General features: G+C 43.0%; 18 protein-coding genes across 34 annotated transcripts; 9 read left to right on the top strand and 9 right to left on the bottom strand.

Moving 5' to 3' along the window:
- Positions 1-22,683: 22,683 nt before the first annotated feature.
- Positions 22,684-88,494, top strand: SMPD3 (sphingomyelin phosphodiesterase 3). The gene is made up of 7 exons (XM_077831442.1): positions 22,684-24,027; positions 48,638-48,713; positions 63,661-63,816; positions 70,848-70,937; positions 72,516-72,579; positions 84,477-84,639; positions 88,393-88,494. The coding sequence occupies exons 1-7, from the start codon at positions 22,684-22,686 to the stop codon at positions 88,492-88,494; spliced, it is 1,995 nt and encodes a 664-aa protein (XP_077687568.1).
- Positions 88,495-117,222: 28,728 nt separating this feature from the next.
- On the bottom strand, positions 117,223-166,983 carry PRMT7 (protein arginine methyltransferase 7). Of its 6 annotated transcripts, none has more exons than XM_077830740.1 (18): positions 166,885-166,983; positions 164,281-164,475; positions 162,065-162,101; positions 148,618-148,767; positions 143,251-143,359; positions 142,535-142,647; positions 140,728-140,969; positions 140,167-140,347; positions 138,151-138,278; positions 136,794-136,932; positions 136,044-136,127; positions 133,357-133,404; positions 130,604-130,693; positions 129,002-129,163; positions 122,135-122,209; positions 119,847-120,007; positions 118,083-118,179; positions 117,223-117,444 (listed from the first exon to the last, which is right to left on the bottom strand). In XM_077830740.1, exons 2-18 carry the CDS (start codon positions 164,373-164,375, stop codon positions 117,283-117,285), a joined length of 2,073 nt encoding a protein of 690 aa, XP_077686866.1. In that variant the 5' UTR covers positions 164,376-164,475; positions 166,885-166,983; the 3' UTR covers positions 117,223-117,282. The 6 variants fall into 6 exon arrangements, with proteins under 6 accessions (XP_077686866.1, XP_077686865.1, XP_077686867.1 ...); XM_077830739.1 differs by having other exon boundaries at positions 166,811-166,941; XM_077830741.1 differs by lacking the exon at positions 166,885-166,983 and adding an exon at positions 166,471-166,733.
- A 142-nt stretch (positions 166,984-167,125) lies between these two features.
- SLC7A6OS (solute carrier family 7 member 6 opposite strand) lies at positions 167,126-179,425 on the top strand. The gene is made up of 5 exons (XM_077831286.1): positions 167,126-167,311; positions 169,468-169,851; positions 175,318-175,521; positions 176,580-176,718; positions 177,812-179,425. The coding sequence occupies exons 1-5, from the start codon at positions 167,126-167,128 to the stop codon at positions 177,937-177,939; spliced, it is 1,041 nt and encodes a 346-aa protein (XP_077687412.1). The 3' UTR covers positions 177,940-179,425.
- A 1,615-nt stretch (positions 179,426-181,040) lies between these two features.
- On the bottom strand, positions 181,041-235,073 carry SLC7A6 (solute carrier family 7 member 6). The gene is made up of 10 exons (XM_077831067.1): positions 235,017-235,073; positions 222,374-222,943; positions 215,135-215,260; positions 212,771-212,915; positions 203,336-203,459; positions 188,050-188,153; positions 186,917-187,013; positions 185,141-185,290; positions 184,038-184,221; positions 181,041-183,059 (listed from the first exon to the last, which is right to left on the bottom strand). Exons 2-10 carry the CDS (start codon positions 222,903-222,905, stop codon positions 182,968-182,970), a joined length of 1,554 nt encoding a protein of 517 aa, XP_077687193.1. The 5' UTR covers positions 222,906-222,943; positions 235,017-235,073; the 3' UTR covers positions 181,041-182,967.
- A 29,081-nt stretch (positions 235,074-264,154) lies between these two features.
- LOC144272582 (receptor-interacting serine/threonine-protein kinase 2-like) lies at positions 264,155-283,420 on the bottom strand. The gene is made up of 12 exons (XM_077830692.1): positions 283,297-283,420; positions 279,880-280,057; positions 276,182-276,335; positions 275,775-275,930; positions 275,440-275,582; positions 273,474-273,523; positions 270,327-270,488; positions 269,315-269,400; positions 268,119-268,187; positions 267,779-267,938; positions 265,822-266,028; positions 264,155-264,477 (listed from the first exon to the last, which is right to left on the bottom strand). The coding sequence occupies exons 1-12, from the start codon at positions 283,418-283,420 to the stop codon at positions 264,155-264,157; spliced, it is 1,812 nt and encodes a 603-aa protein (XP_077686818.1).
- Positions 283,421-302,382: 18,962 nt separating this feature from the next.
- Positions 302,383-305,405, top strand: TMEM30B (transmembrane protein 30B). The gene has a single exon (XM_077831418.1). The coding sequence runs from the start codon at positions 302,383-302,385 to the stop codon at positions 303,463-303,465; it is 1,083 nt and encodes a 360-aa protein (XP_077687544.1). The 3' UTR covers positions 303,466-305,405.
- Positions 305,406-396,719: 91,314 nt separating this feature from the next.
- OSGIN1 (oxidative stress induced growth inhibitor 1) lies at positions 396,720-411,797 on the top strand. 3 transcript variants are annotated; one of them, XM_077830728.1, is made up of 6 exons: positions 396,720-396,840; positions 403,140-403,244; positions 407,212-407,348; positions 407,671-407,862; positions 408,211-408,302; positions 409,083-411,797. In XM_077830728.1, the coding sequence occupies exons 2-6, from the start codon at positions 403,178-403,180 to the stop codon at positions 410,098-410,100; spliced, it is 1,506 nt and encodes a 501-aa protein (XP_077686854.1). In that variant the 5' UTR covers positions 396,720-396,840; positions 403,140-403,177; the 3' UTR covers positions 410,101-411,797. The 3 variants fall into 3 exon arrangements, with proteins under 3 accessions (XP_077686854.1, XP_077686855.1, XP_077686856.1); XM_077830729.1 differs by having other exon boundaries at positions 396,770-396,795; XM_077830730.1 differs by lacking the exon at positions 396,720-396,840 and adding an exon at positions 401,518-401,537.
- Positions 411,798-426,452: 14,655 nt separating this feature from the next.
- On the top strand, positions 426,453-801,329 carry NECAB2 (N-terminal EF-hand calcium binding protein 2). The gene is made up of 13 exons (XM_077831510.1): positions 426,453-426,565; positions 501,441-501,465; positions 572,537-572,645; positions 633,662-633,687; positions 643,341-643,438; positions 722,200-722,336; positions 746,674-746,792; positions 755,853-755,932; positions 775,566-775,622; positions 786,090-786,202; positions 788,085-788,162; positions 799,455-799,546; positions 800,991-801,329. Exons 1-13 carry the CDS (start codon positions 426,506-426,508, stop codon positions 801,017-801,019), a joined length of 1,023 nt encoding a protein of 340 aa, XP_077687636.1. The 5' UTR covers positions 426,453-426,505; the 3' UTR covers positions 801,020-801,329.
- A 14-nt stretch (positions 801,330-801,343) lies between these two features.
- On the bottom strand, positions 801,344-838,159 carry SLC38A8 (solute carrier family 38 member 8). The gene is made up of 11 exons (XM_077831511.1): positions 837,533-838,159; positions 822,799-822,989; positions 817,625-817,823; positions 816,127-816,286; positions 814,301-814,405; positions 812,651-812,708; positions 811,430-811,544; positions 810,321-810,468; positions 809,109-809,308; positions 806,681-806,732; positions 801,344-803,291 (listed from the first exon to the last, which is right to left on the bottom strand). Exons 1-11 carry the CDS (start codon positions 837,546-837,548, stop codon positions 803,189-803,191), a joined length of 1,347 nt encoding a protein of 448 aa, XP_077687637.1. The 5' UTR covers positions 837,549-838,159; the 3' UTR covers positions 801,344-803,188.
- A 292-nt stretch (positions 838,160-838,451) lies between these two features.
- MBTPS1 (membrane bound transcription factor peptidase, site 1) lies at positions 838,452-882,069 on the bottom strand. Its single transcript, XM_077831508.1, has 23 exons — positions 881,996-882,069; positions 873,795-874,294; positions 872,730-872,987; positions 871,135-871,338; positions 867,955-868,065; positions 866,628-866,737; positions 866,058-866,174; positions 864,797-864,864; positions 864,099-864,201; positions 862,108-862,259; positions 859,596-859,757; positions 857,885-858,029; positions 856,988-857,176; positions 856,149-856,321; positions 854,510-854,625; positions 851,927-852,083; positions 850,720-850,844; positions 849,485-849,562; positions 845,362-845,502; positions 842,635-842,766; positions 841,931-842,057; positions 841,035-841,165; positions 838,452-839,284 (listed from the first exon to the last, which is right to left on the bottom strand). Exons 2-23 carry the CDS (start codon positions 873,979-873,981, stop codon positions 839,088-839,090), a joined length of 3,183 nt encoding a protein of 1,060 aa, XP_077687634.1. The 5' UTR covers positions 873,982-874,294; positions 881,996-882,069; the 3' UTR covers positions 838,452-839,087.
- Positions 882,070-884,262: 2,193 nt separating this feature from the next.
- On the bottom strand, positions 884,263-905,564 carry HSDL1 (hydroxysteroid dehydrogenase like 1). The gene is given in 6 exon segments (XM_077831120.1): positions 884,263-887,153; positions 888,572-888,802; positions 890,742-891,187; positions 891,801-892,033; positions 905,267-905,540; positions 905,543-905,564. Coding segments are annotated over 6 exon segments (1,308 nt in total). The 3' UTR covers positions 884,263-887,051.
- Positions 905,565-914,952: 9,388 nt separating this feature from the next.
- On the top strand, positions 914,953-938,674 carry DNAAF1 (dynein axonemal assembly factor 1). The gene is made up of 13 exons (XM_077831312.1): positions 914,953-915,109; positions 915,560-915,694; positions 916,187-916,325; positions 923,448-923,539; positions 927,389-927,610; positions 928,381-928,547; positions 929,627-929,748; positions 931,575-931,789; positions 933,122-933,379; positions 934,054-934,163; positions 935,067-935,135; positions 937,804-938,185; positions 938,536-938,674. The coding sequence occupies exons 1-13, from the start codon at positions 914,953-914,955 to the stop codon at positions 938,637-938,639; spliced, it is 2,172 nt and encodes a 723-aa protein (XP_077687438.1). The 3' UTR covers positions 938,640-938,674.
- Positions 938,675-944,316: 5,642 nt separating this feature from the next.
- On the top strand, positions 944,317-953,141 carry LOC144272982 (5-hydroxytryptamine receptor 3A-like). Its single transcript, XM_077831417.1, has 6 exons — positions 944,317-944,354; positions 947,439-947,608; positions 948,642-948,799; positions 949,957-950,164; positions 951,957-952,166; positions 952,876-953,141. The coding sequence occupies exons 1-6, from the start codon at positions 944,317-944,319 to the stop codon at positions 953,139-953,141; spliced, it is 1,050 nt and encodes a 349-aa protein (XP_077687543.1).
- Positions 953,142-959,332: 6,191 nt separating this feature from the next.
- On the bottom strand, positions 959,333-993,970 carry HSF4 (heat shock transcription factor 4). Its single transcript, XM_077831059.1, has 13 exons — positions 993,209-993,970; positions 989,836-989,944; positions 986,274-986,401; positions 985,583-985,707; positions 983,043-983,118; positions 980,547-980,611; positions 976,312-976,411; positions 974,676-974,800; positions 971,429-971,653; positions 967,956-968,061; positions 966,412-966,477; positions 964,128-964,215; positions 959,333-962,299 (listed from the first exon to the last, which is right to left on the bottom strand). Exons 1-13 carry the CDS (start codon positions 993,329-993,331, stop codon positions 962,106-962,108), a joined length of 1,530 nt encoding a protein of 509 aa, XP_077687185.1. The 5' UTR covers positions 993,332-993,970; the 3' UTR covers positions 959,333-962,105.
- A 136-nt stretch (positions 993,971-994,106) lies between these two features.
- FBXL8 (F-box and leucine rich repeat protein 8) lies at positions 994,107-1,003,198 on the bottom strand. Of its 2 annotated transcripts, none has more exons than XM_077831057.1 (3): positions 1,002,531-1,003,198; positions 998,856-999,086; positions 994,107-996,791 (listed from the first exon to the last, which is right to left on the bottom strand). In XM_077831057.1, exons 2-3 carry the CDS (start codon positions 999,017-999,019, stop codon positions 995,816-995,818), a joined length of 1,140 nt encoding a protein of 379 aa, XP_077687183.1. In that variant the 5' UTR covers positions 999,020-999,086; positions 1,002,531-1,003,198; the 3' UTR covers positions 994,107-995,815. The 2 variants fall into 2 exon arrangements, with proteins under 2 accessions (XP_077687183.1, XP_077687184.1); XM_077831058.1 differs by having other exon boundaries at positions 1,002,878-1,003,198.
- A 6,617-nt stretch (positions 1,003,199-1,009,815) lies between these two features.
- Positions 1,009,816-1,032,789, top strand: TRADD (TNFRSF1A associated via death domain). Its single transcript, XM_077831163.1, has 5 exons — positions 1,009,816-1,010,051; positions 1,015,318-1,015,468; positions 1,020,519-1,020,796; positions 1,023,458-1,023,650; positions 1,026,664-1,032,789. The coding sequence occupies exons 2-5, from the start codon at positions 1,015,327-1,015,329 to the stop codon at positions 1,026,972-1,026,974; spliced, it is 924 nt and encodes a 307-aa protein (XP_077687289.1). The 5' UTR covers positions 1,009,816-1,010,051; positions 1,015,318-1,015,326; the 3' UTR covers positions 1,026,975-1,032,789.
- Positions 1,032,790-1,056,330: 23,541 nt separating this feature from the next.
- On the top strand, positions 1,056,331-1,057,611 carry B3GNT9 (UDP-GlcNAc:betaGal beta-1,3-N-acetylglucosaminyltransferase 9). Its single transcript, XM_077831336.1, has one exon. It carries the CDS (start codon positions 1,056,331-1,056,333, stop codon positions 1,057,609-1,057,611), a length of 1,281 nt encoding a protein of 426 aa, XP_077687462.1.
- Positions 1,057,612-1,069,937: 12,326 nt separating this feature from the next.
- PHAF1 (phagophore assembly factor 1) lies at positions 1,069,938-1,117,869 on the bottom strand. Of its 9 annotated transcripts, none has more exons than XM_077830812.1 (19): positions 1,117,646-1,117,837; positions 1,117,163-1,117,271; positions 1,116,124-1,116,255; positions 1,110,091-1,110,173; positions 1,105,185-1,105,268; positions 1,098,637-1,098,680; positions 1,096,154-1,096,233; positions 1,091,720-1,091,814; positions 1,088,237-1,088,334; positions 1,084,827-1,084,939; positions 1,082,002-1,082,135; positions 1,080,705-1,080,788; positions 1,079,844-1,079,926; positions 1,078,500-1,078,543; positions 1,075,922-1,075,965; positions 1,074,325-1,074,383; positions 1,072,525-1,072,597; positions 1,071,548-1,071,992; positions 1,069,938-1,070,134 (listed from the first exon to the last, which is right to left on the bottom strand). In XM_077830812.1, the coding sequence occupies exons 3-18, from the start codon at positions 1,116,185-1,116,187 to the stop codon at positions 1,071,903-1,071,905; spliced, it is 1,272 nt and encodes a 423-aa protein (XP_077686938.1). In that variant the 5' UTR covers positions 1,116,188-1,116,255; positions 1,117,163-1,117,271; positions 1,117,646-1,117,837; the 3' UTR covers positions 1,069,938-1,070,134; positions 1,071,548-1,071,902. The 9 variants fall into 9 exon arrangements, with proteins under 9 accessions (XP_077686938.1, XP_077686941.1, XP_077686945.1 ...); XM_077830815.1 differs by lacking the exon at positions 1,117,163-1,117,271 and adding an exon at positions 1,116,725-1,116,777; XM_077830819.1 differs by lacking the exon at positions 1,117,163-1,117,271 and having other exon boundaries at positions 1,071,548-1,071,655; positions 1,071,817-1,071,992.
- Between the last annotated feature and the right edge of the window lie 35,564 nt (positions 1,117,870-1,153,433).

Here is a 1,153,433-nt window from a genome sequence, read left to right as displayed (position 1 = left end):
TTTTGAAGAGACCCAGCTATGGAAAGACTGCTTAGAATTGGTTGACTCAAATTGTTTGTTGCAATGAATTACCCAGGGAACTTCACGCTTTTTTCTATTGGAGACTTGTTTGCTGATTTGGTTGATTGAGTGTGTGTGTGTGTAGATAGGGGGTCCTAAGCAAGTAGTCAAAGTGAACATTTCATAATTTCTGGTGTGTGGTTGATTGCCCATGTCATATAATGTCATTTTTCCTGCCTGACTGGGTGACTGAAACTGGCTGAACAGAAGGATAGCAAATGGTCAATAGCCAACATTCTTTTTCACCTAGGGAAACAGGGGTTGGTATTAAAAACGGCCATTCCCCAAACATTTGAGCAAACAAAACCTGCACATGAGAATGTTTGTTTGCAAATGGGAAATAAGAGATACAAACAGAGTCAAACAGAATAGCTATTTGGAATCCAAACAAAGGTTCGCAAACATGGGGTTTTAAAAAAAATATTTAACCAGCTTTATTTTGTATGTCCTATCACAAAGACAAAACTAGGAAGTATCTGTTTTCAGGTGTGTCTAGTAAAGGAAGTTCTGAGTGCTGCAGAGAATATTCAGTGTGACAATATTTAACCTAATAATTAATGTTTGATTTTAAAGAGAGGATTTCCTTCTTGGACAAAGTTTTCAGAACATACCAAATTTAAACACTAATCCGTAGCATTTGCGTATTGCTGCTCTTTGTTTTTCTTTCTCTTGTAATTTTAGTGATGTATGTATACATGTATGTTCATATGTGTATATAATATATATCTTGTACATGTACATAAAAGTCATGGAAAGGCTACAGATAATTATATACAAAGAATCATGTTCAAGAGCCCTTCGAATAGAAGCAGCCATGCTTAAACATGAATGTTTCTAGGCTGCTGTTTATCTAGGTTGGAGTTTTCAAAGAAGCCTGTGAGACTTGGGTGCCTAAGTCCTTTACACTCTGAAAATTTCAGCCCTAGTGAGGGCATGAGCAACAGCAACATCTTACTGCCTTTACTGCTCACTATCTGTGCCTCTTTGCTTCAGCGAAGTCACAGGGCTTAGCTGGTGACGGAACAGTCACTTCCAAAGTGATTGGCTGTGATCTTAATCACAGGGTGATGAATTCGTTGCATGCTCAAGACAAGATGTGCTAGAAGGAAGAGAATTTTCATTAGAACATATCTTCAATAGCAATACCAAAGGGAACAATTAAAAATGCTGGACAAGAAAAAATGTCCTTTGGTATGATGGTTCATAGCTTAGAGACTGGGTGCTTAGGCAATTGCTAATGGGCTATCCAGTCTTTTATCTCTGTCATCTGTTCAGTCCAGCACAGGCAGTTATAGCCAAAAGCTGAACCAGCTGAAGGCTGTTTAGTGCCCCATGGGAGTTTATAGTCTCCCACTCTAGTCCCCAATAGATAGATAGATGTCTATCACAAAACTATTTAGCATTGCCTGCTAACCATGAAGGAGCATGGAGATAACTACATTCTCACCCTCAAAAAGGGCTCCACAGATCATGGTATAGAGGTACTTGTATAATATACAGATTTGGGGCATGTCTTTCAGTGGCTGGACCTAAAGATTTTAACAGCCTGCTACATACAGTCAAGGGAGTTACTCCTTTAGGTCACGTTGTAGTACCTTGTACTTCTGGTTCTGAGCATCCAAGTTTGTTCTGTTCATGAAAATGGTTTCTGCATGTATGTGGCCATGGCACACTGGACTTTCAGGTATTTCATGTACTGTGGATACACTTCTCTGTGTTCTCTGTGGATACACTTCATTTCCTAGTGCTGAAAATCTAGCGCTTGTCAGAAGCTAAATTCACATGATATATTAGGACTAAAATTAAATAAGCGTTCTTCTTTTAGCAGGTTTGCTCTTGTGTTCGCTCCAGTTTTTGTTGTTGTTTTTTCAGTCTTATTGGTACACTTGGTGAACCCAGCAATAATTATCTCAGATAGAAATCTACTGTGTTTGACTCCCATTGACAGTGAAGCTCATTAGACCCCTATTATAATTATTACCCTCTTTATGTACACCTTGTTAAACACTTAAAAAGCTAGGATTCCAAAGGATGCTGTTTTAAGAATGTATTTAAATGATCAGGATGAATTATGTAAGGTGCTTAACAGTATGTTCCCTCCACTTCACTTACAATTTTACAGAACTCAGGATGTTTAATAATCAGTTACTCTGCCTAGCAGTGCTCTGATGCTCAGTATGCATTTGCTTCATTAATGCAAATTTGTCTCTGGAAATAATCCCTGTAAAGGCTGTGTGGGAGATCTAGGCATGACCAACAAAGGGCTTCTTTACTTGCAGCATTTATATGAGTGTACCTGATAGGACCTGCAAAATACAGCACAGGTCGGGGGAGTTCCCAGCAATGGCACTGCACGCAACCATAACAACTAACGCAGAGAACTGTTGTGGCCATTTAAAAGCCAACAGATGTCACTTGGTCGCTATCGTTTTAACCTATTCAAAGTACAGTGAGACAGTCAGACCACCAGTAGGTGGTAAGGGTGGACTTTTTTAATGGCAACCACTTCGATGCCAAATGGAAGCGCATGCTCAACGTTAGGTTTGGCAGAATCTGATTTTTTTTTAATATTATTTCAGCAGCAAATAGCGATGTTTGTTTATTTTTAAGCATTTTTTAGATTTAAATTGAAGAAAACTTGCACAGTTGTATGAAATTGTGTGTGTGGTGCGGGGGGGGAGCCAGCATCACACGTCAAAATATACAAAGTAAATTTCCTTAATTCAAACTCTAGTACATTCTCAAGCATTATTTTCCTTACTTTGCCTATCTGTACATTCAGATGATCATCTGTGGAAATATTTTGTCTTCAGTTTACGTGTGTACAGTGAAATTACTGTTTATTGGCATTTACCAATACAAATATGATCCTCTCAAGCCTACTCATAATGGAATGAGAGTTCCATTTCCACTTAGTTTCATGACCAAAGTATCTTATGGCAGTGTTGAGCATGTGACATGCACAGCTATCTATCCTAATAAAGAATCTGCAAGGATTCCTTAATACTTTTAGAGATACATTTCTGCTACATAAATTGACTCTTTAAAAATTATATGGGGTCCCACATTTACCACAGCTTGGTGATTTCCAGATTAAATTTGTTTAGTTATAAGTAAAAACTTGCAACACTGCAAGCTTGTCATTGGATTTGGAAATCCGCTATGGCTCATGCGTCACCAATAATAAAGATTCTACAGGGAAGTGCTGCCCTCATTTGTACCTGCACAAACCTGTTAACTTCAATGGTGATTTGTAGATGTTACTGAGGGTACCAGTTGATGATAATGGGCCACACAAATGGCCTGGTAAATTTTACGTAGTTGATTATTATACTGATGATCCACATGCCAAAAAAAATAAATAAATAAAAAAAGATCAAGTTCAGTCCCAGAGCTGTGCTGGCTCTGTAGGGGCTGATTAGTAAAAACAGAATTTTTCACATTAAACTTAGTTCCTCTGGCTCTGAGTATACACACAGAAAGCAGCCCTGTTGAATAAAAAGGTGCCATTTTTACATTGTCACTCTTTTGACCATCGTCAAACTTTAATCCACCACGATCACTTTTTCAATTAAATAATTATACTACCAAGATATTGTTTTCCCAATGGCTCCTCTTCAATATCATTACAGCAATAGAACCGCAATTGAGAAAACAGGGGTCTGGGAGATGTTTGTATGCTAAAAGTTCTGTGAGGACCATACTGTTCATATTGGGGATAAGCCCGCATCTAAATGAAGATGCAGATTTCCAACACCTTAAAAATCAGTGTTGTTTTGATTAGTTGATTTGTTGAGTTTGATTTGTTGTCTCATCTCCTACTCTAGTTAGGCACATAGCCTCTGCTGATTGATTATATAACAATTGCTGTGTTAAACATTTTACTTTCAATTGCAAGTAAAAGAATTTATGACAGTGTTGGCACAGTAAAATTTTAAAAACCCAGTGTATTAAGTATTAACCATATTTACCTTCAGTGCTACTATATCTTCATATGGTAATGCTAAAAGAAAACTGTAATTATTAATTTTAAATTGCTAAATATTCTCTAGAAAGAGTATGTTTGTATATAAATATATATACACACAAATATCTATAGACATATATAGAAATGATATTTTGAAACAGTTTTTTAAAATCCTATCATTTTTCACTAAATCTATTGTGCAGCTGTCTCTGAGTCTGATATTTTGCTAATACTTCATTAGATGGGGTCACCTCTTCCAAAAAAAGTGAGAAGGAAAATGCACCTCACCATTGGAACAAATGGAAGATTTGACACCTTCAAAGCTCTGTTGCAACATGAATTAAGAAAAAATAGAACTTTGGTCAATTTAACAATTGGTTAACTCATGGTTATAACCATACTTAACTGAAGGACAATTAAAAAGACAAAATTTAAGAAACGTATAGAATTTAACCTCCAGAAACTTTGAGACATCTAATTTCCAGCTGATGACAATACTGAGATGCATTTCCTGTGCTCTAACATGCAACATCAAATTATCTGAATAGTTGCTTGTTGTTTGCTTGTTCATTCATTTTTTTATTATGTTTAAGATGCCAGTAAACGTCTCATACTGATATATTATTTTGTATTATGTAGTGTGGTATAATGACTAGGCTGCCGTTGACACAGTTTTGCTTGCCTGTTTTCTTTTAAACAAGGATCACTGTTCAAACAACAGAAATGAGCAGTAGCAAGATTGCTCTTATTCTTGCTTTTCTGATACAAAGATTTAAAATATTTTGAGTGGCTGGCACCAGCAGCTATAAATGAGAAAAACACTTCTGAGGTTTCACTACTGTTTGGTTGTGCTAAATGCGCCCACCCATTCATATATATAAATACAATGGGACACATGGACTAGGAACCGCTGGAAATTTGAGACTGAAAGGCAGCACTGTAATGCAATTAGAGACATTCTGACATGAGCGAGTATCTGTTAGCAAGCAATAAGAACAGTAGAGTTATAGGCTATTAAGTGGAAAGTGCCAGAAACCTGGTTCTTGTCAATCAGTGTTAATACATTTCCAAAGATGCTTTATTTTTGAGCAATGCTTCCTATACTAAAGCACTAACGGCGTCCAATCATACGGAACATATATTTTGTAATTTTTCAGGATTTCTAAACAGGATTCCTAAAGGAGAGGAACAGACTTTATCTATACTGATTTTGTCTTTTGAAAAACTGTAAAGTTATTATGCTTAAAACTGAAAAAGAAATTTAACTTTAAGAGCAAGTAGGAGTATGTTGCAATCAGCCATTTTTTCCTGTAAGAAGTGAGAGTCTGGAAAGACTGTTCAAGGATGCTCTTTTGGGAGCATGAATAAAAAGTAAATAATTGAGAGCAAAGCTGATGCCGGATAGTGTATCAAAGAATTTCATTATGTTGGGGAATTGAATGGGCAGCTGCATATGCAAATGCTAGTTACCCCCTTTGTATATATGAAAGACCAGAAATGGGTCTTTATCAAACCCTTGGATCTGAACCCATGTGAATGTCACACATTTTATGATCCAGTTCCTGTTCCAAACTGTATAGCAGGTCCTCATCACTACACTAGGCCCCAGCCTCTTAACTATGGCTCTGGAATCCTGCTAATTTTGGGAAAGTTCTGTCCTGGATTCTGATCCAAACTTTGTGATTCCAGTGTCCCTTGATCAAAATCAGATGGGATTATCTATCAAATATTGTAGGCACCAGCACTTAAGAGCAAAATATTTTGTAAAATCTGAACAAAATTCAGCCATAGCTTGTTTAAAGATGTCAAGAAATCCCTCTGTTCCCCCAGCCAAAGTACAGGTTAACTAGACTGAATATAAAAATCTATTATTCTATACAGTAGCTCCTCACTTAATGTTGTAGTTATATTCCTGAAAAATGTGACTTGAAGCAAAATGATGTTAAGCGAATTCAATTTCCCCATAAGAATTAATGTAAATGGGGGGGGGAGGTTAGGTTCCAGGGAAATTTTTTCACCAGACAAAAGACTATATTATATATATATATATATACACACAGTATAAGTTTTAAACAGACAGTTTAATACTGTACACAGCAATGATAATTGTGAAGCTTGGTTGAGGTAGTGAAGTCAGAGGGTGGAAGAAGGTGGGATATTTCCCAGGGAATGCCTTGCTGCTAAATGATGAACTAGCACTCGGCTGAGCCCTCAAGGGTTAACACATTGTTGTTAATGTAGCCTCATACTCTACAAGGCAGCACAAATGGAGGGAAGGGAGACAGCATGGCAGACAGAGACACACACCCTGTGTGAGAGAGAGAGAGATGCGCATTGCCCCTTTAAGTACTCTGACCCCACTCTAAGTACATTGCCCTTTTAAGTTAAGACAGCAGCTGCTGCCAGCAAACTCCCTCCGTCCTGAGCCCTGTCGCGTTTCTCCCCGCCCCCACCCCACTCTGTGGAGATGGGGTAAGTGGGGGCAGGAGCGGGGGGAGGGGGACACCCTGACATTAGCACCTCTCTCCCCCCGCCCCTCCGCACCGCAAGCAAGAGGGTCCCGGGAGCAGCTCCAAGGCAGAGGGCAGGAGCAGCACATGGCAGTGGGGGGAGGGACAGCTGAACTGCCGGCAATTGGTAGCCTGCTGGGCGGCTGCCACACAGGGAACTTAGGGGAGTGAGGAGCTGATGAGGGGCTGCTGGTTCACCCTGGTTCCAAGCTCCCACCAGCTCGCTCCAACGGGCTGCTGTTTCTGCAAGCAGTAGACAAAGCAGGCGGCTGCCAAACAACGTTATAAGGGAGCATTGCACAACTTTAATCGCACATGTTCTCTAATTGATTAGCAACATAACAACAAAACAACGTTAAACAGGATGACTTTAAATGAGGAGTTATTGTATATCTTCTCTGTTGCATATACGGATATGAAAGAATTAAAACAATCCAGTCTAACAATGTTACAGTGATGGAGTGGGTTTAAAAACAAAACAAAAAATCATTTATGATAGAAACTGGAACAGATTTGAAACACCATGATGCAAGAAGTAGTGCCCTAATCTTAATCAAATTCCTGATTTACGGAAGGTCAGTGAGCTGTGTTTGGTGAATCTCAAAAATTTCGGTTTAGATGAGAATTTCAATGGTTGGATAATTCTCTGGAAATCTGTCATGAGGACTGCAACTCATGAAAACAGGGTATCTTGAAAGATTTTCAGTACATCCTGTTTCTGAGCCTGAACGCTATGTGGTGCATTTTGGCAAGTGCTGACTCTTTTATGATCACCACAGTACAATATTAATTCTATCTGCTCAGAGGCAACATGATCAGGATAGGATATGGGAGTGAAAGTCAGGAAACCTGATTTCCATTACCAGCTCTGACTCAGACTTTCTGTGACACCTTGGCCAAGTCACAGCCTGTCTGCCTTTCAACTTTTCTATATGTGAATAATTGTAATTAATTTCTCCTACGTACTTTGTAAGCAGTGGATGAGAATCTCTGTAGAAGTACTATTATTTATTAGCAAAGACTCGTGTGTTTACTGTAGCTTACAGTAACTTCTTACCAGGTGGTAAGAACCAGTTCAGCAGTATAAAGAGGCCAGTGCTATGGAGAATGACCACTAACCAACCCATAGTTGGCTAATGAGAAGCTTGAAGGTCATGGGTGTCACGTGAGAATGTATAGCCTCACCGCTTAATGGGAAACCCACACACAATGTATGTAGCAGATATTGTATTCTGGCCTCTTGTCGGTTTTAGCAGAGATGGTGACATATGAACAGGAAAAGTTTTTCTCCAATTCTGGCTCTGGCAGCCAAAGTTAATATTGTTTTCCTTCACTAAGATTAATTAAACAACCTGTCTGCAAAGATCAGATTTATTTGGCCATTATTGAGTTACACCAGCTCCTGTGAAAGAGGAGGCTAAACCAGACCAAAAATGATTTTGTAAATAGAGCCCATTCCAGTTCTATTGTATAAACAGAACTTCGTAGCACAGATTCACATGCTTCCATGCTGCGGTTGGCCTACTACCACTCTGCACCAAATAAGGACTCAAAATAAAGATCGTTCTACTTTTCAGGTATTCAATGAGATCAGCAAGTGGGTGGATGAGATTTTTCCAAGTCCTGCCCAATAGCAAGTCTCCCTTGAAACTCCTAGTTGTATGCCTGCTGTTTTTCCACACTTGGCAGAAATATATGTTATGGAGTCTTACTTCCATCATTTGCCAGTCCAAGAGACTGCGAGAACCTTCTTAAGATTTATTGCAATGTGCTACTATAGGAGCATTCTGAGAATTTGAGAGGCACGTTATGTGCAACAGCATAATATATGAGCAGAGGTAGCTTTGGGTTTATTTTTTTTGGTCTATCCCCTCCTCAATTTGTATAGAACTGCACACCCTAAAACGCAGGTTTCCACGTGGCAGATGTCTAACTGCTCAGGTTGTTTGTACAAATTCCTGGGGCACACACAAACTTGGATAATGCAAAATTATAGGCCATTTCTGCAAATTTAATACTATCTTTTCAAAATGCCTTACAAAACTGCATCAGTAATAATCATTAATAAAACATGCTTTAACAAAAGCCATTTGCTGAGTTCTCTGGCCTAAGAGTACATACTCTACACTGCTATGCAGGAGTCAGAAGTTTGCATCACAGTCCCAATCTCTTGCTCTTCAGGGTGGAAGGGTTTGGGAGTACTGTGGTAGAAGGATATCCATCTCTTGGGGCTGAGAGAGGAGTATCCTACATCACTCAATCATAATGCTTCAACTGATTAAAGAACAGCCTGGGTGACATCCCATAAAGACTTCACGTGGAAGAAAAAGTGTAATGACATCACCCACAAAATAAGGGTTTTAATAATGAAGTATGTATCCTTGGTCTTTATACATCATTAAAAGAGTTGAGTGTGCATGTCTGTTTTCATGTCCACATAACTTGGGGCTTGCATTTTTGAGGCACTTCCATTTGGAAGGTTTAACTTAATTCATTCATAGGGCAGAGGATTTTGGTAAAATTAATGGCCAAAATTCTTTTTTTCAGCAATGAGGTTAACTGAGAGCCTTCATTCTCTGCCATGCTAAACTCTGTGAAGTTCTACAGATAATGCTAAGTTAGTTATTTTTGATACCTTATCAGCTGCTCATTCTAGTATCTGAGAAAATGCTTCTATCCTTTCTCTTTCTTGTATGGAACTCATGCAGAGCTCTCCAAGCAATACCACAACCCAAACAAGTGATATGTTTGTTCTCATGCATTGTCCAAATGCACCTGTGTTCAAGGTAGTGTCACCAGCCAAATGAAAATTAGTAGTTTTCTCAAGCAATGCATGTAGCTCACTTATGACGTTTATTCAGGTTTCATGAGACAGTTAGCAAAAGAATAGAAAATGACATTGCACAGTTTTTACCTGGAAACATGCTTCCTTCTTTTTTGTTATGATCCTAAATACTGCAACCTAATTTGCATGGACAGACCCCAATGAAATCAATAGGGCTCCATTTGGGCAGAGGATACAATGGTAGTATTAATGCCCAGATTATGGGGGCACTGGTTGTGATTCCATTGTTAGAGCAGAGTTTTACATTTAAAGCAAGGGTTAAATCTCTTATGTCTGAATGATACATTATGTCATCTCCAAATTTACAGCATTTAGAGTACAGAAATAAATTCCCAGAAAATTTGAAATAAATCTGTTGCAACAGGGCAGAATTAAGGCTACTTGCAGGGCTGGTCGAACATTTTTAGCAATTTTGATAGAAAAAAGAGTGACAATTTTAAAGAAAAATGTATCCCATTTTTCAGCTAGCTCCCATTATTTGTCTTATAAACATATATTTTCATACATTAACATGTTTGGATTTTAAATCTAATCTTAACTCTGAATTTCATGGATATACAATACTTGTATTCTGGTTAATTACCACAATCTATCATTTAAAGTTAGTGATATGTATTTTCAACCTTAACTCCAGTTTGATATAGGGTTTTGGGGGGGTTTTGGTCTGAGAATTTGTAGAGAATTTGGGACTGGTAAAAATACCTGACTGAGAGCTCTGGAGATGGTAGTAGCCTCCTGTCTATCCACACAAGAGACAAAGCACAGTGCAAGCATCACCATTTTGACCACCAATAGGTCTCAACCCGAAAATAGAGAAACCCACCTCTAGGTGTGAGAGAGTAGTTTAGGTTCCATGCCAATTCAGTACTTAGTTTCTCTGCTGAGACACAGAAAGGATGTCAATTAAAACCAAATGCTCTGCTGAGTAAACGCAACTGCAACCGCCAACTCATGTTATATAAGCTGTTAAGTAGCCAACAGAAGGTAACTTTCTCTTCCTACTGATCTGACTCTAATAGAGTTGGACAGTTACCCCAGGACTGAATTAGATCTATAAAGTTGGTATGCTTCATATCCCATTCCAAATACCCTGAGCTACCAAGGCTGTGCCACAGGGAGTTAGGTGCGCAGCTCTTATACAAATTCAATACTAGTGATGTGCCTGATTCCTTTAGGCTCCTTTGAAAATTCCAGCCCAAGTCCTCAATACCTTTTTGTTCTTATAAAAGGTTGCAGAGTGCATAGCACTAAACTCCTCAATAAGCATGCTAAATGCAGTGCTGGGTCCATTCATTTAAATAGAAAGTGATCTGAGCATTTGTGGATTTTTGCTGTGGACCTTCATTTGCTGGCTGACAGCCCTGGCTAGGCATCCTACAAGACTTATGAGTACACATTTAAATATGTTTTTACAGGATAGCTCAATTAATTTTAACAGCATGTTTACAATGGGTTATGCCTGACGGTAGCTTATAGATTCAAGTTACGGGGCATTTGGAGATTGTTTGATTAGCTCATTTTAAAAGATCATGAAAAAATGTGCCAAATACATATTAAAATTCAGGTCTATAACAACACTCCTTCCTCCCTGCATAACAATTCCTTAGGTGGACTGTATGCAGCTTTATTCATCTGCGTCAGTAATACTCTTATTTCAATACCATGTGCCATAGACCCTGTGAGAATTCGCATCCAGGAGTTGGTGGTGAGTGGAACTTGCAAAAGCTGTAAAACTCTCATTGACTTCAGTAAGAGCAGAGTTATGGTGCTTTTGAAATTCTCTCACAGTATATCTACGCAAAAAGAAAAGGAGTACTTGTGGCACCTTAGAGACTAACCAATTTATTTGAGCATGAGCTTTCGTGAGCTACAGCTCACTTCATTGGATGCATACCGTGGAAACTGCAGCAGACTTTATATATACATAGAGAATATGAAACAATACCTCCTCCCACCCCACTGTCCTGCTGGTAATAGCTTATCTAAAGTGATCATCAGGTTAGGCCATTTCCAGCACAAATCCAGGTTTTCTCACCCTCCACCCCCCCCACACAAATTCACTCTCCTGCTGGTGATAGCCCATCCAAAGTGACAACTCTTTACACAATGTGCATGATAATCAAGTTGGGCCATTTCCTGCACAAATCCAGGTTCTCTCACTCCCTCACCCCCCTCCAAAAACCCACCCCCATACACACACAAACTCACTCTCCTGCTGGTAATAGCTCATCTCAGCAGGAGAGTGAGTTTGTGTGTGTATGGGGATGGGTTTTTGGAGGGGGGTGAGGGAGTGAGAGAACCTGGATTTGTGCAGGAAATGCCCAACTTGATTATCATGCATATTGTGTAAAGAGTTGTCACTTTGGATGGGCTATCACCAGCAGGAGAGTGAATTTGTGTGGGGGGGTGGAGGGTGAGAAAACCTGGATTTGTGCTGGAAATGGCCTAACCTGATGATCACTTTAGATAAGCTATTACCAGCAGGACAGTGGGGTGGGAGGAGGTATTGTTTCATATTCTCTATGTATATATAAAGTCTGCTGCAGTTTCCACGGTATGCATCCGATGAAGTGAGCTGTAGCTCACGAAAGCTCATGCTCAGATAAATTGGTTAGTCTCTAAGGTGCCACAAGTACTCCTTTTCTTTTTGCGAATACAGACTAACACGGCTGTTACTCTGAAACCTGAGTATATCTACGATGACTGCCTAGAGCTGCATCACCATGTCATGTTCTCATATAGGACAACAAGATTTCAGTAAAAATTTTGGGTCTGTAATGATTTAAGATAGCAACTCCTATCTTTAGGGTGCTCAACACTTTCCATTATAAAAGATACTTGTGACCTTGTCTTTGAGAAGGTGTCACAGCCTATTGTTTGGAGACTTCTATAAGTGTGATGCATATGCAAATCTTCCAGCAGTCCCAGTTTTTGCAGGACAGTCCTGCTTTGAGCGACAAATCCCCTTGCCCTGCGCTGATTGAAGTGGCTCCTGTCCTGTGGGGCTGGCTGGGTTTAGCTCCCCATTCCAGGCATTGCAACCCAGCTCCAACAATGGGGTCATAGTGCTGCTTGGTTCTGAGGAGGGGAGGGTGCCAAATTTGAGCAAGTGGCATTGTGACCTTCTGCTCCATGTCACAATGTCATGCAACTCACTTAAATTTTGCTTGGCTGGCCCCCCATCAGGGTTAATAAGAAGAAACTCTTTGTCTAGAATTAACACACACTCTCTAAAAAATCCAGGTAATATTTACTGAAATATTCCAGAGATGTGCCCTTTTTTCTCACCAGTTTTAAATCTGTGAACAATGAAATAGTACAATACGATTGAGGTATAATATGGTATTCACAATGTAGCTGAGCAAATAATTAAGACTAATTGAATCAGTTAACATTTTCTCTTTATTTACATTTTAGAAACTCTCATCACTAATGAATCATTAGCAAAATACAAGTATTATACTAAGGAAAAATAAAAATATATATAATGTAATTTTGTCAGATAATTCAATTATCAGTATCAGCTCAGGAAAAAGACCTGAGCATCGTTGTCTTGCTATGCCAGAAGGACAGGAGACCCTGGATGTGGTTTAATTAGGCCACAACTTTATTATTAACTGTCTGGGAGTATACTGTGCAGGTAAAAGTGTACAGTGCATGATCATTTCAGTATATACCTGGGGGACTTCTGTCAGCCCTCCCCAGGGGTGAAAGTAAGTTAGAGGACTTACTGGTATGCTGGAGTCCTGAGCAGGGGGCGTGGCCTCAACTGGAAGAGTCAGGGCCTTAAATCCCCAGACCCTTTACATCTTGATTTAAAGGGCCAGGGCTCCAGCTGCGGTAGTGGCGGCTGGGAGCCCGGGGCCCTTTAAATCACCCCCGAGCTACCAGCTGCAGAGGTGGTTGGGAACCCCGGGGCTCCAGCTGCCGTTACCACAGCAGAGCCCCGGGCCCTTTAAATCACTGAAGAGTCCTGGGGGCTCCCGGCTGCCACCGCTATCCCTGGGCTCTGGGCTCTGGCAGAGCTTTAAAGGGCCTGGGGCTCCAGGTAGTGGCTGCCAGAGCCCCGAGCCCTTTAAATCCCCGCCTGAGCCATGCTGCCCAAGCCCTGGGGTAGCAGCGACTGGGCTCCATCGGGAATTTAAAGGGCCCCGGGACTCCAGCCACTGCTATCGGCCCTGCCCTTTAAATCCCTGCCAGAGCCCCCCCACCCCTACCCCAGGGCTCAGACAACAGGGCTCAGGTGAGGATTTAAAGAGCCCTTTAAATCCCTGCCACAGCCCCGCCGCCGCTACCCCAGGGCTTTAAATTGCCCTCTGGGAAAGCCGGTCCCAGTGCAGCACACCGGCTCTTACCGGTACGCCGTACCAGGGCATACCAGCTTACTTTCACCTCTGGCCCTCCCCCTTTGCCATCCTGGTCCCCAGCCTACCCACTACTTGGACCTTACTATCCCCCGTTCAAGTGAGGGTTAAGGTGAGCTATAAAGGAGAGGGGCTGGCTCCCTGCCATGCCAGTCACAGGAGCCCAGATCCTCCACCCCCCATTTCCACTCCTTTAACAAATACCTTCTTTAAATCCTTTACCAATGCATTTATCGGATCACCGTATCCCTTCACTGTGGACAGTTCAATGAAGACATCTGCTCAATGTGTAGCAGCAATCAAAAAAGCAAACAAACTGTTAGGGTGCACGAAGAGTGTCATGGACAATAATATCAAAAATGTCATTATGCAAATTAATAATACACCCTCGCCTGGAATACGGTATTCAGTTCCAGTCACTCTGTCTCACAAAGGATATAGCAGAAATACAGGGGGTTCTGAGATAGGTGGCAAATGACTTGAGGTATGAAAAACTCTCGTGAAGACAGATTTAAAAGATTGGGACTGTTTAGAGAGGAGATGAATCAGAGGAGACATGATAAGAATAACCGTCAGCATGGATTTGTCTAGAACAAATCATGTCCAACCAACCTGATAGCTTTCTTTGACAAAGTAACAAGCCTTGTGGATAGAGGAGACGTGGTGGATGTGGTATATCTTGACTTTAGTAAGGCTTTTGATACTGTCTTGCATGACCTTCTCATAAACAAACTAGGGAAATACAACCTAGATGGAACTACTATAAGGTGGGTGCATAACTAGTTGGAAAACCATTCCCAGAGAGTAATTATCAGTGGTTCACAGTCAAACTGACAGGGCATATTGAGTGGAGTCCTACAGGGATCAGTTCTGGGTCAAGTTCTGTTCAATATCTTTATCGATGATTTAGATAATGGCAAAGAGAGTACACTTATAAAGTTTGCAGGTGACACCAAACTGGGAGGGATTGCAAGTGCTTTGGAGCTGGGAGCTGCGGGTGGTTGTGCCTGTGGACGGTCCATGTAAACAAACTGTCTTGCGGCCCACCAGCAGATTGCCCTGATGGGCCGCAGGTTACCTACCCCTGATGCAGACAAACACCTGTCAGGGATGGTGTAGATAATATTTAGTCATGCCATAAGTCCAGGGGACTGGATTAGGTGACCTCTTGAGTCCTATGATTCTGTGATAAAAGTAATGTATACAGACGGTAGATTGGGAACTTCTGTTCTCCCTCCCTAATAAAGATGAATTCTGGAAGTAAAATATAAATCCTCATGCTTCAGGGCATACATCAACCTCTAATTACTTGTGGTACAGCTGGACAAAATTTTTCATCCAAAACTTTTTTTCACTGAAAAATGCAGATTTGGATTGATCGAAACATTTTTTGAATTTGTGTTGAATCCGCTGAATTGTTTCAGTCAAAAAAAAATCAAAATGTTTCATTTTGACAGTCTGGAAACAAAATATTTAATATTTTTGATTCAAAATGATTTTTTTATAAATTTATTTAGTTTAATTTTTTTAAAATTAACATCTTAAAAAGCTGAACCAAAATGTTTAGTTAGACTGGAAACAAAATTTTAAAGACTTTTTTGGTTCAATGAAAAATTTGATATTTCTTTATTTTGGGTCAATCTGAAACAATGAGAGTTTTTTCAGTTTTTTGTACCAGCTAGTGAACCAAAAGATCAGTTATTTACACAACTCTAATTTGTAGGAAACTTGCCCCCAGGCAAAGTTATCTCATAACTGCCTATTGCAGGGGTTCTTGAGCACAATTCTGAAGCTGCCAGCCCTGGCCATAGTCAGAGCTAGGCTATTGAATGAGATGGACCACTTGTCTAATCCAGTATGGCAGTTTGCGTGAGTCAGCTTCACCACGGAGAGACACATCGTCTATAACATTAACACCTTTAAGGTCTCTGAGTTTATCATTCTGTATTCAAACTTTGTGCTACTATATTCCGATTTATTTATAAGTTAATCAATAGATTCCAAGAGTAAAATTTCCAAAAGCTTCCAAGCTAAATTCCCTCTAAGCTGCGTGGCCGTGCAGCTGCCTATTAAGCGCCGCATAGGCACTCAGGGCTGCAGCAGGGAGAGATGTCTCTCTCCAAGCCCCGGATCTGCTGCAGCGTCCTGACCCAGCCCAGTCCTGGACCTGCTGCAGCTGGGGGCCAGGTGCCCCTCCCCTGGCCCTAAACGAGCCTGGCCTGGACCTGCCGTGGCCAGGGGACAGGCGCCCTGACCCAGCCTGGCCTGGACCTGTCACGGCCAGGGGAGATGCGCCTCTCCCCCACAACTCAGATGCTGCTGGGGGGAGTCCTCTCTCCCCACCGGTGCCTCGGGGAGCCCCACTGCACCCCAAACCCCTCATCCCCAGCCCCACCCCAGAGCCCACACCCTAAGCCGGAGCCCTCACCCCCCTGCACCCCAACCTTCTGCCCCAGCCCTGAGCCCCTCATCCCCAGCCCCACCACAGAGCCCGCACGCCCAGCCAGAGCTCTCACCGCCTCCCTGCACCGCAACCCTCTGCCCCAGCCCTGAGCCCCCTCCCACACTCCAAATGCCTCAGTCCCACGCCGCCACATGAATTTTGTTATGTGCACCAATATGGAGGTGATATGTCACACATCACCACCATATTGGTGCACATAACAAAATTGATTCCACACATGGGTGGGAAAAATTAGAGGGAACACTGCTCCCAAGTTGTTTAGGAGCTTAAATCTCATTGACTTGAGGGATTTAAGAGCTTTTTAAAATTCTACCCTTTACAGTCATGCAAATTTGATTGTAGAACGGTAATTCAGAAACCTTAAATGGTATTGTGGTTACAGATGATGCTTCTCATTGTGGTAAAGCTGACTCACATAGGACCTGCCATAGTGGATCAAACCAGTGGACTATTTATTTCAGTAGCTTAAGTCCCATTTTCAAAAAAGGCAGCTCGGAGACTAAACTCACTGTAAGCCAATTTGATGTAACCTTCTAAGTCACTTAGGTGCTTTTGAAAAGGGGACGTATGCTCCCAAATCATTTACAGTAAAATTTTCAAAAGCTCCTAACTCTTCATCAAATCACTATGCAAGTAGATAGGGAATTTTTAATTTAATTTTTTAGTAGGTGCATCTATTGTTAAATTAATAAGACATGCAAATAAACAACCCAAGGAACCACTAGAGCTTGTCTCTCTCACCAAGAGAAGTTGGTCCAATAAAAGATATTACCTCACCTTCTCTTTAGTGCACTTTTGGGGCCACTCTAGATAACAGAAAATACTAATTCTAAAAATCTTTAGTTGAAATCTTTTCACCAGATGCCTTGCTATCACTTCAACCAAGAACTTCCACACCAGCAGGTTTAAGAAATAAATTAAGTTCTTTTTTTAAGACTTCAAACACTTAGTAAACGACTAAAGACAACTGCTGTTTACCTTCTATATGCTTTAAGAATACATTTCCTTGCACAATCTTCAGTTCTCCCTTAATCCCTCCAACCCCTGTGAATAAAGCATTGGATTACCAAGTAATATCCCTCAACATGAGGAATTATGCACTTAGCCTCAGGTTCCATTTAAACCACTGCACTAGGAGAAATATTACTGATGTCATTGTTCATGTTTTCAAAACCACAAACTGCCGCTGACACATACAGAGCCCTTTCCTTCTTGGCATTGCAGAGAGCTGGAGTGGCACAAATTTCACATTTCTTCCCCTGTTTTGTTCTGTTGGTTCATTTGCTCTTTGTGCATCTTGGAGGTGATGGGTGGGTGGGGGCACGTTCTGGTGGCTAAGGTACAGGACTGAAAGTCAAGAGATCTAGGTTCTGTCTGTTCCTGGCTCCCACTGATTCTCTGGCAGGGAAATCACTTAACTTCTCTCTTTGTTTCTGTAAAATGGGGATATTTTACTGTCTCAGGGGTATTGTTCAGCCCTTCCTCTGAATTGATTTGTTTTTGCCATCAGAAGTCATAGTCAACAATATTTTTGTACAAATCTCCTTTTTTAAAAAAATAGCTATACAACAGCATATTGAGATCATGTTGAATGCAAGAGTTCTTTATGCTTGTATAATCGACTCGGTGAAGCCATTTTCATTGATCATATTATGGCTCACTTGAAGAATACTTAATATACAATTTATTGACCCTTAAATCCATAACAGACTTGCATTGAGTGTGTGAAGGCCTACTTTAGTTAGCTTTACTGTGTCCTGTCATCCAGTAGGTGTTGACTATATTATTTACAAAATTGACACCAGGAATCATATATCCCCCTGGGAGCCATTGGATCTACCATGATCTATTTAAGGATGCTTTTGTCCAAGGAAAATCGATGTGATAAATTATGTCTCTATCATAGTTCTACTTGTTTGGTATGGTATTTTTAAAGAGGTAGAAAGGAGAGGAAATATTAAATTCAAATTGAGTTTCTAGTGTGGAACAAAATCAGTCCCACCAAAAAGTTACATATCATTAGACAAAAAACTGGAATATAAATCCATTTTCTACCCTCTCTTCCCATGCCCCAAACAATTGTGTGTTATTTAGCCAGGAGACAGTTGCAGATTAGAACCTTTCAGGCCTACTGGGTAATTATGTAATTAGGCAGGGGTTTTAAAAAAACATTTTAAGTACCCAGTAGATTAGAGAGGGTTCTTCACACATCTTCTGGTCCACTGGATAATTACATAATTGGATGGGATTTAAGTTACTTTGATTTGTACATACCAGACTGGAAAGATGCCTTTCTGTGTAGTCTCTTTACATTATTTTAAAAGCCCTAAAATCTTTTGGAAAAATTCAGGAGAGCAGATTTATTAGTTTTTCTCCATCAGCACCACCCCAAAGTGCCAACAACTGTTAGATGGTAAATAGTAAGTCAGTTGCTTGACACTTGCAAAATAAGACTTTTCTTTAAACTGAATAACTGATTTTATGTTATTTATGAGATTATGAAAAAATGTGTTGAGCTGATTTTAAAAAAAATTTACACTTCTCAGTCAGACTCTGGGAGGCTGGAGCAGTTCCATCGGCCCAGAGAACTGAGAGACTTGTAGGGCTCACTGAAACTCCAGTGAATAATGTTGGCCTCCTGACATTAGCAAAGGATGTGGTTAGCTTTTGAGTGATGGGCAGAATATGACTCTTCTCAAAGAGAGGACTTGGTGTCAGCTGTTTAGGGAAAGGGACTCCTTTTAATTTTTCATTTGAACCCTCTTCCTAGTGTCGCTATATCCGTACTTGTGTGGAGCATTGTTGGTGGGCCAGATTCTCCTCTCAGTTTTTTCCTGATGTATTACCATTGACTTAAATAGTTATTCCACTAGTGTAAATGAGGGGAGATTCAAGCTGATGGAATTTTGGTTGAAGGGGAAACCCCTGCTTTTATGAACACTCTCATGGGATCTTTACTGTTCACATAGAACAGAAAGAACTTCAGCTTTCAGGCATCTTATTCAGCAGAGCATTTAAGCATGTGGTGAAGTCCCATTTAAGTCAGTAGGAGTTTAAGCATATGCTTAAGTGCATTTCTGAATAGGAATTGACTTGAAGTCTCATCCATCTGACTTCCACACAGTAAAAACTGAACGGAGTTTCTTGCACACCTTGCTTCAAAAGGTTGAATAACTGAGCTGATGCTGAAACTTTAACCTGTGGTCCCAAGGAATCTAGAAACAGATTCAGATCTGATGCTTAGACTTCTAAGCTCTTTGCTCCAGAGAAGGATCAGACAAAGATTTGCAAAAGTGAGTCTTATTGCAGCCTCCAAACCAAGCAATCTAGACATCCATTTTTTAATTAAAATAAGAGGGATTGTTCCACATCCTTAGTAAAGGTTCAGATCCTCCTGTACTATCGCTAAAGTCAATGGAAGTTCAGCCTTTTACCTGCGTGGAAGAAGGAGTAGGGCTGAAATGTAATTTTTGGGAGGAACCTAAATTTCCTCTTTACTGTGGTGGTTGGATTTTGCAAGGCATTGTCATATAGAAAGAAACTCAGCCTAATGATTGGGTAATTTAGATTTTTGTTTGCACTTCCCAGAACAAAACAGGCTCGTTGCTGATGGTAGTTTTGTGTGAAAAGAGAGGAATTCCAGTTCACCTTAGTGATCATTGGTTTCAAGACTCCGATTTTAGAAATGTGATGTGAAGGCCTTATCACAATGGAAAGAAAACCTAGAACTAGGGAAGAATTTCTCATCCCTTTTAAACGGATAACATGGCTGGGAAAGAGGAGAACTATTGACACCACAAATTATAACGGTGTTATTTTTATTATTACTGTTGACCTGTACAGGAGACTCTGAGGCTGCACTCTGGTTCTTCATATTAAGCACAGCAAAGAAATGTGTTAGTGGTGGCAACATAAATCAATACTAAGAGCTTGGCCCAGTGGGAGGGAAATTTACATAGTGAAAGAAAATTGAGGAACTGTGTTTGTTTTTCCTCCAATAGTATATCAGTGCAGTGTCTAACCCAAGCTTCTGCACATGTTCACTCTCTCAATAGCTAGACTTATTCTTCCTATACAGTTGTTTTTCTTGCTGTAACACATTTAATAGAAATGCCCATTAGAAGACCTAAATATGCACTAAATCACTTAAATTCACTGTCAGTGCTCAAGCAGTCATCAGTGGATCCAGCCCCAAATATTAACTCTGACCATGCCAATAAATATTCTCTTGCAATCCTCATTTTGTCCCCTCCCCAAGTACGAAAGGAAAGAGATGAGCATTGTAGCATAGCTCACTATATCCCCTTTCTTTCTCATTTGGTAGCTATGCCTTTAGTCAGCATGGCTTAATACTGTACAAATTCTAGGTTTTAGAATTATAGAAATCAATTATAGAAGGGAATTTTATTCCAAAAATTAATAAACACTTGTCACGTCAGTCTTACTAGCAGTGTTGACAAAGACACTGATTTGAATTTGTTTAGCCTAAGGTAAAGAATATAAAATCCTTTTATCCATGCTGTTACTCTCTTAGAATCATAGAATACCAGAGTTGGAAGGGACCTCTGGAGGTCATCTAGTCCAACCCCCTGCCCAGAGCAGGACCAATCCCCAACTAAATCATCCCAGCCAGGGCTTTGTCAAGCCTGACCTTGAAAACTTCTAAGGAAGGGGATTCCACCACCTCCCTAGGTAACGCATTCCAGGGTTTCACCACCCTCCTAGTGAAAAAGTTTTTCCTAATATCCAACCTAAATCTCCCCCACTGCAACTTGAGACCATTACTCCTTGTCCTGTCATCTGCTACCACTGAGAATAGTCTGGATCCATCCTCTTTGGATCCACCTTTCAGGTAGTTAAAAGCAGCTATCAAATCCCCCCTCATTCTTCTCTTCCGTAGACTAAGCAATCCCAGTTCCCTCAGCCTCTCCTCATAAGTCATGTGTTCCAGACCCCTAATCATTTTTGTTGCCTTTCGTTGGACTCTCTCAATTTCTCCACATCCTTCTTGTAGTGTGGGGCCCAAAACTGGACACAGTACTCCAGATGAGGCCTCACCAATGTCAAATAGAGGGGAACGATCACGTCCCTCGATCTGCTGGCAATGCCCCTACTTATAAACCCCAAAATGCCATTGGCCTTCTTGGCAACCAGGGCACACTGTTGACTCGGCAGCAAGGGCATGCTTATTTCATGCTCCTTTATCATGGCTGTACTGATTACTTACCTTTTCCTGTCTTCACTGCTGTCCACCTGTTGGTTAAGTCCCCTGTTTCTCAGTTTGAGCAGAGTGGAGTTGCCATAACTGTTGCTACTCTAATGCAAATTTTAGAGAACAGTATAGCTAAGACTTTTTCATTTTGGTAAACAAGCATCAAATTGTTCTCAGTCCTTTATCACAATGTGCCTTTGCCTTCAAACCCTCATCACATAAATATTTTCTTGTTCATCCAAGGAATTTTATGTCACTCCAAGACAGATTAACTTAAGTGATAAGATGCTAAATATAATACTGTTTTACAACTACCTACAAATAACTGGCAAATAGAATTTGATGAGATGTAGATATATTTGATTTAAATAACAGGGCTGCCTCAAGGAGAGAGAGATTATAAAATTTAAAAAACTTGCTAATGTAGTACTCAGGTTAAGACTTTAAATTTGCAACAGCGGAGAATTCAGTGTTATAATTTTCATGAAAAGAAAAGGAGTACTTGTGGCACCTTAGAGACTAACCAACTTATTTGAGCATAAGCTTTCGTGAGCTACAGCATCCGATGCATCCGATGAAGTGAGCTGTAGCTCATGAAAGCTTATGCTCAAATAAATTGGTTAGTCTCTAAGGTGCCACAAGTACTCCTTTTCTTTTTGCAAATACAGACTAACACGGCTGTTACTCTGAAACCTATAATTTTCATGGTAACCTTAAACTCATTTGCATTGAATAGGCCGGATTCAGAAGTACAAGTGAATGGAGTTATTGCAGATTTACATCATATAGCGGAAAGAAGATATCACCCAATGTTTAGCAGACAATCACACATTGCCATTTAGAATGAAATGACAGCAACCAAAAGGAAAATAACCATTGACTTAGAAGAAAAACTGGTGTGAGTGTGGGGGGAAGGGGTGGAGAACATGCTTCAAACCTTGCGTAAATATTAAATATATTTTTACTTTTTTGTCTCTACAGGTTTTTCATCTGCCCCATCTGAGATTCATTATGGTACCTTGCAGTGAGCAATGACCTCCTCTGAAGACTATAGGTGCCAAAAAGAGAGAGACAGTGGCCTTGTTTCCCTCGTACTTGACAAAGTGAAATGGTGCTCTTAAGGTGATAAGTGTTTACTACACTTGCAAACCCAAACTGTTGGCTGGACAATTTTTCCCTGACCTCCACCGCAGTGTTCTGATGGACGGTTGACAGTGACATCATGTAGTAGTCCCTGAAGTGTTGTCATAACTGAGTTGCAATGGTTTTATACACTTCCCCATTTCCCAACAGCTTTCTATCAGTTCTGCATTCCTTTTCCTGGGGCCTGATTTTCCCATGTTATTGGTTTGCAGATAGGCTTGTGGCCTCCTTTGTTCCTACCACCTATGAGAAACGTCAAAGGGCAGATGATCCATGCTACTTTCAAGCACTCTGCATCATTATTACCACTCCCATCTACTTGGCACTGCTGGTGGCATCTCTTCCTTTTGCCCTGATTGGCTTCTTGTTATGGTCACCTCTCCAGTCAGCTAGAAGGCCATATATCTACTCCAGGCTAGAAGACAAGAGCCAGGTCAATGGAGCTACACTACTTACTGAATGGAAAGCTACAGGCAATGGGAAAAGCTTCTGCTTTGGTAGTGCCAATGTTTGTCTGCTACCAGACTCTCTGGCAAGATTTAACAATGTGTTCAACACACAGGCACGGGCTAGAGAAATTGGGCGGAGAATCAGAAATGGGGCAAGCAGACCACAGATAAAAATATATATAGATTCCCCCACTAACACATCCATCAGTGCAGCCAGTTTCAGCAGCTTGGTCTCTCCCCAAGTTGGAGATAGCACTAATCGTGCTGTCAATGTAGGCATCAAAAGGACATCATCTATGGAGTACAAAGGAGACAATTCTGGCTCAAATAACAGTGAGGATAGCAGAGATGCTAAAACTGGAGGGGAACTAAATGAGGGAGAGGACAACAACACATGTATTGTGCGCATAAGTGGGGAGGATAATGGCCACATTTCAGACCCAGAAGCGGATGCCATTAGTGGCCAGGCTCATATCAGTAGCCCAGCAGAACACTCATTGGAAGGTGAAAGAGAGAGCCCAAAGGGTCAAATACCCAACCATAAACAGAAAGAAGGAGATTCTGGGAGTTTAGACAGCTACACTGCCTCACGAGAGTCCCTGGTTAAGGTTCGCATTGGAGATGGAACAGTGGACCAAAGTAACATTAACAACAAGCTCCTTTACAAAGCTTCGGTCATGAAGAAGACCTCTGTGAGGAAAAAGAAGCATATGGATGAAATCTTTGACCATGAGATCTCTGCTTTCTTCCCTGCCAACTTGGACTTCCTGTGTTTGCAGGAAGTGTTTGACAAAAGAGCAGCAGAGAAGTTGAAACAGCAGCTCCATCACTATTTTGAATACATTCTATATGATGTTGGGGTCTATGGCTGCCATGGCTGCTGTAGCTTTAAGTTTGTTAACAGTGGCCTGCTTTTTGCCAGCCGCTACCCAGTTATGGATGCTGCCTATCACTGTTACCCCAATGGAAAAGGAACGGACTCCTTGGCTTCCAAGGGGGCCTTGTTTCTCAAGGTAAGGCCCTTTCTTTTTGAAACCCGTAATTGTCTCTAGTGCACACTTGGTTATAAATAACCTGTACTATTGGTCAATAAACTTTGTTAGAGATGGGTCAGAGAAGCAGTTTTCAGATCTGGATTACATTTAGGCTAGAATTTGTGGTTTAGGGAATGTACTAAGGTGATAGACGTGCATGAAACGTTGAAGATTTGGGGGTAGAGTTTGAGTTCAGATTTAAGGGTGTCAAAGTATCAAGCTGTTCTGTTGGGATTTTGCTCTCATTTTGACGAAATCTCTTTTTAATAAAACATATATGCTTTAAATAAGCCTCGAGAGACTCATTAACAGGTGAGGGATAATGATGCTAGCATTCACTTGCACTGTGTGTTTACAGAGCAAACTGGGGATGTTTGAGGGACAGGCAGCCTCAAAACAAAACAAAAACTAAAATTATTTCAAGAGATATGTGAACTGTCTTTTTAGCATGTAATGATGCCTCTCCCATTGTGTGAGGTGACAGTTGATAAAGAAGTAAGCAAAACCAAAGGAAAATGTTTGGCACTGAAAATTATGATAGTAGTTTATGCAGAGTAAAAGATGTAGTGGAGGACAGTGGTGAGTACCAAGTGCAAAACGAGTGGACCAAAAAGTCTGGGGAGCCTGTTTCACGTAGTGACTATTCAAGAGGGTTGTCTTGTAAAATTTTCCAGGCTTTGGAGAGCAGGTCTGAGATGCTTCTCTTTGGGAGGACAGTTTTCTACAATCAGAGTGCAACTGCCCATTCTGTTTTCCACATCAGAAGTTTGGGAGCATTATGTTTTTTTCACTTTCTTAGGACAATTAATTTAAATAAGTTGATAGTTGTGAGAATATATGATCTGAAGTAAAGAGTTGTGCTTGTCAGAGTCAGAGGAGGCAGATACTAGACATCTCCATAAAATGAGCTGGTTTTGCAAGACTGGCAACATATTGTGTTGAATTCTTATGAGACTGGCTGTATATCTCACCGGAAACTACAAAGCACACCCCTTCTCATTTTGGATTTGACCAAGAACCAAAACTGTAAGGCTAGACTCAGATCCAGGGTTTCTAATCCAAACGTATCCAAAAATCCCCAGGAATATTAGATTTTAGGTTCTGGCCTTTGACATAGTGTGAGGAGTTTTCCCAGGGTGCAACCTGGACTGTGGGTCTGCTGAGTCATCCTGTCCAACCAACCTGGGCTCCCTCTTACACTGTGATGCTATTGGAAAGCTAAAAGCCTCTGGCAGGTACTGCACTTACGCAGACATGCACAGGCAGGGACACACCCAACTGAGTTGCACGAATGCTTCTCCTAGCCACTCATGAACCAACAATAGAGAGGCTCCAGCAAATTCCCTCCAGCTCCCCAGCCTTGCACCCCTGAACTGTACTATCTTGCCCTGGACAGAAGCCTGACCAGTGTAAGTTCATTACCCAGTCTGCCCCTTCCTCGATGTGGAGAGGACACACTCTAGCCTTTGTAAGCTGAGCTGAGACTTCCCAAACACTTCATCCAAAACACATTGTTTTAGGTAAAATATAAAACAAAGGTATAAACTACAGAAATATAGATTTTAAGTGATTATAAATAGTAAGTATAGAGCTCAAGGTTGGTTATCTAAGAAATAAAAGTAAATTTGCTATCTGAGTACTAGAATCTAAACAGGATTTGAATCGAGCAGTGTCTCACCCTGATAGCATAAACAGGCCACAGATCTTCAGTACTCAGGCTGGAACTCTCCTCCAGCCCAGGACCACCCTCCCCAGTTCAAAGTCTTTGTCCTCCAGACATGTTTCCAGATGTTGAGTTGTGGGGAGAGTGAGGCCAAGTAATAATGTCACTTCCCCTCTTGATAGTTTCTTCCAGCTTGCTGGAAAGATCTATGGTTGTGACATGGAGATCCACCCCCATTGGTCAAGCAGCCTCCAAAGTCTACATGATGTCTCTGAGAAGTCTTCTGGGATGGTTGGGAGTGTGGATTCCCTTTAACAGACCATGAGCACATCTGGCTACTCCATTGTTGTACCTGAAAGGCTGGTTGTGGGTGTTCCCAACCTCAAACATATTTCAGTAACACACATAGCGCAAAACTTCATTACTTCACATACAATGATAGCACATACAACCTAACAGGATATTAAAGTTCAACAGATCAAGAATTTTAAAATGATACCTCACAAGGCATACCTTGTACAAAACATCATCATCATGTGTCAGTGGTGAATATGGGGGTTCCAGGGTGCTGCTTTAAGGTACGGAGTGCCACATATACCTCCAGTTTAAGAATTTTCTCCAATAATTTAAGTCCAAGGTTTCATTTACAAACAATAAAATGTTTCAAGTGCTCAAGCAGATACATTTTTCTTGCAGAAGTGCAGTTTAGATTGTTCAAAATCCATTGTTGCAGTAGTCATTAAGAATAAGAGACTGAAAGTACAGCTTAATAAGGTTCAATGCAAGTCATGAACAATGGGAGCTCCTGTAATTTTTTCTATAAGGTCTATAGGTGAATGGATAGCTGATAGAATGTTTTGGTAAACCCTAATAACAATCAAATCAGAACCTTTAAATATGGGAATTAGAAGACAAGCAAACATACACATACATACGGTATATAATTTGTAATCATTTACCATTCCTAATGTATATTACATATTACAGAACCAAAATCTGAGGTCTGTACACCATGAGCTAATGAGGTTCACATTTTGGACCTGAATTTTGTAGCCTGAGGTATGTTTATCAATTAAAAAAGAACTAAAGTTTGTTCTGTCATCATTCAGAGCTGCATACATAAAACAAGTATAAACTCTCTACAATATGGAAACTACTCAGGTCACAATGATTCCACTTCAATTTGTGCATATATTAAGGATTAAGAGATTGTTTTTAATCTGCTTTCAGCTGCCCATTGCTGCGTCATTGATTTGTTACCCTGCTAGGAAGTCAGCAGTGTTTCCATTCCCCTTGCAGAAAATTAAGCCTCTTTTCCAGATACCATTGGGATAATAGACTTAATTATTGATTCAAGTTCTTAAAGTCACAGTTTAGTAGGGGATGAGGGACCAATTTACTATAAAGACTCCAGAAGGGCCAAGATCACTTAAATTGGTACACATCTCAGACCCAGCTTGAAAACAATATTTGTTTCATGCCTGTGTGATTCTGACATATTGTATTTTATTCCCCAAATGTTTTTATTCTGAATTAAGTATACTCTGTACTATGAAATGCTTTTCAGTTTGAATTGTACATTAATGGTCACAGGTCATTTCTTGCATCAGAAGATGCAGGATGATCTATATAGTTTAGCTTTGACACAACTTATTTAGTAAAAAAATGTTTTTAACACTTCACAAACAGCAGAGTTTATGTATTACTGAAACGGTAACCTACAACAAATGAGGGGCTTGGATATTATGGGCCTGAGCCAAAGACCACTGAAGTTAGCAGGAATCTCCACTGATTTCAGTGGGCTGTAGATAAGGGTTTATATGGGGATGTCTGCATCTGTACAGAACATATAGTCCTGCAGACATCTCTGCAGCTGGGAAGTGTATTTCCTGCGGGAAGCAAATACCATGCAATGGAACACAGCCTGGAGGACAATTGGTGTTGTAAAGCTCTAGAGCTCTTATCACGGAGTGACATAATTCATTTTGTTGTGTTTGGAACAATAGTAATGAGATTTCATAGGACAGACAACTGTGTTTTTAATAAGAGCTTAACTAGACTACATGTGAGGAGAGGCCATTCTAGGTAATTTTCAGCAGATCTCTGTCCCTAAAAGTCATCCAAGTGCCAGTACATTAAACCAAGGGAGCACTAAGTTAAATCATCACATCATCAGCATAAAATCTGTCTGATTGTAAAATACTTTTTTTTGCCATACCTGAAAGTTGTCTTTTCAAATTAACTATTTCATAGAAAATATGGTGACCATGCTTAACAGTAATACAGGAGAGCAGCATCTGAGCTTCTCCCTTGACCATGGGGGAGCCACATGGCCATGAGGTAATCAGCTGCCTATTTCCTTCAAGCTGGAACATGGTGTGTCTTACAAGAGTTATAACATGGAAAATGTCCCTGACATAACGCCAGGTGTCTGGCAGTCCTATTCTCCACTAATTTTACAGGCTTCATCATTTGGCTCTTCTTAGTCTTATCTCATTCTTCATTCTCAGCCTCCAAATGCTCCCTGGAACCCCTCTTCAACTTGCTGTCCCCCACTTGCTCATTTTGCAAATATATTCCCAAGCAATCCTCATCTATCTTCTCACAAAGTACATTCTTTAGATCCTGTTTTGATTTTCCATAGTCATTTGGGAGCCCCTGATTGGAACTGGATGTCGCTAGTTTCCAGATTAAGATTTTCATTTGCTAGTAGTTATTCCCAGATTGCTTTGGACCATATTCAACCTAATCTGATTTAAATTAAGGGTTTATCTCAGCATGAGTCCATGTAGTCTTGTTGAGGAAGAGCCTAGCTGCTCCCCATTCTAATTTCAGGGATGGAGTTAAAATTACTCTTTATGCAGGCAGGCATATTGCAGGACTGTGTGATTAGATTCTGTCTGCTTCATGTGGAAAGGAGAACATGCTGCCATTTTAGGAAGAGGAAAGCTATCTCTTTCAAAAACAGAGTCGTACTTCAGAGTCTTCCTCTTACCTCTCCTATACCACAGATTCAGCTCTCCAGGTAAAAGAGGAATGACCTCCGTACTGTGGGGAAGAGGCTGGGGGAGGGGGGGAAGAAGAGTTGATTGGGGTGAGTGTCATGGGGTTATGTATTTAATCATGTACAGTTTCCAGCCATCATGATGACAAACTCTTAAATCTTGCAGAATCTCATAAAAAAAGCTAGCTTCCAAAATCAGAAGAATGTTCACAGGGGAAAGGAGGGTGTGGGTGTGTGTCTTATTTTATTGGTATCATCTGTCCCCTGCTACAGAGCAAATGCAGCATGAAGCTAGATTAAATTTAAATTAAATTCAAAACTGTTTGAAATTTGAGTGGCTTTTGCATTACAAAATGAGACTATTTCACCAAAAAATTCCCTACATTTCACACACTTGCATCTTTGAAATAAGCCCTTTTTCCAGTGAAGAGGAAGCTCTGTTATAAATTAGGATTACCCTGCCCCCGATTGGGAAGTTCTGGATTTTGAGGGGTTTGTGTAGACAAACAATATAGTTTATCTGGGGCTATAGATAGCTGAAGTATCAGTAGTAGTATCTGTAAAACACTCAGCTCTTACCTTGTGCTTTTCATCTATAGATCTCAAAGCACTTTACAAAGAAAGGTCTGTATCATTATCTCTGTTTTGCAGAAGAAGAAATTGAAGCACAAAAAGCTGATGTGACATATTCAAGGTAACATAGTAGGTCAGTGGCAGAGCCAGGCCTAGAGAGAGAAGAATGGAATCCAGAGCCTTTTAATATTGGTTCAAACCTAGCCTTGATCAGTGGTGGCTGACTTGATGCCAGCTGACCGCTTTTCATAGACCTGTGTAAAGGTGGATTTTATAGTCCATCACAGAAGCCACCATCATCCTTGGCACTTTGGCTGGCAATTTCATGAGCTAGACCACGGATTGGGCATGGAAGCTTGAACTAATTTCTCCTCCGTAGAAGGTGATATCTCCAGGTCAAGATTAAGGCATTCTAATAGGCTTGGCAGAACTCAATTTTTATTACTTTTCGAATTTTGACAACTGGTACTGATTATTTTATTTTTCCTGATTTTTAATTATTTTTACAGTTGTGGGAAATGGAGGGGGTAGAATTGGGATTAGGGCTAGGGCAGCGCTGACAGCAGGGCTACAGGGGGTTGCCAGAACTGATAGCAGGGTTGCAGGGGGCTCCCTGTTGGGCAGCGGGGCGAAAGACACCTGGGCAGAATGTGCAGGGGAAACTGTAGTCCTGGGCCAGCATATCAGAGACCCTGGGCCAGGGTTGCAAGGAGGAAAACAAGCTCTGGGCTGCAGGGGAGGCCACCCCACTGCTGAACAGTTCCTGCCCAACGTGGGCTCCAGCACTCTTGGCTGGTGAGTAAGTGAGCAGGGCCATGACAGCAGAGCTGCAAAGGGCTGATGACACTTGATCCCAGCAGGTGTAAGGTGTAGAGAAGGCTGCAGTCCTGGTGGGGCAGAGCAGAGACCCCTGGCCAGGATTGCGAGGAGGAGGAGGAAGAGGGAGATGAGCCTCCGGTCACTGGGGATACCTCCCCACTTGAACAGCTCCGTCCCTGGGCAGGAGCCATTCAACAGTGGGATGGCCTCCCGCACAGTTGAGGTTTGGCCTTCTCCTGATGGCCCTGTCTTGGGGTCTCTGCTCTGCCCTGCCCTGCCAAGACTGCAGCCTTCCACACACCTTGTGCCTGTAGGATTCCAGTGTCACTGGCCTGTGGCTGTGCAAGGAGCTGTCTGCAGCTCCATTGTCCTTCCCTCCCTCCCTCCCATAACTGCAGGGCTACAGAGGGTTCTCTCTACTGCTGCAGGGTTGGTGACACCCAATCACTGCATGCGCAAGGTGTTGCACCGAGTCACTGTTGGAATTACTGTTGGAATTTTTTTGTGATTTCAGTGTGTGAGCTGAAATCCATGTTTACTGACATCTCTCAATTTAATTAGAATCCTGCCAGGCCTATGTATTAGCAAGACAGTGAGGGGCTGTTGCTTCCTGTATGCTCCATGTTCTGTTGGTAAGTGGAGAACTTAAGTCTTCAGAACTGTCAACCCAGCACCTTGTTCCCTTGAACCTCTGGCAGGGTTCTCCATCTCAAACATGAGGGTCCCTTTGGTACATAATAACAGAGATCTAGGAGAAAAAAATTCTACTCACATCTAAGAGACAGTTTAATAGGTAATGCATTAAATCAACTGGTCTCTGCTGCCACTGAAGACTAATGAGAAAAAGTTACCAAACACTCCGGAAAACCAATCCATTTTCATACTCTGACAACTTGGGCCCTGCAAGACTCTGCCTTGGATTTGGTGACATTGTGTTCTAGCACAGAGTTCCCCATTTGTTCCCTCGGGAAACAACCTCGGACTCTTTTGCAGATTTTACATCTCCTGTCATATCCTTTAATGTTGTTTCACTACAAAAAGGGGAGAGATATCTTTGCAAAGTATGACTGGCTCACATGCTCTTCTGTGCTCATGATGATGTCTGTGAACGTCCATGGTAGTCATGAACTTTGCTTTAGCGTGAGTGCATTCACACACAAGCACACACATTTTTTTGTCCTACACTCAGCTAAAGAATAACTTAGTATCATAAATTTTATATAAAAGAGAATGTGTTATCTCCACTAGGTAAGGGAAAAAATCAATCCATTTTTATTCTGAACAAACAGTGCACTGTATTTGTCAGAAGGTGAGGTCTTACCCGCAACCTCTTTTAAGCATGGACTTTGTCTTATCCACTTGTTCTACCCAAGAGTGTATGCCATAAAATTTGTCCACTTCCCTGCCACTGAAACTCCAATGCTCTTCCAAGCTGGGTTCTGATATTTGATATTTTTTATGTCTGCATTGTGATATCATTTTGTATCCTATGACCTAATCTTCTTTCCTACCACGGTACAAGTTGGGGATCTCAATCTCCCCATCTCACTATAATACATTCTGGCTAATATTAACACCCTGTCTCTCTCCTCTTCTGAACAAAGAATAGCACAGTGCTGTAATGAAGTGTCCTGGTATGTGGACATCTTTACTTACACGCAACATGCTACAGAATACAGCATGTCCTCAGTTACTGTGTATTTGTGTCTATTTCATAGATGCTTACAAATACAATGTTACTGCATAGAACAGAAAAATGGCTTAAAATAAACAAGTTTATGTAATGGTTTAGATAAACTCAGAAACTTGTATATTTCTGTATTGACAGTGGCCTGTTCTTTATAAATCAATGTTTTTGCTGATAGGACAAAGATAAGAAAATATTTGTGAGTTCTCATCAGGGATCCTAGTTTTCCATGAAAAAAAACCAAACTTCTTCAATAAAAAAACATAAAAATCTGCATTTTTCCATAACTAAATCTGAAATCTGACCATGGGAGCCCTGCCGCCCGGCCCTGAAGCATCAGTTTCCCATATTCCTGTGTGAACACTAGTGGTATGGGGTTCTACTGTATATGTTTTTTTTTTAAAACCAAATGTAAAAATTAAAGATTCTCTGTAAAAACGCAAATTTTGCATTTTTTCATGGCAAATAGGTTTCTAGGATCCCTAGTTCTCATCGACATAAGATATTTCTACACTGTGACAGCGCCTGGATAAGCTAACTTGGGCTTGTGGGGCTTGGGCCACAGAGATAAAAATAGCAGTGTAGATATTCAGGCTGAGGCAGGAGCCCTGGCTCTGAGACCTATCTTCCTCATGGGGTTCATGGAGCCTGGGTACCAGCCCAAGCCTGACTGTCTACACTGCAATTTTATAACACCCCTGAACCCAAGTCAACTGACTCAGACAAACTGCAGTTGTCTTTTATTGAAGTGTAGCTACACCCATAGTTTTTCTCATAGAGCAGTGTGTTCTATGGCATTTTGCCCTGCATTTGAGTGGGAAAACTATGCCACCACCTAATCTTAATTAAGAACTCTCCGAAGTGGAAGTTGCTTTGAAAAGGAGACTCCGGTTGTGTGCAATTTCAATCAAATAGGTAATGGAGCTTTCATCCACAGTGTTGCCTAATAATTGTTTCGTAGTAGCAGCAGCAGCAGAAGCATGACATATAGAAAAGGAGTGTAGTTTCCTTGCAGATCAAGCACCATCTGATCCATAGAAATGTAAGGTTGGAAGGGGCCTCAAGAGGTCACTAGTCCAGCCACCAGCCCCATGTTGAGGTAGGGCCAAGTAAACCTAGAGACCATTACTGACCTGTGTTTGTCTAACCTGTACTTAAAATCCTCCAATGGTAGAGATTCCACAAACTCCCTTGAAAGCCTATTCCAGTACTTAACTATCCTTATAGAGAGTTTTTCCTAACTCCTCCTAGCTTGGTGTCATCCACAAATTTAATAAGCATACTCTCCACTTCATTATCCAAGTCATTACTGAAAATGTTGAATTTTACTGGACCCAGGACTGACCCCAGCAGGATCCCACTAGATATATTCTCCCACTTTTACAGGGAACTATTTATAACTACTCTGAATATGGTCTTTCAACCAGTTTTGTACCCACCTTATAGAAATTTAATCTAGACCACATTTCCCTAGTTTGCTTATGAGAATGTCATGTGTGACTGTGTGAAAAGTCTCACTAATACCAAGATATATCCCATCTACTGCTTTCCCCCCATCCAGTAGGACAGTAATCCTGTCAAAGAAGGAAATTCGGTTGGTTTGGCATGTTTTTTTCTTGACAAATCCATCTTGCCTATTATTAATTACCCTGTTATCTTCTAGGTATTTACAAATTGATACTGTTCCAGTATCTTTCCAGATATTGAAGTTAGGCTGACTGGTCTATAATTCTCATTGTTCCCCTTTTTAAAGAGAGGTACTATATTTGTCCTTCTCCAGTCCTCTGGGACCTCACCTGTCCTCCATGAACTCTCAAAGACAATCGCTAATATTTTCGAGATTGTTTCAGCTAGTTCCTTAAATACTCCTGGGTGAATTTCGTCAGGTTCTGTGACTTGAATACATGTAACTTATCTAAATATTCTTTAGCCTGTTGTTTCCCTATTCTGGCTTGTGTTCCTCCACCCTTGTTAATATTAACTGTGTTAAGCATCTGGCCATAATTAACCTTTTTAGTGTCAAGTTAAACAAAATAGGTATTAAACATCTGAGCCTTCTTGATGTCATACATTATTACCTCTCGTTCCACACCAAATAGTGGACCTGCACTTCCCTTCTTCTTTCTCTTGCTCTGAATGTATTTATAGAACACCTTCTTACTGCCTTTTATGTGCTTTGTTAGGTGTAACTAATTGTGTCCCTTTTTGATTTTGTCCCAACATGCTTTTGCTATTCTTCTGTATTCACCTTTAGCCATGTTCCCACTTTCTGTAGGATTCTTTTTGATTTTCAGGTCATTAAAGAACTACTGATGGGACCATATTGGCTTTATGCTATTTTTCCTGTCTTTTCTTTGCATTGAGATAGTTTGCTATTGTGTTTTTGTGGTGTTGTCTCTTTGAGGACTTGCCAGCTCTCCTATATTCCTTTTTTCCCTCAGACTTTCTTCCCATGGGACCTTACCTACCAGTTCTCTGAGTTTGTTAAAGTCTGCTTTTGTGAACTCCATTGTCCTTACCTTGTTGTTCTCACTCTTTCCTGTCTTCAGAATTACATATCCTTTCATGTTCACTTTCACCCATATTGTCTTCTACCATCAGATTCACAACCACTTCTTCCCTGTTAGAAGCCAGTCTAAAATGCCTGGCCTCTTGGTTACTTCCCCCACCTGCTGAACCTAGAAGTTGTCCCCAGTACAGTGCAAGAACTAAATGGAGATTTTGTATTTTGCTGTATTACTTTTCCAACAGATACCTGAGTAGTTAAAGCTGATCTCTGTGTAGGGCCCTCCGATGACCTACGTGGATGTTGACTCTGTGTCCATTACTGGCAGTCTTATCATGCAACCAAAGCTTTTGGTGACCGTGTGATTGTTGACCCTGTAGCAGCATTTCTTGATAAACGTGTTGTGTAATTTGTTGGATTCCATCCTAATAATGCATCTGTATCAAGAAAGCCACTAAAACCGATCTAGTCCTGATGAATTGCTGGTTTCGGCTACAAATATGATCACCACTTCACAATTTGCCTGAATAAATACATATTTCCCAGACAAAAGCTATGTTTAAGTAGAGTTAAAGGTAAGAGTAAATATCCACAATTTAAGGTAAATTACAGGGATGTTGTAATTGTTCCAAAAATAAGCTTTATAGCCCCAGGAAGTTCACAGGTTAAACTTAAAAGAATTCCAAACATCTTAAGAGTATGTAAATGTAGAGTTAAGACATTCAGACAACCACTGAGAACAATGAGCACAGCTGTGGTTTCAGTCCCATTGAGAACGATGGAAGATGGCTGCCATTTTGAAAGAAGGCAGTTATTTGTGGAATTCTCAGCAGGAAATTATTGTATCCTTCAACCTCTCCTGAAAGAGAAACTTTCAGCTATGAAGAATAATGAGAAAAAGTGACCATATGTCCTAGAACAAAATATTCAAATGTAAACAATGCGCAAGATTACAGTGAGTTTTAAGTATATCAGAAGTTTGAAGGTGTTTTGTTACTGAGCCATTAGGGGAAGGAAAAAATAAAAAATAAAACAGTGAAACTGGTTGCTAAATTTCTTTATGAACCCATAGGAATTTCAATTCCTAAAGTAAGGAACAGATTTACTTGTAAATTCTCAGAAATTCATGCTGTACTCGGACTCTTCAGAGTAAGTGCTGTAGTTTTAGTGAGGATACACTATATTTTTCATACATTCAAAAGAAGAGTTTTAATCTCTACTTCAGATGCACAGCACAACACATCCTTAATTCTGGATTTACTACTAATATCTCCATCATAGATTATAGGATAGTCAATGACTCTGAATGCAGCTGATTCTATTCCAAGTCTGCTCTGAAATGCACTTTTTAGCATTTGTCACTCCCTGGACGTTTCTTTTAGCTGATCAAAGAGGAGTTCCTTGAATCACCCTCTAGGGAGAGATTTTCTTTTTACGTTAGTGATTTAAATAGCTTTTACTTTGATAAAGTTTCTTTACTCTCCTTCACCAGCTCTTCCTGTTTCTTTCCAGACAGACTCCCTGTTTCAATACCACATTCAACAAATACCTATGTTTTGTAGAACAGTAAGTGGTAATGTGATTACAGATACCATAAGTTACCATCATTTAGTTTTATTTGTATGATTGATTTGGAAACTTTCTTCCTGAAGTGTGGAACATTCATTAGGTGCTTGTACTTGTAATGGGTTATGGAAATTGTACAATCTTATTACCCTATGTTCCAAGCTCACAAGGTGTAGTTTGGATATTTATTCCAATGCATTTGAACCATTTGAAGTCTCTCTTTCCCACCTCCCAAGCCATCTAACTTCTTCCTTTCCACCTGACCTTATCTTCCATTTCCCAACAACTCCCGTAACCCCAGTCCCTAGATCCCTTTTCTCAAGCAAAGAGCTTCCTCTCACCAACACCCAACAAGTTTCTTGACAACCAGCTCCCCCTTTTTGACGCCCAACATGCCCCTCCTTCAGTGACATCATATTTTATTATCATCTTTATTATGATAGTGCCAAAGGGCCAACCAAAAATGCATCTCCACTGTGCTAGGTGCTGTACAAACACATCATAGTAGATGGTCTCCACCCCAAATAGCTTACTATCTAAATAAACAAGGCAGACAAAAGATGGCAAAAGTTGTAGAAACCACAAGCAGAAGAGCAGTGTGATGGCAGCAATTGTACTGTTTTTGTTGCACTGCGGTGGGTTTTCTTAGGATGGAATCAGCTGAATGGAAGAAGGACTGAAGAGGACAGGGCTGGGGAGAAGAGAGTAAGGAGGGGCAGGTGTGGAGTGAAGTTAAGATCAGTGGTTTCTGGAACTCACAACATTCAGGAAAGCAGCCAACCCAGAGTAGGTGTTTAGATTTGCTGGTGCTCCAAGATGGATTTCAGCATTGGTAGGAAATCCATCTTGGATTTGGGACTGGGAAGGGATGTGAATGTATGTATAAAGGTAGCTAGCTTACTTATTTTGTGAACTGAATAAAAGATTATTTGGGGATCTGGGCTGAGGGTTGGGATGGTTCTTGAGTTTTTTTATAAATTTGTTACCCGCATACCTGCAGTTATCCTAATATGTATAAAAGGGGCATATACTGCCATGCATGGTTTTGTTTAGCAACTTTTAAAAGCAGTTCCATTTAAGTCAGGTAGGTGACCTAAATATTTTCTACACACTCAACTTCTGTCATCATATAGTTTTCATGCAAAAAATATTTAGCGTCTGCTAGGCCTGGATGTATCAGACACTGGTATATTTTGGGGGTTTTGTTTGTTTTTAATACCAGGTATCTCCACTCTGTTACAATTAATATCTTTAAGAAGGATATTTTTCCCTCTTTAGTGACAGGAAAGTCTGAATTACCGGCCCCATCCTTTCTCTTTTTGCACTTGGGAGAAGTTAAAATGCTACAAGGATAGAGCATGGGTGGAGAGATTATGGAACATAGGTGTATCCTTTCCACAGCTAGTAATTGCCAGTTAATGGTATTGATCATATCCAAATAGTTTCACTTTCCCCCTTTACTCCACTTTAAAACTCCTGCAAATCTTGCTAGTCCTATTCTCCCTTGCAGTTGTTTCAGCATCATATTTTCCCCCCAACTTCAATGTGAAGTCAACTGCTGTGACATGAACTCAGAGCAGTAGTTGGTAGGATGGGTACCAAAGAGAGTTTTGAGCTAATCTCACTAACATTTTAACTTACATGTAATTTATTTAAATTTAATGTGCTTAAATAATATAGTAATAATACATTAATTATGTTATGTTAATAATTTATCTCCTTTAGAAACTACAACAGATCCCTGAAGGCAAGAGAGACAGAAAGCTGCCAAAATAGTAAAATAACGATTTTTGGAGATCTTGTAGAACCTATCTAAACTAACCAAGAGAGACTACAGGCAGATAGTGTAGGAATAAAATATATCTTCTTTGGAAGCTACACAGAGTCATTAGGCTTGGCCACCTAACCCATAGGATAGCAATGCAATGGAATCACCAGTAGAACTGGTGGACGTTTTTCCATTGCAGCTGTTTTTCAATAGAAAATTTAGTTTTGACTAAAAGAAATTTTTATGAAAAAAAGACTGCTTTCTGCAGAAAATTTAGACTTCTAATCAAAGAGCAGAACAACCAAAAAATTTTAAATGAAAATTTCCAGACAAAACTCAACAACTTAATTTGGACATGTTGAAATACTTTTTTAGACATTTCTGGTCAAAATGATGTGGTTCACCATTTGTAAATCAAAATATTTTGACTTGTTTCAACCTTAAATCAATTCCAGTATAGGAGAATTCTTTCCTGCAATATATTTTAAGTGCTTTTTCTAATCTAGTTTAGATATTCCAAGCAATAGGATTTCCACCACTTTTCTTGGAGATTATTCCAGTCTAATTGATCTATGAGGAAGATTTTTCCTGATATGCAATCTAAATGTTCTCTTCTGGTAGTTTCATCCCCTTATGCTTAATTATACCTCTCAATAATCCCTCTGTATTATTGGTTTTTACAGGAATTGTAGATGGCCATCGTGTCACCCCTTAAATATAGCTTGGTGATGGAATGTGTATATAGCCCTTCACTCATGCCTCATAAGTGAATCCCTCCAACCCAGCAATCATTTTGTTGTTCTTATCCTTGCCAATATGTTTGTACCATTCTGGTTCTTAGGTGCCCAAAGCAAATTCAGTATTGTATTCGATTTATGGTCTTGCCTCTTGACTGCGAGTTGAAAAGATAGGTTGTAACTTCAGCATCCTGCAAGATTTCTGAACCCAATCCTGAAAGTGAAGTCTTCAATTAAGTATATAAATAGCTTTGCCTAGTCACAAGAGCTGAGATAGCATCAGGAGAAGCAATTACTTGAAAAAGAGAAAAGGAGAAACTGAAGGGAGAAGATAGAACACATCTCTTAACGATAGGAATTAGGGTTTGTCTACTGGGAAGAAATTGCTCAGATATGCTGGTCAATTTCCCTGGCTTAGACATGTCCCTTAGAAAATGTTTTGCCATGGGAAATCGTTGAGGCACTTTTGATAGAAGTATTCATTAGGTGATTTGTTGAAAAAAATTGAGAGATTACTATAATGGAATATTCTTACTCCAATCACAGGGATAAACTAGATACTCCAGTTTTTTCCCTTTACTACGTGTGTTGTCTCTCAATATGTATCTATCTCTATTAGCTTTTATATAGAGATAGATATATAGCTTTTATATATAGATATACAGACTCTCTCTCCCTCTCTCAGTAGCTCTGTCTATAACATATAGTTCAAACTCACATTCTGTGTTCTTCTTGAGATTTCTCAGCATTCCCTTGCATTTGAGCCACGTTGACGGAATCTTATTAGGAGGATTTTCCTGTAGTGGTAGCCTACTGTGCTTTATATATTATAAAGTCCTATTTATGTGTCATGCTCCTGTTCTTAATCTGGGATGCTTTATTTCCATGGAAAATAATAACACCATTGAGTCTACTTATATATCAGAATGGAAAGCCCCTGTTTGAGTAGTTTGTTTGAGCAGCAGTGCTCCTAAACACAATTTTTGTTGTTAAGGAGAGAGAATTATTGCTGTAATCTCATACCACTATGCTTGTCAGCTTGAGCTAGTCTTACCTCACAGTATTAAGGTAACTGTCTGGAGTTTTGCCATGATGTTAGGCAAATTTATCATGGAGTTCTATCATTTGGAGGTAAATCTTCAAATTAACTCGTCACTATGACAGCTTGTGTTTTGTTACTCATTATAAAGACAAATTTAGAATCTGAATGGCAGCCAAACCCTATAAAATGAACGATTTTTCTCAGCCTAACAGAGGGTGCTGGATGTATACTGCATCGCACAATTCTGTCTTTTGGAGAGATTTGTGGCATTACATTGTTTTCTCCCCTTTTCCAGCTTGGGGCTTGTAGCGAGGTGGTCACCCCGCTCTGGCCTTGAAGGGGTTAAAACAGCCCTGGGAAAGGGCTGCCCCGGTGAACCAATAGGGTAGGCTGATTGGGGAAGCAGCCACAGTTTGGGCCACACCCCAATCAGGCCACAACTGGCCCTGTATAAGGGCTCAGGGAGGAGCTGGGGGACACTCTCTCTCTAGCTCTTGAGAGAGATGGACCTGGCTGCCTGGGAGAAAAGGGTACCTAGAGTGGAGCAGGGCTGGGGAAAGGCCAGAGGAGCTGGGGAGCTCCAGCCTGGCAAGTCCCCAGGCTGAGGCTTTGTTAAAAGCCTATGCACATACTGGGGCTGGGAGGTGCAGCCCAGAGATAGGCAGAGGCACCAGGTCCAAACCTCCTCGCCAATGATGAGTTTACAGATTGCAGTCTGCCCCGGTGAGCGGGGGCTAGATGATGACTGGCAGTAGCCACTGAGATGAGGTGGGGATAGAGGGTTGGGGGTTCCCTTGGGAGGGGAGACCCAGACTGTGGGGTACTGCAGTGGGCAGAACTCTGAGGTAAAGGGGACCAGAGTCTGGGAGGGACACGGGGCCAGCAGCAGGCGAGACACCTGCCTGCAGATGGCGCTCCATATGCTGGAAAGCTAATTCCCAGGATGACCAGCAGGAGGCACCACACCTGTGAGTCGTCACTTCGCTACAGTGCTTTTCGGAAATCAGTTTTTAATTGCATGTGGGTATTGTGAAAGAACAAGAATTTGTATATTAATTTAATAGTAGCATGGAGATAAGTGATGCCAACAGTCCCTGCTCAGGAGCTACAGTGCTTATTGGTGAGCAAAGAGTTTACCATTCCCCCCCAACCTATGCTAGCACATTTCAATATGGGTTTAAAATGTGTGTACCTGTTTCCAACCTTTCTTATGTCGGCACCTAAAAGATACAAAGATGTGATAGAATTTGACTGTTATTTTGCAAGTAATATCTTGGGGACTTCTATGTATCCCCCTGGGAGGCAGGATATCAATGTTCTCCAGCTCAGTATGACAGTCATGCCAGGATATGGTAACTCCAAGTGACGCTCGATCAAAGAGCAGCTCAGAAAAATCTCACTATGACCAGTCATGTGATGAAATGAAAGTGGCTCCCTTAGCTCTGGCACTCAAATAACTGTTGCTGTTAGCAAGCATTGTGGATTTTTTGTTGCTGATAATGAGTATCTGTTTTGTCACAAGCTTTATTGGCTTGATTTCATTTATGGGAAGAAAAGAGGTAAGTCACTAGGGAATGAGTGTCTTATTCTATTAGGCCCAGAGTCAGTGCTAGGGTATTTTGGGGGAGTAGTGTAAGAAAAGAAGGAATCCCCTTTGTAGAGCTTTTTATTGATTTCAGTCTCCTGTGAATCAAAATGAAAGAGTACCAGAGCTGTTCACTGATTTTATAGTTCACAAGTGGAGGTCCAATGTAAACAAGGAGCAACAGAGACTTATGCTTGTTTCCTAATAGAATTGCCTCCTAAACCCTTTTTGAAATAAAAAGGTCTTTTCAGAGCCTTACTAGCTGAGTAACTAACAAGCTTCAGATTTCCAACAGTGTAACAGAGATCAGAATCTGTCCTTGGATCTTTCCATACCTGTCTTAATGTTTGATTAATGGGTGTGCATTTATATCTTGTTTTACCTTTGCAGATGTACTATGAACTGAAACATGTTTTGTATGTTGCAGTATAATACTGAGAGAGGTACTAATTTTTCATTTGTCAATGTATAATTATATATGCAGGTCACTTTATTCAATCACATACACATTCTCTCAATTTTAATTCAGCTTTAGATAACATCAGAGTTTAGCAGGATGCTATGTATGGCCATTATAAATTAGCTCCTCTTGCTGTGGTTTATCTAACCGAAAATGGTTTGGAATCTTTAAAGGCATATTATAATATTAGTTTCTTGGAAATTTTCCCTAGTAGATACAGTTTGAGAAGGAATCTATATCTCATACAGATACACTTCAGAAATGTCCACATGAGCAATATTGAGCCTGATACTGCAATGGGATTTTGAATTTGCAAGGGAATCTGTTTTAGGCACTTCTTCACAATCCCATGCCATTATAACAGGAAACTCAGTAGAAGGATGCAATGGCAGGTGACAATAAATTATGCATTTTAAGCTAGGTTTTGCCTTTAGGTACATTCCAGAGCAAGGGTTGGTGTGAAAATGGCACCACCACAGGAGTGTAGCCCTGAGAGGCATTGTGTACCTCAGGCACCCTTCTGCAATGCAGTTCCTGTGGTCCTCTGAGCTGGTGCTGAGGCAGAAGTAATCTGTTACAGGCCTGTAGAGCACAGCATGCTCCCTTCTCCTGTCTTGCCAGCTTCACGGTGGGGAGCATCAGAAATGGAACTCTGGTCTCATCCCCACACCTGGAATCACAATCTGGGCAAGTTCTAATGCAACTAGAGTTAAGGGTCTTCCTCTCCCAGATTGCCCTGTGTGGCTGTATTAGACCCAGCCATAGCATAGCCTGTGATATAGTTTTCCAAAACTGCCTAATTTGGGGTTCTTACTCTTGCATTGATCAGAGCAAGATTTTTCCTTTAAGTTCATATGTGGTATAAAATATTCTCTGTAACAAGGTAGAAAAGGAGACTGAAAGGCCATTCCTGAGATTATTAATACCAAACATTTGTTTTAGTGAGCGTACCCAGGATATTTCCTTGTGATAGTGGTCATATTTGACACTTACGACCCTTCAACCTGAAACATGCCAAAGCACTTTAAAAACTATTGCATAAATGCTGCATCCCTTACTATGTGAATAGTCCACTGACTCTGATTGTGGTGCTTTTGGATGTGGTCTGCAATCACACTGTGCAGACCTTACTATTTTGTTTTGTAATCTAGGCTCTTGGGGTCCCACATCCCCATCCTTATGCACAGTCAGTGTATCTCATTTTACTAGTAGTCCCATTGAATAGACTACAATATTTTCAAAGGAAAGGTGGGAAGATTGGGTCCTGGGTGCCAGTAAACAGGATTTATGTGAACTTCAGCCTGTGGACTATCTGACATTTTTGGAAAACACTGTCTAGGATAATGCCTCATGGGACAGTCTTCTAGATTATCTGTTATGGCACTGACCTTCTAGCACCAACAATGCAGTTCAGGTAAAGTGAATTCCTATTTGAGTGATTTTGAATTGGGTTGCCCTAGTATAATTGCTATTTTCTGTACAAAAGTGGATTAGAGAGCACCTTCTGTGTTTGGCAGCAAGAACCAGAAACATACACTTATTTCTTGTCCCAGACTTGAGCAATCTGCTGGTCAAATACTGACCATATGACTGAGTTCTGTGAAGGTGGAAACTCCTTCCAAAGCTAAACTAACACACCAAGATCTGTGTTGCAGGGACAGTGAATGCTCTAGGTTGTTTTCCCACTGTCCTGCCTGCAGAGCTGTCCAGATAGCGTTCTCACAATATAATATAGCCATTAAAATGGAGCACTCTCAGGGGAGTCGCAGTATTCAGCAAAACAATGCACTGCTTACGTACGGAATTATAGGGTTAGTAATATTGTGGAGGTCCAGTAGCTATCATGGCTGTCCATACTTCAGTGCTTTTTCATTTACAGAACAAATAGATATGTAATCAAATTTTACTTATTATTTAGTTTATTTTTGTGTTTTTGTTTTTTGTTTTTTTTCTGTACTGGGCTAGAGGTTGCAAGGATTTTGTTTTCACGTTGTAACCACGGATCTTTTCTTCCATCATGACTGCTTACAGGGACCCTGCCCAGTAGTTTAGGGTAATGGTGCCACTCAGTGAAACAGAAAAATCAGCTCCCTGTTACAAAATGGCAGAATTTTAGGTTTCGGGAACGGGCTATTCAGCAAGCACTCGAACATTGATACTTTCCATGGAAATATTGGCCATGTTAACTTTTTGGCTGTTACTTGTTACTATTTTTTTGGAAACTTCAAAAACATTTAGAGAGGTCCCTTCCATTTCTGTTCATACACATATTATTCACACACATACATATTATATTCATACATATACTTCGTGTTTCTGTGTGAGATATGTGTATAAAATAAATTTGATATATAATGTAAATACAATTACATGTACATACATACATCGTAGCTGTGCTTCTCAGATCAATTACAAAGGTAATGTGGCATAAGTGATTCCATTCTAACGGGCCTTTTCAGCTGGCTATAAAACTTATGCAGACTGACCTTTCAGACTGAAACTTTCCACATTTGGTCACAGCCTGAAAGTGAAAATGGTTCAGACAGTTTTAGACACCAAGGTGTAAAGTGTACACTCTTGCCACAATAAAGAACAGTTTTGCAACTGCTGTTTTTCCCTTTGCAGAGTGGAGTGGGAGGCTTGTTTCTCCTCAGATGTGGGAGAAATGTGTAATTTGCCAGAAACTCTAGAGGTGTAGATGTCCTTTTTGGTAGTCGAGTGAAAAATCTCATTTCACTTGGCTGCAGGTAGATGGCTTGAAAAATATATATTGCGCCCTGGTTTGTGTTATAGGATAGAGGCTTGTTGTTTTTAAAGTAAAACAATCCCACAATGTTGTACTGGGGCTGCACCTACTGCATAAGAGACTCATTTAATGTGCATGTGGAAAATGGTGTGTATGTAATGAGGCAGCCTGCAGAAACAACCGCAGCAAGACTCCTGCAAGAGTCAGTGGCATCCAGCCAGGATTCCCTGATATCCCTGTGGGTCTGCAAGGATCTATTGGCTTTGGAGTAAAGCTGAGTTAATTCCAAATCTCCCCTATCCTTGTTCCCCTTCCACTTCCGTGAAGAACACAAAGTAAAGTCTGAACACTGAATTTCTCTACCGCTGTGCAAGTGTAATCCATCAAGGGCAATGAGAGTAGTTTCTATAGGAATTTATATATTATTATATTAAAATGCCTTTAATAGACACTTTCCATAGAGCCACCTATAGGCTCAGCATAGCATCTCTATAGAAAAGCACCACTTAGCTGGAAATGATCTTTACCATTCATACAGAGTTAATAACTCTAATGAGCTTCAAAAGTCCAGTTGGAAAACTGGTTAAAAGATGAGTGAGAAAGCTAGGGCCAGAGCAATGTAAGATTTTTATTATGTGCTTTCTTTTTCCAGATGGAAAAATAATGAACATTGACAGGAAATTATCAAGCATAAATGACCTGTAAATTCACTGCCTGCAAAGCCTGTAAAATTAATGGCATATTTCTCGGACAGTTGGAGAACCTGAAAATCCAAACAAATGGACAAAACTCTACCCATCTTAAAACTAGGTTACCTGAAACCTATTTTTATTTAAGGTTGTCAGATGACATTTACGGCGGCTTCATCAAGTCCAGTGATACAGGAGTCATCAGCAAAGCTATGGAGTTTTTTTTTTTTTTTTTGAGGCTCAGATAAAACTTTCCCTTCCAGGCATTTTCTTTGATAGACATACTGTATTACTGTACTGTTTTAAATCCTGAGTAGGAAAATCAAGCACCTGCTGCAGCTTCTCTGTTCCATCCATCTAGAGCCAAATCCTGATCTCATTTAAGTCAGTGGGAGTTTTGGCATTGATTTCAATGGGGCCAGAACATATTCTGTACACATGCTCCACCCTTATTCAGTTTAAAAAAAAAATCCATCTGAAGTCTGTGTCTATCAAGTGATTTTCATGATGTTTTCTTGTGTTATTGTGCTCTGTCGTAAGTTCTATGCAAGCGGACCTTCCTCAGAATTTTGCTCTTTGGAAATCTGGTAGAGGGTTGGTTTGATGTGCGTGCAGTATCTGTGCCCTCAGTCTATAAAGCATAGCTGGTAGGTTTCATTTTAATCTTGTCATTGGTGACTGTTTCCCCATTAAGAGCTAAGTTATGTCTGCTGACCACATGCCGTCACTGGGGTTTTACAGAGATGCACCACCCTATGGGGAGAAGTTCTCAGACTCCTAGGAGGAGTGTCCACATTACTGTACTCTTTTAAGGAGCTTAGCATACTTCCCCATCTTTGGGTACAGCTGGCCAGTACTTTGGGGGAACAAGCCATGACTCCATCTACACTCATTGAGGGTCCAGGGCTCCCACAAGAACTAGCCAATGACCAGACCTTGTGCTTCAATGAAGGCAGCAACTGCAAATCTGCCTGACCCTTACACAGATCATATAAAGCATGGGGAAGTTCCTTACTTCATAGATTCTAAGGCCAGAAGGGATTATTATGATCATCTAGTCTGGTCTCCTGTACAACATAGGCGATAGAATTCCCCCAAAATAATACCTAGAGCAGGTCTTTTAGAAAAACATCCAATCTTGATTTTAAAATGGTCAGTGATGGAGAATCCACCATGACCCCTGATGGATTGTTTCCATGGTTAATTACTTTCACAGTTAAAAATGTACACCTTTTTTCCAGTCTGAATTTGTCTAGCTTCAGGTTCCAGCCACTGTCTCTCATTATACCTTTTCCTGCTAGATGGAAGAGGCCATTATTAAATAGTTTTCCCCACGTAGGCACTTACAGACTGTAATCAAAACCCCTTAACCTTCTCCTTTTTACACTAAATAGACTGAGGTTTTTGAGGCTGTCACTGCAAGGCAGGTTTTCTAATCCTTTAATCATTCTCATGGCTCTTTTCTGAACCCTCTCCAATTTATCAATATCATTCTTGAATTGTGGGTACCAGATCAGGACACAGTATTCAAGCAGTGGTCACACCAGTGCCAAATACAGAGGTAAAATAACTTCTCTACTCCTACTAGAGAATCCCCTGTTTATGCATCCCAGGATTGCATTGTCTCTTCCAGTAACAGTCTCACTGGGTGCTCATGTTCAGCTGATTATCTACCTCTCAAATGTTTTTCAGAGTCACTGCTTCCCATGATACAGTCCCCCATCCTGTGAGTATGGCCTACATTTTTTGTTCCTAAATTTAGCCATGTTTAAAAACTCATATTATTTGCTTGCACGCAGTTTACCATGTGATCCAGATTACTCTGAATAAATGACCGGTCCTATTCATTTACCACTCCCCCAATTTTTGTGTCATCTGCAAACTTTATCTGTGATTTTATATTTTCTTCCAAATCACTGATAAAATTGTTAAATAATGTATGGCTAAGAACTGGTCGTTTGGGAATCCACTGGAAACGCATCCACTTGAGGCTGATTCCCAGTTTTTATCCCATTTGTGTGTGCCATGTTCATTTTACATCATTCTAGTTTTTAATCAAATTGTCTTGCGGTACCAATTCAGTACCTTGCAGATGTCTTAAGTATATTATATCAACACTATTACTTCTACAACCAAACTTGTAATCTCATGAAAAAAAGATATCAAATTAATTTGACAGGATTTATTTTCCATAAACTTATGTTGTTTTGCATTAATTATGTTATTCTCCTTTAGTTCTTTATTAATCGAGTCTTGTAACAGCCTCTCCATTATCTTGCTTGTGATCAAGGACAGGCTGGCAGGCCTATATTTAGCTGGCTCATTCCATTTTCCCTTTTTAAAAAATTAGCACAACATTAGCTTTCTTGCAGTCTTCTGGAACTTTTCCAGTGCATCAAGAATTATTGGAAATCAGCATTAATGGTCCAGCAAGCTCCTCATCCAACTCTTTTGAAACTCTTGGATGCAGGTTACCTAGACATCCTGATTTAAAAATGTCTATCTTTTGTATTTGATGTTTAACATCCTCCCAAGATGCCAGTGGAATGGAAAGTATGTTATCACCATCTGAGGAGACTATGTCATCTGTCTTTCCCCAAATACAGAACAGAAATATTTATTGAGCACTTCTGCCTGTTCTCCATTATTACTGATAATTCTAGCATTTCCATCTAGTAATTGACCAATAACATTGTCAGGATTCTTTATGTTCCTAATATATTTTTAAATCTTCTCTTTATTATCCTTCTTTATTCACCACTATTATTTGGTGGCTGAATAAGGCTGAGGCAGATCTAGCGTTAAATAAGATGAAAAGACTAAAGCACAACTTAGTTCTAGTGCCTGTGTGTCCTCCAACAGGTTTGTCTTACAAATCTACAGTCTGACGTGTGTGGGGGAGAGACGGAGTACATTACACTGTAGCAAAATGGGCTTCCGAAACCCCTCTACATTTACCGGGGAAGTAAACACTTGTAAGGAAGAATCCCCTAGCTGTGTTTTAGAGGGTGTGGAATGCCCTAGTTGGGGGGGAATCTAGAAGAGCGAGGAAAAAATTACGTTTTCCCTGCTCTGGTTGACAGGTACAGAGGCTGCTGTTATGAAAACCTGCAGGAGGAAAATGTAAATGTCTAATTGAAACACAAAGCAAAATTCTCCAACACCCTTACTCCCTCTCCCCCAACAACAAAAATAGAGAAAATAATGGGAAAACATAGTGAAATAGAGAAAACATAGTGTATAATTTTGTTTTTCAAAGCCTCCTTCCCTTTTTCTGAATTCCAGTTTTCTGTAAATGTCTAGATTTTTGTGTGTGTGGAGACTGCTAATTAGTCTCATGGTGCTTCTCAGTGGGGCTTTAATCCTGCACCCGCCAGAAGGGGCTGGGAGGATTGGGGCTGGGAAGTTGTTTGCAGGCAGATAACCAGTGAGATGTGAATGGGCAAGAGAGAGTAACAGGGAATGCTTTGCAGTTTGAAGTAGCAGTGGACGGAGAAGTTAGGCAGTGAACAGACAGGGAAAGTAGGACTTCTATTAAGGCAAAATCTCCTGTGGTTTTTGCTTCTCTTAGATCCATGTAAGTGCTTAAAGTGGTATTGGATGAGAGAGGGAAGGAGTATTTTCAGGGGTGTAACTCAAGAGCTTCTGTTGAACAACTGAAATCTTACATGCTGCACAAGATAGAGGGCCTTGACCATAGTAGTGACATGTTCATTAACAGCCTTCTTTCTTCCTTTCTCTTAGGTGCAAGTGGGAAATACACCTCAGGACCAAAGAATTGTGGGATACATTTCTTGCACTCATTTGCAAGCTCTGGCAGGTATTGTCTGGATTTCCTTTTCTGAGTGTTGTTCTCATTGTGTTTCCAGTTCTGTACCAGAAGTTTCTCTAATCAAGTGCAAGAGCAGTACATCTTTCCCCATTCTGCATTTGTAACAATGTCATGCAAGTAGCAAGGGAATGGAAAGAGAGAATAAGATATCTGTAAAAACCACACATCATAGATTCTTCAGCCACTTCTTGAAACACAAACAAAAGTTGCACACCAGTAAAGATTTTAGTGATGGTATGTTGGGACCTGAACCTGTGCAGCACTGAGTACCTGCTACATTCTGTTGGCTTAAAAATCAAGGGTGCTCAGCACCATGCAGGATCAGGCCGATAAGTATCAAAGTAACTCCCAGGCATTAGGTACAATGGAGAAATAAACCATTTCTTTTCTGAAGCATCCGTTGGTGATCCAAAACTGTCACTATTTTTATATATTACGCTGCAACTCACACTGCTGCACCAAGAAGAAGAATAAAATAAAATTGTCGATGACAGTACCATAATTGGTCAGGAATTTTCCATGAAAATGTTTGAGACAGAAAATACAATTTTCACAAAATTGCAACATTCTCATGGGAAAATGGAAATTATTTCAGTTTTCTGTTGGGAAAATCTAAAGAAAATATTTAGTTAGGGTCAGATTAATCCAAATCAAAACACATTTCTGATCAGGCAGACACATTAATGTTCCTGGCCTGTAGAGGACAATAGCAGCATGAAGACAGCAGACCCCTATGGGAAACTGGGGGCAATGAGACTCCTGAATTCAGCAGCTCAGGGAGGACACAGATTACTGTCAAACCAAGTCTACACAAAATATTTTGATTCCCCAATGAAATTTTTTCTGAATTCTCCAGTCCATGAAAAATTTTGAATTTCTCGTCCCAAAACTTGGGGATAAAAACAAAAACTTTGAAATACCAAGTTTCTGACCTGCTTCTATAAAGATATTTCCCAGAATCCAAAGGAACAGTGTTTTCTGAGACTCATTCTAACGCACCAAAAAATCATAATAAAAGTTTATAAATAGAATAACTTCCTGCACCCTGAAAAACCATGCTAAGTAAAGCCGATCCATCGTCACGCAGAGCAGTTCAAGTAGAAATCAAAAAGTTGGAAGAAGCCCAGATTCTCTGCCTGATTTTTGCTTGCCATCTCCAACATAAATTGTTAATAAGTTTATGCTCTGTTTAGAAAATATTACTGGTCCTATTTTAAAAACGTTTTCCATTTCTTCAGCTACTACCATATATAGTGCTTGCTATGTTATATGCATTGTTTCATGAAATACTTTCCAACATCATGTAAAACAGACTACATAAAATACAATAAAAAGCCCAGCAGTGGCTCGGAGACTACGAATTGTATATGTTTTTGAACTCTTTTAAAAAAAGAATGGGGAAGATGTTATTTATCAGTAGATTTCTCAGCTCTTCTTAGTGTATGTATATCATTGTGGATCCCACTGTAGGTACATATGCCCCTTATGTACATGAGACCAAAGTCTTGATTAGCAGTATGTGTTGGGGCTGTGCATGTGCCCTGCGTCTCGTTAAGCTCTTTCTGTACAGCGAGACAGAACCTGGTAGCGGTCTGATGAACTAACCTTTACCACCCACTGAGTCTTTCTGAAATTATTTGAAACGTTCAGAACTTTTCTGATCCATTGATAAAGAACCACCACAAACAAAATCAAGCCATTTGGTAGAGTCGGGTAAAATTCTCTTTTTTTTTTTCCTTCAAACAATGCAGATTTGGATAACCAAATTATTTAAAAAGAAAAGGAGTACTTGTGGCACCTTAGAGACTAACCAATTTATTTGAGCATAAGCTTTCGTGAGCTACAGCTCACTTCATCGGATGCATACTGTTCACAAAAGCTTATGCTCAAATAAATTGGTTAGTCTCTAAGGTGCCACAAGTACTCCTTTTCTTTTTGCAAATACAGACTAACACGGCTGTCACTCTGAAACCAAATTATTTAAAGAATTTGTGAATATTGGCTAATTGTTTCAGTTGAAAAACCATTTACAATTAAAAAAGAGAGTCAAAATGTTTGACATTTTCAAAATAAAATGTTCCAACTTCAATTCAAAATGACATTTAATTTCAAAATTACCTTTGTTTATTTTTTAATTAGAGGTAGAAAAGCTTGAAATTTAAATAAAACATTGTTTTGGATTGAAAGAATTTTTTTCCAAATGTTTTTGGACTTATCAGCTAACCAAAAAATGTCTACCATCTGGACTAAATGTTGTATGTAGACCGACTTGTATGCCCCCAGTCGGTACGGAGCACCTGAACATGGCAGATTCAACACCTGCGGACTTTAAGCCCTGCTCTTCTTGCAAAGGATTAATTCTCCTGTAAAATGGATACAGCAGATGCCTCTTCTGTTTAGGAGAGACCCATATACTGGAGAGGTGCTTGGTATGCTAGTCATTCTCATTGAGCATGCACAGTTGAAGTTTCATCTACTAAAGCAATCTCTGAAGATTTGGGAGGAGACGGCAAAACTCAGATACCAGATAAACAGACCCTCTTGAGTGCCCCAATGAACAAAGATGCCACACCTCAGACCAGCATAGAAAAGAAAATGCCCAGAAAAGACCCAGTGCTCATACTGATACCAGCACTGATGCAGAAACCAATGCCTCTGGTATGAAGAGAGGCCATCCTGAGCACAGGAGCAGAGACTCCAGGTGAACTCAATGTCTTTCTACAGGGACAGACCACATACTTTCTGGGAAGAAAATCACTAAGCCCCTCATGGCATAAAACCCAGTGGTAAAGAGCAGCCTACCAGCACAGCACAGAGTGAAAGCTCCCCAGCACAGACCATGGTACTGGCAACACATCCTTTGATGTCAACAGCTGAACCAAGGCCACCTGAGATGCTCCTGAAAAAACTGAAAGTGGCTTTGGTGCTGGACACCTTCCAATGTCAGTGTAGACTTTGATACAGAGAGCACCATATGCCTTAGTGTTGTCCATAGAGGAGATGTACTCCTTTTCACTACCAGAGCACACATTGCCACTTTCCTCAAAGTGGAGAACCCTCTCCTGTTAGATCCATGGAGATATCCTAGAAAAGGCAGCTGTCTCTTGTTACAGGGCTCAGCCATTGTCACATCAGGAATGGTACGGTATCAGATAAGCCATACATATCCATTCAACATACCTCTGTTTCCCTGTTGGGCTTACTGGGATCTACCCTCATATTCTTCTGCAAGCCAATCTCTGTTGCATTCGAGGAAGAAGAAAAGATTACACTCCCTGGTGGCATCCCTCGCCGGACCATTGACAACAGACAGCGAGGAGTACCACGAGGAACCAGACCCCAGTCCAGAGTATCATCATCGTCCTAATTCACCACCTAATGACCTTTCTTCATCTTCTGATGAAGCTGTGCCATCAGCACAGGTACTGGCACTGTACTTTGTCATTTCAAGAACTTGTCATGACAATTGCACAAACCCTAGAAATAGAGACAATGATGATGCAAGAAAAGTCTTATGAGGTATTTGAAATATTGACAACTTCTGGCCTGGCCAGAGTTGTCCTCTCTATCAATGAAGGGTTCCTCAATCCTGCTAAGGCTCTTGGGCAAATACCTGCCATGATACCACCCATAGTGAAAAGAGTGGGCGACAGGGTGGATCACTTGATGGTTACCTGTTATGTTCATTCCCTCTAGGGCACCTGACATTGGCCACTGTCGGAAGATAGGATACTGGGCTAGATGGACCTTTGGTCTGACCCAGTATGGCCATTCTTATGAGTGGAACAGAGGTGCCAAGTCCCTTTAAAAAGGGTTTGAGTGCATGACTGACTTTCAGAAGCGGCCTTATCCCATTGGGCACGGTCTGTCATAACATTGGATAGTTGGGTGCTAGAGATCATCACCAATAGCTACCCTCTTCAGTTCTACTCTTCCACCCTATTCACCCACCCACCTTTCTCATCCTTGTTCGGGAACTCTTCTTGCAAAAGTCTGTTACAGGCAGAAGTCGCCTGGTTGTTTCATCAAGGAGCCATAGAGGAAGTACCGCTAGAATTCAGGGGAGGAAGCTTCTACTCCTGGTAATTCCTTATCCTAAAGAAGAAACGACATCTTTGTCCTATTCTGGACCTGAGGAGACTGAACAAATACATGTGCAAGCTCAGCTTCAGTTACACAGTTATGCTTGGTTTTCTCACAGCTGACAGAGTCAAGGTTCCTCAAGGGCCTCCTGTGTACCTATCCAACTATGAGAGACCTGACTCCGATGTAGGATCTCAACATTGTCCTCAAGAAACTCAGGGAGCTTCTGTTCAAGCCACTTTTAGATTGTTCAAAATATCTCCTTACCCTCAGGATGGACTTTCTATTTGCTATCACCTTAGTATGGAAAGTCAGCAAACTCCAAGCCTTTACAGACAGACATTCTTTCATAGGGACAAGGTGGTATTGAGACCACACCATAAGTTCATCTCTAAAGTGGTCTTGGAGTTTCACCTAAAACAGTCCATCAACCTGCCAGTCATCTTCCTGAAAACTCACTCGATGCTGGAAGAGAAGAAGCTACATAAGTTGGACGTTTCAAGAGTCATGCTCTTACCTTACCAAGACCAAGTCCTTAGAATCCAGTTAATGTAATAAATGAAACAGTCATTGAATAAATGATTTTGATAAAGAACAGTTGCTTACCCTACAGTAAGAGTGGTTCTTTGAACATAAGAACAGCCATACTGGGTCTATCTAGCCCAGTATCCTGTCTTCCCACAGTGGCCAATGCCAGGTGCCCCAGAGGGAGTGAACAGAACAGATAATCATGAAGTAATCCGTCTCCTGTCGCCAATTTCCAGCTTCTGGCAAACAGCGGCTAGAGACACCATCCCTGTCCATCCTGGCTACTAGCCATTGATGGACCTAAATGTTGAGATGTTGTAGTTAGCCTATACAGCTACAGCGAGACCTATGTTGTCTCCCCATCTCTTGGTAGCCATGTCAGTCTCATCCAAAGGCCAGGCCTCTTGTGACAGAGAATCTAAGTGGATCATGCAGTGTAATTCCACCTGCTGCCAGACAGTTGCTCCCTCTAAACGTCAAGGCATACTCCCCGGGGGCACAGGCAGCGCCTTCCGCCTGCTTTAGACACATGATCTGCAACATGGAGCAACTCACTGACCTTTTTGCCCTTGACATGGCAGCTAGAGCTGATGCTGAGTTTGAGAGAGCCGTTCTGCAATTGTTATTTGACTGATGCAACTGAAACACCTCTTTCCCACCATCTAGTGAGATCCAAACTGACACATACTTGAAGAAAAAAAATAAGTTACTGTGGTTCTTCAAGGTGCTGTAGTCAGTGTGGATCCAGTGGCCTGCCCTCTGTCCCTGCTTTTCATAGTTCTTGGCTAGTGCAGACTTTGAATTATGAGGAAACAGAGAGTTGCAGCCGCTCCACCCTTTGTGCCTTCATACAAGAGCACAAGGAGGTAAAGGGTATATGAATGGCCCTAATGAACACTGCGGTTCAGAATAATTCAGTCTTGCGCCCACAAGGAGCACTGACCCCTACAGCTGGTTTCACGCTGCCTACAACATCTCAAAGAATCAGTTACTGAAGGGTAAGTCAGTGTTCCTTAGCAAAATAAGTTATTTGTTCAAAGGTGGTTTCATTTATTACACTAACTGGATTCTAAGGATTTGATTTGTAAAAGTTCATAATATATTTTGCAAATATCAGCAATTCAGGTTTGGAAAATAAGCTGTGAGAATTAGCTGCCCTATCTCTAAAACCAAAAATGTCCTGTTCAGGTTAGAATTTATAGTAGTTGCAATAATAAAATAAAGGACAATCCTGCAAACCCTTACTCAATACATAGGATCAGACCCCAAGGTAGCAGGAGCTGTGTGTGCCCACAATGAGCTGTGTGTGCGCACAATGAGCTGTGTTTTACTTAATGTGGCTATAATTGTGCTTGAAGTAGATGGGAAGAACAATCCCTTTTGGGCTGCACTAAGACTACTGCAGGTATGGCCTTATGCAAAACATAGATTTATTATAAATGGATGGAACCTTGAACCTATGCTCCAGGTCAGAGCATGTTCACGTTAACCTAGACAAGGACAAGTAGCACACATTTTGTTTGGTCAGTGTTTCAGCAACAGTGAGACAGTCTGGAACAGAAGTGGCAATCACTATAGTAAATTGAAGAGACTGAATAGCTTTAAAAAGAGACATGACTTTTCAGCACCATTTTAATAATGTAAGATTCTTCTTCAGTTTTCTATTTTTATCTCTGTATTCTGGTAACATCTTGCTCTGAGCATTCATTTTCTGGAGCCTAGGGCTTGCAGTTGTTCTGAGTCCTGATTTAGATTCTTAGCTTCCATTTAGCTCTGGTCCCTTTTCACCACCCAGTAACCCACTCTCTCAGCTAGGTTTTGACACCAGTGCTGTCTGTTTGTCCTCTAATCTTTTATGGAATCTAACAGAATGGGGAAAAACATGTTCACTTCTCAGAGTCCGAGCTTCTCCCTTTAAAAATAAGAAGTACCCTTCGTAGTTCTACTTTCGTATGTTTGCTTCATATTTTCAGGCTTATCTGTCAAGCTATATCAAAGACAACAGAATTACATTTAAGAGCCTACATGTCCTTCAGTTAGTCATATTATTTTATGTAATGAAATGGAAAACAAACTCCTAACAGTTTGGCACAGCTGTTTTCTGTTAAGTGTATTAATGACTTGATTCAAAACATTTCACCTTTTTAAAAAAGAGTAATGATAGAAAAAGAATAGGTGTGGCATCTATTAAAAAGACAAACATTTTAAAAGGTTACCATTTCATTCAAATAATAAGATACTGCTCAGGGTAATTTGGACCCCCTTCTAGGATATATAAACTTGCACACAACAGCTTTGATGTTTGGATAAGATGTAAAATGGAGGGATCTGAGCCCTTATGGCTATTAAAGATACCATAGCACTTACTGCAAGAGATGTCCTGGCCAAATTCTGTTGTAAGCAGTTATATATCTTTTTATACCTAAAATTCACCCTTTTCATTAAAATGGAACTGGATATAGATTTTTTTTTAATTTACTGTCCTGGACCTGTTTTGTAGTGTTTCTGTTATTAAATTGCTGCTTAGAATCATTCCAGAAGTAGCTGCATTTCAGTGGTAGATGGAGTGTTCCTTTAATGAGGCTTGAAGTTCTTACCTACCTACCTCACAGGGGGATTATGAAGCTTGATTGGTTCTTTCATGCCTGCAAAATGTTCTGCTATCCACTGGTAAAAGCTGCTTTAAAAGTGCCAGGTATTATTGTTTGGAAGGTGGGGTAATCATCTTCTGGCTTGGCTGAAGTCAGAGACCTTATTGCAAATGTAAGGATCATTTTTTTCAGTGAAGTACAACTAACACTTCAGTTGTTAATGGTCCCGGAGGAGTTTGCATATCCACTATGCAAGTGGATCTCCAAATTATATTATTAATTTATTTGAAGATGCTTTCTGTTTACAAGGTAACAATAGTCCTGAATGAACTCTGAGGTTGACATGTTGACAGCAAAACAAATCAACCAAAAAAACCATTTAAATCTTCAAGGATGCAGGCTGAGGAGTTTTAGCACAGGATATGGTCGTTACCCAGTGAACAGACAGTACTCCAAAACTATTATTATTGAATTACAATTTGTAAGTAAATATTCATATTTTAAATGAAAGAAAAATACAAATATCAAGATAAGCGAAGTTGGTAAGGGATAAGTTTTATTAAAAACAAAAAAATTAAAATCCACATTTCACTTTTCTTTCGTTCCCCACTTGTCGCCAGGCTTCACCAACTCCCATGTTTTTACCACCTTATTTCCTTCTTAAAAACAGCATAGTTTCTCCCTACAGATAACCAAGGCCCTCCTCCCTAGCTTTATATTAATCAATGGGAGCTTTGCCAGTGACTTCACTGGGGCCAGGAACTCACCCATTGCTTTTCAAAAATGAATGGAAAGGAGAAGCTGTGATTCTCCACTGGAAACACAAACAAGCCATTCATTCTGGGCAAAAGGGACTGGCTGACCTGGAGGAAGTGGAAGAGAGAACCCAGAGGGTTTTTAAAAAATTTCTCTTTCTGTGGTTTGACAGTTTGGTTTTCGTTGCTCTTTGGTATTTCCCACCATGTTCTTCCTTGAAAATGGTGGAGTTGAAGGGATTAGGAAGCATCTTTCTTGGTGGCAAGAGCTTGAAAATGTTGAATGCAGGAACCAGTTAAAACAGAGGATTTTGTCTTTTTCTAAATCAGTTGTAGAGACATAACTGTAGAGCAATTAGTGCAAATCTCTGTACTCTGGTTAAGTACTGATGTTAGCCAATCAGAACACAGAGAGTCTGAGTCTGAACAGTTCCTGAGAATTGCATGCCTGGGGGCAAAGAAATTACAGTTTTTAGTTACAGTCCGGCAACCCTATTCTAAGATTTGCTGGGACAGTTTTGTTTAGTGAACAGTAAGTGAGTGGTTTGTAGAATGACTACTTGGCTGGGTACTCTGTATTCTGGCAGGACTTCTCCATTCTTAGTTGTCATTAGTTTTGCATCAGAAGCTATTGATTGCTCAGGTCTGGTAGGACTGGGCACCACCAATAGTCCCCCTGCTGCTAGATACACAGTGTAGAGTAGCTGTCGTGCAGCTTTGGACTTCCTGCATTCCTGAAGAAATTCTTGGTGGGGCTGGCCTCTGGGGATCAGTTAACCTTAATCTCTCAGATGTAGGGAATGGGGCTTCTTCAAGGAGTGTCCCTATGAGTGCGCCACTTTAGGTGCGCTAGCAACCCCTGCACCTTGATCAGAGATTTCTCATAGCAGCGTCCGTTTGGCCCGCGCATGCGTGTTAGTCAGTCTTAAGTGCCATTGTTAATATCACTGCATGGGTGAACTGCCCTCAGTTCTGCTGGAGCTCTGGCAGTTGTCCTATTGAGATTTCCACAATCAATTTCTCGGTCTTACTGATATTAGTCGCAGTGGTAGTTTTCCATAATTAGTAAATACTTTTGATATAGATATTTTCTTTAAAAAATTATTTTCTTTTTTCTATATGGTATTTAGATATTTGATAGTTACTACTACTTACTGGGAGGTAATGCCCGGTTCTCCTGGCTTCAAGCACTGTCTGTTGTGCTGGGAGGTGATCCCGGTCAGCAGTGGGCACTCCTGCTGTATTCATTTCCTCAGGGAATTGCACATTGCTCAAAAGTGCAACTTTTGTCTGGCACGGAAATCAAGATTCAGAAAAAAAGAGAGAGGAAGTTTCATCTCCTTATGATGGAGACCTCTCTACATCCAGCCTCTGACCCAGGCCAAGGAACAATCCCCTTCCCCTGTATGTTGGTCCCCAAGCAAGTCTGCTGCCTCGGAACCCCACACTTCCAAGGCATCTAAGAAGACGACACAGGACTCCTCTGATAAGCCTTTGAAAGAACATGCCCCTGGCTCGCCAGGTAGAGAACCTGCCTCTAAAAAGCAGAGGTCATTGGTTTTCTCAGCTACCATGGCACCACTAGCTCTTCAGTCAGGTACTGTTGAGGCTCCCAGTTCCTCAGAACCCATGTCACAGCTAGACTGCAAGGCAGCAAAGCCACAGGCCCAGAGAGACCATCAGTACCATTATCAGACTGAGACAGCAAGAAGAGCTTTTCCTGTGCTTCCTCTGACCATGCTTCCCTTGGAGCTCACGAGATCTTCAGTACCATCAACAACTGCTCTTCCCTCCAAGAGCCCAAAGCCTGGGTACCTTTAGTGTCCTTGGTCACAACTACCTCAGCAGAGACTTCAGCCTCAGGAGTTCTGTTTTCCCTGGGACCTGGCTGTATCTGAGATGCCCGGCTCTCTGCTCCTTGGCTCCAATGTGCTGTCAGTACTGAGAACATCCAGATTGCCTGAACTTCGCCCGATATCAGCTGTTTCACCTCACGTCTCTCCAGGCACGCCACCATTCCAGAGTGAACTTGAGGAAGAGGATTCTGATGAAGCCCTTGCCTCGTTCTCTCAAATGTCAGTTCAGGGCTCTCCTCCTAACTCCAACAGAAGCCCCTTCCTAGAAGCCTCTGCTGAAGCTGCAACTTTTCGTGGCCCACGATTACCACCAATGCCTCACTAGTATGAGCGCCCTTGGGTGGCTCCTCCTATGTCTTATGCACCTCCTCCATGTCCATATTGGGACCCCGGGGCAGCTTATCACCAACAGTTTTCCAGAGCATCAGGTTCCACCCATCATAGACAGAGGCATCCAGCATCACCTATTCCCTCCAGGAGGCCTGATCCTCCAGGGGAATCCTTTGAAGAACAGGAGGCTAGAGCTGATGAAGGGATTTCTCCTATGGCTAACATTTCCTTTTCATCGCCAGATGAAACACTTATGCCTCCTCTTCCTCCATCCCTGGCAGATGATTTTAAACATTTCCAGGATCTGGTTAGGAGGGCCGCAGATGCTGCAGATGACCTTCAAGAAGGTGACAGAGCCTCATCATAAACTGTTTGGCATCATCCATTCACCCTCCTCAACCTGCAGAGCCTTGCCTGTTAATGAGGCTCTTCTGAACCCAGTGAAGATCATCTGGCACACCCCAGCTTCGATTCTGCCTACATACAAAAGAGTAGACAAGTAGTATTATGTCCTAGGAAAGGAAATGTTTATATTCTTATCCATCACCTACTCTTTGATAGTTGACTCAGTGAATGAACATGATAGTTAGCACCATGCTAAGACCATGCCTCATGACAAAGACCACAAGTGTAGGGACATACTGGGGAGAAAGTTTAGAATTGCCAGTTATCAGGCTTCGATGGCAAACAACAACCATGTGAATTACACCAAACCGACCTCTTTTGTGGACCATCTACTGACAGAATACAGGGAACAGTTCCAGGCAGTTATTGCAGAGGGCCAGCTACTTCCCAGGACAACCCCGCAAGCCTCTTCTGAGCCACTGATACCTCCACCTGTTCGATTGCTTCAGCGGGGGGAATGAAAAGAGCCTCCTGGCTCCAACTCTCTGAATTTCTGAAAGAGGTCCAGAGTACAGTACAGGACCTTTTTTTTGATGAGTCCAGCTATTTGCAGATGGCATGGAGGAGTCTCTGCGAACACCGAAAGTCTCTAAAGCTACCTTAAAAAGAAAAGGAGTACTTGTGGCACCTTAGAGACTAACACATTTATTTGAGCATAAGCTTTCGTGAGCTACAGCTCACTTCATCGGTTGCATCCGATGAAGTGAACTGTAGCTCACGAAAGCTTACGCTCAAATAAATTGGTTAGTCTCTAAGGTGCCACAAGTACTTCTTTTTGCATACATTTTGTTTCTTCTTCTTTGAGTGTTCAGTTGTTTGGATCCACCAGTTTTTTCCCAGAGGAAAGTCATTCTTCAGTGATGTGCTGAATGGATGGAGTATTATTGACAGCACAGGGCTGGTTCTAGAAAATGATAAATTATCTGAAAAATCAGGCCACAGGGCTCTTGAATTGGGTACCCATTTTTTGACATGAAGGTCTGTGCTTCAGTTGCCCTTGAAAGAGGAGTTGTGAAGCTAAATCCGTCAGTGTCTGTGTAACATGCAGATGCTAAATAGGACTGAAAGGGACTTCCTGGATCATCTCATGCAGTCCCTTGCTATTGCAGGGAACAGTGTCATACAATCCTTTTCATAATTTATCAAGCTTCATCTTAAAACTGCCCAAAAGTGTTGTCTATGAAAATGAGAGAGTCCAGAGATGTCCAAGAAGACAGTGGTACAATACAGTATATAAAGCCATCCTAGCAACCCCCAACAGGCTCAAATGCTGGTTTAAAACAGACTTGCATGGAATCTGCTTATAAGATTGGCCCTACGCAACCTTGGCATAGGAAAAAGGAGATGATTATCTGTTGTATTAATTTAGATGGAATATATGGGCCCACAGAGTCAAAGGTGTTAATATGATCCTGTAGCTGTCCAACATTAAATGATTTTAAACAAAGTTTGATATACAGAGACCTCAGCCTGCTAAATACTATGGCAAACAATTAAAAATCCTTTTAAACCTTTTATTAAAGATACAGAAAATGAAGAAAAAACAGTTAAAGCATTTGAAATGTAACATATTAAGTAAGGCTTTCATTTTAACAACATCCTTTGTTCCCTTTCCTTTTCTCTGGAGTTAGTCTTTAGAGGGTATTCTTTTTGGGGGGGAAAGAAGAAGTTAATTGAGAGAGGCTGGAGCTACCATTGTTGTTAAAGTCCAATCCTGTTTCCTAGAAAGCAAAACAAGACACACACACACACAAACACAAAAGCAGAAGAAAGAAAGAAAATGCAGGTTCTTTCTCGGTGTTTACGCTCAATTGCAACTTCACTGCTGGAAAAACATGGGCACAGCATACAAGCTTTTCAACCACTCCAAGAACTGGCAAATTTATTCATCAGGCTGTTTAGGCGATTGCTTTTATCTGCCTCTGCTCACAGGCTTACAGTAATGTTGCAAAATATGCAGTCTTGGCCAGCTAAGCCAGACTCTTGTTAGAAGACAACAGGAGAAGCACAGGAAATAGAAGAAAAAAGGTGGGGAAGAAAAAAGACTCATTGGGTTGGGGTGACAAGGTCTCACATGCCTGGTGGCAGTAAGGAATCAGCCAGAACTGGTGGAGGTGGCAATGTCATCCGAGTTCCTCTGTTAGATCGGTCTGGTAAGGACAGCTCTTAGGATTAGGACTACGAAGGCCCACTGATGTTACAGTGGATCTCAAGGATAAATGACGGTGGCAGCCATGATAGTGAAGCTTGCTCTTTCCCCTTCTTTTAGTCAGCAGTTGTCCCCCTTCACTTCCTCTGTAACAACTTTGATCTCAAAGCTTCTTTTATTTTAAGGACACTGAAAGGGAGTGAAGGGCAGAATAGTCCATCCACCCATTATTTTGTCCACCAGCAGGCCTAATTTCTGACACCAATTTTGATTAATTGATTTCTGGTCTTGCATTGTTCTTGTTTATGTGGCGTGCTCGTAACACAGTCCTTGCATTACATAAGTAGGTGTTTTTGTTTGGACTGATACAGTCAGTCTCTGTCTCTTTTTTGCATCTTTTCACACCAACATTTGTTATTATAGGTTATTGTAACATTTTATTAATTTTCATTCAATTTTCAGAGATGAGCTCTGTCAAGGTTCCTTCCCCACTCTGAACTCTAGGGTACAGATGTGGGGACCTGCATGAAAGACTCCGTAAGCTTATTTTTACCAGCTTAGGTTAAAACTTCCCCAAGGTACAAACTGTTTTACCTTTTGTCCTTGAACCTGCCACCACCAAAGTGTCTAATAAAAATAACAAGGGAAGTGCCCACTTGGAAACGTTCTCCCCACCCCCGCCAATATCCCCCCAAGCACTACACCCCTTTCCTGGGGAAGGCTTGATAAAAATCCTCACCAGTTTGCATAGGTGAACACAGACCCAAACCCTTGGATCTTAAGAACAATGAAAAAGCAATCAGGTTCTTAAAAGAAGAATTTTTAATTAAAGAAAAAGTAAAAGAATCACCTCTGTAAAATCAGGATGGTAAATACCTTACAGGGTAATCAGATTCAAAACACAGAGAATCCCTCTAGGCAAAACCTTAAGTTACAAAAAGACACAAAAACAGGAATATACATCCCATTCAGCACAACTTATTTTAATCAGCCATTTAAACAAAACAGAATCTAACGCATATCTAGCTAGATTACTTACTAACTCTTTACAGGAGTTCTGACCTGCATTCCTGCTCTGGTCCCGGCAAAAGCATCACACAGACAGAGAGGACCCTTTGTTCCCCCCTCCACCCTCCAGCTTTGAAAGTTTCTTGTCTCCTCATTGGTCATTTTGGTCAGGTGCCAGCGAGGTTATCTTAGCTTCTTAACCCTTTACAGGTGAAAGGGTTTTTCCTCTGGCCAGGAAGGATTTAAAGGTGGTTAGCCTTCCCTTTACATTTATGAGAAGCTCACAATTAGGGTAAATTAATTAGGTTGTTTGCGCCCACTACTCCAGTTGGAAGGCTGTTCCAGAACCTCACTACTCTGATGTTTAGAAACCTTCTAATTTCCAGCAAAAATTTATTCCTGGCCAGTTCATACCCATTTGTTCTTGTGCCAACACTGTCGTATAGCTTAAATAGCTCTTCTTCGTCCATGGTGTTTACAGTGGTGCATGCTATAGTAAAGCCCCTGGGGAAACTAATAATTCTGTAGTCTATGAATGGTTTGAATGGTTAGCAAGCCTATAGCCTCATATCAAACAATGAGTATAAAATGACCATCCATTCTGAGAACTGAATGGAGTGGAGGTCCTGTGGACAAAATAGTTTGCAATCATGTAATTAAAGACTGTATCATAATGCGTATACAACCTTAATTCTGGAACTTCTTAACTTAACTTGCTTTACTTTGCAACCTTAATATTGTACAAATTACATATAAAAACTACATTTAAAGAGAATGTAATTCACCCCTTTGCAGAGAGCCAGCAGAAGGTCTACAAACCATTTAAGTCCCACTTCAACCTTATGTCAAGGACTTACACAGTGTATAGGCTTTATGAAAGGTCTCTGCACAGAGGGTGAATTTTATTCATACTGTCCAAAACAATACCAGCCACTTTACATACAAATAGTAAGATATTCCTTTCCCCAAATTGTTTAAATATACACCCTGCAGTAGGAGAAAAGATGAAATACAAGGGCTTGTTTAGGGAGAGGGTGGGTAGGAGGGGTTGGAGTGGATTATGCTTTTATTCTTTTTATCTCCCTCCTGCGTATTTTGCTTTACGTCCCTAACAGTGTTCGTTAACTGCACGAGAGGCATGCAGCATTCAGAGTATCTATCTGTAAAGTTAAATATTGTTTTAAGCACATTCCCTTGTACTCAGGCGTTTTTACTTCGTGCTTCCCATAGGAGACACTACTGTTCGATGTGAGCAACTTGATCTGCTTCAAGATTGGCTGGCTGATTTCCGAAAATCTACCTCCTCCTCCAGCACAGCCAATCCAGAGGAGCTGGTGGCTTTTGATGTGATCTGTGGAGACCTCAACTTTGACAACTGCTCATCTGGTAAATCAAGCTTTTTTCCTTCCTCTTGAATACGTAGCATCACAGTGAGCTAGTAAGTTGTTGTAATGTCACGTCTAACTGCTTTAGAGCAGTGATCTGCAATTGTATATGGCTTTTGCAATCACATTTAAATAAGAATAAACTGCTATAAAAACTTTTAAAAATGGGAGTAAAGATTGTTAATCTGAGTGGGCAAACCCAATGTTTAAGAGACACCTATTCATTAAAGGGGAGATTTCTAAGGCACAAAGGGAAGTTCTATCATTTGTGCCTTTGACAATCTCCACCAAAGTCTAGAAGAATCAGAAAGGTGGCTCTTATCTCCTCTGCATTTTTATTGTCACTATGGCACCTATATACCCTTTCTTTCTAGTTACTAATATATATCAACAGGCATATAATCACGGGGTACCTGTGGAAAAAATCTTACATAACTATGTAATTGAAGACTGTATCATAATGCATACGCACAAGGGGGCTGAATTAATGTTCCGAAGGCAACTTTAATTCTGGCATTTACTAACTTTAAGGACTTGAATTTGCAACTTTAATATTCTTTTAACTTATTTTTTGGAAGTTATTCCTTATATGGAGGGCAGAGGGCACCATTAAAAATAGACATTTACTACCAATAGATGTTAAATTTACAGTGGGATTCGGAGTAAAGAATATCTCACACACTAGGATAAAGTCAAACATGGTACAGTAAATGTTGTTTTTAATGGCATGAACTGTATGTGTTTGTATAGATTTGCACAGTGTGTATAGGCAGTTACATAAATAGATGTGAATTTATTTTAGCTAGCTCATCACTATACTAGCTGGGCATACCACAGAAATTAAAAAACAATTATTACCAGCAATTGGCACAAATCAAAAAAATCCATCCCAGCTTCTACCACTAGTGCCAGTTAATGCAGGATCCTTCCAAATTATGTTCTAAAAGTAAGAAATATTCCAAGTAAAAAAAGTCTAGCATTATGTTCCAAAAGTACATGAACTTGGACTCTGGTGGACTGTAGGAGAGAGCAAATTCCAGAACCAAAGGCTGTCTGCTAGTGATGTCCTGCTGCTTGCTCAAAGGAGTTTAACCCTGGGCCCAAACAACACAAGCTTTGCCAGAACAGCAACTGCTCTGAAGAGTATAGGGAGAGGGGTTGTCTAAGACAGCCAGCATTATAGATACTAGCTACCACCACCAAGAAGCAGCTTGGAAGCCAGGACAGGGTGTAAAGCACAGGTGTGTGTGTGTGTGCGTGCGTGCCCCACTAAATAGGCAGGTAGTTGCAAACTGCTTTTGCTGAAGCATCCAAATGACTTCAAATGGTACCCTAAATAGAACACATTATAGCAGTGCAGCCTGGAGATGGCAAAAGGCATGGAGAGGGCTACATCTGAGAGGAAAGGTCAGTGTCTGAGCTACCACTACTACATGGGCATACAAAGAGATTGATCCACTAGGATCCTCAGAGTGCGAACCAGTAAGACAAGGGGTGGAAAGAATCATGATCCCCACGAGTCTCTTAAAATGTTCTCTATTATGCATAGTGGTTTATACTGTGCTTTTAGTCAGCTAGGTTAGAGATAAATTCAAGTGTTCAGATTGGGATCTAAAGTTTAGGACCAGCAGGTTTATGGATTCGTAGTCACTGTTCATGCCCATTTGCTTAGTGGAGATATTAGTGTCCATAGGGAATCTATCCCTTCTAAGGAAGCTGGGTGTACCAGTTATGTCAAAGAAAAAGATACCTCCAGTACAGTCCAAAATAACGACTATCCTTTCATATCATGTCTTTGAATGTGCTTTTCTTTTGAAATGGCTGATGAGATCAATATAGTGCTGATCACCACTCAAGAGGTTAATTAATCTGGTTTGGGTAGATAGATGTTCAAATGAAAAAATTCAAAATATTGACTGCCCCTGCATTGCCTAGTCTGGTCTCATTTGTGCTACTACTTGGCAGCCAGGATTCTCAGGAGATGAATAACCTACCATGCTCAGCTTTGGATCAGATGCTCACGGTCAATTTAGTTATTGCATCTCCAATCTCAAATGAACCCTGAAGTTGAGTAGAAAGGTATCTGAAGAACAGAACATGAAGTTGGCAGACACTCTGAGCTGGCATCTGGAATTATGAATCAGCATTCTAGAAATGAAAGTCAAGATTTATTGACCGGAGTTTATTAGTAAAGCAAAAATTTCCCTATACTTTATTGGCTCAGAGGTAAATCAATTTTAGCTGAACTCAGATACAGCCAAATCAGAATTCAGTTATTTACATGCTTGTGTAGCTTTGCTCCAAATCTTAAATAAAAGAAGCTTCCTGGCTTGTAAACATGATCATTTCAGTCAATGAATGAGCTAGAATAATCTTTTTATACAGTATGTAGCAATTGTACAACACAGTATGTGCATCTATCCAAGTGTCAGATGTTACTTGGTTGACAATCTATTTTTATACTTGTGAACCGGGGTACAGTGGTTGAGTTTTTGTAGGCATGTTTGCATAGGGGTTTAAATTATTGAAACTTAACCATTGTTAAAGGGGATGCTATCAAGGTAAAAGCTGTTCTTAGATGTGTTGCTAACAATTAAAATTATTAAAAGCATTTAAAATCTTTTACTTTTGCTAGCTATGAAGTTTACTGTTTTGCACTTTTGAAATGGAAGTTGAAATTAAGTTGATCACTTTCATTTTCTATTTATATAGTCAGTCTCACTTTTTGGTTCTCATGCATTAAATTAGAACAGTGCTGCAGTATTTGTGTTTACAACTTTGCAGAGGAATGTTTTTAATTTAAAAAGTCACAGATCTTTGTTAGGTAATGTACTTTAGACTGAAAATGTAAGTTTTGTATTTTTAAGTACTAAATCTTGATATTTACCAATTTTGCACTGTAAAGAGTCTGGAAGGTTTTAAGGAAAAAAATATTAACTGAATATTTTTAGACATGCCAACTTTCTTTACAAACTGTGAAATTGTAGAATAGTTTGTTTGCTCCCGTGAAAATCTAGCTCTAACTCTTTGTTGAAAGTTATACCATTAATCCATCTTACATTCGCAAGTTCCTTGGTCATCCATGTTTTAGGGTCATTTGCAGCAAGTCAGTTGTACCCTAGTACTAGAGAGTTATCACACTTCTAACATCAGTACATTGAATTCTCAGTTATCAGGAACTTTATTATAAGGCTGTCTTTAATGTCAGGCCAATGTAGTCTGACTCTGATGGAAATCTATTATATTTTAAACCTTTCGCTATGAGATAAAAAACCGTTCAATGAGAGGGGCTAGGCTGTACTTCTCAGCCATGAATAGTAACAATTGCTGTATGAAAGTGTATTAATCATCACAGAACGTTATTCCTTTCCATGGCTTCGCTGATGAAAGTTTATAGGCATATGAAACCTTGTGACAGAGCAAAACTTGAAGAAATAAAATTGTACAGATTTCATCTGGTCCTTAAATAAAAATACCTGAACAAAATCAATAACCTGCTGAGATCGGAGGGATTTGGTTTAAGTGTACCTGTCAAGTCTTAAATACCCTAGTTTTCTGATCCTCTCCAATTCCTCCAAGATGTCACTGCTAATTTATTACTGCTTAGCCCCAGAATCGTCTTGTGGTTCTAAAGACGGCAGCTGAGACATTGCGGGTGCAATAGTTGAAATAGGGGTATCAGTTCTCAGCTCAGTAAGATACACTGAACAAAATGCAAGAATGGGATCCTGTGGCCCTATAGCTAGGGACAAAACAGATACAATAACATAAGAGCCTGTAACAGCCTCGGGGTAGTAGATGGTTAGTACGAACGTGGCTACAGACTGAACATTCGTGTTTCCATTTTCTGACCCCTTCTAGTTGGAATTGAGATTGTCACACAGCATCATCCCTTGCCAAGAATAATGTTGCTGTCCTGTTGTCATAAATATAAAGGGAAGGGTAAACCCCTTTGAAATCCCTCCTGGCCAGGGGAAAGCTCCTCTCACCTGTAAAGGGTTAAGAAGCTAAAGGTAACCTCGCTGGCACCTGACCAAAATGACCAATGAGGAGACAAGATACTTTCAAAAGCTGGGAGGAGGGTGAGAAACAAAGGGTCTGTGTCTGTCTGTATGCTGGGTCTTGGCCGGGGATAGACCAGGAATGGGGTCTTAGAACTTTTAGTAAGTAATCTAGCTAGGTATGTGTTAGATTATGATTTCTTTAAATGGCTGAGAAAAGAATTGTGCTGAATAGAATAACTATTTCTGTCTGTGTATCTTTTTTGTAACTTAAGGTTTTGCCTAGAGGGGTTCTCTATGTTTTTGAATCTAATTACCCTGTAAGATATCTACCATCCTGATTTTACAGGGGGGATTTCTTTATTTCTGTTTACTTCTATTTTTTATTAAAAGTCTTCTTGTAAAAAACTGAATGCTTTTTCATTGTTCTCAGATCCAAAGGTTTGGGTCTGTGGTCACCTATGCAAATTGGTGAGGCTTTTTATCCAACATTTCCCAGGAAAGGGGGGGTGCAAGTGTTGGGAGGATTATTCATTGTTCTTAAGATCCAAGGGTCTGGGTCTGTAGTCACCTAGGCAAATTGGTGAGGCTTTTTACCAAACCTTGTCCAGGAAGTGGGGTGCAGGGTTTTGGGAAGTATTTTGGGGGGAAAGACGCGTCCAAACAGCTCTTCCCCAGTAACCAGTATTAGTTTGGTGGTGGTAGCGGCCAGTCCAAGGACAACGGGTGGAATATTTTGTACCTTGGGGAAGTTTTGACCTAAGCTGGTAAAGATAAGCTTAGGAGGTTTTTCATGCAGGTCCCCACATCTGTACCCTAGAGTTCAGAGTGGGGGAGGAACCTTGACACCTGTAGAAGCAGGTCTGGTTTGCTCCTGTTGATGCAGATCAATGTCCTCCTTAGGTGATGCATCTAGCTCAAACTTCAAAGAAGTTCCCCCTCCCTTGTTTTTGAGTGTGTCCATTTTCATACACATTTATGGATTTTGTTGCCTTGACAATAGACTGTGACAAATGACATCATTAGTTCCAAGTGCAGGCATTTGTGAATGTTCCAAGGATCCCTAGAGGGAACTTGAACTGTTGATAAGAAATTCTAAAACGGTGGAAGTGCTGCAAAGAAGAAGATTGTCAAGGGACGCTTTCAGTTTAAAAGGTTTTAAAAAATATTATTGGATTTACAGCAGTGTTGGTATTTTCAGTTTGAGGGTCTGATCCTGCAAATCCTACTAGATACGAGATTTACTATAATCAATAGTGTACCCTGAATTATAATTCTCCTTGATCCAGTGCCAATAGTACTAGTTTGTTACATTAAATAATCCTAGAGGCATATATTTGCTATTAGACTTGAAGTAGAATAATTGGTACTAATTGTGCTCTGACAGAAATTAAGCATTGAAAATGCATGTAGTATTCTGGTTGTAATTTGTACTACTTTAATACTCAGGATAACAATATCACAACACAAAATACCATTTCTCTGTCTCTTTCAGTCTGTTATGTAACCTAAGTGTTTCATGAACAGTGCATCTTGTAAGGCAGTCATACCACAAGCTTCTAACTTCAACAACTGCACTGCAGAAACTATATACGTACCCAACTCACCATATGTATTGTCAATATGAAGCCAGCGGATCTAGTTCTGCACTGTCTAACATTTAATACCTACATTGTGTAGTCATTTACATCAGTATATAGTGCAAGGCAATGGAGAATCAGGCCCATTAATTGCTCCCAAAAATCAGATGGGCAGGATTCGGCAGTGAATCACTTTTTGTTGTTGTTTAGACATTTTCTTCTGTTTTAGAGTGCTATATTTTCCAACAGTGAATCTTTGTACTTAGTGGAGTTTTGCTGGCAGGGGCATTTGGAGAGTTCAGGAAGTTGAGAATAGGATATTAACTAATTGTATACAGTAGCAGCAACCAGCTCCAATGACATTAGGGCTCCATTATGCTGGGTGCTCTATCAATGCATAGTAACAGTAAGGGCTAGATTTTTAAAAGGTATTTAGACACCTAAAAATGCAGATAGGTGCCTCGTTGGAATTTTTCAAAATTAGGCAATGCCTGACTCCCATTGGGCACCTCTAGGTGCCCAAGTACCTTTAAAAATCTGGCCCTAAAGAGTTTAGGCTCCTAATTAAGACAAGGTGCAACAAGGCAGTATAATGAGGAAGTAGAGGCTTGGGGTGGAGAGGACCAGGGATAGGAAAGTGGCCTATTTTTCATGATTTACAGTTTTGGAGGATTTGAGATATACAGGTAACATTTTTAATGCCATTAATCTCAACGGGCCTAAGGTCTTTCACCTTTAGGTCACCAGTTCAAATCCAGCCCAGGTAATTAGGGCCCAAAAGTCATCATTTGCTGTCTGTTCAATGGGCCAGTTGAAATGAGTGATATTAACCCACCGTGTGCCACCACCGCAACTGACACTAATTGGTATGCTGTTGGCAGTCTTGCAGAGACTAGAAATCGAAAAGGCATGGAGACTGGTCCCTCCAGGACAGGGGTTATGTAAATTACCCAGGCAAGGTGGGAAATCTACATTGCCATTGCCTGCAATCAGACCTGTTTTGAAGATAAATAAGGGGCATCAGTTCCTTCAGCTGTCGACTTAGCATTAAACTAGTGATGAAAGGGAGACATTTAGGAAATACTTTTGTCAAATCTGAGGACTAAGATTTAGAGAATTTATAAAATGTAGCTCATAGTTAAGAATCTTGACTACTATTGTGATTTTTTTGTGTGTGTGTTTTTAAAATTCATTACAGAATGTTGCTTATATCACCTTAGAAACCAAAATGAAATCAGGTTCCAAATTAAATTAGTGCTGCTGTAGTCTTGAACAGAGAGGTTGCTTCAGAGTGATGGAAGGACCCTCCTCTCCCTTCCAGGGGCATGAGCTGAGGACACAGACTGGAGAGTCAAGTTTTGCTTTTGCATCGTACCAGTTTTTGCACTGTATTTTAAAGCTTGCACTATGTGATTGATTTGCTTTTCCTTGGACTTGTTATTTCCTTGCAGAGGACAAGCTGGAGCAGCAGCACTCCCTGTTTACACGCTACAAAGATCCATGCCGGCTTGGTCCTGGGGAGGAAAAATCATGGGCAATTGGTAAGGTTTTGTCTCAAAACTGTCAGAGGCAACCTATTTTATCCTTATGTGGCCCTGAGACACCACCTCCAGGCAGCATATGGTATAACTAAGGGGCAGTAACAGCAATTAAGTGGGGACTAAATATTTACAAACTATGGTTTAAAAGTACTGTCCTCAACCCATGTCATATCTTTTGCAAACCTCAGAGTGCTTTATTGTACTATACACTGTACCCAGATAGTGGATGAGGTGATCTCTGCCAAAACGCAGCCCCTGCTGGAATTGAACATGGCATCAGTTTCGAAGACTACTCAAGTACCCTGCCACAGTTTAGCGACGTTAAAATTAGTTTTTAAAACCCAGTTGAACCATTGTGGTTTCTTTGTATTCCAATTCTAATCTCTCAGTTGCACCAAGCTATTTATATGTAAACTGAAGTATTCAGCTTATGATCTGACTCTTCCAGCCCCATTAATTGCTGATATTATAAACCATTGTTTGTGACAAGGTAATTAAACAATTCCATTGGCACTGTTTTCATTTTTACATCCAGTTCAAATGGCATACTTTAGGAAAAAATTTATTCCTGGTGTAATTCCACTGATTTCAACTGAGTTACACTGGAGATTACTTTGCCCACTGGTCTTCCACTGAAAAGCTTTAAAAACAGGAGTGGAGGAGGATTCACTTTAATTAATTACCTTTATTTGACTGATTGAGGAAGTGGTTGTATTTAGTCACATGTGGAAGAAAGTAGACAGCAGGATTCAGGAAATCTGAGACTTGGAAAAGCTTAAGAGAAGCAGATCCCTACAATCAAGACCCAGGGATTTCAGTGGAGATGGAGTCAAGGCAGTGGTTTACCCAGACAGCATTGCAGAGGTGGTGATAGAAAAAATTTCAGATGTGGACACTTGGCTGCTTTTAAGGGTTAGGTAGAAAGTACAAATATACAGGGTTGGGAGGAGGGTTTCTGGCAGTTGAGAGGGAGTCTCACCCCAGCTCCCTGCTGTTGAAGCCTTTTGCTGATAGCCTATATACACTAAACCCTGCCTCCCTGCAGCCAGTTTTCAACTTATCAGGGCCTGGAAATAGCAACAGGTGAGGAACACTGAGTGTACAGCTCTGCTGTGGGGAAGAATGAGCAAGAAAAAAATAGACCATGTCTGCAACAGAGTGGAGGGTAGGTCGCCAGGAAGGTTTAAAAAGCTCGGGGGGGGGGGGTGGAGAGGTTCTGTGCAGGAGGCAAGGGAGAAGAGACACAAAGGGATCAGAAAGAGGGAGGATGGAGGAACTGAGTGCAAGCATTCCCATCCTCATTGCAATTAGAAGGTTTTTGCATTCGTTCTGACATGGAAGAGTCCCATTAGATCAAAAGCATAGCCTGCATGGGCAAGATACAGTCCCTGAAGGGAGGACATGTCCAAAGCAAATGCAGTCGGTTTAATATAAGGGTGCTAAGTGAGTATAAAATGCTATCAAATCAGAAAGGAACACTTTCTGATTCCCCTCCCTTTGCACAGCTACAAGTAATTACGCAAGGTGCAAGTAGCAATAGATATGCTGAGTTAGTCACGTTTTCTGTTTTGTTCACAGGTACCTTGTTAGATCCTGAAGGATTGTATGACGAAGAAGTGTGCACTCCAGATAACCTACAGAAGTATGCACTCATTCTCTCTTTCACTATTAATTGAAAAGCTAGTTTGTCATTTTCCATTTAATATTTTAATTCAGGTTATAAGTGACTAAAATTTATTATCTGATGGCTGTTTGGTTGCCTTTGAGAAATGTTGCTTACCTTTGATTTGGCAACAGCAGCAGAGGTACTAAGGATTTAATTAATTCTAGAAACTGTACTTACTTTGCATCTCTATAGGTGGTCCTGCCTGACCCCCAGGAATACTGTGAATGTGGCATAATGTAAATATGTATCGATAATAAAAGGATAAAGCACTATCGTATTACTGCCCAAGCCAGATAGGGGAGTCATGCTGTCTTATACCCAAGTGGAAGACTTCAGATTCTAGAGATGTAACTCTGACATCTTTAATCAGCACTAGATTTACACCAAAACAGTTAAAAAATGAAATGGGTGTGTGGGGGGACAGAAACAGGACTAAGTAAACTCTGGGTCTAACCAACCTTGAATTTTGAGGAAGTTTGGATCGTGACTCCAAAACCTGTGGCTATTAACCATATTATCAAAAGAGGTATGCACTATAAAATTCAAAGCTGGCTAATATTCAGTGAATTCACACCTCTGTATACATTCGGTTTGTTGGAACAGGACAACAAAACAAAGGTCTGAATGCTACTAGACTGGCCCTAACACAGCCTGTTTGAAGATCTCTCCACACCTGACCAGTCCGGTGGACTTGGTACTAACAATGAGGGAACTGGCTGAATAAAATAACTGGCCCAAGAACTACAACTCAACCCAGACTAACCCGGTGAGGTTATGTAGATGCTGTCATAGTAGTAGAAAGTTCCCATAATTCATTGTACATAAACCAACCTGGGGGGGAGGGGGAGAGAAAATGATCATTACATCAAACATGCCATGCCGGGGGAGTGCGGGGGGGAGGGAAGCTGAGTATCAGCCAGTAGTACTGGCCTGTACTTGCAGTTTATTTTCATGGTATGTTTGATTTAGCTATATGTCTTGGGCATGTTCCAACTCACTGCTGCAAAAGACCACTTACCAAAGGCTGACAAAACCTGAGGAGACATTTCTTTAAGGACTATACGAGACCTTAGATAATATACTGTTGAAGCAATTCCGATGCTAGTTTAGTACTTTGCTGAGCAACATCTTTAACAGACAAGCATGTGCTTGTCCTTTGGACATTGTCTTCATTAGTAGATTGTATAAATCATAATGATAAGTACAGAAGATCCAGCTGCTGCATGGTATCAAAACATACTTTCTACAGAATTTCTGGAAGCAAGTCTATAAATGAAATATACTACAGTGATAATAAGGTTGTTTGAAACTTGGTTAAATATGTGAAACAAGGGTAGACATGAAACTTAACTAAGTTAAAATTTAGTTGTATGGAACTTACAGATTTTAACAGGTAAAATCTGTGCCTAGCCTATATTCAACAATTTACAAGCTGTAGCCTGTTTTAGGAACACCTTATTAATCAGCAGTTAGGAGCAGTTATTAAGGGTAAACTTCTCAACAGGCCTCCAAAATCTACAAATCTATTTACATTTGCATATTTGCCTGTGCAAGCCAAATGACCCCTCTCTTACATGTACATTTGCAGGCGCATCCATTCAGATGTACAAGATGCAAAACTATCCTGTACTAAAGACATTTATGCAAGTAAAAGAGGGGTCCAGTTGGCCTGCACAGGCAAATCTGCACATGTAAATATGCATGTGCACGACTCCCCATTTTTTGGCTCCAAGTGCAGGCAGGGAGACTTACAAACTGGAGCTCCCTAAAATTTTTGTGGATTAATTTTCAAGGGCTCCTTTGGGACAATTTGTCATTGAACAGATTTACTGTTCCTATTAAAATAAAAAACAAATATACAAAAACCCCAACCATAAAAGGAGCTATTTGCATTTAGTAATGAAGATGGGTCACATTGATAAATGGTTTATAAAGGATTAATACTTACGTTACATGCATTAATAGGTGAATAGTATAGATTGTTATAAGCAACCCACTGAACTCTTAATTTATTAGCCATTTATTCAAACATCTGTCATTTATTAACTATCTAGAAACTATTTATGTGCAACCGTAATATAAAGTATGACTGAAAGAAAGGGTTCAGGAGTTTTGTTACAGGATTAAATGAAAGACCTCTTACCTGCCAAGATTAGCACTGGGGTTCTTCTTATCTTGGAACACTTAGCAATTCCCTCATCCTCTGAAGTCCTCATCCAAAGCCTACTGAAGTCAGTGGAAGGAAAAGGAGTACTTGTGGAACCTTAGAGACTAACAAATTTATCTGAGCGTAAGCTTTCGTGAGCTACAGCTCACTTCATTGGATGCATTCAGTGGAAAATACAGTAGGGAGATTTATACACACAGAGATCATGAAACAATGGGTGTTACCATACACACTGTAACGGGAGTGATCAGGTAAGGTGAGCTATTATCAGCAGGAGAGCGGGGGGGTGGGGGAAACCTTTTGTAGCAATAATCAAGGTGGGCCATTTCCAGGAGTTGACAAGAACATCTGAGGAACTGCAGGGGGGGGGGGAGGGGGCAGGAGAGGTGGGAATAAACATGGGGAAATAGTTTTTACTTTGTGTAATGACCCATCCACTCCTAGTCTTTATTCAAGCCCAAGTTAATTGTATCCAGTTTGCAAATTAATTCAAATTCAGCAGTCTCTTGTTGGAGTCTGTTTTTGAAGGTTTTTTGTTGAAGAATTGCCACTTTTAGGTCTGTAATCGAGTGACCAAAGAGATTGAAGTGTTCTCCGACTGGTTTTTGAATGTTATAATTCTTGACGTCTGATTTGTGTCCATTTATTCTTTTACGTAGAGACTGTCCAGTTTGGCCAATGTACATGGCAGAGGGGCATTGCTGGCACATGATGGCATGTATCACATTGGTAGATGTGCAGGTGAACGAGCCTCTGATAGTGTGGCTGATGTGATTAGGCCCTATGAATAGATATGTGGACACAGTTGGCATTGACTTGAATGGACTTTTAATCAGGCCCTAAAGGAGGACAGGGATTTTCATTACTTTTCTGAAAGTGATTTAAGGCTTTAGAGAGGCCATCCCCTATAGGAGGGAAGCATTGGAACTTGGATTCTTCTTCAGTAGTGTCCCTATGGGTGCTCCACTTTAGGTGTCTGTGAGCCTCTGCACCTCTATTCGGAGATTTTTGGTAGCAGTGTCCCGTTGAGCCCCCGCATGTGCTCTCGCTCCCTCATGGTCTGCCTCTTAGCACTGGGGGGGAGGACCCACCTCGCTTCCTTCTCTACCGCCTTTGGCCTCTGAGGGAAGGAGCAGTTGTCCCTTCCTTATCTGTGTCATTAGCATAAGTAGTGTTTGTTTTGTTACCTTTGTTCTCCCTAAAAGTACTCAGGCTAGTATTTTGTTTTATTTTATTCCTTTGGTTTAAAAAGAAAAGAGAAAAAGGAAAAGAACTTCACTTTCCTTCCCTGTCTGGGGGCATTCCCCACTCTCCGCAGACATCTAGTAGACTCATAATTATTTTCTTTTTCAGTTTAAAAAAAAAAGTAAAGACGATGTTCTTCTTCATATTCCTCCCTGCTAGAGGAGGACACCCCCTGTCCGGGGGCTTGCCTGGCTCTCTCTGCCCCAAGCGGTGCCTCTCCTGCCTCGGTAGGACAATACCAGCAGAGGAATCTCCTGCTGTGAGCTCTGCCCTGCTCTGAGCTCTGTTCTCCACACCTACAAGGGGCTTCTGTAAGCTCTGTGCTGCTCTGAGCTCTAATCTGGGCAACTACTGCACCAAGAGGGCACAGTTACCGTACCATCTCTAAAAGAGCGACACAGAGAAGCCCTGCTGTCAGCTCTGCTTTGGCACGGAGACACCAGAGGCTTCCACCTTCATGCTCTGAGGCAATGGTACCATCCCCTAAGGAGAGGGGACAGTTACTGTACCTCTCTAAAAGGTTTCAGAGTAACAGCCGTGTTAGTCTGTATTCGCAAAAAGAAAAGGAGTCCTTGTGGCACCTTAGAGACTAACCAATTTATTTGAGCATGAGCTTTCGTGAGCTACAGCTCACTTCATCGGATGCATACCGTGGAAACTGCAGCAGACTTTATATATACACAGCATGAGCTTTCGTGAGCTACAGCTCACTTCATCAGATGCATACCGTGGAAACTGCAGCAGAAGCATCTGATGAAGTGAGCTGTAGCTCACGAAAGCTCATGCTGTGTATATATAAAGTCTGCTGCAGTTTCCACGGTATGCATCCGATGAAGTGAGCTGTAGCTCACGAAAGCTCATGCTCAAATAAATTGGTTAGTCTCTAAGGTGCCACAAGGACTCCTTTTCATCTCTAAAAGAGCGGCGTAGAGAAACCCTTTGGTACCAGATGCAACAAAACTCCCATCTAGGAAGTGTTCTGTACCTTCCCAACCATTGATACTGACTTCAGACATTCCTCCGGGGTTCCGGATGAACCCATGGTAACACAGGTACTCTGATACTCTGGAGACCTGTGGCCTCAGTACCCAGAGAGAGACAATTACCATACTGTCTCTAAAAAAGTGGCACCAACAAACTTTTTGTACTGGGCAAAACTCTCATTTAGCAGTGCTCTGCCCAACTATCGGTACTAACAATGTACCACGGACCCTTCTCTGTGGTACCAAATGAACCTGTGGTACTGCATGAGCTCTGGTACCGTAGAGACCTGATGATTGGGGAAGAGCCACAATCCCCATTACTTGGTACCAGGACCCCGGTATCGAGCACATCCCGGCACTCAGAATCGCTCTTAGCATTGGACTGTATACTGCCAATACCCCAGTCAGCAGCACCCTTACCCACTGACGAATCTGACACTGGCAAGGAGGAGATCATTCCCTGGCCCCTCAAGGTGGCCCACCACCACACTACAAGGGTCATCCCCAATTCCATCACGCCAACCGCCCATGCCTGCCTTCCTGCCTCTTCCTCCCAAGGCCATATTGTAACTCTTCGGGTATATACACGCACATGGCGCGACCGTCTCCGGTGTCTCTCAGGGAGAGTCCACCAGATGGTTTGCTACAGCCTGGCACCTGAGCCAGGGTAGGAGAGCACCTGAGCCAGGACAGGAGAAAGCTTTTTCAGAACAGGAAAGAAGGGGGAAGGGGAAAAAAAAATCACCTGAAGAGGAAGCTACCTCTTCAGCACACTTCTCATCTCTCCCAGATGAGAGTGTGCTGCCCACCCCTCATCACTAGGTGAAGATTTAAGAACTTTCTGTATCTTATCAAGAGGGTGGCAGACGAGCTGCAGATTCCCTTACAGGAGGTGGCAGATACACATCACAAGTTGGTGGACATTCTGCACACTACCTTCTCATCTAGAACTGTCCTCCCAATTAATGAGATGATTCTAGATCCTGCCAAAATAGTCTTGCCGAGACAGCCTCCATCGCACCAACCAGCAACAGAGTGTAAACACAAACAACCCTACATCTCTTCCCAAAGAGGCAGACTTTGTTTTCAACATCTGTAACCCAACTCCATCATAGTGGATGTGGTTAATGCATGAAGCAAGCAACATAATGCCAAGTCAACTCCCTATGATCAGGCTTCGCAAGTTGGCGTATTCATCAACAGCATTACTGTTTAGAGTCATAAATTACCAAACTGTCATGGCCAAAACAATTTTGTTAATCTTGGGAAACCCAGGATGTTTCTGAAACATTACTGGAAACACAAAAAGAACAGATTCAGACCATTCTTAGAGAAGGTCAGTTAAGAGCTAGACCGGTCCTAGAGACACCACTGGATGTAGCTGTTACAGCTGCCCGCCCAGTCTCCATGACAGTGGTACTGCGGTGGGTTGTGGGTTTTTTTTTTTTTTTTTGTTCGCCACACCTCTCTAGATTGCCCAAAGAACTACAGACTTCCAATTTGAAGGGCCAAACTCTTTGCGGAGAAGACAGATTTTCTCTCCACATCCTGAAGGATTCTCGGACCACACTACACTCCTTAGGAATCTACGCTGTGGAACAGAAGAGAAGATATACCTCTCAACCACACCACAGATCACAATCTTCTCAGTACTCACCATCTCTGTGCTGTTATGAGCCACAGTGTAAGAGGCCCAGGTCTCAAAAGTGAGAACAGTCTGCAACCCAGTCCATGACCTCTCAAACTGCCTCTTATAAGCACTTTGAGCTGGTCGGGGGCCTGAACAATGATAGCATCAGCTGCCATCTATACACCTGTCACACCACTCAGAAGTCACCTTACTTCACAGCAGTTAGGACCAGCTCTAGAGCAAAGAGATTGATTTTAGCCCTGAACTTACAGAGTGCCTACTTCCATATCTCAGTACAACCATTGTGCAGGAGATTTCCTACTGCTTACCTTTGGGGCAGGATCATTATAGGTACAGACTGCTCCACACAGGGTAGTCTCCAAGGTTCACCTCATTATAGTGGCATACTAACCCTGGTACAGTGACTGGACTGTATCAAGACCAACCTGATGTAGTACAAGTGAGAGTGCTCCTCTTACTACCCACATTCACCACCCTGGGACACATGTCTCTGTAATATGCTGGGGAGCTCACCTACAAAGCAACAAGGTTCAGGACAAATGGCCTTCCACAGAAATGACCTTCCACATCACTCTTCTGGGGCTAGGGGCTGTCAGGAGTGCCTGTGCACAAACTCTGCCTTTCATTTAAAACAAACAAACAAAAAAACAACCCACACACACAAAGGTTATGATAGACTTTATACAAAACATACAGGTCACATTAACTGCCAAGGAGCTGCCAGATCGCCCTCTCTCTGCAAGACAGCATTCAAACTTTGGAGTTGATGCACCCATCACAATGTGCTCATCTCAGCTGTCTGTCTACAAGGGATACAGAATGGGATAACCAACAGTCTCAGTTAGAATTTTCTCATGACAATGAGTGTATACTGCATTCACAGGTGTCAAGATATAGCCCCCATTGGGGAAACATTCACTGATAGTTGCCCTCATCTTCCCAGCGGACAGGGCCCACTTCTATGTCTTTTCCCAGTTTCCTACCCTATCCAAGATTCTGTTGAAAATCCAACGAAACAAAGCAAGATTGTGATTGCCCCTCTTGACTATGACAAGTCTGGCTCCCTTACCTGACATAGATGGCAAGTGCCCTCCTGTTCCTCTGACGTCAGCCCATTCCTCACCCACTCTCTCAAAACAGTGGGCTGACCCTTCACCCCAACCCCTGGGTCCTCCGCCTCCAGGCTTGGATCTTTCTTTGTTCCAAGGCTTAGAAGCAGAATGCTCTGACAAGCTGGAACACGTTACAACACAACCACAAGTTGACCACTCCACATACCTATCTACAGAATGGAAATGACTCCAAAGTTTGTACCATTCCAAACGGACAGACCCAACCTCTTTTTTCCTCCCTCTGATTTTTCATGACATTTTAAACTCTCACTCAGCTCTCTTAAGGTACATCTCATGGCGAAAATGGCTTCCCACTTAGAGTTTGCTCAACCACTAATGCGTAGACTCTTTAAGGGCATTGGGACTCTCTTCCCCCACTTCTCACCACCCGCTCCAGCCTGGGACTTTAATCTAGTTCTCAGGGCTTGGACTAGACCTCCCTCCGAGTCCAGGGCAACTTGTTCTCTCTTATACCTGTCCATGACGACAGCATTTCTAATTGCCATCACCTCAGCTAGGCACATAGGAGAAAAGCGTCCCTGATGGCACACTCATCATTCACGGCCTTTGTCTTTAAAAAACAAACAAACAACTCTAAGGCTATATCCCAAGTTTCTCCCTACTTTTTCTGTACTTTCCATATGAATCAACAAATCCATCTCCCTGTTTTTTCCCAAAACCACATTGTGACAACTGGGAGACAATTGTGCATATGCTAGATATTAGAAGGACATTAGCATTCTACTTGGACAGGACTAAGGACTTCAGGAAATCCCCTAAATTCTTCCTTTCGTCCACAGAAAGATAAACTCTGTGACAACTCCTCAAAGACTATCCAAATGAGTCTCTAGTTGCATTAATCGCTTAGCAAGGGCGCAACTTGCTTCTGTCCATACACACTCCATGAGATCAGTTCCTACCTCAATCACATTCCATAGGGATACCCCTATCTCCCCTACTATAGAGTAAGGATTGAGGCCTCTGTCCATACTTTCGCAGAACATTATGTGATCACTGATGATTTGGCCGCTGACACCATCTTCGACTCCACAGTACTCTCTGAAGTAAAAGACTCCGCTCCGAAGTCCCAGCCTCCAGTGGTGGGTACTGCTCCGGAGTCACCTAAAGTGGAGTACCCATAGGAACACTACTCGAAGAAGAAGAGGAAGTCACTCACCTTGTGCAGTAACAATGGTTCTTCGAGATGTGTATCCCTATGGGTGCTCTACAACCCACCCTCCTCCCCTCTACTTTGGAGTTCTCTATAGGGCTCTGTGGTAGAAGGAAGTGAGGGGGGGGGTTCTCCTGTGCGTTGCTAAATAGCCTCGAGGCAGACCACGAGGGAGGGAGAGCACATGCGCGGCTCAACGGGACACTGCTATCGAAAATCTCCAATTAGAGGTGCAGGGGCACACAGATACCTAAAGTGGAGCACCCATTCGGGCACAAATCTCGAAGAACCATCATTACTGCACAAGGGAGTAACTTCCTCTTCAGGCCTTGGCCAGTGATTTGCAGGTACTATTAATAAAAACATTTATCTGTAACTTTAGAATCCACATTACATTAATGATTTTAGATTGATTAGATTTTTAAAAGCATTTTAATTAACTTTTACAAAGCTCATTCATAACTGATATGCATAGAGAATCTAAAATGGTATCATCAGCATAAAGATGGAGAGGAGCTTCCAGCTGTCTGACTTATATTGTTAATGTAGATGGCAAACCAGATTGGGCTTAAAATAGATGCTTGCAGAAATCCCTCAGTAATAAAATTTGGCTGTGATATAAACCCATCCAGTTTAACAAACTGTTTATATTGGCATAGGTAGCTCTGGAAACAGTTCAGCAAATCACAATCAATGCCAATCTCCTACAGTCTATTAATAAAATCACCATCCACATCATTAATTGCTTTAGACTAGTCAATGAAGGTACAGCACAGACTTGTCCCTTATTAAAAGGATAAGTAATGGGAACTATCGTATGAGCCAGAACAAGCCTGACCCCCTCATTAGAAGAATATAATAAGCATAAATAGTGAGCAAGCAGTTTATTAACTAATCTTTCCGTAAAACTGGGACAAGTTAATAAGGTAGATATTGATCTTTTACAACTTGGACTCTACATTGCACCATTGTTCAGAGGTGAACACGCTTCCATTTTGAAAGAGCCTTAGCTGTAATGCTGAGCTTTTAATTTAGGGCAAGTAATTTCTTCTCTCAGAAGGTGAAAAGTACCCTGATTCAGAGGGCCAACACAAGGCCATCTGCATCATTTAAATACCACACAAGGTCTGTGGAGGTGGAGTGGCGGGTGGAGTATTCACTGGTTTTACAGAAGTACCGGAGCTCTATACTGGAACAAGGTCTCCATAGTCCAGCACAGAAGGCCGCATTAGGGACCAGGCAAGAGATGGGATTCAGATCTACATTTATGAAGATTCAGTGGCCCCAATGCAATGTGTGTGGAGAGTGTGTGGTCCACAATTCCATGCCACAAGCTGGAACAACATCAGCAGAAGGGCTATGGGGCCTACACAGTTTCCTGCCCCCCTGGTTTGTGGAATGGCTTACCCAAGCTTTATGCAGGTGGAGTGAAATTGACTCCAGAATGTCAGATACCAGATCACATTCTCTCACTCATGCATCATACTTTTTGCAGGTGTTGCTTTACTTTGTGGATTTATCAAACAGTCTGATATTCAGTATTAAAAATGAGCTGTGCGGATTAGTTGTGATCGGCCACTATAGTCACATGCTCTAATTGGAGGAGTCATAAATTTTGTAATAGGCAAGAAAGTTTTTAAAAAAAGCCTCCTGGGGATATTAAATCTCTCAAGGAGAAAAGATTCGGAAGATTTTTTTTAAACCCTTTCTCCTTCCTGTGTCCTAGGTCCTATCTGAGGCATCAGCCCTATAAAGTTTAGATTGCTGTGTATATCATATTGGCATAACTTATTACATTCACATGGAGTAGTTATGTGCTACTTCTGTGGCATGGCATACACCCTGCTGTATCAAGCAGCATCCCCTCACATATAAATGATACTAATTTTACTGAGCATACAAATTTAAAATTCATTGTCCTGGAGTATTTTGAGATGAAAATTCCTTTTCCATAAACATTTGTGCAGATAACTCAGTCACTGAAATGGTCACAGGAAGTGAATATAAAAGTGTGTGTGTGTGTCTGTCCCCATCCCAGTATTTGTCCAGCTCTGCGCAGCTTTCGCTCAACTTCGTTATTTAATTTGCGCTTCCCAAGTCTGCGTGGGCTGCTGCTTTTCAATAGAGGTCAGCTTGATTATAGCCAGATCACTTTCTTGAATCTAAATGAGACTTTCACAAAGAACACAATTTTCAGAAACAAGCTGTAGAATGAACAGTCTGACTCTCCATGTAACAGGATCAGAATGTTTTAATAAGCTAATTTAACACAATTAAATTACATGACAGTCCAAATTTGAAACATCCTATATGAAAGAAAATTTCCCTTTATAAGATGGTTACTAAAAATAATCTGTCTGGTCTTAGATAACTATCAGAACATTCATATTGAAATTAATCAGAGGAAACAAATGAACTGCAATACATTTATATTCCATAGACTTAATAATTCACCATAACATGGTATGGTTGGCTATTATCTTGTAAAGGTGGGTAAAGTGCTTATAAGAATCAACTTTAGCCAATTATAATTTGCATTTACTCCCAACTTGCCAAAAAACTAAACTGTCCTCTTAAGTGTTGCAGTTCTTGCCTTGTCCCAGTTCAGATTCTTTTGAAGGAGGGAATTTTGAGAGATGATGATAAAATCAGGGACTATTTTTCTTCCGAACATCAAATCATTTTATAAGAGTCCTGTACTTGTCACCTTTAACACACACACACACACACATAAACTACTAAACCCTTTCATGATCATTTTAAAAAGCCAGGACATCAAAATGTCATTTTTTTTTCTCAAGATGAATTTAAAGGCTTTGTACCTGCTAGGACCCAAGTTCATGGCTCAGTGTTTCTGCTGCAACAGTTGATGATGTAGATTAATGATGTAATCAACTTTTATAAGGGAAACCACAGACCTCTGAGCTCAGGTTCTGGCAGGTAAGTAAAGTAAATCATTTTCAACTACTTGGTTTTAGAAATCATTTGTTTGTACATTTTAGCCCAGATTTTCATAAGATTGCATGCACAAAAGGGTGTACCTATCTGCATGCCTAAATAAACACTCAAAATTTCTGTGATTGCACATGCTGATGACCAGTTAAGTTTGATAGCCTGCAAATGGAGTTGCTGCAGGTTTCTGCAAATGCAGTAATTATATATACCAAATTCTCATGGTGGATCTTTATGCCAATATTCTACTTTCCTTCCCAATGCAAAACTGCTAGTGACATCAGGGTCAGATCCACACACATAGTGGGATATCAGTATTGCGACTCGTGAGAACATCCAAGCAGAACTGTGCCCTCAGTCAGCTGTAGATTAATATAATCTTATGCTGTAAAATGCATGCCTGAAATAATGGATTTCACTCCACTACTATTTACACTGTAGACTCCTCCGGACAGCACATAACACAATGTGCGTGTGTGTGTGGGATTGGGGGGGTGGGGGAGGGCTGCATTAAAAATACTGATGATAGCTTATTCTACACATGGGGTAGAGCTGGGAGATATTTAACAGGCTTGTGTTTTTTGTAAACCAGGGTGCTGGAAAGTGAAGAAGGGAGGAAAGGATACGTGGTCTATCCCACCAGCAAGAACCATAGTTCAAGTCAAAAGGGGAGGAAGGCATCACTAAAAGGCAGTGGGAGGAGGATTGACTACATGCTTTACACAGAAGACGGTGTCTACCTGGAATGGAAAGTGGTGAGTTCTACCGTGAAGTGAACTGTAACTCAGAATGTAAAGTTTCAGAGTAACAGCCTTGTTAGTCTGTATTCGCAAAAAGAAAAGGAGTACTTGTGGCACCTTAGAGACTAATCGAAAGCTTATGCTCAAATAAATTGGTTAGTCTCTAAGGTGCCACAAGTACTCCTTTTCTTTTTTCAGAATGTAAAGTGCTTGGATGGCACATAAGGCCCTGCAGATTTGTGCATAGGGCTAAATTCAAACTCACATCTCCAAAGGGAACTCACCATTCAGACCCTCTCTCCTGCTTCTGTCCTGTGAGGTCTGGGACTTCTTGGAAGTGAGAGAAGGTGTCTTGGAAGTGGGGTGAGGTAAAGAGGTTAACCAGCTACTTAAGTGTTTAAGCAGCCTAAGATAATGTTTGCCAAACTTCCATGAGCATGGGCTCTGTGCAAGAACGCATCAGATCTCAAAAAGAGGCTCAGTTCAAATGGGTTTGATTCTAATATCTCACATAGCACCAATAAGTACATCCTCTACTCTCCCTTATTTCATGTTTATATAGTGACTAGCATAATGGAGTCCAGTCTTGGTAGGGGCCGCTAGGGTGGTAGGATTATTAGCTACAGTAATACAGATAATACTGCATACGGATTGTTGTAAAGTGGAAGGATGTTACAAAATAAAAATGGGAATTTTTTTCCCCTCCAGCCTTAAATTTGGCAGGGGTAATTTTGTGGGGCAGAAGATGCTTTTTCTTATGCCCTCTAGCATTACTCTCTAGTTTTTCATTTGATGGTCACCAATTTTTGAACTTTTGCAAAACCTTATAGAATATCCTGGCCAGTGTAACACGATGATGATGATAAAATAAATACACTGTACTGCCAATGCACCGTGAATCTGGGAGGCCCTCAAAGTAATATTAAACCTGTTTGCTATGTGATACTATATGCAGAGCTGATAAAGCTGCCTATTCTTAAGGCTGCCCAAAATGTCTCATTATAAGGCCACTGAATGAGGCAGAAGGAAAAAAATGTGATTGCATACTTAAATATTATCATAATGTATGCGCACAAGGGAGCCAAATTAAGATGGCATGTAGTTTTTTTGTGAAATTATACAGTTGGTGCAGATAGGGGCACCCTATGATGCCCGCCGCCATATGCACAGTATGAATAGTGCGTACCACTGGCAGTGGTGAGGAAGAGCGGCACGGATAGCCCCGCTGCCCACTCAGGTTTGGCCTGGCAGCCCTTCAGTCATGTCTTTTTGGCCAAAATTAAGTGAGCAGCATTGGGACCACAGTGCACAGGGGTTGCAGCACTCCTCAGATTTTAGCATGTAGCTCCTTCGTCATGATGGAGGGGCTAAAATTTGAGTGGTATTATGACCCCTGTACACATAATGTAGGGGCTGTGGGGCTAAACGTGAGTTGTGTGGGGACGCCTTGTCTAGCATGTCGCAACACCAGTTTGGCCCTGCTGTACCACCCCATTTGCCCCATCATGAGAGAGGGGCCGTGGAGCCAAACCTGAGTGGGTAGTGGGTGACCAACACTGCTGCTTTGGGGCCAGCTCCCGCACTAGGGCTCCCGGCCACACATGGAGCCTCCCCCTTCTTCTAGAAGCCTGTGTCCCTCCTCAGAGATGGGAAGTGACACTGCACCTGGGCAGGCCGGGCTGCAAGGTGGGGGCTGAGTGTGGCACAGATTTGGTGGATGAAGCATGGAATCAGCAGCTGCATTGGGGATGGCTCCACAGAGATAGATGGTGGAAAAATTGTTGGGGCATCCCTGGAAACATCAGTAGTTAAAGTTGCTCCAACACTTCCCATCAGAAGACCCTGGTTTTGGTTCCTTATGACTTTGTGAAACTTCAGTCAATTTGAGCTGACATTCTCTGTGCCAGATATCAGCCTGATGGAATTTTTTTGGGAAAAAAAATTAGTTCAGCTCTTTCGGAGATGGAGGTGAGGGGAAAATACTTGGTTTTGTCCGGGTTAAAGGATTTGCATAGCCATTTTGTTGACAAGCACTAGCTCCTCTATGCTTTGAAGCAAGAGTTTGTGATTTGACCATGGGGGGAGGGGAAGAGGTGTTGTTAGGGTCAGGGGTGTGCCTTTTGCCATTCCTGTGAACAGCTATCCAAATTATGAGCCTCTGAAAGTCTCAGTTCACAGATGCTCACAGGCTCATTAAAGTTTGGCAGCCAAACTGTCTGAAGGTTCTGTTTGCACTGGGCATGCACCACTCAAGGGCTGTGGGGACTGAGCAGGACTTTCCCTGCTATTGTTCCTCCTGGCTGCTGGGGTCTGTTGTGACACAGGTCCAGAACTGGGAGCAGAGAGACAGTGTCTCCTGTGCTCTGAATATCTCAATGCTCCTGCTGCTGAAGCCCGGGCAGAGGAGAAGGAATCAACTTGACTTGAATTCAGAGGGGTCAGGAGATGTGGAGGGGAGAGCCTGGGATGAGGACTGGGACAAGGACAGACTGGAGGGCCAGGTGGCAGAAGTTGCTGTAATAAACTACAGTACACTCCTCCAAATCTGGAACTGAAAACAGTATTCCTGAGTCTCAGTATTCTTCTAAAGCAGTCATTCCCAAACTTTAACAGCCCGCGAACCCCTTTCACTAAATTGTGAAATCTTGTGAACCCCCTCCTAAAAATGAATATTTCGAGGGATTTAAGTTTAAATTTCCTCCGCACTCCATGGGGCTCCTGCTGCTGAACCCCGCTGACCGCCCCAGTCATCTCTGAGCTCCGGCTGCAGGTCCCGCTGACTGCCGGGGCTCAGGCTGCCAGCCCCAACTGCCCGGTCCCGCTCTCCCTGGGGCTCGGACTGCCAGCCCCACGCAGAGCGCTGGCGTTCGGGCAGCCGGCTCCCCTGCTGATGGGGGTAGGGCTCGGGCTGCCAGCCCCAACTGCCCAGTCCTGCTCTCCCTGGGGCTCAGCATGTCTGCCCTGCAACCGGGTCCCACCTGCTGCCTTCAATGCCCAGGATCCTCTGGCCGCCATTAGTGAAGTTTTTCTGGCAAATCCCCTGTAATGTTCTGTGAACCCCAGTTTGGGAATGACTGTTCTACAGCTAACAGATAGCTTTGATGCCCACTGGCAAAATGTGTGCCGTATCTCCCACTAGTGGCTGGCCACAGAGTTTGTCAACTTACTAGTGCTATCAAGTGTTCCTCAAGTAACAGAGGTCTGTGACATAGATTAAAAGTTCTAACCCTGTTGATACCAATATGGTTACACATGACAAAATTTGTTTTTGCCTGTTTGCTGCCTTTTTCTTTTTTTTTTTTTTAAGGACACAGGAAGTTACATTAAAGAAGTGTTTAGGTTGCTAAGCACTCATGAGTTAGGAAATTGCCAAAATTAAGATTGTCTCTGCAGCCTTAAATTCAGTCTCCTCATGCATATGCAATATGACAGTACTGAATTACATAAGCACATGCTATTTTCCCCCAAACAGGATACCTGTCTCATCCAGGAGGTGTGTATATATTACAGGTGTAACCTTTGTACTCCAGCAGACAGAACCCCACCCCCAGAGCACTGATTACTCTCTCCCCTGGAGCTTTCTGTGGCAGCTTGCTCCACCTCTAGCACAGTGGAGCCACTGTCTTTTGGGCCCTCTGCATCCATGGAATCAGGGAGATAGGTTTTGGGCTTAAGAAAGTAAACTGGGAGGAGATGTAGAAAATCTAAGCCTGGTGCATTCTGAATACCTTGCATTGATTTTTGCACTCCCCTTTTGTTCCTTTGCAGGAAGTGGAAGAGTTCAACTTTATTACACAGTTAGCAGGTTTGACAGACCACCTGCCAGTTGCTATGCGTCTGATGGTATCTACAGGGGAAGAGGATTCTTAAAACTGACCAGTTTAGACAGAAGATTAGAAGAGGGAAGTTTCAGTTTATGACTTATATCAGAGGATAGGAAAGAACTTTTCTGGTGCCACGTTAGAAAAGGTTACTAGACCTGACCCAGGCTCCCCCCCACAACTCAACTGGCTTTCAAGTTCCTCTCAGAATGTACCAGCATTGGAGGATATAAAGGGAAGAAATTGTGTGGGTTGGGACCAATAACAAACCACTGTCACAAGTTGGTCAGGCAACAGGGCAGGGCTGTATCTCAACGCTTTCACTGTGGACTGTAAGGAACCAAGATGGAAGTCCTTATTCCTTTTGAACCAGTGCCATTCTTACTAAACCATGTTTTTATACTAATATATAGCACAATTTAGTTTGTAATCCGTCTGTGAGTTAGTGCTGCTCAATGGATTTTTGCATAATATCTTTGTAAAACTAAGCTAAAGCTTTTTATTTCTTTTCTTTTTCCAAGCCTGTTAATGTCGTAGTAGCATGCCTGCATCAGTAGCATGCGCCCGCATTGCATGCCACTCTAAGATAGTAGTCATTAAGATACCATGGGGAAACAAGAATAGAAATGGGAATTCAAAATCAGAAACTAGCCAAAGAAAAGCATTCTGGGACTGGCTAAACATTTTCCAACCAACTTGATAGGCTTTAAAACAAAAATCTGTATCCAATTGGCAGATAAGAATCTTACTTTTTCAGAGTCCTCCATTTAAGGATTATGATTAAAAATCAGACATTAAAGTTTAAGAATCCAGTCCTGCAATCCTTACTCCAACTATATTCCCATTAAAATCAACAAGTTTTGCCTGAGTAACAGCTCCAGAATAGAGCCCAAAGTTTGCTATTCACAGGATATCACTTTTACTTTAAAAAGGGGACCATATTCTCTCTCAATGTCAGACTTCCTTTCCCACATTTAGGGCAGTTCTGATTTACAGTATACGGTAACAGAATATTATGGTCATTTTGAATAGATTTCACGTGGTACCATTGATAATACCAGAGTCAATTCACTGCCCTGACTGGATACAATGAATAAGGAAGGCTTGTAACAAACATGCGAGACATAGGGAAAACAAAAGACGCGACTATTTCAGAGAACAGATGAAGAAAGCAGAGTGTGACTGACAAAAGACTGGTTAGGACTCTGATTTTCAAAGGAACAAAAAGTGGCGGCAGAAGAAAGAAAGAAAGAATGGGGAATTGAAATGTGAAGACTTTTGTAAAGGAGAACTCTCCTCCTGAACTGAAAATAATTTTTAATGTATGGAACAAAACCCTTCTTCGAGACTTGGCCAGTTAATTTGTATATTTTTGGTGGTGGTTTTCTCTTTCCACTGCACAAACATGTACATCAGCCCCTCCGTTAGCAGTGAGTTCTCTCTTTATTGTCCTATCCCAGTACCCTACCCTTTTCCCCTTCCTACCTCCCCGACTCGTAATTAAAAAGGGGATTCATAACTGAGCTTCTCGGCCCTTTGTCCATTTAGGGATGTAAAATGGGGCACGAGCAAAGGAGGGGATGGAAGCAAAGGCGAACACCACACTGAAGAAATAGGCTTTTGTTCCTAGGGAGAAGAGTATTCTACTCAAAAGGATACCTCTGGGCCCACACAATCCACTAATTACCTGTTGCTCTTTAATCCAAGCCATTGCTCCGTTTTTACAATGTTTTCCCTATTCTCTTATATATATAGGTTTTTAAAGGAAAAATAAATATTGAATTTACATCTCATCTGGGCCCAAACATGCACCAGTTTAAACAATTTTTAGCCAACCTGATACAAACATTCATGTGAATACTTATATTGTGCTTCAGTTTAAACCTGCTACAGACTTAAACTAAATTGAAATAAGCCTGTTTAAAACAGAAATGAGTGCATGCAGATTCTTGCATCAGTTTAACTACCTAAATTTAAAAACCAAACACTCAGTTAAACCTGTGTCACTCTGCATGCAGAGAAGCCCTTAATGAAAGAAACAGACGGATATCACTGGCTAGAGCCAGGCAGGTGCTAGCAAGTTTTCTCCCTCACACTGCTTTGCCATTGCACCTCAATCTTGTCCCGTCACATCCCTCATTTTCCAGTTCTGGGCTCCTTTGAACACATACTGCCTCTCACAACTGAATTGTGCCAAACTGCATGGGGGTTTGTGACATACAACAAATGGAGACTAGAAAGAGACCGAATTTAGCACCCCTCATGATCTAAACAAGAATTGAAACCAAGTGCCAAGAGGTAGACGTCTGAAGCACTAATTATTTCTCTCCTTATACAGAGTGTGTGTGCACAGTTTCCTGCTTTCTTAGCTCTGCAGTTAACTCAGAAAGACTTTGAAAAAAATGCTCGTAATCCTATTTTCTATCTTGCTTGTATTTTATTAACGTTTTTAAGAAAAAAAAAAACAGTACCAATAGCAATTTGTGTACTGCCCAGCAGCTATGCTGCCATACTGCTATCAGTAGTAGAACTAAATCTGAGGTTCAGTATTTTTAATAGCTTTCCTAACAGTGTAAATTAGTTTGATATCAAATTCACTGAGTATCAGTTACAGTTGCTGAATTTATTGACACAGTGTGGGATGTAAACATAAACAATTACTGCCAAACAGTGTTATGCTATTTACAGTAAAAACTAATGATGTCTAAATTACTTTCAGTTTAGTTCTGTGAAGTCATGCTGACTCTAAAACACAGGCACTTTCCTTTCCCTTTTGGGATATGATGAGAGATCTTTTCAATTTTGAAGTAAGCAGTTTCTTAGATTTTGACGTTCTTAATTTTTCAGTGCTCTCTGTTTTTAATTGTTGATCAATGGATAGTTGTAAAACAGTCTCTATTTAAAACAAAACAAAATACACCAACTAACCAATATAGTTAGTTGTTACTAATCTTACAGATCTAACTTTGCAAGAGGATGATGCTGGGAGGTACAGTATTGTGACTCCATTGTACAAATGCTCTTTGCTTTATTGCATCGATCCTGTGCCTTCTGATGCCTTGATACACTTGAAGGATTTAGAAAATACATTTAGAAGATTGTAGAACACACACTTCCCACTCCAGAGGACAGTGTGCCATGTGAAAGAGGAACAGAAACCATTTTCTCCACACTGACTCAAAAAGAACCACTCAGTAATTCTGTTGGCAGAATATCGATCCAAAAAAGCCTTAGAACCCAGGTCATGTGATGGGATATTTTTATTTTCCTTACTTTTTTAAAAAAATAACTACCACAGGAAATTAAGATGCAAGCAATTCTTCTAAAATAAATTCCAGCCTGATTAAGGACAGCATGACTAGCCCCATTAGCAATATATGATTTACAAAGGGTTTGAGTTAAACTTCCAACAGCTATCACCCTATTGGGCATAGGAACTTCAGTTATCTCCAAAGAGTGGGTGATAATACTACTTTGTGTTTAATAATGTAGCATCATTGAACATCAGTACTATTTCTTTATGGGATGACTATGGACATTTTAGCAGAAGTGTCACCTCATGACTTTTTAAAAAGACATAATACACACACACGCCCTGAAGCTTCAACTTCTGCTTTTATTACACTCAATTCTCATTTTACAAGTAATTTCAGAAGAACAGGAGAATGTTCCTTAAATGCGTATAAACTAAGGATAGCATTTTAAAAAAGGCCTAAGGGTGTTAGGCATCCAAACCCTATTGGCTTTCAATGGGAGATGGATGCCTAACTCCCTTAGGCCTTCGAAAATGCAAGCCCAAAAGAACAGTCTCTAGCCTTTCGGGGCTCGTTCAGATCTGGTTAATCTGTGCATTATTTGTTTGCCTGCCTGGGGCTCTGAAAGGCATCACTGGACTATATGCGATCAAATGAGATACCATGCTACAGCCTGCATCAAGCACTGAGGAAGAGTGCTTGTGACATTATGGCTGAATTCCACATAGTGTAATGTTATACTTATGACAGTTATATTTTGGCTTATGTATTCTGATGGAGTTGCCATAGTATGTAGTTAGACTTAGAAATGGGCTGCTCAATAAATGTGACCTAATAAAGGTGAATTGTACTCAATATTGACTTCAAGAAGAGCTGCGGGTACTCTGCATCCTGCTGAACCGAGATCTGCATCTGCGGTTACTTTGAGGAGAGGATGTTGCCTAATAAAAATTCTCTTCTACACCTCACTGCAATATCTTGTCCCAGTAGCTGTGACAGCCAGTCCCTGACTCCTACCTGTTGGATAAAGCATGAAGATTTACGAGGGGGCCTGCAATTATTTTTCTTTAAAAAAAAATATTTTTTTTTAAATTGCACTTGTCCAGTGATTCAAATTAAACAGATCTGACTGTCCTCAGATTAATATGAGCAGCTCTCAGGCCACTTTTGGTTGGCCTGAGTTCAGCCCAGCTCAGAAAGTTATTTTTTCCACTCTCTTTCTGGGTCAAGAGGGATGAGAGAAGAGGAACACATAGGAGTCTAGAGTGATGAAGAATTCCTGGCTCTCCTCCGTCATGACGAGGGTCACTAAAAATAGGTATTAAGATTGTTTGTCCATAACCATCTTGTTTTAAATATGACTATTAATCTTGATGTTTTTAAAATATTGTATTAATGCTGAGGTTTAGAAACCCAATATAAAAATAACTTTTTTATTTCAATGATTTTTTTGGTATTGTATCCTTCTGGGACCTAATGTTTTTATATGGTAAGCACACACCTGACATTTTGTTATAAATGTATAAAAAACAAGAAACCAAACGTTCATTGTTTTCTTTGCCTGTAAGAAAACCACAGTCTTACACCTGATAAAAACCAGATATTTTGGGGGGAAAAAAGCTTTTTTTCTTTACTGGTGCTGAAAGGAATTAATGGTTGATGCAAACAAGATAATAAAATTTCAAGGCTCAAACATTTCTCTGCAGTCCATTTATTACTTTGGTTTCAATGTGTTGGAGTCTAAAAATATTAATGCTGAAAAGAGTCTAATGCAGCTGATAGAACTATGATTCTTTATTAAGTTTTCCTATGTAGTCTCATCATGTTGTCATTATTTATATTATTGTAATATCTACTCTGCCCAACAGAGATTCCACTGTGCTAGGCACTATACAAACAGGAAGACATTAGTTCCCATCATGAAGAGCTCAGCAATCTAAACTACTAAAGAAAGGGAGAAATAAAGCATTAGCCCTATTTTACAGATGGAGGGATCAGTGCCACAGAGATTAAGTGACTTTCACATCATCCCCCAGGAAATCTAGGGTACACCACATAGCACTGAACCTAGATCTCTCAAGTCCCAGTCCAGTGCCTTAGCCACAAGATGATCTTCCTTCCTCTTTCTCTAATAAATGCTACTTGCAAAGGAAAACTTCACAGAGCCATGTTTCTTGTTATATAATTGTAATCTTGGTGGCTCCGTGACTTTAGTCCAATCCCTGAACGAGTCAGTGTAGATTCAGAAAAAGCCTTGTGCTTCCAGTCAACTCAGTTAAAATTAATCAAAAAATACACGAGTGTTCAGAGTTCAGTTTCTATTGACTCAATTCACTTTACTAAGAAGAGAATCCACTATGGTGTTTCAGCCCTTTTTGACCATTCCCAAAGGCACCTGAGAAGAACCCACAGGGGCCCTACTAGAATTTTTTTTTATTCTATGATCATAGAAAAAGAAATCACTAGACCACAAGTCAATAAGAATGTGTACAGTGCAGGTATTTCTTTTAATTAGCTAGGAAGGGACCTTTTCATCTTGTGAAACAGGAAATCAGAGACTGGCCCCTGTAGCCCCCTCCCTTATTACCTCCTTGATCCTGTCTGCACCCTACTGTCACTGTTGCACCTTGGGTTGGCAGGCAGTTTGACCATTGCTCTGGTGAACCCCTGGGGTGTCGGACTTACTCATTCTTTGACATCCTTCTTGGTCTGTACCTCTTCACCACCTGCAAACTTCACTCTTTACCAGCAGTAGTGTTAGCCCTCAGATGTTACTGTTTTGCACCACAATAGGCCCTAGAGGTTCTAATCAAGATTAGGGCCCCACTGTCACAGGCATTATGGAAACATAGATACAATCTCTGCCCCAGACAGTTTACAATCTAATTAGTTAAAGGCTTATAGAGCACTTTATACATATAAAGCAGTATGACAGAATTATAGCCCTGCTAAGAATTATAATTCCCTCCTTCTCCCAAGTTTTTAATTTGGTTAATTATGAGTTTATGCACAGCACCCTGAGCTCAATAGAAACGGGGTTGCTTTTTGTATTTATACTCAATTAGCCTCAGTTAGCTTCTAATTGTCAGAAGCTGGGTGTAGATGACAGGAGATGGATCACTCAATGATTGCATGTTCTGTTCATTCCCTCTGAAGCACCTGGCATTGGGTTAGATCAGAGGTGGGCAAACTATGGCCCCCGGCCAGGGAGGCTAGCCCTCAGCCCCTTCCACACAGCCACGACACCAGGCAGGTAGCATGGCTTGCACCCGCCCACTTCCCAGGTTTTCCAATAAGCCAGTCCTGCCGCTCTGAGCGGCCTGGTAAGGGGGTGGGGATGGGTTACATAAGGGGCAGTCGGGGGACAGGAAGCAGGGGGAGGTTGGATGGGGCGGAGGTTCTGGGGGTGGTTAGGGGCAGGGGTGTGGATAGGGGTCAGGGAGCAGGGGGGGTTTAGAGGTTCTGAGGGGGACAATCGGGGGCAGGAAGTGGGAGGAGGTGGATAGGGGCGAGAGCCAGCCTGTTTAGAGAGGCACAGCCTTCACTACCTAGCCCTCCATATAGTTTCGCAACCCCAATGTGGCCCTCTGGCCAAAAAGTTTGCCCAACCCTGGGTTTGATAGACCATTGGTCTGACCCAGTTGGCCGTTCTTATCTTCAGTTATCTCATCACCTTAAGCTCACAGGACGGCTGTAGAATTCTTCACAACAGTTCAAAGCACATAGTCTCTTCATTCTCATTAAGTTGAGAGACTGCCTGAAAACTTATTTCTTGCCAACTTCAAATGGTCACTTGATTACAAAAAATGGGTCTAGGTACCTTCCACTTGCAGGTTTGCTAAAGACGGACTCCTGCTGACTCTGTCCCTGTGGCAGTGTTCAAAAGTCCACTCTTAACCTCCCTCCTTTCCCAAATGAGCCTCTGTTATGGATTATCTCTTATTTACAGCTTTTGTTGTTGCATTAGTTACTTATATACCCTTCACTTGCATACCTTCTCCCTCCTCTCTTTCATGTCCATTGACCTTTGGTTCCCAGAATTTAGCCTCACTGGAAATGAAAAACATGGTCATCTGCTTCAGGTGCACAGTATTTGAAACTGGAAATGACACACAGCATCCCTTTATATATTTATTTATTTATTTGTTTATTTATTTTACTTCTGGGGGAATTCTGTGCCAAAAAATTAAAAATCCTGCATACAATATGTTAGAATTTGACAAACAAAATATGCAGAAATGACAATATAATCACACCTGTTTCAATTATTTTTGCTGACAGGTATTTTGAAATAAATGACCAAGTATGTCTAACAATACAGACAACAAAAAAGATTCAGGAAATGTTTTTTGACAAATAGATTCTTTAGTAGGCATATTAATACATAACTCTGAGTAATTCATTTAAACTACAGTACAGAACCGTATTTCCCACACCACTTAGAAGCAGTGCAAAGGCATGGGGGAGTCAGGGATAAAGGAGGAGCTGAGTCATTCAGCCAGGTACATCTGCCTGTGTTCCTGCACCCCCTGTGTGTCCTTGCATCCCCTGTCCACAGGTGTCCCTTCACCCCCACTCCCTCCACCCCACATGGCCCTGCATCCCCTCTCCCATCCCTGTGTCCCTGTACCCCCTCCTCATGTCTGTGCCCCTACTCAGCCACCCCCTGTCCCTATGTAGATCTGCACCCCCTCCCCAGTCACCATGTGGCCCTGCTCCTCCCGCCCCCATGGTCCTGTGCCTCCACTCCCACTCAGCCCCTGCCCCAGTTTGTCCTCGCCCACTAGCCCTTATGAGCCCCTGTCCAGCCCCCACCCCCAGCACTCCACACTGTCTGTCTCCCCATAGCCCCTGATCTGGCCTGACAGGTGCAGCAAAGAAGGCAGGCTCTCTTTCTTCCCCAGCTGTCTGGGAGCTGCTGCTTTGTTCTATCACCACAGTGCCCTCTGGTGGGCAAAAGGCGGAACTGCAGCAACAGTTCAGCAGAAGCTTGTTTTCTGCACAAAAAATTAATAACAACCATGGCTCATTAATTATGAGCATGTGCACTAGTACAGAATTCCGCCAGGAGTCATATATAAAAACACTACAGTAAAACCCCAAACCACCACTATCTCTAATTTATGGTGTACTATTTTTCATTGTTGCTGTAGTACAACAGTAGTTCCTACCTCCCCTCCCCACCCCGCCACACACATACACCCATTTTTATATAAAGACCCTTGCTCAAAAATCAGTAGAATCTGAATCTGCAAAAGGAACAATTCTAGTTCACCCTCCGTACCATGTGTGTGTAGGATGGGTGGATAATTCCGGCCAGTTCACTGCTGAAAGTGCTCACCAGTGTGTCAATTAACATTAGCCATAGGGATAAATTTTGTGATGTGGAAGCCTGCTGACTTCAAAATGGGAAATAGGACCAGACCATTTCACACAGACCACCAAACGCTCCCATAGTAACAACAGTTGGTTCAAATCTCTATCAGGTTAAGTAGCAAACAACAACCTAGGCTGCATTTCCCAATCCAGACCTCTAGAGTCATCCAGTTCCCCCCAAAAGAAGAGCTTTTTAAAACATTTTAAAAGTAGATGCAAATGCCCATCACCTAAATTAGCAGAGCTTTGCACAGTGATGAGCTGCCAAAATCTTAACAACGGGTTCCCTCCTCACCCCACGAGGGGGTTGTTGCCCACCCCCACCCCCCGGGACTCCTGCCCAATCCACCCCCCTCCCCTGTCCCCTGACTGCCCCCAGAACCAGGCAGGAGGGTCTTGTGGGCCACCGTAGTGGGTGCCCACCTCACCCCTAAGAGCCAGAGGCACCTGCCAGGGGGCGAGGTGGGGAGTCCAGGAGGTGCTTACCTGGGGCAGCTCCCAGGAAGCATCCAGCAGGTCCCTCTGGCTCCTAGGGGCAGGGGAGCGTAGCTGGGGGGGAGCAGGGGGAGCGGCTGCTCCCCCACTGATCACATCAAAAGTGGCGCCTTAGGTGCTGACTCCCTGGGTGCTCCGGGGCTGGAGCACCCACGGGGAGAATTTGGTGGGTGCAGAGCACCCACCGGCAGCTCCCTGCCCGGCCCCAGATCACCTCACCTCCGCTCCGCCTCGTCCCCTGAACGTGTCGCCCTGCTCTGCTTCTCTGCCCACTCCCCCAGCTTCCCACGGGAAGCCTGGGAGGGATGAGAAGCAGGCAGCGGCTTCCTGCTCAGGCCGAGGGTGGCGGAGGTGAGCTGGGGCAGGGTGCGGTTCCCCTGCGTGCCCTCCCTCCCTCATGTTACCTGCTGCGGCGCAGGCGGCCCTCTTCGCCCCCCCTTCCCCCCCAGCTCACCTCTGCTTCCCTGGGCCTGAGTGCGAAGCCACCGTCTACTTCTCAGGCCGCCCCAGCTTCCCGCGCGAATAGCTGATTCGGAGAAGCAGAGCGGGGTGGCGCGTTCAGAGGAGGAGACGGAGGTGAGCTGGGGCCAGGGGTGGGGCGGGGAGCTGCTGGTGGGTGCTCTGCACCCACCAAATTTTCCCCTTGGGTGCTCCAGGGCTGGAGCACCCATGGAGTTGGTGCCTAAGGTGCCACTTTTGGCCAGTTAAATTTAGAAGCCCTTTTAGAACCGGTTCTCCCTCACAGAACAACCGGTTCTAAAAGAACTGCTAAATTTAACAACCGGTTCTAGCAAACCGGTGGGAACCAGCTCCAGCTCACCACTGGCTTTCCACAAAAACCGAACCTAACACTGTGCAAATCATGATGTAACATAGTTACCTTAATAGCAGCCAGTAAGCTTGTAAACTCAACCTCAGAGTGGAAAAGCAAACAGCAGACACATGTTTGCCTCTGACACTTTTGCAAAGCACAGCAACAGGAAAGGTCAGTCCGATGAGCTTTGGAGGGAACCCTAATGCATTCTTCACTGCTGCGCTGTCATTAGCATAGTGAATATTGATGTCTCGGACCACTTTTCATCTCGCTAAAATGGAATTTGCCTCACAGATACATATGCCAAGCACTATATTAGCAAGTAATTGATACAAATCCATTTGCTTTAACTATATGAAATGCAGGGGTTATTACTAGCTTACTGCTGTATTGTGTCAGAGGAGCTGTGCTACTTGCAAATAATGGTGAAGGATAGAAGTGCATTTCCAAAGAGAAAAAGGATTACAATTTAACCTTGTTAAACCACTAACCCATGTGAATGCCAAGCAGGATAACGTGTGCACATGGTACAGTGCAGTATGCCAACTATGGGATGAGTCAACAAACAGGTTCAATAATTATAGAAGAGTTTTAAATTATAGACAAAATAGCAGTGACACCCCACATGGGAAAGAGAAAACTGTGAAGACTTTTTTTTTTAAATACAATGGGTAAAGGACTAAACAGTGGTTTTGTGATCTCTGAATGAGGTAGCAAAGGGTGTCAGTAGTTCAGGGTCCAGATTTTAAAAACTGGAACTACAAATATAATGAAAACTATAAGCTATGTGCCTAACATTGCCTCAATCATTTTTGTTTCTGTGTTGTAATCCTTTCCCCCACCCTTCATCTGCTTTTGTCTGTTTAAAATTGTAAACCCTTCAGGGCCAGGATCTGTTCTCTTGTAATTCTGTGCTCTATTTATATGATAAAACAATACAGTCATTTTAAACTATTGTAGTTACAACTGCAGCCATATCACGTTATGCTGGGATCTTGCTGAGCGCTCACATACTCAGTATGGCTAGCTCAGTTCTTGGATGGGAGACCTCCAAAGGATAGCTAGGTATTTGTTGAAGGTGATGTATTCATTGTTCAGTAGGTGGCACTTGTGCATATAAGCATGAATTCTAAATCAATCCTGCAGTGGAACATAAGGGGCAACATGATGGTGAAGGTGCCATCTTTCACATGGGATGGAAGCAGAGATCCTGACTATTTTTGGTTATTAAAGATGCCAAGGAATCACAAGGGTTTTGGGGCATTGTTAACTTCAGCGTCCTGGCCAAATTACAATTTTGATAACATTCTTGCTACTTAAATTCTCTCTACTATTTCAACTGAGTACAGTGTTCTTCACTTCTTAGTTTAAACTACAATCGTTTAGTGTTGCAGTGTGCTGTTAAATACCTGATGCATGCCAACCAAGATGTGGTTGCATTTCATTGGTGGTTAAAGTGATCTCTTTGGGTGAAATCCTGGCCCAGCTGAAGTCAGAACTCCCACTGAGTGTTTGTATGTCAGATGATTAAGCACATAAAGCCCTTTGGGATCCCAAGGGATGGCTGGCAGGACACATACAAGACACTAACTAAGTGAAATCTATCTTTAGTCTAATAGGATGCCAGCAACTGTGCTCAAAATACTTTGGAAAACAGTAAATGTCATTAGCAATGTACTCAAACTAATCCTCTGTACTAACCCACCCCCAAAATAAAGTTGTTTATAAAAATTGCAGTTCAGACTCTGGTAAAAATCTCTTCTTGGTTACATATAATTTCCCTTTGCCATGTTTGCTGGAAAAAGTTATTTGTAGCCATGATACACTCTGCTTTCTAATAGAGAGGGTCTTGTAGTTCACAGCAAGGACCTTATGCTGTTGTTGCTTCTTTAACTACTTGGAACAGGAAGAGGGAGGGGGACTCTTGGACACACTGCTGCTTACCCCAGTGAGGAATTCTCCACTAACCCACAATTGGCCTTGCGTAGGTTTCAACCTCACCTTGGAACCCTTCCCAGCTCTGCTATTCTATGGACCGACTGTTTGCTCCACTGTTAAACACCACACTTACACGTTCTAACTTATGTGTTGACAGAAATAATAGTAGATAAATATTGTATTGGCCAGTCAAAAAGATCAGGTTTTTGTCCCTCCAAAGCACTCAAGCATACTGGGTTTTTGCAGAACATTCCACATTTCAGCTGAATCAGTACGTCCACTAAACCTTAAGAGGAGCCACACACACACACACACACACAAATACATCAAGAGGGGAAAAGTCCAATTGGTTTGCCCTGAAAAATCATTCATTTAGAGAATACCCAAACTGCTGGCCAGTCAAAGACATTCCAGGGGAAAAATCAAAGAGGAGCCCATATGCATGCATCTTCCTGCTGGGGAGGGAAGGGAAGTGTTCCTCCTGGAAGTGTTTTTTTCATTTCTTTAACCATGGATAACTCCCCCCGGTTTTAGCTATTCAGGGCCAGACCCAATCAGGGTCCAAGACAACTCAATGGAGCACAGTGATTATTCTAATCAAGTTTTTTTGCTTAGGCCTAGAAAGTTGTGCCTTTACCATTGTCTCACGACAGAGGCAAAAAGCACCAACAACCTCCCTTCTTCTTTCCTATGTAGACATCAGAGCTTGATGTCTAAGTTTGGTGCCCAGTTGTGGCAACTCTGGTAGAGTCAGAGAGCAGCCTCTAGAGCCTACAATCAAGTAGACGAGGTAGATGCAGAGCTGGAATCCTGAGTTTCCTTGAGGGTGATTCCACTCTGCGAGGACATCATTTTTGGCTCCCTGGCAGCACTGATAACCTGTGCATGGTAAAGGGTTAGTGGCACTCTTGTCCAAGAGTGCGTAAACTGTTGTAGCAAAAAGACATTGTCAGATCAGCAGTGGTAGCAGCAGGAGTGAGGTTCCTCCCCTTACTATGAGCAGACCTTTTAGTTGGCACTGTATGTTACTTCCTGACTGAGAACGGGGTACCAGTCAACTGGAGATGTAATAGATTGGTTTCATCCGGTCACAGCTCTCCAGGCAGATGTAACAGTAATGGCATCTCATCAAAGGTCTGGCAGAACTATGTGCACTAGCATGTACAGCCTGGAGACGGGTATATAGTTCAAGCAGTCAAAAATAATAAGAGTGGCAAAATTCAGCTCCACGTCAGTAAGCTGAGTGTGGTGACTGAGCCCCCAGACCACACAGCAATATTCAGCTGGAGCAAACTGCAGAGCCAATATAGATGTATGAACGACTGAAGGGTCTGCTCCCCATGAGGTTCCTGGTAGTTTTCTTTTCAAGGTGATACAGAAAAGTTCTTCATTTTCAGGTGTTCCTGGCGAGGGCAATATGTCAGGCTACAGTCAAGTTTTACGTCCAAATATGTGATAGCTGGTGGGAATGGCAGTAGCCATCGTTGGACATGGATTGAAATGAGCTGATTGGCAAGATGATTGTTTAGGTGGAAAGTAGTTGCCCCTCTCTTGGTTTCATTGCTGAAAGTATGTGGACAAAGTATCCATGTTTTGTCTGAGATTCCCTCCACTCCTGTGGAAGTTGTTTCCAATTTCACCAATACAGATGTCATCAGCATACATAGTTTTCAGGCTGTTTTTCAGGAAGGTTGTGCGTGTATATATTGAACAGAGAGGCAAAATTGACCCTTGTGGAAGGCCACTGTGGAGCTCTTTAAGGCAACTTATTTTCTCCTTCACTTGCAGGATGAAACTTTGGTTATGAATAATTTCTTGGATGAACTGTACCATCAGTCTACAAGGAATAATATGCAGCAGTCTGGCAGTCAAGCCAACACACCACACAGTGTTGGAGGCTGTTGTCAGATCAACCAGGACTGCACCAATTCTCTTTCCTTTTTCAAGTGTATTTTCTATGGCTCGAGTCATACAAAGTACCTGATCTTGGGTACATCGTCTCCTCCTGAATCGAGTCTGATTCCGGGCACAACGTAGTAACAGTTTCTTTCCATCATTCTTGCCTGGTTTGATTAAGAAGGTGAAAATGGTCTCTACTTTTATCAAAAGCCTCCTTTTCGTTCTTGGTGTATCTAAATTCCTGGTATAGTCTGGTTGCATCAGATGACCATCCAGTAATAAATTGTTGATGAAATTGCTGAGGTATACAGTGGCCAAAACTTTATTGCAGACACTGACATTTTTCTGAATATCTGATTCTGAGTCTTTACCCACAAGAGACTCCAACTTGGATTGGAACAGATCCCAGATTGCTTTCTGGAAATTCCACTGAGGTTTTTGGAGACTGCTTGTAGGTGGAATTTGCATGTCTCTTGTGATCAGGCATGGCTGGTGCTGGGACCGAGGAAACTTATCAAGCACTTTATGCTCTATGACCACCACAAGGTGTTGTCTAGATGTAGAAAAGAAAAGGTAAGGAAAAGTACTCAAGGTCTTTATGTCATTGTAGAAAGTGCGTGGCTGCATGGGATCACATGGAAGCTGCAGGCCAACCATCAATGGCTACTCCTCTTGCTTTACTTTATCCACATCATTATCAGGGCATCCAGACTGGGAACTATATGAATTAAAATTGCCACATTATACTGAAGGTCCTCAGTAGGCGGGTAAGATAACAATAGGCCAGTTGGAAGTTTGTAGATGTTATTTAAAAACAAAACAAAACACCATAAAATCAGGTCCTTCACTTTAATAGCCTGCTATTCAATGACATCATTTGGATTTGGTGCTGGAATACCTTCCTGAACATAGGATGCCATTTTGTATTGCCTGTGATGGAAGTGAGACACAACAGCAAAGCCAAGAATTGATAATTGAATCTGAGTACTAGAGTGTGTTTCCTGAAGCAAGATTATGTTCGCTTTGTATTGTGCAGCCACTGAAATTCTCCTCAATATTGAGGTGCAGCACCTTGAAAGCTGATCCTAGCACCAAGATTCATGAGGATAGCCTTGCAAAGCTTCCCCATATGGCCCCAGACCTAGATGTTGCCTAAGAAAGGAGTTTTGCCAAGACGATTTGATAAATCAGTGCACCTCCTTACTGCACTAGCTGTCTCAGTACAGGGCTTTTTGAGGAAGGATCCTGGTCCATGACTAGGACCCCTAGGTGCAATTCTAATACAAATAATAAATTTAAGAGGGGAAGGAATTATTTGTTGCTTTCATTTATTAGCTGGCTGAACTAATTTGTTATCTGTACAGGGAGATACAGAAGGGAGAACTACCACCAGACCACCTTCAAATGCATTCCCTTCCAGTGTGCAGTGGGCCAGGCAAGTGCAAGAAGGTGGCACTCGAAACTCCCTGCTTTGGCTGGGATCAACCCAGCCCGCCTCTGCCGTGGGAGAATTCACAGATCCTGTTGAACTCCTAAACATTTTATTACAACACCTAAAACTTCTTGTTTTTTAATTGAGAAAACTGTTCTCTTCTGAGCCCTGATGAGGGCACAAACCTCTAGGAATGTTCAATGCTGAGTTTCCTAGCTGCCTTGGAACCACTCCAGTTGTGCATGTTTCTGAGAAAAACAGCAGCTCTAGTTCTGCTTATGAAAAATACAAGTCTAAATACATTATTCAAATGGTACCTTTTGCTTCACTATAATTTTCTTGCTGTTGCTAATAAATCTTATTTTTAAACACAATTATTTTACCTGGGGTTCATTGGCTGGTTGGGCAATTTCATGCAGACTGCCTCAAAAGACAGCAAAATCCCTCAACCTCTAAGAAGAGGCAAAGCAGGCTACAGGGTATGTAAAGCCCTGAGTCCCATTGAGGAAGTCAGTTTAAGGGCTGGACAGAGTTGTCTTCTCTCATTAAGCTCCATAATAAACGGCTATGGGTGTGCGAAGACAGAGAGAAAGTGCAAGTTAACAAGGGTGTGTTGGCTATAATGTGCTACATAGCTCTGAATAGCTGATCTGTTGGGTGATTGTATGTTTATGTTAGTGTGGCAGACTAAATCACTCAACTGATTGCCTGTGTGACACATAAGGAAACAGCAGTGTTCTAAATGAGGATGTATTCTCTCAATGACTGATGCTACAACAATAGGGTACTGCCTAAAAACATAGTTAGCATAGAAGGGCCAAACTCTAACTTTAATCTGTGCACAAGCCTCCCATTGACATCAGCATGAACTCCATTGTTGACTGAAAAGCATGGAATTCTGCATTCATGATCTACGCCACAAACCATCATTGAAGGAATTCAGCACTCTCCATAGAATGAGTCCTAAAGACCTGTTCTAGGACCAAATAGATCCTCAGGTGTTGTAAAATGACATTGCTCCATTGAAGACAAAGGTGCAACATCGATTTACACCAGCAGAGAACCTCTTCATCAGCATCGTCTCATCCCCCTGCCTGCGAGTCACACCACACCTTCTCCTCCCATTACGGTTAACATTTGGTTATTATCTGTATTACATCATTGCTTATGTGCCAACTAAAATCAGGGCCTCATTGTGCAGACAGTGCACAAACTTAGTGAGAGACCATCCCTGCCCAGAAGAGTTTACAATTTAAATAAAGAAGACAGACACAGAAAGCATTATCTCTATTTTACAGACGGAAAATAGAGGCACAGAGAGATTAAGTGATTTGCCTACAGTTACACAAGAAGTCTGTGGCAGATCCAAGAACTGAACTCTGATCTGATCCCCAGTCTGATGCATTAACAACAAAGTCATCCTATTCATTATTAAAAACTAATGACAGTCTCTCAGATTCTGACTGTCTGACTTCCCCATTTCATCCTTTGGAGTGATTATGAGTTTTTGACATTTATTTCTGTGTAAATGCCTAGATCTGGTAATGGGACAGACTGGTTAATACAGAGGTTGCCCTTGTAATTTACTTATTTTGCTGTGCAATATAAACTGTGTTGCTAGTATTTCTGGGACTGTTCTTGGTCAAATGTGATCATGCGAAAACAAAATAAATGCACCTATGAAAGAGCATGCGGGGGGTGGGGGGGGTTAGGTGTGTGTCCAATTCTCTAGCACCTTCTTACAAGACCGCGATGCATGCTTTAGAACAGGGGTGGGAAAACTTTTTGGCCTGAGGGCCACATTGACCTTGTGAAACTGTATGGAACACCGGGTAGGGAAGGCTGTGCCTCCCCAAACAGCTTGGCCCCCGGCCCCTATCTGCCCCCTCCCACTTCCCACCCCCCTCAGAACCTCCGACCCATCCAACGCTTCTTGTCCCCTGACCGTCCCCTCCCAGGACCCCAGCCCCTATCTAACCCCCCCTGCTCCCTGTCCCCTGACTGCCCCAACCCCATCCACATCCCCATTCCCTGACAGCTCCCCCCGGGATTCCCATGCCTATCCAACCGCCCCCTGCTCCCTATCCCCTGATCGCCTCCTCCCCAGAACCTCCGCCCCATCCAACCGCCCCTGCTCCCTGTCCCCTGATTGCCCTCCCGGGACCTCCTGCCCCTTATCCAACCCCCCCTTACCATGCTGCTCAGAGCAGCAGGAGCTTGCAGCCCGGTCAGAGCCAGCCATGCCACCACCGCACTGCCCGGCAGGAGCGGCAGGCCAGAACACTGCGGGGAAGGGGGGACACCAAGGGAAGGGCCAGGGGCTAGCCTCCTGGGCCGGGAGCTCTGGGGCCAGGCAGGATGGTCCCACAGGCCCGATGTGGCCCGCGGGCCATAGTTTGCCCACCTCTGCTTTAGAATGCTGATTTGTAAGCAGGTAGGAAGTAAAAGTCTGTGAAAGCAAGAAGAACCAACATACTGTATTGGGGTCACTCTGGTTCTGTCAAAAGAGCAAATTTGACATCAGTGGAAGATCCATGCTGTATGAACGTTTCCCAGCGGCTTTCCCCTTTAGGACAATTTGATCTTAAAAGAACGCTACAGCTATAAATAAACTAACACAACAAAGAAACTTTTAAGAGAAAAGAAAAACTTGTATCAAGATAAACCTAAAACACTTAACCTCAAGACAATTCACAGGTCACCCTGAAACTCTGACCTTCACACTTTCTGTTCAAAAACAGGATTTCAGACAATGAATATACTGTAATTTGCAACATACATTGGAATGAATATCCCTCACCCACTGAGATTTTCCATTCTGAGCCAAATGCACCTTATTTGAATGGGGACTCTGTGTTAGCTTATTGGCATTCTAGTGCCAATGGAGTCAAGGATGGTACATGCTTTGTTATAAACTCCCATCTATCACCCCCCCCCCCCCGAGAAAGTTCATGTTATTTTGGCCAGGTCAGCTCTAATGGTAGAAAGAAACATTTTTAATATCTAACCTTGTTTGTAGACAGAGTGTCTTTTTGTTGGAGGGGAATGGAAGTGCTACACCACCTTACCGTGTTCTGGGATACTTCTTGGTTTGTGCTGCACTAATTAGTCTGTGGGGACTGTTTTAAAGGAATATTGAAAGGTACAAATACGCTAGCCCCCCAGTGCAGGCAAGGTCATGTGTTTCATCCAAAAATTGGATCACAAGTGACACCACCATCACTGCAAAGCAGTGTTAGGATATAGATATTCAGGCCTGTCTGTAAAGGCCTATACTCTAAGAATTTAGGTGTATTCTTATCACTTGGCTAATTATAGAGGTATAAAAGAAAGAATCAAAATAACTATCTGCTGGTGTAAGGGCCTTCTCTTACTGTGACAGTCTGAGGCTCTGTTCTTAGGCTCAGGCCTTTGACTAAGCAGCAGAGGCAGCCATAAGCTAGGAAGCGAACAGTCACATCCTCACATTCCAAAATAGTCATATTGAAATAAGGTGCTATTGGGCTGTTAGGTACTATCAGGACAGGATTGTATTCCCATCACCTCCAGACAAAGGGAAGTGCCTAGAAAATGTAAACGGAAACTTAGTTTGATAGCATCCAGTCTAGCAAGAACTCACTTATCAATAGCTGGGATGTGAAATCCTCACTTCTGTATTGTCTTGTCATTATAGTTCCCACTTTGCTATTGTTTGTCTGTATAATCTCTGTCTGGTTCTGTGATTGTTCCTGTCTGCTGTATAATTAATTTTGCTGGGTGTAAACTAATTAAGGTGGTGGGATATAATTGGTTATATAATCATGTTACAATATGTTAGGATTGTTTAGTTAAATTTCAGGAAAATGATTGGTTAAGGTATAGTTAAGCAGAACTCAAGTTTTACTATATAATCTGTAGTCAATGAGGAAGTGAGGGGGTGTGGGGGGTGTGTGGGAGATGGGAACAGGGAATGGGGGTAAGAAAATTGGAATCATGTTTTGCTAAAGAGGGAAATGGGAACAGGGAATGGGGGTAAGGAAGTTGGAATCATGTTTGGCTAAGGGTAGGAATGGGAACAGGGACACAGGTGTAAGGCTCTGTGGTGTCAGAGCTGGGAAGGAGGATACTAAGGAAGGAAACTGGAATCATGCTTGCTGGAAGTTCACCCCAATAAACATCGAATTGTTTGCACCTTTGGACTTCGGGTATTGTTGCTCTCTGTTCATGCGAGAAGGACCAGGGAAGTAAGTGGGTGAAGGAATAAGCCCCCTAACATCTTGGTGCTGGTGACTCGGATGCATCGCATTGGATAGGTGAGTGGCAGCCTGTAAGTCCCCCTCCCCAACAGTCCGCGCAGCTGTTTGGAGGGGGTATCGTGAACTCTCGTGATGGTAGTTGCGGGTTCTGGCAAGCCAGTGTAAAGGGATTTTTTGGATAAATGAATAAGGGAGAACCAGGGCCCATACCAGATACAGGGGTCAACCTGGGATGAGATTAAAAAGGAAATGGAGGAAGTTTTAGGGGACCCAGAGGGATGGGGGGTGGCTGAGGAGCCCACCCTCCTTGGTATATGGGTAGTGGAAGAAGGTCCCTGCCCATGGGGGCTGAATGCCTTCCAGGGAAAGGAGGCACTTCAGTCCGCTTGTGAGCTGTTTGAAGTAAGGGCAGCATTATGGGAAGCTGCCAGTAATCTTTCAAGTTTGGTGCTGCTTCAGCAAGGGCTGCTGAAGAGTTGTAAATTAGTTAGGGGTAGTTAAAGATGATTTGGCACAAAAGGGTTTAAAGTCAAAAGCAGAGTTAACAGACCACCTTTAGAGACTGGATCTTGAGACTTGGTCCTGGGGGAGTGGAGAAAAAAAGTTTCAAAGTGCAACCTACCTTTCCACACTCTTTTGTTTTTCTGAAGTTTTAATGGAGGGTACTTTGGATACTTATGTGAGATGTCAAGAAGGAAGTTTTTGTTTAATGATAAAACCCAGTTATATAAATGTAACTGTATGCGCAACTGTGCAGTCACATTGGATGGAATCTTGGTAATTAAATTTTCCAAGAGGGTCAGGTAGAGTGGCTACTACCACCACTATGCTTCTGTCCACAGAAACCTTTACAGCTATTCTGAGGAAAAATGGGCCCTTTTCCCACAGAAATGGTCTATAAGGGACTGCTGCAGGCAGCAGGCAGAGAGAGAATCTGATCAAAATTATTTGACTTTTGGGTAATGTAATCAAAATCACTAAAGGATGGAAGGGGTTTCTCTTGGAACTTAACTTGGCTGCTCCTGGTTGTGTCTAGTTGTACAAGATGGAAGTGTAATCGGGTACAGTTGTGTATTTGAGTAATCACAGTGCAAGGGATGTTAGGTAAAAGAGAATTTTGTATGTGCACAGGTAAAAGGAAAAGGGGAGGAATGATGGGAACACTGAGCCTTGGGATGGCTCTGGGGGATCAGATTGTTGCTTTGGTGGGTGTGCATGAAAACTCTGTAGGCATGGGGGAGGCAGTTACACCTTGTGTAAAATTAATATGGCTAATATAATGTATGGAGGTTAAACTATATGGAAGGAATGTGCATTTTCCCAGGACGTGTGCAGTGTATATTGGAGAAGGAGTAAAAGAAATGCAAATAAAACATGGTACTTCATTAAAATCCTAATAGTGCTCCAAAAGGGGCCACAATAGGTTGTGCTTTCTTTTTCAGATCTGTGTGTGTTTTGGAGCAGGAGATGAAAGTGGAAAGTAATCAGAACTCTGGTGGAAGTAAAATGCTTCCCTTTTAAGACAGTGTCTGAGCTGCTAACGGCTTTGGATCCAGAAGCAAGCTAGTAAGCCTCTGTGTGTAAATGCAAATTACCTAGCTGATGGGCACAAAGGAGCTGCAAATAACGAATACATCTGGTCAGCAAACAAGCTACTAGAAGACTCAGATTATGGCCCTCCAGGAAAGGGAGGTGAAAAAAAAAAAAGTCAAGCCTGAAAATAAGGGGGACAGGTTAACCTTAAGGGGGTGTGTGTGTGGGGGAGATGGGAACAGGGAATGGGGGTAAGAAAATTGGAATCATGTTTTGCTAAAGGGGGAAATGGGAACAGGGAATGGGAGTAAGGAAGTTGGAATCATATTTGGCTAAGGGTAGGAATGGGAACAGGGACACAGGTATAAGGCTCTGTGGTGTCAGAGCTAGGAAGAAAACTGGAATCATGCTTGCTGGAAGTTCACCCCAATAAACATCGAATTGTTTGCACCTTTGGACTTCGAGTATTGTTGCTCTCAGTTCATGCAAGAAGGACCAGGGAAGTAAGTGGGTGAAGGAATAAGCCCCCTAACAGCAAGGTCATGTGTTTCATCCAAAAATTGGATCACAAGTGACACCACCATCACTGCAAAGCAGCAGTAGAGCTCAGCAACGTATTCGGCTCCTCTCACCTTCTAGGGGACAGAACTCAGACTCTTGTGCTCTCCCTATCAGAACTACCTTATGCAGTAAATCCCAATCTCAGCGAGGTATCTAGCCTCCACATGTGCCACCACCAATCTTAATGCACAGAGCTTCAACACACCTTTATGGTAGGAAACAACTTGGTTAACCAATGGCTTCGCCAGCTGTTGCCCTCTCATCCTCTTTCCCCCCCACTGCCATACAGTGATTTGCACTTTGTGTGTGGATGTGCATGTGGACATGCATACATAGTCCCCTGCTTCCCCCACTTCCCATACACCTGGCTCCAGGGATGAAATCCTGACTCCACTAAAGTCAATGGGAATTTAACCACTGACTTAATGGGGCCAGGATTTCATCCCAGCACTCTTCTTACAGCAGCTTCTACATGGTGGTCCCTGTACTAACTCTGTGGACAAAAGGATTTCATGCACTACCAGACTTGGAATCTGGAGAAATGATATCGCAGCTCTTGGAGGACCCTGGGACACAGGTGGCATGTGGGAGGGCAGAGAACATTTTATCAATAAATTTGGGAGAAGCCACTCAAAGTCATTAAGCCATAGGAATGGATCTACAAGCAGGTACCTGAGGTCAATCTTATTGGCACCCTTACCTAATACACTACCAAGGCAATATTGTCTCAAGCTGTTCCTGATGGCCAATAAACTCCTGTGGTAAAAGAGACTAGGAATGGTTATGTTTTAACATAATGGACCTGCTCCCGTTCCAGTCAGCAGCAAAGCTCCCACAGGATGCAAGGGAAAGCAAGATTAAGTCCAATCTCAAAGAAATTGTGCTGCACAATTGGGATTTTTTCCCCCAAATCCCCAACCAGACCTCAGACCCCCCTCGTCCCTCCCCCCAGCCAAAAGCAAAACATTCGCTCCCCAAGAACAAGGGAGACTGAAAACATTAGCATTAGTATGCACACAGCAAGATGCATAATTGTACGGTGCTTAAATACTGCAGCTGTAAATACTGGTGCCTTAAAACAAAACCATCTTCAGTCCTACAAGTTTGCTCAGTAACCGACCTAGCCCAAACACTATGGCTTAGACCTGCTTTCAATGGTTTTAAATGCATCTCTAAAGGAAGAGCTGAGGCTCTCCTGCAAACTGGACCCTAAAAGAAACTACTTAAACATTCCCCCCGCCATGGAGAGATTGACCATACTCAGTAGCACATACACCTCAGAACATTTTCCTTCCCCTCACAAGCTTCCCATTGAAAGCCATGAGACAGAGGTTTCATTCATGGGAAGAATGGGGTCCCAGGAGGTGTTCTGCACAGATGTGCAACAACATCAATAAGGAGAAAAACTGATCCAGTAACATTCAGGGTGTTGATTACACAACCACACACAGGGGAGTTCTAAGGTAAGGCCACTGCCCTGTCCTTAATTCCCCCTGCTTGGTGCCGTGCCTAAGCAAGCTGGGCTACACTCCGGCTGTGACATGGAGTGGGGCATTATACAGGAGTAACAGGGTGGCCGTATTAGCAGAGAACTTTCTTGCCTTTCTCAGTTTGAAAAAATCACAGTGGTGTATGTGTGTACACTCACCCCCACCCCATCCCCGCGTGGGCGGGTGCAGTGACCCAGAGGAGAATAGTCTCCCCTTGGCCCAGGGCTGCACTCACTCGCTCTGACCAGGGCCTGCCGCTTCACACCCAACGCACGATGACTCAAAGCACCAGGCTGAGCTGTGAATTCAGGCACTTCCTCAGCTTCAACCCAAGGAACTGGCAGCTCCCCGGCCCAGCCCCTTATCCCGCTCTCCTGACGCTCCGTGGAGGCGCCACAGACCCCTACCAGGGGCAGCCCGTCCGTGGGCATCTGGAACGTTAAACTGGAGCAGAGCGAGCAGCAAATGGCGATTGCCACTGCTGACGTGGGCTCTGTTCCCAGCTGCCCCACACAACGTGCCCCACGCGTTACCAGGATTATGAACCCGAAGGGGAATTAGATGAGGTAAAAGACACAGACACACACCCCGCCATTAACGTACCAACAGAGCTTGCCTGCGAGAGACGGCCTCCCCCTACCCAACCCGCCTGAGAGGGGACCTGCGGCCGGTTCGGTCTGGAGGTTTAGCCGGACTAGCGGACCGTATGACAGCCTCCAGCAGGCTACGTGCCTGTCTGGCCTCACACCAGCCCCCGTCAAGCCTACCTGGTGGCGTCTGCATGGGGGAAGGTCCATTATTCCCTTCATGGGTGGGCAGGCTGTTCCCTCCTCCCGTGTCTTCAGGGCCACTTATCCCCGCCAAGCCTGGCCAGCCTTAGGAGCACAAGGCCAGCAGGATCCTGCTGCCCCCCTGGCTCCCAGAGCCTGCCCATCGCCACCCTGCCACTGAGAGAGGGTCTCAAAATGGTGGCCTGTGCTAGCCCCTGGGGGCCCAGGGGAAGACTCAGCCAATCAGGGAAAACAACCCAGGCAGCCTGTGTTCAGGCACTGAACTTTCCCTCACCACAAGCCCTCGCTTCGGGCCCAGATTGGCTGCCGCTGAAGTCAATGGCAAAGCAATGTTCAATAGAAGCAGGGGGGAGGCGCTTTAGGTTTAGTGACATGGAGAAAACACAATTCAGCTGGTGGCTGGCAAGTGAAGGAGGTAGTGCTTTTCTGTGCTGTAATGAGAGGTGAAATGCTGTTTTAATGCCTGGGGAAATCTGTGAGGTCAGTATAAGAGGGGTAAAGTGCACTGTATTGAAAACTCTGCTCAAATTGTAGTCTGTTGCCTTACACTTCAGGGTTTGTTTGTTTTTTCTCCCTGGCCTTGCTTGCAGGCTAGGAAGCTCTGTAGGGAAGTGTTTGTTGGGCCTAGCAAACTCAGCCTGTGTGAAGCTGGGGTGTACTATTCCCCTCAGATTTAGGGAGTAGCCTACATTGTGTCTCTGTTTTTGGATTCTTGTGTGTTAGCATTCTGAATGTTAGGACAAATGTTGCATTGCAACCTTCCAACAGGAGTGTTTAGGTTTTTATCTATCCTTTCTGTATGTCATTAACATAAGGCTCCAGCATTTTGCAATCACCATTGCTTGGAGATGGTTGTTTAGGGAGATTTCCTGTTAGGATTCCTCACTCTCCTGCCCCTCTAGCTGCTTGTCTGCTTTACCAAATGCTCATTTCATGGCTTCTCTCCTAGCTTGGAGTGCCAATAGAGTCCCTGGGGCACTAATGATAAATAATACGGGGCATTTCTGTTGCCCATTTCATCCAAGGGTATCAAAGAACTTTATAATCATTCATTCACTCAGCCTCACACCATGCTTGTGAGGTGGGAGGGGAATTATATATATGGCTCTCACCATTCACAGTGGAATGACCATAACTTTAACAGCTCATAAACACACTATAAGAGGGAAGGTAAGAGGATCTTGATGCAGCATTTCCTTCAAGCGCTTGTTGAAGTCTCCCCACCCCTGTGGGTCCCAAAGGCTGTTATGACTCCTTTGCTGGGTTCTAAGATTGTGGATGGTTCCTTGTAAGCTTCAGTAATGTGTGGTGAATGCTTGCTCTAACTACAGACATGCAGGTACACCAGGCAAAAATGTAAATGGGGAGTCCTTAAGCTACACTAAGTAGGATGTTGTTACAATACTGTAGGCAATCTTGCTTAAGTGAAGCTCTGTTCCACAAAAGTCTGAGGGGGACGGCAGTCCCCTGTTACTTGAAATAATTGCAAAGCAAGGCCCTGATCCTCCAGCTGAGTCCACCTGGGTGCAGAAGTCTGCCCAAGGAGAGACAGTTGCAGAACCTAGGCCTAAATCTTTACAGCCAGGAGGGCAATCATCTAAAATCATTATTATTACTGTTATTCATGGAGACAAGGAATTGATGGACCATGTCATTTGTGCCTGAAGCTGGTGAAAAACAGGCAGATAATTTCATGCGACTGGGTCAAACATCAAGCCCTATGGTTAAATCCTTGTTTTCTCTGGAGTTTTTTTTGCCACAGCTGAGAGGGATAAACCAATGATTTGCTGCTACCAAGCCTCTCTCTGCTGCATCTCTCAGTAAAACTTCATAAGGCTGCAGTATTGTATGTGCATTAAGGAAACAAATGATTAAAGCAGAGCAACTGCAAGTCAGGGCATGAGTTTTATTCCTGATTCTGTCAGAGGTACATGTCCTTGAGCAAATGATTTAAGCTCAGAGCCCTGATCCTGCAAGGAGCTCTGTGTCGGTGAATCACTACACACGCACAGCACCATTAGTTTCCTAATCTGAACAACAGGGATAATACTCTAATGTTCTCTAAAATGTGTATTTTTAAATACTACTCTCCCTTTTTTTCCTCCCGCAGCTGCAAATGTTTCAACGCTTCCCCCATCATCTCCATCCCAGAGACTAGCACAGATAAGAAGGGGCTGAGAGTCTTAATTCACTAATATGGGTAAAGTGCTTGCAGCTCTCTGGAAAGAAGGTGCTGTAAAGCATTATTACATTAGCATTATTGCTTATCTGTTCATTATACATGAGTCCATAGCAGTCTTGTTTGCAATGGTAAATTGCAGTCTTTTAGGGCCAGATTTTTCAAATTAGGTGCATGCATATATGGTGTGTCTAATTTAGCATCAAATATCTCATATACACACAAGCCAGCCAGGAGCCTTGTACAAGTCTGTCCCATTATGTACATTTCTGAGGGGAGAGGTAAGCCTAGAACATCTCCAAACATACTTTTTTTAAAAAAACCCTAAAATGGATTAGAAAGTGAATTTTCAGCACCCTCTAGTGGCTCAGTGGTGTCAGGCTCAGCTGCTCTAATAAGTATAGATTGTTCCTCCTACTAAACATGGAGACAGGTTTCAGAGGGGTAGCCGTGTTTGTCTGTATCAGCAAAAACAAGAAGGAGTCCTTGTGGCACCTTAGAGACTAATATTTATATGGGCATAAGCTTTCATAAACTATGGCAAGGATCACAGGAACACTTATAGGAAGAAAGGACGATCTTAGAGCAGATTATTACAACCCAAAATGAAAGTTAAAATGGAAAAGTGATGAAGTTCCTACACCCCCATGTACCTTCACATCCAAAATACTCCTTATAGTACCTGTTCATGATAATTTTGGCTCACTACAACATATCTGAATAGAAACTATAGGCTACCTTTCTCCTACTTCCTCCATGAAAGGGTGACTAGTTAAATACTGAGCCTCCAGTATATAAAAATGTAAATTCTAATTCTCCCCAGTGGTTTCTAGTGCTGATAGCATGCAAGCTTGGGCATGTTTGAGCTGGGATCAAACCTGCTGCAGCAGGACTGACTATAGTCATTATAAAGCAGTCTGCTTATTTGGATGCCGCAGCCCAAAGCAGCTCTAGCTCAGACACTATATTATTGCAGTGCTTTTCTATTAAAGTGTTTTATTTCTTAGCGTGCGTCATGGCATAGTACAGAGACAGAAAAATCTTTTTTCTTAAAGATATGTGCAATGTCAGGGAACGATAGTCTTTTCGAAGCGGTGGTTATTCAAGCAATTACAGGTAGTGCAGTATCATAATTCCACCTGGAAGAGTCCACAGCACAGGAAGGTCAATACAGCTGTTGGACATGAACATGTTGCATCTGCAAGCAGTCATTTCCCACCAAATCATTTAGATGCTCAGACATCAGAACAATTCTACTAGGTGCACAGTAAGCATGTAATGTCTTGATGTGTGTTGCACATCAGAAAGGCAAACTGTGCCTCAAATTTATACATCAGATCACACCATCTACTTTGTAGGCGTCTGCTGCCATACCAACAGAAGGGTCTCATGCAGATCTGCCAAGTCCATAATTGTGTGCATATCAGTGCTTGTCTAAATATATCGGGGCCATCTGCAAACAGTAGCGGTATTGGCCCCCGGAACTAGGGTACGAATAAGTCAACTATTTATGTGAACTATTTATTGATTCCAGTGTGTCCATGTCTCACATACTTATTGCCTTTTTCCTCTGCATTGACTTTGCTTCCTGCAATTTTTTTATTATTAGCAATATAGTTTCATTCTACATTCCTGCTTGTAGCTTACACTAGTGGACAAGAATTGGGCCCAATATCAATCCTTGTGGCATTCTGTTAGTTATCGCCACATTAAACTGTTCCACAATCAAGCCAAGGTATTAGATAGCTAAGCTAGTTCCTTTACTTGTTCTAATAGATTGTATGTTTCTATAAAGTATTCCTGTACATTTGATGTTAGAAAGCTTGCAATGTAAAGACATCTGAGGAATTCTTCCCATTTAAAAAAATTTCATTGTAATATCTACAGTGGTGGATAGCTGGTCAGAAATGGGCCCTTACATACCTGATCATTATGAATGAGGATTCAATACCCTTCTTCTATTTGGTAACTTAGCCTGCATGCATCATCTCTGCTCCTGATTAAATAGTAATGCATCTCTATTTACAGAGAGTACGACCACCAATTTGTAATTTCCCATTTATCTTAATTAGATATCTTCTAAATTCCCATTACTCACTTCCAGTTTTTTTTTCTGCAGCAGTTTTCAGTCCACTGTTGGGTAAAGGCCTCTTCAGAGCTGCAATACCTTAGACACTGGCTGAATCCAAATGTTGTCACAAAATACTTTATCACCAACAACTTTTCTGTAATGAGTCACAACCTGCAAAAAGTTTCTTGGGTATCTTTAAGTGGTTTCCCTTTCCATATTAAACGGACTACCTCATGAATTTTCCCACATATCCCATCATGGGATTTCTACTGGTAGAGTCTGAAGTCAACATCCCATATTCTGAATACAACAGTGGCAGGTGCTATAGAAAACTAAGTTAAACAGATTAATTTTACTGTCCTAGCAAGGGATTAAATAAATTAACAGGTTAACTCATTTTTCTCTGTCAAAGCAGGATTTAATCTGTTCATCCCTTAGGATGCTAAATTAATGTTTAAGATTTATTAAATTTGCTTTAGATCCCCAAAATAACCTCAAAGCACTTCCGTTCTCATGCTGTAACAGGCAATGACAGATGGATTTATAGTCCGATCGGCATTATGCTACCTGGCAAAACCCAGGAGGTACTACTTTCTCTCTCCCCTTCTCCAGTTGTGTACTTTGAAAACAACACCAGATATGCTTGAGGTAGGTTACAAAGCAGTCAGCTTGATCACAATAAAATCTTTGCTGTAAAAAGGAAACACTATCACCATCTCTCAATATATTTATTATAACTTAGGAAAGTGTCAAGTAAAAGCAGAATGTTTTATGATAATGGTTTAAAACTCATTGCAATCTCGCCTGTCTTTGGGTTAAAATTTATAGCGTATGTGATAGCACTAGGGAAGTCTGTCAGAGTTTCTGGTTCAAGTGCAGAACTGAAGAAATAGACAGCTTGCTTGCAGTGAGGATTCCATTTGCAATTGCCCTGTAGACAAAAAGAAAAAAAATAGTCCACAACTCCAAGACACTAAGCAGTAATACCCTGATCCTCTTAAAAGAGAACACCACACAGATCAACATTAACCATTCTCTCACCTTTGATTACATCCCTGTCAACTCTTACAGGAGTGATATTATCCATTGTTGCTGAGGAAATGTTTTGTATTGCACAATGCAATGTGAAAAAGAAAATAATAATTTGGCCACAGAACACTTAAGGTGAGATGAAATTAGTGAATATTTATTGTTCTTTTCCCTTAAAATGTTTTGCTTTTACTGAATTAGGCAGAGCAAGAAGAATTAATCCTAATTTCAAACTACAGATGGGTCTTGAGCTGTGAATTTTAGCTCCAGAACTACAGGAGTGTTTGGAATTGATTCCGACCTCTCTGTTTCAAACTACCTTCTTCACATCTAAATAGACAATTCTACTGGTATTGTACTTACATAGCTTAACATAGTACTACAATGAAGTGTAGTGAGCAGCTAAATCTAATAAAAAACAACACCAAGTAAGATAACCAAGACTGTGTGTCCAGGAGAGGTGGATTTTTCACTGCTGTAATTCTATAAACTTTTTCCTTCCCCTCAAAGAATACAGCTTAAATGAAATTAAGAAAATACCTTTTCATCTGAAATCTGCACAAGTCCTGTGCTGACTGAGATATCAGCAGTCAGATGATATTCCATCCACAGAACTGCTCCATGGCTCTTCCCAGGCCTGGAAAGAATCAAGTAAATTGATTCTTTTCTGATAACTTTATAGAACACTTGTACCTAAAACAACGTCTCTATTTTTTGTGAACACAGTATTTGTGTTATGGTATTCGCCCAATCAGTTGCTTGGGGAGGAGCTGAGTAGCTAAATAGGTCAGTCATGAATGGCAACTGTATAACCAATTGCTGACCTGTAAATCTGACAAAATGCAGGAAAACTATATTGGAGCAGGCCATGACTGTGTGTGTTTGGGTCCGTGATAATTAAAAATGTGTTCCAGGTTAGTAGGTAACAAGGCACACATTGACAGGGAATCCTCCTCCTCCTGCCTGGAAGGTTGGGTGGGAAGGGGTTTCCTCTGCTTTCATACCACATCATTTCCCCCTTTTATTCTGAATCCTACAGATGCCTTCACCCACCTCCTGCTCCCAGAGCTTGGCTGGAAGAGATAAATACAGGACCAAGTCTGCATTCTATTTTCCACCGAGCCCACTGGTGCCTCAAGGGGCAATCTCTGGCTGCGTGGCTACAAAAGTCATGCTGCCAGGGAACACAGCTGGTGCTGAAGCACAGGGAACGCACACAGATGAGTCTGGCCTCTCATGGATCTCCATGATCCACACAGAACTCCCAAGTATTTGCCAGTTTTGGGGGCAGACTTTATGATCTATTCTGAAAGGTGGGGACAAATTTCATCCTTGCAATAAAATGAGAATTCCTCCCCTATCAGGGGAGCCTAACAGTCTTTTCTACCAGAGCTCTATTCTGTGAGTTTTGCCACAAGAAGGTATAATCTGGACCACATAAGTACCCATAAAGCGTGTATCACACAGAGAAAGCCAAGTTAGACATTTACATTAGCACGTTGCAGTTTTGCATTTAAATTTGAAGAATAGAAGTCCTGAAGTAATGGAAGTTAAAACCAAGTTTTCTTACAAGTTTTTTACACTGGTTACACAGTATTCCAGAATTATAGCCTACACTGCAGAACTATTTGAAGAGGAATGTTACTTCAATTTTAGAGACATGTGACTATGAAAAGTCAGTTGGAATTATCTCAAAATACATGTTGCATATAATATTTAAGGAAAGGTGAACTAGCTACCTACAAATATTGATAATTACAGCAAAGAATTATGTACTTACAGCGAGTAAAATGAAACCATAATTTGGAAGATAAACTATGTGCTGGTCAGAAAGAACTGATCAACCACAGAACAGATGGTTATATTTGGAAAGGGGAAATAAACATCCAGATCTTGGTCTGGTTGACCTAACCTATATATTAATTCAATCAAACTGTTAATATTTAACTCATGGTAACATACTCTATACCCGTTTGCTCATATCCTCCTTAATAACAGTGCTATTTTTAAATACAAGTCCATTTTCCAAGAAATAACCTCTAATCTCTGTCCCAATTCCCTTTTACTTCATGGGTAGCGATCTGTCAGTTGTCAGCTGAACGTAGGTAAGGCTGGGTTTGAGGGTAGGCAGCATTAGGTTACAGTGGAGTGTAGTTCTGAGTTTTTGTGGCTTTTGCAACTTCAGGTCTTACATTTAATGCTATTTAAACATGGTCCTGGATAGTCACCTGTAGTAATGTATAAAGCAGTTGAGTGCAAGCAAAGGAAAAACTCATTATGCTTTTCTTAGACAATAATTCTCACCTTAACAGATTTACAGAGCCATCTGTGCTGAGAGTATGTTGTGGTACAGTCAGTCTGAAGTCAAATGTCATAACCTCTTGGGGGTCAGACAGTGATTTGCAAGGGTATTCCCACAATGGGTGAGGCTCTGCCTCCTTGGACTCCCTAAAATTCAGAGAATTCTGAAGAAAGAGAAAAAGCCAGGTAAAGACCAAAACCGACTGCAGAATTGGAATTAATTTGCGAACTAGACACCATTAAATTAGGCTTGAATAAAGACTAGGAGCGGATGGATCATTACACAAAATAAAAACTATTTCCCCATGCTAATTTTTCCCCTACTGTTACTCACGCCTTCTTGTCAACTGTTGGAAATGGGCCATCTCTAAGGTGCCACAAGTACTCATTCTTTTTGCTGATACAGGTTAACATGGCTACCACTCTGAAACTCCTTAATCAGGTTTCAGCGGGGTAGCTGTGTTAGTCTGTATCAAGAAAAACAACGAGGCGTCCTTGTGGCACCTTAGAGACTAACAAATTTATTTGGGCATAAGCTTTCGTGGGCTAAAACCCACTTCATCAGATGCATGGAGTGAAAAATAAAGTAGGCAGTATATATATATATATTACAGCACATGAAAAGATGGGAGTTGCCTTACCAAGTGTGTAACGAGGCCAATTCAATCAAGGTGGACGTGGCCTATTCCCAACAGTTGACAAGAAGGGGTGAATATCAGAGGGAAAATTACTTTTTGTAGTGATTACAAAAGTGACTGGGTCACTACAAAATGATTTTCCCTCTGTTGATAGTCCTTCTTCACAAGGACTGTTTGTTTGTTTGTTTACTCCTTAATCAGTGATGCTAGGTATAATGTATGATGTGGTTTGTGTACTTCCTAGCTAAACTACAACACAGATAAGCATGAAGACATCAGCCCTTAAAAGATTCCAGCTAGTATAGAGAACATGCATAACTCTCTTCAGAAACCCAGGCTATTGCAAACACATCAAACCTGTTCTTCCTTCTCTAGACTTGCTTCCCATAGAATATCAAGTTAAGTTTATGTCTGTTCCTATCTTCAAGGCTCTCAATGGCCTGACCCAGGTTGTTTAAAAGACCACCGAAAGCTCCAGCATGAGGACTGTGGTCAATAACTCTGGTCCTCAAGCACAACAGAACTTCCTATCACAAGGGTAAAGCTTATTTTAGACAAGAAACAGAGCTTTCTTGGGTGCCAGTCTGAGGTTGTGGAACCAGTTCCCATCATTTTCTGTCCCAAAAGCAAGGTACACTTCTTTGACCTGCTTTCTCTAGCACACTCATTCTCTAGCAGCATTTCAATAAAAGTTTTAAAATGTAGCATTCCAAGACTCCATTGGCTACACAATTCTCCCCTGTGAAGAGGATAAGAGAGAAAATAACTCACACATTGGTTGCCCCTACTTTTTTGTTAACTGTAAAATCTGTATTAGAAGAACCTATCCACTACGCTTCCTATCCACTACGCTTCATAAGGGTATTGCCAAGTTACTTATACATTCATTTAGTGTCATGAAAATTCTGCTCTTGATAGAAAGATAAAGCAACTACTGGGACCTACCTACACAAATGCTCTCATTAACAAATTTATTTGAGCGACCTATAGCTGTTAAGTCTCTAAGATGCCACAAGTCCTCCCTTTCTTTTTACAATAGATGAAGTGTCTCTAAAGTCGGTCACGTTAGAGAGGTCTTTCAGAAATGCTTGAAAATGACATACACAATTTTTGCAATAAAGCTGATTGGTCCTTGGGCTTTCCAAGCTCACCTCGTTACTGGTAATGGGACATGCCAGTAAAGTTGGTGTCAAAGGATTAACCACTACTAGCCACGTCTCATTGCTGGTTCTTGGAAAGCGTCTTAGTTTAAGTAACTGCACTGATTACAAGTGTGAGGAAAAGTTAATGAAACTATTTCTAGATTATTTGATTTCCAGCATAAAACGCAGAACTTTGAGAATACATTTTCAAATCCCTATTTTGAATCAACAAATACAATGTTTTCTGAATGCTTGAAGACAGCAAAACAGCTTTGTCAGATCAAAAAGAAATACAAGGCTAAAAATCGAAAAAGACTAACTTAATTCCTGGGGAAAAAAATCTTAACTGAGAATACCACTGACATCACTTTAGGATGAAACAAATTGTGTGTCACATGCACAGATGTAAAACACATTATTCACTCATATCTTCCACTAAATTACAGCTCTTTTCCCTTGTAAAGTTAAAGATGTCACATTCTGCCTAAAGACTTTAGATGATCCCTCTTACCTTAATCATGTCATCCATAATGTGAACATCAAACCCTTCACAGGTACCACATGGGCTTCGAATTCGCCACAAGTCCTAACGAGGCAAAGCAAGTATTTCTTTTAGGCAAGAATTTTAGTTGTGAACCAAGCTCTTAACTATATGCTGCAGCAAGTTGAAAAGGCTAGGAAAAATATTTTTTAAAAATGTTTTTAGGCTAGTTGAATCAGGGGATTAATAATGGGACATATCACCTTCAATCTTCAGGTTACAGAACAGAATACAGATCCAGTTCAGGAACAACCTAAAGCTTTTACTATCTTAGTCTGTTGGCTTTTGTTAAAGAATTGGTCTCAGTTCAGTTTCCAGAGAACAAAATACCTAAATCACAAGGGGTATCTTTTTTGCTGCCTAGACACAAAGGGCATGTGAAAGGTTATCCTTTCAGAGGTGGATCCTCCAGGTTGGGAGGTATGCTTATGGTTCAGTGTGGAAACTCTGCATTTCTTCCACCTATGCTGTTGCATCACTGTGGATTAAGAGTTCAGTCATCTGGCACTTTTCAATTTAATTTTTTCCTGGAATTCTTATGGGAAAACTGACAGTTTGAAGTGCTGTAATAGCACTTCACCTCAATCATTAAATTGAAGAAACAAAACCATGCAGACCAGTGGTTTTTAACCTGTGGTCCACAGATCCCTGGGGGTCTGCAGACTATGTCTAAGACTTCCAAAGGGGTACGAACCTCCATTCAAAACTTTAGGCGTCCGTAAATGAAAAAAAGATTGAAAACCACTGATATAGACAAGCAGTTTTGCTAAATGAAAGAACATTTCTCTGGAGAATGTGTATTTTAGTTTTATTGTTGTAGCACAGGACTTCATTTTCATTCTTGCTTCCTATTTATTTGCAATAGCCAGATAAGACAAGCCAAACTGAGTTTGACGATAAATAGATTCTACATTAATCATATTTTGTCAACCCAAAGTATTCCAGCCTCTGAAATCAAGCCACCTATATGCACTTATGAAGTGAACATTTTTTTTTCAGCTAGACTCTTTCCACTCATGATCAACAGGAAGAAACAAACTTTTCTTGAACTACATGGTCCAAATGCCCATGTCACACGAGTATTTTGGTTCATGTTTAATAACTAGAGCTACATTAATGCTAAGGCAACATTAGACTCAAAAGTTGAAACCACTGAGAACTGGAGGGCTCCACAAGTGAAATTTTTTTACGGAGTTTTCTTTTTCTGGCTGTAAAGTTTGTTGCATTATTCCCGTCACAATCACACCAAAATTGCCTAAAAAATTACCTATTCTAGCTGCTTGAATGTATTTGGACACACACACACACACAAAAGTGTGTGGCAGATCTAGTTTCAAAACACTTGCCTGAAAGTTCAGAGCAGCATCTATACATTTCACCTAGTAATAAGGACCCTTAGTACATATCCTGTATGTACATATACATACACACTGTAGAGATTACTAAAATCAGGTTTTTAAGGAAATGCATATACTGTCTAGTAGTGTTCCTAAAAACAAAGGGAAAATAAATCCTTAAGAATGGACACAGTCATCTAAAATAAACCAATATAATCAATTGTATTTGTACAGCATGGAATCTGTATTACAATGATAAGCAACCCTTTTAATACAAGTCAAAAATGCTACCCTACAATGGATACAAAATTATCCTGCCCTCACGCTCTGCCTTGCCTACTGGAAATCAGGAAGCAAGGAAAGAGGGTATACTGAAGTCAAATATTTTGGACAAGTATATGAGGGGAGTGAAACAGGTTTCTGGTAAGGTGCTCTGGTCTCAAATAAGTTGGATGTAGGAAAAGTGTTTTGTTTATGTAGTGGACGTTTGAAGAATTTGAGATTAATGCTCAAGAGATTTTTCCGTATCCTTAACAGTTTTGTTTCAGAACTAAAAAAAATGCTACTGTCACTGAAGGCATGGGTGTTTTTATAGTTCACTGAACTTTTATCACTGTTCAGAGTATAAAAATAATAAAACACTACCACTAAATGCATGTACTATATGCATAACAGAACAGATAATCAAATTGCTCAGAATATGATGTTATAGTCACAAAAAATGATAATATTCCCATTACTTTAAAACAGCTGGTATGGCAGTTGTTGTGCAACCCTGCATGCATATCCACAACCGTTCCTTCTGAGGTAAGCCCTACTGAACACTTACACAGGATGAAGCTTCTACCCAACCTTGTATCTAATGATAGGGGAATGATATTTTGAGAGATGTGGCATTAATCAGATTAGAGCATGGCTCTAAATCATTAAAACTTGCATTTCTCAGATATTATGCCTTAGATAAGGCAAGATGCAATTTGTCAATGGAATAAAAATGATCTTTTGACAATAAATGCAGTAGGGTCAAACTAAACGTTTGTTTGTAATTTACCATACTACAAAGAAACCACAGAACTGGAAGCACAAGTATAGTTCTGAATCTGGTCCCCTAGGGCTACGTCTTACACAGCGAAGAAAAACCCCAGCTGCCCAGTGCCAGCCGACTCGGGCTACGGGGTTGTTTCATTGCTGCGTAGACTTTCAGGCTTCTGCTCTGAGACCCTCCCACCCCCCAGAAAGTCTACACAGCAATGAAACAGCCCAGCAAGCCCGAGTCAACTGGCATTGGCCAGCTGCGGGTTCTCTTAGCTGTACAGACATACTCTCACAGACCAAAAGGTGACCATTACGGAGCCTTTGTAGTACATAAATCCTATTCTACTCTCTAGAGTCTTGTGTTCTTCAGTCAAAAAAATATACATCTTCTACTCGGGTTGGGAGAAAAAACATTTAAAATATGTGGGATAAAAATATTCAGAATAGATTTGTGTTTCAGAAGGAAAGGTCGATATATTAAAGCCACCAGCTACAGAATCTTTCATACAAGATCTATAGGCAAGGCTCTAAATGAAGGATGTAGGCATTATTACCCTCTCAAGCAATTACCTGTAGTTTTGCTAGCTTCTTCCCCCAACAGATTTCTTTAGAAATCTGAACTGTTTTATGATTCCTCAAAGTGGACATTACACCATCTTTGCATGTCTGGTGAGTTTATGTTACCCATCATATAGTTCTTTGTACTCTGCATTATGAACATATCAATATTCCCCTGGATATTTGATCACCACCACGCACTGAAGCCATGAAATTATTGTACAGCAGCCTTTATGATGTATCTGCTTCTTTGCTTATTACTGTCGCATTTTCCTGCAGTAGCCTCCAAAACCTGATCTCAAAAGTCCTTCTGAGTTGGGGCTCAGTTTCTTTCTTCCTCACCATACTTCTCCCTCCAGTCCACTGTAGTTCTTACCTTAAAGGTTAAGAATCCTAAAATAATTGTAATTGTAGGCTCAAACAGACATGGTGATAAATCAGATTAAAAAAAAACCTTTAAGATTGGTCTTCAATGGCCTAGTGAACGCAGAGATAACTGTCATTAAAATCACCTAACAGAATGTCTTGGGAACATGTCAGTGTTCCACAGGAGTTGTTTCTGTACCTCTTTTTTTTTTTTTTTCAAATTTAACTTATCTGAAGAACAAATGTCAAAGTTTCATAATATCCCTAACTAAAATCTGTTTTACGGCATGCATGCTGTGTACTGAAAGGTTTCTGAACCTTTAAGCAGAACACAAATTGGGCACATGGTGCTTTGATGAAAAATGCACACTCAGACAAGCCATTACAGATGTAAGTCTTTCACAGCATGATTAGCCCTTATCCTACACATCAGATCTATTACTTCAAAGAATAGCATTACTTCAGAGACACTGCAAACTGTTCTGTATTCTCAGAGCAGCCTAGATAGGAGGAGTAATAAGGCCCTGGGAACAAAGAACAAACACACCCGATCATCAAGACAAAGCTGAACAGTCATTTTAGAGGTCCACATTATCAGATGCTACAAGAAATCTGAAAGCATGAAGACCTCTACAAAACGTGAGTGATAGTTTAGCAGAACAAGAAGTTGCACAAAGTCTTTCCTGAATTCACAAAGAACTTTTACAACTCATTATTAAACAGACAACACATAGTACCAACTGAGGATTTGCCTCATTATTTCTTCAAAGGGGAATGAGGTGGGGGGGGGGAATATGCAAGGCTCTGTGAACTGCATATAATTTTGACACATTCTACTAGCCTCTCCCTTTCTTGTGGCAGGATTCTAATCACTCAGACAGAGGCAGAGTTATTTCCTATGAAGGATTTTACTAGCTATAGTGCTTTCAAAATTTCCCTTCAGTAACAGTTGTTGGAAGGCAGCAGCTCTTACTGTAGCCAATGAGTCAAAGAACAGGTAGTATTTCAGTTCAACGGTCATCTACTTACAAGACTATTGTGCCAATCTTTAGTGGATAAGCAAATTAAGCAGTTTCAGAAAGACTCATTTTATTCCCATTTTTTGCTATAAAGAGTTAGCACATCAATGTTTCTGCTCTCATCAGGTCTTGTTTACTGAATTTCTACTTTACACAGAAGGTCACAGTTATACCATGAGCCAGATAAAGACTATTCTAAATTAGTGATGCTGAATGCATCAAAAGCTAGGGTAATTATGAAGCATCTCTAACCAGCCTTCTGTCCAATGACCTTTAGTACATTTGAAAGGATTTAGATCAATAAGTGGAACAAATAATTTAGTGCAATTCTCTGGAATGATGGTGAATTTCCCCCCCTTTATGACAGTTGTCTTTTGGGCTTTAGATTGCTCTGGATCTTCTAGGGTTATTCAACAGTGCCAAATATTAAGAAATTTACGCTTAACCTTTTCTTTAACTGCAGTCATCACTTAAGTTATATTTTATATAAAAACTGATCAAAGAAAGCCCTACAAGGCAAATGGTTTCTGCTCTCCATTCATTCATGTTATAGGAAGAAAAAGCCAAAGTCAGCACACTCTCTGAGGGAGGGGAGAAGAACCCCACTACTATCTTTAGCACCATAAGATTTGTTAAATTACAGAGCTTTCTTGTACAATAAAATTTATTCAATGCAGCTTAAATTTTTCATAAGTGGCTATGATTGTTGGTGCTTCAATTTTTCAGAGTATAGGAGCTCAACACTTTGTGAGAATCAGGCCTTTTCAATAAGTCTTGAGCTGGGCATCCAAAAATTAAGGCACCCCAAAATCACTAGTCATTTTGGAAAATGTAGGCCATGTCTATTTTAAAGCCATGCAGATACAAAATTCTAAGCCAAGTAAATATTCTGACATCATGGGTTTCAAAACTAATATTTTCAGTATTAGTTGATTACCAAAACAAACTTGCTGCTTGACACACTTTGTTTATTCAAAAACAGACTTATATTTCCAAAGCAGACAGCTTAGCAATACCAGTCAGGTTACATGGACCTACCCTTCATGGATTTGTTCTCAGGAAGAAGAGCTAAACATCAAATGGCTGGATATGAAGAGAAGTGTACAAGAAGCTTAAGGAGACCATCCCGCTCTAGATATGTATTTAACTGTACCTGCCAGCAAAGGGAGTTGTGCGTGCTTGTGTGTAACGAAGGGAAGATATAATCCTAAAATCTGCAATATTGTACTGTGCACCTTTATTCTTAATGGAAGAAAACTCATTTCTCTGTTGTTCTGTTCTGAGTGAGTGCAACGCATTAATGGTTTGTAATGTTATATTTTATAAACACACTATATTTGACATGACACACTAAACAGCTCTGAACAGCTTGTCGTTCCTCAGGATAAGAAACTTTTTATATGATGGAGACAAAGGCAACACTGATTAAGGATCAATACAGATTATTTATACGTACAAAAGACATACATTTTTAATAAACTACAGATGTCTTGTCTGAATAGCTTTTCTACCCTCACTAAGAGCGATAGGTAAGTTTGGCTAGAGATGTACAGAGAGGTAAATACACACATGCTGTAAAACAGTGACTAATCCCAGGTCTCCCAAGTCCTAGGTAAGTGCAAAAACCTGGACCATCCTTCCCCTGGTCTACTGTAAAGCAAATCCACATAATGATCATGCATCTCCTCATTTGATCAACTTGAAAAAGAAGTCACTTTTCTCTGAGTTTTTTTTTTTTTTTTTTTAAAAAAACCTGTTGTGATTACAAGCAACACCTATGATTCCTAAAATAGAAATGAGAGAGGAGCTAGTACATAAGATAATTATTAAGATGTGGTCCATGATATGAAAAGGTTGAGATTCACCCCTCCACTAGAATGTTGCTAACTTAACATTAAAAATTACTATAAGTTCCTGAAGCCTGTCCAGTCTTATAATTGAAAAGTGTCGTCATTTATAGTTTAACTTACAATTTTTCAGAACACAGCACTTATTGGCAAAACAATTTTGATTTATTTCCAATAATTTCTCTTCACGCTACAGATCAATTTAAAAATATTCAAACCATTTAATTGTTAAAAAACACAAACCCCTTCAGTTTCAAAGTGACTGAAGATCTTGGTTTCTGCTGTGCAGAGGGAATGAAAAAACTAGCAGTTTCAGGTGTTGAACTGTCTTAAAAAAAATGCAATCTTCCATCCTGAAGTGCTTTTAACACTCTGAAGCACAGCTCCTAATGAATGTGTAAAACATTTAGCTGACGGCTAAAAACTTAATTTGTTCTTCCAATAAAAAATATGTTCAGTTCAAGATAAGGAATGACTGAAATGACAACACACTACCTTCAATTTGAGATGTCAAATTGCTCTCAGTTTGCTCTATTGTTAAGAGCAAGACCGTGATGCTGAAAAAACAAGGTGCTCAGATATGATAAACCTGAAATGTAAAATACTGTAGAAGAGAGCCAACTTGGTTCAATTTTGACTATGTAACTATAAGCTGCATAATTCCAACCATCTCACCTTGAACTCCACGACCATCATGTAAAGGGAAGCAGACTGTGGCAGGACAGTGACACTGTTTGTGAGGTGGGCTGCCACAGCTGTCCTAGCATACAGGAAGTATAGGTTGTGCCATGGTAACAGGCTTGTAGTGAAAAACGGTTCTCCTATGAGGACTGAGACCTTGACAAAAAGGAAAGGCAAAGGCATTTAAAAAAACCCAAACTCATAAGCAAGCAATTTACAGAACTCCTAACTTGTCATATTGCAATGTTTAGTACGTAAAGCCATCCAAAAGTGGGCCTCCCTTTTTCTGCTGCATATTCTGTACTGCAGAATAGACAAGTGTATCTGATTTTTTAGAATCCACTGGTAAACAAAAGGTATTTTCCTATCATTCTAAGTGTGAGGCAAATTTAATTATGATTAGATGTGAAGAGTTTTGTAACTGAATTTTGATAATCTGCAGTATTTGAACTTAAGGATGTGAGCAAGCAACACTTCTAGACAGTCTTTGACCCTGGGTTCAGGATATTTAACAAAAAACTGTTCCATGTAGCGCTTGTCCACATATAAAAGTTGTGCCACTTTGGCTTTAACTAATCCCCTAGCGTAAATGCAGTTACACTGGTACAGATGTGCTAACAACAGTATAACTTATTCTCATGCAAGTATAAGGTACCTTTATGCCAGTAGAACTACGGCCTTGCTAGGGGTTGGTTGTAGAACTCTTGTGGTTAAAAATAAGTCAGCACACTAACCAACAGTTAGTGTTACCATAACTCCTAGGAGCCCTACTCATGGATCAGGATCCCATTGTGCTAGATCCTGTACACAAACAGAACAAAGAGCTGGTTCCTGGCACAAAGAGTTTAGAACTTATATATAAAACATGATATTGTTTTATCCAACAGGATGATGGATATTGACAGGCAGAGGACCACAAGGAAACAATGAGACAATACTGGTCAGCATGAGAGGCAGTGGTCTCAGCACACCAGTCACTTAACCAGTGTCAAGTTTTTTGTGGTCATCATGGCAAAGGAAAATATTATAAGGAGGGTTTTGAAGGGGGATGAGGGAGCATTGCAGGTGTTTACAGGAATCTCTTTGCAAGCATGAGAGGCAGCGTGGGAGAAAATATAAAGGTGCTCGTTTAGAAATGTAACAAGTGAGTGATGGAGGCTGGCATCATGGGCCAATCAGAGGCAGGAGTCAACTTCTCAACAGTGAATAACAGAGGATAGGCAAAGTGAGGATAGGCCATAAAGGGTCTTGAAAATGAAGACAAGTAGCATAAGTTTGATGCAACGGACAAGGGGGAACCAGTAGAGTGATGTAAAGGGGGCATGGCACAGTGAAATCAACAGGTTAGGAAAATGATCTTTGGAGATACATTCTGAAGGGATATGAGTGAAGACCAGGCCAGATTTATTTTCCAATTGGACAGAATCTGGACTACCTACTCACTGTTACACCACGGACATGAAGAGAATGGACAGACAGCTTTGGTTTTAACAGAATTGATTTAACAGCTATTCAATCCCAATAGAAAGGAAAGGTACTTTTCAGTCTGTTTATTATTAGTGTTTTTAGAGCCAGAACAGGGCAAGCGTTACCTACCTTTTTATCTTCCAAATCAGAAGCGGTCAGTAATTCAGGACGTTTCTCTATTATTTTAATTTTATCTGCTACATGGTTGGCTTTAAATATCTTAAAGAGAAAAGTAAGTCATTTATACTTTTTCTTTTAGTACAGCTTTGAGTGTTTCATATTTTGACTTTTGAATAAGCTACTATTTTAAACAATGTTCTGAAGATGGAAACCACCATCTGGAAGGTAAATTCATAAACCCAAACCAATTAGTGGTTCTTCTCACCATGTGAGCATTCAGTAAACAAAATACCAGAATATTAACAACCTTCATTTGATATTCACAAAGGAAAATACTTTTGAAATATATATGGTTTTATTTTAGTTAAGTAATGATACATCTACAGACACCTTGTTTCTGGGTATGAGTGATTAGAATTTAAGTAAAAACTATGCCACACTAGATCAGACCATTGATATATTACATCAGTTATCTGGCCTTTGTCAGGGCCTATGCCTGATATTTCACTAAGACAGGAGTCAGCAGACAACACTGCACCAGGCTTCAGTAAGTGTTCTGTTTGTGTGGCATATGTTTATGTTGGAGACTTCCTGCTGTTAACAGAAGAATCACTATATGTCTACCCCATTGTAACTTTTATATGTATCTATACATATAAACACTTTTGTTTAATGATCAGAATTGTATTTTGTTACCAGAACACTACAACTTGGCATCACCATTAGTTTCTCATTTTTAAGGTTGGAATCATAGGACTGGAAGGGACCTTGAGAGGTCATCTAGTCCAGTCCCTTGCACAGTATTATCTAGACCATCCCTGACAGGTGTTTGTCCAACCTGCTCTTAAAAATCTCCAGTGATGGAGATTCCACAACCTCCCTAGGCAATTTATTCCAGTGCTTCACCACCCTGACCGTTAGGAAGTTTTTCTTAATGTCCAGCCTGAACTTCCTTTGCTGCCATTTAAGCCCAATTGCTTCTTGTCCAATCCACAAAGGGTAAATGAGAAGCCCACACCTGGACACCACCATAGAAAAACTATAGGAGTAGTTGTGGCAACTATCTTTCTTTAATGCAGACACTGCAGTCTGGAAACTTCGCAAATGTGAATGGTTCCCTATGTTCTTCACGAAGTCAGAGACGGACATTTCTCAGGACAAAGTTCTGAGTCAGCAAGGAGATACTAGCTAGGGTTGAGGACCATATCAACACTTCATGCTTCAGGGATTAAATCAATCTCCATTAGCGATTAGGACGAGACCTTCATGTGGTGGCAGATTATCCTCCAACTACCTACTGCACCATGTGTTGAAGCATCTGGTGCTGGCCAATGTCAGAGGCAGGATATTGGACTAAGGGTCAGATCGAATATGGCAATTCCAATGGTCCCAGTGTTAACTGGAGTCACAAGCATAAACCGCAGTACAGAGATGACATTATCCCAAATTTATTTTCCTTATAGTGCCTTACAACCTTGAAGAGATAATGTGAATACTGATAGCTGTTTCCATACGTATCACAAACACACTGCAATACATAGGAGATGCTACTATACTAGAATAATCTGCTTTATTACTAAAGGAACCTAAGCATCAGAGGTCAATAAATTAACTATATAAATTTTTAGACTTACTGACATCTCCTGAATTCTCTTAGCCATAAGAACGGCCATACTGGATCAGACCAAAGGTCCATCTAGCCCAGTATCCTGTCCTCTGACAGTGGCCAATGCCAGGTACTTCAGAGCAAATGAACAGAACAGGTCATCACCAAATAATCCATCCCCTGTCGCCCATTCCCAGTTTCTGGCAAACAGAGGCTAGGGACACCATCCCTGCCCATCCTGGCTAATAGCCATTGATGGAGCTATCCTCCATGAATTGATCTAGTGCTTTTTTGAACCCTATTACAGTCTTGGCCTTCACAACATCATCTGACAGGGAGTCCCACAGGTTGACTGTGCATTGGATCATGGATGAGTACAGAATGCATGGATTAATAGTCCTTCTATATCAAAGCCCTTTTCAAAAGTAGATGCTAATAGCCACATTTTACAGAAAAACGAAACAGAGAAAGTGATTTGTCATGGTCACATAACAAGCCAGCATCAGAGCTGGGAACAGAAACCCATCTCCCCACTCGCTGGACCATACTGCCTCATCTCCTAATGTAGTAGTGCCCCTGATTCTGCGAGATACTGAACACACTCCACTCCCATTAGAATCAATCACCTCTAAGGTGGCACTCACCCTTTTGCAGAGTCAAGGACATTAATTGCACACTGTGACCCCATTACAGCTACAGATGGTCTAGCTCCAAAGTATCAATAATACTGCTGCCAACCACATTTGGTTTTGGAGGACAGATTGTTTTTGGAGTGAGGGAGATGGAGGAAAAAGATGGTCAGTTAGACACAGCTTCGGCTCAGTATGTCAGTTTTGTAACACCTGACAATTTTATTCTCAAATCGTCACGGTTTCCACAGTAAGGAGACATTCTGAACACTGACTACTAGAAAATCTGAAGGCAAATTCAACAGAATTGAATGACTGATGCCACTTTGGTATATTATGCAATTTTTCCAAGGAAGTCTTGTCAAATTGGATGACCAAATATGTTAAAGAGGATTTCATCTCTGGATTGCCAATGCAACCATGACCATCGTTTTTCATCTGGCATGCCTTGTGTGCTGGACTTCATGAGACTGTGAAACCAACAGGGAATCAACTTATTTGTTTAAGTAAAAGGATTAACTACTCACTTTCTCCATGAGACAATGGGATACTGCAGAGTTCTCTACTGTAAACACCTAGAGAGAATACCGTACAATCAATCATACTGGCTTAATCACTCAAAATGCGTTAAAAATGACTTCATACATATTCAGCGTTATGGCTTGGTGGCATGCTCATAAATATCCAAGTGAACTAAACATGCTCATTTTTAGCTCATGACAGCAATATATGTTTCACTTTTCTTTGTCTCTACAAAACTACAAGTTAAACTTTGCTTGCACAGCTGTAAAATGAACACAATTTGACTGTAGAACATTGATATTTGTTCTAGTCTTTCCCCACAGGAAAATACATCTTATTTTCTTAAAATTAAATTGCAACAGAACCTCATTAATCCAAACTCTAGTTAATTGCAAATCCAAATATCCACACTACACAGATTTCAGAATTTGCAGTTTATTGAAGTAGAGACTACCAAGACTCTGGTACAGTTGGCGTTGGGAAGGACAGATCACACTCCCTGTGGGATAACAGATGTGTCATTATGTCATTTCCTGGTCCCACTCCAGTACTTAATGACCACCTGAAACAGGGATAGGGCACTTACAACTGGCCATAATGCCAGTGCTCCACCACTACTGGGTCTCACTCCTTGAGTGTGGCTTCCTATGACCCTACTGTACTAGTTGGAAATACCACTGAAACGCTTTACAGCATACACACCTTTTGACTTATGGGTCCCCAGTCTAGACTTAGTCAAAATTCTTCTATATTTGACATCTCATTTGTTCTCATTTTTTCTTCTTTAGAGCTTGTTATTAAGCTCTAAGCGCTCTCCAAGTCTGGTGCACTTGAGAGATCTTTACATTTGTTTAAGTATTTCAAAGGAAATGAAGCGTATACCCACCCACCTGCCATGCCCAGAGGACAGCTTTACTTCACTCTGCATATCAAATTTGGACGAAATTGCCACCTGAATCCTCCATAGTTATGCCACTGCTTCCATTATTAGTCATGACTGAAGAAGACACCCAACTGTACACTTCTACCCCACAGAAGACCCTCGCTATAATCCTCCAGAGCACCAAGATGAGTTTCTCACAAATGGAAGACAGGTGCAGCAGCCACACACCAGCTTGTTGTCAGCCCAGGATGAGTCAGAAATGAAGCTATGTGCATAGCTGAATAACACCAGATCATGTGTGTAATCTGGGCTTTGAGAAGTCGTGGAGAATTGTTGCCAGCCACTTAACTCACCGAGTAGTGCAGCCATTATTCTTCTGCCAGACAAAAGCAAAATACTTGTATTCGCCTATTAAAGGACTTGTTTTGCCTGAGATCTGTGCCTAAATGGCAAAACAATGTTGAATACTTTCTCTCTCACTGCATCTTTTATGATTGTTAGTTTAGGCATCAATTAGCAACAGCATGCAGCTGTGAGAATGTCTGAGCACCTACAGCAAACTCAAGTGTTCAATGTGTATTAACTAGGGACATCAAAGTACTATTGAAGAGGGAACATTCCCTTCCCCAATCAGGGGATTACATTTTAGAGCACAATTTTCAGAAACTATCTTAGAGACTGAAATTAATCACTGTTCATTTTTGGGTCATCATCCTTGATGCTGATTACAAACAATTTAACTAAATTAATTTCAACAGTTGCAAGGAAAAGTGCTGGGCAATCTGGGTGTTTTGGAATCATGAGCTAGTTAGTGTTTTGAAGAGTCACTGGAATAGGCTACCACATGGTTATGCTTAGGCTTGTCTCTAGACTAGAACTTAACACGTCAAAATCTCAGGTTCTGTCAAGTAGGGGGATGTAGTGGGGACTATATTGCTGTGACTGATTAGGGACTGCAGTTTTATTATGCACAGCCTTTTTACACTTACACTGTAGATGTATATTTCTTAAACACTGCCTAATTATCAACTCCACAGAGCTGCATTATTTATTTTCCTCCACTAATTCACTCTCATACTTACAGATTAGTGAAGGTATTAAAAAGTTTAATTAAAAAAACCCTTAAAAAAAAAAAAGAAGGAGTGAGAGAAAAGGTTTGGGCCTCAATCCACACATAGGTGGATCCCACCGATGGATCATCTAGCAAATAGCATAAGAAACTCATACCTGGGGTGATGAAATGTGCCCAGGAATTACGTAAGTTTCCAGCTACTCAGTCTCAGAGTGAAGTATGTTTTAATTTGAATGACCCTGTCAGAAAATGAAACTAGTGGCATCACAACAGCCCAACTGGGTGTGCAACATGTAGGTAACATTAAATACTTTGAGTACTGGGTGTACCTCACTGCTATACTCACTCCATTTCTCGCTAGAGAATAAACCTAACCACCCCAGAATAGCAAAGGAAGGGTAAGCAACAAAAGGAGAAAGTTACCTACTCTTCTCACAGTGAAATGAACATTAACAGCAAGAGGGGTAATTCAGAAAGGAACCAATGAGGAAGCGCAGGACACAGCTGGAGCCTTTGGCTACAGTTTGGTTATAAGTAACAAAAAAATGGCAGCTGCTCCTGCTGTATAATCTAGAGTTTGGCTGTTACATACAGCTGAAGTTCACCTCCATTGCTGATCTAGTGGATTGGACCTGAATATTACTAAAAATCAACACTGAAATGTTCCAGAGGACTGAAAACATCTGTCTAAAAAACAAAGACCAGAAAAATCAACTGGAAGCAGTGAAGCATTGTACCTTCTCTGCTCCAAGATACTGAGCCAGCAGAGGAAGCAGGCTGCCGTCACTGATGCAGAGGCAAATACTGTCTTTTTCCAGCACCTGCAGAAAATAAGACAAGTTGTCATCATTATTCTTATTCCAGATTAAAAAGTTTTCAGATAAAGAATTTCTACACTAGCTTGTTTGTCGAAACTTAAATTTTGGCTAAGACATTTCTCTAAGATAAGGATTTGCGGAGCTAAAAACCAAACCAAGCCAAAAAAATATCATCTACAAGAGTTTTCTCCAAGCAGAAATTCAGAATAGAAGATTTTAACAGAGGCGTACCAGAAGTGTTTATATCACCTCCAGAGTAGGTTGCAGAGAACATACTACTCATCACACCTGTACAAAACTCATGTTTTAATTTCCTCTTGCAGTTACTAAGAGCCTGTCTGCCTCTCTTAGGGAGCATTCTCAATAGCAGGGACTCTTTCATAAATAAATTACAGAACTAGAATGGGTTCACATTTATAAGGTCTGTGGACATCTGCAGTTCAAAATAATTTGATACTAGATATTTCATGACAGTCTGATTTACAGCTGTGTTTCTAGCTCAGACAAAATGCAGTATGCATTGTGAACAAACCTAGCACATACTCCCTTTGGAGAGGGAGGTGAACCACCCACTATTGGAGTGGAAAGATGCACATGGACACCCTGGTAGAGAGAGCTGAAGAGAGAAAGAGATGATGCCACCATGAGTGGTGGAAAAACCTCACTCACCGTCATCAGAGCCTGGATGTACTGATTTGTTCGGTTCTGATCATTCAGCTCTCCAAAGCGTGGCCTGTTCCAAAGCAGATGAGCCTGACAGCTACAAAGAGGACTCCCAACATAGGCATCTTTTTTGTCCTCTTCATTTCTAAAATACAATATGAAAAACCTTGTATGCAAGGTGGTTGTAGCTGTGTCAGTCCCAGGATATTAGAGACACATGGTGGGTGAGATAATATCTTTTATTGGTGAGTGAGACAAGCTTTCAAGCTTACAGCTCTGTGCAAGTTCAAAAGCTTATCTCTCTCTCACCAACAGAAGCTGGTCCAATAAAAGATATTACCTCACCCACCTTGTTTCTTATGAAAAACATTGACTCGTGTATCAGTTATCCGCTGTTTCCAATCAGCGAATGTGTGTGTTCTAACCAATACATACTTGGAATACAGATTATAGATTGCAGTTTACTAGTCATGCTTTCCTGAGGATTTTTTTAATCTCTGTATTTTTGCATCCAATACGATCAAGCTTGTAACTGGCCTTCATTTTTAAAAGCATGAGCATCCTGCTGACTTCTATCAGAGAGACCAAGTGCTCCGACAGTGTGAAAAAAATCAGGCTGCTCGTTTAGGTGCCTAATTATGGACAAAGTCGTCTAACTTTAGGCACCTGCTTTTAAAAGTCCTGTCCCCTTTTGTCATTATGACTTAAATACTGAGTGAGTTCCTCTGTCTTCACCATGAAGTTGGTGGTCTTGCCAAATTGTGTGGGACTTACACATTAGCTGTTTTCATGCTCCCGTCATGATTTACTTGGACTTTCTAACCTTATCATAAGAATTATAAATTATAAGGCCAGAAGGAACAACTGTGATCATCTAGTGGGACCTCCTATATGACAGAGGCCATAGGACTTCTCCGAATTCATTACTGTTTGAGCTACAGGGTCCTGTTAGGAATTGAAAAGTGTCCAAGGACACTCTTGTTCCTCTGTCACAGAAAACTGAAGACAGACATGCTAAGTACCAGAGACAAGGCAAGGTCCCTTAGAAGCTCAAACTGTGCTCTAGCTACTGAGCATATTTGTCTACTCCAGTCCCACTGAGTGGCTTTCTGTTATTTGCTAGATGTTTACCCTACACCATAACTTAAGTGATATTGCTATACATAAATAGGAAATCTATAATGGTAATGAGGAACCTACAAATTCAACCCTCCACTATGAAACCTGGTGAAGTAAGTAATGACTTTAGTTTCTTGCCTTCATCACTCCCAAAAATACCCAAGCTGTACAAGTAGCAGCACAGACCCATAACTTCACGTCATTAGTTTGAGCACCAGCTCCTCTCCCTCTCATCTATAGTTACCTGGCCTTCTGGAGCTTATACCACACGGAATATTCATCACGGTATGCAGTCAGGTACACATTCTCACCCTGAAGAACTGGTTCCTCATTTGGAAGAAAATATACACACTGCATCCAATGATCTCTCCACTGGAAAGGTTTGAACAACAAAAACCCAGGTATTTGTAAGTAATTAAAAGTGATCTTCATTCAACAAATACTTCAGTTTGGGCCAAACAGAAGAAGTTATCCCAGTTCTAGTAAGCATAGGCAGGACTTTGCAATACCAGTCACTAAATGAATGAGCGTGACAAACATTGTTCTATTTCAATAGCACTGAGAAAGAGGTGGATGTTGTAACTGCAAATGCTTACACAGATGATGTCTTATGCCAAATGGACCCCAAACCCATAAAAATAGCACTTATAAAGTGCAAGAGAGGGCTAACCTCCTCCCACCCCCCATGGCAACACATGCTAGCCTAGTGGTTTTCAAACATTTTTTCTGGTGACCCAGCTGAAGAACTGATTGATTGAAGTTGATGCCCGTGACCCAACGGAGCTGGTGATGAGGATTCTGGGGTGTGAGAGTGGCTCACAGCTGGGGTGCAGAGATGAGGCCAGGAATAAGCGGTTCAGGGTGTGGGAGGGAGCTCTGGGCTGGGGCAGGGGGTTGAGATGCGGGAGGGGGTCAGGCTCTAGGCTGTGGCCAAGGATGAGGGGTTTGGGGTGCAAAAGGGGGTCAGGGCTCTGGGCTAAGGACGCAGGCTCTGGGGTAGGGCTAGGGATGAGGGGTTTGGGCTGCAGGAAGGGGCTCTTGGTTTGGGGGGAGGGGCTCAGGGCTGGGGCAGGGAATTGGGGCATGGGCTTACCTCCGGCGGCTCCTGGTCAGCGGCACAGCAGGAGTGCTGAGGCAGGCTTCCTGCCTGTCCTGGCACTGCAGAGGCTCAGTGCGGCTCTCACTCGCAGGCACTGCCCACCCCCTGAGCTCCCATTGGCTGGGAGTGTGGAGTCGGTGCTCAGGGCAAGGGCAGCACGCGGAGCCCCGTGGGCCCCTGCCTAGGAGCCAGACCTGATGCTGGCTGCTTCCGGGGTGCAGTGTGGTGTCAGAACAGGTAGGAACTAGCCTGCCTTAGCTGGGCAGCACCACCGACAGGACTTTTAACAGCCCAATCGGCGGTGCTGACCAGAGCCGCCTCTACCCAGTGCCTAGGTCACAACCCGCAGTTTAAAAACCAGTACACTAGCCTATCAGCACTTCCACATGCTTTCTGACTGTCTGCATTGTCCAGATAATGAAACCAACTGCACCACATTTTGTCATTTTGGAAATTTTCCGAAAAGACTGTTTCAGACAACGTTTGGGTTTCAAAATCCCTATGGAACATTGCAAGGCTTCTAAGATGGCCATTATCGTGTCTGCTTTTTAACTTTCATTCAATGCAGAGGGAATGCAGGTAGCAGTTTTCATTAGCCTTTTTCCCTTCATTTTTGTCAGTTTGTCTATTGTCGTAATAGTAAATATATTCCTCGAAATGCAAGTCTGTACTCTGATAGTGATTAATACAAATATAACTTCAACCCAATACTGGCATTTGGGTATATAACTCACTACTATAACCTTAGCTAACATTATCCCTTAAAGATTTAGTACAAAGATTATGCTACCAACACAAAACACGGGTGAATAATCCCCATCCTGGTTACAATACTAAAACTAAGAAAATAATTCATTTCAGAAAGCCTTATTTCATGGAAGCAAGAATCAAGTATTAAGAATTATAACTGAAAGGAGAGATGAATTTCTAATACTTATATTACAAAAGTGAAGGTGGTCTTAAAATAGGTGGGTTTTTTGGTTAACATACATTTAATATGCATATTTAGAATTTTGCAATGAACAGAGTGCTAGTCAAGTTACTAGACTTCAAGAGCCACCTGCTCAAGCAAGTCACCACACCCATGTCATTGAAATAAAGAACATTACATGCCTTTATTTAAAATAATAAATGGATGGTGGAAATTTACCAACACCTTACCTGAACATCATTAGAGATGGGTTGTATCCAGGATGGTGCCATAGTACATTTTATTGTCCCAGAGGGGTCCATGTCAACATCCCACCAGGAGAGGATCACTTGTGCCATGCCAGATTTTATGGGCTCCAATTTTGCTGTGTAATAGGTTGAGGAGCTGTTTACTTGCTTACTGAAATCCACACTGCACAGAGAAGCATCAGTTGCACTCAAATATATTTTAAATGACATATTCATTCAGATAGTTATGCAACCTTAAGAGTGTGGGTTTTGGAAAATGCAGCAAGTAGAAGAATAAACATGGGGAGAGGAGGGTTTAAGTTTATACAAATGGGACTGAGACAATTTAAAAGCTGTAAAAATTGCTACCCTGAAATCAAACCATACACTAAATTTCAGCAACAGAAAGAAAATAAAAATGTCACCTAAGTATTATTCAAAATGTTCAATGTCAGCTCATCCCAAACTTTGCTTGCCATCAGCTACTTCAGCTGAATAATATGGGGTTTTTTGGAAGGCGTAACAAAGATTTTATTTATTTTTACTACTAAGTCTGCCCCTCACCTGAACATAGTTACAACATCGCTGAGGACAGTGAAGTCGCTCTGAGGCACCTGGTTTAGTTGGATATCATAGACAGAAGGAACACCAGGACAGTTCTCTATTTCTGAAGGGAAGACAATAATTTTCTCATCATCTTCTGCTTGGATGTGAACAGGAAATAGCTTGTTCCAGGACCACATTCTTTTGGATTCCACTAACTGGGCATATACTCTTGCCCTGTGAGGCACTGCCTCACCTCCTTCCTAAGCATTTAAAAACAAAGAGTAAATGCATTCAACAAAGCTGAGTTACTAACACGCAAGGAAAATAAAATAACTTATTTTGAAATAGTCCTGTGGCACCTTATAGGCTAACAGACATACTGGAGCATAAGCTTTAGTGGGTGAATACCCACTTCGTCAGATGCATGTAGTGGAAATTTCCAGAGGCAGGTATAAATATGCAAGCAAGAATCAGGCTGGGGATAACAAGGTTAGTTCAATCAGGGAGGATGAGGCCCTCTTCTAGCACTGAGGTGTGAACACCAAGGGAGGAGAAACTGCTTTTGTAGTTGGCCGGCCATTCACAGTCTTTGTTTAATCCTGAGCTGATGGTGTCAAATTTGCAAATGAACTGAAGCTCAGCAGTTTCTCTCTGAAGTCTGGTCCTGAAGTTTTTTTGCTGCAGGATGGCTACCTTTACATCTGCTATTGTGTCCAGGGAGATTGAAGTGTTCTCCTATAGGTTTTTGTTTATTGCCATTCCTAATATCTGATTTGTGTCCATTTATCCTTTTACGTAGGGACTGTCCAGTTTGGCCGATGTACATAGCGGGGGCATTGCTAGCACATGATGGTGTATATTACATTGGTGGACGTGCAGGTGAATGAACCGGTGATGGTGTGGTGATCTGGTTAGGTCCTGTGACGGTATGGAGGCATGAAGGTAGGCATAGTAGTCGATGGGTTTTTGGTATAGGGTGGTGTTAACGGGACCCTGCAAGGTGTTAACGTGACCGTCACTTATTTGCACCGTGGTGTCTAGGAAGTGGACCTCCCGTGTGGATTGGTCCAGGCTGAGGTTGATGGTGGGGTGGACGCTGTTGAAATCATGGTGGAATTCTTCCGGGGTTTCCTTCCCATGGGTCCAGATGAGGAAGATGTCATCAATGTAGCGTAGGCAGAGAAGGGGTGTGAATGGACGAGAGCTGAAGAAGTGTTGTTTCAGGTCAGCCATAAAAATGCTGGCATATTGTGGGGCCATACGGGTGCCCACAGCGATGCCACTGGTCTGGAGGTATATATGGTCACCAAATTTGAAATAATTGTGCATGAGGATAAAGTCACAGAGCTCAGAAACCAGTTGTGCTGTGGTATCATCAGGGATACTGTTCCTGACAGCTTGTATTCCATCTGTGTGTGGAATCAGGTGCTGTGATGTTTAATTAGCTAATTTTTGTAAAGTAAATACTAATGCCATTCTGTATCTACAACAACAGACACTGGTGCCAAGCTTCAAGCTACATTCATTTCTTTATTCTCATACTGAAGGTATCAGATCTACCTTAACTTTTGAAGGCAAATAACCACTAAGCTATAATCATCAATATAAAACTTACAATTGCAATGAGTTCAGGAGAGAAAAATAAGGACTCAAAATAAATGACAAAGGTTTGTGACAAATTATTTACCTAGTTAGAAATTAATACAGCCAATTGGTTCAGTAATATAACATACAAGGTCAAGTTCAATCCTCATGCAATGCCACAGAAGACAAAGGAATTACACCAGGGATGAATTCAGCACACTATCTACAACCATTCTCTTACCTGTACAAGATATTTGTGGGCGTGTTCATAGGATGGCAAAGCCCCTTCTCCTATCAGCTCTGTATCAAATAGCTCTGTTATCAGGATGTTTGCACGACACTGCATGTCTCCATCTAAAAAAACAAGTTAATACAATGATAGCCTGTGAGAGACGGTATGACCCTCCTACGAGGTGCAGCACTGAGTGTATGTGGGCTTGTCTACACTGGCAATTTACAGCACTGCAACTTTCTCGCTCAGGGGTGTGAAACCCCCCCCACGAGCGCAGCAAGTTTCAGCGCTGTAAAGTGCCAGTGTAAACAGTGCTCCCAGCACTGGGAGCTACACCTCTCGTGGAGGTGGGTTATTTAGAGCGCTGGGAGAGCTCTCTCCCAGCACTCTGCCGTGACCTCAGAAGCCATGTTAAAGTGCTGCCACGGCAGCGCTTTAGCGTTGCCAATGTAGACTAGCCCTAAGTCACACAAAAGCTCATTTCTATAGTGATGTTCATATATCCATTGGGAAGCTTAAACATTAGATTCAGTGACTTCTCTTCGGGGGCCATACAATTCAAATGAAAAGTTCTGCTTTGTGTTTCAGGTTTCCAGAACACATTCCAGATTAAATGCATTTTTTTTTTTAAATTAAGCTAAATTTGAAAAGTTAAACAGTGTGTCTCCTGGCAACTTTGAAGTACTTTAGTTAATACTTGATTTTATTCTTTGAGTTCTTCTCACCTGGCCCAACTGTGACTTCAGTGGAGTGCTTGTTGATTACCTTGATCTTGTCACTAAAGCCATTTTTCTCCACTATCTTCACTGCAGCAATAGCCATAGGAGTGAAGACCTTGAAATTATAATCAAGAATGCAACATGTTTAATAGGATTAACATCAGCATCTAATCACCACCACAAAATGAGTCTATTAACTAAACCTTGATAAAGAAAATCCTTTATTTTAACCATACTTAGTCCTGTGAAAATGTAGTACATTGTGGGAGTATTATTTTCTAAGGGTAAAATTCACCACCATGCACAGTAGCAGCATGAATCCTATGTACCATTTACACTTTCAAAACAGGGTGGAAGTGGGACATCAGAAGTGCATACGCCTTGCACTGCCTCTCTGTAGAGGAGTGAATGTCACCCTGTATGAAAAACTCACAACGTAAGTTCTCTCTCACTGTGGCAATCAGGCCAACTTTTCTAAGTTTTCAAAAGTGTGAGAAAGCTGTGTTGAGAAACTTTAAACAACAACATCTAAAATAAACTTCAGTCTAGAAATGAGAAGTTCCTCACATGAGACATCCCCAAGACCTAACTGAACTGGGAACCAAAATAAGACTAACACTGAAACAAAGCAGGAGATCTTGTTAAAATTTGCACCTAGTAACACTGTTAACAGTGGCAAAATACATTGCTCTCCATATCTACAGCTTCCATGGGAACTTTTTTTTTTATTCCTGCCAGAATGTAAGCGTGAAGATAGGGATGGAAAAAGCAACAGCTGCAGCACATCACTGGGCTAAAAATGAATGTGCTTAATACACACAGAGAATGTTTTAAAACAACAGCATCAATCTTTCTAACTAATTTCTATACTATAAAAGACTTAGTACTGGGAACTTTTAAATATCTGGTCTGGCTGAAGAACCTGATTGTTTAGGATTAGTCACCAGTTTTGGATCTGATCCATCATTTTCAGAGCAGGTTAATGTGCGCCTAGTTTGCAGCATTAAATAAACTAAAAGGGTTGCTCCTGCTAAATTACGTTAAGCAAATGCAAAACTTTTGGAGCTACTTAAAATACTGAGCACTATTCCCAAATTGTGGTCTGCAGGCCATGAGTGATCTGTGGAGAGCTAGCTGGTTACATGGTGTTTCCAGCTGCTAACTTGCATAAAGATAACCTATTTAATGCATATTTAATATAAGAACATAAGAGCAGCCATACTGGGTCAGACCAAAGGTCCATCTAGCCGAGAATCCTATCTTCTGACAGTGGCTAATGCCAGGTGCCCCAGAGGGAATGAACAGAACAGGTAATCATCAAGTGCTCCATCCCCTGTTGTCCATTTCTAGCTTCTGGCAAAACAGAGGCTAGGAACACCTGGCTAATAGCCATTGATGAAACTATCCTCCATGAACTTATCTAGTTCTTTTCTGAACCCTGTTATAGTCTTGGCCTTCATAACATCCTCTGGCAAAGAGTTCCACAGACTGACTGTGCGTTGTGTGAAAAAATACTTCCTTTGTTTGTTTTAAACGTTCTGCCTATTAATTTCATTTGGTGACCCCTAGTTCATGTGTTGAGAATGAGTAAGTAACACTTCCTTATTGACTTTCTCCACACCAGTTGTGATTTTATAGACCTCAATCATATCCTTCCCTTAGTAGTCTCTTTCAAGCTGAAAAATCCCAGACTTATTAATCTCTCCTCATACGGAGGCCATTCCATACCTCTAATAATTTTTGTTGCTCTTTTCTGAATCTTTTCCAATTCCAATATATCTTTTTTGAGATGGGACGACCACATCTGCATGCAGTATTCACTGGATGTGTGTGTATCCTGGATTTATATAGGAGGCAATATGATATTTTTTATCTTATTATCTATCCCTTTTTTAATGATTCCCAACATTCTGTTTGCTTTTTTGACCGCCACTGCACACCGAGTGGATGTTTTCAGAGAACTATCCAAAATGACTCCAAGATCTCTTTCTTGAGTGGTAACAGCTAATTCAGACCACATCATTTTATATGTATACGTGGGATTATGTTTTCCAATGTGAATTACTTTGCATTTATCAACACTGAATTTTATCTGCCATTTTGTTGCCCAGTCACCCAATTTTGAGAGGATTCAGAGTAGCAGCCGTGTTAGCCTGTATCCGCAAAAAGAAAAGGAGGACTTGTGGCACCTTAGAGACTAACAAATTTATTTGAGCATAAACTTTCATGGGTCGATTCAATTAAATTTGTTAGTCTCTAAGGTGCCACAAGTCCTCCTTTTCTTTTTCCAGTTTTGGAGAGATCCTTTTGTGGCTCTTTGCAGTCTGCCTGAGACTTAACTATCTTGAGTAATTTTGTATCATCTGCAAATTTTTCCACCTCACTGTTTATCCCTTTTTCCAAGATTATTTATGAATATGTTGAGTAGGACTGGGCCCAGTACAGACCCCTGGAGGACACCTCTATTTACCTCTCTCCATTCTGAAAACTGACCATTTATTCCTACCCTTTGTTTCCTATCTTTTAACCAGTTACTGATCCATGAAAGCACCTTCCCTCTTATCCCATGACAGCTTATTTTGCTTACGAGCCATTGAGAAGGGACCTTATCAAAGTCTTTCTGAAAATCTAAGAACACTATATCCACTGGATCCCCCTTGTCCACATGCTTGTTGACCCCTTCAAAGAATTCTAGTAGGTTGGTCCTTTACAAAAACCATGTTGACTCTTCCCCAACAAATTATATTCACCTATGTGTCTGACAATTCTGTTCTTTACTATAGTTTCAATGAATTTGCCCAGTACTGAAGTCAGGCGTACCAGCCTGTAATCGCCGGGATCACCTCTGGAGTCCTGTTTTAAAACTGGCGTCACATTAGCTATGCTCCAGTCATTTGGTACAGAAGCGGATTTAAATGATAGGTTACAGACTACAGTTAGTAGTTCTGCAATTTCACATTTGAGTTCCTTCAGAACTTTGGGTGAATACCATCTGGTCCGGGTGACTTATTACTGTTTAGTTTAATCAATTTGTTCCAAAACCTCCTCTAATGACACCTCAATCTGGGACAATTCCTCAGATTTGTAACTTAAAAAGAATGGCTCAGCTTTGGGAATCTCCCTCACATCCTCAGCTCTGAAGACTGATACAAAGAATTCATTTAGTTTCTCCGTAATGGCCTTATCGTCCTTGAATGCTCCTTTAGCATCTTGATCGTCCAGTGGCCCCACTGGTTGTTTAGCAGGCTTCCTGCTCCTGATGTCCTTAAACATTTTTTTTGCTATTACTTTGAGTCTTTGGCTAGCTGTTCTTCAAATTCTTTTTTGGCCTTCCTAATTATATTTTTACACTTCACTTGCCAGAGAGTTTATGCTCCTTTCTGTTTTCCTCACTAGGATTTAACTTCCACTTTTTAAAGGATGCCTTTTTTGTATCTCACTGTTTCTTTGACTTTGTTGTTTAGCCACAGTGGCACTTTTTTGGTTCTCTATGTTTTTTAATTTGGGGTGTACATTTAAGTTGAGCCTCTATTATGGTGTCTATAAAGAGTTTCCATGCACCTTGCAGGGATTTCACTTTTGGGACTGTATCTTTTAATTTCTGTTTAACTAACTTCCTCATTTTTGTGTGGTTCCCCTTTCTGAAATTAAATGTGACAGTGTTGGGCTGCTGTGCTGTTTTCCCGCCACACGGATGTTAAATTTAATTATATTGTGGTCCCTGTTACCAAGCAGTCCAGCTATATTCATCTCTTGGACCAGAACCTGTGCTCCACTCAGGACTAAATCAAGAATTGCTTCTCCTCTTATAGGTTCCAGGACTAGCTGCTCCAAGAATCAGTCATTGAAGGTGTCAAGAAACTTTATCTATGCATCCCATCCTGAGGTGACATACTCAGTCAATATGTGGATAGTTGAAATCCTCCATTATTATTTATTTTTATAACCTCTCTAAGCTCCCTGAGCATTTTGCAGTCACTATCACCATCCTGGTCAGGTGGTCAGAAGCATTTGACTTCCAACTTTTAGAGGAGGTCTTTTTGTCTCTAACCGCCTCTTTTACTTTGTTTAGCCATGGTGGCACTTTTTGGTCCTCTTGAGGTTTGTTTTTTATTTTGGACTATACATTTAGTTTGAGCCTCTATATAAATCCATGGCACGCCCACACTTTGAATACTGATGCAGTTCTGGTCACTGCATCTCAAAAAAGGTTTATTAGAATTGGTAAAGGTACAGAGAAGGGCAACAAAAATGATTAAGGCTATGGAACAGCTTCCATATGAGGAGAGATTAAAAAGACAGACTTTTCAGTTTGGAAAGATGATGATTAAGGGAGAATATGACAGAGGTCCATAAAATCATGAATAGTGTGGAGAAAATGAATAAGGAAGTGTTTATTGGTTCACAAAACATGAGAATCAGGGGTCACTCAATGAAATTAATAGGCAGCATTTAACACAAATATAAGAACATACTTCTCACAAAACACAGTCAACCTGTAGAACTCGTTGTCAGGAGATGTTGTGAAGGCCAAAAGTATAACTGCATTCAAAAAAGAATTAGATAAGTTCATGGAGGATAGGTCCATCAATGGCTATTAGCAAAGATGGTCAGGAACACAACCCCGTGCTCTGGATGTCCATAAACTTCTGACTGCCAGAAGCTGGGACTGTATGACTGGGGATGGATCACTGGATAATTGCCCTGTTCTGTTCATTCCTTCTGAAACATCTGGCACTGGCCACTGTTGGAAGACTGAATACTGGGCTAGATCGACCATTGGTCTGACCCAGTGTGGCCATTCTTGTGTTCTATGCAATCACAAATAGATGGGGAAATGGTACATATAGCAGTCTCTCTATTAAGATGTGTTGCACAAAATGAAAAAGCTTGAGAACTCCTGGTCCAAGAGAAAATGAAACTTAAGAAAAGCCACAATGTGGTTGGAGAGTATTAGCATTTTTCTGAACATTCATTAATTCCTCCATGCAACGTATCAGGCACAAGGAATACAGAAAACAGTTCAAAAAACCTAATTTCAAACAATACTAATTAAGATTTTTCTGTCAAGTTTAGAAAAAACTGCCCATCCTGAGAAAATTAAAACAAATTTCTGTAAGTTCTCATAAGGGCTCTTTCAATATGGTTTACCTCCTCCACCCACACCCCTATAAGCTATATTATAAAAGCTACCTTCAGACAACATGACACACAATGGCTAATGCACACACACTACTCATTTTGTAGAGGGAACAACTGGACTGCGGCTCTAAAAGCCATATTATGCATATACTCCTAGCTGCATACTAGAAGTTGTGCCACTTCCACCTCTTGAACAGCAGGTATATGCATGGTCAATGAAGAATTGCTCACCTCAATGGCATAGCAGAAGTCTGCACCTGCTGTAACTGCCATCATGGACAGGAGTCCTGTGCCAGTCCCAATGTCTAGGACAATTGCTTTCTCACCCCTTTCTTTCACCCTGTTTACAGCAGCACGGATGCCCTGGTAATACTTCACATTCTGTAAGAAAGAGAGACAGATCAAGATTAGCCACCCCAATGGAATTCTCTTATACAGTCAACTCTTGAGCAGAGGTCCTGCAGTCTCACTCCTTGGGAGTTTGTAGATATCTGCTTTTGCCTTTGTGGGGGAACAGTTAAACACCTAGGATCTAAACTGAATAAAGCACCTCAAAATGCAAAGAGGCAAAATTACTGATAAGACTTTATAAATGATTTAATAAGCATAGTGCTAAACTTTGAGCAAAAAGTTCCCTGGAAACCTATGTTTGGAAAAGATAAGAACATGAGGATTTTAGAGCATGTTCTCCAAAACTTTTCTACTCAAAAAATAAAGGGTATGTTAATGAATATTTTAGGGTGACCCAGGTATACTGAGTTATGATATTAAAATATGAAGAAAATTGCTGACAATAAAGGCTAGGTTTTATTAGTTTAATGTTGAGTTCTATTGATGTTATGTTAACAATTTATAACAACACAAAATGGAGAATGAAAAACAAATTATGAAAGTTTGGGTGTATGTATAATGATAAATAAAGTTGACTGGAGGAAAGCTAATGAATATGTGACATGGAAAGGTATACAAAAGCAAGGGAACAAGGGTCCAAGTTGGAGAATACTGGTGCAGAAACGGAGGCAACCATCATGACGTGTAGAAGAGCTTCCTGGTAACTCTGGAATTTGGAAACTTGGGCCCCTTCCTGTTCTGTCTTGTCTGTTTTATTATCTGTCAGATATATGTATGATGAGAAACTAAGTCATAATGATTCTGCCTGAAAATAAAGAAAGGTGAAAACTGGTGGAGCCCAAATTGATAGACTCATGCCTCATTTCCCCACATTACACTTCAAAATATAGATATATGTTACATAATAAAGATCAGTAGAAATAAGTGTTTTGACAGGAATGTTCATCTGAACAACATCTGTTCCATTTACAATTGACCACTCAGTTATTTACAAAGCATGCATGATCCACATAAGTTATCTGGAACTACGGTCCTCCCAACCAAAACAAATAAACCAAAGCTTCCTTTTGAGATTACTACCAAATATTTTCCCTTTTTTTGACAGAGAAATTTACAGTGCCAGCCACAAACTGACCTTGACAACACAGGTGCTGTATATTCCTGCTGTAGCTCATTCATTTGCACTACAATACTGCATAGATATGCTGGGCAGTATTAGCAACTGATGCTGCATTTTACCCAACATTAAAATATTAGAGCCTTGACAAATATTCAATACTAAAAAGGAAAGATCAGGTTTGCTCTTCGGGGACAGAAATAGGAAGGAGCTTAGGATTAGTGGCCCATTCAGGGTGCAATATAAAACCCCATTCTAGTCCATATGGTAGTAAGACTAGGGAATATGTACAAAATGCTTTCAAGTGGTTTAGCATAAGCTAGCTCTTAGCTAACAGCTCCAGTGACTTACAAAGTAGCCGTTCTGTGATTTTACCACAGAGCTTGCAAAACAGATAAAATCCAAACTCTGTGGTGCATTTCATTTTGTATGAATGTTAGTTACATAACTACTGCAACTGGCTGCATATTCTTTGCTTCTTTATAATATCAACTGGTATAAAGGCAAGTTTCTTTGTCATTTATTTTTAATGCAATATAACATGAGTGATAATTATATAGAAGATAAATTTGAAAGTTCTTTCTTTCTTGGCAGATAGAAATGTTTTGGATGGGTTTATTTCCTATACTAAGGGATGAATTTCCATTCCCAAGGTGGAAATTGAGGCAACAGACTGCAACTAATTTTCCTGCCTAAGACACAGAAGAACCTGAACCATGAGAACTTACCCTGAATTATCTAGTTTGTGCTAATTAAGTGTTTTAGTAGCCAGTGCCCTATTCAGTACTCCTTACGTAGGCAAAACTCCAGCTGAAGTTATGGAGTTTTGCCCTGAGTTTAGAGGGATGATTATGTCTCTTGACTGTTTGAGTTGATATGAAATGGCCATTTTCCTTCTTTTTGGAGTCTTACATTTCACAGAAAACGTATACACTGACATTTGGACAGCTCTGTTGCAGGATTTTTCATTTTGATGACTTCCCATAGATCCCATGGATGTGTCTTGCACCTACTATTTTACAAAAGGAACCTGACCACTGTCTAGACTGTGGCAATCTCAGTATGACATTTGGTTCATATGTACTATTTTGGTATGGAAACATGTGATAGTATATTTACCATCACTAACAACATACCTAGAAAAAGCACATTACTGAAAGGATCTGGCAAGCTTTATCTATCAGCTTTGTTTTAATGTTTCAGAAAGGCTACAACAGTAAAAAAAACCACCCTATGCAAGGAAAGTTGAAACACCAAGACATACATTTAAGCAGAAATAAGCTCTTCCTACTCAAGTCCTCTAATTCTCAGTACATATTGAAAACTATAAACATTGTTTAATCAGGTTCCTGACTTGCGCCCCATTCCTCCAAAGACTTATGCTCATAAGATTAATACCACTAAAGTCAATGAGCCTACTCATGCTTAAAGTTTTTCCAGGATCAGGGCCTCAGTGTTTTCACTCTGTTAGGTCACATCCATCTATATCAGGAAAAATGGTTTTGATGCAGATTAGTAAACAAAGCTTCAACTGAATTAGGCAAAGTTATTAATAGTCCTACAGTAGTTTGTGTAGGAATTATCAGTTGAGACATTCTGTTGAAGATATTATTAAGCAGGCCTGGGTACACTTTAAGCAAGAAACATATACTACTCAGGTAATTTTATACTTTAGATTTTTGTAGAATGGAATTTTAACAGAAAGATGAAAACTGCATAATTTTCCCTAAAGGATCCACAATGCCTGGCCAGACACTACTGTAATTACTTTGAGAGGCTGTTGTGAAACAAGTGTGTGTAACTCAAGCTTGTAAAATTTCCTTATTTAATACTGGAGAAAGTTTATGACTAACAGCCGGCAGTTTGTGAAAAGATAGTGTGTACACTTAAAGTATATTGTTTAAGCGATGAATTTTTCAAAACTGGATTAGTCAACATCTTTGATTAATAGAACTATACAAACTAATCTGCAGGAGCAGGATTTCAGTCTACATGGCTGACAGCAATCCTCCCCCTATAAAAATTCCTATAACACAAGTAAACAAAGTTCACAACAGAAAGAAACTAAAACACTGCCTAACCAGTCCAATCTTTTATAAAAATGGAAACCTTTGAACTGTCTTTTTAAAAATAATAATAATGCTCTTGAAAATTTACAATCTACAAACGACACCAACTAGCTTGTAAAATACTCTGCTAAAAACATTTCCCACTGAACAGAATGGAAATCTATATTTACAAATTAGAAGTTTTTCCACATTCAAGAACAAATCCAAAAAGGCAGAATTCACAGAGGCCTTGTCTAGACTAGGATAGATGTGTGATGTTAAGAATGTCATTAGAAGACTAAGGCACACCATCTTTAACATGTGCTAAACAGGCAGAATTAAAGCCTAAAAGCAAGTCTAACTCTAGGCTTAGAACATATTAAAGTATACACCGCTTCACATCAGTGGTTTAACTAACCAGTTTAGTATTCTAGCATCACACTTCTAAATCCTAGTCCAGGTAAGACCTGACTGGCAAAGTCTTCAAACTAGGGCTGTCAATTAATCGCAGCTAACTCATACAATTGACTCAAAAAGAGTAATCATGATTAAAAAAAATTAATCATGATTAATTGCAGGTTTAATCACACTGTTAAACAGAATACCAATTGAAATTTACTAAATATTTGATTTTTATACATTTTCAAATATGTTGATTTAAATTACAACATAGAATACAAAGTGTACAGTGCTTACTTTATATTATTATTTTTACTACAAATATTTGCACTGCAAAAATGATAAACAAAAGAAATCATATTTTTCATTTCACCTCATACAAGTACCATAATGCAATCTTTTTATTCTGAAAGTGCAACTTACAAATGTAGATTTTTTTTTGTTACGTAAGTGCACTCAAAAACAAAACAAAGTCCATTCAGTCCTACTTCTTATTCAGCCAATGGATAAGACAAACAAGTTTGTTTACATTTACAGGAGATATGGCTTCCCTCTTCTTATTTACAAGATCACCTGAAAGTGAGAACAGGCATTCGCATGGCACTTTTGTAGCCGGCATTGCATGGTATTTACGTGCCATATATGCTAAACATTTGTAAGTCCCTTCACGCGTTGGCACCATTCCAGAGGACAGGCTTCCATGCGGATGACACTTGTTTAAAAAAAAGCGTTACTCATAAATTTAGACTAAACTACTGGGGGAGAATTGTATGTCTCCTGCTCTGTTTTACCCGCATTCTGCCATATATTTCATGTTACAACAGTCTTGGATGATGACTCAGCGCATGTTGTTTGTGCAGATTTCACTGCAGTTTTGACAAAATGCAAAGGTACTAATGTGAGATTTCTAAAGATAGCTACAGGAGTCGACCCAAGGTTTAAGAATCTGAAGCGCTTTCCAAAATCTGAGAGGAATGAGGTGTGAAGCATACTTTCAGAAGTCTTAAGAGAGCAACACTCCGATGCGGAAACTACAAAACCCAAACCACCAAAATAGAAAATCAGCTTTCTGCTGGTGGCATCTGACTCAGATGATGAAACTGAACATGCGTCGATCTGCACTGCTTTGGATCGTTATCGAGCAGATCCCATCATCAGCATGGATGCATGTCCTCTGGAATGGTGGTTGAGGCATGAAGAGATATATGAATCTTTAGCACATCTGGTACATAAATATCTTGCAACGCCAGCTACACCAGTGCCATGAAAACATCTGTTCTCACTTTCAGGTGACATTGTAAACCAGAAGAGGGCAGCATTATCTCCTGCATGTATAAACAAACTTGTTTTTCTGAGTGACTTGCTGAAAAAGAAGTAGGACTGAATGGACTTGCAAGCTCTAAAGCACTGGTGGGCAACCTGTGGCCCATACCTGGCCTATCAGAGTAATCTGCTGGTGGGCCGCCTGTAGCTCCCAGTGGCCTCAGTTTGCCGTTCCCAGCCAATGGTAGTTGCAAGAAGTGGCGCGGGCCGCAGCGATGTGCTGGCCGCCGCTTCCCACAGCTCCCATTGGCCGAGAACGGCAAATCACGGCCACTGGGAGCTGCAGGCGGCTGTGCAAATGTAAACAAACTGTCTGTCAGAGCACTATTGGATTACCCCGATGGGCCGTGTGCGGCACATGGGCCGCAGGTTGCCCACCACTGTTCTAAAGTTTTAGATTGCACTCAAAAATAAAACGGGTTTTTTTTGTTTTTTTTTACCTAATTCTACATTTGTAAGTTCAACTTTCATGATAAAGAGATTGCATTACAGTACCTGAATGAGGTGAATTGAAAAATACTATTTCTTTTGTTTTTACAGCACAAATATTTGTAATAAAAATTATATAAAAAGTGAGCACTGTACAGTGTTCTGTGTTGTAGCTGAAATCAATATTAAAATGTAGAAAACTTTCAAAATATTTGAATAAATGGTATTATATTATTGTCTAACAGTGCGATTAATCGCAATTTTTTAATTGCATGAATAATCACAATTAATTTTTTTTAATCGTTTCACAGCCCTACTTCAAACCACTGTAACCTTGGAAGGGGAAAAAAACCCCCAAAACACAGGGTTGTTACGACCTCCCAAATCAAGTTTTACCTTGGTAGGATACTCAAGTTTTTATTCACCCTTCCAATTTGATCAAAGACCACGAAGGGCTTTTGATGTAGATAAAATAGGATTCCTGAGAAAAACCCTGAAAATCGATCTCAAGCCTATACAACAACAACTTCAGAACTTTACTCCTCAGATCAAAAGTCTGAACTTCAACAAGTAGGACATGGGTCATTATTCAACTGTTCTTCCTAGGAATTAGAAGTGTTGTACCACATTTCACAACAAAATCAAGTCGATGAAGTCCCAGGAACTTGGCATCCATTTGGAAGCGCTTCTCTTCTGTTCTACTCACTGTAGAGTCCTACTAGCGATTATTTTTTAAATTCAAGCTTGCACTCTAACTCAAAGCTTTAAAACCGGTGGTATTGTCACACAAAACATCACCATGGCCATCCACTGCTGTTTCCAAAGCTTCAATGTCATTCTCCTCTGTGATCTTAAACCACTAGTCTCATCAGTGGAATTCACTGAAGCCTGCATCACATATAATTCCTTGCCAATATCCACAGAGATATTTTTTGATTAAATCACACTTCGGGAGAGAGTTTACAGCTCTGTAAAGCCAGATGCAGATGGGCATAATTCCTAGCTGGAGGCAGAGTTTGACAGCCCATTCTGATCTATTGCCATCTACAAAAAAAATCTTTAATTTATTTAAAGGAATCAAATTACAAAAAGAAAATAATACATAAACTACTGAGTTATGAAACATCCCCGAACTTTGGCTTGTGAACTAAGTTTTTTTTGGGGGGGGTCGAAACGCTACAAGGAAAAGAAAGGACAGAGTACTGATGATCCAGCACTTCAAAACAGCAGTTCATACCTCTCAGAGACATGATTTCACGGTCTCTGCAAACTCAGGCAGACATTGCTGTATGGGTTACACTCATGTCACATTTTGGAAGTTTTCTTTGCAACCATACCAGCTAAACAGTTTTAAAAATTAAATCAAACTTTGGATAACAATTGAGAAGTCTGTGTGCCTCCTTGGCTAATCTATCATATGCCCACCCAAAGGAGAGAAGGGTGTAAGACAGAGCACACCCTTTAGAGAACACTGGGTTAAATGTTCAAAAAACCACCTGCAAGTTAGTTTGCCTTAGTAGAAAACCGGGTTTCAGAAATTCCAATTTTGGAAGTAGCTAAACTTCCAGAGGATGGAAGACCCATGGGATGAACATGGAAATCTGAATGGTCTGGCCTGCGTGTCTAGTTTCTCAGGGAATCTTCAACATTATCCATTTGGCAATTATGTATTTTCTTATTCTTAACTGCATAATCCATGGGAGCTTCATGTATTCTCAATCCCACAACTGCAGAATTTCCTGCAGAACCCCCAACTTGCTGCAGAAGTATGCCCCAGAATTTAAGTTTTCATAGTTGCAGGATGATCTTCTAAACATCAGCTGAGTTTAGCGGATTCAGTTTCTTCCTGAGCCTGCAAATAGCATGAACCAATAGTTCTAAGTATAAACTGACTCTGTTAACTTTAATAAGAGAGTGTTAATTCTGAAACCGAATGTTGACAACATCAGTACTTCACTATTTCACTTCTGAGCACTGCAGCACAAACCTCCAACAAAATGCTCATCTCAAAAACCCAGACCACTTTCTATTACTTCTTGGGTACTAAAGCTCCAAATAATCCCTGCACTGCCAAGACCTCCAGCTTTGTCCTTAACTTCTCTAATATAGTTACACATTTTCAAATCAAAGTACTGCAGCATATGAATATTAAAGAGAAACATAGAAGAAAATGAATGCAACATCAAATAAACTAACAAAGGGGACACTGCACTGATTGTATTAGGACAAGTCTACGCTACCACACTACATTGTCACTATAGTGCATCTGGTGAAGATGCATTATGCTGATGGGAGAGCACTCTCCCACCGGAATAATTACTCCGCCTTCACAAGGGGCGGAAACTATGTCAGTGGGAGAGCGTCTCCCGCCGGCACAGCCCAGTGTGAACACCACTTTAAGTCAATATAACTTATGTCGCTCGGGGGTTGTCATTTTCACTCCCCTGAGCGACATAAGTTATATCAACTTGAGCAGCAAAATAGACCAGCCCTGAGTCAATTTTTCCTACATTCCTCACATTTTTCATTTATCTGAGATTGCCAAGGAAATTTCCAGTGTACTGTACTGAATACCACAGAAGTTGGGTCAAGTTTGCCGCAGAGTACATAACTTGTACTTATGGTATTTATTAGAATAAAGAAACTGCCTTCCTCACATCTTACATTGTCTGCTCGCTGCAGTGAGGTATTTACATCAGTGTATGTACATGGGAACAGAATGGAAAGGTGTCCCCAAGCATGCTGAACATATGTACTCCATTTCTCTGCACACAGACCCAAAATATGTTGCAACAGACCAAAATACATAGGATTGATAATGTTACTATAACATATACAAATGAGAACTACCTAAATTGTATCTTAATTTTATTCTTAAGTAATCAATGGTATTCGTAGTCCAATATGTTTATTATTGGTAGGCCAAGTACAGTACATTGGCCCCAGGACCTAAAGAACAATCCTGTATGAATAATACATTTTAGGGTTTCTGGTGACAGGTGTGAATCTAGAGTACAATTTAAGTGTTGACTGGTTCTCCTTGGAATCATATCTACTACATTCATATCTTGTTCGTTAAGCCTGTTGCAGAAGTGATGCATTTTTTCCATTACAAGTGAATTACTGTATGTTTGTCTCTCATTTTTGTCACTATATTAAGAAACAGGAATTCCTGCCAAAATTTTTGCTTATTTGTGTTCATTGCTTTCAGAGGGTCTGAGCATACTCCGATTAATGCTAGGAAGATAAAGCAAAGTGCTGAAAGGCCATTTGTTCAACTGTAGTACACCTTATACAGAAGGGTGTGAATGAAATAGTGTCTTTCAATTTAAAAAAAATCATCGTTTTTAAGGCTTCCCTCCACATGATTTACTAAGCTTTTACAAATAGCCTATGTTTCTCTTACTGTTTGGATTAACAGGGTCAGCTCTATCCTTTACCACAATCAAGCTACATCTACACTACAGTGACTACACCAGAATAATCCATTAGCATAGACACAACCTATTCTTCCGTCGACACAGCTGAGTCGACAGTGGGGTTAGGTCAGCATAGCTACATTGGTCAGAGATGTGGGTTTTTTCACATCCCTGATCAATTTAGCTATGTCGACCTAACTTTTAAGTGCAGACCGAGCCTCAGTTCTGCTGTGGCAATTTTGACATAATTAGAATACAGCTATTTAACAGCTTTGTCCCACCATCTCCTTCTAAATCTTGGTATTGGAATGCTGTTACCATTATTGGTATGCTCCCAGAATACTAACAGTAGATAATCATAAGAATCACTTAGGAGACTATTTACCCATAGATGGAGCAGAAAGATCTCCAATCCTTTAAGGCATTTTTTTTTAAGTCTTCAACTTATTTGAAGATATTTTATTCACCTCAACTTCTCCCTTAACATAAACTGGAAGATTTAAGAACACAGCATAAGTGGAGGAGAATAAAAACAACTTAGTTACAGCCACATGTAGGCAGACAAGGCTAGATGGAATTACTGCAAAAACTGAATTTTATGAGTCTAAAGTGCCCTCTGAAGGTATGACAGAAAATTACAAGTCTAAAATCAACATAACTGAAAAGCAGCTCCTCCTTTACTTACCTGTCAAGACAAGAGGTGACCCATGCCTGCCAATGGGGGGAGGGAAGGGGGGAGTGAGGGCAGCAGCTTCAGCAGCATTACTGAGCATGCTCAGTCCATGCGAGCATGCTCAGTACAAGCCAAGCATCAAATCTGGTGGGGTGGCTGACGCTGCCCCTCCCCTCATGCGTCCCCCCTTCAGTATTTTCCCTTCAAGAGTTGAGAGCATCACTATTACTCATAGAAAAGCATTTTTCTGCATTCTCTGCTCCTTAACATCATTTCTTGCAGAAGAAACAGTGTTTCCATCTATCCTAACAACATTTTTAGAAATGTTCCCCGCTACTTCTATATTAGCAACACTGGGAGCCCTGGAAACAGTGTCTCATTGGACACCAGTGCAATTTTTAACACTGTTAATTAGATGTTAGCTAGCCAACCACAGTTGGGCTTGCATGGATATTATTGCAGGATTGGGGCCTGTGACCCAAGAACCCCTTAATACCAACTGGGTTACAAGAATATCCTGATTCTGGTTCACCAAAGAATGTCATGTGAGGTCATAAATGAAAGCTAGGGTCATGACGGTGATTGTTAATACCGTTGGAAAATGTATGTACAGATACCACATATGGAATTATGTATTACTCCTGGGGGGCATTCTGCAGCAAAAAATTAAGAATTCTGCAAATTTTATTTGTCAAATAAATGTGGAGGGTCCAGCACGGCATTGGGGAGCACAGGCCACTGGCTGCACAGATGTGGGACATCACTGTGCAGCTCTCTACCCCATTACCCCGCCCCCGGGGACACAGACTCAAAAGTTAGGCTGCACCCAACCCTGACACAGCGCAAGGACTGGGCCTGCCTCAGAAACACTCCAGGGCCCTGGCCCTCTGCACCAGGTGCACCAAGTGTGAGCAGGCAAGCTCAGCAAGCAGGATCCAAGTGTGGAGGGTCTTAGTGTTGGGGGACCTAGGTGTGGGTTGAGAGGGTTCTGTGTGGGGCAATCTGGGTACAGATGGCTCAATGGGGGATCCAGGTGCGGGAAGAACCTGGATGCACAGGGGCTTGTTGGGGGGGGTCTGGGTGTAATGTAATGGGACTCTGCAGGGGGTTCCAGATGAAGGCAGTTGGGGCTCAGCACGGTGGTGTCTGGATGTGCAGGGGATAATGGTTGGCAGGGGGATGTGGGTGTGGAGGACTCAGTGGGGGGTCCAGATGCTGGGGGAGTGGGGCTCAGTGGGGTGGGGATCCGGGTGTGGGTGGCTAGACGGGGTGGTCCAGGTGCAGGGGGAGTGGGACTCATCAGGGAGGGTTCTGAGTGTGTGGGGCTTGGTGGGAGGGTATGAGTATGAGGGCATCTGGATGCATGGCGGTTGGGCAGAATGGGGGAGCAGCTCCCTGTACAGGGATCCCTCCCCCTGCAGCTGAGGAGTGATGCATGCATGAAGCAGGGGAGAGGAGGGAGTTTTCAGAGCTTCCTGCAGCTGGGGGAGAAATCTGGGGTGTGTTTGACCTGGCCCAGATGCCGTGCAAGGGAAGAGGAAGTCTCATCCTCTCCAGCCCAGCTGGGACTAGCACCTGAGCCCGGCCCAGGGTTGGAGCCACCAGCCAGCTCTCACCCAGTCCCACCCTCTTCCCCATAGTGATTTACCTCTCTGCCAGCTTCCCTGGACACCCGAAACATATTGCTGGGGAGGGTTGCAGGACTGCTCTTGTTGCTTCCCTGTCAGAAAGTCATTTTTCTGCGGGGAAACAAAGAAATCTGCCAGGGGACATAAATTCGGTGCATGTGCAGTGGCGCAGAATTCCCCCAGGAATAATGTAAGCATACTGAAAATATGCTCTTAGACTCTGTCACAGCAGAAGTGGAGAAACAGGTTTTTTTGCTTAGAGAAAGGATGTTTATTCACCTGTCTCTCTGTCAGCATCTAAATTAAGCATTGTAAGCTAACACAATGGATGTACATTTACATGCAAAGTCAGAGAGTTGTGAAGTCAACAAGGAAGGACACAGAGAGGAAAGAGAACCTTTACTTGCAATACACTTCAAAGATTTGGACAACAAAGAGGACACTCCATCATCCTACAACTAGGAAGTACACAGGCAGTGCATTTACATTAATGAAAATGGGATCTCAACCAGCCTGGGCTGAAAACCCTACAGAGGACTTTGTGGTAAGATAAACTTCTTTAGTCAGGAGGTTAGCCTGTTAAGTTTAGTCCCTAATAAAACAATCATAACATGCTTTCTAGGTGACCTGTTGTTTCCATTATCCTTATTCACTATCTCCTGAATTTTTGATAATATATTTACAGTGAAAACAACAAGAAGTTTATCTCAGTGTTGTGGTATCAAGCTAAGTGCTGACCCTGAGTTGAATCATACAAACTGGCAGATATACTGTTTCCTTGGGGGCCCTGATATTTCTGTGAGTGCTCAGCGGATAAGGGTCTAAAAGTACAGAGGAACGTTTCAAAGGGACTCAGAGATGCAGAGGGATGGGGTAGGGGGAAAACACGACACACACCTAATGTTAACCTGTAACACAAAGTAAGGGCTGGCATAAGTGAGGGTGTGCAAGTAGCTAAGAAGCTGGTGGCAACAAGGAGATGACATCCAGTTAAGCACAAGCCTTTACTACTGAGGGCATTCTGTGCCAAAAAATTAAAAATTCTGCACACAATATTTTTAAATTCTGCATTTTTTTTTTTGTCAAATAAATGTGGAGGCTCCAGCATGGCACTGGGGAGCACAGGGAACTGGCTGCACAGAGACGGGAGACCACTCTGCAACTCCCTCAGGACATGGACTCATTGGTGAGGCTGCACTCAACCCTGACACAGTGAAAGGACCAGAAATACCCCAGAGCCCTGCCCCTCTGTGCCAGGTGCACCAGGTTGGGCAGGCAGGCTCAGCAAGCCAGGACCAAGTGTGGAGGGATCCAGGTGTGGGTTGAGAGGGTTCTGTGTGGGGCAATCTGGGTTCGGGCAGCTCACTGGGGGATCTGGGTGTGGGGGGCATCTGGGTGCAACAGAGCTCAGCAGGGGGGTCTGGGTGTGGGAGGTTCAGTGTGGGGGGGATCCAGATGCTAGGGGAGTGGGGCAGAGATACAGGGGCAGCTGGTTGAGGCTTGGTGGGATGGGGATCAGGGTGCAGGGTGGTCTAGCTGCAGGAGGAAAGGGGCTCGGCGGAGGGATTCTGGGTGTGGCGGGGGGAGTGAGGCTTGGCAGAAGGATCTGGGTATGAGGGGGTCTGGATGCACAGGGGTTGGGCAGATGGGAGAGCATCTCTCTGTACAGGGATCCCCTCCCACTGCAGCTGAGGAGCAATGGGTGCAGAAAGCAGGGGAGTGAGGGGGAGGGGAGGCAGGGGGAGTTTGCAGAACTTCCTGCAGCCTGGGGAGAAATCTTGGGGTGGATCTGACCCAGCCCCGGATGCCATACAGGAGAAGATGAAGTCCCGTCCTCCTCAGCCCAGCTGGGACTAGCTGAGCCCGGCAGAGGGTTGGAGCCACCAGCCAGGTATTCCCCAGCCCCACCTCCTACCCCACCGTGATTTACCTCTGCTGGCTTCCCTAAATATACTGCCAGGAGGGTCACACAACTGCTTTTGTGGCTTCCCTTTCCTTCCCCATCAGAAAGTCATTTTTCTGAGGGGAAGCAAAGAAATCTGCAGGGGTCATGAAATCTGCGCATGCACAGTGGTGCAGAATTCCCCAGGCGTAACAAGCAAGTTTCCCTCATACTGGAGGTAGGAGACTAACAAGGTGACTCAGAGTCCTGGGTACCCCAAGAATCATCACTGAGTCTTAGAAAGTTCAGGTAGCAAAATACTTCAACTTCCAGAGGAACCTGTACAATCATGGAGTGGGAGCTGGGAACACTACATTTTTTCACCATTCAAGTTACTTTCTATACTTACTCTATCTTTGTCATGCAGCATGTCTGCATAGCATGATCTGAAAACAAAACAGAATTTACAGATCAAAACATTGTAAATTAACCACCATAATATAAATTTGTTAGCAGAGAAGAATCACTGTGAAGCAATTATTCCTAGTGAGTGAGTAAGTTACTCAGTGATTTGTCCCTTTAAGAGGCTGTTTGGTTCCACACCCCTAGCCTCAAGAATTCAGGTCACTTTATGGTTCTGGGTTTTCCCATTTTGAGTGGCATAAGTATATGAATGAATGGACTATGAATTAAGTGTTACATGTAGTAGAATCTTTTGGTTTTTCTCTTAATTGCTGCAGTATACTCAATCTTGAGCATTCTTGGAAAAATCAGTACAGAGCAAATACATGCACCTATGGTGAGTTACTGTCAACTACTAATGACAGAGAATGTCAGATGCAATAGGTTAGTAATTAGGAACTGGGGAAAGAAAATTGTATCCTCTTTTTATAGACACCTCTATAGAAAGGGAGTACTAACCACAGAGCACTGGGTTGGAGCTGGCTTGTAAGTCAAAATCCTCATGCTATTTAAAGTGGTACTGATAATAGTCTGAGTGATTTTATACCTATATCTATATATTGCACATACATAATCACTCAGGTTATCATCAGTACCAATTTAAATAGTATGAGGATCTTAACATACCAGCCACTGTACTCCCCCCCCCCCACACACATACACACACACTTTTTCCCCAACTTGAAGAGGACAAATAAACACACATGAGGTTTTTTAATTTGTCTGATTTGAACACCATTTTGAAAACCCAACAGGCTGACCCAGTCATTTAATCTCTTTGATCATTACTTTTAACTACCAAAAGGTAGTTACAAGAATATGATCAATGAGAGACCATTATGCTTGGGATTTTCAGAGGAGCTTGAGAGTCAGATTCTTAACTCCCACTAAATTTTGATAGGCACTGAAGTGAAATAAGTGCCTGAATCCTATCAAAATCTCAGCCTAGATAATTAATAAAGGAAATGCTTGGGTGAAGCTACTTCAATTAGTATTTTTACAATGTTCCACTTGGTATAAGTTAAAATACAGGTGAACTTAGCCTAAATGACTGTCTAAATAATGTTATTAATCCCAGGCTCTCTGTAAAGATAAAAGTAAGTACTATCTTCATTTCAAATTATTCTTGTTTTAACTAGTGATGCAGAAAGCCTGCTTACAAAAAAGTGTTTCCACCCTCCCCTCTATTCACTTATAAAAGATACACAGAGTTTCAAATAAATTGTTTCAGAGTAACAGCTGTGTTAGTCTGTATTTGCAAAAAGAAAAGGAGTACCTGTGGCACCTTAGAGACTAACCAATTTATTTGAGCATGAGCTTTCGTGAGCTACAGCTCACTTCATCGGATGCATACCGTGGAAACTGCAGTAGACATTATATACACACAGAGACCATGAAACAATACCCCCTCCCACCCCACTGTCCTGCTGGTAATAGCTTATCTAAAGTGATCATCAAGTTGGGCCATTTCCAGCACAAATCCAGGTTCTCTCACCCTCCGCCCCCCCCGGCAAACAAACTCACTCTCCTGCTGGTAATAGCCCATCCAAAGTGACCACTCCCTTCACAATGTGTATGATAATCAAGGTGGGCCATTTCCTGCATAAATCCAGGTTCTCTCACTCCCTCACCCCCCTCCAAAAACCACACACACAAACTCACTCTCCTCCTGGTACCAGCAGGAGAGTGAGTTTGTGTGTGGGGGGGTGAGAAAACCTGGATTTGTGCTGGAAATGGCCCACCTTGATTATCATACACATTGTGAAGGGAGTGGTCACTTTGGATGGGCTATTACCAGCAGGAGAGTGAGTTTGTTTGCCGGGGGGCGGAGGGTGAGAAAACCTGGATTTGTGCTGGAAATGGCCCAACCTGATGATCACTTTAGATAAGCTATTACCAGCAGGACAGTGGGGTGGGAGGGGGTATTGTTTCATGGTCTCTGTGTGTATATAATGTCTACTGCAGTTTCCACGGTATGCATCCGATGAAGTGAGCTGTAGCTCACGAAAGCTCATGCTCAAATAAATTGGTTAGTCTCTAAGGTGCCACAGGTACTCCTTTTCTTTTTGCAAATAAATTGTGTTACCTTCACATTGCATTCATTTTTTTACATTTCATTAATCTGCATCTAAGGAGAGTGTCAAGTGTTTCCTCTCACCATACCTTGCAATCTCCTGATGGTAATCATAGTTCTCATCTTCCTCTAACCATTCCACAGAACCTGTGGTTGGATTAGCCCTTCCACAGAAGACCTTCATAATGGAGCCCAGTTTGTATACTTTGTGTATTGTGTGATGACAGTTTTTTGGAGCTGGCTTCAATTCAAATAATTGAAATTTTTGTCCTGTTATCAGAAACCTGTTTAAACAAAATACAAGTTATGTTATGACATATACTAACTCTTCCTCCTCCCTGTTTTATAGGCTTCATTCCCAAGCATATCATTAGTAAGGCTGTGAGTCTTCAATGGAAATCATGGAAGTCACAGATCCTGTGACTTTCTGGGACCTCCATGACTTCTGAAGCGGCAGGTGCAGCAGATCCCAGGGCCGCCCGAGCAGCTGGGGCGGCCCAGGGCAAGCCACAACAGCCGCTGCCCAGGCAGCCCCAGGCAGCTGGTCCCAGGCGCAGCCCCAGAGCAGCAGTCTGGGAGCAGCGGCGGGGCTCCGGGCCACCCCCGGCCACAGCAGTGGTGGTGTGCAGGAGCTCCCCACAGAGCAGCAGTATCATTGCCAGTACGCCTCACCCCCTTCTCTCACCACCTACGATTTAGTCAGGGGTATTTATAGTACAAGTCATGGACAGGTCACAGGCTGTGACTTTTTGTTTACTGCCTGTGACCTGTCCATGACTTGTCTTAAAAATACCTGTGACTAAACTGTAGTTTTACTCATTATTAACCTCCTTGCTCTTCTATCTTTTGCCTTATTCTATCACACTCTTAACACTTGTAACTTTCTCCCAATCATTATATGCCATCTTCTCATTTATGATTACTCACTATGATGCACTTCTTCTGTGAAGACTACCAATATGACAATCCAGAAGAGCAATATGTAAGCAAGTTTTCTAAAAAATAAAAATACTGGTAATAAAAGGCTATTTCTAACCCCTGTGAAGTAGGTCCCTCATTCACTGTATGATGTCTTTTAATATTTTGTTATCTAATTCAAAGGATTCTTTATAGCAGGATCTTATCTTGTTTTCTTCTGTTTTTTAACAAAGATGGAGCACAACAAAAATATATATAACCCATAAAAACACATATACGGAGAAAAAATTAGTAATTTGACATATAAATTGAAGAGCAAAAAGAAAAGGAGTACTTGTGGCACCTTAGAGACTAACCAATTTATTTGAGCATGAGCTTTCGTGAGCTACAGCTCACTTCATCAGATGCATACCGTGGAAACTGCAGCAGACTTTATATATACACAGAGAATATGAAACAATAAAGTCTGTTTCATATTCTCTGTGTATATATAAAGTCTGCAGCAGTTTCCACGGTATGCATCTGATGAAGTGAGCTGTAGCTCACGAAAGCTCATGCTCAAATAAATTGGTTAGTCTCTAAGGTGCCACAAGTACTCCTTTTCTTTTTGCGAATACAGACTAACACGGCTGTTACTCTGAAAATTGAAGAGCAACATACTGTGCAAGGAGAAGATAGTTGGTCCTGACTCCTGATGGACAGAGATTAAAGAAAACATACAAGGACTTGTATGCAGATGAGATCATTTAACCCCCTATAGGGGATTCTTTCAAGTTATAGCATTTATTCTATTCTGTATAGGTTCTTATACTAGGCACATCAGTGTAGTGTCTTGGCATTAAGCAATGTGACTACACTTCTGTAGTGTGTTGTTTGTTGTCTATACAGTAATGGGAGAGAGAATAACACACAAGTTCAATAATGTAGATACTATATCAAAAAGTCAATACCCTCTTTGTAACTTATCTGTGGAAAACCATAAGTGGTTTCTTACACGTTTTGCAGAACTATTTCTTAGAGCTTGCCACACTATCTGCAAGTAAGATTTTAAATAAACACCACGCTAAACGCTGAGCACTAAAAACAACCCTAGAATTCCATTTCAACTGCTCTTTTAATTATCAAGTTTGCTTTATGTTCTAAACAAATAAAATCTCTCTGCACGTAGCATTCATTTCTGAAAGACACAGAAACAGCAGCCGGGCCCGTGACAAACTCCGCTTGGTCACGGAACAGACACAGAGAAGAAAATGGCAACAAAAACAATCCCATTGGCAGGCAAAACAGCCTCCGTTTCGGAGGGCTCTGGCATGCACCGGCGCTGCGGAGCGCCGAAGGGGGCAGAGCAATTCAAACCCTACCTACACTTCCCGCCCCCAGATCTCCAGGCCCTGGGCACAGAACAGCGTCAGACCCGGACTGCACATGGCAGCTGAATGGGACGCTCGCGGGCAGAAGCAAGGGCAGGGGCCTCACGGCGGGAGTGGGGGAGGAACCCCGCCTCCAGGCCTGGAAGAAAGATGGCGGCGGGAGCCCTCTGGCTATGAGTGGCCCTAGCACCAGGGCAGGGGGCTGCCCGTGGCCGGGAGGGCCCGGGGACGAGTCACCGGCTCGTTGACCTGCACGGGCGGAGACCCCGCCTTACGAGGGCGCAGGGGGCCATGGGCCTAGCCTTACAACGACAGCTACGGCCCAACCCACCCGACGGGCCGGCGAACCCGAGCCCCGCCCCTGGCTCAGGGCCGGCTCCGCATGGCGGGGCGGCCGATCCTTACCCGCCCTGTCATGCTCACGAACAGCAGGCCGCCATCTTCCCAGGCTGCATTGCGTCCGTCACGAGACGGGAGACTACAGACCCGCACGCGACCACGAGAGGGCGAGTGAAGGGGGCGGGGCTTCTAGTCCGAACCCTGCCCAATAGGGGACGGGTTAATACAGAATAAAAAGCTCCGCCCCTCCTGGAGGGCGGGGTCTAGGTGGTGGGCAACGCTACCGGTGGCGGGTCTCTATCCCAGCATGCTGTGCGGCCTGGCGGCCGGCATGGAGCGCGCGGCGGTGCTGCGCGTGAAGCGGAAGCGCGGCGCGTCGGAGCCGGCCGGGGCCCTGGTGATCGCCTGCAAGCGGCAGCGCACTGAGCCGGGCCCCGCGCCCGCCCCGGTGGAGAAGAGCCTCTTCAAGCTGGTGGCCACCGTCTCCTCGCAGGTACCGCGGGGCCGGGCCCGGCGCCGGGGTCCCTGGCAGGCTCCGCACCCTCAGCGAGGGGCTCCCCACAGAGCAACTCGGGGACGGAGCCCCCTCCCCCCCCGCTCCGGTTAGCGGAGCCCTCCCCAGCGGGCGCCCCCCTCCCTCCCTTGCTTAGCGGGAGCCCACCCTCTCTCCTTTGTCTCCAGGCTGGGCCTATCTGCCTGACCCCCACGCCAAGAGACCAGCCTGGTAGCAAATGGGCTTTTATGATGACTAGGTGCCCCTGAAACATTTCCGCGCTAACCAGTGCTCTCCTGTTTGGGCACCGGACCCCTTTGTCCTGCCCATGAAGTTCCCCTGAGGGATGCCACTGCTCAGTCATTTAATGGTCTGCCATGTTGGCACCTAAAAACCAAGCCTAGAGGAGGGGGTGGTTTCATGCTGAAAACCAGCCAACCTCAAAAAGTGAATCAGATGTTGCTTTGGGTCTTCCACCTGCCTCAAAGTCCCTCTACCCATTTTAATGTTTTTTTCCTCTATAATCCTATTTTAAATGTATTTCTTCCCCCATTGTTGGCTGTAAGACCTGAACAAATACAGAGAAATGTACTGACGAGTTCTCTCTTAACTGATAGTGGTAAGGGTCCAATGTAAAAGGCCAAAATATTTGAGTCTTTCCTGGAGGGATTGACCCAGTGAGTAGTGTTAGGGAAGCTGTACTTCCACTACTTGGTTCCTTGCTTGTGGACTCCCACCAAGCTCAGTTCTCTTTCTGGTACTTTTTGACCTCTATATACAGCCATTAGGTGAACTAGTCTGACAACATGGATTTAGATGTCAGCAATATGTAGATCATAGAATACCAGGGTGGGAAGGGACCTCAGGAGGTCATCTAGTCCAACCCCCTGCTCAAAGCAGGATTAATCCCCAATTTCTGCCCCAGATCCCAAATGGTCCCCTCAAGGACTGAACCTCACAACCCTGGGTTTAGCAGGCTAATGCTCAAACCACTGAGCTATGACACAGTTCAGCCTATCCTTCACAACCTATGACCACCAAGATGGCCCAGGACTTGTCTGAGCTCTTGAATGGAAAAATAGCTGGCTGAATGAGCAAGACAGAAGCAATGCTGGTGGACAGAGGAAAGCATTTTGAGGAGTTTGCAGCTGTGATGTGGTCTCATTTGATTGAAGTTACACACCCACAATTGGTCAGTTCAGTGCATAGTTTAGGAGGGCTCTTGAATTCCTCACTGAAATGGTCATACAGCAGTATCCACGGGTAACACTTACTATTATCTCCTGTGCGGGTGATTGTCTCATCCTGGTGCACGATGACCTCAGTTGTTATGCCTTTGTCACGTCTCAGCTGGACTACAGCAAGGCTTTGTACCTGGCCCCCAAGCCTTCAGTGCTTAGAAAGTTCCAGCTACTACAGAATGCTGTAACATGTCTTCTCAGCAACACAGGCTACCACAAGTGTGTTGGACCTCTCCTCTGCTCTCTACGCTGGCTTCTCATAGAACTTCAAATTAAGTTCAAGGTCCTAACCCTTATTTTTAAAGTACTTCATGGTCCAGGCCCAGGATACATAAAGACAGTGTTTGAGAGCTTCACTCCTCTGGCACAATGGCGGGCTCCCTGCAATGAGGGTAAAGCTGATCTGTGCAAAAGACAACTTTCTTGAGGAGTAGCCTGAGACCATGGAATGAACTCCCCCAAGTACAAGGACCATCACAAACCTCACCACCTTCCATTTCAAGCATATTTTTTTGACCTTGTGGTCTCTAACAAATACATATTGATAACTTTATATTCCAAACAACCCACCGTACCGTAACAAGATGCTCCACAGTGCACACTTCTCCTGAGTGGTGGATAAGAGAACAAACATGACATTTGTCATGTTGGTTAATGCACTGCTGGGAGATATGCAGATACAATGATGTGTGGTATAAGAACCTATATAGAATAGAAATAGATTAGACTGTTGTCAAATGAACAAAGTAAACAACCAATAGTAAATTTTTGACTTGCATCTTTCAGTTTACTCCAATCTTGGTAATTACTTGTAACAATAATAGGCACAAAGCTCTTTCAGGGAGGCGGGTGATTGTTTTTAAGTCAGTGGTTTGACTTTTTCCCCCCCCACCCCATTTTTCTCTCTGTGTCCAGAATGAGCCTGTTCAGAAGTATGTACAAGAAGCTATTACTCGAGATAAAGCAGCAGAGATTCTGCGACCCTCTTTAGGAAGCACTCAAAGAATCATTCAGGACCTTCGCTCCTCCAAGCAGGTGAAGAGGCAGGAAAACCGGTACCGCATCCTAACCAGCCATAGGCCAAACTGTGCTGAAAAAGAAACAATTGCACTTCGCACAAATGGCGAGGAGACAAATGAGGGTGCTAAACTTGACCCTGAAGAAAAAAAAGACACTTCACAACAAGGAAGCACTGCTGCTTATGGTAGTTCAAATTATTTTGGGGAATTCCAGTTGTTTGATGTAGTACAAGAGGAGGAAGTAGAGAGAGACCCCAGTATCTCTGCAGCAGACACAGAGGTTGGTATTGAGACTTGTGCACTACTGACTAGTCAAATTAAATTACATTTTGGTGCAGTAAAATTGCATAGGTGGGCATACTGGAAAGATTCTTGTGTATTTGCCAGTGATTTTGAATCTATACTGTTTAGACAGTTAACTACACACATGATAGCTGGAGGATTAAACCTAGCCTGAGCAAAATATAAAAGATAAGGGTGAGGTGGGTCTTACTACTTAAATCCTAGTGAAAAGTACAGCCTCCTGGGACAACCTCTAACAGAAATCCATGTACCCTCCCCTACCCACTAATGTCTTCTCTGGGCCCTATATGGGGGTTTAATCTTTCAAATAAGCCTCTGGCTAATAGATGTATAAAATGCAAAGCTTCACCCTGTTTAGTTGCTAGAAAGGAGGAGCTGTGTGTCCATGTCCCCCAACCCTTCAGAATCCCCTGTCACCTGCAAAGAAGGCTGGTGGAGAGAAGAGACCTCTGCTTCTTTGACTGAGCCTCCCACTTCTGAATAACTCCAACACCTGCTTCTACTGCTCTTCATAGTTCCCTCAAGTAGCAGCAAAGTGAGATTGATATGGTACTTTTAAGGACTTGGCTGTTTTTAAATAGCAGCTGTGAAACTAATCCAAGCCTTATTTTAACTCTGCTGCTTGACAAGACTGAGCAGCAATAGAGACGTGGGGTCTTCCTGTAGACTTGGGAAAACACTATCTGTTTGGTTCATGCTTGAAAGATTATTTTAGCAACTCTGACTAGAAATATTCCAATTTTTTCTGAAATTAATGCTTTAGGCCCCCGTGCTTGACACTCTTATCACTGATGAGTAGAGGTTTTTTGAGCTGTACATGTTTTTAGTGTGATGAGAACTTTTATAATCTTACAATCCTCTTGCATGCATCTTTTAAGTTGCAAGAATCTCTGCTCAGTTTCTGGTGGAATTCTAAGTTGAAGAAGCTATGTCTGTTTCACATGGTTGCTATATGTACAGCACATCACAAATCTTCTAAACTTTCATGATTGTGGCATGTAATATTGTGCTTTTGTGGGGTGGAGGAGGGGTGATATTGAAGGAAGCATTGTATTATAGCATATACATGAGAATAAACCCATTCAGCATTTCCATTACCAATGGATTACAGCTCTGAGAAAATGAAAACCTTTCCATCTTAGAGAAGAGAAGTAAACATCAGTGTGGGTAATGAGAATGTGGTAACTGAAAAACAATTTAAAAAAAAATTCTACTTCCATCAGTAGAAACTGAGCAACTCCAGCTGAAAATGCTGCATCTTGATAAACAGCTGGCAGCTCTATGCAATAATAAATTTTTTGATTCTGAAACATTTCCATCCAAATAACTTATTTAGCTTTACCCAGCATTCAGTAATATTTGTACAATGCAGCACTCAAAGTGCACGTTAGCTTTTAAAAAACAAACCCCCCCAAACATTCTGTTCAGATTAGACTACTCGCAGCTATGCCTAACTCCAAATAAACATTGGCCATTCCCCTCAGCTTCAATCTTTCTCAACCCCCCCCCCCAAAAAAAAAAAAAAGCCTCATAAGCATAAGGCAAGCAAGGTGGGAAGGAGTAGTGGCTCTCAAAATGTGACTCAGTAGGACTTACTTTTAGGATATAAAATAGGAACTATAATGTGCAGTCAAAATCCCAGCTTGTGCAACATACGGTCTCATCTATTTACTCGTCTTGTTCTTGTGTGTGTGTGTTTGAGATTCGGACCTCAATTCAGACCTCAGGTAGATATGTAACCTACCCCATTAATTTCTTTTCTCAAATACAGATGTGCTTTTAATATGGAAATATCATTAATAGGTTGGAAATATGAGGCTCCACAAATCAGCTTTGTCCTTCTCTGTTGCATTTAAAAGTTGCTTCTGAATTAGAACTTGTATTCTTTTAAAATGCATACAGTGCTACCTGTCACAGGGACTGACCAAACAGAGGTAGAATTATGGCACCACAAACACCCAATAGCATTGTTACTAATAAATCTTAATTGTGAGGTATCTAGGCAAAAAAAAAATTCAAACTAGGCCGGCTTTTGCTTCCTTCTCCATTTCCCTTTCCACTTCAATTTTTTTCCCTTATCCTATAGATGTTAGGATGGGGAATGAGAGAGATCATCTTACTGATTTCTCTTTTCTCATCTCAGAATTGACCATACACTATCATAAGCCGGTTCGTTTATAAGCGGATCCCTCCCAAGATGGATAAATAAAACTGGCAAATGTTTATGACCCATTGATAAGCTGACCCTGTAATTCAGGGGTCAGCAGACTTTGGCTCCCGGCCCATCAGGATAAACTGCTGGCAGGCCAAGAGGGTTTGTTTACCTGGAGTGTCTGCAGGCACAGAGGTAAACCTAAGTAAACAAAATATCCCAGCCCACCAGCAGCTTACCCTGCCGGGCCAGGACAGCCACTGGTGGGGAAATTTTGGCGGGGGGAAAGCTGGGGGTGAGGGGAGTAACCTTTGTGACCTCCCCCCACATGACCCCACCCCTAACCTGGGACCTCCCCACATGACCCCTCCATGTGTAACCTCTCCCTGCCCCACTCCTAGCCTGGGACCCCGACACTCTCCCCATCCCATCTCTTCCCACCTTACCTTGGGCGGATGTCTCTGGCCCGGCTGGAGCTGCTCCAGCAGGCCAGGCAGCACTTGCCACTACCTGCCAGCCCTGGAGCTGCTGCTGCTTCGGAGGCTGGGGGGAGAGCAGCGTGGCCAGAAGAGGCTAGACTCTGGCCCTGCATCTTCCCTTCTGGCTGTGCTGCCTCTCCTTGCCCCGTCTTTTGGGGTGGGGGGACTGTGTCCCACCTCTCCCCCTCTCTGTACCCGTTCGAAAGCCAACCCCCCTTCTTTGATGCTTCCTGTTTTTACTAAAAAAATTTGCTTATGAATGAGTATATACAGTAGTTCAGAAAACACTGGAACTTGATGGGTGGAATTTCTCTTAAGCACCTATTCCAGCAAGGGGAGAGTTTGTGCCAACCTAAATGGAATTGAAACAGTGGGCCTGCCAAAGCCAACAATTGGCAAATGGCTCTGGCTATGGGGAAGAATTTGCTGGAAAGTTTCTTCTCCTGTGAATGTGGAACACAGAAACAATGGGGGCAGACTCAGTGGGTCCAGCAGCCTTTTCCTGTCTTTTGGACTCGTTCGTTGTTTTCCCTAGGAAATATGAGACCAATCTAAACTTTTGCATAGGTGTCATTTTTTTACCTATTTACATAAGTGTACAATTCTACTACAACAGATGTTACTGTAACTCTGAAACCTGTAATAGAACAGTGTCATACTGTACAGAATATTTAAATATTCACTTTAAGCATGTGTATCCACTTGCACAACTATATGTATTTAATCCTATCTGAGGCAGACAAACCTTTGTAGTGTATTAGCCATTTATTTAAAGAGTAATGTGTAAATTAGTTATTTAAGTTTTGATTACAGATCTTATGAATAAAACTGCTTTTTGCTAGATGCAACTACCATCTTTGCAAGGTGACCTCTGGATATTTCCACTTTTTTCCCCAGCAATAAAGTTATAAGAATGAGGGAGCATAACTGCTAGTGATCCTCATTTTGAGGGGTGTGTTTATATATAATTTTTCCATCACTAATATGAATTTGTACATGGATAGTGGTAGTTCAGAGTGGATTATATTTTTAACCATGGAACACATCCTCACATTGTGTACAGAAATATCAATAGCACAGATAAGGAGTTTATAGAGAATATATTAACATTTCCATTGTAAAATACCCATTTTCAGTTGTATGTACCTTGTGTATAATTTTAGTGCTAAGATTCTTTAACATAAAATCTGTTCAGGCTCAGGTTTCATTGAGGAAAAGCCTGTGCTTTTTTAAAAATAAAAACAAAAATAAACTGATAAAACATAAAAGACAAATACCTGAAAGCAATTAGTTTTCAAATGCTTGAAAACTCTGCCTTCAACTTGCAAATGTCCAAATCACAAAAAATAAACTGGGAGCATTTTTCATGTCAGAATGAGGAAACAAGGGGTGGTCAGTGTGCCATTGGGTCCTGTTTTTTTAAATGTTAAATAGCTGCATAGATGTAAACTTAAGGCCTAAAACTTTGGCGTGGAAAGCTTTTTGAAATATTAACATGAAATTGCTTTGCAAATAAATTAAGATTTCTTGCAAGTATGGAAAACCCACCAACTTTGAACACATGAAACCCTGAAATGGAAATTGACTTCTGTTTTTGTTCAAATTGAATGATGCAAAAACCAAGCAATGCTGTTTAATATTAAGGGCTACCATTGACACATGAATTGATAAAGGGGGACAGTCTGATTAGAATATCTCAGTAACTAAAATTTTTATCCAGTGTATAGCACTGGTCTTGACTGAACACAAACAGTCCTTGGATCCTTTCCACAAATAACTCCTTGAGAATCACTGTGGCAAAACATACATACACACTCAGAATTACTTATGAATAGACCAGACACAAGACAAGGTAGCTTTCCAAGCCATCCAGTTTGCTTTGAATCTGACTTACTATCCACAGTAAACTAACTCATGTTTCACCTTTAATCAGTTATCTGCTTACACAGCAAAGTAGCAGTTGTTTCAACTTGCTTTCTTTTACAGCTGCCACTACCCTTCATTTTTAAAATGCTGTTACAGGAAAATCACACCAGTGCTACTGCTTCTATCTATAGAAGGCTGGCCATGGCTTAGCTTTCTGAGGGGGAAACTATATTTGAATTTCTTCTGGCTACAGTTGTTATTTATGGGTGATATGGAGTCTGAGTTACAGCTATATGCAAATAATCTCCACCGGATACCCTCTCCCTGCCTACTGAATGAATGTGTGAAGAGTCCTCCATCCAAAAACAAAAAAAAAACCACTAATGAAATTGCTCCCCAAAATCGAATGCTAAAACTGACTGGAAACTGTTTAGTTGGTATGTGGGCCTCTGAATTACTGACGTAGATTCACTTTTCAGTGAGTTGGCATTTGCCAGCGGTACACTTGGAAATGCCCACTTAAATCAGTATTTCCATTTCTAGGTTGAGGAGTTCAAAATGGACAGATTGGTGAGCTGAGCAAAATGGATGGATTTTCTATTTAGTGTTCAATGTTTCATTTTCAAACATAACCTGAAAGTCTCAAGTTCTATTATCAAAAACCATGGTATGGACACACAATATCCATTAACTATACAGAAAATGTTTGGGTTATGGAAAGACTCTCCAGTATGCTCCACCCTCCTCCCAGATAAAGTCATACTGCAATTTATTTGTAGTATTAGCAACCTAAAGCTTTCAATAGTAAAACTTTTAAATAACTTGCAGAATGTTTTTACTTTACCCTATTTGGGGCATTAAGGATAAATGTTTTATTTGTAGCTCACTTAAAAACTCGCTATGTGTGACTTCAATAAAATATTGGTGGTGATTTTTTTGATAACAGAAAACTGATGATCCAGCTGTGATTCTTTGCAATGCAGTAGAAATGATCCGTGAGCGTTTAACTTTATCTGACAATGATAAAGGATTAGAAGACCGTGTGAAGGAAGATGATTATGTTTATGATATTTACTACACGGAAACATCTACTCCTGGCTGGATCCAGAACATCCTCTCTGTGCAGCCTTACACACAAGAATATGAACTGGTAAGGACAAGGAAATCAAAAAACAGACTTTATGTAGTAATGAAGCATGCTTTTTTCCCCATTAGCCTCTTTCAATTACATTGTCCTAGTCTGAAAATCATGACCATGCAAAATGGCATTTTGTAGCTCAGTGGCTTTTGTATCAAATGTGCTTTTTCTAACTACCAGTCCTGCAAACTCAACCTGGGTTCTTTCCATATTGGCAGGGAAAATTATGCCCAACATAACACACCTATGTAACTCCCATTGTCTGAATTGTGTTTGCACAGGTGTAACTGATTAGAACTTCGTAAACAATGCACAGGGAGGAAAATAATCTGGGTCATTCGTACTTCAGTTGTATGCGTCTCCAGGACTAACAGTAATCAAACTTGCTTCTTGTTGATGAGTAGCTGAGACTACGCAAAAGGTGGCCCAAAGAGGTCCAAACTAAGGTTGCATAGGCAGCCTTATTTCTGGCATTTCCTAATTTGAGTACTTACCTTAAATTATTAAGGTTTCAGTCAAGTTTTGTGCATTATATATAATGAGAACTGTGCTTTGGTTGTTATGTGATTTCCTATTTCAACAGTAGGAGCCGGTAAGTTTTCTTTCAGTGCATATCCTCTAATCCATTTGTTCCCTTTGCCAAAATTAAACACTGCTTTATCACTTTTCACTTCAAATAGCTAACTTTCCTCAAAATTACTATTCATTCAACCACTTAAGTACAGCTGGAGTGGGTGGGATTGATTTTTCAATTTCAGCAGTGCCCAAAATAGGTAATGGTGCAACCACATCAGTGGTGGTCTATTAGGATAGTTTCATTTCCTTAACACAGTACTAAACTTATTGCATGCACTAGCAACATAAGTTATGTCAGACCAGAACAGACTGTGGTCTGCCCATTGCAGCTACTACATCATTTTAACTCTTGGATGGTGTCACTGTACTTAAGTATCACTAGTGGATATCTTTTTTTCCTCATCTTATGCTATGTAGACTGATAGAGAAATCACTTAGTTTTTCTGTGACTTTTTTTTTCTCTTCTGAACAGTCCTTTCCCTATTGACATGCAGGTAGATGATGATGATATTTCAGAAGAAATATATGATGATGAAGATGATGAGAACAATGAGAATAACTGGCGTAATGACTATCCTGATGAAGATGAGTTCCTTCCTGAGGAAGATGAAGACAGAGAAGGAGGAGATGGAGGTATTTCATTGTCCATACTACCTGCCCTGCAGGGGATGAGGCTTAAATCTTCTGATGGTACTCACTTTTGCTAACTATAATGTCACAATCTAAGGAACAAGTTAAGATTGACTCATTACTGAATGACGGGTTTCAGAGTAGCAGCCGTGTTAGTCTGTATTCGCAAAAAGAAAAGGAGTACTTGTGGCACCTTAGAGACTAACCAATTTATTTGAGCATAAGCTTTCGTGAGCTAGAGCTCACGGGGATGTTTATGGGGAATGGGAGGGTTCATTAAATTGGAGACTTCAAAGGTAGTTGGAACAGATCATTCAAGACTATCAGTGGATGCTAGTTCCTCATTTTCGTGCATCTCATACTCGAACAAGTATTGGCAAGTTGTTAACCTACAAAAAGTACAGCAGAACTTAAACTTCTCAATTCCTGTAAGTCTTTCAGTGTTCTGGAAGCCCATTAGAACTGAGGTGATGGAGACTTCTGCAAACTCTTCTTTCCATGAAAAATCTTAAGGAACAAAGGGAAAAAACTTCTACCTGGCCCCTTTATGCCATATGAAGTAACCTGTATTCATGGTTTCAGAATAGCAGCCGTGTTAGTCTGTATCCACAAAAAGAACAGGAGTACTTGTGGCACCTTAGAGACTAACAAATTTATTAGTGGATTCTCATTTAATGTTTGTCTTAAATGGATGAATTCATCTTTAATGGCTGACTGAGGAATTTCTCCTTCATTGGAAATCCATATCAAGCTGGTTGCACTATAAGGCACATGAGGTCTGGAGACAAATTCAGTTCCTAACTCTTGCCACTGATCTTGGGCAAATCCTGTTTTCCTGTTATTAAAATTGAGACTTAGCTACATTGAAACCCTCAGTTAAAAGATGCTATATGTGCAAAATTGTCATCACTGCCTTAAAAAGGAGTATAACTCACAACTCATCTGATGCAGAACTTGTAATTCTTTGGTAGTGGGCAGGTGGGAAGCTCTTGCATTACCATATAAAGTTAAGTATTTAATAGTTCCTGAATCACAACTGATCTTGAACTAAGAGATTTTAACATGCAATTTGAAGCATTTAATGTTTTCTCTCTAGAATCGGAGGATGGGAGCTTCAGTGATGAAGATGGCAGGAGTATCCGGAGCAGAACATGGGTCAAATACCACTGTGATATTCTGAAGGAGTTTGAATATGATGGGGTCCAGGACTTAAATTCTGATTAGCACTACCTAATCTGAATACCAGCATACTGCCTGCAGAGTATATTCTTGACCTTCCTGCAAAAGTCCAGAAAATTACTGCTGCTTTTGGTAGCTCTTTATGGAAATGTTAAGGTGAGACCTCAAAGAAGGGAAAAGCATTTCTTTCTGGTAAAACAAATAGCTTCCCACTATTGTACAAAATGCCACATTTTAAAAGGAAGCTGTCCTTGTCCATCTGTTTGATCTGTAAAATTAATACTGTATTTGATTATATACATTAAGCCTGAAGTAGCCATTTCCTAACCTGAGCTATTGGGAAAGTAGAAATCTGCAAAAATTGAACTCTCTCACAAAGTTCATTAAAAAATAATTTTGTACTTAAAATCCAGGAAGCATCTGCAATTTCAAGTTGGTAGTATTTAACTCTGAGTGAGTGTTAAGTAAAGCAAGTCATTCATAATGTGACTTTTCATCCAGTAACAAAATGTTTGAGTGAAAGATGCATTTTTCTCATTTGAGAATTACAAATGATGGCAAGAAGAGAAACAATCTTAACTTTAAGAAAAAAACGCTGCATTACTATCCTAAGAGCTGCTTTCTCTGTATAAATGAAAAGAACGGTCAATCTCTGGTCAATGGTCAAGACATGTCCTAGGGATTTTTGGCTGGACACCTTTTCCTTTGTATCACTGAACTAGAGTAATGTAAAGTATTTAATGCACTTGAATATGTAAATAAAAATATTTTTGAATTATTTTGCTGTAAATAGCCATTTCTTTAAAAAAGCTTGGCTTCTACCCCTTAACTGAGCTAAAAGATTCAAAATGCTGACATGTAAGCCTTCTTCTGGAGTGAGTAGCTCTAATAGGGACATCAACTTCTATACAAAGCTACAATAAAGTCATCTCTGTATAAATCAAAATCTCAGATTGTAGGCCTCAGATGATTAGTATACACACCTGCTTTAGTCTTCTGCTCCTCCAATTCTGCCTCTGTTCTCTTAACTCAGAATGGTAGATCTGTACAGTAGTGTTTATTTTGTAAAGAAGAAAGTGGTTGGGCAATCCAGCTCAAATATATGAAGGTGCTATAGGACATTAGCTTTTCCTAACCTTCATAGTTTAATACAATAAATACTAAGTGGTTAGTGGTACTAAAATTAATTTTAAGTTACTTTAGTTTGCCACCACAGCTGTGGGTTGTTGCTGGGTTGGGTTTTTTTTTTTTTTAAAACATTCTACTTACTTTCCTAAGCTATTGGACAGACTATTTTGGGGCAACTGTTCTGGTAGCTGGTGCTACATTACAGTAGCCCTTTCCCTTCCCGCCTAGGATAAGAGGATTTATGTAAAACTCATCACTGTCTTAGGGTTGTTATGGTCTTCTCATATCAGACATTCCCATTGTTGCAGCCTCTACCACGTAGGGCAGATTAGTTGTCAGTGCACTCAAGTGTGGTACCTGAAATCAAGGAAGAAAAATACAGTTTTCAGAGTAACAGCCATGTTAGTCTGTATTCGCAAAAAGAAAAGGAGTACTTGTGGCACCTTAGAGACTAACCAATTTATTTGAGCATAAGCTTTCGTGAGCTACAGCTCACTTCATCGGATGCTGTAGCTCACGAAAGCTTATGCTCAAATAAATTGGTTAGGCTCTAAGGTGCCACAAGTACTCCTTTTCTTTTTGCAAATACAGTTTTGTGGCTATTTCCCTTGCACTAGTAACGAGTAAGGCAGTAGTGACAGCAAAGCAACTTTTAGAGAAATAACATGGGTTATCTTTTATTGGACCAACTGTTGGTGAGAGACAACCTTTTGAGTTTACACAGCTCTTCTTCAGACCTGTGTAATCACAAGCTTTTCTTTCAAACAGAAGTTGGTTCCATAAAAGATATGACCTCACCCACCTTGTCTCTAATATCCTCAGACTGACATGGATACAACACTACATACAAACCTCCTTCTGTCAATATCAAACTGAAATACACGTTTTTGTGGTGTTTAGCTTGAATGGCCACAAACATCAACTAGCATTCTCTGCTAGAGCTCTAGTGAAGTCCTGTGGGAGAAGTTACACTAAAGCAATGCCACGGATTGAATCAGGGGACAAAGAAGAGTTCAATAAATCATTCAAAGCAATTGCAACTTGTGTGAGTGAGGTTAATGTCTTCAATAAATCACTCAAAGTTCTTATTTTAAACTCTATTCTTTCTCCCCTGATTCAGTCCCTGGCATTCTACAATCAAGAGTAGTTAGGCAGCTAGTGGGGTAGCAACTGGTGCAGCATGCATGTCAGTGGTCTAGCAATGTTCACCAAAATCTATAGTGAGTGTACGCTATGATTTTTGGGAGACCTGGCTTGAGGGTTAGAACTATAGTTACTTTTTAGGCCATGAAAGTTTAGGAAATCATCCTCTAACCTCAGTTTGTGGAATTTGGTCAAAAATCATGCTGTCTTCCATTACCTAAAACTAGGAAAAGGACTTATTGCCATTGTATATAAGACTTCTGAAAATGTAACTCTGGTTTAGGATCAAATAAAACTAAAAAGTCTCAACTCTCACCTTACAAGTCTGCCTCAAAAAACTCTTTCTTTTCCTACCTTTGAACACTGCCTGCTAATAGTCCACTCCTACTCCTCCCCCACCCCCATCATCCTTCCTCTGTCAGTATTTCCATAGCACTGCTTCTTTTTTTCCCCCTTTGCATTTAAGTACAGGAGAGCCTATGCAGTGGCTAATAGGACACTGATTAAGTGATTTTAAATTTAAATTAATGAAAACCATTGCATTTATCAGAATCTGACTTATAGCACTCACTGTAAGGAGCACTTAATTCCCATCACTGAAAAGGACTTCAGCATAGTTGAATTTGAGACTTTTTTTTATTTAAAGTTAAAGCCTATCCTAAGCCCTCCCAGAAGCTATGTGCAAAGTTCTTAATAAAACCACAGCATGTTGGAGAGATCTTGAACTGCCTACTATAATCCTTTAAACAAATCTCCAACTTAAATGTATAGAATTTGTCATAATAGTACATTGGATTGTAATAAGCCACAGCAAGATTTAAGTGCTAAATGCCACTTTTTATTAAATGATCAGATGAAACAAGGAAAAGGTTTGAGGTTTAAATAAACTCCTGGACTGGACTTTGCTTCAATTTACTAGGAATAAGATGGTAAATTAAAAGTATTGCTTTCTAAACCTAGCAAAAACCTGCAAGTTTACATAAAAATAAAACTACAATTGAGACGACGTACAAGTTATGGCACACTTAAAATAAGTGCCAGAGAACTAAATACCTCTGATGTTGTTTTAAAATATAGTTGGAGATGTTAGACTCCAAAAGAGACGCTTTCAATTCAGTGTGCTGTTGGTTTGATGGGATTTATTTTAAACCTCACTCTTCAGCTACAGAGAAATAAATTAGCATAGAATAGAAAGTAACTAAGATTGCAAGGTTCCCATTTACCTAGTTTAAAAAAAGACTATTTTAAATAATAAGTTGAGATATAGCTAGTAAAATATTTAACAAGATTGCAAAACAGGTTCATCCCACTGTGTGCCACAAAGAAGGCACAACACAAGCCCCATTTTTGCAGCTGTATTTCATCTTAATTTAGCGATAGTTGTGACAAAATTGGTTTTATAGTATTTGAATCTCTCAAGCACAGGCAAGTAAGCAGACGTGTATCCATACTGCACCACAGGACTATAGTTTGCTGTCCCGCTAATCATAATTTTGAACCTCTAAAACCAAATGATACCCAGGTGTTTCAGCTCTCAATTTGTGTTATATTTACAGTATTGTCTAACACTGGTATGTAAAGTGACTAGGAGCAGACCCAGCAAGAAGGTATGATTAGAAGAACCCCAGTACCTTGAAGGTGATTTGATCTTTACCTCAGTAGTAAAATTATTTCTAACTTTTATTACTAGCTGTTGAGGTGAACTAATAGCACATCAGATCAAGAATATGTTTCCCCTTTCCCCACAATGTTTCCCACAGTTGAATGCTATGTACAAATAGATTTCTCTTCTGTGCCAGTTACTAGTATATATCTAATATTCAAACTGAGATGACAGCTGTGGTATTACAAGTCTTTATAATATGTAAAAGTATTGCCTCTGGTGAACAGTACTGAAAATCAGAAACTGAAAATTCTAGTCTCTTTGCTGTAACCATGCTTGTAAACTCATTTAAGAAACGATTAAATATGGAAGCTTTTAAGTTTTTGCCTCTTAAGTATTTTACTTTTTGGGGTTCTATTTGAACCATTTAGAAACAAATCAATCACCACCACAAAACCAGTAACAATCCATACATAGATGTAACATTTTAATCAAGTCTAAGTTTTTTCTGTAAAAAGGCAATTTGGAGCATGTGAAAGGTGCAGAACAAAACGGCTTTGGAGACTGAAGTTCTCTCTCTGCAGACCCCACCACTTTTCACTGAAATGATAGTTTCTAGAGGAGAAAGGGTAGGTCTGTCTTTATACGCCAATTCAATCTGCTGCAACTGCCAGTGATGAATGTTTGTTATGGACGCTTGTCTTCTGGGATAAGGGGCAGATTCCCAAGCAAGTCACTTCACATAGCCCACTGAGCATCCATCAGATATGAATGGCTTTTGGTCACTTCTGACTTAAGTTTTGAATTGTACTTAAAAGGATTCATTATTCTGCTACCTAGTTCTCCAATGTACGTTTAATTTGATCACTCAGCGCTACTATTCTAGAATCTGTTTCCCCTCTTACTACTTAAATCCCATTTTTGAGAGATTTTCCATTGGCCTCAAACAATAATGAATAGTTCAGACACCATTTCCATGTCTGAAGTGACTGGCTAATGATTACCCATAATAATGTGAATTGACAGTACTTCAACTACAGACCAAGATGCACCCAAGCATCCCCCCTCTTCAGTTTGAACAGCTGGTATATCCTGGCTCCAACGGTTCTTCAGTTGCCACATATTTCCTGTTGATCCTTTTTGTTCCTGTTAGTAACTCTTGCTTGGTTCTCTGCTGTTTTTGGAATTGCTTTATATTTTTAGTTAGTTTTGGTCTCTAATTTCTTATCTTTACTGTCCATCTCTGTCAAAACACTGTTACAAAGTACCTGGATGTCTCGAGTGATAGCACCTGCATAGGAAATTGAAGATAATACTTTGATATTCACCTGGTTTATCATAAAAGCAGCAAATTATTTAAACAGAACTTTAAGCCAGCTGGACTACATATAGATCAGTGAAAGTTAGTCTTGAAGTGGGTTTAGTTCTATTTTCTTTAAAATATACCACAAAGAGGATACATTTGCAACACAAGGTAAAGTTCATTTTTGGTCTAGTCTGACTTTTTTTTTTTAAAAACAAACCAACAGTATGTTTAAACGCTGTCCTAACGGTGACAGTTTTTTTCCCAGGATCCTGTAGGGTATACAATACACTGAAATTTGTTTTCCCTGCTAAAAGAGAAAGATAAAGCTTTCAAACCAAAAGCTTCAAATAGTGTGTGGGGGAAGGAAAAAGGACTTCTGTATACGTTTAAGAAATTAATAAGGTTTGATAATTGATCCATGCACTGACTGATGAAGCCATGTAACCTATTTCATTTAAGGGAGGATTTATGAACAACCCCTGTGGGAACTTTTACTGAACTGTAAAAAACAAAGCAGTAGGCTGCAAGAGAAGATTGAGTAATCCTTAACTGGACAATTCAACAAAGGGATACTGGCAGGCAAAGCTCCAGAGAAGATTTTTTTTTTTTGAATAGCATAAACATTACATATTTTCAAGCAGCGGATCAATCTAAGCTCCAACTAAAGTGAAGTAAGACAACATGTTTGCTTGAATCCAGAAAGATTTAGTGATTTTAGAATTACAGCCAGCCTTGCTTTAGGATTTAGATTTTTCAATGTGTTTAATAAGATACACATATAATGAGATTGATAGAAGCTATAAAATATACACTAAATGTAAAATACAGAAATAATGAAATATTCCCCCCCCCAATCACTGCCATTCAGCTCATGTATGACCACTCACACTAATTTAAAATTTATTGTAAAAGGTCTTCATTCAAGTCTAGCAAATAGTGAACTTCCAATCTACATGTGCTTACCTAAGATGTTGTTGATAAATGGAGGCCTTCTGGATATGGGCAAGTAGACTCCAATGAAATAGACTGGAATTCCAGATATAGCAATGCCAATTCCGATCAATGAATTAATGGTGTCACTATACAGAGGCACCACCACCAGAAATATTGAGCATATACAGAAAACTATTGGGAAAAACAGGCCCAGCTGTAGAAAAGGAGAAAAAGATTAGGACATTCTTGGAATGCTTTCATATAGCAACAGTTACATGCATTCTGATGGGAATGCGATTTTCTGTAATTGCAATTTTCAATACATAACATTTTTCCAAATCAGGTTTTTAATTCCCATACACACAACAGCACAGAGTGGACTTGTATTTGGCTAGTTAGAAACATGTTAAGTGGATACAAGGACAGTACTCCATACAGCAGACCCACAGAACAGTAGCTAAGATTCACATGTGCAACAGTGTAAGATTATATCTATGCAATGTTGAAAGAAGCTTTTTACTGCAGCAGAGTGGCTTTTAGACAAATCCACCGCACTGAGACATTGCCTTTCGAGAGTCAAGAATGGCATGGTTAGTTTAATGAAGTGCATCAAACTTTACCAGAGAAAGGTGCTAAAGGAATTAAGAATTCAGACATACCACAACAGCTCCAAATATTGCCTTGGTAGCAAAGGTGCTACCAGCATGATTAATTTGCCCTCCCTAATTTTCACACAATAGTGCTAGGACTAAGGAAGAGGGGAAGAGTGATAGAAAGCCATAATCCATTGGCCTATAATCCAAAGAGCAAGAGTAGCTCCTGATTTCAACCACATGAACCATTTTTCAGATGGCAGAACGATGAACTAGTGATTGAACTGAAAAAATGAAGAGGAATATCAGTCAGTCATTTTCACCTAGTAGTTGAGCCAGTCTGCTAGAACAGGAATATTTACTGAGCATTTGACAGCAACGCACGGCATTTTACAAAATGCCCTGAGAGTTTACAATCTAACACTTCAGACATAATGCATATGGGTTCAAATTTCAGACAAGTGCTGTAGGATGTATTGAGGGAGGGGAAAGATCTTAAAAATAAACTAATTCTGCTTATATTAATTCATTAATTTGTACCTTGAGAGGCCTGGGTCGATCTGGTTCCTTCCAGCGGAGGTATAATTGCCCCGCTATTGAGAGTCCCACAAAAAACCAGTAACTGAAACTGAAGTAGTTAATAAGCTGGAAAACATCTTCTACAGTCAGATAAATGAGGGCCATAGTACACTGTTGGGAAAAAACATGAGTATCATGAAGAACTATAAGTGACATTGGTTTTTCAAGTTATTTTTTTGCTTTGTATATTAATGTCATCTTTCATGCCGGAGTTCTTTATATGATTATATACTTACAGACTTCACCCTTACAGAAATGAACTTTTGGGGTGGAAACAATTTCTGATTATTCCTAGAGATGGGATTTTACTGAGATTTCCCAAGGTGGTGGGGACACAAGGATTACGTTTCTTGCAATTCACCAAAGATGAAAGTGAATAAAGTGCTGAATTTAACAAGAAAGTCCAGCTACCTAGTGTGACAAAGTTCCTCCTCTGCCTTGGTGGGTCCTGGGCTTATTGGCGGATTTGCTCACCTCAGAGGTTCACAGCAGCCGTCAGTTTGGCCACTTTCGTGGCTCAAATCTGCCGTTCACTCATCACTGGCCAGCACGAGGAAAAGGAAGAACAATCCCTGCAGTCTCTGCTGATCCACCTAGTGGATTGGGGAACAGGCCAGAGACCGTCCCCTCTGGTGGAACCCACAGTCCAGGTCAACTCCTCCGGTATCAAGTAGGGAGTTGGAGGGATGGGGGAACCCAGGCCTGCCCCCTACTCCGGGTTCCAGCCCAGGGCCCTGTGGATTGCAGCTGTCTACAGTGGCTCCTGTAACAGCTGCATGACAGCTACAACTCCCTGGGCTACCTCCCCATGGCCTCCTCCCAACACCTTCTTTATTCTCACCACAGGACCTTCCTCCTGATGTCTGATGTTTGTACTTCTCAGTCTTCCAGTAGTACGCCTTCTCCCTCTCAGCTTCTTGTGCCTCTTGCTCCCAGCTCCTTGCACGCACCACAAACTGAAGTGAGCTCCTTTTTAAACCCAGGTGCCTTGATTAGCCTGCCTTAATTGATTCTAGCAGCTTCTTGATTGGTTGCAGGTGTTCTAATCAGCCTGTCTGCCTTAATGGTTTCCAGAAAGTTCCTGATTGTTCTGGAACCTTCCCCGTTACCTTACCCAGGGAAAAGGGACCTACTTAACCTGGGGCAATGTATCTGCCTTCGATCACTCTCCTGTAGCCATCTGGCCTGACCCTGTCACACTAGCTACTGACAAAGATGCTTAATGTATTTTGACCCTGTAAGTAAGTTTACTAGAGCATAAAGGAGTTCATAAACAGCTGGATTTTTACTTTACATAATTCAATCATATCCTGATGACTAAATAGCCTGACTGTATTATCTATTTGATTTGCTAACAAGAAGTCAAAGAAAATTTAAGATGGATCTTGACTAGCTTTAGTCTTACCTTGTTCATGAGAAATGGAAGTCTGCAAAGAACTGCACCCAACAGCAACAAAGCCAAAGTATTCAGTCACTTTATTCCCGTTCCAGTTTTCTTTATAGTTAGAGACTTTGTAGTTTGACTTACGTTAAGAATTTTTAGGAATTATCAACCTAATGTAACTCTCCAGAGACTAATTAATTGTTAAGTCATACAAGTGAAAGATCATTTAATGTAGTGTAAAGTACAGACCTTATCTGTCAATGAACTCCAACCCAAGTAAAAAAATTCCTTTTTGGATCTATTTCATATCCCAAATACTTCCAGACAGCTTAAAAGAAGCAGCAGCAACTTACATTAAAGAGCAGCGCTGGTACAGGTGTGAACCTCCCTATATGGATCATGGACAATAGATCAGGGAGATGACCTTCCCGGGATCCTACAAAAAATAGCCTGTAAAGGACACAAGAAAAAGTAAATCTTGACCCAAGGAAAGAAAGAGCGCTGTGTAAAAACGTGTTATGAGAACAACCTCAAATAAACCTGCATGTGTATTCAACTATTCTTGTACTGTATGTAGGTCTGTATAAGTAAATCTCTACACATTAGTGCTGTTTTTTTTTTTTTTTAAAAAGGTAAACTTCTGTGATTACTGAAGTAGGTTTTCATTGTTATGAGGCACAAACCAACCACAATTACAGCTGTATACAGTTAGTTAAACATTCTGGTACAATTTTAAGTATTGACATCAAGTTAGTAATTTTCATGACGTAACAATGAGAAATGATTTATGATCAGATCCTGAAGGAGGTGACTGTACATAAGAATTTCTATAAATAATTCTAACAGTGTTCTAAGTTTATCTATTGTGTAATTTCAAAACAACATTTCTTTCCAGTAGGGGGAGGTTAAATATGCATTTTAATGGACAAACAAGATTTTATAGGTATTATAAAAACTCTTTTGAAGCTTGTACTGGTCATGTCTGTAGTCAATGCATAGGAGAAAGTTTCCATGACATATCTGAAGCTTTAAAAAGGCTGTCATACAAATTAAAACTTTTAAAGCTTCACACACAAGATCATAAATGTATTACATTTTTACACTTTAAACACAGTATTTAAACAGGAAAACAAGAAAATTAAGTTATTAACTCCACAAGGAAACTGGAGAATAATCAATTCTTGACCAAGGGCATGAAACAATGTGGTTGATTACCTACTATACAACATTTATTATACCTTACAATGTATTGTTCATATTGCTATGCAGTCACCTTTTGGGAGTGGGAGGGGATACGGGGGGAAGAAATGGGACAAACTAGTGATACGGAATACACAAACTAAAAAGTCTATTGAGGACAGTTATTTTATTGTGATATTCTTTAATGGCATGGACATTAAAAGTGTTCATCTATTTTGTGTGTGATACACTAAGTTGGCCAAGAGTGCTTATGAACATCTTAAAACAGAACCAAAATGTGTATTACCTAGATGATGCTAAAATTGATGCATTAAGTCCACCAAAACACGAAACAGCTACAGCAACAGGAACTGTCCAGCTGAAAATGCCGAACACCTGGTCAGCAAATGTCTAATGAATGAAGAAGACAAGGGAAAAAATTAAAATGTTTGCAATGGCAGGACATAAATGGAACAGTAAAATTAAACCTGTATTTAATAAGATTTGTGGGAGAAAAAAACCCAGCATTTAACACTTACATTAATAATCTTCCACAGATCTGTATAAATTGGCAGCAATTCCTTTCACCTATTTTAGTTATACACAAAATGAAGCTCAAGTCAGGCAATTTAGTTTGGGTTTACTGCTCAGTGAACCCAAGAAGTCTTTTCTTTAAGCAATTCACAAAGAATTGTGCTCATAAATATAAGACAGATTTCTAAATTGCTTTGGTTTCTCTTGCTCACCCACATAATATGCTGTGCGATACACCTTAATTATAAAAAGTCAACATAACAGACCTCTCCCCAAACTAGCACATTCTGTCCCTTAGGCAGCCCTTCCCCTTCTCTGAACTGCAAGGCCTTTGGTCCTCAAACACTGTAGCTGGCAGAGCAGCTTCCTCACTGCTGATGCTGCCAGACCACTTATGTGCCATTGCAGTGATTGCCAATACCAGTGACTCTAGAGCAAAGTGGCCAGGCGCACAGGATTTCTTAGTAGGTGAATGAGCAAAGCCTCCAGATGCCAATGCTCTGGAAACTATCATGCAAATGTTTAATAGCAGAATTTGCTAGAGAGCACGTTGGATAATGTCCTGTTCAGCATAATCTATTTCCCCCAGGTGAAGGAAATTGGAGAGAATCTCTTAGAATATCCGGTCTCAGAATATTTTAAAAAAATCAAGTGGATTAACATATAATGAAAGACAATTGCTTAGATACAATAGTTTCTCTCCCCCTACCTGGGGTGTGTGCTAGAGGATGGAAGGGAAGCTATGCCCCCTGCCCCCCCCCCCCCAATAAAAATCTCTTATCCTCCCAGAGTTGTGTTCAGCTGGGGGGGGAAGAAAGCCTTCATTCCAAATATGGAAGCTATCAATTAGGGCTGTTGATTAATCACAGTTAACTCACGCGATTAACTGAAAAAAAATTAATCGTGATTAAAAAAACAAATCGCGATTAATCGCAGTTTTAATCGCACTGTTAAACAATAGAGTATCAATTAACATTTATTAAATATTTTGGATGTTTTTCTACATTTTCATATATATTTTGTATTCTGTGTTGTAATTGAAATCGAAGTGTATATTATTTTTTATTACAAATATTTGCACTGTCAAAATTAAAAACAAAAGAAATAGTATTTTTCAATTCACCTCTTACAAGTACTGCAGTGCAATCTCTGTCATGAAAGTACAACTTACAAATGTAGATTTTTTGTTACATAACTGCACTCAAAAACAAAACAATGTAGAACTTCAGAGCCTACCAGTCCACTCAGTCCTACTTCTTGTTCAGCCAATCGCTAAGACAAACAAGTTTGTTTACATTTACAGGATATAATACTGCCATCTTCTTATTTACAATGTCACCAGAAAGTGAGAACAAGCATTTGCATGGCACTTTTGTAGCGGCATTGCAAGGTATTTACGTGCCAGATATGCTAAACATTCATATGCCACTTCATGCTCTGGCCACTATTCCAGAGGACATGCTTCCGTGCTGATGGTGCCCGTTAAAAGAAAAAAAAAGCGTTAATAAAATTTGTGACTGAACTCCTTGGGGGAGAATTGTCTCTCCCCGGCTCTGTTTTACCCACATTCTGCCATATGTTCCATGTTATAGCAGTCTCGGATTATGACCCCACACAAGTTGTTCATTTTAAGAAAATTTTCACTGCAGATTTGACAAAACGCAAAGAAGGTACCAATGTGAGATTTCTAAAGATAGCTACAGCACTCAACCCAAGGTTTAAGAATCTGAAGTGCAGTCCAAAATCTGGGAGGGACAAGGTGTGGAGCATGCTTTCAGAAGTCTTAAAAGAGCAACACTCTGATGTGGAAACTACCAAACCCGAAACACCAAAAAAGAAAATCAACCTTCTGTTGGTGACACCTGACTCCAGATAATGAAAATGAACATGCGTTGGTTTGCACTGCTTTGGATTCTTATCGAGCAGAACCCATCAGCATGTCCCCTGGAATGGTGGCCGAAGCATGAAGGGACATATGAATCTTTAGCACATCTGGCACATAAATATCTTGCGACACTGGCTACAACAGTGCCCTGAGAATGCCTGTTCTCACTTTCAGGTGACACTGCAAACAAGAATCAGGCAGCATTATCTCCTGCAAATGTAAACACACTTGCTTGTCTGAGCAGTTGGCCAAACAAGAAGTAGAACTGAGTGGACTTGTAGGCTCTGAAGTTTTACATTGTTTTGTTTTTGAGTGCCTTTTTTTGTACATAAATCTATATTTGTAAGTTCAACTTTCATGATAAAAGAGATTGCACTACAGTACTTGTATGAGGTGAATTGAAAAATACTATCTCTTTTTTTACAGTGCAAAAACTTGTAATCAAAAAAATATAAAGTGAGCACTGTACACTTTGTATTCTGTGTTGTAACTGAAATCAATATATTTGAAAATGTAGATAACATCTAAAAATATTTAAATAAATGGTATGCTATTATTAACAATGCGATTAATCGCGATTAATTTTTTTAATCGCTTGACAGTCCTACTATCAATTATTTCTTTGCTGAATTTTATCAAATGGCACATTACTTCTATTATACCATTTACTGGAAAAAACTAGTAGTGATGGCAGTGGCTACTTAGTGTCTTGCATTATATCAATCAATTGCTGCACTAAATCATTCTACGTCATTTACGGGCTACGAATGCACACTTTTTTTTATATCTATAAAGGAAGAAACAGCTAGTTGGTATCCAAGTGACAGTCACAGCACACAACTAGTTGCAGGAGATATCAACCTTCTTTGTTGCACATACAGTAGGTATTTTATATTTCTGTGTTTACATAGTACATATGTAGGTATGCATGGTCATCTAAACATTTCCAGTAACTCCTCCCCAAATTGTTTCTTCGTTTCCTTCTTCAGCCTCAAGAGCAAGATACCAAATAGCAAGAGCCGCAAAAATCAGTCCCTGCTTCCTGCGTGTTTTCTGTCTTGTCAGTCATAAATATTCATTTTCAGGCCAACAGTGAACCACTAGCTGTTAGTATTTTGATCCCCACAATACACCCTTTTCAGGTGGCTTTTCACTCATGAAACTATGGACTAAGCCGGTCACTCAAAATGGGTAAATATTCAGCACTGCACTTTGTTCACAGTGTACAAAGACATCTGGAGTTAAAGGTGGACTGAAATATTTTTAATTGGCTTCTTCTCAACCACCACCTAAAGCAGCACAGAACGCTTCGTCTCCTATCTTCCTCAGTTGGCTCTAGACGCAAGCGATATCTCATCATGGCCAAGATATGTGCAGTTTAAAGAAATTTCACGAGGCCCAAGTTGGGCAAAATCTGAACTAGAGTTTCAGGTTTATTTTTTCATGTGACTTAATTTTTGTAAACACAAAACAAAGCTTGCCTATCCTTGAGTACCCTGTCCAAACTTTTAGACAGCAAAGTGCTTTCTCCAGCATTTAAGTAGTCCAGTCAGTTTAAGGTTCTGAACTCAATTCTGCTTAGCTGCATGTGATGACCTGCAGTATAAACCAAAATGTATTCCATCTCTATGTAACTCTGAGCAAATTTAATTGAGCATCAGCACAGGGGAATGAATTTCTTGATACGATGTGCCAAAGCAAAAATGTATTCATGCTTACAGAAGTCTGCACAAACAGGTTAAAAGCTACTCAGGGCCTGACTACATGGTTGTGTAAAGCATTCTGTGGGGGTGTGATTTCTAAAATGAACTAACATGCTGGACTTGAACTGGTCCATGCAGACTTGGCTAGTAGTAGTACTACATTAAAACACCAGGGGACCTTTAGTGTATACCAGAAAGGTCTTAATGCACAGCAACTTAGTGTGCTTTAAAAATCACACCCTCTTACAGCACATTATCCCACTGTGTAGACAAGTCCTTAGACAATTGCATAGGTAAAACTTAAAGTTGCCTTTCCTTCTTAAGTCTCCAGAAAAATTGTACACCGTGGTATAATTCCCTCATTATTAAGCAGCTACAGAGGAAAAAGTGAATGCAAAAAGACATTTGCTTCTTTAAATGGTCAGATTTAATATCAACTATTGCCCCAAGGCTCCAAAGAAAATATTTAATGTGATACCTCTTGCTGCTTCATATTACCTCACTTGTTAAAAAGGTCAACAAGTTTATTCTTTGTAAAGAGCCCTCAGTTCAAAATACAGAAATCCAGGCTTTATTCTGTACTGTTTGTGTCTATAACTACTTTGATTTTTAATGGGGCCCTTTTTTGCGTTTTCATCATTTTGTTTTTATCTTTTCCAAATAAATCCTAATTAAGGTTTCCTTTGTAGGCAAAAGATGGATTAAATCCGTTCATGTTAGCCACCAGAAGGGGGAAATAGTAAAGTCAGGACAAAAGCCAAATCAATAAAACTTATAGGAAATGTGTAAGAAAACTTAGATAATGTATTAAGGTGAACTTCAGAGTTCTCTCACTGCTTCCATGAGGGTGGAGAGAGACAGAGGATTCTGGCCTCAAAAAGGGAGAAAACAGTCTTCCAAATGTGAGCAATGAAAACTGACCATTGCAAGGATTCAACGTATAAACTTTGTATTGCCCAACCTCTGGCTCTCCCCTGTCAACATGGTTCTTTCTGTGTGGGAAGTTCAAGTGCAAAGCTGACGCTAATGTGGCTAAAGGCAACATTAATAACGCTGCAGCTATCCGCTGTCTCAAATTGGGGCTTTTTTGCAAAGAGTGGTTTGTCCTCTTGCTGTCATCCAGAGACCCTAAGGCACAGAGCTGTCTGCAGAGGTCACTCTTGCACAGGAACATGCAGCATTGGCTTCATGTCTCCCCACCTACTTCATTTGGAATTTTCTGCCCTAAATTATTTGCTTTTTTCCTTCTTTGCCTCACAGAATGAAAATACAGCGTGTAGACAAGAAATCCCCCATACTGAAACAGATCATGGCCCTGTAAAAAAGCAGTAGCATACAGGACGTCCACAAAGACTATACCCTTCAAAACAAGAGGTAACTGCCTCTCTCTAAAGCCAGAGATATGATACGATGTGCAAAGAAAGCAAAGCTATTTTGGGATTTACATAATCCAGCCTCATAGAAGCTGTCATGAAAGTCTGCCAACTCAGGAGGATAAGTCTACTTATCTGTCCTTTACAATGATTGATCAAAATAATTATAAAATTTTCCTTATCCAATAGGCTACCTATTGCTTGTCCATCAAAAAAGTCCTTGAGTAAAGGAGAATTATGCAAAGCTGATTACAGTCCATTATACCAGATGATAAAAATGAGTGGGAGGAAACAGAAGAGGGTACATAAAGGAACTGAATAGTGCAAAAATCTGACTGCAAAAAACTGGGGGCTATTAAGTATAACAATAGATTGTTATCCCTATGGTATCGTTCTCCAGCCTGGATTGCCCAATTCAAATTGACTGGTAATTCCAGTGGGTATCTTTCTTGGTCTTCAAACATCCTACACATGGAGTATTGTAAACTGATAGGTGCCTCTTTTGTATCATCAGATCCACATGCCTACTGGAATTAAGGCAAAGCCAGCTCACAGGAATCAGGTGAATCAGGAATCAAGGAAGAACGTGATGGCTGATGATCAAATAATGAAGGAATTTTGAAAGATTCTTCAGAACAAATAAGCTGTGTCAAGAGATGAAAATTCTTACAGACAACTGTTGCAATAGAAGAATAAGAAATCTGGTCTCCAAAGTTGAGCAATCCAAAGACCAAATGAAATTAAGAGACTCCAAAATTTAAATCTGATGAAGGATATGATTAAAAACCCACACACCACCGCACAACTAACTACAGAACTCTCTTCCACAAGATGTCACAGAGACAAAAAGCTTTCTAGGAGATTACAGAGACATGATGGGTAAGGTAATATTTTTTATTGGATCAACTTCTGTTGGAGAGAGAGAGAGAGAGAGAGAAGCTTACAAAGAGCTCTTCAGTTCTTGGAAAACTTACTCAGAGTGTCACAGCTAAATACAAGATGGAACAAATTGTTTAGCAAAAGTAGTTAACACATATTTCAAGGGACCATTCAAGATGAAGACACCTGTTAATATAGGTGATTTGACATTTATATGGATGATTAACAGCTAGAGTTACATTAGCTAGAGTTACAGAGATAGAGGATAAATTTATAACCTATACAAATTCATACGTTAGGATGCAAGTTAACCAACTGCAGTTAGGAAGAAATCCCCTTTCCCTCCCCTCCCCCATCCCCCAATAGGTAGGTTGTCTGTCCACTATGGATTTTCCGTGGGAAGGAACCATTGTGTTATAATTTAAGAACTCTTAAGAAGTTCAGTTTGCTCTACTAAGCATATCTTCCACAAGATATTTCAGCCAAATTAAGTTCTTCAAGTTTGTCAGTCACCTGAACTTTCTGGTTAAATTTTTATTTCCAGTGGTGCAAATTCAACAGACAAAACATAGATGAAGAGCACCTATCAAAGGTGTTTTCTAATTCCATAGTTGCAGTGAATAAGTCTGTCTGGTTTCTTTGTTACTTCCAAGACAAAATGCATTTTTTAGTTCATAAATGCATATTTATAAAATCTTTCACTTCCACAGGAAGACTCAATTTCTTACAACTTTTGTTGTAAATTATTCTGTAAACCAGCAGGTATCTTCAAGATTGTGCTGTATTTTTCTTTGACAAATGATAAAAGAATCCCTACACAGTTACTCATGGCAGTAAAATTTTATGGAGGTGCAACAAAACCAGCCACATGAAAAAAACATTATGCTTGTATTTTGTGGGGGGATCATGGAAGGGGGGCAGAGAAATACTAGAACAGGGATCAAAAACAACATCATCAAGTGCAATGGCACAAGAAAAAGGATTAGACACTGTTTTCCATTATAGGCGTGCTTACTTTTATGACAATGTATCCTCAATTAGTAAATGAGTCATGGAGCTCTCATCTGAGAGCTGACCAACTCCATTTTACCTACCACTGCTTCTGGTGAATGTTCAAGTTCATTTTTACAGACATGTGAAGCAGTAGTGACAAGGGAAAGAATGGCGCATTTGAGGGAATATGCAGAGGGTGACAGAAGGGCCTACCTGGAGACAGCTATTACAGAAGCATTTAGTCCGCCATAACAGGAGAAAACCAACATTATGGGGATGGTCCACTGCATAAATCTCAGGGTTTCTTCTGAGAAAGTCTGAAGAGCAAGAAGCATTAAGATTAAATCATCATCCTCACTATGATCTGACAAGTCCTGAACTAGAACTGTTTCTATAGCCAGAAAACAGTACAAGAAATAAATGAATTATAAATCTCTTCAGTTATGGACAATGCCTCCCTCCCAACTATCATACTATAGACACACGTGTATTTGTTTCCCCCCGCTAGCAACCTTAATTCTGAATTTCATTTTAAGACCACCTTAATGAAAGAACAGAAGCCAGGAGCTTCTAGCTGTACATTTTTCAGCTGAAGTGCTAGCATTTTTTTCCCGACTGAAATGTTATGACAAATTAATCCCAGAAGAACGATCACAAAATTAAACTCTCAAAAAATCTACTTTGTTAAAACACAAAAGCCTGATTTATTAAATCTGTTTTTCCTGCAGTGGGAAAGTTAGTTTGGCTTCTTGACTTTAACAGCTGGACTCAACATCTGAACAGGATTTGCAAGACTACTACTCTGCCCCCTGAAATGCTGAAACAACAGTTCTGTACAAACAGTTCTATTTAAAGAAGTCTGACTGGAAGCAGTGAGAACTCCTCCAATAAAATGTTGCCACAAAACAAAATTCACAGGGTACTTCCATGTTTTAGGATCTGTCCCATGTTCAGTAAGCGAGGGTTGCAGGAAGATAAGAGTCCTACATTTATTTTAGGAATGTCAACACAAGGACTTTGTCTTCACAACATTCAGTTTGCACTGTAACAAGATGACAAAGATCACCAGACACTGACACTGCAATGAATCATGATGCAACACTAACAGTTCCAAAACACCACTGTCCTAAAAGGATAACTGGAAATAGATGTCAGCCTTTCCTGAATTCTGAACTCATGCAAAACTGAAAGACCAAAGATGATCCTACCCTGCATAAGACTGAAGACTTCTGCAGTGCCGGTTTGTGTAGCTCATTTCAGGTTTGCCTCAGACATGAGTGAGCTGTTCCAGGTTCCATTTATACAGGTTCTTATATTGCTCTCATCACTTTTGTATCTGAGCCCCTTTCAGTAATACATTAAGCGACTAACATCTGCCCTGTAGGTTTGTTCTTGCTCCTCCTCTCCCCAGAGAGAGAAAAGTGTGTGCAGTATAGCATTTTGTTTTAGATTCCCCATGCCAGCCTAGGTCTGTGTACTGGAGGGCAGAGGCAGGGAACAGAAAGATCTGGTGTGAGAACACAGAACAGTTTTCCCCCTTTTAGTTTCCTGACCTTTGAGGATTGTTTCCTAAAGGAAATAAGGAAACTGACTCATGGTAACCTCATTTGCAAGTAGGAAAGCTGCATGTGCAAAAGACCCGAACAAAACAAAACTGCTGAGTGCATAAAATTCTGTGCCACTCTCAGAAAGCTTGTTTGTCAAAACAAAAACATTGGGTAAAGTCTGTTCAATTTGATCAAATACATTCAAGTGACCTGTGCTAAAGGAGTGACTACATCAACTGGAAATGTAATGGGGTACTCTAATTTCTGGTGGTGCAATAGATAGCAGTTTGTGTTATGTTTTTTAAAGTGTCTTTCAATTCTGCTTTCAGTGATAATCCTTCTGGCTGGTCCCCACTGCAACCCACATTGCTCCTCTTAAATCATTTGAGATGGAAAATGTCTCCTCCCTTTTCCCAGGGACAGAAGATGCTGCTGCAGTGCAAGGTACAGAGTGGAATCGTTCATTCAGTAAGATCTTAAATCACCGAAATCATGCATGGCATATAGTCCACTGCATGGCTATGCTCTTCCGGATATACCCCAGCCTCTTTGGCAGAATCTACACTAAAAAAATTGCATACCCACCTTCCAACAGTGCAGCTACGCAGATCAGAAATTCATGACAGTGGTGTAGATAAGGCACAAGCATTTTCACTAGGGCTTAAACTGCTCCTTACCCTAGAGTAGGAGCTGCAACAAGGCTGGAAACGGGTACAAATTCTGCAGAATAGGCAAGGACAAAATGGTGTTCCCTTAAAAGTATGCTAATATGCCAAGCCTTCTCCCCAGATCAGGTTCAACCCCTTGATCTCACACCTCCTGTTTGGTGTGTCTACACTCACAACCTTTCTAGCTATAAAGCATCACCATTGCAGCATCAGGGGAAGCTGTAACAGACAGGGACTAGGTTTGAGGACTGTGGTAAAGATGCCCGAGTCCCATCTATACTATAGTTTCCATGGCTGTTTACACTGGTGAAGCTGCATAGGCAGTGAATTACCTCTCAAAAGTTTGCAAGTCTTCTTAAATGCAGTCTTCAAGGGCTAAAGTAACAGCAATATTTCTATTTACACAGCCCCAAAGGTGTGCTAGTGATTTCAGTGCTGAAAATGAGAAGAGTTGAGGGACCTACCAATTAACAAGTAAGAACTGGTAAAAAGATCCATAAACCCAGATTGAGTGAACTCTTTCAATATGCCTATATCCAACAATCAATGTTGCATATCAAATAAATTCTAATCAGGTTTTAAGTCAGAAATGTACAAGATTCACAAGCAGATAAGGGAATTTTAAAAAAGGTTACTTAACAAAATAACTTTTGTTCTCCAAAATGTATTACTTCCATATATTACACTGAGAGATCATGTGCTCTTCACTGTGTGACAAACTCATTTCAGAGAATCTCACCACTGGGAAGGCATGTGCATGCATCTCTGTTCATGGAGTTTAGAACCAACATTATAAGTCCCCAACTTACATAGCTCTTCTCTAACTTCAGGCTCATACTTTAACTCTCCAAAGTAGAGGAGAGAAAGGAGAGTCACCTGAATCTGCAGAGGCAATACATTTGGAGAACAACTTAGGCCAGTAAGCAACCTCTTCTTCATAACACTGTTTCTGCAGATACTCACAGTTAGACTAACTAACAGTGGCAAGCCTCAGCAAGAAGGCAGAGTATGAATAACTGAAATGTTAGTGAAAACACTGCTCTCCTGAACGACAACCTAGTCTGATCTGACTCTGTGTTGGGAAACAAGAGAGAATATGCAAAAAGAAAAGAAGTACTTGTGGCACCTTAGAGGCTAACAAATTTATTTGAGCATAAGCTTTTGTGAGCCACAGCTCAATTCACTGGATGCATGCAGTAGAAAATACAGTGGGGAGATTTAGATACACAGAGAACATGAAACAATGGGTGTTACCATACACACTGTAACAAGAGAGTGCGGGGGGGGAAAAAGCCTTTTGTAGTGATAGTCAAGGTGGGCCATTTCCAGCAGTTGACAAGAACGTGTGAGGAACAGTCGCGGGGGGCGGGAGGCGCTTGGATCATAAACATGGGGAAATAGTTTTTACTTTGTGTAATGACACATCCACTCCCAGTCTTCAAGCAGAAGTTAATTGTATCCAGTTTGCAAATTAATTCCAATTCAGCAGTCTCTCGTTGGAGTCTGTTTTTGAAGAGAGAATATGCTTTGTGAAGGCATGCATCAAGCTTCAGGGAGCAGCATTGCAAATCTCAACAACCAGTACATTACAAATAGATACTGCAGAAGTTATTACTCCCCTGGTGAAAAGGGCTGTAGGTCCTTCTGGTACAATAAGCACACTGTCTGAAAGCAGTGACCCATTACTGCCTCTAATTAGAAGTTCTTAAATTAACAGGTGCCAAAGAAGATGCCTTCCTACCAAACTGGTCTTTTTGGAAGATATCAACACAACCAAAGAGAGTGGGTTGGATGCTGGCTGGTAAAGTCAATCAGGCTCCCAGTTCTACACTGCAAGAGAAGTTTGCAGTGACAGGCTTCAACACCCAAGAACAGTAATAGCCAAATGCAGAAGATGGGTCTAGAAAAGCAATCATAATGGAAAGGGAACTTCAGAAATTATAAACCCAAAAGGATAACTGCTACCTTGGCACCAGACCACCTTGCCAACCAGAACGTAAACCGCAAGGGGTACTTCTCAATGGTGCTGCAAGCATTGGTGGATCACAAGGGACATTTCACCAACATCAACATGGGATGGCCAGCAAAGGTGCATGACGCTCGCATCTTTAGGAACTCCGGGCTGTTCAAGCAGCTGCAAGAAGGGACTTACTTCCCAGACCAGAAAATTACCATTGGGGATGTTGAAATGCCAATAGTTATCCCTGGGGACCCAGCCTTGCTCCCATGGCTCATGAAGCCGTACACATGCAGCCAGGACAATAGTAAGGAGCAGTTCAACTATAGGCTAAGCAAGTGCAGAATGGTGGTAGAATGTGCCTTTGGACGTTTAAAAGCTCGCTGGCACTGTTTGCTGACTAGGTCAGACCTCAGCGCAACCAACATTCCCATTGTTATTGCTGCTTGCAGTGTGCTCCATAATATCTGTGAGAGTAAGGGGGAGACTTTTATGGCAGGGTGGGAGGTTGAGGCAAATCGCCTGGTGTCCGATTTTGAGCAGCCAGACACCAGGGCGATTAGAAAAGCACAGCAATGCGCGCTGCACATCAGAGAACCAGTTTCATGACTGGCCAGGCTTCGGTGTGACAGTTGTGTGTATTTCTCCTTGATGCAAACCCGTCCCCTTTGCTGATTTTAATTTCCCGTAAGCCAAGCACCCTCCTACCTTCAAAATAAAGTAATTATTGTTTTGAAACCATGCATTCTTTCTGTAGGTTAATTAAAAAAAAGGGAGATAACTGACAAGGCAGCCCAGGTAGGGTGGGGGAGGAGGGAAGGATACGGCCACATTGCTTATTGTAGCCACACTACAAATCAAACTGTTTGAATGACAGTCTTCTGTTGCTTGGGCCATCCTCTGGAGTGGAGTGGCTGGGTGCCCGGAGCTTCCCCGCCGCATTCTTGGGCATCTGGGTGATGAGGATATGGAACTTGGGGAGGAGGTTAGGTGATTGTAAAATGGATGCAGTGGGGGTCTGTGCTCTTGTTGGATTTCTTGCAGCTGCACCAGATGCTTCATCATGTCCGTTTGCTCCCCAATTAGCCTTAGCATCGCCTCCTGCCACCGCTCTTCGTGCTCACTTAATGCTTTCCTAGTCTTTAACGCTGAATGCCTCCATGCATTCAGCTGTGCCCTATCAGTGTGGGAGGACTGCATGAGCTCGGAATACATGTCATCGCGAGTGCAATTTTTTTTGCCTTCTAATCTGCGATAACCTCAGGGATGGAGATGATGGGGGAGCCTAGAAACATTTGCACCTGGGTCGGAAGATAAAAAGGGAGAGTAAAATTTAAGATGATACATTTCTGAGAACAAAACGGAGACTCTTTCACAGTGAATCAAGCAATTCACAGCAGACAGCACATGTGCTTTAGGTACAAGGTTGCATTTTGCCTTTTATATTGAGGGCCTGCCGGTATGGTGACATCACACACGGCTGGGCAACACAGTTCGGTTTCCAGGCAGCCATGGTAAGGCAAAAGGGTATGCAGGGTTGGCTTCTTACACATAACATGTGGGTATGGTTTCAAACTGCAGCACCATCCTTTCCCATAGCAAGCAATGGGTTGGGTTTCACATTTAAAAGGAGGGGCTGCAGTTTTTGGATGGATGTGCAGCACACACCTTCCCCCACCCCACAGCGTGGCTATTCTCTGGGATGATCCCTTTTAGCCAAGCACAAACAACCCAGCATGAATGGGGTCCTTTTACTATTCCCTTACAAAAATTCCCCTATTTCAACCAGGTGACCATGAATGATATCACTCTCCTGAGGTGAGCACAGAACGATATAGACCAAATGTTGCTTGAATGTGACCAAAACCCAGGACCATTCGCTGCCATGCTTTGTGCTGCAATGATTCCAGAATAATTTCAGAGTACCTACAGGAGAGCTTCATGGAGATGTCCCTGGAGGATTCCTGCTCCATCCCCAGACATGTGAACAGGCTTTTCCAGTAGCTCTACTGGCCACGAATGCATCCTAATTCTTCAGGGCAAATCTAACATTAAACACTATTGCTTTTAAACTCTGTACTGTAGTTACAAATGTGCACTCACCAGAGGTGCCTTCTCCAGCTTCAGGGTCGGGGATCATGCCTTCAGAGGGTATTGGCTCCAGGGGGATGAAAAGGTCATGGCTGCTGGGGAGAACGGATTCACCGCTTGCCTGTTGCGCATTCTCCTCCTCCTCCTCATCCACAAAATCCTCCTCTCTGTTGCGTAAGACTCCCCCCCTTGCAGGTGTCCATGGACAATGGTGGGGTAGTGGTAGGGTCCCCTCCCAGAATGGCATGTAGCTGATCATAGAAGTGGCATGTATGGGGCTCTGATCCGGAGCGACCGTTTGCCTCCTTTGTCTTTTGGTAGGCTTGCCTCAGCTCCTTAACTTTCACGCAGCACTGCTGTGTGCCCCTGTTATAGCCTCTCTCCACCATGCCCTGTGAGATTTTGGCAAATATATTTGCATTTCTTCTTTTTGATCGGAGTTCTGCTTGCACAGAGGCTTCTCCCCATACAGCAATCGGATCCAGTGTCTCCCTTTCGGTCCATGCTGGAGCTCATTTGCAATTCTGGAGGAACTGCATGGTCACCTCTGCTGCCAAGTTCGCCACGCTGACCAAACTTGAATTTCATTTCCTAAGTTCCCAGGGCTTTTCCTGTGTACCTGGCTAGTGCATCGGAGTTCAAAGTGCTGTCCAGAGCAGTTACAACAGAGCATTCTGGGATAGCTCCCGGAGGCCATTACTGTCGATTTGCGTCCACACTACCACTAATTCGACCCAGCAAGGTCGATTGTAGCACTCACCAGGGAGGAGTACAGAAGTTGATTTTAAGAGCCTTTTAAGTCGACAGAACGGGGTTGGTTGTGTGGATACATTCATTTTAAAATCAACCTATCGTGGCTAAATTCGACCTAACCCCATAGTGTAGACCAGGCCTTAGTTTTGTTCTGAGTAGCTAAGCTCAGACTGAGATTGAACAGATCATTTGAAATCACTGGAATCTATTTGCTGTGATGCAAGCCACCACAGTTCATCACAGTCAACACTGGGATTTAGTTTTCATAGGGGAAATTTTTTTAAAAACCACCCCTATCCTTTGTAAACTGCTGACTAAACTAAATCTCACCCATCTCTGTTTAGAGCTTAGTTTGTTACATTTTAAAGTTGATTAAGCTTGTACAGTCATACAAATTTCTTAATAAGGTTTACTATAACAATTGCCCTACCAGCCCAATGATCAAAATATAGAGGATATATTGTATCTGTAAGAAATTATATTACGGAGAATAGGTGAATTACTGAATAAAACTTAGGGTACTTTAAAAAAAATCCCTACACAAATGAGCATCCAATCCTTCAAATTCAAGATTTTTTTTTTCCCCTCAGTTTTGTACTTCTGTTTTACAGAAGAATTGTAGGAATTGATGCAATTTTAGTAGGGCTAGGAAACAATGAGTGATAAAACTTGGTTAGAGAGTAGTACAAATATTAGCATGGCTAAATTGCAACATTATCTATTTGCAAACAGATAACAAAGCTACTTCACATTGAAGACAGATTAGTTAGTGTCTCAGTACAACATTTTTCAAACACATTTCAAGTTATTAAAAACTATAGCATAAAAATGACTAAGAACATGCTAAGTATTAATGATTCCTATTATTATTCTTTAAATACCTCAAGGAGCATACACCTACTCAGAATCTTTGCAAAATATGCCAGTGGCTTGGATTAGCTGCTGGTTTTAAATAGGATTGCTATTAAGTTAAAAGAAACCAATACACAGTATGCACATTCACAATATTTGTGTTTAAGACCAGATTTAAGTATTTAGGATAAATTAATTATTCAATTGGTCTCCCCTTCTAGATTTAGGGGAAAATATACATGGCACAGGAAGGAACGTGAGTGACCAGGGACTTTACCTACAATGTGCACAAGTAGTAAATCTATCTCTAAAATATGAAGATTTGACAATACAGCAGTATGGTATATATTTGACTTACCACCGCCACAGCATCACTAGAAAGAACAGCATTAATATCCAGCACTGTATAGTAAGCTATGTTGGTCAAAATATAGATAACCGTCACAATGGGCATAGAAATTGCAATAGCCAGTGGCAGATTCCTGATGAGACAAAAACAGCAAATAGGCTTGGGAAAATTCTAGGGTTTTAAAAAATATATATAATTTCAACAAATATCAGTATTTATTTTTAAGCATTTTTAAATTGTTTATCTATTTACATATCTACAGTTGTGCAAAATTACGGGTTAAATTTTTTCCCACTTTTTAAATAGATTTAAATTTTCACAGTTGCAGAAAATTATGGGGGAAGTCAGACAATTACACTAAAAACACTAAATACAGATTCAAAAAGTTAACGCTTTATAACCGTTAAAACAAACTGTCAATGTAATATCCTTAAATTAAACTCTAATAAGGTCTAAGTAGCATTTTTCTTACTTTGCCTATCTGTCAGTGTCAGATATCAATGGAAATATCTAAGTTATTTAGAGCTAGACTGAGCTGATTACATTTGATAAATGTTTCTAATTGAATGCAAGCTCTTTTTCTTTCAAAAACCTCCTGTCAAAACAAAACAAAATTTTGAAAAAATTGTTACTCGTTCAGGGTGGCAAAACCAGCAAACTGGATCAATACTTAGAGAGTGACAAACTCCAAGTCAGCCTTTTGCATTTGTTGGATTTAATATTTTAAAGCGTCATTTACCTTTTAAAAATGAATTTGGCACAGAGTAAGGATTTTTTCATTACTTCCCTAATGGCACTAAAAGGGGATTCAACACCATTACAATGTCATCACTATCACAAAGTCAAATTACTGTGGCAAAATGTCAGTGCAATACAAAGTAATTAAAAACTCTTTAAAAGATAAGAGACCATGATTCTTGGGACTGTTCTCCTAGAGAGTGACTAATGCAACGCTCATGGTTCAAAGATCTGAGCATCGTAATAGCTAGTGGCTGAGATCCATCCAGAGAGCAATTACTTACTTCAAATACCAGTTTAAGCTAAAGTTTAATGATGTGAAACAAGAACAAAAGAAAAGTGCCAGCTCCGCAGAGAACAAGAGAGAGAAAATGGGGACTATATTGTAGTTACCTTTTTCTCAGCAATAGCAATAATTTTCATTGCACCAAAGATTAACCAATATAATTATATCCCACCACACTCTTGGAGAACAAGCAATACAAGGATCATTCCTGAAATATATATTATTTATAGACATATTTAGTAAATCTAGTACCCCAGTGTGGTGGGGTAGCTGCCCCACACAGGCAGAAGGATTAAAGCAGCCTTGGGGAGGCTGCGCAGAACCCAGCCAATTAGAAGAGTCTTATTGAGCCAGCCAATAGGGAGAAGGCTTAGTGGAGCAGCCAGTCAGGGTCAGGCTGGCCTATATAAGAAGGGCTGCTGAGCAGAACAGAGGCAGTCTCTCCCAGGAGGGTAAGGGAGGAGGACTGGCTACCCTGTAGGAGGGTTGAGAGCAGCGTGAACAGATGTCCCGATTTTATAGGGACAGTCCTGATTTGGGGGTCTTTTTCCCCCTTATATAGGCTCCTATAACCCCCACCCCCGTCCCAATTTTTCACACTTGCTGTCTGGTCACCCTAGATGAGAGAGAGACAGCACCTCGGACAGAGCAGTGCTGGAAAAGGGAACAAGAGGAAGCTCCAACCAGATGGCAGCCAGACTGATGCCCTGATACAAGGGCGGAGAAGGTGCTAGGGCTGTGGGGAAGTGGCCCAGGGAAACAGATGGTGGAGTAGAAGGAGGGGCAATACATGGCTGCCAGCTATAGGGTCCCTGGGCCAGAACGCGGAGTAGTGGGTGGGCCCGGGTCCTCCTCCACTTGCCACCAAGGGGAGTGGCCAGTGCATGCACTGCAGTTTGCCATGGCGATGAGTGGACTGCCCTGAGCACTGCCAGGTCCCCCGGGGGGGGGCGGGGAGAGAACCGAGTGGAGCACAGTCCAGGGAGCGACATGGGTCCTAGAGGTGGAGGTGAGAATGACGACAGGTGAGACACTACTAGATGAGGGCATGTTGGTGAAACAAGAGCTAATTCCCAGGACAGCCAGCAGGAGGCACCGTGGTGGTGAGGCCTGTCCCATTACACTCAGGCAGGAAATGGAAAACAGAGGAGATGCCTTTCAAAAACAAAACAAAACCACAAACAAAAAAGAAACACACAAAACTACAGAGGGGTATTCATCGTCCCCCTTTAATCCCCTAAAAATACTATGCAGAAGATGGAAGAATCAGGGTATTTTCAAACTTTTTCAAAACTAGAAAGAAGCTGCAAGTCCAAACCTCAATGTCTGATACAATTTTAAGCCCGAGTTCTTTGACAAGAGAATGTAAAATATTCTATGTGGCTTCCCTGTGAGTATCCTAAATATTAATCAAAGGTTGCGTACTATCTCTCACATGGCTGCCATCCTACACCTTGACCTGAAATTCACAAAGGCATGGCTAAAAGGGAATGCTAGAATAGGAAAAATGATCTGCTTACCTGAAAATTTCCATTGTGCAAGTAATAAGGTCCACAGATCCATTACCATGGGTACTCCAACCTGCGTGCAGCTTTCGGGCAGGATCAGACCTGTCATTCCCTAGCATCAGATGAATGCATCACCTCTTGAAATTCCCTCTAGTTGAGAAATTCCACAGCCAAGATAATTCAAAGCTACTTTTTTAATTAGAGATTGTGTTAAATATACTTTGAGGAAATACAAACATTTCTCCTATGGCAGTGCATAGTATATTCTACCTAATCACAACAAACCCAAATACTGGGCTGTCAGTTTCCATCTGTATTGTGGATGATCCATTTGTCTCCAGAGTGAGCTGAATCTGTGGATCTTATTACACAGAAAGATAATTTTCAGCTAAGCACAGATACATTTTTCTCTTCTTCTTCATGCTAAGGTCTACAAATTAGGGTTGTTGATTAATCACAGTTAACTCACACGATTAACTAAAAAAATCACAATTAAAAAAGTTAATCGCAATTAATCGCAGTTTTAATTGCACTGTTAAACACTAGAATAGCAATTGAAATGTATTATATTTTGGATGTTTTTCTTCATTTTCATATATATTGATTTCAATTACAACACAGAATACAAGGTGTATATTATTTTTGATTACAAATATTTGCACTGTAAAAATGATAAACAAAAGAAATAGTATTTTTCAATTCACCTCATACAAGTTGTCATAAAAATAAAGGGAAGGGTAACCACCTTTCTGTATACAGTGCTATAAAATCGCTCCTGGCCAGAGGCAAAACCCTTTCACCTGTAAAGGGTTAAGAAGCTAAGCTAACTTCACTGGCACCTGACCCAAAATGACCAAAGAGGGGACAAGATACTTTCAAAGCTGGAGGGCTGGGGGTGGGGACAAAGGGTCTGTGTGATGCTTTTGCCGGGAACAGATCAGGAATGCAGCCTTACAATTCCTGTTAAGTTAGTAACTAAGCTAGCTAGAAATGTGTTAGATTTCCTTTTGCTTAATGGCTGGTAAAATAAGCTGTGCTGAATGGAATGTATATTCCTGTTTTTGTGTCTTTTTGTAACTTAAGGTTTTGCCTAGAGGGATTCTTTATGTTTTGAATCAGATTACCCTGTAAGGTATTTACCATCCTGATTTTACAGAGGTGATTCTTTTACCTTTTCTTTAATTAAAAGTCTTCTTTTAAGAACCTGATTGCTTTTTCATTGTTCTTAAGATCCAAGGATTTGGGTCTGTGTTCACCTGTACAAATTGGTGAGGATTCTTATCAAGCCTTCCCCAGGAAAGGGGGTGTAGGGCTAGGCGGGATATTTTGGGGGAAGACGTCTCCAAGTGGGCTCTTTCCCTTGTGATACTGCATGGCCAGAGGGCAGCAGGAGAGTGTTAGAAGGGAGCCTTATTCCCTGTAGAGGGAGAAAGTTTGCTATAGATTAATTCATAGATACTAAGGTCAGAAGGGACCATTATGATCATCTAGTCCGACGTCCTGCACAACGCAGGCCACAGAATCTCACCCACCACTCCTGCAAAAAACCTCTCACTTATGTCTGAGCTATTGAAATCCTCAAATCGTGGTTTAAAGACTTCAAGGAGCAGAGAATCCTCCAGCAAGTGACCCGTGCCCCATGCTACAGAGGAAGGTGAAAAACCTCCAGGGCCTCTTCCAATCTGCCCTGGAGGAAAATTCCTTCCTGACCCCAAATATGGTGATCAGCTGAACCCTGAGCACATGGGCAAGGTTCACCAGCCAGATACTACAGAAAATTCTTTCCTAGGTAACTCAGATCCCACCCCATCTAACATCCCATCACAGGCCATTAGGCCTATTTACCATGAATATTTAAAGATCAATTAATTACCAAAATCATGTTATCCATCACACCATCTCCTCCATAAACTTATCAAGTTTAATCTTAAAGGCAGATAGATCTTTTGCCCCAACTGCTTCCCTTGGAAGGCTATTCCAAAACTTCACTCCTCTGATGATTAGAAACCTTCGTCTAATTTCAAGTCTAAACTTCCCAATGACCAGTTTATATCCATTTGTTCTTGTGTCCACATTGGTACTGAGCTTAAATAATTCCTCTCCCTCTCCGGTATTTATCCCTCTGATATATTTATAGAGAGCAATCATATCTCCCCTCAACCTGAAGCCAATTAAAGCACCTGAAGCCAGTCACCTGATAAAACCCCCCTGCTTCAATCAGACAAGGGAAGGAGTTGAAGCAGAGTGGATTGGTGTTGGAGCAGAGAGCAGTTTGGAGGGAAGCAGAGGAGAGTTTGGAGAAGTGCTGCGGTGGGCTAAGAAGACCAAGACCTAGGTAAAGGGACACCTGGTTTGTGCAGAGGGAGAGCACGAAGCCCCACAAGCTGAAGGGCAGGAGAGGGAAGTAGCCCAGGGGAAGGAACCGCTAGTTCAAGCAGTTTACAGCTATCCCTAGGGCCCCTGGGCTGGGACCTGGAGTAGAGGGTAGGCCTGGGTCCCTCCCTCTCCACTCCCATCCTCTAGGACACTAGAGGGGCAGTTAATACCCCAGTTCAGGGGCGAGAAACGGTGCCCTGAACCCTCCCCAAGAGGAGAAAGCGTGAGACCCATTAAAGTAGTGCCAGTAATTTGCCACACCCTGTTCTTTGTTTTAAACAGTTGGTGGTGGCAGCATACAGTTCAAGAACAATGCAAAGTTTGTACTTTAGGGAAGTTTTTAACCTAAGCTGGTAAAAATAAGCTTAGGGGTCTTTCATGCAGGTCCCCACATCTGTACCCTAGAGTTCAGAGTGAGGAAGGAACCTTGACACAAATACTGTAGTGCAATCTTTGTCATGAAAATGCAACTTACAAATGTAGATTTTTTGTAGTTGTTACATAACTGCACTCAAAAATAAAACAATGTAAAACTTCAGAGCCTACAAGTCCTCTCAGCCCTACTTCTTGTTCAGCCAATCGCTAAGACAAACAAGTTTGTTTACATTTACAGGAGATAATTCTGCCCTCTTCTTATTTACAAGATCACGAGAAAGTGAGAACAAGCATTTGCATGGCACTTTTGTAGCCGGCATTGCAAGGTATTTACGTGCCAGATATGCTAAACATTGATATGTCCCTTCATGCTTCAGCCACCATTTCAGAGGACATGCTTCCATGTTGATGAAGCTAGTTAAAAAAAAAATAATGCATTAATTAAACTTGTGACTGAACTCCTTGGGGGAGAATTGTATGTCCCCTGTTCTGTTTTACCCGCATTCTGTCATATTTCATGTTACAGCAGTCTTGGATTATGACCCACCACAAGTTGTTCATTTTAAGAACACTATCACTGCAGATTTCATAAAACGCAAAGAAGGTACCAATGTGAGATTTCTAAGATTAACAGTCCCAGTCTTTAATCTCTTCTCATACAGAAGCTGTTCCATATCTGACAAACAATGGAAAAGGTGGCCAGACAGCGAGGCACCCTGATAAGCTTTACAAGATTTCATCCCTGCCTCATGCTCCAAGTCTGACAGAGAGGCTGCAGGTCACTTTATTTACGGTTTCCAGATGCAGAGAAGCTGATCACCAGCCCACCAAACTGCTTTACCATGAATGAGATATTTCTTCGTGTAGGAGTACTCTGCTAATCCAACTTTGCCAAACGTGTTTTGATGTTCATCTCCCCTCTGGTGGGTAGAAGACTTTGCTCCACCCAGGATGGGAGAATCTGTCTCTGGAGTAGGGTTGATCATGTTCTTCCGAGTTATCATAAAGATGCTATCAGAAATGTTGATGGTCATGACCTAAACAGGTCTGTTACCAATGTAAGGAGCAGTGCTCTGAGACATCAGTGAATTATTATGTTTCAGCTGATGGATGCTTTGCTCTCTTTCTAGTACCCATTCTTTGAACTAAACCAGAGAATGGTACAAACACCCCAAAACCAACAACCTTAATTCTCTGCATTCACCAGTTGTGGGAGCAAAGAACATATAATGGGAAGTAGATCTCTTCCAATGAATGAGACAGGGCAAGATGCAGAAGGAGTACCCATAATTAGTGGATAGGTATCATATCAACTCTGGATCCCTGAGGCATGCTTGCACTTGAAATCAGAATTCCCAATAGGCTTAAATAAGAAATAGATTTTTGATGTGTGACACCACTTGTTTTCCATTATGGCAATCTATTACAAGTCTTCTGAGATGAGACCTTTTACCTAATGCTCTTTATCATCTGTCCAAGCTTATAACTGACTTCCTTAGTGTCACGCATTTCTGGAATCCAAGATACTCCAGAAACTGTATCACTGTTTGTTTCAGCTTCCTCTCTCTACAGAGCCCCAATCAGAAAAACAGTCTGGAAAGAAAAGAAAATTTCCTTTTCCCTAAAGCCTATATTGCTATCCTGGAGAGACCCTGAGAACACATGTAAGATCAAATGGTAATGACTGAAGTTGGGAAAAGAAAAAAGGCTGCCATCCATCTGCAAAACATAAGACCTAAAATGGGACTGTCCTCAAAGAGGTTGGTCTTATTTGTCTCTCCATCCCCACATGGAGCCCTTCTGGGTGTCTCAAGGGAGGTACTGATCTGGGGGGGGGGGGGTGTCAATAATGGGCTCCCATAAGCTCGACCCCTCTGTTGCATGGGATCCACATGGGGCAGATGGACCTGTTTCCCCTGGAGGTCTCAGCATAGGATATGAAGAGGGGTCCCTGGGGGGGGATGTTAAAGAGGTGGCAGCAGAGGGTGAGAGTTGGAAACAAACACCCCTTACTGCATTCTGGCATTGGTAGGGTTCATGTTGTGTCAAGTACCCTCCACCTGACCTGAGAGGTAGGAGGGATTCAGCTTTGCAGTCAGAGGTATGGCTGCCAGTGTGACCTATATGGGGTTTTAGGCATGATCTTCCATCTGGCATGCTGCCTTTCTGGCTTTGCTGCCCCTCATGCAGCTAGGGAAAGAGAGGCTGCTTGCCACTGGAGCCTGTTCTTTTCCATTTCTACGTGCCTCCTTTCCTGCCAGGGGAGGGAGCTGGGGCAATCCAGTCTGGCCTTGGCTGTATTTTGCCCAGCAGAGTTAGCCTCTCTAATCCAATCTGGCTCCTTTCCTGCCCAGGGAAAGGAAACAGAGGTGACTTGTCCTTCACATCTTAGCCCACGCAATTGCATTCTGCCCATAGAACAGGATCAAGCTCCAAAGTGAGACAGCCCTTTCATTTTGCCTTTTCCTCAGCTTAGCTCTGCTGCTAAAGCCTGCAGGGGCACCAGCCACTGCAAACACCTCAGCAGGGGAAGCAGAGCTGAGGGGACTTTCCTCAAAAGATCAAATGCAGTTCTAGGACATGGCTGGGAATTAGACAGACACAGAGTGACAGAGAAAGTCAAACAATTCAAAATAAAGAATTTTCATCAGAAAAGCTCTACAGCCAGGAGGTCTGGTTGAACCTGCCAAGCACCATGGAGGCAGGGTAAAAAAAAATGGAGAAACTTTAGGAGGAAGGGCATTCTCCTGTTGCCAATGACCGAGAGGTCTGGTTCTGCCCCCAAACTGGAAGCAGCCTGAAGTACTCATTGTAATGGATCTGTGGACCTTAGCATGAAGAAGAAATGCAGACACGTCACCTCATGAAACAAAAAAGCTGGAACGGCTCTTCAAGGGCATTATTCTTCAAGAAAAAAAAGCCCAGGGACCTTTTCAGATGTAATTGTGGACTAGAACTTTCACAGGACAAGTATGAGACAGGATGATTATGGAAAAATTCTACCATACTCAAAGACATTTCATGAGACCAAACACCTCCTTATTCTTTTGAGCATTAGTATAATATGGGCAACTAAAATTTGAAGCTTGCTTTATGAGTGAGAGTCACTGCCAGGAATAAAGCCTGCTGCATTAGAAATTTGAGCTTATGAACAACATATGGATGTAAAGGAGGTTTCATCATCTTAATTAAACGTTCCTAGCAGAAAACTTGTTTTTAAATGATATCCAATAGAAAAAAGTTACTTAACTGTTAACTCAGCAGATTATCTTTAAGAGGAAGGTGGAAAGATATTGCAACAGCACTCAAAAGGGAATTTTTAAAATCAATTTTCTCTGCCAACAGATGCAGAAAGACAAGATGACTAACGTACAGAGCGTTAAATCTCTTATGGGTAGGTGTACACCACTCACTAGCAAAGTGGTTTAAAAGAGACATTGTCAACCTGAAATTTAGTCAGTTAAAAAAAGATAGTTGCTAATTGTCATTTTGCAACAAAAATTTTTAAAGGAAAACGTGTCTCTCCTTTGCTGTGTGAATGCTCAAACAGAGCAAACTGACTAATAACGTATAAAGCAAGCCGGCTGGGGAAAAAAGGAACTCCCTCCCCCGTCTTTTAGCTATAGCAATCTTAGCTGTTACTTGTAATAGGTAAAAACATGTCAGACAGATGTGAATTTTACATTAACCATTTCTGTTTAAAGACGGAGCTACACAATTAACTGACTTGTCAGTTGCACATTTTCAGCATTCACCTGTGTGTTGGGATTATGTTTTGAGACTTTGAAACTGTCTAGGCAATTGCACAGATAAAAACCAATGGTGTGCACCATTTACACTGCAATATTATAGTTTATTTGTAAAGAACTATCCATGATACGTAACTGCAAAGTAACGATTGCTAATCAACTAGTATGCTGTAGTCATCAAGACTTCCTTATTTTTAAAGTGTTTCAGCCATTAATAAACCTTATGCTTAATAATCCCGTTGGTGATCCATTATAAAGTTGAGAGTTGTGTGTCCACACAGAGTAGTTTTACAATAATCAAATTCCTTGTCAGCTCAGAACACATTTCAATGAAAAACAGTCACTACATTAGTGACTTAAGAACAGTCCAAGTTTAATTAACTAACATCCTTAAAAAAACTGGATCCTTTACCTTTCTGCATTTTTGATTTCTTCTGTTACAAAATTAAGGGTGTCCCAGCCTGAGTAAGAGAACAGGGCGGAATACAGTGCAAGAGAAATGTCTCCTAGGTCCCAAGAAGATCCCTCAAAGGAGTTCTGAAAGTGTCCTGAATGTCCTGGGGGGAGGGGGGGGGAGAAATACATATGCATTATGGTATGACATAGTAAGTAAAAATGTTTTTTAGTTTGATATGCAAAAGTAGCAAAACAAGCCAAGAACTAGGAATTTTCACATTCCTTCAAGATCACTTATTGACCCATCCTTCCATTCTGCCTGTTACAGCCTTGAGAATAAGCAGGGCACTTAATTTTATTTAAAAAAAAATCTATTCTATGGAGAACTCAGAAAGCATTATTATTATGCAGCTAAATACCTGACCTGTTCATAGTAACAGCAGAGACAGATCTGAGGGACAGTGACGTACAGGCTTGTAACCCAAAATACAGTTCAATCATACTTGTAACAGCCTTGGCAGTATCCTTTTGGCTCAAGCCATTGTATACAAATGAAATGTTACAATTCTATGGGTTATACCATCTCTGAAATTCTGAACCACTTCGCCTGTGAGAGTCAAAACTAAGCCTTTTATTTATTTATTTAGGGGTGGGCAGGGATGACTGCCTTTCAAAAATACAGGCAGATTCATAAAATCAGTCATTTATCCAAATGGATAAATACCTGTATTTCATTTTGTTAAAGTTCTGATTGATTTGATGAGTTATAGTTACTATCATAGGTTCAGACTACTGTCCATTACATTTGTAAACATTTAAATGCATACAAAAAGATGCGACGAGTCCATGAATTTGTGCATATTAAGAGGTAGACCAATTTAGTTTAAGTATCGAAAGGGCCAAATTGATAGCAATTAAGGGAACATAAAATGTTGTTAAATAATGGTAGGGACAAAATCTTCCAAAGTACACTTAAGTCTTGTGTGCTATCAATACTGCTGCGACTAATATCATTTATGTCACCCTTCAACTTGGAGTGAGTTTTTTCCAACATGTGCTGACATTGTCAGCACTGTGGCAATACAATAGCAATATAAACATTTTATAATATTGACTACAGGAAGGTGAGTTACTATCTTGTACATTCCAATGCCCAAAAATATAGCTACAGTTCTAAACACCTTGTACTTTTTACAGCAATATGTTGCTATTTGTAGGGTGGGAAAAGCAGTTTATAAGGCATTGCCAAGGTTCACCAGCCCAAATATTTGAGTCCTTTAAATGTGTCACTGCATTGCTCTCCTCCTCAGCATCTTGGATGACACTGAGGAAGATGGAGCAACAGTCAAGCTAGGAGCAGGGAAGAAGGCAGGCAGCATCCAGGATGTTAGTGGTAAATATATTAAGGTCAGTGGAGCAGCCAATGGTGCAGAGGTATTTTGTATTGAAGTGACACACTGTGCAGTAGTGCTCATATAGGCACGTTTTGTTCAATACCGGCCCAAGAATAAGGAAAGAACGTGGGGTACAGTCCCTCAACAATGACTTCACTCTAAACACAAAGCATAATTTGGGCAAAGGACACATTTTTCATAATTTAAAATTGGGTTGTGTACTTTTTTGAGCCAACACGGAAAGCTTCCAAAACACACAGGAGTAAAACTCAAAAAAAAAAAAAGTTTGATGGAAAACAACTTAAAAATATTATGACTAATAAGAAAAAGAACCAGCAATAAACTATTTAATGCTGAACAATAAAGAAGAGAAATCAGGAACTAATACTGGGCTGATACTCCTTCTATAGATGCAGAACAGCCACCTTCAGAGGCACACATCTAAGTGTATAGCTCCTTTTAAATGGCTTTGAGTCCATTCAACTTCACAGATAGATATCAGTGAAGGTATACTCTGAAGAGAAGTATTGCAATTGTACAGTTTTGTGTAATTGCACATCTTATCCAAAATCCAGATTACAAAAAGTTTAGATTGAAGTTCAGTGAACCTCACAATATTACTAGACATTGGAGACATCATATTTCTCTCTTCAAACTGTATTTTGCAAGTTCTGCATGTTGCTGCTTGCTATTTCATTCCACTAACCATTCCAAACCAGAGGGTGTAAAATTGCTTAGGTGTGTTAGGCCAATTCAAGTATGATCTTCATTCACAACACTGGCCAAGTTGTTAATATCTGGATGGATATGCTGGACCTTATTGCTTAATAGAGAGATCTGGCATTACATAAATATAAATTTAACATTACAGATTAATTTAAAAATACTGTTTTGCAGCTTCTATGGATGTTCCTAATGAAAACCAAACTGATTATTCCCCAGCCTTATTGCTGCACACCAACCTCTAATTAGTTTTATAAGCTTACCCTGGCATAGTCTAACAATTCCTGTTACGATGATGACAATAAGGGCAAGGACTTTAGCATACGTGAATACATCCTGCACCCTTGTTCCCCATTTAACATAGGCACAATTTATAAATGTTAGAAGACCTAGGAGACAAAAAACGAAGATGAAAAGGAAGTTATGCATGAGCTTTGTTAATTTTAATTTTAATTACTGTCCATGTCAGTTATAGATGCTAAATTTAAACTATGCTAAAATAAGCTTAAGAGCCTGGGAAAATTAAACTAAGCAATGTTTACTGGTACTCACAACATATTGTCTTACTATTATGCATTGCTTAATTTATGACAAAAAAACAAGAGTGGGAAACGTCAGTTCTAAAGACATTTTAGATTCTTTTTGCCGAGGACAGGAAGAAAGACCCTCCACCACATGACAGACCTGCTGGGCCTGTTCCCATTTTCCTGGTTTTACCCCTCATTCTTGTGGCCCCATTCTGCAACTATTATTCAAGCCAAAGGCAGCAGAGAATGTCCTTTCATTTTATATTTTAAAATAATGTTCTGGTTCACCTCCAAACTTTAGACCAATGTAAAAAATTGTAAGTTATTTATTTGGCCCTTTTCTTGGTAACTTGAAGATTAGTTTAACATCCCAGATAATTTCATAGGTTTTATAGTCTTTAAAATATGAAATTTGGAAAGCCAAAAATGGACATTGATGATTCTCTTGATATCAATTGCACATTTTAAGACAGTTGGAAAAGACAAGGTTAGAACAAATCTGACCAATTAGCAATGTAAGCTCCGCGGATAAGGCAACATTTGACTGATGGGAGATTTTTTAAATTAAAACTGGTGTTAGTGTGATGAAAATGGAAATAAGGAGACACCTTGGGGAACACAAATTCACATTCGTGTATAACAGTACTTTAAGATTGGTTTTTCAAAGAGTTGAACCCCTCTGGCTATATACAATGTATTCTTTTACTTAAATTATGTAGAGGTTACCATTGTATTTTCCTTCAGTATTAGCTATTCACAGACTGCTCAATTCTAAATGATACGTTACAACATAAAGACACACAATATTTGTACCATATTAAGTAATGTTGTGTAACCTGAGGATATTTCCCAAATACCTCAATAACAGCCCTATTTGACAACTTTAAAATTATTTGAAAACATTCAGTTCTGTCTCTTTGGGAACACACTCCTGCTCCCCCTCCCCCTCTAATCTCAAGTATTCCAGCTAATTGTGGCTGTCTAAGCAGCAGTTCTGCAGAAAAGGACCTGGAGATTACAGTGAACAAGAAGCTAGATACGAGTCAGCAGTGCGCCATTGCTGCCAGGAAGACCAACGACATCTTGGGCTGTATTAGTAGGAGCACTGCCAGCAGATTGAGGGAAGTGATTATTCCCCCCCACCACCTCAGCACTGGTGAGGCCACACCTGGAATACTGCGTCCAGTTTTGGTCCCCCCACTACAGAAAGGATGTGGACAAATTGGAGAGAGTCCAGCGGAGGGCAACAAAAATGACTAGGGGGCTGGGGCACATGACTTATGAGGAGAGGCTGAGGGAACTGGGGTTATTTAGTCTACAGAAGAGAAGACTGAGGGGGGATTTGATAGTAGACTTCAACTACCTGAAGGGGGGTTGCAAAGAGGATGGAGCTCGGCTGCTCCCAGTGGTGGCAGACGACCGAGCAAGGAGTAATGGTCTCAAGTTGCAGTGGGGGAGGTCTAGGTTGGATATTAGGAAACACTATTTCACTAGGAGGGTGGTGAAGCACTGGAATGGGTTACCTAGAGAGGTGGTGGAATCTCCATCCTTAGAGGTTTTTAAGCCCCGGCTTGACAAAGCCCTAGGTGGGATGATTTAGTGGGTGTTAGTCCTGCTTTGAGCAGGGGATTGGACTAGATGACCTCCTGAGGTCTCTTCCAACCTTAATATTCTATGACTTTAGATTTGCCCATGTAACCAAATTTATCAGATCATCTCTTCTCTGATTGCTGTTGCTACACACTACACTCAGTTTGCGTTATTGCTCTAATGTATTCATTTTTTCCTCAAATTTTAAAATATTAAACAGCCCCTCCCAAAGTACCATCTGAATATTCAGGGATTATATATTTGTATCTTTATTGTTTTTCTATAATTCAGAAAAATTTTTGCACTATCCAGATTATAATTAATCTATTTCAATCCTGCATTTTAGGCACTTACCTAGATGCAGATATTGGCACTAGCAAACAATATATAGTTAGTGAAATTAAATTGTATTTTACTAAGCTTTCTTACTGAAAAAACATGCTATTATAAGGGTTGTGACGGGGCAAGGTCAGATGGCTATAGAAAAGTAGTGGGAGATAGATATATTAGCTTCAAGGTAAACAAATCCCTGGAACCAGGATAAGTTAAATAGCAGCTGCTCCAGGTCAATTAAGACACCTGGGGCCAATTAAGAACTTTCCAGAAGGCAGGGAGAACACTAGGTTGATTGGGACACCTGAAGCCAATCAGGGGCTGGCTGAAACTAGTTAAAAGCCTCCCAGTTAGTCTGGTGGGTGTGAATGTCAGGAGCTGTGGGAGGAAGTTGTGTTGTTAGAGAGACTGAGCAGTACACACCATATCAGGCACAAGGAAGGAGGCGCTGAGGTAAGGGTGAAGTGGAGCTTGAGGAAGTGGGGTCTGCTGTGGGGAAGTAGGCCAGGGAATTGTATGTGTCAAGTTTCTAAAAGGTCAGCTACCATAGCTGATGCTATTAGGGTCCCTGGGCTGGAGCCTGGAGTAGAGGGTGGACCTGGGCTCCCCCCTTTGCCCCCCTGATTAATCACTGAGACTGGGAGACAACAGAGACTGTGCAAGGGAGGATAGCTTCTCCTTACCTCCCTTGCTGGCTTATGATGAAAATGGCTCAGTAGACTGTGACCCTTGTCTCTAGAGAGAGAAGGGTTATGTGGAGGGTCACAGTGAGCCTCTGAGGCTAGTGAAATCCGCCAGGAAATGCGGGACCCATGGAGACAAGGAAAGAGTTTTGTCACAGGGTATCAAACAATGTAGTCACATTGACTGAAATAGATAATTATATACAATTATAAAGCTTGGTTAAAGAGCCACAACCCAACAAGCTAAAAAAGGGGGGCAGCACACGGAGATAGGAATGTACTTAGTCCAGTTACCCCATGGAAGAATAATAATTCAAAATTAATAAAAAGCCAAGGGTAATGATCCCATACAAGTGAGAGACTGGTGAACTTGAAAAGTTGGCAACTGAAAAGGATGAACCACATTTCCTTCAACTTGTCAAGACTGGGAAAAACAGAGATATCAAATTTTGAAAATCATGACTGTAGGAGCTCCTGAGAAACACTCAAGGGAAAAAAAACTGGTATCAGATCTGCCTTCCAACATAACCAAATAGTTGTTTTTGTTACTCTATAATAAACCATACTTATGTGAACAAGATTTTTTATTCTAGCCAACAGTTTTTAGGTAATTTTCCATGTGCAAATGACTTTTTATGAAAAATTTTCCTATTACAAAGATGTTAGAACATTTGGTCTGTTTTCATGACAATTTGATTGTGAAGTGCTGTCCTATCTCTGGAGTTTAAAAAAAAAATCTAAGAATCTGAACAAACCAAACTCTTTCATTGTTAGACTATGCTTTTTTCTGGTTACTAAGGGTATGTCTACACTTACCATGGATCAACGCTGTGGTGATCGATCCTCCGACGGTCGATTTAGCGGGTCTAGTGAAGACCCGCTAAATTAACAGATCGCTCACTCATAGACTCTGGTACTCCACCAGAACGAGAAGCATAAGGTAAGTCTCCCATTGACCCAACGCAGTGTAGACACTGCAATAAGTCAACCTAAGCTACATCGACTCCAGCTATGTTATTCACGTAGCTGGACTTGCGTAACTTAAGTTGACTTAACCCCGCAGTGTAGACCTGCCCTAAGATTGCTTCTATCAATTTTGTTGCAGCTGTGGTCAATCTGCTAGCTTATATTGATCACATTGTAAAGTGTGCCTGTGCACTTTGAGATAATATCCCACGATAGTAAAGATCTCAGAAGTGAGTGGTAAAGTGTCACAACATTTGGAATTTTCAGGAAACAGATCTTGCAGTATATCAGCTAGTAAACAACTTGTATTTGTTACTGTATATATTGGGAAACAAAATCCCCATTTTTGCACAGAAACTATCCAACAATTTTCAGACACACTGCTCATGTTGGTTTTCCTTAAGTTAGTACCCTTCACAGATTTTATTTGATTCTCAATTTTAGGTTGCAAGCTGCTGCCAAGTAGCAAGGGAGGACTTCTGTAGTGACAGAGCTACAAATAAAAGTAGTGCAGTGGAGCGAGTTCTAGCAAGGAAGTCACGTGGTTGAGGGCAGGATTTTAAAGCACACAACTTATTTCTAAAACAAAGCTTTTCAGCAAATGTTTGTCCCGGCTACCATAACCACAAAGGAGACTAATTTATGACATTACTTCTCCTTCTCCAAGATAGGCACATCTTAAGATCTAATGCTAGGTTAATCAAGCATGAAAACCCTGGCCTCTTCAGCCAGAAAGAATGTCTGCTTTTCTCTCATTTCGGTCTTTAACATAACAGTTATACTGGATCAGACCAATGATCCACCTAGTCCAGTATCCAGTCTTCCAACAATAACCAGTGCCAGATACTTCAGAGGGAATGAACAGAACACAGCAATTTACCAAGTGATCCATCTCCTGTCATCCAGTACCAGCTTCTTGCAGTGAGAGGTTTAGGAACACCCAGTGCATGGGGCTGCGTTCAGGACCATCTTGGCTAATAGTCATTGATGGATCTATCCTATATCAACTTATCTAATTCTTTTTGAACCGAGTTATACTTTTGGCCTTCACATCATCCTCAGGCAACAAGTTCCACAGGAGAATGTAGGTTGTGTGATCTACTTTCTTTTGGTTGGTTGGTTTCTTGTGTGTGTTTTAAATCTGTTACCTATTAATTTCATTGGTAACCCTTGGCTTGTGTGTTATGTGAATGAGTAAATTCCTTCCTTATTCACTTTCTCCACATCATTCATGATTTTATAGACCCCTATCATATCTCACCCCTTAGTTATCTCTTTTCTAAGCTGATCAGTTCCAGTCTTTTTAATCTCTCCTCCTATGTAAGCTCTTCTTTACCACTTAGAATTTTTGTTGCCCTTTTCCAATTGTAATATCTTTTTGAGATGGGGAGATCAGAACTGCACAGTATTCAAGGTGGGGTCTTACCATGGATTTATATAGTGGCATTGTGATATTTTCTTTATCTATCCCTCTCCTAACAGTTCCCAACATTGTTAGTTATTTTGTTATTTTGTCTGCTGCTGCACCAGAGCAGATGTCTTTAGAGAACAAGGATGCCAAGATCTTTCTTGAGTGATAACTGCTAATTTAGACCCCATCATTTTGTATGTATAGTTGAGATTTTTTTTCCAATGTGCATTACATTGCATTTACCAACACTGAATTTCATCTGCCATTGCGTTGCCCGGTCACTCAGTTTGGTAAGATCTCTTTGTAACTCTTTGCAGTCAATTTGGACTCAACTATCTTGAGTAATTTTGTATCATCTGGAAATTTTTCCACCTCACTGTTATCACCCCCTTTCCCAGATTTATGAATGTGCTGTACAGCCTAAGTCCTTGGTGGACCTTGCTATTACCTCTCTCCATTATGAAAATAGACTGTTTCCTATCTTTTAACCTGTTACTGATCCATGAGATCAGTTTCCTTATTGTACAAAAGGGGATTTTCAACTATCAGAGCCTTATAAAAAGCATATAATTTACAATTGTAGGCACAAAAGGTATTTTCTCTTCGGTATGATAGAGAAGGAAAGATTAGTGAAACTTTACTCACTCACCCACGGTGGATAAAAATATATATATATTTTTTAAATCAAAAAGTTGGATTTTTAAATTTAAATTTGAAGTCACTAGCTAAGTACTAAACCAGCTTTTGATAGCAATAGCCTCTTCTGCAGGCGCTCAAAGAATATTTTCTTCTTTAAACCAGTTCAGTTGAACAACTAGAGTTCAATCAAAGTTGAAAAACTGTTTGGAAGTTGAAAACTTGTTTTTCTCTTCCAAATCTATCAATAAAAACAATGAGGATGAGATCTACTAGTTCTAAAATCTTGAAGGACCTGGTGACCAGAAACAAAATCAGTCCAATTCATTAAGTATAGCTAATACTTTGTTTTATTAAATAGTTTTAAATAAGAAACATGCTGTGATTTTTTTTTCCTTGTGTATCCACCACACTTCAGGTAGTTTTAATTTAACAACAATTTGAAAATGCTGGTTTTGTGCATTTTTAATTTCAATGTCTTCTAAATGCAGCTAGACACAAATCACAAATAATTGATCACTCTCTGTAATAAATAAATGTCATTCATCTAAAAAGTGTAAAAATTAAGAATCTGAATAAATGTATATTAAGATATAGAATTGCTTAAGTGTGTATACATAACATTCTCAGAGTTAGCAAAAAGTACCAAAATTAGTATACATTTAGTATTAATAAACTATATTTAGTTGCAAACCACCATTTTTAATGGTTATACCAATCAACAAGAATCACATTTTTTCTTTAGGAAAAGAACTGAAAAGTACAAATGCAAAACAAGATTGATTAAAATAATGGATTTTTAAAGTTTCCTGCTTGCAGATTTAAATAATTATAGAAATCACCTTGATTTTAAAAATCAATCCACCCAGCACCCCCCTCAAACAAACAAAGTTACTTGAGTCCCAAAAGATAGGCCTCTGTCAATAAAGCTATTCCCTGAAAGTGACGTTTAAAAGTGAACAGTTTGTTTGAAAGCACACAAGGTTTCTAATAAGAAATTGAGTTTTCTGGAAGTCATGGAGAGAGGAAGAGACACAAAGTTACATAAACCTGGCCTCTCTGTTTAAAGATGCCACTGCTAAATTCTGCCAGCCATAATTAAAAATTCCCCCAAGAAGAATCAGGACTTGAGCTAAGTTTTAGTTAAGAGTGAAAGATTTTGCCTTTAAGACGTCAAAATATCCTGGTCATGCACATCCAATCTATGTTGATTACCTGGAAACCATTTCCTTTCCTTACTTTAACTCAACCCATTCTAGATTCAGAATGCTACAGTTCTGGAATCTAAACAGGATTATATGTAATAGATGTTCACAGTCAAAATAATAATCACATTAGTTTTCACATAATACTTACATATACAAGCAGCTGCGATGAGACGACAGGCAACATAAGGAGGCTCACAAGAAGGGAAGACAGGCTGCACAATGTAGTTAGCAAAGGTTATTGCAATAATTGCCTGACTAGTTGGCTCAACAATTAATAATGAGGTCCATAAGCGAATAAAAGCAATAAAGCCCCCAAAAGCCTCCAAGATATATGCATAGCTGGCTCCTGACTTGGTAATAGTGGTTCCCAGTTCAGCATAGCAGAGAGCTCCAAACACTGAAAAAATCCCCCCAGTTGCCCAGATTATTAGCGACAATCCATAGGAGGCACTGTAGATGAGAACTCCTTTAGGTGAGACAAAGATACCTGAACCAATCATGTTGCCTACTATGAGGCTGATTCCATTAAGCAAAGAGATTTCTTTCTTCAGCTGCATTGTTTCTTTGTTTCTTTCATACATTTCACAGCTGTCACTTGAATCTGGCTTGCCTGCTTCCTTGATGGGAGAGTATCCAGCCAGTGAGTTATGAGCCACTGTACCATTTGCCCTTTCTTCCATTGTGGAATTGTTGTGTATTCTCTAACACCAATCCCAATCTAAAACAAAATTACAGACAGCTAAAAATTAACAACATAACATTTTGTCTAACCCTTCACATCAATTCTTCTTTCTGCTTGGAGCGTAGGACTGACTTGTGTAACCTCAGATATCCCTCTTTTGCTACCGTGTGCTATATGATTTTGAATGAGGGTAAATCTTTGGATGGTAAAACATGACATTTGAACAAGCAACAGTCTCAAAATATCCTAGAAGACAAAAGTGAAAAGAAAAATAAATGGTGCTGATTTGCAAGGGGTGGGGAGTTGTGGGGAAGCACAGAACAGAGGAAATTCAAAGGTCATTGACACCTGTCAGTCGAACTGGAAAGATCAAAAGGGGTAATGGAGGTGTATAAAGAGAAAGCACAGTACAAGAAAGAACAGACGGTGGAAGTAGTGAAGACGACAAGTTTATTACAATATAAAACACATTTCAATTAAAGTTTTATTCTTTCCTCTTCCATAACTAATTGTTTTTAAAAGCGCCCAAGAATACAAAAGTGGAAAAAAAGTGTGGATAAAGCTTCTGAATGGTTCATATTTGATTTTCCTTGACTTCAGAGCTGAACATCTTACACCTCAAGTCTCTAGAGGATCTTCCCCTCCCTCCTTAAAAAGGATCACTGCTGGCCTTAACACTTAAACGTAAGATTATACTAATATCAATTCTGAAATACAGACAAGTTTAGAGATGAAACAATCTGATTAAATACAAATTGATCTTTAATTTGCATTGACACTAGCTTTTATTCAAAATCTAACTTCTGATTGGATTATCAGAAGTTTCATAAGAACGAGCCTACTCCTTTCCTAAAAATGTGCTATCATTTTCATATGCCCTTGCCAAGCACTAAATCCTGAGTGCACATTTCAGTGGCCTACTGCAGAGCAGAAACATGCAAGTCTGGGTGAGATTTGGCAAAGCAGTTGCTCTAGCAGAGAAATCAACTATTTTATCTTGCATTATATTTTCTTTATCACAGAAGCTTAATTAGGGGTATTTCATTCCAAAAGTAAACTTTTTATCTTGAAATTGATCCTGGCACTAACTTAGTGAAGAGGGAAAAGGCACATACAAAGTATTTATGGTCTGATTTTCAGTAGGTCCAACATATAATTATGCACACAATTCAGTATTTGTGCCTGAAAGTAATTAATAGATGCATCTACCTGGGCATACAAGTATAAACACATTTGTCCATGCATTTATGGTCATTTTCACTCACTCTTTGTTCACGCAGTTACAGATTCTTCCTTTTGAAAAAAATCAAATCCTTACTTTGTAGATTATAATGTTGACAATATAACGATGTAAGTTAATTAAAACATTCTGACCTAATATACTTAGAACATGTTCTTACTCTTTCAAGCCATTTTAAATATTTTAAACCAAGGGAAATAAATATGTAATCTACATGGAAATGGCATGTAAAAGCCATTTACTGGAATGGAATATAGCCTGTTCACATTATGTCCAGTATAAGCCTTCTATCTCTTTTCATAAAAGAGAAAATGCAGTAAGTATCCAAAAATAGTATTATTTACATAAATTTGACTGCATTTGAAAGACTATAATATTACAAATAGGTCTGCTGAATTATTACAAATCCTCCCTTAAGGCTTTTTTAAAGATTTGTTTAAAATGTTAAACTTTTATTCTGTCAGAGCAAACAGTAATGGCATAATACAGTCAAACTCAGCCATATTTGGAAAAGTCATCCCACACAAACTTCTGTATTACAGAATATACCTGTGGCAGAGCTCCGCCCTTCTCCCTGTGGGTCCCACGCTTCTAGGCGGTTTATGCTAGCCTCAGAGACTCACTGTGACGCTCCACGTAGCCCCTCTCTCTAGGGCCGGGGTTACAGTCTACTGAGCCCTTATCATAAGCCAGCAAGGAGGTTGGTGAGAGAACTCCCACAGTCTCTGTCCCTATGGGCTTATTCCCAAACAGTTTAGCCTCCTGTCCTGACGGGGGCCTGTCTTCCCCTCCCAGGAGGTGTTTCTGTAGTGGCAGGTTGGGGGGAACCTGGGCCTGCTCTCTACCCCGGGTTCTGGCCCAGGGACCCTAATAATAACAGCTGTTGGCAGCTGACCTTTCACTGCCAGACTTGCTACATTTCCCTGGGCCACTTCCCCACAGCTCTCCCGCTTCTCTCTTCTTCACCCTTACCTTAGGGCTCCCTTACCAATGGCTTGAGGGTGTCTTCATTAACTAGCCCTTCAGCCGCACTTCCTCTTCCCTGGCTCTCCTCTGCCTGAGGCGAGTGAGCCCTTTTATAGTATCAGAGGGCCTTAGAGTCAGGTGGTCACATTAGCTTAATGGCCTCACCTGACTCTTTGCAGGTTAATTGGAGTCAGGTGTTCTCATTAGCCTGGAGCAGCCCCTGCTCTGGTCAGTCAGGGAACAGAAAACTGTTAATCCAGTGGCCAGTATATCTGCCTTCTGCTATTCTGCTGTACCCAGCTGGCCTGGGTCTATCACAATACCATCACAAGTAAAAGAAAAGAGTTTCCAAAAAAAAAAAAATTTTAGAAACTGGATTTATTCTCCCCAAATGTTAAGGGTTCTGAAAGGTTCAGGATTTCCCTCCTTCCCCATAGTTATCTGGCATTTATTTTCAGAGGAAAAAAGCCCAACCAGAAAATAGGTCATGGAAAATTTGTTCCAATATAGCCATACACTCACAGTATGTTGAAACATAGCCTCTTCCCCCACTGAAATCTAGGAAGGGGAGGCAAAGCCAGGTCTGACTGTTTATTTCATTTTAGCACAGACTGAGAGAGTCTAAGGCCCATAATCATACCAGCTCTTCTACATTCCTATCAGTGCTGTAAAAACTATTTGGCGAGACTATGTTGACAGTCAAGGATGTTATTTGCTAGTGAAGATATAGATAAAAGCTTTCCTGATCAAGAGAGCCTACCGACTCTTGAGGAGCTAATTCTACTGTAATTATAAAGCACTATGGAAATGGATTTGTTTGGTCTATAACTTTGTGGATGCTAGTTTAATAAGCAGTCCTATATTTAGAAAACTTTTCCATCCTCTGTTATCCCACCATTTCTCCAGTGGGCTGGGCTTGTTGACTAGCTGATGCCAAGCTTAAAGTAAGTGTCTGAGGGAATTCACATACACATAGCAAGAACTTCCATCACTACAATAATTAACATCAGTACAGCCTCTTGACAGACCCAGCATATGCCTATCCCAACCTTCTCTCCCCTCCCAACCTCCAAAAAATCAAAGGAAGAACTCAAGTTGCTTTCTCTATCCCTTCTTCAAAATTAGAACTGCCCTCTGCCTTGTTGTTCTACTCTGGCTGATTTCTTGTTGGTGTTGTACCAGAAATGGGCTTTGAAAAAGGACTCATGATATTTAAAATTTAGTCTATTGAAATGCTTTTAAAGACAGATATGACTATAAATAGTTATAATTTTGCTAAGAGATTAGACTGGCTAATCACAAATAGTAAATACTCCAAAATTTTTGTTTTAAACATAAAAATAGCTAACAATCAATCCTCAATCCTAGTTTGCATCATCAAATTGTTATGACAACACCTGGTTTATCATTAGATATCAGTTTCAAAGCTGATTTTTTTTTTCTCGCTTCTACTTTGAATCAAACTGGACACCTGCTGGAACTATGTTTAAGATAGCAGCCCCTTCTGGGGAGATACACTAACCTCTAATTCAGAGGCTCTCAACCAGAGGTATGCATACTCCTGGTGACACGCAGAAGTCTTCCAGGGGAGACATCAACTCATCTAGATATTTGCCTAGTTTTACAACAGGCTACATAAAGTCAGTACAAACTAAAATTTCATATAGATAATGACTTGTTTATACTGGTCTATATACTATACACTGAAATGTAAATGAAAATTTATATTCCAATTTATTTATTTTGTAATTATGTGGAAATATGAGAAAGTAAAGAATTTTTCAGTAATAGGGAGCTGTGACACTTTTGTATTTTTATAAGCACATAGTTTTTAAGTGAGGTGAAACTTGGGGTACGCAAAACAAATCAGACTCCTGAAAGGGGTACAATCGTCTGCAGAGGTTGAGAGGCACTGCTCTAACTCAGTGAGGATACTGAAACCATTGCTAGGACATCTAAATGCTATTTTGAAAATACTGGGTATTTATTCTTAGTTTTGTATAGTCAAGCTATAAAATAGTACAATATTTTAAAGCCCCCACTTACACTATGAAACAAGATGTGCTGCAAGAACTCCTCAAACACAATTTCAGGAAATATTTGCAGTGTTTACGGTATTCTTACACTGCCCAATATAACTGCTTCTATTGAAACAGCTTTCAAAACATGGCCTGTTTCATTGTGTAGACAGGGTCTTAGTGACTCATCAAACATTGTTATGAACTTATTCACACACAAACCCTAATCCTGCAGAAAGATGGTGGATTTAGACTTTCGGTACCAACTCAGAACAAAAGCCACTCAAGTTTACATTCAAATGCTAATCCCAGAGACATATTTAAATACTGTAGCTGGAAACCCCTGGTCCAGCCACGATTCAAATCCCTTCACTTGCCCTTGCCACCACCCCAAACTTAAGTTCCTTGACTACAAGGTCCTACATAACTTAGCTTCTATCTGTTTTCATCTGTTACCATACTCTGCTTTGCTCCACACAACTGCTACGCTGTCCTCTCACACTAGTCTACATTTTCCCATATAGCCCTTTCTGTGGAGAATCTCACACTGAGTCTGCTCCCCACCTTCAAGCCCCTCCTGAAGTCACAACTGTAAGTGTTTGCTAAATGGTAAATATTGCACAAAATGTGGTATTAATACATGCACAGAACAGTTCACTCAGTTAGTTAGATGCAAGCTATCCTCTAGTCTTATTTTATATTGTCAGTTATGACTGGTGGATCTTCAGCACAGAGACTGCTTGTTTGTCTATATAAATATCTAGAATGCTACTTGTGCTATGTAAACAATACTGATAAAGTGTCTCTACAAGCAGTACACCTAATCTTAACTGGCACCAAAACTTATCAGTCTCCATCTAACCAAAGAAGAGTGTAGAATGTGGAAAAATATTAGTGAACAAAACTGAAGCAGTGTCAAAGTTAGAAAAAACACATACTGAGAACAGAAAATATTTACTAAAACCCAGGTTTCTGCCAGAGACCATTATTAGGCACAGAAAATAGAAGGCTGGGAGAGAAGGAGACAAAGGTGCAGTGCAGTGTTTTCTAGTATATGACAATTCCAGGTTCATACTCCCCAGCATGCCCATTTAGCTCAATGCCATATACCAGCATGTCTCTGGCACAATGTTGTTTTATTGCTGAATTATTACTCTCAAATGATTTTTTAATACCTTTTAAAATCACTTTGGTATCCTAAAGGTCAGTAAGCAGGATACCTCAGTGGGAACCCCAGACACAGAATTTTATTTCCTACAGAATTTTAAGAGGCTGGATGTAAAGAAATATTTAAAAGTAAGGAATAAGATCTTTCCCCAGTGGAAGTCTATTTGTATGGCTCCTGCTCTATAGCTAAATCCATGGTAGTTTACAACACTACCAAAAGACCCATGAACTTCAATTAACTACAGTTCAAAGAAAGGTTAGGGGATGTTAACATTAAGTCCCTTGGGGTCAGGATCCCTAACTCTCTTCCAGACCTGGGATGGGAGCCACTTCCTCTTCTCTCTCTCTCTCTCTCTCCCTGGAGGGGGATTGGGTTACAGCACCTGACCCGTCACTGTCAGATCCCTCCGCAGCTGATGCCTCCCTCCCTGCCCAGAGCTATGCAATTAGCGCTGTTAAAAAAATTAACATTTTGTTTTCAGTTAATCACAGGCATTAACAGTGATTGACAACCCTAGTTGACACGATAGTAAAGAACGGAATTATCAGAGACCGATGAACACAATGCAGTGGGGAAGAGTCAACATGGCTTCTGCAAAGGGAAATCATGCTTCACCAATCTATTAGAACTTTTTGAGGGGGGTCAACAAACACCTGGATAAGGGTGATTCAGTGAATATAATGTATTTGGACTTTCAGAAAGCTTTGACAAGGTCCCTCACCAAAGGCTCTTAAGCAGCCATGGGATAAGAGGGAAGGTCCTCTCATGGATCAGTAACTGGTGAAAACATAGGAAACAAAAGGCAGGAATAAATGGTCAGTCTTCCTAATGGAGAGAAGTAAAGTGCAGGGTTCCCAAAGATCAGTAATGGGACCTGTGCTGTTCAATGTATACATACATGGTCTGGAAAAGCGGTTAAAACAGTGAGGTGGCAAAGTTTGCAGACTGTATAAAATCACTCAAGATTGCAGTCTGCTTCAGATTGAACTAAGAGTTACAAAGGGATCTCACCAAACTGAGTGACCAGGCAACAAAATGGCAGATGAAATTCAATAATGATAAATGCAAAGTTATGCACATTGGAAAAAAATCTTAACTACTCATACAGAAGAGAAAGATGTTGGAGTCATCATGGACAGTTCTCTGAAAACATCTGCCCAATTTGCAATGGCAGTCAAAAAAGCTAACAGAATATTAGGAACCATTAGGAAAGGGATAGATAATAAGACAGAGTATCATAATGCCACTATATAAATCCATGGTATGCTCACATCTTGAATACTGCATGCAGATCTGGTCACCTTATCTCAAAAAAGATATTGGAAAAGGTACAGAAAAGGGCAACAAAAATTATTAGTGTTATGGAACAGCTTCCATATGAGGAGAGATTAATAAAGCTGGGACTTTTCAGTTTGGAAAAGAGACAACTAATAAGAAAAATGAGAGAGGTCTATAAAATCATGAATGGTGGGGAGAAAAGTGTTTTTTACCCATTCACATAACACACAAACCAGGGGTCATCCAATGAAATTAATGTGCAGAAGGTTTAAAACAAAGATAAGGAAGCAATTCTACAGGTTGACTGTGCGTTGTGTGAAGAACTCATTGCCAGGGGATCCTGCGAAGGCCAAAAATATAACTGGGTTCAAAAAACATTAAATAAATTGATGGAGGATAGGTCCATCAATGGCTATTAGCCAGTCTCTGGGTGTCCCTAAACCTGACTGCCAGAAGCTGGGACTGGGCATCAGGGAATGGATAACTTGATAAATTGCTCTGTTCTGTTCCCTCCCTCAGAGGCATCTGGCACCGGCCACTGTCAGAAGAAAGGATACTGAGCTACATGGACCATTGATCTGATCCAGTATGACCATTCTTATGTTCTTAAGAATGACATCTTTCTGTACAATCTAGTCTTTGCATGGTTTTTTTCCACATAAAATTGGAAGATGCTGCAGGTTCACTACATAAGAAAATGGAAGGAAGAGGAGCAGTTCTCAAACTGTGGTTCAGGACCCCCAAAGTGGGTCATGACCCCATTTTAATGGGATTGCCAGGGCTGGTGTTAGACTTGCTCAGGCCCAGGGCTGAAGCCAAAGCCCGAGCCCCACTGCCCAGGACTGAAGCCGGTGGTGGGCTCAGGCTTTGGCTTCAGCCCTGGGGGGCGTGGCTCAGGTTACAGTGCCCCCACCATCATCTAGGGCTGAAGCCCTCAGGCTTTGGCTTCGGCTCTATCCACCTTGCCTAGGATGGTGGAACTCTGGCTTCAGTCCCACCCCTCAGGGTCATGTCGTAATTTTTGTTGTCAGAAGCGTGTTGAAGTGCAAAGAATTTTGAGAACTGTTGGATTAGAATGTTAAAAACATTAGGGGAGGAAGGTTTTTAGTTGGATCCTGGGGTGATGGATTCTTCTTAAAAGTGAGGGGGACCATGAGGCTCCACCCACTCTGTGGTCCCTGCCCCTACTCTTTCCACTGAGGCTCCACACACCACCACCACCCCCGGCCAAGCCAGAATCCAGAGCCCAGCTGGGGAGCTTGGATCCCTCCACCTGCCTGCCATGTGGGGGCCCAAGAGCAGCCACTAGCTTGTGTCCCTGCCCCCTAGACCCACCCATCCAGGACAGGTGGAAGCTCTGTGGCTCCCCACAGCTGCCCGCATGGCTCTTACCCTGAGCCGGCTCTGGCTTCCAGGCTGGCCAGGGCCTTGGGGGCAGAACAGCCGCAGCCAGGCCGTGGCAAGAGCTGCCTGGGCAACTGTGGGGAGCCACAGACCCTCCACCTGCCTTGGGCAGGGGGCCTTTAGGGTGGGGACACAGGCTGGGGAATGCTCTTGCCCCATCCCCCCAGGCAGGTGGAAGGTCCATGGCTCCACAGCTGCCTGGGCTCTCCGGGACACTCTTACCCCAGCTGAGCTCCAGTTTCTGGCCAGGTGGTGGGCCCTCAGAAGGAAGAGGAGGGGCAGAGGGGCAGGCCCATCCACTTTTTAGCACCCCTGGCTGGATCACATTTACTACTGGGGGAATTCTGTGCCAAAGTATTAAAAATTTCTGAGCACAAATTCTGCAAAATTCTGCATATTATTTGTCAAAATAACACAATATAATCACACCAGTTTCAATTATTTTGGTAATTTATTTCAAAATACCTGTCAGCGAGTACATCTGTAATAACAGACAATAAAAGTTTTTTGACAAATAGATTCTAACTAGACATAGATACAGAACTCTGAATAATAATTCATTTAAACTACAATACAGAACCATATTTCCCTTACCATTCAGAAGCAGTGCAAAGGCTTGAGGAAGTCAGGGGTAACAGAGGAGCTGAGGGAGAGGGAAGTAATTGCTGGGAGGGAGAGCCTGGGTGTGAATTTGGAGAGTTGTTGAGTGTGGATTGGAGAAGTTTGGAACAGGTTTTGGGGGTGGGGGGGAATACCGCCTCCATGTGTCCTTGCACCACCACTCAGTGAGCCCTCTCCCCTCCATCCCCAGGTGGCCCTGCACCCCCCTGTCCCTATGTGGCCCTGTGCCTCCATTCCCATTCAGCTCCTACCCCAGTCTGTCTTCCCCCAATAGACCTTATGAACCCCAGTCTGTTAACCCCCCCAGCAGTCTCATGTGCCCCACACTGTCTGTGCCCCCCATATCTTATGTCTCCTGACCTGGCCCCACCGGCAGGACACTACTATGAAGGTAGCCTCTTTTCTTCCCTATCAGCAGCTGGGACTGGCCCAGGAGCAGCTGCTCTGTTCTAGCACCACAGTGGCCCCTGGTGGGTAAAAGGCATAACTGCAGCAACTTTCCAGTAGAAGTTACTTTTTTGTAGGGGGCCAAAAAATTCTGCTCAGCACAGGAATTCTGTGCATGCACAGTAGCACAAAATTCCCCCAGGAGTAACATGTTGCAAGACTGGTTTACAAGTTTGCCACATCTTTACACCATTTTAGAAACCTGTCAAAACTAGTTAACGACAGCAGTCTTACCAAAATCCAACAGAATCATATGAATTTTGAGTTTTTGAACCAAGTCTCTCTAAAGTGACAAGCCAAAAAAGAGTTCTGAAAATGTCCTATATGGGAGTACTTTTCTGAACCCTTTTATATTCCACTTCTCATTTGATTTGCCTCAAATTTACCAGAAAATAAAAATCCTGACATAAGAGCATACAAATAAAATTTCTGGGAGATTGGTTTAATTACTGTGGAATTGGGAATTGAGGTGTGTAAAGCATCTTTAAAAAGACTAATTTTTGGAGGAATGCTAGTCTTCTATTCTAAAATAATGCAAGGGTAAAAAGGTTTGAGGCAATACTGAAGTCCATTAAAAGCAGAATTTTTTAAAACTATCTTTGATATGAAATTCATTTCAGGTTATTATTTAAAGGGTGTGTTACCAAACTGGATATTTTTAAAAAGTTAGCTAATAAAAATCCAATTGTCCCTTCTATTAAGGTTCTGATAACAGCATTCATCACCCCTGTATATGCATGCAGTCAAACAGAACAACCCACATGGCTAAAAGGAAGACTAATTTTAACTTCAATAAGCATAAGACATAATGGTAGTTTCAGAACTAAAATGGCAGGGAATCTACACACATTAGACTTATTACTGGTTGTGACACACCAGAAAGTTATAATGCCTAGTAACTACATTACAGGAAGAACCGTATCTACGGACGTTCACTGTGATTTGAGTCCTTTCTGTACCACAGCAACAGGGATACATCTATGAGCTTCACCTCAATTCTGTGAAAAGAATTGGTCACATCTCTCCTTACTAACAATCAGAAGTTGCAAGAGATTTCAGATGTTCTGAAGGGAAGCCAACTGAGGCTACGTTTACTCTGCACACCTTACAATGGCGCAGCTGTGCTGCTACAGCTACGCTTTTGTAAGGTGCGCAGTGTAGCTGCTCTTTGTCACCGGGAGAGAGATTGCCCAACAAAATAAACCCCGCCCAATGAGGGGCGGTCGATTCGTCAGCAAGAGAGCGTCGTCACCGGCATTTTTTGTCGTTAAAACTTCGGTTGTTCAGGGGTGTGTGTTTTTTCACACCACTGAGCGACAAAAGTTTCAACAAAAGTGCAGTATAGAGAAGGCCTAAGTGCTGTAACACCCTGAGTACAGTCGAGGGTTCCCTAAATTGACCAACTCTGTGTTCCGCATTTTAAGGAGACCTAAAGTTCTTCTATTTCAGTTTAAAAAATAAATCAGACTCAAAGATACTTCAGAGTCTGGTAAGCTCCTTACAGCAGGGGATGGGTCTTACTCATTTGTGTAAATGTAAATACTTACAGTGATATAACATGAAGTTTTCATTCCTACTACAGATCCCTAAAACTACCACAGGCCTCTCACACCATGCTTTAAACCTGCTATAGATACATATGGCTGAGAGCCCAAGCAGACACTGACAAGGTCTCAGAAATAATAAATAATTAATAAATAAATAAATAAATAAAAGCTCCAACACGTGGATCTCAGAGGAGTCATCTTGAGGTGCCTGTAGGATGCTAAGCTCAGAATGGTTTCAGAGTAGTAGCTGTGTTAGTCTGTATCCTTGTGGCACCTTAGAGACTAACAAATTTCATAAGCTTTCGTATACTTTGGCCAAACCAGGCAGTCTCTACGCAAAAGAATACATGGACACAGACCAGACATCAAGAATTATAACATTCAAAAACCAGTAGGAGAACACTTCAATCTCCCTGGACACTCAATAACCGACTTAAAAGTGGCAATTCTTCAACAAAAAAATTGAAAAAACAGACTCCAATGAGAAACTGCAGAACTGGAATTAATTTGCAAACTGGACACCATCAAATTAGGCCTGAATGAAGACTGGAAGTGGATGGGTCACCACAAAAACTAATTTCCCTCTGCTGATACTCACACCTTCTTGTCATCTGTTTGAAATGGGCCACCTTGACTGCATTGGCCTCATTAGCACTACAAAAGTGATTTTTCCCTCCCTTGGTATTCACCCCTTCTTGTCAACTGTTGAGACTAGGCCACTTCCACCTTAACTGAATTGGCTCCTTAGCACTGACCGCTCCCCCCCCCCCCCACTCACGGTAAGGCAACTCCCATCTTTTCATGTGCTGTGTATTTATACCCACCAACTGTATTTTCCACTCCATGCATCCGATGAAGTGGGTTTTAGCCCACAAAAGCTCATGCCCAAATAAATGTGTTGGTCTCTAAGGTGCCACAAGGACGCCTGGTTGTTTACGCTCTGAAGGAATCGCTTGTCCAGCCACAGAGCCTCAAAACCTGCACCCAAGCAAGGCGTCAGCGACCCAGCCCAGCTCACAGCGGGGAAAAGGTGGGTACATGAGGCGGGGGTGAGGGGCTGGTCGCTGAAGCTCAGGGCTGGCAGCCGGATTTTCCCCTCCGTCCTCAGCGCCTGGCTCCGCCGCTACCAGAGGGGAGGGTGGGACGGGAGGCGGGCTCCTCGCGGCTGCGGGCGATGCGCGGCCCGATACCGGCACTGGGGGCCCGCACGCCTCCTTCCACAGGGGGCGCTGGGAGGAGACGGCCGCGGCACCTGAACCGACCCAGGGGAACCGGCCCAGCCGGAACCCGCAGCCCCCCGGGGGCCCGGCCACAGCGCCAGGCGGCTCGCTTGGGCTGGGTCCCTCCGCCCGTCTCCAGCCCCCGGCCCCTTCCCTGCGGAGAGTTTTACCCGCGCCCCGGCTCCCGCAGCCCCCGTTACCTCTCCGACTCCCCGCCGTGACCGCCCCGCTCGCCGCAGCCCGCGGGATGCTCGCAGCCCGCCCGGCCTCTGCAGAGCGGCACGTGATACCCGGCCAGCCCTGCCCTGGATAGTGGGGGTGGCTCAGGCACCGCCTCCCGCCCTCTGCGCCGGGGCCCTCACCTCAGCCATGGCGGGCGAGCCCCCCCGCCCCGGCGCCACCCTTCTCGGGTGTGTCCTACGCTGCTCGCCACGGGCGATTTGCGACCCCGCCCCGCAGCAGCTCTGGCCTTTACCCAAGGGCAGCCTGCCCCTTTGTGGGGAGCAGCACTCGCCTGCTCTGGGGACGGGGACTTCCCCGCAAGGCGCGGTAAATCCTCCCCCCAGCAAAGGTAGGGAAGGGTGGGTACATGATTTTCCCGCCCCTGGGTGTGTAAGCAATCTCCTGAGGGCTCCAGAGAGCGTCCACCACGCTGGGGAACCCTAGGACTGGAGGAAAGTAGGGTGACCAGCTGTCCTGATTTTATAGGGACAGTCTTGATTTTTGGGTCCTTATATAGGCTCCTATTTACTCCCCCCCCCCCATCCCAATTTTTCAGATTTGCTGTCTGGTCACCAAAGGAGGAAGGGAGCACCATGGAGTATTTAGGCCTTTCCCCTACATTGAGGCAGGACTAAGTGTTATCTAGAGCAGTTCTACTCACCGTGGTGGTCCGCGGACCGGCACCAGGCCGCAAGCCAGCGGCTGCAGGTCTGCGTGCACATTGGAAAAAAAATTGCTGGTCCCCCACCTCAGATCGTTTGAGAAGCGCTGCTCTAGAGGATGGTTTCCGCCCAGTGGTACGCATCCCCCTGGGGATGCGCAGAGGTCATCCAGGGGGTACATCAGGTCCTCGAGATATTTGCTTAAGTTTACAACAGGCTAGAGCCCTACATCAGGACTGGGATCTCCTGCGTCCCACCAGCCCTACTGCCATAATAGCAGGAGCAGGAGAAAAATTCAAGAAACACAGGAGGAAATGGGAATTGTGGGAGAGGAACAGGATTTAAAAAAAAAAAAAAAAAAAAGGTCCTTGTGCGCTAACATGAACGTCTCTGCCAGCAGCCACTACTCTCCAGCCACCACTCTCCAGCCACCCACCTTTGAATGCAGCACCGCCACCAACAGCAGCACAAAACCATGGCTATACCAAACCATGCCCCTCTTACTTCTGCACTGCAGCTGGTAGTAGCACTGCCTTGAGCGGTCTTGCTCTGAAAAGGGTACTGTAGTTTGGAGAGGTTGAAAACCACTGCTCTAGATCATCCTGGACAGGTGTTTGTATTTGGTAAAACTCTCCCACCTCCTCCAGGGGTAGGTAAAGGAGATTCCTAGTGTTTGTGGCATCAAAACAGCAGCCTGTGCAAACACTGCACACACAGCAGTAAAACAATCTGCTAGTGCATGTGAGGTATATTATACTTCTGTGCAAGAGCGTACCATGGACGACAGAGGTTTACTTCCAGAGGGGCAAATTCATCCTGTTTTTACCCCACCGCAATTAAAACAGGATACATTTGGCCCTGGAGTCTAGCCACTGGTTTCTTTGACTGTTTTTTAGGAGAAGTCCAGGGAAGCCAGGCACACCAAGGTCTGCGGAACTGACGATTAAGGTAAATGGCCTGGCACAAGGTTTAGTAAATGAGATTGCCCTCTTTTGCTGTGGATGGCAGAGGGAAGAGAAGAGTGGCAGGTGGATGAAGGTTTACAAACTGGTAATTTGGGGTAGGGTGTTATGCAGGTTCCTTACATGTTCTTCCCCTAAATAAGTCACTGATTGTAGAATGTCTGTTCCATAGAACTTCAGACTACCCCCTTGCTCTTAGGGTTTCCCATTACTAGCCCTTGTGCTGTTACTAGCTAGGTAGAAGGAAGGTGAGCCTCTATCTGACCTTGCTTGAGAAAGTAGCTGAGGACCTCAGGAGCTAGGGTAGTCGTGCTCTGACTTTTAAAATCATCTAATCCATCCCTCTGCCAGTCCATGGTCCCTTTCTTACATGGGTCATGGGGTGTTTATCAACCGTAAACAATTGATGTGTGCCTGTCCTGCTGCTGTTACATAGGAACCAACTTGACAAGACATACTGCCTCAAAACCAGTGTAGAAACATTAGGTGGAATTCAGACAGTTCCTCCTAATGTTTAAACCCTCCCCTGACTTCTCATTTTCCAGACATGTTGAGCCCTCTGAAATGATGCACCACAGACAGTGGTAATTCAGGCTTCTCTCCCTGCCCACATGCCTTACCATTGTTTCTTATGGTAACAACTTTTAGTCACTACTGATTAACTTGCTGCTTCCTGTCATGCTAGAACACTATCTCCTGTACACAGATGTTTCATTGCTGTACCCTTAGTTACTAACAGAAGGTGATTGTATGTAGGAAGGAGAGCTGGGGGTAGATATAAATTCTTGCTAGAGTGCCTGGATAGCTGTGTAATAAACTGCATTCATCAGAGACAATATTCAGTCCTCAGCATTCTGGGCTCATGAAATTTCAGATAGAGCATTGCACCATTAGAGCTAAAAGGATAGACAGATTGTTCTGCTCATGCTGGAGATATAGAGGATGAAATTTCATTTTATGACCTCAGAAGAGATTCCTTGGAGCAAGGGTGGGCAAACTACAGCCCGTGGGCTGGATCCGGCCCCTCAGGGCTTTGGATCCGTCCCACAGGATTGTCACTCTCGTGGCGCCGCCAGTCTCAGAAGCGTCCGGTACCATGTCCCTACGGCCCCTGGGGGAGGGGAGGCAGAGGGCTCAGTGCCCGGCCAATGGGAGCTTTGAGGGAGGTACCCACAGGCAAGGGCAGTGCACTGAACCCTCTGCCCCCCAAGCCTGCCCTGGCGCATGCTGCTGCCACCCTGGAACTGCTCCAGGTAAGCGGTGGCAGGCCGGAGCCCAAACCTCTCCTGTACCCCCACCCCAACTCCCTGTCCTGAGCCCCTTGCTGAACCTTGCAGCCCTCCCTGCATCACTGCCTTGAGCCCCCTCCTGCACCCCAACCCCCTTCCCTGAGCCCCCTCATACACCTGCACCCCTCCTCTGCCCCAACCCCTTGTCCTGAGCCCCTTCCTGCACACTGCACCCCCTCCTACACCCCAAACTCTACATTCATGGTCATGCATGCAATTTCCCCACCCAGATGTGGCCCTCAGGCCAAAAAGTTTGCCCACCCCTGCCTTAGAGAATATACCAGCAAGATACTTTCAGGACCTAAAGAAGGAGTTGATAAACCCTAAACACTTGTCATATGGAGGGCTTGGGATAAGAAGCTACAATTATTGCTCAGTAATGTGAGCCAAGAGCAGTCCCATAGAGGTACTCATAATTTAAAAACTCTTATTACAAAGCATAGTGCTTAAGTACATCGGAAGCAGGAAGCCTGCTAAACAACCAGTGGGGCCACAGGAAATCGGGACGCTAAAGGAGCACTCAAGGAGGATAAGGCCATTGCAGAGAAACTAAATGAATTCTTTGCATCGGTCTTCATGTCTGATGTGAGGGAGATTCCCAAACCTGAGCCATTCTTTTCAGGTGACAAATCTGAGAAACTGAGGTGTTATTAGAACAAATTGATAAATTAAAGAGTAAGAAGTCACCAAGACCAGATGGTATTCACCCAAGAGTTTGGAAGAAACTCAAATATGAAGTAGCAGAACTACCAGCTGTGGGATGTAACCTATCACTTCAATCAGCTTCTGTACCAGATGACTAGAGGATAGCTAATTTGACACCAATTTTTTTTAAAAAAAGGCTCCAGCAGTGATCAACAATCACAGACCAGTAAGTCTAATGTCAGTACCAGGCAAATTGGTTGAAACTATAATAAAGAATAGAATTATCAGACACATCGATGAACATGATTTTTGGGGGAAGAGTCAACGTGGTTTTTGTAAAGGAAAATCATGCCTCACCAATCTACTAGAATTCTTTGAGGGGGTCAACAAGCATGTGGGCAAGGATAATCCAGTGGATATAGTGTACTTAGATTTTCAGAAAGCCTTTGACCAGATCCCTCACCAAAGGCTCTTAGGCAAAGTAAGCTGTCATAGGACAAGAGGGGAAGTCTTCTCATGAATCGGTAACTGGTTAAAAGATAGGAAACAAATGGTAGAAATAAATGGTCAGTTTTCAGAGTGGAGGTAAATACTGGTATCTCCCAGGGGTCTGTACTGGGACCAGTACTATTCAACATGTTCATAAATGAGCTGGAAAAAGGGGTAAACAGTGAGGTGGCAAAATTTGCTGATACAAAACTACTCAAGATAGTTAAGTCCAAAGCAGACTGCAAAGAGTTACAAAGGGACAAAATGGCAGATGAAATTCAATGTTGATAAATGCAAAGTACTTCACATTGGAAAACATTCTTAACTACACATACAAAATGATGGAGTCTACATTAGCTGTTACGACTGAAGAAAGACCTCTAGATAGTTCTCTGAAAACATCTGCTCAGTATGCAGTAGCAGTCAAAAAAGCTAGCAATGTTGGGAATCATTAGGAAAGAGACAGTAAATATCATAATGCCATTATGCAAATCCAGGGTATGCTCACATCTTAAATACTGCATGCTGATCTGGTCACCCTATCTCAAAAAAGATATATTGGAATTGGAAAAGGTATAGAAAAGGGCAACAAAAGTGATTAGGGTATGGAACAGCTTCCGTATGAGGAGAGATGAAAAAGACTAGGATTTTTCAGCTTGGAAAAGAGATAACTAAGGGGGGATATGATAGAGGTCTATAAAATCATGAGTGGTGTGGAAAAAGTGTTATTTACTCCTCATAATAGAAGAACCAAGGGTCACCAAATGAAATTAATAGGCAGCAGGTTTAAAACAAACAAAAGGCAGTATTCCTTCACAACACACAGTCAACCTGTGGAACTCTTTGCCAGAGGATGTTGTGAAGGCCAAGACTAACAGGGATCAAAAAAGAACTACATACGTTCATGGAGGATAGGTCCATCAATGGCTATTAGCCAGGATGTAAAACCATGCTCTGAAGTGTCCCTAACCTCCGTTTGCCAGAAGCTGGGAACGGGTGACGGGATGGATCACTTGATGATTACCTGTTCTGTTCATTTGCTCTGAAGTACCTGGCATTGACCACTGTTGGAAGACAGGATACTGGGCTAGATGGACCATTGGTCTGATCCAGTATGGCTGTTCTTATGTTCATAGGATTAGACACCAAAATTAACTAATTTCACAACAGTCATGTGAGGTAGATGTGTTATACCCATCTGTAAGATGGATATGGGCATAGGCACAGTAAATCGCTTCTCCAGTGTCACTCATAGGCAGAGTCAGGTATAAACCTCTAGTCCTTACTCCGGGTACCCTTCTTTGAAGCCTCTAGTCCTTACTCCGGATACTAGAGAAGGCTACCCTGGCCCTGATCTTACAAACATTGACATATAAGTAAGTGTACAGACTTGAATAGTTTTACTGAGCCTATCATTTTTAGCCATTGGAATATTTACCAAGGGTCATGATAGTGATGTAGAATCTATGCCATTATGAATTTTAAAATCAAGACTGGATGTTTTTCTAAAAGATATGCTCTAGGAATTATTATAGGGAAGTTCTATAGCCTGCATTATACAGGGGGTCAGACTAGAGTATCACAATGGTCTCTTCTGACCTTGAAGTCTAGGAGTTAATATTTCCAGGACTTAGAATTGAAAATTACATCTGTTCAGGATGTATGTTCTGTTAAGAATGTATAGTTTTGCAAAGACAAAATAATAGTGCCATAAGCAAGCTAAAATATAACCTGCTAACAAAATAGCAGCTAGGAATATAAAGAATATTGATTGGATATAGGAGTATTTTAAAATGTACATCTTCTCTTGGGGAAAAAAAGGTGTTGTCATAATGCGAGTTAGCTCATACATGACAATTATAGCAAAAAATAAGGCCGTTTGTAGTTTTTGCTTGACTTAGCAAGTCAAAGACTATGGAGAAACCTAGAATTTTCTTCACACAGCCTTTACCACATATTGGTTAACACCAGGTAAGAGCACACCTTTGTCTCCTCCCCCAACCCCGCAGTGAAAATGATGCCAAACAGGGCTTTGTGAAACTTTCTGATGTATCTGAGTTTTACCATTTTTATGAGCCTTTAGTTCTGCAGCTGCTACTAAGCTCCATTTCCCCTTTATCAGAGTCCCCTTAAAAACCTCACATTTTCCACTCACATTCTGAGCCCTAAGTCCTTTGATTCACTGTCCATCAGGCTGGCAACAGAGTTTGTCAAAAACAGAACTCAAACATCCCAAAACAAATACAGTCTTTCACCAGCTCTAGTTCCACATAGTCTCCTATTGGGCTTCCCCACCTTACTATCAGACCACCTACCTCTAGCAGCCTGAGCTGCTACTTCCATCCATCCATCCAAAAAAACCCTCCCTACAACCTCTGGATGCCTTTTATATTTGAATCACCTGATTCCTCTCAGATGGAGCTCATCTTGTAACTAGGGCTAGCTCAATCCCAGGCTCTCCAGCCCAGGGGCAAGTCACCCTGTTACAGAGCCAAAGATTTCCAATTAAACACATCAACACAGAAATCAATTGAGCAAACTCAAAAAAAAAAAAATCTAAACATGAAAATCACTAAACAAATGAAAATAAAACTTGAAGGAAAACCAACATACAAGACTCATGAAACTAAACAAAAGATCAAAATCTGACAAAACCAGGGGAATATCTGCAAGTAAGAGAAATCCAAACACACTAGCCAATTATTTAACTGGTGAAATTTGTCCTGATATGAAGGGCCAGCATAAGCCCTTCCATACCATTTAACATCCAAGAAGGCAGGGTGCCATTGCTTCTGCATCCCCTGTATAGTGATAGTCCAGTGGAAATGGGCCTGCGGTAGGCCAATAGGATTGTCAGTGACATGGAACTAGATGACCCAATACCCAGTGCAAATGTCATAGAGGAGCTGCTTATAGTGACACATTGGTGAGTACTTATCTGGCCCACTGCTGAAATTCTGCTATCAAAGTTGGGTGTTGGGGTCACTTTCCAGCTTCTGCTGATGTTCACTGGACACTCCTATAGTATTCTTGCCAGAGATTTGTCCTTGGGGCTCATAAATATGCTTTGGAAGAGAGAATGTATTACCTATGGAATGGACCAGATTTGACCAATTGGTAGATTTTCCAGTTTCTAATGGGACTCCTTCCTCGTAAGATGTTCATGCCAACCTCATCACCTCAAACAGTACAACCTGAATTCAGTGCACTACTGTCCTTACAGTCTGAGTAACTTTCAGGAGAGCAATGGAAATATTTCAAGCTAATGATTTTACAAGTTTTAAGTGCTTTTGTCTCTATTTTGGGTTAAAGTTATGAATGGCTTTTTAAAAAAAGGAAAATAAATTAGTATATTCTCCCTTAGTGCTTCACATGCTTTTCTGGAACAAGGATTTAACATTGGATTATTGGGAAAATTTTGAGGTTCTCTTTCCTAATACATGGGCAGCACATCACTGGTACTGCAGTTGCTATCCTGTCCATAAGTATTTATGTTTCATACCCTGATTTAGAAACTAAGAATCATTCTTGTTAAGCAATTGAAGGGCCTGTTACTTGCTCTGCTTTGCTATAGATGGATGTAAAGATAATTATTCTTACTGTTCACCCCTATTCCCCAGTGCTTCATTTGTGAAACAATATTCTACACAAAACAAAGCAACTTTTGTGCCAACAACAGAGACCTTTTTTTTTTCTTTTTTTTTTTTCAGGAAAGTAGGTGGTTGGAATATTAGGTGTGATAGTGTTGCAACAGAATCTTAACAAGACCATGTGTATGCCCACTTCAGGTAAGCATGAGTGCAAGCACCTTACAACAGACAAAATGTATGCAATGTTGAGGGGGGAGATAAAAAAAAATGCAGTTGAAGATTTAAAAATATAAATGTCTACATTTGGGCTTCTAAATCTATATTTAAGCACTTATTTAAATTGTCTGATTATTCCAAAGTACTGAGCAGCCAGCAGCTTCCTTGGTTTGGATGCTTTGGAGGCTAACTTTAGGCCCTTATACTGAAAATCTTGGTCTCATTCACTAGTCTGCAAAAGTTCATAGAGGCTGTGAAATAAACTCTCCGATCCCATCGTCCTTCCTCATTTCCCACGCATCTGCCTCTGTTATCTTTCAAGTAACATTTTACTTATTATTGCCTGACATTATCCTTTTACCCATTTTTGTCCACAGTCGAAGGGTAGCTGGTCTCTGTGGACAGACAGAGCCAGGCTCCCCTGGAAATTCAGCTAATTAAAGAGGGCCAGGATAGACCTGGGCCTACAAAGGTCTGTTAGTGGGCATCTGAAGGAAGGAAGAACTGAGACAGGCTGAACCCAGCACTGGCAGAGGAAGCTGTACTGGAGTGGACCTAACTTCTGTGGCAGTCCCTAGAGCAGGGGTCTCAAACATGCGGAGTTATTTCCTGCGGCCCACCATAGGCACTGACTCCACCAGCAGCCAAACTCCTCTCACCCCCTGCCCCTCCCCGAATGCACTGCATCCCCGCTCCTCCACCTACCTCCCAGCGCTTCTCGCCGCCAAACAGTTGCTTGGCGGTGCTTAGGACTTTCCAGGAGGGACAGGGGAGGAGCAGGGATGCAGCACGCTCAGGGGAGGAGGCAGAGAAGAGATGGGGCCGAGGCAGGGATTTGGGGAAGGGGTTGGAATGGGGGCAGGGGAGGGATGGGAAGAGGTGGGGCAGTGGTGGGGCCTCATGGAAGGGGTGGAGTGGGAGCGGGGCTGGGGGGAAACGGGTGGCTTTAACTGAAGTAATTCTAAAAGTAAATGCGTGTTTTGTCATTGGAGTGAGGTGCATTACTGAGTGTTTATATTTTATTAAAACCCCTCTTCGCATTACAGTTTTAAAAATGTTAATACATTGACTTTTAATAGGATATTATATTACTCTTCATTTTTTTCGTTTTTGACTATACTTTTGTATTGTTGTATGAAAAGGTTTCAGTGATGCGGCCCTTGGGCCAATGTGCTAGTCCTCATGTGGCCCTCAGTTTGAGATCCCTTCCCTAGAACAAGAGGCCAGGGAAACAGCCCTGTGGCTGCTGCTCCAGGTGGGGAGTAGAGCTTAGTGAAGCTGGAAGGCTGCCAGGAACTAGAATGCCACCAGAGACCCCTAGAAGACGTGACCCTGAACCTGGGACCAAGAACTGGGTTAAGACACAGTGTTCTGTTCATTTCTTAACCTCAGTTATGAAAAATAAACCTCCTTGACTGAGACTGGGCATGGCAGTGTATGCTTTGGAGCCAGGGAGAAGCGATGGCCCTCGGTGACATCAACACTAATCAATAATTACTGGTTTGTTGATACACACAACTATCGTGCATGAGTCCAGTTTCTACTCCTTCAACTCTGTCCATGCTGTAGAGCTGAGCTGGGGAGTGACATCTTTCAAGGGCTGAACACAATTTCCAAATGATACCAAGAAGACCCTTGAGTGTTATGGGTTTGGTAAACGTTGTTGAAACTGGTGGTTGTAACAACCAACCTATGTTTGGGATAAAAGTAAGATGCCCTTAAGCCCATTTATGGAACAAAGTAGCTGAAATACTAGGAGCACTGTCCAAAACAAAAGCACATGGAAGACTGGTCAGAAACAGAGCCATTTGGTGGAGAAGTTTCACTGGTTATTGTTATAGGAGAAGTTTGTGTGTGTGTGTGTGTGTTTGAGGAAAAATAGGAAGAACACAGGAGAAGCTGATAGAGAAGCAGCAGAAATCCAATGACACAGCCATTGGGAACGTAGCCCTGAGAAAAGCCTAAAGAGACCTTTGAAACTAAGTGCTGGCTGGAAAGGGGCTTGGAACACTGAGCAAAGAAGATGTCACCTGCTGTTTTACTCCTGTTGTGTTAATGGAAACAGGAGTATGTACATTCTTTGCAAATAGTATTACATCAAAGACATACCTGACTCCAATATCAGTTTCTCCTAACTCAAACAACATGCTAGCCTGAATTTTGGCTAACTTCTTCAGCCAAAAAGGTAACAGAAGGAAAGCAACCAATCTGCCAGTGTAATCTATTCCTTTTAAGTCCTTCTTCAGCATCCTTCTGGGCAATGTCCAAGGCCTCTTTTTTCTTTTATAGTCTACTATTAGGTTCTTTATTGGAATTCAGTGGAATGTTTATGGTTTCTTTAATCTGCCTTTGAGACTTATTTGTGCAAATTGATCACTTGTAATTTTGATTGTTTTAAGCGTGGTTGTCTTTATTATGGAGACACCTAAAATTAACTACATTTAATGAACACTATTAAACCACATCCTTGGCTCGTGTAAATTGACATAACTAAGCTGATTTAAACCCACTGAGGATCTAGCCTACTCCAGTGTAAAGAGAGAACACAAGTATAACTTCCTGGAAAATCATATAGCAGTTGAAGCCTCTGTTTCACCAGAACTTATAAAAGAGCAGGGATTTGTGCAGATAGTGTTTACTTATCCTTGTCTGACTCACAGGCTGATGTACTAGACTGGGGTCAGGAGAATTCTCACAATTGTTTTGAAAAATGTCCTATTTGCCCACAGTTAAAACAAAAGGATTTCTTTTGTTAAATCTTGGTATTGGTATTCTTTGGGTCATTGAGGAGTGAATCGTGTATCTGAAGTGGACGTTTCAGAACTTGGCTAGGTCATCTGCAGTCCCACCAACCACTGCTCAGCCAGCAGATATTTCCCCTTCCAATCTATAAGTATATAGATAAATAAAAAACTCTGTTACAAGAAAAATACAAAACTGACAATAGTGGAATATAAATGACTCTTTCCCCATCATGACATTTAAATAAGAGAAGAATTGATAAATCATATTGGTTGAGACAATTTAACTAATACTGTTTGGCTAAAATCAAGCAATATTCCCAGTATACAATTAAAATAAAAGAAATTAGTTTTCCCCACCCAGTTTTCTGTTTCTAAACTTAACACTGGTATGGTTTCCCTGTTGAATTGTTAACAATATCACTGATCTGCTGCAAAATGCTTCAGATGTAGGGAAAACCGCCTGCTTTCTGCTCCTGGGGCTCAGCGTCTCCAAACCCACACAGTACACATGGTCTTTTGCAAAGCAGCTGCCCTGACTACTGGCCTCATAGAACCTGAGTCCAGCAACAAGAAACCTATTAAGCATATCCAAAACAACCACAACCAATTCCTGAAACTTCTGAGCATGCAGTGCTAATTGTGCATCTGCCTAGCAACAATGAACCAGACCCAACTCATTCCTACCCTTCCTCACCCATATATCTCTTCAAGAAATATTTCCCTATTAGGCAAATGGGTTACACATCTGAAACCCTTCCTTGTTATAAAGGAGTCCATTTTCATTTTTCTCTAAGCCCCTTTGTAGCATGGGACTGCATTACAGTAGGGATTCTTTTTGGGTTAGTGGTACTGAGGAGAGCTTTAATTTCTAAACATTTAAAAACCCTCATTTCTACAAGGTCCAAATTTAGGCTGTCTTTAAAAATAAACTTTTACAAAACGTAAGCCCAACAGGCCTTTCCCTAAAGTTCTGACACTGTTTGCAAATCAAAATTTGTAGCATAGTGCTACTACATGATAACCTGAACATGAAATTATTGGGATTCTTTCTCAGACATTTTCCCAAGAACTCAGTTTGACTCTAGACTTCATTACCCAGGTATTTTTATTTGGCGTACAGCAATGCTACGCTGAGTTGATTAGACTTAAATGCAGGGGGATGGATACAGGGAACATCACAGATCCAAAGTTACACAGATACCCACTCTTTGTATATACATTTACACATCTCATTGCATTTACTATACATAAATCTACGATTTTGTCACGGAGCTTGTGGAAGTCACGGAATCCGTCACTTCCAAAGACCACAGTGACTTCAGCCCTGGCAGCTGGGAGCTGCAAGGTCCTGCTGCCTCCCGCAGTTGCAGGGAGCTGTGAGGTACCTCTGCTGCCTAAGGCAGCGGGCCCTCAAGCTCCCAGCCCCCATGGACAGCAGGGATAGCCTGCAGCTTCCAGCCACTGTGGAAGGGCAGGCAGACGCCAGCAGCTCCCCTCTACCGCGGAAGGGCAGGGGGACCCTGCAGCTCCCCTACACTGCGGTGAGTAGGGGGACCCTGGAGCTCTGAGCTCTACTGTGTGATGGGGGACCCGGAGTTCCCAGCCACCCTGCAGCTGCCCAGTCCCTTCCCATTTTATCATGGATATTTTTAGTAAAAGTCAGGGACAGATCACAGGCTTCTGTGAATTTTTCATTCTTGCCCATAACCTGTCCCTGCCTTTTACTAAAAATATGCATGACAAAATCTTAGCCTTAACTATATATGGTTCATTACACATTTTTGGATTGGCTTGGTTACATGGTAGGGACTAATCCTTGTTCACACACTGTTGACACTGGACCTACTCTTTACCTCATCTTTACATTCCTGACTTATCTTGTCCATTAACTTGTTTGTAGTAAAGAGTTCCCTCAGTGTTCCCCCTTTTAGCTTGAGAGAACATTACATTCTGTCTCCTAGCTTACTTACCCATTTACTTATCTTAGCACAAAGAGTCCCTTTTCAGCCTCCTAACCAATTTACCTCCCTTCTCCTGTCTTCCAAGAAATGAGGCATCCCCCGCGTTTAATTATTTATGTCAGGTCAAGCCTACAATCCTAAAGAAACTAACTACAAACTGAATATAAACAAAAGTGAAACTGACGAGTCTATACTCATCCTCAAAGCTAAGTGATATGCAAAAAGTGAGCAAAGTGCATAAATAGTCTAAAGTCGAGAGTTTGAATTCTAAGTTTTAATAACCTGGGTGTTAATTGTAACATAAGGGAATGTGTGGGTTTTCACAAATATAGGATTCAATCCTGAAGACTTTTTACTTGGTCCTTACTCAGACAAAGCTCCTCTTGACTTCAAGGAGTCTTGCCTGTGCAAGGATTTGACTTGTAGTGTTTAACCCAGCAGTACCCCCTTTAAAACTCAAATGTGTAATAGCATTTTGACAGTCTGGAAGATTAAGTAAATTCAGTTTTTTAAAACCAGATGAGGATTTGTTGCAGGCCCAGGTATGCATTGTGCCCCTGCAGTAGGTATCACAGTCATGTGAAATGGATCCGAATTTCTGTCTCCAAGCAGACATTTTTGTTCCAACTTCTGTTCTTTGCTAATATTAAAAGGCAGTCAGCCCTAAAGTGATAATTACAGATGACTTTGCTAGCTTTCTTAATGTGATTTCCGGAGCTCCCAGCACTCCATTATGTATGGTCTCCCCTTTGCTCCCTTGTCCCACACTTGGCTTTTGGTTGCTTGATGCATACAGTGTGTCCCACTGAGCAAACCACAGTGGACTAATTTAAAAACTACTTCAAGCTATGCAAGATCCTCACACATATGAAAAGCCTTTACAAAGCCATATGGTTGTTTACTGTGAAGTGCCATAAAATTAAACTTTCAAAAACAAAGCTGTGTGCATATACTCCAAAGTATAATTTAGTCCAGGGAAAAAGCTGTTACTTCTGTTGTAGGTTGCTACTAATCTTTTTTCCAGTTCCTAATGGTCATTACTGAATACTACATAAAAGAGCTTTTTGAATACTGACAATTTGATTCCATCAGATGTGATTACATATAATGGCAAAACTGGAGACATTTACCCTTAAATTTACTTGATCCAGAAAATATAATTGAAATATGGAGCCAGCATTAGTGAGTTTATATCACAGTTCAAAGAGAAAAGGAGTACTTGTGGCACCTTAGAGACTAACCAATTTATTTGAGCATAAGCTTTCGTGAACTACAGCTCACTTCATCAGAAAGCTTATGCTCAAATAAATTGGTTAGTCTCTAAGGTGCCACAAGTACTCCTTTTCTTTTTGCGAATACAGACTAACATGGCTGTTACTCTGAAACCTATCACAGTTCAGTCAGCGTGACAAGGGAAACCAAACCTCATGCCTCTGGATGTAATATGATTGCCTGAGGCGTTCAGGAAGATGTTTTTGTCTCCATATCATAATATAGCATAATTGGGGAACCTTGACCTTCTCTTGAAACTTAATGGCCACTGGAAGCAGGAAAATAGTCTAGATAGGCCATCAGATCCAGTATAACAGCATTCGTGGTCAGAATCCTGCAAAGTTCAGGATGCCACTGGCTCACTTTGTATGATCCAGACCTGTGCTCTTAAAAGCTGAGACTCTCATGGTCCTCCTTTTAGTGTTTAGCTGTTACTGAAGTGCTTTTGGAACAGTGGGGAACCTCTCTTCCCCTCTTTGGATTTGTGAAAGTAGAATGAATTATATTGAAATTATAATTCATTAAAGAAATGCTACTTGAAGGGTTTGTTGAAATATAGTTGTCAGGAAGAGAAACATTAAGGAGTGTGAGACAATGGGTCCTCAAACTAATTAACTTAGAGCTTCTACTGAGCTAGGAGATTGGTAAACGTTAGTATGCAAATAAGATATGTATGTATATTTGTCAGTTTCTGCTTTCTTTTGTCTCTTATGTTAAATTGGCTTTGGCTTAGCAGTTGACAAGAACGTGTGAGGAACAGTAGGGAGGGAAAATAAACATGGGGAAATAGTTTTACTTTGTGTAATGACCCATCCACTCCCAGTCTTTATTCAAGCCTAAGTTAACAGTGTCCAGTTCGCAAATTAATTCCAATTCAGCAGTCTCTTGTTGGAGTCCGTTTTTGAAGCTTTTTTGTTGAAGAATTGCCACTTTTAGTCTGTAATCGAGTGACCAAAGAGATTGAAGTGTTCTCCGACTGGTTTTTGAATTTTATAATTCTTGACGTCTGATTTGTGTCCATTTAGTCTTTTACATAGAGACTGTCCGGTTTGGCCAATGTACATGGCAGAGGGGCATTGCTAGCACATGATGGCATATATCACATTGGTAGATGTGCAGGTGAACAAGCCTCTGATAGTGTGGCTGATGTGATTAGGCCCTATGATGGTGTCCCCTGAATAGATATGTGGACAGAGTTGGCAACGGGCTTTGTTGCAAGGATAGGTTCCTGGGTTAGTGGTTCTGTTGTGTGGTTGCTGGTGAGTATTTGCTTCAGGTTGGGGGTCTGTCTGTAAGCAAGGACTGGCCTGTCTCCCAAGATCTGTGAGAGTGATGGGTCGTCCTTCAGGATAGGTTGTAGATCCTTGATGATGCATTGGAGAGGTTTTAGTTGGGGGCCGAAGGTGCTGGCTAGTGGCGTTCTGTTATTTTCTTTGTTGGGCCTGTCCTGTAGTAGGTAACTTCTGGGTACTCTTCTGGCTCTATCAATCTGTTTCTTCACTTCGGCAGGTGGGTATTGTAGTTGTAAGAATGCTTGATAGAGATCTTGTAGGTATTTGTCTCTGAGGGGTTGGAGCAAATGAGGTTGTATCGTAGCGCTTGGCTGTAGACAATGGATCGTGTGGTGTGGTCTGGATGAAAGCTGGAGGCATGAACTGCATAGCGGTCAGTAGGTTTCCGGTATAGGGTGTTTATGTGACCATCGCTTATTAGCACCGTAGTGTCCAGGAAGTGGATCTCTTGTGTGGACTGGTCCAGGCTGAGGTTGATTGTGGGAAGGAAATTGTTGAAATCATGGTGGAATTCCTCAAGGGCTTCTTTTCCATGGGTCCAGATGATGAAGATGTCATCAATGTAGCACAAGTAGAGTAGGGGCATTAAGGGACGAGAGCTGAGGAACCGTTGTTCTAAGTCAGCCATAAAAATGTTGGCATACTGTGGGGCCATGTGGGTACCCATAGCAGTGCTGCTGATTTGAAGGTATATATTGTCCCCAAATGTGAAATAGTTATGGGTGAGGACAAAGTCACAAAGTTCAGCCACCAGGTTTGCCGTGACATTATCGGGGATACTGTTCCTGATGGCTTGTAGTCCATCTTTGTGTGGAACGTTGGTGTAGAGGGCTTCTACATCCATAGTGGCTAGGATGGTGTTTTCAGGAAGATCACCGATGGATTGTAGTTTCCTCAGGAAGTCAGTGCTGTCTCGAAGATAGCTGGGAGTGCTGGTAGCATAGGGCCTGAGGAGGGAGTCTACGTAGCCAGACAATCCTGCTGTCAGGGTGCCAATGCCTGAGATGATGGGGTGTCCAGGATTTCCAGGTTTATGGATCTTGGGTAGCAGCTGCTGCCAGCAAGTTCCCTCCGTTCTGAGCCCTGTCGTGTCATTCCCTGCCCCCCCCCCCCGCTCTGTGGAGATGGGGTACAAGAGCAGGGGAGGGGGACACCCTGACATTAACACCCCTCTTCCCCCACCCTCTGCACAGCAAGCAGGAGGCTCCCGGGAGCAGCTCCAAGGCAGAGGGCCGGAGTAGCACACGGCAGTGGGGGGAGGGACAGCTGAACTGCCAGGCAAGTGATAGCCTGCTGGGCGGGTGCACAGGGAACTTAGGAGAACTGAAAGGGGGCTGCCGGTCCACCCTGGTTCCAAGCCCCCACCAGCTAGCTGCAACGGGCTGCTCTTCCTGCAAGCAGTGGACAAAGCAGGCGGCTGCCAAACAACGTTATAAGGGAGCATTGTGCAACTTTAAACAAGCATGTTCTGTAATAGATCAGCAACATAACAACGAAACAACATTAACCAGGATGATGTTAAGTGAGGAGTTACTGTAAATGCTATTCTATTATTGTTTAAATAATAGAACATGTTATTTATTGTTTAAATAATAGAATACCATTTATTTAAATATTTTTGATGTTTTCTACATTTTCAAATATATGCGTTTGTATGCATTTTTTTGCCAGTGTGACTCAGCCTAGAGGTGGAGAGCCTAGTTCTCAGATTAGATGACAGTTCATACATAGCCTTCTCTAACTACAGTCATTCTACTGAGAAAGCCACCAAAGGAGATAATTATGCTGCTTATTTACTCACTGCTCAGTATGGGCACCCAAGTCCTATCAATAGCATCATGACAATCAGGAAACAGGGTGGGCAGGAGAGTTTTCCTACGTGCAATACATTCATAGGGCTAGAGTGTCGATACTAGAGGGCAGTAGCTTTAGGCACTCCCCAGGATAGGGTTACTTTGACTTGCGTCTACGCACTGCAGTGTGGATACCAGAGCCCAAGGTTCAAGCCCAGGTCAGAAAATCCTCAAGCTATGGTTAGAATGCAGTGTAGATTCTCAAGGGTTCCCTGACAGAGGTCAGCTGACTTGAGTTCCACTAACCATAGGCTTACATTGCTGTGTAGACATACCCACAGAGCTCTTCTTCAGGTCTGGGAAAGGAACTCCCAGCATCACAGCAAAATGCAAGGTGGAATAGAGTGTTATAAGCTAATATAAATCAGATTCCAGTTTGAGAGTAATACACATTTAGACTGCACACTCTGTTATTCCTTGAAGAACAAGGGAAAATATTTCTACCTATGCAGAGTTGACAAAAGATAAATTGTTAGAAGTAACTATTACAATGAATTGACCTTTGCATGAGGCCTAACATTCTGTTTTTTTCTGGAGTTTCCAGACTGCTGAACACTTAACTTCTTTACCTTAATGCTATATTAACTCTGAGTAAATTAATCTTGGCTAAATTCTATGGACTAAATGGAAAATGCTAAGGCTAAAGGAAGTGCACAACTTTGGACCTTGTGCACTGTAGAATCCCAAACTGCCCTTCCTCCCTGCTGCTGGAAACCCTTGCCCATCCGTTAGTCCATCTTCCCTGCTATTAGGTCTTGAACCATGCCTTTGGCTGGGAATCAGCATAAGGGCATTATATCAGAAGCCAAGGGCAAGCAAAAACTAACTTGTCCAAGCAGAGCTAGCAGAAGTGTGAAATGGGTGAACCCGGGGAGGAGGCCACACTTGTCATGCAGCAGGGTGGGAGATCTCACCTTCTGTTGAGAGAGGAGGGAGAATCTTCTTCTATTGGAGAGAACAAGATTTCACTTGGTTTAGATTAGACTGAGTCATAGAACCAACCAAAAATTATAGTAGGTATAAAGGAAAAGATGGTTGCTACCAATTGAGCAATGAAACTCCCAATTCTGAACTAGCACACTCCAACTAAATGCAGAGTGCAATGTTTTCCTTTCTCACCTGGGACCCTGGGTATGTATTTTAGTGACTAGCCCATGTTGCCACCGTGCTGTGGTTGCTCCATTGCTGTTGTTATTTGATTTAGTTAAATCAAAGCTAGCTCCGGTGTGTCAACATGTGCTGCAGTCCCACCTCTGATTACAGTGTAGATATTCCTATCCTCTGAGTGCAACAGAATTGAATTAGTTCATAATTAACCTGCCTGTGCTCAGGACCGGCTCTAGGCACCAGCTAAGCAAGCTGCTGTGCTCTAGAATGTTAATCTTTGCAATCATAAGCCCTATGGAGAAAAGACAGAGGAAATGTTGAAAATGAGTGCTCCTTCAGGCCTCAGGTTTCTAAGATTGAATAGGTTTTTATTCATGTAAATAACTAGCCACCATTTCATTTAATCTCTTATTTTTGTCCATTAGGTAGGGCCTACCTGAAATCTCAGCAAAGCAAATGGCTGTATGGCTCCGCATATCTCTGCAAACTGTGATCTGACTATTTTTGGGTGTGTGACCAAAAGGTAGGAAACAATTTATCACTATTTTCAGAGTAGCAGTAGTGTTAATGCATCCGATGAAGTGAGCTGTAGCTCACGAAAGCTTATGCTCAAATAAATTGGTTAGTCTCTAAGGTGCCACTAGCACTCCTTTTCTTTTTGCGAATTCATCATTAGAAACCCTTCCCAACCCCACTCTCATGTTGGGACAAGAGTTGGAGGTAAATCATCTGAACCTGATCTCTCCCCCACCATTTTTTGCCATTTTGGGATCTCACAAAACAAAAGGCTTGGACTGGCAGGAATCTTTTCTTAATAATAACACATACCAAACTTAACTAGATAGTAAATGTACCTGGCTAGTTACACTAACTTTAATATAACACAGATAGTTCATTAACTATTTCCCTTGCAGGCCTGTCAACTAGTTTAATTTATGATGGATTGACCTTCACATTCTAGGAGACCTGTTTAAGTTGGCCCCGTCCACCTAACCACATGCTAAGCAAAATGAGTGCATTTCCAGGCAAGGAGCTACTTCCCAGGATAAAGAGGAAAGATGAAATAATACTGAGGCTACCTGAGCACCTATATCACTGTGGAAAAAATAAATAAAGGAATGGAAGGGCAAGATAATAAGACTTAATTGAAGGAGAATGTAACTAATAGCTCTGTAGCGCTATACACATTATTAAATAATAGTAATCTAGTGTGCTAAATCTTTAGAGACAATCCAGCAGAGAAGGACTCTGCCTCAAAGAGATTACAGTCTAACACTCCCAATCCTGCTAATGCTTACATATATGCTTACCTTTACTCACACAGATTCTCCCTGACTACTCACATGCATAAAACTAAGCATTTGTGTAAAACATTTACAGGAATTGAACCTTAGATACTGGGGTGCAGGCTCTGGGAGGGAGTTTGGGGGCTGGGGTGTGTGGGTGGGAAGGGGGCGCAGGCTCTGGGAGGGAGTTTGGGGGCAGGAGGGGTGTGTGGGGAGGGGATGGGATGCAGGCTCTGGGAGGGGGTCAGCGGGGGCGGCACTTACCTGGGGCTCCAAGGCGGGGCGGACCAGGGGGCCTCCGTGCGCTGCTGATCCCAGGCACCGCCCCTCCAGCTTCCCATTGGCCGCAGGGAGGGGCCAGCAGGCAGGCAGACGCCACTCAGCTCCGCTGTGCTGCCGGGGCCCTGGGCCATTTTAAATTGCCAGGGAGGGGAAGCGCCCAGGGGAGGCAGGTGGAGTGAAGGAAGAGACCTGGTCCCAAAACTGCTGGAGCCCCACGGGCTGCATTGGGGCGGTTCGTGGGCCGCAGATGGCCCATGGGCCGTGAGTTTCAGACCCCAGCTCTAACTTGTTTTGACAGAGTGTAACTTGGTCCCATGTATACTAGGCTTGTTGGGTCTACGATAACAATGGCTTTTTTGAAGTATATGTAAATATTTTATCTTGAAAGTATACTTGATGCCTTGCCTGGTTGCACCTAGTGTGTTCTCTGCCTTGTTCTATAAGAGGTTTGCTTCCATAAGGAAAACTGAAGGATGCAAAGTCGTATGTTATGCACATCAGCCAGGAGGCAGATGATGAGAAAGGAGTTCCCTTGTGTGAGGGTGCCCAGCTGAGGAGGAATAGCTGGGCTGGATGTACAAAGACAGAAAATTGGCAGCAGGGGTGCTGCAGAGAAGTAGTCTGCAGTTGCTCCCTGGGGGAAGGGAAGTGTGTTTGGGGCGACAGAGATAGGTAGCCTACAGTTGCTCCCTGGGAGGAAGGAGTTTGGGCTGGTAAACCCAGAGAGGGGGAAAGCCAGGAAGGTAGGAAAGGCTCTGGGGAAAAGCATCAAGGTATGGGATAGGGAACCCAGAGTAGGGGGCGGGCCCAGGTTCCCCTATCAGCCACAGGGGATAGGGAACCCAGAGTAGGGGGTGGGCCCAGGTTCCCCTACCAGCCTCAGGGCAAGTGACATGAAACAGAGAGTAAACTGCCTGGGACAGTTTGCCTTGGAAGACTTCAATACCCTGGAATGGGAGGACCATAGTGAGCTGGCAGGAGGGCCACGTTGTGAAGAGGAAGCTGCAGTTCCTGGAGAAAAGGGGGCCTCAGAGAGAGAGAGAGGACCCAGGATGGAGAGACTGCCAGAGGAGAGTGCAGTTCCTGGAAGGAGCTAATCCCCAGAGCAGCCAGGAGGAGGTGCCCCTAGCAGTGAAAGGATCTTGTGACACTGTCATAAAAAGGTTTTGTCACGTTCACATGATATTGGGTGCCAATGTAAGCAATTAGATGGCTCCGCCACAGCAGTTCACCTCACTGAGTTGTTTGATGATTTTAAATGGCTATTTCCAGGAAGCCTGGAGTATATTCCTCCACACTGACTAGCTGACTTCTCAGCTGTTTATAACTTGTTTTCCCTCTTCTTTTTGCTGTTCCCTTCCTGAAAAGACTGAGCCCTGGTCTACACTATGACTTTAGGTTGAATTTAGCAGCGTTAAATCGATGTAAACCTGCACCCATCCACACAATGAAGCCCTTTATTTCGACTTAAAGGGTTCTTAAAATCGATTTCCGTACTCCACCCCTGACAAGTGGATTAGTGCTTAAATCGGCCTTGCCGGGTCGAATTTGGGGTACTGTGGACACAATTCGACGGTATTGGCCTCCGGGAGCTATCCCAGAGTGCTCCATTGTGACCACTCTGGACAGCACTCTCAACTCAGATGCACTGGCCAGGTAGACAGGAAAAGAACCGCGAACTTTTGAATCTCATTTCCTGTTTGTCCAGTGTGGCAAGCTGCAGGTGACCATGCAGAGCTCATCAGCAGAGGTGACCATGATGGAGTCCCAGAATCGCAAAAGAGCTCCAGCATGGACTGAATGGGAGGTACGGGATCTGATCACTGTATGGGGAGAGGAATCCATGCTATCAGAACTCCGTTCCAGTTTTCGAAATGCCAAAACCTTTGTCAAAATCTCCCAGGGCATGAAGGACAGAGGCCATAACAGGGATCCGAAGCAGTGCCGCTTGAAACTTAAAGAGCTGAGGCAAGCCTACCAGAAAACCAGAGGGGTGAACAGCCGCTCCGGGTCAGAGCCCCAAACATGCCGCTTCTATGATGAGCTGCATGCCATTTTAGGGGCTTCAGCCACCACTACCCTAGCCGTGTTGTTTGACTCCTTCATTGGAGATGGAGGCAACACAGAAGCAGGTTTTGGGGATGAAGAAGATGATGATGATGAGGTTGTAGATAGCTCACAGCAAGCAAGCGGAGAAACCGGTTTTCCCGACAGCCAGGAACTGTTTCTCACCCTGGACCTGGACCTGGAGCCAGTACCCCCCGAACCCACCCAAGGCTGCCTCCTGGACCCGGCAGGTGGAGAAGGGACCTCCGGTGAGTGTACCTTTTTAAAATACTATACATGGTTTAAAAGCAAGCATGTGAAAGGATTAATTTGCCCTGGCATTCGCGGCTCTCGTGGATGTACTCCCAAAGCCTTTGCAAAAGGTTTCTGGGGAGGGCAGCCTTATTGCGTCCTTCATGGTAGGACACTTTACCACTCCAGGCCAGTAACACGTACTCGGGAATCATTGTACAACAAAGCACTGCAGTGTATTTTTGCTGGCGTTCAAACAACATCCGTTCTTTGTCTCTCTGTGCTATCCTCAGGAGAGTGAGATATCATTCATGGTCACCTGGTTGAAATAGGGTGCTTTTCTTAAGGGGACACTCAGAGGAGCTCGTTCCTGCTGAGCTGTTTGCCTGCGGCTGAACAGAAATGTTCCCTGCTGTTAGCCACGGGGAGGGGGGAGGGTTGAAGGGGGTAGCCACATGGTGGGGGGAGGCAAAATGCGACCTTGTAATGAAAGCACATGTGCTATGTATGTAATGTTAACAGCAAGGTTTACCCTGAAAGACTGTAGCCACTGTTTTATAAAATGTGTCTTTTTAAATACTGCTGTCCCTTTTTTTTTTCCACCAGCTGCATGTGTTTCAATGATCACAGGATCTTCTCCTTCCCAGAGGCTAGTGAAGATTAGAAAGAAAAAAAAACGCACTCGTGATGAAATGTTCTCTGAGCTCATGCTGTCCTCCCACACTGACAGAGCACAGACAAATGCGTGGAGGCAAATAATGTCAGAGTGCAGGAAAGCACAAAATGACCGGGAGGAGAGGTGGCAGGCTGAAGAGAGTAAGTGGCGGGCTGTAGAGAGTAAGTGGCTGGCTGAAGACAGGGCTGAAGCTCAAATATGGCGGCAGCATGACGAGAGGAGGCAGAAGTCAATGCTGAGGCTGCTGGAGGATCAAACCAGTATGCTCCAGTGTATGGTTGAGCTGCAGCAAAGGCAGCTGGAGCACAGACTGCCACTACAGCCCCTGTGTAACCAATCGCCGTCCTCCTCAAGTTCCATAGCCTCCACACCCAGACGCCCAAGAACGCGGTGGGGGGGCCACCGGCCAATCAGCCACTCCACCACAGAGGATTGCCCAAAAAAAAGAAGGCTGTCATTCAATAAATTTTAAAGTTGTAAACTTTTAAAGTGCTGTGCTTAAAGTGCTGTGTGGCATTTTCCTTCCCTCCTCCACCACCCCTCCTGGGCTACCTTGGTAGTCATCCCCCTATTTGTGTGATGAATGAATAAAGAATGCATGAATGTGAAGCAACAATGACTTTATTACCTCTGCAAGCGGTGATCGAAGAGAGGAGGGGAGGGTGGTTAGCTTACAGGGAAGTAGAGTGAACCAAGGGGCGGGGGGTTTCATCAAGGAGAAACAAAGAGAACTTTCACACCGTAGCCTGGCCAGTCATGAAACTGGTTTTCAAAGCTTCTCTGATGCATACCGCACCCTCCTGTACTCTTCTAACTGCCCTGGTGTCTGGCTGCACGTAACCAGCAGCCAGGCGATTTGCCTCAACCTCCCACCCCGCCATAAACGTCTCCCCCTTACTCTCACAGATATTGTGGAGCACACAGCAAGCAGTAATAACAGTGGGAATATTGGTTTCGCTGAGGTCTAAGCGAGTCAGTAAACTGCGCCAGCGCGCCTTTAAATGTCCAAATGCACATTCTACCACCATTCTGCACTTGCTCAGCCTGTAGTTGAACAGCTCCTGACTACTGTCCAGGCTGCCTGTGTACGGCTTCATGAGCCATGGCATTAAGGGGTAGGCTGGGTCCCCAAGGATACATATAGGCATTTCAACATCCCCAACAGTTATTTTCTGGTCTGGAATAAAGTCCCTTCCTGCAGCTTTTGAAACAGACCAGAGTTCCTGAAGATGCGAGCGTCATGTACCTTTCCCGGCCATCCCACGTTGATGTTGGTGAAACGTCCCTTGTGATCCACCAGAGCTTGTAGCACTATTGAAAAGTACCCCTTGTGGTTTATGTAGTCGCCGGCTTGGTGCTCCGGTGCCAAGATAGGGATATGGGTTCCGTTTATGGCCCCACCACAGTTAGGGAATCCCATTGCAGCAAAGTCATCCTCTATGACCTGTACATTTCCCAGGGTCACCAGCCTTGATATCAGCAGATCTTTGATTGCGTGGGCTACTTGCATCACAGCAGCCCCTACAGTAGATTTGCCCACTCCAAACTGATTCCCAACTGACCAGTAGCTGTCTGGCATTGCAAGCTTCCACAGGGCTATCGCCACTCGCTTCTCAACTGTGAGGGTTGCTCTCATCTTGGTATTCATGCGCTTCAGAGCAGGGGAAAGCAAGTCACAAAGTTCCATGAAAGTGCCCTTACGCATGCGAAAGTTTCGCAGCCACTGGGAATCGTCCCAGACCTGCAACACTATGCGGTCCCACCAGTCTGTGCTTGTTGCCCGAGCCCAGAATCGGCGTTCCACAGCATGAACCTGCCCCATTAGCACCATGATGCATGCATTGGCAGGGCCCATGCTTTCAGAGAAATCTGTGTCCATGTCCTGATCACTCACGCGACCGCGCTGACGTCTCCTACTCGCCCGGTATCACTCTGCCAGGTTCTGGTGCTGCATATACTGCTGGATAATGCATGTGGTGTTTAATGTGCTCCAAATTGCCAAAGTGAGCTGAGCGGCCTCCGTGCTTGCCTTGGTATGGCGTCTGCTCAGAAAAAAGGCGCTGAACGATTGTCTGCCGTTGCTCTGACGGAGGGAGGGGCGACTGACGACATGGCTTACAGGGTTGGCTTCAGGGAGCTAAAATCAACAAAGGGGGTGGCTTTACATCAAGGAGTATTTCAGGCAGGACTTCACGGAGGGTTCCAATAAGAAATGGTGCACCTAAGTTATTGTTCTTATTGGAACAAGGAGGTTAGTCTGGCCTCTGATTGATATGTGGCTAGATTTACCTCGCTGCACCTTCCCTGTGAGTGACTACAGTGTGACCTAGAGGAATGAGTCCCCTAGATGGGGGCGGGGGGGAAGCAAATGAGTACAAAAGAAATCTGGTCTATTTCTTGTTTTGATCCACTCCATCTATCTTTTACATCTTTGGCTGGCAGCAGACGGTGCAGAAGGACTGCATGCCATCCACATCTCATGGCTGCTCGGCAGAAGATGATGCAATAGGACTGCTAGCAATCCGTATCGCCTGCCTGCTCGCCATAAGATGGTTCAATAGGACTGACTGCAGGACTAAAGAGAATGACTTGATCAAGTCACTCCAAATTTAGTCCCTGCGCTCATGTCTGTCCAGGCGCTCCCGGCCGATGTGGCCAGGAGCACCTCAGACATGACGATGACGGCTACCAGTCCTATTGCACCGTCTGCTGCCACAAGGCAATGGGTTGCTGCTACTGTGTAGCAATGCAGTACCGCGTCTGCTAGCACCCAGGAGACATACGGTGACGGTTACCTGAGCTGGCTCCATGCTTGCCGTGGTATGGCGTCTGCACAGGTAACTCAGGAAAAAAGGCGTGAAACGATTGTCTGCCCTTGCTTTCATGGAGGGAGGGAGGGAACGGGGGCCTGATGATATGTACCCAGAACCACCCACGGCAATGTTTTAGCCCCATCAGGCATTGGGATCTCAACCCAGAATTCCAATGGGCAGCGGAGACTGCGGGAACTGTGGGATAGCTACCCACAGTGCACACTCCGGAAGTCGACTCTAGCCTCACTACTGTGGAAGCGCTCCGCCGAGTTAATTCACTTATTGCACTTAGAGCATTTTCTGTGGGGACACACACACTCGAATATATAAAACCGATTTCTAAATAACCGACTTCTGTAAATTTGACCTAATTTCGTAGTGTAGACATACCCTGAGACTTTTCTCTGTGCTTTTCCTTTCTACGGTACTTGCTTTCACTATTTTTGGCACTTTGGCAGTTAACGCTGTCATAGATCCCACAGATGCTGCCATCATATGCCAGTTTCGAAGTAACTACACCTGTGGTCCCTCAAGGGCACGCATTTAAAGATTTCTGACTCCCAGCAGTCACCTCTTTTGGGTGGAGACCCATATCTCATTCCCTCTGTGTGGAGATTTTAAGGTTGTACAGCTCCCTGACTTACACTGATATCCCCAACAAGCCAGACTGCCTGAAAACACCAGCACCTGCGCTTTGCTTTCTCTCTGAGGGCTATGAACAGTGTATTGCCAGCAGTTATAAGATACCATATGGCTCTTTTTACCTTTAAGAATAAATGTGCTTGTTCAGAAACAGAGACAACAAATTAAAATAATAACAAAACCTACATGCATACTAAAAAGCTTACCAGAGGTCACCCTCAGTTCTAACTTAGGGCTCTGGTAAATTTCAGTTGTTCAAAACCCACAACATGGGTTTTCTGCATGGACCTGTCTTAGAGCCAGAACCAGAACTAAGGCTGGGTATATCAGCTGTTCCTCATGCAGCTCAGACCTTTGACCCCAGCCTTCTGTGACAAATAATCAGCAGCCAATGACTCTCTCCTTCGGGGGTAGTTTCCAAAGGCTGGGGTATTGCATAACCAGAGTTGGGGAATTTGCATTAACCTCTCCCTAGGAATTCCCCCACTTAACACTTATTGTCCCAGAAGTCCATACATGACCAGCACATTTTGAATATAGTCTTTTTAACTTCCAGGTCTCACATCTACCACATCTTCCCCATAGAGAGGTTACATACAATCTTGGCCTGCAATAATACATAAACTTAATAAGGAATTCCAGGGATATTGCAGGAAATTGCCATATCTGTCACAATACCCTCTTGTACCTGATAATCCCTTTTCCATCTTGGTGTTTAGTATTTACGTCCTTCAGGTACCTGTGAACAACTATTTTCCCCCTCTCCCTCAGTCCTCACATCAATCTCTTTAATGTCAGTAGCTCTTCTCTGGACTTCAGGCCACATCTGTCCATTAATTGGATGCCCAGAGCTTAATGTAATATTCCAGTTGTGGTCACGCCAAAACCATATAGAAGGGAATACTACAGTCATACTCCATTACATGAAATCTGTGTACCCAGTCCCAAAATGCACTAGGCCTTTGTTTAGCTATATCACAAATTCATAGAGCTCTGCAAATGCACAGATAGCCGCTTTATATCTATGGAAATCCACATCCGCGGATCATTTTTGTGGATTGCATGCAGATACAAATTTTATATCCATGCAGGACTCTACAAATTCACGTGCAATTAGCTGTCCACTACTTGGTCACTATTACTGCTTACCTGATTTCTCCCACATTGCATCTCTGGGGTTCAGATTTTCAGCAGATGTATTAGACAGCATTTTTTAAAGATGAATCTGTATTATTTTCCGACTATTTCTATCTACTTGCTCTGCTTTATTTCTGAGGATGCTAAACATTTAAAAGACCACTTAGGAAGTAAATCTATTATATTAATAGATATTTATATAATGGATTTCACTTAATATGCAGAAAATACAGTGTTAGTATGGGTTGCTGAGGTTCTCTGTAACTGCATGGAAGTAAATAGAAGTGAAAGTTTTGTGCAAATCTGAAATCTTTCAGAAACTGATAGAGGATATGGGTGGACAAAGACTAAGCTATGCATTAAAATCAGGCACTCATTTCAAAATATATCTTAAACTAGGGTTGTCTACTGCCCCATCAATGTTATATAGAAGTTTAAAAACTCCAGTACAACAGTTGAATGGATTCCTGATATTTCAGTCTTGACAGTTGTGCTTCCTTTCACAGAAAGAAGGAATACAGTGGAGGGACTCTTTCCTTTTTTGACCAGTGACAACAGCCCTATGTTGTACCAAAAGCTGTTCTGTGGTCTGTTGGAGAAACAGAAGTCTCTCATTTAAAATGTAGCATGAAACATTAAACTTCTAAGAGCTAGAAAGTTGGCCCCCTTAATAAAGTAAAAAATGACATTTGTAACATACTTTGACACTGCTTTAAATTTTAGCCATTTTTATAGTCACAAAACAACCTTAAGACAGTTTGACTGAATTTTCTAAAACATTTATTTTAAAACTTCTAAAGCATTGGTTTCAAATTATATCATGTGGAATAAATAATCCCTTGTATAAATATACCTTAAAACACTCTACTCCTGCCTTTAAAATTCCAACACATCAAACCGTAGGATTACTTGAACATCTTGGAAAAGAAAAGAACAATTGCAATGCAGTAAAACAAAACAATGTAGCTTGGCATCTGAAATATCTATATATCTTGTAATGATAATGTTCTTGGGCTTATCCAGTGTTGTGAATATTGCAGGCATCCCACTGTGCTTTTGAATGGAGACACCTTGTGCACTTCATTTTCGTTTTAACAAAGATAATCTTTGATGTTAGTATCTTTGTTCACAGATCAATGGAACTGTCCTTCCAAAGTGGTCAGTTTGGCACCTCTTATCTTACAGCTTAACTTCACATTGTATACCTGTAACATTCATAAACGGAACAACATTAACATGCTGTATCCAGGTAACTTTAACCTGTTTAGGGCCATTTTATTGCAAAAGAGTCTCTGAATTTGCACCTGCTAAAATGTAAGTGTGCCAGTTTACAAGGACAAATGAGCATTTGTGCAAGAAAAATTTTTAAAAAATTGTTCAGTTTGCAAGATGTTAAATGTAAGAGGCTCGTTTGAAGAGATCTTGAAAACTTATTCCTTAATGATTTTCACTCTCACTGCAACAGCTTGCTTGGCTGTTCTTGGCTGTTGGCAAAAGCAGCTTCTTTCTTCCTTCCCAGGCAACAGCCCATCGTTAAGTGCCTTTCAGACTTGGAAGAGCTTACCACCAGCCTTCCTCTCCGCCGTCCACCAATAAGTCACAATCAATTTACCTCCATTAAGAAACCAGGAAATAATAAGTGACATGTGACTTGAACTAGACTCTGGCATACTCCCATAATCCTACCATCTCAGAGGTCCAAGTTGGAATATATATTACCAGGCCCTGTTATTTCTGCAGGCAATGGGTGTCTCGAACTCTTAGAGGACTAAAGTCACTGAGCAGTAGGAAAAGGAACAGACTTTTTAGTCAGTGGGTAATGAGAAATGAACATGAATTAATGTCATTCCACGTTACCAGTGCACCGATCCATGAAATATGCCATGAAAAATAACTTAAGTCACTGCAGTCGTCTATTTAATTTAGCAGGGCTGTCTGTGATGTGGCTGCCTCGTGCCAGAGGGCTACATTTGCTAGTTGAGAGCACAGTCACTACGATCTGAGCTGCCCCCTCTCCAAGGCAGAGGCAAGTGTCCAACAAAGCACGAGCACGGCTGGTCAGGGTGGGGAAAGAGGTGATCATTTCATAGTCCATTTTAGACAACACTCGCTGGGAGCGAAGGACATCAAGGATGTGGTTGAGGCGCCCTTCTGTCATGCAGCTCAAGATAGTCTGTCGCCCACAGGCTAGGATCTGGCAGCAGTTGCCTTTGCAGCAAGGACCTTGAATAAAAAGGAACAAAATTAGATATGCCAAACTGTCAGACTTTTTTTATTAAACTGTTAGCTAGTGGCAGCATTAATGTCAAGAATGAAGTGACTAATAGAAATGTAAATTCAGTGGAGCAACAGGAGCTGGTGAAGAGTTCATTTGCTTGCAGTCTTTGTTCAAAACTAGCACAGAAAATAATATTTAGTGAGCAAGATGACTTAAGGGGAGGGGATTCCCAGGTCTGATCCTGGTAATCTATCATCTGTATAACTGTTATGTAAAGTAGTTTAGCTATGTCTAGAGAGTATTAGTCTGCTCAGTAGAGGATGGAAGCGCAGACGGCACCACAGGCAGATCTGAAGGATTGTACTGTTCCGTACTTTCATTGCTTCAGTGGGAGATGGGAGCATCTTAGCAGATGCATACACCAAAACCAGATCTATGCAGAAACTCTGCATTAGGCTGCCCTTCCAGTAGGGGAAAGGAAATAAGAAAAGGTCACCTGTACTTAGGAGACCATGCCTCAGTCTTCCTAGTCTGTTACCAATTGGGCCATGAGTTGAATTGTCTTAGTTTACAGGAGGTCTTTTGTTGGTTTGCCCAGAAACCATGTCCCCAGCATCCAACAGATCAGAAGAATGTCCAGCTTGTTGGAGATCACCATGGTTCATTTTGTCAAAGTGAAAAACTTGTTTTTTACAGACTTTTTCATTATGGAAAAAAGAGACAGCTTTCGCAGACCAAAAGTCAGCCTTATTCACAGCTGCTCAGTAGGAAGATTGAGGCCTTTTTTGGGTCTAGCCCAAAGAAAGTATAAAAACAAGGTGGAGGGGAAGTCTTTTTCCAACTAATCTTTTGCATCCCCAAGAACTACCTTGCTGGAGGTGTGAGAAATTGTCACAATAAAAGGTTAAACTCCATACAATGGTTTTTCCCCCATTTGTTATAAACTCTGTGGGCCTGTTTCACCACAAAACTTGCTATATTTTGTGAGGTTTTTCTTTAGACCCCTTTCCGGTGAAAGTCGACTTCTGAACAATGTGCCTATTCTGAACAACAGTTCACTTTGAAGGCCAAAGTCTGAGCTTTTAGTAACACAGGAATTGCCAAACGGAGCAGACTCATGGTCCATCTAGTCCAGTATCCTGTTTCTTACAATGGCAAGTACCAGCTTCAGAGAAGTTACACTAATTACCAGTAAATACACAAGAGTATGGCCAAAGTACAGTTTTTATCTGAGACATTGGGTAAAGTGTGGCAAAGTAGAATATTACTATACCACATTGACATTAGCTTCTGGTTTTTGGACCAAACTCGACTTTAAGAAAGGATCAGCCTTTTCTTTGGAATCTCACCTGTTAATGTTTGTTCACACTGTGTGCTTTGAAATTGGCTATGATGGGGGCTGTGCTCAGGTGACAGCAATAACTGTAGTGGCTGCTGCTGCCACACCTTTGGGTCCCTTTGACACTGACCACCATCTTCTCTGCTTGCATGTGGATCAGAGGTACAAGGAGTGGGAAAGGAATGCTGCAGAGGTGATTCTCTACTGCCTGGCTGAGCTGTGAACAAATAAAGATGGGTGAGATAAGACTTTTAAACTGGACTACAGCTGAACATAGTAGGGATTCATCAATGGATAGTTCTGGATCTCTAATTAAAACAGAGTTTAGAGGACTAACTTGTAGTAAATATTACATCCTGTGAACACTTGCTGCTAGATCCTCCCTCTTATGAAGTTTTGACATTTGTTATGTACATACTCCATCTCTCAAACTTTAAGAAAATTGTTTTATGCAAGAGTATGAATGATGAATCCCAGGAGTGGAGCATCATCTTTTCATGCAGCATACCACCTCTGTTACACTACACATAATGGGACTGTTGTTTAATGGCCAAATAATAAATTTGTATTTGTAAAATTAGAAATGTATAAGGGACACTAAACTTAAATCATATATTGCAAAAAGAATTTGCATGGGTTACTGAATTAAAAGTGGAAATTTTTTTTATCTCATCTTGAATATTGTCAATCACTTTTGTTTAGTCAGCTTGTTGGTGCTGTAGTGTTTGGGTCTCATACTTTTTTCCTGTCCCAAAGAGCTACAATCTTTTTTTGTAATATGTTTGTACAGCATCTAGCACAATGGAGCCCTGGTCCTTGATACAAATAAATTAATAACATTGCAATCGAATGTCTAGCTCAAATGTTTCAACTGAGTTTTAATTCTAGAAACTCTTCTGTGGGTTGTAGATTTTATAAAAGGTTTTTAAAAATGTAAACTTTGGGCTACATCTAAGTTGTGAGTGTCCTTTTAACTTGTTGATTATAGTTGTGGACTTCTGTAAATTTGTGGATGAAGTTGAGGAAAATCCTGTTCTACCCAAAAGAAACAGCCACTAATTTATTTCAGTACTAAGTATTAAGAAACATGTATCATAAGTCCCATGTATTCAGATGTCACCAAAGATAGATAATAGATTTTCTGTGGCTCAGATCTTGTAAATAAAACCATCAAAGAACAAAGAAGAAATGTTTAAGTCAACACCTCCAGTCTGCTTATATACATGAAATACACGTGGATTTAAATACTTTGTCGAACATTTGCCAAGACAAGCCCATAGTGGAAAAACAGAAGGATATGGTTAGGTAGGAATGGCTAACATGAATCATTCATGGACTTCTGAAGAGACGGGACTCTTCCAAAGCAATTACTTTCTAATGTGGAGACATTTGACAGCAGGTATTAGAAAGTAGAGAAAAGCACTGTGGTGATTGAGGGCCATATAAGTACCATTGTAGAGGGCTAGATTCACTCATGGTGACAAAGGCAAAAGAAATTGCACCTCTTTGTTCCGGCAGGGTCCACTAGACCCAGGATGGATTTGCTCTCTGAGGAAGAGCAGGCAGTTCTTGAAATGCCAGGGAAGGGCAGCTTTAAGTTATGGTCAGAGCACCACCAGTGTCTTACTGGTGGAGGGTGTTCAGAGTATACAGTAAATCAGCAAATTCTATGGCTGCCTGGTTTACCCCACTGAACCCAGTGAATGTCCACTCAGGTATGGGAATACACTGGCTAGCTGTGAGTTCTCCCAATGGAGGAACAGTTGCAAAAATCTTGCACCACTGCTGTTCTCAAGGCAGACTCTTCTACTGCAGTGGACTCTGTTGCTCTGGTTATATCACAGTTGCACTCTGAAGAGGGGGACATTTGGCATGTTTTTATGGACACTGAGCCAATAAATAATTGTTTAATATTTATATAGTACTTAGAGGTAAAAATATTTTAAGATGGTCTCAGTCCTGCATACCTCTTTTTTGTGTTGTGTTTAGCGCTGTGATATCTGCAAGTGCCATCTGATTAGCCTTCTCTCTTCCTGCAGGGCTGTCAAGAACAGTTGACAATCTCTGTGCTGTTAGAGGGACTCTCTTGTCGATAAGCTGGTTGCTGTTTTTCTGTGCACAGAGGACCTGACAGGGATGAAAATGGATAAGAAATTACTTCTATCTTCTTGATAGAAAAGACCTGCCTTACTAGGCAGCCTCCCTTAGGGAGTCTAAGTGCCTAAGTCACTGTTGATAATGGGACTTAGATACCCTTGGAAAATTTTCCTCCCCAAGTGCATATGTAAGAAAACACAGTTTGCTTACCTCTAGATTGTGCACATGTGTCTGAAGCACGTGTGGAACTGAGCCTTTGCTGGCATTTACTGCTCTCTCCTGAAACAAACAAAAGAATACACTTACTTAGTAAAATATACACAACGTTCAGTCCAAATGAGGCTAAAAAAATCATACATTGAACATTGATGCTGGTACTGCCAAAATATCAGGCACATACACCACATGATCTGCAGCTAGGAGTAAAATCACCCAGAGTACAGTTCTATTACCTACTGAAACAATATTGGGTTATTTTGCCTTTCTCTACAGATATTTATTTCGTACTCATAGCTGTGAGCGTTGGGGAAAGTAGGGCTTTTTTGGTGCATTACAAAATCACGTCATAAATGTCATGCCACCAAAAAGACCAATGCCTGGGAGCTCCTTCTCCTTTTCTGGAGTACTTCTACATTTGGTCTTCCGCAAATCACACATCCCATTTCTAAAATTGCAGCCTCTACAACTTTGAGTTCAGAAGAGGTATAAAAAAAATCTCCCAAAATCTGGGATGTAAAACTATTCTCATCAAGTCAGCAGAAATGAGGTAAAACCAGGAGACTTTTCGCATTTTCACTTCAGAGACTGTGAGTTTAGTACCATGAGAAATCCCAGCTGCATCAGTATCCTGCGCTACCTTCCCTTCAGGCTGTACTGACAACTGATCTCAATCCTGACATCAGATATTGCTCTGCGGTCCCAGACCTGGACCTGATGAAACTGAGACTAATATTCACTCTCAGCTGTGTGGTAGCCTGATTGATCATGGGAATGGACACTAGGATGAAGCTGCATGTAACCTCAGACAGAAACTGACTTGGGGACTTCAGAGATGAAAGGCTAGTTCACTAACACATCTGGTTAACCTAGAACCATCCTTCTATTTGCTACTGCTGAAAGAACAGTGTGAGGGGGCCCTCCAACTGTCTGTGACTCGTGCATACTTATCAGTAATACAGTATGGAGAGTCTCACTTGTGAATCCTGGATTAGACTTTTGAAGCTGAGTTTAAATCTTGGATTGACGTATTTTAGCTCTATCTGCTTTTAGGGACTGATCTTCAAATTTTAACTTTTAGCCCTTTGAAGCAATAACAAAGAGACAAATTCCTGTTTGATTTCAACGATGATAATCACTGAAAGCAGGCAATGCAATTGTATGGGACCAAATCTGAATTTTGCACTAACCTTTGCATCAATCAAACTGTAGATTGCGCTTGAAATCTTCTCCTTGCTAAAAGTGCTCAAAATTCTCTTTAAGAGTTCCGCACATTCTTTGGAAAGAAAAATGCATTTTAAATACAGGATGTATGCGTATCCAAATAAGCAAATATCTATGCACCAATGTGCTTCCACTGATTTTATTATTCTGTTGCAATCATATTAAAAACTTTTAAATCACCTCTAAGTAACTTTGCCTTATATATTTTTATTTTTTGATCTAATATAAACAAATTAGGATCAGATTTTCAGAAATGTGCACAGAAAAACCTGCATATTTGTACCTAATTTATTCATGATTGCACAAAGCAATCACAGTAAAAGCATGTGCAGATGGCTAGTTGGACACTTCTGTGTACAGGTCTGAAAAATCTTGGCCATAGTTTGTCATTCGTGTTTCAGGGCTGTCTTTTTAGAAACAGAGGATTAGATCCTCAGCTGGTATAATATAGCTACTCTGTCTTAACCAACAGTGGGATTTGCTCCAGTGGGAATGGTGATTAATTTGAGATGGGACTGTTAAAGGTAAATCAGCCATTCTTCAAATACTGAATTTAGCTGGCAATCTCCAGTAATTTCTAGCCTTTATCTATGCTAAACTTACTACACTATATTTAAACTAAAAATCTTGAAATGACTAAACCACCACTTGAAATGACTAAACCACATACAGGAGGGCACGGCATCTGTATTAAAAAAACCCCAAACCAAAACACAACAGTATTCTGGTGACAGTGCCCCAACCGTTTCATCCCGCGCTGGGGTTACAACATTCTGTTGTGCCATCGTTACTGTAGAATGATCTAGGACATTAAAGAGACAAGGTGGATGATGTAATATCTTTTATTGGACCAACTTCTGTTGGTGAGAGAGACAAGCTATTGAGCTCACACAGAGCTTCAGGTCTACAACAACACTGCATTAATTAGGACACTCAAACTGTTGTAGCAACAAGGGGAGAGCAAATACTGAATGTTACCTGCAGTTTGGGGCCTGTAATCTGGGTCTTGGTGCCAACACAGGATGATGAGCTTTAACAGCCTGTTTCTCTGGGGCAAACTGTTCTGTTTATACTCTGCTTCAGTCCCAGGCCGCAGGCCGTTACAGACTCCCGTCACAACTTCCAGCAGGTTTTTTTTGCCTGCCAGAGAATGAAAAAAATGTTATTTAAAAAACCCTCAGAACTATTTTAAGATGTTGTTTAGTACAGGTTATTTTCTGTATTTTAAAACTAAGACTACTCTTTAAAAACAAAAAATAAAAACCCAACAACACATTCTTAAGTAAAGCTGACCAACTGTGACAATACTCATTTATACCTACTGGCAGCAGTCCATTTATTTCTGGTTAGAAGGGTTGTTTAAGCAATAAGTCACAACTGGGTATGCATGCATAACTGGTAACCTGCATGCACAAATACCCTATTTGCAGTTATAGTTACTGTGTGAGAAGCCTAACCACACAGTTCTGTACGCAATTCTGCATGCAAATTTTAAAAAATTATTCTCTTCATGCACAAAAGAATCTAATTCCTCTGGGCAGGTACAAAATGGCGGTGAAAAAATATGAAAGCACTGCCTTGCATGAGTATATTGTGCATAATATTTTTAATCTGAGCCTGTAAAGTCTGTCGAAATGAAAGCTGTTACATACATAAAAAACAGAGTAATCTGCTAGGTGACTTGCAATCAGCGAAGCCAAGACACTGGCTTATTCTGAGATCATGTACACACACACAACTCACGAATGTGATTGCAGAATTACAGCATGCTGCCCCCCTCACCTCTCCCTATGGCATATGCCTGCGTATTCTGTACTTGAGAGCCAGCCAATGGTTGAAATATACAAGTATGTAATTCTCATCTTCATTCATACTAGAAAATGAGAAGCTGAACTTGAGGAGCATTACATATGGAAAATGAGGTGTATATGGGGTATTTGTTGATGAATTTTTCAGGAGCCCTGCATGTCTTGAGAAAGCACTAGGGAAGTTTGAAGAGATGTAAAATCGTGAGCCTGATCACTTGTGGTCATGGCACTCTTTGTAAGAATGAGGATGTTTGCTAGCCTTGATGTAATGGCCAGATTCTCGCTGGGGTAACTGCATCCTGCCTACCTTCATTCCCTCTGCAATTTTAAACTTTGAAATTTTTAAATTTTAAATTTTTAAATTTGAAATTTGAAACTATCCTTCATTTTTTGTCCAAAAGGGTTGTGCAATGTTAGTGTGTGTTGAATAGTTATATGTTCCACTCGAGAGATGGTGAGTGAAGTGATTCTCATAAATAAATGTGTGTGTTAAATTGTAAAGAACTTTAGGGTCCTTTTGGGTGAAAGGTGCTATACAAATGTAATGTGACTTGTTTTAGAGTAATATTTAATAGAAATAGTCATTAAACAATTGCCAGGAAAAGTTCCACATCTTGCTGCTTTCAAAACCCCTGATTCTTGGGTTCTGTAGTGTTTAGTGCACCGCAGGCAAGCAGGTAGTTTCCTTTTCTTGGACCATGTAGTGAAAAAGAAAGTCCCATAGGTAGATAGACCTGGAGCCCTTGCCATTTTCCAGATAGAGGAGAGTAGTAACTGTAATGTAGTTTGATAATCAAGTACAGAGGCACATACTTCTTCACATATGACTGCTCAAACTGAAATCTCATTGTTAGAGCAATCAGCTGTAAGAGAAGGAGTAAGAAGGATCATATTCAGGAACACGATACAGCATTGTCACTGTCATAGAACTTGAGAGAATAGAAGAAACCGATCCCTCTTTAAAGTATGTTTACTGTAAGTTAAAAGGAGCCATGCTTTAAAGGAATGAGAATGGAACAGGAATCAGCACTCCAAAGTCTAGTTCTCAGCTCTGGCTGTCATGTTAAACAAATCATTTACCACTGCCTCAGTTTCCTTATTGGTAAAATGGGGGTAATTTTCAGTCTATTATACAGTGCTTTAAAGATCTACAACTCTGTAAAATTCCTTATTTTCATTTTCTGGTATAAAATATGCAGAAAGTAGCATATTTTATAGTAATTTAAGTCTAGCAGGAACTAAAAGTTCCTATTTGAGACCTGAAACTCTCACTGATTTTTAAACATGTATAAAAGCTCAGTTCTACTCACTGGACAAGTTATTTGCCACTAAGGGCATGTCTACACTGATGCAATTTCCATCTTGAGTAGGCATGCCTGCACTAGCTCTGATTGACTGGGATTGTACCTGAGCAGGTAGCCCTTCCCACCAGTCATGCTGCCATGGCTACATTTTAATTTTTATCTTCTTAGTTGGATCAGAGCTAGCATGGGTGTGTCACTCAAACTGGAAATTATACTCTCCAGCTCCAGTGTAGACATACCCTAAGATGCTGCCTAATGTCAGTATGCTGGATTGTGATGTTAGTATGCTGGCTGTCACAAGCCAAAGAGCTGTTGCTATGCATTAAAGTTAAGCAGAAAGGTCAAAATAACAATTTAATAGAGTGCTACAGTGAACAGGCTTAGGTACTACATAGTAAAAATTATGCCATTAAAGCTACCCCTGAGAAGGTATCTGTTTCTTTTACAAAAAGAATCTTCATTTGGGGCTAGGACTCTCTACAGGAGATGCAGAGCTATGGAACTGTGCATTATTGGGATACACAGTTGGCAGAATTTGATTTTTTATAATTTTGACAGATAATACTGTTTATTTTTAAATTTTTCCCAATTTTATTGAATTTTTACAGTTGCACAAAATTATGGAGTGTCAGACAATTGACGGTAGATGTTGAGGTTCAAAAAGTTAAAGTTTTAAAACCATTCAAACACAAATTGCCAACATCACATGTCAAAATATACAAAGTAAATATCTTTAAATCATACTCTAATAAGTTATCAAGCAGCATTTGTCTTACTTTGCCTATCTGTAGATTTCAACTATCATTGGAAATATTTTTGTTCGTTTGTATGTGTACGTTGAAATCAATATTTACTGACACTTACTGATCAAAAATTAATCCTTCCAAGCACCATAATAGGGATTTGAGATAAAACGAGGTCTGAAAAGACAGGTCTGTTGGTATCAGTGTTGCTTAGAGGAGGATAAATTCAGAAAAATATAATTAATCATCAAGAAAGAGAGAAATACGTACCTTCAAAAGGTTTCTGTCTGCTTAAGCTTTCCCAACATAGCATTCCAAAGCTAGAGGCAAACAATAATGAAATTGTGCTTGTTAATTTGGAATCTGTGTTGGTGTTATGATTACTTACTGAAAAATTGAGTTCATTAGTTCAAGGGAAGGGTATTTTCCATGTTACGCTAAGTCAGGGGAGGGCAAACTATGGCCCGCGGGCTGGATCCAGCCCATCAGGGCTCTCAGTCGGGCCTGCGGGATTGCCAGTCCTGTGGCACAGCTGGGCTAAGGCAGGCTTCCTGCCTGCCCTGGCCCCGCGCCGCTCCCAAAAGTGGCTGGCAGCATGTCCCTGCTGCCCCTGGAGGGAGGTGGGGGAGCAGAGGGCTCTGTACGCTGCCCTCGCCCGCAGGCACTGCCCCCTGCAGCTCCCATTGGCCTGGAACGGGGAACTGAGGCCAATGGGAGCTTCGGGGGTGGTACCCACAGGCAAGGGCAGCGCATGGAGCCGCCTGCCCCACCCCACCCCCAGGAGCCACTGCTGGACATGCTGGCCACTTCCAGGAGCAGCGCGGGGCCAGAGCAGGCAGGGAAGCCTGCCTTAGCCCAGCTGTGCCACAGGGCTGGCAATCCCGCACCTGCCTTAGCCCCACTGCGTGCCGCTGCCACCCCAGAGCCGCTCGAGGTAAGCAGCATCGGGCCAGAGCCCAAACCCCTCCTGCACCCAAAATCCCTGCTTTGAGCCCCTTGCCACAACCCTCCTGCACTCCAGCCCCCTGCCCTGAGCTCCCTCCCGCACTCTGCACCCTCTCCTGCACCCCAACCTCCTGCCCGAGCCCCATGCTGCACCCCTCCTGCACCCCAAACCCCTGCCCAGAGTCCCCCCACACTCCACACTCCCTCCTACACCCCAACCCCCTGCCCTGAGCCTCGAGCTCCCTGCAGCATCCCACACCCCTCCTGTACCCCAAACCCCTGCCCTGAGCCCTCTCCTGCACCCCGCAACCCCTCCCACACCCTGCACTCCCTCCTGCACCCCAATCCCCAGCCCCAGTCATACATTCATGGCCCTGCATACAATTTCCCCACCCAGATGTAGCCCTTGGGCCAAAAGGTTTGCCCATCCCTGCACTAAGTCCTTCCTTATTGGCAGGATTTCCATTTTTGCAAACTTTTATATTTCAGTTTCCAACTGGGCTGTCCTTATACAAAGACCAGCTAGAATTCTGTTTCAGGGGAAAGCCTTGCTCTTAAATTCTGTAGCTTATTTTCCAATAATACCTCACCTAATTTCCGTTTGTGGGTTTCAGAACCTTTCACTTCTTCTTTTTCATTTTTTCCCCCAGTACTTATAAAGTGTTTGGTAGTGTTGAGCATACTGACAAGGGAATGAACTAGTTGACCCACTAAAGCTTGATCCAAAGCCCAATGAATCTTTCTTTACATCAGTGAAATTTGCATCAGGCCCTAGATCTTTTTTTTTTTCTATTTGTAACTTCTAGGATATGTCACTGTAATGTTTAAATGTACTTAAATCAACATCAATATTGGTGTAAAAACACTTGGATATATATGCAAAACAAAAAGTCAAGATGAGAATATACTTCATAGCATGTCATCCGCAACAGTTTTCTACTTTTTTACTGTAAATTAATATTTTGAAGCTGAAGTTTGGCAATTGCTTAACCTAGAGGTATGGCCATAAATCTTAATTTTTAATATAACAAATTGTATTGAAATAATTTCCTTCAAACATTAGGAATTTCAAGTTTAACTAAATGATGCAATATTCCTAGTCTGGAATGTTATGCAGATATGATATGTGTAACAGCTGTTATTTGAATGGAACACTGTGACCTGTAGGTTTCACTGTCGTACAATTTTACAATATTTTCTTGAAAGAAACATTAAATTCAATACTATGTGAATTGCTCTCAAGAAGTAGGTCTCCTTTAGCTATAACTTTCCTTTAAAAACCTGTGCTAACCTGTAAATATCTCCTTCTTGTGAGGGCACACCTCCTTCAATTATTTCAGGAGAGAGGTATATCAAATCCCAGCAGCTTCTATTGCAGTTCTGCAGGACTGATCTTTGCTGCTTCCTCCAGGAGGCTAGACCATAATCTGTTATCTGTAGGGAAGAGTGAATGGTGAATTGTAGCAACAATATGGTATTATTGGTATCAAATATTGATCTGGTATTTTATATTAGGATAGATGCCTGATAAATAATCCTATAATCAAGCATACCTTTGGAGAAATTGTTCTGGTTTCATGTCAAGAAAATAATAAAGACAAAAAGCTAAGTTTAAAACGTCCCCACCTTTGCTCTGTATTGTGTATCCAAAAGAACATTGGAGGGTTTCAGGCTGTAGTGGAGGAGAGGAGGGTCTAGTCTATGGAGATGATATAATCCATCAGCCACATCTGACAAAATCCGCATGAGTAGGGGAAAAGGCAGTTCTGGGTACAGGTGGTGCTAAAAATCAACATTCATTTCAGTGTAATATTCCACGATATATATAGATATGTATATATCTTTTAGAATTATAAAGCAGTCACTATTCACACTATCTATTGAGATCTACAGATGAAAAGTATTAGCAACGCTATTGCAAAATTAATACCCGTAATTGAGGTACAGTTTGCTCATTTTATTATTGCCCTAGCTTCTAAACAGTTTTAACACCCATAAAGGAGCCCCTCTAAAAGATCCCTACTCTTCCTTACCTCGTGGATGAGTGAGTGGAGGGATCCATTGCACATCCATTCAGTCACGACCCCCAGAAGTCCCTGAGATTGGTAGATCCCAAGAGAAGGCAGGAGCTGTTCAGACTGAATGCGTCGTGTGTTTGCTACATCTTGGAGTAGCACCTTCAACTCACTGCAAACAGAGCACAAAGGATAAAGAAGTAGCATTTCAGACAGACATGCTGAGTAACAGTCATACTGTGTGATACTGGAAAGACGGATGACTTGGTAGAGTTTTCCCACCACTACCATTATCTGGTGCTTAATACCAACAATGTTTTCTTGACTACAAAACATCTTTCACATTAAAACTGTAAAATGTACGAGAAAGAAGCTAGTTCCATTAGTATCAAATATATATTTATCAGGATCTAAAATGCAAGGGCAGGAAGAATGTTTGGGATAGTTAAACTAACTGAAAAAATTACCTCTCTGAACTGATTTTTTTCCCTGCCTTTCCCCTAAAAATATGTTTTCCTTATGCTATCATAAGGAAAATTCTACCAGCTTCAGCTTCAGTCACAGTCAATCTTGCCTGTATGGATGGGATCAAACCACATCAGAGAGTAAAGGTAAAGCCATGAGGCCAAATTCAGACCTACTGTAAGTGGTAGATGTAACTTTAGGGACTTCGTGGAGCTGCATCTACTTCTACTGTAGAGGGGTACATAAATCTACAGAGGGATTTATTCTTAAATTCCAGTGGGATGTATTTTAAGAAGTATAAGGAAACCAGATTTTGCTAATCGGTAGAAGATTGAGACTATTTGAGAACTTCAGACAATAACTTCTTTGTTCAGTTGTACAATGGTAGCACTGATCTGTGGATCAGATCAGAATGTTCAGTTTCAAGGAAGATAAATGAATTGGTTCTGCTACAGGATCACTCCTCCTTAACTTGCATTTAACTTTAAAAATATGATCCCATCTGCAATATCTTCTGAATTGCTGATTCTATGCATGAAATCTTCAGCCCACAGAAATCAATGGTAAAATTCAATGGGACCAGGATTTCAACCCCTGTCATTATTTTAAAGACTAACCCAGTTAGTGTTTCCTGCTGAAAAACAAATCTGTATATTTAGGAAGAGGGTCCAGCTGATAGTTTGGCTTCTGATCCCAACTGTTCCAAACTTTGGGAACTTAATTCAGTCCCAAACATTGCACACCATATAAATCACAGATTTGCTATTCTGTTCCTTATGTGTTTTTAGGCTGTCGGATATATTTATTGCAGTAGGTACTCTTTGATAAATCTTAAGATCTTAACTTCAATTCCTCATGCTTCAGCAAACTTCCGTTGAACTCAGTGACAGCCTCATTGACTTCAGTGGGAGTATGCCTAAGTAAAAACTGAGTAAAGACATCAGGATTTGGCCTGATTACGCTATTGGTAATGCTAGCACCCTGGACCCCTGTAGTATTTGCTTCCTAACTGTATGCAATGGCTCCTGGTCCCTGATCGGCCTCAGCAGCATGCAGGAAACTCTTTGATTCCTGAACTGATACCCATTTCCTGATCCGTCCCAGGTACTGGTGTAAGAGATTGGGAGTTATCCGACAACTCCTCAAACTAGCATCTGTTTTCCAAACCAGCTCCTGTTCCCACTCCCCCCAGCAACTGCTAACAGAGGAGGGAGACTCTTAGAAAAATTCTCTAAAAACTATTTTAAGCAGGTGTGGATCAAATTTCTCACCCACCATTACACAGCCCAACACTGCTTGCCTGCGCCCAAGAGGCTGCTGGTAACTTCCCTTCTGCTGGAGCACAGTACTGTGAAATGCATGGTGGAAATGTAAGACAGGGACTAACTGCTGTAGCCCAGTCCTATCATAGTAAAAGTTGCTTCCTGTATTTTTGCTTTTTGTTGGAATCCTCTCTGGTGTGCATGTGATATACAATTCATGGAAGTATATAAAAATGCAGTTATAGGGAGAAGTGACTAAAAATTACACTGTGGGTTCCATATTTGGGGTCACTAATTTCTAGATCAAATATATTTGTGAATGGATATTGCACGGGCAATGGCAGTAACAGCACACTCAGGTTAGATGTGCAGCTGTGCAAGCACTTTTCACAAATACAGTTGAACATGTATTGTTTAGAAAAATCAGGCCAGGCAGTCCAAGCTGGGTTCTTTTTTAAAGAAGGAAAACAGCCTTTCCATTGCAAACATAATGGCTATTCAGTATGGTAATGCCCGTGTTTATAAATAAATTGTGGCTCCAAAGTTTATATTACAAACTGTGCTTATTTCTACCTCTTAACGTCATTACTAACAATATGGTTTTCTACCATTGGAACTAGATTAGCAGTTCAAATGATGGGCAGGATAGAATCCATCTTGTTCTCATTGCTGGTAATAGTGGGGGGAAAAAACCAAACAGAGACTTGACACTTAAAGAGCAGATATGAGTAAGAAGGTTCATTTTTCCATAATCACTTTTATAACTAGAGCAACACTTTAAATCCAGAAAGGAAAAATAAATTATTAGTTTTTGTTGTCTGATTTAACTTTATTTTTTTATTTAAACAAAAGGTGGGGGGCACACAGGGGAAAGAGGGCAAGCCTTTTAGAAAAAACTACCAAATAAATATATTTCTTATTTTAGATTAGTAAATTATTGCACTTTAATTGAATTTAAAAAATAAAAAAGCAGAACACTCAAACTTAATTCATTTTGGGCCTGATCCAACCTCCACAGAAGTCTTTCCATTGACGTCAGAGGGATTTGGATCAGGGCCCTGAGCCCTATAGAGGTCGTCACTAAAGACAGACTGGTTCTGGTTTCAAGATTCAAATTTGAATGCCGTAAATGAAAGAATTTAGACTCAAGCACAACCAAAGACCAGACATGGAAACCTTGGATGCAAGCACCACAGAATTTTAGCCGGTGTTTGAAATCTCACTTGGATTAGATAAATTATTCCTGTCTTTGTTTTGGAAAAGCCAACCTCTCCATATACTACTTTAAGATATTTGAAATCTGAATTTTTCAGCTTAAGCATATCTCCTAGAAAAAGCAGCTAAGGATCTAGACTTCTCAGATACTAAAAAGGCCATGTTCTGCTCTTGGATGCCCTTTCAAGAAACTGAGAGCCTAATGAGTGCATTCACTAGAGTGATTTGGTCCCACACCATTAAAAAAATAGTATGGGCCTGACCTCAAAATCCCTATATGCCTGTGACTCCAATGAAATAAATTGGAGTTATGTGAGTGTTAGGCTGACGTCCATTTGTGACAGAGTTCGTGGTTATGACTAATATATGCACTCAATCCTATCTCTACTGCAATTGTCCATTCTCCCTTTCTTCTCGTATGTGTCCATTTATTCACCTATCATGTTTTGTCTAAAACTTAGATTGTGAGCTCTTTGTGTGTGTTTGTTTTGTGCATAGTACAATGGTGCACTGAACCTGGATTGGAGCCCTTTGATGCAATCACAACAGAATTAATAATGACTGCAGGATCAAGCCCCATTGTCATTACATATGTCAAATTTCTCACCTAGTGCAATTCAGTGTATTTCTTCCACTTTGTCTCTTTTAATCAGTTGGGAGTCACTGAAGTGGAAAGGTTAACTGGGATCAGAAATGCTACAGTCCATGTTGTTACCCTCTTTGCACTACTGTCCTCCTGAGCTGTTTATATAGTAAATCAAATATGATACCTACCTCTCTGTTGTATTCTGGCTAGTCAGCAGCTTCAGTGATATGTTAATGTTCTGAGGAGCATGAAAGGCTTTGAGGGTGAAGCCAGAACTTGTCCTGGTGAAGATAAAGTTATCCAGCTCTTCCTGGGCTATTACGGGCATCAGACTGGCCATTTTCTGCCGTTTAGTGGGGGAGAGAACTGAAGAAAAACAGACCTCCTTAGATTTGCTTTTGCTGTCATTGCCAAGGTACACTGAAATTACACCACTCTTTGTTCCCCAAACTACTCTTCACCCTCATTCAGAAGGTTTTGTATTACCATGCTCTGGGTCAGATTGTCCTTTAAAGTTAGGGAAAAATTTTACCTACCACACAGGGGCATCCTGAGGTTTATTTACCATTTATAAGTATGAGGTGCTAAGTGATCAATATTATGGCCAGTTCCCATTATAATCACCTGGAAATATGGGGGCACTATTTACATTTATATAATACAATGCTTGATTTCCCAGGATAATGTTATAATTTGGGGAAACAACAGATTAAAATTCTTATAGTTCCATGCTGGACAGAAAGATAATTCCCATGAGAAACGGTAATAATGCAGTAATCCATTCCAATCTACCTCCAGAGCCATGCCTTTTACAGATGTGCTATTATTTACTAGGATACTGTATGTCAACAGAACAGCAAAACAAAAGGCCAAATTCACTGCTGCGGTATATTGGCAAAACCCTACTGAAGCCAGTGGAGCTGTGCCCATTTATAGCAGCAGAGAATTTGGCCCACCATTTGTATATAGTAGATCCCTAGGGCCACGTGCATATGTGCCTTAATACCCATTGACTAGAGATAGCAACCTCCCACACAGCCTGAGTGTTAATGTCTGAGTCAGGTGTTATTAATAACAGGTGAGGATGTTTTAAAAATATAATGAGCTTAAAGCTCCCCTATACTTTGTGCTGAAAGAAAGCAACAAGAACAGACAGAGCTGAGACAAGGAAAACAGAGAGGGAAGAAAAGGGTCTTCAGAAGTCCGTTTATGAGAATACTGCATGGTTGGAGATCAGAGTGTCATAAGAGCTCAAAATGGAATACTCCCCTCAGACTCAGCAGATTGCCATGAAGGAATTAATGCTGCTCTAAACTGCAGATTTAAATAGTGAGTAAGGGGTATAGATTGAGAACTCTCTTTTTAAGTTGGGAGTTCAGCTAAAGTGCGGTCTTGTGGTTAAGGCATTAAACTAGGATGCAGGAGATCTGGTTCTAGTTCCCAGCTCTGCCATAGAAAGCCTGTGTGATCTTGAGCAAATCACAATCTCTCAGTGACTCAGCCGAGCATCTACAAAATGGGGATAACCACACACCTTTATTTTATCCTTTGTCTATTTTGCCTAATTAAATTTCAAGGTCTTCCAAGCAGGGTGTGGCTGTTACACTGTATATTGATATCACCTAGAGCAGTGGTTCTCAACCAGGGGTCTGGGGTCCTCTCGGGGGCCACAAGCAGGTTTCATGGGGTCCGCCAAGCAGGGCCAGCATTAGACTTGCTAGGGCCCAGGGCTGAAGCTGAAGCCTGAGCAACTTAACTTCACAGGGCCCCCTGTGGCGCGGGGCGCCAGGCGATTGCCCTGCTTGCTACCCCCTAACACTGGCCCTGGCTTTTATATGCAGAAAAAAACAGGTTTTGTGGCGCAGACGGGTCTTGGAATTTTTATAGCATGTTGTGGGGAGGGAGGGGAGCTGAGAAAGAAAAAGGTTGAGAACCCCTGACCTAAAGCACAATGGAGCCCCAAACTCAGTTAATGCCTCCAAGTGCTACCCTAATTCATATAATAGACTAAAATGTCCATCAGTTGATCAATAAAATTTCCCCGTCTAAAGTAAGTTTGATGCAACAAGATGAGTTAGACCTTTTGCTTTTTATTTTAAACATCAGAATTCTAGACTGAATCCGAAGGCACTAGCTGTGGTTCCTGCAGGAACTATTAGAACAAGGCACTCATTCAGTAGCTACATGACGGCCTCTGAGAATGACTGTGTTAGCTCAGTTCAGAGGCAGGCAGGGTTGTGACTGATCCTCTCTATGCTGCTGTGAACGAATTATTGAGCTGGATGGCAACAACTATGTGGAAGGAAAGATTTCAGACACATGAGATTTCTCTGATGCCCAAAATGAAGAGGTTAAGTACATAAGCTATTTTTTCAAGTTTCAAGCAGTGTATTTTGTAAAGGACACATCCTACATCTGCTTCAAGCAGTATACTTTGTAAAGGACACATCCAATATGGCATGAGACCAACAGAGCCAGGCCAGTCATTTTATGGGCAAAATTACACAAAGCTCTTCCAAATCAGAGACAGACAAAAAAAAAAGAACCATTTATTCCTCAAATATTATGGGGATTGGATAAAGTGGAACCACCCTAAATTTAGTTTTGGTTTCTGTGGATAAAAATAAACAATCAAAAGGTTTGCAAAACCAAAATCATTTTTCATCTCTAAAAATCTGTAAAACCAGAACCGTTTATTCAGATCTCTAAATGATCGGGTTTGAAAGAGTCTAATAATGAGTTTTGGCTCCAAATCGCTCCTGGTTTTGCTTATTTGTATTTTAAAAAGAAAACTAGGTAAAACTGGAATCAATTATTGAAACTTTGGTGGCACAAATAAAATGAGAACCAGATCTGAATCACCCCCGTATTTTGGTTTTGCAAAATCTGACCAAAGAGGTTTTGAAAACCAGAATGACATCTGTTTTCACCCATCTCTGTTCTAAACCACTTGTTGTTTTTATACAATGAACTACAGCTGGAAACAGGATTTCCCCCCATACATCTAGAGGTTTGGGCAAGATTCTCAACTCATCTGTAAATTGCCGATTTACATCAAGTGAGGATCTGACCTTAAAATCAGAAACCCCAGTTTTGCTACCTTTACATACATTGGGAACTAGCTTGTTGCAGAAAGAGTCAGTGGGACTAATCACAGATTAAGGTATTGTTTAATGACAGTAAGAGTGGCAGAGTCAGTCCCTAAACGGGATGCAAAAGGATCCTTGATTGGGAAAAACGCTGTTGGTGCTGCCCTCCCAACAGCTCGGTTCTTCTGGTTAGAGAGATTTAGCTCCTTCTTCTTTTAAAATCTGGGCTCATTTTACCGCCCACACTACAATGTGGTTTCTAACCACAGCTTGTCAAGGCTAGCAGTTTGAATGAAGGGGACTGCAGAAAGTTGTCAGAGGCTTTAAATGCCTCATTGAAACGCATTGGAAAATCCTGCATCATAAGAGCTGATCCTTTAAACACTATCTTTACACTTCATTCACGGTGAAAGAGTTTCCATCCTTATGAGGGAAGTGTGGCTGGGGGTTGATTTCATGTTTCAGTATCCAAATAAAAGAAGTGAAAACAAACATACAAAGAATATTGAGACTTACCTCCAGACGTGTGGGCATAGAGACTACAGGAGTGAGCTAGTGCGACTGCAACAAAGAGCGGAGATCTGCCTGGAACAGTGATGCAATCACAGTCTAAGCCAGGCTGGGTATGAATCAGCTGCATTGTTTATCTCCTCTTTTATTGGCTGCCTACACACATCCAAAATTTCCCCTAGTTGTGTGTGCAAACTGTAACTCCTTAGTGACTGCAGTCATCTAGGTTCTCTTCATGGGCTGGTCAGTTAATTGCTGAAATAGGCAAGAAGAGGTTATAGAAAAGGTTAGAGAGGTTGAGCGGACGCTGTGACGGCCACCGCCACCAGTACGAAGAGAAAACAATAAAACTGAGTTGTATCAGAAACATCACCCTGGATCCAAATACCTCCCAAAACACAGGGATGTTAAATCTGGATCCAAACTTTGCAAACCACACTTATCTCTACAGTGGGGTGAACCAAAATCCAGATACAAAGCCCGCTCAGCTTTGGTAAAGTTTGAATCTGAATTTTGTGGCTCAGGCCCATCCCTAAATAAAGACATGGAAAATCATTCCCTTTTTGGTTACAGTAGAGTGTGCACAGAGGAAGTGGATATGTAGTAAGGGCCTGATCCTGCTAGGTGCTGGGCTACATCCATTCTCACCAAAGTTAATGGAACTGGAGGGTGATCAGCAACTAGCAAGATGGGAACTTTAAGGAGAAAACAATCATATTTTTGAGTGTGCAGCTTTATTTACAGAGTATAGTGTAAGTGTAGTTTTGTGAATGGTACCCTCTAAAGGGTCTAATCCAAAGCCTATTGAAGTTTATGGGAGTTTCTCTGTTATCTTCATTTGGTTTTGGATCAGCCCCTAAACCAGGGGTGGGCAAACTGTGGCCCACAGGCTGGATCTGGCCTGCCAGCCGTTTTAATCTGGCCCTCGAGCTCCCACTGGGGAGTGGGATCTGGGGCTTGCCCCACTCCGAAGCTCCAGCCAGGGAGCAGGGTCAGGGACCCCTTCATGTGGCTCCCAGAAGCAGTAGCATGGACCCTCTCCGGCTCCTACGCATAGGGGCAGCCCGGGGGCTCCACTCTGCATGCTGCTGCTGCCCCAAGTGCCACCCCCACAGCTCCCATTGGCTGGGAACCGCAAGTAAGGGCCTGATCCTGATCCCATTGGCTGGGAACCGCAGCCAATGGGAGCTGCAGGGGTGATGCCTGCGGACAGCCTCCACATAGGAGCTGGAGAAGGGACATGCTGCTGCTTCCAGGAGCCGCTTGAGGTAAGCGCTGCCTGGAGCCTGCACCACTGAGCCTTTCCCTGTACCCCTGAGCCTTTCCCTGTACCCCAACCCCCTGCCCCAGCCCTGATCCCCCTCCCGCCCTCCAAACCCCTCAATCCCAGGCCACAGCACCCTCCTGTACCCCAAACCCTCATCCCCAGTCCCACCCCAGAGCCCACACCCCCAGCCAGAGGCTGCACCCCTTCCCGCACCCCAACCCCATGCGCCATCCCTGATCCCTGTCCTGCACCCTGACCTCCTCATTTCTGGCCCGACCCCAGAGCCCTCACCCCCTCACACACCCCAACCCCGATTTTATGAGCCTGCCATACAATTGCTATTCCCAGATGTGGCCCTCGGGCCAAAAAGTTTGCCCACCTCTGCCCTAAATGCAGAGAGGAAGCAGAACCACTGAACATACTCCCTTCCCCCTTCCTGTGAGCCTGAAAAGCCTCTCTTCACCAGCATTATGTGGCTTTGGCTCTGTGGTTTCAGAGGAAGAATGCCAAGGATAGAAGGCAGGGAGCAGCTCATCACATGATTTCCTCAAAGCTGCATGGCTATCCTAACAGAAATGAGTGTTACTAGAAGCAGCATTAGTATCCAGTCTGTGCCTACGTGCTCCTCAGAGAGGGGGAAATGGCACAGGAGCCTGGAGAGGAGACAGTGGCAGCAAAGGTGTCAGGGATTGGGGAGACTGAATAGAGAGGGGTCAAGTTATTATGAGTACCACTTCCCTTCACCCTTCCACGTTGATCTCTGTTTAACAATGTCTTCACTACCTGCCCATGGCCTACATTTCTGTAAGCATGACATCAACAGTATGATAACTGTCTTAGGTATTTATAGACCATTAGTCATTGTCATAGACTCCGTGTTACATTTGTAATCACACATGGAAAAAAAAGAAACCCTTTATAATTAAAAAACCTGTCCTTAAAAATGCCTTTGGAGATTTTTTTTGAAGTGCTCGCTTTCACAGAAATAGTTAAAAAGGATATGACTCCCTGACACTCACACGTGGTATACTCTGATGCACCTATTCAGTTTTCCATGGAGAAATGGTCTGAAATAAATAGGATGAAAAATCAATAAGGACAAATGCAAAGTACTACACTTAGGAGGGAATAATCAATTGCACAAACACAAAATAACTGCCTACGAAGGAGTACTGCAGAAAAAGAGTATAGTGGATCACAAATTAAATATGAGTCAACAATGTAATACTGTTGCAAAAAAAATGAACATCATTCTGGGATTATTAATAGCAGTGTTGTAAGCAAAACACAAGAAGTAATTTTTCCAGTCTACTCAGCACTGATAAGACCTCAGCTGGAGTACTGAGTCTGGTTCTGGGCACCACACTCTGGGAAACAGGTGGACAAATTGGAGAAAGTCCAGTGGAGAGCAACAAAAAATTATTAAAAGTCTAGAAAACATGATCTATGAGGAAAGATTGAAAAAACTGGATTTGTTTAGTGTGGAGAAGAGAAGACTGAGGAGAGACATAACAGTCTTCAAATACATAAAAGGTTGTTATAAAGAGGAGAATGATAAATTGTTCTTCTTATCCACTGAGAACAAGAGAAGAAGTAATGTGCTCAAATTGCAGCCAGGGAGATTTAGGTTAGACACTAGAAAAAACTTGCTAACTGTCAGGGTAGGTAAGCACTGGAACAAATTAGCTAGGGAGGCTGAGCAATCTCAGTCAGTGGAGTTTTTTACAGTGGGGATTAGACAAACAACTGTCAAGGATGGTCTAGATCAGGGATGGGCAAACTTTTTGGCCTAAGGGCCACATCAGGGTTTGGAACTGTATGGAGGGCTGGGTAGGGAAGGCTGTGCCTCCCCAAACAGCCTGGGCCCCGCCCCCTATCCACCCCCTTCCACTTCCTGCCCCCTGACTGCCCCCCTCAGAACCTCCGACCCATCCAACCCCCCCGCTTCTTGTCCCCTGACCACCCCCTCCCGGGACCCTCCACCCCAACCGACCCCCGGGACCCCACCCCCATCCACCCCCCTGCTCCCTGTCCCGTGACTGCCCCCCGGGATCCCCTGCTCTTTATCCAACCCCCCTGCTCCCTGCCCCCTTACCATGCTGCTCAGAGCAGCAGGACTCGCAGCTGTGCTGCCTGGCTGGAGCCAGCCACACCGCCACGCTGCGCAGCAGGAGCTCGCAGCTCCACCGCCAAGAACGCTGGTGGCACGGTGAGCTGAGGCTGCAGGGGAGGGGGGACAGAAGGGGAGGGGCCAGGGGCTAGCTTCCCTGGCCGGGAGCTCAAGGGCCAGGCAGGATGGTCTCATGGGCCGCCATAGTTTGCCCACCTCGGGTCTAGGTAGTTCCATCTCAGTGTGGGGACTGGACTACATGACCTATTGAAGTCCCTTCCAGACCTACATTTCTATGATTCTACATGCTATGCACAGAGGGTAGCAAAACACTCAGTGTCCTTTGGTTGATGCTATCTTGCTTATTGTTTTCAGCTTACGTGACATAGTGCCAGCCAAACTATTAAAGCTTAATTTTAGTGCTGTGTTTGGTATGACTAAATCATGGTCACACTGGCCAGTTCCTATATCCAAGTTTAGGTCAGACTCAACCCCTCAAAGTCTGGTTTGTCGCTACGATTGTGCATTCTAATTCCTGAAAATAATTATTAATATCTTACATTTATATAGTGTCATTCATCCTGAGGGATTCTAAAATGCTTTACAATCTCTCACACAAAATATTACAGTCTCTATATATTGAATAAGGAAAGAGAAGAATTATTTAGGGTTGCCCTAAAGAATGTCAGTAGTAATGAGAGAAAATTAAGAAAAATAAAATTTAATCTGAATATCAGGAAAAACTTTCTGATAGTAAGATCTCTCAGGGAAGCCATAATGTAAGGGCCATTAATTCTTTTCAGTGTCTAATTCAGTGTCTATGCACAGAATTCACTTCACTTCGTTATTGCTCTGATGCAATGATGTTGAGGTCATATAAATACATGGATACCAGTGAAGTACAGTTAACTGGGTGAAACACTGATTGTTTAACAGAGCATAGCAATGGTGCACTATGGTCAAGGACAGGAAAAGAAAACTATGGAGCCAAATTCATCCCTAAAGGAAGTCCATTAACTACCATTTAGACTACGTGTAAGGAGAAATTCTTCAGAGAATTCAGATAGTGATCTGAGACCTATTTTGGAGAGGAGAGGAAGAGGGAAGACCATTACATAAATACCGGTGAAACTCATTATTCAATAAACAAATAAATACAACACACCACGGATACTGTTACATACACCAGGGATGGAACTGACCGTGTGTGTCTGATGGTAGTTGCAGGGAGAAATCTAAATGGGCAGCATGTATAATTACTCATACTGAGATTTATCCAGAACACTATAGCTAACACCCCAATTTTTGCAAGAGGTGCCAGGGGACTTTTAAAGACTACAGTGATTAACCATTACATCTAACACAAAAGACAGAAGCTCAACAACCACTAAGGCCACTAAGTTTCCAAAAGGTAAAAAAAAAGTTAAATTTTGAAAAATGACTTTTTCCTAGTCCCATCAAATAAGGGCCCATAAAGCACCAAAAATTTGCCTTTTCAATGCCAATTTACTTACCTGCCCCAGCCACATCTCTAAAAATCATCTAAGCTGGGCTGTGTGTACAAAACACGCTAAGAGGAAAACAATCCAAATACACAGCTAGCTGGTCTTAAATCATCCATATTATCCAAACAATATAGGAATTAAGACAGTAATGTCCAAAGGATGGTGCAGATTAAAGCTCCAGTGTTTTAAAGGACCTCAAACAGGACAACTCTAGGTATGCTTGTATTAAAAAGTTGTATTAAATAATTAACTTGGTCCTACAATTAAGTTCTGATGTGTCTCTATGGGAGCAGTATTCAAGGAGGACCACAGAGTAACAGAGAGAGTATCTGAGCATGTATGAACAATGAGAAAAAGTGACGCAGAGTATCAGATGGCAAGGCTCTCTGTGCGGAGACATGCAAGTGACTCAAATACCACAGCTTTTGATGTACCGATGTTCAGTGAGCACCTGTGAGAAGTGATCACATGAATTCTTCTTTGAAGTGTCAAGCTGGTTATTCCAGTTGAGCATCTGAACCTGACTGGCTCTGATGAAGAGTTAGGGCCTGATTTGCTGTTGTCTTGCCCATTGTGGAGTCATCTGTACCTATGCAAAGTGGGTGTAAAATGCTATCATTCTCATCTGGTGCCAGGCAGTGGAGTTAATGTAAGGAAATTTAATGGGTATTGAATATTGTATTTTTTTATATTTCATGGGAATTGTAATTTATATGTATACATTTCTGTCCTCAGTTATACCCATGTGACCATATTTATTTAAATGACTGGATACCAGGTAGGCACAAAAATACTTATGAAGTGTTGTTTTAAATGTCTAAATGCGGAATTCTGATGTGCAGTTAGGACGGTCGTCCACATTTGAACTAAGGCATCCCATTTATTTTTCCAGGAAAGCATTTCCTCATTCCCAACAAACACCCACATGCTGTGATGTTAGAAAATAGCTTTGGCTTGTCTTCCTCTCACTAATTAGATGATTAAAAGAAAAGCCTCCTGGCCTTTAGGCAGTTTCTGGAGAATGACAGTGCTGAACAACTCTAATAGTGTAATTAATAACACCATGAATTATTTATTAGATGCTTTACCTAGCTTTTTAAAACTTCTTAATATATAGCACCCAATACATAATTTGAATAAACCTGAATAAATGCAGGGAACTCCTCCCAGACTACTGGAGGCTGAAGGTGGTCTCAGAATTTATTCAGTAGCCAATAGCATGCTAGATGCTTTAAAGAAGAAGTAAACCCCTCCCCATCACAGTCCCTGCTCCAAAGAGCTTGCTATCTAGTTTTAGATGCAACAAAAGTAATAAACAATGGAAGAGCGTGAGGAAGGACAAAATCACCAGGTAACTCAGTTATGGCATAATCACAGCTAAATGGTTCCAGTAATGGCAAAATGACAAAGTAAAGGCTAGATTATGCCTGGCCCTTATGTGAACGTGCCTTGGGGGGGGTCGGGGGAGGTAGCGATGGCACAGGAAGACATCCCTTGCATGGCCTATGTAAGACCCAGACAAAATTCCAGCCCATGTGTTCAAGAGAATATAGCAGCTGCACCCTCTTTAGTCTTCTGGGAGTGCACGGCACCGCAAAAAGAATTTGGAGGAGGCTAGGCTGTAGCTGCACCCCCATATACACCAGCCAGCAAAACTGGCTGGCCAGGACAAAAGGCAGTAGTCTGCCCCCTACAGCATTGTGTGGTACAAGCAACTCCACTGCCTCTGTATCCGCCTTCTGGAGCTCCCCCTCGGGTACTGCAGTTCAGCAATGCCTCTAACTATGGTCAATGCCTACAACTAGCCTTATGTCATTTGGAAACTGATTCTCCCTCAGGGAAGCAGGGTGAAGCACAGATTATCTAAAAGAACTAATAGATGGTTAGTCAAAGTAGAGTTCCTCTCTTCTCCTCAAGTTGGCCTCTTGAAACTCAGCCATCACTTTTCCCCAGCTCCCCCACCAGTCTTACGTCCTCTTACATCCCTGCTCACCAATGCAAACTTAACTATGGGAGTCGCTACTGATGCCTTCATACTGTATTAACAAAAACCTTTACAGAGTCTTTGTTTTGGAGTTACATTGTACATCTACTTGGAAATGGGATGGGAAGTGATATAATTTCCTATTTTCTAAGAATTTTTGTACAGTGAATGTAGTAAACCAATACTGGTCATTCACTTCTTCTCTGATAGTGTTCAAGAGAAATTTCACTCTCTAACTCTGGAAGCCTCTTCTGCAGGTTCAGAAAGAGAGCATTTTCTTCATTTCAGTGTATTCAAGTAGTTTTGTTCAATAACTAGTTCATTCAGAACTTGAAGTAAGAAACCAGTTGGGAGTGAAAAAAGCAGAAAGGCCTGTTTTCCTCTTACAATCTATGAATAAAAACCAGGTATGAGAGGATGAAATCTACTAATTCTAAAATCTTGAAGGACGTGGTGACGAAAAACAATCAGTTCAATTTACTAACTGTAGATAATACTTCCTTTGTTTAATAAAATAGTTGGTTTTAAATGCAAAATATTTTTGATAATTTTTTCCAAGTAGTGCTTGACACAAATCAGAAGTAAAAAATATCATCTAGTAAATAAGAAATGTATCATTCATCATTTTCTAACATAATAAAAATGTAAAAATTAAGAATCTGAGTAAATGTAAGTCAAGGTATATCTTTGCTTAAATAAATGTGTCCAGACAGTATACCCTTCTGGTTAGCAAAAAGAAGCACCACATTTAGTGTAAAGGCTATATTCTGTGAAAATCAGCATGTATTAACAGTTACCAACCAATGAGAATCAGTCTTTCTTTAGGAAAATAATTGAAAATTACAAATGCATAACACTACACAAATCAATGATTTAAATCATGATTAAAATCAGTGATTAAAATCTATGCATTGTATCACGTTCTCTTCCCAGTTCTGCCGTTGAACTGCTGTGCCCATGAACAAGTCACTTTACTTCTTTGTGCCCTTGTTTCCTAACTGTAAGCTCTCTGGGATAGGGACTGTTTCTCACTATGTGTATGTGTAGCACTTAGCACATAGGGGCCCTGATCTTGGCAGGAGTCTCTAGGCATTATTATAACATAAATAATAAAATAATAATAATTTGTGTTTTGTCTTTCTACTTTCATCCTCTCCTCTGTCTTCTTTCTCTTCCTCGTTGTGTTTCTTTCCTTCTCCCACTATCCTCTCTCATTTCCTTGCCTTCTGTTTCTCCTCCTCTTCTGTCTCCTCATCTGTTTGATTCTCCATCCCATGCCTCCTTACTCTCTCTTCATTTTGTTTCACACTCAGTCTCTCTCTCTCTCTTCTCCTCTCCACCTCATCCCTTCTCTCCTTTCCTGCCACTTTGTGTACTGAATGTCTTCTCAGGAAGCCTCTGCTGGATTTTTAATGTCTTCTGTACTTTGAAACTCCCATCCCTGTTTCTTTTTAAATCTCAGAATAAGGCAGAAATGTATGAAATCAAAGCTAGGGTTTGAGCTACAAAAAGGCATGTGAACACAGCAAATTGCTTTTGGCTTCCTTTTTAAAATGTTTGTAATGTGGAACCCACTTGTAGGGAATTTGCTTATATGAAAGTGGAGTGAAAGTCCAGTGAAATATACTGAAGCAGTTAAGGACTTTCACTCTTATAGTGAAGCTACTCTCTGCTTATAATGAACTTGATTCCATTAGAATCAAGTTCTGTTGAACTAAGCCTCTGGGAATTTAGCAATTGGTACCTACCAGACAGGAGTTAGATGCAGCATCCCAAGGAGATCATCACTTCCTCCTCTACTCTGCAGAAAAGATACAACTACTTGAGATGAACAGGAAGGAGGTTTCACCTTGCTGTCAGTCTTCCTACAGTTGCTGCTTCCTAGCTTGGTTTTCCAGTGTCCTCTCCCATTACAGTTGCCACTGCCCTCTGTAGGAAGAAAATACAAGTCTCCACATGTCTGCAAAGTTTTTGGGCACGTCTACACTTGCAAAGTTACAGCGACGGCAGTTACAGCACTGCTGAGAGAGCGCTGAAGGGAAACCGCTGTTGTGTGTTCACACTGTCAGCTGCCTGCGCAATAGCGTGTTCACACTTGCGGCACCTGTAGCGCTATTCGGAGTGGTGCACTGTGGGCAGCTATCCCACAGAGCACCTCTTCCTTTTCTGCCACTAAGACTTGTGGGAAGGTGGAGGGGGTTGCGGGGCATCCTGGGTCGAGTCCCAACGCCTTGTGATGCATTGCTTCGCAGCCCATCAATCCCTGTGCTTCCGTCTGCATTTGGTGCCATCTTTCAACGGTTTGTATACTGCGCGCCCTGCCTCCTTCGGGCTGCAGGAATGGATCCTGAACTGTTGACCAACATGCTGCTCACTCTGACCAACACGTCACGAGTTGCAGTGGAGTTATTCCTTAAACTACAAAGGCAAGAGGAGTACAACATTGATCTCACCGCACGTAGTAGCTATGACATGAGATTGCTTGTGGCATTCACGGAAGTGCTGACCACAGTGGAATGCCACTTTTAGGCTTGGGAAACAAGCACTGAGTGGTGGGATCGAATCGTGATGCACATCGGGGATGACGAGCAGTGGCTGCAGAACTTTCGCATGAGGAAAGCCACATTCATGGGACTGTGTGATGAGCTCGCCTCAGCCCTGCGACACAAGAACAGGAGAATGAGAGCTGCCCTGTCACTGGAGAAGCATGTGGCAATTGCACTGTGGAAGCTGGCTACTCCATACTGCTACCGATTGGTCACTAACCAGTTTGGAGTGGAAATTTGACCATTGGAATCTTGTTGATGGAAGTGTGCAGAGCCATTAATCGCATCCTGCTCCGAAAGACAGTGGCTCTGGACAACGTGCGTGACTTTGTGGATGGCTTTGCACAAATGGGCTTCCCTAACTGTGGAGGGGCGATAGATGCACATTCCAATTCTGGAATACATTAATCGCAAGGGGTATTTCTCAATGGTTCTCCAGGTGCTTGTGGATCACCATGGGCGTTTTACAGACATTAACGCAGGGTGGTTTGGAAAGGTTCATGACGCATGCATGTTTTGGAACACTGGCCAGTTCAAGAAGCTGCAAGCAGGGGCTTTCTTCCTGGACCAGAAGATCACCACAGGGGAAGTCAAAATGCCCATTGTGATCCTGGGAGACCCTGCCTACTGCTTAATGCTGTGGCTCATGAAGCCATACATGGGGCAACTTGACAGCAGCAAGGAAAGGTTCAACAACAGGCTGAGCAAGTGCAGAATGACTGTGGAGTGTGCATTTGGCCATTTAAAAGCCCGCTGGCTCTGCCTCTGTGGGAAGCTGGACATGGCCGATGACAATCTATGCCTATAGCCACGTGCTGTACACTCCAAAATATTTGTGAAGGGAAGGGTGAAAGTTTCACTCACGGCTGGACCACAGAGGCTCAGCACTTGGAGGCTGAGTTTGAATAGCCAGAGACCAGGGCTATTAGAGGGGCACAGTGTGGGGCCATAAGGATCAGGGATGCCTTGAGGCAGCAATTTTAAGATGAAAGCCACTAATTGTTGTTGCTATGCTCAGGATTGCGTGCTTGTAACGCTAGGAGTTGATTGGTGCACATGATGCAAGAAGGGGCTGTGACAGACCCAGGCCAGTTGGGTACAGCAGAGTAGTCGAAGGGAGATATACTGGCCACTGGATAAGCAGTTTTCTGTTCCCTGACTGACCAGAGCAGGGGCTGCTCCAGGCTAGGGTGGACACATGACTCCAATTAGCCTGCAAAGAGTCAGTTGAAGTCGTTAATCTAATGTGAACACCTGACTCTAATTAAGGCCCTTCTGATACTATAAAAGGGCTCACTCCAATCAGGCCGAGGAGAGCCAGGGGAGAGGAAGTGCAGCTGAAGGGCTGGGTAGTGAAGACACCCTCAAGCCACTGGAAAGGGAGCCCTAAGGTAAGGGTGAAGAAGGCGTTAAGAGAGAGAAGCGGGGGAGCTGTGGGGAAGTAGCCCAGGGAAATGTAGCAACTCTGGCAGTGAAATGTTGGCTGCCAACAGCTGCTGCCATTAGGATCCCTGGGCCGGAACCCGGGATAGAGGGCGAGTCTGGGTTCCCCCAACCCGCCACTACAGAAACACCTCCTGGGAGGGGAAGATAGGCCCCTGTCAGGACAGGAGGCTAAACTGTTCTGGAATAAGCTCAGAGGGACAACAGAAACTGTGGGAGTTCTCTCACCAACCTTCTTGCTGGCTTATGATGAAAAGGGCTCAGTAGACTGTAACCCTGGCCCTAGAGAGAGAAGGGCTACGTGCAGGGTCGCAGTGAGCTTCTGAGGCTAGCATAAACCGCCTGGAAGCGTGAGACCCATGGGGACAAGGTCGGAGCTCTGCCACAGGGCCTTAATATTACTGTATGTTGCTTGGCAGTGCTATTTTTGCTTTTGCTTAATAGAATAAAGATTGCTTCCAAACAAACACAATTCTTTTATTAAATGACAACAACCGGAGGAGAGAGTCAAAAGAAAAAATTCATCAGCAGGGAGGGGGAGGGAGTATGGGGGAAGGGAAGTTCTCAAGAGGAGGAGGGGTCTCGGGACAGCTACAGATTTGTATACGTCCAGGGATCATACCCAACCTTGGCCTTTGGAGTACAGTGCTGTACTTCAGCAGGGCCAAACTGCTGAGGGATGGGTGTTGAGTGCAGTGAGTAGTGGGAGTCCACACTGCTGGACTGTGAGCAGGGAGGAGTGGAATGCTGCGGGTAGAGAGTGGAGCCAGGAGGTTGATAAGAGTGTGGTGGTGGTGTGAGTGTTGTGCATGGTAAAGAGCTTTGCAACAGCCGCTGCAGGGGAGGGCGGGCGCGGAGCTGCTTGGTTTGAAGAGCTAGTATCGCCTGGAGCGTGTCCACTTGGCACTCCATAACTATTAGGAGCCGCTCCGTGGCTTCTTTCTGGTGTGCCACGTTCTCCTTTTGGTCCCTCTTCTCACTGTCCTGCCACTCCTTCAATTCCTGTTTCTTGGCAACTGAGTGCATCATAACCTCATGCAGAAAGTCCTCCTTAATTCTTCTTGAACACTTTCTAATTCTGCGCAGCCATTCTGTCGCCGATAAGGGAGGCTGGCCTCCCAAGGTCATCTCTGTGAAATTTAAATGCAACATTTTACAGAAGCAGTATTGTTTGCAACACAGACAACAGTGATTCAATGCTTTAAAACACAGCCAGTACTCACACACCTGTCATTAACTGGCTGACCCCAGGCAAGCACACAGGAGCCTCAAGACCCCCAAAATGGTGAGTAGGGGCAGGGGAAATCACTCTTCCCAGACGCTGCTATACACTTGGCACATGGCTCTTGGAGAGAGCCAGCACTGTAGGGTGGGCCTGATAATAATTTCTGTCCCCACACTTTCTACAGGAGGTGATCATTATGGAAGATATCTCACTTCTGAGGGTGAGCAGGGAATCAAGGGAGGGTCTTCTCCAAGCCTTCGGCTTCCGCCCTGGCGCCTATGTGGCTAGCCGGTGTGCAGCAATGGTCGCCGCTCCGTCACATCAAAGTGGTGCGGGAAAGTTACCATTAATGGGGCAAGAAACAAAGCAGCTCTGCCGAGGAAACTGCGGCAGCGGATTGCCAAGTATCTCCATGATAGATTCCTGGAGATCTCTAAGGGAGATTCCTGTGAAGTGAGGGAGTCTATCAACAGCCTGTTCCGCCACTCAGACTAGGCATGCGGTGGGAGACAAGCCTGCTTCCTGCAACCCTCCTACCCCAACAACTGGCTTCATCAATCCCCAAATCAGATCCACTTACCAGGGGCCTCCTCTCCTGTTTGCGCTTTGCCAAGCTCCAACTGCTGTGACTGGCTAGGCTCCTCCGGGGTAGAAAAGAACTCCCGACTGCATGCATCTCTGGCCTCCGAGTCATCTTCTGCCTCTGGGTCCCCCTCCCCCTCTTCGTCCAAGATTTCCTCCTCCTGGCTCAGTCCACTCTCGACTGGCATGTGAGCCAACAAAGTATCGACAGGGGCCTTTGCAGTGGAGGTGGGGTCGCCACCGAGTATCGCGTCCAGCTCTTTGTAGAACTGGCAACTCATGGGCGCAGCACCGGAGCAGCGGTTTGCCTCCCGTGCCTTGTGGCAGGCAATCCACAGCTCCTTCACTTTTACCCTACACTGCAATGTGTCCCAGTCATGGCCCCTTTCTGTCACGCATCGTGAAATCTGTCCGTAGGTATCATAATTCCTATGGCTGGAGCGCAGCTGGGACTGCACAGCTTCCTCTCCCCAAATGCCGATGAGGTGACTTGCCCCAGGTTACCCACAGGCAAACCAGGAATAGAATCAAGGTCCTGAATCTCAGGCCACTGCTTCACCCACTAAGACACACTGCCTTTCTTTTTTCCTTATAATGGCTCTCTGTGCAGCAGTGAATTTAATGGATTTTTATCTGAAAACACAACACATTTATAAGAGTTCTATCCTATAATTCAAAAATAGGCAGACTATTTATTTGTAATACTGTACAACACTGCTATTAACAGTACGTTGTGCAATTGTCTTTCCAGTGTAAGTCTTTGTATTCTAGCTTTCATCCCAGACTGACTTTTACAGCCCCGTTATAGCCACTTAAACACAGAGGTCAGGAGCAAAAACACTGACAGACTTTTAACTAGAGAACTGAACTGGGATCTTACAACAACTCCTTCTTTTCAAACGTACACTAATTTTCCTTAAAAAAACAAAACAAAAAACCAACTATTTGAATTGACAGGTTTCAGAGTAACAGCTGTGTTAGTCTGTATTCGTAAAAAGAAAAGGAGTACTTGTTGCACCTTAGAGACTAACCAATTTATTTGAGCATAAGCTTTCGTGAGCTACAGCTCACTTCATCGGATGTAATGTAATCGGATGCATCCGATGAAGTGAGCTGTAGCTCACGAAAGCTTATGCTCAAATAAATTGGTTAGTCTCTAAGGTGCCACAAGTACTCCTTTTCTTATTTGAATTGAGCAAACTATATGAGCGTAAGAGGAAGTCACAGGATCTGGACTTTGCCCTGCTATTTTGTTAGCAGGAAGTAACACTGGAACATGATTACTGTTATTTTATGAAGCATGTCCTACTAAATTCCTTCTTTGTATTGCAAGATTAGTCAATATGGGAAAACACAGGGGTTTACTATTCCTGGAAATGACACATACAGACATGCCCCCCACTTCTCCTGAAATCTTGGTGATAAACTATGGTAAAAAGAAAGCAAACCTTTAGAAATTATACAAGTGATTTGGTACCCACTGAAACAGCAAAATGCATCTTAAGTGACAGTTTCTAGTGCCCACCAGGATATGTGAATGCAGTACTCACTAGTACGTTTAGGGCCCATAATGTGCATGAATGGCAGTGTGTACCCATCAGAGTGTATGACTGCAGTAGCAGGAAATCTTTTTTTCACAGTGAAGTAGTCTGGGAGATGTTTTAAATTGTTTTTTATTTGACAATCAGTGTCCCTAATTTGGTTTTGTTCTGAAAGGAGTTACCTTAATTTAGAAATATAACAGAGTTACTGTTATGACAGAATGAGTGTTTCTTGGCAAAAGATCTGTCTTTTTTTATTACTCGAAGAAATAACACAGGGCAAGGGACCACAAGAACAAGTGGGAAGGACCGTGTCGGAAGTAATTCAGAGAGAATGTCAGGTATGTCTGTTTTGTTGCTTCTCTGAAGCCTTGTCTACAGCAGGGAATTTTTACCAAAAAAATCCCATTGTCAATACACAGGTGTGGATAGGACTTAATGTAGATGGCTCTCTGGCATTAGTGATACCGTGCTGAAAAAGGCGGCTGGAGTCAGAAAGCTGTCTATACTGAGTTCCTGCCTTTGCAAATGCTTGTGTCACAATCAAGTGCAGTGTAGTAACAGCTTGAGAGAGAAAGTGTAAATGTAACCACAACAGGAGCTAAATTGCCCGTGTACTCTCTCTCAGCAATAAAAAGACATGGACCTTTTGTTTAACGAACTTGTGCCTGTACATGCTAGCCCACCAATAAACATACTGTGAGGTCACGAACCGGAGTTTCGTAGCTACCTAAGGGCAAATCTACACAACAATGAAATCTGCGTCAGGGGACCCAGGCACTATCTAGCTGCCCTCAACCCAGTTGAAAAGACTGTAAAGAGAAGCGACTTTAACTGTTTCATAAAAGACTAAAATCTTGAATATATCATTCGACATACTATCATGGGCAGGAGACTATCAGTTTCCCCAATGGGCATGTCAGAGACCACCTTAACCTTTCTAATAGACATAAGTCGCACTGCAAGCTGCTGCACTTCAGCACCAGGCATATTGCCAGCTGCCACCGCCCCCCGACATTCACTCTCCTCCTCCTACCCCTCCAAGGATACTACCAGATGCCATGATCAACATCCCCCATGAATAACAGGTATGTGGATTACTTGCACGTAAGTCCTTATGGGTATTTGGTGCTTCTAAGCTGCACCCACATGCTTGAACAGACCTTAGGCCCACTGCTAGCTCCTGTGCTCATGTGTCCTGATGAGGTGTTAACTAGGATATGTCCAATAAATTGGAAATGCTTTGTAACCTTATCATTTGATTTGATAGTAACTATAGTGTTTGATGATAACTGGTGAGTCCCAGAAGTTAGTTGTATGAAGTTGTATGGCATCTAATTTGTTTAAACCATTTTTCCCACTCAGCATGTGAAACATTCCTAGCTATGAAAAAGTGGAATGCGGGAATGATTTCTATTAAGCATGTTTTTTCACCCCTGAACAGCCCTGCTTGCAGGTAGAGATGGAAACATTTCTTTTGTACGCAATAATATCACTGAAACAATAGCTCCCTCAGTAAAAAAATTAAGCTATTTTTCCAGATTTGGAAACTAGTAGTAACAATCTCATTTTATCCATTGCCAGTCGTGCCTCCTATTTTCCTGGCTGAATGTTGGTAATTTTAGATACAAACATGCCTAATGTTTCTAATTAACAAAAAACATACAATGCCTTTGACATCGTTAGTTGTTAAGGTGTTAAAATACTGGAATTGTGTTTCTATTAGGGTTCCTTACCAAGCTATTTGTGGAATTCCCCTTAACTGTTTGCAATATAAGCAGTGCATTCTCAGAGAGTAGTACCCAAACCTGAAAAACACCTTTTTTGAGCCTTGCATAAAGTCAGCCCTAGATAATCAATATTTGAGTTTGAATGACCTAAGTATTAAGGTAGCAGGCTGTGCTATGTTTGCAAATAGTGAGCAGGACTGTCCTACCATGCTGTGCTGGGGTGTGTATAGATTTTGGGCTGGACTATTTATAGACAGTTTGCTATATGCTGTGTGTGTATATGTAGACACTATGCTGAGCTGACCAGATGCCATGCTGGGTGTATATGCATTTGTGTATATTGTGGTAGGATTGTGCATTAAGCTGTTTACATGTAATACGTACTTACCTGTGTGTAGATACTGCATCAGGATGGGCTCTATGCATTTGTGTGTATGTATCCTGCAGGACTCTGCATGTTTGTAGATACACTGCAGTACTGCATGTCTGTGCGTACAGAAGGTCTGCAGGGCTGGTCTGGGTTGTGTGTGTGTGTGTATCTTATTGTCTGTGCAGAGATGACTGGCTTGACTGGGCTGGTGTGTGTGTGGATGGCCTGCAAAACTGGGCTGGGGTGTGTGTATCTTATGTTCTGTGTGTGTATAGATTTAGTCCTGAGGGCATTCTGCGGCAAAAAATTAAAAATTCTGCACCAAAATAATAAAAATTCTGCACACAATATTTTAAAATTTTGCAAAATTCTGCAAATTTTATTTGTCAAATAAATGTGAAGGTTCCAGCATGGCACTGGGGAGCACAGGCCACTGGCTGTACAGAGGTGGGAGATCACTGTACTGCTCCCCCCTGGGACACAGACTCAGCAGTGAGGCAGCACCCAACTCTGACACAGTGCAAGGACTGGGCCTGGCCCAGAAACACCTAAGGGCCCTGCCCCTTTGTGCCAGGTGCACCCGTGTGGGTAGGCAGGCTCAGCCCGGCAGGATCGAAGTGTGGAGGGGCTTAGTATGGTGGGATCCAGGTGTGGGTTGAGATGGTTCTGTGTGGGGCAATCTGGGTGCGGGGGGATCTGGATACACAGGGGCTTGTTGGGGGGTTCTGGGTGCAACAATAATGGTACTCTGCAGGGGGGGTCCAGATGAAGGTGGTTGGGGCTCAGCAGGAGGGGTCAGGGGGGACAGAGCTCGGTACAGGAGTCTGGGTGTGGGGGACTCAGTGAGGGGTCCAGATGCTGGGGGAGTGGGGCTCAGTGGGGTGGGGATCCAGGTGCAGCTGGTTGGGGCTCGGTGGGGTGGTGATCCATGTGTGGGTGGCTCGTCAGGGTAGTCCAGGTGCAGTGGGAGTGAGGCTCATCGAGGGGGGGTTCTGAGTGTGTGTGGGGAGATGAGGCTCAGCAGGAGGGTCTGGAAGGAGTCTGGATGTATGGGGGTTGGGAAGATGGGGGAGCAGCTCCCTGTACAGAGATCTTTCCCCCTGCAGCTGAGGAGCGATGGTTGTAGAAAGTGTGTTGTGGGGTGAGAGGGGAGTTTTGTAGAGCTTCCTGTAGCTGCGGGAGAAATCTGGGGTGTGTCTGACCCAGCCCCAGATGCCATGCAAGGGAAGAGGAAGTCCCGTGCTCCCCAGCCCAGCTGGGACTAGCAGCTGAGCCTGGCGGAGGGTAGGAGCCACCCTTCAGGTCTTCCCCAGTCCCACCCCGTGCCCCACTGTGATTTACCTCTCTGCGTGCTGCCCTGGGCACCTGAAATATACTCCTGGGGAGGGTCGCATGACCGCTCTTGTGGCTTCCCTTGGCTTCCCCATCAGAGAGTCATTTTTCTGCAGGGAAGCAAAGAAATCTGCAGGGGACCTAAATTCTGTGCACGCGCAGTGGCGCAGAATTCCCCCAGGAGTAATAGATGCAGGGTGGGTTGTGTGGTGTTAACACTGATTTGTGGCTGCACTCCATTTTGTGGTGGTGTTAAACAAATTAAAGTGGGTACAGGTTCGCTCTTCATTCACAAGAAGTTCGGCTGGGCAGGAGACTGGGGCCAGCCTCTCCCTTGGGCTCGATGAGACCCTGTCCTGTGGGGCATGTATGTGTGCTTGAGAGCTAGGCTGTATGGGATGCTGCTGTGGAGAGTGTTGTCGAAGACATGAGCTCTCCCCTGGCCTGCTTGGAGGGGTTTGGGGGGCGGCTATTCCAGAGAGCCGGGCTCTCCCTGGGCTGTATGGGACCCTGCCCAGGGGGGCACTGTTGAAGAGCTTAGCTCTCCCTGGACCCTGCCTGGGGGGATGGAGGCTAGGCCAGAGAACTCTCCCCAGGCTGTATGGTACCCTGCTCAGGGGAATGACACCGGAGATCTGGGCTCTCTCTAGGTTCTATGGGACCATGCCCGGGGGACGCTGTCAAAAAGCCAAGCTCTCCCCTGGACCCTGGCTGGGAATAGGGCAGGGGGTGGCTATGCCAGGCTCTCCCAGGGCTCTATGGGACCATGCCGTGGGGACACTGTCAAAGAGCCAAGCTCTCCCCTGGACTATCCTGGACCCTGCCTGGGAATGGGGCGGGGGCGGCTATGCAGGGCTCTCCCTGGGCTATGGGACCCTGCCTGGTGGTGTGGGGCAATGACAAGGAAGGAGGCTCTCTCTAGGGTTGTATGGGGCCCTACCTAAGGGGCAGTGCTGGAGATCAGGACCGCCTGGGGCCCTGCCTGGCGGGGGGGCAATGACAGGGAGGGGGGCTCTCTCCGGGGGCTGCCGGCGGGGGCCCTGCCTGGCGGGGGGGGGGCAATGACAGGGAGGGGGGCTGGCTGCCTGCGGGGGTCTGCCTGGCGGGGGGGGGCAATGACAGGGAGGGGGGCTCTCTCCCGGGGCTGCTGGCGGGGGGGGGGGCAATGACAGGGAGGGGGGCCTCTCTCCCGGGGCTGCTGGCGGGGGGGGGGGCAATGACAGGGAGGGGGGCCTCTCTCCCGGGGCTGCCGGCTGGGGCCCGGCCGGGTGGGGGGCAGCCGGCGAGGCCAGGGACGGGGTGGGGAAGGTGGTGTCGGGGAGCCCTGGCCCGGGCGGGGCCGGACGGCGGGCCGGCGGCACCGCCCCTCACCTGGCCGGCGCAGGCGGGGCGGGGCGGGCCGGCTCTTCGGCGGGCCGGGCCGGGCCGGAGGCGCGCCCCAGCTGAGCCCGGGCACCATGGCCGCCGCCGCCTCCGCCTCCTCGCCCTGCGCGGAGCCGGCCGGCCGCAACAAGCCGGACAACACGGCCTTCACGCAGCAGCGCCTGCCGGCCTGGCAGCCGCTGCTGTCGGCGGGCACCGCGCTGCCGCTCTTCTTCTGCGTGGGCCTGGCCTGCCTGGCGCTGGGGCTGGGGCTGCACTTCTCCTCGGGCACCATCCGCGAGCTGGAGCTCGACTACACCGGGGCGCCGGGCAGCGGCCACAGCTGCTCCCGCTGCGCCAACGCCAGCTGGGCGGCCGGGGCCGGGGCCGGGGCCGGGGCCTGCACCTGCTCGCTGCGCTTCGAGCTGCCCGAGCGCTTCCCGGGGCCCGTGTGCCTCTACTACCAGCTCTCCAACTACTACCAGAACCACCGGCGCTACAGCGTCTCCCGCGACAACCGGCAGCTCAGCGGGGAGGCCGCGGGGCTCCGGAGCCCCGCCACGGAGTGCAGCCCCTTCCGAACGGACCCCCGGGGCGTCCCCATCGCCCCCTGCGGGGCCATCGCCAACAGCCGCTTCAACGACACCTTCGCCCTCTACCACCTGGCCAACGGCACCTTCCACCGCGTGCCCCTGGACAACCGGGGCATCTCCTGGTGGACCGACTCCAACATCAAGTTCAGCAACCCCGCCCTCGTCAATGGCACCTTGGAGGCCACCTTCAAGGGCACAGCCAAGCCCCCCAACTGGCCCCAAGCTGCCTACCTGCTGGACTCCAACCCCAACAACACCGGCTTCATCAACGAGGACTTCATCGTGTGGATGCGCATCGCTGCCCTGCCTACCTTCCGCAAGCTCTACCGCCGCGTGCGTGAGGGCAACTTCTCCTCTGGCCTACCCCAGGGCACCTACTGCCTCAACATCACCTACAACTACCCTGTCCTCTCCTTCCAGGGCACCAAGAAGGTCATCTTCAGCACTGTTTCCTGGATGGGGGGCAAGAACCCCTTCCTGGGCATTGTCTACCTGGTCTTTGGCTCCGCCTGCATCCTCACTGGCTTTGTCATGCTGGCTGTGCATATCAAGTTCCAGCAACAAAACCAGATGGATGTGGAATAGAGAGATGGAGTCCAAATGCCCCCAAACTTTGGAGGAAGTTGTGCTTCAGATCCAAACTTTTCTGCTGGCATCCAGGCCTCATCCTTCTCTTTCACTGTTATAATTCTAATCTCAGTGGGTTTACTGTCAACTCTCACCACTGTAAGTGGGAGCAGAATTGGGCCTTCTGTGTCTGTAATGGGCTGAATGAAACCTCCTTCTCCTTGCCACAAAACTGGTTCAAACTCTACAGCTCCAACTTATTCAGACTGAGTGATAAGAGCATCACTTGGTGTATATCTGTGCACCTAAAGGATCACTGTCAGATTTTCTTTTTGCCTAACACAATTACCAATGTTTCTAATGACACCATAGACTTTTTTCTTTTTAGGAGTGGAAGAATTTCAACCTGTTTTTCATCCTACACTCTTTTCCTCTGTCTGGGTTTAACTTCTGTTTTTCTAACCTTTTTCTACCAATGAAAGTGAAGCTTGCTAGTCTGTTTATTTATAGATTCTAGTCAATTGCATATTCAGATTACCATGCATTAGCACAATGACCTGCTGTTTGGATTGCAAACTTTACAGTGGATTGTCTTTAAAATCTAATCATATCATTTAATAATCTTAACGTTTCCAGTAGATCTGACAGGATTTTAACAGGACCTGTATTTGAGGCCTAAGTTATTGGTGCCTTTTTCTTTAAAGTAGTAAAAGGGACATTTGGCAGTGTCTTAGAAAGACCAAAGATCAGCAAGAGACCGTTTTCACAGTGATGAGCGCTACCATATTGCTTGAGCCCAAGGTGTAAAACACTCCCATAAAGAAGCATCACTCTGCTGGTGGTTGATAATCCAATTGTCAACTGTTTTAATTTTAAAAATACTTTTTTCTTTAAATTTTGAAGAGTAGGAATGTATAGTAGTCCTTAGTGAAATGGAAAAAATTGAACTGGAGCTGTCCAAAAGGATAAACTATAAGCTTGATATTAATCCTTAGTGAGAGACTATCTTGTGAGATACCAGCTGGGTAAGTGGTAACAGTGATCCAAAACTATTTCTCTTCCCTCTTTCCTTCCTCTCACTTGAGGTCTTGCTGGTAGATGCAGAGTGACTTTACCTATAAGCATCTTCTGAACAAAATTGATTAGTGGTGGTGGAGTCCACTTAATTTCACTTATGGCAAAAGGCTCCTTTCTTTCTCTGCTATAGATTTATCTTCCATTGAAAAGGGTAGAAGGATCTTTCCTCGTCCATATGTTCTTTTTCTAAAAGATATTGCTAAGAATGGCATTAAATAACTTTGAGACAAGAAACACTTATGGTAATGAAAATTGGTCATCCAACTTGCTTATCTAAAATAAATAACTTAATAATATTTTCAACCAAAATATATCCAATCATGTGTTCAAAAACAGTGACCCCCAGCTAGGAGACTAGTCTGGGTTCTCAAATATGTATTTTCTTGAATGTTTATATTTTGTTTCTGTCCTTTGCTGGTTTTTTTCCCCTCTTAAAGAGTTGAGTTGACAAGAAGTTAAAGTGACGGTACCTTGGGAACCATCACTTGATAGTGGTTGTTTATGAGAGGTACTCTGGTTAGCCCTGATTAGGATTCCATATTAGATGTCTGAATGTCTGTGGCATGTAGATGATCTCTAATTCACAATGTAACTGCTCCCCTTGTCACATCTATGTATATTTGAAGTCTTTGGGCAAGTGTGGAACCTCTTTTTAATTTTTCAAGTTGGGTGATTCTTACTGCAGAAAAGTTTCTTCAAACTGAATTATAAATGCAGGCTTATTACGACTTCAGAAGCAGTGTCTTTTATACCAGTGCTGTGAACTGCATGTCAGTTGAAACTTGAAAAGTTATGTAAAGACTTAACCAAATTGCTTTTAGTTCTTTGAAAATGCTTTGAAGTACACGAGTAATTGTCTGTCTGAGAAATGACTTCGCATATTAAATGACATTTTTTTCAAGTTCACAGTGGAACTGGCTCTGTGGAATGCTGTAAGTGCAAGAAAAGGCCTTCATACGAACAAATATAATAGCAGTGTGTTCGGCCTGTGGACCAAATTTAGCTCTGTTCCACCCATGCAAATACCACTGAGGTTGCAAAGGTGTAAATGAGGGCAAACTTTGTCCTTTATGTTGTTGTTAACATTATTCTTGCTAACTATTCTGTTTGAAAAATATATTTGCCCTGCAGTCTGATTCATCTGGGAAGTAGTCTGTAGGATGTGAATATACTTAACTTCATTCTTACTGTTAGGAATGCTAGCTGTCTGGATTGTGAAATGGGAGCATCACCCCGCAAACTGGTAACGCTGCTGGTTCTGCTGGTATCTCTTTAGCTTAATAACTGATGTGGATCTTCTGGAAGCCAACTTTGAGTGGAAAGGGCAAGCTCAACTTCAGTAGGGATGGTGTAGGGCTTTTTGTGGAAAGAACTCAACTACCTAAACCTGCTGTAGTCCACATGCCTTCCAAAAACATCCACAAAGTGCAGGCCAGTTGAGCAAACCTGCCTTGAGAGGTGGTGACTAGATTATGCATGCAGATGAAATGGAGGAAGACTTCATTGTAGACTGGAGGCATGATGCTTCTTTCACTTACGCTGGTGTGCATAACTCTATTGAATCCATGGAGTTCTACTCTGATATAACCAACATAAATTAGAGTAGAATCAGAATCTCGCTGACTTATGAGAGGCAAGTCTGCATAATTTTCAGTAACTGTTACTTGTCCATATTTTGTTTCCTCTGAATAGAGGACTTCCTCACTAAAGTGTGTGTAATTTTTACTCGTATATTATATATCTTTCCCAGCATTTTAATAGCAGAGAGAGTAAAGAAATACTTTTATTTCCCATTACCACCTGATGGATCCTTTCTAGTCAAAAGGAACTGGAGGTGACCCTCCTTTCTCCTCTCCCTGCAGTCCATTTTGATAACTTTATTAATAGAGAAATCGGGTAAATAGCTCATTTCCCCCATTGAAGGCATAGTTAAGAGTTTGACAATATGAATGAATCATAGAATATCAGGGTTGGAAGGGACCCCTGAAGGTCATCTAGTCCAACCCCCTGCTCGAAGCAGGACCAATTCCCAGTTAAATCATCCCAGCCAGGGCTTTGTCAAGCCTGACCTTAAAAACCTCTAAGGAAGGAGATTCTACCACCTCCCTAGGTAACGCATTCCAGTGTTTCACCACCCTCCTAGTGAAAAAGTTTTTCCTAATATCCAATCTAAACCTCCCTCACTGCAACTTGAGACCATTACTCCTCGTTCTGTCATCTGCTACCATTGAGAACAGTCTAGCTCCATCCTCTTTGGAACCCCCTTTCAGGTAGTTGAAAGCAGCTATCAAATCCCCCCTCATTCTTCTCTTCTGCAGGCTAAACAATCCCAGCTCCCTCAGCCTCTCCTCATAAGTCATGTGTTCCAGACCCCTAATCATTTTTGTTGCCCTTCGCTGGACTCTCTCCAATTTATCCACATCCTTCTTGTAGCATGGGGCCCAAAACTGGACACAATACTCCAGATGAGGCCTCACCAATGTTGAATAGAGGGGAACGATCACGTCCCTCGATCTGCTCGCTATGCCCCTACTTATACATCCCAAAATGCCATTGGCCTTCTTGGCAACAAGGGCACACTGCTGGCTCATATCCAGCTTCTCGTCCACTGTCACCCCTAGGTCCTTTTCCGCAGAACTGCTGCCTAGCCATTCGGTCCCTAGTCTGTAGCGGTGCATTGGATTCTTCCATCCTAAGTGCAGGACCCTGCACTTATCCTTATTGAACCTCATCAGATTTCTTTTGGCCCAATCCTCCAATTTGTCTAGGTCCTTCTGTATCCTATCCCTCCCCTCCAGCGTATCTACCACTCCTCCCAGTTTAGTATCATCCGCAAATTTGCTGAGAGTGCAATCCACACCATCCTCCAGATCATTTATGAAGATATTGAACAAAACCGGCCCCAGGACCGACCCTTGGGGCACTCCATTTGATACCAGTTGCCAACTAGACATGGAGCCATTGATCACTACCCGTTGAGCCCGACAATCTAGCCAGCTTTCTACCCACCTTATAGTGCATTCATCCAGCCCATACTTCCTTAACTTGCTGACAAGAATACTGTGGGAGACAGTGTCAAAAGCTTTGCTAAAGTCAAGAAACAATACATCCACTGCTTTCCCTTCATCCACAGAACCAGTAATCTCATCATAAAAGGCGATTAGATTAGTCAGGCATGACCTTCCCTTGGTGAATCCATGCTGGCTGTTCCTGATCACTTTCCTCTCATGCAAGTGCATCAGGATTGATTCTTTGAGGACCTGCTCCATGATTTTTCCAGGGACTGAGGTGAGGCTGACTGGCCTGTAGTTCCCAGGATCCTCCTCCTTCCCTTTTTTAAAGATTGGCACTACATTAGCCTTTTTCCAGTCATCCGGGACTTCCCCGGTTCGCCACGAGTTTTCAAAGATAATGGCCAATGGCTCTGCAATCACAGCCGCCAATTCCTTCAGCACTCTCGGATGCAACTCGTACGGCCCCATGGACTTGTGCACGTCCAGCTTTTCTAAATAGTCCCTAACCACCTCTATCTCCACAGAGGGCTGGCCATCTCTTCCCCATTTTGTGATGCCCAGCGCAGCAGTCTGGGAGCTGACCTTGTTAGTGAAGACAGAGGCAAAAAAAGCATTGAGTACATTAGCTTTTTCCACATCCTCTGTCACTAGGTTGCCTCCCTCGTTCAGTAAGGGGCCCACACTTTCCTTGGCTTTCTTCTTGTTGCCAACATACCTGAAGAAACCCTTCTTGTTACTCTTGACATCTCTCGCTAGCTGCAGCTCCAGGTGCGATTTGGCCCTCCTGATTTCATTCCTACATGCCTGAGCAATATTTTTATACTCTTCCCTGGTCATATGTCCAACCTTCCACTTCTTGTAAGCTTCTTTTTTATGTTTAAGATCCGCTAGGATTTCACCATTAAGCCAAGCTGGTCGCCTGCCATATTTACTATTCTTTCGACTCATTGGGATGGTTTGTCCCTGTAACCTCAACAGGGATTCCTTGAAATACAGCCAGCTCTCCTGGACTCCTTTCCCCTTCAAGTTAGTCCCCCAGAGGATCCTGGCCATCCGTTCCCTGAGGGAGTCGAAGTCTGCTTTCCTGAAGTCCAGGGTCCGTATCCTGCTGCTTACCTTTCTTCCCTGCGTCAGGATCCTGAACTCAACCAACTCATGGTCACTACCTCCCAGATTCCCATCCACTTTTGCTTCCCCCACTAATTCTACCCGGTTTGTGAGCAGCAGGTCAAGAAAAGCGCCCCCCCTAGTTGGCTCCTCTAGCACTTGCGCCAGGAAATTGTCCACTACGCTTTCCAAAAACTTCCTGGATTGTCTATGCACCGCTGTATTGCTCTCCCAGCAGATATCAGGAAAATTAAAGTCACCCATGAGAATCAGGGCATGCGATCTAGTAGCTTCCGTGAGCTGCCGGAAGAAAGCCTCATCTACCTCATCCCCCTGGTCCGGTGGTCTATAGCAGACTCCCACCACTACATCACTCTTGTTGCACACACTTCTAAACTTAATCCAGAGACACTCAGGTTTTTCTACAGTTTCGTACCGGAGCTCTGAGCAGTCATACTGCTCCCTTACATACAGTGCTACTCCCCCACCTTTTCTGCCCTGCCTGTCCTTCCTGAACATTTTATAACCATCCATGACAGTACTCCAGTCATGTGAGTTATCCCACCAAGTCTCTGTTATTCCAATCACGTCATAGTTCCTTGACATCACCAGGACCTCCAGTTCTCCCTGCTTGTTTCCAAGGCTTTGTGCATTTGTATATAAGCACTTGAGATAACCTGTTGATCGCCCCTCATTCTCAGTATGAGGCAGGAGCCCTCCCCTCACAGACATTCCTGCCTGAGCTTCCTCCCGGTATCCCACTTTCCCACTTACCTCAGGGCTTTGGTCTCCTTCCCCCGGTGAACCTAGTTTAAAGCCCTCCTCACTAGGTTAGCCAGCCTGCTGGCAAAGATGCTCTTCCCTCTCTTCCTAAGATGGAGCCCGTCTCTGCCCAGCACTCCTCCTTAATGGAACACCATCCCATGGTCAAAGAATCCAAAGCCTTCTCTCTGACACCACCTGTGTAGCCATTCGTTGACTTCCACAATACGACGGTCCCTACCCAGGCCTTTTCCTTCCACGGGGAGGATGGACGAGAACACCACTTGCGCCTCCAACTCCTTTATCCTTCTTCCCAGAGCCACGTAGTCCGCAGTGATCTGCTCAAGGTCATTCTTGGCAGTATCATTGGTGCCCACGTGGAGAAGCAGGAAGGGGTAGCGATCTGAGGGCTTGATGAGTCTCGGCAGTCTCTCCATCACATCGCGAATCTTAGCCCCTGCAAGCAGCAGACTTCTCGGTTTTCCCGGTCAGGGCAGCAGAGGAATTTTGAATTACCTTCTAGAAAGAACCCCATTCACTTTGTAAACTTTTTTAAGCTAAAAGGAGTTTATGGGGAGACTGTCCGTAATTATATTCAGAGTGCTTGGGGGCAGTCAAGGTCCCAATTTCTTAAAAATAGAAAACCAGGATTACTTATTCTATATGACAGCCAGCAGGTGAACTTGTAAAGAATACTTGCGACAGTTTCACTGGGTGGTGGTTTAGATCAAAGCTTATAATGAACATTTATGATGCACAATAAAAGGACAATTAAACAATGCTTAACATCTATCTTGGAATCCCATAAGGCTTTTCTTCTGTAGTAATGACAACAATTTTTAATTCACTTACAAAGCCTCTCATACTGGTAGGTCAAAGCCTCTCATACTGGTAAATCAGGAAGACAAAGCCTTTCAAAGTGGTACAGTCTGGGTGAGCTTTGGTTCTTATTGGTATTCTGTTTGAAATTTAGTAGCCTTATTTCTTGTACCTGTAATTTTATGAGGAAAAGTAACTGCAGCAATGGTTTATTAGTTATCTATCTACCTGATTGCCCCAGAATATTAAGTAATTACAATTGCAAAATTGTGCCCACATTTTACTTTGCAAGTGCAAAAAAGGTAATCTGCGTTTTAAAACTGAACGATTTTTTTAGAAAATGAACTACAGTGTTCCAGTGACAGTTGTGTTAATCCCAAATTTGTGCTGATAACACAGATTGGGATTGGATTTTCAGCACAGCAATAGGTTGGTGGGTTTTTGTTTTTGAAAGATCTTAACTAAAATTCAAAACAAATTTTATTTGGAGTGTTTTAAAGTCCTCCATTAGAACGAGAAGATTTTCTTTCTGTCATTTTAAATTCTGAACTAAAATGTTAATTCTGTTTCGTGGGATAATTCAACACATGTCATCTGGGATCAATTCAACTTTATTTTGAAGTTCACTTCAAAGGGTCCACTGTCAAAATAACTCCTTTCACTTGCAATACTATAAAATCTGAAAATCTAGCTATCCTGTTTGTTCTTTTTCTACTTCAGGGTTTGGAGAGTGTAACTAGGCTCATAAATTTGACTTGTGCTTTATAGTTGCTTTCTAAGTCAATATCCTTTCTAGGTTTTATGAATTAACACAATGCTCTTTGTATAACTCCAGGTCATGAACTTGCAGAGAGATATTTCAGTTGAGTGATGAAAATACTCCCGATCACAGTTTTTAAACAATTACATTTTGGGGGTTAAAGCTAGTTGTTGTGACCCTTTACTATGGTGAAGAGTGTGTTTGACTTCAGAAGTTGTAAAGAATGCATTTGAGGAGGAGTAGTGGGGAAAATTGATACAGGCACACTCAAATTTTCCGAGTACTGCACTGTATAGACTTGGGTGTGCATTAACTCTTAATAAAACGCTCTGAATATAGGTTTCTCTCTCTTTGATAGGATCAGTCTCCCCTGCTTTTGCAATGGAAACTTCAACAAATAGGTGGAAAAGGTCAATGGTATCTCATTTCACTGTGGTGAAATACCTTGGTTTCCTCTGTTGAATTACTGGTTTTGTGACAGACTTCTTCAGAACAGATGTCACTGCAACTCCTACAAAAGAGTTCCTTCTGGTTTCTTTTATAGCGGAAGCATGCCAGTGTCACAAAGGATTATGTTATGCCAGGAATATGGGGTTAAAGTAAGGGGGAGCAGCAAGGAGCACATCTCCTCCTTTGCTAATATCAGAGGGAGAGCAGCACTCCCAACACCTGCTCCCCCTCCTACTTGGCTGGTGCTCTGAGAGCCTCTTTACTGTTTCAATTAACTCTAGCCATTAACCAGGACGTCAAGCCTTCCTCCTATAATGCTAGTAGTCACTGGCAGGGAACATGCACTGGCTCTTTCACTGGTATCTATATTAAGGCTTGGTATGAAAATATCAATTACTATAATTTATTATTATGGTTCAAGTACTAGGGGTGAGGGGAGTTTATAGCTTTATCAAATTGATCGTACTTCTTAGTTAAGTCAATGTTAATGGAGGGTACAGTGATTCCCAAATGAGTTCACCAAGAGAGGAAGTGTGGAGTCTTGTTATACTCTGATATTTTGAGGCTTGGTTTTTGACCCATCTGTGTAACGTTTAAAATCTAATAGCAAAGAAAAATGCATTGATGCTACTAATTTTAAAAACAGAGGGAGAGAGGTGTCTGTGTGGAGGAACCTCCAAACAAAGTAATTAATTATTAAATGTTGCTGAGATTAATCAGAATTAAGGTTGAGATGTTCAGACCTCAAAGCCCGTAGAGGATTCCTGAACTATACCTGGTAATCTGAACCTCCTCACACGCTTCCTGTACAATCTGTTATCTCGTCCTGCCTTTGAGATGTCCAAGCTACAATATCAATGCAATCTCAAGATCAACATGTTTAAAACGGAATTTATCTTTCTACCCCACCACACTCCTTTCCTAACTTCTTTCACTTCTGCTACCTTTCCCCCATTCCTCCCACATACTCATATACACCTTCTTGGCAAGCCTTGTGACATCCTCAATGAAATCCCTCAAATCCTTCCTCCTCTCTACTGCCAGCAGCCTTGCTACTCTTGCCTCAGTTATTGGATCCTCCTTTGCGGCCTCTCCCATTGAGTCTAGTCAGAATACTGCTTCTAAGAGCATCTTTCTGTCCCTGCATCTGACTGCACCATGCTCTTCAAATCCTGTCACTGACGGCTCCTCTCCTCCTCCATCAAGTTCAGGCTTATTTTTCCCCTTCAAAGCCTTAAAGTACTCTGGCCACTCTTGCCTTCCTGCACACACATCTTGTACAATATTCCCCCCCCACACACACACTTCCCCCCAACTTCCTTAAGATGCTATTGGACGTGCATATGCAAAGTGAGGGCCTAATCAGAAGCTCAAAAAACTTTGCATTGAGTCCAATGGCTTTTTGGTTAAGGTCCATGATGCATAAATGCAATCACGCAACTGGTGTTAATGTTACCTTGTAAGTATGCACAGGTACGTGAGCTTGTATCAACAGAGTTTCACCGTGGAGTGATGTCATTTTGAAGTAAAATGGAGGAAAAATAAAACTCTACTTAAAATGGGCTGTTGCCTGGACCTAAAACCTGTTTTGTTTCCTGTCAGGAAGAGGCAAGACTGTCCATTAATGATCAGTATCATATTTGTTTGAAAGGACAGAAGAATATTAATGTTTTAATCAACGTATCCCTGGCAGATGTCCTTTGAAGACACTGGAGCTCACCTAGAGCATCAGAATAGGTATATAAAAGGTGTATTGGATGGCTCAATGGTCATTTCAGCATCCACAGCTGGGGAAGCATTTTCATTGTTCAGTAGCTTCTTGAGGTGACTATTAAAATAATTCTCTCCCTTTAGCCCTGCCAGGAAACCCATTCAGGACAGCTACATCTCCACTTAATTTAAGATAACATACCCCCTCAAATGTCTTTTAAAAACATTTTTTTTAAATCTTCCAGGATAAAAAATTATAAGAAATGACCATAGCTATGGCAGGATCATGCAGTAAGTGTCTTAGTGCTAAAACTGTGTTCCTCATTAAAGAGGAGATGAATCTATTCAGATGTTAGTAGAAGGAAAAAGTGTCAACGTAATAACAACAGCCATGAATCAGGGTAGTTGCCGTCGAAATAGAATGTCAGAATATATTTGGGAAGATATGTTTGAACTACGTGCAATTCCCCCAATCTGTAACTCTTGGCTAGAGTTACATCTCATCCAAAAGATGTGTAACTTCTTATAAATGAGGTCTACACCACTTGTGACTATTGAACATTCCATGGGTGATCCTCATGGCCAAATGCCAACATTGAGTAATTCGTTTTAGTGGAATATATTATCATTCTTCACTTCCTGTCCTCAACTGTTATGCCACATTCTGAACTGTTTAACCACTGCTGCATTTCACTCTAGCATTTTAGTAACCGGGTAAAGTGATCTGGATATATCCCTTTCCTACTTCACAGGAATGCTGTGAGGCTGAATCACGGTTTGCAAAATGTTTTGTGATTTTTGTGGTATGTTAATGAAAATACTGAAACTCAAGGATGTTGCCTACCAAGCCAGGTGCTAGAATATTTTCAGGGGTTGCTGTTTTGTCCCTTCTCAGAATATCAAACCTTCTGATAAGAATATTGATCAGACCTATGGTTATGCTGAGTTGTTTTGGGAGATAAGCGGTATCTGAGCACAAAGAGTAAAACTGCCAGTTAATTGAACCAATGCTGTAACAATCAATTACAAAATAACACAAACAAATTTTTACTATCACCTGACTATGCTGAAGTTCAGCCACAGCTGCTCAATCACACATTGACAAGCAGCTGCTGAAGACATTTTAATATAAAATAGTAATCCTACTGGACAGTTCTAATGGTTGGGTGACTAATCTATTTTCCTGCAAAGATCTTTACCCCAGGGATATGTGGTGAGACTGGTCCGACTGGCCCTTTCTGTAAATAGAAGGAGGAGGGGAGTTCCGCAATTGCATCTGGTGTGTACACACCCATATCCTCCAATAGCAGTGTCTTTAAAACAAAGAAAGCCAAATGTGTTCTGTAATCTTACTCAGCCTTTAATATAAGGTTGGGTCTAATAGCAGGTTTTCATTTACTTTGCCTGTTTCTCTCATGTATTTTTTCTACTGATTATTTGTGACTATCTACTTTAAAATTACACACACAAACTAAATTAAAAGAGCTTTTAGGTTGCAAGGTCAAGCCTTCAAAAGTCAGGAAATGCCCGAATTAAGGCTGCCTGTGCATATCGCTGAGACAAAGATCTCTGCACTCCCCTGAGCATGATGGAAGTGTCCACTGGGATTTCAGCTTTTTCATATTAAAATGAATTCAGCTGATGATAATCAATGTGTGATTCAGCAGGTAATGGACAGGTGAGAGGTCTCAGGAGAAGTGGCTGAACTTTAGCATATTGAGATGAAAATAAATGAATGTTGTTGTTTTGCAATTAGTTGTTACCGCATTCCTTCAATAAACTCTCAGCCTCCAATCATTAGGTGTTTTGGCTGAGGCCAGCAAGTTCTAGTTGCAGCTGCAGTTTCCCCTTCCAGCTTCTCATCCAATCTCTTTCTCTCCGCCTGCCCGCCCCCCAACCCTGGCCTCCAGTAATACCCCTGCCTACTGTCCCAATTCTCTGTCCCCACTGGCTCACCATCCCAGTCTACTTTACTGGGTTCCTTATCTAATCTCAGGATCCTCATTCTCCCCACCCTCCCGGCTCCTTGTCCCAGTCTGCCTGCCTACCAAATGCCTTCTCTTCGGACCTCCATCTTTCCCCCACCTTCTGGCTCCTAAATCAGTCTTCAACCCCCAGCTTCCAGTTCGTCTTGTCCCCTTCCTTCCAGGCTCCTTGGCTCAGATTAATAAAGGAATTTAGGTGCTGTGATGCTGAGTTTTGCAATGCCTAATTTTTAGGCACCTAGAAAAATCACAGGAACAACAGCGTGGTCCACAAAGCCTCAGTTAGGCTCTTAAGCTCCTTGTACAATGAACGAGGAGAAACATGCACCCTTGAATGTGATCCACAAAAGCCAGCACGCTATGCTGGGAGCCGCCTAACATAGGCAGTGGGAGATGCTGATGAGAGGGGAGTGTCCAAATTCCTGCCCCTCTCACAGAGGTAAATGCCTAAGTCCAGGCTGCAGGGAGACACCAATCTCTGTTTAGAAATCTACAACCAGAAGAGTAATTGGAGCAGGGGGACTTGGATCCTGGGTCACCCACCTCTCCAATTGGTTCCCTACCCACCAGGCTACAGTCATTATCACATTTTCTCTCGTTGGCTTAATGACTCTAATTGTTTATCCATTGGAACAGTTTCAACATGAGAGATTGAGGGAGACCCATGTCAGAATATTCAGTGGTTAAAGCACACACACCCCCTACAAAGTGGGAGACCCTAGTTCAAATCCTTTCTCCCCCTCTGACAGAGATGGGGGGAATTGAGCCTGGGTCTTCCACCTCCCAAGTGAGTGTGCTAACCACTGGGATGAACATTATAAAGTGGGCACCACCTCGTCCAGCCAGATTTTGAATGGGAACCAAGGCAGTGTGCAGCCTCTTCTCACACCTCCTGGCTCAGGTGAATGCCTGTCTTCCCTGCTTCTTGGATTGCTCTGGGGCTTAGATGAGAGAGAGGCACTTGGACACTCAGAGTGAGGCAGCAGTACATATACCTAGAGGCAGAAACTTAGGGGCTGAGGGAACTTTTACACTGAAAATTTAGGCGCTGAATTAGTTTACATGCCTCTGTGATTCTGCAGAGGTTTGTGGATCACAGCGGAGCCTAAAACTGAGATTTAGGCTTATACTGTCCTCACCCCTTATGCATTTGAATCAGATAGCTTCCTTCTTCATGTTGTCTGGGCTAATCAAGGGGATCACTGAGAGCTCCCTGCTGTCTGTTCCAGTGCCTGGACCTACACCCATCATGGCTTGTAGCAGCCCAAACCTGCAATTGCAGGGAAAGTCCTGCTTGGTCCTGGGCTGGAGTATCCCAGTGCGTATGGGGACTTTGGAATTTAGCCACTGTGACGGGGTCGGGACAGCTGGCTACAGGAGAGTAATTTTTTTTTAAACAAAAGATGTTTTTATTTGCATAACACACTTACAAAGTAAAAACAGCAGCATATGCAATGCGTAACACAGCAACCAATCACAATTGTTTTCTCATTAGCTTCAGGGGAGGGAAGTGTTCAAGCTTGCCTGGGCCCAGAGGGGGGGGCTTCCTCGACTCTCGTGGTCTTCCACCCTTCCGAGTTACCTGGTGGCCCAGAGCGAGGGGACTTCATCGACTCTCGTGGTCTTCTACCCCTTGAGTTACCTGGCGCCATGCCCGAGTGTGACCAACAATTCCCTCCTCTGAAAGCACCCAACAAGAGGGGCAGGCTGTGGGGTGGACAGTCGGGGGGGGGCACGTGCACACACGTGTGAAAGGACCCCTGTAAGGTGGTGGTGTCTGCAATGGCTGGGGCTGGGGTCCCTTACTCTCTCCCCCAATCAAAGGGTCAGACAAAGGGACCCGGACGGGGACACCAAGCAGAGAACCTCGGACAGCACCCACCGCTCCTCAAAAGCATCAAGGGAGTCGGTGGATGTCGCCCAGAGGAACTCCGCCTGGATACGTGAACAGACCGAGGATTGGAAAACGGCCCCACAGTCACAGGAAACTCCATCGGCCAACCTCCTCTCTCTGGTTTTATAGATGGCCGTTTTAGCCAGGGTCAGGAGGAGGTTAACTAGGAGATCCCGCGACTTTGTGAGGCCACAGATGGGGAGTGCATAAATAAAAAGGTGAGGGGAAAAATGCAACCAAAAACGTAATAGGAAATTTGTGAGGAGCTGGAACAGGGGCTGCAGCCTGGCGCATTCCAAATATACGTGCGCCAGGGTTTCCCTCACACCACAAAAGGGACAAGTATCTGGGACAGGGGTGAACCGCGCCAAGTACGTGCCCGTGCTCACAGCTCCATGAAAGAGCTGCCAACTGATGTCCCTGACAGGCCTCGGAACCAAGGTGGATTATAGGCTGCCCCCAACAGGGCTGCTCACCCTCCAAAGGTGGCAGAAGGTCTCGCCACTTTGTGTCGGGGCGGGACACTAGGGTGAGGGCGTGAAGCGTGTGGAGCACGAGCATGTATAGATGTTTCCTTGGCGCGGTTTGGAAGCGTACCAGCTGCAGTTCATGCAGCTGGCTCGCAGTGAAGGGGTGAGGGGGTCGATTGGATCTGTGGGGCAGGGGTCCAATTAAAAGATCCGGTGGGCCTGGGGTAGAGGGTGGGCAGGGTGTGCCCTCGAGCAGGACCCGGTCGAGGTAAGCTTGAGCAGCGGGCAGCAAAGCGGCCTTCGCCTTCTGAAGTACACGCCAGGGGGTGCGAGGTCTGGAGAGCCCCATGCGCCGGGTGAGCGTCAGGGGATCTAGCCAGTCTCCCCAGTCGTAGTCCAGGAGGTCTCCGACTCCCGTGACTTCTGCCAGGATCAAGCTTTGGCGCATCGAGCGGGACTCCACCACCTGCACACGGAGCTGGGGGTTGTGTAGCAGGGGCTCCGCGAGGAGATCTACCCCCTCGGTGGCTGCCACGGACCTGGTCATTAAAAACAGTTTCCAAGTCCGGAGGAGGTCCTGGTAGAAGACCGGCAGCCCCAAGAGGTCTCGCGGAAGACCTCCCGGATGGAGATAAAAGAGCTGCCGGTCATATCGGAGCCCTTGGATGCAGCGCAGGATGGCGTGCACCAGTGTGCTCCACACCGAACTGCCTGCACCATAGAGGAGCCTCTGTAGGGCCTGGAGGCGGAAGACACGGACCTGAGTGTGTAGACACTTCAGGCCCTGTCCTCCTTCCTTCAGGGGCAGATGAAGAACCCCTACAGGGGCCCACTGCGTTCCTGACCAAAAGAACCCCAGAATCGATGTCTGGAGGTTGGTCAGGAAACCCGGGGCCGGGACCAGGGTGTTGAGCCGGTACCAGAGTATGGACAGGACTAGTTGATTAAGCACCAGCGCTCTGCCTCGGAGGGAGAGACATCGGAGTAGTCCCGTCCATTTCCGGAGCTGCTCTATCACCCCGCCCTCTAAATTTTCCCAGTTTTCTGGCAGAGAGGGATGCGTGGCAGAAAGGTAAATGCCGAGGTACAGCAGCGGACCTGCGCTCCATGGGATGGTCTGAAGTGCGGGTGGGAGGGAGCTCGCCTGCCACCAGTCTCCTACCGCCAAGCCAGAGCTCTTGACCCAGTTGACCCGGGCAGAGGAGGCTGCCGAATAGATGGCCTGGCAAGCCTCCACCCGCGCCAAGTCACTGGGGTCCTGGATCAGGAGGAGCACGTCATCGGCGTACGCTGACAGAACCAGCTGCAGCTCTGGCTCCTGCGGCAACAACCCTGTCAACCTCCTGTGGAGGAGACAGAGGAAGGGCTCGATCGCCATAGCGTACAGCTGGCCCGAGAGGGAGCACCCCTGCTGTACTCCTCGTCCGAAGCTGACCAGTTCGGTCAGGGTCCAGTTGAGCTTAACCAGACACTCTGCAGGAGTGTACAGCACCCGGAGAAAACCCACAAACTGGGGTCCGAAGCCAAACGCCTGCAGAGTGCTCAGGAGGTACCCGTGGTCCACCCTTCTCCTGATCTAGGGACAGGAGGGCGAACGACAGACCGTCTCTACGCCCGAGTTCCAAAAGGTGCCGAACCATAAATAGGTTATCAAAGATACTGCGGTCTGGGACGGTGTAGGTCTGGTCTGGGTGGATCACGTCCGCCAGCACAGACCCTAGCCGCAGCGAGATTGCTTTTGCTACGATTTTGTAGTCCCTGCTGAGGAGCGAGATGGGACGCCAATTTCGTAAATCGCGGAGGTCCCCCTTCTTTGGCAATAAGGCAAGCACAGCTCGCCTGCACGAAAGAGAGAGGACCCCGCTCTGCAGAGACTCGGCCCAGACGGTGACTAGCTCTGTCCCGAGGATGTCCCGGTAGAACTCCACAGTCAGCCCGTCCATGCCTGGAGATTTATTAGTGGGCATACGACAGAGGGCTTCCGAGAACTCGGCCAGAGTGAGAGGCAAGTCTAGCCGGTCTCGGTCGCTCGCGCTGACTGTAGAGAGCTCCTCCCAAAGCACTCTGCAAGCGCTAGGGTCAGTCGGATCCTGGGAGAAAAGACTTGCGTAGAAGGCTCGGGCCCTCCTGCACATCTCCGCCAGTTCCATGAGGGGGGTGCCGTCTTCTGCCAGGAGGCAGGTGACGTGTTTCTTGGCCCCCCTCTTTTTCTCCAGGGCATAGAAGAAGCGGGAGCTGCGATCCATCTCCCGAAGGAGACGGATGCGGGATCGAACAAAGGCGCCCCGGGCCCGATGGTCCTCGAGGGCCCGGAGCTCCTCCTGCTTCTCCCGGCACGCTCCGCAGAGGAGCGGGTCTTCGGGGCTGGCAGCCAGACACCTCTCCAGCTCTAAGACCTCCCGTTCCAACAGCTCTATCGCCGTATTTCTCCGTCGGCTGGTGCCCCGGGTGTAGTGGCGGCAGAAAAGCCGGGCACGCGCCTTTCCCAGGTCCCACCATCGCTACGCCAAGGGAAAGGCACGCCGCTGCCCTCGCCAGGCCAGCCAGAATTCCTGGAAGGACGTCACGAAGCCCTCATCCTCCAACAGGCTGTTGTTAAGATGCCAATAGGCCGGCCCCGGCCTCTCCACACAGAGGGAGGCTGTCATGGTGGCTAGGTGATGGTCAGAAAATGGGTCCAGCCCAAAGCTGGAGGAGTGGGCTCGTGAGAGATGGAAGCGTGATAAATAAATGTGGTCCAACTGGGAGTGGCTCGACCGATGGGCTTCCACCCGGACAAAGGTGAACGTGGAAGTGTCATCTGGGTGGTGGTCATACCAGATGTCCATTAGGGAGTGATGTTCAACTATCTCCCGGAGGGTGTCTGTGGCGGCTGGGCACCACTCGGTCCCCGAGCGGTCTCGCTCCTCAAGGGTGGTATTAAAATCCCCTCCCAGGACCAGGCACTCATGAGAATCTAAGGTGCCAAGGAAAGCAGACGCCTGCTGATAGAATTGCAGACGCTCCGGGCCTGATGTCGGGGCATAGACGTTAATAAGGTTAACCATGAGCCCCTCTATACGGGCCCGGAGATGCAGCACGCAACCCTGCACGGCCTCGGCGACCCCTAGCACATCGGGCCATAGGTTGGGGGAGATCAGGGTCACCACTCCAGCCTGCCGAATCATGTAATGGCTAAAGTAGACCCTGTCCCCCCACTCCAGCCACCAACTATCTTTGGCGGTCGGATCCGTATGGGTCTCCTGCAGGAAAATCACAGAGTACCCTCCCTCTTAAAGGAAGGAGAGCACCTGGGACCTGAGGAGAGCCATCCTACAGCCCCGGGTGTTCAACGTTGCGATGGTGAGAGGTGTCATGGGAAGGGCCGGGGGGGATCCTCACTGGCAGGGACGCTCACATCCCCCAGCGGGTCGCGCAACAGTCCTTGACCCATCCCGTAGGTGAGTAATTGGTCATGGAAGACGTGGACCCGCCAGTAGGCCGTGGCATCCTGCTTCCCCATCCCTTTACTTTCCCCCATGAGCGCCCTTGTGGCCCGGAGGATTTGAAAAAAATCCCCCCATCGCTGGAGAGCAAGCTGTACCTTGTTGCGGGAGCCACGGACATCCTCTAAAAACTTCCGTAGCTCTCCTCGCAGCTCATGGGGGGGTGGGGTTACGGTTTCCCAGTTGTTCCCCGGCGGGGCCCTTGGTGCAGCCCTGTGGCCCACTAAAACGGGCAAGCAGGATGCGGATCCCCGACGGGGTGCCTGATGGGCTGGAGCTTCTAGGCCCGCCTCAAGCCCTGGGGCGATAGGGGGCGGTGGAGGGAAAATAACAGCCCCTAATGGGTAGGGGCAGAAGAATGCAAAGGCCGCTCTCTGGGGGTCATCGGTTGGAAAAGGGAAGGAGACAGCCCCGGGGGCGGTGATAACATCGCAAATCCAGGTTTGCTGACAAAAGGTCGTCCTCCCCCTGGGCAACCGGGGTCAGATCTAGGGCCTTGATCTCCTCTGGTGGGGGACTAGGAAGTACCCCTCGAGCGCCTCTCCGTCACGCGCCGCCAATGGCAGTAGAAGCTGCACTTGCCGGCGGAAGGAAAAGATGTGACGGAGGGTGGGGTCCTTGCAGCGCAACAGGAGAGGGCTGATGACAGAAACAGGTTTCCCCAGGGTGGAAAGGGCGGGTAACAGGGCAGCATTGGGAAGAAAAGGAGGGACAGAGGTCAGGACCAGACGGACGCCCAGGTCCTCCAGCGGCTCTAGGGGGACAAACACGCCCCCCACTGCCAGGCCCCTCTCCACCGCCTCCTGGGCAGCAGCCTCCGATGCTAAGAAGAAGACAACCTTCCCATACATTTTGGAGGCCGCCACAATGGCCGAGGGCCCCACCACCCTCTCCAGTGCCCGCACGTAGGTCTCCACATGGGGCGAGGCGGGCACCAGGAGGCGTCGGACACCATGCTTCCTTGTCATGGTGGGGAAGGGGCCCCGGCTGCTGTTGATGGTGGCGGAGGCGGTGGGCGGGAGAGATGACGAGGTGGCAGGCGGGGGGGCTGCCGCCACCCGGGCATGCATCCTGGGGGGTGAGGGAGGGACACCCACAGAGCCAGTGGAGACTCCTTGTCAGACACAGGAGGAGTCGACCTGGACTGTGGGTTCAGAAACACAGCTAAGCTGAGGGCTGCCATGAAGCTCCAAAGAGAGCAAATCCCCCAATAAGCGCAAGACCCACCAAGGTAGAGCAGGAACTTTTGTCACACTGCTAAAATCTAGGAAGTCTCTAATGAGTTTGAGAATTGCCATTGGTGTTTCAAAGGCTTATAACCTGGCCAAATTTTGAGCAGATTTTCACAGGGATGGGTAATGGCACATCCCTGACACAAAAGCTACCTCCCACCCCCCTGAAAATTTCAAGGCCATTCTCCAAAGCATGGGGGTGCTATAACTTGGAAAAGAAAGTCACCAGAATATTTAAACACGGTCAAAACATAATTTTCCCTACCCTCATTTTCAGACATAGCTGAATGATTTTGGCGGATTTCTGCCCACCCCGAAACAATTCAGCCTGAAGTGGATGGTTGGTATGGAAAATTCCAGCCCAAATGGTTGAAGCTTATAAGCAACTGAAAATAAGAACTTATAATAGGAAGTACCAGGAAACCATAGGCAATGCTACCAGCCCTGACTATAGTAAACAAACAATTTGTCTTGATTTGTTAACCAAAGTTTAAACATAGCTATAATCCATTGCTGAGAATGGGGAGAGGCTGTGTGAAGTTACAGCTCTCTAGAGCAACTCTTTAATCTCATTTTCTTCCTTGCTAGGAGACAGCACTTACAACTGTCTGTGCTCTGACTATAACAACATAAGATGAGACAGTTAAAATATGGTGGTTCCATAATTCAGCTCCTGTAGTTGTGTTAAAAGCGTAGACTGGTTTTACAGGGACCCTAGTAGGTTCCATCTCGGCTACAAGTCAAAACTGTGTTATAACTGGGTCCACTAATTCAATTATAGTTGTAGCATGGGTAGTGCAGAAAGTGCATTCAACATGCCGACTATAGTAAAAGGCATAACTAGATGACTAGATGTGGGACATGTATAATCTCAGTAGGGATGAGTGAACATCTCAAACCATATTTTGGGCTCTCAGAGTTTGCAAAACTAATTTGAGGGTTTTTTTAACCCTTTTTTTCCTTTGCAATCAAAAGCCATTTTTCATTTTCCCCCAGCACATCCCACTTCAGGTTGAGTCCACCTTTTTCTTTTATGGATTAAGGAAAGAGGAGCCGCCTCTGAAATCTAGACGTCCAAATCTGAGTTTCCTGTTGGCAGGCTTCGCCATATTGACTATACATATTTTTCCATTAGAATTTGTTCTTTGCTCTTCTTATTCAGTCTTTCCTGAGTGGAATACAAACTCTAGTATTAGTCAAACTTTTAAACTGCTAGAGCCAAATGCATCTGTGGTATAGCTCCACTGGAATTTCACCAGGGATTAATTTGCTCCAGAATCTGCATGTTTAAATTGGGCAAAATGAGTAGTCTATCTCTTATAGTCAGGTTATTAGGTTTCTCTCAGGATCCCGTCCTGAATTTCTAACACTGTACTTCTTGGTATTAGCAATTTTTGTTTGCATTTTATTCTAAAACTCTGACACTCTCCTGATTAGGGTCTATGTCAATGAATTATAGGATTGCACAATAGGATTCTTTTGACAGAAAAAAATCCAAAATGTTTTGGGTAATTTTGTTTTCCTTCCTCTTCAGTGATGCTTGAGCCAGAAATAGCAGCTTACAACAGTCCATGAATAGAGTCTCTCTGAATAAGGGAGAGAGTATAAGCTAAGTAAATGTTTCACAAGTTATGCAAATTTTAATTTCTAGAGGTAATCTGCCAAGGGAAATTTTCTCAATCTATTTATAAAAACACTGTCAGCAAGTAGAGTCCCAGTGGGGAAGTGGCAGCAGTCAGATGAAAAAAGGCTTCTACACACTAGTTCTAGTAGATGGGATTGGGATCCATTAAATAGAGAAATGCAACTACGTCCTTCATAGGCTAGAAGACATAGGGCTGTAATATGCTGTGAAGAAGGATGCATTAGTGTTGTGCAGGAAAATTCTGGTCACTCCATCTGGGTTCACCACTGTGTTGAAAAGGATAGGATGTAGCCTGAGAATGGTACCCAGAAAATACTTTATATGAACTCTAACTAAGAAACCTGTCTGCCAGCTTCTTTGGTGACTTGATAGCTGGAGAAGGATCTTCCTGTGCAAGAAGTTTCCCAAGGGTTCACCAAACATAACACATTAGCTACATCTGCTCAATAATAGTCAATAAATGTTTGTATGTGTGATTGTAGAAACTAAACTCTACAAGTGCTGGCAGAGTGAGTGTAGTGAAAGAAGAAAAATGTCTGTCATACAGTCAATGAAACTATCAGAATTGTAGGGCTGAAAGGACCTCAAGATGTCATCAAGTCCAGTGGTCTGTGCTGAGGCAGGACCAAATAAACCTAGACCATCCCTGACAGGTGTTGTTTTTCCGAAGTGTTCTTAAAAACCTCCAATGATGGGCATTCCACAGCCTCCCTGGGAGGCCTATTCCAGAGCTTAACTACCCCGCAATTAGAAAGTTTTTCCTTATATCTAACTTATATCTCCCTTGCTACAGATTAAGCCCCTTACCACTTGTCCTACCTTCAGTGGGCATAGACAACACCATCGTCATTATAACAGCCCTTAACGTATTTGAAGATATCAGGTTCCCCCTTTGTTGTCTTTTCTCAAGACTAAGCATTCCCAATTTTTTTAATCTGTCCTCGTAGGTCAGGTTTTCTAAACTTTTTATCATTTTTGTTGCTCTCCTCTGGACGTTCTCCAAATTTTTCCATGTCTTTCCTAAAGTGTAGCACCCAGAATTGGACACAGTACTCCAACTGAGGCCTTACCAATGCCAAGTAGAGCAGGAGAATTACCTCCTGTGTCTTACGTAGTACACCCTTGTTAATTCATCCCAGAATATTAGCTTTTTGTGCAACTGCATCACATTGTTGACCCATTCAATTTGTGATCTACTATAACCCCCAGATCCTTTTGAGCAGTACTACCACCTAGCCAGTTATTCCTCATTTTGTAGTGGTACATTTGATTTTTCCTTCCTAAGTGAAGTATTTTGCACTTGTCTTTGTTGAATTTAGATGAATTTGTTAAGGCTGTTTTGAATTCTGAGCTTCTCCTCCAAAGTGCTCAAAGCTCCTCCCAGCTTGGTGTCATTCGCAAATTTTATGTGTACAGAAAAATCTGCCTTAGAGACCACCTCTGAACAGAGACCATCTACTTGCAGAGGCCGTGGAACATCACCCCTCTCTGGAGTAAAAACCTTTGAAGAGAGACCACCTCTTACAAGCAATCACTTATATTAACTCCCATGAATGGTCATTCTTGGCAGGTTTTACTGTACTTGCTACTCCGTTATCCAAGTCATTAATGAAAATATTGAGTAGCATCCTTTACCATCTCAAGGACAAGTAAAGATGCTTTAAGATTAGATTCTCCTTGACATTCCAGGAAGATGTGATCCTATCTCGCCACACGTATCCGTTAGAAGAGGGAATGACACACTAAATGATGGGAAAGATCCTATGCAGTATCTTGCAGTGTTTTAAAAAGTAAGTGCACTTACCTAAGTATTAAGTTGTATGTTTACTGATACTTATGATTTCTGGTGCTGGAGGAGACTTTCTTACAGAGTTGAGATAAGGACAAACCGCCATTTATTTTAACTATATTTTAAGGGTTTGATGCTGGATTGTCAGTTCTGAAAACTGAAGTACTCTGTGTATAGAATAATCACAGCATGAGCAAGCATAGTGCAAGTTTCCCAACACTATCATGCTGCTATACCTAAACAACACTGTTGTTGTGGCACCTCGTCTTGTATAGAGAGAATAATTGTCTCCATGAACCATTCAGTCCTTAATTTCTCTGCTGAGACTGTCAGAGGTACATATTGGTGCCCATAGCAGATGCGGGTTTTTATTCTTATTTATCATGATAGTGCCAACTGAGAGAGGGGCCCTGTTGTGCTAGGCACTGTGCAAACAGAATGGGAGAGACCCTGCCACAAAAAGTTTAAAATCGAAATAGATGACAGACAAAGAATAGGCAAAAGGGATAGAACATACAAGCAGAGTAGTGGTTTGCAAACGTAATGTTACGTCCATAATTTTGTTTTGTTTTCTTAAATCTTTGGGAACTGAGAGAGGGTTCTTGTGATATGGATGCCTGTCTATTGGACCCTGCCCTGAAACCCACCAACTTATTTCAGATGCGGTAGGGTGACCATATTTCCCTAACCTGAAAATGAGACACTGCCTGGCATTGCCTTTTGCTCAACCCCTGCCAAGCGGGGCCTACCTGAGATGCTTGGCATTGAAGAGATCTTCCTCTTCGAGCTCAAAGAATACTTTAGGGGAAGTAGGAAAACATTATTTTCTAAAGACAGTTCAGAGACCTAGGAAGGAGACCGATCATAAGCAGGTTGGGATGTTGGAGAGATTATTGCCTATCATCCTGATTAGTCTGGGAGTGCCATGAATGTATCTCCTTAATAAAACCATGATCATCTGAAGTAAGGGGGAAGTTAGGAAGAAAAAGGGTTTAACCCCTATTCTGACTATGTAAATGCCATTGACAAAGGGAGAGGACCCTTGGGGATCTAAAATCATCTTTACATACAGGACCATTTTACGCTGGCAGTCTATTCAGCCTTTCCACAGAGCAAGAATTTCTAGTAACTGCTGTGTAGGATTAATGACAAATTGTCAATATAGGAACTTCAGATATAAATCCTTCCCAAACCCAATTCACTACCTGAAACTATATCTACGCTACACTCATACGAGGTTCCTGGTAATATTGTTAAATACAGGTCCTGGGCTGACACATCTGTCACCCAAGTCTTCAGTTAAATTGCCCTGGCACTGGTTGGTCCCATTCTCCCCAGGAACTCAGAGACACCTCACTCTACTTGTAGCTCTTCTTAGGTTAGCCTCAGTGCGGTCTGGCCTTCCTGGGTCCTTGCAGGACCATTTTTGGTCCTGTATGTCGTCTCGTTATTGGGTGATCCTGGTCTGTTCTAGCTTGCCTCACTTAGAACAGCTGTGGTTTGGATTTGGCCAAGAATACATAGCAAGTCAGTAACCAAATCAGGATTAGAATTTAGATGTTCCTGACTCTCAGCTTCATTTTCATGGCTCTATACATTGTTTCCATTAGAGATTAACAACTTCATCTCCATTCATACTGACGTGGGTTGGATATAAGTCAAAACTCTACAAGTGCACAGCTTCCTAATTCATTATGAATCCCAGAGCCCTCCATTCTGTCATCTCAAAGGTTTTGAAAAATTCTGATAAAACACGTGAGCCTTTTTGGAGTTGGGACACCTATACCACAGTGCTGTTCCTCAAAATGCTGGAAATGGTCATGCCACTGTTATGAAACTGGTACATAATGATAGCCCAGAGCAATATTAAAGCCTAATTGGATAGGATTTATTGCTTGAAGTTTCCTTACAAATCCACTTCAACTCTTTGGAAACACCAGATGCTCCTCAGAGTATAGCAGAGAACATAATTTGTCAGAAATAATGAAAGTTTTGTTCCTTTTGTCATTTATTAAACACTTTTGGTCCAGCCAAAGCTCCACTGTGGTCTCATACCAAGAGCCTCGCAAACCAGCAGCAAATTTCTCTGCTGCTGGCAGGCAGCGCTGCCTTCAGAGGTGACCCCCCTTGTGGCCGGAGAGCAGCGGCTGCTGCCTGCGGCGACAGCTCGGAAGGCCTCGCTAACCACCAGCAGCAGTGGAGAAGGTTACGTCTCCAGTGCTGCCGGGAGGCATCGCTGCCTGTACAAGTCAGGGACAAATGCCCACTTTGGGCAAAAAAGTAGGGACAGCTGGGACAGAGCTGAAAAAGGGGACTCTCCCGGCCAAAATGGGATGTGTGGTCGCTCTAATGTAGGGAAGGCTATCAGGCAGGCTATCAGAAAAAGATTTTTAGGCACTCCTGATATCTACTTTTGAACCAGCCAAATAGAGCTGGAGGATCATTCATATTGATCTCTGGAGCGATCCAGTCCCCCCACTTTTATATCTAAATACATTATATACATAGATATAGAAAAAAGTAGTGAGTGCTTGAGAAGTGGCTGGCAACTTGCAGGAGGTCAGACTAGATGATCATGATGATCCCTTCTGACCTTAGAGTCTATGTGTCTGAGTCTCTGACGCAGGCTCTATTGCATGAGGAGATCCAGGCCAACATGGCTGCAGAGTTTAAATGCTTAATTTGAGGACCAGAAATAACTGCCAATTTTTAAGAAACTGAGAGTTCAAGGGGCTTTATAACTTGAACTTTTAGGGTCTAAGGGAGATTTTTTTTAAGTGCTTTGTTTCATCCTCTTGCACCCATCCTCACTCAAGATAAACTATTTCATTACCACTACTTCTCGGTTTTACTTTCTTGGTGTTGAGCTAAACACATTGGAATTATTTTCCTACTATTGCATGTGTGGGACTTTTCTGGCAGGTATTTTTCTAATTTTACACAAAGCAAAACATCCTCTTTCACTCTGCTTCTAGAGAACCTCAGACTTATTTTTAACTACAATTCAGGGTTAGCAGGGAAGGAACTGTCCCTTTCAAAGTCGATTAATGGAATACAATACAACGTAATAGCATTCTCTTTACATAGCTTCTATCCTACAAGGTCTGTCCTGAGGTGCTTTCCAGTTCTGCAAACAGTATATGCTATACATTTACAACAAGAAGTAGTTGTGTAAAAACATTAAATTGTGAAAAACTGAAGAGTTCACTCCAAAGCCTGTTGAAGTGAATGGGAATCGTTCAGTTGACTTCAATGCATTATGGCTCTGGCTCAAACAGAGAGATGTGCTAGGCAGTTTGTATGCTGGGACTGCTATATCTTTTACCAGATTTAATCATATCGCTGTTAGCTTCTCCTTTTCCTTCTTCCTCCTGTTTGTTTGCTTTCTCTCCACCTGTTGTCTCTCATCATTTGCTAAGATTGTAGGCTCTTCAGGGCAGCAGCAATCTTTCATGTGTATACTATACCTACTGCAATGGGGCCCTGAACTCCCAGTGGGCCCTCTAGGTGCTTCTGCAATACAAATAATAACAAATAACTAATAAAGTAAATGATGGAGACAGACAGAAAAGCTGCTTGAGTTTCATCCCATTACTCCTGGCTGTACTCTAGTAACATGATTGCTGATCTGTACATAAGAATGCAAAATTCAAATGGACAACTAATAGTCCTGTAAGCATCTAGGAATAACAAAAGTAAACTTAGGTTGTGCAATAACCACCATTTCCTTTTTTTAAAACCATGGTGTAATCCTGGGTTATTTCATTTTAACTGCCTTGGTAACAACAGCATGTGATCAGCATGATGATGTTTCTAGCCCCTTCTACTTTATATTCTTCTATGAATCCCTTCCAGTTTTGTCCATGTCTTTCTAGTATTGAACCTTGTAACCCCCAGGGGTCATTATGACTCTCTTAGATCCCCAAGGGTCCTCTAGATTTCAGGTCAAGCCCTCAGCCTGTCCCCCAACAGAGCCATCAAGGAAGAACTCCACAAGGGGATTCTCTAGAGCAGAGGTGGGAAAATTACAGCCCGCGGGCCACATCCGGCCCACGGGACTGTCCTGCCTGGCCTCTGAGCTCCGGGCCCGGGAGGCTAGCCCCCAGCCCCTCCCCTGCTGTCCCCCCTGCCCCGCAGCTATGCTGCCATGCGGGCAGTGCTCTCGGCAGCGGGGCTGCGCGCTCATGCAGACATGCTGCTCTGAGTGGCATGATAAGGGGCTGGGGGGTTGGATAAGGTGCAGGGAGTCTTGGGGGGCAGTCAGGGAGAAGGGAGTGGTTGGATAGGGGGTGGGGTCCCGGGGGAGGTGGTTGGTGTCGGGGGTTGTTAGGGGCTTATTCCTTCACCTGCTTACTTCCCTGGTCCTTCTTGCATGAACAGAGAGCAACAATACCTGAAGTCCAAAGGTGCAAACAATTCGATGTTTATTGGGGTGAACTTTCAACAAGCAATGATTCCAGTTTCCTTCCTTAGTGTCTCCCTTCCCAGCTCTGACACCACAGAGCCTTACCTGTGTCCCTGTTCCCATTCCCCCCTTAGCAAAACATGATTCCAGTTTCCCCATCCCTGTTCCCATTCCCCTCCACTTACTTCCTGATTGACTGCAGACTATATAGTAAAACTTGAGTTCCGCTTAGCTATACCTTAACCAATCATTTTACTGAAATTTAACTAACCAATCCTAACATATTGTAACATGATTATTCAACCAATTATATCCCACCACCTTAATTAGTTTACACCCAGCAAAATTAATTATACAGCAGACAGAAACAATCACAGAACCAGACAGAGACCATCCAAATAAACAATAACAAAGTGGGAACTATAATGACAAAACAATACAGAAGTGAGGATCTCACGACTACATCTATAAAGACATAAGGGTTTCCCAGCTGTGTCTATTGATAAATGAGTTCTTACCGAATAGAAAACTATTAAACTAAATTTCCTTTTATAACCTCTAGTCTAGGCTCTTCCCTTTCTCTGGAGGTGATAGATCAGATCACCTTTCTAACAGCCCTAGATTGCCTTATTTTAATGTGACTAGTTTGGAATGTGAGGATGTGACCGTTCACTTCCTAGCTTATGGCTGCCTCTGCTGCTTAGCCAAAGGCCTGAGCCTAAGAACAGGGCCTCAGACTGTCACAGTAAGGGAAGGCTCTTACACCGGCAGACAGTGATTTTGATTCTTTCTTTCTTTCTTTCTTTCTTTCTTTTATACCTCTATAACTAGCTAAGTGATAAGAATACACTTAAATTAGCATATAGGCCTTTACAGACAGGCCTGAATATCTATATTGTAACGGGGATCCTGGGAGGGGGCGGTCAGGGGATGGGGAACAGGGGGTGGTTGGATAGGGCAGAGGTTCTGGGGGGGTGGTCGTGGAGCAGGGGGAGTTAGATAGGGGGAGTCCCGGGGGGCAGTTAGGGGCGAGGGTTCTGGGAGGGGGCGGTCAGGGGACAAGGAGCGGGGGTGGGGGAAGGGGCTTGGATGGGTGGAGGGTTCTGAGGGGGGTGGGAAGTGGGAGGGGGTGGATAGTGGGCAGGGGCCAGGCTGTTTGGGGAGGCACAGCCTTCCCTACCCGGCCCTCCATACAGTTTCGCACCCTGATGTGGCCCTCAGGCCAAAAAGTTTGCCCACCCCTGCTCTAGAGACATCCTCCCCAGAACCCTTTCCTGCAGGTTTTCTACCAAAGGGGATGTTCTGAATCCAGGGTTATCCCACTTGTTGAAAGTCTGTATCTTGGATTACCTTTCTACACAGATTTTTTACCTTTGGTGTAATCTGACTGTATTATTTAAACCCCCTCTGCATTTTTTTTGGCCTTATTAATGATTGCCTTCCCACATTAGTAATATTTCCTGTTAGTTTCATTAATATGTTTACCCGTCATTACCACTCTGAAACCTCTTACCTTGCCAGGCCAATGTCCTGTAGGTCCCTTTCTCTCCCCAGCATCTCCTCAGCTCCGTCCAGTCTGACCCTACGCTTGGAGAATCAGAGAAGGGAGGGCATTCCAAGCATCCTCCTCATCTTAATCCCAAACACCTCTTCCACACAGCTGCAAGATAGGACTCCATAATATTGGGTATTGGTAACTATAGAATATGAAGCTGTAGACAATATGACAATTCTGTGAAATTACTGCACCTTTAAGATCTGGAGCATTGTGTGCGGCAGAGTTTGAAAGGTTGGTTAGTTGCTGCTGAGAGTGGGCTGAAGACAGAACCTGAGAGTGAAATGGTGCTGGATGAAGACACTTACAGAAACTGAGTCAGTACGTATCTCTCTGGGGTTCTGATCCCGCAATATATTCTGTGTGGGTATTGGGTTGGGGCCTTAATTACGGAAGATATCAACTCTGATCGACCAATAAGAGAGCTGTTGTAGGAGGGTATAACTCCATTGAAGTCAAAACATGAGGTATACACCAAGGCCCAGTCTGGCCTTAATATTCTTTGTCATGGGATAAAATTCAAGGGAAGTACATACACTGACTTCTAGAGCTAGTAATAACCCAGACTAATTTATCTGACAAGTTGGCATTGTGCTTTGAATAAATTACGCACAAATATATTGTTTGTTGTTTGACCAGCTCTAATACCTGTTTTTTCTTTTTTATATTACAGCAGCTCTTATGGACTCTGAACTGAATTGTGTGAGACTCTGTACCTACGCATAGTAAGAGACAGCCCTTAGCACAAAGTGATTACCATATAAACAAACAACTCAGACAAAGGAAGGGATATTTCCCCCATTTTACAGATGTGGAAACTGAGGCACAGAGCCAAAGTGACTTGCCCAAGGTCACAGAGCTGTCAAATGAATTAAGTTTGCCTGAGTCCCAGACTAGGGCCTTATTTATAAGACCATCCTTCCCCTCTTCCTCACGGTGCTTTCCCTTGGCTGTGCCTGCTTACCCCAGACCATTTGTGCGACAGTCTCTTGGGAGACTTGTATTATTTTTGTGATTGTTGTTGGCTCAGTTAGTAATGCATGTCATAGTTATACTAAATAATAAGATAAGAAATCTGTCATAGAACTCTGTACTCTTACAGTAAGTAAGGGTGGCGGATGGATGGTAAAAGCCTTATCAGCTGTTATAACTCAGACGCTGTGCACTTGTTTCACCACATGGCAGCAGTGCTGGATTGCAGATCCCTGCCTTCATGCTCCATTCAGTTTATGCTAGTGGAATGGACCAATGCACACAGCCCCTTTGCAAACCACTAAAAGTAGGATGGAGAGGGATGGCCAGGGCTGGATTACCCAATAGGCAGACTAAGCACGTGCTTAGGGCACCAGCAAAGAAAGAGGCACCAAAAAAAAAAAGTGATTTTTGATATTTCAAAAAAAGCATCGAAGTAGTCATCATGGGAAAAATCAGAACTTTGTTAGACTTCCTTACACTCCACGACACACTCTTCCCCCGTTTTTCTCTTCTCTTTTACCACACAAGTCAAGCTCTCCCAGAAAAAGAATTGGATTTGAAAACATGTGCAGACCTCTGTCAATCATTAGCAGACCACTTACACACTTTGAGGAATGATTTCGAAAGATTTGGAGACATATCAAAAGATATCTTGCCTGATACTAACTACAAAGAAGCCGAGTCCCGCAAGCGAATCAGGAAAAAACAAGCAAATGATAGCAGTGCAACAGAAACAGCATTGAATCCTAGAGATAAATTTTGTGTATCTACTTACTATGCTATAATTGATACACTTGAAGCTCATATGAAGAGGAGAGGTGAAGTGTACAAAGAAGTATCAAGTAGATTTTCTTTTCTAAACGATATGGACTATCTGACGAACAATATTCACAAGGTTCCCAAAAGCTAGTTGACTCATACCCTGTTAACTTGAACATAATTTCTGTGGAGAAGTACGGCAGTTCCACTGTTATATGCACGCAAAGTTTAATGAAACAGGAAAAATGAAATTCAGTCAAATTGATCTTCATGACACTCTACTGAAAGACAGAATACGATGTGTATTTCCAAATGTGGAGATCGCACTACATATTTGTCTAACATTGATGATTACTAACTGTTCCACAGAATGCTCTTTTTCTCAGCTGAAAAGAATAAAAAACCCTCAGAGAACAACAATGTGTCAGGACAGACTTGATTCACTTTCCCTACTGTGTATGGAAGCGGACATGCTTTGTCGAGTCAGCTTAGATGAATTTATCCAGAATTTTGCAATCAGAAAATCTAGAAAGAAGCTATTTTAATTTCAGCATACATGTAAGTTTTGTGTCATTTTGAAAAATAAAATTTTATTTTACGGTATGGTATTGTTTTTATTTTGAATTACATATGGGGGGGCACCATAATCTTTTCAGTGCTTAGGGCCTCTAAAGGTCTTAATCCAGCCCTGGGGATGGCCTTAACAAAAACTAGGAGTTTGGCATTTTTCCATGACTTGTTTATCTGGATGGGCAAAGAGCAAGATTGAAAAGGTTTGGTTCAGAGAAACTTTCAAAGGTCAGGTTTCAGAGTAGCAGCCGTGTTAGTCTGTATTCGCAAAAAGAAAAGGAGGATTTGTGGCACCTTAGAGACTAACAAATTTATTTGAGCATAAGCATCCGATGAAGTGAGCTGTAGCTCACGAAAACTTATGCTCAAATAAATTTGTTAGTTTCAAAGGTCAGGCTTTTCCTAAACTTATTTCAGTTTATCCAAATTTTGTCAGCCTTCCTTTCCATAATCATCCAGAGAGAGATCTACCCAAGACCACTTAATAGCCCCCAGGACACTCAGGGAATCTGAATTAGGCAATACCAAGGGCTAACTAGAGAAACTATTGAAAGGTTAGGAGTAGGTATGGAAGAGAGTCTCAGTCACGTGGGGAGGAGGACAGTGGTAAAAGCGGTCCTTGTGTGACGCTGACAAAAGTTGGATTCAGATCCAAGGATGGGCAAAGATTTGGCATACTTTTACATTTCCCCAAAGCTGTTTGCTCATGCTTCATCTGCCCACATCTTCTCTGCTTGTAGATAATGGGCCAGATCCTCAACTTGTGTAAATGGGTATGCCTCCATCGAAGTGAATGAAACTGTGCTGATTTACGTCACCTGAGGATCTGGCCCTATATATTTACACAAATGCGCGCACACACATTCCACAATTGGTAGAGATTTTTTTTAAATAACAGTTAATTTTGTTGTGATCTCTTCTTAAATGTTGGTTATGGACTTTGGAAGGAATGCAGTCATCCTTGTTCTTGACTGTACTGCCTTGCTACAGCAATAGAGGGATAATGCTATTGAGTTAATGGGATTACACCAATGTAAAAGTGATGTGAAATCAAAACTGGAAAGAGCAAATCAGTGGATGAGACACTAACTATATATAGTTGCCTCATTGTCAGTCATTCTGCTGATATAGCATAACATGGGAAGGAGAAGGATGATCTTGTGATTAAGGCATAGCACATGGAATCAGGAGTGCTAGATTCTGTTGGTAACAGCGCTGACTCTGTGACTTTGAGCATGTTTCTGAATTGCACTATGCCCCAGTTTACGCATCTGTAAAATGGGGATAATAACTTGCAAGGGTATTTTGAGGCTTATTTAACATCAGCAAAATATTTTGATATCCTCTGACAGTACTATAGCAAAGGTATATAGTATTTTTTTTTAATTAAAAGAGGAACTCCTTGCAGTTTGAAGGCCAGCTGTTGGTACAGCTGGAGAGGGATAATGTTACTATTTCAGCTTCTATCAAGATGCAAATGTTTTGTTGTTGTTGTTGTTGCTTCTCTGGGAGAATATTAATGACATTTAATTTATGAGAACAGAGATTTATCAGTTTCCTGATCTTTACAGTGAAGGTCATCCCTACATCAGCTATCTGGCAGACATTGCACTAATGTTGCTGGTTTCTCAGAAGAAAATAGTGGGCCATTCATAAAATGTAGCTGTGTAGACAGAATCATAGAAATGTAGGGCTGGAAGGGATCTAGTCTAACCCCCTGTGCTGAGGCAGGACCAGCTAAACCTAGACCATCCCTGACAGATGTTTGTCCAACCTGTTCTTAAACTTCCAATGACTGGGATTCCACAAACTCTCTTAGTAACTGTTTCACTGCTTAACTATTCTTATGATTAGAAAGTTTTTCCTAATATTAATTCTAAATCTCCCTTGTGGCAGATGAAGCCAATTTCTTCTTGTTTTACCTTCGGTAGACATGGAGAACAATTGATCAACATCCTCTTTTTAACAGCCCTTAACGTAGTTGAAGGCTGTTATCATGTCCCTCCCTCAGTCTTCTTTTCTCAGGACTAAATTTATCCAGTTTTTATAACAAATGTAAATTGTAACTGAAAGATCAATCTTATGCAGGCAGATTTAACAGGTGGGTCTCTTCTTAGATCTTAATTTTTTGGTTTTGTCCTGTTTTGTTTATAAATCTATGGCAGGAGACCATAGAACTTTGCCATTACTGTATGTAATTGATTCCATATAACCAATTCTAGCTCTTATCTATATCTTTTTCCTTTTATGAATAAACCTTTAGATTTTAGATTCTAAAGGATTGGCAACAGCGGGATTTGTGGGTAAGATCTGATTTGTATATTGACTTGGGTCTGGGGCTTGGTCCTTTGGGATCGGACTTGGACCTTTTTTCTTTTACTGCGGTATTGGTTTCAATAACTATTTATCCCCTTAACAAGTGGCACTGGTGGTGATAGTGGGAAACTGGAGTGTCCAAGGGAATTGCTTGTGTGACTTGTGTTAGCCAGTGGGATAAAACCAAAGTCCTCTCTGTCTGGCTGGTTTGGTTTGTCTTAAAGGTGGAAAAACCCCAGCCTTGTAACTGCCCTGCTTTAAGCAATTTGTCCTGAAGTGGCACTCTCAGTTGGGTCCCACCAGCATCATTACAGGATGTCTGTCCAATCGCTCCACCCTGTCACAATCCATCAGTCCAGAGATACAGGATCGCTCCCAGGGTTCATTCTTATAGCTGTTTTTCCCGGAAAGTAGTCTGGCAAATGTTCCCATCATAGTATGGGTCTGTAAATTTCCCATTGAACACAATGGCCCATGCTTTGAAGTTAGTAGGCTTCTTCATGCTTACAGTTCTAAGGCTTCAATCCCATTTGATGGGCAATTCAATTACAGAGACATACATAATGCATCTAGTTACAGCCACCCAGACAATCCTTCATTAGTTTTCATGAAGTTTTACAGATTAAGTAAATTCTCATCCTAATGCTAACACACCTTTTGATCTAGGGTTAACTAAGTGTCCAGATACACATAATGTAAAACAAGATAAGTGAAGACAATATCATCATCATTGTCTTTTGATCTAAACTAACAAGTGAATTGGCCTGGTCACATTACAATGCCTTTTGACACACCTTTAATTTCTATTGGCATGCAAGTGAATGAGCCTGCTGCCTTGCTCTGAGCTGGCAACCTGCTAGACAGTATCACAACCCCATCACAGGGTATGTCTGCATTTAGCATTGGAGGTGTAATTCCCAGCTTGAGGACATACCCAACCCCTCCCCCACCCAGCTCCCAGCCCAGTGTCTTGTCCTGCCCCAAGCCTTGGCGCCTCTCCACTCCTGGCCCCACACCAGCTCCCAGCCTTGGCCACTGGCCACAGCTCCATTCCTGGCCTGGGGCTGAGGCTGGGGGAAAACCCAGAGCGGAGCTGCAACTAGCCATGGGCCTGGCTGCTGGCCTCCACCACAGCTGGGCTGTGGCTCTACTCATGTCCCCACCCCTAGCCTTGGCCCCGGCCTTGGCACTGCTCCCAGCCCCCGACACCCCCCCTGCTGTGGCCCCAGCCTCGGCTCCCTTACCCTTGTCCACGTCCCTGCCCCCGGCTGCGGCCCCGCTCCCAACCCTGGCTTCAGTGGGATGGGGGGAGTGGACAGAGGTAAGGGGGGGGCATGACTCTCAAAAGTTTGGAGACTGCTGGTGTAAATGCACCCTAAGCTAGGCTGAACCTGCTATGGCCCCATCATGCAAATGGCTCCTCATTGGAACGTGTCCACTGACATTGTCATAAATATAAAGGGAAGGGTAAACCCCTTTGAAATCCCTCCTGGCCAGGGGAAAGCTCCTCTCACCTGTAAAGGGTTAAGAAGCTAAAGGTAACCTCGCTGGCACCTGACCAAAATGACCAATGAGGAGACAAGATACTTTCAAAAGCTGGGAGGAGGGAGAGAAACAAAGGGTCTGTGTGTCTGTCTGTATGCTGGTTTCTGCAGGGGATAGACCAGGAATGGAGTCTTAGAACTTTTAGTAAGTAATCTAGCTAGGTATGTGTTAGATTATGATTTCTTTAAATGGCTGAGAAAAGAATTGTGCTGAATAGAATAACTATTTCTGTCTGTGTATCTTTTTTATAACTTAAGGTTTTGCCTAGAGGGGTTCTCTATGTTTTTGAATCTAATTACCCTGTAAGATATCTACCATCCTGATTTTGCAGGGGGGATTTCTTTATTTCTATTTACTTCTATTTTTATTAAAAGTCTTCTTGTAAGAAACTGAATGCTTTTTCATTGTTCTCAGATCCAAGGGTTTGGGTCTGTGGTCACCTATGCAAATTGGTGAGGCTTTTTATCCAACATTTCCCAGGAAAGGGGGGTGCAAGTGTTGGGAGGATTGTTCATTGTTCTTAAGATCCAAGGGTCTGGGTCTGTAGTCACCTAGGCAAATTGGTGAGGCTTTTTACCAAACCTTGTCCAGGAAGTGGGGTGCAAGGTTTTGGGAAGCATTTTGGGGGGAAAGACGCGTCCAAACAGCTCTTCCCCAGTAACCAGTATTAGTTTGGTGGTGGTAGCGGCCAATCCAAGGACGACGGGTGGAATATTTTGTACCTTGGGGAAGTTTTGACCTAAGCTGGTAAAGATAAGCTTAGGAGGTTTTTCATGCAGGTCCCCACATCTGTACCCTAGAGTTCAGAGTGGGGGAGGAACCTTGACAGACATGAATGAGACTGTGCAGGCAGAGGTCTCCCTGTCCACAGAACAGCTGGTGGGATCAGGGCCCAATCCGTTCTGAGCAACCCTTAGAGGAGAATGTCTTTTGGTCACTACTAACCTGAGTTAGTATCAAATCAATTGCCTGTGGGATTGATCTTGCACAGTGCTAAGCACCCTAGCCCTAATCTAGCAGAGCACTTAACACAGAGTTAACTTTAATCACTCAAGTAGCCCCCATTAAAGTCTATGGGAGACTATTTGCGTGCTTAAGGTTAAGCAAATGCTTTTATGTATCTTGTTGGATCAGGACCCGAGTTCTCAGCGCCAGGCAGGTTCAAGTACTGAAAGAATCTTACTCAGTCCCTTGAGAGAGCCAGTCTCCCCATGACTAAGGATAACCATTGCTTTAGGTATTTAGGGCCAAAATTTTCAACATCTGTGAGGACCCAGCATTTCTGGGAATCCGGCTCAAGGTATCTTTCAAGTTAGGCAATGAACAATTAAGACGAAAAATCAGACCCCACTTCTGAAAATGGAGGCTCTGCTCTATCGTGCCTCAGTCTGAGTGCGGGCGGACCCCTCTCCTGCAGAGCACCCATTGGACCCAAAGTGCTCAATACCTTTCACGGCTGAACCCTTGAAAACGGGTGGATTCTATCATTAGAGCTTTAGAGTGGAGCTTCTGGTGCTGTCAGCAGGCAATTCCTACACCCTCCCGCCTCTGGCAAGTTTAACCTTGATTAAGCTTAGATTTTCAGCAGATTGCAATCAGACATCACTGTTGTCAGTAGGAGAGAATTCCTAGAGTTAATAAACCAGACTGAACTAAGAAATCTTAACATGAGGTCTCTTACTTTCTGTTTTCTGAAGAGGACTTGGCACTTATTTCTGGTGTCAGAAGCTCTTCTTGTCATTGTGTGATACTGTAGTCTTCCCTGAATCCTAAAGGAAACTAGCCCTTTGTGTGGCGAGTGGTTTGAGAATTGTTTCCATGAGTCAACACTGCTAATGTTTATTTCCTTTCTGGTACTTTTCTAAGAAACACAATTGTTGTTTTTAATCTGGGGCCTCTCCAGTTTCTATATTACATTTACCTGTTTTGACTAGGGGAAAACAATAATCCATCTTGCTGGAATGTGCTGCTTCCTGTATCAGTACTAAAATGCGTGGAATGCAATGGCTTTCGGTAGCTGTATTTCATTGTTTTAGCAGAACTTTGCAACTTTCCCAGTCTTCTGCAGCTGACTTCCACTCAGACCTTCATAGAATCATAGAATATCAGGGTTGGAAGGGACCTCAGGAGGTCATCTAGTCCAACCCCCTGCTCAAAGCAGGACCAATCCCCAATTAAATCATCCCAGCCAGGGCTTTGTCAAGCCTGACCTTAAAAACTTCTAAGGAAGGAGATTCTACCACCCCCCTAACGCATTCCAGTGTTTCACCATCCTCCTAGTGAAAAAGTTTTTCCTAATATCCAACCTAAACCTCCCCCACTGCATCTTGAGACCATTACTCCTTGTCCTGTCATCTTCTACCACTGAGAATAGTCTAGAGCCATCCTCTTTGAAACCACCTCTCAGGTAGTTGAAAGCAGCTATTAAATCCCCCCTCATTCTTCTCTTCTGCAGACTAAACAATCCCAGTTCCCTCAGCATCTCCTCATAAGTCATGTGTTCCAGACCCCTAATCATCTTTGTTGCCCTTCACTGGACTCTCTCCAATTTTTCCACATCCTTCTTGTAGTGTGGGGCGCAAAACTGGACACAGTACTCCAAATGAGGCCTCACCAATGTCGAATAGAGGGAATGATCACGTCCCTCGATCTGCTGGCTATGCCCCTACTTATACATCCCAAAATGCCATTGGCCTTCTTGGCAACAAGGGCACACTGTTGACTCATATCCAGCTTCTCGTCCACTGTCACCCCTAGGTCCTTTTCCGCAGAACTGCTGCCGAGCCATTCGGTCCCTAGTCTGTAGCGGTGCATTGGATTCTTCCGTCCTAAGTGCAGGACCCTGCACTTATCCTTGTTGAACCTCATCAGATTTCTTTTGGCCAAATCCTCCAATTTGTCTAGGTCCCTCTGTATCCTATCCCTATCTGTATCTACCATTCCTCCTAGTTTAGTACCATCCGCAAATTTGCTGAGAGTGCAATCCACACCATCCTCCAGATCATTTATGAAGATATTGAACAAAACCGGCCCCAGGACCGACCCTTGGGGCACTCCACTTGATACTGGCTGCCATCTAGACATGGAGCCATTGATCACTACCCATTGAGCCCGACAATCTAGCCAACTTTCTACCCACCTTATAGTGCATTCATCCAGCCCATACTTTTTTAACTTGCTGACAAGAATACTGTGGGAGACCGTGTCAAAAGCTTTGCTAAAGTCAAGAAACAATACATCCACTGCTTTCCCTTCATCCACAGAACCAGTAATCTCATCATAGAAGGCGATTAGATTAGTCAGGCATGACCTTCCCTTGATGAATCCATGCTGACTGTTCCTGATCAATTTCCTCTCGTGTAAGTGCTTCAGGATTGATTCCTTGAGGACCTACTCCATGATTTTTCCGGGGACTGAGGTGAGGCTGACCGGCCTGTAGTTCCCAGGATCCTCCTTCTTCCCTTTTTTAAAGATGGGCACTACATTAGCCTTTTTCCAGTCGTCCGGGACTTCCCCCGATCGCCATGAGTTTTCAAAGATAATGGCCAATGGCTCTGCAATCACAGCTGCCAACTCCTTTAGCACTCTTGATGCAACGCATCCGGCCCCATGGACTTGTGCATGTCCAGCTTTTCTAAATAGTCCCCAACCACTTCTTTCTCCACAGAGGGCTGGCCACCTACTCCCCATGCTGTGTCGCCCAGCGCAGCAGTCTGGGAGCTGACCTTGTTCATGAAAACAGAGGCAAAAAAAGCCTTGAGTACATTAGCTTTTTCCACATCCTCTGTCACTAGGTTGCCTCCCTCAGTCAGTAAGGGGCCCACACTTTCCTTGGCTTTCTTCTTGTTGCCAACATACCTGAAGAAACCCTTCTTGTTACTCTTAACATCTCTTGCTAACTGCAGCTCCAGGTGCAATTTGGCCCTCCTGATTTCATTCCTACATGCCCGAGCAACATTTTTATACTCTTCCCTGGTCATTTGTCCAATCTTCCACATCTTGTAAGCTTCTTTTTAATGTTTAAGATCCGCAAGGATTTCACTGTTAAGCCAAGCTGGTTGCCTGCCATATTTACTATTCTTTCGACACATCGGGATGGTTTGTCCCTGTAACCTCAATAGGGATTCTTTGAAATACAGCCAGCTCTCCTGGACTCCTTTCCCCCTCATGTTATTCCCCCAGGGAATCCTACCCATCAGTTCCCTGAGGGAGTTGAAGTCTGCTTTCCTGAAGTCCAGGGTCTGTATTCTGCTGCTTCCCTTTCTTCCCTGTGTCAGGATCCTGAACTCGACCAACTCATGGTCACTGCCTCCCAGATTCCCATCCACTTTTGCTTCCCCTACTAATTCTTCCCAGTTTGTGAGCAGCAGGTCAAGAAAAGCTTTCCCCCTAGTTGGCTCCTCCAGCACTTGCACCAGGAAATTGTCCCCTACATTTTCCAGAAACTTCCTGGATTGTCTATGCACCGCTGTAGTGCTCTCCCAGCAGATATCAGGATGATTAAAGTCGCCCATGAGAACCAGGGCGTGCGATCTAGTAGCTTCTGCAAGTTGCCGGAAGAAAGCCTCATCCACCTCATCCCCCTGGTCTGGTGGTCTATAGCAGACTCCCACCACTACATCACTCTTGTTGCTCACACTTCTAAACTTAATCCAGAGACACTCAGGTTTTTCTGCAGTTTCATACCGGAGCTCTGAGCAGTCATACTGCTCCCTTACATACAGTGCAACTCCCCCACCTTTTCTGCCCTGCCTGTCCTTCCTGAACAGTTTATAACCATCCATGACAGTACTCCAGTCATGTGAGTTATCCCACCAAGTCTCCGTTATTCCAATCATGTCATAATTCCTTGCCTTCACCAGGACCTCCAGTTCTCCCTGCTTGTTTCCAAGGCTTTGTGCATTTGTATATAGGCACTTGAGATAACCTGCTGATCGCCCCTCATTATCAGTATGAGGTAGGAGCCCTCCCCTCACAGACGTTCCTGCCTGTGCTTCCTCCCTGTATCCTGCTTGCCCACTTACTTCATGTTGGACGTTCTCCCAAATCCCAATCTATTACATTCTATTTCTCAACTTCTATTCTCCCTTCCTCCCACTTACTTTTTGTCCTCCTTTGCTGAGTTTTATCTATTTTATGGCCTGATCCTATAAGGCACCAAGCCACCCACAATTCACATTGAAGTCAATGAGGGTGCAGGTTACCAGAACCACCTATGATCAAGTTATAAACTACTGGGGGACAGTGACCTGTAGTTCTTTGTTGGTAAAGTGCTATGCACACCCATGATACTGAGTCATTAATAACCGGGCAGGACAGACTTGTCTTCAACATGACAGAGTCTGCAGCACCCAGTCATCTTGTTCAAGTTCTATACCCTGGCCTGAACAGGTCCTTTGTGTCAATAATACAAATGGTTTAACAGTTTGAATAGCTTTTCTTGAAGTAGAGTGAGGAAATTGTGCTGGACTAGACAACGCCTTCATAGCTACCCTAATGCAGAGCTCTGTATGGCAGAAAGTCAAGGACCCACTACTAAAATATACAGGCCAAAAGAAGTTTTATAAAGACGGTTAGGATGGGGCCTAAAAAGTAGTTCTTAGAACAGAAAAACACATCCTTAACTATAGTCATGACCAGGTTATGAAAAATACAGTTGCTTATAATATGCCAGTTGTCTCACAGGGACCTCCCAGCACTGTTGATCGTTGACTTTAGCTGTTGCCTAATCAGGCCCAGATAAAAATAGTGAAGCCAGTGAAAGTGGGAAATTTTTTCTTAATCATGTACTCTGTGTGGCAACTTTATACCACACTGGGAGAATACATTCATAAAGGTCAGAAATGTGTGAAGATAATGGGAGTGATGACAAAGCAGAGGAGAAATTTCCAATGGATTCAAGAAAACAAAAAAGTGGTCTGTTAAGGAGTATTTTTCTGTGTCTCATGAAGCCTGCATAAGAATTTTCCTAGGTTCATGGCATAAAAATACAAACCGAACTTGTCTGGGAAAGCATTACAGAATCTGTGGCCCCCTCTTCCTCCGATAATTTATCCTCTTGGAGGCCTCCAACACCTTGGTAAAGTTTGAGGCTGGTATGAGGCTTTGATGTCTTGGGGGATCACTGTGGCAACCATCCTGCACTCTTATGAAGGACCCATGGGTCAAACACGTGGTCTTGCACTTGCCACGCCAAGAGTCCTAAACCACTGTGATGCAATAAATTCATTGTACTAGGGAGACTGCACAGATGGTGGATTACTTGCCACACCCATAGGCCCATCTGCCACCCTCACACATCAATACAAATCTCCCAGTACCACGCCTGTAGAAACAAATCAACGCAACCATCCACACAACAACACAACCAATGTACACAATAATCCTAAACACGCACTCCTTCATGGCAGCAAATGCCCCTCCTTCGCTATTCACTCAAATCCACTAACTCTCCCAGCACAACACAGTCCACACATAACAATACAACCAGCACAGACAATAACCCAAACACACACAACCCCTCTCCAGAGCACACCCCTTCTCATTTGCCATCTGCACAAATCAACACAGATCTCCCAGACAACACAATCCAGGCACAAATCAACACATACAACAACAACACAAACAGCATGCATAAAAGCTCCAAACATCACTCTGAAGGCGAGAATGTCTGTTGAGTCAATGTGAAGTGATGGAAACAGCTACAAGCATAATTGAGAACTCTTTTTGTTTAGAATATCCCCAGGTTCAATCAGCACTGGGATTTGTGGTCTGTTACTGTCCAACTGTTAAGTTCCCAGACATTTCTGGCTTTTTTACACATGACTCTGAATTATACCTGGGCAACAGCATTGGTTTTCTGCTCCTGGTACAAATATAACAATGAGAAACTGTAATGACTCTTGTAATGGTTTAAAATCAATATTGCACACTGGCAAAGAAAGACCCAATCTGAATAATTTAGATCCACTTCCAAATCAGAACTTCCCAAAAGATTTAGGGAGTCAAGTCTTGTGTTCTTGGACCAGCCCATCATTATTCATCAGATGATGTTTGGTATGATATCACCATTACTTCCCAGCGATGTACAGCACTCACAAGGCAATGCCAGGGTTAGATTACCTGTGCCCTATTCCTTTAAGGATTGAATGTCTGCTGAGATCAAAGGGGGGATGGCTTAGGTTGCAGCAGCAGATTTGTGTGTTGGCTCTGAAAAGACTTAGGCCTTGGCTACACTCACAAGTTGGAGCACATTAAATCAGCCCTAGATGCCCTAACTCCTGAGGTGTCCACACTGGCAAAGCACGTAGAGCACCGGACTCCGCGGCTGGAGCACCCCTGGTAATCCACCTCCATGGGAAGCACAGAGATTGCTGCACCCCTGCTGGAGCGCCACAGTGTCAGTGTGGACGCCCTGGTCCGTTAGTGCCCTCTGACTGGTCTCCAGGAAGTGTCCCACAACGCCTGTTCTAGCCACTCTGGTCATCACTTTGAACTCTACTGCCCTGCCCTCAGGTGACCAACCGTTAGACCCGCCCTTTAAATTCTCTGGGGATTTTGAAAATCCCCTCCTGTTTGCTCAGCCAGGTGTAGAGTGCTCTCAGCCAATCTTTCCAGGTGACCAGGTGATCCCCAGTATGGAGCAATGGCAAGGTGCTGGACCTCATCAGTGTTCGGGGGGGAGGAAGCTGTCCAGTCCCAGCTGCACTCCAGCCGTAGGAATTACGATACCTAAGGGCAGATATCAAGGGCCATAATAGAAAGGCGCCATGTCCAGGACGCACTGCAGTGCAGGGTTAAAGCGAAGGAGCTGTGGAGTGCCTACCACAAAGCGTGGGAGGCAAAACGCCGCTCCGGTGCCACCCCCACGACCTGCCGGTTCTACAAAGAGTTGGACAAGATACTTGGGGGCGACCCCACCTCCACTCCGAAGAGCACCATGGACACTTCAGAGGCTGTGGCAGCCCAGAGTGCAACCAGGCAGGAGGAGGAAAGCAGGAGTGAGGGTGCTGAGGAGGAGGGGGGCCCAGAGCCAGAGGACAGTCCGGCATCCATAGATGCATGCAGCCAGGAGCTGTTTTCAAGCCAGGAGGAAGGTAACCAGTCGCAGCGGATGGTGCCTGCAGAAGAACAAACAGCAGATGAGGCGCCCAGTAAAGCGGCTTTTATTTTGAGAAGGGAGTTGTTGGATGCAGGTTGTTGGGGCGAGGATGGTTGCAGAAAGAAGGGTTAGGGCTGCATGCATGCCTAGATGCAGAATAGGGTGTTGATATACTCTGTCACATTGTGGTAATCGGCCTCAGTGATCTCCTCGAAGGTCTCATGCAGAAGCTGGGCAGTCTGCTTGTGTAGGTTCCTTGGCAGAGCTACCGTGCTCCTTGTCCCAGTAAGGGTAACATACCTGCACCACTGTGCCGTGAGGGGCAGGGGGACCATTGCTGCACACAGGCAAGCCGCATAAGGGCCATGTTGGAAGCCATGTTGTTGCAGAAGACCCTCCGTTGCTTCCCAGGTCACCCTCAGCAGCGAGATATCTTCCAGGACAAACTCATCGTGTGGAAAATGTGAGGACAGTGTTGAGTATAGGGGCCCCCTGAAGCTGTTGGCTCTCCCCAAGGCACAGAAACCCAGAGGACAGTACAGCCCTGGAAAAATCGGTCCCCCCAGTCCCTGTGGTTACTCACCATTTCGGGGCTCTTGTGGGTTATGCACACTTGCCTTGGGACAGGCAGTGTGTGCTATTGTGTGCACTGTGCTCATCTATAAGTACGGGGGAATCATTGCTCTGTCTGGTGTTAACAATGCTGCCTCTGTTAAATGTTGCATTTTGGCTTTACAGATGCAACATTGAGATCCCAGCCGTCCTCGTTATCAATGGCTGAAAGGCTGCAAAGACTCAGGAAGCAGCCACGAAGAAGCAAGGAGGACCTTCTGCATGAAGTCATGCAGCAGTCCCTTACTGAAAATCAAAAAGTACAGGAATGGCGGGAGACCGAAAGGAGGGTCTGCCAGGAGAATGCAGATCACTGGCACCAAAGCACGGAGCGGCTAATAAGCTTTATAGAGCCCTAATGGACTCGATGCAGGCACTTATAGCACTGCAGATGGAGCAGATCCGCCCCCGCCTGCAGCCCTTGTCCCAAAACTCTTTCCCTTGTGGCCCCATGTCAGCGCCAGCCCACTTTCCCCAGCATCCGGTAGCTTCACCACCCAGCCCTGCAAACTACAACCCTTACCCACTGTACTCAACCCCCATCACCATGCATTATAGCCACCCTGAAGTTCAGCACTCTTTGCAAGGCACTCCAGACAGGAGGGCTGAATATGGTAACAGGACATACGCAAATCTGTGGTTGTTCCGTTCCCCACCCCACCCCCTTCCCTCCTCCCACACAGCACAGATGTGTCATGCCATGTGTGTTTCCCCAGCAGTTGTGTTTCTTTTCAATAAATGAATTTTTTGGTTTTGGAAATGTTCTTTATTGCATTAAGTAAAAGATAGCATAGCCCAGGAAAGCAACAGGCACTCCTAGTCAGTGCATCATACGTAGCAAACGCAGATGCCTACTGGCATTGGAACCACTCCCGCGCAGGGCAACAAACATTATTGGTGGCTTTCAGCATCGAATTGCTCCCTCAAGGCATCCCTAATCCTTACGGCCCTGTGCAGGGCCCCTCTAATAGCCCCAGTCTCTGGCTGTTCAAATTCAGCCTCCAGGTGTTCAAGCTCAGCAGTCCATGCCTGAGTGAAGCTTTCACTCTTCCCTTCACAAATATTATGGAGAGTACAGCACGCGGATATAACCTTGGGGATGTTGTCATCGGCCAGGTCCAGCTTCCCACACAGACAGTGCCAGCGGCCCTTTAAACGTCCAAAAGCACTCAACAGTCATTCTGCACCGACTCAGCCTGTTGTTGAACTGCTCCTTGCTGCTGTCAAGGCTCCCTGTGTATGGTTTCATAAGCCATGGCATTAAAGGGTAGGCAGCATCTCCAAGGATCACAATGGGCATTTCGACTTCCTCTACAGTGATCTTCTGGTCCGGGAAGAAGTCCCATCTTGCAGCTTCCTGAACAGGCCTGTGTTCTGAAAGATGCATGCGTCATGCACCTTTCTGGACCAGCCTGCATTAATGTCTGTGAAACGCCCACGGTGATCCACAAGCACCTGGAGAACCATAGAGAAATACCCCTTCCGATTTATGTACTCGCACGCTAAGTGGTCTGGTGCCAGAATTGGAATATGCATGCCATCTATCGCCCCTCCGCAGTTAGGGAAACCCGTTTGTGCAAAGCCATCCGCAATGTCACGCACGTTGCCCAGAGTCACGGTTCTTCTGAGCAGGATGCAATTGATCTCCCTGCACATTTGCATCAACACGATTCCAATGGTCGACTTTCCCACTTCAAACTGATTAGCGACTGATCAGTAGCTGTCTGGAGTTGCCAGCTTCCAAATTGCAATAGCCACCCACTTCTCCACCATCAGGGCAGCTCTCAATCTCGTGTCCTTGCGCCGCAGGGCTGTGGCGAGCTCCTCACACAGTCCCATGAAAGTGGCTTTTCTCTTCTGAAAGTTCTGCAGCCACTGGTCATCATCCCAGACTTGGATGACTATGTGATTCCACCACTCAGTGCTTGTTTCCCGAGCCCAAAAGCAGCATTCCACTGCGGTGAGATTGTCCGTGAATGCCACAAGCAATCTTGTGTCATATGTGTTGTGCGAGTCGACATCATCGTCAGACTCCTCACTGTCACTCTGTAGCTTAAGGAGTAACTCGACTGCAATTCGTGATGTGCTGGCGAGACCCATCAGCATATTCCTCATCAGTTCTGGCTTCATTCCCACAGACCGAAAGGGAAGACAGAGCGCGCAGTACAAAAAACATTGAAAGATGCCGCCGAATGTGGACAGAAGCACAGGGATTGCTGGGCTGCGAAGCGATGCATCACGGGGCATTGGGACAGGACCCAGGATGCCCCACGCCCCCCCTTCCCACAAGCCTCAGTGTCAGAATGGGAAGACGTGCTCTGTGGGATAGCTGCCCATAATGCACTGCTCTGAATGCCGCTGCAAGTGTCGCAGATGTGGCCACGCCAGTGCGCTTGCAGCTGACAGTGTGAACACACGGCAACACTTTCCCTGCTGTTGTCTCCAAGGGCTGGGTTAACTCCCAGAGCTCTACATCTGCAAGTGTAGACATAGCCTTAGAAGCAATGGGATTGTGCAAGCTATGTGTGTTTGGTTTTGGACAATAAGTTTAAAAAAACTCCAGAAAAAAATGGACTCTTATCTAGGAGTGTAAAGTGCTCTTTAGAATACATATACTTTGGATAGGTGGAAATGCCATCATGTAGACTGGAGCCCGTTGAAAAGTTGCTGATGATCTCATATCCAGCAATGAACATATTGCTAATAATTGTGAACAATTATTTTTTATTGAAAGCTGATCCTTCATTCTCTGACTGCATTTGTTCCACAGAGGATTTTGAACAGTTAATTTATGCTCAGTGAAGTCATCATCTTCCCACATTCCCCCTTTCCGCTCTACTTCAGTATCTTTCAGCTCAATAAATCTGAGATTAAACTTGTTTCTTTTAAACTGTACTTCCCAAGCAGGGCAGCAGATGGGAATAAATTTCGCAAATAGGATTTTGCATGTGAAGTTTATATTCAAATTCTACAAAGCAACAATAGCTGGGAGCTAGGCAACTGGGGCTAAATGAAAGACAGACCTGGGAATTGAATTATCTGAAAGAATGAAAGCAGATTTGACCAAATGTACATGTAATTGCTGTCTGTAGAAGGAAGGGTTTGTTGTTCAGATTGTTCTACAAGAACACATACCTATGGAATGCTGTGGAACAAGGAGCCCAAGGTGTTTTGCTTCAAGATGCCAAAGTAGCTGTTGTTGGATAAGACATATCTACATATGGTTGACCTGCCTGGGCCACTGTTAACATTTCTGGACAGCTGCTTGTTCCAAGATCACTTCTTACCAGTTGACTTTCAGCTCAGATCTACATTATTTTTGTAGGACACTGGTCTTATAAAAAGCTGACTTTAAACCAGAGGAGAATGGCAAACTACCTCATTGATTTAGGACAGCACATTGACGTGAAAGCAATTTTGCTACCCTACACTTTTGGATAATATTCTGCAAGTGTTATTAGTTTAAAACATTGCACTTGGCTGAAATTTATCCTTGGACTGCATGTAAAGTTCAAATAAAATACCCACATTTACAAAGAGGAAGATGGAAAAAGAGATCACAGCCAGTCTGAGTTGTGATTGACATGTTAACTAAAAGGTATTTAAGTATTTGTCTGCAATGGGAAAATAGCTCATTAAACCTGGCGAGTTTCACTCATCACACAATATTTTGCATACATCTTGCCCCAAGATGTCAGATTTAGAATGAGTTACGCCTTATCAAAACATTCTGATTTCCCCAACCACTTGGTATTTGTCTTGGAGGCATACATCCTCTGTGTGATACTTAGCAAAGGTCAATATACTAGAGGAGGGGAGAAAATGTTTACAGATCTATTGATTTCAAAGGATAATTAGAAACATTATAGCTTAACTGACAGAGATAGCTTTATTTGCTGATAGAATTGTGGATTCAGTGCTGATTGAGCCAGGATTGAGGGAAAGGTTATTTAAACTTATTTGAATCCAAAATAGATATAACCCCTCTAAAGTTCAGTGGCTTGTATTAAAACCTGTGCCTGTCAGTAATGCTGTTCACTAACTTTTGGATATGTGAGCTGGAAGAGGAGAGGGTCACTTGGAAAGAGGTTATCAGCATGAAACCCTTCCTCTTCCTTCACCTATGACACTGGCATGAGAGCCATAGAATCTGAAACCTTTCTCTGTACTGATCTAAGGTCATGAGAAGAAATGAGCTGGCAAACCATGACTAACATCCTCTGGGTGTGGTACCTTTTGCATTTCTTCCAAATACACACCAATGAGGTTTCTTGGCTCTCCTGGAACAAGAGTTACCTTGTGATCTTTCAATTCCTTTCTGAAGAAAGCAAAGAACTTTTCTGTATTCCTGAAGATATGCCAGTGAAGTAGAGGAAGCGTTTTCAGTGTGGGCACCTCATTGTACAGCTGAGGGCAGGGAATTGTGAAAGAGAAGAGTCAACATTATATTGTGTTTGGCCTTGTCCTCCATGACCAGGCAAAGTTCAAGGGATCAGTCACTGATAGCAAGCTCATGAGGTGAACACAGGAACTAAACCCATTACTGAAGCATGAGCTAGTAAAGACACTGTGATGTTCAATTCTGAGATTAGTTTTCACTCAGGTGGTTTGTTTTTGTTTTTTCAGCTTTAGTCATTAAAGACTAAGAGATATGAACAGAGTGGGCTGAAAATCAAATACATTTCACAATTCTTGCAAGTATTTTCATTTTAAAGTTTTCAAAAAGAACTGAATTTTTGATTTTCAAAAACATTCAGAGTTTTCTCCTTTCGCCCCTCTTCCCTTCTTTGCCATTGAAAAAGAGGGAAGAAATCACAAAAAAGAAAAGACTGAAAAAAGTCAGTGTTCACTGGAAAAAAACCCTGGAAAATAAACTTTTCTATTAAATGTTCATTCTCTCTCCCCACCCCCACCCCCATTTCAGCCAGCTGTACTTGTGAAGGAGCAATGATAAGGCTTGGGAGGAGATACGCTTACTCCGAGTTGAAATGGGAAACATTTCTCAGAGATATATGGTTGGATTGCCAGCCTATTTAAAGATTATGGGCCATCTGCTCCCTTCCACTGCAAGGTGTGAATGAGAGCAAAGAAAAGTTAACCTGGGCAGAAAAGCCCCAAAAGGAGAGGAGAAGAGCAGCATCTCATTGACACAATCCACCCCACTCTCTGGAGTTCCCTCAGAAATCCATCTGACACTCTGCAATATTTGGGATCTGTGCATGTGTGTATTGGAAGTCTGAAGGGCAAGGCCAGGAAAGCTGCTGTCAGCAGCTTGCTACCCAGAGGATCCAATGAATGCCTGTGTGAAAGGTGCTCCTAGCATGACTAACTTTTACTCCATGCCTGTCCCGATTCACAGATGGGGGCATTGGTGGAAAAGCCAATGGCAACACAGCTCCTGGGGGATTCATGCTGCCAGAAGAGGTTGGGAGGGCCAGGCAGGCTGGTGGGGAACAGCCCTTTCTCACACAGAACTGAGAGCTTTCTTTGCCTGTGAATCTCTGGGACTTGCAGCATTTGGAGCCCCTGTCCCAAGCAATCTCTGCAACAGCCTCTGCCTGAAGAGCACATTAGTAGAAACTCATGGGAACTTGCTGGATTCTGTGTTTTTTCATGTGGGTTTTATTACAGGAGGATGTAATACTGACCCAAATTCCTCCTCCCCCTCTCTAATATAGTGACTGTGTGATACAACATTTTGGAATGAAAAAATGGCTCATTGGCTCTTAGCAGGTCAAAGACCCACTTTTCTGTGTTAGTAGTGTGATGTGCTTAAACTACTGGAATACTTATGTGATCAGCTAGTAAACTCTAGCTTGCTGGTTAAGGCAGCCATATATTAGATCTCATGCAGATGATGTTGTTACAAACCTGTTACCTGATTCCAGAGACCAAGTGATAATTTCATATTTTTATGAATCAGATCCATTACGCCCCTCAGTGTCAGATCATCATACTGAAAATGTTTGCTAAACATAATGGAGGAAATGTTGTTGGTCACAGCATGGGGAATGAAGCAGAAAGGGCCAAAAGGAGCTCCTATCCAATGAAGGAAAATAAACAAAAGGGAAGGCCCCTGGGCTGTTTGTTAGAGGGTTGTGGGATGAACTTTCCCCCTCAGCTGCTTTTTACATCAGTCACTCCCATTGAAATTTGACAGTAGCCTTGTAAAATTGTCAAAGAATTGCCAGCCCAGACACAAAATACACTGGTCCATGCTCACCACTGTGATGATAAAAAAATAGATATTTATTCATCTGGTGATAGATGATGAGCATTTTGCAAGGATGCTTCCCTGTCTCCACTCCCACAAAGAAGCCCACCTCCCCATTGTTCCTGCCCACCACTTTCCCATTAAAAGAAAAAAAAAAACTTTGAATACAACGTTTGGGCCAAAATGGCAACCCCAGGAGAGTTTGCAGTATTAGGGCTTTATTTGCCTCATTGAGGGCCTGAGCCAAAGCCCATTGAAGGCAATGGGAATTTTCCTACTGACTCCTGTAGTGAGCTTTGGATTAAGGCCTGAGACCCAAAACTCACTGCCAGTCACTTCATCTGTATAATTACCAAACCTATGATGTGAATTTTAATGCCTGTGAAGTATCCCAGATTGATAGACTTGGAGATGGAAGTAATTCTGTTATCCACAAAACAGGCAGCTGCAGGGCAAATTTACTCATTTGCACTAAATGTGCTCAATCCTTGAGCTGTAAGGAATGTCTCTCAGAGTTTAGGGTAGCTAACTTGACAAGTTTATTCAGCTGCGGGCTGCCACTCACTGTGTAGCTGCACCCTGGGGGGAAGACTGCCAAAAGGATTTCCATTTGTGGTGGGTTTTATTTTTGTATATGTACCATCAGTCCATAAAGATCTGGACTGAGACGAGAAGACTAGGGGTATCTGTGGGTTGTTTTTTGCAGCTCCAAAATAATCTTTTTAATTGAAAATATCTATGCAGTCAATTTTATAACTCAAAATGGATAGTGAAGGGTACTCCCACTGGTTGAGAAATAGGTACTGGATTTTACATGCATGGGATGTTGAGATCCTATGCAGACAAGCTCACTGGTTAATATGCCTTGTTCTACCACACCCTGCCTACAGCTTATAACAGCAATGACAATTTTGCTGGAGAGCATTCACAGGTGATGAGTGATGTTCTGGGATCCCTTAGACTGTGCCTCAGAAAATCAGTTTCTTCCATTCAGTCCTTAATTCCCAGGAAATGCCTTGGTGTTTGATGATTCTTGCTTAATGTGACAATGAATACTACAATATTCTTACCTATAGCAAATATGTTACTTAATCAGAGTCCTATATTTACTATGTGTCTAATCACTATTCTCTTTATTTCATGTTCTGGTTGATGCTTGTACAAAACGGTGGTTTGTATCCTTGCTGTATTACTTTGTATCCAGGTATCACAGTCTAGTTTTGTTTCGCTCTTGTACCATTGTGAAAAGTGCAACGGAGACATTAAATCAAACAGAAAAGGGAGAGGTAAATTGATTGCGGGGGGGAATGGAGAAGAGGCTTGGTGGGGTATTCTCAGCCATGATGCACCTTTAGTTGGAGCCCCTGAATTGATGTAATCAAGTGCAACTGAGGATAGTTAGGCTCAAAGCCTTTTAATGAAGCTGAGCACTCTCATGCTGGCTTGGTCACCTAGAGGACCGGGCAGAGAGCTCTAGAGGTAAAAGAGGTAATTCTGAAATTCCCTTGGCAAGCCTAGTGGACAGGAGGTACCTGCACATTCACGGTAATGAACTATTCAAATACCATGCTGGGCCAGGGCAGGTGGGGGGATTAACAGAGTGCTTTGGATCCGAGAAATTAAATCAAGATCCAGCCCACAAATCCTGCCACTGTTGTTGTCTGGAAGGAGGGTCTTACAGCTGCAATCAAAATCAAGGGAAGGACAGGAAATAAAAGGGAGGAGGAACACTTAAGGCCAGTAGAGTATGTTTCTAAGCAGCCTGGATGGCAGCCTAGATGGCAAGGACCCCAAAGGTGACAAGCTGGAAGGCAACAGGGGCTTTGATGGGGTGGGGGAAGGTCAGGGTACAGACTGTTTGCACATCTGTTGAGAAGGAGAGTGTAATTAGATCGCTGAGGCAAGGCAAAGCCTGTACTGTATGTATATATATTTACTAGTACTAGAATTGTGACTCCACGTTGGATGAGGATAAACTGGGTTTAGGTTACTGGGCAGATTAATCAAGAATTACCCCTCCACACAGCCACCCAATCATAAGCAGTGGTTCAGTCTCTAACACCTGGAGAGGCTCAGCTGGTGTACTGGCTTTGGCTGCTGCACACACAGTCATAGAGTAATGTCTGATACTTTTGCACCTCTCTAATCTTTCTTCCCAAGACTTGCTGGAGCATGGTAACAGAATAGGGCATGGGGTTCTATTCTAATTATTATTTACAAAGTCTTCTAAGATAAGCAGGTATGAAAAAAATCCTTTTAAACATTCTTCCCATACCATTACAATTTCCAGCGGAGTGTGCTGAATAGCTTGTACTGCCTTCTACTGGACTGTAGATGTATGGCTGACCTGCCCAGTGTTTCTGTTCCCTCTGCTGCCTAAGCTAATGCAGCTACTATTTTAATTCTACAGGTAGAGGCTTGTGTTTGTTTTCTTCCTACGTATCATGCATATGGTTAGCTCATTGCAATAGCAGGGTCACCTAAATTAACTTTCCCATGTTTTCCTCAAGGGATTGTAGCAAACAGATAGTCTCATCCAGACTCTTTTCTGCAATAGATTTCTTGTCCAGCCCCAAATTTCTGAGTAACACCAATGAAAATGGACGTTGTATGTTCCATGCTTGGCCATAGGGGACTCCAAATTATGCCTATAAGAGGGCAGTGGAGAGCTAAATTCTTGCATCAGATCCAGGAGATAGATCTGAGATGAATAGTCTAGTGGTTGGAGCAGATGACTGACATACCTATTTATTTATTCTTGACTGCTACTTACTTATTCTGTGGCCGAGGCAAGTCACTTAACTTCTCTGAGCCTCAGTTTCCTACACTGTATGATATTTATGAGAATTTTCAAGGAAAGCCTGATGTAAGTACAAAGTTATTTCTATTTTACTTATCTCCTTAACAAAGGGCAGGATCTCTCTTGATAGGGAGAAGACCATGCCTTCCTCCTTACCAGTTCCTCCAGAAGTTCCCTCATCCACCAGCATCCCCTCTATCTTGGTGGGGGGGAGGGGCTAGAGCATCAGTCAATTTTCCCTCATCCAGGCTTTCTGACTTAGTCAGGTACTGGGAAAGTAATGGGTGCACTGTGACAGTAAGATGAATAAGAGATCTAGAGCTGTATATTGCTAGCAGGGCACAAAAATATTCCATCTCTTAGGTGGAATAGCTGATGCATAGCATTCATCTCAGATGCAGAAACTACTAGGGAAATGTGTGGCCATGGTCTAGTCACACAGTACTACACGTAAATTGCTGAATACACTAAATGTGAAGATAAAGAGAGAGACTGTAAAGTGGTTTGGGATCCTACAGGATTAAATATGCTATGTAGAATAAAAAGCAATTAAGTTATCTTTCATTAAAAATGATCCTGAAATTCTTTTGAACATTGTTGTAAATAATACAACTACAGAATTTCTATAATGAACAAGAGCAAAATCAATGAGAAATTGAGAGGTACTGGCAAGGGAGAAAATTTTCAGGTGAGTTTTGAAGCAAAGATTTGGTGGGGCAGAGAGTTTAAGGAAGACTTTTCCAGATGGAGGATGCTACAAAGAGGGCTCTTGTATCACGACAGTATAGAGGGAGTCAGAGAATGTTGATTTAATTAAAAACCATCCGCCCATCCTCACCAAAAATTGAAGACCACACAAAATCGATTGGGAAACTTGTAAGTATTCTTTTGCTACCTTTTTCTTTTAATGACAATATCTGACATGTCCGTTTCAGGTGTGCTAGTAAATTTGACACCTTTTCTGGTTAGAAAAGGCACCTCTCTTGCTGCCGGCAGTCCATGGATGAAGCCAGCAGGCATCCTTCCCAAGTATAAGCTAAAGATCGGCCTGTGTTCTTCTGTCAGCTGAAATGACCGTTACTACTTAGAATTTGCTGCGGTGGGAGTGGCAAGTCCAGCCTACTGTTGATATTTGTATTACTGAAGGGCCGGGAGGCCAGAAAACCACTGTGCACGTCACTGTACAAACCTAGAACTAAAAGACCGTTCCTTCCCCAAAGAGCTGACCCTCTAATATAAGAGAACAGGTGGATACAGGGAACACCCTCTGCTCCTGACAAGATTACCGTGATCAATGTGATAAGCAGTGGTCTCGGCACACCAGCGGCTTACCCGTTCCGGGGCTCTTTGTAGGCATCGCAGAGGAGGGTTAAGACTGGATTTAAAAGAGGGCAGTGTGGTGGTATAGTGAATTTTTATGGGGAGATGGTGGAATTTGTTTGACTATCCATCCTTAACTAGTGGTGAAGTGGAACAGAATATCCGATTTTTTTATTTTATTATAGAGGAAAACCAGGCCAAGGGAAGGTGTTGAGGAAAAAGGAATTTTAAAAGGGAAACCTGGTGAGCTATTTCTGTATTGACAATGGAGGCTCTCTTTGTTTTGTTAGGCTGGCACTTATTTAAAAAAAAAAACAAACGCTCTAGGGCTGTCTTTACTGTCTAGGGCCTGATAGGCAGAGGCCTGTATTGGGGGCTGTGTTGCTCTATTCTGCTCTAGGGGGAACTCGGAAGGTATTGTGCTTCAATGAAATATCCTTGAGTTTCCTGGTATAGGAGGTAGACATGGCTCCAACCTTCTTCTCCTCTGTCTACACTGTAACATTAGTCCGTGATAGGCTAGACGAACTCAGTTGCTAATGTGTGACCATCCCCACTGCAAAGTTCGACCCACATTACTGTGTCTCCACTTTTTCTGAACTTGCTCATATGTGTTGGGGGGGGGGGGGCATATCCCATGATTTTGTGCTGAAATGCTGTAGGATTTTTTTCTCAGTTAATTGTGTGTGCTCATTTTGGATGGATTTCTTGTAGGTGTTTAGGAATTTGATTTAGGAATCGAGAGGAAGAGTGTGACCCTGCATTCCAGATGTTCCAGCAATCCAAAACTGATAAAAGGAAATACTTTTCATATTATGCATAATTTAGACTGTGGAGTTTATTGCTTCAGGATGCCATTGAGGCTAAGGATTTAGCAAGAGTCAAAGAGGGATTGAGTGGTTTTTATGGATAACCAGAATATCCAGACTTACAGTAGTTAATATTTCAAAAATATTCTTTTGAAGGGATATAAAACCTCATGCTTAAGGGCTTTAGTTCATCTCCAGCTATTTGGGGATTAGGATGAGACCTTCATGGGGATGGATTATCCCACATCTGCCTACTGCAATGTTCTCACATCTTCCTCTGAAGCAGCTGATGCTGCCCAGTGTCAGACACGGTGTACTGGACTAGATGGACCATGGGTCTGATCCAGTCTGGCAATTTCTGTGTTCCTAGAAATATTCCTAAACCACCTCCTTTAAAGACTTCCCTCACTCCCATGAATATATATCTCTTTCTAATTCCATTTCTGACAACAGGGGACCATCACTGAATCTTGCCTTGGTTTTGCTATATAATAAATAACTGACATGAAGTGCACCGATCCCCTCCTCCTCCTGACCATATACATTATGTTAAGTCATTGTTAGATATTGGAAGGCCTGCAGGAAAGGGAGCCCTTACCCGATCTAAATTCTCATAGGGTTGTTCACATTCATCTGCAGCAAGTTTCCAACAAATGGAAGAGCCCAAGGTCCTGTGGGGGAAGTCTGTGGGGTAGACAGACAACCAAAGATGTATTAAGAGTAAGAGAAATGAGCAGCAGGATGGAAGCTTCCATGGTGATCAGAGCAAGAGGGATAAAATAACAGCTTGGATTGAATTTCGGATGCGACGGGCTGAGGCGTGAGTGTGCGCCCACAGATGCAATGCTGTGCTGCCGGCTGTGCTGTTTGGAGATGAATTTTTGCACAGGAGAGTGCAACTCTGCAATCAATCTTTTTCAAGCCATTTTGTGTGGGGCGAGTGTGTGCGTGGGGGTGTGTGAATCATTTGTAACTTCCTGTCATCGCTATGCGACAAGGAAAGGGAGCCTTCTGTTTCTAAATTAGAACTGGTTAAACTAGCTGAAAGAATGCAGCCTGTTCCCAGGCCAGTCATACCAACTGGCAGATGCTTAGGGTATGCCTGTGGTTCGGAGACTGTACTGGCATAGTGATGTCAGCATAGCCCTGTAGCGTAGCCTCAGCCTACACCAACAGAAGGAATTTTTCCATTCGTGTAGGAACGCCAGCTCCTATGTCTAAATATATTCTGAGTAGCTGCAGAACAACTGTAGAAATGTGCATCTGGGATCTTGAAAGGACAAGGGTTATGTGATTTCTCCATCGCTGGCAACTTTTTTGATCAACACAGAAGCATTTTTCTGTTGGCAAAGCCGTGTGTACACTGAGGGTTAGACTGTTGCAACTATGTTGGTCAGGGGCGTGTTTTTTTTTTTTTTTTTTTTTCAACCTAACTTTTAACTGTAGGCCATACCCCCGGTGGTCCACAAAAGAACAAGCAGGCTTGGTAGAGTGAAACCAAGATGTGGTGACCGTTTTGGGAAGGTCAGCCAGTGTTCCACTGGGAATGCTCACTGGGGGGAAATGGTCAGAACTGGTAACCATGGTGAATATAGCACACATTCCTAGGGCTGTTAGCTGATGCCCTGTAAATGCAAATGGTTACTTCTGGGGGCATTCTATGCCCCCCCCTCAAATTCTGCATCAAAAAATTAAAAATTCTGTGCACAATATTTTAAAATTCTGCAAATTTTGTCAAAATAACACTACATAATCACGCCACTTTTATTTATTTTGGTAATTTATTTCAAAATACCTGTCAGCAAGTATGTCTTTAATAATACAGACACACACAAAAATTCCCCCAGGAGTAGAGAGTTAAAGAAACCCCTATGGCAACCCAGTTCCTGTTTCTCTGCACCCTTCCTCCCCTCAGAGCCCAGCTGGGGGGCCAGACATCCATAACCCCTCCCCCCCAGAGCCCACCTGAAGGGGCCCCCCCCCAGCCAATACACCCGAACCCCTTCCTCCCCAGAGCCCAACTGCGGGGCCCTCCCAGCCCAGATACCCACACCCTGTCCCGCTCCAGAGCCCAGCCACAGGCCCCCGTGGCCCAGATACCTGCACTCCTCCCGCCCAGAACCCAGATTCGGGGCCCCCTTGCCCAGACATCCATCCCCTTCCTCCCCCCACCACCCGAGCCCAGGGATCCAGAGGGATAAACAGCCTGATGCTCAGTCCCAGGCTTGCACGGAGTTTCCTCCGTGCCGCCCTCTCCTTCCCTCAGGGCATGCTGGGAACTGCAGCTGCCAGTAACCTTCTAGTTACCTCTCCCTCCTCCCAGCAGTGTCTTCTATGTTCAAGCTGGGCTTTGCCAAATCCAATGGCCCCTAGTGGCGGATAGCAGCACTGCAGCCCATTTCTATGGGGGAAAGGAAATTCTGCGTGCATGTTAATTTCTGCGAAATTCTGCATTGCGCAGTGGCATAGAATTCCCCCAGGAGTAAAATGGGGTGAGATAGAGATGGAGTCCTGCTCATACACACTAAGGAGGCAGACAGCTGTAGAAAACAAGCAATTTCTAAGTATAGGGTTTACCCATCTGTGTTTTGCTAATTGCAGTTTTCCAAGTAGACTTCAGCTAAGCAGGTTCCATTGTTATGCAGGTTTATTCAGTAACTGAGGATTGCTGAGGGCTTCTCTATACTTGAAACTTGCTATGGGGTTTTTTGTGTATCGCCCTTAAGTTGTATGTAGGAAGTGTTGTGAGAGCACTGACTTAAAAAATACATTATCTCGTGGGTAAGGTTCTTCTTCCTCATGTCACTGTAGTCACACAGCACAGTGATGTTTTGAAACAAGTATTTTGCATTCTGGTCAGACACCCCATGGTGCATTTCTCTGCCACTATGCTGTATGAATTCTGGGATTTTTCATCCTATGCTTTGTAGTATACCTACTGAAGGCAATGAAATTCTGGGGTCAGACTAAATAATTATCTATCTTCATCCCCTCATCAATCTGGATTTGTGAGCCAGCACCATTTTCAAAGTGTTTGCAAGGCAGCATGGAGGAAGCATTGGTGATGAATGTAAATGGGCTGCAATCCCCATGGTGATGAATATAAACGGGCTACTGCAAACATAGCATGCAATGACTTCAGATCTGGGGTGATAAGGACACCTGAGGAGGAGGCTGAAATTGAGCAGATGCTTCTACATCTTTTCTTGAAGCAGCTTCATTTGGCTGACAACATGACTGTATTGTCGTCCAACTAGCACTGACTGGTAGGACAGGATAATGCTGCAGACCTGGGATGAACAGCCGAGGTGGCAGAACTTCAGGATGTCAGAAGCCACTTTCCTAGAAACCTGAGTGGAGCTCGCCCCAGAGCTGCAGTGGTGGAATACTTACATGAGAGTTCTCTTCAGCCTGGAGAAACACATGGCCATCGCTATCTGGAAGCGCATCTCCCCCAGTTGCTACTGATCAGTAGTTAACCAGTTTATTCTTGGTACACTGGCTGTTGTCATGGCAATGTGCACTCCTATCAAGAAAGTGCTGTCCCCCCAGGTCATAAGGCTGGTCAACGGCCAGGAGGTTATTAATGGGTTTGTGTGGTTGGAGTTCCCAAATGGTAGTGGGGACATCAATGGGACACATGTGCCTATTCTTTGCTCCCCATACCATGCCTCAGAGTTCATCAGCTGAAAGGGTTATTTCTCCATGATGTTACATATGAGGTGGTCTGGAAAAATCCATGAAGACAGGATCTTTAGAAACTCTGGACTGTTCTTTTTTGCAAAAAGAAATAGAACATTCGCTCCAGTGGTCACTATGGACATTGATGGTGCTGCCATTTCTCTGGCCATTATGTGAGAACAAGCTTACCCTAATTTTCCCTGTCTTATAAAGACTTTTACTGGACAATTGGATGGGTGAATGGAACCCTGAGTAGCTGCAGAACAACTGTGGAAATGTGCGTTTGGGAGACTGAAAGGACCGAGGTTATAGTGAATTCTCCATCACTAACAATTTTTAGATCAAGATTTGATCATTTTCTGAAAGATATCCCCTACTTCAAACAGGAATTAATTCAGGGAAACCACATGGCCTGTGTTATGCAGGAAGTTCAGACTAGATGATCACAGTGATCCCTTCTGCCTTAGAATCTGTGAGGAGTCTGATATCCAAGCTGATGAGAAGAAATAGCTCCCTTTTATGATAACAGCTTGTATTTTGCACAGCCTTTATGAGAGCGAGCCTGGCTGATAGATTGGAGGAGAGGGAGGTTGTCGGAATATTTTGACCAGCTGGAGAAGGTATCTGCCATGCTGCAACTACTTGGGGTATGGAGTCAGGGATGCACTGAGCTCCTACCCTGAAGCTAGGGGGTCACTTGTGAACAAAGTATATGCTTTTGCATCAGGATCAGGATCCAATGCACCGCTACAGACTAGGGACCGAATGGCTAGGCAGCAGGTCTGCGGAAAAGGACCTAGGGGTGACAGTGGACGAGAAGCTGGATATGAGTCAGCAGTGTGCCCTTGTTGCCAAGAAGGCCAATGGCATTTTGGGATGTATAAGTAGGGGCATAGCGAGCAGATCGAGGGACGTGATCATTCCCCTCTATTCGACATTGGTGAGGCCTCATCTGGAGTACTGTGTCCAGTTTTGGGCCCCACACTACAAGAAGGATGTGGATAAATTGGAGAGAGTCCAGCGAAGGGCAACAAAAATGATTAGGGGTCTAGAACACATGACTTATGAGGATAGGCTGAGGGAGCTGGGATTGTTTAGCCTGCAGAAGAGAAGAATGAGGGGGGATTTGATAGCTGCTTTCAACTCCCTGAAAGGGGGTTCCAAAGAGGATGGAGCTAGACTGTTCTCAATGGTAGCAGATGACAGAACGAGGAGTAATGGTCTCAAGTTGCAGTGGGGGAGGTTTAGATTGGATATTAGGAAAAACTTTTTCACTAAGAGGGTGGTGAAACACTGGAATGCGTTACCTAGGGAGGTGGTAGAATCTCCTTCCTTAGAGGTTTTTAAGGTCAGGCTTGACAAAGCCCTGGCTGGGATGATTTAACTGGGAATTGGTCCTGCTTCGAGCAGGGGGTTGGACTAGATGACCTTCAGGGGTCCCTTCCAACCCTGATATTCTATGATTCTATGATTACTGCACATGTATTAATGTATGTATGCAGTGCTAAAAGGCTTATGGCCAGGCCATCTGTAGGATTCTAGTATACTTTACAGTGTTAAACTCCCACAGTATATATCTGGATTTTATTACAGTACAGGTGGAGGTGTTCTAGACACAGAGCCATAACTATGAAGACACTTTTAATAAATAGGCCAGTGTAAACATTTTGGCCAGTTAAAACCCTCATAAATAACGATGTGCAAACTGAAAAAACAATAAAACCTTTCAATTTATAAACGTGAAGCGTGCAGACAAGTTTCTGCTTCTAAGGTTACAAATGGGTGTATGTAAGGTGCTCAAAATTGTTCTCTGCATCTTGGGATATGGGATAGTGGTAGCAGGGCATCTCTTTCTTGTGGGTGAGGGAGTTAAGGGGGTCTCCCATTGTCCACTCATGGCTCAGTTGTCTGTGTAAGGATAAGGCCTTTGTCTGCAGCCATATTGTAAGGCCTAAAGCCTTCATCTGCAGCCAAGCAGCAGCCATTAGCTGAGAAGCAGGAAGTCCCATCCTCACATTCCATTAATTACATTAAAACAATGTAATATCAGGCTGTTAAGAAGGAGACCCTGTCCTAGTGGCCCCCACTATCACCAGATAAAGAAACAGATCTTAAGATGGTTAGAGAAAACTTAGTTTGATGGCATCCTGCTTGTCAAGAAATCACTGATCAGTAGTTGTGGTTGTGAAATCCCATTTCTTTATTGTTTTGTCATTATGGTCCCCACTTCCTTATTATTTATCTGTGCGGTCTCTGTCTGGTTCTTTAATTTTCTGTCTGTTACATAATTAATTTTACTAGGTGTAAATTAAGATGGTGGAGTAGGATTGGTTAAAGAATTTTGTTACACTATGTTAGGATTGGTTAGAAAAATTTTAGCATAACAATAGGTTAAGGGATAGCTAAAAAAGACGCAAATTTTGCTATGTAAACTGGGGTCCAAAAGGAAGTAGTGTGACTTTACTTACACCAATTATTTAGCACGTGCTATGGAAACTGCATTTAACATGACACAGAATTGTCCTTACTAATCATTTATGGTACAGTAGTTCCTAGAAGCCCAAAACAACACTGTTGTACTGTGGTAGGCGCTATACAAACACAGCATAAGGCCCGGTCTACTAGAAAAATTGAAACGGATTTAGTTAATCCAGTGTGAGTGATGAACATAAACCAAATCTGTATAAGCAGGGCTTGTATCAGTTTAACTAGATTTAGTTTTAATTGTTTTAGCTAAACTGATGCAACTTTTCTTGAAGAGAAGTGGCCTGGGATGATTTAGTTGGGGATTGGTCCTGCTTTGAGCAGGGGATTGGACTAGATGACCTCCTGAGGGCCCTTCCAACCCTGATAGTCTATGATTCTAAGTAGACAAGATCGGCAAACTGGCAAACACACAAGCCAAAGACTGGGGACTGAGGCATAGCAAGAGTCATAGGCGCCAACTCCGTGGGTTCTCCAAAAAAATCAGTAGGAGCTTAGCACCCACTGGCAGCCAGCCCCTCCCCCGCATCTGCTGCCATGCTGATCAGCGCGTTCCCCCCCCCCACCTTGCTCCCAACACCTACTGTCCACTGTGATCAGCTGTTTCACAGCGTGCAGGAGGCTCTGGGAGGGAGGGGGTGGAGAGGGGATGGAGCATGCTGGGGAGAGGGGGCGGAACTGGCGGGAAGAGATGGGGCAGGGGTGGGGGCTTGAGCGAAGGGGTGGGATGGGGCAGAGTCTGGGGTGTGGAGCAGAGTGTTGAGCACCCCCTGGGCCCAGAGGAAGCTGACACCGTTGGCAAGAATAAGGGCTTGTCTACACTTAAAACACTACATACCACTCTCCCATCAGCATAGGTAATCCACCACTCAGAGGCAGTAGCTAGGGTCAACAAAATCACTGTCTAACAGGGACTTAGGTCCGCTTAACTATGCCACTAAGGGGTGTGGATTTGTCACACCTCTGACCAACGGAGTTAAACTGAGCTATTTTTCTAGCACAGACCAGACCTAAGTAAGTTATTCAAGGTCCCACAGGGAATCTGTGAGAGAGTCAGAACTGAACTCTGATCACCCGAGGCCCGGTCCAGTGGCCTAACATCAAGACCACCCTTCCTCCCTATTATCGTTCAATAATTAAGTGAACAAAAAAAATCATCATGCACCCTAAATTATTTGTATTCAAGAGCGGAAGAAAAGAACTAAGATGCTGTTCTAAACACTCCAGGCTTGTCTACATCTGAAAATTTTCTAAAATAGCTATTTCAGAGTAATTGTTTCAGAATAGGTTTTTTGGTTTAAGCCCATGTGTGGACACACTTATTCCAGAATAAGAGTGCCTTTTTCTGATTGTCTTATCAAATATTCTGGAATAATTATGTCAGAACTTGTCTATACTTGACATTAGTTGCAGGTGTTACCCGCACGAAATTCTCTCTTACTCACACACTCTAGGGCACCCACCTTTACTCAGTTCCTAGGGCTCAAGGTGTAACCCTCTTAATTTAGGCATTAAAACTCCCTTCAACTACCTCTCCTTAAGTGAAGAACTCTTGGTACATTAATCACCTGAATTCATATAGACTACGGCCCTGAGTCTGAGCTCAGTGAAGCTCAGAATGGGGGGGGGGGGGGGCAGGGTATCGCTCTCCTCTCTATGAACTCTGGAGGTGGCTGGGAACAGTTCTGCTCCCTGCCTAAGTTGTTATATAGCTGTTTGCAAAAGCTAACCAAGAGTAAATGGTGTGCAGTGTGATCTAGTCATCTCTTTTTTTCTGGAAGGGCCTTAAACTGTGGGGGTGCAAGTGCGTGCACACATGCATGTGGGGGTGTTTAGGGTTGTTTCACTGTCCCTGCATCACCCCCCAGAAGTCACTTCTTTCAGGAGGATTTCCAGGTGTCCATTTCTGCAGGGTTTAGAGCCTCTGTAAGCCGGCTTTTCTGGTGGACAGGAAATAGAGGTAATCCAGAATCACAGCTCTTGTCTTAATTGTATTTAATCTCTGTGATTAAACATGGAACCAGGTGAAACTTGGTATTTTCAACTGAGCTTCATGTTGAGATTTGGGGCTTGTTCAGAATGACTCAAGTTGGGTACGAACCTGCACAGGTCAGAACCACTGGGAATAATTCACATGAACGGATACATCATACACTATGTGCTATCTCTGGATTAATATTATTTAACAAACACTAGGACCATGGTGGGCATGCGTCCACTTTGGAGCCTATGAATTTCACTTGCAATGGTAGGCTAATTTGTTTTTGAACAAGTGCTGGATTAGGTTTTTAACATTTCTTTAATCCTGTACAAAATTTGGCATTGGCTCATCAAAAACAAATTCAATACTGAATGTGAAGTGATCTTTTAAACCAGGGGTGGGCCACATCTGGGTATGGAAATTGTGTGGTGGGCCATGAATGCTCACAAAATTGGGGGGTGGGGTGCAGGAGGGGATGAGAGCTTCTGCTGGGGATGTGGTTTCTGGGGTGGGGCTGGGGATGAGCGGTTGGGGGTGCAGGATGGTGCTCTGGGCTGAGACCAAGGGGTTTGGAGGGCGTGAGGGGGATCAGGACTAGGGCAGGGGGTTGGGGCGTAGTTTGCCCACCTCTGTTTTAAACACTACTGTTGTATGTTGGTGACATCATCAGCATCTTCGTTTAATCGGTTGTCCCAAGAAATCTCGTGTTGAGTGTGCGTATGTGTTTTAAGTGTGATACTAAAAACAACAGGCCAAATTATGCCCCTGATTACAGCCATGAAATCCCATTGAAGCCAATAGGGTTGCAAAGCTGTAACTGAGAGGAGTATCCCGCCAAGTGTGACAAATGTACATCTGTTATCCTATTTACAACTGCTAATTTTCTACTTTTAAACATGCTTACATAAGGGAAATCGAATCTCTTGCTCCAGGGTAAAAGGTGAGCTCTGTTAAGGTCTTCCCACCTCAACCCATTCAATATTGCACAAGTGGCCAGCTGCTCTTTAGACAATGGCATCAGGAATATGCCCATGCCAGACACAAGATACAGAACTTGATGTACCAATAATACAATCCAGTATGGGAAATACTATTCCTGTTTTTTGTTGTGGTCCATTGTTCTTTTCTTTTGAGAGTAAGATGTTGTCAGAAAAATCTTATTTACATTCGAGACTTAACTTCTAATGCTAGAAGCCATTCTCTTATTCGCTTATACAGGGTATTCATAGCCTGCCACGCCTTGCATATTTAAAAAGAATCATACATGAGATCTGACATAATTTAAAATAAAATATTGCTTGTTCTCTCAATGTTTAAGTTAAATAAACATCAGAAGCTCTCCACCAAGACTAAGAAACTGAAATGGATTTGAAAGTCACATTCCGAATTACAGTTGACATTTCTGAGCCTCAGGCTGGCCGTGGGCATCTTGCTTATGCAATATAGAACATTGTTTGTGGCACTGGCCATGGGGGTCACCAGTGGAGTAGAAAACAAGCCTTAAATAATATTTTTATTGTAATAATATGTATGGGTCCCATTGTGCTAGACACTGCACAAACGTACAGTATATTAATCTTTTCATTGATTGAGATGTTAAAATGGGATACAGAGTTTGTTTTAAAGAATGTCTCCATTTTCCCTATGTCACTTTATAATAAGGGACCTGTTTCTAGTCGAAGGTTCAGAAATTCTAGCTGTTAGTCATTAAAAATGTGGGCTTCAATTTTTAAATGCGGGTGCCTAAAGATATGCACTTAAATCTGTAGTTAGGCACTTAACTAAATGTGGTCTGATTTTTTTCAAAGATTCGGTACACCCACAGATTCCACTGAAGTCAATGTGGGCTACAAGGCTGTAGGTTCTGGAAAAATCAGGGTACTCTTATTTGGGTGCCTAACTTCAGGCACCCAAGTGTGAAAATGTCAATCTTTGACTTCAGCCATATTTTAATGATGTGAAGCTTCCTACGCTCTACGCTTTCTGAGTGCTGAGTTGATCAAATGTGTAGAGTTTTCCCTGAAAAATATATAAGTAATGTAATACATAGTAAGGCAATACATCTGAAATGCAGATTATACAGGTTTATTACAAGTCACTGTGGAAATAAACTTTTCAACAGTCCTTGTAGTATCTTTTTTAATAGACACCAGAAAATAATTGGCATGGAATCAAAATCTTTGTAACCTAGACTTCCATATTCGAAGCTCAATTATAATAGCATGGGTAAGTGTGTAGCTTTTTTATTTCTTAAGATCTTCTGAGGAGAAAAGCAGGTGCAATAACGTAATTGGAACTGGGGTAAGCTGTTCTTTTGTGGAAATCACATTCGTTCAATTACTGTGACATGTTCTTACCCTCTTTGTATGAAAAGAACTTTGAAACTCCATATTTTTGAAGTCCTCCAGCATATTATTGATTTATTTTCTTGTCACCACCTCAGGATACTTGGAATTTAGCATTTTTTAAACCCTAAGATCAGATACTGTACCTGTGCAGAGCACCTCTTCCCATAAGTAGTAGTCCTATGCTGTCTATGTAGTTACGTATTCTGACTGGAAGAAGATGTATTTTTCACATACTGCACCTTTACATGTAGAGGAGTCCTCTACTGCCATTTTGTGTTAACTGCAGATTCAGCCTGAATTAGAGGGGAAATACACACTATGCTCTCTCAGAGAGATTTTATTATTCTTTCCTATGTGGATGTTTTCATTTAAACTAAAGGAAGTCATTTAATCTCTGAAAAGACATGTTTCAGAGTAGCAGCCGTGTTAGTCTGTATCCGCAAAAAGAAAAGGAGGACTTGTGGCACATTTGTTAGTCTCTAAGGTGCCACAAGTACTCCTTTTCTTTTTTTGAAAAGATATGGTTGCTCTTTGTGTATGGGAGAAAACAATGTGCATGAGCGTTTCAGGGCAGAAGTAGGCCCTTTGTGTTTACAGATTAAAACTCGGAAATCTGAATGGCAACAATGAACAAAAGATCCTTATCAAAATACATTGTCATAGGAATGGCTTATATTTACTTGGTAAACATTGCAAATTAAGAAGCTAATAAGAGGCAGACTTAATCAAACTTCATGAATCAGTTTTATTACAGAATTTCTTGGCTTTTTTATGGTTTATGAAGTACAGTAGTGTATATTGTTTTTTTGTCGGTAATGGACCAAAACCTGCACTGACCTACACCTTGTGAGGCTCAAGTGAACTTACTGATGCTGTGTGGTGAGTACATCAATGCAGAATTTGGCCCGATAGCTATGTTATGTATGAAACAAACATCTCTTTCATATTACCTTTCATTCTGAAGAATCCATAAGTGTTTTGTAAATATATAGGTCCAGTTCTATTAATTTAGATGCAATGTATGGGCCCAAAGTGTCAAAGGTGTCAACCTGACCCTGTCACTATCCAACATTAAAAGATTTTTAAATGAAGTTCAGGGTTTACTATACAGCCTGCTTAGGACTATGGCAAACACAACATCCTTTTAACCTTTTATTAAAGATCAAGCATTTGAAATGTAAAGTATTAGGTAAGTCTTTTATTTTAGCCACAACTTTTGTTCCTTTTTTTAAAAAGCTGTAGCATTTTCATAAGGAAAACCTCTTTGTATGACCATCTTTTAGTCGGTATTAAAGATGGTGATAATTGTTCTTTTTGGGAAAGAGACAGTTAGTTGAAGGGGGCTTGAGCTGTCGTTGTTAAAGTCCAGTTCCTTTTCTGGAAGACCAAACAAGACAAACACATGCAAGAGGGGAAAGAGGAGCACAGCAAAGATGGAACATGCAGCTGCTACCTCTGGTAGCGACTCTCCCTTGCAAACTTACTGCTGGAAATACATGAGCACAGGCACTCTGAGACCTGGCAAACTTGTACCAACATTGAGCTGCTGAGGGCATTGCTGTTAGCTGCCTTTCTGGTCACAGGCTTATAGCAGTGTTGTAAAATATACAGTCTTGGCTAGCTAAACCAGACTCTTCCTAAACAGAAAGCAAAAGGAGAGGGATATGAAAGAAGGAACCCCCAGCCCTCCAAAAACACCATAAAGTGGGGAAGAAAAAGGACACACGCTGGGTTGGGGGGAGGGGAGAAGCAAAGTTTAACATTCCAGGTGGTGGCTGGGATTCACCCAGAGCCAGTGGAGGTGGTGGTGTTATCTGGGTCGCTCTCTTGGCCCAGTCTGGTCAAGACATCATCATCAAAGCTAAGGGGGGCGGGGAGGGAACGTAACTGTCAAAAAGGAATTTTAGCAGCATGGTAGGTCTAATATCCCTACTCTTGCCAAAAGGTCTATGGGGTCTTCAGTGTCCCTACTTAGTCAATAACTTGGTTTGAACATCCATAAGTTGGCACCTCCAACAGCATGGTATTTGGGTACACTATGCTGGAGCACTAACTCACAGGGAAGAGTGCTATGTACTAGATCATCTTGGGTTTTCATCACCCTGAATTTTTCTTTGTGCTCTCTCGCTTGCATGGCTTAGTTCAGCCCTGCTTTACTTGTGAGGCTGGATGAGATCATAGCCTGAGGGGGGGTATGGCTTCAAGCCACTGAATACAAAACTTTGGCCAGCAATCAGAGTATCTCAGATGGGATTAATGCTGATCACTCTAAATTTACAGACAAGGCAATATTTTATGGACAGTAATTTATCTGACTTATTGATTCAGTGAAGATTTAATTGACCATAAAATCAATTTAAACAACTAAAATGTGATTATAATACTCACACCACCTTCTATTCTGGTATTTATTAAACCTTTGAGTGCTGGTATTTTGCAGGCTGCTAGACAGATGAGCATTTAGAAGGGTGTATACTTTACATGCCATGTCTTCCTTGAGGGAGGTGAGCTCTTACTCATTGTACACTAACGTTCAAGTGAGATGTTAGTTACTATAGATCCATCAAAATTATTCACTTCATTTATTATTTGTACTACATTACTTCCAAGAAGCTGTAACCAAGATCCTATATCTTCCCATTGTGCTAGACAATGTACAAGCCCATAGCGAGAAATGTTGTATGTCCCTATCATCCCAACAGAATCAAAGGCTAGTAGGGGAACCAGAGCAGTGAAATAACTTAGCTAATGTCATCTGCCAAGTCAATGGAAGAGCCAGCAATAGAACCCAGGTCTCCTGACTCCCACTCCAATTCCCTATCCATTAGGCCACGCCCCAGATTTAACTAATGAGCTTCCTTAAACCATTTCTTGAAGCACACCAGTTTCCTGGCACTCAACTGGTAGATTTGTGCTTATGTTATTTCTGTATGTCTGGTCCACTTGCCATAGAGGTGAGCTAAGCATGCCACAGGTGAGGCTGGACCCATCTCACGTTTAAATGCCCATCGCCTTATGAAAGAGCTATAACAAATTACACAACTGAGTCAATTCATGAGAAAGATGGAAATCTTTTTCTTTCTCTCTTAGGACCAGGGGTCATTGCCCCATCACTTACTGTTGATCCAGCCTGGGGTGCAATCTGGTTAATAGGAAATAGTACTGCCGAGCAAGATGTGTGCTGTTGTCTGCTGGGTTGTTGTAGCTTGTTATCCTGGAAACGTAGTACTGTACATACTCTAATAGAGTTGTGGTTATGCAAAGTGTGGATCATGATATCATCTCTCAAGTGTTTCATAATGTCTCCTCAGGGTATAAACGATTTTGTTTGTTAAAGCTTAAGATTGGATTGTAATGGAAACACAATATGGTAATTATCTCTCCTCATGAGCAGATTGTAAATTCTTCCCAATGAAATGTGGGATTCAGCCTGTGAGGTGATGGGCATTATTGCGTCTATTGAAGTCAGCAACGTACATAATCAGGCTCCATTTGTGAGCTTTCTTAAGAATACACTTATCTCTAGCCAAAGCTTCAACTCTGAACTAAGCTTCTTTTCACCCCACACTGAGGAGTTACATGCTGGACTCCCCTCAGGAGGGAGAAATTGGATGTCCTAGTTCATCAAAACACACCTGTGACCAGCAGCTCATTGTGATGGGATGTTACAATTGCAGATGAAGAATTTAAACCCTTTATGTAACCTCCATTATCACAATTGCAGATATTGTGCACAGACGTATTCACATGGGAAATGGCTTGTTATTACTTGCCATGGCAAAAGAACCTTCAATTATGTATTGTCCCACCCGTGGTGTGCTTGTTCAGTGTTTTTGTAGAAAATGCAAATAAAAGCCAGTCTGAAATATAAACAGGCTTCTCTGGAGTCTGTTTTGTTTGGGATCCAGCAAAGCTGCAGCAACTACATGAAGAGCCAGCTCTGAGTGTTCTGATCTCACTCTGAATGAGGTAATAGGTGAGAGGGCAAGGCAAACTCAAGATTGGACTGGACTGATGATATGAGTCAGAAAGAAGGGAGGCAAGAATGAACTGAGCAATGAGGAGCGTGGTGAAAACTCCGTGGGTGAGAGTAGGCCTGCAAACAGCATTAATACACTAAGGTTCCTGAACTGAAGGTTGAAAATGTATATCACCCTATGAACTGGAACTTTCAAAAAAAAAATAACTTTTTTTTAAATGGAGTAAGTATCGGAGATGTCAGAATGGAGAATTTACAACTCTTTAGTGCCACTCTTAGCAACAGCTATTGGGGATTGCAAGAGGTCAATGGGAAACACTATTGACTTTCTGTTCATCCTTTACAGAGCAAAGAAGGACGTGCTCAGAACTCGCACTTGGTGGCCCCATGCAATGAAGTGCTACAAACCAGGCTCCCTTGCACTGAGTTAAACTCACTGAGGCTCGTTTATACTGACTCAACTGATGTGTAAGGGAGATGGAAGAAGGACTGAGGAAGTGTAAGTTAAAGTAGCTGCCATTCTATTTTACAACTCCTTCTACTCCTTATTGCATAACTTACACCAGTTTAGGTTGTCTTTCACGTGGGGATGTGAGTAGGTCTAAATTAGTCTAAGGTCAGTATTTAGAAGCATATATAAGCTGTAAGTCATTTACCTTTTTGTACTTTTCATTGTTTCTTTATGAAAATCAATACAAAATTAATCACAACTCTCCCCCCTCAAAGAAACCCCAACAAAAACCAAAACAAAACCTTTTACTATTTAAACTGAATTTGAAAACAGAGGCTTCTTTGCAAAGATTAATGCATATTAACCCTTACACTCCTGGCTGGATCACCAAATTATGTTGTGTTAATTTTGGTGATATAAATGGGTCCAGAGTCTCAATGGTTTTAACATGACTGTCCTGTACAGCATGAGAGAGGTTAAAGTAATTCAGGGGTATTGATAAAATGAAAGCCTTACTTAATACTGCAAATGCTTGAACTGGTTTTCCTCCTCTTTCTGTGCCTTTCATGAAAGGTTCTAAAGATTTTTATTGGTGTTTGTTGCTATGGTACTAAGCAGGCTGCGGTCTCTGTACTCAACGCCCTGAACCTGTGTGGTGGTGAACAGTGAGAAGAATGTTTTTAGACTGCCTCTCTGGGTTCTGGGCCTATTATTCCATTGAAATTAACACATCAAAGGCAATTAGGCCCAGCTCCACAAAGGTACCTAAACCCCAGACTTTGGCCCATGCCCCTCCTCCTGCTGGTTTGTGTGAAGCAAGGCAGGCACCTAACTCATTCACACAAGAAATGCCCTAGGCACCAAAGCCACCTGTCTGTCAGCAGCTGGTTCCTATTCACAGATCTCTAAACAGAGAAAGGTGCCTCCCGAAGCCCAGACTTGGCCTTATTTTTCTTTTAGCTCACACATGGTCTAAGTTATTAATGGTCATAAAATGATTCATCAATTGCAGTGTGGTTTGTTGAGGCCCTTATACTTACTCATGGTAGAACCAGAGAGCTAGGTGTGCCCTCTATCACAGAATGAATGGGATGGCAGATCATGGATGCTGTTGGAGAAAAGGATTAAACTTCATTGGCCTATTGATGAAATGACTCATTAGTGTAATTAACATCAGTCTGAAAATAAAGATGTGGACAATAATTGTAACAAAGGCCAATAAGGAATTGTGAGATTTTAATAACAGGTTTCAGAGTAACAGCCATGTTAGTCTGTATTCGCAAAAAGAAAAGGAGTACTTGTGGCACCTTAGAGACTAACCAATTTATTTGAGCATAAGCTTTCGTGAGCCATCCGATGAAGTGAGCTGTAGCTCACAAAAGCTTATGCTCAAATAAATTGGTTAGTCTCTAAGGTGCCACAAGTACTTTTCTTTTTGAGATTTTAATAGAAATCAAGGTTTAAGGGACGTTAGCCCAGCAGATTCCGTTGACAGTCTTAGTTTCATTTACGGTGGCTGCTATTGACAAGATTGTCTTTACCAGTGCTGTGATTCCCAATGTGAGTCATCGGCAGCGTTTGAACCAGGAACCACTAAAGCATAGACCTCTACTATCTGAGCTGAAGGAGTAACTTTGTAAGATGGCAGCACTTGTAGGCAGTTGTCCTTTATGTGGATCAGCCACTTAAAGGGGAGGAAACACACTCTGCAGGCCTGTTATGCCAACAGTCACCACACAGAAGTATTTGAGATATTGCAATGTTTGCCTTTTTTTGCAAAATACATTTTCTGTAACCAAAGACTAGTTAAAACAAGAATGAGAGAGAATGAATATGAAGCAGAGCTGCTACACCTTGTATATGTGAGCATATGATGGATGTCTGTGTGAATCTTAATCACTGGTGCTCAGCTACCACAGTGTCAGGGGCTATGACAGGTCTGCTACCCAACTGGGTCTCAAAATGATATTGGGAACATCTGTGAAAAAATACACTCAAGAACTCCTCCCTTTCCAGATCTTAGGGCTGCCCTCATGATTGGGGCCTTGAGTGCTTCTGTAATATAAACAGTAAGGATTCAAGGATTAAACAGGAATGTTTAGCAGCTTAGAAGGTTGAGGCAAGGCTGCTGGACTCTGACTCTTCTTTGTCAGGCCTCTCTCAAAGGATGTTGGGAACACTGCTCCAGGGCTAAGGAAATTCGCAAGGTATCTCATTCACATTACAAACTACATCAGGTGTATTTAAGACCTGATCCAACCCTTATTGAAGTCAATGGAGAGACTCATATTGACTTCAGTGGATCTATCCATTGACTTCAATGGCTTTTGGATTAGGCCAGCATGAAACACCGCCATTTCTGTCCAAAAGTGTATTTTCATGAACACAGATGGGCTCTTCTGCCTACCCCAGACATTTGTAGGACCAAAATCTCATTTGTGCGAATGTTCACAGCAAGCAAATAAAAATGGATGAAGTGGATTTGGGATTTGATGGTGTAGTTGTGCCATTTCCCCCCCTCTCACACACTGAGCCTCGCTGAACATTTAAACAGAACAAAACCAGGAAAGGGAGAATATAGTTAGTTGTGAAAGTGAGGGACGGTCAGCACTGCTTAGAGCTAAATAGCCTTCAGGCAGATGCTGTGTGAGCTTCCCTCCTACAGCTCTGCCAATTCACCTTTTCTCCATCCTGCTAATCCAGTTAGAGCTGGGGCAATCTACCTGATACTAAGCCAAACACACCTAGCTTGGAGTTTCATTAAAAACCTGAAATTCAGGCCAGCTTTGATATTCTACTTGGACCTTTTGTCAAGTCTTGGGCCATGTTTGGAATGAACCTAAGCTGCTTTACGGTTTTGAGACCAAATCAAGCAAATCCTTAGTGCTTTGGCCGTGTTCCAGTGGACTTGGGCCTTCCTTTGAATCCAAAGTCTCCTGACTTCCAATCCTGTGCTGTACTCACTAGACAAGCTGGTCCTAAGTATTTTACCTATTGAAGATGCGAGATGGTCTCTAATAGAACATAAGAACGGCCATACTGGGTCAGACCAGAGGTCCATCTAGCCTAGTATCCTGTCTTCCAACAGTGGCCAATGCCAGGTGCCCCAGAGGGACTGAACAGAACAGGTAATCATCAAGTGATCCATCCCCTGTTGCCCAGAAGCACAGTGTAACACAACATAGCCCAGGATTTCCCAAACATTGTTTATAGCAACACTTAATGATCAAGATCCTGTGGAGGGGACATAGCACAGCTGAAGCTACCTGCTGTTGAAAGTAGCAGGGTACTTCTTAGTAGTCATTAAGGTTCTGTCTCTTCTCTCTCCCTCCCCTGCCTTCCACTGTGTTTGAAGTAATGAACTCACTGCTGAACTGGCAGTCCAAGTCTATTCAGATTCTTACAGGGAGCCCATCACTGGGGTGTCTGAACAGGTCACAGATGAGGACGTCTGCCTTAAAATTCTGCCTTACTCAAAAGTTCTGCTTGTTTGCTGAGAGCCCTGAGTGTCAGCTCCAGGGCAACAGTGGTGTGTTGCTTTTGGACTAGCTTCTACCTACACTGAGGCTCCCCTTCCCACCCCAAAAATCCTTCATTTGCAGCTTACGCAAATAATGTATTGTGTGTCTTGGCTGACGCCAGAGAGAACACATGGAAAAAAGAAGGGTGGATAAAATTCTGTATAGTATAGGAAAACGCCTTGGAGGCAATGTAGTCACATTGCATGACTTGTCTGAAAGGTACAACATGCATTTTATAGCAAAGCTATCAGCCCGTTCCTATTACATTCAGTTAATAATTATTTCCTGAAGATTAAGAACAGTGAAAGAGATTGGATGGACATTTATGTTTAACAAAGTGACCTTGTAAAGTTCATGTAAGTCATATCACAGTAGGGATTATAGATAAGGTCACAGCCCACAGGACAAAAATGGCCCTGGAATCAATGTAAAATACCAAGTTTTAAAACAAAGTAAAACAAAACCTTATTAATTAAGTCACCTGTAGGGCTGCACTCCTTTTAGTAACTACTATTCATACATAAGTTTAAGAGTCAGATTTCAATGCATTGAACAAAAATACAAGATGTGTGGAGAGATTGGTTTAGAGAACTGTCAACATCCCCAAGAGCTATGGAAAAGTAAAAATAAAGTATCTTAAGGCTCAAGACAGATATGGGTTGTTCCCATATTTATCTATTACATATAGGTTGCTAGCAACACCCAGAATGAATTAACAAGGCAAGCTATAATTCTCAGTAAAGGTTTGTTGACGCTACACTGTTGCTAGAAGCCTGCAGCAATACAAACACAACAGTTTCTACTTACAAGAGAAAGTGTCAGGACGGTGTCCGAGGAGATTATAGAATTCTAGAGCCTGTAAAGAAATTTACAGAAAGCTTCTACAGGGTGCATATACTAATTTAGCTCTGGTTCATCATATGCAGCAATAAGAATAACAAGGCTGGAGTTGTAAAGGTGTTTTTTTAAATACAGTGTATTTGTATTTCTTCAGTCGGACACAGAATACTGTGTAGTCAGATGCAGCAAGGCTCAGCAGTTGGCCTGATCCTTTCACTACTAAAAATAAAACAGAAAAGGATAATCTGTGCATAATACTAAGAGGAAGCAGTATGGTCCAATGGACAGGGCATTAGGAGACGGGTTCAGTTCCTAACTGTTATTTGCTATTACTCACTGAGCAGGTAAATTCATCTCTTTGTAGCTCAGTTTTCAGCCTTAAAGGTCTGAAACTTGACATCCAACCCTGCCCAGTTTTAAGTATGTTTTTTTTATAATATCTTCTACCCCAAGTTTAAAACTTTTCCTTATGCATTGTGAGATTCCCTATTTTTTCTCTTTTTTAGTTTTATGAGTATGGTTATCATAATACTGTATTTATCCTTTTCTAACATGCTTTTTAAGAACAACTATGCAGTTACTCCAAGTGCATTGGCAGGAAGGCACTTAACATTTATTAATTAGTTTATATTTTAAACAATTTTTGATTCCCTTGTCAGGCTCAGAGATTTGATGAGGCATAGCCTTTAAGAATGTTTATCCCATTTCTTGATCTGAAATAGTAATCTTAAATTATTTCCTTTTTTGATTCATTGAAGCAAAGATGAGTTGACAATGTATAAATTTACATATAAAGATTTTAAAAAAGTGGATTAAGCAAAGCATTTAAATGTGCTTAATTTCTCTTAAGCATGTGCTTAAATGCATTGTTGAATCAGGGCCTTCTACCAGTATGAATCAGCTCAGCTCACAGTGCCATGATGTGCAGCAGTATTAAACCCGCCTAAAATGGGTGATGGGAGTAGCTGCAGGAAATTCAAGTCAATTACACCCATGTTTGGATCCAGTGTGAGATCAGAATCCAGCCCCATGATTCTAATATAATACTTCTTAGCTGTATTACTCGTACCACCTTTGATTATTACAATAGAAATAATTTCAAAGGTGACATTTGCATTTTCCCCCAAAGAGGCCCATTCCCACAATGTGCTGAACACAATTCCTTTTACAACAGCATATCAGCATCCTCAACACCTTGTAAGATTTGGCCCTTATGGTGCATGTGTTTTGCTTTTGGCATTCTCTCAGTTTGCACAATAAAATTTGAGAGAGTCTGTTTATTTATGGGCTTGATCCTACAAACATGGACATTCTGAGTTTGTAGGATCAGGCCCTATATTTAATTTTGGTTGCTTTGATTTCAGAATATAAATTATGGAAGGATACAAATCCAAAGCACTCGTGACAGGTGTCAAACATGCAGTCCAACAAAGACAGACGACAACCAAACCAGCCACTTTTCTCTGCACACAAGAAGCCAGTGCATAAAACTGTCTCAACTCTCTTAAAATCCTAATCTTCTCTGGCCACAAATAAAATCCTCACCCAAACCTTCCTTAAATCTCGGTTCTAACCAAACAAATGGGCTTTGCAGCATGCTTTAGAAGTCAGCACACTTGAGCTACTCCAGACCACGAGATGAAACCCAAAGTGTCACAGAGAATGCCCTGTCACAGAGGATGCCCAACTTGGCCCTGATTTGGAGAAGGTCCGAGCACCCTCAACTGCATATGGCATTTAGATCACAGGTACAGCAAGAGGTGCCAGTTAGTATCAGGACTCCATTGTGCTGGGCACCATACAAACACACAGGGAACTACAGCTCCTCTTCTGGAGAACTTACAATGTAAAAAAGACAAAGCCTGGGGGAAAGGATACCAAATACAAGCAGGGTGGTGATGGGTAGGGGCCATAGTGGGAAGGGGGCAAGGTGTGAGGGAGAGATGGAGGCAGAGTTGACACTGAGACCACACAGCAGAGTCAATGGTTCTGTAGTGCCTGCCCGTGTCTTAGGGTACGTTTCTGCTTCAGGCTGGGGCTGTTATTCCCAGCTCAAGGAGCCATCTCCCAGGTGGTTCTGATTGAGCTAGGGTGCTAAAAAATGGAGTCTGCTGCAGTTTCCACAGTATGCATCCGATGAAGTGAGCTGTAGCTCACGAAAGCTCATGCTCAAATAAATTGGTTAGTCTCTAAGGTGCCACAAGTCCTCCTTTTCTTTTTGCGAATACAGACTAACACGGCTGTTACTCTAAAAAATGGAGTGTAGCTGTGGCGGTGTGAGTGGTGGGAGGGGCTTTTCACACTGAGTGTGTACCCAATGTCTTGGATTGGTGTGCACGCGGGGCTAGCCGCTTTTGCTGCCACGGCTACTCTCTATATCAGAGGTGGGCAAACTACGGCCCGTGGGCCACATCCAGCCCGTGGGACCGTCCTGCCTGGCCCCTGAGCTCCGGCCAGGGAGGCTCGTCCCCGGCCCTCCCCTGCTGTTTCCCCGCCCCCGCAGCCTCAGCTCGCCATGCTGCCAGCGCTCTGGGCGGTGGGGCTGCGAGCTGCTGCCGGGCAGCGCGGCTGCGAGAGCCACTGGGTGTATGTATTAAATTGCACCCTGTAGGAATGTGCTACTGATGAAGCACCAGGACTGGCCGCTGTCAGTAGTACACCGTGAGTAGTACATTCCTACGGGGAGCAATTTAATACACTACACCCATGTAGGGAAGGCTGTGCCTCTCCAAACAGCCTGCCCCCGCCCCCTCCCACTTCCCGCCCCCTGACTGTCCACCTCAGAACCTGCAACCCTCTCAATCCCCCCTGCTCCCTGTCCCCCTCAGAACCCGCAACCCTCTCAATCCCCCCTGCTCCTTGTCCCCTGACTGTCCCAACCCCTATCCATACCCCCACCCCCTGACAGGCCCTTCTGGAACTCCCACGCTTATCCAACTGCCCCCTGCACCCTGTCCCCTGACTGCCCTCGGGACCTGCTGCCCCCTATCCAACCCCCCCCACTCCCCGCCCCCTTACCATGCCACTCAGAGCACCAGGACTGGCTGCTGTAAGTAGTACAGCATAAGTAGCACGTTCCTATGGGGAGCAATTTAATACACTACACCCAGCCCTCCATACGCTTTTGGAACGCTGAATTGGCCCTCAGGCCAAAAAGTTTGCCCACCGCGCTCTATATTGAGTGTGCTAGCTTGATCAGAGTTAGCGCGGGGGTATATTTCCTTGAGCTGGGAATTACCTCTCCAGCTCAGTGTGCAGGTGTACCTTTAGAGCCATCCATCTGCAGTGGAGGAGTGAAGCACAGAGAAACACCCAGGAGGTATGCTGTTCCCAGCTACAGGGGCTTTGCTACTCCGCTCCTGGCAGCGCAGGTGAGGGGCGGAGGTGGGTTGGGAGGGCAGGGCAGTGTCGCTGGACCAGAGCTTAGTGCTGTGGTAGCTGCATGGGTTGGGGACACCTTGCACGCCTTGCACTCACCTCTGCTGGTGTGTGGTTTCCACTGACTGTATCCTAAGACAGCTCAGGCTCTGGTACACTCGTGGGATACACGTGTACATCTTATTAGCATGTCATACAGACATACGTAACAGACACTGTTTCAAACTTTAAGTGCACGCCAGCAGGATCTTCACAGGTTGGGGAGCTTTCGAATCCACACCCCTCTAGTGCACGTTACTACCCTGTGTACACAAGCCCAGCCTTGCCCAAGCCTTTTTTATTATTTTTGTATGTCTTTTATTACAGACTCTGAGCAGACTTCAATGAATAAAGAAGTGCTGGGAGAGTGAAACCCAGCCAGAGAGCAGGGCTTGAGCTGGCTCTTGCTCCTGTCCAGGTTGTATTAGCAATAGGTCACCACACTTCCAAGGTAAAAAGTGAGAGTGGCACAAGACCTTCTGTCTGACTCCTTGTCTCAGTTAGTGAGTTGTAGGGCCTCTCCGTGGACGTTGAATATCCAAACACACCTAGGGTTCTCTGACAAGGGGACCAATAAACTTATTTCCATTTGTGACCCAGAGAGGCTTTGAGCACATCTGTAGGTATCTATAAAAATCCACTAAGTAGCTCATGCAAGATGCCACTGCATCCAGCAACATGCCTGATGGGGGTTTCCAACAATTGTAAGATGATGGTTAATAAGCAAATTGTATCTCTGTATATAATAACTAAGCTGTCTCCTGAATGAAAGAAAAATAGAACTGAGAACAGGAGCAAAACGATTATATTATTCAAGCACAAAGAGTATCAATTTAAGGAATATTAAACTTGACCTGAATGGGGAATGGCTAAGGTCTGGTAAAACAAAAATAGGGCTGAAAACAACACAAATTTTTTGATAAGAAACTTAACAGTAATGATTTGTTTAATTTCTTAGCTGTTTTTGGAGCACAGAAATTTCTCTTATTATGATTTTTTTTGTACTGCAGTAGTGCCTGGAGGACCCAACCAAGGTTAAAGGCCTTATTGTGTTAGGTGCCGTATACCTCTCCCCCAAGAGATTATTTCTATCCCAAAGAGCTTATGATCCATAATTATTTCTCAATGACTTATGCACAGATATGAAATGGACAACGGCAAGTACAAAAATGAATCTCATTTGGAATTATGTTATTCATTTTTGTGTTTCTTTAAAAAATAAGCATTTGACTGGAAATTGGATAATTTTTATGCTACTGGATCTGTTTTTGTGTAAAGGTCCTCAACTTTGCCTGCTTGTTCATGCAAACTCAAAATGCCAAGCTTGTGAGATTTCACAGTGACTATTTTGCCCATCCCCACACAATAAAATGGCTCAAGAATATATGCATGGATTTCAAAACTACAAAGTGCATTTTAAAAGCAGACTGCAGCCCAGATTTTCAACATCTATGTAAACTGAATTGGTCCTCTGTTTTATCTCACCCTCCTCAATCCAAAAATCTCTTGTGTTATAGGTAGGTCTCTCTTACTATGATATAAGATCGGGGGTAGGCAAACTTTTTGGCCCAAGGGCCACATCTGGGTATGGAAATTGTATGGTGGGCCATGAATGCTCACGAAATAGGGGCTTGGGGTGCGGGAGTGGGTAAGTGCTTCAGCTGTGGGTGCGGGCTCTGGGGTGCAGTAGGGTGGGACTGAGGGGTTTGGAGAGCGGGAGGGGGATCAGGGCTGGGGCAAGGGGTTGGGGCATGGGAGGAGGTCAGCGGTGCAGGCTCCAGGCGGCGCTTACCTCAAGCAGCTCCCAGAAGCAGCTGCATATCCCCCCCTCGCTTCTATGCAGATGCGCAGCCAGGTGGCTCTGCACGCTGTCCCGTCCACAGGCGCTGCCCCTGCAGCTCCCATTGGCCCCGTTTGCTGGCCAATAGGAGCTGCAGAGGTGGCGCTTGGGGCAGGGGCAGCGGGCGGAGCGGAGCTGCGACCCTGCTCCCCGGCAGAAGCTCGAGGACTGGATTAAAACATCTGAAGGGCTGGATGCGGCCCCTGGGCTGTAGTTTGCCCACTCCTGATATAGATAGTAGTGATTTTAATAAATAACTGTAATAAGTATGTGACTGGCTTCGGAGACTCTGTTCTGGCAAATAAGGTGTTAATGGCAACACAAGTTACAGGTGCTACAGGGAGAGACCATAAAATCAGCTGCCCTGGACAGGAAGGGAAAGACTGCACATGAGAAAGCTATCCTGAAAATCTTAGGGCTGTGAGTTAGGGTTAAGAAACCCTTATCTGGGGAGTATGTTTGTGTTACTCTTTGATGTATTATCTTTTTTTCCCTATGACTAAGAGATAAGATCCTCTCTGGAAAAGGTGGGATCTGACTAGTTCACCCTGTGGTTTTGTGATGAGCTGTTCAGATTTCTCTCCTTAGGGCCAGCCTGGCAGTCCAAGTTGCAGCACAAGGCACTGCAATGCCAGGGGAATAGGAGTCTGAGTCAAAGCTATATTTGGCTGAATATTTGGCTTTCCTAGTTCTGGAAGTCCATTCCCTGCTAATCCAATTGGCAAGTCCCATTCAGATTGTTGGGAGTTTTGTGCACCCATCAGCAGGAGAATAGACAACTTAGAATTTAACAGAAGCTAGAGCTGGCAAAGGTCAACCAAGGGAAAGGAAAAGGTACAAGTTAGGAACATAGGAATTACCAGACTGAATCAGAACTGTGGTCCATCTCATCCAGTATCCTGTCTCTGAAAGTGGCCAATACCAGTTGCTTCAGAGGAAGATGCAAGAAACCCTTCAGTAGACAGTAAGGGGTTAGCTCCAAGATAAAGTCTCCTTCTCATTCCCATTAGTTAGTGGTTAGAGGACGCCGTGAAGCAGGCAGGTTTATGTCACTTCCAGAAAATCTGTTTGTTTTTTTTAACATTGACTTCATTATAACTTGGTATTCTTGTTAGTCATATAAATATCTAATCCTGCTAAGGTCTTGATCCCAATGATTTCCTGTGGCAATGAATTCCACAGGCTAACTAAGTAAAAATATTTCCTTTGGTCAGTGTCAAATTTGCTGCCCTCCATTTTATTTGAAAATCTTTGTTCTTATATTCTGAGGAAGGGTAAACAGCAACGCTTAATCTACCTTCCCTATAGTAAATCTATAACTACCTTGGTTCCACATAATGGTGAAAGTAATCAATTACTTCAAGTAAATAAACCAGCATGTTTAACTACCTTAGGTACGTTTCTTTCCAAGTAGGCTGCACTGAGTAAGGGTCATCATATGATGCTGCTGATTTGATTAAATAACCAGGGCTTCCACATGCCATTATAAACAGAGAGAAATGAAGATAATTAAACACTGAGGACGTGACTATGAAAACCACATTATGTTTTCAAATGATCATGCTTTTGAGCATTGGCCTGCTAAACCCAGGGTTGTGAGTTCAAACCTTGAGGGGGCCATTTAGGGATCTGGGGCAAAAATTGGGGATTGGTCCTGCTTTGAGCAGGGGGTTGAACTAGATGACCTGCTGAGGTCCCTTCCAACCCTGATATTTTATGATTCTATGCTACCTTGAACACAGAATAAATATTTATAGATATGCTGATCTCATGATGAGAGAGGAAAATTCCTCTCCGGCCTCATTCTTAGTTCAGTCTCTGCCTAGCCATAAACTACAGCTAGTTTGTTTGAAATGAAAGTGATTTTTTTTTTTTTTGGACAACATCAATATTGAGGAAATAGGGGAGACTAGAGCCTGGTGCCTGAGAACTGAACCCAACAAGGCATACTGCAGTTCAGAAATAGTGACTCTGCGCACACTTTCTGGGTACTCCAGGTTCTCCAGGAGGTGAGCAGGAGTGGCAAATGTGGCACTAGCCCAGTGCTTAATTTGTGCCAGGGCTTGCCAGGGCTGAGCCCTGACTCCTCTAGGTTTGGCAGTTCATAGTCCCACCACCTACAGGTTTGCTACATCAGTTATGAATAGTAAAAAAATTGCTTGAGCCCCAGCACCTAATGTCTTGAGCCCGGGCACCTCCTTCATTGCAAATTAAGCACTGCACTAGCTCCCTGTGCATTGGGGTTGTACATTTCAGTTTGCTTAAAACCAAGTGCAGGAGGCTCCCTACTGATTGTTTCTCATTAAAGAGGAGGAAAATATTTATATTTATTTTTCAGCACAAGAGGTACAGTGAAAGAGGATGACAAAGCCTAGCTGTGAGAGTGGCCAAGTAATTTCTTGGGCTGTAATACTTGGCTAACTTGCAGGGGGCATTGTGAAGTTTAATTATTTAAAAACAAAAAGGGGGAAAAACCCACCTTCGTAGAGCTTTAGCTCAAAGGCACCCTTACTTACTTATCTATGAGGCCAAATTCATTCATATCCACAAAGTGCATTTTGATCATCTGAATGGAGGCATTATAGATTGGCAGAGTACTCTAAGGGTTTCTCTACACTAGGGATTTCAGCCATTGGTGACGCAGCCACTGGTATAGGTGCACTGATGCAAATCCCTCACGCTTGCAACTGGGATAAGTGGCAGGGTGAAAACTGCAGTTTATTTTGGCTTTGCTGGAGCAGTTTTACTGATGGCTGTAACTGGGGATATCTCCAGTGTAGACAAGGCCTGTGTTTTACAGTGACTGGGGGTAAGAGAAAAGCATTACAAATAAAGCCTAAACTTCTCTTTTAGATGCATGAGGGGTGGGGGAACAGCAGGAAAGGGTCAAAGGAAAACACAGACTCAAAGATTCTGTCTGAAGCGACCACTCTCCGGGTTTTCTCACAAATGAGTCACTTAACTGAGGTGGCCTGCCAATCACAGGGGGAGCTGAACAGTACTTAATACATTAGAGATACTTTGAGGGGCTCAGATAAGAAAGGAGACTGTCTAATAAGAATGGCCTCTTGTTATGGGTTTCACTGTACGTGGCTGAAGGACAGAACCCAAGTAAAGCGGATGTGATCGCTGAGCCCAGGCAAAGTAATATTAATTTTGCCCACGTAGTAGTAGTCTAAGCAATAGAAGTAGCCATAGATGTGAGACGCGGGAGAGGTCAGGACCTTGCAGAATGAGAGAGCTTTCTGCTAAAATGGCTAATCTGTACAGCGGGTTAGAGATTTTGTCAGTTTTTTTTAAAAAAATTTAAAATAGCCTCTTTTCTCAAACAATTTTTTTAGAAAAATTTTATTTCATTTGAAATTTTCCAATATTTGGGCAAACAAAAACTGAAATATGTTTAGGTTTTTGGAAAGAATTTCAGATTTTGTTGCTCTTCATGAGAAATTAGAATATTCCTGTCAACAATTCAAAAAAGAAAACAAACAAACAAAATTATTTTAATAACGTGAGGAAAATACATAGTGATTTCTGGCCATTAGGATCCGATGGGGCCCCTAGATAGAAAAATGGTGGGGGAGGAAGCATCACTGCATTCACGAGAGCTATGCCATTAGGCTTTTTTTATGAACAGGTTAATGGAAAAGTTACTGACATTTTGATCAGTGTAAAATAAACTTGTCCATCCCAGAGGAGGTTGAAGAGTAACATCTGCTTTATGTGACATGTGTCAGGGAAGAATCTTAATACAGTGTGTAGGGCAATGGATGAGGAGGTTGAAGGCCTGGATGCTATTCCTGTCTCTGCCACTGACCTACACTGTGACCTTGGGAAAGTCACTCTGCCTTCTTGTGCGTCTGTTTCCTCAGGTATAAAATGGGGAAAATGATACTTGGCTTTCTCTGTAAAGTGCTAAAAGATCTGCAGTTGAAAAGTGCTATGTAAGAACTATTATGAAGCAGTGCTACTCACAACTGCTCTTGGGGTTGGGGACATCTGGAAAACACTGACTTGAAAAGGATTTAGGCGACATAGTGGACAAAAACCTCAGTATGAGCCCAGCTCCCCGTGCAGTGGTGTGGCAAACGCTGGAAGCTTTTGACCACAAAACAAAGAAGAAAATGTGATAAACTCCACATGCTCCAATTCCTTAAAAAGAGAGCTGGGTGGTGTGATTTCGTTGTCATTTAGTATCAGCATCAATGCTGCTGCCCTCCCGCCCCAACCCCTTGCCTTTTTTTGTTTTTATTTTAAAGAGACAAACAATAACGGGGAAAACTTTATGATCATGGCAGCAGCAGAACCACCGCTCAACAGTGAAGATTTTAAATGCATCCATTACGACATCTAAATTAATAGGGAGCTCATCTGAATAAGACAAAAGCAAGGAATTCACACCCACTGGGAACTACCTACAGGATGTGTCTTGGAGTGGCAAGTTGGGCTTAGGACTTTCTTTTAAAATTATTTTATGAAATGCAAAGCAAAGGTTTTCTTTTTTCTCTTACCCTTCTCAACCATAGAATCATAGAAGTGTAGGACTGGAAAGGACCTCGAGAGGTCTTCTAATCCAGTCCCTTGCACTCAAGGCAAGACTAAGCATTATCTAGACCATCCCTGACAGGTGTTTGTCCAACCTGGTCTTAAAAATCTCCAATGACGGAGATTCCACAACCTCCCCAGGCAATTTATTTCAGTGCTTAACCATCCTGACAATTAGGAAGTTTTTCCTAATGTCCAACCTAAACCGCCCTTGCTGCAATTTAAACCCATTGCTTCTTGTCCTGTCCTCAGATGTTAAAGAGAACAATTTTCTTCACTCCTCCCTGTAACAACCTTTTATGTACTTGAAAGCTCTGAAAACTGTTATGTCCCCTCTCAGTCTTCTCTTCTCCAGACTAAACAAACCCATTTTTTTCAATCTTCCCTCATACGTTATGTTTTCTAGACCTTTAATCATTTTTCTTGCTCTTCTCTGGACTTTCTCCAATTTGTCCACATCTTTCCTGAAATGTGGTGCCCAGAACTGGACACAATACTCCAGCTGAGGCCTTATCAGTGTGGAGTGGAGCAAAAGAATTGTTTCTCATGTCTTGCTTACAACACTCCTGCTAACACATCCCAGAATGAAGTTTGCTTTTTTTTTTTTGCAACAGTGTTACACTGTTGGCTCATATTTAGCTTGTGATCCGCTGTGACCCCCAGAGCCCTTTCTGGGCAGTCATTTCCCATTTTGTATATGTGCAACTGATTGTTCCTTCCTAAGTGGAGTACTTTGCATTTGTCCTTATTGAATTTCATCCTATTTACTTCAGACCATTTCTCCAGTCTGTCCAGGTCATTTTGAATTTTATTCCTATCCTGCAAAGCACTTGCAACCTCTCCCAGCCGGGTATCATCCGCAAACTTTATAAGTATACTCTCTATGCCATTTTGTAAATCATTGATGAAGATATTGAAGGGAACTGGACCCAGGACCAATCCCTGTGGGACCCCACTCATTATGCCCTTCCGTCTTAACTGTGAACCACTGGTAACTACTTTCTGGGAACAGTTTTCCAGCCAGTTATTCACCTGCCTTATAGTAGCTCAATCTATGTTGTATTTCCCTAGTTTGCTTATGAGAAGGTCATGAGAGACAATATCAAAAGCCTTATTAAAGTCAAGATATGCCACATCTACTGCTTCTCCCCTATCCCAAGGCTAGTTACCCTGTCAAAGAAAGCTGTTAGGTTGGTTTGATATGCTTTGTTCTTGAAAAATCCATGCTTACTTATCACCTTATCTTCTAGGTGTCTGCAAATTGATTGCTTAATTATTTGCTCCATTATCTTTCTGGGTACTGAAGTTGAGCTGACTGGTCTGTAATTTCCTGGGTTGTCCTTGTTCCCCTTTTTATAGATTGGCACAATATTTGTCCTTTTCTAGTCCTCCATAATCTCTCCTGTCTTCCTTGACTTTTCAAAGATAATTCCTAATGGCTCAGATATCTCCTCAGTCAACTCCTTGAGTATTCTAGGTTGTATTTTATCAGGCCCTGATGACTTGAAGACATCTAACTGGTCTAAGTAATTTAGGCAAGCTAGATGTCAGTAATTTAGACAAGTTACACATCAAAGGCTATGGCGCTAAAAACGTTTTTATTATTTATCTGAGGGGAAGGGTGGTGCCTTTTTGAATGATGGGTGGGAGGGATAATCATTTGTGACTCTCCTCTTAGAACCAGTTGCCTAAGGCACTGTGAAAAGAAATATGTACAGTGGCTAGATAAGGCCTTGGCTGGGAGCTTGACATAAGAGCTCACGGAATCTCAAAACAAAGGCATAATTCTTCCCTTAGATGCACTCCTGCAACTGCATAGACCTGTGAGGGGTGCACAGTTGTACTCTAGTGCAGAATTGGATCCTGTGCTTGCAAAATTCCCTTGGGCTTCTGTTACTCTAAAAGCTCCGTGACTGCGCTTGACTTTACTGGAGCTCTTACGGCTCAGTGATTCAGCACAATGGCTCACATAGCTCTGAGGTCCATTGACCGTCAGCGATAATGAGGCTACAGTCTTCTTGGAAGGATTTGACTCACTGGCTGCCTCTGGGGAGTAGATGGTGACATGGAATCTTTCACCTCTAGATCCCAGTGTCCAGACCATGTTTGTGGTAGCAAATGTTGGTCCTGTTTGACCAAAGTGAAATGAGCTGGACGTTATTGTCTTTGTGCTCTGTGCTGCACAATATACAAAAAGAGAGAATGCCTGGCCCTGAAGGCATTATATTCCTGAAGATCGATACCTAAGAAATGGTACAGAACAGGGTCCCCTGAGGTATGGATACATTTTCCAGGGACCTTAGAGAAGAAGCAGATTTTTTAGGAAGGTGTTGAATAAAGACAGTGGGGGCTAGGCAAAATTGGGATAGGAAAAGCATTTTCTAAGTTTTAGTGGTCTTCTAGTACACAATAGCCAGGTATCATGTCATGGAAGTGACATTTGGCATTTAATTTGGGCTATTGTGAATAGTCTCAGCACAGACACCAAGGACTGATGGCAACTCAACTACTCCCTCACCTTTAGTGATGATATATCCAGGTCAGGGTTGAGCCACATACGCAGGGCACTGGGGGGAGCTTGTCCTGCTGTTGCCCATGTTATGATGCAGGGACCCTTACTTGTGGTGCAGGTAGGGGATGTCTCTGGACTATGTCCGGTTCTGCAAATCAGAATGAAGTGCACTGAGTGTTTCCAAAGTCATCAGTGTCAGGCTGCATGTTATCGTTCAATAAAGGGATGCAAGCTTTTGCTTTTTAAGTTGCTAAAGCCCATACTCATGAGCATAAATTAGCCTGTGCTATGTGTGGAGGGAAGGGGATGCATTTGGGATAACCAAACCAAAGTTTAGTATTACGTACCGCATAGAGCGGGTGTAGAACCAAGACGCTTGGGTTGATCTTTCAGAGCTTCAGATGGAACAACAGTCTGAGCTGACTGCTTTCCAGGAGTTGGTGAGAGACATGTCAGCACCAATAAGAAATTTCCCTTGTCCAATAAAACATGCAGCCTTTTTATATTTATTTTTACTGGAATTAGATGAAACACTGAACCGTAAAAGCACGGTCTTTGCCTGTGGAATAGACCACTCTGGGCATGTTCCAGTAATTACATAAATGGCAGGAACATGAAGTATTAACTTGTGAAACAGGGCAGAGTGCCAGGAGAGTTTGGCATGGAAGGTTGACCTAAACCTATACCAGAGGCATAGATGGAAGCTATAAAGATGCAAATAAAAGTAAAGATTCTCCCCTCCTGTCATGAATGGCATGAAGTGTAAAGAGCAGAGAGAATTCTGACAATGAAAATGATATTTTGTTATTTAGGATCAGAACATAGCAGGACCAACTCCACCTCTCACTGGCTTCAAGCACAAGGCATGCATATAATGGAGGAGAATTTGACCTGAGATTTTCTTTGTTGATGCCATTGAAACCTCTAGCAACAGTAAATAGTTCGTGGGCAGGGCAGCAGATTTGTTTAGGACATTCTGCAGTTGTTCCACACATTTTCACTGGGAGCTCTGTGCATGGACTTATACCCTGAGAAAGTATATAATTACCCTGCTGTGCCAGTCCCAAGGAATAAACTGCCCTGAGTGACCAAGGAAAGAAAACATGAAACTGGCAGTGAACGCACTGGGGCTAGCTGAACCACTTTCTAAGAGGAGTGGTGAGGGGAAAAGGAACTACAGCCAGAACGAAGTCTGTCCCTATTTCATCAGGCCACAGCCTTGTCAGCTGATATTAGTCCCATGGCAAGACTTCCTTGTGCACTTTGGAGAAGTTTTGCTTAGTCACTGACACAGCATGAAAAGTTTGTTTGCATGGAGCTTCCGGGCTGCGTTTAACTTTATGCCCAATATGGATGCCAGTAAGGCTAGAGTTACCTTGATGTGCCAAAACGTGGTGCTCAAGATCACAAGCCCTTATTTCACAAACAGCTTGTTCTTTAGGAAACACAAGCTCTCTAATGCCCCAGTTCTGCAGTGTTGGATTCAAGTGAGCCTCTGCTAGATCATGTGCTATTCTGGATTAATTCAGGATGGCAGTAAGTCTTACATTCTGTTGTCTGTCTGGGTCTTAACTTTACTGTTAATTCATTTTTTAATATTGAACTTATTTATTTCTAATAGCAAAATTTTGAAAGAGTTGTAAGAGTAAAAAAAAAGAAAACCTTGCAATTCACCACCTGCTTAATTACTGGACCTTCCCTTTTGGTTTCAGAAATCTGTTTCCATCTGCCATGCTGCACAGAGGCAATCTGATTCTTTAGATGCCACTAAGATTGCATGCCATATGCCTTGCAGCAATGTAAATGGAGGTAATGAATGTCTACCTGTGCAAATGGCCTACAGACTAATAGTTTGTAAAAAAATTAAGCTTTGTGCTGGAGAGAGTCTGGAGCTGAGCAAAAAGAGACTTCAGTGTACAGTTCTGGAGTGTTTGTGCCAATTCTTAGCACAAAGTGAACTCAAGCTTTGGAGTTAGAGAAATCACCTCAAAACACTGTTTGCTAGAGAATATGGAAGTCACACTGACGTTCTACACAAGATTTACATGTAAAGTTTTCCTCTGGGGCGTATTAATCTGAATCACACTCCTTACAAGATTGTCAACAACGACTAAAAATGAACTGGTGATCATAAGTGTACTTGTGGGTCAAAGGCTGCTTGACTAACTGCAGATTATGCAATTGCTTCCTCTTCTGGAACATACCAGAAGACAAAGACAGACTGCATTAGACTCAGAAAGAGATCTGGGTTCAGTTCCACCCTCCCGTTTCCCATGGGCAGAAGGCTCACAAAAAGAGGAACAGATCAGAACAAAACTTGAATGGAGTCAGGGAAATATTTATATTAGGAGAGTGATAACAAAAGCAAGCCAAAAATAAGCTATTTTCAATGGTCCTGCAGTGGAGGCAAATAAAGGAAAAGTGACACTGTGTGCTATTGTAATATTAAGTCATTTTCCAGGGCAGGATCATTTTGTCTGCAAAAATAAAATAACGGTTGTAGATGGGAAAGAAATCCTGGATTTATTTACATGGCATGACATTAAATAAATCTGATTTTCCCTACATGTAGTAGAAATTGTGTATTGACTCCTCATCTCTCACACAGAGGATGGCCCAAGCAATCTTAGTTTTGCAGATGTGGACACGTATGATATTTCCAAATCTATTGCTTACTCAGATGGCCCAATAGCCCTGTAGTATCCTTTTGTCTCTCTCTAACAACAACAGGTAGTGTATGGAGGCTCAGTTTTGATGTGTCTTTGCAATATAATATTGTGTGATTTTAAAAATAATTTAAAATATATTTTAAAAAAATTAGATATAGGGCAGCTCTGTTTTAATCATCTACCTGAACAATCTTGTTTCTTTGAGAAGTTTAATTTCTCTTAGGTGATTCTGATAGAGGGATTTTTTAGGAGTAAGAAAACCCAGATTTGGAAAATACACGAAAAGGTCTTGACTATTTTATTCGTCAAAGATTTAGGATAGTTTTCATACCAGATTTATACAAAATCTCATAATTCTCACCACTCTGGAGAGAGGCAAAGGCAACCTGAAAGAGAAGTACAGAAAAATATTCACTCAGACCTAAGTATTTAGTGAGTCAGATTTCAAGAAAGATCATTTGATAGTTTTAATATTTAAAAAAATACAGTGAAACACTGGCTTCATAGTTATTAAAGCAACTGATTGTGGGTGTTTTAAACCAATGAGTTTGCAGTATATATATTCTTTTTTGATGTGGCTCTTAGGCAATCTAGAATTCTCCTCTCATGAGCTATCTTCGTCTTGCATTTTTCCTGTACCCTTATCAGGTTTTTAAAAGCTACGAGCCTTGACTTAGCATCAGGAGTCACTCTTTATTCCCTGGATATCTTTGATCTGAAACAAATTCTTTCAGACTGCAAATAGAAAGTGCTGAATTGATCTCTAACTGAATTGCCTCCTTCATCTGGAAATCTGCTGGTTTTAATTGTGAAGAGAACATTGAGTTCAGAAAAGACCCAGTTCTGCTTGCCTTACGCATGCAAGCTGTCCCGTTGACTTGAGTGAGACTAGGATGACCAAATTTCGCAAAGGGAAAACGGGACACCGTGTGGGGCTAGCCCAAGGCTCCTCCCATGCCTCCCCACGCAGGGCTGGCCCAAGTCCCCCACTCCCTGTGGCGCTGGCCCCCTCATCAGGCTGGAGCTGGTGTTGCTGCAAGTTGCCCAAGCCTCTGCCTGCCCCCTGGCGCAAGGCTGGGGCTGGAGTCACTGTTTGCTCAAGCCCTGCCTGCTCCCCGCCACACCCCTGCCTCCCACCTTGTGCAGGGCAGGTATCGCCACTTGCCCCCACCCCCTCCCACATTCCTCTGCACCCCACTTTGACAAAAGTGGGCATTTGTCCCGTTTGTTCTTGCCAACTTGATCAGTTAGCAAGAACAAATGGGACAAATGCCCACTTTTTCCAAAAAAGTAGGGACGGCTGGGACAGGGCTTAAAAAAGGGACTGTCCTGGCCAAAAAGGGGTGTATGGTCATCCTAGTGAGACCACCCAAGGGCCAGATCTGGCAACCTTAAAGCATGTAAGAAAACTTTACTTTTAAAAGTAATTTTTAGTGACTTAATTGTTAGTTTCCACAAGGGTTGCAGGATCTTCCCGTGATTAAGGCAATCAAAATGTGGCCCCACATATTTATAGGCTGGAGAGAAAGTAGTAACATTCATCCATACACTATGAATACTGTATGAAGGAGACATTGCTTAGCAATGATGTAATTGAATTCTTGTGGCCGCAGCAAGTTGGGTAACATTACTATACAGGGAGAAGAGGTCAGAGTGGCAGTCCCAGAAATGGGAAAAGCACCTTAAATAGCTGTTTAAAATAAATAAACTCTCTACATGAGGAATTAGCAAATCCCTCATTACTGAATAAGTAAAACAGAAATATTGAATGTGACCATAAAGAGTGAAAATCTCTGTTCAGAGTTATGTAGAAATAAATACAAACCCTAAGTTTTAAGAACCATTGAACTATGGGGAAACTCAGATTAGAGCCTAGATTTATATCTGAACTTTGTGGCTCAGGTCCAGTTGGGGTTACATGAATCAACATGGCCTGAAAACAACCTTCCATCCTCTCAAACTTAATTCAGTCACTTTCACTAGGATTTAACTTTATTGTACTTTTATGGCAATAAGTGTCACATATGTCAAGTTAAAGAGGAAAAAAATTCTTCTGGGCCCTTGTTGGAGGGTTCGGTATCTGAGCCTAGCAATATCTCCCAGTGGCAAGAGTCCTTGGCAGTATCGCCCAGCGGCGAGAGTCTACAGCTGGTGGTAGGGGAACCCGGGCCCACCATGCTCTACCGAGGGCCCTGTGACAGGTCGGTCAGATACACAGCATGCCACCAGGGTCACTGCCTACAACTTGCTTAGTCACCTCCAAAGTTGCAACAAGGGTTGGCTCATGACCTCATGGTAGGCGTTCTCACAGACAGTGATCTGGAGGCTCTTCTCCTTCACCCGTGGCCCTCTGTTCCTGGTCTCCATGGGGGCCTTTTGCAGCTGTGCAGCAGGGTCTAGTACAGGTGGTGTGGAGCACCAGCAGCCTGCTCCTGCGCTCTGTCCGCCCTGAGTGAGCTGGGCTGCTTCCTTGTGAGCGCTGCCTCCATTGTGAGCATGCCCAGTAGGTGCGGCTGGTGAGGCCTTCTTGGCTCAGAGCTGCTTGTTAACCTGTGGTTCTCCACTGTGGGACTTATACACCCCCTCACATATCCTTCCCCTAAGGCTAAGACCCAAGATTGGGTCCAGAAATTGGCATTTCTGTATATCTTTACTGGACAATGGAGTACCTGGAAGTTGTAGGGCTGCAGGGAAAGTTACCACTTCATGATCTGGGTATTGGTGTCCTTCATGGAGTTTAGCTAGTGGAAGGGAGTGTGGTCTGTGACGAGTAGGAAGGAGTTCCCTAGGAGACAATAGCGAAGTGCCTCTATGGTCCATTTCATAGCCAGGGCCTCTTTCTCAATCATTGAGTAGTTCACCTCCCAAGGGAACAGCTTTCTACTTATGTAAAGGACTGGATGTTCCTCACTTTGGAGGACTACTTCTGATGCATCTGTTTGCAAAATGAATTGTTTTGTGAAGTCGGAGTGTAAAAGAACTGGCCCCTGGATTAGCTGGCTCTTTAAGGTTCTGAAGGCCCTGTCACAGGCTTCCGTCCACTGTACCTTCCTGGGACTGGTGCTTTTCACCAGGTCAGTGAGAAGGGCAACTACTGTGGCAAATTTAGGTACAAACCACCTGTAAGAGCCCACCAAGCCTAGGAAGTATCGCACCTACATTTTGGTTGATGACACTGGACAACCTGTCTGTTCTTGGACCTTGTCCACTGGGGGTGCATCTGAACCCATCCCACAGTGTATGCGAGTCACCTCTCTCTGTCCAAAGTGGCATTTGGCAGAATTTGCCATAAGCCCTGCCTTCTCCCGGCTACTAGTGCTGGACCTGCTGGCTGCTTCCGGGGCATGTGCAACTCGGTGTCAGGACAGGCAGGAAGCCTGGCTTAGTCCCGCTGCACCACTGACCAGGAGCCGCCTGAGGTAAGCCTGCTCCCGAGCCCCTGCCCCAGCCCTGAGCCCCCCCTGAAGTCCGGAGCCCCCTCCTGCACCCCAAAACCCCTCATCCCTGGCCACACCCCAGAGCCCACACCCCTAGCACAGAACCCTCACCCCCTCCTTACCCCAATCCCCTGCCCCAGCCCAGAGCCCCCTCCCACACCCTGAACCTCTCATCCCTGGCCCCACCCCAGAGCCCTCACCCCCTCCTACACTCCAACCCCCGCCTCAATCCGCAGCCCCCTCCCACACTCCGAATCCGTCGGCCCCAGCCTGAAGCCTCCTCCTGCACTCCAACCTGCTGCTCCAGCCCTGAGCCCCCCAAACCCAGAGCCCCCTCCTGCACTCCAAACCTCTCATCTCTGCCCCTACCCCAGATACTGGACCGCCAGCCCAGAGCCTTCACACACTCCTGCACCCCAACCTCTTGGCACAGTCCTGAAGCCCTCAAACCCAGAGCCTCCTCCTACACCCCAAACCCCTCAGTCCCAGCCCCACCCCAGAGACCACACCCCTAGCTGGAGCCCTCACCCCCTCCCAAACGCCTGCCCCAGCCCAGTGAAAGTGAGTGAGGGTGGGGGAGAGCGAGCCACCGAGGAAGGGGGAATGTAATGAGTGGGGCAGAGCCTTGGGGTAGGGGAGCAGCTTCAGGGAGGGGCCGGGGCTAGGGTGTTTGGTTTTGTGCAATTAGAAAGTTGGCAATCCTAATTGTAAATGGTGGTCTTGAGAGCCTTGGTCTTCACTAGATCGCACAATACCCGCATCAGTTTGGATGAAAAGTTGGACCCCTGGTCTGCCAGTATTTCACTAGGGGGCAGTGGTGTGTACGTAATATACACTAGCCAGCTTCTTACAATAAAGTGTGGTTGAAATTCAAAATATCAACCAGAAGGGGAGGACGTTGCAAATCCCCCTCCCCCCCATTTTTGTTGATCAGCTGTAATTACAATACTGCTGACTCCACATAGTCCTAAAAGATCCTTCACTTTTAATGAAAGCATGCTGTGCTATCCTGCCACCCTTAATTACAGTAATTATTGCTGTGTCAGCTAGGTGTTTTAAATAAGAATAAAACTCCAAACACCACCACAATAAAACTCAGATTAATTTACACAAGACTCTTAAACTAAAAATAAAAAAGGATTAAATCTACTGAGTGTTGGATTCTTGTCATATGGGAGCACCAGGGGCATGGTTCCTTCCAGGCTGTTTTTCACCATATTTATTTCCTTTATACTATCAACTTAACAGCACAAAGTGACTCTGCATTGTTCGTTCATAAACAGGGTAAGTTAGGTAGTGTTGCTGACTCATGCTTATGAGCCATTTTCCTAGTCCCTCCCACCCAGGCTTCAACCCCACCTCCTTAAACTAGGAACTGGTTGCCTAGTATATTTAACAGCTGCCTTGGAGCTGGGAGCAATATACGGTCAAGACGCATGGGGTGTTCTGCTTCTCTAAAAATACAGGTACTGACACACAGACTTTCCTTCTCATCACCTTCATTTCCTGAGGTAAGAGGACTGTAGATGAATAAAGAAAGCTTTATTAGCCAGGCATGAGTAGCATATTGCTTTCTAGAATGGCACAAGGGAATGCTCTTAGAAAGAAGGTGTCAGCTTAATGAACCACATAACTGGATTGTTCCTCAGTTGTGTCTATGGAATGCTTTGCATTGGAATCACAAGAATAAGACTGACAAGGAGGGTCAGCAAACTTCTGTTGCTGAGAGACAAGCTTTTGAATTTATACAGAGAAGAAATGCAAGCAGAAAGATTCTATTAAAACTTTAGAAGGATGCAGTAAAGTTTAAACTGCACTCAACTGTTGGAGTTTCAGTATTTTAAAAAAATGAATGACTGAAATCAAATGACATTACAAAAAGCTGCCTATCAAATTAACAGAGAAACAGAAAACAACTGATGGAAACTGCTGTGTTTGTGACAAGTTTGTGTGGCTCCTGTTACACCTGAATCTCACAGAAACACCTGCAAGCTGCTACATTATTTACAGCTGCACTGCCCTTCTTAAAATCTCTCCATGTGTTGTACTGGTCTAGTTTTATGGTTCTTACTTAAGTAAGACTCCTGTGGATGACTCTGGGAGCTTTGGTTGTATCAGGGCAGCAGAACTTGGCTCTCGCTACTAAAGTTGCTCCAGTGTATTGCTAACAGATCACTGCTCGCGCGCGCTCTCTCTCTCTTCTTTGGATTTTTAATTCATTTTCAGTTGTATTTTCAGGGTGCCCTAGAAGTCACACTGGTTTGCTTTACATGAGTGATACCTTTAAGCCCAATGGGAGTACATGTGTAAGGAGAGCAGGATTTGGCCCTAGATGGATAAGTTAGGCACTTCTCCTAGCCAGAACGTTACCTAATCAGTGAGACACATTGGTGGTAATGAGGGAGATGGATTCTGGAGCACAGTAATAATAGAACAGAAAGCACTTCCAGATTGGGGCGGGAGGTGGGTTGCAGGGAGAGGAACATTTAAGGTGGAATCCTAAATTAGAAGCCAATACTATGAACGGAATCATTGAGCTGGCTGACTTTGAATACTGGGTGTTGTGTTTTACATAAAGGAAGGTGAAAAGGAAAACAACCTAGTTTCTTCTATTTGACCAGCTTCTTCCCCCATTGCACTTCCATAGCAAGTTCAGTATAAACCCTGGGAAAACTCCCACGCACCTTAGGCACTTGTGCAATGCTGCTGAAGGTGAGTAGGATTTGACCTGCTGTCTGGATTTCAATGGAGGGAATGAGTCCTCTCCGTTCTGAGAGTGATCCAAAGATTTTATCTTTGGCTCTAATGGCATGAGAGAATTTTTCCCTCCTGTGTCTTCAGCAGTTTCTAGTCTATATTGAGCTAAATCCTGGTTTCCATTCATGCAAATGAATGGAACACATTTGCAAAGGTGTAAACTGGTGCAGAACCTGCCCATTGGTGTTAGCTTTCTTATTATAAAACAGGTAATTACTATAAACTATACAGGTGACAGCTGTAAAGCAGGGAGGGAATACTTCTTTAATCAATAGAGCTGTGCTAGGATAACTATTAACTTATTTTCCATCACAGTTGTTTGCATATTACTCTACACAATAAGGAAATGGTATCCAGAGGTATTCGTCGCCTAACTTTAGCTAGATGCACAGCAATGAAATTGGCATAAGGAGGTACACTTGGTTTTTATTTTATCTGTTTTAGTGCTAGTTTTATCCAGTCTGGGTTTGGATCTAAGACATCCCCCCAGTGTAGCCAGTGGTGCTACTCTTGCCAATAACTCTGGGTATAATTCCCATGAATGTCTCCTTCCTTTTACATATCAAAAGCCATAGAAGGGGGAATCGACTTATCGTGGGCAGTCCACAGCTCCTGGGCCTCTGCTGTAGGGGTGGATGACAGCAGAGCAGAACAGCTAGAGGCCAAGGCAACCTGCTACTGATGAAGGCAGAACTACACAGCTGGTTCTGGCCCATCTTGCCCCACCCATGTCCCCTAAAAGAAGCACTTTAGCAGCAGTCTCAGCAGCAGCATGATATTATCTTAAGCTGTGCTGCCAGTGGCTGGTTCATGGTCCATTGCCCATCTGCAGACAGCATGCGGCCATTTTATCAGCAGTGTTTCTGCAGGGTGTTGGAGAAATACACACGGCTGTCTTTTAGGGACTTTGTATCCCTCCTCTTCCCCCGCTTAATCTAAACAAATTCTAGTCTGAAGGTGCATGGTTAGCTCTGCTAGGAAACCTAACACGGACCTGTATGTTGTGTGGAACAGCCATGGAGTCAGAGCTACTGCCACTCTTCAGGCGGGCACTACCCAGGTAAAGTGCATTATAATTTATGCTGCCTGAGAGACTATCCTGCTGTATAGAATGGCAGTTCCAACTCCCTGGTCTCTCACAGCCACCCCAGCTGCTTAGAGCTGAACTCCTGCAATTGCATCTGGGGAGGGGGGAGAGATGTGGCTGTATAGCAGGGAGTTTACCATGTGCCTGTTTCTGATTAGCTCTGGCACATGGCTGGAATGCCTTATCCTTCAGCAGCAGGTAAAGTAGTTGTGGGAGGGTTGTAACCTGTCTGCATATAGTTTAGTGCTTTTTGTCAAGGCTACAATATGAGACTCTGCCTAGAAGCTGCACAGATAGACGTGAAAAGGAGGTATCAAGAAAGGAAGCGATTTAGAGGCAGAGTGGGAGGGAAGATGCGTCCAGTTAGACAGAAAGTCTCCACAGTTAGATTCCAGGGAAAGTTATTGTTAATTTAGTTTGGAAATTCACCATGCCACAGTCTGTGTATTGGTGCTGCTCAGATCCTAGTATGCCCAGAGGCAACACCAGCTGTCCTGCAATAGTTAAAGTTACGACTGTGTTTTTCTATGACAGTGCTCTATTTATAGAGGACTTAGAACCTGGTTATAAAAACAGGCCCTGGGCTGATAAAAGTCTGAGACTTTACACTTATGTTCCATGATTACTATAGTTAGAACAAGTGGTGAGCTGGAGCCGGTTCACGCGAACCGGTTATTAAATTTTGAAACCGGTTTAGAACCGGTTGTTAAAGGGGTTCAGCAAACTCTGGCCTGCAGGCCACATGCAGCTCGCAGGACTGTCCTGTCCGTCCTGCCTGAGCTCTCGGCTGGGGAGGCTCCCCTGAGAATTTCTACTCGCCTGGCAGCCCTGCGGTCCTTCAGCTTCTGGCAGCTCAGCACTGGTTCGAACCCCTCGTGGTTTTTTTTTTTTTTTTGCAAATGCGAAATAACACAAAATTAAATTTGAAAACCTAAGTATAAAAAGGAAAAACTCGCCTTGCAGCAGTGGCTACTGTGGTTCCTGTCCTGCAGGGGTGGGTCTGGCTTCCCACTCTGGCCACTGCAACCTGGTGGCAGAGCGAGCAAGCTGCCCCACACATAAGTGCTGGAACTAGTGGGGCTAGGGGTGCTACTGCACCCCCAATTTGAAGTAGTAATAACTCACATACATGGTTTCCGCCTCCCCGGTAAAAATTGTTCCAACTCCACCTGTCCCGTGAGGCTGGGCCCAGCTCCCTGCTTTGGGCATTGTGACTGGGCACATGGGGTTGAAGCATTGCTCAGGTTTGGCCTGGTTGCCCCTCCGTCATGACGAGGCTGGGTCAAACCTGTGCAACACTGGGACCCCGTGTGGCAGGAAGCTGGGCCCAGCCATATGGGATGGGAGCAGCAGGAGCCATCTCTGTGGGGTGAATGCATGGCAGGCTCACTCTGCAATCTCTCCCCCCACCCCCCCCCAGGGGCTCCCACCTCTCCAGGGACGGGACTCAACACTCCCTCCACCCCCAGAAAATACAAAATAAAAAGAAATCCCCCCTCCCCATTATAAAAAAAAAAATACAGAAGAATTTCACAGGCTCAAACTAGCTGAGCCTTTCCACAGGATCATCTGGTTCACCATTTAAATGCTTCATGCTTAACACTCACACACATTTAGTAGGCCATGATCAAATGTTACTTAATGTCACAATAAATCATTTCATTTCTTTCACCCATAAATTAATAACAGTTAAAGGCCAATAGATATCATTAGAGTTTTGATGCAGAAATATAGATATCTATGTGCTAATACCTAATGACCAGGTAAGCATGGACTCTTTGGCATCACTCATTTCCAGGTGGTGGAATGCTGTCAAAAGAAACGGTACAAAGCAAAAAGTAGCCAGGACTTGATTCCAGAAGATCCATGATGCTTTTGTTTGTTCAGATGGGAGATGTTACTGGCTAAAACTGCATGTTTGTCTATTTTTTTTTTCCCTTGCATGAAAACACTGGCTATTTTGTGAACACCACCCACCAGTGTAACCTTCTTCAAAAAGTTAGTGAAATGCCTACTTTTTGACTTTACCAGTGCCAAAGCTGTCTTGCTTCTTGCCATTGGTCTATCTACCTATTGCATTTAATAACTGGTTTTTGATGCCCAGAAGTAAGATACTAACTTCCCTTCATCTTTCATGCAACATGGCTGAAATTCACTTTTGTGCAGATCTTCACCAGAAAGACTATACACAATGTACATAGGCCTTGCACTTTCTCTCTGCTCAGGGGTGAATTTTACCCTTTTGGAATAGTTACCATCTTCTGTTCCACAGCTGGCTACATTTCAGAGGCAAGTTACTCCAACACACAGAATATGTGAGAATTAGCAACATGAATTGAGATCCTGCCAGAGGAAAGGCAGTAGGTAAAAGACTAATTGCAATTCATTTATGGCAAAGGGATATATTGTACAGTACAGGAGTATCAGCGTCTCAAAGACTATATTCAGAAAACCTGATTACTAGATTTTTTTTTTTTGAACTTCAAGGTAAAATTTGTGTGGCTTCTCATGCAATCTGCTGGCAATTTAGTAGATTCTTGCATTAAGTAGTGAAGTACACTTCAGTTTAACTGAACGGCTGCACAGTTGGATGACATTTGTGGTGAGAGGATTATGTCAAACATTATGACCTGCCAAGCTTGTTTGGGAATGTATAGCACACTTACCAAAGATCTTTCTACACTCAATGAAAAGACGAGAATGCCCTGCTGAGCCAAGTCATTCCATTCAATGGATTCTGATAGGCTTTCAGAATTATGACTGTGTTAATTTAATTTCATTTTCTGGAGGCTAGCTGAAGATTTCTATTGAGAATGTTTGTCTAGACTTAGTAACAACAGAGAATTCGTAACCCTTTCTGGACTCAGTGGATTAGCAGCACTGAAAGTACAGATGACTAATACAAATTCATTCAAACAACTTTGGAATTATTTATTTACAGTGGGAAAGTCACTGCAGCCTCAAGATAGCAGTGAGTTAGGTGTGGCTAGCTTGCACTTAGTGTACATGCCTGGTCACTGTGCTGCTGAATTAAAATTGACAAGGGACAGGAAAGGTAAGGGTTTACCAACCCGTCTCACTCCTATTCTCCTACTCAGTCGCTAGGAGATTGGATGATAGGTTTGTTATTTGTCACTGGATGGCTTAACAAGCTCTGATTCAGAACTCTACATATACATGGGATCTCAGTGTTTTTAAGGACCTATGTCAGATTAACAGATGGACGTAAATAGTTTGTCACTCCATGAATGTGACAGTAACACCTGTCATTGCAAGAGAACAAGGATATTGCTTTTAAAAGAACTTGTTAACAACTGCACCCAGTGGTTTAGTGCTTTAGCAGTTCAAATTACTCAGAAACCTTTAGCAACGTGATGGGGCATTTTTTTTTTAAAATGATGCCCACAGCTTTCAAGTCTTCAAGCAGAAGTTTAGACTCGGATGCAAACTCCAATGCTCCATGAATGTGCAAATTTCTCTAAAAAGACAAATGTCACAAGAACCTCCTTGAAGAAATATGTTGGGTTAGCACAAACAGCTTGGAAAATTACCAAATGGCCCTTAAAGTCACTGTAACAAGAACTTAGCCCATGATATGTAGTGTTCATAGGAGAAGGGAGAATCTTCCCATGACCCATCTGCAACGTTCCCTGTTGTTTGAGTCCTTGGCCTGTCTTGAGTAGAGGCTGGCAGTTGTCATGTGGACCAAAAATGTCCATGAAGGACTAAAATAAGGACATCTTTTTTGTTTAAGGTCAAATCCTAATTATGCCATAGGTTTCCAATACAAAATTTACACCTATACTGTATGGGAGCTGAAATTGAACTCCATTGTATGTAAAATGAGTGATAATATTTTAGATCAGCTGCTACTGAGGGCTATGAAGAGGAGAGAGTATTTGTTGTTTGTGTTTTTTTTTTAATAAAAAAAAACAAGTTAATGGTTGCGCTTTTTTGTCATTACAGATAGATTTTTCTGGTCCTGAATCCTATCAGATGTGAAGATGTATCCAGTGTTGAACAAAATCCCAAACAAAAGTTATTCCAAACCACTTCCCATTGTTGTTATAGGTAAGTAATATTTTGGCAATGTAATCCGTGTTCTCCAGTGCGGTAGTCTTACTAAGACCTATTATATCTAACATCCTCATGCATTGTTCCAAAAGCTGTAATTAAATCTAGAAATGTTCTGGGAATGATATCCCCTCAGTTTTTGCTACAGTCAAGAAAGGATAATTTGGCTTAAGAAAATAAGAATATCAATGATCATTTATTACTGTTTTAAAACAGAATTGTCTGACCTTTAGGACATTCAGTTGAGCCTGTTTGTTTGTCTCATGGGTGTTTTGGAGCGGTTTGAAATTATTGTATTGTGACTTTCACCTGGCAAGGAGTCAACTAGTGTTTAATTTTGTGAAGTTTAGTGTTTGTTGAGTGTATGTGTTTAGGGCAGGAGTGAGCAAACTTTTTGGCCTGAGGGCCGCATCGAGTTTCTGAAATTGTATGGAGGGCCGGTTAGGGGAGGCTGTGCCTCCCCAAACAGCCAGGCATTGCCCAGCCCCCACCCCCTATTCGACCCTACGCCATCCACCCTACTGCTGCTCTCTGTCCCCTGACCGCCCCCAGAGCCCCTGCCCTATCCAAACTCCCCTCTCCTTCCTGACTGTCCCCTGTGACCCCTGTCCCATCCAACCACCCCTTCTCCCTGATCGCCCCTGGACCCACCGCCCCTAACTGCCCACTGCTGCCCCATCCAACCCCCCTCTCCTTCTTGACTGCCCCCCCCGCTCCCATTCAACCTCTTTGTTCCCCACCCTCTGATTGCCCTGACCCCTATCCACACCCCTAGCCCCTGAGCACACCCCCCCCCCCCAAACTCCCCTGCCCTCCCTCTCCCCTTACCGCGCTGCCTGGAGCACTGGGTCAGGCCAGGCTCTGTAGCTGCACTGCCCCGCCCCAGGAGCTCAGAGCCTGGCGCTGTGAGCTGAGGCTGAGGGGAAGGGGGAACGGGGGGGAGGAGCTGGGGGCAAGCCTCCCAAGCCAGGAGCTCCGGCTGGGCAGGACGGTCCTGCAGGCCGGATGTGGCCCACGGGTCGTAGTTTGCCCACCTCTGGTTTAGGGTCTGATCCAAAGCTACTGAAGTCTGAGACTCTTTACATGGAGATCGATGGGGTTTGGTTCAGGTTTACACAGTGGAAAAATATGTGTAGTAGTTTAATTTTTAAAACAGCTGTTTGTAGGAATGCAAAAGTTATGCTTCTCTTCACAGTTTTAGAAAGCCAGTTAGTTTGATGTTTGGTGAGTGAATCAGGAACAGGAACTTCTTGTTTGCAAATGCCCTCTTGAGGTTAGTCAGACACGCTCACTCTTCATATCAGATGTGTCACTGACGTGATAAGCTATGACCAAGCAGAGGCTTCTCTGGCATAAAGGAGTCCTTCCCTTTTCACTCAAGCTTGTGCTTAGGTGCCTTGCTAAATTAAGACATGAGCCCCGTTGACTTTCCTGGGAGTCAATGTGCTTCAATGCTTTGCTAGTGCTGGGCTTGTTACATGCCCACCATCTAAACCAGGGCGAAATTCTCCCCAGTGGAGTGAGCCCGTACAAGGTTTATGCACCACAAAAGTTCCACTTAATCCTTTGTATAGTAGTTTTGTGAGGTGGACACTTGTCCCAGGGGGCTGAATCCTGAGAGGCATTCTTAGACAGACAATTGAGAAGCTTGTTTTTCTTGGGATGGGATTGGTAAATTCTTGGTACTACCTTTTTAAAAGGGTCCAATTCCAAAACAAGTTTAACTTAAAGACCACTCTGAGTGTTACCAGTGCAGAGATTTCGCCCCCTGCATGGGAGAAGGGAGGCTCTGAGCAGCTCCAGGAACATTGCCAGCTGGAGATTGCTGGAGAGTACTCCAGGGGTTGTCTATACTGGCTCTGTGACAGCTGAGAGCTCCCTCGTGCCAGGGCAGTCAGTTGATCAGATCCAACTGCTGTCTGGTTCCTTGTGCCATTGAAGTGGCATGAAGGGACACAAAGGCAGGAGTGTATCTGGCCTACTTTATGGGACTTAAAGATTCATATTTATAACTGCAGCTTTGTCCATAACTCCGCCTCATGTAACCAGATGTTTAAATACTGGACAGGAACTCTGATGTAACCCCAACAACAAAAGAGCAAGTTAAGGATGACTTATATCCTGGTTCTGTTTCAAGTTAATTATTGGGGTTTTATTTCCATCATTATTTACACTTGGCTTTTTCTCTAATCTAAGTGAGAACAGTGTTAGGAATAGAATTGAGAAGTGGCCTTTGCTCCCTGCAGTTCATTGCTCCCAGAGCAGGGATTATGTCCACAATGCTATGAAAGTGCACACAGAATGTTACAGGCTGCTGAGTCACCCTGACTGGTTTTCTGACACTGCATTATGTAATGGTGGTTAGTCATATACTAAAGAGCAACAAAGCTTTGAGCTGTAGAGGCTGACAGCTAGTTATATAGACACTGTAAAATATTAAACATATTGGAAAACAGCCACGTGAACTTTCCACACACTACTCCACTGTACACTGACATAGAGTATGTATATTCGCTTCTGAAGCCAGTTGTTGGGTGGTCAGTAGGAAAATTTTAGCCATCCAGCTATTTGTTCAAAGTGTCATATTTTGAGGGGGGGTGGTGGTGGGGGAGGGAGAGCTCTTTGCCCAACCTCCAGCTCACTGCCTCCTTCCAGTGAATAGAAGGAGAGAGAACAAAGACAGGAGAGAACTAAACCTATAGGGCTGATTGGAGACCTATTGTAATCAATAGCAACTCCATTAGCTTCAGTTAAATCAATCAGTCAACAGGTTAGAGAGCGTGGCCAAATTTCTCACCTTAAATTTGGAGTTTCAGAACAGGGTCTTCTGCAGAATCAGTGACCAGTATCCCAGTGACTAGAGAATTGGCATATGAGACATTGTGTGCCCACCCCCTGCTCTACATATCTTCTGTCACATAGTGGTAACTGGGAAGAGTCCAGGTCTGAATTCCTTGGCCCTATGAGGTAATACCTTGAAGTGAGCAATAAAGATCCTACATCTCTTCCTAATAACCTACTTGCTTCAAAATGACTGTAGACAGTGGTGTTGAGCAGTAGGCACCAAGGACTTGATCCTGCTGTCTGATGTACGGCAGCACCATCTCAGATATTCACTATCCCACGTGAATGCACATCATAGCAGTGTCTGATTTTTCCTTCAAGATTATGAAGTGATGCAAGTTGCATTTAGGCAGGAAAGAATGAAGCCTTAACTCTTCTGGGGTTTGAGCCCCCCCTTCCATCCATATACAAATCACTCTGACTCAGGTCAGCAAGCACTCAAGACGTGGGAATTAGGACCCTGCTAGGGGGTGGGTCAGAGCCGGAGTCCAGCTGTGGCTTGGGTCCTGCCGTTTTACAGTGTGGACTAGGGTCAAGCTGTAGACCTGAGTCAGAAGCACAGCTGTGATCTGGGTGCAGCAATTGTAAACCCAGGTTTACAATGCAGTGTGAGTGCTCAAACACAGGCTTGGAAACAGAGTCCACAAGTGTGGGTCCCACAGCTCTGGGTGTAGTGTGCAGTGTGTGGATGTACCCTCAAAGTCTAAGAGCAGGTTTAATTCCTGAACATCCTCCTTTGAAAAATGCAGCTCTCTTCCGAGCCTGCTATTTTGCCAGTGTTTGACAAAACCCCAGCTTATTAGTGTCAGTAGCACTAAGAGGTCTCAACTGGGATCAGGGTTCCAGGGTGCTAGGCTTTGTACGTAGACCTTGTAAGAAACAGCCCCTGCCCTGAACAGCTTATAATACAAATAGATATGACAGACAAAAAGGGAAACAGAGAAGTGAAGTGATTTCCCCAAGGCCATGCAGCAGAACCATGGTTGACTTGAGACTAGAACCCAGTTCTCCTGAGTCGAAATCTATCCACTGGACCATACTGCATATCTGGTAAGATGCTTTAAAAGGACTATTGTTCCAACCACAGTGATGCAATATTAATTTAATTGTGTTTGTTCAGGGAATGGTCCTTCAGGAATTTGCCTTTCCTACCTGCTGTCTGGTTATATCCCTTACATCAAAAGGGGCTCTGTTCATCCTCATCCTATTCTACAGAGGAAACTAGAGGAAACACCAGAAGTCTCCATTATAGACCAGGTTTGTATCAAATGAATTTGCCTCTTACCAGGAAGAAGTAGATGGAACACATCACCACCATCATATGCCCAGAGCATGCTGGCAACAGAAGCCTTAAGCATGGGTTAATTTGTTTCCCAAATCATGACGGTATATAGGGCCAGCACAAGGGCTGTGCGCTGCTCAAATCGTCCAGACCGGGCTTATGTGCCATATCGGACTTATTCTGACTAAGAGACGTTCAGCTCTACTGAGCACCTAATGATATTACATTACTGCTGCATTTTGAGGTGATCTCATGTGTTCTATGATGCAGGCTCTAAGTATCTGCCCTGTCTTTTAGGATCTGGAGTACCTGTCTGAAGGTTTGGAGGGACGATCCCAGAGCCCCGTGGCTCTTCTTTTTGACACTCTGCTGCGTCCCGATACAGACTTTGGTGGAACTGCAGAATCTGTCCTCACTTGGTGGCACAAGACCAACAGAGCCATTCCCCATCTGGTCCTTGGCAGAAACCCTCCTGGGGGTGCCTGGCATGTATGTAGACATGAATGCTTAACTTTATGAAATATGTATTACACAATAGTCAGTATCATGATTAAAGATGTAAAGGGCTGAACAAGCTAATCAGCCAGACAACCAGGATCCAGCAGGGCTCTGCTTTTACACCCACCAAAAAGTGAGCTGGTTTGAATGTGCAGGAGAGATTTGCCCTCCCAGCCTACTACTGCCGTTTGTTCCATCCAAACATCTGGATCAGCCGAGGTCCCTTGGTGACACTAAAGTTTGATTTACTGGAACTTAACAGAACAGTGTTCCTGTTCCATTAGTGCTTATTTCCTTTCATTTTCAGTTGCTTAACTCATTCGGTGTTTGTTCTTGCAGTTTATTGAGGGATCTACGATCACTTTGAGCCAAGGGGAATGGATGGGACTTCCAGACCTTCAGCTCAAAGACTGGATGAGGAAAAAGAGGAGGTGAGGAGACAGATGTGACATTGCCCAAATAGCCAAAGGATTTTTGGGCAAATAAGTAATCTGGTATGAAGTCCAGCTGGCTACCTATTATGGCCAGTTTCAGTGAGTCGAAGAAATCCCCAAGAAAAATCTATTTGGTACTCAGTGCTGGTGGTATAAATTCAGAGTAACTCCATGGACCGCAGAGCAGTTAGTTCTGAATGTACACTGGGGTAACAGATCAGCATGTGGCCAGCAGTTACATTTAAAAATCTGAATTAATAGGTGTGGAAACCATAATTTTGGAATAGTGTAGCCCATTTATATATTGTCCCACATTTACAAGTATTCTAATCAGACAGATGTACAGTGGGACAGAAAGTACAGTGTAATCATTCAGATATTAGATTGCAAATACTTAGGCTACTTTTGCTATTGTTAGAATGTACATGCTATAAACCTAGGTCTGGAAAAGCTCACGAGAAAAAAATAAATTGGAAGTGATAGGGAGGGTAGTAAAGGAGTAAATATGTTGCTAAAGTTTTTGTGGGGTTTTCATATCCAACCATATTGCCTCTTCCAATTATTCCTGATAGTGAGCCCAACTGTTCAGACTTGTGTATTAGGAGTAATTCCACTGAAATCAATTGGATTGCTCTGGGGTAAAACTAGCAAGGAAGAGAATGCAGGCCCAGTTTCTCCATTAGTGCCAGGATAGATAGCCCTTCAGTACATGCAACTGAGGAGGGAGAAGCCTCTGAATTTCACTGTTCAACCATCATTTATAATATCCTGTTACAGGGGCCTCAGGAATAACAGAGCCACAGCAGAAGACATTGCTCAGTATTACCAACATTATGTGGCAAAGAAAGGGCTGCAGAAGAACTTTATCTGTGGGAGTGTTGTGACATCTGTGAGGAAAGTGAGCCCAGATGTAAGCTCCAGCTATGCACAGCAGGATTCTGAGGGGAACAGTGACTCCTTCTGGGATTTCCCCGAGAAAGAGAAGGAAGATGACCAGATTGCTAGTGGAAATCTTTTCCAGGTGGATGGATTCATCAAAAACATTAATGGTGGTCAGCAACCCTTCTCCATCTATGCAGAGAATGTGGTTTTAGCCACTGGAACATATGACAGTCCAACCAACCTTGGAGTTAATGGAGAGAACCTTCCTTTTGTCCATCACAAACTCTCTGCCCTTGAAGAAGCAGTGAAGAACAAGAAAGTTAGCATGACATCAGATCCAGTCTTGATTGTAGGTGCCGGGCTGACAGCTGCTGATGCAATTCTCTTTGCTCACCATTGCAACATCCCAGTGATCCACGCCTTTCGCAGAAGGGTCAACGATCCAGGTCTCATCTTTAATCAGCTCCCCAAAATGATGTATCCGGAGTACCACAAAGTCCACCAGATGATGAAAGAACAGTCAGTTGCTTGTCCCGGGCCATATGAATGTTATATCAGCCTTCCTGAACATCATGTCCTGTCCTTCAGAGAGGACAAGAAGTGTGTCTTCCAGGATAAGAGCGGTCACCAGAAAATCTTTAACATTTCTATGGCTTTTGTTCTCATTGGCTCAAACCCCAACCTCTCCTTCCTACCAAATAATGGCATTGACTTGGCAATTGACAGTGAGCAGCCAGTCAACTCCAAGAGGAACCCCATCGACGTTGACCCATTCACCTACCAATGTGTTCAGGAGAAAGGGCTTTATGCTGTGGGGCCATTAGCTGGGGACAACTTTGTGCGTTTTGTGCAGGGAGGGGCTCTGGCTGTTGCCAGCTCTCTGTTAAAAAAAGCAAACAAAAATCCTCCTTAACAAACAAATTGCCCTAAGCCAAAAGCGTTCAAACGGGTGATTCCTATACTCTTTGAGAAGTAAGGTATTTGACATGTGCACTTTCCCCTGCGGTACTCTTCAGGGCAGTTCAGAGTGACCAAACTCTCAGTGGGTTCATTTGGGAATAAGTCAGCAAGTACATGGTTTGGGATTTAGATCTCAATGTTGCCAACATTTCTGCCTTGCTAAAAGGTTGAATTCAGGTGCAACCAAGGGAATAGCCCCATCCCTGCAGAGCTTTGCAGTAAGGGAATGGGGAACTTGCATCCTAGCTTCGAATAGCTGGGGGCAAAGCCGCAATCACTTCACCATATAAATGTCTTGCAGGCTGCAGCTGGTTGAAAAGAGTTCTCATCCTTTAACTATTTTCTTGGTGGCCATATTGGCAAGCCCTGTGTTTAGTTAGTCTTTTTCAAATGTTACTGGGTAAATACAGGCAATACTACACAACACACAGTTGTTGCTGTTTCATGCACTTATGTGGCACAGCTCTACGCTGTTCTTGCGATGCAAAAGTCCATTGAAAGCTGTGCTGCAAGTGTTCTGTGCACCTAAACCAGAATTCTGCCATTAGAAATGGTCACAAAAGCGTTGCCTAAAGGGCTGCTGTAGCAGTCCTCTTCTCCTGCAAGGAGCACCACCGCCATGTTCTGTGTGTCCTATCTTTGGATGCAGCACACTTGTGTATCTGTCTTTTTTTGGAAGACTCCTTTTCAAATAATGGTACAAACATACTCCTGTTGAGTGCACAATCTTTAAAGAGCTAGAAGGCAGAATGATAGAGTGGAACAGTGCTGCGTTCTTAGAGACCTCTTTAGGGACACCAAAACCAAAGTATAAAGAGGAATTATCCTTGGTTGGTGGGAACTGATTAATACTCCAAATTCATCCTGCTCAGCGGAATTGAATGTTTGTTTTTTCTTTGGGAAGCTTTACATTACATATTGTAGTATGGATTCCCAATATAGGATTATTTCAGGAAACGGGTTCTGTAAATCAGAAATGGCATTCCACAAATTGTTCTTGAAAGAGAAGAATTGCACAATTGCTTTTAGTTGTTAAATTGCTTTAGTCTATTTACTTCATTATGAAAAATTCAAATATAGAAGAGATTCTAGATTAATACCGGAAGAAAACATTCACTATAGATTTCTGGATAACTGTGTAACAAGATCTACCTGCATTTGAACAATGGCCCTGATCCTGCAAGGCCCCTGTATATGAACTTCAGTGGGAGTTCCACATGCAGAGAGACTACTGTGTTCTCCATATAAGGCCTGACTCTGCTCCGCTTAGTGGGGCAAAACTGCCGTTGACACAGCAAGATGTGCAGAATGAGGCCCAAAGAGGCCACTTTACTGTGTGTGGAAGTTGATGTGCGCAATCCTTTCACGTAGCTGCTGACCTGGAATAATCAGCCACTTCACTAAGTGCATACAATGCCAGCAAGTCTTTCAGAAAAGTTCCGCACACAGAGAAAGTGTTAGTTTGTAACTGCCTGGTCCCAGAAGTTTTTAAGCAAGGCAGGTGTAAGGAACACATCTGGCCTTTGTGTTGCTGCTGTGTCTTAGCAATGTTGTACAGCACTCTGGAAACTAACTAACTGTTTTTGTATTTTCTAAGTTAGCTGTATTAATTTTATATGTGGAACAAGTTTAAATAAAATTTCAAACTTATTCCAGGTGAATTCATTTATTTGAGCTGTAGCTGAATCAGTGACCAAGGTGGCATGACCTATAAGTCAGGAGTTATGCAAACCATTCATCACAAGGATTACTGGTAGGGTCCAGGAAATTACTAAAGAGGATTTACAAACTACAAATAATTAAAAGGGAAGCACTGCTCTTGGTGATTTGACTTCGAGTCTCCCTTGGTCAGATGAGATGAAAAGCAACAAATGGAGAAGGTATTGATTTTCATAAGGTTATAAAGAACCCTGAAAAGAAAGCAAGCCAGATCTTACCCCTGTGTCAGCCCAGTAAGCCAGCTGTGAACAAAGGAGTTTTGCAGGAGTCTAGCAGACACAGAATCCCTCGCTCGCTTAAAGCTTGACTAGCTGCTCAGTGACCATTACTAGTCCCATCTTGGGTTTACCAGTGCATGTATTGATTCACTGGTCCCGTCACACTCTACCCAGTTTGCCCTACAGCAGACCTCTGTGGCTGGGGTGGAGGGAGTCCCCACAGAGCACAGCATGTGGGCTTCACGCACCTTGCTCCCAACCACACATGGATGACCTGCACTTTTGCTGCTACTTTCAGGGCCTTCTACAAATCAATTTCCACAAATAGATAGTGGTGGGGGGTGTGGGTATCTCATTCTCCACTTCAATGAAGTCTGTGGAAATGGACAGGGGCGCTGAGAGCCATGGAACCAAACTATAAACCCTGTATATGATAACCATTTCAAGCTAGGGGGTGCGACAGCACCCCTAATTCCAGCACATATGGAAATAGGATGCACAGAAACTCAGAGTATCAAGGATTAACATTGTACACCTATCTTCCACAAAGGTATAGTACAAGTAAACAACACTGTATCCTGTCAGGGTTCCTTCCCCACTTTGAACTCTAGGGTACAGATGTGGGGACCCACATGAAAGACCCCCTAAACTTATTCTTACCAGCTTAGGTTAAAAACTTCCCCAAGGTACAAACTTTGCCTTGTCCTTGAACAGTATGCTGCCACCACCAAGCGTTTTAAACAAAGAACAGGGGAAGAGCCCACTTGGAGATGTCTTCCCCCAAAATATCCTCCCCAAGCCCTACACACCCCCTTTCCTGGGGAGGCTTGAGAATAATATCCTAACCAATAGTTACAAAAGCATCAAAGACCCAAACCCCTGGATCTTGGAACAATGGAAAAATCAATCAGGTTCTTAAAAGAAGGATTTTATTAAAAAAGAAAAGTAAAAATCATCTCTGTAAAATCAGGATGGAAAATACTTTACAGGATATTCAGATTCAAAACACAGAGGATCCTCCTCTGGGCAAAACCTTAAAGTTACAGAAAACAGGAATAAACCTTCCTCTTAACACAGGGAAAAATCACATAAAACAAAAGATAAACTAATCCGCCTTGCCTGGCTTACCTATACTGGTTGCAATATTGGAGACTTGGATTAGGATGGGTTGGAGAAGATGGATTTCTGTCTGGCCTCTCTCAGTCCCAAGAGAGAACAAAGACCACAAACAAAAGCCTCTTTTCTCTCTCCTCTCCCCCACCCCCAAGATTTGAAAGTATCTCGTCCCCTTATTGGTTCTTTGGGTCAGGTGCCAGCCAAGTTAGCGGAGCTTCTTAACCCTATACAGGTAACAGGATGTTGCCTCTGGCCAGGAGGGACTTTCTAGCACTGTATACAGACAGGGGGTTACCCTTCCCTTTATATTTATGACCTATCCCAATTAATGTGTATGGGGCAGAAGGCTCTAGGGTCCTGATGTACCACAGGGCCCAACCCCCACTGGTCCCCAGGGATTTGTGGGGGGCCAAGGCCATCTGTGTATTGGTGTCTCTGCATTTGCCCCTGGAGACCCTGACAGCATAGCTCTGATGAGATTGCACTGGTACAGCATATTCCCCACCCCCTACTATGGTTTCTTCTGGGATCCTCCTTAATAGCTATTCTTACCGTGCAGGGTATTCTGTGAGGCAGGTAATAGAGCCCTAGTCTATGCTTCCTTTTCTGGGCAGTTTCTGTGGGTCATGGCCAAGGAAGTGATAAGTATCTCTTCTGCCCAAGCCACTGCTCCCCTAGTCCCTTGCTCTTCACCCTGCACAGATCAGTAGAGAGGCCTGGGCAGTGTCTAGATGAAAGAGGCCAGAGCCACAGAGCCCTGCTCTGCTGGGGGGAAGGTCCATGCACACTCCCTCGCTGGCTTCTGGAGCCTTTGAATAATTTGACTGTCCTGTCATTGGTTCCTGGCTTCACTTGAATTTCATTGTCTGCACAGAGGTCACAGTGCTGTAAGTTTTCAGTTTCACGCTGTATTTGTGGTCCAGTTGAAAAGATCAATACACTTGGCAGAATGCACCTTTCTTAAAATAGATGTTTTGGCCAAGCCTAGCATTCCTGCATCAGCAGCAAATGGAGCAGAGTCCAAGAACCAATGGGTCATCTAAAAACATTGGACTGCATGGGCAAGGAGGCTGGGAATAATGGGTATTTATAGGAGTGACACTAGCTGAAACACTGCAGCTATGCATGTCATTAAATCCAAGCTCATGGAGTAGAGCTCATACAGTACATTCCAGCCGCAGAGGCCATGTCACTAGGATCTAGTCTAGTATCTATATGTCAGCTTCTCAGGATCAGGGTAAAAACCACCCCTTTCCAGTTGAGGGGGCTTATTTAAAAAGTATTAGCTGGCTTGCTTTTCCCAGTGGGAATCAATGTATTGCATGCTGTGGAGGATGAGAAAGGGAAGGAGGTTTAGCAACAGGTACTTAGGAAATATCCTGTGTCCCATCCTGCTACAATACTGAGGAAATAGTCCCCTCTACAAGACAATTTACTGCTCAGTGAGTAACAAATCCCCAAGGGCAGGAGTATGTCGTGTAAATCAAAGCCAATTATCTCCCACTTCTTTCTCTGCAACACAGAAGACCATTGTAAAATACGCTTTTACATTAGTCACTGGAGTCAATGGACACGCACCACTGCTGGGTGAGGGTGTTGTTAACCTTTTGTAACTCTGACTGATATCATGTGACAGGGGCCAGGAAACAAAGCTTAGTTTCTTAGCAGTAGAGAAACATTATTTCATCAAAGTTTGATGATTTGGCAAAATCAGAATGTTTTGCAGACAGTCCAAGGGACCCAGGCTTGCTTTCTTGCCAGCTTGCCTGCCCAGCTCCACGGCAGTCAACCTGCTAACCCAGGGAGCCCAGGGCTTCCAGAGTTCATGACTCCGTGGTTCCATTCCCTGCTGGAGAATTTGGAAGTTTGTAGGGCTTGCTCCTAAAACAAAATGTCAAAGTATCCTCCATCACAAAACCTCTCTAGTACGTACTGTACAGAAGCCTCCAGTCCAAAATTAAACTACACGAGGGGTTCTCCAGCTATCTTATTCTGAAGACCATTTTGCAAGAGAAATTTTTAAGTGTCCATTTCCCTTCCAACACTCAAAACTTGGGTCTCACCCTTCATTATGCTCTGCAATACCAGGGGCTCCTACAGGCCAGTCCGAGAACTACCAAACTGCAGTGCAGTGGCATTCAGTAAGTTTCTAACATTTATTATCTTGATTTAAATAAAGAGATGTTTATCCAAAGCTCCTGGTGCCCTAATGCATTGATACAATAAAATCCCAGGTTTCAGAGTAGCAGCCATGTTAGTCTGTATTCGCAAAAAGAAAAGGAGTACTTGTGGCACCTTAGAGACTAACCAATTTATTTGAGCATAAGCTTTCGTGAGCTACAGCTCACTTCATCGGATGCAAGAAATCCCAGCAACCTTAAAATGATCCTTTTAACAGGAACTCAGAGTCAGCCCTCTCCAAAAACTCTGACTCACGCAGTGTGCCTGGAACTGCATCTCCTGCTGGTTATTTTGGACCAAGATCTCCTTATCCTTATACTCTAGATCTCTTTAGAGCCAGAGTGGCCATTTCTATTACCCTAACGAAGTAAGATACAAAAAAGGGCAAAACCTCTCTTACTTTTCCCTTACTCTTAGGCCTAAAAGGTTTTTCTACACGTTTTTAGCTTAAAAGTGTCAGGAATGCCACATCTGGTCCTACTTTGGTGGAGGACCTACTGGGAGTTGCAGCATATTTATTGTGAGTGTTCGCTCCTTGACTGAAGAGAGGAGTGTCATCTTTAACAAAAGACTTCCTCTTTTTAAAGTTTTCCTTGGCTTTCTGAGTTTAAATAGGTGTCCGAAAAACAGTTTTGAAACTGGCTGACTAAGAATACCTCCCCCTGCTCAATGGCTTAAATTTCACTCTCTTGATTCTTGTCCCACCTACCCTCAGATACATTATGGTGTCTGCAGAACTAATAAAATCATGGCGACCAGTATTTCTATAGTCTTTAAAAGCAGGCACCCTCTCCTATTTAAAGTAGCTCTAGAATATCAACCTGCTTGTTACTGGAGGAAATATTACTTACTTGGACTCAACCACTGAATCAGTTTTATACGTCATTTTTCAACTGGGGCCAGATATGATGGGAGACTTCCATTTAAGCTATATGGCCATCAGTGCAGAAGGGGGATCATAGCATAGCACACCTGAAGGGCATGCTAATATACTGATGTAAGTGACCCCCAACTGGATTATATAAAAGGCTCTCAAAAGGGAAGATTAGCAGGAGCACATGATGAGAGTGGACCACTTACCATAATACAAGAAATAAGAGCTTTCTAGGAGTTAAGCTGCCTCCTTGGTTTGTTCTGAACCCACCTCTGCATGGTCCCATTCATTTCAGGGAATTGTTCTGATTTACAGACACTGATTTACTAACGGGTGGTAAATGATTCATAAAATTAAATGGCCTCACCAGCACAGTGCACATGCAAAGGGAGCATGGACAATGCTCTGCAATCAACAGCAGCTGGTCAGCCATGCAGTTACACATCACCACAAGATAAAGGTATGAGTTATTTACCCAGGTATTTACATCACCACAAGATGAAGGTATTAGTTATTTAAAATGTTTACCCAGGTAGAAATGTCCATCTGGAAATGCGTTGTCAATAAAAAGAGGATGAAGTTACAAAGCAGTAACTGCCACTACATAATCAGATCAATTTTATCACGATACTGTAGGAAAGCTAGCTTGCCTCTATCAGATCAGTTGCGTGACTATGAATCCTTAGATCAATTTAAAAATAATCCCACTTAATGTTCAACATAGACCTGATTCCCACTTTGTTGGAGTAGCCTAATTTACTTCAGTGGAGCTACACAGATGTAAAAACCAGCGTAACACCCTAAGGTTTGCAGTGGTCCACTGATTTGGCACCAGCGTGACAGAGCAGAGAATAAGTCCCACACCTGTTTCATTTGAGGAACGCTGGCCAGGTGAGACTCGGTGGGACTCAACAGGACAGGACATGGCATGGCTTTGTGCCAGTCTGGTGACAAGTCTGCTGTAAACCTGGCTTCAGGCAGTTAAGCCAGGTTTATGGCCATTTTACATCACCTGGGCATCGCAAAGCACCCAGAGACTACCAGTAAGCGTAGCCCCATATTTAAGAGACAGAGCTTTCTCTGTGTGGCCTGTTACCCTAGCAAACACTTCTTGCAATGGGCAATATCATGAGTGTTTTCCTCATAGTATTCTGGGCCCTGGAAGTCTACAATTTACTTGACAGTCCAACTCCATCATCCCTTGGGCAGGAGGACATCCCCGTATTGCTCCCAAAGGGATGCATGCTGGTTTTTTTAGGATGTCTTGGTTCCAAGCAGGAAAAGCCTTTTTTTTTTTTTTTACGAGTGCTAGAGCCCTCAGGGAAAAGGATTCATTAGCAGCTCAGGTGGTAATTTACCAGATGCTTGTTTTACATACATCAGCGTAAATCTGGACTCATTTCACTAGTCAATGGAAACAATGCAGATATTTAGAGGGGTTAGTTCAGAACCTGATCCATTGAACCTTCCTCAGTAAAGTGCAGGGTGAACATGAGCTGGGCCTAGAAAAGACAGTTCCAAAAATCTCACTGAAAGGAGCTACAGAAATGCAAAATGTTACATTATAAATGGGAGGCTTGTGCCCTTAAAATGGATGCATTTGCAAATTTCTGTCATAATTGAGGAGGCCCACTGAACGTTTTGCCTTGAAGGATATAAGTTTTAGCCAGTGAGCAAACACAGGGACAGCAAGAAACCCAATTAGCAATATTAAATAATCCCTTTAACGGGAATAAACTAAAAATGAAATTTAAAATTGGCAAGTTTGGGAGAATTGTTCTCTCACATGAGGCTACAGAACAGCTAAAGTCTTAGCAAGATCATTTGCAATGTCTTGGCATTTATCACACTAGTTATTCTCTATTACCGTAATTCTAAATCAAATGGAAGTCTCAAAGGACCAGATAGTTTTCAGAGTTAATAATGTGCCCATATGCCTTTCAGCTAGGAAAGCCATTGACAGTTTATAAACAACTCCTTGGTGTTGCCATTGGGTAATAGAAGTCCCTAATCAGCCATTATGCAAATTAATGTAAGCTCAACCAAAAATTTTGTAATGAAAGTCCAAGTTCTAACACCCACGCGATGCATCTAAGACAAAGGCAATCATCAATACATCCTTTCCAACTGCAGAGCACAGAATAATTTCCAAAGTTTATGGAACATGCAAGCAGGAGGTTCAGTTCAGAGAGAAAATTCTGGAGTCTTATTTTTAACTCTGGATTAAGTTCGCTTTGCTCTTACATGAGTACAACTCCTATTGATTTCAGTCGGCAAGCACAGGGCTAAGGACTCAGTCCTACACCCACTGATGTCAGGGGGAGTGTTACTATTAACTTCAGTGGATGCAGAATCAACCCTTACATGAGACAGAAATGTGGCCCCTGGCCCTGTCAGTGGCTCCCTGCTGAAATGAAGGACTCCGGCGTACTGCACTGTTCAGTGAGGAGGACAGTGTTTCAAAGAGCCTTACAGGATTGAGCTGTTGAACTATACACATGCAGTATAGTTCAGGTTTCAATTAAGAAAACCCTGTAATCTGTCATTAAGATGTTTAAATCTCAAATGTGTACAGTAATTTAACTGTACAGTGAACAAGAAACCCAGCATCACCAAAAAGCAAAAGCGTGTGTTCTTAAGGACATAGGCCCAGACCCTGTGCTGCAGCTCACCTCCTGAGCCAGCTTTGTGTCTCCCAAATTTGGGGCTCAGTCCAGGTCTGCCTGGTCCCCAGTGTAAGAGAAACTCCTGAGACTGCTCTATTGTATGGCCCAAAGCCACGTATGGGGTACACTGCATCTCAGCGCTTTGACTCCATGTTGGGGGCTGTGTGAATGACTGGTATAGAGCTCCCATGTCAGCTTGGTACCAGCTGGGGTGGCTTCCTGCATGCTGAGGAACTATCTGCCGCTTTTACACCAGCTGGAGTATACTGCGGGAAAACCATGAAAGAGAATCAGGGCCATAACATTTCCTGATAGTAACAGAACTGGAGAGACTGCGAATCCATAATATTCTACGTAAAGGATACTTGTGGCAAGATAGAGCATCGCAATGCCCAACTTTTAAAATCAACAGCCCCAGGTTAGGCACCCAGGCTCCCTGTACAAGGCATGGGGAGAGACAGGGGTCTAAGGATGGGACTCACAAAAGCCAGCATGCTGAGTGGGAAGCTGCCAAAGCTAGCCACTAGGAAACACCAAAGAGAGGAGTATGGCCTAATCCCTGCTCCACAGAGGGAATTAAGGTGCTTCTCACAAGTTAGGATTCAGAGCTGTGAACCCTCTCCTGGAGTCAGGCACCTAAGCCAGGTCAGCCCTTACTCTCAAGAAGCAGTAATGCTCCTGCCTGCCACCCACCCCTGCACTTATACCCAACAGTTAGAGCACTTAGGCAGGATGTGGGACACAGGTTCAGATGTTCCTTGAACCCAGGTTTTTCACTACTACAGGGTATTCAAGGGTGGGGCTGTTTTGGTCTCTCCTGTTTTATGGGTATAATTCAATGACTTCACTAGAAGTTTTGTTTGTGGCAATGAGGCAGGACTGTAAGTTGAAAATTGAGAAGCTGTCATAACAACAATTAGCCAAAGGGCAAAATAAAGAAGCAGATAATTAATAGCAAAGACAGACACTTGCAAGAAAGCATCCACAAGAGAAGCAAGAGTGCTACTTAGGCTAGGCCTTTGTTATGAAGTGTGCTTATCATTCTTCCCTGACACAGGATGGAAAAAGTGCTGTGTGTAGAGTGTTAGCGTTGTGGTGTTGATTTGTCCCTGCTTTCGACAACGTGAGTTTTCCTGAACCCTTCATTGTCTTTTTTCCCCTTTGCGAGGTAGTTCACCTTCCCTGGTTCTTAACTTCTCTCAGGAAGACTAACAGGCTGGTGTGAATCCCTTTATAGGTGGAGTAATTTGAAAGCTCTTTCTCTTAACAGAAAGACAGCATGCCACTGCATAGTTGCTTATTTTATTATTCCAGTAAAGTATCATATCAGTAATAGGAAAATTAACAAAATAGTCAAAAATAGGTCACCTAAAAAACTTCTCATCAGAGGCTGGCAGGGAAGGAGTTAACTCTCCCCCTCTGGGTAGCTGGAGTATAGTTTGTTTTCCCACAGCTGCAGGGATTTGCAGAGTAGCAGGGCTGGGCCAGCTGCAGAGAAGTAATTACTGTGCCCCTCACCCTGCCTGCTATAAAAGGAAGGAGGCAGAGGCAGTGGGAAAAGGTCTGCTACGAGAAGAGTTAAAAGGTAAAGTGGGTCTTCCTTTTTAAAGGAGCCCCTACTCTGGTAGGGGGAGGGTCCTGTTGTATTTGTGACCGGGCCTGGGAGAAGCTGGCCTTTTCTGTGATTCCAAATGATTGCAGGGTGTTACTCCACCCAGCACCACAGAACCCTCCCCGGCTTTGACTAGGCAGTCATACGCCACAGTGAGGCTACCAGGTAAGCTTCCAGGTTAAGCCTGGGTGCAGGCAGTAGCAGGTGGTGCTCTCAGGCTAGGAATTTAGCTGTGAAATTCCTTATGTAATGCCCCCTACCTTAGGCTGTGCTCTTCTGTACCCAATATGCCCTTCTTTTCCTTTAGTGAGGGGATGATCCTGTAAGGTATTGAGTGCCTTCCCCCTCCCCCCTCCAACCACTGATAAGCAACCGATTGTGCTTGCATTGTCTTTAAACAGGGCCTGGGCAAGTATGCATCGTGTTAGCTGAGGGTACGCCTACCCGGCAAAGGAAAACCCGTAGCTAGCCTGTGCCAGCCGACTTGGGCTGCGGGGTCTTGTTGCTGTGTCAACATCTGTGCTGGGGTGGGAGCTGAGACTGTAGGACCCTGTGCGGTGGGAGGGTCCCAGAGCTTGGACTCTAGCCTAAGCCCAGAAGTCTCCCCTGTGGTGAAGTAGCTGAAGCCCTGTGAACCCATGTCAGCAAACACAGACTAGTGGTGGCGTTTTCTTCCCTATGTAGACAGAGGGGGATAGCTCTGTCAACACAGCTCAGCGCTGACCTGTGGCAGGCCTGCTATTCTGCTCTGTGGCTTCTTGTGAGGTGACATTGGTAACGGTGCAGGGGGGTGATAGTCACAAGGAGGAAGACTAGGATGAAGTCCCCCATCTCAGTCCCTTTATAGTTAGACCCCATCCCTAGAAAAGAGGCCTGGTGGAAAAAGGAGAATAATCCTAGTGATTCCATGAAAATCTCAGTGTAGAACATACAACAAGGGAGAGACTCCCTGCCCCTGAAGTGTGAGGTAGAAATGTTGCCAAGTCAAAGGAGAATTGTGCCTCTGCAGAGAGAGAAGAATGGAAAGTAGGTGGCAATTCTATTGTCTCACCCTCTTCTTCCTGTCTGTTGCTGGCTGGCTTAGGTGTGTGTGCTGGTGACTCCTGCTGCTGGGCAGGGTAGCTGGCTTTGCTGGTGCTGAATTTCAGGAGGGAAAGTGAGGGGCCTGTTTGAGCTCAAGCCCAACTGTAGCCACCCTTCTTTTTAATTATGTATTAAGATAGGGGGCAAGAGTTCATGATGCAGGACTTTGTGGCTGTGGGCTGCCCTTGCCCTCTGTTCCCTCTTCAGCCACGCAATCACCAGGCTCGGAGAAAATCAAAGCTTAGAGAAACAGGGTTGTGTAGAGCCAGTAACTATTCTAGGACTGCAGCCATTTTGCCCATAATACTTGCACTGTCAAGAAGGAAAGCTGAAAGTGTTTAATTAAAATCTTAAGTAGTCTAGGATCCTAGGGCCCTACCAAATTCACGGTCCATTTTGGCCAATTTCACAGTAATAGGGTTTTAAAAATGGTAAATGTCACGATTTCAGCTATTTAAATCTGAAATGTCAGGGTGCTGTAATTGTAGGGGTCCTGACCCAAAAAGGAGTTGGGAGGGGAGGGGAGGGTTGCAGCACGGCTACTGGGGGTGGTGCTGCCTTCAGAGCTGGGCAGCTGGAGAGCGGCGGTGGCTGCTGGCTGGGAGCCCAGCTCTGAAGACCGAGGCAACACCAGCGCAGAAGTAAGGATGCCATGGTATGGTATCGCCACCCTTAGCTCTGTGCTGGTGGGGAGCTGCCTTCAGAGCTGGGCACCCAGGCAACAGCCATCCCCCTCTGATCAGCCTGCTCTGAAGGCAGCGCAGAAGTAAGGGTGGCAATACTGCAACCCCCCTAACTCTTTTGGGTCAGGACCCCCCATTTGAGAAATGCTGGTCTCCCCTGTGAAATCTGCCTAGGCTAAAAGCACAGACAAGACCAGATTTCGTGGTTTGTGATGTGTGTTTTGTTTTTTTTTCATTGCCGCAAATGTGGTAGGGGGCTACCTATGTGTAAACCAAAAGTTAAGTCTTGATGTGCTTCTATAGGCTAGGCACCTCCAGAGAGATGAGACCCCTAATTCTTTTTTCCTTCCAGCGAAGCACAGCACCGGCATGATGATGGGGGAAGAGGACAAAGTTGGTCTTATTTCCTTTGCTCTCCCAGAGAGGAAGAGTGGGGTTAGGAACACTCACTGACCTAAGATATAGCAACCCCTGAGGCTCCTTTGGCGTAGGCTTTGACGGTGCCAAAAGGCAATATGGTGTAGTGTATAGACAGGCCTGGATTAAAGGATTTTGGGAAATGCGGTGGGGGGGCCCTCCACCTTCCATGAATTGGATAGCAAAGTGTCCCCCCCCTTATCTCCAAATGCCCTTCTCTTCCCATTCCCCACATAGACCCCTGAATGCTACTCCCACCCCACATAGACCCTAACAACTCTCCTCCATCCCCCATATGCATCCCAAGAATGCTCACCACAGCCCTCCAATTCCCACCACTCGCCCCCAACACTCCCAACTCCCCCCATAACCCACCAACAACTTGTTCCCAGCCCCTCCCCCCCTACATCTTTCTGGCCACTCACCGGCACCCCTCCCCCAAAGCTCAGTGCTCCATTGGTGGGCTAGGGTGGTTCCTCCTGTTCCTGGCCACCCAGCTTTGCTTGCTGTGCATTCACAGGGCCCTGTACCTCTCAGGTTTGGCCCAGCTGCCCCTCTGTTATGATGAAGTGGCTGGGCCAAATTTGGCATTATGACACCACACTGCTCAGTATTGAAGGGGAGTGACCCAGACAACTGGAGTGGAGGCTCTGTACAAGTGCACTTTGGCTAATCTGGGCCTGTAGGTATAGCACTGATTGGAATCAGGAGGCTGGATCCTGTTTCTTGCACTTTTTTTGTGCCTCTGCTTCCCCTCCTATCCTTGTCATTTAGACTGTAAGCTCTCAGGGGCAGGTACTGTCTTAGAGTATGCAGAGCACCTAACACAGAATGGCTCTGATATGAGTTGGGGCCTTTGGACACTGCAAATAATTACCATTATAGCCAGTTGCTCTGATCTCTCAGTTCAGAGAATCTGATCAAAGTTGTGGTATGTGTGTTTTTTTTAAGCCATTAAGAGTATCCACTGATCGCAACGAAACTCCTGGATTGAAGCTCTGTTATCTGGTTTATCAGATGATGTTCTGCACATAGCACTGCTGCTTCTGCAGGAAGACTTGGCCAGTTGCCTAACAAAGTTGTGGGTTTTTTTTTTAAATGAGCAATGTGAGACAAGTGACAGGAACAAGGATGTGTGGAACTGTGGACTAAAGAACTGCAAATTGCTTTGCAGTGACTTGTGTTCAGGGAAACATGGCTTGTTGCTTTCGTAGCATCTTCTTGAATTTTAACAGTGAACAAAAATAACTGAATATTAATTCTCTTTAAAATACAATTTCTTCTGGCTGGTTCATCTCTGCAGGTGACTGAATAAGGCTTAATTAAAATTTAAATGCTATAGAGTCATGCTAAAAACAGTCAAAAGATATGTAGTAAGAAAGTGCCCATCACAAGTGTGCCTAGGTGGCACTAAGATGCTTTCTCTAATGAAAGCTTTGGAGATCTTGTATTGGAACAATGGAGACATTTCCAATATGGTGTCACTATGTAGTGACTCCATAGTCCTTTTATATTCAGATCTGGCTTAGTTTGATGGCAGAAATTAGTCCCCTTTTTCCCCTTATCAGTATGCACCAGGGATTAAGCATTGGCCCTTGCTAAAGAATAGTCCCATGTACAGCCCCACTGTCCCAGTTCTCTAGTGGTGTCACTCCAGTGGAGCCATGCTGCCTTGGTCAATGGCTGCTCTTTGAATTGAGGAAAGGCTTCCCTGGCAGCAATGTAGAGAACCAGAGCAGTACAGTACAGGTGGGACTGGGAGGGTGGAGAGCTCTAAATGAGGAGAAGCTTAAATGCTAGGAAAAGAGGGGAAAGTCACTGCAGGAGCTGATATCTCTGGGCAGCAGGCAGGGAACATGATAGTAGCTGCTGTATTTTTGGATGAGATTGAAAGGGGCAGGGATGGGAATTGAAAGCTGGAGGAAAAGGCCTATGTGTGGGAGGTGTTCCTCGGCCCTTAAAGGGAGCTGTGAGGCAGCTCTGGGTTCAGACATGCAGTGTACTTACTGGGGTAGAAATTTATGGTTTGTTTAGCACTCTTGCCATCTGCCCGGTGGGGATTGTCCACCAAGGACTGCACCTGACTTCCATTGGAGTGTGAATGAAACGGCCTTCACTGACAAAGCTTCTAGATCCAGCCTGCCCATTTTAGCAGGGGGAAACACAAACCATTACTCATCCTGATGGGTTTTGTAATGGTGCAGTGCAAGATGGGCTTCCTGGAAGGCCTTAACAGAGAGTAGGTGGGGAAATCTTTCTATGGCCAGTTGTCTTCTAATAAAGTTAGATTTATTCAAAGTTAAGTGCCCTCACCCTTCCCCCTGAACACTTAATCGTCAAGGTAACCTACAAAAGGGGCACTGAGCTTTTTTTGCTGTTTTGATGCAGCAGAGGTCCAAGGGGCATGGTAGGTGTTTGTCTGCTGTTATCTTAGAAATTTAGCTTTGTCAACCTGGGAAGATTCTGGTCTGGCCTATGCTAGCAATTTTCTGAAACACTGATCACTGTCATAGCTTCCCTGGTGACACACTAGCATGGAATCTTCACTAGTGCTATTAAGTGTCATCAAATCCTGCTCTGATCTCAAGTAGCATCTTTGGTGCACAAGCACTGGGCTCCCCCTTCGGTACTGGCTGCCCCAGCAGAGCTCTCTGAACCAGAGGCATCTTGCGCACACTCTGGTCCCTTCCGTAAGCATGCCGTATCCCTGCCCACTCCCCCCTGCTCACCCCCTTTTCCTGGGGAGCCACTGTGTAGGGGGCTGGGGATGAGTAGGGAAGTGAAGTGGTCACAAAACACTGGCTTTTAGTGTCTGTTTTGCTAAATTCAGATGCCTTAAATTGTGCACATAAAATGCATCTAAAGCAAACAGTTGTGACTCAACCTGGAAAACTGTATTAGTTTTGCCCCTTTCTAGTGTAACTTTAGCACCCTCGTGGCCAAGATGGAGTCCGCTCTGCAGGCAGCTCTGGCCAAGAGATGGTGTGCACAGGAATGCAGCAGGAAAAATTCCCTCCACCCCAGGGGCACCTGTTCCAAATCCCCCAGAGTGAACCAACACACCCACAGAAAAAGTACAATGGGTATAACGGAGGGCGATATTTATTTACAGAGGGATGAGAGGAGAAAAAATCAAGGGGAGGTATGGGGGAGCAGTAGAACAGGGTTGCATCCAAGCCAAGGTCCCACAGGCCCAGTGGTAGCACAGCCTGAAAAGGCAGACACTGAGCAATGGGGCTGCACACAGAGCAAAGTTCCAGTTAAGTGGTGAGTCTTGGGTGCCCCTGGTAATCTTCAGTGCCAGTGAACTTTCCCCCAACAAACCCCTCCAGTGCCCTCTTCGGCTGCTCTCTGCAAAGCCACACAGAGCGACCACCTCCCCGCTAGCTAGCTAGCTGCCTCCCTCCTTATTCCCAGTGCAGAGTCACAAGCCCCAGTACTCACAGCCCCATGCAGCCCTGGGCAGCAGGGATACTGGATCCAGCTCCGGCCTGTCCTCCTCGGCGATTCCTCCCTGGCACAGTGCTCCTCCTGGCCTGGGGTGTCCCCGATCGGCCACCCTGTCCTTCCCAGGCTTCAGGCGGGTTCTCTCTCCATCAGGTTTGGTCCAGGGCCTCCCGCCTGCAGCCCTTCTCTCCCCAGACTCCAGAGCCACACCCCACAACTTTCCCTCCTTTCTCTCCCTGCTCCCCCTCCCCACTAGGAAAAAGATTTAAAGGGGCCATGCTCGCTAAACCCCAAGGGGTTACAATCTTCTTTCTTCCTTCCATAGGTCTTTCCCTAAACCACATGGATGTTGTAGAGCCCCCTGGAAGCACTGGTCTCTCTGTTTTCCATTTCCTGACACAGGTAAGCCTTAAGACTAGCATCCAGCTAGCGGTCTTATTGGTGTAGCTTAAAATGTATAGTCTGTGACAAATAACCAAAATCTGCAACACCTGGAATTTTGCTGTGTATCCTCTATAAGCTGACAATTCCCCCCCTCCCCCCCCCCGCCCATAAAACATATTACAAAAGTTTGGTGTGTGAGTTAAATCAAACCTCTTGTATAAGGAACACCAGAGGAAATGTATCTTTTATGTGCAGCTATAGGGACAATGCCTCATGTCCTGTGAGCAGGGACAGAACCCTGGACCTTCAGCTCATGAAGTAGAAGTCTGGGTGTGAAGGAGAGCTCCTTACCTAGGTGAACAGCATGGGGGACAAATCTCCCGGTGGGTTACACAGCTATCTTCTAGATAGCAGGAGAATATTGGGGACCAGGATTGCTGGGTTCCTTTCCTGGCTCTGGAGGGAAGTGTGGTTTAGTGGTTAGACAGGATAACGAACTACATATATTAGGCAGGGAAAGAGCCTTTTTAGTCTGCCATTTTGGAGATTTGGATTTTGTTCCCAGGTGTGCCAGAAGTGACCTTATGCACTTCTCAGTCAGCTTATTTGTGAAATGGGATGACTACTTGTCTGTCTGCTTTCTAAGGTTGGAGGACATGTGGCTTTGCTCTTGAACAAGGGCTCTGACATGCCCAGAGATGTGAAGAGACTTGCACTCCTATCCTGGATCTCAGCCCCATGCACCTTTCCCTAGGCCATAGGGCATTTTATGGGGGAGGGAGGGGGAGTATCTCTCTCTCTCGAGAGAGGCATCAATGAAAACTGGCTTAAGGGGAAAAAGTACAATTCTCTTATTGCCATAGTGCAGGTAGGAGTGACTTTGCCTCCTCAGACTTGTCTGTTTATAGATCTGTTAAATCTTAATTCCAAGAGAAACCATACATCAAGTTAGTATAGCAAGTATGCTATGCCCCTTCATGCCAACTCCGTACACTTCAATGTATGCTCCCCTGTCCTGCCGCATGGAGGACAAGCTACACTGAGGGGACTGAGCACTTTAAGGTAAGAGCCACTTACTGAGTTCTGTCCCTATTTCCTTCCCCTTTTTCTTCCCTTCCACTTCAACATACTGCTAATGGATCTTGCTACATGATGGTATTTGCCAGGCTTCAAAATACTTCATGGTGGGAGATGTGGAAGGACAAGTTTACACTCCTGTTGTCTTGAGTGGCATTGACTCAAGGGCGTACTTTTTTGCAAGTGAGGTATAGAACAGAGGTCTGTCAGTTGAATCTGGTGTCTCTCTGAGTTTTGGCACAAACTCCATCTATTACTCGTTCTTTTATGTATGATCCTGGTCACGTACATGCTGCTTTCCACAAAGCAGCATCTCTTCAGCATTCCAAGGTTTTGCGTATACCTAAAAGTTGGGTCAACATAGGCCAGGGAGTGTGTTTTCACACCCTGACATAGCTGATTCAGCTATGCTGATGGAAGAGTGCTTCTGTTGATGTAGCTAAGGGTATGCGTACACTATAGAGACCATCCTTGCATAGCTATGCCGCATAATTCCGGAGTGTAGGTGCAGCCTACACTGATGGAGAGGGGTTTCCTGTGTGTGTAGGAACAATACCTCTCCAGTCAAAGATGTCTACATTGCTAGAAGCACGTTTCCCTCTTTTTTTTTTTTTTTCCTCCTCTTCTTGCCCCGACCAATGTAACTATGTCAATCTAACCTTTAAGTGTAGACCAAGCTCTACTACTTTTGGGGTTGTGGTGTTCCTACAACATAGGAAACCCCCCCCCCTCCCTTCTGTCAGCATAGGCTGTGTCTATGCTAAGGGGGTTATGCTGGGCTAGCTATGCTGGTATAATCTCTGTACTGTAGAGGCTGCCTTAGATGTTCCTGAAATGTCACCTAGCCACGACTTTGAATGGTTTTTTCCCCCTTGATTGTGATTTCATGGAGGGTGGGCTGAGATATGGCTAACTATTGCTGTACCACCTGGGCAGAGTTACACATGCATGGCATTTTATAAATTAAGTTTTCTGTCCCAAGGAGGTTAAATAAGCCTGTGCCCCTATAAATAGAAACCGTCCATAACATAGAGTGCGTAATTTTGACACCCACGTTTCTTACAAATTTGGGAATGTATCCAATGAAAAATCCAAATCTCATCTCTTGGCAAGTGGTCTAAGTCTCTGACCAGGTCACATCCAGAACACATTTGGCTCATCAAAGACCTGCAGATTAAAATAATTTAGAGCCTACTTGTTCCCAGGCTCCTTTTCCCATTAGATTGTCTTTGCCTCTTTAGCACAACCTTTGCCAACAAAAGGCATGTGGGTTGTCAAGAAATTAGACCTAATCCTGCAGCCTTTCATGTGAGCATGAAACACCATGGGGAGAAGGACTATGGAAATACCCAGACATTAAGGGGATTACTGGTTTGATTAAGGGATGCAAAATTGGCCCTAAATTCATAGACAAACTGACCTTATGCTGCAGCTTGCTCCTTTCCATTGGATACAGTTAAACAAGGTGAGAAGCCACTGAAATCACTATCCAGATCATCTTTTTGTTCTGTTTGTGCAGCGCCTAGCACAATAGAGTCCTGGTCTCCAACTAGGGCTCCCATGTGCTACAGTATATGAATAATATCACCCTAGGTCAAAGAATTAATGCCAAAACATTTTTCATATGTAAAACTATTTCTCAGTGTTTTTTAGGAAGTAGTTTCCCCCTACCTAGGAGTGGGAGATGAAGTGCCTTTGAAAAACTACATTATACATCTTATTTTCAAATGATATGAAGTTGTCTTGAGATTGAATTTTGGTAAGCATTAAGAACACAATTGGATTTTGGTAAAGATGGGAGAGAAGACAGGGAAGGGGATATTTTCTTATGGAGAACATTATTTTTCCAAGGAAGGCAGATAAAGTGTATTGGTGTGTGTGGGTTTTTATTGTTCATAGTGTTAGTGGTCCTCCTATTTCACAAGCACATTGCAGCTTCCAAAGACTGACTCAGTGAACAGGGAGTGTCCCATTATTTGGTAGAAGTGAGAATAAAGGATTAACTTAAATTTTACAATCCACATTTTGCTGGATGTTCTGAGGCACTAAATGAAGAGGCTTCTAGCTTTTTTTTTTTTAATTGCCTTTCAAAACTACTCTGTGCTTCATGCTAATTGTGTTCATGTCAGGCTATTTGTTGAGCTTTCACATGGCTGAAGTTAACATAATGCCCAAATTTAAATCCATGAATGGACTGTTTGCCCTACATTGTTTTCCCCTCCTGGAGCGCAGCTGTCCCTTCTGTGTGCAAGCTAGACTGCATGTTCTCTATTTACTGGCTCTCAAGGGAATGTGGTTTGTTTGGTATGTTAACCTCACACCAGGTCTTAATTCTACAAATTCAAGGGTTGTCTAAATAGATGTATGGAGGAAAACTGAAAAGGCTCAGTTCCCCAGGATGTTCTGATCACTTATCTCTCTCTCTCAGCTGTAGCCTAGGGGACTTGGGCTTCTAGCCTTCAAACTTGGCTTACCACAATCCCTGGCTCTTGAATGAATACTACTAGTTCCCATTAAATAATCCACGCACACAGATAGCTGGGCTGTGATGAGAACCTGGCTATCTGGATCACTCGCTATAATCCCCACTCTGTGCTTTCCCTTTTTATGAGAGCTTTTAACCCCCTCCCCCCCCCAGGAATTCTACTGACTATAAAAGACCTTTGCTGTTTTGCCTTATAGGAAACTGGACTGCAAGCCAAGCTAGCTCATTAAGCATTAAAGTGGGAGTAAGCAGGCACAGGCTTATCTGGGAGATGAGTTTTATGTTTGCATTAATTATGGCCTGTATTGGTTTTAACAAACAGCTGGTCTAAGAACAGGACCTCCTGTCCACCTGTTGGATAATGGGTGGAGGAAGCCAAAGGATCAGAACTTGCTTCTGGGGGGAGAAGTGTGTCAGATTTTTTGTGCAAATCAAGTTTTCCCAACTCTCCTTAAATTGTTGTTCCAGAGGGAACTGTTAGGGCTCTTATGAGGATAATACACAACTCAACCGTTCACCAGTACTAATCCAGCCCAGACCTATGGCAGCTGAAAGCCATTATTTCTCCAAAAGCTGCCAGAGACTGGTTTCTAACATGTTCACATTTAAAAGTCACCAACACAGGTGCACCATTAGGTACCCAGGACCAAGAACTGACTGGACATGGAGTTAGCAGCTTGTGTCCTGAGTTGCTTCCTCCAGGTCAGACCTGAGGTGCAATGAATGGCAGGGCTATAGAAGTGAGGTTATTAGTGGCAATCACTTGGCTGCTGCTCCTGCTCTTTGCAGAGAGGTCATTCCTCAGGCTATTTATCCACCATTTATCAGCACCACGTGGCTTTACCTGGGTGGGTGGGGGGGCAGGAGGAACCACTTGGTCCCTGTTAAATAGTTCTTGATTAAATACAAGATCAGGAAATAGTATTTATCTTGACACTGATTTTAAAAACAAACTTGGTCAGACCTTATCAAAGGTTTTTTAGAGTCAAAATATCAGTCTCTTATTTTCAGAGCAGCCTTTCTTTGATGAAAGAGAAGCTTAATTTTACTCTGTCATGAAAGGCATTCACTTATTCTGTTCTTAACAAACAGCTAGACACAAGGTGGAGGAGATGGGATAGAAAAGATGGTAAAAATATGGCTTTTGTTGATGTTTTGGGAACATCTGGACTGCAGACTAGTTCCAAGTGGATGCAACTTGACCATGACACCTGCTGCTTGGAGCCAGGTTAATTGTGTTCTGGTCAGGACCATCCTCTGGTTGGACCCTTTCTCCATAGACCAAGCAGGTGTGCATGAATGCAGGATGATTTACTTCAGGATCTGATGGAAAAACCAGGAGAGTGAGCCAGCTGGCCTTCCTCTTAGGAAGAAAGTTCTTTAGATGAGTTGCAGTGCTGGCAGATTGAGGGATGAGCTGGGGGGAAGAAAATGAGATGAAAATGAACTGGGATGCAGGGTGGGATAGAAGGAAGAGAACTGAAGTGTGGGTTCTCCCCTTTCCCCCCCGTCTCTCTCTAAGACCCCTGAAAAGTGGGTGATCTTGTTAATCCCTTTCATTTTGTCCACCAATTAGGTCTAATATTTGTCGCTCCAGTTTTGGTCTGTTAGCGTCTGGTTCCGCAGCTTCTGTTTTTTACGAAGCATGATTTCAACAGTCCTTGAATTATATCAACAAGTCATTTTTGTTTGGACTAATCCAGCTTCTTTGTCTGCTTGTCTTACACTTGTTTATAATTGGTTTTCACAGTTAATTTCCAAGTAGCTAAAAATTATAGGTTATTGTAACCTCTTATGAACTTTCTCCCTTTTTACATTTGAGCTTACAGTAGGGGGTACATTTTGTAGGCCCAGCTGTCACAACCGTCTTTAGCTCTTAGCTCTAGTTTCGGTATCCTCAACTTTAGTTGTAACGTAAGCCTTTTCAATGCAGTAGGTGAATACAGCTCCCTGCACCAGTCCTGGAATCGCAGCACTACACTTGTAGTGGCCTGTTCTAGCTAGAGAAATTGAACTACATTAGCCAGCTTTCTGGCCAATATGCTATTTTATCCCTGTAGGGCAACTCTTGAGAACTTACATTTTTTTTAAATGACACTTCTACATGCATCTATTTTATGTATTTATCTGGCCCCTCCATCACCATAACAATTGAGTGCTCAGATTCTAATCTGTGCTCACCACACCCCTGGAGGGTAGGTAGAACAGACCCATTGTTGGAGAACAGACTGACTGACTCACCCAAGGTCACAGGAAGTCTGGGTGGCAATAGATTATGACTTTTTTTGAAAACAATATTATTTATTGTGGATGAGCTCCAATATGAGTCTCATGTGACTGCATCTTATCAAACTGCATATTTTAGGGTGTTCCCAAATTTAATCACTAAGGATGGGTAATATTTACTGCAGGGGTGGGCAAACTTTTTGGCCCAAGGGCCACATCAGGGTTCCAAAACTATATAGAGGGGCCAGGTAGGGAAGGCTGTGCCTCCCCAAACAGCCTGGCCCACATCCCCTATCTCCCCCCTGACTGCCCCAACCCCTATCCACACCCCTGCCCCTGACAGGCCCCCTGGGACTCCCACGCCTATCCACCCCCCCATCCCCAACTGCCCCCCCCCCGCCCCCTTACCATGCCAGAGCCCACCACGCTGCCTGGCAAGAGCGGCAGGCCGGAGTGCTGGTGGCACGGCACACTGAGGCCGCAGGGGAGGGCTTACAGCAGGGGAGAGGCTGGGGGCTAGCCTCCCCAGCTGGGAGCTCAGGATGTGGCCCGCAGGCTGTAGTTTGCCCACCTCTGCGCAGAGAAGCCCCGAGATAAGGGGTGGTACAAGGCAGCGCAGCCCTGGCTCCCTGGCAGGACTTGCCCTCTCCTCCCCAGGTAGTGGCTGGGCCCTGGCAGCTCAGCATCCTGGGGCTGGGGCTTCCCCTTCCTGCTGTGGCCCGAGGCACAGCACCCTCGCCCCATTTAAGTGGCACAGCTCTGAGGGCACAACTGCCCCGAGAGAAGGGGGGGTGGGAAGGGGCTGGAAGGCCGCCTGTGGACATGTGCTGCCCCACGCATGTGCTTGCTTTGCTGGTACCTGGAGCCTGGAACCTCCAAGCACAGATCACAAGCCCTTCCGAAAGAGGGAGGGGAGACTCCAGCTGGAGCAGCACGGCAAGTGTCCTACTAGTTCATCTATACCCTGAAATCTCATTGGTATCAAGGGGGGAAGGGAGGCTGTAAATGGACCCCATACAGCTAGTGATGAGCTGCCAAAATCTTAACAACCAGTTCCCTTCTCACCCCACGAGGGGGTCGTGGCCCACTCCTGCCCCATCCACCCCTGTCCCCTGACTGCCCCCAGAACCAGGAAGGAGGGTCTTGAGGGCCACTGTAGTGGGTGCCCACCCCACCCCTAAGAGCCAGAGGCAGCTCACCACTGCATATGGCTACTAAGTGAGTCAAAGCTTAAGGATTCTGCATGGTTTGAAGGCAGCTAGTGTGTGTGTGTGGTTGTTTTTTTTTTTTTTAAAACACATTGTAAAGATGCTTGATAGGGTGTACAGGTCTTGGCATGTTCTGAAGGGGACCTTGAAGCACTCCCTGTCTACACCTAGTCCTCATGGTGTCCCTATGTGACACCTCCAAGCCAATGGCCTGGAGTTTCAGGAGTTCATTCCCAGACAGAGGTGTTATCTACTTAGAATCATAGAATATCAGGGTTGGAAGGGACCCCTGAAGGTCATCTAGTCCAACCCCCTGCTCGAAGCAGGACCAATTCCCAGTTAAATCATCCCAGCCAGGGCTTTGTCAAGCCTGACCTTAAAAACTTCTAAGGAAGGAGATTCCACCACCTCCCTAGGCAACGCATTCCAGTGTTTCACCACCCTCTTAGTGAAAAAGTTTTTCCTAATATCCAATCTAAACCTCCCCCACTGCAACTTGAGGCCATTACTCCTCGTTCTGTCATCTGCTACCATTGAGAACAGTCTAGAGCCATCCTCTTTGGAACCCCCTTTCAGGTAGTTGAAAGCAGCTATCAAATCCCCCCTCATTCTTCTCTTCTGCAGGCTAAACAATCCCAGCTCCCTCAGCCTCTCCTCATAAGTCATGTGTTCTAGACCCCTAATCATTTTTGTTGCCCTTCGCTGGACTCTCTCCAATTTATCCACATCCTTCTTGTAGTGTGGGGCCCAAAACTGGACACAGTACTCCAGATGAGGCCTCACCAATGTCGAATAGAGGGGGACGATCACGTCCCTCGATCTGCTCGCTATGCCCCTACGTATACATCCCAAAATGCCATTGGCCTTCTTGGCAACAAGGGCACACTGCTGACTCATATCCAGCTTCTCGTCCACTGTCACCCCTAGGTCCTTTTCCACAGAACTGCTGCCTAGCCATTCGGTCCCTAGTCTGTAGCGGTGCATTGGATTCTTCCGTCCTAAGTGCAGGACCCTGCACTTATCCTTATTGAACCTCATCAGATTTCTTTTGGCCCAATCCTCCAATTTGTCTAGGTCCTTCTGTATCCTATCCCTCCCCTCCAGCGTATCTACCACTCCTCCCAGTTTAGTATCGTCCGCAAACTTGCTGAGGGTGCAATCCACACCATCCTCCAGATCATTTATGAAGATATTGAACAAAACCGGCCCCAGGACCGACCCCTGGGGCACTCCACTTGACACCGGCTGCCAACTAGACATGGAGCCATTGATCACTACCCGTTGAGCCCGACAATCTAGCCAGCTTTCTACCCACCCTATAGTGCATTCATCCAGCCCATACTTCCTTAACTTGCTGACAAGAATACTGTGGGAGACCGTGTCAAAAGCTTTGCTAAAGTCAAGAAACAATACATCCACTGCTTTCCCTTCATCCACAGAACCAGTAATCTCATGATAAAAGGCGATTAGATTAGTCAGGCATGACCTTCCCTTGGTGAATCCATGCTGGCTGTTCCTGATCACTTTCCTCTCATGCAAGTACTTCAAGATTGATTCTTTGAGGACCTGCTCCATGATTTTTCCAGGGACTGAGGTGAGGCTGACTGGCCTGTAGTTCCCAGGATCCTCCTTCTTCCCTTTTTTTAAAGATTGGCACTACATTAGCCTTTTTCCAGTCATCCGGGACTTCCCCGGTTCGCCACGAGTTTTCAAAGATAATCGCCAATGGCTCTGCAATCACAGCCGCCAATTCCTTCAGCACTCTCGGATGCAACTCGTCCGGCCCCATGGACTTGTGCACGTCCAGCTTTTCTAAATAGTCCCTAACCACCTCTATCTCCACAGAGGGCTGGCCATCTCTTCCCCATTTTGTGATGCCCAGCGTAGCAGTCTGGGAGCTGACCTTGTTAGTGAAAACAGAGGCAAAAAAAGCATTGAGTACATTAGCTTTTTCCACATCCTCTGTCACTAGGTTGCCTCCCTCATTCAGTAAGGGTCCCACACTTTCCTTGGCTTTCTTCTTGTTGCCAATATACCTGAAGAAACCCTTCTTGTTACTCTTGACATCTCTCGCTAGCTGCAGCTCCAGGTGCGATTTGGCCCTCCTGATTTCATTCCTACATGCCCGAGCAATATTTTTATACTCTTCCCTGGTCATATGTCCAACCTTCCACTTCTTGTAAGCTTCTTTTTTATGTTTAAGATCCGCTAGGATTTCACCGTTAAGCCAAGCCGGTCGCCTGCCATATTTACTATTCTTTCGACTCATCGGGATGGTTTGTCCCTGTAACCTCAACAGGGATTCCTTGAAATACAGCCAGCTCTCCTGGACTCCTTTCCCCTTCAAGTTAGTCCCCCAGGGGATCCTGGCCATCCGTTCCCTGAGGGAGTCGAAGTCTGCTTTCCTGAATTACTTAATTTTCTTTATGCAGTTTTCCAAGCAATTAAGTCTAATATGGGGGGGAAGAAAGTCCAATCCCCACAAGATAGCTCTTATGTTTCCCCATTACCAGCTGGGATCTTACAAGGTGGGACAGCACCAGTTTAGGCCTAACCTCTCTACAGGGTCTGTTACTGACCAGGACACCCCGTTGTGCAGCCTACTAAGATGTTGAGTGTGTGTGTGTGTGTGTGTGTGTGGTGTGTGTGTGTATATATATATATATATAAATTCCTTGGAAAAGTACATGGAGGAAATGAAATCCTGCACCCTGGCAATAAAACCCCAGAGAATGTGTCTCCAAACCTGAACCACTAGTGACCCCTCTTCTTTCTGCCCCACTACAGGTAGCTAACTCCTGTCCTGTCAAGGTGTGACAGTTTGGGAAGCCATGTATTGGTGCTTTGGCATTTTAGGCTTGCTTAGCCATTCTGTAAGCACATTCCCAAGGTGTACAGTCAGCGAGATAATACCCTTCAGGCCAGAAACTGTTCAGCAAGTATGGGAACCTGAAGCATGGGAAGAATAAAGCTCTGACTTTTTTTTTTCAAAAGTGATTTAGGCTTCTAAGTGCTTAACTCCCTTTTGAAAATGAGACTTAGGCTCCTAAATTAACTAGGCAGGCCAATGCTGAGCACAGTCGCCTGCATACCTTTCAAAATCTGAATCCAGAATCTCTGAAGACCCAGTTTTGGGCTTTCGCTTTTTTGTGTGAAATCAGGAGAGAGTTTATAGGGTTTCATCAAAAACAGATCAAGGGATGCTTCCCTTAAGGATATCAAACATTTAGATAATTCCATTTTGGACACCTGTGAAATTCACCCAGCCATGGAGAGCCCATGCATGACCTGCACCATGTAAATCCTTCATTGCCCAGCTCGTAGAGGCCCATGTTTCAGAAGCACCGAGCACCTCCCTATGGAAAACAGGGCCATTGAGGTCTCTCATACAGCATCCCACATCACGAGGCCTGAGATATTTCATAGAGAACTGTGAACAGTGCACAGTTTACAACTGTTGGCTGTAGTTAACAGCCAAGATGACCAAGCTGGCTCTGATGTGAAAATCTTCATAAACTACATCAAATCTCCTAGCTCTAGAACAGCAGGCCTCTTGCTTTTAACTGCAGGCACTTTGTGAGGGGGCATGTGATATGAATGAAATTTCTCAAGAGGATATTTAACCCTTTCAGCCCCAAGACACCTTAAAACAGTCTTAAGTCTTAACTGTCAGGTAGTTTGGAAAATGGGGGTTCTGCAAGTAGTCATTTTCCTCTCAGTGAATAAATGACTCAAAGTTTATCTGAATCTTCATTTAGGACCCATACAACCGTGATCAGAGGCATAAACTGCATTCTTCTGTTTAACAAGTGCCCCACTCCCAGAACTCGGAAACACAACTGAGGAGCGCACAGCTTGTACATCGATGTGGAACTATGTCTACTGCACCTTAGTACTCTAAATCCCTGTTATGATCACTTTTCTGAGATGCAAAATAATCCATGCAGGGGCTACAGAAGACCATCTAAGCCATATCAATGGCCTTGTTCTTGCCCCCTCCCGCATGGGGAGGATTCACTGGGCTAATTAATTAGCTTCATATGTTTACAACAATCAATTTTGTAAAAAGAAAAGGAGTACTTGTGGCACCTTAGAGACTAACCAATTTATTTGAGCATAAGCTTTCATGAGCTACAGCTCACTTCATTGGATGCATACTGTGGAAACTGCAGAAGACATTATATACACAGAGACCATGAAACAATACCTCCTCCCATCCCACTCTCCTGCTGGTAATCAATTTTGTGTTGCACATTACTCTGGTTTATGGGAGCTGCACAATAGAAAAGCATGGATTAAGGAATTACCATATTTAATTCATTATAAATTTCTACTGTCTCAGTCCTTATTTTGCTTTGACTGTTGTCTCCCACCTACCAGAGAGAATAAGAGCCCATATGCTCTTCCAAAGGACAATGTGGTAGCCACCTGCAGTTGGTATGTAGCTTCCCCCATAGACATGTTTTGTTATGTAATTATCTAGGTACAGCATGTTCAAACATTCTTTCAGTGAAATTACTAGTAATGCTACAAGTACTGTACTGTCCAAGGGTGCAGGTCTTGCATCACTTATCTGGGCTTGCACAGAAAGAGAGCCTCTCTGGGACATGTTTCTTTTGGAGGTAGTTTGGGATTCTGAAGGTCTGACTCAGACTCCCCTTAGGAGCAGGAAGTGAAGACCATATGTCATTTGAAATCTAATCTGCAGTGGGTGCAGTCAGACTTCTGTGATCTTGCCCTCCAGTAACAAAGGTGTTGCTGTCTGAGCAAGTATCCCTGTTGGGAATGTTACTGGAAATCTAGACTACAGTAGGGGAGAGGTTAAAGTGTGTGTTACACCAGCAATGCCTCAGACTTAGCCTGTGGGAAGGGAATGTGCTCACTCACACCTGGCTCTTCTAGAGAAGAGCCTGTACTGCAAAAATATCAAGATCTATAGCTGGTTATTAGTTACTGTGGCTAAACCTTTCCCTATACCAGCTGTAATGCAGGACAGACAACCACTGGGAACTGCTGGGGGAGGGGCTGGGCTAGCTTTTGTCCTTGGAGGCTGCAGTACAACTAGTGGGCAGTGGGGGGGTTTTCTACCCTGTAGCCCAGAAAGCCAGAGGTGGGAATATACAGGCTTCAGTGGAGGTAGTCCCAGGCAGTATAAGGGCACCTGTAATCCTGTCCCCCTTTCTGGAGAAATGGAGCAGAGCTCTGAGCCTGAGAGTGGTGGGTGCCTGGTAGAAGAGGGGATGACTCTGAACCTGGATGATTGTTTGGGTGTGTCCTGAGTCCAGAGATGTCCATTGAGTGAGTGGATCTGAGCTGTGGGAGAGGATGACTAATCAGCCCAGGCATCAGTGTGTGGGGGTTGTCTGAGCTGGTGGGGCTGAGCAGGGAGCTGAACGCTTGGATCAAGAGAGAATTTACCCTTTTATCTATCAGTAAGATAGCTTACCCTGAACCAGCAATGCAGGGGGAGCTTCTCCGTAGCTTTCTTAAACAGCACTTGCTCAGGCATCCTCTCTAACAGCTGTTCCAGGAAAGAAATCCTCTGGGAATGCCCTGGAATCTCTAGGAAGTGGGTTTTAGCCCTCGAAAGCTTATGCCCAAATAAATTGAGTCTCCAAGGTGCCAAAAGGACTCCTTGTTTTTTTCTTTAATTAAAGATTGTCATAAAACCTCAAGGAATACATCCAACCAAACTTGGTAACCAAACTTGGTAACCCTACTGTTGTTGCAATGCCACCTAGGACAATTTGGTGCTGCTTACCTCATTAGAGATGAGCCCTTTTTCTGTACTGAAGACATGCCCCTCTGTTGAACCTTCACTTGTGTATTTATTTTTTTCTATTTCTGGTAACAGAAGGCAACACCATGACTAGTCAAACCCACTCTGAAACAGAGACGTACTGTGCGGTAGTACAGTTCCCTCTTGTGACAACAGAATATACTGCCTGAAGAATATTTTTATAATCCTTTCCTTTTAAGGTCTCCAAACTGTCATGGAACAAATTTACTTTCTAAATGTGATACTTCCCTTACACTTTACAGGGCTCCATTTCCTGCATGGCAAGGGGCGCTGAATGAACTGCAGGTTGGGATGGGATGGGCAGGGACAACGAGAAGTGAGGGCAGAGGATGTGGAAAAGTAAAACGCAATAGGAGAGAGACAATGAGGGGAATTACTTCTACTCTTTCCCTCTAGTTATGCACCCAAGATAACGTGCAACCCCGCCAGAGACACTGCTTGAAGAGGAACCAATGATTTGTCATTAAGGGGTGGCTGCTTCTGAATTTTAGGTAGCTGTGGAATTCAGATTTTTTTTTTCCCAATCCTAGTTACCTTCCTTTTATCACTTTCCCTTGCAATCAAAGCTACTTCCCCAATATTCCTTGGGTCAAGGCCATAGGAGCTTGATGAGGGGTAAAAGTAACTCTTCAGAATGTACTTGGATTAAGCTGCAGGGGGCCCCTCAGCCCTGTCCTAAATTCCAGCAGCAGTGCATTGTTTCAGACTTGGGATATTGCACTGAGACCTTTCAGGTCCCTGTATATGTATCTGTGATTTAACCACCCACTAGCTACATTTAAAGATTATCCTTATTTCAAAGGGTTGATCAGGAATTCCTACTCTTTCAGTAGTACTGGTACACCATCCATCTGAGCAATTGGCTATACTGCAGTCACAGAAAATCTTGCAAACATCCTAGTCAAAGGTAGCCCGTATTCTCAGGAAGTCCCATGAAGCTTTCAGATGTCTTGAAGACCTATAGAAGAAGTCGTAATAGTTACTGTAGTGTTTTGACCCCAGGTATTCAAATCGCTTCATCCACCACTAAATGCAACCATCTTCATCTGAAATGGAACATGACTTAACAGCAATGCCACATCAAGTTAGGGACAGAAAGGAAAATTGATAATTCATCTAATTAGAATTTAGATATGCAGAAGTTGTCTCTAACCACCAACATCCCTGAAAGACCCAGTTCCTGCAGAGCTGTATGCCATGGAACATGGTCAGACTCCCAATGGAAACCTACCTGTGTTTTGGTAAATGTTTATTCAAATCTCTAACAGATTTGGTAAAACATTTTGCTCCAGTGAATTGGCACCAGCTCTACTGAAATAATCCTTTTATAAGTATTTACATGCCCTGGGCTGACATCAGATTCCTTGCTCTGTGTTGAGTACCTTTATTAAAAGTAAAGGTGCAAAATTGCTCAAAGAGATTAGTCTCAATGCTGAATCGCAATTAACAGATGCATCTTAAGAGCCACATTCTAAATTGGAGAGGTGATATTTCTGCTTGACTAAATCAAGCAACTGAGGTCAGTGCCCAGTTGAATAATATTTCATGTTGCTTGTTTTATAGTATTTCTCTCCATACATAATTTCAAGTTAAATATTGGGGGGAGGGATAGCTCAGTGGTTTGAGCATTGGCCTGCTAAACCCAGGGTTGTGAGTTCAATCCCTGAGGGGGCCATTTAGGGATCTGGGGCAAAAATTTAGGATTGGTCCTGCTTTGAGCAGGGGGTTGGACTAGATGACCTCCTGAGATCCCTTCCAACCCTGATATTCTATGATTGATACCTTGCTTTTCAATTTATGACCTAGTTTCTGTTTTTAGTTTAACTTTCAGAAGGAAATTGAGATTACATAGTTCTATTTACTTTTATAATGTGGGACTTTGTTTGGAAAGCTCACAGCAGGGTATTTAGTAAAATAAGGCTTAGCACTGGAGGTTATCTAAAGGATCCAAATCTTCACACATTATTAGCGTCTACTGTAGTATAGTGCATTGCTTAGCTCTTTCCTCCTCCTGAGAGCAAGCAGTAAGGACTCCCATGTTCCATTACAAGCTCTGCTATTAAATTGCCAAATCACTTTAGAAGGGGGCGGGGGGGAGCAGCTAGGTCTAAATTTTTAGAAGTGTCCACTCATTTTGGATGCCCAGCTTAATACACATACATGTTGGACACTCAAATTGAGGCACCATCAAATTTAGGAGAAGAATTGCAAAAATAGCTCTGGGATTTTAGGAGTACAAGTTCCACTGACTTTCAAAAGGTGCTTCCAAAAGTCGTCTCCTTATAGCTTAAGGTCTCCTTGCCTCACTGCACCCTTCTGAAACCTGAGTCGCTATCAGCCTTGGAAGGGGCCTGCGAGGCTTATGTTGGTAAAGAAGCCAGAGAGCTTTGGAGGAAAGGGACTATGTAGTCTGAAATTAATTCTTTTCCCTCTACGCTGACAAACTCCACAGGGACAAATTACAAGACATTGCCCCTGTATTTCTGACCTCTTCTTCTTGTGGTTCTTTTGAAAGTGGTGGCGGGGGGGGGGGTAATCAAGTAGCATCCATGTTCTACAACTTGGATAAAAATGGCTTCTGAAAGCAGATATAACCCTGCCTTCCATTTCAATATCTTTAAGTAGCATGACATTGTGAGCCTATGGAGAGCCTGTTCCCTCTTCAAACATTACCAATCAAAACACCCAATTCAGTGGGAAGCTTTTTCCCCAGAAACTAGGTTCTGGTCATGGGAGAAAGAGACAGGGGTCTGAGGAATATTTATTTGGTTCATTTCTCTCACTGATTTTGTTCAGAACAGTCTGTTTAGTAGCCTTCTTAGGATATCCGCATTGATTACTCCTCTATCCAAAGCTTATTCTTCACCACTGTCTTACTAATGTAAGAAACCACAGGAATAGATGTTTAAGAAGCTCTCTGAAGTGATGTCATTCTAGACATAGGCCAAATGTAGAACTAGTTATGGCCCATTGAGCCAGTACCAACCCATCACAGATCAGCTCGTTGGTTTTGCACAGTCTGAGCTTTTGTTTTTGAGTTGTTTATCCCCAATCATGGCAGATTAAACCCTTCTGGATGAGAGACCCTAGAGTACCATCTTCCCCAGTGTACAGCCAAGGAGAAACAGTTTAATTTTGGAGGGCATGTGCACTTAATTTAGAATGTTATGTTAGATACACCAGCCCCTCGCAGGGGTCAGTGAAGAGAGATTGGCCTTACTTCTAGTAGATGAGAAGTGTCCACTGTTCCTTGAAATGGAGTCTTGACAATAATGCCGAATGACAACCCAAGCGTTAAGTAGTTTTCCCTTTTGCCAATTTCAGAAGAAATGTCCATATATTCTGGGCTTTGGGGCAATTGCCCCTTTTCCTCTCATCTGCCCAGTCTGGACTTGATTCAAACCCCACCCCTGGACTTCAAAGATCTGGATAAAGTAGAACTTGGAGCCAAAACACCATATGGAGATTTGTGGGCAAACCGAGATGTGAAGTTTTTCCAGCTCAAACCCTCCCCAGTTTGACATCTCAACAAGAAAGTAGCTGGGTCCCAGATCCAGTGCCTATTGGAAGAGCAGGCCTGGGGACATATCCTGCCACCCACCATATGGCAGCAGAAGGCCCCACAGGCAGTAGAACCCATGTGGTTCTGCTGTACAAGGCAGTGGTGGGCAGTATTTTGGGGAGACAGAGTTGTGGTTATGCACCCGCTGAGGGCTGGGCTTCCATGCCAGTCCCTGTACAGCAAGGTTTGGGGGACTAAAGTGGTCTAAAGGAGGAGCAGGACTGGAGGATTTGTTGGCATGCAGCTCCACCAGTCATTTACTCTGCAAACTATTGGGTAGGTAAAGGATTCCTTCCATACTCCACACCCCTTCACTCCTACTCTCATCCAGCCTAGCCCCAGGAGAGTGGACCTCTCTTAGAGTAGGGTCCATGCATGGAGGCTGCCTGTTTGAAATAGCAAGGTCACCTAAAATACCCTGAACACAGTAGTGTGTGGTGGTCCTGTACTCAAGTGTCCATGCATGTGGTGGCTTTTCAAGTAAGAAATTGTTTGTTGGTTGCAGGTACCGGGACAACAGGAGAGGCTGCAGTGTCAGCAACTTTCTAGAGCTGTCATGCCTGGCTCCCATTGTTTTCTTTATTCAAAGCATTTCTGTTTGGAAGAGGAGATGAAACAAATGACAAAATATTGTGTAGAACAGACTCTGTAAGCATCAGTTTTCCTGCTGTTCAGATGAGGAAGGTAGGATACTTCAGGTTGAAATGCTGGATGTGTGGAACGATAAATATTTTAACGTCAGTATTTGTATGTGAATGTGGCTTCAGCTGAGGATGTGAAACAAGTGATGTGCTCCAGGTACAAATTTGTGCTACAGGGAGGAAAATGCACCCCCACTGCAGTTTGTATAACTGGATTTGTTTCCCACTGCAAGTCTGATCCATATTTTTATTTTAAGCCAAAGAGAAGTTTTGAAACAGAACCAGCTTGACTAATAATTTTAGAAGTGAAATCGCTGCGATACCCATACAAATGATGGGGGAGTGAACTGCAGTTAAGTGATGAGAGACTTGGCAAGAATGCTAAGCTTGCTTGCAGTGAAGTTTGAAACCATTCCATAGTTGGTAATACATAGGGTGTGCTCAGAAAACGTGCATTTCACTCGGTGACTGTGTGGAGCAGCGGCTGTCATTGTGCAAGGACTTGGGTGTGACTGAAGAGACCCTCCATTTTGGAAAGTGGAGTTAGGATGCAGGGGCAGAATAGACTGTTAGGATGCAGTTTACAGCTGGGTGTTATGTAGCACATCTAGTATGTTAAACAAAAATTAAATCTCTCCAGGCCTTAGCACCACTATGATGACTGGGTGGCACTGGAGTGCCTGAGAGGAGTCATCCTTCAAAACTGTCCTACTTTGGCAGATTAGCAAACTACTTTGTCCCAATCAAGAAAAGGAAATAGTACCATGTGACCATGGTGACCAATCCCCCCACAAATATATCAGACACTGGCTAGTCTGAAAATAGGGTGAAAAAACACTCTGAACAAGACACCTTAAAAGTCACAAAAGTATTATCCTGCCATAGAGTCTAACTCTATAATCTCTTCAGTCTTGCTACTGCAGTAGCACTTAAGGACCCTGAACCAGGATCAGGACCCTATTGGACTTAGCATTACACAACCAACATAAATAGTCCCTGGACCTGACCGCTCAATTGAGCATTTGGACAATATGCATCAAGGGACTATACAAAAAGGTTAGGCGGAGCTGAGGGGACAGGTAAGAGCATAAGAATGGCCCTAGTGGGTCAGACCAATGGTCCATCTAGCCCAGTATCCAGTCTTCTGACAGTTGCTGATGCTTCAGAGAGAATGAACAGGACAATTATTGAGTGAGCCATCCCCTGTTATCCAGTCCCAGCTTCTGGCAGTCAGAGGCTTAGGGACACCCACACCATGGGGTTGTGTCCCTGACCATCTTGGATAATAGCATTGATGGCCTATCCTCCATGAATTTATCTAATTATACTTCTGGCCTTCACAACATCTCCTGGCAGTGAGTTCCACAAGTTGACTGTGCATTGTGTGAAGTATTTCCTTCTTGTTTGTTTTAAAACTGCTGGCTATTAATGTCATTGACTGACCCCTGGTTTGTGTGTTATGTGAATGGGTAAATAACACTTCTCTATTCCCTTTCTCCACACCATTCGTGATTTTATAGATGTCTATCATATCCTCCCTTAGTCATCTCTTTTTCTAAGATGAACAGTCCCAGTCTCCCTTTGATCTCCTCTGGATGCTGTTCCATACCCCAATCATTTCTGTTGCCCTTCTCTGTAATTTTTTTCTAATGCATCTTTTTTGAGATGAGGTGAGCAGAATTGCACACAGTATTCAAGGTGTGGGGTTTAGATTTTTGCTGTAGGATGGATTTACAGCTGCTTATCTAGAGTTAAGCTTGATCACCTACTTGATTGCTTTGAAGTCATTCATATCATACAACTGAAAGCTTCCTTAGGTTAGTTGTTAAAATAAAAATATTGAAAAATATTTGAGATATTAAGCCCTTGCCCATCAGGATTTTATAACAAATGCACTATTCACTAGGCCTCCTGGAAAGTGCAAGAGGATTTTGCGTAGACAGGAATGAACTGAATACTGATTTGAAACTCCAAAACTCAAGTAAATTTTCATCATTAAATTAATATGGTGTGATACACTATCATAAAATCCATCAATGTCACTTTGACTATTTTTTTTTTAGTGAGGAGAGGGGTAGACAAGGACCTAGTCTGAGGGCTTAATTACTATGAATTGAAGGAGTGGTTCTGGAGTTATTGGCAATACTGATGGCTTTGGTAAAGCTATTCCCTGGTCCCATCAGAGTATTACCGGAGAGTTTTTCTAGAACCTTCTATTTCCAGTCATTTGACTTAGCTCCATATTATGCTCCAGTATTTAACAGTGATCTGAAAGTAGGAGAATAGTGAGGTAGCAAAGTTTACAGCTGCAGCAGTATTTAGGTTAGTCAAGACTAGAGAAGATTTGTGAACCTTAGAGAGACCTAAGCAAGCTATGCCAACAGACGAGTTTCCATAATGAAAACTAAGACACATTGAAAGCAAGAAAGTGAACTACTTGTACACATTGTTGGGTTCTAAAGAATGAACCACACAGGAAGGACTTAAGGATCCTTGTGGACAATTCAAAAGCTTTTACTCAATATGAACTTCTTGGCATTTGTTCTCATTTGATCACACTGATGCTTTGAAATGAACAGGAGTGAAGCAATTGTGATTTTGTAAAAATTTCTTATGTGATCATAAAAGAATAACGAGGAGAACATCAAGGACATAGTATTCACCCATTTCTCTACAATATGGGCCATGCAGAGCCCCAAAGAATTTGCGTGGCTTTGTATGTTTGAGCAAATGTAATGGAATTTTGCTGAGCAGCAGAGAAGACTTTGGCAGAATGGACGGAAGTGTTCAAGGGCCTGTTTACCTTGGGTTATTAGTACTCCTGTATCTGCACTGATGCAAACCTAGTGTAGATATGCTAAACCAGAGCACGACGGGGCTTGCAGCAGTACAATTTACAGTTTCAAACCAGGGTAAACACTGGTGCCACTTGTGTGGCATATATATGCTGGTATTTGTACTGGTAGGTACAAATATTCCCATTAGAGACAGGCAGTAAGTCTGAGACTGTTCACACAATGGAATGGAAAGGCTTTTCCTCCTTTATTTTTTAAGGGACAGCAATTTATTTTCATTCGAGTGCTTATGCCAATATTTCATCTTCTGCTGGTTGAAGTTACCCGCTTTTTGTCTGAAATTGCACTGTTTGGGGTCCATCTCATCCCCTTCCACATTTGTAAGTTTCAGCAGGTCAGTCAGATCTCTTCTCTCTCTCCCCCCCGCCTCCATTCCCTTTTGTAGGTTTTGACAAGTTGCAAAATGTTAGTTCTTTCCTTGGTTCAACAGCTCAGTCAGTAAATATCCCATTGCACTTTTTTTTAATACCCAGAAAGCTTGACTCACTTTGGACGAGACACTCAGCTGACACCAGTAATGCAATGAAAAAAACTTTCCTTTTAAAAGTTCCTTTAGATTTTTTTTGTTACGAGCTCAACAATAGAAGCAAAAATGATTTAAGGGGAAAATAGATCTAATTTCTGAAGGCCCTTTTTTCTTTTTGTTTAGATCTCTCTAAGGGGAAGAAAATGTCAGGTTTCTTCAGGGGTTTCCTTGAATTGATGCACAGAGAGAACAGTAGAAAAAATATTGTTACAAGAGGGGGTCTAATGGAAAGGTTTCCAGAGCCGCCGCCTCCTATAGAAAGTCCTAAAGTTGAGATTCTGGCCAGCTCAATTAGTCATCAGCCATTCTTCAACTTCTGTTTTGAGATAGTATTAAAGCTACGTGAGAGCTATTGTGTGCACAGAGCTGGAAGAGATGTGGTGGTAAAGAGTAGGAAAAGAGTCACATAGAAGGGGATGTCCTTAAATTGCAGATAGCTTTTGTACAAGCACCCATGACCATAACATCAGGTCTCCTGATGGACAGGTAATTGAAATGATGCATTAGTTCCTTGAGGTTGTACCCTCCAATTGTAGCAGTCAGTAAGGGCCCAAGTACCAAGCACTTATTGTGGGGTTCTTAGTCCCCTCCATGTTCAGTGGCCTTATTGAAAACTGAGAGCAACTGGTACCATGTTGGGTTAGATCCTAGAGAAATACCACTAGCCAGAAAATTGGTAATGGCTCATTCTGTTTCAAGAGTGTTTAAGATGCTCGAAAGCTTTTGTTCAATCCCAAGACACTGCAGCGTAATGGAAGCCAATGAAACAGAAGGTATGGCAGAGAGAATTTTTAGCATGAGAGATTTCAGAGTGGCAGCCGTGTTTAGTCTATATTCGCAAAAAGAAAAGGAGTACTTGTGGCATCTTAGAGACTAACCAATTTATTGAGCATAAGCATGAGAGAGTAACTAGTAATAATGAACTCGTTGAAAAATGAACTAATGAATAAAAAGTACTATTTCAAACCAGCCAGGTAAAACTCTAAACAGGAGATAGCAAAACATTCTTTGCAGGCTGGTCCCTATGTCTGTTCCACACGTGGGCAGGCATGCAGTGTTTTTCCAAGCAGTGTCCGTTGACCCACATATGCACAGTATCTTCCCTTGTGCTCCCAACCAAGGGTATAAGGGATGATGTGGACCAATGCCACTCCAGTTCCCTCTTACTACCACATGGCCTGAGACACAACCCTGTCCTCCTTTGCTCTTCTAATCTCTCAAAGAAAGAATTATTGCATATGTTTGCTGTAAATAGTTCTGTTGTAGTGTAGGAACCCCTTCCTCCACCCTGGTTGGGGGGAAAACCCTCTTTATCCCAGGTCCTATCCTTCAAGAACTGTCTCCTGCCCTTGCTCCTTTTCCATCTGCAGCAAACATCAATGATTCCTCTACCATCTGGGCCAGACAGATGCTGCACTTTGCAGAGATGCATAAGTCCTTCCTCCCCAGAACCAGAAAGGCCCAAGAGCTCAGGCTGATAGAGGCTTTGAGGCCCCAGTCTGATCCTGACATGGGAGACCCTCACATACATTGGACTCAGCTGGCCAGCAGTACCTCTCTGAACCCCTCTGTCTCAAGTTGCAGTGCGGGAGGTTTAGGCTGGATATTAGAAAAAACTTTTTCACGAGGAGGGTGATGAAGCACTGGACTGCGTTACCTAGGGAGGTGGTGGGATCTCCTTCCTTAGAGGTTTTTAAGGTCAGGCTTGACAAAGCCCTGGCTGGGATGGTTTAGTTGGGGTTGGTCCTGCTTTGAGGACCAACCCCAACTAAATGACCTCCTGAAGTCCCTTCCAACCCTGATATTCTATGAACACACTCCATGGAGTGGAGCCCAAAGACTCAAGATGTAGGGCTCCCCATGAGAGTAAGAAACACTCTTGTGGGTATAAGGGCAGCTGCCTGCAGTGGACCGCCCACAAGAAATGCATTCTCTCCCCCAAGCAGTGCCAGGTCGCGTGAGACATTGTGTACAAATCCTGTGGAACTGGCTCTGAAGGCCCCCCAGCTGGAGGGTAAGATGAAGAAAAGGGATCTGCCGGTACCAACAGTGACCAGGGTGCAGAGGTCACTCCTATTCATGAGCACTGGTCTGGATGTACCATGGTACAATCTCAACAATACAGAGATCGGCCAGCTCCAACGGTAGAAATGGCTCCCTCTGGTGTCTTGAGAGGAACCCTGCAGACCCAGGCCACACAGACTTTTCTGACACAGAAGGAGGTCTTTCTCCCCTACCCACAGTCTCCACTTTCGTCAGGCCCGACAGTTTTCAGGGAGGTTCCTGCATTGGAGGATGAACCACTGCTATCGTTGCAAGAGAGACCCCTTCCCTATCCATCAGATAGAGGCCTCTCAGTACTGACGGTACCACCGTTTCCGCTGCCACTGTCTTCCTCGGAAGAGTCAGAGGAGATAGTGTGCCCCCGCAATGTGTCTGATGTGGCACAGGAGCCCAGACAGCTGCAGCAATCCTCTCCTCCCAGCTATGGTTCCCCCACCCCCAGCGATGCCTGGTATCACTTTCCATGGTGACCACTGTGACCAATTATGATGGGGGTCCCAGGGGAGCCACACTGAGGTTACTTAATTAGGGCAAAATGCAAAGAATGGGGCAGACAATCCCCAAAGCTGGTGGTCATTCCAGTACTTAGATCCACCAAGCTAGCCTCAAAACAGCTTCTATAATACCTCATTGGTTACCCAGAAGCCAAAACACAGTTCTCTTAAAGCAACCCAGCCTTAGGCCTCCACCCAGACACCCAAGTGAAATATGATAATTACTGAATCTTATTCATCATATAAGAAAGTTCTACCAATCCCAAAGGATCAGACACATTACCTCTCAGGTTAATGAATACTCCAGATCTTACCCAAAGACACGCTTACAGCCAATTCTCATTAACTAAACTAAAATTTATTAAAGGAAAAGAGAGAGTGAGTATTAGCAGAAAGATGAAGGGGCCAAGCTGTATCCTCACAGAGAATTTCTCAGTGGGTCTCGGGATGCATGCTAGTATGCTATAAGATAGCAAATCTTCCCGATCCCAGGGGCATAGGCTCAGGCTTCCTCGGGGCCTGGTGGGTGCTTAACCCCCCTGCTCCACCCCAGGCCCTTCCTTCACCCAACCCCTTTCCTCCAAGCCCCTGCCCCGCCTCTTCCTGCCCAGTTCCGATCCCTCCCCCAAGCGTGTCCCATCCCCACTCCTCCCCCTCCCCCCCAAGCCTCCCGCATGCCCCAAAACAGCTGATTGCGGTGGGTGGTAGGCGCTGGGAGGGAGGGGTTGATCAGCAGGGGCCACTGGCAGGCAGGAGGCTCTGAAGGGCAGGGGGGAACTGGCCCCCAGTGGGTGCTACGCACTTGCTAAGTTTTTTTCTGTGGGTGCTCCAGCCCTGGAACGCCCACGGAGTCGGCGCCTATGCCCAGGGGTGTTACAGCTTGCCCCACACAAGTACAAGCTGCCTCCACGGGATCCTTATCAGATGCCCTGTTGCAGGACATTTGCAAAGCCACAACTTGGTGATCTGTCCACACGTTTATGGCATGCTACTCAAGTGACAGCTGGGGATGCAGCAGTAGGAACAGCCATTACAAACAGCTCTGCTACACCCTTCTCGCACTCACCTCCCGGGTGACTTGCGAGCAGTCATCAATGTGTGGAGTACACATAGGGACCAGCACTTGAAGAAGAGGAGATTACTTAAACTGGAGGTTCTTTGAGATGTGTGGTCCCTATCTGGATTCCACTACCCTCCCTCCTTCTCCTCTGCTTTGGACTTGAGGAGGAACGGGAGTGGCATCAACCCACACTGCCCATTATGCCCTCGGTTGGGAGCACGAAGAAAGAAACTGCTCGTGCAGGTCAACAGACACTGCTTGGAAAAACTTCCGGACTTGGGTGCATGGAGCACATGTATGCCCATGTGCAGAATACGGATAGGGACCAAATGCCTCAAAGAACCGCTAGTTACAGTAAATAACCTCCTTCCCCACTCAAGGACACGCCACACCACTTCCATGTCCAAGTTAAGCTTTCAGGATCCTAAGTAGGTATGTTCATGCCTTCTGTTCAACCCCACCTTATGTTAATGGACATTTAGACATTAAACCCCGTGTTTTTGGACTGTTTTCCCAAGTCTTGTCTTAGCAGATGAGGGCAAACCAGGAAAACCCTAGACTGCCTCGATGATAACTAGATACAGCTGAGCCTTATTAGACTCAATCTTAAAGAAGCAGTCTGCCTTTTCAGGCTCTGGGGTCTGCTCAGTTTGTCCTACTGCCTGGATCCAGACCCTGTTGCACAGATCATTGGTTCTAGAAGGTTCCATGGTCAGTAAACCCCAGGAGCTGACAAAGGAGGAAAGCCAAATATACATGTTGAAGTCTAGTGAAGAGAGATTTCTCTGTTTTTAATTAACAGTTGTGACCATCTTATCTTTAAGAGCACAACATGTTGGCATAGTTATAGGGTGGCTAAAGCTCTTAAGAGTAACACAAACATTCAGAAATAGCTACTGCAGTGGAGGAGGGATTAAAGGTGACTGTCTGGTAGGTGTTTTTTAAAGTTCAAGCTGCTTGCTTGTGTTTTTGTGGTTTTTTTGTCTACTCTATAGCTGAATTGAGGATCTCCATAGAGAAAGTGCTGTCTCTGAGCTATGGCCATTGTGCAGGTTGCTATGGAAACAGTGGATTTTTGTAGGCCAGGTTCTTGCCACTTCCAATTGAATCGTACAGGGCATTTAGAAACCAGATGGGCAGGCACAATATAAAACCCATGCATCGAACTTCTCAAACTATCTGCATTTTAGGCGAGGACCCAGGACTAGAATAACTTCATCCTATTCACATGCTGGAAGGTGTTTCAATTGGGTTGACAGCTGTACATTTTATCCTTCTGGTACGTACTCCATTTCTGTTGGAACCGGACCTGGCCATTGTTGTGTTTTGGCACCATGTACTGTTTTGTTTGTTTGCATGAATATAGAAGGGGGGAGGGATAGCTCAGTGGTTTGAGCATTAGCCTGGTAAACTGAGGGTTGTGAGCTCAATCCTGGAGAGGGCCATTTAGGGATCTGGGAGGAAAAAATGGGGATTGGCCCTGCTTTGAGCAGGGGTTGGACTAGATGATCTCCTGTGAGGTCCCTTCCAACCCTGATATTCTATGATCCTGTATGCATCAGCTCCAACTTGTAAGATAAAGACAGAGAAACCAAGGAAGAGGAGACTTCACTGATGTGCTCAAGATGGAAAACTGCATTACAACTGTACAGAATTCCTCCTCTCACCCCACAAGAACTAATATACAAGTTCTGTTGACTTGAACGCTGTTAAAGCACCATTTGGTGGCTCCGAATAGTGTTACGGCTGGGACATTTATTGCTGCAAGGAGGTAAACCCAGGAGAAAGATGCTGTCCACAACAATCACTCAGATAAGTCTACTTGTAGTATAGGAGTCAGCAACTAGATGTCCCTGCATGCCATGTAGAGTTGCAGACGGGATTCAGAAGTCTAGTCCAGAATTTAAGGGGTGGTAGCACAAGGTAGCTCAATATGAACACGGACTAAATTGGCCAAGTTTAAAATCTGTTTGTCTAGACCAGACTTGAAATGTGTTAGGACCTGTTAATTAATGCCTGGTAACTAGGGCAGGCTGGAAACCAGAATTCCATTTTGCAAAATCTTGTGAGGTTTTGACATTTGTTTGCCTTCTGAAGAGGAATGAAACCAAGACCCTTCCTTTTTTTTTTTTTTTAGTTTTTAAAAAAAAAAATTAGAAAAAGAGAGAGGCCCAGCCCAAAGTAACCAATAGTCCAGTGGTTAGAGCACATCCCTGGATGTGAGAGGCTCAACTTCAAATCCCAGCTCCACCTGATAGACTCGGGAGAGGCTGAGAGACACACACAGACTCTGTAGCCCAGTGCTTAAGGCACTCACCTGGGGTATAAGAGACCTGCATTCAAATCCCTGCTCTGAATTTGGCAGAACATGGACTTAACCTGGGACTACCACCTCCCCAGTGAGTGTCCTCTCAGTGGGTATTGGCTATTCTGAGGTGGGTCTCCCTCCCCTACCCCCCACTCCATTCCCCTTCATTTTGACCAGAAATTCCACTCTGAACCCTAGAAATCTTTTTGGTGAAAGTTTTATCAAACTGATAAACTGTTTGTTGGTTCTGATGAAGAACTGATTAGCTGTAATGCTAACTACCATCACACCTTTAAGTCTTTAGTTAGACCAGGCCTGTGTGACCGACTCACTCCTGGGAGGGGTAGAATGGATATTTTAAAACCATCTTCATAATGATATTGGTCAGATCCTCAGCTGGCATAGCTCAATTTAAATAGTAAATAGAGCTATGACGTTTTACGGAGGCTGAAGATCTGGTCTGTAAAGAGTAATGCTGTGGTTCATACTAGATAACTTTCTTGAGATGAAAGAAAGTAACAAGTGTCTAAAGTATGCAGGCTTCATAGGGCCAGGCTCCCATGGGAAGCCAATGAGAGCTCTGCTTCATTTAAAGCCCTGCCAAATTTGGCTCACAGAAAGGACGAGTATGAAGTCCTCATGAGAGATCAGTGACCCACCAGCATTCTGCATCTGAACTGAAACAAGATGGCAGATGGCCCAGCAGCAAGCCAGGAGTCTCCTCTTCGTACATTGAACGGTACCATACTCCCATGACAGGACAACTCTGTTTTGCACACTGTAGTATCCAGAGCCATAAAAGCCAAAGTGCAGTTCCGCTCAAATTAGTGTCAAGTTCGCTGTAAGTCTATTAATTTAGTTACTCTGGATTTACATCAGTAACTGAGCAGAATGTGGCCTATTGTTTGTCCAACATTTCCTGGTTTGCAGTGTGTCTCAGCAGCCCAGCATAATGTAACTATGTACGTTGCTTTGATACTAACTGGATAAAGAACCAATCATTTAATGTGCTGTTTCTCATCGTCAAATTGACATATGCTCAACACTCGACTGTTGTCTGAGTGCCAGTTTCACAAGGACTACAGAAACTGGTCTACTTTTGGCTTTAGCTTTTCCTGTCTGAGCTGCTATTCTCAGGGGAAGTTATGCACACAATCTGCTCTGCTCATCTTTGTATTCCACATTGAACTCTGAGTCCTGTGTTCTTTTAATTGTGCTTTTTTTTTAATTTGCTGCTACCATAGTGCATAAGCTTCTCTGTTAACTCTCAGTAACTTCAAAAACAAGACAGTCAGTCAGCTTTCAAATTGTAATGGTGCTAGAATTCTATCCAGTTTGATTTCAACAATTCTATACACGCGGGAGGCGGGTGAACCACAGGCTCGGGGAGGCTAGCCCCTGGCCCGGCCGGCCCCTTCTGCCCGAGGCCCCACCCTGCATGGCTGCCAGCCTCCCTTCCCCAGCTCTGGAGCTCTAGACAGGTGGGTGGGCAATGCCCCCCAGCCCCGGAGCACAGGTCAGCCCCCTTTAGCCGAGGTACATTATAGTCACACTCATTAGCATATTTCCATAAAACACATGGAGTACAACATCATAGGTGGCAAATACAGCTGTATTTTAAAATGGATTTACATTGAGGAAGCCATGCATGTGCTTATAAAGTGAAATCCTTGTGCCTATTGGTAATGACACCCACTCTGGATTGGTGGAAGGCAGTACTGACAGGCCTTCTAATGAAGATTTATTTGGATGGGTTGAGTTAGTCAGATTTTACTAATTTCTGCTATTGATGCCTCTAGGAGGGCAGTGAGTATTTAAAAGCAAAATTCTAAGGGACAAATTAAAGTTAATTTGCTCAGTTCTGCACCAATAAGGAGCATTATAAATTATACTGTTTAATGTAATCTTCATTATATATAAGACCCCATTCTGTCCTCAGAGTTGAGAAGATGAATATCATGTGCTGCTTTAGTATAATACATTTATGGTAAAAGTCACGAGGTCTGTTCCTTTTGCTCCTTTCAGAATTCTAGTGCAAACCTACAAAAATACCAGCCATTCTGAGTTGACCTGTAGAGCGTGGATAGCACCGGACTTGCTTATGTCCAGCACTCTGTCCCTGAGACTGTAGGGCACAACAGCCTGGCTCTGTTTATATCTCTCCTTATAGAATAAGGGATGCAGACAGGCACTGGGGCTAATTTAGCATTAATTTCCAGCTATTTACCTCAGTATCTGAAGCATGAAGAGAGATTTAGCCGTGTGACTTCCATAAGAGTCAGTGAGTCGCATGACTAGACCAGTGCATGATGCTTATGCTTGTAGGAGTGAGAGAGCGATCTGTCTTACAGATTTAGGCAAGTAACAAACCTTTGTCTTCCTGACTACTCTGCTGGGAGCAGCTTTGTGACTTCACTGAGCACATTAACCATCTGCACTAACAAAACCCCCAACACCTAACACAACTGACTTATTCAAGTCCTCAAACTCTAGTTTGCAAGTGTTGCATTCTTATCTCATGAATTCCAAAGTAGTAGCAGTATAAAAACCTCAACTGTCACAATTAAATAGGAGCAAGAATCCTTCACTTTGATTTAGAAGCTGACAATTTGAGGCCCTGGCTAAAGTTTGAGACCAGAGTAGAAAATGATGAGAGAGAGTTTTACATTTGATCACAGTAGAATGACAAACCCAATACTACATCTTCAATCATTGAGAATTCAAGTTAAAATTAGCTTGGCTTTCAAAGGTGCTGAACACCTGCGTTTCCCTTTGAAGTCCGTGGGTTTTGTGGGTGCTCAGCACTTCTGAAAGTGAGGTTTTGGAAGCCTAACTTCCAGCACCAATTTCAGAGTGCTGGTCATGCTGACATATTACATTCTCCAGTTGGGGTAGTAAGAGCTCTCTGCTGTAGCTGACGCTGGGAGGTTTAGTCCCCAAAACAACCTTATCCTCCATTGCATTAAGGCTTTTTTGTTCTGTTCTGGCAAGTTGTAAAGTAGGTTGAACAATTCTGTGCATGGGATAGTCTCAGAGAGCCTCCCCAGTCCGTTCACAGCTGGCACACGGGTCTTATGCCCATCCTGCCCCCAGCAGGGGTGGATTGAGGTGTGGCTGGAGTATAGCGCACATTTGCTGTTCACTTCTTTTCAAGGATGTTCTAAGGCAGTGGTATGCTGAAGCCCGTGAGCCACAAGTGTCTCTTTAGTGTGTCTCCTTCAGCTCTTTGTAGCACAGGATATTAAAACACTGTGACTTAATTATTAACCAATCAGGGTGCTTTTACTATGTCATTAACCAATTAAGTTATCAGCTGGCATTGCATTATTAACTTATTTGCTGTGAGACTACGATACTCTTACTATAGTAAATGAAACAATGAATTCACAGTACTGTGGCTCTTCTGGGTAATGTTGAGCGCTAATTTGGGGTCTGCGTATTCCTGCTCCGAGGCCTGTCTATGCTGCAATTCTAGGTGTGATGGGAGCACAGGAAGACACACCTATGCTAGCTCCGCTAAAAAAGAGCGGTGTTGACATGATAGCACAGGCTTCAGTGTGGGCTGTGTAAGCATGCTGGGGGCCCAAGGTATGTTCTCGCATTGCTAGCCTGCATTGAAGCCGGTGCTGAAGCACCAGCTCTGTTGTTCTGAGCTGTGCTAGCATGGGTCAATGTAGCATCGGTGCACGTCTACTTGAGCTGAGATCGCACGTTGGACTGAAGTGTAGACATGCCTGAGGTTAACACAGAGACAGGACAGGCCCCTGCATGGCCCCAAGTGCAAAAGGTAACTTAAAGCTAAACCCACCAGCCTCTCCACCAAGTGCAGAAGCAGAGTAATTAAGAATCATGCTCCTGGAGTCTGTCAGCAGCAACAGGGATACAAATAGAAAAGGAGGACTTGTGGCACCTTAGAGACTAACCAATTTATTTGAGCATGAGCTTTCGTGAGCTATAGCTCACTTCGTGTACAGCTCACGAAAGCTCATGCTCAAATAAATTGGTTAGTCTCTAAGGTGCCACAAGTACTCCTTTTTCTTTTTGCGAATACAGACTAACACAGCTGCTACTCTGAAACCAGGGATACAAAAGCACACTGTGAAGTGATGGATGCAACTCGGGAAATCCCCTTCTCTAGTTAAGGGCAAAGACTCCAGATTTGGATGAGCGGCTGCGTGGCAGTTTGGAAGTCCCACAAGATTGTCCAGATTCCATCAGGGTCAGAAACAGCCTCTTGTCTTATTTTGGCATCTCTGCTTCAAGCCCTTGACTGAGGCAGGAAGTTGGTGTTTGGGGAAATTAAGCATACAGCTGGAAATAGGGCAAGGCACACAAGCTGTGATATTCCTTTGGGCAGGAATGTTTGTTTCAGCCATATCCTCTACTCCAGGGGTTCTCATCCTTTTTCTTTCTGAGCCCCCCTCCCCCAACATGTGTTTAAAAACTCCATGGCCTACCTGTGCCACAACTGGTTTTCTGCATATAAAACCCAGGGCTGGCATTAGGGTGTAGCAAGCAGGACAGTTGCCCTGGGCTCCACACCACAGGGGCCCCCTTGAAGCTAAGTTGCTCAGGCTTCAGCCCCATGTGATGGGGCTTCGGCTTTCTGCCCTGGGCCCCAGCAAGTCTAATACTGGCCCTGCTTGGCAGACCCCCTGAAATCTGCTTGCGGCACTGCAGGGGGCCCTGAACCCCTGGTTGAGAACCACTGCTCTACTGCAAGCTGATCAAGGCACCCATCCCCTTGGAGTCTGCCCACTGAAGCTTTATACATTAAAATTTATTAGGCTTCCCCTGGTGTACAAACTTCTAGCTCTCCCTCTCTTCATCCCCGCCCCCCCCCCCCCCAAACAATGCTGTCAGTTGGATAACTCGCCTCTGCTACACCTCTAAACAAAACACCCATTCATTAATGCAAATCCTAACTAAAGTAACTAGCATTTGCTCTTTCTAAGAGTATCCCGAAAACCTCATTTATCAGTTTTAAATGCATCATTGATTCCTAGCCATTGGGGATCCCCTACAGAAATCAACTGCCTGCCATTATTTAGAATGTATGCACACTAGCAAAAATTTGAGCTCCCTGAAACAGTTTGTCACAGGTGTCCCAAGAGGGTAGATTATATTCATTTGGCACTTGCGCCAGCAATCCATAAGCATGAATATAAAGAGTTCTTTGTCACATGTAATTTTCATGTTAAACCCTTCCTAGAGGCAGTTCACTTAGTGTCTGGTGTAATGCAATTCAGTCATAGACTCTAAGAGGAGTTTTTCCTTCCAATACCGTACAGTCTTCATGGACAGATTATTGTTCGGACAGACGAGTCTAATAAGTGAGTAATAATATGTGATCTCAGTAGTTTGAGCCAAATTCTGCTGTTATGCCAAAGTAAATCCAAAGTAATTCAGTGACTTTATTGGATTTAATCTGGTTTGACTGAAAGCAGGTTCTAGCCTTTTATGTGTAATGGAGGCCACGGTCCTCCTTACCCAGTGCAAACAGTTAGGCACTTATTAGACTTGTCTGTCTGAACAATAATCTGTCCATGAAGACTGTATGGTATTGGAAGGAAAAACTCTTCTTAGAGTCTATGACTGAATTGCATTACACCAGATACTAAGTGGACCGCCAGGGGCTGAATGCCACAACTTGCCATTCAGTGGCCAAGATTTCAGAGTTTAAGCCTGAAATCTAGGCCACTGAATGGCAAGTTGTGGCATTCAGCCCCGGCGCATATTGGGGGCAATGCAAAGCCACCCTCTTGTAAAGAAGGCAGTGCAAGCGTGGCCCTGTTTCTTGCCTTCCCTTAAGTCAGGTGTGCCCCCCAGCTGTGCAGTGTGGGAGCAATCCCTGCAGTGACTGCTGTTGTCAGTGATACTTATTCAATGTGCTTTGCACATTCACTTGCAGAATGTCAGCTCAGTCTAGCTCCCCTCATTTTGCCTAGTAGGGTTTGTACGAAGAGGTTTGAGACCCTGTAAGTCTGGGGCCCTCACTTTGTTGAGGACTTATCTTAACAGAGTAAAACATCCACAGCTCCTAGTTCTTGCCAGCACTGAGTTCCCCTAGGGAGGCAGCATCTGTCCAGTGGGTACAGGGCTATGGAAGAACAGGTCAGTCGGTAAGCAGAGGGAATGCTGGTAGAAGAGACCTCTGGAAATCCATGCAGGCGTCAAGCTTGTGTTTACTGAGCCTCGTCAGATCTCTTGGCAAATGAGGATCATATTATCCATGTCCTCATTTAATATAGCTATAGAACTTGCCATTCATGTTTTTATTTTGTGAGCAGCATGACAATAATACAGACAATTAGACTGTATAATACTCCCACATGGCAAAAACTAAGCTGTTTATTACAGTTTTGCAAAAACACTAAATGCTTTGAGTGTTTGCCTTGAATTTTTCTCCTGTGGAAAACAAAGGCCAACACTCCCCACCTTGCATACTGTCGCTAGAAAACTCTTCTCTCCCCAAAATTATTTGGCTCATGTTGGGAGCAAAAAGCTGCTTTCACCAGCAGAGGTTGGCAAAGTTTCACTCGAGGGAGGGAACTTGGTGTGGTTCCTGGCATGATGGGGCCCTGAGCCTTAATGAGGCTCCTGGGTACTAACATAGGGATCAAACTGGCAAATTCTAAGTTTCTGTGCACAAATTTGTAGCAAAAAGAGTTTGTCAGAAAAACCTGAGCCCATATAATGATTGCTCCAACAGCAGTGCTGCTGTGCCCTGTTTAAACAGGTGCTCATGTTTCACCCCGGGGGGGGACACGATTTTCATGCACAAGGCCAGAGTCTATATTGTTCTGGTGAAAATTCAGAATAACTCCACTGGAGCCACTGGATTTACACTGGCAGAATTTGGCCCCCTTGTAAAGATTTTTTTTTTGGCAAGTTTTAAAATACCCCTAGCAACCATAGCTGCGGATCCAGAGAAGAAGAGCTCTGGGAGCTCTAGGTCTGTATTTGGGGTGGGGAGGTGAGGGTGGTTGTTTCTTTCTTTAACCATTCCATAACACTTGTCTGGATAGAGCACAGCTAACTATGAGTTAAATCTGCTTCCCGACCAAACACATGCAATTCTAACACTTGCCCACTCACCACATCTTCCCTGCTTGTGCTTTTTCAGCCCAACTCCTTCAACAATCCAGCACCTCCTGAAGTCCTTGGTATGGCAAGCCAGCTTGGTGGTGGTTTGGGGATGGACTCCCTAGCATGCATAGAACAAGCTCTTTTGTATTTCTACTTTCACCCTATTTTAAAACTTACTATGCAGGTAGGAGATTGATGCTATATCAGCCTCTTAAACAGGAGGCAATTACTGAAGAAGATGACAGCTGACTACAGACAGGATTCCACAGTTTGTGGTGCAGCTTTATCTTTTGTTTATCATGGACCACACTTTATCTGGAGCTTTCAGCAATACACAGAGAGAGATCTAGTGCAAGTAAATAGTTGCATAAGCTACCATTTAACCTTATTTTCATAGATACTCAAAGAGCACATGAACTACAGACTAAAAGAGGTCGGGCTTTCTGGATGAAAAGTTCTACATAACTGACAGTCAACATTGCTAATTTTTACCTGGTTTCGTTTTACAACCCAGTGCCTATAGCAAGTAGTGCTGCCCTCTTTCCATGCTGCCTGCTGCATCTGTTGAGAATGGATCAGACCTCCAGAATGCACTGTTTTGCTTGCTGGTTTTAGGGGGAGCAAGGGGGAAACTTTTCTGACTTTCCCTATTTTAGGTGAATTCTTATTTCATCAAGTTATCCACCTCTCTCAAACTTGTATGTCCCAGTGCAAACTCCTTGCCCGAGTCCATTTGTGAATGAAGAGGACATAAATTCCTTTTTTTATAACCTTCAGGAGTCTGCTAAATTGAAACTGAGCATAATTGTTGTAATCTCCTACCTTGTCATCCAGGACAAACGATGTCCTGTTTTACTCAGTTGTCTTCACTCAGGGGTTTGAATGGTCTTTGCCCTTGGTTTATATTTAGCTCTCCAATCAAAATAAAACCCCACTCCACCTAGGGAAACAAGAGTCCAAGTCAAATACTTTCTTCATCCAGTCTCTAGATCACGGGTTCTCTAAAAGATGTGTTCAAACCTTCTTCCTTTGGAGCAGTGGAGTGAAGGGGATTTTCTGTTCACTCTTTACTGAAAGGTCCAGGACTGGGTTCTGAAAAAGACATTAAGTGCTCAGTTGGAGCCTTGAGGCCTTTATGCTTCCAAATCCATGGCACTTGCTTCATTCATAGATTCCAGGGCCAGAAGGGATTTTGATCATCTAATCTGACCTCCTTCCTGTACAACACAGGCCAGAGAACCTTCCCAAAGGGATTCTGAGAGCAGATCTCTTAGAGAAATATCCAATCTTGATTTAGAAATGGCCAGTGATGGACACCCCACCACAAACCTTGGTAGATTGTTCCAAAGGTTGATTAACTCTCTCACTGTTAAAAATGTGCACCTTATTCCAGTCTGAATTTGTCTGGCTTCAACTTCCAGCCCTCCCTACTATATCTCTGCCCTCTGGGATTCCCAAACTAAGAACCCCAAATAAGTATCTCCATGGTTTCTGCTCCACCCTTCTGGCTCCCTCTCCGGCTTCTTCCAATGTTCTTACTGGAGAGCATGTGTGCAGCTCCTATTATTTCCCAGCCCAACCTTGTATTGAAGACAGGCAGCCATATATGTGTATTTTGCTCTCTTCCCAGCATACCTTGCCTTGGAGCCTGCAAGACCCATCAGCTCTGGGAGCTACAAATCCCAGCATTCTTCTGATCTGGGCTCAAACTTGGAACAGTAGCACTAGACCTCAAGCATGCCTTAAAAGGCCAGCACATCCTGTTACTGGGGTTACAATCTAATTACTCAATGGCTAGGATTAGTATTAATCTCTGTATTGCCCCAAATCTTAAATTTGGGACGCTATCAATTTTTTAAAAAGATGAACTATATTAGTGTCTTACAGGAGAGCCCGTTAAAAGCTAATTAGACTCTATCATAAATATAAAGGGAAGGGTAACTACCTTTCTGTATACAGTGCTATAAAAACCCTTTTCACCTGTAAAGGGTTAAGAAGCTAAGGTAACCTATCTGGCACCTGACCCAAATGACCAATGAGAGGACAAGATACTTTCAAATCTGGAGCGGGAGTGGGGGAACAAAGGGGTTTTTCTGTCTGTGTGATGCTTTTGCCAGGAACAGATCAGAAAGGCAGCCTCAGAACTTCTGTTAAGTTAGTAAGTAATCTAGCTAGAAATGCATTAGATTTCCTTTTGTTTAATGGCTGGTAAAATAAGCTGTGCTGGATGGAATGTATATTCCTGTTTTTGTGTCTTTTTATAACTTAAGGTTTTTCCTAGAGGGATTCTCTATGTTTTGAATCTGATTACCCTGTAAGGTATTTACCATCCTGATTTTATAGAGGTGATTCTTTTACCTTTTCTTTAATTAAAAGTCTTCTTTTAAGAACCTGATTGATTTTTTCATTGTTCTTAAGATCCAAGGGTTTGGGTCTGTGTTCACCATACAAATTGATGAGGATTTTTATCAAGCCTTCCCCAAGAGAGGGGGTGTAAGGCTTGGGGGGATATTTTGGGGAAGACGTCTCCAAGTGGGCTCTTTCCCCATTCTTTGTTTAAAACGCTTGGTGGTGGCAGCATACAGTTTAAGGACAACGCAAAGTTTGTACCTTGGGACAGTTTTAACCTAAGCTAGTAAGATTAAGCTTAGGGAGTCTTGCATACAGGTCCCCACATCTGTACCCTAGAGTTCAGAGTGGGGAAAGAACCCTGACAGACTCTTATTGAAGTAAGACTGACTATTGAATAATTAATACATTTGGCAATTCTAAAAACCTCTGAACTGGGAGGATTTCATTAAGATGGAAGTCTTCCTGATTCCAAATTGGTTAAGTCATTTTAGATTAATTTCCCCTCACATTCTCCTCCCTCCAATAGACATATAATATGTCTCCACTTGCACTTTCTTTAGTTATGGGTAATTCACTACAAGAAAACATTTGGCTTAATGCAACAGGTGATTGAGAACTAGCAGAATTAGCAATGTCTGTTCTTGGTAGTGTTCACGGGAAGCAATTTAAAGCCTGATCCTGCAATGAGCTCTGCATGGTGGGAACCTTGGATTTGCACAGAACCCCACGGAAGCCCAAGGGTTCCATGCAAGCTCAGGATTTACCCATATGGGACAATTTGCAGGACTAGAGTCTAGAGAAGGTACTTAGTGGGAGCAGTTTCCTTCTGAATGTTGTATCAACCAGGCAAGGTACTAACAAGCTTCAACAGGACTTTATTTTTTAAAGCGGAAACCTCTTTACCAAGCTGCTGCTGCACCCTCTGTAGCTCTCACTCCGCCTCCTCAACTTCCCCCACCTCATTTCTGTTTTCTGTCCTTTCAGACTCCCAACAGCCAGTGCTCCCAATTCTAATAATTACAAGCAACATCTAAACACCACATTCCCTCCTCTCTTAAGAAACTCTCCCATTTAAAATAAACATTATTGTTCTAACCACAGGAACAAATATGAAACAAGACACTATACTGTTGACAGAAATATTACACTGAAAACACTGTAGATACTACATAACATAGTCTCTAGTCCAGACAGGTGGTCGTCTGGGTCTGACAGGCCGTCTCTCAAGCCCCGGTCCCAGTGCAATGTCTTGTTGTGTTGGTACTATGGTGAAGTCATCCAATACCGACTGGGTGTTGGCAGAATCTCCTCTTGGTACATAGGCATGTGCAAGATAAGAAGCATTCCATACCCACCCATCAGAAAGTCGATAGGTGTAAGGTCCCTTCTTCTCTATGATTTTAAGAGGAGCTGTGAATTTATGGTCCCCTTTGTGTAAAATTCCAGATTTTCGTATTCTAACGAAGGAACCACACTCAAACTTTGGTTCCTTAGCACCCCAGCGCTTGTCTGTGAAAGCCTTAGATTTTGCTTGGTTCTGTTCAACTGTTTTTTTCCACATCATCCTCGGTTGGAGCATCAGGTCGTGCCTTTAACAATCCAGCAATGTTCAGTTTAGTATTCATCCGTTTCCCATGCAGTAACTCTGCGGGTGATCTTTGCGTTGTGGCATGTCGTGTAGCCCGGTATGCTTGCAAGAAATCAGTAGTGAAGGGTATCCACAATCGCCCTTCCAGTTTAGCCGTTTGCAAACTCTCTTTCAAACTTCTGTTAAACTGTTTGATTTCCCCATGGGCTTGAGGGTAATATAGGGATGACCTTCTGTGTAAAATGTTCCTCTCTGCTAGAAAAGTTTCAAACTCCAGGGAAGTAAATTGACTACCATTATCTGAAACCAGTTCTTTGGGGTTACCTTCTCTGCTAAAAAAATGAAGAGAGGAACTTAATTACTGTAGCAGAAGAGATATGCTATGTAAACACTCCCTCAGGCCATTTACTGAAATAGTCTATTAAAGTGATGGCGTACCGGCAGTCACTTGGAGCAGTATCAAAGGGTCCTACATGGTCAATCACCACTTTTTCCCATGCAGATTCAGGAAGAGAAACAGGCTGTAATGGAGGGGTACATGTCATTGCTGTCTTATCATGCATTTGGCAAGTGACACAGGATTTTATGAGTGCTTCAGTTTGAAAGTCCATCCTTGGCCACCAATACAGATCCCGTAGTCTGTTGTTTGGTTCTGACAATTCCTTGATGAGTATCGTGTGCCAGGTGTATGAGTTTTGACTGTAATTCTTCTGGCACGAGGAGCCAGTATGTACCTCGTAGCACACAGCCATCATAGAAAGTTCATCCCAAACTCTAAAATAAGGCAGCAAAACTGGGTCAAGGTTTTAGGGTTACGGGGCCATCTCTTTGTCAGAAATTCCCGTAGTTTTTGTTGAATTGGACACCCTGAACAAGCAGCTTGAAATTGTTCTCTTGTAACTGCAGTGAGAGTGCTTGTAATAAGCGCAACCACTACATCCTCACCCTCCGGTGGACCATCTGGTGAAGGCAAAGGCGGGCGAGAAAGGCAATCAGCGACCACGTTTTGGTTTCCAGGCTTATATTCCAGTTCATAATCGAAAGAGAGTCGTCTTGCAGACCATCGAGCAATACGGTATCCTGCTCTTCCCAGTCCTTTCGTGGTGAGCAACGTCATCAAAGGGCTGTGGTCTGTGCGCAACTTGAACGTGCAGCCCCACAGGTAAGTTCTCCTTTTTTCGGTAGCCCAGACACAAGCGAGTGCATCTTTTTCAACGGTAGACTATTTTCTCTCAGCATTACTTAGTGTCCTCGAAGCAAAAACTTACCTGGCACACGATACTCATCAAGAAATTGTCAGAACCAAACAACTACTACAGGATCTGTATTGGTGGCCAGGTATGGACTCTCAAACTGAAGCACTCATAAAATCCTGTGTCACTTGTCAAATGCATGACAAGACAGCAGTGACATGTACCTCTCCATTACAGCCTGTTCCTCTTCCTGAATCTGCATGGGAAAGAAGTGGCAATTGACATTGTAGGACCCTTTGATACTGCTCCAAGTGACTGCCGGTACGCCATCACTTTAATAGACTATTTCAGTAAATGGCCTGAGGGAGTGTTTACATAGCATATCTCTTCTGCTACAGTAATTAAGTTCCTCTCTTCATTTTTTTAGCAGAGAAGGTAACCCCAAAGAACTGGTTTCAGATAATGGTAGTCAATTTACTTCCCTGGAGTTTGAAACTTTTCTAGCAGAGAGGAACATTTTACACAGAAGGTCATCCCTATATTACCCTCAAGCCCATGGGGAAATCAAACAGTTTAACAGAAGTTTGAAAGAGAGTTTGCAAACGGCTAAACTGGAAGGGCGATTGTGGATACCCTTCACTACTGATTTCTTGCAAGCATACCGGGCTACACGACATGCCACAACGCAAAGATCACCCGCAGAGTTACTGCATGGGAAACGGATGAATACTAAACTGAACATTGCTGGATTGTTAAAGGCACGACCTGATGCTCCAACCGAGGATGATGTGGAAAAAAACAGTTGAACAGAACCAAGCAAAATCTAAGGCTTTCACAGACAAGCGCTGGGGTGCTAAGGAACCAAAGTTTGAGTGTGGTTCCTTCGTTAGAATATGAAAATCTGGAATTTTACACAAAGGGGACCATAAATTCACAGCTCCTCTTAAAATCATAGAGAAGAAGGGACCTTACACCTATCGACTTTCTGATGGGTGGGTATGGAATGCTTCTTATCTTGTACCTGCCTATGTACCAAGAGGAGATTCTGCCAACACCCAGTCGGTATTGGATGACTTCACCATAGTACCAACACAACAAGACATTGCACTGGGACCGGGGCTTGAGAGACGGCCTGTCAGACCCAGACGACCACCTGTCTGGACTAGAGACTGTTATGTAGTATCTACAGTGTTTTCAGTGTAATATTTCTGTCAACAGTATAGTGTCTTGTTTCATATTTGTTCCTGTGGTTAGAACAATAATGTTTATTTTAAATGGGAGAGTTTCTTAAGAGAGGAGGGAATGTGGTGTTTAGATGTTGCTTGTAATTATTAGAATTGGGAGCACTGGCTGTTGGGAGTCTGAAAGGACAGAAAACAGAAATGAGGTGGGGGAAGTTGAGGAGGCGGAGTGAGAGCTACAGAGGGTGCAGCAGCAGCTTGGTAAAGAGGTTTCCACTTTAAAAATAAAGTCCTGTTGAAGCTTGTTAGTACCTTGCCTGGTTGCTACAACAATCCCAAAGTGGTCCATGCTGTGGTCTGTGTACATAGATCTTTTTGGGGATAATTCTCCCTTACTCCACTTGGAACAACTCCTTTCAGAGCTGTGGGCAAAGTAAGGATGCAATATACCCTAGATATGGGTGACCTGGTACAAACATATACTAATGACTAAATTCTGGCCTGGGGGTAGTTCACTCTCTGGGTATAATTTCATCAGAGCTCATCGGCATAAAAATTCAGTCTGTGATTGAGGCAAGGCCTTAATTATGTCAAAAGTCAGGCCCTATATGCCATTGGTGCATCTCGGTCTCTCCTGTTCTTTGCCTTTGGCACACAATGGTTTAGTCTTCTGATGGCTGTGATAGCGGTAGAACTTTTGTAGAGTTACAAATGCCAGAGTTACACACTAACCGGTCAACCACACACCTCGTTTGGATCTGGAAGTACACAGTCTGGCAGCAGCAGAGACATCCCTCACCCCAAAAAAATACAGTACTTGGTTAAATGTAAACTGTTACAAAAAAGAGAGTTTGTTTTAAAAAAAGATTTGACAGGGTAAGGAAACTGTTTCTGTGTCTGTTTTGTCTAAATTAAGGTGGTTAAAAGCAGCATTTTTCATCTGCATAATAAAGTTTCAAAGCTGAATTAAGTCAATGTTCATTTGCAGACTTTTGAAAGCACAATCGTAACATTTTGTTCAGAGTTATGAACAACCTCCGTTCCTAAGGTGTTTGTAAGACTGAGGTTCTGCTGCACTTTGATCTAATGCTGGTTGTTGGGCTTGGTGGGAGCGGGGCGTAGGTGAGAGTGCTTAAAATTGTCTGAAAAAATATGTGGGGGTTCTATCATAGTCTGGGAGTAGCAGCTTTGGTAAAACAATGCTTAAAGTTCACCTCTTAGTGACCCAGCTTGAGGGGAAAAATATATATATATTTTTTTGGCTGGGTCTCTGACCCCTGGTGGCCCCAGCCCCCATTTTAAGTACTGGCTGCTGTTTGATGGTGTCTTGTAATACACAGGAGATTGGACTGGATGATCTGGTGGTCCCGTCTGGCCTCAAACTCTGTGGCTTCATCTCAAAGCAAAAAGCTGCTTAACACTTTAACATCAATTTCATTTTAAATAAGGCCATTCAAATTTAAGTGGGCTATTTCTCTCACACACACCCTCTCCCCTCTGCCCCACAACTCACTTTGGAATGAGGGGTTGTGTGATGGGGTCCACAACCTGCAAAAAGTGGAAACTAGGTCAAATTACAAAGGATGAATATAAACAAATAACACAAGTATGTAGGGACAAAATTAGAAATGCCAAGGCACAAAATGAGTTCTCGCTAGAGACGTAAATGGTAGCAAGAAAACATTCTACAAATTCATTAGAAGCAAGAGGAAGACCAAGGACAGAGCAGGCCAGTTACTCAATGAGTGGGGGAAAACAATAACAGAAAATGTGGAAATGGAAGAGGTGCTTAATGACTTCTTTGTTTTGGTTTTCACCAAGAAGGTTGGTGGTGAGGGGATATCTAACAAAGTGAATGCCAGTGAAAATGACATAGGATCAGAGGCTAAAATAGGGAAAGAATAAGTTAAAAATTACTTAGACGAGTTAGATGTGTTCAAGTCACCAGGGCCTGATGAAATGCATCCTAGAATACTCAAGTAGCTGACTGAGGAGATATCTGAGCCATTCGCGATTATCTTTGAAAAGTCATGGAAGACGGGAGAGATTCCAGAATACTGGGAAAGGGCAAATATAGTGCCAATCTAAAAAAGGGAAATAAGGACAACCTGGGGAATTAGAGACCAGTCATTTTAACTTTTGTACCTGGAAAGATAAGGGAGAAAATAACTAAGAAAACAATTTGCAAACATCTAGAACATAATAAGGTGATAAATAACCTTCAGGATGGATTTGTCAAGAACAAGTTGTATCAAACCAACCTGAAAGCTTTCTTTGACAGGGTAACAAGCCCTGTGGATAGGGGCATAAGCGGTGAGTTATATGTGCCCGTGCTCCACCAATATTTAAGAATGTGGGCCCGGTTCCACCAATGTTTGGGCTTACCGTGCTTCAGGGAGCCCCATGGTTTAGGGCGATGCAGGGTCCAGGGTGGCCTGGGGAGCTAGCAGGGACCTGGCACCAGCAGCAGCAAGCGACCCAGCCTGCCCCGCTCCGCTCTGCTGGCTCCTGGCGTTGCTCGGGGGAGGAGGTGGAAGCCAGAAAGAGGTGAGAGCTGGGGCTTGAAGGAAGGGTGGAATGGGGATGGAGAAGGGCCAGCTGGGGCCGGGTCACTTGCTGCTGCCAGCACCAGGCTGCCCTGGACCCCGCATCCCCCTGAAACACAGGGCCCCCAAAGTGCAGCGTCAGGGGCAGTTGCTCTGGTCTGTCCTATGGACAGGACTGCTCTGGGTCCATTTTCCCTGTCCATCCTATGGATGGAATGGCTCTGCTTGAACCCATTCTGGGCACCACCAAAAATTATATAAATCTGGTGCCCAGAGATAGGGGGGAAATGGTATACCTTTACTTCAGTAAAGCTTTTGATACTGTGACCTTCTCGTAAACAAACTAGGGAAATGCAACCTAGATGGAGCTACTATAAGGTAGGTGCATAACTGGTTGGAAAACTGTTCTCAGAGAGTAGTTATCAATGATTCACAGTCATGCTGGAAGGGCATAACGAGTGGGGTCCTGCAGGGTTCAGTTCTAGGTCTGGTTCTGTTCAATATCTTCATCGTTGATTTAGATAATGGCATGGAGAGTACACTTATAAAGTTTGCGGATCATACCAAGCTGGGTGGGGTTGCTAGTGCTTTGGAGGATAGGATAGGATTATAATTCAAAATGATCTGGACAAACTGGAGAAATAGTCTGAAGTAAATAGGATGAAATTCAATAATGGCAAATGCAAAGTACTCCACTTAGAAAGGAATAATCAGTTCAAACACAGAATATGGGAAATGACTGCCTAGGAAGGAGTACTGCAGAAAGGGATTTGGGGATCATAGTGGACCACAAGCTAAACATGAGTCAAGAGTGTGATGTGTTGCAAAAAAAGCAAACATCTTTCTGGGATGTATTAGCAGAAGTGTTGTAAGCAAGACATGAGAAGTAATTCTTCTGCTCTACTCCGCGCTGATTAGGCCTCAACTGGAGTATTGTGTCCAGTTGTGGGCACCACCTTTCAGGAAAGATGTGGACAAATTGGAGAAAGTCCAGAGAAGAGCAACAAAAATGATTAAAGATCTAGAAAACAGACCTATTAGGGAGGATTGAAAAAATTGGGTTAGTTTAATTTGGAAAAGATTAGACTAAGAGGGGACATAAATTTTCAAGTATACAAAAGGTTGTTACAAGGAGAAGGGAGAACAATTGTTCTTGTTAACCTCTGAGGATAGGAGAAGAAGTAATGGGCTTAAATTGCAGCAAGGAGGGTTTAGGTTGGACATTAACCACCCTGACAATTAGGAAGTTTTCCCTAAACACTGAAATAAATTGCCTAGGGAGGATGTGGAGTCTCCATATTGGAGATTTTTAAGAACATGTTAGACAAACACCTGTCAGGGATGGTCTAGATAATACCTAGTTCTGCCATGAGTGCAGGGGACTGGACTAGATGACCTCTCGAGGTCCCTTCCAGTCCTGTGATTCTACGAAACCCCATGCTGGGCAACACCAAGTTCATGAGCTAGTGTGGGATCAGTTGGCCCTATCCTACCACACCTGTGAGAGATATCAGCCTTGAAGGAGGAGCTTAAAAAGGGAAATAAACAGCACAATTGGTGGCAGACCAGAGAGAGAAAAGCAGCCCTCCAGTTTTTGGAGAGAGGGCTGTATGAAGGCAAGAACTCCTTGGATGATCGGTGCCTGATGGTCCCTCCCTGAAGGAAGGGAGGGCCTGATTCTGATTGACCTTTGATGGCATTATTTCTGCATATTAGCCTGTGAGCCTAGTTGTGGACACAGCTTAACAGAAGCTCTCTGTAAAAAGAGGGTCTTAGCCCACCTGTGGGACAACTTATTTGTGTTAAGTTCTTTTAGTTAGTTGACAACCCTGGAAGGGGGGTGGACTGCCCAGGGCCCAGCCAGTGGGCTGAGTCTCTAATAGCTGGGCTGTTGTGGTGGAACACCCAAACATGACAGAGTAGAGGCCTTGTGAGTGAAGGGGCTCTGCCCAGGGTCTAGGGGTACTCTGGGGAAGGAATCCAGTGGCATATTGGTTCTGAATTCTCTCTCTATGTTTCCATTGATAAATGGATTTTAAAATGTTAAGTATCTTTGGATAGGCTTGTCTTTGTTATGCATACCATAAAGCTTGCAAAATTGACCTGCAAATACACAAAAATAGGGAGTTCAGGTTGGGCCAGGAGTATTGTGAACAATCTTTCTCGCAATCTTTTTGTACTTCCAGAGCCACAATTTAAGAAACATTGGGGTGGGGGGAATAAGAGAACTTTTCTTTTTTTTTTTTGGTGGAACCTCCATAGTCTATTTTGAGTTCACATCAGGCTTTGAGTGGGAGTTCCGGAGTGTTCTCTTTATTGCAACATATTTCCAGTACACATCTAAAATGTATCCAATTCTGCAGTATCCTGTCAAATTGTACTTGTTCCTCAGCAAGAGGATTTGGGATTGATACTGAAGTTTTCAAGACCAGACCTAGGGAGGAACAGCATGAGGAAAACTTTGGTGAGCCGCTTGTGTGTGTGTTTTTGAAAAGATAATCTTGTTTTGTTTTCTAGAGATAGTAAACATATATAATATACACACAATCTGCCTTCAGTCTTCCTGTTTTTTCTTAGTTACGCAACATAATGATAAATATGTCTTAACCTTTGTGTTAGTTATAGTTTGATATTTTCAAAATTTGGTATTTGAGTAAAATTCTATTCCTTTTGTATGGTGGTTATACTAATGCTACCAATTGTGACATTGTATTAACCCAGGAACTTAAGTAGAATTTGAATCCGAATCTTCAAGCAGACAAACAAAATATTAGCTATAGGCTGTATAAGGAGTATGGCCCCAATCCTGCACACACTTGTGCAGTTGCTTAACTTTATCTCTGTGAGCTGTTCCTTTGACATTTGCTAGACCGTTCATGCAAACAAGATAAAACATACAGTTAAGTGTTTGCAGGCTCTAGCCCTATATAGTTGAGTACTAGTCCACTATGCTGACAAATGGATCTCTGAAGCAAGAGAGAAAAAAGACATCTTTAATGATAAAATGTCTGTCTTCTAGAAAATGAGCATTTTTTTATGTCAAATAACCATTTAAGTCTAGATTTTGGTTTTATTGCATTCAGTTTTCTCAGCTTCTTTGTTTTTCAAGGATCAACAGAGTAATTCATATTAAAGATATGTGCAAAATAACATTGAGTAACATGCAAGGAATTCCAGTGATATACCAAACTGTGGGTCTGAGCCTTCTCCCATTAAAAGGAGTGGCAAACATCCCATGGACTTCAGTTGGTGCAAGATTGGACCCAAAGTCTTGCTGCTTATTAAATCAATACAGGACTCACAACCATATGGGACCGTGAATCCCAGTCTTATATAGAAATCCTTCATGCAAAAGCAGTCTATGTTGTACTCTTTAGGGCAGTGGTTTTCAAACTTTTTGAGCTGAGCTCCCCCTTTGGGCTACAATTTTTGATTGCAACCTCCTCCCCGCCCCATAACTCAGACAAAAATAGACCCATGCAAAAGTATGCTTGATAGCCGACTCATAAACCTACCAGAGACCTTAACACACTTTTAAATTCAATTACCTACATCTGCTACTCTTGGGGGAAATCTGCAAACAGTATTTAAAAAATCTGCATATTTTATTTATCAAAACAACACAATATAATCACGCCAGTTTCAATTATTTTGGTAATTTATTTCAAAATACCTGTCAGCAAGTAGGTCTGTAACAATATAGACAACAAAAAAGATTGACAGATCCTTACTAGGCATATTAATACAGAAATTTTTAGTAATTTATTTAAATTACAATACAGAAACATATTTTTCGCATGCCTCAGAAGCAGTGCAAAGGCTTGGGGGAGTCGGGTAATGGAGGAGCTGAACAAGAGAGAAGTAATTGCTGGGAAGGAGCCTGGGAGTGAACCTCTGGAGGGTTGTTGGGTGTGGGTGGGAAAATCATGAAATGGGTTTTTTTGCAGGGAGGGATTATTAGGGAGTTGTGGAGCCTCCCCTATGCAGATTCTGGCTGACCCCTAGCCTCTCCCATTCAGTCAGGTACATCTGCCCCTGTCCCCATGTGTTCCTGCACCCTTCACTCAGCCAACTTCCCCCTGTCCCCATGTGGCCCTGCACCCGTCACTCAACTGCCCCATTTCCATGCAGCCCTAACCCCTACTCAGCCACTATGTGGCCCTGCACCCACACTCACTGCTGGTGCCACAGCAACTCCTGGTGGGCGAAAGGCATAACTGCAGAGCCTCTTCAGCAGAACGTATTTTCTGCAGAGAAAAAAAAATCTGCAGGACACATTAATTCTGCACATGCACAGTGGTGCAGAATGTCCCCAGGAGTAACCTGTAAGTTTCAAATACACAGATACTTACCAGTGGTACAGCAGCAGGCTTCCCTTGGGGGAAGGCACATGTGACTGTCTCTGGGGGTGGAGCCAGCACTGGGCATGGAGGCTGCCAGTAGTGGAAATCAGTGCGGCTGCAGCGGATGTGAACGCTGACCCACAGGCTGGGTGACCCACTGAGGTGAATCGGGATGGAGGTGGTGTTCCCTCCCCACCTTCTGTAGTGGGGGCTGGCCTAGGCCCTGCCATGCAGGCCTAGCACAAACTGCCTGGCATTGCTGTTTGCTCCCCCGAACATTCCTCCACGTGCCCTAGGGAGGCACATTCCACAGTTTTAAATCCTCTGCTTTAGGGAATCAGAGAAAAGTCAGGGAAGTCATGACTTCAGTTGTTTCTTGGTGAAACCCAGTGAAGTCCAATTTTTTGTTTAAATAGTATGCCTTTTAAAATGGCTGTGTATGAAACAAGTTTCTAGAACTTATTCTTAGTTTTATGGCCCATATTGTGTATAGTGCTTTAGACAGTGATGACAGTAACTTTTGTAGGCAAAGGAAATTGTTTAGGGTAGTCTACAGTAAGTGTGATATTGCCAAACAAGTTAAAGAGCATCAAACACACATGATTTTGTTCTAGAGATTGAGATCATCCTTGAATGGCTAAAGTTATCACCAGATCAGGTTTCATTTTCAGTAGGTTACCTGTTTTTTTTAAATTACATCCCTATGGTTTTGAATGCCTCCATTGCCTTGTGATCATGTTATCAGTCACGCAATGCTACTCATGTTCTCTCTGGCCACAGGTCTGATCCTAAAACACTTCCTTGTTTGAGTGTTTGGAAGAGCTGGTCCTTTTTTTTTTGGTCAGAATAATTTCTGGTGAAAATGGCTTTTTAGCCAACATGGAAAATTTCATAGCAAATTTATTTTAATCCTAACTTCCCTTTTTTAAATGAAAAATAGAAAACTACAAACTTTTTTGGGTTTTGAAATCTGAAAAGTTTGGTGGGTTCACTTTTGCTTTTAAAAAGGGGGCAGAGAATTTTTGTTTGGGGCTTAACCTAAACAATAAAGGGAAACATTTCAAACTAAATGAAATTTTTTTTTTCAAAATTTTTCATAGAAAATAAATAGCTTTTTTTTCTAACCATCTGTAGTGCTCTGCTTGATATCGTCGTGTTCATATTACAGGTTCATTAATTTATCTTCTCACGGGAAAGTCAGCAAAATGCTCAATATAGGCAATACGTGGAACTTAATCGTACCATAGGCTTTGAGCTGACTCTGCCCTGGAGTGAATTTCACACTCCATGCGGAGCCAGCCTGAAACAGCGTATCTCGGCTCCCTTCCCATCCTCCATCAGTCCAGCCTGATTCCTCTCACCCATTTTGTAGAGACAGGGCTGAAAAATGTCACACTTGTAGAGTCTCAAAACAATGAGGGCTGGATGTAATTTAGGAGGGGCACAGAAAATGAAACCAAGGTACTATCTTTTCGCGGTCTGCAGATGTAGTCAGACAGTCCCTAAAATTAAATTCAGACCTGGTCTCAGTTCTCCCATAAACTCTATCCTGAACCTCAAATGTTAATACTCATATTGCTTAGACAAAGTAACATTGCATCCATAGGCCTGTTCTTCCTAATGTGGTGGTTGTCTGGTGTTTCTTCTTCTTGATACCAAACACTTGGATTAATCTTAATCTGTCAGTCATTAGCAAATATTAGTAAGTCATCTTTGACATTTTGCTCTAACTGAAACTGTAGGCTTTGCCTTTTGGAAGTTATTAATTAAATAAAACTCCCTGCTGTGTGGAAGGGGAAAAAAGTATAGTTCAAAAGGGGAGATGAAAGTTGCCTTCTCTGTGTCTCATGCTGAAATGCAGGCATTTCTTCTGATCTCTGTCTCGGACCTTTCTCTCTTCAGACGGCATTAGATTCTTCAGATAACCTATTATTTCCAATTACAGTAAGTGCCCTTTGGGATAGTTTGATATCTGCATAACTTATCCAGGTAACAGCTACCTTAGGAAGTGCAGGGCTTGAACTGAAGGAAACCATTTCATGCAGTTTTTTCCAAGCGAAAAAGATTTAATTTCTCCTTTTGCAGTAGCCGAGGCAGCATTCAATTCATGCTGGAGTGGTCCCGTGTGCTGCTCCGTCATTTTTTTTTTTTGAGGAACCGGAATGGTTTTCTAGTACTTCTGAGAACTGTGAAGGAAGCCATCCTGTGTGACATCCCAACATGGTGGTTTTTTTTGTTAGGGCTCCAGCACTGAGCCTGGGTAACGTGAGTTTATAACAACATAAGTGTGTAGGGTGCCGTAGAGTACAATGGGTTTTTCAGTCTTTCGTATTTAGTATGGTATTGGGGCATATACGAGAATGCCTCTCAATCTGTAGTGTGTTTATCCTCAGAGCACCTCTGCGAGATAGGGCAGTGCTATTATCCCCATTGTACAGGTGGGGTAACTGAGGTGCAGAGAGGCTAAGGGACTTGCCCTAGGGTCACAGAAGATGTCTGACAGAGAGGTGAATATTGTGCTGCTGACTGCCTCATCTATGTGGAGTGCTGAAGATTCCACCACGATATGCTCCCTGCAGGGTGTGGGTTGAATGTACTAGTTCTGCGGTGGTGCTGCATCATCCATGCTCTGGGACAAAGCTGCTGCTGGGATGAGGGTGCTTCTGACCTAGACACTTAGGAGAATGGGAGAGCTACTTCCCGTTACCTCCAGATGCAGTGCAGAGAGAGGAGAGCGCATTCATTTAACTTTGCTACCACTCAGTAATACCATCAGGAGATATCCCATTCAGGGACTGGACATGGTGGTTTAGAGCTGTCTTGGGGACTAGGAGAGAAGTATTGAGTTGCTCCTGGTAGCGATTCTAGCCTAGCCAATGAAGATAAGAGCTGGCACCTGAGGGAGAGTGCCCAGGGAGTGAAGATTCCATGTGTGCTTGTCCCTTTTTGGTATGTGGTTGGGAAGAAGAAAACAGGAACTCTTGTTGCCCGGGATATCGGGCAGGACTGCAGCTATTGAGGATGGATGGTGGAAGATTTTCCACAGAAAAAACCTTGTGTGAATGGCCTCTCATCTGGTGAAAAAATTGTCTGCTGGTTGCAGATTACAGACACACAATTTGAAGTGGAAACATCTTCTTGAGGATTTTAGGGAAAGCAGGTAAAATTGGGCTCATAATGGGAAATCATGTCTGTCTTAATTACAGAGGGACTACAACCTCTCTAAGGCTTTAGAAAGTCAGTCTGTCCTTGCTTTGCCCTTTTGTGTATTTTAGGGCTTTTCTCTTTTGGGATTTATTAATTTAATTTTTCAGGGTTTATTTTTAGCAATTTTTGAGTTTTTATGTAGCTGTCAAAAATCAGGGTTTTCAAGGGCTTTCTTGTATATACTGTATTGAGTCGTGTATATATAATATACATTAATCACAGTAGTGCATACTGTAATGAGTAATCTCTTTTGTAATATTCTCTTGTGCACTTTGACATAGTACTGTTTCAAACAGCACTACATTAAAGTACACTAAGGAACCTTTAGTGCACACCAGAGGGCTTTACACAGACAATTAATATGCAGCACTAGTGTGCATTAGAAATCACACCCTTGTAGTCCACATTGCTGCTCCGGTAGACAAGCACTTAGACATTTCTGGTGTTTTTGTCGGTGTTTATTGGATAAGCACAGATTTCTTTTTTTTATAGGGGCACTTTATCAGCGTTTATTGCTTAAAACCTGAAATCAGAAGCCCTATGTATTTGCAATGGTCTGAGATCAGCATGTGATATTTCAGATTATACCACGTGTGTGCCCGGTTAGTGCAATAATAAGGAAGTTAAATATAGCATATCAGGGAACTGAAAGTGGAGCCCAAACTGTAGCTTTTAAATGTCTTTTTGCTGGTCTGCGCCCCTCCTCACCAGCACCCAGTATTTCAGGGTCCTGCTAGCTAAGGAACATGAAAAACAAAATGGCAGTTGATCAATTGGCTAACCTAAGAAGCAGAGCAGGCATCGCTATATTTTGGTTTTTGCTACTTTTGGTTTACTGCAGGTCCTGTGGTCTCATAATTGATTGCAATAACTTACAGGATGCCGCAGGAGTGGAATAGCTATTAAAAACCTCCATGAGGACTCTAGAGTTGGCTGGCGTAAGAGCAGGGTCCATCAGGCTGAAATCAGTTCTGTGCATCTTGCTGGTTCTGCCTAGGTCTATAATTAACATTTTGCTAATTTCATTGAAATGCATGCTGGCTACAGGAGGCTGGTCTGTTGGAAGATTTTACCCTGCTTTTTATTCTGTTTTATTTCCAATTAAGTGGTACTCTCCATCCATTAAGCTTTCAAAGCAAGCGGCAGCTGTCAATAATATTGCTCTCTGCTCCTCTGGTGAAAAAACGAAAAGTATATCAGGTACCCCTCTCCTGCATGTTGGTATCTCAAGAGAAAAGAAACTGCTTTCTTGTTAAAGTGCCAGGTACTGTAAAGCAGGCAAAATGCACTGTCAGGTGCATTATAGTAGGCACATCAAATATCTGCTGTGAGATCAGATAATTATTGAAACATCAAGGTAATGCTTCCATGACAAAGATATTTGTGTAGGATGCATCAGCAATGAAACAGTTAATAGCTAGGGATGAGGGCAGTTTGTGTTAGGGTTCATTGGCCATTTTATATTTCTTCTATATTATTCTTCTGACAACAGCAGGAAGGAAGAAGAGATCACTGCCTAGCGTTCCAAAGAGTATGTGGCTGTAGCCACATACCCATGTTAACTTTTATGGGAGCTGTTTGGCTAACTATCCTGGAACCCATTGGGAAATATAGCTGTCTAGTATCTAATTTCACTTTGAATTCCCTGCCTTTTGCCATTTAGCCATTGGTTATATATACTTTATTTCCCTCCCTAATTCAACGCTCCCATCAGCACTCTGTGTGAAAAATAAATTGGCCCCCAGCTAAACTTAACTGCCCTGTGGAAATTGCCAGTGTTTTCCTAACGTCACTTCATATCATTGAAATATTTTTTTCTAACATGTTATGTTGGAAGTGTTATTTTTCCACATGTTGTATACAGAGCCCAAAGTTTCCAATGTGAATACTGATAACAAATTGTTAGGAAAAGGCACAGAAAAACATTATTTGTAAATTTATTCCTTGAACAATTTTGAATAATAAGTAAATGAGAGACCATCATAAGCTGGAAATGGGAAATAGGATAATGAATTGACTGAATTATTCACATATGTATTTAGCAGAGATGGCATTTCTAAGGGATGGCTAAAGGGGAAGGATAAGCGTATGAATATTTGGAGCAAGTAAATACCAAGGAAAGAGTGGAATCATGTAGTGTACAAGGGGGTATAATTAGGTATATGGAGAAATTTCTGGTATTTATCACCATGGCACAATCTACTGAGCTGTGGAATAATCTCTCTCGAGACATGTCACATCTCTTGGCACATTTTAAAACTAGACTGCCAAAAAAGTGGGACAATTCTCCACTAACAAGGAGGGTTGGATTTGACCAAATAGATCTTTTCATGCTCCAACTTCCATAATCTACTCTCCACTCCACCCAGAATGGGCAATGCAGCCAATTGAATTCCATACCACAGCTATTTTCTATGGGAGAAATTCACTGCTTTGGAGAGTGCCAGGAGAAGGCCTGTGCATCACTTAAGTCCCATTTAAGCCTTGTGCAAAGAAAGTTTAAGATATAAACCTTATGCCTTATCTTATGGTCTCTTTGCTATAAGGCTTACGTAGGCTGTAGGTGGTGGTGTGTCGGCCTCGTGCTGGTCCTCTCAGAGGAATGAATTTCACCATAAGTGAACACAGCCCAGTTAGCACACTGCATGCAGTTTCAATAAACCACCATAAAATCCCTGCAGCTTTTCAACTTTTTAATTAATTTTGAGCTGCTGGGGAAAAAAGTAAATACTGCAGCAAAGTACTACCTAAATGAGGGGTAGTGAGGATGAAAGCAGTATCCCACCGCCAGCCTTTATGTGTGCTCTATTTATAAAACATTTTCAGAGCCCAGAGCCATTATATGCTTATTCCAGCAGAGAGAACTGAGCTTGCAATCACTTGTCTTCAAGCAGCAGCTGAGCACCTACGCTTCTGAAATGAAACAATAAAAAGTTTCTTCCTGGTTCACTCGAACAAGGAAAAGATGCAGCAAGAATGAAGTGGAGTTCTGCAAGTCTACACCTTGGATTTGCTCTTGGGTAGCTGCACTGGTGTAGATAAACTGTACAATCCTACACAGGAGCTCCCATTATAATAATAAAGGATAAGGGAGAGAAGGAAAGAGCAATTAATGTGCAGGTCTGATAGGACCTGTTGTGCAGAGGATGGATCGCTTGATGATTACCTGTTCTGTTCATTCCCTCTGAAGTAGCTGGCATTGGCCACTGTCAGAAAACAGGATACTGGTCCAGATGGACCCCCGTATGGCTGTTCTTAGTGTATTTTGGACTATAACACACTGTGACTCTCTAAGTGGGTAGGGGTGCAGGGCTCAGCATAGAAGCTTAGCAATGAAATTTTTACCAAGGAACCCAATCTTGCTCCTCACTAAAGTCCAAGACAGCTGCCGTCTACTTCAGTGGGAGCCTGACTTTAACATAAGGATTAAGGTTGCACTGACGACCGCCTGGAGGATGGCTAGCCAAGTACCTTCAGAGAAAGTTCGGCATGTTCATATTATCCTAGTTGCTTAAGGCCAGTGGTTCCAAACAATGGTTCCAAAATCGTGCTCTGTGGACCACTAATGCTCTGCACTCCTTGGTGGTTTATGGAGAACTGGTTAGTCATATACTGCTGGGTGGCTTCTTTCCTTCCAGCTATGAAGTTGCATTACAGCTGTTTAAAAATACACACTTTCCTAATATTACTCTTCCACACAAGCAACTGCAGTAGCTGCCACAAGTGTTTGATGTAGGTGGTCCCTGCATATACAAACTGGAGGGGAGGTGGTCCATGCTATGGAAAAGCATGACATTTCTATTAAGATGTGGTCCATGCTATTAAAAGGTTTTGGAGCTCCCCAGTCTTAGAGGATCATGAAGCAAAGCCTAGCTCTGTCTCAACTCAGCCAGCTACAAGCAAGATATCTTGTAACATGGAAGGAGGTAGCCTTGAGGACACCATTAATATTTAAAATATATATGCATATTTATATGATTTATGTATATCTATAATGCCAGATCATTTTGAAACTGCATATTGACGTACTATTAACCAAATAAAACAAAGTTCACTGGAATTGACATCAAAACACAGTCTGGGTCAGTACACAAAGCAGCACAAACAATACACTTCTAATTAGAGATGACTCCCTGAGGTCTACTTTGAGAGGGTCTGGATCTGCACTTTGCTGCTTGGCTCTATCTCTAGTCTTAATTTTCTCCATTATTGTCCTTCCAATTTGTGTGTATTTTGTGTGTGTGCAGAGAGTGCTCAGAGGGAAGATAAAGTGGGCTATGGCACTTTGACACAAGGATTTATAAATATAAATAATACTCTTGGTCTGTGGATGTAAACGGCACAAAGCATGTCTTTTTACAAGATGAATGATAGGATTAGGAATATTTGTCTAGTTGAGCCATGCAGTTAGTTCAGCAGCTCTAGAAAGAGCCAAGTGGAATCAGCTGGCTGGTTTTGTGAGGGCTTTTGGTGGGGTGGTGGAGGTAGGTTGTATTCTGGGCTGTCCTACATAAGCAGGGGTTCAAATTTTTGGTCTGACATGGTAATGATGGTGTGATAAGTGAAAGGGGGAGGGTAGCTCCCTTTTATGGACACCCAGCCAGCCTGTTATCTATAAAGACCCTCTTGGTGGCTGTTCTCTGCTTGCTTTACCTGTAAAGGGCTAACGAAGTCCCCCCAGGTAAAGGAAAGGGAGTGGGCACCTGACCAAAAGAGACAATGGGAAGGCTAGAACTTTTTAAAATGGGGAAAAAACTTCCCCTTTGTGTCTGTTGTTGGATTTTTGGTGTCCTAAGAGGTTTGTGCGTATGTTGTTTGTTTAGCTGGTGGCAATAGCTAATTTCCTTTGTTTTCTTTCTCAGCTCTTCCCCGGAAGGGAGGGTGTGAGTGAAAGGGCTTGAGGGCACCCTACAGCAAGGAATTCCCAAGTGCGCCTTCCTGGGTTCCAAAAAAAGCGGTTTTGCATTTGGGTGATGGCGGTGTTTACCAAGCCAAGGTCAGAGAAAAGCTGCAACCTTGGGAGTTTAATACAAGCCTGGAGCGTCAAATATTAATTTTTAAAAATCCTTGCAGGCCCCCACCTTCTGCACTCAAAGTGCCAGAGTGGGGAATCAGCCTTGACAGATGGAGACCAAGTAGAGGCATTTCCAGCAGCTTGTGCGTGAGAGAGGTTCTAGCTTCATCGGCAGCCAAGCAACCAAAATGGGCCAAATGTGAGTGGCATTGTGATCCTGTGTGCCAGGTCACACCATCATTCATTCCAATTTGGTCCTGACATGAGTCAGGACCGGTGGGTTCCAATCCTTGTAGTGGAAGAGGAGTGGGGTCTAGTGATTGGAGCTGGGAGCCGGGACTCCTGGGTTCTAACCCTGGTTGTGGCAGAGGAGTGGGGTCTAGTGATTGGAGCTGGGAGCTGGGACTCCTGGGTTCTAACCCTGGTTGTGGAAGGGGAGTGGGAGTGATTGGAGCTGGGACTCCTGGGTTCTAACCCTGGTTGTGGAAGGGGAGTGGGAGTGATTGGAGCTGGGAGCCGGGACTCCTGGGTTCTAACCCTGGTTGTGGCAGGGGAGTGGGGTCTAGTGATTGGAGCTGGGAGCCGGGACTCCTGGGTTCTAACCCTGGTTGTGGCAGAGGAGTGGGGTCTAGTGATTGGAGCTGGGAGCCGGGACTCCTGGGTTCTAACCCTGGTTGTGGCAGAGGAGTGGGGTCTAGTGATTGGAGCTGGGAGCCGGGACTCTTGGGTTCTAACTGAGTGGGGCTTAGCAGGAGCTGGGGGGCTGTGAGCAGAGGGCTGCAGCGTTTATTATTTAGCACAAAGCCGCTTCCCCCCCTCCCCGTGTGGCCCCTTGGATCCGCCCCTGGCTGCTCCCCTCCCGTGAGAGTGTGCAGGGTGGGGTTTGCAGCGGTGCCAGCGAGCAGCTGTCAGGGGTGATGCAGCCTGTGTGGGAGGGAATACCCCCGGCTCCAGCATGAGGACTGTGTGAAAGATGTGTGAGCAGGCAGCGCGCTATTGCAGGGAGAGCGTCCACAAGATCCTCCACAAACAGCAGCCGCAGATCAGGGGACTGGACGGGCTGCTCCGCTGGATAGTCACCAAGATGAGCGACAAGAGCATCCTCTCCGACAGGGAGCTCCTGCAGGAGGGGCCGGCAGCCGCCGGCCAGGGCTTCTTCCCCCCGGGGCAGCGGAAAGGCACCTCGGTGATCCTGGATGTGAGTCCGAAGCCCCTGCCCGCGGGGCGCGCTGCGGGGACGGGGCTCGGGGGAGCGGCGGCGCTCGGGGCTCCCAGAGGCTGCACGAGCGGCTTGTGCGACCCTCGCCCGGCCCCTGGACTGGTGCAAAGCGCCGCAGAAGTGAGGGCGCTGCGAGTCGCACCCCCCCCCCCCGGCTTTGCATGGCCCCGCTGCCTCCTCATGACCCCACTTCTCCCCTTCTCCGGCTCTGCCTCAGCCCGCGCCGGGGCCACGCCTCCAGCGCCCCCGAGCCGGCCGGGCAGGGAGCCCCCGGGCACGGCGGGGTTTTGCAGCCTAGGCAAAGAGCAGCTGGAGGCGGGGGGAGGCTCTTGCGGTGTCCCTGCGCCCTAACACAGCGGCACGACAGCTCGGGCGAGAGGGGCCCCCGGGCTGCGCCGCTTTCAGCGCCCGGGAGAGTTCGGGTTTCAAAGGCGCAAGCTGCGGGGCGAGCTGGGTCGGTCTTTCCTCGCAGGGGATCTGCATCTCCCAGGGGGAAGGCAGTGGGGGAGCGCGGGGGGGGGTCCCTAGAAGCGGCCACGTGAGTGTTTTGGGCAGCCGGGGCCCGGGTCTTCAGGGCAGCTTCTGGGAGCTCCCTTCCCTGCTGTCAGGTTCGTGCCAGGTGTTGCAGCTGAGCCATTGGGAGAAGCGGAACCCCCCCCCCCCCCCCCCCGGGGACTGTGTCCATAAGAGCATTCGGTGCCCAAGCCAGGGCAGGCTGAGCCGAAAGAACCTCCTCATGCGCCTTGATTTGGTAGCAGTGTCCCCCGCCCCTCCTTGTGTGCTGGCGGTTTTCCTCTGAAACGCACATGCTGCCGTCTTCTGAACTTGAAAAGTATCTGGCGTGTTTGTGTGGATCAATAGTGCCGGGAGAGATGGGAGCCAGAAAGGGCGATATCTATATGGACCGTCCATTTAGATGAATATTTTTAAGGCAAACATCTGCTGCACGGTTTGAGAGTAGATTAAATGGGCTTGTTTGCACTTCAAAACCCGCTGTTTTCTAGCTACATTTTATCCATGCGGTTGGCTAGGTTTCAGTCAGTGGAAAGCAAATGGCACTTTAAGAACACTGAAGCGTAGGACTAGTTATGGTGTTCCTAAACCTGGCTTGACATGCTGATTGAGTGGTGTGATGCAATTCCACTTTGACTGTGGGAAATGAGATCTCTCTTAATGTACAAGTGAATGGTAGGTGTTCTGTGATGATTGCCCAATAGCTATTCACACCCAATCTGTATTGAGGTTAAATAAAAAATAAAACACAGTAAATGATATTATTTCTGGCACATTTCCTTAGGTGAAAGTGTAAAACAGTGGCTCTCCACCAGAGTACCCTACCCCTGGGGATACACAGAGGTCTTCCAGGGGGCGCATCAACTCATCTAGATATTTGCCTAATTTTACAACAGGCTACATAAAAAGCCCTAGCGAAGTCAGTACAAACTAAAATTTCATATAATGATTGGTTTATACTGCTCTATGTACTATACATTGAAAGAACAATACTTCTATTCCAATTGATTTCTTTTATAATTATATGGTACCAATGAGAAATACTGAAAAATTGCTTGGCAGTGTGTTGTGGCACATTTTTGTACGTTTGTCAGATTTTGGAAGCAAGTAGTTTTTAAGTGAGGTGAAACTTTATGATACACAAGACAAATCAGGTCCCTGAAAGGGGTACGGTCGTCTGGAAAGGCTGAGAGCCACTGCTGTAAAGTGGACATTTTTTGAATGTTAAGCCTCAGATGAGCTTGATCATTTGGCATTTAAGGCACATTAAACTGGATGTTTCAATCTAAATGAAATCAATATTTGAGACACTTAATTTGGAGTGTGAAAGAAAAGTGTGGGGCATATTAATGTAATTAACTGTGTACGAGAGTAAGAGATACATGAAATGAGTTCATTCCAACCTTTGAGGTAGATTTCTTTTCTCAACTGTGCAAGAAATTAGTTTAGCATATTTTAAAATTCTTACAAAATTAACCAAAAGTTAAAAAAAAAAAAGTCCTAGAATAGAATAACTATTAATTCATTGATCTTGCAAGACTCTGGCATGTGAATTTCAGCCAAGAGATATAATTTCACTTAGTAACTAACTAAATAACTTGGGGGGGAACATAGCCAGCCTGTACCATACATGAGAGAGACTGTGTGTGTCAGGCATGAATGCTGGATTGCTTTGTAAAACGAAGGTGATAACACAGCAAAAGGTGTTCTGTTTACTTTTCTTGAGATGCCAGGACATGCTCTCATTATGTGTGGCATGCTTGTTAAACATAATTAGGCTTGTCAGATTTTCGTCTCTGCTATTCTGATGATTACAATAGTCTCCATTTTTAATCATAAAAGTCTTGTGAGAACTTCGGTAATCTAACAATTTTTACGTCTGATGTTTATACATAATCCTATTTTGTTAGCTTGCACCTGTACAGATTTTGCAACTTTTCTTGATAGTATCTTCACCAAAAATTTAGAACCCTCTGAAGAGTAGTGAAAAGAATCCGTAAGGACAGCTATGCAATAGCTTGCACTGAGCTGTCTTTAGGGCATGCAAGTGATTTGTAACTTTTATGTCAATATTGTTAAGGAATGTGTGTTTAATACTTTATATTATTTACAGTTGGTTGTTTTAGTAAATTCTTTGCATTTAGATGGAATTAAAAGAGAACAAAGTTGGGGGGGAAGAAACAAACTCTAGCACTGGCAACTCCTGAAGAAACTATAGTGCAAACTGTTATAATTACATATTCGCTCAGACAGTGGCATCTAACAATTAAAAATATACACATCAGTTTTGCGGTCTTCCATCTTTAAGAAAACAAAACCAAAAAACTGTAGTTCTCATAAAAAAAAATTAGCTACTGATGGCACTAGCTGGAGTCTGTTAATATCCCTAAGTCCAAACCAGCATTATTTCTTCTATACTAGTCCTTAGATTTCCTGACAAATCTTGTTGAATCATGCTGGAATCTATGGTAGGCATTGGCACCTGCTAAAGACCCCAAAACTCATTTCATTTGTGATCTAAGCCCAATTCTGGGCTCAGACCGGAAGAGGTGATGGGTTTATGAATTAACTAGTTCTGCCAAATTGAGCTTCTTCAGATTGTCTTTGGCCCAACTAATACAATTAAATGTTGCTCCCAATCTAAATATTTTGGTGGGAAGAGACATGCTGCTGTTTAGAAATAATTGATGCATAATGGAGACATTAAAAGAGCCTAAGTAACTAATGTGTTTTCGTGGATCTGACTCTTGCTTTACCTACTGAAGGTTTAACCAAAGATGGTTGGAACCTGAGTTGCCAACATAGATGATACAGTTGTGCAAACAACAATATTTTGGCCTGGCCAGGTGCTCAATAGGTGGAAGATATTTTTATAGTGAAAAACAGCCATATTAGTGTTAAGCTCCGTTCAACATGCCAGAATTTTTTTGAAAATAGGAAAAGGATTGATATGAGAAAATGTGAAGTATAAACTTGAAAATTATGTAACCACGGGGAAATGAAACAAACTATAATGCACACCACGTTAATCTGTATCTGAATCATTCCTTTGTTTTCTTGTTAGATTGTTAAAGATCTTTTTTTTTTTTTTTTTTTTTTTTGCATTATCTCTTATGGGTTGGAAGTAGAATTGGGTGAATGCTGCAAAAATAATTTTGAGAATTTTGTGGTTCTTTAAAAGTTTGCTTTACCTTTATTATTTATAACTACAGCAAGAGCTTGAACTGAGATTGTGACTCTGCTGTCTTAGGCTCTTTATAAACACCTGCTGAGACAGTTGCCAAAGTGCTTACAATCTAGATAAGAGAGACAAAGGGTGGGAGAAAGGAAGTATTATCCCCATTTTACAGATCTGGAATTTAAGGCATAATGAGAGACTTGCCCAAAAAGTCTGTGGCAGAGCTGGGAATGCAATTTAGGGCTCCAGATTCCTTTTCCAATGCCCTAATCACAAGACCGTCCTTCCTCTCAACAGTTCATGGACAGACATGCCAAACCTGTGGGGACAAAAAATGCAGAAATTGGGCTTGTTTTTGGCTTAATTGGCTTATGAGTTGCTTGTTGGATAGTTTTTGGCTTGTAGCTTGTGTGCTGCTTTTTTTTTTTTTTTTTTTTTTTGGATTGGCTCCCGGCAAGCAGGGGTAAGGGGCAGCAAGCAGGGACTGGTGGGGTGGGGGAGAGAGTCAGGGGTGCATAGTGGGCCCACCAAAATCCCAGACTGCACGCCGGGGGGATTTAGTCACGTAGAGTGTTGAGGTTCTTAGGGATTGGCTTATTTTGGCCTTGTTTTGAAATTGGGATTATCTTGATTTTAGGCTTATTGTGAAAGTCGGGGTGCCTATTTACTGCGTGAAAGTTGCCAACTGTGTTACGTCGTTGCTTTCCATGAACTTTTACTCTCAAAAATGTTTGCTAAAAGCAAATTTAGGATCACTCTCTCAAATTCTCATGGAAGAAACTTATTCTCTTTCCATGAGCATTAGCACCAGAAACCTGAATGAGTTCCATTCATCCATTCAGGGAATAAAATATACCATGTGACTTATTTGACTAGTCACAACTAAGCAGTTTGAATTCTGGAGAGAAAGCTGTAGAATAAATGATCTGTGAAAAATTTAATCAAATATATTTGAATACCAAATCCAAGCAAATCACAGCCTGTTCACAGGCAGTTTAACATTCAGAAGAAGGTTAAATTTGTTTAAATTGTTGGTTATGAATTAGTCACTCAGCTCGAATGCCTGTTCTGAAACTTACAAACTATCTATGTTACTTATTTCCATTATCTTAATTCTTTCTCTTGCTCTAAATTTCCTTTGACTCATGCATCCCTAATACCTTTTCTTCAAGTTCAGAACAACTATCTAGGCATTTAAGAAAGAGATACTGTACAGACAGCAGAATCAAAAATGCATGTGCAGAATACCTTCTGCACAGCATGGTGTTGGAATTTTAGATTTTCTTGCACGATTATTTGAATGAATCTACACGTTTATCTTTTTACTGTACACATTCACTGGACAATGACTTAAGAAAAGCCCCTGCCTAGAGTATGATAGATGATACAATACCAATTTGGAAGCTGATATGATTTGTTGGCCTTGGTGGAAGGTCCCTACATAGCTATCCTTGTTAACTGGTTTGTTACCCACTAAAGGCCTCTTTGCTGTGCCAGAGTGACAGGAGTCCTGTAAAGACAATGGGGTAAATAGGGAAGGGGAGAGGTGGGGATTGGTAAGTAACAGAAAATGGTCCTTTGGTGTGATTAATGAAAAACATTGATGAGTTCTTAAGAAAGTGCTCATCCACAACAGAATAGCGACTCTTGGTCGGACCTTGAGGGTCAAGGAAGGATAAAATGGAGAAGGTAGGATGGGTGAGATCTCATGATCTCCAGGGACACGAGAAACATCATTTAGGGACAGAAACTACTCTGAGCCTAAATTTTCCTTGCAGTATTTTTCTGTGTCTTGCACTGGTCTGCAAACAGGCTCATGTACATTCTTTGGGTGAGTAAAATAGACGATAAATAATGTTTAAAGGTGCAGTTTAAGATTCTGGTGTTCCCGGTGTTAAAATGTAACACGTAAAATAGCTTTTCTGAACCCTATCAATAAATGAATGGAGAATATCTTTAAACACTGGGCACTTCCCAGCATAAATGGGGTTTTAAAATAGTGATTGATAGGTGATAGTAGTGGCTGAAATTAACACTGAAACAAAGCTATCTTTGAATAATTCATATTAATAGCATAGCTTCATTCATAGATAACAGCAACAAAAGGCGATAATCAAGATTAAACTATAGGCAGGTGAGTCCCATTGGTTGAAATACACAGGGTCAGATTTTGATAGGCACCCATCTCTTATCTGGCATCCCATTACATGTCCATTTTTCGAAAGTGCTCAGCCAGGTTTCAGAAAAGCTCAGCATCCAAAATATTGAGCCCTTTCGAGAATCTGGCCCAGGAGGCGCATTGACTAGCGGAACACGTTCCTCTCCTTTCTCTAACACTTCTGATTAGGGGTTGTTGCTCTTCATTCTCCATCCATATTTCCCAGCTCTTTAATAATCTGCCCTGTGGCCAAATTTTACCCTAGATGACACCTCCACGACTCCTTTTATTGATTTAAATGAGGCTGCCTGGATGTAACTTTGGGAAGAATTTGGCTTGGGTCTGACAGTGACTTCCCAAATCTAGAACAAAGAACCAACATGTTTAGTAATTCTCTCTCCCTTAGTCTCTATTCTACCTCTAGCTAGTAAAACAATCACATTTCCAATAGTTTCTTCTTACTCCCCTTTTGCCTTACTCCATTCCCCTCTCCTATTTTTAATGTATTCATTCTTTCTCTCCTCCTCTCCTTTTCGCCCGTGTACCTCTGCTCATTTCTCTCTGAGGATGAAAAATGGAAGACTGGAAATGACCCCTCTCCCTCAATCTCCACTTCTAAAATCTAAAAGCTTTCCAGTATCTCAGAACGCCCTGACCTCTAGAGTGTTAATATGACTCCAGTGGGGAGCAGAGGTTTGCTAAAGACTGGGCACAATATAGATATTTAAGTATTGCTCAACTGCAGGGCCAGTCATGTGCCCTGTAGAAATGACTTGCTGATCTCTGGCTAGTTCCTGGTTTACATCTTCCTGCATCACATTTGTCTTGGCTTTCTGGTTCGCTTTCTCGGCAGAGGCCAAGAACTAAAGGGACCTAGAGATCCCACAAGGTCAGAGTAGAAGTTCCAGGCTGGAACACTGTGCTGTATGTATATTGGGATGTGGAGAGGAGAGAGAGCTTGCATTGCGTTCTGTGCAGTAGTAAAAGGCCATCAGACCTAGTACTATAATATTAAAGTAGAAATGAGAGTGCTCCACTGAACAATACAGAGGTTTGACTCCTCTGTATCCTGTCTGAAATTCAGTAAGGCTTCCAAAGCATGATCTAGCCACATGTGGTGACAGCTCCCTTTGAAAATCAATAGGAAGGGTGAAGTAGAAATGATCCCTTTCTCCAGCATATCCCCAGCTTTGGTAAAATATTGCCATGGCAAGCTAACATTTTACACTGGCAAGTCAGTGAAGTTTGGAGCTGAAGTAGAGATGCTGTTAAGCCATAGATATCTATGGGAATATTACATCCAACAAATCTTTGTGTAGAAGTGGCTTCTTGAAACCTGCACTCCTGTCCAGCTGTTATGAAATTGTGCCTTTTGAAGTGTTACTTAGATCCTTGCTGAAGGCATAGGTTGCCTCCCTTCCTCCTACACATCCTCCTCTCCTAAGAAAGAAAGAAAAGAGGAGGATAGCATCCTGTGTAATCTAGCTATTAACATCCCTTTGGCAGATGCTCGTTCCTTTGATTTAGCTTTGCCATGTTAGCACCATATCTCTCTCTACTAATAGCACTCCTTGATACTTATCCTGTAAGATGCACACCCACTCAATACTTCAACAAGTATGAAGGAGACAGAGTTCATAGGTATTTACATTGCTCAGAAGACAACCAGAACTGATTGCAGTGGGAGCAAGAAAGATCTTTTAAAGACCACAGTGGGTAGAAAGTGTCTGTAACTGTATTCATGTAGAAAAACAAATGAGTGAATGCAAAAGAGTGTAAGAATTTCTTTAAGAAGCAAGCAATTGATTAAAGAGACTAGAGGCCAGATTCCTAACCCTACTAAACCCCTTTGTGCTACTCTGGCTTAATTGGCTTTCTGAAGGTACCCCTGGCATGGGGCTCATAGCGGCATGGCTATCCTTGGCTGCCAGAAGCCATCAACATCCAGATGGGACTTAGAGCAGCCCTGAGCCTGCCTTCAGTTGCACCAAAGGCCAAACTTGCCTTTGGCTGGCTCCAAATCATGGTGTACCATCCACCTTTTTATGTCTGCCCTGAGTCCAGGAGTGATCACATACATGTGAAGATCTCATCATCTATCTCTGAAATGTAGCTACTGCCCACCTCTTGTAGCCTTAAAATTCCACTTTTCCTTCAAAGGATGTCCTGCCTTAGTGCATGAATTCCATTGATTAACAGTGAATTCCTGTAGAAAACACACTTCCATCCTGAAGGAAAGGTGTCTATTTTATGGTCCAGGATTGTCTAATAACCAGGTGAAACTGCGAGGGGAATATAAGTAAGCAGGGGATAAATACTGAAATAAGAACTTGGCCAGGACACCTTGGTTTGCAAGCGTGGAAGAAAACGAGCTCCACTTTCAGGTTAGAAGCAACAAAATTAAAGACAGCTTTATTTGAGCAATTGCAAGGGAAGAATACAGCTGGCAGAGAGCATCTCTGCCTCAGTTTCTCCAAAGTACAAGCCAAATTACACAAGCATTTATACCTCTTTGTGACATGCATTAATTAAAAAATCTGCATTTTATTTAGGCTATTTACTATTTATTTCAGTATTTTCTTACTTTGTTTTTTTTAAAACATCGTTAAATTAAGGCTAGATCACACTAACTATTCTGCTGTTTCCCACTTGCTTCTACCGTGAGCCCTGCTTCTACAGGTCTTGCAATATTAGGCTAAAACTTAGCTCAACAGTTGCTCTGTCTCTAAAACTTAAATGGCTGCACTTAATCCCTCTCTTTCTTTCCCTGCTTCCACACAAGCCGCAGTCTTGTGAAAAGTAGGATTTTTCAATAGGATAAGATCTGCAATGACTTAGGGTCTGTCTACACTGCCGCTGGAAGCATGCTTCCCCGCGCAAGTAGACAGATGTGCTACCTCTTTAGCAGTGTAGTCAGGGGTGGTGGCTGAGGCTAGCAGCCTGAATACAGACCTAGGGAGTCCTTTGACCAGAGCCCCTATTGCCAGGTGGGACAATACTTCAGCACTCCGAGGAAAACGTGCTATGTACTGAATCACCACCTCTCTCTCTTCAGTGAGGGTTGATGTTGGCCACCCATCTGAGCACTGACCGTGTCCACCTGTGCTTAACTCGCGAGAGCTGATGATGGTGGCATAGCCCAAAGTGGTGTGGCTGCAGGTACTTAGATTGTGTTATTGTTTTGTATTAATCATGGAAGGAGCATCATCCCTCCCTGCAGTCATGAGACAGGCATTTACTAATGGTGGTCACGGCTGGGGAGCGAAGGGAAGATTTACTTCGACACACCTGATGTAAGAACAGAAACCTCATGGTGCCAGTCTCCATGGATCTGATGGGGAGTCAGGACTCATTTTGTAGGAGAGTCTGGGAAAGGCCTTGTCAGTATCATGTGTGTAGAGGAATTGAGGAATACAGATAACTATTGATCAGACTTTTTTATATAACGGAACATTTTTATTTTCCTTTGCCCTCTTCCCTAGAGTCTCCTCCTTCAGCAGGCTTTGTCACACCTTGCTAATCCTTCTATTGGCAGCACCGGAAATGAAAACTGCTGTTGAATCTTGGTTTGGGGTTTTTTTTTTAAACCCCATCATATTAACCTGCTGCAGGAATAATAATAAACCCTACATGAAGTATAACAATTCTTTGACTTAAGGAAGTGATTGTGGGAAATGAGTGAAATTGCCAAGAAAACCACAATTAAGCAGCCTCCAGAGTTGCAGATTTGCATCTGAGAGCTTTGAGGACATCCTAGGAAGCATTGAGCATTTAGATTATACAACCCAGATTTTTCAAGGTTTTTAGTATTGTAGCTGTTTTAAACTGCTTGGGGGCAAATTAAATGAGTGTTTTCAAAAAAAGCTGTCATCCCAAATATTATTTTAAGCAGCAGCTTCACCCATGTTAACAACAACAACAAGAACCCCATTTCATTTCTGTTTCACCTGCGATTTGTCAGTCTTTACTTCAAAGGCTAATTTTATTACAAAATAGCGTTTGTTCTCAGTTAATTGCTAAAATGGACTAGTGCCCCATTAGTATGTGGAAACAATTAGCTGGCCATGTTTATCTCTTGTGTTACTCCCCTGAAGTCAGTGGGTTTACATAATGGATTAACTTGGCCGACATTTTGAAAAAGGCGTGTGTCTAATACATTTAGAAACGTGGATGAGAAGCGTGCACTGGAGGTGGTAAGGACAGTATTTTTGGTTCAGGGGTAATCTGCTGTTTACTTCTTGAAGATGGTAGGTGAGCCTGACAATCAGAGAATTAGAGGTGATGGGATGGAAAGGACATTCCTAGTCATCTGGGTCCGTGCCTAAGTAGTAGTGCAAGGTTGTGTGCTGTGCAGAGCTCCCAGTGGTCAAATGTCTCCTCAGTCAGCGAGGTGAAGCTAATGTGGGTTGCGTGTCTGGTATTAAGGGCAGAATTTATTCATTAATATTTAATCTCCTCTAGTCTTTGTGACCTCCAATGCAGTTGTCTTGACTAAGTCTCGGTGACTTCACTGCCAAATTAAAATGGCACAAACAATGTCGCTGCAAATCCAGAAAGATCACACATTGGGGTAGATGCAGTCCTGCATGTTGCAGGAACTGACACTGAGGGAAAGGAGCCAGACTTTTCCCGCTTCGTAATATTTCTGGTTGGGTTAGAGTTCAAAATGCTGCTCGGGCTGACGCTCAGACTTTTGGTACTGTGGGAGCTTTGTGTAAAGGGGTTAGAGCTGAGTCTTCTGATCTGTGTCTTCCAGCCTATGACTAGCAAAGGCAGCAGGGCTCAAATACCATCTATAAAAAGCAGCTCGGAGTTCCTCCTTGCATTTTGTGTTTCAGCCCTGCAGTTCTGCATTGAGTCGAATGAAGCACTCATCCCATCCTTGTCTCTTCCTAGGGCTGAATTAAGGCAATCTGGGGCCCTACGCACATCATGACACAGGCCCTCTTTTGGCTCCACCTCCTGTCTCCTTGCCCTGGCCCATGTTTTTGGTGGTGGGGTCCTCCTCCCATCTCAGACAGACTGGGACAATTGCAGATGGGCCCCTTCTCTCCTGAGGCTTGGCAGCAGGGCTCCTCTTCCTTTGGGAGCCGCAGAGGTGGCAGCCATGGTAGCCTTTCCCCCCAGAGAGGCAGAGGTGGCAGCGGGGCCCACACAGAGTTTACCCCAGCAGCTGCGCTGTACCTGCTTGGATGGCACTTCTCTCCTGTCACACACACTGTTGGGGTGGTGTCGAGGCATCCAAACCAGTGCATCTTGGAGTTAATACCCCTGTAGTCATTCTGCAGCAGGGTTCCTCCCCTTCCCCGGGTCCGTGGGGGGCCAGTCCGCCTTACTATGTCTCTGGTCATCGTCTGTCGCCGCCTGGGGAAGCCGATATCTGTTATCAGCCCTCTCCTGCTGGGCTGCAAGGACCCTGCCCTCCGTCACATCCTGTCCTTCTGCTGGCAGGTCCTTTTTTGTGCCCTATCATGGAGCCCTCTACTGGATGCATTACTCCTTGGGGGAGGCCCAGTGTTGCCTCTGCTGGGCAATGGGGCAAGTCCAGAGGGACTGCCCTCTGGCCCGGCATGAAGGGGCACCTGGGACCCCCAAGACCCAGGATGGCACTGGCCCTGCCATCATCGGTGACCCTGGTGGCCCAGCCTGGCCCCCATAGCTGCCCTTTCTTCTTCCTCCATCGATCCCGCTTAGGCCCTGGGGGCAGCCCCCCGTCGCACCCAGATGAGCAGGTGAGCCCTGCCGCCATTGTGTGTAGTCTGGTGGGGCCCACGGAGGAGAGGGCGGCAGGGCCATTGCCAGGCAAGGGAGAGGTCCCACCCCCGGGGGAGGTTTCCCTTTCCCCCGCTCTCCCCCTTTGCCTCCCAGACCCCCAAGTTCATCACCCTTGCCCCCTGACCCTGTGCCTGCTGGCCAGCCCTCCACCTTGGAGGAGTGTGTATAGTTGGCTCCACCTCCTGTATATTCTGGTGCTCGTGCTCCACACGTTTCACTTCCTCACCCTTGTGTCCTGCCCTGATACCAAATGGTGGGACTATCTATCTATCACCTGTGGAGGGTGAGGAACCCCAGTGGGCCAGTCTCTATTCCCCCACGGCCTGCAGAGGATATCTGTTGGCAGCTCCTCCATGGAGCCATGAGCATGGGCGTGTAGCTGGTGCGGTTCACCCCCATTCCCGATGCCTGCTGCTTTTGCAGCGTGAGGGAGAACCTGGCACAGGCTTATCTCGAATGCGCCAGCTTGCAGCCCCTATTCTGGCTCCTCCAGAATCTCCGGTTGAGGTTGTGGCTGCACTTTCCCCCATATCTGTTTATCTTCTCGCACCCTGCCCTTGGCCCCATGAAGTCGCGAGACCGCCTTGTCAGCCTCCTCCTGGCCCTGGCCAAAGTGGCCATCTTCAGCACCGGCAGGAGGATGCTGGGGGGCGAGGTGTGCTCTGCGACTGTGGGGCCTGTTTCTGCTCCTCCCTAGTCTCACATCCGGGCAGAATTCCTCTGGGTGGCATCCGCTGGCTCCCTAGGCAACTTTGAGGGGCAGTAGGCACTGTCTGGGGTTCTCTGCTTGGTGTCCCCCTCCGGATCCCTAGTTTCGAACCTGTGACCGTCACTCCTGACCCTGTTGTTTATTAGTTGTCCCCTGCATTCAGTTGGTTCCTGGGTCCAGTGGTCCCTCCCGCAAGGCTGGGGGAAAGGCCTTTAGATGTGGGCACCCACCTCCCAGGATTTCCAATAAGGCCTCACTACAACCACACTGAGGTGAATGGGGCAGCTCATTGGTTACTCTCTTGTCGTATTGTCAAGCTCTTTCTTAACCACAAGGGCAAGGAACTTCCTGTTACAACATATTAAATCTTAACTTCTGATATAATCCCATGACTCCAGGATCTGGGGCCCAGTGTGCAGGCCTGTAGCCTTAATCCACCCCAGTCCTTCTTTTTTGTAGCCATTTCCCTTCAGTCCTGTTCTCCATCTTGATTGTGTCTCTTCCTAACATTCTAGCCTGGGCCACTTTAACAGCTAATCCAGTTCCACTTTTGGTGACTACTGCAATCAGTGCTGATATAGTGAAGAATTTGCTTGCAAGGATATAAGAATCGGAATTGCTGTGTTATGAATCTACAGAGGCACTTCAAAAGCAGTTCTGTACTATCAATATTTTCTGCAGTGAAGGATTTATGTTTAGTTTATAAAAATGAATGCATTTTCTAAAACCTTAACTCTATTTTGAATATAATTCCACAGAAAAGCTATAATGAGAATGAACAAATTAAATTAATGTCTATAACTAGTAAAGTTGTATATTAAATTTAAAACCCTAAATCATACAGCAAATAGGTATGTTACCCATAACTGAGGGTGAAATACATCCTGGTTTGGAGGGCCAGGGCAATACCCTTTCCACCACTTAAGCTCTGCAGTGGGGCTGCTGATGGAGCAGCTAAGTGAAGCACTTCCCTCTGTGGGCACCTAGCATGCTTGCTGTTTTGCATCCCCATAGGTTAGCATGGAGAGGGTTAATGGTGGATTTGTGTTTACCAGTAGCACTAATTTACTAGCCTTCACTCCAGTCTGCCGCCCAGGCTGTGCTGGGGCCAGGGGTCTGAATCGCCTCTGTCCCTTATTATACAGTTACTTGAGTGTGAGATGATCCCTCTGAGATGCTGGGGAAGGACGTGATGCTGGAGAAAAGAGGCCTGCTGGCTTCTACTTCTGGCTGTAATCCAGCCTTGCTATGTGGCTGTGGGTAACTCATCCAACTTCTGAGCCTCAGCTGAGCATGAAAACCTGGGACCAGAAACTAAGGTCCTGGTTCTGAAACCGGATCTGTACGCGGGAGCCTCTTTGCAGTCAGTTGGGGTTCCAGGCAGGCCAGTTGGGGTGGATACCATTGCAGTATTTGGCTATACCTCCTTTGTGCAGGAGTTGGGAGGCTTGCTTAGTTAATGTTTGTAAAGCTCTTTGAAACCCTTGGACTGTCAGTTGCACCAATTTCCATTCATGTGTGACTGAGTGTAACTTAGCCTTGTAAGTACAAAAGTGTTAGTTAAACCTCCAGGATGGGATTTGCACAGGGATTTTGGACGTCCGTTTCTTGTTGAAATCCATGAGGGCTGGGTGTCCAAGTGTTCTAGCTAGGTTTGAAAATTTCAGCCCTGATAGTCAATAGATGCAAGGTGATGGGTTCAAATTTCCCTCCATCATCCTGCAGTCTAAATATATCCCTTTCAAAAGATGCCATATCTCTAACTCTGCCATCCTCTCCAAAATTCACAGCATGGTAACTAAAATAAGAGAATATTGTGGAGTTCCTTAAGAGTTTTGAAGCCATCCTTTTCCTGCAGCAGAGCGTATTTCACAGACCTTTATATAAGCAGGATTCTTGGCAGCACAGCTGAGTAATCATTGTGTTACTTGTGCCTTCATCACGATCTTGGTGTGCATTCCAGATGTTCGTACATTGACTTGCTTGCTGTCTCTGTTTACCAAGCATTTTATCTTTAATTACAGTCTCTCTTGGAATTCCGGTCTATTTTTGTGTGGGTCCAATTAAATTGATATAGTAAGTCTTGCTTGCCAGTAATGACGGTGGCACAGCCTGATGCTGCTGAATAAATACATTCTAGTTGTATCATGGGTAGTGTCTTCCCCAGGTTCACCTGATTCTGATGAGAAGTAAGTTATCAACGTGGTGTGCTGGCCCACCAGCAAAAACTCCACATAGAAGAAACGCTTGCAGGTTTAGGGACTGAGAAGTTCCTTGGTCTCGTGTGTTACTCCCAAGTTTATTAAAGGCTTTGGCTGTTGATTCTTGATCTCTGTTTTGTGAAAGGAGACCCTCAGTGTTTGTTTGTTTTTTCCATTGGCCCTAATAGGAATCTTGCACATTGACCAAGGAGGAATTAGAGCTTTTTAATGAATGAACAGTCTCTGCTCCGGTGACAAATTGCAAAACAAAAAGGAGGAAAGTTAATACATGCCCATGATCTGGGATCCTAGAAGTTCTGATGCTTGCCAACTTCTAGCAGGGCTATCCAACTTTGCCAGTTGTATATGATAGTGCATCATTTTTTCTAAAATTTTGCCACATGAGTGGCTCCTTAAGATACGATCCATAATTCAGCACCCCCCCCCCCATTTTTTTAAGTTAACTCCTTCTGCTTCTTTGAGTAGCTTCCCTGTTGTTTGACTCAGCTAGGACACATTTTGTGCTTCATCTGTTCTTGGCCATATTATTACTATATGATAAGGTCTGGTCTTCTATGATGGGATTTTTCCCCTAGATTATACTCTCAGTAATGCATTTCTCAGGGTAGTAAATTGGAGGAAAATCTTTTCTTGGTAGGATTTCAGTGAGATGAGAACTGAGCTCCCAAACAGCTCTTTACTTGTCCCAAAACATTGTTTAAAAGCTACATTTCTTACTGCCGATGATTTTCCCCCTCCGACCATCACACTTTGAGAGCAGAAGGTCTCCGCAAACACCTTAAATAGCTTTTACTGCTTCTGCATTCATATAGTGCCTTTGATTCAAAGCACCAGAGAACAATAACAGAAGGATGCAACAAGGAAACAAAAAATTTGCAGTAATCAGCATTTAAAACAAAAAGATAACATCTGCTGATCCTGTGCGAGAGTAAGAAGAAAAGAGGAAAGGAAAAACATTTGCATACAGAGGCAGCATACCATGGGTATTGTTTATAGGGGTGTGTCCAATGGCCCTGTGAATGAACCTGTTCCAGTCAAACTGAGGACATTAAATGGGGCTCTCTTGATTTAGTCTTTTATTGTTTGTTGTGGGGCTCTGTGCTATAACCCAGATGCAAGGCAATGTTGTCCACTTAGCTACATTTATAAACGAGTGGATTTACAAATAACTGCTTCCTGATTGACATGCCCTTGGCAGGCTGCCCACATATGGCCCAGTCCTGCAGACCTGAAGTCAGTGGAAACACTCAGGTGGGTAGGATTTTACCCTTATATTTTTCACTGTTCTCATTGGGCTCATGGGAAACACACAGGAATGGGAGCTGGAGTGGAGGAATTCTCAGACTTGCTCCTTGTGGAGATGTGTCTTTAATTCATTCCATCTGGGTGTAGGGTTTACCCCTCCCGTAGGACCATTTCCAAGGGTTCAATTGGTGTCTAGGTCCATTTACACAGAAACCCAGTGCTAGCTCTGTCTCCAATACACCCTCCCCACAACTGGCAGAACTGATGAAGTTTCAATAGCCAGCTGCTGTTCCAAGGTGCCCTGTGATGCAGTCTGTCAGGACTTCTCTGGCCCCTTCTGAAGGCCTTGTCACCCTGACAACCCCTGCTGAAGGAAAGCCCACTTGGACCAGGCTACCGACATGACTTCATACTCCAGAGGCCTAGACGGGCCAGGCAGAGACACTGACCAATCGGGAGCCATCAGGCCAGTTAAGAAGACCTGTCTGCTTCTTCTCGGGGGCAGTGTGAGGTGTCACTGGATGGGGAGGAATTCCTCAGTGCTAGGCCAGAACCCCCAGGCCAGGCCAGGGCCTTGCCTTCAGCACTGCAACTAAGCACTTGAATTTGAGGTTTATGCTCTTTATTTAAAGTCCTAGACAGCCACATTTGGATTTATTTTTTTGATTTAACTGTTTAGAGACTGATGCCAAACTTACGCAAGGGCCACTATACTCCAAACAGGTGTCCAAAGCTATTGCACTAAGACAGAGAGCACCTGTATTACAATGCTTGGTCCCACAGGGGGCACCTCCACCTGCCACATGCTCCCTTTAAGAAGGGTTGCGGGAGTGAAACTCTAATGCAGCCTGTATGTCTATCCAAATGGTATCTAAACCGTTTTGGGGTTGCAAAAGTGGGTAGCAAACTCTTGTGAATAGGCCTATTTCCAGTATTCTCTGTGTGGTCAGGCTGGGGAGATTGCAAGAAGTGCCATCTTTCAGTGTTTCATCACCGTTTTTTCCTGTCACTTCTAGAAACAGGAATAGCAGGAGAGGTGAAGGGTGAAGAGGTGAAGGGGAAGTTAGTTGAACTTTTGAACCTCTTAACAGCTTGGGTTTGAATTTGGGCTGTGTGTGAGTGAAGAGTTGGGTCCTTTGTTAATGCACACCCATTTGCCAATCACTACACTTGTCTTGGTGAATGGTCTCTGTGTGTGTGCATACCCCCCACCCCAGGTGTGTTATGTTCATTCCAGTGGCTGAACCTCAAAAGAGTAGCTATACTGAGGCTGAATGAATCCCACTGGGTCCAGCTGATGTTGGTTACACAAGTCAAGCCCTGCAGGATCTGTCTGTAGAGACTGGCAGTGGGCCAACCTCTGTTGTTTTCTCTTGAAGGTCTTGAGTTCTGAGGTTTGTTTGACTTTTCTAATGTGGGTCTGCTTGTATCAGAACTGGGGTGCTCATTCTTAAATATTATAAAATATTGAGTCATTTGTACAGTATCCATTTTGAGCCTTATATAGGATAGGTGATACCCTAGGTAGAACATTGATTTAATGTTAATTAAATAGTATTCATTTAAGTAACACATTGTGCAGTTCAGTTTGCCTCCTGGGTTCCTTCTTTCATGCAGCATTTTCTTCTTTGATTTTTTTGAATGAATTTATGACCCAGAAAATAAGACTTCATTTTATGACTGACTCCGAGCTGCCTGCTGCAGCTTTTATTCCCTCCACAATAAAATCCTTCTTTTGTTTAGCCAAATTCTCCTTTCTAGCCCAAAATAATGGGCTCAGGCTTGGAGAGGAGATGATAATGATGATGATTTCCCTTTTCACACGGAGCATGTGAATTTTGCAGCAATATATGGGAAAACCTGTGCTAACAGTTATTTGTCTCAGTTACCTATCAAATCCCAGTCTTCACAAGAGTTCCTCGTTATTAATTGTATTGTGCTGTATTGGCCAACTCCTTGGCACAAGCACCTTGTCTCCTCCTCTTTGATCCAGAGCAAAACACAAAGTTGATGCTTACCAAATAGAAACAGGAATTCCCAAAGGGATTCTGATCCTATCCCCACTGAAATGCTAAAGGGTTTTGTGGCAAAAAGTCTATTGACTCTTTAGTGGGGAGTAGGACTGGCTCTGGGTGGCTGGAGAATCAGCACAAGGGTGTGTATGGTACTTTGAAGTGAGAGCTGTCATCTTTCCATTTCCTTCTTTGAGCAAATACTTCACTATTGAAGTGGTAGGCTGGATGGCTTAGGACAAAAGAGAGTGTGTGTATGAAGCCTGGCACCTCTCTCCCCGATAGCCGTGACTGGAGGTTATCATTGCTTGATGCCCGCTAATCGTTCTTAATAGAATGAGTTGGTGGTTTCCATTCATTTATAGAGGATAAATATCTATACTTCAAAATCAGTCCTACTCTTGGATGCATTTTTGTTGGCAATCTCAGTGGAGAGAACAATGATTAGCATGGAAAGAACTTTCTCCCTTAGGCCTGGTCTACCGTCGTCTAGAGGAATTTTGCAAACATTTCACACTGTTAGCTCCAATGGAGCTTAACTAGTGTTAGCAAATGTAGGAACCCAGGCATAGACTGGAAACCGGCTGCTATGGTATTTTAAGCACCTACTCTGAGCAAGGTTGGATGAATGTTTTTAAAATACCAGAAGTGTAGAGATGTTTTCACTACTGCTACCTAAGACGTAACTTATTCTGCACATAAATGAAAGTTCCAAGACTGTCAGTCCAATAACTTCCTTCTCCAGTAATCACTTAAATTCTGGGGTCTGTGGCCCCTCCCTCATCAGGGAAGGGGAGGGCCTTTTCTAGGGGATGCCTCCCACCACCCCAGGATTTAAATAGGCCAGTAACTTCTTTTTTCACAGTAAATACCCTCTAAAATACAAAATAAAAATGCCATCAGAAATGAGCTTTGACAAGCTAGAAATCTTGATCACACTGTTTAGGTTTGGAACTGGATATAATCTTGGTATTAATCGTTTAGTAAAAAAGAAATGTAACAAATCACAAATAGTAAAAATGTGTCTCTTTTTTTAATTCTAGATTTTCAGACGTGCTGACAAAAACGGTAAGTCTGTATATTCATATACATTTATTTTGCTTTTCTTTTGACTGAGCCTAGAATGTTCTTGTGGATAATTGTATCTAACTCCTCCCCACCCTGAAGCCTCATACAATCCAGGAGACTTTAAGAAAGCAATACAGGTTAATGCTTTGAGAAGGTCACGTAATTCTATGGCTGCAATATTCTTAGAATCAATGTGACACTAACCTGAAACTCCTAACAAGTAAATGTGTTCCTTAAGCAGTTCAGATCTACTCTATGCCTGAAAGCAGTGGTCTGTAAATTACACATGTCTTGAAGGAACATAAACCAACTTCCTGAGAAACAGTAACTGACTGATCCTGTTGTAATTGTTCATCTTTGTGACTTAGTTCTGTCCCATTTGCAAAGCTGCTTGTTTAGTGGTGTAAAATGGATGGCTCTGTCATCAGCAGGGGAAGAATTCAGAGCCACCCAAATCTCTCTTGTCAGGTCCTCTCCTCAGGGCTCAATTCACTGCCAAACTCACAAAATAAGGCAAAACAAAAGCTAAGTCCTCAGAGCACCCCAGCTGCTAGGGCCAAGAGGCCCATCTATCTGTAGCTGTACCTGGGGCAGGATGCACCTCTTCCTCCTAAAGCCCCTCTGAGTCATGTTACAGACAGGTCTTAACCCTTCCTTGGCCATTCCACTGTCACAGGTTCACGAAAGATTAAGAGGCTTTGTATGTGTTGAGGCTTTGGTGGTTTGTGGAGTCATGTGGATTTTCTTGCATTGAAATGGATTTTGCACTTATCCCAACGGGAAGACACAAAACTGTAGCGAAGTCCAATATATTGCCATGACGCAATGAATTACAGAGATTATTCTTTCTTGGATGATCTGTTTTGGATTCCTAAAGAGACAACTGTTCTGCTTTCTCAGTGAGAATCTCAGGTGAGATGGGAGATATTTTACTTTATCTGAGCACAGCAATTCATTTTCACTGTTGAAATCTCAAGATCCAGTGTCCAATCTTCTCCCAACAACACCATGAGATAATTGGTTCCGCACCAACAAGTGGTGTGTTTGTGGAGGGAGTTATTGGCATAATGGGTGGGGTTTCTTATTAAATAGGTGGCTGGAGAAAACCAGTCGTACCCTATCCAGGGATGGGATTAATAGGGAGATTCATGGGTCCCAAAAGAGAGCTATAGTGGCAACCACAACTGTGAGCATGAAGAGGTTATACACACTATTGACCTACTGGAGTCTGTGCAGTAAAGGTAACACCAGCATTTCAACCTGTCCCTTATAGGGTAGGACCCTATAGGCTGAGTTACCTTGTTTTTCTGTCCCTTGGCACAGAGAGAGATGCCACAGGCTTGGGAGGAGGCTCTCCATGCTCGGCCAGTTAGATTCGCTCCTGTTGGAGAAGGAAGGCATCCTTTAATGTAGAAGGAACTCTTAAAACCCCGCTATGTATCTGCCAAATACCAGGGGTTGTTGCCTTGAGAAAACAAGTTAACCATTTTTCTGGGATCAGAGGGGAGAGTGGGTTTCGGTTTGGATTCAAGAGCTCCTTGCTGAAAAAAGAGAATAAAGAAGGGATTAAAAAATGAAATAAAATGCCTGTATTAAAGAGTGAGATCAATTTTAACTTAAGGCCAAACTAGGTAAAGAGCAGTACTATTATCTATGCAGGATCCTGCCTGGGGAGAAACTGGGATAAAGACCTGATAATATCCAGCACTGAAGGGGCCAAATTAGTCTCTGTCACTGTTGGTTTCAGCAGAGTCACCCCAGAGGTGATTGAACCCTATGTTCTGTCTTTTGTTCTTGCTGGCTTGCTCTAATATTACAGGCAAGCCACCTCCATTTTGATTATGTCCGATCTGTAGCCAAAACACAAGAAACTTCTTGTTTGCATTCACTTTTCTCAAAGAAGAGGGCTTTTTTCATGAAATCTTGTATACAGGGTGCTGTGAACTAGAATGCTGTCGGTTCAATGGTATTTATTTATATTTTTCTATTTTCCCTTTAAATTGTCAATATCTTTCTGTTGCTTAAAGATAATAGGCCAAATTCTGAGCTCAGTTATGCCTGTGCCAAACTTGTGTAGTTTATCACGTTACTCCAGATTTAGACTGGTGAAATTACTTCTGTCCACAGCAAATGTTTCATGTCCTCCTCTTCTTAGGATCACTAAAATCACTGGCTAATTTTCCAAGAGAAAAAAATGATTACTGTCCTTTATGGAAAGTAATTTAATTATAGAGCAATAGTCACTGCAATAATGTGCAGTAGCCTGTTTAAAAAATTCATTTAATCTTGATTTAACATATCTACCTTGATGATGTCAATTTAAATGATTATTTTTCAGATCTAATCACTTACTTATTTTGCCAAGTGATGTCTTCGGCACTTTTGTTTTAGTCTCCACCAACAAAACAATCCCAGATTTAGATGTACTAAATTCAATGATTCTGGAAATTAACAAACCATTTTCTTGGCTGATGTGCCTAGATTAATGTCTGTGCTGCTGAATGTGAGTGTAGCATCTGTGTGGTGGCGTTCTTTAAACTTTGGTGTTCTGCTGCATTTGCAGCATTTCAGAAGGAACACGCTAACCGTCTGGAGGGCAGAAATAGAGGTGCTTCCCTCTAACCCAGCAAATGAGGGAAAACTCTGGACATTTCCTGATTCTAGGTGCTAGGGCTTCAGATCGTGAAGATAAACTTTTGATGCAGTTATCATCTCAATTTAAAGGGTATAAATAAGGAATAATGCCAAAGAAATCAGTGGAGTTCTGCTGGTTAATGAGGGGGGAGCATGAGGTTGTACAGCTCATATTCTGTGCTGCTCATTACATGCGGTAAACATGGAGAAATTGTGTTCTGTAGACTTCAGATTCCTATGATTTATTGTGCTGATAAACTGTCTGCAGGGAAGGAAGGATTTCATTATGTCAGCTTCAAAAGCTGGTGATAGTGCCCATTCAGTAATATGTCTGATTTATGCACCCTCAAAGACGTTTGGCCTGTAAAACATTAGGTGTTACTGAAGTAAATTTAGAAAGAATGTGCTGTGCTGATGGGATTTAGTTACTGCACATCAGTTATAGTTGATGTTCTTAAAGGACAAATATTAGCGTCTAGGGGTAAAACCTCTTTCCTCATTTCACATGTCTGATGGACTTAGTTTTTATTATTGAAACCTGCCTGATGCTTGTCTTTTCTCAATCTTATGATGCTCAGTTACTGATGACCAGGCAAGAGCTTGTCGTCCAGTATTTTAATGTTAGTAGCAGACCAAAGGCCACACAAAGTATCTCCATTAGCAAGAATAATTCACTTATTTCTCTAATCACTAAAGCACTGCTCTCCACCTCTGATCAAAATCTTTGCCCAAATCCTCTGCAGGCCTCTCACATGATATTTTATCCCTTAATACAATTAGAACTAGTGACCTGTAAATATCAAACTGTATCAAGTTGATACATTACGATTTTGTAGCAAGGGGGAAAGGGCAAGCTGATAGAATGTGGCAGGACCGCTAAAAGCATTTTGATGTTGTGTCCATCTGACTGAAGAGGAGGAAAAAATGTAAGAAATAGAATGAAGGGTATGGGTAAACTGCACTGAATGGTTTGTTAATGGCATCTCTTTGCATAGAGAGCTGGGTTTACAAGTGGAACTCTATACATCTGATGAAGTGAGCTGTAGCTCACGAAAGCTTATGCTCAAATAAATTGGTTAGTCTCTAAGGTGCCACAAGTACTCCTTTTCTTTTTATGGGTTTAAAGTGTCCATTCCTGATCATTTGCTTTCTGGGATACCAAGGAAGAACCACTGTACATTGTATGCGGAGGGACAGCTACAGCTGATCAGTGAACTGATCGATATTGCTAATCACTGTGGATCTTTCAGGGAGAGTGCTATAGACCCTTCACACTTGATATCTCTTCCTTTCATGTATGCTGTGGATTTCTCAGGCATTAACGAGGCCAGCTTCTATTAATATCATTGCATTCTAAACATTTCTTGGCATAATGTTTCAATTAGAATCAAATCAATGGAGCCAGGTTTATGACATTTCTCCAAGATAGACTGGGACTGCAACATACATTGAATCAAGCATTCGACAGACCATACATAGAGATCTCATGAAATTTGAAATGTCATTTTCAATACGCAGTGGCGTATTGTTATAGTCGTTCAGGAGCGGTGCTTTCAGAAGTACCATCCTCAGCCCTACTTTGTGGCTAATGCAGCTAGTCTGACAAGTTACCCTGTGTGCATGGGAAAAGTGAGCACAGACATGATGAAAGGATTTTGTGTTTGTTTTCCTTGGCTCCTAAAACCCCCTGTTTGTTTCCAGCCATCTCACTAAGACTTCTGCCTATCAAGAATACAGTTGTCTCTAGTTGTCACTTCTTCTACGCAGGAAAGAAAAGCTTTATTTTGAGACAATCACCAACTTTTCCTCTTCTAACCTCTCCCAAGCACCATTTCAGACCCCTTCTGTCAGCACGCGAGGAAGTGCTTCCTGTAAAACCTCCTCTGATGCTCAAAGAAACAGAGGCCTCCTTCCTTTTTATGCCTCCTTTGCCATCCCACATGTTGACTAGTGGAGACTGCGTACACACTGAGACAGCTTTGCTAATCAGCATTTCACACAACATAACAAAACCTGTTAATAATGCCCTGATTTTGAGTGCACTGCTTGCCAGCTGTAACATCTGCTGTGAAAATATGGATTATGTCACTTAAGGGAGAAGTGGTGCTGGCATCTTAGATCTCTCATTATGGACTTGTGAGGTTTAATCCTGCAAAGTGCTGAGCATCCTGAGTTCCTACAGAAGTCAATATGAATTAAGGGCACTCACCCTCCCTCAGGAGTTGATCAGCCCATTTTAGGATCAGGCCCTAAATTCTTATGTCTTCCAAATAATCCATCAACATCACAATTGAAATTTAAGATGGAGGGAAACTTCTGATGTTTAGTTTTTCCTTTTCTCATTGCTGTATTCTTACTGTCCAAACTACTTGGGTCAGTATCCTTCTTTCCTAACAAACATGTAAGCTCTAGCCAAGTCGCTGTAATTCATTCTTTTCTTACTGACTGGTCTGTAATATTGAACTCTTATTGATCTATACCGACCTGTTTCTCTCTAACTCTGAGAGTTAATATGCCAATATCAGTGAATGACCAGTAGCAGCATTCATATGGTTTGTTTTCAACACAGTCCTATTATTTAGGGCCTAATCTTCCAAATTGACATGACATAGTGTTTAGTACCATGAGCAAGTACACAATAACCTGGCAGTCTCATGGTACATTTACTGTGTGCTTTTATTAATTTCACTGTAACCAGTTTTTCCCCTCATGCTCCTAGTGTTGTCCCCTGCTGGTTTCCATTTCCTATGACACTCAAGCAGGCATCCTGCTAGGATGTCCTAATTACCATGGAGCCCCAGTGGAGCTGACCACCAGGGGCTCAGAAAAGTGACAGTGACAGCTGCATATTTTTGCACTAAGTATTTAAATATTAAAAACACCCCGCCACCCCCACCACAGTAGGTGCTGGGGCATGTTAGGCAATGTGCAATATAATCTAAGGAATACTAGTTATTTAAGCCACTAAAGGACAACTCCAGGCTTGGGCCAGAGCTCTGGTGGCTGTAATGTCACAGCATGGTGTATGTTGAAGTTGGAGTCATCTGGAGTGACTTCCAAGAAGCTAAGGTGAGGAAAAAATGTTTGCTTAAAACACATGATATGCAAAATGTACCCATCTTGTGACTTGGGATGTCCGTAACATTGAAATCAGTTTAAGAAAAAGCTGATTTCTGTTACTGAAGTGTCACTTGGACCAACCCAAGAAAACGTACCTGAATGAAAACTTTCGTTCTATTTTGACAGCAAGTTACTAAGGTGGCATAGAAATAAACCCTTAAATGAAGGCTTGGTTCAGAACGTCTCATCTTACTTTCTTCCAACAAGGCGGTTTGGATGCTACCCTGGGACTCAGCCCTGGGTTCAGTTCTCCACTCTGCCACAGACTCCCTGTGTGACCTTTGGCAAATCATTTAGTCTCTCTGGTGTCAGTTCCCCATCTCTAGAGTGGGGATGATAGCACTGTCCTGCCTCTCAGAGCATAGATAGATTTGTTAAAGATTGTTTAGGCCAGATAAGTGCCTAAGAGACTTCAGTGTATAAAACAGTAAAAGGTGCAGTTTAGTCTAGAGCAGAGGTTCCCAAACTTTGTTTGCTGTGCCCCAGTCACATAACAGTCCCACCCACCCCAACTCTTGCCCATCTGGGCAGAAAGTGACTCACTGAGGGGAGTGGGTGACTCCTACCCTGTGCAGCAGCAGGACCTGGCTGGCTCCTTCGTGGGAGAAGCCCATGCTAGTACCTTCCCCACCCCACCCCCTTCCTGACCCAGAGCCTCTTGCTCCTGCAGGCTCCAAAGGGTTTAAAATCCAGAGGCTGTGGCTGGCTGGCTGGCTCTTCTGACCCCAGCAAGGCAGTAGCAGGGACAGCATGCAGGGAGTACCCAGTGGTCTGGGGAGGGCTGGGGGGAGATTGCATTGTGTTCCCTGTAGTCCTCCGTCCGTTGCCTACAACCACTGGGGACTCCCTGCGTTCTGTCCTCACTCCTTCCCTGGACACCTGGCTTGCTGCAGCCCTATGACCTACCTTGCGTGCCCACCATAACCTCATTGTGGCTCTCCAGGGTGCTCCTTGCTGTTTGAAAACCAGTGGCCTAGATCCTAGATGGAGATAAATGACTCATTCTATATGAAATCAAAAGGATAACTTACATTGTCATAAACTTCAAATTTTCATCAAAGTCAGTGGAATTACTCTGGATTTTACATCGCTATGACTGAAAGCAAAATCTGGCCTTCTTTCTCCATAGGACAAATAGAACCTGCAGTAACTGCATAGAAGTACAGTAACCCTTTTCCTTTGTAACTGCAATGACACAGGACTAATGGCTTAGCATCAGTTTTGTCACAAATTACTTTGAATTCTAAAGGATGCCTTGTGCCAATTTCAGCTCTAACTAGGTAGGATGGCAGAATGTTCATAACTGTGTGGTAGGTCAGTTGTTTTTCAGCGTTTCCCTTATTACTCACTGTCTGTCATTTTTATGGCCCTTGGCTGCTTCCTGGTGACTATAGTTTTGTGGCAACACTTCCAGAGCTTTCTCTTTGTCTGTGGCCAGCAGCTTCAGACTCTTGAGGGAACATCTGTCAGTGACTGGCTTTGGCAGACTTTCTGATTCACTTTCCTCATGACAGCTGGCTAGTTTTGTATGGTATGTTTAATAAGTGATTTCCTGCACCACTACTGTTCTCCCTGCACTGTACTTTTTGTATTCCTAGCCTTTAAAGCAGTCACAGTATGAAGTTCAACATCTTCTCTTACCAAGGTTGTATGCTGTTCGCTGTTGCCTGCCATGTGTCTTCACGCATGGGAGTTACCTGCCTTTTCCGTTGCCCAGCTGTTCAGGGTTTTTGGGTTTTGGGTTTTTTTAAAGATCTTACTAGTCTTGCTTTACGGGGAAAATTCTCTCTCGAAGCAGCCTCTAGAATTTGATTCTATCTTGTCAGGGAGCATTTTAGGAAAACCTAGGTCATTCCTGATTATTCTGTTATAATGTGCACATCAGAAATTCCCTGGTGTCTTCAGGAAAGATCTTTTCTGATGATAATGACCTCTGGTCAAATCTGGAATCCTCCATAGAATGTGTCAACCTCTGAAAACTCCTCATGCTCCAGGCTCTTCAGGATTTAGTGATTAAGGGCTGGCAATCCACTCTTGGATCCCTGGAAGTAAAAACTTCCTTCCCAGAAGGTATCTTCCATTTTTTGCATGTGAAGTAAGACTCTTCAGAAGTTCTGCTTCTGTTCATGTGTTTGCTTGAAGCTGCCTTCGTGAAGACAGTTTTGCCCAAATATTCTGTCGTGTTTTTTTCCTCTCCTGCACTAACTTGACTGTAGAAATTATTCATTCTTAATTTTTGGTTTATTTCTCTCATCCTTTTTTAAGTTTGCATGAGTGAAACTGGTGTTGGAAAACCGACCCAGAGCTGGAGTTGCTGTGGGATCTGGGATAGTTGTTCTTTGTATATACAAAAAGCAAATTGCACACTGCCTGATAGTGCTTTGCTTTCTTATAGTGCAGAGACACTTCTGAGGATCCTTTCCAAAGGGAGGGCTTTGAGAAGTGACAATATTGAAGGTGTAGAATTGTGCTGTCATCACTGAATATTTCCAGGGGTTAGTAACATTGAATTTGAGTGATTGTAATTTGTGAGCCTCTTACATACACGACCAGTACTTTATTTAGCAGTAGTATCCTCTCACTAACTATAACCAATAGCAGGTGTTTCAGGGGAAGGTGCTAGACACCCCGGTGTGGGTAGTTATGGGATAACCACAGGAAGGTTTTCATCCTGACCCCCATTCAGCAGAGGTTGGCTTAAGCCCTGAAGCTGGAGGGTTAATGTCTCTTCCAAACTCTTGTTTGTTTTATTGTTGATGATTTTAACTCTGATTTTACTATTATAGCTCTGTGAATATGTGGTGGATGAGGTACATTCTTGGAGATTCTGTGGATGAAGCCATGATAGGCATTTTTAAGATCCCTTTCTTCCTCCCTCCCTACTCCACACCCATCCAAAGAGTTCTAACAGAATTATGCCATTTTGCCAAGAGAACTTAAAATGATCAGCTACTAAGAATGGTGAGAACTGAAAAAAGAAAGGAAACAGAAATGGCACCTGATGAATCAGCCACCCAAATTCCCAACATTGAAAAGGCAAATTCTCAGATTGTTAAATTTTGTTTGAATCCCAGGAAGGGACCTAGAAGATTTGAAGTATTGAGAAAGGGAGACTGTTACACACTAAGATTAATGCCAAGTACTTGAAGATGTGTCGATTTCAAAACTAATATTGCTGCAGTCCCCCAAAGTGTAAATCATCTTATCCCATGATAGAAGCATTTACTCTCTTATGCTGCAGCTTTATTGGTTAGTGAACGGAGACATGTTCTTATGCATGAACTTATTAAAGAAGCTGGGGAAAACAGCTGATGCCTAGTCTCAGGTAAAAAGAGTTTCCTACCAGTCTTAGACGCTGGGAAGAAAGCAATGTAGGTAACTGCTGACTTTCCTAGGTTGTAATACAACTGTTTGCATTGACAGGTATGACTTATGACACCATTCAGGAACAGAGCGGAAGAAAACTTCAGATTTTACTTTCTGGTTTAGCTGGGTGGCCAAGTGTGCAATGATCAGCAGATTAAAAGATCACAGAAGTAGTAAAACATGCTGTTGATAGTATCAAAGAAAGTGTCTTTGAAAGATCTGCTACTTAGAATCAGGTCACTATGCACTCCTCCTGACTTAATGACATGAACTGCACAATGTTTGTAAGATTAGGGTTTTTTTTTGCAGCTCAGTTATGCTGTTGGTGTTGTGTATTTACTGTAGCTGAAAAGTCTCAAATGCTTTTAAAGTTGGAATTCAGAGCATTAATACTTAAGCTACTATCTGGCTTGTACAATACTTAAGGGAATCACCTTATATAATATACAGCTACTTTCTACATTCCTGGCTGTTTCTTATTAACAAAACACGTCCTGTTAAATCTGGAACCTTGCTCAGTGCCTTGATGCTTAAGCCAAGTAGCAGCAGAGCATCCACACCGATATTATGTAGCTAATGTGGAATGTGAGAAAACCATGGCGTTTGAACATACAAGTTAAATACCTTCTTCCTCTTCACCCTGCTTCCACAGCTCCTATTGCAGGAACTGTTAACTCCTGGAGAATCAGGAGCTCTTGGTGTGAGACTCTAAAATACATGAATGTTACTGCCATATTCAGGCACTCAGACCATGGCGATGAGCATGTGCCTACCAAGAGATTTTAATGAAGGAAATCCTTCCTGACAAGAAATTAAAACAGTAGAGAAAAGGCTTTTGTAGATTTAAGTGGTGAGGGGTGGAGTTGGCTAATCCTATCTCTGACATTTGTTACACCAATGCATCCGATGAAGTGAGCTGTAGCTCACGGAAGCTTACGCTCAAATAAATTGGTTAGTCTCTAAGGTGCCACAAGTCCTCCTTTTCTTGTTACACCAATTGTAGATCATCCTTTTTCTCTCTCTCAGCCTCTGTTAGGCTGTGTGTAGTATCAGATGCAAGCTGAAAGACTTGTGTGGCAGCACACTGCCAAATGGATGTGTGCCATTGTCAAGCCAATAACCGTACGGGACCTCCACCAGTTCAGAGAATGCCTGCATCAGGGTAAGAAGTTTCTGCCAGCCATTGATGCTGCTAAAGGATGATGGTACCAGTTATACAATCATACATAGGATAAAAATTGCTGGTGCTTTCTCATCAAGGGTTCCTGATATGAAAACTGGAATAAGCCTGAAAACAACATGTTAACAAACTTCCACCAAACTGGAGCCGAACCCTTAGAAGAAACTCCTCCTCCTTATGTTTCTGATGAACAGTGAGATAAACCCTTTCTCTTATGCACCTGAACATCTTTCTTGGCTTCAGTGGGGTGAGGCAAAAATAAATGAAGGAATAAGATGCACGAAGGGACCAGTGTGACTGCAGCAGAGGTAGTTACTAATTACAGTGGAATCTTCTTTGAAGAACACCAGTCTTATGAACAAAAGTCACATAATGAAAGTGATGTCAATGAAGAACAAGTCGACATCCCCTCGCACTCCAATGCCTATTATGCATTGGAAGTCACTTTGCATTGGTTGAGGGACAAGAAGATAGTGACATGCAGTTCACCATACTGCAATCTGTACACTGCAACTTTTGTACACTGTACAAAACTTTTGTACACTGCACCATACTACAATCTGTACACTGCAACTAATTTTGAGATGTTCAGTGTTATGAACTTTTCAGTTTATGGTGACAAGTATCAGGGGATAGCCGTGTTAGTCTGTATCCACAAAAACAATTTTCAATTTTCAATTTATGAACTCCTCTATCCCCAATTAGTTAATAAAATTGGGGTTCTACTCTATCTGAAAGTGACAGTGAGTGTAGTGTAACCTAAAGTACTGACCAGGAAAGAATTTAGCCTAAAATATTTATCTCCTCTTGTCTCTGTTTATATCTTTTCTTCATTCTCCAGGTTTCTGTGAGTGGAGGGTTTCTCCTCCATGATATGAACATTGCGCAGTATTTGGATGGTACTCGATGCAGATCCAAGCAGTCATTTTCCAAGTAATTTATTTGTGTACTAAGTGCCTGACATCAAGTTCTGGGGCGACCAGCATGGTTGGAATGTTAGCATTGACTTAGCCATGTTTTCAAATACTTATAAGTACCTGGTAAGGCATAATTATATTTCTGTCCAAACCCTTCTCTGGTGGGAAATAAATTGAGCCTTTACTAGTACCATCAAGTTAAGATTAGTAATTTGAGTTTTATATTACCCATTTGTTTTGAGAAGAGAGATCTAGTAACTTTGTTCCTGCTGTTCCCTATAAGTTAAATAGAACTTGTCAAAATCTGATTTGCAAATAACTTCACAGATAAATGAGGAATTGTGTTGTGATTGGTGAGGTTATGTTTGTTACTCGTAGGTATTCTTATGTCTACCAGTTTATACTGCAAGTTTAAATATTCACAGATCTCAAAAGCATCACCATTTATTTTTTTTTAAATCAGGAATAAAGCTGAAAACTCACACAGAAAGCATAGTGGCTATTTGTTCTAACATTTCACTGAGATTGTCTTCCAGTTAGGGAGCAGGAAATACACCCTGTGACATAGGCCACCAAGCACCCACCATCAATAACAGAGAACAGTTGAAATAAGCAGTACACAAACAATCCATAGGCTAAAACTTGTTTGAATAAACTGTTCAGTGAATACCCTTTAAAACGATTCAGATGTTGTAGAAATCGGGATGAGTTCGTAGACAGGAAAAAAGGTTAAATTTGGGGGATCGCTTTTTGGCAATGAATAATTCAACTGACTCTAGTTGTTTCCCCACGCCACAGGGGCAGGGTTTTGCTGGTCATTTATTGACACAAGATAAAGGCAATGTATATTAATTTTATAGCTTTCTAAAACAGACTTTTAGACCCCTGTAAGAGTTATATCCTGTGCACTTTAATTTACATACATAAGCTGTTAATAGTTTCCTTTAATGTGAGGATTAAATACACCAATATTCATTACTATTAAGAAACAAATTAATTTTTGTATAATAATCATCATAATTTAATTGGACACTGTTTGTGTGAAATTTTGCTTCATTAAAACATAAACTTGATCGTCTGCCTAGTAAATCTCAAATCATTGCTGTTAACAAACTAAATGCCGTAAAGTCTTGTTAAATGTGAATTAAACCCCGGTTTTAAATACTTTACAATTGTTTTCAAAGTGGAAAGCCATAAACTGAAAAGCTCTCACCATCTGTAGATAATCTTGCTGCTGTGGATGCACATAGAGAGGAGTACATTCACGGTTCTGCTATGGACCCAGGGTGTGAAGCAGAAACAAGCCATTATTGAACGTTTTTTTGTCTGCTTCCCCCTCTCTAAATTGAAGTTAATAATAGTTCCTTGCCTCACAAGGGCATCTTGTGAACTAATTAATTAGTGGGATATCCCCAGAAGGCCAAGGTTATCTAAAATGACTACTGACTTTGGACACCCAGCTTGACACATCCTAACGAGGCCTGATTTTAAGAAAGTGCTGAGCACCCCCAACCTCCAAAATTCAGGCTCTTTAAGGTGTCTCCAACTGGGCACTCCACATCATGAGCCACTTAAGAAAATCTAAGCCAAAATGGCTGGAAAAGAGGGAAAAATTTCTCTGTTGACTACTTTGTCCACGTACGTTAACAGCCCTTTCAGTTCCCCCAGCTTATGTGGGCCTTTGATACAGCAAGGGGAAGAGAAATATCAAAGATTAAACGTGTGTTTATAAAACTACAGAAATGGCAGGAGGAGACATATGCAGCTGTAGCATCTGAAGCTATTTTTAATTAACTTATTTGATAGAGAGGAAAATTTAAGTTGTTGGTATTGTGTGTGTGTGTTTGCTGTTTATAAAACCTTTTCACATTACGGTTACTGGGACTTCATGCCCAGGGTCTCCATACTGCAGAGGTAAGAACTGGTCCAAACTCTGTTGCACCGATCAGTGTTGCCTTATTTACTGTGTCCTGAGAATGCAACCAATTGATGGATTTTAACCAGCTTTATTTCTTCCAAAAAGCAACAGTTGGGTTTATGGCTTAATAACAACCTGCAGAGAAGACATTCAGAAGGCAAGAAATTGTGTGTCCTTCACTACTGTAACAAAATCTGCTGTGTAATATGCTGATTGGGCATCTTGCTGCAAACAAGGTCATATCTACACCATTGCTTTGCAATCACATCTTTTTTCTCTCTCTAGCAATTGTACGGCCTGACCTCTTTTGCTGTTAAGAACTTAACAATCGCATTCTTTCATGCCCGTCCCACAAAGAGCTTCACAAAATTAATATAATCCATTATAAAACCAATTTCATAGGGGCAATAACATGCTAACTGTAACCAAATACTTTAAAAATCAATGAAGACCCCATAGATTATTTTTTTTAATCCACAAGAACAGAGCAACATGAACACATTTAGGCAGAGGCTTTCCATAGCTGGGTGACTGTAAAACATACCTGATAGGACAAAGAAAAATGAAGGCCGTTTCTGGGCCCAAGGAGCTTCATTGTACTATTACACATGATGTTCTGGAGCAATACATGGGGTAAATAGGACGGTCATCCTTCAGTTAGTCTTTTTTCAGAGATTGTCTGGATATTTGTCTGAGGCTACAGGTATGGACATGAAACTGGCACCCCGTGCAGTTTCTTGTGTGGTTTATACTATCCACTCGGTGAAAATACCATGAGATTTGCTTTTCTTGTGATGTTTTGATGATTCTGCTGCTTCTCAAAGGCTAAAATCCAGTCAAGGCAGAGGTGCACCAACATGAATAAAAGGAAAACAGTCGCATTTTGATGCTTCTAACTGATACATTTTGTTTGAGTTTAGGGTGAATTTAGGGTACTTTATCCAAACTAGCTTTTCTATCCTTATCAACAAGGTTAAAAACAAACTGCAAGGATTCATCTAAAGTGCCAGATCCTCAGCTAATATCAATTGATGGAGTGCCAATTAAGACAATGGAGCTATGCTAATTTACACCAGTTGAGGATCTGTCCCTGAGTGTTTAAATAGTTAAACACAAGTATCTGCTTGAACTAAAAGTGATGTACGGAATGAGGAGAGGTGTTCTATCCCAATGGTACGAACTTTATAGTAAGCACCTGACAGTTTAAGTGATATGAGTATCTGAAATGCTATTGTTCACAAACAGGTAACATCTTTACTTTGCTATATGTGACAGGTATAACAAATCTCATTGGAGAATCTATCTAGACGTACAGTATAAACATTCTGCCTATGTGAATCAGACAACTCTCCATATATGTATATTTTAGTCAGCAAATTATTTTTTTCCTGGTTGCTTTTTTTCTTTTCCTTTCTGCCTCAGCTATCTTTCAGGCTTTTGTAATTTGTCAGTTCCATGTACCAAGAAAGTTGTAACATAGGGCATTGGTGATACCAGCAAAAAAGCAATTCAAAGTAAATAAAAGCTTCAGGTAAATCTCGCAGCCCAGGGCTCAATTTATTAAGTATCAAAGGTATGTTATAGGAACCTCCTGCATGGAAATTATAGCCTCTTTAATTACCTAGCTGATAAGAGTGAAAATTTGGCAGCTTGTTTTTCCAAGGTAGATTTGTTGATAAAAGTGGATCATGGAAGTTAATTAAAATCTGGCATAATATGCAGAGGCTTGACAGCTGAGTTCTTTGTGTGGATGATGGCATGGCCTTCATCATTCATAAACCAATGCCTCATAGGTAAAATAACATTATATTGTACCTCAATTAAATTATTTTTGTGATATATACACCTGGGATAAAGATGCTAAGAGTGCAGGCAAAAAATGGCTTCCTCATGTGGTCGTACAGCCCCTTGTACGATGGGGCCTAACAATAGCATGTGGTGTAAGTTACCAGTCACATACCATAGACATTCCATGTGACCATCCTTAATTTTAAATGTATTGGTATAAACTATTCCTTTAGATACGAACTGCAGAGCTAGTAAAAATGTATCCATTTTTGTAATTTTGACAGTTTTCTCACCATCTTTTTTGTGGCCTCTTTTGACTGGCTCTAATGAGCTGCAAATAACTTGTAGAGACTGAGATCTGTTCATGAATGTAAAAAGGGCTCAATTTACACTAATTAGTCATAACTACTCGACCAACGGTTCCACATTTCTTACACCATGTCGTTCCATTCACTAGTTTTCAGTGTCTTACTGAATCAAAGTTCTCCTCTTCAAGGCTTTACATATTTTTTTCGCCCAGCTACATCTCTGTTCTGATTTCCTCCTCATCCCTATTTTACTCCTCACTTCCTACGCACCACATAATCCTCTCTCCACTGGATCCACCAATCTATCTTCAGACTGTATGGTGGGACCCTCCATCCAGAAATTTGTACAAACTCTGTGGTACAACATTGGGCATTTCAGGCAGAACTTGCACTTCTGTAGCTGTGCCTTGAGGGAAGAAAGCAGGTGGTGGTGAGAAGCCCTAGAAATGGGTGCCTGGAAGAACAGATGCCTGAAGGGGCTACTCCTTTTGATCCTGAGGCTTGACTGGTACCTCAACGACTTCAGAAAAGATGAGAGCCCCTAAAAGTGGTTAGATCTAGTCTTCCTGTTGTGAGTATATAAGCTGTGGCCAAAGAAACCCATGAAACAGCCACCTACCAGGTTCTTAGGTGAGTGTTACCTAGCAGGCTTAACCATCCATCACAATTTCTTTCGTGATTGGTTCTTCTCTCTGTTAAACAAGACCCAATGACAAGAAATGAAACTTAAGAAAGAAGGCAGTAAGTAAGTAAGGCAGTAAGCCACAAAGTAAGTTTGTGGCTGTACAAAGTAGTAGGGGAGAGATCACACTCCTGAAGAGGTGATCACTGTTAATGTTGCGTTAATATGCAAATCAGGTGGAGGAAGCTGAAAGGAAGTTTTAAATTCAGAGACTGAACATAAATAGATCTTATGATATATAAGGTGTTGGTTATATAACTTCCAGTCTTGTAATAAACTACACATTAAGAGGGAGGGAAGTACAGGTTGTCTAAATTTAGTGTTAATAGGTAGGTAGTCTTTATTAAGCTGAAATCTTTATTGTTCCTTTTCAACCAAGTCTTTAATGTAGTCATGGGATCTTAAAGAATGGGCTTGTGGTCTAACCTTTGCTAAGATCAAAGGCAACTTGGATGATAAAGCCAGATTTAATTTGTGTCCAAGATAGAATATTTGGGCCATAAATTCACTGTCTGAAGAAATCAGAGGCCAGGTGATACATTTGAAGTTCAGGAATGGTTAAGACTTGAGTCCTGTCAGCCATAAAAAGCAATGTGATAAAGTCAGTACATCACATCACACTTTGTCTCCTTAGGCTCTATATGTACCCGTACCTATTTTGTACATTCTCTTTTCTGCTGCTTGCTCAGTGTCTTGTCTTGTATATTTGTTTGTCATAATTTTTCTTGAAAACCAAGAAATTAGCACCATCCTCATCTGCATTATAACATAGGGTACAAAAAATTCATTGTATCATTGTTCGGAGTTTAAAAATAGCAGACTTCTACTGCTAATTACACAGATAATTTATTGAAGTACTTTCAGAAAATTGCTTGATTTGAATTTAGTACAGTAATTGTTCACTAGATAGATTTAAAACTTCAATTGCTGCTTTTTCTAATTTAATATCCAATTGGAAATGCACTTGTATAGGTCTTCAGTGGTTGTAAGCAGCTGACACTTCACGAAGCAGAAGACAAATGCTGGAATGGAAACGTACCATGAATATGAAGACTATGGAGAGTCTAGTTTTTTAAATCTTAGTTCTTTTATAAGCCATCTTTACCCAGTATTTGAGCACTCACATCAGAATGCACTTATTGAAAAGGGGCCAGTCCAAGACACCGAGGCCGCTGTGTTGTAAGTTGCAAATCAAAATTATAAACCACCTGTAGAACACGCAGCTCTCCACTCTTGTCAAACTGCAAGCCAAAGCTGCAGAGTCTATTAGACACACCTTGTGACGTGCCTGGTAGTTCAACAGACCTGGGCTGTTTTAGAGCAGTGGAGGAGCTTGTTTCAGAGCTGAGCTTCCCTCATGGAGAATACTGTACTGTCTCAATGCCCAAATGCAGGACTTGGGTACTTGTTCTGTTTACGTTCTCACTCTGAGTCCATCACTGTGGTATATGAGCATTTTCCAGTAGTACATCAAGTGATATGACTAGGTTTGGTCACGGGGGGTGGTGGGGGGTGGTGTCTATTTTTTCTCCCCAGGGAGAGAATTGTTTTGTTGGGTTATTAGTAAAGGTAAAAGGACATCTTGTGATTGGAAAACGAAATGAGGAGGTCAATGATGGTTCTTTTTTCCTGTGGGAGTTATTGACCTGTGACCCATCACCTGATCCCATAGGGTCAAGCTCAGTTTATATTTTATATGCAAGATTGCTTTTAATAATCTAAAATAGCTGAAATGCAAATAGGAGGACATATAATATGAGTATTTAGGCTTGGCAACAGGCTGAGGCCTAAGCAAGGCCTCGTAGAAAGCTTAGGACAAGTGACTGACTTGAGGTCATAAGATTTTGCAATATGTAGCTTATGATAAACAAGTACAACACAGAAACTTAGAATAACAAATTTTTGGGTATATGTAACCATGGAGAAACCACATTTACAAAACAGAACCATTAGGAAATGTATGACGCAAATAGTTTTTGCTAGCAATTGGAACCTGCCTGGAATGACAAACATGGGCAAAAGGGCTGAGACCTAAATCAAATATGCTCCTAGTTGAGTGGGGGATGTAAGGAAAAAGGTATATAAAAGATGTTCAGACTGAATCCTAGTTGGGACACCAGGCTATGACCAAATGGTGGAAACCTGAGTAAGAACAATCTTATGGTGATCTCCACTTATTTTTTCTTCTGTCTTTGTTACCAGTCCCTCTAAGGTTTTAAGTGTGTCAGTGTTGGAGAATTGCTTTATCTTGTGCCAGCCTAAGGCTGTAAGTATGCATGATCCAGGGGGTGTTTTGTTATATGTCTCTGTTTCTTGTTCAGTTGCATTAATGCTTTGGTTTACTTGGATGATAAATCAAGCCTTTATGTCTCTATTTCTGTGATTCACCAATCTCCTCCGTTAAATTACGCAGCTGCTGAGAGAGAACCTGTTGCCTATGACTGGTGTGCTTTGCACCCTAAAATTAATCCGAGGCACAGAGTGCATTCCACTGGCCCCCGAGAAATCTGAGTCTCCTTCACAAACAAGTGTTCTCTTTGTGGCAGAGGGGTTCAGCTGTGCCTGAAGAGCAGAGGTGTCAACTATGGTCCTCCTCTTGGAACTTTAAGTGATCTCTAGATCATTAATCATCTTGGAGATGAGGACCAAGACCTTGAATTTGATGCAAAGTGGACTATCAAGGCATCCAGATATGAAAAATGGTCCACCGTACAGTGTGTTGCATAGCTACAGTATAGTGTTATGGTGACAAAAGGGAAGGATAATGAGGTGGTAGACAAACACTGCTAACAGGCTGAAATATATGACAAATATTGGAGTGAAAGGAGGATGGAAAAAGGGTCATCTGCTCTCTTTCATTAAGGGCCAGATCCTAAAGTGTGCAACTTCTGTTGCAGTTGAGGGGAGTTGTGGATTCTCAGCACTTCATGGGAACAAGCCTTGTATGAGTCCATACCTCCTTGCCTCCAGTCTGAATGGCACATATTTAATATACTCTCTGAAAATGTATGCCTTCACTTTCTTAGTAGAATAGTCTGGTTCTATGCAAACCAGCATAAAACGTATGTATTTTAAGGAACAGGAGAAAATGAATAGGAAACGTATGTGAACTAGCTTTTCACACACAATACATTCCTACAGCAAGGACCTGTGAGTTAGCCCCTGGTTGGCTAAGGAAATTTAAAAAGACATTGATACACGTATATTATGAATTATCCTTGTAGAATCTATTGCCCTTTGTAATCCTACAGGAAAGCAAATCTTGTCTCCTCAAAGATCGAGTCAGCACTTGCCAGAACAGTCATGGTTTTAGGTCACAATTATAATTCCTTTGCAGGAAGAGTAGATTGGGAACCAATCAACCAACATACATTTCGAATTTTTTTATTTTTTTTTTTTAGTAAATGCAACCTGTCTTGATATAATTCCCCCAGACATTTCAAACTTCCTCTTACCTTGCTAGAGTGTCTGTAATTGCCACAATGTTCTGATACCTGGTGGGTGTTTTCCACCTGTGATACCATTGTGGAAATCCCAGAAGCCTCTAGTTTTCTTTCTTACATGTTTCTGTAATGAAATACTGCTCAACAACAAAATACATAACTTGCAGAGCAAGGCAGTTACCATTGCACTTGGTCATTGCCTCTCACATGTCTGAATCGGTCCAGATTTCCCCCTTTCACTGATGTCTTAGTTGAATCATCAGCCCTAAATAAAACTGTTTAAAATTGTTGTGTTACCCACCCCACCCCATCCCCACCACCAATATTAGCAATCACCCACATAAAGTATAAGTAATGCAGTGATGAATCAGGCCATGTAAACATGCATAAATCCATTGAGACCTTCTGTGATGAAGGCTGATCAGAATCTAAAAGTATTTGTTGACTTACAAATAATGTGTTCCATTTTGTTGCAAAGCATATTACAAAACTGGGCAAGTGTAATTATCTTTGTTGCAATGGGGAAATGTTGGGATCATCTTTAATGGTTTCAAACCCTGAACTTCATACAATCACCTTTTAAGGTATTTCCACAATATGTTAGGTTATTCTCCCAAGTGCTTGATTAGTACATATTTGCACAGCAATTTTAAATATATGATGCATATTTAATCAGATTGGCATGTCTTTCTAAAAGATATGCTAGTAGCTCAGAGATTGCCAGGTGCAATTCTATGCTTATTCAGCAGGTCAGGCTAGATGGTCATTATGGACTTAAAATCTATTATAAGCACTGCAAAAAAGTGCTCAGCATTTATTATTGACCAATTTGATACTTATGTGTGATGCTGGAACAAAATGATATTTCTACTGCTCTCACTTTTCAAGGTTGGGATTTTCAGCCCAAGGGAAGTAGGTATCCTGGACCCCATTGAAATACAATGGAACCAAACTCCCTTAGGGTACATCTACACAGCAGCTGGAAAGGCGCTTCCCAGTGTGGGTAGGCAGACATGCACTAGCAGCATGGACGGTGGCTCTGGCTAGCCACTGAATTCGTACCCAGGGGATTGGGTGGGATTTTACTTCAGCAACTGGCCCAAGTTCTTGTCTGCTGTTGTGGCTAGGTTGCTATTTTTGTGTGCAAGCTCAAGCAGAGCTTGTGTGTGTCTGTCTACTCATGTTGGGAAGCATACTTACAGCTGCAGTGTTGACATAATCTTAGTCTCCTTTTGGAAATCCCAGCCCCAAAGCCCTCCCAGTTTAATTGCCATACTGTAAACATTTGCATGCCACCTGGTGACATAAGAGAATTAAATACCTTTTGTTAAAATTGCCACCCCGTCATGTTCCCTCCCATCCCTTCTGCCAGAACCATAGAAAACCAAAAGGAAGGTAGCACTATGGATTAACCGCTCATGGATAAGTTTCAGAGTAGCATGGGTAACTCGTGGATAATGTTTTACAATCACAGGAAGTAAATACTACAGACAGACAAGTATACCTACAGAAGGCAGAGTATCTGGGGAAGCTCTGAAGTTGTCACTTCTGACTGTACATTCTGTATCGTAAGTGCCAATCACCCAAGCTGATGATTGCACTAGTGCTTCCTCAGTCCCAACCCCATTCTGCTCCTGTCAAAAGCATTATCTGCATCTCTTGCTACCTTTTATATCCTTGTTTTCAGCACTGTGTGATCAAGTCTAATTCACAGGAGCGTTAACTAACACTACCGGAAAGCGTGTCAGATCTAAAGAACTGGCTACACTAGGACTCCCACCCTTGCCGACACAGCTACAATTGAAACAGTGTTAACTCCAAGCTCTATGATACAACCGCATTTGCTCCAACCCCTCAGACAGAGACAAACGCCTACAAGATCTCTATCAAGCATTCTTACAACTACAATACCCACCTGCTAAAGTGAAGAAACAGATTGACAGAGCCAGAAGAGTACCCAGAAGTCACCTACTACAGGACAGGCCCAACAAAGAAAATAACAGAACGCCACTAGCCGTCACCTTCAGCCCCCAACTAAAACCTCTCCAACGCATCATCAAGGATCTACAACCTATCCTGAAGGATGACCCATCACTCTCACAGATCTTGGGAGACAGGCCAGTCCTCACTTACAGACAGCCCCCAACCTGAAGCAAATACTCACCAGCAACCACACACCACATAAAAGAACCACTAACCCAGGAACCTATCCTTGCAACAAAGCCCGTTGCCAACTGTGTCCACATATCTATTCAGGGGACACCATCATAGGGCCTAATCACATCAGCCACACTATCAGAGGCTCGTTCACCTGCACATCTACCAATGTGATATATGCCATCATGTGCCAGCGATGCCCCTCTGCCATGTACATTGGCCAAACCGCACAGTCTCTACGTAAAAGAATAAATGGACACAAATCAGATGTTAAGAATTAAAACATTCAAAAACCAGTCACAGAACATTTCAATCTCTCTTTGGTCACTCGATTACAGACCTAAAAGTGGCAATTCTTCAACAAAAAGCTTCAAAAACAGACTCCAATGAGAGACTGCTGAATTGGAATTAATTTGCAAATTGGATACAATTAACTTAGGCTTGAATAGAGACTGGGAGTGGATGGGTCATTACACAAAGTAAAACTATTTCCCCTTGTTTATTCCCCCCCTCCACCCCCCACTGTTCCTCAGACGTTTTTGTCAACCACTGGAAATGGCCCACCTTGATTATCACTACAAACCCCCCGCCCCCACCTTTGCTGGTATTAGCTCACCTTAAGTGATCACTCTTGTTACAGTGTGTATGGTAACACCCATTGTTTCATGTTTTCTATGTATATAAATCTCCCCACTGTATTTTCCACTGAATGCATCCGATGAAGTGAGCTGTAGCTCACGAAAGCTTATGCTCAAATAAATGTTAGTCTCTAAGGTGCCACAAGTCCTCCTTTTCTTTTAGTGTTAACTGTGTGATGTTTCCCTTTAACAGAGCCAGAGAGAGAGTGCATATACACAAATAATCCATTATGTGCACTGAGTGGCACAATATTAGTGGACTGGAGACACTTTTACAGCTCTGTTTTGGAATAGCTCGCATAATTCTGCTTAGAGCTTTTGTCTTGGAAAATATTGCAAGTAACATTGCTGTATTTAGTCTGGGGAGGCAGACCCTCTATTGCAGGTCAGAGCTTCATTGTTCGACATGGTGGAAACACAGCTGTCATGCCTGCCTGTAATCAGCCAGTTGATGAACCAGAGCACTGGTGTGAACATCGGGCTTCACAATGCCCTCAAACAGCACACACACAAGCATCTTATATACTCTGTATACTCAGTTTTTCGTGCATCTTCATTGCCAGGATTTTTGCTCTACTCCGTTCTCTCTGTCCTCCCGCCCTCCACTTCTGTCTGTCTTCCTCCCTCTTTGATCTGTTTTTTTTGGGAGGGAGGGGAGAGTGAACTAAATATGTGAAAACTAGCTAGAAGGAACATTGATCCTTTCTCAGAAACATCGTTTGAATGTTGCTGTTGCCAGTGTCAGTGTCCGTCATTAATGGTCTGGCCAGCATTTGAAATCCTTTAAAACAGGAAAGAGACAGAGACCGACAACAGTGTCTGGATTTCCCCTATAGAACAAGACAGAAAGCATGGAGCAGAGGTTATATTTTAGCCCAGCAATTTGGAGCAGGCTATTTGATCTGGGGGCCAGTGGTTTTCAAACACTCCGGATTCACTTTGAAGTACACCAATTAAGGTTTCACATATAATGTTAACCCAGAGCATCCAGGTTTTTTTCGCTGTGTGTTGGTAGAAATGTTTTTTCTTCACTAGCCCTCATTAGAGACTTCAGGAGCAATGGGAGCGAATGGGACATTGTTATGGCTGGCAAATTTAATGGCCTTGTTACCAGTTGTGGACGATAGGGAGCAAGGGATCATTTTTTCAGTTGGAGGCTTTGAAAAGCCATTTGATTAGCAGAGTATGACTTTTAAAGAAATATCTTTTCTGAACGCAGGAGCTGGGCTGCAATGCTTAATTGGGCAATGCATAGCAAGTGTGTCTCCATTGCATGACAACAGGTAGCAAAGGGCATTGTGAAACATTTAGGGAGCTGTTAGATACTTCAGATCGCAAGCCAAAAAATGTGAGTCTTATCACAAGCCATGGGACAAAACTGGTGGTTCTCAGACTTGGTTCCATGAAGCGTGGACTAATCACGTGGCACTTGGAAGTGGCTCAGGAAGCTACCGCTAATGGTAAAACATATTCTAATTTAAACCCTATAGAATAGCTGGACTGCCACGTGTTTCAACTGCATGTGCATCAATCTTTATGCAAAGCTCCCTTGCATTTCTATACCTTCTTAGGTTGCTTCACAGGCAGGGAAATATGTTAAGATAGTTTTTGTTGTTGGATATTTACACTGCTACAAAGACTACTATGATCACATTTGCCTGGGACACCAGTAGTAGGGAACAGGAAATATGCAAGAGGACAAAGTTAAACTGCAAAGTGATCTGAAAAGATAATAGACATGAGCACCTCAGGCCATGAGAAGATCTGATATTAATGCTAAAGTCCCTTTCTTGGGGAGAGGGAAATAAACAGCACAGGTTCAAGATGGGGGGAGGGGGGGAATGTACTAGCACCCAAGCAGCTGCCACACCCATCACACTAAAGTGAGTATTTCATTTTGTCCTATTAACTTTGTCCAAATATTACTCTATGTAACCAAGCCCTCTGGTTGCAGGTGAGGCATGTGCAGTTGGGATTGGAAGGTTAGGACAGGAAATGATCCACAGAAGGTTCCCTTTCATGGAGAAGCTGTCTGTGGCATGAAAAAGACTGAAATCTCCTGTTTTAACTGTGTCTTTGGGAATTGATTGACATGGATGGCTTAACCACAAGGCAACTTTTTGAGCTGCCTCATTAGTATCAAATGTGACAGACACATGCAGCATCTTTAGGGACAATTTGTCTGGGGGAGGGGGACAAACCTGCTGAAGGGTTGGAAGGATTAGACCAGGGGTGGCCAGCCTGGGGCTCCAGAGCCACCTGGGGCTCTGCAGAAGTTAATGTGCGGCTCCTTGTCTAGGCACCACCTCCGGGGCTGGAGCTAGACGCCAACTTTCCAATGTGCTGAGGGGTGCTCACGGCTCTGCCACAGGCCCTGCCCCCCCACCCCCCAGCCTCCTGCATGCCGCAAAACAGCTGATGGGGAGGGAGGGGGAGGCGCCGATCAGCGGGGCTACTGGCCGGTGGGAGGTGCTGGGAGCGGGGGGAAGGGAGGAGCTAATGGGGGGCTGCTGACATATTACTGTGGCTCTTTGGCAATGTACATTGGTAAGTTCCAGCTCCTTCTCAGGCTCAGGTTGGCCACCCCTGGATTAGAACCTGTTAGGGTCGTCGTAGGACTGATGGGGGGAGGGGCTTGCTGATGAGCCCAAATACACATTTAAACCCTTTCATTGTTGTGTGTATGCTGTAATGCTTTTATCCTAAAGGTATTTGATAGAATCTACCACTACAAATTGCTCAATATATTAAGATCTGTAGGGATTGATGGACGCGAACTCCAGCTAATAAAACAATTATACTAGAATCCAAAGGCAAACTTTATACTTTATACAATTATACTAGAATCCAAACTTTAAAGGGAGATGAAAATGAAAACCTAATAGAGATCAAGAGAGGAGTGAGACAAGATTGTGTAAAGTCAGCAACTTTATTCAATATTTATCGAGTGTTTGATTAAGTTAATTAAGGTATTAAGATGAATGGAAAATGAATGGATAACATTTGCTATGCAGATAACACAGTGCTTTTGACTGAATCAGAAGGCCTGAAGGTAGTGGAGATCATATTCTTTGCCATATTCATATACAGTCTACAGTTGATTGTGGACAAAGCAAAAACTGTGCAAGGTATGCAAGGATCCTGAGAACACACACGATAGTCCAGTGAATGAAACTGCCATACAGCAAATGAGAAACGATGGCTACTTAGGAAGCATTGTTACAGAAGGCGGAAGATAGGATATTGAGGCTGGGCTAGAACAGCAGGAGTGAAAGTGTTTCAGAGGAGCAGCCGTGTTAGTCTCTATCCGCAAAAAGAAAAGGAGGACTTGTGGCTAAATTAATTTGTTAGTCTCTAAGGTGCCACAAGTCCTCCTTTTCTTTAAGAGTGAAAGTGGTATTCTGGAAGATGGCAGAAGAAGATCTTGGATGGATGAGATATCCAAGGTGGATCATAAGGACTATTCATCCACAAAGAGATTAGCAGAGGATCGTACAGAATGGCTACCGTGGTTGCAAACCTCTAGTAATGGAGATGCCACATAAGAAAAGCTTTACAGAGAAAACACTTATCTGAAAATAAATGTGCTGTTTGGTTCCTTGTAACCATTGGCATACTCTGCTTACAGCCCTTGGAGAGAAAACAAAGTAGATTCTTAGTCACATCTGCTGGGACAAACACAGTGAGTACCAGCCTAAACCCATGGTTGGGAGGGAGTGGGTTGTGGGTCCCTGCCTAGAGAGAGGTGATGGCTAGAGTCCCTGGATGAGAGAGGGCATTCCTTGAGCAGACCACAGAGTGGGTGAGAGGTATAACTGTGACAGTATCTAACGCAGTATGCGTGCATTGCATGTGCATTTGAAAATTTGTCCCTCTAAAGTGACACCTGTTGCAGAAATTCAGCCTCAAAACACTTTAAAGGATTTTCATCTTGCTCCCATACTACGAAGGTCTCTTCTTTGCAAGTATTGTGTTATATTCCATACTCTGAGCAGGAAGTGGTGGAAGATGGAGGGGAAACACAAAGGTGGCCGGTGGTCTACTCCATACAGCTTTATGATACCTGCTGATAATCCGATTAGTTTTTTTAGTGAGTGGCATCTAGCAAGCATATCTGTACAGTGCCGTGCGACACAGTTAGCTGCCTGAGTACACAATCCTGCCCGACCCCCGGGTATGTACTTGGGCATCTAGCCCAATGTATCTCAAATGTGACCACCAGTGGCTTTTCTTGCGGCCACAGCCTCCTGGACTATTATGCGGGTGGGGAGCAGAGCAGCAGCTCCTTCCCCTCCTGGTACTCCTGGATGCACTGCCTTGGTGTTGGTTGCTGGGGCCACCAGCAGGGGTTGCCCACCCCCAGCCGCGCCCCTAGAGACACCTGGGACACAACACTGTAGAAGCAGGCAGCTGGTGAGTTCCCCACCTTCCCAGGAGCGGAGGGGCTGAGGCTTTGGACTTCAGCCCTGAGGTTGCAGGGGGGGAAGGCTCTGGCTGCGGGGCTTTGGGCTTCAGCCCTGGGATCCTGGCTGTGCAGCTTCAGGCTCCAGCCACGGGGCTTCAGGCTGCAACCCCCTGCTGCCTCCCTCGGCCCTCCTCCCCCCGCCCTATCAAGGGCTTAGTTTGTCCCCAGGTTTGCCAGGGCTGAGTAAGTCTGCTGTGAAAAGTGCTACTTGTATGTTTAATATCACTTTTCACAACAGGCTTATTAGCTAGCAATAAATAAATTACAATGATTTGGATGTGTATATGTGCATATTTATTTTTTCCTAAAGCTATTTAAGTATTTTGGGGAAAAGTGTGAGAGCGGCCACCAGCACACCGAGGCCACCAAAAAATGTGTCCTGAGAACCCCTGATCTAGCCTGAGCCGATGTCTGAGCTGCCCTGCCGACACACTGCTATTTGTTGGTGCTAACTCAAGCAGAGCTAGTGCAGGTACGTCTATGAGAGCTGGGAGGTGTGATGCACACTTAAGGCTTCCAGAGGTTGGTTTATTCACCCTAGTGTATTGTTTCTTGCTATTTAACTGGGATCAAAACTGGGGACAGCACCGCAGGTAAAGGGGGACAGCAAACGTAGGGGAGAGCGGAGCTAAACAGCAAAGCAAGGATCCTGTACAGAGGGAAAATCAGCAACCCCAGTGCACTTTCCTCCCTGCCATGTTTGTGAGCAGAAACTCCCCTCTGTTCTCAGACATGGAAGAGGAGCAGGGGGGCTGTTGATGCAGTTGGAATCTTTTAATGTATGTATCCTGTGTTCATAATTCTTATTGATCAAAGTGCTTTTATTATAGCTGGTAAAATTAAATAAAGAAAAAAACGGAGTCCAGAACAAATAAACTGCTGCAAATAATCCCTGAAACTCACTAGTAATTTGTGCCAGACAATTGTGGAACAAATGTGTTCTCGGAGCCTACATTTAGGAAGTTGGCCAGGAACATCTATAAATCATCTGTGTCTCTGTTTTCCCTCATTATCACTTGGGCCCTTTTCAGATCTGGGGGTTATCAAATAACATACGTTGAGGGGATGTGAACAATTGTCCTTTTGAGTCATGTGATTTGTACAGTAGAAGATGAAATGCCAGCAGCTGAAGCAATGACCCATCCATTTCTGTAACTTCCTGCAGGGATGAGACAAAGGATTAGACTCTATGGTGTACTGCTCAGTAGCTTAACTTTTCTGCTAAAATGATCATAGCCTAACAGTTCATATTGATATTTATGGGTCGGATTTTTCAAAAACAACTAAGTGACTTAACTCATTGAAAGATAATGGGACTTGTGTTCCTAAATCTCTTAAGTGCTTTTGCAAATCGCATCTGATATTGACATAATTAACTTCCAAGGTTAATACCACATTGAGATGAATGAGCCACTGTGCCCCTCCCAGGGAGGTTTTGTTTCAGGCAGTCTGACTGCAGTCTTGGGACAATAGCACTGCAGTGGGTCATATTCAAAAGGTTTTCATTGCTGCCAGAAAGGTTTTTTAAGCTAAATGTTTAATTTTAAAGTTTTATTTAATTTTCTAAAAAGAAACTTAAAAGTTTAGCTTCTGCAAACCTGATGGAGCCACAGTAGAAGTGTTAATGTGTCATAATGTCAAATTACTGGTTCAATTAGACCCCAGATCCAAGTCTATATAGACGAAACACAGACAAGAGTGGTTTCAAGCGAAGTAATCTCAGCCCCAAGGAATCAATTTACTGTGAATGGCTTATTAATACTGATCCCTTCCCCTGATGATCTAAAAGGAACCACACTTTTGCATACTGTTGTCATCTGTGATCAGAATGGGTGGTTTTCATGCATATCTGATACTGGATAATTTTATGCAGTGTTGCTGCCCCTCAGTACAATCCGTTTTATTATAAAACCCCATACTGTACCTGCATCTCTTAAACACATTGCTTGCTTTGCTTACCCAGTTATGTATTGTCCTATCGTGTGGGAGATGAGTCGCAGTTTTGCACCATGTCCAATAATTAATATACCAGGTGATTCGTTTTCCTTTCTAGAAGGCTTTCTTTTAATCCCTGAAATGTATTGCTCATCCAGTTGATTAGTTGTTGGCTCTCAAACATCTTACTGTCCATTAGGGAACATCAATATCTTGCTATGTTTGTTCCTTCTGTATTTCAATACCAAAACTTTGTCCTTTCCCCCCGCTACCTCCTTACCATCTTTACATTACATGAGAAGACCTCCAAGATTTTGAGACATCTGTCAGTCAAGACCAACATAATTATCATAATACCTTTGTGATATTAGTAAAACCTTGCTCTCCTATTCTATATGAGATGTGCCTATCAGGAAACATTATGCATCTTATATTTAATTATGAAATGGTAAAATACCAAGGGACTGCTTCTTCTCGCAATGTGGCAAAAATCCCATTCCCTCCAACAGGGACAAGATCAGGCCTTAAATGTGTTTAACAGCTACAGTTGTCTATAGCGCCAGTTGCCTACATTATTGTTCATGCAATATTATAGTACTAAAAATAGGTCCGATTCTGCAAACTGCGGACTTCGATAGGAATTAAGCATGCATAGCAAGTACTTGGTCCAATAATATGTGGAGCTATCTGAATGCATGAAATAGTCATATGCAAGAAATCCACAGATACAGTGCAATAGCAGCTGCTTTTGCTTCTATACCCATCACAGAGTGCTGTAAGCTTGTCCAGTGTTACTATTGTGCTTTTGCTTATAAAAGGTAGAATAGTGCAGAAAGTTAAGGTAGCTTTCAAATCATGGAGAAGGAAGTGTTGCCAACTTTTGTGATTTTACCACAAGACTGAGGACATTTGGCATTTTTATTTTAAAGCCCCAGCTTCTGGAGTCACGTGATTACCTGAGACTCTGAATTTCCATTAAAATATCTAGCCTCTCATGGTTGCAGAAAGAAGCTGCAAAATATGAATGCTAAAGGCTCAAAATCTAAAGACAAATAAAGATCCCAAATCTTTTAATTTTCAAAATCTCCTGATTTTTTTGGGTGGGGATAGGACCCTCACTCATGATGTTTAAATGCTTGGATTTGGCAATTGTGAGCAAGAAAATGCATAAATTGTGTGATAGTGGTTAGAGTGGGGACTAGGCCTCAGGACTTATGGATTCTATTCCTGGCTCTGCCACCAAGTGTCCTTGGTTATATCAATTTCTCAATGTGCCTAAATTTATCCAGCTGTAAACTGGGTGTAATCATACTTTTCTACTTCTGCTGTGGTGGTTTGAGTCTTAATTAATGTGTATTAAACACTATACAGGAAAAAATGCTTTTTATAATGTGTGATAAAAATGGAAAGCGTTACTTTGGGTAAAACATTGTAAATGTAAAAGATTAACTATTTTTCAGAAAAAGGAAACAGGCTGTTGTATCTTCCATGAACTCTATAATTTCGATGATGTAAAAGAGCAGAGTTTAGATCTTACAAAAAGAATTGCAGTCAAAAGTAATTTAATACAATGGCTGAAAACTGGAGGAAAAAGTCTCCCAATATTTAGTTAAAAGGATATTTAAAGTTAAAGAAAATTATAGACTGAGTACATACGTATTAAGAAATATTAAACTATGGAATGACACGCCATGTAATGGGAGCACTGTGAGCGGACAAAAAGATGATAAATGCTGAGATTTCTGTTGAAATAAGGGTAAAACGGAAACTGAACAGTGGGGGATGTATCTTGCAAAGCACTTTGTCTGCATCTCCATTCTATTATATGGCTCAGATATCAAATGAATGTTTAAAACTTTAAAAAAATGCGGTTGCTTTTTAAATGAGAAGTCTGACATTTTAAAGGTCATCCTTTGGGAGTAGGGGTAAATCCCTGGACAAGTAAAGGCAATCAAAGTCCATTGTAAGTGGTCTGGAGTGTCCTTCATGAGATAGCAAATTATTGCTTAATTGGTTGGAAGTCTATTTCTGTAACCTAATTCCCTAATAAGGCAGGTTTAGAATATGCAGACATACTAGGAATAATAGGATTTGGTATTTAGTATGAATCACAGTTACAGGGCTAGCTGCACCTTTGTCCCATTTGTGGTCTCTTTTAGTGCACCCCCTCAAATCTTTACCTATTTCAGGGCAGAATCCCCAATTCTTCCCCTCTTAGACTGGACCCTGGGCTGAAGTAACCTGTGTATGGTCTGTGCTTACCTAGTACGTCTGAGTTTGGCACTGGTGGTTCTTCCCTTCGGGAGTCTGCCCAGTGGTGACTACAGTGATGAAATGGAGATAGTCTTCCTAAATCAAAAATATTGTTTGTTTTGCTGTAGGGACAAACCTACATGAGAGAAAGAGAAATAGTTTTAAAGCAACAAACAGTCTACACACAGGTCTATCTCACTAAAGCCCTACCATGCCCTGATGGTAACCTAGGCAGGCCTAACTTCTTCAGGCATCTCTATTGTCCTCTGGTTCTCCTGAACAACTACTGCTTCTCTTTAGTGTTTTTTAAACTGCCAGTATTCTTTTGTTCTTCTTTGTTCATGGGTTTTGGCTCTTCTGGTCAAAACAAATTCTGTAGGTTGGCAGAAGGTGGAGGTAAAATCAATAAAGCTAATGAAGCTGGTGTTGTCTTTTAACAGCTCTCAGGCTTCTGCTGAGAAGTGGCTTATCTTGAGCCATTCTTTCCCCCTCCCTTTTGCAGCAGACCCCTATTAAATCAAATCAATATATTTATACAGGGAACATCCCAATAACTGAGTCAACATACAGTATTCCTAAATCATTACAGAACAGCACCAAAATCTGTAAATGTATGAACTGAATGATAGTTTTGTTTTCTCTGCCTATAATCCCCAATGTCTTCTGTGATTTTATTATTCACAGTATGAAAATGCTATATTGTCTTTGACCTGAAATTTGGATACGTGGCCAAATCTGAATTCCTCACATGTAAAATCTCTTGGCACTTATATAGCACAAGAATGTGTAATGAATGCCTTTCGCATTGCAACTGCATCGTTACAGAGACTCAGTGTAGCTGCTGCCACAACACGTGCAGGTTGTTATGTGTCTGTGGTGTGGCAGAGGCTAAAAGATCCTTCTTTACTGTGTGTGATCAGTGGAACTGTTCCAGGTGGGGAACCTTCTGACTTGTCATCCCACACTGTCTTTCACAGACAACTGTTTCTCACTGCAAGGAAATCTCAGTATGCTCTGTAGAGAAGATTAATGACGTTTGGAATAGCCTCTCTTCAGCTAGGGTGGCAATATCAGGCAGGAACAAACACACACCATCTCTCTGCATGAGGTGGTATCCAATCACGCTATCGGAGGTCTTGTATATACAGAGCATGACTCACACAACCAGCTGTATATGAAATCCGTGCCATCTTGATTACCAAAACCTCGGAATGCCTAGACCTTTAATGGAAGGGACTGTTAATTATTTTGTGAAGGGAGGCTAAATTGCCAGCTATCTGCAAACAGGCCCTATTACAGCTTGCTGTGTTGTGATGAAGCGTACATTTCTTTATGCTGATCAGAATATTGTGTTTTTTAAGTGGGTTGTACAGGATTTATGCAGCCAGCCTCCCCACACGTTGCAATGAAGTGTCACCCGTTCAGCCTTTCTCCTGAACGCACTTCCCAAATCCTCATGCCAATGTTCCATGGCAACACTCACAAAGCCACCCCTAGTGGTTTCTCACCAGCTGTCTGCTGCTAGGACAGGTCCTCCACGCTGGAGGCCTCAGAGCCCAGGCTGCACTGACGTGAAGAGGGAATGAGGGAGAGTGTAAAGTGCTACAAGAGTAAAGGAAATTCTCCAGAAATTCTTAACTATCTGTGTCCTTGTGCTCAGGTTTTGTAAATGTGGTCAGCCCAGTGCAGTGTTGTCACTTTAGCGATCTTAAGTGTTTTTTTAAACAACTTTTTTAAAAAAATTTCCTAGATTGTTTTTATATCTTCTTTGTGTGTAGGTACATGCTGACAGGAGACACAAATTTAAAGCCTACGTATCTAAAGTTAGGAACCTAAGTAAGTCACCAAATTTTGAGAGCTCCTTAGAACTCCCATTAACGTCAATGATAACGGTGTGCATTCAGCCGCTTTGAAAATCAAGCCACTGCTGTTAAGGTGCTGAAATATGGATATAGCTGTGTCATAAATATAAAGGGAAGGGTAAACCCCTTTAAAATCCCTCCTGGCCAGAGGAAAAATCCTCTCACCTGTAAAGGGTTAAGAAGCTAAAGGTAACCTCGCTGGCACCTGACCAAAATGACCAATGAGGAGACAAGATACTTTCAAAAGCTGGGAGGAGGGAGAGAAACAAAGGGTCTGTGTGTCTGTCTGTATGCTGCTTTTGCCGGGGATAGAACAGGAATGGAGTCTTAGAACTTTTAGTAAGTAATCCAGCTAGGTATGTGTTAGATTATGATTTCTTTAAATGGCTGAGAAAAGAACTGTGCTGAATAGAATGACTATTTCTGTCTGTGTGTCTTTTTTGTAACTTAAGGTTTTGCCTAGAGGGATTCTCTATGTTTTGAATCTAATTACCATGTAAGGTATCTACCATCCTGATTTTACAGATTCCTTTACTTCTATTAAAAGTCTTCTTGTAAGAAAAATGAATGCTTTTCATTGTTCTAAGATCCAAGGGTTTGGGTCTGTGGTCACCTATGCAAATTGGTGAGGATTTTTACCAAACCTTCCCCAGGAAGTGGGGTGCAAGGGTTGGGAGGATTTTGGGGGGAAAGACGTGTCCAAACTACGTTTCCCAGTAAACCCAGTTAAAGTTTGGTGGTCGCAGTGGAAATTCCAAGGGCAAAGGGTAAAATTAATTTGTACCTTGGGGAAGTTTTAACCTAAGCTGGTAAAAGTAAGCTTAGGAGGTTTTCATGCAGGTCCCCACATCTGTACCCTAGAGTTCAGAGTGGGGAAGGAACCTTGACAAGCTGCCTAAATTTAGGCACCCAGTGTTGGCCAGCAGAGTAGACAAAGAATAAAGGAGGGCCCAGAGGTGGTTATGTTTCCATTTAAACGTTCAATATGGTTCAGTTTAGACACATGTGGCAGTCTAGGTTTGGCTGTTTCCTGAACTGCTTTTCCCATTGTTAGTTTAACTCTGACATGTGAGCCGATAAACCCTCTCTACTGGGAGACTGGGAAAAACCCCTATATGAACAGATCCTTTTGTGTAGCAATTAGTCAGTCTTGCTTTTGATGGAGGAACCTACTTCTCCAAAGAGGTCGCATCTCAACATTAATCAATTTCCTGTCCCTAAAAGACAAAGGGTTTGATCCAACATCACACAAAACTAATGCTGTGCTATGGGGTTTAGCATTTCAAGGAAATATTGGTGATGCCACCAGGGGTTCTGTTCTCAAAGCAAATGACCTTAGAGCCACATACACAGAATGAGGCTTGATTTTTTTCTTACTTGGTGCAGCACTCCCATTAAACAGTGTATCATTAAGGTTTCTGTTAGAAGTCTCTAACAGAGTGTAAGAAAACTCTGCTGCAAATGTTCCCCTTCACTGATGGTTGAACTCTTTGAAAGATAATGTGACTAATTCAGATTTCCCTTTAATAAGAAGCTATATTACACTTCTTGCAGAGTGAGCATCCAGCATTCCAGTACGCTGATCAGAAATGCACTTTAGTGAACACAATTTTTACACACACTGCACTTCCCACAACTTGTTTACATCCTTTTAGATTTTTGTGTGTGTGAATAAAAGCATCAGTGATTCCTATGTTCAGATTGCTTGCCTGATTGAAAAGTCCTGGAAAATTTGGTTGGTTTTTGAAGGAAGTTTTTCCTTTTGACAGTAGAAAGATTTTAACGATTTTCTTACCAAAGCAGCGGGAAAGGGAACAAAAGCTGCTTTAATTGAGTTTAACTTTTGGCAATTGCAATATCTTCTGTACATTCTAAATGCAGCTGGTCTCTGTTAGTTTTGTCCTGATCACAGTCCACATGAAAGTCACTTAGTTACCTACTTTACAGGACTATTTTGAAAACTGTCTGTACAGACCTTTAAAGAGAAATTCCTTTTTTCAAATCCCTCCCCAATCTGTTTGTTTTTAATATGCGATTACAAGCTTGCAAAGCTTGATTGGAACTATTTTTCACTGCATTTCAATATGCAGTCCCCTAGATAGATGCATGTTCCCCAGTGTGTATCTGCAGCATCAAGCACTTCTATATAGTGTTAAAAAAACACAGTATAAACTAGGACTTGAGGGAGGAGGTTGCCAACAAGTGTCAGTGGGTCATGATGTCCCTGGTGTTCGCAGATTGCTAAATGGGATGGGAGGTCTCTGTAGATCCTGGGTGGAAGGGAGTGATGTCCTGCTATGGAAAAGGTTCAGAATAATTAAATTAGCGTATAGTGGGCATACAGCATACCAATGTCAATTACTTGTAATTTTGCTTCTGAAGAGAGATTCTTTTGGCTTGATCACTGCACTAGACCTTGCTGAGTTCTAAATCCATGAGGAGCTTGAAGATTTTAAAGAAAGATGCTTTGATGTTATCAAATCTTAAAGGAGAAAGCAGGGGGAGAGGGGAGGAATGGACTGGAGACAGTTATTCACATGATTAGCTAGTTCAAAACAGAATTTATTCAAACTTTCAAAAAACAGTCTACTGTGGGCTAACAGCCAGAGTTAGTGATCTCAGCCCAAGGGCCAAGTGTTTTGGAAACCTTGTCTTTGCCCTCCCCACAGCCCCCTAAGTTCCACTGGAACACGGGGAGAGTTGGTGGCCACAATGTCCAGACTTGTATCTCATATGTCAGTTAGTACAAGATCCTTCTCTTTGGCCTTGACAAATACATTCTTGCCCTGCTCACATCCATTCAGAATGCTACTGCAAAGATCATTTTCCTAACCTGTCAATTTGACTATATTACTCCTCTCCTAGAATCCTTCCACTGCCCCCCCCCTTCTCTATCACAGCAAATATAAGCTGCTTGTCTTCACTTGCATGGCCTTTATGGCCTAGCCCCATATGCTTCTCACCTTTCATTCAGTGTCAACATGTCAGCTCCTGCCTCTGCTAGGCCCATGATGCCAGCCTCCATCAACCACTTCTAACATTTTCATACAGGTACCTTTGTGCTTTCTCCCTTGCTGCCCCACTCTTGGGAGGAGCTCACCATAAGTGTCCATGAAGCAACCTCGTTATCCGCCTTCAGATCCATACTCACAGCTCTCCTCTGCCATGAATCTTACAAAAAAACTTGACCACACTAGGTGGTTGGTATGCAGACCGCTGCCAAACATGTTGGCCAATATTGTTTCCTTGTACTCCTCCATCTGTCTGTATCCATCTGTTGCTGCATGTCTTATACTTCACTCGTTGGGGCAGGGACTGTGTGTTCACAGCACATCACACAGTGGAGTCTTGGTCCATGACTAGGGCTCCTAGGTGCGATGGTAATCAAATAACACCAACAGAGGCTGAGAGAAGGGGTCAGGGACAAGCAAGCATGCAGCCCGAATGGCTCAGTGCTGAGGATGCATGTGATGAGGGGAGATGGAGTGGGGTGAGATGAGGTGGCAGGCCAGTAGTGTGGGGTTGTTCATAGATTTTAAGGCCAGAAAGGACTCTCTGATTGTGAAGTCCAATGTGCTGCGTAACACAGGCCACAGAGCCTCACCCTGTAATTCTTGTGAGCATGTTTTCAGACATCCAGTCCTGAGGTGAAGACTTCATGCGATGGAGGATCCATCTTGCTTGATGGGAAGTTTTGGGTGGGCTAAGGAGGAACTTCAGCCTCTCACTGAGAGAGGTTGGGGCTGATGCCAGGGTAGCAGGGAAAAGAGGTTGCTCAGGTCCTGTCCCTGTCCTGTCCTGAGAATTGCTGGAGTGTTTGCCCATGGGGTGGTTAAGGATAAGAGCACTTTTGTGTCACATTAACTACCATAGATGAATTAAGAATAATTGTTTATGGTAACACTTCTATAATCTTCTTTATTTCATTATCGTGTAATGAGTGAGGGGAAGTGTCTAGTGGTCCAGGCACAGGACCAGGGAGCTAGGGTGGCTGGGTTTGTGTACTGACTCTGCCACTGATTCACTATGTGACCTTGAGTAATACCCCACCTACATCTCCAGAATAAGTTCTTAAATAATTAGAGTGTATCGTATGGGGATGTCACGGGGTCATGACTCACTGGTGCGGCACCTCCTGTCGGTTGTCCTGGGAATTAGCTCTTCCGGCCAGGAGCACCCTCTGCAGGCCGGTGTCTCGCCTGCTGCTGACCCCTGTGTCCCTCCCAGACCCCGGTGCCCTTTACCCAGGGGTTTTGCTCACCACAGCAATCCACAATCTGGGTCTCCCCGCTCAGGGGAACCCTCAAACCCCCATCTCCACCTCGTCTCAGTGACTACTGCCAGTCACCATCTAGCCCTCACTCACTGGGGCTGACTGCAGTCTGTAAAGGCCACTCATCGTCGGCAAGGGGAGTTGGACCTGCTGCCTCTGCCTATCTCTGGGCTGCCCCTCTGCAGCCTCAGTACCCTTTGTGGGCCCTTAACTTGGCCTGCAGCCTGGGGTTTTGCTAGGCTGGAGCTCCCAGCTCCCTCTGCCCTTCCCCAGCACTGCTCCACCCTAGGTACCCTTCTCAGCTTCCCAGGCAGCCAGGTCCTTCGGTCTCTAGAGCCAGAGAGAGAATATCCGTCCTTCTGGCCCACCACCCTCTTATAAGAGTCAGTTGGGCCCTGATTGCACTGGCTACAGCCATGGCTGCTTTCCCAATTAGTCCAGCTTTCCTTGCTGCACCCCTCTCCGGGGCTGCTTTATCCCCTTCCAGCAGGAGCGGGGTTACCACCCCACTACAGGGGACATAAAAAATTATGGAATAAAACAAAGTCTGTGACCAAGTCTGAATTTGTTCAGGACTTCATAGGTCTTGAGGTTTAATGGTGAAGCATAGAGCAGAGACTGGGAGCATCTCCTCATCCCGCAGAGGTTGCAATGTTAGAGTCCCTTTGGGTTTTGAACTTTTTCTATGTGATCAGTTATGCTGGCAGATACTGAGTATGTTGCTGCTGTCTAGGGTGACCAGACGTCCCAATAAAATCAGGACTTTCCCGATATTGAGCAGTTTGTCCTGCGTCCCGACCGAAGTACGGCCAGGACGCCATTTGTCCCAATATTTTGTTTCGGGCGTGTCTTTTTTTTTCTATTTTCTTTTCTTTTTTGCTTAGGCGACGGTGACAGGCCGGGGGTGGGGGCGGAGCGCCTTTTCAGTTGTTACACTCACCTGGCATGTCCGGGTCTTCGGCGGCATTTCGGTGGCGGGTACTTCTTTCTTCATCGGCAAGATTTATTTCCCACCGCCGAACGTGCCGGGTGAGTGTAACAATTGAAAAGGCGCTCCCCCTGCGGTGGTCCCGATATTTTGGATTTAGCATCTGGTCACCCAACTGCTGTCTGCATAGGCTTAATAGCTGCAGTGAAGAGATAAAAGGGTTATATCTTTATAGACAATGTTGAGATAGTGCAGGAGAAAATGTGAATTCAGCAAAAGCTAAGTAGCACAGAGCATTAAAAATTCACAACGGCTACTCTGAAATTCGTTCTCAAAGAAAAATGTTTTAATATGCTGTGGCAGTAGGTCACATGAGGGGTGTGGGAGAGTCTATATGATCTGTTCCAGTATTCTGAAACCGTCTTTGTGCTCTAATGAACAAATCATCCCCTCGGTTATTCCACATGGAAGAGATGAAAGGAGAGGAAAACTCATATTCTTTTGATAGCAACCAGAGTGGCGGTCTGTGAACACAGCACCGCTTCTCTCCTTCCTCCCAGTTGTTGTATGCGCAGTCGCTGTGCATTGGTGGCTCCATGGGTTTGGTAGGAAAAAGGCAATGTCATGACTTGGTAAGGAGGGAAGGCAACTAGATGAGTCAGAACATTGCGACACAGAGCAGGAGTATCTATAAAGGAATTGGCTATGTTGTGTCCCTTCCTCTGTCCTCCCATGGCACATGGGGTATCAGTGCCTTCTACTGGAAGCAAAGTCAAAATTTTTCAATTAGGCTTGATTATGTTGCCCGCTAGCATCCGCATCCTACAAAGGATATATCAACTCTGCAGAAGTCAATAAGCTGTGGATAGGTGCGTTCCCTGAACTGTGTAAAAGTCCAGTGAAGTAAAATATTCTCTTCAGACTTTTTTCACTTTTCCCATCTCTGACAGATGATTAATCAGTTTGAGCATTCAGTTTCCTTCCTGCCCGATTATGTGCAAGTGAAAAGTAACTTTTGTTTGAGCAGTAAAACTGACTACACTAGGAGGATTGGAATCGTCTTGTAATATTACAGCAATGTTACGGTATCTCAGACACTGTAATGACAAGTGCATGTAATGACAAATGAATCTGAAGAGTGTTTTTAAATGTGAGCCAAATGGCTGTTTCTAGATGCAAGTTGGAAAATAAATCTGCCATAGCAAACAGCTTAGACTGAAGTGTTTTCAGTGCTTCGTGCTCAACCTTTAGACAAAAAGTGATGGTGAGGTTTGTGCCTCTGACACTATCATTCAAGCTCATCAGAAAACTGTTGATTTGGGTGGGGGGAGGGTTTGCCAAGAATTTTAACAAAAATAAAAATTCTGAGTTTCCATTAAAAATCTGAAAACCCTGAACATTAATTTTTTTAGGGTTTGGGTTTTTAGTTTTCAAATGAAAAATCAAAAATGTTGAGGAAAGCAATCACTTCCTGCAAAAAAAATTTCTTTTTAAGTTATTGAAAAGATCTTTGATGGTAAATATTCGAGCAGCCCTAATTTTCATGTCTTTCAGACTTAGTCTCCACCTCGGCTTAGTCAGAGATAAATGGTTCAGTGAAAAATACCAGTCCCCACGAATGGCCTGGTGCAGGTGCTGGAGGTGGGTATTTGGCTGCTCGGAGGTGGGAGAATACAGGGTGCAGCTGTCAAATAATTTTGGAACACCCCTTCAGAACAAGAGGTTTGGACTGGGCCATACCTTCAATCATGCCTATTTCATGCTCTTCATCCCAAGAGGTGTCCCATTACTCTTGGGGTTAAATCCAAGTACAAAGTACCTTTAATGGAAGCGAGGAATTTCAAGCTGCTTCAAGATGGGAAATCAAAGGAGCTGTAAGACAGATTCAAAAGGAGGTCCTGGAGAGGAGATGGTGTGAGTTCTCACTGTGAAAAAGACTCTCACAGTCACAATGGACCAGTTGGACAATCGAACTGCTTTGGAGAGAACAAGAGATTGAAGTGGGGAAGGGATTCAGGGCCTTTGGGTACAGGTGTGAGAAGAGTTTATTTTGTGTAGACATTTGTTTTGTAATACGGTAGATTCTGCTTATTAGTAGCCCCTCAGTTCCCAGCACAAAGTTGCTGTTGTTTGGAAGTTGGCAAAGGCACTGTTTTCAGGGGAATGCATGCAAGCAGGATACATTGTTCAGTACAGTAGTGAACTTGTTTGTTAACTTTCCATTCGCTACAATGTAGTAAAGAAGAAAACCAAATGTAACACACCGTAATGGATAACGCGGTATGGTGTACCACAGTGCTCAGATCAAATTTAGGAAATCTTGTCTTGCTGTGTCACAAAGACTATAGTGGCACGCGCGTACACACACAAGTGTCTGGTGTGCTTTGTTTTATGGTTTGCCACCTCCACCTGTAAATTTTTCTCAGTTTTGCATACAGTGTTGTAAATGTTCTCAAAGCCATGATATTGACGTATCCTGTGGAAAATGTCAACTGCAGATAGCTGTTCTGCAAGTGATGGCTTTTGGGTTTATTGTCCAATACACTATCCTCTTCTGGCTCATCAGCCTGGAGATGCTTTACAGATGCCACTGTCTCCAGAAGGTCAGCGTCAGTGAGCTCGCCTTCTGTCTCCAAATGACTGCCAAACTCAACAATTGCCTCAAATTCCTCTGCTGGTAGAGTTTCAGGAAATGAAACAACAGCCAGCACATGGATGATCCACCAGGTCAGCATTTTCTGTTGGTGCAAACCCTCCCTTTCTAAAGCAGTTTAGAACAGTCTTGGGGACAATCGTGGCCCATGGCTCCTTAGTGCATCAATCTGTTAGATTTGTTTGGCAACATCCACCGCTCATAGGTGTAGGTCAGCCTCAAGAGAGGCAATGATTTGTCCATTAAGATTAACATGATAGTGACATTTTGACATTTTTGATGACACCCATTTCCATTGGCTGCTTGACTGAGGTCATGTTTGGAGTCAGGAATTTTAAACCAATAGGCAATAGCTCCACATTCTCTGAATATAGAGGCGTATGGGGTTGTCTTGTAGGCGGAGCTCCTTGTTCTATTCTTTAGGCACTTTTCAAACAACAAATTTGTCATCCACGCATTTGCTGAGCTTCTATAGATCACTGGCAGCTCTGAGGAAAACAGAGAGACGCTCTTTCCGATCGCCATAGGAGACCATTTCTTCATCCCATCCACATCTGCACAACACAACAATGTGATGCAGTCCAGAGCTTTTTTCCTACCTACAATCCCTTCTTTCAGCATGTCAGGAAAGCCCTAGTAGAAGGGACCAGTCTCGTTAGTGCTGAAGCTGTCGTATAGCTGAAACTCCTCTGGAATGCTGGGTAGGGTGTACACCCTCCATTCAGTAGCCACCAGAGGGTCAGGATGTTGTTTCTCACCGTACTCCTTATGATGAATAATGTCATGCTGGGCTTTTCACCAATTGAGCCAGCTGTCCAAAGGGTTGACCTCTTTCCCCTGCTTGCTGATGTGCTTTCTGTTTCTCACTGACACAGAGTCGAGCACCTTGGCCAAGCTTATGCTGAAACCAGAGCCATAGGGCTTCACCAGTGTCTGCTTCCTTTCTGTAGCATTGACGCTTGTGGTCTTGTTGGTGCTCCTCCCATGCTCCTGTTTAGTGTCATCACTGTTCTTCAGTATGTGCAAAACAATCGACTTTGAGATACCAGCTTTCTCAGCTATTCACACTTGCTTAGCACCAGGCTCACATAGTGTCTCCAGAACCGAAACTTTATTGGCAAGAGTCAGGTCCACACATTTGGAAGTCCTGGCACACAGAAGAAGTGCTCAGCTGCTCATGCTTGGATCCAGGAAACTGATTACAGGGGGGACCTTTCCTCTAAAAAAGTTGCTGATAAGTGGAAAGCCTGGTGCCAAAATCTCAGTCCTATTAACATTGATGTTAATAGGATGGGATTAATTCCTGGCAATATGTTGCGATTAACCAGAAGTTGCTACTATCAGAATTGCTATTCAGCAGAATCTACTGTATATTGTCGTAAAATGGCAACTTTGTATGTACCTGCATACCTCTCCTGCATAGTCAGTGCTGCTCAGCTGTATGCCATAGATTAAAGACTGCTAAAAGTGGGATTCTTCTTTACCATAAGTGAACCTTGGTTTTTCAAGCAGGTGTATGTGAATTCCTCCCCTGCTTTTGCCACGGAGTACTGAGTGCCTACCATGCATAGAAGAACACTGTGTGAAGTCTGTAAATTTAGCCAGCCTTTTTGAGTGTATGAGCAAATAAAGAGACCTTTAAAAAGAAAAGTGGACTATGGGCCAGATATTCAGGAGAGCTCAGCACTGAAAATCAGGACCAGCTCCCATTTAGACACCAAACTAAATAGACAGATTTGCAAAAGAGCTCGGCACGTTGTCTCAAACTGTTGCAGTGGGAACTGTCGCATGCTGAGCACTTCTGAAAGTCTGGCTCTTATTTCAGTGCCTGGATGGGAGCCTGAGCTCTCTTGAAAATTAGGCCCAGTTGTGGGAGTTGAAAATTGGGCTCTGAGAGCTGAAGGAAATGCCTGGCAAGAGAGACCCAATATATAGCTACAAAATAAATGCAGTGAGAGTAGAGGGGTAACATAAGCTTTCCTAGTCTGCCTACCTTGACCTGAAGGGAACCCATTTAAGAGAGAGAAAGTGAAGTGTAGTATCAATCGTGTTCTTGGCCTCTCTGTTAAGATCACTTTTTAAAGAGAGTGCTGTTTTATTGATACCTTCTGTGATAGTGGTATTTGCAATGTGGATACATGCCCACTAGGCCCTGGAATGAGACCACCTATTCATTCTACAAAGTAGCCAACTGAGCAGCTAACAGATGAAGACTGCCTTCAGTCATCAGAGACTTGCCTGGGGGGACTGGAAGCAGTGAAAGGCTTTGCTGCAATCCCCTGAGCCACCTATGTTCCCCAGCAATACATGGTGCAGAGCCAGTTTAATTTTGGTTCCTGCATGATGCTGAGCTCCCTCCACTCCCTCTGAATTTTAGTGCTTTATTCTTGAGCCAGATGTGTGAGAAGCAACATCTCCAATATATTCAGACACAGGGTCTAGGAGAGGCAAATAATGATAGATTCGTACTTATTTCTGAAGTCCTGCACATCTGCAACATGTAGGGAACATGCAACATGTTAGAGAAAGTCTTTTACAGTGGAAACATCTGGCCAGAGGGAAGAATGGCATAGAATGAGGGGATTTGCATGATTACCATGTGCTATTTCTCTTATACGCTTACTTCTGCTCTCTGGAGTACTTTGTAGTAAACATATGAGATCTGTAACCCTTGCCACCACTCCTGTATATATTGGGTGGGCAAGTTCCCTTTGTCAAATGAGCAAAAAGCAGGGTGGTATTAAATATATGAGAGCTACACTGTAAAATTGCTGCCAATAAGTGGAAATTTAATGTTGTTTTGGATCCAACTCTTAAAGCCCTTTATGGGACGTGACTAAGGAATATGGTTATCACTGTAGTGTTGTCATCCTACATTCTGAAACCACCCAGTCTTTGGGAATGCCACCATTTCACTTGCCTTAGGTAGGCAGCTGACCAAACTTTTCCTGTGATGGCCTCTAGGGAATGGAAACCATTCCTGCTGGAGCATCTGTCAAACTCTCTCTGTCTCACATAACTGTTATTAGAAGCAATATGTACATGTATATTCTTGTGAGATATTGAAATCTAAGAGAGGGTGGCACTATGCCTATGTACTATTAGATGGGTACAAAACCATATAATAACGATAAGTGTGTTTGTTTTGAATGATTGTTTACCATTTTCTTTCAAACTGGTCCAAATTCTTTGTTGCCCTTGCTGACACTCGCTCCATTGTGCTTCGAGAGACCAGGTGAGTGAGGTAATATCTTTTATTGAACCAACTTCTCTTGGTGAGAGAGATTAGCTTTTGAGCTTACACAGAGAAAAGAAGAGCTCCGGGTAAGCTTGAGAGCTTGTCTCTTTCCCCAGCAGAAGTTGGTCCAATAAAAGATATTCACTCACTCTCCTTGTCTCTGTACTCTCCTGGGACCAACAGGGCCACAACAACACTGCATACAAGGTTTACTCTGATCACTTTGTGCCATTTGGTTCTTTGCGGTGTAACTAGTTTCGTCTATGCCATTAGGATTGCTTGTTTGGCCAATGTGACTAGTCGGAGTGCTTATATCTAGGGCTGACCGGATAGCAAGAGACTTAAACTAAAGGCCAGATTTTCAGAAGAGCTCAGCGCCCACTGTTGGGACCATCAGTACAGATAGAGTAAGGCTGCTGTACCATTCGAGGAATCCATGTCGTTCTCTTGCATTCTGCCCTGTCACAGAGGCTGGTTTTTAGTGGCAGATGCTGGAATTGTAAATCATACACTGTGTCTCATCAAGGTCTATATTGCTATAGATCAGACTATAGTTATTCCAGCTGCAATCAAACAGCAATATCAAATAGAGCAGACAGAAATGTTCTGAATGAAAAATAGCTTTTTTTTTTCTAAGTCTCTTTTTCATAAGAAATTGTTGACACTCATATTTTATTTGCAGTTTTTCAAATCAAGGTTTTTAGTGGAGCTTTTATAATGACTCAGACCTGTTGACATTTTTCTTAACTATTTTGGTAAATATCAAACATTTTTCAAAACATGAAAAATCCATCCATTCAAAATTCTGATTTTTTTTAACTTCAATATCAATCAAACTTCAACTTCACTATCAATCAAACCTTAAGAACAGCATTGTGAGACTATGTGTTTCTAAAATGTTGGAAAGCTACTTGAGAAGATCTATAGTTATATCAAAGGTCCTTATTCTTAAATCACAGACATGAAAAGAAGCCCTTGGATTTTTTTTTTTTTTGGCAGTCTCTTAATAGCAGATCACCTTCCTGTAGGGAAGATGCTGCTTTTTCAGTTTTCAAATGTCTTACTGAAGTGAATGGATGAAACATTACACAAAGATCAACACTCTTTACCCTAGGATGAAGTGTAATCTCAGTGGGACTGAGATATTCAACTCTTGACTCCATAATAGCAAGAAATTTCAAGCATAGGACGTGCAGAGGGTTTCGTTTTCAGCAGCCTTCAAGTGAGGATCAAGGAGTTCTCAGGAGTCACCTCTCCTAATATAGAGGACATGTACATGCAAGATTTTCTTCTGTCAGATGTAAAAAGAAATGCAGAACTTCTCTAATCCGAGCATAAAATTAAGAACAAGTTGGCATTTTGGCATCTCTCCATCTAGGGAACCTGCTAAATCTGCAAAAAGAAAAGGAGTTCTTGTGGCACCTTAGAGACTAACCAATTTATTTGAGCATGAGCTTGCATCTGATGAAGTGAGCTGTAGCTCACGAAAGCTCATGCTCAAATAAATTGGTTAGTCTCTAAGGTGCCACAAGAACTCCTTTTCTTTTTGCGAATACAGACTTAACACGGCTGTTACTCTGAAACCTGCTAAATCTGCGTTGAGGGAGAACACTTTGGTTGTGTAAATGAGCTCCCTTTGAAGTCAGTGAGAGCCATATATGGTACATATGGGTGGGGCAATTTGTCTGTGTTTGTTCAGTGAAAATAATTGTTTACATAATTTTCTATGACTTGTTGAAGCAAAGATTACCTTCGAAAACAGTTGCTGGTGAAGATTCAGTTCCTGACAAGTGAGTTTCTTAGACAGGGGCCATAGAAAATTTATAGTAGTTAATTTTAGAAATGAAAGAACTTCTTTTAATGAGAATTTCAAGGGGGGGGAGGGATAGCTCAGTGGTTTGAGCATTGGCTTGCTAAACCCAGGGTTGTGAGTTCAATCCTTGAGGGGGCCATTTAGGGATCTGGGGCAAAAATTGGGGATTGGTCCTGCTTTGAGCAGGGGGTTGGACTAGATGACCTCCTGAGGTCCCTTCCAACCCTGATATTCTATGATTCTATGAAGACTGTTGGCTTTCAAGAAATGAAGTGTTCACATGTTCACAATTGGACTGCTCAGCTCAATGGTTAAATCGAAGAAGCAAACTATTCACTTCATTATGAAGTTTCTAATTGGCTACTCAAGTTATTTCTTCTAGTCCTGTCAGTCTCAGTACAAGTAGCTGAATGTCTGATCTTATTTTTTTTATAAATTACAATGCAGTGTGTGAACTTTTCCTCGCCTTCTGAGAGAGTTAAGAGATCTGCTTCTTTGAATAAGTTAACTTGCTTTTTTAATCTCTGTACAGCTTTCTATATGAATTGAAAAATGTTGACATCTATATATACAATATGGATACTATTTCATTAAATTGTAATTCTCTAATCTTCCATAATTTGCTGATGGTCAATATACCCCAATAGTTGCCACATCATAATATCCAAGACACCACTATTATTTCCTATCCTCCATAGTCATAATAATAGTCACTCATATAAGTACTTTTCATCTGCTGGTTTCTAAGCACTTTCAAAAGCAGCATACCACCAGTTTTATGGTTAGGGAAACTGAGGCATCTTGTGAGCCATAGTCACAAAGCAAGTCAGTTGCATATCTGGAAATAGAATCAAGATTTCCCGAGTCCCAGTCTTGTGCCCTGTTCACTGGACCACGCACATTGTGGGGAAATCCTGCAATATCAAAAAAACACTATATTAGTAATTGTTACTATAGGAAACTTTGCTTCTCTTTAATGCTACTAAAGTGCTTTGATTATATTCCGTCTTGTAATTTGTTAAAAATGATTTTTGATAACCACTTCCTCTCTCTCCTGCCCAAAAAAGGGGAACAATGAGGAGGATGTTCAACATGGTGAAAAATGAGTAGGCAAGTGCTGAGTGAACTTCAGAAAAACTACTATGCTTGCTGTTTTATGGAGCCTAACACTGTAGTATCTGAGCACCTCAGAAACAATAATGAATGTAGGGTGAGATGTCATAGATTATAAGGTCCATTCCTGTTTGATCTAGAGCATATTTTCTAGAAAAACATCTATTCTTGATTTTAGACATTTGCATTGATGGGGATTCCACCACAACTCTTGGTAAATGGTTTCAAAGGTTACTTACCTTTGCAGTTAAACAGTTATGCCCTTTTTCCAGTCTGAATTTGTCCTGTTTTGTCTTCCAGCAATTGCATCTTGTAATATCTTTGTTTGCAAGATTTAAGACATTATCATGTTTTTGTTAGGGAACATATAACCCTCTCTTGGTTAAATTAAACATATTAAGCTCCTGGAGTCTTTCACTATAAGGCATGTTTTCCAATCCTTTAACCATTCTCATGGCTCTTTTCTGAACTTTCTCCAAGTTATCAACATCCTTCTTGAATTGTGGACACCTGGACACAGTATTCCAGGAGCAGCTGCACAAGAGCCAAATACAGAGATAATATAACCTCTCTACTCATGGTCCATATTCCCCAGTTTATCCGTCCAACATTCACATTAGCCCTTTTGATCACAGCGTTGCACAATGGGCAGTAAGGGCCTAACTCCTACCAATGTCTTGGAAGAAATTTTTCCATGTTGTGAAGTAGGGAAGTATTATCCCCATTATACCAATGGGGAAACTCAGGCACAGAAGAAGCAATTTTCAAAGGAGGTGCCAAACTCCCCTAGGCTTCTTTGAAAATTCCAGCCTGAGAGGTCAACAGATTTTCCCAGTGATGTGAAGTGAGGAGAAGTACTGTATCCAATTGAAATGTTAGGGGGAATTAAAGTAACAAGGAGAAATTACTCAAATTAGTCTTGCTAGGACACTAAGGTTATTACTTTGTAGGCCACGCACAGTCTTGTGGACTTTTCCTTTTAAGCAGATAAAAGCTGGCTTTTTCTACCTGTGTTCCTTTACAGCCTGTCCACTTGCAGACTTCATACAGCTGATTTGATACAATTGTTAATTGAAGTTAAAGTAACTTTACTACCCTACAATATAGTTCCCCTCATGCACTCTCTCTTTAAATGCACCTCACTCCCCTTTCCCTTTATACTTGTTTAAAGGGTAAATTGTCCATGCATTGTATATCTACCTCAATGCTTCCTCTGAGAATCACAGCTGAAGACATTTAGGGATTTAGACACAACTCTTCTACAGGTTTTGTTTGAAGTAGTAATTCTAATTTATCCCAACTTCAGCTCACTGGAGAAGAGGCAGGGTGGTTGCTGTTTATAATGTTACCTGCCAAGGTTATAAATGGACCTTTCACTTCTCACTTCAGAGAGGTGGAAATTATTATATTACATGATACAGTAAAGAGCCTCTTCCCTCCGATTTCTGGTTCAGTCTCCATTTAGGGAACAACCGTTTTTTTCCCATGGATAGCAGAGGCTCCCTCTTATAACCAAGAGGAAAAGAAGCCATGTGAACAACCTCAGCCCGTATTAGCTGAATCTGTGTGAACATAGATGGAGGTACACAGCTGCACCGAACCTCTAGCCCAAGGCTAAATTCACGTGGGTTTTAGGATCAGTGTGTATTTCACCCAGCGCTGCTGCTAAAGAATGTGGGACTGTTCTGACACACACATTCCCAGGGTTTAGTAGTGTGCTGAGTGCTGACCTAGGTGCTGGAAACCCTGGAACATGGATGTTCCAATCTGGTCTTAGAGCTGGGAGGGCTGCACTTCTCAGGATCCTTCTCTCCCCTGGGTTCATAGGGTAGGATTTTCTACATTGCTCAGGGCTGGCTTAACTCCGCTCCCATTGATGTTAGCGGGTGTAGGGTTAGGCCAACCCTGAGCACTTTTGAAAATCCTGCCCTTAAGGAAAACTTTGACTGTCTCCACCAGTAAAATATCATCTTGAAAGATCTTTCCAGCAGCTAGTGATACCAAAGTAGTGTGAATGAGGTTACAGTGTGTTTGGATTGATATAGTTAAATTTGTGTTGTCTTTCATATTTGATCTAGGCGTGCATAAAACCTGCAGAAATAGAATTTAACCTTAAAATAAAAGCTCTAGCCAGTTCTATGGAGCATTCTGATTCTTACGTGCCTTCGTTTGAGAATATGGGGAACAGACGTCTGCAACACTTTTCTGTTTTCCTCAAATATGAGCCTCTTCATTACTTACCCAGGACCTGTGTGTAATCCGCTGAATGGGGGCATGTCCCATGCCTTTCATGTGAAATATTCATATTCAGACTCAAGAAACAAAGCCCGTGAAATAGGCTGTCTAAGGTATCGCTGGCTGAGACTCTTAAGAAGCTGTATATTGCGCTGCTCAATAACCATGAGGCTGCAAGAGGGTTGCCTTCAAGAAGTCTGATCATAAACTGGGTATTTACAATGCAGATTCCCGACTGTACCGTATCTGTAGATGGAGCTGGTATTGCTGACTGTAGTTAAGGTTACCTGACTCCACGATGCCCTACGCTCAATCTCTGCTGTTCTTTAAACAGACTAAAACCTGTATTGGCATGTGCCCAAATGCCTATCAGACGCTTTACTCTTTGTTTATTGGACATTTTTAGAAACGCTACTAGGCTGGATGCAAACAACTCTTAAGCTTTCTCTCTTTAAGCCAATTTCGTCCACCCTTTGATGGCATTCCATAGCCACCTCACCTCACTGCATCACAGTTGTACTCTGCATATTGTGACTATTCTCAGATTGGTTTGGGCCATTTCAGAGAGAACTTACACCCAAAATTTGATTGGGTGGAGAATGAGGTGCATTGGTGGTGGTCGATACCTACAACCCATGCAATTGCAGGGGGCCCTGAGGCAGTGCCAGGGCCCCCTCACATGGCTGTAGTGGAGCCGGAACGTGCCCTACCTGTACAAAATGGCATCTTCCACGTGATATGACCTTGCATGCACCATGTGTGCGAGGTCACGCAGTACAGAGGGACCATGTTGTAGAGCAAAATGGCATGCCCCACACAGGTAGCGACCCTGGAATTGAGCTTTGCAGGCGGCCCCCCCTTGGACAAACGCCACCACTACTGTGGTGCAACATAGTCATCAGCATTGCAGCAAGATCATGGGAATGGCTTTCTTTAGTGCCTGGCAGCACAAAGGTCTGTTGCACTGTGATCCTCTTACTGGGACCTCATAAGTGTCCACCAACCAAGCTTGGCTTCTGCCAGTGTCCCACCGTTGCCCTCCCGGTATTTCCATTCAGCGAAGGTTCCAGGGATTTCAGGACAAAACTAACCATACAAAGAAGTGGAATGCTTTAAACTGTACAGCCACCAGGCTACCCAGATGTATTGGAGCTGTATGTTCATTAATTAGTATAGATGCTTTTATTAGTTCTTACTGTAAATTGTCAGAAGTTCTTCAGCTATTGGTCTGCAAGGGAAGGGTTAACGCCCCTCTCAGCAGAGAAACTGCTGCAGCTTTCTATCCTTGTTGCAGGGGTTGCTAGGAAGCCCTATCCATAAGGAAAACTAATACATCCCAGGGGAGAGTAAGAGGACTGAGCTCTGGAGAGACTTTATGTAATGTCGCCTGACACACACACACACACACACACACACACACACACACACACACACGACAGCTGCTCCTCTGTTCTCCCCATTAAGAAGGGAAATCCTTGCCCGTGACTTGCCCTTTGTCTCCTGTTTTAGGCGTGAATGGGCCTAACAGCCCCATTTCAGCTACAATGAAACCCGTCTTTAAATTACCAACAAAAATCAGCTCTAAAGTAGAGGTGGGTTCTTTTTTTTAAACTTACATTGGAAACCTGGGAGGGGCTTTAAAGCAGTGGGGGAGGACAGGTGTAGATTTTGGCCTTATAATGCAGCAGAGAAATGTAAGGTTTGGCTGCCTTTCACATATTTTACTGAAGTAGGGTCTTCAAAAGTACCTGTTCCAATTACTGGGGTGTCTGAGCTCCAGACATGAAATAAACACAGAGAGAGCTGCCTGGGAGAACAGTTGATAGTCCTAGACTGAATTCAGTTTAGTGCCCTTAATTTGACAGGGATGTCAGTTCTGCAGCCCTTTCTTAGAGAATGGTGAAGATGAAAGAGGTATCTTGAAGCATGCCCAGAATTGGTGAGGAGCTGTCTAAGATGGTGTGCCAGAGTTCTGGGCCTGCTGTTAAGAAGGCTGTCCTCCCTCCCTCCCTCCATCAGGGTTCTGACAGGCCAAGGTTGCCAGAAGATGACATCTATTGTACAAGATTCCTGAAGAGAAACCTGGGCATTCTTGTGTACCCCTTTGTACATTCATACGAGAACCTCGAAAGGTAGATCAGGGAGCATGGAGAGCTAGCACATGATGGAGTGCGAGAAGTACAGCACTGAATGGAAAGGCTACACAGAACAGTGTAATCAACACATAGCTGGTATTTATAGCTATTATTGTACCCTTAAGCATTGCACTTAGATATCGACTGGGGGTGGTCAGAGGACTAAGCTCAGAGATGCTAAGGGAATTCCCTTACCTTAAAGCTCAGACCAGTTGCCAATCATAACTTTGGGCCTTCTGGCAAAGGATGAACGAAGTCAGCTTTGTCTAACTGCCTGCTCCTGCCAGGATACATGGTCTTTCCGCCACACCTTGAGATGGACTGTGTGTTGAATGGAGCTGATAAGTAAAGTAGCATCAGCATGGTCGTCTTGCTTCTGTCCATCACCACCCAGTGGTTATACATCAGTGTAGCCAGCGCTTCATAGGATGCCCTGACTTGAAGCTAAACTTGGAGGATCCAGGATATCTGCACATTATGAAGATGCTGGAGTCAGTTTGCTAAAACCTTTTTAATAATCTAGCCCAGGGGTGAGGTTGGAGAGTGGGCACAAGTTATCATGTTTGTTTGTGTTAGGTGCTCACTAATTGAAGACAGGATGCACTGTTGCGTGTTTCAGGGAATCTGGTGGAATGGTTTACCTGATGGATATGTTGACTTTGTCAGTGGATGGTCCCAGGTATCATTTGTTTGCATTAAGAAGTTGGCTGAAGGCCTTTTGTTTACATTGCAAGTGGTACCAAAGATTCCTGTACTCATCTCTGATACTTTCATCTGTTGACCTGGCCAAATCTGACTACGTGGTTAGCATACAGTGCAGATTTGGGCTCAGGGCCACAGACCATTTTCCCCAAGCAAGATGATGTGCCACACTTCCAGCAGGGCACATCTGTGAGATGAACCATTTTTGCATTGCGGAAGCAGTAAAATAGCCATGTTACAATCTCAGCGCATACTGTAACTTTTGATGCATGGCAATTTTTGGGGAAGTTCCATTAAAAGCTACACTGGAAAAATTGTAGAACTGATAAACAAAATTAAATATGCTTCTGTGATTCCCAGAACTCCTCTGTTTCTGAATATCAATAAATGGCTACCTTTTGAGGTGAACTAATTCTAGCCTTAGTGTTTCCTCAACATGTGAGCGCGCACACTGTTGCTGTCACTGCTCTGGCATTCAGTACTTTAATGTATCTCTCAAAATGTTAATATATTCCTTCAAAACCTTTCTTTTCCATTTGGTTCACAGGATACAGTACCTCTTATTCAGAATATTAATTGTTGAGTTCCTAAAGGAGAAAAGAAACGCACTATTCTCTTTTAGCTGCGTCCTCATTTTTTTTCAGATTTTGCCATCAAAATGAGAGGAAGTTTCTGAAAAGTGCTTACAACCAGGCTTGAGCTGAGATTCTCATTGCTGTAGAATTCAGTGTTCTCTTATTGACCACAAACTGTGCTGTCATTATGCTTTATTTCTGCTTTAGACTAAATATTTAGACAGGCTGTCATTAAAGTGTGCCGTTTGAATGGGATTCTGATAACGGTGGGCTCGTTGTGTTTTTAGATGCTGAGGTTCAGAAATCTGAGAAAAATGAACTGACACAAAAAGGAATTCTGGGACAGAAGAATCAAAAGAAGTCTGAAGTGATGTTCTCATAGTCTTGCTTTAAAACAGGAATCCTAGTTTAGAGTTACAGGAGCAGAACTTCACACACAGTAATTCCTGTATGATGATAAATAGGTAATTTAGGTCTATATAAACTATCCTTTTAAAAAATCGGTTTAAAAAGTCAGAGATTCATAGATTTCAAGGCCAGATGTGACCACTGTGGTCATCTATCTACTCTGACCTTCTGTGTTACACAGGCCATAGAACTTCCCCAAAATAATTCCTAGAGCAGATCTCTCAGAACAACATCCAATCTTGATTTTAAAATGGTCAGGGATGGAGAATCCACCACAACCCTTGGTTAAATTGTTCCAATGGTTAATTACTCTCACCATTGAAAGTTTATGCTTTATATGATATAACAGGCTGCAATCCAGACCATTGAGGGGCTGTGTCACCCCTCCCCTGCCACCTTGGGTATCTTACAATACCTTGCTGGTGGTAGCTCCCACCTGAGTCTCCCACAAACAGCCTTCCAGCATGCATGTCGCACGCTGAGTGTCTGTGTGTAACTGCAGCTTCCCAGCCACATTTGGGTTACGCTCTCAAACGCCTTGGTTACACTGCAAGGTGACCCCTACACACGCCTAGTCTTGGATCTTCCCCCCCCAAATTGTATGTCTTGTAATGCCCATCCCTCTCCTGGACAGTGCAAAGATATTAAGTCCATTGTTCCTTTAAGGGAATAATATACACCAGTTTACCACCTTAAATGTAGTTACTCAGACACTTTAATTTAAACAACCTGGATTAGATAAAACAATAAAACAAGTTTACTAACTTCAAAGAGAAATTTTAAGTGAATACAAATTTCAGTCCCTCTTTGGATAAGTATTTCCAGCTGAGAACCAAGTGACAGGGGGTCTGGTGGAGGAAGGAGACCTCATTCTGTTTCTTTGCTAAGATATTTCTCATTGTCCCGGTCCCCCTTTTTTGCCAAAGAATGGCCATTTGTTAGGTGATGGGCCATCAGCTTTGTGGACACCTGGCTGGGCATCAGCTTGCCCTCTGTCTTTGAGTAACTAGTTTAACCACTTCCCAGATGTATCTGGGAAACACCCTTTAGCCATGATTTCAGCTTATGTTCATAACTTTACACATAAAGTTGCTACATGCATTTTACCTTCATATTGATCAGCAAGTTATGAGTTTTCAAATGATACCTCACAAGGCATGCCTTGTACAAAGATTATTACAGTAGTGACAGAATGCACCCCTGTATTCACACACATCTTATTTCCAGTCTCAATTTTTCTAGCTTCAACTTCCAGCCATTACATTGTTATACCTTTCTTGACTAGATTGAAGTACCCACTATTAAATAATTTCCCCCCAGTAGATACTTATAAACAGTAATAAAATCACCCCTTTTAACCTCCTGTTTGTTGAGCTAAACAGATTGAGGTTTTTGAGTCTATCACTATAAAGCATGTTTTCTAATCCTTTTAATCATTCTCGTGGCCCTTCTCTGAATCTTCTTCCTGTATCAACATCCTTCATGAATTGTGGGCACCAGAACTGGACACAGTTTTCCAGCAGTGGTCACACCCGTGCCAGATACAGAGGTAAAATAGCCTCTTTACTCCTATTTGACATTCCCCTATTTCTGCATGCTAGGATAGCATTAGCTCTTTTGGCCACACATCACACTCAATATCACAGCTCATGTTCATCTGATTATCTGCCATGACCCTCAAATATTTTTCAGAATCATTGCTTCCCAGGGTAGAGTCCCCCCATCCTATAAGTATGGCTTGCACCCTTCGTGCCTAGATGTATACATTTACATTTAGCCATGTTAAAAGGCATATTGTTTGCTTGACTGCAGTTTACTAAGCAATCCAGATTGCCTTGAATCAGTGACCTGTCCTCTTCACTATTTACCACTCCAATTTTTATATCATCTGCAGCTTTATCAGTGATGATTTTATGATTTCTTTTAGGTCATTGACAATAATGTTAAATAGCATAGGGCCAAGAACCAATCTGCGGGACTCCACTGGAAATACACCTGCTCAGTGATGATTCCCCATTTACAGTTACATTTTGAGATCTGTCAGTTAACTATTTTTTAATCCATTTAATGTGTGCCATGTTAATTTTATTTCATTCTAGTTTTTAATCTAAATATTGTGTGGTACCATGTCAAACACCTTACAGAAGTGTAAGTATATTATATCAACACTATTATTTTTACAACACAACTTGTAATCTTATCAAAAAAGATATCAAGTTAGCATGACAGGATCTATTTTTCATAAACTGATGTTGATTTGTATTAATTACATTACTCTCCTGTAATTCTTTGTTAATCAAGTCTCCTAACACCCACTCCATTATGTGGCCCAGAAGTGGTGTCAGGTTGTCAGGCTTATAATTACCTATGTCATCCCATTTATCCTTTTTAAAAATTGGCACATTAGCTTTCTTCCAAACTTATGGAACTTCCCCAGTGCTACAAGACTTACTGAAAAATAGCCTTCATGAGCCGGTGGGCTCCTCAGCCAGCTCTCTTACAATTCTTGGATGCAAGTTATCTGGACATACTGATTTTAAAATGTCTGTCTTTAGTAGCTGATGTTTAACATCCTCCAGAGATAGTAATGGAATGGAAAGAGTGTTACCACCATACGATGAGACTATATCACATGGTTTTCCCCCAACTGCAGAACAGAAATATTTATTGAGCACTTCTGCCTTTTCTGTATTAAGACTACCATTCCCATCTGTGATGGTTGTTGGGGTACTCAGAACTCTGAGTTACCCCCTGCCTCCAGTGTGAGGGAATCTTGCCTGTGCCTGTCTGGGTGTCAGTTTCCTAACACTGCCAGCCTGTCAGTCACTTACCTACCTATGGTACCTATCTATATGCATTATTAAAAATAACTCTAGATCACTTATAATTCTGGGAAGACATGGGGATATGGGGATAAAAGTTGAGAAGCAATGTAAAGATGTAGGAATGTTAACAGACATTGCCGGATGCTCAAACTATTTCCAGTGAGAGCCAAGAATAGTTTGCCAATTACAATGGAATTATTCACTTTCCCCAGATGAAGCCTTAAACTATGGACTGCCAGCCATGTGTTCTTGGACTATGAAGTATTACTCAGAATGCTAGATGAGAACTGGGGCTTAAATCAGTCTTCACCATCTAGACTGACTGATGGGGTCATTATGAACTGAAAGTTGCTTTCTTTCCATTTTTTGGAGGGAGGAAAAGTGTTAACTCTTGACTGAAAGGGATGCGTTTGTATGTTCTGAGCAAATTCCTCATTTTATCAATTCTAGGAGTGATTTTAATGGTCTATGAATCCAGTCTTGCACAACACAATTCTACATCCTTTGCTGTGTCTACAATTTTAGACACGAACACCTTCCCAGAAGAAGATATTACAGGAGCAAAATAGGCCCTGCAGACTCAGTTTGTTTGATCAGCTCTGTATTTATATAACAAGAGCAGTGCCTTAGAAATACTGAAGACAGACCATCCTTGATTAACTACGGTATTCTGCTAGAAATGGATTTAAAAAAACCCAACCCTTTCATTTGCCATATGCATCTTATTTCTTCACAAGCCCAGGACTGAATAAATGGTGGGGGGAGGACAGATGTTTCTCCTATAAAGGGAAAAATCCTCAGGTATTGTAGTAAAGAATATGTATGGAACTGGATAGCTGCACACTTCCCCACGTGGCAGGTTGGTGTTCTTTTCCATCACATTTTTATAGCCATTACCACAGAATGATTCATTGGAGGATATATTGATAGCCTTTGTGACAGGTATTGCAATTTCCTGCAATATCTTTGAAAAATCTTAATTAATTAAGTGTATGTATGTTTGGGGTCCCTTGTATTAAATGAATGGTTTATGTATAATTGTGGGCTGGGGGGGTTGTATGTAACCTCTCTCTAGGGGGGAGATGAGATGTAACTGTTGGGAAGTGTTATGAACTTGAAAGGATTATATAGAATAATGATCAAGCCAGGAATGGACTTTTGTGGCAACCAGTGTCAAGTGGTTTGCCTGGGGAATCTCTAGGGGGAGGTGAATGCAAATTCCTCAGTTCTGGTTATGCAAAAACCCAGCCTTTTGAAGCTACGCCCAGAGGAGGGGACCATTGTCTGCTCATCATCTGTTCCTGGAGTCTGAAGACCAAAGGGCCAAGTGTACAAAGGAAAAACTAATCCATTCATAGAGTGCCAGTTCTGAGTTGAGTCTGTTATGAACTTGTAACCAGAGAAAAACCCCTTTGTGGAGTCTGAAGGACTGACTCCTATTAGATCCCTTGTTGGAGTTTGGAGGTGATCTCTGATAAGCTTATTAACATGTGTGTTTTTATTGTTAATGTTTTCCCTGTAATGCTTTCACCTTAAGAATAAATGTGCTTGCCTAGAAAGGGCTGTGGGGTAACTCATAACTGCTTGTGACTACTCTGCTCATAAGCCTTCAAAGAGACAGCAAAGCACAAGCTGTTTAGGCAGTCTGGCTTGCTGGGAGCATCGTAGTGCAGGTAGGGGAACTGTGCAACCTGGAAAAATCCTGGTCAGGAGGGAGAGAAATGTGGGTCTCTGCCCAAGAAAGGTGATGGCTGATGAGCTCGGATTCTAAAGGGGGTGCCTTTGGTGGACCCCAAGAGGGAAATACAAGTACAGTTACCCTGAGCTGTGACAGCCTTGTCTCACGCTGCAGGAATTCAAAGAGAAGCTTGGAGATAGGTAATTCGGTACATGGCAGGCAGAAAAATCAGTTGGAGGTATCCTGAAGAAAGAATTATTGCATTAGGACAGCGGTATGCTGTACAGTATGAAGCAGAAAGCAGTTCTGCCCTCCATACACCTTAATTATGAAATAGGGGAAGTAGTATAGAAAAGAGTTTGATGTAGCTCCAAGAACATAAAATAGCTCTCAGTCTGGATGGACCGTCAAAAAGCTGTGCTAACAGCAGCAAAGGAAAGACTCTTTTACAAAGAAGATAATACTAAATATAGACATTTGGTTTTAAATGTGAATGCTCGCATTGTCCATCAGCTATTATCCAGGGAAGGTAAAAGTTTAGCATTGATCTGAATAGAGCTAAAGCCCAACTCATGACAAACTGCTTATGAATCTGTCCTTCTAGGAAACTACAGTTCTAGAGAGATAAGATACTTTGATTTCAAACATTCAGATCAACACATCAACTCAATTAGTGGCAGTGAACCCATTCATCAACGTGGTGAACCCATTCATCAACATTCATCAACAAGAGAAGCACATGAGCATACTAGGGCTTTCAACCAATTAAAAAAATGAATCACGATTAGTTGAGCTGTTAAACAAATACCATTTATTTAAATATTTTTGGATGTTTTCTACATTTTCAAATATATTGATTTCAATTACAAAAAATAATACAACATGTACAGTGCTCACTTTATATTTAATTTTGATTACAAATATTTACACTGTAAAAAACAAAATAAATAGTATTTTTCAATTTCTCCATATAAGTACTATAGTGCAATCTCTTTATCATGAAAGTTAAACTTACAAATGTAGAATTATGTACTAAAAATTGCATTAAAAAATAAAACAACGTAAAACGTTAGAGCCCACAAGTCCACTCAGTCCTACTCCTTGTTCAGCCAGTTGCTCAGACAAGTTTGTTTACGTTTGCAGGAGATAATGCTGCCTGTTTGTTGTTTACAATGTCACTTGAAGGTGAGAACAGGTGTTCACATGGCACTGTTGTAGCTGGCCTCGTAAGATATTTACATGCCAGATGTGCTAAAGATTCATATGTCCCTTCATGCTTCAACCACCATTCCAGGGGACATGCGTCCGTGCTGATGATGGGTTCTGCTCAATAACAATCCAAAGCAGTGCAGACTGACACATGTTCATTTTCATCATCTGAGTCAGATGCCACCAGCAGAAGGTTGATTTTCTTTTTTTGTGCTTTGGGTTCTGAAGTTTCTGTCTCCAAGTGTTGCTCTTTTGAGACTTCTAAAAGCATGCTCCACGCCTTCTCTCAGGCGTGGTCTACAGTACAAGGTTATTTCAGAATAAGACAAGTTACTTCGAAATAAAACTGATTCTGTCCACACGACCAAACCAGTTTTTTCGATTTAAAGGGCTCTTTAATCTGATTTCTGTACTCCACCTCAGCAAGTGGAGTCGCGCTAAAATCGAGATCGTAGTTCTGGGTTACAGGTACTGTGGATGCAATTCAACGATATTGGCCTCTGCGAGCTATCCCAGAATGCTCCCTTGTGACGGCTCTGGACAACACTCTGAACTCCGATGCACTAGCCAGGTAGGCAGTAAAAGCCATGGGAATTTTTGAATTTCCTGTTTGGTCACCATCAGCACAGTCCACCATCACAGGCGACCATGCACAGTCCACCATCACAAGAGACCACGCAGCCCTTATTCGCAGACGAGCTCCAGCATGGTCCGGATCTCATTGCATGTTGGGGAGATGAATCTATTATGGCAGAACTACGTTCCAAAAAAAGAAATGCAAATATGTACGCTAAAGTCTCCAGGGCCATGACGGAAAGAGGCTACTCCAGGGACACAGAACAGTGTCGTACAAGAATCAAGGAGCTCAGGCAAGTGTACCAAAAAGCCAGGGAGGCAAACAGGCGCTCTGGGTCACAGCCCCATACATGCTGCTTCTACCGTGAGCTCTCCTTTTATATGGCAAACCCACCAGGCATTGCTTGCTATGGGAAAGGGGGCCCAGCAGTTTGAAAGCATTAAAATGAATGTGGAAGAAGCAGAACCCCACGTGCCCCTTGGGCTTACCATGGCTGCCTACAAGCTGAATTCTGTTGCCGGCCGCATGTGATGGCTTACTCACACCCAAGTGGGAGGCACTACAGTATAAGAGGCAAAATGAGACCTTGTACAGAGAGAACATGTGCTGTGTACTACGAATTGTCTGTTTCACTGAGAAAGAGTGTCCCCTTTGTTCTCTAAAACGTATCTTTTAAAATACTACCCTCCCTTTTTCTCCTCCCGCAGCAGGTGCAAATGTTTCAACGCAGCCCCTGTCTACTCCGTCCCAGAGCCTGGTCCAGATTAGAAGGCGGAAAAAACGAACTCGGGATGACATGTTTGACAAGCTCATGCAGTCCTCCTGCACTGATAGGGTCCAGTTGAATGCGTGGAGGCAAACAATTGTGGAGTCGCGTAAAGTGTTACATGAATACAAAGAGAGGAGGGACATGCGCTATGAGAGCAGGCAGGATGCTATGGTCAAGCTCATGAGGGAGAAAACTGACATGCTCCTCTGTATGGTGGCTCTAATGCGGGAAAGGCAGCAAGACCACAGACTGCCGTTGCAGCCCCTGTATAACCGCCCTCCCTCCTCCCCAAGTTCCATAGCCTCCTCACCCAGACACCCAAGAACACGGGGTTGGGGAGGCGGCTACGGGGACCCACACAGTCAACCCCAGAGGATTGCACAAGCAGCAGAAAGCTGGCATATGCTCAATTTTGATTTGGTTTCTGGACTTGTCCTTCCCTCCCAGTAACCCAATATTCACCCCCCCCCCCCCGTTCTAGCTGTTTTGTGCAACAAATAATAAAGAACGGTTTTTAAACAATTGTGACTTTATTTCCTTTCATATCTATATATATATATATATAGATATATATAGATATAGGGGGTGGGTAACTTTAAGAGAAACAAACACAACTGTCACACCGTACCCTGGCCAGTCATGAAACTGGCTTTCAAAGCTTCTCTGATGTGCAGCGTGCCCAGCTGCGCTCTTCTAATCGCCCTGTTGTCTGGCTGTGTGAATCTGGCCGCCAGGCAAGTTGCCTCAACCTCCCACCCCGCTATAAATGTCTCCCCCTTACTCTCACAGATATTGTGGAGCACACAACAAGCATCAATTACAATTGGAATATTGGTTGTGCTGAGATCTAACCGAGTCAGTAAACTGCGCCAGTGCGCTTTCAAACGTCCAAACACACATTCTACCACCATTCTGCATTTGCTCAGCCTATAGTTGAACTGCTCCTTACTACTGTCCAGGGTGCCTGTGTACAGCTTCATGAGCCATGGCATTAAGGGGTAGGCTGGGTCCCCGAGGATAACTATAGGCATTTCAACATCCCCAACAGAAATTTTCTGGTCTGGGAAGTAAGTTCCTTCCTGCAGCTGTTCAAACAGACGAGAGTTCCTGAAGATGCGAGCGTCATGCACCTTTCCCGGCCATCCTACATTGATGTCGGTGAAACGTCCCTTGTGATCCACTAGTGCTTGCTGCACCATGGAAAAGTACCCCTTGCGGTTTACTCACTGGCCAACCTGGAGTTCCGTGGCCAAGATAGGGATATGCATTCCATCTATGCAGTTAGGGAACCCCAGCGCATTAAAGCCATCCACAATGGTCTGCACATTTCCCAAAGTCACTACCCTTGATAGCAGCTGGTCAATTATTGTGTTGGCTGCTTGCAGCACAACAGCCCCCACAGTAGATTTGCCCACTCCAAACTGAATCCCGACTGACCAGTAGCTGTCGGGCATTGCAAGCTTCCACAGGGCTATCGCCACTCGCTTCTCAGCTGTGGGGGTTGCTCTCATTTTGGTGTCTTTGCGCTTCAGGGCGGGGGACAGCAAGTCACAAAGTTCCATGAAAGTGGCCGTAAGCATATGAAAGTTTCTCAGCCACTGGGAATCATTCCATACCTGCAACACTATGTGGTCCCACCAGTCTGTGCTTGTTTCCCGGGCCCAGAATCGGTGTTCCACGGCATGAACCTGGCCCAACACCACCAGGATCTCCCAATCACCACATGCTGTGCTTCTAGGAACATCTGTGTCCATGTCCTCATCGCTATCGTAATCGCGCTGTCGTCGCTTCCTTGCCCGATTTTGCAGGTACTGCACATACTGCTGGGTAATGTGTGAGGTATTTACAATGGTCAAAACTGCAGCGGAGATCCAATCAGGCTCCAGGGCTATGGCGCCTGCATGGGTAATCCTGGAAAAAGGGCACGAAACGTAGGAGAGCAGAGTGGCAGCGGAAGAGGTGGTGTTCGGTTCATGGTAGCCGAAAAAAGGCAGTAAATAGTTGTCTTCTGTAGCTTTCATGGAGATGGGAGCCCAGGACAGACAATATGGAGAAGCTTGGAAGCGTGGCAATAGCGGGAGAGCAGAGTTGGTGGCGGAAACTGTGCTGCTCGGTTCACGATGGCCGAGCAGAGTTGGCAGCGGAAGCGTTCGATGAGGAAGAGAAAGAGTAGATGATAGAGGTTACATAGGAAGATGAGAGGAAATGAGAGGTGGATTCATAGCATCAGGAGAGCAGCGGTGCACTGTCTGCTGAAAGCAGTATGGCATCTGCACGCCAAAAAGGCATGAAACGATTGTCTGCCGTAGCTTCACCAAGGGAGGAGCGACTGACGACACACACCCAGAAACAACTGTGAGAATGTTTTTGCCCCATCATGCACTGGGAGCTTAACCCAGAATTCCAATGGGTGGCGGGGACTGCGGGAACTGTGGGTTAGCTACCCACAGTGCACCGCTCCAACATTCGATGCTAGCCTTGGTACTGTGGACGCGCTCTGCCGAATTCACGCGCTTTAGTGGGGACACAGAAGACCGAATGTATAAAATAGCTTCCGAAAATTTGAATAGAATAATTTTGAAATAATTTCATACTGTAGACATACCCTCAGATTTTGGAAGGCATTTCAGATTCTTAAACCTTGGGTCTAACACTGTAGCTATCTTTAGAAATCTCACATTGGTACCTTCTTTGGATTTTGTCGAATCTGCAGTGAAAGTGTTCTTAAAACGAACAACATGTGCTAGGTCACTATCTGAGACTGCTGTAACATGAAATATATGGCAGAATGTGGGTAAAACAGAACAGGAAACATACAATTCTCCCCCAAGAAGTTCAGTCACAAATTTAATGAACACATTATTTTTTAACAAGCGTCATCAGCATGGAAGCATGGCCTCTGGCATGGTTGCCGAAGCATGAAGGGGCATACGAATGTTTAGCATATCTGGCACATAAATACCTTGCAATGCTGGCTACAAAAATGTGATGCGAATGCCTGTTCTCACTTTCAGGTGACATTGTAAATAAGAAGCGGGCAGCATTATTTCCCATAAATGTAAACAAACTTGTTTGTCTTAGCGATTGGCTGAACAAGAAGTAGGACTGAGTGGACTTTAGGCTCCAAACTTTTACTTTTTTTAGTGCAGTTATGTAACACAAATGTAGATTATTTTTTAAATTGCACTTTCACAATAAAGAGATTGCAGTACAGTACTTGTATAAGGTGAATTGAAAAATACTATTTCTTTTATCATTTTTACAGTGCAAATATTTGTAATAAAAATAATATAAAGTGAGCACTGTACACTTTGTATTCTGTGTTGTAATTGAAATAAATATATTTGAAAGTGTAGAAAACATCCAAAAATATTGTAATACATTTCAATTGGTATTCTGTTGTTTAACAGTGCAATTAAAACTGCAATAAATCGAGATTAATTTTTTTAATCACAATTAATTTTTTTAGTTAATTGTGTGAGTCAACTGTGATTAATTGACAGCCCTAGAGCATATCAAATGAAAAACATGTATTTTCATTTCTTTTCCCTAAATAGATCTATTAAAGGTAATCAGACTGCCTTCCAAACAATGATTTAACATGTTTGGTATGTTGTGTTGTATAATGCATCCATTTATTAGATAACTTCCATGGGGGGAAATTAATATAGAAGAGGAATCTTTAAGCTTCCTTAATGACAAAACTTTGTTTTATGAACATTAAGTATGACATCTCGTTAACAACTACACAATTTCTATTTTGCTAGTTTTCTGGATTGCAGTTGAGTGCCTAATCCCATTTATACCTTTGAAATATCTTCCAGATCAAATCTGCATAGAGTAAAGGTATTTTCCCCCCTAACTGATAGCCCTGAAAACTCTAGGCATGTTTCATCCCATTGAAATAATTAGAAGGACTCTCACTGACTTTAATGGAAGTTGTACTGGGTACCCATCCTGGAATTTGGAAGTCAATCCGTTTTTTTCTTTTTTGGCTTGTGCATCAGTAGTAATACAGGTTCTGTAATTGGAATTTAACTGAGAATTCTCTTGATGATGCATAAACCAAAATATAATCCAATGAGTACTCTGGATTCATGTTGGTTCTTCAGTGCTCATCGAGGTAAAAAAGTAACAAATATATATTAGTAAATTGGCAGATACAACTCTGAATACACATGGCAGGTTTACACCTACACTGCAACTGGGGGTGTAATTTGCAGCTCTTGTGGATTTATCTGCACTACCTTTAATCTAGATAGCTTGCTCAAAATAGCAATGAGGAAGTGGCAGGATGGGCGTCAGCACAAGCTATACAAGCCTACCTGTTGTGTCCCCATCCCCCCCAGGTATCACCTTGCGTTCATTGCTAGCCCATGCCTCTGTATCCTCACTGCTATATTTAGCACACTAGCTAGATTTAAGCTAGTGCAGGTATGCAAAACATGAGCTGCAAATCACTCCCCTGGTTGCAGTGTAGATGTAACCTGAGTAAGGTGACATTTTTATATGGTCACTTTTGAACAGACCAGCACTATAAGTATTTGTACAGGTAGAAAGTAAAATCCCTAGAGAAAGAAACCCTAGTGGCCAAATTTGCTAAATTTTGGAGGATTTATGGATTGCCTTGTCGTCTTATTTCCATAAAGCATTAAAGAAAATGAGAACTCTGATCATATGCTCCATAATGAATAGACATTTGCTATAGATTCCTCAGCGTTTTACATTGAGGTGGCATTGCAACACCTATACTGAAGCAGTCTTATTATGAACCCCTCTTTTCAATTATTTATAACTTTGGCAAACTTTTTAGGTTAAAATTGTCTTTGGTCTTTCATAGAATATAGAATATCAGGGTTGGAAGGGACCTCAGGAGGTCATCTAGTCCAACCCCCTGCTCAAAGCAGGACCAATCCCCAACTAAATCATCCCAGCCAGGGCTTTGTCAAGCCGAACCTTAAAAATATCTAAGGAAGGAGATTCCACCACCTCCCTAGGTAACGCATTCCAGTGCTTCACCACCCTCCTAGTGAAAAAGTTTTTCCTAATATCCAACCTAAATCTCCCCCACTGCAACTTGAGACCATTACTCCTTGTTCTGTCATCTGTTACCACTGAGAACAGTCTAGCTCCATCCTCTTTGGAACCCCCTCTCAGGTAGTTGAAAGCAGCTATCAAATCCCCCCTCATTCTTCTCTTCTGCAGACTAAACAATCCCAGTTCCTTCAGCCTCTCCTCATAAGTCATGTGTTCCAGACCCCTAATCATTTTTGTTGCCCTCCACTGGACTCTTTCCAATTTTTCCACATCCTTCTTGTAGTGTGGGGCCCAAAACTGGACACAGTACTCCAGATGAGGCCTCACCAACGCCAAATAGAAGGATATGATCACGTCCCTCGATCTGCTGGCAATGCCCCTACATATACATCCCAAAATGCCATTGGCCTTCTTGGCAACAAGGGCACTCTGTTGACTCATATCCAGCTTCTCGTCCACGGTCACTCCTAGGTCCTTTTCTGCAGAACTGCTGCCGAGCCATTCGGTCCCTAGTCTGTAGTGGTGCATGGGATTCTTCCGTCCTAAGAGCAGGACTCTGCCCTTGTCCTTGTTGAACCTCATCAGATTTCTTTTTGCCCAATCCTCTAATTTGTCAAGGGCCCTCTGTATCCTATCCCTACCCTCCAGCGTATCTACCTCTACTCCCAGTTTAGTGTTATCTGCAAACTTGCTGAGGGTGCAATCCACACCTGGAATCCTCCACATCATTGATGAAGATATTGAACAAAACTGGCCCCAGGACCGACCCTTGGGGCACTCTACTTGATACCGGCTGCCAACTAGACATGGAGCCATTGATCACTGCCTGTTGAGCCCGACAATCTAGCCAACTTTCTATCCACCTTATAGTCCATTAATCCAGCCCATACTTCTTTAACTTGCTGACAAGAATACTGTGGGAGACCATGTCAAAAGCTTTGCTAAAGTCAAGGAATAACATGTCCACCGCTTTCCCTTCATCCACAGAGCCAGTTATCTCATCATAGAAGGCAATTAGATTAGTCAGGCATGACTTGCCCTTGGTGAATCCATGCTGTCTGTTCCTGATCACTTTCCTCTCCTCTAAGTGCTTCAGAATTGATTCCTTGAGGACCTGCTCCATGATTTTTCCATGGACTTTGCCTGAGATTGATTTTGGGTGTGTGTGTGTGTGCAGAGCGTGAGTAAAATGAGTTCTTTTGTTTCTAAAGTGAATATTGAAAAATAAATAACTTGCTAATGTTACATTTTTTCCCAGTCAGGCAGCTTTAATATTGCCAATTCTAAACATTTGGGTGCTCAACTTTGCAACCAAAGATGTAGGAATCATTCGGGGAAATACTGTAGCCTGTGTTATGCACAAGGTCAGTCTAGATGAAAATGGTCCCTGATGGTCTTAAAATCTATGAAAATGTAGAGTTACTTTAATGTAGATTTTGTATGTAAATGTAATTTTTATGTCACAATATTAATCAAAGGTGGGAACTTATTTTAAGGTGGAAATATCCCATATCCCTAAACAATAACTTCTACTGAGAAGAATGTAGGCTAAGTGGAATTCTAAGACTTCTGATATCATTCTGATATATTACATCACAATTCATTTGGAGAACCTGTATCTCTTGCACACAGGAGCATGTAACTAAAGGCAAGCTTCTTACATCCTTATCCATTCTTTGGTAACTTAGCAAATTTCTACTTTGTGCAACTTGTTTTTCTATGATTTTCTTGATAAGACTGTTACTAGAGTACAAAATCTTCAGAATACATCAACTCTTATCTTAACGTGTGCTGGTTGTAGAAGTGGGATATTATTACTGTGTTGGCCAGTCCTCTTTGGCCAGGATTTTCTAGCATTTTAATTTTAGCTTTCAAATCCTAGCATGGTCTTGCTTTCTCTTATCTCTGAGCTCCTCTCTCTCCAGACATTCTTGTCTAGTGTGCTCTATCGATATATAACCTAAGGCTGTTTTACAATTATAGATACATTGCTCAAGGATTTTTATTTTTTTTTGTTACTTTGGATCACTTTCCCTGGTGTATTTATGGATGTGTGTTCAAGTTTGCATTAAATATTGACCTCTTTTCATGGGCTTTAGACTGATTTGTGTTTTAATGTATTGTAGTTATTTGGAGGTGGGTGAGGATTTTAAATAATGTTTAGTTCCAGGCTTTTCACCCTCTCCATGTCAAATCCATCCTAAAGACCCACTTTTTCTGTGAGGTCCACAAACAGCAAAAGTCAAATAACTCTCAGCTCCTCCTTCCTTTAAGTCCCCCTCTCTGTCCTGTTTTAGGATCCTGAGGCCATCTGTACGCCTGTTTTGTACAGCACCAACGTACCTTCAGCACTTCAGTAATATTTGGGGGTGCTTACATTATGATAGGCGTTTATAAAAATGTCTCTTGCAGTTGCTGCTGTGCTAAGCTATTGCTTTATTCCTCTCACATTTCCCCCTAAACATACTCCTGCAACCAGGTAGACAGCTCTTTAAATAACCCACTAACACTGAATTTGAAGTGATGTGAACTACTGTAGAAAAATTGCTACCCACCCCTGTGTTCCTAGCCACATGCTTCAGAAGCTTTGGTACAGGAATCAGGAAAGCAGTATTGCACCACTTAGAATGTAGACACTTAAGTTTCAGTGGGGAAAAAATAGTTTGTGACTTAAGAAATCAAGTAAAAGTGAAATGAGACATTCTCCTCTTGGAAAACATAAACTGGCTGGAAAAAAATCACAACTGCTTTTAAGTAAGCTTGCATCAAAATAGGTTTTTGTGTGTGCTGATTGAAAGAAAACTGTACATGACTTTCATTGGTTAAAATAACAATGTGTGCTCAGTTTTATTTTGCTTCCTTCCCACTAATGCTGCTTGAAATTGCTCTGGTGGGAAGGTGATTCTGCTTGACCTTTGTCCAGCGGGATATTATTGAGGCAAACAACCACCTAGTAAGTTTAAAAACTAGACCTTCTGTATAAGAACAGCCTCTGCAGTTTATACTTGCTGGGATAAAAAGGTTATTTATCTGAATGCTTCAGAGCATAAACTAATCACCAACTGGGGTCAGGAAGAAATTATCCCTTCCATCTTGAGTATAGCATTACATAAGTAGGGGCATCATGGATATTTTTCATCTTCCTATGAAATATACAGCCCTGGGCAGAGTTGGAGAAAGGATACCACATGATCAGGTCTGATGCTCCAAGAGGTAGAGTGCTGGTTAATAAGGTCCATCTTTCAAACATGGACACTTTCATTTTCAACAATGATTCATTTACACAAAGTCCTTTTCCACTGAGACTTTCAATCTTGCCAATGAAAATATCAAAACCTGAATAAGTCTGCTACCTGCTGCTGAGCGTTCCAGATATCCCGAGTTCACCTCCTCTTCTGCAGATCTTTATGGAATGGAAAATAGAACTATTACAGTTCAGCACGCGTCAGCAAAAAATGGTTAAAGTCCAAATTAATTTTGGGCCAAATCTAGAAGCCCTTAGTTGTTACTCCCGTTAGTCCCAACACTCCCAATGAAACGAGTGAACGTTTTGGGTAAGGACAGAATAAAAGCTAAATTGGGAATTCAGCATTTGGCCTATCAAATGCAGCCATTCTCTGTAGAGCCCGACAAAATATAAATGCTTACCCCAATATTGATTTTATGTTCCTTCTTCTGTCACCATCTTTATAGAATCACCAATAAAATAGATACCTTATGCCAGATTAATTACAGCTCTAAATACACTGGCTTCAACCCATACATACTGCATTAACGCTTGGAAGTCCAGATGTGTAGTTCATGAGCACCAGACTTTTCTTTTTTTTTCCCAAGCCAGAGCTTGTTCACCTGTGTACATGGCGAGTCAGCTAACTTTGTCCTCCAGCATCATTTCCTGAAAGAGAAGCACCATGGGTTTTTAATTGATTTGATTAAATAATAAATGATACATTCTCGTATCTCAGCCTAGGCAACATTTCCAGTCTATAAATCTAGGGCTTTGAAAGGAAGAGCTTTTAAATTGTGTATAAATTGCAGTAATTCCTCCACCTAAGGCACTGTTGTACAGCAATGTTACATTATTAGTTGCTGTCTTCTAGCACTGAACAGGGAACTTCAACAGAATAAATAAAACATTTTTATCCCTTAAAGCTACCCTGTCTCCATCCTTGCTTCACTGTAGACTGTTTTGTACAGGAGTTTTCCCCAGCCCCTCACTATTTGGCTTCCTGCTACAGATAGGAAGAAACCTTCTCACAGTGCTTGGAGAGGGAGAATCTCTCCGTTTCATAGCTAGGCTTGTACCTTTGTTATGTCGGGGAACTATCTTACAACTTTTCTTTCCTTACATGACTACACATGTCTGTCTCTCTTCCCTGCTAGCCTTTTAAATAGGTAGAGCATGATTTTACAATAGTAACCCAAAATATTATAGTAGCACTACAATGAGATGCATTGCTTACATCCAATACAAATAGACTATTGGTTGTTCTAGGTGTCCAGCATCTGATACTTCAGTCAATTAACAACGCTGGCAAATGCCCAGCCTCTTCCCTTCCACTTAACCCAGCCCACATCAGTGCAGCGGGCTCACATGTAAGTATACAACTCAAAGATATTCAGCCAAATTTTCATAAATGGCCACTGATTTGGGGTGACTACGTTTCTGGGTCCCCAATTTGCGACCTGGGGCCAGATTCCCAGAAGTGCTGGTCATTTGCAGCTGCCATTGAGCTAACTGGAGTCGAGGATGCCTGAAGAAAAGAGTACTTGTGGCACCTTAGAGACTAACAAATTTATTTGAGCATAAGCTTTCGAGGATGCCTGAGTACTTCTGAAAATTAGGCCCAAAGGGCATCTAGTTAGATGCCCCAAAATCAGTGGCCATGTTTGAAGTCAGTGTTAAGGGGGGATTTTAAACCTTTCTAGGTTCCAACTCCTTCACTTGATCTGTAGATTTACCAACCCATGTTCAGCAAGGCAGATGCCTATGTGTATGGCCAAGCAGATGCACATGGTATGTCCTCAAGGTCTTTTGAAAGGAAAGTTTCAACATTAAGATGACAGGTCCTGTGTGTGCAAACAATTGGTAACTCAAGTGAAAACTACCCTAAAATGTCCTGCTCTGTTGCATCCATGGCCTGAGCTATAAGATACAGTATGTAACTGGTTGGAGAAGGTGAGTGCTAGTCCTGTATACAGTAAGTAGTACATTGTTAATTACACTCTAGGCCTAGGCACCATCTAAACACTGAATGTCCTGCATTATTTAAACATACAGTAGATAAACGGGTCCCTGAACTCCAGTATGATTTCATTTCAGAAGGAACCCTGCAGGTTTCTTTTTTCCTTAATCCAATTGCAACAGGGAATTAAAAGCCTAATTATTTTCTAAAGGATGGTGCAACCTGCACAGTCCTTCTAATCCCTAGGGAATTGCAGCTTCACATCACTTCTTCCTTGGGACAGCTGCCAATGCCACAGTTTGACTTGTAGGCCCAGATCCACCAAGCTACTCTGTGTGGATGGGCCCTGTGCTCTCACATAGCTCTCCTGACTTCACTGGTGCTCCCTTTCTCTTATGGCTATTTCTGCACTTTGATTTCAAGTTCTATATTGTGAAAACAAGAGAATGGTTCTAACTAAACTCTTTTGAACATGAAATAAAAATTGTATTGAAGTCTGTTCTCTGAAGTGGTTTCAAGGGATTATCAAGTATTTGAATCTTCTGACTTCTGTTTCTGTAATACATTGTGATGATGAGTCTAAAGCATATAAACGAATAAACTGTGAACATTTCCCTCAAATAGAGCTCCTTCTTTCTAATGCTGGTGTAAGGGTTCCCTTTTTATATGGCATTTGCTTTCCAGCTTAGCTCTGCTGCTGCCCATCAGAAGTTCCCCTTTAATTTGGTAGATCTGGCATTTGCACATGCCTCACAGCGCCATAACCATTAAATATTTGGCTGCCTTTGGCAACCTTCTTCTCAGTTTTTGTAATGTATTTGGCCCCGCCTTCTTAGATGCATCCTGTTTGAAAGCCTGTGTTCCAAAAACAGCCACGTACCAAGGGAACGCCGTATTGGTGAATGTGTTGATACTTTACAGGACAGATACTCAGAAATTCCAAGAATTTCTCCACTATATCTTTAAGCAGATCATGACCTTGTATTTCATTTGATTGTGCTTTCCCTCCATTAACCTTTTATTCTTAACACTGATATCTTGCCATTCACAGATGATGGGAAGTTGTCCTTGGAGGAGTTCCAGGCTTTTTTTTCAGACGGGACTCTTAATGAAGAAGAACTTGAACAGCTCTTTCATACCATTGACTCAGACAACACCAGGTAAGCATATAATTCTTTGTCCATTTCTTTTCAACTGACATAGATTTTAGGACTCTTGATGTGCAACTATTAACGTTTTGCTTCTTAAAAGATCTAAACATGTGCAAGGTATACTGTGATGGAATTCTTCTGCCAGCCTTGAGGGGCTTCATTTCTTCAAGGTTTGACCTCCCATGGTGAAGACCATTAGGGCTCCTTGTTCTCCTGGTATAAGTTCAACACACTTCCTGAAGCACAGCCTGTTTATGAAAATCTCTGAAACTATACATTTTGAATAATAGGGACAATCAGCTAACCTTTTGATTTTTTCCCTCGTTTCTAGAAAGTTTTGCTAGGGCTATCTAATCTAGCTATCCTGATCTGTCTGTGAGTTTCTAATGCAGTTGTTGTTAGAATCCTAGAATCATAGGCCTGCAAGGGACCTTGAGAGGTCATCTAGTCTGGTTTCTTGCACTCATGGCAGGACTAAGTATTATCTAGACCATCCCTGACAGGTGTTTGTCTAACCTACTCTTAAAAATCTCCAATAGTGGAGATTTTACATCCTCTCTAGGGAATTTATTCCAGTGCTTAACCACCCTGACAGTTAGGAAGTTTTTCCTAATGTCCAGCCTAAACCTCCTTTTCTGCAATTTAAGCCCATTGTCCTATCCTCAGAGGTTAAGAAAAACAGTTTTTCTCCCTCCTCCTTGTAACAACCTTTTATGTCCTTGAAAACTATTATCATGTCCCCTCTGTCTTCTCTGCTCCAGACTAAACAAACTCAAATTTTTCAATCTTCCCTCATAGGTCATGTTTTCTAGACCTTTAATCATTTTTGTTGCTCTTCTCTGGACTTTCTCCAATTTGTCCACATCCTTCCTGAAATGTGGCACCCAGAACTGGACACAATACTCCAGTTGAGGCCTAATCAGCGCAGAGTAGAGCGGAAGAATTACTTCTCATGTCTTGCTTACAACACTCCTGCTAATACATCCCAGAATGATGTTTGCTTTTTTTGTAACAGCGTTACACTCTTGACTCATATTTAGCTTGTGGTCCACTCTGACCCCCTGATCCCTTTCTGCAGTGCTCCTTCTTAGGCAGTCATTTCCCAATTTGTATGTATGTAAGTGATTGCTCCTTCCTAAATGGAGTACTTTGCATTTGTCCTTATGGAATTTCATCCTATTTACTTCAGACCATTTCTCCAGTTTGTCCAGATCATTTTGAATTATAATCCTATCCTATCCACCAAAGCACTTGCAGCCCCTCCCAGCCTGATATTGGCTGCAAACTTTGTAAGTGTACTCTCTATGCCATTGATGAAGATATTGAACAGAACCAGACCCAGAATTGATCCCTGCGGGACCCCACTCATTATGTTCTTCCAGCATGACTGTGTACCACTGAGAACTTCTCTCTCAGAATGGTTTTCTAACCAGTTTTGCACCCACCTGAGAGTAGCTCCATCTAGGTTGCATTTCCCGAGTTTGTTTATGAGAGGGTCATGCGAGATAGTATCAAAAGCTTTACTAAAGTCAAGATATACCACATCTAGCACTTCCACCCTATCCACAAGGCTAGTTACCCTCTCAAAGAAAGCTGTTAGGTTGGTTTGATATGATTTGTTCTTGACAAATCCATGCTGATTGTTACTTATCACCTTATTATCTTCTAGATGTTTGCAAATTGAGTCGCTAATTATTTGCTCCATTATCTTTCTGGGTACATAAATTAAGCTGACTGGTCTGTAATTCCCTGGGTTGTCCTTATTTCCCTTTTTATAGAATGGCACTGTATTTGCACTTTTCCAGTCTTCTGGAATCTCTCCCGTCTTCCATGACTTTTCAAAGATAATCGCAAATGGCTCAGATATCTCCTCAGTCAGCTCCTTGAGTATTCTAGGATGCATTTCATCAGGCCCTGGTGACTTGAAGACATCTAATTTGTCTAAGTAATTTTAACTTGTTCTTTCCCCATTTTAGCCTCTTCTGATCCTACATCATTTTCACTGGCATTCACTATGTTAGATGTTCAATCGCCACCAACCTTCTTGGTGAAAACTGAAAAAAAATAAGTCATTAAGCACCTCTGCCATTTCCACATTTTCTGTTATAGTTTTTCCATCCTCATTGAGTAATGGGCCTACCCTGTCCTTGGTCTTCTTCTTGCTTCTAATGTATTTGTAGAATGTTTTCTTGTTATCCTTTATGTTTCTAGCTAGTTTGATCTTGTTTTGTGCCTTGGCCTTTTTAATTTTGTCCCTACATATTTGTGTTGTTTGCTTACATTCATCCTTTGTAATTTGACCTAGTTTCCACTTTTTGTGGGGCTCTTTTTTTATTTTTAGATCATTGAAGATCTCCTGGTTAAGCCAGGGTGTTCTCTTGCCAGATTTCCTGTCTTTCCTACAGAGTGGGATAGTTTGCTCTTGTGCCCTTAATAATGTCTGTTTGAAAAAACGGCCAACTTATATTTGTAGTGAATAAGCTCCAGTTCTTGACATGAGCTAACTGCAAACACAACCCAATGGAAATTCTGTGGTTTGAAGGCTTAAAGGATCAGGCTCTTAATATTAAACCATAAAAATATTGGCTTTTCATTAATTAGTAAGGCTGGATAAACTGGTTAAGAAATGGTAAGAATTGACCTGAACCTTTACTGCAGAACTCCCATCAAATCCAAGTTTTGTTTTCTGTAGTTTGAAAAAATGTATCTAAAGGAAGTAAAAATACCAAAATACCTTGAGTGGCTCTCCTAGGATTGTCTTGTAGGGTCGTAATACATCTTGGAAAGAATTACAATAATAATGTGAAGGATAGTGTGGGAGTCAGGGGAATAAAAAGAAGAGGGCATTCTTAATCTGGACTGTAGCAAAAATCAGACTGACACTACTCTGCCATGGTAGCAGAGACACTGACTCTAGTTCCGTCTCAATATAACAGAGAGGCGGAACATGGCAGGGTTTACACGATCAAGGTTGTGGGACTCAGGAATGCTCTGTCGCTGGTCTGAAATAATCCATATTTGCTAAGTTTTATGGTGTTGCACAATGCATGTTAATTTCATTTGGCCTTTGCAGAAAGGTAAGAGGGCTAAAGTCCAGACTGCTGTATGGAGTTTAATATCTGGTTATGGGTTGCTGCTTAGTGGAAGTGGTGAGCTTGATTGTATTGCATTTTGCTTTTGTGACTTTAAATAATTGGCAACGTACTTAGAGACTGTGTATGGGCACTTCTTACTCCTAAACTAAAAAGAAATGAAAATGGGCAACTGTTCTAAATAGTAGTATAGTAGTGCGCATAGAAAACATGCCATATAATACTGTGCTATGCAAGTTACAGCACATTGTGTGCTTGACTGATGTCTGAATTCTTGCACAGCCCCCAGCTGCTACACGTGTTGCAACTAGCTTTGGGTTCTAATGAGTTGTCATGTCCTTTTACCCACAGTTAAACTAGTGGGCATTGCATTAGAAAGAGGTCAATTTTAAACATTTTCTGTTTTGCTCCTAGCTGAGGATGTGAAACAAGCAGCCCGGGATATTTTTTATAACTATTTTTTCAACTTTTAAAGAACAGTTTCATCTAAACACTTGAATATCCAGGTGTTCTAATTAGATGTGTCAGATTCCTGCATTGTTAGTGGTGATTTGCTTAGACTCCTAGTGCCAGCAATATCTCAGTTTAATACAAAAAAATCTATAAAATGTTCAGCAAAAAAACAACCTCCCCACCCCATATATATATATATATACACACACATAAAATATTTAAAAACCTATTTATCTAGTCTTTGAAATCCTTAAGGACAAGATGCTTTCAGAGTGCCATCCTGGTTTAACATCTGGTGTTCTTGGCTGAAGCAAAAACTTTGGATTTTGGTCATAGTTCCAAGTTAAATCTTAGCATAAATTTATGAATTTTTAACATCAAGATAAATCTACCAAAACTGAGAGAGAGAACATTTTGTAAGTGGCAGAAACTTTGTCCCCAATCCCTAGCTCGCTAGTGCCAGCCTTCCCTCAAGCAAAAGCAATTTATGTAATCTGCTCTAGAATTGTGTGTATCGTTTTCAAGCTTTTTAAAATGCTTTTAAATTTTTGGAATAAAAATTGAAGTAAATTTCAAAATAAACAGACATTTTGAATGGAAAACTCAAAACTTTTCATTCTGAATATGTTGAAACAAAAGGTTTTCAGGTTTTTTTTATCTTTTGGTTTTGATTGAAACAATTAATTGATCTTTTGCCAAGAAGCTGCTTAAAGTTTTGGTCAGCCTGAATCTGCATTTTTTGGTGAAATGGTTTCAGCTGAAAATTTTCTCTCAGCTGTAGCATGCATTTTGCCACAAAGGTGAAAAGACTGTTGGGCTACCAAGGGAAAGGAATTTGTGTCAGCTGCCCTGCGCTGAGAATGCCTTCCCACCAGCTCCTAGATGTCTAAATCTATAGCTTGTTAGAACAAATGCTCCAGCTAATCTCAACTGCCGTGGAGAAAATAAGGAGGGGAAAGTTAATCTCTCTAACCTGAGTTAGCCTCCATTCCTGGTGGATCATAGGCACCCTGCACTAGCTGTTCCTCTAGCAATATCCTGTTTGGTATCAGATCTAACTTCCAAGTGGGTCACCTCATGTAGATCATATAATAATCCAAATTAGGAATCACAGAAGCATGTATGACAATGGCAAGGTCCAGAGTTGAGGGAAATGGTCACCTGACTAGGAAAAGTGCTTTTACACTTTTCATGTCCTCTGAGATCAGTTAGGAAACCTAGAGTGCTGTAAAACTGCAGCACTTGAGTAAAGGGCATTGAAATCACTCAGCAATGGGGACAGGAGTCACCCCCTCTCTGCCATTGTGATCTTTTCTCTTGACGTCTGTCAAGGTTCCTCCCCCACTCTGAACTCTAGGGTACAGATGTGGGGACCTGCATGAAAAAACCTCCTAAGATTATCTTTACCAGCTTAGGTCAAAACTTCCCCAAGGTACAAAATATTCCCCCCCGTTGTCCTTGGACTGGCCGCTACCACCACCAAACTAATACTGGTTACTGGGGAAGAGCTGTTTGGACGCGTCTTTCCCCCCAAAATACTTCCCCAAACCCTGCACCCCACTTCCTGGACAAGGTTTGGTAAAAAGCCTCACCAATTTGCCTAGGTGACTACAGACCCAGACCCTTGGATCTTAAGAACAATGAACAATCCTCCCAACACTTGCACCCCCCCTTTCCTGGGAAATGTTGGATAAAAAGCCTCACCAATTTGCATAGGTGACCACAGACCCAAACCCTTGGATCTGAGAACAATGAAAAAGCATTCAGTTTTTTACAAGAAGACTTTTAATAAAAAATAGAAGTAAATAGAAATAAAGAAATCCCCCCTGTAAAATCAGGATGGTAGATATCTTACAGGGTAATTAGATTCAAAAACATAGAGAACCCCTCTAGGCAAAACCTTAAGTTACAAAAAAGATACACAGACAGAAATAGTTATTCTATTCAGCACAATTCTTTTCTCAGCCATTTAAAGAAATCATAATCTAACACATACCTAGCTAGATTACTTACTAAAAGTTCTAAGACTCCATTCCTGGTCTATCCCCAGCCAAGACCCAGCATACAGACAGACACAGACCCTTTGTTTCTCTCCCTCCTCCCAGCTTTTGAAAGTATCTTGTCTCCTCATTGGTCATTTTGGTCAGGTGCCAGCGAGGTTACCTTTAGCTTCTTAACCCTTTACAGGTGAGAGGAGCTTTCCCCTGGCCAGGAGGGATTTCAAAGGGGTTTACCCTTCCCTTTATATTTATGACAACGTCTGTCTTGTTTTGATTACACCTTAGTTTTATTCAAATCCCAGCCTTCAGCAAGGCACTAGAAAAAACAAGGAAATTGTGTCATCCAGATCTCATGAAAATAAGACATCGACTGTTGTCTGCATGTTGATGACATCAAAGCCCCATACATTCCCATTGGACTGGAAGAATTAAGACAAGAATCCTGTGGAATCTCACATGAGATCTCTTTGGGCAGCTGTATTATCACAAAAGCAAAAAAACCACCCTGGAGATGAGGGAGGAACAAAAACCACTCAGATAATATTCTCTAACCCCGCTAGGATCTGTAAGCAGATCAACAGTGGCCTAGGCTGCTGACAGACCTGAAAGAATTATTATGCATGTCTGATCTTCACACACCAATGAGAGTGGGACCCAGACTGACAGAAAAGGACTGAGGAAACCCTGATGACTCCCGCAGGCGCTCCTGCTTTTTCTGTTCCTTCCATGAGGAATTTTGGTAACTCATGCTTTTTAAATCTTGCAAAATAAAAAATTCTCTGGCCTACTGTTCAGGGATAACACTGTTCAGTATAGCATTTAATCATCTAACATTTGTAGTTGGGGACAATGCTAAATATGATTAATAATATTCCCTTTCTTGTTATCACCATTCCAACAAGTATTACTCCCTGCTTCTTACATTCTGTCTGGAGTCTGGTATGTTCTGAAATTATTGGTTTTGAATTAGTTTATTGTCAGACATAATATTTATTGTCAGACATAATATTGTCAGATTTTTCTTATAAGGAAATTGCTCTATACAGTAAAAGACAAAGGCTGAAATATCAGATGGGTACTGTGCATTTTCTTTCAAATAAGAATACAGGGCATATTAACTTTATCTTTCTAAAGGCAATTTGAATTAAAATTAATTGCTGGTTGAAAAGATAAGTTAATTTATTTTCAAAGCTATTTTGGTATTTCATTTTAACAGTGTGCTTTTCTCGTACTCCTCCATCACGTTTGCTTAGTGTGCAGTTCTAAAGATTTTGTGACTTAAATTACTTTGTAGCTAGAGTAGTGCTAGATTAAGAAAATTATGTTCTTGCTGAATATTAATAATTGCTGTTACCAGCCAAATTATAAAACGTTGATTCCATTTCCAGAGTTCTTATAGGCACAGGGGAACTGACTTAGTTGAATAGGAACATCTAGTTTGGTTTCTTGACTTCCTTGGGACAATAAAGGCTCATTTGGAAGATGACGGTTAACCTGAGAAAAATGAAGAGGAAGGTCACAATGCAGGGGGAAAATGAATACTTAATGACCCAAGAGCAAGTCTGTGCTACTGCCTATGGGTACCCAGCTAGAACATGCTACAGCTTGGCAAGTTATTTTTTAAAGGATAAGAATCCCCCCAGCAAAATGTGTTCTTGTCATCAGGGGGGAGGCTTTAGGTGTTTGACAAAAATGAGATATCCAAAAATAGCTTTGAAACATTAATGAGGCTTGTTCTCAACACTACTTTGCCTAGAAAGTGTCATTTAAGAGGTTAATGGTGTGGCACTGTAGGCGTGTGCTACAAGAACTGTTTTGTATAATGTGATTATGGAAAATCAGCAGCAGTATCTTTGTGGGTTTTCAGTCCCTTTAATACTTTGCTCTCTTTATATACTATTTTTCTTTCAGAGCAGATTAGAGTTCCAGGACAAGCGAGATCTCTTTAAAAGAGCAATTCCCTATTCATATCTTCAATGGGCTAGCAGATGAACAAAGTTGTGTGTCTATAAGCAACTTCCCCCTGCTTCTTCAGGGGATTCCTCATCCTTTTTAATAATCTCTGCTCTGTTCTTGGCCTTTCTTTTGGATCTGAAACCAACCTTATTCATCTTTCACTGCTCATACTGTTGCTTGTTGCTAAGGCACTCAGATACATGGTATAAATGAACTGTGACAAAGAGCAGAAGGAACATGTCCATCTTGCCCTCTGTATTCCTCCAGCGGTTAAGACTAGCAGAGGAAGCATGCTTCGCTTTACCGAAACAACTTTGCATGTAAGGCAAATACTGCAAAATCCCAAACTGACTTCACAGAAAAGAAGAATGAAATCATGTTTCTCTTATTAATTACTTCCATAATGTCTTAGAGATATTCCAAACGGAGAAGATGCCATTCCTGTCCCCACTACCTTTTGTGAAACATGGAAGAAGATGGGAAGGAAAGAGATCCACCAATACCTTCTCCATCCAAAGATTCATATGCGAGACATGATCACTGCTCCTGGAGGAGAGAATTAAGTCTAGATATCCCTGCCACTATCTTCTGGTGGAAAGGCCTTCCTGACCCCGAATTTAACCATTCAGTTAGGCTTGAACATGTGAGTGTAAATCACCACACTTAAGCATCTACCCACTTTATACCCCTAATGCAAATTGTCTATTTTTCTCCCTTAACATTTACTGATGGTGAAAAGCTCTTTATGTATAACAAGGCCAGAAACAGCACATCCACCTGAGGGGAGAGGAGAGCCAAAATCAGGGGCGCTGGAACAGTTTGTATAATGGGAGGGGTGGGGGGGTGGGAGCCATTGAACCAAACTGTAAACCCTGTATATGATGGAAACCACTTCAAGCCAAGGAGTGCGGCCGCACTCCCCGCACCCCTAGTTCCAGCACCTGTGGCCAAAGTGGAAAATCGCTGTGACTACTCTGTTTGATTTGGACTCTTACACGTGTGATCTGCCACACCCATTGTCACCAACGTAGACTTTGGTCAAATCTGCCTCCAGAATCGTCGTCTTCCACAGTGTATCTAAAGCAGACCCTGCTGCCGTGGGTTCCATCAGCACCTCTTGCCTCTTCCTGGGGCTGAGCAGTAGCATGATGGTGATGATGTTACTAACCTAGACGTAGAGTAGGGAGGCATAGCATCACCAGAAATTAATTTCTAATGGAGGAAGGAAATAAACATACTGGGTCAGGTGGTCAAGCACCTATATAGCTCTCTTAGAGCCAGGCAGAAGCTGTCTCAGAATTGTAAAAATTGGTGACAGTCGCAGAGTATTTGTCAGGTAGATCTGAGGGTCACTGCACACAGGATGCAGAACTCTTTGTCAAAACAAGGTGCGGGGAGGGAGGGGGATGATCCAGGAAACTCCAGAGTCTGCTCTCAATTGTGACTTCCATGGCAATTGAGGGAGGTCAACAACTTACCAAGTGCAGGCCCGTAATGAGTAGGAGAGATTCTGTGATGCTCCACTTTCTGCTCTACAAACTCGAACACTCAGCAGCTCTTGGACCTGCTCTTTCATTAGCTGGTTTTGGTATAATAATCCCAAATGCAAGCAGCTGCATTAGCAAAAAGTACTAAGTCATCACACTGAAATTTTATTAATTGGTATCTTGGTAAGCAACTGCTATGAATGGAAATTGTCACACTGTCTGGAGTGGCTCGCATTCTTCCCGGGCTGCCTGGCACTGCAATTGCGCCAGTTGCTTTGCAGTATCTGGGGCAGATAAACTCTCAGTTCCTAATCTGGGTCTTTCTTTTTATAGGATTTTCCCCTCTCATCACATAACTTTTCAAGGTCTTTTATGTCAAAACCATCATATGACTGTGGTCCACTCCTTGTGTCTGTTCTTTAACCTTTAAAAATTCTCAATGTCAAGTTTAAACTTTTAACAGTGCTGGGTTATAATCTGTAAATCCAGTTGACTGTGGCATATGAATCCTGCTGACTATGCCAATAGTCACACTGTCTGGAGTGGCTCACAAGCAAGAATACCAACCTCAGGGCAGGGCACAAACCCCAAACTGGTTGTGAGTTCTATACTTAGACAACCAACCAAGTAACAAATGTAAACTCCTCAGGCACTATACAGCCTTAACGTAGAGTCTCAGACAGTCCCCTTGGGCATTCCGATCTATCTTGCCACCCAGGCAAGTTTGACTCTGTGATAGATGGTCACTTTACACCAAAGATCACAAAATATTCAGGTTACTCCCAGTCCCAAAGGACCAGTCACTTACCCCAGGTCAATTTGCACCAAAGCTTTTGACACGGTCTCCCACAGTATTCTTGTCAGCAAGTTAAGGAAGTATGGGCTGGATGAATGCACTATAAGGTGGGTAGAAAGCTGGCTAGATTGTCGGGCTCAACGGGTAGTGATCAATGGCTCCATGTCTAGTTGGCAGCCGGTATCAAGTGGAGTGCCCCAAGGGTCGGTCCTGGGGCCGGTTTTGTTCAATATCTTCATAAATGATCTGGACGATGGTGTGGATTGCACTCTCAGCAAATTTGCGGATGATACTAAACTGGGAGGAGTGGTAGATACGCTGGAGGGTAGGGATAGGATACAGAAGGACCTAGACAAATTGGAGGATTGGGCCAAAAGAAATCTGATGAGGTTCAATAAGGATAAGTGCAGGGTCCTGCACTTAGGATGGAAGAATCCCATGCACCGCTACAGACTAGGGACCGAATGGCTAGGCAGCAGTTCTGCGGAAAAGGACCTAGGGGTGACAGTGGATGAGAAGCTGGATATGAGTCAGCAGTGTGCCCTTGTTGCCAAGAAGGCCAATGGCATTTTGGGATGTATAAGTAGGGGCATAGCGAGCAGATCGAGGGACGTGATCGTCCCCCTCTATTCGACATTGGTGAGGCCTCATCTGGAGTACTGTGTCCAGTTTTGGGCCCCACACTACAAGAAGGATATGGATAAATTGGAGAGAGTCCAGCGAAGGGCAACAAAAATGATTAGGGGTCTAGAACACATGACTTATGAGGAGAGGCTGAGGGAGCTGGGATTGTTTAGCCTGCAGAAGAGAAGAATGAGGGGGGATTTGATAGCTGCTTTCAACTACCTGAAAGGGGGTTCCAAAGAGGATGGCTCTAGACTGTTCTCAATGGTAGCAGATGACAGAACGAGGAGTAATGGTCTCAAGTTGCAGTGGGGGAGGTTTAGATTGGATATTAGGAAAAACTTTTTCACTAAGAGGGTGGTGAAACACTGGAATGCGTTACCTAGGGAGGTGGTAGAATCTCCTTCCTTAGAGGTTTTTAAGGTCAGGCTTGACAAAGCCCTGGCTGGGATGATTTAACTGGGAATTGGTCCTGCTTCGAGCAGGGGGTTGGACTAGATGACCTTCAGGGGTCCCTTCCAACCCTGATATTCTGTGATTCTGTGAAAGACAATGCTTATAGCCAATCCTGTAACACGCTAACTAAAGGTTTATTAACTAGGAAAAAGAAATGAGAGCTGTTTATAAGGTTAAAGGAGGTAAGCACACACTTACAAATAAGATACAATCTTAAATTCAAAAGGTAATAGAAACTTCTATAAAATCAAGCTTTTATGTCCTTTGGGGCTAACCCAAGCCAAGCGGCTTGGGCATCTCTTTCTTATGTTCAGGAATCTTTGCCCCTCAGAGTCCAGACAGCATAAAGAGACCCTAATTCCCTCTGGTCAGGGATTTTTATCCCCTCCTTCCTAGAGTCCAAGCTGATGGGACAAGCATTTCTGCATGTAACCTCTGCATGGGTGGGTGGGCAGAGCAATCGACAAAGTATTTGTTCAACAATGGCCATTTTGATTCCATAGCCCTTCCTGATGGGCAGGAGATCACACCTTCTGTAGGAATCCAGCATTTTGCATTAGACATTAGGTGAAGTTTTTTCGCCCTGTTTGGTGAGTTGCATAGTTTCAGAACAAACATTTTACAGTTATAGAGTAAACACATAAGTAGTACCTCTAGAATGGGATACAGATAGTATAAGTAGGATTAATACATGCAGCATCCTTGAAGAGAAATAGAAGGAACTCTGACTGTGAAGGGAAGAGAGAAAGGAAATTAGAGAGAGGAGGAATGAGAAGGACCTAAATCTGTAAAATTGTACGTATGCTGTTACACAAAACATCATTCTAATCTGTGCAAGTTAAAATATATGAGAGTGAAAGTGGGAAGAGTCTTAAATGTTGAATAAATAGATTTAGGGCAGCATTTTTGAAAATGCTGAAGTCCCATTTTCAAAAGAGACATGGGCTTCTAAGGAATTTAGACTACTTGCCCAAGTCCCTTTTAAAAATGGCACTTACGCTATAAAGATACTTAAGCATTTTTGAAATAGTTACCCCTATGTAGCGCTTGAGCAGCCTGACCCAAATGTCTGAAAATGTTACGTTTGTATGCAATCAGCCTCTAATGTCTGTGCTCAAACTGGGGACTTGTGCAAGCTTTCTTAAAAACATGGCCTGAGAGCCTGAAGTGTGCTTTGTAAAGCAGAAGACTCCCAGCATTTACTACTTTTTAAGCTGCAGTAAAAAGCATCATTTTCTGAAGTCTGATAACACCATTCCACAGGGCTCTTTCTGTTGACAGCTATTTTTTCACACAATAATAGACCTCAGAGACTGAATTTTCTTTGGTTTCTTGTCTTTTTTCAGATGAACTAATTAGTTTCACATCCACCTCTTTGAATGATGTTGAAAATGCCCCTCATTTGTGGCATGTCAGGAGTCTGCTGTAGGTGAAAATGATGTGAGCCTTTAAATTTAATCGGTGATCACAGTGCCTCATCTGCATTGCCACAGGAAATAACTTTCGTGTCTAGTTTATGGTGTTCTTCCCCCTCAGACTCTCTCTTTGCTAATGATAAATGTCATATTGCACTTGTTGATCTCCTTGATAAACAGATCTTCCTAATGGTAACACAGGCTTGTTTTGAATATCAGTGAGGGCAATTGGGGGACTGGAATCTTAGCTGATGTGACTGGGGTCCCAGTGGGGGCCAGGCAAGGTTACTCAATTAGGATGAACCCCAAAGAATAGGGCAGACAAACCCCAAAACTGATAGATAATTCAATACTTAAATTTACCAGGCCAGCATAAAACAGCTCCTTTATTACCTCACTGCTTGCCCAAAAACCAACACCACAGTTCCCTTAAAGCAACCCAGCCTCAAGCCTCCATCCAGGCACCTAAGTCAAATATGATGAATATTTCTGAAAATCATATTTCATCATAAAAAGAAAAGGTTCTACCAATCCCAAAGGATCGGACACATTACCTCCCAGGTGATTGAATATTCCAGGTCTTACCCAAATACATGCATACAGCCAATTCTTAGTAACTAAACTAAAATTTATTAAAAAACGAGAGAGAGAGAGAGAGTATGGTTAAAAGATCAATATACATACAGATATGAGTTTAATTCTTGAGGTTCAGATACAAAGCAGAGATGGTGAGCTTTGTAGTTGCAAATAAATAGTTCATAGGTTATAGTCCAATGTCCAATATCCTATTCAGGGCGGACCAGTCAGCACTGGAATCTCAATCTGGTGGTTTAAGCTTCCCCTGATGAAGCATCAAGCAGATCTGAGATGGACAGGATCAGGACCCAAGAGTCTTTTTATACAGTGTTCTAGCATCCACTTGGCCACACAGACCTGGGTAAACAATAGGCTTTTGATGTAACCTTCTGTTTTCTAAACACCTACTACAGGACAGGCCCAACAAAGAAAATAACAGAACGCCACTAGCCGTCACCTTCAGCCCCCAACTAAAACCTCTTCAGCGCATCATCAAGGATCTACAACCTGTCCTGAAGGACGACCTATCATTCTCACAGATCTTGGGGGAGACAGGCCAGTCCTTGCTTACAGACAGCCCCCCAACCTGAAGCAAATAGTCACCAGCAGCCACACACCACACAACAGAACCACTAACCCAGGAACCTATCCTTGCAACAAAGCCCGTTGCCAACTGTGTCCACATATCTATTCAGGGGACACCATCATAGGGCCTAATCACATCAGCCACACTATCAGAGGCTCGTTCACCTGCACATCTACCAATGTGATATATGCCATCATGGGCCAGCGATGCCCCTCTGCCATGTACATTGGCCAAACTGGACAGCCTCTACGTAAAAGAATAAATGGACACAAATCAGACGTCAAGAATTATAACATTAAAAAACCAGTCAGAGAGCACTTCAATCTCTCTGGTCACTCGATTACAGACTAAAAGTTGCAATTCTTCAACAACAAAACTTCAAAAACAGACTCCAACGAGAGACTGCAAATTAATTCCAATTCAGCAAACCGGATACAATTAACTTTTAGGCTTGAATAAAGACTGGGAGTGGATGGGTCATTACACAAAGTAAAACTATTTCCCCATGTTTATTTTTCCCCCACTACTGTTCCTCAGACGTTCTTGTCAACTGCTGGAAATGGCCCACCTTGATTATCACTATTTTCTCTCTCCTGCTGGTAATAGCTCACCTTACCTGATCCCTCTCATTGCAGTGTGTATGGTAACACCCGTTGTTTCATGTTCTCTGTGTATATAAAATCTCCCTACTGTATTTTCTACTGCATGGAACTGATGAAGTGAGCTGTAGCTCAGGAAAGCTTATGCTCAAATAAATTTGTTCATCTCTAAGGTGCCACAAGTACTCCTTTTCTTTTCACCAGTAATTAGTTACACAAATTAACACAGGGCAATTTATCCATTACTCAGACTATTACAAACTTCAAGGAGACATATAGACAATGACACTATCTCACCCAAGATTCATCTAAATGTTAATATTCCCTTTTGATCTCTGAATCAATAGTTATAGTGACAGACATGAATTGTCATTTTTCATGGTTAGCTTTTAAGATACACACAATTAGTATCAAGAAAAGGAGTACTTGTGGCACCTTAGAGACTAACCAATTTATTTGAGCATGAGCTTTCGTGAGCTACAGCTCACTTCATCGGATGCATACCGTGGAAACTGCAGCAGACTTTATATACACACAGAGATCATGAAACAATACCTCCTCCCACCCCACTGTCCTGCTGGTAATAGCTTATCTAAAGTGATCATCAAGTTGGTGGAGGGTGAGAAAACCTGGATTTGTGCTGGAAATGGCCCAACTTGATGATCACTTTAGATAAGCTATTACCAGCAGGACAGGGGGGTGGGAGGAGGTATTGTTTCATGATCTCTGTGTGTATATAAAGTCTGCTGCAGTTTCCACGGTATGCATCCGATGAAGTGAGCTGTAGCTCAGGAAAGCTCATGCTCAAATAAATTGGTTAGTCTCTAAGGTTAGTCTCCTTTTCTTTTTGCGAATACAGACTAACATGGCTGTTACTCTGAAACCTGACAATTAGTATCACTTCTAACTTCTAATAACATAGGTTTGCATTTCAAAGTTCTAGCCTATTTAGCATGAATGGCCCTAATTAGCATTCACATACCTTCTAACATGACTTTAAAGGTTGGCTCTGGGTCATTCAGCCTGCAAGCTGTTTAACCCTTGCTAGCCAGGAGTTATATTTTGTATAAGATTTGCTGCAAATATATAAAAGTCGTAGCAATAATGATTTGCATGGTTATATTTTAATCAGACAACGTCACAGCTGAATTCAGGGAAACTAAAATCCCCCTAACCACAGGAGTGTATTCTGCTAAATAATTAACTCAGGTTCCCAACAGAGGGGATTTTTTAAACCAAGCTCCTCTTCACTATGTTGGTTTTAAAAGGGCAGTCCAAAAAAGGGCAAGTAAAAGAGAAATATGCTTAGTTTATTTACTTTAAAATGAGTGGGCAACTATCTTAGAATTTTTAATGTACCTCTTATTTAATTTTTAAAATTATAAGACTTGATTTGGTGCCCATTTAGAAGGCAACGGGAATATGTTCATTGGGCATGAGACCAGGTCCCATCATTCGCTTATTTTTAAAAATCTGTCTTGAAGCCACATAGTGGAGTAGATTGAGCATAGGGTTGGAGTCAGGAGTGCTTACGTTTTGTGATCAAAGAGAAACCTATGTACATACATGGAAGAACTTCTGTCTGAGGGACAGTGAAAGTATAAGGCCAGTATTTTAGAAAATGGACAAGTAAGAGGGCCCATAAAATAATGGTACAGAGAAGGTGATTCCAGTGCTCAGATAGTTATGATGTGGAGGGGGCATACAAGTTTCTAGATACTGTGAGAGGATTGGGCCAGATGGCTACAGGAGAGTAATAGAAGGCAGATATATTAGCCCCAGGTTAAGTAGGTCCCTTTTCCCTGGGTAGGGTAACAGGGAAGTTTCCAGAACAATCACGAACCTTCTGGAGACGATTAAGACAGACAGGCTGATTAGAACACCTGCAGCCAATCAAGAAGCTGCTAGAATCAATTAAGGCAGGCTAATCAGGGCACCTGGGTTTAAAAAGGAGCTCACTTCAGTTTGTGGTGCGCGTGTCAGGTGCTGGGAGGAGGAGGCGCTAGGAGCTGAGAGTGAGAACGCAGACTGTTGGAGGACTGAGGAGTACAAGCATTATCAGACACCAGGAAGAAGGCCCTGTGGTGAGGATAAAGAAGGTGTTGGGAGGAGGCCATGGGGCAGTAGCCCAGGGAGTTGTAGCTGTCGCACAGCTGTTCCAGGAGGCACTGTAGACAGTTGCATTCCACAGGGCCTTGGGCTGGAACCCAGAGTAGAGGGCGGGCCCGAGTTCCCCCCAAACCTCCCAATTCCTGGTCAGACACAGGAGGAGTTGACCTGGACTGTGGGTTCACGGAAACGGCCAAACTAAGGGCTGCCGTGAAGCTCCAAAGCGAGCAAATCTGCCAATAAGCGCAAGATCCACCAAGGTAGAGGAGGAACTTTGTCACAATACATAGATTCTAATAACACAAATGAATACCCAATGAATGTTAAAGGTAACAAATTTAAAACTGCTAACAGAAAATACTGGAATACAAAATTCATAATCAACCTGTGGAACTTACTGCTACAAGAGATAGGGAGGCAACATTTTTTTAGTAGGCCTCACCAAGCTGTTTATCCAAACCCTTGGTCTGCAAAGCTCATCTGGAAATTGCATGAAAAGAACCTGGGCTGTATGGAGTTTCAGCATTTCCGCTTCTAGTCCCAAACAGAAAGCTCAAGATTGCTCATAACAAACAATTTTTGAACGTCCAAAATGGTTTATTTTGGGTTTGTTTCAAGTTCTGGACAAACGTTCAGGTCTGTGTTATCAGAACCCATCCCCATACCGAAGCTCAGACGCTCTAAGAACAGCACTGAGGCCCTGATTCAGCATAGCACTTAGTCACATACTTAATGTTAAGTACCACTGATTTCTGGAAATACATGTTTAAACGTTTTGGTGAATCTGGGCCTTGAGGTCTAATGCTGCACTGTGGAGACCAATGGGATGTTTGCCACTGACTTCAGTAGATGCAGGGCTGTGTCTGACATAACATAGCATGTGTCAGAACTGTTGCTATAAGTAGCAGGCTTTTTGAAAACACGCACAAAATTCCTCACCCCTTGATATTTCCTATTTTTAAAAAAGTCAGCGAATGAGGACACTGGAGTGGTGCCATTGCCACCAGAAACCAGTCTGGGCAGCACTTTGAACTCTAAACAGATGTTTCCCTCTTGCACAGAAACGTCAGCGATCTCCTTTAGATAATGGCACGGGGAGTCCACTGATAAAGTTTGCGGACAATACCAAGCTGGGAGGGGTGGCAAGTGCTTTGGAGGACAGGATTAAAATTCAAAACGATCTGGACAAACTGGAGAAACGGTCTGAAGTAAGTAGGATGAAATTCAATAAGGACAAATGCAAAGTACTGCATTTTGGAAGGAACAATCAGTGGCAGAAATACAAAATGGGAAATGACTGCCTAGGAAGGAGTACTGCGGAAGGGGATCATAGTGGATCAAAAGCTAAATATGAGTCAACAGGGTAACGCTGTTGCAAAAAAAAAAGCAAACATCATTCTGGGATGTGTTAGCAGGAGTGTTGTAAGCAAGACACGAGAAGTCATTCTTCCGCTCGACTCTGCGCTGATCAGGCCTCAACTGGAGTATCGTGTCCAGTTCTGGGTGCCACATTTCAGGAAAGGTGTGGACGAATTGGAGAAAGTTCAGAGAAGAGCAACAAAAATGATTAAAGGTCTAGAAAACATGACCTATGAGGGAAGATTGAAAAATTTGCGTTTGTTGAGTCTGGAGCAGAGAAGACTGAGAGGGGACATGATAACAGTTTTCAAGGACATAAAAGGTTGTTAAAAGGAGGAGGAAGAAAAATTGTTCTTCTTAACCTCTGAGTGTAGGACAAGAAGCAATGGGCTTAAATTGCGGCAAGGGCAGTTTAGGAAAAACTTCCTAACTCTCATTGGCCTCGTTAGCACTGACCCCCCACTTGGTAAGGCAACTCCCATCTTTTCATATATATACAGCTTACTGTACTTTTCACTCCATGCATCTGATGAAGTGGGTTTTAGCCCATGAAAGCTTATGCCCAAATAAATTTGTTAGCCTCTAAGGTGCCAGAAGGACTCCTCGTTGTTCTCACTGTCAGAGTGGTTAAGCCCTGGAATAAATTTCCTAGAGAGGTTGTGGAATTTCCATCATTGGGGATTTTTAAGAGCAGGTTGGACAAACACCTGTCAGGGGTGGTCTAGATAATACTTAGTCCTGCCTTGAGTGCAGGGGACTGGACTAGATGACCTCTCGAGGTCCCTTCCACTTCTATGATTCCTTCTGTGTTTTTAAAACTTTAAAAAGTCCCTCCAAGGATGAGCCTGGGTCCACTAACTACCCTGCAGAGCGGACAGTGATGCAGCTGCCCCGATGCAGTGCTGCTAGCGGAGACGCTCCAAGCCGCCGAGAGAGATCGCTCCTGTTCACTTACTGTTCAATTACTCCAGCCCCCGTGAGCAGCTGTAGAAGCTCTCCCACCGACACAGCGCTCTCCACGCCGGTGTAACTTAGGTTGGTGTAACTTACGTTGCTCAGGGTGTGGCTTATTCACACTCCTGAGCGACGTAACTTGTACCAATGTAAGCTTTTGGGCTGCTCTATGCTACCACTTCAGTTGATATAACTTATATCGCTCAGGGGTGTGAAAAAGACACTACCCGAGCGACATAAGTTACATCGATCTAAGCGCTGTCCACACTGGTGCTATGTCGGCGGGAGATGCTCTCCTGCCGACAGAGCTCCCGCCTTTTGCGGAGGTGGGGTAATTATGCCGAGGGGAGAGCGCTCTCCTGTCAGCCTAGCGCGTCTTCGCCAGGTGCACTGCAGCGGTGCGGCTGTGCCGACGTAGTGCTCTAGTGTAGACGTTTCCATAGTGTGTACGGTACACGTGTTAGCTTTCACCTCTGGACACCAGGGCTCACGTTAGGAAATGAGTCGACTAACCCAGACTGACCAGCGTCCATTTGTCCACGTACAGAACAACTACCTGTTTCAACAAATGTGTCAGTCTCAGCCTAAGGAAGTCCAGGAATGGAATAACTGTGGAAAGTCAGGATGTAGATGCATTTTGGCAGCACTATGGGCTGTTCAATGTGTGCACAGAACTTTTATTGACGGTAGTGAGTGACTATTTGTGTAAGCACCGAGAAAAGAACTTTGTGAGGAGGAAGCGTTCACAAGCCCATCATGTAGTCTGGCTCTAACCAGTGCTCTCAGTCCCTGGCTTTCCTAAACAGCCGATTTTCTCAAGCCATAGATCTGGGCAGTGTCTGACACTAAAATGTCCGCGTTTCCAACGGTTTTCATTTAGTGGTGAGAGTGTATGTGACTTGAGTGGTATGAGTACAGTGGTTAATTTCTGATGAATGCTGACCATGCTCCATTTAATGTTTCTCTCGGCTGCAGTACCACGTGTTATTTGTGGTATATAGCAAATTTCGGTATGTATCTGATGAAGTGAGCTGTAGCTCACGAAAGCTCATGCTCAAATAAATTGGTTAGTCTCTAAGGTGCCACAAGTACTCCTTTTCTTTTTGCGAATACAGACTAACACGGCTGTTACTCTGAAAGAAGTGCTCTAAGTATTTTAGTTAATTTGCACGCTCTTGTAAGGCAAAAGTAATGGTGTCCCCATTGTTCAGGTGGTTTAGAGGCAGTTTGAGTAGATTAAGATTTGCCCAAAATTACAAGAGTCAGGGGAAGATCTAGGAATACAATCCAGAAGTCCCAATCACCACTCTTCTGCTCTAACTATTAGACTACGTTACCTGTCTCTTACTAGTCAAGCAAAAAAGGATTGAATCAACTTGTAAAGAAGAGAAAGCAGAGTGCCTATCAATTCTTATAAAAAGAGGAGGAAATAGAGAAATGGCTATTGGCCAACCTAATTTAGTACTGGAGAGAGATTTTTTAAATCTCCCCCCCCCCCCCTTTTTTTTTTTTTTTTTAAATCTCATGCATTTTTCATAAACTAAGAGAACAATTCTCTGAAGAGCTGATCTATCTATTGGAGCACAACTTTTCAGATGGGATGTCCGTGTCCATTCAAAAGAAGCCAGGAAAATGGAATTAGCATTCTACAGAACCAGTATTTATCATCACTCAGCTGGGCTTATGGTTATTATTTTAATTGCTTTTTTTCTTTTCTAAATGAGCCCTTGTCTCCAGTGGCAAACATTAAAGGGAATGGAAGTTGTAGGCAGTATTAAATTTAAAAATGTGGTATCTCTTCTCAGAGGCTCTTTGCATTTCCCCCAGACTGTCCATAACATCAATCATGGCCTATCAGACTGCTGTGAAAATAGAGAAGCCAAAGCAGTTGGATTTCACAGGATTTAACAAACTGACAGAGCTTCAGTGTGATGGTGGAGCACTGTACTCTGGCGGGAGCAAAGGTGGGGTATGTATTTTTGAAAAAGTGAAGAATTTGGATGCCTGCCTCGCACTGTTAATTCAATGTCTTCTGCTGAAATTAAACTTTTGGAAACTTTTGAACTGTTGCCTTGTGGATATCCATTTTCCCCAGCAAATCCCAGTTGCCCAGATACCACAGAGGCATATTATCAATAGACTAATTCAGTTTTACTTGTGGAATGGGAATTACAAAGGGGTGGGGGGTATCAGCAGGGCTGTTGGAAGTGTTTTAGCAGAGATGTGCCTGAGTCAATTTGCATGGTGTAGACAAGAAGCTGCCATGCCCATCTCGTGGAGAGGCAGCTAAATCAGACCATACAAATCATCATGGGAACATTAAAATCAACATATCTTTCTGTCTGACTGAACCTCCAGCTATCCGTTGAGATATAACCGCAGCACAAGAACTCAAAAACACTGAAGGCTACCTAGAACTTCCCATCCGGCAGGGTATAGGTAACATACCCCACCAATGCCTGAAACCATGACAACCACTGTGGACCACACATGACTGCCTCATGTCTCTGGATCCGGCCAGGGAATGGCAAAGTGCCTGGACCTCCTCTACTATTTCAAACTAGCACATTATTACTGACCCAACAAGACACGCTACTGGTTTCAACCTGCCATTAAGAGGCAGATTTCTCCAAGTTGTATGGAATATCCAACTGTAACTGAAAAAGCCAAATACACTGAGTCCTCTGCTGCCTTCTGCCTCCCCAGTATCCCATGGCCAATGTTTCTCTTTACTGAATTTGCAGAGTCTTGGATGAAAGCAACACAGGTGTCTGGTTCCATGTCTCTCTCTGTCTGTAAGACTTTCTCTTTCTTGTGGTCAGCTTCTCTCTTTCTCCCTTCTGATATATTTGGAGACATCTCATGGTCTGACTACCTGACTGGGAGCCAGGAGTTTCCATATTCTAACCCTAGGTCTACCACTTATCCCCATTGTGACACTTTAAGCAAGTCATGTCACCTCTGTGCCTCAGTTTCACCATCTGTAAAATGGGGATTACAGTGGGGAGAAGGCAGGAATGAGGTGTTAATACTTGGAAGTACTTTAAAGATTATTAGAATCGTAGAATCACAGAATATCAGTGTTGGAAGGGATCTCAGGAGGTCACCTAGTCCAACCCCCTGCTCAAAGCAGGACCAATCCCCACCTAAATCATCCCTTTGTCAAGCCTGACACTATTTTCAATTTGCATGAAGAGTTATGGGAGTAGGTGTTCAGATACTCTGTTCTGCTGTGGACCCATATGCTCCAATGTTCAGTAGCAGTCATGTCCCCGGAAAAATCATGGAGCATGTCCTCAAGGAATCAATTCTGAAGCACTTAGAGGAGAGGAAAGTGATCAGGAACAGTCAGCATAGATTCACCAAGGGCAAGTCATGCCTGACTAATCTAATTGCCTTCTATGATGAGATAACTGGTTCTGTGGATGAAGGGAAAGCAGTGGACGTGTTATTCCTTGACTTTAGCAAAGTTTTTGACACAGTCTCCCACAGTATTCTTGTCAGCAAGTTAAAGAAGTATGGGCTGGATGGATGCACTACAAGGTGGGTAGAAAGTTGGCTAGATTGTCGGGCTCAACGGGTAGTGATCAATGGCTCCATGTCTAGTTGGCAGCCGGTATCTAGCGAAGTGCCCCAAGGGTCGGTCCTGGGGCCGGTTTTGTTCAATATCTTCATTAATGATCTGGAGGATGGTGTGGATTGCACCCTCAGCAAGTTTGCGGATGACACTAAACTGGGAGGAGTGGTAGATACGCTGGAGGGTAGGGATAGGATACAGAGGGACCTAGACAAATTGGAGGATTTGGCCAAAAGAAATCTGATGAGGTTCAACAAGGATAAGTGCAGAGTCCTGCACTTAGGACGGAAGAATCCCATGCACCGCTACAGACTAGGGACCGAATGGCTAGGCAGCAGTTCTGCAGAGAAGGACCTAGGGGTTACAGTGGACGAGAAGCTGGATATGAGTCAACAGTGTGCCCTTGTTGCCAAGAAGGCCAATGGCATTTTGGGGTGTATAAGTAGGGGCATTGCCAGCAGATCGAGGGACGTGATCGTTTCCCTCTATTTGACATTGGTGAGGCATCATCTGAAGTACTGTGTCCGGTTTTGGGCCCCACACTACAAGAAGGATGTGGAGAAATTGGAGAGAGTCCAGTGAAAGGCAACAAAAATGATTAGGGGTCTGGAACACATGACTTATGAGGAGAGGATGAGGGAACTGGGATTGTTTAGTCTACGGAAGAGAAGAATGAGGGGGGATTTGATAGCTGCTTTTAACTACCTGAAAGGTGGATCCAAAGAGGATGGAGCTAGACTATTCTCAGTGATAGCAGATGACAGGACAAGGAGTAATGGTCTCAAGTTGCAGTGGGGGAGATTTAGGTTGGATATTAGGAAAAACTTTTTCACTAGGAGGGTGGTGAAATACTGGAATGTGTTACCTAGGGAGGTGGTGGAATCCCCTTCCTTAGAAGTTTTTAAGGTCAGGCTTGACAAAGCCCTGGCTGGGGTGATTTAGTTGGGGATTGGTCCTGCTTTGAGCAGGGGGTTGGACTAGATGACCTCCTGAGGTCCCTTCGAGCCCTGATATTTTATGATTCTATGTGGAGAGAGTAATACCAAACATTAAAGGCCTACACCAACGCACAGCACTCTGCAACTGAGTACACCAGGACTAAGGCCGATGTTTGTAGCATCGGGGCAGTTGATCCCCAGCTTGTTCCCGCTAACTTTTGAACAATGTTGTTGAGAGTCTTCACGTTAGAGGCTACTTTCTTGCGGTGGTCCTGAAAGGTCCAGGTGTGGTCAAGAATGACACTGAGATATGTTAGCTTTGGGTCCAAAGGCACAATTTCACCACAAAACTAGACAGAGTGTTTTGTGCAATTTTATTGTCAAGGTGGGAAATAGACACTACCGATTTGACTGGATTTAGTCTTTTGAAAGTACTCCTCCATGATCTTAAAGTGAGATGTAAGGGTCACTTCAAGTTCTTCAAAGCTACAGGCCTGAGTTGCGAGTGACAAATCATCAGCATATGTAACCTTCTGTGCTCTTGTTTTTGGCATATCACTTGAGTATACATTGAAAGGTGTTGGTGCAAGTACATAGCCTTGTGGTAGCCCATTATTCAAAGTGTGCGGCTTGGAGCCCTGAGGCATAGGTACATCCTTTGGTCACTGAGCATGGTGGTCAGCAGGCTGAGACTCCACACGCGGGGGGTCACTTTGGCCAGTTCCAGTAGCAGACCATTCTTCCAGACTGTGTCATATCCTGTTGACAGAGTGACAAAAGCAATACTGGTCTTGAGTTTTCATTGGAATCCAGCCTCAATGTCTGTAGTAAGAGCCAGCACCTAGTCGTCACAGAATCTTCTGTGGAGTCAAAAACCAGCTTGCTCCTTCGGTAGACTGGCATCCCCATTGCTCCCGATTCAGTTCAGAATCATATGCTCCCTTCTCTGTTTGTTTATATTTGATTGAAACAGAGTAAATAAGACAGGAAAACGATATATATCTCAGTTCATTGTGTTGAGAAACTCTTAATACTGTTTTATAGCCATGTTAATGCTACTCCGGTAGATGGGCAAGCAAGAGTTTTCTAGTGCAATTGTAACCCACATCATTGTCAATGCGTTATGCTCTCCCTCCTGTACCTGATCCACAGAGGATGTGTGTCTCCCAGCCAAAGAGCCTTGGTTCTTTGGTTCAAGCTGCAGAGGCTCATTGTTCTAGCTCCAGAGGTCCCCCCTATCAATTCCCAGTGTTTGCCAAGATGGCGGTGATCACACATTCATGTTGTGAAAATCATACGGCCAGGACTTCTCCCCACTTGTCCCTCTCTAATGGGCAGGACTTATCAGGCCCATTGAGCTTTATAGAACATATGGGCTGTTCCTTACCTGCCCCTGTCTTGCTCCTGGGGTTGATCTGCTGCTGTTCTTGAGCAACGGCAGATCATTATCCCTCATCCTTGTGATGGCTGAGTTGTGCTGGCTTGTGGGTTGAGAGTCAAAGCCAAGCCTCCACTTGTGCTTTGCTTAATTGCTGGGGCAATGAGGGAGGGGGAGTTTTGAATGCATAGGCCTTGCTCCCTTCCCTACCCCGACAAGTGTCTGCAGTAGAAATGCAAGGAGATGGCAGTGGGGGTTGGTGGGTGTTTATCACTTGCTGCCCCATATGCCCCTGCATGGCAGCGGAGAGCTTGGGGTGCATTCTCAGGTAGAGTTGTGTCATATATCAGCAAAACTAAAATGTTCACTGAATGCTAACTTGCTTTTTGGCTAATTGTTTAGGGTAGATGCCTTCAAGGAAGTGTAATAAATCCCCAATTGCCAGGGGAGTGAGCATATTAATCTGTGGTCATTTTGTGACTAAGATCATCCCCAGGAATATGCTTCTCATCTAATCTAGTCATCCTGCAAGTAGGAATAATTTACCTGTGGACCTATGCAGAAAGGGCCTGATTTTCAGAGGTCCAGAGCACCGATAGCTCCATTGAGTTGACTGCTCCTACCGGGTGCTCAGCACCACTGGAAATCAGGCCCAGATGCAATTATCAAGGCAAAGCATTTATGGACGTGAATTATTTATTATTTGTATTGTGGTAGCACCCAGAGGCCCCCTTCAGGCTCAAGGCTCCTTCATGCTAGGCATTGTGCAAATATGCAAGAATACAGTTCCTGCCACACACAGACAACAAGCAACACACACAGGGTGCAGGAGAGGATATAGTCAAAATGAACTACTGTTACAGATAGGGCCTTGAGACTTAGAGTGACTTCCCTATGGTGATTCAGAATGGTCAAAGTAAGGGCAGCCAGATTCTGCCCTACACTCCCAGACCCAGTCTGCAGGTTTTCTAGATGTGTGCCATGCCAGCTGCTCTATAGACCCCTATTTTGCTTCTCTAGGTGGGAAGATTGGAATTCTAATGGGGTTAGACATAAAGAAAAATGAAAGGGGCCATCCAGAGTTCATGATCTATTTGTGAATATTAAACAAAGCATCATTTTTAAAGACGTTTGGTGTCTGCAAGTTAAAGCTATATTCGTGCTTTCAGCACTTACGCTGCTGGTGAAGAAATGAACCTTGGCAGCATAACAAGGGCAATTCCTACGCAAGGAAGAACTGTTATTGTTGAATTGCTCAAAGAACAGGATCTTGTTCCCAAACCAGTTTTTTAAAATGATTTCCTGCCTCCAGGAAGGTTAAATAACAAAGTCATAGTGCATTTCTGCATCTGTAACTCTTTATTTTCCTAGGTGGGAGAAGATCCGTCTTCATTACTAAACAGGTCCTGCTGGATATCTTCAATTCCTCCCCCTCTTCTCTGCCTCCTTCTCCCTGTCCCCCCACACACTTTACTTTCCCAGAACCTGCATCATGCAGTTTTTTGACTAAGAATCCTATCCAGAACTCCTGTTTAGAATCAGGAATGGGTTGATAGGCAATATTCAGATGACATTCATATTCAGTAGTCCTATATTTATGTTTCCCCAGAACTGAATAGAAATTATTACAGCCTCACATGGTGGGGAAAATGATATTTTTATGATTCCCCCCTGATTTTAACCAGTTCTAACCATGAGCATCCACACCAGAAATGTGACACTAACCTGTGCTTATCTAATCTGGGGACAGAAACCTATCATCCAGTGCTATATGTGTCCAATGAAACCAGCTCAGCTTTTGAATATTGAACATGCTCAACAGATGGCTCATGAACCAAGCTACACACCATGAATTATTTGCTGAAACTTTGGTTAACAAATTCAAGAGATGTGTGGTCTGTTCTGAAGGGGGCAAAATTATTTGTTACAAATTATTTACCCAGCCCTAGTCATTATGCTGTCAAGCCTGTGGCTACCTGATTGATTGTTGTTCTTTCTGTTTATGTTCAGGATGCTTTTAAAGCACTTCTTAGGCGTTTTTCTTCTCTGTAATTAGATGTACAACAGTGGTTAACATGTCATTTATACTGTACTACCATGTGGTTTTTCTTTGAGTGCAGAAATATTCTTGGCCAGAATTTGCGTTCAGCAGCTGTTTACTAATATAACCACAAAAATAGCACAGTCTGTTACTTTCTTTTTCTGATATTATCTTTTGGTTTATTGGCCCATCAGAAAATATTTTAGATTATACCATGAGCTATAGCTCCAGGCATCCCGCCTGGTGCTAAAATGTAATCCCTTTCCAGTGTATAGGTGATTCTGAGTTTTCTTGCTGTCAAAAGCTCAGCTCTTCTTGCCTTTACTGTCTGTTTCATTTCATTCTTTCCTGCAGAGTTATTGAAAGTGGGTTATGAATGGTAATGGAGTTGAGGGTTTTCAATCTCTCCAAGTATTCATCCTTATTAAAGGGCATGTTTTTACCCTCAGGATAATGAATGGACAGCCTTTGGAGCGTTATTGCTTGACACAGTTTTCTTAATTGAAATGCAGAGGATGAAAGTAATAAAGAAATAAACTCATTGGTGTCATTTATATGCTAAGTGGTGTTTGTACTCTTCAGCACAAACACGGAGTAATTCCTTTCTCCCCTTGAAATCTGCTCATTCAAGAGATCATTGCTACGGTTTTATCTCAAGCCCTTTCCTTGGATTGCAAGACTCATTTTGTTTTCTCTGAAGAGTCTCAGTCATCTGGGACCTTGCCTAAAATGAACAGCAGTGGGCTCTCATTACAGGAAGTTGGATAATTTATGAGAGCAGAGTCACAGAGCCAAACTTACCAAAGTCATAATGGGCAGATAGATTTCTTTCCTCCTCTTGCAGAATTTCAGTGCCTTGGTGACCTGCTTATTCGTAGTTTCTCTACATTCCATGGAAACGTAATTGCCAACAAGCCCAGATAGGTTACTTCGTAATGCAACGCCCGTTTCACAGTTACATGAGGGTTTTAGGGACCGACTCATACTGAGTACATCACAATGATGTGCTCTTGTGTATGGGCACTGGTGGGTAAACCACACAGCGATTTTATTTGCAGTGGAGTTTAGAAAAAGCCTTTTGGGAAATCATTCTCAACCACATTGAAGAAAGAGATCTAAATAAACCTCCAAAAAACCAACCAACAAACAAAACCCACAGTAACACACTAGTACCACCACCCCCAAAAATGCCTCCTGGAAAAAGTCTATAAAAAGTAACAACCTGAAAAATTGCACAGAAATGTGTAAATCCCATATGACTGAACAAATATCTGAGAGCTTTTTTTCAGTTTTAATAATATTTCACTGTTTTCAAATACAACCTTTCTGCTGGGTCTCCAGAGACAGTGCCTACTTAATGCTTACAGCAAGATGGATTTGGGTCTAAAAGAGTCGGCTTTATGTGTACTGTGGAGAGCCTGTAGTGAGGGGACAATGTTTGGCTGTGCCAACAAAGTCCCATACAATCTTTTCTAGCCAGGAATGAGGTCCTGCTAATCATTTTCCAGTATGTATATTGTGTTTTGTGGGCATAGTTTCTCTTTTTAGGGCATGGATGCCCAGGATGATCTTGTATACAGTTTTCAAAAATGCCTAACTGACTTAGAGAGTCCAGGTGGGTGAGGTAATATTTTTTTATTGGACCAACTTCTGTTGATGAACAAGCCAAGCTTTCGAGCTACACAGAGCTCTTCTTCGGGTCTTCATTATGTGTAATGGGACTTTGCTGTCTAAGTCATCTCGGCACTTTTTAGAAAGTGTTATCCCTCTCCTTAGGCACCTAACCTGCAAACTTATTCATGTGCTTAATTTTATATACTGCAAGTAGAGTCAATAGGGCCACTCAGTGCATAAATATTTGCAGGAACAAGAACTGAATTTGTCCTGTTAATTTATTTCAGTGTGCAGAGAAATATTTAACGGGAAGTGGTGCCTATACTTATAATGAGGTGTGGGGTTCTTTTTTTAAAAGAAATGGTGGCAGGAGAAGGGAATTCGTGGAAAGCAAAGATGCTGGTGAAACGTACATCATGGAAAATAGAGTATCAAAGAGGTTTCTCACTTTTTTAATTCTCTGTTCTAAGTTTCCAGCACTGTTGCCTATAGCAACAGCCACTAGCAAATCCCAGTGTAGTATATTTATCTTTCTGGTGTTTTCCTTTCTGAAGTGCTGCTTCAATGATTAGCAAAATTAAAACAAAAAAAGCACAAAAGAAAATCGTTAAATTTGCTTGATCTTTTCAATGTCTTAATGTTTGCAGGATCTGATGCTCTTGCGTGAAATAAACCACTGTCCGGAGGTGTTGGAAGTAGGGGTGCTGCAGCACTCCCTGGCTTGAAGTGGTTTCCATTATATGCAGGGTTTACAGTTTGGTTCACTGCCTCTCAGCACTCCCACAGAACATATTGTTCCAGCCCCCCTGCCACTGTCAGACAATAGCGCACACTGACAGTTCCTCGGCGGAGCTCACAGCTGTTAGTTTATTTGGACTCTGACAGCTATTCCAGAATTATGGGCCCGCCAAGGGTGTATGTTCAGTGGCTGTAAAATTCTAAACTGTCTCGCTGGGGTTGCAGCAAGTAACAAGACATCTGAGAGAGATGTGAAAAGTAGAGGTATGATAACTTTATAATATAGTTGCTATAGTGGAGACAGCTATTTATAGTCCGTGAGAGACATTATGCATATATATATATGTACGTCATGGAAGCACCCTGGTTACTCCATAATGAAGATTGTGTTGAGTTTCCTACTTAAAGCAAGGTGTAAATCCTTTAATTAAACATAGTTCATAGAAATCATTCTCTCGCATGCAGACCTTCCCCGTTGAGTTTAGTTTGACGTACCAAGACAGACTTTTCTGGCTGCACTGCAGACTGATGGAGCTCTGGTGTTTTGCCCCAAGAGGTCTCTGCCCCCAACACAGAGCTGCAAACTGCATTTATCAGGCTACTTTGGCTGCCAGTCTCCCTTTCTCACTGCACTATGCACTATTACCAGTGGTGTGTTTGTGTGAAGGTGTCGAGAGGGGAAAACTCAGAGCTGCCTGAGAAGTGAAGGAAAAGCATGAGGGCAAAATTGCAGTTCTCAGTTGATCGTGAGGAACTGGGCATGTGCATTGTGGTACAGCTGAAGAATTAAAGTACATGAGGGTTGTTGATGATTGGGTAGTGAGGCCTGTTGTGAACTGAGGTCGTTCGGGGTGCCAGTGTTGCCTTAACTGGTGACATCCTTGATTTCTTTTTTTTTTGTGATTGCTTTGGCAGAAAGATGCACATGAGCCACCATAACTTTGTGTTAATAAAGATGTAGGAATCTGTGTATAAGTACTTGCACACAGGCCCACTAACAAGGGGGGCAAAGGGAACAATTGCCCAGGGGCCCGGGCGATTTAAAAGGGCCTGGGGGCCCCTGGCCACCGCCAGCAGCGCAGTGGAGCTAAGGTGGCTTCCTGCCCGCCCTCGCTCCACGCCACTCCTGGAAGCGGCTGGCACGCCCCTGTGGTCCCTGGGGAGGGGTCTCCGCGTGCTGCCCCTGCCCCGAACGCTGACTCCACAGCTCCCATTGGCTGGGAACTGCAGTCAATGGGAGCTGCAGGGGCCGTGCCTGCGGGCAGGGGCATGCGGAGGCCCCCTGGGAGCCCCACATAGGAGCTACTGCCAGAGGGGTGTGCCAGTTGCTTCCGGGAGCTACCCAAGGTAAGTGCTGACCCCCCTGGCACCCTCCTGCACTCCAACCCCCTGCCCCTGCCTAGAGCTCGCACCCGCACCCAAACTCCTTCCCAGAGCCCTCACCCCTCACCCCCCCCACCCAAATTCCCTCCCAGAGCCCACATCCCCTCCCACACCAAAACTCCCTCCCAGAGCCTGCACCCCGCACCCCCTCCCACACACAAACCCCCTGCCCCAGCCTGGTGAAAGTGAGTTAGGGTGGGGGAGAGCAAGCGACAGAGGGAGAGGAGATGGATGACCGGGGGGGTGGGGGCGGAGCCTTGGAGAAGAGGCGGGACAGGGGCGTGGCCTCAGGGAAGAGGCAAGACAAGGGTCTTTGGGTTTGCATGATTAGACAGTTGGCAACCCTACTGGATGGGCAGGTGGAAGCCAGAAGAGCGCACCCAGCAGTGCAGCCGGCAGCTTGCTGGGCACCAGCCAGCACAGGTGCAGCATTGCCCAAATGTCAGGTGGACCGTGTCCACGCTTGGGGCCTATTGACATTTCTGCCCTGGGGCCCGGAAATGCTGTTGGCGGGCCTGCTTGCACAGCTCCTTTAGGTTTCATTAATATCCATAGTGCTCATGTATTCCTATAAAGCAAGGAATGCTGAATTTTCACTATAAATTGTCCAGAGTCAGAGTGCAAAATTTTTTCTTAAGTACATGAAATAGGTGGTACCTGGTAAAATAAAATCCAGTTAGTTATTTGTCTATACTGTGAACAGTGTGCATATGTTTCCCTCCTTTTAGAACCCATGTAGCTTTCTTTGTCACAAACCTGCTGTACTATTATTAAATGATTTCCATCGGAAATACCGAGCATCTGGGAAAATGTTAGGTATGCCAAGTATATTAAAAGCTTCCTCCACTAATGTTTTCTTTTTTACTTTTTGTGGCAGAGAAGGTTCTGTGTTATTGTCCTAGTTCCACGTTTGATTCTTTGTTACGGAAGTACCAGGAGTTTGTTGTGTTCAGACAGTATTTATAATTATTACACCTGGGAAGGAGTGAAGTACTGAACATTGTTTGTGAGTGACATTTATAGAATCATAGAATCTCAGGGTTGGAAGGGACCTCAGGAGGTCATCTAGTCCAACCCCCTGCTCAAAGCAGGACCAATCCCCAATTTTTGCCCCAGATCCCTAAATGGCCCCCCTCAAGGATTGAACTCATAACCCTGGGTTTAGCAGGCCAATGCTCAAACCACTGAGCTATCCTAACCTCTGTCCTATCTGCTTAGGATTCACTTGTTGCAGCTTTTGGCATGCTGCACAGTAAGATTGTGTTGTATATTCAGATTGTGAATGAAGCAGTTGCATCTGAATGCTGGTTTTGTTTTAACAGTCTTTTGTGCTTCACAGTTGCAATGCCAATCACCACATAGTTGGCTTTTAACAAAGCAGTGGGTAAAAATGAATTAATCTGGCCAGGCTGGAAACAATTCTGATAGATTCAAAGCAGGGTGTTTGTATCTTTTGCACTCTGAGCACTTCCATGCTTTTCTGATCTTCTGCAAAAAGACTGATGCTTTGCCAAGAAGACTGAGATGTCATTCCAGGAGATACTTGGCAAAGACCAAATTTAGTGTCAGTTTAATAGCTAATATGTCATCTGCCTAGAATAAGGATTAAATTCTGAAATCCTATGACCATCTTACCCACTTCTTATCTAGTTTAATGATCCTATGGCAAACCCACAAAGGGCATATTTATATGTATTTTTATTAGCATGAACTGGTTCAACGGTGGCTTTAGGATTTTAGGGAGCCATCATGAGGTTAGCTCTTGAGGTGACCAAAATGCAACCCATTCTTTTCCACCTTTTTCCAATCTTTGGCATTGAGTAATGTTGTCAATGCCTCACTTATCGAAGCAACATCTTGGCACTAGGGCATAACATCTCCAAATAAATAGGAAGTTTTCCAGTTGATCTACAAGTCAGGCTTGCCGGATGAAGACTTTAACTGACCCATCGATGTCAGAAATGGTAGTAGTCTACACCTGATTGTGAGCTCCTCAGCCAGGGGTACCGAGATGCATAAAGTCACCTCTAACTGCCTTTTACAATTCTGGCCTATCTCTGAAAGAGTTTATTGCCTTCCTGGAACTGACTCAAGTTAATATCCATATTTTTGCTATGTTGTTCTGTTGGAGGGGTTGAATATTAAACTGATACTCACTAAGTAATAAGGAATGTATGATCTAGTATGTTTGTGTTTGATTTTAACTTTGCCTTAATAAAAAGTTTAAAACAAAAAACAATCCTTTGCACCTTGTCTATGGTTGTACCTCTCTCTCCCCTCTTCGTTAGCTTCACTTAGTTGCAGAGAAAGTTCATTCACATCATGTAGCTGAGTGATGTTTCTTTCTACAGCAGCTCTCTGGCTACTGAGCTAATAACTCTTTACAGAAACTAGAGGAAAACCATCCTTCAGGCACTCACAGATTGATGTGAATCAATACCAGGCATGTTTGTTGAAGGTTCAGTCTGGCAGCGCATGGTTTGTCTCTTTTATGTGACCCAATTCTTCTCCAATAATCTTTACCTCCTATGGTGAAATATTTGTATAAGATACTGATCCTGTGTGTTTGTAGTTGCCTGGGAATTGCCATTTTCATGTTAAATATGCCTAGAACTGTGTGAAATGTCTCACACCCAGAGCAAAACATCTCATTACTTTTGTGACTGGAAGTAAAAATGCACTTTTCATTCAAGGCTTACTTTACCAATTTCACTCTAAGATGGGGAGAAGGGGGGTTTTGGACAGTGAAAATCTCCTTTTTCTCTTCCTGAAATCATAGGGCCATATCCTCAGTAGTAAAATCAGTGTTCCCTCCCATAAGATACTTTGTTAAGCCTCTTGGAATCCAATATTCTGCTGGATGACTCATGGGAACCATAACCCTTTTACCCCAAACACCAGAATTTTGGGAAGACTATTTGGCTAGTGTTGGATTTTTCTGTTGGTGATGGTGAGGAAAAATGTCTTTTGTTCTGATGAAGGAAGTACATTGGAAAAGGAGTATTCTGATACCAGCCCGTTTCCAGTTTGATGAATTCTGATATAAGAATTAACTTGCTGCATTGTAGTTTGTATCACAGCAACTTCTAGAGGCCCTAACTGAGATTGGGGCTCTATTGTGCTAGGTGCTGTACATACACGTAGGAAGAGACTCTCTCTGCCGTGGAGAGTTTGCTCTGTAAATAGATACAGATTGATGGTAGAAGGAAGAGGGAAAGAGACTTGCCTAAGGTTGCACAGCTGGTCAGTGGCAGAACCAGGAACAGAATTCAGGTCTCCTGATGGTCCCAGTGCCTATTAACTGGACTACGCTGCCGATAATAATTAAAGGACAAATATATGATTTGCTTAACGCTGAAATCCATTATTAAAGCAGAGGGTGAATTAGTAAAAAGTCAGAGAAAGTTGCTCTTGATTAAAGCAACCACAGAGGCGTGTGATTTCTTTTTAAATGAGTGGTGGGGAATTAGAACAAATACCTAAGAAAAACAGAAGTAGAATGTTGTCCGTCTTGAGGATTTTCTGAGGGGCGGGGAGAAGTTGTGCAGTTTCAATAAGACATGTTTGAAAATAGTTTAAGGATCTGAATGTGAGTAACTTGTGTAAGATAAATGAGTAGTGTCATGGTTACAGGGCTTGCTGCCCCTCTGTCCCCTTCTGGTCTCTCTGAGTGAACCCCTCCGGTCACAGGCCTTGGGCCTTTACCCATCCTGGGTGGAATCCTGCAATTCTTCTACTCTTAGACTAGGTCCTGGGCTACAGTAACCTGTGTATCATCTATTCTTTATCCCATGGGTCCAACTGAGTTCACATACCTGAGACCCTTCTCTTTGGGATCTGTGAGCAGTGGTCTGTAGTAATCAGACAGCCTTCTTAAACCAAAGGTATTATTTATGTTAGCACTAGAAACAAAGAATTAGTGAATAAAGGATTTTAAAATAACAAGCAAATAACAAATCTCCATGCATGTCTGTCTTACCTAATGACTTACCATTCCCTGATGGTAATCTAGGCAGGCCTGGCTTCATCAGACACTTGCGGTCTGGTTACTCTGAGCAACTCCCTTCCTCTTGAGAGATAGACCCTTTTTTAAACTGCCCAAATTCTTTTGTTCTTCTGTGTTTCCTGAGTTTTGGCCCTTCTGGTCAAAACCGGTTTTGTAGATTGGCTGGAGAGGAGGCAAAGACATCAAAGCTCATAGTTCTGCTACTGTCCTTTGACAACTCCCGAGTGCCTGCTGAGAAGTGGCTTATCTTGAGCCATTCTTTCCTTCGCTGTTTGGTTTTTCCTGAAGCCTCCTATTGAACTAAACTGATACATACAGAGGTACAGTAAACAACCTAATAACCAGGTCAGCATACAGTATTCATAAATCCTTACAGAGCAGCTCCACATTCATCACAGCCAATGTGTGTTAAAAAAGCATAACTTGAGGTTGCTCATTTCGAGCAGCGTGACAGCAAAAGTGATGGTGCCGTGCTTCACTGAGATGCACCTGCTCATCCCAGTGACCAGGAACTGTGTTTGAAAGATGGAGTGAGTTTACAAGTGGCGTGGGATGCAGTGCCCAAATTGAAGTGAGTGGCATTCGACAGTACTGTGTGTCAAAATTAATTGATCAAGTATCTGTACAAAGCACGGGTAGCCTGAGCTAACTACGTAGTTACTGAGAAAACTGGCCAAATACTTTTGTTTATTCTCCTGTGCACATTCACCAGCAGGAATGTTTATGAAACTGCGAAATTAGGCTACTATTTGAGTAAATTTCAAATTGATATGTGCAGTCCATACTGGAAACCTCCTTTGCATTTTGCTCATCCAATCAGGGAACAGGAATGGACCCTGTTTGGAAGCCATTCACAATGAACAGTTCATAAGCAGTTTGTTGGCTGAAATGTGCTCACTCAACTCCTCACTGGATAATCAGACAATTAACAAATTCAGGAAGTGGGAGGGAAAGGACTAAATTCAACCACCACTGCCAATAGGAAACTTGGTACCTGTATTCTGTGGGTATACATGGTAGCTTACACTAGTGCTGACTTGTGCCCCAGCTGGAATATTAACCCCTTTGTTGATGTTTTCTCCTTTGGCACCATTTTGTTTCCAAACGACATTGCAATCACCACTGCTGTTAACTAGCATGTGTTGCGTGTTGGGTGCCTTCAGCAGCATTTACCTGGCTCACACTGCCACCATAGAAATCTCTCAAATGCTTCAAGAGCAGAATAGATCACCCTGCTGTGACACTGGCTAAGCCTCTTTGCTTGCAATGTTATTTACACTGTGTACCCTGCCATCCTTGTCCAGTGTTTGTGTGAAAGCGGAAGGAGCATGAATCGGAAACTAAAGCTGTAGAAAACCGTTGTTAAGCTATAAATGTCAGAAATGAGTTATTTGAAGTAAGGTGGTAGAAACTTTTCAAAGTTGGAATGTTTATTTCCTTGTCACTTAGCGATTAAACTGTTGCAATGTTTAGGCCCAAGATGGCCCCAAATCTGTACTTTGTGACTACATTAGAATTTTAGAGTTTTAGGAGATAAACTGAAACATAGGTCAGTGTCACACAATGGGAGAAGCATTGCAGACTTCATTAGGCACTTCACTGTTGATTTTAAATAGTGGTCAGATTAGTAGGCGGCGGTATAACACATCACGATAGATAGAGTGTAGACCTTACCAAAGCCGTTCCTTTGCTCAAAGTGAACGTTAACACTTGGTCAGTGGTTCGTGACATCTTTCAGAACACAGGCCCTAGAAACGTCTTGCAGTCCTCGAGAGACACGTATGTGGCTGAGTCAGAAACTGGCAGTGACATCCCCAGCACACAGTTTATGGCAGTGCCCTATTGTCTTCTCTGTGAATATTTCATGACCCTGAAAAATGTTGCCACAAAAGTACCCCAGTTCTTGATTTTAAAAATATGGCCACCTTCATTGGGTTTGGAGAAAAACTCCTTCTGACAAACTATCCTGGCATTTAAAAACGACAGTTGGCACTAATGCGTCGCTAAATACTAATAGTGAAGCATGGATTTCACATGAACCTGGTGTGAAGCCAGTTCTGTTTAAACAAAATGCTCATTGATTTAATCTTTTTGAAAATACCATCTAGCCTGCCAGCTATATATCACACAGGCCCTAATTAAATCCAAATGATCTTGTCATTAATTTGTTTGTAGGCACAATGATGTTTTCAAGATCTAGGCACCTATCCAAAAAAAGTTGAGGACTTAAATGCAATTTACTGAGGATTTGGCAGAAATTGATTGTGAAGTTGTTGTTATATTGTACTAAATACCATTTTTCTCTAGTGTCATGACCCCATCTGGGGGTACCCTTTGCTGGGTTAAACCTAGGTATTGTACTGTATCAGTATGTGGGAGAGACCTATCTTTTAGGAATCTCAGTTGTGCTGTAAACAGGTACTTTATTACATTGTCTCCTGTGACACAGAAACACTTCGCTTTTTATGAGCTCTTCAAGAAGATTTTTCTCTCTTGGCTGGGGCATCTCACAAGCATGCAGCCAGAGATCCTGACCACCTGTGACAAAACAGAGGCGGAAAAGTTAGGCTTGCTAACAGTCAGGTGTAGTAGGCAGGGGGAAATAGTATTTTAAGGGAACTGGTGAAAACCTCATCACTTAGGACTCTTAAAACTAGACAAAGCTCTAGAAAATACACTGGAGGAAACAATCCCATGCAGACAGAGGGCAGCAATGTGTGATCTTTTAACGTCCATCCAGTCATTTTAATGCTGATATTCACCCACAGCACCGTACAGGAGGGCCAAGGTCACACATTGTAGCTTTTCAGGGATCTGGAACCGTACCGCTTGCCCACTGTCCTACTAGAACTGGAGCTGCGTTGAGTTTCCTCAGCCGCGGAGCATATACGGCAGGGGTCTAAGTGGGGAGTTCATTGCAGGGAACGTATGCTGAAGGTGCACTCTGTGTGGTGCTGGGTTCAATGGACACTGAAAGTATTCAGCATCCCCACCAAAACAGGTCATTAAACGTTGTTCAGACAAATAGATTCCTGTGCTGGAAATGCATGATATAATAATAGTTTGTGCTTCTGTACGAGGTTTCCAGCTGAGAATTGCAAAACGCTTTTCCAGTGCGAATGCAGTAAGCTTCACAATAGACCTGCGGTTCTCAAACTGTGGGTCAGGACCCCAAAGTGGGTCGCGACCCCATTTTAATGGGGTCACCAAGGCTGGGGTTAGACTTGCTGGGGTCCAGGGCTGAAGTGAAAGCCCAAGCCCCACTGCCTGGGACCAAAGCCCTCAGGTTACAGACCCCCTGCCTGGGGCTGAAGCCCTTGGGCTTTGGCCCCCCTGCCTGGGGGAAATGGGGCTCAGGCTTTGGCCCCCTTGCCCAGGGAAGTGGGGCTCGGGCAGGCTCAGGCTTCAGTCCCCCTTCCTGGGGTCGTGTAGTAATTTTTATCGTCAGAAGGGGTTCGTGGTGCAAAGACATTTGAGAACACTTGCAATAGTCCATGACTAGGTTTCGTCATGGGCAAGTATGATTGCCCTGCTTTATAGTGGCCCAAGTCAGTAGCAGTGCCAGAAAAAAGAACTTCCTACTCCTAGACCTGTTCTTTAATCACCAGATTATTCCCTCCACATATACAAACCAGGGGCCAAATTCTTGATATGAAGTTGGTCCCCAGAACAAACGTGTGTGCATCTTTGAAAGCAGAGTTGTTGCACACTCATGATGTGGCTAGCAAGAGCCTCTGCCCAGTGTCCCGCTGCCCAGATGATTTCTGTGAGGTGCAATGCACAGAGGACATACATGTACAAATGTAGATTCCACCCTAGGACTCGCTTACACAGCTTCTCATTGAGGGCCAGTGAAGTGGCCTCTCCATGGCTTTTGGAAGGAAACAGCATAGGGGTGGACAGCTCCCACCTTGCACTTCTGCTACTGGCTGCAGGGAGTTTGGGGCATATACTTATGTGCATTGCCTGCCAGCAAGTTGCTCTATTATTTTATCTTATAACTGAAACGGGGGAATAAGGACACAGACCACACACCTCTTAAACACACAGCCCAGTTGCAGTATTTTGACAGCCTTAAGATACAACAGAAAATTCGGTAAATTACGGCACTGAAAGTTCAGTCCACCGAATAAATCCTAATTCTCTCTCTTTCATTGTTTCTTCATTGAACTTAGCTGTGTGAAGAAACAAGATGCTCTAGCAGCAAGTAACAGACTGACGGCCCATATTGTGACTGTTGGTGAATGAATTACAGATGTCTGCTACTCCAACGGTGCCAATTTATGCCCTATCTGTTGTTACTGTGATACTTATTTCTCTTTTAACTGGCAAGATCTTACAGGGTTTTATATTTGTTTCACTTTTGTCCACTAACTTCCTGTATTTCAGTATCTTTTCTTAGATTTACTGTTTACACAAGTATCCCCAGGATACCTTCATCTGGCCAGTTTAAAAGTGTTAATAGTGAATAAAGAATCCCTGAAAGGTGGAGTTCACCCCTGTGCAGAAGACCAGCACACAAGGTCTGTGCACCACTAGGTGCCATCTGCACGAGGGTGAATCTCACCCTGAGTGAATAGAATGATTGCCTTGGTTACATGCGTGCGTGTATTTATTAGTTGGGAATCTACATCCTCAAAAGCCACTTTTATTCTCATTCCCTTTCCTCTTTAATAAACCAGTATCTTCTGTGGTATTGTCTCCACACGCTCCAGGCCAGTTTGACATGTAACTAGCTATTTGTATGGACTATCACAGTAAGTATGCATTCCTTTCCAAAAATCTGGCCCCCTTGGGTTTATTTTGCTGTAATTAGTATTACTTTGGCAGGGGATGGGAGTGGTTGTTCATAAATATTTGAGAGACTGTGCTATGGTGGGGTGGCCACTGGGAAGAAAACTAACCCTGTCTATAACCAGCCACTCAGTGTTGGGGAAGCTGCATGAGAAGACAATGAATCAAAAGTTCTTTAGAGAGATGGAAAATCCTGGAGGCTAATTAGCTCACCAGGAAGAGGTGGTGGCAGTCTAGGAAACTCCTGTATGGGCCCTACTAGTCCAGCATGTTGGGGATTCTGCTTATGCTACATAGAAAATTGCTTCCTGAAAGAGCAAGTTTGTATGGAGGGCTGTGGTATCTGGAGTGGCACATAGCCAGTGACACTGACAAACAGCTTGGGGAGCTGGATTGGTGTATACATGTTTCTTTCAACAAATATGCATTACTGGACCACTCCTTGAAGTATGCAATTCTCAACTTCTCTGTAGAATGTTGCTAAGTCCCTTAAGCAACTATTTACTGTAGCCAGTAGCTGGTTTTAGTTTACTTGCCACTGACTATGTAAATAGATACTTAATACTGCGTGTTGGTGCCTGGAGCAGACAGAAAAGCTTCTGGGAGATCTAAATTGTTCTGCTTCAGACAGTGTTTAGCCAGTATAGTTAATTCTCTGGTACAGACAAGGTGTCAAGGTTCCTTACCCACTCTGAACTCTAGGGTACAGATGTGGGGACCTGCATGAAAGACCCCCTAAGCTTATTTTTATCAGCTTAGGTTAAAAACTTCCCCAAGGTACAAACTTTGCCTTGTCCTTGAACAGTATGCGGCCACCACCAAGTGTTTTAACAAAGAACAGGGAAAGAGCCCACTTGGAGACGTCTTCCCTCAAAATATCCCCCCAAGCCCTACACACCCCCTTTCCTGGGGAAGGCTTGATAATAATCCTCACCAATTTTTACAGGTAAACACAGACCCAAACCCTTGGATCTTAAGAACAATGAAAAAGCAATCAGGTTGTTAGAAGAAGAATTTTAATTAAAGAAAAGGTAAAAGAATCACCTCTGTAAAATCAGGATGGAAAATAATTTACAGGGTATTCCGATTCAAAACACAGAGAATCCCCCTCTGGGCAAAACCTTAAGTTACAGAAAACAGGAATAAACCTCCCTCTTAACACAGGGAAAATTTACATAAAAGATAAACTAATCCGCCTTGACTGGCTTACCTATACTGGTTGCAATATTGGAGACTTGGATTAGGATGGGTTGGAGAAGATGGATTTCTGTCTGGCCTCTCTCAGCCCCAAAAGAAAACAACCACATAAGCAAAGAGCACAAACAAAAGCTGCCCCCTCCCCCCAAGATTTAAAAATATGTTGTCCCCTTATTGGTTCTTTGGGTCAGGTGCCAGCCAGATTAGCTGAGCTTCTTAACCCTTTACAGGTAACAGGATGTTGCCTCTGGCCAGGAGGGATTTTATAGCACTGTATACAGAAAGGTGGTTACCCTTCCCTTTATATTTATGACGCAGGGGAAGTCATTTCAGCAGAACAAGTCAAGCAGAAGGGAAATAACTCTCACTCACATGGGCCAACAAACCATTTACCGAATGCATCGGCTGCCTCCACAGCTTATTGGATCACATCAGAAAAGGCACTAAAGGGTTGTAATTCTGTGTGCTGAATAAACCAAGGTAGTAATGTGGGATAAAAGGGAGCATATTAATCCCCAGATGTTTGTGTGTAGACCTCTTTGTCATGTGTTGGACCTGGGTACTATGTATTCCTTTAAATAGTTTGGGAACTCGCAAGTGGGCCTCCATATCTTCTATTGCGGAACTCACTAGGTCCTAGCAGAACAAAAGTGTATATGTGTAGCTAGATCTTGTATATTGGAATATAGTTAGTGAATATGGTTATTTGGAACTAACTGTGTCTTCTCCTTCCTTATGTTTTGTGGGGAGCAAAGGCACAACACACTTAAAAATGGTAATTCCCTTTTTGGCTTCTCATAGTTGAGAAGTACTAGCTTCAAATGTTGCTGGCTATTTCATGGCACTGGGGGATCCAGGTAATAAAGATTAACTTCACAGGTACTAAAAGGAATAATAATTGGGTTAAATTTATGAGGCTAATAAAAAGTGATTGATACTGATCTGAACCAGAGGAGTTGAGTGCTCTTATGGGAGTTGTATGCTGCTCAACGGATGGAAATGGCAGAATTGAAGCAACACATGTCCCCTTTGCTCTGTCTCCTTTTGCATTAGTATTACAATATGCAATCTGAATATAGCTGGGGAATGAAGCAGGAAGGTTTGTGTAGGGTGTAGTGAATGAAACAGAACCAGAAAACAATGAGAATAAAAACAGTTAATACTGAAGAGCTATTTCATGTACTGAGAGTTGACCATCATTCCCACTTAATGAGACAAAAAATAGTTTGTGACCATTAAGACTGCATCATAGAGAAGATGCACAAGGGTTAGGGTTCAAACTGAACAGCAACCTTAATTCTGAGACTTCCGGACATGTGAGTGCTTCATATAGTAATCTTAATGCTCTCTTAGCTTCGTTTGTATATGCGTCATTATTGTCACAAGGGAAACGCAAATGTATTGCAGTCCATCTTCTGCAGACTACATCTTTTCCCCATTTATAATTAGCATCAGCACTAGACGCTATAGCAACAGCTTGTATACAATGTGGTATAAATCAAGACATCTGCGTTCCAGTATAGCACACGCTTTTTAGACCCACGTTTCTTATAACTATGATAATTTGACTGTGGAATTCATCTCTACTTGCCATAAGTAAGGCTGCGTTTATGTCACGGAGGTCATAGAAGTCACGGATTCCGTGACTTCCAGGGACCTCAGTGACATTCTCTGCTTCAGCCGCAGGGGCTGCAGGACTCTGGAGCTGACAGCCAGTGGGTCCCTGGCAGGGTTCGAGGGACAGGTGACAGCAGCGTCAAGAGACGGGACTCCCCGCAAAGTTCCAGTGACAGGTGACAGACTCGTGAGGGGCCCTCCTCAGGGTTCCAGTGACAGCCTCAAGCAAACGGCTGGGGTGTCCCGTTTTTCTCTTTGGAGCAGCTCCCTGCAGCTCCCAGCCACCATGGGTGGAGGAGGAACCCCACAGCTCCCAGCCACCACAATGGCAGGGGAAAACATGGAGCCACAGCAGCAAAAGTCACAGACAGGTCATGGCTTCCGTGAATTTTTGTTTATTGCCCATGACCTGTTCGTGACTTTTACGAAAAATAACCATGACAAAATCTGAGCTGTAGCCGTAAGTAATCAATTACTAATTAGCAATCAATGTTAATCATTCTCATTTCCTTAGAAACAGAGTTGAAGGAAATAGACTTCATAGTGTATGTAAATTCCCTTTCCTAAAACCTATATCCCTTCTACTGTTGAGAAGAGAAGTTGAGGACACTGCTCCAACCTTTATCTCACACCTCCTGGCACATTACCGAGTGCATTAGCAGCACTGCTGTTTGTCAATAGTGTGGTTACAGTTACAGGATTTCTTCTCTAAACCAATATTTTCCAGTGTCGTGATTACTGCAAAACTGTACTCTGGGCTCAATCACAGTAGTAAAGACAACATTTTTCCATCCATGTTTTGATGGAAAATCATATTCTTAGTTTTAAGTTGCTCAGAAAGACTTTTTTTCTGTAGAGTTCAACTTGAAAAACTTTAAAATAGCTTTAATTTCTTCAAAAAGGAACCGCTAGACTTTAAAAAAAAATAGATTGAAAAAATACAAAGTTCACAAACCATTATGGGGGAAATCCATTCCACTCTCACACAGCTCAGTAATCAGACACTGTGCGGGTGGTGTGCCAAAGCACTGGAACTGAAATGGTTGTTCCTACACCATCCAGGGCCAGGGTGTTTTATGGTTTTAACTTTTAGTACTCATGTTTCTAAGCTTTTCTCCACAACTAACGGCCAGAAATGATTTAAAAAAAAATAAAAGTAGAAATTCTCATGTAATCATCTGACTCCAGAAGCCGGGGCTTTAAGAACACCACCAAATATCATGAGAGTCTTGATAAAATCACAGCAGTTGACAACAGTGATGCTGTAGGGATCAACCCTCCACTGACAAACGAATAAATTAGATAACCTCAGAGCCAGGTCTCACTAACTTCTAACATTATTATTTAATAACCTAAGTTGATAGCATATAAATATGTAATGTGGTCTATGAAATTTCAGTTTGAGCAAAGCAAGCCTTTTTGGAATAACTGAGATAACTGTGAGGGAATGCGCAACTGTCCCGAGGCTTGGGGTGTAATTCAGACCAGTGAGGGGCTCTGCGACCACTTGCCCTGTATCCCTGGGTGCCTCACAATGCTTTGTTGCTGTTGCTTCCAGTCTGGGATGCTCTCAGCCAGCCTACCAGCATGCAGGTCACACCCTGAGTGTCTGTGTGCTAGATAGCCGTGGTTCAGCAGCTCTGACCGCAGCTGCCTGTCTACAGCCCCACTCTGGCTTCCACCAGCCTTGGTTACAACCAACAAGGAGACTCCAGCACACTCCCAGCCCCAAATTTCCAAAAGCCATGTGCTCGGCAATGTCTAGCCGCCTCCTGGGCAGTTCAGAAAAATAATAAAATTTATATGTTCCTTTAAAGAGACAAAAGGACATCACAGCTTATTAATTTAACTGGGGTAAATACACCCTTCCCTGTAAATGCAGCACTGAGTTGGTTTATAGTTAATAAATTTTTTTTGTTTTAAGAATAGGACATGTGTTAACTTATGCCAAATAAAAGGAATAAAGTTAGAAAGGGTCTTAAGCAAATGAAAGTCAAAACACACATCTAAAAGTCTAAAATTTAATCTAGTATGGTACAGGTTTTGTTCAAGATGGTTTCTCTCACCAGTCCTTCTTCTTTGCAGCCATGGTTGAATTTCCTTCAGTCAGGACCTTCCACAGAAGTACAAGATGTTGGCTTCCTTGTCTTTCTAGGTGAAGGATCTTTGCCTAAGCAGTTTCTTACCTGTATTCAGTTTCCAGAGGTTTCAGCCCTTCTTTGGTAGAAGGACCCAGTTTTCACAGCTTGCAAGAGCTCTTGTGTCTGCCTGTCTGAAAGATGCCAAAAATGGCTTCTGTCCTTGCCTACATTTTCCAAAGTTCAGTGACTGTGTTTCAAGAGGCAGGATGACCTCACGCTATTCTTCCCTTCCTGTGAACTTCCTATCCCCTTGCTGATTTCTACGACAATGGAGTCCATTGTTTTTGGTCACACCCTGCTTCATCTCATTGCAAACAGGTAGATAGCTGCCTTCTGTCCTGTCTGGGAGGGAACCTGTTTCTCCTTGCTTGGCCACAGACTTTAAAGTATAATATTATTAAGTATCCATATTTCCTCATATAGTATTAAAACATACATTTCATAATGATCATAATGATATTAATCACCAATTTGTTAGTAGCTTTCAAAAACCTTCACTCTGTACACTTTTATAATGCAGTGATATTGTATACAATCAGTTGATTCAGTTACTTATTACCTGAGGTTCAGCTCCCCTGGCTTTACAAACTAGTAAACCTTAGCAATATGTTCTTTGAAAAGTAAAACCCCAGATCAAACTTCTCTCTTTTGCTGGTGCATAGACACCATGCTGTCTTCTCCCGCACTTGTTAGCTTGAAAGCTTTGTTTACCCGATATTTAAATATACCTTTATAGTCTCTGCCTGATGACTGGGCTGGTCAGAGAAGCAAACAAAGGTATGTGTATCTAGGGCAGACCTGTTTACTAACACCCCCCCCTCCAATATGCCTGATTTAAACACATTTTAGTCAGAATCCCTGCATATATCCATAACTCTTAATACACACTGTGTATATACATTGCACAAGAATATTAATGATCAGTGAGTTATTACTTCTCAAATGATAACTCAAAGGGCTTATTTGGTACAAAGATTATTACAATAGTGTGTAGGGTGTGAATACGGGGTCCTTCAGGTCACAACAACTTATTGTTAGGCTGAGCTGCAATCCCTGTAAACTTTACTGCCATGTGCTGGACTTCTAAAAACAAGGCTGCTGCTCGCGTGCCCTTGAACTGTAGCAGCCTGAGTTCTGCCGCTGTTTGCAATACGTAACGTCGGATGTTGAAAATTGGGGAAATTCTGTGAAACTCCTTAGAGTTATCGCTTAGAAAAATCCTAGTACTCCTCCTCTGATGCCGTACACAGAGAAGACACTTTCAAATGTCACTGTCACTTCCAGTGTCATGTGTGCTTGACCTCAAACTTAAGAACGTCCCATTGTACGTGCGAATCAAACTAAAGCGATTAGGTCCTGCAAACGTTTCAGCTCCAGGCTTCCCAGAGCGTTCCAGGGTTACGAAAACTTCTTGGCTAGGTTGGCTCTAATCTTCGGAGCGATCAAAGCTACCTCACGTACCAATAGCACGTGTTTGCCACTTACTGGAGCAATGGCACGCCACAATATTGTATTAGTTGTACTAGATCATACACAGTATGGTACACTCAAACCTCAGGGCATGAATCTTTGTATTATTGCAGTTGAAGTACAGGACAAAGTACCTCCTGAATTGATTTTATACAGGAAGCGGGGCTATTTGGTAGCAAATAAGGGGCACTCTTTAAACTAAGGGATACCTGGTTACCAGAACCATGAGGGTCAGTTTGCCATGGTTAAATGAACAAAGGTTTAAACTGGAATATGTTATGAATACTGACTGTGTGCATGGGACTCAGAGCTGCAGGTGACTGACTGCAGTTCTGATCACTGGAGAGCCCTGTATCACTCCTTGGACTGTTTGTTGATATTGGCCAAGGTCTTTCAAAAGTGACAGTGATTTCTGGGCAGCTCAGTTTTTGGGTGTCTGACTTGAAACTCCTTTAAAGGGCTCTAGGTGGCTACTAACAGGAGTGGGTGCTCAGTACTTTCTTTAGGAAGATTTAGACCTTTTAAGGATGTCAAAGTGAGTCATACAAAATCATCAGTTACTAATCACATTGTCTGGGGCTTTGCTAATATTCTCGCCATCTCGGGGAAGCAGAAGGGCAATCCTTTTTGCAGCACACGATAGGCTGCACAAAACAAATGTTGCATCGACGAGGGTTTTCCTACAAATGTTCTAAGCAGGGAAGTAATTGCAACTGCAGCTGCCCGGAAGGTGTTAGTGGTAGCCACATGTATTGTTTACTAATGTCTTGGTCCCTTGTCATATGGGATAATGATACAGTAAGCAGTAATAGTGAGATCCAGCAAAAAATGTTAAAGTAATAATTTGCAAAAAGTACATTATTTGTGTCATAGCAACAGTAGCAATGGGAACAGAGGGACAGAGACAGCCTGGTGAACAGCAATTTGGGTCATGGAACGTATTTTGAAAGCAGCATATTTATTCCCAAAATGAGCACATTCCTTGGCCCTTACCTGACCTCCTCCTAAGGGAAACGAAAGAAGGAGGAATAGAATGGGAACACAACTATGTCAGCATGAGAAGGAATGAACTCGAAGCAATTGGAGGAAAAATTTCTACTTCCATCCTCAGGGACCTTCCATTTGCCTTCACTGTCTTTCCAGCATAGCACTGTACCTGACCTGAGCTCTCCATGAAAGTTCCTGAAGTTTAGCTAGGATACTGTGCTAAACAACCACATTTGTCTAAGACTTTGTGCTTTGTTCAATTTTAATTTCATTCATGGATATCCTGGCTGTGATTGACTGGCATCTCTATGAAAGAAGCCATAATTCTTTTTCCTTTATGCTAGTTGTTTACTTTTTCCCAACTTAGGTTGAACAGTAAAGCTGCACCTGGCCACTTCTCTTACAATCTGGCCCTAAATCTATAAAATCCTTCTAACCCCCAGGTCTCTGAGCACATGTAGTGTGGATGATATTGGGAGCTCAGCTTTCCAGTACTTAGGTTGGGAACTACCACAGTAAACTTAACTAATTTAAGAACTTATCTGTCCACCTTAGGGTTTTATCCTGCTGCTCAGACCATAGTATCTAAGCACTTTCTACATACAATTAATAGCAAAGTCCCTAGTGGACTTCATGGAGTCCCTAGTCCTTCTCCTTTTTCAGGGTGAAAACTCGGCTTGGGGCTTTGTTTTGATTTGCGGGGCGGGGGGGTGGTGTTAGATTTTATTAATTTACTGTTTCAGTTCTGTAAAGGTAAATGTTAGGATTTTTAATACCATCTCCATATGCAATTCTAATGCTATGCAAATTGTACAAGACTAAGGCAAAATAAGCCAAAAAATCAGTTGCTTTTGAGTAAGGCTAGGATTTGGCTCACTATCTCTTTGTCTGTGTCATAGTAATAAGGGGAAGGAAATAGCTGTACAGTTTTTAATATACTGTAAAATAAGCTTGCAGTGCACCTTGCTTTGGTGTCAATATTATGGTGTGCTAAGAGGCAACTGATTTCTGGGATCCAATTTAACATAACATCACATCACAGGATTTTGGTTTACGCATTTCATTTCAGAATTATGAAGTAGGAGTAACTACACGTTGGATTTCTTGAATCTTGTGACAATACAGAGAGCAAGCTGCAATCAATGCGCAATGAAGCTGGAACCCTGGCATATTGCAAATGAGCTGTAACTGCTCTAGGGCTCTTTGCATTGCTGCTTTCACTTTGAAAAGCTGCATGAAACTGAAGGGAGTGAAGGAAATAAGGTGGGGAGGGAGGAATTAGAGAATACCTATTAAAAGTAATTGTATTGCACCAGTGTCAAGGCACCCAGCCAAGGCTGGGCCCCCATTATGCATACGACATGGAGTAAAAACAGTCCCTGCCCTGAAGAGCTTGCAGTCCAAAGAGACAAAACAGACTAGGTGGTGGCAGAAAGATGCATCACAGAGCGTGAATAGAATGGTGATGACTGGCAAACATTGATAGATTTAAAAATAAAAATTGTTGTGGGTTTTATATTTTAGCTTTTTATATCCATGTTTATAATGTTTTATGGCGGATTGGGTGAGAAGGGGAGGTAGGAAGGGATGACTTAAAGGGAAGGTGAAAGAAAACTCAGGGGAATGGGCGGAAAAGGTAAGGAAAGATGGAGGACAGGCAGAGTGAGGCTAAAGAGAAGAGGCTGAGCACGGGTGCAGAAAGAGGATAAAGCAAGCAGCCAATCAACAAAGGAGAGAGAATGTCCCGCATACAGGCTGTAGATGTGTAGAGAACATGTAACTGATTGATTGATTTCTGTCAGCTCCCACAGTGTGCTAGGCAGCGGTGTATTAACGCCTAGGCTGACAAGGCCTAGGCCAGGGGCGGCAAATTTATAACAGTCAGAGGCTGCTTCCCCAACACCGGTTCGCCTGCCCCTGCCCCAACTCCACCCCTTCCCCACCCCCATTCCCTGCCCCATTGGTCCCCTTCCCCAAATCCCTGCCCTGGCCCCACCTCCTCTCCTGAGCGTGCCGTGTTCCCCCCTCTTCTCCCTCCTTTGCGAAGCTGTTTTGCACACAAGCACTGGCTGGGAGTGGGGAGAAGCAGGACCCGGCGGCGTGCTCAGGGGAGGAGGCAGGGCGGAGGTGAGCTGTCCAGGGGGGCCGGCAAAATCTTTAGTCCGCCACTGGTGCTAGGCACTTTCCAAACATAGAACGCACCATGATTTCTACCCTAAGGAACTCTGTCAAATGACAGATCTCTAAACAGACAAGGTGGGTGAGTTCCAGTAAAAGATATTACCTCACCCACCTTGTCTCTCTAATACCCTGGGACCAACATGGCTACAAAAACACTGTATACAGATCTCTAAACAGTTGGTGAAGGGAAGAGAAACAACAAATATTTAGGTGTGTTAACAAATATAAGTAAACAGAACATGGAAAATTATACCCAGTTACTCTCAAGCATGTCATCCGTTATCAAGCTCCTGTCTCTCTCTATAAGCATGAGTAATTAAAATATTAAATTGCAAGGATTTCAGGATGATACAGCAGCTCATCTTGCTTATTCCATGTTAAGCCTGCTGTAATGTGCCACATCCTATGGAGAGAGGCATTTTCCCTTAGCGATTTCAGTGTAAGGAATGCAGGTGAGCTGTAGCTCACGAAAGCTTATGCTCAAATAAATTTGTTAGTCTCTAAGGTGCCACAAGTCCTCCTTTTCTTTTTGCGAATACAGACTAACACGGCTGCTACTCTGAAATCTGATCCTGATTGTAGAATGAGTGCTCCTCTCTCCGGCTCCTTGGATGGGACTTTCAGGCAGAACCTTTCACTCCGCTGCAGCCCTGTTATGAATTGCTGGTCCAATTATTCATTCCACTGAATAACTGAGTCATGGTTTTTATATAGCTCTGGATAGCTGAGCATTCTTATCACATTTAAAGTAGCAGCAAGTGTTGCTGTCTGAGACCAGGGTGCGACGACATTTTAGGAAATATCTAAAGTATTATCATTAAACTTTAACTTAAAAGAAAGCTGGTGGACGTAGGAATAGACAACTTCTCTTTACCTTGTCTTGCATGTATTTTTCAAAGGCAGGCTTTGGCCAAGAAAGACCACCTTTTCCCTTCAGATTTGCATGTTCAGCTGCAATTAATTTCAATGGGATTTAAACATGACCATCTGATGCGCAATCTGGCTCTAGAATTGAAAAAGGTGAGACAGTATGGTCTAGGGGGTAGGGTGCTGGATTGGGAGTCAGGGGACTGGAATGGCCCAGCCTGGCCTGGCAAGTGATCTTAAGCAAGTCATTTCCCTTCCCTATGGATGTCTATGGATGTCTTGTCTTTTGAGACTGTGAATGCTCCAAGGCAGGGACTGTCTTTTCCTATGCATTTGTTCAGTGCCAAGTATGTTGGGTCCAAGTTTTCAGTTGGTGTCTCTAGGCACTTCTGAAACGCAGATAACATTAATAATCATTAATAATAAGCTAGTTCTGGGTAAATTGTAGGTGGTGTGATATGTTTTTTTATTTCATAAAATAGTTTGACTGGAAAACCAGAGCGTTTCTGAACTGTGCTCCCAACAGCTGTAACCCACCATTTCTGGAACTGGTCAACAATGAATTATCCTATGAACAATGACACGTGTGCTCCATGACAGGTAGCAGGGACTGGAGAAACATTCTGCTCTTGTGTGTCTCACCAGTACCTGATTTATTTTTTTAGAACACATAAAGAGAAAGTCAAACATCTAGCAAAGTAATTTAAAATGTAATTTTGGTCTCTTAGCTAAGTGACGTGATTGGAACTTCTCCAGCTAATAATGAGGTCTCTAAGCCTTATTCCCACGAGTAGCTCACTGACTTCAGACATGTGAGGACTCGTGTAATGGTGCAGGACGAGGACCTTTGAAGGAAAACTGGGGGAAAGTTTTTTGTTTGGGTGGAATGCCAGAGTCCTGTGAGGTTGAGAGACCTGGAATTCTGAAAAAAACTTGAGGCAATTCACCCATTGTAGCTTTCCTTTGAGCATATAATTTGTAGGATTTAGATTTAAAAAAAAAATCATTGAAGAATCCAAACCTGGAGGTAAAAAGTAAAGAGACTTGGGCCCTTTTGATATTTAATTACCATCTGTCTAGAGAAGGAACTGCCCTTCCAACTATATGGACCCCAAGAACTTTGAACTACAAGGTTCTGAGCAAACAACTTCTGCAGCACCATTCTCTATAATCCTTAAAAGGACAATCATTCGGTTGGAGGAAACTAGCATTAGGTTGTTTCAGAAAAAAGTTCTGCCTATCCCACTTTCCCACCTGGTTTGTAGAAAGCCACATCTTGTAGCAATGGTGGCTGTGCAAACAAACATTTACGGTAACTATTGCTTGTATTACAGTATGACCTAGAGGCCTCCACCAACATAAGTGCCCCATTGTGCTAGGCAGCATAGACATATATACTAAGCAGCAGTCCCTGCTCCAAAGAACTTACAGTCCAAATAGGCCAGACAGATAAATGGTGGGAGAAAAGAAGTACCATTTCCATTTTTCATGTTGGGGGAATGGAGTCACAGAGCGGAAGTCACTTGCCAGAGGTGACCCAGGAAGTCAGTGGCAGGGCTAGAAACTGAATACAGTTCATTTGAGTCCCAGTCCAATGCCTTCACTGCTAGGACATCATTACACTGTGATGTTATATATAAATCAATTATGGGTGTCCAGAAAGATAAGTAAAATAAAGCTGTTACTTTAAAAAACTCACTGTAATCTTAGTGTGAGGTCTGCCGGTTGGACATGATTGTCACATTGGGTCACATCGGGTCTTTAAAGTAGAATCAGAGGTGTGCAGGGGTAGGAGGATGAAAGCCATGGCTCTAACTTCTCTCTGTCCCTACTTGGGATGATTTGTGCCTCCTTGCAGGGAGCAAGGTGTGTTCATAGAGGGAACAATTTAAGCATTCTTATGGAGGGGAGGCGCAGAAGTTAGGGATAGCTTGTTCCCCACGCATTAGGTCCAGAGGCAATCTGGCTCAGCGCATTATGGCTGCTGCTATTTTGACTAAAAGGATCGTCAGAAACAATAACATTTTCCAGCTGCACCTGATGGTTTTAGGTCTTTGCCTCTAAAAGTATTGGATGGGCTTGAAAATTAATTTTTTCTATTCTCAGGTGAAATGGCACAAGAGGCTTCCCAGCAAATAAAACAAAAGCTGTGTGCTGGAGATGCAAATAAAAAGAGAGAGGCAGTTTCTGAAGACCTTCCTTTTCCTAATGGGGAAGCCTGCCTTGAGGCAGCGGTAGGCTGCTGCAAGGCTTTCATCTGCCAAAGAAGAAAAGGTTATTAACTTCAGCTGAAGCTGATCAGGTGTTGATTGACATTTGAACAGCCCATCCAGAAAGCAATTTGCATGAGAAATGTGCTTTGAAGAAGAGTCTTTGATGTATTTGCATCTTGTGAATTCACATTATTTTTCGCTTACCCTTCCCATTTTCATACATGACGGCTCCTTTCCATTGATTATTTGAAAAACAGAAATGGGGAATTTCATGCTCCACTCTTCCATCTTATTCCTTCCCTCTGAACCAACTTTTTCTGTTCTCCTTAGTAATAGAAGAAAGGCCAATAAAAATGCAGTGATAAAAGTGAACAAAAGGACAGCAACCTTTGACAGCCCTAGCACTGTGTAGGAGGTCAGAGGAGATGGCTATAAATCAGAAGAGAGAAGGAATGCAAATGCAGTAGTGCCCGAAAATATGAGGAAAAGAGATGTTAAATGATCACACAATGAGTTAGTGGTGTAGACCGGAATATACAGTCCCCTGTGCCAAACCCTAGAAAATCTTCACATCATTGGAAATAATGCAGCAAATCTCCAATCCAGATGTGGTTTAATATTCAGTTTGCAGAAAAACTGCATACAAGTGATACATGATACAAAGTGTGTTCAGTACCCACATCAGGCACCGTGTCTAAGCACTATTTGTGAAAATAAATAAAGCTGCCAGACAATTCTTCGGGACATGCTTTTGAAGCACCCAGTAGGAATACCCTAGTAATCCTTTTGTCAGAATCACTTCAGAGGAGGAAAATAATATGTGTGGAGATATATGCTGGGCTTTGCCTCTGGCAAAACATCAGCATTAATCAATATTTAGCACCTGAATTCAGAGGAAGAGAGAACCCTGATCTGTACTAGCTCTTCAGTTGTTGTTCAGATTTCTCGATTAAAAGTTGTTAGGTTAGAATAATGAAGAAGAAATGGACTAGGAGGCTGGGATATATATAATATATACAAAATCAAGTATTTGTATTCTGAATGGAAAACTAGTGAAGTTAAATACCTCTGACTCTTTTAATTTAAGGTATTGTACAGCTCCCACAATGTTTAATGTATTTATGGTCACAACACCCTGTCAGGTAGGGCAATGCTGTTATCCCTGTTTTACAGATGGGGAAATGAGACAATAAGTGAGTTGCCCAAGGTCACACGGCCAGCGTTTGGCAGAGCACGATGTTGAACCTAGTTCTCCTAAGTCCCAAGATAACACCCTAACCACTAGACCATTCTTTCTTTCTCTGTTGAAGACGTGATGTTGTACTTACCAAAGCAAGCAGCAGCTGGAGGCAACTCCCTGCCATTTTCCACCAACAGTTATTCTCAGCCAAGCCCTTAGAACATTTGTTATAAGCCTTTTTTCTCTTCTCCCTGCCTCATTACCAACCTTTCCAGAGACAGCATGAACACTAGTCCTCAGTACTAGTCAATGAGCCTATTCTTGGGCAATGGAGGACTGAAATTTGGCTCCAGGTGTCAAACTTCCAGATTGGCAGTGGTGCACGCACATATGTTCTAGACGTAGGCATGCAAATCTTCTGCTATTGTGCACTCATATAGACATGCATATGCAGAAACCATGACTTGTGCACGTGCATCGGTTGCATCTGTATACCTACATTGGCTAGGTGCACTTTTGCATGCACCCATTTGAAAGCTTGATTCTGTATTGTCGGTTGAAGAGCTGGAATAACCAAGAGGGACATGTTAAATTTTCTAGTGACTTCATTCTCAGAGCTCGACTATGGATCAGGAGATCCTGCCCCACATTTGTGATGTGGAACTAGGTATGCTCTGAGAGAGATTCATGGAAAATGCCTTGGACGCTAACTTCACTGGATGGGGGAAGTCACAATTACCCAAGCTATACAAGAAAGCTTGACTCTTAAAAGGTTTGAAAGATCACTTTCTTTATTGTGGTTTGCACTTTGCCTAGATAAACGGGAAGTGTTCCCTGCAGAGAAAAATCAACTAGGTGAAAGCTACACTAAGGAGAAGAGCTGTGTAATACTCCAGTCATTAATAATGTCTTCTTACAAAGTTCTACACGAACATTATTATATTTTTTCTCATTCAGTCTGTGTTATGACTTCAATAAATGCTTTAATTAAATACGTTATTAATGGGAGTATGGTTAAAATTATAAGAAGATTCTCAGACAGGCTAAGAGCTAGTCTGATACACTTTAAAGTTTTTTTTCCCCCTAAAAATGAGAACGGAACTTTCTGTGGGATTTTTTTGAGCCTTTCGGGTGATGAGGTTGACTGGAGGAATTGTTCTTCATTATGCTCAATTTTTAAAATCCTGATTCTGCAACTATGTTCTTGTTAGATCTCAGTAGCTTAGCAAGGTTAGGCCTGATCTGTGCTCGGATGGGAAACCTCAAGGGAAAAGCCTGTAGTGCTGAAAGAAATGAGTGGATGGTTCAGTGGTAGGAACCATCTCTCCAAATCATCACTGCTCCAGCATGGTGCTAGGAGGTGCTGCACTGTTGGAGGTGCCATCTCTCCTGTGAGATTTAAAACCCAGATCCTGAACACTCCTTTTTCACAGGCTCTGGGGTATCAACGTTGGCTTAATAAAACACTAAGGTAATTACATTCTACCTAAATAACTTGTAGCTGCTGTTTGTTGATATGCTGTACTCTTCACTGTTCCTGCTAGGTGTTAATATTCCACCCTAGAAGTGGTTACATTTCAGTGATTATTCAGGATATGCCTTGTCATACACATTGAGACCCTTCAGAATGAAACTATTTTTACAATATTAAGGTTGAATATGACAATGCAAAAGTGTTGGGGTATACAAAAATTAAAGGCTTGTTAGTAACACCTTGCTTAAATTGTGAATACTATGCATGCTTAAGTATATATTTAAAAGCTTAACTAGTAGTTAAAAAATACTATTTACGTGCAGTGTGGGTGGTGTGAAATTAACTATTGCACATACATATTAGAGAATCAGTTGATTTCACAAGCTGTATGGTGATGTTATTAATCTGTGTTTGAAAGATTTTTTTAAGAAATCTACATAAGACCAGGGGTGCCCCAACCTATTCAGATAAAATAACTAACCTGAGCTTAACTGATCTTTTGAGGAATGGAAAAGCTTCTGCTAACTTTTCATTTTCACAGCTCTCTCTGTAGGGACTCATAGGGGAAATGAATATGGTGAGAGGACCTTTCTGGCCTAGTCAAAGATAATAAGAATAAACATATCAAGAGAGCCCACTCTTGCTAGATTTTCCAGTCTGTCTGTTGCTCTAAAACATTTGGGTGAGCCTCTGAATTTTTAGGTGCTTATCTGAACCTAGAACCTTTTGAAGTTGGTCTATCAGTATTTCCTATCATCGGGTGTCTTGTTTCCAGGGGGATCTGTTCAGTGTTTGTTGATATGCATATGTACATCAAAAGATCAGAAACACATGGGTTAGACCACTTCTGACATAGCTTATGCTATTAGGAGTCAGTAAATACATTTGTTAGTCTCTTAAGTGCCACAAGGACTCCTTGTTGTTTTTTCTAGTAAAAAATAATTGGCTCTGTTCCTGAAGCTAGTAGGTTTCCTTTTTGATAAAAGATGATGTGATCTTTGGGGGGTTAAGGACTGTGTCCACCACTCAGTTTGGAAAGCACGTCACACCGATTGGGTGTTACTACAAACTAATTATAATTGAAGTGCTAATTCACTGTTAATCTCTTACATAATACTTAATTCTGGCATTTATTGAAAAGCATTCTGCAGTCAGTGCATGAATACCATTTGGACCAAGACTAAAGGAGGCAGATGGAGGGTTTTCCCAAGAGACAAATATTTCCCCTTGTATTGGATTTGATACTGAGAGTTATGTAGAAAAAATGGCATGGTACTGCATGCCAGGGACACCCATTGGCTTAGATCCAGGATGAAACTCGGGGTGTAATTTTCAAAAGCATCTAAATTCCATTTTCAGAAGTGACTTAGGAGCTTAAATCCCACAGTGACTTAGGCTCCTAAGTCACTTACATGCTTTTGAAACCCTCCCCCACAAATATTACAGTTGTCCTTTCAGCAAGCCAGAGCTCCAGAGATGAAAAGGCTATTTAATTAACTCACTGCATCATCTAGCTTGCTCTGTTGAGCTTTCAGTACACAAGGGCCACGCTTGCTACATCCCTTTTGAATTATTTCTGCACTGAAAAGGCTTCTCCTATTTTCTGTCTGAGTTTTTTCTCCAAGTGAATTGTTAAGACTCCAGTTAAGCAATTACTTGCTCCATAAATACTTTGGACTATTCTCTCTAAAGTAGGCTAGACCATGCAAACAAAGCCTCATGTCTGCATGTTTAGCATTTCAATTGCAATTTTTTAATGAGAAAATAAAATGAGTTCATGGAAATTAACTCCCCATAGCCCTGGAAATTTTATAGGATTCAGTGAACTAGTCTCACAGTTCAGGAGAGATGATAAATTTCAGAAGGAATTAAGATAAAGTGACAACTTTTTAGCAGAAGAACCATTTTTAATCCCAGTAATAAACAGATGCTCAAAAGGTTTTCATAAATCTGTTCAGCAAGAAAATAGAAATTAATCTCTCTCAACACACTTGCTGCCCAGAACGTTTATCGGGACCAAAACCTGTGCTAAAAATATTACAGGATTCGAGAGAAGATGGAAACAGGCTAGTTGCTCACTTGGCTGATAAAAAATGAAATCTCCTTGAAGAGATTATCTGCAATGTGACTTCTCGGGACATACACAGCAAGATGCCTTGGCAGAGATTCAGCTTACCCAAAAAAATAGGCTCCTATGCCCTTCGTGACTCTAGACTAAGGCGATGTCAGTATCTTCACCGCAAGCACATTTGGATGAGGTTCATCATTTTTATAATTCACCCATAAAGATCTATCTGTATTTTGAGCACCAGGGCTGAGTCTAGAGACCATTCTTCTTTATAAAATAAAACAACACTTTTAAAACCCAACAAACAATATTGTTATGTAGGATCATATGCTTAAAACGGTTAAAATAAGACAGCATTATTTGTGTGAATTGACATCCCTTTGTTTATGAACATATAGAAAGGAGAAGCAGCCTGTTCCTACTATTCAGAGAGTATATTCAAATGTACCATGGAAAGTAGCACCAAGAGCAGAGAAAGTTCTGATTCTTCAGTGGTTACCTTGTTCATGTATGTTGACTGAATAAGAGATTTGTGTCTCTCACTGTTTATTGAATAGAAGGAATCCAAAGACAGGAAGCAAAAAACTGCCAATGGGAGAGAACATCAGAAAAAGATGGCAAGTGGGGGACGTACATGACATGTGGAGAGGAAAAGAGAGTTAAAGTAAAATCCAGGAATGACATTGACTCCAATGTAAGTTAAGCGTTAGTACAGCTCAGTCCTTCTGTATGTATCTACAAAGCAAAACACAGAGCAAGTATATATGGTGGAAAAATCCAATCTGGAAAACTGAACCTACGGAGGAGAACTGGTATATCTTTGGTCTGTAGCGAGAGGCACAGGGGCCGTATGTCTGCGTCTTGGCCCCAATTCAGTACAGATTTAAGCACATGTGTAAGTACATGTGTAGTCAGCAAAGCACTTGAGCACATACAAAAATCTCATTGAAGTCAATGGAATTTAAACATGTGCTTAAAGTTAAACATGTGCTTTAGTACCTGACTGAACAGGGCTGGACTGCTGAACTGGGGCTCCTGAGAGAATTGTGTGGACAGCTGAGTGGCAGTCAGGTATCTGTAAGGACTAGTGTCCTGGTACAGTATGGGGGCGGATCCAATTCCAGCTGCTGGATCCAAAACCAGAGGGTGAGGGGCCTATGGGAAGACCAAGCTGAGAACTAGAGTGAAAAGAAAGGATGACAGCCTTCTTTCTCCATTTGCCCTGCAAATATGGAAAAGTTCATCTGGAAAGATTAAGGGCCATATTTTCAATAGCTTCCCTTTTGCAGGTGCAACTTGTCCCTCTAACATTTTGCATTCACAATCAAATTGCAGAATTGGAGTATTGTTTGCCTCTATAAGCACAAATCAGGAAGTTAGTGGTGAAAACTTGCACCCTTAATTTCTGTGTTTAGCTGTTGGGGAAATGTAGGAGCAGATTGCATTGATTCTTTTCAAAGTTAGCCCCTAAATATCACCAGCACAAAAAGAGTTACACACACACACAAATATGTTCCTAGCTGTAACACATCAAGCTAGAACGGAAGTGAACTCCAGTAAAAAGATGGCAAGGTGCCAAAGCTATAGTCATTTGAATTCCTACTGGTAGCCCTGTGAGGTGGTGGTAGGGTGGGGGGAAATTGCGCAAATTAACCCTTATACAAAAAAGAGGTGCTTGTGGAAATAATTATCGTTAACAAATAAACTTCTTTAATATGTTTCAATACGAGGCTGTCTAGTTAAATCTTTAACTTCTGTACTTAAACAATTAGGCCAAACCATGTGTACTTAGAGCTGACCTAATAATGCCATCTGAGTACAGAATGTGAACTGACCCACAACTTGCAGTGCAGCTGATTTTAGAGTCCAGTGTTTTGTTATAATATGTGGCTGATTTACTCATTGGGGTTCTGATCCTGTTCCCACTGAAGACAAGGGCAAAACTCCCATTGATTTCAAGGGAAACAGGATCTTCCTGGATTTCTTGGTATCTAATAAAAATAGATTTGTGCAGTATGAGCAGAGTCCTCTGTCTTATGTTATTATCGATGGCTATAATCAGTTTGGTCTTTACTATTAAAAGGTCAGCTAGTTTATTAAGACTTTAACATCATTTTCAATAAGATCTGACGCAGTTGATGACCCTGACATGATATAGGACAAAATCAATATACCCTTTTATAATTTCAAGGTAAAAACAAGGACTTCAAAAGGCAGTAACTTTAGATTCAACTTACTGTAACAGATGCAGAGGTCTGTATTTTGTTTTCCACTCCCCTAAGTTAAAACAACAAAATGCAATTTTTTATAGAAAGTAGAGCTGATTGAAAAATAGGAACCTATTTTTGTGACAACTAAAATTTTAAAGTGTTCAAAATAAACCTGCTGTTTTTCAAAAAAAAAAAAAAAAATCCAAAACTTTTATCCCACTTTTATTGTGTTTAAACCGAGTTTCTCGTAAACAAAAAATTTCAGTAACTATTTACAAAATGTTTTTGGTTAAGTGTTTGCCTTTTTTTATTTTTCCCCATAAATTATCTGTTGGCAACACCATCAACTTGTTGTAAAAAATTGCCAGTTTGAAAGGTATTTTTGATAAAAAGCTGTTTGAACAATTTTCACCCATTCTAGTCCTAAGTTGTTGGCTGATGTCTAAGTACAATATTAAAGTTTGATTGTGCTGTTCTTCGGGAAGGTTCTTGGTTCGTTGACTGAGCTCAGGGGAACTCCTTGAGGAAGTTTGTTCTAATGTTAAACAGTCTCCCAAGGAAAGTGGTGGGTGTTCTGTAGACTATTCAACTCTGTGGAGAATTCTCCACATACACAGCCAGAAAACAGGGATGGGTGACCGGAATCAAGATTCACTTTCTCTTCTTCCCACACCCCCTTCCAAGTTTTTACAACTTCATTTCCCCCCACTCTCCCAAATCATTACCAAAGTGGGAAACATGTTTGGGACCTTTCCTGTTCTCTCTGTGCTCCTGTAAAGAGGGCTGTCACAGTAGCTGTCACAGCCGCGCTAAACACCTGGAGAAAAGAACAACAGTGAAAGGTCAGGTTTCAGAGTAGCAGCCGTGTTAGTCCGTATTCGCAAAAAAAAAAAAAGGAGTACCTGTGGCACCTTAGAGACTAATCAATTTATTTGAGCATAAGCTTTCGTGAGCTACAGCTCACTTCAGGAAAGCTTCAAAGCAGGGAGAAGGGAGGGCCTCAGCAAGCGGGTATAAGAAGGTGTTGGGGAAAGAGACGGGAAAACGTCAGTGATCCAAAGGAGAGTATGAGAAGAGAAACCTACCAGCAGCCAGGAGACCTGAACCCCCTTTGTCTCTCAGAATCTGTGAAGGAAAAACAGAATTTCGAGAGAATGGGAGAGACGTGGGAAGTGCCGGATGCGTGTTATTGCATGGCAGAGATGGATGCCACTCTTTGTTCCATTGCGGAGCTGATGTTGAAACTATCATGCCATATCTGCCAATGGCTGCTTCTATCTGAAGCCTTCCCAGGGCTCAGGATACCATCTGTACTTTCAGAGAGTTAGTAGGTGGTGGCAGTAAGACAGAGAGAGACCTCTAGTAATGAAATAAGTGTTTAAAAACCTCTTTCTCCATATTCTCCTTACACTGACAGGTCAGGCAGCTCAAGAATGAGTTCAGTTAAGCAAATAGCTTTCCAGGATATAAGTGGATTGATAAAGAATAATTCTATTAAAATGTTTCAAATTCCTTTCAAGTCTCAAATGGGGATTGCAATAGTAGAGGGATTTGAATGACAAATAAATTAGTTGCAAACTTTTATTCCTGATCTTGTGCGCTTCATGTGTGCATGCCCTGTTTACATACATGTAGTATGTACATGCATAGGGGACTGCATTGTATGCAGTAAGCTCAAGGATTGTAGTTATACCTGGCTTCTACGCAGGGGGACAAGGGCTAGGAGGCTCTTTGCTCCCTCAGGCATTCAGAACACACATAGTCTAGACCATCATTCTTATGAAAAGAACGTTTTACAAAATGTAAGACTAGAAATGTGTCCATTGGTTTTTATTTTTATTTTTTAAAATCCATTAAAAGCTGTTACTGCTAAGCAAGTAGGAACATAGGAATTGCCAGACAAGACTGGAGGAATGATCCAGTAGTCTAATATCCCATCTGAGAATGGCCAGCACTAAATACATTAGAGAAAGGTGCAAGAATTCTTGTAATGGGCACTTGAGGAGTAATGTGACCAGAACGGGAAGCTGCTTATATAGTCACACTCTGGCAAATCTCACAAAAGTTCAAATTGAGAAGAAAGTCCCGGAGATAGTAATGGGTGCCTTATAAATGCTTATAATTATTAATAATATCACAGCTCCTTCCAGACTTGGCAGCCGAGGGACCTCTAACCACTGAGCCTGTATTATGTGTATCCAGATTGTATTATGTCTGGCTCCGCTGTAAGAACTTATTAAAGGCTTGAAACCATGAAAGACTGTTAATAGCTAGCTGGAGGGTGGTTTATCAGAAGTGTAGGTATTAAGCAGAGATGGGATTGAGCTATAAAGTTGAGATCTGGATCAGAACTTTCCCAAAGTTTGTGAGCATTTGTTCCATCTCTAATGATAAACCTAGGAAAATTCTACATAAGTCCTTTATTTTTCCTTTACATTAAACACTCGTTTTTCTGCTTTCTCCCTTTACTTGCATCTTCCGTCTGACAGCAATGTGGATACAAAGGAGTTGTGTGGTAAGTACCCTTTCGCTACCTCGATAAAAGCACATTTTAATGTAGACTTTTCTTAACTTTATTTTTAACAAGGCTCACACATACTTCACTCCAATACAGAATGGGGCCAAGATTTTAAAAAGCGGGATTAAAGTTAGGCGCATGAATAAGTAATGGGATTCAAATAGGCTCACAAATTGCACTTTCTGTTGACTTCAGTAGGAAAAATTGGGTGCTTGGCAATCAGGTTGATTAGGGGGATGAACTTTAGGTTTTTAAAATCTTGGTGTAAGTGAATTAAAGAGTGGGGCATGAAATGGGGTGGAATATAGTCAATCATGCCCCCTTTTAAATCACTCTCTACCTTTCATACAGCAATATTCACTTCAATCTTGGATCCCTTCCAGTGAAAGTAATTACTCGCCCTAGCCCTTGTGCTTTAGCATAGTTTATGGTTAACGTCACTACGCAAAGTTTCCCATTACTGCAGAGGCTCTTGATAAACTGGTTCCTCAGGTATCAAAGGAGCCTCAAATAATGGAGGGGCTGGGGCCATTCTACACTGACTAATCAACTGGACGGACCTTGCACTCCAAAGGGAGACTTTAGGTAGCCGAATACATTGGTTCAGGGCTGAATCGGGGCTCTGCACAGGGATTGGTTGCTGCCACCCTTCTTTGATCATAGCATAATAAAATGTCCCCCCACTCTCCTCACTAGAGCCTCATGTTAGTTGATCAGGATTCCACAATCTCTATCAGCCTATGCATTGGAGATGTCATTAATAAACTGGAATCAGGGGTTGTGTAGAATGTGTCTTGCCGTTCCTGAGCTGTGAATTCTTAGAACATATTGTACTGGCTTTCTTGTTCAGCAATAATGCTGGGAAAGTTTTACGCAGTTTCACAATATAGTTAATGAGCACAGAACTGTACCCAAAAATAAGCAGATAACATTCAGTAATGTGTGGTTAATTTCAGGCAATGCCTCATCTGCAGGCTTCAATAAAACAGCATTACTTTATAGTACCAATTACATATTTGTCTTTAGGCAAAGCTTAATGTTTTACAGCGGGTAGCCTACAGTACATATAATCACCAGAGCGGCCCCCACTGTTCATAGAAATTAGAGGTAGAAAATATCTATAAGGACATTTTATCCAACTCCCCAGCTAGAATAGAGTGGGATTATTTCCTACAGTGAATTCTCAAGTGCTTTGTCTAGATTTTAAATGACTTATGTAGCGGGGCTTTTACTACTTCCCTTGGGGAGATTATTCCTCAGTCTAATAGACCCCTTGCTGTTAGGAATTTTTTTCTGCTGTTCAGCCTGGAGACGTCAGAAGTTGTTTGCTTTTTTGTTTTCCAATACCTTGTCAGCTGCATTCCCCATACCTCCTTCAAGATGGCACAAAGGAACAATTACATTAAAAAAGGAGCCATGTAGAACAACCTTCACAATGCATCCGTGGCTTTACCATTATAGCGTTCACAGATCCCTCCAAAGACAGCAATTGTGTAATTAAAAATCCAGCATCTAGACTCTAATCAGACTCCGGCAATCAGTGCTGTGCTCTCCGGTGGGTTTGAGCTGATCTTATGGAAGTTAGTTTTTATTTTGAACAGTGTTAAAGACTTGTGTGTCCTTATTAGAGTGCCAGGCCTTGTCGACCGAAGAAATTGCAATAGGCTGGGTGGGTGCTAATTTCAGTTGAAAAATGGCTTATTTTGGTTTAGTTTAAATCAGTTCCTAATTCATTTGTACTACACTTAAATAAGACACTTTTCAACTGCAGTTAGTATCTGCAAAGCCTTTTGCAACAGTTTAAAACTAAATCAGTTTAAAATCACACCTTAAATTAGAATGGTGCAACCTTTTCGTGTCAACAATCCCATGCTTGTAATCAGACTAGGATACCTTTGGAAAAAACCTTGAGCTACTTGTTAGGCATGGTTTATTATTTAGCAAAGTGGGGTAGACTGAGACAAACCCATTATTCTGGCATGGAGTTCAATAGGGGGAGTCATACTAAAGACAATTAATCAGATTTTGTTTCCTAACTTACTTTGAGCCAATTCCTAGGTGCACTGAAGTTAGCTTGTTCCATTCATTGAAACTGACATATGAGAAATTGAGTCTAGAATGATATCTCTTGTTTGTTTTTCCACTCCACCTTCTTTGTTTCATTGGTCTTCCTTGTTTCCCACCCCGTTAAACTAGTAACAGCAGATCACATTATAAACTTAGATTGAAAATAGAGGTAAAGCAGCATTGTTTGATGAGACCTTTCTTTCTCTGACAATCCTATAAAACAGAAAATTATACAGCTGTTGCCCAGGGTGAGATCACATTACCAGGGAATGGAGAGTATATGTGGGTTTGATCAACAATCCCTGTAATTAAGCTACTTGGAAAAAAGAGTTGTAAGTGTCTGTTTGTTTGGGGGTAGTAACATATGTTCTGATGAAGATGGTTTTGCAGCATTTTGCTGGGCAAACTGACGAGCAGATTTTATGAATAGAAATAAAATCTCATTTGTCCTACATTAATACACACAATGTTCTTACCTGTTCAGATACAGGTGGATCGTGATGTTGCAGCAAGCTTGTGTTTTGTGTAGTCTTGGTTCATTGGATGGCCATGCTTTGTCTAACTCACTGGAAACAATTATTTAGTTTTAAATTATTCTGTTTTTAAAGGAGTAGGAGGGTGGGGAAGGAACAACCATGTGAAATGTACAATAGGATTTCCTCTTGTGAATAACTCCATTGCAAGGGTGCCAATTAAGAGGGGGTGGAAGCCTCCCCGCCCCCAGTTTCATACCGGGAGGTGTGCAAGCTCCCACGTGGAGCCCTTAACTACAGCACAGCATTACTGTGAAATGTAAGTTCTGCAGAGGGGAGGTGCCTCTGGGCAGGGAGTCAGGATTTTGTTTACAAACAGAGGCAGGGTGATTAAGAGAAGAAAGGGCTAGTGATTAAATTAAGGATATGGAAGTTTAGCCTGTGAAAAAGGAATGGGGGGCAGGGGAGGGATGGAGGAAGGAAGGAGGGGTTGTTTTAGAGAGAACACAGTGGACTCCGAAAAAATACAGAAAAGCACTGAGCCAAATTCAGAAAAGGGGGAGATTTGGAGGCATAGGTGGAAAGAAGGAGCCAAACCCAGGGAAGGGCTAGCAGTGTATAGAGAAGTTCCCACTACCTGTGGTACTTATGTGGCTCTATCACCATAGTATCCGAGGCTGCACCTCACAATGTCTAACGTATTTCTTCTCCCAGCCCCTCGGTGAGGTAGAGCAGAGCTATTATCCCCATTTTACAGATGGGGCACTGAGGCACACACAGACTAAAGGCCAGATTTTCAAAGGTATTTAGGCACCAATGAGATTTTCAAATGCACCTAGAAGGTTAGGTGCTTTGTAAACCCTATTAGATGCCTCACTGCATCTTTGGGTACCTAAAAACCTTTGCAATTCTGTCCTTAAAGCACTGGCCTGGGGTCAGAGAGGAAGTCCATGGGGGGAGTGGAACCCAGGTCTTTCAGGGCTAGCTCCCTATCCAGCAGACCAGCCTCTCTCTCTGCTGCATGCTGAAAAAAAAAGAAAAAGAGAGGATTCTGATAGATGGGAGCAAAACCAAGGCAGCTGGTTCTCTGAGACTCCAGCGAACGGTCCCAGGATGGATGAAAAGCATGAAAAGCAGCCCTGTAGTTAGGAAAGAGGTTGGAGAATGAGAGTCAGATGAGAGGAGATCACTTAACTCCCACGGGGTGGTAGATTCTGCCCCAGGCTGGGTTGTACAGCAATGGCTGCTGGGCAGTTTTACATTTTAACTGAAAACCATTTTGTTCGGTCATTTTTTCTTCTGAGTTTGAGAAACGGAAGGAATGAGAAAGTGTCGTATAATTATCCGATGCGTTTATACCTCAAATTCTTAGGGTTTCAGCCGCATTCAGGCCAATTCCAGAACAAAGAACAGAAACTGCATCCACAGAGTCCATAAAGTCGACGATTATTGTCATGATTTTCATTATTCATGGGCACCATCTGTGTGCTCAGCACTGTTCAGAATATGCCAGAAAATCCAGTCCCCAAGCTAAGGCATACAATATGTGTAACTCTGGATAAGATGGCTCAAATATTTAAGTATGAAGTGTGTATTTATTGACCACTCGTTATCACATGTTCACTGTGATGTTTATATCTATGAGTGGAGGCAACTGATAGCAATAGAAGTTTTACTTAAGGACTAGAAGATTTGACCCTCCAACTTTCTTTCTAAAGGAAGAGCTGCACACCCATCCCTGAGCCCCCTCCCGGAGACAGCACCCCATACCCTCTTCTGCACCCCAAACCCCCTCCTGCACCCAAGCCTCAGCCCTGACCCCCCTCCCAGAACCAGCACCCCGTACCCCCTTCTGAACCCCAACACTCTGCCCCAGCCCTGACCCCCCCGTCCCAGAGGCAGCACCCCATACCCCCTCCTGAACCCCAACACTCTGCCCCAGCCTGGAACCCCTTCCTGTACCCAAACTCCCTCCTAGAGCTTACACCCCCTCCTCCACCCCAACACTCCCCAGGCTCAGCCCAGAGCCCCCTTCCACCCTGCAAATGCCTCTGCCCCAGCTCAGAGCCTGCACTCCCTCCCTCCCGAACCCAAACCCCAACCCCCTGCCCCAGCCCAGTGAAAGTGAGTGAGGGTTGGGGGAGAGCGAGCGACGGGCGGGGGGGATGGAGTGAGTGGGATGGGGCCTCGAGGAAGGGGTGGGGTAGATCCTGGGTTGCCCTTAGATTCAAAAAGTGATCTTGGATGTAAAAAGGTTGGAGACCACTGATCTAATCTGTCCTCGTGTACAGCATAAGCCACCAACACTACCCAACACCTGCACACTAACCCAACAACTGAAATGAGACCAAAGTATTACAACCCACAGGAGACTAGACTATTATATAACACAGGCAGAGAATAGGAGGGACTGAGATGCACCGGAGCCTGAAGCCCCACAATGATGGGGAAATGATTAAGTGAGTTATATCCAAATAATCATAAAGTGAGAAATACCAAGATAATCCTGGCAAGTGACCCCCCCGCCCACATGCTGCTGAGGAAGGCAAACCCCCCAGTGTCACTGCCAATCAGACTTGAGAGGAAACTCTCTTTCCCAACCCAATGTCAATCACTTAGACCTTGAGCGTGTGAGCAAGAACCAGCCAGACAAGCACCTGAGAGAGAGAATGCTTGGAGCCACCTCAGAGCCCTGGCCTGTCTCCACAATGTCCTATCTCCAGGCATGGCCATCTCCTGGTGCCTCAGAGGAAGGACATAAAGAAAGAGACCAACCGTGCCAGAATACATCTAGGGACATAGGACATAAATCTGAAGTGAGTCCCAGAGCTGTTGAGCCCAGCCCCAGCCCCACCCCCAACCCCACCTGAATAATGTCCCTGGACAGCTATGCAATAAGAGAGAACATTTTTTTTCCTTGATCCCTGAGGTGACCAGCTTAATTCTGAAGTAGGAGAAACAGTGAATCAGCAGAACATCCTGGATGTGTCATTGCTCCTACTTACTTCAGTGGGAGGAATTAAGTAGAATAATGCAAATCAACTGAATACTTAAAATTAATTATCAGTAACATCTACTTAAAAAATGAAACTAGGAGAATAGTAAGAAAGTAATAAAGTATAATAACCTCATGTTGACAATGTACAAATCACGGCCCCAGTCCAGCAAGATGTTCGCAGGATTGGGGCCAATAAAGGCACATTGGGAACATCTTATAATAAAGGCTTCAAGTCTTTCACAGGGATCATGGATTCTGTGACTTTCTGGGACCTCTGTGACTTCTGCTGCTTCAGTGGCTGGCACGGCTGACCCCAGGGCCACCCAGGCTGCCCCCACCCCCGCCGCATCGGCGGCAGTGGGGCCCTGAGCCACCCCCTGCCTGGCGCAGCAGCATATGCTGGGGCACCCTCCCTCCTCCAGCGCCTAAGATTTAGTTAAGGGTATTTTTAGTAAAACTCATGGACAAGTCACTGGCTGTGACTTTTTGTTTATTGCCCGTGACCTGTCCATGACTTTTACTAAAAATCCCCGTAACTAAATTGTAGCCTTCCTAATAATGGATCCGATGTCTGGTGCTCACCTTTCTGGTTCCTGTGGCTTTCAACACAACTTCAGTAGTTCCCAATAAAGACCAAGCAATGTATTACAAATGTTTTTCAAATTATAAAAGAATCCAGCAATCTTGATTTTTTTAAAAAAAAGTTATTGACTCTCAAACCCTTAATATATTAGGCATGTGCTACCAGTGATTTATACTTTCCTAAATAATGAAATCTGTTATTGTACTTTGGGGGATCAAATTTAAGATCAAAATATTGGAGGCAAGAGAGACATTCTAGGATTTTAACTGCTTCTTAGAAGTCAGCTTCTGCCATCAGAACAACTCCAGCATGTAATGCATACTGGAAACTTACAGTCACAATTAACAAACCCCATCTGTGGCATGGCACTTTATGTGAAACCTATTAACATCACATTTGATGCATATCAGTTCTACAGTGTGTGTATATATACCAAGACTATATTTATATAAAATCTTGGTAAGATCATGCTAGTCCAGTGTGTTAAAAATCTGTCCTTAAAACTGGAAAGAGGCATGCAGATTAGCAAAACAAGAATTCTTGAGGTTCTGCTCTAACATACACCCACAATTCCTGTAGGGCAAGTGACTGTGCTGTGGTATGGCCCTTTGTGGGAAGTCCTCCCATTTTATGTGCCTGGCCCTATTTTGTTGTGGCTGCCCTTCCATTCTGAGTGACCTCCATGGATCTTGACTTGCATGGTGAATTCATAAGCAGAAACATTTAGAACAGAGGTAATTTAAATTGCTTACGAGTGAATCACACACAAAACCTAAGGCTACACAATTCATACCTGCTGGCAAAATTCGGCCCTACGTAACTCCAAGTCTGGATACAAACCATTCTATTTCTTTGTGCTCTCAAAAACTATCTTGCAATTACGAGTTCAAACCAAACACAGTATACGCACTGATTAGAGCTATCCCCTGCCACTAGCAGATTTTTTGTTGTTGTCCGTGGAACTTAAGGACCACACAAGAGCTTTCACTTTACCAACTATGAAATGGATTTACTTTATCTTTTCTTTGGATGTCTACTCCTTAGCGTGATTTATTTTTCTTGTTCATGTGAAAATACAATCTGCTACTGCTGAAAATGAGCTGTTTGGCTTATCTCTGGTTGAGCGCTGAGGTGCTGTGTCACTTTGCTATCATTCCAATCACTGCCACGCAAGCCACTTGGCAATGTTCCTGGGCTGCAGACAGATATATGCAGTTTTAATTAAGCCAGAAGAAGCTAAATAATGGAATTGTCTCCTGGGATTTATTTATAGCCAACTTCTGCAGAAATGTCACTTCAATATTAATTTTCATTTTTTGATGCTGAGGATTGATACTAGCACCGGGTTTTGCTTTTAATCCTAGTTCATGCCAGTTATATGGAAACTAGTCAGCTTTGTGCCTAGATCTCAAACTTATGCCATGTGTAGTTGTGGATGCTGCACGTAAGTTATCGTTTCTGTTATATATGTCTAATTTCAGGAATTCACCACTTATGCATGAAATGATTTCAGGGCTGAAATCTGTCATAGAACTATTGTCTGTATATAAGCATATCTGTTTTAACCACAATGAAATAACTGAGGCTTAAATCCAGCGTACATAAGTGAAAATGAGTTGGATAGTTCCAGCCCTCTCCCTGGTGAATGTACATCCCAAACCTGCTACCCAACTTGACATGAATTGTCACCTCTTGTGATCAAAAGCTCAGGGTTGCAATAGCAGAAGTAAATGGGAGCTGAAGAATTGGGAGCACTGTCACACTATCCCTGGCTCCAACAATGCAAATCCCTCATTTCTTGAGCATGCAATCCCTTGGTTTGTTCTTCTGGGAAAAAGAAGTGTTAACAGGTATCACTCTGTCTGGAGTGGCTCATCACTGTGAGTGACTATCTCAGGGCAGACTATCTGAAAACAAGGGCAGACACCGCAAACTGTGGTGGTATGTTCTATAATTAGTTTTCACTAAGCCAGTAACAAATGTGAACTCCTGGATCACTGTACCAATCTTACCATGGAGTCACAGACAATTCCTTTAGCCTCTCCAACCTATGTTGCCACCCAGACAAACTGAACTTTGTGATAAAAGGTTACTTAAACCTAGGTTTCAGAGTAACAGCCGTGTTAGTCTGTCTTTGCAAAAAGAAAAGGAGTACTTGTGGCACCTTAGAGACTAACCAATTTATTTGAGCATGAGCTTTCGTGAGCTACAGCTCACTTCATCGGATGCAAAGCTTATGCTCAAATAAATTGGTTAGTGTCTAAGGTGGCACAGGTACTCCTTTTCTTTTTGCAAATACAGACTAACACGGCTGTTACTCTGAATCCTTTGATATTCACACTCAATTGAATTGGCCTATGGCTCTGGCCTGAGCTGGTCTGTCAGCATCACAACAGGGAAGTGAAAAATAAGTTAGAGGTGCATGTTTTCAGGTGCTGTGTTGTGCTTTTGTAACTCACGCATTTTCTGTAGTGCCGTGAGGCTGCCATGTATGAGACAACACCATAACGTGGACAACTGCCTTTCGGGTTCTCAGGGAGCAAGGAAGGGGCTCAGCACTTTTAAAGAATTGACACTGCATATGAATACCTTTCTTTCTATGGAATTTCTCAAGGGTGATAATGTTGAGAGCTAAGGGCTGAAACTGTCCATGACCTTACACCTTGTGTAGTCATTTACATCTCATAGGATGGGTGACAAATAGTGCTACCAGGTGTCAATCATACTTTGCACATTGTAAAGCAATGGGGGTTTGGACCTTTGTTGCCCTGATGAGGCAAACCTCAGACTCCCTCAGCATGGAGCAGAGTGCGCCTTTGACACAAAAACAGACCCGTAGTTTGTTTGCCCATAGCCACGTTGGCACACTCACTTCCTTGCATGGCATAATATGCTGAAACAACTGAAGATGCTGAAATGCTGTCAGAAATCTTCACAAGCAGTGATTCTATTCACAGATTCTGTTCCAGTTAGAATGCAATGGGTGACATAGGGTCAGAACCGCAGCTGTTATGAATTGATGTAGAGCCATTGACCTGAATGGAATCATGCCAGTTTATACCAGCTGAGGATCTGGCCCATATTCTGACCTCCTTTGAACCTTTTTTGTGGTGAGGAAGCTAGGAATCTCATGGCAGGGGTAAGGAGAGTAGGGGACAGACTGGATTTCTACGACACTTCCAGTACTCTCTGGTGTTGGCAATAATTCAGAAAAAAACTGGCATTTTGGTAAAGTGTGGAAATAGACATGAAAGAACTTTAAAACTACCACCAAGTTAATAGCTATTTTCAATGGTAATTTCTTTGGCTTGTGCCTCTCTTCACAATGGGCCTGGACTACACAGGACATTCCACAACCCACCTGTTTATTGTGAATTTAGCTCAGGGTTCTCAAAGCAAAGCATAGTAGAAATATATATTTTAAAATGTAATTAAAATCTTCACCAAAAAGGCTCTTGCAACATTGAACAGAACTGGAACATTAAGTTAACCTAGAATCTTCCCTTTATGTCCTCCATTGGTTCTCCAGATTATTTTGCTGATCATATGGGAGACTATGAAGATGTTTTGGCTTCGCTGGAGACCCTTAACCTCTCCATTCTGAAAGCCATGGACTACACCAAGCGGGTGAGTCGTTGTTGTTATATTGTAGCTTATGCTATGCACGAGAGTGTGGCTAGATAAGTTTTCTCCAAGCTCATGGGTCTAAAGTAGGCATGGTTAATACTTTTCTTGTAGTCATTTTCACTAAGGGTAAATAGGATAGTAGCAGAAACATTATCAAAGTAACAACACCAGGGACTTTGTCATCAGAGTGAACAGTGTGTTTTGAGATGGCCTTGTAGGAAACAAGTGCCATTGTGTTACTGTTACCGTAGATAAGGAGTTTGAGAGGCAAATCTTAAACGCCCATGGGATAAAATTGTAAGCCTGATGATGCATGCAAATTATGAAAATGTTGCCTAAAAATAATCTATCAGTATAAAATACCTTCACTGGGTTATCTGCTCTGTTTTAGAAAGATCTGTCTTATACATTAGCTAATGATTGTCTTTATATAAAGTGTCTACCTCCTACCAATATCTAGAAGGCATTTGGCATCACACGAATATAGAAAACAAATGAGTTTATAAAAACCATTCATTTTTATTCTAAAAAGCCCTTAGTGGCCAAAGCATCAGCAGTTTAGATATCAGGGTTTTAAAATGGAAAATAAATTATCAGCTTGTGTCATCAAATGGCTATATATATATAGGCTTACGTATTGCCAATGCTGCAAGCTATATTGTAAAAGCTGATGACTGGAGTTGTTTCTAAACCCTAGTTTAGAAACAGTCTTGAATTCTGCAGCATGTGAAAAATTATCTGTTAGCATCTCAAAGGCAGAACTCTTTACAGTGTCGCAGACAGAAGTCCATTAAACTTCTCCCGGTGGATTTCTTCCTTCTGCTCCATTCAAGCACATCATTTTATCACCACCATCCTAAACTCTCGCTCAGAAGACTGCCTGAATAATGAAAAGATTAAATTTGATGCATCAACTGCAATGCATGCTTGATGTCAGTGGAGCAACTGATTGGTGAGGTCTCAGCCCCACTTAGCAAGATGGTTGTCTCTCGCCATCTGATTTAAAGTAACAGGAGCATTGTAATAACATGTTCAGAGCGGCCATTGCCTGTTAACATCTTGTAAATCTTGAAAGCCCTAGGACAGTTTACGAAATCAAGGTGAAAATTACACATGAAGTAAATGATGGCATAAACATTTTGTTGCAAAGAGTTGTACCTTCTCAGCAATCTTTCTGGAAATATCTGAATGGTCTCAACTGGACTATGAGTTACTTTGTTTTTCCAGCAGAACATAAAACGCTGCAGTCGCACCCAAGGAGCAGGTAATTAGACGTCTGTAGTGGGATTTTCAAAAGGGCTAGCCTTGGCCTAGCTCTCATTTCATCAACGTCACTACTTGAAGTCCCGTTGGCTTTGTTGGGAGCAGAGTTGCACCAACTCTGGGTGCTCTGAAAACCTCACCTGAAATTCCATTCTTTGATCTTTCAGTTAATAACTACTGCAAAATTAGAAGCCAGTATTGCTTTCAGAAGTGTGGCCATTTATGTCCTCTGTCTAATGCAATAGAAGCCAGAGGGCTTTGTGTTAAAAGACTGATGAGAATGGCTTGGGGAATAAGTACCATTGTGCATGAATTGCCAAAATTGAATTAACCATAAAAGCTGATGGCCACAGAAATATACATTTTTGTATATGCAAATGGGGCTCCATTTTGTATAAATTGTGTCCCACAATATACTTCGACAGAGCAATTAATAAATAATAGATTATTAAAAAGTGTACCTAATCTTAAAGGATGCTAAATTTTATTTATAAATATCTGGAAAACCTAATCTATATAGTATAAGTCTCAGAGAAACACATACATACAGAAGTTGGTCATTTATCTAGCACTTTACTGTGCAATAGAGAACTATCTAGAGATGTGGTTTTCCCTTTAAATAATTTCTCTTGTCTTCCTTCTAATAAACCAGAAATGACTATTATTTTTAAAATGTATTAATCCTTCTACAGTTACAAACTTCCCCATTTGAATTAATAGAATCATAAAATATCAGGGCTCGAAGGGACCTCAGGAGGTCATCTAGTCCAACCCCCTGCTCAAAGCGGGACCAATCCCCAACTAAATCATCCCAGCCAGGGCTTTGTCAAGCCTGACCTTAAAAACCTCTAAGGAAGAAGATTCCACCACCTCCCTAGGTAATGCATTCCAGTGCTTCACAACCCTCCTAGTGAAAAAGTGTTTCCTACTATCCAACCTAAACCTCCCCCACTGCAACTTGAGACCATTACTCCTTGTTCTGTCATCTGGTACCACTGAGAACAGTCTAGATCCATCCTCTTTGGTACTCCCTTTCAGGTAGTTGAAAGCAACTATCAAATCCCCCCTCATTCTTCTCTTCCTCAGACTAAATAATCCCAGTTCCTTCAGCCTCTCCTCATAAGTCATGTGTTCCAGCCCCTAATCATTTTTGTTGCCCTCCGCTGGACTCTTTCCAATTTTTCCACATCCTTCTTGTAGCATGGGGCCCAAAACTGGACACAGTACTCCAGATGAGGCCTCAACAACGCCAAATAGAGGGGAATGATCACGTCCCTCGATCTGCTGGCAATGCTCCTGCTTATACAGCCCAAAATGCCGTTTTCTGGGCAACAAGGGCACACTGTTGACTCATATCCAGCTTCTCATCCACTGTAACCCCTAGGTCCTTTTCTGCAGAACTGCTGCCTAGCCACTCGGTCCCTAATCTGTAGCAGTGCATGGGATTCTTCCGACCTAAGTGCAGGACTCTGCCCTTGTCGTTGTTGAACCTCATCAGATTTCTTTTGGCCCAATCCTCTAATTTGTCTAGGTACCTCTGTATCCTATCCTACCCTCCAATTTATCTACCACTCCTCCCAGTTTAGTGTCATCTGTCAATTGTAAATTTATTACCTAAATTCCAGAGAGATAAATAGTCTGCCTTTTCTCCTATGAGAAGTTATTCAGTATGCTGAAAGTCGAGCAAAGTAAAGATGTTCTACTTTTTTTTAATAAAGCATCCTGACCTGTTCACAGACTGAATTCCAATCCTCCTCTTAACAATCCAAATCGAAATCTTCCTTACATTTATCTTTAGAGTTAGAGGAAACCTTGAATCATGTAATGTTATAGATTTGGTAACAATAGGACATTTTAGGAATTGGAATAGGGTCAGGGAGCATCAGTGTGTTACTCAGCATTGTCTTTTCTTTGCTCTGGCTACTAAATAAAAGTCATGAAAGCAAAGACATTTATTTGATATATTTATGTTAAAATGAAGACATAACCTTACAGCCAGACATGTTGCTAGCATTTACAAGATTTTTTATATTAATATTGGTGTTAGAGGGCTTAGTCCTTCACCCACTTACTTCCCTGGTCCTTCTCGCATGAACAGAGAGCAACAATACCCGAAGTCCAAAGGTGCAAACAATTCGATGTTTATTGGGGTGAACTTCCAGCAAGCATGATTCCAGTTTCCTTCCTTAGTATCCTCCTTCCCAGCTCTGACACCACAGAGCCTTACACCTGTGTCCCTTTTCCCATTCCTACCCTTAGCCAAACATGATTCCAACTTCCTTACTCCCATTCCCTTCTCCCATTTCCCCCTTTAGCAAAACATGATTCCAATTTTCTTACCCCCATTCCCTGTCCCCATCTCCCCCTTTAGCAAAACATGATTCCAATGTTCTTACCCCCATTCCCTGTTCCCATCTCACACACCCACATGCCCACCCACACCCACATGCTCACCCACACCCACACCCAGTCACTTCCTCATTGACTACAGATTATATAGTAAAACTTGAGTTCTGCTTAGCTATACCTTAACCAATCATTTTCCTGAAATTTAACTAACCAATCCTAACATATTGTAACATGATTATGTAACCAATTATATCCTACCACCTCAATTAGTTTACACCCAGCAAAATTAATTATACAGCAGACAGGAACAATCACAGAACCAGACAGAGATTATACAGACAAACGACAGCAAAGTGGGAACTATAATGACAAAACAATACAGAAGTGAGGATTTCACATCCCAGCTATTGATAAGTGAGTTCTTGCCAGACAGGATGCTATCAAACTAAGTTTCCTTTTACATTTTCTAGGCACTTCCCTTTCTCTGGAGGTGATAGGAATACAATCCTGTCCTGATAGTGCCTAACAGTCCAATAGCACCTTATTTCAATGTGACTAGTTTGGAATGTGAGGATGTGACCGTTCGCTTCCCAGCTTATGGCTGCCTCTGCTGCTTAGCCAAAGGCCTGAGCCTAAGCACAGGGCCACAAACTGTCACAGTAAGAGAAGGCCCTTACACTGGCAGACAGTGGTTTTGATTCTTTCTTTTATACCTCTATCACTAGCCAAGTGATAAGAATACACCTAAATTCTTAGAGTATAGGCCTTTACAGACAGGCCTGAATATCTATATCCTAACAATTGGTAGCTCATAGAGCAAGGTGAATAATGGGAAAAAATTCAGCAAAATTTTAATAAAATGTTCTAATTAATTTGCTTCAACTCTGTGCACGCATCTCTTTTATATTTTCTCCTGCAAATGTTCAAGCAAGCAAATTTACCAGCAGGAATGTGTGCTGAAATACAAGTTCTAGGTGAATGTTAAAGTTCTCATGGAAAGCAATTTCAAAGTAATTCATTTTATCTATATACTCATGGCTCTCGTTCAGTGCTTAATTTGTAATGAAAGAGGTGCTGGTGCTCAGTCAAATAGGTGTTGGGGCTCAAGCAACAGTTTTATGTTCATAAGTGACGCGGCAAGCCCAGAGGTGCTGGGCTATCGAATGCCAAGCTTAGAGGTGCCAGGGCTGAGCCCTGGCACAAATTAAGCACTGCTCTTGTTACATATCTGAATGCATATTTCTCGATTTATCCTCCCAACACCTTGTGATGTAAGGAAACGTTTTACAGGTGAGGAACTGAGGCACATAGTGATTAATTGAGCTGCTCGGGATCATACTAGGAAATGAACCCAGTGTCCCGAGTCACAGACCAGCACATTAAACAGAAGACCATCCTTTCTCCTGTCTGCAAATATTCACACCAGAAACTTGAGTCCTAAGAGTTTTGTTCATTTGATCAGGTCACATGCTATGTTTCTCTTCCCAGGGTGTCCAGTCAAAACAATTCATAATTTGGGTATCAATTATTGGAACGGCTGATGAGCAAACACAACATACCAAGAAGGAGCTCTTCACAGAAATGATTTGGTGAATAATGAATGAAATTAAGAATAACATGAGCTCCTTGCAGAAAATTTTTGAACTGAGAGAAAAGCAAAACTCATCAATGAATTATTCATAAAATATTCTCTCAGCTCTAAGCTGTTTTCTAGGTAGATTTTAAAAAACAACACTATCCTGCAGTTTCTAAACATATTAGTCTTACAAACTGGTTCAGACTGAAAATAAAATCCTTTAGAAGCTTTCCCAGAACTCAAACCAATTAACATTTTTTGAGACTTTTAAAAAAATGTGTTTGATTGTTCGTTTGTTTGTTTGTTTTAGTTGGTGCTCTTCCTAGTTTTATCTGGGGTCAGCATCAGAATTGCTAAAGCACCCTGGGTCAAATTCCCCCTGTACAGAGGGCTAGTACAAGGTCCTGACTCACATAAGCCTCAAAATCAGGCGTATGGGAGACTTAAGTGGTGCACAGGCGTTCCATTTACCCTCTGTGTAGATCAGGACAGGGTAATAGTTCCAACAAAACAAATAATGAAAGATGTGACTGGAGGTCTGGCTTGTGAAACTAGAGCCAGATTTCTAGACTAAAAAGGTTCAGGGGAAAATTTGAATAAACACCTAAACTTCCAGATCCTTATCCAAACCAGACCTTATGAGCTCTCTTGGAGAATCACTAAGCATGAATATTTGTCTCAAGTTCACAGAGCAGGAAGGGCACAGCTGCTTTGCTATGTTTATAACTGAGCTTGTTAATTTTATTGTTGTCTGGGATTTGTGCTGTGTAGTGTGCTGTGGTTCTTATAACTGTATTGGAGTCTGGCTGGGTTTTTCGAGCCTGTCTCTGTGGATTCCACTTGTGGTGGTGGTTCATGCATGTGAGATGGAAATCTTTTGACCTCCCCACCCCGGCATTCCTTATCTAGGAATTTGGGTAGGGCCTGAGTATGAAGGTGATACTGGGTATTTGTGAGAAGCACGTGTGAGTGTTCTGTGAGGGGAAATCTCCCTTTGGTTGCCAGGAATTCAAGCTAGAGCCCACCTTGAAAATTACCCTCACAGAGCACCTGGACACACTCCTCACAAATACCCAGTATTTCCCTGGCAGACATCGCCCTGGTACTCAGCACCTGCCTACACCTAACCATGCACACCATCAGTGGGACCCACATGACAAACAATCCCAAAGAAGCACCATCACTGTAATGTAACTGTTCTTTTTCATGTTGCCTGTATGTATGATTTGTTGTGGTCTTTTCTTCCGTCTGAGACTTTGATTAGAGAGAAATGTCACAATGAAAGTGAGGCCACTCCAGGAAGAGGTACCTCTGGCTGCCTCCCTATCTGTGTGCGTGTACTGAGATATGCTCTCTAAAGCAAATTGAGTTGGTGAAAATGCCAGGAGATGAATTTTTATGCCTTCAGGGACTTGTTATGACCAGTTTAATTGCAGGGAAGTTCAATTACATTGTAATGTTCTGAAGGAGGATTTCACTGCTAACAAGTTTTTTGAATTGAGCCAGTGTCTCTCTACAAACTTGTTACCCATTGATTTGCTCCTGCATAGCTGGTGCGAGTCATGTCATAAAGTTAATAGAATCACATAAAAGGAGAGATGGAAAGGATCTTTTGGCTTATCTAGCACGTGCCCTGCCAGTACAAGTGTATTTCTTCCAGCATATTTCCGGTGCCTGATCCAGTCTACTTTTAAATATTCCATAAAATGGAGCTTCCAGGGGTTCTGGTGAGAGACTCTTCTAGCAAATAGGACTCACTATCAGTAGATACTTAATTTCTCCCCATTACCATTATAGTATATCCTCTTGTTTCACCCTTTATCGTTCTTCCTGAGTCTTCGATGTTTCACACAGTTGCTATATTTATTTCTAGTCCTGGAGTTATCAAATGTTATATGAACACATATATTATTGTATGAATGTCTGGTGCCATAGTTAGAAAGCTTCCCCTCCCATGAGTATAAAAGTCCCCAAGATTAACCACTGTCAGCAATAACAGAGGGCTTGAATTTGCTGTCTTTTTGCACAACTGCATCATGCTTGCAAATGAGTGCAGGACTGGACAGTGTGTGTTCTAGGGCATGGCATGTCCTGTCAGGAAAGTGGTTCTTTGATGGAACAAGAAGTCAAGTTAGACTAGCTTGGCAAATGATGGTCACTTACCCAAATTATGCCTTCCCATTCGGTAGTTTTGCTAATGTTAATTTCTGAGCTGGAGAACCGTTCTGAGTAATGAGATCCTCCTTGTGAGTTAAGCAAGGTCGGTGTTAATTAGCACGTGGTTGGGAGACCTTCAAGAAAACCCCAGATTGGTAGGTTCCAAACTGTCATCTATAGCCCATCTGTGGAGCAGATCACATACTGCGGCTTCCCCTGGTTTGTTTCTAGCTGCTACAGCTAAACATACAGGGGGAGACTTTCAATGGCACAAATGGTAGTCAGATGCCCACCTTTCCTAGTATTGCTTTTCCATGTAACCAATTGCTGTGGGAGCCACAGACAGGTTGTTTCACTGCTGATGGAGGGTAGGTGTCCCCACTAAGAAGTGGTCCACACTATGGAAAAGTATGAAACCCTCATCTGTTTGACCCAGGAGTTAGTACTGAGCCCACAACCCAGTGTGGTGTTACGGGACACGGTTTTGTCGTTCAGATGATGTGTGTGCCGAAGATCTTGAGCACTTCGCTTAAAGATGCCTTTCAGCGTACAGCTGAGATTTCAGCAACATTATTTTTTCAGTGATCTTGTAAGTTTGGCTTTTCCTGACCCTGTGATTTAAATTGTGAAGCTTTAACATTGCATCCAGAAAATATATTTTTTTATTTAATAAATGCAGACGAGGCATTGCAGATTTCCTCTTTGGAGACAGACAGACAGACACAGACCCATCACCGTCTTGGAAACCTTCATCAGAAAACTGGTTATTAGAATGATAGCTGGGTTTTCTGAATGTGTTCACTGATTCATAGTGAATCGATTGAAGCCATGCATACATTTGATATCCCTTCATTGCACGTTAATGTTGCCATTTTATCCTCCCTTGCTGCACTGGGTACAGGAAACGCTATTGCTTCCTTTAGAGGAATAAGAGAAACAGAGTTCATTCTCCAAAAGAAAAGGAGGACTTTTATGGCACCTTACAGACTAACACATTTATTTGAGCATAAGCTTTCGTGAGCTACAGCTCACTTCATCGGATGCATTCTGAATCTAGGCCATTACGGCCCAATCCTACAAGGTGTTCAGTGTTTCCAGAAGATGGTGAGCACCCAAATCTCCCAATAGGAGTTGAGGGTGCACAGCACCTTGCAGGATCAGGCCATTAACACAGCATGTTGCTTTCCTTTGGCTCTGACATCCTTCCCATAAACTGCACAGCAAGGCAGAATTTTGCTGATGCTGGACCACCTGCTGCAGCTGCAAATTTCCTTTTCTTTTATAATGAAAGGAAACCATCTTTAGATTAAGGGAGGCTATATTTTAATACTCCTGATGTTGTGCTGAGTCCCCAAATGGAAGTGTTTTATTTTCTGGGTCAAGGTGAGCTTGTGCTGTCCTCCTTTGATTATGGTATTTTGGAAGTGGAAAAACCTGTGTGTATGTGCATCAGAAACAATCCAGTTTTAGGGTTAGCATTATGAATGCAACAGAGAAACACAGATACAATTTAGTGAGTGATCACTTTAAAATGAAAATCTAATCTGTTTTATTTCAATAGTTACAACTATTAAGCCATCTTTTATCAGGATACTTTGTCCTGTTCATACTGTAAAGGAAAAGATCCCTTGGGAAAATTACAGAATAATTCTGTTCAGACTCTCATTTCTGGAAGTATTCCCTCCTATAGAATGCACAGAAGAATGGTTCCAACTTAGCTTCAGGTTTCAGAGTGTTAGTCTGTATCCGCAAAAAGAACATGAGTATTTGTGGCACCTTAGAGACTAACAAATTTATTAGAGCAGGGGCTTGTTCACCTGCACATCTGCCAATGTGGTATATGCCATCGTGTGCCAGCAATGCTCCTCTGCCATGTACATTGGCCAAAATGGACAATCTCTACAGAAAAGAATAAATGGACACAAATCTGACATCAAGAAACATAACATTCAAAAACCGGTAGAAGAACACTTCAACCTCTCTGGCCATTCAGTAAAAGATTTAAGGGTGGCAATTTTGCAACAGAAAAGCTTCTAAAACAGACTCCAACGAGAAACTGCTGCGCTTGAGACAAACTAGATACCATTAACTTGGGTTTGAATAGAGACTGGGAGTGGCTGGGTCATTACACATATTGAATCTATTTCCCTAAATTAAGTATCCTCACACCTTCTTGTCAACTGTTTAAATGGGCCATCTTGATTATCACTGGAAAAGTTTTTTTTTCTCCTGCTGATAATAGCTCATCTTAACTAATTACAAAAAGAAAAGGAGTACTTGTGGCACCTTAGAGACTAACGAAGTGAGCTGTAGCTCACGAAAGCTTATGCTCAAATAAATTGGTTAGTCTCTAAGGTGCCACAAGTACTCCTTTTCTTTTTGCGAATACAGACTAACACGGCTGTTACTCTGAAACCTTAACTAATTAGCCTCTCACAGTTTGTATGGCAACTTCCAACTTATCTGTATGTGTATGTGTGTGTGTGTATGTATATATATATATAAAATCTTCTTTCTATATGTTCCATTCTATGCGTCCGATGAAGTGGGCTATAGTCCATGAAAGCTTATGCTCTAATAAACTTAGCTTCAGTTAAGGGGTACTGTTAAGGGGCAGGGAGAAAAGCTAATCCCTGTCTCCATAACTACTCTTTAACTGGGGCTGGGATTCTCTTTGGTCCCAGTTTTTAACTAGTGTTGGGCTCAAGATGCAAAATTCAGACACAGGGTGGATGAGTTTGGGGGGCTTGTTTTGGTCCACCATGAAGATGAGGCCCCTTTGCAAAACTCTTTCTTGATCCGGATTGTAAATATCCATGAACAACTAGAAAGTTCGTAGCACAAAATTCCATTTTGGAGTTCAGATACTCGGGACTGATGTACGAGTCTGAAAGAGACATTCCAGCCATGTGATTGTCCTTGTCTCATTCTCAGGATTCACAGGGCAGGCTGTTTTGTGCTCTTCTATTTTACACATACCAAGATTCAGATTAGGGTGTGGATAACAGATAAATAGTATTAGGAACCTAGCCTATGTTCTCCTACACAAGCAGCTGGCCTTGTCCATTATTCACAATCCATATACCAGGCTACCAGGTAATGACACCTTCACCCAACTTGACTTGCAGAATGTTGCTGACCCTCAGCTACTTTCCTGAAACTACCCCTTTGGTTTGCTGCTCCTGCAATGCAACAAACCAGAAAGAATCTCAAGAATGAGAATCGTGGTCATGCTGGCACCCCTGACTAGCATCTTGTCAGCAAGGTAAATGTCTCCATCGGATAATCACATAGAGGAACTTCTGCCCAAGAAAACCTGGTGGCCCTTTAGTCTCCCACTCTGACATGCCATAGGAGTCAGCCTCCTTTCACCACCCATTTAGATGAAACACCAATCTATGTGGTAAACTTTCAGCTACAGGATGGAAGAGGTTACACATTAAACTATAATGCCTGTGAGGTGATAATGTAGAAGTCCTCATTTGGATCCAGCAGCCTGCTGGCTCCCTGCTCAGCTCTCTGGGGGCCCAGCACTGTCACTGATGGTAAATGCTTAAGCTGATGATGCATATCTCCTAGATAAGGGCAATCAGGAGCAAAGGTTTTACAGCAAAGTTGGGGGGGAGGGTTTGAGCACTGGCCTGCTAAATCTAGGGTTGTGAGTTCAATCCTTGAGGGGGCCATTTACGAATCTGGGGCAAAAATTGGGGATTGGTCCTGCTTCAAGCAGGGGGTTGGACTAGATGTCCTCCTGAGGTCGCTTCCAACCCCGACATTCTATGATTCAAAGAGTCCTATAAACATGGCTCATTCATAGGCAAAAGGAGAATAACTGAGACGAGCAGGTTAACCCTTTAGGTGTCTAGGGACAGACCTCCACAACATATTCTAAAGAACTCCTTTTGTCGTTTTGTGCTTTGTTCTAAAATACCTTTGACTCGTGACAATAAACGCTTCTGAAAAAGACGGTCAGATTCTAACTGTAATTACTGTACTGCACTGTCTCACTCTACCTGCATGCTCAGGTCTAGTGCATAGTAGAGCCTGTTTAGAAATAATGCGAGGGTGTCCTTAGTGAAAAGGTCTCTTAGGCCTTTACTAGTGCCTTCCGCTGTGTGTGGTTATAAAGATGTGTTGGTTTTATAGTCTTGGAGACTGCCAACCAAATGAACGTGTAGGGCAAAAAAATTACATACATACACGCACTCAGAAAAGTTTGTGTGTGTTTATGCATGGATGTGGGCATTCATATTTCTATGCCCATAGCATGCAAAGATTTATAATGAATCCCTAAACCTGAAAGAACTAGGATTTTAGATTATGAAACTAAATTGAAAATCACAGCAAATTATAAACTAGTTTTTAAAATATTAAACACAGGTTATAAATTAAAACTGTCATTTAAGTTGAATTCCTAATAGGAAGTGCTTCATGTTTTACTTTTGAGGGTCTATGTCAGGGGTGGGCAAACTTTTTGACCCAAGAGTCACATCTGGGTGGGGAACTTGTATGAAGGGCCATGAATGTTGGGGTGCAGGAGAGAGTGTGGGGTGTGGAAGGGGGTGCGGTGTGCAGGAAGGGGCTCAGGGCAAGGGGTTGGGGTGAAGGAGGGTGTGGGGTATGGCAGGTGGCTCAGGGGAGGGGGTTGGGGTGCAGAAGGGGTGTGGCAGGGAGCTCAAGGCAGGGGGTTGGGGGCTCAGGGCAGGGGATTGGGGTGCAGGGTGCAGGCGGGGTTCGGGGTGTGGGCTCCCACCCGGCGCTGCTTACCTCGAGTGGCTCCAGGGTGGTAGCAGCGCACAGTGGGGCTAAGGCAGGCTCCCTGCCTATCCTGGCCCCGTGCCACTCCTGGAAATATCCAGCATGTCCGGCAGTGGCTCCTGGGGTGGGGTGGGGCAGGTGGCTGTGCTGTGCACAGCCCTCGCCTGCGGGTACCACCCCTGAAGCTCCCATTGGCCGCAGTTCCCCATTCCTGGCCAATGGGAGCTGTGGGGTGGGCCCTGCAGGCGAGGGCAGTACATGGAGCCCTCTGTCTCTCCCCCGGCCCCTCCCCGCCCGCCCGCTTTCAGGAGCGGCGTGGGGCCAGGGCAAGCAGGGAGTCTGCCTTAGTCCCACTGTGCCACGGGGCTGGCAATCCTGGAGGCCAGATTGAAAGCCCTGACGGGCTGGATCCAGGCCGTAGTTTGCTCTCCCCTGGTCTGCATAGCCATTTTGCTTAATTGCTATTTATAATTCACACCTTAAACAACAACTGATTATTTCTTACACATAAAGAGACAAGTGGCGATTATTTTGTGCTGAGGAAGCTCATAAAGTATCAGCAGTAATTAGACTCAATGGTGGAGTGACTCGTACAAGCAAAACAAAATTTATCATTGAACTTATTTTGCAATTTAGTGGTGTCCATGTTGCATTAAAATCATTGCCAGCTAGTATGATAAATGCAAAGTTAATTGGAAACAAATTAATTGAACTTTTATGCCCTAAATTTTACAAGTGTGCCATGTTATGTTTCTACATTGTAAAAGATGACACCAGGACATGTTATAGGAGCCCCATTTACTGTTTTATAGTAAAATCAGCAATTGTCAGTGAAAGCGTAACCAGAAAGAGAAGCAGTCTGAAAATTCGAAGTCAGCTGTAACTCCAGAGAGGAAGGATGGTTTTGTGGTTAAAGTTCAGGACTAGCAGTCAGAAACATGCATCTTGTACTCCTAGCTTTGCCACAGTTCTCCTTTTATGGCCTTGGGCAAGTCACTGAGCTTCTGTGCCCTGTTTTCCCCATCTGTAAAATAGTGATAATTCCTATGTCATGGCGAGGGTTAACCCGTTAGCATCTGTAAAGCACTAGGAGATCCTCAGAGGGAAGGCAAATGCATAAAAGTCTCTTTTTGGGGACTAAGACCCTGAGGTCATACAGGCTAATCCAGGATCTATATCTGTGTGACTGCACACAATGGTTCGGTTTACCTACTCATGCTGCAGAGCTGACTGATCCTTCAGTGAACGTCGTAAGTCCCATCATTAGGACAACGTCAGTTGCATGAATGTAGCAGGAAATACACTCCTGCTCAATGAATGAGGCATACTGTAACTTTGGCACTGTGGATCTTAGATACTCTATATCAGGCGTGGGCAAACTTTTTGGCCCGAGGGCCACATCTGGGTATAGAAATTGTATGGTGAGCCACGAACACTCACAAAATTGGGGTTGAGGTGTGGGATGGGGTGAGGGCTCTGGCTGGGGGGTGCGGGCTCTGGGGTGGGGCCAGAAATGAGGAGTTCAGGGTGCGGGAGAGGGCTCTGGGCTGGGGCAGGTGGAGTGCGCATGGGGTGGGGGCAGGCTGCGGAGCGGAGCCCCCTGGTTGCCCCTATGCGTAGGAGCGCGGGGCGGGGGGGGCATGTTGCTGCTTCCAGGAGCTGCGCGGAGCGGCCCCTGACTCTGCTTCCTGGCTGGGTCACCGCAGCAGGGTAAGCCCCAGACCTCACTCCCCAGCAGGAGCTCGAGGACTGGATTAAAATAGCTGGTGGGCTGGATGCAGCCCACGGACCATAGTTTGACCACCCCTGCTCTATATTCTTCCAATGCTTTTGCTACAGAGGGGCTTTCATTGTCTGCTATGTTATTGTTACTTGGAAGAAATATTGAAAGTTTATTCTTTCCTCCACTTCTGCTGAATAGAACATTTTACAGAGCTGAGCAAGAAAATCTTACCACAGTTGAATTTTAAGTGTAATTCCAAAGAAGAACATCACTGTGCCAACAAATCCATAGAAACAAAGAAAATCAAATTTAAGGTTGAAGCTGTATCCTGAGAGTCCCATATCGTAAGATTTGCAACACATATGTTATCAGCCAGTCATCTTTCTTTGACATCTTCCAAGATCTCACTGGGAGGAAGATGCTTTGAAAGCAGTAATGCCAAAAAGATCGATGGCATTACATTGGACAAGTAACTCGATATAAGCTTGCAGTCAATACACACAAATAAAGGAACTCCATGTGATTACGGTGTGCATATATGTAAACATTGAGCAGAGAAATAATCCCTCTGTCTTTATGTTGGTAGAATACTGTGTACAAGTCTGGTCACCTCAACATGTGAAAGATATTGGCGGGAATTTGGAGACCAACCACAGAGATGAATTAGGGCTTGTCTGCCTGATGCGGAATGAGCGCTACAGGGGTATGATTTCTAAACCGCACTTACATGTGCACTTACTGGTCTGTGCAGACCTTGCTGGTGAACACCAACAGTGCCCCATTGTGCTTTAACATGCTACCATTTCTTTAGTTACCTTCTGCTTCCAAACATGGCTGAAATTATATGTAAAGAATGACAACCCATAGGAACGTAGTTTAGTTCTAATAGAATATATCCATCTATCTTAAGGTTTTATACTGCTGCCCACCACCATACGTTCCATGTAAAACTGAGCACGTTCCATGTAAAATCAATAGCGATAGCGAAGTCCCTAATGGACTTCATGGAGTCTCTGGCACTTCTCCCTTTTCGGGGTTAAAACTTTACTTGGGATAGGTTTTTTCTAGGTGAGCTGCCTTACATACGTATTGTATTAAATGTTCAAATGTTAAATTTATACTACAAAGGTTGATAAATAAATGGCTGCTACATTTAGCAGAAGCACCATACGTGCACTATAATAATATTACAAGGAGGTAAGACATCAACAATTCTTAATGTAACACAGGGTCATAGGTTCTTGGGTTTGGGGGTGGGGAGGGATAGGTCAGTGGTTTGAGCATTGGCCTGCTAAACCCAGGGTTGTGAGTTCAATCCTTGAGGGGGCCATTTAGGGAACTGGGGCAAAAATTGGGGATTGGTCCTGCTTTGAGCAGGGGGTTGGACTAGATGACCTCCTGAGGTCCCTTCCAACCCTGATATTCTATGATTCTTCTAGAATTTGTTGGACTCTCCCATTCTTTGTTGGGGTTTACAATGTGAGATTTCCATTATCAGGCTATTGTATTCAGATGTAACATATGTAGTAGGGCTGATTGAAACCAGAAAACTGATGTGCTGAATAACTTGTTTGATGTGATAAATGGTGCCTTTATGTACTGTATCCCATGGAGAACATTTGGCTAGGTGTAGTGCATATATATAAGAAGTGGGTCAGTCCACTGGTGGTTTGCTCAGTAAAATCAATATGCTGTCTTTGCTGGGTTCCAGCAATACGTTCACTGTTTCCATGATATCCTCCCAACATTCTTAGATGCACTAGTGCTGCTATTGTTTCACCAAGTCTAAGACAGTGTTTGAAATGAAATAATGAGTCTTTTCCACAGGGAAATCTGTGACTTTTGACAGGCAAACCTACAAACTGTCAATATTTTGGCGCTTACTGAACTATATAGCGTTATGCACTAAGAATGTACTTTTCTGGTTTCCTGACACCAGCATACAGCAGCTGCTGTGCCAGGTACATGGCAGTAAAAATGACACATTAGACAGGCTATAGTTAGAGATGGGAGAATAGGATCAGGATAAACAATTAATTTGAGCTTTCAATCAAACCTAAAATGAACCAAACTTTTTATCTGGAAGTTTAAGGGTGTCCAGGGTTTTTAAGTATTTTTCAGTTTTGCCAACTACTCTGCTTCCCTCCTCTGGGATTGGAAGCTGAAATACCACAAAAAACAAGATAGTTCATAATAAATGTTTGGCCTGACCTGAAAGAAGAGCACAAATTTCATGAGAGAACCTGCTCTTGCTCAATTTATTTCTAGCCTATTATTTGAAGATTTGGGTGGTTCAGATAAGTATCTAGGTTGACCATCTAGAGGTCCAGTTATTATATTTAGGCATGAGAATTGTGCGCTATACCGAAACGAGTTTGAAATGGAGTGTGTATTAGGGATGGAGACCACTCCAGTGCTATCAGTTCTTCACCCTCAAGAGTACATTAATAACATACATGCCAGAAAGTAAACAGTTGTAACTATATTGATAAAAAATATCAGTTGATGATTAGTCAATGGCAGCAGATGAATAAGGTGCATCTATAGTAGGATGGATGGGGTTTGAATAAGATATTTGCAAAGGTAAGATTTTCCCAGGCTAGTATATCTTGAGTTTTGTATCCTACGTGGCTCATCACAGGACAAAATGTCAATGTCATGTTGCATAAATCTGCTGTTTTAACTCATGGGCAGATAACACTATTGAGGCTGTAGGGTTGTGCCAAGTTCTGCAGCTCATAAGTTTTGGTAGTGAGTGACCTTCTGGAGACTAGGATGGGAGATAAAGTGTTTATGAAGCAAGGACTGAGATAAGCAGAATACTAAATAAAATCCTTTTAAATCATGGACATATGTCCCTGTGGGAAATACTTTAATGTAGCTAAGTGACAAATGGGGAGTATGGAGATTTGCAGCCTTTGGGTTCACCTGATTTCCAAGATAACAGTTTCTCATATGGGGTATGTTTACACAGGAATTAAATACTCCTGGCTGGCCTTTGAAAGGGGGAAGGGTCCCAGAGCCCAGGCTCCAGCTTGAACATCTACACAGCAATTTCATAGCCTTGCAGCCTGAGCATTTTGAGCCCGAGTTAACTACCCTGGGCCAGCTGCAGCCGTGCCGTGGGTCTTTCATTCCAGTGTTGATGTACCCATCGTGGGCTGTGAGATCTAAAATTGTGTGTGTGTAGTGTAGTGCAATGCATGCCATGAAAAGAATCATTAGTAAAGCAACTAGGAGGAAGATTTTTAAAGTCTTAATTAGGCTCCCAACTCCTGTTGAAATTCATTGAGAGTTAAGTGCCTTATCTTGCCATTAGAAAATCTCTTCTTAACCATCTTCAGAATGTTAATATCTAAATATAAAACATTGTAGTATGAATGGATTCCTGCAAAGGAAAGTTACTAACAACTGTTCATACCTACACTGGATTGTACTAAGAACAAGTTATAGAACAATTATTCCAAGTTAGTCAGTCACATTACAGTTAAATATGGAGGGAAGGCTGATATTTCATGTCATGGAGCTGTACAGAGGGGACTTGTATGCTCTTGATGAGAATTCTCTTGTTTTGCTTGGTCAATTGAAGAAAGATTGATTTCGGAACAGCTGATTTCCACGCGGATCCACTGGCCAATGGAGCTTTGATCATATTATGTTAATTTATGTAAATGAAATACATTTTAGAGTCTAGCTTTAATTACTGCTATTCATCATCATGATGCTTATGGTAACCCTGCCAAAAAGGAGACATTAGACACTCTATTCTTGCTATTAATTGTTAAGTAAATAACAATGTTTGCTTAATTTTCATCCAGGTCTATTATCAGATGCAAAGCACTCTAACTGCCTTTCATCTAACGTAAGGTTATGACACATTTAAACTTATCTCACCTTTTCTATTAAGCCCTGTCTAAAAACCTTCCAATTATTAAATTCACAGCGTAAATGAATGACTTCCAGTGTTTGCTTTAAATGCAATGCACTGCTCAAGAAAACCCCATCTGGACTGAAGTTTGTTGTTAGTATTGAACACAGAGGGAGAAGAGTAGTTATAATCTCACAAATACATATCCAGAATAATAATGTTACGCTTTGCATCCTTGTAGCTCCTTTCTTGTCAGGAACAAAAGGTGCTTCATAAACATTTAACTAAGCTTTACAACACCCCTCATAGTAGGTAAAAGATATTCCTCCCCAGAAATCCAGTTTGACTTAATTCTGTCTTCTTTCATTCCTCCTGCCAGCAGCTTTCACTATTAGGCAAGATCTGTCTATCATCTACAGTATTTAAGCCCAAGTCCAGCTCCTTTCCCTAAGTTAGAGAGACTTCCAGAACAAGACAGAGTAAAGAGACTCCCTGAGGGAAGGTGGGAGATGTGATGAGTGGGGGAATCTGTCTGTACAATTTATGAGTTAGGGTTGGTGCTATGAAGTTGTTATAAAACTGTTGTATCAAGGAATTGCCCCTATGTGGATGTGGAATCCACGAGTTGCTGCCCTGGGCTGCAGCAATGTATCTCCCAGACCAGGGACAATGGAGGGTCAGTCGGAATGACTGTGTTCTGGACCAAACAATGGGGTATACTAAGGAGGTTGGGTGGAGCTTGGAGACGCTACTCCCTCCAATTTATCTTGAGGGGGGAGAGTGGAGAGTGAAAAATTGTCAAACAGGAAAAAGATGACAAAGCTGGGGTTTTAAAAGAACCCACAGGAGGAACTGGGGGGAGGGATAGCTCAGTGGTTTGAGCATTGGCCTGCCTTGAGGGGGCCATTTAGGGATCTGGGCCAAAAATTGAGGATTGGTCCTGCTTTGAGCAGGGGGTTGTACTAGATGACCTCCTGAGTGCCCTTCCAACCCTGATATTCTATGATTCTATGAACAAAGAGAGACTTTTGGAGGGACAGGAATTTTGGGGCAGGAGCGGGGAATAGATGGTCATGCTTTTGTAGTGGTGGGTGGACAGAGGGTCTGGTTTAACTGTGGGACCAACCAAGGTCAGGGAATGTTAGCTGGGTTGGAAAGACTTCATGCTGAGGTAGAGAAGTCGTGAGCTGCAGGGGAAGTATCCTGGACACCCCACAGGGTTCTGCCAAAATCCAAAGACCTCTCCAGACTGGTGAGGAACCTGAGGCAGGGAATGTGTATAAGTGTGTGTTGTTTTGAAAAGATTGGTGTATTTCTTGTACTTCTAAGTAAAGAGCAACGGTATCTTAGAATCCTGTGCAAAGTCTGCCTGTGTGTGTCTGTTGGCTTTCATTCTTGCATGCCCTTGATGAGGGAAACTACAAGCCAGAAGGCTCACACCTTTGGTGGGATTCTGAGGAATGTGCACAGGCTGCTGGAGAGGCTTGGGCTAGATGGCACTAGTTTCAGGGCCTAGGCAATTGGTCTGTGGTGTCCGCACTGACAAGAGGGGTTTCAGACACCAGGTTTACACCTGGATTTTGTACCTAGAGGCCCAAAGCCACGGACGGTGCCTAAACAAGTGCCAGCCACGGACAGTGCCTTAACGGTGCCAGTCCCATTAAGCACATGGGATTGAGCAGTTTGATTCACACCAATCTGATGAGTGTCCAGCAGAGAGCGCTCAAGCAAATCTGTGATAGGAAGCACATAGCATGAAAAGAGAACACCATGAGAAGCCCAGTTCTGCAAGTATTTCCTCTTCTCTTACTTCCCTTTTCTTCCATGACACCCAGCAACAGCTTGGACTATCAGCTGATGCAGCCCGTAGTAGAAGCCCCAGAGGAGGGTTTAATTACAGTGGAGTTTATAGGGCTATGCTTCCAAATATGGAATCTGCCACAAATGTTGGGTTCCTGTGATAGCAGTGGATGCATATGAGAGTGAGAGGATGACATGGCCACCTTGCAGAGAGAAAGTAGGTAACTCATCCTTACCTGTCGATAAAGTTGACACGCTACAGAAGGAATGACGTGACACAACTTGGAACGTGGCCTATGGGACGTAGAACCCGACAGGATTCACTCCTTCAGCCAGTGGGCAGCAGAGGTTCTGCATGCTTCCTTGCCCTTTTCACAGCCTTCAAAGCAGCCAAATAGCTGCTCAGATTCCCTGCATCTACCTTTAATGTTGGAATGTACACAGGTTGGATGGCTCTAGTTTTAGGAAATAAATGGCAGAAGAGGAGGAGACAACAAGGGAACTTGGTTCTCTCACCCTCAAGCCAAACTCATGACAGCTAAAAAGATCTCCATTAGGTTCACGTGGTGGCTGGTAGGGGGAGGAGGTTGAAAAAGACATTAGAAGTATGGAAAGGCCTCTGTTTAGGTGAATGTAAAATAAGAGAATGAAACTGCCCCTTGGATAAAGATGGGAGCTGATATCCATGCTCTGGGTAGCGCTATGTAAGTGCAAAAATTACCAAACCACACAATTCCAGATCATTGAGCTTAAGGCTTCTCTTGAGCTTTGTTGTTAAAAACTGAGGCTGTGTTGAAGGCTGCAGTAGAAAACTTCAATGCTCTTCTCTTGCCCCCAGCCTCAGAAGATATCACAGACCCTCTGCAGTATGTAGCAGAAGGGGCTGCTCTCGGCTCTGTGATAGGCACTCGGCTAGCTCCTTAGATATCCTGGTCATCCAGCTGCCAAGTTGCTAGCAGTCCATGTTCTAGATGGGCAGATGGAATGGGGCCTGACTCAGAGGCGGCTTCCTCAGTAGGGTGATGGCTATACTCTGTTGGTCAGCAGTACCAACCTTTGACAAATCTCCTGGAATACCTGGGAGAAGGGGAGTCCATCTGCTATGAAATTTCCTTGCCCTTGAGGCAGAAAGCTGAGGGAAGCAAACTGGTAGGAAGAAATCCTACTGAGAAGGGTGGGGGCAGTACGGAGCATGCACAGTAACTTGGCGGCACCTATCCTTGTATCTGGAGAGTCTCTCCTACCAAGCTGGTGAGATAGAAAACAGCACTGAGGCAGGCCAGGCAGACAGATGTACAGGCAGTTGGCAGACATGATCTCAGCCTCCTAGATCCCGCCGAGGCTGTCCACTGACAGCCTGTTGTGCGATAAGCCGCCAGAGACACAGTCTGAGACGAAAACCAAATCAGTTTGCTGGGCTGGCTCCCTCTTCCATCTGCACAGTAAAGTCCAGCTGGGTTGATACAGCATGAGACCCAGAATGACTGGTTGCATTTGCAGAGTGAGGGAATCCTCTGTAACCTTTGTGGTCGGCATTAGGTAAAGAGATTAATAATAAGCTGCCTGTTAGGATGAAATTCACCCTTTGCAGAGAATCCACAGGACAGGCCTATTTACCATGTAAGCATGCAAACATAGGTCCCGTGGGATGAAAGTGATGCCTCTGCATGGGAATAATTTTCACCCTGTTTGCAAAGAGAACTGTTTGCATGAGAACTCACTTGACGCCATCCAAAGAGCAACAGGAATGACCCAAAGGTAGATACGTTACAACTTCATACCTCAGAGGAACCCCCCAAACGCCTGCACACACTTTACCCTTTGGATTAACCACTCTGATGTACTGACCAGAAATGACTGAGTGCTCACAAAATAACTTGGAAACAAAAGCTATCAACCATGCATTTTATGCAGATTTTAGTGTTACTGCACCCCATGTGCTGATGAGTCAGGAGGGATGAAATTTATTTCCAATATTACATTTATGAATATTGAAGTATGCTGGCAATTTCCATTCTCTGTCTGAGCTAGAAGGAAATGTATTCACACGTTGAAGGATCACATGCTTGGTTCTAAAAAAAAGAACAGGAGTACTTGTGGCACTTTAGAGACTAACAAATTTATTAGAGCATAAGCTTTCGTGGGCTACAGCCCACTTCATCGGTTGCATAGAATGGAACATATAGTAAGAAGGTAGATATACACACACACACATACAGATAAGTTGGAAGTTGCCATACAAACTGTGAGAGGCTAATTAGTTAAGTTTCAAAGTAACAGCCATGTTAGTCTGTATTTGCAAAAAGAAAAGGAGTACTTGTGGCACCTTAGAGACTAACCAATTTATTTGAGCATAAGCTTTCATGAGCTACAGCTCACTTCATCGGATGCATACTGTGGAAAGTGTAGATGAGCTGTTATCAGCAGGAGAAAAAAAACCTTTTGTAGTGACAGTCAAGATGGCCCATATAGACAGTTGACAAGAAGGTGTGAGGATACTTAACTTAGGGAAATAGATTCAATATGTGTAATGACCCAGCCACTCCTAGTCCCTATTCAAACCCAAGTTAATGGAATCTAGTTTGCATATTAATTCAAGCTCAGCAGTTTCTCTGAGTCTGTTTTTGGAGCTTTTCTGTTGCAAAATTGCCACCCTTAAATCTTTTACTGGGTGGCCAGAGAGGTTGAAGTGTTCTCTTACCAGTTTTTGAATGTTATGATTCCTGATGTCAGATTTGTGTCCATTTATTCTTTTGTGTAGAGACTGTCCAGTTTGGCCAATGTACATGCCATCATGTGCCAGCAATGCCCCTCTACCACATACATTGGTCAAACTAGACAGTCTCTAGGCAAAAGAATAAATGGACACAAATCTGACATCAGGAATAATAACATTCAAAAATCGGTAGGAGAACACTTCAACCACTCTGGCTGTGGTCTTTATGTCCCACTGTCTTTCTCCTCTGTTTCTGTTATGTACCACTCAGATTTCATTGAAGATCACAAACAAGCAAACAAACCAACATAAATTAGTGTGTTTCAAGAGTAATTTTTTGCTTCAACCTATCTCAGCTGTTGAGTCCAGAGACCGTGGATTTAGAGTCTTGTAAGTGAGTAGGTTGCTCCTGAGGAAGAGCAACGGGCTGCAGGAAGTTAGTATAGCGAAAATTTTGCAAAGTGGATTTGGTTGCCTTGTTTTTGGGAGCCCACCTTGAGACAACCTGCAACTGATTTTCAGAGATGCTGAGCACCTACCACTTCAGTTGAAGTCTGTGGGTATGCTTGAAAAGTTCCCATGCTGTTCGCAGGTATTGGTCCTGCTGGGGGAGCTGTTCATGAATTCTCTTGACTCACTGGGGTGGGGGGAGTAACTCATTGCCATGTGAATATAAGAGAGGTAGTCCTCTGAGGAGAAAAGATCTAGTGTATGGGCTGAGGTGTCCAGACAAAGGAACAGTAGCAGCTGTCCAACCTGTGGAAAATGTGACCTGATCTTTTGTTGTTATAATGTGGTGTTAGTTAATACAGCCAATGTCCACGACAGGAGATGTGTGTATTTTGCACGCTCTGTGGGTGGTTCATAGAGCACCTTGGGAAAGGCACTTGCTCTTGGGTTCCTTCCTTTTTCCCCCTCCAGTAATTGGCAGTGGGAGTCTTTTAGGGAATGTTTTGTGATTTTTCCTATCTTTGTTGAATGTGTAATTTTGTGATAGAACAATGTCCTGCAGTGATTCTAAATTGCACTTACTAACTGGGGTGATGTTTGAGTCCAGGATGAAATATAACTGTATAGCAACATGAGTCTGAACAATTGCAGTGTCTCTTAAAACATATACCTCTCCAATCTCTCTGCAGTGCATCCATATACACGTCTGTATCATGGTGCTCTAGTAAACAATATATGTTACTGTAAAGACTGGGAAACTCATTTTTAGCTCAATGGGATATTGTATATTCCTCAACTGTACAGAGTCATTACATTTTAAACATGCTAATAACTGCCTCTTTTCCATGTAGTCTACAGACCAGTAATGGAAACTAATTAACTAAAACATGCTCCTTTTCTAATAGCTATATAAAATGTCAGAAAGCATATTTCCATCTATGTCTTACGTATTAAAAAGTCTTAAATTCTAAGCATATCCAATCCCTAAAGTAACTTTGCCTGGCAGAAATGTTGTTTAGCACATTAAAAGTTGCAATCTGAAACAGGAGCAAGAAATGAGTTCTAATCAGATGGTTGTTTCAAACTGCAAACCTCCATAGAAAATTAGTGTACATTTATATGCAGCTTCATTTATCACTGCATAGCAACCCAGAGTCTAAACAATGAAAGTAGATGAGCTGGGAAAGTACTGAAGGAATATATATAAAAAAAGATTCCTGGCATATGAAATTCGTGATATACATGAGCACACAGCAGCTTTTGATTTAAAATGAAATAGGTTCACAAGGGCACATGCAAAGACCTCTGAAAATGGTGCTCCGGAATCCCCATATGCTTAAAAAGTTTGTCCTTGCTGCATAGACACCAAGAAAATTGAATGATAAATACAAGAGGAGAATAATATGTCATGTCACAGCATTCTGATTTTGTTTTCTCTCACCAATTCTTCATTTCCCTTGTTTCTTTCAAGAAACTGCATCATAGTTTTGTAGAATCATTAGTGCTGTTAGCTTGCATCTTATTAATTTATGTTTTCAGCAGGGAGATACTTGAGTAACCTGCCAGAAACATTTATAAATATTCATTGAGCACAAGCAGGGCAGGTAGCAGATATTTCAGTACCTGCCATCTCTCACCCTCCAAAATTCCATCCTCAATACACATTATTGATTGTAAAGATATGTATTTGCAATACTAGACTCCCTACTCACTGCCTGTCACAGTAGCAGGCTGTGGCATGACAGGTGTGTCTGCCTCAGTTTCCCTTTAGTCCAGCCATGAAAAGAACAATGTCTCTCCCTGTCCCATTCCAGTTCCTTCCTCTGGGCATAATTTATGCAGTTGCAGGTGGTGGCTGTTGTCTTGTCCTGTGATGATCATATCAAGCCATGATGTTCGAGAATAAATTCAGGAACTCGTACAGCGTGCTTTGCAAGGGCTTGATCTAAGGCGTCCAAGCTGAAAAGCTTCACTGTCCTTGAAATATGACACTCAAAAGCATGGGCAGGTGCTAAAACCTGCTCCTCACACATCTTGCAGAGTGGCTATATCTTGGCACTGTCTCTGTTAATTTTACATTACTGCACTGTGCCCTCTCTGAAATTTCATGATAGTGGATGTTGTTTTCTGAGATGCTTTGTGTAACAGTGTGACACCCGCCTCTCATGAGCTCCCCCTTCTGATTGGTGTGTCTGCAGTCTTCAAACCATCCTGGCCCTGGTATTGGGCTGTACCCCCCAGGGCTACCTCCCTGGAGGCAATGGTTTTGCTCTCTTGGTCTGTTCTGGCCCCAGCTCTCCAGCTGGGCCTCTTAACAGTTCAGTTCCCCTTCCGGGGGTTTATCACTGTCCAAGAGGTAGGCCATTTCCCCAGTGACAGCCTGAAGAGCAGGGCCCTAAATCAAGGGCAGAAAGGAACTGGGAACAGAGTTCTGGTGGACTCACAGTTGGACAACCTTGAAGTGGTGTTCCTGGAGAGGGGAATGAAATAGCACTGTGGAAACTGGGAGAACTGTTTTACTGTGAGAGTTTAATGTTCTACTGTATGTGTTTGTGATAAATTTTCCAAACTCTTTCCCATAACTTCATGGTGGGAATATGGGACACACTCCATAATGCAATTCATAAGGAGGCTTGGGTGGAGGGGGAGCAAACCACTCACTACCCTGAGTCCCAGCCCAGGGACCCTAGGAATAACAGCCACATGCCACCATGTACACTGCTTTCAGTTCCCTGGGCCACTTTCCTGGAGCTCCAGCCTTCACCAAAGCTTCACCCTTATCTCAGGGCTCATCTAAGTTCAGGCTCAACAACCAGCCAGGAGCTCGTTCTCACTGCCCCAGTCCCTGCCAGCACTAATCTGTCTGTGGTGCTGCAGTTCTCTCTGGCCAGCCAGGAGCAACGTGTACACTCCTCTAGCTCCAGCAAGGAGCTGTTTCTGGCTCTGCAGCTCCTTTTATATGGCCCTCTTGATCCCTGATTGGCTGCTTCCCCTGCAGCCATGCTAGGATGCTTGGAGGACTCCTCTACTGCTCCTTTCCTGGGACAGGGGTGGCAGGACACTGAGGCTGCCAGAAAGGGGCTTCTTGGCGTAGTCCATCCCGTCACATTTTGATATCAGAGGATCTTTCATTTTTTGACCATTTATTTCAGCTAATATTTCCCTTGATACTGTGTCAATATTCTCAACTGTTGTCATTCCAACCTGAGTTTCTGATCTTCCAGTTTTGGTCAGGTCAACAGCTACCTCACTCCCGTGTACACTAACATGTCATGGAATCCATTGAAGAGTCAATTTATTGCCTTGCTTTCCAGTACTCCAAGCCTCCTTATGAATTGCATTATGGAGTGTGTCCCATATTCCCACCATGAAGTTATGGGAAAGAGTCTGGAAAATTTATCACAAACACATACAGTAGAACATTAAACTCTCACAGTAAAACAGTTCTCCCAGTTTCCACAGTGCTATTTCATTCCCCTCTCCAGGAACACCACTTCAAGGTTGTCCAACTGTGAGTCCACCAGAATTCTGTTCCCAGTTCCTTTCTGCCCTTGATTTAGGGCCCTGCTCTTCAGGCTGTCCACCTGTGTGTCAATGACTCAGACCTTTTCAACCTCCTGGCACTGAGTCTCAGCTCAGAAAGGTTAGCAGCCCCCCGATCTTCGGACAATTCCTTCCTATACCCAGGAAGGACATGCAGAGCAGTCCACTCTTTGTAGCATCCCTTTTTCTCCCAGGAGAGCTCTCATCTGCCCGTCTCCTTGCTCCTCCCAGACAGCTCTCAGGCTCTGACTCTCCAGCTCTTCAACTCACTGCTCTTCTTCCCACTGTGGCCCAGGTGCCCTCTCTTAACCGTAATAGGGGATCAGCTGACCAGTCACAGGTGCGTTGGTCTCTTCCTTCTTAAAGGTCTGGGGTCACCTTATGACACTGACAAATTCTGTGTCTTATAAAACTGTACAGTTGCCACTGAAGTCAGTGCGTGTTGCATGCAGTGGCAGATTCGCCGGGGAGTGGGGTCAGGGTGCCGGGGCTTCCCCTGCTTCCTGGCAGGAGTGCCGGGTGAGCAGGGCAGGGCAAGCCCTGTGCCCCGACCCCACTCCTCGGCAGGAGCGCCGGGCGGGCAGAGAGGGAGAAGCCCCCATGCCCCAACCCAGCTCCCCAGCAGCAGTGCTTGGCAGGGGTAGGTTGGGGCAAACCCCCACACCCTGACCCCATTTCCTTGGCAGGATTGCTGGGGGGGAGGCAAGAGGAACTGCAGGCAGAAGGGGAGGGGCCCCCACTTGCTGTGGCCCAGGGCCGCACAAATCCATAATCTGCCTGTGGTTGCATGTACATATCTGAGCAAGTAACTTGGCCCACTGTGCATAACATCATTTGTCATAATGTTTGCTGCGCTACCTTGGATAGTATGTCATAGGGACATAGCCCAAAAGACTGAGTTCATGTGAATCCTGCCTCTATTAAAGCCTGACCCTCCATCCATTGAAGTTAATAGCAAAGCTCCTATTGACTTCAGTGGGGGCAGGTTCAGGACATTGGTGACTAATACCTTTGTTTCTGGGAGAACCAGACAAAACAAAACCCAACAGAACCTCAGAGTGTACCTAGCCAATTGTGCAGCACTGGCTGAGATGGGATGGGGTAGAAATGTCTGTCTGAGCCTTGTATGTGACGAGTTCTCATTCCGAATCATTAGGTTTGACTACCTAGCCTGTACAACTGTGCATAATCCATCCGAGACTAGCTGCACAGAGCCCCATCGAGCAGAATGCGGAGGACAAGGTGTGGGGGTGGGAGAGGAAATGACTAGAGAATGAAGACATTGAATCACCCTCCTTTAAATGCTTGTGACTGTTGAATATCATTCTTGTCCCCTTCTCGTCCTGACAGGAAAGAACATCTGTTCTTGAGGTCCTGTTCGAGGTCACTTTACTTGCAGAGTCAATCGTTGCATGATGTGACACTGTTTTCTTTCTTAATCTACTGTCTTCCCCTCCAGTTATTCCCAGGGTTTAGACAAGCCGTTTAGAGAAGAAAATGTATCAACCAAACAGGAGTGCTCAAATAGCAGCTCAGGGAATTGAATAAATTACCCAGAGGAAAGACCGTAGGCAAGACAAACAAGCAGACAGATGCTAAATAAAGCAGTAATATGTTAACACCATTGCTCAGCAGTTTGAGTCCACGCACTGCTGACCAGGCCATAAATCCTAGATCTTTAAATCAACGGACTCTTTAAAATAGACTTAAGTCTGATAAACAAAATCTGTGCTTTCTTGGAGAGTGGAAATAAAACATTTATTAATTGTTTAGAGGCTGTTAAAGAGGAATAAGTCAGAACTTGAGGGACGGAAAAGAGAATGATGGCCAAGATTTTCAGAAAGTAGAAGCCTGAACTTAGCCTCCCGGGTCCACACTTAGGCTCCTCAATAAGTTGCTTGCACCCTGTGCACCCAGCACCTCAGGCTGTATTCAATAGGGGTGTACGCTTTTGAAGAATAGACGATTTATTTCAGAGCCTAACATGAAAGTCAACACCTTGCGCATGCCTAAGTCACTTGAAAATCCCACCCCTAAGTCCAGGTTGCCTAGAGACACTAGGGATGCCCATGCAGTCTGTCGTCCTCAGGAGCACAAACTGTCCATCAGAGGATGTGGATTTAGTGCCTGGAGGGCTCCCTCCCTCCATCCCTAGAAGGAGAGGAAGAGACAGGACCTAGGACATGCCTCTCCTCGCACTTGCCCATTTAGCTGGCAGGGCGCTCTGCAGGGAGGAAGCAGCACCATCCTAAAAGTGGACACCTTCTTTGCACTGGGCACCCCAGGGAGACAACCTAGCTCCAAGGTTTAACTTGGCCAGTCTTGAGGTTTTCAGTGAGTCGCCTCTGTGCCATCACACCCACCCAATCACCTCCCAGAACCCTAGAGTGCCAAAAGTCAGAGTTTAACAAGATAAAAAATCCTGGACTCCATGATTCCTGAGACAGGTATATGGGAATGGCCACCTGGGCTGTGTGGTGATGCACTAAAAGGTATTCACATACCAGGGAGGTGAACTCAGGAGAAAAAACTTTGCTAAAGAGAGAAACTTTAGATACTTTTGTCAAATAAGTCTGAAATATCTCGTACAGAATGAAATCTGCTGGAACTGTAACTCCCCAGACAGCCCTTAAAAAGAGAATTTCTGGCAAAAAACATTTATAAATAAATGTGATAGCAGCATTTATCTGAACAGGTGTCTCTTATTGTGTTTCGTTTAGACCTCTTCCAGCAAGACTGAGGCTCTTTCATATGTTAATCCCTTAATTTATCAAATATTTAATTGGCTTTTCTCTTTAGGTGTCTGCTGCTGATTATGTGCCAAGCAATCAGGACATGGGCACCCACTTTCTGCAGGATTTGAGTGGTAGGGGAGGTGGGGTCTGCATGTGTATCTTAATTATGAGAAATTTCTCTTGGAAGAAACAGGCAGTTATGAGCAAAGAATTTAAAACAGCTCCTCCAGCTTGCATTTCACAATATGCCTAATTTCTATAGCAGTGAGTAGGTGGAAGATGACCCAAGGAAATTCTGAAAAGAGGTTTGATGGAACTAGGTATTTTGTGTCAGTGTCTGTAGGGTTTTTTTTAATTGCAGGAAAAGCTTGAGGAGCTGAAAGTTCACAAAATTCGGGTTAGCGAGAATACTTTCTCCTCCAGAGACTGACCGTGGTGTTACTCTTTGCTTTGCTGTAGTTGAATGTAGGTTTGGGCAAAATGGAGCTGGATCTGATTTTGGTTTTTGAAAACCTATTCAGTCAGATCTCGCTCTTGCAAAACCAAAGCAAGTAGAGGTTTCGTGTTGAGTCACATTTAAAAGAAATCAGAGGCACCCTCACTCCGTTAGTTCAGTTCAATAAATGGTTCTGGGTTTGTCCCATCTTGGTTTCAGACTGGTTGGTAAGAACAAGGTAGCTTTCAGGTTGCAAAGTGTTGTCAGTCAGATTGTAATTCTGCAAGGACAAAACCAAGGGCAGTGAGAAAGGACTGTTGCTATTTGTGTATCGAATGGTTAGCACAGTGGAGTCTTGACCCCATTGTTGCCAACTGAAGCATTCAAATGTTATGGGTTAGGCCTCAAAAATCCTGAGATTTGCTTAAAAATATTACATTTTGTTTTTTTATTTGCCTTCTGGTTTGTGAACCTGTGGGGGTGCACTTGGTTCATGTTTCCAAGGATTTTTCCACAACCAAGAGGGCTAGAAACTGTTTAAAAAGAAATCTGAGATTCTCATGTCATCACTTGACTGCAGGAGCTCTGACTTTAAGAAAAGCAAAAAATCTCAAGAGCTGGCAACACAGATTCTTCATTTGGGACCTCTACAGGCTACTGTAATACAAGCGATAGTGCAAATGGTCAGTATGTACAAAAATAGGAGCCTAAAGTTAGACTCCTAAGTCTATAGTTAGACATTTAAGGGTGGGATTTTTAAAAAGCATCTAAGTGATTTAGGAGCAAAATTCCCATTGGTTAATTGAGCACCACATATTATTTCATGACTGGAATATAGCTTCTTAAAGTGTCAATTGAATTTATTTACAAGAAATGTCAAAGAAAGATTGTTTACCAATTTTTACTTCTGCTAAACTGGTGGGCGTGTATAAAGCATTATCCCCTAAGCTTACTAAAACTACATCATGCTTATTAAAGCACAATTAAGTGTGCAGGTGCTAAGCATCTGCAGCTTCCCTTGTCTGCAAGTGACGTTTTGGGTACTCACCCTTTGCAAAGTCAGGCCCTTGAAAGTGAGAAAAACAAGGAAAACCTGCAAAGAGTTTATTGACAGACATTTTACTGGTACTTTGCAGTTATGCTGAACATTTCTGAAAGTGTGTAAATATTCTAAGATGATGCATAGTTTGCAGTGCTTTAGAGGAAGGAGAACGCCTACAGAAACTAAAGGTTGTTGCTGGTATTTGAATCTGATATTCATAACATGCCTCAAGGGTATTTCCATTAATCTGAGCTAGAATTTTAAGCTATTGAGAGAATAAATGTTAATAGCTTGCAGCTATTAAAAGAGAATACAAGTATGCTAAGGAAATGTTTAATCTTTAAGGATTATGTTCCAGATAATCTAAATAACTAGGACAACAATCCTGCAATTGACTCTGTGCAGATAGATCTCTGCACTTGCATGGAGCCCTGTTAACATCATTCTGTCCACGAGCAACAGGGTGAAGAATCATGTCTCAGTTTAAGAAGGGTGTTCATTCCATATGAAAGTGAAAACTAGTGATGTGCCTTAGCTGCAAGATTTGTGTCTGATTTTGAACATTCCAATACTTGGATGTGTTAAGATATGGGTATTTGGCTCAGATATTATATATAGAGAGGCCAGCTGCAGAACTCATAAGGGTTCAATTCTTTCCACTTCTGGGTGCTTGTGGATCCAAGGTTCTGATCTGGACCCATATCTTGTTTACTCAACTTTGATCAAGTCTGCATAATCCACAGTCACTGTGGCTCACAGGTTCCTACTCAGAGTAGTGACCCATCAGGCTTTGTTGTGAACCATGAGCACCACCATAGATTTCCATTGAGGTGTGGAGCTGGTCTCCAAAGGGTCAGGATAAGCAGTTTCTTAGAACCTTGCACAGTTTGGTAAAAGGAATTTTTAATAATTTGTGGGATATAAATTCACGATGATTGATTGGTCCATCAGCCCTCACAGAGAGAGCGCCGATCACAACACATCGTTGATGTTGTTCTAGCCAGTCCTTCAGCCACCCGCTGGCCAGGCCATCAGTGGCACCAGACACCCAATTGGCATAGCACACCGCAGCCCAGAACCCCTGAGCGATCCACCAGCCTCAGCCTCCCAACTAGCTGGGATGGCAGGTGCATGCCACCACGCCCAACAGGATATAAATTAGGAGTGTTAAAACTTTACAAAACCATGCAGTAGTATAATTAAAAGGCCTAACCTTTCCCATAAAGAATGGCTCCAGCATCCAGTACTCTTTGATTGTAGGGTAATGTCTTTGGCATAGACACTGCTAGGGCCATGGCACTAAACAGGAGCAGAAGATCATTAGCAAAATGGACTGTATAGCAGTGAAAAATTGAAAAAGATTTAAGTTTTAGCTTGTTACTTTTTTTTTTTTTTTTAAGCCTAGTGATTCGGAGCATTCAGCCCATAAATCCAGATGTGTTCAAGTTATTTTTCCAGTACACCTGCTGGAGTGATTTAGTCAAACATTCTGGGAAAGTCATTTTTGATTTGTAATATTTTGAGAAATATTTTCATGCTTCAGATTCTACAGTAATGGGCACCATAGAAATCCCTAAAATAGACAGATTGTTTCACATGAGTTGTCTGTTTCACAACTCTGTATTTTCTCATTACAAAGGCTGTGAATCTTTCTTTTTATTCTTAGTTTGTTTTCAGAGGTTAAGCCAAGTCTTGGCTTGTGCATTTCCTTTTTATTTAAACCTATAAAAGTTTATCTAGTAACTATTTGACCATGGAATTAGCTTGGAAGCTGGGTTGAAAGGGAAGTGAACCTGCAGGGAAATTTCATACCGGATGTAACGGTGCAATGCTCATGAGGAAGTACCAAAGAACTAACCATTAGCTGTAGTGTCAAGCACTGTTTCACAATTTGCTAGTGCTGAAACAAGTTTTCCTTTTCCTACTTATTCTTTTCTTCTTAAGTATTGATGACTTTAATTCCTCCTCCTCCTGTTTATCACATTATATGATTTTTAATGCATCACTTAGTGCCATTCATTGTGTTAGAGATTCTCAGGACCAAATTTTCAGCAGGGATTGCATACAAATATGCACATGCAAACAGCATTTTCATGCATAAATTGGTAGATGCTTTTCCACCAAACTCTGGGCATGTGAATGCTGTTGGCACATTTAAAATACTGTGCACAGAAATTTGTGGAAGCAAATTTGGAGGCTATTTTTGAAAACGTGTTCTTTACTTAGAGAATGGAGGAGATGAAAATGGACAGCAGCTTTATGACTTCTGATTGGCTCCCTGCCGTATGTAAACCCAAGGGGCATTCCAGAAAGTGTCCAGGCTACAGTGTGGATCTTCTGTAGCTGCGAGGACCATTCCTGTGCCTTGATCTTGCATTCCTGGCTTGACCTTGGCTTGATTTGGGCATCGCCTCGTGACTTGGACCCTGAAGCCTAACTCAGACTCTGACACTTGGTATTGACCCTGGCTGTTGGACCTGACTATGAAACTCCTCTGCTACTCCCAGCCTCAGGTTGCCCCTGCTCTGATTCTTGGCCCTGACTTCCCTTGTTACCTTGATATTGATATTGGGGACAACTTTTTGTTTCAGAAGGTGGAGGTAGTAATCAGGGGACAGCCATTTTAGACTTGATTCTGACCAACAGGGAGGAATCAGTAGCGAATCTGAAGGTGGAAGGCAATTTGGGTGGATGTGATCATGAAATGGCTAGGCAGCAGTTCTGCGGAAAAGGACCTAGGGGTGACAGTGGACGAGAAGCTGGATATGAGTCAGCAGTGTGCCCTTGTTGCCAAGAAGGCCAATGGCATTTTGGGATGTATAAGTAGGGGCATAGCGAGCAGATCGAGGGACGTGATCGTTCCCCTCTATTCGACATTGGTGAGGCCTCATCTGGAGTACTGTGTCCAGTTTTGGGCCCCACACTACAAGAAGGATATGGAAAAATTGGAGAGAGTCCAGCGAAGGGCAACAAAAATGATTAGGGGTCTGGAACACATGACTTATGAGGAGAGGCTGAGGGAACTGGGATTGTTTAGTCTGCAGAAGAGAAGAATGAGGGGGGATTTGATAGCTGCTTTCAACTACCTGAGAGGTGGTTCCAGAGAGGATGGTTCTAGACTATTCTCAGTGGTAGAAGAGGACAGGACAAGGAGTAATGGTCTCAAGTTGCAGTGGGGGAGGTTTAGGTTGGATATTAGGAAAAACTTTTTCACTAGGAGGGTGGTGAAACACTGGAATGCGTTACCTAGGGAGGTGGTAGAATCTCCTTCCTTAGAAGTTTTTAAGGTCAGGCTTGACAAAGCCCTGGCTGGGATGATTTAATTGGGGATTGGTCCTGCTTTGAGATGACCTCAAAGATGACCTTAGATGACCTCCTGAGGTCCCTTTCAACCCTGATATTCTATGATTCTATGAAATGACAGATTTAATGATTCTAAGGAAAGGAAGGAGTGAGAACAGCAGAATAAGGACAATGGGCTTAAAAATAACAGACTTTAACAGACTCTGAGAACTGGTAGATGAGGTCCCAGGTGAAGAAAAGCTAAGGAGGAAAAGGAGTTCAGGAGATCTGGCAGTCTCTTAAGGAGATAGTTTGCAGTTGTGCTTTTATTGTTATCTGCATGCGAAGAAAAGCTAGGGAGAATAGAAAGAGGCCAATATGGCTCCATCAGGAGCTCAGAAACCCTACAAAAAGTGGAAAAATGGGAGAATTGGTAAGGAGGAGTACAAAAGAATAGCACAAGCATTAAGGGACAAAATCAGGAAGGCTAAGGCACAAATTGAGTTACACCTAGCAAGGGACATAAAAGGCAGTAAGAAGAGGTTCTTTAAATACATTAGAAGCAAGAGAAAGATAAAGGAAAGTGCAGGTCGTCTACTTAGTGGGGAAGGAGAGCTAATATCTGAGAACTTCAAGGTTTTAATAAGGTATTTAATGCCTGTTGTGCTTCAGGGTTCACGAAAAAGGTTAAATGGTGACCAGTTACACAACACAGTTAATATTAACAACAAAGGGGAAGGAATGCAAGCCAAAATAGGGAAAGAGCAGGTTAAAGAATATTTGGATAAGTTGGATGAGAGTTGACAGGATCTGATTAAATTTATCTTAGGATACTTAAGGAGTGTCGTATGTAAGACAAGGGAGGTAATTGTCCCACTCTATGCCACACTGCTGAAGTCTCAGCTAAAGTACTGTGCCCAGTTCTGGGTGCAGTTTAGGAACGATGTGAACAAATTGGAGAGAGTCCAAAGGAGAGAAACAAAAAATGAGAAAATGTTTAGGAAACCTGATCTATGAGAAAAGGTCAAACTGGCATGTTTAGACTTGAGGAAGGACAACTGAGGGGCGACCTGTTAACAACTGAGGGCTGTTATAGGATGGTTATTACTTGTTCTCCATGTCCAATGAAGATAGGACAAGAAGTAAGGGGCTTAATCTGTAGCAAGGGAGAAATAGGTTAGAGATTAGGAAAAACTTTCTAACTATAAGGGTAGTTAAGCACTGGAATCCCTATCACTGGAGGTTTCTAAGGACAGATTGGACAGACACTTGTCAGGAATAGTCTATGTTTACTTAGTCCTATCTCAGCTCAGGGGGCTGGACTTGATGACTTCTTGAGGTCCCTTCCAACCCTACGTTTCTACGATTCTATAATAAACACTCTTGCTATCTTAAAGGTTCTGCTGTCTCCAGAGTAGTTTATATGTAGAAATTACTATTTTAAAGAATTACATTGTTGAAGAGAACTAAGAGGAGGGTGTACTAGGAATCATGGGATGAAGTTGAGCAATCTGAAGTTTAGATTGAAGGTCTGGGAATTTATTGTGGAGTAGACTCCCAAGAGAAGTGGTGAAAGCCCACTGAAAATTGGACTGGACAAAAATATGGGCAATGTAGTATAAGGAACAATCCTGCATTGACAGAGTGAAGCGTTGGACCAGATGACCTAATAGATTTTTCCATTACTGACTTCTCTTATCCTGTGAAATGCAAGTACCACTGTGACAGTACGTGCATAGAAATGCTTTTGTGTTGGCTCACATTTGGAATATGAGATGCATTTTCTAGACATTTTTAACATGAATGATAGCATCACAATGTAGTTGTCTTTTTCTTCTTTATCATGTCAAAGACCTCTCCCTGTACTTTCAGAGTGTTGCACTGGATTATATAAATGCAATGCCTGTTAATGTCAATGGGAATCTGTGTGGCTAAAATAAACTCTACCCAACTTTCCAAAAATGGTCCTTTGCCACCTCTTAGTGTAATGTAAGTACACATTTTAAGTACTTCCAATCCCTTAACCTGGAAATCTCTCCACTTCTGAGAGTGATCAGATCAGTGAAACTTGGTGATTTCCTATGTTTAATGGAATATAAGATATGCATAGATTTTAAAAACAACCTAGTAAAGTATTCTCCATTCCCACTTTAAATGCCTCTGAGATCCAGCAGAGCTGTTAACTTATTTTCTAATGTCAAATTAAAGGAATTTCATTATGATGAATATTTCTAATACAGCAGAAGGCTTTCACTGCTACATGCAATATCACTTAATCACTCTCAGGCTACATGAAATTCCTATAATAGAAAAGACACTCCATTCTCACAAAAGCAGAGGAATTAAACAAATGAGTGTTTGAAATGTAAGAGGGAAAGACACATTTACTGTATGCATCAAGTTACCATCTAGAGGCCACAGTTGAGATCAGAATCTCATTGTGCTAGGAGCTGTACAAACACACAGTGAGAGAGTCCCTGCACTGAGGAGATTACATTCTAAATAGACACGGCAAAGGGTGGGAGGAAGGAAGTATTAGCCAGTGACCACCCCCATATTGCAGATGGGTAATTGAGACACTAAGAGTAACTGACAGGTTTCAGAGTAACAGCTGTGTTAGTCTGTATTTTCAAAAAGAAAAGGAGTACTTGTGGCACCTTAGAGACTAACCAATTTATTTGAGCATAAGAGTAACTGACTTGCCCAAGTCCACCCAGGAAGTCCTGAGTCCCGGGTCAGTGTCTTAACCATTCCTCTTTCATGATATATTTTTCATTATACCAGTTTTACTGTCCTTGTGTTTAAGGCCAGAAGGGACCACTAGATCATGTAGTCTGACCTCCTATGTAGCACAGGACACCAGGACCCACACACTAGCCCAACAGCCAAAATGAGACTAAAGTATTTACACCCCACCAGAGACTAGACTATGATGTGCCACAGGCAGAGAATGAGAGGGACCAAGGTGTACAGTTACTATTTTTTGCCTATCTACTTTCAAACCCCTAGAAAATAGGAATATCCCAAAGGATAAAAACCTGCATTTTATTTTTATAGAAAACGGCCTGGCCAGAAACATTGTCTGTGATATCAAAGGAAGAAACCTGATGAGGCACCTACTATAGGAGTTTAAAGATAATACAGAGCACTGGATTGGAAGGCAGGAGACCTGGTTCCTTCTCCCAGCTCTGTGGGAAGTCACGTCAGCCTCTGTTCTTCCCGTCTGTAAAATGGGGAGAATGCTTCCTTGCTCCTACTCTGTGTTTGCACTTTTGCGATTGTAAGCTCTTTGTTCTTTATGGATGAAAGTGCTATCCACTGGGGTGGTATTGTCATTATATCTTTGCATCCCATAGTACTAAATAGCTTAATAGTGGCCCCTAAAAATTACTGCAAAGAAGCTGCAAGATGCTCGGCACTTTTGAAAATCTGGTAATTTATTTCAAGTGCCTAAATATGATTTTAGGAGCCTAACTTTAGGTACCAGTTTTTTTTAAACTTGGCTCGCTGTGTATAATCTGTGCATATGTGGGCATACATATATATTGCTCTTCCATCATGAGCACACAATGCATGTGGCAGGAGGGGGAGATAAAGGCTGTTCTATTTGCATGCTCAGTCAATTGCTCTAGCATAATTGCCTATATGCTGAGCTTGGTCCATTAGAGAGAGACCACCTGGGACTTCCCCAAACACTCTGTTTTTGCTCTGAGTTTTGACCAGTCTTCCAATCCTCTGCCTTTCTCCCAGCCACCTTTGCTTACACTTTTCTCTAAAAATTTCCATTGTTGAACTAGTTATTGCTGCTGATACATGTGGTCATTTTAGAAATAACCCAGACTGACAGCTGCATAGCTCCAGTACACAGCAGTAGACTTGACGCAAGGGAAGTGCTGCTCCATGGGGCTTGTCCCTCATTAATTTTGCAGGTAATACCCAGTGTGTCATCTCAGTGAGACTTCAGCTGAGAATTCCTAATTGCCGCCCTTGTGGTAGAGAGCTGAAGAGGGCATCAGCAGCCTAGCAAGAAAGTTAAGGCAGAAAACCCCGTGATAGAAAGTAACACTTTTACACTAAATAAACCATGTTCTCCTAAGAGACCTAGGAGAAGGCCGCACCACTTTAAATCAAATGATTCCCTTAAGACTTCTCTTTGCTGCCTATAGATGAAGGTGAGGTTGCATGGCTCAAAAATTGATCAGGCATCTTTCTGTTGGTCTAACAAGCAGATACAGCATCCTGCCCTGCTGTGAGGCAAACGCGGAGAGGACTAATCATGCAGTCAGTCTGTCCAGGCCAGCCAGCACGAATGGTTCTGGTTGGCAGCTTGCTGGCTCACTGGGACAGCCCACTGACCTTTCGCCTTTAGAGTCTTCAACTAAGTCAAGACCTCATTGTTTAGCTGGTCTATAGAAGGCATTTGTCAGTGTGTCTACACTGCAATCAGAGCTGTGACTGCAGCACATGGAGAGATACCCGAGCTAGCCTTGCTCTAATGAGCTCAAATAATAACAGCAAAGCTGTGGCAGTTCTGGCTAGCCGTTTGAGTACAGACCCAGGATCCTGGGCGGGCTCATAGACCCCCAATCCCCAGCGTGTGCTGCCCCCAAACAGCTGGCTTGCCTAATAGCAGTGAACCTGAGGCCGCACGGGCTGCAGGCATGCCTCTGATTGCAGGGTAGACGTACCCCAGTGCATCATGCAGCTTAGCATGGCTGGAAACAGTTACCAGCCTTGGTTCAGCGGAGTGCTGGGTCTGTCGTGCAAAGCCGTGAAAAGCTTGCACGGCCACCTGAGTGCACTGTACTGTCCCTTTCATGGGCTTCAAGCTCATGTGCGAGAAACATTGCTTAGAGTCACAAATAAGCAGGGAACACTTCGTGTTGCGCTGTTTCACTTACCTGGCAGAGTTAAGGTGGTTGTGGTGTTTTGAGCAAATATCTGCAGTACCGGGGAGGCAAGGGGAGAAATCAATCCCTCGTGAAGTCATCTGGGTTGGCAGAGCTTCCTCACCCACTTCAGGGAATGCCACACTGCGCCAACCTCAGTCACAGACCTTTGTTCTCAGCCTGAAATGCAGGCAGGTCAGAGTGGCATTACCCACAGTAGGAATAACCTTTCAAGTCAGCCATTTAAAAGCTAATAAATTGCAGCAGGCGGCAGCCTTAGGGGATCAAGGTTCTGTGGCTTAGCCTCTGGCATGGCAAGGAAGAAAATTACTGTTACTAAGAATGGACCATCTTATGTAAATGTACGTTTTCTTGGCAGTGAGACTTGTCCCTCAGGCATTGAAATGTAGGCTGCCCTTTAATATGCTTGGCTCCAGTCAGAAAATTGGTCAAGATGAGAGTTTCTGCGTTGTTTAATTGCATGGCCATAATTTTCTCTTTGTGCTGACTCTGAGCACAGGACATCAGTGACAAAAGCCCAAGAGCACCATTTCCTCTGATTAGCCCCACAGCCTTTCAGTCATGTCCTGGCCTTTGCTCTCACATGTTGACAATCTCGTCCTCCGTGTGTGTGCACACAGCACATTCAGGAGAGAGAACCAACACCACAACAGTCTCTGAAGAGCTCAGCCCCTGGACCTTGCATTAAAACAGACTTGGCTTCATTATATAGCATAGAAGTTGAACTTTCCTTTTTTTTTCAATCTTCTGCCCTCCAGAGGGTAGGGAGAGAAACTGGGAACCCAGGCTCTATGCCTGGCTCTATTGCTGACTTGCGTGCTGGGCAGGTTGCTTAACTTCTCTGTATCACAGTTTCCCCTGTCAGTAAAATGGATAGACTATACTTCACAAAGATGCTGTTAGGCTTATCTCACATTTACAAAGTGCTTTGAAATCCTCAGGTGGCAGATGCTATGTATGTGCAGTGTTGTTTACTGGGCCAGTAACGGTGCCATGTGATGTCAGAATAGAACCTGCTTGCACACCTTTACAGGGCTTCTTTTTGTCTGTCTGTCAATCTGGGTGGTGCTTGATCTGCAAGGGGGTGCGGCCCTTTGGGATTTGCCATGATGACGATCATTCTCTAAATACTTACATGGCCCCTATCACCCTGGCATCGAAATGACATTTTATTGTTCGGTATCCTTAAAGACTGCTGGCTGTGCTGTAGAGATGATAGTCATATTCTTTTTACTCTGCATTATGGTACGTAGTATGCTGCTCACAGAAGGACTGTGTAACCTTGAGAAGCAGCATCTCTATGGAGCAGGTCCTTGTACAGTACCATGGAAAGCTCATGTATCTTCTTTCAATCTCCCCCTCCCTACATTCTCCTCTTCCCTTACCCCTCCTCCCCCCCCCCCCAGCCCGGCTGAATAATTGCAGAGAATTTCAGAGTAAGCCAGGCTCCAATAATCAAAGCAAATACCTTATTACTGGAACAAACATGAGCTTGATAAAGTGGATTAGGGTTCAGTTTTCTCTTGTAAGTTTTTGCCTTTTAAAAATCAATCCAATAATGTACACATGGTTTCACTGCTAATTAGTATGATCAAACAACGCTTGCCAATGTAATTTTCTGCAGTTATAGCAGCATCAGGAATGCCAAATAGCATAGTTCTTTCTAGACTTGAACTAATGATTAGTTGGAAGAGAAGGAATTCTAGATACACCCCTGCATGATCTTCTGTTGCAAAATGGCTTAATTGGGCAGCAATTATTACACCATCTCCATAAATATTTTAGTTACTTTAGCAAAACAAGGAGGAAATAACTGTTCAGGGCAGAATTAAACAGAGCAAACCTCATTAAATCTCCCTAGGACAGGCTGACAAATGTGTTAATAAGACGATGGAAAGGATTCCTTTGGTGCTGGTCTTCCTAATGACTTGCTTTTGCAAAGCAAAATAAGACACTTCTACAGGGGGTCCTGGGGGATTATAGAAGTGTGTCTGTACACACACATTTTGGAGTGTGCCACTGTGCCTGATCATCGGAGCTGGTCAAAAATGGAAAAATTAGTTTAATGAAAAATGTGAACGTTGTTATCATGTTGAAAGCTTTGAAATGAACCCATTTTTGGTGTAATTATTTTTGTGGATTTAAAAGAAAATTATTGCAAACATTATTGAAACAGCCATAGAAAAATTGTTTATGGAAGAACCCAGGTTTTGTTAGCCTTTTTGAGAACACTTTCAGTAATATTTGTGGTAACTTTTTTAAAAGATGAGACCTCCAATGTCACTTCTTTGTGAAAAATTACATTTTTGAAGAAATAGGCAATTTTTTGATTGAAAAATGTTGACCAACTCTAGTGAGGCTGCACCCATCATGTGCAATGTTTGTTTTAAATCCCAGACTCGCCTCTGTTCCCAACTGGGAGCTCAGAGTGAGGAAGTTATTCCACTCTTAAGACTGGCAGAACTCCCTGTGGACTGGACTGTGCCAGCTGTGAAGGCAGGAATACTAGCCAGTGGGGAGCTTCTTCACCTGAGCTTCCCACTACCCAAAAAACTGATCCACATCTACCCACCTCCAGGGTTAGCATTTTATTCTCAGCAATACGCTCTGATAGTCCAGTGCCCTGACTCTGCGTATAGCATCTAGCACATAATGCGACGATGATAGGCACTATATGTAAGCCTTGATAGACCGATCCACTAAAAAGCCAGTATTCACGGCTTGTACAGCCCAGAAAAGACCATGGAAATGTATCTGCTAAAGCAAGTGGTTGATTTTATAACCTGCAGTTTGTTGTCTCAACATACTTCTCTTTTTAATGTTACTGCTGTTGCATCCTTGGGAAAATAATGAGCATCCCAGGGGAAGAAGAAATAGAAAGAGAACTATTACCAAATAGTCAAACTCCTGCTGCTGATACCCCTCTGTACTCTTCTGTGGTGATGCTGCTTTTAGCCTGTTTGAAGTAAGGGTTTGGGGCAGTCCTGGGCTACACAGCCATAGCCCCAAAGAAATGAGGGCTGATTACTACAAACCGTTAGGACCTATTGAAGATGAGCTAGTGGTCAGATGCAGTTGCCTGAGGCGTTGAGCTTCTCCAACAATAGCTGGGGCGTTGGAACTGTTCTAGAATGATTGCCTGAAATACAGTTTGGTAAACTAATCTTTGATTTGCTTGTAATGCAGCAAGATCCTAATTCTCTTACCAGCCATTGTCCCTAAACAAGTTCAGCTTTAAACATTTTCCTGTAAAGCTAGTTCACTTTAACCTAAACTTGCCAATTTCCCTGTATTTATCTTTTCATTTAAAAATTCAGAGCCTGATCCTCAGCTGCAGTGACTAGGCACAGCTCTCCAAGCCAATGGAGCTATATTGATCCGACCCTCAAACTTCAGCATTGACAGGTTCCCTATATGAAAGGACACTGACAGCTATGACCTTTTCCTCAGCTCCTCACATACCTCCACCTACCCTCCAGTAAATACCTAGCATCACTAACTCAGTACCCACACTTAGATTTTATTTGATTCAGACAGATGGCAGGCTTCATCTCTGGTGGGACTCCATCAATTAGAATGGGGTTAAGCCAGTGATTAACTTAGCCCCCTAGGCTCCATTGTAGCTCACATCTGAAAACTCAGGACCTGCTCCTGCTCCCACTCCCTTTGAAATCAAGGGCAAAGTTCTCATTTTCTTTTCCAAGGCATCAAGGTTTTATTAAAAAGTCTGATTAATAATAAAGAAGATTTGATTGGGGATTTTATTGAACTGGAAAAAAGCAACCAGAAGGGGAATCAATAGTGTCATTTTTTTTTTCAAAATTCACTTTCATAAAATGAAATATTATTTTTGCCTACAGATTGGCTAAATGATCGCTAATCACTTTCCATTGCCGGCAGGAAAATGACATCATCCCAGAGCAACTAATAACCAAAGTATTAAGTACCCTGATTATTGGTACAGTACTGTCTTGCGGCATGTGGGGCCCAATCCAATTCTCACTGAAGTTAATGGGGGTTGGATTGGGAACCACAGGGAGGAATAAGTATGTAGTATTCCTGGCTGGGTCTGCTGGAATATTAGACATCTTCACAAGGGTCTCTGAGCTGCAAGATTTGTGTCCCTAGCTACTGCACCTATCATCTGGCTTTATGTGCTAACCTGGGACAGTGCTTTTTGTACCAGGGACATCGGTCAGGCTAATGCACAGCTAGACTAGCTGCTATGAATTAATGAAGGAGCCTTGCACAAAGCATGCCCCGCTTCATATCATCTAGCTAGCTACCTGCGTCTAGTGCATGAGTCACCACTGTATCTAAAGGGGTCTCTAAGTTCCGTGGGGTAGATGTTCAGATCTGCACACCAAACCATCAATGTCTTTCCTTCTTTGTCTTTAAAATATTTATATAGGATTAAACTGCTGTTGCATGACTTTTGATTTATTTAAGGGTGGATTCATAATCACCCATTCTAAGTCTATATCAACCCCTTACCAAATACAGTACATTTAATTCACTAACTAACTCTCAATTAACTCTTAACGCTCAATTCTGGTATTGCGATAGAGCCTGCAGTAGGGCACAGAGCATGTATATTTAAATACATGCAGCGGTAACCATTAAAATAACACTTGCATCTGTGATCCTTTGTCTGCTTTCCTTTCTTCTCACCACTAAAACTGCTTGCTGGTATCATATTGGATTCCAAACATGGAATTCCATGCATGGAATTAACCTATTGTAAAGGCATATTTCATCCAGTGACAGCAGTGCTGAAGAGTAACTTTCCATTAATGCTCTTGTACTGTGTGTTCTGTGACACGGTTGCTTTCTGCTTTTCCTCTCTTACAGTAACCTAAATCACGAACTGAGTTTTACAGTGTTTCCTCAGAGCTCATTGTCTGATTTATAGACACTTTATGCTGTTTGTCCCGTATCAGATTTCCCTTTTCTTTCTTTGCAGGAATGCTGCAAGTGCCGCTTTTACATTTCAATTCAATATATCAAACAAGCTGGATAATCTGCTGCTTGCTTCCAGTTGGCAGCTCCCCTACAAAGCCTCACACTGTCTAGTATAGGTACTAGGAAATTAACTCTTAATGCATCTTTCTTATGTGTTCTGTTGGCTCAGTTTCCCCAGAGTGAAAGGTTGTTCCTCTGTGGATTTTAAACTGTACTAAGACAGACATAAGATATGACAGGTCATGCTGTATCCACGTACGCTGAAGTGTGGCATTCAGTAAAGGCCAAAAATTACCTGTTAAAAATGTATTTGGATTTTATATACTCTACACGATATATTCTATAATCTGTACCCACATTTTAAAATAACATTTGATTCACAGTTCTTCTCCAAATTAATTCAAATTGGCTTAATTCTTTAAATTGAGAATCTCTGGAAAAAATAGATATTAGTTATTAAGGAATGATACTGAAGCTGTTAACTGGGACAAAAGGACACCAATGTTTCCATTACTCTTTGAAGACCTTTTAAATTGAGGTCCATTCTGGTCGCTGTCCAGTGGAAGTGAACGGACATGTGGAGCTGTAATCCTCTTCAGGGTTCCCTCTTCCAATAAAATAGATGCATGTCCAAGGCTCTGCAAGACTTGCTGCTGTTGTACTATCATGTAATTGAATTCTATATTTGACTTTAATGTGCTCTTTCTCCAATTAAGATAGCAACATGCACATCTTGATTGTCTTCTCTTTATGGCTGCATGCTGTGCTGTACCCTGGGACTTGAGATGAACTTTATTGCCTAGTGAAAATGTAGAAAAGTGATATTCAGTTATTAAGACGTAAGTCAGCTCACTTGGGGTATTTCCTTGAGGTTTTTCTCTCAGCACAGTTCATTATAAAGGGCCTATTTCAATCTTCCTCCATAACGCAGACGTTCCTTCTGGTGCTTGAAACTAAGAAGTCGTAATCCTCTGTTTGTGACATCATAATCCCAGCACTGAGGAAACTGTAGACAAATTGCATATTTGAGGATTATGACTCTGTTCCACATCGACAAAACACAGAGGCAGGAAATGAGAGAAGTGCTTTTTACGCTCAAATGTCTACGGAGGCACAAAAGGGAGATCAGACTGGATTCCTTTTCTTTCAATATCCGCAGGCTGTTACTTTCTGTAGCCATAAACTTGGATTTAATCACACTCTTCACCACGCAAAATTAACTAGAATTGGATGGGAAGTCTCCAGAGAACCACAGGGGTGTTTTAGTAAGTGGTAATCTTCCCTCTGCCATGGTATTTCCTCAATGCCCTCCAACCTGGTGCTAGTGTGAAGTCTCAGGCACTGTGCTGATGGCAGCAGCAGGGCCCTGAATAGAGCTATGCAAAATATTCACATAACCCACTTGAATTTAGCCTGTGGAAAAGGTTGATCACATTTGTCCTCTTAGACTTGTGGTCATGAAAGGCTTCCAAAATATAAGCTGAGCAAACGCTCTGCCTTGTTTCCCCAACTCTTGACTTCCTTCTCCAACAAACACGAGCCTACCCCTAAAGCCTGTCTGCCAGCATGCCTGCCTAAATCCTGCCTTTTTCCGGAGCTGTGTGGTGCCTCTTCAGTGGATTCCAGACACCAGGCATCCCCTACTAGGAAGGCTCTTCACAGATCAGCCTGGTATGTGAACATACATTACATTCATTCCCAGGTTTCAGAGTAACAGCCATGTTAGTCTGTATTCGCAAAAAGAAAAGGAGGACTTGTGGCACCTTAGAGACTAACCAATTTATTTGAGCATAAGCTTTCGTGAGCTACAGCTCACTTCATCGGGTGCATACTGTGGAAAATACAGGTGATGTTTTTATACACACAGACCATGAAAAAATGGGTGTTTATCACTACAAAAGGTTTTCTCTCCCCCCACCCCACCAGGTTATTCATAATTATTTGGCACTAGAAGTGGAGTAGAAGGACCAGTGCAAAGTAAGGTCTCTGTTTTTCAGTCAGGCCTGCCTTGATCTTTTTAAAAAGTCAATTACTTAATGAATACTTCAGTGGGACTCCGGATAAGCCCGATTGCAGGATCAGCACCTAAAGGGTTAAGCATAAGCCAGGTGATGTATAATGAGTATTTTAATATCTGCTCGTTCTCATGGGTGGAAATGCAGGCATAGTATCGTTCCACCCTCCCAAAGGCTTGTAAGGGGCAACTGAGTTCTTAGGGCATGCACCTCCTTTCTGATGAATACACAGAGAGTTGCCCTTATTTGTTTAGAAAAAAAGAAGCAATAGAAAGAAACCTGAACAAATTCAGTGTTATATGATTTTAGATGGTAAGCTTCTTGGGGCAGGGACTGTCTTAATAGGTGTATTTTGTGCAGTACTCAGCAACAAAAATAAACTGTTGCTTCGTTACTGTACATAACCATCTTTAAATAACTTACTTTGAGATACAGAGACATGCAGATAATCTTAACTGCTAGCAAAGTAGGAGAATAACTGTTACTTCTGTGTAATTAAGAGACATGGAAGGTGAATGAACCTCTTTGCTTGGTATAGGAGATGCATTTGTTTATGCCTAAGGCTTCAATTTAGTCATGGGTATTTTTAGTAAAAGTCATAGACAGGTCACGGGCAATAAACAAAAATTCACAGCCCATGACCTGTTTATGAGTTAAACTATAAATACCCTTGAGTAAATCTTTGGTGGCGGGGGGTGCTTCAGTGAGCCACAGCTGGGGGGGAGCCGGGGACACCTGTTGGGGGGGCAAGTGGGAGGCCTCTGCTGAGGGGGTGCCCCGGGGCCTCTGTAAGAAGGGGCCCAGGGCCAGCGGCACCAGCTGCTGGGGGCCACTGAGCAGTGGCTGCTCCAGCTGCCTGGAGACTGCCGCCAGGGGCCACCGAGCAGCGACTGCTCCGTCCACCCCCAGGAACACTGCTTGGGTAGTCCCTGGGGCCACCCACACCAGCCGCTGCTCAGGCGGTCCCCAGGGCCATCAGCCCTAGGGTCAGCCATACTGGCTGCTGCAGAAGTCACGGAGGTTCCGGAAAGTCATGGAATCCATGACTTCCGTGACCTCCATGACAAACACAGAGCACTATTTATGCCATGTAGTGACTTGCAAGGACAGTTGTGAGTCTGGGGCAAAGAGAGATTAACAAAGCTCACTTGGAAACACAAGTGAGTTCTGTCTAGAGCTGGCTGAAAAAACAAATGTTTTCTGCAAAAAAAATTTTGAATGAAACTATTTCATTTGAATGTTTTAATCGAAAACTTCAATTTTTGTCATTTAAAAATTTGAAATGAAACAAATTTCAATAGTTTTTTCTACAAAGAAGTGCTGGTTGCAAAATTTCAACTTGCTCAAGTTCCGTCTTTGTTCTCAAGACTGTTTCTCTTAAATTGGTGACTTAGTTGAGAGTGGGTGAAAGGCACTGTACTGACAGCCTCTGATCCGTTCAGAGAACACGGACAGCACATCGCAGGCGACTCTATGCTGTCCTGTCACTGTGCCTCAGCCGTGAGCTGAAGAGATTACTAAAGTGATCCAGTAGCTTAGTCTCCATCAACGATTCAATCTCTGACCTTCCTGCTGGCATCCGATCAAAGATTCCAGTCACTGCCAATTGAGGTTGCTTTTTTGTGATATGGACACCTAGATCCATTGCCAGTTCCTGCTGGGTATAATTTACCTTCCCCTCTTGACCCCCACCTAGCGCAACTGTCATAAATATAAAGGGAAGGGTAAACACCTGTAAAATCTCTCCTGGCCAGAGGAAAAACCCTTTCACCTGTAAATGGTTAAGAAGCTAGGATAACCTCGCTGGCACCTGACCAAAATGACCAGTGAGGAGACAAGAGACTTTCAAAGCTGGAGGGGGGAAGAAACAAAGGTTCTCTCTGTCTGTGTGTTGTTTTTTGCCAGGAACAGAAAAGGAATGGAGTCTTAGAACTTAGTAAGTAATCTAGTTAGATATGTGTTAGATTCTGTTTTGTTTAAATGGCTGATATGGAGTTGTGCTGAATGGAATGTATATTCCTGTTTTTGTGTCTCTTTGTAACTTAAGGTTTTGCCTAGAGGGGTTCTCTATATTTTGAATCTGATTACCCTGTAGGGTATTTTCCATCCTGATTTTACAGAGGTGATTCTTTTACGTTTTCTTCAATTAAAATTCTTCTTTTAAGAACCTGATTGCTTTTTCGTTGTTCTTAAGATCCAAGGGTTTGGGTCTGTGTTCACCTATGCAAATTGATGAGGATTTTTATCAAGCCTTCCCCAGGAAAGGGGGTGTAGGGCTTGGGAGGATTTTGGGGGGAAAGACGTTTCCAAGCGGGCTCTTTCCCTGTTATATATTTGTTAGACGCTTGGTGGTGGCAGCCATAAAGTCCAAGGGCAAAAGGTAAAATAGTTTGTACCTTGGGGAAGTTTTAACCTAAGCTGGTAAAAATAAGCTTAGGGGGTTTTTCATGCAGGTCCCCACATCTGTACCCTAGAGTTCAGAGTGGGGAAGGAACCTTGACAGCAACCAACCCCCACCTCTGTGTTTAGGCCCTGAATGATGTCAAACCTTTTTCTAAAACAAATGCAGCAATATCAAAAATGGTATGATCCCAGCAGTAGAGCACAGGGTAGCTACTAAATCATTGGTTGGACTATCGCCATTCTAATCATTTTGGCAAGATAAGGAAAGCAGCTAGTGAAGCAGGGGAGAAATAAGTTCCAGGCTCCTTTGCGGCCTGTGAGCTGGCTGGTGAGTCTTGCCCCACTAGTACAGAAGTTAAATTCTCTCCACGTTTTTCTCCTCCAAAGGACATTTTTTTATTTCCCCCCTCCCCAGCCCATGTCCATTTAAGATGTCACAGAATCACTCTCCAAATCTTAGGGCTTGTCCACATGGCAAATTACTGTGCTGCAAGCCAGGGTGAGAATCGATGGTGCAAATTCAGTGAAAATCCAGGAGTGCGGCTACTGGAAAGCACAGAACGCCAAGCTGCACTCTGGGACTACCACTGTGCTGTAGCAGCGTCCATGCAGGACGTTACTGCTCTGGAGATGCACACCCTGGCTTGCAGCACAGTAACTTACCCTGTGGACAAAAGCCGTCTTTCTTATGGGGCTATTTATACACACCTGCAGCTGGGGTGATATGGATATGTTAGCTGTAGCCAGCTAAATTCCCATCAGGGACTCACCTGGTTTGAGGTCGGTTACAATATTGTGGATACAGTGCGGTGAATTGAATTAGTTTGAGCTTCGTGGCACTAGGTTCCGTTTACGCTTGGTCCCAAATATTGCTACTCCCCTGGTGTTCATCCAGAAATGCTGTTGCTAGGTTACTTCCTATCAGATGCACTTTACAGGATGACGATGAAGCATCTTTCTCTCCTGTCACATTAGAGTACAAGTCTTACTGAACTGCAGTAATCTGCCCCTGACAAGTGATTAGCACCGTGCGATTGCTTCCAGTCTTTTAAATTAACTAACAATAGCACTGTTAAGGGACCGGGCTATTGCTCTGCTCAGGCTCAGGAAGCCAGCTTTCCATTGCTAGTCAGGGTTTTTTTCCCTTTAATGTCAACCCTTCAAGAGATCCAGCTCTCCTGGTGGTTGACTGTGTCTGCCCGGATTTCTACCATGAATGCATTTCCCCACTCTGTCCTTAACCCATGTTTTGTGCACTTCCTACGCACAAACTCCTTGGCAGATGTTTTGGTGCTCTAGATTAGTTGGTGCTTTGATTCCCCTGGGTTACTTTCTTTCAATGGAGACCATCACCCTTGCCTTTTCCCTTTATCCCAGAGCTCCTGGTACATTTTAAATCGTGTAATATTTAGGCTCCAACTACAAGAAAGGGGTTTGATTCCCAGCTCACGTAGACCTATTTGCACTCACTCTCATCTCAGCTAGTGAGCTAAAAATAGCAGGGTAGCAGCAGTAGCATGGGAAGCGGTGGCACAGGCTAGCCTCCCCAATACATGCCCCAGGGTTCAGGCAAATTTGTATTCAGGACGACTAGCCCTTGCCCCTGCTACGCCGTGGCTACCCTACTGTTTCCAGTGCTCTGGTTCAGGCGAGAGCTAGCACAAGTGCATTAACATGAGCCGGGAAACACATTCATAGTGTAGATGTAGCTGGAGTGTTTATTTCAGTCTTTAATTTCTGCTCGGTGACACTGCAATTTAACTTGTCACTAAATGTGACACGTGATGTGAAACTGACTGAACGTTGTTCTCGCTCTGCTCCCGGGGAATAAGCCTCCAGTGCAGCTAGCAGAGTATCCTCCGAATTCTTCTGGGGGACAGTGGGGTTGACTACTCCTCCCAACCCCCATTGAAATGGCAGAGGGCTCAGGACTCAGAGCCCATGGACCAGGCAATTTGCCATTCCATGACAACAGAGCTGCTGCCAGGGCTGCCATAGAATATCAGGGTTGGAAGGGACCTCAGGAGGTCATCTAGTCCAACCTCCTGCTCAAAGCAGGACCAATCCCAACGAAATCAATAGTGCCAATCCCATATGTGCTGCTGTGCCCCAGAGCCCTCCTCAAGAGGGCAGTCCCCATGGCACAAAGTGGGGCAGCTGAGCCCACTGCTGCAGGGGGCAGAAATTTGGATGAACTCATCTGTCCCCATTCCCTAACCCTTCTGCCCTCTCAGCCTAGCCTTTCCACAAAAGAGAAGCTTCTGCAGGGTCACGAAGAATGGAGAGGAGGGACTATAGTGTGGTGGAATTACCCGCTCCTCCGTGCTCTCCCGGCTGGGATCTGTGGGTTTTAGTTACCCTTGATTTTCAGGAGAAGGGAGCATAAGATCCTCAGGCAGTGACTAAGCAGTGTCTCTGGCATTGATCAATGATTTACACTCTGTAAAGAAATTTGTGTTTCAAAAAATAACAGGCAAAACAAAAATCCTGCAATTTAAAGAAATGTTTCAACCTCCATTCTAAGCAGTGGTGGCAGGCTTCCTCTAGACTGTGCTCCTCTATGGAAGTCTCATGCCCCCTAGCAGAAACCTGAGATCAGATGGGAAATAGCCCTCTATCACTGCTTTCCACAGGAGCAGTCTCCCTCTCTCACAGTTCATTTCTGCATTATGAGTTGGGAGCAGTTGGCAAAACCCTCTATTTCAATCATCTCATTAGTCGCACTAGGTACAGACAACTCAGGCAGACTTCAAATGCTCATTATCAGAGCACCGGTGCAGGGAGGAGGCTGCCTTTCATTTAATCAAAACCTTTCTGTAATTATAGCAAAACCTATTTAAACACCTGATGAATAGACTAAACCTTCATTATGCACCAGCTCCCACTTACACTTACCTCATACATATAATGGAACCCCAAGAGATGAATAGCAGAGAGGAAGGAAACTATTTTTTAAAATCTGTGTCAGATGTTGACATGACATATCTGACTTGGCTGAAAAGGTGTATTTGATTTAATAACAATCTCTCTTGCAAGGCTGTACACAATGAAAGATGTATTAACTGATTACACGATGAAATAATTGACCTGTTAACGGGACAGCTTTAGCCTAATACAGAATTCTTTCAGTACAGTATCATTGAGGGAAGATAAGAAGGTTTTTCCTTTAAGGTGATTTTAACTCATTATATACACAAACCTGTTTAATTGTGAAAGGTGTGTGTGAATAGATATATTTTGCTTGAAATTTTAATGTATTAATATGTTTGTGAATAATTTCCATATGATCGATATAAATATGGCCAATTATTCAGAATAATATATTAATTTCATTACACTTTTTCAGGCAAAATATTCAGCTGATATTTTTCCATTACTTTTCCAGTTCTGTTTGTATTGCGGTAACTCCTACAACCCAATCAAGTTTGTCACTACAGGTGGCTGAAACAGAGGAGGGGCAAGATAGTGAAATTACATGTTTTTACTAGGGCTGTCCAGCAATTTAAAAAATTGATCTCAATTAATTGCGTGATTAATGTGCTGTTAAACAATAATAGAATACCATTTATATAAATATTTTTGGATGTTTTCTACATTTTCAAATGTATTGATTTCAATTACAACACAGAATAGAAAGTATACAGTGCTCACTTTATATTTATTTTTTATTACAAGTTTTTACACTGTAAAAAATCAAAATAAATAGTACTTTTCAATTCACTTAATACAAGTACTGTAGTGCAATGTCTTTATCATGAAAGTTGAATTTACAAATGTAGAATTATGTACAAAAAATACTGCATCCAAAAATAAAACAATGTAATACTTTAGAGCCTACAAGTCAGCTCAGTCTTACATCTTTTTCAGCCAATCGCTAAGGCAAACAAGTCTGTTTACATTTATAGGAGATAATGCTGTCCATTTCTTATTTACAATGTTACATGAAAGTGACAACAGGCATTTGCATGGCATTTTTGTAGCCGGCATTGCAAGTTATTTACATGCCAGATATGCTAAACATTCATATGCCCCTTTATGCTTCGGCCACCAGAGGACATGCTGATAACAGGTTTCAGAGTAGCAGCCGTGTTAGTCTGTATTTGCAAAAGAAAAGGAGTACTTGTGGCACCTTAGAGACTAACCAATTTATTTGAGCATAAGCTTTCGTGAGCTACAGCTCACTTCATCGGATGCATTCAGTGGAAAATACAGTGGGGAGATTTATATACATAGAAAACATGAAACAATGGGTGTTACCATACACACTGTAACAAGAGTGATCAGGTAAGGTGAGCTATTACCAGCAGGAGAGCGGGGGGCGGGGGGGGGTTATGAATAAACATGGGGAAATAGTTTTACTTTGTGTAATGACCCATCCACTCCCAGTCTCTATTCAAGCCTAAGTTAATTGTATCCAGTTTGCAAATTAATTCCAATTCAGCAGTCTTAGGCTTGAATAGAGACTGGGAGTGGAAGGGTCATTACACAAAGTAAAACTATTCCCCCCCCCCACTGTTCCTCAGACGTTCTTGTCAACTGCTGGAAATGGCTCACCTTGATTATCACTACAAAAGGTCCCGCCCCCCCCCCCCCACTCTCCTACTGGTAATAGCTCACCTTAAGTGATCACTCTTGTTACAGTGTGTATGGTAACACCCATTGTTTCATGTTCTCTATGTATATAAATCTCCCCACTGTATTTTCCACTGAATGCATCTGATGAAGTGAGCTGTAGCTCATGAAAGCTTATGCTCAAATAAATTTGTTAGTCTCTAACGTGCCACAAGTACTCCTTTTCTTATGCTGATAACACTCATTAAAAAAATAATGCATTAATTAAATTGGTGACTAAATTCCTTGGGGGAGAATTGTATGTCTCCTGCTCGGTTTTACCAACATTCTGTCATATATTTTATGTTATAGCAGTCTCAGATGATGACCCAGCACATATTGTTCATTTTAAGAACACTTTCACTGCAGATTTGACAAAACACAAAGAGGGTACCAATATGAAATTTCTAAAAATAGCTACAGCACTCGACCCAAGGTTTAAGAATCTGAAGGTCTTCCAAAATCTGAGAGGGGCGAGATGTGGAGCATGCTTTCAGAAGTCTTAAAAGAGCAATATTCCAATGCAGAAACTGTGGAACCCGAACCACCAAAAAAGAAAATCAACCTCCTGCTGGTGGCATCTGACTCAGATGATGAAAATAAACATGAGTTGGTCCATACTGCTTTGGATCATTATCGAGCAGAACCCGTCATCAGTATGGACACATGTCCTGTGGAATGGTGATTGAAGCATGAAAGGACATATGAATCTTTAGCGCATCTGGCACATAAATATCTTGCAGCACTGGCTACAAAAGTTCCATGTGAATGCCTGTTCTCACTTTCAGGTGACATTGTAAATAAGAAGCAGTCAGCAGTATCTTCCATAAATGTAAACAAACTTGCTTGTCTGAGCAATTGGCTGAACAAGAAGTAGGACTGAGTGGACTTGTAGACTCTAAAGTTTTACATTGTTTTGTGTTTGAGTGAAGTTATGTAACAAAATAAATCTACATTTGTAAGTTGCACTTTCATGATAGAGATTGCACTACAGTACTTGTATGAGGTGAATTGCAAAATACTATTTCCTGTTTATCATTTCTACAGTGTAAATATATGTAATAAAAATAATATAAAGTGAGCACTGTACACTTTGTATTCTGTGTTGTAATTAAAATCAATATATTTGAAAATGAAGAAAAACATCCAAAATATTTAATAAATTTCAATCAGTATTCTATTGTTTAACAGTGCTATTAAAACTGCGATTAATTTTTTTGAGTTAATTGTGTGAGTTAACTGCAATTAATCGACAGCCCTTGTTTTTACATACATAAGAATTTGTCTATTCAATGTTATCCTTTTTATTTAAAACTGATACATGATACAGAATTTTATGATGGCAACATTCTGAGTTATTAAATAAGCTTTTGGTGTGCTGAAATGTAGGGGCTATGATCATGCATGACATGGGTGAGACGCAGGCAAAGCACAATCAAGTAACCTCATTCAGTAAATTGACACACAGGGAGACAGTTTCATCTGGGGTGCAATTAGGTTGATTGGCTTCTGTGGCGTTTCCTGGGGGTAGAAAGCAGCCCTTGGCCATTTGGTGAAATTAATTATTCTGTGATATACCCAGGGCTTAAATTCTGAGAGTATTTCCCAGAGTCTCCCATGCTCTTCCCCCCAATATGGTAGGAAAATTCCAGGGGGGGTTGAAAATATTTACCGGAGCTCCGCTCCAGACAGCTCCAGCTGAATTTAAGCCCTGTATATACCATGCCATTCATGAATTATCCAATATCAAACAGGCAGGATATTAATCTTGTAACCGGGCACTAATCAAACATCCTCTTACAGATAAATTTTGAATTACTCAGGTACATCTTAAGTCTTACCAGTTCTCTAGGTGACATTATCTCAAGCTGATTTTTAGCATCAATAAAGGAGGACATTAGCAGGAAAGAATCAAAGTGGTATCTTGTTGGCCATAGGCTTGCTCATCTTGGAATCTGCATTTGTTACATTAAAGTCCCTGTGAGGCTCCTTGATGCATAGGTCCTCTTTGTTCTTCCTGTGCATATGGATAGTCACTTGGAAGCTAGACATGAAGGAGCTTGCTGCAGAGCTTTAGCATGGTCATCACGATTTTCCAGCTGTTAAAGATTTAATAATGCACAAAGCTCAACCTTATTACTGGAGGACGAGGAGGCAGAAAATGCAATAAGCATGGAGAGGACATGTATTTTCATGATCCTTCACCTGCCAGACAACTCCCATAAACGTGGACAGACATTCATGGGAAGTAATATCACAAATATCCTTTAATTCATAAAGATGAGCCTTCCCTACATGAGAGATGGATTACCTCCAGCTACCTTGTTGTTAGGATATACGTACAGTGCTCCCTGGAAAGGAAACATTTCTGCCTCTTGTCATCATCCCCTGCTCCCTCATATGGAAGACTTGGAATCTTGGGCCCTACCTGATTGCTATCACTCTGCTGCTATTTCAGAGAATTATACATTTTAATAATATTAACCAAGAAGAAAATGTGTTTTTCTGGGCAGATTAACCTTGTTTTCAAATATTGCCATCAATCTTTGAAGAAGGAAGATAACTCTCAGGTGAAAGATGCATAGACTCATTTTTAAGTAATATGTTTCTGAGGCTTGACTGAACTCTACCCCCTCTACCCCCTCCCGTTGCATTCCAGTCTGGTTTTACTCTTCCTCTTAGTTCTTTGTAGCTCCCTTAGTTTCTACAGCCTCTTATTTGGCTGCCGTGTGTTCAATAAGTGACTTTTGCAGCTCTGAGTCAATAGTATCTGTCAATCACACCCTGTGGCCTTGAGTTTCCTTCATTTGTAGCTCGTTAACTCCTTGGACTTCACCAATGACACAAAGAGGAGGTATGTCTGTCCGTCTGGGCTCCCTTCTTCCTGTCTCCTTTTAATATTTAGTGTTTTTAAATTAGTTTCTGTGAAGTGTAGGTAGTTTATATTGTATCGAGTGGCTGAGAGTTCACAAGATAAGCATTGCAACATATCACTTAGCATTGTAGACTGACTAACAAACCTGACCTACCCACCTCCTCTGCAAAGTTGTCACTAGCAGTACTGAGATACTGAAAACTCAAGTGTTCAAAACTCACATGACTCCCAAAAATCATGATTGTCTTAAGAATCTCAACATTTGTTAATAAATTAGGGTTCTTTTAATTTCTTTCTGGTTTTTGAGCACTTAGAGTATGTCTGCCAGCCAACTTGGCGTTGGGCTGCAGGGCTGTTTTGTTGCTGTGTAGACTTCCAGGCTTGTGCTGGGGCCCAGGCTCTATGATCCTGTAGGGCGAGAGGGTCCCAGAGCTCAGACTCCAGCCTGAGCCCGGAACTCTACACAGCAATGCAGCCCGAGCCCTGCGAGTCTAAGTTGATTGGCATGGGCCAGCCGGGGGGTTTTCTTTGCTGTATAGACAGACCCTCAGAAGTCACATTTTCAAGCTTTTCTGCACAGCCATGAGAGCTAGAACACTTAGAAAATGAATGCGGAGATACTCGCATAATAACAGGACTCCAGGAACTGAGGCTTTAAGGAAAACACAATTGACAGTACAATAGCCAAATTTTGCTCTGCTGGCATCTATTACCTGAGATTTTTGGGTGAATCTGGTGTTAAAACTCTATGTAACAAAACTCTCTATAACTTCATTCCTTTTAATCTATCTCTTGGAATCCCTTAACATTCCACCAAATGAATGACTTTTATCAATTTACTAGTTATGTTGTGTATACCTTGTGGAAGTTACAACACAGTAGTCTCCCATGTAGGTTAAAAACACAGCTCCAACTTTAGCAGGCTGCAGTGTGTTCAGAGAAATGGTTATAGCACAATTAGACCCCGCTCTTATAGGGAGGAACTGTGTGTTAACTGTGTTTGAGGACACTCGTGTGGTATCTGTGGTCCCCAGTGCAATCAGAATTAGTCTAACAGTGTATTAAGTGTATCCATGGTTTATTACATTTTATTTTGAACTGACTCCTGTTTCCATGAAATACTAAAATGCATTACTGTGAAACAGCAAAACAACACATTGAGCTATAATGCTGTGCCAGTTACCAACTCCCCCCTCACCTAGATCACCCAAAACAAGAGAACCCCTCCTCTAAACAAGCCTTTACAAGGTCTTTTTAGGGAGAAAGGAATGAGGGCAGCTCCTGCTGAGCTCTGAGTGTGTTTGCCTGCCTGTGTGAGAGCACGGGGCCACAAGAAGGTAGCTGTGATGGGAGAGGTCCAGCTTGATTTTAAATCTGTTCTCTGACTGAAACTTGAGCTTCCCACCCCGTGCAACAACTAAAGCTTTCGGGTGTGTGTATATGTGTGTGTGTGTTTGTGGGGAATACCTGTCTTAAAAAGCACCCTGATATGCATTTGTTATAAAAGCAGCCTTGATGCTTAATTTGTGCCAAGCTCACCACTGCTGAGCCCCGGCACCTCTGGGCTTGGCAGTTCAGAGCCCCGGCACCTCTTTTGTTACAAATTAAGCACTGAGCAGCCTAACGTGCTGGAGATCCTGTATTGTAAGCACTCAGTTACCAGAGGAGACAATATTTTCATTCGCTTTCCCCTAATCAAAATATATGCCTTATTCATGATCAAATCATAGTAAAGGGAGTAGGCTTTTTTTCTCTTTAACAGCATTACCAGAGTTTGGTTCATATCACGTTAGCAAACTCCTTAGTCTATTAGACTGTAATGTTGTTATGATACACATGTATCTTAATTTACAAGAATGTTACAGAAGCTTCAGATGTGAACCACTGCTACCCACTTCTGAATGATGGAAGCAGCTGTTCCAGTCAAGGGTGTTGCCTTCAGCCCCACAGTGACCTGCTAAGGAGGCATCTGTTTAATTTAGTCTCTTGTGACTGTTGCTTTGCTTTAAGAGCAGTGCCTGATGCTCCACGTTCTTCAGTGTTTGCTGACATGATCACGTCATATAGGAGATCGTTAATATGATACATTAAATGGTGGTTGTCTCCAGCTTCACCATCAAAGATTACCACATGAAGAAATGCACACTGCCCGCAAAGTATTGCATGCTTTGAAAGATGACAGTGGACCAGCCAAGTAGGTGTACAAAGCTCTGGCATACAGGGGTGTAAAGCTCAAAGGGGGGAACTAGAGATCAATGTGATCTCGCTCTGGGTGGCTGCGGGAGGACCTTTGTATCATTCTGTTAAAACGAGAACCAGATGAAAAATTTCAGAATTCTTTTTGATAGGAAAAATAGAGACAGATATTTTTCAAAAATCATTGTGAAATCTGTGTTCCGTGTTTAGATCAGCTGTGCGTAAAACCTCCTGGCAGAGGCAAGAACAGTGCACAGGGCAGTAAAGGGGGGAGTTCTGAAATTCAGCTGTGCTCTGCTACTCCATAGTTAAGGTTGCAACTGAGTTTGTACTTAATTCGCTCAATGAAGCCACTAATACCTCATGGAAACTTTAAATGAGATGGATTTCAAAACCACCCTCCCTGTTATGTACTAAATCCAGTGATCACCATTAAAACGTCAGCCTTTGCCAATCATTGTCACTCACTGGTCCCTGAGATGCTTATGCTTGGAATAGGAAATAACTGAGTGGGAGGATGGCATTTGTCAAAACATATCTGCATATGGATGATGGAGATTTTTACTAGAGTTTGGCCTTTGCTCATTGTTCAACCCGTTTTGAACATGTGGCCTTTGCCATTAGCATTTGCCTTCCGAAGGGAGTTCTGCCCTTTTCCCCACAATGTCTCTGATTCATGTTGTTCTCTTAACTGGCCTCTTCCTGAATCCCTGCTTTGGGAAGATGGCGCCGCTTCTCTGAAGCAAGGGGAGATAACTGTAGATTAGTAAGAACCTGGGAATTCCTATCACTTCACATGTTCAGCTCTTTTCCTCCCCCACCAAACTGTCAGTTCTTAACAGATGCTAATAGCGTAATGAAAGGAGTGAGGAATAAGGTCCCCAGCTCTCTGCCATGTCTCAGGTATAAAATAGGGAAATTGCATTTCAGATTTGGTCCCTTTGTTGGTTCCGGGCATTTCTACTGAGCTTTTCAGCTGTGCTATTTAGCAGATAAAAGGATGAAGAGGGGTTTGGGGCAGCATTTGTGGAAAGACTGATCCCTGCTTAAGGCAAGGAAAATAATGGCTCGTGTCTGCATCATGATGTGGTTTAGAAGAAACTTTCTTGGGAGTCAGGGGGGTTTGAGGAACTTTATGACCTTGTAGACTGGACCTTGCTGAGAGGTTTTCATAGAATCATAGAATATCAGGGTTGGAAGGGACCTCAGGAGGTCATCTAGTCCAACCCCCTGCTCAAAAGCAGGACCCATCCCCAATTAAATCATCCCAGCCAAGGCTTTGTCAAGCCTGACCTTAAAAACTTCTAAGGAAGGAGATTCCACCACCTCCCTAGGCAACGCATTCCAGTGTTTCACCACCCTCCTAGTGAAAAAGTTTTTCCTAATATCCAACCTAAACCTCCCCCACTGCAACTTGAGACCATTACTCCTTGTCCTGTCCTCTTCCACCACTGAGAATAGTCTAGAACCATCCTCTCTGGAACTACCTCTCAGGTAGTTGAAAGCAGCTATCAAATCCCCCCTCATTCTTCTCTTCTGCAGACATCCCAGTTCCCTCAGCCTCTCCTCATAAGTCATGTGTTCCAGACCCCTAATCATTTTTGTTGCCCTTGCTGGACTCTTTCCAATTTATCCATATCCTTCTTGTAGTGTGGGGCCCAAAACTGGACACAGTACTCCAGATGAGGCCTCACCAATGTCGAATAGAGGGGGAAGATCACATCCCTCGATCTGCTCGCTATGCTCCTACTTATACATCCCAAAATGCCATTGGCCTTCTTGGCAACAAGGGCACACTGCTGACTCATATCCAGCTTCTCGTCCACTGTCACCCCTAGGTCCTTTTCCGCAGAACTGCTGCCTAGCCATTCGGTCCCTAGTCTGTAGCTGTGCATTGGGTTCTTCCGTCCTAAGTGCAGGACCCTGCACTTATCCTTATTGAACCTCATCAGATTTCTTTTGGCCCAATCCTCCAATTTGTCTAGGTCCCTCTGTATCCTATCCCTGCCCTCCAGCATATCTACCACTCCTCCCAGTTTAGTATCATCCGCAAATTTGCTGAGAGTGCAATCCACACCATCCTCCAGATCATTTATGAAGATATTGAACAAAACCGGCCCCAGGACCGACCCCTGGGGCACTCCACTTGACACCGGCTGCCAACTAGACATGGAGCCATTGATCACTACCCATTGAGCCCGACAATCTAGCCAACTTTCTACCCACCTTATAGTGCATTCATCCAGCCCATACTTCTTTAACTTGCTGACAAGAATACTGTGGGAGACCGTGTCAAAAGCTTTGCAAAAGTCAAGATACAATACATCCACTGCTTTCCCTTCATCCACAGAACCAGTAATCTCATCATAGAAGGCGATTAGATTAGTCAGGCATGACCTTCCCTTGGTGAATCCATGCTGACTGTTGCTGATCACTTTCCTCTCACGTAAGTGCTTCAGGATTGATTCTTTGAGGACCTGCTCCATGATTTTTCCGGGAACTGAAGTGAGGCTGACTGGCCTGTAGTTCCCAGGATCCTCCTTGTTCCCTTTTTTAAAGATTGGCACTACATTAGCCTTTTTCCAGACATCCGGGACTTCCCCCTTTCGCCACGAGTTTTCAAAGATAATGGCCAATGGCTCTGCAATCACAGCCGCCAGTTCCTTTAGTGCTCTCGGATGCAACTCGTCCAGCCCCATGGACTTGTGCACGTCCAGCTTTTCTAAATAGTCCCTAACCACCTCTTTCTCCACAGAGGGCTGGCCTTCTATTCCCCATGTTGTGATGCCCAGCGCAGCAGTCTGGGAGCTGACCTTGTTCGTGAAGACAGAGGCAAAAAAAGCATTGAGTACATTAGCTTTTTCCACATCCTCTGTCACTAGGTTGCCTCCCTCATTCATTAAGGGGCCCACACTTTCCTTGGCTTTCTTCTTGTTGCCAACATACCTGAAGAAACCCTTCTTGTTACTCTTAACATCTCTCGTTATCTGCAGCTCCAGGTGTGATTTGGCCCTCCTAATTTCATTCCTATATGCCCGAGCAATATTTTTATACTCTTCCCTGGTCATATGTCCAACCTTCCACTTCTTGTAAGCTTCTTTTTTATGCTTAAGATCCGCTAGGATTTCACCGTTAAGCCAAGCTGGTCGCCTGCCATATTTACTATTCTTTCGACTCATCGGGATGGTTTGTCCCTGTAGCCTCAATAGGGATTCCTTGAAATACAGCCAGCTCTCCTGGACTCCTTTCCCCTTCATGTTAGTCTCCCAGGGGATCCTACCCATCCGTTCCCTGAGGGAGTCGAAGTCTGCTTTCCTGAAGTCCAGGGTCCGTATCCTGCTGCTTACCTTTCTTCCCTGTGTCAGGATCCTGAACTCAACCAACTCATGGTCACTGCCTACCAGATTCCCATCCACTTTTGCTTCCCCCACTAATTCTTCCCGGTTTGTGAGCAGCAGGTCAAGAAAAGCTCCCCCCCTAGTTGGCTCCTCTAGCACTTGCACCAGGAAATTGTCCCCTATGCCTTCCAAAAACTTCCTGGATTGTCTGTGCACCGCTGTATTGCTCTCCCAGCAGATATCAGGAAAATTTAAGTCACCCATGAGAACCAGGGCATGCGATCTAGTAGCTTCCGCGAGCTGCCGAAAGAAAGCCTCATCCACCTCATCCCCCTGGTCCGGTGGTCTATAGCAGACTCCCACCACTACATCACTCTTGTTGCTCACACTTCTAAACTTAATCCAGAGACACTCAGGTTTTTCTGCAGTTTCGTACCGGAGCTCTGAGGAGTCTGAGCAGTTTTCTTTGACAATTTTGGGCACCATCCCACCAACACAGCCCCCAAGCTGTAGAGCTGAACACTTCCACAGTGTATCTTAAATAATTGTGCATCTCAATCCTTTCTCAAAGATTACCCTTCTCCTAGCACCTCTTAATCCACTTAACAGAAGAGCTTAAACTTCACTTCACTCTCAGAATGCTTGTGGGGCAGGCAAGCATTGGCAGACCCTCCTTCAGGGGGTACATTGAGAAAAGCAGCTACTGAGGGTCTATCACAGAGTCAAGAATTGAGCTCAAGAGTCATGTATGACTCAGTCCTCTCACCCATTTTTTTAACCACTAAATCAGGCTGGCTCATTTTATTGATCCTATTCTGAGCTCCTAAGGTGCTCCTCTGCCTGCCTGCGACAAACTGCTGTTGAACTTGACAAGTTGCTCCTGCCCCTGGAAAATGGACCTGTTTTGGAAACCAATGGCAAATTTATAATGTATTTCTTTCCTCCAGGATGACACCTTCATCATGTCTAAGTAGTTGTTTTCCTTTATAAAAGCCCTTGTTATTTCACTATGTATGCAGCAGTTCATTATGTAGCTGTCAGTGGGACTCTGGTGCGTTAACCCGCTGTCACCAATTTGTAACCCCTCTCTCTGTTAGATTTAGGATTTTCTGGTAGAGCATATGCATGCATCCCTTGTTAATCAAAGCAAATGTCCACAAGGAATTCAGCACCATTAGCTTGACGTTTAATAGATGGAAAAGAGCTGGGAGTAAAAATCTGTTAAAGTTACCAACTTCCCAATCAGGATTTTTAACCTTGGATTTCACTGGATCTTGAACAGAATTCAGACTCCCCGACTGACACACATTCAGTCCACAATTCTAGGCTCTTAGTCTTAGGAAAGAATCAACCTTGTATTCTCTGACACTAAAGCAGGATACAACACAGCCTATGCTGTTATGACTTTTAGCGTAGGAATTTCCTCAGTCACCTTTCCAGTTTGTCTATCTGCAATCACCTGTTCCTGGCTAATGCGTCTTCTGTCATCCCCTAATCCTAGATGTGCACTGCCTTCTGCAGAGCTACTCACCTGATGTATCTGAATGGCTGCTGAGCAGCTCCCTTTAAAGTCTGTTCTGTTTTACACCCTCAGTTCCCAGCTGTGCCTCAGACTCCCTCTGTGTGGTTGGGTATATCGGAACCAGATAGTCTCTTGGTGTATCTGTAAAATGGGAATAATACATCCTTTCACCAACCTACCTCCTTTGTCCAGCTGGCTTGTGTGTTTAAATTGTAAATTATGTGGGGGCAGGGATTGCTTCACACTGTATCCATACAACATCTAGCACAACTAGTCCCAGATCACAGCTGGGGCCTCTAGGCACTATTGTAGTACAATCAATAATTGTTACATGTGTTTACATGGACACTACTTCTCTTTCCATGGTGGCAATAAACCACTCTCTGATGAAGGTGGAGGTGGTACTCAAGGTCTCAATGACTTTCTAGTTGTATTTTCATCTTTGAGTAGCTGCCACCACCTGAGTTCTGCTAATCTATGAAGACTCTTCTAAATTAAAGGTACAAAGTCCTATGAATTTTCATGGTCTTTTCTGTAGGTTCTGGTCTTGATGCTGGATGAGATCTGATTAATTTTGGTAAAGAAGAGAAGCGTCGGAGCTTTTTCAAAGCTTTAAAAAGCTCATTTATAGAGAAGGAGGCTATGAATAAGATGTGGCCTTTTTTTCCTCAGAGGATTTTTTTTAAAAGCTCAGTTGCCAGATATAAATGATGGATGGCTTGAGGGGGCTGTTTGGATATTATATTTTATTGTGAGATGAGGAAGAAGATATTGGCTTTTCAGCCAGTTTCTTCATTTACTTTTTTTTTTCATTAGTGGGTTTGGGATTGTTTTCCTTTTTTCCTTTTCAACTGGGGTGTGGGGGTGTGTGAAGCCCATTCAGTTCTTCTGAGATCTCTGAACCACTTTGGTTGCTATGGAAATAGACCCTAGTTAATCTTTGTCATAAACCAAGAGAAATTTGCTTGTATGGAACTTCAATTATTTGAATGTGTGTTTAAATAAATTGTAATGAGTGATATCTCTGGGTCTGCACTCTGTTTTTATCTCTTTTTTTAGTAATGAAAAGTAGTTAACAGAAACACAAGTCTGCATTTACCATTTGTCCCTGATTATTAAAATCTTTTTACATTGACTCAGCATGCGAGGTAAGGGAAGCCTGTCTTCCTACGGTTCAGTGCTGCCCTTGCCCTGCTGAAAGCTCCCAGAATTAATTCTTTCTCTCTCCTTCTTTGCATTTGCTGAGCTCTAATCATATATGAAAGATACAGGTGGGAAAAGGTTGATAGAAAAACCAAAAACTTTCTAAGGGCCTGCTTAACTGGATTGATGAACTTTGCCTGTCAGGAAAATGGCACCAAAGGGGATGTGAAGGGATGTAAGTAACATCAAACACATAGTCCTCATCCACCACTCCTGACATCAGCTTGTGCATGGCTCATGGCTGCTTGCAAGATATGTGCGTGTGAGATGTATGGTTTGCTAGCAAGGATTCACGTGGTGTTTGGAAAATCCTGGGCACCTCATACGGCACCCCAGCCAACAGAAGCTTTAAAAAGATACATATAGACAGCACACCTCAAAAGCTTCCTCATTCATCCCTTGTGACTTTCCCCCCTCAGTTGAGCTCCACAGAAGTAAGAATAGTTGGATAAGGACTGGTGCCTATCCAGTCAATCATATTGTCCAGCTTAAGGTCCACTTAAGCCCACTCCGCTCACTGGACTTCCCATCTGTAATACTTCCCTTGTGCCTGTGGTCAACTGCAATGTGAGGTGCAGCAGCTGAAATCTGTACATAGCAATAGAGGAGAACTGCTGGTTATTGAAAGCACAAGACCTTGATTGAGCACAATAAATGAAAGCCTCTTGCCGCTTGCACAGAGTGAATCTTAAGAGAAATGGCAGGTATCCTACAAGAAATGAATTTTGATATGTTGGGCTTGTCCTGGGTCCTTTAATAAGAATCTAACTAATAAATGCTAAGAGCTCTGATCATGGGCTCCTTCAATACACTCTAGATGGATAATATATATTTTCCTAGACTGGATTATTGGAACAGCTACTATTGAGGATTAAAATCCACCTTCTTAGTAGTGATTGTGCAACAATGGCAATTTAAATCAATCTTCTAAGTCACATGCATTAGCCTCAGCTAGAGACAGGTCTGACGTGAACACCCTCAAATGTTGGAAAAGTTCAGATCAGGATCTGAACTTTGTGCCCTAGTCCCATCCCTGCACAAAGCCAACAAAATATACATCTTTTCTGATATCAACATTTTGAAAATGACGTCTACACCATTTCTACTACATTGGGGCCCCATTGGCACAGTTTAATACAGAGCCCAATATTGCCAGAGGCTGAACATTCTCTGCAAGTTCTGAGCACCCTGGACCCCCAGTAAAGTCAGTGGCATTTGAAGATGCTCAGTACTTGCAGAACTGAGCTCCTAATGGCAGGCCAATGGAAAAAGTTGAGAAGAGCAAACTAAAGATCCATTGGGTGGTGAAGTGAAAACTCTTTGTGAGTTTGTCTGCAAGGATTATAGTATTCAACTAACCCTATGTACCTTGTGGGCGCTTGAGTTTTCTGTTTCTGTTCGCACAAGGCTTTGTAACACATGGGATGTTACTGCCTTCTCTGTACTGCAATATTATTAATCAGCTTCTTTGACTCAATTGTGTGAAGGAATTTAAGTCTTGTTACTAGAAGGTGAAGGAGTAATGAGAGCAGATGAGTATCTTTCTGGCAATGCTGTCTTTAGTTTCTTAGTAGCATTGGGTGAAACTTAGCTAGATGCATGGGAGAGCCCCCGTAAGGGCGTCTACATCACTCACGGCTCTTTGTGGAGGGCTGTGCAGATGACAGTGGGTCAGCCAGCCACACAGGGGAGCCTCTGTACCTCCATGCACAATGCAACAAGGTACTGTACAGCACAGTTAGCTGTGGGTTTCAAATACCCTACCCTATTAATGTTCCAAATGATCTTCCAGATTACCTTTTGCCATTTTCTTCTGTAGTGCCAAACAACATTCTTGGTGTTGTTTCCATTATGGCTGTGTATTCTGAAGACTGTACACTCGACAATGACCTGTTATGATGTCTATAATCAAGCACTGCTAAAATATTGCTAACACTAGCTAGAAAACATGAAGATCAGGAAGATTCTTAAAAGCAATTTATCCTCTATTTTTTGTGTGGTCTCCTTATCACTGAGATTTACCCTAATGGCACTGCACAAGGAGTGCATGACCCACACTGTATCTAATTTTTAAAAACTTTAGGCACACAAATGCACAATCGTTTTGCCTGAATGACTAGTTATGCATGGTTACATGCATTTTTGCACCAAATGGCTACTTGGGCATGCAATTTTCATATGTAATTGTATTAACAATACATGCAAAATAAAATGCAAGACTATTGCACATTGATTCATTGATGTCAATGGAATTATACCAGATTAAAATTGTTGGAAGGGAGAGGGGAATCAGGCCCCATGGTTATTTGCAACCTAAACAGCCCCTGCAAGGTCTAAAGTTATATGGGTGATTTGGTAGGAAATGGGACAACTGTCTAGTGCTTTAAACAGAAGCGCATTTCCTGAAATGCAGAGGATATTGTTGTTTGAAGATCTCGTAAGTCTCTGTCCCCAGTGTAGGAAAAACATCTTGTTCATTTAGGGATGGATTCTACTACCATTCAAGTAAAAAGGACAAACTCTCTTTAACATTGCAAGATCAAGCCTTTTTAACAGCAGAATAACTTACCTTAACGGTTTCATGCGCCTGTTTGTCTAAGAACAATCTAACTCTTATTGAAAGCACAGAGTTGGAATTTTTCTTTAACCAAAGAGCAATGGAACGTTTTATAATATTTTTGCTAGAGTGCCCGCTTTATATTTTCAGAGACTACCTTTCAAAGTCAAGATTTTTCTCTCCTATTTCTAATCTAAGAATAACTGAGGTGCTTCCTTATGCAGAAAGAAATCCTAGTTTTAGTAGGTATCTCTGTCAGAAAGTGCAGGAAATAATTTCTCAGGGAAGCCTGTTTCCCCAGACAGGGGGCTATTTATCATTGATTGATTATCTCTTATCTCAAACCGCCTTTATTTTCAAATAAGAGCAATATCCTTTCATGCTTGAATCAGGGGAAGTTAGAACCACAGACACAGTGGGCTTTGTTGACGGAACAGTGGGATAGAATCATTGCTGGCCTCAAATATTTGTCACCAGCTCTAGGAAACTTCTCTGGGGGAGAGGAGATGGCTGCCTCTGCAAATGTTTCAGTTTCTTTGTTTCACCAGGCTGAAGGACCCCGAATCTGGCCCAGCATCTTGTATGTTTTAATTATCCTGATTCCAGCCAGGCAGCTGGCATATTTTAATTACTTGCTGTATAAAAAGTGTTTGTGACTGAGCCAATATGTGCAGAACAGAAGAGGGATCCCTCTGTAAACGTTCAGAGCTTGTTCGATAAGGCACGCTCCTCTCTTTGCAAGTTTCTTAAGGCAGCAGCCTTGAAGTTTTCCGCTGCGATCCTCTCTCTCTTTAAACTTTGTGGAAATTCACAGGCCCCATGGAAAAAATGGGGGTAGGGGATTGTTCCTCCATATCTATTTGGGTAGTGTTTAACACATTGTGGGCACTAGTGGACATAATACACAGGGGTGGTGGGGAGGTGCTAAGCACGTTGTATCAATTCTTTCGCTAGTTATTGAATTCCCATGACAAGACAGTGTACTGTTTTTTTATTGCAGTAGCACCTAATTAATATATCCAGCCCAAGTTCCAGGTTAGAAACTCTAATGCAGTTCTCATCTCATTCTGCCTACTTTCCAACCCTTGCTTTTGTTTTCTAAAGTCAATACGTGTCTGGGGAAATAGCTGGCAGCATCTGGAAATGACACATTCAATTACGTGAACCAGCTGCTTCAAATTGATAGCAAACCAGTGACGTCTGAAAAGCCCTACATAATATGACAAAACCCATAGTGTCTTCATGCTTTCATTTCTCTGTGAAAAACCATTTAATGCCCTATCTGTTGTGAGCATGAGATGTGCCAATGAACTCCATTTAGTTCATGCAGTTTCACTGAAATTATTGTAATGAGCTTATCCCATGTGGATTAAAGGGGTTTTTGGCATGTAGTATCTCATTAAATCAGTGTTAATTGTGTTAATTCCATTTTACTCTAAAAACAAGCTGAGTGTGTCAGTTTTACCCATCGCAATAAAGCAGGAAGAGGTGAAAATTGTGTTTATGAGCAGTGTGTTAGATTCATACATTTCAATGGATAAAGAAAAATATGACTGTTTTCAAAGAGTTGTCTTTTCATTGTAAATGCAGTGATTAAAATCAAGCCTGGTATTTCTGTAGTGTCTTTCATCCAAGGATCTAAACAATTATACCTTGCAACACCATTTCGAGGTAGGTTGTTAGTATTGTCATGCCAATTTCACAAGTGGGGAAGTGAAATAATTTACCCAACATTATATAGCAAATCGCTGGAAAAGCTAGGAGCAGATACCAAGAATCCGGAGTTCCATTTCCCCCTTTGTTCTAACCATTGAACTACTGTGTTAATTAAGATACTGGATAAGGTACCAAACATGAGTGCTTTATTTACATTTTTTTTTTAATAGTGAGACCATCGCAATATTTCTGGGCATTTTCTCTCTTCTCGCATTCATCATGGTGGCATTTAAATACCTTTCCAAATAATACAAAATGTAATGTTGCAAAAACAGACATTCCCTAAAGAATACAAAACATAACCCAAACTACTTCAGAGGTAGCATGGTCTAGTAGGTAGCAGCACTGAACTGGAAATCAGGACCTTTGATTCAGTGCCTGGCTCTGCCACTGACCTCGTATGTGACCTTGAGCAGGTCACTTTGCCCATCCCTTTCTCTGTTTTGTCTATTTAGATTGTAAGATTTGGGACAGGGGCTGTTCCTTATTTATGTGTATGTATAGCACCTACCACAACTGGGGCCCTGATCTCAGTTGGTGCCTCCGAGTGCTACTGTAATACAAATAATTAATAATAAGACAAAAGCCCAAACAATCTAGTGCTTGAAAATGTCAGGCGTTATGTACATAATCCAAAACCCATTCAAGACAGTGAGTCTTTCCATTGGCTTGAATGGGCTTTGAATCAGACCACATATGAAAGCAGGGTACTTTTTACAAAATTTCCTCTCTAAAGAAACTTTTTCTTAAAGAGAGGTTTCAGAGTAACAGCCGTGTTAGTCTGTATTCGCAAAAAGAAAAGGAGTACTTGTGGCACCTTAGAGACTAACCAATTTATTTGAGCATGAGCTTTCGTGAGCTACAGCTCACTTCATGCATCCGATGAAGTGAGCTGTAGCCCACGAAAGCTCATGCTCAAATAAATTGGTTAGTCTCTAAGGTGCCACAAGTACTCCTTTTCTTTTTTCTTAAAGAGAAAATCCCTAGGATTAGCAATGTATAAAACAGATAATGCCTTCAGGTATTTTGCTCCCAAAGACTAGATTTGCTGTAATTACTGTTAATAAAGAAATGTGTTAGTACAACCAGTAGGAATAGGAAAACTTTTTTTAAAATTAACTTTATGGTAAACTGTGAAGAGTGTTCCATTGAAAGACATCTCTGCTATGGATTCATATTTTATGCATTTCTCCTCCTTTATTTGTGTAAAGTATTTGTGTGAAAATGTAATCTTGGTTTCCTAAAAATTTCATCTTCTGTTTAGTTCCCACCTGAAATCTTCCCTCCTGCAACCTGTACCCACCCCTACAAATGCCATGCAGGTTGCTACAACCTGAAGAAACAAAGATGCTGCTTTCCTGCAGTTATATTTGGGAATACAAAAGACAGAACTGTTTTTAAATTTCACCTCTTTGCAAGTTTTTCATTAAAATTCAACAGCTCTTCAAAATGTTGATAACTACTAGTATCCACTGAAAGTATTTATTTCATGGATACCTTGAATGTCTTTCATAGGATTGCTTTAATACTGTGTTGCATACTGCACATGAGGTTTGATAACCCAGAGGTTTGCTTGCTATGGTCCATTAGTGCCAAGGCTGCATGAAAGGGGAAATGGTCTTCTGGTCAAAGCATTAGACTGGGGTTCAGAAGATGTGGGTTGAAATCCTGCTTCTGCCACAGGCTTCCTGTGTGACCGTAGGCAAATCCTGTGGGATTGGATTTTCAAGTGCTCAGCATTCCCACTTAGGGGCAGATTTTCAGGAGAGCTCAGCTCCCATTTAAGCATCTAAATAAGGACAGGTTTTCTTGGGTGCTCAACACCCAGCACATTGTGACTAGATTTTCAAAGGAATTCAGGATGAATTGTGCTGAGCTCTTTTGAAAATCTGTTCACTTTCTGAAATGCCTAAATTGGGAGGTGAATTCTTCTGAAAACTGGGCTGCACTTATGGATCTCAAGACTTCCTGAAAATTCCACCCTCTGCTCCCTATATGTAAAATGTGGGTGTTGATATATCTCTTCTCTTCATCCCTTTCTTGATTTTAAACTTTCTGAGGTATGGGCTCTTTCTTACTGTGTATAGTACATAGTGCAATGGGGCCTGTATCTTGGTTAGGTCCTTTAGATGCTGATACAAATAAGAATGCCTTTTAGTGGGCCCTGAAAATGCTGCATTGCACCTGTAAATTTTGTGCATTCCTGCAAAGTTGTGATCAATTTGGAGATGGGGTGACCTGCACGTCTCATCAATTAGAGAAGGCATGGGGACAGTGTTGTTTAGTCACTGTATTTGAGATTAACATTCTGAATTCACCTTAACCTTGGGAACACCTGGGATGACTCTTTTCTACAGCACATCAAATATACTGGATAGTAGTAACCAGCATATCAATCACAGCTGGAAATTTGAAGATTTCCTAATGGAGAGTTTATTGAAAGAGGAGGACAGATGTCTGAAGCAACTTTACCTCAATTATAAAATGCTGCTGCTAAAACAAACATCTTGGAAGCTTGTCAAAAGCAAATAGTCTTGTCATTTGGTGATCTTGGCTTCAAATACATCTTCAGTCCCAGTTGGGCAATAGATAAAAGGGCGAGAAGCTTAAAGGGCAGAGAGATCAGAGGATATCAGAGAGGGTCCCCAAAGGAACGTATTCTAATGTGTTAGCAGCACCCAAGGAAATGTCTCTAGTTTTATTTCAAGTTGGATGACATTTAAAGTTATTCAGGGCTTTCAACTCTCAGAACCTAAAATACTCTGAGGGTAGGGGTGGCTAACTGAATCAGACCCTTAGAAATTAGGGTAGGTATCTTAGTGAGAGATATCTAGGTAGCTTTTATTTAGTAAATGTATAAATTGGTTATTTTCTTGCCCTGCTTCATAGTTACCTAATTGCTATTAATGAAGACAAGCTAGTCTGCTAAATATATTTTATATGCATTATACTGGTGCATGTTTGGGGCTAGAACTTGGGATGGGTGCTTATGGATACCTTTACAGATCAAAAAGAGAGCTAGGATTTTTCATAGCCACTTGGGGCTCACTCTGTTTCCATTTACTTGAATGGGAATTGGTCATCCAGTCCTTAGTGCACAGAACTTTTTCTTAGGAGATCTGGGCTCCAAACCCACTGGGAGCAGATAGTGAAAGACTGTGTGGGTGTATATTAGTCTTATCCGAGTCATTTGTGAACATCACCAACCCCCCTGCCAGTCTAGTAGCATTTGTAGTCTCTGCTGAAGTGGAATCCAGCCCTGGGACAAGATCAGAAATTGTCTTTAGTCCTGTTTCAGCAATGGAGGTGGGAGGGCTGAAGCTGGTGATTGTCCCACATCTTCATTTAGAGAAGAGAAAAGGCATGGCGCTCTCTGCCAAGAGCCCACATTGCTGGAAAGCTCTTCCCCTTAATCTATGCTGGAGTCCTCCTTTTGACGAATGGTGGCAGGCTCTTGAAGGAGGTCAGGAGAAGACTCTAAAGGGCAGGGCATTCTAGGCTATGGGATCTGGCTCTGGTACTGCTTCCCAGACAGCTGGCTATCCCACTGTAAAATCCAAGTGGGGGCAAGCCACTGGAGCTCTATTGTGAAGTTCACGAGGCAAGGTCAACTTCCAGCCGGTGGGTATAGTGTTGACCTTGCCTAGTCTCAGTTATCCCACTCCTAGCACACACACCCCCATACCCTTCTTGCCGATAAGATAGCCTTAGATACCACACAATGGGCACATTAGGACACGTGCTGGAGAGAAAGCTGATCGATAGACCAGAGGCACTCCTATACTATGGTAATGATCTAAGATTGCTCACAGTCACGATGACAGTGAAGGGGATACCAAGAATACTCAGCGGTTTAAAAGTGTCTTGTTTCCAAACTGCACTAATGTAAACCGTCCAGTTTTATAAGTTTCAGAGTAGCAGCCGTGTTAGTCTGTATTCGCAAAAAGAAAAGGACGACTTGTGGCACCTTAGAGACGAACAAATTTGTTAGTCTCTAAAGTGCCACAAGTACTCCAGTTTTATAAGTGACTGTAGGGCAGGTGAAGGTGCTGAACTGACAGCCACACTGAATGACAGCCTCTCTTGGTCCCCCTGACAGAGCACTGCCAGGAGCAAAGTAAGCTCAGCGTGCCCACCCTGCCCTGACAGTACGCATCTTCGAGAGCAGGGGTGGCCAACCTGTGGCTCCAGAGCCTCACGCGGCTCTTCAGAAGTTAATATGCGACTCCGGGGCTGGAGCTACAGGTGCCAACTTTCCAATATGCTGGGGGGTGCTCGCTGCTCAACCCCTGGCTCTGCCACAGGCCCTGCCCCCCCTCCACCCCTTCCTGTCCCCTCCAATGAGCCTGCCGTGACCTTGCTCCTTTCCCCTCCCCGCAGAGCCTCCTGCACGCCACGAAACAGCTGATTGGGAGGTGCAGGGAGGGAGGGGGAGGCGCTGATCAGCAGGGCTCCTGGTAGGTGGGAGGCTCTGGGAGTTGTGGGGGGAGAGGATGGGGGAGCTGCTGACGTGTTACTGTGGCTCTTTGGCAATGTACATTGGTAAATTCTGGCTCCTTCTCAGGCTCAGGTTGGCCACTCCTGTTCTAGAGGGCCTGGCTACCATAGGCACCAACTTCTGCTGGTGCCGGTGTGTACTCGCCCCGACTCCACCCCTGCCCCACCTCTCATCCCCACCCGCCCCCATTCCAACCCCTTCCCCAAAGTCCTCGCCCCAACTCCGCCTCCTCCCTGCCCTTACTGGACTCCTTCCCCAAATCGCCCCCCCCGCCCCACCTCTTCCCCTGAGTGCGCCACGTTCACGCTCCTCCCCACTCCCTCCCACAGCTTGTTATGCCGCGAAACAGCTGTTTCGTGGCGGCAAGCACTGGGAGGAGAAGCAAAGACACAGCACGCTCAGGAGAGGAGGCGGAGGTGAGCTGGGGGTTGGGGGAGTTACCAGTGGGTGCAGAGCACCCACCAATTTTTCCCCATAGGTACTCCAGTCCCGGAGCACCCACGGAGTCAGCGCTTATGCTGGCTACCTCTGTAGATGGGTGGAGAATTCAGTCTCATGTCCACGTACATTTAGTTCTTGATTCTTTGGCTCAGACTGGATGCCAATTGTGGTGGTGTTTTTTTATGATGAGGGGACTAAAGTGAAACCACCAAACAGCCTTCAGATTGGTTTGGTTTTAGACCAGCAGCTCACAACACAGAACTCCATAGCCTTTTAAGTGTTTCCTGAGCCATCCAGTTGAATCAGGTATTTAAATACCTACCAGTTGACCTGGTAGAGATTATTTTTACTGCTGAATGTGTTCTCATCCAAACAGTCCCAATGTTATTGAACTCAGATGCTGTGCTTGTGTTTCAAATTATCTTAACAAGCCAATAACATTACCCAGAGATGCCAATGTCTCAAAATAAAAATCTCAATAAAAATGACATTTAAGCCCTGGAAAGTAATTACTTTCAAAGAGCAGTCGATTTTGAAATTAATGAATCCTAAAACTCCTCGCTAAGCTTCATCCGCCTTCAACTTTTTACTTCAAAATTATAAATTATTTTAAAGAAAAGTAAAAATGTAAGTGTCTGAGCATTTTTTTTTTAAATGCCGGGCTGTCATCCTCAGGGAGCTAAGAAATCAATGGGTCATGTAGAAAAAGATCAGAAACTAGATCATGTCTGAGTGGTCCAGATTTTCAGAAATGCTCCCACACAATTGCAAGCCTAATGATTTTTATGCAAATGGAACGTTTTGGGCATTCACAAATAGTTATTTGTGTCCAACTGGTTTATGCATTCAGATAAACGAGTTTGCTGTGCCGTTACCTTAGCTCTGTATGTACATTAGAGACTTACTTTGGGGTATTTATTTCACAGTCACTTGTAAAAACATGCCCCTATATTTTGTTTCTACTGTGCCCATCCCTGTAATATTGAAATCAAGCACTGTTCTGTATAGATCACATACTCAGTTTATATATCAGTTTGAAGTCAACCTTAGATTATACAGAAAATGGTTCCTCTGTAGACAAAGCCTTAGCTTCAGCCACATCTTTTTAATCTATGATCCAATTTCCCTCAGGTGTTCTCTGCTTAGAAAACCTTCTTGAATAGCCTGAGATGTAAATTTAAACGGTGGTTTAGCTTCTGTTGCATGGGAAGAGTTTTAACAGATTTAATAATTTTATTAAGATGATGTTAAAATAAAAAAAATATGGTACAGAGTTTAAGCATAGAAGTTTCTGGTTATCAAGGAATAAGGTATAGATTATCAAGGGGTGCAAAGTTCAGTTTAGGATCAGATGGCGGAAGGAATACATAATCTGCAATATCCCCGATAGGGGGTAAAAGGTTAACGGGCCAAAGTACAGACATTGAGATATGGGGATATGTTGTTCATATTATGGCTATGTTCAGGTGTGGAGTATAATGAGTGGATACGATGAAGAGGATGGATTTAAAACCCCAGAAAAGCCACTCTTATCCCAAAGAAGTGTCCATACCAGGAAGGTGTGTGTGTGTGTGTGGGGGGGGGTGTTAATACATGGATAACAGTGTCTGTAGAACTGGTAATGCTTTCGTGTGCAGACAAAGCCTCGGACACTGAGTCAACTGGAAGACAACTGAGAAAGCGATGTGGAGATATCATCAGCATGTCAAGTATACAGCCTTTCACATTCTATCCCAGCAATCCCACAGACATTGACTAATAGAGGTGATAGGATTGAGCCATGCAAGGAGGAGAGCCCTGAGGGGAGCAGCAGCCTATCCATCACACTCTGGAATTTCTCTGACAAAAAGTGAAGTCAGCAGAATGCAACGGGGTCCACCACTGCAGCTATCCTTCTGATCTGAGGCTGAAGGACATTGCTGGTTCCAGCTTGATATGCATGGATGTCTGCCCTGTGTCCATGGCCAGGAGAACATCATCCCCTAGCCAGTGCAACTCAGATGTAAACGTTATAATTAGCAGCTGCTTTCAACAAAGTGCCTGGGCTTGAAGCTTTTTTGCAGGCTGCTCCAAAAATACCTGTACCACTCCGTGTCTGTGTGCACGCGTGTGCACGAGAAAGGGAATAACGCAGTAATGCAGTCCGCTTGGCTGAGTGGAAGAACAATGATGGTCAGGGCAAAATTGGGGAACTTATAGAGAAAGAGCCAAAAATCAATTTAGAAGAACAAGAAGGCTAATTTTGACCTTTAACATTTACGTTGCTCCACTGTGTCACTAAGCTATGACAGTTATTGTCTTGCATCCTTTAACAGGTCTGTCTGGTACAGCAGTTTCTCATTTGAAGGTTGGCATCTTGGAACATGATACCGACTTACTCGTGAAAGTTTCTGAAACCTGGGTTTTGAGTTATGCTTGGTGCGGTCTAGTATTTTGAGTTTACTTCTTGTTCATAGATACCGGATGTCATCCAGCCCTCAGTGTTAACAGAAAAAATTGATTTTTTGGCCTTTAATTTTCTTTGACTTTCCTTTCTGATGAGCTGTTTTAGACACCAAAAGCAAAGAAACAAGACAACTTTTTGGAGAGGAGAAATAAAGCCAATATTGTGTTTGACTTACTTTTGTCAGTTCAGTGGCTCCTTCTCAACACAGTATGCATGCATGGAACAAGCACTGATTCTTCTGGAGGGAAGGGACTGTTTCTTTATTATATGAAAGCACAGTGCCTAGCTCAGTGCGGCTTTGATCTCAGTTGGGGTCTCGAAGTATTAACATAATACAAATAATAAATAATCTATTGGTGTGTAACAGTATAGCAATTCCTACATTTCTAACCTGGGGTTTCCACATGGTAAGGTAGCATTCTGTGAACTTTGCATTTTAAGATGAGTATAACTCCTGGCAAAAATGAGGAGTACTTTTATGCTGGGTGAAGCGTAGCTATGATTTTAGGTTATCAGACTTTTTTTTTTTTTTTTTGTAAGAACATACTTCTGCTGACATGATCCATGCATCCTTTGATATGAAGCCTAGTGCTCAAAGTCCTCTTGAACTGGTGTGACTTTGGGAAACGGCAACATACGTTCAGCATGTGTGTAGTAGGGAACAATATTTACAACCCCAAAAGTTCAAAAATTATGAGTCAAATCCCCCCCCCAAAATCGTGACATTTTCTATTTGTCTTTTAGTATGTCTGGGTCTGTTTTTTTTATTTTTGAACTCGTGTGTGTGTTAGTCGTGCCAGTTCTCTCAAATTTATCTGGTAAGATGATTTTTTCCATCCCCCCTGCAGGCTGCCAGGTGGAGTGGAGTTTCCAGCTTCTCCCCAAAATTCTAATTAATTTTGTGGTCACTCCCCCAACCTCATATGCACCCATCTTCCCATCCCCCAGCCCAGCTATTAACTATACCCTCCTGCCCCAGTGTACAAACCCCACACTAGAGAGAGGGGTCAAGTAGCTGCTCTGGGCCCAGGCAGCCACACCCTTGCAGCGGATGCAAAGGCTGAAGGAGGAGCTGAGAAGGGGAGCAGGCAGCCAGTGTAGGCGAACACACCCCCTATGCTCTGAAGCTCTGCAGAAGAAGCATGGTGGGAGGCCCACCTGCTGGGGCCCCTAGCTAGTGATGGTCTATCTGAACTGCTGAGGAAAAAGGACTCTAGAGATTTGCAAGGTTGGAGACTTCCTGCTTAATTTATTTTATTTACATGCCTCTGCTGCTCCCTCTTGCAGGGGGAGGCTGGTAGGAAGTGATCCAGGGAGGGAGGTAGTTGCGTAGCACTCCAGGGTGCAGGATTCATATATAAGAATGTAACTTAAAAGACAATATTCATTCATCCCCTCTGACACATTGTCTGATGAACAGCTATTGATCACAATAAAGGTGTTTTGGGAGCAGAAAGAGACAGCAAACTGTACACAGAGAATAACCTCATGCCCAAAGGCCCCTCACTCTGAGGCCCTCCAGGAACGAGTGGACCAAGAACTAAGTTTAATTTCACTTCATGGGGAATTGGGGGGTGGAGCAAGTTGTACTCCCAGGTTGAGACCTTATATGTCAAGTGTCAGATCAAAGGAAATGAATACAGCTGGGTTGGAACTCCTTGGAGAAAGGAGGTATATTTATACTGGAAATGGTGACAGATTCTGTAACTGTATCAGCACTGCCCATGTGCCACTGAGATAAGTGATTACTGCAAGCGGGGAGAAGATGCAGACTGTTATATATGTATTTGAGTCAAATTGGGGAGATCCATGGCATACCACTGCAAGCCTATAAATCACTGTTCCAAAGGGCAGGGAAATTACAGCACCCAGTCCATTCAAGGGATTCAACGCTTGCGAGTGCTGCCTTGTCAGCACCTCTTGTGCAGCACCCCTTTCCTGTAGTGCCCATTTGCATTGCAATAAACTAATCAGGTTCCGAGGGTGACAAGTTAACAGCTGCGTTGTCTTCTTGCTCTCCGTCCCAATTAACTAACAGGAGAGGAGGGGGCTTCTGCTCTTTCCCGGGCAAATGCTGTCCCCATTGTACAGCCCTAGTACACTGGGAAATTCGCCAGGGGAGGAGGAGTCAGGATGCTTCCCATCCCAAGTCACAAGATGGCTACAGACAGAACCACCTCGAGCCGCTGCTGCAGCCTAAGGGCTACAGTAGCTCAGTTGCTTCTATGGCTGCAGGGTGCCCCTTTGAGGGAGGACAGAGGAACTGGCCCTTCCCCTGCGTGGGTTCTAGGCTGGGACAAGAAATTCCACTGCACCTTTTCTCTGTGCATAAGCACATCTGCACATCCAGTGTGGGCTCCCGAAGACCTGGCTGGGGCATAAGAACCACACCAGATGCACAAGCATCAGGGCAACTGCAGAAGGCTGGGAAGAGAGCAAAGAATAAGGAATCCACAATTGTATCTAGAGAGGCTATTATATCCATTCAGATAACTGCCCGTCAGATGGCTGCATGGATTGGAGGGGGAAGTCAAAAGAAAAAGTTTCCTGGCAGTTGAAGTAGCACCCAGAAATGACTGTTTTTACCCGCAGCAACCAGGTACTTGGAGACCCAATATGGATATACCCAGCTCATCAAACAGATGTACATTTCCTGAGTTCATTCAGTAATTTAGAAAATAGAAATATGTGGAGAAAGACTCTAGTTAATCAGAATAATGTAACTTCCCATTTTTATTTTAAATAGGTTGTTACATTATTTCAGAATTTCAGCACTTGACTAGCATAAACCAACCAGTCTCTTTCTTTTTTTTTTTCTTTTTTTTTTTTTTGCATAATCCTGTCATGAAGCTTCCATTGAACCTGGATATATAGCAATATATTTCACTGTGAACTTTCCATTCCTGGTATAACGTTTGGGCATGCCCTCAGCATTCACAGGGATGAATTTTCTGCATACCAGTGTCACACCTTGAGATGCGCAAAGTGAGATTGCCATAACCAGAGTCAGAGATGAAAGGACCACAGCATGATTATATGGACTCTTCTGTCAGCTCTCACCCCATCGCTTAGACGGACATTGCTGAGCATAATCTTACATTCCATTTATGTCCAGTGGGAGAAGGTTACCTGGGGTTTCCAAGTAAGTGGAGAATAGGGTAACCAGGTAGCAAGTGTAAAAAAAATCAGGATGGGGGCATAATAGGTGCCTGTAAGACAAAGCCCAGAATATCTGGACTGTTCCTATAAAATCGGGACATCTGGTCACTCTAGGTGAAGGGAGCAGGATTCCTGGTGGCCAGTTTCTACAGATACTTTTTCCCCCAAGTTGCTGGCACTTTATCACAGAGCTCTGCGCCTTTCTTTTTAGGTGTATGAGAGCGGGACCAACGTGGACCAGTTTGTGACCCGTTTCCTACTGAAGGAGACTGCAAACCAGATCCAGTCTCTGCTGAGCTCTGTGGAGAGTGCTGTTGATGCCATTGATGAACAAACCAGTCAGATCAGGTTGGTAATATCTTCTTGTCTTCCGCATTCCGCACCCTGCTGCTGCTCTAATAGACTAATCTGTTGTGTTTGTGAACCAGTCTTTTTTACTACCACGGTGCTGCTGGGGAATGTTTCTGTATTGCGTGTCTTGAACTGGTGTAGCCAGTTTACTTCATAGTGTATCATGGAACAAGCAGGCAAGTGAAACTAGAAGCTCAAACTAGAAATAGGAAACAAAGTTTTCATTTTGATAAGTTGGAAACATGCTTCAAAGAGTGAAAAGTGTGACGTTCACCCTTGTGCAAAGAGCTACCACCAGGAGGCCAGACACCATTTAAGACCTCAGGGCGATCCTTCCCCGTGTGCTAGGGAGAACAGCATGTGCTCCTCTCCATGGCTGGCCAGTGCTCGGGGCATGTCCTCACCGTCTCACTCCATCTCTTTCAAGGTAGCTTGTGTCCCAGCATGTGAGACAGGTCCTGAGCTCAGGAAAGCAAAGGGATTGCAGTGGATAGGCCCCTGTACTGCGAGGAAGAATGAAGGAAGAGGGGTCCATGATCCCTGCACACCCACACAAGGGCCTGCCAAATTCTGGCCATTGGGATTGCATGCAAGAACTGAGCTGTGCAAGGTAGCTTGTTTTGGTGGTGTTGGACTCTGCACATTGGCTTGGAAACTTAGCGCTACTGATGAGGACTGCACTGCAGGCATTAATCTTCCATCAGAAAAGAAATAGCATTGAAGCAGCTGCTAACACAGAACTGAATGGCACTTGCAAATAAATGTAATAAAAATGCAGGTCATGTCTGAGACCTCATCTACCTTGACAGCATCCCTTGCAGTCTGTTTATAAATAAGTAATGATTTTTAAAAAGACCTCAGGAGCTTACCCGGCATTTTGCTGAACCCAAAGCTCTTGGTAATTTTACTCTTTGCGAGGAGGCATTGGGAAATAGATCAGTCGGGAGATGGCTGTACGGCCAATAGATAGTTGATGCAAGCAGGCAAACAAAAGTGCTTTCACTCAAAGCTTCTACTTTAATTAGGCTCCAGCACTTACACATGTCCACAACAGGTTAATAGAGCACCCCAAATCACCCCCAGATTCATATTTACCCAGGGTCTTGAGGAGATCTCGAGTGGATAACTGTAGACTTCCAGCGGCCAGTCTTCTGTTTGCAGGGGAACTTGAGAGGTGTCCAAGTGTTGGAGTGGCCACCACGCTCAGATTTCTTCCTCTCTCTATATCCAATTTGTTAGTATTACGTAGCTTGCTCATCAAAATCCTGCTGAGTAGAAGGTAAGTTCAGGGTGGAGATTTCCAGCCTGTAGTTTCCAGTGTGTCAGGCAAGGGGTTTTCCATCAGTTTAACCAGCTGTATTTCACACAAGTCATAGGTAACTATTGCCAAACTTTCCATCTTGCGAAACCACATGCTTCAGAAAAACAACTCAAGTCAGGAGGGCAGAGGGTCATGTTTACTCTTCAAGGTCACTCCTTCGCCCTCCCATCCTGGTCTGTTAGTTGTGCTAAGGTTTCAGAAAGGCCTCCTTTTTGCTGCTTTCAACAAAAGCATAACAACTGGTATTCCAGTTGTGGGCAATGGTTCACACATGTTACTGGGCTTTGGGCTATCAAAACTCTGCCCCTAGAGAGCCCCAAACTAAATCTCATCCTACCTTCCTCTCGGCTTTCCTGCCCCCTTACGAATATTGAATCGTCATCCATTTTGGAAAGTTTTGGATTTAAGACTACTTCCAACTGCTATAAAACGTAATGATCTGTAATTTCTGGGAGTGCTGACCTGGCTACTCTTGAGTCAATTCAGCATGTTTCACCAACACATACTTAAAAATAGAAATTTCTTCAGGCACTCATGTGCACTGTTAGATAATCTGTGTTTCATTGCAAGCTTATTTTGCTTGGAGAACTGGTTTAAGCTAAATTGACAAAAGCTTTGCAGGCATAGGTGCAGCTACACTTGGGGGCCTTTGCTGGCTGATCACATCCTGGACCAGCATACCTATGCAAACAGAAGTCCGTAGGTAGGCACAGTCGTACTGCATGTGCAATTTGATATAAACTAACTGCTGGGTATCTGTGAGTTATCTGGGCTTGGGCGTGGCAAATGTAAGTAACTTTGGGCTCAGTGTAATTATTCACGTGGATGAAGTTACTCACCTGTGTAAGTGTTTATAGGATCAGGGCCTTAATTTGCAAGGCAGTTTCAAGGGGGAGAACTCTATTACCGAGATAAGTGTTACCTAATTTTTCATTCTCTCCTCCAGCTCTCATGGTTGAGGACTCTTGTAGTCTTCACCTTTATTGCATGTACTCCACACTGCTCTCAAAACCTCTTCATGGCTGCTTTGTGCTACTTGATCATTTTCTGTTTTTCTCTTCTAATAATTTTCCCTTTGAAAAAACAACATCCATTGAATCTAGCGACCTCAAGCCTTTTCTCCTAACACACTCGCATAAGTGTGTCTCTCTATCTCTGTTTTTTTGGCCCCATTCTCTGAAACCCAGAAGACTTTGTCTCAGTTCCTCGTTCTCTTTTCATTTCCCTTCAATTGGAAGGTTCCCAGTCTTGAGAGAGAGGAGGAGACTCCCTGCCCTTCATTTCTACCCGAGAGAATCAGAGTGAGACGCTGACGTTGTATTTAAAATGTCCGTCATTTGTGTGAATCTCTTTGGTCGTTGACTATAGCTGTAAGATGTTATGACTTGTAGCCACATATGTGTAGCTTTTAGTGGGAAATTCTGTGAGCTGTCTCCCGTCTGTTGCATAGCTATCCATTATGGCATTCTGCACCTTCGTCCAAAACATCTGGTACAGGCCACTGGATACTAGGGCCAAAATAGCCATTGGTCTGACCCAGTCTGCTATTTCCTATGTTGCTGTGTTTCTCTATTGCCAGGCAAAGGAAATCACATGATAGACTCAACTAATAAAAGTAAATACTTAGCATTTATCTAGTGTTTTGTATCTTCAGTGCGTTATACAAATATTTAATTCAGTTATTCCGAAATACTTCAGTGAGCGTTCAAAGCTGGAACAGCCTACAGTAACTTGCCCACGGCCACCCAGCAAGTCATCGGTGGATCCAAGATTATAATCTGGCTCCCAGTTCCTTGCTAGAATATGTTGCATCTCTTGAGGCATTTTTTGGTGTTATAGATGTGCATAAATGGGAAGTTTCTACCCACTCATTTTAAGATGCCTCTGGATCCCTTAAACAGATCAGAAGAGGCCTTTTGAGGGCCAGAAGGGGGCAAATTGACAGACATTTTGGATGTTGCAATGGAAGAGGTTTTGGATAAAGATGTGAAAAGCAGACTGTTCTGGATCTCTATAAGAGGTTATGAAAAGGGCGAACCCTCCAGGAACCAGCCTATATCTGTTCTGGTGCAAATTACCCCACTTACTACCTTTAGTGAAGGGTTTACCTTGAAGAGTAACATACAGATACTGAACCAGATGCTCAGCTGGGGTAAATCGGCATCGTTCCATCTGAAAACAGTGGTAGCATCTAAAGACCCCTACTAAAGATAACAAAATGTGTTAAATAAAAACACACAGTAAGGGACAGTCTCTACCCCAAAGAGCTTACAGTCTAAATGGACAAGACCAACACAGGGTGAGAGGGGAAATAGCGGAGTGTGTGTGTCAGGAGGTAGTGCATCCCATAGTTCTCCACTCTCACAGGATTTGGCTTTTATGGATTCTTGTTGTTATTTTATGAATGGGAAACTGAGGCACCGTGATGCAGACGCTTCCTCAAGGTCAAATGCCTTATCATGGCTCTTCCATTGACTTGCACTACAGAGAAGGGTAAAGCCTTCTTCAATGAAAACACCCTTCTGTTTGCCTTACTATATTCTTCTCTTCTGGCCCACTGGGCTTCAGAATTACTGCCAAGCAGTATTACTAACTACACAGTATATGGGAATCACTTGCACTATTGCTAAACTGCAGCTGCCCCTCAACTCAGGCTCCCTCATGCTCAATTAACTTTAGTGACCAAATTCAGATGTGGTGCATAGCAGGGATTAAATTATATGTAGACTGGTGGGGTGTGAGTTTCAGGGATGCAAGTTGAAGGGTAGATGTACACTGGAGCTGGAGGGTGTAATTGCCAGCTCAAGGAGACATACCCAAGCTAACTCTGATTGAGCTAGCACACTAAAAATAGACAAGTGGGTGTGGCAGCATAAGTGGTGAGAGGGAGCTAGCTGTCCCGAGTATGTACCTAGTGTCTCGGGTGGCATTGTCCTCAAGGCAGCTAGCACTTCCCATTGGTATTTTTAGCCGGTATGTCTCCTTGAGCTGGAAATTATACTTCCCAGCTCCAGAGCAGAAGTACCCTAAGTAAATCTGGACGGACTCTAGGAGCCTATGTGGGTAGAACATACACCTTGAGGGTGGCAGAAGAAGGTTGCAAGTTCCACTTTCTTGGGCAGCCTCTAGGCTTTGCTTGGGCTCAGCTTGACTTCATTGGGTTCTCGTCTGAATGTTGCCTGGTAAATCTACCAGCTCAGCATTGTTTATTAACTTCTAAGAAAACCTCTACTTAATGTCAGTGCTCATAGCCAGCAATCCCTGCAATCCCCGCCAGACCACTGAGGCTGGTTTTTGTCCCAGAAATCACAGCATGGATATTTCATACTCTTCTTTAATTTATTTCCCTCTGCAGTGACCTCTGGTCTTCTGATGTGCTAATAAGTATGATCCAATGTAAAAATGGCTGAGGAGGCCATTATCTGAGGTGCCATATAAGTCATGGAGAGGGGGTGTAGGAAGAGAGACCAAGAGCATCATGCCAGTGAGTTGGTAGCACTGATAGGTACCGATACCCTACAAATTCTTATGCAGTTCAGCACATGGCAGGATCAGGCCATAAAAAAATTACTCTTAAATCCTGGGCAGGAGTTTTTCGTAATCTGCATAGCACAGTGTAGTGCTCTCTGTCCTGAAAGTAAAAGATGGAGGACAAGAAGGGTTTCAGGTTTTCTTTTTTAAAGTATAAGTAAAGACAAATATAAGAGAGACCGAATATAATCACAGCCCGAAACTTAACATAGAAAGTCCCTGGGTGTCAATGTCATGCATCTCCATGGAGTAATGAGCTCACTTACTGTAACCAAAACAGGTTGCCATAGAAACTGTATTGGGGAAATCAGAAGCTCTTTTCTCCTGATACATATAAAAGCCAGCAGGGTGAGAAGATGTGAGGGGGGGGCAGATTTTTTTTCAATCTGTTGAAGATTTATAGGACTGAGATACTGTTTCAAATGTTTTAAATGAGACCGCTATTTATTCATTTTAAAGCAGGGAAAACTGCCCTTCAATAAAATAGTGTTTTAAAACTCCTGCTTTATTTAATTTTTGAGCAATATTTCTGCCACAGTAAACTTATCAGGTTTCAGAGTAACAGCCGTGTTAGTCTGTATTCGCAAAAAGAAAAGGAGTACTTGTGGCACCTTAGAGACTAACCAATTTATTTGAGCATGAGCTTTCGTGAGCTACAGCTCACTTCATCAGATGCATACCGTGGAAACTGCAGCAGACTTTATATATACACAGAGAATATGAAACAATACCTCCTCCCACCCCACTGTCCTGCTGGTAATAGCTTATCTAAAGTAATCATCAGGTTAGGCCATTTCCAGCACAAATCCAGGTTTTCTCACCCTCCACCCCCCCACACAAATTCACTCTCCTGCTGGCAAAGGAGGTGCTGTTGTCATCATGAATAGGTCGGAATATGAGCAAGAGGCTGCTCGGCAGCTCTCCAACACGAGTTTCTACAAGCCATTACCCTATGATCCCACTGAGAGTTACCAAAAGCAACTACAGCATTTGCTCAAGAAACTTCCTGAAAAAGCACAAGATCAAATCCGCACAGACACACCCCTGGAACCCCGACCTGGGATATTCTATCTACTACCCAAGATCCATAAACCTGGAACTCCTGGGCGCCCCATCATTTCAGGCATTGGCACCCTGATAGCAGGATTGTCTGACTATGTAGACTCCCTCCTCAGGCCCTACGCTACCAGCACTCCCAGCTACCTTCGAGACACCACTGACTTCCTGAGGAAACTACAATCCATTGGTGATCTTCCTGATAACACCATCCTGGTCACTATGGATGTAGAAGCCCTCTACACCAACATTCCACACAAAGATGGACTACAAGCCGTCAGGAACACTATCCCCGATAATGTCACGGCTAACCTAGTGGCTGAACTTTGTGACTTTGTCCTTACCCATAACTATTTCACATTTGGGGATAATGTATACCTTCAGATCAGCGGCACTGCTATGGGTACCCGCATGGCCCCACAGTATGCCAACATTTTTATGGCTGATTTAGAACAACGCTTCCTCAGCTCTCGTCCCCTAAAGCCCCTACTCTACTTGTGCTATATTGATGACATCTTCATCATCTGGACCCATGGAAAAGAAGCCCTTGAGGAATTCCACCATGATTTCAACAATTTCCATCCCACCACCAACCTCAGCCTGGTCCAGTCCACACAAGAGATCCACTTCCTGGACACTACAGTGCTAATAAACAATGGTCACATAAACACCACCCTATACCGGAAACCTACTGACCGCTATTCCTACCTGCATGCCTCCAGCTTTCACCCTGACCACACCACACGATCCATCGTCTACAGCCAAGCTCTGCGATACAACCGCATTTGCTCCAACCCCTCAGACAGAGACAAACACCTACAAGACCTACCTGAAAGGGGGTTCCAAAGAGGATGGCTCTAGACTGTTCTCAATGGTAGCAGATGACAGAACAAGGAGTAATGGTCTCAAGTTGCAGTGGGGGAGGTTTAGATTGGATATTAGGAAAAACTTTTTCACTAAGAGGGTGGTGAAACACTGGAATGCGTTGCCTAGGGAGGTGGTAGAATCTCCTTCCTTGGAAGTTTTTAAGGTCAGGCTTGACAAAGCCCTGGCTGGGATGATTTAACTGGGAATTGGTCCTGCTTCGAGCAGGGGGTTGGACTAGATGACCTTCAGGGGTCCCTTCCAACCCTGATATTCTATGATTCTATGATTCTATGATTCTAAGATCTCTGTCAAGCTTTCTTACAACTACAATACCCACCTGCGGAAGTAAAGAAACAGATTGATAGAGCCAGAAGAGTTCCCAGAAGTTACCTACTACAGGACAGGCCTAACAAAGAAAATAACAGAATGCCACTAGCCGTCACCTTCAGCCCCCAACTAAAACCCCTCCAACGCATTATTAAGGATCTACAACCTATCCTAAAGGATGACCCAACACTCTCACAAATCTTGGGAGACAGGCCAGTCCTTGCCTACAGACAGCCCCGCAACCTGAAGCAAATACTCACCAACAACCACATACCACACAACAGAACCACTAACCCAGGAACTTATCCTTGCAACAAAGCCCGTTGCCAGTTGTGCCCACATATCTATTCAGGGGACACCATCACAGGGCCTAATAACATCAGCCACACTATCAGAGGCTCGTTCACCTGCACATCCACCAATGTGATTTATGCCGTCATGTGCCAGCAATGCCCCTCTGCCATGTACATTGGTCAAACTGGACAGTCTCTACGTAAAAGAATAAATGGACACAAATCAGATGTCAAGAATTATAACATTCATAAACCAGTCGGAGAACACTTCAATCTCTCTGGTCACGCAATCACAGACATGAAGGTCGCTATCTTAAAAGAAAAAAACTTCAAATCCAGACTCCAGCTAGAAACTGCTGAATTGGAATTCATTTGCAAATTGGATACTATTAATTTAGGCTTAAATAGAGACTGGGAGTGGCTAAGTCATTATGCAAGGTAGCCTATTTCCTCTTGTTTTTTCCTACCCCCCCCCCCCCCGATGTTCTGGTTTAACTTGGATTTAAACTTGGAGAGTGGTCAGTTTGGATGAGCTATTACCAGCAGGAGAGTGAGTCTGTGTGTGTATGGGGGTGGGTTTTTGGAGGGGGGTGAGGGAGTGAGAGAACCTGGATTTTTGCAGGAAATGGCCTAACTTGATTATCATGCACATTGTGTAAAGAGTTGTCACTTTGGATGAGCTATCACCAGCAGGAGAGTGAATTTGTGTGGGGGGGTGGAGGGTGAGAAATTCCTGGATTTGTGCTGGAAATGGCCTAACCTGATGATTACTTTAGATAAGCTATTACCAGCAGGACAGTGGGGTGGGAGGAGGTATTGTTTCATATTCTCTGTGTATATATAAAGTCTGCTGCAGTTTCCACGGTATGCATCTGATGAAGTGAGCTGTAGCTCACGAAAGCTCATGCTCAAATAAATTGGTTAGTCTCTAAGGTGCCACAAGTACTCCTTTTCTTTTTAGTAAACTTATCAGTAATTGAGATGTCCAGTTGCAGATACCCTGTTCCAACCATTACTCTGAGCGTACGACTAAATCAGTGTAAGAAACGTAAAAGCCAAAGGATATTGGGTCAGTTTCATCTCGGCTGCAGCTTCCGCTGAAATCATTTCTGTACTCCAGGGATGTATTTGTCCTTGTATTTTTTACGAATCCCTCCACACATAGACAGTTATCTCTTCATATTTGGTCACCCAGTGAAGGTTAGTACATGAGCTGCAATACAAATGGGTTTCTAATGCCAGGATTCTACATGTGTGAATAGATAATAAAGAGGAAATTATTCAAACGCAAAGGGCAATATTTTTCTCTTGTATTTCCATGGAGCTCCGTTGGCATGTAGAGAGAGCAGAGCCGAATAGCTAAGTCAAGGTGCACAATGATGACCAGAGGGGAGCATTTTGTTCTAAATTTGTTCTAAATTTCCAATTCTTTGAGTCACTTGGAGAAAATCAGTTAATGCTTATGGATGTTGAAAGGCTAAAATATTCCCTAGTTTACATTTCACTTCTTGGTCCATTTGGTTGCAGGACTACAGGTGTACAAATATGCACCTATCACCTGTTTTTCAAAGTACCTGCAACTCCAGTTCATTTGAATGGAAGCTACCAGTGCTTAGCACCTCTGAAAATCAGGCCACTACTTAGCCCAACACAATCTTATGTATGTTCGCAAATTTGGGATCTGCACTGGCACACAAGAGAGAGCAAAGTATGTTTGACCGTAAAACAAATACGTGCCTGCCTTCTAACTGAACAATAGGTTGGCACTTTGACTGTAAACAACAGGTCCCATCTTTTAATGAGTACAGATTCTTATATTGAGAATCAGAGCGTTGATGGTTTGGCAGATCAGAATGGGAGCCTTCAGCAAAGGGATGAACACCTTGTGATAAAAGAGTTTAAAGTCAATCTCACTCATTGTAGAAATGTGGGGGCATCAGCATTTCATGCCTGGTTGCCTTCAATGAATAGACGAGATTATTTAATTTTTTCCTTTTTATGGTTTTTAATGTAAATATGGCACGTGTTAGCACCAACCGAGATGAAAACTGGCTTTGTGAGGGTCAGATGTTCTCCGGCACATTCTGTTGTCATGCTGGCAGTATTCAGATGCTGCAAATTAAAACAAGAGTACCTGCTGGGTGCAGAATGCTAAAATAAAGTCTCTTGCAGTTTTGGAAGCAGTGCAATTTGTGGGACATAGTCATTCAGAAACTCATTTTCCTGTGCTTTGGGTAACAAACTTTTGGGTTAAATTTTCTGTTGTTTTTGCTTGTCTATCCCCTTCCCCTCTTTGTGTCTTTCCTTCTCTACAGCAGCCCCACTCACACCAGCATTTATTTATTCAGCATATGCAATCTGGTCAAGCCAAAACACAGTGTTCTTATCAATGATGTTCAAGGCAGGAAGATCTCCAGGAAATAGAGTAATTCTGCAGTCCTCAACACTATGTGTCATGGTTTGTGGCTGCCCACATTGAGATAATGGATTGTCTCTAAAACGCTACAAAAATTCCACTGCAGCACAAATTCCATGTCTGGTATGAAACCAGTTTGGAAGTCTCCATTGCCTTTGCGGTAAATCAAACCTGGGTTGACACTGAGTGAGATCCGAGACAAGATAATTATTTGTCACTTTCTCTGTGGACCATGAAGCATGTCACATGTCCTTTACCGTAAATCCCTCACCCAATAAACTTATTCACAACGGGTGACGTGAGGGCAAATGACCATATGGTGCATTAAACAAGTCTTTAATTAGCAGTAGATGTGGCATATCACACAATTTTGTCACGAAATTGCTACGCTTTCCTCTCTGTGAGCACTGGGTGAAGCAATCTTGCAGAGAACCAGTAACCATGGTAGAGGAAAAGATTTAAGTGTGCCTGAAGTAATATGCATGGTGGAATTAAGTTGTGTGTTGATCCTCATTGTGTGAGACAAGCGAACCCACGCTGGAGCACAATACTCTGCCGATGGGTAACAGAGTGCCAAGGCTGAAGTGCATAACATTTGTGTTTTGGTGCCCCATGTCGTTCTGGCCAGTTTTCCAAGCAGGTTGTTGCGTGTTTTGACCTTAGTCACTGTCTTTGTAAGATGATCACAATATATAAGAGGTTTGTCCAATGTGACCCCTCGATAAACTGGGTGTGAATCATGCTTTATTTGCTGACCATTGAGAACTGTGTTCAGGTCTCTGCCCGCTTGTGCATGATGTAAGTGGAAGACACTTGACGCAATCTTACTTCCACTTGATACCATGGAATATCAGGGTTGGAAGGGACCTCAGAAGGTCATCTAGTCCAACCCCCTGCTCGAAGCAGGACCAATCCCCAACTAAATCATCCCAGCCAGAACTCTATCAAGCCTGACCTTAAAAACTTCAAAGGAAGGAGATTCCACCACCTCCCTAGGTAACGCATTCCAGTGCTTCACCACCCTCCTCGTGAAAATGTTTTTCCTAATATCCAACCTAAATCTCCCCCACTGCAACTTGAGACCATTACTCCTCATTCTGTCATCTGCTACCGCTGAAAACAGTCTAGATCCATCCTCTTTGGAACCCCCTTTCAAGTAGTTGAAAGCAGCTATCAAATCCCCCCTCATTCTTCTCTTCCGCAAACTAAACAATCCCAGTTCCCTCAGCCTCTCCTCATAAGTCATGTGTTCCAGTCCCCTAATCATTTTTGTTGCCCTCCGTTGCCAACAATAATGGACCATAGCCACCATATTTGCGTTCAGAACACTCTCAAGTATATCAAAGAAGTGTGACTGAGTGCCAAGGCATATGTCGTCCACATAGACAAACTTGCGAGACCCAGTAGGTCATCTGAATATAAGTCGAATAACATTGGGTGGGGAGGAGGGCATTCATCTGGTGCCTCCAAGCACTTGTTCTATCACCAATATGCACACGGAATTGGCGATTTCTGAAAAAACAGAGGAATCACACATATTAACCAACTTGGTATGGTTCTAAACAATTTCAGCTAAAGGCCCATGTACCAGACCATATCGTGTGGTGTTGTCAGGTCAAGGAAGACTGAACCAGTCTTCAGCTTATGTTGGAATCCATTTCAGATGAAAGTTGTAAGTGCCAGCACTCAATCACATGTACTGTGACTGCAGCGAAAGCCAGCTTGCTCTGGTGCCAGCATGCCTTCCACAGATGGTGAAATTCTTTGCAAAATCAGGTGCTTAAGCATCTTGAAGCAGATGCTTAGAAGTGAAATTGGTCTATAACTCGAAGGCAACTGTTGGTCTTTCCCAGGTTTCAGCAAAGCAATGACCTTCGCTGGGCGCCATATTCTAGGCAGTCTGGATTCCCACAGAACTCTGCTGAAAAACCGAATGAGCCATTCCCGAGCGCGAGGACCCAATATCAAATAAGATTCTAGCAGTAAGAAACAAAATCAAAGGAGTTTAGTTTGTTTCTCCTTCCTTTTTCTCCTTCTCCTTTGCTGCTGTGATTTTCATTTTGTTGTTGCCATCAGGGTCCAACTGAAAGATATGTCCATCAAATTGCTTAATAGGTAGGATAGAGTAATTCTACATTTGCAGGCAGACTTCATGCATCACCTCCCTGGAAGCTTGGAAGGAAAGTAAATTTGCATGTCAGCTTGGGTTACTTTATTTGCAAATGTACTACGGATGTGGAGGGTGCTGGATTAATAGCTTTAGAAAATGAAATCCTGTAATTAGTACAAAAATAGGTACAGCATGGTCAACAGCAGGACCACATTTTTCCCTACTGCCCTGCCAGTGTGCCTAGCTTTGCCCAGTCCCAAGTGTAATATAGAGAAGCTACTATATTCTGTTTTACACCTGGCTATGCATGGCCCTAGGGGGTTGTTCTGGCAGCTAGATAGAGTATCACTGGAACGGAGGGATGCTCCAGCCATATGCATCGCCTCCCAGACACACCACTTGTACTAGCAGCTGGGAAGGGGATGAGGAGCTGGTGCATTGTCCTGTGCCACCAGAGGGAAGTGTCAGGGAGCCTGCTCTACCATGCTGAAGGCAGCTTTGTGTCAAGGGACTGGTGCTAAGGAGACTTGACTAGAGTTACCATACGTCTGGGTTTTCCCGGACATGACCTCTGTGTTGGCAGATTTTTCAAATAAGAGGAAATGTTTGGGATTTTTCCCTGTGGAGCCAACGTTGCAGCTCAAAGAGCTGTCTCTGCACCCCGATTGGTCCCTCCCCGGCATCCGCAGTTGCTGGATCCCACCCATCCTAGCCTGCTCCTCCAGGTAAGAGGAGCTGCCGCAGGGCCTCAGAGCCCGACCAGGAGGGGTGACAGGGCCAGGGCCTGGATCCCTGCCCTGGGGAGAGGAAGAGCCCCACGGGAAGGAACTGACCGGGCTGGTGCTGCATCCAGGCCTGCGCCAGCCACCTTACCACCATGGCAGGGAGCATGGCACTGCCCCCACCTCGAGAGTGAGGCTGCAGGTGTCCCCTCCAGCACCCCCAAACACCCCCTCCCAGTACACACACACACACCCTCCAGCACTCTCCTAAACACCTTCTCCCAGTACACACACTCCTCCAGCACCCCTCCCAGTACACACACTCCTCCAGCACCCCTCCCAGTACACACACACCCCTCCACCACCCCCAAATACCCTCTCCCAGTACACACACTCCTCCAGCACCCCTCCCAGTACACACACACACCCCTCCACACACCCCCTCCACCACCCCCAAATACCCTCTCCCAGTACACACACCCCTCCAGCACTCTCCTAAATACCCTCTCCCAGTACACACACCCCTCCAGCACTCTCCTAAATACCCTCTCCCAGTACACACACTCCTCCAGCACCCCTACCAGTACACACACACCCCTCCACACACCCCCTCCACCACCCCCAAATACCCTCTCCCAGTACACACACTCCTCCAGCACCCCTCCCAGTACACACACACACACACACACCCCTCCACCACCCCAAAATGCCTCCTCCCAATACAACACACACACACCTTCACCACCCCCAAATACCCCCTCCCAGTACACACATACCCTCCAGTTCTACCCCCAGCCCTGGCAGTGTCCTTTGTTTGGGAACTTGAAATATGGCGACCCTAGACTTGAGAGGCATGAGAATCAGGCCCTAGATACGACAGATTGTAGTATTTTCTACTGTTCCCTTTCCCATTTGTTTGGCAAAAGTTTTCTATCATCTCAACACCTAGCTGTGTGAAGCTTTCTTGGATGCTGACTTCATGAACTCTCACTCATTCACACCCCTACTAGCTTCTCTATTCCAAGTTTGTAACATTAAATATTTGGCAATTGCACCAGAGACTAAACTAATCTGTCTTTAGCCAGGGATGCTGAAAATGCACACCTGCTAATTACCAAAAGCTCACATCCTGCCTTGCATTTTCAGCAAATGAGTTAAAGAATCAGGTTTCTTTCAGCCTAATTGCACTTGCAACCTATTTTGCTAATATGAATAAAGGCTCTAACTGGGCAATGCAGTACAAAATTCAGATACCAGAAGATGTGTGCACACAACAGAAAGTGTTGTTGCCTGGGTTTAGGTAGCTCAGATGAGATCTTGCAACATTTTCCCCGGTCAGGTGGGAACATTGTTAATTTCCATGACTAAATCCAGAATTCCTCTCTGTCAATTTGGAAGCCACGTAATGGCCTTCAGCAAAGCATTTTATAATGCACACTATGAAATGTGGGTAAGCACTGGAGCTCAGTGGACACAATGCTGAGGAAATGAGTCTTCAGATAGAGCAATCAGAGATCACTGAAGACATCATTTTCATTTATATGCCTGTGTACGAGCCCCATATGTAAAGTTGTTTTCTTATTGTTGTATGCTAAGGAGATTTCAATAATAATCCAAAAAAAAATGTCTGAGTAAATTATCTCACTATTCTGTATAAAATCGCAGAGATGATCTAAAAATTATATAGAGGGCTATAAAATGAAGTCCAACAGCAAAGATACCAAGAGACACATCATTACGCATTTTAAAAAATTTCCGTCTCTTCTTGCCTAATATCCTGAATATTGACAGGGTATTATTTAGGGACTGACAGTGGAATTATTCAACACATTGTAATCACGTGTATCTTTTGGTACCCTTGCCATTGTTCTCTATTTTTAACTAGTGTCTGCTTTTGGGACCATCTGTCAGATGCATTTGTCATCCCCCTATAGAAATCTTGAAATATCAAGGATATAGTAGCTGATCTCAGGGACAATAGCAGGCTGGAAATTGCTCCCTTGACAATTAACTCTGCTCCATGTCTGGTTGTATTCCCTTTTACAGACTAACAACTTCAAGGTGGCAGTAGACCATTATCAGAGTTGAAATATCCACAGCGGCCTGCGTGTTTCAATTTATGATACACTGATTTCAGTGCATGGTGCGTGCATTTCAATTACATTCTGGCTAGAATTTGTAAAAGAGCTTAGCTCCCATTTAGGGACCAAATTAGGTGGCCAGATTTTGAGCCTGTTGAATGCTGGGTTCTGTTGAAAATTTGACCGTAAGTGTCACAATGGGAGGTGATGGATGTTCAGCACTTCAAAATCTGCTCATTGTTTAGTTGTTTAAGTGTGAGCTGAGCTCTGCTGAAAATCTGGCCTGGATTGTGGGGTGCTGAGCAGTTGAAAATTTGACACATGATCTACATGATATATCACCAGAAAGTATCTATTATGTCTTGAACAGCCTCTCATAGAGATCATTCAAAATATTTGTCAGGTTAATGAATAGGAGGACGGAGAGTGGGCATTTAGCGTGTCTTTGAAGAATTGCGAGTCACTGTTGTCCAAAATTTACTGTATAATCTAGTATTTGCCAACTGGTAGTTCATCTGATTGTCTTTAGTGGACATTCACATCTCCATGAAAACTCCCATCCATCTCTCAAATTGCAGGACAATGCCAACTTCACTATTTTTACGCACAGATCTGTATTCTAATTACCGTGTATTATTCCGAAACAATATATCTGCTTATGGTGCTTCTCTCTAGCTGGTCTTTCCTTAGTGCTGTTGAGTAGTAGCGAATCCTCTCTTTCAGACATTCCTAATGGTTTCCACGTTGCTCATTCATTTAGCAGGCATTGCTAAAACTTCCTCGGGATGCACAGTGAACATACATTTGTACAGCTTTGAGAAGTGTTTTAAGTTTTTTAAGAAGTGAATTCTATAATTTGAAGTCTAAAAGTAGGTTAAATGATAATGACTTTGGGCACATGAGATATTTGCAGCCCATCTTACAAGTTGTTGCACATGGATTTATGTCCATTACATCCAGCATTGGAACATGCAGCTAACCTCAATCTCACTTCAGTGTTTTTCTCTGTTGGTTTCAGTTTATTTTATTATTTTTATTTTTATTTATTTATTCAAAGAGCAGAAAGAGAAAGTTTCTAGGATTACATTGAAATATACTGTACATTCTGCCACTTTTAGAAAAGTTATGGATTCACAGAGGAAGAAAAAAAATATGCATGCAGTGTTAGCTTGTTAGTCTAGAATCACGGACACTGGTCTCTTCAATTCGTGCCTTGCGATAAAAAGAGTGTGATAGATTTACCCATGATCCCATCCCTGTGCAACTGCGTCCATTGTGCAAACCATTGCTGATTCCCACATTGGTTAATACTTTGTCTCACACAGCAATTAATAGCCCACTCTGAGTGGTGGTAATGTCCTTGTCTGTCTGCATTTAACCTCCCAGGTGATGGTAGAACAGATCACGGAGGAGCATAGGAAAACGAGGGGGCAAGGTTAAAGAATAGTACTTTGTGCTGGGTGCATTGTATGCGTGCTAATACTCTCAAGTAGAGATTGAGATAGTGGAAGAAGAGATGGTCAGACCAGCAGCTCTCAAACTGTGGTCCACAGAACCGTTGCTGAGAGTGAGAGGAGAGCTGGAAGTTCACATGACTCTGGTCTACATCCTTGTTATCAGCTGCTTTATTCCAAAAAAAGGGAGCCGGGGTACCTGTCCTGGGGAAGGATCTAAGCTAGGAGGTGCTGCTGCAAGAGAACAGGAAACACACAGAAGAGGGGAGGAGGTGTCAGAGAAGCCGGTTCAGAGGACATAGAGGAGTAGATAAGAGAGGGAGATAGAATGAAGAACCAGTCTGGTTAACTCTTTTTCTGGAAAGGACAAAACACTCCTTGCACTGGATTCTTAACAATACACAAGCACTTTTCTAATGTTAATGTGCCATGCCCCAAGTGCTGCAGTTGTCACAGGGATCTTGTGGGATATGAGTGGGAGGTGAGGTGTCCTGCACCACGACACATGGGAGGAGAGGAGGCTCGTGTGACTGCAAATGGGAAACAGGGTGTCCACACGACAGTCTGAGACCTGCTCCTTGCAGTGCACTCGTTGAAGAACTCCTGGAGTTGCCAGTATGGGAGTGTAGGGGAAGGAAAGTGGGTTTTGAGGAGACAAAGGGATGCTTGGCACAGTGGAAGCGGGATGTCATTCCAGGCATAGGGTTCAGCTTGAAAAAAGCATGAATGGGAGAGTGGGAGGAGAAGACAAAGGGAGCCAAAGGATGGGTTGAAGAGCAGGAAAAGGGGAACTGAGAGAGGATCTGGGCCCCTGTGATGAAGTGGGAATATTTTACAATATTTTTGAGAGGCCAGTTTGTGCCTCAGTTTCCCCTATGTGCCTTGGGTGCAGGGGGACTGTTTGATCTCCCCGCAGGCTGAGACACATAGGTGTGGGTATTGCCTAGCTGTCTGGGCCTTAGTTTCCATATCAGTGAAACATCTAGGAAGACAATGGCAAATCCAATCCCCAGCACACTGACACTTAGCAACCAACGACCCAGAGGGATATGGATTTCCCCGCTGCTCCTTAGGGAAGCTGAACAGCAATCCCCCAACTCCAGACAAAAAGACTGGAGATATGTGAGGTGTTGGGTAAGATCTGGCTGCTGGAAGGAGTCAGGGCTTATGCTTGGAGTTTGACAAAGGAGATCAGACAGAGACACAGACAAAGCTTGAACCCAAGGGTTCACTACAGCTTGGCTGAGCTCTGGGCTAGCCAGAATGGACTCTGCTTTAACCTTCAGTTCCCTGTGTTACCCTAGGCACTTCCTATGCTGTGTTTCAGTTAATAAATAAATGCTGCTCTTTTGACAATGCTGCGTGAGTGTCACTGCAGATGTTTGGTGAGGTGCATCAACCCCTGAAGAGTGGACAAGTCTCCATCAGGGGTCTGTCTCAGTTGGACTTGCTGAACGGCGCTCATGGTGCGAGTGAAGCAGGAGTGCTTCAAGCCTGGGGATCCAGTCAAAGAAGGCAGTGAAGCTTACCCAGGAGGAAAAGCAAGACCCCCAGTGGGTCTGGCACACTGCAGGAGTTCCTCCTGGAGACCATTCCAAAGTTGGGGCCATAGCACCAGTCCTGTGGATTCCTTTAAAAGTGAGAGCAGGGCAGTTGATCTGTGTGTGGAAAGAGACCGGGAGGCAGGAGAAGGGGGAGTGACATGTCAGAGTGGCAAGCAGGGAGAGAATACTGCATTGACTGAAAGCGGACGAGATGGGAGAGGAGGTTACAATGATCTTGGTAAGAAAGGACCATGATGTGATCCAGTTTTGGCAGTCGGCAAGGAGGAGGGGGAAGATAAAAAACATGGAGAAATGACAAGATTTGTCAGGAGCCTGGGTGTGAGGGGAGGCCAGAGAGAACCCTGGGGCTGAGTGTTCAAGGAGAAGCACAAAAGGGAAGCTCAAGAAGGCATGGCGGGGAGACAACGTTCTCCCTCTGCAATAGATAGCAAGAGCCATTGTATTTGTGAGAGTATGTTAAGAGAACATCCTCAGTAACTCTCTTAAAAGATGCTTTTGAGCAGGGCATTTCCTAACCACTAATTCAGGTGGGGCAGGGTAGCTTCAAGTGTGTAGGGTTGTGGGTTTTACAGCCCTGGAGCCTGAAGCTGTTTGTCCACGGAACGGGCAATAGCAATGCAGACTTCCCCGGATTACCCCCTCATTGTGCTTCCCCACGGAGTCGTTCAGGCACCAAGTCCACTCAATCCTTGCCGAGTCTGCCACAAAGAGAGCCAATTGCGCAGATCCTTTGCGTGTTACGGACGCACTAGTCTGGGCGGAGGTCACGTCATTTCACACAGGCCTTTGATTAGGTTTTTGTTATCAACTTTGTTTATGTTGCAAACGACAAATGAAATGGCTGACCTAGGGGTGTGAGTATTCCATTACCAAACCCTGGAGACATCCAGAAATTGAATGGTACTTTAGGCAAAAAGCTTACTTAATTTTTGAACATTATTTTTTTCTGTTGCTATCAGGCAAATACACTGAATCTGTGAGTTGTTCTTTGGTTGGTTGGTTGGTTTTTTATGTACAATATGGCAGTTTTGCTTATTGCCAGTAAGGGGGGCTTATCAGAAGTGACGTAGTATCATACATTTCTAAATATACTACACAAAGCTCTCAGGTAAGTGAGGCAGGCATTGGTAATTATGTATTTAAAAGAAAGGAGCCTGCAAACTATCAGGAAAAAATGCCAAGTGCTGTGATTCTCTGTGTAGTGTTTCTTCCACATTCTGTCATGGCTCCACCTCTTCTCTAGATTTCAGGAACATCCACTATATCTGTTTCTCCCCCCTCTCCCCTCATTGCATGGGGCAGGGGTACAAGCTCCAGGGAAACCTAGAGAAATGGGCTGGGGGTGGGAGTGAGAGACCACGGCACTCCAAAACGGAAAGACTGGGTGGAAGGACTTAGAGAACCTCCACCTTCAGCATGAAAAACCAGATTGATGTTGCTCAGAAATAGCCTTCATGCCACTTGCATCCTCTTTCCTGGAAAGGAGTCCCACTGGATGCTGGGAGGCTGTGGAAGATAATGGTAGTGAGATAGAGGACACAGAGAGAGAGTCCAGAGAAACTACACAAGTGTGGCGGCAAGTGTTGCCCTGCTTTATGTGGTATGTGACAGGAGGCTTGGGTCTAGGTTTGTTGACAGCCTGTCTTGTCTATCCCTTGACTTACAGTAGGACCTAGTCACTGTCTTTAGCCGGAAAATACAGAGCCATGAGGGATCTCTCAATACCTATCTGGTCTTGTTTTACATTTAAAAAACCTCCAAGCTGTTCAGCTCTGGGATGGCCCAGGAGTCTAGGGCAAGCTGTTGAGCAAGGGGTCTGAGACTTCAGGCTGGCAGGGCCCGGGGGTGCTGTGAAAACACCACGTTTGGACCCCTGAGGAAGGCAGCACCTTCTAACCCATCCCCCTCCAAGGCCCACAGTCAAGCCAACACTTCCTTCTGGGTATGGTTTCCTCAAGCGCTCATCAGTGGTGCATCTGCAGTAAGTCAGCCAGTGCGGGGGCTGAAGAAGCCTGAGAGAGGAGTGTTGCACTCCTTTCCTCAGGCAGAGAGTAAATGGAGATGATCCGAGAAGTGAATCACCCACACGTATGCCAGAAAAGAACATGATTGTACTGGGGCAGGCAGCAAGGCAAAGTCTGCCAGCACGACTCCATTAAACTGGAAGTCAGTCAAAAAGCCGCAGAAATGGCTGTGTAAAAATCTTTCTCTTTGGTCGGGTCCCAGAATAGTTATGGAACCCCTCCCCCTCTCTCCTGCAATGCCATTTTATGGACGCTTTTCAGAGGAGGCGGGTACGTGAAGAGAAAGCGATTTGCTTGAAAAAACTTGGAAAACTTGTGACTATTGCTCATTCTCAACATATTTAATGTGACGGGAAAACATTTAGGAGCTGGTGAGTGGGCTCTTGCAATATATGCTAATTGTGACTTGACCGAGTGATGGAATGTGCCGACGCTATCACTTCCAAGCTGAGTTTACACAACTCCCTTCCATAAACTATGGGGCCAGTGTTAACACTGAGGCACTCTTTCATAGCTGAAGCTCTTGGAATTTGTTCTTCTTGTCCCGCAAACTGTGGAAACATTTGTATGCAACATTTTTGACCAATAATTGTGTCCATATTATTCTGCCAGGATGTATCAGTGTAAGGTACTAAGCATGGAATTCAGATGGCTATATTTTATCTAATCAATATTGAAATGAGGTTATTTCTTTGTAATACAGTAGTACCTGGGGAGGACACCAATGAGATGTGCTAGGCATTGAACAAACACATTAGGGAGACCCTGCCTCGATGAATTTACAGTCTAAACAGACAAGACAGACCAAGGATTGGGAGAAAAGTATTCTCCTCCTCCACATTTTGCAGAAGGGTAACAGGGGCATGCAAAAATTAAGTCATTTGCCCAAGCCAAGGACACACGAAGTCTGTGGCAGAACTGAGAATAGAATCCAGAGTCTCTGAGTCCAGTCCCTTGGCCTGATGTCTTTACTTCCCATAGGAAGTAGATCTTTTTCGCTACAGTGTATTCTTTGAAGAGCCAGGCTTCCAAATTGAACATTGTGGGTCAGTAAACTGATGACTAGAACAGAGTAAATTGTGAGGAAAAACTTACCATGAATATTTATTAGTTTTCAAATGGGAATGTCAGTTCAATCCATTCAGATTTTATTTCCTCAACCATTTGAGGGGTCAAGCTTTACATACTCATGAAAAGCTAATTATGAGCTTGAATATTCTAAGTACTGCGTTTGGGATGGTAATTCTTCTATGCATGTTAGTTAGTGATGTTTTCCAATCAGGGAACAAAAAAAAAAAAGCCCATGTCCTAGGTTACTAACCAGTTGGGAACAATTTTTGTAATGTGAATATTAGATATTTTCAATTAACCGTCAACCAGATATTCAGATAGTGGAAAAATTGCAAAAGAATTTCATGAACAAGTTGGAATAACAGATTGTGACCGGAGACCCAGGGGAGCCAACTGCGGTCACTCAATTAGGGTGAACTGCAAAGAATGGGGCAGACAATCCTCAAAGCTGGTGGATATTCCAAAACTTAGATTTACCAAGCCAGCACAAAACAGCTTCTATAATATCTCACTGGTTACTCAGAAGACAACAACACAGTTCCCTTAAAGTAACCCAGCCGTAGGCCTCCATCCAGACACCCAAGTCAAATATGATAAGGATTACTGAAAATCTTATTCATCATATAAAAAAGTTCTGCCAGTCCCAAAGGATCAGACACATTACCTCCAGGTTAATGAATATTCCAGATCTTACCCAAATACACGCTTACAGCCAATTCTTATTAACTAAACTAAAATTTATTAAAAAAGAAAAGAGAGAGAGAATTGGTTAAAAGATCAGTATACATACAGACATGAGTTCAATTCTTGAGATTCAGATTCATAGCAGAGATGGTGAGCTTTGTAGTTGCAAAGAGTTCTTATAGAATTAGTCCATAGGTTATAGTCCAATGTTTATATCCAGGCTGGTCCAGTGAGAACTGGGATCTCAGTCCTTATGGTTTAGGCTTCCCCTGCATGAAGCGTCAAGCAGATCTGAGATAAAAAGGATTGGGACCCAAACATCTTTATACTTTAAGAAGTTTCAGGACTTCTTGTGACAGCTCAGAGTCCTTCGGTGAACAATAGGCACTCATGGGGACTTTGAAGTGGACCCATTTCCTGAGCATCACCAGTAATTATCCACACAGATTAACATAAGGCAATTCCCTGTTTTTCCACCATTAGCAGATGATTTGCTGTACCTTTCAAAGAGAGATGAATACAGGGATATCTTATGTTTACAGTTCATTTAAATGTTAAGATGTCCTTTTGATCTCTGAATTAACAGAATACAGCATAGACAGGGACTGATTACATTGTTGACCTCTACTAATATATATGTAAAACACAAACATTATTTCCCCATATGTCTTTAAGGTTGTTGAATTTGAGTCATTTATCCTGCTGGACGCTTAACTCTTTCTGGCCATGTGTCATATTTCAGGAATATGTCATGAACAGGAAAGAAGGGTGAAATCTGATGAATAATGGAGGGAACATTATTTACTTGGTTCTAGATAAGGCACAACACTGACTTCTCAGTAGCATACAGTATCACGGGGTCTGTTCAGAAAATACTCACTCTGCTGTTTCCTGACTTATCAGCGAGCTCTTTAAAAAAAAATAAAATAAATAATCACAACCCCAAACTGCCTCCTGACTGTTTTGGGGAATAAGTGTTGAGTGTGTCTCGTGGTGTCACATATTATTGATTGATTATCAGTATTCAGACAACTACTTCAATATTTTCACAAATTTTAGCATAAATATTTGTCTATGTCAAGAGTTCCTGTCATCCATTCCAGGGAGCAAATGCATTTGCAACTGGAATCGGTTCTGAATGATTTATTAACCAGAAAAAATGGACTGAATTTGTAATGAAAATTATTCAAAATAAATAGTTCAAGAAGCTCTGCTTATCAAGCACATCCTGGTCTTCAAATAGACTTCTCATTGAAAGCATCTGTTTGCCATCAGCGGAGTTAAGCGCATGTGTATGATTGCGCTCATTTCATAAATCACCATTTAGATGCATGTTTTGGGACAATAACACAAATGTAACTAATTGGACTGGGTTCAGTGAGTCTAATAAAAGACTTTTTGAGCCCCAAAAGTGAATTCTGGATCCACTTATTTTAATCCTTTTCCATTCTCTGTGTACCAAACAGAGATTTTTTTTTCTCCATCTCACATACAGTTTACAGCTTCTTGCAATGATTCATAAAAGCCACATGACTTTCATGACCTTCATATAAGCTCATATAATAAAAAGGAATACACATTTCCTATGTGCTGGTTAAGGCTTCTTTTTTAAAATGTGTGTGTCCCTAGAGATGATTTAAATGTTAAATTCCCCATCATAGCTGATGTAATATTGCTTATTGTAAACATTTTAAACAAGCCACCCCAGAGGTCTGCTCTTCAGAGGAAGTAGGAAAAAGCCCATAATACACCTGGTCTGTTGTGGAGGGTTTGCATATAGGTGGAGACAGAAGGAATTCCTTCCTGTTTTCTGCAGCAACTAGTGCATCTCTTGCTTGTTTTGATCGAGCCCAAGTTTTCTGAACTTAAGGACACACTGTAAGATCCATCTCTCTTTTCTCAAGCTTCTGCCTGGGAGATGAGGGGAAGAGAGGTGGGGAGGTTGACTTTCAGTTCATTTGGTTGGATGTGCCCATTTTTTCTTTTATACCTCCGTCCCTAAGAGTTGTATGTGGTGGTCATAGCTGTGTGTGTGCCCTGAAACTTCTGCAATATCAAAAGATAAAGGGAGGATTTTCAAAAGTGCTCAGCCCTGGCCTAACGCTGCTCCCAGTGCAGTCAATGGGAGTTGTACTATAGACTTCAAAGGGAGCAGAGTTAGATTGCTGCTGTGCACTTGTGAAAATACTGTAGTTCACTGGACACTGAATTTGTAGCCAGATGGAGGAAACAAGAGGCTTTTGATTTGCTGAGGTCCTGTCCTATCACCGTTCAGCAGGGCATGTCATGGCAAATGCCATAAAACCTCAGAGTTATGAACACCAGAGTTACTAACTGATCAGTCAACCACACACCTCATTTGGAACTAGAAGTACGGAATCCAGCAGCAGAGATGACTTAAAAAAAAAAAAAAAAAAAGAAAAAGAAAATACAGTACAGTGTTAATGTAAACTACTAAAAACATAAAGGGAAAGTTTAAAAAAAAAAAGTTTTGACAAGGTAAAGAAACTTTCTGTGCTTGTTGCATTTAAATTAAGATGGTTAAAAACAGCATTTTTCTTCTGCATGGTAAATTTCAAAGCTGTACCAAGTCAATGTTCATTTGTAAACTTTTGAAAGAACAGCCATAGCGTTTTGCTCAGAGTTATGAACATTTCAGAGTTACAAACAACCTCTATTCCCAAGGTGTTCATATCTCTGAAGTTGTACTGTGTTTGAAACATATTTTTATGAATATAGGGAGGTGACAAGGGTTACCTAGAGTGTGTTCTATTATCGTCTCTTTAATTATCTGTATGTTCTTGAATTGCAGAGGCTACCACAGTAAATCTGGCCATGGTGTAATGGATACCTGGTATGACAACCCTGTGCCTAGTTATTCCCCCAATAACAGAATCGTGGCCAAGGAGCACAGGAAAAGCTTCCAGACTGGTGAGTATTTTATATGTTCTTTGCATTTTGATACTCTGTCGTATAGGCCTTTGGAAAGGTCGGACTCACTGCTAACCCGCCTCTTCGTGGCTGGGAATAGTGTAGGCATTTCTCTGCTTGCTACCGGCATTGCACACAACGGAGTCATAAAAGTCCTCCCCCATACAAGTCAAAGAGCTTGGGCTTGGATCAACGCTCATATTTTTAGGGTTGATTTAGAAGCTGAATTAAAGGCTTGGCATCCATAATCTATAACTGATCTTATTAATGTCCCCAGGGCCGGCTCCAGGCACCAACATTCCAAGCAGGTGCTTGGGGCGGCACTGAGAATGGGGCGGCCGTCCGTCCGTGTCCCGTGGCGGCAATTCGGCGGCGGCTGCTTGGGGCAGCAATATTGGTAGAGCTGCCCCTGAATGTTCTATACAGCACCAGCAATGTGTTCTTTCTGCCCCCCCTTTGTTCCCAGCAATACTTTTAAACAAATGCACCCTATCTGTACATTTAGTCATGATATTATCTAGATGAGCCTTCTAAGTTAGTTATCAAACATAACTCCTAAGAAAGTAAAATTTTGAACTACCTGTATTGTTTCTGCATAAAGGTTCCATTCTTCCCCAATTGTCTTTCTTGTGAAGATTTGTTTTAGCCAGTGAGAACTTAAATCCCCAAGTATCTCCCCATTCTGAAATCACCCTGAGCACTTCCTGGGTTCTCTCCACAACTCTGTTAAGTCTTCTGTGTTCGGCCTGTATAGCACAGTCAACCGCAAATAGAGCAATACCTATTCCTGCTCGTATACTCTCTGGGAGATTATTAATCATAATGTAAAACAGGGCGGGGCTGATAACACTCGCCTGTGGAGTGCCATTAGTAAGTTTATATATAAGGTTAACATTCTGTCACAGGTACTTTTCATAAAAATCAGGGACAGATCATGGGCAATAAACAAAAAGTCACAGAATCCCGTGACCTGTTGCTGACTTTTACTAAAAATACCCCGGAGGAGGACTGATTCAAACCCAGCTGCTGCTTTGGCGGCCCGGGGACTGAGGCTCCAGCAGTCAGGCTGCCCACCAGCTGCTCCATCATTTCCGGGGCTGACAGCTGCTCCAACCCTGCCCCGGAAGAAGTCCCAGAGATCCCAGAAAGTCACAGAATCCGTGACCTCCATGACACAATCGTATCTTTATTTATAAATATTCAATGTATTGCAATTGCCAGATTCTATCACATAAGAAATCTCTTATGCACCAGAACATTCTTCCTTTTATTCCAATTGTGGCTAGTTTACACAGCAAGTCTTCCCTCCATGGCATGTCATATGCTTTTTCAGTGTCCAGAAAGACAGCTACCATAAACCCTCTGTTCCTTGTGTTTTTTTGTATTTCTGTTTCTAATCTTACAATATGATCAACTGTGCACCTACCTTTCCTGAAACCCTTTGCACCGTTTACAGTTTCAAGAATGCTACGAATCTCTCATTTATCACTCTTTCCATAATTTTGTCCACACTTGCTTCCATTCTGCCAGTAGTATTCCTTTTCTCCGTGTATTATTATATAATTTCAATAAAACTCTTGAAACTCTCTTCTGCTAAGTATTTAAGCATTGCATTACTTATGCTATCTTGACCTGGAGCTGTATTTTTACTTTTGTCTATAGATTTTTTGAGTTCCTGGATGCTGAAATTTTCATTCAGTTCATCATCTTTATGTTCTGTCCAGCCATGTAAGAGCTCACCATTTTCTTCAGCACACATTCTTTTCCCCTCCACATTTGCAGGAGACAATGCTGCCCGCTTGTTTTTTTTGTTTGCAATGTCACCTGAAAGTCAGAACAGGCGTTCTCAGGGCACTGTTGTAGCCAGAGTCGCAAGATATTTGTGTGCCAGATGTGCATGCTTCAACCACCATTCCAGGGGACATGCGTCCATGTTGATGACAGGTTCTGCTCGATAACCATCCAAAGCAGTGCAGACTGACACATGTTCATTTTCATTATCTGAGTCAGATGCCACCAGCAGAAGGTTGATTTTCTTTTTTGGTGGTTCAGGTTCTGTAGTTTCCGCATCAAAGTGTTGCTCTTTTAAGACTTCTGAAAGCATGCTCCACACCTCCTCCCTCTCAGATTTTGCAAGGCATTTCAGATTTTTAAAACTTGGGTCAACTGCTGTAGCTATCTTTAGAAATCTCACATTGGTGCCTTCTTTGCGTTTTATGAATTCTGCAGTGAAAGTGTTCTTAAAATGAACAACATGTGCAGGTTTCAGAGTAACAGCCTGTTAGTTAGTCTGTTAGTTAGTTAGTCTGTATTCGCAAAAAGAAAAGGAGTACTTGTGGCACCTTAGAGACTAACCAATTTATTTGAGCATGAGCTTTCGTGAGCTACAGCTCACCACGGTATGCATCCGGTGAAGTGAGCTGTAGCTCACGAAAGCTCATGCTCAAATAAATTGGTTAGTCTCTAAGGTGCCACAAGTACTCCTTTTCTTTTTGCGAACATGTGCAGGGTCATCATCGGAGACTGCTATAACATGAAATATATGGCAGAATGTGGGTAAAACAGAGCAGGAGACATGCAATTCTCCTCCAAGGAGTTCAGTCACAAATTTAATTAGCACATTATTTTTTTAACAAGCGTCGTCAGCATGGAAGCATGTCCTCTGGAATGATGGCTGAAGCCTGAAGGGGTATACGAATGATTAGCATATCTGGCACGTAAATACCTTGCAATGCGGGCTACAAAAGCGCCATGCAAATGCCTGTTCTCACTTTCTGGTGACGTAAATAAGAAGAGGGCAGCATTATCTCCTGTAAATGTAAGCAAACTTGTTTGTTTTAGCGATTGGCTGAACAAGAAGTAGGACTGAGTGGACTTGTAGCCTCTGAAGTTTTAAATTGTTTTTTTTTATCGAGTGCAGTTATGTAACAAAAAAAAATCTACATTTTTAAGTTGCACTTTCAGGACAAAGAGATTGCACTACAGTACTTGTATGAGATGAACTGAAAAATACTATTTCTTCAGTTTATCATTTTTGACAGTGCAAATATTTGTAATCAGAATATACACTTTGATTTCGATTACAACACAGAATGCAAGGTATATATGAAAATGTAGAAAAACATCCAAAAAAATCCCTAAATTTCAATTGGTAGTCTCTTGTTTAACAGTGCAATTAAAACTGCGATTAATCATGATTCATTTTTTGATCTCGATTATTATTTTTTTTAGTTAATCACGTGAGTTAACTGCGATTAATCGACAGCACTAATCATTTACTATAAAACCAGGTATACATTTGTTTTTATTCCGTATCCCATTCATTCTTTTAACTTGTTTCTCTCTCTGAAACCTCAGAATCTTTGTTCAATTTTCCACAATGCATTCTCCAACTCTCTTACATGGCCTTTTTAATAATTCTTTGTGCCACAGCTTTATACCTGTTATAATTCATTAAGTTCTTGCTATTTATTGTATTTTTGCTTGTTTGTATGCCTTATTTCATTCTTTAATTGCTGCTTTACAATCTTCATGCCGCCAGGGATCTGGATTTCCGAGTTTGTGGCAATTAGATGTCTTATGTATAGCTAGGTGGCTGCTGCAACAACTCCCTTTATTATATTATCATGAAATTCCTCTAGATTATCACTTATTCAATGGCACTTAGAAACTCTGCACATTCACTCTTAGAGAGTTCCCAGTTTGCTTTTCTAAGGCTCCAGGTAGGAATCCTTTCAGTGTTTTCAACACTACCGTGGTGTGGATATATAATTTAGCATAGGGATTCTTTATTGATTTCCCAGATGCATTTACTTGCTACATTACTTGTTGCAATTCCCATATCTAAACATGAAACTGTTCCATCCACCGAATTAAACCTAGCAGTTACTCCAATATCGAGCAATGCCAGTTTGTGTATGTCAATGAACTGTTTCAGGCATTTGCCATTATAATGAGTTTTCCTACTTCTCCATAACTCATTATGGCTATTAAGGTCTCCACAAATAGTATACCGGCCTTTGGCATGGTTGGCAAACTCTTCTTGTTCTAGGTTGTCTAGCATTTTACATGGGTATAATGCTAGACAACCTAGAATATAAAGGTACTCTTATTCTGCAGAGGAATCTCAACAGCATTGCACTCAAAACTTAAGTTCTGTACTTCTATGTTACCATAACTACGACCTTCCTTTCTAAATATACAGATCCCGCCTCCTCTTGTTATTTCTCTGTTAAGTCTGTGTCCCGCTGTCTGGAGTGGCTCACGATTGTGAGTGCCTACGTTAGGACTAGGGTGACCAGATGTCCTGATTTTATAGGAACAGTCCTGATATTTGGGGCTTTTTCTTATATAGACATCTATTACCGCCGTCCCAATTTTTCAGACATGCTATGTGGTCACCCTAGTTAGGGCAAACTGTCCAAAGCAGGGCAGACACCCCCAACTGCTGGTATGTTCTATCATTCAATTTTACCAAGCCACTAACAAATGGGAATGCCTAAATTACTACAACAGTCTTATAATGGAGTCACAGACAGTCCCCTTAGACACTCCAGACTCTATCTTGCCACCCAGGCAAGCTAGAATATGCAATAAATGTACGCAGTGTAGTTGTGACAGTGTTGGTCCCAGGATATTAGAGAGACAAGGACCCACTTCTATTGATGTGTGTGTGAGAGAGAGAGAGAGGCTTTCGAGCTACACAGAACTCTTTCAATAAAAATATTACCTCACCTACCTTGTCTATGTGATAAATGGTCACTTACACCAAAAATCACAAATCCCAGTTACAGCCAGTCCCAAGAGACCAGTCACTCCCACAGATTGATTTGCATCCCAGATCTCACACCAGAGACAATGCTGGTAGCCAATTCTACAGTGAACTTACTAAAGGTTCATTGGCTAAGAAAAAGGAATGAGAATTATTGAGAGGGCATGGAAGTAAAATATATATGAACAGGTGAATCACACTCTATAATTTCAAAAGGTAACAGAGACGTAGTAATCTGTCAGTTTCCCCAAAATCTTTTAGGGCTACTCAGAGTAACTCTGAGGATCTGATCATCTTGTTCAGTTACTTTGCCCTGTTAGAATCCAAACAGTCCAAAGATGAAGAATTTTTCCTTGTGTCCATACTTACAGCGGCTTCTGACAGAAAGCAAGTTCCAAGGGTAATTACATTGTTACATGGGCTCTTTGAGGACGAGACAGAGGAGCGCATTTAGAGTCTTTGATCTCCGTTCATCACACACACAAAGACCACTTGCTTTGAAATGTGCTAGAATTACTACTTTCCTATTAAAGATCTTCATTTGCATTATACAAGGCTTCTTTCTCATTTGATGGGTTATTTAGTTACAGGGGAATATACAATGTAAAGGTTTGCTATTACATTATAACAGGATACAGATAAGTGAAAACAATTCATACAGAATCCCATTGAAGTTGAAACACAAATACATTCTTATACATTAAACAGTCTATATTACTATACAAGTGAATTGGCTTGGTTTCCAGCTGTTCTGCTGTAAGTGGTCAGTGAGGCCTGGGGCTTAGGCATGAGCTGGCACCTGGTCTGTGAGTGCATAGTCTGATTACATCATATCCTAGAAGTCTAATCATAAGTTTTCTCACTCACCATGTTTCTTGTACACATATTGCACCAGGTTTGTTTTCCATTTCAAACGCTGTTTTCTTTAACTCCTGGCCATGTGTTATTACGCTATGTGTGTTAAAGCAGAAAAACTATTAGAACCATGTTGTTTAAACTACATTATTACCTTCATTTAAAATTGCATGAATATGATCTATTGGGAGATTGACCATATGCAATACTTTTCTGCCACTTTTGTTATAATGTTCATTCTTTCAGTCTTCTCCCCTGTCTGTAAAGTACAATTAATCACTTGTATCATAAATGCTATACATTTCTCTTTGCCTACAAGCAGGACATCTTCATCTGTTCCCCTTATATTATCTGTCCTTCCCTGAATTGCATGTCATTGTCCCAGCCGCTCTTCTCCATCACTGGCTCTTTCCTCCTCCTCCACATTTCACTGTGAATATCTTTCGGTGGCTTCTGCATAGAATATTTTATGGATTGTTTGAATTTTCTGTATCTCTCTAATTCGTTCCACTGCCATGCACCCTTTGAGTGCTGCACTGTGCTTATCCCCACAGGAGCTGCATTGTAGTTTTGGTCCTTACATACGATTCTCATATGAGTGTTCTCCTCTGCAAGTACCACACCTCATTTCCCCCTTTCAGGCAGCTGCACCTGCCCAAACCTTTGACATTTATACCGTCTCAAAGGACCCTGGTTACATGGCTTAATCCGGAAGAGCTGATATCCTATATTAACCCTATCAGGTGGCGTTGCACCTTTAACTTTTATTCAAATCGTTGTGTTCTCCCCATCTCCTGCTAATCAATCACTTAACAAACAGCACTTGGTCCTCCCCTTTTGCCCTTTCAATTTCATCCTCAGTCATGCCTAGGGGAACCCCATACATTACGCCCTCTTGCTTCTGTCATAAATTTAGGTAGCTAGCAAATTACTTCTGTTGTCCCTAAAACTGTATTTTTAAGAAGCTTCTCAGCCTGTTGCTTATGTGTACATTCTACTAATGAATCTCCACTCTGCATTCTTTTAGCTCTTATTATATCTCTCATACGTCACTGAATCCATTCCACTGTTTTCATGGGATTAACATCTCCCATCTTTACATCTTCAGCTAGTAAATTGATAATTATAAAATGTCAGTCCTTTTCCTTACTCTTTTTTCCATCCCTACCTGCTCCCTCTTCTCCAGATACAGATACTTCTATTCTTTTCTTCTTTTTCTTCTTCTTCTTTTTCTGAAGCCATTCCTCATCCCTTGTTTCTTCTCCCTCATTTTCCAACATAACTTTCAGCCTTTCCCTCTCAGACTATATTTCCAGCAAGCCAGTCATCAGCCTAAGCCATGGCTGAGTTCCAAGTCCCAGTGCTTAACCCCTCTCAGCCTACACTTCTAGCCTGGAGCCTGGCCAGCAGCTGCCCCAGCCCAGCCAGCCATCAGCCTCCACTTCTGCTCCAGACTTCTTTTCTTCACAGCACCACCCAGCTGCTCCCCAGAGGGGCTTCATCTTTAATTCCTCTGGTCCACCCTGCACATGCAGCCAGGTAACATAATTGGCCCAAGGCCCACCTTAACCCTTTCCTTGCCTGTGTGGGGTACACACATTATCATAGGACCCCTCCAAAACTACAACCATGGTTCAGAACACTCCTGAGCTTTGGGGAAACTCACATGTGAACTTGTCCCTCATCTCTCTAATGAGTCAAAGCTCAAGCTCTGATTCAAACATCCCTGAGCCTTAATACCCCAAAACTTTGAGCAAGTCGGGATCAAATTTTTGCTGCTTGACCCCATCTCTAGCTGCTGTGTATATTCATGGGACTATACGATGCAGCGATCTGCATCCATCTCCATGGTGCTTTCTGTCAACATAATCCTTTCCACATCAGTTAACAAATAAGCTTGACGAAACGTTGATATATGAGACATATGGAGAATGCTTCCTCAATCCCATCCCTCCACACTTCCTAATCATCAGTTCTCAGAGACAGAGACCCTAACTAAATTGGTTCTCAGGGAAGAGCACCAGCAAAAGCAAATGTGTTTGTGGTACATGTCTGCTTACTGCCAATCCCTTGCCACAGCATTTAACAGTAGCAATGTCACAAGCAGTCCCAGGGTTGTTGCATTCTGTGTCCTTGTCTTTTGGAACAGGAGGAATAAATGTTCTGGGTTTGGATCTTTGCAGTAGTATTTGGAGAGCAGCACAGTCCTACTCAGCAAAGGACAGAGCAGCTCCCCAAATGGGAAATGCTTTCCCGGAAGATACTGTTTGGACAGCAGGTCTCATGCTAAGCTTATCAGAGGCAAGGATGCATCCCAACTTTTCCTTCTGTTTGGAGCCAGTGCTTTAACAAGGGTCTCCAAGAAACTCTCTAGTGCTAAAACAAGTCACAAGCCATTCAGCTGGTCAAAGGAATGACCTTCCTGAGGAGCTAGTCCAAAAATCCTGCATGGCAAAGTCCTCAGGCCAGTAGGGCTGAGAACTGAACTCATAGTCCCAAATGTCCATCAGCATCATGGTGCAAACATGGCCCTGGTGCTGCTGGCAAAGTGTTTCTCAGACAAGAGCTGATTTCTGTAACTGAGATGAAACCTAAACCTTACTGGCAGGTCTTCTGCAGGCTATCTTGTCTGTGTATGCCTGACCCTCAGCTTCTTCTGCAGTGCTGTAAGTGAGATGTAAACTGCCTGGTGGCCAGGCAGCTGCCAAAGGATGTCTGGTAATGGCAGGTTACAGAGGGAACAATCAGAGAACAATGTGTAATATCTGCCAGCTGCAGAGAATAATTGTTTCTGTAAAGATTGAAGTGTGACCGTTGACCCTGGGAAGGCCCTTCTGGCACAGACTGGGTATTCGTTATACGTGCTCCGTGGGGATTCGTGCAGGGAATCAGCATGAAGCTAACTTGAATAGGACATGAATGCAGGCCCCTGCATTTCCTTAAGAAGGGGAGCTGATCTCCTGCTGAAGAACTAAAAATGAAATGAGATCAAATAAGACCATTACAATTATATAGAGACACAGACCAGAACCAAAGCTCTACATCCAGACTTTGGGAAAGTTTGGGTCTTGGTGATAACTTTGCAGCCACCAAAGCCACACTGCTATGTCTAGCGTTCGAGCCTGAGCAGAGCTAGCGCATGATGTCTACCTGCGCCGAGAATTGCACCTCCCAGGTGCAGTGTAAACATATCCCTTTTTAACCGTAATTTCTATTCCCTTCTTCAGTTTAGGCTAAATATTGGTACTAGGCTCAAACCAGCACTAAACTCAAATGTCTTTCTATTGACTTTCTGGGAGAGTTGGATCAGGCCCTTTCAGAGAGCAAACTAAGAAACCAACCTGCTTTTAAGCACCTTCATTATATGCTCAGAGCATATATGTACGTGTTGGCTTCGTTTTTTTGCTGTATTTATACTTGACTTCTTACATTAGGTTCCTCAGAAACCAAGGAAGAAGGGCTGGAAGCTCAGATTAACAGATTAGCTGAACTGATTGGAAGATTGGAAAATAAGGTAAGAGGCTTTTTCAAGGTTTTGGCTAGAAAATCTCACAGTCGAGATATTCTTCAGTTTGGGAGACTGTTGCAGATACAGACTAACACGGCTGCTACGCTGAAATCTGTTGTGAGTGCTGCATTCTTAAGCCAAGGCCTGCCCCGCCATTTTCCCTCAGTATTTGTGTACGCATTACCACGCCCGAGCATTTACACCAGCTACCGCACTGGGTCTGAGTCAACAAAAATGTTCACACCCTGCAGAAAAGGGCATGGCCAATTAATGCTGGTTCAGAATATTGAATGGGACACTGTCAATTTAAAAATCATATTCTTAAAAATGACTTTTCTTGCTTGTTAAAAGTGATACCTTTGTTGATTACTCCTGAGGCATCCAATTCCCTGTCACCATTTATGGTGTGTCTTTACTAGGTGTGCTTACATTTTGCACTTTGCTGACTTTGGGCAATGAAAACAGACGAGTAGCTGGCCCTTGTGCACTAATACACTGCTGCAGCATTTGGGTTACAAATGCTGCACTGGAATTTTTATATCCAAAAAACAAACAAACACAAAAAAAGAAGCCTGTTTTGGCCTTTCATTTTGGGGCAAATCCTCTACCCCAGGAGTGGGCAAACTACGGCCCAAGGGCCGCATCTGGTCCTCCAGACATTTTAGTCCGGCCCTCGAGCTCCCACGTAGAAGCCCGGAGCAGGGACATGCTGCTGCTTCTGGGAGCTGCTTGAGGTTAGCGCCGTCCAGAGCCTGCCCCACTCCCGCACCCCAACCCCCTGCCCCAGCCCTGATCCCACTCCCACCCTCCGAACCCTTTGGTCCCAGCCCCGAGCACCCTCCTGCACCCCCAACCCCACCGCAGAGCCCACACTCCCAGCTGGAGCCCTCACCCACCCCCCCACACCCCAACCCCCTGCCCCAGCCTGGACCCTCTCCTGCACCCTGAACTCCTCATTTCTGGCCCCAGCTGGAGCCCACACCCCAACCCCCAATTTCGTGAGCATTCATGGCCTGCTATACAATTTCCATACCCAGATGTGGCCCTCGGGCCAAAATGTTTGCCCAGCCCTGCTCTACACACTGCATGGCCCAAGTAGCTGGGCCAGATGCTAGGCAAAGATGCTGAGAGGGACAAGGAAGTAATCTCTGTGGATCCCTACATGCCCCTCTCCCCCCAAAAAACACTGGGGTGAAGATGCGGCATGCGGCAGTGGATCCTCTGGACCACCTATACCTCCCTGTCCCTGCCCTCTGTAATATTACCTCCTCCTTCTTCTTGTCCATTAAAACACCTCTGGATCTGCTGTATGGATATGTTTACACTGCAATTAGACACTGTGACAGGTTGGCTCACAGAAACCCCCTTGGGGCTGCCAACTGATGTGCCAAGACTACTTCTGTCCCTGCTTTCCCTGCCAGTATGGGACTCCAAAACCCTGTCTGGTTGTGCCAGACATGTTTGCTGGCTACAATCACAGACCCAGCTCTGGACCATGTGCCACAAACTGCAGGCTTAACTAAAAGCAGCTTAAGAAATGTTCCTGTCTCTAACACTCAGATGCCCAACTCCCAGTGGGGTCCAAACCCCAAATAAATCCATTTTACCCTGTATAAAGTTTTTATACAGGGTAAACTCATAAATTGTTCGCCCTCTATAACACTGATAGAGAGATATGCACAGCTGTTTGACCCGCCCTCCCCCTCCCCCCCCGCCCAGGTATTAATACATGCTCTGGGTTAAATAATAAGTAAAAAGTGATTTTACTAAATACAGAAAGTAGGATTTAAGTGGTTCCAAGTAGTAACAGACAGAACAAAGTGAATTACCAAGCAAAATAAAATTCAGTAAGAAAACTGAATACAGATAAAACCTCATCCTCAGAGGTGTTCCAGTAAGCTTCCTTTACAGACTAGTCTCCTTCTAGTCTGGGTCCAGCAATCACTCAGACCCCCTGTAGTTACTCTCCTTTGTTCCAGTTTCTTTCAGGTATCCTTGGGGGGTGGAGAGGCTATCTCTTGAGCCAGCTGAAGACAAAATGGGGGGGGTCTCCCAGGAGTTTAAAGAGACTTTCTCTTGTGGGTGGATGCCCCTCTCTCCCCCTGTGTAGAATCCCAGCTACAAGATGGAGTTTTGGAGTCACATGGGCAAGTCACATGTCAGAACTCACAGGTAGCAGCCATGGTTCACATGCTACCTTGAACGTCCTCAAGTAGACTTCTTATGTGGATTGGAGCCCTCCAAGATCCATTGTCCGTTAAGTGTTTCTTGATCGGGCACTTAACTTGCACATTCCTATCTCAAGAAGCTGACCAAATGCTTTACTAAGGCTACTTAAAATCAAGCAAGTACACAGCCAATATTCATAACTTTGAATACAAAAATTATACATGCATACAGATAGGAGGAATAGATTCAGAAGATTATAAACTTTACAGAGATATGGTACATGGCACATGTAGCATAAAACATATTAAAGGTATGTCATATATACATTCGTAAGCATATTTCCATAAAGCCTTATGGGGTGCGTCGTCACAGACACCTATGGCTGGTCCATGCCAGCTGACTGAGGCTCTTCTGGCTTGGGCTAAGGGACTGTTTAATTGTGGTGTAGACATTTGAGTTCTGGGACCCTTTCACCCCGCAGGGTCCTAGAGCCTGGGCCTGAGCCCAAATGTCTACACCATAATTAAACAGCCCCTCAGCATGAGCCCCACAAGCCTGAGTCAGCTGGCACAGGCTAGCTGTGGGTTTTTAATTACAGTGTAGACATAAGCTAGGTGCTCAGAGGAAGGCCTTGGATTTGCTTGGCATAATCCTTCAAACAATTACTGTTACACTGCTTGCACACACTGTCCCTAGTTAATACTCACAGCAGTAAGTGTTCGCAGGGTCAGGCCTTCAACTTTACCACCTGAATAAACTATACAGAATGTCAGCACTTTTTAATTCAGTAACATCCCTAATAGCTGTGTGCCCCTTACTCTACTGTGCTTACAACAGATTTACAGTCATTCATTTTTAAAAGCAATCTTCAAGCATTCCTTATCAATTATTCTGTCTGTGTGCCACTATCATTATAATCAGCAGTCTTTCTAAGGGAGATAAATTAGCCCTGCTTTAGACACTGCTAGGTATCCAGGTTCTAGAAGCCTATTGATTGACCGGTATATTTTAAAGCTTGTTTAAACCATCTTCTCTTGTCAACCTCTGCGCAAGTTGCTGCCAGCATTTCTGAGCTGAGCTTTCTTTTAGCATTTCATTAGGGGTGGTGAGCTAATACAGTAGCTCCACCATCAGAGATTTCTTGCATGCTGAAGTACTTCATGGTGGTTGCGTTTGAGTCTGCTGACAGACTTTTCTGAAGGATTTTAGTGCGTGTATGTGTGTGTACACAGTATAAATCCAACCCACACAATGTATTCATAACTTTTTTTTTATAATCACTTTGGGAAATATCATGCCATCAATTTATATGAAGAAGTTCTCACTTAATTCCACATGACAGTATGAGCCTACATTGCTATGGATCAGTCTGTGAAGTTTGTACAGCATTTTAGGGTCCTTCTAGATGAAAGGCACTATTCAAATACAATAATCCTAATCCTTGGGAATAACAGGAGTCATTAAAAAATAGTGATGTTAACGAACAATCCGGAAGGATCAGAGAGAAATAACACAGGGTGAGTCTGCAGTCAGAAAATACATCCTTTTTACTTGTAAAGTAAGCAAATTTGCTACAGATTCTCGACAAGACAGTACACGTGGAGCCCCATGATCCTGTTTTTAGTAACTTCCCAGAGTAGAACCACACTTTAAATTCTAGTGAGTTCAAATGAATCTTTCATCTAGATGCTGGTTTTGGTGCCATTGATAACCTCAGGTTCTAACATATAGTTCGATTTGTTTCCCCATCTTCTTCTCGGCTGGTGAGTCATTTTCTTTAACTAGCACCATGGATACGTGCTCGATGCTTTCAACCTCCCTTGTTTCAACTGATGCAGTTTTGCCTCACAGTCTGTAGCTCCTCCTCAATGGCTGGTAGCTTATTCTGGGGCTTCGAAAGGCAAGGCGCACACGCCTCCAATTTAACATGCATCTCTTCTTCTAGGGCTTTAATTACCCATAAAGCCGTGTATTGGGAGATTCTTCAGAGCTACTCAGCTTCTAAGAAATCTGATTGGTTCTTCAACTGTGCTATGGACTTGGTAGACCCCAACAGGAGTTTGCACATCTTTCCCATGGAGGGTTAACCAGACCTTGGCTAGCTCTCAAAGATCTTCTGTGCTAGCTTTGCCCTTCCCTTACATTTTGGTTCAAAAGTACATTGACATTTTCAGCATGCTGGGATTTCAGGCAAGCGTTAAAAACCCAAGAGCTGAGAAGTGTTTGCTTGCTGACCTTGAGGGAAACAATATGGAAAAATTCCAAGGTAGCCCCAGGAAATTCTCCTTTCAGATTTCCAAAATGAAAAAAGCTCAAACGAGAAACTGCTGCAGTTTCCACGGTATGCATCCGATGAAGTGAGCTGTAGCTCACGAAAGCTCATGCTCAAATAAATTGGTTAGTCTCTAAGGTGCCACAAGTACTCCTTTTCTTTTTGCGAATACAGACTAACACGGCTGTTACTCTGAAACCAGACAGTACAATGAGAGAGAGAGAGAGAGAAATATTTGCTTAGAGCTGTCTTATGAGGAGGCTTGAGTTTGAATACTGTTAATTCAGAGAAGCCGGGGAGATGGAAGATGATCAAATATCAAAATGCCAGGTATATTTCTTAACATGGTCAAATTACACTCCCACTACAGATACAATCCCCCCATGTTGAGGACTGAGCCCCACATCAGAAAAGCTAGTTTGTTACTTGAGTTTCCTTGAAGGCTGGGAGAAGAGGCAAGAAATCTGACTTGGCAGGTCTGACCGCTGCTGGTCCCAAATGCAACATCATATGTGGAAGGGAAGTGATCTCTCTAGGGTGGGTATTGATGCTGGTTGAAAAATCACAGAAAAAAATTGCCAAAAGCATCCAGCTAAAATTAAAATGTTGATCATTCTCTAAGCTTACAGGAAAAGAAGAAAAAAGTAAATGGAAAAAAATTCTGCATGTTTTTATTTTTCTGTGGTGCTTTATGAAAATTAGAAGAATTTTGACCGGAAGTATCCCTATCCCTTTATAGATTGGTTACTTTGCTTATGATAGAAGGTAGATAAATCACATGGGTCTGAGGGAGGAGAAAAGGAGCTACCGGAACTCCAGCCAATCAAAGTGTAAATTGCCTTTGAGGAAGTGTCTAATGGCATAGTTGGTTGTAGTGAATTCACAGCGAATCAATGTCAAGCTTGTTCTGGATGGCTGAAAATGTCATAGGCAGACTACTCCCATTACAGCCCTGAGAAAACTAGGAAAACTGAAAAAACTGTATAAAACATATATCTATAGAACTGTAAAGTGAGATGACACCTAACAGTAACTTTAAAAGGGAAAGTCCTTGATTTAGGCTTTCTGACTCCATCTAGTGATTGACAAATAAAACTACATCTTTATTCAGTGTCACTGCAGGAAGTATTTATTTAATAGAAATGTAATAATTTTACAGTAACTTAAAATAGTCTTAGAACCCAATAAACAGACACATTCCATGGCAAAGGAATAGAGGAGAATAGAGGAAATACTCCCTTTCAAAAGTAGCCTCCTCTAATACTAGATAAGTAAAAGTTAAGCCTCAGATAAAGATCTGCCAAAGCAGTAGATTCATAGAATCATAGAATATCAGGATTGGAAGGGACCTCAGGAGGTCATCTAGTCCAACCCCCTGCTCAAAGCAGGACCAATCCCCAACTAAATCATCCCAGCCAGGGCTTTGTCAAGCCTGACCTTAGATTGATACTGCAAAAGTACTGCAAATGTCAGTCTCAGTTTAAATGCAAAAGCAAATAATCGCAGTTAAAGCATAAGTAAAACAGTTTAAACTACTTTGGCAATCTCTATGCAAATAGTGTGATTCTCTAGAAAAGAGAGGTCCACAGACCTAGCTTCTGCATCCCCCATAAGCAATTAGAACATTTACACCCATTTCCAGTTATCAACTGAAGCATCCTCTTTGTTTCTGTAAAGTTTTCTTTCTCCATTTATAAGTAGTCAAATCTATTCCAAGCAGAGTCTTATTCATCCCAGCTATAGTGATGGAGAAATACCCTTTGATATGGATAGAATGCTTTTACAGATGAATCTCAGAATTGTTTGCTTTTTATTCCACTGGTGTTACTTTGTGCCACAGCATCTGAATTATGTCTCAGCCTGATACTTTCCGTAGTGTCTTGTAATACAGCCATCAGTTGCCTTTTTTATGTGATTTTTTCTTTGTCGACTGGCACAAGCCATACATTTGCCAAACGGTCCTGATTTCTGGAAGTAACTGTGACACCTAATGCAAACCAGTTCTTGTTACTAGCTGCCAGCTGAGAGTTTGCTGCCCTGTTTGGAATGCATTGGTGGCCTCGGACTACATTTTGCTGGAACAGTTGCAGTTTTCATGGAGAACTTTGGTTTCTTTCAAAACTTGGTGGTGGTTTTTCCAACCCTAACCAAACACTGATTTAAAACATTTTTTTTTTTTTGTAAAACAAAAAAATGAGACTTTTACATGTCTGAATATTAAGGGACTCAAGAAGAAGAATCACCTTCCGTTGAGGTTTGGTCATGTGAGCTATCAGCCCCTTCTGAATATAGAAATGGCAGAGAACTGATAGCAAGGCATTCGCTGGGGTTTCTCTGGCACTGGTACTCTCGTCCTTCCTTGGTCTGCCAGAGATCCGATAAAGGCTTTGTCTTCACTGCTAACAAAGGTGCTTTTTTATCTCAGGGTGCCTGATATTTGTGAGCTGTCCTGAGGTAAAAACCAAGTGAAGACCAGGCACTTCAGTTTTACCACCAGGTAACTCATCACTGCTAACCCTATTTACCTCTCAGTAAAACTGAAGTGCCGGGTCTTCACTGTTTTTATCTCAGGATAGCGCCATTCATGCTAGTTACCCTGAGGTAAAAGACACCTTTCTTTTCTTTCCAGCAATGAGGACAAGGCCTTTAGTGATTGTTCCACAGGATTTATTGTCACAGCTCTCCTTGGGGTAGGAGAAAGATGATTGGGGGCTGATTGCAGCACTGAATTACTGTTGTGATGGAAATGCTGGTGGGAACAGATGTTCTCCAAAATCCTTTTTTCCCTTTCCCTGTAGTTCTAATAAGCCGTGACGGGAGCAGTTTGTCTGGGGAGCAAATCCCGTTGTGGTCCTTCAGCCTGTTGAATTGCATTGTGGTTCTTCTAGTCCAACACAGGGTGCTGGATGCGTGCTTCGTACCCACAAATAAATAACTCTTTAGTTCTGATTTGCATTTTTACAATGGAGGAGACTAATTAACACCCACACATACCTAGTCCCCTGCATGCTGTTCGCTGAGCTGAATAGGAAAATAGAGACTTATAGCGATGGAGGCCTCCGCAGAGGGATTGTGGTACCACATTCTTGTGTTTGAAAGTGAGAAACACAGAAACTGCTTTCAAGAGGAGAGGAAAAGCAACATGTCTCTTTGAGACCACAACACGCCTCTGTTTTCCTTATAAATTGGTAAATTTCACAAACCTAGTTTGTTTGATATTTGAGAGTCTCTCAAAGGAGCTGATAGATTTCCACTCCATACTGCTAAATGCAGTGCCTTGCATAATGACAGGTTTCAGAGTAACCGCTGTGTTAGTCTGTATTCGATTGCATCCGATGAAGTGAGCTGTAGCTCACGAAAGCTTATGCTCAAATAAATTGGTTAGTCTCGAAGGTGCCACAAGTACTCCTTTTCTTTTTGCGAATACAGACTAACATGGCTGTTACTCTGAAACCTGTCAAAGGAGCTGTGTTCCCAGGGAGGGTTTAGCTTTTCCTCAGTTGTCAGGTCTCCCTTTAAGGTTCCTTTCACTGGTTTGTCCAATTTTCCCTGGCATTTTGCCATTCCTGTAACATTTGTGAAGAGGCTTCTAAAGAAAATTAAAAATATTTTTTAAAATAGCCCATTTTAATTTGGGGGGGGAGGAAGGGGCTGGAGAGGAGTCCAGAATCTGACCCAAAGGGTCGCGGTGTCCATTAGATACAACAGATATAAACAAATCCCCAGAAATCAAAACTGGCCCCAAATACCTACCTAGTATTTGAGAAAAAGATTCTACTTTTGCTCTGGAAGAACACGCTTATTTTTCTGAATTGCTGTGGTATATGGATTGTACTAAATAGAGAGCAACAATTGAGATTGCTATTAGTGATGACAGCTCTCCATACTTCTTGTTGCTGGTTTTCTTTTGGCAGGGTTTTTATTTTTTCCCTTCCCGTCTTCATAAACGTGTGTATACATGGCGAATTGAAAAGATAATTGTTTCAGTTTTCTTTTCAAATTGTTACTGATGTTTCTATTTTTCTCTTTATAAGCTAAAAAATGCTTTTAGAAAAAAACAGTAAATAGAATTCCAAACAATCACAAACTCATTCATTAATGTGGGCAAACGAGATCTCTGATGTCGATGGTACGGTATGTCACACACACTTTTAAAAAGTTTTTTAGTACATTTATTTATTTAGATGTATATAAATGCTAAAAATGGGCACCAGTCCACACACATCAGGCTCCCTTGAAGTTACTTAAAAATACAAGGAAATTAATGCATCAGCCTCTCTAAAGTGCAGCTGTATAACTCATAATTCAATATAACTAGAGCTGTCTGGACAAGAGATTTCACATACACACAAACAAATACGAAATTTGAAAGTTGTTTCTCTTTTGCAAAGTTTAAAACTCACCAATTTTTGTATTTTCTAAAGTATTCATGCAATTTTAATAGAAATTTTGAATGAAATCACAAGAATGCCCATACTGGCTCAGACTAGTGCGCCTTCTAGCCCAATGTCCTGTCTTCTGACAGTGGTTGGTGCCAGATGCTTCAGAGGGAATGAACAGAACAGGGCAATTAACGATTGCTTTGGTTCAAGCACATCTGTTGATCTGTACTGGGGCAGCGTGACCTGGGGAGAGAGGGCTCTTTCAGATGGGTAGGTAAGTAGGTATATAGAGCTCTTCAGGTTGTATTCTACCCAAGCTGAAGGAAATAGATGATATGGTGCATCCTTTATATCCTGACTTTCAGAGAGGAGCTCCAGGTAGCATTTGTTGATGAATGAATACTTCAGGGCAGGAAACCTTTGTTAGATAGCAGGTGATCCTTAAACAGAGGTCAATAGCAGTGACTTGGAGGAAGCCATATTCTGAGGATTCTACCTTGGGAAGGTTCCCTTCAGAGAAGGATGTAAGGATGCATCAGATCTGGGCCCTATAGTCAAACCAGAAATAAAACCATTAAGAGCAGGATGAGGAAGACACGCCCTTCCTTCTTCCCTTCCCTCCAACGTTTTACTTCCTGGCAATGTCCCTTTCAGTATGGTTGCATAACCCAAAGCACTTTCACTCCAGCTCTCTTTTCTCTCTCACACACATCGTTCCTGATGTGGTTGCAGCTGCAGGTGGCAGTCTGTCACTGAGGAGGAGACAGCATGGCACACAGCTAACTGTAACCAAGAAGGCACCTGCTCTCTGATCAGGACTCAGAGAGGAAGCCACACATTCTGAGGAATGTCCCCCTTGTTTCCCCCAACTATTTCATGATGACCTATCTGCGAAGGTGCGCAGTCACATGACTCAGACTTGGTCAGCGTGTATCTGATAGCCTTGGAAACTGGATGGAGGAGACGAAGTTTGGCGATCCAAAGCCTCCACTTCTGGAACCCTTGTATTTCTTTTGTGTATTTGTTGTCCATGGGTGATATTCAGTCCTGTACGGAGGGCTGCCAGAAACACTGTGCACCATCTGTGCCTTCAAAATAGGCTTGGGTGGACACACTGGCACAGAGGGCCAATTACACCCCATCTAACGTCCTGGACAACATAAGACTTAGATACACACACGCTCTCTCTCCCTGCCAGCTTCAGTCTCCACTAACACTTGTACCATTGTATGCAGATCCTTTTCTCTTTATTTAGCTTGTAACTCTGACTCTTCATGAGCGGCTTTTCATTATCGCAAACAAACAGATATTAATGACAGCCGAATGGCAGTGCTAGTGAGATTCCTTCTCACAGAACGAAGTGGTGCAACCCCATGATTGCTGTGAGAGCGCATTTTAGCATTTAAGTCAAGGAGTTGCTAGTAATTAAACATTGCCACCATTGGTGGGGAAGAGGTGGGGTTGCTTGTTGAACTGTTGATATTATTGCTGGAGTGTGGGACTCCTGGCAGGAAGGATTTCTGCAGTGATGAGAGGGGTCAATAGTCTCAAACTGCAAAGTGCTAAGTGCTAGTAGTAACCATGACCTGTGACTAATGTTGACTGCTCTGGAGTCTGAAAAGGAGTGAGCTTTCCACAGCTGAATTGTTTACCAGCCCTTTGGAATGCAGCAGGATCTTCCCCTAAAGCCAAGGCTGCAGCTGCTACTGGAAAATATGCTGCCTCCCAAAATGGCTTCCCTTTTACTCCTCATCCTCCTAGAAAAGGGAGGGTTGATTTCTCATTACGTCTAAAGCTGTTCAGATGTAAACTGCCAGTTCCCGGTTTCAAGGGAAATTCTTGGCACTCTCAGCCTGTGAGGGGAATGTAGGGGGGCCACCTGGAGAAAATGTATGGCTGATTCATGTGGAGGCTTAGGGCTGCCTTGCCCTGGTGCTGGAACAATTTTTGTAGCGGGCATGCTGAAGGCAGAAACCCTGTATTTGGGTTGTTGTTACTACTTCAAGCCAGGGGGTGCAGGAACACCCCTAGGTCCAGCACCTGTACTGTCCTGAGTCAATGTCCAGAACAATCACTAATATTACTTGAAGGTGTGATATAGGGGGGTCTTTTACCTGACTGATTTCCCAGCGGTGATCCTGGTAAATTCAGTGTCTGAGGGATGCAGTGATGGGGTATACTGGATAGCGCTGGCAGACCTCTAGAGGAAAAATTACATATCCAGCCTTCCTCCCTGGTCTACCCTTAAAATTCAGATTGACCTAGCTATGTCATTCAGGGCTGTGAAAAACGTCATGTCCTGAGCGCTGTAGTTAGGTTGATCTAACCCCCAGTGTACATGCAGTTAGGTTGATGGCAGAATTCTTCCGTTGACCTGGTTACTGCCTCTCAGAGAGGTGGATTAACTAGATTGATGGAAAAACCCTTTCCGTCACTGTAGGAAGTGTCTGTGCTACGGAGCTGCAGCTGTGCCCATGTAGCACTTTCAGTGTAGACGTGCCCTCTGAAAAGGTGCAGTACAAGCAGCACCAGTGCAAACTTCTCCTCCTGCTGCCCCATTGAACTGCCTCCCCTTGACCTGAATAAACCACCTCTCGAGGTGAAGGTAGTTCCGTCTGTAATGGCTATTCAGTCCTTAGCATCTCTGAGCAGTGCAACTTCTGGGATGAGCAGCGCAGAAAGGAAGAAGCTTTTAAGGCCCGGCTTGACAAAGCCCTGGCTGGGATGATTTAGTTGGGGTTGGTTCTGCTTTAAGCAGGGGGTTGGACTAGATGACCTCCTGAGGTCTCTTCCAACCCCGATAGTCTATGGTTCTATGAAGATCTCCTTTGGGTGTACTAGGAACCCCTCCTCTTTGCTCCCTCTAGTTCTGCTGGATATCTTCTGTCCTTGCAATGCCCTTTGAATTTTAACAGCGCATGCCAGTGCAGAACAGTCACAGATATAACAATATATCACAGATAGAATGAGTCGTGGAACACCTGGGCCCTGCTTTAAAAATGCCACAATGGCTTGTTATGAAAAAATAAAACAAAAAATGTGTAGAATTTTTCATCCTGATTATTTCCAGCCCAGTGGCTTAAAGAAAGTTACATAAGCAGAAAGACAAGGTCAGGGAAGTAATATCTTTTACCAATTTTAAAGTTGGTCTGGTAAAGATACTATCTCCCCCACTTTGTCTCTCTAATACCCTGAGAGCAACATGGCTACAACAACACTGCATACATTAAATAAACAGAAACATTTTAAAGAAGCCTATATTCCTATATCTGTGAACACCTGCGGCCTGCCTTTCAGACATGGCAGTTATACCATACTTGCTGTATCCTAAATTACGTAAGCGGAATTCACAGCAGGGCTCTATGGAGTTAGTGTCATCTAGGGCTTGGGCAACATTACATGTATGTTGATATCAAATAAAAAACCCAAACATCGGAAAAGTTATAGCTTAAGTCTGAGCCGAAGGTTCAATCCAGTTGTGGCCTCTGGACCATTGGAACAGATGGACTATGCCATAGGGAAGATGGGAGCTTGGAATGGGGAGATGTACCATCAAGTGGTTTGAAATAAGGATCAGGTTATGAAGTGCTCCACAGAATGATCATATAGTTGAGGGTTGGGGGACCTCAAATTTAGTCTAATTAAATGAATATAGGACAGGAGCCTCAGGACTTCCATTGGATAGCTACATTACACACTTGGTGTAGTGGAGACTGCAGAAAGACATGGTTTGGGGAAAGTGTTCATATCAATACTGGATTTAATCAGTCCCCTTGTGTTGTCATAACAACTTAAGGCAGCTCTGTAAGTAATGTTCATCTTGACAATATTTTTAGAAATTTGGTTGTCAAGGCAACAGAATGCAGTTTTCGAATGCCCCGCGGCTGGTTTTTCTACCATTGCTTTTATTCACTTTTTTTTATTCGCAAAGAGCAAGGCTGACTCCTGTATCACGTACTAGGAAGCAACAGGGGAAACTGGATGAACTGATGATATAATGCCTGCATTTCGATGGGCTCTTCCTTGTTGTCTTTTACTCTGTACATTTCTGATGCCTTAACTTGGGGAAGTGAAGGTGTTGGAGGAGAGAAACTCTGTTTCTTCTTCCTGTTTCCCTTATTTTCCGCTCCGTTCTTAAGGCGTTATTTTGATGCCACTATTTCCCCTCAGTCTGGAAGGACTGCCCAGGTTTCTTTCGAGCTCTGAAGTTATGTGCTCTTTAACTGGCTGGAGAGCTCAAAGTACAGTCTTGAGAAGATTAACCATTGGAACAAACTACCAAGGGAAAGGATGGATTCTTCATCCCTTGAAGTCTTCAGATCAAGACTGAATGCTTTTCTGGAAGATATAATTTAGTCAGATTCAAATTAGTTGGCTCAATAAAGAAGTAACTGGTACAGTTCTCTGGCCTGTGTTATTCAGGAGATCAGATTAGACGATCTAATGGTCCCATCTAGCCTTAAAAATCTCTGAAATTATAATACAGGATTCAGGCTTTTCTCATCTAAAAGCCCTTCCCTTTTTAATATACACCATGGTTTGCTGGCAGTCTCCTATTGGGCAAAAGTCTGTTTCCTTTTTGTGTCTGTTGGGTTTTATGTCTGCAGGGCTGTGTGTGCTGTTGCTGGGGAGCTGGGATATTGAAGCCCAGTTTCAAGCTGGTATTTGTTTGCCAGTCTATCTTGTTTCTCCCATTGGCTTTGTTATAGTTAGATTTTTGTTGGGTGGCTGGTGTTTCACATACAAGTATCTGTCTGAATTACAGTAAAATTATGTTGTTGCTAGTTTGTCCAGGGAGAAATCTGACTTGAAAGCACAGATCATCAAACACTTGAACTCTGAGGAAGTTTCAAGCCCAATTGTGTGAATTGAGTTTATCTCTTATAACAAGGCACTTGCTTGTCCTTGCAGCCTGTGATGAGCCCACTGCCTTTTCAGCCCTTCCACTCTTTGCCAACCTGGGGAGTTGTGGGATTGGAGCTGGAACTCTGTAGCAAAACAGAGCACTTTGAACAGCTAGGATCCAGGCATTTTTCCTTTAACTGATTCTACTTTTCCCTCACTCCAATTTTCTATCTTGAAAAGTTCCTTAACATGTTAATGAAAGGGAAATGGGAAATAGCATCGAGTACTTGCATACAGGCCAGTCTTTCCCAATGCACCTACTTTAGGTGGATTTTTTAAATTTTAAATTGCATTGCATTGACCTGGAACTTTGTCAATGCTCTTGAGGATAGCTAGTGACAATCTAAAGGGCGATATTTTTTAGATGTATCCTGCACCTTTGTGCTTGCAATCCTGCATGATGTGCACCCCAAGCCGTTGCACATACTGCTACCCAATTTGCACATTTGCAGGTGCAAATGCAGGTTTTGTGCACACAAAATGAGAGTGTATAAATATGGAGGATGGGTTGAGGCAAGCTAAGGATTTGGCCCGGGGTTAAAACTGTGTGCAAACTATAGACCTACCTGACTTAGATCTTCTTATTACTGAGTGTCATATCAAATTAGCTGCATTGTACATTCACCCATCTGTAATAGCTGATTTCTATCCATGCTCATTGCATAGAATATCTAAAATCAGATTCTGTTCTGTTCCAGACACAGCAAAGCAGTGTAAATAGGAACCTTAATGTGGCTGGTTTGTAAACCAAACTTTACTAAAACACAGTAGCCTTCCATATCTAAAGTCACCCAGTATCTTTCTCGCTCTCTCTTATTCTATTACCAAGATAGTGCTTGTTAAGTGATGAACTGAAGGCTGAATTGATGAAGAATGATGCTGACTTGCTGCAGTCATGCCCCTAAAGCCTGCCTGCCTCTTTCAGATAACCCTCCAGACCCAGAGAGTCCTCTGAGATGCAGGTTTCAGAGTAGCAGCCGTGTTAGTTTGTATCCATAAAAAGAACAGGAGGACTTGTGGCACCTTAGAGACTAACAAATTTATTAGAGCATAAGCTTTCGTGAGCTACAGCTCATTTCATCATGCATACAGTGGAAAATCTAGTGGGGAGATTTTATATACACAGAGAACACGAAACAATGGGTGTTACCATACAGACTGTAACAAGCGTGATCAGGAAAGGTGAGCTATCACCAGCAGGAGAGCGGGGGTGGGGAGGACCTTTTCCAGCAGTTTACAAGAACAGTAGGAGGGAAAACAAATAAGGGGAAATAGTTTTACTTTGTGTAATGACCCATCCACTCCCAGTCTCTATTCAAGCCTAAGTTAACTGTATCCAATTTGCAAATTAATTCCAATTCAGCAGTCTCTCGTTGGAGTCTGTTTTTGAAGTTTTTTTGTTGAAGAATTGCAACTTTTAGGTCTGTAATCGAGTGACCAGAGAGATTGAAGTGTTCTCCGACTGGTTTTTGAATGTTATAATTCTTGACGTCTGATTTGTGTCCATTTAGTCTTTTACGCAGAGACTGTCCGGTTTGGCCAATGTACATGGCAGAGGGGCATTGCTGGCACATGATGGCATATATCACATTGGTAGATGCACAGGTGAATGAGCCTCTGATAGTGTGGCTGATGTGATTAGGCCCTATGATGGTGTCCCCTGAATAGATATGTGGGCACAGTTGGCAACGGGCTTTGTTGCAAGGATAGGTTCCTGGGTTAGTGGTTCTGGTGTGTGGTGTGTGGTTGTTGGTGAGCATTTGCTTCAGGTTGGGGGGCTGTCTGTAAGCAAGGACTGGCCTGTCTCCCAAGATCTGTGAGAGTGATGGGTCATCCTTCAGGATAGGCTGTAGACCCTTGATAATGTCTCTTTGGTCACTCAATTACAGACCTAAAAATGGCAATTCTTCAATAAAAAAACTTCAGAAACAGACTCCTTACAAGAGACTGCTGAATTGGAATTAATTTGCAAACTGGATATAATTAACTTAGGCTTCAATAAAGACTGGGAGTGGATGTGTCGTTACACAAAGGAAAACTATTTCCCCTTGTTTATTTCCCCTCCTACTGTTCTTGTAAACTGCTGGAAATGGCCCACCTTGATTATCACTACTAAAGGTTCTCCCCCCCTCCCCGCCTGCTCTCCTGCTGGTAATAGCTCACCTTTCCTGATCACTCTCATTACAGTGTGTATGGTAACACCCATTGTTTCATGTTCTCTGGGTATACAAAAATCTCCCCACTATATTTTCCACTGTATGCATCCGAGGAAGTGAGCTGTAGCTCACGAAAGCTTATGCTCTAATAAATTTGTTAGTCTCTAAGGTGCCACAAGTCCTCCTGTTCTTTTTTCTCTGAGATGCAGCTTCTTATCTGAAAAGTCTTCAAACACCCCTTCTTTTAAAGCACCTCATGTACCTATTACAGCTTAAACCAACCGAAGGCCAGAGGAGAAATAAATGAAAGGCTTCTTTGCACACACCACTTGCACTTCTGTTGATTCAGTGTGTGCCAGGTTTGCCTCGTTGATTGGTTGGTTTGGTTGACAAAGCAAGGACGCTTCAGGGGGAAAGGGGTTGTATGTGGGATCCTGGAAAGAAGGGCTGCTCTGAGCTGTGCCCTGGTATCCCAAGTCATGGCTGGATCAGTAAAATAACTTCCTGAAAATTCAGCTCAAGGTGACTTTGCTGTTCAGCAAGCGACATTTTGAGTTATACAATAAGAGCCCCATTGGAAGGTCTGCACAGTGAAGAAACTTCCTTGCGTTAACTGACTTCAGTATCTCTGTTCAGTGTGCTAGGAAGGGATTAAAAATGCCAATCACACACTGATACATAAAACCCACTGCAGCCTGGGATAATGCTATGTAGGCATTCCTCTGGCTTCAGAGACTTTAAAGATCTGGTAGTTCTCCTAGCAAGAGGAGACACCTGTGAATAGTGTTGTATCCACCTCACTTCCCAATGCCCCTATTCCCACAGTACCAGATATATTTGGGATAACTTAACCCACTACTGTACATACATATGCTGCAATACATAATGTATCTCTGATTTTAATTTTGTAATGTTGGTTGATATTATGCAGTAATACATCATATTTCTCTGTTGGCAAACAGCACTGACTGCATTTTCAAATCTCACCATATCTACAGACCATTAATAAAAGAGGTTACGGGAAAAAATCAATTCCTTCTTTATTGGTCTTAGACTGTATAGATGCGTGAAGGGTCCTAACTTTCTTTCATATGAGAAATCTCTAATTCAGGACACCAGTTAAGCACACAGCTGAGGGATCATTTAGAGACAAGATCAGTTGCTTTCATTCAGGGTTCAGACTGGGGTGCATGGGGGAAAGAGGGAACAGTGAAGGTGACCTAATTTAAATGTTGTGTAAGATGCACATTGCACAAGGCAGCAGTGCATGAGGAACACCTGTTGTTGTTGGATTCCTGCCTAGTTCTATATCAATATATACATCACATATGTGGCGATTATGTTTGGGTGGTAAATTGCATTTATCATGCACCTTTCACGTCCTCACCTGCCCTCTGCCCATTGAGCCAACTGCTGCTAATGTTTCAAGGCTTAGTCACCATTTTATCTGAAATCAGCCTACCACAGAAATGGTCCCTTGAGTCTCCCGAATGTGACATTTCCCTCCTACTTTTACAGTGGCCACATCCAACATTGGGAGACTATCCAGTCTTGCATATGCGCTTTTAAGGGCTTAGATCTCCTGACCCTTTGGAGATAGAAAAGGGAGGTTTTATACCATTTGAAAGGGGAGATCCCCAGCAACTCAATGTGGGATGCAGGAGAACACATTGCCAGCCTTGATGCACTCTTGGTAGACAAACAGACTCAAGACACGACACAGTGCAATAGTTTAGCCAAGGGAAGGTGTGCAGAGATTGTTAGTGAGGAGGGCAAGGTGCTCAAAATTCCTGGAAGAAGTAGGTTTCAATGGGGGGGCTTTATGTGACTTTATATTGAGAGAGGGGGCCTTAGGCACCAATCACAGGTGCTTAACTTTATTGGCATAAGTTGTCCTGTTTGGAAGCACAGTAGTAAAGTTAAACAAATGCATAAGGGTTAGCTGGGCCAGGGCCTCAAGCAGCAGCATGACTGAAGTTGTGGAGCGGAGGGTGAGAGATGGAGAGGGAAGGAGGGAGGAGCATACACAGCGAATAGGGCAGGAGGTAGAAATGAAAGCAGGGATGATGCCAGTGGCAAGTTTGTGCAGGGCCTTGCAGGCGAGAATGAGGAGCTGGAGTTATTGAATGCAGTACAGCACAAGAAGCAATGTTAACTGCCTTCCCCAGCTGATGTGTCGTCTGCACTCTCGACTCCTGTCTTATTTTCTCCTCTCCTAGATAAGGCAATGAATATCAATTCTCTCTGCTGCCCTCAAACGATGTGCTCAGAAGTTTGGTCCCACCACAAAAAATAAAAACACTCTAATGTCCAAATCTGTGTTTGCAACTTGCAAACATGCAGCCCCGACATTGGTCTCAAACCAGCTGATTGCACATTGGATTTTTCAGATTCAGAAGCTTAGAGAGTTGGATGGCTGTCACTGGCAGATAACATTATGTGCAATGTCTCTATGTATGCTGCCTTTTGTGCAGATCACTGGGAAAATGACTTCCACAGCTCACATTGGGGAAATGTTTTTGGAAGTGCTAAATGGCCCTAGGTGTTGAAAGTGATAGATAAAAGACACAAGGAGGGTTCCATTGCTTACACTCCCGCTTTAAATGCTCCATTAGTATTCATGGTATTAAGGTGATAAAATAATTTCATAACTTTGGGTTTTAAGATGAGTTGAACTAATTTGTTCAGCTTGTTATTGTGAGCTAACAGTGTGTGCATGCAGATTTACTTTTGATGGTGCGACAGGATGGTTCAGAGATATGGAGCCTTGTACTTCTGTGTGGTAGAAATCTAACCCTTATTGGTTGTGACTAGGAAGTCAGCTGTTTGGTCCCTATCAAGTGAATTGTGGCAGGGTGTGTAGCTATTCTCTAGGAGACAAGTGACCACATCGTAGGAGAGGCTAAAAATAATATAGTAATATCTGGGCCTTATCTAGTGCTTTTCATCTGTAGATCTCAAAGCGCTTTATAAAGGAGAGCCCTATCATTATCCCCATTTTACAGATGGGGAAACTGAGGCACTGAGAGAAGAAACTGGCTTTCCCACGGTCACCCAGTAAACCAGTGGCTGAGGTGGGAATTAAACACAGTTCTCTTGAGTCCTAACCATCAGCCCACGCTGCCTCCAGCCCATGTCAGCACTGACACAACCCAGTGTAACTACTCTTCTGTGAATAAACAGGGCGAACTTTCCTCTCCAGGTCTGTCCATCTTCATTATAACAATGCAAAAGATCATAGATTCCAAGGCCAGAAGGAACCACTGTGATCATCTAACCTGCCCTCCTGTGTAGCATAGGTCATAAAACTTCCCCAAAACAATTCCTACGGCAGAGGCCCTGCCTAGGTCACCATCCCTGGATGCTAGGGCTATAGGTTAGATAGCCATGTGTGTAGACTGTTGTTTTTAAATCCTTCTTTCTCTCAGTTCTTTGTTTTTACTATGAGAATAAGCAATGCTGTACTTTTAAGAAGGCTGTTTGGCTGTATACACCACTGGTCACCGACTCTCGCAGGGAAGGACTGCGGATGCTGAACCCAGTCAGACCTGCTGGTTAAGTATAGTTGATATACAGGGTGTTGTAGCCCCTGGCTTTGGCTAAGAGTCGGAGAACTGTGAAATTCCAGTCCAGGAGAGGTAAAGAACACCTGAACAGGGCAGCTAACCTTGCAACCCTGATAGAGACCGTTACCGTTCATTTTTCCTTGTTTATTGCAATTATAATGGTGTTTGTATTTTCTGCACTTTTTTCAGACTCTCTGGTTTGACCTGCACCAGAGACTGTCAGACAGCGAAAGCACAGCTTGCACAGTGAGTACGCACAAATGGGATCGGTCCCTGCAAATATGAACGCCTCTGTTTGCATATGCAAATATGAATGCATGCATGAGCATATTTGCATGTCACACTCGGCCTCTTCCTGCTAAAGCTGTGGCTCTAAAGGTCAGCTTAAACCAAGAGGAAAGTCTCTTCTTCTGGACCCCTTTGGGGGGTTACTGTGTCATGTGATGTCACTCTTCAGCAAGACTCAGCATTGGCTCAGAAATACCACCTGTTATCTGTTTTTCTTCGCATGAAAACTTTAAGTTAGCTCAGTGGTTCTCAAACTTTTGTACTGGTGACCCCTTTCACACAGCAAGCCTCTGAGTGCGACCCCCCTTATAAATTAAAAACACTTTTTAATATATTTAACTCCATTATAAATGCTGGAGGCAAAGTGGGGTTTGGGGTGGAGGCTGACAGCTTGCGACCCGCCCCCATGAAATAACCTCGTGACTCCCCGAAGGAGAACCCCAGTTTGAGAACCCCTGAGTTAGCTGTAAATGGGCAAAGCTTTCTTTTCCAACAACTCCACACTTACGAGTTGTGAAGGAGGATTCCCACTTCTCTTTATTTTCAGGATTTCTCAAAGAAGGAAACATTAACCTTTTCTGGAAATCAATAGCGTGATTAACTGAATCAAATGAAGTTGCTCATTAACATTTCCTTGAATCAGCAGTGCTGTTTCTATAGCACTGTGAATTTAAGCAAATGGATCCTTCCATGGGAAAAAATGGATTATTTAGAATTCCTGAAATGATTTCATGATTGAATTGGGAAATGACAATTAAACATTTGCATCCTGAAGAGCTTCGTGGACCTCTTTTGCCTTAGTTAACTTCATGGCACTAATCGTTTTCTGTTTTCAAGACAAATATAGATTTGCACCTTTGCTGTGTCTGCAGCAGCAGATGAATGAAAGTCCATCAGTAGAGACTATACAGTACATCACATTGCAAAATATGGCTGTTTTGTCACAAGTTGTTTTGTGTGCTAAGGTAGGACGCTAACCAATCCTACCACTGTCAAAACCTTGTTATCAGAAACTGCTGCCATTCAGCTTGTGCCATGAAAGAATGGGCTCTAGACAGTATGCAGAAGGAGACTTTGTCTTTAGAAAGGGAACTCGTCCGGGAGAATAAATACACCTCATGGCTAGATGCTGTGGGTTTGTTTTTCCGTATGCTTGTCACTACTGCGGTGTTTTTGTGCATTGATACCAACATCAACAGTAGTTGTGTGAGCAAAGAAATGATTTGAATGTCACTTCTTTTTCGGCTTATTGACCATCTGTGAGTAGGTTGTAGATTCTCCAGTTTATTAGTTTTTTGGATGCCATTGGTACCTAGCTCTTTGCTGTGGGTTTTTTTTATTGTTGTTTTTTTTCACTTGAGGGGTTCCTCACTATTATTCAACATTCAAAATATGAACTGTGCTGCTTAGTCATGACTGGTGATGTACTTCTAGGGTGACCAGATAGCAACTATGAAAAAACGGGACAGGGAGTTATAGGCGCCTATATAAGAAAAAGTCCCCAAAACGGGACTGTCCCTTTAAAAACGGGACATCTGGTCACCCTACGTACTTCACTTGCCATTGTGGTTTTTTTTGTGATTGGATAATCATGCAAGCCTTCTGAGCACAATTGTTTATGTTTGCAAATGTAGAACTCTGTTTTCACAAATACTCAGACAGGCAACTTTAAAATTTGTTTCCCACGCCCATATGTGCCAGAACAGCTTGAGGGTCAGGTCTTCAGGGCTGAGGCTGTCTCTTACTGTGTGTTTGTACAGGACCCAACACAGTGGCATGCAGATCTAATAATATTTGTTTGCAGAAAATAAACCAAAAGAGGTTGTGAAAATGGCTGTAGGGAAATTTATTTTAAAATGTGAAAAAAATTCCCATAACATGTTTTGCACTATTTGCTCAGGTCTGCTACATCGTGCATTGCAAACCACTTGTCTTTTTTTTAAAACGTGCAGGTGATAAAAATGCAGCAGTCTGCTGCATTCTGGCTGAGGAGCGTGGCGAAAATAAGCCCATGCATTTACTTATTAGTAACTAAGATGGGCTTGAACCAAACCGAAGCCAGAGTTTGGGTTCAGATCCAAGCTTTGTGGTTTGGATCCATTTGTAGTTAATACTCAAAAGCAGAGCAGGGGCCTGGCTAGAAGCTTCCAGTGATGCTGGAAGACTCCCAAGGCTTAGAGAGATCTGCAGTTCATGTGTGGGATTTATGATGTTACTGGAGAGAGACTTTTTCACATTGGCAAAGGTATGAAAGTTAGGGGGTCAATGTGGTGCTGAGAGAGAGCTCTGGGGAGGAGCTCACACTGCCGGGAAGACGCTACAAAATCCACAGCCTGCCAGGGGTGTGGTTAAAAGAACAAGATTGTGGCTGGAGAGCCTCTGCACTCCAGCCATTCCTAGTTCCAGGAATGGTCCCACAGGGCTCTGAGCTACTATTTGGTTGCCAGTAGGCACTAAAATCCACCGTATGTCCACTGAGATCTCCCCATTACTGCATGGGTTGGGATAGGTCATCCTCCTCCCAGGACAGTCTGGTTCGCTGTGGCTAGGGAGGCGTCATCCTGTCTCCCTCCAAATTTCATGGAAACAGGAGGCAGATAATGTGGAGATGAGAGCGGTATAAGAACCTGTATAGAATAGCATAGACTGCATTAACTTTTTCTGTGCCCTTCCCACCTTACCTTTCACACTGGTAAGTCCTCCTTTAACAGAGGCACCTGAGGACAGCAGGGATTCCCTGCATGGCACCTCTTCAAAATTAAATGACAATCCAAGATAATGAGAAGTTATGCTTACGGTGAGAACAAAGCCCTATGACATTTTATGTAGCCCATTATCACAGTGCCGGAGAAATGGACAGAGCACATCTGGACAAGCACATACCAGTGCGGTCTAATCAACAGATTGGCAGCCAGTCTAAAGAGCCACAGTTTAAATATTGGCTTTCCCGTTTGATTTAAGTTGCTTGTCAGAGTTGGAGCAATTGCTGTCTTCATGTGCCCTCACTTCGACATCCTGTCTAATGAAGGGCCGGGCATTTATGCTGTGCATCGCAAGCCCACCACTTCAGGGCTTGGTGTGGTCGGACTCTAAAGGACAAAGGAATACAAATGGAGACACTTCATGAACTGGGCAAGTTTCAAGTTTGCTTTAGGGAAAAACAGCCTGAAAGTCTGGGATCATCTGTCCTTATCCTCTATCAACCTGCAACAGCGGAGAAGCGTTCCTCAAATACTGATTCATGGTCCTTGTTAAGTCAGAGCACTGAGCGCAGGGACTTGTTAAAAACATTAAAAATGGTGGTGTCCTGATATAACACACAGTGTTTTGTGACAGGAGTATGCTTATCACCCTGGAGAAAGACCAGGAAAATAGCTCACGCAGTGTACTGTGTTTGGGATATCTGTGGCAATTTCGAAAGAGGGCTGATGTATCAAACGTCTATGAAGCTGCCAGAAGCTGGGAATGAGCGAGAGGGGATGGATCACTTGACAACTACTTGTTCATTCCCTCTGGGGCACCTGGCATTGGCCACAGTCGGAAGACAGTACACTGGGCTAGATGGATCTTTGGTCTGACCCAGTATGGCTGTTCTTATGTTATGTTCTATCTGGAAACCTTTGCTTTCCTCCAAAGAACACAGACAAAAAAAGGATTTTTTTTTCTTTTACTTTGTGCAGATTTAGCATGTGGAACTCATTGGCGGCTGACATAATTGAGGCTAAGAGTTTGTTGGGATTCAAGAAAGGACTGGATGTTTACATGGCTAATGAGAACATCCACAGTTACATTAGACAGGATCTGAATGTATTTTGTTTTAAAGGTAGAAGGCCTATAAACCTTCATGTTTCTAGGTTCTAAGTGAAGGGTGTTAGGAAGAATCTTCCCTTTGAATAGATTTTTCCATATTTGTAGTATGAGGTTTCTTTCACCTTCATCTGAAGCGTTGAGTCTCTAGAACTAGAGATTTGATACTGAATAGAACCACCACTGATCTGAAGCAGTCTGGCAGTTTCTGTGGTCTTTTACAAAGCTTGCATGTCTTCTAAAGATTTCGCTCCATTGGGTTAGCAGTGCAGCATTGAAATGGACTCGAACAAGCCTTTCTCCTTTGAAACAACTCCTGCTTGTGTCCGGGGTGCGAATGACACTGCTGCTAGTGGTTCACACCTCTGTGCATGGAAAAATGACATTGAAGATGATTTTTCTCCATATCTTTCTTTGCTCATAATTACCAGTGGAGCCTAGAATCCAATTATCCCATAATGGTTGGCAGTCCTTCTTATGGATTTGAATAGGCCTTTCTTCTTTCCCTCAAGGCTCTTGCAGTCATTTTTCTATTGTCAGAGGAGTGTGATGTAAGTAGGAAGGTGCATTGATCACAGTTATTTTAATTAAAACAGAAAAATGAAGTGGAAACTGCCTCTCTTAAGCTGTTGCTTGGAATCCCATAAGCCCACAGAACAGATTTATTGTACTTGCTATCTTAGCCAGGATTTTAAAAAGCAGGCTCTATCTTCAGCGTTTCGAATGCACCATCCATCTCAGCGGTACCCTAGCTAGGAATCAGGAAGGCACCAAGATAAACTTTCTTTTTTTGTTATATGTTTAGTTTCTCATCCAGATTCGGATTTCTAAGGGAATAAATATTAAATCAAATTGACAGCTCTCTTTCTCCACATGTGAAATCCCAACCCAGATTTGACCCTTATTTCATATTTGTATTACAGCAGAGCTTTTGGGGGCAGGGACTAACTTTTTGTTCTGTATTTGAAATTGATTGGAATAGCTATTGCAGAATAGCTCCCTGCATGGATACTCTTATTCCTGAATGAGCATCCGTGTGGGGCGTTATTCCAGAATAGCCATAAGCATTTTAAATTCACACCTTACCTTTTTCCAAAATAGTTTCTCCTTGAAGACAAGCCCGTTTTACCTTGAGGGCAAGTGTGGAGTGTTACAGCAATCATAGTGAACATTCAATTCCCTGAAATAGAGATGCACTAGTACATGAGCTCTCTGATCTAGAGGCGGCCTGTGGCTGTCTAACTGGAAACCGAAGTGGCATTTCTTGGAAACTAATGCACTGCAAACAGATATATGTTGATGTATCTTTGCTATGAGCTGGGGGTGTTGCTGTGGTGATGCCTGCCAGTCTTTGGACCCCAGGCCTTGCTCATAGAACATTATAAAGCATTGCATTGGGGTTGCCAATGTAAAACAATTACAGTGAGCTGTTTAGGAGAGAAGGGAGCAGTCCTGGGGCAGAGCCAGAATGAAAGGCAGGATAAAATAAGCAACGTGACACCGAGTCAGACTGTCATGTTGCTGAATGAACCTTCGAACACTGCTCGTTCTGGGCCCAGTGGTAGTGGTTTCGTGGCAATATGGAGGTGAAGGTGCCACACACCAGCCAGCAGAATCGAGGAACATCAGAGAGACGTTCCACTCGGGGGGGCTGGAGGGAGTGCTTTATGCTAGGCCAAACAGCTGCTGTTTAATCTGGGTGGGATGCAAAGGGACTGTCATAAAGGACACAGGCACAGCGTGAGTGTGATACAGGCATAGAGGTGGTCCCGTGATGTTCCCTATTGGACTGAAACAATCCTAAGTGGATAGAGGGGTGGAAATGTTGCAGGGGGAGGAAATGTCAGTCTTCATGAAGCAGAGAGTCCCTGACTCCCTCGCAGAAAGGCCTGGGGTCTTTGTTCCTGGAAGGATGTCCACATAGTGAGGCCACGTATGATGGACTCGACTTCCCTCAGAAATCCTTCTCCACACAAGCCAGCAGGTGATTTTCCTTGGTGACCGTTTACACTGCCGTCCTCCTGCAGTGAGCACAGGGAATGCCCAACACGTACCCTGTGGCTGTGACATTGGTCACCGGGTGCAGAATAGCCAATGTGTCTTCCCCCGACTTTCTGGAAATACCAGCACTTTTGGATTGTGGCTGAAAGGCTGGGTGCTGGGGAAGCCATATTGTTTCTGGGGGCTCAGCAACATCTGATCCGGCATTAAATAAACACTGCGTTAATTATGGGGCTGCCAACTTACTCCTGTCTAGTGAGTAGCAGGAGAGGGGCAAAATGGGAAATGTGTAGCTAAGTGCCTTCAGACACACCCATTTTCTGCCCTTACCTCGCTCTTAAGAATAGAGGAGCTGTCATGCAGTGGGTCTGAAACTCACTTCCACTCAATGAGGCCTATGCATAGTGCTTATCCTTGCCATTGCAAAGCCTCCACTGTCACTTGTGCTGTTCTCTGTATATGTCACGTTAAGCATTACATCACTCTGATAGTAACAGAACATCTCTGTTATTTCAACCCCCGACCATTTTAAAGGGAGGCAGAGATCTATGTCATCACCTAGAATGTTGCACTGGTAGAGAGACAAAATAAGCAGGGCAACGTTGAAAAAAACAAACCTGCCTCTGCCAAAGCAGGAGACGAACAATCATCTCTTGTTTGTTTGGTCGTCGTTCTGGTTTGGGAATGTATACATTAAGAAACAGAGGCACGACCAGTTGATCTGAGCATAGGGAGCTGAAACAGAAACTGGTGGGTTCTAATCCTCACTTGGACACAGTTTTACCCTGTGACCTTGGTCACGTCATGTACCTTCTCCATGCCTCAGTTTCCCCATCTGTGAAATGGGGATAATAGCACTTCTCTGCCTCACAGAGGTGTGAGGAAGATTAGTTGGTCATGTTTATAACGTGCTTCAGATGTGCTATCTTGGGGCTAAATACTTTATTCCTTAATTTTGTGCTTTACCCTTCTCTGTTCCTTCAGTTGCTAAATGCAGAACTGGCTGTTGCTGCTTATTCTGAGACGTACTAAAATGCTGAAAATTACACACCCGGTGTTTAGGTATAAATAGATATTTTTGCACAGGAGGATATTTTACATATGCCTATTTATGATTGGAAACTTGAAGGCAGGACAGATCTGTTGAGGTAGGAGGCACTAACATGTGCTCTTGCTTGTCTTTTTCCAGTCTGTTAAAAAAAAAAAATAAAACAACCCTCAATGCTTGTGTTACCCTGCCTCTGAGCTCACTATTTTTATTCTGGGAGTTGCATATGTAAAGCCTCATCCGTTGTTGCACAGCCTCCAACCTCCCGTTTACTGAGAAGGTGGGGCTGGGCAGCTCCAGACATAAAAATGAACAAATCACTGGCTTATGCATTTCAGAACCATTTGCCTTTGGACAAAGAACTTGCCTGGAAAATTTCACCCTGATATGAGAAGGTTTCAGGAAGCTATTAGTGACTGAAAATAGGGGGTTATTGTGGAAATACTTGTATATCCTTAACTATATAGTTATCACCAACATTTCAGCTATTAAGTATCAGAGAAAAGGCTCGTGAGTTGCTTCTGTTTATCCTGCTTCATGTAACATGAGAACTAGGGAGCATGCAGTGAAATTATTAGAAGGCAGCAAGATTAAATGCAAATAAAATGAAATAAATATTGACACAATGGATAGTTAACTGTGGAACTCAAGGTTGCAGGATGTTATTTAGGTGCAAACAGCTTAGTTTCAAAAGAGAAGTAGTCATCAAGCTAAGAGTAGCTATCAAAAATTACTGTGTTGTCATGAACCAAGGAATAAATTGGTCAGTAGCTGTTGTCAGGAACAATTTTACCCTGTGATAAATAGTATTGAAAAATATATTGTGGGATGTTTTACCGAGATGGCTGCTTTATGTGGCATGAGCTACTGTCAGAGACAGGATACCAGGGTGGTTGCACCCTAATTCCTTTCTGTTATGTCAATTCCTATTGTCATATGATGTGTGTGAAAAGATGTAGAATGCATGGAAAAATGGCTTTTCACGTTCTTCGTCGCTGTCTTCATTGGCGGTGACACTGTTTGCTTTGAAGGGCAAAACAGGTTAATCAAGAGAAGCTTCACTTTTAATGAAACAGTGCAACTGATTATTAAAAGCAAATGGAGTATGAAAATTGAACTGCCAAAAACTCATTTCACTCTGCAGAAGAGCAGTTTAGCTTTCTTTCCATGGTGTGTCTATATCCCATTTGTCTCTGGGGAGAAAGGGTATTTTAACTTAAGAGTGGGGGATTGTTAAAAGTGTTTAAAATCGATGATTATGAATAGAAATTTGGTTTGGGAAAAAACATCCTTGTGGGATGGTTATTTCAGTGCTTTGCATTGGTCTCTTGTATCTAGAATAGGTGTTCGTAATAAAACATGGAGAGCTTTGGTGAAGCCCTCACCCCTCTGTCCCTAGCAGTCTAGTGAGAGCATGGGATGCTGCCATGCCTAGCACCTCAGCAAAGTAATGAGACTCAAACTACAGTAACTGCAGGCCCTTCATTGCTGCATGGGATTTCTGAATAGGACACAGAACTACACCTTCCTCTGTTGGACAAGGCATCCCTTTGGTCGTCTGGTTTTATCTTCTCTACCCAATGGAAAGATTGGAGTACGCAGTCTTAGCCCACATATTGTGGACCAACTCTGCGGAGTACAGCTGAGTTCTCTGCCCAGCCCTACAGACTTTAAACCACCTATAACCCACCTACAAATGCAGGTGGAAACATCCCACTGAACTGATTTAATTGGGACAGCATCAAATTCCCAGGGAGTAGACCCCATGCCACCATGAGAGTTCAAGTTTAAGACCATTTTTTCCACTCCCTTTTTGGATCAAAAGAACCCCAAACCTTGCATACAGGGAGGTGTCCTTCACTTACTTCTCAGTGGAGTTACGCCAGGGATGAATTTGGTCCCAAGTCTATCATTAAACTCCCCAGTGGGGAGGGAGCAGAATGCATGCGAAGAAGTGACTTCTACCTGTAGAGCGACTGGTATTCACTGCAGCAAATTAAACTCACTGTCTTCTGTTCCATGTTCCCTTTCCACTACACATGCCTAAAACAGATTGCCTGTCCAATAATATTGTTGCCAGAGCTTAGCCTGCCCCTTGCTGTTCCCATTCACAAGCAGTTAATGGGCATTACAGGAAGGTATTCCTGAGATGTTCACCTTGCTCTAGAACCAAAATACCTTTTAAATAGGGCTTGTTAGTTGATTTCCCTCCCTCCTGGCTCAGGTCTATTGCTTGCATCTTACGTTACTCTGTGGAGTGGGCTCTCTGGTCCACTTTGAGTTTGCTTACAGGTCTGTGTGTATTACAATAACTGGCAGACAGTGGGGCGAGACAACTTTCAGATGCTGCCCCTGCAATCCTACTATTGTGCACAGCGTGAGATTTGGGTAACATATAGTGACTGTTAATGAAGACAAGTCACGTACCGGTATCAAAACAAGATGCACTTGGTCACATCACAGCTTTAAAGCATTGTGAGCCGCACAGCCCACCACTGGCCTAGATCCAAATATGGGGCAACACGTGCGGCAAAGACACCACATGAGGGACACTAGAAGAGGAAGCTTGAAATGCCAGTGGCTTGAGCTCTGTAGAACATGCAAAGCTTTCCACTGTCGCTGTTGCTTATTCATTGCTGATATACAGTGAGATTACACCACATTTGTGCGGAATGGATGTACACTGAACTCTGATGCAGGTGGTTTTTCTCAGGTCAAATGAGGCAGAGTTGAGAAGGGTTGTGTCTTGAAATAACCAAACTCCAGAATCTCTGATCTGTTTTAGCTTCCCCTCCCTAGGAGACCCAAGAAAATGATGCTCTTCTAACACCGATTGGCTTGTCACCGCCCTTTAGCCTGGCAGTACTCCAACTCAGAAGTTGCACTCCATGATCCTTTCGAAGATTGGGACACACCTGTTCACAGCACCTTCCTTATAAACTTTGATTAACAGTCATAATCTTCTGAAGAAGCTTTCATTATAGTTGTCTGATGTACACACTATCTTGTTAGAATTTAAAGCAAAAAAATATTGAGTGACTTACCGCTCAGTCTTACAAACACTACCAGGTTACCTGCTTACTAACTGGGAAAGTCCAATTAACATCAACAGAGAAATTCTCTTCATGTTTATTTTTTGTATTATGGTAGCACCTAGAAGCCCCAACTGAGATCAGAGCCCCATTGTGCTGGGCAGTGTACTCATGTATGGTAAAATACTGCCCTGGCCCCAGGAGCTTACAGTCTAAATAGACAAGACAAAGGGTGTGAGGTGAACAGAGCTGAAGTGACTTGCCCAAAGTCACACAGCAGTGAAAGAGCCAGAAACAGAATCAGTCTCCAATGTTTTATCTACTAGATGGCGCTTCCTCTGCTGCCGTTTCGTGAACTCAGGCCCTCGGTGACAAGTAATTAAGTAGAGCCAGAGAGCACAAGACTAATGTAAAAATGACAGCAGGTGATTGCCAAGATTGTAATTGTGACCTAAAACAAAGAAATCTACCAGCTTTACTTTCCAGCTGCATTAGAACTCACCTGTTTTATTGATTTGTTTTGCGTTGCCTTTTCAGTATCTCTTTTTGGTGCGGAATGAGATGACAGTTTCCCAGAAGCACCTGGGGGAATTCTGTAGCTCCCTTAAGCAGTACCTGAAGCATGTGGCAGGACAGAGGGACTGTTTCCAGTAAGTATGATTCTCCACCTCTCTGAAGGAAAATGGGAGTAACTGTTTCAAAAAATGAATCTCCTCAAGTTTAACATATAGCACCACTGTTGCCTTAGCTACTCAAATGCCTATCGCTTTGCCAGTTACAAATGGCACATACTGAACACAGATCTAGGGTTAGTCTAGATATAGCCCCAGCCAAAATCCCGTCATCCTCAAAATTGGGCAAGATGAGGCAAGGACAATTTGAAATCCAAACCTGGATCGGTATCTAGATTATGTCTTCATAATGGATCCACCTAAAACCCCAGATCAGAAACCTCACAGTTTAAAAAAAGAAAAGGAGTACTTGTGGCACCTTAGAGACTAACCAATTTATTTGAGCATGAGCTTTCGTGAGCTACAGCTCACTTCATCGGATGCATACCGTGGAAACTGCAGCAGACTTTATATACACACAGAGATCATAAAACAATACCTCCTCCCACCCCACGGTCCTGCTGGTAATAGCTTATCTAAAGTGATCATCAAGTTGGGCCATTTCCAGCACAAATCCAGGTTTTCTCACCCTCCACCCCCCCAGCTATTACCAGCAGGACAGTGGGGTGGGAGGAGGTATTGTTTTATGATCTCTGTGTGTATATAAAGTCTGCTGCAGTTTCCACGGTATGCATCCGATGAAGTGAGCTGTAGCTCATGAAAGCTCATGCTCAAATAAATTGGTTAGTCTCTAAGGTGCCACAAGTACTCCTTTTCTTTTTGCGAATACAGACTAACACGGCTGTTACTCTGAAACCTCACAGTTTAAGTGTGCTCAGATCTGAGACAAATGTTTCCATCTGAGTCCTCCTTCAATGTAATCCAATCACTACTGTGCTGGCCTGTGTGTGCAGCAGTTTACATTAGTCTGAGCCATAGGGGTCGTGCATCAGGGATGTTGGCCCACAAAGGAGAAGTGTGGGTTCTAAACAGTGTCGGGTACATCGTTCACTATGCACGGGGATAAGGGCATGTGTCAGCACCTCTCAGAGGGCAGAAAAAAGCAGTGAGAGTTAGGCGCCCTTAGCTGAAAGCACAAGACCCAAAGCAGAGTCAAGGGAAGCCATGTGTTCTACAGCTGCATTGGGTAGTGGCTTTCCTGTGCAATTCTGAGGTCACAGAAAGTGCTGTGGCTGTACATGAAGTCAGTGAATGGAAGCTCCTGGAACAGACTTGCTAGCTCATTCGAAGCCAGGTTTTCCTCTTCCCCCCCCAAACAGAAAAGTCAGACCCAATCCCTGCTCTTATCGGATGCAGCTAATCTCTCCTCGGGCCTTGGCCGGATAATCTTGATTGTCTGTAGTTTGCCCCCCACTAAATTATTTAACGCTCACGCTCTAAGGAAGATACAGCCGCACTGTAACACAAGCTCCGTGTTTCAGGCTTAGAGGGAGTGGAGTGATAGTGCAGTAGGTTAACAGCTAGCTGTTTACACGGTGTGTTGGTTCATTCTGGGGGCTGAGGGTGATGGAGGCTTTTGACTCATGGGCAGTCTCAATGGTGGACTCAGACAGAGGCTACAAGCTCATGCACCCGTGAGATGGAGAAGTCCTGAATCCACCATCCAATCACTGTGCTGTGCAGCCTTCGGTCCTGCTTCTGAAAGGTGCTGAACATCCCAGTATCTGATTAATCGTCATTACTTTCATGTCTGTGTCTGACATAGGGAGCTGGGATGTGTTGCACTTCTGGCAGCTGAGTGTCCTGCTGCCAGTGAGTTTCATGCAAGCTGACAAGTCATCGCTTGGCGCTCCCAATCCAGTGGTGTGGCTGGAATAGGTAATCTTGCACAACATATATGTGTGTGTGTTTGCTTTTGATTTCTCTCTCTCTCTCTCTCTCTCTCTCTCATCCCTTTCAGTGTAACTGCAGTGAGGCTCCCGGATGGAGTCACTTTCATCGTCTATGAGTTCTGGGAGACTGAGGAGGACTGGAAGAGGTAGGGTAGCAACATTTAATCTTACAGGTTAAAAAAATTATACATCAGAGATGGGCCTGACCTGCAGATTGCGGGTGATCCAACCCCTTTGGTCTTGGTTTGGGACCCTCCCTATTATATATATATACACACACACATACAAATATTTCATACTACATGGGAATCTTTTCATAGCAGCATCTCAAAGTTCATGGTTGCTGCAATGGTATTTGACGTTCATTTTGCTATTCATTTGGTTGGATGGGAACTGTTTCAAGCCTAGGTTTTGTGAGAGAACCCTGCAATAGCTAAGGTCTGTTGAGCTGAGAGCCAGACAAGTGCCCTGGCCCACCATCCCCTCGAGGCAGAAGTGCTGTGGCCAGGAGAGGCAGCTATAAAACTTATCCTTTAGAAATGGAGGGATGGAAAGGATGAGAGCAGCAAGAGTCTCATGGGGAGAGAAGTTAGGAAAGGGAGCTTCATTGGCAGGAGAAGGCTTAAAAGAAACAACCCACTTATTCCTCTTCCTTTTCCACTGATTCTTGTGCTTCCTCTCAGAACACGTAAGCCCATCCCTGGCTGCGTCTGACTCTAGTGTGAGTGGTTTGGTAGAGGTGAGAGAAATGGCAGAGGGGAGGGTATGTGTATTTGTTTGGTTGGTAGGTTTCCTTTCGCTCCTCCACATATTGAGTAAAGCACTGTAGATGAGGGGAGCGTGACTGAGTTTCAGGGTGAGGAGGAGTTTGATCAGAGCAGAGGCTGATGGCTCTAGCGCCTCAGACAGGCTTGTGCATCTACGTTCTTTGTTATTGCACATTTTAAGCCCATTTTCCCAATCAACATCCTTTCAAGGATCTGTTCCTACAAGATCCTGGTGGGAAATGTACAGAGCAGTATGCAGATGGCCAGCTGTATCTTTCAGCTGTATCCAGAAAGGAAAGATGGAGCTGTGCTTCTATTTACGTACAGTTAAAATTAATCATACTACGTGATGGAGAGTTAGGTCATTGAAAAGAGCCGTATATAGATAGCGCTTTCTATCAGAGGAACTCCAAGCACTTCAGAAAAGTGGGGATCCTCCCCGTTTCGCACATGAGGAAGGTAAGGTTCGGCAAGCGAGTCCTGAGGAGGACAGGTCTCTGCTGTCCGAATGCAACGTATTCCCCTGTGTGCCATGGAACTCAGAGCTTGATCTGGTTCCCTTGCTAGCAGGGGCTCGGGGAGCTGTGGAGGCAGCATGCTCAGCCTTGAAGAGGAAGGTGAATCTTGTTGTAGTCTTTTTGAGCACTAAGGGGTGACCCATCAGCTAGAAAAATGTACTGGCTGCATTGCCATATATTGGGCACATATCTGGTGGTCATCACCAGGGTGGATGTAGATGCTTGAAGTTGTGCTGTTTTTCTATATCACATACTGTTTAAACATTATTATCATAAAATCTCAAAAAGGGCCTGTGACTGGTTCAGTCACAGATACCCTCTTGGGACTGTCACCTGATGTGCTGAATTTACCTCTGAGCCCATTTTCCCTGCCAGCTTGGGATTTCAGAACCCTGTCTTGTTGAGCCAGACATGCTAGCCTGCTGCAGACACAGACCCAGGTCTGGTCCATGCCCCCAGCGCTGCAGACTTTAACCAAAAACTGCTCAGCAAGTCACCTATCTCCAGCACCCAGACACCCAGGTGCCAATAGGATCCAAACCCCAAATAAATCCGTTTTACTCTGTATAAAGCTTATACAGGGTAAACTCATAAATTGTCTGCCCTCTATAACACTGATAGAGAGATATGCACAGCTGTTTGCTCCCGCAGGTATTAAACACTTACTCTGGGTTAATTAATAAACAAAAGTGATTTTATTAAGTATAAAAAGTAGAATGTACATGGTGTCAAGTAATAACAGACAGAACAAAGTAAGTTACCAAGCAAAATAAAACAAAACATGCAAGTCTAAGCCTAATACATTAAGAAACTGAATACAAGTAATTCTCACCCTTAGAGATGTTCCAATAAACTTCTTTCACAGACTAGGCACCTTCCTAGTCTGGGCCCAATCCTTTCTCGTGGTACAGACCTTGTTAGTTCCAGCAGGCATCTTAGATGAAAAGCAGGGGCTTCCACATGACTGGGTCCCTTTTGTTCTGTTCCACCCCCTTTTATATCTTTGGCACAAGGCGGGAATCCTTTGTCTCTCTCTGGGTTCCAACCCCTCCTTCTAAATGGAAAAGCACCAGCTTAAACATGGATTCCAGTATCATGTGATATGTTCACATGTCCTGTGAAATTTCATTACCCACACACTGGCATACACACATACAGAAGGCTTACAAGTAAACAGAGCCATCTACAACCAATTGTCCTAATTAATGGTAGCCATCAGGATTCCAAACCACGGTTAATGGCCCACACTTTGCATACCTACAATAGGACCTCAGAGTTGTATTTCATATTCCTAATTTCAGATACAAGAATGATACATTCATACAAATACGATGACCACACTCAGTAGATTGTACACTTTGTAATGATACCTTACAAGAGACCTTTTGCATAAAGCATATTCCAGTTACATCATATTCACACTTATAAACATATCTTTATAAAACATATGGAGTGCAACATCACAGGGCCACAACTCAAAGAAACATAGGCTAATTTTGCCCAAAATTGGCAGAAAGCTTCTAAATACAATTGGTAATGCAACTATGTACTCAAAAGAGTAGTGGTTTTGGAAGGTTTGGGAAATATTTAGCCCCAGGTGATATATTTTATTCATTTTCCTGTACTTTTTTGCCTTTGTTTAAAGCAAAAGTCTGTAGTCACGTGACAGTATGAGCTTGTTTGAGCCAGGTAATACATCAAAATATTTGTCATTATTTGTAGAATGGACTGTTCTGAGAAAGTTTGTGTGTCTGTTATTTTTATGAAGTTATGCAGATCAGACCCTTGACCCTGAATTATAAAACATATTTTTATGGGAGACACAAGGTGGGTGAAGTAATATCTTGTATTGGCATAGACTTTTTGTTATCTGCTTGGCCAGAGACATAAGTGTGAAGCACACATGGTACAATTGTAATGATCTTCTAGCATGGAATACAATACAATGACAATACATGTCAACATGTTATAAATCCGTAATGACTCTTAATAGAAGGGTTGTAGAATGTCTTGCATGACTATGTTGTGTGACTAACAAAGTATAACTACGTACTCTTACGTAACCCCCTACATAGAACTATGAGCTACTGAATGTCTAATGCAACACCCCTTTGAGCTATATTTACTCTCAAAAATAGTCAATAATTTGTAGATATTTGAAACATTTCTACACCCCCTCAGAATCTGTGTCTGGTGCATTCAGTACTCCATTACTACACTTGTCACTCTTGTATGCATCAGAGCACACCAAACCTTCCCTCGGGCATTTGCATCTCCTTGTTGCACAAGTGCTCTCACAGCCACACTGCACAAAGGTGAGGATGGCTCCTGGCGCAGGGGGCAGCACCATCATTTTAAGAACAAGCTGCCCCATGGTATCTCTCACCCATTCCTTGTTAACAGGGGACACTTGAGGAGACTGAACTGTTGTAGGATTCCATAGGCCTAACTGATAGTTTGCACATTTCAGGTGCTGCCTAAAGGAGGGCATTGTTAGTGGAAGTTTCTCACTTGTGTTGTTCTTAGCAAACAACCTGTGGCCACATAAGCTGGAGATGCTTGCTTCTTGCCACAGCACAATAGAGATACCAGCGAGATATTGGCTGCTGACCCTGAAGTTACCTACCTTCCAATCTTGCTAGTGATACTAAGCAAGGATTACTTGATTCCGCTACTGCTTGGCTCTTCATTAACTCTCGGGTTAGGTCAGGTCTGCCCATGACATGAATTGAAAGTAATGGTCCTAATTTATAAACCCATCGACAGACAGAGACGTGGTCACCTGCTAGAATGTTGTACCCACTTTGATATATGACCATGGCTGAGTTTTTCTGCTCTTTGCTCACACTGTTGATAACGAGAGCAGGCTGATAAATGACAGCATGCAGTTAGGTTACTGACACACCGTAGCTGAAATTTCACGTGTTCTTGGGATGGGGAAGAAATCTTTTCTTTTGCACCGAGCTAGGGAAACCACGAGCAGTATTCACACAGACTGTATCTACCTCACTCGTCTTCCCTTGATCTCGCAAATAAAAGCTCCCAAACTCCACAATCTAGGCATTATTAGATTTTCCCTTTGGAATGATGAAGTGGTGCTGTTGTGAGCAAGCCAGGGTCTGCTAACAGGCCCAAGGACACACACAGGCTGCTGTTCAAAGTGCTCGAAAGTTCATAGAGTCAGATGGGCTTGGAGACTGGTATGCTTGTACCTTTTTTCATTTGCAGACCCCTAAACATTTCAAATGGAAATCTTAGACATCTCTGTGGACCCCTAGGGGTCCGCGGACCAGGGGGTGAAAACCACTGTGCTAGAAGAAGGGTGTGGGTACTATTTGTGGTGCAAATTTGGGGTCGTGGTCAAGGAGTACCTGAGCGATAGCGCCCTTCCCCTACCGGCCCATGACCTGTGTTTAAAGTGCTGTAAAATGCAAATGCACAGCCAGAGAACTGGTATGCCAGTTTAAGACCCAGAGTTGTGTCTGAGGTACAAGTTTGGGGTCATTTGGTGATTAGAACCTCTCCTTTCTCCTGACTTGTTTTTACAATGGGGCAGACTGCCCCGGGGACTCCAGTACAGTGGTGCTGGAACAATTTTTGTAGTGGGGGGGGGGGGGCTGCTGCTGATGGTGCTTGTTATTTCTACTTCAAGCCAGAGGGTGCGGCAGCTCCCCTAGCCCCTGCACCACCGCTCCGGTAGTGTTTTGGGTGGCTGTCCAGACAGAGCTGATGCAGCAGGCGTGCAGTGCTGAGCTGGGGCGTGAACTGAGAATGAGCGTGCTCAGTACATGCCACGTGACAGATGGGTAACGCTGGGTTAACTCCCCCTTCAGCTTGCTGAGAAGGGATTTGAACCTTCATCGCTTCCATCTCACGTGACTGTCCTAAGTGCTGCACGAGAAGGTATTCTGATGGGAAGGGCTCCCTCCCTCTTTTCTGATGAATCTGTTCCACTTTAACTACATATTAATTGGGCCAAAAGAAGCCTCAGAAGCCCTCTGTGGTATGGAGATTAGGGGATTCAACCAAAGCGTGGAAGACCCTGGTTCAAATTCGGCCTCTGCCTGGGCAGAACGCGGTAGCAGAGGGATCTGCCCCCGGAGGTGAGTGCCCCTGTCACTGAACAATGGGCTGTTCTGTGAGGGGCTGTTGCACTTTTAATTAAATGAATTGGGGCCAAAGAAAACATCTGAATCACACTTCTGTCCCCACTGGTTAGGTGGGAGATCCCAGGTCAAACCCTCCGCAAAGGGGTTTGAACAGGCGCCTGCCACCTCCCAGGGAGGGTCAGAGGTGGGAGATCTCCGTCCAAACCCCTCTCTGTCCCAAGAAGACAATGGCCTCCGGAGAGCAAGAGAGGATTTGGACAGGGTTTGTCCCACCTCAAAGGACAGCCATTGGGGAAGCAGAACAATCCCTCTTCAGCCCCATTCTTAGCAGGCAGAGGTGGGGTTCAAGCCAGGATGATGGACTCAGAGCCATAGGCTTAAAAGGAGCAGCAATACTCATTTAGTCTAACCCCTGTCAAGGTGCAGGATTTGTAGTGTCTAAACGATCCAAGACAGACGGCTCTCCAGCCTCCTCGTAGAAACCTCCAGTGAAGGCCCTTCCACGCCTTCCTGAGGCAGGCTGTTCCATTGTCCTGCAGGTCTCCATTACTCCAGCCCGAAAATCAGGGCACACACCTCAGTGCTGGAGATCCATCTTCAAACCCTGTTTTAACAGGCAGTGAGGGAATATGAACCAGCCTCTCCTATGCCCCAGGCAAGTAGCCTAACCCCAGGCTAGCAAGGGAGTCTCACTGTGAGCTGGGCTAGTTAAACAGTTTCAACAGCAGGATTGCGGGTGTTTCCTCCTCCTCTCCCCCTGCCCATTAACGTAGCCCATAGGCCAATGATGAGGGTGGTCAGCTGAGAGGGGGCAAATGAAATCCCTTAGCCTAAAGGTTACACAGGAGGGTACCAGCTGTTTTGTGTGGTATTCGACATGTACACAATCTCACAAGAAACAGTTTGGGCACCTAAGTCACCTGACTCCAAGCAAGGGGTTCTTGGCTGTGGCTCACAAGCTGAGCTAGGCCCCGCTCTCCATGACAGGAAGAGCGGAGCCTCATCGCCAGGCGCTAGCTTAGGCGGCTCCCTGCCTAGTATGCTGGCTTTCGCGGAGCCCTGTCTTCGGTGCCTGGCTCTCCCCAACCATTGAAGAGGGAGCCTAAGGCCCTAACGCCAGCTTTGGGGAGCCCATTGTTGTGCCAATGATTTCAAAATTTGACTGTGTTTTGCTGAGTTATGGCCATTTTGGTTTGGCTGTCCGATTATTGGGGGGGAGAACTGCACCATGGCCAGCATCTCCATCCACCCTGCTGCTGACCACCAGCTGTGTGCCCAACATACGGTAGCAATGAAGTTTTTCTAGCTGATGGTTACCCAACTTGTCTTAGGTGCCTGTACACAAATGCAAGAAGCCTGGGAAACAAGCAGGAAGAATTGGAAGTCCTGGCACAGTCGAGGAACTATGATGTGATTGGAATAACAGAGACTTGGTGGGGTAACTCACATAACTGGAGCACTGTCATGGATGGATATAAACTATTCAGGGAGGACAGGCAGGGGAGGAAAGGTGGAGGAGTTGCACTATATGTAAGAGAGCGGTATGATTGCTCAGAACTCCAGTATGAAACTGGAGAAAAGCCTGTTGAGAGTCTTTGGGTAAAGTTTAGAGGCAAGAGCAACAAGGGTGTTGCCGTGGTGGACGTCTGCCGTGGACCACTGGACCAGGAGGATGAGGTAGGCGGGGCTTTCTTCGGACAATTAACTGAAGTTTCCAGAACACAGGCCCTGGTTCTCCTGGGGGACTTCAATCACCCCTGGGAGAGCAATACAGCAGTGCATAGACATTCAGGAAGTCTTTGGAAAGTGTTGGGGACAACTTCCTGGTGCAAGTGCTGGAGGAACCAACTAGGGACCATGCTCCTTTTGACCTGCTGCTCACAAACAGGGAAGAATTGGTAGGGAAAGTACAAGTGGGTGCCAACCTGTGCAGCAGTGACCATGAGATGGTCCAGTTCAGGATCCTGACAAAAGGAAGAAAGGAGAGCAGCAAAATACAGACCTGGACTTCAGAAAAGCAGACTTTGACTCCCTCAGGGAACTGATGGGCAAGATCCCCTGGGAGGCTAATATGAGAGGGAAAGGAGTCCAGGAGAGCTGGCTGTATTTTAAATAAGCTTTGTTGAGGGTGCAGGAACAAACCATCCCGGTGTTCAGAAAGAATGGCAAATATGGCAGGCGGCCAGCTTGGCTTAACAGAGAAATCTTCGGTGAGCTTAAACACAAAAAGGAAACTTACAAGAAGTGGAAACTTGGACAGATGACTAGGGAGGAGTATAAAAATATTGCTCGAGCATGCAGGGGTGTAATCAAGAAGACCAAAGCACAATTGGAATTGCAGCTAGCAAGGGATGTGAAGGGTAACAAGAAGGGTTTCTACAGGTATGTTAGCAACAAGAAGATCATGGAAAGTGTGGGACCCTTACTGGATGGGGGCGGCAACCCAGTGACAGATGATTTGGAAAAAGCTGAAGTACTCAATGCTTTTTTTGCCTCGGTCTTCACAGACAGGGTCAGCTCCCAGACTGCTTCACTGGGCAGCACAGTATGGGGAGGAGGTGAGCAGCCCTCAGTGGTGAAAGAACAGGTTAAGGACTGTTTAGAAAAGCAGGACATGCACAAGTCCATGGGGCCGGATGCAATGCATCCAAGGGTACTGAGGGAGTTGGCTGATGTGATTGCAGAGCTATTGGCCATTATCTTTGAAAACTCCTGGCGATCAGGGGAGGTCCCGGACAATTGGAAAAAGGCAAATATAGTGCCCATCTTTTAAAAAGGGAAGAAGGAGAATCCAGGGAACTACAGATCAGTCAGCCTCACCTCAGTCCCCGGAAAAATCATGGAGCAGGTCCTCAAGGATCCATTTTGAAGCACTTGGAGTAGAGGAAGGTGATCAGGAACAGTCAACATGGATTCACCAAGGGCAAGTCATGCCTGACCAACCTGATTAATGAAATAACTGGCTCTGTGGATATGGGGAAAGCAGTGGACATGATATACCTTGACTTTAGCAAAGCTTTTGATACAGTCTCCCACAGTATTCTTGCCAGCATGTTAAAGAAGTATGGATTGGATGAATGAACTATAAGGTGGATAGAAAGCTGGCTAGATTGTCAAGCTCAAAGGGTAGCGATCAACGGCTTGATGTCTAGTTGGCAGGCGATATCAAGCGGAGTGCCCCAGGGTCGGTCCCGGGGCAAGTTTTGTTCAACATCTTCATTAATGATCTGGATGATGGGATTAATTGCACCCTCAGCAATTTTGTGGATGACACTAAGCTGGGTGGAGAGGTAGATACACTGGAGGGTAGGGATAGGTTCCAGAGTGACATAGACAAAATGGAGTATTGGGCCAAAAGAAATCTGATGAAGTTCAACAAGGACAAGTGCAGAGTCCTGCACTTAGGAGGGAAGAATCCCAGGCACCGCTACAGACTGGGGACCGACTGGCTAAGCGGCAGTTCTGCAGAAAAGGACCTGGGGGTGACAGTGGACGAGAAGCTGGATATGAGTCAGCAGTGTGCCCTTGTTGCCAAGAAGGCTAATGGCATTTTGGGCTGTATAAATAGGGGCATTGCCAGCAGATCGAGGGAGGTGATTATTCCCCTCTATTCGGCACTGGTGAGGCCACATTTGGAGTGTTGCATCCAGTTTGGGGGCCCCCCCACTACAGAAAGGATGTGGAAAAATTGGAGCGAGTCCAGCGGAGGGCAACAAAAATGATTAGGGGGGCTGGGGCACATGACTTACGAGGAGCGACTGAGGGAACTGGGCTTATATAGTCTGCAGAAGAGAAGAGTGAGGGGATTTAATAGCAGCCTTCAACTACCTGAAGGGGGGTTCCAAAGAGGATGGAGCTCAGCTGTTCTCAGTGTGGTGGCAGATGACAGAACAAGGAGTGATGGTCTCAAGTTGCAGTGGGGGAGGTCTAGGCTGGATATTAGGAAACACTATTTTACTAGGAGGGTGGTGAAGCCCTGGAATGGGTTACCTCAGGAGGTGGTGGAATCTCCATCCTTAGAGGTTTGGTTTTTAAGGCCCGGCGTGACAAAGCCCTTGCTGGGATGATTTAGTTGGGGTTGGTCCTGCTTTGAGCAGGGGGTTGGACTAGACCCCTCCTGAGGTCTCTTCCAACCCTAATCTTCTATGAGTCTATAACTCATTAATATAATACCCCAAGTTAATTCTGGCTTATATACTAGCACTTTCCTGTAAGCCCTCCCGCTGATGCTGGATCTAGAGTAATAGCTGTGGACAGAGGCACACCAGGCTGGAAGGAAGGTCAATGAGCGGAATTGTAGGCAATGGTGGATTCTCAGGGTGCTTGACAGGACTTTGAGGCCCCCTCCCCCATGTACACACACACACACACACCCTTCAAGCGTGTGTCAGGTAGGGGGAGGTGGGGGAAACATTAAGGCTGCATTGGCTTTTTCCAGTGCCCACAGCACTGCTGAACTTAAAGGACCGTTTGACTCAGCCATTGCAATTAGAGCTTTTGAATGAAAGAGTTTGTGCAGTAGAGGGCAACGTTAGCCAGAGCCTTACAAGAGTGTTGCTGTGCAGTGTAACGAGAGGCCAGGTTCAGCCCCCGGGCAAGCACTGCCTCAGTCCTGTTTTCCATGCTAACGGGAGTGGAACCACTCTGAGCGTTAATCTGCCCCAGCTCCTGTGGAACTGGTGTGGCCCCATGGAGCTGGCTTTGGTGACACGGGCTTTCAGCAGAGGCAGGCCCTGCCCCAGTACTTGGTGTGAGCTAGCGTGAGAGTGGCCAAAAGTCCTTTGCTGCCTGGCGGGGGCGCAATTTGAACAGCAGGCGCTGAAGCGAAACCAGGGATGGGGGGGAGGTGGCGACACAGGGAGACCAATGGGGAGGGGCAGGGAAAGTGAGGGGAGGAGCAGGGGAAGTGGCAGGGAGGGAAACAAAGGTGACAGCAGGTTGGGGGCGGGGGGTGGCTACAAAAAGTGAGAAACAACACAATAAGCACAGAATTAAATGCGTGCCTGGAAAAGAGAGACAAATGTTTTAAAGTCTGGCCAGGCCTGCAGCTGGGAGGTTGGGGAAGAGCCAGTCTGAGTACAGAGGGGGGCTGTGTCTGCAGTGCAGCAGGGAGGGTGTGCGCCAGCCCCGGGAGACAGATACTCTGCTTGACCTAGTGTGCGCCAAACTGGAGTTTGGATGCTGCAGCAGAGGCTAGTAACCCGAGCAGAAGCCCACCCGCCACACACCCTGGGGTCCAAATTTGGAGGGCCTGGGCTAGCTCTACTACAGAGGCAAAACCAATGATCAACTAGCCGAAATGAGAGACCAGGCTCCAAACGGAGCTGCAGGTGCTCCACATCTCTGCAGAGCTGCTGCTTTTATTGAGGTGCCTAAATATGGCATGTAAGGGTCTAATTTTAAACACCCGTGTGAATATTTTGGCATGGATTTAGCTTCCTATTTATTGTTAATGGGCTCTAATTAATCAACACCCACATGAAATGAACGTATTTTCTAAATCATATTAATTAGCCCAGTGTCTCTCCCCATTCAGACTGTAGCATGTTTTCCAGGATCTAATGCCCCTGTTAAGATCCCAGCCCTTTCAGCCTCACAGATTATCCATGATCAGCCCCTGCAATTTTCCAGACATGTGCTCTCCTCTCTACTTCTTCATTTCTTCCTTCCTTCCTGGAGAAAGAGCTACAAACCTACCCTGTGCTGTGCATTGTGTATGAACACATCTGCATACCACAAGACCAATTCTGTTGATATACAGAATGATTAAACGTGAGTCTGATAGGTAAAGAAGGAGCAAACACTAGGCATTACTGGAAATGGACATGAAAATCCCTACAATTCTGCATATGGTGGGACCCTGATATAGCAAGCAGGCAAACAAACTGCAACTGCGTATCTCCCTGCAAACATCCAAGTCGTTCTTGCTCCCCATGAGTCATTCCTGATTGCAATTCCCAGTAGCAATGGGCAACCCCAATACAGCAGTCTAACACATGAGAGTTTATAGGCCACGATTAACAATTTCTCAAACTTTGTTGCAGACACCTGCAGAGTGCTCCCTGTAAAGGGTTCCAGCATGTTAAAGTGGACACACTGACTCAGCCTGAAGCAGTTTCCAGTGTGTCTGTGCCAGGTAAGGGCAACGGCAGTCAAAGGATCTTAAGCCCTGAAGGGACTTGGACGCAAACGCTCCTGCTTCAGCCATTTCAGGCAGAAGGCTGAAAGGCCTCAAGGGACTAAGCAGCAGGCTCGCGGTTGAATTACTGGTGAGCTCTGTGCCCGAGCTAAAAAGCTGTCCTGGAACCCTAAAGCGAACCAGTCTGCACATGCCCTGCCCAGTACATGCCACTGAGCGGTACTTTGTCCTGCAGGACAAGACTGTTAAGATTCCAGGGGTTATATTTTTAAACACATTAAGCTGCAGGCATTGAAACAGCGTGCAGTGCCACAACTCACACACCCCGAGGGCCTGATTCTTCATGACCGGATACCCTCTGGAGTCATTTAAGCCTACACTGGCTATAAAATGCTACCCAGCCCAAATGACGGTAGCACTTGCCCCCCACCCTCAGTGTAAATGACTGCACCAAGTATAACACACTGGAGAATCAGGCCCATTGTGTTCTTCGCACACAGGTTACTCCTCCCTGAGAGCAGCATAAAACATTGTGTGTTTAAAGTGGGACTGCTCAGTCATTGTGGATTTTTTGCTTGTATATGGCAGGAGTTTTTCACTTTCCAGGGTAACTATTTGTAAGCAACTCACGGCAAGACAAAAGGAGTCCACATTTCTTACTGCTGAGCAAAGAGGCTCAGCAGCTGATCTATAAAAGCCCCAGGACTGGAAGTCTGGTCCACACACACAATTTTTTTGCTGGTGTAACTTGGTTGGTTAAGAATGTGATTTTTAAAAAAACCCAATAGAGCAACACCGCCTACCATGGATGCAGCTGTGCCATATGAAGGTCCTTAGTCCCCTATGGGAATAAGCTGTACCAGTATAACACACATCCACACAAAAAGGGTTGTACCACTTTAACCACTATAGTTAAAGCAACACAACTTGTGAATGAAGACAGGGCCTTATCCATTGTGTGCCTCAGTTTGCCCCTGCAGCTAATAACTGCTTACCTCCCACAGGGGCTGTGACGTTTAATTAGCTTGCAAAGTACTGAGGTGTCTAATGGATGGTGCTAGCAACATGCAGCATTTAATTACTTAAACAATTAATTTTTCAGTACACCTGTAAACAGCCGAATTCTGCTCTCAGTCTCACAGTCATAAATTCAGATTGATCTGAGTGAGGGGGCTCCCGCTTTACATCAGTGTTACCAGTACGGGATTTGACCCACTGTGCCTATCCTTCAATGTTTTAGCTGTGTGACAAGATACCTGCCCTTGAGTGATTTGTTTTGCAGGCAGAGAGCAAGTTCTTCCCATTTGTGCTGCAATGAGCAGTCCAGCTCTGACACAGCCTCCTCCCACCGCACCACCCCAGGGAGGGTTAGCCATTGCCCGCGCAAAGCTGCGGGCGGGTGGAGACTGAGCTCCTGCCTTGACTGGTTGTTCTCTTGCAGCTGCCTGGTGCACTCTGAACAGAGATTGAGTCCTCGGCCGGCACGGAGTCAAGCAGCAAGGTGATCCGTTGCACTTCCAGGCTCTCTTGCCTTTTCTGTCCAGTGAATTCTCTCCCCCTTTGCAGAAGACTAAACTCCTGTCTTTTCTAATGCCTTTGGTACAGGTGATGTCTTTTGAGTTCACTACTAACCAAGAATGTCAGCAATGTATTTGCTAGGTGTTTGAAGTGAAGGAAAAAACATAACCACCCCACCCACTGTCATAGCTCCTAAACGCTCCCCTTAAAGCTTGGGGTGGAGCAGAGTCTGCCAGTCTCCTGCCCCCAACAGCCCCATTGCAGGGATTCATGGGTTTAGTCTTGGCTCTGTCCCAGACTTGCTCTGTGACAGTGGGCAAGTTGCTTATCCTTCCTGTGCCTCAGTAAAGTGAGGCTGATAGAACAGTTTGGCCAGAATGGTCAAACCTGCCTGCCAGCACGTAGGGCCTGATAGTGACAGGCTCGTACTCGAGCCCCATCTCATGTCGGATGCTGTCTGAGAGGGGCCAGCAGCAGGTCACCTCCCTTAAGGAGTCTAAATATCAGCGCTGGTGTTAGTTTCTTTGTCCAGTAGTTTTGAAAGAAAATAATTTATAGCAGGGGCAGGACTACGCTGTAAGAGTTCTCCCTGAGGTTTCACTCGTTCACCGCTGCATAGCATAACAGGCCTTACTCCTAGAGAGAAGGAGACATTCTGCCACTGCCTTAGAACTAGATACAAAGGGGTCACCTTTTTAATTTGTTCATCAGGTTTCTCCTTTATAGGCTGCTGAAAAGAACCACTTGCCTTTCTCCTTCCCTCCCCAGTCCTACCTCTTGATTCCATAATTAGTTTCCTTCACATTAACACCAATGCATGCTAAATAAGCCTTGATGTACTAGAGATGCCTTCTGGCTGTAGAAAGTAGCAATCTGTTCCTTTACTAAGTTTGGTGCATTTTGTATTTGTTTCTAATAGGGACAGAAGCAGGGGAGACTAGTTTTTGGGATGCAGGCTTGCTTATTTCTTCACTTTGACTGTAACATTTGATATTATTCTAGCTGTATGTTTGATATCATCGGGCTCTAAAGCCATCGTACACTGTAGGAAATTTAATATTAGGATATGTACAGTTAGATAATACAGAGACCAAATAAAATGTAAGTGGGAAATGGTGGTGGTTTTATTCTAAATCGCTCCTTGCTCTTCAACAGGGAAACAGAATGGAAGTAGTTTTGTGAACTTGTAATGAAAAACACATCAAAATAATTCAAGGGTAGGTGGAAAATAAAGGGCAGTTATGCACAAAATCACCGTTCTCCATAGTGGGAACTCCAGTCTCCTTGTATTGAAGATGAGATGCCACACTGAGGGAAGGTCTACGCTGCCATCAGGGAGGTAACTGCAGCTGCACAGATAGGTCCAAGCTCGCTCAAGTAATAATAGCAGTGAAGGCCCAGGAGCCTAGGTGCTACCCTCGCCTCTCGAGCTGCTGTGTAGACATGTGCATAAAGGATCTAGGTGTTGAACTTGCAAGTTCTAATACTTGTACAAGTCTAACTCTGGTAATGGACCTTCTGTCTCTATTCTAGCAATACTGATATGATCTGTAAAATACAAAACATGATATTTCAAAGATTTGCCCTTTTTCCAGAATGCACACACTCATCCATTCTGATGTGAAGGGGTGTCTAGTTATTGTCTTGAACAGGGTGTGTAATAAGGGCAACACAAGGGGAATGGTATAACCCATTGGGAAAGCTGGCATTTGAGATGACAATAACAGACCATACTTTGAAGAAGGGAGTATCAGGGACACCTTGGATTGACCTTTCTCCTCCAGTGGCTGATACTTGGGGGTTGCTCTGATGAAAGGAAACCATGTACCATCAGAAGGGAAGAATAGATAAAGGTGTGAGGAGGCACAATGATCTTGGAGCATCACTGTGATGTTTGACAGGCACCCTGCTGCATGGTAATGCTCGTCATTTAGCAAACAGGAGAGACTGAAAATAAATCTCTTTTAAAGTGAACGTAAACAGGGAAAGGCTGAGAAACACCCATCAGTCATTTGGAAACCATGCTCCAATAAGATGCATTGTTCTTTGCAAGCACGGCTGCCTGTAGGTTGCACCAAATTACGTGCAACTTGCTGAAGGCTGCTGGGTACCTGTAAGCAGCTAGAATTTGTAGACCAGCTCCATGACAGCAGTGGTTGTGCTCTGACCAAAGACAAAAGCTCCACAGAGGATGGAGATGACACCCCAAGCAATCAAACAGGACCTAGAAAATAGAAGAACAGCACAATGGAACTGTAGGCAATGATTTAGTCTCCCAGGGGAAGGCTGATTTAAAGAGAAATGTTACCATGAATACAACTCTTCCCCTGGACATTGAGAACTCAACTTTTGTTCATTGAGATCTTAGGTTTAAAGAACACAAACTACCACTGGTCCCCTAACTGTACTGTTCTTCATACTGAGCTAGCTCATGGTGCAGCCTTCACTCCGTATTTTACTGAGAGGGGGATTGTTGCCCCATGACACCTCGTCAGCTGGTTGGAAGGGGGGGGGGGGGAGAAGTGTATGGGTGCCTACTACAAGTTTATTAAGCCTGACCCCCATTTCTCTGTCCTTCCAGCCCCAGTGTAAGGTTCTCCTGGAGCAGCAAGGTGCTGGGCCCTGTAATTTCTGCCCCTCTCTACTAAACAGCGGTTATCAGAAAAGACAACCCTTGTTGGGGGAATGCAGAGACAGCAGCTCAAACAAACAATCACTCTTTTCCTTCTAGAGCCCACACCCTTTCAGGGGACGAGCTGGGTTCAGTTTCTTCCTGTGTAATGAGAGACTGTTGAGTGGCTGTAGTCAAAATGTCAGTACTGATGCACACGTCAGAAAGAACCCAGCTTGACTTTCAGATCTGAGCTAGAACTTCTGCCAGGGAAACGAGCGCTAGTTGCCAAGGACAGACAAAAAAACATGGACTCCTCACCTCATTTATGCAGAGTCAAACCATACTTCTCTTTTGTACCAAATGGGATGCTTTTCTCTTAGTTGGAGGGCTCTCACTTACGAGAAATTGTCAATGCAGCCTCTACTACACAGAAATGTGGGCCCCGCTGAAGAATAAAGAAACTTTCCTTTTGCTCCCGTTTCCTCACTTGTCAGTGTGGCTACACCATTGCATTAAACTTGCTTTGCTATTTTTTCTTAGCCCAAGGGTCCATCTTCCTGACCAAAGTAAAAACCTTCCAGACTTTAGTCAAATAAATTCCATCACAACACTACATGAGTAATAAAGAAGAGTTGGACACTGAAAGACCCTCACTTGTAGAGGCTTTAAAAACATCCTAGTTTGCTTCCAGGGTAGTTATGAATATTTTCTTTGGAAGAGAAGGATGTTTGGGTAAAGCTACGAGACTCCAAGATACTGTCTGAAAACATGCCCACAGAACCGGTCAGTTGACTGAGTGGTTTGTTCATTGCAAGGCAGGAGAAACAATAATCTGACAACTCTCTTCAGGTGAGCAGGACTGTCCCTGTCCATCTGAGCTATAGTGAAATGCAAAATTCAGTTTAAGAAACTTACATTGAAAGATACTTGTGAATTTGGTTGTGTCTTGACTTAGGTAACCAGTCTTTAAGGATGAAATTCACAAGAGACCCAAGGCTCTGCTTATTCACCATTTAATTTGCTGAGGGCTTAAATGTGACTTGTGCTGGCTCTCTCTACAGGCCCATTCACTTCCCCCATCATAGCTGAGAGACCTGAACCCATGACCTCCAGCATCAGAAGTGGGAGTCTTAAGGTCTAAACCCACCAGGCAGCTGCACTGGGGTAAACAAACTGATTCCTCTCCAGCCTCTTCTTAAAGCCAACTCCTGTCTCACAAACCCTCCATACCACCCTGCCAAAGCCCATTAAAAAATGACAGGCCAGTATGGGGTAGTTCATAATTACCGCTGGGCTTTGGACATTCCTGAAATGAGCTCAGGAGGGAATTGCATCCAGCCCTCTTTGGCCAGAAGCACAAACGGTTACAACATGGAAACCAGCTCGTGGGGCAGCATTATTTCAGGCAAAGAATCCTGGGAAGAACCAAGAGGACTTGCAGGGAAGCGGAGAAAGCAGACTCCAGCACAGTGAAAAGGGCAAGTTATAATCAAGCAACAGCAGTTACTGCTTCTGGTTGCGTCGCCAGGTAACAGATGACTGCAGGCCAAGTGCCAAAGCTCAAAGCAAAGGCTGTGCAGGCTGCCATGCAAGGGGGCTGCTGTTGCCAGATTCAGTCACGGAATCTCAAAGGTATTTAGGCACCTAACTCCTGTTGATTTCAATGGGAGTTAAAGGTCTTGGAGGATCTGGGCTGAAGGGCTCAGTTCTGTCACCCTTGCTTGCGTTGACTAAGACCATACCATGCAAGTAGCTCCACGACTGTCAGTTAACGTGCCTCCATCTCACGTGTAAGAATAGGAGAAATAAACCCACTGAAATTTTAAAAGTACTTACAAGGGTGAAGGTGACAGAATCGGGCCCTTACTATTTTAAGTGACTTGATCTGCGTTTAGGTGGTGGGCTGACTGAAAGATGCATGGTAGAAGCTTAGGCTGTCAGCACTGTAGAATAAGCATTGATCAAATCCAAACAACAGAAAACCTACCTGCTTGCTCATGAATTGGAAATTAATCTGCCTGTTTTCCAGCCCTCTGGGCCTGATAAATTAAGGCATTTAGTGCACAATTCAGAGAAAAAAATACATTAAAATTCCTTACTAACAGCTAGAGCCGGGTGAACATGCGAGCAGTATTCATTCCAATACAAACCACATGTCCATTTTGACTGTATTCGGGACCCTTATTTGCCATGTTTACACAGGGATTTTTTTAAAAATAAGATTGCAGAAAAGGGTCTCATGAGCAAACAAATATGTCCCTATGGCCATGTGGGCAGCTCTTCCATTGCTCACGGAGCAGAACCACCACCACCATGTGGCTTAGGTGACCAGTTGCACACCACATAGTGAAGAGTCTGGTTAAAAAGAAACCAAAACCCGTGAGTGCAGAATTTAAAGAGAACCAACTACGTTTGCCTAATTTGTCAAATTATTCACTAATAACTCATCGAGCTCTACAAACACTTCAGCTTACAAACTGAAACATTTAAGATCGAATTTCTTACCATTCAAATGGTTTCAAAATTCTTTTTGCACTTTACACAGCTTAGGCAGTGAAAGTAGACTGTCTGTCCCCTCTCTCTCGACATAATGCTGTTTGGGTTCTCAACAGGAAGGGAGAATTACTGTATATTTATAAAAACAACAAGGAGTCCAGTGGCACCTTAAAGACTAACAGATTTATACACACTCATCCTTTTGGCTTTAACTGCTATGATTATGTCCCTCTAAATCTGTTATTTGATGTCACATTTTGAGACTGCAAGAGCCTTGCAGTGGAGTTTAGAAAGGAAAACCGACACAATCATTCCATGTTAAGTTTTCATGGGCACTTCTGATGTGTGGGAGATGAAGACAGAAATGGAGGGACCCTGCCACGTTTTTGAACTGATCATTAGGGACAGCTCCACTTACACAGGCTTATACATGTAGAGCACTAGGAACGTCTCATAATATTTATATGCATATATCCAGCCCAACATGGTATATGGAAGCTTACTTTTTTCTTGGTTCGATGGGTTCCATTTCCATTGCACATATTAGACATAGCCCTGCAAATCAAACCATACATGATATGTCGTTTAAACATGTTCCCAAATATTCCTCCCAGGAACCATAAGGCGGCAGTGGCAATTTTAGACAGAACCACACATTCACGTGTTTGTTTGCCAAGATCTTGCAGTAGTTCGGTTGTGCATTGCCGATCAGCACTACAGCTCTATTGGACGCATGTGGATAAAGTCAGCTATATCCTTGGATGCCTGAACTTAAGACTTTCCCCCCCATTTTCAGAAGTTTAGTGGGATTTCCATCCTTTTCTGTTGTGGCTTCTGCTCTGCCGGCACGTGAACTCACTTCTAGTGGTTACTTTTGTATGACACCCAGCTACTTTTAGAGGGTTGTTACATAAAATCATTCACGTGGATTCATTTGACTTAGGAAAAAAATGACGATGGCTCAGATTTTGAGAGGTCTGTAGGCATTGCTTTGCTCAGCATTGCAACGCCTAAACATCCGGGCCTTTGTCACTTCTATAACCTGTGACAGCTACGAGCGGTATGGAAATGTGACGGAGCATTGAAGTAATGTAAATGGAGAAGGGTAAGGAAGGAACCGTCTTTTTTGTTTTTCTTTGCCCACAGAAAGGACCATCTATTATATTTCACATCTACCTCCACCTACATGGCATCCCACCAAAAAGAAAGTGTGTAGATTACAAGATCAGACCGTCTTTGGAAGTTCACACAGGCCGTTGTTCTGCAGCCACACACATTGCTCTGGAATTACATTTGTTTTTGAAATGTTCTCAATACGTGGGCAACCTGATCAGGTCTTCCTCCTGATCTCCCCCTTCCCCTACATACACGGAGAGGAAGATTTCTCCAGTGACTCCATTTTCCACTAAACTTGTACCCCTCCGATGACTATTGGCAGGGGTGAAAGTAAGGTGGTGCGGGCCAGCACGGCGTACCGGTAAAACATGGCCATCGGGACCGGCCCCTGCAGCCTTACTTTAAAGCGCTGCCCCGGCACTTTACCCTCACTGCCCCTTTTGCCCTCCCAACCCGCAAGGCTGCCAACGGGTTGGGGGTGGGGGTGGAGCAAAAGGAGCAGCTACCGCGGGGCTGACGATTTAAAAGGGCCCAGGGCTCCAGTCGCTGCTGTGGCAGCAGCGGCCAGAGCCCCAGGCCCTTTAAATCTCCACTGGAGCCCAGGGCATGTGGAAGGGCTGGCTGGGGGAGGCTGACCCCCCCAGCCCCACCCCTTCTGCCCGAGGCCCCACCCCCATACCAGTAAATTTTCAATTTTACTTTCTATTGGAATTACTGCAAGAAAGTTCATGACCACCATTTTGGAACACTTGAAATCTTAATTGCCATGTTGATAACGCCGGGCCAGAGTTAGCATTATAACTGGCACCTACAAGTTTATGTGAAGAGTTTTTAGCCCAGAGGCTCAAAGAGGAAGGGATTCTGTAAAAAAAAAAAAAAAAAATTCAACCAGGGAATTTACAGTCCTGAGACAAAGTTTGAAATAAAAGTAAGTAAGTGGCGCTTCCAGCTGTAATTACCTCTCACACCTTCAGTGAAGGAACCTACAAAACATTTGCTCAAGAGGGTGGTGGCTGAAAACAGCAATGAACAGAGAAACACCACGCTACTGAGTGCCTTGCAAAAGCAGCTCTAGACACATTCCTTTAAACGGAAGAGTCTCCCTTTTGCTGAAGAATGAACAATCCCCCACCCAAAAAATATTCAAACCTAGCATTTTTAACCTGTTTCATTGCATTTTACATCTACTCTGTGTAGGTTAAGGGATTACACAAAGATGCAAGGCTGCAGAGAATCAGAACTTGTGATTCATGGACACACTGATAAGTTACCAAACAAAATTCATGAACATTTATTTGTATCCAAAACTGCCAGATTGCAGCCACAGCAGGAGATTCTTATCTGAAGGCTACTTTAAAGAGTCTGTGGATTCTGGAGCCTTTCAATCAGGCTCTTTGCTCTAGGAATAGGCCCACGCAGAAAGGCAAACTTAAAAAAGCCATCCTCTTTCCCCCTCCAGCTCAGAGCCCCCAGATGAAATCTTGGGGAGAGATGATGTTGGGTTGGTTTGGTTTTTTTTGTTTAAAGGGGCAAATGGAGCAGTGGTCAATGAGAATTTTTTTAAACTCGCACATAGCTCCCAGTGCACCTGATCAGAGAAAAATCTGAGCAGGAGCCCTGCCTCCGTGTCAATTCCCTTCTGTCACCCCAGTTTTCAGAGGAAATTAATTCACAGAAAGCGTTTTCACCCCAGAGGCTCAGAGCATGGGAAGGAAGTTTGGCAGCCTCACTGCTCAATAGTAACTAATGCAGCAAACCCTTCCCAGGCTCAGCTCCTGAATTAAAATACGCACACATCTGTTAACAAGTACGTGCCTGGAAAGATAAAGATGAAGGCGGCGCTGATGCCACCAATAATACTGATCACCTCGCTGATGTCAGGGACAAACAGAGCAATGACGAGCGTCACGATGATCCACGTCATCGTCAGCACAATCCTTGTACACCGCTCATAAGGCTCCATGAGCACGAGAGACCTGCACTTGTCATTCAGGCAGACATCCTGTAGGACAGACCTATCAGACAGACACAGCCAGGTTACATACAGCGCTGTGCTGGGCTCAGAACTCCTTGCACTGGATTGTGTTTGAGCAATGCACTCAGCAGGGGGCAGTGCAGAGCTCAGCTCCACCACAGCAGGGAGTTGCTCGTGGACCACGCGGTCTGCGTAGACAGACTCATACCTCCCGCACACTCGCTGCCCTTTCCCAAGCGTCTCTGTGCGCAGACGGAAAGCACCACCTTTTGGGTTGGGACAGGCTGTTTTCCCCAGCACACTCCGCAAGGGGAGAGGCCATGGCTTCACCATCTCCCCGTCCCTTTGGGGACAACATCTGCCCCTGAACAAAGGCCTGGGACAACTTACTATTTGTATGACAGACGCACCTAGAGGCTCGAGCCAAGACAGGGCTCAGCGAGTTACACTCACCTCAGCTTTGTTACAGTGAGGGGAAGATACCTCCCTGCTAAAAATCTCCCTTTCCCCTCGGTCTGGCTCCTCAAGACGCACTCTTCCTTTTCCCTTCCACAAGACCCCCCCGCCAACTTGTGTCTTGTGATGTGCCAGCTCATCCACCTGCACACCCTTCCCCAAGGCTGCTTGCCCGGGTGTCCGGTTTTATCATCTCAGACAGCCCCTGCCCATCGATCCCTTGTGGGGAGGTTGTCACTGCCTTCCGTACGGTGGCCACTGTCTTTGTGAACCTTCTTCACACTTAATAATGCCTATTGTCCTTTCCGAACTAGCCCTTTCCTGGCTTTCTTCCTTCACCATTGTGAAGGGATACCCAGTCGGTGGCAGATTTTCAGCCACCCACATTTGGGTCTCCGCCTAAGGCGTTAACTTTGAAACCAATTCAGTGTTTTGGAGGTGGGATGCGTTTTGCCCTTAGTAATATCCCTTTCCAAATCTTCTCTTGATGAAATCTACATTACTGACACCTACCACCGTGACAGCGTGGGCATAAGCCCATTCCTAAGCACTGCCCCTCCACAGCCGTGCACATCTGCAGTCTCCCTCTGTCTCACCTGCCCAGCAGGAGAACGATTGGGTAGATGGTAATGATGGAGATGCCAAAGAGTAGCCGGGCTATGATGATGACCACGTCATTTCCTGGGTATGACATCAGAATATCAGCAGCCACATCAGCACCAAAGGTTAAATAGCCATAAAGCCCTAGAAACAAGAGAAGCAGCAAAGATCATAGGCATTAAATGTGATATTGAGCTACAGTCATGATACCATATGGGGAGGAGTTTGGAGTAGGAACCAACTACGAGGAAAGTTATTAAAATGAATGCGTATTGCTCATTATAGCCGGGGCTGGTAGCAGTGCCTATTTCCAGGCCCCTTAGGCTGAGAGGGGGTCCTTTAGCAGGGGGCGGGCTCCGCCCACCCACTTCCTGGATCCCAATAGGATTAAGGTTGCCCAATGTGTCCCATATAAAAATCTGTTTATAACTTGGCAAAACTTTAGCCATTTGGGCTCAAATGTTGCATGCTGGGTGTCTGCCTCAGGCTGATTTGGGGGGCGGGGGGCAGGAGTGTAAAAGATTTGAAAGACTGGATGGTGGTCACTTAATGAGGAGCTATTCTGTTAAGTGAGCACCATCCATTCAGTGCCCTGACTGAGGCTGGGGTCCTGTGGGAAATATAGTTGGGGATTATGTCACTGGGGACTGTGTTATAATGCGGACGCAACAGAGGGCCGCATCATGATTGTGCAGGCAAACTTAATTCTGGCATTTCATAGCTTCTGAATGATTGACTTTGCAATGGTAATAAAGTTATTTTAACATAGGTTGTGTGTGTATTTATCACTTATGTGGGAGGAAGACAAATTTATAAAACTTCCTTGCCAAAGGACTCCCTTCTAGGGCAGCTGAGCTACAAAGAGTTGAAGCAATCTTTAGTCAAACAATTTAAAGGCATCCTGAGCACAATTAGCTGAGGTGATGCTAATCAGGAAAGCCCTTGTCCACACCGAGTGCTATGGCATGTTTCACGTTGTAGACGAACATGTGGTCTAACATGAAGCCATTGCCAACAAGACCTAGGCATGCAGTGTGGTTTCTGGGTCAGAGGGGAGGGGGTAGAAGTTTCAGCAGGTTAGGATAAGGCGAGAGGGAGGGGTTACCTGTAAGAGAATAAATTAACAGGCAGAAGAGCATGGAGAGCACAGACACCACGATCCAAAGGGAGAGTTTCTTGTTGTGCATGCTGCTGTAGATGGCAATGCAGGCTTCATGACACTGAAACACGAGAGAACACTGCATGCTTATGAGCAGGTGAAGGGAGGATGAAAGGCCTCGGATCCCTCTCACTTATCATGTTCCCTCTGTGCCTCAGTCCCGCCACCACCCTGTCCCCAAACCTTCCCCTGGGGCCTCCCACTCCCATACGCAGCCACTCCACCCTTCCCCCAGGCCCCTGCTTCAGCCGGAGGCAGACTGCAAGGGTACCTCCTGAGTCCCCTCCAGAGACAGAGTGATTCTCCCTGGTCACCAAAACAAAGGGCCGGTCCTTCCTCCTCCCAGGAGGACACAAGGGGACGTTCTCTGCCTCTGGAAGGGGTCACTGCCACCCCTCTCAGGGCCGGAAACAGAGCTGTTCCTTTCTCCCCACCTCAGACAGCAGGGGAAGGGAAGTGACAACCCCCCTGGTTCTTGTTGTCCCCACCCCTTCCGTGGGGCAGGATCTGAGCCAAGCAGCCTCACTGCTATGGACCCGAGTACAGGGGAGCTCTGATCTGGGTTCCGCTGGTTCTGCCTGCTCCGAGACCGGACCAGAACACAGATCCAAATCCTCATTCTGCCTTGACCATCTGGCTCATGCAGGGCTCTTACTGTATCAGACTTCCTGCATGAGGTAGCCTCATTAACACTACTGCTTATAGAAAGATGCCCATTACAGGAAGCTCCTTAAATCAAGCCCCTTCCCCCGTCCTCTCAGACTCACTAATGAAGGACACAACTCAACGTTGGGATTACGTCTGCACCAGACAGGTATGTACGCTGCACTCCCTAAACTCCCAGGGTGAAATCCTAGCCCCATGGAAGTCAAGGGGAGTTTTGCCTTTGACTTCCCTGGGGCCAGGATTCACCCCAGTGTCCCACCCTAGCAGGCAGAGGCCTCCATAGATTCTGGGATGCATGGTCTTGCGAAGGTGGGAAGGGGGGAGTCCTCTTTGCTTGTTCCTTGTCCTGGTCAGGAATCCCGGGACGGGGCAGCGGGGAAAGAGACCTTCCCTAGCCTGGGGCATCGTGTTAAGTGAGAGCTTCTGCGAAGGCAGCCGTAGTAGCAACCCGCTGGACTGGCCCACAGAAAAGGACAATTGAAATCCACACAGTGCTGTTACCTGAAATCCAAAACAGATCGTTGGGATGACACTGAACATGGAAGCCAAGGAAGAGACCCTGCAGATGGGGAGAGGAAGGGGAGCACAGGTGATCAGTTGAAGAAAAAGTAACTCAATGGGGCAAGAGGAGAAATACATTCACAGCCTTGCCTGGCACCACAGCAAAAAGCTGCCCCCCAGGAAAAGTAACCCAGCAGCATCTACTGGCTACTCCAAAAGGAGGCAAGTTTGCACCCACTTACACAACAGGCAATTCAGCTTCCATTCTTGCAACAGACACTGCGTGCCTGGAGCCCCGCTGGCTTCCAGGAGGGTCAGCCCATGTGGAGTCAGTTGCAGGAGTGGAGCCTTCACTGCACACGGACACCCTAAACCCTGGTCTACCTGAGGGAATAATTCCCCACTGGCAGCCCCACACATTTGCCAAAGAACCCCTAGCACAGACAGCGCTCCCACAGTCACACCCATTTTATAACCTGCCGCAAACCAGCTCCTCAGCAGGTTTAACAGCGGTGAAGAGGCCCAAAGCCACCAGCCCCCTGCTGAGGCCAGGGCTCTCACTCTTGCTAGTTCCACTGAACTGGTGTTGGCACCAAATGAATTTATTGCACAATTGCCTAATGTAGACAAGGCCCTGGAGTCTTTCAGGGTTGACAAGACTGGAATTTCTAATGTAAGAAAGCAGAAAAAGCCTCCCACTGGGAAATTTTGTGTGTGTGGGGAGGGGGAGGGTTTTCAGGCCTTCTTGATTTATCAGACTGAAGCGAAATAAATAAGGAAAAAGGACAGATGCCCAGTTCTCCCTCACACCCTCCAGGCACAGTCACCTTTGAAGAGCCACACAGCCATGACAGACCCTGAAACACACACTTCTCCCAACCCCAAGAATTCATCATCTTCCAAGGATGCCTGCATGCCTCAAATACCCAGATGGCTCACAGACCCTTTGTCAGAACGTATCCTCTGGCCTTCAAACTAGAGGGCCAGATCATCTGCATCGCTCCGCTGAAGTCATGCACGTGGCATTGATTTATGCCAGCTGAGGATCTGACTCTGAAGTTGCTATTTTATGCAACCTAAATCCATGTACAACCAATTTTTTAGCCACCCCTCTGTTGCCCATATGAGGTGCCTGGTGGGCCCCAAAACATAGAAACCCCCTGCTTAGACAGCCACATCCCAGCCGTAGCAGCAACAAAAGGGTTACTACTCTAACCACTCTACCACGGCACTGATTGCTTAGCCTTGTTTCAAAGCAAGCAGCATGCACTTTGTTGGATTAGTTATTGGGGCAGGGAGAGCCAAGCGCTCCTCAAGGGCCTGGGACGCAGGTTAGCGCCTCCAGGCATGATTGCAGCTGCCCTGGCCACTAACTTTATTGTCAGCAGATCCAGGATTCCTCCAGGACATTAGCACAGCATGGCAAGCCAAGGAGGAGGAATACAAAGGAAAACAAACAAACACACACAGGCAGACTGTCCTGCAGTTTTAACAGCCTGGCACTGCATAAAAACAGCCCTGACGTTCCAGCACATTTGTTGTGTTAGCATCCTAATTGCCACTCAGCACATGTGTCTCCTGGGTTTAGTGCCAAGTCAAGGACCCCTTGAGCCCCTTGAAGCAGTGATAAATGGTTGCACTAATACTTACCTTGAGGAATAATGGTGCTCATACAGGATAACATGCTCCGTCCTTAGGTAGTATTTTATTATAATCACCAGGGTCAGGTAGCAAGCAGCCAAAGTACCTAAAATACTAACACAAAGGATTGGAGAGGAAAAGTGTTAAGCTTTTATCGTACTAAATGAAGATTCAGCCAGGCTATGTTGGCAGGCTGTAATGTTCAACGAGTGCGCGTTACAAACCTATCGGAATATACTGCGATTTAGAAGGGCAGCAACCTGGCTGCTCACAGAAACTGGTAAAATACTGCACTTTTTAGTTCACCTGACTGCAGCCAGACCCCCAACATGCACCAGCATCTGCACAAAGGGAAACACCTCCCTGTCCACAGAGAGAAGCGTTTTAGCTCTAACAGGAGTCTGGCCCGGAGTCTCCCCTCTTACTTGAAAGCAGCAAAGAGTCCCGTGGCACCTTGTAGACGTATTGGAGCATAAGCGTTCGGGGGTGAATACCCACGTCTTCAGATGCATGCATCGTATTCTCCCACGAACGCTTATGCTCCATTACGTCTGTTAGTCTATAAGGGGCCACAGGACTCTTTGCCGCTTTCACAGATCCAGACTAACACGGCTACCCCTCTGATACTGTCTCGCTTGGTTTACACTGCTATGACTTCATTTGGACTTGCTCCCAATTCACTGAGGGGAAAGCGGGAGCACAGAGTCACGCCCTATGCCACGTACGTGTTTTCTGTAACACTTACCACTTCTTAGCTTTGCAGAGACAGGAATGAGCTCACCTGCCACTGAAATGCAGCCTCCTCTGGGGTGGAGCGAGAGACACGCTGCACCAACAGCACAACGCAGGAGTGTGAGGGAGTGAACGGGAAAGATTAATATCTTGGACTGAAACTGCAGGCAGGGGGATTTAGGTAGAAAGAAAATTATCCAAGATGCAGTTTGGCCAAGACACTGATTTAGCACCCCCATTCCTCTGAGAGATTGTTAGGGGGTCCGTAGCGTCATTCAGAAACCTCTGCCCGAGTGAGAGGTGCTGAAAGGACGGGACGTCAGAGAAAGCCGTGTTAACGTGTTCCCAGTCTCTTCTTACGGTGTTTATTTTAGGTCACACCCTATTTATTAGCAATTACAAGTGATATTATTGGCTGACAGCCAGCTTGTCTTCTCAGCTCTGCTCTGGCACTAGGGATTCGCTTGCCATGTTGTATTTACCAAGTTCACCAGCAAGTTTCTTAATCTTTTCTAAGAAGCGAAACCAATTCGCCAAGTCCCAAGCCCAACGAGAGCTCAGCTAACACACGTGTGGGGCTCAGTCCCGCAGGCGCGCACAAAGCCAAAGCCCTCGCCCTGGTTCAGTACCTGTGGACAGGTGTTTCTGTAGCGTGGTCAGAAGCTCACAGGTGCTCACCTGCACGGACTGGAGCAGCGGGGAGGATGGCTGTACATGGGCCCGATTTCAGCTCCTCCTCCTGCGAGCCAGCCAGGGGGAGTGGCTGACTTGAGAGCATTTCAGAACAGCACGTAGAAGAAAGCGAGACCAGGGCAGGGAGGAGGGCCTGCCGCTGACCTGGGAGTATATCTGAAGGCTACCTGCAGCTGCTCAGTGCCTCACTGGGTATTTATGGCACAGTGATCTTGGTGCACACCAGCCTGCACCTCCCACGTCCCTCCTCTTAAGTCCCCACATTGGGTGAATTGGGGTAACAGAGCACGAGGCTCAGCTGCCCTGCCAGCGGCTCAGCATGCTTCTCTCACCCCCTCGCTTGCAGAGCTGGGTGCATTTGGTCCCAGTTCAGCCTATCAGCCTTCCGCACAGCTCCGGCGTTAGCGTACCTGGTGTATTTCTGGAACCCGATCTCCCTGGGGACAGACAGAGGGAAGATGACGAGGGCACACAGGGCAGTCAGGGTGAAGCGGTAATCTGTATACCAGTGCTGGGGAGGAGGAGGCCCTTCTCCGCTCAGAGTCACATTCATGTAGAGGGAGTCACATACTGAAGAGGAGAAACGGAAGAGGAGGTTCAAGGGGGCGTAGGAGATCAGCATCAGCTTCTCTTGTGTTGTCCTAGTGGTCAGCAGCAATACGGACAGCAACAGCATAAATCGCTTTTAAGATCTCACACGGGAAAGGCTCACGAGCACCCAGGAATTAAGATCAAGTTTCAGACAGAGGGCTCCAGGGCCGTAAGGATCACACATGCAGTCCCATCAGTAATACAGCTCGGCAGACGCTGGACTAGCCTCAGCTGGAAACAGGAGTTTACAAAAAGTCTGGGAGGGATTGGCCATGGAGAAAATGGCCCGCTGCAGGATTGACAGGATGGCCGCCTTTCGCCAGACGCACAGGCAGCAGGGTGTGCCAAAACGCTCTGCCTCCCTCAAAATTGTCTCTGTGCTGATAAAGTTAATGGCCTAATTTTCCAAATGTGACTAGTGATGTTGGGTGCTTTCCTGGAGACGCCTTAAAGGGGCCAGACGCTTAGCACTTTCCAAAAATCGGGCGTCTTTATGATATCTCAAGTTGGGCACCCCTGCCCCAAAATCAAGGCCAACACATTTGTTTTGGGAGTCTCTTATGCATGCCTAGGGGGCGGTTTACGTACATGCAGAGAGCCTGAATGATGCAGACTGCAATAGCTCATGCTATTGGCCCAAACATGGATGGCCACTTCTGCTTTGGTGGGTCTAGGGCAGAGGTGGGCAAACTACGGCCCGCAGGACCGTCCTGCCCGGCCCCTGAGCTCCTGGCTGGGGAGGCTAGTCCCCCCTCCTCAACTGCCCCCCTTCCCCCACAGCCTCAGCTCACCATGCCACCAGCGCTCTGGCCTGCCGCTCCTGCCGGGCAGCACGGTGGCGTGGCTGTCTCCAGCATGGTAAGGGGGCAGGGAGTGGAGGGTCCCAGGGGGCAGTCAGGGAGCAGGGGGGGTTGGGTGGGGCAGAGGTTCTGGGGGGGGCGGTCAGGGAACAGGGGGGGCTGTTAGATAGGTGTGGGAGTCCCCTCAGGGGGTGGGGGTGTGGAAAGGGGTCAGGACAGTCAGGGGACAGGGAGAAGGGGCAGTTGGATGGGGGTGGGGTCCCGGGAGGGAGGCGATCAGGAGACAAGGAGCAGGGGGGGTTGGATGGGTCGGCGGTTTGGGGGGAGCAGTCAGGGGGTGGGGGTGGATGGGGGCCAGATTGTTTGGGGAGGCACAGCCTTCCCTACCTGACCCTCCATATAGTTTTGCAACCCCGATGTGGCCCTCGGGCCAAAAAGTTTGCCTCCCCCTGGCTAGGGTCATGGTCAGAACAAGGGGACTCTGTGCCAGGTCCATTCTCTAAGCAGGGACACTTACATTTTTCCAGCTGATCGCCCACAACTCTGAGAAAGGCTACGGAAATCATGAAGAGATTTAAAATGAAGCAGATCTCGCAGAGCTTCCCAATGGCCGACCCGCAGATTTCTCTGACTACGCCCTGGTACGTGGACTGGGTGCTGATGGAGGAGGCATATCCCAGGATCACTAGGCCGCTAATTAGGAATATTAAGGAGCCCTGCAGAGATGGAGGCCATAGGAAAGAAAACTGCCGTGAGTTAGCATTTCCACTGGTCCTCTTTTAACCAGTAACAATTAGAACTGCCCATGTTATGTTGTGAAAGTCTTTCCTCAAAAAGCCCTGGAAGTTACATGGCAGCTCTGTAACATAAGCATAAAGCAACTGATACCCAAGACAAACATCACAGGCTTTGGCAAGAGGAGGCTGCTTCCTTTTGATTCTTCTAGTAAAGTGAATGCCTCTGAACCACTAGGAGACAGAGAAGGGAGAGCGCAGAATCCCAGGCATCACTACATTTATTATTTGTGTTGCCGTAAAACCTAGGTGCTTCGGCGCCGTACAAACATAGAACAAAAAAGACACTTTTGAGGGGTAAGATAGAAAAATCTAAAACAGAATTGGCGACGCCCAATCTTGTATCCGGCCACTACATGGCAGAGGGCAATCTAACCGCCTACTTTAATGGATGCATTGTCATTTCTAATGCGGTTGGTTAGCCCCGATTCATAGATAGATCTCGAACACCCCTTTCTATCAATGTAGAATGTAACGTATCAATCCAGGCTTGAGTACAATGAATATGCAGGTGTAAGGAGAGTCTTTAGGTTTGGTGTCTCTAGTTTATTTCCTGGTGGAACCTGGGCCATAGTGGAACACAGGCTATCTGCCAATGCTATTCTGAAGGAGACACACCTAGTACGTCAGTCCAGGGTGGGGGTGCTTTTTTGCACTAGCGGCCAAGATAGGCTTCAAATGAAGGATCGTTTTAGGAGAATAATCAAAGGTTAGCAAATTTTCCTGTCAAAACACCCTCCAGCAGCATCACCTCAGTATTATCTTCTTCTGCCTCTTGCTGGCAGCTGCCATGCAAAAGAGTGAACCCCAACAAGAAGAGAAATTGACCGACTCTGCAGGGGAAACAGTGAAACTGACGATGCAGAAGTGGGACAGAGGGGGAAAGTGTTGCAGTTAGGGAAGGACTTTTCTTCCTGCCTCTTTGCGCTGGGAAACCTGAGCTATACATAAGAGAAATACCACCACCTAGCACTTGTTATCAGGAGATCTCCAAGCGCTTTGCATAGGAGATCATTATAAATGAAATCAAACTGGTTACAAGGTTCTCACCACTGCCCTGCCACCCTACCTAAGGCCTGCTTGCTGAACTTTTTGGGGTACTCCACATGTATTTCATGTGGTAACATGGAAAACAAGAAGCAAAGTAGATGCCTTAAGCCAAATCCTCAGCTGGTGTAAACCAGCATAGCTTCACTAAAGTCAATGAAGCAAAACCAATATGCACCAGCTGAGGCTCTGACCCTGAAAGTATGTCTACAATGCGAAGGAAAACCTGCAGCACCAAGTCTCAGGGCCCAGGACAACTGACTTGCGCACGAAGGGTTCAGGCCACAGGGCTAAATAGCCGCATAGACATTCCCACTCAGGCTGGAGCCTGGGCTCCGAGACCCTTCCTGGTCACTGGGTTTCAGAGCCCGGGCTCCAGCCTGAGTGGGAATGTCTACTCCACTGTGTTTAGCCCCGCAACCTGAGCCACTTGACCTGGGCTCTGAGACTTGGTGCTCCGAGTTTTTCTTTGCTGTGCAGATGTACCTTCGGTACCTTCACTCAAATCACCATTATACAAGCACAGAGCAATAACAAGGGAAGTCTGATATTTGAGATGGAAGAGCCAAGAATCAGATTAAGTTTCTTCAGGGGGGGGTTTTCAGAGAAGATCTAGAAGTTCCTAAACCTGCAAAATCACCAGCAAGCATTTACAGCGGCACCAGCTGTACCCCTGATGAGGATGACAGGAAGAGATTGACACACCTGAAAAAATACATCTTACAGGGGAAGTCTGCCTTCAAGGAGGAAGTGAACCCAGAGGAAATCTCTTAATTGATGCATACCCGTTAGTAATCTTATTTAAAACAACATACAAAGTTAAAAGATTTAAACCTGCCTTTATTTTCATTTAGACTTCAGTTAAATCCACTAGAACCAGAAAAAAAGGCCAAAGAACTAGCTATACACATGGGCCTCATTTCCAGCATGGCTTAGCTGCCCCCACGCCCTTTGACTTCAGTCAGCGTTGTGGGGGGCTCAGGTCTCTGGGTATCAGGCCCATATGGTAAGATTTCCTCAGTGTCAGTTCAAGGTCTCCCCAGCCTGGAGCTCAGGAGCCGGGCAGGACGGTCCCACGAGCTAGATGTGGCCCGTGGGCTGCAGTTTGCCCACCTCTGCTTTATCCCAACCCCGTTCACTTCACTGGGCTTTGGATCAGACCCTCAGTCGGTGACTCATTTAAACTTGATGCAGGAAAGGTACAATGGGGCTCAGATCATATTCCTCATAAAAATCAAACGGAGAGAGTGGGGCCCTATTCTTCTCATGTACGCCAGTCAAGCTTGATTGGTTTCAGTGAAATTACTTCTGTTGTATAACAGTGAAAGGAAGAGGAGGATAAAGTCCAGTGCCATGGACATAATAGAGGTCCAGGAAGGTTCATATTCATGTGAGGGGAAGGTTTTCAAAAGGCATAAAGGGCAAGTGGGCACCCAAGTGTCTTTGAAAATTCCCCTGTAACCTTTTGAACCTACTCCTACATCACTCAGTGCCTGTAAATCCTAGAGACAAGGCGCAATGGTTTCTATGCTGGAGGCATCAGGTTATTTGTGAGGACATGGCTGCCCATCAGTTGTGCTTTTGTGTGTTTTCATATTTGATTTTAATGGTTATTGTCTCACCAATATTAAGCCGCAAGAAAATTTTGCACAATAAATTGCAGAGTCTGTTACACAAGTTGTGTGATCTCATAAGAACTCTTACCAGCTGGAGGATAATAAATGCATATTATGCCAATAAACATGATTAATGCATAAACAGCACCTCATTAATAGATTACTTAAATTCTGATTTTGTACATCCGACACTGAATATCTTTGATTTGTTAATACAAAAATGCTTGTGCAACAAAAAAATTTGTTTTCCTCCTTTACCAACTTTTAAAACTTGCTCAATAATTGTTAACGATTCTATCAGTATAAATGAAAATTAGGTGTTTGTCTTACTCTTCAGAATTTTTGTAACTTAGTACACTTCCATCACCCTGTAATTCATTCATTTGGGTCCCATTCAAGATCTTCATATCATGATCTCTCTCACTTCAGATTCCTTAAATCCTGCATTTTCAAGTTGAAGACTCTCCAATTATCTTAAATTTATTTTATGCTGATGTGAGGCCCAACCCAAAGACCCGTTCCATCGAAGGGAGCCTTTTCACCGATTTCTATAGGTGTTGAAGCTAACTGAGAACATGGAAATGTTTTGGTTACTGGTTGGAAACTACAGACAAGAAAGTAATTGTGTACCTCTAGCTGAAGGAGAATTAGATTATTGTGCAAAGAAGTCAATGTTATTTTAATCAAACTTTGCAGAAAAACGTGGCATTGGAGTCGGTGGATAATTGATTGGAAAAGCTTCAATTAATCAAGAAATCTCACTGGCAGAGTAGAAAACTCTCTCTTACATATCTCAATTACCGGCAATATGAACAAATAATTTAAAATCCTCCAATAGACAGGTCATACCCACGCACAGCATACCCACAAATTTCCATACAGGGATGCCATCTCTGTCCCCGTAACTATCCACCTCACCTACCACAAGTCTAACGTAGTTCTTATTCATTGAAATTCTAATGTGGAGCATCCAGAAAAGGTGAATTCAAACAAGATATAGTTGCATCAGTCCTATCACTAGGAAGTGGTATCAGTGCACACAAGTTGGTCATGCTTAATGTTGCCAAAATTAAAATGACGACTTCCCCCCCACTGACTTTTAATTATAAAAATCTGTACTATTCTTGATAGAAGGGAAATTATATAGATATGGTCTTTATTATAAAAAAAGTAAAACAAACTGAGAAAAAGGTTGCGAACTTGAATCTGTGTCTGTCAAATCTATCGGGTGTTTTTACCATCAAAGGTTAATGTACTTTTGGTAATATATAAACTGAAACTTATTGAATGCTCGAGCCAATCTCTCTCCATTTATTATTCAAATCATAAGAATAATTTGTTTTTAATATGAGAATGTTGGATGAAAGTTATGTATACACCTCATTTCTATCATCCTCATTCACCTCAATTACCAACCCAATTAGTTCGTAAATTGCTTTTATGATCATGTATTCCTTAGCAATTTTTACAAAACTTTCCATTTCTTCACAAGTTAGACAAGTACATTTTGTTGGGGGTTTTATGTAACATATTCTCCCATAATAATTGTACCAAGTTGATAGGAGTCTCCATTCTGATTACTTGGTGGCAGCTAAAGGCTCCAGCCCTTAGTTGGAATTGGGGCTCTCTTGTGCTGGATGCTACAGGGTCTGCCCCAAAGAGCTTACAGTCTGAGGCCCCGGATTCCAAACATTCCCATGCTTCGTTTGGAGCATGTGCTCATGCGTTGGCAGCACGGGGGTGTAAAGGAGCTCAGTGACAGACACAGGGCAGAGAAGAGGCACAGGATACCCAAGCACAGCGATCAGCACAGTGTTTGTCACATATATACATCGACACACAATCCCCAACAGGGACTGGCTATGGACTCTTTTTAACTCCCTGCACCCTCCCCTAATTACAGAGTAAACCACTGAGCTGACCAAGTGCAATCCGAACTCACCTCTTTACTATGTCTTTGCTCTACAGTTACTAGCTAGTACCACTGCTAGGTAAGAGGTGGGGCATAGAGGGCAGGGGACGAGGGCAGTCTCACAGCAAAGAGACACTCTATAGGAGCTGAGGGGGACAGGGAGTGTGGGAGGAACAGGGGGAAATACAGAAAGCTATTCGTTACCACTAGAGAAAGATTAAGCTACAGGATTTCTTTTCGCCCCTAACACAGAATCTTTGCCCAGTCCAGTGAACTAGTCAATCACTCTACAGAAACCCTGGGATATTTACTTGTCACTTACCAGTTCCACAAGAACAGCTGCAGTGATCCCTCCAGCCTTATTGAAAGCCCATGGGAAATTAAGAAGTCCTGCTCCAAGAGACGATTTCAGCATAATAAAGACAGCCCCGGCAGAGGATAGGTTTGGGCTACCTGACTCCAGAGTAGGCTTGGCTAACAAGCCGATGCTCTCTCTAGCCAGCTCCTTCATCTCTGAAAGGAAAGAGGGTTGGGTTTAATTGTCTCAGCGTGGACAGATCTATCTAACTAACAAGTCTCTCTGGAATAACAGCTCCTTGGGAAGGTGAGTCCACTCACATAGCTCTAGAGCTGGATTTGGAGCAGCACATCTTCCTTCAAACCAGTTTATTCCCTGCTTTGGCAAAGAACATTAAAATAAAAGGAGTGGGGGGCTCAGAACTTTCACCCCCAATCACAGACCTGCGGGGGGAGGGACTGTCGGAAACCAGATTCTTCTCAACCAATCAAAGGTCAGGAGAATGTGAATCAATTAACTGAGCCAAGTTGTGTTCAGTCGTTTCTCAGTGACTCATTTAATTGGCAGTCTCTCTGGGGAGGATTAAACAGGAGCAAAATAAGTGGCAAAGCTGTGTCAGATTCCGCAGAGAGGTGTGTGCAAAGATGAAGAACAAAGAAATGGGCTTTGGGGGAAAACCAGGGCCGAGTTTCATATGAGTGTTGTGTCCTCTGTGCAATCCAAACTAGTCGCCTACAGGTTAGAAAACAACCACCTGGGCCTGATCCATAGCTCACTGACACCTGTGGAGAGACCCCTCCCTATCCACTGACTTCACAGGATTTTTGTCAGACCTTATTGGCCCCAGTTCAGCAAGTCCTGTAAGAACAGGCTTACCTTTAAATGTGTGCTGAAATGCTCTGCTGAATCAGGGCTTACGTGTATTGTTACTTCCCCTCTGTTGGATGACAAGGATTCTAAACACCTCTGCTCTTTACTTAGCACAAGACATGCCCAAAGGTACACAAAAACAAACTAATAGTCTTCTCCCCTGCCTCAGTTTCCTCACCACTGTGGGGTGTACTCTGGGCTTGGGCAGAGCCTTCTGGGGTGTCTAGGATCCTTCCCCTACGGCTCAGGGATTCTCTTCAGAAATATGGCGTCTTCTCTGACCTTGGCTAGTCTACAGGTAAACAGGATTCCCCTGCTAACCAAAGCCTTCCTCTCTCTCCTGCCCAAAGCTTTCTGTGTGGCTCGGTGAGTCTTCCCCTGACCCACCCAGCTTCTGTGACTACTCAAGACTAGCATCAATACCTGGGATTCTTTGTTGCAGGTCTGCGGATTTTCTACTATTGCAGATACACTTTTAATCCTTTGGAAGAAGGCTAAACATACAATATCAAATTTCTCCAGTGTTTCTTAGGTTTCTCAGTTCCGGGTTACAGTTTTCATATTAAATCAGTGTTAATAACTAGATAAACAGACATAGCAGGCATATATAGAACAGAATTGTAGAATGTTGCAAATAAACGTTTGATTAAGGATTTCCCTTATCCCCTTTCATATTGAATCAACTTCCACAATAAACTCTTTTCTACAGTATGGAGAAAATGGATACATGAGCTAGATTCTACTCTTCCTGGCCCAGTCCAGTGGCTTCAATAGAGTCACTCCAAATTCACACCAGTGAGACAGGAGAATCAGGCCCACTGTGCCCAGTCAAAAGTCCACAGAACCAAGGGCCAGATCTGACCTCAGTTACACTGGAGTAAAGCCAGAATCATTCCACTAAAGTCAATGGAAGTTGTCTAGATTTACACCTGGGTAACTGAGCAGAGAGTCTGATGCTCAGTGAAGCTAGTGGCTTCACTCAAACTCCTCTCAGATTAAACATCCCATCATGGTTGACATAGAATCCTGTTTTTTCTCCCCAGCAATGGGACAATCTAATTCTCTCAAAAGCTGCGTGGAACTTAGAAAATGTCCCCACCAAAGGAAAGTGTTGATTTGCCCAGCAGAGTTTGTTTGGTCTCTCGTGAGCACTAAGCTGGGCGCATGATCACCACTGCAGAGGAAGGGACTAACAAACGTACAGGAGTCGCCATAGTGGCTGGCACACTTATCTCTGAGTCAATAGGCTGAGAGTGCCAGGACAGAAGTTCCCTGCCAGGACAGAGGCTCATCTTGGAATTTCCATTTCTGCAACTCGCCCACAAATGGAAATGGGTTTGCAAAACCGCTAGTGGCAACGAGCAGAGAGAGGGTATTTAAGTAGCTGTGGTTATCTCGAATTTGGGCTGCTTTAGGGGTTGCCTTTCTGGTAAATGACCCATTTGGACTCATTCCTCGGGCCCAGGGGGTCACGGCTGGAGGATCCATCAGGATTTCAGTAGTCGCCCACATGCAATGAGGAAGTTCAAATCTGCAGCTGCCAAAGAGAGTGCTTGTTGGCATTGCCAGCAGAGGCCAAGGATTGACTAGCCGTGAACAATCAGCTCTCCTCATATGCCGCAGGGGTGACCCCTTCTGCTCAGGGGGAGGCACGTTAGTGGGGCAATAGGGGCTGTTTGCACAGATGCTGTCCCGCTTTTATGTGCCTTAGGACTTCAGGCTGCTAACCTAGAATCTTTCATGAGCACTAATGACCTAATCCTACATCCAGCTCCCAGTACCAGGGCTGAACCCTGGGGATATCCAGGCAGGTAATCCCGCACTCTCTCTGTGGCTGTTACTGCATCAGCCTGCATATTGTTGCTTGTACTCCCAACTCTGCAAGGGGCAGCGGCCAATGGACTCAAGCAGCAATGGATGCACCAGCTCCCCACCCCATTCTGTTCCTTAACACCCCCCTGACAGCATTTCCCTGGAGCGGGGCTCCACATCTGGAATATGCTCCCCATCAAGCCTCCACAGATCCTGCTCCCAAGGCATCAGAACAGTCCCTGTGCAAGCGCACAAATTAAAAGCTGGCAAAGCACATTCAGCCAGAACTGTAACTCACGCAATCAATTTAGAAAGGAAAGAAATCTGTTGTTAAATAGCTTTGCCTTCGCCATCTAAATCCGAATGTTGGGGCATGCACTGGGCTAACAGACTGTTCAAAGGAAAGGGTTAATCCCTATGCATCACAGTGGACGCTTTGGCCTCCATGTTATTTTAGCTAGGGTGATGCCTGGATGCTTTGTCTTGATTCCTAGTTGCTTGTAACCAGGGTGTCCAAGGAAAGCACACCTTCATGTTAATACCACATGTGAATGACTCCCTGGGACAGTCTGACAGTCCCTCATTCATTTTATATTTCCCAAATATGTGACCTTCTGATCTCGGTAAGAAGGATAAAGAGACTTTAATCAGCTGCTCTAAGGAATTATGGATGGCTAATTGTGCCTGTCACCTCAATTATATCTTTGCAGCCTATGGTGTTTGTAACTATTTAAAAGATCCTTTTTGGCCTTCATTAGCTGTACACAAAAGAATTCAGAAATAATTAACATGTATGATTTAGAAATTGGCCAGTGGGCTGTAAAATACCAGCCAGTGGGAAAGTCTTGCAATTCGGACCGGCGCTTTGATACGATTTCATTCTGGTCTCGAGGCTCTGGAAGGGTTTTGTAACCGTTCATTAGTGACACTATGAGAAAATACAGCTTCCCCATTAGCATGGTCTTGAGTAAAGCAGGAAGGCTTTCAGGAATCCCTGTAATTAAAGTGCACACAAATCAGAGTGACAGGAGGACCAGTCAATCACTCCAGATGTCAGAGAAGACCAGAGCCAGAAGGTGAGATGAAGGGTTGGGATGGCCAGAGTGCAGCCCACAAGACAAAAGACAGGTTTCTTCAACATGGCTCCCAGCTGCTCTCTCAATATGGAGGGAGGTTCACAGAGGCAAGAGGTTCCAGCATGAAACACTCCATCTCGCTCCCAACAAGCTGGCTGCTCAAGATGGGACACTGCATGGGCATGAGACAGGGCCCACCTCCACATGGTTAAGGAAGGCAGCTGCAGTCTGCTTCAGCACGTGCTGAGTGCCCTGCATTTTGTGGCACAGCCCTGCCTCATGCTCCTTAAATCTTGCACACCAGCATGGTTGTCCTGAACATGGCATGGTTTCCCTGGTATCTATATCCCCTGGCACCGGAGCAGCAGGGTTGAGCGGCTATAGGCAATTCCTCCTCCCCCGGCCCTCAGTGTTATGGACTCTGGGCTCTGTGCAGTGCACGCTGAAGACATATGCATGTTCAAGAATCAAAGCAGAAGAATGAAGAAGTTACATGAGTGGTGCCAGCTGTCAGTCCTGCCCACCTCATTCACCCCCTGCCCTTCCTAATAGCAAGTTCAGTTCCCCCTGCACAACTAGAGATGGGAGTTTTACATCACTGGAAAAGAGCGATGCCCAGGCTTTCCAAAGGGGGACAAGCAGTGCTGCTAGCCCTAGATGGTCCAGAGCTACCATGCTGATAACACACAGATACACCTGCCTGTGTTATCACATTCGGTTTATACAGGGAGGGGAGCAGCAGTCTCATACCAATGATCCCTTTCTCCAGGGCAATTCCTTCAGGCCCCAGCTGCCTTTCCGGTCTGATCCCCCTTCTCTAGTCAGCTGGTCCATCACCTGTCTCCCCAGCCCCCAAAGCCATCCATCCTGTCTAGAAGTCCTCCATTGCTGTGTCCATGCCCAGGGGCAGCTCTGCTCTGCTTGCCATTAGCATTATTTTAGGCACTCTCATCTCTGCCTTGCTTCCCTGGTGGTGGAGACACTATGTAAAGATGCAGGAAGGAAGCCCTGTGGGAATGCCTGTTCCCAGAAAGCTACAGAAATAAAAAACAGGCTCAGTGGCTTGGCTTAGACACAACTGGATTAGAAGATAGCTAGGGTATCGGAGAGGAAATGGGGAGCTGCACAAGAGGCAGGGCCAAGATCCACGGTCTTGGAGAAAATAAGGCTGACTGTGTAGATGATGGGATAGATGATAGGACAGGGAGCAGCTGTCACAAGGAGAATCGGGGCACAGATGAGGCAGGCTGCACTGCAGGTGAAGTACAGCGGAAGGACTGGGCCAAGGGGAAATTATGATAGCATCTAAAATGGCTCAGGGTTTATGCAAAGAAAGTTCGATTAATGTTTTCCTGTAAATAACTTTCAAAGCAGCTTTGATCCACTGACAGCCACAGACACTGTTGTTTTCTCAAGGACACATGTAGAAAGCCTGCACTCTGGCATGGTGTCTTTAGGTCTGTACTCAGCCATGCTTTGATTTCTTGATTCAGTGAACAGTTGCACCTTCTGGAGAGGCTGATAACGTCTTCAAAGCAAATGGAGAGGCTGATAACGTCTTCAAAGCAAATACTGAGCAGGAATGCCAGAAAGGGGCAGTGACTGTAAGCCTGGGAGGCTGCCAGCAGTTGAAGTCACGTGACCTTATTTGCAAAAGGTTTGATCCACTGTAGTGTGGGCTGAGATCACCTGCCTGGTTCTCACATTCTGTGATCATCAAATAGCCTGGTTTGGAGGAAAAGATATTTTCACACAGTATTTATTCTGCTGGATTACGAGGTTATTAAATTTTGCAGACCACCGTGTATGATAGCTTTGAAAGCCAGTGTATATACCACCGATCAGGTTTGGGTTTCTTTGCTACACTGATTTCCTTCCCGCCCTGGCTTCTGTTTTTCCATCGGTTGCTTTGGAGTAACTCACGCTAAGGAGTAACAGTGGAAGGCTAGTATGCTGCCGCCTATCATGGTCTTTGAAAGCCAACACAGGTAGAAGATAGGTAGAGAGTAAATTGCAGTCTGCCCTTCTTAGGGATATCCATGACCTGCCAGATCAGATCAAACCAAGGTCCTGTCTCCAATACCGGCTAGTACCAGATACTTCAGAGGAAGTGTCAAGAAACTGCAGAAGGCAGTTGTTAAGTAGCCTGCATTGTCAGTTGCTGGATTTGCGTGTGCTCTCTCTCTGTATGCTGTACTCGCCCTGCAGACCTCGCTAGTACCGCCCAGAAAGACAGCAGATTTGGTTCAGTGGTGAAAGCGCTCAGCCAGGTTTATTGCCCTCAAGACACAGGACTGGTGCCCGGCCGACAGCACGGGGACACTAACACACAAGTGTCCAGTGGCAGGGATTCTGCTCAGTCAGCGGCGGGACCCCCCACTGCCCCCTTAGCCAGACAAAGACATCCCTTCTGTGACCCTTCTTTTATACACTGATACAAACAAACTACGTATTACCCTTCTGACGTGGTTAGTCTACACCCTGCACCTGTTGGTTTGAAAAACCTTATCTCTAGGAGGGGTCAGGGTGTCCCTGTACCGTCTTCAAAGAGTGTGTTTATACCATCACTTTGTATTGGGGTGTTCTTGTACTAGCCTTCTGGAATGTGTTTAGTGGATACCTAGTGCCTAGTACTGCTGGGGGGTGCCTGTGTTTTAGCAACATCAGCCATATCCTTGCCAAGTTCTTGTACTGACTTTTGCTGACTTTGGTTTGGGTCTCAGGCCTGCACCAGGCCCAGTATTCCAGGCTCCCTCTCTCTCTACTGCAGCTTGACAACATGAAAAAACCAGCTTCTAAATCCATGGTTTTCCCTAGATCCACCTTTAGCAAAGTCCCTGCTGCAGTAGAATCTGATGCGTGGATAGGACTCCAGTCTTGCCTGGGGCTTTTGGGCACTACTCCATTATGAACAACACAGCAAGGACTTGAAATCAGGATTTGTAGGCTCCAATTTCAGTTGTGCTATAGGCAAGTCACTTAACCTGCTCATTCCTCAGTTTACCCATTTGTGTAACCAGGGAGGCAGTGTGTTATATGGTGTATAGGGTACCAGACTGGGATTCAGGACACGTGGGTTCTATTCCTGGGTCTCCCTGTGTGACGTTGGGAAAGCCATGTAACCGCTCTGTGTCTCAGTTTCCACATCTGTAAGATGAGGCAAACAATGCTTACCACCTTCATTTGGAAGCACTTTGAGTCTATAGATGAGAAGTGCTAAGTGGACTGTGGGGTGTTTTTGTTTCTTGGACTAGATTGATCCACCCCTCCTGTCTTCCAACCTTCTTCAGAATCTACACTACCAGTGGCCACTACTGCCCCAGATAACACTCCTGAATGGGATGATGGATTATGTTCAATAAATACACTGTGAAAGCCACAAAACAAAACAAAGTCACATTTCCCTGGTAAAAGAAGCCACTGTGAAATGAAGAAAACTACCCACCCACGGGCAACACTGATAAGAGCCACCTCTGTGCTAAATAAAAGCGCTCTAAAAGCCTTACTCAGAATACAGTGCAGGTCAAAGAATTAGTTCAGTTCACTCAGAAAGAAAAAAAATAAAGAGAAGAGAAGACCTGGCAGCAGTCACACAGGAATCCTGGTTATGTTGCTATTCCATTGGGAAGGGCCTGTCTATACACACCTTTTGTGCTGCTTTAACCGTAGCAGTTTGAAACCAGTCTAGAGTGGTACCACACCCCCTCGTGCGGGTGCACTTATCCCCCTATAAAGGTGCTTATACCAATGTAGATTATTCCTGAAAATTGAGGGAATAAGCCATACCAGTATTATTGTGTCCACACTAGCTTCTGTACTGGTTTAACTATTTCAGTTTAAAAATAAAGTCTCAAACCTAACCAAAATAGTTACATCACTATAAAATGTGCCTGTAGACCAGGTCAGCATTATATATACTGTCCTTAATTTCCATGTCTTCATAGAATCAGAGGGTGAGAAAGGACTGCAAGGGTCATCTAGTCTAATCCCCAGTTAACTCCGTAACTGGCCAAGCAAATCAAGGTCTAACACTCAAACGTGTTGGTATTTCTCTGTCTGACTACAACGTGATAACTCTTGAATGACACATCCAATTAATTCCACAATTTCTGGGAATGTTCTTGGCATCAATGGGCACAAACCTATCGATTTTGGTGGGGAAAAAAAATACAGGAATAGCAAAAGGGGGAAATGAAGCCCTGGCATCTGGATAACCAGCAGCTTTAATCACCTCTAATGGTCTACAGCTTAAAGCAATGGTTGGTGGCAGCCATTAGCACCTTCCACCAAGACACCCCACATTTTAGCTCTGCCCATGTCCCAGTTTAATTTAAAATGTTTACTCCCAGAGGAAAAAAGATATGAGAAATGTGGGGGAAGAAGTGGCACCCACAGAGCCCCTGGCATGGGGTGAAAATAAGGAACCCTGGCATGGGGAGAAAGGGAAACGGGGATGCACACAGAGCCTGTGGCATGGTAGAGAAGGGGGAAAAGGAGGCATGGGGGGGGGAGACAGTTGAATGAGGGGAGAGAGTGGGAGACCCGGTATAGAAGGGGGAATTTGGAGGTCACGCAGATCCCCTGGCGTGGGAGAAAAAGGGGGGAGCATAACATGTGGGGGAGGAAAGATTGGAAGGCACACAGAACCCCTGGTATGAGTGAGGGAGTTGTGGGGTAGGGAGTCCTTGAAATAGAGGGGGAAGGACACAGTGGGCACACTGGGTTGGGGGGAGGAATGCTCCTGGTGTGTCCAACGAGCTTAGCTTACAAAACACAAAAGCAAGAAAGCATGCTACTGTCTAGTATTAAACACGGTTTAATGTTTTAACCTGAAGATTACTGCACTTCATTTACCTGACTTTACCTATTAACCATAATTATTTCCATACATAACAAGGAAAATCACTCCCCTAAAAGTTCTTGTAAGTTCTTAATAGACGTGATATCAATCAGAGACCAGGGGAGTAAGGTAATATCTCTTATTGGACCAACCTCTGTTGCTGAAAGAGAAGATTGAGCTACACAGAGCTCTTCAAGTCTGATATCAATGCCCCTGAAACTTTGAAGTCGAGCTTGTGACCTTTTTATTAATGAAAACAGTTTTGTTGAAAAATGGTCTTCAATAAAAAAGTTCTGTGAAAAACTGTCAACACTGTAGAAAATTGTTGTAATTTCTTGGGGGGGGGGGGGGAGAAGAAGGAAGGGGTGGGGGGCAGGGGGAGAAGAACAGCCTTCCCCTCCAATCCCACCCACTGTTATCTATCAACATTTTTCTTTTACCCAAATCGTAATTTTCAGGAAACAAAATGAATTGTTGATATCAAAAGCATGATGAAAATGGCTAACAAAAATCACAAATAAAATCCGTAAAACATTTCCAGCTCCTTGCACCAGCTTTTCAGATTCTAGCTCAAGATGTTTTAAGCATTTATATACTTTTTTTTCTTTTAATCTCAAAGTATCATCACACAGCGTTATAGTATTTTGTCCTTCCAACAACAGACCTGGCATGACAATGAAGGTGCACAGCACCCGCTATTTCAGTGTCTGTGTGGGGGACTTCAGTCAAAATACTCAAAAATTGGCCCCTAAAGTCAGGCATAAATACTGATTGAGTCTATCATGGGGCAAGGCTTCTCCCCAGCTTGCAAACACTTGCTGCCAAGACCAGTCCCCTTTAAGAAGGTTTAGTCTCTTTTCACACAGGCAAGTAAAACAAACAAACTGTCTTTGAACTCACTCTTTGCTCTCAGGCTTCAGGGGCACCCCTCCCAGGGTCTCCAGTGCTTCTGCTTCCTGGCAGTTTCCCTCCAAGTTCTGGTCAGTTCTCGGAGCAGTAACCCCAGGGCTGCTTCCCTGAGCACCTTGCCCCTTGCTCCAGGGACCCACCGCAGGAGTTAGCTCTGCTCTGCCTCCCCTTCCCCACACCCAGCCTGTCCCAATCATGCCCTTCCACCTCCATATTGCCTGCCCTCTGACAGGCCTTTATAGGCCCAGGTGTAACCCAGTCCCCTTTAATTAGCTGGATTGGACTCATCTGCTCTGAGACAGGGGAGCTGGGGCCAGTTCTACTCACAGGAACCAGCTGCCAGCTTTCCACTGAACAGCTCTAAAACAGTCATTAGAGTGTAGTTGCACCTGCTAGATTTCAAACAACATGTAATTTTTTAAATCAGGCTGTTTCCCTCCCTCCCCAGTTATAGGCAAGTCTTTTTATTGTACAATTTTAGCTCGGCTACAGCAATAGAGATGGAGTTGGATCTTTTCTTCACAGCTCCCACAGGGAGCTTGGTGCCTCAGCAATTTATAACTGCATTGGGTTGAAATTTGGTGTGTAAAGTGTCAGCCCAATTAGAAATTATTTTACAGAACATCCTTCCCATTGGTTAAGCTGTTTAACCTGGGCTCTAATGCTGGCTGAGCCAGTGACTCCCTGTGTAACCTTTGACAAGTCCCCTGACCCTTCTGTTCCTCAGTCAACCCAGCTGGAAAATTAGGTAAAAAGCAAGGTCTGGGATTGAGGGGAATTGGTGCCTCTGAGCTGAGATCTTTTGGGCAAATACATTACAAGATTTTGCCTTCTGAACATAGCACAGCAATGACAAGTTGCTGACATGGTTTGAGAGCTACATTAAAATGTCTGGCCTTAAAAAGAAAACCTAGCTAAAACTAAAGCAACAAACTATACTGATGACTCTGGTTGTAACTTTAGTACCCACTATCCCAAAGGATATTTTGCCTTTAAAAGATATTGGATATACACAGTAGCAATTCATAACCCTGGGAGCTTGCATTCTTATGGGCCACTTGTCCATGTATAACCCAATATCCAATTGAAATGAGCAACAGAGATAAAAAGAATGTCTACTGAAATAGCTGTGGTCACACACTCCTGACTAAAGATTCAGCGCTTAGCTACATCGCATTGCCATCTGGACTACGAGATCATGATTTGTAAAGTGCTCTAACATGTTGCACTCTAACTGCTCTGTATCTAGTGCATTGTTAACATAGTCCTATTTGAAATGGGATTACATCAACACAAACTAGGTCCCTTTCAGTTTGCACCAGCAGGGTCTACACGGGGTAGTTAGCATGTACGGTAGAGCACTCTACAAATCACAGCCCTGTAGTCTGGACTGCAGCACCGTGTAGACAAGACATCAGATGTCACAGCTGTGATGTGTTTGTTAGCAGGAGGTAACACATTACAGAAGTCACAACTCTCACCGTGAAAGACAGCATTTCCAGTCTTTGTGTGATTGCTCATTTTTACAAGGGAGCTTGTCAGATCATCTATTAAGATGTGAAATATTTCTTAAATGTAAGCGGCAAAATTAAAATTGATCATTTCATGCGCAGCGTGTCTATCCTCATCAGTCCAAGAGGGGACATTAAGCAGAGAAAAGTATAGCAGCTCATCTTTTAAAAAATACTTTTCCTGGCTTTGAAAGTCTCCTGGCACAGATGGGATCTCCAAAGGGCAAGTTGCTGTGACCTCACTGAAACAAAAAGTCTCATTGCAATACACAGTATCTGTGAGTTCACAGAACAAAGCACTCTGGGGACACCAGCAAGTGGCAAGAATTATTTCAGAGAGGGCTGCTGGGGAAGCAGGGAGAAAGTATTTTTAAGAGGGTAGGTAAAATGCATTGCTGTGTTGAAAGCAAAGGCATTCAGCACTCAGATCTGTACTTCACTTGATTTTCACTAGTTTGCCTTTAAGATGGCACATACCTAGTTCACGGTTGGTAGTAATCTTACTTACCTCTAAGCCAGATCATGGGTTCAAGTCTCATCTCTGGAGACTTAGGCTCAGTCTGGATGACAACACAAAAAAGCGTACGTAACACTAGGAAGCTGCTGCATGGTTGGAGCTAGTTTTTCCCCAACCTGTTGGTGCCACTCAGGTTTAAGATCCCATGACACTTACTGTAAGAGTAAAAGGAAAACCTTAGGTGTCCTAGCAAACATTCACACTCTCAAAACAAGTTCAAACGTCCAAGGCACTCTGAGAGCTATTGCTGAGCAGTGAACAGCTCTCACATTTACCTACCCAGACACAGCACTACAGGTATGTGTAACTTGGCACACAGAAATGGTGTTTTTTTGCAACCACATTTAGACCTGTCTCTACTAGGCAGAATCTGTCTATACACAACCATGAAAGAGAACCAGGCAGTTAAAACAGCATTAAAAGAAAGCAGCCTTGGGCTGGAATCTCCCCTCACCAGCAGTTAGCTGACAAAGTTCAGCTTCCCTTTCGGGGATATGAGCAAAACCAAAGCAGAGTTTTTTCACTCCAGGTTATGAGTATTATTTCCTTCCATAATGCCACCCCGCCCCCCCTTTAGTAGGTGCACTCTAAACACTGGCAGCAAAGTCCCTGCCCCCAAAACATCACAGATAAATAATAGGCAGGAAACAGACGGAGAGCACCAGACAGAGATAAGTTAGTAGCTCTTTATCTATATGTTAAATAATCAAGAAATGTAAACAAGACCCAAATTATTTCTCAACTGTGACACTGTTAGCCAACAACTTTCCCATAGGCATCACAGACAAGTTGCAGAAGGGGCACAAATGTGGAGAATGATTTTATAAAATTATAAATAGGTAAAAATCAGTCAGACTCACTGTGGAGATTAGGCAAGGAAAATGCAGCCTCCTCTCAGGCTGTATCCAGGTTGCCCCACCCCTCCTTCCTGCTGTTGCTGCATGCCAGCTGTACCCTATATTTTAATGAACCTCAGCTGCATCTACTTTCCAACCACTTAATCCTTGACAGTTTGATTCCATCCTCTGCAGATAAAAATGTCTTGTGGGTTTTGTCCCTGCCTGGGGAGTCTTTGTCAGGATATTAAAGCTTTAATAGATTACCCAGTAATTAGGTAAACAATTTCTTCCCAGGTCTTCTGATTACCAAAGCATTTAAGCTGGGGCTTGCTCCCTCATGAGCATCTTTTCTTGTTTCAGCTCATGGTAAAACCAGAATGCTAATTTAATCCGTCACTAACATTTCTAGCATCAAGCAGAAGGAAGAGCTTAAGCTGGGGGCTCTTTTTTCAATCAGGGTTCAATAATAGCAAAAGTGATGACCAACAGAGTGCTGCATAATTTTTAAAGTTTACTTGCGTGCTTAAGCCCTCTGTACAAAAGGAACCAGGCTGTGAAATTAGACGCTTGGGCCCTGATCCTGCAAAAACCGACTCGTGCTTCATTGGGCTCCATGGCCCTGCTCACATCCATGTGCTTAACTTTATGCACAAGCATTTGCTGGATCAGGACCTTTAAGACTTTATGCCCTTTGGGGTAGGGATTGCCTTTTCATTATGTACAAGTACGTACCACAACAGGGTCTCGCTCTCATATGGGGCCTCTAGGTGACACTGCAGTAGAGATGATATATTAAATACAAAGATCATCTGTTATGACATCAATCTTATTTCGGAGTTCCACAACTCATATAGTCTAGAGCAGGTCATTCTGAAGAAATTCTGAGATTTTGAAATTTGGGTTTGTCCTGAATCAAGACAAAAAGTGAAAATCTCAGCGTTTTTTGCAAAACAATTAATAAAATATTTCATGTTGACCTCATTGAAAAGTTTCCTTTCAATAAGGTCAAACATTTCAACTTTTAGATTATAGCAGAGTTTAATATAACATAAATCAAAATGATAAAGAGAAAATGAAATGCTTTGATAATTTTCTGTACAAACTGTCAACAAAATAAGTGTTTCTACAAAAATATTTCAATTTAATCAAATCAGCATTTCCCAATGCAAAACTGTTCCATCAGAAAATTTTCAAACAGCTGTTCTATAGGCCCCTCAGACCAATGACATTTTGTATGTATCTAGCACCTGTCTTCTACAGATCTCAAAGCATGTTATTTGTATTACCATTCGTGCCTCGGGACCCCAGTCTGCGATCAGGACCCCATTGAGCTAGGCACTATACAAATGTGGAATAAGAGATAGTCCCTGCCCTGAAGAGCTTACAATCTAAATACAAACAAGAGTTAAGCCTCACAACAGCCCCACAGGGATAGATAATATTCCTATTTTACAGATAGATTAACAGAATCCGAGTGCCTTGTTTGCCCAGTGTCACACAACGAGTCATGCACGAGCAGGAAACAGAACCCAAGCTCTCAGTTTCCTGCCCCAACACTGGAGAACAATGGTTAAAATGCTTCACCAATCAATGCAAGGCCACTTGTCATAACCTTCTCTAAAACTCTGGGGTTTTATACTGGTGTAACTATTTTGGCTGGGGTGTGTGTGACTTTTTACCAATATAGCTATACCAGGACAATCACTAGTGAGGACCCAGTTTATACTGCTATAAAGGTGTCTTACAGTTTATTCCCCTTCTGTACAGGAATAGCTATGCTAGTACAAATCACCTAACCAGTATAATTTTGTCCACACTAGGGGGCATGGCTGTACCACTCTTTGTTTTAAAATCAATCAGTATTAAAATGCTTCCAAGTTTGGAGGCTGAGATCATAACAGCTAGGCAGAACAGCTGATTTCAGTGAGACCAGGGAGCTCAAGAAAGCAGGCTGCCTCTCACGAGGAGGAAGAGGAGATCTGGGTATCCTGTATTAGTGAGGAGTCCAGGAGCAGTCTACAGCTGTGTTACACTTTGACCACGGATGCTGATATGCTGTTCGCTGACATTTCTTTTATTGTCTGTACTACAGTAAGTAAAACTCAATTAAAAACTCTGCCCCACAGCCCCGAGGATGATCCCATACATCCTCTCTTAAACATGTCTTCTTACACCTCTTTTCTTACTGAGACAATAGAAAGGCCCATGTCCAACTCCAGTCTCAAAGCAGAAATCAGATTTAGCAAGTAGCCTCATATTGGGGAAAAATTATCATTAACTTGCACTCTAAGAAGATGATACTTCCTATATTTTTAGCCTACATGACAACAAACATCTTAGATTAAACTAAACCTTTCAATGCTTCCCTTTAAAGCAGTCCTCACCTTGTTGTCTGCTCATATTGGAAGGAGTTTCTTTGTATGGACATTGTCCAATCCATTCTTTCTGTAAAGCTGTATTTTATTGCAGAGGCGGGAGCTTTGAACCTTTTCTCCAACAGGTAGGTATATTTGAACAACGGCAAGCGTGTTAATCAAGGGTATGTCATACAGCCAGGTGCACTGTGTGCCTGGGCCTTAATTTTAACTGGTACCAAAAACAGTAGACCACAAATTAGAAAGAACAAAACTTTCACATAGTCAAGGTTTTAGTTTAGCTGTTTACCTCAGTTACCATATGGTTAGATCCTACGCACACTACAGATTTTCACCTGAGTTGTAACTCCTTCTTGAGACAGCATATTGTAGCAAAGTCTCCCGGTGTGGTTTTTTTGATTCAGGGCTTGTCTACATGAACATCTCTGGTTTGCATGAACAATCAGTTTGTGGCAAGGTGGGACGTGAATCTACTCCACACTAGCCTGTGCACATTAACTGTCTGTATGGACCTGCTGATACACATTAATAGCTCGTTAATGTGCCTTCATCTAGTCCCATTTCAAAGGGGACTAGACTATTAACACGCTGTTAATGCACATCGACAGAGTCCACACAGACAGTCCATGGCAGGCTAGTGCGGATTGGAGTCACACCCTAGTTTCCTGCATACTGACTGTTCATGCAGACAAACCCTGAGAATGGCTCTCTAACATTAAACTGAATTTTCAGAAGATAACGAACGTGTGAGGCTCTCAGGTTAAATACTGAAAAGCAGAAACCCCGGTTTTATGACACTGCTCACTAATATGCAAAATGGAAGGCTGAGAGGTTGGGGGGGAAAAACATAAAATGGGCATCATAATTACTCTCTAGTTTGGCAGCCTGCTCTCCAGGCTGGCATGGGAAAGAACAATTACTGGGCACATTTTTTTCAGCTTCATATAGATAACATATTTATTGAAAATTTGCTCCACCAACAATGGTGAAATCATGACCAAAAAATTACAAAACATCATGGTAGTTGGCTTTATAAAAATAAACTAACGGATATGTCTCGTTGATTTGTACCAGTTTCCCTCCAATTTCAGTTTCTCTTACATCGTTAAAGGAGTACGATGTAATTTCTACTCTTCGTCACAATACAGTATTACAAAATTGCATTCCATCTGAAAAAAATGATTTTGCTTCCAAATAGCAGAGGTCCTTAAAGTGACTTTTCTCCCCCTCCCCCAAAATAAATATAGAAAATACCCTTTACAAACAAATTTTAGTTTGGTCAGTGGGGGGGGAGGGGAAAAAAAAAGGTCCTTTTCCCCCTCTTGTAGTGACTGAGCAGGCTTTTAAACAGTGTTCAAGTCTTTGGTGAGGTTAGCTCCTGAAAATCGTAGTTTTATGTATATACGATCAAAAGTCCCTTTTGTCAGAAGCCAAAGACTATGAGATGATGTCACATGTGAATCACTGGTTACGATCACCATATATGATGCATCTTCATCAGGAGCGACCACCTGTCCAGTAAAGCAGCCAATAAGAGAAGGACATCTTTGGCAAGCATGGTCTGTCAAACGGAAGGCGTCTTTGGTGGATGAACCTGTTGCATAAGTTGTGGTCGCTTGACTCTTGGTTTCCGTCTCTTTGGCCTGCTCTTAGCTTTGTTGATCTGCACCACAAAGAATGCAAGAACCACCATTGCACCAAGGAAAGCAAAGACAGGTATTGTCTGTCCCACATCCTGGTTATAGCGGCCAGGCATTATACCTGTCAGAGGAAGTGGTGGGGAAAGAGAACAATTAAGAACTGTATCTGTTTCAATACTTTTACAACAGCATTTACATTCTTTATCTACAGAACATTCCATACAGTAATTATTCTTAATTAAAGCAGAAACCAATTCACTCAGATTACATTTTTAAAAGGCAGATTAATAAACGCAGAGCAACTAGTGCAGAAGAGGAGGATCGAGAAATCTGCAAGAGAATATAAGAGATTTCATCCGGAGCTAGTTTTAACAAATGAAGACCTAGCTTGGATCTGTATATAAATTTTCCCCAGAGATAGCAATGTCTTGCCTCTTACCAAAACAAAAAGCAAGCTTAAAAAAAACAACCCACCTTAACCTTGAATTTACTATCCGATATAGATTTTAAATGGAAACTATTCATTAACTACAAATTCTGATGCAGTGAAAGGATTGGTTTTGCACTCAGCTCAAGCTGGTGTAGAGATGAACAGAAGGACAATTTTGGGCTGGGCTGTTTTCTTTTTATACCCTTAGTTCTAGAACCCTGGAACTGAAGACTGTGCGTGTACTCCACCAACAGCAAACTGCTTTGAAATGGGCTCTTTCAGGGCATATGATATCACAGTGAAGGCAAATCCCATAAAGGAGAATACACAATATTCAAACTGAAGACTCTGCTAACTACTCTACAATTCCCCACCAGCACCTCTTTCCCAAACCACAATTCACGCAAATTATCTTGGAGTCAATTTTCAAGTCGGTGCACTCGGTTCTTTTTATCTTAATGGGAGCTGCTATCCACAAATTTTAAGTACAAAACAGACACCAAAATAGGATTTAAAAGGCTCCCCTGTAGACTATCAACATCCAGCAGCTAGCACCCAGGCAAAATAATCTAGGCACTGCAAAGAGCACTTATCGTATAAAGTCTGATTTCTACTTCAGTACATTGTGGTCAATGGGTTCTTCAGCAGAAAAAGGTCGAAGATAATCTATTTTTACTTATGTAAAAAGGGTCTTTGCTGATTTGAGAGGCACCACTAGTTTGCAGTGGAGGTCCAGGACAGGGTGAATGCCAATGAACATGGTACAGTTAACATAATATGTTACAGAAAACTAGACTACTGTGAATTTTTACAGTATCAGATTCTGTATGTGTTTGCTTACGCTATACCAAATGTCTGCTGCTCTTTCAGTTCTATGGGTGAAGAGTTCTTCCTAGTAGTTGCATATTATGAAAATTCTTAACATTAATTGCATTACATAACATAGCGTGAAGGCACTGAATGACAGTTAAGAATACACTTACAAAACCTATTAAAGTGCATACAATTTCAAAAGTACCCCAAGCATATCCAGTTGCATTCAGATCACCTTATTTTATGGTAGGTAACATAAAGATCTATTATAATACTAGTTAAGTCTTAAAAATAGCACCTACTTGTTAAATTTTCAGCGTCAATATTGAATTTCTAGCCCTACACTGAAGGTAGTAAAACTCATGAACAGCAATTCCTACACAATCTGAAAGCCACAAAGTCATTACAAACAACTGTCAGTATACTTTGCCTCCAATTAGCCATCTTTGTTAACATTCACTACAAGCTTATTCTGAACAAATCACAAACTTACAAAAGTTAGTTTTAATTTTCAACACAAACTTTTTATACTGTGGCAGTCACTGACATTTCTGAGCACTTTAAACATTTTTAAGAAATCATGTAAAATCTCTGCGTCTCTCTGCGCCCCAGGCAGATTGATATTTACCTCCTGGAATGTCCCATGCTCCACTTTCTCCCGGGGATAATGGTCTTACTTGGGGTCGGTTCTGTCGAAAGCTGGGTAAAGCCACTTTATCCAAATCAATTGACAATAATTTTTGATGTTTCCAAAGGTTGCTGGAAGAAATTAAAATATAAAAGCATTTACACATTGGTCCAAGAAGTCCAAAGAATTCTGCAGAAATGTTATACATTTAATTATATAACACTGCATAAAAATGTATAAAAAGAAATTATACAAAAAGATAATCTGAATCAATAATTAATTCACTAAATTGGATGCACAGATTACTTACTGTGCAATTAATTTTATTGGTTTCAAAGTTCACAAGATTACAAAATTCAAATCAAATGCTGTATATACAAAGTCTGTTAGGTATCTACTTATCTACAAATTTGTTTCTTGGGGTAACCTACCAAAAGTTACCCACAATGCTAGTGGACCATTAATAGATATATTGGTTTGTCTACCTCTAAACTACCAACAGATGACACACTGGAAAGTAGAGTTAATCAAAAAGTGATTTAGAAATATTTTTCTGAAAAAAACATGAATTTTCATTGCTGTTATTTGCAAGATCATATTAACTGCAGTTTGGGGGTACTCAGAAAACCACCATTTTATTTGTCGAAATGTCTGTAAAGTCCCAAACTTTCACAAATTATAGTATGACCGATGAGTTAGCCAAAAATGTGTATCAGGAGTGCAGTAACCATTATTTCCTATTTATTATTCACCTTTTGTTATTGTCGTATTTGAGAAGTTTCAGGCATTCACTCAGAAAGCAGAGACAATACCATTTGATTTAAAGTGACCTTCTGATCAAATTCAAAACTGAAAATTTCTTATTAAAAACATTTAAAAGAATAAAATGTAATAACCTGGGTGCAGTTTCATTCAAAGGCTGTGGTTTTGCCCAGGACAAGTGAGGACAAGCTGGAAGAGAACGAGGTTTTGGGTCTCCCAAGTGAGCCTCAAGCACCTTTGAATACCGATGAAGATGGTTACCTGTAATTCCATTACAAAGACAGAGTTACACAAATTTTATGTCCTCATAGTTTCTCAGGTGTAAGATTTTCAAATATCTGTATTATACCAAACAGCATTGTGATTAAGAAAGGGAGTTTCTTATATAAAATGCCTTACAGCTAAACCTCATTCTTATAAATAATTAAAAAGTATCTTATAAAACAGAATTGTGAATGTACAATCAGTTGCCAGGCAACTTTAAAATCTCTAGGTTTTGACAGTCAGCATATTAGATAACACTGAGTGCTTTAAATACACACTGTATCTATCAATCGGTATTTGAACTTAGAAGAACAGTATATATTAGGAATATATGCAAGAGCTACTACTCCAAAATCTGTTTGCATACAGTGCTACAGATAACAAAAACTGTGTATTTAAAATTACTGCATTGTGATTTTAATAATTGCTGAAGTCTTTAACTATGTTCATACTCTGAAAATGCAGTGTTAAGAAAACAGGAACATTCGGGGAGCCACTCCTATTTCCTGCAGTACCACAGGATTAAGCTGGTACTAAATACTAGCAGGCTCTGCTAAGTAACCAACACTCTCACCTTCCATCCTCTCTGGAAGAGAGTATCCTGCTCCAGTTGGTGGTCGTTGTCTGTTTTCAGAATGACTGAGACTTGGTGGCATCACCCCGTAGGAAGTATACTGAAGAAGAGAATCTAGTAGCCAAAAGCAGTCTGTGTGGATTTAATGGCCCCCCCGGCCCCCCAAATAACACACATTATGATACAGTTTGGACTTTAAAATAAATAAGTAAATAAATAAAGAAGAAATTTGTTAGTTAAAATTTCTAGGACTGAGTTTTAAATAGGATACCTAAAGCTTTAAAACCTGGTCAGTTTCTCCTTTTCTTTTTGATTTACAAGTAGTACAAGCATTATGGTTGTTTCTCTTGGCATAGCTAAGAAAAAATATCCCTGTTTTCACATATGGGGTGGGTTTTAAAGTGTCGAAATTACAACAAACTGTTCAATTTTAAAGGAAAATATTTTCTTCTTTTCTGAACTAAACAAATGTTTAGCTTTTAATGCTGAGAGTAGGTTATTCAGCAACTGCGTCAAGCATGGGAACTTTGGTTTCGGCGAGACTTAGAGCTTTTGATGCCTCAAGTGAGGTAGGTGCTCCCCAAAACAGCACGTTATCTGCATGTATATGGAAGTTATCAGTTTTACTGATGTGGAAATGTAGGAAGCACAAAGCTTAAAACTTTGCTTTCATCATTTAGAGTCACAGCTGCAGCTGTTCTTACATGGACAAAGTATATTTTTGGTGGGAGATGATTCTGAAGGGCAGAGGTTCTCAACCTGGTTGTATGCCCCACAGAGGTGTGCCAAACACTTATCAGGGATCCCAACCACTCTGCTCTTCCCATACTGCTAAGTAGGATGGGGGTCCTGCCTAGACCCCAGCATCCCAGTTATATGCGAGGCGGCTCCCACAGTGATCCCAGTTTGGAAAAGGGGGTTGTGATATGGGAAAAGCTGGGAAATGCTGCAGTAGCAAGTTTCTTTCTGAGTGTTCTTTACACTCTAGTACTGCTCATGAGCACTGGTTTCAGATGTTGCTAAAACTGTCCTGGTCTTGCTGCAGAGCTTGCTATTGCTAAAATTATGATCACAGGTCTCAAGCTCTCTGAAATTTTAGTTTGTAGAATAAGGACAAGTGAATCTTCTCATTCATTTTTAACATAGAGTCCCCACCCCGCCCCACCAAAATAACCTCAGAACTTCTTTGCTTGAAGAGCTGTTTGGTGGGAATGGACGTTAATCTTCATAATCCTGATATCACTTAAACCCTCACCTTTGATTTTTAAAGAGGTCAGTCAACCACGTTTTAAGGATTTGTATTCATATATGTGAAGAATTTAACAGCTTAAGGTCAATGATGTCTTAAGCAGGAGATAAAGCTCTTAATTCATAACTTAAAAGCCAATTTAATGGAATTATTTAAAGCTTTCCAGTCTGCTTGCTACACAGAGTTACACCAAATATAACAGCATCAGTGTTCAAAAGGCACAGCATTCTATTACTTATATCATTGTTAAAATATCTGTCCTTGCAGGAAAGGCTTTTAATAACCTTTAGTGAACCTGTAAAGCTCTGGGGTCACCACAGGGTATTAATGATAAATTCTGGGCACCATATTAACGGAAAGATATCGAAAAAAATTGGAGGAAGTGATTTATAAGGAAAGATGGAAAAAGACCTTCACTAAGTGACAATTTTACATAAAACATGATAATCTACAAATATTTGTTGGGTTTGAAAATTTAGTCAGGAGATGAATTTTTTAACGTTATACACTGATGTATTACTTGTATTAAAAGGGATAAAATTAATAAAAGGAAAAATTAGGCTGAATATCAAGAAATATCTCTTGATACTGAGCCCTACCAGATTGTAGCTTAGTCTCACAAGGGAAATAGTAGAAAAACAACTGCTTCAGAATTTTAAAATCTAGACTAGACAAAGCACCAGATAATGGACCATAAGGAACAATCATGGTTTGCAGGGAAATAGACTGCGTGATCCGATAAGTCTTTTACACCTCTAACTTCTATGATTCTATGAACCTGTTACCCATCAATTTAAAGAATTTATGGTTCTTCAAGGAACAATCTTTAATTTCTCAGAGTTACCATTGCTGTTCTGTGTGAGATGCAGAGTAAAATAGGGAGCACAGCTTGGAAGTCCAGTTATATTATAAATCTACACTGAAACATGCTCTGAAAAGGATAAAGGCTAATAAGTTGTTAAGTTTTGCTAGACCTACTGATAAAAAACAGTAATGCAAAAATACACTTTAAATGACAATTATACTATGCAAATGGCACTATACAAATAGGATCATGGGGTACTATACTTGTGTCTCAATGACACCAAATCAGACATGCCCTCAATTTAAAAGAAAAAAAAAGTTTTTTAACCACTAATCCTGGAAATCCACCCTGATATATCAAAGTAATGCTATGTTCTATTAGAAACAGGTTCAGAATAGAGACAGGAATCTGTATAAGTACAAGGATCAGAACTACTGGATATCACGAGGTCATTTTACAAAGTTATTCTTCTAGCCATAATTGGATTTTACAAACATACTAGATAGAACATACTCAATACAGCTATGAAGAAATCAAATTGTCCTGTGATTGGTGGCATTCAGATTTTTTTTCATAGCAAGTATAAATTTTGCTGATGGGAGCTGTAAACCAGCCAGCTCCGCAGGTGTCAGTATATAAAAGCAATTCATTCTGCATATCACATTTCATATACCTTTTTGCCGATGACTATCATCTAAGCAGTTAGAGTCTCCATATAGAACTAGTCTGCCTCCACCTTCAGAAGGAATTTGGTACAGTCCCAAAATGGGGACATTTTCAATTACAGCAGTCTCCTGCTTTAAAACTTCAAGACCTAGAACAGAGTAAGAAGGAATTTTAAATTTTACTAAAAGCCATATGCAATTTAAACATTCCCCCCCCTTCCACGATACACAATCCCCCACACTTTACAAGCTATAAATAATAAACATTCAAGAAATGCAGTTTCTTGGCTCTTCATTTGAGATTACATTCATGAGAAAATTTCCTAGACAAATTTGGCAACAAATAAAAACACTCCAAGGCCTTGGTTTTGTAATTCCTGCACTGAGTTTATTTTCTTTACTTTAGTGCAGTTGCAGAATCAAGACTCAAGTATTTCACTGTCTTTAATGTTCTCTAATGAAAAATCCTAAAATTTCACCTACAATTCCCCTAATTTCCCAAGTTTTAAAATAGTAGATAATTAAGGTTTTCTACATAAGGTTTTTTTTCCATTAGAAAGAGTGAATTTTTTGTGAAGAGTTTAAAGGGACTTTATGAAATTAATTTCTTGCAACGGTGTGCAATATCTACTAATTTAAACACTGACCATTACAACACATATTGCTTAACATCCACATACATGGCTGCTATGTTTAAATATTATTAGAAGCCAAGCACCATTCAAGCAAGAACCAAGAATACAGTAGTCTCAAAGTAAGGAATTCCCTCTCTTTGTAAAGAGCAACAAAATGGAATTTCTAACTGAAGAATGTTAATATACGTGTTTAATAGTAGGGGTTATGAGGAATAAAGGCAATTGTTTTCCAATGTGTGCATCTCATTATGTCTATGCACTACAAACTTCTGGTGTATTTAAACTCCTGTTAAACTTTCAATTTATGAACAAAATACTAAGTTTATAATGGAGAAATATGCCAAAAAGAAAATTTTACCTAACTCACATGCTTTCCCCCTATTTTCTCTCGTTTTAAACTCTTACCTACTTTCACTTTTTTCTGTTTCTATTTAAAAAACAAAACAAAACAGATTTCATTGTCAAGTTCTGCTATGGCTCAATGATGTCCTATGAGATACTTGCAATAAAAATCTAAAAAGCAACTTTGTAAGGATATTCAGGTGCTTGTCACTTACAAGATTGAGAGTCTCCTAATGATTAATGGCTATTTAAACAGATGGCTTGTAAATAGAATATTTGCGCCTAAATTGAAACTAGTTGTATATGGGAAGGAAGAAAAACCAAAGAGACAGGTGGTGGTATGGATACATTTATCAAAAAAGCAAAAACTATTTAGTTTAAAATCAGGCACTCGTAACTCAAAAGGCCACTAACTCTACACTGTGAGATACATTCAAACTTTTTCAGATTTTAGTTAATGATAAATGAAAAGGAAAACAAAATTCATGATCCATAAAGAAACAAAACGTATTATAAAATATGCATAACATTACTTTTTGGTAAAATGCTTCTCTGAGATTCCAATCTGAGATTATTTGAAGAACTGAAACAGCAATATAAACTCCAAAAACCCAGTAAATGCAAATTCCTCCAGTTAACACATTATCTCCAGACTAGACAGAAAAACGTACAGCAATGTCTTTCTTTTGAAGGTGAACTGAAAGGGGTTCAGAAAAATAAGAAGCCTAACAGACTAATTACCAAACTTTATGCATCTCTGAATGATGCTGAAATATATGTCAATATAAAAAACAACAACACAGAGTTCCTGAATACTAAACATCTTCCAAAATGCCCACACAACTCAGCTTTTCTCCACTGTGGCAGAATTCTAACGGAAAGTTATTATATGCCTCTTTTACATCCTAGTAAGCATCAACAAAATAAACTCAAAGTCCTAACTTCATCTGAAGAGAACAAAGACATGTTAGTCACAACACACACATCTTCTGTGACTGCCCACAGATTAAAACACTCAAGTCATATACACATAAAAATTCACAGGAAACTTCTGACATAAAGTATAATAAAAAAGGAATTTATTACATCCTGGAAGACATTCTGCTGAATCACAGAATCATAGAAATGTAGGGCTGGAAGGGACCTCCAAAGGTCATCAAGTCCATCCCTCTGTGCTGAGGCAGGATTAAGTAAACCTAGACCATCTCTGACAGGTGTTTGTCCAAACTGTTCTTAAAAACCTCCAATGATGGGGATTCCACAGCTTCTCGTTGAACTCTATTCCACAGCTTAATTACTTTATATGTGGAAAGTTTTTCCTAATATCTTACCTAAGTCCCCCTTGTTGAAGATTAAACCTATTCCTTCTTGTCCTTCCTCCAGTGGACATAGAGAATTACTGATCACCGTCCTCTTTATAACAGCTCTTAACATACTTGAAGAGTTACCGGGTCTCCACCCCCATCCCCAGTCTTCTTTTCTTAAGACTAAACATACCCAGTTTTTTTAGCCTTTCCTAATAGGTCAGATTTTCTAAACCACTTATCATTTTTGTTAGTCTTCTCTGGACTCTCCAATTTATCCACCTCTTTCCTAAAGTGTGGCACCCAGAACTGAACACAGCATTCCAGCTGAAGCCTCACTAGTGCCAAGCAGAGCAAGGCAATTACCTCCTGTCTTACATATGACACACTTTTAAATACACCCCAGAATGATATCAGTCTTTTTTTGCAACTGCATCACATTGCTGACTCGTATTCAATTTGTGATCCACTGCAGCCCCCAGATCTTTCACCAGTAGTACCACTTAGCCAGTTATTCCCCATTTTGTAGTGGTACATATGATTTTTCCTTCCTAAATGAAGTACTTTGCACTTGTCTTTATTAATTTCATCTTGTTGATTTCAGATCAATTCTCTAATTTGTAAAGGCCATTTTGAATTCTAATCCTGTCATCCAAAGTGCTTACAACCCTGCCCATCTTGGGGTCATCCACAAATTTTAGAAGCATGCTCTCCCCTCCATTATCCAAGTCATGAGTGAAAATAGTGACTAGTACTAGACCCAGGACAAACTCCGGCAGGACACCACTAGATATGCCCTCCCAGTTTGACAGTGAACCATTGATAACTAGTCTTTGAGTATGGTCTTTCAACCAGTTAAGTACCACCTTACAGTAACTTCATCCAAACTACATTTCTCTAGTTTTCTTATGAGAGTATCATGTGGGACTGGGTCAAAAGTCTTACTAAAATCAAGATATATCACGTCCACGGCTTCCCCCATCCACTAGGCCAAAACTCCATCGAAGAAGGAAATTAGGTTGATCTAGCAGGATTTATTCTTGACAAATCCATGCTGGCTATTTCTTATAAACTTATTATCGATAGTCTAGGTGTTTACAAATTGATTGCTTAATAATTTGTTCCAGTATCTTTCCAAGTATTAAAGTTAAACTGACTGGTCTATAATCCCCTAGCTCCTCTTTATTCTTGCTTTTAAAGATAGGTACTGTTTGCCTTTCTTCAGTCCTCTGGGACCTCACTTGTCCTCCATGAGTTCTCAAAGATAACTGCTAACAACAAAATGTGATACTTGTTCAAAACATTAGCTATAGCTGTACAACAAATGCATCACCAACTTATGGCTTGGAAAAGAAAATCCTACAACTGAGATATAGCTAAAGATAATATTAAAAAAATAGAAGATACAGTCAAATTTGATAGGACCAAGTCTGAGTTTAAAGACATTTAGACTTCAGCTATCACTTTAACTGAAATGTACAAGCAACAGTCTGAAGTAAAACTGCACAAAACCACATGCAGAAAGGACACTAAAAATTACCTATGCACCCAGATGCACACACAATTTCTGCTGCATCTGTAAGTGTATAAATAGATATACAGAGACAGCAGTATTACAATAAATATTTGTGTATATAGTTGCATATAACTGTCTTGTATCAAAAGCATGCCTGTACCTGTGTCCTAAGTGGTGTGTAAGAACGCTATACCAAAAGAAACAACCTATCTACTGAATTACTCTGTACATTTTTGGTAACTTTTGCACTCAATTATAAATGTTTACCTGTATACCGACCTAGAAATACCATTAATAAAAAAAATAATAAAAATAAGGAAATGCAGCTGTATACCTTGGTCCTTAAAAGTGTGTGAAATTACAATGCCATCGTCTGGAAACTTAGCAATACTGCATCCTGATGCATAGTTCACTGAAAAAACAGACATATGAAGTTACAATGCACAGACTAACAATGCATGTTCTTTCCCCCCACCCCATTATTCAGCTAACTGTGAAGGTCAAGAAAGAAAAGAAATGCATCATACATGCTTATATGAGTTCTCATATTCTGATTAAAATCACCATATAATCTGCAGAAGGGTTTTTTTTCAATTAACTACTAAAGAATTTCCAAGAAAAGCTTTCAAATATTTAATTTCATATATTTCACTCAAGTATACTTTCATTTTAGAAGTTACGATGTTATAATCTTTTTCAAACCCAAAAGAGAAGCTTAATTATTTTATCTTTTACAAGCCATTGTTATCACTATGAAGGATAATTATTATTTGTATTCCAATGGCCCCCACCAACAATCAGGGATTGTACGAACAAAGTTAGAGGCAGTCCCTGATCTGAAGAGCTCACAGTCTAAATAAACAGAATAGACAAAGGGTGTAAAAAAAGGAAACAACACACAAGCAGAAGATTGGAAACTAAGGCAAAGGGAGATTAAGTGACTTGTTCAAGGTCAACCAGAAAGTCTGTGGCAGAGCCATAAAATGATTCCAGATTTCTTGAGCCCCCGTCCAGTGTCTTTCACCACAAGATCATCCACCATAATAGCTAAAACCTCAAACAGTGAAAAATATCAATCGATATGGGTAGACATATTTAAAATCAATCAATTATGGGTAGAGAATTCAAAGGTCAAGAGGACAAGATGTGCTAAAGAACATCCAAAAATTATATACATGTGTCAAAAGTGGAACGTTTTGAGGAGTGACTCCAAACGTGAATTTTTTTTTTTTAAGAGGAAACTTCAAAATTCAATTTAAAATATTAAGTTAAAATAGGACAAACCTGAACCTTGATATCTGTATATTTCTAATTAGTAAGTAATTATAATTTCAAATTAGAAAATAAATAAAACACTAAGAACTACATCTGGAATGCAAATACAAAAACGACCATAGAGTTTATTATACAGATATTAAACTAAAACCTTCTACTAGATTTTTTTCATATAATTTCATAGGGGTGTTAGAGTTGCAGTATCTCTGAAAGTCACATGTCCCATAAGTATAACTATTTCCCCAAAGAAAATACTATTCTTGGAGTAGTAAAGTACTGTATTCCATGACTTACTTTCATGGTTTGCCATGGTAAAATCCCCTTCGTATAGCCCATCACTAAAGGCCATGTTCCAGACAGAGAGAAGATCATTGAGAGCTGGAATATTAGCACCTCCAGTATCTGGCATCCACCACTGCCTACAAAAATTAGAGCATGACACAGGTTATTAGTATAGGAGATCCAAAATTTTGTTTCATGACAGAAGTTCCAATATCTCCCTGGATGATATTCAGAATGCACCAAACATGCATGTATGTATCAGTACATTCAAGGACATAAATGTTAATGTTTATTTGGTGGTGACAGTTTGAACACTAAGACTGTGATTTTCAAAGAGGTCTGAAGTGCGTTATGTGCCCAGATCCCATTGCATTTCTATGGGATATAGGCACCTCACTCCCTTAGGCTCCTTTGAAAATCCCAGCCTAAGTTAATTAACATTACAAATGTGAAATTCTCAATGTGGTCCAGCTTTACAGTGAAACAAAGTGTGCTTTAGCAGAACAGGACAAAAAACACCTTGAAATAAAACATTTTGACACGTCTACTTGGTTTGGCAACGAAGGAAAAAAGCCAACGTCCCAAATCATTTAAAAGCTGTCCGAGAGAATAAGGAACTTCTGATGTCTCCAGTAACAGAAAATATTGTTTGTTAACAGTTGGTTGGATAATTTCTAGGTTAAAAATAACACAAAGCTGACTGATGAGTTTTCTAATCTTTAGTTATTTTTAACCCCACAAATATTAAACTTTCCATTATTAGTGATGCTAATGTATTTCCCCTTTATAAAATATATAGGAATTATTTCAGATATTTGAATACTGGGTCACTTAGCTAACTGATACCATTCATAATTACGCTCTCCTTCCCATTCTCCTCCCAAAAACTGACAACTGAGAACTTTTTTTTTTTAAAGTAGTCATTGCTTTTTCTAGTCTCTATATTTGTGACATATGTTGCCTTAATATAATATATATATATATTTACAGCAATTGCTGTTAAAAACATGCCCATTTGCCATTTGATAAAGACAAAGTGAATGTAGCATCTGCGGTATTCCCTTCCTTATACATATTGTGGGAAAGACTGCAAATACTAAAATAATGTTACTGCATTACCTAAGACAATAGACAAGTTTATTTTTTTATGATGACCTCCTTATAAAGAGCAATTCTGTTAAGTTGTGCTTCCCACAGGCCCTCCCCCACAAACTGATACCTTGTGTTTTCATCGTAGAACTTGACTTTTCTCATCACTGAAGTGTTGTACCAATCACTGAACACTATTAGCGAGAGTCCATTATCAACATCCCTCCTTAGCTTGGTGATTTCTTCAGGAAAATATTCTTCCTCACTGTCCACCATCAGTAAGGTCCCTACATAAACAGAGCAAACAGAATTCATAATCTCTGAAGATCTAACCAATGTAATGTTACCTCTATCTACAGAACTCATGCAGAAGGTAGCATCTGTGCTGTGTCCCCATGCCTTCCTAAAAATATGCTCCAAAGTGACCTGAAGGAGCCCCCTTTAAGGGTATCAGTCTCATTTCCTTTCAATCCCTAGTTTCTTTCAAGAATGCCAATAATAAGTGTCAATTTTAATAATGGTTTCTAGAATGTAGGTACTGGATTAATACCACCAACTCCTTTAATGTGTCATGCTACAGAGGAAGTTATAGTAAGGAATAAAGGATGCACTGATAGTGACTCTATAGTTATGTTTTAGCCAGGATTTTCCCTTTGACAAGACCTTAAAATCTCTCAAACAAAATCAGTGACTTGCCAGCATAAGCAGGAACATACAGCCATTAAAACAGGAAGGCTTCAACAATATGTGTAAGAAAATACCAACATGAAAACAATTCAGTAGTGAATATTACACGGATCAGCGTTTGTTTTGAAGCTGTGCATATGTAGGGGAAGAAGAGGAATTCTGTAACATCTCTAATGTAAATACACAAACCAGTGATTAAGTCTTTACATGAGACGGATTGGATATCCTTTAATATGTAATGCTTCTTACTTTGATGACAAGTTTAATTTTTATGCTTGATAATACAAGAATGAAGAATGAATCCTAGCCAAAGACACAGTAAAGATTTGAATGGTAATTGCTTGCTTTAATACAGAAGACTATATGCTTAGTGATCTATCTCCATGTTTTCCTTCTGTTCAAATACTATCATTTATTACTCTAGCTGCTGTGAAGTCGTAATAACCAGATTAAAAAAAATATTGAGACTTCTTGCTGCCTTTTTGATGCAGAAGATTAAAAAACAGTCTTGGTTATTTCACAACGTTATTATAAATAACCAAACAAAATAAGAAGGTGACTTATTTGCTCCATAGGAAAAGTAATTGGAAAAATATACTTGTATACCCTGGAATAAACAACTGACATGTTAATTTGCTACTAGTTATCGAGGCACCTTAATTCTTCACTCTTTCTGTAATAAAACATTTCCTAATAAGAGGTACATTAACATTATTATTTCTTTCTTCTAATATTGCGAGAGCTCTTCTTTCAAAGCTGTCTATTGGAATTGTTTTTCCCCTCCTATTTGCTTTGTTGTATATAAAATGGTAATAAGACAAAAGCATTTCAACTGGAAGTGTTTACAAACTGCAGCATCACCAAGAACACAGAAGAGAATCCCATCGCCTCCTACCCCCTCTGCAAATGAAGTCCTTATACAGAAAATGCTATTCAATATATATTGGACAGCTAAGTAGAATGAACATCAAATTCATTTCCACTTTTGACTGAAGGTAGTTTTGTATATTTATCCATATGTGACAGGATAACATTTATAGTTTATTACATTTATGCAAAAAAACAGTTCTAGTCTAATTTCTGAAAGTCCAACAGGTCATTTGATTTTTCAGTGAATGCTGTTACAGTTTAACTCATATAAAGATTTCCATTGTTAACCCAATTTAAGGAATTTAATATTTAGAATATTTAAATGTATGAGGCTGAAACAAAGTTCGTTGTCATGCAAGAGAACCTTGTTTGGCAGCATCCATGTGACTATGTCACTAGAGACCCATTCATGATAGGGGTCCCTTTCAATAGGCATTTATCTGAGCTATGCTGGCATTTGTCTTAAGGGGTTCCTATTCTCCAGCAACTAAATGAAGACAGCATGCAAGGTGGCTCTACTTATCATTATAGCAAACCCTATATTAAGGTTATCTAACACTGCACATTACAAAGGATTCTTGCGACCTTTTCTTTACGTTCTCACACTTCCCTTATTTGCAGCAGTCCTTTGATATTTGGCAGGGGGGGATGCCCGAAAGCTACCGAGGTACCATCTCTTTGTCCCATGAAATGTAAACTGTTGAACATGGCCCTTTCACTTCCCTTCCTCTGGAAGATTTTGGCAGCCTGCCATAATATTAATTAAACCCATGAACAATGTAAAACCAAGATTCACCACCAAAGCAACAGTCTCAGACACTAATGAGAATACATTTCTATGATTCAATATACAATGCGATATAGGGGCTAGGGAAATCAGAACATTATGGCAGATTGAATTATGAGTTTTCCTCCTTCTCAGCCCATTAAATATTTTTGGATACAACGAAAGGGGAATTGACTAATTGTACTGTCGAAAATGGAATACTACAGAGAAACTTCCTTTGTAAAATTAAAGACACATTTATAATGTATGCAGTTATTTTTCTATTAGCATGTACTCTCTAGTATTTTTTCAGATCTTTTCAATCCCTTACAAAGATAAGAAAGCTTCTAAAAGAAATTAACAGAACATAAACAATGCATGACTGCTTACCATACTGACTAGCATCAAAACATGTAAATGGTGAACCAAGAACTTCAACAAAATATCCCATGCTTCTTAGATGCTGGTACATATCCCTGAAGTTTGTATGGATGTGGTCACCATTCCTAATACAAATAAAAGTAAACAAAAACAGTGGTCAAGAAATGTAAACATCACATGCACAAACCTAAATTACATTATCTTGTTATAGGGTCAATTTTTATTTTATTTTCTAAAAGATACATTTTCAAATAATGGCTTCTAATTTTCCATGCATAATCAACTCTATGCACAATTCTGTGCAAACTGTATCATCTGTAAGTGCAGATAATAGAGTGCAATGAATTACACAAACAACACTAAAGGCTGAGTTGAGGCCTCTTATGAAATACATTAGTATTTGTTTATTACACATTTCAAATAGAAAAATTAACCCCATATTAAAACCAGCTGAGATGAAGCAAGTAAGTGGGACTGACTTTGGAGAACTGCTGAAACCAGTGGAAACAGCTCCTTGCCATTTGCCAAGAGCCATTCTAGGGAGACGAGTATCCCAGTTCCCCAGGCAGCTATTCAGAAGAAGACACCCAGCACCTGTAACCTGCTTGGTTCCCATTGCTTTCTCACTGTGTGCTCCCTCCTACACAGTGCCCACAGTCCTTGTCTCCACTCAAGTCAGACTCTGGAGTAGGTTCCCTTTTTGGCACTAACATCAACTTCTTTAGGAGTGAGGGACCAATATGGAGACATTTCTGAAAAAGCAGAGGCCCTCGTCTGGGATCTCTCAGGTTGCTTTGACGTGTGCCAACACAGACAATAACATGTATACCAGTTCCCTTTCACGAAGTGAATAGCGGAGCTGAGAAAATGCCATAGTCAATCTGTAACTAAACTAAACTATTAAGTTATTTTTAAAAATGAACCTTCAGTTTGAGTTTTATGAATGAATCTAGCTGAATTTGTAAAGGTGTTTTGTTTTTTAAATAAGAGCAAAACACTTTAAGATGAAGCCTTAGTTTTCATATACATTTCACTCTTTAGAGATGTCAAACTTTTCTTCAGAAATCCAGGAAATAATTTAAATAAGTTGTTAATAAACCACAGATAAAGCTCGAGAACTCCATCTAGAAGCTATATTGTTTTCCATGAAATTATTAGAAAATAAAATTCCCCATGTTATATGCTGGAAGTGGGATTATGTTCCCTAGATAATAAAGGTACAATACACCATCGCTATAACGAACCTCTGGGGATCCAAGCCATTTGGTTGTTATAGCCAGTGGTTCGTTATAGGGAAAGAACCTTGCTCTGTGTGTGGGGGAGAAAGGGTGGCTGACACTTTGAGTCCCGCAGCACAACTGAGAGCTCCTCTGGCCCCGGGACCATGGCAAACAGCTCCTCTGGCAGCCGGAGGAACTGTGTGCCCCCACTCCCCCGCAGCCCTGAAGCCAGAGGAATTGTCAGCCCCCTGCTGCAGCAGGCGAAGCTTGGGATGGGATCCAAGGGCCAGGTTCGGTATAGCCTAAGGTTTGCTATTACGAAGGGTGTTATAGCGAGGTTGTACTGTAATGCATGTCATTAACATACAGTCAAGAAATAAACTCAAGAAATTAGTTACAATTTCTCAGATAAAACTGAAGAGACACACCAATCTAAAGGATCATTCTTCATCCTCAAATTATCTCTGGGGAAGTATCCTGGTGGATAACGAAGATTGTGATACTGATCCCAAAGGACTCGCTTGCTACGAGGAGGGGTAGGAATAATCTTTACTTTTATTGGGAGCTTCACAGTAGAAGTCTGCTCTGCACCACTTTTAGACTGGAAGAAAAAAAGGAAAACAAAAATAATGAAATACTTTTCCTAAAACAGTATTTACAATTTCATTTAGGATTATAAAGGTCCAGAAATACTGAAGAATGATTTTTGATTTTTATTTGCCAAGTTTACCCACTAAATCCAGGAACAGGTTTCCAGTGCCAGCAACCAATATTCAGAGATGAAAGTCTAATCCCATAAAGCACACAAGTATTGTAACCCCATTATAAAAAATCCTTTGTATATTCAGTGGTTTACATTTATGCTCAGAATTTAAAATATTTTAAAAAAAACTTTGGTGCTACAGGTGCTTTAAACATTTGAGACTTTAGAAGGTTCTCCAAAACAATTAGTTCTTTTTATGGAGAGAAAAATAATTCTAATTCATTATCAACCTGTGAAGATTTCCTATATTCCACCAGTTTACTTACAATTTATATTAGCCTCATCTCTCTACGGAGTTGGCCATGTGAAAGGGGTTTTTGTTTGCTTCTTTGTTTGAGTGCATTAATTTCCTGGTTAGATCCCTCAACTGTTAGATTTCTTGCTCAGATTACTAAACCTTGTCCCCAAATTCAACTGCACCCAAGATTATAAACCTAAACCAACCACTTAGAGGGATATTCATTTATCACTACATGATAAAACACTGAAATGAGGTAAACTTACTTCATTTTCTGCGGGGGACAATACTGTGATCATGACATGACCTTGAGCAATGCCTTCCCAAGACGCAGCTTTCTTTGCTACAGAAATAGAAATTGCTAGATATCCTGACCAGGGCCATAATACCGGGGAATAGGAGAAAGCCACTTCAATGTTATCTCCATTCTGTGGTAAATAGGGCTGCCAGTCTGGCTGCAGAGTAGAAAACAGAACGTGTTGGTAATTATTTTAAAATGTTGATGAAGGAATTTTTGTGGGAAACAGAGTTAAGGTTGACTATCACCTGGTAATTAGGTCACTTACTTAGGACATGGGAAACCCAAGTTCAAGTCCCTGATCCAATGACTAATACCTCATACAAAGAGGAACAGCTTCAGTAGGAGAGGTTGAGCCCAGTGGTTAGAGTGCTCTGCTGCAATGTGGGAGACTCAAGTTCAAATAGTTTCTCCACAGCAAGCAGATGGGGGACTGAACCCAGGACTCCCGCATCCCAGGCGAGAGCCTTAAGCACTGGGCTAAAACTGGTAAGGGAGCCATCCCATCCTCTAGACATGTTACAACTCCTGTCCTCCTTTGCTTTTGTCAAAATTCCCCAATCTGAAACAAAATCTTTTGAGTTGGGTTGAAACTAAATGTTTTAACCCAGCTCAACATTTTCTGACTTTTTGGAATTGCTGAAAATTTTTTTGTTTTCAGTTCGATCCAAAACGAAACAGGTTTTGATTTTTCAGAATTGCTAACAATTCAAAAAATCCATTATTCACACAGCTCTAGGTGTACCGGGTTTGTGCTTACTTTTTTATTTGGCACGGTAAAAAGTATTACCTGCTCTCCAGTCAGAAAAAGCAGCTCTTCAATGGGAAACACTATTGTTCCAAGTCATAGCTACTGCTGTCTTACCTTGTCTATAATTCTCCCAGTGACACCCATACCATTAAGGATGGTAATATTAACAATAGTTGGCATTCCTCCATAATAAATAGGTTGGGAGCAATAGGGCCACATGTAGGGGCATTCCGTCAAGTCAATGTAGCTTGGACTCAAACTGAAAAAAATAAAAAAAATACAGTAAATGAAAAAAGCACATAAAACACAATCATGTTAAAAAGTCAGAGGTAAAATTAGCAAGCTATAGTCCCTCTCACAGCTCTGATCTTTCTTTCCAATGAGTCTGAGACTTAAAAACCATGATTAAATTTAAAATATAACATGAGAAAGTTTTATGGCACAGATGGTCTGGTGATACGTAATCCTGCCACAGCATGGGGGGATGCACTTGATGAACTTTGAGGTCCTTTGCAACTCTACATTTCTATGAGAAATAAAGTTATTTAATTTTTAGAACGAAAAAAGAAAAGAAAAGAAAAGAAAAACTAACAGGACACAATTTAGCACAATAAAAATAATCTGATGTTGGATAACTGAAATTGGATTATTTCTCTATTTAAGTGTTAAATTTTCCACTACATACCCAGGGGATTAAACTAAGGAAGGAAAGAAAATGTACAAGCTTTCATAATAAAGAGGTGACAGATTCAGGCCCCTATTCCTCTCTAATTTTAAGAAACACAGAATCACAGAATATCAGGGTTGGAAGGGACCTCAGGAGGTCATCTAGTTCAACCCCCTGCTCAAAGCAAGGCCTAATGATGGCTTCTGACAAGAGGCTTTTCATTAAACTCTTCCATTTGAATTATGTAACCCAGGGGTAAGCAACCTATGGCATGCATGCCAAAGACAGCACACAAGCTGATTTTAGGCGGCACTCACACTGCCTGGGTACTGGCCACCAGTCTGGGGGGCTCTGCTGCTGGCCTGAGGTCCCGGCTGGCTCTACAGCTGGCCTCACCCTGGGGCAGTGAGGGGTGCAGACAGTGGATGGGTGTTGAAGATTTCGAAATGCAGCTCATTCAGTTAAAAAGCTCAGAATTGTGGGCATCAAAGTTTGGAGATCTGCAGAGTGCACTTGATGCTACCGAGAGAGATCATGAGGCCTCTATTCTGACCTGCTGGACGTCCCTGCCAGTGAAATTTAACTGTTTGAAGAAAACTGAGTTTGCAATGCTTTCAGCTTTTGGATTCACATACCTATGTGAACAGGTATTTTCACACATGAAATCTGTCCTCTGTCCCTCTCGGAGCTGGTTAACAACTGATCACTCAGAAGCCTGTGTGCAGCTTAAAGTATCCCAATACGTGCCAGACATTGCAAAACTCAGCAAGGAAAAGCAAGGGCAAGAATCACACTAAACTGGTAAGATCTGCATTTTAATTTAATTTTAAATGAAGCTTCTTAAACATTTTAAACATCTTATTTACTTTACATACAACAATAGTTTAGTTATATATTATAGACTTATAGAAAGAGACCTTCTAAAAAGGTTAAACTGTATTACTGGCACATGAGACCTTACATCAGAGTGAATAAATGAAGACTTCTGAAAGGTTGCCGCCCCCTGCTGTAACCTATATGCGAATTCTCTTCACCATGTGAGCATGCAGACTGCTCAGCTGAGCAAGATGTGTGACTTTCTTTTAAAACAAGTGCTCAGAACAACATGCATAACATTAACATGAATAGATTATTAATTAACGAAAAATTAACACTCACCTGGCCTGTGGCTTATAGCTATTAAGGATCTGGTAGGCTCTAAGAAGATCCAGTTTGCCATGTCCTTGCTCAAACATGTTAACTCCAGGAACCCTACGTGCTGATGCAATCAGGGCCTGCTTCATGCTAGCTGGATTCACCATTTCACGCTTCTGAACTGTGCTAAAAATGACAAATGTTTATTAAATTACATTTAGGAAGCCCTGTTCTTATCTCGGGCTAGGCATGGAATGAGAAATGAGACTAAGGCCAGGTCTACACTCAAAAGTTAAGTCAGCTCAGCTCCATCGCTCAGGAATGTGAAAAATTCACACCGCTGAGCAAAGTAGCTCAGCCAACCTAACTCCCAGCGTAGACAGCACTAGGTCGACAGAAGAATTCTTCTGTTAACCTAGCAGCCACTTCTCAGGAAGTGAATTTCTATGACAACAGGAGAACCCCTCCTGTCACAGTAGTGAGCGTCTATAGCTGTGCTGCTGTAGTGTTTCAAGTGTAGACAAGCCCTAAACTTATTCTAATCCATTCAATTTAAGTAAAATGTAACTGACAATCTATTACATGCATAACCTATGGTTAAAAACTGGAGACTATCACTTAAGTGACTTTTCAATGGAAATGCTTAAGATGCACTGTTAAACAATAATAGAATACCATTTATTTATATATTTTTGGATGTTTTCTGCATTTTCAAATATACTGATTTCAATTACAACTCAGAATATAAAATGTACAGTGCTCAAATATTTGCACTGTAAAAAAAACAAAAGAAATATTATTTTTCAATTCGCCTAATTCAAGTACTATAGTGTAATCTCTATCATGAAAATTGAACTTACAAATGTAGAATTATGTACAAAAATAACTGCATTCAAAAATAAAACAATGTAAAACTTTAGAGCCTACAAGTCCACTCAGTCTTACTTCTTGTTCAGCCAATCACTCAGACAAACAAGTGTGTTCACATTTGCAGGAGATAATGTTGCCCACTTCTTATTTACAATGTCACCTGAATGTGAGAACAGGTGTTCACATAGCACTGTTGTAGCTGGCGTTGCAAGATATTTATGTGCCAGATGCACTAAAGATTCGTATGTCCCTTCATGCTTCAAACACTATTCCAGAGGAAGTGTCCATCCTGATGACGGTTTCTGCTCAATAATGATCCAAAGTAGTGCAAACCGACGCATGTTCATTTTCATCATCTGAGTCAGATGCCACCAGCAGATGCTTGATTTTCTTTTTCAGTGGTTTGGGATCTGTAGTTTCCACATCAGAGTGTTGCTCTTTTAAGACTTCTGAAATCATGCTCCACACCTCGTCCCTCTCAGATTTTGGAAGGCACTTCAGATTCTTAAACCTTGAGTCAAGTGCTGTATCTTTAGAATTTCACATTGGTAACTTCTTTGCGTTTTGTCAAATCTGCAGTGAAAGTGTTCTTAGAACGAACAACATGTGCTGGGTCATCATTCAAGACTGCTAGAACATGAAATATATGGCAGACTGCAGGTAAAACAGAGCAGGAGACATACAATTCTCCCCCAAGGAATTCAGTCACAAATTCAGTTAATGCATTATTTTTCTAATGAGTGTCATCAGCATGGAAGCATGTCCTCTGGAATGGTGGCCAAAGCATGAAGGGGCATATGAATGTTTAGCATATCTGGCATGTAAATACCTTGCAATGCCAGCTACAAAAGTGCCATGCGAATGCCTGTTCTCACTTTCAGATGACATTGTAAATAAGAAGCAGACAGCATCATCTCCCATAAATGTAAACAAACTTTTTTGTCTTAACGATTGGCTGAACAAGAAGTAGGATTGAGTGGACACTGTTTTGGTTTTGAGTGCAGTTATGTAAGAAAAAAAAAATCTACATTTGTAAGTTGCACTTTCATTATAAAAAGAACAGGAGTACTTGTGGCACCTTAGAGACTAACAAATTTATTAGAGCATAAGCTTTCGTGGGCTACAACCCACTTCATCAGATGCATAGAATGGAACATATAGTAAGATATATATACACACACACACACACACAAATAAGCTGGAAGTTACCATACAAACTGTGAGAGGCTAATTAGTTAAGATGAGCTATTATCAGGAGAAAAAAACTTTTGTAGTGATAATCAAGATGGCCCATTTAGACAGTTTGACAAGAAGGTGTGAGGATACATAAGTTAAGGAAATAGATTCAATATGTGTAATGACCCAGCCACTTCCAGTCTCTATTCAAATCCAAGTTAGTGGTATCTAGTTTGCATATTAATTCAAACTCAACAGTTTCTCGTTGGAGTCTGTTTTTGAAGCTTTTCTGTTGCAAAATTGCCACCCTTAAATCTTTTACTGAGTAGTTAAGGTCTCAAACGGAAAAACTGTGCTTGTTGTTCTTCAGAGAGTTAGTTTTCGTAAGTGCAGAAACAAATATTTTTAATTGGTAGGCTTTTTAAAAGTCAATTTACAGATCTTGTTAATCAAATGCATTTGAGATATATGTTCTTCATTTAATTATTACCTTACTAGCAAAGTGACAGCACCTGCCACTACAGGAGAAGCAACACTTGTCCCAGAGAGGGAGCGGCATCCACCCTTCATACCAGAACCTCTCACTCCAGAGCCATAAGTAACAATGTCAGGCTTCACTCTACCATAACCTCCTGGCAGTTCCTATAAATTAATTAAAAAAATGGTTTATGTTTATATCAACATATCATTTACTAGTGCTGGCCTATGTCAGAGACAGGATACTGGACAAGATAGACCCCAGGTCTGATTCCGTAACATAAATCCTATGTTATTAAAACTATTCTGTATATGTTTTAGATTAACAGTTCCTATACACTTTTCACTTTTTTTTTTAAGTAGAAAAAATATATATTCAGAAAATTTTAATACTTCTTCAGGCAGCTTAAAATCATGAGTCTTAATCAGTCACACGTAAGACAAAGGAGATAATTATTCCACTCTACCAGACAGTGTTACCTATAATTTTTCCCACCCATGTACAGAATGAATTTTGTTATGTGCACCAATATGGAGGTGACATATTGGTGCACATAACAAAATTCATGCGGTGGGGGTGGGGCCGAAGGGTTCAGAGTGTGGGAGGGGGCTCAGGGCTGGAACAGAGGGTTGTGGTGCAGGGGTGTGAGGGCTTCGGCTGGGGGTGCGGGCTCTAGGGTGGGGCCAGCGATGAGCGGCTTGGGGTGCAGGAGGGTGCTCCGGGGCTATGGCAGGGAGAGAGGACTCCCCCCAGCTCTCTCTCCCTGCAGCAGCACCTGTGCTGCGGGGGGGAGAGGTGCATCTCCCCACAGCAGCAGCTCCGGAGGTGGGGCTTCAGGATAGGCACCCCACCCCCGGCAGGCTCAGGCCTGGGGAGGGGTGCCATGGCAGGTCTGGGCTGGGGGAGGGCTGCCCCGGCCAGGTCCGTGCCTGTCCGGGCTGCCCCGGCAGGTTGGGGGCCGGGCTAGGTTGGGGCCTGCGCACCCCTCCCTCGGCAACTACAGGTCCCTGGGCAGGTTCCCTGAGCGCCTGCGTGGTGCTAAGAAGGCTGCTGTGCGGACGTGCAGCTTACAGGGAACTTAGCTACCAGGTAATGGTGAGGCCTCAGTTAGTATTGTCCTGGACTCTGGGTGCCGCTCTTTAGGAAAGAGATGGACAAATTGGAGAGATTCCAGAGGAAAGCAACAAAAATGATAAAAAGTTTAGAAAACCTGACCTATGAGGAAAGGTTAAAAAACCTGGACATGTTTAGTCTTGAGAAAAGAATACGGGGGAGACCTGATAATCTTCAAATATGTTAAGGGTTGTTATAAAGAGCAGTGTGATCAATTGTTCTCCATGTCCACTGAAGGTAAAACAGGAAGTAATGGGCTTCATCTGCAGCAAGGGAGATTTAGATTAAAAAGTTTTTCTAATATCCGATAATAAGGGTAGCAAAGGGTTTGCACAGCTTCTAGGGACAAGCACTAAGCCCATATGTGCTCCTTAAGTTAACAGACTGCCTAATGATAGTGCCAACAGTGGACCTAGGATCCCACAAAGGGAATGAGGTGGAATGAAGCAGTAACCACAGCATACTGCACAGTAGCTAACAAATCTGGGTGATTTGAGGGCAAAGACAGGATGCACCCTAACAAAAGGCGTAAAAGGGTCTCTGGCTCACTTCCATGTAGCACTGAAAACCTAAAAGCCCATTAAAATAAAGTTCTGTTCTGAGGATGAAATGGCTATTTTAAGGATTTACTTTTATTACCTAAAAAGGAACTTAAAAAGGCTTAATTGAAGCCAGTGTTTAGAGACTGCATTCTGTCAATTCTCATGTACCTATTACAGTTTAATACTTCGCACATTTTACCTTTTCATCCACATTAACTAATTTAATCCCAGGTGATTGGACCTACCGAGATTTTAAAAAGCTAACATGGCAGAGAGGGCATCTCTGTTAGAATTGGAAAGTTCATGTTAGATGTTTTGAAGCCATGCATATTTTATATTTGAGCTTACCCAGGTGGTCATTCCCCTCGATGAGAAACGAGCTATATTATCTTCAAAGTCAATTCCTCCTACTCCAATCACATCCATCTGGTCAGCAGGGTTATTGAGAGTGCTAAAACGAGTGAGCAGAGGGAGGGGGGTGGGAGGGAGACAATAAAAATAACAGGCACACCACCACCAGGTTCTCTTTGTCTGTCTAGGGTTTGCAACTTTGACAGCTGACATCCTGGGGTGAATTATTTCTGACAACTTCATTTACAGCAACTATTCAAGAAATCCCTTAAAATATCAAAACATATACCAAGAAAAGGAGCGATATTTATTTCAGTATTATTACATGAGGAGCCAAAAAGTAATCAATATATTTTTTAGAGATTTTTGCATTCCCTGAAGCTTGAGATTTGCATGCACAAAAGTTTGTTGATATTGACAGGCAAACGTCAGTTTGAAGGACTCACTGACTTCTTTTATGCGTTTACATACTATCAAAACTGCTGAATTAAATAGCTGCAGCTCATCTAATTCAAGAATGTACTCCTCAGGTTAAAAAAAAAAAAAAAAAAAAAAAATCTACAGTGGAAAAAACAGCCTGACTCATTCTCAAAAAACAGAATAATCTGTGATTTTTTTCCCCCCAAGAGGAGGTAGGGGATTATACCTCAGGTACTTCAGGAAATTTTTAATCGAACGCTTTTAAAGAAACTTACCCATATAAAGGGCCATCATTGCCAATAGCAGAAACCATGATCACGTTGTTAGCTGTCAGTTCCCATACCTGCAAAGACAAAAAATATAGACACATTATTTAAAGCAATGTACTGAAGCCAGAAAAATAAAGAAATAAATTATTTACACATGTACTGCACTGGTCTGACTACAACAATTTCCTTAAATCCACACTTTTTATTTTAATGGTACTTGCATCACACATATCATTGATACTTTCATTAATATAATTCGCAGTCTCAAAGAGTAAGAATAAACACAACTGTTAATGCAGGCCAAGATTTTCAAAAGAGACAAATGATTTGCATGCCTTCAACTCAGACATGTAATTTTTAATATTAAGTTATATGCTTAATAATCCACCAGTAATTGTACCATTGCATAATAACATGTATATACTAGACTGTTGAGCCCTTTCTACCCAAATTTTCCAAGGACAACAGTAAACTTTTGATTGTCAAATTAAACTAAATTAAGATAATTTAGAGAGCGTTTGGAACAGTACAAATTATTTTCATGTGCCAAACTACCTACTTAGCCCTTTCCAAAGCAGGTTTTTCGTTTTTGGTTCTTTTAAAACATTGTAATGAATTTAGTGCTTTTGAAAGATTGGTTCCTATGGCTGTCAGTCTAAGTCATATTTCTTCATAATTCAGATACAGTTCTGCAGTTTTTACTACAGATGAATGTGGGCTTAACAATTTTTAAAGAAAAATGTAACTTCTAATTTTAAAAATTTACTTTTCAATGCTGATTTACTTTGAAAAAGACTTGTAGTCACATATTCTAGCCTATTAACTCGACTTCTAATTAAATCAAGTTTCCTCATATAAAATTTGCAACTGAACTTCTGATAAATGGTTTCTGATTACAAAATTAACAAACCATTCAGGAGTAAATTTTTCAAAAGCAGCAATGGATTTTAGCCAACAACTTTCCATTTACATTGGTGAGAGTCACACTATTAAAACTTCACCATCTAGCACTTTAAAAATGTTACCCATCAGTCTGTATACTATTCTATTTTTTTTTTTAATAGAAATCACTCTAATAAAAATAGCGGTCAGTAAAGCACTGATCTTTTAAGCTGCTCTGCAAGGACAGATGACTGAATCTGTGTAGAACTTCACTGATGCCAATGGAACTCTGCACAGTCATAAAGGTCTGCCCACACAGAACACATTTCAGAATTGGGACCCATGAGGTGACCATGCTAAATATGTTCATAGTTTTTGCACTTACCTTGTCAACAAAAGGATGATCCATAAAGTCTGGACCACCAATACTAAGATTTAATACATCTATCTTCTTTAAGATGGCATAGTTAAAGGCATCCAGAAACCAAGATGTATAGGAGACCTGTTTATTAAAGCACAACAAAAGCAACCATTTAGAAATCAAATGAGAATGTAACAAAATAAAGCTAGGTATTAAAAGAAATAGAAATTTAAGGGTAGGAAACAAACAAAAGTAGACTGCTAAAACAAAAAAAAATTTTGTTTTTTCTTTGGTATTTAAAATAAAAAGTTAATTTGATTTTTTTTAATCCTTCATTAAAATAACACTAAAAGTAAGAGGTAGTGGTCCCGCATGAAGTTGATTGTAATACCAAATTCTTATTTGAAAATAAACTCCAGGAGGCAATTCTAAAATCTGTGTAAATGTACATAATTCTGTTAAAAAAACAAACTTTCTCTTTACAAAAGGAAATACTTTAAAGTTCACAGGAATTAATAGTATTTGTAATTTAAGGGTTAATAATGTGTTATTCCAGAAAGGTCTGAATTAAAATAAAACATTTACGATATCTACCTGATTATTTGTGAAGACCCTAAAAATGTGCAGCTCTGCATTTGGAGCAAATCCCTGGCATTCCCGCATGCTGGCTATAACACCGGCCACAAACGTCCCATGGCCCAGACCTGTTGCAAATTAGTAGTAGTATAAAATTAATAAAATAAAATGTTAGAAGCCAAACCATTTCACTGTAAAAATTTTAAAAATCCAGACATTTTGTATGCATATTCAATTGCTTCTCTCTTTCATCCTTAGGAACATTTAAGTTTATTTTAAAAAGCAACAGAAATGTTGGTCCAAGTTGAGAACTTGTTTCACTTTAATCTAAAATCCTTTGCAATACATGCTAAGTGATTCCTACCAACAAGAATTTCTACAATTGAAACTGCATATATGTGGGGTGAAATCCTGACCTCACTGAAGCCAGGTTTTCCTACTGATTTTAGTGGGGAAAGAATCTCACCCATTAAATATATGATGTGCAGAAACAGAGGGAAAAGGATATCCTATAGACAGGAAATATTTTCTATCCCTCAAGTTTACTTGTTAAATATTTTGGTCAACTCTAAACAACACCTTTTTCCCCAAGTGTTTTGATTCGGCTGTTTCGGGTGTTTTTCAACCTTTGTGCGTGTGTGGTTTTGCTTTTGATTTTTTAATTGTCCAAATTTGAAATCAAAATACCATTCTGAATAAAAAATGGTTCATGAAGTTAAGTATTTGCATATCTGTAGCACTGGTGTATAAGATGGGGCAAATACAAGAAGACGAGAGACAATCATACAAAGGCACCTAAAAAGAAATGCAGAATATTGGCATGGATCTGCAGAGTTTATGCTGGTGCCACAATTTTACTTTTCCACTGAAAAATTATGTGGATTACTAATGTTTCAAGGAGAGCTGCCAAAACTGTGATAACTCACTAGATTACCTGAAAATGAATCAAAATATTATCCCTGATAACTGGAAAAAATTAAACGCATTAAAATTAAAAAGGGGGGGGGCCAAGAAAAAAAATGCTTGGGAGTTGCCTCACCCCCAGGTATTTCTACACTGCATTTCTGCTTGGATAACATTTGGTCCCCTAGCCCTTTCTTAAAATTCTTGAAGAAATATGGCATAGGACTCAGCAGAGACAACACAAAACCCTGGGAGGTGTTGAGCCATCCAGTGAATTTTGTGAGAGTTCAGAGCACTCAACACATTGCAGAATTAGGTCCATTACCTGGGAAGATATGTAATTCTAATCTCAAATAAACAATTTTACTGCATAATCCAGGATGCAACACATAATGTAAAATACATAATCTATAGTTTCAGCAATGCTATATATTAAACCTACCATCATCCAAGGTTCTCTCATTAGTCCAGTTTGTTCTTTCTTTTACATTTTTGAAATGTGGATGTTTTTCACTCAGTCCAGTATCAAAGACAGCTACTCTTACACCAGCACCTATTTCCATAAAAGAGGATTGGTATATAAATATATTTCCTTGATTTAGCATTTGTACCAGTTTATTGTGGAACGTAAAAGGAGTCTCCTGTGTGCTTAATGCACTGCGTGGTCTACACATTTCATGTCTTCCAAAACCAAAAGTCCTAGTTCACTCTTGAAATTCACCTAAAGAGCATTAGTTCCTTTCAGTTTCATAAAGGCAGAGACTAATTTAACAGAGTCTGGGGGGAAGAAAGTAAAGCTGATTTTGACCCCATGAGGGACTTGGATCAAGGTAAGTAGATCAACAAATTGATCTCCTTTTCACTTTTACCTACATACAAGTATAACTGAAAATTACACTTATATCTTGGTTTTTCAACAAAAATGATTTAGTATATTTTTCTAAAGAACTACTTTAAAAGAATATTAAGTTTACAAAGTGAAACACTTGAAAGGTCAGGAAATATAGAATATAGTTGCCTGTGCAACCTTAACTTTTCCTACATGCACGTATGTGCAGAAAAAGCTCTTTCATCTGACACTTCACCAACCAGCAAGTTCCATAAACCAGCATTTCTGATCCTCGCTAAAAGTCTGGTTTATAGTGCCGTTGATGCGGGACCGGCAGGGGGCTGGGATGTGGGAGGGGCTGCGGGGTGGACTCTAAGAGGGAGTTTGGGTCTGGGAGGGGGCTTGGGGCACCAGATTGGGGGTCGGGGGCACTCACCTCTGGCAGCTCCCAGAAAGCAGCTCCCCATCCCTGCTGTTGCTGTCAGAGGCATGGCCGGGCAGCTCTGTAGGCACGCTGCCTCCGTCCCCCCTCCCCTAGCACTGACTCTGCAGCTCCCAGCCCATTGGCCAGGAACTGCAGCCAATGGGAGATGCAGGGGGTGGCGCCATCAGACAGACGTAGCGTGCCTGCTTGCACAGCCGCCTGGCCGCACCTCCGCCAGGAGCAACAGGGCCAGGGAGCCACTTGCAGGAGCTGCTGGAGGTGAGTGACCTCCCTCTCCCCACATCCGACACCCCAAGTCCCCTCCCGGACCCAAACTCCCTCCCAGAGCCTGTGCCCCGCAGCCCCTCCCACGCCAGTGCCCCGCACCCCAAACCCCTCCCTCTAAGTTAACTGGCATTTTTAATTTACTGGCACCCCCGTTCCCCCAGCATGCCGGTTAAAAAAAGCTTTTACTGTATTATGAGAAAGTACCTCCCCAAAAAACTTCCTTAAACTTCCAGCATAGAACCAACCGCAACGCCCACACAAAATACCTCTACATTACATCCAGAGCACCTACAAAATCCTCTGTATCAGTGGTTCTCAACCAGGGGTCCGGGGTGCTCTTGGGGGCCACGAGCAGGTTTCATGGGGTCTGTGAAGCAGGGCCAGCATTAGAATCACTGGGACCCAGGGCAGAAAGCCAAAGCCCCACTGCATGGGGCCAAAGCCCAGAGCCCCACCGCCTGCGGCTGAAGCTGAAGCCTGATCAATGTAGCTTCCCGGGGGCCCCTGTGGTGTGGGGCCCCCGGCAATTGCCCCACTTGCTAACCCCTAATGCTGGCCCTGGCTTTTATCTGCAGAAAAACAGTTTTTGTGACACTGGTAGGTCGTGGAGTTTTTATTGGGGGGCTCAGAAAGAAAAAAGTTGAGAACCCCTGCTCTATATTACATCCAAAGTCCAGCCGTGGATCTCTACAGCAACAGCTAAAGTACCATATATTTTGCAGATGTATAGTAAAGTCTCTAATGTTATTCCCACGTGAAAAACTGTGAGACTGGAATAAGGGTTGTGCATTTTGAATGGATTGTGGAGAAAATTTTGTGTTTGAATTACAGTTGGCTAGACGCTGGAACTGCAAGTCAGCCTGTTGTGTGGATGTACTGTGAGAACATTTGAGTAGTGTAAAGTTTGGGTGTTTAAGGTAACCTTCATTTGCATGCCTTAACTTGTGATTTCCTTGATTTTTTTAGTGATTGTATTGGTATTTCAGTGTTGACAATCACTGACATAGCTATCAACATTGATATTTGTTATCCTCCTTAGTTCACTACAGAAACTCAATGTCCCCTACATCTTCCACAGCTGAATTCCTTTCCCACATCCCCCAGCCCCAACTACCCCTAACACAGAGACATGCTCTCTACCTTACATGTAACAACTTGCTCGTCACCATCTCCCCCTACCACATTAAGCTTTTAAAAGTTGATATATATCAACATTTTAAAGTTTAACGTAGCAGGGAAGCTAGGAAGGAAGGAGCAAGCATGTTGAGAAGTGGGGTGTAGGGGGACAGAAAAAAGATGACATGAGTGGAAGGAAGAATTTGGAGCTGTGGGAAAAATTTGGGCTGTGTGTTCTCTTGCTAAATTAACCGTTTAAAAATAACTGATTTTATTTTTCAGCTAAAGAAAAGCTACACCGAGTCAGGTCTGCATAAATTCAAACAGTATGTAGCACTTTCCATCAAGTCAACAATGTTCAATAAATGTATCACAAAACTAAGTACTTCTCAGGCCAGGTCTGCACTACAAACTTTTGCTAGCATACTGCATAACCAACCATATACTGGTTACGGGTGGGGAGAGGTGTGAACAGTGACCATCATGGCTGTGCTGGCAAAGCCCCTAGTATAGACAGTTACACCAGTAAAACTGCACTTTTGCTGGTATAGCTTATTTTGCTCGGGGGGCGGGGGCCTGGAATAAGCTATGCCAGCAAAAGTGCAAGCGTTCCTAATGTAGACCTGGCCTCATTCTCTAGAGAATTCAGATCCATCTGTAATGGATTAATAAATATAAAAAGGGAGCTGGTTGTGTCTCCTTATTACTACATGAGTATTTTTTTTCTCACTTGTCTCAGAGACGCTCCATTTTTTTTTTGTTTTCTAGCCAGGCAGTTCATAGAATATCAGGGTCATCTAGTCCAATCCCCTGCTCAAAGCAGGACCATTCCCCAGCTAGATCATCCCAGCCAGGGCTTTATCAAGCCTGACCTTAAAAACCTCAAAGGAAGGAGATTCCACCACCTCCCTAGGTAACGCATTCCAGTGCTTCACCACCACCCAAACCAACAGAAAAAAGCATACCTGTATAACCCATTTGCCAGAGCACATCTGCCTGCAGGGTTTGAGCAACTTGCCGTGGTATAGCTCTCAGTAAACGCCTGCTTGAATGCCTGCCTGTTGCATGCCAAAATCCAGAGCCTAATGATAGGCTTGCTCTTCTCAGAGGACGAGATGACTGCCATTTTTGAGTCCATCTGGTTTCATTGCATGGCAATGTAGGATCAGCTAGATAGGAATTGGATGGAGAAAAGAAAAGTGCAAAACATTTAATTTTCTATACTATGAAATATATGAACATGTTATTGGTACACTTTAGCCCTACTGTGAACAAAAATTTTAGATAGAAAAATTTTCACTTTTCAGACATTTGTCTAACCTAAATTTTATTTAAATCCTTAATATATCCTCTAAATACAAAAGCTCCATTCTAAAAGCTAATTACTACAGCTCCTATACTGAATATATTACACACGTTTAACTTAAACATGTGAATAGATTAACTGAAGTCAGTAGGTGAAATCCTGACCCCACTGAAGTCAGTAGGAATTTTGCCCATTAAATCCCTGGTAGATTGAATCTATAATATACTGTGTTATGTCACTACAGAAAATACAGCTTTTAAACCAACTTGAATCCTTGATCACACCTCAGAATAGGTATTCTAAAACAGGGATAGTTTCACAATTAACGGGACGAGCCTTTGTCAGAAATAAATCATAATGTCCAGAAGTCACTGCATTCTCATTTGTATAACATACTCCTGGGGGAATTCTGCACCAAAAAAATTAAAAATGCTATGCCAAAAAATTAAAAATTCTGCACACAATATTTTGAAATTCTGCAAAATTCTGCATATTTTATTTGTCAAAATAACACAATATGATCTCTTCAGTTTCAATCATTTTGGTAATTTATTTCAAAATACCTGTCAACAATACAGACAACAGCAAAAAAGATTTCCCCAGGAGTAGAGAGTTAAAGAAACCCCTACTACAACCCAGTTCCAGTTGGGGGTTGCTGGAGGGAGCTGTGGGGCCCTCAGAGCCCAGATACCTGTACTCCCATCCCCACAGAGCCCAGCTGCAGGCACTCCCCCAGCCCAGACACCCACACCCTCTTCCTCCCCAGAGCAGAGCCACGGAGCACCCCCCTGGCCCAGACACCCATACACACCTCCCCACAGAGCCTAGCTGCAGGGCAGCCCCCAGCACAGACACCAGCACCTCCAGAGCCTTTACTCCACCCAGCTTCTTTATTGTCCCGCCGGGGACATGGTATGGTGCAGCCCTGCCCTTCCTCATCCTCTGCCAGAGCTGGCTAGGTCTCCCAGGCCCTCTCCTGTCCCCAGGAGAATGAGGATCAAAGAGTGTGCAGCCTCCAGCCCTGCCAGGCTGGATGCTCTGGTCACTGTGAGCTGGGATCTGCAAGTCCAGCAGCCCCGAGTGGCAGCCATAAATTCTGCAGGGCAAAAGGGAATTCTGCAGTCCGCAGAATTCCGCCAGGAGTAATAACACTAATTTTGTGGGACTGGAATAAAGCTTACAGATTTTTTTTAAAAATGAATTTAGTGCCACCAGAGATTAGGAACAGCTCTTTTGAAGGATGACTTTACTTACGCTCTGAATACTTGAGAGAGCGAAATACTTTCCGCTGGGGGGTTACTCGTTTGATGTTTGGGTGGTCTTCTAGTGTCAGTACTCCATCCTTCTGTTTCTCTTTGATCTGGATCACCTCAAAATCACTAGGGTAGTCACTGGCTGGGTTGTTGCGAGGTACAATCCTCCAGTTCTCTATATCACTATTCTTCAGTGCGCTTGAAATAAATTTACTTCTAGCTTTAGCTGTAAAGTATCCATTGAAAGCCACAATATATTCTGCAAGCAGAATACCACACATTAGAAATTACATTTCAACCAGACATTACAATAGGCACATCTATACCACCACCGAGATCTGAATCTTCCTCCTTATTATCAAAACAAATGTCTCAATCTCCCAAATGAAAATATTATGATTCCATTATTAAGAATATTATGGTAACGTGGATTTACGATTTATATAGGTTATGATTTTCAAAATAGTCTAGGGGTTTTAAAACACGTTAATTTTAATGGAAGATACAATATTTGTCTAAATACGCCCAGACTGTTTGGAAATCCTCATACATAGGTTAGTTCACAAACTGTCACAAAAAAATAAAATAGTGAACACTTTGTTTTATATGGCTTTTTTGCTGTAGAATTTGTAAAACATCCAGAAAAAAATATTTAAATTGACTTTATATCTGCATTTTGATGTGTATTAAAAATAAGCCAACTAATGATGATGTCAGAGACAAACCCGTCCTCTCCAGAAAAAACCTTTTTAACAAATTGGAACCATCATATTGTGCACATTTTTAGCCTATATAATCCCATGATATTTTTACCATTATCTTGTCTTCTGCTCCCACCCCCTCCTATTATTTGTCATGCTTTCTTTATGTATCTTGTTTTCAGTTAGACTGTAACTGAAGGGGAAGGGGACGGGGTCTTCCTATATGACTGTAAAGGACTTTGCACAACAGGACCCCATATCTGATTGGGGTCTTTGAACACTATATTAACACAAATAATACATAAATCAGCAGCAGCATGTATCTAAGATTTAAACACATTTTAAAAAACTGGATTCTTTATTACCATGTTCTACTACTGTCGATGAGAATTCCACTTTCAAAGTAAGACGAGAGCATCCAGGACATAGGTGGGCCTCATGAGAGGAATTTCCTAGTCTTGTACCCAGGTGTTTTTTGCCGCAGAGTAAAATTACAATCAGGATCAACCAGATGTTTGCAAACTTCATGGTCATAAGAGAATATGGTTTCATTCAAAAAATTCCATATATTCAAATGACACGTTTTCTCTTTATAAATTAGTTCAATTTTGTATCAATAAATGTTGCCTTTGCTGTGTTGTTCAACTGGATAGTCTCAAAGTTTTGTCCAAGTTAAGCAAAAATCTAGATTTCATGGTTTTTTGAGGTTAAGCCTAGTAAACAGGCTTATTTCTTTCTACGTTTTTTCTCCATTTTGGATTAAAGGATTCTCTCACTCAGAATGTGATAGCTCAGTCCTGTACTCCATTTTATGATGTGAAAGGTAAGCCCAAGGTAGAATTAAGCAAGTTTTTTGCAATCCAACCTGTAAAATAAACAAACCCACCAACAAAAATCATTAGATTTGTCAAACATACAAAAACGTATATTACAACAATAACTGACATTCAGCAATTATTATCGGAGAGAAACCATTTAATTCTAGATTATGCTTCTCTTTGATTTTTAATTTTAATTTCTTTTATTTTTGTAGTTTTCAAAGCTGCTGACAAAGTCATTATAGGATATGTTTTGTATGTACTTATTAACAATTGTCTCATCATTCATTTTTGTACAACACTAAACACAATGGGACCCAATCCTGACTAAGACTTATGGGCACTATCATCTAATATTATTATTAGATAATAATAATATTTATAGTATTATGTGTATTACTGTAGCACCTAGTAATGATAGTATAACATGTATTAAATTGAGAAGTGTTATGGAAAGGATAGTATGAAGATATAAAATAAGATATTTTTGTTTTATCAACAGGATTTTGCACATACTGAGTTGAAGGCACAATCAAATTTCACATCAGACATTATGTTTGATGGAAATTGAGGCTAAAGGAATGTAGTGATGATAAATCCAGCTTCATGTTGTCCATTCTTATGCAAGAGCAGACCTTGGCTTATACTTTTGAATGGAATTTTTATGGCATTTGTCTGTCAAGAGTCCCCTAAAGGAATTATTACTTCGAGGTATTTGCTTTTTTTTCCTGAGTGAAGGTGTGTTATAATTCCAAATAACAATAATTTAGTAGAGAGTATCACTGGGGGGATTTCAGTGTAACAGGGACTCTGTGAAAATGCTTTTCTTCTGAATCTAGGCCAGCTAGGCACTATAATATACAATACATTAGTATGAATTTGTTATTCAGAAAACTCACTTTAAAAGCAGCTAAAATCCTAAATGCTACACTGACATTTTAAATACTTCACTTGGATTTAGGGATGAAGTAATAGAAAATCTTGGATGGACAGCTCTGCCGTCCCAACCAGAGGTAGTGAGAAGCAAGTCATTTCAGGACACCCAACATCCAAAATTTTTGATCTGAGTCGACTTAAAATACAGCACAGTAAGTGACAAGCTACGACAACTCCATGCTGGCAATGCAATTTGTCCTGCTCCAGACGAGTACCACAGCTCAGGATAACAGTCTTCATCTGGTACAAATAGCACAGCTGCATCATATCTTAACAGATCGAGTAGAACATGGCAACAGGAATCTACTGAGGTTTCCAATAAAAAAGTAGTTTAATAGTATAGCAGTTCATCAAAAATGCAGTCTAGAAATACCTGCGGCACTCAATGCAGGGAGCACCAGATGACACACAAAGCAAGAGGACAGAGACCCACCCCATCCTTACTACAAATGAGCCATTCAGCACTCATGAGAACCAAGAGGCTGAAGATAGTTCATTATTTCCAGTTCCTTATTCACCATACCATCTCCTTATTCATGGGTTCCCATTACCACATTCAAATAACAAAATAATTTAAAAATATATCAAAGTCTGATTAATTCTTTGGAAATTTCATCTAATTAATTTGATAACATTTTAAATTAATAATTATTTATCAATTAAATAATCAAATACGGAATTGGGTTTTGACTGACCATATGTGACAAGATAAGTCTTGGTCACCCCAAGTGAAGGTAGCCTTGAAGGAAGAACTGACTGCAACATCTACCAGACTGCAGTAACACCCAGGCAAAACAAGATACCTCTGAAATAATATCATGTAATATAGCCCATTTGTATTTGCAGTACATTGCTATTTCACCTTTCAAAAAGCATATGTACATGAAAGCTCAGCTGTAATTAGTATTGGATCTTCAGAGAGTGAGTGTATGTAACTTACGCCTCGATGTTACAGGTTAAGGCTGCAAGTTTGATCCCGTGACTTCTGCAGCGGCTAGTGCAGCTGCTTCAGGGGCTGCCCAATGAGCTCAGGCAGCCCCTGGGCCAGTCGCACCAGCCACTGCTGGGGCAGTCTTAGGTCACTACCCGCCCCCCCCCAGCAATAGGAGGAATTTGGGTGGGAGACTCGGGGGTCAGGGCTGGGGATTGGGGCATGGGAGGGGCAGCGCTTACCTTGAGGAAGCTCCCGGGAAGCAGTAACATGTCCCTCCCTCAGCTCCTAGTGCTGCCTCCACCCACAGGCACTGCCCCCGCAGCTCCCATTGGCCACTGTTGTTGGCCAATGGGAGTTACAGAGCTGGCAGCATACGGAGCTAGGAGCTTAGGGAGGTACATGTCACTGCTATCCGAGAAGCTAGGGAGGGAGCCTGCCAGCCCCGCCAACCCTCTGCCCCAGCACCAGCGGGGATTCCAGTTTGCTCGCACCTGCAGCGCTTCCCGGACCCCCCACCAGCAACTGCAGCACTCCCAATATTTACTCAGGGGTATAGTACAAGTCATGGATGGGTCACAGCCTGTGCATTTTTGTTTACTACCCGTGACCCGTCCATGACTTTTACTAAAAATACCTGTGACTAAAACATAACCTTAACTATGGTTAGTGGAGATGCTAACAGCTGAACAAAGCAAACATTTCACATTAGCTGGCCTTACTTTCTCCACGTACTAAGAGTAACTGGTCATCAGTTGAGAGAACAAAAAGCCGACTATGACTTTGGTTGGGCTTTAATTCATGTTATTACAGAGGTTATCAGCAAGATAACTCCTATAAGTTATCTCAATGCTTGTTTTAAGTATGTACTGGGAGAGGGCAAGCTGATTTTACAATATTACACATTTGCGTAGTGCATATGATTAAAATAATAATATGTGGACATTTAGCTAAAGTGAAAGATTTCCACTGATTTCTTGTATGCTTCTGCATTCTGTAAAATGGGAAAACAATGCATGAATGTAGTGAAATGATTAGCAGACTCAGCATAATTTTCAGTACAGCATATTTTACTAGACGGTGCACTAAAAAAGGTAGCACAATGTGTACAGAAAAAACAGATATTCTTCACTTAAAACATTCTTGGATTTGATCCTGAAATAGTGATTGAGTGTAATGAGGGAGCAACTTGCACAATTCAACTTTTGTTAAATTGATTCCATCACCTAGTCTCGAAAAAGATGATCAGGAGAATGTAAATTCTCCTCCAGCCATATATTAGGGTACTGAATGTCAGGAAATACTGTTCAAGTATGTCTCAATATGACCATTATGGATTGGCAATGTGCTATATGCAATAAAATGGACACTAACAAGGGACAGTAACACCACTGTTGAAAACTGGTTCAGAATAGTGAAAAAACAAGGTCTGAATGACAAACTCCCTGAAGAGCTTCAGAGTTTGTGGAAATTATGAAAGACACAATTAAATGTAAACTATGTGCAACTGCTATAGGCATCTTGCATAACTGTAACAGAAAGGAGAAGTCCCCAAGAAGAAAGTAGCTGATGTTGTTGCTGATTTAGATATTCCAAAGCCTCACACTCAAGTTGAGACCTGAAATAAATGTCCACATTCAACACCCAAGAACTGAGACAAATATTTTAAGGCTCCTCAAGGGCAGCTGTATAAACCAAAACATTGGTTGTCCTGTCCTCAACAGAATGGTGTGGCCAAACTGAAGAAAGGCCAGGTGATATTCACCAACACATGCCCAAGGGATAATCTACTGTACATCATTAATATGATAATTAAAAAATATCACGCAGTAAAACCTGAGGTTGAACTATTTCAAAATAGAGATGAAGTGCTGTAAAGGCTACTTACAATGAGCGAGGCATTTAATAACAATGGGAATGCAGGGAAATTATGATAGCTTACACAATTTCAGAAATTTACAGGAAGGAGTGTGTGGGATTGCTATGGAAGGGAAGGAGATACGGTGACTTCCCACCTCTCCTATTTCTTTAGTACAACACAGTACTCTACATGTTGTAGTTCAGATTTTTCCCAAAAAGAAAATGAAATAACACTACCTAGTGTTCGATAGATATATATTCTCACATTATATAATGTCCCTCTACCAAGCATCAATGATAGTAATTTACAGGTAAGTTTTCAAAGACAGACTTTCATTTGTATGTAGTTGGGTGGTTTGGGCACTTGCCTGGGGTGTGGGAGACCCAGGTTCAAGTCCCTAACTCAGAGTCAGACTCTCCCCTGTGAAGCTGTTCCACTTTGTATAAATATTTGTATTCCATTGGCCAAACAGAGAGAGAGAGAGAGAGACTCACTCTGTGCTCACCCAGGTCCATGTCCCTATTCAAAACCAAATAGAGCAGAGACTTCAACCTAGGTCTCCCACATCCTCAGCGCCCTAACCTCCAGATTATTGGCTGTACCTGTGTTTCTCTTTTTCTCTGTATTTTTCTGCAAAATATTTGGAAAGATCTCAGTTTTGTCCAGATGCAGAAGGAAAACAAATTATGAAACCTTCAACTTCTTTTTGTGTGAAAGAAAATCCATTTTCTGGTTTGCTGTAGTTAAAAGGCGCTATGTAAAATGCAGTGTTGTCCTAAAACAAATGTGCATTTAATAACCTGACTATTGTTGCTCCTCCATAATGAGTTTGAAAATGTTATAAAAATAAATACACACTTTACAAACTGAAAAATACGTCTTTTAACAAAATTAAGTGAAAATTTTGGTCAAAATTTAGAAGTCTGCAACTTGTCAAATACACAAATCTTATTTAAGTCAGTCGAAGCTTTTGAAAATCAGGTCATTTTTACTGTCATGCATAAATGTGCGTTTGTAGCATAACTTCCAATACCAAAGTTTAAAACTTTGTCCTATACTACACCATTTTGCTATCTGTAGCACATTTAAACTAACTAAACTGTACATGTTAAGTAAGCTTATTTTATGTACTCTAATTCATTGATAATATTACTTTGGCCTGGTCCACACTACACGGTTAGGTCGATGCAATGCAGCTTACGTTGACCTAACTGTGGTTGTTATGTACACTTAAATTTCGCTCCTGCTGATGTAACTGCCTCACTATGCTGATTTTATAACACCACCTCTCCAAGCAGCGTAGAGTCAAGGTCAATGTAGTAAGGTAGACACTGTGTTACTTACATTGATTGTTATTGGCCTCCAGGAGCTATCCCAAAATCTCCCCCGCCCCCCACTGCTCTGGGAACATAGGAGGTTCTGATCCAGCCATAAAAACACTGACATCTATTATTAGATTGCTTGGGGCATAGAGGAAAAGGGCTACAAGAGGGACCACCAGCAGTGCTATGTGAAAACCAAGCTGTGGCAGACAAGGGAGGCCAACAATCGATCTGGTATGGAGCCACAAATATGCTGCTTTCACAAAGAGCTGCATGCATCTCTACAGAGATCCCACCACCACCTCCAAAAGCCCCATGGATACTTTGGAGAAGCCTGAGTCACAGATCCCCGCCGTGAACAGTGAGGAGGAGCTGGACGAGGAAGAGAGTGGAGGGGACGGGTGACCAGGGGAATCCAGCTGGGCAGCGAGCCAGGACATGTTTTGACTCCACTGCAGTCTAGCCAGTCCTGACAGTCGAGCATGGGGGAGCCTGATGCAGGGGAGGGAACCACTGAGAACTATGCAGTTTGCTTTGAAATTACAGAGGTGGAACCTGCAAATTAGCAAGACACATCTGTCGATTTACTCTTTTACTTGTGCTAAAAGAGGTAATGAAACAAACAAGAGAGGTAGTATTGCTTTCTGCTTTTCATTCCCCTCTAGAGTTAAGCAGAGGGGGCCATACGAAGCAATTTGTTTGTGTGTACTGGGATGTCCTGCGATATATACAACAAAAATAATATGAAGAAAAGCATAGGCACATTTGACCCCCAACTAACCTCGCTTATTAACTATGTACAAACGTAGAAAAATTAGCTGAATTCATGCTGCAGTTCTGATTGGTTTCTGATGGCTTGCAGAATGCAGTGAGCACCTCTAGAGGAATCTCATTTCTCTTAAAAGGATATTACCCTATTGTAATGCACTAAAATTAGTTGAACTAGTGAGTGACTTTAGTGTTGCTTTGAGACTTGTACAGTTGCAGTGTGGCTTGGTACACTTTGATTTTTTTAGAAATGGGAGAACTCTTCATTTGTGGCTGGAATATCTCCACTTCCTTAGTCATAACTAAGACTGCATGTCTGACACGGAGATCATAGATTCCATGACTTCTGCAGCGGCCGGTGCGGCTGGCTCAGGGGATGCCTGAGCCAGGCAGCTCCTGGGCCAGCAGCAATAGTTTGGGTGTGGGAGGGGGCTCAGGGCTGGAACAGGGAGTCGGGGTACATGGCGGCGCTTACCTTGGTGCAGGGATGGGGGGCTCCCCAGAAGTGGCCAGCATGTTTCTGCAGCTCCTAGGCAGAGAGCACCACCGCCGGAGCTCCAATTGGCTGTGGTTCCCAGCTAATGGGAGCTGTGGAGACAGCGCTCGTGGCCGGGGCAGCACACTGAGGCCCCTCAGCCTTCCCTCCCCCTAGTAGCTGCAGGGACATGCTGGATGTTTCCGGGGAGCTGTGCAGAGAGCCTGCCTGCCCCACCAACCCTTCCCCACCCCCAGCGGGGGTCTGAGGCCACCCCCCAAGCACCCGCAACATCCACAGATCATCCCCCCCGAGCAACCGTGGTCCCCCAGCCCAAGTTGTACTTACAGGTAACGGGCCATGAATTTTTGTTTACTGCCCATGACCTGTCCATGACTTTTACTAAAAATACCCATGACTAAAACGTAGCCTTCGTCATAACAAATGTCTTACACATTTAAATTTTGATAAATGTAGCCATTTTTCCTGTTCTCAGTTTGTTTAGGAACCTTTATGTGTAATCACAGACTTCCTAATATCTAGTTGTCTGTATAATTTCTGTGAGAACATTACAGATGGATTTGTGACATTAGTTAAATACTTTAGCAAAAGAGGTACAATATTTGGGAGAGTTTACCTCAGAAAGGAAGCTTTTGTTACGGACACAACTTATCCCAGCTCCTTGAGAACCATCTGATGGTCACTGGGATGGGCCACTTTGGGTGGCCCAATATTTGATTTGTCCCACACAATCAAAACCCAGCTCCGTATTCAAGCACCACTTAACTGTAAAAGTGGGGTGAAGGAGCGACTTGGCAGCATACTGCACACGAACAAAGCTTTGGGATGGGGGGTGGCATGCCCCACCTCCTTCATGACAGTCTGACGTTGTTGGCCACAGGGCCATGTCACTTGGGGTGTCCCACGAAACATTTTGTCATGTGCATTCAAGTTGTTGTTAACTAGCTAATTACTAATTCTGATTATCCCAATGTTAATTTGATGACATTTCTATAAAATTAACCTTACCCTGATATTTTTTTTAAATAGTTTGGGCCCTTGAATAAGGAGCTGGGGAAATGGAACCAAACCAACTCCAGACTCGTTGAGAGCCGTATGCCCCTCCCCTCAGAACCCCCTCCTAAAAACAACCCTACATGCCCCCCCCCCCAGTAGCTCTGCAGCTTCTTCACCCCGCTAGGGCTGCGCTGCAGGCCCCTCACCTCATTAACGCGAGTCCCCTTGTTCCCATACATGCCCCCTATGGTTCCCTCATGGCCCCGCTGGAACTGGGGTCACCCCCTCCTCACACACACACACAGCACCCCCATAGCTCTCTCCAAGCCCTCGATAGCCCCCCACAGGGCCGACCCACGTTGAGCTCCATCACCCCGCGTGACGCGCCACCTCCACCGCAACACCCTCCCTACGTCACCACCCCTCGCCGCCTCTAACCGTCTCTCCCCCGAAGCGCCGTGTCCAGGGCCTCCACACGCCATTTTGAGCGGTGTTTACTAACAACGTCTCGCGAGAAGACGGCGGCCAACAGAGTTGGGAACATGACCCGACGCTCAACGTCGGGGGCGAGGAAGAGGAGAGGCGCATGCGCAAGACTCCGGCGCCCTTCACCGGGCTGTGCGTTTGCATGGGCGTCCGGAGTCTCGCGAGGCTTGGTGCGGGATACCGGAAGAAGCCGGGAGAGGGCTTCGGCGGGTCTTTCAGGGCGGCTGCGGGTCACGTGGGCGCGTGGCAGCCAAGGGCCGCTGCACCCGTGTCCTCCCGGGAGCTGGTCTGTTCGCCACGCTCACGCCGCCCAGGGTGGGAGGATCCAGTGACGCCAGGCTGTGGGGGGCCTGAGAGGAGATCGGCTGGTGCTGGGGGGGGTGGGATTTGCGGGGGTGCTACAGGTACGTCAAGGCACCCAGCGCGCTGGAGGGGCGTCTGTGACTGGGGTTAGGTAGACCTGTAAGTTACGGTTCACTGGGCCTCCCCGGGAAGAGACCGTGTGGGCACACGCCCAGGGAACGCGTGTGAGAAAAGAATAGCAAAGTCCTCGAGTAGACGAGGGAGCTCCTGTCACAGAACATCAGGGTTGGAAGGGACCTCAGGAGGTCATCTAGTCCAACCCCCTGCTCAAGGCAGGACCGATCCCCAACTTTTGCCCCCATCCCTAAATGGCCCCCTCTAGGATTGAACTCAGAACCCCCATCCCTAAATGGCCCCCTCTAGGATTGAACTCAGAACCCTAGGTTTAGCAGGCGAATGCTCAAACCCCATTACAGGTTGTAATGTTAAATCCAGTCCTGTCTCTTGGGGAAATGCACTTGTATTCATTCCCTAACTTTCAAGAAGCAGGCCCGCTAGAGTGGCTTGACTGACATTAGGAATTTTGAATAAAATTAGTCTTCCAGGAGAGGCAGCCGTATTACATTTTCTATCTTACCTTTAACTGGCAGGGGCTGTAGGGCCATTCAAAATAAGACCAGCATTGTTCTCCTCTGACTCCTGGAGAGCGAAGGCTCCTAGAGATGCGTATGATAAACAGCCCTGCAAGCTTCTCCATTGCCACAATACTTTAAAACTGAGCTGGAAGGACCACTTCTGGAAACGAGTAGAGCCCTGCAAATACACGGGTATCCACTTTAGATCTGTGGATGTGGATATCCATGGGACCATTTCTGCGAATACCAGCGCAGATGCGGATACAAATTTTGTATCCGTGCGTGGCTCTGAGGGTAAGAGTGGGTGAGCAGCTTAGAGGAACTGGGGCACGGATCCTCCACCTGCCCTGGGTTAAGGGCCTGGGAGGCAGGGGCAGGGGCTGCTTTGGCCCCACACCCAGGGCAGGTGGAGGGTCTGCCATGGCTCCCACAGCTGCCTGCCCAGCTCTTACCGTGGCTGGGCTGTGGCTCCCAACTGCCCCTGGCAGCTGTGGGGAGCGTGGGTCTCTCCACCTTCCCTGGGCAGGGGGCTGCTCGTGCCCCCACTCAGGGCAGGTGGACAGTCTGCAGCAGCTCCACACAACTGCCTGCCTGGCTCTTACCGTGGCCGGCTGCGGTTCCTGGCTGCCCCCATCTCTGGCCAGACCTGGGTTGGGGAGAGTCGTGCTGGCAGCTGTGGGGAGCCTGGGTCCCTCCACCTGCCCTGGGTGGGGGGCTGCTTGGGACCCCCACCAAGGGCAGAGTCCACTGCAGCTCCCCACAGTTGCTAGTTCTTTCCAACTGGGTTCTGGGGGGCAGACTGGCTGGCTCAGAGCCTCAGTCCGGCCTCCAGTGTAGAGCCCTGCAAATTCATGGCTATCCACAGATAATTAGCCCCTCTGATACTGCTAATACTGATGGCAGAGTTAGGAACTAATATAAACAAACAGTTGTGGTGTATTTTGCAGTTTAGACCCTTAGTCATAGCAGAGTGTGTCACAAATGTTTTAATTGTTAGTCTGGCAGCTCCAATACACCTTAATAGAGCAAGCTAGATTCTACTGCCGTTCACACATAATCAGCTAATTATATGTAAGCTAGCAACGATTAACAAGCTGGGGGAACAGAAACAACTTTCAGCTCCTACATGAGTCTTGACTGGTAGTAGTTAAGAAGAAAAGTGTTTTCTTCAGTCAATTGAGCACATTTGATCTGGAATTACTCACAAATAGTGAGCTCCTCGGTGGCAATTTTAGTCACATGACAAAGTAGATGATTATAGCCAATGAACACATTAGACAGTTTTTATTTGACAGTATAGACAGTTTAATATACATTGTGTGCCTTGGAAAGCTGTACAAAGATGCACTATATACAGTGTGGTTAACTAGAAAGCTTTCATTTCACTTTATCACTTGTAAAGGTGGATACCCCTCTCCCCTTTAAATAATTTAGTGATTTTAATTCTGATGAAGGTCAGAAATTGATGGCACTAGCTAAAGCAGGAAATCACCTTAGAAAAGGCACAGTGCAAGATTCTTCGCAGTCCTATCCCAGTGCAAGTTGTGCATTATTTTGCAACACAGACAACAGCTACTTGAGAGACCAGCAAACTAATGTCACAAATGATCAACTGAATTTGTCTCAAAAGGGGGCAACCTAGTCCATCTTTAACCTACTGTTTCTCTGACTTATATCTAATTCTTTGTTTTTAAGTGCTCTGACTTGGCTGTTTAATTTCTACCTTTATTTGATGTTGCATTCACATATTTATATCACATTCCTTTTTTAGTAATTGATACTTGTGGTATTTAACCTGATTTCAATTACTTTTGAAAAGTTTGTAGCCTTTAGATGCATATGCCATTTGACTTTTATAAAAATCAGTACCATAAGTTAAACTTCTGATTTAATATGTTTTTACATATAGTTTGAGAGTGGGCAAAATTAAAAGAGTTTGTTTATTCACAGGTCACTGACTAGGACCCCAATTCCTGCCAAGACTTATGTGAATAGTTTGAGTATCAGCCTATTCATATGCTTAAAGTTGAACATGTGAAAGTTTTTGAAGAACCAGTCCCTTTTATCAGTGTTTTCTTGAAGACAAAAGTTTGTCTTTCTTTAATTAAAGGTGTAGTTTGTGTACACTATTTATGCATGTACCCACAGTTATCTAGATTAATCTTGTTAATGAGCACGAGTCAATACCCAAATCATATAGGCTTATATGAAACAGACAAATTAGAGTTGTTAGAGCCAACTGAATTTCACTCTTGGCAGTAACTCAGTCAGCCAATCACTAAATTAGCATTGCAAATATACTGAGTCATAAAGCACTTCATAAAAACCTGTGTGAGGTTTCACAGTATGAACTGTCTGTATATTGGATTTTAAAGGGATCTGACCAAAAATACCACAAGATATGTTTTAGAATTAGCCACCTTGTAACAGATTTGTAATTAGTCGCATCAGCACCCATCCTTTATTCAACTGGGGCTGAATTCTAATCCCCCTATACAAAGTAAATATTCAGGCTTTGCACAGTGCACCTACGGTAAGTGGAGTTGGGTGGTGGGGGAGAATCCTACTTTCCCAACCCACAGCGGGCATGAAGGAGCCAGTTCTATTTTGCAGCCACAACTGCATCATCTGGGCTCTATCAGAGGCTATAACCTGCTATATGCCCTCCACCGTGGGGTTCTGGGCAATGGATAGATGTAGTTCTTGGACCCATGTGAACTCTCTCTCTCCCCCCATGTTGCTGCCATGAAGCACTGCTCTGCTGTCCAAGAGGTGCAGAGTACTCCTGCATGGCCTGCCTGCCTCCCTCCCTCCCACAGTGGAGCTGTACATTGTTCGTGCTGCTCTTTAGGCCTGTATGCCACACAAGAGGTTGGCATTGAATACAGGGCAAATCATGTCATCATGGGTAGCAGATCTATTAACACAAATTAGAAGATATCCACTGCTCTACCAGATACTACATGAAGTTCCTTCTACATCATTATTCTATATTTTTAATGGTCTCACTGTAACAGTTAAGGGAGTGGTAATACAGAATCCTAATGATATTACATTGAAAACTGAGTGATAAATCTACTGTGCACAATTCAGATTCTGGTTTAATATGGGATTTATATCTAGACAACAACAAATTAGCACATTTGACTCCCAGAAAATTTAGCTTTTGCGGTGAGTATTAACACCATAGTGTATGACAACAAGGTGGACAGAAAGTAATAAAAAATGCTACTAGCTGCATAAAAGCAAATGTTACAAAATTAAATAGGGTTTTCACTTACAGAAGAAAGACGACCTAAATATATTTTAAAAACTCAACACTCCACCTTAAATCGGACTTTTTAAAATAGTTTAAGTATCTGATTAAATTCTTCAGACATCACAGATTATGAATGGAGTATCCTCTTGAAAATTGGATCAAAATCTTTCACACTTGGTACAGGAAAGCAAGCAACATTTTTATTTGAACTTTATTTCTGCTCTGGCACACGAACAAAAGAATTAACTAAAAAGGCTTAAATGCATCCTACCCTTTTCCCAGTTTTGAAAAGTAACCTTATACATTTTTCAGCGTAACACCTGCAATGACAAGACTGGAAAACCAACACAAGATAGTCCACTGTAGAGAGATTTAGTTCATCTAAAATCTGAGATTGTCTTTATAACACAACATGATTTGGGATCCCCTTCACCTCTTCCAGTGCCAATCCTGCAAAACACCAGGCTACCTAAATTCCCATTCATATTATTAGGATTTCCATACAGAAGCCAGTCAATTCCATGCAGGATCAGCACACTGCCCACTCTCATTCAGTTACATGAGAAACTCAGAGATTTAGCTATCTAAACTAAACTCGACAAAAATCAGTTATGTCCTGCTTAGCTTTTGCTCTGAGCCCAGTAGTACAAAGAGAGGGGCAGGATCCAGACTTTTCTGGTAACTATGATACGTATATTGTTTGTGATGAAAACATACTAGCAAACTTTGTTTTTTCTAAAAGGGTTCTTCCAGTGCTCAAATTAGGTTACTGCAGTAGTTTAGCACATTGGCTATTTCCTAGATGACATTCCTAATATATTCTGTGGGATACGGCATCCCGACGTAGAGCACTGTTGAGAATCTGCATTCCCCAAACCCAGAACCATTCTGGTATGTACTGTGCAAGCAGAAACTACAAAAGAGAGAGGGAAAAGGTTAAAGGATCTGTTCTCAGTTGCAGTTTTTTAAACTACCATGGAAATCCCACTCCTTTTCTGATCAACACTTATTATTTTACATTAAATAGGACAAAATACAGTATATGACAATTAAAATTAAAAAACAAATGCTGTAACTAAATATGTTATGCACCTTAGAACCACCTTACTCATACAGGTGTAAGATCAGGTTCTGCAAATATATCTTTATGAATAAACAACTAACTCCATGCTCTCGCCTTCATTTTTTCCTAATCTCCACCCCTTACGTCCCTCCTTTCCCACTTCACAAAATGATCCAAATTAGCCAGCAGGTGTCATTAGTGCTCACACCAATCCCTTTGCAAAGTGAGGTTCTGGGCAGATACTGTGCAATAAAGGAAATCTACATTAAACGGAGACACATTTTCAGGTAGTTGTGGCTAAAGATGTAGATTTTGTAACAATTTTTTAAAACACAAATATTTTCAGGAAATTTTAAGTGTATTTCAATGAAAACAGTTATTGAACTGTGAAGAGCATGCAGTTAGAACAGACATATTCAAGTTAAAAGAGGTGCAAGATGTTACGTAAGAATGGCCACAGTGGGTCAGACCAACGATCCATCTAGCCCAGTATCCTGTCTTCCAACAGTGGCCAATGCCAGGTGCCCCAGAGGGAATGAACAGAACAGGTAATCATCAAGTGATCCATCCCCTGTCAACCATTCCCAGCTTCTGGCAAACAGAGGCTAGGGACACCATTCCTGCCCATCCTAGCTAATAGCCATTGATGGACCTATCCTCCATGAACTTATCTAGTGCTTTTTTGAACCCTGTTATAGTCTTGGCTTTTACAATATCCTCTGGCAAGGAGTTCCGCAGACTGACTGTGTTTTATATGAAAAAAATACTTCCTTTTGTTTGATTTAAACCTGCTGTCTATTAATTTCATTTGGTAACCCTTTATGTGTTTTTGAATGTAATTTTTTAAAAATTTGGGCTGCAAATTAAAAGTAGCAATCAGATTCTCCCTCTCCTCCTAAAGCAAAATACGTAGTCCAGTCATAATTTGATTAAACATGGAAGCGGTCAAGAAATATGGAGCAGTGCCTCTGGTTTAGGTTAGGGTGACCATATAGCAACTGTGAAAAAACAGGACAGGGGTTGGGGATAATAGGCGCCTGTTTAAGAAAAATCCCCAAAAACTGGACTGCCCCTTTAAAATGGGACATTTGGTCACCCTAGTTTAGGTTGACTGGTTTGTGCTGCAGATTAGAAAGAAATGTCCAAAACGTTGCACTTGTTTTAGCTTCTCAACTCCCATGAAAATCAATGGAAGCCAAAAGATTAAATTTCCCCCTTTGAAAAGGTAATGAGATTTACTAATGTAAACTAGTTGGATTAATTGTTACCTGAATAGAATGGATCCAGTATCCTGTAGTCCTTCTGGATATCCCAAGGGTGGAAACAGCATGACGTGCATATACTTTAGCTGAAGGCACAAACAAAAACTTGTTTGACAGAATGTGATCACCAAATTGTGTCATTTTTGTGGAGATGAAGAATGGGATTAAACTCTGAATAAAGATTCCTTTTGAAGCATATTCGTAATGTAGTGCTCTACTGAAGTGGTCCAAGTAGGCCTGGTAAGATATAAGCAGAAAATTAGGATTCCTCAGTTTTGCATGGGGGAGAGGGGGAATAAAGTCTTGGTGTAAAGTATTATTAAAACTATTATCTTGGAAATTATACTACTATTCTGACAAAAGGGTTATAAAAAAACCTGCATATTTTGACAAATACTAGAAAAAAACCCCAAAATATGTTTTTATAGCATGACCATGGTTCCCCGTTTTCAGCATCTGTTTGGTTTTTTCAGCAAATTGTAGGAGATCCAGTTAATTAGTTTAAAGGTATGTCAATTTTAAAGACACTTACTTCTGGCTGATTTTTTGTTGTATTGAAGCCTACTATTGTTGCAAACCCTACCTGAACTTACAAGTGAAACATTTTTTCTTTAATACCTCCCCCTCCCTCCCCAGTTTACTTGGTGCATTAGCCAGCACTGTGTGTAGTCATTTAGGTCCTGCTCCTGCAAATATTATACATGTGCTTAACTTTTCATATGCACGTATTCTCACTGAAGCTAACAAGTACTCATGTGTAAAATTACACACATGCATGTTTACAGAATTAAGGCCTAAATGTATGGGTATGGCCCAAACACCTTCCTCAGCTCATTTAACTCCCCGATTTAAAAACTAACCTTTGGCATCATAAACCTGATAGCGGGGATTATGGAGATCAAGCACAGCACAATAAATAAGTTTGGCACACTCTTCTCATAGTAGTAACATTGCTGTAACGTTGTATGCTGCAGTGCTACCATGGTAAATGGTTAGTCAGATGCCTGCGACATCAGTGCAGTTCTGGTAACTTAGTGGCCAGCCAGTACGATCCTGGATTGCCACACTTGCACGTCCTTCCTGCATTGCTCCACTGCTGGATGATGACTCATGGGATTCTCTCCCACAATTGCTTATGGGGCGTAGTGGGAAGAAGGTAGTCATCTTCCCTTCCCAAACTCACTCTGCTTGTGGGGAGGGGAAACAAACTAAACATTAAAAACAACCCCCCCACAAACTTTAAAAATAAAAATAATTTGCCTGAAGCAGAAACTGAACCTGCAATGTCCACAGCCCCACTAGTGCTTCTCTATTTCCTGGCAGCCTTGGCCCTGATCCTCCAAACACTTAGCCTGTTAGTAGTTCAACTGAAGTCAGTGGGATTACTCACATGCTTAAAGTATTACAGGAATGGGGCTTTAGTAATCCTACCCCTTCATGGGATCTTGTATGGAGGAGGCAGGAAGTCTCTGATACTAGTTCTACTGCTATCACAAAGATTTGGGTCACTTCTAAAACTTGTAGGCAGTACTGTAATATTAATATATGAAATTCCACATCTAGGTAAGTGAGACATTAAGGCACATCCTTTTCTCTAAATTTTGCAAAAAATAGCACTTTACTGTTCTGAAAGTAACATTTAATAAAAGATTAATTTAACAACAACAAAAACTACCAGCAAGTAGCTATGCTAAACTTCTTTTAGAGGTTTACTAGTTTACTGTAATCCACAGCAAATTACTGGGAACACTTTGCTTCTTAAAAAATAAGCATTATATGAGAAGAACCTTAGAGTCTCTTATGTTTTAGTTAGGTAGAATATATCTTAAAACATCTGAAATGATCTGGGACTTGCCCTGTGTGGGTGCCTAGAGGGGAGAGGCAAAGAATGAAGTCCAGAGCCTTCCCTCTCTTTTGCATCCCTGTGTAGAGACAAGGCCCAGGCCTTGTGCTGCAGAAGGCTCAGGCTAGCGTCATTTGTAACACCAGCCACTCTAAATGGACCAACAGGTGAAGCCATTTTTTGTATAGCGTTTACCAAATGGTGCCCTGATCCACGACTGAAGCTCTGAAGCACTACCACAATACAAATAAATAGACTCATGCCCCTCTGCATGAGCTAGTGAAGCTCCCAACTGACACGGTAGGGTGAAGCACATTCTGCCCCCTGGCTTACCTTGGAGGCTGAATACGCTGCCATCTGTGGTGTGGGTTTGCAGCAGGATCCAGAAGAAACATTCACAATCGCACCTCTTTTCCTCTGTACCATTCCTGGCAGCACTATATGCACCATCATGTTAGCAGCAGCAATATTTACATTGACAATTTCCCATACTTTGTCCTCAGACAACCTGGTAAAATATTCCGGGTAGGAATAAAACACTCCTACATTATTCACCAAAATCCCAATGTCTTGGTCTCTTAGGGCTTCCTTAATGGAAGAGTAAACCTCACGACCTTTGCTGAAATCTGCTACTATAACAGCAGTTTCAACTTTATAGGTTTCGGCTATGTCTTTAGCTACGGCCTCCAGCTTCTCTTTGCTCCGGCTGATTAAGATAATGTTGATGCCACGGCTTGCCAGTTCCTCTGCATAGGCTTTTCCAATACCAGCTGTGCTACCTACAGTAGAAAGTAACATAGTGGTGTAGGGTTTAGAATACAGGACTAGAAGACTGAGGCAAGTTTGGTGAAGAGAATATGTCAGAGGTGCAAATTTTACCCTGCGCCAAATCTGAGTGCGTTGTGTAAGTCGTTATACAAGGAGTATGAACAAGATAGTGGGTACATATCTGCCTGCCATTCTGCTACTTCAATAGTCACTTTTCAACTAGTGGTCTCTGCTCATCTTCTTAGATGTCAATGGCTGATGAGTCTGATCAGACATGCAGAAGCAGCAGAGTGGCTAAGTAAAGGAAAAAGAATGGCAGAATTCAGTAATATTTGCATGGAAAGAGGTGGTGTCAGATTGTAAGAGCACAACTGAAGTCAGTAGGACGCCCCTAAACACTGAGAGACTGGATCCTCTGTTTAAAAGGGATGAAAAGTGCTGGAGAGTTTAATTGTCAATGCTGTTATTTCAAGGCCAGTATTTACTATGAAAGGTCCAGATTCATCTGAAAAATAGCTCCACAAAATATAGTACATGTATCGCCAAAGGGTAGATAATAACTAAGCGCAAGGAGGAGGAAAGTATCTTTCAAATAAAATACAGATGAAAACAACGTTCTCTTACCAGTGACTACAGCCCATCTTCCATACTGCTTGACCAAATCAGCCCTGCTCACCAGCTTGGGAATGAAATGCAGTCTGATCAAGCTGTAAGAATCACATACGAGAGTGAAGCATTTTCTGGCCGTATACCAGGCTCCAACTAAAGCCAGTGCCTCCACATAACAATGGCAAGAACGACCAATCTCCCGGTACAAAAGGTAGAAACTGTCAACTGCAGCCATGGCAATCAGAAATCTAAAAAAGAAAACACAGGTGATATATAGGCGATTATTAAAACCCCTCTGTTTAGCAGAACACAAATATTAAACTGACCATAGCTTTAGAACAGAGAATAATCTGATTGAAATGAGGTGGAATTTTACTCTTTTTGTACTGATGTTTAGTAAAATTTCAAGATGGAAGGAAGTCAGGACACCAACACAGAACCATGCAACTGTCTAACATTTGGAAACTCCACTGTTAGCAGCAGCAGACTGACTTTCCTTTTCCCTTAATGTAAGTCAATTTATCACCACCTCCCCACAAAATATGATTGCTTCAAATCCACCCTACTTAAAATCCTAATCCATAGTTCATCTTTTCTTTGCTTCTTTATTGCAACTCTTCACCAGACAGCGGCAAAAATGAAAAAGGTTTAGAAAACCTGACCTATTAGGAAAGGTAAAAAGTCTGTGTGTATTTAGTCTTGAGATAAGACGACTAATGAGGGACCTGATAACAGCCAGTTACAAAGAGGATGTTGATCATTGTTCTCCATGCCTAGTGAAGGTAAGGCGCTTAATCTGAAGCAAGGAAGATTTTGGTTAGATATTTGGAAAATCTTTCTAATGATAAGGGTGGTTAAGCACTGGAAACGCCTGCCAGGGGAGGTTGTGGAATCCCCATCATTGGAGGTTTTTAAGAACAGGTTGGACAAATACCTATCAGTGATGGTCTATGTTTACTTGGTCCTGCCTCAGGACAGAGGGCTAGACTTCATCCCTTCCAGCCCTACAGTTCTAGATTCTTGGTGCCTCAAGTCCTATCTCCAGACTGTCATGTGAATGATGATTTCACCCGTCCTACTGCATGTTCCCACACATGGGCAATACTCTACAACACCTCTAATTCCCTATTACCTCCAAGATCAAAACTGCAGTCCTTGTTTTGAAGACACTACATGGCCTTGCACTGGCCTCATGCTCATTTCTTCATGCCTGCTTCTGCTTATTCAGCACCTCTCTCTTCTTTCTGTCCCAGCCCCCCACGAATTTCACCACGGTTGGTGCAAAATCCTTCTGCTTTGCTACTCCAACTACCTAACATTGTTTCCCTTTATCTATCTCCTCCCCACCTCCACATTTGGCTTTCCATTTGTTTTCAAATCTCAGGTGAAAAGATCACTTTCATCCCTCCTATGTATTATTTAATTTCCTCTCTGCTTTTGTTTCGGATTTATCTCTGTAATTGTATTATTTACTCCTCTGAAGCATTTGGGCATGGGAGATATTCAGGCTTGGCAGAATTAAATTTTTTTTTCTAATTTTGACAGATAATATCTATGTTTATTTTTAAGCTTTTTTCTATTTTTATCAATTTACATGTTCATAGTTTCACAAAATTTGGGGTTTAAAGCTTTTTTTATCATCTATTTATATTTGCACAGTTGCAGGAAAGTGTTGGGGTGTCAGACAATTATTTAATAACAGCCTCTAACAAGTTCTCAAGAAGAATTTATCTTAATTGAAATTTAAAGATAAGCAAAGTATCTACAGAAATACTGTTTAGTCAGCGCGTGTGTGGTGAAATCAATGCCCACATTTACCGATAAAAATCTAATCTTTCCAAGCCTAAAGATGCTACATACAGCATATAGTTGCAACATATTCTACATTTTCCACTCCTACAAGTCCTTGTAAAATGTTTTGATATGAACATTATTGTTCTCTGCTGCTGTGATTGCAACACATAGGAACTGGCAAGAGATTAGGATTAGAAACAGGGAGTTAGAATTCTATAACAGAATAAAGAAGTTTATGGGAACCACTCCTCTCCATTAATTAAAGACATGCACAGCTCAGTGTTTGTATAGTTACTTACTAATTGTGGGATGCTTATACTGTAGCCTGGATACACAAAATACTGTAGAAAGTGCAGCCCACATACAATCTAATAGAATTCATTGCTTGTTTTGTCAATGACTTCAACATGATCATGAAGAAAAGCTACGAGATTAATATAGTTCTACTGGTCAGACACACAGGGTGAACAAAAAAGCAAGCTTCTGAAAACCTATAGTTACAGTCATAAAGTACAGTATTGGCCGGGGGGGGGGGGGGGGGGGGAGTAATAAAAAGGACTGTCTGTCCCAACTAAACTCCAACTCTGGCCATTCTGTTCTGACAGATCTATGTTTCTCCTATTGTTTCAGTTGAAGATATTCTTCCCTTTCTCTCCTAAATTAATATGCAGTATTCCTAGCTTTGGAATATTAAGTTTATGCCACATCCTACTCCCGAAATGACTACATTTTAGTGAAGGATCTAGTGACCTATATATTGTCTATAAAGCACATTGCGATCTGCTTCTTTTGGATAAAATATACTAATTGTGAAGCTTAATCAGCATGTGAAAAATTATCACCACTTTGAGCTAAATGGAACAGCATATTTCTTATTTTACTAGATCAAACTATAGTCCATCTTCTTAGTCTGCAGAAATAAGCAAAAACTAACACATTACAACATAAAGGTTCACATGTTCAAAAGTGCATGCCCAACGCACAACGTACACACAACTAATTCGGGGATTTGTAAACTCTCCAGTGGCTCCAATTGTGCATGTACTCTGGGTTGTCTACAAAACACTTGGAAATGTGGGTCAAAATGCTTCTCTCAAATTCTAGTTTGTTGCCCAAAAGAACATAAAGTTCATGCAGTACTAATGTGAAATTTAGTTTTGTGCATGTGAATTGTAACCATATAAAAAGCTGAATTCAGCTACTTGAGTCTTTTCAAAAGCCTATTGTTATTTATTCTGCAGCCATTAATTACTCTTTCACTGATTATAAGTGACCATCAATTTACAACCTAGTCATTTCAAAAATTGATTTTGAAGTCTGTCATATACTACACATACTGCTGATTCATCGTGTCAGTATTTGTGGTTTTACAAATATATTGTCTGAAGTTTTATCCCGCCCTAATATTTTAACATACCATGTTGCTGTGTGAGAGAGATTCACCTAGACCAGAGGGCAAACAATCTATGCAGGAGATATATTTGAAACTGACTATATACAAAGTGCTGTAAAACACAAACCTGAGAAAAAAATCACTTTTTATGCTAACCTCTTTCACTTAGTCATTACCTGTAATAGAAATAAGTAATACAGACAGAAGGGAGGTTTTTAACTTGGATGTTATTCCTTTAACTGCCCTCATGGATTTAATGCTCCTATCAGATAATCCATGAAGGTTGTTTCCTTCTAGAATGCCCTCAGAAGTCTGATCCACCAAACCGCCACCCTCTCTGCATTCAAATACTGCCTTAAAAACTTACCTCAACTGCAACAGCTACAAGTGATTCAATTATAATAATAGAAAACAACTTGGTTTTCCCACCTGTTTGTACACATACCTAAACTGAGTTACTCTATGATTTATTTACTTGTATCACCCCACTGCCATAGCATCCAAGTACCTTCTGACTATTTCAAAACAGAAATAATCTCTCTCTTATCCTGTAGGAGAAATAACGTGGCTAGTTTGCCTGTTAACCTTTGTCCTTCCCATCCCTATTATTTGTACCCACACTCACCATATCATATCTATTATAAATTTGTAAGTTCTTCAGGGCAGGGACCTTATCCTTCCATTTGTTCTCCAAATCATCCACTGCACTTCTGGCCATTATGAAATAAATGATAATTCTTTGAAGTCATAAAAATCTCAAGTGCCTGTAAGAGTCTGAATTTATTTTTTCCGAACTAAGTAAAATATACTTTGCATTCATTTAAATCTGAAAACTGAAATTAACTTCACATTTTTAAGGAGAAGGAATATCTTCTATCAGATGTGAGGGGCTCTAACTGAAAAGCAAAATCATTTTAATTTTAAATTGAGTTCATAAAGGCAGTGGCAAAACTAATAAGATAAACTTCCAGTTTTAGGGACCAATCTGTGGTGGTGCTTTCAACAAAACATGTTAAAACAACTTCAGGAATGACTGAAGGATTAGCCCCTTTTGAATAGTGTTAAACATGCTGAAGTCTGCATGAGGAACATGAATGTTTTACTGGCATTGAACATCAAAGACAAAAAAATTTACTCCCAGTTACGGTTGCCACCTGTCCAGGTTTTCCCAGGATCGTCCCTTTTTTGAGGTAGTTGTCCCAAGAAACCTGTAAGGGGGCTTAGCATAAATTGGCAGCTGTCCAGTTTTATGGGCTCGGGATCATCCTGGCTGTCCTTTTTTTTGTACTCAGAGGTGGCAACCCTTTTTCACTGCAGATGGGAAGGATTAAGGGACTGGGAAAAACAATACATTGGCTTAAAAAAAAATCTGGTCCTTAACTGACCTAAAAGTGCCCCTTTAATCTAATGCATGCATGAAGCTCTCAGTACAAAATGCATCTGGGAACCTCATTTTAAGAGAAAAAAATTCAAGATCAATAAAATATAAGAGAACCTGTTTATTAACAAAATTCACCATAAAACTCTACCAAAGCCTGCCCAACCTAATAGCTCTTACACCAGGTCCAGAAGGCTGCCAAATGCAGACTCTGGTGAACTGCTGAGGACAGCAGACTATACAAGCATGCATCTACTGCGAATGCACTGGAAAGTAATCCCAGAACTAACCTGACAGGTCTCAACTTCCATGGTGGGACATTTTCATTTCTTATTCATAGAGCACTGTAAGTGTGCATGACACTGTCCAGGACACACAGAAGGCTTAGGTCCCTGTCCTGAAGGGGTACACTCTAATTTAAACAAATACAATACTGAATACAGCACAAGTACACACAGAAGAACCATTGTGGAAGAGATTAATAATAGAAGATTACAAAAATAGGATTTAAAGCGATGAAGGAAGTTGCTTGGTGTGCAGGAAAGGGGGCTGCATGAGAGATGGTGAAAACCGGGAGTAAGAGGAAACCAAAGGAGAAGTTAGAGAGGATATGGAGGACAAGAGAGGGGAGTTTATGATGAAATATTTGAGATGTATTAAAAATAGTAAATGGTCAAAACTCCTTAATTCTCTTTTTAAATGTGGGTGGTTCTATCTTTATTTCAATCACGGATATTCACATTTTGATCTATTTTAACAATTACCTCCTGAGTAACTATATTCAGGATAAACTGCTTCTATTTTATCTTCATGTTTGTAAATTATCCAGCTGTCATCACTCCTTATCTATACACAAGACACTGTTGCTTATTACTAAAAGAAAAGGAGGACTTGTGGCACCTTAGAGACTAACCAATTTATCTGACCATGAGTTTTCGTGAGCTACAGCTCACTTCATCGGATGCATCCGATGAAGTGAGCTGTAGCTCACGAAAACTCATGCTCAAATAAATTGGTTAGTCTCTAAGGTGCCACCAGTACTCCTTTTCTTTTTGCAAAGACAGACTAACATGGCTGTTACTCTGAAACCTGTTGCTCATTACTGTGTTTCATGTTATTACTCTACAGAAAACACAGAGCCACAGAGTCACTGGGCCAAGGAACTCACAATTTATAGAAACATAAAATACAAATCAGATAGAAAATATGAGTAACCAGAGGATGGATTCTGCACAGTGCAGGTTTTATATAAATTATATTAAAGTATAACAGATTTTAAATCTAGAAATGTAACAGCTAGATACTCTCACATCCATGGCTTAAAAGGAGTATCACAGAAATGCTGGGTCTCTCATCTCTTCCTGGGATTTCATTCGTTCTTCCATATGTTATGACTGGGTCAGCTGAACTTGCCTAAATGCAACTATAATGTTACTGCAGCTTTGAGAGGGCATATAGACGTATTTTTAATCTTTGAGATCAGAAGCAACATATCTTGGCATTACAGCCTGAATTTACTACTTGGGATGCCCTACAGCTGTATTAGCTATTAAATGGAGATGAGCCCAGAAAAGTAATGTAGCAGAATCTAATGTAATGCTCCTCAGTTAGCAAGTGGCAAGATTGCCATGACCAATATAAATAAAGAAATTTACTTCCAGCCTGATGCACACAAGATCTATTCCCTGCATACGCACACTCTTGTGCCTTATGAGTTCAGTAAAGCACCATCACGTTTTGAATAAGATGGAAAGCTTCCAGGAAAATATCCTGGGACAGTCAATGCTACACTCATTGCAAATCAGATAATCTTGCTTCAAAATTGGCCATGTTTCTTCTCCCTCACCACTCCAGTCGCCATCTGTACCCCCATGTCTTTTGCCCACAACTCTCTATTTTATCTTCCAGCCCATTTGCAACCTTGCGTGCATATATTATATCCCAAAATTCTGCTTGCTTGCTTTGCTGCTTTAAGACGTTGTACACACACATTTAATGCACTACTGAAACACCTCCCGAAATTTCTCTTGGCTTCTCTGTATTATTCTTCCTTGTAGGCTATCGGCTAAGTCAACTCAAGGTCTTTGCTGGCAGAAGCAGATGGAGATCTCTGGCAGCACACAGAATGGTAGGGGGCTGCAGGTGGGTAGCACTGGTTGAAGAGGATGCAGGGTCAGAGCAGCTAGGAGATGTGTTGATCCAGAGCATCCTACACCAGCAGGGTTCCTGACATAATTCAGAGCTGCCTTTTCCCAGTGGCAACTGCGAGGGAGCAATACTACCACCTGTTCTCTCTGGTTGAATCACCCCCCAGTTGATCACAGCAGGAATGAATCTGACCATATGCCTACTTTTGGTTCCCTCATCAATCACTCAATTTACACTGAAATTCACACAGCACTCTCTCTGGAATATTAGTTTCTCTGCTTCTCTCTATTTATTCACTTGTGTAAGTCAAGGCCATTTACGTACAAACCCCCTTCCCCTCCCCCCACCCCAAAAAAAGTATCCCCCTTTTCACTCTGAATGATTTCCCTTTGCTAACCCTATGCTCTCTTTAGGTCGGTGGTTCTCAAACTTTTATACTGGTGACCCCTTTCACACAGCAAGCCTCTGAGTGCAATCCCCCTTATACATTAAAAACACTTTTTTATATATTTAACACCATTATAAATGCTGGAGGCAAAGCAGGGTTGGGGTGGAGGTTGACAGCTCGTAACCCCCCATGTAATAACATCACGACTCCCTGAGGGGTCCCAAACCCCAGTTTGAGAACCCCTGCTCAAGGCCATTTTCTCATATCAATACTTTTCTATTCTACGCTTTTTGACCCTGTCAGTTTCCTACCTTGCAGAATTTTTACCCCTAAATTATTTAAAAACAAATGCCTCCCATTAATAATTCCTTCCAAAAAGAGGCCGATTGTAGGTGGCATAAACATATTCACTTTATTTTTAATAGGCTTTTTTCTTACCTGATAAGTCCAGACATTACATCAGAACACAAGTCAAGAAACCCATGAATTTTACACACAGTGTGAAAAACTAGTCCAAGGTTTCTGGTTATACTTTTGAAGGCATTTAAATAATAAACCAAGAAGCAAATCCTCTCCTAAGTTCTGCTCATTGCTTTAATAGTTTCAGCGTGAGAAGCTTCAAGATCAGAGTAAAACCTGGATAGTGGATTCTCACAATGCCTGGCAAGTGTATCAAGAGCATCACTGGCAAACTACAGGTCAAAGATCCAAAATCCAGGTTTTCAGATGTTCAGCTTTTAAAGAGGAGCAGCAGGTCTGACATATCTAAATCCTGCATATGCTATAAAAAAGGTAAGCTGCAAAATTATGTTTGCAGTGTAACCATTGTACAATACACTGATATTACTTGAGAAAAGAACAAGGAGTACTTGTGGCACCTTAGAGACTAACAAATTTATTTGGGCATAAGCTTTCGTGATCAAGTGGGTTTTAGCCCACGAAAGCTTATGCCCAAATAAATTTGTTAGTCTCTAAGGTGCCACAAGTACTCCTCGTTCTTTTTGCTGACACAGACTACACGGCTACCACTATGAAACCTGATATTACTTAAAGATTTTAAGACTAGGACCCAACCATAGTTCAATGGGGATTCTCCCCACCCTGATTTCTTCTGGGGAAAAATAGTATTTATATTACCATTGACGTAGATACCTTAAAAGGACCTGGATATAAAAGGGGTAAGCCCACGATAGAAGCGTCAGTCGCAAGGTAACACTGGGGCATATTTATCCCTACTGAAAGCCAGAGTAATTTCAGAGACTTCAATTGAATTATACCTTTTTCCAGCCACTCTAAATTTGTCCCATTACATTTTTTTGCTATGGAAAACAAAATGCTCGCTTTTGTTTTGTTTTTCCAACGATGGAGATGACATTTGTGAGCATCATGACAGTAGGGACAAACAGAGAATGATGTTCATTCTTTTTATAGAGAAAAATGAGAATTCAAGAGACAAAAATCCTACTTAAGTCAACTATACATTACAAATATCAAGAACATGGGTATAACAATTTTGTTATGGTTCCTAAACATTTTGAGCAGTCAATACACAATGATTATGAATGTTAAGAAATTATCAACAAACAGATTATCATTATTTGTTTAATACTAACAATAAGACTTAGTGCTATATGGAAAGAGCAAAGTATTTATACCATTTTCATCCATGGGCACGGAAGTAATTTATGAAGTGGGGAAGAGTATCTCAATCCCGGTTTGGCAGATGGGAAAAATGAAGCAGAAAGTCATCTCCTGGGCTTCCAATCCAGTGCTCTACCCACTGGACACTAAGGCTCCAATTCAGTAAAGCACTTATGCACGTGCTTACTTGTATAAAAAAAGGTATGCAAGTCCATCTTTGTCAAGCAAAACACTAACTCATGTTTAGTGCAGCACCCAGTATCTGAATTATACAAATACTTCATGCAAAGCACAGTCAAGCGCTCAAAAGCCAAGAAAAGCCCAATTATTATCACACACATAGGCTTAACTCTGCGAGGCTGAAATTGGTTCTTTATCTGTGCTTCCCAGTTCCCCCATATGCTACATGTGGATTAGGAGGCAGTTGTTAATCACATACTATTAATTCAGAATTATCAATTCCTTATTCAGCACACAAGATGCATGATGCACAGTGAATGAGAAAGAGTTACAGCACTTACTTTTAAACAGCTTATTAAAAATAGAAACAAAGAGGAAAACAATTGCTTTCAAAGAATTTTTAAAATATTAATTCCCACTGGGAAAATTATCTACTTATTTTTAAATATTTTAATAAATGAAATATACTGATACAGTAATGCATTAAAATAATAATGTATCTTTCCTGTTCAATGAATGCATCTCTGCTTCATTCACGAAGCCATCCAACCTGAATGAGGCAAAGCAATTACCAAGAAGTAGTGACTGTAGAATGCTGTAATATATGTTCTCCTCTCACCCAGACCTCCTCTCCCCACCTGTGTCCAGAACCATCAAGGTTATAACCTAATTATTCAGGATTGAGTGGGCAAAAGGGGAAGGGAAATAACACTCCATGTCAAAAATGACATTACCTGCTTCTAAGTCACTGACAACTTCGAAGAAAATGATTTTGAATGCTTATGGATCAGTGTCCTAACACAAGGGTTCTCAAACTGGGGGTTGGGACCCCTCAGGGGGTCATGAGGTTATTACAGCATTCACAACCTGTCAGCCTCCACCCCAAACCCCACTTTGCCTCCAGCATTTATAATGGTGTTAAATATATAAAAAATATTTTTAATGTATAAGGGGGTGGAGATCGCACTCAGAGGCTCTCTGTGTGAAAGGGGTCACCAGTACAAAAGTCTGAGAACCCCTGTCCTGACAGATAAAGCACAAGATAGGGTAACAGTCAGTATCTGCCACAAACCACCCTTAGATTTGAACAGGATGACCAGCTCCTTAGGAACATATAGAAAGAAAGCTGCATGACCATGGGGGACTTCAATCTGAGCAACAGACACTGGAGGTTTCATATGCTGCCAGTACTAAAACATCCTCAGTATTTCAAAACTGAGACAACAATTTCCTATCTCAAAAGCATTACAACCAACATGGGGGAATTCAATATTAGATCTTCTCTTGATAGAAAAAGGAACTGATCACAGAACTAAAATTTTGGGGTAGCTTAGATACAAGTGATCACATTTGTTATGTGCAAACCAAATGAAATTCAAACCAGTAATACATATACTTGGTGCTTTATAAGGACTAATTTCATAAAACGAAAACTATTATGAGCCAAATGACATTTAAACAGAAAAATGTGAATAATTGGAAATTGTTCAAGAACATTTTACTGGAGACCCAAAAAGCCACAGTCACACAATTGAGAAAGAAGATTGTACTGGATAAAAAACACTTGGCTTAGAGGGGAAGTAAAGGCAGCTGTAACAAATAAAACAATATAACAAATTGAAGGGGAGGTTGATTAAATCAGAAACCAGGAATTGTAGAACGTTGATAAGGGAAGCTGAAAGAAACAAGGAACAATCTGTGGAAAGTAGAGTTAAGGAAAATAAGAAGGAGCGGGTGGTATTTTTAAGATTAGGGACAAAAAGAATCCTAACAATGGTATCAGTCCATTACTAGATGGAAATGATAGAGCCTTCAATAATAATGCAGAAAGTTCAATAAATATTTCTGTTCTGTATTTGGGGTAAAAAACAGAGATAATGTAGTTATCTTATAAGATACAAAAACACTTTCCATTCTAATAGTAACACAGAAGGCTGTTAAACAGCAGCTACCGAAGTTAAACATTTTAAAATCAGCAAGTCCAGGTAACTTGAATCCAAGAGATTTACAAGAGCCAGCCAAGGAGTTTGCTGGACCATGTGTGTCAATTTTCATGAACTCTTGGAACATTGGGGTAATTCCAGAAAACTGGAAGAAAGCTAATGTGCCAACATTTTAAAAGGGTAAACAAGATGATTCAGGTAACCATAGGCCTGTCAGCCAGATATCAATCCTGAGCAAAATAACAGAGTGGCTGATACAGGACTCAAACAATAAAGAATTAAAGGAGAGTAATATAATTAATGCCATTCGTCATGTATTTATGAAAAATAGATCCTGTCAAACTAACTTGATATCGTTTGTTTGGTTTTTTAAATGAAATTACTAGTTTGGTTGATAAAGGTAATAGTATTGCTGCAACATACTTGGACTTCTGTAAGACAGTTGACCTGGTACCATATGACATTTTCATTAAAAGATTAAAATGTTACAAAATTAACCTGACACACATTAAATGGATTAAAAACTGGCTAAAGTACAGGTTTCATAATGTAGTCGTAAAAGGGGATTATCATTGTGTGGGTGTGTACAGTGAATTTGGGCCTATGCTATTTAATATTTTTATCAATGAGCTGGAAGAAAACATAAATCATTGAAAAAAGAAAAGGAGTACTTGTGGCACCTTAGAGACTAACACAAGTACTCCTTTTCCGAATACAGACTAACACGGCTGCTACTCTGAAATAAATCACTGAAAAAGTTTAAAGATAACACAAACATTGGGTGCATGGTAAATAATGAAGAGTACAGGTCACTGATCTAGAGTGATCCGGATTGCTGGAAAACTGGGCGAAAATAAACAGTATACATTTGGTCATATTAAAATGCAAAGTCATTAATCTAGGAACAAAGAATGTAGCCCATACTTACAGGATCAACTGAACATGAGCTTGCAGTGAGATACTATGGCCAAAAGGGCTGATACAATTCTTGGATGTATGAACAGGACTCAGGGCTGGGGCAGGGGTGCAGGAGGGTGTGGGCTCCAGCCAGGAGGCGCTTACCTCAGGCGGCTCCCGGTTGGCTGCACAGCAGGGCTAAGGCAAGCTCCCTGCCTACCCTGACTCTGCACCGCTCCCGGAAGCAGCTGACATGTCCCTCTGGCAGCGGCTCCTAGGTGTGTGCGCGGGGGGGGAGGGGGGGGGGAGGAGGGGAGATGTCTCCACGCACTGCCCGCGCTCACAGGCACCGCCTCCACAGGTCACAGTTCCCGGCCAATGGGAGCTGTGGAGTTGGCACATAGAGCAGGGCAGTGCACAGAGTCCCGAGCCCGCTGTCCCCATCCCTCCCCCCACCTAGGAGCTGCTGCCAAAGGGATGTGCCAGCCGCTTTCGGGAGTGACGCGGGGTAGGGGGAACATAGGGAGCCTGCCTTAACCCCACTGTATTCCCAGACTTTTAGGGCCTAAAATCTCCCAGTTTGGCTTCAGTAGCCTCCGGGAGATAGGGCCTGATTCCGGGAGACTCTCGGTGAAACCAGGAGGGTTGGAAACCCTAGCAGAGAAAGAAATAACAAGCTCCAATAGCCAGAAGTTGAAGCTAGACAAATCTGAAGGTGTACATTTTTAACAATTTACCATGGTCATGGTGGATTCTCCAAAACTAGCAACTTTTAAATCGAAGTTGGATGTTTTTCTAAAAGATATACAGTACTCTAGTTCAAACAGGAATTAGTTCAGGGAAATCCATGACCTGAGTTAGAAGAGGTCAGACCAGAAAACCACAGTGTGGTTCCTCCTGGTCTTATAGTCCAGGAAACTCCATCTCCCACCCACCCCCTACTTAGACCCCCTTCGCCTCACCCACACCCTCCTCCACATATACTCCCTAAGCCAGACCCCTTTCCCATCTGCCCAGACCCCCTTACCCAATCCCCTGTCTCCCTAGACCCTCACTCCCCACATATCCCACACCCTGGCCAGACCCCCCCTTTCCCCTCACCCAGACCCTCCTCCTCCTCCTTCTCCACATATACCCCCTAAGCCAGACCCCTTTCCCCTCTGCCCAGACCCCCCTTACCCCATCCCACCTCCCGGGACCCTCACTCCCCGCATATCCCACACCCTCTCCAGACCCCCCCTTCCCCTCACCCAGACCCTCCTCCTCCACATATACCCCCTAAACCAGATCCCTTTCCCCTCTGCCCAGACCCCCCTTACCCCATCCCGCCTCCCTAGACCCTCACTCCCTACATATCCCACACCCTGGCCAGACCCCCCCCTTCCCCTCACCCAGACCCTCCTCCTCCACATATATCCCCTAAGCCAGACCCCTTTCCCCTCTGCCCAGACCCCCTTACCCCATCCCACCTCCCTAGACCCTCACTCCCCGCATATCCCACACCCTCTCCAGACCCCCCCTTCCCCTCACCCAGACCCTCCTCCTCCTCCTCCACATATACCCCCTAAGCCAGACCTCTTTCCCCTCTGCCCAGACACCCCTTACCCCATCCCGCCTCCCGGGACCCTCACTCCCCGCATATCCCACACGCTGGCCAGACCTTCCTCCTCCCATTTCCCTTCGGCCCAGCGCCTGCTGACTCCCCGCACGCCCCCGTACCTGCGCGCGCGGCGGACGGGGACGGGGCTGTCCCACGTTCTGGTCTCCTCCAGCACCGGCCCCGCCCACTCCCCGACCACCTGACTCCTTGCTGGTAAGGTCGGGGGGCGGGACGCTCCGGACGCCGTTGCTCGAGCGCGCCGCGCAGGGGCTTCTGGTCCCGCCGTTGTGTCGCCATGGTTACGGGAGAAGCGGTTGGTAGCGGTTGAAGCGGAGGGAAGCGGGTGAGTCTCCGCTCCGGGAAGAGGGACTGGCCCCGAAATAAGGGGGGGGATCCCGGCCAGAGAGGGGCGATCATGCGACTCGCCCATGATCAGTCCCTCACAGGGTGCGTTTGCCCCCCCCCCCGCGTCACGGGAAACGGGGGGAGTGTGACCCCCCCGCTGCCGGGAACAAGCGCTTCATGGGGGCAGGGTGACACCCCATAAGGGGTGGGAGAGGGTTATGCACCTCCCACTCAGAGGGGAGGGAATTTGCGTGACACTCCCACGGACGGGGTTCATGTGACACCCCCCGGGGCGGGCTCTGTACCCTACACACACAGGGGCATAGTTTGATTTCTCTGTTGGGGGGGGAGGGGGCAACTCCAGTCAGGCCAATGGGGCTGTGCGCGTGGGGGGCAAATTTCGTGCCTGGCCCCAGGGGGAGGGAGGGTGAGGCAACTTTAACCATGATTCCAGGGACCACTTAGGCAACTGAAAACTCCAGTTTGGTGTTTGTTTGTTCTGAAGCTGTCAGAGAATTTCTAAGTTAGGAGCACTGTGTCGAATTCCTACAAAAAGAAAGAAAATTAAATATTAAAAAAAAAATTAAATTAGACCCACTCAGCTTTAATACTAACATGTTCTGACATCTTGTGGCAAGTCACTTAAGGGACACTGATTAGGTTTAAAATTGTAATGTATATTCTTACTCAGATACGCTTACTGAAATCAGAAGTGACCATCATCATCGAGTCCGACCTTCTGCACCTTGCAGGCCACACCCACTCAGTCCTGTAATAGACCCCTAACCTCTGGCCGAGTTACTGAAGTACTCACATCATGGTTTAAAGACTGCAAGTTACAGATAACTCATCATTTACACTAGTTTAAACCTTCAAGTGACCCATGCTGTAGAGGATAGGGTGACCAGACAGCAAGTGTGAAAAATCGGGATGGGGGTGAGGGGTAATAGGAAAGATCCAAAAATCAGGATTGTCCCTTTAAAATCAGGACATCTGGTCACCCTAGTAGAGGAAAGCAAAAAAACAAAACAAAACACCCACTCAGGGTCTCTGCTAATCTGACCTGGGAAAAATTCCTTCCCAACCCCAAATACAGTGATCAATTAGACCCATCAGGAAGATACCTGGGAAAGAATTCTCTGTCGTAACTCAGAGCCCTCCCCATCTATTGTCTTGTCTCTATCTGTTGGGGTGTTTTTCTACAGGCCGTCAATGGTGGGCCACATGCCATTGTAGGCAGTCTTGTCATACCATCCCCTCTATAAATGTATCATGCTTAGTTTTGAAGTCAGGTTTTTTGCTCCCACTGCTCCTCTTGGGAAGCTGGTCCAGAACTTCACTCCTCTAATAGTTACAAACCTTCACCTAATTTCAAGCCTAAACTTGTTGATGATCAGATTATATCCATTTGTTCTGGGGGTCCACATTGGTGCTTAACTTAAAGAACTCCTCTCCCTCCCTGGTATTTATCCCTCTGATGTATTTATAGAGAGCAATCATCTCTCCCCTCAGCCTTCTTTTTGTTAGACTAAGCAAGCCAAGCTCCCTGAGTTTCCTCTCATAAGGTAGTTTCCATTCCTCAGATCATCCTAGTAGCCCTTCTCTGCAACCAGTTTGAATTCATCTTTTTTAAACATGGGAGACCAGAATTGCACACACTACTTCAGATGAGATATCACCAGTGCCATGGATAATGGTTCTAACACTTCCCCGTCTCAACTGGAAATACCTCGTCTGGTGCACCCCAGGACTGTGTTGGCCTTTTTCCACGGCTGCATCACACTGATAGCTCATAGTCATCCTGTGATCAACCAATACACCTGTCATAAAAATACAGGGAAGGGTAACCACCTTTCTGTATACAGTGCTATAAAATCCCTCCTGGCCAGAGGCAAAACCCTTCCACCTGTAAAGGTTTAAGAAGCTAAGATAACCTCGCTGGCACCTGACCAAAATGACCAATGAAGAGACAAGATACTTTCAAATCAGGAGGGGAGGGGAACAAAGGGTCTGTCTGTGTGAGGCTTTTGCCGGGAACAGATCAGGAATGCAGTCTCAGAAACTCTGTTAAGTCAGTAAATAATCTAGCTAGAAATGCGTTAGATTTCCTTTTGTTAAATGGCTAGTAAAATAAGCTGTGCTGAATGGAATGTATATTCCTGTTTTTGTGTCTTTTTGTAACTTAAGGTTTTGCCTAGAGGGATTCTCTATGTTTTGAATCTGATTACCCTGTAAGGTATTTACCATCCTGACTTTACAGAGGTGATTCTCTTACCTTTTCTTTAATTAAAATTCTTCTTTTAAGAACCTGATTGATTTTTCATTGTTCTTAAGATCCAAGGGTTTGGGTCTGTTCACCTGTACAAATTGGTGAGGATTTTTATCAAGCCTTCCCCAGGAAAGGGGGTGTAGGGCTTGGGGGGATATTTTGGGGGAAGACATCTCTAAGTGGGCTCTTTCCCTCTTCTTTGTTTAAACATGCTTGGTGGTGGCAGCATAGGGTTCAAGGACAAGGCAAAGTTTGTACCTTGGGGAAGTTTTTAACCTAAGCTGGTAAGAATAAACTTAGGGGGTCTTTCGTGCAGGTCCCCACATCTGTACCCTAGAGTTCAGAGTGAGGAAGGAACCTTGACAACACCCAAGTCTCTCTCTTCCTCTGTCACTTACAACTGATAAATCCCCAGCTTATAGCAAAAATTCTTCTTCTTAGTTCTTAAATTTCATCCCATTTATATTACTTGCAGTTTAGAAGGTCATCCAGATGTTCTTGTACGATATTCCGGTCCTTCTCCATATTGGCAATACTCCCAACTTTGTGTCATTTGCAAACTTTATTAACACATGCCCACTTTTTGTGCTCAGTAATAAAAATGTTAAATGAGGAACTCCACTAGTAACCTTCCTGCATTCTGACAGGTCACCTTTCAGTATGACCTGTTGCAGTCTCCCCTTTAATCAGTTCCTTATCCACCTTTCAGTTCTCATATTAATCCCCATCTTCTCCAGTTTAACTAATAATTTCCCCTGTGTAACTGTATCAAATGCCTTACTGACATCCAGGTAGATTAGATCTACTGCATTTCTTTGTTTAAAAAAAAATCAGTTATCTTCTCAAAGAAAGATATTAGTAATTTTGTTACTACCTCTTGAAAACAACAATTGAAACAATTGTAGAAAAATCTACAATTACTTTCTGTCATTTAGGCAACTTACTTTTTGCATTTCACTGAGCTTGGAAGAGGTCATTTAACTTTAGGAAACGGCTTAACAGCCCTTTCTTATCTTAATCCCCTGTTAATCAATCTGTTTATAAACAAAATTCTGACTCCCTGCTTCAGGGCACAAGCTGGGAGCAGTCTCCTGTCTCCTCTGAAGAACTTGTTATATTGCACACTCAGGCTGCCTTGCCCCACCCAAAATCTGCCCATGGTGACACCCCCATGTGTGGATGAAGGCTGTTCATGTGATACCCCCATATAGGAAGGAGAGTTTGGTACCCTCACCCAAAGGACAGGGAATTTGTGTGACACCCCATATGGGAAGCAGGAGATTAGGTGATACACCCCACAAGGGAGGGAGATGGATGGAACCCCCACAGAGTAGAGGATCTGTGGGGGACACCCCCATGAGGCAGGGGTATGTATTAGGTAGTGTGAGTGAGATTCATATGACACGCCCAGCTGCTATTAGGGTATGTCTACACGACAAAATTAGGTTGAATTTATAGAAGTCATTTTTGTAGAAAGTGGTTTTATACAGTTGATTGTGTGTGTCCCCACACAAGTGCTCTAAGTGCATGTAGTCGGCGGAGTGTGTCCACAGTACAGAGGCAACCGTCGACTTCTGGAGCGTTGCACTGTGGGTGGCTATCCCAAAGTTCCCGCAGTCTCCGCCGCTCATTTGAATTCTGGGTAGAAATCCCAGTGCCTGATGGGGCTAAAACATTGTTGCAGGTGGTTCTGGGTACATATCGTCAGGCCCCCGTTCCCTCCCTCCCTCCGTGAAAGCAAGGGCAGACAATCGTTTTGCGCCTTTTTTCTTGAGTTACCTGTGCAGATGCCATACCACGGTAAGCATGGAGCCCGCTCAGCTAACTGTCACTGTATGTCTCCTGGGTGCTGGCAGACGTGGTACTGCATTGCTACACAGCAGCAGTTAATTGCCTTTTGGCAGCAGACAGTGCAGTATGACTGGTAGCCGTCATCAATGTAGTCCTGGGTGCTCTTTTAATCGGGCGCCTGGGCAAACATGGGAGTGACTCAGCCAGGTCATTTCCCTTGTTTCATCTCATGGCGATTCAATCCAACCGGCAGTGCGCTGTGTTTTAACCTCCAGCCAGCAGAAGATGATGGCTAGTCGTCGTACTGCACCGTCTTCTGCCGAGCACCCAGGAGATGATGACAGCTAATGGTCGTACTGCACAGTCTGCTGCCAGCAAGATGTATAAAGATAGATGAAGTGGCTCAAAACAAGAAATAGACCAGATTTGTTTTGTATTCATTTTCTCCTCCTTCCCTCTGTGAAATCAATGGCCTGCTAAACCCAGTTTTGAGTTCTGTCCTTGAGGTTTTGAGTTCTATCCTTGAGGGAGCCATGCAGTTTCTCGCAAAGCCACCCCCTTTGTTGATTTTAATTCCCTGTAAGCCGTGTCGTCAGTCTCCCCTCCCTCCGTCAGGGCAACAGCAGACAATTGTTCCGCGCCTTTTTTCTGTGCAGACACCATACCACGGCAAGCATGGAGCCCTCTCAGATCACTTTGGCAATTAGGAGCACATTAAACACGACGTGCATTATCCAGCAGTATATGCAGCACCAGAACTTGGCAAAGCAATACCAGGCGAGTAGGCGACGTCACTGCGGTAACGTGAGTGATGAGGACATGGACACAGACTTCTCTCAAAGCAGGGGCTCTGGCAATGTGGGCATCATGGTACTAATGGGGCGGGTTCATGCGGTGGAACGCCGATTCTGGGCTCGGGAAACAAGCACAGCGTGGTGGGACCGCATAGTGTTGCGGGCATGGGAAAATTCCCAGTGGCTGCAAAACTTTTGCATGCGTAAGGGCACTTTCATGGAACTTTGTGACTTGCTTTTCCCTGCCCTGAGATGCAAGAATACCAAGATGAGAGCAGCCCTCACAGTTAAGAGGCGAGTGGCAATAGCCCTGTGGAAGCTTGCAACGCCAGACAGCTACCGGACAGTCGGGAATCAATTTGGAGTGGGCAGATCTACTGTGGGGGCTGCTGTGATGCAAGTAGCCCACGCAATCAAAGATCTGCTGATATCAAGGCTGGTGACCCTGGGAAACGTGCAGGTCATAGTGGATGGCTTTGCTGCAATGGGATTCCCTAACTATGGTGGGGCCATAGATGGAACCCATATCCCTATCTTGGCACCGGAACACCAAGCCGGGGAATACATAAACCGCAAAGGGTACTTTTCAATAGTGCTGCAAGCACTGGTGGATCACAAGGGACGTTTCACCAACATCAACGTGGGATGGCCGGGAAAGGTACATGATGCTCGCATCTTCAGGAACTCTGGTCTGTTTCAAAAGCTGCAAGAAGGGACTTTATTCCCAGGCCAGAAAATAACCGTTGGGGATGTTGAAATGCCTATAGGTATCCTTGGGGACCCAGCCTACCCCTTAATGCCATGGCTCATGAAGCCGTACACAGGCAGCCTGGACAGTAGTCAGGAGCTGTTCAACTCTAGGCTGAGCAAGTGCAGAATGTGCATTTGGATGTGTAAAAGCGCGCTAGCGCAGTTTACTGACTCGCTTAGACCTCAGCGAAACCAATATTCCCACTGTTATTACTGCTTGCTGTGCGCTCCATAATATCTGTGAGAGTAAGGGGGAAGGCGTTTGTGGTGGGGTGGGAGGTTGAGGCAAATCGCCTGGCTGCTGGTTTCGCACAGCCAGACACCAGGGCGGTTAGAAGAGCACAGGAGGGCGCGGTGCGCATCAGAGAAGCTTTGAAAACCAGTTTCATGACTGGACAGGCTATGGTGTGAAAGTTATGTTTGTTTCTCCATGATGAAACCCACCGCCCCTTGGTTCACTCTACCACCCTCCCCACCTCCCTTTGATCACCGCTTGCAAAGGCAATAAAGTCATTGTTGCTTCACATTAATGCATTCTTTATTAATTCAATCACACAAATAGCGGGATAACTACCAAGGTAGCGCAAGAGGGGTGGTGGAGGAGAGAAGGACAAGGCCACACAGCACTTTAAAAGTTTAAAAAACTTTAACTTATTGAATGCCAGCCTTCTGTTGCTTGGGCAATCCTCTGGGGTGGAGTGGCTGGGTGGCCGGAGGCCCCCCCCACCGCGTTCTTGGGCATCTGGGGGAGGAAGCTATGGAACTTGGGGAGGAGGGCAGTTGGTTACACAGGGGCTGTAGCGGCGGTCTGTGCTCCTGCTGCCTTTCCTGCAACTCAACCATACGCTGAAGCATATTGGTTTGATCCTCCAGCAGCCTCAGCATTGGATCCTGCCTCCTCTCATCACGCTGCCGCCACATTTGAGCTTTAGCCCTCTCTTCAGCCCGCCACCTCTCCTCCCGGTCATATTGTGCTTTCCTGCACTCTGACATTGTCTGCCTCCACACATTCGTTTGTGCTATGTCAGTGTGGGGGGAGGACAGCATGAGCTCAGAACATTTCATCACGAGTTCGTTTTTTTCACCTTCTAATCTTCACTAGCCTCTGGGAAGGAGAAGATCCTGTGATCATTGAAACACATGCAGCTGGTGGAGAAAAAAAGAAAAAAGAGGCAGTGGTATTTAAAAAGACATTTTCTAGAACAATGGCTACACTCTTTCATGGTAAACCTTATTGTTAACATTACATACACAGCACATGTGCTTTCGTTCCAAGGTCGCATTGTGCCTCCCCCCACCACGTGGCTAGCCCCTCACCCCCCCCCCCCGGCTAACAGCGGGGAACATTTCTGTTCAGCCACGGGCAAACAGCCCAGGAGGAACGGGCACCTCTGAATGTCCCCTTAAGAAAAGCACCCTATTTCAAACCAGGTGACCATGAATGATATCACTCTGAGGATAACACAAAGAGATAAAGAACGGATGTTGTTTGAATGCCAGCAAACATACACTGCAATGCTTTGTTCTACAATGATTCCCGAGTATGTGCTACTGGCCTGGTGTGGTAAAGTGTCCTACCATGGTGGGTGGAATAAGGCTGCCCTCCCCAGAAACCTTTTGCAAAGGCTTTGGGAGTATATCCAGGAGAGCCACAAATGCCAGGGCAAATCAATCACTAAACATGCTTGCTTTTAAACCATGTATAGTATTTTAAAAAGGTACACTCACCAGAGGTCCCTTCTCCACCTGGCGAGTCCGGGAGGCAGCCTTGGGTGGGTCTGGGGGGAGACTGCTTTCAGGTCCAGGGTGAGAAACAGTTCCTGGCTGTCGGGAAAACCGGTTTCTCTGCTTGCTTGCTGTAAGCTCTCTCCTTCAATGGAGATGGAGGCAACAAACAACACAGCTGGGGTAGTGGTGGCTGAACCCCCTAAAATGGCATGCAGCTCATCATAGAAGCGGCATGTTTGGGGCTCTGACCCGGAGCGGCCGTTTGCCTCTCTGGTTTTCTGGTAGGCTTGCCTCAGCTCCTTAAGTTTCACGCGGCATTGCTTCGGGTCCCTGTTACGGCCTCTGTCCTTCATGCCCTGGGAGATTTTGACATGTTTTGGCATTTTGAAAACTGGAACAGAGTTCTGATAGCATGGATTCCTCTCCCCATACAGCGATCAGATCCCGTACCTCCCGTTCGGTCCATGCTGGAGCTCTTTTGCGATTCTGGGACTCCATCATGGTCACCTCTGCTGATGAGTTCTGGCCAGCGTGGCAAGCTGCAGGTGACCATGCAAACAGGAAATTGAAATTCAAAAGTTTGTGGGCCTTTTCCTGTCTACCTGGCCAGTGCATCTGAGTTGAGAGTGCTGTCCAGAGCGGTCACAATAGAGCACTCTGGGATAGCCCCCGGGAGGCCAATACTGTCTAATTGCGTCCACAATACCCCAAATTTGACCTGGCAAGGCCGATTTAAGCGGTAATCCACTTGTCAGAGGTGGATTAAGGAAATTGATTTTAAGAGCCCTTTAAGTTGAAAAAAAGGGCTTCATCGTGTGGACGCGTGCAGGTTTACATCGATTTAAAGCTGCTAAATTCGACCTAAACTCCTAGTGTAGACCAGGGCTCAGAAATAAGAATATTAATTTCAGGTTCAAAATGACCCAGCAGCCTCTATGCAGGACTCAGACCCATAGTAGTTCACATCTTCTGATACTGGACAAACGTTACAAGCTCAGAGCTGTGTATGGTTTCCAAGCTTCATATCACCACTGTCTATTTTATGCAGCACTCATCACCATATCTAAGCATTATAATTCAGCCAAGTTTTGATCAAGAAGTCAAAATGAACCTGGCCTGGCATTTGTTATTTAATATTTGTGCTGTGGTAATGCGCACTGCCACCATTTTGCTGTGCATTCTGCAGATATAGAGGAAGATATGGACCTGCACCAAAGAGTTTACAATCTAAAATGATAAAAGATAAATAGAGTGGGGAAAGGGATCCACATACAAGCAATGGGTTAAATTGTCCCTGGCATTTACTCGGCTACACAGAGGAGTAAGATTCCACCCTCTCACTTCCCTATGTGACTGAGTTCCTAGCAACTCAGCTTGTTGTTCCAACTCAGTGGAAATTTGGAGAGGTATAGAGAAGAGGGAGGAGCCTTTGGTTATTCCCCAGCCAGAGTAGCCACTCAAGTACATAAGGGGCAGTCAATAACATCCTGAAAAGGGTTGAAGAAACTTAATTCCTCTTAGGGCAAGAGAGGAATTATGTCTCTCTGAGGCACAATTCTTTCCTGTGCTCCTTTTGGGGTGGTACAGTTTATGCTCTGCCCTTTTCTCTGGGCTGAGCCTAAGGGCTCTATCTAGCATGAAGTGACCAGGGTGCTGACAGGCACACAATTTGATAGTTATGTATTGTATTTATGTTGATAGGCTTGGGAGTTTTGTTTTTTAAATATAACCTTACCATGATCTTGTGTGACTACCATGTTTGTTTAACTTTTTGTTTGGTTTAAACCTTTCTTATTTACTCTGTTTTAGTGCTTGCTCTTTTTCATCCTTCTCTCAAAAAAGACATCAGGATGGTTTTCAGGAAAGATTTTGAAAATCCATTTTTTTTTCATAATATGTTTTTTCAGTCTTGTTTTAGGTCTCAATTCTGCAATCAGGTCTTTGTGATTTTACCTTCCTGCCCACAAAGTCACAGACTCAAGTGTCTGCCCACACCAATCCAATTGCAGGACTGGAGTTTTGGTCCTTACTCATGAAATACTCCCATTGAAGCCATTGGAAATTTTGTATGAGTTTAAAAGTAATAGGATTGGCTAATAGGTCATACCCTAACTTGTTGTCCATCTAAATGGCAGAGCTTAAAATGCGACCACCATATGGAGAGACTGGTCCAGAGAAGGGAATCAAGGAGGAATTTAATGAGCAAGATATGACAGAGGAGTCTCCAAGTGATTGCAGAAATGGAGATATCCAGACAAACAATGAAAATAGTCTTGTAAAAACAGGTAATTGAAAGGAAAAGCTACATTAACACTTGACCGTAGTGTTTTGTGCTAGAAAGAATTTAGTGATCATGTGGCTACTTAATTTTTGTAGTCTTAAGAAGGTGATGCTTTACCAATTGAACTCTTAATGTCCAGTGCTGCCCTTACTCACATGGATACAACTTGCACTGGGCTATATCCTGCTCTGTTATGCTAGTGTAATTGGGATCAAAATATGATCCAATATGAGCTTGTTCCTGCTCCCACTGAACTCAGTGAGTTTTTCCCCTAACTGAGGCCAGAAGAGGAACCTTAATGACCTTCCAGTTTTTACTGTGTAAATAATTCTGCCCTTATTTGTAATCGGACAGCTTCCATGAACTCCCAACTGGTGTAACCGAAAGCATAATTTAGCTCTGTATAGTTAAATATTTGCTGACGCCATCTTGTTTCTTGCTCTCTAAATGGCAGAACTACAGTCCCAACCACAAGATGTAGAGCCACAGCCTGAAGAGGGAATCATAGATGATGTGAATGTACGAAGGAAGTCAGAAGAGATTTTGAATGATTACAGCACTGGAGATATGATGATAGCTGTAAAAACAGGTAATTATATGGAAAAGCTACACTAGCAACTAAGGTGCCCTGTAATAATATGGATGTACTATTATTTTAGTTTCTTTACATGCAAGGTTGTCAGTCCTATATGAATACCAAATCACCAGTAAAATTAAGAGGATAGCTTTAATATGCAACAATCATATCATTGCAACAAGAAACTACAAGAGCTCTGTTACTAATGCTCCCATTGTTACCATTCATTTTTGGAGTCATAGATACTACCATAGCAGAGTGTATCTAGAGGTAAGCAGTAAACAAAATATTGGAATACTCTTTGTCTGTGATTAATAGCTACTGCTTCTAAAAAAGCTGCAATTTCCTTTAAAAAAAGTTAACAAGTTTTTTGGGACAGACTGCTTTTACTTGAACATTTTTATGGAAATTGACTTTAAAAATTAATATTTCTCTTTAGAAAGTAAACAATGTAAGTGTCACACTCATACTGTTATATGGCAATTTTTTTCCTTACATAACAAGAAGATACTAAATCTGAAGAGAAAACAGTGTACACTGTATCCAAAACGTATCAACAGAATGAGCAGCAGTCAGGTGGTGATCATAAACCAGTGACCAATTCATCCAGTCACAAGGCAGAAGAAAACAAAGGTTGCCTTCGGTAATTTATTTTAATGTTATTAATGAGTGAAACTGTGGTTCCATTGAAGTCAATGGAAGTTTTGCCATTGACTTTAGTAGAGCCAGGATTTTGCGATCTGTGTTTATCTTAAATGATGCAGCAAAATGGTATATAAGATGAACCTGATGCCAATCAAGAAATCAAAAATTGTCTTTGACATTTCACAAAATTCATACTGCTTTTTGATGGCCGTAGTAGCAAATTGCATTTTGAATTCACCATGAAGGGTTATTTAATGGCTTCAGAGATAATTGCGCAAACTTAATGGAAGCGTTGTCTGTAGGATTGGACCCTTTCTCAGTACCACTGCAGACAATACACTGTTTAGCAACCTGAGTGTGAATATTTCTAATGCAGAGAAAAATTTTAACAAAGAAAACATGTAGTAGGTGGCTCAATGGGGTGGGATGTAAATCTTTTCTTTTTCTCTAAGGATTCTGGTTCAAATCTGTCTTGGGTTAGTATAGATTTTTACCATCTGAAGGTTATGCAGTGGCAAATGTGAAAAGGGGTAGTTTTCTCAGTCCATTTCCCAGTGGACAAATGTGCACGTCACAAAATCTGCCACTGTAACTAGTACTAATTGGTAATCTTGTTGAAAGTTTCAACAGGCAGACCAATTACTGAATGGACATGATATATGAATTACAGTTCTTAATGTGTTAGTAGGAGATAATATGGAGGAACATTGCATTGCTGTTAGCTCTGACATACCTGTTCTGCTGCATTTTTTAAAGTCAAAGGAAAGAATCCAACTGACTTCATCAGGCTGTGGATCAGGCTGTAGATACATACAAAGAAAAGGAGTACTTATGGCACCTTAGAGACTAACCAATTTATTTGAGCATAAGCTTTCGTGATCTACAGCTCACTTCATCGGATGCATACTGTGGAAAGTACAGAAGATCTTTTTATACACACAAACCATGAAAAAATGGGTATTTACCCCTACAAAAGGTTCTCTCCCCCCACCCCACTCTCCTGCTGGTAATAGCTTATCTAAAGTGATCACTCTCCTTACAATGTGTATGATAATCAAGGCGGGCCATTTCCAGCACAATCCAGGGTTTAACAAGAACGTCTGGGGGGGGGTATGAAAAAACAAGGGGAAATAGGTTACCTTGCATAATGACTTAGCCACTCCCAGTCTCTATTCAAGCCTAAGTTAATTGTATCCAATTTTCAAATGAATTCCAATTCAACAGTCTCTCGCTGGAGTCTGGATCTGAAGTTTTTCTGTTGTAATATCGCAACTTTCATGTCTGTAATCGTGTGACCAGAGAGATTGAAGCGTTCTCCGACTGGTTTATGAATGTTATAATTCTTGACATCTAATTTGTGTCCATTTAGTCTTTTACATAGAGACTGTCCAGTTTGACCAATGTACATGGCAGAGGGGCATTGCTGGCACATGATGGCATATATCACATTGGTGGATGTGCAGGTGAACAAGCCTCTGATAGTGTGGCTGATGTTATTAGGCCCTGTGATGGTATCTCCTGAATAGATATGTGGGCACAGTTGGCAACAGGCTTTGTTGCAAGGATAGGTTCCTGGGTTAGTGGTTCTGTTGTGTGGTACGTGGTTGCTGGTGAGTATTTGCTTCAGGTTGGGGGACTGTCTTTAGGCTGGCCTGTCTCCCAAGATTTGTGAGAGTGTTGGGTCATCCTTCAGGATAGGTTGTAGATGCTTAATAATGCATTGGAGGGGTTTTAGTTGGGGGCTGAAGGTGACGGCTAGTGGCGTTCTGTTATTTTCTTTGTGAGGCCTGTCCTGTAGTAGCTGTACTTTCCACAGTATGCGTCTGATGAAGTGAGGTGTAGCTCACGAAAGCTTATGCTCAGATAAATTGGTTAGTGTCTAAGGTGCCACAAGTACTCCTTTTCTTTTTGCGAATACAGACTAACACGGCTGTTACTCTGAAACCTGTCATTATGTAAGGCACTGCATTTAGCCGTATGGAGTGGAAATCTATCAACTGCATGAAAAAACTTGTACAAATACAGACAGACATCATCTTCCTTTCCAAATGCAAACAGATGGACATCATACCAAAAGGACTGAAGGTAAAAAATCCATTACAATCTACATACCACACAGACTATGTTGACAGCTTGTGCCACACACTCTCAAAGAAACTGCGGAACCACCTGATCAACATCCTGGCTAGGCAGCAGTTCTGCGGAAAAGGACCTAGGGGTGACAGTGGACGAGAAGCTGGATATGAGTCAACAGTGTGCCCTTGTTGCCAAGAAGGCCAATGGTGTTTTGGAATGTATAAGTAGGGGCATAGCCAGCAGATTGAGGGACGTGATCGTTCCCCTCTATTCGACATTGGTGAGGCCTCATCTGGAGTACTGTGTCCAGTTTTGGGCCCCACACTACAAGAAGGATGTGAATAAATTGGAGAGAGTCCAGCGAAGGGCAACAAAAATGATTAGGGGTCTGGAACACATGACTTATGAGGAGAGGCTGAGGGAACTGGGATTGTTTAGTCTGCAGAAGAGAAGAATGAGGGGGGATTTGATAGCTGCTTTCAACTACCTGAGAGGTGGTTCCAAAGAGGATGGTTCTAGACTATTCTCAGTGGTGGAAGATGACAGGACAAGGGGTAATGGTCTCAAGTTGCAGTGGGGGAGGTTTAGGTTGGATATTAGGAAAAACTTTTTCACTAGGAGGGTGCTGAAACACTGGAATGCGTTACCTAGGGAGGTGGTAGAATCTCCTTCCTTAGAAGTTTTTAAGGTCAGGCTTGACAAAGCCCTGGCTGGGATGATTTAATTGGGGATTGGTCCTGCTTTGAGCAGGGGGGTGGACTAGATGACCTCCTGAGGTCCCTTCCAACCCTGATATTCTATGATTCTACAGCAAACAAGGAAAGATAAAGAATGAGCTCTCAAAAATGGATACTCTCATAAAAAACCAACCTTCCACACAAGCTTCCTCGTGGCTGGACTTTACTAAAACTAGACAAGCCATTTACAACACACACTTTGCTTCTCTACAAAAGAAAAAGGACACTAAACTTTCTAAACTACTACATGCCACAAGGGGCCACAGCAATGGTTCCCTCAACCCACCCAGCAATATTGTTAACCTATTCAACTATGCTCTTAGCCCAGCAGAAGCAGCTGTCCTATCTCGGGGCCTCTCCTTCTGCCCCCCCACCCCCACGAACATGATACAGTTCTGTGGTGACCTAGAATCCTATTTTCGACGTCTCCGACTCAAGGAATATTTCCAACACACCTCTGAACAACATACTAATCCACAGAGACCTCCCTACCAACACTACAAAAAGAAGGATTCTACGTGGACGACTCCTGAAGGTCGAGACAGCAGACTGGACTTCTACATAGAGTGCTTCCGCCGACGTGCACGGGCTGAAATTGTGGAAAAGCAGCATCACTTGCCCCACAACCTCAGCCGTGCAGAACACAATGCCATCCACAGCCTCAGAAACAACTCTGACATCATAATCAAAAAGGCTGACAAAGGAGGTGCTGTTGTCATCATGAATAGGTTGGAATATGAACAAGGGGCTGCTCGGCAGCTCTCCAACATCACTTTCAGTGGGATCAGAGGGTAATGGCTTGTAGAGAGTTACCAAAAGAAACTACAGCATTTGCTCAAGAAACTCCCTGAAAAAGCACAAGATCAAATCTGCACAGACACACCCCTAGAACCCCGACCTGGGATATTCTATCTACTACCCAAGATCCGTAAACCTGGAAATCCTGGGTGCCCCATCATCTCAGGCATTGGCACCCTGACAGCAGGATTGTCTGGCTATGTAGACTCCCTCCTCAGGGACTATGCTACCAGCACTCCCAGCTACCTTTGAGACACCACTGACTTCCTGAGGAAACTACAATCCATCGGTGATCTTCCTGATAACACCATCCTGGCCACTATGGATGTAGAAGCCCTCTACACCAACATTCCACACAAAGATGGACTACAAGCCATCAAGAACACTATCCCCGATAATGTCACAGCTAACCTGGTGGCTGAACTTTGTGACTTTGTCCTTACCCATAACTATTTTACATTTGGGGACAATGTATACCTTCAAATCAGCGGCACTGCTATGGGTACCCGCATGGCCCCACAGTATGCCAACATTTTTATGGCTGACTTAGAACAATGCTTCCTCAGCTGTCGTCCCCTACTCTACTTGTGCTATATTGATGACATCTTCATCATCTGGACCCATGGAAAAGAAGCCCTTGACGAATTCCACCATGATTTCAACAATTTCCATCCCACCATCAACCTCAGCCTGGTCCAGTCCACACAAGAGATCCACTTCCTGGACATTCCAGTGCTAATAAGCGATGGTCACATAAACACCACCCTATACTGGAAACCTACTGACCGCTATTCCTACCTTCATGCCTCCAGCTTTCACCCTGACCACACCACACGATCCATCGTCTACAGCCAAGCTCTGCGATACAACCGCATTTGCTCCAACCCCTCAGATAGAGACAAATACCTATAAGATCTCTATCAAGCATTCTTACAACTACAATACCCACCTGCGGAAGTGAAGAAACAGATTGATAGAGCCAGAAGAGTTCCCAGAAGTCACCTACTACAGGACAGGCCTAACAAAGAAAATAACAGAAGGCCACTAGCCGTCACCTTCAGCCCCCAACTAAAACCCCTCCAACACATTATTAAGCATCTACAACCTATCCTGAAGGATGACCCAACACTCTCACAAATCTTGGGAGACAGGCCAGTCCTTGCCTAAAGACAGCCCCCCAACCTGAAGCAAATACTCACCAGCAACCACATACCACACAACAGAACCACTAACCCAGGAACCTATCCTTGCAACAAAGCCCGTTGCCAACTGTGCCCACATATCTATTCAGGGGACACCATCACAGGGCCTAATAACATCAGCCACACTATCAGAGGCTTGTTCACCTGCACATCCACCAATGTGCTATATACCATCATGTGCCAGCAATGCCCCTCTGCCATGTACATTGGTCAAACTGGACAGTCTCTATGTAAAAGACTAAATGGACACAAATCAGATGTCAAGAATTATAACATTCAAAAACCAGTCGGAGAACGCTTCAATCTCTCTGGTCACACGATTACAGACATGAAAGTTGCGATATTACAACAGAAAAACTTCAGATCCAGACTCTAGCGAGAGACTGTTGAATTGGAATTCATTTGGAAATTGGATACAATTAACTTAGGCTTGAATAGAGACTGGGAGTGGCTAAGTCATTATGCAAGGTAACCTATTTCCCCTTGTTTTTTCATACCCCCCACCCCCCAGACGTTCTTGTTAAACCCTGGATTGTGCTGGAAATGGCCCGCCTTGATTATCATACACATTGTAAGGAGAGTGATCACTTTAGATAAGCTATTACCAGCAGGAGAGTGGGGTGGGGGGAGAGAAAACCTTTTGTAGTGGTAAATACCCATTTTTTCATGGTTTATTTGTATAAAAAGATGTTCTGTACTTTCCACAGTATGCATCCGATGAAGTGAGCTGTAGCTCACGAAAGCTTATGCTCAAATAAATTAGTTAGTCTCTAAGGTGCCACAAGTACTCCTTTTCTTTTTGCGAATACAGACTAACACGGCTGTTACTCTGAAACCTAGATACATACAGAATTTCAGTCCCTTGGGTTACCAGCCAACACCTTTCTGAAGAACTAAATTCATATGAAAAATCTTGGAAGGGAACATATACTTTATATAATGAGATTATTTTGTTTCCAAAGGAAGTAGCATATTTTATCATGAGCCTATACATTGCCTGGATGTGCCAAGAATTTAATTCAAGGGCTTCCAATAGTGTAGATTCATAGTGAAAAGCAATGAAATGTTACAAATAGGTAAAAAAAACCCCAAATACTATGATCTATCATGCATAAAATAGTTAGCATTTGCTACTAACACTAAAGAGTTTAGATGTAGAGGCTTTGCTTAATGTTTATAAGCCCCTTCAGTTTTTATTGAATCTTCAGTCCTTCTGGGATTATTCCAGCCATGTGATGTTTATAGGGACTTAGTTACATTCTAACAATTACCCATATATTTTATTGCCTAATGAATTCAAGTGACCAGTCAGTTGTGTCAGAACTGTGTTTCTCAGAAATATTAAATTTCAAAGTAATAAGTAAAAATTTAAATACAGTTTCATTTATTAAGGTCCTGATTCTACCAGTTTTCCTCAGCTTTACTGTGTTGCTTTGGGCCTGCCTTCCTGCCAAGAAAAATCTGACCATTTTAAGCCCCAATCCTGCAAAAATTTAAGCAATTGAGTAGTCCTATTCAATGTATAAAGTTAAGCACATGCTTAAGTCTTTGCAGGACTGGGGCTTTGAGGTTCAACTTGTGCATTTTTTGCATTAACAACAAGAATAGAGTACGTTAACACTGAAATATAATTTTGTAATGTCTAATACTTGTTATAAACTAATCCCAACAAAACTAGATACAAGTTTGTACTGTAGGTAGGGATAAATTACTAAAGTTTTCTTTTAACCTTTTATACATGTTTTAGTAAAATCTAGTCTCCTCAAAGACAAAAATATTTTCAGCTTGTTTCAAATATATTTATATATGTTAAATATTTAAGTTTAAAAGCTTACATATTAAAACAGTTCTATTTTTGATAATAACCAGCATGTGTTAGGTGATACACAGATTACTAAAAGACAGGAGCACTGATCTGCATGTGGGGCTCCATATGGGTTAGATCACTTTGTTAGATCTAACCCATATGGATCACAAAGATCATGTGGTTGCTTAGCTAATTAAATTGATGAGGAAATATTAATAGCTGATGTAATTTCGTGTTTGTTTTCCTTTTTTAACAGCATAGAAAATGATAAGCGAAACGTCTGCACTCTAAACAAGCAGAAATGGAAAGCAGTTCTAAAATAACTACTATATGATTACTCTGAGTAATGTTCTGAAAGGGTAAAGCAGCTAATGAGTTAAATGTCATTGAAGAAGCAGATTGTTCAGCTATTTGAAGTCAGGCAGATATTAAAGCTTTCAGAATGTGTTTTATACTTTAAAGGTTTTTTAAGTTGTTCATACTTCCTGTCAATATTTTAGAATGACAAAAAAGCTCCTGCGAGACATCTGCAAACAGCAAAAATTATATGTGACCCCATGTTTGAATGACACACTATATTTACATTATAAAGGTAAGCCATACCAAAACCAACAAAAAACAACACATTTCAGAATTATTGTTCTAACTAGCAATGTAGCAGGCGATTTGGATACAGTTCACTGAGGGAAGGTTTCTGAACATTGTATTAGAAATATAATTTAATTTGATGGAAAAATTTAATTTGGGGTGGAGCTGAGTCAACAGCAATGTACAAAAGTACTTCAGCATCAGTGTTAAGGCCTGATCCTGGAAGATCTTCCAGCTTCCATTAAATTGACCAGGAGCAGAGGATGTTCAACGTTGTGCAGAATAAGATTCTAATGACCAAAGCTAGCGGATTCAGGGACAACTTTGATTAATTTTGTGGCACTTCTGTGTCAGCCAGTTATGTGATTCTTCATTTAAAGACAACAAATTTAAAGTTGATATAAGGAAATACTCTTCTTTACACACTGTTTAGTCAGCTGTGATATTAATCATCAGCTGAAATCAATCGGGTTTATGGCTTTTGTGGAATTTTGAGAGAGAGTTTATATACATGTATGAAAAAAATCCAGCATATGTAGCTACATGAGCTAGCTAGGCAAAACATACTAGGGTTATTATGCCTCATGGTTAAGGGTTAAGACTTTCAGTGGGGGTTAGAAAGCAATTTTTTCTGTTATGATAAAATATTGCACAGTTGACTAGGTGCCTTTTTGGAGTGTTTTCAACTTATTTTGAAACATGCCAGTATTGGAGACAAGATACTGGAACTGAGGGAGTACTGATATGTTCTGGATTGACAGTTTTGATGTTGCTACAGACAACCAGTTAATCTAAATTTGAATCTTACTCTTTCAAATGTACTTTTAACTTCTAAACTGTGACTTTAACAATATTCATGAAAAACAAGTTACTATAAATCAAGGCGGGATCTAGGTGGCACATTGAATCAAAACACTAGCTTCTCACTTCTAAAGACACTGGTTTAAAATATTGGTCCTGAATACCTCATGAGCAAAAATGTACCTTATTCCTTCTTAAATATTCTTTTAGAAGGAGACTGTTTTTCAGCTACAGGAACCTATGTATTGATGAATAAAGAATGCCCAGAAAAAAAAGCAAGCACATTGCATTCTCATACCATCAGTTGTTATTAGTGAGCAATACCCAAATGTGGATCCTTCACTTCCTGCATTCTAGTATTAATAAATGGAAAAAAGAGTTCCTAGAGCTAATGTGAATGCTGCCCTTTGTTGTCTTTAAGGACATTTTTATGTGGTATAGCTAGCCTTTCCATAACAACTTAAAAGTGGTTTTATATATAACATGCTAAGTCTCCAGGGAGCCCATCTCCCATTCAGGGGCACTATTTGTGCCATTATGCCAACTTATTGTCTTTTGAGATTTAAAATCATTACCTTTGTGAATCTTTAAGCTTCCTTCTTGATGGGTATGACGGGGTCAAGACTCACCACCGCTGGTGCCTCCCGTTGGTTGTTCCAGGAATTAGCTGTGTCCACTGGAGAGTGTCCTCAGCATGTAGTGTCTTGCCCATTGTCCATTCTGCTGCCCTGCGACCCGCATTGCTCCCTGCTCGGCATCGTCCGCTTCAGGATGCTGCTCTCCAGCATGCCTACTACTTCAGACTCACCCCCTTCCGGGGCGAGGGAGGGGGGGTGTTAACAGCCATCTTTGGAACTCACACCTGCCTCAGTGGCCAACCACAATCCAAAGTCTATCCCCTTAGCTCAGGAGCAAGTTGCAGTCCGTATTGGCCACCATCTTCCATAGCCAGGTGCACTGTAAGGTGGGGAACGGGGGAGACCCAGGCCTGCCCACTACTCTGAGTCCCAACTCAGGGGCTCTCTAGCAGCAGCCTCCTTCGTTCCCCTCTTGTCCGCCTATTCTTCCCTGGACCACTTCCCCTATGGCCCTGTGCACCTTCTTGGCCCTTTGTAGCAGGGTCTGCAGCCTGGCAGGTAACAGGGCTGGACCCCTCTCCTGCTCCCCCGAGCCTGCCCAGCATTGCTTTGTCCAAGGTGCTGGCTCCTTGCTTCAGGAGCCTGTCCTTCTCCCTCACTAGTCAAGGAGAGACTACCTTCTTCTCTGCTAGGCCGCCTTTATATAGGGCCTCGCCCAGCCCTGATTGGCTGCCTCTTCCTTCCCCTGATTGGCCCTCCACAGGCCTTTATTGATTGGCTGCCAGTCTATGCAGCCTCTAAAGGCCTGTTCCAGCCCTTTTCTCAGGGGGTGGGGCGACTGCCCCACCACACAGGGCCTGATTCTTGAAGTCACTGGGAGTTTTGTCATTGACTTCAACGAGAGCAGTTCATAGATTCCAAAGCCAGAAAAGACCACTGTGATCAGCTAGTCTGACCTTCTGTGTAACAAAGGCCATAGGATTTCCCTGAATTAATTCCTGTTTGTTTGATTCCAGTCTTGATTTAAAAATTGCTAATAATGAGAATCCACTACAACCTTTGATAAATTGTTCCAGTGGCTAATTACACTTGTAGCAATTAGTTTATTTAATCATTTAAGAAAGATTTATTGTTGTGGCTAAGTATAATTAATTAATGTGTGATGGTTAGGTTTAAGTAGGATAGGATCAGAGGAGTATAAGACTGGCAAGCATGCATGAGTGATGAATGTGTATTAGATATATAAGCAAAGTAAAGCTATAATGCTAGACCTACACGCTAACCTGAAATCTTACAGGCTTCAGCCATACTGGGCCTAAGGAGAGATGACATAAGTAGGTCAAGAAATAATCCTTAACCAGTAAAATTACAAGATTACTGTAAAGAATGTGCCAATGGGCGATGTTTGGGAAAACCACAATAATAAATCTTCTAATAAATTATTAAATACACTAATTGACTAAAAGCCCCTCTCTTTGATGGGATGAATATTATGGAAAAATAAGAACCCCGTCACACAAAAATTATATATCAATACACAGCAAGCACTATAACTCACTACAGATATAACTTAAAACTTTTATATGTATAGTATAATTAAGGGTTAGTAGTTTCTTCATATGGATGCTCGGGGGATTGATATACTGTTTCTACAGGCTGTTGGTGACATACAGAAACATATGGAGGTTCTGGTACTTGATATGGTTTTATGCTATGCATGTCTTCATAAATATTCTCCTCTGCTGTGACTGTGGGTATTGCTGCTGGATTAACTGTGACTTGAAGAGGGATAGAAACAGGTTGGACTGAACCAGGCTGGTCTCTGGGCATTTCTTGGTTTAAAGTTATAATCTTTCCTCCCATATAATGTATGGCAAAAATAATGCCTGTAGTGAGGATACTTTGGACATCAATCCATCCCTTCCATCCCTACAGGGGTGCTCAATACTGCATCTGTCCCATCTAATAATTTGTTCAATGTTTGCTTTGCTTGATCCATATTACTAATTTCAGTTAAATGCCAATTTTTCCTTTCTAACACCTGTTTTAGCTATAAATCTAATGGTCGTATGTGTGCAGAATACCGTGCTGGGTACTGCATGGGCTCTTTCAGGTTTTGTATACATGTTGGTGGTTGTAACATTGAGTATCTTCTTAGTGGACAGAATTCCTTACTTGTGACTGTTTGTGGCCATTGTATTCATTCTTTTTGTGCTCCTAGAAAGTCTCCAGCCCTAAGAAAATCTGTCAGGGTAACGCTCACCCTGCTGATTTTAAAACTGTAGCTGCACAGGTGACAGACTCACTCAATAGTTTAACACAGAACTATTGATTACTATGTCCATTCAATTGAAATACTGTAAAAGCTATACCCTCACTGTCATGGATCATAGTCTACATCAGCATCATTGGCTGAAAACGAATATAGAGAAAAATTAATCAATCTCTTCTTATTTAAACCCTGTTTTCTGCAGGATTTGACCGCCTTGAGAATCTTGAAGAGTATACAGGATTAAAGTGTCTGTGGCTTGAATGCAATGGTTTAACAAAAATTGAGAACCTGGAGGCTCAGACAGAGTTGCGCTGCCTGTACTTGCACCTCAATTTAATAAATAAAATTGAAAACCTGGAACCTCTGCAAAAGCTGGATTCGCTCAACCTCAGTAACAATTCTATCAAGATAATTGAAAACCTCTGTAAGTATTTCTAGTGTAGTGTGTTTCATTTATGTTGCATTCATTTTTCCATGCATCATCTTACTAATAATTAGTGAACATATTTTGCAGGCTTTTTTTTAAATTGGCTTAAAATATTACAAAACGTACAGAAGCAATTTCAGGAGGCTTTTGGATGGAAAGTCAAACCTATGTGTTTAAAATTTTGGAGGGGTTAATTGATCAAAAGAACAGGTTTTACAGTTACTTACAGTGATGGCTTGAACAATTTATATGAAGTTATTCCTTACATTGGAAAACCTACTGAATCCTTTGGTTTCATTCCTCTTTATGTAGCACTTTTTCATTTGTTTTTTAAGTTGGATGTGCTCTAGTGGCCAAGGACAGGATAGCCAAATTTTTTCCGGACTGCAGAGGAATTTATGCCATGTTGAGGTAGCTACACTTGACATGATAAAGAGGGATTTCTGTGCACCACCACTTGTGTATTTTAGGTGTAACTTGAAATAGTAACTCTTGCTTTTGTGTAATTGACTAGTTCAAAAGATAAATATGCATTTAAAACAAACTCAGGCGTTCTAGGCTTTGCGATAAAGAAACGGAAATAGTGTGTTTGGGGGAGGGAAAGGCTTGGAAATACATTGCCAGATATCAAATGTATATGAAACAGTCACAAAGTGAAAAAAATCACGATATTTAAAGCTGCAGTTTTCTACTCTGTCCAGAAAATTCTCCTTGCACAGAAGGCTGTGAATTAATTTTCCTTTCATTGTATTGTTATTGTCCAACAGCTTGTCTGAGCGTTCTGCACACTCTGCAGATTGCTCACAATAAGTTACAAACAGTGGAAGACATACAGCACTTGCAGGAGTGCCCAACTATCTGTGTCCTTGACCTTTCTCACAACAAGTTAGATGATCCAAATATTCTAAATGTCCTGGAGACCATGCCTGATTTGGTAAGCAAAATATACATGAGGGGTTTTGTATATGTTCACCCACATGAGTTTGAGACTATAGCCTCATTAAATTGTCTTATCGGAGAGAACTGAATGCACAATAATAGTAGAACTTAATCTTCATTAGAAGAAGGTGCTTTAGAGATAGAGCATATGGTTAGTAGCACTGGGCAAATAATTGAATTTTTGGTTCACTGAAAAAGTAAAATATCGATTTGGGTTGAACAAAATCTTTTGCCCCAAAATGATACATTTAGACATCAGGTGTTTTTTGGTTATTTTTAAACACACAGCTCCCCCCCACTCACACCTTTTATTTTGAAGTTAAACCTAGCTAAAATGCAAAAGAAAATGTTTCAACTTCTTTGGAATATTTTTTCCCCGGCTGAAACTGTTCACTGAATTCAACCCAAATTCATAAACAGTTTCAGTCAACCTGAAGCTGCATTTTTCGGCAAATAAAGTATTTTCCCCAAAAAATTCACCCAGCTCCATTGATTTGTTATAGTCTCTAAATATTTTCTCTGATTCTTTCCCCTGAACTTTTAAAACACGTTCCATAGATGATTTGAATTCTAGGAAAAATAACCAAGTATGGTACAGTTAGAAAAGCTCCAGATGGTTGCCAAAGACCCTGATTGTAATCTTAATGCTACCTACTCTAGTCTCAGGGACATTTTTTTTCTCTGTATTGTACCTGCAAGCTTGTTTTCTTTGTAAAAACAAAGATAGCCCTGATGAGATGGAAAATAATTTTTATACTGTAATTTAAACTGGACCTTAACTACCGAAAAACTGCTTGGAGATAGCTAGATTGAATAGGGAATTAGTAAAATTAGATCTGTGATTATCAGCAAATACTACTGTAGCAGTTTAAAAAAAATCAAATATTATTAATGCAACTTTGTCCATGATTGGAGGTTTTCCCCATGTTATTTGCATGTTGGGGTATATCACTCTTTTTTTTTCTTCTTTTTTTTTATTTGAAGCCTCCTGGGTTCACAGATTATAGAGAAAGTGCCTATATGGAGTTAATTTTTACCTCTTTTTAAAAAAAACTATGTACCTTGCTTTTATAGCGTGTGCTGAATTTGATGGGAAATGAAGTGATTAAGAAAATTCCTAATTATAGAAGGACACTTACTATTCGACTAAAACAGTTAACATACCTGGATGATAGGCCAGTTTTTCCAAAGGACAGGTGAGAAATAGTGAAGTCTTCTTTACATAGCAATGCAGATTAAATACTAATGATCACACATTCCATTTTTATCAATATTTTTGTCATGCGTGGAGAAGAAGAATCTGACCAAAGTAAGCAGTCACAGGATAAGAGGGAAGGTCCTCTCATGGATCAGTAACTGGTTAAAAGGCAGAAAACAAAAGGTGGGAATAAATGGTCAGTTTTCAGAATGGAGAGAGATAAATAGTGGTGTCCCCCAGTAGTCTGTACTCGGACCAGTGCTGTTCAACATATTCACAAATGAGCTGGAAAAAGGGGTAAACTGTGAGGTGGCAAAATTTGCAAATGATAAAAAATTACTCAAGATAGTTAAGTCCAAAGCAGACTGTGAAATGTTACAAAGGGGTCTCACGAAACTGAGTGACTGGGCAGCAAAATGGCCAGTGAAATTCAGTGTTGATAAATGCAAGGTAATGTACATTGGAAAACATAATCCCAACTACCTGTACAAAATGATGAGGTCTACATTAGCTGTTCCCTGTCAAGAAAGAGATCTTGGAGTTCTTCTGGATAGTTCTCTGAAAACATCCGCTTAATGTGCAGCAGCAGTCAAAAAAGCAAACAGAATGTTCGGAACGATTAGGAAAGGGATAGATAATAAGACAGTAAATATAATAATGCTACTATATAAATCCATGGTACGCCCACACCTTGAATACTGTGTGCCGTTCTGGTCACCCCATCTCAAAAAGATACATTGAAATTGGAAGAGATGCAGAGAAGGGCAACAAAAATGATTGGGGTATGGAATAGTTTTCGTATGAAGAGAGATTAAAAAGACTGGGACTGTTCATCTTGGAAAAGAGATGACCAAGGAGATATGACAGAGGTCTATAAAATTTTGACTGGTGTGGAGAAAGTGAATAAGGAAGTGTTATTTACTCCTTCACATAACACAAGAACTAGGGGTCACCCAATGAAGTCAATAGGCAGCAGGTTTAAAACAAACAAAGGGAAGTACTTCATACAATGCAGTCAACCTGTGGAACTCATTGCTAGGGGATGTTGTGAAGGCCAAAACTATAACAGGGTTGAAAAAAGAACTAGATAAGTTCATGGAGGATAGGCTATTAGCCAAGATGGTCAGAGATGCAACCCCATGCTCTGAGTGTCCCTAGCCTCTGTTTGCTAAAAGCTGGGAGTGGAAGACAGGGGATGGATCACTCTTTGATTGCCTGCTCTGTTCATTCCTTCTGAAGCACCTGGCATTGGCCACTGTTGGAAGACAGGACACTGGGCTAGATGGACCATTGGTCTGACCCAGTGTGGCCATTCTTGTGTTCTTATGACCATAGGTCATAAGTGAGGGTAGGTGGCCTTGTATACACTAGTATCTTACAGTTAGGAGCTCTGCATTCTAAATTCTTAGTCTGAGAAAGATATTGTGTTTCCTTATATTATGATATATTCCTATATACAATTGCCTTTCTCCATAATCAGTAGCCCAAACTCTGCTCATGATGTCAGAGTGGTAGCACAGATGTCATAGAGATCAGAATTTGGGACTTTTAAAAAATTTTACTAACAAAAGATGCAAACTCTGGTTTTGTATTCACTAGCCTTTACAAACTTGTGTTCCTTATCTGTTCTATTTCACCTACAAAATATCTGTACCTTACATAGCAGTCCTTGCTGCTCAGGGGAGCATATTTTCTGATGCTCATCTGCTCAGTAACTTTTCTTCCCTTGCAAATAGACATTTGAAATCTCCCTTTCATCGTGAACACATTGTGCCACTAGTATTTACAAAACTGTGTTACAGTGGTCTTGCCTATTGCCATTAGAGCCTGTGCAGAAGCCTGGGCCATGGGGGGACGCGAAGCAGAGAAGAGTGAAAGGGAAAAATGGGAGAACAGAGAGAGAAGGAAGATCCAAGACAGCATTGATGGGCTAACAGCGATCCGGCGAAAAGCTGAAGAGAAGAAAAGACAAAGGGAAAAGGAAGAAAGAGATATACTTAGAAAGTGTGAAAATAGAGGCACAACAGAGACCCAGGAAGGTTTGTGATTAAGCTTTTGGATAAAGCTCCTGTTTCTCTCTGCTTTAAGTCTAATTGAATTTCTAACTGCCTAATATTACCTTACTTTGATATTACTTTTTATCAAGTCTGTAGAAAATGAGAATAGAATTTGGCTCGTTGACTATAGCTTAGAGGATTTACTGCATGCTGCAATAATAAAGATTATATCTTACACTGATGTAGAAAGACAAGGTGGGTTAGGTAATATCTTTTACTGGACCAGCTCCAGTTGGTGAGAGAGACAAGCTTTTGAGTTACATAGATCTGGGAAAGGCACTCCGAGAGCACCAACAGAAGGTCCAATAAAAGATATTACCTCACCCACCTTGTGTCTCTAATATCCTAGGACTGACACGGCTACAACAAATACTGCATACAACTGATCTAGAAAGTGATTTTAGAAGGAATCAAGCAGTTATTTTCCCCATATATTGATATTTTAAAATAAATCAACATTCCCAAAGGTTCCCAAATGCACAAGAGAATGATTTCCCCAAGTCATGTATTATTTTAATCTGGATAAGTTATACAGTAAGGTAAAAAGGATCTTTTTTTAAAAAAAAAGACAGTTTTCTGTCCCATGTCTCAGCTATCATTCTCTACTATATTAATTGACAGTCAGGACTGGAGCCTGTAACTTATCAGTAGTCACTGTTATACAAGCTGTGTGTGGATGATTTTAACAACTCACTTCATTTTCTGCCATGGAGTCTCCTTCCACATTACTAAACATAACCAATATATGAATAGTAGAACTTCCCAGCTGAGACTTTGGGTAACAGCAAATAGGTTGCAAGATGGCCAAAACACTGCCCACAAACCAAGTGTTGCCAGAGTGTTTGACTACAAAGCATATTTTCAGGGATCTACCCACTGATTAAAATTTTAGAGATTAGAGGGAGTTTTACAACAAATAGGTGAGATCTCAAAGAGTTACGGAATTTATGTAAGGAAATCCCTCTTTGGCTCTTATCCAGCAAAATGCTGAACCATGTACTTAATTTCAGGTACATAAGTAATCCTTTTGAAGGCAATGGCTTAAATTCAAATACTTAAAGTTAAGCATTTGCTTAAATGCTTTTCCTGGATCAGGTACTTTGCCTGTGCACTGGCAAATGGGCAAACCATTTGCACAACATGTCTATAGCCACCTGAGGGATATTGATTCCTGAATGATAGACCAAATACAAAAGAGCTTTTGGTGTGTGTTTGATAGCTAGGGATGAAGACCATACATTACAGCCTGAATACTCTTAACCTGCAAGAACTTGCTCTACTGCTTTACCTTTATCGACTTTCCTACTGCTTTAGGAGAGGTTCCAGCCACAAGTTACAGCAGCGATGTGACTAACAATACTTCACGTATTTCAAATGCTTCTGAAGAGACAGAAACTCAGAAGATTAAGAAATTTGTAAATGAAAGCATGGAGGCCCATGATGAAGTTTTAGCTGAAATATCAAGTAAAGAAGATCTGGATAGCCTGCTTACTAACATTTCCGGTAACATTCAGAAGGATGTGCAAGAAGCTAATTCTCACAAATGCCCAAATTTCAGTACTAATGAAGAAGGTAATGTACATTGTAAAGAGCCACACAGAAGTGAAAAGAGAAACAGAGATGATGAGCCAAACTTTTTGCTATTATACATCCCCAGTGACCTGATTGAATTCATTGGGGTTGCCTAGGATGTAAGAATGAGGAACTTGGCTTAGCATTTTTCCACAGTATGTAACTGAGGAAAATGGAGTTTTGGGTAACATGGCATTAAACACCAATAAAATTTTAAAAAAGGCCTGATGCTTTCGTGCCTTTATAAGTGAAACAATTACTTTGACCTACATTTCAATTTCTTTCTTTCAAAATGCAAAAATTTAACTTATATAATTCAAAGGAATTCACTGGTATGATGTAAAGACAGAAAGGTGAGCTCCAGATGGATTGGGTACAAAATTTTGGAAATATATAATGAAAGAAAAGATTCATCATGTTGGGTCTGATAACACTTTCCTAATCTTAAACATTTCTCATGTACTTTGGACCCACTTCTGCAAGTTAGACATACCCTAACACATTGAGTTTCATGAATGCAGAAAAACCCAAATTTCCTTAGTGTAGACAAGGCCAGAGACTGGAGATAAGATTAATTTAGATCAGTGATAGCTTTGAATATCAGAAGGGAGACAGACCTAAATGAGGGACGTAACAGACAAATAACTGACTAAATATTTTCTCTTAATCCTTAGAGATACTAGTAGGGAATATGGCTACCGAAGGTGCCCTGGTTACTGAACTGGATGAGTCTGCAGAAACAGAGCAAATTAAACTGGAGATACCAGAGAAGCTTTTCATTGATGTATGTATTAGGGCTGAGTATGTAATCATTTTGTTTCCTATTTTGAGGGATCCAAATGTAGGTTACATCAGTTGCCCACAAATTCACTCCTCTTATATCCCGGCTAAACAATTGTGTGTGGCCGAGGCTTTGTAGGAACTTTCCACTGCCAACAAAAATTCCCTGAAAAAAATATAAAGGACAATGTAACATCACCTGCCTGGGGGCTATGTGGCATCTGGTGTGGTTTTCTGAAGTTCCCTGTGTCAAGAAATTTACCAATCTTCCAGATCTCGTCTGCTCTGTTGCACAGAGTCAGTCTCTTTAGAATTCTGAAATCTGCTTTCATTTTGTTAAAAAATTACTAATGGTTTTCAATTTTAAAAACTCAATTACAATATAATTATTTTCATTGGAAAAAAATGTATCCAAGAGTTAGCCAAAACCCAAATCTAATGTACAATGAAAAATATAAACTACTGAACAAAAAATCATGAGGAATAAATAGCCATTCAGTCATTTTGTATACATATTATTTGAGTCTAGAGCAATAATTAATATTTCAACAATAGTTATCTTTTTAAAAAATAAAGAAATATACATTAGCCAGTATATATAATGAAAGATTACCACATCTAATACCCTTTTTCTGTTATTTGGGCCCTGAGTGTGTAGATAATTATAATTATGTATTTGTTTAACTTTAAGGACATGAGTAATCTCACTGAAAAAAAAATCTCTCTTTATGTAATAGAATAGAGGATCTAAAGTAACTAAAAAAGAAAAAAAATTCTGATCTAAACTTTAAGGGATGGAGATTTTGCCCCTACTGACAAACCCAGAATTCTGAAATTATGGGGTTTTGCTTTTTAGGCGTTAGAAATTGCCTATACCGTTGATAAGCTATTTTGTGATCTTCTTCAGGAACTGCCTGATTTAGAAGATGTGGATGTTAGTGAATTCTCACCAATAGAGGGAAACTCAATCAGAAAGGTGAGCTTCTTGCTAATTATTCTTATCAGGCTGGTGCTCTTCTACTCACATTTACTAATACATTATAATATGTACAATAAAGTACAAATTGTGCATTTCTGTTTGAGAGGTGGAATAGTTATTTAATTTATAAAATGTGATCGGCAAAATTTACCAGCACATTCTCTATACATTGAAACAATGAGTTGCATGTTACCTTTCAATTTGAATTGCCACATTATCACACTAACAAAAAAAGATAAAAATGTGAAACCTAAATAAGATGGACCTCTTAAGAGTGTATTGTATTTCATTTTTACTTTTAAAAAAAGTAAATGTATATCATTCTTTTATATTTCAATAATGAACTAGATTGATTGACAAACTGCCCTCTACAGAAAAAAATAAGAACTGCTCAATTGGGTTTCATAGGCCCAATGCTGCTAACAGCCTTAAGATATAGTCTTATTCTGCTCTGTTCGTAGGAGCCTAGAGTTAGTTTTAAACCCACAGTTGCCAGTGAGATTCCAAATGAGCAAAATGTGCAGCACAGTGGCGACTGTGAAGTCCTAGGTGAATGTCGATTGTTATAGAATTACATATAAACGATACAATATGGTATTTTTCTGGCCTGGTATTATATAGAAACTATTAATATTGGCTTAATTAGATAAACTGTATAATCCAGTTGTATAACTGGATACATTAAAATTGGAAAGCTACCTAAGAAAATATTTCTTATCACTAGTCACCTCCCCATTCTTCAGTCACGTGTACCTAGGGAATGGCAACAATAGAAACACCATCAGAAACTTTCCAGAATTTTTAGTCACCCTTCACATGAGGCAGGAGTCTACTTTATGCAATCTTAAAAGGACCTTTGATTCACCTGCAACAGAAAAATCCATGTAGTTTTTTCTTCTCCTCTGGATATGAATCTAGAAAAGCAGAAACAATTTATTTGGGAATGCTTTAATCCTCAGTTAATAATTTGTTCTGATGTGCTCTATGCAAATACTTGACTAGATCTACTATTTGGTTAGCTTGCACTGCATTTTAATCTGTTAGAATAGTGCCATCTTGTGGAAATAATCAGAAAGACTCAGTACACATTTGTACAGGCAGTGCTGGGGAATGAGACACAATCATTTACGCGTAGTTATTGAGGCTAACAGCTGACAGAAAATCAAATAGGGAGAAAAACTAGCAAGCTATCAGCCCTGTACTGTAACTAGTCCCATGTGTAATTTTCCACACTTGCTTCATCCCCTCCTTCTTTACATGGACCCTTGGGAGTAAGCCCACTCCCCAAAATTTTCCCTCCTGCAAAGAATAAAGGTCCATACAAAAAGGATGCCCAGTTTGTATTTAGCCTAAAAGTCCTCCATCCATATAAATCAAAACTGCAGTTCTCAGCGCAAACTTACCCCAATTCCTGTATGTGGGACTGGAATAGGCAAGTGACTCCTTCAGGGCCCCCCATTGCACTGTATTGACCCCACATCACCTGTCCCTCCAGGGGACCGAGGAGGAGAATCAGAAGCTGCAAGGATCCTTGGACACCTGCCTCCCATAGCACACTGTGACTTACCCACAAGTGCTGATGGGGGAGACCATCAAGGCTGGTGTCCACCCTTCCTCAGTTGTCCCTGGATTAGGGGAAGCCAAGCAGCACTCTGACTCCACCTGAGCTGAAGCCAAGTGCAAGATGAAGGCTGTCATTCAGACACACAAGCCCCAATGGAGAGCACTTCCAGCAGGGCCCCACAGGGTTACCCTGGGGCTGCCCCAGTACCCTAGCTCTGACCAGAAGTCCCAATGGAGATCCCATGCTGCTGCTGCACCTGTAGCCCCAAGTGTACCCTGGCCATCACTTCCCCCTGACATCATGTGATTGCTGAACTTTGATGTAAATGACCTGACTTAGAGCAGGCTGAATCCCCGGGGATCCGGGAGCCAGACAACTTCCCTGTTATCCAAAAATGGGCCAATCAGAATGACTGGAGACAGGCAAGAGAGCCTGCCCCAAACAAGACAGCCAGAAATACTGCATGAGAACCTCTCCCCTAAGGCTGAAAAAGAGCCCAGGGCCCAAGAAGCCACACTGCATAAGTGGGACAGTCAGAAATAACTTCAACTGCTTTGTCATTTATACAGCTTTGATTTGTTTTGGTTGTTTGTTTTAATTAAAAAATCTGAAAGACATAATTTATTTGTACTTCAGTTTGGTGATTGACTCCTGGCACATACATTGGGAATTTATATTCTTTAAAAACAAAAACAAAAAAGACCCACTTAAAACTTATGAGTAGTTTCTGATCATTTTAGTGAGTGGTATCTAGAAAGTTTTATAGGCTGCAGATCCTCCAACACTGAAACCTGCTTAATCAAGTGTGCCTTCATTTTATGAACTGTAATTAGTCTATGCCATGCCAGTTTAAGACTGATGTCTGATAACTGATTAGGGGAAATTCAGCTCTTCTCCACCAGGCAACGCTGATATTTCTGCTTTCCTTGATCTCTGTATGAAATGGATGTTCTATGTATGATGTGGGAGCAGGGTATTAAAACTGAGAACTGTCACATGAATCTGAGAGCAGAAGTTTGCCTTTGAATTGTAATAGTCCATCCCTTAATGGCTACTTCAGTAGTAACAGATTCTTTTCAATTATCTTGTCTACCTTTATAGCAAGCATGTCATCCAAAGATTGAAATCATTTCTGAAGTGAGTGATGACAAGGACTGTGCATCAGAGGAAAACAAAACCTTATTTGAGAACTCAGTAACAGAAGAGATCCCAACAGCCATCTTTTCAAATATATATAAGGTACCTGAAGACAGTCAAAGGGAAACCGCAAGACTCCTTGTAGAAGGCTTAGCAGAGCCTTGGAGTCCAGAGAGAGACTTAGAGATCAAAGTTAAACAAGTCAAACCTTTGAAACCATTGATACAAGAGATTGTTGCTGAACCAATAGATGATATACTGACATCAGCAGCCTACAATAAAGTGGATGAGCTAACCCCAGAGGAATTGGACAACAAAGACAGTCACATTAAACCATCCTGCCCTGGTAAGATTATTGTAACAGAATTTAAAAGAAAAACAAACAGGTAAACATGGGGGAAATGGGAGATGCTGTGGCTGTATTTTGAAAGAAGAAGGAGTTTGTTCATCCATTGTCAATGACCCTAGCTAGTTAGGACTGGGGGGAGGAGGGGAAGGGACTGAGGAAATCCCTTAGTGCTCTCTTCTCCCCAGTTTGTTGTACCCTACTAGGATCCCAGGAGGTTGAGACAGAGCATTTTTCTGTGACTATTTCCATGCAAATGTTCATAGTCGGTTTTAATAATTGGGATTTGTTTCTTTTTCCAGTAATAAAAACAATTAATCACAATTTCACTTGTCTTCATGCTTTAACAGAGAATAGCACTGAGGACAAAAAGGTGCAGTGCCTGGCAGAAAATGGAGGATCCCCTCATAAACCACAAGACGATAACGAGGACATCGAGTATGGATTAGATTAAGTGATGAATAAAAATGGACCAAATCTGGAACTCACCATCCAGCCCCATTATTTGTGGTTACTTCAAAATACCCAGAATAACTATGGGTCCCTCAGTAAAACACCTGAAATTACACTTCGGGTGATGGCATTCATAAAATGACTGCCTTAATATAAGAACTTTGTGTTCTATCACAAAGTCAGCCAGTCATAGCCAACAGAATAGTATAGATCTCAGAAGCACTACATTAAAGTGCAGCATTTCTGTGAATGATGCAGACAAAACTGTGCCACACTGCTATGCAGAAGAGAGGGACTAATTGCCAGCTAACCCACAGCTACCGAGTGCTTTATGGTCTGATTTTCAAAGGTGCTGAGCACCTGTAGCTCCCATTGCAGTCAATCACTTGTGAGCACTCAGCACCTTTAAAAATCAGGTCAGTAACATTTAAAGGTTGAATTGAGGTTTCTTTTGAGAAGTTATTTCTCATGTCTTTCAAAAAATAGGGAAGTTAAATGTTTATAACTTAGTATTTCATTTATTTCTGTAGTTTTAATCTGCTGTGTTACAGTTATTTTTATTTGGTCTAAAGAAAATTCTGTTATTACGGTGCTGCATTGTTAATTTGTACAATTTCCATGTGTGTATATTCCAGCAAATACTTACCAAACATGCTCACTGAAAATAAAGTTAGTTTGCTTCTTAGTAAGATATGTTAAGACTGTAAAGCTCAGATATTCATAGTTATATGCAGAAAGTGTACAGAAACACTGTGTTCATGCATGCAAATTATGGGTGTGAACATTTTTGAACACAGCATTAAGGCAACTTGTACCTAACTTATCAAAGAACTGTGATGAAGATGCACCCCCACATCATACGTTTATACATGGAACAAGTCTCAGCCCCCAGAATTAAGACTTTTCAGGTCATTTAAAAAAAATTAAAACAGATTAAAATATTTACCTGTTAGGGACATCTGAGATGAAAAGGGCACACAGTTTTGTTGTTGGTTAGCTTTCCCTAAACTGCCCAGATTCTGGGACCAGCTCCACAAATCTTTTAGGGAAATAACAAGTCAGTCAGCAACAACAGGCCTGAAGTTTCTGCTATTACGTTGGAGGCCAGAAGACAGCTGTACTAAGTGGAACTATTTCTTCTCTTCTAGGCTTCTCTTTTACCCTGTAGTGGCAGCCTTGTGCCAAAATTATGTATGAGCTTAGCTTAGACTCTGAGCTCTGGCCCCTCCTCATTCAATCCTGCTGAACCAGGGGACAGGATTGCAGGAATTTATGTAAGGGGTTCACTCGAGAGCTTTGCTTCCTTTGTACCACTGTGGAGGGGAAGTTTGGGAGAACAACCAGGGGAAACACAATTTCATGGATCCACTGAGCTCATGGCTTCCAAAATCTAGGTGGTAAGATTCCTTCTTCACCCCCACAGCCCCTCTGTACCTCACCACACACACTGAATTGCCACATAAGGTGAGGCTCTTGCAAATCCCAACCTGGTGCAGTGCAGGATGTGAAGCACTACACCCACCTAATCAGAAGCATATTGTTGCACAGAAACAGTTCCTCTTATGAGCGGAGGTGGCAGGGCACCTAGAAAGCCTGTAGTAGGAAACTGAAAAATAAGGAAAGGGAGAGGTTGCTAGAAACTCCATCCAATTCCTCCACATACCACCCTGTGAAAAGCATTCCCACTTTCTTCTTTGAGTGATTGCACATGTCCATTCCACTTTACGTGCGTGTGCCCTCCCAGTTCACCCAAGCTGGATAGTTTTTCCTCATAGGGGTAGCCATTTCAGCGCCCATGAGTTCCCCACTTGCTTAGGCTTCTAGCTGATGGTATAAAGGGGAGGGACCTCCCTGACCTTCTCTCAGTTCCTTCTCACGACCTGTGGTAGGTAGTCAGAGTGTGGGTGCCTGCTCACACAAATTCCTGGGTCAGGTGTCCTCAAGTGATATTTGCAAGGCTGCAACCTGTTCATTGGTACATACTTGCACTAGTCATTATGCTACTTCCCAAGCAACAAGCGTCAAGGGCTGATGCTAGATTTGGACAAATTGTGTTGCAGTTCCTGTTCAGCCTCCAAAACCCTTGTCCTTACCATACTGCTTGTGAGTTGCCTGAAGTGGAATGGACGTGTGCAATCACTCGAAGTCTAGCAAACTTTCTTTCTGTGGAGTCTCCTTCTCCCTGTGGGGTTAGCCTCTGGATGGTTCTTTGTCTCTCCATTCAGTTATGAGCTCTATAGGCTCTCTGGGTGTTGTCTGCTGGCTTGTAAGTGTCTCCTGTTCCTTTGGGTCACTTATCCCTCTTGTGTAGTCCCCTTGTATGACCTGGGTGCCACTGCACCCCTCATGACTCCTGTCCACTCCTGGTGTCTCTAATAGCTGGATCCTTATAGGAGTGCCTGTGTCCAGGGCCAGTAGCTCCTTGGCTGAACTTTCATCTATCTAGGAACTCTATGTGAAGCCCCCGCATAGTCCTGGATTTTTCAGACACACACCTAGCCTAGCAATGTACCTGGTGGAAGGAGGAGTTACAGGTGTATGCAGACCTAGCCCTTCAGGAACATGACAACATGGGAAAGTAAAACTGCTATTTTACTTTATTGGGGAAGAAGCCAGAGATGTCTGCACCACTCTGAAGCTCACCACTGCCTCAAGTATCACCGCAATTCTAGGAGCCCTCGGGACTTATAGCTCCCCAAAGCAGAATGAAACTGGCATGACACAGATTTTTCACTAGATACCAGTCTGAAGTGGAGGGGATAAACCCCTATGTAACAGCCTTATGCACATTGGTTGGTACATGCAATATTTGAGGACTTGACAGACTCCCTAATTTGAGACAGGATTGTTTGCAGAACTTGGGCTCACCACACACAAGTGGCTGCTCCAGGAAGGCACTCTCACATTAGACAGATGTTTAGACATGGGGCATGCAGTGGAAGCCTCAAGAGAGAAGGCCTAGGAGGCACAACTCCTGTACGTGCAGTGAAGCAACAGCAAAGGTGAACAAATGGCCAGGTTTCCATAAATTCATAGATTCCAAGGCCAGAAAGGGACCGTTCTGATCATCTAGTCTGACCCCCCCCCCATAGCCTGTGCTATACAACGTCTCAAAAATAATGGCTAGACTTCATCTTTCAGGAAAACATCCAATCTTGAGTTAAAAATTGTCAGAGATAGAGACTCCGACATGAACCTTGGTAAATTGTTTCAATGGTTAATTACTCTCACTCTTAAAAAATTAGGCCTTATTTCCAGTCTGAACGTGCTTTGCTTCAACTTCCAGCCATTGGATCATGTTATACCTTTCCCTGCTAGACTGAAGAGTCCATTATTAAATATTTGTTCCCCGTGTAGATACATCTAGACTGTAATCAAGTCACCTCTTGACCTTCTCTTTATTAAGCTAAACAGATTGAGCACTTCGAGTCTCTCACTTTAAGGATGTTTTTTAATCCTATAATCATTCTCGTGGTTCTTCTCTGTATCGTCTCCAATTTATCAATGTCCTTCTCGAATTGTTGGCATCAAAACTGAACATAGTATTAGCTACATGCTAATGTGGGTTAGGTCTGGTCACTATTTGGATGGGGGACCTCCAGGGAAAACTGAACATAATATTCTCAAAACTGAGAACATAATGGGTAGCACATGTTCAGCTGATTATCCATCACAACCTGCATTTCAGAGTCATTGCTTCCCAGACAAGGCCTCCAGCCTGTAAGTATGGCATGCTTTCTTTGTTCCTAGATGTACATTTAGCTGTATTAAAAGCCATATTGTTTGCTTGTGGCCAGTTTACCAACCAATCCAAATTACTTTGAATCAGTGACCTGTCCTCTTCATTGCATACCACTCCCCCACTTTTTATATCATCTGCAAATTTTATCTGTGATGATTTTTATATTTTCTTCCAGGACACTGATTAAAAATGTTAAATAGCATAGGGCCAAGAACCAATCCCTGCGGGACCCCACTGAAAACACACTAGCTCAGTGACTATTCCCCATTTACAGTTACATTTTGAGACCTATCCGTTAGCCAGTTTTAATGCATTTAATGTGTGCCATGTTAATTTTATATCATTCTAGTTTTTTAATCAAAATGTCATGCAGTCCAAAAGTGAAATGCCTTATAGAAGTCTAAGTATATTATATCGACACTATTATCAACAAAACTTATAATCTCATAAAAAAATATCAAGGTAGTTTGACAGGATCTATCTTCCATAAACCCATGTTGATTAGCATTAGTTACATTACCTTTCTTTAGTTCATTATTGAGTCCTGTATCCGCCACTCCATTATCTTGCCCAGGATCAGTGTCAGGCTGACAGGCCTATAATTACTCTGGTCATTCTCTTTACCCTTTTTAAAAATTAGCATCACATTAGCTTTCTTCCAATCTTCTGGAACTTCCCCAGTCCTCCAAGATTTACTGAAAATCAACATTAATGGCGAGTGTCGCTCCCAGCCAGCTCCATATCCATAGTGAGATGAATTTATTGTGGGACATAGCTTGAGCAGGTAAAGGCGATGTGTCCCGCATTAGGAGAGCATTGCAAGGAATGTGTCAAAGTTGAACCATTTTAGCCATGTGTGTAAGAGCTGTGGAAGATCTCAGAAAGATTCAGTCAGACTTGCACAAGAGGGGGATTCCACGTCAGACAGTAGTGATGACATCATGACTCCCCTTGAGTTCAAGAGCATATCAAGTTAAAACCGGACAGGAAAATAACAAGGGATAGTACCAACCTCCGTGCATGCAACAATGTTAATAGAGGGAACACCCTGTGCAATTTCAGCAGGATAGCAATCTAATAATGTACAAAGAGAGCTTAATGCAGCCCATAAGAAAATGTGACCTCATGGTAACTAACCCAAAAAAATAACAGTCCCCCCAGGGAACGTGGGCCTCTAACTAATTCCACAGGTCAAGATATAATGTCCATTCCACTGTGCCCCAGGTGAGATGACAACCGATTGAAAGACAGGAACAATTTTAAGCCTGTGGGGTTTTTGTCTTGATGCTATTAGCTACATGCTAATGTGGATTAGGCCTTGTCACTATTTGGATGGGGGACCTCCAGGGAAAACCCAGTAGCTGCTGAAAATGGACTTGGTGATTCAGCACATGGCCTTGTTCCTTGTCAACTGGTACTGGAACAGCCTGGTGTTGGGGGCGCTGCTATCCTTTGGCTCATATGTCAGTTGTGGTCAAAGAGAGCAAGTCATGGCAATTACAGATCCCACAGAACTGTTCTTTACACCCGGGGATGTTAATCCCAATGTCCTTGCTACAGTGCACATTCCACCTCCCTAAAATGGCAAATTACCACTGGGGCCTGCTGACCTAAACTCTCTCAGAGTCCAGGAGGCATTGTGCCTGCTGGATGCTTCTCCCCACCCTTGCATACCACAGGGAGGGTTGAGCCCTCACTGTATAAAGTATATAAAGTCAAGTTTGGGACAAAGTCTGCCTGAGGGCTGGGAACAGGTTGAACAACTCTGGGTATATTGTTCCGTTCCTTCCCTGTGTGATGGGGACTTAATGGAAACTTGCCACTCCCTTTACGTAGACAGGTCTCAGGAAGACAGCAAAGAAAAATCCAGTGTTACATCAGCACAGGAGCTGATCAGGCACTTAGTGCTTATAGTCCATGCAACAAGTATGACAAGATGGCTTATATTTATACTGGTCAATTACGTGGCATTAGGTAAGTCTTGGACTTAAACCTTCATTTGAAATTGAGCACAAAGCCTTAGAAATTGGAATGAGTAAAGGCCAGTCTCATTTCATGCTCCTGTTATCATACATCTATAAAAACAATCAGAGGGAAAGGCATCAATGTTGACATAGACAGGGGCAGCTCTTCTCCAGAAGGGGATTATGTCAGCAGTGTCAGCCCAGTTCAAAACAGGTCTGGGATAATTTTTCTTGGATCTGTTTGCATGTGTTTCTTCCTGCTGCGTTTGCTTAAATGGTTCGTTAAAATGAAACTTAGCTTGAAGTTGACACGTTTTGTTATGTTCTCTGTGTGAAATTGTTTTGTTCGGATCAATGTCAGAAGTTGAATAGCGGCCATTGTGGAAAGTGTTTTTTATGGGTTGATGTTCGGTAGGGAGCCTTGACTTCCATCCTGTGACTTGTTCTACTGAACATGGCTCAAACTCAAAATACAGCTACAAAGGACAGCCCCAAAAAGCTTGTGGATATCCAAACAGAGCAAAGCATTTGCATCCAGTTTCAAATAATGGATGAAAATTTCACATTAACCACTGTTGATTCATGAATGCAGATAAAACACAACCCTAGGTTCATTAGGAGGGAGATCAAGGGTTAGATTGTTCCATTATTTACAATATTATTTTCTGTGAAGTTCTGATTTCAGCCTGTGATGGAGGGCAGTCACTTCCATGAGCGCCACCTGTCAACTGGATGCAAATCTACACTGTTCTCCACTCCCAGTGCCCCCTGTTGGCTGTTGCCCTGGCTGGATGGGACTTCAGTGGCTCAGCCCTCCAGCTAAGGCACCTGGTTAATAGCTGAATGGGTGAACCTCTTCTGGGGTAACAAAGTTCAATATATGGTTGGCCCTCAACAGGGTCTTTGGCCCCCAATTCTAGGCGTGTTTAAACTCCAGCCCCTTTCTCTGGCTTTCAGTATGTCCCCTTCTGGGACGTAGGTCACTTTCTCCGTGGCCAGTGGGGGAACTCAGCCCGCCCACCACTCCAGGGCCCAACCCAGGGACCCTAGAATAGCAGCCTTGTACTGCTTCCCTTAATAGTTGCTGCTGCTATTTTCCCTGGGCTGCTTCCCACTCAGTCCCTTCACTTTCACCAGTTACCTTAGTGTTACAGTCCTTGGGTTCTCTCTGTCTAATCCCTGGTTGATCAGGGTCTGTCCCAGGTCTCCTTGCCTGGAGAGTTTCTCTGTTTTCCAGCCCTTCCTCACCGTTCGGGTTCCAGCCAGCAACTCATGTGCTCAAGTTCTGCAGCTCCTTTTAACTGAGCCTGCTGTGCTCTGAGGGGCCCTGTCCCTGCAGCCTTTCTCAGCAGGCCGGGAGGACCCACCTTCAATCCTCCTTTCTTGGGGTGGGGTGCCATAGGACCACAAGGCCTCCAGCAGGGGCCCTCAAAGGACCTGCTACACCCCATCACACAGGCTAAATAATGACTAGCATGCTTCAGGAAATACAGTTGCTATGTTTTTCTTTTTTGATCCATTGTAGCCCCATATATAAGAAATATTAACTTAATACGTGTGTACATAAATAAATACGTAAAGCAGGGAGATATCTTACCTTCGGAGAGTAAGGCTAGGATGAAGATTTTGCAGGGTTAGGAATGATTGAAATGTTGTAAATAATTATAATTACGCTTCTTTCACAGAGGGTATTTTGCAAGTGCATCCATTTGATTGCCCATTTTGCTGGTAATACAGAATGCTCTAATGCTGGGTTATTACCAGCTGAAGGCTGTTGGGTGCCTTATACGAAACTAGATGCATGCAGTCCATTTGAGAGCTCCAGGATGAGAGCCCAGCCATCCTTACCAGGAGCACTGAAAGGCCCCTCTCTGTTTCTCTGGGAACAGGTCTGACCACCAGCCAGGAGACCTGCAGTTACTGGGATGTGATGAATAACCTGAGTATTGCAGTTGCTAATCCTCGCCTGATGAGCGTGCGCCCAGTGACTAACTGGAGAGAGCCCTCCATCGTCAGAATTGATGTCACCTTACATGCCACCCTGGACTTGGTGAGGGACTCTGCCAGTGCATGGGTGAAAATTCCTGCATCTCCTTGTCTCAACTCAGGGACCACTGACACTGCACCAGTGCTATTCCCAAGAGCAGAAGCGGCCTTAATTTCTCTATGCAACATATCCTTCTTGCTTCTTTTCACGAGCCTGTAATACAATGTGAACACTCATAACTTCTTCTCTAACATCACTCAGCTACTCCCATTAGCTGCTAGTATCTCAACTTCCTTCCAGGTCTCACTAACCTGTATCTAGCAGTCATTACCCATGCAGGAAATGTTCTGCATCTTTATTAGAGACACAATAGATATGAACTCAGTTCTTTCTCTTCCTCTAGGATGAGAAGTTACAAATCCTTACTTCACTAGTGAGATTCCAAATGGTGAGGATCATGTTCTTAATTTATCATGTCACTTTATCACACTCACTAAATGTGAATCTTCCCCTAACAATCCATTTCTTTTTTCAGAGCTGGAAAAATCAGTTCCTCACTTGGGATCCCCAAAGCTTCTGTGGAATCTCTAAGATCTCTATCCCTGTGGACTCTGTATGGAAGCCTGATCTCTTTGTCTCTGAAATGTAAATTCTCAGTATTAAGTTGAGGAGTGGGGTTGAAATTGTGGGATGAGGTTGTGAATGGCTGGTGAATAACATGTGTGAGTAACATGCAGTAATTTATTGGGACTTTCGTCAGCGTTTGTATGAATGAAACTACACAAAAATAAACTGCATGGCGTTGCTCTTCTCAACCAGCATTACACATTGCAACTTACTGCAGGGTATTACCTAACAGAACACAACAAATTCATCCTTTTCCCTCTTCCTTCAGTTGCTAGTTGCTATCATTTTAGGCAGAAACATCGATTATTTGATATGAGTCACAGCAGTGTGTCTAAACACCCATCATTATTAACATCATTTGTTAACAGTCTAGAGGCCCAATGATCTATTCTCTCCCACCTCTCTGTCTCATTGGCAAAGACCGCTGCGTTCTTCAAAGATCCAGTGTTGATATTTCCAATGCATTTTTTCCTTCTTTAGGACTGAAGATCCTCAATCCCCCACAGTTCCTTTCATGTCCCTCTCTAGTGATGGCACCATTGACCAATGGAAATCAATCAGGATAGTTAGCACTTGCAGCTTGGATATCTACAAATTTCCATTTGACACCCAGAAGTGCAATCTGACCTTTGGTCCCTATGTGCATAGAGGTACGTGGGTTGGTGCAGGATGCTGGTGGCTCCATTTAGCATCAATAATATGGGAAGGGCTGGTGAACAAAGTTTTCACCCTTGGGGACTATTTAGCAGAAATCTGACTGTCTAGAGGTCACTTATAGATCGCTCCCTGGAGATGGTGTAGACAATTCCTAAAAGGGGTGTGGACTTTGTTCAATCCCCTCCCAACCAACCCAGAGGATACCCTTCCTGGAGACACAAAAGTGCTTTGCCCAAACTGGGAATTAATGATGGGCTGATTCAATAGGCGTGGGGCTTCCACTGAGATACACGTACAGCCTGATAAAATGCTCTGCATGAGTCAGCTTTCAGTCTCGCTCAGCTCCTTATTTCCCACCTTCCCATTCTACTGCTAATGGTTTAGGGACAGATGGTGTCCAATCCTTGCATGAATGTGCGTGGGGAAAAGGTGCAATGGCGCCTGTGTGAGTGCCAGGCACAACTGCATGCCACGCTGAAGAAAACATAGGGACTGCTCCTTCCTGGCACCTGCAAGGGGTGAAGGTCCCTCAAAGATGGAGGGAAGGAGCCATTCCCCTCCCCACCAACAGGCAGACACTGGGACCATCGTATTGTACTGTTCTCCTTCATGCTGGGGAACTCTGGGGTCCTAACTGGAGCCCCCCCGGCAGTGCTGCTTCTCACTATCCAGCACAGCCCTGTCACTCTATCTGCCCTTTAATCTCGCAATGCCATGCTGACTGTAAGCGAGCAGGATGGTACCAATGCTCTTAGACTATTTGAAGAGTGAATGCTGGGTGATCAAACCCTCCACTGATTGACTGAATGTGCCATCTTGGGCAGCTGCCCATCACGATCCCTGTGGAATATCCCTGCAGGAACGTGCGATGAGATTTTAACTCACACACCTAGGTGATCGCTGAGCACATGGCTGTTATGGTTTTTCTCATTGGAAGAAGCCCGTCCAAATGCATCAAAGCAGAAATGGGTCATATTCCCTGGGAATGGATTGACCCGTATCATTCTCCTTTCTAATTTAAAACAGTTCAGGATATAGCTGTGGTGCCCAAGTCCAACTCCTCTACAGTTACACAATCTTCCCAGGAGAATTATGCGAAAAGTGAATGGATCCTCGAGAAAGTGGATGTTCTGAGCAATAACATATCTGCTGAGGAGAAAGAATGGAGTCAAGTCACATATCAGGTAGGACTGGAAACAGTACACACTGCACATGTAGCCTATAGCTAGGGAATCTGATCCCAAATTATGATATGTATTTAATAATCCAGTTAGCACAACTGTTGTCTATCCAGCATTAGCCTACTTAAAATCCATCCTTCTCCTAATCTAGCCTTTCCACTTGACTTTCTTTTTAGGGAGGGAGCTCAGGGAAATCTGTGTATCACAATCACTTTGGAACACAAAGCTGTGTAAAGGAAACTACAGATTTCCTTATATCATGTTATATTTCCTTTCTTGGCTGGCTGATGTTAGAAAACATCTTATTGCAATAGATTTTTTATAACTTGTTTATAACAAGAATAGGACTGTTTGGCCTTAAAGCCCCACCATGGTGATACTTTGTTTATAAAATTGGGTGTTTTTTCAGACTTGTCACCCAAGAAATATTTTTGCCAAATCCCTTGTCCAGCCTTGATCATCCTTCATCTTGACTGTTCCAGGTACCTAATCCCTGGCCTTCCATCTCTTGCCTCACCATCTCCAATCTCGGCCTGAAGTTTCTAGTCTCTTTCACTTCTCCAGTCACAGCAATGATCATTGGTTCCCTTCAATTGACTGCCTGTCTTTCACTGCATCAAGTTTGAGCCCCTAACTCTTTCCTTCAAGGCCTCATATTACTGTCTGACTCTGGTTTAACCTACATCTCTGCTTTCACTGCTGTGTATTCTTCTTCCATTTTTTGCTTACTTCATCACCCGTTTCTGTGCTCAGTTTTGTGCCTGCTGTGTTACTGCCCCTCACTCTGGGAATAACATTGCATCTCCTTTCTTCCCCCTTTCTCTTCTCCTTCAAACACTCCTTTATACTCATTTTGCCAAGGAATCCTTCCTAAACCAATGTCCTCGCACGATTATCTCCACAGCTTCTTGTGCTGAAATGTTCCTTTGTGGTTTGGTTTTGTCTGTTAGATAGTACATTCTCCAGGGCAGGAATCCTGCTTTCTTATTTGTCTTCTAAAAGCACAAGGTAAAAAAGGTACATTTCTGGGGCTATATAAATAAACAACAACAACAGAGACCCAAGCAAAGTCCCATTCCGGTAGAATGTGTCCATCTTTCTGTTAGATTAGTGAGGCGGAAGGTTTTAGTGCACTGCTCACAAGGGTTGCTCTTTAACAGATAACCATACGGAGGGTACCAATCCTATATGTCATCAATCTCATAGTCCCTGCCGGTTTCCTGGTGCTTGTGGATGTTGCCAGCATGTTCATACCGATGGAAGGAGGCGAGCGGCTGGGGTTTAAAATAACAGTTGTTCTGGGATTCTCTGTGCTCTTGCTGATATTGAACGATTTGCTTCCCAATTCAGAAGTCACACCAATCTTGGGTGAGAGCTGCACCGTCTGCTATTACTATTGTGGTTATTTATACTGAAATGGCACCTAAAGCCTCCAACAGAGCTCAGGCCCCTATTAGACTATGCAACTGTACAAACACATTGTAAGAAACAGCCCCTGACCCCAGAAGTTTACAATCTCAAGCCAGGCAAAGAGGGTGGGGGGGACACAGAGGCACAGAGTGGAGACATGATTTGCCCAAGGTCACACAGTAGCTTGGTGCCAAAGACGGGATTTGAATTCAGGTTTCTGGAATCCCAGTCCAGTGTCCTATCAGCTGGCCCGCACAAAAGACTTCATGAAGTACCCTAGGGATTTTGCAGTGCAGCTCTAGGTTACCATTCAGTACTTTTGATGGCCACTATACAAAACGCTAAGATACACAGCTACATGGGGTGGGATCCAGGAAGGGAGGCTGCAACACTGAGTGTCGCAGGTGCCTAGAAAAATCAGCAGGACAGTCCACACAGCTGAGGCTCCCTATGCAGTGAATGGGGAGGGAGCGGCACCGAAGAATGCAATTCTCAAAAGCCAGCACACTAGATGTGGAGCGACCTAAGCCAGCCAATGGGAGATGGTGACGACAGGAGTGTGTGCTAAGCGCCGCCCCCACCCAGGAATCAGCACCTTCCTGCAGCCCAGGTTTAGGTGCCTAGCTCTGCTTCACCATCCGCGCCCAGGAAGCAGCCGCCTAGAGGCAGGCAGCTTAGGTGCCGAAGGAGTTTCTTGCAGGGATGAGTTAGGCACCTGCCTTGTGCCACACAAAGCGGTCAGAGACGGAGGAGATGCTGCTGCTGCTGCTGCTGGACATTACAACTTTTAGCCGAGTGGTTAGTGCACTCACCTGGGATGTGGGAGACCCAGGTTCAATCCCTCCCCTCCCTCTTTGCCAGAGGCGGAGAGAGGATTTGAACAGGGGTCTCAACTCTCAGGAGTATGCTCTAACCACTGACCTATGGGATATTCTCATGTGGGCTGCCCACCAGCTCTCTGCTGCAGCTGTTCCAGTGTGGCTAACTAATGGAGACATGACTGGAGCAGGGACCTGGTCCTGGGCGCTCCCATCTCCCAAGTGGATGCCCGTACCCTGGACTACAGAGTCATTCCCCCACACACATTCTCTCTCTCTCTCTCTCTCTCTCTCTGGCCCAATGACTGTTCCACTGTGCATACATACTTAAACAGTCACTGGGCTAGAAAGACAGAGAGAGTAAGTGACTCCATAACTCAGTGATTAGAGCACCCTAAAAGGTGAAACCCCACTGTTCAGATCCTTTCTCCTCCTTAAAAGGGTGCGGGATTGAACCTGGGTCTTCCACATCCCAGGTGAGTGCTATAACCACTAGGATAAAAGTTATAAGGTCGGCTGCTCCTCTTCCCCCCGCTTCCCTTGGATTTTAAATCGGACCTGATCTGGTATGCACTCTCTGAACACACCTACTGGATCAGGCCCCACATGCATGTTAGGCAGAGGAGCATCCGTCCTTAACTGGTTCATGGATTGCTCTGGGCTTCGGTGGGAGATAGGCATCCGGATGCCTAGAGAGAGGCAGCTGTGCACAAGCTCAGAGGCAGAACCATAGGTGCTTAGGGAACTTTTATCCTGAAAACATAAGTGCCGAGCGAGTTTGGCACTTACAGGCTTTGGTGGGAGTTTTATGAATCACAACAGAGCCAATGCTGGGACTTTGGCACTTACGTGCCTTTGTGGATCTGAGCCATTGTGGGTAGGTGACATTCATGATCAAGGAGATGAGCTTATTCTATTGCAATCATTTCCAGGTGTTTTCTGTGTTGTGTGCCTGGTGATCATGATAATCAGCATTGTCGATTCCATCTTTATCTCCTACATGCTGCATCTCTCAGCAGTACGACCGGATGTGCCCCAGTGGCTGAAGATCTGGGTACTGAAGCATTTGGCTTTCATACTTCGCATCGACACAGCAGAAGTTACTGAAAGCAATGCTGCGGGAGTCAGGAACATGAACAAAGGTACCTGCTGGTGTTAATCCAACAGCAAGGCCATACTGGGCACCTAACTCCCTTAGGCTCCTTTGTGCATCTCACTGACCAGGACCCTCCCCATCCCAGGATGACTCTGGACTGCAGCTAGTTGTAGATAATGTTTCATGGATGAGGGAAATGTGTGTTTCCTGCCCTGCGGGGCTACTCATTACTTCCCCTCGTTACTAGGAACAGTTCTCCCAACCCCTAGATGGTAGCAGAGTCCAGCACATTAAACAACCAACATTGGTTTTAGCAACAGTATGTTATTTTCACAAAGAACATGCCCAGAGATCGGATCTGGTGAGCTCTTGCTCATTTTGTATAGAAAAGGAACAGTGAGATCCAGGTAAGAAGTGACTCGCATGAAGTGAGTGAACTCACTTCAGTAGGCAGACTCTGAAATGGGAGGCAGATTTTATTCACCAGTCACCCATCGCATATATGCAGGTTATTAATTGATTAGTTGATTTTGTTCATCAGTAACAACTAGTTGCTGTGCAGACGAATGGTTAGAGCACAGGCATGGGGGGGTTCCATTCCTTACTCTGCCCCTGTCCTCCTGAGGGCAAGTTACTGAACCACTCTCTTCTTTGGAAGAGAATCAGCATTTCCCAAACCTTGTCTAATATACTGGAAATAATTGTCCCCCCACCAACACCTTTACATACAATTATTTTTCTGGTTGTGATTGTAGCTACTTCTGTGGTGGGAAAAGAAGCAGACATACAAAACAGGAGGTGTTTACAAAAAGAACATGACAGTGCGGAAATTAAACTGCTGAAGAAGGTGCTCCTGGAGCTGTTAATGATCCGTCGTCACATGATCATGAGTAAGAGAGAAGAGGAGGCCAAATCAGAGTGGCATATGGTGGCCTTTATTCTTGACAGATTCATCCTGATTTGCTATCTTCTAACAGTGTCCATTATTTTGATAACAGTTCTGATAGTTTGGGCTTTCTGAGCTGTTTAATAGGCCATACTTGTAATTTGGGAAAGGCGCTACTTTTTCTGTGACGTGTATATAAATCCGAAGTCAATAAGTAAATCTTAGATGAACTTGTAAACAGCAGGGTGATAGCTCAATAGCTCTGATTACTGCCCAGAGCTACCTGCGGGTCTCAAAGGTTTCCTTTCCGGTTTCTGGAGGGTCTTACTATAACAGGCCCCAACAACCCGCTCTTGTCTGTTGTGCACCTGGGAAAACACAGCTCCTGTTCCAGTCTAGCTTGAATTACTACCCAACACAAAATAAGTAACCTGGCAGAGGATATCCCAACACTGGCCCACAGTGATCAAAGCCAACTTCAGGTCTCGGAACGCCTACCTCAGCCTGGCTCTCCACATGAATGGTGACCTTTTCGCTGCTAGTCTAGGCAATGGGGCAGCTATCCCAGCAAAGCTCCAGGAAACCTCTGGTAATAAGGGACAAGGCCCAGGAACCCTTGAAGCCGGTGAATATGCTGGGGTTCTGGCCACTGCAGGCACTTTTTCCTGGGTCAGTGGAGATCCATTCCTCACTAACAACGTGTCCCAGAAAGAGTTTCTCTTTAGAGCAACTTGCACATTGCAGGGCTGAGCTTTAGGTTTGCTCCTGGAAGCTGCTCTAGTACATTACTTGCCCATTCCAGTGCTGTAGAAGAGTTCCTATTCAGATCAGCATGTTGTCCAAGTACACTGACCCCTGAAAAGTGGTGGCTTGCCCAGGGCCTGCTTCATTAATGGCTCAAATGTAGTTGGTGCATTATGTCATCCAAACAGCATGACACTGAACTCCCACAAGCCCTGTCCCTAGGTAAAGGTGGTCTTCATAGGGGCTGACTTCCCCCCACACACACACCTTGCCAGCACCACTCTGTTGGTCCAGTGAAGAGAACCATTTGGATTCTGTTCATGTCTCCAGCATATTGTCAATGTGGGGCATTAGATCTGAGTCCTTGTGGGTCACCTCATTCAAATGTGGGTAATCGACACAGATCTGTGTTGTGCTGTCTTTCTTGCCCACCAGTGCCAGGGGGTATAGATAATCAAGGACTTCTGGATAGTTCAGTAATTCCTGAAGTCGCCATCTCATGAATCTTCCATTCAGTTTCCTCTTGGTGGACCACAGGCAAGTGATGTGGGTCTTCCTTAATAGGCCAGGCATTACCTGTGTTGATCTCATGCTTAACTAGGCTGGTTTGATCCAAATCGTATGGCCCCTTGGAGAATACCCCCTATAATTTCACACCAACTGCCATAAAATCACCCTCTGACTTTGTGGCAGTCGGGCTCCTGCACACTGATGCATCTCCTCTAACACACCTGTCAGAACCCCCAGGGCCTCTGTTCCTGGATAGCACATACCCTCCTTCCCAACTGTATTAAACCCACCTGAAATAGCTGACCCTCAGTTCCAACAGTCAGATACCCAACAAGACCTGCAAAGAGACTGTTAAAGTTTCAGACAGTCCAAACCCAGACTCCGAACTCCGGCTACCCAGCTTTCCTGGGCCACCTTCATCTCTACAATTCCAGTTTTCAGCAAGGCCTGACCAAATACTGGGGCCACCTCCCCCATTTCATTCTTCCATTGCCAACTGGATGGACCCAAACTCTTTCTTCAGGAAGTATCCCCATTTGTCCAGAACTGCAGGCCACACTATAGTCACAGATGACCCTGTATCAATTAACCCATTACACTAGTATACCCTGCTTCTATTGGCCTGCATAGGGGGTCATTTCATCACCATCCATCCCCACATGAATGGAGCAACACAGGGTCCCAAATAAATGAGGCAAGATTATATAATCAAAAATCCAACAAACATTTTAATGCAGGCAGCGCCCCCTCGAGACACTTGGAAGCTCTACCCCCACAAGAATACTTTGTTACCCTTTGCATTGCCCAGCCTCTCTCAAACCACACTCATCTATACGCCCAACCAGTGGGGGAGGCGAAGCCCTGTACAATACCTTTTGAGTTTTATGTTCCATTGACATCTCTGCTCCAATTTCCATGAAAACAATGGCATCTTTAAAAAGAGAGGGAGTGTGACTCCATGGAGAGAGAGAGGGAGGAGGGGCCTGAAGCTAGATCCCATGGGTTCTATTCTTTATGGTGTCTTTGTCTGAATTGTTGTATGTTGTTGGGCAAAGCACCGAGGATAAAATTTTCAAGTGTGGCTAAGTGACTTTAGAGCTTAAGGGTTTCAGACACTTCTAAATTTATCTGTCTTTGCCCATCTGTAGCAAAGGCACTAAATGATATTTATCTAATTAAAGGTTTTTAATATGCATGATGCTCATTGGAAGCCATGTAAATTGTAAATGCAAAGTAGTGATGTGGCTGTGAAGGGGAACACTCACAGCTAGTGCCGCGCAGTGGTCAGGTAGGGGGTGGCAGGTTGTCTTCCTCCCAAACGTTCCCCTTTCTTACTACAATTCTGCCTTGCAATGGTCTGTCCTTTCAGTGACTCAGCCTTCTGGCCAGGTCACACTTTCAAGTTCACCCTTTTTGGGGTACATATAAAGAGTCTGATAATAGGGAATGCTTCAGAATTCAGTGGGGGTTCAGGGCTTCCTTCTTGGGCTGGGGTCTTGTGGTCCATAACCCTTGTACTTTCAGGGTCTTCTCCGAGTTAAGTTCCCTACTGAGGGATAGACATGTCATTGTCCATCTTTGGGTCTGGGAGGGGAGCCCGAGCTCATCCTCTCCATCGAGCTCCAATCCAATGATAGATAGCTAAGTCCTGCACCTTGGGGTCCTCTATGGCTACCTCCCTGATCACTTCTACCTCTCAGGTCCCTTTTTTGCAGGCTAGGTCAGATCACTATAGCTTGGCCACGGGCAGCACGAGCCCCTTGTGTGCTCCTTCTCAGTAGCTCATAGTGCAGGTCAGTTTACCTTCACTGTCTGCCATCCTCCTGAGCTGGACTGCTCTTCTTTTGAGCTCCTCTTCCAAGCCATGCATGCTTTGAAGGTATGCAGGGTGGGGCTGCTTGGGCCCAGAGCAGCTACTGAACCCCTTCCTTATTGGTGTGGGGTTTGTATAACCAGTCACAGTGGCATTTTCACAAAAGAAATTTGGGGTTAAATAGTTTCCCACTCTATTTCGCTATAAAATTAATTCTTGGTCAGAAGAACCAAACCATATAGGCCTCAAATAAAGCAAAACCTTTAAGTCCATTTGTATTCAGTAAAGCATTGAAATAATTACTTAACAGAAGTCTATGGACTTGTTTAAGCACATGTTTGAAGTGTACTTAAGACCCATGGATTTAAGTATGTGCTTAAGTACTTTGCTTCTCTCTCTCTTACCAACAGAAATTGGTCTAATTAAAGATATTACCTCAGCCACTTTATCTTGCTAAACAGGAATGGACTTAAGCATGTGATTGAAATTAAGTATGAGCATAAGTGTTTTGCTAATTCAGGGAAATACTTATTACAGTACCTCACGCTGTAGCACAAGGATAAGGCATTCCTTCAGAATATGAAATTGGCGAAGATGTAACCCTGAAACTAAATGTGAAACACTGGCCAACCTGGACTTTTAAGCCATAAACAAATACTGAGCATGCTCAGTACATTTCTTGTTCCTTAAGCTGTCAGTTATTTATGATCACTCTCACACTTTCCTTAGTTTTCTGCAGTTTATGCACCTCCCATCAAAGTAAACAGCAATTGTCTGAACTCTGAGGGACTTCTGGCCAAAGTAACAGAACCAAAACCAAGCTATTGAGAAACATATCGAGGACTCACTATGTACTATAATTGTCAGAGTAGAGATCTATATTGTAACATGACTTTGGGCTGAAAAGAGGCTGCTGGAAAGGAGAGCTGCATATGATCAGCATATAATCTAGGTATGGCTTCAAAATAAAACAAATACTTTGATTTGATTTTCAGTAAGGATGATAATATGGAACAAGAGCGTGAAGGCAGGATGGCTGATGGAAATGAATGTATAGTAATGGAAATTATCACGTGAGGTGGAATTAAACTCAAAGAGCTTAATGTGTTCAAGTCGGGGAGAATGGATAATTTCCATCTCAGAATACTGAAAGAACTGGTACATGAGATTGCTAGTCCAGTAGCAAGGATTTTTAATATATCGATGTATTTGGGGTGTAGTACCATATGACCGGAGAATGGCTAACATCATATCTATATTTAAGGGGGAAAAAAGTGATCTCGGCAATTACAGACCTGTTAGTCTAACTTCAGTAGTAGGCAAGACTTTGGAACACATTATGAAGAAAAGAATAATTAAATTCATGGAGGTAAACTGAAAAGGGGATGTAATGCAACATGGGTTTATCAAAGGTAGATTGTGCCAGACTAACCTGATTTCCTTCTTTGAGAAAATAACTGATTGTTTTTAGATAAGGGACATGTGGTAGATCTGGTATACTTGGACTTCAGTAAAGCATTTGACACAGTACCATATGGGAAATTATTAGTTAAACTAAATAAGATAGGGCTTAGTACAAGAATTGTAAGGTGAATGAGGAACTGCAAAAGGGGAGATGGAAACAGGTTGTGCTGAAAGGTGAATTATCTGACTGGAGGGAGATTACTAGAGGAGTTCCTAAAGAATTGGTCCTGGGACCAATCTTATTCAATAGGTGTTATTAATATCATTGGCACAGAAAGTAGGAGCGTGCTAATGAAATTTACTGGTGATACAAAGTTGAGAGGCATTGCCAATACAGAGTTGGATCTGAATAACCTTACAAAATGTAAGGGTTTTGGGGATCTAATAATAAGAATTTCTGCTACAAGCTGGGGGCTCATCAGTTGTAAGTGACAGAGGAGGAGAAAGAAGTAGGTATGTTGGTCAATTGCAGGATGATAAGGAGGCATGAACCACCAGTGTGATGTGGCTGCAAAAAAAACCACAAATGCAATCATAGGATGTATCAGGCAAGGCATTTCCACTAGAAAGAGAGGAAGTATTAATCCCATTGTACAGGACACTGCTAAGACCTCATCTGGAATACTGTGTACAACTCTGATCACCTGTGTTTAAGAAACATGAATTCAAACTGGACTAGGTGCAGAGAAGAGTTACTAGGATGATTAGGAGAATAGAGTGCCTATCTTATGGCAAGAGACTAGAAGAGCTTGACTTGTTTAGTCTAGCAAAAAGAAGACTGAGAAAGGATATGATTGCTTTCTATAAAGAAATTGGGGGAGAGGAGAGAGGGAGTAAACACCAGGGAGGATTAAGGAGGTTGGTCTAATTTTGGATGTTGTTTTTAGGGTGTGAATGTTGGGTGGTCTTGGTGGCCTGTTATACATGACAGGTCAGACTGGATGATCTGGTGGTCCCTTCTGGCCTTAAACTCTATGATTAAGCAAAGTAACAGCCCAAAATAGTGTGCCATTTATTGGTCAAGCCTCACAATTACAATATTTTAATGTTCCAAACAGGCAGTAGGCCTTTTTTCAAGTGGGATATCCCTTTGCTAATAATTATTATTTCCCATCTTCCCTCCACATCACCACAGTAAAAGGCATTTGACTGTGAATATCAAATAGAAGAGATAATGGGAAGATGAGAAAAATTTAGTCTAAAAAATCCTACTGGTTAAAAACTAGAAAAGTTATTCATGTGAATTTCAGCAAAATTCATCATGTTTTATAACGGTCCAATTTTTTTGAATTTTGCATAAAATTGTTTATTTAGAAATTATTTTTGAAATTAGAATTTTTAGAAAAAAAATTCTGCACAAAAAAATCCCACCATGTGACTAAACTGACTAATCAAAATTATTACAGCAAAAACCAACCCCCCAAAACAACAAAAATCTACTGATGATAAATGAACCAAAAAACAACACCCGCCTCCTGAAATGACCAAGAGGCAACATGATTCCCTAAAAGTTTTTGTCAAAAATTTTTGAAAAGTGGAGAATTTTGAAGCAACTGGAATGTTTCCACAAAAAAAGTGTTTAACTGTTTAAAGAACAACAAACAGCCAAATTTCAGTAACTAACCAGATTTAGACACTGATTTTCACTTTAATGGACCTATTCACAGTGCATGAAGTTAAGCACATGTATAAGCCTTCGCAAGATTAGGGTCTTAATTTGAAAAATTCATCCAGATTTACTAGCTTTGTGTTAGTATTCTTTTCTCATTTATTTATTATTTAAAGATTTGTGGAGCCAACTGTCCGTTTGGAAAAAAAACAATTAGATTTCAGTGCAGTTGGTCCTATCCCACATGCAAGCCCCTTGAAATAAGAAGTCATTACCACTTATAAATGAAGAGGGAACAGGGAATGGAGAGATGCCAAAGCAGGACTAAATGAGAAAAAGGAAATGTATTTAATTAGTGTTCTCTGTAAAACTTTACAAATGTACAGCATAGTGCAAAAATGCAGTCTCAATGCATCAACTTCAAGTAAAGTTAACAAAAAGTGTAAAAAGCCAGGAAATACAGTCACACTTCCTTGCAGGGGAGATTCCAGAAAAATATTGCTAGGGGTTCCTTTCTACCATGAATTTCCAATCTAATGCCTATAATAGAGCAAAAGGTCTAAAGAAAAAGAGAGACTCTTCCCAGAGTAGCAGCTGGCAGTGGTCACAGTATGATGTTTGGCAGTATGGAGGCTGGAATCTAACTGTTTATATAAGGGCTTGTTTGGAATTGCTCATTCTTTTGGACTGTGTTTAGTCTATTCCTATTTGCAAGTAGCTATCCTACTATGGTTCATTTTCCTACCACAAATGGATTCCGATTCAGAAAGGTACTTAAGCACATGCCTAAATTTAAGCATGTGATAGTCCCATCACCTTCACTGGGATTACTCAAGTGGCTTAAATCAAGCATTTCCTTAATTACCTCACTGAATAAGGGCTTTAGACTGCCACACAAAGACCAGTTGCAACGGAAGTTGTGTGTAAAGATCCAGGTGATTAAATAGTCCTTGAATAAGGAAACCATAAGTTTGTCAGGTGGAACAAGCCTCCAGCCAATTTTAAGTTTTCTAATAAAAGAAAATAAGTAAACGGAATAAAAATCAACTCAATAAATTTCAGCTCAGCTCATTGCTGAAAATTACACACAGATAATCAAAGAAACATCTTTACTTCCCAGTATAGATGTATCATATAGGGATACCTGGTCCAACTAGGTATATTTTCTAAATAGGAAGCCAGTGGGGACTGCCATGGGCTTCCCTTAGTCACAACCACAGAAATACTGGATGGAATTTATAGAAATGCTGCTGCATCATAATTCCTTAAAGGACTGTACCTTGTGGGATCGGGACAGAGGTACTCAGTGAAAATCACAAGGGTAGCACCCACAGTATTAAGTCAGATGGACAAAATTTGTTAACCAGCACAACGCTTCTCAACTCTTGCAGCTCTTTATTTATTGATAAATCAATGGAGGAAATGGCTCTGAGGGGAAGTCCATTTAAAATTTGGGGTGTTTTTTCCATTAAGGAGAATTTGACTGCAGTTATACTTTATCTCAATACATATTTTGGGATGGATGCTACTTGACCATTCAAATTGCTCAGAAACATGGTTCAGTACCATGAATCGTCATGGCAGTAAGAGGAGGCAGGGTGCTTCTTTCATTTGACATTGGCATGGCTTATGCCTTTCCTTTCTGTTTCAGCTTGAAAGCCTAAGTTAGGTCTGAATTGCTAGGTATTTGGGTCAGTAATTTCTCTAGGGAAATGCAACTTATTTAGAAAATACTGAAACAACTGATACACAGTAAATCTCTGATTCTCCATACGAAATCCCTTGGGTAACACTAGAACTACATTATAAAAAACAAAGCTCTGCTTTGCTGAGAAACGTAGTCTTCAGAAACCACATGAAAGAGAAGGTTGATTCAAGGTTTGGACGCTGGTTTAGGTTGGACAAAGAATACAAGAAAAGCTAGTGGGCAGAGTACACTGTACCTCTCAGCGCACCCACCCCCAGCAGGTATTTGCACTGAAAGTCTCACTCAATCAGGATCCCATTAAAGAAATCTGGGTCCTCTCATTTGTGTATATGAATAAAGCAACAGGCTAGCAAAATCTTATTCAGGGGACTCAGAATAACCTCCAAGTCAATGCGAACACACAGTAGATTAGACTGGATATGCATGCAAAGTATTGAAATGCCACTGAAAACCAAAATTATATCCAGCCCTTTGTCCTATTTTATCTACTATTCGAAATAGGTTATTATACTGCCCTCATCACAGTAGTATCTGAGTGCCTTCCAGAATTGCACTAAGTGATGTGTCTAACATGTATCACATGTGGTTCGTTCCTTCTCATCCCCTTCCCGGGGGGGAATTCTGTGTGCAGTGGAGCGTTGTGGTTTGGTAGGTTTTTCTAAAATAATTAAATGTCCATGCTGCTCAGTGTTGATGTTGAAGAAGGCAGGTCAAATAAGTATATCTTACACTGGGAATGGAAGGTGGTATGATTTATGATGGTCCTTAGTTTCTATGGGAGTTTCTTTCACAGTCTAGGATGGGTCTTCAGAAAAAGTTCCATCTCCTGCACAGACTGATGTCAACTGAGGGATGAGGGATGTGCAAATTCAGGTTGTTCTGCTTAAACTGTGAAGATAAGGGAGAGATATGAGTATCTCTCATCATATCAAAAGAAGGAAATGGGTAAAAAAGAAAACACTTTTAGGGGTGGACCAGTTGCACAGCTGATTTCCTGCAACTGGGCACTCACAAGTTTGTTTCTTGGAAGAAGACTGCCTATTGTAAAATTTGTCTTGGGTAAGCATGGGGAAACAAGTGCAGCTTGGGCGGTGCAAACAGGTATGGTGGCTGAGTTTTCCATCAATTCAAAAAGAGCAACAACCACTCTTTCGTGTGTTTCTAAGTCACTGTTGTTCCTTTACATTCAAAACTGTAGATGTTTTGTAAGGGAGTAAAAGGCACAACTGTCTTGTAAAGCTAAATAGATCACTAGTTACTTTCAGTGGGAGAGCTCAGGTTTAATGGGATATCTCCTTGGAGACCCACAGAGGAAAGATAGGAAGCCATATTTTCTGATGGAATATAAAGAGCTGAATTTTCAGGCAGGTTTACAATGTTGCTCCTGAAGTCTGCTTCACGATCAATGAGAAACTGCTGGGTGCTTTCAAGAATGACATCTTTCCCTAGGAATGCAGACAGAAAATGGAAAACGTGGTTACCGACAGGCAAACTACTGGTCTTTATTAACTAAGTGCTGGATCCTAGGAAGTGCTGAACTCCAATAGGAATTAAGGGAGTTCAGGACTTTGCCAGAAGGGATTGGAACTGGGACAGTCCAAAAGCCCATTAAAGTCAGTGGGAGTCTTTCCATTGGCTTCAGCTGATTTTGGATCATACTTCAATAGCTGAGATGTATGGGAATAAGGGAATGGAAAAAGAAGCAAATGGCCTGAAGCCTTTGAGGACTGGGTAAGAGCAGCTGCTCTCCCCCACTTATACATATGCTTTCAGCTTTTTTTCACCTCCGCCACTGGAGGCACCCACCAGTTCCAATGTCTCCCTTATTTCACCCCTACTATCCTCATGCTGCTATGTGTACAATAGGGACCTTGCAAAGAAGAGACTAGACTCACCAGGCCTTACCAGTACAGACATGCATGTTTCATGCAACATCACCTACAGTGCCAAGGAATTCTGTCTTCAATACATCTGTTTTTTAATGAATCTGTTGCCCATGGAAGCTCCTGGGCTGAGACTAAAGTCATTGATGTAACAAAGCGGTTATGTATACATGCTGGGGGAACACTACCAGAAAACCAGAAGGCTCTGTTTAGAGCAGCGAAACAGACTGTTTTAAAACACACTAGCTAACATATTTCATGCACCATTGGGCACCAAGCATGGGGTCATGGCTGACCACCTAATACGTCTTTAAAACCCTGTCTACACTAGGTTGTAAGTGGTGTTTTAAACACATTTTAAAAACCTCTTTCTACTCTAGACAGAGCGTAAGGACTTGTTTACATGGGGAAGATTTTTCAATATAACATAAGCTGTGACTTTAAACCAATATGGTTACACTAGCTGCTCTATGCGGACACTGATTCTGTTCAAAGATTGTCTTTATTTTGGTTTAACTTATGATATTAGGGAAGAAATTTAAACTAAATTGAAAAAAAGCCACTAATTCCAGAATATGAGTATCCACATGAGACGTTTATACTGGTATAATTATAACAATATACTTTCCCAGGCAGACAAGTCCTATGATAGAAAGAAATGGTACAGCACAGACAGCAGTAATGCAAGCATCGTGACACTGCTGAACCAATGTGATTCAATCGTAGTCTGGAAAGACCAGCTCCAGGGGTAAAACAGAACTTAATTTCCAAACCCATTCAGATGTTGGCCTCTCTGCTGACAAGGGTTTAAATGAGTGGTATTTATTTTAAAAATAGGGGCATGTCTCTACTAGATTAAGAAGACAAGGTAGATTGAGACTATCAACATTTCACCTAGGTCACCACATAGCAATTGGATGGCAATGAACAATCAAAAGGAGACTGGCTACATTCTGACAGACACCACAGATGTTTGCATTGTTGTTGTAGCCATGTTGGTTCCAGGATAATAGAGAGACAAGATGGGTAATATCTTTTATTGGACCAAATTCTGTTGGTGAGAGAGACAAGTTTAAACACAACTCTTCTTCAGGTGGTCCAATAAAAGACATTACCTCACCCATCTCGTCTCACCATAGATGTTAGCAGGAATAGACAGAGGTTGGTCATATTTAAATACTGGCACATCTCCAATCTTAAACTGTTATCTTAAAACATCATTGAGTAATAATCACTAAACTGAAACACAAAAGTTGCACTACTATAATAAGCCTCTGGTCTGCTAAAGGATCAACACCGGACATTTCATCTAGCCATTAAAAATGCTTAACCATTAGTTTCATTACTGAATTCCCATTCCTGTGTTTGCCTGAACAGCTATTCCTGGTACCTGGGCAGGTGGTGTTAAAGTGAGGATTTAACACTTTGGGAAACAGTTTATTTACATTCTTCTCCAGATCCACTCTGAGTTGCTGCATCTTGATGCAAAAATACAAACTACAATGTACAATTATACAAAGACAGGGAGATGGTTAGAACTAGGCTGTTTGTGAAGATCAGTGCTTTATTCATACAGCAAATGATAGCACACAGAATTTATTATCGCTGGCCTCTGTTCTAATAAGCAAAATTATGTACACAAGAGGAATTGCTAGCAAATTGCCATGTTCGTGTCTACGTAAACCTTAGGTTATCTCAGATTTGGCTTCCGCACCTGGCAGAGCTACCCAGCACCAAGTATGAGATGTTCTTGAGGAAGCTTTAAATAAAAAATTACCTGTGGTTGCTTTCTCTATCCTCTGCCTCTCTATTCCACGCGGAACATAGGGCCAACCTGTGATTGCTACTTACAGCCAATTGGGGTGGGAAGGTGGGATTACCCTGCGGAATCCCACTCTTTTCAGGCTAATTTTGGAAGGTGAAAAATGGTACCTCCAAAGATCGTACCTGATTTTATTTTAAGAGAATCCTAATGAGGGGTTAAAATTCCTGTGCAACCAAGCATCACTAGCTAGGTTCATAGAGCCAGCGGCTACGATAACAGGAATCTTTCTCTTAATCACATTGTACCATCTAACTAAGGGTCCTTATCTAAAGCCAAATACAACATTCCATCAAACAGAGGTTTTTCTAATGTCTAACTTTTTTTTTTTTAAACAATTCCAAGAGTCCTCTCACATTTTCTAAGTTGCAAGGCTGGAAGTTGCCAGGAGATGAGTTAAAGTTGTTGGAGGCCTAACTTTGAATTTCTTCTCTTTTGGAGCCATCCTGTGAGGTGAATAATGTCCTCTCAACTCCTACTGACTTCTACTGGTCTGTGGGCTACTGAGCAGTGATCGGGGGGTGGGGGGGGTGATGTATCCCGGGACCCCTTCTGTGTGCTTGAAGGTGCTTTGACTAGATTTTGTACTTGCTTGCACTATCACTTTGGCAATACAGCTGGTCATATGACTATATGCTCTTTTGTATGCTCAGGGCGTCACTTGAGGAGGCTGCCTGAGGTACTGGAAAATCCTGTTGAGCTGAAGGATTGAATTACTAAGTATACAGCCTTCTTCTGCGTTTGGCCGAATGGGGAAAGCAACCTGGGAGTATCTGTTGGCCTTTGCTCTTATACAGAGTCCTCCATTTTGAAAGCAAACTCCCACTCCTGTTGAGCCTTTGCATTACCAATTGGGCCTCCAGAGGCTCTATTGCCCTCCTGACAGCCAGAAGAAAAAAATTTACCTCAGAAAATGGCCAGTTATGACAGAAAAAACAAAAGCTAGCCAAGGACGTTGTTATGATGACAGAAAATTGCCGCCTTAGCAGCACTGACACAGAGGAGCGAAATCCTACCCTCTGAGGAGGCAAAACCACCTGACTTGCAACTCTGCAGATAAAACTTGTCTGGAGGGTGATACTGTAGCTCTGAAAGGCTGCCCCTGGTCTCAAGTAGGGGAAGAAACCCCTGTAGTGAAACCTAACATCCTGTGACGGTTGCATTTCCATCTGTGCGTAATATTACTTCAGTGATATTAGCCCCAGTGTCAAATTCCAGTCTCACCCTGCCTAATCACATTCCCCCACAGTTTCAACTGTATATATAGTCTTCATTTGCTTTCCTAAATTGTTGTGTTACATGGCTGTGTGCTTTTAAACAATGACATTATTACACCCCAGGGAGGGCTGCATTTCACACATATATATTTTGTAAAGCACTTTCACACACATGGCACTATATGCATTTGAGATATTATTTTTCTTCCTTTTAGAATTGTTGCAATTAAATCAGATTTCCAAACTAAAAGTTAATTAACAGTGGGTGAATTTCACCCCTGTGCAGAGGGTCAACACAAAGACTGGTACTTCGCAGCTGGTTTCAACTGAAGACCACATAAAAGGCAACTCAGATTCCAGCATGTTGCATTTTCATTATCCCAACCAGTCCTCCAAATAAGCTCAGATTTCTTCTGAGTGGAAAATAGAGGTTCAAGTCTAGTTTGGGTCACATGTGAAGAGTATTGGTGTTCTCAGTTTTATCCCTGGTGAATGCTTACCCACTGTAAAATTCTCCTCCTCCTTCCCATAAAACAATTATTCATTCTCCACTAATGTACTAGCTCTGTTAACAAGAAGTGCTGTTTCATATCTATAGTATGGTTTTCACACAGACACAAATATGCATCCCTTACCGGTGAAAAATTGGCTTCCATGTCAGTCAGATTCCACTCACTCACTGAAAGATTTGGATTAAAGACCTGTTGGAAATGAGACATTTATTTTCCTGGTAGAGAGTAAAAGGATTCTACAGTGAATTTACAATTCATATTCTTTTTGGAAGGACTGTCCGAAGATTTTGTAGCCAAGAGCAAGATTTTCAGAAGAGGCCAGCATCCAACTGCTCCCAATGTGACACTCAATTTAGGATGCTAAGCTCTTTTGAAAATCAGGCCATTGATACTATGTTCTGATTCACTCAGAGAGAGAAGAAAGAAGTTGTATTATTAGCAGAAAAACTCCTACCAAGGAACAAGAAGAGCAAACAAACAAACAATGATCACTGAATCTTTCCATTAAAGTCAAAGGAAGTCACAGGTTCTAGCACCTCTCAAGATTCCACCCTGAGAGAATAAAGGTGTCCTATTTTGATCAGGTGTCAGAGTCTCTAAGGTGCCACAAGTACTCCTTTTCTTTTTGCGAATACAGACTAACAATCACTTTAGATAAGCTATTACCAACAGGAGAGTGGGTTTGTGGGGGGGGGTGGGGGTGGGGAGAAAACCTGGATTTGTGCTGGAAATTGCCCAACTTGATTATCATACACATTGTAAGGAGAGTGATCACTTTAGATAAGCTATTACCAGCAGGAGAGTGGGGTGGGGGGAGAGAAAACCTTTTGTAGTGGTAAACACCCATTTTTTCATGGTTTGTGTGTATAAAAAGATCTTCTGTACTTTCCACAGTATGCATCTGATGAAGTGAGCTGTAGCTCACGAAAGCTTATGCTCAAATAAATTGGTTAGTCTCTAAGGTGCCACAAGTACTCCTTTTCTTTTTGCTATTTTGATCACCCATTCTTAATTATCCACATGTTTATTATAAGGATAAATATGAAGCATCTATCAAAGAGATCAACTCTCTTCTGACAAATATATTCTTTCCCTATATATGGAGCTATTTGACCACTGGAAAAAAACATAAAACCCCATTGCCAATTTGCAATTAAAAACATCCCAGGAATCTCAGACAGGTGAAGACCTCAGTAGGGATAATGTGGCCTCAGCAGCCCTTCCAAGAACTGGAGGAAATGGCAAAGGTGTAATAGGTCCAGACATAATCTAATTGGATGAGGTGGGACCATACAGGATGCAGGATACTATGAAAAATATTAACCGGACTACTAAAGAATAGTATTAAAACTATTTTTATGTAAGAGTGAGAATGTTAATACAATTCTAGATCTTATGACCTTGTCTTAGCCAAATGGATTGTGTTGTGTGATCTTAGGGTATAAGACCTAAGTATATTTCCCTTCACGAGAAATGAAAATGCATGATAAAATCTTAAGCTGCTCAAACTCGCTGCTACGAGAGTACTCTACAGAGGCGATGTCTGTATATATGTTAATAGATAAGGCGCCAGTAGATGGTGCACAAGAATATGCTACATTGTTCACAGTTTTTCTAGGAACAATCAAAGTGACTGACACATTCAAAAGTGTGCTCTTAACACTCACATCCAAAACGCTGGCTGGTTCCAGATTATACTGCTGGCTCCTCAGCAGCACCTGCAGGCCCTCTAAACTCAAATCAGTACCATCCATGGGGTCAGAAATTTCTGTTCTGAGGAAAGAGAAAAGGAAAATGTGTCATCAATATGAAATATACACATTTATATTGAAAATACAATTTATTAACTTCCCAAGGTAAAGCATATGCCCAAATTTTACCTGGCAACCCTACGGGCCATGCTCAGCCCTAGGTTACACCAGCTTTTATGGACTAACCCCAGGAGCACAACCCACCAGAATGGGGATAAGGCTACTGTGACACTAAGCAGCGGAGCCTGCTGTACGCCTTCTAAAGGGCCCATGTATCTGGGAATATATTTGGTCACATCCTCTCCCTGGCTCCCAAAGACTGGGCTCCTATGGTGTCTCTGGCAGAATTAAAGCTACCCTCCCTGGAGGAAATTCTGAGGGAGAAGCAGGGGGTTATACCTCTCTCCCTCCTGCCCCCTAAATGGATCCCCTCTAGATCTGAAGTCGGTACAGTGCACACATTTCTATACCAGGCTCAGTTAATCTGATCCAAGAAGTTTGAACTCCTGTGACTAAATGGCATTAAGGGAAAGAGCCCATTGTAGAAGGAGTTGTACAAGCCAACAGAGAGTGACACCCAGCTAGAGAGGGAATCGTAAACAGCAGCCAAAATCAGGGACTGCTTCACTCCACACCTGCCCTCCTATCTTCTCCTTCCCTGCTCCATCCTCCCTTCTCTTTCTCTTTAGCTGATCCCCCTCCTAATTATCCCCTCCCTCCAAAAAACTCATGGCATTTACATGACTTTTGCTACCATCACACTGTTCACTCTGCTGGTGTCTTCTTCTCCTTCCCCCACCGTGTGTGTCTGTCTTGTCTGTTTAGATAGTAAGCTCTTCAGGGCAGACACCATCTGTGTTTGAACAGTACCTACCATAATGGAGCCCCATTCTCGGTCAGCTCTCAGGCACCAATAAACAGGATTTGTAAGAATAATAATATAGCTGATGAATTATTATTAACCCTTATGCAAAAGTTCTGTAGAATACAATAGGGTTTAAAATCAACAGGGTTCTAGAGAAACCACAAACCTACAACACATAAAAGAAAATGAGTTCTTATTATAGACATTTTTAATTATCCTGTAGAATTCTATAGCGGGGATTTGATTTTCTATTAAATTCTATAAAAGTGTGCTCCTTCCCCTGCATTTTCTGTTAAATTCTACTGGACTTTTCCATAAGAGACCATACAGAAAGGTCCAGGGTTGCAGCCATTCCTGCTCTGTCAGCAGGTGCCATAAATGAGATTTCCATGGGTGCCACCATAAACAAATGCCCGAACCCTTATATGGTCACCTTTGAAAAAACAGCCCGAATTATTAGTTTGTGTTAGTGTGCCGTGCGTATACCATATAAAAGGGAAGACAAATAAGCTGCAATATATTCTAATTAGAGGGAAAATGAACCAAACAGATTCCAAGAGGAAACAAAATTCCAGTAGAGAGTTGAAATAAGGGGACATTCTACATGACAAGAAAGCACATAGGCCAAATGGCATAATTAGCTTAGGTACACACTTTGTGGCAGTCAAAAAAATAGAGAGAAGTGATAGGATAGTTCTGTCTCTAAAATGTCTTCATTGTACATTGTGTCTACATTGTAGAGTAGACTCATGAATCATTAGGGTCTGATGAGTGGAGTTATACTACAATCTTTACGGATATTAAGAGGGTAAACATCTTCACTGAAGACATTCTGAGCCAAATTCTAACCTTGAATTTATATTGGTGGCTAATGTAATCTCAAATGGAAGCCTTATCGGAGGGCAGAATCTGGGACTATACATTAAGAGGAGCTACAGAGTTGACAGGATGTATTAAAATGTGTTCAATACAAGGAAAGGGTGAGTGTCCTCAGAGGTATCAGATTTTATGTAGACCCTTGTTTGCAACAGTGGGTCAGATTCCCCTCTCTGAGGCTCCACTGAAGTCAGCGAGTTACAACCGGGATTCACTTAACCTTCTCTCTTCCCCTTTCCCATGAGAATTTTCATTCAGCCCAACATGTGGTAAGAACTTTCTTCACTGTGGTTGCCCAAGTCTTCTCAGATTCACTCAAAACCCCTGCTCCTTTCTGTTAATTTCTTTCTGCTCTGTCTACTTTGTGGTGGTCAGATGTGACAGCCAGGGCAGTTCTCCTTCTGCTGGTTGAACATGCTGTGTGTTTACTGCCATATCATCCTTGCAGCTGAGATTCAAGCCAGAGACCCTTATGGACCATATACAGCAGCTCTCTGAAGGGAGCTACGCAGGATGTCCCCTCTGGCTGAGCCAGGAAGAGTTGTGCTAATGCCCTTTCAGCAGGGCGCCAGTCACTGTGTATCTTACGGGTCCTAGTATATTTATCTGCAATGACTCCAAGATTCTCAATGATCCTTCAGAGTTCAGGAACAGAACTGCATTCCTCTATACCTGGACCTCTTGGGTTCATTAACACACAGCTCTTTCTTCTCCATCCCCATTAACAATTTGGCTTGTCACTTAATTGTTTCAAAATGTGTTTCAAAACCCAGTTATTTATAATGTAAAAACTACTTTTGAGTAACAGTGCCTCAATTTTAATAATCTCTTCCTAAAAAAGGATAAAAGACCAATGAATAAATCTTTGGTCCCTTGTATGAGGCTTGAGCTTTAGTCAAAGATGGGAAGGAATTAAAACACTCAGTCTGCCTTGTGGCTCCCACAAACACACTCTGAGGCAAGAGTCAGTGGATGAAGTTATCTTCCCAAAAACACATGGGCTGAGTGCATGGTATCCAAAAGAATAACCTCAATAATGACTGAGGATTGGATCAATTATTGACTTGTGAGCATTGACTTTTTTCCCTGAGCATGGAGAGATGTGCCCAGCCATCAGGAAGGTGACAGATGAGGCGATGAAAGGAATGCAAACTGAAGGAGGAAGAACCCACATGAGTTCACAGAGCTGGAGAAGGGAGGAAAAAGGAGGACGACGTAACTGGCAGCTCTTTGCTAATGAAACATTCTTCCCGTGATCTAAACCTGTGTCTGATGGAGGTTTCTTGTCATCTCTTACCAGATCTATTCCCTCATATGACACAAGAGGATACAAGGGGCTCAGCATGCTGTGTGCAGCCAGTGCCATGTTCCACCGGTTTCAGCAATATATGCTGGCCCTTAGGCCCTTTCCAGCATGGAACTTGCATCACTACAGATGTTATTAGCCACAAGTCATTCTGTGTCATTGGGTTGCCACCTCCGAGCTACAAAAAAACAGGACACCTGGGATAATCCTGAGCCTGGACAGCCGGCAGCGTGTACTGAGCTGCCTTACAGTTCTCCCAGGACAATCCTGGGAAAACCTGGACAGGTGGCAACCCTCATGTGCAATGCAGTTGGATGTGCATAGCTGCTGTCCTCCCCTCACCTGTCTAGAGGTGCCCTTCTGCCTCTTCTTTCGGGTTGCTGTGAACTTGCAGACTGTGGCGCCCCGCAGCTCCCTTTGCCTTCTAAAACAGACTGAACCATTGCAACCGGTAACACAGGGGGTTCAGCACACGCACTACAGCCAGGCAGAGAGACATCTGGCTCAGCTGTGGCTTTCACTCCAGGGCTAACTGGTTCTTCCTTGATCAGCATGTGGCATTTTTTCCTGAACCAAAGAAAAGTTTCAGCACCACACTCACACATATGTGCACCAAGGACTTTGCTATTTGCACAAATGGGAAGGGCAGTACTGGCAAAGGGGCTGTTTCTGCTTTTGATCCAGCTGCCATGCAGTGTTTATCCCCCATTGTGGACACATGAACTCTGTTTACACCCAAGTTTAATATTTTAATTTTGAGCCTAGTGAAAGTCAGCGGAAAGACTCCCATTGACTTTAGTGAGCTTCGGAATAAGGACCGGCTTTTCTCAGAGATTTTTCCTTCTTGTGCATGCACATGGCTCTTCTTATTTCCTCTGCCAGGAGCAAATGGGGTGGCCTCTTTTAATCAGCAAGAGCTGTCAAAGGCACAACCACATGCGACACGTGCTGTGCCAGAAGGAAAACACCAACTGGGGAGTCTTAGATTTCAACTGTCAGATCAAGGGAAGGGCATTGACATTTCATTTAACCTCATACACATGTGGGAAATACTACAGGGCATCCACCCTGGTGGTCCTGACCAGTGCTGCCACCCTGGCTATGCGGCTCTTTCTGTGAGACTGTGTGTTTTACATTTCAGTTCTGTCTCAGACACTGAGACCACACCACTAAATGGATTAAAGGAATCCTGGATTATGCTGGAGCCTGCTGCGTTATTGATACTGTGTTAACCTCCCATCTGGAATGCTGCTGACATTGCATGTTACCTACAAGCAAGCGTGATCAAGGTGCACGACATATCCTGGAGATGTAGGACCAGCTAGAAAGAATTCTTGGTTCAAGGTGCACGAGAGGGTCATTAAGACCAGCGGGTCATTAATATCCAGGGAGTGTCCCGCATTAAGGTTGTTATTAATTATAATAATTATTGGGCCAAATGTTTTGCTGGCATAACTCCATTCACTTCAACAGAGTTACGCCAGAGGTCAATATGTCCCATCAGGTATCTTACATATGTGGAGAAGGTGGCATCCATATGGTACATCTATTTATCAAACTGTTTGGACCACCTCACCTGCACTCTGCCCACTAATCCATATCCTCAGCACTCACTCTAACATTCCAACCCCCTGTGAAGCTTCAAACAGTAGCCCTGTTTTAATATTTCCCTCTTTTCTTTCCTACTGTGTAACTTCCTCCAGTCTAACCCCGTCTGAGGCCCAGGATGTGGGCAAGATTCGGACACAGCCCAGAGACAGATGTTCTATCAGTAAAAGTGGCTCTGTTCATTATCTTGTGGCCCTGCAGGATTAGAAACGGAGGTGTAGGTTTTCAAAACTGACTACAGGATTGAGACATCCATTCTCATTAAAATTCCCACTAGGTCATCCAAATCCCATAGCTGCCTTGAAAGTCTCAGGCAGAAGCATTATCCCATAGGGAATGGAAGATTTCCCCTTTTCCAATGGGACCAGCCTTCAATTCTAGCCCTTAAAGGATATAAGCCATTAGACTTCCAAATAGTGAAATTTTTATGAGTAAAAAACTGCTATGTGCCATTTTTAGAAGTTTTTTATAAGCCCTGCACAGCTGGACTCAGAAAGTAACTAAGGCAACTAGCTCTACAGGCAGAGGGATACAAAATTGAACAATGATAAAAAGTGATCAGACTCCACAAGCTGCTGCTGTAACACATCTGGCACGGACAACACATGTGATGGGGTGGGACGTTACAAAGGAGTCATCAGCACAAATTTGGGATCGTCTGCAGAACTCATGAATGGTGAGCACCCACCAGAAGCTCCTGCTGATAAAATAGTTATCATGCGCCACACCATCATGTATTCATTATATCTCTGTCTTATTATGAGACTTCTCTACAAAAGCTGTCTCTATATATGTAGATAGTTTATTAATAGATAAAGTGCCAGTAGATGGCACTCAAGAATAAGCAGCATTGTTATATACCAAAAACTGATTTTAGGGAGCAGATCCTACCTGGAGCACTTAATATGCTTCTAACTAATTTTAGGGATAGCACAGTTTCAATCAGCATCTTTTCTAGAGAGTCTTGTCTATTAGCTAGGGAGATTGATTACATTGATTACATCATTCCATTCAGTTTGCATGGATGTAACTATAGCATATTTCGTCACGGTAACTCTAAAGCCTCTGAATATCTAAAATGGACAATAGGAAGAGATAGCCATATAGCCTAACTCGGAAATATCTCTGTGTATTTGAATGTTGTAACTTTCTGGAATCTTTGCAAATTGACCTAAAAGTTCAAGAGCACTTATGGCAGTCTTCTCTATTTTCTGATATTAAGGATGATGTTCAATTTAGTTCTTCCTCATTTAAGTTCTTCCTCATCAAAACCAAATAGAAGCTCTCGCTTTCTTTTTCACTCTGTCTCAAAATAGAACCAACAAATCCAGATATCTTACTCTCTGATTAAGACTGAGACTTCCATTTTCTTGAGGAGAAAGTATCAGTAAAATGTTCTGGATAACTTTTCAAGGAAGTGTTTGGTAGCTCCCAGCACAAAACCTATGACTGATTATTGCAATTTGTGTGCATTCAGGGTCACAACCTGTTTTTTAAAATTTCCCACATATGGCATGTTACAAACCAGATAAAATACACAGCCACTTTTTAAATATGTGAGGCATGTAGTATAGACTGAGATGAAGACACCATAGTAGAATTAATCCTAGACAATATTCCGATGTAGTTATTTGCATCCTTGCACAGATCTCTAAGGGTGTCTCTATATTTTGAGCTAGGTATGTAATGCTCAGCTCAAGGAGACATACTCACTCTAGCTTTCATGGAGCTGGTGTGCTAAAAAGAGAGTGCAGCTGCAGTAGTGAGAGTGGTGAGAGGGGCTAGCCACCCGAGTATGTGTCTAGTGTCTTGGATGGGTATGTAGTTGAGGCAGCTACCCCATCCTACCACTCGTGCTGCCATGGCTAGACTATTTTTAGCACACTAGCTAGTGTGGGTATGTCTCCCTGAGCTAGGAATTACACCCAGAGCCCAAAGTACAGACGCACCCTTAGTTTACGATCACAATAACGTTCTTTACCTGTTACCCTCTGGAGGAGATTGAAGCGACATGACATTCGGTGATGATGCTTCAGTAACATCTGATATGACTGGCCCTCCAGCAATAGCAGGACTGGTTAAGCATGAGGCAGGTTCTGTAGATGGCTGCAAAAGAAAATACAAAAGGATCAGTTTGTGATACACCAAGAAGAATTAAAGAAGTTCGTTATGTCAGTTATACATTGGCTCAGCAAGCTTGTAACAGAGATTCTTGGATCATCTCCACGAAACTCCTTGCATTGCCACACATTGCCTAGTTGAACCCAGCAGCTTGGGACAGAATGGGGCATTCGATCTCCTGGACCATCCCCTGAGGTGGTGCAGCTACACCACTCCTACAGGGGGCGGTAGCTAATTGGCAAAATATAGTCCCTCCTACTGGGCATAGTCCCATTGAATTCAATGGAACTACATCTTTGGTAGTAAGAGTTTACAGGATTGGGCCCTGTGGGCAAATCCCTGCTTCTGTCACTCATGGGAGCAATTCTCTTGCAGTCAATGAGGTAGCTGGTGGAACTACTCACACAAGGAAAGTGCACACAGCATCATAATCACCTCAAACCCATCCCCCACCCAGAGGCCTACTACAGTATACCTATAAAATAACTATGCCAATTGGAATGGCAGCTCCAGAGGAATTTTAATGTAGGCAGAATGGGATTAGCCACATTTAAATTTTCCAAGACCCCTTAACTTCCCCTTGGTTGAAGGATCCACGAGACCTTTAAATCACCGCAAGCAACCAGGACCTTATCTTTATGTCCCAACAACTCAGCATAACACTTTCCCTCTCCAGTTACGTATAGTCTTTGCTTACAGCACCCAGTGCCTGGGAATTCACCTTGTTTAAACAAATGGCATCTGTTCTGCGGTGGGCAGGGTAACCAAAGCAATCACAGGAGTTATGAGGCTATGGATTATGCAGGGCTGTTGTTGTCTCATCTGGCCAGGAGGCCTCTGTTTCTAGCTGCTCTCTGAACTTCTCCTGGCTTGGAGAGCTAGGAAGAGGGTACGGGCTGCATGTCTATATGCAGGGCCGTTTTAGGTGGGATCTTCATACTCAGAGTCCAGAGGTGGCATTTTGGGACTTGTGATCCTTAGTCATTTAGGTGGCACCCCAGGTTATTACGGAAAGATTCCAGCTGGGAGGACTCTTACCATAGATGTAGCCCAGAACATAGTCCCCCCAGGCTACCCATGGCCAAAGACCTGGCTAGAATGACACCGGGTTGTGCTCCAGCTGTCTCTCCCTCCCTGATCACATGAGCCTGTGAGTAGTAACCAGGAAATAGCATCCAGAATCTCTCTCCCCTACTCCAGCCAGAGCCTCTTCACACTTTCATCCAGTCAGGGAACAGCAGGAAAGGGCAGCCAGATAGCAGGATGGGCCCTCTTTCACTGCGGCATAGTGAATATTCAGATAAATAAAATGTAACTTTGCAAATCTCTCTCTCCGCAATGCATTTTTGCCACATTGGGTCACCTTTAAACATTTACTCTCATTTAAAAAAGTTACCTGGGCTAATATTCATGCACAGAAATGTCACCTTTCTCACAACGACACCATGGCAAAAAGAAGGAATGAAGCCAGTGTCCGTGTTTGAAAGCGAACCTACCGACTGAATGAAATAGGAATCATGAAGAGGGTCCACAGACAAATTTCGGCTGAACTTGGACACTTGTGGCACTGAGCTTCCATCATCTAGCATCAGAGGTCTGTAGGGAAGAAGGAGAAAAGATATTTTATCTCAGCCTTGTCTTAACTGTCTGCCACCTAAGTATGAGTGCAAGAAACATCTGAATCAGTGGTTGGCGTCAGCATGAAGCTTCTCAATGTGCGTGTCTTATTTTCTTCTGCTGTCAGGTGGTTTCCTGTCTTGTATCATGGACGGTAAAGTGAAAAGATACAGTGTAATAGCAGCTTTGGATAGATCACCAAGCACACAGGACCTTTCATGTCCATGCAGAGGACACAGGACCTTGGTTTTCCAGGTCTTAACTGAAAGATCCACACAGGGTAAATGACTCATGACTCAGAACTCTATTTATAGCCCACAGAAGACAGAAAATCTGAAACACCCCTACCAAGATTAGAAGTTGCAGTTCCACAGAGGTCTAAGTACAGTACTTCAAACCTGGGGCTTGAACCACCAAACCATCCATCCCATTGATTTTCCTTTGCACAGGCTGCAATATTTATGCTTTTAATAATTCAAATTAAGCGCTGGGAGGGGTTATATGACTAATACTAGAGAAAACCTATTACCTCAGCCATACTATTAAAGGGAAGTTCATTCTTAGTGAAAGCCCTGTCAAGCTACCAGGTTCCAGTGAGACCCAATCATCCAGTGGAGACCTTCCCAATAGCAGCTTTCACCTTCTCACCAGAAGTTTGAAAAGAAAATCTTTTCTCCATTTCAACTTTGTGTGAATTTCTGCAATTTGCCTATTTGATCCAGTTGTCTCTTCTACATTCTGTGCTCCGTTTTGCAGTTTCATCCCCATTCTGCCCAGACATGCAACATAACTCAATGCCCAAGTATTTCAATAAACCAAATTTCAGCTCAGTTAGACTGGAGTCTAAATTTTACTGTGTATTACATACACATTTCACCAGAAAGGTGGAAGGCTGATCAGAAATAAGGTATTTATTAATGAATGGAATAGAGAAAATGAATAGAATACACAGGAATGCAACTTTCCAGATAAACCGCAAGCTTAATTTTGGAGGACTGGGGGTTAATGCCAATTGCTGTTCCCCCATCCTCAGTTAAGCTTCCATTCTATATGATGTACAGTACCTAGGCCCCTGAGTCCTGATGACACTCAGGAATTATTTAAAAAGTGACAAGTGATTATGGATATCTCAATTTTGCAAGGAGTGGGGGAAATGAAATACCTTAACAGGGCTTGATTAGTACAAAGTGCTGAGCCCCCATCATCTGAAAATCAGGTCCCTTTAAGGGGTCTCAGGCTGGGACCTTGAAAACTGAGGCAACTAAAACCATTAGACACTTTTGAAAATTTTGGCCATAATTGATCTCTCTTGGGTACTAAGATATAGCCTTCATCACCATAGTACTTGAGCACCTCACACTGATTTAGCCTTACATTACCACTGTGAAATAGGGAAGTATTACCCACATTTTGCAGATGGGGAACTGAGCCACAGAGAAATTAAGTAACTTACTTAAGGCCACACAGGATGTTTGTGGCAGAGCTAGGAACCAAGTCCCTGTTGACTACCCTAACAACAAGGCCATCCATCCTTCCTCCACTAACAGCCTCTGTGCCTTTCTTTAGATTGCAACTGCCATGGGACAGGGAATGTCTTTGTTCTGTCTTATATGGTGTTGACCACATTGTCAGTGCTTGATAATAGTAACAAATAATAAATGAGAAAAAGGCCAATGGGCAGCTGGAAGTCCAAGTGGAGAGATTTCTTAGGTGGAGTCCAGTTGTTTTACTCTGGAAAGAACAATGGGGAATGTTTTGAATTGGCGTACAGGAAACTGACTATTTCAGGAACCCTTAGCATGTTATTTTTTAAAAAGCAGCCAAGCATATTAATCTCCTTGAAAACCAGAACCTGATGCTGAATGGCAGACAGCTGAGCTTGCAAGGGGTTACAAATCCTCCTAACAATGAACTGACCTATAGGTCTAACTTTATAGGTTAGCCCATTCTTTCTGCATCCTCTTTTCATTGAGTTTCCTCCTCATTGCTAACATTTAAAACAAAAAACAAACAAACAAACAAACAAACAGTAAAACCCAACACTTGCCTGGCTTCTTCCTCTCATTTTCTTGTTTTAAAGAGAAATTGGCTCTAGTTCTCCTAGATCAGCTGCTTGGTTAGTCAACTAGAGCTCGGAAACACAGGAGGCCTATAGGGTTATACCCATTACATCTAGCAAAAACAAGTGTGTCTTTATCTTTGTGTATTTCCATGCACCATCTAAACTTCGTAAGTTTTGTAAGTAAAATTATGTTCAAACCAGAGAGGACTACCATCTTCTAGAGGTTATGGTCAATGCCTGACTTCAATAACACTGCAGCCTCTGTGCTTTGCCTAGGCTTGGTGTAGAATACCAATTAGCTTCCCAGTCCTGAAGAAGAGCTCTGTGCAAGTTCGAAAGCGTCTCTCTCACCAATAGAAGTCGATCCACTAAAAGACATTACCTCACCCATCTTGTCCCTCTAATATCCTGGAACCAACATGCCTAACACAACGCTGCATACAACATGGAAGCAGGCAGAGAGTGCTTACCTCAGGGCTCAATATGTTAGTACTTCTTAGACAGACTTCATGACCTTACCACTAGCTAACTGCAGCTCGAACCCTTAATCGGCCAGATCCCCCGAGTGGCTGAGCTGCATTGCCAGGACTGCTCTTAAACCCAGCGGTAGCACTCGGGCAGCGGCTGTCCAAGGCTTATGCCTACATCTGCAATCATTCCTGTGCCTGCCTTGTGCCCAGCTTGCTCCACCACTGTTCCTGCTTTGTTCTGAGTCCTATGGCTGCCTTGCCCCTGCTCTGCTCCCCACCTTGGTTCTGGACTCTTGGGTCCTGATCCTTGGCTCTGGCTCCTGGATCTTGACCCTGGCTCTGACTACCAGGCTGGTCCATGACACATTCAAAGACAATGTCCTTTTTAACAAGATGCTTTCATTTAAGAACCACAGCAAGCTGCAAAGCAGAGAGCAGAGTCCCTTGCCATGTGCTTGGTATTCTCGTTGCCAGGAGCCAGAAAATATCATTTCCTAGTAACTTCAATTCATCCTAATTCACAGAAGTGCTTCCTCTCGTGTCTGAATGCTGTCACTGCAGCTACCATAGATCATAAATAGAGATGAGTTCAAACTGGAAGACAAGATCCACCTACCCATGAACTTGGAGAAGTTTGTGTTTGGGTCTGGATGCAAACTTGACAACTCAGGCCCATCTTACACGGACTTTACATAGAGCCAGAGGGCACAGACCTGCAAGTTACAGAAGCTCTCAACAAGGGGTGAGTTCTCAACTAACACTCATAGCCAAGAATTGATACACCAGCTTCTCCTCTCACTCACTCCCCCGATACAGTGGTGTACCTTAACTGCCTTCGGTGGAGCTACTCCAGATTTATACTGGTTTAAGTTAGAGTGAAATCAGGCCAAGTCTCTTTTCAGCCCATCACTGTGGTATCCAAGCACTTCGAATGAAATTCACCTCTATGCCGAGGGCCAGCACGCGGCCCATTTAAGACCTCAAGATAAAGCCTGAATTCGACCCTTTGCGCAGGGCTGAATTTTACCCTAACAACATATGCTTATTCCCAAGGATCTATTGCAATAATAAAGAGCAAGTCCCACGAGATGTACATGCCATCAGTGACTACCACACAGCAGTAATTTACCCTTAAGATTATAGTTGTAGAAGCAGCATCGGTAACCTAGGTGCAACCTGAAATATTTTATATGCATCCAAGTTCAGCAACCCTATTTTAATTAACTGATTATTTTAATTAGCTAGGGCCCAATCCTGCTCCCATTGATTTTAATGGGAAAATGTCCATTGGCTTCAAAGGGAGCCGGATCAAGCCGTCAGTTAGTTAGGTTGTCCCTCTTTCAGCTCACTCTGTATTACGAAAAGAAAGGTCAGAGCAAGCTGACGTGGTGGTTCTCTAAAGGCCACTGAATGAGGACTGTCAGCAGGTCTGACTCAGCAGTTCTGCCCCATTCATTTGTTATCGCCATGGTGCCTGAGTCAGGTGACCTCCCACCCCACTCTGAGCTGAGCTGGTGTTTTTAATGAAGTGTGAGCATTATCCATCCATGTGCATGTGTGCACGCCACACAAGGGTACGTACAGTTTTCTCTTTATCCCAGCGCCGCTGGGGTTTGATTGGAGCTGGCCGAACAGAAACTGAATCAGCTGTTGGGGAGATCAAAGTCAGGTGTTAATCAGCAGTGGCCCAGCATTCCACACTCCAGAGCACCTTTCTTATCATGTACATTCCCCCATTTCACCGAAACCCCAAAGAAATGGGATCTGCCATGCAGAATATAGAATCATAGAAATGGTGGGCTGGAAGGGTCCCGTGCTGAGGTAGGACCAAGCAGACCATCCCTGACAGGTGTTTGTCAAACCTGTTCTCTAAAAGCTCCAATGACCAGGATTCCCCAGCCTCCCTTGGAAGCCTATCCCAGAACTGAAACTACCCTTAGAGTTAGAAAGTTTTTCCTAGTATGGGGTGGAATATCCGAATCAGAATGTATGAAATGACCGAGCCTGAAAAGGTTTAGGAGCAATCTGCATACTTAAAACTCATGGGCCTGATTTCCAGGTAGCGTTTCTGTGCGTGGAATTATGCACCTTCTTTGCATGCACGCTGCCAGATGCGCTTGAACAGGACTAGCTTGCTCGCCATGTGCATACACAGTCCCCAACTAGCCCCATCATATCTGGTAGTATGCGTGCAAATAAGCACATAATTGCGTGTGCATCAATGCACACAGATCTGCTTGACCAGAATCAATCTCTATATAAGGTAATGGGCTATTTACAGATTAAAAGGCAATACCCTACAGGTGGTCGTCCCGGATTGGGGGTCTCCGCCATTTCTGCTGGATTTTTAACCCTATTGAGCTCAGAATCGACATTTCAGGACACTAACCATAATGCAAGAATGCTTTCGTAGTGAGAAATCCTTCATCAGAAGACAGTTGACTCAAGCCTAATGTAACACTTTTACCGTGGGCCAAGTACAAACGGTGTATTAGCATCATGTCTTGCATCCATCGCTTGCTTGTTTCTTGCAGTACAAGAAAGAGAGCAGCGAAAACGCAACTACAGTGTGTGTGGATGGTGTTAGAATCAGAGTGCGACTCCTCTTTGGTGCAGAGGGAATCACTGTGGGCTTCGCTGTGCCATTTACATGCAGCCCCATGGTGGGGGCTTTGTGGAGCCTCCCCTCCCCTGGGGAAGCTCCAGGAGGAATTCATAGATTTTAAGGCCACTGTGATCATCCAGTCTGACCTCCTCAATCACGCCGACCCTAGAATTTCACCCAATAATTCCCTCAGCCAGACAGATAACTCTGGAAGCAGAACTCATCATGGAGCTGCCAGGCAGACTGGTGAGCAGTCACCTGTACACTCCCTTATGCAACAGGCCAGTTCTGATGTCCAGCGTGGAGGAGGAACAGCTGGTCGGTGCACCTCAGAAGTCACACTGAGAGACCAGAGACTTCGGCTGTCTCTGCATGCACAAGGGATGGGGAGGCTCTTTGCCTCCTTTCACAGCCTTCTCACTGATGCCGCTGCAAGAGGGCTCAACGTGGGCTTGGAGTCTTTGACATCTATGGAAAAACGTGACCTTCCCATCTCCTGGACTGTGCATAAAACGTAATGTGAACCCCTCGACAGAAAAGCTGATGCCGTTTTTAGCGGAGAAGTTCGAGAAGGACAAGCACAGTGCCTCAGTGCAGCGACTGCCGTTAGAAACCATACAGTTCTGCCTATCCATGGAGATGACATTGCTGTAGTAGCTGTGATATTCCTGTTCTTCGCATTGACTTCAGCAGGGGCAGGCTCAAGGATCTTATGCTTAGGACTAGGCAGTGCAACCTTTTCTCCCCTTGGTGAGTCCCACCTCACTCACTGACCGCAGTGGTGCTACTTGTGTGTGTAAGCACTCACCGATGGGAGGGAGGGTTGCACAATCTAGGGCATGTACAGGCTTTGTGATGATTTTACTGTGACTTGCACAAAGAGCTAGGGAGAAATCTGGGCAAGCCCAAAAGTCTGTAGTTGACACCCATAGTCCAAGGTATTAATGATGAGGACTACCTCCATACGAAATGGAAATATAAATGATCCATCTTCCTCCCATTGAAACCAGTGAGCGCTTTGCCCCTGATTTCAGTGTAAGCAGGATCCGGCTCAAAGTGCCCATGACTCTCCTACATATATTGCGTCCTAAAGTCACTGTGATCACTAAGGAGCAATACAAATTCATCTGCTTAAGGATTTTACCCTTCTTTGTACATGGGCACAGAACTAGATGCTGAGTCTGAGCTTCCCCAATGCCATCCCGGGGCTGCACGGCTGTAAAACCAGATATAGCCAAAGGTGATACAATTCTCTGCCTCTCAGGCAGAGCTCCTATTAGCACTCAGGGGAGCCATGTGCAATACAATTAGGAAAGAGGGAAAATACATACACGACAATGATAGAGGCTGAACAAAATATAACGTAGGCTCTGGACAGGAATAGGGAGACTTAACTACATCTATCTGATAGTCTGCATAACACAGTTCAATACAACTTTACAGTTATCTGAGCCGAGCTAGTCTGATCACTACCTTGTTGATCACTTTCTGTTGCTGAGAATGATTCTGCCTGAGAGATACAACTTCCCGCCACAGGACTTCATTCTGTCTGAAAGGAAAACAGAAACATCCCCTGAACACACAGACATCCCCACACACAGGCATTGCGTTTGCTGCCGTGGCCGACTGCGTGTGACTTTTATCTTTTCTTAAAACCCCAGATGCTGGAGACATGATTATCTGAGCGTCTCAACCTTCATATTATATATATTTAAAACAAGTAGTTGGCCTTCATGGTTGCAGAGAAACCTTGAAAATACAACCCCCAAAAGGTTCAACAAACGTAAGGCAAATAAAAAGAATATAAAATCTTTGTGATTTCTGACTGGTTTGGGTTGGCAATACTATACTTCTTTCCACTTCAACTGAAATGGCACTCCTGTAAATTCAATTCCTCCCAACCCCAATGAGATATTATTATTAAAGGGTCATATTTCAAAGGAGCCTCTAAAATTGTGTCTGCAAATCAAATTGTCCACATACACACATAGCTTGTATGCAAACACAGGTTTTATGTGACCCGTTTTATAGGCTCTCTCAAAAGTTTGGCCTCAAGGGTCTTCTTTTTAACACTAAGAACTATGTGAATACAGCACGGAGGCTCCATCCTCAGCTGATGTTTCTGTGCCTTCATTGTGCAGCGGTCTCAGAACAGCCATCGTTCTCAGTGCCTTAGAACTTGGCACAAGATAAGTTATAGACAAAGCTGGTTGAGTAATTCATTGGGAAAAAATACCCAGTGAATACAGCCCTATTATTTGCCCACCACTCATTTGTGACTGTATCCTGATACCATTATTTGTAGGCATTTGTGGAACAGTTTGGAGGTACAATTTTTCAGCCTGTGGGCTGTGTGCAATCCATTCATGTTGGCTGTTCACTTCTCATTATTTGTGGTATGTGATTTTAATTCATTTAATGCAATTTTTAAATTCCTTTTATAAATTCAAAATGGAAAGGAAGACCAAAATCCAATACTTCATTGGACATAAAACAAATGTTTATAGCACAGAAGGGATTCATTTTAAAGATCACTTCATTGGATATACAGAATGGAACATATAGTAAGAAGATATACATATACGTACAGAGAAGGTGGAAGTTGCCATACAAACTGTAAGAGGCTAATTAATTAAGATGAGCTATTATCAGCAGGAGAAAACCTACTGACTGCTATACTTACCTACATGCCTCCAGCTTCCATCCAGGACACACCACACAATCCATTGTCTACAGCCAAGCTCTAAGATACAACTGCATTTGCTCCAATCCCTCAGACAGAGACAAACACCTACAAGATCTCTACCAAGCATAAAACTACAATACCCACCCGCTGAAGTGAAAAAACAGATTGACAGAGCCAGAAGAGTACCCAGAAGTCACCTGCAGGACAGGCCCAACAAAGAAAACAACGGAACGCCACTAGCTGTCACCTTCAGCTCCCAACTAAAACCTCTCCAGCGCATCATCAAAGATTTACAACCTATCCTGAAAAATGATCCCTCACTCTCACAGATCTTGGGAGACAGACCAGTCCTCGCTTACAGACAGCCCCCCAACCTGAAGCAAATACTCTCCAGCAACCACATACCACACAACAAAAACACTAACCCAAGAACCTATCCTTGCAACAAAGCCCGATCCCAACTCTGTCCACATATTTATTCAAGTGACACCATCATAGGACCTAATCACATTAGCCACACCATCAGGGGTTCATTCACTTGCACATCTACCAATGTGATATATGCCATCATGTGCCAGCAATGCCCCTCCGCCATGTACATTGGCCAAACTGGACAGTCTCTACGCAAAAGAATGGACACAAATCTGACATCAGGAATCATAACATTCAAAAACTGGTAGGAGAACACTTCAACCTCTCTGGCCACTCAGTAAAAGATTTAAGGGTGGCAATTTTGCAACGGAAAAGCTTCAAAAACAGACTCCAATGAGAAACTCCTGCGCTTGATACAAACTAGATACCATTAACTTGGGTTTGAATAGAGACTGGGAGTGGCTGGCTCATTACACATATTGAATCTATTTCCCTAAGTATCCTCACACCTTCTTGTCAACTGTTTAAATGGGCCATCTTGATTATCACTACAAAAGTTTTTTTTCTCCAGCTGATAATAGCTTATCTTAACTAATTAGCCTCTTACAGTTTGTATGGCAACTTCCACGTTCTCTGTACGTATGTGTATATATATATATATATCTCTCTCTTCTTACTATATGTTCCATTCTATGCATCCGATGAAGCGGGCTGTAGCCCACGAAAGCTTATGCTCTAATAAATTTGTTAGTCTCTAAGGTGGCACAAGTACTCCTGTTCTTTTTGTGGATACAGACTAACACGGCTGCTACTCTGAAACCAGTCATTTTAAAGATCGTATTGGATGTGCAGGATATAATTCCCAGAGATCCATAGGTCTTACAAATACTCCCCAGGGTTTGCAACTATGTCATGAAGCAGACACGTAGGAGCAATGTGCATGTGATCAACTCACTGCTTCATGTCCTGCATTTGACACTCCATGTTCTCCTGCTGACTTCTCAGAATCTGGACTTCGTAGAGCAACCTGCTGAGATCCTCCTGGCGCATCTTCGTTTCCTCACTTTTCACAACAGATACCTGAGAAGAGCACATCGGGCAGAATTTACTACTGCAAGATGTTATGCACAGGGATAAGAGTTTTGCAATGGTTTCTAAGCAGGAGTATCAGCTACAGCCTGGGCTATTAAGTGATGACATATTGGAACAGGAGACACAGTTTTAAAAGTCTGGGGTGGCCTCAAAGAGACATAGCTAGGGCATTGGAAAGTAAATAGAGGCTGAAGAGCATGAAAAATACTTCAATAGTGAGGTCTATTAGGCTAGGGACTAGCATCCTAGTAGCTGTGGTAGAAGACCCATCACTGGAGTTATTTAATACTGAACTGGACAAAAAAGTACTTTTTTAAATACTGAACTGGACAAAAAAGTACAAAAAAGGATCAATACAGCACTAGCACAAAGGAGCTGAACTAGATGATCTACCCCGGCCTTCTACATCCCTAATGTCAGCAATTCTAGGAAGTGAGGTTAGCTAATGGTGCAAGCTTTCTAGCAGCCTTCCATCACCCTGCCCATTCCTCTAATGGCACCATTAGACCCCACGCACATCAGCGCCCCAGGTGCAGCTGTCACTCAATTCCCACCTTCCTTTTGATGTGTTCCAAGAGGTGTTCGTGGCCTTGTAGGAAATAAAGATGCTGGAACTCAGTATCATCACGTTCAGGCTTGACAAGGCCACCCTGCTCTATATTTACCACTTTCCTGAAGCCATCTAAATGTAAACAGAACTGGTGAGAACCATGTAGAGCATATAGATTGGGAAGAACAAAGAATCCCAATGTTTGAATTAGACTTTCCCGCACTTACCCACTGATTTTCAAGTGTAGTTTCCTTTTCCCTGCTCCCAATTTCTGCCTGAGTGTTGTCCTAGATATTGTAAATATGCGGCAAGGAGCAAACCCTTCACTGGTTAGCTCACATGGTCCTTAACATGCCAGTCACAGAGATGGGCCTGAAACACTAATTTGTTTGGACAAATATGCCTCAAACCCCAAAGAGGAGGCACCTGATCCTGAGATGGTAGTACAGTCTCTACAATCAATTCAACCCGGCACCTCTCTGCTGAATGGGGCTGCTAATTAGAGCCAGTTGTAATGATGGTGGCCCTTGTTTGTTACCAACTTGCCCATTAGCACTCATTCCACATGGACTACTGAATGGATCTTGGATAGAAAGAATTTTTTTAACCTAGGCTGAGTTTAAACTGCCGGCCTGCAGTCGAAAGGGCCATTTCTAATCCTCATGCGAACTTCCGCAGCCCACCTTCACTTTGAAAAGCTTGTGTGAAAAATAAAAATGTAATTAAGGCTGGAGTTCATCACCAGACAGAGGGCCAGCACAAGGGCAAAGCACCTCTTACATTCTAATTAAGACCTCAAAATAGGACATACAAGTGCATAGGTGTTGTGCTGGCCTCTGCACAGGGGTGAATTTCACCCCCTAAATGCAGCACCTACTAGTGGGATATTTTGTTACCCAAAAAACGCTCACGACACAGATCACATGTTCTGTAGTTGCTTGAGGATTTTTAGGAATGGGACACGTGAAATGCTGTGGAACTTCAACCGGTGCTTTAAAATATTAATACCTTTCCGATGCATTAAAAACAAAGACAGCCAGTGATAGTGTTGCCCCTAGCAGCTAGATTCATAGATATTTAGGTCAGAAGGGACCATTATGATCATCTAGTCTTACCTCCTCCACAATGCAGGCCACAGAATTTCACCCACCACTCCTGCAAAAAACCTCACGCCTATGTCTGTGCTATTGAAGTAGTTTAAAGACTTCAAGGAGCAGAGAATCCTCCAGCAAGTGACCTGTGCCCCATGCTACAGAGGAAGGCGAAAAACCTCCAGGGCCTCTTCCAATCTGCCCTGGAGGAAAATTCCTTCCCGACCCCAAATATGGCGATCAGCTAAACCCTGAGCATATGGGCAAGATTCATCAGCCAGATAGCTAGTCACTGCTTGGGGCCCTGTGGGTGTTCCAGCTGGAAGATGAAATTGGAGGTAAGCAGGTATTTCTTTGGTGCAGTTTTGTTTATTTACACAGAATTTGCAAAGCCCCGTGTCTCTGAATGCAGCAGGAATCAAATGGCAGGAAACAACTTCTTTTACTCACAGTACCAAGAGCACCCTTTTCAGTCTGCACCCCAGACCTATAAACCTCTCTCAAGGTTTCTTTCAGGGTCAGCTCTCAGCTGGTCCTTCTGGACCTCTCTCTCTCTCTCTCTCTCTCTCTATCTTTGTCTTTTTTGTTGGTTCTCAGTTTCTTTGTTTTCTGCCTTCCCTCACTTCCCCCTCCCCCTGCCATATACCCAGAGGTGAAAGTAAGCTGGTACGCCTCAGGACAGCCTACTGGCAAGAGCCAGCGTGCCGTACCAGGGTGGATCGACTTCCCAAGTCGCAATTTAAAGGGCCTGAGGCTCCCAGCAGCGGCTGGAGCCCCCGGCCCTTTAAATTACTGCCAGAGCCCTGCTGCCGGAGCCCTGGGGTAGCGGCGGCGGGGCTCTGGGGATGATTTAAAGGGCCCAGGGCTCCGGCCGCCGCTACCACCCAGGGCCCTTTAAACCGCTGCCAGAGCCCCCGGCTGCCGCTGTTACCCCAGAGAGGGGGAAGGAGGCACTTGCCGGTACAGGGTGGGCCGGGGCTGGCTCTGAGCTCCCCCAGCCCCGCTGAGCCCTGGCACCTCTACGCCTGGCAGTTCTTAGCCCTGGCGCCTCTGGGCTTGCTGCATCAGTTATGCAAGTAAAAAAGTTACCTGAGCCCTGGCACCTAATTGCCTGAGCCCCAGTACCTCTTTCATTGCAAATTAAGCACTGCACTTACCCTTCCCCAAAATGATATTCAGCAAAGCTCCTGGACAGTTGATGCACTCCTTTTGACTTAGGTCAGGCTTATGCTTACAATTGTGTTAACTATAGGGTGAGTTCACGCTAGAGTGTCTCAATCCCATGACAAGGTGTCACCCAGCTGATAACAATAGTTTACCTGCCATAGTGAAAAATACCCAATAAATTTTCAAATCTGTTTTCCTTTTTCCCCCATGAACTGCTGTTCTTCATAGTTTTGGCAGGTCTGGAAGTAACAAAATACTAGGAAGGGCTAGACCAGTTCTTACAAAATCTCCACTCTGATTTTTTGACCACAGAGATTTAGTATGAGATTTTCAAAGGTAAAAATCAGGTAGGTGCCATTGACTTTCAGCAAGAGTTTGGCACCTCGCTGCCCTTTGTGCCTCTGAAAATCTTTCCCTTGGATGCTTGTGTTCACTTATCTAAACCATACCTGGGACTCTTTGATATTGGCCTGAACTATAAGCTGTGCCATAATATACTATATAACATAGGGAAAAGTGTATTAAGTGACCAGTCAAGGGGCAAATAAAAACTGGTTTTCTAACAAAAATGACCTCCTACTAATGACGGAGGAGAATTGTCCTCAGTACAACCAAACCCTGGGCACGGGTGAAGATCGTGCTTTTAAGATTCTGCTACAGGGCAAGAACGTCCAATAGGGTTTCTGAAAATTCTGATGTAACATGTTATATAAAGCAAATGACAAATGATGTGTCATCAGACTGAATATAAGCTGAAAAATTTGGAACGGAAACTTCGTTAATTTACAACATATAATTTAAAGTAACTCTAATATACTCTCTCTATATATATATATGTGTACTCTAATATAAATACACCACAAGGAAATCTCACCCCTGCGTTCTGATAACAAGCCTTTCTCATGACCTATGAATTCATCAGAAGCCTTTAATCAATCTGCAGCCTTCTATAACAATTCTTTATCTATGGGGCACAGCCTTCTGTCTTTACAAGGGAAGGCCTTCATTTAGACACATAATTCAGGCCACACACAGTTGGCACGATCTCATTTATATTATTGTACATTAGTTGCTTCAGAAATGCTAAAACTTAATATGAAGGGTAAGGCAAAATTATTTAAGAAAAAGAATTTAATCCATTTCAGTTTTCTTGTGTCCTTCACTTTGAGCCTGTGTGGAAAACGGAGTCATACCTGGGTCTTGGCTCTTATACTTAAATGTATCTATTATTCTTATGCTTATTTTATTCCCTTCTTTCCCAGATGATGTCTCCATTACAGTGCACTCAGGCATTGGAGTTTTACTTACACATGTTCAGCTGCCGGACGAAGCTGGCCATGTTGTTGTGTTTGAAATATTTAGGCAGCACCTCCTTGGCAAACTGACCTTGATCAAAAACGTGGAAGCTGGTGCCATTCTGCAGAGAAGATAGGAAGAAAAGAAAAAATTCACACGATAATTCTGGAATCCCCAGAGGCATGTGCGAGCCAATGAAATGGGAGGTGGCCAGATGGAGTTAATTAGTTAGAGACATGACTGTCAAGGTGTAATAAGGTGATCAGATACAATGGGGTTGAGATGCAATTGTGGCGAGTATGGGGTAGTAGTGTGATCCAGTGGATAGGATACCGAACTCAGGAAACCTGGGCTCTATTCTGGGCTCTGCCACTGGCTTGCAGGGTGACCTCGGGCAAGTCACTTCCCTGCTCTATGCCTCAGTTTCCCCAACTGCAAAATGGAGATAATGATATGGACTTCCTTTCTAAGGTGCCTTGAGATGGACTGAGGAAAACTTATATATTATTATTGCATGGTAGTTATACCTAGACAGATTGCTTCCATGGGACTTCGACTTCAAGGCTTCCTTTCTGTGCAGACATGAGTATGGCAAAGCCATGCATGCTGGGACACAAAGCTGAGTGTATGTGCCAACCAACAAGAAGGTGGAGGAAGTAACCAGGGTGACAGCCATTTTAGACTTCATTCTGACTCACAGAGGAACTGGTTGCAAATCAGAAGGTTGAAGACAGCTTGGGGGGGTGAAAGTGATCATGAAATGACAAATGTCATGATTTTTAGGAAAGGAACAGTAGAATAGGGACAGTAGATTTCCAAAAGGCAGACTTAAACAAAGTCAGAGAACTGGTAGGTAAGGTCCCCTGGGAAAAAAATCTAATGGAAAAAAGGAGTTCAGGAGAGCTGGGAGTTTTTCAAAGAGACAATATTAAAGGTGCAACAGCAAACTACCCCATGCAAAGGAAAGATAGGAAGAATAGTAAGAGGCCAACATAGCTTCATCATTAAAGAATATTTAGGTAAATTGGATATATGCAAGTCAGCAGGGCCTGATGAAATTCATCCTAGAGCATTGAAGGGACTAGCTGAACAGATCTCAGAACCATTAGAGATTATCTTCAAGAACTCATGGAGGATTGGTGAGGTGTAAGAGGACTGGAGAAAGACAAACATACTGCCTATCTTTAAAAAGGAAAACAAAGAGGACTCAGGGAATTATAGACCAGTCAGCCTAACTTCAATACCTGGAAGGACACTGGAGCAAAAGATTAATCAATCAATCGGTAAGCACCTAGAGGATAATAAAGAATGGACAGCATGGATTTGTCAAGAAAAAATCATGCAAAACCAACCTAATTTCCTTTTTTGACAGGGTTTCTGGCCTAATGGATGCAGGGAAGCAGTAGACAGGATATATATTGATTTCAGTAAGGCATTTGACACAGTTGCACGTGACATTCTCATATGCAAACTAGGGAAATATGGTCGAGATGAAATTACAATAAGGTGGGTACATAACTGGTTGAAACATCATACTCAAAGTATAGTTATCAATGCTTTGCTACCAAAATAGGGGGACGTATCTAACTGGGTCCTACAGGGGTCTTTCCTAGGTCCGGTAATATTCAATAATGACTTGGACAATGGAGTGGAGAGTATGCTTCTAAAATTTGTGGGGGAGGGGTTGCAAGCACTTTTGAAGACAGGAATTCAATTAGAATTCAAACTGACCTTTAGAATTGGTCTGAAATCAACAAGATTAAAGACAAATGCAAAGTACTACACTGAGGAAAGAAAAATCAAATGCACAGCTATAAAATGGGGACTAACTGGCTGGGCAGTAGTAGTGCTGGAAAGGATCTGGGGGTTACAGTGGATCACACATCAAAGATGAATCTGCAATGTGATGCAGCTGAAAAAAAGGCAAATATCATTCTGGGGTGTATTATCAGGAATGTCACATGTAAAACAGAGAAGATAATTGTCCCACTCTACTCAGCACTGGTAGGCCTCAGCTGGCGTACTGTGTCCAGTTCTGGGTGCCACACTTTAGGAAAGATGTGGACAAATTGCAGAGTCTAGAGGACAGCAACAAAAATGATAAAAGATTTAGAAAACCTGACCTACGAGGAAAGATTAAAAAAACTGGGTATGTTTAGTCTTGAGAAGACTCGTGGTGGGAGGGGAGGAATTTGATAACAGTCTTTAACTATGTTAATGGCTGTCAAAGAAGATGGGGATCAATTGCTCACCATGTCCACTGAAGGTAGGACAAAAAGCAATGGGCTTAATTTGCAGCAAAGGAGATTTAGGTTAGATATTTAGAAAAACTTTCTATCTCGATAGTTAAGCTCTGGAATAGGCTTCGAAGGGAGGTTGTCATAGAATCATAGAGTATTAGGGTTTGAAGGGACCTCAGGAGGTCATCTAGTCCAGCCCCCTGCTCAAAGCAGGACCAATCCGCAATTTTTTTGCCCCACATGCCTAAATGGTCCCCTCAAGGATTGAACTCACAATCCTAGTTTAGCAGGCCAATGCTCAAACCACTCAGCTATCCCTCAATTTCTGTTTAGAGATAGAAATGCAACTTACATCCCATCCCAGGCAGTCTGAATGAAAACTGTGCTGAACAATGTTCCAGTAGCTAAAAACATGACAAAGAGACTGGCATCAAAATAGTTTTTTTTGGAAGTCTGCTTTAATTATAGTTCCTTTTGTGGAAAGTGAGTTTATAAACACATCATCTTGGATGACTCTCTGCTAAAAAATAAATCATGTCTACTTGTAACAACTGTTAATAAAGTCAAGTGCACAATAGGATTTCAAAATGCTATAGAGTCAAACAATGTTAGTCCTTTAATTGCACTTAGCGTTTAAAAGCCACAAATGATAAACAGTAAGAAACATCACACAAATAAAAACAAACCTCTTAAAAATAAAAATAGACAAACTGCCAATAGACATGCATGTCACCTTATCCACCATACATACTAGTTCAAGTGCTTAGTAAAAATGACAAGTGATTTGGGGGCCCAACTTGAGATGCCTTAAAGGAGCTTGATTTTGAGAGGGTTGGTACTTATTTTCAGAAAATCAGGCCCATTTAAGGTGTCAAGCTGGACACCCAATAATCAAGGACACCCCTCCCCCCAAGTCATTAGTCACTTGGAAAATCTTGGCCTCTCCAACACAAATGTGTATCTATAAAAGTCTCTCTAAAGAACATTCGGTCTTTTTTAGTTAACCAGCTAATGCTGGCAAGGTACTTTGAAAATGTAAAGTGCTAGATAAATGCTACAGAATATCATCTTTTAGATACTTTGGACTTGTTTTTGTCCTGCTGACATGTGCGGTTTAAGTGACCTCCAGTATTAGCTGTACTCACAGTGCTCCAGCAAATTAGATGGTTTGTTTCAGGATCTTCCACCAGCGTCCACAGTTTAGTCAGGAATGCTGGCACGTTACTGGAGTATCCATCCATTGCCAGGGAACTGGGTGACTCTTGCATAGCTTTTCAATGTTTTAGTTACACTAACTCCATCTCTTTCAATATGCCTGTCTCGCCGTGCGTGTGGGTCACAGGGAGACTGAACCATTTAGTTTCATCCAGGTCCAGCTGAGAGTAGGCCCCCACTGAGTCACATCAGCAGTGCTGTTCGCACTCTTAAAAACTCAGCACAATGCAACGGCATCACCAGCCCCAGAGAACAATGCACAGAATTAAAATGCACTGCAGCCGATCGCACAATGCTGTGAATAAACATGCAGTGTCATGCAAAGAGAACACACGCTGTACACCTTAGGCTGGGAGGCTAGCAAATCACTGGAATGAATTAAGAAAACACCTGGCTGGCATGTTTGCAGGATGCCAGGAAGCAGTGACACTGGATTGTGAAGGTACTGAGTTTAAACATTAGTTAGGAGACTCCTTGTTCTGAATGTTGGCACCCAGAGATAGGCAAAATCAAGGCCGGTTTTAAGTGTGCCAAACCTTATTCAGGCTGGGCAAAACCAAAGCTGAGTCCCACATTACCTGAATCCCAGAGTGCAGCGAGCTTTGGATAAACAGCTCTGGATTGGGTGAAAATAGAGGACGAAAATAGATAGGCCCCAGATGCCACAATCTGCTTTATTATTATTCCAGGTGTTTCACCCACTGCTAGTTATGAGCAGCTGGATTCATTTGGCCCAGACTCTGAAGCCCTTATTCATGTTGGTGAGCACTTACTCACGAGAGTACTCTCATTGGCTTCCATGCGACATGAATTGTTGCTCACCGCGGGTAAGTAAAAGCACCACAGTCTCACCCTTTATTTGTTGTGTTAACACAGTCCACTACATGTTGTTTCCTGGGCACCTGATGACAATGTCATCAGAGCCCAGGATCATTTCAAACCAAATCAAGCTTTAGAAATCTCTCTCTACTATGCACCAGGCAACTGTATAACAGTGGTAGTAGCAACAGTGATTTGCATGGTCATATTTTAATTAGATAATGTCACATCCACCCAAAGAATTAGAGCAAGTCTGCTTTTTTGTTAAATTAATTTTTTTGTTGACAAACCACTTTTTAGTGAACAATGTCATTAAACATAGGCGTGCGCTTTTTTCAATATTTTCCCCAAAACAGCATTACTAAATCTTCAATTGACCAAAAACCAAGTTTTGAGCAAATGAAAAATGTCAATAACCACTTTAATACACAATTTAGGGGAGGATTTTAAAAAAAAAAACTCATGAAAAATTAAAACAAAATTAAGGGGTCAGCGTCAAACCTTTTGAAACGAAAACAACTTCAAAAGCTGGAATTTCTTTCCCCCAAATAGGCTTGCATTTCTCACAATCCTGGTAATTTTTTGTGGCTCTTCAAAGAGGGCATGATTGGGCCCAAGACCAGGACTAGGGGATGCGCTTTTCTACAGCTACCTTGTGTGACTTGTATGTTATATTTTTATGAAGAACATAAATGATTATACCTTGGTGCACAGTTCTGCATTCACTGTGAGGCATGGAAAGCCATTTCACGTCAGAGCAAAGAGATCTCCTGAAACGGACAACCCTAAACCCACTTGATTGGTTCACCGAGTCATCTGATGAGAGCAGACAATTCCTTCTTTAGCACTCAGTTACAGCCTTCTGCTGCTAACCCAGGCACATAGGACTGGCAAGTGCTCTGGCCAATAACATTGATTCCTAAACCTGAAGGGGAGGTACAACTCCAGCACACAGGGAAATGTACTTTCTCAGACATAAGTTTGATCTGAGCCTCAGTGATTTACCATCATGCCAGATTTTACCCTTTCTGTCTTTAACTCCTTGCTCCTGGTATTAGGATTACAGCAGTGCTAAACTGGGGGGCTGGTTTCTCGCCTTCAGCTGCCTCTCAGTAAAGCCACATGACCAGGAGGAATTTTTAGTGACTCTTTCCCTGCTGCTCTGAACAGAGGCGGAAGTGAAGGGCATCTGAAAGCGTGAGAAGGGGTGTCTGGACAAGGTAAATTACTATGAGTTCTGGGAGGGTGGTTTTTTGATGGGCGTGACATTTAATGTGGTTTTGCTGTGATCAATCAGCTGTGCTTGCTGCAAAGAAAAATCGGCTGCCAAGAAAGTTCTGGCTTCAGAGAGCTTTGCCCCAGATTCCATCAGCGTGAAACTTGCCACATGAGACCCAAACCAAATGAGGAATTTGTTTTTACAAACTGGTTTAATTTAAAGTTAGCTCGATTTTCCCCCTATGAAATCATAAATCAAGAAATAAAACCAAAACCAGAATAGGCCTTATCAGCCATCAGCAGATCCACAGATAATTTGAAATAGACAATCCATGAAAAGACAATCATCCTCGACTTTGAGGGATTCCTGATGATGATCATGACGACGACGTAGTATGGGATGTGGTTTTTGAGGCATTACCCTAAAATTTCAAACTCCATTCACTTGGAATCTTTGTATCCACGTTTTTTCCAAACTAGCTACTAGTCAAACAGGTACATCACTGAACTACTGTCGGTTTCCAGGGGTGATGTTCTTTGGTAATCTTTAGAGTGTATCGTTTCAGACTGGGGCAGTGTACGAGGAAGGTATCTATCACCTCCTGACTAACCACACAGTAACAATGAATCTCTGTTAGATTGACACACTTCCTCGCCAGGTCTATTAGCGAGGAGTTCAAATCATCCGAGGGAGTCGTGTGGAGCACCAGCCTCTTTAAGGTCCTGCTGTAACTGCTGGTGACAAACCTAACCTGGTTCACCATGTACGTAAAAGTATTCAGTTGTAAGGTACCCACGGGTATATTGGGCTTTAGGATTCGTGGTATCTTACAGGCAGGGACTGTGTGATCAAACTCCAGGTCTACGCAGAGTTGAGGATGCTTCTGGATCACGGCAGCCCAAAGCTCTTCAGAGATGACTGGAATATATTTGTCCAAGCGCTCACAAAAAATATCTAAGCGTGTGAAAGCCCCTCTCTCTGGCTTGATCAGTTCCGCAAACACATCGTTAGACAGGCTGGCATAATAGACTCCCAAGGTAGACAACTTAGGACATACAGTCAGAACCTCTTGAATGGTTTCTGGCTTCACGTTGCAAACCAGAGTGCGATTGTTGATGAACAAGCTATGCAGGTTTGGGCTGCTGGCGGCTATGAGTCCAACAAGCCCATCATCCAGGGTGAACGGCATTCTCCGGAAATCAATATGCTGAAGGTCTATTTGGTTTTCTCTCTGGCATATATTTCGTATGCTCTGAAGGATGTCCTGGCCGGAGTAGAAATAAGGGTTCTCACCTTTGCACATGATGCATAGCTTCTGCAGCTTGTAGTTCTGCCTGGCCAACATGTCTAGAATGTGGGTGACGTTCTTCCGATTTATTTCCTTGGACTGATCAAACACAATCCTCAGGTGTTTGATCTGGCTCAGGAACTGGTGTAAACTCTGCAGCATGCCCTCCTCGTTCTCCGAATCACAACTGGAAGAGCATTATAAACACAAGTTAGCTGTTTTGCTGGAGCTGCAACAAGTGAGCACAATGTCTATACTTTGGATCACTGTCCTTTATTATTATTTACTTATTATTTATCTTCTCCACTGCCTTAGAGATTTGTTCTCACTTGGTTTAGAGGATCAGGCACTAGGCTGGGAGTCAGGAGAGCTGGGTTTTACTCCCAAGCCAGCCACTGACTTGCTGTGTGATCCTGGACAAGTGACTTCCATGCTCTATGCCTCTGTTTCTCCTCTCAACCTTTATCGGTCTTGTCTATTTAGATAATAAGATATTCAGGATGGACTCTCTCTCTCTATGTGTTTACACGGTGTATGGCACAACAGAGCCCCAGTCTCGGGCTGGTCCACTAGGTGCTATTGTAATACAAATAATAGAGAACAACAACAATACAGTTAGTTACGGGGCTCGGTCACTATGTACAGATTGAGGTGAGTCCCGGTCCCAAACTCCCTTTTCACTCCATCTCATACACTAGAGCTCAGATCACCAGCTTCAGCAGCACCATGATAATCATTCCAGTGACCTTGGCTGAAGCTTTCTCTTTGCACCTGAATGTGGCCTAGTGTTACGAGCATAGGAGTGGAATTCAGGAGACCTGGGGGTTATTCCCAGCTCTTCCTGCTGTGTGGCCCAGGGCAATAATCTTCCCCTTTCTGGGCTTGTGTTTCCCACTCTTTAAAGTGGGGATAACGACACTGGCCACCTTTGCAAACGCCATGAGATCCACGGACAAAAAGCGCTACATCAAAGCTAGGTGATGAGTAGGATGATGGTATCTCCTTGACACTTTTCAAAGCACATCTAATGTCCTGACTTATCCCTTTCCTTGATTTATGATTCTTAATGCTTTCTTTAAAAAACAACAATCTAACCCTATTTTCTCTACCACATACACAGCCGATACATGTAGGAGGTACTGTTACTTGCATAGTTTCATAGATTATAAAGCCAGAAAGGACCATTGTGATCATCTAACCTAGTGGCTCTCAAACTTTCCAGAGTACTGTGTCCGTGTCAGGAGTCAGGTTTCAGAGTAACAGCCGTGTTAGTCTGTATTTGCAAAAAGAAAAGGAGTACTTGTGGCACCTTAGAGACTAACCAATTTATTTGAGCATGAGCTTTCGTGAGCTACAGCAGTGAGCTGTAGCTCACGAAAGCTCATGCTCAAATAAATTGGTTAGTCTCTAAGGTGCCACAAGTACTCCTTTGCTTTTTTCGTGTCAGGAGTCTGATTTCTCTTGCATACCCCCAAGTTACACCTCACTTCAAAACTACTTGCTTACAAAGTCAGACATAAAAATACAAGTGTCACAGGCACACTTACTGAAAAACTGCTGACTGTCTCATTTTTACCATATAATTATAAAATAAATCAATTGGAATATAAATATTGTACTTACATTTCAACGTGCAGTATATAGAGCAGTATAAACAAGCAGGGGGGCTGGAACAATTTGTACAGCAGGGATGCTGAGAGCCATTAAACCAAACTGTAAACCCAGTATACAACGGAAACTACTTCAAGTGAGGGAGTGCGACAGCACCCCCAGTACCACTAGTTCCAGTAACAAGTCATTGTCTGTATGAAATTTTAGTTTGTACTGACTTTGCTAATGCTTTTTATGTAGCCTGTTGTAAAACTAGGCAAATATCTAGATGAGTTGATGCACCCCTTGGAAGACCTTTGCTTGCCACATGTACCCCAGGTTGAGAACCACTGATCTAGTCTGACCTGTATAACAGGCCATCAGACTTCCCTGTATTAATTCCGAATTGAACTAGAGCAGATCTTTTAGAAAAACATCCAATCTGGATTTTAAAATTGCTAGCGCTGGAGAATCCACCACCACCCTTGGTAAGTTGTTCCAATGGTTGATAAATGCTCACACCTCTAGGCTGTAATCAGCAATGCGATTTTTGAATGAAGAACACTACTTTAAGATAAATAGGTTGTACTGAGATTTATATGAGATGCTGCATGCGTGACTGCACAGACACCTACAAACAGTAGAAAATACCTCCTCTCACCTGATCTCTGTGAAATGCCACACGGAGCTAGTGGAAACAGCTGCGGCCCAATGTTTGCACACTTGGAAGGCTGTGTATCTATCTCGGAGAGACAGGTAGTAAAATATATGGACGAGGATTTCTTCCGGGACGTAGTTCCAAAATTCTGATGTTGGAGCAGGCATCTTTCTGACCCAACGAGCTGCTGCACCGAGACCCACCTTCCAGACTTCAAATAATTCCCTAGACTCCCTATTGCAGAAAAAGGAAACATCAGCCCAACCCTAGTTTGATATAATACTATTACAGCAGGTCAGATTTTTTTCTTACATTTTGAAAATTTCACCATAATTTTGACATTTGTAAAACAAAACAAAAACAAACAGTGAGGTGGCAAAGTTTGCAGAGGATACAAAATTACTCAAGATAGTTAAGTTCAAAGTAGACTGTGAAGAGTTACAAAGGGATCTCACGAAACTGGGTGACTGGGAACAAAATGGCAGATGAAATTCAGTGCTGATAAATGGAAAGCAATGCACGTTGGAAAACATAATGACAACTATACATACAAAATGATGGATTCTAAATTAGCTGTTACCACTCAAGAAAGAGATTTTGGGAGACATTGTGGATAGTTCTCTGAAAACTTATACTCAATGTGCAGCAGCAGTCAAAAAATCTAACAGAATGTTAAGAACCATTAGGAAAGAGATAGATAAGACAGCAAATATCATAATGCCACTATATAAATCCAGGGTACTCCCACACCTTGAACACTGCTTGCAGTTCTGGTCATCCCATCTCAAAAAAGATATACTGGAATTGAGAAGGTACAGAGAAAGGCAACAAAAATGCTGAGGGGGATGGAATGGCTTCCAGATGAGGAGTGATTAAAGAGACCTGGGGCTGTTCAGCTTGGAAAAGAGACGACTAAAGGGGGACATGAGAGAGGTCTAAAAATCAGGAACGGTGCAGAGAAATAGTTTTATGTACCTCTTCGCATAACAGAAGACCTAGGGGTCACCCAATTAATAGGCAGCAGGTTTAAAAGAAACAAAAGGAAGTACTTTTTCACACAACACACAGCTTGGGGATGCTGTAAAGGCCAAAAGTATATCTGGGTTCCAAAAACAATTAGATACATTCATGGAGGATTGGTCCATCAATGGCTATTAGCTAAGATAGTCAGGGATGCAAACCCATGATCTGGGTGAAGCCTCTGACTTCCAGAAGCTGGGACTGGATGACAGGGGAGGGATCACTGGATGAATTGCCCTGTTCTGTTCATTCCCTATGAAGCATCTGGCACTGGCCACTATTGGAAGACAGGATACTGGGCTAGCTGGGCCATTGGTCTGACCCAATATGGCCGGTCTTACGTTCTTAAACACAAAAAAGGAAGTTTAGACAAAGTTTGGCCAATTTCCTTCCCCACCCACTCCATTTTTTGACCCAACATAGAAGCTGGTTGAAATTTTTTGTGAATTCCAAATTTCAAAATTCTGGAAAAAAAGTAAAACCATTTAAAAAAAATGTGATTCTTTTCCTCATTACCAGCTCTAAACACGATAAACTTTATATAATGCATTATTTTAAAATAACAATTTTCCATACTGATATTCAAACAGATGGAGGGATTTACCTCAAACTTGGGGGGGGGGGGAGGGAAACCCTCGTTTTGGGGACAGAAGCCAAGCATGAAAAATCTAACCCAAAAGTTGAATTATCCAGTGTATGGCAAAACAAGGAGTTATAATGGAAACTAATTTGTTATTTTAACCACAGCAATTAGCTGCAGTTGCTAATATAAGAGACGGCAGATTGGTATAAGGATTTTATTGTGATGATCACACGAACCATACATTCATGTACATGTGTTGCATACTGACGCAGGAACTTTTCATTTAATTATGCTTCCATGTAAATTAGGATGCAAGAGAATGAATACATGGGAAGTGTACTGAAACGTAAAGCACAAAACCACACGTATATCTCTGCAAAATTACTTCTCAGTTCTGCTTGGAGTATGCTCTGTATCCAGTCACTGTACTGTTACACAAATAAAATCACCAGCTGCAAGTTTTTATTTGATTCTTTTGCCTCTCACCCCATTACTGACTGCCCAGCAATGCGCTCCTGCTTCCTGCCTGGGAGATGCCTTCTTGCTGTCCCTTTTTCCTGCATATTTCTTCTTTATTACCCCTGACAGTGCCTGCTATAGCTCACCCACAGCTCTCCTACTTTTATCTCAGATTTCATAAATGTTCTCATCATTTCAGCACTTACCTAAGTACTAAACTACTCACCATCACTCCTCCCCTATACACAACCGTTGTGATTTTATCATGAGTGGTGGTTTTCTTAAAGCCCCAGTTCCTGGAGTCATGTGAACATCCCAGTTTTCATTAAAAAAAAAAGTCTAGCCCCCATGACGGCACAGAAAAGCTTGAAAGCCCAATCTAGGTGCCCCCTAGAGACTCAGAAACCAGAAGGCAAAGAGGAAAGAAAACCCACCTCAAATATATTATTTTTATAAAAAGGAGGACTTGTGGCACCTTAGAGACAAACAAATTTATCAGAGCATAAGCTTTCCTGAGCTAGGGGGGGTCAATGCATCTTCCCATAGGCGCCTTGAGTTGCTAAACTCCCCCCGCTGCAAAGGGACATCCTGGCTGGCGTCCCTCCGCTGGGCAGGGAGGGGAAGGAGCCCCGCCTTCCCGTCCGAGTGCAGCGGGGTCCGATACATCCGATGAAGTGGGCTGTGGCTCAGGAGAGCTTACGCTCAAATAAATCTGCTAGTCTCTAAGGTGCCACGAGCACCTGGATTTGTGCTGGAAATGGCCCAACCTGATGATCACTTTAGATAAGCTATTACCAGCAGGACAGTGGGGTGGGAGGAGGTATTGTTTCATATTCTCTGTGTATATATAAAGTCTGCTGCAGTTTCCACGGTATGCATCCGATGAAGTGAGCTGTAGCTCAGGAAAGCTCATGCTCAAATAAATTGGTTAGTCTCTAAGGTGCCACAAGTCCTCCTTTTCTTTTTGCGAATACAGACTAACACGGCTGTTACTCTGAAACCAGTCCTCCTGTTCTTTTTGCGGATACAGACTAACGCGGCTGCTACCCTGAGACCCGTCATTATTTCCCCGTAATCTCATTGTTTCGGGGAGGGGGCCCAGGCAGGGCTTCTGAACTCCTGGGACTGGCAATCCCGCCTGCTTGTTCCCTGTCCTGCAGACTCTCACGGGTTAAGGGGCTGCTCGCGGGAAGGCTCAGCCGGGGTGACCTGCCTTGGCTCCGGAGAGCCGCGGGTCAGCATCCACAGCTGCCGCTGCGGGGCTCCCCCCCGCCGCCGCCCGGCTCGCACCACAGGGTGGGCGTAAGAGAAGCAAAAGCGCCTGGCCCGGCCCAGGGGCCGCTCTCTGCAGCCCAGCCGGCCCGGGAAAAGCAGCGGCTGAGCGGGCAGAACCGGCGGCAGCTTGCGGGGGGGGCGCTCGCTCAGCCGGTCCAGCCGCTGCCTGCAGGGAGGGAGGACGGCAGCGTCCCCCCACAGCTGCACGTAGCCCAATGCGGGGGGGGGCCCAATGCATCTCCCCCCAGGGGCGTTGCGTCGCGGCACCCCCCGCTGCAAAGGGGCGTCCCGGCTGGGGTCCCTCCGCCGCGCAGGGAGGGGGAAGGAGGCGCCCCGCCTACCCGTCCGAGGGCCGCTGCGCTTCCCCGCCGCCCGGGCCGCGGCCCGCTCCGATCTGCCGCCGGCGCTGCCCCCGCGGGCTCCGGGGCGGAGGGCGGAGCGCGGACTGCCCACATCGGAAGGGGCGCTCCCGTCTGGCCTCCGCCGGGCCCTTCCCCGCCCCGGGCTCGCCCCCCGGTCAGAGGAGCGGCCGTGTGAGTCCGTAGCCGCGGGAAGGGAAAGGGAAAGGCAGGCCTCGGAGAGGAAGTCCCTGGGTTCGTCCCGGGTGCCACAAGCCCTCCTTTCCTCCCGGCCGCAGAAGCTGGGCCCGCCGACGCTGGTATCTCCCCCGCCGGGTCTCGCGCGTCACCTGGAACATGTGACGCCGCCGCTGCGTGCCTCAGTTTCCCTCTCTGAAAAACAGCAGTCCTTCGCTAAGTCAGTCCTCTGCTACCTCGGCCTCCTTTTTCAAGGAGCTGCCTGGTCCTCTTAACCCCTGACTCTCTGAACTCACACCGCTGTGCACAAGCGGTTTTTAGACCTGGGGTGAGGCTGCAGTGCTGCCTTCACAGGGCTGCCATGTAAAGAATGAGTGTCTGGTAAGCCCTTTGAGATCATCAGACGGAAGGTACTAGAAAAAGACAAATCTTAACGAGTTCTGAAAAGGAAGTGGCAAGCTATGGATCAACTAATTAAAGACTCAGACATTAACTATTGTCTTCTTTTTTCTCTCCTTTTTTCTTGTCTTTAAACACAGAATTTTACCTGCTCATCAACTTTCTCTTCCAAGAGATCTGCTGTTTGACATGTGTTGCCAATACTCCTGTTGAAAATTCACCTTTAGTTATCAGGTGGAAATCATAGGCTAGTCGAGTCTGCACTCATTCATGAACCCAACTGTCTTAGCAAAAACAATAAGGAGGCCTTGTGGCACCTTGGAGACTAACAAATTTATTTGGGCATAAGCTTTCATGGGCTAAGACCGACTTCATCAGATGCATGGAGTGGGTCTTAGCCCACGAAAGCTTATGCCCAGATAAATTTGTTAGTCTCTAAGGTGCCACAAGTACTCCTCCTTGTTTTTGCTGATATAGACTAACACGGCTACAACTCTGAAACCTGTCACCAACTATCTTAGTTTCTTATGCATAAAGCACAGAACTCCTGGGTTCTCTATCCAGCTGTGACACACACTCAGTCACTGTTTGACTATTGTTAAATCATTTAGACCCATATTTTCAGAAGTGCCCTATAAGTTTGGGTGTCCAGCTTCAATGCCTAGGGACCTGATCTTCAGAAATGCTAAGCACCCACAATTCCAGTCGGTGGATAGGATGCTCAGCATTTGAAAAATCAGGTCCAAGATTTCTAAAACTGGGGCATCCAACCTTGAGGCACCCAGAAAAGGTGGCCACTTTTGAAAGTTGGGGCCTTACCAAGGCTGTGCCTTAGTGCCCCCATCTGTGAAATAGGGATGATAATACTTACCCACCCCTCACACGAAGCTCAGTGCTCATGTGTAGCTTGCAGGATCAGGGCTTTACATTGTAAAGTGCTTTGAGCAACTCAGATGGCTGCTGCTGTAGAACTGCAAGGATCTATTATTCAGTGTCTCCAAATTCCCTCTGTGTGTGCCAAGAGGGAGTGTGCTTCCTGGGATGGGGTTACTCTATGGAAGGCGGGTCTCAAGAAATCCAGTCAAGGAGTACAGGCGTACTAGGAATCCCCTCACCTTATATTAGCACAATGTCCCACACCATGGGCTTAACCCTTTCAGAAACCTGGTGATTATGGTTAGTCTTAATCTCCAAACCAAGGCTGCTGCTGCTGCCAGGCCAACCTACCATATGGGCAGAAAGTTCCGAGACAAGAACTTGCACCATCTTTCTATGATCGGAGGCTAAATAATGTAGTTGCCACCTATCCTTCAAGTACAGTTAGGTTTTAAAAAGATAGACGTGTAAACAAAAGATCAGACCGGACTGCTACATCATATCAGACAGCAGCAGAGGAGCCAGCTATGAGCCAGAGAAGGTCAGAGTGTACCTGGGCTCACTTTTACAAGGTTTCCTCTTGGGCTTAATTGGGGTAGATTAATAGGAGGGCTTAGTTCACCTGTGGGGTGTTTGGACTCTGGTTGCAGGAGCTCAGGAAGTTTTCCCTTGCAGAATTTTTGCCTGGCAGGCTATCCCCTACAGGCTCCTTTTCCTTAGCAGAGAAATCTGTTAGTTCTTTTGTGGTTTATTTGAAGGTATGTTTCATTAGGGATGCTTTGTGACAGGTTATATGAAAGAACTTCACTGCAGCACAGACTGGTGGCAATCTTGGCACTAACGAGTTCAACAGATAATGTTGCTCTGTGTTTGTACCGCTTTGTACCCAAGATTGGGATCTTATTTCACTGCCAGTCAATAGCTATTATGAGTAGGGCACTCCAGGCTTGGAAGCCAAAAGATTCCTCCAAATTCTACGTGAATTCTCTGCATTTTACTTCCAACGGTGCATTTTAAGAGATCTTCTCCTCCTCCATTTCTGGCCACTTCATCTTAAGCAATGCTGACGTTCCTCTCTTCCCAAGAAGTTTAACGAATACCTAAAGTAGGGCTGGTCAAAATTTCTCCATCAAAACTGTTTTTTATTGATGGAAAATTTGGATTTTGATTAAAGTAGATTTTTGGTGAAAGTGCTTTCTGGAGGAAATTGATTTTTTTCTCAAGACCATGAACAAAAACGTTTCAATTTTTGACTGAAATATTTCAGGGGTTTTTTTTTTTTTTTACTTTTTTTGCCAAAAAGTCAAGATTTTCAGTGGAACCTGCCCCCCATTTTCTGACCAGCTCTGCATACAAGCCAACATGACTTCTACAGTTCAACCATTCAGCCATCACTTCAGCAATATGAATAAATGCTGGGAGGCCACCTGAATGTTGTATGTTCCAGGGCAACTCAGATCAGTATAGCAACAGTACCAAATGTCTCCTACAACGGTAACTTGAAAAACATGCTTATGATCAACATACGGTTAAACCCTTTTCCTAGGCCCTTAGCCTCAAGACAGCTCGTAAGTAATTTGCGCACTGCTTTTAAAATAAATGCTGCACATTTCTATAGGAGAAATACGAACATATTAATATATCATGCACCTGGCAAAGCACTCCAGTTAGGAAGAGGTTAGATTATTCTGTGATTAGGGTGCTACAATCACACTTTAAATTGAAGCGTAGCTGTACCATGAGTGATTCGGGAGGTCTGTGGCAGAGCAAGGAACACTGGAGACCCAGCTTTGGTTCCTGGCTTTGCCACGAACCTCCTAGATGACATTAAGTGAATCCCTTGGGTATGTCTACACTTCAATTTCAGGTGTGATTGCAGCACATACTCCCATTAGCTTTAATCTAGCAAATGAGGGGGGAAATAGCAGAGAAGATATGGCCCCAGGGGGTTTCAGCGCAAGGTACCTGCGCTGAAGACTGGGGTTCCTGGCCCGTGTCAGGATCTGTGCTGCCATGTCTTCACTGCCGTTATTATCTACACTCACTAGACGAAAGTACGCCCCCCTGTGCTACAGTTACATCTTAACCTGCAGTGCAGCCCTATCCTTGGGGTAGGCCTAGACGGCAGTCGCTGAGCATATCGGAGCTAGACGCTATGCTATGAGCTTTCATCTAGCTAGGTCAGGCGCCAGACGCGGCAGCGGGGCTGGCCCCGTGGGTATCACGGAGGGATCCGAGTGAGTTTCAACAGCTTGTGCTGAAGCTCGCACTAGTGAGATTAAAGCGAGCTTCGGTACGTCAGCTCGAGCTGCCTTCACACGCTGTGACCGCAGTCTGGATGTACACGCAAGTCTCAGTTCCCCATCTGTACAATGGGGATAACAGTACTTCTCAACCTCACGGGGTGTTGTGAGGCGCTCAGTAAAGGGGCGGGGGGGGGGGGGTCAGTTACACAGACAAATTTAAACAGCTGCTAGCTTATCCATCCTTTATCCTTCAAAAGGAGCCCAAGCAGTGCATTCTTACCAGCTCCTCAGGCTTTGCACTACAGGGCTTTCCAGTCACTTGGGATGGTCCAAAATGTTCCCTGGTCCTTTGCTCCCCTCCACTGGCAACTGGTTTTATACGTGGATTGCCGAGTCTCACAGCTCTTTTCCTGTGGCTGTGTCTCTGGGCTGACTCTTTCACTGCGCTCCTGGTCTGCACAGATCTGCCAAGCCGCCCGCTTCTTTCAGAAAGAAAAGATGAGATCCCTGACCGCCACCAGATTAATTTCTCTGACTTCCTGAGTTAAGGGAAGTCTATCTTCATCTCCGTTAGCAGATATTTCACAGATACTGAATCCTTGCTAGACATCTGATGTCTTGGGCAGTCATCATTTAAATGATATCTAGGTCAAGGGAAAGTATTCAAATGGAACTTCCTGCTTCAGTCACTGTGTGATCAGTATCTTGCCTGCCAAGTTCCCTTATATCTTTTCAGTCTGTACTGACAGTCTTATTCCTACAGGAGCGAGTTCTCTGCAAAAGCCAACCCACTGGCCAGAAACTGCTGCCCGAAGGCTGGACTAGTCAGGGGTCAGGTCTTGCAAGGTACTGAGCCCGCTCTGCTCCCATTCAGGCCACCAGGCAATAGGAGGCACTTTGCAAGAGGCGCTCCATGCCTTACAGGATTCAGAGCCTAGTAAGGCAAAAAGAATTTAGCCCCTCCTTAGCAAACTACCCTCTCATATCCTCTCCTTGTCTCAGGCTGGAGTTCTCATATAGGCTCATAGACTTAAGGCCAGAAGGGATCATCATGATCATCTAGTCTGACCTCCTGCACGTTGTCGGCCACAGAACCTCACCCACCCCCTCCCGTCATAGACCCCAACCTCTTTCGTTCTAAATCAAGCACTGCCAACTCACAATTTTATCCTGTGTCTTGAGGTATTTGGTGCTGCTCTGAAAGCAAAGACCTAGCTGCTGAGGTTATATGACGACGTCAGAATCTCAGCTTCCATGCCAAAAGAAGGGGAAGCTACTTGCCCTCATGATTTTAGGGAAAAGCCCAACAACCAGCAAGCAAATAACTCAACATGTATTTTTTTAAAAAAATCTCATGATATTTAAGCCACTCCCAATCTTTTGGGGCCGGACTCTCGATTTTTGAATCATGGTGTGGCAGTACATCAACCCTACAGCCTTACCTTCTAATGAAGAGGCCAATGAAGCTCCTCTATCATGACATTGAGAACGATCCATCAGGTGCTCAACACCCATCTTCTGCTGCCTCGTTCCTTAGTGCTCCAATGTGTGTGCGTGGGGGGAGAAGAAAGAGGGGACTACTTAAAACAACTGTATGCAGACAGAGAGATTACAGGATTCTCTCCTGAATCCCATGTGCACTCCTATCCCACTGTGACCGGAGTCCCAGGGGAGCCAACTGAGGTCACTCAATTAGGGTGAACTGCAAAGAATGGGGAAGACAATCCCCAAAGCTGGTGGATATTCCAATACTTCCATTTACCAAGCAAGCACAAACCAGCTTCTATAATACCTCACTGGTTACCCAGAAGCCAACAACACAGTTCCCTTAAAGTAACCCAGTCGTAAGGCCTCCATCCAGACACCCAAGTCAAATATGATGAGAATTACTGAAAATCTTATTCATCATATAAAAAAGTTCTACCAATTCCAAAGGATCGGACACATTACCTCCCAGGTTAATGAATACTCCAGATCTTACCCAAAGACACGCTTACAGCCAATTCTCATGAACTAAACTAAAATGTATTAAAAAAGAAAAGAGAGAGAGTATTGGTTAAAAGTTCCATATACATACAAACATGAGTACAGTTCTTGAGATTAGATTCATTGAAGAGATGGTGAGCTTTGTAGTTGCAAAGAGTTCTTTCAGAAATAGTCCATAGTTTATAGTTCAATGTTCATAGTCAGGGTGATTCCAGATTAGGACTAGAGATCTCAATCTTGGGTTTAAGTTTCCCCTGCATGAAGCATCAAGCAGATCTGAGATAAAAAGGATCAGGACCCTAGACGTTCTTACACAGTTTCAGGTCTTCTTTGACAGCTTGAAGTCCTCAGGCGAACAATAGGCAATTATGGAGATTTTGAAGTAGACCTATTTCCTAAGCATCACTGGTAATTAGCTGCACAGATTAACATATGGAAATTTATCCATTAGGCAGTCTATCACATACTTTAAAGAGACCTGTAGACAATGACATTATTTCACCCAAGATTCATCTAAATGATAATATTCCTTTTTGATCTCTGAATCTGTCTGTTTACATGATATAAGTAAACACATAAAATTGGTATCACCTCTAATACAAGTTTGCATTTCAAAGTTCTAGCCTATCTAGCATGGAATGGCCCTAACTACCATTTATATACTTTTATAACATGTTTTTAAAGATTGAATCTGGGTCATTTATCCTGCAGGATGCTTAACCCTTTCTGGCCATGCATCACACTTTGTATAAGATTGGTTGCAACTATATAACAGTGGTGGTAGCAACGATGATTTGCATGGTCATATTTTAATTAGATAATGTCACATCCACCCAAAGAATTAGAGCAAGTCTGCTTTTTTGTTAAATTAATTTTTTTGTTGACAAACCACTTTTTAGTGAACAATGTCATTAAACATAGGCGTGCGCTTTTTTCAATATTTTCCCCAAAACAGCATTACAAAATCTTCAATTGACCAAAAACCAAGTTTTGAGCAAATGAAAAATGTCGATAACCACTTTAATACAAAATTTAGGGGAGGATTTAAAAAAAAAAACTCATGAAAAATTAAAACAAAATTAAGGGGTCAGTGTCAAACCTTTTGAAACGAAAACAACTTCAAAAGCTGGAATTTCTTTCCCCCAAATAGACTTGCATTTCTCACAATCCTGGTAATTTTTTGTGGCTCTTCAAAGAGGGCATGATTGGGCCCAAGACCAGGACTAGGGGATGCGCTTTTCTACAGCTACCTTGTGTGACTTGTGTGTTATATTTTTATGAGGAACATAAATGATTATACCTTGGTGCACAGTTCTGCATTCACTGTGAGGCATGGAAAGCCATTTCAGGTCAGAGCAAAGAGATCTCCTGAAACAGACAACCCTAAACTCACTTGATTGGTTCACCGAGTCATCTGATGAGAGCAGACAATTCCTTCTTTAGCACTCAGTTACAGCCTTCTGCTGCTAACCCAGGCACATAGGACTGGCAAGTGCTCTGGCCAATAACATTGATTCCTAAACCTGAAGGGGAGGTACAACTCCAGCACACAGGGAAATGTACTTTCTCAGACATAAGTTTGATCTGAGCCTCAGTGATTTACCATCATGCCAGATTTTACCCTTTCTGTCTTTAACTCCTTGCTCCTGGTATTAGGATTACAGCAGTGCTAAACTGGGGGGGCTGGTTTCTCGCCTTCAGCTGCCTCTCAGTAAAGCCACATGACCAGGAGGAATTTTTAGTGACTCTTTCTTTGCTGCTCTGAACAGAGGCGGAAGTGAAGGGCATCTGAAAGCGTGAGAAGGGGTGTCTGGACAAGGTAAATTACTATGAGTTCTGGGAGGGTGGTTTTTTGGTGGGCGTGACATTTAATGTGGTTTTGCTGTGATCAATCAGCTGTGCTTGCTGCAAAGAAAAATCAGCTGCCAAGAAAGTTCTGGCTTCAGAGAGCTTTGCCCCAAATTCCATCAGCGTGAAATTTGCCACATGAGACCCAAACCAAATGGGGAATTTGTTTTTACAAACTGGTTTAATTTCAAATTAGCTCGATTTTCCCCTATGAAATCATAAATCAAGAAATAAAACCAAAACCAAATTGAAACAAGCAGATTTCCAGGGTCACCCACCCGTAGGCTAACTTTCTGGCCTTGGGGAAATAAGAGAGTTTCATCTTTTGGAACAAATATTTTGAGATCTATCGGTCTGACACCAGAGCTTGAGTCTTTCTGGTGCTGTGTCTATTGTTCATAAAATATAGGGCCAAATTAGCTGCTGGTGTAAGTGGGTGAAATGCTGTTGAAGTCAATTGAGTGGCACTCATTTACAGAGAATTTGGCCCAGAGATTTTAAAGCATTATAGGTAGTTATTGCACATGTGTGATATTGACCCAACGGACCTTTTCAGTCAAGGAAAAACAATGCTGGTGAAAATGGGCCAAATTAACAGCCCCAGATCTTGTCCATTCCACAGAACTGGCATTGAATGAGCAAATCCAGTGCAACCTTCTCCAAGCAGCCCCAGAACCTGTTTAACGTCTGTCCACCAGCTGTATGTAGCAAGAGGTGGGGCTCAGTCTCCATGAATCAGTTCTTTGCTTCCTGCTGGCAGGCCAGCAATGCTAGCTGTGGGGTGGCTTTCTGAGAGGCATTTGTTTACTAGGAACTAAGATGAGACTCCCAGAACTCATTTCACATGGGCCACTGAATTCAGAGAGATTTTTTAAAGTCAACATGTGTTACTGAAGGAAGTCTCTGCCCTATTTTCACACTATATTTTTTCACATATTAGCAAACCAAATCCCACTGATTTTAATAAGCCATTCTGCGCTGTATTGCTGATCCTAATGGGTTTGCTAGAGTTGTTACTATGGCTACCTTTCCCTTCCTGAATCTGTGTATTAACAGGACAGGATTAAAAATATTTTGCTTGGACCAACTCCTAGAAAATGAAATACCACTCACTGTTCATACCTACTGTTGGGATACTATGCCATTTGCTGGGATTATGGAAAGTTAGGATTATTACATTGCGCAAAAGCTATTAACAGAGCATTCTGCTACAGGGAATATTATGTTGCATAGCAGGACTATTACTCCAAGTGAATGGCCTCTCTATAGGATCAAAGGGAGAACTATGATGATTCTGTTTGCATTTTAATCAGGGACCATCTTTTTGCTCTGTTTGTACAGCATGAAGCCCAGTGGGGTCCTGGTCCAGGACTAAGGTTCCTAGATGCTACAATAGTACAACCAATATGTAAAATAATAATAAAGACAAATAAGATAGTTTGATACCTAATTTACTATCCTGAAACACAGTGTGACAAAATTCAGGTCAAATTTCTTGTGTTACAATAACTGGAATGGGTCTCTACTGAAACTGACCAAAGCAAAGAACCGAGTCAGTGGTAGCATCATTTCAATTCAGTAACTAACTTGATATTTAAACTAAAAATGACAGCCTGTGTTAGTTTTTTCCTAAGTATGAACTGACAGGTGACAGATGCAAAAGGTAAGAGACGAGGCAGGAAAGATGATGAATTACATATTGTTCAGGTGTACATACCGGGTGGGGGGGATTTTCAAAGTGCTCAGCTTTGGCTTGACTTCTATTTGAGCTCAGTGGCGGAAGTCTAAATGACTTTACTGAGCGCACAGGTAGGCCAACACGGAACGCTTCTGAGAATCCCACCCACTGTTGTTAGTAAGTCTTCTGGTCATGGAAGTGTGTTCCGTGAAAAAGATGCAAGGTCACTGGGATGACAAAGTGCTGCTTACCTTCAGAGTTGTTTTTGGCATCTACAGTGTAATTCCCAGGTGCCCCTGTGGAACTTGCATGTCAAACCAATCTTTTGTCCTAGGAGAAAGTTTAAAAATCCCACCAGCTGACTTGTGCTGAGAGCCAACTTAAAGAAAACTGGGTACATGCTCTGTCAATGACAGCAGAGAGAGCCAGGATTAGAGCTGGGGGAATACTTTTGACTAACTGTAAAATTGCTGAAAAATGCTTTTTTCAGGGCACCAAAACTAATCGCAAATTCCGGCTGAATTCCCCAGAGAGCTTTGGCTGGAAAAAATATATGATTTAAAAAAAAAAAAAATCAACAGATCTGGTTTCAACCATTTCAAATCAAATGTTTTGCCTTTTTGTTTTTAAACAGTATTTCATTGAAATGCTTTCATTTTTAAAAGCGAAACCAAAAAGTAAAAAACACCCAGAAAGAAACACCAAGCAGATTTTGTTTTGCATTGAACTAAATCGGTAGACTCAAAATGATTTTTTTTTTTCAATTTGGAAACAAACCCCAAACAACTTCACTTCCAGTTTAAATTGAACCATTCACACTCCCCTCCCCCCTCCCCCGCCAGTTCAGCCCCTGAACCAAAACATCTATTGCTTGTTCAACTCTAGGCAGGATACCACACTCCTTCTGCACCTTGTTTTTGTCTGGGGGTTTTTTTAGTTCTTTTTTGTGTGCATGTGGAAGGTGACCTATTTCTCTGCAGTTTAAATCACACTCTTCTTTTCTCTTCCCTCCCATATACCTAGTTTTCTAGGAAACTCTCTCTCTTTTGCTCTCCCTCTCTTAGACACTAGGAGACAGACATGTACCTGAACCAGAATTGGGAGCATACAGAACCAGATCTGAACTTTGCAGCTTGGACTCTTCTCCTCCTTTTGCTCCCCTCTGGGTGACAGTTTCACAAGCATTTACGTGACTTAGGAACACAAGTCCTTGGGATTTATACTCCTAAGTCACTCCGGCAGTTCTGAAATTTCCATCCAACATACACACAGATATGTGCCTCTAGACAGATCAATAGATATTTCAGCACAAATCTCAGGACTGGTTGTTGTTATTTATATTTCAGCAGTGTCTGAAGGCCCCAGTTGGGGACCCCTTGTACAAACACATGCTAAGAGATGGTCCTTGCCCTTGCCTTTGCCTTGGAGAGCGTATATATCCCACTGATTAGCGTGTGGTACATGCCCCACCCACCCCTTGCACCCACGCCACAGAGGGTGAGACGCTGTTACAGTCCCCAGCTAGCAAGCCTGGCTCTTTAGTGTCTCCAGATTCATGGTCCCAGGTTCTATCTCTGGTGTGTTAGAAAAAGTTAAACTAGTGGCTACAGAAAACAAAAAGTTCAGTGTGCCTCAATCAGGTTATTATTAGATACACCCTCTCCTTTATGCATTGGCAGGGGCCGGACTAGATGATCTAATAGGAATTTTCCATCCCCAGCACCTATGATTTGGGGATTGTTTTGCCTGGAAGTTTTGGTGCACGTTTTTGTGTTTGGTATTAATGTTAGAATTAGCCAACCAAGCTATAGTAGGGATATGAATAAGGTGGGCGACTAAACAGTCTTATCATTTAAATATATATGAGACCTACCAGCCATCTCTAGGGAAGGCTGATAGAATCCAATGCAAAAAGGAACTTTTCTAAGTATCCTGGTGATGCTGATCAAAACGCACCAGTGTGGAGACAGGATCCAAGTTGCAACTACATCCATTTATAAAACAGTCTGTGCAAAAGGAGGGAGCCTGTTGTGTCATTCGGAATTGATCCAGCCCCTCACTGATGTGGAGGGAGTATTTCCCCTGACCTCAGTTGGGGTTGGAGCAGGCCTCAACATGCCAATACTTGGAACATCCAGAACTGTCAGGTGTCATGCATCTCACGTGCGACTGACGTGATGAAGCTATAAACTGGCCACTTACCGACTCTTCAGACTGCCAAGTTTTCTTCATTTTAACGGAAACAGGTTCACTTTGGAAACTGGGTCTGACAATGATGGAGAGATGTTATCAAATTTCCTCTCTGCATGGGGTTGATATTATCTGACTGGTGTTAATAAAAACATTGCTGATAGGTGAGCTTGTTCTTCAGTAGCTAAGCCATGCAGTCTGCAACTGGTTCCTATCCTGGGCCATGCAATTGTTCATGGCTGAAATTGGTTTTGCTTTGGAGATGATTCCTTAGTATTTATATTTAAGGAGCACCTTCATAGAAACCCACCTTCTGAGGGCTTGGCTGACTACTGGGCCGCCCACCACACCTTGCTGCCATTGAATGGCTTTCCCAGCAAGGCACGCTGTAAAGCTAGGACTGTGGCAAGAAGCATACGCAGGGTTACAAAATGCAAACCTAGTGACAGTATCACAGGGAATTTCAGGATTATTTTAAGGGGATTTTTTGCATGACCTTTTATCAGACATTTCTCTAATTGAAACTGTCCGGGGGTAAATGTTTTAAAGATATAAGAATGTCACGACAGAGATTGGAAAATAGTAAATTCCCATCATCCTCCCATTCCAGTAGTTCAGCCACGCTGAAAGAGAATTCAGTTCAGTTTCATCCCCTTGGCAAAGATGACTCGGGCTCTCCAAACTGGCTGACTTGGTGGGTTAGCCAAGCCTGGCAGCGTTTGCCTTCAGGACCCAGTGTGCTATATTCACTGAGCCAGGCTGCACCAGTGTGAGTTCAAGACACTGTATGATATAGATGAAGGTTTCTCATAGTGGAGATGAGAATACGAAGAACCAGATCTAGCCTCCTTTTTGCATTATCTAAAGCCTTGAAGTGAAATCCTGGTCCCAGTGAAATCAATGACCGTACTGCCCAGTGCCTTCAATGGAGCCAGGATTTTACTTTGGATATTTTTTTTTGTGCAGAAGAAAGGAGCTGGGTTTAAGCACCTCTCATGCTCATTAGACCTGATCATTAGAGGCCTGATTGGTGAATTCTCAGCAGGTTCTCACCTTTGAACTCAGGGTGTCTCTGAACTAGAAATCTATCCATCGGGGGACTTCAGTGTAGGATACTGAACGACTCTTTCTTTGGTGCACAATGTTCTATCAATTTTTGCTTTAAGAGATAATGATTATAATTCCCTTAAAGGCTACACTTGCTTTGCCAATAACAATCTCATGACTGTTAGTGTTTTTTCTCTTATAGCACGTTTTCAGATAGAACAAAACCACCTCCGACTAACATCCTTGTTACAAACTTTGCTTTGCTTTGCGTGTGTCATGGCTGCCTCCAGAACAGACTGTGCTCACAGACCTGGTATTTTAGGTGCTGAGGATGGCAGACAGCTCTGATCTCTGGATTGGCAGCGCTTATCTATTCCTCCAGTCGACATCTGAGAAGATTATCCTGCCCTCTCTTTATGAAAGCTCCCACCAGAAGTCTAGCGTGTTCAAGGCCCTCAAGTTGGCTTTAGCAGGTATGTGTCATTGCACTGAATACAAATGGAAATGTCACAATGTCTTATTTCTTTACTTGCTACATTCATTTTCAAGGGATTTGGTGCTTGGAGAAAGGTGACAGATTCACAACACAGGGAATTTTTTAGGAATCTTAACTGCAATTTCATGGGTCATATCCCATCCTTTCCTATTAATTTCATTGAAGATTGTAGACTTCTCAGGGCTTTTACAGAGAAGTTCAAGCCATGATCTTCCAAGGCTTGAATTCAAGCACTGGGGTAATCAGAATCCTTGCACCTGCTGGACCACTTACTGTCCAATAATAAAGTTAATCCTTCTCTCTCCGTTTCATTGCAGCACTAGGTAAAACTGATGTCACACTGGTTAAATCAGAGCTCTGCACTGATAGCACCAGACATAGACATAGATAAGTGCACTCTGGATATATTATTAATAAATTATTTGTGCTACAATAACACCCAGAGGTCCCAAATGAGATTGGTTGCCATTGAGTTATGCTTTGTATAGACACATAGGAAGAGACTGTAAACTCTTCAGGGGAGGGACTGTTTAAATAGACAAGAAACAATGGGTGGGAGAAAGGAAGCATTAGTCCCATTTCACAGATAGGAAATTAGTGCACTGAGAGATTAGGATTCCAATAGGGCTACTCACATGCTTAAAATTAAGCAGCTGCTCAAGTGTTTTGCTGGAGAAGGATCAGAAAGCTGAGCACCTTGCAGGATTGAGCCCTAAGGGTTGTGGCTGAGTGGGGAATGGAACCCAGCTCCAATCCAGTGCCTAAGCCACAAAGCCATTCTTCCTCTCATATGATCACCCTTCCCAGTATTTCAGAGTAACAGCCGTGTTAGTCTGTCTTTTCAAAAAGAAAAGGAGTACTTGTGGCACCTTAGAGACTAACCAACTTATTTGAGCATGAGCTTTCGTGAGCTACAGCTCACTTCATCGGATCATCCCAGTATCTTAGCTGTTGATACACTAGAGGGAAGAGATCGCCACTATTCTCAGGTTCCAAATCGTTATCGTTTACACTTGGATCACAAAGTTAGCAGATTGCTTAGAGTCCAGATTTTTTTTTTTTGAACAATCGTTGAAACCAAGACAGGACAATTTTAGCCCCTCCAATGTCAGTGGAGTTTCAACAGAAAGGAATTTGGTCCAGTCTAACTTTTCCTTGCAGCTGGCTACAACAGCTGACCCGACTTTTTACTCCTGGGTTCACAATTGCAGCCCAGTGATGAAACCTTACTTACCCTGCATTAGAAAACTAGACTTGTCAAGTGTGGGAAATTCTGGATATGGGAAAAATTACCAGTGAAAGAATAAATGGGGCAAAGGACTGATAATTTGCTCTCGGCTTCCTTTTATCAAACATATTGAGCCAAATCCTTTACTGGTGTAAATGGGCTCAACTCCAACAAAGCCAATGCAATGGTGCCCATTTACACCAACACAGGATTTGAGCTACAAACGGTAGAAGCATCTCAGCTGTGATCCTTTGCAGCATATTGACTCCCTGGATAACGATAATTTAAAACAGCTATCACATTTGTTTTCTCTCCCCATGATGAATATCTTAGCGTCAATCATTTACTGTACAACCAACTCTCCAGTGTGTCCTTTAGCTGGGTTTCTATAAGTACAACCTGCCTTTTCTCACCAGTCTAATTATATCGGGCCAGATTCATTGGCACGCTGCAAATGCTTTGTGCCCCTCCAGCGATACAAAGCAGCAGACAACCTGGCTTGATTGCCTGGTTAGGCCAGATTTATGGCTGCTTTGCATCACCAAAGTGGTGCAAAGCAGTCAGATTGTACTGGTGAATCTGGCCATATACGTGAACAAGAGCTCTGCCCATTTCTGAATTAATTGCACTACATTCTGCACTGTACCGCCAGACCTAAAGAAGGAATGAGACCTGGGTATTCAGAGCAGATAAGCGCAAAGTCGTCTCCTGTGCAACAGCCATAAAGATCATTTTACGCAATTCATTACAACTTTCCATGTTTGTACAGTACCTGTTCACCCAGATCAAACTCTAGTGCAAACTTCAGTTGAATCAGCCTCTTTGTACTCCTGATAAATGGAATGAGAAGGCAGAGATACAGGGCAAAGGGCATTTATTTATCAGTAATAACAGCAAATTTGAATGCCTCTCTCCCCAGATGTCCCAGTCTTACAGCCGTTCCAAACTTCACCTTGTGATGCAACCAGTAATACATAAAGGATCTCAGTGGTACATCACGGCAGGGCAAAAGCCTTGCCATACACGTAAAACAAAGAGATCCTAGAGATGCCGGGGCTGAACTCGAGTGCTCTGGACTAATGAGGCACAAACAGATCCACTTTGACATAGGACATAGGCTGCTGAGCCGAGACACGGCACAGATATTTGTTACCTCAATATAGCTGATTGAAACCAACTGTGACAGGTTGGATCACAGAAACCACCTTGGGACTGCCAACTGATGTGCTGAGACTGTCCCTGAGCCCGTTTTCCCTGGCAGCTTAGGACTCCAGAACCTTGTCTTGTTTGAGACAGACACGCTAGCCTGCTACAAACACAGACCCAGGTCTGAACTACATCCCACAAACTGCAGGCTTAACTGAAAACAGCTTAAGAAGTGTTCCTGTTCTCAACACTCAGGTGCCCAGCTCCCAGTGGGGTCCAAACCACAAATAAATCCGTTTTCCCTGTATAAAGCTTATACAGGGTAAACTCATAAATTGTTCGCTCTCTATAACACTGACAGAGATATATGTACAGCTGTTTGCCTCCCCCTCCCCCCCCAGGTATTAATGCATACTCTGGGTTAATTAATAAGTAAAAAATGATTTTATTAAATACAAAAAGTAGGATTTAAGTGGTTCCAAGTAATAACAGACAGAACAAAGTGAATTACCAGGCAAAATAAAATAAAACACGCAAGTCTAAACCTAGTACAGTAAGAAAATGATTACAGATGAAATCTCACCTTCAGAGATGTTCCAGTAAGCTTCTTTTTTTACAGACTAGCCTCCTTCTAGTCTGGGTCCAACAATCACTCACACCCCCTGTAGTTACTGTCCTTTGTTCCAGTTTCTTTCAGGTATCCTTTGGGGAGGAGAGGCTATCTCTTGAGCCAGCTGAAGACCAAATGGAGGGGTCTCGCAGGGGCTTAAATAGACTGTCTCTTGTAGGTAGAGACCCCCTCCTCTCTCCTATGCAGAATACAGCTCCAAGATGGAGTTTTGGAGTCACATGGGCAAGTCACATGTCCATGCATGACTCAGTTCCTTACAAGTTGGAGCCATTGCCTACATGCTACCTTGAACATCCCCTTATGTGGACTGGAGTCTTCCAAGGTTCCATTGTCCGTTAAGTGTTTCTTGATTGGGCACTTAACTTGCAAATTCCTTTCTTAAGAAGCTGACTAAATGTGTTACTAAGGCTACTTAAAATCAAACAAGTACACAGCCAATATTCATAACTTTGAATATAAAAATGATACATGCATATGAATAGGATGAATACATTCAGTAGATCATAACCTTTGCAGAGATAGGTCACATGGCATATGTAGTATAAAACATATTCCAGTTATGTCATATATACATTCATAAGCATATTTCCATAGAGCATTATGGGGTGCAACATCACACCAACCCTACATTGAGAGGTGGGTGAGGGTGGGGGTTGACTTTGGCTAACTACACTGAGGTAAAAAATATCCTTGCCTTGTCTCCATTAGGATTTTACATCGAGTTAGCTATCCCTGTGTAACAGATACATCTGTGTGCAGTAAAGACAAAGTCTCAGACAGAGAGGTTTTGGATATAGGGTTTATTTACACTGGCTGAGATTTTCAGAGCGGCCTCAGGGATCTGGACACAGTTCCAAAATCTCAGCCATTATCTGGACACAGTTCCAAAATCTCAGCCACAGTTCCAAACACAAGGGAGGGAACAAGGGAATAAAAGGATAATTTCATTGAAGGTGCATGACTGAAACCTTACTAAGTGTTGGTCTACACTAGAAACTTTTGCCAGTACAGCAGTGTCGCTTCGGTGGGTGATTTAATGACATTTCTATTCCGGCAATAGCCCTAGAGTAGACAAGGTTATTCTGACAAAGTATTTTTGCTGGTATAGCTTATTTTGTTCAGGGAACTGGTATACCCTAGACTGGTGAAGCCAGTCATATAGAATAGCAATACTGGCAAACTCTTTCTAGCGTAGACAAAGCTGAAGGAGGACTGGGGTTGCAAGCAGGAAGTGGACAGGTAAAATGTTTTGTGGAATCTCACCTATAGCTTTACCTCGACAGCAGTCTGGCCATGTGGGAGAGGAACACTCCCTCTTTAATCTCCTCTGAGGTAAAGTCTGCCTGCCCCGTAGTTAGATCTTAAAGTTAATTAATCAGTTTAGCATAGTTAGTTTCTCCCGTTAGGCTTGTGACACCAGCAGAATTACCTGTTGCTGACACCCGGTGCAGCTGCATATGGGTGGTTTAACTGCAGTTTGAGCACATAGCATTGTTACACTTGATTTCCCCGCTGATTTCAGCTCCTCTCTCTTCAGCAGATGTATTTCTTCCACTGCTGACCCCTGCTGTTACTACTGGGTAATCGTGCTGATGCAGACAAAGCACCAGAGTGCACCTTGCGTTCTACGTTAGATATAACGTGAATGGTCTCTCCCTGTTGCAGGGAGTCAGATAATGCCCTGTCTGTGAACTGCAATATTAATGGATCTCTAACAGATTCAGCTGTGGGGTAATTTGGACTGAATGCTTCAGTTCAAATGGGTTCCATGCATAGCACATAGTCAGTTAAAGCTTACTTCTTTCCTCCCACTTTCAAATACAAGCTCCCCAACCCAAAATAATTTATAATACAGGAAAAAATAAAAATAAATAAAAACAAACACATACGGAGAAAGGCTATCCAGGCACAGGTCTGTCACCAAAAGTTCGAGGAGACAGAGCGAGTCACCACCCAGGCAGCGCTCACATGGACAATCTGTTTCATGGCAAGAAACTAACTCTGCCTGTTCTTCTGTGCCAGATTCCACCGGCGGCCTGCATGGTGTCGACATGCTCAAGGTGCACTGCAGTGAGCCGCACCTGATTATCCAGCTTAAATTCTGCATTCGAGAGAACTGCCGCAAATTCCTTCGGAGCTACCGGGCCGGGTTGTTCCGGGAGTCTCTGCAGAAACACCTCCAAGTCACCCTGTCAATGACAGCCGTACCTGTTCAAGTGGAGCTGAAGGCTGGCAGCGAGCAGCTGGACCACATGCTGAACGAGGAGGAGCGCTGTTTGGAATGTATCTACAACGAAAAGGTACATTAGAAGGAAGCATGGTCCAGTGATTAGGGCCCTAGGCTGGGACATGGAAAACCTGCGTTCAAGTCCCTGTTTTGCCATGTATTTCCTGTGTGATCCCAGCCAAGTCACCTAAGGCCAAATATATAAAGATACTTAGGACCTAAAGATGCAGGTAGATTCCTAGTGGGATTTTCAGCAGTGCCTAGGTGCATAACTCCCATTGAAACCAGTGGGAGTTTAGTGACATTTTCAAAAGTAAGGTGCTTTTGAAAATGCCACAAGACACTTAAATACCTTTAAAAATCTAGCTGTTAGCCTCTCTTGTGCCTCAGTTTCCCATCTGGACAATGGGGATAATAGCACTTTCCAACCATACAGGGGTGCCATGAGGTAAATACATCAAAGGATGTGAGGAGCTCAGACATTATGGCAATGAGGGCCAGGAAAGTACTGAGGATAAATAAATGACAGCCAGAATATTAAATATTTTGCCTGTAATACTTGGCACGTCTCTAGATCCTGGGGTCTCAAAGTGCTGAACAAGCATCTATTAAAGCTCAGCACTGCTGTAAGGCAGGAAATTCTATTATACCTGTGTATGGAGGGTAAACTGAGGCACAAACAAATCTGAATTGCCAGATAAGTGAATCAGTAAGAAAACCCAGCAGTGCCACGTTACACTCATGAGACCATCTATTCCAATGTTGCTTTTGCCTCCCCTACATCTCCTTTGAAAGTAGCATTTGGAACAGTTCCTAAAAACTGGGGCAAGCACAACCACTATTCATCACAGGTTGTCAGCATAGTTTGAACTGGGACCTTCAGCACCAGGACGTAGACCTCTAAAACCTGAGCTGACAGCAGTAGGAGGCTGCTATCCTTGATGTGGACCCACTCCAGTTGAGAGAGATGCAAGTTTTACATGTGTCATACCAGCAACTGGCTTTAATAGTCTGGCAAATGATTGCTAAGCATTCCTGAATAGTTTCCAAACCTTGCTAATGATATTAGAGGCTGCTGTTTTGGGATCCGCTTAGCTCACTCGAGTATAGGGCCTCTGAAATAGATTAAATAATTGAATTCTGTCTCCTGTTCCTTGCCTCTGTGCTGTCTTTAGATGCTTGTTTCACCTGGAATTTAATTTGCACTAGCTCAAAATGGTAGCTATTAAACATCTTCAGTGTCCCCAAAACCAGATATCTGTTGTACCTGCTGGGGGTGAGTGCATCTCTGGATTGATTTTTTTGCCAGGAAATGAAAGACAAACACGTCATTATGGGAGATAACAAAAGGCTATATTATGCATCCCGTCAGTTTTTGCCTGCTGCTCCTTTCCTAGTCTTTTTGCTGAATTAGCAGACAAGCCAAGAAAAGATGGATTCTTTCTCTGCTCCCAAAACTGACTCAATTGGTGTAAATCTGAAAAACCCAGCAACAGAGCATGCTCTCCCCTGTGTGTTTGTCCCCTACGCGGTACTAAGGACCATTAGCTAAAGGGAAAGACTCGTGCAGTGACTAATCTTCACTCTAATGTGTAACCTGGTTGTTAAAGTAGGGCACCAGGAGTCCGAACTCCTGGTTAACTCTGGTCAGGAATTTTTGGCCCGAGCGTCACACTGTTTCATTATAACAGAAAACAGGAAACACTTTGGTTTAGAACAGACAATATGATGTTTCAGTCAGTACTAAGTAGCTGCTGCTCTTAATGATTTTTAAAATAAAATAGAATATTTCAGCTATTAAATTACGTCATATTCTGACACGAGACAAGGTGGTTGAGGTCCTGAAGAAAACAAAAGAGAACTGAAGAAGAGCTCTGTGGAGTACAAAAGCTTGTTTCTCCCACCAACAGAAGTTGGTCCAATAAAAGATATGATCTCACCTTCCTTGTCTGTCTCATACCCTGGGGCCAACATGGCTACTATGATACTGCGAACAACATATCATGACATGTCAGTAGCAGTAGTGACTTCTGACACGGAATGGAAAAATGACCAAAAATAATATACAAATGAAAAAATAAATTAAAATAAATTTGGAAATGAAATTTTGCCATTTTGAAACAAAAGTTTTCCCCAATCACAATTATTTGGAAATTCTGTTTCACAAGAAATTTCAAAAAATGTTTGGTTTTTTGTTCTGATTCAGAACAAAAATTAAATTGCGAAGTGTCGATATTACCCATGAAACAAATTCTGAGATGCAGCCTGCTCTATTCCTGGCCTTTTTTCCCAGGTCTGCCACTTACTCTTTGAGCCAGATCCTCAGCTGATGCAAGTCAACGTAGCTTCATTGACTTCAGTGGAGACTGGAGTTCTGGGTGCTCCTAGAATACAAGTATCTATCAGTAATGAGCTTCCCTCCACTTTATGATTTATTTATTGCGCCCTTGTGTGGGGAAAAATAGTATAGGGGAAAGTTTTGGGGAAAAGAGCCTTTTAAAAAATGAGGATTATTTAGTGCAAATTCATAGACTGTAAACCCATAAGGGACTATTAGCTCAACTAGTCTGTCCTTCAGTATATCAGGCCATAGATTTCATCCAGTTACAACTGTACTGAGCCCAGTAACTTGTGTTAGGCAAAGCATATCTTTCAGAAAGGCATCTGGTGTTGATTTGACAACTTCATGAGAAGGAGAATGCACCAGCAATGACTGGCACTGTTTGCCTTACAGCCCGACCGCCTGAGGGACGAGGAAATTGCAGAGCTGGAGGAATCTTTCAGGAGCCTGACTTGTCGACAGGAGAGCAACAACTCGACCCCTTCAAACAACTGCAACTCTTTGAACTCCTCATCTCTGCCTTATTGTTCTGGGGGGAGCTCTCTGCCCCCTGGAGCCACCTTCACCTTTCAGGAACAACAATTTGGTGAGTGGTTAGAACTGAGCTGTTAGAATCTTAAAGCCCTGGGTCTTCCACTCTTCAAACCATAAAGGAGAAAGTTTAGGGAAGTAAGGACTGTTTCTGGATGAGTCAAGAATAGAATTTCCCAGATTATGATCATGGGAGCTGCCATACTGGGTCAGACCAAGGCAGTCCGGTTTCTGACTGTAGCCAGCAGCAGGCACTGTAGGGTATGTCTAGATTGTAGTGAGGAGGTGTGATTGCAGCAGGTATAGCCATACCCAGCTGGCTTTGATGGAGCTAGCCTGTTAAAAACAGCCACATGGGCTAGCCACCCGAGGACAGTCCAACCCAGGACATATTGTGCAGCTAGCTTGTGCCATCGTGTCTACACTACTGTTGTTATTTCAGCTAACTCATGCTGCAATCACTCCTCCTGACTGCTGCGTAGACATTCCCTCAGAGGAAGGTATAAGAAACCCCACAGTAGGCAGCTGTGGGATAGAATTTACCCTGAGGGAAAGGTTCTTCCCAATCCCATTAATGAGAGGCTGGTTTACAGTCACAGAGTTAAAGGCCAGAAGAGACCACTAGGTCATCTAACCTGACCTACCACGTACCACATGCCAGCACCCGCACACTAAATCCAATAACTGCTCTGAGACCAAAGTATCACAGCCCACAGGAGACTGAACTTTTACACGCTACAGGCAGAGAATAGGAGAGACCCAGGTGCACCAGTGCCCAAGGCCCCCACAATAGGAGGGAAATGATTCAGTGAGAGGTATCCAGATAATCCTGGCAAATGACCTGCACATCCACACTGAAGAGGAAAATCCACCAGTCACTGCCTGTCTGATTTGGGGGGAAATTCCTTCCCAATCCTCCAGATAATGATCAGTTGGTCTCTGAGCAAATGCACAAAAATCAGCCAGCCAAGCACCTGAGAGAGAGAGAGAGAAAGAAAATGCCTGGTGCCACCTTGGAGCCCTGGCCTGTGCCAGTCAGTGTCCCATCTCCAGCCATAGCCTTACCTGATGCTTGTGCCCTGATGCAGGAGGGTTTATATCCCTCTGCAACACACAAGTGAGGTCAGTCAGTGGCCTGGCTCAGCTCTGGGAACGGGAATAAATCACCTCCCAGGAGCGACGTTAAGTTACCCGGACATAAGCGCCAGCGTGGACAGCTTCTCCTGCCGACATAGCTACTGCCACTCGCGGGGGCTGGAGTAGTTTAGCCAATGGGAGAAGCTCTCTCCCCTCGGCTTCAGTCAGCTACATTAGAGAGCTTACAGGTGCGCAGCTGTATCGGGGCCGCTGTAAACACTCCAGTGTAACCGCGCTCTGAATGGACAAGTAAGAGGAAGAAGTTTCCATTTTCCGAGACAAACCCTTGCATGAAGGTAGGGCCCCTGAAAATGAAGGACGAATGGTACTGATTGGGGAGATAGCCATCCAGGGTTCCCCTCACAGCTCTGCCAGTGTACCCCAGCTGTGAGCTGCCGCATCCCCACTGTTCCAGTCTTGGCTCTTTCCTGACCAGAGATATTTGTGAATGGTCTCAAACTGCAATATGGGTTTGTGGGCAGAGCCCACCTGGGTCACTGTTGAGTATGATTTAGCCCCATATAAAGATTTTACAGGTAAAAAGCAGGGTGGGATCTGCCCTCCCTGATTCACTATTTCAGGAGTCAACAGATATAGAAGGAAGCTGAGAGTGTTTAGAAAAGGAACAGAGAAAAAGATCAGAAAGACGAGCCCGAGGGTTTTAAAAGGGCAAGGACTGATAGCATAAGGTAAAGGGGAACATCCAAGAGAAAAGTAAACCCCATGAAACAAACGTATAGTTCCGCCCTGGTGTGAGACAGCTTAACAATATGTGCAGCCAGGACTGGCCTCACGGGGGCACTCTAAACACATGGCTGCCTTGGACATCAAGCTGGAAAGGTTATTAAGTACAGACTCTCTCCCTTACACAGGTCGCTATCCTCTAGTCCTAAAAGTGGGTGCTAGATGCCCAAATCCAGAAGATGGCACATTTTAACAGTCACAAATAAGTTTCTACTAATTGCCACTTAGTGAAGATAGCACTGTCCTTTGGAATGACTGGACACGGAATGTTCATTAGTATAAATTGTGGACTTCAAACCCTTCCCTGCTCAGCAGTCTTTGTAAAACATGCACCCTGGTCTCCTCACATAGTCACTACCTGTAGATCTAAGTTACCTAGGACGTGACCTCTCATATTCCCAGACAGGGCGAGGGGAGAAATGATTCTCAACAGTAATGACTCTTCTGCTGATAGCGAAACACTGATACTTCATTTAAAATCAACATTCAGGATGAATCATAAACACATACAAATTATATCAGGTCTGCTAATAATACCACAAACAGCAGCATCCCTTTATAGTTTCTATTACAACCAAAGGTACAAATGAAAAGCAACTAAGAAACGCTAAGAGCAATTACACACTGTGCTTATAGAGATCCCCACAATCAGATATTGTATGGTGGATTAGCACTAATGTAAGAATCCGATAAGAACAAATTTCTATTGCACTGATTTCAAATCTGAAATTTGTAACTGAAATCAGCTGACTTTTTACCCTGGAGGATGTGGGGAAGTTGGTCACAGTATCAGCATTGCTGAATGATTAATGCAGGTCAGTTCAGTTGTCATGGCTTCCCTTTCCCGTATACGCTGATTTGGGTGTGTTTTCAGTGAGCACAGATCTCTGTGCATAACTCCCTCTTCATGCAGAATTTACTCCTTTAAATTCAATACTGTCACTGTGTGGCACAAGACGCACAATGCTTCTTCCGGGAGTGAGTTAGTGAAAACTCCAGCTAACAAAGGGTGGGTACAACTCCATGACAGAGTTTAATACATTACACACACACTAAGTTTTATCCTTTACCATACTGAGGTCTCTGCTCCACAAAATATTATGTAGACCTTAACATGGCCTTGCATTGTGTCAGTGCAGTGATGAACTGGGACCCCAACGTGTTAAGCACTTCGTGTTCCCTTTAAGCCAACAGAACACTCACGCCAGATGACCATCAAAAATTTGCCAAGCTCGTGTCGAAGAAATGGAAGCAGGTGGGTAGGTCTTTGCAGAAGAACTGTCGTGCCCTTCGGGATCCTGTCATCGACAACTTGGCCCACGAATATGACCGAGAGGGATTGTACGAGCAAGCGTACCAGCTCCTTCTCAAGTTTATCCAGTCAGAGGGCAAGAGAGCCACGTTACAGAGGCTGATTGCAGCCCTGGAGGAAAACAGTCTCATAACCTTAGCAGAGGAACTCCTGGGCCTCCACCCTAGTGAAAACGACATGTCATAGACCAGGGATGGAGAAGCCAGCGGAACTTGGATCTTGCCCGTTTCAGACAGTTTCCAAGACTCTAGCCAGCATCCCAGGAATGCAAAGCTCAGTTAACCACCATGGTATCCTACTAGCAGAGAATGCCCAAGAAAAAGCCGCTGTGCATTTACAAAGTCAGCCTGGGTACTGAATTACCACATTCATTGCACATCGTTGCCAGGAGACAGTGCTGCTTACGGGCTGGGGAGAATGGCTTCCAACTGGCTCCCGGACACTACCCCCTGGGGCGACATGTTGCAATGCACCTAACAATGCTACAGCCCAGGCCTACGGATTATGCCAACATGGTGAATGTTAAAGAGCAACTGTGGTCTCAGGAAAGTCCTTTGGGAAACATTCTACAGGTGCTTAGAAATAATTCTGCTCATTGAATATAGTACACACTTGGAGGGGTATTCCTGCCCCCTTCATTCTTCACAAATAAGGACATTTCATGTAAACAGTAACTCCTCCACTAAAAAGCTTGTCTGCTCTTTCCTTTCTCTCCCCACCTGAAGGCATCCTCGTTACTCTAAGAAAGTTTCAATTCTCCATGCTGCAAACAGCTGCAATGGAACAAACTGCAGGTGGTAAATAAGCAGGAAGAGCAGGTGAACTCTTCTTAAAGGTGTACTGCAACGTCAAAACCAACTCAAGCCCCTACCCACGTGCTGAATGACGCCTCTAAGCGGGCCGCAAGGTCCATTCATCACATCACCGGCTCTCTTTAAAAACTGTCCTTGGCGTTGCTAGAGATGCCCCAGAATGCAGCACTCTGGGACATCACATACCAGGAGAGTCAGGACCCACACGACATCTTTCTTTGGCATGCTGAGATTCTGAGACAGCCAGGAATCAGCTGGGCCTGGGGTACCAGGTTCACATATTCTGGATTTCAAGTGTAAAGTTTGGAAAAGTACAAAAAAAGAGCTAGGGTCAACTTCTGCTCTCTGTTAGATCATGACAACCCCACTGGCTTCAGTAGGTGTGCCCAGGCTGTAACAAGAGCAGAATTTGTGCCTGAGCCCATAAGGAAATACACAGCAACATATAAGGGAGCATAAGCAGTTGCGTATCACGTAAACGTGATCATCCAGCTTGCTTTTCTGCGACATGTTTCTTGTGGCATCCTGGCTGGTTTTTACTTATCTTTAGGCCTTTCATTGACTCCATTTAGCCTCCCCCTCCTTTCCTGATCATGGAATAGCAGATAGTCCATGGGGGTCATTTCAGATTTGGGGGGAGGGTGGATCTGCCAGTGTGTGTACTCATGTAAAGTTGCTTGCTCTACCTCTCAAGGGCAGTGGTTCGCCAATGGGCAAGAGCGGATGTCCTTTTAAACCAAATAATGTTTTATCCTATTCCTATAAGCACTTCTGTAACCTTTGGCTGAGACAAAGAAATTCCCTGATAAGGAAGAGCTCAGGCCTGGGATCCAGATGTAGGTTCAAATCAGAGTTCACAGGAATACCGCTCCCCACCCGCTAGAATGATACTATGTTTGTCCCGGTGGTATCCAAGTGCCTAGAACAAACTGAGCCTGACCATTCAATTGGAACCTGAGACAGTTTGCTTTTGGATCTGATTCCAAATCACCAAGGTCATGTGTGTTCACGTGCAGGGTTTGTTAATCCCAAAGAGGATATATGACATATAAAATTTGAATATGGGATTTTAGGGTACGATGCTGCTCCCATTATTTTGCAATTGGCTTCAAAGAGAGCAGGATTGGAACCTCATTTTGGGCCCGTCTCCACTAAGTCACTCGACATTCCTGCTGGTCCCCCTTTTTTTTTAAATATCTATTTTTCAATTGCATTTTACAGTAATGGTTCTTAGAATACGAGATGATATGCATGCTGTCCTGTCACTTTTTAATCCAACATTCCTACGCTATTAGTCTGTAGTCTAACTTAACTGCATGCCCAGTCTTCCACTCATATCAGTGCTAGCCACCCTGGGGAGAAAAACCTGCCAACACTCTGCAGTCAAAAATCGACCATTCTATTCCTCAGAGTCTGCCTTAAAGTCTTAAATTGCTGTTGCCATTTTACATCCATGGATGGAGCACGCATGAATTTACCAGCCCTGTACTTTTTATTCCTCTGCCAGTGCTAGTCATGTGTGTTCCCTCTTACTCACAGATTTCCTCTCAAAAGTGCATTAAGTGTTCGAGTTCTTGGCAGCGCATATAGGATAACATCATTTTTAATAGCATTCACAGGTGTCCTCTTTCAGAGAGGTGAAGTAAGAGGGTTTTCCAATGGCATGACATAATGGTGCTGTCAGGAGTATGCACAGTGGGTTAGGATCACTGGGAATGGCTGTATGTCCTAGCATCTTTTCATCAATCATTCCTTCTAGAATCAGCTGCCATGCCCTAGATATGGTGAATTCTGGCCTCAAACCAACACCTGCTTAACCTCCTATCCCACAGCTGTTCTGACCATGTGACTTTTAGTACCATCTAGCACTTTGAGCCAAATTCAGACCTAGTGTCAGCAGGTGTAACTCTCATGGAAGCCTCTGGGACAAATTCAGCATGTGATGTAATAGTACAGAGTAAGCTGCATTAATTTGGCATTGAGTAGCTGTCCAGTTCTGCTCTCACCTCTGTTCTATACCCGTGTGACTTCTCTGAAGTCTGTGGAATTACTCCTGATTTACACCGGTGTGCCAAAAGAGTGTAACTGACACAATGAAGGGGAAGAAGAGGAGGTGGCAGAAGGAAAAGAAATTAACAAAAATGTGTAGAATACAAGAGTGGGGCTGCTTTACCTCACTCTACAGTATGATGAGTGGAACTGGAGGAAGAGGGTCAGGTTTCAGGAGGGAGGTAGTTTGGTGAGACTCCAGGGGACCAGCCATATAAGCTGGGAACAGGCTCCTATACACACACAGTAGATTCTCCGCATGCAAGGCTGGCCTGTCAGCAAAGGTAGTAAAGTTCTGTTTCCTGTAACTCTGCCTGTCTGCCATGTCACTTATTGCTAATGAGGCACACATCTTCCTGCAAGTTGTTTTTCCTGGTTAACTTCCTTCTTCTTCTTTGGTGTGGTAGGTACACACATTTTTTTGCACACACTTAAATACCAAATAGGCAAAGTGGGATGCTTCTTTACCACTTACACCAGTCATCTAATGCCCACTTGTGCGGTGTACACCATGGTTTGCATCGCTACTGAATTTTTCCCTGCACCTTGACACTGGTCCTATATCAAAGGGAATCTGTGAAGACATACCTGTGGTTTCCTTCAAGGTCAAACGTGCTATTATTTTGAATGCCACAGAATGTTAAACAAATAAATCAGCCTCACAAAAACAAAATAAATGGGAAAAATATTAAGCAAACAACAGAGATGAGGTCAAAGTAAATTCATAGGGGAAACTCCAATAGGGCTTTTTTTTGTGATACAGATTGTTTTTGTAGTGTTTGCAATGTCTCAGATTTGAAACAGGCTCTTTTCAGTCTGGCAGAGGGAAGAAGAGATTGATCCAAACAGGGCTTTAAATGCCTTGTTTTGGCATAGCTGAGCGAAAGGGTTTACATGGCTGTTAAAAGAGGAGGATGAAGTTTTAAATGGCCACCATGTCCACTTTGGCATAAAAACGTAACTAGATTTATATGCAGTGTTGTTGTAGCCATGTGGGTCTCAGGATATTAAACGAGGAGGGTGAGATATCATCTTTCATTGATATTACCTCACCCCCTTGACTAAACTAGATTTATGACTTAAGTAAATCCAACTTTGTTTAAAGGTGTAATGAAAGAGGATATCAATTGGAGAGACAAAGTGGATGAGGTAATATCTTTTACTGGACCTGCTCCTGGTGAAAGAGACAAGCTTTCAAGCTTACAGAGATCTGAAGAAGAGCTTAATGTAAGCTCAAAAGATTGTCTCTCTAATGTTCTGGGACCTACACAGCTACAACACCACTGCAAATATCAAATTGGTCATCAGAGGTGTGATTTTCAGAAATCAGTGAGAGTTTGGCATTCAATAGTGCTGAAAAAATCACACCCTAGATTAATTCTTCCACTTGAAGGAGAACAGACACTACGGTGGATGCTTTAGAAACCATGGTAGATGACAGAAAGATACCCCATTCCGGCTTCAGTCCAAACCCATGCCACATAGTCATGATGGACTGATTTATAATCCAAGAGCTGCGAACAATTCCAAGAATAATGAAAAGTTTTCAGTATTGCCAGTCACAAGTGTTCAGAAATCATGAGATTTAAAAAATAATACATTTGGAGTTCTTTTTATTTGCTAGCTGGTATGTGCATTTTTAGGGTTTTACATTTTCAACCATATCTCTGCAGTCATGAGGGCTAGAAACTTAAGGTTTGGAAGGTTTGGGTTTTTTTAATGTATGCTGAAATTCTGGTATAGTCACATGATTCCGGGGGCTGGGGCTTTAAGAAAAACACCAATATGAGATTTGTGATAAAAATGAGAGAGTTGGCAACACTGGGTTTTACAGCCAGGGAGTCTCAGAACCATGTCAAAATAACCCAGAAGTCAGAGGAAAACATGGCTGAGAACAAGATATATCTTGCACCGTTACTGAGAGGTAGGGTTAGAGTTGCGGGCTTATTCAAACAATAAAAATCAAAATGCTCAGATTTTGAACTACCAAGAGCTGAGGCTCTGTTAGAAAGAGGTGAGCGGATGATCTCTTAGACATTACCTGCGCCTCTTGCCTCAGCATTTAGGTGACAGAAATTGGAAGGGTCACCTTGAGATGCCGTGGGCCTCCTTGCTAGGATGGACAAGTCTTTCTCCAGCTTCAAAGGGGAGCCCAGAATATTTGAGCCTCAATCCCCACCCCATCCACACCCTCACACACATTCCACTTAAAATTTGAATAAAAAACATAGATACCATGCACGTGGCAATGAAAAGCATTTGAATGCTCTCAAACCGCTTGTTTACTTGATTTGGAAACTCTCTTATAAAAAGAAAAGGAGGACTTGGGGCACCTTAGAGACTAACAAATTTATTTGAGCATAAGCTTTCGTGAGCTACATCCGATGAAGTGAGCTGTAGCTCACGAAAGCTTATGCTCAAATAAATTGGTTAGTCTCTAAGGTGCCACAAATACTCCTTTTCTTTTTGCGAATACAGACTAACACGGCTACTACTCTGAAACCTCTCTTATAAAAATGTGTCTTTGAAAGGATCATAATGTTTTGTGCCTCAAGCCACTGAGACATTAGAAAGACACTGGAAAGGGAAAGAACAGGGTTTCTTCACCACGAGCCAGGCCCTCAGAGGTTATGACTTCAATGGAGCTACTGCTTTAGGATCTGGCCCTGTGTCTTTTGTTTAAAAATGGGCCCAAATTTTGGGCAAGTTCAGGTCTGGATCCAAGCTTTGTAGGTTTTCCCTGTCTCTACTAAGGGCTAAACCATGGTTGAGGTTTCCAAGCCAACTAGGGGAATGAGCCACGCAACAGTTAGTCATTTCAATAAGAGCTGTGTGGCTCAATCCCCTAGTCAGGTTTGAAAATCTCAAGCTGAAACTCCAGCTATGGATTCCCTGGAAGTTCAGCTCCAGATCGAGATTAACAGTTTGCAGCTCCAGTGCTGAGGGATTTCAGCGCTGGAGCATGTGCACCCAATTTACAGCATTTAACCTCAATAGTATTTGTCTTTTGTATCGGAAAGCATTTTGTTCTATTTTTTCTGACTTCTTCTATAAAGAAACATGTATTTTTGGTGAATATTGATATATCAGATCATATTTTTACAATGTCTTTAGAAAGCAAAATAAATTAGTTTGGCTTTCTTTGCCTCAGCTTTTATTTCTTACTCAATAAAGCTTATTAAAAAGAGGAATATAATCAAGTATGGGATGCTGCAACGGTAAAAAGAAATGAGTGCATCATGGGAAGCTCTGAGCGTATAACTGTCTTCACCGGCTCTGACAACGTATCTACCTGAAAGATCCTGGAGATACTTAGATTGTCAGCTCTTTAGGGCAGGGACTTTCTTTTCTGTGTTTGTACAGCAGCTAACACAATGGGGTTCTGGTCTGTGACTAGGGCTCCTAGGCACTGTGATAATACAAATAATAATATTAAGGAGAATCCTGCTGTCCAGAAACAGGGACGTGCAAAGCCCATGTGGTTTGGATTCTGGTGACAGCTGTGCAAACTTCAATGGTTTTTGGTTTGCAGGGTTGCTTCCTCGCCCCCCCCCCCCAGTTAAATGCTCTGGTTTCACATCACAACCAAGTTCCGTGGAGGTTCCAGCTATAACTCTGATGGGCCTGTCAGCAAATATGACCAGAAATTGAGGTTTGTTACAAAACTTGAAGACAGGCAAGGTTCCCTTCATTTCAGTGCCATGATGTAAGTTGTGAGCTATCTGTCCACTTACATGGCCCTCATTGACCACAGTATCTGAGCATTTTACAAACGTTGGTGAACTTGTCCTGATAACATCCCTGAGAGGTAGGGAATGATCATCTCGGTTTTACAAATGAGAAACTGAGCCATGAGGGGATTAAGTGGCTTTCCCAAGGTCACACAGGAGGTCTTGACAGAACCAAGAACTGAACCCAGGGGTGAAATCCTGTTCCCACTCAAGTCAATGGGAGTTTTACCATTGACTTAAGTGGAGTCAGGATTTTACCCAGTCCTCCACAGTCCAGTGCCTCAGCCACAGGACCATCCTTCTTCCACGTATCATGCTGTTCTAATACTAACCCCATGGATCAATGTATCGGGGTAGGAGCTCAGAGTGCAGGGCTCTCTGCCCTAGTGATGGACGAGAGTGATGTTTGACGCATCAGCCAGATCTGATCAGGAGCAGTTCCAGTTCTCTTTCAGTGGGGTAGGACTTTGCTCATTTAAAAGCTTCACATGCCAGACTGAGCCTTCTGCCCAACCTTGTCCAGTGACCCTTGAGGGACAAGATGCCATGCAGTGGGTTGGAGAACCAGTGCCAGCCCAAAGAATACCCTGTACAGCCCAGCACATATGACGGGAAACAGTAAATCTGCAAACAGCTCATAAAATCAAATTCTTCTTATTCGTTCCAGTGAGGCCTTTAAACAAGCCCAGCAGTGTGTCAATGTTAGCACGCTCTCCATGTGCTGAGTAACGGAGCTTCGCAAAATTCCTTTGTCTATCAAAAGCTCTGGGTGGATCTATTGCCCCTTTGGCCAACAGGCGGTGCTCCTCGGGGTCTTCCATCTGCAGAACACCTTGGAAAAGCCATGTACTATTAATTATCTGTACCGCAGTAGCACCGAGATCCCCTAGCTGAGATTGAGGCCCCCATGGTGCTAGAAGCTATATGCTCACATTACAAAAATATGACAGTCTCGGCCTCAGAGCACACGACAAGAGACAGCTGGAGAAAACAGACACATGGGAGCGGGGAACAAGGTACAAGGGAAACAATGAATAGGTAACAGTGTCAGGAGACAGGGGTTCACCCATGGCGACTGTTCCTCTCCTTACCTTCCAGGCCCCACTGCATGGGTCTCGAAACAGCAGCAGCGGCTACCCACAGAGGAGAGTTAATACTTAGGAGGCTCCCTGTTTATCTTCATCCTGTGGAAGGAAGCAAAGGGACAGGGAGGCCCCAAAACTCACAGGAGGGGAGGAGCAGCGAGTCTATGGCATGCTTCCGTGTCCACTCTGGGTGGCTGGGGCCCAGAGGGAGCATTGTAAAAGTAGGGGCAGAGCTAGGGAGCTGCTGCTCTGCGTGGTAGGTCATGCCTTCTTCCACAAGTGGCTGGCTTCAGGCTGGAAATGCAATGCAGTATCCAGCCAGGTATCAGACCCCAGGGCAGACTCCCAGCATGGCTGTCTATATCCCCTGGGGCAAAATGAAAATTAGGCACAGCCCTTTCTCTGACTCACAGCTCAGTTCTGCTCCCGCTGGGATCAGTGGGAAGTTTGCCATTCCACGGGGAAAGAATAAGGCCAGTAATGCTAAAGGCTGGGGGAGGGTTGGCTTGGTCACATTACTTCTTAATAAGCTGTTCTGTTTCAACGGACTAACTAGTAGCTGAAGTTGACCAGTTGTACCTGTCCCCATTAGAAAGCTTTACGGGATATCACCTTTACATCTGTGTGGTCGGTATTGCTGGTGAAATGCTTTGGTGGAAATTATTGTTCCTTTTTTTTTTTAAACCAAAAAATTGGGGGTTTTGGACCATATGAACGTTTTTTAAAAAACGGTATCCTTCCAAATTTTCTGTTTTGTCAAAAATGAAAAAGTACTGCTACTAATAAATACTTCTCATGCTCCCTAGCTCTTCTGTAGCACTTTTCATCAGTTAATCTCAAAGCACTCCACACGGGAAGTCAGTATTCTGATCCCCATTTTACAGATGGGGAAACTGAGGCACAAGGAGACCACATAACTCGCCCACGGTCATTCAGCAGGCCGGTGAGTACATGAATTTAGATGCCATTCTGAAGTAATGGTTTTGGTTTAATTCCATTTGATTCAAATCAAAAGGGAAAATGGATTTTCATGGGTTTTGGTCCCTCATTCCATGGAGTCCCCTGCATTTTTTTTTCCCCTACTGGAGAAACCAAAACCAAAACATCAATTTTTTTTTCTCTTTTTCATTTGAATCCAACTGAATCTAAATTAAAATTGTAAGTTAGAAATTCTGTACAAAAATACTTGGGCAAAAAAAAGAAAAGTCTGTGGGAAAATGTTGAACGACCTGAACAAGGCTTTGTTGCTTTCAAAAATCTCATGGGAAATAACGGCTGTTTTTTAACCAGACCCAGTGTTCAGTGAAGTGCTTCACTTCGCTTGAGCACAGAGGGAAGAATTAAGTGGTCATAAGAAAACACCACTCTGGTACCATGTTTTAGTCCCCAGCAATTTACATTCTCTGCCCCTTTTATACGAGGCGTTAGCTCTATTGTTCGAAGAAACATACGTGGAATGCCTTCCAGATCTGACACAGGCCGTGTGATCCATCACTGTACGTACAGTCAAGCAGCCAACCCCTGTTCGGTGCGAGCCAACATCTGCACTCAGAGCTCTCTCCAACTTCCCACAGCCTGTGTGCGGAGACATCTGCCTAAATCACATGACAAGCACTAGGAAAACTGAGCTCCTTTCACCACTACAGTAAGAAAGTGTTTGGAAAGAAGAGATGTAGAGTGTTGTCACAAGCCACATTAGCACACACACACACGCACACATGCACGGAGGAACTTTGGTGGCTTCCGTAACAAAAATGCCCCCAAATGCAGGAGACTCAGCATTGCTTTGCTCAGCAAGGATTTCCTCGGTTTCAGTTAGAGGCTAAGGAATGTCTCCACTAACTGTCTCCAGATGTGCCTACTTGGCAACCCACTGACGAAACGTTACTGAGGGGACACAGGATCTACACTATCAAATTGGATGTAAGTATCTAGCATTTATGTTTGATCAGGGGGACATGTTATACTAAAGGCAACGCGAACTGGAGACTCTTATAGTCAAGCTTTTATTTTAGTCAATCCTACAGTTTTTTGTTCCCACAGTGGTTTATACAAGAAGCTATGCAGCTCATTTTACCGTGATTTAATATGCAGCAGAGCCAGTTAAAATGAACTGTCTCTGGCCAACTTTGCATAGGCTTGTAATTTACTTCACAATAGAATCTTCTTTGCATGTTGTTAGATGTTGTTTTTTGTGCAAGACATTAGGGCTTCTTTATGGGGTGTCTTAGAGCTGCAAGAAGGGCTGTTACAGTCCAAATGTAATCATGTAAAAATATGGGCATGTTATGCTTACAAGACCTTCTTTTTTGGGTTACACTCACAGTTTTTATGCAGTCCTCTTTACCAGAGTTTCAGTGGTGTAATCTTCGGAGCTCAGTCCATATATACATAATTTTGCAAACTGTGTATCATTGTAAATATATATATGTATTTCATTAGAATTTAACAGAACGTCACATATGACCATGTAAACAGATTTTTGTCAGACTGTGACACTCTTACTCACATTATATCTTACTTCAGGAGTATCCCATTCAAATTGATGGGGCATACTCCCAGGGTAAAGGTACTATTATATATATATATGTATTTAGGGACATTGCAATATTTGCATCACAAACTGTAATAGCATTGTAGATCGTTATGGAAGATGCTAATGCGAGAACTTTAAATGAATTTTAGTTGCTGTTCGTCAATGGCAGATCATCAGAAGAAACCAGATTTATCATTTCATGGGGGATCGGGGAAAGAGGGAGAAGGAAAGAAAGCAAGTGACGCAGATTGTTGGGGGAGAAACAGAGGTTTTGCAGATGGTATCTCTTATTTTGAGTATCAAGAAAATCCTACACTGGCATGCTAACTAGTTTTGCAACCCCCAAGCGGTCAGCGACCAACTTCTTAGAGGGATAAGTGGCATTCAGCCACCTGAGATTGAGCAAGAACAGGTCTGCGATATCCGGGGCTGCATGCGTGCTACACTGACTGTTCACTATACTAGGAAGGCTGTAGCATTATTCTGGAGCTTAGGGGACATGTGGGTCAAAGTTTTCAAAAACAGGAAGCTAAAGGCAGGCTCCTAATTCCATATTAGGCTGTGTGGCAAGGCACCTCCTTCGTTTCACCAGACTTAGCACTTCCGCCCCTGGCGATGGTGGGCCTGGGGTAATCAGCCCCACTCAGGGTTCGCCTTCCCCCTTCTGTGCCCCTTGGTCGTATTTTCAGAGCAGGCCTGAAGGTCGGCCTGTGGGGTGACCCTCCACCAAACAGTCTCAAACACAAAAACCCAGGGGGTACCTTTCGCTGCCTCCTCGCTGGTGCAGGGTGTCGTCCTGTTGGTTGCCCTGGGGTGTCAGTCCTTCCCCTAACAGGCACTCAGGTTTGGCTGTTTCCCCTATGGGAAGGAGCACGGCCTCTCACCCTGGAGTAGCTTATTTCCCTGCTGCCTCTAGCCTGGTAGCTGCTTGTCTCTGTCTCCCTCTTTTCTCTGCCCAGAGGAGGGCTTTTTAAAGGCCTCAGGCATCCCTTAATTGGAATCAGGTGTCCCTAACTGACCTGAGGTAACCCCTTCTCAACTTGTAGGAAAAGGGGCCTTTAATTTTCTAGGGGTAACATCTCGGCCTTCCAAGACCCTCTTGCATTTCCTCACCCTCGTGTCCCACCTCAACACTAAATGGTGGGACCTAATATCATCTGTTGAGGGTGAGGAACCCCGGTGGGCCAACCTATACTCCACCTTGGGGATATCGGTTGGCGGCTCCTTCATGGAGCTGTAAGCACAGGCATGTACCTGGCACGGTTTGCCTCTGTTCCCGATACCTGGCCCCTTTTGCGGCACGAGGGAGACCCTGGTGTATGCCTATCTTCAGCGTGCCAGGCTGCAGCCCCTATTCTGGCTCCTAGACCTCCGTTGATGTTTTTAGCTGCACTTCTCCCCCCATCTTCTTATATATGCACACCCTGTCTGTGGCCTCACAGAGTCATGGGACCTTCTAGTCAACTTCCTCTTAACGATGGCCAAAGTGGCCATCTATAACATCAGGCAGAGGAGGTTGGCTGAGGGGGTTCTCTGCTACTCTGGGGCCTATTTCTGATACTCCCTCGGCTCATGTATCTGGGCAGAGTTCCTCTGGGCAGCGTCCACTGGCTCCCTTGACACCTTTGAGGACCAGTGGGTGCTGTCCGGGGTTTTCTGCTCGGTGTCCCCTACTTTTGACCCTTTGACCCACACACCTGTCCTTGTTATTTTTTTCAATTGCCCCACATAATTATTTGAGTCTCAGGCTCAGTGGATCCTCCCCATGGCTGGGGGAGGGTCCTTGCGCCCGCCCACCTCTCAGAACCCAATATGCAGACCCCCTTGCAGCCCTCCAGCCTGACTGTATCACAGCTGCTATAACACGAGGCCCAGTTTTCCAAAGTGCTGAGCACCTCTGGGCATCAGCGGGAGCTGCTGGGCGCTAAACAGGTCTGACAGTCAGGCCATTGTTCCTACGTAGGAGCCCGAGTACAGATTTACACACCCACCTCTAACACTGACATTTTTAAAGATCTTGGCCATATGCTGCAAACCACCTGGACTTCTCTTACATTTCAGGTTAGCAAAACAAACAAACAAAACCAGCCCACCTCTGATGAAAGGAACGGCCACTGTGAATAATAGATGGATCTGGAGTTTATTCTAATATTACACACCAAGGGCTGGATTGCGAAGGCTCCTTAAGGGGTGATTCACAGCACAAGGGACTTTCCCTTTCTCTCCCACTCCCCATTCTTCAGTAGCCTGCATATGCGCCTGTCATAATTTCAGAATTGTAGTCCTCTGTTAGCATGCCCCCTGCCCCAGGGCACATTATGCCCCCAAAAGAGTAGTGGGGGACAGGGTCATAGCCTCCCAATCTCCACCAGCCCATGCACTGGACTGTGACTGGCTGCCCAGAGCCTGACCTCTCGCTCTGCCACCAGGGGCACCGGGTGCCCCGAAGGTTGTGGAGGCAGGTGAGGAGGAGGGTCAATTGCCTCCCACCCAGTCTGGCACTAATCCACAGGGTGGGCCAGCTAGACTATGGGCAGAAAATGCAGTCCCCGACCACTTGGGGGAGAAGGTAGTTGTGGTCCCAGAGGCACAATCTCTCCTCAAGCTTCCCATGCGGTGGGGCAGCCCGGCAGCACCTGCTGCTCAGGGCGTGGTGAAACACTGTAACAGCCCCTACAGACCAAGGCCGGTGAATGGCACATGTCAGAGACACAGAAATAGCACCTGATCCTGTAACCCTGTAACAAAGCCTATCTGTGTGAGCCCAATCCCTCGTGAGCACCCTGAATTGTGGGCACTTTAGTGGGAGTCATGGGCACTCAGCAAATGCAGATCTGGGGCTCCAGGGTTGGGCCTAACAGCTGCAACTTGGCTCTTTTTCCCCATTTAATTTTTGGCTGGTTTTACAATATTTTGCAATCAGAAAACTGCACTGGAAGCAACAACTGCTTTCCAGCTTTTGCACTTGATAAGTTGATTGAGTACAGCATTTGGAAACTACAAACAGATCGCCAGATAGCTCTGCCTCCGAAACGTACACAGCTAGCCCTGCCTCCGAAACCGTTTTAGAGCTTTTCTCAAAGGCTAATTTGTGTATCAGTGGCCTTGAAAAGGAGTGGCGAATAGAACTGATAGGTGAAATGAGAGGCTCTGTGATGAAATCTGACCCACCAGAAAAAGAAACTGGCTTGAAAACTAATGGGATTAATTGCACTTTGAAGGATTATTGCCAATGGACAAATTAACGAGAATTGTAGCAATAATCCCGCAATAATCTTGATCATGTCCATTAATGTGTGTTAGCATGAGAGGCAGCTCACGCAAGGGTTTTGTAAGGTCTTGGGGGCAGGGACTCTCTCTTTCTTCTGTGTTTCTACAACCCCTAGCCCAATGTGTCACCGCAATACCAGTAGTAAATATCAGCAACAACAGCTGTACATTTTAAAGGTCCAGAGCTCTGCAGAAGGCTCATCCTGGACAAAGCACAATCTCCTCTCATGGCTGGAGGCTTAAAACTCCTGGCCTGCTCATGCGTGGGGTTTAATAGTAACAGCACAATTCCAATACTACCTGCCATAGCGGTGCCCACCGTTAGGACTATAGTCGTACACATTATTTGTACTGTGGTAGCACCTAGGAGCTCTAGTCATGGACCAGGACCCCCGTCGTGTTAGGAGCTGATCGCCCACTGAAGTAAATGGGGGACTTTCCTCTGAGTTCCCAGGGCTTTGGATCAGGCCCCAGGCTTACTGGGAAAACTGGTTGAAGATGTTCAGCTAAACAAAGCACATTTTCAAAGTTTGGTTATGGATTTATAAACTTCTAAGGACCTTCATAAATTAGTTTACTGGTTGTTTTTGTGACTTCCTTTGCCAGGGCTTTATACTACATTTGCCTGGCTTCCCACCAGGCTACATTACAAAGCATCTCTTTCCTAACTCAGCCGAGACCAAACCACAATGCTTTGCTTTGGAACGGTATAACTTCACATTAGACCTCCTCCCGCAGTACCCTTTCATGCAAGTAGAGAAGCCCTCATGGCACCACAGCCATTTGTATTACAAACTTTGAAGAGGTTTGTGACTTTGCATGAAGAAACCCAGTCAACACTGGGACTTGGCATGGGAGAGTAAAGGCCAGGAATGGAACGGGTTTTCTTTTCCAGAAGCGCACTGGCATTTTTGCCAAACACTCCAGGCACTTTACAGTGATTTTAATTTGGGAGCAGCGGTTCAGTTTGCAGAAAAGACCGTTTTGCCATTTAATACATACATACGTAGTTAAAGTTTGCTCCTGCTAAAGAAGTTCGAGCTACCCATGTCAGAATTAACACTGTGCTGAGACCTGAGGTGAAACACCTCAGAGCTTCTCTGAAGGGACCAAACATGGATGTCATCTGAAATAGAGGTGACAAAACTCGTCCAGGTGACAAAACTGCACTAATGGGACTAACATGTGATTTGAAACCAATGTGAATCAGGCTATTTACAGACTCTTATCTCAGTATAAACCAGGCTTATTGTGGTTTAGCTTAAATCAATTAGGAATACAGTAAGAATCTGTTTAACCTAAACCAAACCTGCTCCCTAACAGTGTGTCCACACATGCGTCTCTACTGGGTGACAACTAATTTAAGTTAAACCAGTGTGACTGTCTGTGTAGACGAGGCCTTCTAAGTCTAATCAGAGAGTGGGCTCAAGGTACAGGACGTAGTTATACTGATCTGCTCTCCAGAAGGTGACTGATACATAGTTGAGGAAGGAGTGTTTGAGGGAATGGTTTCTCTCTTTCTCTGTTCTGAACCCACTCGCTGTCAACCCCACCAGTGTTGTTTCCCCCACTCTTTTCTCCTCAGGTTGCTCCTGCAACCAAGCCATGGTGCTTTCCTCAGACTGGAAAGGCAAGGGGAGGGGAAAGGATGGCTATGTTCATCCATGACGTGAAAAGTCTGTCTACTAGGTTACAAGGGAATACCCTCCTGGGTTCTTATCTGTCCTAACTGGACTAAGGAGCCCAAAGCTTTTCTCTGAGGGGATGTTTGGGTGTGGATGGGAGGAGGTATAAAGACTTCTGAAGTGGGCTGTGCAGAACAGCACCACCTGTGGGGCATTGCTGGTAAGAATTTAAGCAATGGTTGATGGGGAAACCGAGGCTGGGTGGAAACTATAAAGGCTTGTGACAGGGCTGATGAAGTGGTCTGACAGTGCGGGAGGGGAATCTGGCTAACTGATAGGTGTCAACAGGCAAAACAGGGAATCATCATTGAGCGGGTGGGTTTCCAGTGAGGTCCCACAGGGATCGGTCTTGGCCCTACGCTTTTTAACACCTGTATCAATGACCAGAAAGGAAACAAAATCATTACTGATTAAGTTTGCAGATTACACAAAAATTGGGGGGGGGGGGGCGGGGGGAGGAAAATGGTAAATAACGAAGAGGAAATGTCACTGATTCAGAGCGGTCTAGATCGCTTGGTAAACTGGGCGCAAGCAAATATGCATCTTAACATGGCTAAATGTAAACACACACCTGGAAACAGAATGGGGGACTCTGTCCTGGGAAGCAGTGACTCAGAAAAAGATTTGGGGGTCATGGCGGCTAATCAGCTGAACATGAGCTGCCAAGTGTGATGCTGTGGCCAAAAGAACTGATATGATCCCAGGACGCATAAACAGGAGAATCTCAAGTAGGTGTAGAGAGTTTATTTTACTTCTAAATCTGGCACTGGTACAACCACTGCTGGAATACCGTGTCAGGTTCTGGGGTCCACCATTCAAGAAGGATATTTATAAACTGGAGAGGGTTCAGAGGAAACCCATGAGAATGATTAACAGATTAGAAAACGTGCTTTATAGTGAGACTCAAGGAGTTCAATCTATTTAGCTTAACAAATACAAGGTTAAGGGGTGATTTTTGATTACATCAATGAATACCTACACGAGGAACTAATAATTAAATAATGGGCTCTTCAATTGAGCCGATAAAGGTACGGCTTGATCCTCATGGCTGGAAGTTGAAGCTAGGAAAATTCAGACTGGAAATAAGGTGTACATTTTTAACGGTGAGAGTAATTAACCATTGGAGCAATTTACTCAGAGTCATGGTGGATTCTCCATCACTGACAATTTTGAAATCAGGTTTCAGGAAATCAGATTGGAGGTTTTCTAGGAATTCTTCTGGGGAAGTGCTATGGCCTATGTTATACAGGATGTCAGACTAAATCATCCCAACGGTCCCTTCTGCCCTTAAAATCTATGGCTCCAGAGCGAGGCTCCATCCAGCCTGTTCAGGGAAATGTTGCATAGTTCCACGGGTTGTTCTTATTTCTGGCCAGGCTTTTATCTATTTAGTTATTTTGAGTGGAGGGAGAGGAGGGAAGGGAGGACGTGATGTTGGTGGGAGGAGAATCTAATAATCTGCTGTTTTAAAATCAACGAGACTGGCTCCTGCATGGAACTTTTCCCAACCCCCAAAATCTCATATACTCTGCAAATAAAGCATGACTTGAAACCTGTCCAAGAGTCACATCAGGCGAGATTGCTCACAGTCTGAGTAAACAGCTGTGCACTCAGGAAGGTATGGGGCTGAGCCACTGAATCCTGACCAGGTGGTGTAGAGCAAAGCAGAGGCCAATGTTACAGGGCTCATGAGGACATAGCAGTCACTGCTTTGACACATGCTTGTGCCAACACATTAGCACAAACACTCTCTCCTCTCTCCCTTCCAGCGGAGAATGCAGCACAACTGGAGATGAGCTTATCTTGCCTCTCTCAGATGCAGCATCCTGCCACCCTTCCCCTGGGTTACTTTGATTTGATGATTTGATTGGGGATTGGTCCTGCTTTGAGCAGGGGGTTGGACTAGATGACCTCCTGAGGTCCCTTCCAACCCTGATATTCTATGATTCTACTTCACCCACTTGAAAAGAGCTAGAAGCTTTCTGAACCCTAGTCCTAGGATGCTGTATCTGATCACAGTCTGCTCACACACAGGTTAGCAGGACACAGAACCAGGATCTCTGACCCTTGGGCAGGCTAAAGAGACAGTATCTTCCTGGAAGTAATAATAATAAAAAAAACACCCTGATTCTTTGCTTTAAAAAAAGTCTCTGGCTTCCAGTTCACAATAAAAATCTACGTCGGTCTCTGCTGTTCCTTATTTGTAGGAAGATTTTGTTTATTGTAAACAGATTTGTGCCCAACATATTATGAAGTGGTTGTTGCCCAGAGAGCTCACCATGGAGCCTTTTCCAGATCTTCACTTTGAGGGCTGGGCGGGTTGGTCCCAGTGTTGAATGGGCCAGGATCGTGCTCTGCAGTAGTGTTGTGAAAGGTGGCATTCATCTACCTTTGAAAGAAGCCTCGGGAGTGCCAGGGAACGGAACTGGAATTGCTAGAGTTACAGAACAGCGTTTTAACAGAAGTCCCAAAAGAGCTCACAGGTTGCTGCACTGAGACGAGAGCAAGGTGCAATCCATTTCCAGCTGGAAGGTCCCTTTTAGAGCAAACACAAACCCGTGAACAAAACAATAATCAGCACTTAAATTCTCAACCTGCTTCAACAGGCAGATAATTCTCGTTATCCCCATTTTACAGGCGGGGCAAAGGGAAACACAGAGAGGGCACACGACTTGCTCAGGGTCGCCCAGCAGGTCTGTGGGAGAGGCAGGACTAGAACCCAGGGTTCCTGAGTCCCGGTGCAGTGAAATGAATCGGCATTTCAAGGCAACGATTACACAATCCATTTAAAAGTGTAACTGTGCAGTGCAGCCTGGTGGGTGATTGACAGCTCCGAGGGTTCTTTTAATTTTTTCCATGGGAATCTGGCTGCATGCTGTGGGCCTCACACTGAAATCCTTCCACGCCCAGAATCGATAGGTGCTCTGTTCCTGTGGGTGCAGTATAGAACTCCACAGGGCCGCCAGTTCAGGCCACGCATCCAGTGCACAAAGTCACAGCAGTGTACAACTAAGCTCCAGAGCTGGATCTGGACAGGGCTGTTTATTAACTTGCTCGAAGTAATTCCTCCTATTGGTATTTCCGTTCTTTGAGAAGGAGGGTTGTTTTCTTCCACCCCTTTCTCCTGGAGGGACAAACTGTCATGGGTTCAGCTTTTTGCTTTGCTGCTTAAGGGGAATGAGAATAACCAGTGGATGCGTTTCTGACTGGTTTTAATGTAATGCTACAACAAACAATGCAGTCTGATTTCCTCACAGTTTAACGTGCTGTAAAACAATTCATGTGTTGTTTAGAAATTTCAGAAGGAAATTAAGACTCACCGGGGCCTAGCACCCACCAAAACAGGAGTGTTCCCTTCCTAAAGTCAAGCTGCACATCACTGAGCTTAGCAGCATGCTTTCCAGTCTGCTGGAAGCCCAGGGTTAATCTGCCCCTGCACAGACATATACAATCTGCATCAGGGCAGCATATTCTTTTCCTTGTTGGAGGGCCTACCAGTGAAAGGTGGGTGACAGCAGCCTCTGTGTAATTGGGAACACAGCTGAATCAACTAGGTAATTCATACAAATCACCCGCCAAGAGAAACCTCTACAAACAACTCTGACTTCCTAGGCAGCAGTTTCATAGCTCAAGCCGGTTACAGGCGCGGCACCAAGCGGGCCGGTATCGTACTAACCCATGCCCACAGACTCTATGCGGTTGCCGTAAGTCTGGTGTGGCATTCCAGGTGCTTACTCTGGACCTGGGGTGCAAGTTCTAGCTCTCACCACAGAATTAGTGTCTTCGTGATTTGGGGTCCAGTCTTCAAGTGATTCCATTTGACTGGCAGCGCCTTCCTCTATCCCAAGTAGAGGGAGAAAGAAGCTGACAATCAGAGGCACTGCTGTGGGTCCAGGGAGATATTGGAGTACAGCACTCCCACCATGACCAGAGGCTCTGGAGACTAAGAGGAGATTAAGATGGGCTCAGTAGGGGATACGTGAGGGTTAAAAGAGAAGCCACCTCTATAAGGAAAAGAACAGGTTAAGGAATATATAGATAAGTTAGATGTATTCAAGTTGCAGGGCCAAGTGAAATTTACCTTAGGGTAATTAAGGAACAAGCTGAAGCCATCTCCAAATCATCCATAATTATCTTCAAGAAATAACTGAGGATGGGTGAGGTCCCAGAGGGCAGGAGAAGGGCAAGCATAGCACCTATCTTTAAAACAGGGAACAAAGAGGACCCTGGGAATTATAGACCAGTCAACCTAACTTCAATACCTGGAAAGATACTGGAACAAATTATTAAACAATCAGTTTGTAAGCAGCTCGAGGATAATAGAGAGATAAGGAACAAATCATGCCAAGCCAACCTAATTTCCTTCTTAGACAGGGTTGCTGGCCTAGTGGGTAAGGAGGAAACAGTAGATGTGATATATCTTTATTTTAGTAAGTCTTTTGACATCTCATATGATGGTCTCATAAGCAAAGTAGGGAAATGTGGTCTAGATTAATTCACTATAAGGTGGGTGCACAACTGGTTGAAAGACCATACTCCAAAAGAGTGTATATCAATGGTTCACTGTCAAATTGGAAGGGCGTATCTAGTGGGGTGTTGCAGGGGTAAGTCCTGGGTCTGGGACTATTCAATGTTTTCTTTAATGACTTGGGTAATGGAGTGGAGAGTTTGCTTATAAAATTTGCAGATAACACCAAACTGGTAGAGATTGCAGACACTTTGGTGAACAGGATTAGAATTCAAAACAACCTTGATATATTGGAGAATTGGTCTGAATTAAACCAGATGAAAGTAAATAAAGATAAATGCAAAGTACTTCACTTAGGAAGGAAAATCAAATGCACCACTACAAAATAGGGAATAACTGGCCAGGTGGCAGTACTGCTGAAAAGGATTTGGAGTGACAGTGGATACATATTGAATACGAGTTAACAATGTAATACACTTGCAAAACAGGCTAATATCATTCTGTGACTGGTTGGCTCACAGAAACCCCCTTGGGGCTGCCAGCTGATGTGCCAAGACTACTTCTGCCCCAGCCTTCCCTGCCAGCTTGGGACTCCAGCACCCTGTCTGGCTGAGCCAGACACACCAGTCTGCTCCAACACAGACCCAGGGTCTGAACCACGTGTCCCAAAGCTGCAGACTTAACTGAAAGCAGCTTACAGAAGTGTTCCTGTCTTTAACACTCAGATGCCCAACTCCCAATGGGGTCCAAACCCCAAATAAATTGTTTTACCCGGTATAAAGCTTATACAGGATAAACTCATAAATTGTTTGCCCTCTATAACACTGATAGAGAGATATATACAGCTGTTTGCCCCCCCCCCAGGTATTAATACGTACTCTGGGTTAATTAATAAGTAAAAAGTGATTTTATTAAATACAGAAAGGAGGATTCAAGTGGTTCCAAGTAGTAACAGACAGAACAAAATGAATTACAAAGCAAAATAAAATAAAACACGGAAGTCTAAGTCTAGTACAGTAATACAACTGAATACAGACAAAATCTCACCCTCAGAGATGTTTCAATAAGTTTCTTTCGCAGACTGGATCCCTTCCTAATCTGGGCACAATTCTTTCCTCGGTACAGCCCTTGTTCCAGCTCAGGTGGTAGCTAGGGGATTTCTTATGATGGTCCTCCCCTTTTGTTCTGTTCCACCCACTTATATACCTTTTGCATAAGGCGGGAATCCTTTGTCCCTCTGGGTTCCCACCCCTCTTCTCAATGGAAAAGCACCAGGTTAAAGATGGATTTCAGTTCAGGTGACATGATCACATGTCACTGTAAGACTTCATTACCCACAGGTATACAGGAAGACTTACAAGTAAAACAGAGCCATCTACAGGTAATTGTCCTGGTTAATGGGAGCCATTAAGATTCCAAACCACCATTAATGGCCCACACTTTGCATAACTATAATAGGACCTCAGAGTTACATTTTATATTTCTAGTTTCAGATACAAGAGTGATATATTTATACAAATAGGATGACCACACTCAGTAGATTATAAGCTTTATAATGATACTGTACAGCAGACCTTTTGCATGAAGCATATTCCAGTTACATTATATTCACACTCATTAGCATATTTTTATAAAATCATATGGAGTGCAACGTCACACATTCCAGGGTGCATTATTAGCAGTGTTGTACGTAAGACTTGGGAGGTAATTGTCCTGCTGTATTCAGCACTGGTGAGGCCTCAGCTGGAGTTCTGTGTCCTTTCTGAGTGCCACACTTTGGAAAGGATGTGGACATTTTAGAGAGTCCAGTGGAGACTAGCAGAAATGATAAAAAGGTTTAGAAAACCTGATCTATGAGGAAAGGGTTAAAATGGGCATGTTTAGTCTTGAGAAAAGGATGACTGAGGGGGATAAGTCTTCAGATATGTTAAGAACTGTTATAAAGAGGACTCTGATCAATTGTTCTCCATGCCCACTGGAAGGAGGACAAGAAGTAATGGGCTTAATCTGCAGCAAGGGAGATTTAGGCTTGATATTAGGAAAAACTTTCCAACTCTAAGGGTAGTTAAACTCTGGAATAGGCTTCCAAGGGAGGTTGTGGAATCGCTGACCTTTTTAAGAACAGGTTGGACAAACAGGGATGGTCTATGTCAGTGGCTCTCCACCATTCCAGACTACTGTGTCCGTTTCAGGAGTCCGATTTCTCTTGCATACCCCCAAATTACACCTCACTTCAAAACTACTTGCTTACAAAATCAGACATAAAAATACAGAAGTGTCACAGCCACACTATTACTGAAAAATTGCTGGTCTCTCTCATTTTTATCATATAATTATAACATAAATCAATTGGGATATAAATATTGTACTTACATTTCGGTGTATAGTAGATAGAGCGGTATAAACAAGTCATCGTCTGTACGAAATTTTAGTTTGTACTGACTTTGCTAGTGGTTTTTATGTAGCCTGTTGTAAAACTAGACAAATATATAATTGAGTTGACATGCCCCTTGGAAGACCTCTGCGTACCACGGTTGAGAACCACTGATCTAGGTTTACTTGGTCCTGCCTCAGCACAGGGGCTGGACTTGGCTTCCCAAGGTCCCTTCCAGCCCCACATCTCTATGATTCTATTATTTCAATTTCTTCTGTCTTCATCATGCTCCATGCTCATCCCTCTCCATTCTCAGCTCTTTAAAATGCCCGATACAAACACTTAGATCGTTTTTCCTGTTCTCTCTTTGCACGGGGGTTCACTGTTGTGTTTTATAGTCATCTCCAACTACCCTAACCCTGTGTCCCTTTGCTAGCCTGATGTCCTAGAGACTGATTTCACTGCTATTCAAGCAGAGTCCATGTAACTCATCCAGCCCGCTTGTGTCTCAGGGGAAGCTTGATGCTCTGTCATCCCTCCCAGCTACTGGTTCACCCCTGCAATCCTGTGGCTTCTTGCATCATTTGACCGAAGGAATGGCAGAGCTTCTGAGCTCACCTGTACAGTCCTCTCCCTCAGCTCCAGATGCCCAGGTCTCCCCATTGCCATCTATGCCTTTTGCCAACAAGCTGCTGGCCTTGTTGCCAACTCTGGTGAGAAATGCAACTCTCCCCAGCAGTTGTCGTAAAACCATCCAACCTCACGGTCACGCCTTGAGTTTGTGCTCCCAGGGTGAAATCTGGGCCCCACTGAAGTCAATGAGAGTTTTGTCATTGATTTTGGGGAAGGGCGGGGAGGGCTAAGATTTCACCCCTGATAGGCAACACACTTCCCTGGTTGCAGGAAATACAGCCAACCCCACATTTAAACAAATGCCCTCAAGGAATTCTACATCAGATCCGCTGATTCCCTTCCAATGAGGAGCAGCAAGAGGGAAGGCTAGGAGGTATCCCTTGCCCTACCTTTTTCACAGCAGTGGCAGGGGTGCTGCAGGTCCAACAGCCTGTCTGGTGGGACCCCTGACCATCTATTTCAAGGTTTCACATTCACTGGGCGGGGAGGGGAAGGTTGCAAGAAATCTGACTGGGAAGAACTTGGCAATGGACCCTCAGACCTCTAGCTTTTCCAGCGAGCCATACAGGGCTGGAGGGGTCTGGTTTTGTTGGCAGAGCAGCCTGAGTGATACAAAACCATCCCTACTGTCATGGCTTGAACCTACCAGCTTCAGCTAGTCCCAGGAGTGAGAAGCTGGACCCAGGTAGCAAAACCTGCTCTTCCCACATGGTAGCACATTGTACTATTCAGTGCATTACCCCACAGCCACGCTCTTGCTGCAGACCTGTGCAGCAAGGGACAGGGCTTTTCTGCTTGCTTTAATATCACCCTAGTTTTTCCTGATGCTGGGTGGTGATGAATACTCAAGAAATAGAAAGGGATCTGCAGAACTCATCAGCATCTTGTTGGCCAAGTTCAGTAACAGAACCTCGAGAGCTTTTCCCACACTGACAAATTCAAACAGAGCTGACTCCTGGCTAATAGTCAAGGCCAGGATGAGTGCTGTAAAAATATCCAACATTAACACAAAGGTCCATATAATTTGATATAGGATCAAGGCTAGCAATTCCTTTTAAATTAGAAGTTTATATTCAGCAGTAATCTGTTTTATTTGAGCATTATATTGCTGTATTTCAGAGTCCTTTCCTTCAGTAAATGAAAACACAGAAGAGGGATTGGGCCACCAGCCCATGCATGTAACAATCCAGGATTTTTTTTGGCTCCTTCACAAGGATTCTATTGCCAGACTCCACAGATTTGGCAGGATAAATCTGTAAGTCATGGAAATTTCTAGCTTCATGACACACACATTTTATTCCAAGTCCTAGTTGATAAAATTAAATGCAATAAAGAGCCAGTTTTTTATCCAAGACCTTAATTAGCAACTGGAATCTGAGAGCTGATGTAAGATCAGACATTTACACAAAAGAAAAAAAAATCCTTTCTCAAATAGGGAAGGAGACGGGATTTTATGAAAAACACTTCTGGCTTTTAACTTGATCTGAGATACGTAATCACTTGCCAACATATCTTGGATTTTCTCATAGAGGGACCAATCCTGGAAGGCACTAAACTAGCCTTAACTCATTCTAAAGTCATTAGTTTTGGAGCTTAAATCCTATTGGCAGTCAATGGGGTTTAGGCACTTTGGAGCCTAAATCCCTTTTAAAATGGGTAGCAATGGCTAAGCACCTTCAAAAATCTGGGCCTTCAAGGCTTATAAGTCAGCACCAGCACCTTAAACGGTCCCTGGAAACCCAGAGGCAGCCAGTGCAGACCTCAGAGCACTAGAGTAACACGTTGACAGTGAGATCACCAGGGACAGGGTGATAAATGGGCTGCGGCTTTCTGCACCAGTTGCAGCTTCCAATTGTATTTCAGGTTTCGGCACACACAGAGCACATTGCAGATGTCTAGCTGCAGGATGGATGAGGGATGGATGAGGGATGGGAGGTCTACACACAACAGAAAAGGGCATAACTTCAAAACCAAACATGGATGAAAAAAACAAAACAAAACCCCCCAAATACTACCTGCTCTACGCACAGTAGCTGGAGATCTCGCCCAACCCAGGATTGTGTATTGATTGACCAAATGCAGGTGCACATCCTGTCAAGGGACAAATATAATCTCTCCCATACCTCCTACCCACCATCATCACCACCACCTCAGATGTATTTGGTCTGAGCCTCCGCCAGATCATTCTCATGCATGCTGTGGTCTCCAGACAAGTGCTTGACTGGCTCCCACTGGGTCAGAGGAGATGTAGATGAAGACTTGGGGTGTCTTCAGCATACTGATGATCATGCCGTCTCACTGAAGGCTAATGGCCCCTCTATGAATGAGAGGGGTGATACGGTGGAACCAGCGGCACCCAAACATGAGAGCACCCTTGGGGAAGAAAAATAACTTCCTCTAAATTCCCCTGAGATCTCTCTGACAGGAAGGGAACAGAACCACTTAAGAACAGCCCCACCCAATCCTCGGAGGGCCTGTGAGTAAACTGTGGCTTGATGCAAGAATTACTGAGTGAAATTCAAACCGAGTGGCATATGCTAGAAGTCTCTTGTTGCCAGTACTAAAACATCCTTCGAATTTCTAAACATTATAGATGACTATTTCCTGAATGCTCTATATTGGACCACCTCATGACAGATAAAGAGAAACTGATCATAGAACTAGGTGCATGCGATCATGACTTGATTACATTTCTTATGTGCAAACAGAATAAAGTCCCAACCAGTAATATATATACACTTGGGGCTCCAAAGGGGCCAGTTTCACAAAGCTGAAAACATTTGAGTCCAATCAGCTGGCAGAAAAAAATTTAAACAGAAAAATATGAATGATAACTGGGAACAGCATCAGAACATTTTACTAAATTTCCAAAAAGCTCCAACCAAGAAGGAAGGCTGTACTTGTTTAAAAACAAACCAACAAACAGCCTGACTAGGAGGGAAAGTGAAATAAGCAATTTAAAAAACAATGTATGACAATAAAAACGGGGATGCTGATAGCAGTGACTATAAATAGAAGCTAGAATCCAGAGGAAATTGATAAGGGAAACAAAAGGACACAAGGCAACCTCTATGGCCAGCAAAGATATGGAGTTTTTAAGTATATCAGGAACAAAAGGAACCATAACAATAGTATTTGTCCATTACTAGATGGAAATGGTAGACTAATCAACCACAATACAGATAAGACAGACGTGGTCAATAAATATTTCTGGTCTGTATTTGGGAAAAAGTCAGAGGATGTATATATAGGATGATGGTGATCAAATAAGCTCTATTACAACCGTAACTAAGGAGGATTTTAAACACCAGTGCCTAAAGTGACATTTTTAAATCAGTAGGTCTGGATAACTTGCATCAAAAAGTTTTGAGAGAGCAGGCTGAGGAGCACTATGGACCATTAATGTTGATGTTTAATAACTCTGGAACGCTTGAGAAGTTCCAGAGGACTGGAAGAAAGCTAATTTTGTGCCAGTATTTAAAAAGAGTAGACGGGATGACTTGTCAGCATGACAACAATTCTGGGCAAAATAATGGAATGGCTGATCCAGGATTTGATTAGGAAAGAGTGAAAAGAGGGTAATATAATTAATGCCAATCAACATGGGTGTATGGAAAATAAATCTTGTCCAATGAAATTGATATTATTTTTGATCAGCTTACAAGTTTGGTTGATAAAGATAATAATGTTGATGTAATAGACTTCTGTAACGATGCTGGTTCTGGCGGGACCCCACTGAGAGTACCAATTCAGGACAAATTGCTAAGAGCAGGGCAGTTACAGCCCAAGGCTGGGGTTTCTATGCACACCAAGGCAAACCAAACCAGCCAGACAGAGAAGACTTTGGTTTTACCCCACTGGCTAACCACAAGTCACACAAGCAATTCCCTTGGACACTCCAGTTTCCCAGTATCACCACCAGTGCCACTTGTTAAGGGGATTAATGGTTTTGGAAACCAATACCGCAGTAAAAGAAAAAAGGTTCTCTCGATCCCAAAGGACCAAGCCCCAGACCCAGGTCAATATACAAATCAGATCTTACCCACAAATCCTGCTGTTGCCAATCCTTTAGAATAAAAAATCTAAAGGTTTATTCATAAAAGGAAAAAGATACAGATGAGAGCTAGAACTGGTTAAATGAAATCAATGACATACAGTGATGGCAAAGTTCTTGGTTCAGGCTTGCAGCAGTGATAGAATAAACCGCAGGTTCAAATCAAGTCTCTGGAGAACATCCACAGCTGGGATGGGTCAGTCAGTCCTTGCTTCAATGCTTCAGTGTAGCAAAGTCCCTCCAGAGGTAAGAAGCAGGATTGAAGACCAGATGGAGGAGCTGCAGCAGCTTTTTATATTCTCTTGCCATGTGGTCTCTTTCTTTCTTTGTTCCAAAGACACGCTGCCCATCACATGGCCTAGAAAAACCTCAGAGTTCTGTCCATAGGCAGGTCCCTGCACACCTTGCTGAGTCACAAGGCGTGTCTGCCTTCTCTCAATGGTCAATTGTATAGTTGATGGTCCTTAATGGGCCATCAAGCAGGCTGGGCAGAGCTGACATCAACTTGTCTGGGGTGTCACCCAGAAGCATAGCATAAATTTGGAATACAGACAGCATAGAGCCAATACTTACATCTTTAAATACAAAAATGATCCATGCAAACAGCATAATCCTAACCAGCAAACCATAACCTCATCTTAGACACCTTATTTGACCCCCTTTATGCAAGATTTGGTGCCACATCAGGACCTTGGTTGCAACAATGTTCTATACAGTCCCAGTTCAAGTCAATAACGTCACAACTTCTGTAAGACATTTGACTTGGTATGCACAACATTCTGATTAAAAAACTAGAATGAGACAAAATTAACATGGCACACACTAAACGGACTAAGAACTGGCTAACTGAGAGGTTTCAAAATATAAGGTTAAATGGGGAATCATCATTGAGCGTGTGTTTTTTTGGAGGGATCCCGCAGGCATCAATTCTTGGTGAAGCAGAAGGTCAGACTAGATGATCATTCACAATGGTACCTTCTGGCCTTAAAAATCTATGAATGTAAATTATGGCAGCTATAGGATTTGTAATCAGGTATCATTTTAATATTGTGTGTGAGAGTGTGTGTATCAATCATAATGATCTTTTAAAAAATCCCACTGGTGTAGATAGCTCTCAGATTCTGATCACCACCTCCCCCTGGGTGTGTAAGGCTTAAATAAATAGATATACCCTTCTCTAGGGAGAAAGAGAACCAATTGCTTCTAAGGATAGCTGGAACAACTCTTGTCATCAGTTTGCTTCTGTTCTACATAGTTATTTAGCTACTGTGGGAAACAATGTGACTACGTGTACTGTGGTGAAAAAGGATCTGTATCCATTCCAGCTATAGACATGTGACCAATTCTTTCCCTGGATTATATTTAGATACTGCTTTCTGCATCCTTGTAACTCTTATTTTTCTTCTTGCAGTTTAGTTACTAATCTAACTGAATAGCACAGCAGTTCTCAAACTGTGGGTCGGGACCCCAGAGTGGGTCACGACTCTGTTTTAATGGGGTCACCAGGGATGGCATTAGACTTGCTGGGGTTTGGGGCTGAAGCCAAAATCTGAGCCCCATCACCCAGGGCTGAAGCCCTCAAGCTTTGGTGCCCCCCCAGGATGGCAGGGCTTAGGCTTTGGCTCCCCCAGCCTGTGGGGGTGGGGCTCAGGCTTTGGTGCTCCTTCCTGGGGTCATGTAATAATTTTTGTTCTCAGAGGGGTCACGGTACAATGAAGTTTGAGAACCCCTGGACTAGAAGATCTCTGGGAGAAGCATATGTGGGCAATCACATCCCCTTGTAGGAGAAAAGCTGTCCTTGCCTGTGAAATAAAACATTCTTCCCTAGCCCCCATCTTTGTACAGCACTGCATGATTAGCTATGGGCATAATAGAGGCTCTTTTCTGTACCTCCGATGCATTGGATATTGGTCATTTGTCACAGGCAACGTGTCCCACTGGTCTGATCCATTTTGGCAGATCTCCCATCTCTAAAATGATGTTGTATCCATCTAACGTTATTATATTGCCAGAAATAACTTTTAAAAACTTACATATGTTTAACAGTTTATAAACACCAATGGAAACAAAGGGCCAAATGTGTGTATTCAGAGGTGCACCTACTGTACCCCACTTAGATATGTAGTTACCACCGTGTGCATGCAGATGTCAGGGTCTGCATGCAGATGTATATATGCATGGACACAGTCCCACCCTGCAGTTGGATATTTCTGCTCTTGTTGGGCATGCTCAGAAATGCCGGCCTACTTTTGTGCATGGCTATTTGAAAATTTGGCCTTCAGCTGCCAGATTTGTCTCTTCGCTTTTGAATGACATAGACGGGACTGAAGAACTAAAGAAGCCACTTAATATTATCAAGGGTTTTATTTATATGAGACAAAAAGAATGGTTTTGATCACAGTTTTGCTCTACGTTCTTCTAGGACACAACGGTGGGATCTTTTGTGGTTTTGGAGTGGGGGTGAATCAACCACTGTATCAGCGGAGAGGTTTTAAGAAAAAGTTGGGTTTCCTCATGGTAACTTGAACAGCAACATGGTCTAGAGGTCATAGCAAGTGACTGGAAGCCAGGCCTTCCTGAATTCAACTCCTAGCTCAGTCACTGGTTTGCTGTCTAGCTCTTGGTAAAGCACTTAATGGGTCTCAGCATTGCCATTGGTAAAACAAGAATATTAATACCTCCCTCCCGGGTGTCTTGTGGTTATTAAATTAATTTTTACCAGAGTGCTTTGAAGATGTTAAGTGCTCTGCACTGATGTACAATGTGTTTATTTGCAGATGGACATGGGTTTTGAGCAACTCACCAAGCACAGCTTTTAACACTCCTTACAAGAAGTGTGGAGACAATGAGAGTTCGGCTGAAAGGGGATGCGATCTGCACCCTTTTCCTGGTGGTAGTGCTTTGCTCTTTACTCTATTCCCAGTTGGAGCGTACTTCCCGGACAACAGGAAACAGGGAACAAACGCACAAGAAACCTTCACCAACGCAGAGAATCTTCCCAGGCCCTGAAGCCCGCAAGTGGCATCCTCAAGCGGAGGTGACATTTGGCCAACCCAGAATCATTTTTATTGCTAAAGATGCGGAGGTGGCAAGTAAAAAGGCCCAAACTACCACTTCACCACCGCTGACTCATTCTGCCTTCGACTTCAAGCGCTACCTTCTAAACAAGGACAATCGGAACTTTGATCTTCTCATTAACCAGCCCAAGAAATGCCTGAGAACACCCGGAGGTCCCTTCCTGCTTATAGCCATCAAATCGGTGGTTGAGGACTTTGACAGACGTGAGATAGTTCGTAAGACCTGGGGCAGGGAGGGTTTGGTGAACGGGGTGCAGGTTCAAAGAGTTTTCCTCCTAGGAATACCAAAGAATAAGACAGCACTTGCAACATGGGAGATTCTTGTCCATCAGGAGAGTCTGATGTACCAGGACATTTTACTCTGGGACTTTCTGGATACTTTCTTCAATCTGACCCTGAAAGAGATCCACTTCCTGAACTGGGCTGACGAGTTTTGTTCCAGTGTGAAGTTCATTTTTAAAGGGGATGCTGACGTTTTTGTCAATGTGGAGAACATCATTGACTTCCTCGAGAGACATGACCCTGCAGAAGACCTCTTTGTTGGGGATATCATCTACAATGCTCACCCAATCCGGGTGCAGAAGAGTAAATATTATATCCCAGAAACAATGTATGGGCTAGGCACATACCCACTCTATGCAGGCGGTGGGGGCTTCTTATTGTCCAGCAGCACCATGAAAAAGCTCTTCCAGGCTTGCAAAGAGGTGGAGCTCTTCCCCATTGATGATGTCTTTTTGGGCATGTGCTTGCAGAGAATCAATCTCAAACCTGTTTTGCATGAAGGATTCAAGACGTTTGGCATTGTGAAACCCTCAGCTGCCCCGCACCTGCAGACATTTGACCCCTGCTTTTACAAAGATCTCATGGTAGTCCACAGTCTAAAAGTAGCCGAAATCTGGCTAATGTGGAATCTGCTTCACAACCCACAGCTTTCCTGCACCCAGAAGAAGCAGGTGAAGAAGCCTTTCCAATGGAAGAGAAAAAAAACCAAAGCAATGATAGACAGCAGCCTTCTGATAAAGCAGGCTAAGCACGGCAGAAGTACGTGATGAACCAAGCTCAGAAGAACCTTGGGAGGTTGCAACCTATCACGCTGATTTAGCTCATCTCGTGTAAACTATTGGGAGACAAGGCCACCCTATTGCAGACATTTGCCAGAATTCCATGTTGGCACACACTATATGCCGTAGGATTTTTTCCCTTAACCTGATTCCAAGTAATTCACAAAACTAGATATAATTTATTATTATTTATTAGCATCGCAGTAGAGCTTACAGACTCCCAGCTAGGACTATTGTGCTATACAAACACACAGTAAAATACAGCCCCAAAGAGCTTATAATCTAATTTGAGACTTAACATGATAAGTGAATGTGACATAAAAGGAGCAGGGTAGGGTGGGAGATGAGGGCAGGGGTCGTGAAGATAAAAAATCATTGGCTGGGATTACTGAGAGTCAGCAAGAACTACCAAATTGCGCAATAGCTAAAGTAGAGAAAATCAGCTCTCCCCAACTGATGCACAAACCAAACCAAACCACAATCGGCTGGCTCCTTGGAGGTGTTACAGCGGAGGTGGGTCTTGAAGGAGAAGAGGGCCGTGGCATTATGGATTAGTTCAGGGAGGGGGCTCCATGCAGAATGGGAGGAGAGGAGACAAAATTGGAAGCAGAAGCTGGCTTTGCCGGCAGACCAGAGGATGGGTGAGGGGGGCACATGATCAGAGACCTGCAAGTAAGTAGGAAGGATCAGCGCTGTGAAGGGCCTTGAAGGTGAGGATAAGAAGTTTCACTGTTGCCCCTCCCTATGTACTGACGTCTCATTCATAGCGACATGTCAGTGAAACTCCTGCTAAACGGATGCTGAGTCAGGACACAAGTTGGGCGGGTTCATGGCAGCTTTCAACAATTTGTTGTAAATTGATTTACAGTCAATGGAAGCTGAAAATCCTCTCACAACAGCTGATCATCTTCTCACCTTGATGGTCCAGATCCTCCATTTCAGACCTCAGCTGGCGCGTAGAGCAATGGCCAACGCATACCTCTGCCCCATGTGTCTCTTACTGTGTTCTTTGATCTGGAAGAAATTACTGACATACAGGACTAGTTTATAGAGATTCAGGCCTTTCGTGTATTGAATGCAGTCAAATATGAGAAGCAGCTGGGCCTTTTCAGACACTGGGGGGGGGGGGAAATACCCTTCAGACACAAAGGCTTTGAAATCAAAGCTCTTCAGGACATTGCAGCAAAAAACAAGCAAACGAAACAAACAACTTTCTGCCATTAGGTGACATTCAATTTATCATTCAAAGTTTTTGAATAAGCATTTAAACTTTTGGAGAGGATCACTGGATTGCTTGATTCAACACAGCCTGGACAGCATTTTAGCACTGAAAGCATTTTATTTTCTGATCATTGGTAACCTTAAAAATAAGTACTCACTGGCCAGCACAAGTAGGGAGTGAATCTCTTAAAGAGGATTAGGAAAGGCCTTTTGATCCAGGAAATTATAGGTCCGGATGCACAGCTGAAAAGCTGAAACTATGATTGCTAATTTAGGCACCTAACTCTCTTTGAAATCAATGGGAGTGAGGCCCCTAAATACCTTTCAGGATCTGAGCCTTAAGCATATACTTAAATCCATCCTTACTGAGGAGAGAACTTAAGAATGTGCTTAAGTCCCATCGACTTTAAGCCTGTGTGTAAGTGTTGTCCTGCAGAGGGCTGTTTTTCCTGATTTGGAGCCTATCACACAGGTCCCTTTCATAGCTGCAGGATCGTACACAGTACCAGCTTTTCTTGGTTTTCCATTTGCTATACCAGGGTCTCAATTCTAACTTTCCCTATGCAGCACAGTTCATGGGGAGGGAGTCTGTTAACCTCTGTTGATGCACCGTAGTGCTTACTGATGAAGTGCAGTGACGTGTTATCTCTTGGTTAGAAAGGGACCTTATAATAATGTACTTTCAGGAGAATTGTCAACTGTGGATCATCCTATGATCCTTCTGTTTCTGTGATATGTTGGCAATTCTGGGAGTAAATACTTCATGTATAAAGTGTTCACACAGAAAACATGGATGAAATGTACGGAAGCTCTGCAGAGACTGGAAATCAGTCCCAGTCTTGGCGGGGAAAACATCCCGCGAGGTTGGTAAACGTGCCATATGTATGCATTTATGAACTGTACAGAAAAGCTTTATGTGGTGATTAGTTTTCTAGTAGGGAAATTATTTCTATTGCAATTAAAAGACAGTATATGAACATGCATGTCCACTTATCAAGATGAATATGGGGTGTGTGGTTTAGTAAAACTCACATATGCTTGTATTTCTGAGCAGAGAAAGAACCTGATGACATGTTGGATACCACAACGAATTTTTTCTAATCTCAGGTTTTCATGCTTACAAAGGAAATTTGTCCTTAGTTTACCTCATGATTTCTTACCACACAACTAGTCAGGGTCCAGCAGTCCTTACCTTCAAGCTGGGGTGCAGAAGTAGACTGGCTCCTTCCTCTCATACACTGTTTCCATAGCTGTAGCCCACTTGTAATGTAGGGACATGGTATCCATTGGATTCAATGTAAACCCCTCCCCCTAATACGATGGAGGCAGAATTATAAGGAGGGTTTTGCAGAGGAAGGAGCTAGGCCAGAGCCTTGACAGAAGGGGTCTTGTATTGGCCCTTGCTGAAAAGGAGGGGGAAACGCAGCTAGAAGTCTGGCAGAGCTGCTGGGACAGAGAAAGGCTCACATTCAGCAGCGGCACACGTGCCCTGAGGGCTGGCAGGGGTAGAACTGGCATTCTCCTGGCCTCCATTTTCCCAGTCTTTGGAATGTCTCATTTCTTCACTGAAGAAACACTAGGGCTGTTACCTATAGCAGGGCCAGAAAGTCCTTTTTATTTGTCAAAGCTTTCTGGGTTGCCCATTCAGTCTGAGTTTAAAGCAGTGCATATGCTTGTAAAATGTCAGCATCAAGATACAAATTTATATCAAAATAAAAAATCGCCTTAACGGTGTAATTATCACAAATTCCCACATGAATAAAATAGATCCAGTCATCCAGTATCAAACACATCTATTAACCCCCACTAAGGCTGTAGCTCTCCTACTTTTATTAGGCTGCTGAGCCTTTAATAGCAGACAGATCCCAGACCCCCTGATTTGTCTCGGTCAATATTTTGCCCTGCAGGGTACCTGGAAGGGCTCTACCCCTCCACCCCCACCCCAAGGACCTCAGGTTGAGAATTGCTCCTAAGGAATTGGGGACCAGTTTTTCTGAAAGAGAGGCCCTAGGTCCATGTGTAAGAATAATGCACGGATGGAGACAGCTTGAGGAAAGGAGATCAATTTTTGGCTTGGAAGAACGCAGCTATGGTAAGTCAAGAGAATCTGCTAGTTTGAAGGTGCACACATCAATAGTAGAGTGTACGACACTTTGCTAGGCAGCTGAGATTTGAAAGTTTAGCTTTTGTTTTAAGAGGGATGTGGGAGGGAGGAATGTACGAAACCGACTGAATTATATACATATATGCGCGCGCCCCAAAGTCTTTAAGCTAGTGAATCTACCTAAAATCCATATTTAGGTGCTTAAATTGGGCTCAGTTTCCAGATAGAGCATCCGCAACTCCCATGGAAACTAAGGTGAGTTCAGAGATGTTCAGCAACTTCCAAAAGAAAATGGCCTCCTTTAGGTGCCTAAATATAGATTTAAGGTGCTTAACTTCAGGCACACAATTTTGAATGTTTTGACTGTACGTTTCCAGTGAAGCCAGTTTCTTTCTGGTGTTCTCCTGAAGTGCTGGAGCCCTAACCGCCTCCCCCACAAGGTACATGAAGTGCACAAGAATCAGAAACTGACCCTTCCACTTTCCCTCTCCAAGCAAAACAAACTGCAGAGTAAATTACACACACACAAACACATGATGAAAGACAACAAACTTTTTCAAAACACCATCCAAAATTAGACTTTCAACATGGCTTTGTTTTACTAAAAGCCACTTGGGCCTCTGAAAATGGACTGAATGCACCAGGGGGGCTTTGGCTAACAAAGCCTTTCCCCACGCGTTTGAAGACGGGCATGACTCCTGGCAAGGGATGAAGAATACGGTGAAAGGTGAGTTCTAACACTAGCAAGAGACGAAAGCTGACTTCCATGAGACCAAGGCAAACACCTGAAGTTAATATAGTACAAAGGGTTTTATTGAGTCTCAGGAACCCACAGGCAGACCAACCCTGTTCACACTATACGTAAGTATCCAGGCTGGGCTTGTTTAGTGAGCGGACTGGGGTTGGACTCCACATTCAGCATCTCTAAGTCTGCCTGTCTCCAGGGCTGTAAACTGGATGTGGAGGTGCATGCCAAGACCTAACTCTGGGCTGGGTTGATTGTTGCTTAGATGTCATACAAAAGAAAGCCAGAGAAGTTTCTGAAGCGAGCTGGTGTTATAATTCTCTGCTTTGTGTCTATTGCCTATTTTCTAACTGCTGGTCTGTCTCAAGCAGACAGAACAGAGCAGCCTCTGGAGAGTATGAAAAGGACAATCAGCTTTTAAAAAAATCATTTAAACGTAAAACCCATGTGGCCCAATTCTCAGAGGAGCTGAGCACCTCAACTGGCATCTGCTTCAGGTTTTGAAAACCAGCCCAGCAAGCTTCCTTCGGTATGTTACTAACACTACATTCAACAATAAAAACAGTAGGACTTGTAAAATCTAACCGTCTTTTCACTACTTCTGCTGTTTATGTCCGTTGTGCAAGCTGAATGCAATGCAAATATAAGTCAGTCTCAGGCACTAGCGAAGTGCTGCTGGGTGTAGACAGCAAACAGTAAAGGGAACTGAGGAAATACAAACAAGAACTGTTTCAGAGTAGCAACCGTGTTAGTCTATATTCGCAAAAAGAAAAGGAGGACTTGTGGCACCTTAGAGACTAACCAATTTATTTGAGCATAAGCTTTCGTGATGCATCCGATGAAGTGAGCTGTAGCTCATGAAAGCTTATGCTCAAATAAATTGGTTAGTCTCTAAGGTGCCACAAGTCCTCCTTTTCTTTTTGCAAACAAGAACTGCTTTCACTGGAGTCCTTTGAAGAACAACACTCACTCATAGCTTCTCCTTCGGCTCTATACTGCCTAACCCGTCCCTTCAACTCACCCCCCACTAGGCTTATGGATTGTGTCTAACAACTCCTTCCTGTCCCCTTTTGGCAAGGTCAGCCACCAGGCCAATAGAAGAACCAAGTTGATGCACGTCCCAGGGGATGTCCAGACCCTAGGGAGCCTGCCACTGTCCAGGTAAGCCACTCCCACGCCCCTCTTTAAGACAGGAGGGCAGCATGGACCTGGTGGCAGTAAGATCCCAAAGGACAGTAGGGTAGAAGTGGCTTAGAGTGGCCACAGCAAGAACTGCTTAGGAAACAAGGGAGTGACATAGGAAGGGACAGTGGAAGTGGGGCTGGGATGGAGACTACCAGTAGCCTCAGAGACTCTCACGTGAGAGAAGGGGGAAAAACCCTGCTGGGTATGGGGCATAAGTAACTTTGGGCCTAGCACAATGTGGCTCCAGTCCTGACACAGACAAAAGTGGGAGTGGGTTAAAGCAACCAAGGGTTGGCCTGGGGTGGGCTTGTTCCACCAGTCTAAATTGATTTTATTACACCCGTACAAACTCCCATTATAGAACCCTTAAACGGATTTAAAAAAAACCCACTTAAACCTGTTTAAATTTGGTAATTTATTGAATTAAGCTAACCTGGTATAGTGCCTCTACATTAGGAGTTCGCACTTGTGTAGTGAAAGCTGTTTAGTCACATCAGCACAGGTGTTAGATGTCTACACTGAGGAGGGGTGTGAGTCTCAGCTCCCGTAGACATACTTACGTTAGCTCTGATCCAGTTCGCATAGGAAAACCAGTGTAGCTGTGATGGGACGAGCAATAGCAGGGGCTAGCCACCCAGAGGACATACCACCCAAGATGCTAAGTATGCACTCAGAGCAGCGAGCCCCTTCTGCCACACCAGCTACTTTGCATAATGACAGGTTTCAGAGTAACAGCCGTGTTAGTCTGTATTCGCAAAAAGAAAAGGAGTACTTGTGGCACCTTAGAGACTAACCAATTTATTTGAGCTGATGAAGTGAGCTGTAGCTCACGAAAGCTCATGCTCAAATAAATTGGTTAGTCTCTAAGGTGCCACAAGTACTCCTTTTCTTTCTACCAGCTACTTTGTATTTTTAGCACACTAGCTCCATCCCAGCTAGTGCAGGCATGTCTCCTGTGCTGGGAATGACACCCTCAGCTTGAAACCCTAAGAAAGCCAAGTCCTGAGGTTAATTTAGAAGCAGGGAAACCATCCGTTCAGCAGTATCAAGCTCCACTTTGATAAGCTGGTGTCTCATCCCGAACATCCATAACTAAGACTAAGTTTTTGCCAGGATATTTTTTAGTAAAAGTCATGGACAGGTCACGGGCAATAAACAAAAATTCACGGAAGCCGATGACCTGTCCTTGACTTTCACTAAAATTATCCCTGACAAAAGGGGTAGGTGGGTTCAGCATCCACTGCTGCTGGGGCTCACGGGTCCCCCACCACAGTGTCAGGGCAGCTGTGGGGTCCCCCCACCAAGGCGGGGGCTGGGAGCTCCAGCCTGGGGCAGAAAATGTCACGGAGGTCAAGGGATTCCATGACTTCTGTCACATAATCGTAGCCTTACCCAAAACATTTGGGATGCCTTTAAAAAAAAAAAAAAAGGAAAATTCTCTGTGAAGTGCGTTTACCGTGGAATAAGACTGACCATACTGATCCATTCGAAAAATTACCATCTAGATTGGAATTTTTAGAACCCTTACAGTAGATTCCAAGACTTTAATCATACATAGTGCTTTAAAATGGTTAAACTGAGTGTGCGTATATACATGTAAATAGAACTGGGGGGAAAAGATGAATTAAATTTAGGGCACACGTTTTGACCGAAAAGCAGAGGTTTAACGTTTTAACCCCACTTTCAAAAGGTTGTTCTGTAAGGGAAATGCCACCTTACCTTTAAAATAGTGCAGTCCATGAGCTGGGAGGAAATGGCTGTGACCCATCAAGAGAAATAGTTTGCTGCTAAATAAAGGATAGATTAGTGTCAACTGGGGATGTGGAACCAGGTTAACAGCTGGGAAGCAGTTTTACATTCCTTGTGGCTGAAATTCACTCAGGTACAGCAGAGAATGATGCACCACTTAAGTCACACCTGAGTCCTCAAAACAATGCATAGGTTTCCTGCAGGCCACTTGCACAGGTGTACATTTCATCACGTGAATCAGTTATTGCTTGGGACTGATCAAAGTCCCTTTATCTCATCCGCTGTTTGTCCTGTTTCAACACTGAAGACAACTTTTCTACCTTCCTTTTCCCTTTCTTCCTTATTTTAGGTGATTATATTTAACTCTGAGGCATCTTGGAATGTAGTTTGCATGAAGGGAGTGACTTGGAATAGAGTTGTATTGTATTCTATTGCAATTACCTCACTATTTATGCTTCCACCACACAGAACCATGATATTTTGCTCTGACTTGGCTGAAAAGCCCATGTGATCACACCACAATAAACAAGAAGAGTATTTGTCTCGGTGCATAAGATGCAATGCTGGTGCTTATGAAAAGTGATAACCCTCAATTTCAAGCACGAGACTAAATAGTGTTACGAAGAACAGCTTTTTCAATAAAAGATGAGCAAAAATTCCTCCACTAAAGAGCTGTAAAATGTCACCAATCTGTAAATGCTTTTGCTACATTAAATAGTGTCTTGGAGCTAGTCTTCATATTCTAGAGCAAAAAAACTTTAGATTAAAGAGCACTCTAGGTCAGGTCCAAAGGCAAGACTTCAGATATGCAAGCTTATGCTTGTGCACAGTTCGTGGACTGCTCAGGCAAGCATAAAACCTTGATAAGGAAGGCAGGCTTGGATTTGCAAAGGAGCCTAAATGAGTTAGGTGCCCAAATTCCATTGAATTCCAACAGGAGCTGGGAGCTAACATGCATAGGCTCCCTTTGAAAATGCCAGCTGACATCTGTGTCTTTTGAACCAGGCTCTGATAATGATGAATCACCATCTGACCATGATGTTGAGCTGTAGGAAAGATTTATGCAGTTCTGAAATGGGAGCAATCATTAGTGCGTCTATCAGTTAGAACATACGGCCTGAATATTCCATTTCAGCATGAAATCTGTTTAGAACTAGAGGTAAAATGGACCTTGGCAACGGAAAGTTGGGTTTTCCTGATGGGAATCACATGGTTGGAAACAGAGTGAACCCTGCTTGTCTGACTCATGTGAGTAGTCTAGTGAAGTCAATGGGTTGCTTGCAGAAGTAAGGAGAGTAGGATTTGGCCCCATATCTGATAAGGAGGACAGGAGGATCAGCTTTATAAAGAGAGGGGGAATTGGGAAAAGGTCAGCACTGTGGGAGTTGCTACACACAAGTCAGGCAAAAGGGCTACTCATGAAACAAGGCAGCAACACATGCTGGGGAGGGCTGCACTTGGGAACTGGTTGGATTAGAGAAATAGGATTATATTTCACATTATTTTTCCAAAGAGAAAATATATACAACTAAATAAGATAAGGGGGTAATTTATACCTCTTAAGCGGCAGTGTGCTGTAGGGGCCAGAGAGTGCAAGGTCTGTGTAAAGGCATAAATGTCTCCAGAGACACCAGGGGGAGCACAGCCCGAGATGGACTTGGATACACATTTAAGACATAGCTGTTTTCTGCAGCACAGCCATCTGGGTGCTGTCCGGCACTCACGGAACACAGACACCACCCCCCTTCGGTGATTCAGAACTGCCAGAAGCCACAAACCCCATATACCTTGCACACCAGAAGACAAATTATGACAAGATGCCATGCCATCTCCTCTAATGCACCTACATTAGGGACAAGCATCTTTTGGCCCAAGACAAACAGCAGCAAATAAAGAAACAGATATTCAAGAAAAAAGGGTTACAACCAGCTACTACAAAGAAAGCTGCTTCATTTTTGGCCTCCCCCACACCATTTTTAAGGCCCCTCTCCCCACATCCAGGCAAACATTCTTAACTCAGCTGATCAGCGGCAGGCGCCTGATAAAGCCAAGGAAGACAATTTGCTGTCCCCATCCCCACTCATTTTAACTATTTGGCGTGAGCGTCTCTACAGCGGATCCCTCCGCCTCCAGATCAGGTCATTAAAAGCGCTTCTGATGAACCCATACTGGCCTCTTACTCTTCTTCCTATCTTTCCTTCCCTTCAGCATCGTTTGCAGTGGTGCCTTTAATATTGCCTCCTTGAGAAACTGCCAGCTCTCCTGAACGCCTATTTCCCTTAGATTTTCTTTCCGTGGAACCTTACCTACCAGTTCTCAGAGTCTGTTAAAGTCTGCTTTTTGGTAGTCCATTGTCCCTATTCTGCTAGTCTCACTCCTTCCTTTCCTTAGGATCATGCAATCTGTCATTTCAAGATCACTTTCACCCAAATTGCCTTCCACCTTCAGATTCGCTTCCAATTCCTCCCTGCTGGTCAGAATCAAGTCTAAAATGGCAGTCCACATGGTTACTTTCTCTATCTTCTGAAACAAAAAGTTGTCCCAAATACATTCCAAGAACTTATTGGAAATTTTGTGTTTTGCCTTATTACTTTTCCAACAGATGCCTGGCAGTTAAAGTCCCCATTACTGCTATGTTGGTATTCTGTGTATTTTTGTTATTTTTTCTAGCAATATCTCATCATCCTCTTTATCCTGATTTGGTGGTCTATAATAGACCCCTGCCAATATTAACCCCCCCCTCCCTTTTTTTTTTTAGCCCTTTTATCTTTATCATGTATAATGTATTCATGTATAATGTAATACCTTCTCCCTCTGCTTCCTAAACAAGCTATACACCCCTATACCAATATTCCAGTCACAAAATTTATCCATTCAAGTTTGTGTGAAGCCAATTAAGTAGCTTATGTACGAATATTTCTAGTTCTTTCTGTTTATTCCTCATACTCCTAAGCATTTGCGTATAGTCATATAAGACGTTAAGCAGTTTCTCCCACTGATTTCCCTGTTGTGGCTTATGACCATTGTGATGGGGACTGTCACCCCCGGGGTGCAGTCTGGGAGCTGTGGGAACCTCTATGCCCTTCTAACCACCCAGCTGGGCTGGCCCTGTTCACACTGCTTTGTCGGAGATAACAGGGCCTGGAAAAGCTGGCTATATCACCCAACACGACAGGTGGTGCAACGCGCCCAACTGAGTTACCTGAGTGCTTTACCTAAGCCACTCAAAGACAGGCAGCCAATTTCCCAGCTCCCTGAATATAATAACCCAGAATTATATTGTCTTACACCGCACAGAAATCTCTACAATGTAAGCTCATTAATAAAGTTCGCCTTTCCCTCAATGTGGGAAAGATACGTAACAGCCTTTGCTCACAGAGCTGAGATTTTCCCCAGACACTTCACTTAAAGGCACACCGGTTTAGATAAAGCATACAACAAGTTTATTAACTACAGAAAGACAGATTATAAATGATAGCAAACAGATCAAAGCAGATTACCTAGCAAATAAACAAAACCGCAAACTAAGCCTAAAATACTAGATAGGATTTGAATTAGCAATTTCTCACCCTAACTGATGATACAAGCAGTCCACCAAGTTTCCATACATAGGCTAGAAATCCCTTTAGCCTGGGTCCAGCACTTCCCCCAGTTCAGTCTTTGTTCCTCAGGTTCCAGGAGTTCTTGTGTGGAGAATGAGGCCAAGAGATAATGTCACACCCCACCTTATGTAGCTTTTCCATATGGTGGGAACCCTTTTTTCCAAACTCAGTTTTCAGTCCAGCTTGTGGAAAAATACAGGTACCAAAATGGAGTTCGGTGTCATGTGGTCTGGTCGCATGCCCTGCTGAGTCATAGTAGCCATTACTCACAGGCTGGCTGAAACATCTACAGGAAGGCTAACCAGGTGGGCAATATGCTTCTCCTAAGGCCTACTGTTTCCCCTAATGGCTCATTACCCTGAACAGGCTCTTCACAACCAACTGTCTAGACTGGAAGCACTTTGCCTAGTGGGTGTCACCCAGGTGTAACCACATTTGAAATACAGATACATAGTAAATATTCATAACTTTAGATACAAAAATAATACATGCACACAAATAGGACAATCGTTCAGCAAATCATAACTTTTCCAATGAAACCTCACAAGATGCATCTTGTACCAGATGCATCATACATTATAATCATATCATAACCATACAACTATGATGAATATGGGGTGCAGTGTCACAACCATAGTGTAGTTTTCTGTGCTCCCTTCCCCCTCCCCCAAACATCTAGCCTTCTGTTAAGGTCGGGATTTTTTATGCTTACCTGTGGTCTGCTATCACCTTCCCCCTTTTAATCTAGTTTAAAATCCTCCTTACTAGGCTGGCAAGTTGGTGAGCAAAGATGCTTTCCCTCTTTTTAGTCAGGTGGATTCCATCTCTTCCCAGCAGACCTTCTCGGAACAGCATCCCAGGGTCAAGGAAGCCGACATCCTCCTGTTGACACCATCTGTGCAGCCATGCATTCATATCCAGGATGTATGTGTCCCTGCGTGGGTCCTTACACTCAACCAGGAGGATGGATCAGAACACAGCCTGTGTCCTCCCCTCCCCCTTGCTCCCAGGGCACTGCAGTCACTGTGGATCTGCTTGGGGTCAAGCTAGGCAATATCTGCTCATGTGGATGAGCAGCATGGGGCAGTGGCTAGACCAACAGATGAGCCTCAGCGAACTTTCTGTAACATCTGGGATGTGGGCTCCAGGCAGGCAGCATGTCTCCTGAGACATGTCGGGCCGGCAGAATGATGCCTCCGTCCCTTTCAGAAGGATGAGCCATGGAAGAGCAAAAGTCTATATTTCTCTATAAGATGGTGAAAATTTTGCTAACCCTCACCCCCAGGACAGAACTCCTAATCTGGAGTCTCATGCACGTCAATTTTCAAAAGAGATTTAAGAAAATTAACTAATAATTAGCAATCATATTTTAGCATTATATTTAGGAACAAACAAGAATTTATTCCACACCTTTTATTCTAATATCTTGAAGTGCTCTATAAATACTTACATTTCAAAACTCTGTGAGGTAGCTACATTCTGAAATAAATGCATTTTCATAAGAGTAAACTAAAGCGCAGATAGTTTAAGTGACTTGTCCAAGTTTACACAAGCCAGTGCTAGAGATTGGAGCAGAACCCTGGGGTCTTTATTTCCAACTCCCCGGTAAAATTAATCTGCATATAATAAGTAAATGATATGAAATAAAGCAAAAGCATTCACCACTTTTTTACAAAAACACCCAGCAACTGTATGCAACACAAAACAGTAACTGAGAGTCGCATTTTATTTGTCTTTCAGTGTACATGCTCATTATGTATTCTGTTTAATTTACAGAAGGTCTATGTAAACCAAAATGAAAATGAGAGAGGAAACAAAGAAATAGATTGAGGTGTAGAATTTTCTCAGCAAGCAATGATCACAGGAAACAGCACAGATTGAGCAGGAATTCAACAGGAGTAACACCTAAGAATAACGAAGGTAAACAGTAACTTTTTCTTTAGATAGATTCTCAATAGGGCTTTTTTGTTTTAGTAAAACACTCTAGAATGTCACAGTATACAGGAAGACTAAATGGCAAAGAATATCATACGCACAAACTCTTACACTCACACACACCAAATCACATTTATCCCTGCTACTGGTCCAGGATCCAAAACACTAGTTAACATTCTATTTCCTACCTCCCATTCACTGATAAACTATACAGGATTACACTGTACATGGCGTTAATTACAAAAATGTCATATTTACAAAATCTGTACACACATTGTAAAACTCACAAAATCGTTGTCTATGTATCACAACTTGCTACACCAAAATATTAAAAATGGGACAAAATTATACATTTCTCTTTCCATTTTTAAAAAGGGTTAATATGTCAAAGAACACACACTACTTTCCCCAATCAGACTGTAAGAGAACTACAAACCCAAAGCATTCCACTTGAGATAAAATGCAGTGAGCAGCATTTCCTGACTAGAGAAAAGCCTATATCCGGTTTCCTGGGGGTGGGGTGTGCAGTTAGATTACATATACAGAGATGGTGAAACTAGACTGAGGATGTCTTTGGCTAAAACTTTGGCATTAAATAAAAGTCATAGTTCAGAAGACATGGGAAGAGGTTGCTTGGTGCTGGAGGAGTTGGGGAATTTTTCTTTCAATCATCTACGTACTCACTACAAATTCTCTTTCCTTTCTCCTTTTCTGCAGGAAATAGGGAGCAGCTGGGGGGTTTGGAACAAACATGTTCCAGTACATCTAGAGATGAGGCACCTGCATTTTCTGTTACGGGACGTATTTTTTAAAATTTTTAAGTATGAAGAAAAATGGCATAAAAAATAAACCACCCACTTCTTTCAGTCATAGGAATAATCTCTTCCAGATTTTTGTTTTTTTTTGGGAAACGGCACAGGAAAAAAAGTTAGCAAACCAGGCATGGCAGAAAACCAATTGCTTCAGCACGTCAAGTAAATATTAGTGCAGGAAGGTGGACTACTCGTCAGTCCACCACATAAATAAGCTTACTGCACAGCGCACATTAAATAACCATCACACCCCGTACACAGATGCTCCTCAGTGAAGATAACGTTTATCAAGTAATTAAAGTGTATGTAGTGCAAATGGTACACAACCAAGTATTATGCACATGCTACTTGCTTGTTCCGAAGTTACACAAAGATGTGGTGCCTGAAATCCTGGACATATATACACCCTTGTCACACTTGGTACCATGTCCTAAGCCACAGAAATATCGACGTGTTTATATTTGTGTGTGTGTGTGTGTGTGTATATACACATATACACACACACACTTGGTTTCTTAAAATAGGACCACCACATCAATACAGTAACACAAACACAGACTAATATCAATACCTGTTTCCAGATGCTCCAAGGCTCAGAAAGTTTGTGCTTCTAACTCTTGCAGTCATTAATGTTCCTTCTGCCAGCTCAGGAAGGATAGACAGTCTCTTCAGGTCTGTGCTGCGCAGGAGACGGCCAACCGAGAGGAGTAAAATGACAACACAGGCATCTAGCTGCTTTCCTCCATCACTAGTTCCATGCCTTATGATGAAGGGTTGAGAGAATTTCCCCTCCGCACCACGCATGGAAGGGAGGAATTTTATTTTGAAAAAAAATCATACCATGCTTTCCATATAAGTGGCAGTAAATCAAGGCACGCTGTACTAGTTTTGTAGCATTTAGATTAGCTGATTTTGAAGATGATGCTTCATTGAGGAAGGTCCGACGTTCTCAGCTGGCTGCTGGGCCTTGCTGGGCCATACAAAGTAACAGATGCTATGTGATTATTCTGCATCACCTGCAAGAGGATGGCAGAAAAAAAGGGAAATTAAAAAAAAAAAAAAATCCCATATGCCAAAGGGAACTCAGAAAGTTGCAAGTGACACAGTTACAGTATTTATATGCTTGAATGAAGAGAGATAAAAAAAAAATTAAGCAACTGATAGGTGGAATTAAAACACTTAAAAGATCTTTGCCAATTCTGAAAAATTACAATTAAATTTCCAGGCTTCCTTTAGAGTCACACTTGTTGTTTAACACGGGCACTCACCACCGCCCACAAGTATTTTGTGAGAACTAAGCACGTCTCCCAATAGTATGAGACATGTATGACAAGACAGATGCACCAGCCTTAAACACAAGAGATGCATTAAACCTGGGGAGAGGGTTGGCAAATGTCCCACTTGTGCCATGTTCCCTGATATTACAGATGCTCTTGAATGCTGGCTCTCGTAGGTATATAGGAAAGACAAAAAGCTGCATTAAAATCCAGAAGCAAACGCCACACCATCTTCTCCCACCCAAATGAATTTGAAAGTTTTTTTCCTAACCTCAAAGATCATTCGCTGCAGTCCAAAACAAAACGTTGATCCAAATGGGTTAGTATTGTTTGGAGAGGATGACCTTAAAAAAGAAAAAAAAAAAAAAATGGGTGCATAAGAGGTTGGAATTTCTTCATGTGAAATAGCAGCCACCCATTATTATGTGGCAAGTTGCTCACATTTCTCTTATGCCAAGATTATTTAAATTGGGAGGGATTACATTTATCTGCACTATGATGCTATGCTGCTTTTGGATTTCAAATGGGTCACACCTCAGAGTGGTGCTGAAAATATGGGGGGACTTAGGAGGACCTAGTGGAACAAAATAAGCAGTTATTAGTGACTGCAGGTGACCGCTCTTATTCAACCAAGGCTGGAGAGGAAAAACTGAACATAAACCAAGTAACACAGAAGAAGGAGCTCAAGAAAACGAGGACTTTTTCAACGAGACCTTTCTGTGCATGCACATACGTGTGCATCTCTCCCCCACTCCTTTTTCAAGTGAAAATTACTAGGAACCTATTTTTAAAGGTATCTTCTGCACCATGTATATTAATCTAGTGACTTTAATATATTGAATCTCTAGCAAAGTCGTTATTTATGTTTGAAGTGACATGCCTAATTAAATTTAGAGTTACCTTTAGAAAATTAATGCATTTCTTGACTTTCACATATGCTTCATAAACATTTAAGTTACACAAGAACTAAATGCTGTTTTGTTTTTAAGAGAATTGCAGCAGTCAGTGAATATGGGCCCAATCCAAAGCCCCTCTGAAGTCAAAGGAAAGACTCCCACTGACTGCAATGGACTTTAGGTCAGATCCTTAAAACACCTGGAAAATATAAATTTTAAAGACTTGTTTATACTGTAGTTTCAGCGTAGTTAGGACTGATTTCTGGGTATAGTTTTCTTCCAGATATATTCTATTCTTGAGTTCTGGCTTCTTCTACAATTGGAGAATTTCTTTAACTGAATGTGACATAGCAACTGTGCCTTATAAAGCAAGTTTAGTTGAACTATTCTGAACAATCCACATTAAAAATGGAAGAGCTTGATTCAACAGTGCATTACCATAGTTCTATCTTGATGCTGCTCTAGTGATTTTACAGGAGTAAACTGGAGTAATGCAGTGAGGAATCAGGCCCACAATCATTTAAAAACAAACTTAATAGTAATTAGCATAAGCCTGGTGAAAACAGAGCCACGGTTAAGCATTTCTGAAATTTATGAAAGATTTTGAAAAGATTTATGAAAGACCATGACTTTTAGCCTCACACTGCTCTCACTCTTGTACTTGACAAAATTACTCACATTTTGTAAGTGATTTCAGTGCTGGTGAAAGGTGCTAGAAATGACAGCTATGCAAACTTGTGGCCCGTGCTTTATCCACAGAACTGGCATAATACAGGTAGAAGCAAATTTCACATACTGCTCCACCCATGTTCTTCAACCCTGCATGGAGGAGCTACCTCCAGAAAGGGTGAGGAAGGAAGTTTTGACTCCAGGCCCATTCAATCCTTTGAGACCAAGTGCTAATAAGGGTGCTAAGTATGTGGATAATTTGCATTGTGGATACCTGCCCATTGGAATTGGGCTGAGATCACCCATGCTTCATATTACAGATTCCTGATTTCCCCAAATGGTAGTGAGCTTTCCTAGCTAGAGGCAGCAGAACTGATGCTTCAGCAGCAAAGAGATGGCATAAATCCTGATGATAATTACTACCAGACCTATCCTTGTGGTAATCATCTGTCATCAGCTCACTTCCTGCCAGCAATACAGGATAATAAGACAGACAGCATCTTTACCTATGAAGTACCACTGGCTTTTCCACAGGATGTCCCAGAAGATCCTGAATACTATCCCACTGTAATTACATTAAAAGGGTGTTAGAATAAGAGAGTGACAGGAAAGCTTTTCTTTATACAAAGGGGGAGGTTCATGCACATTTTGGTTGTAGCGTTGGTGCAAACCACAAGGCAGCACAGAGTGCCATGAAGCATGAAGGTTATGTTTACAGAGTGTTTTGTGACTGGAGCCAGCTTTACTCAGCAGAACCTGCAGCTAGGAGACTGCTCTGAGTTTAAAACTAGCTTCCATTTTAGATGGAAAGTGGACTTTAATTGAAAACAAAAAAAAAAAGAATGAAATATTATTATAACCTCTGTGGGACTGATGGCAGAAACACAAAGCACAGCGTCCATCATTTTAAGGAGATATTTCAAAGAAGGCGGCATCTGAAATTTCCCACAGGAAGGCACTCTCTTAGAACTTTGCTGAGATCAAGTTAGCATCACTGCCTTTTCTCAGTTACAAAAGCCTTTGGCTGGTTCACTATGCAAGACAGGCATAGTATTTATTTGACTGAGAATTCCCAGTACTATCCACTCCTGTGGCATGACAGCTTATGAAGCTAGCTTTATATTGAAGGGAAGTAACAATGCAGCGAAGGACTGAAGTATATCAAATAATTCAACCAGAAAGCAAAGGAGGATACAGGCCTCCTGCCTTCAGTAAAGCAGTCAATACTCTGCACCGGCATTTAGATATTCCAATTACAATAACACCTGGGTTCACCTCACAAGCCCAGTCTCATTCCCTAGGCTGGCAGGAACTAAAAGTGCTGCAGGGTAGAAGTGTGTGGTGTTTATGCCTACCTGGATGTCAAAGGCATCTCTGCATGTGTAGCGGAAGCTTTTCTACTTAATGCTTCCTTGCTTGGTAAAATACATGATGTATTTAACCAAAAAAATTGATTTACTGTTATCTGGTGGATTTTTTTTTTTACACTGTTTTCAGAAGGTTTGAATGATGGGTCATTCATTATGCAATAGAAACCACTGTCAAAAAGTTCTTTACGAAGTGCAGACAACCCCCAAAGCAAGTGCCAAAAAAGATTCACAGGTGTACTCTGAAAAAAGTACCTGGGTAAATAAAATTCCTAAGAATGCAGAGTTATCTTGTCACTACTCTATAGATATTTAATTAATCTGTAACAGTTACTGTCAATCCATCCATGCAAAATTATTTCTAGCTAAACTCCTGATTTTCACCATTAATATTACATTTCAAAGGTATCTCTAATCTTTCTAACTCTTAGCTGCCTTAAAATGGGAAACATAACATAATTTACTGGAAGACAAAGCCCAAGGTTTGACTGCACTATATTTCTGACCGTGTTACCAGTAAAAAGTTTGAACTACAACAATTTCACTGAAGAAATCCAAATCCATAAAAAAATTAAAATTAAATTTTGGTGGGAGGAGAGTAATTTGAACTCCCTTATTTTAAAAACCATCTTTCTATACTGCTATTATTTCTGTGACACATGGTCAGAGTTCTGCACACTCAGCAGCCAAGGAATTTATATTGGCAACTGTTCTCGTTCGTTTTATGAAGACTCACCTTGCTGTACGTTGTGCATGTTTCAGTCTGTGAATCCGAACTATCTGTGGAAGATAAACAAAAAAGGCTAGTCTGGAAATTAAATTTGAACTGGTACTTTCTTTGAAATGTATCCAATATGAGAGTCTGAAAAATGATTTCAGAGATCAGGGAACATGAAAACATAACACTGGAGCAGTAAAATTTACCAATAACCAAAGCGGTCAAAATAACACAAAACAAAAAAATCCCACTGATTAAACATAAATCCACTAGATTAAGTAATAACTCTGGAGACACAGATTTGCCTATTCACTATTTTAAAAAGTAAGCTTTAAAGCTTAAATGGCTTCTAAGAGAAAAAAGAAAATATAGGAGTGAAAGAAACAAGACATTATTTATCTCTCTGTGCACTGAATTGACTTGTCAAAACTGTACAGTGTCAGGTAATATGCATACCGTAGCAACAAATCAACTCTTGTGGATGAGCTACTTTGCAAAGACTGGTTTCAGAGTAGCAGCTGTGTTAGTCTGTATCCGCAAAAAGAAGAGGACGACTTGTGGCACCTTAGAGACTAACAAATTTATTTGAGCATAAGCTTTCGTGAGCTACAGCTCACTTCATCAGAGCCGGACTAATAAATTTATTAGTCTCTAAGGTGCCACAAGTCCTCCTTTTCTTTTTGCGAAGACTAAGCACCGTATGCATTTGAGAAGCCAACAAATCCTCAGATTTGACCCAGTCACTCCCAAAGCAAAATGGTTTAAGTGCTCCCTACAAGATAAAAACCGCAAGGCACACCTTGATGGAACACTCCTCCCCACTCCCCCCAAAAACATTATGAATATATAGGCACAAGTTGTGCCAACCTCCTCTGCTTTCCAGACTGGCTCCATTTATATGAGCTGGTAGAACTGAAGTGTACAAGAACTTTGCTCTCTGAAGAGCAGAGAAAGCAAGAATCTTGGGAATCTGAATTTCTTGTTTCTCACAAGAATGAAAAAAGACAGAATGGAGGAACAGCATCACATATGGTTTGCAGTTCCAACAAACCAGGCACTCCAAATTCCTTGCTGGCCATTTTTCCAGCCTATGAGTGTTTTCCTTCCATCTCTGGACTTTTTAAAATGGAAAACATCTTCTCTGGGGGCAACCATAAAGTGTTCTTTAATCCAACCGAAGGCTCATTTATATTGTCACTCACCACCAAGCAAGTGGTTTCTAATACAGCTGGGTTCAGTGTTTAAGTAATATGCCCACTGTACACCAATGTACTGTCAGCGATAAAATTGCACTGCACATTGCCAGCCCATGGAAGGGTATACAGACTTTTCAATGGACTTCATACTATCAGTGTTGTTAAGTTTCAGTCTGGTGGGTGCATGTTGGGGAAAGAAAAGGGTGAATAAAATAAATCAAATATATCCATAATAGAGGCACAAAACTACTTAGACTGAATACAAGTATTGAAATGTGAGTGTGAAAAACTGCATAAGAGCCTTAGGGAAACATATTTAAATAGGAAGTGAAGGGAAGTAAGTGCTGGTATTCTCAGGTACATCATAAATTTGATTTTCATTTAAACACACACAAGTGTACACCCCACCCCCCTTCCTTTCCCTTATTTTCATCCCAACTCAGATTCTCACTGATGTGACTTCCGTCAAAGCACTGTGCTTTATGCAGGTGAGTGCTTTCAAGGGAGACAATCAATGTTGTCAGTGGGTACGATGACAAAGGGATCTCTGGCAGCAGTTTAGCCAGCATTCTATATCTTGTCTAGGATATTAAAGCCCCAGTTCAACAAGGTACTTACACACATGCCTAGCTATGTTATGCAGGAGGTTAAACTAGACTACCATAAAGGACCCTTTTGGCCTTAAAATTTATGATTCTTTAAGCATGTGAGTATCCCCGCACTTTACAGAGATTAATCGCATGCTTAAAGGTTAGGCACATTTTTGAGTACGTTGCTGAATCAGGGCCTGTGTGCAATAAGAGACTTAGGAGGCAAAGTCCTAAACTCTTTCCTGAGCCTGGAGATTCCCAGATGATAGTTACATAGAGGCATATGCCACATACTGTACGGTCATAGTTATTCTTATGAATAACTCAAATTACATTAAATATAATAAACAGACCTTGTGAGTGGTGAAGGGAAAAGAGTTTCATAAGTGACTATCAAGATAACAGTTTAAAAATTCAACAAAGGTAGATTGGAAGGATCAGATCAGATTCACTTTGCCCTACAACTTTTGGGCCTTAATGAACAACATAATTCATGTTAACAACGCATGCAGCAGCACTCCTCCAGGAAACTAGCAATGCTGTGTTATAGCCACACACACGTAGGCCTGCTCAGGGTAAGGAAGGTTAACCTAAGAATGAAGCGGGAGTGGCCAGTGAACTAAAATCTTTAAACATTTTCCTTACTACACATACTAGAAAACTGTTCAAAAGATCTCTCTTTCCTACTATTGTCAGCACTTCTATTATCTTCTGTTGTTTGAGACTATATTTGAAGTGAAAATTGGTCCACTCTTTTCCCTTTTGTATTTTCTTTCACAAACCCCTGGAGCAGGAGGATGGATTACTGACCTCGCTTAACGGCTAGTGGAATCTTGAATTCACAACGATGGTATCTAGAACATTGAAATTGTAAAGCTGTTACAAAACACAGGAATCAACAGAAACTAGGTAGCACAAATGGACCTAGAAATGCTTTAGTGAGCAGTTCACTGTGACTAAGGGCACATCCACACTGCCCCACAGTTCAGACACGGTGTGCAAATAGTAGGGCACGCCACAGTGCTGCACTGTAACACTCCCATGTGGATGCTGCGGGCATGAACACGACTGTAGTCAAGATAGCTAGAGATTAGAAGTGTGGGGAAAAAACCCCACACCACTAACTGAAATAGCTATATCAGCAAAAGCCCTAGCCACAGTTATAATTGCAAAAAAATCCTTTTGCTACTTCAGCTTATTTCATTCAGCGAGCTGGTATAAGCTATATTGGCAAAATAACTGTTGATATAAACTGCGTGTCGCCAAGAGAGTTTGCTGGTATTGCTATGCCAGAAACCCTTCCTAGGGTAGACAAAGACTATGAAATCATAGACTGATGTGGAAAATATGACGTCGAAGGCTTATATCATCAGTTGGGAAATAAACAGTGGGAAGTTTTAAGAAACAGTCTTTGCAAATCATTCTCTTTTGTCATCCAGAGAGAGGAAATGAAAAATTCTCAAAAAAAATTACAAATAAAACACACCCATTTCTGAACAACATTTGCCAGTAGGCATCACCAGCTCTTCAATGAAGGGGAAAAATACTGGGGAAATTTATGGGAGAATACCATGTTATTGGTTAGATTATGTGACCTCACTGTTCTCTGTCTTCTTGTGAACAGCCACTGAAATATCTACAGGCTCTCTACAGACTATTGCAACATCCACCACACTCCAGTGTATTCACTTTTATAGTTTTAACAGCTAAAACTTCCCAAATGCTGTTTTGTTTCTACTTGTCAAATATACAAAGTCCACCTTGTACAAGCACTGCTTATAATGAGTGAACTAATAACTAAATTATTCAGAATTAAGTTTAAAAGTTTGCTAATGCTCATGACTATCCTCTCTAAAAATGTATGTACTTCCTATCTATGCTGTGATGTTTTATTATTAAACATTACGTGGCATGTGACTTTGAAGTAGTGCTTGCTATCCCCTCGTAAGTCTCTTTCTAATGTATACTTATTAATGCACAAGAGTTAAAAACCAGAGCTAAGAAGTGTCCTAACAATGGTGGCCTGAAATCCTTCCACGTTCCCACTAGATGAATCAAAGCTGCTCAACAGAAACTACAGGAACTATAGAAGGTTGACGCAGGATTTACTAGTCACAGAGTTCGCATTTTTCTAGACTACTTCTCTGTACTCACATGTTAAAGTTGTAATGACCAGGATAATTTGTATGCAAGACAAATTTCTTCACCTTGTGAGTATTTGCATCAAAAAGAATATCCTGTTGAAAACAAAGGAGATAGACATGAGCAAAACAGTTTGGTGAGGGAATGTAGTTTTTCCTCAATATGCAGTAAGGAGGGTCTAACGATATAGTAAAAGTAAAAACAAACAAAACAAAAAAAGCCTTTACAATATAAGAGGGACATTTTATGTATAAATTCAAATCTGTATTTCTTCCAGCAAGTGCATATGCAACTATAACTATATGGCTAGTTTGATGCTGAAATTGCTAATGTTAGCAGTTTCACTGAGCAAGTCTATTTTATCTGCCTATTATAGTTCACTTTACATTGATGCAAGATGGAAAGCCAACATGCTTATGACACAAATTACCTGAGGTGCTAAAATGAAGATGAACATGGGAGGAAAATTTGTTACGAACTCCACAGAAATACAAAAAAATAAAAGTCAGGCATGGGAACGGCGAAATAGTATCTGGTGGGGTAGAAAAGGCTAGATTTTGGAAACAAGGGCCTCTGTTCCTACACATTAGGGGTGTGATAAGAGTGCTAAAGGGGATGCCAGACAAACACTCAAGAACCACTCCATTGATTGTGGGAAAATGGTAAAATACCATTGTTCAAGTCTGACTTAATTTGAGCATTTGCAATCCCATTTTTCATATTCAAAGATTCCTGAGGCAACCACTGAGAGTTTTGCACAATGTTAGTACTTGTATCAAACACCAACGTGAGATACTTAGTCATTCTCTAAAGGGTACATTGGATGGCTGATTCAAATTAAAAATGGCTTATTTATGGAAGTCTTCAACTTACCACTCCAAGCGTGAAGTAATTAAAAAAGTAGTCATTGCACTTTGATGGAACCTGCTTATGGGGGGAGGGTGAATGAATTTTCATCTGCAAAGAAACCCACATATAGATTTATCAGTGCTTACCATAGCTAAAGTATTATCAATACGTTTACTTTAAAAACAATTTTCCAAGGTCTGGTTTCACACTAGTGTCCATACATTTTCTCTCAGATTCAAATTCTAAATTATCTTCTTGAAAAAGTATTTTATATTTTAATACTGTGAGGAGTCTATATAATCTGGGCTATGTACAACCCAGACTACTGAGGGGTTCCATTTCAATTAGGAGATAAGGGAATTTTATCAGTATATTTATGTAGTAGTCAGCTCCAAATGTCTTCAACAGGAGGAGCTGGGATCGCCTAGCACAGAAATAAGATTATACTACCGGCATTATATAAATAGCAAATAAAAAGATTACTCTAAATTAAAGGAATCCATCTTTAAATACTCTGTTCTTATTGTGTTAACACACCATATATCCCTGCACCCAGAAGTGAGAGATAGGAAAAGACTACTGAAAATGCTTCCTCCTGGCAGCAAAGCGAGAAGAGTAGATATCAAAGTCCTCCAGGTATCTGTGAAAAACTTATTCTATTGCCTAATACAGAAAAAGGTTTATATGCCTCTATCTACACCTTTCAGTGAAATAAAGGATGAGGCAGGAGGAATTCAGAAGAGTTTAAAAGTGAAAACTGCTGTGGAGGTAGCTTTAAATAAATATAAATGATAATTAGGTTAAAAATGTAAAGCCTCATGCTTACTGCAGGATCACCAGCTGCTGGCAACAGTTTGATCTGACATGAGGGGTGTGTGTGTGTGTGTGTGTATTATATACATAAATAGTGAGTGTGTTTTTTCATATTATAAACATAAAGAACACACACAAATTTTACCTAAAATGTACCTTTAATTTTAATTAAAAAGAAAAAATAACCCAGAAACCAGCGTACAGTTTTTAGGACTTGTCCATATTCAAAGTTGAACCAGTTTACATTGGTTTGGAAGCAGATTAAGTTAATCCAGTGCAAGACAGTGTAGGCACCTGTAGTTTGATTTAAATTAGGTTTATACATCAATTATTGATTCCTTACTAAATTAAACTAAACCCATATAAACCAGGTTTAAATCAGATTAAGAGAATGTCCAGCCTGTGTTTTGCACCTGTTTAAAATCAGTTAAAAAACCCCACACCATCTTTAAACTGCAGCAACTCTGAATATAGACATGGCCCTAGAATTAGGAGTGCCTTTTCCTACCTTGTCTTCTGACTTGTAAAAGACTTTGTGCGGAGACCCCAAAGTGCTCAGAACATCTTGGCATGAATCACCAAAGTACACACAGCGCTCAAATACCCGCATCTTGGCATCAGCTAATACACCTGGGCCACAGCCTGAAGAATGGGGAACAACAGCCTAATGTTCATAATTCCTCGATCACAACACTACACAAAGAATGAATAATCACAAATCCCAGCACCTAGCTGGTTAAGGGGATGGAATGCAAAGAAGTTCCTTTAAGACAATTTTGCTGTACTGAATTCAGTTCTTAACTCTGATGGCAGTTTACACACAAAAAGGTCTCATCTAGGTAATGTGGTTAACTGTCATAGACCCTTATTTTAATGGCTAAATTAATTGAGTATGATTCCCTGAGCAGTGGAATAAGAACAACTCTTCCCCTATCTCTTTTCATTTTTCAAAATGCAGTTTACTTATTTGCACTGTCAGTCTCAAATTTGATCAATTGGTATCAAGTATAAGTGTGAGCAGTTAGCTATGTCTGTAAGAGGTTTAACTGCAGCATTGGAAGCACTGTGGGAGTTGTACGGTTTTAAAGGTTATAAAACAGTGTGTAATCTGACCAGACAAAAAAATAAGGCCCGTGCAACAGAATTCTTAGTCAGTACTGTTTTAGGCCAAAGAAATATATATCACATTCTCACTGGAGAGTTTCTAGCTTTTATTAGCTACACAGTAAGTAAATTCATATATACACACAATGCTTATTTAAATAAGTGCACTGAATCACAGCTACATAGATGCATGGTTGAAACATTGTTTGAAATTATGAAAGGAATCACTGTATATATAATGTTCCATTTCTCTACTTTGCTGCGTAGGCATTACAACTCAAGGTATTTTTCAACCAAAGTAGCTTTAATCCAAAACAAATAAACAACCTCCCCCAAACAAAAATCAGATGAACAAATCAGGAAATTAATTTCTTTATATATTAGAGGGCACTGAAGTGCAATATACCAGAATTAAAGTTTTAGATGAGCTGGTTGCTGGATAGGCATAAACGGGCAATTCACAAGGCAAGATTAATTGTACTATGTCGCCAATGGCTCCAACATGAATCCCATGACCAGAAGTTCTCTACAGCTTTAGCCTTTCACTGCCAAAAATCACTTAACTAAGGCAATCATGGTGTGAAAGGGTGCTGAATCACAACAGAGGCCATAAAAGTAGTATTTGCCTATCTGACTATGTCTTCACAGGCCTCATGGGGAGCCTAAGGTACAACATGGCCAGCTAACATGGCTTCCAAAGTACGAGGATGCAACCTAACAGGGCTTTTCAAATGTGTTAACACGATTCTCTCTCCCCAACACACACACACACTTTTTGCCCATTTTGACATACCCGCTATGTCTAGCTAGTGGTTGGGCAGCGATGTAAGTCAGGGATAAACATGCCTTGCCTCTAAGAGAAAAATTTTAAATGTAATGCTGAGAGCATAATTAGTATTTTTATTTATGATTTCCAGAAGTGGTTTTTCAATTCATGGAGAATTCAGTTTTTCTTACCAAACAGCTCTCTCACTGTAATTGAGAGAGTTTTCTTGAGAGCCAAAAGGCGGCTAGCTAGTGCTGCCTCCTGGTCTGTGGTATCTCGTAAGTATTATAAAGAGAAGGAAACCCAATCAAGCCAGCTTTGATTTCTTCAGCAAGAGTTACTGTAAGTTAACTCACTTACACAGAAACTAATTCTAGAAGGGGTGGAGAATGAATTAACTGGAGGAACTAAGTTCAGCTAGGAAAGAATGATACATGGCAAGTTTGTCCTTTAGCAAGTTCTAGAAGTCTGACAGCTAATATAACATTTTAATAAAGATTTTATTTATTGCTAACATCATTTCCTTTAAGTCTCAGGTATGTATGTTATCTAGACATGACACTCTACCTTAAAAGTATCCAATTTTTCAAAACCATTTATATTATCTGGATAATATAGCTAACTCCTTCCCTACTACACCAGGATATATGATCCCTGTCCTAGGCAGCTCTCCATTATCTTCCTCTGTAAAGACAGAAGCAAAGTAACTTTAACAAATCTGCTACATTTTTATTCATGTTTCTTACGCCTCATTTTTTTTAAAGCTTTCCCTCCCTCCATTTTTTACCTTGTGTGTACTAAGAATATATGAGTTCTCTCAACATGACCATGTCTAAAAAAGTCATATCACTGAGAAAATAAGCCCTGCTACTCAAAAGAAGAATTTGAAATAAACTGAATATGTTTTTGACAATATTTTAAAGCCCTTTAAAGGAGCAGTCACCTAGTGGCATCTCTGAGCAGGCAATAAACCTTTCTTCTTAGTCTAGATGTCCAGCCATCAAGAGAACACAGAGTAAATACCAATCAACTCATGTCACTTGTAATGCCACCTCCACTGAATTTAGAATGACAGTGGCATTGTGTAGTGCTGGTGTTTCAGTGTTCAGGGCACACACCTACCTGAGGTTTCATTGTTTCTGGCAGGGTTTTCCTATGACAGACAGCATCTGTTTATTTTTCTGGGCATATGCACAGAATAAAACAAATTCCACTGCCAACAAGAAACTCCATGAACTTGGAATTGAAAAAAGTTTCCACAGCCATCTGTGATTTCTCCATGAGTGTGGATATGCAGCAACGGTAAGATACTGTTTCATAGGGGGTTTAAAAGAAGATGTGCAAAACATTTTGAAACCCACCTATGAAAAGACAATAAGATAGCTAACGCATATTTCATTCGAATTTGTCCCTCCTTTCCTGACTAAAAGTGAGGGCAACAAAACATCTGTTCTCAGTAATACCTGCAGTGAGTAAGCGGAGCCGTAAACCTGAGGGTCCAGTTCCATCTCTCAGAACATCAACGTTCTCTGCATACACGTTACCGAGGAAACAGCTGAGGGGCATGAGGGGAGCCCTGGAACAGTTAGATCAGATATAACAAAAACAAACACTGGAAATGCTTAAGATAAGAATTTTCTGCTAACTCTCCAATGACAGAAGCTAGTACAATACATTAAAGCAAAGCATATTAGTGTTGACATGGGAGAGCCTAACTCACCTAGAATGAAGGGGCTGAAGTAATTTTTGAGACGGTCAACTCAAAAAAAGCTCACACTGTCTACAGCCTTGTTAAGCAGCACGATAAATAAAAATGCAACATGAAAGATTGGGTCCTTTACTAACTAAAAACCAATTCAAAAAGATCTAGAAATTACAGCAGCTGCATCCAGCACTTGGGACTTTATAATTATATATCTCACATTATACCGGAACATATTGTTTCAGACAGTTTTTGGTTTCAGATGTACTTCTTGTGAAAATAAGGGCCATATTGTGCTTATACATGTTTAACTCACAGCTGCCGCTAGAACTAAACAACATGTGTGTGCAATGTGGAGGCTTCTACACATGACACTGCCAGCACTTCTCACTCTCCAGCTCAAGTCCAGTCCAGTCTTGGACCATTCCTGAATACAGATGGCTCAGTGTACTGATTTCTGCTGTGGTTTGTTGATGTGAGTTAGCATCTAAAGTCTATTTTAAGATCATAAAACACGTGCCTCCTAGTCCCTAGATTTTAATTGATTCACATTGTCATTTGTCACCATTTCTAAATGTCAAAGTATCTGAATTATTTTAAAGGGGCATCATCAGCATGAACTGTAGACAATTAATATTTTTTGAAGAAGTTTAAGCTGCACCATCTGTTCCTCAGTTTACTTGCCAATTTTCCTTTTTAAATCTCTTTCAGTTATAATCACCTAATTAATTGCAACAGTAGCAGGTAAGGATTTTACAGAAAGGTAATATACTTTTAAGACAATATGTGTACTTCCTTAAAGTTATTTTTTCCCAATAATGTGCATTTTTCTGTGCCTGAGTGAATACATAACTTGCCTGTGAGCTGAGGCTTTTATGCATGCACACATATATTAAAACCCACCATGCCACCGATGGGTGGAGGAAAACTTCCCCAAAGCGCTTGATTCTAATTAGACTACAATGTCCACATAAACAAGGTCCATTATAATGTATCCCCTTCTCTTGCTCATTAATCCATCCGGGCATTAGTCTTCCCCAGGAAGAAAAATACTTTCAGAAATACTGAACCTTGAAGTAACGGTAACAGTACAGTATTGCTTAATATGGGACAATGAAATGCCATGTCAAATATGAATGTAACAGTTCATTCAGATGGGAAAAAAAGACATAAGGATTCATTCTCCTATTAATAAGGGATTTATACAAGTAATTCCCATTCATACTCACGGAAGTTGGCCATTATCTTTGAAAACTCGTGGCGAACCGGGGAAGTCCCGGATGACTGGAAAAAGGCTAATGTAGTGCCAATCTTTAAAAAAGGGAAGGAGGAGGATCCTGGGAACTACAGGCCAGTCAGCCTCACCTCAGTCCCCGGAAAAATCATGGAGCATGTCCTCAAAGAATCAATCCTGAAGCACTTGCATGAGAGGAAAGTGATCAGGAACAGCCAGCATGGATTCACCAAGGGAAGGTCATGCCTGACTAATCTAATCGCCTTTTATGATGAGATTACTGGTTCTGTGGATGAAGGGAAAGCAGTGGATGTATTGTATCTTGACTTTAGCAAAGCTTTTGACACCGTCTCCCACAGTATTCTTGTTAGCAAGTTAAGGAAGTATGGGCTGGATGAATGCACTATAAGGTGGGTAGAAAGCTGGCTAGATTGTCGGGCTCAACGGGTAGTGATCAATGGCTCCATGTCTAGTTGGCAGCCGGTATCAAGTGGAGTGCCCCAAGGGTCGGTCCTGGGGCCGGTTTTGTTCAATATCTTCATAAATGATCTGGAGGATGGTGTGGATTGCACTCTCAGCAAATTTGCGGATGATACTAAACTGGGAGGAGTGGTAGATACGCTGGAGGGGAGGGATAGGATACAGAAGGACCTAGACAAATTGGAGGATTGGGCCAAAAGAAATCTGATGAGGTTCAACAAGGATAAGTGCAGGGTCCTGCACTTAGGATGGAAGAATCCAATGCACCGCTACAGACTAGGGACCGAATGGCTAGGCAGCAGTTCTGCGGAAAAGGACCTAGGGGTGACAGTGGACGAGAAGCTGGATATGAGTCAGCAGTGTGCCCTTGTTGCCAAGAAGGCCAATGGCATTTTGGGATGTATAAGTAGGGGCATAGCGAGCAGATCGAGGGACGTGATCGTTCCCCTCTATTCGACATTGGTGAGGCCTCATCTGGAGTACTGTGTTCAGTTTTGGGCCCCACACTACAAGAAGGATGTGGATAAATTGGAGAGAGTCCAGCGAAGGGCAACAAAAATGATTAGGGGTCTAGAACACATGACTTATGAGGAGAGGCTGAGGGAGCTGGGATTGTTTAGCCTGCAGAAGAGAAGAATGAGGGGGGATTTGATAGCTGCTTTCAACTACCTGAAAGGGGGTTCCAAAGAGGATGGCTCTAGACTGTTATCAATGGTAGCAGATGACAGAACGAGGAGTAATGGTCTCAAGTTGCAGTGGGGGAGGTTTAGATTGGATATTAGGAAAAACTTTTTCACTAAGAGGGTGGTGAAACACTGGAATGCGTTACCTAGGGAGGTGGTAGAATCTCCTTCCTTAGAGGTTTTTAAGGTCAGGCTTGACAAAGCCCTGGCTGGGATGATTTAACTGGGAATTGGTCCTGCTTCGAGCAGGGGGTTGGACTAGATGACCTTCAGGGGTCCCTTCCAACCCTGATATTCTATGATTCTAAGTTAGACATACAAATCCCCTGAGCATCAATGGGATAGAAATAAGCTATATATGACATATTATTCATATGCTAAATAAGCACGGAGATTGCTATTTTATTATTTGCATTGCAGTAAAGCTTAAGGGCCCTAATCAGAAATCGAGGCCCCATTGTGATAGACACTGTACAAACAAATAGCAAAAATATTGTTCCTTGCTCTAGTCAGCTTCACTTAGCTAAATAAAGGGCAATAGTGTACATGCAAACTGTGTAAGTACAGTGCCTTTTCCAAATACAGCTCGTATCCTCACTCTTGGAGCATGTAACCTCACTTTTGGAGAAGAGTTTTCTCTTGAGTCTCACTTGCTTCTTCCATACTACCCCACCTATCCTCCGAGTTCAATTTTGATCTTCGCTGATTTAGGGAAAGGAGAAAAAGTCATTTTAGATATTGGTTAACCACCCTTGACAAATCAGCTATACATACTTGGTATCCTGCAGGCTGTTTCCATTGTAGATGTACATTCGTTTCACAGTTGCACCATGGGGAATTTGCAGAGAAGCTAGGCCATGAGCAAAGTTAGGCTGTGGATATATAAAAACATTCGAACTGACTATTATATACTGTATGACAAACATATACATTACTCTAAAAACACACATTTCCATTCAAAATATTGCACCAGACAACTGTATTTGTAAATACAGACCGTACATCTCTAGGTATAGTTAACCTGAATATCTGTACACTACAACTGCAGGAAAAAAAGCCACTGGAAAATATTAGCTTGCACTACACTGTTCATTGATGCTCATGGTGGGGTGGAAAAGCTCAATTCTTTAACCTACCCTCTGCCAGATGGCTATAGTTTTTCAGCTCCCTAACATAAGCCACACATATACCCAAAAAGAAAAGGAGTACTTGTGGCACTTTAGAGACTAACAAATTTATTTGAGCATAAGCTTTCATGAGCTACAGCTCACTTCATCGGAGGCATTCAGTGGTTGAATGCATCCGATGAAGTGAGTTGTAGCTCATGAAAGCTCATGCTCAAATAAATTTGTTAGTCTCTAAGGTGCCACAAGAACTCCTTTTCTTTTTGCGAATACAGACTAACACGGCTGTTACTCTGAAACATATACCCAAGACACTCTAGTTCAGGACTAGTGTTCGAAAAAGTTTATAGGCTTTGAAAGCATTTGTTCTGGTATACTACAGTATTTATGGTCCTGGAAAATTATAGAAAATGGGGCCTTTAACATGTGGGTGACATTTTTTTTTTTTTTTTAAATCTTATCAATCTTTTGTCGTATTATTCACGCTTGCTTTCTAAAACCCGTTAATAGCTCCCCAAAAATTTAAGAATTAATGTTTGTACCTCTGCTGGTTTGGAGAATGTCTTTGTCAGAGAAAATACCTTGACTTATCTGTTTCCTTTCAGTATTCTTTCCTTCTCCAATTCCTCCAACACAATTCAATGTTATTTATGTATGGATAATTTTTACAATGATTTTAAAATCTGTTGTTAAAGAAGAGTGGTGCTGAAGAAGGAAATCTGACACTGTCCTAGGTGAGTCTGTTTATAGGTATGCATATTGAACATAAACTTCACCTATAAAAGACTGTCTCCACAACATTATTCAAACACACACCACTAGCTTTGGAAAGGAAAATAATTTGTCGTGCTATGTTGTTCCCTGCCATAACACAAAGACACAGAAACAACACACAGAAAAAATAAATATGCAAAAGAGTCTCCTACTTTAACTGTTTTACTTCAATAGGACCTCACCTAAACTAAACGTGTCAACGTTTTTTACTATGAAAAAATATTTTGTAAGAAAGAAGAGGAAGCGTAACAGGAATAACTGACCTTTCACTATATCGCTATCATTTCACACACTGTCTCCTTTCTAACGTAATTAGTCCTAAATCCTAACAATCTGGAAGTCTAAGACAAGAGAAAACCAAATTAATAGTATTTAAGGAAAATGACTGTCAATGTCATTTTAATATGTTCAGTATTATTCTCTAGTCATTTCTAAATACAGATGAAATTCTTGTTTGCCTTTTGACTACACTGAGCTGAAGTTTTCATTGCGTTTTCCCACAAGGAGGCTTACAGGCGTTCTTTGAACTTTTGATACGATGAAGTGAGCTGTAACTCACGAAAGCTTATGCTCAAATAAATTGGTTAGTCTCTAAGGTGCCACAAGTACTCCTTTTCTTTTTGCGAATACAGACTAACACAGCTGTTACTCTGAAACCTGAAATTGGGTAGTGTTCTTTACAATATGTAGTACTTTGCAACAGACATGACATTCATTGCTTTGTGAGGTCTTTCTGGATTTCCACACAATCCTTCCTAATCCTCAAACAAACAACTGTCATCTGCAGATTTCACTACTTCACTGTTCAACCACTTTTCCAGGATGTTTTGATGGGGGAACTCCATTGCTGATCTCCTTCTATGCTGATCATTTATTCCTAAGTTTTGTTTTCTACCTCTCCAACAATTTATAATCGATGGAAGAACTTTACCTCTCATCATAAGAAAACGTAGTAACCTTAATAGCCTCTTGTGAGTAACTTTGTGAAAGGCTTAGAAAGTGAAAATCAATTCTAGCTTCTATTTGGAGACTCTTGTTAAAGAACTCTAATAGTGTTGAGAGGCACAATTTACCCTGTCAAGACATGCTCTTATTAGGTGTTTTGTAACTACCCATAATTATTTTTCCAGTTAGTCCGTCAAAGTTGGTACTGAAATAAGATGTATAGGTCTACAATGGTTAAGTTCTTTCCTAGCAGCTCTTTTTTTTAAAAAAAAATAGGCACAACATTGGCTATTCTCCAGTCTCCTAGTAGAATACCTGATAAAAATAAAATCTTTCATTAAGCAGTTCAGATAGCTCATTCTTACATGCCTTCAGAACTCTTGGGTGAATACCATCTGATCCTGGTGGTGTATTGCTATTTAGTTTATCAATTTGTTCCAATGCTTTTTTTGACACCTCATTTGCGGACACTATCAATTATCTGCAAAGGATACCTTTTGGGTAGATATCTCCCTAGTCTCTTACTTGTTGAAGAGGCATACAAAAGTCATTAAGCTTCTTTGCAATGCCCTTAACCTCTAAATGCTCTCTCTACACATAGCTAGCCTACTGATCTGGGAATTAGCTCATATAATGAGAACATATGCCACTATATTGGCTAACCTATTCTCCCCCTCCCCCCTTCCAGTTTTGGTCATGGAATCCAACACTGTACAATATGCATTGCCTTTAGGTGATGAGAATGGATCACACAATAGAGGGTATTTTCATTAACACAGAAGTGAGTTATACAGCATTACCATAGTAGGTCTGATCTTGCTTCCAGTGAAGTCAGTGTGATATATGTCACCAGCTTCAATGGATATAGGATTAGGCCCACTTACGCATTTAGTAACCTATCAAAACATTTAGTGAATAAGGAAACCTATATAGCATAACACACGTAATTCTGATTTCCAGACTCTCCTATCTAGCAAGCGTATTTTACGCCCTCTATTCTAGTTAGCTGCACAATCACTTTGGAGGAATTCAAACAGAATTTATAGATAATTTGAGATTAACTAAAGCAAAAGCAAGGCTTACTTTAACTGAAATATTTTAGATATCAGTTGGGTGTTCACATTTGAGACGCAAATTTTAGAGATTCTGCTCAATAATGAAACTGCTACTCCCTATTAGTTTTGGAAGCAAACCCTCCATCCACACCCTTCTGCTAAAAGCCAGGCATGATCTTTGGCTTTGAAATGATTATGCTTAAGGTAAGAAAATGCGTCAGAGCACAATTTAAGACTTAAATTTCACCCAGATGAAGGGCTTGTTTTGCTTGCAGGCAAATATAGGTGATATTTTGCAACGGTTACCAAGACAAAAAACAAACAAGCAGAGTATCTATTAACTAAGAATGATTCCTGACCTCGTACTTTGGAGTTTCAGCCCATGAGTCCAATTGAAAAGAAAAAGACAGCCCTCTGAAATTGAGGTGAAAGAGTTGTTCAGCTGAGTTGTACACTGGAAAAAGAAAGAAAATGGAATTACAGAAAGAGACAGTAATTTCTCTAGTTCAGATCTAGCAGCTCTTTGTATCACTTCAGTCTGCTGTTTCTGCATGCTCCTGACTCAGCAAAATATCCGAGAAGAATAAAATACCATGACATAATATGGAATTTTAAGATCTCACATCACAGCAACGTTCCCCGTAAACCACGTGCACACGGAACAACCTTGAATATGCCGTATATCACAAATATTGCTGCTCAGCCCCAAGTCAGGTGACAGGCACCCAGCCACACTGCCTACAACAAACATGATGGCAGGAGAGTTGACTCCGGACCATGTGAATGCCAAGGCCACAGCAAGAAGAGGCTCCATGTGAGATTTTGCTCCCTGTCACGAGAGGAGGAAGGTTTCTGTGGTTACAGGGAATGTGCCAGTGAAAGGCAGCATGTCACTTGCTTCTTCCCCTACCTTGCATGAAGGCAAGTTCCCCGCCACCCTCAGCACAGAACAACTTCATGTCCATCTGGGCCTGCTGCCCTCAGGAGCTCCACAGATCCCAGGAGCAGGAGTTGTAACCCTTCTGATCTTTCCCAGGGACCCTGCCCACCATCATATACATTCCAGGGAAGACAACACCCCAGGAATTGTCCTGATGGCTCCTCCTGCCAAATTCCCCCTTGGCTGCCCCTCACACACACACCCAGCTCCCTGAGAATCCTCCCCAAACTACCCAAAGTGACTCTCCTTGAGTACCCCCAAAATCCTCCCTCTCTCTCAAATGTTCCAAATACCGCCCGCTCCCAATCATATACACTGCCAGTCCTGGAGGTGGGGCTGATTCTGCCTCCAGGATCCCTCTCATTCCATGGGGCTGAGCAGAGAGAATGCGCCCTTCCTACTCTTGGCCCCGCAGGCTCTGCCCCTCCCTGTGCCCCCCCGCCACCCCAACTGGTACACAGGCTCATGTGCTCTCCTGATAGTCTGCACCATGCAAAGCCAGAAGGTCCTGATTTCTGAGGTGGGTGGGGACTGGATCTTCCTCATTTTTCTGGGGCTGCTCATGGCACTGGTGAATGGGGCCACTGTCAGCCAGGGGAACTGGCCCTGGGGTGTGCATGGTCAGGTATGGTTTCAGCTGGGGTGGGGGGGAGGAGGAGGGGCATGGACCTAGGTGCCAGCCAGGGGAGCAGGGCTTGAGGGAGGAGGTGGCGGCTGCCTATGGTGTCCCCCACTGTTTTTTTTTTTTTAAGTCTTCTTACACTGATCTAACTTACTGCTGTGTTGCTACCACTGTGTACAGTACCTCCCTTGTTTCCAGTTGCCTATTCCTCTGGCTAACACCGTACCAGCCACCTCACCCAGCCTCAAGACCTGTTCCCTGAGAAGCGTGCATTTGCCCAAAGACAAAACCGTTGTGTAGTGGCATTTGCAGCCTGCTCAGGCCAAAGACAGTTTTGCGGGAACTCTGCTGCATCACAGGAAACAAATAGGTGAAGTGTCTCGAAACGGGGAGTGGAGAAGAAGGTAATACTTTCACAGGGAAGTCAAGCTATCTTAAGAAGTAATATATAAAGAGAAATAACTAAAGAAATGGCTATCGAAGACTCTAAGCACCCTAACACAGTGTTAACAATATAATTAAATCTCAATAGCATTAAAATAGTTCATTCAACAGGAACTCAGCCAGTCAGTCACCAACCCCATTCCCCCCAAACCCTCCTTCCCACCCCTTCTTCATTATAGGAAGCATGACCGTAGTCCACTACAAAAACCCTATCAAACAGACATTTTGCACTGTGCCCAGATGGTCATTAAATTCATGACTTTGAACCAGGGGTGTGTGTCTGTTTGTGTACACAAATTCTAGAGTCTCAGGGTCATCACAATGAAGGCTCTGCCAGTGCTTCCTTTCAAAGTGGTTCCAGCTCAAGCACCCCTTCCTTATCTGTAAAATGGGGATAATGAGCACTTTGTGAAGTGCTTTGAGATCTACTAATAAAAAGCACTATTGAAGAGCTAGCTATTATTACAGACCACAGCTGTGGTGGTCTGGCACATGGAAAGAGGTAATCCATCAACTATGATTGTCCCAGGCCATTTAGGACTTTATAGGGCATAACCATGGTCATTAAAAGCAGCATCAGCCAGAAACAGTCTACCAGTCAGTTTGCATAGGATGTTCCGAAATATGGAACACAGAAAAGTTCTGGCAGTCATGGGCCCTAATTTACTGCAAAGAATTACTTAATATTTGCTGTAAATGGTGAAGACAACAACAGTGGCAAAAGCAAAGAGGGAAACCTCAAACAAAAGAGAAGTTGTTGTCTTTCATCACCTTCCCGTTTACTGTCACTGGATGATGATCTTATGAAAATTAGCATCGAACAAAGCTGGTGCACAATTTTTCTTAAGCATATGACATGCATACAAATATGTCAGAAAGGTCAAGATGTGTTGTTACGCTGCAATTTTAAAGTCCTGAATGCAGATTTACATGGCCATACAGCAAGTTAGATAAACAAGTCTTACAGCTGTATAAATATTGTTATGGTCCATGGTATCACTTCATAGGTTTGCGAGATCTCTTTTTCTCCTTTAAACATTTCCCAGTAACTGCATTCATATAGTGTTACAGCTTGATTTATACACGGAAAATCAAGGACATTCACAGTGTAAAGGCTACAACTCTCCCAGCCTTCACTTACTCGTTTGGTATCCAATTACTGCAGGGTCTCTATCCAATTATATCCCTGGCACCATTACCGAGTTAAAGGAATATAATTCAATACAGACCCTGCAGAGCCTTCCGCACCGCTCAATCCCTGCAATATGTTGTCCAAGAAGCTGCCTGCAGAGCGGTAAGACTGCAAGAGATGGAGATGTACATCCCTACACACCATAGAGTGTCTTGATACTAGCCAATGGAGGACCAGCCTGGAGCAAAGCAACTGGATTGAACACAAGGCCAAAAGACAGACATGAGAAAGGATGCCATAAATGGTATTTTGCCTATTCTGACACAAGCCCCAGTCCCCAGTTATGGGAGGAATTATTTCACTTTTATGGCTGCACTCAACTTTGGTTGTCCAAGGCTTCTCCCCAACAGGTAATTCAACTCTAGTTACCTTTTGCCCTAGGAGTTGCAGTAATCATTGTTTCTTTTCATCACCTATCAAAAACACTGAGCAATGTACTTCTGTTGGATTTCCCTTTTCTTCAGTGATTCTATACAATAGAAGGCTGAGTAAATGATCAAAGAAAGGAGCAAGTGCCTATATAGAACAAACTATCAAGAATACAAAGGGGCAACCTGATGAGACAGAACTCAGTTGAGCGGAAGTTTGAAGGGGGTATTGGGCTCATTTGGAGAATTTATCTGTTTATAGTCTGTACTTTATTTGTCTCATTTCTTCTGTACACTGATTGTACTTGTGTTAATAAATTAGAAGGCCACACCTTGAAGCCAGTGTGATTCATGCTGGGAGTGCTGCGGATCCTGCTGACCATATCACATGACAATGTGGTCTGTTTACATGGATCCAGTGACACCTGTGCAGGTGCTGAGAAGGTCTGCCAGCTGTTCCAATCTCCAGACTGAAGAGTGGCCATGAGGAGCTACTGAAGCAGTCCAATGTTCTTACCTTGGGTCTGGGGGGCATCTCACTCCCCACCCACTTTTCTGCATTTAGCCAAACATAGTCCAGTTAACCAGACACTGTGACTTAGGACGTCTCTACGTAAACACTTACTGAGTGGCAAGCTGAGGTGTATATATCTACAGCACTCCAGCACACAGCCTGCGTGGATTTGCTGATGCATGATAAAAGTTCCCCAGGGCACACGGACATACTTTTGCTTGAAGCTTGTAGCACGTATCAGCAGGGTCCACACGGACAGTTAGTGCACGGCATGCTAGAGATTTATACCCCAACTTGCTGCACAGTAAGCGTTTGTGTAGACATGGCCTGAGAAAATTCTCTCTCCATCTAAACTAGACAAGAATAAAGGAAAGACCTCAGAAGTTCCTTGTTATTGTGGGTTCGAGTGAGCACACTAATGCTACCTGAACATACTATTATTGGGCCACATATATTTCACATTATTTTAGTTAACTAAGTAGGCCACCATTCAAATTTAAATATAATGGGAATATCTTGTAAAGTATAAGAATGTGATAAAACTCTGAAAAACAATATAACTCATGTCAATTAGGATCAGAAGGCTTTATCGGCTTCTCATATGAAAATACGGCATATTCTTTAGAACAGTTTGTCATTCTTAATGTTAACTAAGAGATGAATTCATTTGGATGAAGCTAGTAAGTGATGATCTCAGAAATACCGTAGCCTACCTCCTGGATGTGTTGCTCCAAATGACTGATCAATCTGTTCTATGGTTGGAGCAATTGCCTGAGAGTTAAAATGGACACCACTGAAAAAGAAAATGAAAGCCACTGAATCATCACTAAGGAGCAGGCTATTAGTTGGGGTTCATTAGTTAAAATCATTTAGATACAAAAATAAGAATGCTCAGAAAACTCATTTTTCAAGGGAAAATTATTACATTTATCTCACATAGCAATCCAGTACCAGAGAAAACACCTCATGTTTTAATAAGGTACGGAGAATCAAATATACTTTGGGGTCACTCGCTTTGTTGCTTCTGTCAGCCAAGCTCATTGCACACACAAGGGGCTCCTTACATTGATCCTCGAGCCACCCTCCCATTTCCTTCTATTTTAGGAGGCTCCTTGCAACCCCCTACCCTCTCCCTCATGCCAGGGGCTCTGTGTGTCCCCATTCTCCCCCAGCCAGTGTCTGCCACTCATATTCTCCTTTTCTCTCTTTTTCAGGGTGTCAGCATTTGCAAACCACATGGGAGGAGGGGCAAATCTAAGATGAGGGGTTCTATTAAAGATTCGCTGTAATTTTGGAATTGATTGGATGCTATGTTCAAAAGTTAGTGTGACATCTAAACAGAAAAATGCCATCAAGTTGAGTTTTTGGCCTCACAAGCTCAGCCAAAAAACTGTATGACTTTTTTGTAACAGAAGGGAAATAATTCTTAAAGCCAAATTCTATTCTTTGTTACTCCTTCATAACTCTACTGATGTCAGTGGAGTTACTCTGAATGAATATCAGGAGTAAGAAAGCAGGGTTTGGCCCTTAGGCGTCTATAAAAAGATAATAAGGGATTTATAAAATCAGACTCTACCTTCATACACATAATATGAAAACTTCCCAAATCCTCGAGTTGCAGCTTTTTTGAGTTTTGCTTTGATGAGAAGAATTTGACCCCTTGATTTCATCATTTGATACCACTGCTTGGGGGGTTAAACTAAAGGACCCCTGCGGTCCCTTCTAACCCTATAATTCTATGATTGCTACAAGAAATTTGGAAAGAAGGGCATTACAGCCATTTTATATAACAAAGAGGTTTGAAGGGACAGCCATGTGGGAAAGTGAGCACTGATCTCTTTTCCAAAACAAAAAACAACAAAAAAAGATCTTTTGGTTAAATTGAACTATTGCAAACATCTGTGGGTATTTCTACAATAATTCTATGTATGTGGCTTTCCAACCTTCAACTCCCATTACAAAAAAGTCTTGATACGTTCTGTTTCAGGGTCAGCTCTGGAGCTCAAGAAACTACTCAGAGGAAAAATATAGACAATGACATTTCCATACTCATAAGGTGGGCTTTTGAGAATAAGAAAATGATGTACCTTTGATTTTATCAAAGAAATCCTGCCTTTCGTTCGCATAAACCATTACAATAGTATGTCAATTAAAATATTTCACAAGGATCATTTATTATAACTAACCTTTGATAATTATGGGATACAGGCTTTCTAAAAAAAAAAAAATAAATCTAGATATAATACCACATACTGTACGTGGCAGTGGGATGCTGTTCAGTTTATTTTACCTAATTAACATTCCCTACCAACACATTTACACTTGCAAAACAATCAGTGAATGGAACACACAAGATGAAAAATTGATGGCAACCAGAAAAAAGCCAGATTCCCAGTAAAATGGGAGTCTCTGCCAGTCACTAACACAAGCACTATATACCACCCAGGCTTCTACATCGACCTAGTAATCTCCAAATAACTCACATAATGTGTGTCTGTGTGAAACATGAAACCTCAATTGTATTGTGCAAGCCTTCTTCTCTCTCCCCTGCCCTGATGTAATATCTGCCCCTAGATTTTAAGGGTCCTTACGGGTGAGACTGAACCTTTATTCTATTTGTAAAAGTCCACGCCCACCTTTCGTGCTACATATAAATATTTAATACCATAAATTTAGAGCAGAAAGTCTACAGATTTTAGAAGAGACAGGGGATTGGTAATCTACACAGGGAATATGCTTAGGAAGGTGATCTGAATTTTGTTCTCACTGTTAGAGTAGCATATAAAGAATTGAAAGCTCTTCCCCAGCTAAACAGAATAATTATAATAAGCATAATCAACAAAATACAGTATAATTGACCCAAACAAATCCTACTGGCACCACAAAAATACTGATCCAACATGCATCATGCCTACCACCTTAAACACTTAAGACTCCTATTCAAAATGTACCCAGAACTCATTTCTGTTGAGAACATGTTCTTTAATTTGATATATTATGAGAACACCACCTATAACTTTTACTTCTGAATAATTAAATTAACTTCTGATGAAAAAATACACAACTGTTTTTGCGAAGAGAAATTAATGAGACAAAAATTCAGCGCAGTCCAGTAATTATGACTGGAGTGAAAAAGAGAAGGTAACTAATAAATCATGTGTGACCCAATGACACAAGGTAATCTTAAATCACTTACCAATATTTTAACTTCACCTTAGTCAAGTCATAAACTTCAATCACCTGAAAGACAGAAAATAGAAAAAATTATTGCAGTTTCACACAAGTTTGAAATAGGATGTTTAGGGCAGATTACTGACCCAAGTTAGAAGTTATTACTGCAAGTTCACCTTCTCAAGTGGAAATCTGTTTGGTTTTAACTGAATCAAGACAGATTAGACCAGTGGTGGGCAACCGGCGGCCCATCAGCATAATCCGCTGGCGGGCCACCAGTCAGTTTGTTTACACTGACTGTCCACAGGCATGGCCACCTGCAGCTCCCAGTGGCTGCAGTTCACCGTTCCCGGCCAATGGGAGCTGCAGGAAGTGGCGCGAGCAGCAGGACGTGCTGGCCGACGCTTCCCACAGCTCTCATTGGCCAGGAACAGCAAACTGCAGCCACTGGGAGCTGCGCGCGGCCATGCCTGCAGATGCCCGCCGGTGGATTACTCTGATGGGCCGTGTGCAACCTGTGGAGAGCAGGTTGCCCACCACTGGATTAGACACACAAGATAGGTGAGGTAATAGCTTTTTTTTGGACCAGCTTCTGTTGGTGAAAGAGGCAAGATTTTGAGCTACACAGAGCTCTCCTTCAGGTCCTGAAGTTGGTCCACAAAAAGATATTACCTCGCCCACCTCGTCTCTCTAATATTCTGGGACCAAGACAGATATAACAACACTGCAAACAAATCAAGATAAATTAGTGAAGAGTTTATCACAGTTCTAAAACAAGCACCAAAAAACCTGTAACTGATTGTGCAAGGGTGGATCCTTGCATCTGCATGAAACCTGCTGACTTCAATGGGGGTCTGTATGAATGGATCATTTTGGCAGATTGGGGGCTAAAGTAGTATCTACAGAGCAATTTCTTTTAAGCAATCTCTGAAGGGAGTGACAGTAAATGGTTACCAAAGAGAGGTGGTCTCCTAATGGAAGTGCTACAGATGTGCCTTCAATACATTTGAAGATTCTTTGGGTTGGACTCTTCAGAATGCCTAAAAATGGTGGTTCCTTGTACAGCTTTCACTATATTTAAACTTCTCTCTCATTTTTTCACCGAGCAAGGTGATTTGTGGCAGATATAAACACACAAGACGCCTATCCAAAGGCTTTCGGTGCTGTAACAGACTCTTACAATAGCAATCCATAAAAAAGGGTAACAGCAGACCAGAGGCATAATAACTCTTAATATTTTTGTTTTATGTATATATCGTTTTTGTTTAAATTTAGAGATCTCTTCAGAACCTCCACTATGAGGGCCTGATCCTGCATACATTAGTGCAGACTCTTGCACCTAGATGGATTCCTGTTGATCTCAATGAGTCTCCTTGGGGAATAGGAATCTGCACTAATGGGTTCTGATGCTAGATTGGGCCTAAAGCAGATTTTCAGTGAATAAAAAGGGATTAATCTTGGCCCTCTCCATCCCCACAGGCTTTCTCCCAAATCTGGATACCTTTCTTCCTGTGCCAGCTGCTGCAGAAAGAAAGAGAGAGAATGGTATCTAACTGCTGTGGGGAAAACAGGGAGCCTTGTGCTGCTCTGGATAATCCTTAATGAAGCTTTAACAGAAGCACTCCCTCTGTGGCTGGAGGAAATGCTGCATATTAACTGAACATACATGGTTTTAAATTCATACGAATGCCACCAACCAAGAAGGAAGTCTTGTTTTAGTAATTTGTTTGGCGAATATCCCCATATAAAATACTATAATGTACATTTAAAGCTACACACAACAGCCTGTATAATAAGTACTTCATGTTTAATGGTATACCATTGACTCTAAAGAAAATGAAAGTTTCCTCAAGCAAAATGGCAAGTATGTAGGGAAAAGCCCACACACTTTAGACAACTAAGAAACTGAGCACGAAACACATTTTTATTTGGCAAACCCACCTTCAAAAAAACCAACCAACCAACCAACCCCCAATGAACAAATGTTTCTCTCCTGTCCATTAAAGCAAGTTTATATATTAATATAGTTGTCCTAGTTCTGCTTCTTAAAATCCTGGCTACTTTGTATTATGAGAATTTGGTTCAACTCTTCTAGACTTCCTGCTATGATCTAATAGATGCCTCACTAAGAATGAAGATCATTTAAATGGGGTTATTGTGAGTCAGTACTGGTCCTATTTTTTTTTTTTTCCAAATTCCATTTTCTCAAATCCCCCACACACTCTTATTTTGCACATGGACATCTCTGGAAGTGAGGGAAAAAATATCTAGCCTAACCCCAAGAATGGAGAAAACTCAAAGCTTCTTATGAGTGCTGGAATCAATAAAGGATGGAATCCAGGAATACAATAAAGGATGAATCAAAGAACATAGAAAGAGAACAGTCAGCTAAGGGAACAGTGTGTTCAATAAATGAGCTCCAGGCATTGACAGCAGTCAAAAAAGTGCCAATTCATCATAAGTAGGCTTGACAGAGTTCATTTTTTTTTTTATTATTTCAGTGGATGACTGATGTTTATTTTAATCACTTTTGACTTTTATAAATTTAAATTTTCAAAGTTGGGCAAAATTATGGGTTTTAAGCTGTTTTTCTTTTTTATTGATTTAAGTTTTCACATTATGGGAGGAGTTAAACAATTACTGAATGACAGACACTGAGAATCAACAAGTTAAAGTTTTATAACCATTAAAACACAAGTTGTCAACATCACATGTCAAAATATACTAAGTAAATATTCTTAAATATCAAATTCCAATAAGTTCTCAAGCAATATTTCTCTTACTATGCCTATCCATAAATTTCAATTATCATTGATAGAAATATGTTTTAATTGGTTTGTGTGTGTATTGTGAAATTCATATTGAAAGATAAAAATCCTATTCTTCCAAGCCTAACCAAATCATCATCTCATTATTCAAACTCAAAATCTATCCATGTCCAGCACACACTTATTAACTGCAGGAACGAGAAGGAAACAGGCTCTATTCTGGAACATTTACAGATAATTATGCAGTCCAGCAATACCCAGTGAATTTACAAAAGCTCCTAGTCACTGCAGACACACCCACTGAAGAAACACTGCAATAAGCCATAAGGCTAAAGTAGGACTTTTTAAAAACTAGCTTAGCTACTGTTGACAAATCATGGCATTTATTCCACTGCCCACAGAAGCAAATGTGTAATCAGCAGCATTCAAACCCAATTATTGATCAATTTCTGCATAATCAAGAAGCTTTTGGCTTACATTTGAGAAAGATCAGTAGTTTACACAATTTACTCTAATCTAATATTAAAAGAATTTTAGAGCATTTACAGGTCAAATATTTAATACTTTACAGGGCTTGTAGAATTTGCAAGGCAACAGGAAACGACAGCATAGTGGAAGTCTAGCTCCTTCCCTAGATGAATGGGAGCCGGGGAAGAGGGGAAAGGTACTTGGACTCATACTAGAGCACGATCCCTAAAACTTGGTCCAGAGCACCATGCTTCATTTCAGCCTCTGGCTAATACATGCAATAGACTTAAAGACCTCAGCATGCCTCTGGCTGCTGGAAGGTACAGAGGGGTCTCTTCTCACCCACACAGGCACAAAAAGCATTTCATGGGTATTGCCACTATTCCCTTAGCCTCCTAACTCTGCCATTCTACCTTCTAGAAGCCTTTATTTATGGTCATCTTCCTCATGACCAGCTCTAATAGCTGCATACTATTCAAGTAACAGCAGAGTGAAGTGACATGATTTTTGTCAGTTTCACAGCTGAACTTTGGGTTCTGAACCATAGAGAAACTAAAATGAATCATGTCATCTTTACAGCAGGCTTTAATAACCCCCACCTAAACCAAATTCTTCTTCAAACAAGTCTGATTACTCCACTAAGAAGTGATCTGCAATAAATGTGTGCGCACACAGACTATGTTTCAAAGCAGCTTTATAAATATCAGTTAAATTTCACAAAATACTTATTATATCCATTTACAACTGTACAGTTTGCACAATTTACAACAGAATTGTTGACCATCTAAGATTAGAGACCAAAATGCATTTTTGCTGCACCAGTAAACCAGATCAGTTTGTTTAACCCTTCTATTTTTAAACAAATGGGCTGCAGGAGGATAATTTAAACACATAAGAGTGAGGAAGAATAGAAGGGAAACTCCTGAATATGTGCAATTGGTATCCAAATGACATTGATCCCACCCTCTCAAAAACTGAAGTGAGAGATTTTTTGGGGGGGCGGGGGGGAACTGTTTTATTCATTAAGAAATGAGATTCAGAGGCTCATATAAATGGCAGGAAATGAGATGTATACTTGAAGTGATTATTCCAATCTTATCAAGCTCAGTTTCTTTAAAAAAATTATGCTACTGAAGAGAGTTTCTACAATCAAGCAACAGCCCACTGTGGGAAAATGCAGCTCCTTCTGACAGAAAAACAGCTTTAAAAAATCCTGTTAAAAACCCTAACTTCACTTCCGCTGTTTGAATATCAATGAGACTTCTGTTTTAAAGACAGCAAGATCCCATTAGTACAGGAAGGATTTCATAAACAGAAATCTCCACAATTCAATTATAAACTATAGTCCGGCCCATTCTGAAGAAGGAAAAATATCTGACCACATCTCATTTCATTTCCATTGACTCTTAATGGAAAATTAGTATGCAAAATGCCCATATTAACTTATTTGTAACATTTAAGGTATACATCTAACAATTATATAATATATGAATGAATACTGGTACTGAACTACAAAGAAATCTTAAATTTAGTTTCAGAGTAACAGCCGTGTTAGTCTGTATTCGCAAAAAGAAAAGGAGTACTTGTGGCACCTTAGAGACTAACCAAATTTAGTTAAAATTTACAATCCAAATTAACTGCAATTCACAAATATTTAGTCTATTAGAATATCTTACATTTCAGTTGATTAACTTCCTCCCCTCAGCCCTGTAGTGGCTTTAAAGTGATTTTTGTGCTCCTGAGAAACCTAAATTGAAAGCTTGGAGAGTGCAGTTCTCTATAGACAGAACAGGTACAGCCAAGGGTAGAAAAAACAAGGTTCCATATATCAGTGGTTCTCAACCAGGGTCTGGGGCCCCCTAGGGGGCCTCAAGCAGGTTTCAGGGAGGCCTCCAAGCAGGGCCAACATTAGACTTGCTGGGGCCCAGGGCAGAAAGTCGAAGTCCCACTGCTTGGGGCTGAAGCCCAGGTCCCTGAGCCCCGCCACCTGGGGTTGAAGCTGAAGCCTGAGAAATGTAGCTTCCTGGGGGCCCCTGTGGCATGGGGCCCCAGGCTTGCTACCCCCTAACACCACCCTGGCTTTTATATGCAGAAAACCAGTTACTGCAGCACAGGTGGGCCATGGAGTTTTTATAGCATGTTGGGGTGGCTGGGGGGGTGGCTCAAAAAGAAAAAGGTTGAGAACCCGTGCCATATATCTCCCTTAATCGTGGTTTGGAAGGGTGATGTAAGGCACCCTCTCCTGGAGAAACCACTGTCAGGGTTGACAGCGTAGATTAACTAATCTTGTTCACACAGTACTTCTCTTTTGTACAGGTGATGCCAAGTAGCATGTCAATTTGTGCCAGATGGGTAGGGGTTTTCTGTCACATCACACCTTGTCCACTAGAAACAGGATGTGGTAGGCTGTCACAAAGTTGTTTCAGAAAGACTACTGAATGGCCAACACTGACTGCTGGTCAAAATTTGGGCCAGAACTTGAACTGGTGACTCAGTGGAAGGCTCCGTATCCTACAACCAATACACAGCTAAGGTGTTTTAATTTTGTAATAACCTAATCAAATCTCTACAGAGTCGCACACCTTTACTTGTCTATTTGCTTGGCTGAACCATGTCACCTCAAGAGAAGCATTTTCTTTGTTTCTCCTAAATTCTATGAGTAGGCTAGTTGTAACCAGCCTATCTTCTTGTAAATGTGATGAAACTGCAAAGCATTCGTGGGAGATGCACAGCACTGAGACCAGCACCACTTAATGGATACTGCTGGGAGCATTGTTGGGCTGATGATCTCAGTCTTTGGTACAAATGCCAATTCAGTGTAAGCTGAACTCCATGGAGGAGTACCTGTTTATTTGAATTTGGTCTTCTGAGATGCCACACGACTACAGGTGTACTAGTGGCTACATGAGTATACCGTGAACTTAGTTCAGCTGAAAGCAATAATTAGGGGATAAATAAATGTTTATATGGATAAAATGGAAGCAAAAAATAAAAGGGTAAATGGAAAAACCCCAACACCACCATACATCCACACAGATTGCAATAATGCAGGATCTGATCTCAGCCATTTTTAGCATATGACCCAATTTGGAACAGAGTAGAGAAGAGAGGTCACATTTGGATCACTGGATCACTCTTGAAAATGCCCAATATATTTCAAAATATTAAAATATTCTCTATTTACAAACAGTTTGACCATTGAAACACAGCAATAGTCTTGTACTGCAAAAGTGTGTTAAAGTAGGCATATAAACATGATGTAAAAATAAAAGGATTTGTTAACTTAACTAATTGTAAGAATAGGTTAGTATCTATCCTAATGACTTTTTTTTTTTACCTTAAGTCTCTGATTGAAAGCATCAAACAGCAGTTTGATTCCGTCCTGAGTCAGGTTAAGGATGAGGTCATGGCTAAGAGGAGACTGTAAAAACAAAAACAGTAGAATCATTTAGATAAAAAGCTGATTATTGCCACATATATAAAAACCAAAGAAAAATATTTTTCCCAAATGGTCAATTCAATTGGCATGGCAACCAATTATTTTGTTCTATGTATACGCCTAAACCAAAGTACATGTGGCAAACCCCCTTCAGTTTTCCTATTGAATGAAACAGAAGTGTTGTTGATAAGTTCACACCTTGCATGAACTCACAACCAAGTAGGAATATAGCTTTCTTGCTGCTTTTACAGATGGAAAAAGGGCAACTGAAACTGACATTTCAGGCTTAGAGTGAAAAATTGGAACACATCATGTAGGAGAGTTTGTTGCACTCAGCACTGGTGGGCCCATCTTATGAAGAGAAAACTGAAGAGCCTCTCCTCAGCAACGATTACATATTGTACTTAAGAAAGTGGTATGCACTTCAAATATCAAAGAATATCATAACCAGTCTGGGTAAGGTTCTAAATGGAATATTTCAGACACTTATGCTGCAAATTTAGGTTTCCCTAGTTATTGTGAGTCATAATAACTAGGGGCCTAAACAAAAGCCCACTGAAGTGAACAGATATTTGACTGGGTTCAACGAGTTTTGGATCAGACTCTAAGGCTGTCTCTATTTTCAGTGGCATACCTTGGTAGCAGTTCTCTACTGCCAACAGAGTCCAGGCATATTCAGTAATTTGCCTCTAGCACAGCCAGTCTGACCACATACCCCCCATTCCCACACACACACAATGAAACCCACCTTTCCAACTTTTCCCTGAAGGGGAGAAGGTTGGTAGATAGGCAAAGGCAGCCAACAACACTAGAATTCACAACCTAAGATAATGCACAGCACCATAAGTCTTGCTGTGAATCCTGCCCCTCTGGAGGAACTCAAATGTGGGGACAGTACTATGAGAAGTTGACCTAACATGAACAGATTGTAATGGCAGCAGAAGGGAGAGCTATATCCACAGTATATCTATGATTTTTAGTCAGATTCAATAATTAAAGTAAGCCAACTGTACAGGCCTCCAGATGAGAGAAATCAATACTATTTTTGTAAAATATAAGTAATGTTTTCTATACACCAGAATTTCATAGTTTTAACCTGAAAACTGCCATAGGTCCACAACTGAATAGACCGAATCCTGGACCTCAGAACAAGATGATTTTAAATCCCTTTGACTATTTAATCCAGGCTCCTATCTAATCCACTTTTTAAATAAAAGGAAGTCGAAGGTGCAAAATAAAAGCGGTTTATTCCATGATTGTTTTGTAGTTAGACCAAAGGTGGTTTGAAATATTGTATGTACTGTACATTTTCCCTGTGATTTGTTTTAACTGCTACTATAACAATACACAAAAGTACTCTCTCCAGAAATGCCACAGAGGATTTGTTTTCCTTTATGGAAAGAACATTTGGGGGCCTTTAATCAACTGACAATGCCCCTTTAACTATGAGAAGGGGAAATGGTAAATACTTTAGCATGAGAGGGGGAGAGACAGACTCGGGAATGCCATCAGAAACTCCAACAGCAAGCATTCTTGCTCTTCAGTCCTCAAATGATAATAAACATAGAAATGTCTTTATAGTATCATGTTTCCTGAGGGAAATTTTTTAACAGGTACAGTACCAAAGATAAAGATATTTTGAGCACTGGGAATGGTGCTAAACACATTTGTGTTTAGATTATAACCACTCCATACAAAGCATCTCATCCACCCTTAAAGAAAACCAGTTAAGTTCTACCCAAGCAATAAGGTAGCTAGCAGAAAGTAAACATGCAAATGTGCAATGTTGTCTAGAATTAGGAGATACTTAAGCATGTCATACATCAAGAGAATGACTCTAATGCTGGCACCGATAGTCCTTTCTGATGCCTTAGAAAATTAATTCAGAGAGCTTACGCACAGAGTTAAGAACATCCACTGTGTAATGATGAAGACATACTAAATAACTTTCCTGAATATATGTGATGGGCTCTGCATTATACTGATTTTAGTAGCTCATATCCAGGAGATTAAGCAAATTGAGTTCTAAGGTTCTAGGCAGGATGTTTAAAAATTTAATTCAGGATTAGTGTGAAAGTTGAAAACATTATTAATGAAGGAAAACAAAGAGCTGAGAGAAGGCTTGGTAATTACCACAGCCTGCAGCTCATCTTCCCTTCTGGCAGATTTTATGACCAGGAGAAAGAAACTTGGGAGACACAAGTTAAATTAATGTACTTTCAGTACTCTAAGTTTCATTTTGAGTACTAAAAATCACACTAAGTATGACAGAAAATCCCAGAATTAAGCTTTGTCCTCAATTTACAGTTTCAGAGACAGGTTCATAAAGCTTTCCTGCTGCATTTCAGGCTTTCCACGTATGTTAAGATCAGACCCTTAATATGAACAGAGCTGGCTGAATTTGAGAAGTCTTTTTAGATAAGTTTTTAAAGAATTAACACATGCTCTTGGGAGTTTCAGGATAGTAGTCCAGATCAGGGGTGGCCAACCTGGGGCTCTGGAGCCACATGGGGCTCTTCAGAAGTTTATATGCGGCTCCTTGTATAGGCCCCAACTCTGGGGCTGGAGCTACAGACGCTAACTTTCCAATGTGCTGGGGGGTGCTCACTGCTCAACCCCTGGCTCTGCCACAGGCCCTACCCCCACTCCACCCCTTCGCACCCCCTCCACTGAGCCTGTCATGCCCTCACTCCTCCCCCCCGCAGCCTCCTGCATGCCACGAAACAGCTGGAGGAGGGTGATCCGTGGGGCTGCCAGTGAGTGGGAGGTGCTGGGAGCTGGGGGGGGAAGAGATGATGGAGGGTCTGCTGTTGTATTACTGTGGCTCTTTGGCAATGTACATTGGTAAATTCTGGCTCCCTCTCAGGCTCAGGTTGGCCACCCCTGGTCTAGATGCTCAAATATTTTAAGCTATTATGTTCTATTGTTTAATCATACGTTTTAAAAAACGTCATGGGGAAGATGAGTTATTCTCAATGTTTAAATTGAACATAACTCTTTTCGACCAGACAACATAAAGAGACACTTCATTAGGGCCCTGAAACCAAGTGACCGCACAGCAGATCCCTGCACCCATGAGGCCCCACTGAAATCAATGAGGATCTGCCCCAAGACAAGGTTGAGTCCACATGCAGTTAGTTGTAGGGCTTAGTATGGAGTGGTTATAATCTAAACCCAGGCGTTTAGCACCACTCCCAATGCTCAAAATATCTTTATCTTTGGTACTGTACCTATCAAACATTTTCCTTCAGGCAACATGATACAATAAAGACATTTCTATATTTATGATCATTTGAGGAGTGAAGATGAACAAAGGTCTTTGAGGAAAGATCCCTGGTCAGTCTCAGGATAAGCTTTGTAAAAGCACAAAGCTCAAGCTTCTATTACACCACATCATAGAATGAAACAAGGATCACATTATTCTTCTAAATAAACCAGAAGATATTCTGCAGCGCACTGTACTGACTGGGGTTGAGAAACTGTGGGACACAAACTACTGCTGTTACTAACCACTCTCATACAGACGGTATAGTGTATTATTTGTAATGGGCTATATTTCTAATTTGCAAAGTAAATATGTTGCCATTATGAAAGCCATAAATCTATATTAGCTGGAAAGGAAAAAAAGGGATAAAAGTAATTTAATTAATGAGATATGTATCTGGCAGTAAACCAAACAGTCAGGATTCTTCCTTGATTATTTTTGTACTCATATATCAGAGGATCTCTTGCTCAATCTTTAGATTGTTGATACAAATTCAAATTGTAACAGATTTAGTTAAGGACAATGTGAAAAAGTCTTCTAATCTCCTGCTTCCTAAAAACAACAGGACGCATTACAAGCTTACTGTAGCTGAGAACTGGCAACTCATATGTATTTTCAGGGTATTTGGTATCCCCACCTCCCTTCCTCACACTCCCCTCAAAACTAGAGAAGTTCAAAAATGTATTTTATTGCACCTAGTTAATAGATTTTGCCTCCAGCACACTATAGCATACAAAGCAGGAGGCACATCAAACGCATAGCAACTAATGTAACACTGGATAATGTTTAAATAGTTCAAAAGCATGATTAAGACATCTAGGTGTTTTAAATTACTGCATCTGCTTTTGCAAGCAGAACTGCTGATGCACAGAAGAGCAGGAGCAGCATTTCCAATGGGCTCATCATCATTGCATCAGACAGGAATGGAGAAAGTGAGAAGCATCTCACCATTACAAAATATTACAACACTTGACAGAAACAATGCAAAAAGACCGGACGATCACTGCCCAGCTATTTAAAGAGCAGAGCTGCAGAAGTCCTTTCCTATACTATAAAAACTAAACTTAGTTTCAAAACCGCCGTTACTTGTTTAAATCCTTTTATAACAAGAGAGTCAGAACTACTCAGTATAGCAACCTTAGCAATACACTCCCCTTTCTCAACACACTATTTTCCAGAGCTCCCCATCCTACTAAAACATGTCAACATAAAAAAGTAGCATTCACCAAAGAAAGGTTGATTGGTGCCTGAAAATGCCAAGCTATAGCAATATCATGCCATAACAACGAATCCTAGGAGCTGATAAAATATTTTGATTACCCTCCACAAAGAGTTATTCAAAAAAACACAGAATATTTAACTAGCCACTTTTAAAAGCCACACACTTCAGGATGAGTGATATTAGACAACAGCCACAACACGTGGCTAAACAATACACAGCGTGTAGCATTACACAACATTGACACACCTTAGTATCTTATTGCTTAGTTATCACAAAATTATTACTTTAACAACCTGGCCTGGTCATTCTCTACTCACCTGCTCACTGTAGAGAACCTGGACATTTTTGATAATACGACAGTGTTTCTGAAGAATTGCTACAGCTTGAGCCAATGGCATTCCTGTAAATAAACACAAGTCATATTTCTCTAATTTGTCCACACAGATAATAAATTAGGCCAACAGGCAGGTTAAAGGTGAGGTAAAATTGGCTCATCACCTAAAAGTAGTAAGTTGCAACATAAGGATTTGCAAACAATAACAAAAGCCTACTTCACTTGTGACCTCAGCAGTGTTTCTGGAACGGAAAGGTCTGTGCTTATCCACAAAGCAACAAAGTTCTTTTACTCAAAAAATACAGACTGATTATCTCCAACAAAGGGAAAATAAAAAGCCAAAGTTTATGCAGTCCACGTTTTTCTTACATGTTTACAGCAGTTTTCTATTTGAATCACCTTTATTGGTAGATTTAATTCTCCAATAATGTGCCTAAGGGCCTGATCCAAAGCCCATTACACACCATTATTTCTAAAATAAACTCTTTTTGCAGAGTCAAGTAAGGTATGCAAGTTAAGCTAAGTATGTGGTTTAATGGTAAGAGCCTGCTGCAATTCAGTTTCTAACAAAGCTCATTACAGACTTTAAACTAAATAATCTCTTGTTTTCACAGTTGATGTTACACAGCCGATACTACATAGAGAATAGTGTAGCGTCAGCTCCCCTTCAGCAATGTGGTCAAAACTTTTTTTGTATCTTTTAATGAAATGTGATCATGTGTAAACAAGTTGCACATATATTCCTGGTTCCAATATCACAATTTGGCAGCTAAAAAAAGCTTATAAACCCATACAGAAATGTAATTGATTGCTACATGTCATTTTAGCTTTTATAGTTCTGATTTGTTATTTATTTTAGCTCCTTGCCTTTCTAAATTATTTTCTTATTTCTAATTTTTAAATTTTAAATAAAGCAAAGTGTCCCTATTCAGAAAAATATACGATGGTATGTGTTATTTTGGTCAGATTATCTCTTATACTATAATAGGGCCCCAGTAGCTCGCTGTGATCATATAGTGGTTAGTACTCTGCGTTATGGCCACAGCAACCTCGGTTCGAATCCGAGCCATGGCATCACTTTGACAGTGATATCATGGCATGTGGGCACAGATAGCTTTTAGAGGGAGGGATAGCTCAGTGGTTTGAGCATTGGCCTGCTAAACCCAGGCGTGTGAGTTCAATCCTTGAGGGGGTCATTTAGGGATCTGGGGCAAACATTGCGGACTGATCCTGCTTTGAGCAGGGGATTGGACTAGATGATCTCCTAAGGTTCCTTCCAACCCTGATATTCTATGAAATGTAAATTTTTAACTGACGGATATAAGTTACATCTTAAATTTAAGTAAGGCTCTATTCTCTGTATAGAATCAGCTATGTAACATCAACCCCTAAAACAAGAGATGAGAACTTGTCTATATGAGAAAAAAAGCTACATCTACAGTAGAACCTCAGAGTTATGAACCCCTCGGGAATGGAGGTTGTTCGTAACTCTGAAATGTTTGTAACTCTGAACAAAAGGTTATGGTTGTTCTTTCAAAAGCTATAGCTGAACACTGACTTAACACAACTTTGAAACTCCACTATGCAGAAGAAAAATTGTGCTTTTAATCATCTTAATTTAAATGAAACAAGCACAGAAACAGTTTCCTTACATTGTCAAACCCTTTTTCAAAAACTTTCCCTTTATTTTTTTAGTAGTTTACATTTAACACAGTACTTTAATGCATTTGCCTTTTTTTTCCCTCTGTCTCTGCTGCTCCTGATTGTGTACTTGCAGTTCCAAATGAGGTGTGCGGTTGACCGGTCAGTTTGTAACTCCAGTGTTCGTAACTCTGAAGTTCTACTGTAATTTGTTGCCAGGACAGTTCCATCATAGCAATAGTGGAAGCTGTAGCAGAGATGTGATGCAGACATTTTTACCACCGTGTTGTCAAACCCTTTCCTTCAGTCCTCTCCCCACTGCTGCTTTCATTGGTGGAGAATTATGGGTGCAAGATTCTCCAGAATAGGCAAATTTGAAGATGACTGATCAAATGTAAGTACTGGATATAAAGTTGTTCCCAGGAGTACATGTCAGTGAGAAGAACAAATTTCTTCATAAATGACAGATTTTACTCCCAGGAGATAGAGAAAGAAATACTTACTCATTTTTAAATTATTTTAAATAAGAACAGACAAGCTGACCCACAGTGGCAGTGCTCTCAGCTGCTGTGTGTGATACTCAGATTGATCTCCAAACTTCATGCTCTCTCCTATGATCATCAGAGGCTGGGTGTGCTGAAGAGGCTGCATAATCAGTTCTTGCATGGAACAAATAAGGTTTTCCAACACTTAATGCACTAAAAATTAGTAAGTTATATGGGGGGGTAGAGTGGGAAGAAGTTTCTAAGCCCCACCTCTGTGTGTGGGGAGGTGAGGTGCGGGGAGGGAAAGCAAAGATAACAAGCGGAAACAGCCACTGAGGTCAATGTAGGAAAAGATGCACCATGACTGATAGAAAATACATGAGTGAAACTAAGAAGGGAAAGGAAGTATAACAAAAGCAAGAGAAATGTAAGTAAATTTTTGTAAAGTATATCAAATAGAAAGTTGATGACAATATGGTACTATTATATACAGTACACCCAGGAACAGAATCCAAGGTCTTGTGTACACCAGGAAAATTGTGTAGACATCTCACACTAATCATCTCCACTATGGTTTAACACGCAGAGCACAAGTCATCAGCATTTGAAGAACCACGTAATCTAATTTTGCCCAGAACAGGTATAGACAACATGGTGCTCAAAATATCAGGAGCAGCCAGCAATCCGTTTACAGTAGGGGTCCCAACATTGCTCCAACTGGTGGAACCGAAACAATTTTTAGCAACAGTGGGAAATTTGACAAGATATCCCCAAAGCAGACAGAGCTTAAGTGTCTTGACTGCCAGTTAGTCCCCTATTCTAACCTACCTGGCCACACTAATTATATATTACACATTCATATGACAGAGCTATGTTTAAACTAGGAACTATAACTATGAATTTCCTGTTGTGTGTGCATGTATATGTAATCTTAACTTTAAGGTGGCATTAGCAGGTTTGTTTGCATTTTATTTCCTTGTGCTTGTTTATTTTTTATAAATGAAAGAAAAACAATGAGTGCCCACACACGGAAATAAACCTGTGCAGTGTTGATAACTATTTTCAAGTAGCTTTTATTGAACTTCAGATAATACAAACACAGAAAGATCAGTTAAGTTAGGCAAGGCTGAACCAGCAGTGAGCTCGCTATACCAACAGGTTATTAGTATAGCGAGAGCACTGATATCTAAGCTCCAACAAGGAGAGTCTTAGTCAGAATACGTAGCACGTAACTAACCTGAAGATGACAGCCATGTATTTACTTCGTGATAAGATTCAAATTGTTGCACAATGAATTAAACGCAGGACAAGTTTATTTCTGTATTTTCAGGTATACAATACATCAGTGGTCACCAACCGGTCGATCCTAGATGATCTCCCAGTCGATCCTGATCTCCAGTGGTGCAGCAGGGCAGCCGCTAAGGCAGGCTCCCTGCCAGCCCCTGCCCCATGCCACTCCTGGAAGCAGCCAGCATGGCCCCAGGCTGGGGACAGGGGTCTCCCTCCGCGCGCTGCTCGTGCCTGCAAGCACTGCCCCCGTAGCTCCCACTTGCCGGGAACGGGGAGCTGTGGCCACTGGGAGCTGTGGGGGCGGTGCTTGCAGACAGGGGCAACGCGCAGAACCGTGTGTCCCCCCACGCACCCCCAGGGGCGCGCTGGCCCCTTCCGGGAGTGGCGTGGGGCCGGGGTAGGCAGGAAGCCTGCCTTAGCCTTGCTGCGCTGCCAACTGGGAGGCGCCCAAGGTAAGTGCTGCCCGGAGGGAGGCTGCACCCCAAGCCCCAGCCCTGAGCACCGGCCCGGAGCCAGCACCCCATACCCCCTCCTGCACCTCAAAACTCTGCCCCAGTCCAGAGCCCCCTCCTGCACCCGAACTCCCTCCCAGAGCTTGCACCCCCTCACCCCAAACCTCCTACACCCCAAAACCCCTGCCCCAGGCTCAGCCCAGAGCCCGCTCCCACACTGCGAACCCCTCAGCCCCAGTCCAGAGCCCACACCCCATCCTGAACCCCAACCACTTACCCCAGCCCGGTGAAAGTGAGCGAAGGTGCAGGAGAGCAAGTGACAGAGAGCGGAGGGGATGGAGTGAGCGTGACTGGGCTTTGGGGAAGGGGCGGGGTAGATCCTGGGTTGCCCTTAAATTCAAAAAGTGATCTTGGGCGTAAAAAAGTTGGAGACCACTGCAATACATGTAACCACCCTGAACTGTGTGTGTAAATGCATTTATTTCAGTGACTATTTGGATATACAAATATTCGGTTAATCAAATTAATTGTACAATTAAAATAGTAAACGGTGAAATACTGCACAAGCTGCTAGTTTTCAGATGTAGGAATTCAAGCCTTGCAAACTGAAAGCTAAGTATACGCCAAATCTTTGAGCTTTTCAAGGTTCACAAACTGCAAAAAATTACACACACTTTATGCAATGTAGGTCTATTCACAACTCATAAAATTAAACATACGCATAAGTCTTTGCCAGTTTAGAGCCAAAATGAATTAGCTTTTGACTTAGTAGAGCAAAAAACAAATATTGTCTACATCTTTTCTTCCCCTCACCCTATATACTAGTGACTTCAAATGTTCAAGCAGAATTTTATGAAACTTTATAAAAAAGAACTTCACTCTTTGGATTAAGAATAAGCATGGAAAATGTCAGCTTTCAAGAACAGTTCAGAAAGACAGTGTATTGAGAGGCAATTGTGGCTTTGAACAGGCTTAAATGCACTGCTGCTACCATAACCATAATATACCCATTTGAGAGCTGCTTATCGAAAAGACAATTGCCTAATATAGACACGAAACCAAAACCTTTTCCGCTTATCAGTTCATGTCTGAAACAACAGCTTCTGCACTGTTTAGATTAAAAATGGTGCCGAAAACGCTGGCTCCCATCTGCAGCTCTCTTTACCAGTACTCCCACCATTGTTACCCCAGTGGTTCAGAACCAGCAATATTGGGAAATTCCGGGCAAAGCAGTATGGTGCAGAAATTCCTAACCCCCCGTAGAATAACCTCATAACTGCTTTACAATTAGGACAAACTGTAGTAATGTTTAAATGCTGATCGCTTATTATTAAAATATAGGTCTGAAGAATCAATCATTTGTAGGAGGACACATAACATATAAAAATCTACCGCTACACTTAAGTGCCTCGAATTGGTTCTGAACACCATCAACTAAATTTGGATTGGTTGTAAGAGTTCTCTCTGATACACTGCTGGGGGGAAGGGAAGAGGAATCTACCAAAGAAATGTGGTCTAAGGAACACTGTATAGAACCCCTGGAAGGAGAAAGGCTTATTATGTGACCTTGGGCAAGTAATTTAAACTCTGAATCCTCATTGGTAAAATGGAAATGTCACAATTCAGTTACCCCAATGAGGATGTCATGACTTTTAAATAGTATTTGTAAATTGCTTAGTGATCCTTGTACAAAAATCACTCTATAAATGCAAAGTATTAGTAAGTTTTTGAGCAGGCTGATGTCACTTGATTGACGTTACCCAGACTATGATCAGTACATCTAGGACACCTCCTCTGGGTGTTACTCAAAATGACTGGTCCAAAATAGCAACAAGAGGCTTTGGAGGAATTATGAATATAAGGAAATGCAGATGATAAATAAAACATCAGTCAGTCTAAGAGCACCCTTAAAAACAAACATGAAGTATTCTTACATATATACATTAATATTCTCAGTATTATATAAAAGTTAACATTACTTTGCCTTTTTAAAATAACTGCCAAAAACAAAGGAGAAAAAAAAAGTCTTGAGGAATTCCATCTTCAGTAATTCAGAATAATGCTAGAAGCATTAGGGAAACCTCTGGCCATCACTACTACAGCATGGAAAAATGTGATGACAAGGCAAGTGCCAAGCACAGGACTTACCCAAGGTGAATTCCCATTGTTCATTCCCAAGAGATCGCTCGGGAACCACTTCCAGATCTAGCATTGGCTCTGCCAGAGTATCGGCCCAGTAGTCACACAGCAGATCACAACGTTACTGCAGCTGGACCTGTGCTGGCGCACGACAAAAAACACCTAATTTACAATCCTCATCTGACTCTCAGGGAACAACCCAAAACAACATGCAATTATCCCCCTCCAAACTCTGATGGAGAAATCACTGCTCATGGCTGGCTTTGTGTCTTCTTTGTGATCTTATTCCATTCCCTCCTTTGTCTGTTGTCACCAGACCCCATGCAAGTGTAGCTAAGGCCTGGTCTACACCTAAAACTTAGGTTGACTTAGCTACATCAATCAGGGATGTGAAAAACTGTGCCCCCAGCAACGCAGTTAGGTCAACCTAACCTCCCTTGTAGATGCAGCTAGGTTGATGGAATTATTCTGTCTATTTAGTTATTCCCTCTCAGGGCAAGTCTACACTACAAAATTAAGTTGACCTAAGTTACATCAACATACAGCCACTGCAGTAATTGAATTGGTTTTATACATCCACACTATGCTCATCAGCGGCCCATGTCCTCACCAGAAGCGCTTGCACCAATTTAGCTGCCAGCGTGGGGCATTGTGAGATGATTTCTGAAAGGCAGCAACACTCGATGTAAGCAACACAGTGTCTACACGGAAGCTGTATCGCTCTAACTACAGCGACTTAATCATTACGCCTCCCATGGAGGTGGAGTTATTAAGTCAGTGTAGTGGGCGAGTTATATCAGTGGGAGCTACATTTTAGTGTAGACGCGCAGAGAGTTAGTTCGACCTAAACTGCCTTACGGTAGCCTAACTGTGTCGTATCGAACATGCCTCAGAGAGGTGGATTACCTATATCCACAGAAAACCCCCTTCCACTGACAGGAAGCATCTACCCTGAAGCACTATAATGTAGACGTACCCTTAGATTGAAAGCTGTTGGGGATAGGACTGTTTGGACAGTATTTTTATTTCCCTAGAGTGCCTTACATACCTATGACACTTTTTAGCTATTAAACAACAGATACTACAATGATGTTCATAAGAAATTCACAGATAAAAGCCATGAGAAAAGCTGGGCTGTCTCATTCCTTCTGGTTTTGCTGGAAGGATGAGAAGAAATCCACCGCTGAATCGTAGCCAAACCACAGGGCTCCCACGGAGTGAAAGCCCCCAGTTTTAAGGCCACCCTGCTGATCCTTCTGCCTGCCCCCTCCCCAGAGTCCTTCCTGGCACCCTCCACTCCCCTGGCGGGCCCTTGCCACGGGAGAAGAGCCTTCCCCCAATGCTTCATGGGGCGCCCCGAAAGCAGGGCCACGACCCACCCCCTCTTACACGGTCAGCGCTTTGGGGCTAGGACCGTCTGAACGGTGCCCAGCCGGCTTAGGGCTTCTGGGGCTACGGCCACAGAAACGTCGGCCCGACACACAGTCACCCCGCCCCCCCCGCTCCACGCCAGCCCCCTCCCGGGCCTCACCGCCCGCTACAGCAGCGCCCGGGAGAGCCTCACACCGGGGCCAAGACCCGGGGGACAGCGGCTCTGGGCCCCCCCCGCCCGCCGCGCTCATCCCGCTCCGGGAAAGGGGGACCGGGCCCCCCGCGCAGCTGTGTGCGCGAGGGTGGAGGGCGCCCCCGCCGGGGCAATAACACTTCCTCCCTCCCGCCCCGAAGGGCCACGACTCACCTCACTTGCGGCTGCTGAAAAAGTCCTTTGCAACGGCCGTCAGGCGAGACCGCCCCGGGTGGGCGGGGCCGGGGCGAGGGGGCGGGGGCCTGACGCGCGCGGGCCCGCGGGCGTGTGCGCGCGCGCGGGCGAGAGGCGCGAGGCCGGGGGTTAGGGCCCGCCTCTGGAGCTGGGGAGCACTGGGTTCGAGTCCCGCCTGTGCCACAGATGCCCTGTGGAGCCTTGGCCAAGTCACCTAGCCTAGGCACCCACTGGGGGCTGTGCCCCCAAACCAGGGGAACCACTAGGGGCAGGGGCAGGCAAGGCTGGGATAAGGTGGGGCAAAAGAGGCAGGGACAAGGGGAAACAAGGCGTTGTGGGGCTAACAGAGAAAGGGGGCCTGACCCCTCCAGTACCAGCAGGTGAGAGGGGGAACCATGTCCCCTCTTAGGGGATGGTTGGACCAAGGAGGGTGTCATGGTAGTATGGTAGGGGATTGGAGACAGCACCTCATTTTAGCATTGTCAGCTCCCCAGCAGTTAAAAATCAGGGTTCTGCCCCCCCAAACTCCTGAGATTGCCTGATTTTTAAACCAATTTATCTCTTTATTTGCCTTCTGGTTTCTGGGACTTTGGGGTGCACTTGGGTCACATTTTCAAGCTTTCCTCAGCAGCCGGAAAGGCTAGAAACCTACATCGTTTTAAAATGAAAGTTGAGAGGCTCCTGTGATCTCTGCTGTGCAGCACTCAGGGCTTTAAGAAAAACAAAAACAAAAATATCAGGAGACTTGTGATTTTGGCACCCCTGTCATTCTTCCAAACAGAGCAGATTGCTGGAGCTGCCCTTTATTTTAACAGAAGAGGAGGATGGAGGCAGTGAGCCCCAGCAAGCAATGATCCAGCTTCAGGGAAGCAGAAGATTTCATAATTAGAGTGGCTTATGGGATCATCTTTAGCCAGGCTTGTTCTAATGTTACTGCTCCTTAGGGTATGGCTACACTGTGTCTAGGAGCCAGCCTCCCAGCCTGAGGTCACAGACTTGGGTTAGTGTGCTAAAGATAGCTGTGTAGATGTTGTAGCGTGGGGGAGATCGGAGACCGAGCTCCAGTCCAAGTTGTGTTAGTTATCTTGTGTTAGCTAATAGGAGGTAAGAACACACCTTTTTTCCGAATGTGGATGAACACTAGATTGGTTTAAGATTATGCATTTAGTTAAACCTGAGCAACTATGACTGTGTTTAGGAAAAAGGTGGGTTTTTATGATGAGAGCGCCAACCTGTGGTGGCTAAAATTGTAAAATCCTAGCATAGACAGGGAAAGAGGTTGTACTTAGATGTAGCTGGTTGAGAAGAATCCTAGGCTCCCGACTTTCTCCTAAATTGGAGGAGGGATGTCTTCTGAGGACCCTTGTTATCAGCTCACTTTAACATGCACATATAGACCAAGGCAAGGGACAAGGGTTGCAGGCTGTTTGCTGATAGAAGCCCTATGGAAAGGAGAGTATCATGATATTATTCCCTGTACTTCAGGGGTCACACCTCACCAGCAGATTGATCTCCAACCTTCACAAGCTCTTTCTGAAACAGCAAAATCTAGAAGGATCAAATAAACAAGGTTTCATTCTATCTTCTCAGAGTCAGTGCAAGGTGAAAACAAAACAGTTCTACAGCCTCGTCTACTTGTGTATCTGTGCTACAGAATGTGTTTATAAAAATCAAATGGACTTCAGGGACTAATCCTGCACTAACAGGGAGATGGACTAATTAACCTAATACTGTAGGTCTTTTCCATCTCTTAATTTGCATGATTTTGTGACATCATAAACCATTCCACAAAGTAACATGCATCTTTTCTTACCATTCCAAAAATATGTATTTTTATACAGCTTCTCAGGAGAAAATACCCTGGATGTTGTGCTTGCTGACCTCATGTTGACCAGAATTTCAGATGCCCAGAGGCATGACTTTTAAAATGCTCTTTGATGTGCATATAGGGTAGTAAAGACATGCTTTTGGAGAGAGGTTTTTATTTTAATTCTTCTGGCAGTAATTAAAGTGAGAGGAGCTGAGCTCTAGATTTTTTCCTAGCAAGTGGTACATAGCAGCAGTTAAAAAAACAAAAAACAAAACAAAAAAAACCCGAGCTCCTTTGAAATAAAGTGTAGATATTATATGATTTAAATCTCTGGGCTGTTCTGAGAATTTACCTTTCAGTGTTTTAGTCTAAAATCAAAACTTTGATAAAAGTGTTAAAAGCAGCTGACATTTCAACTGCGATCAGGGGCAGAGCTCTTCTTGACCTGCTGCTCACAAACCGGGAAGAATTAGTAGGGGAAGCTAAAGTGGATGGGAACCTGGGAGGCAGTGACCATGAGATGGTTGAGTTCAGGATCCTGACACAGGGAAGAAAGGAGAGCAGCAGAATATGGTCCCTGGACTTCAGAAAAGCAGACTTTGACTCCCTCAGGGAACTGATGGGCAGGATCCCCTGGGAGAATAACATGAGGGGGAAAGGAGTCCAGGAGAGCTGGCTGTATTTTAAAGAATCTTTATTGAGGTTACAGGGACAAACCATCCCGATGTGTAGAAAGAATAGTAAATAGGGCAGGCGACCAGCTTGGCTTAACAGTGAAATCTTTGGTGATCTTGAACACAAAAAAGCTTACAAGAAGTGGAAGATTGGACAAATGACCAGGGAGGAGTACAGAAATATTGCTCAGGGATGCAGGAGTGAAATCAGGAAGGCCAAATCACACCTGGAGTTGCAGCTAGCAAGAGATGTTAAGAGTAACAAGAAGGGTTTCTTCAGGTATGTTACCAACAAGAAGAAAGTCAAGGAAAGTGTGGGCCCCTTACTGAATGATCGAGGCAACCTAGTGACAGAGGATATGGAAAAAGCTAATGTACTCAATGCTTTTTTTTGCCTCTGTCTTCACGAACAAGGTCAGCTCCCAGACTACTGCACTGGGCAGCACAGCATGGGGGGGAGGTGACCAGCCCTCTGTGGAGAAAGAAGTGGTTCGGACTATTTCGAAAAGCTGGACGAGCACAAGTCCATGGGGCCGGATGCGCTGCATCCGAGAGTGCTAAAGGAGTTGGCGGATGTGATTGCAGAGCCATTGGCCATTATCTTTGAAAACTCATGGCAATCGGGGGAAGTCCCGGACGACTGGAAAAAGGCTGATGTAGTGCCCATCTTTAAAAAAGGGAAGGAGGATCCGGGGAACTACAGGCCAGTCAGCCTCACCTCAGTCCCTGGAAAAATCATGGAGCATGTCCTCAAAAATCAATTCTGAAGCACTTAGAGGAGAGGAAAGTGATCAGGAACAGTCAGCATGGATTCACCAAGGGCAAGTCATGCCTGACTAATCTAATTGCCTTCTATGACGAGATAACTGGCTCTGTGGATGAGGGGAAAGCGGTGGACGTGTTGTTCCTTGACTTTAGCAAAGCTTTTGACACTGTCTCCCACAGTATTCTTGCCAGCAAGTTAAAGAAGTATGGGCTGGATGAATGGACTATAAGGTGGATAGAAAGTTGGCTAGATTGTCGGGCTCAACGGGTAGTGATCAATGGCTCCATGTCTGGTTGGCAGCCGGTATCAAGTGGAGTGCCCCAAGGGTCGGTCCTGGGGCCGGTTTTGTTCAATGTCTTCATAAATGATCTGGAGGAGGGTGTGGATTGCACCCTCAACAAGTTTGCAGATGACACTAAACTGGGAGGAGAGGTAGATATGCTGGAGGGTAGGGATAGGATACAGAGGGCCCTAGACAAATTAGAGGATTGGGCCAAAAGAAATCTGATGAGGTTCAACAAGGACAAGTGTAGAGTCCTGCACTTAGGACGGAAGAACCCCATGCACCGCTACAGACTAGGGACCGAATGGCTTGGCAGCAGTTCTGCAGAAAAGGACCTAGGGGTTACAGTGGACGAGAAGCTGGATATGAATCAACAGTGTGTCCTTGTTGCCAAGAAGGCCAATGGCATTTTGGGATGTATACGTAGGGGCATTGCCAGCAGATCAAGCGACGTGATCGTTCCCCTCTATTCAACATTGGTGAGGCCTCATCTGGAGTACTGTGTCCAGTTTTGGGCCCCACACTACAAGAAGGATGTGGAAAAATTGGAAAGAGTCCAGCGGAGGGCAACAAAAATGATTAGGGGACTGGAACACATGACTTATGAGGAGAGGCTGAGGGAACTGGGATTGTTTAGTCTGCGGAAGAGAAGAATGAGGGGGGATTTGATAGCTGCTTTCAACTACCTGAAAGGGGGTTCCAAAGAGGATGGATCTAGACTGTTCTCAGTGGTAGCTGATGACAGAACAAGGAGTAATGGTCTCAAGTTGCAGCAGGGGAGGTTTAGGTTGGATATTAGGAAAAACTTTTTCACTAGGAGGGTGGTGAAACACTGGAATGCGTTGCCTAGGGAGGTGGTGGAATCTCCTTCCTTAAGATATTTTTAAGGTCAGGCTTGACAAAGCCTTGGCTGGGATGATTTAGTTGGGGATTGGTCCTGCTTTGAGCAGGGGGTTGGACTAGATGACCTCCTGAGGTCCCTTCCAACCCTGATATTCTATGATTCTATGACTACCAATGGTTCAGGGAGCTTTTGAAGGCTGTCCACCTTGCTGGTAGGTCATACTGACTTTTCCTTGTTTCGAGCAATACTACACATATCAGATTCATCACTGCACGAGAAAAGCAGTTGGAAGTGGGTGGATCTAGGGGCTATTAATACAGGAGGAAGAGGGGAAACAGGAGATTCCCGGGGACAGAGTAATCCACAGGGGAGGAGCTGCTAGAATGTCAATGAGGAGAAGGAACCCAGGCCGCACGTCCAGGGTTAGCAGGAAAGAAGGGAACCAGGCAGCATGCATGGGGGAGGGAGGACAAGGTGGCAAGGGGCGAGAGGAACAAAACAGATTTAAACAGGGGCTAAATTTAAACAGGGCTTCAGGTTCAGTAAGATTATGCATTATATTGCTTTGAGTACTATCCTCTTGTGAGAGGGAAATGGGTGGGGGAAGATCTATGTGCATTTCCTTGAAAATCTATCCCTCATAGATAGTGGTAATTACCATAATAGGGCTTACTGCATAGGGATGAGTGCTGTCCTTCAGATGAGACATGAAACCACACTCCCTTCTGGGGCTAGGTAGAAGTTAAAGGAATAAAGTGATAACCCCAGTGTCTTAGCTAGAGTTTCTTGATAAACCAGGTACTAATGCGCAAGGCTGGAAGTTATTAATATTGAACCCATAACAGCTGTTCCATTTGCTTCCACAGTCCTACACTACCGCCAAAACCTCATTAATTTGTAAAGCACTTTGAGAAGCTTTTGCATTAAAGGGTTTGTAGAACACAAATGCTCCATTCTTTTATTCCTTTAAGGAACAGTAGGCACGATGAAATTCCTCTTCCTCCTACTGTTGTATCAAAAGTTACTCGTAAAACAGATTCTGCTGATGAAACCATAGTCTAGACAACAAATCATTAGATTAGGGTGTCATAAACTGTTAAATTTTTCACCAACGGCCACACTAGGATCAAAACATTTGAAAGGGACTCACTGAACCAACCAAATAAGGAACATATATTGCCCATAAAATAATAATGCTGTAATTCATAAGCAAAGATCTATTGAACAAAGATTAGATGGTGACCAATTGTGGAATGGAAAATTTTTCAAATAACTTTGCCTAAATGTTATACAAAAAGACATCCAGCAGAGAGTGCAGACTTGGCTACAGCAAACAAACCTTTTATATTCAAGAACTGGCATGAATTAAAAGATCTCTCTTGGTCTTTTCTTCATGCTAGCATCTGCACTGCACCTGTCTCTTTAGCTCCAGCTAACCCACCTGGCTCTTTGGATACACACAAACACAATTCCCAGAACTTCATATCTTTAAATAAGAATCTCTGCAAGACAAATTATGCATGAGTGTATATCCATACACACCTACACCTCTTGCTCTTTCCGATTCTTGACAGAGGCAAGATTTACATCTCACTGGATGGACTGTGCCAAAATAAACCACAGTTAAACTTTATTATTAGAAAAAGATGCACACTTTAATGTAAAAGAGAAAGAGTGAGATAGAGAAATTAACCCATAGGTGTTCTGTAAGGTTACTGGAGCTACACTAGGAAAGAATCTTGCCAATGATTTCAGTGGAAGCAAGAATAGGCCCATAGTTGACAAATATATAGACAAAGCTCAGGCAGTTAATTTTTATCCTGGTGGAATCTGCATCTCCTGCTGCTGCTCCTGGCAGGTCAGGTGAGACTGAGGCAACTTCCTCTGTCACTGCAAAGCTCTGTTGCTGTGGCTAAAATGGGCATATCCCTTTGCTTCTCTCAGTATAGAGCTTGAAGAACTCCTCCCTCCCACTGTGCCTTGTTAGCTATATACCCCTTCACATCCAGCTTCCTGGCATGATAGGATGGGATTGGTTGCCCTCTCTGGTAAGACCATTTTCACTGGGCATTTCAAGATATATTTATTAGAGCTGGGGAAAATTTTCCAACTGAACATTTTTCTGTCACAAAACACTGATTCACTGAAATCAAAGTGTTTCACAGGAATGTATATCATCAAAATGGTCTATGAGAAGTTCTGAAAACATTTCATTTTGACTTTATCCTTTTGACTTATCATAGTGTCAACATGATATTGTCAAAAGAAAACATTTCAAAATATTTCTTTACCTGAAGAATTCTGTGATGTTGACTTTTCATTCCTGTTCCGGACAAAACCAAATTTTGAAATTTCCTGCAGGATGGAATATTTATGATGGCTTCAGTTCACATGGTAACAAATGTGGCAATTTTGGTAATCTTTTTTTTTTTAATTCCTGTGCATGCCTCAGTTTCCCTTTGTGCTTTGCATTGCTATGCACCGTGTAAAGGGTTAAAAAGTTCCTTGGGGCAAAGCAGGAAACAGGAGGTGTTTGTGTCACATAACTGCCTCGGGTGGTATGAATTGGTCTCTAAAGGTCTAGCTGAAACTGACCTATACGAATGGAGGATCCAGAGACACAATGGGAACCACCCCATCAGGTACAGTAGGACATGTGAAATCGGCATGGGTCTACAGGAGGAAGACAATGGCCCAAGGGGTGACAGGAGGGTAGGCTTAGAGCTGACCTTTGGAGGGTCACAGGGTATGTCTACACTGCAATAAAATACCCACTGCAGTGATTCTCAGAGCCCAGGTCAGCTGACTCAGGCTTCCCGGGTTCCGGGTGTGGGGCTATAAAATTGCAGTGTAGATGTTTGGGCTCGGGCTGGAGTCTGGACTCTGAGACTCTCCCGCATTGTGGGTCTCAGAGCCTGAGCCAGAATGTCGACACTACAATTTCATAGCCCCACAGCCCAAGCCGCACGAGAAGGAGACAGCTGACCCAGGCCAGCCGTGGCTGTGCCATGGGTCTTTTATTGCAGTGTGTAGACAAACCCAGAAAGCTCACGTGGGACTGCCAGACAAAGGGACAAAGAGAGGAAACCAAGAGGTTTCCTTTAGCAGAAGGCTCAAGGGAGCTCTGGCTTGTCCAGTACACATTACGTTGTCTCCTTTGCTTCTCTGTGCTAACGTAAGGAGTTCCTGGTGCTGTGTTCCATAACTATACACCCTAGGCTGCCTGGTACCACTGCAAATACTTGCTGAGGTTCACTGATCTCTGAAGAGAGCAAAAAGTCTCTGACCAGGAGTCTCTCTCCGTTGGACTCACTGGGCGGAGCTCATGTGGTGAAACAGGAGTGCTGAGGCCTAGAGCTCAGTCTCAGAGGCACTGGTGCCACATGGCCTAATGTTAAGAGTGGAACCCCCTGGGGGTGAGGCACAGATCCTCTATCTGCCCTTTCAATACGTATATTGAGGTCGTGCCCAGCCACTAGCCTATGTCCATTTTACCCATTGTCTTTGGTAGACCCTGAATGCTCCCCGCATTACCATTCCCACATCTAGACAGATTAAAGAAAAGGAAAATTAACATAAATTATTACAACCCCAAGGTTCATAACTAAAATCAGCCAAATGCAGTGTAGCAAATACAGCACCGGTGTGACAGGATACCTCAGCACATCACACTTGATCCCATTTGGAATCTGTTACAATTCTCAAGTGTAGAAGTAACGAAGGCATCCGAGAGCCGCATCTGAGACAAGGTGGTGTCATTTCTTTGCTAGCAGAAGATAAAAGACAGGTCACTGACATGATCTGCGAATTTAGGAGCAGTGATGAGTCTAATAAGACTGAGGTTGCAGGCCTTTTTTTGACAGTGATGGGGCAAAATTTTAGAGTATATGTATATTTAGATAGCATGTCACCATTAGGCTATATACAACACCAGTAGGATAATTAGATCAGGTGTATTTGCATAACTGCCAGCTGATGTTACAACTTCTTCCTGCATGTCATGTCAGCTGGACATGCTATCTGCTAAGCCATTTCATTATTTTGCGGTGCCAGGCCAAGACTTTTAACAGCTTCTTATAGCACTACGCATTTCCATTTAAGAAGCATCACAGAATTCCAAGATAGAGCATCTACCCTGTGGTGCAGCTGCATTAAGATACTTTTATATAGGTTTGTGAAGGGGTCTGCTCCTCACAGGCACCACCTATGTTTGGGCCTTTCATGATACATGAGGAGTCCAACCAAGACTAGTCCCACTGTCCAGAAAGGGGCTCCAGGCCTCACCTAGCTAAAATCCCAGAATCAGGACTCCCCAGGATAGGGGGGTCTTCCTAGTCGTTGGTCACTAGCATCAGGGAAAGGCTCTTTGTTTCCAGCTCCAACAGGGGGTTGGTACAAGAATCCAGGCCCACACTGTCCATCAGGTTCCAATCCAGGACCCAGAGGTAAGCAGCTGAGTCCTGAACCCTGGAGTGTTATGTGGCTGCCTCCCTGGATCACTGCCTACCAGCTGCCTCATGCAAGAGGAAAAAACAAGGACATGTAAACAAAACAAATCAAGGAATAGGTCTCTGACCTTGCAAAGTCCAGAGTCCTTTTCCCTCAGCAGGTTAGAGAGACCATCAATAGTCAGGAGCTCTAGCAGATGGACTTCCCACAATGGACCTCTAGCAGCCCACAAGTAAGCAACAACCTGCTCCCTTTTAAGCTCCTCTTCAAGGCTGGGCAAATTGCAGGTGTGGCAGGGTGGAGCTGCCTGGGTTCAGAGCAGCTTCTTAAGCCCTCCCTCTCCAGTGTGGGGTTTTACACCCCATCCCAAGGTGTAGAATATAACACTTGTGCCTTAAATAAATTTTGTCAGGATGCAAATAGAGGGAAATCTACTGACAATTCATCTGGGAAAAACTCAATACAAACAGAAGGCTGTGGAACAAAGTCTTAGTGGAAAGACTGAGCAAGTGCAGGCAAAGTTATTAGAAAGAGATGACGAATGACTCAGAAAGAGAAGAGTATTAAACCAAAGTCATCACTTAAACCATGTGATTTGAGAAAGCAGAGGCTGCACCAATGACGTCCCTCTTGTCTTCCAAGGCAAACGACTGTGTATGGTAAACCACTCAAGCCTATTACTGCCAGGCATACCACAATGATGATCTACAGATAACTTTAGTTTACTGAAAGTTGAATTTGTTGCTTGCATTGGTCTGTTAACTGAGAGGTTTTTGGAATGGTTTCATAGAATTTCTCCTTGGTGGCAATGCCAGCCGGCAAGGCCAGACATACTTATTGGTGTTGATGGGTTAGAGAGCACGAGTGGCATTCACCAAATATGCTGCCCGAAACAGGCGGATTAGAAAACTTGGGTGTGAATTGGTGCTAGCCTTAGATGGGGTAATGTGCCTTTTTGGTGTTTTCATGTGTGTAGTGACTAAGGAGTTAAATTTCAGAGTAACAGCCGTGTTAGTCTGTATTCGCAAAAAGAAAAGGAGTACTTGTGGCACCTTAGAGACTAACCAATTTATTTGAGTTAAATTGTGCTTTCTAGAGCCCTGCACCCTGTAGCTTCCCAAAGTCAGCATTAATATGCAGGTATCAGTCCCATACAGCAACAGACTGATGTATTTGCTCTTGGCAAGCATCTAAAATGGTGAAAAGAGCAAATACATCAGTTTTTTGTTCAGGATGAGATTTCAGAAAATATTATTTATTTATTATATATTTAAAAAAAATAAAAAAACCCTTCAGTAGAGGTGCTCCATCTTAATCCAGCAATGAATTTGGGTTTCTAGATCTGGGGGTATACATAACATGTGGATCTAGCCTTTCCTCCCATTTATTTTACAAATATAATCCCTAGAGAACATGCACTTTCAGCTACTGATAATTTGCTCTTCCTCAGCATGTTCTTTTTCTTCGTTATACTGGTCAGAGCATCCGCAACATTCTGGCCACATTCGGCTCTGATTTACACCACATACAATCCCCCTGTGGTCAGGAAGAGATTAGGGAGCAGGTCATGAAGTTCCTTTCCTCTCTCTAGGAGCAGACAGTGCGAGGAACAGTATCCAAACTGAGTTCATAATTGGCGTGCATTGAGACAGAGTCTCTGTAGAATGCAGCACTTATAATTACTTCCAGTCTCCTGAATTACACATTAAGGGACATAGAGCAGGGACCAGAACCCAGTGCAGGCAAGTCCCTAAGAACAGCCACTTGGTAGCGAGAAGTGGAGAAGGGAGCAAGTCCATTTTAGCGCCACGCCCAGTGGTCACCACACTGAGTGAGACCCCACGCTCAGGGATTTTCTGGTTGGGAAATGGATTCTTGTTCTACTGTGGTGCTGAGTCTGGTTTTGCTGTCTCTTTACTGATCTCCCTCTGATGTGCCAGGACCACAAGTGGGTGGGTGAGGGAGACACCTTGCAGGAGCGCGCTAAAAGGACTCTCCACAATGGTTTTTAAAAAGGACCTGATGGGAACATTTTCCTCCAAGGAAGCTCCTCAAACATTTCACAATCTGTCTCCTGAACCTTTGGCACATCTTTCCCCTGGGCTGGCCGCTTGTGCTCCTTTTGCAAATAACGTTTTCCATATTTATTTTAGGGTCTAATCCCGCATTCCTTATTCAGGCCGAACTTCCATTGGAATAAGGATGGCAGTAGGATCAGGGCCTTGATTGCTTTTGTGTCCAAAGATAATTTTATTCTGGGGCATCTGTCCGCTGAATACAAAAGAACGTGTGTCTGTCCATGCAGGGGTGGGATTTTCAAAAGCACTCAGTGTTGGTCTAACTCTGCTGGCATTGAAGACAATGGGAGTTTTACCGTTGATTTCAGCGGCCGCAGCGTGAGGCCAATACATGGAACTCTTATTGCTTGTTTGTAAGACACACATTTCTGATACTTCTGCTACATTTTTCAATCTGCTTTATTTCCACAAAGGGCCTATAAATCATGTCTGACGAGCTTGTTGTTGTATTATGAGCAGACAGATAATCTCCCCACAATCAAGCTAGTCTGCCTCAGTGGACCAACAGGTGGTTTATAATGCAACTGTGTCTCCAGTAATCTGGTTCTGTCTCCAATCTGATTTGATGCCCACCATATTCAATGGTGATTAGAAAGAGAACATCCAACTTTAAATCTGTTTATACTCCCTGGGCGTACACTTGTTCACAGTATTTAAGTAGCATCGTTTTTATGTTCAGGATATTGGAGCTATGTTCTACGCTGTTCCCACTTAGTCTACTGTATGTGATGGTTACAAACTCCAGAATGCCAAAACATGCCTTTGAATGCCAGCAAATTATGTAAATATTATGCTCCAACAGACTATGCATGCGCTATTGAATAGAATGGTTGTAACTAAAAGCACCTTTTCCTAGCTTTTGGGTTTGAATGGTCATCTGGGATAAGCACTGGGCCTGTAGTTTTCTTGTGGAAGCAAAAGACCCAGGTGTCACTGAGGTGTTTATATTTAGCAATATACAAAAACATGATGGAGGAAATCAGATCCAGTGTCTTATTCAGAGAACCCCCTACACCAGGGGTGGCCAACCTGTGGGTCCGGAGCCACATGGGGCTCTTCAGAAGTTAATATGCGGCTCCTTGTACAGGCACTGACTCCGGGGCTGGAGCTACAGGTGCCAACTTTCCAATGTGCTGGGGAGTGCTCACTGCTCAACCCCTGGCTCTGCCACAGGCCCTGCCCCCACTCCACCCCTTCGCACCCCCTCCACTGAGCCTGCCGTGCCCTCGCTTCCCCCACTCTCCGCCCCCCAGAACCTCCGGCACGCCACGAAACAGCTGATCGGGAGGTGCGGAGAGGGAGGGGGAGGTGCTGATCGGCGGAGCTGCCGGCAGGTGGGAGGCGCTGGGGAGCGGATGTGGGGCTGCTGACGTATTACCGTGGCTCTTTGGCAATGTACATTGGTAAATTCTGGCTCCTTCTCAGGCTCAGGTTGACCACCCCTGCCTTACACCCTGTCTGCCCCCATGTCTCTTGCTAGTCCACCTCCTGTTAGATACCTGTAGGTTCCACAAGAAGGTGCAATGAAGCAGGTTTGTTACTGTATGCACACACACATTTCCTTATGAATCCTGGGCCAAATATCTTCCTGGGCATGGCTGGGTATAACCCACTGTATTTTCTGAAAGTGTATTGACACCCAATTTTACTGTTTGAGCCTTGGCTTGCTGGACCCATAGACTTACCTGCCTGTAGCCCACGTACAGGTTTTACATCTTGTGTGTGGATTTATCACTACAGACTGGGAAGTATCCCAGATGCAAAGACCTCTACCTCTGTGTGTGGGGAGAGTGGGCAGGGCATTGAGGGTGGGGGAAGGGTCTGACTATCCTTAGATTCTCCATAGTTCTCTAGTAGTTCTCATTTCCTCCTAGGAAAACATTTCTTTCATCAGAGTTTCAGAGGCCATCTTAATGGAATCCATCTCAGTATTAAGTCCCTCCTGAGAGGTTCTAACAGGGTGTGGGTTCACTGAGGCCATCTCCAGTTTGGTCCCCAGTGAAATGATCTTCAAGCCATAAGTGGCCATCTTCTCCTCTAATTGTGACTTCATCAAATTAGCAGTTATAGCTGTGAACAGCTTTCCCAATTGGTTCCGCTGCAGGAAGTCATGCACAGGTGGATCAGGAAGGAGAATGAGGAGATTTTGTGAGGACACCATTACCTGTAGCCTCATTCCGCACCGCTTTAAAATCACTGGTGCTGACCCAGGTTTTCGTGGTACGTGTGCTGCCTGCCAGCAATGAGAGAAACAACAATAATCCTGACCTGCACAAAGCAAATCCAGCAGCAGAGAAGTGTGGTTCACAGTTCACAAGGGAAATTCAGTTCCCCATCAGCAGCGTAGCCAACAAGTTTTATTCACTGCACCAAGGCTTGGCGGTTTTGTTGTCCTGGACCCCTCCTGAGGGAGAGTCTCTGAAAGTATCTGAGTTCTGCCATCGGTACCAAGAGATTGCAATGGGAGGCCTGGTTCAGAAAATTCGGTGGCCCTCTTTTGGTTACAAACCAAATAATCAGCCTTGCCCAATCCCCTCTATTTTAGGTGAACACACAGAAGAGGTTAACTGAAATACTGGCTCTAATTTTGCTGTGTTACAACAGTGCAGCTCCCCTGCATTGCAGCTGTAAATGGAATAACCGCAGTAGACCAGGGAGGAGAATTTGCTCCCTTATCTTAGAGTTGCTACAAACCGATCAGAAGCAAGAGAGAAAAACGTCCTGCAAGGTAAAAAGTCTCGTCCCTCACTGAGTAACTCATGGCCCTCAAAAATCTGAGTCTGGGAGCTAACAACTTCCAATTGTTACAATGGGGGTAGCCCTTGAGATTGTAGTTGCCAGGCCTGATCCTCAGCTGGTTTAAATGGATGTAGCTCAATTGCCAGATTTACAGAAGCTGAGAATTTGGCCTAAACTTTAGTAAGTGGCACCACATATGGCATCAGGGGTTGAAGTTAATATTCTCTCGCTGACTGCACATCACATGTATCTAGTCTGGGGGAGGAATTTTTCCCTCCCTAACAGCCTGCCCTGCAAACTCAACCTGAGAGTCAAGCTGGGTTCTTCCCATCCTGCTCATCACCAGTAATAGAGACACTGAACAATTCTGCTGCTGGCATGAGCCCAAACAGAGTTTATATGTTGTTCTTCCAGAGCAGCATTGGCGCTGCAGGGCTAATGAAAGCAAAGAGGAGTGAAATCTTAGTTTAGTCACTAACATAAGCACATCTGTGAGTGGGATTTTCAAAGGCATTAGGCACCCAGCTTCCAAAGCTGAACTCCCTTTGAAAACGCCAGCTTGTGTACTCAGAGGTAAGGATGTTTCTACGCAATCCCTTTGCTGACCAAAGCTGCTCCTTAAGTACTTTTTCAAACAAGGTGAACTCTATAAATTGAAAGATCCCCAAAAGAGGGTTTCATTTGCTTCCCCCTTTGTCAGTGATGTTACAGCCACCTTGGTGAGAAAGAGGGAGGCAGTTAGCAAAATACAAGGCACAGCAGATCAACAGTAAATGCCAGAGCTGGACATCGTAGACTGAGAAAATGGCTTTGTTCTAATAATTGTATTTTAAAATGCCTGTCCTTAGGTTGCAGAGCTGTCAAAGCAGAGTGGCACTGAATATACACAGCATGGAGTGAGCCCCTGGGAAATTAGCCTTTCCTTGAAGTCTGCTGAACATTGTTCCACTTATTATTCATGTCTCACTTCTCAGTCTCATTGAAAACTAGACTGAGTGTGATAGAAGGTGCTATTTTTTTTTTGTCAACCCTGTGGAAGGTGTTTATTGGATCAAAAGAAATATTCGCACCTCCCTTCCTAATAATAAGAGTTGATTGTCAGTGATAATTCGTTCTGAGCTGTGGTATGGTACTCAAGCGAATCAGAACACAGGCTGGCAATACCTGTTGAGTTAACTCATACAAGTAATTACAGAGTTATATATCAGATGTCTAAGCTGCATAGGTCCACGTGACCATCCAGGCCAAGTGATCAGTGATTTTGAGTGCCTCATTCTTCAAGGGCCCAAGTGGAGATTACTTTAAGTGTTTGCGGTCGTGATTGCCAGTTAACCAGCTTTTACATTCCTGTTAGTTTAGACACACCACAGATGTTCCAGGGCAGAAATGTCTGTGGTTTACCCCAACGTGAGTATTCTTTCTCCTAGTTTATTCCTCTTCTCAGCTGACTCAGTGAGGTTCCACTGGAATAGGCTCAGGGGCTGATGCTAGCTTCTTCCAAACAAGAAACAGCAAGCGCTTAAAGCATCTAACCTTTCACTGGAAGTGGAATCACACCTGGTCATGACTTCTTGAGTAAACTGCACAGCTCTGGTGGCAAAAGAATAGAAATCCGTGAATTAATCTGACTGCGATCAGGGCCCCCACAGATGATGGCTCCAGCAAACAGACTCTTGATGTGGAGCTGCAGAACGTGTGAGTACCATCCTGAGCTATACATCCCAGCCTCCAAGATCTTTTCATGTCTGAGTAGCTCCACTGTCTCCAGGCATCATGCTATGCCACCTTTTGCAGTGACACTTTTCTAGCAGGTCCACATATGCCTCTGCATGTGCTGCTGAAAGCCTGGACAAGAAACACACGTTGTTCTCCTTGTCTAAGGGACGGGCAATTGATTCCAGAAAGCACTGTGGGGTGCTGCTTTGAGTCCACACACAGTAGGAAAAATCCTAAAGAGAGACAGGACCCATTTTGTAATCAGATGGATAGACTTGGCCTTACATCTGAATGAATGCCATATATGTCTGCCCCGTGTTATCTGCTTGTAGGAAGAAGGTTCTTGTAAGAAGCTTGATTCTAATCTCCAATTACTTTTCATTACACTGAGTGAGTATAATGGCCATTGTGAGGGGAGAAGATCATCACTTTTATCAATTCCCTGTGGAGGATCACTGCACTTTTCATTTGTCCCCCCCGCCCCCCCTTTACGTTTTTGCTTTCATATCTGCATTTCACTCCTTATTTATAATTGCTTTCTGCATCCTGAATTTGGTACCCATGTGGTCCACTCTACACTGTATATACCACATTACACACAAATAACTACACTATATATTATTAAGGGTGCAAAGGCAAGCACTCAAAAGTTAGGAAATGCCACTATTAAGGCTGCCCATGCTACCTTAATGTGTGTGCATGCATTATGATATGGTCCTTAATTATGGGGTTATATGCTATTTTTTCTACAACCCCCCCTGCCTCATTCAGCACACAGGATGGATGGTGCTCACTTTCTGAGTGGCTGTTCAGTATTTTCTTTTCTCATTATTCAAAGCGGGGCCTCAGGATTTATTTACAGCACACTACTGAAATCCTGCTTTGAAGACAGAATTATTAATTTTCTCATGGGTTTTTCAATGGTGCTCATGACTATAGTATCTGAGTTCTTCAGAGACAGTACTGAATGTATGTTCATAATGCCTCTGTGAGATGAGGGAGTATTATCTCCATTTTACACATGGGGAACTGAGGGACAGAGATTAAGGTCAAAATAGGAGCGCTGTGGCAAAAGGAAGAATAGAATGCAGTTCTCCAGGGCCACATTCATCTGCCTTAAGCATGAGATCATCCTTTCTTTTCCTGCTATCCTCTGCCTCATTCACGACCCACCTTCCAACTTCTGCGACAAATAAGGCAGGGGTCAGAAAGACACTTGTCTCCTTCACTACACAACCACGATTCATCCTCAGAGCCAGTCCATCCTGCACACTGACTCACGCAGGGGTCCCGTTGAAAAAAATAGTTTGTGAATCTATAATTATAGATAGTTGTAAGTGTGAAAGGGGGCCAATGTATGAATCTGCCAGGGTGCCAGTTAATTTTTAAAGCTGAAATCAAACAAACTACGTTTGCCAATATAATAAAATCCAATAGGATAACCCCTTTTTATGGAGTCCAGGGAAAATTAGCTTACTCATTTACCATTGAATTCTTTTCAGGTCAACTTTTAACTTGACAGTATTTCTCAAATCAGGACACTTGTTTATTTTTAACCAGCTAACAATTTATTAATTCACCCAGAACCACATTAATATATAATCAGCTGTTCACCACTCAAAATGTAGACAAAGCCAATTGTGTTCTACATAGACCATATAGTCTTGCAAGCAAGCAAGCATCACAGACTCGAGATGAAGCTCAGTAGTTATATCAAAGAACAAACCAAATTACCAAGATTTCTTATTACATTCACTTATGAGCAACAATTCTCAATTCTTTAGAACCTAACATATTTACCATACTTCCCAAGGGTGCACTTATCTTTAAAGCATTTCTTAGAGTATGGTTGCTTCTCTTTGACTAGACTGGTCCAAAAGGAAACTCAGCTGCTGCCAGATGGCCAGATGATTAGTGGGCAGTGTTCTAATAGATTTTGAAGTGTGCCCCTATTGAGCTGCTGGTTATGAGATTAGGAGTGTGTCAACTTGATGTCCATCCAGGCATGAAGGTTAACGTAGGGTCTAACGTCTCTCAGAAAGAGCACGGTCTCTTTCAGACAAGAGCCTCTGACAGCATGTATGTTGTTAAAATAACGGCGATTCTGATGCTAGAACATAAGAACAGCCATACTGGGTCAGACCAAAGGTCCCTCTAGCCCGATATCCTGTCTTCTGACAGTGGCCAATGCCAGGTGCTTCAGAGGGAGTGAATAGAACAGGTAATTATTAAGTGATCCACCCCGTCGCTCTAGTGTAAGGTTAGGACACAACCGAGTACAAACAGCACAGCCATCTGCCTCCAAACCAGGTATTAGTAATGGGAGATGACTCACCAAGGCATGCACCCCTTAGCAAGGGATGTAGAACGGAACCCGTCTTCCTGCCCTTTGCATTTAAACAATACATGGAAATCAACGGATGAGACATCTGCAATTAGAGCACTGCTGTTTCTCAACAGAATGACAGGGAGCCAGGCAGGCATGCACTGCTTGGACAGAATAGCACCCACATTTCACTCAAGTTCTTCTACTGCTGCATGTGTTATAGCCTCAGGAGCTGTGGCTTCCATTGATCTCCCTTGAAGAGTTTTACAATGGATGTTAAGCAGTGAATCAAGGCTGGTCTTGAGAGTGGTTACACACACAAAGGAGATGGTGACTTGAGACAAGCGTGGAAAGCGCTTTCTGCCGCTAGGAAAAAGGGTCCTTGTGCCCAAGCTGCTGAATGGAGACCGCTGCTTGGCTGTTGTCACATGCTTCGCTACTCTGCAAGGGACTCATGAATTCTGCTGCTGCTCTGCACATCACATTGCTGGGAGTGATATTCCTCCCACTGACTAGTCCCTACCTGCCTCTGGAATCACCGCAGCAAATAAGCCACCCTTCCATCCTGGGCTTCACACGCTGATGCCGAGTAAGCCATGTGTTGGCTCCATGGCTGATGGCTTTCAGTAGCACACTGCCATGGGAGAGGCTTAAGAAGTGACGAGAGATGCCCAAGACCTGCTGCTTGACTGTGAACGAGGTCCTGGCAGAGATTGACTCAAGTGGTAAAACCAGCCACTGGTGACAGCCTTACCAAGGACGTCTTCATCATTCCTGCTATAGTGCAGTCTCTGGCAAAAGATATTCACCGCTACGTCTGGGTTCCTTTGGGGCTGGTCTCTCCAGGGTTCCCTTCCCAGTCACTCTTCCCCGCCGCCCCACCCCGCCCCCACAGCATACTTCCTACACTGCAGAAGCTGTCCCAGCACGGGGCAACTCTCATCCAGGAGTATTGCAAGGCCACTGAACCTTCCTTCAGCTTCACACACAGAAAGCTGCCTTGGGTTGGTCCACAATTCATTCAGGATGTAGCCTGGATTTATATAAATCTTAGACCTGAGCAGCCTTAGGTAACCTGCCCATGCAGAAGAAAGGTCACGCTCTGCCAGCCAGCTGCCAAATGCCAGCCCAGTCTCAAACACCAGCTCCCTCCAGCATTAGACTAGCTTCTTGCCAGCTGGCTGTTCGTTGGTCCAAACTGGAGCATGCAAACAAGCCAACATCTGCTGCCTCTGTTCTCCCCAGACCTCATTCTGCAAGCCAGGCAGATGGATAGAGGTAGATGGGAACTGACTGCCAGCCAAACAAGAGGTCACTGTTTGTATGCACTTCCAGCCACCCGGTTGAGTTTTAAATACAAAAGCAGCATTCCCATTGGCCACCTCGAGTTTTAAATACAAAAGCAGCATTCCCATTGGCCACCTCCTCCCTGCCTAACCTAGAGTAAAGTCAGAATTGTAGACCTCAGGGGGTGCATGGATGGTTAAAGCAAACGGTGCTTTAAAAATACCAGCCTGCTCCTTGGGTCTGGCCCAGCTCCTCCATTCAGTGTAGGACCAGAGTGCAGGAAAGGGTGACAGGGAAGGCAGCCGTACTCCACCTTGGGACCCCACTTCCCCAGCGTAAGTTAAAGGCTGAGGATGGCTAGTGCAGCCTGCTCGACTCATGCCCTGCTCATCAGGAGGAGGAAGGGAGGTGGGCTCGCTGTGCCAGCTGGGAATTCCCCCCTCCCCCCACGTCAGCTGCCTATTTAAGGCAGGCTCATGGTCTCTTTGTGCCACCAGAACACCACCGAGGGGCCATAACATGGGCCAAGATGTGACCCACAGGGGACGGGCTGTTATTTCAACAGTCGTTAAAGGGGCACATAAGGAAAGGGTGCTGCTGCTGTGGCTTCTAGTAGTAAAGCAAGACAAGAGTTCCCGTGCAGCGACTGAGCCGTACGCCTAGCCCCATGCAACACTGCAATAAAGGTCCCCTCCACGGTTTTGGCTGCAGTCGCTGCCACTAGGGTTCCTGTCCCCACGTTAGAAAACGTTAACATCAGCGCTGCTCACCTGCGCGGGCTGGGTGACGAGAGACGGACGCAGCTAAGCCGTCCACCACCTTTGCCTCTAAGTCCTGAACAAAACCCAGTCGTCGCGTCAGGGCGGATAGATTAGGAGTGGCTGACTGGAGCTGTTCGGTGCTTCGTCTTGTGGGGCGGGAGGGGAAGAGGTAGATTTGGGGTTACAGGTTTTGCCCACTGTCAACAGAAATGCCCCTTGGACGTTAGGGTTGAGAGGGATTGGAATAAAAGTTGGCGTGGGCCAAAGAAGGAGCACGTGCAGGATATCGAGGGTAGAAGAGCCATTCAGGGAAGCAGCTGGGCCCTGCTTGTGCACTAGCCTCAGCCAGTATGCTGTGTGTTAGTCTAAAGCACCCGTCCCGAACAACTCCAGGCACCTGGGCCTGTATTTACCATATACACGAGACAGCGAGTTGCCTGTAGAAACCCATCTCCACAAATAACCACCTCCCATACCAAACCATGCTACCTCCCTGAGCCTTCCCCTTCCATACAAGCCACAGCAGAGGAGGCCAGCACCACGTTATACATCCAGGCTCCCCGCGCTCTGATTTCCCGCCTTCCATTCCAACAAAGGCCTGTCAGGAAAGAGAGAAGAGTTGGTAGAAGGGAAAAACCCGCCTACCCCGTTAGTACTAATGAGGCAACAAGTTGCAAGTTACCTCCCGGGAGCAGCAGTTTCTCTCGGAAGAAAAGTGAGGGAGGAACTTCTGATTGCTGCCCATAGCTCAGAGACCTTGGTTATTGTTTGTATTCCTTAGTATTACCACAGCACCCGCCAGCCCCAGTCATGGCCCGGGATGCCATTGTGCTAGGTGCTGTACAAACATAGTGCCTCTGAGAGCATCTGTGGCTACTCACATGGGGCCAGGTGCTCAAAAGACCTCGGCACCCAGGTTTTCAAGAACTCGGCCCTCAGTCAGGCACCGTATGGGCCATGTTTTCAAGAACTCAACATCCAACATATCCCCCAGCATGCTGAGCTCTTTCGGGGACTCCGCAGGTGGGTCAAAGGCATTGGTTTTGGGACAGCAATAGCAGTGCTGGCATCCAGACTCATAACATTCAATCTTGCTGTAAAGGCGGAGGTTAGTCAGGCTGTCTGTGAGATATGTGACCCCCAATTGTGACTCACCTTGCACAGCTGGACAGGTGGCCCAATTCTTTGTTTTGCCACCGGCTTCATCTGGGAACTCCAGCCATGTTGCATTCAGTAGGCTTCAAGGGGAATTGGCTTATTGAAGAGTAACAAACCATGGTGGCTTGCAGGGGGATAAGCATGTGAATTTAGTGCATCTTCACCTAGTCCAGATGCTGCTGCCAGATCTCACCTAGTTTCTGCTTGAACCACCTAGAAGTCCATAGCTACATATGCTACTGCTAAGAGCAGACAAGGAGGTGACAGTGAGTCCAATTGTCCAACTGTTGGGCTACAAAGATAGTCTAACAAGCCATCCTGAGGGGTGGACCAGTGTCTGTTTCTCTCAGATGGTCAGTGGCACCCTCCCACTCCCCACTTGGTAGGGGCGGCCCAGCCCAGTTCTTCTAATGGTGGCAGTCAGAGGAACTGAAATAAATCTCTCACTGAGTGATCGACAGGCACCGGCTGCAGCCCCCCACCCCCGCTGTCCTACATCATGTCCTGCAGCTGAAACTATGGAGTTTGGTGCACAAAGAGCTCCCATGCTGGGACCCCTCAGCACGAGCCTTGGGATGGCAGAGAACTCCCCAGCCCCCGGCAAGATGAGGACCCATCAGGAGGCCACATGCCCAGAGAGAAGTAGGGGAGCACTGAGACAGGGAGAGCAAGTCCCTCCCCAACCATTTCACCAGCTAAGGCACAGCTGGGGGTGATTGGAAAATTGGTTACTGCAGGAAAAAACTACAGCCAGAGGTACTCCTGCTGATAACAACTCCCGTCTGCATCTGCTGAATGCACTGCTGTCAGTGGGTTCTCCCTCCCACCATCCAGACCAATAGACAGAGGAAGTCCTTGTTCAGCTCTGATTTTGCTCCAGCACTCAATGCCCAGCCTGCCATGCTTGCCTTTGGCTTCCTCTGGCTGTCACCAATAAAACTGCCTATTTGCAAAGCCATATCTTTTCCAGCTGATGAGTTAAGCCAGCACACAGCTGTTACACTGGCTGCCCACATTCTCCTCAGAGAATTGCTTCCTGGAGGAGCCAAGCGCCGAATGCTGTGGCTATGTGGACCTCCAGTGGCTATTTGGATTCCTCGCAGCTATTATGTAGAAAGAAAAGGAGTACTTGTGGCACCTTAGAGACTAACGAATTTATTTGAGCATGAGCTTTCGTGAGCTACAGCTCACTTCATCAGATGCATACCGTGGAAACTGCAGCAGACTCTATATATACACAGAGAATATGAAACAATACCTCCTCCCACCCCACTGTCCTGCTGGTAATAGCTTATCTAAAAGCCATTTCCAGCACAAATCCAGGTTTTCTCACCCTCCACCCCCCCACACAAATTCACTCTCCTGCTGGTGATAGCCCATCCAAAGTGACAACTCTTTACACAATGTGCATGATAATGAAGTTAGGCCATTTCCTGCACAAATCCAGGTTCTCTCACTCCCTCACCCCCCTCCAAAAACCCACCCCCATACACACACAAACTCACTCTCCTGCTGGTAATAGCTCATCCAAACTGGCCACTCTCCAAGTTTAAATCCAAGTTAAACCAGAACATCGGGGGGGGGGGGTAGGAAAAAACAAGAGGAAATAGGCTACCTTGCATAATGACTTAGCCACTCCCAGTCTCTATTTAAGCCTAAATTAATAGTATCCAATTTGCAAATGAATTCCAATTCAGCAGTTTCTCGCTGGAGTCTGGATTTGAAGTTTTTTTGTTTTAAGATAGCGACCTTCATGTCTGTGATTGCGTGACCAGAGAGATTGAAGTGTTCTCCGACTGGTTTATGAATGTTATAATTCTTGACATCTGATTTGTGTCCATTTATTCTTTTACGTAGAGACTGTCCAGTTTGACCAATGTACATGGCAGAGGGGCATTGCTGGCACATGATGGCATAAATCACATTGGTGGATGTGCAGGTGAACGAGCCTCTGATAGTGTGGCTGATGTTATTAGGCCCTGTGATGGTGTCCCCTGAATAGATATGTGGGCACAATTGGCAACGGGCTTTGTTGCAAGGATAAGTTCCTGGGTTAGTGGTTCTGTTGTGTGGTATGTGGTTGTTGGTGAGTATTTGCTTCAGGTTGCGGGGCTGTCTGTAGGCAAGGACTGGCCTGTCTCCCAAGATTTGTGAGAGTGTTGGGTCATCCTTTAGGATAGGTTGTAGATCCTTAATAATGCGTTGGAGGGGTTTTAGTTGGGGGCTGAAGGTGACGGCTAGTGGCGTTCTGTTATTTTCTTTGTTAGGCCTGTCCTGTAGTAGGTAACTTCTGGGAACTCTTCTGGCTCTATCAATCTGTTTCTTTACTTCCGCAGGTGGGTATTGTAGTTGTAAGAAAGCTTGACAGAGATCTTGTAGGTGTTTGTCTCTGTCTGAGGGGTTGGAGCAAATGCGGTTGTATCGCAGAGCTTGGCTGTAGACGATGGATCGTGTGGTGTGGTCAGGGTGAAAGCTGGAGGCATGCAGGTAGGAATAGCGGTCAGTAGGTTTCCGGTATAGGGTGGTGTTTATGTGACCATTGTTTATTAGCACTGTAGTGTCCAGGAAGTGTATCTCTTGTGTGGACTGGACCAGGCTGAGGTTGGTGGTGGGATGGAAATTGTTGAAATCATGGTGGAATTCCTCAAGGGCTTCTTTTCCATGGGTCCAGATGATGAAGATGTCATCAATATAGCGCAAGTAGAGTAGGGGCTTTAGGGGACGAGAGCTGAGGAAGCGTTGTTCTAAATCAGCCATAAAAATGTTGGCATACTGTGGGGCCATGCGGGTACCCATAGCAGTGCCGCTGATCTGAAGGTATACATTGTCCCCAAATGTGAAATAGTTATGGGTAAGGACAAAGTCACAAAGTTCAGCCACCAGGTTAGCCGTGACACTATCCCCGATAATGTCACGGCTAACCTGGTGGCTGAACTTTGTGACTTTGTCCTTACCCATAACTATTTCACATTTGGGGACAATGTATACCTTCAGATCAGCGGCACTGCTATGGGTACCCGCATGGCCCCACAGTATGCCAACATTTTTATGGCTGATTTAGAGCAACGCTTCCTCAGCTCTCGTCCCCTAAAGCCCCTACTCTACTTGCGCTATATTGATGACATCTTCATCATCTGGACCCATGGAAAAGAAGCCCTTGAGGAATTCCACCATGATTTCAACAATTTCCATCCCACCACCAACCTCAGCCTGGTCCAGTCCACACAAGAGATACACTTCCTGGACACTACAGTGCTAATAAACAATGGTCACATAAACACCACCCTATACCGGAAACCTACTGACCGCTATTCCTACCTGCATGCCTCCAGCTTTCACCCTGACCACACCACACGATCCATCGTCTACAGCCAAGCTCTGCGATACAACCGCATTTGCTCCAACCCCTCAGACAGAGACAAACACCTACAAGATCTCTGTCAAGCTTTCTTACAACTACAATACCCACCTGCGGAAGTAAAGAAACAGATTGATAGAGCCAGAAGAGTTCCCAGAAGTTACCTACTACAGGACAGGCCTAACAAAGAAAATAACAGAACGCCACTAGCCGTCACCTTCAGCCCCCAACTAAAACCCCTCCAACGCATTATTAAGGATCTACAACCTATCCTAAAGGATGACCCAACACTCTCACAAATCTTGGGAGACAGGCCAGTCCTTGCCTACAGACAGCCCCACAACCTGAAGCAAATACTCACCAACAACCACATACCACACAACAGAACCACTAACCCAGGAACTTATCCTTGCAACAAAGCCCGTTGCCAATTGTGCCCACATATCTATTCAGGGGACACCATCACAGGGCCTAATAACATCAGCCACACTATCAGAGGCTCGTTCACCTGCACATCCACCAATGTGATTTATGCCATCATGTGCCAGCAATGCCCCTCTGCCATGTACATTGGTCAAACTGGACAGTCTCTACGTAAAAGAATAAATGGACACAAATCAGATGTCAAGAATTATAACATTCATAAACCAGTCGGAGAACACTTCAATCTCTCTGGTCACGCAATCACAGACATGAAGGTCGCTATCTTAAAACAAAAAAACTTCAAATCCAGACTCCAGCGAGAAACTGCTGAATTGGAATTCATTTGCAAATTGGATACTATTAATTTAGGCTTAAATAGAGACTGGGAGTGGCTAAGTCATTATGCAAGGTAGCCTATTTCCTCTTGTTTTTTCCTACCCCCCCCCCGATGTTCTGGTTTAACTTGGATTTAAACTTGGAGAGTGGCCAGTTTGGATGAGCTATTACCAGCAGGAGAGTGAGTTTGTGTGTGTATGGGGGTGGGTTTTTGGAGGGGGGTGAGGGAGTGAGAGAACCTGGATTTGTGCAGGAAATGGCCTAACTTCATTATCATGCACATTGTGTAAAGAGTTGTCACTTTGGATGGGCTATCACCAGCAGGAGAGTGAATTTGTGTGGGGGGGTGGAGGGTGAGAAAACCTGGATTTGTGCTGGAAATGGCTTTTAGATAAGCTATTACCAGCAGGACAGTGGGGTGGGAGGAGGTATTGTTTCATATTCTCTGTGTATATATAGAGTCTGCTGCAGTTTCCACGGTATGCATCTGATGAAGTGAGCTGTAGCTCACGAAAGCTCATGCTCAAATAAATTCGTTAGTCTCTAAGGTGCCACAAGTACTCCTTTTCTTTCTGCGAATACAGACTAACACGGCTGTTACTCTGAAACCAGCTATTATGTAGTTGTCAGTGGGAGATGTGACCAGATTACTCCTGTTCCTGATGTCATCCACATGCTTCCTTGGGTTCTGGTTTTCACAGATGCCTAGGGCTATGGAAGTGATGTAAATGCTGTCTGAGGTGCAAGCACCCTAATCAGCGGACATTTCCAAGGTCACACTGAGGTGGGGAGTAGACCAGAGACAAAGTATTTTCCTGATCCATTAAAAATCTCTTCTCCTGGGTGGGCGGACAGGTAGAACTTTTCAGATATAGTCTATGTGTACATACATGGGAGAGGAGTGGTTTGAATGTGTGACTTGGTGCCAGGAATTCTGGAGTCTGAGCCCTAATTCTGACACTAACTCACCTTACGGCACATCACCTAACCTTTCCGCTTCAGTTTGCCCATCTGTTCATCGTGTTACTTACGGGGAATATCTCCCTGGGCTGCTGAGGATGGGTTGTAAACCCTGCGATATGCTTTAGAGACAGCGCTGAGTATGTGCTTGTCTTCAGTTGCATTGTATGAAAAGTCTCACTCCATAAACTCTTTCCACATCAAAGGATTTGCTGATTCAGATCCTCCTGCAGTTTCAGCGTTGGTTCAGTAACATATTTTCCCATTTTCCTCAGTGAAATTGGTTTCTCTGCTGGCACCCAAACTGAGTTCAGCTGAGTGAGATTAGAAGCTCCGGCCACTATCCCAGATGGAGGCAAACTCAGTAGTTTCAATTTAGGATTTTTTATTTTAGAAAATGAGAATTTTCTTTCTGTGAGCTGTAGCTCACGAAAGCTCATGCTCAAATAAATTGGTTAGTCTCTAAGGTGCCACAAGTACTCCTTTTCTTTTTGCGAATACAGACTAACACGGCTGTTACTCTGAAACCTGTCAAACATCTGTGTAATACGAGGGAGAGACACACTGGAACTGGGTGGCTGAGCCCAGGTGGATTATGGTAATGTCTGTCTTTAACCCTCTGCTCTCACTCTGTATATAAGTGAGGTTCAGACATTCAGAAGTAGTCTCGGGGCCAGATTCTTTCCTGCTCTCCACCTTATATCATCCTTTGCTAGCAACGCACAGGGGTTGGGGAATGGCAGCGGCATGCTCCCACTTTGCACTGGTGTATATGATTCGGCAAGAGGAAAATCAGACCATGGGGCTTGAAAAAAACCACCACCCCATCTTTAGAATTCTTGTTTACATCCTTGCGGGCTCATCTGTTTCACGCCCTGGACTGGCCTGATGGCTAATGGCCCACGTTCAGGGGTGTGAAGCTGCCCCTCCCCTCCCCTCCTGTGCCAAGTGCAGCTCAGTTGTGACTCAGGCAGTGTGTCATGATGTTCCCTCGTGCGAGGTAGGTGTGAAATGCTACCCCGGTATAAGTGATGGGAGCAGTCTGAGAATTTGCTTTCCGTGTTCCTCAAACAGCTGTGTAATAGGAGGGAGAGAGACACTGGAACTGGGTGGCTGAGCCCAGGTGGATTATGATAATGTCTATCTTTAACCCTCTGCTCTCACTCCTTATATAAGTGAGGTTCAGACATTCAGAAATATTCTCAGGGCCAGATTCTTTCCTGCTCTCCATATATAAGTGATGGGATCATTTTACCCCCACTGTACCTGGCTGGGAATGACACATGGGGCAGGGAACTTCCTGCCCTGGGAGCTTAGACCAAGATCTCCAAAAGCGATTAGTCGTTTTGGATGCCTCAGTTTTCAACACCTCCCAGAGGCCTGATTTTCTGAGCATACTGAACAGCCCCTCCTATTGGCTGCAATGGGGCGGTGATGGTTTCTAGCAGCGGAGGACCTGGTCCTTCTCCATATTTGATTTCCCTGCACAGGTTTTACCAGGTCCCACATTTAGAGCTATTGGGCCAACCTGGACTTTCATACCCCAGCTGCAGAAACACACCTTAGGGGAGGGAGACTCGATACCCAAAGGAACTTGTGGAACCTTTGCTCTCCAGGGTCTCCCTGAAAATCCCAGATGGAAGAAAAGGGCGAAAGACTTTAAATGTTGAGAGCCACCTTGTGGCAAAACCTGATTAATTCTCAAACTTTAGACACTGTGGGCCTCTTTCATTACACACAAGGCGCATGATATTTACTTTGTCCCAATGCCTGGAGAGAAGATCATGGGCCAGATCCTCAGCTGGCAGAAACTGACGGAGCTCCATTGATTCGAATGGCGCTATACCAATATACACTCAATGAGGATATTTTATTTGGTAGTGCTAGCAGATTAGGCCTCTGTTTTGGAAGAGGGATATGTCACCAGCTTAACAGGAAGAACGCTCCATTTCCCCCTTCCTCCCTCTGTCTCCAGCCCCAGCCTTACCAATGCTTGTGATTTTGGTGGAAGGCTCCTGATATTTGGTGTTTTTTTTCCTTAAAGCCTCAGTTCCTGGACACGGGGGCGGGGGGGGGGGGGGGGGGGGGCGGGAGGGATCGCTCAGTGGTTTGAACATTGGCCTGCTAAACCCAGGATTGTGAGTTCAACCCTTGAGGGGGCCATTTGGGATCTGGGGCAAAAATTGGGATTGATCCTGCTTTGAGGAGGGGGTTGGACTAGATGACCTCCTGCAGTCTGATATTTTTTGAGGGAGGGGAGAGATAGCTGAGTGGTTTGAGCATTGGCCTGCTAAACCCAGGGTTGTGAGTTCAATCCTGGAGGGGGCCATTTAGGGATCTGGGGCAAACATTGGGGACTGGTCCTGCTTTGAGCAGGGGGTTGGACTAGATGACCTCCTCAGGTCCCTTCCAACCCTGATATTCTATGATTCTATGTGAGAACCTCAGCTTCTAGCAGTTGCACTTGTGGACAAACACTTGCAAATGTGACCCGTGTGTATCCTAAAGGCCCAGAACCTAGAAGCCAAAGGAAAAGACTCTGAAATGTTTCAGAGTAACAGCCGTGTTCGTCTGTATTCGCAAAAAGAAAAGGAGGACTTGTGGCACCTTAGAGACTAACCAATTTATTTGAGCATGAGCTTTCGTGAGCTATATAGCTCACGAAAGCTCATACTCAAATAAATTGGTTAGTCTCTAAGGTGCCACAAGTCCTCCTACTCTGAAATGTGTTATTAAAAACAAATCTCAGGATTTTTTGAGCCTGATTCATGATTTTTGACCACTAGGGGCTGATGTTACTGCATCTAGGCAAGCTGACGGGAGCAGGAAGTATGCAGTGTTGTAGCCATGTTGGTCCCAGGATATTAGAGAGACAACCCATCTGGTCTCTGTAGAGCAGGATAGTTGATCTGGGATGTTCTGCGTTCAGCGCTGCTAAGTGTTTGCCAATCAAACACATTTTGAGTTGGGCTTGTTAGTTGTAGGGATCTGTGGACTTTTTTCTCGTTGCCTTCTAGTTCCTGAGCCTTTAGCTTACACACAGGTCTCATTTGCAAGCTTTTGTCCACAACCGCGAGGGGTAGAAACTTACCTTCTTTAAAAATGTGAGCAGAGAGTCTCACTTACAAAAACGTGTCAGGGGCTCTTCGAGCTGGCAGGACTGAGGTTTTTGCAGCTTGTACTTCCTCGCTCAGGAAGATCCTGCCACTTTATATGCCTGTCATGTGCCATGCGCTTGAGGCCAAGGTTGCTCTATAAATAACCATCATCACGGGAGAGAGAGCCAAGAACATCAGTTCAGTGCCGACTCTGAGGGAAGAGCACCACCTGCTGAACACCAACAAAAGTTATTCCTCAGACTAAGGTCTAGTAATGGGAAAAGGGAATTCATGTTTGGAGATAGGGCTGCCAGGCATCTGGGTTTTTTTACCGCTGAAAGTCCGGTCAGCAGCGCAGCAGGGCTAAGGCGAGCTCCCTGCCTGCCCTGGCTCTGCACACTCCCTGAAGCAGCTGGCATATCTAGCTACTAGGTGCAGGGGTGGCCACAGGGGCACTGCATGTTGCCCCTGCCCCAAGAGCTGTCTCTGCAGCTCCAAATGGCTGGGAACTACAGCCAATGGGAGCTGTGGGGGCAGCACCTGTGGGCATGGGCAGCACGTAGAGCCCCCTGGCCCCTCTGCCTAGGAGTTGGACATGCCAGCCGCTTCCGGGAGCCGCCAGAGGTAAGCGCCGCCCGGCTGGAGCCCGCACCCCTCACCGACTCCTGCACCCCTACCCCTTGCCCCAACCCTGAGCCCCCTCCCACACCCAAACTCCCTCCCAGAGCCCACACCCAAACCCCCTTCTGCATCCCAAACCTTTGCCCCAGCCCTGAGCCCCCTCCCACACCCCAACACTCTGCCCAAGGTTGGAGCCCCGTCCCACACCCTAATTCCCTCCTAGAGCCTGCACCCCAACCCCCTGCCCCATGTCAGAGCCCCCTCCCACACCCAAAGTCCTTCCTGGAGCCAGCACACCACACCCTCTCCTGCACCCCAAATCTCTCATCCCTGGCTCCACCCCAGAGCCCATCCCCCCAGCTGGAGTCCTCACCCCCTTGTGCACCTGAGTCCCCTGCCCCAGCCCGGTGAAAGTGAGTGAGGGTGGGGGACAACAAGCGACAAAAGGAGAGGGTATGGAATGGGGGGGGACAGGGCCTTGGAGAAGGAGTGGGGCAAGGGGCAGGGCAAGGGTGTTTGGGTTTGAGCAATTAGAAAGTTGGCAACCCTATTTGGAGACATGAGGGAAGCCCCCTGATAAATAAGTGTCCAGGTGGGACTTTGGAAATGTGCACCAGCTGGTGGCAGAGCTTGGATTACACCATGAAACAGCCTCATGTGTTATTCAGGCTTTGGGCTTTAGTCAGAACCAGCCTGAAGAGCAGATCTTTACTTACTACTATTCTTTGTATCACAGGAGCCCCTTATGGCCTCAGCTGAGACAAAGGGACCCTTGTGCCAGATTCAGGATGCAGCCCCTGCCCCAAAGAGCTTACAATTTAATAGACATGAGGGGAAACAGAGGCACAGCAAGGTAACGTGACTTGCCCTAAGTCATACACCAGACCAGCAGTGTAGCTGGGAATCAAACCCAAGTCTCCCGCAGGCTGGTACAGTGCACTGAACCTCACTGCCTGTCGAGCGATGGCGCTTTTGTAGTCATGTCACTTATGCTGGAGGCAAAGAATGTAATGGCAGCCACATCTCTGATTCAATGGGGAAAACGCTGCTTCGAAGGAGCTCTGTCTAGAGGAGCCACCTTGGCTGCATTTTTTACTAGCTCTGCTTCCCCCTTCCCTCCCTTTGAGCTGAAGGTAAATACCACCTGGATGTTTTCAATCTGCCAGGAACAGTTTCCAGTCTCAGCCAAGCTTAACACGGGCAGAATTTGCCGAGTAAGCACCCATGGGAGGTTGGGGGGTGGGGGTGGGAACTAGCTGCTACCTAGCAATTTGCCTTGACAGCTCTGCCACTTACTGATGTTTTAATTTTTCAAATAAAGTGGTTGCTGTTTTTGTTTTGTTTTTAAATGAAAGAACTTTTGCTCCTTTACTAATGGGAAAGCCAGACTTCACCGAGCTGGAGCCAGAGTCCGAACACAGCTGCATCCCCAAATCGCTAGGGCCGGTTGTCAAATAAGTGAAAATGGGAGAGACCTTTTAAAGCTTTAGTATGTGGAGTGTGCATGGACACGTGTGGGGCTGGAGGTGTGTGTGGGGGGGTGCAGGTATGCGTGGAGGGAGAGGTTACGTTTGTGTTCGGATATGCATGGTGGGGGGGTTGCCCAGAACTTGGGTATGCCTGGGTGGTTCTGCGTGGACGCGTGTGTGTGCGTATGTATGCACCCCTGGTGCTCACGTGCACGTGGGAAGGATCTCTTAAGTTACCTAATGAAGACCAGCGCTGCCTCTTCTGATGAATATTTCCTGCTCTCTGGGATCTCGCTCCCTGCCATCGAGAATTTTAATAGCCTCTTCCCCACACCTGCATTAGCTTTTTCAAAGAGCAAAACCACGTCGAACCTGCCTCACGGGGTGTGTGTGTGTGTGTGGGGGGCTGTCTGTGAGCACGAGGACAAGGGAGCAGATCCTCCTTACAACAGGGGCAGCTGGGAAGATGTGGACAGAAAAACATTAGGGACCCAAGGGCACATGTTGCCAAGCAGTGCACAGCCCGTATGCTGACCTTCTCTGTAGGGATGGGGGAGAAGAATCCTCTGCATGCCAGGCCTTAAACAGGACTAGAGCCCAGGTCTACTGACTCCCAGTCCAGTGCTCTGTGCACTAACCCTTGATGCCTTCTGAGCTTTCTGTTCTAGCTCCATATTTCCTTTTGCCCCACAGCCCCATCCGCTCCCCAACAAGTGCTACCCCATTGGTCGTTATTGACAATGGGCCTGCTGATTCTCAAAGGTGGGATTCCATACAGTGTAATGGACATTCAAGAGCTCGCTCCCCCATGGTTTCTTCTCCTGGCATGTGTGTCATTTTGGATCTGTTACACCCATGACAACACTTCTAAGCTGTGGCTGCTGAGCCCTATATATTCAGTCCTATCCTGCAATTAACGTTTCTTTGCTGGGGAAGGAATGAAGCCTGATTCAAGACAAATTCATTCTTTAAATCCCACAGTCCCAGCAATCTTGGGCCCGAGTACGCATAACCCCCCCCCCCTCACACACACTAATCTGCAGTCATCAAAGGGCCTGTTACCCAACCAATAATGGACCCTCAGGACTCCAGCAGTTTCCAGCTTGTCCTGAGCCTTCACTTGGCTGGGCTATATTGAATATGGCCATTGGCTCCCAAAAGGCTGAAGAAGAGGGACTGATGAACAACTCCTCTACAATTCACAGAGGCTCACTGCTGTTTTAACGCTCGCAATACTCCAGATCTGAACTCAACCTTCCCACCATCAGCAAGCCTGAGAAAACCAGCCCGGTGGCCCAATCCTGGGAAGGGCAGAGTACCCGCAGCTCCCACTGACTTCAGCTGGCATGGAAGGCACTCTGCATTTTGCAGGATCAGGCCTTTGATTCTGAAAATTCAATCACTTTGTTGAGTTGATGTTTGGACTGCTTCAAGGGCAGGCGAAAAAGAGCTTGGGCTAAATTCAGCTCTCAGGCTCCGACTCAAGAAAGCACCAAACAAAAGCATCAGTGAAGGAAAGCACAAGCTTGATTTCTTTGTTGAATATGGACAGACTTGAGCCCGTGCTCAAGCGCTTTGCTGAATCAGGGCCTTGGAGACAATCGTGTAAATCCACAGCAACATTATTAACGTCACTGGATTAAGACTAGTTTAATTGAGAGTGGCACCTAACCAGCTGAGTACATGCCTGGCCCTTGTCTGGAGCTGAACGTGGGTGAGACAAGCTGGAGACTAGACTGTTATGCGTCAGAGAGACTGGGAGAGAAGCCAGTGGGGGAAGAAGGTTACAACACTGTGTGCTGCTCCCCGAAACACGAGGAACAGCACCAAGAGCCTGAGTTCCAGCAAACTGAAGCAGGAACTCTTCCAGGCAGGCTTCATGGCTTCTTTTCCACCGGGAAAGCGGCCATTCCGTTATGGGCACAACAGGAAATAAACAAACTCAGACAGAAACTCATTAGAAGTGGGCCGAGTCCCAGCCTGGCAAGATTGCGGGCCTTTTTAACCCCCTCACGGGGCTAGATCCTGCACTTACGTACATTGATGTAAATCTAGAACAACCCAGTGGAGCTGCCTCTGGTTTATCACCTAGATCAGAACCTGGCCTCAGGGGATTTAATGAAATAAAGCCAAAGCATGTGCCTCCAAAGATTCCCAAGGGAGCTTCCTATCTGTTTAAATAGGGAGCTTGCTTGAGAGCTGGGTTCCCTCTGCTCTCCCATCTCCTCATAAGAAAATCTTTTACATTGGTCAGATTTAGAAGTGCTTCCAAAGCAAGTGAATGTCTGTCTGCATTCCGTGGAACTGAAATTGACAATAAAAAGACTTCAGACGTTCCCACAGGCCGATGGCTCCAGCAACATCAAAACATCTGGGAGCAAATGTAAATCAGCAACATGCATGTCAATAATGCGATGTTTTCAACAAGTAACATTCCCAAAGCCCGCTCCAAGGCCAAGGCATTTAATCATCTGCAGCAGACCACATGCATTGTAGGTATGAACATCAGCTCAAAGGAGGAGAAATAAGGGGGCAGACTTGCTGGCCGGGGGACAGTGTTGGCCAGACAATTAAATGATTCAATTGCAAATAATCCCTGGCTGAAAAATTTCCCCAAATATGCTCTGAACTTGACCAACCCTTGCCAGGACAGAACATGGAGATGATGCCCTAGATGGCCGTTTCTTTACTAAGCTACTTGTCCATCCAGCTACGTTTTTAGACTATGCTTACTGCCATACCATACAAATATTATCATACATTCTACAATAGCACCCCCAGGCCCCCAGCTCGGAGCAGGGCTCTCCATATACCCAGTCAGAGACGCCTGTGCTCTGAAAAGCTGACATTTTAAGTAGACGAGATAAGGCTGCTTATCCCCATTTTGCCCAGCGCCATGGGCAGGCTCACCCCGTTTGGAACGGAACCCCAATCTCAGGAGCGTAAGCCCCGTGCCCACAGCACAAGACCAACCTTCCGCTCTGCACTGTAAGTATAGTGCCACAGGGAAATTAACACCTGCCAGAATGGCAGGCAAGAGGCTTCCAAGTCTCATTTGAAGACCTTCTTCTGTCTTTTGCCCCTAGAAACAGAAATCTGTGATCGTATTAAAGGACAATTAAATCGATGGCCAAACAGGAATCAAAAAGGCAGCGGAGGAACATTAGTGGTTCTGCTCAGCAACTGCCTTGTCAATCTGTTTCCGATTTAAATGGAATCCATCCTCCCGCCCGACAACGGGCTCAGGAAAACAGAATCAGACCGCTCAGGAGCAGTAGCATCCACATCTGCTTATGAAACTGTTTCGATCAACCATCTCACCCTGGGTGCAAGCTTGGACTTTGTGGCTGGAGGCCAAACACGAGGACTGGAATCGAAGAAGAAAAATTTCTAAGAAGTAAATCATAAAAGTAATAAAATAGCCGAGGGCGTGGCTTTTAACCACAAAATAGCAGTTCCTCTAAAATGCTTGCTGCTCTGCTGATTTCCTCTGTAATGCTTTTCCACTCATGGCCATTGCAATTATATCAATTTCACAGAACTTGGCCCCTCTAGATATATTTAAAGCTATGAGTCATGCAGAGTTAGATCTAAATTTGTATGTTTCATTAGAAACAGATGTACACGTTTCTCTTTATTTTAAAGAAAGTTTACTTTAGAAATAATACATATTGTCTGTGGGCTCAGATACGATCCGCTCGGCGCACATTAAAGGGGAAGTGTGGGTACAAAATTCCATCTCCACTTCTAGCTGTCTTAAATGGACTAGAACTTGGTACAGCTCACACCCAGACATCAGGTCTGACACACTGTGAAATTAATCCAGCTCTCTCTGGATTACTCAGTACAAACCCACTGAGAGATTTGTTTTTGATATAGTGAGATGCTCCTTCTAGCAAACCAACACACAGCTCTTTAATCTCTTCTGTAGCTACTGAGGTGTTTTCGCTTATCAGCAGGTCAGTGCACAAATTCACTCCAATGCAGAGGGTCAGAGTACAAGGCATATGCACTGATTACTGTAAGTCCCACTCAGGTCCCCTTATTTTGAAAACTTAATTGAGACTCAAGAGGTCCATAGACTTTATGCTGGTCCTCTGCTCAGGGGTGAATTTCCTCTATAGTGAGTTTCCTGCAGAGACATTCCAGCATTAACATGGGGGAAACACAGGAGAACTTCAAATCTGGCATGTGCATCTTTAACTCTCCGACATTCCAGGGTGCAGTCTAGTCCAGTGAGGGTCTGTGTCATCCCTGCCCTGCAACCTGGGGGTGCCTCACAGTGTTTTAAGCTGTAGCTCCCATATTGGCCAGTCACAAACAGCCTGTCAGCATGCAGATCACACCCTGAGGGCTTGTCTACACTACCGTGAGGGGTCAATCTAAGATACGCAACTTCAGCTA

The sequence above is a fragment of the Eretmochelys imbricata genome, chromosome 12, assembly GCF_965152235.1.
Source record: "Eretmochelys imbricata isolate rEreImb1 chromosome 12, rEreImb1.hap1, whole genome shotgun sequence".
NCBI classification, from domain to species: domain Eukaryota; kingdom Metazoa; phylum Chordata; order Testudines; family Cheloniidae; genus Eretmochelys; species Eretmochelys imbricata.
This window is presented reverse-complemented; position numbering and strand designations above follow the sequence as displayed.

Bases quoted from the DNA above. Each gene is read 5' to 3' on its own strand.
- SMPD3 (XM_077831442.1), top strand. From the start codon at position 22,684: ATGGTTTTATACACTTCCCCATTTCCCAACAGCTTTCTATCAGTTCTG. The intron at 24,028-48,637 runs GTAAGGCCCTTT...CCTTTCTCTTAG, and splicing joins AGGGGGCCTTGTTTCTCAAG to GTGCAAGTGGGAAATACACC. The intron at 70,938-72,515 runs GTAAGGTTTTGT...TTTTGTTCACAG, and splicing joins GGAAAAATCATGGGCAATTG to GTACCTTGTTAGATCCTGAA.
- PRMT7 (XM_077830740.1), bottom strand. From the start codon at position 164,375: ATGAAGGTCTTCTGTGGAAGGGCTAATCCAACCACAGGTTCTGTGGAA. The intron at 162,102-164,280 runs GTATGGTGAGAG...TTTTGTTTTCAG, and splicing joins TACCATCAGGAGATTGCAAG to ATCATGCTATGCAGACATGC. The intron at 142,648-143,250 runs GTGAGAAGAACT...TTGTTTTTTTAG, and splicing joins TGAAGTCACAGTTGGGCCAG to ATGGAGACATGCAGTGTCGT.
- SLC7A6OS (XM_077831286.1), top strand. From the start codon at position 167,126: ATGCTGTGCGGCCTGGCGGCCGGCATGGAGCGCGCGGCGGTGCTGCGC. The intron at 175,522-176,579 runs GTAAGGACAAGG...ATTGACATGCAG, and splicing joins ACACACAAGAATATGAACTG to GTAGATGATGATGATATTTC. The intron at 176,719-177,811 runs GTATTTCATTGT...TTTTCTCTCTAG, and splicing joins CAGAGAAGGAGGAGATGGAG to AATCGGAGGATGGGAGCTTC.
- SLC7A6 (XM_077831067.1), bottom strand. From the start codon at position 222,905: ATGGAAGAAAGGGCAAATGGTACAGTGGCTCATAACTCACTGGCTGGA. The intron at 203,460-212,770 runs GTAAAGGATCCA...TTGTCTCATCAG, and splicing joins GAAATCAAAAATGCAGAAAG to GAATCTGCCACTGGCTATTG. The intron at 183,060-184,037 runs GTAAGCACATGT...TTTCCTATGCAG, and splicing joins ATTTATCAACAACATCTTAG to GTGCTATCACTCGAGACATC.
- LOC144272582 (XM_077830692.1), bottom strand. From the start codon at position 283,420: ATGCAGCTGATTCATACCCAGCCTGGCTTAGACTGTGATTGCATCACT. The intron at 266,029-267,778 runs GTATGCAGGACT...ATTTGTTCACAG, and splicing joins AAACACAACACAAAAAAGAG to CTCAGCCAGGCAGTAGAGAA. The intron at 264,478-265,821 runs GTGAGATTCCAA...TTTTTATTCAAG, and splicing joins GTGTGAACAAACATTAACAG to GTCCTTGCTGCAAAGGCAAC.
- TMEM30B (XM_077831418.1), top strand. From the start codon at position 302,383: ATGGCCGCCGCCGCCTCCGCCTCCTCGCCCTGCGCGGAGCCGGCCGGC.
- OSGIN1 (XM_077830728.1), top strand. From the start codon at position 403,178: ATGTATCCAGTGTTGAACAAAATCCCAAACAAAAGTTATTCCAAACCA. The intron at 407,349-407,670 runs GTTTGTATCAAA...CCTGTCTTTTAG, and splicing joins AAGTCTCCATTATAGACCAG to GATCTGGAGTACCTGTCTGA. The intron at 408,303-409,082 runs GTGAGGAGACAG...ATCCTGTTACAG, and splicing joins TGGATGAGGAAAAAGAGGAG to GGGCCTCAGGAATAACAGAG.
- NECAB2 (XM_077831510.1), top strand. From the start codon at position 426,506: ATGGATGTTGTAGAGCCCCCTGGAAGCACTGGTCTCTCTGTTTTCCAT. The intron at 501,466-572,536 runs GTAAGTCTGTAT...TGCCATTCACAG, and splicing joins CAGACGTGCTGACAAAAACG to ATGATGGGAAGTTGTCCTTG. The intron at 722,337-746,673 runs GTTGGTAATATC...CTTGAATTGCAG, and splicing joins GAACAAACCAGTCAGATCAG to AGGCTACCACAGTAAATCTG.
- SLC38A8 (XM_077831511.1), bottom strand. The intron at 817,824-822,798 runs GTAAGTGACAAG...CCATCTCTGCAG, and splicing joins CAGCTGTTCTTGTGGAACTG to GGCTCCTTAATATTCCTAAT. The intron at 812,709-814,300 runs GTAAGTATTAGT...CCCCATCTGCAG, and splicing joins GAGCACCATTATTCCTCAAG to GGTCTCTTCCTTGGCTTCCA.
- MBTPS1 (XM_077831508.1), bottom strand. From the start codon at position 873,981: ATGAAACCATATTCTCTTATGACCATGAAGTTTGCAAACATCTGGTTG. The intron at 872,988-873,794 runs GTAATAAAGAAT...TTCTGCTTGCAG, and splicing joins ATCGACAGTAGTAGAACATG to AATATATTGTGGCTTTCAAT. The intron at 839,285-841,034 runs GTAAATATCAAT...TTCCTCTGACAG, and splicing joins AGCATGGGACATTCCAGGAG to GTATAATGCCTGGCCGCTAT.
- DNAAF1 (XM_077831312.1), top strand. From the start codon at position 914,953: ATGGCAGAGCTTAAAATGCGACCACCATATGGAGAGACTGGTCCAGAG. The intron at 927,611-928,380 runs GTAAGTATTTCT...ATTGTCCAACAG, and splicing joins CAAGATAATTGAAAACCTCT to CTTGTCTGAGCGTTCTGCAC. The intron at 933,380-934,053 runs GTAATGTACATT...CTTAATCCTTAG, and splicing joins TTTCAGTACTAATGAAGAAG to AGATACTAGTAGGGAATATG.
- LOC144272982 (XM_077831417.1), top strand. From the start codon at position 944,317: ATGGCTTATATTTATACTGGTCAATTACGTGGCATTAG. The intron at 948,800-949,956 runs GTAGGACTGGAA...GCTCTTTAACAG, and splicing joins GGAGTCAAGTCACATATCAG to ATAACCATACGGAGGGTACC. The intron at 950,165-951,956 runs GTGAGAGCTGCA...AATCATTTCCAG, and splicing joins AGAAGTCACACCAATCTTGG to GTGTTTTCTGTGTTGTGTGC.
- HSF4 (XM_077831059.1), bottom strand. From the start codon at position 993,331: ATGCAAGAGTCACCCAGTTCCCTGGCAATGGATGGATACTCCAGTAAC. The intron at 980,612-983,042 runs GTAGTGATCAGA...TCTCCCCAACAG, and splicing joins AACAGAAAGTGATCAACAAG to CTGATTCAGTTTCTGTTCGG. The intron at 966,478-967,955 runs GTGAGTGTTAAG...CATTTCCAACAG, and splicing joins AACCAGCCAGCGTTTTGGAT to GTCTTTAATCCAAATCTTTC.
- FBXL8 (XM_077831057.1), bottom strand. From the start codon at position 999,019: ATGCCTGCTCCAACATCAGAATTTTGGAACTACGTCCCGGAAGAAATC. The intron at 996,792-998,855 runs GTGAGAGGAGGT...ATGCTCTTCCAG, and splicing joins TGGCATTTCACAGAGATCAG to TTGTGATTCGGAGAACGAGG.
- TRADD (XM_077831163.1), top strand. From the start codon at position 1,015,327: ATGGCAGACAGCTCTGATCTCTGGATTGGCAGCGCTTATCTATTCCTC. The intron at 1,015,469-1,020,518 runs GTATGTGTCATT...CTTCTGTGCCAG, and splicing joins CCTCAAGTTGGCTTTAGCAG to ATTCCACCGGCGGCCTGCAT. The intron at 1,023,651-1,026,663 runs GTGAGTGGTTAG...GTTCCCTTTAAG, and splicing joins CTTTCAGGAACAACAATTTG to CCAACAGAACACTCACGCCA.
- B3GNT9 (XM_077831336.1), top strand. From the start codon at position 1,056,331: ATGAGAGTTCGGCTGAAAGGGGATGCGATCTGCACCCTTTTCCTGGTG.
- PHAF1 (XM_077830817.1), bottom strand. From the start codon at position 1,116,187: ATGCTAGATCTGGAAGTGGTTCCCGAGCGATCTCTTGGGAATGAACAA. The intron at 1,091,815-1,096,153 runs GTAGGCTACGGT...TTCTTTTTCCAG, and splicing joins TGGAGCAACACATCCAGGAG to TGTACAACTCAGCTGAACAA. The intron at 1,072,598-1,074,324 runs GTAAAGATGCTG...TTCTTTTTTAAG, and splicing joins AAGCCAGTGGTACTTCATAG to GTCATCCTCTCCAAACAATA.